Consider the following 1,153,433-nt stretch of genomic DNA (forward strand, 5'->3'; position numbering starts at 1 on the left):
TATAGGGGAGTCAACGGTTATGAGGAATAGGCAGGAAGTGGAGTTCAGGCCAAGATCAGATCAGTCATGATCTTACTGAATAGCAGAGAAGGCTCAAGGAGCTTTATGACCCACTCCTGCTCCTATTTCTCATGTTCTAATGGTGCAAAACCAACTAGGCTTCCAGGAGCTTGGTGAACCATTGGACAACAGTGTATCTCCTCAGCCAATAAAATTAAGGAATTGAGAAATAAATAAAGAGGAGAGAGAGAGATGGAGGGTGAATTAGAGTGGGTGAATTCAATGTTAAATCAGGCAGAAAAGGAGCAGGAAGAGAGGGGAAGCAGGAATATTTTGCAAGAGAGGCCAAACAAAGGAAAAGTAAGGAAAAGTATAAACATTTAAAATGTGACTTAAAAAATCTCCAACAACAATTCACAATTTAAAGGAATGAAACTTTATACTTATAATTGCTCTTTTCCTGAAAAAAGACTGGTTGATCAGCAGTCATTAGCAATTATCACATCATTAAAAGGGTGCTTATCCTGTTAATTACTAGACTTAACTTTCTGTGCCAAGTTTAATTGATATTAATGTATGGGGAGGCTAAAAGTGGGTGCATCTTCACAAAATCAGTGGTGGAGCATGGGCAAATTGTCCAGCAACTAGTGGCAAGTCCTTATTCACAACATATCTCTTCCCCTTCACAAGTTGCTAGCCAATTTTGCGCATTAATAACAGCATGCATCATTCAGATGTTGTTATTTTGTCAGCAAAGTTCAATTTAAAATTCAGCAAGAATTTCTACAGTACATTCGCTGTAAGGTTGGTAATAGTGCTCTTTGGTTCTAAATGCTAAAACCAGCCTCCAAACAATAAAGTCTTGTGGGCAACAAACCACTGTGAAAACAGTAGATAATGTAGAAGAAGTTGAATACTCACATTCAGCTATACTGTGTCATACAAAGTTACCAAACATTTCCTAGGTTAGTCACAGATTTAGGAGTCCCAAACTAAACTTAATGAATTGGGATCAGTGTGGATTGTAATATCTCCACATTTTAATGCACCACCTTCAGTACAAAAGCATACAAAATTGGAATGGTTCAAGAATTTTCTTCATCAAAATTTACAAAGCATATAATTAGTTGCAGCTTAATTTTCATCAATTATATTTAGCTTTATATACATCTCAATTCCTAATAGCACAATAAAAATAAATTGAATTCTGTTTCAGCATAGAATGTAAAATCATATATATATATATATAAAATAGTGAAAGTGTCATTAAGACTATATGGAATGTAATGTAGTGAGATTTGATTTCGATCATGAAGTAGGTTGCTGAGAATGTGCTCCAGTGCTTTGGTCCTATGGGTATAGTTCTATATTTGTGTTTATTGAAAGAAACACATACTTTTACCAAATTACTAAAAACAGGTTAATGAGTGAGAAATATATGCCAAAGGGTGTGACATCATTTTCTGTTCTTGTGGCAATCATTTATCTAGTTAGAATATTTACAGAAATAATGTGTGAATCTCAGGGGGACAGTGAGGAGAGAAAAGAACAAAAACTGACAACTACTATTTGAACAGAAAACGATGGAAAAACTTAGCAGATCTAACAGAATCTGTGGAGAGAAAACCAGAGAGTTAATGCTTCGAGTCAGTATGACTGTTCTTCAGAGCTGTATACGGACTCGAAACGTTAACTCTGTCTTTCTCTCCACAGATGCTGTTAAACCTGCTGAGTTTTTCCAGCATGTTCTGTTTTTGTTTCAGGTTTCCAGCATCTGCAGCATTTTGCTTTTAACTACCAATTGAATACAGCTAGGCACAACTGGTGATATATGCTATATATCATGTGCATTATGTAATAACACCATAGTATGCACAAGTTACTTTGTTTCCAATATATTCTGAAGACAATAGAGGTAAAGTTCAATTTCGGTAGGGGTACAAATTAGGCAATAATGGATTATGTATCCCACCCAATTTTCCTCTATATTCTTCTAACTTAGACACTGGTGTCAGAATGGAATGTTGCAGGCATGTTTCACCCCCAGTAATAAGACAACTGATAGTCAATATATTTATTATTCCTTGTCTATCTTTTCTGAAGGCACTGCCTCACATAAAAGTACAGCTCCATGGCCAAGGGTCACTTTCTGGTTGCTCATCCAATTGGTCATTGTCTTGCACATAAACAATCAGTAATATCAAGCTATTTGAACTCGAAAAGCATCACAACCAAGCCCAGTCCTGTTCTCATCCAACATCTGTACATAACCTTTCCAGATAGAAATCAAATTGATGATTTCCTCCCTAGCATTGAAGCATTGAATGGTTTTGAATAGTAATTGCCCCTTTATCTAGATAACCCACTTCCACTGATGCCACACCAGACATATATGATCTGTGTACATCATATAAAATAATGTATAGATTAAGATCAGTTACATGGAAGTCATTACAGCCTTTGTGCTTATGCGTGGTTTATGGCTGTACTCCTGGGGTAAATAATACATATGCATTCAGCAATAAATTAATTTGGGCTTAGTATGTACATATGTACATGCTAGCCTCAAATTGATTAATAGTTGAATGTATATGTATATAACTTAACTGCTGGGATAAGTTATAACAAGTATCAAGATGCGATGTAGCAGGTAGTAAATTATTAACATTTCTTATGTACATTAGCTAACAAAAACATTAGCATCTGTATAGGCTGAAAGATCAGTCTCAAAGAAGTCCTCCAGCTTCCACTGCAGTGTTTCAAATGTTGGCCGCTCAAAATCTTTGTCCTTCCAGCAATCTAACATGATTTCATACAATGCTGGAGGGCATTCTGAAGGGCATGGCATTCTGTATCCTTTCCCCAATTCTTGGATAACTTGGTAATTTGTCATCCCTAAAGAAAAGAAAGCCAATGTTTACTATTTTGTGCAAAAATAGTATTAAAAAATACGAAAAATTCTAACAAGTTACATTTTAATTCTTTCACATTCATGTTACAAAAAAGCACTCTTCAAAAGCACTCTTAATAATTCAGTCTGATGGATCACTAACTTATCAATTGGACCAGCTCACAAAGTTACCTGCCACTTGAATTGTGTATCAGCAACATTTTGCATTTTTGATAAAATTCATCATTTGCTCGAACTATAATGATAAGCATCCACGTGAACTGTTTTGATTTTCTTTTGTCCTGCTTTTCCACAGCTTAAGTAGAAAATTGAAACATTGGTAAATAAGTGATTCTAAATGTGCCCAGATGTAATAAACTAACCTGGATAAGGCATCTTTCCGAAAGTGATTATTTCATACAGCAGGATTCCAAAGGACCAAACATCAGATTTGATACTGAACTTATTTGAATGGATGGCTTCTGGTGCAGTCCATTTTACAGGAAATCTTGTTCCCTCCCTAGCTTCATAAACATTTTCATCATCTGTCTAACAGTGTTAAAAGAGTTACAATTAAAGGTAGTTTAAATGACATAGTCAAAATTACTTTAGAAAAATAATAGGCATACATTAAAATTGAAAGCACTTTTAAAACAAGCAGAGCCATAAATATGAACACAAGTCTAATTACACTACAATGCACAAACACCTTGCAAGTGGTACCTTTCTAAGTTTTATTTTTAAACAGGTCTCCTTTATTCCTATACTTTGCATTAGGCAGATACCACACCTCCAGAAAACCAGCAATTGCTTTTTGTATTTATGAAGTGATTTGCAATATACTCACATTCCATGATTTCACAGGTGGCTATTTAAAACTAAGTTACATCAGTCACAGGAGTTTGAGAACAGCAGGAAGTAGCTCAACTGGTCGGTTCATTAAAACAACATATTGATATCATTGCAGTCACAGGTTTAAGACCAACAGCCAATAACACCCAATCTCAGAGATACTAGCTCTTAAAGAACAAGTTCGCAGATCATTCCTTCCATCTGCTTTCTTCAACTTCACTTAGTGTAGGGACATGTAGCTTCTTGATGAAGTGGGACATGAAAGCTCAAGAAAATAAAGACTAAATTGTTCCAATCCCTTAAAGCATTGCTTTTAGTCCAGAGAGACATTGCAAAACCCACAATGAAGGATGCTTTCAATCTGCTTCAAGTCTTTATTTATCTGTATCACAGCCATTATGGTAAAGGAATAGGTATTTAGCCATAGTCTACAAAGGATGAAAGGCATCTCTCTCCATTAGAGAGAGACAATTGGTTATATAGCTTGAGGGGCACCACTCCGCAAGCATGGGGCAAGACAAAGAGGCAGGCCTCCCTGAACTACCACAGCTGGTACAGGGTTCGAACCCACACTGCTGGCATCATTCTGCACCATACTTGAGCCAACTGAGCTAACCGACCCCATTGTGGTAAAGTGAAGTGCCAAAATAAAGTTAGAAAACAAGGAAATTGCCAGGAAATTAAGAGAACAAAACATCTCACCTTAATCACAACTCTTTTGGCACCTAGGCTGAGAAACATCCCAATATTTTTATTTAAGGAGTACTTAGTTGACATAAATGCACAACAGGTTATGTCCCTTTAATTCTTTAAGAAAACAATTGTGCCAATGGAAAACAATTATTAGTCTTACTATAAAAACTCGAGCAAGTCCAAAATCAGCTATTTTACAGATGTTGTTCTCTCCAACCAGTACATTCCTGGCAGCTAAATCCCGATGGATATAATTCTGAACTTCCAGATATGCCATGCCTGATGCCACCTGTGCAGACATTTCCAGCAGGTCATTTATGGTCAAAGTCATCCCCTGGCTTTCTGTTGAAAATAATACATTTTGGAAAAATTAAATTTTAGAAGTTATTCTTATCATCCTCAAACTTATAATCTGATCGAATATAACTAAAGGAAATTCAGTTTAGGCCTCATTACCTGGAGCAGTAATGATAGTATTAAACTTAAATGTAAGATTTATTTAAAATGAAAATGAACCCACAGCTTCAGAATTCAGATTATTTATTTTGCTAAACTCAAAAAGAATGAAGAAATTTGCATTTAGTGTCCAGAATCTTTTGCACGTAATAACTCCGTTTTATGGCATAGAAGTCCTAGTGACTTATCCTGTGCCATAATTGTGTTGCTCTGTTGAATACCTAGCTGAAACAGTTGAAGGTTCATTGTAAAGTCAGTCATTATTGCCAACTTGCTGAATTTAAACCATTTTGATCACCACTGCCACTTGGATTGTTGCAGAATGGTGCCGATAAGCTCAGGACATTTGGCATAAACACAGGACGAAGAATAAGCATGAGCTATTTGGTTTTGAAATGCAAAATACTTCCCATAATTTGAATTAACCAACTCACATGGCAAGTCCATATTAGTTTTTCTGCCCACATACGCACATTTTTAAAATTGATATATCAAAAAAATACAATCTTGCGCAATAACACAGCATTTGTAATCATGCCCAACAATGGTGTTAACAAAAATTTAATAAATTATTCTAGAAACCTATACATATATGTTTACAACATGGGTGACATTGAATGTGTAATGCCATAAAACTAAAATCTACAGAATCAATTGTACAGAATCAGAATCAGTTTGCTGTTATCCTAGATACCCAAGGCCGAGGTGCACCATGCAAATGTTTAAAAGACCAGCTGGAAAGACAACTCTCTCTTTGGCTGACACTAACCAATAGGTGTGGGAGCAAGAGACTGTCGAAACAGACAACTGGCACATGACAACCAGGAAATCAACCTACAAGTTTGAATCAAAAAAACACAAGACTGCTGAAGAAAGGCACAGACAATGGAAGAAGTCTGCTTATATCAGAGCCCCTCCAAACCAAGAGATCCTTAATCCCATCAGGTCAGGAGCCGGCAACATAAAAATTGGCCTCTTCAGTCACCAACGATGGCATCAACTGCCACAGAGATCCCATGATCTTCGCCTGCAAAGAATCCGCCTCATCATCACCCCAGGTAATCAGTAAATAAATAGTGAAGCGATTTTTATTCATTCGAAATCACCAGAAGTAAAGAGCATTTATCTAAACATGACACTTGGAAGTAGGATTACCATTTTGGATATCATGGCAGGCTAAACATTTAGTTAAGATTGTATTTAATATTTGATATAATGATCAAATTTAAGCATGACTGTTTTAACATGTAAAAGTTCTCAACATTTATAGAGCAAAGACCTCAGCTGTACATGTGACAGATCAACAGACTTTTGAATAAGAGATTTGCCATGGATTGCTTTGGGAGGTGAACGGCTTCCACTCAACTGCTACCATATAAATATACCAAGCTGGAATAATATTGAATAATGAATCAGGGAGTTCATATGTTAAATGGTTTTGTCTGATGTGACAAAGGTAAACTTCCTCCTTGACCTTCTCAACCTGTCTACAGCCTTTGATGGGGTTGACCACGCCATATATCCTCCTCCAACACCTTTCCACTGTCATCTAATTGGGTGGGACAGCTCTCACATGGTTCCATTCTTATCTATCTAATCAGAGCCACAGCATCACTTGCAGTTTCTTCTCTTCCTGCTCCTGCGCCATTATTTCTGGTGTCCACCAAGGATCTATCCTTGACCCCCTCTTTTTCCATCTACAATCTGCCCTTTGGCAATATCTATTTACAGAAGGTAATTGTAATAAACATTTCATAAATTCATGTAGAAATCTATACAATTAGTACACAATTACAGCATTAGTTTCACATGTACGCTGATGACACGCAGTTCTACCTTGCCACAACCTCTCTCAGTTCTTCCACTGTTGCTAAGTTATCAGGCTGCTTATCCAACATCCAGCCCTGGGTTAGCAGAAACTTCCTGCAATTATTTTTTGGGAAGACTGAAGCAGTTGTTTCCATTCTCCACTACAAACTCGCCACCCAATCTACCCACTCCATCCCTCTCCTTGACAACAGTCTGAGATTAAACCAGTCTGTTCACAACCTTGGTATCATTTTTGACCAAGGTGAGTTTTCTACCACATATTCACACCATCACTAAGACCATTTATTTCCTCCTATATAAGATCGCCTGAATTTGCCTCATCTTTGCTCATCTGCTGCTGAAACACTGATTCATGCTTTTGTTACCTCTAGAGTTGATTATTTCAACACACTCCTGCCTGGTCCTCACATTCCACTCTTCGTAAACTTGAGGTCATCCAAAACTTTTCTGTCCTTGTCATAACACGCACCAAGTCTGTTTACCTATCACCACTGTGCTCACTGACCTACAGTGGTCCCCAGTCAAGAAAAATATTGATTTTAAAATTCTCATTCTTGCTTTCCAATTCCTCCACGGCTATGTCCATCACTATTTCTGTAATGTCCCCCAGCCTCATAACCCTTTGAGACATTGGCATTCCTCTAATTCTTGCCTCTTGAGCATTCTCAATTTTAATTACTTTACCATTGAGAGCCACAACTGCAGTTGCATAGGCCCCAAGCTCTGGAATTTTCTCTCCACACATCTTGATCTCTCTACCTCAGTTTCCTCCTTTAAGACGCTCCACAAAACCTAGCTCTTTGACAGAGTTTGTGGTAATCTGACTTAATTTCACCTTCTGTGGCTAGGGGTCAAATTTTGTGGGACATTTTATTACATTAAAGGCTCTACAATAATATATGTTGCTGTACTTTATTAAATTCCACAAGTAATTGTCATTATTCAGCTGTAGTCAGGAGTTCATTTTTGTAAAAGTTTCTTCTGAACAAAACAAAAATGATATATTTAAATTCAGATTTGGTCAGGATTTCACAGGAAAGTAATAGTCAAGTAAACAACAAGGCAGCAAACAATGCTGGACAGTTTTTATTTTATTCATTCACAGGATGTGGGCTTCGTTGGCTCAGCCAACATTTATTGCCTGTTAAAAACAAAAAACTGTGGATGCTGGAAATCAAAAACAAAAACAGAATTACCTGGAAAAACTCAGCAGGTCTGGCAGCATCAGCAGAGAAGAGAAGAGTTGACGTTTCGAGTCCTCATGACCCTTCAACAGAACTGAGTGAATCTTAAGAAAGGGGTGAAATATAAGCTGGTTTAAGGTTGGGGGGGGTGGGGGGAGAGATAGAGAGAGAAGTTGGGGGCGTGGTGTGGGTGGTGTGGTTGTAGGGACAAGCAAGCAGTGATAGGAGCAGATGTCACAGACAAAAGAACAAAAGAACACAGAGGCGTTGAAGGTGGTGATATTATTTAAATGAATGTGCTAATTAAGAATGGATGGTAGGGCACTCAAGGTACAGCTGTAGTGGGGGTAAGGTGGAAAGGCTAGCAGGGCATAAAAGATTTAAAAATAATGGAAATAGGTGGGAAAAGAAAAATCTATATAAATTATTGGAAAAAACAAAAGGAAGGGGGAAGAAACAGAAAGGGGGTGGGGATGGAGGAGGGAGTTCAGGATCTAAAGTTGTTGAATCAATATTCAGTCCGGAAGGCTGTAAAGTGCCTAGTAGGAAGATGAGGTGCTGTTCCTCCAGTTTGCGTTGGGCTTCACTGGAACGATGCAGCAAGCCAAGGACAGACATGTGGGCAAGAGAGCAGGGTGGAGTGTTAAAATGGCAAGCGACAGGGAGGTTTGGGTCATTCTTGCGGACAGACCGCAGGTGTTCTACAAAGCAGTCGCCCAGTTTACGTTTGGTCTCTCTAATGTAGAGGAGACCGCATTGGGAGCAATGAATGCAGTAGAATAAGTTGGGGGAAATGCAAGTGCATTTATTGCCTGTTCCTCGATGTCCTAGAGAAGGTGGTGCTGAGCTGCCTTCTTAAACTGCTACAATTCATGTGGTGTGGGTACACCCACAGTGCTGTGGGTACACCCACAGTGCTGTTAATGAGGGAGGTCCAGGATTTTGACCCTGTGACAGTGAAGGAATGGTGATTTAGTTTCAAGTTAGGATGGTGGGCGACTTGGAGGAGAACTTCCAGGTGGTGGTGTTCCCATCTATCTGCTGTCCTTGTCTTTCTAGAAAAGTAGTGGTCGTGGGTTTGGAAGGTGCTGTCTAAGGAGCTTTGGTGAATTCCTGCAGTGCATCTTGTAGACGGTACACACGGCTGCTACTGTGCATCAGTGGTGAAGGGAGTGAATGTGGTATTAATCAAGCGGGCTGCTTTGTCCTGGGCGGTGTCAGGTTTTTTGAGCATTGTGGGAGTTGCACTCATCCAGAGAAATGTGAAGTATTCCATCACACTCTTGGCTTGTGCCTTGTAGATGGTGGACAGGCTTTGGGGAGTCAGGAGATGAGTTACTCATCACAGGATTCTGAGCCTCTGACCTGCTCTTGTAGACACAGTATTTATATGGCTAGTCCAGTTCAGTTTCTGGTCAATGGTAAACCCCAGGATGGTGATAGTGGGGGATTCAGTGATGGTAATGCCATTGAATATCAAGGGGCGATAGTTAGATTCTCTCGTGTTGGAGATGGTCATTGCCTGGCACTTGTGTGGAGCGAATGTTACTTGCCATTTGTCAGCCCAAGCCTGGGTATTGTCCAGGTCTTGCTGCATTTGGACAGGAACTGCTGCAGTTTCCGAGGAGTCATGAATGGTACTGAACATTGTGCAATCATCAGTGAACATCCCCACTTCTGACCTTATGATGGAAGGAAGGTCATCGATGAAGCAGCTGAAGATGGCTGGACCAAGGACACAACCCTGAAGAATTCCTGCAGTGATGTCCTGAAGCTGGGATGACTGACCTCCAACAACCACAACCATCTTCCTTTTTGCTAGTTATGACTCCAACCAGTGGAGGGCTTTCCCCTGATTCCCATTGACTCCAGTTTTGCTAGGGCTCCTTGTTGCCAGACTCGGTCAAATGCTGCCTTGATGCCAAGGGCAGTCACTCTCACCTCACCTTGGGAGTTCAGATCTTTTGCCCATGTTTGAACAAAGGTTGTAACGAGGTCAGGAGCTGAGTGGCCCTGGCGGAACCCAAACCGGGCATCAGTGAGTAGGTTATTGCTAAGCAAGTGCTGCTTGATAGCACTGTTGATAACCCCTTCTATCACTTTACTGATGATCGAGAGTAGACTGATGGGGCGGTAATTGGCCTTGCTCAATTCACAGAGCTTTAACAGCACAGAAGGAGGCTGTTTGGCCCTTTGTGTCTGCACCGGCTTTCCAAATGAGCATTCTGACCTAGTGCCATTGACCTGCCTTTTCCCTGTAACCATGCACATTATTTGAATAGAAACAATCATCTATTGCTCTCTTGAATGCCCCAATTGAACTTGCCTCCACCAAACTTCAGGTAGTGCATTCCAGACTCGAGCCACTAATTTTTTTCTCACGTCACATCTGCTTCTTTTGCAAATCACTTTAAATCTGTGCCCTCTCATTATTGATCCTTTTATGATCGGGAACAGCTCCTCCCTATCTACTCTGTCCAGCCCCCTCATGATTTTGAACATCTCTATCAAATCTCCTCTTAGCCTTCTGCTCTTCAAGGAGAACAGTCTCAAACTCTCCAATCTATCTTCACGTCCCTGGAACCGTTTTTGTAAACCTCTTCTGCACTCTCTCCAATGTGTTGACATCTTTCCTATAATGTGGCGTCCAGAACTGTACACAATACTCCAACTGAGATCTAACAAGTGTCTTATGTAGGCTCAGCATAACCTCCTTGCTCTTATACTCTATGCCCTTATTAATAAAGCCAAGGATACTATATGCTTATTAACAGCTCTCTCCACCTGTCCTGCCATCTTCAATGATCAATGCACATATACACCCAAGTCTTTCTGCTCCTGCACCCCCTTCAAAATTTCACCCCTTATTTTATATTGCCTGTCCATGTTCTTCCTATCAAAATGCATCACCTCACATTTCTCCTCATAGAACTTCATCTGCCATCTATCTGTCCACTCCACCAATGTGTCTATGTCTTTTTGAAGTTCTGCACTGTCCTCCTCACAGTTTAGAACACTCCCAAGCTTCATATCATTCGCAAACTTTGAAATTGTCCCCTGCACACCAAGATCTAAATCATTAATATATATATATATCAGGAAAAGTAAGAGTCCCAATACCAAACCCTGGGGAACTCTACTATAAACATTCCTCCAGCCTGAAAAGTATCCATTGGCCATTACTCTCTGCTTCCTATTTTTCAGCCAATTTCCATGTTGCCACTGTTCCTTTTACTCCATGAGCAATAACTTTTCTCACAAGTCTGTTGTGTGGCACTGTATCAAATGCCTTTTGAAAATCCATGTATCCCACATCAACAGCAGTACCCTCATCGATCTTTTCTGTTACCTCTTCAAAAAGCTCCAACAAGTTAGTTCAATGCCATTTCGCCTTTAGAAATCCATGCTGGCTCTTCCTTATTAACCCATATTTTTCCACGTGACTACTAATTCTATCCCGGATAATTACTTCTAGAATTGAAGTTAACCACTGAAGTTAAACTGGCTGGTCTGTAATTGCTGGGCTTACCCTTACAATTTTTCCTGAACAGTGGGAAAATGTTTGCAATTCTCCAGCCCTCTGGCACCTCCCCTGAGTCTAGGGAAGACTGAAAAATTATGGCCAGTGCCCCTGCAATTTCTATTCTTACTTCCTTCAACATCCTTGGATGCATCTCGTTTGATCCCAGTGCCTTTCAACTTTAAGTACCAACACTCTATTCAACAACTTTCTCCTTATTGATTTTGAACTCTTCTTAGTGACAGAGTTTCCTCATCTGTCACCACGGCCTGGGTAGCATCTACCTCCTTGGTAAAGACGGATCCAAAGTATTTAATACCGCAGCCATGGCCTGATTTGTCCTGCTTTTTGTGTACAGGACATGCCTGGGCAATTTTCCACATAGCTGGCTAGTTGCCAGTGTTGTAGCTGTACTGGAACAGTTTGGCTAGGGGCGCGGCAAGTTCTGGAGCACAAGTCTTCAGTTTTCAGATTTAAGGATAAAGGATATGCGACCTGTACTTCCACCTCTGTAGCATCAGTCAACTTTGCCTCTGCCTCAGCTCATCTGCTACTGAAACTCTCATCCATGCCTTTGTAACCTTTAAGACTTGACTATTCCAACACACTGCTGGCCTGCCTCCCACATTCTGCCCTCTGTAAAGTTAAGGTAATCCAAAACTCGGGTACCCCTGTCCTTACGTGCACTAAGTCCTGTTCATGTGTCACCCTTGTTTAATGCCTTGATTTTAAAATTCTCATCCTTCTTTTCAACTCTCCCTAAGGGCTCACACCTCCCTTTCTCTGTAATTTCCTTCAGCCCGACAACCCACCAAGATATCTGCAGTCATTTAATTAATTCTGGCCTCTTGAAGATCCCTGATTTTAATTGCTCCATCTTTGGTGCCCATATCTTCAGCTGCCAAGGAATTAATGGCACAGTCCTTATCCTCTTGATAAATTATTGCTGTACACTTGCATTTTATGTAAGTCTCATGCTATGAGCTAAAGCCCAGCCGATTGTTGAAAGTTACTATACTTACTGTGTAAGTAGTCGAGCAAGCTCCCATTTTTCATCAATTCAGTAATAATGTAAATTGGTTCTTCTATAGTGCAGACAGCATACAGCTGAATAAGCTTCGAATGTCTCAGCCTCTTCATTATTTGTGCCTCCCTAAGGAAGTCTTCTTTGGCCATCGTACCTAAAAATGGACATAGGAAACATATGCAATTATGCGCCCTTATCCATTGATATCCATGATTAAAGCTAACAGGGTAGCTATAAATCATATGTAAGGGGTCAATAGAATTATCTTGGTGTGGCCCAAAATTTTCTAGTATTCAGTGTCAGTTTGGTTCAGTGGTAGCATGCTCATCTTTGAGTCAAAAGGTTCTGGGTTCAAGTCACACTCCAGATCTTGAGTCCATAACCTAGACTGATACAACATGCAGTCGTGAGGGAGTACTCATGCTGCTTAAGTATACAATAGTATAACTCAGGAATGTAACTTTACAACCCCTCATGACCTGAACTGGATATCATGCCTTTTGCATGTGCTTTCACTTATGTCCCTCTCTAATACATTAAAGGCAAATTGAGAAATGATTGAATCATAGAATGGTTACGGCACAGAGGAAGCCACTGAGCCCATACAGTTCATTCTGGGTCTCTGAGAAAGCAATTTAGCTAAGATCCACTCCTCCACCCTTTCCTCATAGCTCTACAACATTTTTCACTTCAAGTGCGTATCCAATTGCCTTTTGAAAGCCATGATTGCCTCTGCCACACTCTCAGGAAGTGCGTTCCAGATCATAACCACAGCTTAAAAATTCTTTCCTCAGGGCACCTTTAGCCAATCAATTTAAATCTGGTCCTCAACCCTGCTGTCAACTGGAACAGTTTCTCTCTATCTATCCCATCTAGACCCTCATAATTTTGAACACTTCTATCAAATTTCCTCTCAAACTTTCTCAGGAGAACAACTCCAACTTCTCCAACTTATCCAGGGCTGAATTCTCTCATCCATTCTCAAATGTTTTCTGCACACCCTCATGGTAAAAGGTCAGATACAAATTGGTTAGTGGCTCCATTCACAAACTGCAAGGAAACTTACAGAGAAACCTCAAGGGAAATTCTACTTACTTAGCCCAATCACTTTTCTTTCATCAAGGACAGCGGAACAAACAATCAATCACCTTGTCCCTGTCCTTTTTCTCAGATGAACAATTAATTGTCTTGTCTCCACCCCTTTGGTCAGCTGATTTACTTGTTGTTTCATTGGGCAGGATTTTCCAGCCCTGCCACAGTGGGCATTGTCATGGATGGGGCAGAAAAACTTGGAGAGCGTTTTTCTCATCCATGATGTTGCCACCACTGGTGGGCCAGGAAAATCCCATCCATTATCTCTCTTTCTGAATATTTCTAACTGTGAAAACTGACTGCTAGGGAAGAATTTTGCCGTTAGCGAGCATGGGCGGGGCCCACTTGCCGACACGTAAAATGACGCGGGATGACATCAGGCAGAACTCCCAACGTCACTCCGCGTCATTTCTATTTTCAGGTCGGCGGGGGTGCAGCCGAGTCAGCTGTGTGCCCGCCGACCTGTCAGCGGCCTATTGAGGCCATTGAGAAACTAATTAAAATCATTAATGGTCCTGCCCGTCCAACCTTAAGGTTGGCGGGCGGGCCGGGAGCCCTGGCGGGCTTCAGGAAAAGCATGAAGCCTCATCCATGGGCATGATGAGGCTTCATGAGGGTATTTAAATTTTTGATAACGGTTTCAAAAAAAGCTATGGACATGTCCCAACTCATGTGACAGTGACACGAGGGGACATGTCAAGGAAATTTTCTATCATTAGCATTACAATTTTTAATTTAGAGCCGACCTCAATGAGGCAGCATTTAGCCTCAGGGAGATCAGTACGCTCTTTTGCGGGCATGCGCAAAAGAGCGCACTCCCTGTTGAGGGAATCCCCCCCCCCCGCCCACACAGGGAGCGCGTAGCGCTTCCTGACGGATCTCATGCTGGACGGGCCTTAATTGGTCCACCCACATAAAATGGTGGCGTGTCCCCAATTGGTCGGCGGGCACACAGCTAACTCGGCTGCACCCCCGCCGACCTGAAAATAGAAATGACGCAGGGTGAAGTGGGGAGTTCCGCCCGATGTCATCCCACATCATTTTGCATGTTGGCGAGTGGGCCCCGCCCCTGCTCGCCGATGGCAAAATTCTTCCCTAGAAGTCAGTTTTCACAGTTAGAAATACTCAAAAAGAAAGATAATGGGTGGGATTTTCCAGTCCCACCAGTGGCGGCAACATCACGGACGGGAAAAACGCTCTCCAAGTTTTCCTGCCCCATCCATGACAATGCCCACTGTGGGAGGGCTGGAAAATCCTGCCCAATGAAACAAGTAAATCAGCTGACCAAAGGGGTGGAGACAAGACAATTAATTGTTCATCTGAGAAAAAGGACAGGGACAAGGTGATTGATTGTTTGTTCCCATGCCTGCTCCGACACATCCCCCCCGCCGGGGGGAAAATTTTTCCCCTAGAATTTTTAGCAGGCCATTCCAGGCCAAGGCCTACACGGCTTGGAATATCTCATTTGAAACACCATAGATTCTATTTTTAGTTAGTTCTGAAGCCAAAAATGTTTGGTTGTTCCGACATACTCCACAAAGAGATTCACCAGCAAATCTGTCAACTGAACTGACAACACCTTCCCACAAGTGTACATCCTCTCCAGAAACATTATGCTGCGCTCAGATCAGCTGAATTGTCCTGAGCGCATGGCTGTGAGTTGGTCATTTAGGGTAAGGCAAGGAATTGCTTAATATCTCAGACTTTGCTGCTCAGTGTTGTTTCAGATAATTAAGCTAAGAGATCGTCACTGCATTAGTTTGAAACAGACTAAAGGCGGGATCGTCCCAGATTTGCACTAAGCGGGCAGGAAAAGAACATTTTACTCGCTGGCCACGATGGCAGCTTTTCACATCATACCATCTCACTCACTCCTCATTAATCAGGCATTCCCTGGAAACATGCCATTTCACTGGTGGGCAACTTTCAATTTCCCCCGCTTACTTCTGCCTGCCCCCTGGACTCCTCCCTCCCCCACGGACTCTTCCCTCCATCCAAAGTCTTTCCCCCTCCGAACTCCCTTACACCTTCCTCCGCCCTTACACCTACCTCTCCAGTTGTCATATTCTCCCATTACACTCTCCTCCACCCTACTCCCGCCCCCTCCCAACCTCACCCTAACAACGCCTTTTTGCCCTCCTCCCAATCTCACCCCTCCTGACATCTTCGTCCCCCACTCCCAACCTCAACCCCCAATCCTTTTGTTCCCCCCACCTCCAAACCTCACCCCTGCTGACACACCTTTCTCTCCCAGTCAAACCTGGACCTTCCTCTCCCACCCCCCACCTCCCAGTACACCTTCCTCTCCTAGTCAAACCTACACCTCCCTCTCTACCCCCTCGATGACCATCTGTTGCAGACCATGGCCAAGACACTGATGTCCTGAAGCAGACCCTCAAAGGTGACCTTCCACCTTCCGTGAGCTGCTTCGCGGCAGAGCCATGTCCATGAAAATCCACCTAGATGTGATGGACATTCCTCCAGGGTCCTGTTGCTGTCGGTGCTCCAGCACCTCCTGTTCCTCGGATATCTATGATGTGAACTAGGCCCTTACTAAGTCCCAACTTCTGCATGTCACAGTTGTCAAGATATGTTCTGCACTGGAGTGTTTTCCCGCCAACATGGGCGGTAAATTTGACGTGGGGGATGATTCCAGCGAGCTGGGCTTATAATGATATGCAGATGTATTACAATAAAGTTCCCAATATGCGACATCATTGCTAGGTGCAGCAGGCAATTGCAAACTGGTTTCACAACATCATGAAACCAATTTTTGGCCTTCTTGCCATAGAGTCTGCTCATGCCCACTACAATGCCCGATGCTAGCAGGCACGGAAAATTCCCAAGTAACAATAATCCCTAAACTGACCCATCTGACTTTAGCAAGTATTGTCAATGCTTGCAGCCTGTAGTCTCTAATTTTGAAACCGGTGAGAGTTCATTTTGTTCCAAACACAACACATTCACAATTCAATTACAAAATCCTTCCAATGAGAAGAACCCTTATTATCGGAAGGTGACCCCATCCTTTTATGAGATGACTAAAATCGTAGAATTCACGTTCATTTGCATAAAAGCAGTGAGCTAACAGGAGAAGCGGGGCACTTATCATTGTTCAGGTAGGGGGAATCCAGCAGCTTGTTCTCAGAGTCAAGCTCGCAGAAGTCAATTAATATGAGGGCTAATCCAATTGAGGTAAGGGGAAGAGAGCAGTGTCAGAGAAGAAAGGTAGCCTTTGGGAAATCATTAGTGAGGCACAGAAAGAACAATGATGCTCAACTTGCTGCCAAAAAAAATCCTCGCTGATATAAGTATTTCTTTTTCAGTGTCCCAGTGCAACCTTCAGCAATCCTTTTAAAGGATTTAAAGTGTTTTAAAAGGATAAAATAGTGGCTGTATTCTGTGGGAGTAAACAGGTCCTGCACAACAGGGATGTCATGCATTCCCAAACAAAAATGGTACTGGGGTCTTAACTATGTCAGGAGAATTGGATTTGTTTGGGCTAATGAGGCTTGCACCCATTTCTGGTGGGAACACTGGACGGCCATATTGAGGCCTGCTGGGAGATGATGGTGGACAAGCTTCAGGCGGGAATATGGCAAAAAGTGTTATTCTTCACTGCTGCTCCACTCCTGCTGTGTAGCAAGACCAAAGTTGAAGTCTATCGGTGAAATCTGCCAGTCCCACGGGATTTACCACTGCCGCTGAAGTCAATGGACTTTTGGCTGGCTTGCCGCATTTTCCAGTCCCGCCTGGAGTGATGCTGGAAAATCCCGGCCAATGTTTCTGGACACAAAACCAAGGAGTGGGTTTGCTTTTCCTAACTGATATAACCATTTTAAGTGACCCAACCTCCACATCTACACATCAAGGACCTTCTGCTTCACTACTCAGTTTAAAATCTTACCATGTATTTCCTTTCTCCATTCATGTTTCCAAAATGCATTTTTTTTTCATTTTTCTGAACTGAACAACATAGCTCATTCCATCTGCTCATCTATCCAAGTTTTCAGAATCATCACAATTTTTCATCTATCGTCCAAACGTAACATCACTCATGACACATTTTCCATCTCACAAACATTCATTTCACCACGTTATTTAAAAGCAGTAATAATAGTTTCCTACTTTAATTGTTTATCTTAAGTATTGCATCTCCAAAGATCGAACAAGCGAACATACCAGTTTTTAGTGTTTTTATTGCAACTTGAGTTCTGTCATTCCAAACTCCTTGCCATACTTCTCCAAATGTTCCAGCACCTAATTTCTTTATCAGTTTCAGAGAATTACGAGGAATTTCCCATTGATCCACAGTGTTGTAGGATAATCCAACAGTTACTGGTGTTTCCAGCTGATGATTTAAATCAGAAAGCCAAACATTTTATAAGTTTCAGTGTTGTGTAAAGAGCCAAAAAATAGAATCCATTAGATCGTGGATAAAATTAAATGAAGATTCATATCATGAAATCCATCAGAAACATTAGCCTTTACTTTGTTACAAAGAAACCTCAGAGCAAAGCAACATTTTATAAGGGTTTAGGCTGTGTATTGGATTTCTCAAACATAGTAAATTTCATTTCTAATACTCTGGGAAAAGCAACATGTTAATCAGATAAAATACTTTGCTGATGGGTTCAAGCATGCATACCTGTGCTCTGTTACTACTGAAATTAGTGTGACCCACAACAAGGTAATAGAACTCACATCTACTGCCTAAACACCACATTAAAAGGAGAAACAGGAAGGACTTGCATTTATATAGCACTATCCATAAACTCACAATGCCCCAAAGTGCTTGGCAAGCATTGAAATACTTTCAATATGTAGTCACTGCTTAATGTTGAGAAATGTAATTGTCCATTTATACACAGCATGCTCTCATAAACAGCAGTGTGGTACATGACCAAGTAATCTAGTTTGCTTTTTTTAAATGACCCTGGTTGAGGGATAAATACTGGCCAGGGTGCCAGGAGAACCTCTTGTTCTTTTTTGAATGGCGTCGTGGGATTTTATGCATCCACCTGAAAGGTAACATGCACCCTGTTGAACATCTCATCCAAAAGAGAGCACCACTAATAGTGCAGCATCCCCTCCCTCAGTACTGAATTTAAGTGTCAGCCTGGATTATATGATCAAGTCTCTGGAGTAGATTCTTGAACCCAAAATGCTCTGAAGCAGAGGTGAGCCAAGGCTGACATCATAGCCCAAAACTAACAGGATGTTACCAGAATTAAAAGGATACTTTAGATTGAACAGGTTGGGGCTCTTTTCCATGGAATAGTTAATACTAAGAGCAGACCTGACGTAGATCTTTAAAATTATGAAAGGGTTCGACAGGCTGGATGCAGAGAAATTGTTTTCACTTGTGGGTCAGCCCAATACAAAGGGATGTAAATATCAGATAGCCAGTAACAGATTAAATGAAGAATTTAGGAAAAAAATTCTTTCCACAAAGTGGAGATTGTAGAATTTACTTTCACAAGGAAGCATAGGAAGCTAGGAACAGGAGTTGGCCCCTTGAATTGGGTCCAACATTCTAAGAGATTTTGGCTGATTTTGACTTAACTCCATATTCACATACAGTCGCTTGGTAGTACAGAACTTGAATATTGCTGAAAAGAGAGACATGTTGCTGAAACTTTTTGTCTTGTACTTATCAGGAAAAATGCAAGAATGCCAAATTTCAAACAATCACAACAATTTATACTACAGGAGAAAATTGGATGGCAAGTGGACTCTGATTGGTTGAGTAATTGCCATAGAAAAGGCAACAGAGAACTCCCCAACCAAAAGAAATAGTTTATTCTAATCTTTCCTAGCTTTTCTCCCTAATATTGTGAAAACTTCAATCCAGTCACCCCTAAAGCTTTTAATTTCTAGGGATTACAACCTTAGATTGGGCAATCTTCCCACACAGATATCATTCTAGGTTATCAATTCCTAGATATCATTCTAGATAGCAATCTATGTTGCAGCTCTTCCGAGGCTAAGCTCCTTCCTAAAGCGTGGTGCTCAGAACTGCTCCCAATAATTCAGGTGTGGTCCAACCAGGTCTTTGTATAGCTGAAGCATGATTTCTGCCCTCTATAATCTAGTCTTCCAGAGGTAAAGGCCAGCATTCCACTAGCCTTTCTGATTATTTTCTGAATCTGTTCATAGGCCTGAATCCTTGGCTTGGCAAGCAGGGGCAGGGCCCACTCACCCAGGTGTAAAATGATGCGCAGTGATGTCAGGGGGAGTCCCGATGTCACCAGGTGGTCATTTAGGTTTTCAGTTCAGCAGGCTTTGCATTCTTCATGGAACCTCATCTACGGGCGGGATGAGGTTTTATGAAGCGTTTATAAATTGAATAAAATTTTTAATAAAAATTCATTGACATGTCCCAGCTCATGTGACACTGTCCTTTTTAGGCCTGACCATTTACTTACATTGAAATTCTTTTGGCACAGTTTTGACTATTCACTTAATCTAGTAACATCTTTTTGTAATTTTATGCTTTCCTCTTCACTGCTTAAAATGCTACCTACTTTTATGCCATTGGCAAATTTGGATGTGTGGTTTTCAATCCATTATCTAAGTAGTTAATGAATACAGTGAATAATTGAAGACCCAACACAGACCCTTGTGGGGCACCACAAGTCACATCCTGCCAATGAGTACCTGCCCATCATTCCTACTTAGAGTCTCCTTCTGCTCAGCCAATCTCCCAGCCAGGTCAATAATTTGCCTTTAATTCCATGAACTTCAACTTTTGCTAATTGTCTTTTATGAAGGACATCATGAAGGCCTTCTAAAAGTCCATATAAATAGCATCCATAGACATTCCCCTCTCTACTACTTCAATCGCTATCTTTAATTTTAAACTCTCATAATTTCCCAAAAACAGATGCAATGCTAACAGGTTTATAATGCCCTGGTTCCCTTCACCATTCTTAATTAATCAAAAAGGCTAGTGGAATGCTGGCCTTTACCTCTGGAGGACAAGGTTATAGGGGCTGAAATCATGCTTCAGCTATACAAAAGCCCTGGGTAGACCACACCTGGAGTACTGTGGCGTGCACAATTTTCCAATCTAAGAGAATGACTCCCGAATTGAGAGAATTTTACAAGATTATAATTAGGTCGTTTGCAATGTTCTCACCAACTTCCTTGAAAGTCCTGGCTTTTGTCGCTCTTTAGCACCATTACTTTCCTTGTTATTGTTATTTTGCTTATGTCAATTTTGAGGAGTCCCCACCCCTCATTCAATATTAGTTTCTGAAGATGACACTTCCAACACTCCATCAGTATTGAACTGTGCTCAAACCTCTGGTGCAGAACTTGACTCAATGAACTCTTGGCTCAGAGGCAAGAGTACTAACCACTGAGCCACAGCAGGTGGCATCAGAGCATTTAAGTAAAAACTTGATGTACAGGAGGGGGAACAGAATAGAATGATTTGGGGGCAAAACAGAAGTAGTAATTAGAATGGGAGAAGATTCACATGGAGTACAAAAACTGGTATTGACTAGCTAAGCCAATTGGCCTATTGATTCTACTTAATTCTGCATTATTCATTGACTGCAGTGTAAAAAGGAGCTTTCAAAGTAAGTAATTATTTACATTTCCTTGAAGCATTTTAGTACTGTCGCTGACATACAAGTCAAAAATAATCAACTTGAAACTGCTTAGCTCACAGCTAAAATAGTGTGCCTGGTTTTGGGCATCCTATATGAAGCATGTCATAGTCATGAAGAGGGTGTGGAAAAGATTTCAGATAATACCAGAGAAGGCTGGGGACAGGGTGCGGTCATAAGGACAGGCAACAGAAACTGGGCTTCTTTTCATTAACACAGAGAAGATTAAGAGGAAATATGATAAATGCGTTCAGAATAATGAGGTGGTTTCATAAGGTAAATAGAGAATAATTATAGCCACTAGTAGTGAGTCAATAACTATGAGTGTAACAATGACAGCTTACATGTATACAACACTTTAAATGTCTTAAACTATCCAAAGGTACTTCACCAGAATGATTATTAAACAAAATTTGACATCGAGCCACATAAAGAAATGTTAGAGCAGGTGACCAAAAACTTCATCACAGAGGTGGGATTTAAGGAGCATCTTAAAGGAGGAAAGAGAGGAAGGCAGCTGAAGGTATGGCCACCAATGGCGCGGTGATTAAAATCGGGGATGCACAAGAGGTTGGAATTGGGGGAAGGTGGGTTTTTGGAAAGCTGTAGTACTGGAGGAGATTACAAAGATCAGGAGGACAAGTCCACGAGGGGACTGAAAACAAGCATGAGAATTGTAAAATTAAAGCATTGCCAGCTAGGAGCCAATGTATAGATCAGTGAGCTGGGCGATGGGTGAATAAGACTTAGTGTGAATTAGGATACAGACAGCAGAGTGAATGAGCTCAAGTTTATGGATGGTCAACGGTGGCAGGTCAGCCAGGAAAGCATTGGACTAGTCAAGTTTGTACGTAACAAGGGCATTAAATGAAGGTTTCAGCAGCATATCAGCTGAGGTAGGGACAAAGATGGATGATGTTCCGGAAATTGAAGAGAGGATCAGACATTGGGAACTCAGCCCTGGGTTATTACATTACATCACCTTCTGACATGGAGCGGTAAGTCTCGTGCACAAACCATCTTGACTTATCATATAGTGGTTGACAAGATCTTCCAAATTTTGGAATGTTGCTCTTCTTGTGATAAAAAATCCACCTTCATCCAGCAGCCTGATTTTATAATGTTTCACAGAGTCTTCATCACGAACTGCAAATGTGTATTAAATACAGAAATAAACAACATAGCACACAAAAGGCATCTTATTCAAAGCTATAACAATATTAACAGGTGGTGATTGCTTGGGGGACAGCAAAGTGAAAGAAATGGCATTAAACCTAAGCCAATTGTCTTTGTCACTTTAATTTGAACTAAGCCTGAACCAAAGAAGTGCCTCCCCATAATGGATTGTTTGGGATCAGCTGAAAAAAAAAACAACCAACACAGAAGTTTAAAAATTACAAAAGAAAAGAGCAGTTTGATGGAGTGGGGCTGTAAGCCTCATGCATGCTTATAGGAGGAGAACCACACTACCCTCACTAAAGGTATCACCACTTTGGACTCTGTTTTTGCTTTAAATTACAGTAGAGTACAACTGGTTCAACAGTTTGCTTAAGCCTCATAAATGAAGCAGACCTAATTCAAGGTGATTTTCTACTTCCTTTCTTGGACACTGAGTGGGTGTTTGTGTTTTCCACCTGATGACAACTTTGTGCCTCATTTAATGGCTGAGGTGGCAACCATATTCAGTGATTATTAGCAAATGAGCAGCACTGGGGGTGGGAATTCAGCCAACAGTAATACTATTTAAGGGAAATCTGCACTGCTTAAAGGGGGAGGTGTACTTTGTCTTTGCAACATGATTCTGTGCTGAAATGAAGGCACAATGACTAGAGCAAAGATCCAAAATTACACACTGAGATGGGGGAGGGTGACACAATGCCACATCTGAGGGCTCCTCTCAAGGTGCTCCAAGGGTGGTTGCGCAACCTTCAGCCCCTCTACCAATGACTCTACCTCCTTTGGTGGGTGGGGCTGCACCATTCACAGAGTCCCTCATCATGCCAATGCCTTCTTGGCATTTGACATCCAAAGGACAGACACCAGGCTCACCCAAGTCATGGGGATCTTGTTCAGCAGCCTGTCTCCACCAGGGGGTGGTGATACAGGGAGTGCACATAGACATAGCAATCATTAACATTTTAAAAAGAGCATTTAGAATCATCAATGTTGTACGGGTGGACATTAGCTGTTATGTTGGTCCATTATGTGTGCGCTCATTTTATAGGCTCATTTATTTTCTGCCCTTCATTCTGATGTCAGATATCTCTTCATTGAATCAAAGGAAATTCAAGCTCCTTTACTGCAGGTAGTGGTTGTGCAGGTGGATAATGGCCATCTTCTGGATTGCGCAATGGGCTGGAGATGCTGGCGGATTCTCCACCTCCCTTATCACATGAGGAGTCTTGGGGGTGGGGGTGGGGGTGGAGAGATAGGTTGTGCCCGATTAGTCTAAACCATGCAGATTAGAAGCCTGGAGGTGACAGCATTCATCTGCAAACCAGAGTGTCATGATTTCTCCTCCCTCATTATCTCTATAGTCCTGGCTTCTGTGCAAGCGCCTGACATTGAGGGTCTTCCTCTTTAGCCTCCTCCTCCACATCAGATGATGAGTTTTCACCCTTCATGTCTGCTGGTTGCAATCCATCCCTTTCTGAAGCGCAAAATTATACATAGCCCAGCAGACAACAATGATCCTTCAGCCCATTGTTGGGTCATAATATAACTGTGAGAGCTTGCCCCCCTTGACTGTGAGAGCTTCCCTTTCCGACTGTGAGAGCTACCCCTCTGACTATGATGTGTGCCGCCCTCCTATAACTTTTAGCGCTCCTTCTAACCTCCTATGAAAGGTTGCAGCAAAATGGCTGATCGTCCACTTTGAACGAGAAACCTCACTTGCAAACCACCAGTTTTCACTGGTTGAGGATCTGACGGTCCGCTCACCACTTGGTCCGAAAAGCTCCATGAAATCTCTCATGCAAATTTCTCTTCAATGCCTTCTTACCGATCGTGATAATGTTCCCTCTGCAAGCATGCGTTGTCATTGCCTCCATGCCAACCATTCAATTCAAGCAATCCTTTTCACAGTCAGATTTCTGACTCACTCACTGCTGTGCTATTCTCAGGTCCCCCAAATACCGCTTTGGCGGCTTGAATTAAATTCTGGCTCAAGTTCTCACAATAGACTAATACACGGATTCAATTTTGTGCAGATAAGCGTTTATGAGTAGAATTTTCAGCATAAAGATGTTTCCTTTGCAAATTGGCACCCTTACACTGCTGCTGGTTAGGCTCACTGGCAGGGTTTGGTTTGACTGCACATTTATTCATCCATTCCAGCTGAGGCTGGCATATTAGCCAAAAGTTGAGGACAGAATTGCTCTAATTATCACCACTACTCCTCCCTTTTCAGGCTGATCAACTTGAGTTGTTAAGTAGATTTTAGCATACACAGCAATCGAATGCTCTCTTCTCCTTCAAAAGATTTTTTTTTATTCATTCAGAGGACGTGGGCTTCGCTGGCTGGGTCAGCATTTATTGCCCATCCTTAGTTGCCCTTGAGAAGGTGGCAGTGGTGAGCTGTCTTCTTGAACCCCTGCGGTCTATGTGGTGTAGGTACACCCACAGTGCTGCAAGGGAGGGAGTTCCAGGATTTGGACCCAGCGACAGTGAAGGAACAGCAATATATTTCCAAGTCAGGATGGTGAGTGACTTGGAGGGGAACTTCCAGATGGTGGTATTCCCATCTATCTGTTGCCCTCATCCTCTAGCTGGTAGTGGTCGTGGGTTTGGAAGGTGCTGTTGAAGGAGACTTGGCAAATTCCTGCAGTGCATCTTGTAGATGGTACACACTGTTGCTACTGTATGTCAGTGGTTGAGGGAGTGAATGTTTGTGGAAGTGGTACCAATCAAGTGGGCTGCTTTGTCCTGGATGGTGTCAAGCTTCTTGAGTGTTGTGGGAGCCATACTCATCCAGGGAAGTGGGGAGCATTCCATCACACTCCTGACCTGTACCTTGTAGATTGTGGATAGTCTTTGGGGAGTCAGGAGGTAAGTTACTCATCGCAGGATTCCTAGCCTCTGACCTGCTCTTGTAGCTACAGTATTTATATGGTTAGTCCAGTTCAGTTTCTCATCAATGGTAACCCCCAGGGTGTTGATAGTGGGGGATTCAGTGATGGTAATGCCATTGAACATCAAGGGCCGATGGTTAGGTTCTCTTATTGGAGATGGTCATTGCCTGACACTTGTGTGGCGTGAATGTTACTTGTCACTCATCAGCCCAAGCTTGGATATTGTCCAGGTCTTGCTGCATTTGGACATGAACTGCTTACTGTGCACATATTTCTTTTACAAATATGTACATGGTAGAGCCCAAAGATTGCTATTGGATTGGAGCAGCCGCAAGCAGCAAAGAAGAGAGCTGCTGTTACGAACACTTTACCTATTTTTTAAATTAAATTCATCAAGGGAAGGGGTATTAGGGTCAGGAATTGAACACTTTCCACTTCAGGCATCCATTAATGGCAGGCAGAGTACAGTCATGCAGAATAAATCTCACTTATTCTACCATAATAATGGCATGGATTTTGCAGTAGATATACAGTTGAGGCTATCAGCAGTGGCCATTACAAAAGAGTAAATTGAAGAGCAGTTTATGGCATTCGCATATGCCCAGTTGAATACGAAAATCAGCAAGTTGCTGTCCAAGTTGCCCCCCTTCTCCAGAAACTTTGCTACAAAGGGAACACCAAAGGATTAAGCATTGAAAAACATGGAGGGGTGTGAAATTGCTGTACTTAAGAGATACCACAAAGCAAGCCAGAAAAGTCAGGACATGTCTATTCCAATACAAATTAAATTGTAAATAAGTTATTGCTCTAAGCTGTTACTAAATTAGGCTGTTCCCAGCAGGATATGCTTCACCCCTGTAGACACAGGCAAATCTACTCTAATCAATGTGCTCATTGTGTAACAGCCTCATAACCCCAATAATACAACTGAACATCAATTTCACTATTCAGATGCTTTAAGAAATATTGAAGATTTCATGGCACTATTTCAAAAGTAGAGTTCTCCTTACATCAAAAAAAATTAGTTGGTCAATCATCATCACCATTGTGATGGTTTTCACAAGCATTGCACTTAAAAAAGGGATTCACTGTAGGAAGTTCTTTGAGGTGTTTTGGTGTGAAAGGGCAACATGAAAGTAAGTTTTATTTTAAATAGACTGATATGATCATATCATGCACTTAACTTAAGATTTCAAAAATCCTCAACCTCTGCAAAAATGTTCAGCTGCAGCAAATTAGGGGGCTATTCTCCCAGAATGCCAATTAATATTTTCTCCTCAATCACATCACTAAAAGATTATCTCATTTTTTATTTTATACTATTGCTGTTTGTGTGAACTTGCTGTTTGCAAATTTGCTGCAACATTTCCCAATGTTACAACAGCGGCTAGATTCCAAAAGTATTCCAATGGCAATGGCAATAAATAAATACAAGTTATTTATGTGCATTATAACTCAAAACATCAGAGTTGAGGTTCATTTCTGTTATGTTTTGTGTCAAGCATCCCTACGAAAGGATAGAGCTTCTGTGCAACGTTCACCAGATTTCAATCATGAAGCCATTATACTTGATAAACTATCTTCTTTGTTTTATTGGAAACAGTAGGCAATGCTCCTGGAGGGATGTAAAGGGGTTCAGTTAATTTAAGGTTCGCATAGTAATGCTTATAGAGGATTCACAGTGACTCAAACCGTGGTCTACCAATTATTGTTCTTATGTTGTGAGATGTAAAAAAAAATCAAATAATTCACAAGTACAGGAAAACAAAAGGTTTCATAATGATAATCAATTATTGTTTAAATGACGAAAACTACTGTGGCCTACACAATGGAAATGCATCCCACCATTCTTTAATGATCCAAGCTGTTATTGTGAGGGCTGTAACTTCATCATCATGTTGTTGTCCATTTCCTGAATTTTCTTTCTCTCTCAGAACTTTCACAGCAAGATCATTATACATTACCAGTTTAGAAAGTCATGCTTGTACATTTGAAAAGAATCACAAAATCACCAACAATGAATTAAAATATGTGGATAATTCATATACAGTGCTTTTGGAAATTGTTTGCAATGCATAGAGAAAGAAATATTTATGATGTTGCTTTTCATGTTACATATTAGTGACCTGAACTTGAACAATAAGAGTACAATTTTGAAGTTCGTGGATTAGAGAAAACAGAGCATAGTCAACATACATAGCAGACTTCAGGAGGACTTCAGGAGCAGTGAAATGGACAGACACAGAGCAGGTGCAATTTAATGCAGATAAGTGTGATGCATTTAGGGAGAAACAGCCTGGAGAACCGGTGTTATATATATGGAACTTTATTTGGGGGTGGAGGGAGGATGCATGGCAATAAATGAATGGAAGTTATTTAATTGAATTGTAACTGATATTGTCAAACAGAGTTGTGGTTCCTTTCCATTCTGCTTTTGTGTCAAACATCCCTGTGAAAGGATAAACCTCTGTGCAACTTTCACCAGATTTCAATCATGAGATCATTAGCACTTGATAAGCTATCTGCCAACATCAATTTGACAATGTCAATGCTGGAGGTGCATATTCACAAATCTTTAAAAGTAACAGGACCTCAAGAATCCAGTGGAATGGCTTGGAAAAGAGGCTAGAGCCAGGAATCCATGAGATTCCAAACCTCATTTGGAATTCTAGTTCAGATGTGTAAGGGATGGAGAAGCAGCCACCCTTTAAAAGGTAACTTAGGCATAAGGGGTAGCAGCAGCTCCCTTCACTGGCAATTCCCACTTTCTTAGTCCACAGGGACTAAACAATGGAGGATGTTGAGCCTAGGGAGATGAGGCACATAGGCCTCGAAAAAGGCACAATGGCCTGCACCAGGTATTTGAGCCTGGAAATGGCCTGGACCCTTACAGTATTAGGCCATTTCTTAATTGATCCCATTCTCACTCTTTTCGTGTGGCATCCTTGTTGACTGAGGGTCATGTTTCTATGCCACAATTTTACAATGGGACAAGGAGGAGAAGCAGGCCCCAAGAACTACCTCAGCCAGAACAAGGACAGAGCCCAAGCTGTTGGCATTATTATGCACCACGTTCTAACTAACTGAGCTAAACCTTCCCCTTTTGATACCATGACACAGAAGAAATAAGGGATACAATGCATGGCATATTCAGGATGAGCCCAATCATAGCTGGGCATTGGAGTTTCTGGCAGTCGGGGCAGGAGCATTGGCTGTCCACTGTAAATGAGGAGCTTTCCCAATCACCCTGAAAACCCCAGATTAAAAAAAGGCAAATGATGTAAAACAACATCTGAAGAGTGAATAGGATGAGTCAGCACTGCAGGGCACTAGAGAGTTCAATTCAGGTGTACCTGCTAGGATTACTGCCAGTGCATTTTTGGGACCAAGGTGCCCTTACCTTATTGCAGTATCACTGACTCTGGATCCATGGATCTTTCATTAGTGACCAGCACCAGCTGGCATAAAAGCACAGTTGACCAGCAGAAATCTATTTGGTTGTGGGCCTTCCAATCAACTGTCAGATTATAATCTTCCTCCTTGGCTTTGCAAACATATTAACTATTTCAGCACATCAATCAGTATGCTTAGAGTAGCTAAACAGCTACTGACAGAGTTAAGTGATCCCAACTGTTCAGATCAAAGTTTTGCAGTCCTGCTACATCTAGTCATGGAAGGGTGATTGATGGGTGGACAAGGAGGCTCGCGAATATCCTCACCAACAGTGATGGTGAAAGCCCAGTATATCAGTGTACAAGACAACGCTGAAGCATTTGGAACCATCTTCAGCCAGAAGTGCAGGGTGGAATATCCATATCAGCCTCTTCCTGAAGTCACCATCACAGATGCCAGTCTTCAGCCAATTGGATTCACTCCACATGATGACAAAAAACAGCTGAGCAGGACAAATCCAATCGAGCCAATTACCGCCCCATCAGTATACTCTCAAGCTTCATCAAAATGATGGAAGGGGTTGGCAACAGTGCCATCAAGCTGCATTTACTCAATAATAACCTACTCATTGATGCCCAGTTTGTGTTCTGCCAGTGTCACTCAGCTCCTTACCTCATTATAGCCTTAATCCAAACATGGACAGAAGAGCTGAACTCAAGAGATGAGGTGAGAGTGACTGCCCTGGACATCAAGACAGCATTTGATCAAGTGTAGTATCAAGGAGCTGTAGCAAAACTGAAGTCAATGGGAATCAGGGGGAAAATGTTTCACTAGTTGGAGTCATACCTAGCACAAAGGAAGAGGTTGTGGTTGTTGGAAGTCAATCATCTCAGACCCAGGACATCACCCAGGAGTTCCTCAATGTAGTGTCCTAAACCCAATCACCTTCAGCTGCTTCATCAATAACCTAGTCTCCACCATATGATGAGAATTATGGATATTTGCTGACAATTGCACAGTATTTAGTTCCATTTACAACTTCTCAGTCCATGCCAATACACAGCAAGATCTGGACAACAATCAGGCTGATAAGTGAGAAGTAACATTCACAACACACAAGTGCCAGGCAATAATTATCTCCAACAAGACAGTGTCAAGCTATCTCCCCTTGACATTCAACAGCAGCAACACCACTGAATCCCCCACCACTAATACCCGAGGAGAGAATCAAAGCTGGAGCAGGCCGGAAAAAAACTGGGAGCACTGGTGAGAAGATAAATTGAGGCCCAAGCTCAGGGCTTATCACTTACCTGAGGAGAGAACTGGGAGCAGGAGCAGACTTGGGTGAGCCAGAGTTTGAAAATTTGAAAAAAAAAACAATTGTGGCATCACAGGAAGGTTGTGAGGTGATTGGCTGGTAAGTATTACTGCTATGTTTCTCTTTCTCCAAAATTAGGGAGTTAGTCTCAGCAGATGGAAAATTTAAAAAAACTTCTAAAAAAAATAAGGGTTAAGTAAAGCATTCAGTTTCCCTGTATTTAAGTGGCATCAACAGAAGAAAAGTGAGTAGCTGATGAGTCTCTCTCTTTGTAATAAGGTTTATTAGCAGTAGGGAGGTTTATTACCTAACAGATAGAGGAGTGGCAGAGCAGCTCTGACCTCGCATGTGCACACCCTATATTATGATGGAATTCCAGGATGCTTCCCATATCTTGGATGACCATGTGTTACAGGAAGTGTCATTAGTTGCAGCAGCTTGAACTCCAGGTTTCAGCAACAGTTGGCGGCACTGTGCTGCATCAATGAGATTGAGAGCTTCGTGGATAGCACATTTATAGATGAGATCATCTTGCAACTTAAGGGTATGCTGGGAGAGAGGGCAATTAAGGAAGTCAAGGAGAAACAGACAGGTAGTGCAGGAGTCTACTGAGTACATCTCACTCTCCAATCAGTTCAGAGTGCTGATAAAAGTGATGGTTCATCTGGGGAATGCAGCCAGAGTCGAGTCCATGGCACCTCTGTTGGCTCAGCTGTACATGGTGGCACTAAGAAGACAAAGAGCAATAGCGATACAAGGTTCAACTATTAGGGGAACAGACAAGCACTTCTGCAGCCGCAGACATGAATCCAGGATGGTATGTTGCCTGCCTGAACTGTAGCTCCTCCATGAAGGAACTCTCACTAGGGTGACTTTTTGGACTCTGGCAATCACATGAACTGATATCCATCCTTACCTGGTCTGGCCTACATGTGACAGATCCACAACACATTGACTCTTAACTGCTCTCTGAAATGATCTAGCAGCCATTCAATTCGAGGGCAATTAGGAATTGGGAACAAATACTGGCTGTGCCAGTGACGTGCACATCCCATGAAAGAATGACACAAGTACAGGGATCTAGCATCTATGCAAAACTATGCAAAATCATGAGGTTCCAAGACTGGATAAATTTCTGGAAATTTTATCAGCTCCTTTGGCATCACAACTTCCTCACAGTAGATTAAATAGATGTTATACAATTTGAGTAAATATTTTGTGCGACCTGCAAAATGCAGGTTTGATAAGCGAATATTATTTCCTCATTCTATTCTAATTTCTTAATCTATACTGCCACTCAAAAGGTCCTGCCGGAACATATTTATATCCTTGCTCTTTATCCCACTGTAAGACTAACTTTCATCTTTATCAGTCCACTAGTCAGTCAGTAGAACAACAGCAGTGAATAAGATCAGAAGCAAAATTAAAGCATGTGTTATTACCATACACATCATGTTCTTGTATTGTTATCAAGAAGTTAATGGTTTCTCAGTGAACCAACAACAGATCTGTCTAAATAATAAGTGGACAGGCATTTTGTAAAGAGCCAAAATACAGCAGAATGGCCACCAGTAGCACAACAAGGAATCTGATACAGATAAGTTCACAAATGGAAATTTAAAATGAAATGAAGCAAAGGCTGAACAACATGTGACTAAGGGCTTGATTTTCAATGCAGAGTCCAGACCCCATGTCACAATCAAATGTAAATGCCCTAACTGGGTAGGAGGTAAGCTCGGTGCCCAGTTAGTGGCACTGAGTGTTTCCAGGAGGTCAGAGCTGCCTGCAGAACATGAGTGGCAAAGGCAGAAGTCAGCCATGATGGGGCCTGCCACTACCTTGCAAAGAGAGCAGGCAGCACCTTGGCGGGCCAGCAGCCTCATGCACACAAAAGTGGACAAACAGCCAAATGGAAAGTAAAGCAGTCGATCCAGTGTAAGATTGTCCTGCTGCCAAAAGTTTTCAGCATTAAAAAAAACTTTATTTCTTCCCCCATTGAGCCCAACAGCTGTACATTAATGTTCACCATGCAATTTGGGTTTGGCGATTTGACAAATTGAAAATTGCCTTCTGGCCCTCCCCTCCTCAATTAGTTAACAGGTTGTTAATCGGAGGTGAGCAGGTGTCCGGCTCCCCCCAGCTCCCAAACCCCCTGATTCCACAACCCCCCTCATTTTGAAAACAGCAGTGTGTCCCGGAGGTGGGGGTGCACTGACACGCCATCCAGGAGTGCTATGTTCAACAAGTGCTCGCTTCCGTTCTCGTTCCCAGGACAATTGAAAATCCTGGCCTAAATGTGAACAAATGATCTTACCCATACACTTCAGAAGACAATGAGGCAGATAAATCAACAAGATTCTGGCAAAGCCACCAAGTCTCAGATCAGTACTGAAATTAATAGCATTAAGGATCAAGGGCAAAAGATTTTATAAAGCTACTAAATATCGCAAGGATATACCTGACAGCGAAAAGTCACCGAAAGTGCTTTCACTTTTTCGGATTATAAAGGAGCCATTTCCATTCCCAGCCAATAACAACTGTTTCTCTGCATCTAATCGTTTGATCCTTCCAAAGAACCATCTGCAACAAAGGAGAAAAACAATTTTAATATGAGCTGTAGCTTTTGGAGAAAGGATAAGGAAGTCCAACCTTTCTCTGAAACAATGGGGAGACTTAAAAATGACGTAATTGAAGTTTTCAGATTAGGAAAGGGATTAGTGACATGAAGCCAGGCAAAATGCTCATGGTAAATGGTTCAAGCACAAGATGCCATTAAAAATAGAAAAAGTTACAAACAAGAAGGGCAGGAAGAATTGTTTTACCCGCGTGATAAGCTTAATGAGTTTTAGAATAAGCCAAAGTGACAACAAATTGAGTTACTGGAGAAATAAGCAACTGACGAATGAGCCAGCCAGTGCAATGTATCTATAAGAGGCAAGGCTTTGAAACAAATGGATATACTTGGCTGTTACGACAATAAAAATGGGAAACATCAGTTATATGTTCATATGCAAAATCCCAACAGAGCTGAAGTAGCTGTAATTGCAAGACTTCATTGGTGGAAGCAAGTGCTGCTGTTTTCTCCACGTTACAGGAAGGGTCCAATATTCTCATAGACAGAAGGAGGCCATTTGGCCCATCGTGTCTGCGCCAGTCAACAAAGATTCATTCGTGCCACAGGCATACATGCATTTTACAGGTCCCTTGGAAACTTAAAAAAGGATTTCCGAACCGTCTTGTAAGAATCACTGCTCAAAGTGATCACGTGGACATAACACTTCCTGTTTGCCAAAACCTAGTTAAGTGTAACTCGTATGTTTTCCAACTGATGGATTGATCAGTGCAAGGCAGTTGCAGTAATTAACTTGGACTGGAAAGGAAGTGATGATGCATTATTCATCTTTTCAATGTTTTCTCTGTTACAGCACTGACTATTTGTGTAGCTTTTAAACACTGATGCAGCTGAAGCTGCTCATACAACATATGGAATGTGGAATTCAATGACCAGCAACATCTGCATTCCTGCTTTAACAGATTACCTAAACGTTAAACTCAAGCTTCATGGGAATAGTTGCTTACAGTGCTGCTTGGTTGCCACTTTCCAAATTGACCACTACAACTGGATTCCACCAAATAACAGAAAGATCTTGATTTTTGTACCCAGGAGCAGCTTGTAAATATGGGGCCTTCAGTAAAATTCACCACAATGCAGAAGTAATGTATCAAAATATTATGGTACTTAAAGTCAACAGCTTGTATTATATAGCACCTTTAATGTAATAAAACATCCCAAGGCACTTTACAGAAGTGTTATAAAACAAGCCTCTTTCAGCACCTTTAAAACACTGCTTAAAACCCATCTTTCTGACGAAGCTTTTGGCCACATATCCTAATATCTCTTTATGTGGCTCAGTGTCAAATTTTGTAGATGAGGCTACTGTGAAGTATCCAGGGACATTTTATTAAGACAAAAGGTGCTACAGAAATGCAAATTGTTCTATCCCTTTATTCCTCATGCATTTATCAAATTTCCCCTTAAACACATCTACGCTCATTCCCTCAACTATTCCTTGTAGCAGTGAATTCCACATTCTATGTTTTTCTCATATAAGAGGTAAGTACTGTATATAACATTAACCAGAGCCAGAATGGTGTCTTGAACTAGCTTTGATTGCCAAAAACTGTCGGAGAGGAATTTCCCAGATTTTGTTTTCTCTTAATTTAGCCTGGATTGTTAACCTGCTAGTTTTTACCTCCCCCAAGAGATTACATGGCTTTTAGTTTCAGTGGAGAGTGCATTGTGACACACAAGGCATTGCAGTTGTGTTGGTCAGATTAGATGGGCGAGCGAGTGTTTTACTGTCCGTCAGTGTCAAATATTCATATATTTTGTGGCATGATTGCACTTCAGGATTTTCACACAAGCTCTATTTCCATTAATCCTGTGCATCGCCCACCATACGCACTTTTGCGAGACAAATCTCATTGGTTTACACCTACAAAGTTTGAAATAAAAGTTGACAAGTATTTGTACCACTGTGACTTAATATCAGAACAGACTAAAAATGCATATAGCATGATACAGCACAGAAGGAGGCCATTCCATTCATCATGCATGTCCTGATTCTTTGAAAGAACTATCCAATTAGGCGCACTCCCCTGACCATTCTCTACAATCCTGTATATGTTTTCCCTTCAAGTATTTATCCCAAATCTGTTTTCAAAGTTACTCTTAAATCCGCTTCTAACTATGCTTCCAAGCACTGTATTCCAGATCGCAACAACTTACAACAACTTTCCTTCCGTCACCTCTATTTCTTTGTCAATCACCTTACACTTATCTCTGGTTACCAACTGCTCTTATAATAGAATTAGCAATATGCATTGGAAAAAAATGAAATGATACACAGCCAGATTGCAGTAAAAATGTGACATTTTTGAAAGACTGGTCAATATCACAGAGTGCAGCTACACTCCCACCCATATTCAGGGCTGGCACAAACCTTTTGTACTATGGTAATGGTAATGGAAGACATGTTTCAAAATAATTTATGAAAACAACTGACACCTGTGCAAGCAGTAAAATATTGAAGATATTAACTTACCTAATAAGCAAGAAGTGTGAATCAGTAAAATTTTTCCTTGAATTTCAATTGACTATTTGTTAGAATTAAATGGGTTTGTTGTAGTGAAGGGGGTTACACAGATTAGGAGGGAACAGAAGATGCATTGAATGAATGTTTCAGAAAATGCTACAGGGTATAAATTTAAATGCACAAAACTGTGATCACTGGGAAGGAACTGTGGGTATTGTGAACAATCCAGCCAAAATCTGAGTGCATGTTCAGATAGTGAACTCTGGTTAAATCTATCAAGATGAGAGAAACATGAAAAATGGTTCGTGTGCTGTAAATGGTTTTGATATCATCAATAGTATACTTTTGCAAATGAGGCCCCCATGACAAGATATGCTCAACACCACATCTGATACCGAAAATGATGTGGCCTATGATAATTCAAAGAAAGCCGCAACTGATTACTTCACTTCCAAGCAAAATGCAACATGTGAATCAATCACATTTCAAATAGTTGCACAGGACCAAAATTAATTGGCAGATACCTCTTGCACATGCCAACATTGGTGAACAGCAAATACCGTTTCACTGATGCAGATTATGCGAGCAAAACATAGACTTTAGAAGGGCATTCATCTAAAATTTTGCCCAACCAGCCCCTGGAGAGCTGATCTTAGATGAGCTTTTAGAACTGGCCTGAGCAGTTAGCTAACTGAATTCCATGTTGCAGACGTGTATCCTAAGCAACAATTCCCTGCTGGCAAGATAAATGTCAAGTGCAAAGCACACCATGATAAGGCAAAACCATTGTTAAGCTCTGTCAGCTCCAATCATAGTTTTTTTTTTATTGCAGTCGAGAGACCCGTCATACTGGTGAATGTTGAGCAATGAGAAAAGAATGTCACAGGTGCACGCAATTATGTCAGCCATCCAAGCATGAACCTTTAAAAAAATCCATGGAATGAGGTGCCTCAATATTCATTCACAAAAAGGTAGCCAGCCAAAACAGTACAAATGCACATAGCATGGAAATAGAATCTACTGGACATGCTTCTCCAGCTCTCTAACCATTTTTAAAGGCCTCTACAAAACACATTCACAGTTTTGTCATGATTCCTAATCTTCCACTTTCCAGTTTAGCAGCCATTTTCTTTATGTTCCAATAAATGTAAAGATAAAAAGAAATCTCTTCCAGTGCTTAGCCATTTTCTTGTGCTCACCCTGAATCCAGCAAGTAAACAATGTTCACTGATGTGTTTTCTGTGAAAGGCAAATCTCATTGTCTGCCAGGCCTACAAACAGCTGGGACTACAATTCATTTGTCTCCCTTCAACAGTATCATAGATACAGCAGGAAAGAAGGCTTGGCCTAAATAGCCAAGTGGTAATGGTACTGGGCTTGTAACCCTAAGATCAAGAGTTCAAATCTCACACTGGTGAAACAATGTAACTTCATCTGAAAAACAGATGGAAATGTGTTTGTACTCAAAAGAGTTACAGCAGGAAAGAAGGATTCTTTTTGCAGTGAAATCTCTGAATCATTAAGCAGCATAAGTAAATTGATGGCATGAAAATCAAGGGATAAAAACAAAAAAACTGCGGATGCTGGAAATCCAAAACAAAACAGAATTAGCTGGAAAAACTCAACAGGTCTGGCAGCATCGGCGGAGAAGAAAAGAGTTGACGTTTTGCGTCCTCATGACCCTTCGACAGAACTTGAGTTCGAGTCCAAGAAAGAGTTGAAATATAAGCTGGTTTAAGGTGTGTGTGTGGGGGGCGGAGAGAGAGAGAGAGGTGGAGGGGGGGTGTGGTTGTAGGGACAAACAAGCAGTGATAGAAGCAGATCATCAAAAGATGTCAACAACAATAGCATATGGCGGCGCATGGCACTGAGTGTGGATTTCAGAATGTGACAGGAACAGCAGTCCAAGAAACGTTTTATGTCCCGGAGATACCTGTAATCCTGGGTGGGTGCCAGACCTGCTGAGTTTTTCCAGGTAATTCTGTTTTTGTTTTGGATTTCCAGCATCCGCAGTTTTTTTGTTTTTATCTCTGTGTTTAATTGACTGCCACTGCTCTTCAAGAAATGCCTACCTCCTTGAAGAAGTACTGTTCTTTTCTTGCTCACCTTCATTGCTTTCCATTTCCCTCCTGGTGTTTGACAAGGTGTTTACTAAAACCCGCTTTCACAGCCATATCTCCTTTCTCAGTGACTGTCTCCGTCTCTGACTTACCCCACGTGGATTTCAACTGAAATTCCACCCCTCATGTTTCGAACCCACCCAGGATTACAGGTATCCCCGGGACATAAAACGTTTCTCGGACTGCTGTTCCCGTCACATTCTGAAATCCACACTCAGTGCCATGCGCCGCCATATGCTATTGTTGTTGACATCTTTTGATGATCTGCTTCTATCACTGCTTGTTTGTCCCTACAACCACACCCCCCCTCCACTTCTCTTTCTCTCTCTGCCCCCCCACACACCTTAAACCAGCTTATATTTCAACTCTTTCTTGGACTCGAACTCAAGTTCTGTCGAAGGGTCATGAGGACTCGAAACGTCAACTCTTTTCTTCTCCGCCGATGCTGCCAGACCTGCTGAGTTTTTCCAGGTAATTCTGTTTTTGTTTTGCATGAAAATCAAACTGCATAGACAACTCTCTTATTACAGTCATCTTGCTTTAATGCACAGCAGTGCAGATAGCAGAAGCAAAGCTATAGTGATAAGAGTTAGGAAATAGGGATATAATTACTGAAGCAGTCCATGTCCAAACGCAGCAAGACCTGGACAATATCCAGGCTTGGGCTGACGAGTGGCAAGTAACATTTGCGCCACACAAGTGTCAGGCAATGACCATCTCCAACAAGAGAGAATCCAACCAGCGCCCCTTGATGTTCAATGTCATTACCATCACTGAATCCCCCACTATCAACATCCTGGGGGTTACCATTGACCAGAAAATGAACTGGACTAGCCATAGTGGCTACAAGAACAGGTCAGAGGTGAGGAATTGTGCAACGAGTAACTTGCCTCCTGACTCCCCAAAGCCTGTCCACCATCTACAAAACACAAGTCAGGAGTTTGATGGAATACTTCCCACTCGCCTGGATGAGTGCAGCTCCGACAATACTGAAGAAGCTGGACACCATCCAGGACAAAGCAGCCCACTTGATTGGCTGCACAACCACAAACATTCACTCCCTCCACCACCGACACACAGTAACAGCAGTGTGTACCATCTACAAGATGCACTGCAGGAATTCACCAAGGCTCTTTAGACAGCACCTTCCAAACCCACGACCACTGCCACCTAGAAGAACAAGGGCAGCAGATAGATGGGAACACCACCAACTGGAAGTTCCCCTCCAAGTCACTCAACATTCTGACTTAGAAATATATTGCCATTCCTTCACTGTTGATGGGTCAAAATCTTGGAACTCCCTTCCTAACAGTACTCGGGGTGTACCTACACCACATGGACTGCAGTGGTTCAAGAAGTCAGCTCACCACCACCAGTTTCTCAACGGCAACTAGGGATGGGCAATAGATGCTGATCCAGCCAGAGAAGCCCACATCCCGTGAATGAATAAAAAAAAATTGAAGACATATTATCCAAAACCATGGATCTTCCCTCTAATGATCACCCTCAAGCACAAGAATCTTACACAACATACAAAGGAGAATTGTGCACACCAAGCAATTTAATGGAAGGGGTAGATACCCTGGCCTGAATTTTCACTCTAGGGACAGGTGGATAATGTTGGGACATTTCCCACCTCTCAAACTAAACCCCAACAGGAAAAGAGGCCAGAGCTGGGACTTTCATTCTGGTGGGGGGCAGGGTGTATTATGGGGGGAGGGGGTGGAACAAGCGGGCTTGCTGCCCTGGAATGGATGCAAAGGCTGCCAGGTGCTGAGGGGGACTGGGCAGAAGGCCTGCCTCAGTGCCCCAGCACTTTGCTTTATTGCTTTTTAAAATAACTTGAGCAAAAAACATTCCTCCAGCCCTCACCTTTCCCACCCCTTCAATCCCCCACACACTGCCCATGCCCCATCCATGCATGCCAGTCAATATCACATCATGCCCTTCTAGCCACTCCCATGGCCCTCTACACTTTCTGTGTCACCCTATTCCCATTTCCCCAACGGGCCCTCATACCCCCAAGCCATCCTAAGCCCCCTACCCACATCCCAAATGCCCCTTATATCTGCTATGTCAACCTATGCCCCCCTCATCCTCATGGCCCTTTATAGCCCCTATGCCCTTTAGTGTCAACTCATGCACCCTACCCCTTATCCCCTCCATGCCCACTTAACTTGTAGCAACTATGGGCAAGCCTCAGGAGCCATGCTGCCATAAAATAAAATTATGTGTCTACTTATGATGTTACTTCTTAAAAAAAACATTCAATGCATTGAAATTCCTTCAACGAACCTCTTATGAAAACAAGCATTTATGTTCTACTAACACTTGGAGCTGTGAATCAAACTGCTCACTTAGTAGGCACCCCACTGTGATAGTGTTAGGCTGTAAAATCAGTCTCAGCACAAATCCTATAATGAAAGCCCTCGACTTATGTCAGAGTGAAATAGCAAGCACTGATTTTTTTTTAATATACCACATATATTCAAAAGAGTGCCTCACCTTTTCAAAAGAGTAGAAGGTTCAGACCTGCTCCTACCAGGGCCAGGATTTGACAACAGCTCTCCAAAGTTTCCTATCCCACCCACAACAATGCCTGCGGGTGTTGGGGCCGGAAAACCCCACCCCAGGTCTAATTTGCACAGTTCAGGTTTCAGCTACTTATCTCACCAAAATCACACAGGTGGAGACAGCTGCTGATTTATATGGGCAGCTGCCTATATGAACCATAGATGTACAGTTTAGAACCTGCCTGCATTCTCCCCCTGCGAAAATGACAGAGGTCGAGTTCATGGGTGGGACTTCTGGATTCAGGCTTCCGCCAGTATTTTCGCGCAGACAGAATGTTTCTCACTTTAGATTACATCATCAGAGGTAAGTAGCTCATGTATTTTCTGAAAGCTAGGCCTGATAACTGTACGGCTGACTAAAGCTCAAAAAGAGACCCATTGTACAATGTTTGCAATATACAGTGAAACAAAAGGCTAAGTTTGGCTACTTTAATGTATCATCAGACAAGTTAGTGAACGAAGCACAGCAACGTGAAAACAAGTGACAATATTGTTGCACTTGCACTCAAGTAAAAAGTGTTCCTCACAAGGTATGGGAAAATGCACGCAATTCATGAGAAATGTGAATTTGATGAGGCGCAACTAAAACATTAAAGTGAACAAGGGGTGTGAAATGAAATTTATAATTACTAAATCCTCAGACAATGGGCTGGGGACAGGGGGAGTAGGTTTTCAATCCAGGAACCTGATGGCTGGATCAGTTCCGGGTCTCAAACCCATTCTGTGTCTGCGTCACTGACACAATTCTGTTTTCATATTCAAAGACACTAACTAGGTTGGAAGCAAGGCTGGCACATGATTATTGGAGCCAGGTGCTGTCTGAAGCAAAAACTGGCTCTGGAATGCAATATTCAAAGGCAGATGGCAGCCATGGATTGGAGAAGGCAGGGGAGCAGAGGGCCAGCAACATCACGATGTATATAATGGCCAAACGGTTAATCACAAGGTACTTGACCCACTCTGCTCAAGTGATGGCAACATTGTGCCATTGCTTGAGCACTTCAATTTGACTGACTCATTTTTTGAACACCTTAATTCAGCAACATCAATCATGGCACTCCACAGTGCTCCTGACAGGTGTGCACTACCATGTCCCAGACCATTTGCTCTTCCTGTTCTCTGCTTTGAAAATTTCCTTCAGACCCTCTCAAGACCCCTAACAGGCTCTTCAATGAGCTTAACACCCAGTTAATTTGAGATGAGCAGGTTGCTGGTTGACCACCCCTCTCCCACCAACAGCCACCCTTACTTTGAAAATTGCAAAGCCTTCCTGAGATGTCGGAAGATTGACACACCAGCTGGGAGCACTATTTCCAACACATGGCTACACCCGACTTCGCTTGCAATGGCATTTGAAAATCTGGTCATTGATGTTTAGTTACTCAATCTTAAGGGAAATGGGAACAGAAATAGGCCATTCTATTCCTACAGCCTGTTCTAATAAGATCATGGCCGATCTATATCCTAACTCCATGCAATGACCATTTGCTCCATATGCTTAGTTCGCAAAAATAGAATGAGCATAGATTTAAAGTTTTTCAAATGGGCTCGCATCTATTGCTTTTTGTAGAAGAGAGTTCTCCACTTCTACACACTTTATGGGAAGATGTGTTTCCTAACATCTTTCCTGAGTGGCCTGGCTCTGATTTTACAGTCATGCCCCCAACATCTGAAAAAGTTTCTCTCTATCTACCCTATTATATTCCTAAAAAATCCTATAAAATCAATCAAATCAGCCTTTAACCTTCAGGGAATACAAGCCTAGTTAATATGTTCTCTGCTCATTATCCAACCCTTTGAGCCCTGGCAACACCCTGGTGAACCTGCACAACACTCCTTCCAAGACCAGAATATCCTTTCTAAGGTAGTGTGCCCAGGACTGTGAACAATATTCCCAATGTGGTCTAACTGGGGCTTTGTAAAGCTGTAGGAAAACTTCCTCCCCTTTATATTCTAGTCTTTTTATAAAGGTTAATGTTTCATTGGCAGATCTGACAGCATTTGTGGAGAGAGAGCCAATTAACTTTTCAAGCTGAATATGGCTCTTCTTCCCCAGAAGGAAATAACAGTAAAAACTGGTAAACAAGAATACTGGTCCAAACTGGTCTTGTAATCCTTAAAATGAATCACTAGTAAAAACTGGGAAATAAAGGTACTGGTCTGCACTATTTTTCCTTCTGAGTCAGAACTGATGGAAGATGGAAATGTGATGGGTTTAATGCTGTTGAAAGGGGGGAGGGGGAGGGGGAGTAGGAAAAAGGGAAGGCCTGGGATAGGTTAGAGGGTGGGAGAGATTAAATAACAAAGATATCAAGGAACAAAAGGCAAAGGGAGTGGTAAAAGTTGTAGTAAAGAAACAAAGCATTGGTTCAGAGTGAGTGTTAATGGCAGAGTGATGAACAGCTCTGCAGGCAAAAACATGAAAAAAAGACACAGGCTGACATTTGAAGTAAAAAGGAATCAAAATGGAGAACAGAGTTCATGATCTGAAGTTGTTGAACTCAATATTGAGCCCGGAAGGCCATAAAGTGCCTAACTGGAAGATGAGGTGCTGTTCCTCAAGCTTATGATGAGCTTCACTGGAATAACGCAGCAGGTCAAGGACAGGAATGTGAGCGTGAAAGCAAGGTGATGAATTAAATTGGCAAGCAGCTGGAAGGTCATGCTTGCAGACTGAATGGAGGTGTTCCGCAAAGTGGTCACCCAATCTGCGCTTAGTCTTCCCAATGTAGAAAGACCACATTATGGGAAGCAAATACAGTACTGAATTAGCAGGAGAACAAGTAAACCGCTGCTTCACCTGGGTAGCCCAGCGGAACTCTTCCGCTCAATCAACAACGCAAAACCAGATTATCTGGTCGTTATAGCATTGTTGCTTGTGGGACTGTACTGTCTGCAAATTGGCTGCCGTGTTTCCTTGGCTACACTTCAAAGTGCTTAATCTACCATAAAGCGCTTTGAGACGTGTGGAGGTCCTGAAAAGCACTGTATAAATGCAAATTGTTCTTTCTTTTCTGTACTGTATAGGCCTAGGTGCTGTGTTTATCATTGAGCTGCTGTTTTTTTCTGATGAACAGAATAAGCACACCCATACATACAGACATATATTTAATGAACCCAAAATTGAAAACGAAGCTTAATATGTTAAAAATATCTGACTAAACTACATTTACAACTATATTTTGCCTTTGAACTTGCAGAGAAATGATTATAGATTTCAAAGCCTTACTGCATCACTGATTAAAAGCAAACAAACATTTATTTGCAAATAACTTCCTGTTCTGCAATGTTTCTTTTGGAGGAACAGAAATTACACACATTCTGCCTAATGTCACATACGAGGAGTCTTTTTAAATTCTATATTCTCAGGGGTAGGTTGCCCAGGAACGAATTGCAAATAATTGATGGCCAAAAGAGATGACAAGGCAGAGAGCTAGCTCATGGATTTTAGTATTGACTCCAGAATTTTACATGTGCAGGTAAATTTGATTTTGGCCAATAGCCAGTCACTTCAGGCAAACAGAGAGAGAAAAAAAAACAAGCACTGGTCATTTCATTTGACTGTTTTTTTTTTACTGGGTTATACCAGGTCTCAAAATGCAGAGCTCGGAAAGCTGCTATCATTCAAAATAAAAATGCCAGATTTACTAGGATGACAACTGGGCAACCCACCCCCAAAAATTTCAGGGATGCCAATGGGGAGGCAGTGGCATAATGGTATTGTCACTAGACTAGTATTCCAGAGACCCAGTGGAAGGCTCTGGGGACCCAGGTTTGAATGGTGAAATTTGAATTAAATGAAAATTTGGAATTAAAAAGTCTGATGATGACCGCGAAACCATTGCCAATTGTTGCAAAAACCCATCTGGTTCACTAATGTCCTTTAGGGAAGGAAACCTGCCGAGTCACCAATGCCCACATCCAATGAATAAAAAAAATACTCCCACATGACAAGCATAACAGCAGCCAATGACACTGGCATGCACCTCGCACAACATGAAAGCAGCTAAAGCACTCCAGAGCATAAAACATCCACGCAGCCTAAAACTGAATAAAAATAAAATACTTTTTAAAATTGAGAATGCTGCAAACTTGAAATAAGGAAAGAAAAATGTACAAAATCTACATTAGGATCATCAGTTTCCAAAAAGAAAAAGAGAGCAGATATGTTGTAGTTCTGGATGAAGAACCAGGCCTTAATTTTACCCTTCTGTTGGTCCAGTGCTACGCCACACTCTAACTTGGATGTTCCTCTCACTGTTAAGTCTGCTGCTGACTGTCACTTTCCCCACCCACCCAGCACATGCAAATACTGGTGGGGACACAAATTCCAGGCTTCAATGGGAAGAAAAATCAGATAGTGTGTATAATAGTTAGCCAATCACCATTATCTCATTGGGGTCTGCATTTTTAAGGAAATACTTAGAGAAAGCTAGCTTCAAGAGGATGCTGTTGGTTACTGCTCCAAAGACTAAACAGGTTAAATTGCTTGATTTTATCTTTCTACCCATCACTTGCTTGTCTCTCAAAGCCAAACACACAAGCATAATTTCTATTTCCTACTTTGCACATGCTACACCCTTCAGATCTGAAAATAACAATGAGGAAATCAAAGACTATATTCTGGGTACTGAAGTAGATACTGCTGCATTCCATATGATTCATTATCCAACTATCATTCATTGGAGACATGCTGTAGCCATGCAGTTGCATCTTAAAACAATTATTACAGTATTCACACACATCAAAGAACCAAGAATATATAGAGATACAGAGTAAATGAGGTGAAAAAAAAATAGTGAAAAGTGATGGCAAGAGTCAAGCTTACATAATAAAACACTGCTAGAGAACAGTGTAATTCATAGTGGACCAACAGTTGCTTAACCACAGATATTCTAATTAACTGATAAGTGGTGGTACTGTTCACATTTGACAAATTCTATGATAAGGGTTCAATTACCGGAACAAACAACTTAAAAAGGTAAAGACTAAGAGGAAGAAGTCAGGTAAAACCTTTTCACAAGTTGGATAATAACTTAACAACAGAAGTCATATTCAAATCATTCCATGCAGCCCAACACAAAGTGTAAGCTTTTTTCAGAGACACAAACAAGAAAATCAAAAGAAGAGACCCAGGCTGATATATGTATTCAGCAATAAAGCTGCAGTGACCATTTGCCACTAAAATTATAATTTGTTTTATACATGTTGAGAGTTCTGAAGACTATGGTCATCTTCAACTGCAGCAAGGGGAAGAAATTGATTATAAAATATTGGCTGCTCACTATACACCCCATCCAAATGTTCCTTTCTATTTGACTTCCACAAATGTAAGGCAGAGATTCACTGCACTGTACCCAAAAAGAACACTGAATTTCCAAAGAGATTACCATCTTACTGCCTCTGATAAAATTTTGGAAATGGAGCCCACAGCTGGCCTCATAGACAGATAGGAGTGCTTCACATCTACCAGCACAGCCAACTTAGTAACATCTCATCTCTCAAATTTTTATATCACGCTTTCCCCCATAGAGAGTTATATATTTTAGGTCTGCCTTCAATATTCCCTCAGGTACAGTGGCACTGTTCGCTTCTGTAAATGATCCATACAATTTACATTTAGGAGGGTACTCACACTGCCCAATATTTAATTCTACAGTAATGTAAGGCAGAGACGTAACAATATTTTGATTAGTGGATATTGAGTTGTTTGCATGTGCCCTCTCCAACCTTTCCAAAGGCACACTTGAAACATTTTTGTGAAACAAGGCCAGCTACGGAAAAGTTCAATGTTGATGCATTTAAGAGGAAGTAGATAAACACATGCAGGAGAAAAGAATAGAAGGATCTGCTGATAGGTAAAAACAAAAAAACTGCAGTTGCTGGAAATCCAAAACAAAAACAGAAATACCTGGAAAAACTCAGCAGGTCTGGCAGCATCGGCGGAGAAGAACAAAGTTGACGTTTCGAGTTCTCATGACCCTTCAACAGAACTAAGTAGAAATAGGAAAGGGGTGAAATATAAGCTGGTTTAAGGTTCACCCCTTTCCTATTTCTACTTAGTTCTGTTGAAGGGTCATGAGGACTCGAAACGTCAACTTTGTTCTTCTCCGCCGATGCTACCAGACCTGCTGAGTTTTTCCAGGTATTTCTGTTTTTGATCTGCTGATAGGGTCGGAAGTAGAAAGGTGTGATGGGGCTTGTTTGGAGCAATAATGCAGGCATAGACCAGGTGAGCCGAATGACCTGTTGCTCTCCTATGTAATCCTCTGTAATCCTACATAATCCTACGTAAGCTGCTTTATTTTACACAGACAGTAAGTGAATTTGCAGGATAACAGATATAATCAAATCTCATTTTGATAGAGATTCCGGAGAAGAGAAAAAATAATTAGATATACCAGAAATCCATATTAATTGGCCCACCTAACTATTTTTTGTGCCAGCATTCTGTTTGTGGCCAGTTCTGGGTTCAGGGTGAATGAGGGCAGCTTTCTCCCTAGACTCGGCTGGTTGACTGCACCTATGCTCCCTCATCATCATCCTCCCTATACAATGATTCACCTCATTGTGTTGCAGATTTATAGAAAGTATCTCCTCCATTGACCAAATTGGATAGCTGCCACCCTGGTTCAATAGACCAAGAATAAGAAAATTGGTCTGCATTTTCTCCATTTGAGGTAACAATGAACCATAACAGTCCACAATTTATAGTTTTAATAAACAACACCAGTGCATGAAACCTTAAAAACAACCATGCTAATATGTGCTTTGAAACAGAACACTAATGCATACCTCATTTTCAGATTCTTTCCAAAAAGGAAAAAGTGACAGCAATCTCAAAAGATTACAGAAAAACATTTAAAATGTTTACTTGCAAGGCATGTCAATTTCTCTACGCATGTGCACCCCATTTGAACCATTCACTGGATCAGTCGTGCCTGTACATGCACCCAGCTTCCAGGGTAGCACCTGGAGAGGACCCCAGAAGGGGGTTTGCTTGTTGAAGCTTGTTGGTTCCTGAGCCTAGAACCTGAAACAAATGTGCCTCTGAGACTTTGCTTGGTCAACAGCAAGAACTACCTACAAGTGGCCTGATCAATAGCAGCTGTCTCTCACCAAGCTCTAGGCTGTAAGCTCAGGAACAATGTGCTTCGACAGGCACCATTTCAGGCAGCAGGCTTCAGGCAAGACCACATTGGACTCTAGAATCAGGAGCACGTTGCATTTTGTCACCAAGCACGTTGTTGCTGTGTCTAAGCCTGGAGACACCTTTCTTTTCCTGGAGCCGGAAATGGGTCTGAAAAAGCACATTGTTCCCAAACCTGTTACTTGCTAAGCCTGCAGGCAGGCAGCTGCTACTGAAGCTGCACAATCTCTATCAGTAGCATGGTTTGTTTATGCAGTAACACACTCATAAATTTAAATGTTGTGTTCTGTGCTTCACAGCTAGGCCACTTGTAAGTAGCTAGAAGCAAAATACTGCAGATGCTAGAAATCTGAAATAAAAACAGAAAATGCTGGAAAAACTCAGCAGGTCTGATAGCATCTGTGGAGAAAGAAAGGGAGTTAACATTTTGAGTCCGTATGACTCTTCTTCAGAGCTAACAGAAGTAGAAATGTGATAGAATTTATACTTTTTAAGGGGGGTGGAGCAGACCAAACGCAGACTGGGTAAACGCTTTGTGGAACACCTTCAGTCTGTTCGCAAGCATAACCAAGATCTCCCTGTCGCTTGCCATTTCAACACACCATCCTGCTCTCAGGCCCACATGTCTGTCCTTGGCCTGCTGCAATGTTCCAGTGAAGCTCAACGCAGTCATAAAAAAGAATGAAACCAGACAGACACCTGGTATCAACCTAGGCACTGGAAACAACAATGACAATCACAGCCCTGTCAGCCTTTCAAATCCCACCTTACTAACATCTGGGGGCTCATGCTGAAATTGGGGGAGCTGTCTCTTAGACCAGTCAAGCAACAGCCTGACATAGTCATCCTCATGGAATCATACCTTGTAGATAATGTCCCACACCACCATCACTATCACCATACCTGGGTATGTCCTGTCCCACCGACAGGACAGGCCCAGCAGAGGTAGCGGCACAGTGGTATACAGTCGGGAGGGAGTTGCCCTGAGAGTCCTCAACATCGACTCCGGACCCCATGAAGTCTCATGGCATCAGGTCAAACACATGCCAGGAAATCTCCTGCTGATTACTACGTACCGCCCTCCCTCAGCTGATGAATCAGTGCTCCTCTATGTTGAACACCACTTGGAGGAAACACTGAGGGTGGCAAGAGCGCAGAATGTACTCTGGGTCAGGGACTTCAATGTCCATCACCATAACAGCTGCTCAGTAGCCCCACTACTGACCGAGCTGGCCAAGTCCTAAAGGACATAACTGCTAGACTGGGTCTGCAGCAGGTGGTGAGGGAACCAACAAGAGGGAAAAACATGCTTGACCTCATCCTCACCAGCTTGCCTGCCGCAGATGCATCTGTCCATATCAGTAGGAGTGACCACCACACAGTCGTTATAGAGATGAAGTCCTGCCTTCACATTGAGCATACCCTCCATCGCGTTGTGTGGCACAACCCCCTTGCAAAATGGGATAGATTTCAAATAGATCTAGCAACTCAAGACTTTGCATCCATGAGGCGCTGTGGGCCATCATCAGCAACAGAATTGTACTCAAACACAATCTGTAACCTCATGCCCTGGCATATTGCCCACTCTACCATTACCATCAAGCCAGGGGATCAATCCTGGTTTAATGAAGAGTGCAGGAGGACATGTCAGGAGCAACACCAGGCATACCTGAAAATGATGTGCCAACCTGGTGAAGCTACAACACAGGACTGGCATGCTAAGCAGCAAGTGATAGACAGAGCTAAGCGATCCCACAACCAATGGATCAGATCTAAGTTCCGCAGTCCTGCCACATCCAGTCGTGAGTGGTGATGGAAAGCTAAACAACTCACTGCAGGAGGAGACTATATCCCCATCCTCAAAGATGGAGGAGCCCAGCACATCAATGCAAAAGATAAGGCTGAAGCATTTGCTACAATCTTCAGCCAGAAATGCCGAGCGGAGGATCCTTCTCGACCTCCTTCCGGTGGTCCCCTGCAGCGCAGATGCCAATCTTCAGCCAATTTGTTTCACTCCATGTGATATCAAGAAATGACTGAAGGCACTGGATACAGAAAATGCTATGGGCCCTGACAACATTCCAGCAATAGTGCTGAAGACTTGTGCTCTAGAATTTGCCCCTAGCAAAGATGTTCTAGTACAGCTACAACTCAGGCATCTACCTGGCTATGTAGAAAACTGCCCGTTTATGTCCTATACACAAAAAGTAAAACAAATCCAACTCCAATCCAATTACCGCCCCATCGGTTTACTGATCATCAATAAAGTAATGGAAGGGGTCATCAACAGTGCTATCAAGTGGCACTTACTTATCAATAAGCTGTTCACTGACACCCAGTTTGGGTTCCACGAGGGACACTCAGCTCCTGACCTCATTACAGCCTTGGTTCAAAAATGGACAAAAGAGCTGAATGCCCGAGGTCAGGTGAGAGTGACTGCTTGACATCAAGGATGCATTTGACCGAGTGTGACATCAGTGAACCCTAGCAAAACTGGAGTCAATAGGAATCGGGGGAAACTCTCCCCTGGTTGGAGTCATACCTAGCACAAAGGAAGATGGTTTTGGTTTTTGGAGGTCAGTCATCTCAGCTCCAGGACATCACTGCAGGAGTTACTCGGGGTAGAGTCCTAGGCCCAACCATCTTCAGCTGTGTCATTAATGACCTTCCTTCCATCATAAGGTCAGAAGTAGGAATGTTCACTGATGATTGTGTGATGTTCAACACCATTCATGACTCCTCAGATACTGAAGCAGTCCATGTCTAAATGCAGCAAACCTGGACAATATCTAGGCTTGGGCTGACAAGTGGCAAGTAACATTTACGCCACACAAGTGTCAGGCAATGACCATCTCCAACAAGAGAGAATCCAACCATCGCCCCCTGATGTTCAATAGCATTACCATCACTGAATCCCCCACTAACAACATCCTGGGCATTACCATTGACCAGAAGCTGAACGGGACTAGCCATATAAATACTGTGGCTACAAGAGGCTAGGAATCTTGCGATGAGTAACTTACCTTCTGACTCCCCAAAATCTGTCCACCATCTATAAGGCACAAGTCAGGAATGTGATGAAATACACCCCACTTGCCTGAATGAGTCCAGCTCCAACAACACTCAAGAAGCTTGATACTGTTGCCAGAGGTCACCAGTAATGGTAATTGGCTTAGTACACAGAGGAGAAGAGTCAATTCTCTCTTAACTCTAAATGCGCTTTATTCACGTCGTTAGATCATCTACATACAGCTTATACGTCTGGTTAGATATAGACATGCAGTTTACAGCAGGTTATACAGTTTTATTCCCAAAACTAGGATCTAAACACACACCCACTAGGTTTCTCTGACACTCGCTGAGTGATCACAGAATATAAAAGCTCACACCCGAAAAGGAGAGCTGACGCTGGCCAGGCGTTCCGTTGTCTCTCTCTTGCTTCTCTACGTTGCTGACGTTGGTTCTTGCACTTCTGCAATGGTTGGTATCCGGAGTCTCGCTGCCCCACGCCCGAAATCCTCTCAGTATTATACTGAATCATATCTCTTCAAGCGGTGTAGTCTCTCTTCCCGTTAGTTTAGGCCTGCTTGCCTGATCTGTGGCATCTTCTCCATTGGTTCTGTCCCAAGACTTGCAGGATCACCTTGTTTCTCTGTTTCTAAATAAGGACCCATCCCATTTCATTTGTTTTCAAGACACTCAGCTACTTTGAAACTGGTTCTAGCCAGTTCAGACCCAGTGACTGGAGTCAGGTTCCAAAAGTTACTCAGGCCAGCAACTGGACTTAGGGTACTTCAGGTCAATAGTTGCTTTTGCCTGTGTCAACAGTTCAGCTGCAGCCCCTGGTCAACATCTCCCCCATTTTGATCTAAAGGTACTTATCTAAGGATCATTATTCTCCCTTTCTGTGTCCAACTCCTGAGGTTGTCATTGTCCCCCAATGGGCATGCTACATTTGCAATATCATATGGTTATATAAAAATATAAAAAAGTGTATATAAAATATACTTCACACAGTATCCTTATACTGATAATCGTTTCTTCTGTTTCATTATAGCACTAGCATTCAATCGGTGCAAAATTACAGTTTTCCACCTTCTAAGCTGATGTATGTTGAATATGACAAGTATTAAAGCAAATATGATCACAACTACAGCAGCATGTGATAAAATCTTGACCCATGGGTGTACTTGAACATTAGATCCCCAATTCCAAAACTTATCCCAGAACTTGGGATCCTGTAGCAGTTCATCTGCTTATCAGCATGAGTTCTAATTATTTTAGTATGTTTAGTCCATTGATGAATTATCTTATTGGCTTTCTCCGCTTTTTTTGTCCAATCCGCAGTCAGGTGCGGAATAGGTGGTAGTTCAGTAGGAACATTTTTCTGCAGATCTTGGTCTATATCGTTATGTTGGACTGTGAAGTTTTCATTTATTACCATCCTCATTATTAGCTTCGGCAGAACTTGTCCACCGATAACCAGGTCTAAGGTCACATTGTTAATGGCCACATTGTGTCCTTCCAGAGGGCACTGCTTCCATCCTTTGTTATAGTTCATAGCCGTTGTGGCTATGTAATACGTTTGTCCCACAAGGGCGCATTGTAAAAAGGACTGGCTGTTAACAGGCAGAATGGACAATGAACAATTTTCATAAGTACTAAACCCGCAATTAGTGAGTTTCTGTCTCGTTATCTCTTCTGGACAGGCCCAGTGATTCCCTCCTTAGTGACACTTTGACAAATCTACTCCTTTCTCAGCACCGTCCATTATGATAGCATGAGATGGTGTGTTGCTCATAGATATCCAAGTACCCTCATGATACTTGCCCACATTATGAACTCTTTTTAAAGGGTACGTCAACTTGCTTCTATGCCGGCGAATATGAAACGCTGCCCCAACGTAATATTTCCCTTTATCCTCATGACAGGTATCTAACACCCTATGAGTTAAGGTTAAACTCCTGACGTAGGGGTGTTTCTTCTCCGACCCATTTCTCTAACTGCTCATCCAACACCCAGTCTGGAATTAGTGTGCATTGAGCTGTATCAAATTAGTACCAATCATAGTCAATATCCAGCTAGTATATAGGGTACACATCTCAGCCTTATGGGCCTTCTCTGAAGTATTAGCCATACGGTCAATGATCAAATTCATTGTATCCTGTAAAAGGCTTCAGCAATTTTACTGTGTCTAGGGTCACTCGTGATGCATCCTGACCTATTTGGCTGATTCATATCTGATCCCGATAACCCTCTCCAGTAATAGTCTGATATTTCTGCTGGAGGGATTCTATCTGATTTTCCAATTCTGCTATTTCCAACGTGTTGACTGTTGCCATTCCTGATGCATAACCTGTCCCAGCTAGTTCTAACAGCCCTCTTTTTTTCCTTTTCTTTACTGGCCTAAACTATCTCCTAAGGAGGTGGATAAATAAATGTTTTGTGGTGTATGAACACCATTCTGGAGCAGTTAGTTCAGTCAAGTTGAAGACCACCTGCACATGTTGATATCTTGGTACCAAAGTGACAGATTCTCCCGTTTCTTCCAGCACCAGACCTTACACTGTCCATTTTGTACTGAGATTCGCTACATTTAGGTTCTGGTGTGGTTTCGATCACTGGCGGGGGTGGTGTGGTAAGCCTCCTCAGGGTCCTGAAAATTATGAAGGGTCCTGGCCCCCGACAGAAACTCCTGTCTGCAGCCCTTAACGCTCTTTTTGCTCGATCCCTTTCCTGTGTTGTGTCTTCCTTTCTACAATTGATCATGATCCAGCCAATCTTTCTAAAACGCCTGCTATATCCTCCGCAGTCAATATACCTCCGATATGATTCGCTACCCCAGTCAATATTCACATAGGTGTGGTCTCAGTGGACCATAATTTTACTTCGACTGTCATTCCCCGATGGTCGCTCAATAAATGGACCCACAAATTGACTAATAATTTTTCTCTCTGGGATTACCGACAATGTCACCTCTAGAACTTTTATTGCATGAAAACTGTTCTCCCGCTCCCTCCAGTTTACCCAAAGTTTTTCCCACACACGTTAACCCATCCATTCCCATATAAGACAAATTTAAGTCCTCTCTTTTCCCTTTGTTGGTTCGGACTGTCTTATTCTGCAGAGCAAAGTTGTTCCTGGACTTGTGATATCCCTCCTCAGTAGACACTGCTTCAGGTACGTTCATTCGTTGCGATGGCTCCAAGGCAGGTTCAACCGCAGTTCTGATGATGGTTAATCCGATAGCAGCAAAATACATTACTCCTTTCATTTTAGGCTGGATCTGTAATGAACAAGTGTAATTTCTGTTCTTATTTACAGTTTCTTTTCAGTACTATTTTAAGTCCAGTCTCTCCATATACTGAGCCCGACTGTCCATATCCAGTTCCCAATTTGTTTCAGATTCTAACCGTCCATTTCTCCTAACCCACTTATTCACCCTCTGTTTTATTTTTCTTTTGTTTTTTCCCTGGATTCGCCTCTGCATGTGAACGGACAGTATCAAATTTGTTTTCAATCACTTCCTCTTTGATCTGTAGCTGGTCCTGTTCTTGATCTCCCTGACCTTCAGGATTCGGAACATCGTTAGCATCGAGCAGCACATGCCAATGGTGATTATCTTGTTTTTCTCCCACTAACTTTAGCTGATTAATATGATACCAGCCACTCTTGTCTGGTGTCGTTAATATCTTGTATACAGATGGGCTAGCTTTATCTTCTATCTCATAGGGGCCAGCAAACTTTGGACCCAAGAATGAGGTGGGCTGGTGTATTCTAATCATTACTCTTTGTCCAGGGCTCAACTCTATCGGGCTAGCTTTTGTGTCAAAATAAGCCTTGCTTTGCTGTTTCTTCCTTCCCTGTCGGTGAGCGGCCACATAATTTGCTTCTTTTACTGTTTCTACTAGCTGTTGTACCCATTTTTCTGATATAATGTGGTCTACCTCAGGTTCAGACAAATCCAAACCTACCAACCCCTCCATTCCCCTGATGTCCCTTCCTGTCATGAGTCTATAAGGAGTGTAGCCTGTTGATGAAGCCACGGTATTCCTGATTATCATCAGCACATAGGGCAGAACAACCTGCCAGGTTGTCTTGTGCTGCTGCACCATTTTGGCTATCATGTTTTTCAATGACCAATTCATTCTTTCCACAATTCCACTAGACTGTGGTTTATAGGGTATGTGGAATCTCTGTCTGACCCCAAAAAAGGGTCATAACATCTTGCATTACTTGGGCTGTAAAACGTGTTCCCTGATCCGATTCTATGCTTCAGGGTAAACCCCAACGGGTAAACACTTTCTCTAATAGAATTTTCGCAGTAATTTTGGCTCTGCTTGTTCTGGTTGGAAAAGCTTCCACCCATTTAGTGAAGGTATCCACTATTACTAGAATATACTTGTATTGTCCTGGAGTGGGAGGAAGGGGTCCTACACAGTCTATCTGTAAATTAGTCCAAGGCCCTTCTACTGGTCTAGTATGTCGGAGGGCCCCTTTTTTATAATTTCTATCGGGGTTGTGTTGTGCACAGATCAAACACATGGACTGCAGCAGTTCAAGAAGGCAGATCACCACCACCTTCTCAAGGGCAACTAGGGATGGACAATAAATGCTGGCCCAGCCAGAGAAGTTCACTTCCCATGAATTAATTTTTTAAAAATCTCTTCTCAGCCCCCACTATACCTGCTCGACCCCTCTTAAACAGTATAATTGCCATCATATTTCTACTTCTCTTTAGCTCTGAGGAAGTTATACAGACTCAAAACATTAATGATGTTTCTCTCTCCACAGACGCTGTCAGACCTGCTGAGTTTCTCCAGCATTTGTTTTTATTTCACTTGTGAAGAGCTCCTGGTTCATGCTGTCTATCAAGCAAGGCCTTGGATCTACACTTATGAGTTCTCTTCTTTGTAGCGGGGTGGGGGTGGTGGTGGGAGGATGGGAAAGAAGATGAGGCAGGGATATAAACAATCTTTCTGAGATTGATGTGGCCCCAATGTGATGCATCTGCTGATGGAGGTTTAGGACCACCTCAACCTTGAATGGTGGACCCAGCAATCCAATAACCAAGCAATGGGCAGAAAATCAGAGGTGAAAATTAATAGTTGAGAAGTTATCTGCTGGGAAGATGAAATTGGTTCTGTCAAACCAGGTGACCTAGTCTGGTGTAATGAGAACAGAAGAGCACATGAGGAGTGGCACCAAGCATATCTGCAAATAAGATGCCAACCTGATGAAGCTACAGCACATGGCTACACGCATGCTGAATCATAAAATGTCTTGAAATAGGGTGTTGTAAAGAAAAAATATCAGTTTTTTCCAATATTACTGTGGGATACTGAGAAGCAGGATTGTGAGGGCTGTGTTTACGTTTGCGTGTGTGTGTGTGTGTGTGTGTATGTATAACTAATTTAACTAAACTAAAGACAATCAGCCTGCAAGGTTTAAATCATCAAAGTGTTAGGTGTGAAAGCAGGCATTTTGAAGCAGAAATGAACACGCTAAAATGGAATGCAAATAAATACAACATGAAAAGGAATTTGTGTTAAGAGATAAATGAGGAGTTGAACGTTTAGCTGTGGTATCTCAAAGAGAAATAAATGGAAGTTTTACAATTGGCAAAGATCATAAATGAATAAAGCAAATTTATTAAGTTTATTTTTCCCAAAAGTAGTGGCCATAAAGACAACATGAAAGATCTTGTATTTTCTGGTAAAGGTAACTTCCAAAGAAAGATTTAAAAAAATGGGTTTCAAGATGAAAGAGAAAAAAACATATTGAAGGAAGGATTGAAAGCTATATGGTAGTGCCATGTGATATCTTGAAGAATGTGCTGTGCGAGGACAGACCTGTGAAGTAAGCTGCCTCTAGCCACCAGAGAGGTATGTGTTTGTTTTCCAGAAAATAAGGTTTTGTTACAAGCCTTGGATTTCCATTGTCAAGTGAGAGGAAGAGAGATGCCTGTGAAATACCTCCCCTATAGCAACAGTGGGTGCCTTGTGGTAATATTACTGGACTTTTTTTATAAGTTAAGAATTTATATGATTGTTGTCTAGAAAAGGGTGTTTATTTGTGAGTCGAGTTAAGTACAAATCTTTTAGGAAATGTTGTAAGACTAAATTTGACTGTGTAATTCTAATCTTGTGTGTTTAAGCTTTCCTTTGTTAATAAATGTTTTAATTTAATATTTAAAATCTCCAAAAGTGATAGTGGAATCTTTACTTTTGACTTCAGTACAAATACCTCCTCATAACAAATACAAATTACAAATATTTGTGATAGCTTGACTAAGTTTCCCTTTGGGATTTGACCAGCCTGGCAATTACCACCTGCCTTATCCTAACACATAAAAGTATAAAGTCAAAGCCCCTTAAATTTACTAGTTTAAATTATTCACACCATCAATATCAGGCCTGCAACTACCTGAGAGTCATATAACTCAAAATGCTCTAAACAAATATATTTCAAATGCAGAAGGGCAAAAATCTATTTGAGGGTTGGCTTTTTCATTCATAGTTGAAATGAAGATACTATGAAAAATTCGCACACCAATTCTTACTTCTTGTTAAAACTTAGCAATAAAATTAGACTAACTGATAAAACTACTAATTTTGAAAATGTATAATACATTATAAACTGAGAGCTTTGCTTATGAAATTGAACAAGAGATCACACAATTTAATCAAAGTACATTTTCTTCATGCTCTGCCAATGGCCAGGGTAGGCATTTAATCAGGTGGGATGGTGGCAGCTGGGGATCCCTCCACCTTCCTGCCTCCACCCTGATTAAGTCCGTGGCAGGAAGGCCTGTGAACTGCCTTCCTGCCCCACCACCAACTGAGGCCAGAGGCTCTCGGTGGCTGGGACTGCTGGTCCCCGGGATCCTGCTCACATGAAAGCCTGCCAGTGGCCTGTTAATTGCCTGGTTGACTCATAATATGGCTGGCCTTCCCAGAAGACCATAGTACAGGTCTCTCACCAGCTCATCCACAGGCTGCTGAGACCCCATCGCCTCCATAGAATTCACCACAACATAATAGTGGCTCAAATTATATGGTAATGTCTTAGGTCCGTGGTAGAGAACTACTGTAGATCCCAAGGTGAGCTCTGCACAACACAACTTTTTAAAAGAGGTTAATTATATGTTAAACAGAGAAAAAAAATGTCTATATCATATCATTGCATGTGTATTGCACTATTCTAAGTCACATTAGGAAGAGAAATGAGGACCATGGATGGCAATCTGCTCAAACATATCAGTTACAATCAGGACTGTTCAAATGTGTTAAGGCTATTTCAAATAGCAAATTAATAGATTAAAAATGATTGATACATCTGAATGATCCATGGCAATAGCATTGATTCCTCTCTTCTATCGTACACATTAAATAACTATACATTGATTTACTATTAATATATCTTAAAATAATGGTCTGGATCTCACTGAAGTGAGGCACCTTGTGGCACACATCTTCAACTAAATTTATTTTCTGCGTCGTTCAGATTGAAAAAACATTGGTAGCATAGCTTGTTGGAAGTGTAACCAATAATGCTGCCTCAAAGGCAATGGGCCATCTGGGACCTTGGTGAACAGCGAGACCAACAGTCAATCTCCCTGAAAAATTTGAAAGAGCAAGAAGGAAACAGGGACAATGGAGAAGGACAGTGAATTAGAATCAAGCCAAGTACTGAAAGAGAAGTAAGAGAGAGACAAATGATTGGACTGTGAGAGAGAGAGAGAGAGAGAATGAGAATAGAAGGACACCAAGGAAAAGCAAAAAACAGATTCAATAAATTTTAAGTCAGCTCCCATATATGCAAGAGTTCAGATCACTTTTTTAAAAGGTATTCTTTCATGGGATGTGACATCACTGGCTAGGCAAAATTGTATTGCCCATTTCTCATTGCCCTTGAGAAGGTGGTGGTGAGCCATCTTCTTGAACTGCTGCCGTCCAAGTGGTGTAGGAACACCCACAGTGCTGTTAGGAAGGGAGTCCCAGGATTTAGATCGAGCAACAGTAAAGGAACAGCGGTATATTTCCAAGTCAGGATGGTGAGTGACTTAGAGAGTAACTTACAGGTAGTGGTGTTCTGATGCATCTGCTGCACTTGTCGTTCTAGGTAGGAGAGGTCGTGGAGTTCTGAAGGTGCTGTCAAGGGAGCCCTAAGGAGGTGTTGCTGCTCATCTTGTACATGGTGCACACTGCTGCCACTGTGCTTCAATGGAGCAGAAAGTGAATGTTTAAAGTGGTGGAAGGGGTGCCAATCAAGCTGCTGCATTGTCCAGGATGGTAACAAGCTTCTTGAATGTTGCTGGAGCTGCACTTAAGCAGGCAAGTGGAGAGCATTCCATCACACTTGCCTTGTAGATAGGGGAGAGGCTTTGGGGAGTCAGGAGGTGAGTTACTCGCCACAAAACTCCCAGCCCCCGACCTCCTCTTGCAGCCATTGTATTTATATGGCTAGTCCAGTTCAGTTTCTGGTCAATGGTAACCCCCAGATGTTTACAGTGAGGGATTCAGCAGTGGCAGTCAATGTCAAAAGGGAAATGGATAGATCTGCTCTGTTGGAGATGGTCATTTTCTGGCACTTATGTGGTGCAAACGTTATTTGCCAGTTACCAGCCCAAGCCTGATTGTTGTCCAAGTCAACTGCATATAGACATAGACTGCTTAAGTATCTCAGGGGTCATAAATGGTGCTTAATGTTGTGCAATCATCAGCGAACATCCCCATTTCTGACCTTACGATGGAAGGAAGATAATTGATGAAGCAGCTGAAGATGGTTGGGCTGAGGACACTACCCTGAGGAACTCCTGCAGTGATGTCCCAGGACTGAGGTGACTCACCTTCAACAACCACAACCATCTTCCTTTGTGCTAGGTAGAACTCCAAGCAGCGGAGAGTTTTCCCCCTGATTCCCATTGACTCAAGTTTTGCTAGGGTTCCTTGATGCCACACTTGGTGAAATGCTGCCTTGATATCAAAGGCGGCCACTCTCACCTCACCTCGGGAGCTCAGCTCTGTTATCCATGTTTGAACCAAGGCTGTAATGAGGTCAGGAGCTGAGTGGCCCTGGCGGCACCCAACCTGAAAGCCAGTGAGCAAGTTATTGCAAAGTGCTGCTTGATAGCACTGTCACTTCCAATCACTTTGCTGATGATCGAGAGTAGACTGGTGGTGCCATAATAGATTTTGTCCTGCTTTTTGTGGACCGGACATTCCTGGCCAATTTTCCACATTGTCAGGTAAATGTCAGTGCTGTAACTGTACTCTTGGCTAGAGGCATGGCTAGTTCTGGAGAACAAGTCTTCAGTACTATTGTCAGAACGTTGCCAGAGCCCATAGCCTTTGCAGTATCCAGTGCCTTCAGCCATTTCTTGATATCACGTGGATTGAATCGATTGGCTTATTAAGGAGGACTTTGCAGGGTCAACAGGGCTGGTGTGCAGTTGTGATTTCTGGCACCTCAAGTTGATGATAGGTGGTCTGTGTGGTTTCATTCTTTATTGACTTTTCTGTGGTGAATTGATACAAATGAGTGGTATGCTAGATCATTGCAGAGGGCAGTTAAGGGTCAAACAATTGCTGTTGCAGGTTTCCTTCCCTGAAGGCCATTAGTGAACCAGATGGGTTTTTCAAAAATCATTTCATGTCACCATTATTGACACTAGCTGTTAATTCCAGATTTATTAATTGAAGTTAAATGCCACCAGCTGCCATGGTGGGTTTTGAACCAGTTTGCCGAGAGTATTAGCCTGGGCCTCTGGATTGCTAGCCCATTACTACTACGGCACAGCCTACCCCTCACAGAGCAACTGATGCCAGTGAATTAAAAATAAAATCTTCAGCAGAGCTGGACTTGGGACAGGTGCCATTATTGAAGAGTGTCATGTGCAGATAAAACAAGGAAAATAACCACAAGTGATACATATTCAGGGATAATTCTAAATTAAAGTAGATACCCCAAAAGCAGATGATTTTATTGTATTCAGGTTATGGGCAGAGTTAATTGAATTAAAACCTTCTTCCATTGAACATATGATCTTAAGAATACACTAATTTAAAACTACACTTTCACAGCAATGACTGTAAATTTGTAGGCAGACTGAGGTAGAGTACTTGAGCTTGCTACCCAGCTTAAAACTGGCAAATCAATGAAAATGAAAAGCATGATGCTTTTATAAAGGGTAGCCAAGCTGCAACAAAGTTAAAAATCTATTCCAATCCTTTTAGATCTTAACAGGAAAATAAAATTACAATTTTATAGAGAAGGTGAAGAGAAACTTTTTCAACCAGAACTCCCTGGATGAAAAACGAGATAGAAATTAAGAAAAAGAAGAAAATGTGTGCTTACGACAGGTGCCAGGTAGAAAATACAATTGAGAACCAAGAGAAATACAGGAGGTTCAGAGGGTAGGTGATAAAGCATATTAGAGAAGCAAAGAGGGATTATGAGAAAAGGCTGACAGCCAACATAAAGGGGAATCCCAAAGTCTTCTACAAGCATATAAATAGTAAAAGGGTGGTGAAAGGAGGAGTGGGGCTGATAAGAGAGCTAAAAGAGAATTTACACATGGAAGAAGGGGCCAAGGCTGAGGTATTAAATGAATACTTTGCATCCGTCTTTACCAAGGAGGTAGATGCTACACAGGCCATGGTGACAGACAAGGAAACCCTTCGCTATAAGGGTTCAAAATTGATAAGGCGGAAATGTTTAATAGACCGTCGATACTTAAAGTTGACAATGCGAAGAGATGCATCCAAGGATACTGAAGGAAGTGGGAGTAGAAATTGCAGGGGCACTGGCCATAATTTTTCAGTCTTCTTTAGACTCAGGGGAGGAGCCAGAGGACTGGAGAATTGCAAGCATTACTCCTTTGTTCAAAAAACGTTATAAGGATAAGTCCAGCAATTACTGACCAGTCAGTTTAACTTCAGTGGTGGGCAAGATTCTAGAAACAATTGTTTGGGATAGAATTAGTAGCCACATGGGAAAATATGGGTTGATAAGGAAGAGCCAGCATGGATTTCTAAAGGGGAAATCATGTTTAACTAATTTGCTAGTGCTGTTTGAAGAGATAACAGAAAAGGTGGATGAGGGTAATGCCACTGATGTGGCATACATGGACTTTCAAGAGGCATTTGACACAGTGCCACACAACAGACTTGTGATAAAATTTATTGCTCATGGAATAAAAGGGACAGTAGCAACATGGATACAAAATTAGCTAAAAAATAGGAAGCAGAGAGTAATGGTCAATTAATATTTTTCAGGCTGAAGCAAGGTTGTAGTGGAGTTCCCCAGGGGTCAGTATTGGGACTATTGTTTTTCCTGATATATGTTAACGATTTAGATCTTGGGTGTGCAGGGGACAATTTCAAGGTTTGCAGATGATACAAAGCTTGGGAATGTTGTCAACTGCAAGGAGGACAGTGTAGAACTTTAAAAGGACATAGAAAAGTTGGTGGAGGGGGCAGATAGATGGCAGATGAAGTTCAATGCAGAAAAGTGTGAGGTGATGCATTTTGGTAGGAAGAATATAGGCAGATAATATAAAATAAGGGGTTAAATTTTGAAGGGGGTGCAGGAGCAGAAAGACCTGGGTGTATATGTGCATAGACCATTGAGGTGGCAGGACTGGTGGAGAGAGCAGTTAATAAAGCATACAGTATCCTGGGCTTTATTAATAGGAGCACAGAGTACAAGAGCAGGGAGTTTATGCTGAGTTAATATAAGACACCTGTTAGACCTCAGCTGGAGTATTGTGTACAGTTCTGGGTGCCACATTATAGGAAGGATATGAACACATTGGAGAGAGTGCAGAAGAAGTTTAAAAGAATGGTTCTATAGGATTGAGAAACTTTAGTTACAAAGATAGACTGGAGAGGATGGGACTGTTCTCCTTGGAGAGAAGAAGGCTAAGAGGAGATTTGATAGAGATGTTCAAAATCATAAGGGGTCTGGATGGAGTAGATAGGGAGAAGCTGTTCTCGTTCATAAAAGGATCAAGAATGAGCAGGCACAGATTTAAAGTGATTTGCAAAAGAAGCAAATGTGATGCGAGTTAAAAAACTTTCACACAATAAGTGGTTTGGGTCTGGAATGCATTGCCTGGAAATGTGGTGGAGGCAGGTTCAATCGAGGCATACAAGAGGGGGTTAGATGATTACTTGAATAGAAACAACGTGCAGGGGTATGATGAAAAGGCAAAGCAATGGCACTGGTTCAGAATGCTTATTTGGAGAGCAGCTGCAGACATGGGCCGAATGGCCTCCTTCTGTGCCATCAAAATTCTATGATTCTGAGTTGTCACATTGGGAATGTTCATCTAAAAAAGCGGTCATAGCTGATTCTAAGAAAAAAATTATTAAATGGAGTTTAACAGATTCTTGAAGATAAGGAACTCACAAGTTTATATATAAAAAGTGGAGCTATAGGACTAAATACAATTAACCTTTCTAAGAGATGGCATAGGCACAATAGGCTGAACAGCCTCTATGTGCTGTAGGTTTCTATCCTACAATTACAAAATTATCCAAAAAAATTAACAAGCACCACGGTTGATACAATTGCTGTATATTAAAAACTAGGGGTTGGATTTTTATCTCGGTGGCGGTGATTGGGAATTGGGCCAATTTAGGGCATTGCAATCCTGCCTCCTGCCCAGCAGTGCTAGCCTATGCTACCTTCACTTCCCCATACCTATTCACCCAGTATCCATTTTGTACAGGACGCACAAGACCTATAATAAAATTACAGTCTTTGGGATGCTCATAAAACTGTTAAGATAAGCACAGTCATTCAACAATCACTTCAAAAAATTCATTATCCTATTAAGACATCATAAAATTATAAAAGTAACCAGGCAGCTATATAGCCTTGACAGCTATATAAATAACCTTTGCTCAGCTGAATCCATTAGTGGATTTGGAGTTCAGCCAAACATTCATAATAAGATTATATTGTGTAATTGTATCAACAAAAACTCCAGAACTGAATACATTAAAGCTTTTTAAGTCATGAAACAAGTGGCTGAGCTGTCAAAGAGCTCAACCATCTGTTCAAGCTGTGAAGTAAACAGATGCCTGAGCTGAAATTCAATGGAAAAATTAAGTCACAGGGGCTAACTGACACCAGTAAAAGCTGAATTTAAGTTGTCCAATTGTAGAAGAACATTTTATCCAGTAGATAATGCACTCTAGTGCATCTGAAGACTTTTACAATGCTGTTCACTTTAATGGCCACTAACAACTTTTTAAGAATAAAACCCTATCATCAATCAGTGTATTAAAAACATTTTTAACTTCTGACCAGTCAAAAGGTTTCCAATTCATGAACAGGATTCCCCCATGATTCACATCACCACTAAGCTGGTATGAACCATGTCACTTTCAAAAGCCAGACTCAATGAAAATTGCTGGGGTTCTGAAATGACCACCTCTACAGTGGAACACCCTTATCCCATGCCCTTCAAAACTGCTGGCAATAGAAATGGGGACCGGAACCCCAGAAATGGGTCTCACCCGCCATTTTTAATGCTCACCTGACACAGGTTGGCCCTGCATCAGGATGGGAAAATCTAGCCCTCGGCTGTAAAATCTTCAGAGAACTTAAAACGTCAGTGGTCTTGTAATTATTCTTCTGAATATTCCTTCCTAGAGTGGACACAAAAGGCAATACTGCCATCACCACTGGTCACACCACCAACTTTGCACAAATTGAGAATAGGGAAATTAAAGGTAAAATGCATTGAAGTTAATAAATAGAAACCATTACATACAACCCTGTTTTCCAAACATAACTACATGGAATACTGATTTGTCCAATTTTCTTTACATTACAAAATTTGTGTCTATTATTTTTGAAAGTATTGTAACTCATTGCATTCTGGTCTCAGTTACAGTTCACAAACTGAAGTTTCAAGATGGTTCATCAAACTCACCATGCATTACACACTTTCTCATTTTGTGCTGGTTAATTGACAATAAAATGTAGCAAAATCAAGTTTTAAAATGAGTAAAAGGCTAAAGGCCTTTGCTTTATGAAAGATCTGAATCCCACATGCTCTCCAGAAACCCAAATACATCTTACAAACTACTTGACCTTGATCAAAAGGTTTTGAAGTGACTTCTCTACTTGCCCCAAACTTACTCACGTTTTAACTTGAATCTTTGAATCTAACAACAGCATCAAAAGGCAGGTTGGAAATGCACTCAAGAAAAATAGGGGAATTAACTGAAAGCTTTGTCAAAAATATGGCTTTTCAAAGTTTTTAAAAAGAGGAAGTGACTGGTTTAGAGAGGAATAGTACAACCAAGCCAGCTGACACTAATGGAGGGGTGAAGGCAGAGGGGATGGACAAGAAACGGGAGTCAGATGAATGGAGTGTTCAGCTGGAGATACAAGGCTGAAAGAGATCACAAAAATAAAAAGGGGCACGGGGTAGGGAAGCATTTTAAAAAAAGATGGACAGAAAATAGAAAATTAAAAACACAAATTGTGACATTATTTTTCCATTGTCTCACTTGTATAAATACATTTCAGAGGACTGGCAGCTATAGCCCATGTGGAACAACTTAGGTGAACGCACTATAATATTGTGTTATCTGGAGTGGAACTGTAGGCTACAGACAAATAACAGCAGGAATTTGAATTATTTGATATCTTCTGCACATTCATTGGAGATCAAAATTGCTTTAAAAAGGAGGAATTTAATCATCTATGATTATCAAAATTAAAACTGATTGGGCTCTTTGAAAGCTTCAAATATCGGTTAATTAACTGCATCAAATCCTTTTCTTAAAAAAGTTCAGCCAAACAAAGGGATAATACAAGTGTAGTACCGCAGCATTTGCACTGTTCATGCTAATCGCAATATAAATTGAACAATGAGATAAGTGCTGAAATGTAATAATTGATTGTGAAAGGCTGATTAAAGTGGAAATATTTAATGGGGCACAGATAAAAATGATTGTTCCCTTTTAGAGAATGTTAATGGAACTTGTACGACTGCATATAACATTGGACCAATTTATTCATTTTCTGCAGAAATGGTCATTTCCACAAATGATTGACAAAAATAAATCAAGTGTTAGCATGCTTAGTTTCTGTAAGCCATTGAAAATATTTTAATTGCAATTGCTCTAAGTGAAAATACATAAACCCTGAAGATCCAGGTCCTATTGTAAATCTGCTGTTAATGCTTATTCGGATTCATGCTCTACCAGCTGGCTAGCAAAATTTAATATTGCTGGTTGAATTAAACACACAGAGTTCTGCTGGTGAGGGAGGGGGTTTGCTGAAGAAGATTTGTGAAGGTGGAGATGCTGCACATTAAAAATTGAACTGCTTTTAAAGCCATAGCCTGCAGCAATTTCAGGCCATAGATGAAAAAGCAAACAGGAAGAGAGAGCCTGAAATCACAGGATCACAGAACTGTTATAGCGAAAAGAAAACTATTTGGCCCATCGGTCTGCAATTCACTTTGTGCCATTCTCCCGCCTTCTCCCTGTAACCCTGACATTCTTCCTCATCAGGTAACAGTCTAATTCCCTTTTGAATACTTCGATTGAACCTACCTCTGCCATACACTCATGGCAGTGCATTCCAGGACTTAATCAATGACTGCATGAAAACATTTTTTCTCATATTGTTTTTGCTTCTTTTGCCAATTACTTTAAATCTGTGCACTCTCATTCTCTATTCTTTGATGAATGGGAACAGTTTCTCCCGATCTACTCTGCCCAGACCCCTCATGATTTTGAATGCCTCTATCAAATCTGCTCTCGGCCTTCATTTCTCCAAGGAAAACAATCCTAACTTCTCCAGTCTATTTCTGCAGTCTCTCCAATGCCTTCAAATCTTTCCTAAAGTGCGGCGCCAGAACTGGACACAATATTGAACTAGTGTCTTATACAAGTTCAACATAACCTCTTCACTCTTCTGTGTCCTTATTTATAAAACCTAGGATACTGTATGCTTTATTAACTGCTCTCTCCACCTGTCCTGCCACCTTCAATGACTTATGCAAATTTACACTACACAGGTAACTCTGCTCCTGTACCTTGGTTGAGAGTTATACCTTTATTTTATATTGTCTATCCATGTCTTCCCAAAATGAATCATTTCACATTTCTCCACACTGAATTTCATCTGCTGCCTGCCCGCCTATTCCACCAATTTGTCTACATCCTTTTGAAGTTCTACAACATCTTCCTCACAGTTCTCAATACTTCTAAATTTCCTAACAACTGTAAATTTTGAAATTGTGCTCTGTAGACCAAGGTCTAGATCATTAATACATACCAGGAAAAGCAGGAGCCCCAATACAGACCCCTGGGGAACTATGCTATAAACCTTCCTCCCAGCTGAAAAACATTCATTAATCAGTACTCAGTTTCATGTCACTCAGGTAATTTCGTATCCACGTTGCTACTTTTACTCCATGAGCTATAACTTCACTCACAAGTATGTTGAGCAGCACTGTATCAAATGCTTTTTGGAAGTTCAGGTACACCACATCGACAGCATTACCCTCATCAACCCCCTCTGCTACCTCTTCGAAAAACTCCAGAAAGTTAGTTAAACATGATTTCTTAAGAAATCCATGCTGGTTTTCCTTAATTAACCCACAATCGTCCACGTGACTATTAACTTTACCCTGAATTATTGGTTCGAAAAGTTTCCACACCACTGAGGCTAAACTGACTGACCTTGATTTTACACCTTTTTTTGAACAAGGGTGTAATGTTTGCAGTTCTCCAGTATTCTGGCATCATCTCTGAGTCAAAGGAAGACTGAAAAATTATGGCTCATGCCTCTGCAATTTCCACTCTCACTTCCCTCAGTATCCTTGGATGCTCATGCGGTCCTGGTGGCCTTGCCAACTTATAAGTACAGATAACCTATCCAGTACTAAGATAAAAGCAAAATTCTATGGATTCTGGAAATCTGAAACCAAAACTGGAAATGCTGGAAAAACTCAGCAGGTCTGACAGCATCTGTGGAGAGAGAAACAGAGCTAACATTTCGAGTCCATATGACCGTTCTGCTCTGAACAAGAGTCAAACGGGCTCGAAACATTACCTCCACACATAAATCCCTTTTTTGGTCCATAATCAGCACTAATCCTCCTTTTACCATCTTTTTACTATTTATATGGCTATAGAAGTCTTTGGGATTCCCTTTTATGTTGGCTGCCTGTCTCTTTTCATACTCCCTCTTTGCTTCTCTTATTTGCTTTCTCACCTCCCTTTTCAATCTTCTACATTCAGTCTGGTTCTCAATTGTAGATTCTACCTGATTTCTGTCATAAACACACTGTTTTTTCTTTACCTTAATTTATATCTTTTTTGTCATCCAGGGAGCTCTGGATTCATTTGCCCTTCCTTTCCCTTTCAAGGAAAGATATCTTGACTACGCTTGGACTATCTCTTCTTTGAAGGTAGCCCATTGTTCACTTACTGTTTTTTTCTGCCTATGCCTCCTATTTATTCGGCACAGATCCATTCTTACCTTATTGATGTTGGCTTTCCCTCAGTTAATTATTCTTATTCTGGGTTGTTCTTTGTCCTTTTCCATGGTCCACCTAAACTTTGAAAGAGTGATCACTGTCCCCTAAATGTTCTCTTACTGACAGACACTTGGCCCACCTCATTCCCAAGAACCAGGGCTAGCAATGCCTCCTTTCTCATTGGACTGGAAACATACTGTTGCAGAAAATTTTCATGAAAACCCTCTCGGAACTCTGATCCCTCTCTGCTATGTATTACTATCCCCGTCTATATTCAGATAATTAAAGTCCCCCATTATAACTATTCTTTAATTTTTGCATCTGTCTGTAATTTCCTTGTAAATTTGTTCCCCTACATCCTTTCCACTAGTTGGTGGTCTATAGACTACACTGAGCAATGTAATTGCATATTTTTTGTTCCTTAGCTCAAGCCAAATTGATTCTGTCCATAACCCCTCTGGTACATCTTCTTTCACCAGCACTGCAATACTCTCCTTAATCAATACCAACACGCCTCCCTCTTTTCTTCTTTTCCTATCTTTCCTGAGCACCTTGTATCCAGGAATATTTAACATCTAGTCCTGCCCTTCTTTGACCCAGGTCTCTGTTAAAGCCACAGGATCATATTTCAATGTGGCAATCTGCGCCTGCACTCGCCAATCTTATTTACCATATTCTGTGCATTCACATACATGCATAGTAACCCTGACTTAGACTTTTATCACTTTCTTCCTCACTCTGACCCCACCTAATAACTTACTACTCCTTATTCTAGTGCTATTTATCTCTCCCAGTATTCTGTGTACCTTGGTATTTGATATTATCGCTTCGTCCCCACACTCCTGCCAAGTTAGTTTAAACCCTCCCCAATAGCACAAGCAAAACATCCCACAAGGAACTCAATTCCTGCTCTATTTAAGTGCAGCCCATCCAGAAATCTCTCAGAGATAGACCTAAATATATTTCAGATTGAACAAAGTGATTGGAGTTGTGAATAGTGGATGTGAGTGGCATGAGACCTGCCAATACAGCAGCCAGGGCCATGGAAAAGGACGTGGCACAGATAGTGAGCAACAACCCCCTAACCTCCAGGACCCTCCTCTCATGCAGGACAAATTTTAAAGACCTCAAGGTCAGAAAAGGCAAGCGTGATGGCTAAACCTGCTGTAACTGGATGTTTATATATTCAGCAAGCAGGTTTAAATTTGCCATAAAAGTTATTTCACCAATCCAAGGATGCCATCGTGAGCAATAATAAATACTCTGTTGTAACAACTGCATATTGAGCACTTCAGTTAAATGGATACGTCATCCTGTAATACATACATGCCCACTGAAACCATAGCTTAAAAAGAGGCATAATTTCTCAAGTCCCAAATTCCACATTAACATCCAGTAGATTTGCCAGATGCACACCTACCAAAATATCAGAATTTCAGCCCCATTGATGTTTACTGTAATCACTCCTAGATGTTCCATAAGTGTTAAGTTTCTCTATTAACTCTCTGCTGCCTTTATGCTACTATATAACTCTTGTTCTAAATTGGTCTCTTCTTCTGTTCCTCATCCAACAACATTTTTCTTTTCTTCCCTTTTATCTCTTACCCTCTTATTGTCATCGGTCAGAATTGTTCTAGAAATCTGCAAAGTCCAATATCAGATGGTGAAATCAGGTGGGGTGGGGTGCATATCATGTGCCACTTTGTTTAAAAAATTGAGAGGCATGGGTTTTACATCAGATCGCCAATGGGGCGGTCTCTGATTCCCCCGCCACGCCATGACATCAAGCCGTCACTAAACCAGGTGCCATATTTAAAGGCCGCCACTGCGCAGAGCTAGCACTCTTCAAGGGATAGGAAGCTGCTGGGAACTGATGGCTGCCAAAAGGGAGGAAACATGCTGCCCCCAAATTTAGTAACGCCTCCCTCGAGTGCCTACTGGACACAGTGGAGGCTGCCGTAATGTCCTCTACCCCACTCTGGGCAAAGAACCTTATCTAAGGTGAGAAATCCAGCATGGGAGGCAGTGGCAACAGTGGTCAGCACCAACACCTTACAAAAGAGGACAGCCATCCACAAGAGAATGAATGATCTCTACTGTTCCACTAGGGTAGGTCACTATTCTCATCACTCTCAATTCATACGCCCACAAACCCATCACACATCCACAGGGATCTCACTCACTGCCAGCACAAGGGACATCACCATTCACATTCACACACATCATTCAGCCCTCCGAATCATGGCCTCATCCCTTCCATGGCACCATTCAGCACCCACATGCCAGGCATCCTTCTTATCTGGCCTGGCAGGCATCCTGTTTACACTCTCTCCATCTTTTGCTCATGCAGAACAAGCTGGCACACAACAAAAGGGATTGATTGCAGACTGGTAGAGGAATGCCCAACATCAAGGTCCTCAGAGACTTTCAAAATAGAGTCATCCAGCTGGCCGGCGATGACATGGAACATTCCTGTGCTGACGGTGAAGTCAGCGATGCTCAACTAAGTGAAGATACAGCAGTGCAACATCTATTGAACAATCATGCTGTGAGTCAGTTCCCCTGTTCCGCAGCCCCTGCCGTGTATTAGTTATCTCTCCTTGCTTTTGCAGGCACATCTGCCAAGCAGCCGAGGGGGTCCACAACCCAGGTCCTTGATTCAAGCCCCAAAGTCATCTTGGAAGAAGAATCTGGTGATATCCTAATTGAAGACCTGTCAGAGCGCGCACCCACACCCCCCCCCCCAGTTCAGAGATACACACCTCGGTGGGACCTAGTTCTAGAGTAGCCTTGGGGTCACAATCTAGTGAGCATGTCGCACTGTCTGATCCACAGCAGGCAGAGGCAGGGACTTCCCAGTTTGCCGGCACTCAGAGGACTGATGGAGGCCAGAAATCTGCTGAGTCAGAGTTAGATGAGGAGCCTCTGTACTTGGTGATACCTCAGTTGCTGATGCTGCAAAGGCAAGCACAGGAACATCAGGAAGGGACGTCTGCTGCACTCCTCAGATTGCAAGGCACAATGAAAGAGTCTGTCTGCCTTCAGTGTGAGGTGATAGCACCGGCATGCCAACGCAGTGAGGTCAACATTGGTAAGATAATGGCCGCCATGGAGATCTTGGCCCAGAAAATCGGTCCTGCCTCGTAATTCAAATACCCAGGGTAATGCTCTGGGGACACGAGTTCGAAACCCACCACGGAAGATGGTGAAATTTGAATTCAATACTCTTTTTATAATTAAAAGTCTAATGAAACCATTATTGATTGTCATAAAAACCTATCTGGTTCAATAGTGTCCTTTAAAGAAGGAAATCTGGCCTACATGTGACTCCAGCCCACAGTAGCGTGGTTGCCTCTTAAATGCCCTCCAAAGTGGCCTAGCAAGCCACTCGAGGGCAATTAGGGATGGACAATAAATGCTGGCCCAGCCAGCGATGCCCACATCCCATGAACGATTAAAAAAAACCTTCTCACGGTCATCAGCCATGTCCTTTGTGGGCAGCCCCTGAGGAGCCAACCCTGCATCCTGTACGGTCCCTGGGAGGTGTCAAGGATCTGAGACCAGCTGAGGATGTAAAAATCGTGAATGCTTCCGAGGTATCTTGCACACCTGCATGATTCGTTTATTATGGTTGCAGACCAGCTAACCATTGAACTTTTGAGGTTCACATACTGGACTGCTTGTTGCCAAAGAGATTTAAGAGCTATGTGAATCCATTTTAAGGGACCCTGCACCTGTGGGAATCCGGAAATCTCAGCAAATCCCAGCACTCTTGCTTCCTGGCTTGCCTAATCTCTGTCGAAGTTGGCAAGAAATTTTTCCCTTTGCAAAAACAGTGTCCATGATCTCCTGAATACATCTGTGGGTACAGCTTGCGAGATCCCACAAACATCCCCAATGGAGTTCTGGCAGGAGCAAGTGCCACAGAAATTGAGCACAGCAGTAGCTTTAATTGCCACCTGGAGTGGATGCCCTCCAAAACCCCATGGTGCCAAATTCTGCAGAAGGTGGCATGTGTGCATGACCGATTCTATCCATGCTAATATATTACCCCCAACACCTGGGCTCTTATCTTATTAAGTAGCCTTATGTGCAGTACCTTATCAAACGCCTTTTGGAAATCCAATTCCTCAAATCTTATCATTCTTGAACGCTTGAAACTACCAAGTGTTACTTTTTTCAGTCACGGCTGCATGTCTGGAAGCTGAATGAGGCAAGAAGTGCAGGTATGTTCCTTCTGTGCTGCAGCCATTCTACGATATTAGTTGTATCTAGCATTTATTCAGTTTGGTAGTTCTTCAGTATATGAGATTTTAAGTTATTTGGATAAAATGTTAGTTAGTACTGCCACCAAGATGATTCCCATTTTGTCCCAATTGACAGGTATACTTCTGATCAATATATTATTGTAATGATTTATATCCTCATTTCTTACTATGATTCAAGACTGTCTGCAACATTGGTATTTGAGAAATGAGGATACATTTTTCAATGAGATCTTGAGTGCCAGGATTCAAAATTCTTAAAGCTACTGGCATTTTTCTAATTTTATTTAGAGTTAAATTACATTTGTAAAAGCAAGGTCAGAAGATAATCCAAGATTCTGCAGCATGGTTATCTCTCATTATCTTGAGCACAAACTCACTGAATAAAATCTTCAAATCATCTTTAATAAAACACTTTCCTACAAAAAAGCTTCAACATTAGGAAAATAATTCTCCATATAATTTAGAGATTGATTCAACCTTGCAGTTGACAGAAACGCCATGTCATTGAGCACGGTACAAAATCAATCCAGGCTAGGTGCTGACATGCACTTCATTAAAATAAATACACAAGATATGTTTCTGCTCTTCAGTTCATCATCTTCACAAATGATGTAATAACATTCGCTGAAATGTGCAATTTACACAAGATGAGGTTTCATTAAGTACACTGCCAATCAACCATAGTGAATGATGCTGCCAAGGCAGATTTAGGTAAGAAGACTATTTTCCTGACAGGTTAGCTATAAAGTATTTGAAGATATCAAAACCCTGCTTGCCATAATTTAATGAAAATAATAGAGAATTATTTATAGATTTTAATATGACTTGCCACGTAGAAATTTAATGTGAATTGAACTGCAACAGTAAGATTGAAGTGCATTTTATTAATTTCCATTGGGATGTAAATCAGCTGATCCCAAAATGTTGTTGTAGTATCATAAAAAACTTTGAAATCTAAGTCTCATTGCTATTCCGTTAATTTTCTGGCACAGATTAGGTGGGAGACAGTGGGGCAAGACAGGGTAACCACCCCAAACTCATGCCTCCACCTCCCAAAAGTGGCAGGCAGGTGTCGCATTTTCCCATCACATGGGTTAGGCAGTCACCAGTATGCACGGTTATGGCCAAGTGAGGAGGAGATAACTGACTCTCCTCCATTCAGCCTCATTGATTGTTCGCAACAAAGGTTTTTATATTTCTTTCCCCCTTTTTCAAATCCAAATGTACTTTTTACTATGCAATGAACAATAAGGATCCAATCAACAAGTTTTTCTTGAGGTAAAGAAAGAACAAGATTATTATCCACTAAACCTGAGAGGAAAAAAAATAAAAGATGCAACGTCACACACACTCAGGTATCAGAAGTAAAGAAGTAAAGAGTCCAAATAAAAGTTAAAATAATATATGGTTAGAAGTCCTTTGCTTGTCTTTAAGGAAAAGATTATTAAACATTGCAGCTGATTGAAGTTATCTAGTTCTTGGAGCAGGCAGATGTAGAAGATGTTGCAATTCTTACAAGACCTCAATTCGTTGGTCAATCTTAGGTACACTGATTTCTTGAGCTGGTGGCTGTGTTTATTCCCAGGGAGAGAGAGAGAGAGAGAGAGGGGGAGATGTATCTCTTCAGCTTGTTTCTCTGAAGATGTCTTTTTCCCCAGAATTTCTCTGATGATGTTTGCTTTGGTTTGGTCAAACCCAATTCTTCAAGCCCTGCTGTCGGTGTACATTCCAAAGGAATCTGATTACCATTTCTGCTGTGGTCACTGTTGTAGAACAAGTAATCACATGTTGATGTTTATCTCAGAAACTTTTGACATATTTCAAGATATTAGAAACCAATAGGAGATTGGGTTCTTTTATCCTCCAAAGGGGGTTTAAGTGTCTGTTGGTTATATATTATGACTGGCTAGCAGTTCTCTATTACCTCAATGGGCCTTTTTGAAGTGGGCCTTGACATCCCCAGATGTGAAATTCCATGAGCAACAGGTCAGGGCACGTCTGCAGTAAAATCCATATAATAACTTTTCAGAAGTGGTCCACTTGCCATTCCAGAAATCAGATGACATGTGGCAGCCATCTTTCATCAGCGTTTTTTTCTTTTGTATTTATTGTTCATTGCATAGTAAAAAGTACATTTGGATTTAGTATGTTTTCAGTTAGCTGGTGAAGTAATAGGTAGATATCACTCAGTTACAATTTTCTGTCATCATAACAGCACCCATTGTGGTGTCTAACTGGACCACATAATTAAGCTGCTCTCCTGTTAATCCCACAAACTATAGCTGGTTGGCATTGGGGGATCACGTCCTAATGAATTCCAACTGCTGTGTTTTAGGTTCCAAACTGATTGGCTTTGGCACATGTTATTCATTCTTTCCAATTCAGTTTGTCTACTTCAAAGCGGTTTCATTTATTCTTAAACAAGACCTTGCTTTTGCCAATAAAAAAGGACTTTTATTTATATAAGACCATTCATGGCCTCAGAACATCTCAAAGTACTTTGCAGTCAATTAAGTACTTTTGAAGTATAGTCACTGTTCTAAGGTAGGAAACATGACATACAATTTGCACATAGCAAGCTCCCACAAATATCAATGATAATGACCAGATAATCAATTCTTGTTATATTGATTTTGGGATAAGTATTAGCAAAGACTCCCCTGATCATCTTCAAAATAGTGCCATTATCTTTTACACCACCTTTAATATCCCATCTGAAAGGCAGCACATCCAACAGGACAATATTGCACTGGAGTGTCCGCTAGGGCTGTGTCAAACTGTCTGTTGGGCTGGAACCTAAAATATTCTGATTCAGTGGCAAGGATGCTACCAATTAAGCCATATATGGCTGACACTTATGCCATTTTAAATACATCTCCTATCTAACATTGAGATACATGGCAAACTTATATTGACAGATCGCTTCGGAGTTCACAGTAGTGCAAGATCTGCAGGCTTTAGTAAGGGTTGGTCTCACCTCTCCATGTATCTTTGACCTCCTCAATCTAATTATATTTTGGTCACTGCTGCTGAAATTCTTCAAGCTACCAGAAAGTGTAGAAGTTACTCAATTACAAATTTGATTTAATCTTTAGTATTTCATGTTATTCAATAAACATTCTGTAAAGGCCAGAAATCAACAGTGCTTGCTCAAATTAAAACCAAAAGATTTTCAATTCATTTAAGATTTTTTGTGGAGTCAGAAAGAACATTCATGCTCCGCTTCTTAAAAAATATCAGGAAATTACCTCCTTTAGCGTATCCTGTAGAAGTAACTTTAAGAATAGCTGGTTAGGCTGCTCAATATCTGGGCAGTACAATGGGCTCGGTTTTTCCACCCATTTGGGAACAAGCTAGGAGGTGGGAGTTCCTGTAAAATGGAGGATAGCATGGGGGACATTGCCTTCCTGCTGCCATGCCATCTTGTCAGCAGCTGGGAGGCTGGCGGACAGCCCTCTCATCCAGAGACAAATTGAGCCACAAAAGTGGCCAATTTAGGGACTTTCCCCACCATCACTAGCATTTACCAAGCAGCAGAAGCGGCCTTCTTACCCTTGGGGAGGCCACCATGATTTCAACAGACTCGGGTGGGAGGGTGTTTCTCATTTTTGGGCACTCTGTGGCCCATGAGTGCCCTAGCAGCAATGGCCAACCCTGTGGTAACTGTGCCACCACCCCACACCAGTCTCCATCTGTCTGACTGGCCCCAGCATCCCCAGGCCCCACTTACCTGGTTCTGAGGACACATGTCCATCATTGTACCCTCCTACTCCAGGTGCAGCCCCAGCAGTGACCACCCCTCCCAGTCACAATGCCGAGGCTGCTGAGCTGCAAACCCTATCTAATTGGTCAGTAGCTCTTGGGGGCGGGAGGCAATTAATTGGCTGCCAATGACAAGATGCCACCCCCAGTCCCACTGATAGCGAAAGCAGGTTCGCACCCCCCACCACTGCACAACACCACGCACCCCGCCATCCACTTCACCACACCACGCATCCCCCCCATCCACTTCACCACACCACGCACCCCGCCATCCACTTCACCACACCACGCATCCCCCCCATCCACTTCACCACACCACGCATCCCCCCCATCCACTTCACCACACCACGCACCCCCCCCATCCACTTCACCACACCACGCACCCCACTCCCCACTTCACCACACCACGCATCCCACCCCACTTCACCACACCACGCATCCCACCCCACTTCACCACACCACGCACCCCACTCCCCACTTCACCACACCACGCATCCCACCCCACGTCACCACACCACGCATCCCACCCCACTTCACCACACCACACATCCCACCCCACTTCACCACACCACGCACCCCACTCCCCACTTCACCACACCACGCACCCCACTCCCCACTTCACCACACCACGCACCCCACTCCCCACTTCACCACCCCACTTCACCCCACTCCCCACTTCACCACACCACGCACCCCACTCCCCACTTCACCACACCACGCACCCCACTCCCCACTTCACCACACCACGCACCCCACTCCCCACTTCACCACACCACGCACCCCACTCCCCACTTCACCACACCACGCACCCCACCCCACTTCACCACACCACGCACCCCACTCCCCACTTCACCACACCATGCATCCCACCCCACTTCACCACACCACGCATCCCACCCCACTTCACCACACCACGCACTCCACTCCCCACTTCACCACACCACGCATCCCACCCCACTTCACCACACCACGCATCCCACCCCACTTCACCACACCACGCATCCCCCCCCACTTCACCACACCACGCATCCCCCCCCACTTCACCACACCATGCATCCCCCCCCCACTTCACCACACCACGCACCCCACTCCCCACTTCACCACACCACGCACCCCACTCCCCACTTCACCACACCACGCACCCCACTCCCCACTTCACCACACCACGCACCCCACCCCACTTCACCACACCACGCACCCCACCCCACTTCACCACACCACGCATCCCACCCCACTTCACCACACCACGCATCCCACCCCACTTCACCACACCACGCATCCCACCCCACTTCACCACACCACGCATCCCACCCCACTTCACCACACCACGCATCTCACCCCACCACCACACCACGCATCCCACCCCACTTCACCACAGCACGCATCCCACCCCACTTCACCACACCACGCATCCCACCCCACTTCACCACACCACGCATCCCACCCCACTTCACCACACCACGCACCCCCCCACTTCACCACACCACTTCACCACACCACGCACCCCACCACTTCACCACACCACGCACCCCACCACTTCACCACACCACGCACCCCACCACTTCACCACACCACGCACCCCACCACTTCACCACACCACGCACCCCACCACTTCACCACACCACGCACCCCCCCACTTCACCACACCACGCACCCCCCCACTTCACCACACCACGCACCCCCCCACTTCACCACACCACGCACCCCCCCACTTCACCACACCACGCACCCCCCCACTTCACCACACCACGCACCCCCCCACTTCACCTCACCACGCACCCCCCCACTTCACCACACCACGCACCCCCCCACTTCATCACACCACGCACCCCCCACTTCACCACACCACGCACCCCCCCACTTCACCACACCACGCAACCCCCCCACTTCACCACACCACGCAACCCCCCCACTTCACCACACCACGCAACCCGCCCACTTCACCACACCACGCACCCCCCCACTTCACCACACCACACACCCCCCCACTTCACCACACCACACCACGCACCCCACCCCCCACTTCACCACACCACCCACCCCAACCCCCACTTCACCACACCGCACACCCCACCCCCCACTTCACCACACCGCGGACCCCCCCACCACACTTCACAACACCACACCACCACCCCCATCCCCCAAACACTCCACCACACTATGTACCCCATCCCCCCGTCTTCACCACACCACGCACTCCCCATTTCACCACACCACACACCCCCCCACTTCACCACACCACACCACACACCCCCCCACTTCACCACACCACGCACCTCACCCCCCACTTCACCACACCACCCACCCCAACCCCCACTTCACCACACCACCCACCCCAACCCCCACTTCACCACACTGCGCACCCCACCCCACACTTCACCACACCGCGCACCCCACCCCACACTTCACCACACCGCGCATCCCGCAACCCCCAAACACTTCACCACACCATGTACCCCATCCCCCCGTCTTCACCACACCCCACCACCCACGATTTTGGGCCCAGCAGCAGGACCTCCTCCCACCACTACTAAATTCATCCTGAAAGATTCATGCTCTACCAATCGGTACCTCAAAATTGCATTGGGATCCTGTTAACTGTCATTCTGTCTGAAACAAATTACATTTGAGCCACCCTGGGAAAGGCCCCAATGAAAAATGGGGACTGAGCAAAAAAGAAAGTTCACTGTGACCTGTATCCATCAGGCAAAGACCCTCAAAAATGGGCAATTTCCTCAACTAATAACCACACATGCCCATTTACTGGCAGCACTCCCAATAATTTTCAGTAACCTTTGGCTAGTTTTGTTTCTTTTCACTGTTTTCATCCCCTGCTGAGATCAGCTAACAGATTGTATCCATCAATATACTGACTTGTAACCAGTTCCATCTATAAAATGGTAAATACACACAGTGGGGGATATAGTTACATTTTAGTAAATTCTGATACATGTCTTAGAATTTAAGATCAGACAGTGTTGCCAGTTACTGGCCTCATGAACTGTGGAAACTTTTATATTACAGAGATTACTTCTTGCAGGTTCAGGAGAGTAATTTTTGCACATTGTATTTCTGCACTTTCAACTGAATTGGAAAATTGGTTTGGGAATTGGATTCTACTTTTCGGACAAAACTCTACCACATAAAAAGTGAGAGACTGGCTCTCTTTCTTACCATTAATTACTAAAATCCATTTCCTTATCCCAATGGCAGAACTGTAGTTTCACGCTCTTCTTCCATGAATAATTTCTTGGTGAGAATCTGGGACGATTCCACCCTAAGTGCAGTAGTGGGCAGTAAAACGATGTTTACCCGCCTGTCTCAATGGGTGGCTTCTCACGCCACATCGTCCCAAACCCACCGCATTAATTATGCATTCCCATCACCTTGCTACTTTATCACACCAGGTGCCATAGTTAAAGCCCAGCCGCACGCAGACCTCTCAGTGCTTCCAGCCCACGACTGCTGCAAAGAAGACATTGCCCCGAAAGACAAAAAGACTACAGCTCCCAGGTTCAATGACGCACCCCTTGAGCATCTTTTGGACGCAGTGAAGGCTCACCGTGATGTCCTCTACCCCCACTCTAGCCATAGGATGGGCAGCATCACAAATCCGGCATTGGAGGTGGTGGCAGCTGTGGTCAGCGCCAATGCCCTGCAAAAAAGGACTGCCACCCAGTGCCACTACAGGATGAATGGCCTCATCCATTCTGCCAGGATAAGTCACTCTTCTCATCACTCTCAACCCCATCACGCACCCACAGGGATCTCACACCTCAAGAGACAACACCACTAACTCTCACACACAACCTCACATGTCCATCAGACTCATATCCTCTGGAGCTCACATCCTCATCGCATCCATGGCTCTGCTCACCACACAAACATTCCATGCAGTGCCATGTGTCCCACTCACACCCTATCCACCTATTTTCATGCAGGAGAAGCAGGACGAGGTACGAGACTGGGGATGGGCTGGCCCACATTAGACCTCTCACTCATTTTGAAGAGCGTGCCATCACCCTGACTGTGAGGGCATGGACCATGCCTGCGGTGACCGTGAGGTTGGCGGTGAACACCTTCATGAGGATCCTGCACCACATCATCCCTCTCTCAACATAACTATGAGTGCTCTCTCTCCTGTTTTTGACTCTGCTGCCATGCACTAATTATCTCTACTTTGATTCACAGGGAGCTCTGCCAAGCAACCAATGCCCTCAGCCAGACAGTCCCTCAGCTCCATCCAGGTCTTCACCTCCAGCTAAGAGGACACCTCCATTGAAGAGCTGGAAATAAGCAGCCTGGAAGACACATTATAGTGCTTACCCTCATCCTCCACCAACACAGAGACACACACCTTGGTGGGACCTAGATCTAGAGCAGGCTTGAGTTCACAATCTGGTGGTCACTGCACAGACACATGTCTACAGTTAACAGGAGGCAGGTTCATGTGAGTTCCCTAGCACTTGGAGGACTGCTGGGGATCAGGCATCTCTGAGGTCTGAGTCAGATGACAAACCTCTAGGTTTGGCCTTCCAACTCAACCTGGAGAGTTAGCAGAAGACATTTTAACATTATGCAAAGCTATTGGAAGCCCTCAACAGAGTGGCTAGCGAGTCGGAGTGCATCCGCCTGCTCTCTGATGAAGTGGTGCCCACATGTGTGCATATGGAGGTCTCCATGGGCCAGATGGCAGACGCCATTGAGACCCTAGCCCAGCAGAATGCGGAGATGTGCACAGACCTGCACTCCATCACGGGAGCCATGGGTGAGTTCCTGCAATGGCAACACAAGAGGGAAATGGGGCACCTCAATGTCCCTCCAGGTGCTCCTTCCACTCAAGGAGTCAGGCCAAAGCCCCCAGGCACCTGAAGGGAGGAGGCACAGCAGCTGGAGGCACAGCAGCTGGACACCCCTAGGTCATCATGCAGGAATTTCAGAGGCTGTCCACTCTTTCCAATTCCCCTCAACCTTTTCCTCTGTCACTGCAGAGGGAGCAGCTTGCCAACAAGTGATTCTGAAGGGAGAAGTACGTGTGTGGCAGGGCCTTTCGGAGACTCGTGCAAGCACTCTCCAACGTACACAGATCCTTCACGTATAATATCCTGAGCATTTTCAATGCTGCCTGCTGGGCTTCTCTTTTAGTTGCCCATCTGCGCTGACCTGCATCTCCACCCACCCAAAGATCACACTCACATGCAGCACCTGATCTCACCCACCACGACTCTCATTTCACTTTCGATTTGGACAGCATGGTGCTAATTCGGTTTTACTTTCACTCCCTGCATCTTTTCCTCTCCCCCAGTCACCCATTTCCTTTCCCCCATTACAGTTGACCCCCTGGCATCACCTTCCACCTCCCCTTGGTGACCTACAAGCCACAACCCTTTTCCTTCGGGATATCCTGGTGAATGTGAACGTTCCCTCCCTTCCTGAAAACCCCACCCCCATCTACATTCACCTCCCTGACCTCCTCCTTCCCACATCCAGGATACATGTCTGCCTTCAAATCCCCACCAACCACCATCACCATCCCTTCTATTGCTACAATCAACCCCTCACCCTCCCACCTTACCGCCTCCCTCTACCCTCAGTCATTCTCACCATTCCCCCAAACCACGTCCACCCTCAGTTTGCTCTCCAGGTGGTAGTCATGGACCCATCAAGCCTTCTCCTTGAACATTCACTTGGACATTCCCCCTCCTTCTGGATCCCTTCCCGGCCAGAACCCTTTCTACTCTGGAACCCTTCTCCCCTCCGGAACCCTTCTCCCCCAAGTCTTCCCACACCCCCCGGACACCTCCCCCTTCCACCCGCTTAGTCCCTCCCCCTTCCTGACTCCCTCAGATAACCTTACCTCTTCTGCCATCCTTAGTCCTTCCCTGCCCCAACTCCTTATTCCAGCCTTCCTTCTTCCTCCAGCCTTACTCCTTCCCCCTTCCTGACTCCCTCAGACACCCTCACTTATTCCTCCAGCTTTACTCCTTCCCCCTTCCCAATTCCTTCTTCCACCTTTACTCCCTCCCCTCTCTCCACTCCATCCTCCCCCCTGAGTTCCCTCCCCTCCCACACTCCATTCTCCCCCCTGGGTTCTCTCCCCTCTTTGCATTCCTTCCTCCCCACCAATCTCCCTCCCCTCTCCATACTCCTCCTTCCCCCTGGACTCCTTCCCCTCTTCACACTCCTTCTCTTATACCTTCCACCGCCCGCCTTACAACTACCTGCCTAGTTGCCATCTTCTCCCCTGTTACTCCCTCCACTCCTGTACTCCCTCCCCCTCCCAACCTCACCCCATGACATTTCTTCCTCTCCCAGTCAATCCTAGACCTTCCTCTCCCACCCCCTCGACCATCATCCATCGTGAGCATCAACGGTGACTTTCCAACTTCCATGAGCTGCTTTGCAGCAGAGCCATGTCCATGAGAATCCACCCAGCATGCAATGGACATTCCTCCAGGATCCTGTTGCTGTCAGGCTCCAGCATCTTCTGCTACCCCGATGCCTGTGATGTGAGCAAGGCCCTGGTAGTAAGTGCCGATTTCTGCACGTCACACCTGTCAAGGCGTGTTCTGCACCGGCGCGTTTTCCCACTGACGTGGTCAGATGATCCAGCGAGGGGTTGAGTCCGCCGGGCTGGCCTTATAATGATATGGTGATGTATTATAATGAGATTCCTGAAATCCGATGGCAGGGAACACAGCCCACCTTCGATGGGCTGAGTGGACGATCGCAAACTGGTTACACAACGTCATGAAACTGATTTTTGGCCTTCTCGCCATATTGTCTGCTCGCACTGCCGAACACACCCGATGCCAGCGGGCACAAGAAATCCCGACCTTAATCTCTTCTGGAGCATGCTGCAGTAGGAAGCAGTGCTCGATATTTGAAGAGTAACACAGAAAACTGAAACAAAAATGGAAATATACTTGATCACAAATTGACCAAAAGTACTGTTGTAGTGGTTCTTAATGGGGGGGCCTAGATTTTAAAATATATAGTACCAAGACAAATTGCTTAAAAGCAACTGTCAGCAGGAACTATCCTGCACATATGGCTTGTGAATAACTTTAGCATGAAAAGAATTCATAGTATCACAAATTGGTTCTTTGCTGTTTTGAGTGAACCAAAATGTTCCCTGAAATCTAATGCAAAAATGCTATACAATAATGCTCTAAGCTATTGCCACTTGTACAGAAGAAGCTCCTTAATAGGAACACCAAGTGTTAAGCAACATGTTCTCTTTAGTTAAACATTCCTTTCAGCAAACATTGCCTGAGCTATTGTTTGCTTTTTAAGCCTGATAATCTAACAGTCTGCACTGTGTTCTCCATGAAAGACAAGCTGTGGTCTTTTATTAATTTAACATTACAGAACATGGATGGGTAGTTCAGTATAAGAAAATTAGGAGAAGAGCTGTTTTATATTTTCAATAAATATGTTATTAAGCACGGAAGGAATACAAGATAATTACTTTGTCTTTGATATGTCGGTGTCACCTGACATGCAAAAGATGAAAGATTCTGGGTTGTACATCAGCAAACGAGGACAACTGCATTTATAGCATATTTTATAATGGCGTACCCCTCAAATAATTATAACTTTCTTCTATGTTTGGTCATGCAAGGATTGTGAACTGAAACAAGTTTTCACTTTGGGTAACCATTGACTGTGCCTACACTTCCATGGGACACCCAGCTGCCAAATAAAGTTACCTTTGCGCTGCTCTCAGTGAGCTTTCACCTCAGAATGCACCAATATGATTTTATTCACTCTTTGCAGCAGCTTTCCTTTATGGGAAAGGTATTCACTAACATTTGACCAATGCAACAATTCAACTATCACAGAAAGAATGTAATGGTTAAAACCTTTTACTCAGCAAGTAATTCAAATTAGAATGGTTTTGAATTAAGAGGAGTAGGCTACTTTTTGGAAGGTATAACATGGCTCTGTCAAGACTGAAATTACTTATTTTTAATTATTGCATTCCTAACTGTGGTAACATATGTATTGTACAGTATGTGGTAAATGTACAGGAATGTGTTAACACAAAGTATCTGTCTTGCATAAGTAAATTTAACCTTATGATTGAAGTTAAGTCACATAGAATTCAACCCATTACCAAGCACAATGAGAACTATAACTGATACATTCTGTACATTCTGGTACAATATTGGTCATGCCCAATTGAATTGCTCAAGCATGATAACAATTAAGTTCTATCAAAGTATAACAGTGCTTTGCAAAGCCTCATTACTATCATGTTAAGAACATCCCTTCATTCCCCTTTTCTAGGACTATAAATCATCAAACAATTATAATAAACAAAATGAAACTGTTTGAAGCAAAGGTTAGCCATGACATTTGAAAAGCCTGGTGGGTAGTTTTACAGATGTTGACATTTTAGTCGAGTTTATAAAATTGGGTTGTAGTGATATTGTTGAATCCTGTGTTGAAACTAAATGCCAAATAAATGAACATGAAGTGATAATTAAGATGTCAAAATTGTGGCAAGACATGTCCTATTTATCAGATATATCTTTCAATTCGTGACCAAGTTGGGCTATGGTAAAGCTGCAAAAGACCCCATTCCAAATGCTAAATACACCAGAATCATCCTATATGCAATAACATCCTGCATGCTCACCACATACCGTGTGCTAAGTTACCAGTACAAGTAAATGCAGAAAAAGTAATTGTCCTAAGTCTGAATTTAACACCTCACATGGGCAAAAATACACATTGTTAGGCAATGAAACTAATTAAAACAAACCAGATGATTTTTGTGTCTTGCATTTTGCATTTACAGACAAAAGAAGTGTTCCTATGGAACAATTGGTCTAAACTATATGCTAAGAACCAACTATTTGCCAGGCTTTAGCAGCATGCAGTGTTGAACAACAGAAGGTGATCCGGTGGAGTATTTATTTCTATTGAAAAATGAAGATGAAGGGCCATGCCCATAGTGCTGAACTTCAAGGTTGAAAGGAAGGAGATAAATCAGGGAACAATATTTAGGTGACACCGGTTTGGGTGTTAAAATCCTGAAGATTATCAGAGGAGGAAGCGAGAGAGAATATGGAACATTGCTCAGGAATGTCGCGTCCATGAAAGAAACAGAACAAATCTAATCGAAAAAATTACCCACCTCCATCAGTCTACTCTCAATCATCAGCGAAGTGATGGAAGATGTCATTGACAATACTATCAAACAGCATTTACTCAACCATAGTATGTTCACCAATGCTCAGTTTGAATTCCGCAAGGCCCACTCAGCACCAGACCTCAGGACAGCCTTGGCCCAAACATGGACCAAAAAAAAAATACTGAATTCAAGAGGTGATATGAGAATGGCTGCTCTTGACTTCAAGACACCATCTGACCTAGTGTGACTAGAAAAATTGAAGTCAATGGGAATCAGGGAGAAAATTCTCCTATGATTGGAGTCATACCTGGCACAAAAAAAGTTGGTTATGGTTGTTAGAGCCCAATCATCTTGGTCCCAGGACATCACTGCAGGAATTCATCAGGATAGTTTCTGAGGCCCAAAAATCTTTAGTTGCTACATCAATAACCTTCCCTCCAACATATGATCAGAATTGGGGTGGTTGCTAAATATTTCACAGTGTTCAATACCATTCACCACTCCTCAGATACTGAAGGAGTCCATGACTCATACAGCAAGACCTACACAACATTCAGGCTTGAGTTGATAAGTAGAAAGTAACATATGTGCCACAGGAGTGCCAGGCAATGATCATCTCTGACAAGAGAGAATCTAAACACCTCCCCTTGACATTCAACAGCATTATAATCACTGAATTTACCCTTGATCAACATGCTAGAGGTCACCAATGACTAGAAACTTAACTAGACCATGCATATAAATACTGCGGCTACAAGAATAGGTCAAAGGCAGCTAGAAATTATGTGGCGAGAACTCACCTCCTGGGTCCCCAAAGCCTGTCCGCTATCTACAAGGCACAAGTCAGAAGTGTGATGGAATACTCTCCACTTGCCTAGGTAAGCGCAGCTCCAACAATGTTCAAAAAGCACGACATAATCCAGGAAAAAATATCCTGTTTGATCAATGCCTATCCACCATCTTAAATGTTCACTCATTCCGCCACTGCCACACCATGGCAGCAGTTGTACCATTTACAAGATGCACTGCAGCAACTCGCCAAGGCTTATTCAACAGCAATTTCAAACCCGCGACCTTTACCATCTACCACAGGTACATGGGAATGCCACGACCTGTAAGTTCACCTCAAAGCCGTATACCATCCTGACTTGAAACTATATTGCTGTTCCTTCACTGTTGCAAGGTCAAAATGCTAAAACACCCCCCTGTGAGTGTGGACAGTGTGGGTGTACCTACAACTTATCGACAGCAGTGGTTTAAAATGGTGGCTCATTCCCTACCTTCTCATGGGCAATTATGGGTGGACAATAAATGCTGGCCTCACTAGCAACACTTGCATCCCAGAAGCAAAAAAAAACCTTTCCTCGCACAACAGCCATCTCATCACAGAAATCAATTGTTTGTTGTCAAATAGTTATTTATACTACCTTTCCTACCTGGGACTTCCAGCACAATTTATTAGTTTAAAGTCCATGTAACCACCATATATATCCTTTCTGCTGGAACTCGGCCCAATTATGCAGTTCCTTCCTGTCCCAGTACTGTTGCCCACATCCCATGAAATGGAACTGATTGTTCTCACAGCACTCCTTCATGTTCGCCTCCCTAATTTGCATATCCCTATTCCAATTTGCACATGGCTTGGGTATCTAAATATTGCAACCCTTGAGGTCCTGTTCTTTAGTTTACCTTCTGGCATTCTCCAAACAGGACCTCTTATCTACTCTTCCTTATGTTGCTAACTCTAATATGGGTCACAACAACTGGATCCTCCCCCTCCAATATACTTTCAAATCAGTTTGAGATGTCCCTCACCCTGGCAACATACTATGTGGGAATCATGCTTAGTAAGGATGCTATCTTTCCTCCCAATTATTGTATCCCCTATAACTACCACATTACACTTCCCCTCCTCCCACTCCTCATTTCCCCTATCAGCAACCTCCTGTTCCAGGATGTTAAGATTAGCAGTCTGGCTGCCCTTCTCAAAGTCTTTATCCTTGTTCTAAAAGGTGGAAAATACATTGTACCTATTGGATAGGATCAGTTTCTGTGGGTTTTCATCCTCTTTTCACCTGGGTTCCCCTTACTCTGTATGCTATTGGTCAATCCAACCCCATTCTGAACCTGCACTTCTCTACAAGGTGTGACTAAGTTCAGGAATAAACTCTCCAGATACTCCCCCTTCTCCATTATGTATCAGAGTATCTCAAACTCAGCTTAGTAATACTGAGCTGGAAACATCTAATGCAAACGTGTTCCCTTGGGACAGCCTTGCTATCCACAAACTCTCACATGGTCCAGACACAGAACCTGCTTCACCATATCTTAGTTTAGCTTACTTATATATACTTTTTAAGTTTGTTCCCAGTTTTTTTCTACACCATAACCTGCACCAAGTGCTAAACCGCTGGATAAAATTTTAAGTACTTATTGCCTCAAGCTTAGTCAAATCACTATAAGTATTGGAGGCAAAAAGCAGCACTGCCTTTCCCCTCCGCATCAAATTCCCACTCACACTAAATTACCAACTTTATATTTTCTTTATGATGCATTTTGTTTATGAACACTTTGGGCAACCACTTGTACTTCCTCTCAAATACATCAAAGCTATTCTCCTCAACCTTACCAACTATTCTGTTTCATTTCTAGTTTTGAGATATTTTGCTATTACATCTTTGACAAAGATTCCAGTATCTTTCCTACTACCAAGTTTACAACCATCGCGAATTGTTCTGGAGTCTCAAGGAACTCAATATTAATCTTCCTGAGGCTTTTGTGAGCAAGGTGCTTGGAGACAGAAGATCATTGATGGAACCTTCAGGAACACATTCAACCAGAGTTGGCAACTGGACTTCAAACATTCAATGTGCAGCAAGTTCCTCAGTCTATTACTATCGCACTTTCTCTACTGCTTCTATATCCTTCATGTAATACAGAGAACAGAAATCTGCATAATACTTTAAATGTGGTCTAACCAAGGATCTAAGCAAGGTTAACATTAACTTCTCTGATTTTGAATTCCATTCCTTTAGAAATTATCCCAGTGTTTTCTTTACATTTTTATGGCTTTGTTAACCGGCGTTGCTATATTAAATGATTTGTGTATCTCTACCCCAAGATTTCTTTGCACCTATTTAGACTATTTTGCAAGAAGTAGGTGGCCTGCTTATTCCTCCTACTAAGATGCACCATTATAGCACAGCTACACTGAAATTCATTTTCCATTTACACATCGATTCAGCAAGTGTGTTAATGTTTTATGAACGTACAAACAAGGAGCAGGAGTAGATCATGCAGCCCCTCGAGCCTGCTCTGCCATTTAATAAGATCATGCCTGATCTGATAGTAACCTGAAATCTGCATCCCACCTACCGCCGATAACGTATCACCCCCTTGCTTACCAAGAATCTATCCACTTCTGCCTTAAAAATATTCAAAGACTCTGCTTCCACCACCTTTTCAGGAAGTTCCAAAGACTCATGGCCCTCTGAGTGAAAAAATTTCACCGCATCTCTGTTTTAAATGGGCGATCCCTTATTTTTAAACAATGGGCCCCTAGTTCTAGATTCTCCCACAAGAGGAAACATCCTCTCCACATCCACCCTGTCAAGACCCCTCAGGATCTTAAAGGTTTCAATCAAGTCACCTCTTACTCTTCTAAACAAGCCTAACCTGCCCAACCTTTCCTCATAAGACAATGCACCCATTCCAGGGATTAGTCTAGTGAACCTTCTCTGAAATGCTTTCAACTCATTTACATCCTTCCTTAAATAAGATGACCAACACTGTTTACAGTACTCCAAATGTGGTCTCACTAGTGCCCTGAACAAATGAAGCATAGCCTCCCTACTTTTGTATTCAATTGTATTTTGACATATGCCACTGCAGTATCAACTAAACCCCTCAATTTGATAACATTCACAAATTTTGATATTGTACATCTGATTCTTGAGCCCAAATCAGCTTATGTAAATGGGGACTACATTGGTCCCAGATCAAATTTTTGTGGACTACCGTTTCCCACTACCCGCCAGTCTGAGTAAATACCTTTCAGTCCTACTCTCCATTTTTAAGCTATTTGCCACTCATTCTGTCACTCATTTTGATCCTGACTCAACACATTTTGACCTTAATTATAAGTTTACTATGTAGTATCTTGTGCATCACATTCACTCCACTAACTTTGTTTATTCTTTCTGTTGCTTCTTCAAAAAATTCAATAAGTTGGTCAAGCGTGACCTTCCCTTTCATATCCTTACCGACTACTCCGCAGTATTTCTGGTTTTGAGATATTTTGCTATTAAATTTTGACAAAGATTCCAGTATCTTGCCTACCACTGGGTTCTATTTGCAGTCAAAAGATGCCCCACTATATTTAAAGATCCTACTTTTGCAGCAGTTCCCATCCCTATAACCACCTGGCTCAGTGATGATAATCTGAGCTTCTGAGTCAGAAGTTCAGTTGAAGCTTCAGTCCAGGAACTTGAACATATAATCCACAATACTGAAAGATTACTGCGTTGTTGGAAGTGCATCTTTCAGATAAGATATTAAACTGAGCATGGATATAAAAATACATATAGATGCAAAACATCCCATAGCAATGTTAGAGCAGGAGCCAAGAGGTTATTCCAGTGTCTTGGCCAATGTGTTGCTACCTTCATGTGACAAATTGCTGCTATTGCTGATGAACATCTTTTCCGACTATTCTGTCCAAGTTACACTGACACAGGTTAACTAGTCATTAAGATCATTATTATTTGTGGAAGTTACAATGCACACAAAGTGGGGGTGTGCTTGTCTATAGAACAAGTGACTGCACATCAAAACATTTCACTGTGTTTGGAACACAACAGGTTATTTGAAAGTATTTTTTGAGCTTTGTTTATACAAGAGTACTGGTTACAGCAATTTCATCACATATTAATTATTATTTTTTTAAGTGTAAACAGCAATATTTGCACTACTGGCTTCTTAAAATTAAAGATATGAACCTAAACACAAGGGACAAGCAGCCTGATTGACTGAAGCCCCCACAACCATCCTCTATAGGCTAACAATTTTCTCATTTTTTGAGTGCAAACTTTTACAGCAAATAACTCTCTATTCATTTCAAAATTTATCGAAATCACTAAGACTTGGGGAAAAAAATCACAATAATGCAATTGGTTACAGGTGGGAAGGGGAAAGAGGGGGAAAAGGAATGGCTTGGTATACAAGAGAAGAATCGCTCCCTTACTTATTCCAACTGCCATGAGATAAAGGCTAATATCCCATTGGTCCCCTTGATCATTTCTTATATCTGTGCACTGTTATTTGTGTACCTGGATACCCAAATCCTTTTGCTCCACCAAAGCTCCAAGTTTCTTATCATTAAGAAAATATTCCAATTAATCATTTTAGATCCAAAGTGGATGGCCTCACACTTCTCCACATTGAATTCCATCTGCCACAGTTTTGTCCACTCCTTTAAACTGTCTATAATCCCTTTGTAACTTGCTGTTTCCATCCATTGTGTCTGCTGATTTACTGTTGTCCGTAAACTTGGGTATATAACTATCCAGTCCTTCATCCAAAGCATACTGGTGAAGATCCAAGGCTGCAGTACTGAACCCTGAGACCACATCATTTCTGTCCATCAGAGAATGTTCCTTTTATCCCTATCCTTTGCCTCCTACCTCCCAATTAATTAGCAACCTGTGTTATAAGGGGTCTGATGAAAGGTCATTGATCTGAAACATTAACTTGATTTCTCTCTCTACAGATGTTGCCTGAGCTGCTGCATATTTTCAATTTTATTGCAAGGTACTTTCAGTTTCATGCTCTTTCATTTTTATTAATACTAGGGTGGAGCCTTACCAAATGCCTTCTGAAAGTCAATATAGACAACCTCCACAGACACTTCCCTTTCCATCATGTTAGTGACATCCTCAAAAAAATTAACTAGATTGGTCATCTATGACCTATCCTTCATAAATGCTGGAGATCTACTGATCTTGAACCTATTTGTCTAGGATCTCCATCAGGTCATGTCAAAGTTATTAAGCTCAGTTACCTTATATCTTATAATGGGTGATTTGCTAATAGTGCCATGTCTGGTGAATACTTCTAGAAGTTAACTATTTTTAGTTCAGTATTAGTTTGTATCCTTGATTCTTCTTTTATAAGCTTCTTGCTATTATAATATAATATTGGGAGGACTTCCTAGTGCTGCCCTTCGTACAGCTATATTCCATTTGAATTCGCTCTTTATTCTTCTGACGATTTATTTGAATTTTTTTTTTTAAAGAGGTTCAGTTCCATGTATTGCTTACTACATTTCTTACAATCTTCTGACCTTAGCCTCTTGTGCATCTCCTCCTTCCCAATCACCCTTGCTTGGTAGCAGAGACATATAGGTCATACTTCCGGAACACACCTTACCTACTTTACCTTTTCATTTTCTATTTCATTTTCCCTCCCTGTCTTTAAGATACTCTTTAAAATCTTATCAAGAAGACGTTCAGCCAATTCTTCTTATTCTTCTACTCTTGCTTGGCCTGCTTTCTCCTCCTAACTGAAGCAGCTGGTCATCTTTTATTACATTTAAACAGTTCTTATAATGTAAATTGTTGTTGGCTGTCATGTGGTTTCTCTCATCATTTTCCTCACATGTTTTCTTTTTTCCTTACTTATTATACTTTGTGGCTTGTAACTTGCTGCAAAGTATCAAGCTTTGAATTCTCACTTGCAATAACACAAGAGCCAGAAAATCTTGAGGTGCAATTCTGAATATAAAGTTTTGCTCACTGGGAACACGGTTCAGACATGTAGGAGCAGAGGTCAGCATGACTGATTTGCATCACGCCTATTTTTCTGGCCAATTTCAGGCATAAAATAACCAATAAGGGAGGAACAGCAATTGAATCAAGAAAAGTTACGTGGTAACAAGCAAAAAGAGATTCAGATCTGACCAATATAAAGTTTCACTCACTGGGAACATGGTTCAGACATGTAGGAGCAGAGGTCAGCATGACTGATTTGCATCACGCCTATTTTTCTGGCCAATTTCAGGCTTAAAATAACCACTAAAGAAGGAACAGCAATTGAATCAAAAAAAGTTACATGGTAACAAGCAAAAAAAGATACAGATCCAGCCAAAAGCTAGTGCCTTATTTCCTTTGTGATTTGATTTGATTATGGTAAAACTCTTTTTCAACATAGATATAACTTTACATAGCAACAATTCCAGAGAGATAGACACACAATTAGCATGTTATTACCAGCTGGTGAATATAGGATCTACAATTGGCAACATGTTTATAATATTTAATTGGCTTGTACTATGTTAAGCTTCTATTCAGACAATAATATTCTGCACTGTACTCTAGTATTAACCAATCTGGAAGTGTATTTCTAAAAGCAACACAGCACTGACTTACTAAGGGCGGCAGAGGATTTTATGGATCCTGCAAGAGTAGGAAACGTGGTCTGCAGGATGCTTGAATTAGGCAGGGACCAAAATTTTGATTTCCCAATGGCAGTTTGAGATGCAGAGATTAAATCAGTGACATGTTTGTGACATGTCAGGCCTTACACTGTCCTATGGTGGGTTCCCACTTGTAATACATTTGCATTCCATGAACATTCATTAGCAGAAAGCTTTTTAAAATTATGTCCTACCTTCAAGATAAAGTCAGTGGCACACAAGACTCTCATGGCACCGGGTTCAAGTTCGCTTAAATGTAGCGGCAATAATCGGCTTTGTGCAGTTGTGCCTGAGGTCAGCGTTTCCCTTGTTGAACTCTGCGGCACAAGGGAGGGGAGCAGGACAACCTGCATGGAGGCTCAGGACCAGCAAAGGAGTCAGTAGTGAGGGGATGGTGTGGAGTGAGGTTGGGGACATGGAGGAGTGGAAGAGGGAAGTGTCTGCTGCCCTGAGTGTGGTGAAACAGTCAGTCGAGGTAAGAAAATGAGGGGCTGATGGGGCAGTTTCAGTACAATCCACATGTAAATCCATCTCAGGCTGTTGGCTGGCAGAGTCCTTACAGGACTTTGAGTTACCTACAACATTTCAATTATCCCCATTGAGATTGCTCTCAGACAACATCCTTTAAAATGCACAGAAGGGAAAGCCAGCTGAGCTTGCAAGTTTAGCCATGTCCCACAGAGGACAACACTGGACATTACCATGAACAAAGAATGAATGCAAAAACACAATCATTTTTTTTTACAATAACTTCTAAATCCGTGCCGACCATGAAGTGTGTCAGTACATTTAGCTCTCTGACTAAGCTAGTCTGAACAAATACCCATGACACACACTTGAAAAAAGTGAAACCAATGTAACTTTTTTTATTCTTTCACAAGAAGTGGACATCACTGACTAGATCAGCATTTATTACCAATCCCTAAATGCCCTTCAACAGGTAGTGGTGAACAACCTTCTTGAACTACTGAAGTCCATGTGGCTGATGTGCTGGGCTCCCCCATCATTGAGGATGGGCATATTTAAGGACCCTGCTGTTCATTGTTTAATTGTCCACCACCATTCACCACAGGATGTGGCAGGACTGCAAAGCTTAGATCTGATCCATTGGTTGTGTGATCGCTTAATCTATATATCATATGCTGCTTATACAGTTTGGCATGCAAGTAGTCTGATATTATGGCTTCACCAGGTTGACACCTCATTTTTAGGTATGCCTGGTGCTGCCCCTGGCATGGCCTCCTACACTCTTCAACGAATTGGGTTGAGCCACTGGCTTGATGGTAATGATAACATGGGGGAGGAATAGAGGAAGCTTGATACAGAGATAATTATTACCTACATAGGCTGCTGTTTTTAAAGACATGAAAATAGAAAAAATTCCTGAGTTGTGTACAAAGGCATCAAATACAAAAGAAAGAAGGTAATGCTGATTTTATACAGAACTTGGTTTGGCCACTGTTGGGATGGTAATAGTTGGAATGCCAAGAAGACATGAGAATATTGCAAATTGTTAAAAACCATGTTTATCTTCAAAATGGACACTGTTGGACTTTTACAATGGCTGCCACAGATCACCTGACTTTTAGAACTGCGAGTTGGTCGAGCTTCGGGAAACTTTTAGAAGTGGATTAAAATGACCACAGCTTTGTGGAATGTTGCACCTACCATTGTCAACTCACCCCAAAAAAGCTGGGTCAATAAAGCCTCAGATGACCTATCTCCAGAACTGCCAGGTAACAAAGGAGAGCGACTAAAACAGATTATGCACAAGAAGTGCTTAGGACTTCTATCTGCTTCCAATGTATGTCAATGGTTTTGACCAAGAGATGTGGAAGCAACTTTGTTAAAATGAACAGATGAACAGATTGCTCCCATCGTATATCAATGGCTGGTCAACAACTGACTGAAACTCTTTCATTACTGAAAGCCTTTTTATGAAAAGTCCTGCTTGCTTACAGACAGCATTACAGAATGCAGATGAATACAGAAATAACATCAATGCAGAAAGCTGGCTATAGCATCGTGCCTTTTTACCAAGCCACAGGGCATAAAGTTTAAGGCCTCCTGGAAACCCATTTCTGAAAAAATCTAAATTTGCCTGGAAAATCAAACAAGTCCTTTGGCTATAAGTATTTTCAAGGCTGCCTCTGTAAAATTGCTGTGCATCTCTTATTTCAAAGTAGACTTCCCAAAACCCTGTCTTTAACTACCTGGAATCACCTGGATTAACTCCTAAGTGAAAGAACCCCTCTCACTGGATTCTGATATTCACATGAACTGTTAACTATTCTGTCAGGTTTTAATACTCATAGAAGTGAAATTTCTTTCTCTTACATATACACATCATCAAAACAAGAAAGAATAAAGTAATAGTGACAAAGCTTTTCCAGGATAGCATGAATAAATAATACTCCTGGTTTAAAAATCCAAGGAAGTCTGCAGCTAGCGACTTTGTAAAAAGAACTGATTATACATAAACAGGGTCTGGTAAACATATCTCAGCCTGATCATAATTAAACCACCTCTGCTTACAGACAGAAGGTTAGAAGAATTAGGGGGTTCAGTCTGTCTCTGTTCCCTGTCTGTAACAAGTACTTAAATGCGACAGAAGAGTTGCAGTATAGATTCACTGAGATGTTAACAAGAATGAAGGATTGCTGTTGTGAAAAGAGATTGGAGAGGTTAAGGCTATTTTTCACTAAAGCCAAGAAGGTTACTCATGGCTTAAAGGGTGGCATGATAATCAGGAGGGATAATTTAGAATTATCATCAAAATAATGTGGGATTTAAAAATATTTAGAGTTGGCAATTAGAAGGTCGAATTATCTGCCCCAAGCTGTTATCGAAGCAACACCTGTGACTTTTTGAAAAGGATAGCTGCTTGAAAAATATTAAAGGATGAAGCAAGCCAACCGAGGAGTAGAATATGGTGCATACAGAGAAAGACACTGATGCTGAATGCTTTGTTTATGCACTGTAGCAACCTATGATTCCCTGTTTTCAATGAAATTGGGATATTTTGAGGGTGAATTATTAAGTTTATCAAGTGATGTGTTATGGGTAATCATGAACTCTTGAAACATGTTTACAGAGGCAAGGTGGAATTTCACTCATTTTCTTCCAAATAATTTCCATAACTTCTTTTTGGACTCCCCCAACAGTTAGCATTACTGCTGACTGACCAATGGTGCATACAGTTCCGACATGGTCTTTTGGTACAGTGGGTAGCTTCCCTGCCTTTGAGCCAGAAGCTGTGGATTCAAGTCCTAGCCCAGGGTTTGATGGCCAAGGAAGGTGCATTCATAATGTAGCCAAACAGGTTGAGTATCAACCTGCAAATCCTTCCAATATACACCAATGGCAGGTGGTAAGAGGAGGAGGGATTCCTAGTTTGTGATACAATGGAAAGAAAATTAGAGCCTGTACCATTACTATAAAGCTCTAGACTACAACATGCATGTAAAAGTGCATGTTGCCACAGCAACTTGGACTCCGAGTGACCTGTAATACACTACCTCCACATAAGGTTACACTGCATACCCTGTAGGGTGAAAGCCAATGAATCTATACTTACCTTTGCCTTTATTATGGCATGACACATTTATCACATTCAATTTTTAAAAATGAAGTTGAAGCGCTATTCTGGTCAGCAGTGACTGACAATTTTGGCAAGGCATTCTAATCTGCCTCATAGTGTCATGGAAATAGTCATAATTGCTTCATGAGTCTTTTGTGTAAGTAGTGCTTGAAGGCAAATGAGCTCCTGTAAACTTAAGACTTAATCCTCATTAAGGTATATTGTATGTGAAGGGGAAATTGAGATGACAAGACTGGGTACATTAAAGCAGCCACATTCGTAATAACCAAATCCCTCTCTCTTTTACCCCTCTGAAAATCTACTTATAAAAAATTATAAGTCTAAGTGGAGGGGAGAATAGGGAAAGATTTAAGACATCCTTTTCAATGTTTTAGGTCATTTTACATCAGAGATGGCCATCTCCTTATAAAATTTAGCAAATAAAAACAGGCATGTCCCAGGCTGCAATCAACTTAAGAACTTCATGCAATAATTATGACACCAGAACACAAGAAATAGAAGTAGTACTACACTGCATGGTCTATCGAACTTGCTCCGCCATTCAATAATATGGCCGACCTGGGGTTCCTGCCTGCTCCCCATATCCCTTGATTTCCTGAGAGACCAACAATCTGTCTATCCCAGGCTTAAATATATTCAAGGATGGAGCATCCCATAACCCTCTGTGGTTGAGAATTCCAAAGATTCACAACCTTTTGAGTGAAGTGTTAACTAAATACTAGATAGCTATTGGTTTAAATTAATATCAAATTTGTCATTTTACAGTATTGATACTCTTTGACTTAGCTCTCAAGTGACTGCCAGAAGTGTTTTGCAACATGACTGGATATACTGAAACATTCACCCACATGCCAGGTTAATTGTTTAAAATATATCCTCCCACTTGTTTTCAGTTATTACCCAAGCTTGTTATTCTCTTTTGTGCACCTACATAACTATTCTCCCTACTTTCACGGTCAGCCTCACATACCTTTCATAACTTCCATGGAGCTTTAAAAATCACAGCCAGAACTTCAACAATTTGTCTCTTGAAATAAGTTTTTTCCTGATTCTTAATCAACTAACACATGAAATATTTCATGAAAATTATTTCTTAAGCAGAGCTGCTAATCTCCTGGAATCTAATGCCTGCCTTAAAATAGCAAAGGAGTCCCCATTTTGATGTTTGATGAACCAAATTTCCAGGTATTGCTTATTGAGTTCCAATCAACTGCAACTACAGCACATAATCCACTAACTTGTTTATGTACAGTACAATACAATTTAACAATAAATCATGCAAATGCATTTGTCAGAGAGATCAAGTGTGACAGTACAAAATATGTACCCAGATAACAGCATTTCATACACAATACGCCTTTTGCATAAAGGTGAACTAACTCATTTCACAAGTAAGCCAATCAACTAATTTATTTTTCAAACCCACAACCAGTTGAAATGTAAATCTAAAAAGAATGATGCAAAATAAACTGCATTGGATAAAGCTATCCAAAGGCGCTCCAATACCAATCTCATGTGGGCTTTCATGGAGATGAAGCCCATGGGGATGAATTTCAACAGGTTATTTATTCCACCACAGGAACCAAAACACCCCATAGTTATAGTTGAGGCTGAGCATCAACTCATAGACACTTCCTCCTACCTCTCCCTGGACCATGACCCCACCACTGAACATCAAGCCATTGTTTCCAGGACTGTCACTGACCTCATCTCCTCTGGGGATCTTCCTCCTACAGCTTCCAACCTGATAGTCGCCCAACCTCGGACGGCCCGCTTCTACCTCCTACCCAAAATCCACAAAGAGAACTGTCCTGGTAGACCGATCACGTCAGCTTGCTCCTGCCCCCACAGAACTCATTTCTCATTATCTTGACTCCCTTCTCTCTCCCCTTGTCCAGTCCCTCCCCACCTACATCCGTGATTCCTCTGACAGCTTACGTCACATCAATAATTTCCAGTTCCCTGGCCCCAACCGCCTCCTCTTCACCATGGACGTCCAATCCCTCTACACCTCCATCCCCCACCAGGATGGACTGAGGGCCCTTAGCTTCTTCCTCGAACAGAGGCCCAAACAATCCCCATCCACCACTACTCTCCTCCGTCTGGCTGAACTTGTTCTCACACTGAACAATTTCTCCTTCAACTCCTCTCACTTCCTCCAAATAAAAGGTGTGGCTATGGGTACCCGCATGGGCCCAGCTATGCCTGTCTCTTTATGGGGTATGTGGAACATTTCTTGTTCCAGTCCTACTCCGGCCCCCTCCCACAACTCTTTCTCCGGTACATCGATGATTACTTCGGTGCTGCTTCGTGCTCTCGTCAGGACTTGGAAAAATTTATTAATTTTGCTTCCAATCTCCACCCCTCCATCATTTTCATGTGGTCCATCTCTGACACTTCCCTTCCCTTCCTTGACCTCTCTGTCTCAATCTCTGGTGATAGACTGTCCACCAATATCCATTACAAGCCTACCGACTCCCACAGCTACCTTGACTACAGCTCCTCACACCCCACTTCCTGTAAGGACTCCATCCCATTCTCTCAATTCCTTCGCCTCCGTCGCATCTGTTCCAATGATGCTACCTTCAAAAACAGTTCCTCTGAAATGTCCTCCTTCTTCCTTAACCGAGGTTTTCCACCCACGGTCGTTGACAGGGCCCTCAACCGTGTCCGGCCCATCTCCCGCGCATCCGCCCTCACGCCTTCTCCTCCCTCCCAGAAACATGACAGAGTCCCCCTTGTCCTCACTTATCACCCCACCAGCCTCCGCATTCAAAGGATCATCCTCCGCCATTTCCGCCAACTCCAGCATGATGCCACTACCAATCACACCTTCCCTTCACCCCCACTGTTGGCATTCCGTAGGGATTGTTCCCTCCGGGACACCCTGGTCCACTCCTCCATCACTCCCTACTCTCCAACCCCCACCTATGGCACCACCCCATGCCCACGCAAAAGATGTAACACCTGCCCCTTCACTTCCTCTCTCCTCACCGTCCAAGGGCCCAAACATTCCATTCAAGTGAAGCAACATTTCACTTGCATTTCCCCCAACTTAGTCTACTGCAATCGTTGCTCCCAATGCGGTCTCCTCTATATTGGAGAGACCAAACGTAAACTGGGTGACCACTTTGCAGAACACCTGCGGTCTGTCCACAAGAATGACCCAAACCTCCCTGTCGTTTGCCATTTCAACACTCCACCCTGCTCTCTTGCCCACGTGTCTGTCCTTGGCTTGCTGCATTGTTCCAGTGAAGCCCAACGCAAACTGGAGGAACAACACCTCATCTTCCAACTAGGCACTTTACAGCCTTCCGGACTGAATATTGAATTCAACAACTTTAGGTCTTAACCTCCCTCCTCCATCCCCACCCCCTTTCTGTTTCTTCCCCCTTCCTTTTGTTTTTTTCCAATAAATTATATAGATTTTTCTTTTTCCCAACTATTTCCATTATTTTTAAATATTTTTAAATCTTTTATGCTCCCCCCACCCCTACTAGAGCTATATCTTGAGTGCCCTATCATCCATTCTTAATTAGCACATTCGTTTAGATAATATCACCAACTTCGACACCTATGTGTTCTTTTGTTCTGCTGTCTGTGACATCTTTTGATGATCTGCTTCTATCACCGCTTTTGCCTCCAAACACACCACCCCCCTCCACTTCTCCCACCCCCCACCACCTTAAACCAGCTTATATTTCACCCCTTCCTGGGATTCACCTAGTTCTGTCGAAGCGTCATGAGGACTCGAAACGTCAACTCTTTCCTTTTCCGCCGATGCTGCCAGACCTGCTGAGTTTTTCCAGGTAATTCTGTTTTTGTTTTGGATTTCCAGCATCCGCAGTTTTTTGTTTTTGTTTTTATCCCATAGTTATTGATCAGAATTCAGAGGTTTGGGCGATGTCCTGCTCCCTATCCAGCTATTGCCCAGAACTGTTCTCATATCCTGACCGCTGACTTGGCAGAGATCAGCTAATTCGAAACAGATCCAATATTCAGTCAGGGGGGACCTCGTGGTCGGTGGAGCTCAGTACCCTGTGCTGACGTATTCTTCTATTAACAATAACAGACTTACAATGTTGTCTACTTACGGTTCTGCCTCTATGCTGTGATCGGGCGCAACGTAGTTGCTGGGAATGTAACCTTGCCTGCCGTCTCCTCGCACCAGTGACCGAGCCAACCACCAGTTGTCTGAGGACTGGTCGGTCACCTCCAACATCTCCCCCGCTTCGAAGCTCAGGTCCTCGGGAGTGCGAGCCGAGTAATCGTATAAAGCCACATAGACCTTGTGCTGCAGTAGCGCTTTTGGTGGTAGATGCTGGGGCAGGGTGGGCATGTTGTTTTCGACCACCCTGTCCGACTCTTTGGGTTTGGGCGTGTGGAAGACACAAGGACAGAAACGCCTGAAACAAACACAGTGAGTCCGTATGAAATTCCCCATGGCTTTCCCTCCTCACGCTGCTGGGGGGTCCTCTCTATTCTGTCTCCCAGGAGGAAGACATTCGGAGAATGAATCAATGAGCAAGATCTCTTTAAGTCTTTAAATGGAATAGGAATAGACCTGAGACAGGCGTCTACGAGTTCCCTTCGCTTACTTCTCGGCGCAATCCTTTCTGCACTTGAAACTTGAACCAGGAAGTGTTCCTCTCAATAACAGGTGCCAAGAATCCGCACTGAAACTTTTGTTTCGGTGTCGACACACCTAACCCAAATCAGACAGTTTCGAGAACTGCGGCCCCTACACCCAGAGACTTCCTTTATTTCCTGCTCTGGGTTTTCCCGAAAGCGCAGATTATCGGAAAATGTATTTAAATCAATGAACCTTTTTAAATCAGTATTGATCTATTTTTAGGATGTTTTTTGCCATATCTTTTGTGTTGCATTTTAGTTGGTTACGGAAGATTCAGGTGATACGCTTAAATGAGACAGTTTTTGTTTATGAACATTATACGCTCTGCAACCTAGCATCCATGCATTGTTTATATCTCAAAAATAAAACAATGAGAAGAGTATGACCAATTAAAATGATGCTATTTAATAAACAAACATCAGTTTAAAGCAACGACGAATACCGCAGTGCCCCCTTTGGGTGATGCTACAAGTCTTTATTATTGTTAGCCCGATTTGTCTTTGATTTTTCCTTTGGGCAGATTAAATTTTTTACGATCATAAAGTATGATTACAGTCTGAAAAATATCTTTGTTTTGAAATGCTGAAAGGATTCATGCAAGTTCCTAAGAGAGTTTTACTTCATTCTAGAAAAGCTGTTAGGCTGTTTGTTATGCAGCAAAACATATAGTTAGACTCAAGTATTTAATTCTGACAGTGCTGAAGCTCTGGAATTTCCTGCCTAAACTTTTCCATCTCACCTTTTAAAATGTTCCCTGAAACTAAACTCTTTGACTTAGCTTTTGGTCACCAGTAGTAACGTCTCGTTATATGTCTCCGTGTCACATATTGTTTGACAATGCTCCCAGGAAGCATCTTGGGATGTTTATCTATGTTAAAAGTTATGCATATAAATTCAAACTGCTGCTGTTTTTGTGAAATATATATATCTTTGTTCCTGTGTGTTATAGGTTGTTGGGTAGCTGTTAACGAAATCTTAGTTTTTGTCATTAATATGTATATACAATTATGTACATAGATACAGCAAAGGGTTCAAGCTAACGCTGTTTCTATATTCTGTTCAACACTAGTCTGACCCCTTGGTGCAGGTCAAGTGTTCTCTTACATCACTGTGGGTGGTAGAGCACTCAGTCCCACATTAACCCAGTACCTGCCAGACTCTTATATGGCTCGTTCCCCCACAAGCCATTATCCAATGTATTTCAAGGTGTTCTAGTTTACCCCATATATTTGCACCATTATTACTCCCCTATTTTCTCCCTTCAAGTCTTTGAGTTCATGGGATCAGGCAGTCTGGAGGCCTTAATATACATATCTCATTTGTTAGGTATGACTCAAACCAGCAGGGAGAGTTCCCCTGATTCCCATTGACTCCAGTTTGCTAGGGTTCCTTAATGCTACACTTGGTCAAATGTTGCCTCGTTGTCAAGGGCAGTCACTCTCACCTCACCTCGAGAGTTCAGCTCTTTCTTCCATGTTTGAACCAAGGCGGTAATGAGGTCAGGAGCTGAGTAATTCTGGTGAAACCCAAACTGAGCATCAGTGAGCAGGTTATTGCTGAGTAAGTTCCACTGGATAGCACTGCTGATGACCCCTTCCATTACTTCACTGATGATCAGGTGTAGACTGATGGGGTAGTAATTGGCCAGATTGGATTTGTCCTGCTTTTTGTGTACAGGACACACCTGGGCAATGTTCCACATAGCCAGGTAGATGCCAGTGCTGTAGCTGTACTGAAACAGTTTGGCTAGGGGCACGGCAAGTTCTAGAGCACAAGTCTTCAGTACTGTTGCTGGAATATCGTCAGGGCCCATAGCCTTTGCAGTATCCAGTGCCTTCAGCCATTTCTTGATATGACGTGGAGTGAATTGAATTGGTTGAAGACTGGTACCTGTGATGCTCAGGACTTCAGAGGAGGCCAAGATGGATCATCCACTCAGGACTTCTGGCTGAAGATGGCTGCAAATGCTTCAGCCTTATTTTTACTACTACTATTGTTGAAGGAGTGATAGGCTCTGTGGTTGCAGCTGAACTCTGTCGATTTGAAGGTTGTTCTGGCATCAGGGTATCTTCTTATCCTCTTTTGCCATGCCAAGGTATTGAACCTCTCTTTGTCAATTTGGCAATTGAGGTGATAGGTGGTTGTTGTTTCTTGTGGGGTGAATGAACATTCTGCTCATCTCCCTGTCATTCTGTCCTCCTCTTCTTTTGTTGTGTGAGTTGCCATGATGTCCCACGATGTCCTCTGCACTGGAAGATGGCCATTCCTGAGGATGTGATTTATTTTTGTACAGTCACCTTTGCCTTTGGCTGTGTGGTGTGCTGTTGGCCATGGACAGCTTCTGCTTGGTTCCAGCATCATCTGTGGCACTGTTATGCTTGCAGTATTTTCTCTGTGGTCACAATGTTGAACTCATCAACAGTCATCTGAACTGGAAGCTGAGGCTCTTCTGGTTGTTGGTTGCTGTCTTGTCAATTCTCTGCTGGAGGCAATGTGCTAATCATCTGAGTGGTTGGCTGGTATGACTGATGAGGGCTTTCTGGCACAAGTAACGGAACTGGACAAACCTGTCCTGCAAAGAGAGAAGACAGTGCGGAGCTGATGCCTCTGCCAGGATACTCTTTCTTGTTTGAGCTCTCGGGAACTTGCAGTTCTGTATAATTTACAACAGTGGTTGACTTGACATCTGCCATTTTGAGGAGATTCAGAGCTACATAGGCATCTCTGCTCAAAAGAGAAAAAAGACTGGTTACTGTGACCTACATGAGCTCGAAGATTTGTTTGCCACCATTTCCTTAGTGGTTCAAGAGTCTTGCCTATGGCCAGAGGTCACATTCCTCCAGGCCCATAGAGTGGTGTGTCATTGTTCAAAGTCAGGCGTCTCCCAGCCAAGGTTCTTTGTCTGATAGCACTGTAACACTGGCTCCCCATGTCCAATTTAAATTTTGTGAGATGGTCCTTAACCGAAATGCACACATTCCAATATGAAAATCCTGGATCTTTGACCCAAGAAGCATGGTTGTGTGTCCTCTTGCTGTGCAGTTTTAACCCCATGAATGGTCTGGCCTACATGTGACTCCAGATCCGCAGCAATGTTGTTGACTCTTAAATGCCCTCTGAACAAGGGCAATTAGGGATGCGCAATAAATGCTGGCCTAGCCAGCAATGCCTACATTCCATGAACGAATAATAAAAAAAACAATCTTTGGGTCTTCTGTGGATTTAGATGTTTGGTCTTGCACAGTTTGCCAAGATGTGCTATTCTGTTACATTGAAAGCATTGGGCTGAAATTGCAAGACATTGATCTCACCCGGGGGGCATTTTGCACCACATCACTGGCATGGTCGCTCGATTGGTCGGTTAGAGCATTGCTTTCCTTGCCCTGGGGTGGACCTGTTTCTGTGCTATTTAACTTCTGGGGTTTTCTTTGTGCCATGGTTTACTTCCTCCTCTTAAAATGGACCACTGCTGCACACAGTTCAGACTGCCTTACAATCTGGATAGCTTTCTTGAGGGTTAGCTCTTCCTTCGTTTGCAGCATGTCTGAGAGTGTATTATCCACTATTCCTCCAAATATTCTATCCCTGAGAAGTTCAGATTTTAGTTCTCCGTATTCGCAGCCTTCAGCCATTCTATACAGGTCATTATTGAATGAGTCGACAAGTTCTCCTGACTCCTGGACACACTTATTAAGTTTAGCCCTTTCGAAGACTTTGCTACTTCTTAGGTCAAAATAAACATTGAATGATTTTAGCACTTCTGCTAAATTTAACAGATGATTTGTTGATTCCTTGCCTAGCTATAATGTCATCCGCTGTCAGGCCTACTGAGTAAAACAGTGTGTTAACTTGTTCAGCATCTGTCTTTTTATCCAGGCCTGAAGCAAACGTGTATCTAAGGAATTTTTTTTCTCCAAAGTATCCTATTATGTGATTGATCCAGGCCTTGGATAAGTCCAAATTGATTGGGAAGAGTGGATTTCTGATCTATGCTTAAAAAGCTTTGAAGCTTTAAGAACCTGTTGGAATTCAAGATGGTGCCACTGTTTCTTTGAAGACAAAGGATTTAACCATGCTTGCTGGTTTTGGCAGGCTCCCAGTAGCGCTCATGCTCGGCCTTGACAAAAATTTGGTAACAATGATTACTTAGATCAACTAGCTGCAGGTTTCCAGTGCTATGCTTTAGAGTCCCAAAAGTGTTGAATCCTCATCTTTGCTGGTCTTTAAAGCTGATTCATTAGTCACGATTCTTCCAAATTAATTGTTTTTTTTCCTTTTCGGAGCAAAGTTGGAAGTCACATGTCCAGACGCTGACTCGGGAATCTGGTTTTTGTAATGGAGTTTTTAAACGGCAATTTCTGAGCACTGAACCAAATAAAGTTTCTCAGAACTCGCTGTAACTTGGAATTCTAAAATTTTAGCTTAGTCCTCCTAGGCCGGCTGACTCTGCACTCTAGGAATTGAAGCTGGGCTAACAAGAGATCCTGTGGAATCTTCTGCTGCAGTGAGGAATTTTAAATTTCTGCCTTCAGCTTCCAAGCCTTACTTTGGAGCTTTTTCCTGGCGATTTTTCTCTGTGCATCTGCTTCTCAAACTTTCCTTCAGGTCAGAATGCTTCGTCAAATTTTTCGTTAGTCTTTTTGTTTTAGTCTGCATTTTTTGCGAGGTTTTGGGTCCATTCACTGTTACCCTGTCGTCGGGTGTTGGATACCGTTCGGTAGTTCTTAACAAAGTCTTCGTAATCTTAGGTTAGGTTAACTGTATGTATTTATTAAGTACAAGAACTAAGTACAAATATACAGTAAAGGGATCAAGCTAGGAGCTGCCTCTATGCTTGCTTGTCTACACAGCTCTGTCTGACACAAGACTGACCTCTAGGTGCAGGTCATGTGTTCTCTCGCAGCACTCTGTGCAAGGTACTGCACTCAGCCCTAAGTTAACCCTACATGTGCTTATACGATGTAGCACCCCAATCTTAATCCAGAGAATATGGGAAAAAAATTTTCCAGGTCTTTGGAGGTGTGTTGGGGTGTTGGGGGTGAGCTGTGCAGGAAAGTCCCAGAAGTTGATGTCAGGTCAGATCTCAATGTGATCACTCTACTTCTGCATTGACCGTGGTCTGCAGTAGGATTTTGCCTACCCAACCTCTCCGCCATCCACCCACCACCCCAAGCAAGGCTCCCTGATGCAGGTGCTGAGTCCACTGCAGTGAGATAAACATAATTCCAATGCCACCAAAGTTGCAGTTGCCATTCAAAAGGAAAATCCTGTGCTCACAGCCTAGGCATGTAGTGACAAATTTCCTGGCTGCACTGTATCTCAGCTTCAGTATTACTCTGCAGTAATGACAAATGAGTGCAACTTTGGAAATTAGTGCATACCTTGGAGTTTGATGAGTCAGGGAGTTCTTGAAAAATCTAGTCTAGTCTGTAATTATCAGTAACTGGCATGTATTGTGTAAGTCGACTATGTTTCTTTTCACCAGCCTTATGCAGGGTAAGCACGTTGAGAGAGCTGAGTAGTTCATTAGTCAACTAGTTGAGTCTGGTTTCTCTCGATGCAATGCAGTTTATTGTAAAGCCAGGATTCTTTGGTGCAGCTAAGGCAAACTAGTACAGCTTTGGAACAAAATGTATACCTGTATTTTGACACAGCCGATGGTAAAGGCCGAGTTGTTCAAATCCCGGAGGGGAGACTTGAAACAACTGTTATAACCCATTTTTGCAATTTGTATGTTTCAAGATGCAGGCTTTGAATTCAGTAATAATAAAACCACTGAGTCTTGAGAGGTTTTTTAATAAAACTAAATTAAACATTTATTAATACAAGAAAGATTGTAATCACATACATATGTCTACAGAATTACTGCTATAATAACTACAAAAATCCCCTAATTAATCTGACTGTCAGTTAGGCAACAGTAAATCTCAGTAATCCCCCGTTAAGGCAACAGTAAATCCCATAGATTTAAACAGGCCCCTGGCAAAGCACACCCTGGACAGTTGCATTCAAAATGAGTTTCTTTTAGCTCTGGGTCCTTGCAGACAGACTTGAGGCTTGCAGGCTGGAGGCTTAAGATCTTACAATCTCTTCCCTTTTTACCAGCATTCTCTTCCTTTATACATACTTTCCTCTTCGAATGCAAATTCTCATTGTCACTAGGTTTTTTTTTACTTTAAATCTTCTAACAGTAAAACCCTTTCATAATACCCACTTTACTAGTAAGCTTTGAAAAAAATAAACACATTGTTTCTGAGCCTCACCTGGTTAGGTGTAATATTTCACCTGCTCTTTTAAATGGTCTATTTAAAAATGCAATCTGCCCCTTTTACACATCACCTTCTATATCCCTATGTTTATCTAATTACCATTTCAAACCTACTTCTCTTCTATATATCAAAGCCTCTAGACCAGCTGGCTTTAATCCAATTAAGACACACAGACATCAACATAGACTCAGACACCACTAAACTCTATTTTAAAATAATTTCCAATAATAATGTCTATAATGTTATATCTTCTTTGACACCTGGTGAGTGGGGAACTTCAATTAGAAGGGGAAGGAGGTGTCCTTTTCCTTTTGCTTTTTCTACCTTTCTCACCTTGTATGAGTTGGTTCTCACTCTACTACAAGGAAAGGAGCTTGCTGTTTGGTGAGTATCTGGCAAGGGGTTAAGGTCTGTTCCAGTCTAAGGTATAAAATCATATACGAACCGGTTGTAAAGTTAATAAAATATGTTAAAAAAAAGAAAATAAGTGAACAATATAATTAAATATTTAAAACACTTTAAGGATGGTAGGGCAGGTGATGTATCAAGGCTGCAGCATGTGGGAGTTCCTGGATGCCAGTGTGATCCAGGGCAAACACATTTGTTTGTGGCTCAAGGAGCTTGAGCTTACAGTCATTGAGCTGGATGCTGAGCTGCAGACACTGCACCACATCAGGGAGTGGGAAAGATACGTGGATGCTTTGTAACAGGAGACAATCACACAATTTAGCATATGGTCTTCTGATTTGGTCAGTAGTTAGGGACAGGAAGGTGTGACTGCGAGTGACCCAGGTAAGGGGACCCAAAGGGCAGCAGTGCAGGAATGTCAGCCTCTGCAATTGTGTTCTAGTGAGCCACAAAATGAGGGAAATAGGGTTTTAAACTAAACAGTGGGGGCAGGGGATCAAATTTGGGAACATATGGTAAATCAAAGAGTAGAGAAAAGACAAGGGGGAAAGGTGTTAATGTAGGAAATGATACACAGACTGTGACAGGAAGGGACAGAGTACAGGGAATACAAACCTAAGAGTAAATCAGGCTAGAGTTACAAAATTTAAAAAAAAGACATAACTAAAGGCTCTGTATCTGAATGCATGTAGCATTCAAAATAAAACAGATTAACTGAGACCACAAATAGAAATAAATAAATACAGTCTGATAGCCATTACAGAGACATGGCTGCAGGATGACCTAGGTTGGCGACCTGATTATTGGTGGGTATATGACATTTAGGAAAGACAAGAAGCTAGGAAAAGGTGGAGGGATGGCTCAGTTAATTAATGATGTTATTAGCACATTAGAAAGGGATGACCTAAGTTCAGGAAATCAGGATGTAGAAACAGTTTGGTAGAGATGAGAAATGATAAAGGCAAGAAATCATTTGTGGGAGTGGTGTACATCTCCTCTAACAGTAACCATACAGTAGGACGGGTTATAAAGGAAGGAAAAATGGGAGCTTGTTAGAAAGGTAATCATGGGGATTTTAATCTGCATATGGACTGTGGAAAATCAGATGGGCAAAGGTGGTCTAGATAAGAAGTTCATAGAATTTTTTCGGGATAGTTTCTTAGAACAGCACATTCTGGCACTAACCAGAGAGCAGGCTATACTAGACCTGGTATTGTACAACGAGATAGGATTAACTAATGACCTCATGGTGAAGGCACCACTAGGTAGCAGTGATTATGATATGATTAAATTTTACATTCAGTTTGAAGGGGAGAAGAGTGGGTCCAAGAATATTGTTAGAGTTGCGGGCTGACAAGTCCCCGGGTCCTGATGAACTTCATCCTAGGGCCGTAAAAGAAGTGGCTAGTGAGATAGTTGATGCTTGATGGTTGTTTCTCTCTCTCACAGATGCTGTCAGACTTGATAAGTTTTTCCAGCATTTCCTGTTTTTATTTCAGACTTCCATCATCTGCAGTATTTTGCTTTTATCTTAGGTAGTTGATGCATTGGTTTTAATTTTCCAAAATCCCTAGATTCAAAGAAGGTTCCATTGGATTGGAAAATAGACAATGTGACTCCTTTATTCCAAAAGGGAGGGCCACAAAAAGCAGGAAACAACAGGGCAGTTAGCTTGACATTATTTAGGGAAAATGTTAGAAGCTATTATTAAAGACATTATGCAGGGTGCTTGGAAAAATTCAGGGTAATCAGGCAGAGTCAAAATGGGTTTGTGAAAGGGAAATCATGTTTTACCAATTTATTGGAGTTCTTTGAAGAAGTAACATGTACTGTGGATGTACTGCATTTAGATTTCCAGAAGGCATTTGATAAGGTGCCACATCAAAGATTATGGCGAAAAATTAAAGCTCATGATATAGGGGTAACAAATTGGTATGGATAGTAGATTGTCTAACAGGAAATAGAGGTTAGCCATAAATGGGTCCTTTCTGGTTGTGATGAGTGTGTGTCATAGTGATCAGTGCTCGGGCCTCAACTTTTTACAATTTATATAAATGACTTGGCGGGAGGAAACCAAGCTATGGTTGCTAAATTTGCTGTTGACACAATGATAGATAGGATAGGAAGATGTGAAAAGGATGCAAGGAGCCGATAGAGGGACATAGACAAAGATAGGTTAAATGAGTGAGCAAAGACCTGGCAAATGGAATATAGTGTGTGAAATTGTCCATTTTGGTAGGAAAATTAAAAAGAAGCATATTATCTAAATGGTGAGAGATTACAAAGCTTTGAGATGCAGAAGGATCTAGATGCCCTAGTGCATGTATCACTAAAGGCTAGCATGCAGGTACAGCAGGTAATTTGGAAAGCTAATAGAATGTTATCATTTATTGCAAGGGAATTGAATACAAAAGTAGGGAGGTTATGCTTCAGTTATATAGGGCATTGGTGAGACCATATCTGGAGTACTGTGCATTGTATTGGTCTCTTTATTAAGGAAGGGTATAAATGCGTTGGAAGCAGTTTAGAGAAGGTTATCTAAATTAATACCCGGAATGGTCTTATGAGGAAAGCCTGGACAGGCTAGGCTTGTATCCACTGGAATTAAGAGTAAGATGCATTTTGATTGAAACATATAAGATCCTGAGCGGTCTTGACAGGGTGGATGTGGAGAGAATGTTTCTTCTTGTGGGACAAACTAGTACTAGGGTTCACTGTCTAAAAATAAAGGGTCACCCATTTAAGACCGAGATGAGGATAATTTTTTTCTGAGGGCTGAGAGTCTTTGGAACTTTCTTCCTCAAAAGGCAATGGAAGCAAAATCTTTGAATATTTTTAAGGAAGAGGGAGATAGGTTATTGGGGGTAGGTAGCAATGTGGAGTTGAGGTGACAGTCAGATATGCCATGATCTCATTAAATGGCAGAGCCAGCTCAAAGGGCCGAGTGGTCTACTCCTGCTCCTAATTCATATGTTCATATTTAGTAAGAAGGTTCTGCATCTTTTACAGATAAAAGTTTAGCTTTACCAGCCAGTATATAATGATATGCTAATTTGAACTCAGGCCATTACAGCAAAAAAAAATTTAAATGAGCTGGATACAATATTCTCATGCATGACTCTGCATGTACTATTCTTGTCTTTTAAAAGGTGGATGGGTAAATCAAATGTAAATCAACCATCTTTTATTTTAATTGTTAATGAATGAACAGAGTAATAGTTCTCATAAATCTCTACAAACTTGGAGTTAATTTCATCATCACTTCCTGCAGCAAAAATATAAATAAAACGTGCCATGCTATCCCTGTTAGTAGACTGAATGTTTGCTTTTCCAATCAGTCCTTTCTCTGGTTCAAATAAATTCTATGTAGGAAGCATTGGCCACTATTTGTTTGACTCAGCAGATCTTCTAGCTGCTGAGAAGCCATTTCCCCTGGCTGGAGGCCCAGAATAAGGTTGGGCAAGTCGGAGCATGCAACAATTAGGACTGGGATGAAGAAAGATTTCTTCACCCAAAGGGTTGTGTATCTTGGGAATTCACTGACTCAGATAGCTGTGAATGCTCAGTAGCATCATGAGTGTTTTCAAGACTGAGATTGATAGATCTATGGGCTCTACAGGAATCTAGGAGTACAGAGATAAGGTGGGAAGGTGGACTTGAAATAGAAATTCAGCCATGATCTTATTGAATGGTGGAGTAGACACGAGTGCCTACTCCTGCTCTTATTTTTGGTGTTGTTATGAACTGTGGGCCATGTGATGTTTTCTAGTGGAACTGGAACCCATGGGCTTGATCAATGACCCTTTCCCAGGGTCAGGAATTAAGCAGCTAATCTGGCAATTACCCCAATCACTGACGACCTCAACCAGGCAACATTATGCTAAGTTCAGTCACCTCTCATATTCTCTCATGTGGAAGTGCCAGAATGTTATCACAATTCCCCATATTGTCTCAGACCTTTAAGAATTACACTTTGATGGATGGCTTATTAACTTAGAAACATTGGGATGAAGAAGGTATCTCAATATTTTTCCTCAAACTTTTCTTCCTCTCTCAAAATAGAGGATGCTGGACCCTAAATCTGATTTAATATTAAAAACATATTACAGCTTGAGCCAGAAATTCCTTTGACTAAATATCATCATTTTAACATGAATTACATTAAACTCCTACCATAGTCTGAGACATGACATCTCACAAGGTGAATAGCCGAATGAGTAAAATACAGATTGGGAAGATATTCCTGGATATGTCATGGCCTCATGTGTGGAAAGGTGAAAATTAGGGGGTGAAACAAGGCAATTAAAAATGCCTGACTCCTTTATCTAATGAATTTTGTTGACACCTTCAGATTTTAAAAAAACATTTCATGCAGAAAACTGACAGAAAAAGGTAAACAGATCAAATACTGCTTATTGTTCCCTTTGAAGATTTAGGAAGGTTGCCACGTGTAATTGGGGCAGTCGTGAAGTTCCTTGTGCAGCTGTCAGAAATTTTTTAAGTGTATTGCTGCGATGAAATTTAATCAGCAAAAGTGTTCTTTAATCAATCAGATCCATCAAGAACTTGGCACCCTCTGAAAAGATTCAGTGAATTTAACAATTTTAGTTAATTCAGTGACTGCACACAGCTCTGGTTTTGATTACGGATTCATCATCTCCTTCTCTGTTCTCAAGCCTTCTTCAATTTCAGCAAAGTCATGGAGACAATGATCTTCGATGCCTGGATTAGGGGGCACTGCCCTGATCTCTCCAGACATGATGCTTCATGATACTAATGGCATGCTGAATAACAATCTTGGTGGTTACATTGGCTCTGTTGTATTTGCATTCCATCTCCGTTCATGGCTGCTGTAAGCGTGCCATGAATCATCAGTGAAAAGGAACATGTCCCTTTTCGTCTTCCTTGATTTTTCAAGTAAGCCCAGCACGAATGATCTTAAACAAAATTTAAACCTTGGGAGAACTGCCTTGAAAATAAGATTTAACCTGCATACTATGATGAGCATCTTTTCTTCAGATCTCAGTCCAATCCAGTGTCTCCCATCGCACCCACTGTTGGACAAATGCTAATTTAGATCCAGCTCCTATCCCCATTACTGATGACACCCTTAATTCCACCCCAATCCTGAATTTCAAGTTTATTTACACCACATGTGTCAGCACATCAGCTAAACCAAATGCAACTAATGATTATTAGTATTTGATAGAATCATCAAAATTAGCAGCACAAGAGGAAACTTTTGGCTCATCATACAGACTCGAAACATTAACTCTGTCTTTTTCTCCACAGATGTTGTTAACTCTGTCTTTCTCTCCACAGTTGCTGTAACACCTGAGTTTCTCCAACAGAAAATCTATTTTTGTCTCATATCATTAAGATGTTCTTTTCCAAATAATTAGCAATTCCCTTTAAATCCGTTTATTATTCCCCTGTGCAATAACCAAGGGTAAGTTTTGCATTCACCAGTTGACTATTCTTCCGGCCATCCTGCAGCAGCATTGAAGACAAGTGAAGAACCCCCTTGGAAATGTGGGATAAGTACTTAAAGTTTTTGGAAGTCGTTAAGCCAATATGAAATTCTTTAGCCCGGAACCCTGGATTTCCCAGGCATGGAACCTGTTTTCTGGCCTGTTAGGGTCACTGAGGTGAGTGTGTGCACTGTGGGAAGAACTCCTTCAGTGAAATTGCCAAGCTGGGAAAGCTTTGAGTTAGACTGAAGAGTTCCAGCCATCACCATTGAGAGACTGCTGTTCAAAACATTTCCTCATTGAGTGCTTTGACTATTTGACAGGCGATTGCTAACTTCTTGGAAAGCATTTCACCTGTATAGCACTTCACTCACTTCAGCTGTACTTGCCTGCTGCCAGCCTTCAACATGCACGGAAGCAGCTTATGCAGCTCCACCTCCCACCTCTGCAGAAGCCACACCACCGCCAACAGTTCCAGCAGCAGAAGAAACAACAGCAGCAAGCAGCAGAAGCCGCATTCTCCTTAGCAACATGTCCCTAAACTGGGCTGAGACTCTCAACATCTGCCTGCAGGCAGAGGATCAGCTCTGTCAACATGTTCAAGAGCCAGTGCCTCAGGAGAATCAGCCTCTCATGACAGGACGCTGCTGACATCTGCAGCCTCCAGGAGCAGGACTTCCTTCCCAATGGAGCATGTGGGCACATGTTGCCAATGGCAGACAAGGTGTCTGTCACAGGAGGGCCACTGTGAACACTCTAGAGGCCTTTGCCTCTCACCAAGGTTGTGTGCTCTATTTTCCTGCAAGGCGAGAAAGCAGAGAGCTCTAAGCCTTGGTAATGACTTGTACGGAGAGGAAGGATGGGCACTATTTGTAGAGGATGACATGAGGCATGAGTGCAAAAGGGCAATAGGCTCAGGGCAAATGTGAGCATTGGTTGTTCAGATGGGGATGTGAGATCTCTGGCGAGAGAGGAATAAATGAAGATGCAAGGTGTGCTGCCTTGAAGACTGCTTTGCAGGAGGATGCTGGGCAAGTCAAAACATTGCCTTGGCATCTAAAAGTGGTACGCTAATCACCTTGCCCATCCTCCTGAGGTCTGATATCCCCTTGGTGCACCATCTCGAGGTTGGAGGGACTACACTCTTCCTTGGCCAATTTCTTCCAAACCTACTTTGTTGGAGAGGTTGTCCTCTTCCTCCCATCCTTGGGAGAGCTTACCTTATTGCAGTCTTTTGCAGCAGGACCTCCAGGTAACGGTGAGAGACCTGGGGCACAGGGGATGTGGGGGGTTGGGAGGGGTGGGGTGGCCGGGGAAGAAGCCTTACCAGTATTCCTCTCTATTCCTGTGGCTGCTGCAGCTACAGGAAACCAAGTGCAGCTTTCTTATGCATGTGTGATCCCTTTAATTAGAAACCCTTCTTTTGACAGAATGGTTACATCACTGTACCCAGCCAACCTGATTGGTCAGGGAGCCTGGAGGTGAAATGAATATTGCTTTGCTCTCACAAAGAGCAACTAACATTCAGATAAAGGTTGCTGCAGGGACTTCGGTGGTTAGAGTCCACAGCGAGTTCAAATCCTACCTTGATGGTTTGAGAGCTGGATGTCAGTTTAAAAGAAATCGGGAAATCAAAACCTGGGATCAGTGAAAGTAATCATGAAGTTGTCACATTGTCAAAAATCCAATTAATTCATTGATGTCCTTTAGGAAAGGAAACCATGTGTGCTTACTCAGTCTGGCCTATATGTGACTCCCTTCCAGACCAACATGGTTGATTCTGAACAGTCATTCAAAGTGGCCTAGCAAAGCCACTCAGCGGGGTCAAACTGCTGCAGCAGTGATTCCAAAAGAATGCCACCAGTTTTTCAAGGCAATAAATGCCAGCCTTGCCAATGAGGCCCGCGCCACCAGAATTAATGTAAAAAAATGTTTGATATGTAAATGTGTCATTCCTGCATCCTTCCATCTATGAAAGATGATGGACATGCAGCACACAAAACCACTCAGGTGGGGTATCTCCATATGACACACCTTTTCTGATGGCTGAAGAAGCCAATCCTTGAGAGACAGATTCTGCCACACACTAAGTGACTAAGGCTAGAATTTTTCCCTCATTGGGCAGGCCCCTACCTGGATCGCAAGCAGCAGCGCTGAGCGCTGCCTGTGTGGGTGGGGGGAGGAGGCGGGCCTAGTGCACAGTTCATGCATGCACAAGAAAGAGCGCTTCAATCTCCGTAAGGCACGGAACTGCCTCAGAGAGATTGAAGCGCTTTATAAATAAATTATTAAAGACAATAAAAATTTAACTGTGTTACATGAGATGGGACATGTTTTTAACTTCAAAATAAAGTTTTTATGTAAATTGTATTAGCTTTAGGAAACCTCATCCATCTCGTGGATGAGGTTTCCTAAAAAATGTAAAGTCTGTTTGGCCTTTTTACCTGCCCGCCAATGCTTAGGTTGGACGGGCAGCATAAATTTCCATTAATTACCTTGTTAATGGCCTTAATAGGCCTTTCAATTATTGGCAGGCATGCAGCCGACTCCAGCATGCACCAGCGGAATGAAATATCGCACATGCGCAAAGATGTCAGGATGCACACCCAATGTCATTGCGTGTCATATTACGTTTGGGTGTGTCGGGCGCGTGCCCGCACGCTAAAGGTAAAATTCAGGCCTAAGTGTCATTGTTTCTGCTGTTAGCATCTGTTGCCAAGCTGGTGTAGCCACTGGTCATCTTGGTGGTCCATGCCAGCTCTTTCATCAGCTAGTGACTCCCAGCTGAAATGATCGATGTTTAGGACCTTCATGTCATGCTTCTAACCACCCTCAAAGCAGAGCTTTGGGCATCCTACTAATTGGGTCCAGCTACCTCACTGTATAGACAGTTCTTGTGTATAAGATTATCTTCCATCCAGCAAATGTGCCTGATCCAGTGAAGCTGCCTCTGTTTGATGAATGCTAACAAACCTAGGAGTTCTACCTTTAAGAGAACTGCCACGATCATGATTTTGCCCTCCATAATGCACTGCAAACCATGGAAATTGTTGAACAACTTTTCTTGATAGTGTTCTCCACACCCACACCTACTGGAGGTTTCACAGTTCCAGATACAATGGCCCTCCACACATCAACATCTGTTACACAAGCAATGATGCAAATACCAGCAGTTTGCACTGCCACTGGAACGATTACTACCCACTGAAGGTTTACCAGGAAACATCAATGCTACTATTGATGAAGCTTGAAATCTATGAAGCAGCATTTTGTCTAAGGCAGAACCCGCAACAAGGCTTGGTTTGATCTAAATGTATGCGTTAAGACCATTTTTATGAATGGTGCTACCATAGCCACAATTGTGGTTAGCCAGTAATTCTATTGGGTATTTTGTTAGAATTTGAATGAATGAAGAATGTGATGAGCTATTGTCATATCCCGTAGAATGACACCATAACATGATAGACAGGAGGGCATATAATCAGGGGAGTAATACGATTCTAAAACAATGTGACACAAGCTAGCCAACCCGTTTGCTCACAAAACAAAAGTGTCTATATTTCATAAGTAATTCATTGTTTTGAAGCACCTTGAGACCTTCTGGGGTTGTAAAAAACACCATATACATGTAAATCTTACAGGTCTTTAAAGGAGAATTCAAATGTCTGTACAAATTACGTAGTTATCTCTCTGTCCTTGTTGTGAATGAAGTACTACCTTACCTCCTATTGCTTAAGAAATAAACAGACATTACTGAACAAAAGTGTCAAAAGGGAGCAGAAATCCAAATATGTCAGGTCCACATGAACTGGAAAATACACAACAGAAATAAGCATATTTCTCAATATTACTATGCATTATTCCAAAATTTTGAAGAAGAGAGGAATTAAAAAAAAGGCACAGGGATTTATTAACTATAGAAATTAAATATATGGAGAGTAGCTATCATCCCACCTTTCCTTCTTTAAAACACTGGATAAAGTTAATGGTGTATTTACACTGTTGATAACATCAACTGAATAATTTCCAAGTGTGAGGAAATAAGTACAGAGTTATGTTGGCATCCTTTTTGGCCAAGTATTGTTCCCAGTGTGTTTTAGTACACAATTGATTCAATTATCCATTGGTAGGTCTCATAATACCACTGTCAAGCTCTATTAGGACTCACTCTTCACTGCCAAAACTATTCACAACTGTGGAATTTTCATTCAGGGCAAAGATAACTCCAGACTCTCCTTTCTGTTACTAGCATCTTAGTTAAAAGCCTCTCTGTCCAATCCATCCTTATCTCTAACAGCAAGCGAGAAAAGTTTATTTCCTTGTCATCAAGATCTAATATGCTAGTCCTGACCTGTGAAGGCTAAACTGTTGCTCAACTTTCCTTCTACTAAGGTTCACAACAGCCTGATTTCAGTAAACATGAAACACTTGATGTTGGAGTATGTTGTGCACACTTTATTCATACACAACACAGGAGAGTGATCTAATGATATGGACAGAGATGGAAAGAGAGAATCTTTTTGGTTTCTCTACCTTTGGCCAGGATTTCCTGTTTGGCGTACAGGCCCTGCCCCCGCACGCCAACGTGTAAAATTACGCGCGGTGATGTCGGGCGTGTGTCCCGATCTCACAGCGCATCATTCAGATCTTCCGTTCGGCAGGCACGCACCGGAGTCGGCTATGCACCCGTTGAACTGTCAAAAGCCGATTAAGGCCATTAATCAACCAATTAAACAAGTTGGCGGGGCTACCCGTACAACTTTAAGGCTGGCGGGCAGGTGAAGAGCCCAGGTGGCCTTCGCGTTTTGCATGAAACTTCATCCACGGGCGGGATGAGGTTTCATGAAGGTTTTATTAATTAAATAAAAAAATTTATGAAAATTCATAAACATGTCCCAGCTCATGTGACACTGTCACATGAGGGGACATGTCTGAATAATTTTATTTTTTCCAACTTTGCAACTGCACTTAATCTCCTTGAGGCACAGAGCTGGCTCAGGGAGATTTCTGCACTCGTTCGCACATGCGTGCAAAAGAGGCAAGACTCCAACTCTCCCTCCTCCCCACCACCTGCACAGGTAGCAGTCCAGGCATGCATCACACTGGACAGGCCTTAATTGGCTCGCCCACGTAAAATAGCCACATGCAGCTGATCACAGGTGATGATTGGCTATGCACCTGCTCCCGATCGGCCCGCCTAACGGGGAGAAAATTCTCCCCTTTGAGTTCTTCAAGTAACTGTTGAAAACTATGCTCCTTTATATACCCCTACATCAAACGACACATAAAATCCTGACTTACCTGTTTCCAAACTATCTGAAAACAATCTATTGATATAAACAGTCATAGTTGTTTACTTCAAAGTAAAGAAGTAATTTATAAATGCGGATCTTTCTATATTTAATTTGTATAGTTAATGAATCCCTGTGCCTTTTTTTATTCCACTTGCCACCAAAGTTATATTTTAATCATCAATGGTTAAGTTCATTCCCATAATTTATTTCCTTGCACAGGTGTTTCTCATAGGTAATACTCTGATATAAAAGCAGAAGATAAGGCTTCTCATAGAACCCCACTGCTATCTTAAGATAAAAGCAAAATAGTGCTGATGCTGGAAATCTGAAACAAAAACAAAAACAAAAATAGCTGGAAAAATTCAGCAGGTCTGACAGCATCTGCAGAGAGGAACACAATTGATGTTTCGAGTCTGTATGACTCTTCATCAGAACTAAGGAAATAGAGGTGAAATATAAGCTGGTAGAGGGGGATGGGACAGATAGAGCTGGATAGAGGGCCAGTGATAGGTGGAGGCAAAGAAGAGATTGCCAAAGATGTCATAGACAAAAGGACAAAGGGTGTTGATGGTGGTGATATTATCTAAGGAATGTGCTAGTGGGGACATTAAGGGTAGCAAGCAGGACAAGCAAATGGCAGATGGCCCTAGTGGGGGTGGGGTGGGGGGAAGGGATTGAAATGGGCTAAAAGGTGGAGATAAAAGAATAGATCAAAATAAATTTAAAAATAGGTGGGAAAAGAAAAATATTTTTTTTTAAATTATAAATTATTGGAAAAAGGGGGATTGGAAAGGGGGTGGGGATGGAGAAGGGAGTTCATGATCTGAAGTTGTTGAACTCAAAATTAAGTCTGGAAGGCTGTAAAGTGCCTAGTCGGAAGGTGAGGGCTGTTCCTCCAGTTTGCGTTGGGCTTCACTAGAACATTGCAACAGGCTAAGGATAGACATGTGGGCATGGGAGCAGGGTGGTGTGTTGAAATAGCAAGCGACAGAGAGGTCTGGGTCATGCTTGCAGGCAGACCGAAGGTGTTCCGCAAAGCGGTCACGTAGTCTGCGTTTGGTCTCTCCAATGTAGAGGAGACTGCACTGGGAGCGGTGAATGCAGTAGACTAAATTGAGGGAAGTGCAAGCGAAGCGCTGCTTCACTTGAAAGTAGTGTTTGGGCCCTAGGACGGTGAGGAGGGGGGAAGTAAAGGGGCAGGTGTTGCACCTTCTGTGGTTGCATGGGAAGATGCCGTGGGAGGGGGTTGAGATGTTGGGGGTGATGAAGGAGTGGACCAGGGAACAATCCCTGTGGAAAGCCACGGGGCAGGGGGGTGGGGGGTGGGGGCAGGTGGGGGGGGGCGGGGGGTTGCAAGGAAGATGTAGTTAGTGGTGGCATCATGCTGGAGTTGGCGGAAATGGCGGAGGATGATCCTTTGAACACTGAGGCTGGTGGAGTGATAAGTGAGGACAAGAGGGACCCTATTATGGTTCTGGGAGGGAGAGGAAGGTGTGAAGGGCAGTTGCATGGGAGATGGGCCGTACATGATTGAGGGCCCAGTCAACCACCTTGGGTGGAAAACCTCAGTTAAGGGCGAAGGAAGACATGTCAGAGGAACTGTATTGGAAAGTGGCATCATCAGAACAGATGCAACGGAGGCGAAGGAACTGAGAGAATGGGATGGAGTCCTTGCAAGAAGCTGGTTGTGAGGAGTTGTAGTCAAGGTAGCTGTGGGAGTCGGTAGGCTTGTAATAGATATTGGTGGACAGTCTATCACCACAAATTGAGATAGAGAGGTCAACGAAGGGAAGGGAAATGTCAGTGATGGACCTTGTGAAAATGATGCAGGGGTGGAAATTGGGAGCAAAATTTATAAATTTTTCCAGATCCAGACGAGAGCATGAATCGACTCCGAAGCATTCATCGATGTACCGGAGAAAGAGTTGTAGGAGGGGGCCTGAGTAGGACTGGAACAAGAAATGTTCCACATACCCTATAAAGAGACAGGCATAACTGGGGCCCATGTGGGTACCCATAGCCACACCTTTTATTTGGAGGAAGTGGGACGAGTTTAAGGAGAAATTGTTCAGTGAGAGAACAAGTTCAGCCAGATGGAGGAGAGTAGTGGTGGATGAGGATTGCTCGAGCCTCTGTTCGAGAAAGAAGCAGAGAGCCCTCAGACCATCCTGGTGGGGGATGAAGGTGTAGAGGAATTGGACGTCCATGGTGAAGAGGAGGCGGTTGGGGCCAGGGAACTGGAAATTGTTGATATGATGTAGGCCGTGAGAGAAATAGCAGATGTAGGTGGGAAGAGACTGGATAAGGGGAGAGAAAATGGTGTCAAAATAGCTAGAATTGAGTTCTGTGGGGCAGGAACAGGCTGACACGATCGGTCTGCCGGGACAGTCCTGTTTGTGGATTTTGGGTAGGAGGGTGGGTCGTCAGAGGTTGGAAGACTATGAGGTTGGAAGCTGTGAAGGGAAGATCTCCAGAGGAAATGAGGTCAGTAACAGTCCTGGAAACAATGGCTTGATGTTCATTGGTAGGGTCATGATCCAGGGGCAGGTAGGAGGAAGTGTCTGCGTGTTGACGCTCAGCCTCTGTGAGGTAGAGGTCAGTGCGCCAGACAACAACAGCATCACCCTTGTCAGCAGGTTTGATGACAAAGTCAGGGTTGGTCCTGAGAGAATGGAGTGTGGCAAGTTCAGAAAAAGGCAGGTTAGAGTGCGTGAGAAAAGCAGAGAAAGCTGCTATCTTGTCTTTTTTGGAAAGCCTGTTGCTCCAGGATATAAGCAAGTTCAGTTTTTAACCGTTAACTCCCCAAGATGTCCAGCATGTCCAAGAGAATTGGGCCATTATCTAAAGAGGAAAAAACTGCAGGCTGCAGGAAAAAGTGAGGGAGTGACACAAGGTGAATTGCTCATGCAGACAGCCAGCACCTTCTGTGCTGTCACCATTCTATGATTCTATTTAACTCAGGATATCCAACATAACCTTGACTCCTAAGTCAAATCCTCTCCCATTCTAGTTTTGAACCCTCTTGTCGCTCATTTCTTTCCCCTGCTCTCTTTAAGGACGTCTCATCCACAAGAGTCTTACTCCTTGATGCCCTTCTCACTAAACACCTGATTTCCCAAATTCCATTTCTAGGCCCCATCTAGCTGACATTGTAAATAATTCCATTTTGGGCACGAGTCCTTCTCTTTAAAAACCATATCATCTCCTTCCAAAACTGATCCTCAATCCCTCTGTCCTTGCTAACTATAGACTCCACTGCAACCTTTCTTTCTTCTCTAGCCTCCTTTGAAAATGTGGTCACCTCTCAGCTTCATGTTAATCTCTTCAGCAATACTCTGTATAAAACCCTCCAATTTGACTTCTGTCAATCAACAGTACCAAAAGAAGACCGAACTAAAGTTATGAGAAATAATCTGTGACTCCAATCACGACACATCATCCTTCTCATCCTGCTTGAAACATTTGCTGTCTTCAGTATAATTGGGCACACTATCCTTCTCCAGCAAATCTCCATTGTGAAACTGTCATCACTTGGCTCAATGTTACCAAAGAGAACTACGGTACAAGGAAGGAGGATTTTCTAAATCTCCCCTGCTGCAGTCTCCAAAGCTTCTTCCATGTGGCTGCAAGACTCTGCCCTATGTCTGTAATAACCTTTTTTATAATGGGGCACCATGAATTGCACACAGCACTTTAACTCTGGCCTAACCAATGTTTTGTGTGAATTAAATCATGTAATCTTTACTCTTGGACTTTGGCCCTACTAGTAAAACTGTAAATTAATAGGCCTTTACTATTAGCTTTATCAATATGTTTTGCATTTGTTGCAAATCCAGATATGTCTTTTCATCTGCAGGCTTCAATGTACTTCCAGTAAGTGTACAATTCCATTCTTTTCTTGCTTCCAAAATATTGTAGCTTAGTTATTCATGTTAAATTGTATTTGCCACCTGACTACCTATTACCCTAACCTGGCTTGTCTTCCAAAGGTCTTTTATTGTTCTCTTCACTATTGGCAAACCTACATTTGTGACATCAGTGATTTTCCAGACTGTGTTCCCTTAACCCAAGTCCAAGTTGACTTTAGATACTGAGAACTGAAGTAGACACAGCACTGACCTCTGGGGGTACATTGCTTTCGGCCCTTTTCTAGTCAAAGCAACATTTATGCTAACTATTTGTTTTCACTTAAACAACCTAATAGCTTCCCACAACTGACATCAAACCAACTGAAGAAGAGTAATCAAGTTTCTTTTGCTGTCCACTTGAACAAGAGTGTTACATCAACTTAGTTCCCATTAATATTTTTACTCTGCCCTGTCCTGAGATCTCCCTTTCTATTTCATACCGTTTTATCTTGTAAGACAAACTGAGAATTGTGTCACTTCCCTTTCTATTTTTAACCTATCCATATAGATTCTGACTTAACAAAGTCCCTAAAATTATTACTTATTTTATTCATTCATGGGAATGCGGGCTTCACTGGCTGGGCCAGCATTTATTGCCCATCCCTAGTTGCCCTTGAGAAGGCGGTGATGAGCTGCCTTCTTGAACCACTGAAGTGCATGTGGTGTAGGTACACCCACCGTATTGTTAGGAAAGGACTTCCAGGATTTTGATCCAGCGACAGTGAAGGAATTACTAAATATTTCCAAATCAGGATGGTGAGTGACTTGGAGGGGAACTTCTAGGTGGTGGTGTTCCTATCTATCTGCTGCCCTTGTCCTTCTAGATGGTGGTGGTCTTGGGTTTCGAAGGTGTTGTCAAAGGAGCCATGGTGAATTCCTGCAGTGCATCTTGTAGATGGTGTACACTGTGCTACTATGCATTAGTGGCAGAGGGAGTGAATGCACCTCAATCATTGAGGATGGGGATATTTGTCCACCACCATTCATGACTGGATGTGGCAGGACTGCAGAGCTTAGACTTGATCAGTTGGTTGTGGGATCACTTAGCCCTGTCTATCACTTGCTGCCTATGCTGTTTGGCACGCAAGTAGTCCTGTGTTATAGCTTCACCAGGCTGACACCTCATTTTTAGGTATTCCTGTTGCTGCTCCTGGCATGCCCTCCTGCACACTTCATTGAACCAGTGTTGATCCCCTGGCTTGATGTTAATGGTAGAGTGAGGGGTATGCCAGGCCATGAGGTTACACCTTGTGTTCGAGTACAATTGTACTGCTGCTGATGGCCCACGACGCCTCATGGGTGCCCAGTCTTGAGTTGCTAGATCTGTTCTAAATCTATCCCATTTAGCATGGTTGTAGTGCCACACACACAATGGAAGGTATCCTCAATGTGAAGCCGGGACTACATCTCCACAACAGCTGTGCGGTGGTCACCCCTACCCTTACTATCATGGACAGATGCATCTGCGGCAGATAAGTTGGTGAGGATGAGGTGAAGTATGTTTTTCCCTCTTGTTAGTTCCCTCATAACCTGCCACAGACCCAGTCTAGCAGTTATGTCCTTTAGGACTCGACCAGTGTGGTCACCAGGTTGGTACCACCAGTACCAAGCCACTCTTGGTGGTGGACATTGAAGTCCTCCATCCAGAGTACGTTCTGCACCCTTGCCACCCTCAGTGCTTCAGCCAAATGGCATTCAACATGGAGGAGCTCTGATTCATCAGCTGAGGGAGGGTAGTACATGATAATCAGCAGGAGGTTTCCTTGCCTATGTTTGACCTGATGCCATGAGACTTCGATATTGAGGACTTCCAGGGCAACTCCCTCCTGATTGTGCCGCCACCTCTACCAGCTCTGTCCTGCCAGTGGGACAGGACATACCCGGGGTGATGGTGGAATCTGGGACATTATCTGTATGATTCCGTGAGGATGCCTATGTCAGGCTCTCCCAATTTTGGCACAAGTACCCAGATGTTAGTAAGGAGGACTTTGCAGGGTCGAGGGCATTTCAGAGGGCATTTAAGAGTCAACCACTTTGCTTTGGAGTCTCTGGATCATTAGTCCAGCGACGATACCACTGCACCATTGCCTCCCCTAAATACCCTTTGACTTTAATTTTTGATAAAATTCTTTGCTAGCATTACCACACTATCTCTCATTTTTGCCTCCATTCCTGCTGAAAATGCCACAATCAGGAATATTTGGTCCCCAGTCCTGTTCAAACTTTAGGCATGTCTCCATTCTAGCTACAGTATCATATCCCTCCATTGTTATTAATGCTGCTCAATCTCCAATTTTGTTTTAATGCTTTGTATATTCTCATATCTATCAATCAATCCTGACAATAAAAGGCATCACCACAGTACCTTTGTCCTATAGATAATAGACAGCCCAGCTTCCAGTGATCATTGTAACAGGTGAAAAACCTAGTCTTCTGGGCTGCAATTAGTTACAAAAAATTAAGCTCACTGGTCAGAAATATTTAAAGTGTGAACAGGAGGAATTCCTGAACTGTTAAGGAAGTACAACAGCGTATTTCGTGACGAATTGGGAAAGAAAAAAGGCTTACAAACATAAAATAAATGTTGATTCGGAGGTGACATCCCAGTTCTTTAAGGCCAGACCTGTGCCTTATGCCCTAGAGGTGAAGTTAGTTACAGAATTGTGTCACTTAGAGAAGCTAGGCAACTTCCAGCCAGTTGAATTTTTGGAATGGGCAGCGCCCATAGTCCCTGTGATGAAACCAGATCAAACTATTTGCATTTGTGGGGACAACAAATTGAAAAAGGCAACTAAAGCAGATAAATATTCTATCCCGAGGATAGAAGACTTGTACGCAAAGCTAGCTGGAGGAAAATCCTATAACAACTGAAGGCAGTACTGTTATCCAAAACAATGGTAGGCCATGTATACTAAAACATTGGCACAGCTTTTTAATAGTTGCACACGATGTCAGTGATCTAACTTCATACACATCCATCGATTTAGAATGCGCATTAATGATCAATAAAAGCATGGTAACTAAAAATGGGCCTACACAGTCTATATGTACTCTAACCTGGGGTCAACCAGGCCACTCCCACGGCTGCAATGGAGCTGAAAAGGACAACGTTTGTTGTTGCTGACACTGGAGACAGTGCTTAACCATTTTTTCTATATCACTATTGATGCCTGGCCACCAGATATAGCTTCTTGCAAGCATCTTCCTCTTTGATATGCTTGGATACGCACTGTGAAACTCTGTCAAGAGTGATTCTCTCCCTTGCAAAGGGACGACGATTCTTTATCCCCACAAGAAGATTCCATCTTGACAGCTTATCTCAGTTTCATAGGCATGGAATGGTCTTATCTCTACAGAGACTAGTGAATTCAACCATCCTTGCAATACCTGGTCTCAGACTTTTGACAAATTTGGATCCCTGTTTGTCCAATTCAATATTTGCTTGGCACAGACCAGCGAAGAGTCCAAGAAATTCAACACAAGTACAACTTCTTGTGGCACTGGAGCATGTATAATGCTATCTGGTAATGGAAGACGACTAAGTGCATCTGTACTTGCAATATGCACACCCAGATGATGCATAAAGGTTTACTCATACACCGATAAAATTAAAGCCCAATGTTGAATGCTGGCTGAGGCTATCAGTGGAATTGCTTTATCTTCATTAAATTAACCCAGTAATGGCTGATGATCCAACACTATAGTGAAATGTCGACAATGCAAATATTGATGGAATTTCTTTACACCAGATATTATGGATAAACCTTCTTTATCAAGTTGTGAGTAACCCTTCTCGGCTGCAGAGCGGACTCTGGAGACATAGCCGATTGGCCTTTTGGGACCATCCTCCATCCTGCGTGACAACACCACTCCCATCGCATAGGGAGATGCATCACAGGTTAATATTAATTCTTTCAATAGGTTATAATGTTTTAGTAGACATGATGAGTGTAATAGCTTCTTGACTTTTGCGAAGGCTTCTTCTTATGCATTCCATGACCAACAATCGGTCTTTTTCAATAGTAAGTTTAAAGGGGCTAAGACTGTTGACAAGTTTGGCAAGAAGTGACTATATGTCCAAAAAAGACTTGAGTTCAATGACACTGATAGGAGAGGGAGCCTCCTTGATTACCCTGAGTTTCTCCTCCCCTGGATGCAATCCCCTGGGCATTGACTCGATGACACAAATAAATGACTTCAGTCTCTTGGAAAGTGCACTTCTCTTTCTTCAATTGTACATCAGCTTCCAAAAACCTACCTAAAACCTTTTCTAAGTTGGCCAAAAGTTCGGCTTCCATTGATCCTGTGATCAGAACATCATCCAGGTACACTACAACTCCAATAAGTCCTTGTAATAGGCTTCTCATGGTCCTTTGGAAGATTGCACATGCAGATGATACACCAAAGGATAGGCGTGCATATTGGTCCTCGTGTGTGTTAATTCCTACAAACCCTCTAGACATGCTGTCCAGCTCTAGCTGTTGGTATGCATGACTCATGTCCAGTTTGGTGATGGATTTTCCTCCAGCTAGCTTAGCACACAAATATTCTATCCTCGGGATAGGATATTTATCTAGTTTAGCAGCCTTGTTCACATTCACCTGTAGTGTCCGCAAAAGCAAATTATTTGATCTGGTTTCACCACAGGGACTATGGGCGCTGCCCATTCCAAAAATTCGACTGGCTGGAAGATGCCTAGATTCTCTAAGTGACACAATTCTGTATCTAACTTCACCTCTAGGGCATAAGGCACAGGTCTGGCCTTAAAGAACTGGGGTCTCACCTCTGAATCAACATTTATTTTATTTTTGTAAGCCTTTTCTCTTTCCCAGTTCATCACGAAATATGCTGTTGTACTTCCTTAACAGCTCAGGAATTCCTCCTGTTCACACTTGAAATATTTCTGACCAGTGAGCTTAATTTTTTGTAACTAATCGCAGCCCAGAAGACTAGGTTTTTCACCTGTTATAATGATCACTGGAAGCTGGGCTGTCCGTTATCTGTAGGACAAAGGTACTGTGGTGATGCCTTTTACCTGTATGGACTCTCTAGTGTATGTCTTCAGCTGACCTGTGGTCTCCTCCAGATTCAGTGACTGGGTATCTTCACTTAGGTATTTAAATGTGTGTTCTCCCACCACTGTTGTCAATGCTCCCGTGTCTACCTCCATGACTAGAGGCTTCCCATTCACTTGAAGGATTATGGTTATTGGTTCAGTTTTTACTGCTTTGATGCTGTATAGGGAATAGATATCTGTATCTGCAGCTTCTGGTTCAGTTATATTGTGCATTTCAATATTTGGTCTGCCGTCTGATTGGCTGTCTTGATTTTGCCCTGCATTGCTTTATTACATGCCCTTTTTTGTGATAGTAATGGCATTCTGCCTCTTTAAATCTGCAGATTTCTGGTACATGGTTACCCCCACATCGGCAACAGGTTAATTTCTGAATTGCTGGTGAAATGCTTCCAGTATGTCTTTTCCTTTATCAGGCAGCAGAGACTGTCTCCCGTTTCATGGTTGTCTCTCTGGTTTTTGCACCATGCCCGGTGATAAGTTTCTGCCCCAACTGAAGAACGGTACCATTTTGCACACTCTGCAAAGCCTGCGAGTCCCTCTCAGCACTTTCCATGGCTAGCGCTATTTCCATGGCGCGTTTCAGATTAATGTTAACTTCTGAAAGCAAAGGCTCTAAATGGTGTCACCATGTATGCTACAAACCAAACAATCTCGCAACATATCATTGAGTGTATCTCCGAAGTCGCAGTGCTCGGTCAACTGTTTCAGCTTTGTGATATAAATTGCAATTTACTCACCATGGCCTTGCACTGGAGGGGAACTTAAATCTCTGCATAATTACCAATGGCTTCGGCTGAAAATGTGTCTTCACAAGGTCTGACAGCTCGTTAAAAGATTTAGAATTGAGTGCATTCGGGGCCGTCAGACTACGGATGAGGTTATATATCTTGCTCCCGCAGACACTAAAAGAATTGCCTTCAGATTCTCCTCCACTGTTATTTCATTCGTCACGAAATAAAAACCTAGGAGCTCTATGTACAGGCTCTAGTCGTCTATGGACGAGTCATAAGAGGCGATTCTACTGAAGAGTGACATGACTGGTGGGTATACTTTTCTTTCTTTCCTTAAGAATTGATGTATTCACATTCACAAGGTGCGGTGCAGCATCTGAGCTATTTATCCTTGTCGCTAATTGTAATAAACTTGATGTACCAGACATGTTTCTTACTTAAAACAGATAACTTTATTTACAGAGCTCTTGTAGAAGCTACATACTTGAACCAAGACCACAACTAGAAAGCTCCGGCCCCTCAGATTACCCACACTTCGGGCTGATTCATTAGAACAATCGCTTGACCCCTGAAAGCAGTAGGAAAGGTTTTACCCACAACCACTACACATAGGATTCAGGTTCTCCCTGTTCTCTCTTGGACTCTGTTGAGTAGCTTGTGAATCTTCAGAAATTTTTGGTTCTCTATTCAGGTTTTCCTCCTGATCATATGGATAGTTAGTCCATTCAATTGTTGGTGGTCTTCTTGTAGATATGAGTGCACTTCCATTCCTTCTCACTATCCCATTCTCTGTTTCAACCAGATAAGATCACAGACTTTATGTCTTTTCTAGTACTTTTCTAGTACTTGGCCTTCTCTACATTCTGGCTCTAATCCAGACTTGTTTGCCTGGTTGGAGTTCTAATAACTCCTGCACTTAATGGTGCTCATTGTAATTCTTTGCCTGATTTGCATGATACTCATCCTCCTCCTCCTCCTTACTCTTTCAATGTCAGAGGTTTTCAGATATGGTATGAGTGTATGTGGAAGAACAGGGAGTTGTGTGCGTAATCTTCTTCACATCAATTGTTCTGACAGAGCTAACCCATTCTGTAGTGGTGTGGAATGGAAGCTCAAAAGTGCTAAGTTCAGATCATCATTCTTTATCAACATTAACTGTTCTTACTCCTTGCTCGGCCTCACTATTTGTTTGTGGGTACTTGAGTGTAGTTCGGTGGGCAAATCCATAGTCTTCTGTAAAGGTCTTGAACCCTTCATTCGCAAACTGTGGACCATTGTCTGAAATAACAAGATCTGGAATGCCAAGTGTGGCAAAAATTTCTTTTAGTAAATTGATGACTGCATCTGTAATTGTTCTTTGAAGTTATTTAATCTCAATCCATCTGGCGTAATAGTAAACAACTATGAGGAATGTCTTCCCCTTGAGTTCGAATAGATCCATTCCAAGATGTTCCCAGTGTCTGGATGGAAACAATGACACTATCAAATGTTCCTTCTGCTCTTAATGATGGATTGCATATGTGATGCAGCCCGAAATCATATCCTCTTGTGAAATTCCTGGTCACCAAGCTGAATTTCACACCCTAACATGACATTTTGTAATGTCTTGGTGTCCCTGTGTATTCTTTGAAGGATTTCGAGTCTGAGAACTCTTCGTATGACCAACCTCTGGTCATGGATTATTAAGTTGTCAACAATCCTGAGATATCAGATAAAGTACTCATGTAAGATTATATTGTTAGGATTACATTCTGGCCATCCATTTATGCAGTATTATCTGATGTTACTGCATTCTTCATCTATTTTCTGTGCTTGGAGTATTTTGTTCAGCTTCCATGTGGTTGCTGGTAGGAATTTTGTAGTCAATGAGCTGTATGAATCTACCTCCTCAACAAGATTTATGCCCCGCTGTTCAAGTTTTCCAACATAAATTTGGGATAACGTATCTGCTGTTGTTGCTGTTTCCCTTGTATATGTTTGTCTGGTTCCTTCACCTGCTGTTCCAGGGAAATCTCCTGTCCGGTTTCCTCTAGGTTTTCCAATTCATCTCCTTTAAAGAGAAGTTGTAAATCTGTGCAAGTTTTCTGGCTCAATAGTGGACATTCTTGATTGTAAATCAATGTTTCTGTGATTTTTCTTCCTTCGTGCTGAGGTTTGGCAGTCAACTGTCCCTTGACTTTCTGTTGAATGCCTCCTGGACTATGGAATCTTAAGGTTGATGGCTGGAGTCTTTCTGGTTTTAATCACTTTTCTGTATCTGATGCAATTGAAACTCTTGCTCTAGTGTCAAGCTTGAAGTTGGTTTTGTGTTGCTAACCATAATATTTGCTCTCCAATAGTTTCCATTTGATCCTGTGACTTCTCCCAAGAATGGTATTTCTGGTTCTTTTTCTTCTTCAATTTCTTGAATATCTTCAATTTCCTGAAGGTTATATGATCTTGGCTGTTTTTCCTTTAATTGTTTGGTTAAAAGCTGTTTGCTGTGGCAAAGTGATTTAAAATGGCCTCTCTTTGTGCACGAATGGCACTCTGCATTTTGGCAGGGCTTTCTTCACACCAATGCAGCCTTTTCCTGCCACAATGAAAACACTGAATAATGGGGCAGCTGCTGGACCTTCTCTTTCCCTTGTTTAGGGTTAGGTGTGCTGCAATTTTTTTCATGACATAAACTGGACTGTATCAGTTTGTTTTCTCCACAAGATTTCAGTTTCGCTTTGAATAAAACTTTTGTTTTGTTTTCTGTCTTCTGCCTGTCCCTCTATCTCTACCACCTGCAATAGGATCAAGTCTTGCTGCGACTGCAAAAAAGCAGAGAGTGTCTCTGCTAAGTCTCCCATGACAATGTGATCCCTAATTAATTTTTCTTTCAGGACTCTGTATTCACAATTTTCTACTAATCAATATAACTCAAGAATAAAAGAATCTAGGCTCTCTCCCTACAATACCCAAGCTGGATTTTAAAATAGCTGGTACTCTCATAAATTTAAATTTAAACCGGTAATTATTAAGTGTTCCAAAGAAATTAAGTTTTGTTTTTATGTTTTCCAGTTCCATTTCAACTTAACTACAATGGGAATGTCATGTGACTGTATTTTAGCTGTGAAACCAAAGCCCTTACTGAAGTAGCAATGAGTCTGTCTATGAATTGTGGTTAGGACAATCCACAAATGTCATATAAAACACCAACCATTGAAAGTGAATGACAAGTAGCATAAATGACTGATGCATTACATTTATATTACAGTAATATAGTAAAGTTATAATATGTTCTTATATCTATATTTCATAAAGCTCAATGCAGTCCAGTGTGTCGTAAGTACTAAAAGACCTTAGGGTTGAGGAGACATTGATAAACTACTCAAATTACACTCTTGTGGTATATGATACTACCTCAACCATTTGCTATCTCACAACCTTGGAACACTCAAAACTTTGTGTTATGATATGTATAGTGAATAATTGTTTCTTAATTAAGGAGATAATAGGAGGAAGAGAATGGAGATTTGGAGATGGAAAACTGTGGGGGTGGGTGGCAAAGACAGGGGAATTTTCATCAGAACAATAGTAAGATAGGGGAGCAGAAGGTGGTGGCAGGTTTAGCTAAACCTGTAATGTCTATTATGCCAGAAATCATGATTTGACTGAATAGTGGAGCAGGCTCAAGGGACTGGCATTCAGGGAGTTGACATTCAGCACTCTTCACCAACAGTTTATAAAAATATTTTGGGAGATATTCTGCTCAGCTTGGTGGGTGGGGGTGAGGAGGAGCAGTTGGGTCCAGGAAATACAAATTTCTCTCAGACACCACCACCAACAACCCTAAACTCTGCCCCTTAGAAACGGAATGTTGGTGCATGTCTTCAATCCTGTCATTATTTAATATTTTGCCCAGTTAAAGGGGTTGCTGAAGATGCCAACCTTCCACCCTCTAAGCACACAATGTTATTCTGGTGGGGGTTGGGGTGTAGGGGGCGGGGTGGTCTTGGGGGATCCATTCCACCAAGAAAATAAACTCTGCTCAACAGGATGTGAGGTAGGCTAAGTTGTTGTAAAGGCATTTCCTCAAGATAAGACACCAAATTCAGTTAATCAGTATTCAAGTAAAGCATGCCTTGAGCATTTGGGGTGTGAAATTTTCACTTCAAAAAAACCTTGTATTGTGTGTAGGTGAGTATTCCAGCATGTGAAACAGTAGTAATGCATGTCAGCCATTGACAGCTGACAGTGTGGAGAATTCAGCGATAGCAACTTGCATTTATCCAGCTCCTTTAAAAGAGAAAAAACTTGCTAATGAGTAATTTACTTACAATAATTGGTCTGATTCTACCTTAGTAATTGATGGTTAAGCAGACAAGTACTGGGGCCAAGTGCCAATTCTGTTTGTGAGCTGGGTGCAGAAACAGTGGTTGTCAGATTTTTCTCATTCATTCACGGGATGTGGGCGTCACTGGCTCAGCCAGCATTTATTGTCTCCCCTTAATTTCCCTTGAGAAGGTGGTGATGAGCTGTCTTCTTAAACCACTGCAGCCCATGTGGTGTAAGTACACCCACAGTGCTATTAAGGAGGGAGTTCCAGGATTTTGACCCAGCGACAGTGAAGGAACGGCGATATATTTCCAATTCTGGATGGTGAATAGCTTGGAGCGGAGCTTCCAGTTGGTGGTGTTCCCATCTATCTGCTGTCCTTGTCCTTCTAGGTGGTAGGGCTTGTGGGTTTGGAAGATGCTGTTTAAGGAGCTCTGGTGAGTTCATGCAGTGCATCTTGTAGATGGTACAAACTGCTGCTACTGTGCGTCGGTGGTGGAGGGAGTGAGTGTTTGCGGAAGGGGTGCCAATCAAGCAGGGTGGTTGTCATGGATGGTTTCAAGCTTCTTGAGTGTTGCTGGAGCTGTACTCATTCAGGCAAGTGGGGAGAATTCCATCACTCTCCTGACTTGTGCTTTGTAGATGGTGCACAGGTTTTGGGAAGTCAGGAGGTGAGTTACTCGCCACAGGATTCCTAGCCTCTGACCTGTTCTTGTAGCTACAGTATTTATATAGCTAGTACAGTTCAATTTCTGGTCAATGGTAACCCCCAGACTGCATTTGGACATGGACTGCTTCAGTACCTGAAGAGTCATGAATGGTGCTGAACATTGTATGTGAACATTGAATGGCGCAGCGAACATCCCCACTTCTGACCTTATGATGGAAGGAAGGTCATTGATGAAGCAGCTGAAGATGGTTGGGCCAAGGGCACTATCCTGAGGAACTCCTGCAGCGATGCCCTGGAACTGAGATGATTTAGCTCCAAAAACCACAATCATCTTCCTTTGTGCTAGGTATGACTCGAACCAGCAGAGAACTTTTCTCCTGATTCCCATTGACTCCAGGTTTGCTGGGGCTCTTTGATGCCACACTCAGTCAAATACCGAAGATAATAAAGTTCAAGGTGTTAGAAAATTGTTTTAGAGGCACATGCTTTCCAGTAAGAAACAATTAACTGAAATTATTTCCTGTCATAACGAGATGTATTGTCCCTGCCTCCAGTCAATCACTCATTATCATGTGATGCAATTACGGGGGCTTTGACCAATAAGTTTATTGCATGGGTAATCGCGTGGGTGGGGCTTCTAACAGAGAGATCGCGTCTAGCATGCAAGCACCTCTACATGTCTCCTAAATAAAGTTTAGCCTTTTCTTCACCAGTCTGCTGCTGCATCAAGTTATTACATTTGGTGATAAGGATAAAACCAGCTTCTGCTGCATTGTTCACTCTGGTTTGTGTGAGTAAAACGAAATTGAACAATACTTACCAGTCATGCTGCTGTTTGGAAGAATCAATTCATACGATGCTAACACTGAAGATTGGAGTCAGCATGTCGAGTGACTTGGGTTCTATTTCGTAGCGAATGAGATTACTACTGAAGAAAAATGTAAAGCTATCCTGTTGAGTGATTGTGGAAGCAAAATGAATAACCTGATTTGAAACTTTATTGCCCCGAACGTGCCCAGCTCTAAGTCGTGCAGTGAGTTAGTGGAACTCGTGAAATCACACTTTCAGCCCAAACCATCTGTGATCATGCAGCACTTCAAGTTTAATACGAGAGTTTGTGCCCTGGGAGAGTCCATTACTACCTTTGTGGTGAATCTGAAACAGTTAACCAAAAGCTGGAGATGCTTTGAATGATATGCTGTGGGACAGACCTGTATATGGAATCAAGGACAACGCCATATAGCGCCGCTTGCTAGCCGAATCTGACAACGAGCCCTGGAACTTTCTGTTGCTATGGAAAGTGTCGCGAAAGGCTCACATGCTTTGCAGCATGTAGATAATAGAACAAAGAACAAAGAAAAGTACAGCACAGGAACAGGCCCTTCGGCCTGCCAAGCTTGCGCCGATTATATTGCCTGTCAAACTAAAACATTTTGCACTTCCGGGGTCCGTATCCCTCTATTCCCATCCTATTCATGTATTTGTCAAGCTGCCTCTTAAACATCACTATTGTACCTGCTTCCACCACCTCCTCTGGCAACAAATTCCAGACACTCACTACCCTCTGCGTAAAAAAACTTGCCCAGTACATCTCCTCTATAGTTTTCTCCACTCACCTTAAGTCTATATCCTCTAGTAATTGACTCTTCCACCCAGGGAAAAAACTTCTGACTATCTACTCGGTCCATGCCACTCATAATTTTGTAAACTTCTATCAAGCCGCCCCTCAACCTTCGTCGCTCTAGTGAGAACAATCTGAGTTTCTCCAACCTCCAGACCAGGCAGCATCCTGGTAAACCTCCTCTGCACCCTCTCCAACACCTCCATATCCTTCTGGTAATGTGGCGACCAGAATTGCATGCAATATTCCAAGTGTGGCCTAACCAAGGTTCTATACAGCTGCAGCATGACTTCCTAGCTTTTATACTCAATACCCCTGCCGATGAAGGCAAGCACGCCATATGCCTTCCTGACTACCTTATCCACCTGCGTTGCCACTTTCAGTGACCTGTGAACTGTACACCCAGATCCCTCTGCCCATCTGTGCACTTAAGGGTTCTGCCATTTACTGTATAATTCCTACCTGTATTAGACCTTCCAAAATGCATTACCTCGCATTTGTCTGGATTAAACTCCATCTGCCATTTCTCCGCCCAAGTCTCCAACTGATCTATATCCCGTTGTATCCCGACAATCCTCTTCACTATCTGCAACTCCTCCAACCTTAGTGTCGCCTGCAAACTTACTAATTAGCCCAGTTACATTTTCCTCCAAATCATTTATGTATACTACAAACTGCAAAGGTCCCAACACTGATCCCTGCGGAACTCCACTAGTCACAGCTCTCCATTCAGAAAAGCACCCTTCCACTGCTACCCACTGTCTTCTATGACCAAGCCAATTCTGTATCCATCTTGCCAGCTCACCTCTGATCCCATACGACTTTAAATCATGACATTTTACAATTGTGTCCATGTTGGGGACACGAAAAGCAGAATGGCAGATTTTAAACATGATTCTATGCCCACTATATGAAGACTTAGGAAGCCTAATGGTAACATGTGAACTAATGAGATACGCATTTGCTACAGATGTGGAGGAAATCATGGAGCAGACATTTGTAGATTCAAAAAGGCAGAATGCAATTTATTGCCACAGGAAAGGATACCCTGTTAGGCAATGCAGAACAAAGGATAGGCAAACAGCAAAACAACAAAGGAATCTGATTGAGCTAACTGATACAGCAAAGGCTTAGGTAGCAAATGCTACTGCTGATGTATACTCTGTGAATCATGTGACTGCTGTTAAATCTGAGCCCATTACAGGGACAGTGCAAGTGAATGGCAAGCAACTGCAGATGGAGGTGGACACTGGTGCTTCAACTGCTGTTATTGAGGAGCATACATTCAAGTACCTCAGTGAAAGGAATCAGCTATTGACATTGGAGTGGACATCCGCCAAGCTGAGAATTTGCACTGGAGAATCCATTCAGGTCAAAGTCATTGCTGCTGTTCCAGTCTGCTATGAACAGCACACAGCCCAACTGCCTATGATAATCGTAAAAGGGGGAAGGGCCCAGTCTTTTGGGTCAAGATTGGCTGCAGAAAATAAAACTTAACCATTCAGAAATATTCCATCTGGAGTCCAATGGAATCCCAGAACTCTTGAAAAAATATGACACTGTTTTTCAAACGAGTTGGGAAAACTGAAAGTGCATGTTGATCCTCAGGCAACACCACATTTCTTCAAGGCCAGACCAGTGCCTTACTCACTAAAAGAAAAAGTGGAAGCAGAGTTGTGTAGGTTGGGGAACCTGGGAATAATTCAGCCTGTCCAGTTTTCTGAGTGGGCCGCACCCATAGTTCCAGTTGTCAAGCCGAACCTGACTATACGTTTAAGCGGTGATTACATACTGAAAGTCTACAAAGCAGTAAAGTCAAATACCCCATTCCTAGAATCGATGACTTGTACGGCAAGTTAGCAGGAGGCAAGTCATATACAAAACTAGACATGAGTCAAGCCTATCAACAATTCGAATTGGATAGCACATTAAGAGAATGCGTGACAATTAATACCCATGAAGACCTCTTCCAGTACACCCAATTACCTTTTGGAGCTTCATCCACATGCACTATTTTTCAGTGAACCATGGAGAGTCTCCTGCAGGGAATTCCTTGTGTGGCTGTATACTTAGATGACATCCTCATCACTGGACTGACCAAAGCTGAACATTTAGCCAACCTTGAAGAAATGCTGAGAAGATTTATGGAAGGAGGTGTGTGTTTGAAGTGAGAAAAATGCAGATTTCAAGCATCGGAGGTAACATACCAAGCTCACAAAAAGGACGCTATGGGGTTGCATCCTGTTGAAGACAATTAATTAAAAATGCACCATCACCCTCTAATGTGACAGAGCTTAAATCTTTCTTAGGAATGATTAATTACTATAGCCATTTTTTACCTAATCTATCCACTGTACTGGCATCACTACATTTGTTGCTGAGGAAGAACCACCGCTGGTCTTGGGTTCACAGCAAGAAGAAGGCTTTGTAACAGCGAAGAAACTGCTTCATTCATCATGCTTGTTGGTACATTATGACCCAGCTAAAGAGCTGGTGTTGACATATGATGCTTCTCCTTAAGGTATAGGAGCCATTCTATCACATCAAATGGAGGACGGATCAGAAAGACTCATTGGCTATGTTTCAAGAATACTTTCCCAAGCTGAAAAGGGCTACTCTCATTTGGAAAAATAAGGATTATTGGTTGCATTTGGTGTCAAGAAGTTGCACCAATACTTACATGGGCGACATTTTACAATTATGTCTGACCATAAGCCGCTGACAGGTTTGTTCAGTGAAGACAAAACTATTCCGCCTGTAGGTTCAGCTGGGCTTTGACAAATCAGCTTACAAATACACATTCATATACCACCCTGGCTCACATATAGCCAATGCAGATGCACTTAGTCGTCTTCCATTACCAGGTATTCTTGTCAATACACCCATTCCACAAGAGTTAGTTGTTATTGTTAAATTTATTGGATTCATCACTTGTATGTGACAAACAGATCAAGAATTGGACAAACAGGGACCCAATATTATCAAAAGTCAAAGACTTTGTTTTACAAAGACAGTCAAGAATGCTTGTGCTTGATGACTTACGACCATTTTATTCCAGAAACACTGAACTGAGTTGTCAAGATTGAGCTTTGCTATCAGGTTCAAGAGTCAAGGTCCTATCACAGATTAGAGAGTCACTCTTGGCAGAGCTCCACAATGCACACCCCGGCATATCGAAGATGAAGTTGCTGGCACATAGCTACCTCTGGTGGCCAGGGATAGACAGTGACATTGTGAACATGGTTAAACACAAACAGAATTACCTGGAAAAACTCAGCAGGTCTGGCAGCATCGGCGGAGAAGAAAAGAGTTGACGTTTCGAGTCTTCATGACCCTTCGACAGAACTTGCGTTCGAGTCCAAGAAAGAGTTGAAATATAAGCTGGTTTAAGGTGTGTGTGGGGGGCGGAGAGATAGAGAGACAAAGAGGAGGAGGGGGGGGTGGGGGTGTGTGGTTGTAGGGACAAACAAGCAGTGATAGAAGCAGATCATCAAAAGATGTCAACGACAATAGTACAATAGAACACATAGGTGTTAAAATTAAAGTTGGTGACATTATCTAAACGAATGTGCTAATTAAGAATGGATGGTAGGGCACTCAAGGTATAGCTCTAGTGGGTTTTTTTTATATACATATAATGGAAATAGGTGGGAAAAGGAAAATCTTTATAATTTATTGGAAAAAAAGGGGAAGGGGGAAACAGAAAGGGGGTGGGGATGGGGGAGGGGGCTTACGACCTAAAGTTGTTGAATTCAATATTCAGTCCAGAAGGCTGTAAAGTCCCTAGTCGGAAGATGAGGTGTTGTTCCTCCAGTTTGCGTTGGGCTTCACTGGAACAATGCAGCAAGCCAAGGACAGACATGTGGGCAAGAGAGCAGGGTGGAGTGTTGAAATGGCAAGCGACAGGGAGGTTTGGGTCATTCTTGCGGACAGACCGCAGGTGTTCTGCAAAGCGGTCGCCCAGTTTACGTTTGGTCTCTCCAATGTAGAGGAGACCACATTGGGAGCAACGGATGCAGTAGACTAAGTTGGGGGAAATGCAAGTGAAATGCTGCTTCACTTGAAAGGAGTGTTTGGGTCCTTGGACGGTGAGGAGAGAGGAAGTGAAGGGGCAGGTATTGCATTTTTTGCGTGGGCATGGGGTGGTGCCATAGGAGGGGGTTGAGGAGTAGGGGGTGATGGAGGAGTGGACCAGGGTGTCCCGGAGGGAGCGATCCCTACGGAATGCCGATAAGGGGGGTGAAGGGAAGATGTGTTTGGTGGTGGCATCATGCTGGAGTTGGCGGAAATGGCGGAGGATGATCCTTTGAATGCGGAGGCTGGTGGGGTGATAAGTGAGGACAAGGGGGACCCTATCATGTTTCTGGGAGGGAGGAGAAGGCGTGAGGGTGGATGCGCGGGAGATGGGCCGGACACGGTTGAAGGCCCTGTCAACGACCATGGGTGGAAAACCTCGGTTAAGGAAGAAGGAGGACATGTCAGAGGAACTGTTTTTGAATGTAGCATCATCGGAACAGATGCGACGGAGGCGAAGGAATTGAGAGAATGGGATGGAGTCCTTACAGGAAGCAGGGTGTGAGGAGCTGTAGTCGAGATAGCTGTGGGAGTCGGTGGGTTTGTAATGGATATTGGTGGACAGTCTATCACCAGAGATTGAGACAGAGAGGTCAAGGAAGGGAAGGGAAGTGTCAGAGATGGACCACGTGAAAATGATGGAGGGGTGGAGATTGGAAGCAAAATTAATAAATTTTTCCAAGTCCTGACGAGAGCATGAAGTGGCACCGAAGTAATCATCGATGTACCGGAGAAAGAGTTGTGGAAGGGGGCCGGAGTAGGACTGCAACAAGGAATGTTCCACATACCCCATAAAGAGACAGGCATAGCTGGAGCCCATGCGGGTACCCATAGCCACACCTTTTATTTGAAGGAAGTGAGAGGAGTTGAAGGAGAAATTGTTCAGTGTGAGAACAAGTTCAGCCAGACGGAGGAGAGTAGTGGTGGATGGGGATTGTTCGGGCCTCTGTTCGAGGAAAAAGCTAAGGGCCCTCAGACCATCCTGGTGGGGGATGGAGGTGTAGAGGGATTGGACGTCCATGGTGAAGAGTAAGCGGTTGGGGCCAGGGAACTGGAAATTGTTGATGTGACGTAAGGTGTCAGAGGAATCACGGATGTAGGTGGGAAGGGACTGGACAAGGGGAGAGAGAAGGGAGTCAAGATAACGAGAAATGAGTTCTGTGGGGCAGGAGCAAGCTGAGACGATCGGTCTACCGGGGCAGTTCTGTTTGTGGATTTTGGGTAGGAGATAGAAGCGGGCCGTCCGAGGTTGGGCGACTATCAGGTTGGAAGCTGTGGGAGGGAGATCCCCAGAGGAGATGAGGTCAGTGACAGTCCTGGAAACACTGTCCCCATTGCCAGCAACACCAGAAGCTACCTGGTTCAGCTGCTCGTCACCCATGGGAATGGCCTGGTTGACCTTAGGTTAGACTGCATATTGACTATGTGGGACCGTTTCTAGGCACCATGTTCCTATTAATCATCGATGCACATTCAAAATAGTTTGATGTCCACAAGGTAAAAATGCCAACTTTAGCTGCAACTATTGAAAAACTGCATCATTCCTTTAGTGCACATGGTTTACCTGAAATTATTGTTTCTGATAAAGGAGCAGCTTTCACTAGTGTGGAATTTCAGAGATTCACGGACCTGAATGGTACGGGCACATAAAGACCGCTCCCTGAAACAACTTCATCTAATGGTCTTTCTGAAAGAGCTGCCCAGACCTTTAAAGCTGGTATGATGAGTCTCACCTTCTCAGATTTCTCCTAAATTACCTTACACCATATACAACTATGGACTCGACACCGTCAGAGTTACTGATGAGCACTGTTTCCATACAAATTTACACTTGGCATCTCCAAATCTAGAGGGGAAGGTGACACAGAGCCAGAATAATCAAAAATTGAACCACAATCTACACAGTATGGCTCATACGTTCCATATAAGCAACACTGTGTACGTGCGTGATTTTGGAAGTGGACCCTGTTGGAATCCAGGAGAGCAAAATGCTCCCCCCATTGGAGGTGGAAGTTCAGGAGCAGGCGCATGGAGGTGCACCTCTGATCGGCGCCCCCAATTGGGGGCACGCCGCCATTTTATGTGGGCAGGCCAATTAAGGCCTGCCCAGTGTGACGTCCGCAAGGAAGCGCATGCATGCGAAAGAGCCCACTGAGGCTAAGTGCTGCCTCAGGGAGATCGGCGCCAAAGTTAAAAATGTTAACAATAGAAAAAAAAATTCCCCTGACATGTCCCTTCATGTGACACTGTCACATGAGTTGGGACATGTCTATCACTTTCATTAACTCTTTTATTAAAAATGTAAAAACCTACATAAAACCTCATCCCACCCGTCGATGAGGTTTCATGCTTTTTCCAATGCTCACCAGGACTCCTGGCCATCCTGCTAATCTTAAGGTTGCACAGGCAGGTCCATTAAGTACTTTAATTACTTTGTCAGTAGCCTCAATTGGCCATTGACAGGTCAGCGGGCGCACAGCTGTTTCTGCTGAGCCCCCGCCCACCTGAAAATTGAAATGAGGCGGGGTGATGTCAGGAGTTCCACCCGATATCATCCTATATCATTTTATGCTCACCGACCGGGAAATCCTGGCCAGAGACTGGTCCGTTATCTCTTCCAGTGCAAGTCGAAGATAGAATTGTACATAAACACATAGATCATATTAAGGCTAGAGAAATGTCCCAATGAATACAAGATCATTCTGTGATTGATGTTTCGCCACCAGCTTCTGAGGTGTGTGATTGTCCTAGAGCTGATATTCCAGACATAGCTAACGAGTTGCCAAATAAAAAAACACCCAGTTCCAACAATGTATCTCCTAGGGCTAGCTCCAGGTCCTGTTAATCCTGTACAGGAACCTCCTTCAGTAGAGCTACACCACTCTAACTGTCTCTGCCGAACACCTTGAAAACTTGATTTGTAATAATCAAAGACTGTACAAATGTTAGCTGGTTTTTCTGACTTTTTTTGTTGTAAATGTAAGAAACTTAAAGGGAGAGGAAGTGTAGTAACTAGATGTATTGTCCTTCTCTCCTGTCAATCACTCAATGTGTGACATGATGACAGGGGCTTCGACCAATAAGCTTATTGCGCAAGTAATCCTGTGGGTGGGGTTTCCGACAGAGATATTCACGTCTAGTGTGCAAGAAACTCTATATGTCTCCTAAATAAAGTTTAACCATTCCTTCACCTAATCTGCTGCTCCATCAAGTTATTACTTTCCCTATTTTGATTTGCCTTTTATTGTAGGGAAATAAATAATTTTTAAATGCCCGTCAGTTCAATTATACATGCAGTGTAGGTTGCAGGCCTGGTAGGCAAACGTTGACGACTTTGGCATTTCAAACTCCTACAACAGGTGCTAGGTAGTATAATAGGTTTGACCATGGGACAAGATTGCAATTAAAGTTTTGAATGAAACCTGTTTCCCAAAAAACAAGCTTTTATGCCTAATATTGTAAATGTAAATAAATCAACTGAAATAGAGTTCCCTCAACAGTGATTAACATGTCAAATTACCAGCCTACCTGCCCATTTCAAATGGCACCTCATCAATTAAGTAGAGTCAAATAAACAGAAGACATTAAAAATATAGTCCAGAATCTTCGAGGTGGCGTGCAGGAGCGGGCCCCGCTAGCAAACATGTAAAATGGTACATGATGATGTCGGGCATAAGTCCCAACATTACCACGCGTCGTTCCGATTTTCAGTTCGGTGGGCGCACACTGGAGTCAGCTGCGTGCCCACCGACCTGTCAAAGGCCTATTAAGGCCATTTAAAAACTAATTAAAATACTTAACGGAACTGCCCGTCCAACCTTAAGGTTGGCAGGCAGGCGAAGAGCCCAGACGGATTTCGCATTTATCATGAAACGTCACCCACGGGCGGGATGAGGTTCAATGAAGTGCTTATAAGTTGAATAAAAATTTTTATTAAAGTTCATTGACATGTCCCAGCTCATGTGACACTGTCACATGAGGGGACATGTCTTAAAATCTTTTTTTTTTCTTTCCTAAAATTTTCAAGAATCAAACTGATCTCCCTGAGGCAGCTCTGTGCCTCAGGGAGATTTTTGCACTGCAAGCCCCAACTCAGCCTGCTACCCCCCACCTGCACAGGGAGCGCTCAGTGCTTCTGGATGCGTGACACGCTGGGCGGGCCTTAATTGGCCCACCCTGGTAAAATGGCGGTGCGCAGCCAATCACAGGTGGCGATTGGCTGCGGGCCAGCCCACTCCCGCTCAACACATCCCTCCCCCACTGACGGGGAGAAATTCTCCCCATAGTATTTCAACTTCATTATCATTATTATAATCTACGGCATATTAATATTAAGCATCAGACCATAAAGTTCCTGTCATATAAAACTTAGAAGAGAGCCAGTCATTCTGAGTTAATTTCAAGAAGGCTTCCTCAGCAACAGAAAATATCCTTAACTGACCCTATGGAAGTCATGACACACAAACGTATGTGGGAATTGCCGGGGAAGTTTAAACCTCTGATGGGCAATTCCTCTGCTCCCTGGGACCCTCCGCGAATGTATCCAACTCTAAGCTAGAGTTGGAGACTTCAGACAGTTCTGCGGTACTTACCTAAATAGTTAACCAGGAAATGTTAGACAGATTCAATCCTAGTCTAACCGCTGACTCCCCAATCACCACCCCTAACTACTCAATTATCCCCTAAACCCCTGAATGATCCTGGACTACACTCAAGACTCTGACTACCACCCCAAATACAGCCCGAGTACACCCCGTGACTCGTGAAAAATCCTGAATGACCTGACGACCCCCTGACATAACCTAATGGCCTCCCCAACTTACTACTATGATAACTCCTTGCTCCCCTAGTTAATCTAACTCCCAGTTACATCTCTGTTAAGGCAACAGTAAAACACATAGATTTTAAAAGACCAAGGCAAAGTAACACAATACCCTGAATGGTCAAATCCAAAGTGAGCCCTCCCCACCCCGGTTCATGTAGACAGCAACTTGAGGCCCAGAGGCTGGAGGCCTTTCACACCCATTAGATCCCAGAATGCCTTCCTCCTACAAATAACTTCATCTCTTTCACATAGGCCCCTCCCCATTTAATGTAAATCCCATTGTCCCAACATATCTTTTCAATTCTACTTTTCTAATAATAAAAATCTTTCATAGTACCAATTTTACCAGTAAGCTTTGGGAAAATTTCATGCACTCTGGCCTCTTCTGCCTAAGTGCAACATCTCACCACCTCCTTTGAAATTCAAATTACTCTGGTCCATCTAAAAATGCAAACTTTCCTTTATACCTCACATTCTAAAACCTCAGCCATGCCCACCCATTCAACACTTCAAACCCACCTTCTATTATTGATGCATCAAAGCCTCCAGACCAGCTGTCTCCAATTCAATCGAGTCCCACACACTCACAAACACACAGATACATACACTGCTCCTATCTTACAATAAATTTCAACAACACCATGAAAATCACTACACTAGATCCTTAACTTGCACTTTCGTAAATTCACTTTTAACTAAGTTTATCACCAAATTAGCTTCTTGTAATCAACAAAACAATTCTTCCAGATGCTGTAAATGCTACTCCCATGTCTGTCTGGAAACTATCAAGTCATCAATATAAACAGCACAATTGCTCAAACCTGCAATTACTTTGTTTGTCAGTCTTTGGGCAGAGTTTACGTTCATCAGTCGGACGGCCGATTGCCGCTGAAAAAATGGGCCGCACCACCATTTTCCGCAGGCAGGCCAGTTAAGGCCCGCCCCGCAGTAAGCGACTCTGGTGAAGAATGGGAAAATAGCTGCGGGGGCGGGCAGCCTCAGACTGCCGGTTCCAATGGGGAACTGGCAGCCTGCATAAAGAGTGGCCAGGCAGCTTGCTTGAGGCAGTGCACCATGACCACTCATGGAGAGAGAGAGGGAGGTCCAAGTGGAGAGCAGCATGAGCAGGAGGAGGGGGGCAGGCTGCAGGAGAGGCCTCCGATTTTCCAATGCATGCCTTGATGTCCTCCTGCAAGAGGCGGGCATCCATTGGCACCTTCTGTATCCGGAGGATGGGAGGAGGAGGACCCCCATGTCACCAGCCAGGCATGAGAGGAGGTGGGTGACACTGTAAGCACCCATGATGATGTGAGGCGCACTGACACACAGTGCAGGAAACGATTCAATGATCTGCTGCACTCTGGAAGGGTGAGCACCATGTCGGTATTTGACCCAGAAGGCAGACTTAGTTTTTGACCCCTCACCCCACCATGTCTTGCTGTCGTTACTGCAAAGGGCATCTGTTGCACACTGGGTGAGCAAATGGGTACTGACCATGCCTACAACAGCCTTAGTGGTTGAGGAGAAGAAGGGTTCTCCCCGCAGCATATGTTGGTCTTTGTGGCATTGGAGTAGTCTGAGGGCAACCTGTAGGGGAGGTTGCTAGACACATACTCAGAACTCCAACACATGTCATATTGATGTTAATGAGATAGTTCAAGGGATGCCTCAAGGTGTTTTGGGCAAGTGCCATCTGCTGGCATCGGCGCCGCACCTAGTTGCGCCTCCTTGCCATAGGCACTAAGATCCATGTGATATTCAAAGTGATGGATGCCAAATGTGTTCAAGATGGCCGTTGGGGGAGAGGTTTGGGACCAGCCATACTATCTTCTGGGGACTGATCACCAGTAATGTGGACAGGAGCCGCTGGAGGACTCAGATGGGCCACTGTGGTTGGGGTGCGCATGCATGTGCAGACTACATGAGTGAGCAGCCCCAATAAATCCTCTTCTCTGTTTTGCAGGCAAAAACTCACCACAATGCCCGGGAGTGCCAGAGGACTGGAGGTGGACAAGCCCTCCTCCAGCACCTCACGCCTTTTGAAGAGCAGGCCATGGAGCTGGGCAGGAGGCAGGTGGCCAGGGCAGCCGGAGGCGGAGAGGCTGGGGTCCAGCGGCCAGGTATGAGGTCCACAGTTCTGTCGAAGGGTCATGAGGACTCGAAACGTCAACTCTTTTCTTCTCCGCCGATGCTGCCAGACCTGCTGAGTTTTTCCAGATAATTCTGTTTTTGATGAGGTCCACAGTCCCATCCATTCTGTCTGCCCACCATCCAAACCACTGATGGCTGCTGCAATCGTTAATGCTGAAACAATGCTCATTCACGGACTGAGACACTCTGACGTGTGGGTCATACAGAAGGGACCATCGTCCCCTTGAAGAATTGGGTCTCCACCACCTTCCAAAGTCACCTTATCCCATTTGTGACCACTATCACCATGGCCTAACATGCCATTGGATTGCTGCTGCACAGCCAAAGACTTATTTCATCTGAGGGGGTTTGGGACCTCCTGCACCCTTTCAGCCAGTACGCCTATATTACTCTGTCCAAAGGGTCCTCAAAACCTCACCTGTCAACCTCATAGTACTCAACTTAAATAAATGCCACCACGTTACTCATCCCTGTGCCAAGAGGAAACATTCCCATCTGCCCACCTGGTCTATTCCCCTCCTAACGGTATGAAGGTCAATAATGTGACCTGTCAATCTCCTGTGATCCACGGAAAATGTCGCAAGTGTTTGTGATGTTTCCTCAGCCCCGCAACTATCCAGGCCAGCATGCATCCAGGTCAGATACCTCTGCACTCTCCCCACTCCTATGGTTCATAACATGCCATGTGGCATTCCTGAGGCCATCTGCGTGTGCGTTTAATGTTTGGGGCTTGTCTTGACTCTTTTCCACCTCACCAATGTTCTTCTCCTTAGGGTCTTGAAGGGTGAGCGACTAATGAGGCTGGGGGTGAAAGGGATGAAAGGTTGAAGTGATGCACTGTCCTTGTTGTTAATTTCAGCATCACCGCCAGAGCGACCTGCACATCCTCAACGCAGCACTCCCCTCCACACCTGAGGGGCAACATGTGCAACTTGCAGCACATCATTTCAGCCAGCCAGGCACCAGCGCAGACACACACACCTCGGTGGGGACTTTACCGTTGGCTAATGTCCCGGGTCACATTGGAGAGGGCACATCATGATCGCTGGAGGAGATGGTAGGGGCAGAGAGTGCTGATGGCTCCAGCAGCCGGAGGGCTGCAGGGAACGAGGCACATGCTGAGTCCGGCACTGATGATGTGCCTCTGGAGTTGTCCCCAATGCAGCAGCTGCAGGACAGGCAGCAGGAAGTGCGTTTGCATCTGGCAGGGTTGCATGAGGGAACGTTTTACTTGCTGTCTGCGACGGAGGAGTCCAGGCAGAGTGCAGGTGAAAATTTGGCCTTCAGGGCAGAGCTTCAGGCTTCCTCCAATGAGAGATTGGCAACTCTCATAGAGAGGGGCTTCAATCGACTGGAATATTTCATGTTTGGGATACGCTCTGACCAGCAAGCCCTCACAGCAATACAGGCCACGGATGGTCATGCTCATTGTGGGAGATGTTGCGGACACCAAACGCCGGCACTCAGTGCCAATGCATCTGCGGTGAGCAGGGAGGTAGATTTGGATCTCACATCGGTGCCTGTCGTCACTGCGAGCTCCTCTCAGGGCGCTCCAGATGAGGGCAGCAGCTCCTCCGCCCCTCTGCCAGTCAACGTTTCTTCCGTTGAGGCTGCGACAACTGGGGAGGTGCCAGTTCTGGAACTGGCCACTCCCTCCCAGGTGGGGCCATCACAGGCTCCACGGGCCAGAGGACGCCCGCCAAGGTCATCTAGGCCAATATGACAGGAGAGTCAGCAGGCTGTCTCACAAGCCACTCCGAGCAATGGGGCAGCAGCTAGATGTAGCACCCGAAAACATAAGCATAAGGCACCTTAGGCACTCCACAGGTATGTCACTGGTAATTTAATGCTGACTTTAGAATATGGACCCATATTTTTGTGATCGTTAACAAGTGGTGTATGTTTTTGTTTTGGACAAAATAAAGTCCACCTTTGTAACCATGGCTGAGGGCCTTTTAATTGTGGTGCAGTTTTCTTTTTCACATATTTATCATGAGTGTTAGAGTGGACATTGATGTTTCTGTACTAAGCCTTTAATGCAGCTGAACAGGTGGAAGATGTAGCACCTAACTGCCACATGTGGAAGTGCCAGGCAATGCTGTTCTTGCAGATCCATGTGTGTGAAGTTAGCTGAAGGTTCTTTGGATTAAATTGTCGCGGGTGTCCCTGCCTCCTTAGTGTAAATGCGGATCATCATTCTGCCTCTCATCAAAACACATCTTGAGAAGACCGATGGCTCTCTCCACCACAGCCCTTGTGGTGCCCTGGCTCCTATTGTATCGATGCTCAGCTTCTGTTCTTGGACGGCGTACTGGCGTCATGAGCCACCTTCGCAGGGGATAGTCCTTGTCACCCAGCAGCCAAACATCTAGCCGAGCCGGAGCATGAAAGACCCCTGGCACCAGGGAGTGTCTGAGGATGTAGGCGTCGTGGGAGCTGCCTGGGTACCTTGCACCGACTTGTAGAATCAGCTTCGTGTGATCACACACTATCTGCATGTTCATGGAGTGGAAGCCCTTCTGGTTGATGAAGGCACCGAGCTCACCTGCTGGTGCCCGATGGCCACGTGTACAGTCTATTGCACCCGGGACGCGGGGGAAGCCAGAAATGGCCGCGAAGCCTCTGGCTCACTATGCCTGACTTGCCTGCTCACAGCGGAAGTGGATGAAAGTGGATACCCATCTGAACAGAGCATCTGTAACCTGCTTGACACAAGTGTGGACAGCTGATTGGGAGACACCGCAAAGATCATACACCGAGCCCTGAAAGGAAACAGAGGCATAGAAGTTGAGGGCAACAGTGAGCTTCAGAGCCGTTGGCATGGGGTGTCCACTCACACAGTTAGGGGAGATCTCAGGGCCAATCATCTGACAGATATGGTTGACTGTCTCCCTTGAGAGTCAGAGCCTCCTTCGTCACCGCCCCTCAGTCATATTGAGGTAACTGCCTTCACCGCCTGTATACCCTAGCAGCAGGATAGTGGTGTCTTCTGTGGCCCCTTGCACCTTGGACAACCTCTTGGCCCTGCGCACTTTGTGCCTGCACCTGGTCTCCCAAAGGTGGCTCCTCTGGAGGCTGATTGTTCAATCCTGGCCTCCTCCTTATTCTATCCCTCCCTTCCTCCTCAGGGGAGCTGCCTCCAGTGGAGGGGTCAGTACCCGTATCCTCAGGCTAAATGGAGACCTCCAGAAAGCTGCAGGCCAGAGAAAGATTACTGTTTGCAGACTGGCTTCAAAGTACACAAGAAGATCTTGGAAATCGATAAGAACTACTGACAATCGCACAGGCAACTCTTAAACACTTTCATCAATTATAACTTCATATAAAACATGAACAACCCCTCTGAGTCCACATATCCCGACATTGCACAAGTTTTCTTAATCTCCTACCCGCCTTCCCGTTGGGCCCGTGCACTGATCCGAAGTTTGCACAGGCCCCTCAAAATCATGGACAATTGGCAAGTTAAGGGCCTTAACAACCCTTCAATTAATGGTAGGCGAACTGCATGCGCCCGCCCACCGAAATATCACAATGGCGCATGCTGACGTCGGCACACTCGCAGGACGTCTACACGCAACATTTTACATGCTGGCGTGCAGGCTACACCATCCGCACGTCAGCCGGAAAATTCTGGCCTTTGAAATGTTGCGGTGCATTTTTCATGCCAAATGACATTAATTTAAACTGATATAGTCCATCTGATGTCACAAAAGCCGATATCTCCTTTGCTCTCTCCGATAATGACAGTTGCCTAGCAAGTCAATCTTTGTGATAAATTGTGATTGTCCCATTTTCTCAACGCAATCTTCCAACCGTGGTATAGGATATGAATCCACTTTTGTCACTGCATTCATCTTTCAATAGTCCACACGCAGTGTTTGTGTTCCATCCAGTTTTGATACCAGCAAAATAGTCGAACTCCAGTTACTGCAATTAGACTCATTGATATAATTTTGAAGCATGAATTTAATTTCTTTTTGCATTTGTGGTAACTTTGGCAGATTTAATCTATAAGGATGTTGCCTTATCGAAGATGAAACTCCTACTCATACGTCATGTATAACTAAATTTGTCCTCCCCGGCTTATTCCCACAAATAGCTTTGTGTGATTGCAACAATTTCCCCAAATCACTGGCATTTTCCTGGAAGGTAACTCAATATTACATTTAAATTTTCAAGTACCTAATCATTATCCAACTTGATTAGAGGAAAATCAATTTCAGAATCCTGCATTTCTACCTCTTTCTCATTATCTACCACCACTAATGCTTCCTTTTCATCCTCTTCCCTGTCAAAGTACTTTTTAAGCATATTTGCATGATACACCATCTGCTTCTTTCTTCTATCTGGAGTATTTATTAAATAATTTACTTCACTCAGTTTCTTTTCAATCTTGTAAGGCCCACTAAACATTGCCTTTAATGAGTCACCCGGCACTAGTAACAGAAATAGCGCTTTCTCCCCAGCAACAAAACTATGAGCTGTAGCTTTCTTGCCTGCCCTCACTTTCATCACTTGCTGTGATAAATTTAAATCTTCCCTAGCCAACTCATATGTTCTGTCCAATCTCTTTCTGAAGGTTGATACATAATTCAGGAGAGTGGTTTTTGAATTTTGACCCTCCAATTTCTCATGAATCGATTTCAGTGGTCCCCTTAACTCATGACCATAAACTAGTTCAAAAGGACTAAAACCAGTCGATGCATTAAGCGTATCACTAATGGCAAATAACAAGAATGGAATTCCCTTATCGCAATCCTGTGGATAATTGTTACTCTACACTCTCATCATAGTTTTTAGACTTCGATGCTATCTTTCCAAAGCCCCTTGTTACTCAGCATTGTAAGCTGTTGACATAAATTGTTTTATCCCCAAACTGTTCATTACTTATCTAAACAGCTGTGACATGAAATTTGAACCCTGATCTGATTGTATAGTAAACTATATCTTGTAAAAAAATTTAGTTAACTCTTCCTCAATATTTATCAAAGGTATTACTTCAGGAAACCATTATTGTCATTTAGTACTGATTTCCACTTTTATTCTTAGGGAGGGCTACTACACAATCAATCATGTCCCGAGTAAAAGGTTCTTCAAATGCTGGAATTGGAATTAAAGGTGCTCGCTTAATCACTTTTGTAGTTTCCTTATCACCTGACATGTGTGATATGTTCTAGAGAATTTGAATACATCTCTGTGCAATCCAGGCCAATAAAAATGTTTCCGTACTTTTGCTTGTGTCTTTCTAATTCCTAAATGTACCCCTGGTGGAATTTCATGAACTATCCTCAGAATCTCATTTCTATAACCAAGTGGTATTACAATTTGATGTACCTCCCTCCAGCTTTCATCTGCTGAAGAATGATAAGGTGGCCATTTTCTCATTAAAACATTACCCTTAAGGTAATAACATTCTGGAATGCATTCTGCCTCTGTTTCTGAGTAAGCTGTCTGATATAACTGTTTTATTTGCAAATTCTTCTTCTATAACTTCACTAACTGCCTTGAGTTAAACACTTCAGCTGCATTGTACAGTTCTTTCCTCCTGAACAATGTTATCAAACACTGTGCCAGCTAATTGGACTTCAACATCTTTTCCCTGCCTTTGAACTTCCTGTTCTTCTTGTTTCAACCTATGAGCCTGTGATCTTGTTATCACACAATCTGGAAACAATCCAGGATGCTCTCTCTGCCACATTTCTGTTGAAAACACTTCTACAGGCTGCTTAACTACCATTGACATCACCCACATCTGTGATAAAAGCAAAATAACGTGGGTGCTGGAAATCTGAAACAAAAACAGAAAATGCTGGAAAAACTCAGCAGATCTAACAGCATCTGTGGAGAGAAAAACAAAGTTAACGTTTTGAGTTCATGTAGCTCTTCTTCAGAGCTCATTTCAAAGCTTTACCTATCATTGATTCAGTGTCACTTCTACCCTCAGCAGCTTCCTTTTTATTCTGAAAAAAAAATCCTGCAAATTTCCACCTACTCCTCTTCCCTGACTACCCACCTCCTTTCACCTTCCCACTGTCTAGCCTTATCTGATTTAAAAGGGTGACAACAAAAAAGGTTTAGCTCTATCAACTGACTCATAATCATCAGCTATCTTTGCTGCTTGTCTTACCATTCCAGCCCTCTGTTCCTCCACATGAGTTCTCACTACCGAAAAAAAAATCTTTAAATTCTTCCAAAATAATTACCTCTCTAAGAGCTGCAAATGTCATCTCTACCTTAAATGCCTATATCCACTGGATATCTACTCTTTCAAACTCAATATAAGTTTGCCCAAGCTGTTTTCTCATATTCCTAAATTTCTGCCTGTATGCCTCAGGAACCAACTCACATGCATTCAAAATAGCTTTTTTTTTTAACCACATCATAGTTTACCGACATTGCTGCTGACAATGAAGCATAAACCTCATGTGCTCTACCCACCAACTTGGATTGTAACAGCAATGTCCAGTTTTCCTGTGGCCATTTCATCTGTTTAGTTATCCTCTCAAATGAAATAAAGAATGCTTCAACATCTCTTTTGTCAAACTTTGGAAAAGCTTGTATAAATTTAAACATCTCACCACTAGGCTCTGATCCGTTTTTAACTGCCAGCAGTTTAAGCTGGAATTCTCTCTTTCTCTTTTTCCCTTTCCTGCCTTTCTAACCTCGCCATTTCTCACTCCATTTGAAATGCCCTTTCCATTTCCTTTTCTTTTTCTGCTTCCTCTAGTTCCAATTTTTTTCATTTGCAGCTGAATTTGAGCCCATTCCAATGAACCACCTTTTGGAGAACTCGGTCTCTCAGGTATTCCTTCCAATTTCAAATGCTGTGCTATACCTTCAATTATGTCTGATTTCCTTGCCCTGGCAGGTAACCTTAATTGTAACTTATCTGTGAATTCCATTAACTTCCTTTTATTTGCCTTTTATAAACCAACCAAAGTTATAACTTCAACTCCCAGACAAGTCTTAGCAACTACCAAAGCCATATTGCAGTCTCACTACTTAAAAAAAAGCCTCACACCAACTTCTGAATTCAAAGTGCTTCTCGAACTCATAACCTTAAGATTCACCAACTCCTAACCAATCCAGGAATTTCAAATATACCCTGCAAAGAGCCCCCAATTTTGATATGGCACAGCAGATGGTAACTGCTGAGCTGTTCAAATCCCAGAGGGAACTTGAAACAACTGCCACAGCTATTTTAAAATTTGTAATTATTTTGAAATGAATGCCTTGAATCCAGTAGTAATAAGACCACCAAATCTTATAGGTTTCTTACAAAACAAAATTAAACCTTTATTATTAAAAATTATTTTAAGCACATAGATAGGTTTACACTTTACTAATATGATAACTCCTAGCTCTCCTAGTTAAACTAACTCGCAGTTACACTTCCATTAAGGCAACAGTAAAACACATAGATTTTAAAAGGCCCTGGCAAAGTAACACAATACCCTGAACAGTCAAACCTCAGTTCATGTAGACAGCAACTTGAGGCCCAGAGGCTGGAGGCCTTTCACACCATTAGATCCTAGAATGCCTTCCTCCTAAACATAACCTCATCTTCTCCACACAGGCCACTCCCCTCTTAATGTCCCAACATGTCTTTCCCACTCTGCTTTTCTAATAATAAAAATCTTTCATAGTACCAACTTTACCAGTAAGGTTTGGGAAAAATAAACACACTGCCTGGTATCTTCTGGCTATATACAACACTTCACCACATCCTTTCAAATTCAAATTACTCCAGTCCATCTAAAAATGTAAACCTTCCCTTTACACCTCACATTCTAAAACCTCAGCTATGCCCACCCATTCAACATTTCAAACCCAGTTTCTCCTCTCTATATATCAAAGCCTCCAGACCAGCTGTCTCCAATTCAATCAAGTCACACACACACACACAAACCACTCCTACCTGACAATAAATTCCAACAACACCATGGGAAAAATTTTCCCCGCCCATCGGGGGTTTGTCCAGGGGTGGGCAAGGGCAGGTGTGAACCCAATCCATGCCCCCAATCGGGGCCGCGCCGCTATTTTATATGGGTAAGCCAATTAAGGTCCGCCCATCATGACGCTTGCCTGGAAGCGCTGAGTGCTCCCTGTGTGGGTGGGGGTGGGGGGGGAGCTTGGGGTTGGCGGGGGGGAGTTTTCCCTGAGTACGGGCCTGTGCTCTTTTGTGCGTGTGTGCGAAAAAGGGCAGAAATCTCCCTGAGGCACCTCTGTGCCTCAGGGAGATCAGTTTGACATTTAAAATCTGAAATAAAGCATTTAAAAACTTTTAAAACATATCCCCTCATGAGCTGGGATATGTCAAAGAATTATTTTAAAAATTTTTGTTGAATTTTAAAACCCTTCATGAAACCTCACCCTGCCCGACATCACTGTGCATCATTTTAAGCGTCGCCAAACGGGCCCCGCCCCTGCTCGCTGACTGAAGAATTCAGCCCCATGAAAAGCACTATACTCTCCTGACACCTACCCACACTACAAGTCAACCATTTTCACTGAAACTCCGTCTCTCTCACAAGGGCTTCCAATATACATCTTCGAAGATCTTGCATTGAAATTCTCTCCAAAAGTTGCTCCAACTTGGATGGCTTCTACAAAGGCCCACCTCGCAGGGTTTCAATTTCACCTTCCGAGATCCCCTACCCCCCTGGATTCCCGAGTACACTCCATTATCAGTTTGTAAGCCCAATTTCAGCTCTTTGGCCATGCCAAGCAAAAAACCACTGCTCCAAAGGGGTACCTTTTGCCCTAGCTTGGAGTCACCAACCTTCGGCTACCCTCTAAGATCTTCAGGGCTTCCCTTGAGACCTCTTCAATTACCAGGGCCTCACCGATGACTACTTCACTTAAAGTCTGCACCTGGCAGCCCTTTTTCTAATTTGGACTCTGTTTCCCTGCTCCTGCAGTAATCGTTGGGGACTTCATTACCCTAATATCAATTGGGAAGGGCAATGAAGGCACAAAGTGCGAACGGCACAGGAGGTGCAAAATTCTTGAACTGCATTCAAGAGAACGTTTTTAGCCAGCATGCAACAAGCCCAACAATGGAGGGCACAATTCTAGATTTAGTCTTAGGAAATGAAGCTGGGCAGGTGGATGAAGAAGCAGTGGGTGACCATTTTGGAGATAGTGACCATAATATAATTAGAATTAGCATCATTACGGAAAAGGACAAAGACAGAACAGGAGTTAAAACTCTAAATTGGCAGAAGACAAATTTTGCAAAGCTGAGAGGTGAGCTGACGAGAATGGATCAGGTATAGCCTTTAGGAGGAAAAACTTTGTCAAATTAGTGGGAGGTATTCAAAGATGAGATTCTATGGGCACAGTGTAGACATGTCCCCACAAAGAAAAAGGATGATACTGCCAAATCTAGAGACCCCTGGTTATCCAGAAGTATACAGGTTAAGATAAAGCAGAAAAAGAAAGCTTATGCCAGTCACAAAATACTTAATACTGTAGAAAGCCTAGAGGAGCATAGAAAGTACAGGGGCAAAGTTAAATGGAAATTAGGAAAGCAAAGAGAGGATACGAAAAAATATTGGCAGGTAAAATCAAAGAAAATCCTAAGATGCTTTACCAGTACATTAAGAGCAAGAGAATAACTAAGGAAAAGATAGGGCCTATCAGAGATGTATATGGTAACTTGTAGGTTGATGCAGAAGATATAAGCAAGGTTCTCAATGAGTACATTGCCTCTATCTTCACTAAGGAGGGGGATGATGCATTCATTTTAGTTGAAGAGGAGGAGTGTGAAATATTAGTACAATAGGCATAGTGAGAGAGGAAGTACTGGAGGGACTGGAATCCTTGAAGGTGGATAAATCATCAGGGCCAGATGGATTGTATCCTAGGCTGTTGAAGGAAGCGAGGGAGGAAATAGCAGATGCTCTGAGGATCATTTTCCAATCCTCACTAGATACAGGTGAGATCCCGGAGGATTGGAGGTCTGCAAAAGTTGTGCCATTATTTAAAAAGGGTGTGAGGGATAGGCTAGAAAATTATAGACCAGTCTATCTGATTTTGGTGGTGGGCAAATTGTTGGAAACAATTCTGAGAAGCAGGATAAACTCACTTAGAAATGCATGGATTGATCAGGGATAGTCAGCGTGGTTTTGTTAGGGGAAGATCGTGTCTTACTAACTTAATAGAATTTTTTCAGGAGATAACAAAGAGGATTGATGAGGGTAGTGCAGTGAATGTTGTCTTAATGGATTTTAGTAAGACCATAAGACCATAGGACATAGCAGCAGAAATTAGGCTATTCAGCCCATCAAGTCTGCTCCGCCATTCAATCATGGCTGATGAGTTTCTCAACCCCATTCTCCCGCCTTCTCCCCATAACCTTTGATCCCCTTACCAATCAAGAACCTATCTATCTCGGTCTTAAATACACTCAATGACCTGGCATCCACAGCCTTCTGTGGCAGTGAATTCCAAAGATTCACCAATCTCTTGTTAAAGAGGTTTATCCTCATCTCTGTTCTAAAAGATCTTCCCTTTACTCTGAGGCTGTGCCCTCGGGTCCTAGTCTCTCCTACTAATGGAAACATCTTTCCCACGTCCACTCTATCCAAGCCTTTCAGTATTCTATAAGTTTCAATCAGATCCCCCCTCATCCTTCTAAACTCCATCGAGTATAGACCCAGAGTCCTCAAATGTTCCTCATGTGTTAGTAAGGCAGTTGACAAAGTCCCACACAGCAGACTGGTCAGGAAAGCAAAAACACATGGGATCCAGGGGAAGGGGGCAGATTGGATCCAAAATTGGCTCAGTGACAGGAAACAAAGGGTAATGGTCGATGGATGTTTTTGCAAGTGGAAAACAGTTTCCGGTGGTGTTCTACAGGGCTCAGTGTTGGCGCCCTTGCTGTTTGTATATATTAATGATTTAGACTTAAATGCTGGAGATGTATGTGGAAATTTGCAGATGACACAAAAATTTGCCTTGTAGTTGATGGTGAAGGGGCTAGCTGTCGACTCCAGAATGATATCAATGGTTTGGCTGAGTGGGAGGAGAAGTGACAAATAGAATTCAATCCGGAAATGTGTAAGGTAATGCATTTGGGGAGGACAAACAAAGCAACAGAATACTCAATAAATGGGAAGTTATTGAGAGGGGTTGAGGAAGTGATTGATCTTGGAGTGCATGTCCACAGGTCCCTGCACCTGGCAGGACTGGTGGATAAAGTGGTCAAGAAAGCATATGGAATGCTTTCCTTTATTGGGTGAGGTATTGGATACAAAGCAGGGATGTAATGATGCAACTATATAAAATGCTGGTTAGGCCACAGCTGGAATTTTGTGTACAGGTCTGGTCACCGCATTACAGGAAGGACATAATTGCTCTGAAGAGAGTGCAGAAGAGATTTACAAGAATCTTGCCGATGATTGAAAAGTGCAGCTATGAGGAGAGATTGGATAGGCTAGGGCTGTTTTCCTTAGAACAGAGGAGGCTAAAGGGTGACCTAATTGAGGTGTACAAAATTATGATGAATCTAAATAGAGTAGACAGGAAATACTTGTTTCCCCTAGCTGAATGGTCAATTACCAGAGGGCATAGATTTAAATGATTGGTAGAATTATTAGAGGACACATGAGGCAGAGCCTTTTTCACCCAGAGGATAATGGCATCTGGAATTCACTGCCTAAATTGGTGGATGAGGCTGAAACGCTCAACTCATTTAAAAGGTACCTGGATCTGCATCTGAAGTGCTGTAACCTGCAAGGCCATGGACCAGGTGCTGGGATTAAAATGAGCGGTTATAGTTCCTTTTCTCCTTTTTTTTCTGGGTCAGACACGATGGGCTGAATAGCCTCATTCTGCACTGTAACTTTTCAGTGGCTCTACGGTTTCTTCTAACTGAAATTAACTGGAACCTATTCCTGTCCTCTGTCTGTCCCTAACCTGGGACTTCCTTTTGGGGCCTCCCTTGTCCCTCTCGCTGGACACTGACTTACTCTGACACACCGCACCTGGTCACACGACCTGGGTTTTCGTGCCCTTCTTTTTTTCTCAATACGCAGGTAGGCAGGGCCTGTCATCAGCCTGAAGAACGTAAAGATGTCTAACTGCGCGTATGCAGCCCGCTCCAGGCCTGCATTTGCACAGGAGGTTTGAAGACTGTTAGGACTTGAAGTTCCTGACCCCCATTCCTTACAAGCAGGTATGTATGAGTTTCATGACACCATTCGCTCATCCATTCACTAACACTCAAAGAATGGACCTTTAAGCTTACCATACAGAAGCTAGTGCCGTAAAAATGTGTGTCATGTCTTTCCCCAATTTGGCTCCACTCTGACGGAGTTCCCTGAGGGACACTGCACTGCACATTTCTGTGAAAGCCAGAATTGGAAGTCCCCAGAGAAATGCACAGCAGTCTTGAGTCAGGGTAATCTACGAATACTGCAGCAATCCAATTGTCATTGCCGCTGCTCGGAAGATTCGAGCCTTTGAGTTTCATGCTATGATGTCCTCATAAAACAGCATATCTTCTGACTTGCCTTGAGATCCACCAGCATTAACTATAATTCTTAATGCTTTCAAAGCGGCAAGGCATTTCTGCAATCAGATGCATATGCCAGGGCTGACAATACATTTTGATTTGGAAATATTAATTTGGGACCAGTGCTCAGTATTGTACCTGTTTAATTAATAATGTTGGGATTAGTCTCCATTTCAAATTTTTCTCAATAAATTCAACCACCAATGCAGCATTGTATTATAGCCCCATCTGATGGTGTACATGCTGTGTAGCTATTTGGGTTTGAAACTTTCGAGTTCAATTTTGTCTCCAGTAACTACAGCTACACCATTCAAACATTTTTCAGTTCCACCCATTGGTTACAATTGAAAAGAGGGATTATAGTTTCAAAGTATGAAAAATTGTATCTTCTTTACCCTGAGCCAGAGCAAATTAAGGGCAAATTCATAGAAGTTTTCAAAATTATGAAAAGATTTGTGAAGATAAACCATGCAGGATTGTTTCTGTTGGTTGGCCAATTAGTACCAAGAAGGCATAGAAAATTACAAGAAGTTTGAAGGAGAAAGTAGGAGAAAAGAATATTAACACAAATGGTTAATAAAATGTGCAAAGCATTACCACAAGACACAGACATAGTAACATCATTTAACATCATATAAGTATTTGGAAAGGGATTAAAATATGCTTTAAAAATTACAGAAAGGGAAATTGAATGAGAGTAGACCAATCCATTTTAAGTCTAAGTCTGGCATAATTGGTCAAATGGACTCTTGTGCTGTAACATTTTGGCTGTATACCTCTTCCTCATATCCCTCCCACGACCTGTGATGCCTTACCTTCACATTCCTCAGATTTCCTTTTCTGAATTTTTTCCCCCAGTTTTCCATATTCATTTACCTCTGATTCTCCACCCTACGCATGTGAGGTTCTTCTTCCTCATGTCTTCGCAAATCTTCTGTTTCCCATCACTCCTTTCTTTCTTTGATTCCTCTCTCCTCATATTTCTATGTCTCATTTTTCTCTCTTCTCATGTCCCAATCTCCCATGTGATTTCGCCTTCAATTTATTTGAATCAGTGTAACTATCATTCAATTTCATTTTTCTAGCTGACGAAAAGTATTTGGAGTCAGGTGTATGACACCGTGATTAGGATATTTATTTTTGTTATTGAAGTAGCGGGCGCTGGTTGGCTCGGTTGGCTAGATGGCTAGCATATGGCTCAGATTAATACCAACAGCATAGGATTCGATCCTTGTTCCAACTTAGGTAGACTTGGGGCCTGCCTCCTTGGCCTGCACATAGGAAAAAAATCACAGCACTTTGCAGTGTTTAGGAAAATAATTGCCAAGGTTCTGATCTTTGGGTAGAGAACTGAAGACAGAATCTATTTGGCTAGAGCTAAGGAACAAAACGGAACAATTACATTGCTTGGTGTAGTCCATAGGCTGCCAAATAGTGGGAAAGGCATAGAGGAACAAATTTGCAAGGAAATTACTGGGAGGTGCAAAAAATTATAAAGTACCTATAATGGGGGACTTGAGTTATCCAGATATAGACTGGGATAGTGTAAAGGGCAGAGAGGGATAAGAGTTCCTAGAGTGTGTTCCGGAAAATTTTCTTCAGCAGAATGTTTCCAGTCCAACAAGGAAGGAAGCTACTTCTAGACCTAGTTCTTGGAAATGAGATGGGCCGAGGAGATCAAGTGTCAGTGAGAGAACATTTAGGGGACAATGATCATTGTATCATAAGGTTTAGGCTGACTATGGAAAAGGACAAAGATCAGTGCAGAGTGAGAAAAATTAACTGGGGGAAAACGAATTTCAATGGGATAAGAATGGATCTGGGCCAAATAAATTGGAGTCAAGAGTTGGCAGGAAAAATGGTAGCTGATCAATATGCTACTTTCGAAGAAGAGATAATTTGGACACAGTCAGGTGTTGCGGTAAACAGATGAGACCACTCGAATCTGAGAGTTTTCTAGTAAACAAAAGTTTATTCAAGCATATGCTGGGAGATCTGCCTTCCCAAGGACCCTCTCACAATACAAAGTCTGTGACACAATTTATATATTTTAGTTATCACATTTTACGATGCTGCCTAGCACAATCTCCAGTTATGTACCTAATGAGCATATGTTTCATTATCTCACTGGGAGGCTGGAAAATGCTTTGGTCCTAATGCCCCCCAGTCTATGCTCCTATCACTCTAATATTTGTTTACCCATCCTGCAAAGGTCATTAAGTTGTGTTCCCAAAGTACCATACTCATGTGCCTATGTGTTGGCTATATTTCCCATCATGCTTAGAAAGAGCTCTTACAACTACACTTAAAGCTATTAATGCTAATAACTACATTTGTCTACCTTTAAAGCTGTTAATGCACATCTTGATATCAGTTTTAATATTAATTTATTTAATTCCCAATATCACAAGTTACATTCCCTCAAAAGGGAAAGGTAGGGCAAACAAATCCAGAAGTCCCTGGATGACAAAGGTGATAGAAATTAAGATAAAGAAGAAAAGGTGTACTTATGACAGATGTCAGGTAGAAAATACAATTGAAAACTAAGCCAATTATAGAAGGTTCAGAGGAGAGATGAAGAAGCATATAAGAGAAGCAAAGAGGGAGTATGATAAGACACTGGCAGCTAACATAAAATAAAATCCCAAAGTCTTCTATAGGCATATGAATATTAAAAGAGTGGTAAAAGGTAGGGCCAATTAGGGACCAAAAAGTGGATGCAGAGGGCATGACTGAGGTGTCACATGGAGGCAGAGGGCATGACTGAGGTGTTGAATGAATACTTTGCATATGTCTTTACCAAGGAAAAAGACACTACCCAGGCCATGATAAAAGAGAAAGTAATTCAGACACTAGATGTGTTTGAAATTGAAAGGGAGGAGGTATTCAATCGGTTATCTCTACTTAAAGTTGATAAGGTGCCAGGACCAGAAGAGATGCACCCAAAGCTGCTGAGGAAAGTGAGAGTGGGACTATATCATCGTTCTGTGGTATCTATCAGCACTGTGGGCATTCCTACACCACATGGACTGCAGCAGTTCAAGAAGGCAGCCCCCCACCACCTTCTCAAGGGCAATTAGGGATGGGCAATAAATGCAGGCCTAGCCAACGACGCCCACATCCCATAAATGAATAAAAACAAAAGAGACAGACGGGTGGCAGATGAAGTTCCATGTGCAGAAATGTGAAGTGATTCATTTTGAAAGGAAGAACATGGAGAGACAATATAAAATAAATGGTACACCTCTAAAGGTGTAGGAGCAGAAGGACCTGGGTGTATATGTATTTAAGTCATTGAAGGTGGCAAGACAGATTTAGAGGATGGTTAATAAAGGGTACAGTATTCTGAAATTTACTTATAAGGGCATAGAGTTCAAGAATAAAGAGGTTATGTTGAATTTGTATAAGTCACTAGTTCAGCCTCAGCTAGAGTATTGCATCTGGTACTGGGTGCCACACTTTAGGAAAGATATGAAGGCATTAGAGATGGTGCAGAAAAGATCCATGAGAATGAGTGTCGGATGAGGAATTTCAGTTATGGAGATAGATTGAAGAAGTTAGGACTGTTTTCCTTAGAGAAAAGAAGGCCAAGAGGAGATTTGTTAGAGATATTCAAAAAAATGAGGGGTCTGGACAGTGCAGATAGGAAGAAATTGTTCCCACTCATGAAAGGCTCAAGAATGAGAGGGCACAGATTTAAAGTAATTGGTAAAAGAAGCAAAAGTCTGGAATGCACTGCCTAAGAGTGTGGTGGAGGCAGGTTCATTTGAAGTACTTAAAAGGGAGTTAGACTGATATCTGGAAAGCAAGGATGTGCAGGGTTACAAGGAGAAGGCAGAGGAATGGCACTGGGTGAGTTGCTCATTTGGGGATCAAATGGTCTCCCTCTGCACTGAAACAATTTTGTGATTTTGTGAAGAATTGAGGTAGCAGGACTGCTAGAACTGTTCAGGTAAATGCAGCAAGGAAAACATTGATGATCATTGAGAAGTCATGCGTGACACCAGGGTATGTCCAGGGGAGAATAAGTGGAATGGGAAAAAGAGACCTTATAGTCTTAGAAATGGATAAATTGGTAGCACTTACTCCCACCCCTGGAGTCCGATAATTGTAGGTTCAAGTTTGCACACCAGAGACTTGAGCACATAATCTATACTGACACTTCAGTGCTGCATTGTTGGTGGTGCCATCTTTTGATATTTCCTTCATGTGGACATTAAAAATTCGATGACACTGTTTGAGGAAGAGCAGTGAAGTAATCTTCAATGTCCTGGCCAATATTTATTCCACAACCAGCTTCACAAAACAGATCATTATCACTTGTTGTTTGTCGGACTTTGGTATACATAAATTGGCTGCCATTTTTGCTAAATTACAACATTGGCTGCACTTCAGAAGTATTTCATTGGCTTTAAAGCACTCTTGAGTGCCCTGAAGTCACTAAAGATGCTATATAAATAGGGTGGCCATATTTCCCTACGCTGTATATGGGATATTTGGTAAAATTACACATATTCCAGTGAGTTCAATGGCAATCAATCAGAATTATGCTTTTTAAAATTGTGATGGAAGTATAATAATTTTCATAATATTTTTCTGGTTTATTGTAAAGTAGGTTTGTGGGAGTAAGTATATTTGGGTTTGTCTGGGTGATTTAATTACATTTGGACTCAAGTAGACCGCAAGCTTTAAATTGTCAGAAGAAGCTAGGTGCTGAATGTGCTAATGAGTAAACATGGATGTTGGCTTAGCATGTAAGATGTGAAGGGAATTTGTATTTTTAGATAAAGGAAGAGATTTGGATTTCAAAAAAATTTTAGTCTGATCACAATTAGCCAGATAGGCAAGGCAAAGGAGTGTATTTATTTGTGAGGGGCAAGGGTGAAGATGAGGGGGGCAAAGGGGAGGGAAGACTGTAGAATGGCTGTGAGAGAGAAGGGCAAACCTAAGTGAGCCTTTCTGGGGTCACCCTCTAACTTGTTGTTGCTGCAAGAGTGAACAGGCGTCAGTTTAGAGAGAAAGGAGGAAGATTTTCTTGGGATAAAAGCCACTGAAAGGCAGTGGTGAGCAGCCTTCGTGAAGCATGCGGTGGTGTAGGTACATGTATGATGACATCAATGTTATGACATACAAATGTAGAGTTTACTGAGGTTTCATATTGATATGGGTATCAAACAACATTGCCCAAAAGGCAAGATAAGAGTGTTGAGGAAGAAATTTCTGCAAATACTTGTCACAGCAGAACCCAGAACAGACCTTGGAATCAATATGCACAGAGAAAGCTACAGAACTAGTTTCACATGTTTAATTAGAACATACAGGAACATTTAAACCTGATTGGCTATGGAGATTTGTATCTCTGATGTGATAGGATTCATGGAGTTTTCATGTTTTGTATTTGTCTGTGTTGCTGACAAGAGTACCACATACCAACTTCTCAGGAGAGAAGTGACTGATGCTCATAATAAAAGAGTCAGGATTGCTATGAGTTTTGTTTGGACATTATTTATATTAGTAGCTTTAGTTATATTTTTAGCTCAGTTAAGTAGACATAATAGAATTTTATTATCCTGTATTTAAGAATAAAGATTTCTCATAAAATAATTAAGCGTCCACAAGGCAATTTCTCATACTGAATTTGTTCTATGACTTTGCTGCCAGGGTAAAGAAGCAGGATTTAATAGAATGACAGTTAAATTCAACTTGAAGGTAATTATCTTCTGAAATCTGATCGATGGAGAAATAACTGTATTGAAAACATGCATTCCTATAGCATCTGACCAGATCTAAAAGCACTTTGTGTGTAATGGGGCAGAAATACAGAGGCTCCTTTTGTGATGAAGTGGTGTAGTTCTGACTTAATAGCCAGAACATGGGACGTAAGCCAGATATGCCAGAGTTACACACATTCTCAAAATAAACACTGGGGGCTGAATTTTACCCTCGTCAGGGGGATATTGAAGGGCAGGCACGCACAGGCATGCTTCCGATCCAATCGGAGGCGCGGTGCCATTTTACATGGGCAGGCTAATTAAGGCCCGCCCAGCATGACGTCCGCACAGAAGCACTATGTGCTCCCTGTGCGGACGGGGGGAATGAAAGGCATGAATGGGGCGTGGCGAGTGTGTGGGGCAGCAAGGGAGTGTGAGGAGTGAGGACTTGAAGGCTTTTTTTTCTTTTATTCTTTATTTTATTTAATTCAGCATAGTGCAGGAAAACAGAGGGAGTCCCATCGAGCAGCCCCTATGTGCTTTTGGCAACCTCCCCACTTGTTCCTGGAAGAGCAGGCCTGACTTCCAATCCAGCCCATCATCCCCGTGGCCATTTTTTAATTCTCCTAGCTCTGCGCACCCAACCCGGGAGTGATAATCTGGACCTAATGTAGTCATATTTTAAAACTCTTGGGGCAGGACTTTCTTATCCCAGCCAGGCTAGGAAAGGAAGCAGGCAGATGTCAGGTAGGCACTAAAAATAGCGCATGTCTGCAAGCATGACCCAGACCTTCCTGTCGCTTGCCATTTCAACACTCCACCCTGCTCTCATGCCCACATGTCTGTCCTTGGCCTGCTGCATTGTTCCAGTGAATCTCAATGCAAACTGGAGGAACAGCACCTCATCTTCCGACTAGGCACTTTACAGCCTTCCGGACTTAATATTGAGTTCAACAACTTCAGATCATGAACACTCTCCTCCAACTCCACCCCCTTTCCAACACCCCCCCCCCAAACTTTTCCAATAATTTATAATTTTTATATTTTTTATATATTTTTTTCTTTTCCCACCTATTTCCATTATTTTAAATGTATTTCCATCCATTGCTTTATCTCTACCTTTTAGCCTATTTCCCCACTTGAAGGTGCTCTTCCAAATATGGAATTTAACTTACACAGGAGCCCTGATGATTTCTTCCCATATGTGATGGAAATTTTCCTTTTGATATTTTTCTAATAAGTATCTTTTATTTATTGAGTAGCATACACATGAACACAGATACATCATGCAAAACAGCAATATGTTCATATACCAGATAACTCCAGCACAAAGGCATATGGTCATTAGATAAACAAGCTTCTCATTAAATGGCACTTTGATAATTTATCAATTCATCCTGTCCTGCATGCCTGTATATTTATCTTTTAAATAAATTTTATTTCTTGATCAAAAATCCTTTGTTATCATTCAAACGGTCATGCAGTGAAATCACTTGGATCAACCATTCACAATTCTACCTATTCCAGTGGATTGGTTCGGTGAACCAGAAATCCTGAAAAGGATGATTGCATTTTATTGGAGGAATATAAACCATTAAACTGTTCTGAAGGCAACTGTAAATATATTTTATCTACTTTCTGTAGCTTTAACACAGCACTCCCTGAAGCTTGATCAATCTTTTTTTCCTTGTAGTCATCATATGTGTGGAGAACTGGTTTATCATTTTTATACAATGCAACGTGAATACTTCTGCCTTTGATGTAGATGTGATATGAAAAATAGTAGATGCCTGGTATTTGACATGTAAAAACTCCAGTTTCTGCATCATAGACATTGGCTTGATTGTACAGTGTTCTGTCAAAAACTATTGGTATTCCTGTTGTTGAATATGGAGTGGAGAGAATGGCTTTAAAACCTTGATCAGTATTTGACACTGACTGTATGACAGTTTCCTGCAGTGGCCCTGGGGCACCCGATGGACCCGGTGGACCTGTTGGACCTGGTGGACCAGGGATGCCTGGAAGTCCCTGTATTTCTGCATCACTAGATGTTTCCATGTCTCCCGTCAACAGGGTTCCAGATAGCAAAAAGTTGGAACGGCCTGGTGGACCTTGTTTTCCTGGATCTCCTCTGATGCCTTTTTGTCCTGGAGGACCTTGTGACCCATTTGGACCTTGTTTGCCAATTTCTCCGGTAGGTCCAGGTGGTCCATAATTGCCTTGAATCCCCAATGGTCCTTGAAAACCAGAAGCACCGTGTATACCAAATTCACCAGGCCTACCTCTGGGCCCTTTATCACCCTGTGGACCGGGTGGTCCCTGTTTTCCTTGTGACCCTGGGATACCGTCTTCTCCTGGAATTCCTGATTTTCCGGGAGCACCTGTTGGTCCTTCATCACCTTGTAATCCAGGAATTCCATGCAGCCCTAATGCACCAGGTTCTCCTGGAGATCCTGGATTGCCATCTTCACCTGGAACACCTTGCAAACCTGGTAATCCTGTTGGACCTGTAAATCCTATGGGTCCTGCCATACCAAATTCTCCATCTATTCCTGGATCTCCTTTCGCACCAGCATAGCCATGCATGCCTCTGGGGCCAGCATCACCTTTAAGGCCTGGCAAACCTGAATTTCCAGTAGCTGGTAGACCAAGTTTACCTGGCACTCCCTTTGGACCTGGAGAACCCTTGATCCCAGGAAGCCCTGCAAGACCTTGTTTACCATCTACTCCTGGCATTGAAATTGATATACCAGGTGGACCCCGTAATCCTCTTTCACCAGGTAGACCTGCAGCTCCAGGTCTACCAGATTCTCCATTTTCACCTTTCTCTCCTGATATGCCATGGATACCAGGAATTCCTGGTAGACCTGCAATTACTTCTCCAAGAGGTCCTGGCTCACCGCTTGGCCCTGGATAACCCCTTTCTCCTCTGAATCCAGGAAGGCCAATTTCATCATCACCTTTTGCCCCATACAGACCCGGACTTCCTGGTTCTCCAAGTTTTCCACATTCACCTTTTAACCCTGGAGAACCTGGTGATCCTTGGGAACCAGCCTCGCCATCAACAGATTTTGTACTGACTCCAGGAGCACCTACTGGTCCTGGGCGCCCTTGTAGTCCTTGCTGTCCTTGAGGCCCTATGTCACCAGTTGGTCCAGAAAATCCTCTTTCACCCTTTTCTCCTGGTTTTCCTGTTATTCCTGGCTGTCCCACATAGTTTACTCCTGGTATTCCTGGCTGTCCAGGTGATCCACACATGCCTGGAGGCCCTGTATTCATAGAACCTTTTGCTCCTGATGGGCCTCTTGGTCCAGGTAACCCCCGTGGACCTCTGATACCTATGAAAAGAAATAGGCACGGTTTACATTGTGACACCAATAATATGTATTCCACATCATGTAATATTATTCTCCTGAACTTTACTAATTAATCTCTTATTGTCTTAAATCTAATAAAGAATTCAGGAAAAATGTAGTTGCCCAGAGAATGATTAGAATGTGGAACCTGCTACAATGGGAAGGATTTGAGTGTTTTTTTTTAAATCATTCATAAAATGTGGGCATCAATGGCAAGGATATGTTTCCAGTGTATTGTAGCATAGTGGATATGTTACTGGCCCAGTAGTCCAGAAGCCAGAACTTATACTCCAGGGTTCAAGTTTCACCATGGCAGCTGGGGAATTAAAGATCAGTTACTTATATAAATCTAGAATTAAAAAAAAACTAGTTTTGGTAATAATGACTATGTGACTACTAGATTGTTGTAAAAACATGTCTGCCTCACTAATATCCTTTAGGGAAGGAAACCTGCAGTTCTTACCTGATCTGGCCTATATGTGACTCCAGACTCCAACAATGTGGTTAACCCTTAACTGCCCTCTGAAAGCTTCTTAGTTGTATCAAAATCCAGGAACTGCAGTAGTTTAATGAAGTGTCTCACCACCATCTTCTTAAGGGAAACTTGGGGGGTTGGGGGTGGGAGGGAGTAACAAATGCTGATCTTGCCAGTGATGCCCACATCGCGTGAATAAATAAATTAAAAAATACAGAGATACATATAAACTAAAGCTGGGTAAACATATGACAGGGAATTTTTTTTTATATTCATTCACAGGATGAGGGTTTCTCTGGGCCAGCATTTATTTCCCATACCTAGTTATATTGAGCAGGCGGTGGTGAATTGCCTTCTTGAACCGCTACAGTTCATTTGCTGTAGTTACACCTACAGTGCTGTTAGGAAGGGAATTCCAGGATTTTGACCATAGAAAGTTATGCTGATTTCATTAGATGAAGTGAAGAGGGAGGAGGATCATGGAGAGTATAAACAGCAGACATGGACCAGTTTGTCTAAATGGCTTATTTCTATGCTTTAAATTCTACATCATTCCAAGTCTGTCCATCTGTTCAGCCTGTATTTTTTATACATTTGTCAGATGGCATCATTATGAATGCTTGGCTGAGCTCCAATGCTATCTAATGGACTTAGTCATCATTACACAGCTGCAAAAGGAACTGATGGCTTTGTTTGATTAACAGTTTTATGAACATGTAATGAGTTTATTTTTCTTTTAAGTGTTTTTTTGAAAGCCTGTTTGTTTATTTGGACAAGCTTGGATGTTAATGGATGAAAGTTTTTTTTCCGATCGGACTTTCACTGACTGTGTTTGACAGTTTTATGAGCTTGTAAGGAGGTGATATTTCTCAAAGGAAATTTTGAAAGGCTGTAATTTCAAGCACATTTCAAAAACCTGCCAGTGTTGTCATATGGCTGATTGATTCTGCACCTGGTGGCTACTGGAAGAGTGCTTCAAAGGCTCAGAAGTTGTCAAGACAATAAATCAATGTGAAACCAAACCACAGGGTCCCTTTTTACATTCATATCTGATTCTCCATATTGTAGAATACAGAAGAGAACTTTATCCACTGGAAAAAAGTACTCTGATACATCTGAACTCTTACACAATGATGGTCAAATTGTCTCATACCTTTTAAGGACAGAGCTCTATGATCAATCACTGCATTGATAACATATTTAACTTTTCAAACAGCATCAGAATCCAACAGTTGAAGCTGGCAACAGCTTTTAAACTTACTTGTTAAATTGCTCCTCACTCTACAGCAGGCTTCTCCCAAGGCTCACACAAACTGACATACCTGGTGCGGTTCCTACAGCCTTCAGGAACCCACTTAGCTCCACAGAATTAGCAACCTAAAGGAAAACTGAATTTGGAGCGAGAATTTGAAATAGCAACCCAACATTACTTTAAGTGCATGTCGAGTCGCAAGCCAATGAAAATGATGGGTGGTAAGAATAGGAGGGTAATTGTGAAATTACAGCCTCACACCCCTCCCATTTGGGCTTCCCAATGTGGGTTTGCTCAGAATTGGGAGATGAAAATTCAGCCCATTGTCCAGTCAAGTATCCCTATGGCCTATCTAAACCCAAGTCCCTTACCCACTCCCATGTGCATTTGTACCCCAGCCACCTGTGCCCCAAACCCCATTCCTGGACAGTGTCAATGCACTGGACTGGCAGATACCAACACTTCACTATCAGTTGGTGCCTTACGATACAGCCTGGCATTCCAGGCACATCAGGTGTGGACCATGATGATCATTAAATTATGAGTTGAAAAAAAAGCAAAATCCTCCAAATCAAAAATAAAAACAGTCACTGGTGGGAATAGTATTTTCTGTTTTTATAAATTGTGCATTATCTGGCAATGTCTGCCCATTTTTCCAGCCTCTGGTTACTTTGTCAGCCCCCTTGAATATTGCATCTAGTTCTGGCTACTGAGACACAAAGGGCACATCCAAACCCTTGCAGATGACACAAAAAAGCAAGGTTGATCTCCAATGATAGGGAACTGAAGGAAATGGGACTTTCCTGCTTTGATCAGAAGTAACCGAAAGGTGATCTGATTCTGTTATGTATGACAGAAATGGTATGGAAAAGTTAGACCCAGAACACTACATCAAAGTGGACTTATATAGTGGGAAAGAGGAACAAGTTCAAAGTAGTCAAGGACAAAGTTAGGACTAATGTTTGGAAATTCTTGTTCACACAAATACTAATTAACATAACAATGTTCTTCTGGGTAGCAGTTGAGGCAAAAGCTTGGGAACATTGAAGTGGCCATTACCAAGGAGAAGGTGCTAGGAAAACTGAAAGGTCTGAAGGTGGATAAATCACCTGGACCAGATGGATTACACCCCAGAGTTCTGAAGGAGATAGCTGAAGAGATAGTGGAGGCATTAGTGGTGATCTTTCAAGAATGACTCGAGTCAGGGAGGGTCCCAGAGGACTGGAAAATCGCTAATGTAACCCTGCTGTTTAAGAAGGGAATAAGGCAAAAGACAGAAAATTACAGGCCAATTAGCCTGACCTCGGTCATTGGTAAAATTTTAGAGCCCATTATTAAGGGTGAGATTTCAGAATACTTGGAAGTGCATGGTAAAATAGGGCAAAGTCAGCATGGTTTCATCAAGGGGAAATCATGCCTGACAAATCTGTTAGAATTCTTTGAGGAAGTAACGAGTAGGTTAGACGAAGGACAGCCAATGGATGTTATCTATTTGGACTTCCAGAAGGCCTTTGACAAGGCGCCGCACAGGAAGCTGCTCAGTAAGATAAGGGCCCATGGTGTTAGAGGCAAGGTACTAGCATGGATAGAAGATTGGCTGTCTGGCAGGAGGCAGAGAGTGGGATAAGGGGGTCTTTCTCAGGATGGCAGCCGGTGACTAGTGGAGTTCCGCAGGGGACAGTATTGGGACCACAACTTTTCACTTTATACATTAATGATCTAGATGAAGGAACTGAGGGCATTCTGGCTAAGTTTGCAGATGACACAAAGATAGGTGGAGGGACAGGTAGTATTGAGGAGGCAAGGAGGCTGCATAAGGACTTGGACAGGTTAGGAGAATGGGCAAAGAAGTGGCAGATGGAATCCAACGTGGGCAATTGTGAGGTCATGCACTTTGGTAGGAAGAATAAAGGCATAGAGTATTTTCTAAATGGGGAGAGAATTCAGAAATCTGGAGTGCAAAGGGACTTGGGGGTCCTAGTCCAGGATTCTCTTAAGGTTAACTTGCAGGTTAAGTTGGTAGTTAGGAAGGCAAATGCAATATTGGCATTTATTTCAAGAGGACTCGAATATAAAAGCAGGGATGTGCTGCTGAGGCTTTATAAGGTCAGACCACATTTAGAATATTGTGAGCAACTTTGGGCCCTATATCTCAGGAAGGATGTTCTGGCCCTGGAGAGGGTCCAGAGGAGGTTCACGAGAACGAACATATGAGGAACGTTTGAGGACTCTGGGTCTTTACTCGATGGAGGAGGGATCAGTTTGAAACTTACAGAATACTGAAAGGCCTGGATAGAGTGGACATGGGAAGGTTACGGGGAGAAGGTGGGGAGAATGGGGTTGAGAAACTTATCAGCCATGATTGAATGGTGGAGCAGACTCGATGGGCCAAATGGCCTAATTTCTGCTCCTATGTCTTATCATCTTAAACAGTTGGACCTAATAGCTGAACTTAGAATTAGCCCTCTTTTGAATGGGCCTTTTTTTATTTACTCATTCATGGGGTGTGGATGTCACTGGCTAGGCCAGCATTTACAGCCCATTCCTAATTGCCCTTGAAAAGATGGTGGTGAGCCACTTTCCTGAATTTCTGGAGTCCATGTTGTGCAGGATCTGTTAGGAAGGGAGTTCAGGATTTTGATCCAGTGACTGTGCAGGAACGGCAATACAGTTCCAAGGCAGGCTAGTGTGTGGCTTGGAGGGGAAATTGCAGATGGTGGTGTTCCCATTCATCTGCTGCTTTTGTCCTTCTAGATGGTAGAGATCACAGGTTTGTAAGGTGCTGTTGAAAGAGTCTAGGTAAGTTGCTGCAGTGCATCTTCTATATAGTACACACTACTGCCACTAGTGGAGGGAATGGATGTTGAAGGTGCTGAATGGGGTCCCAATCAAGAGGGCTGCTTTGTCCTGGATGGTTTCGAGCTTCTTGAGTATTGTGGGAGCTGCACTCATCCAGGCAAGTGGAAAGTATTCCATCACACTCCTGATTTGTGCCATGTAGATGGTGGACAGGCTTTGGGAGTCAGGAGGTGAGTTACTCACTGCAGGATTCCAAGCCTCTGACCTGCTCTTGTAACCACAGTATTTATATGAATAGTCCAGTTCAGTTTCTGATCAATGGTAACCCCAAGGATATTGATGGTGGGAGATTCATTGATGGTTATGGTATTGACTGTCGAGGAAAGATGGTTGGATTTTCTCTTGTTGAAGCTGGTCATTGCCTGACACTTGTGTGGCGCAGAAGTTACTTGCCACTTATGAGCCCAAGCCTGAATATTGTCCAGGTCTTGCTGCATAAGGGCATGGACTGCTTTTGTATCTGAGGAGATGCGAATGATGCTGAACATTGATGAATCATCAGCGAACATCCCCACTTCTGACCTTATGATGATAGGAAGGTCATTGGTGAAGCAGTTGAAGATGGTTGGGCCTAGGAAACTACCCTGAGGAACTCTTACAATGATATCTTGGGACTGAGATAATTGATCTCCAACAACCAGAACGATCTTCCTCCAACCATAGAACCATAGAACAGTTATGGCAAAGAAAGAGGCCATTTGGCCCATCAAGTCTGCGCCTGCTAAAAAGAAACTAGCCATCCATTCTAATCCCATATTCAAGCATCCGGTCCATAGCCTTGCAGGTTACAGCACTTCAAGTGCAGATCCTGATACCTTTTAAATGAGTTGAGGGTTGCTGACTCCACCACCAAAGCAGGAAGCAAATTCCAGACACCCACCATCTTCTGGGTGAAGAGGTTTTTTTTTCATGTCCCCTCTAATCCTTCTTCCAAGTACCTTAAGTCAGTCCCCTTTTAATTAACCTCTCTGCTAGGGGAAACAGGTCTTTCCTGTCTACTCTATCTAGGAGCCTCATAACCTTGTACATCTCAATTAAGTCACCCGTAAGCCTCCACTGTTCCAATCTTCCTTCACAGCTGAAATTTTCAAGCCCTGGCAACATTCTTGTAAATCTCTTTTGCATTCTCTCCAGAGCAATGATGTCCATCCTGTAATGTGGTGACCAGGATTTTACACAAAATTTCAGCTGCGGCCAAACTAGCATTTTATACAGTTCCATCACTACATCCCTATATTCTATACCTCTACAATAAAGGAAAGTATTCAATATGCTTTCTTGACCACCTTATCCATCTGTCCTGCCACTGCAAGGACCTGTAAGCATGCACTCCAAGGTCTCTCACTTCTGCTACCCCTCTCAATATCTTGCTGTTTATTGGGGAATCATGTTGTTTGTTTGCCCTCTCCAAATGCATTACCTCACATTTCTCTGGATTGAATTCCATTTGCCACTTTTTGGCCCACCCAACAAAACCATTGATATCATTCTGGAGTCAACAGCACTACCACTTCACAATTAACTACATGGCCAATTTTTGTGTCACCTGTAAATTCCTCAGTCATACCTCCCACAGTTAAGTCCAAATTATTAATATGTTCAACAAACAGCAAGGGCCCCAACACTGAGCCCTACTGGACGCCACTGGAACCGCTTTCCATTCGCAAAAACATCCATCGACTATTACCCTTTGTTCCCTGTCACTGAACCAATTTTGAATCCAACTCACCACATTCCCCTGTATCACATGGGCTTTTACTTTTCTGACCAGTCTGCCATATGGAGCCATATCAAACGCCTTACTAAAATCCATGTAGAAAACATCCACATCCACTACTCATCAATTCTTGTTACTTCCTCAAAAAAATTGATTAAATTAGTAAGACATGACCTTCCCCTAACAAAACCATGCTGACTATCCCCGATTAATCCGTTCCTTTCTAAGTGACAGTTTATTCTGTCTCTCGGAATAGATTCTAATAATTTGCCCACCACCAAAGTCAGACTGACTGGTCTTTAATTTTCTGGCCTGTCCCTCGCACCCTTTTTAAACAATGGCACAACGTTCACAGGCCTCCACTCCTCTGGGACCTCACCTCCATCTAGTGAGGATTAGAAAAAATCCTCAGAGCATCCATTATTTCCTCCCTGGATTCCATTAACAGACTGGGATACCATCCATCCAGCCCTGGTGATTTATCCACCTTCAAGGGTGTCAGTCCCTACAGTACTTCCTCGCTCATTACTCTTAAGGTATCTATTATTTCACAATCCTCCTCTTTAACTAAAATATCTGCATCATCCATCTGCTCAGTGAAGACAGAGACAAAGTACTCACTAAGAACCCTGCCCATATCTTCTGCATCAATGCATGAATTACCTTATACATCCCTCATAGGCCCTACCGTTTCATTAGTTTCCTCTTGCTCTTAATGTACTAATAAAACATCTTTGGGTTTTCCTTGATTTTACCTGCCAATATTTTTGCATATCTTCTCTTTGCTTTCCTAATACCCAGGAGGAAACGCCTCTAACAATCAGAGTCTTCTTGCCAACCAATCACCACTTTCTTCTCATGCAGTATAAAGTTGTTGTTTCTCCTGATACTGGTATTCTTGTGATTGTCCTGATGAATGCAAGATGAAAATCTTTGACAAGATGTCTTTTATTTGTATTATGGTCACTATCTCCAAAATGGTCACCCACTGCTACTTTGTCCACTTGCCCAGCTTCAATTCCTAATACTAAATCTAGAATTGCACCCTGTCTCGTTGGGCTTGTTGCATGCTGGCTAAAAAAAGTTCAAGAGAGTCGGGGGGCAGAGGAAAGTATGGTGGCTATTACCAAGGAGAAGGTGCCAGGAAAACTGAAAGGTCTGAAGGTGGATAAATCACCTGGACCAGATGGATTACACCCCAGAGTTCTGAAGGAGATAGCTAAAGAGATAGTGGAGGAGTTAGTGGTGATCTTTCAGGGATCACTGGAGTCAGGGAGGGTCCCAGAGGACTGGAAAATCGCTAATGTAACCCCCCTGTTTAGGAAGGGAGTGAGGCAAAAGACAGGAAATTACAGGCCGATTAGCCTGACATCGATCGTTGGTAAAATTTTAGAATCAATTATTAAAGATGAGATTTCAGAATACTTGGAAGTGCATGGTAGAATAGGGCAAAGTTAGCATGGTTTCATCAAGGGGAGGTCATACCTGACAAATCTGTTAGAATTCTTTGAGGAGGTAACGAGTAGGTTAGACGAAGGACAGCCAATGGATGTTATCTATGTGGACTTCCAGAAGGCCTTTGACAAGGTGCAGCACAGGAGGCTGCTCAGTAAGATAAGGGCCCATGGTGTTAGAGGCAAGGTACTAGCATGGATGGAAGATTGCCTGTCTGGCAGGAGGCAGAGAGTGGGATAAGGGGGTCTTTCTCAGGATGGCAGCCGGTGACTAGTGAAGTTCCGCAGGGGTCAGTGTTGGGACCACAACTTTTCACTTTATACATTAATGATCTAGATGAGGGCATTCTGGCTAAGTTTGCAGATGATACAAAGATAGATGGAGGGACAGGTAGTATTGAGGAGGCAAGGAGGCTGCATAAGGACTTGGACAGGTTAGGAGAATGGGCAAAGAAGTGGCAGATGGAATCCAACGTGGGCAATTGTGAGGTCATGCACTTTGGTAGGAAGAATAAAGGCATAGAGTATTTTCTAAATGGGGAGAGAATTCAGAAATCTGGAGTGCAAAGGGACTTGGGGGTCCTAGTCCAGGATTCTCTTAAGGTTAACTTGCAGGTTAAGTTGGTAGTTAGGAAGGCAAATGCAATATTGGCATTTATTTCAAGAGGACTCGAATATAAAAGCAGGGATGTGCTGCTGAGGCTTTATAAGGTCAGACCACATTTAGAATATTGTGAGCAATTTTGGGCCCTGTATCTCAGGAATGGTGTGCTGGCCCTGGAGAGGGTCCAGAGGAGGTTCACGAGAACGATCCCAGGAATGAAAGGCTTAACATATGAGGAATGTTTGAGGACTCTGGGTCTATACCAGGTGGAGTTTAGAAAGATGAGGGGAGATCTGATTAAAACTTACAGAATACTGAAAGGCCTGGATAGATTGGACATGGCGAAGATGTTTCCATTAGTAGGAGAGACTAGGACCCGAGGGCACAGCCTCAGAGTAAAAGGAAGACCTTTTAGAACAGAGATGAGGAGAAACTTCTTTAGCCAGAGACTGTTGAATCTATGGAATTCATTGTCACAGAAGGCTGTGGAGGCCAGGTCATTGAGTGTATTTAAGACTGAGATAGATAGGTTCTTGACTGGTAAGGGGATCAAAGGTTACAGGGAGAAGGCGGGGTAATGGTGTTGAGAAACTTATCAGTCATGATTGAATGGCGGAGTAGACTCGATGGGCCGAATAGCCTAATTTCTGCTCCTATGTCTTATGGTCTTAACATGATGGAGGTTATCCTCTGTGTGAAGACAAGATTTAGTCTCCACTAGGAGTGAGTAGTGGTCACTCTTAGCAACACTGTCATGGACAGATACATTTGCAACAGGTAGATTAGTGAGGATAAAAACAAAAAACTGCAGATGCTGGAAATCCAAAACAAAAACAGAATTACCTGGAAAAGCTCAGCAGGTCTGGTAGCATCGGCGGAGAAGAAAAGAGTTGACATTCGTTAGTTCTGTTGAAGGGTCATGAGGACTCGAAACATCAACTCTTTTCTTCTCCGCCGATGCTGCCAGACCTGCTGAGTTTTTCCAGGTAATTCTGTTTTTGTTTTAGATTAGTGAGAATGAGATCAAGTAGTTTTTTCCCTTTTGTTGGTTCCCTCAGCCCCTGCCGCAGACCCAGTCTGGCAGCTATGTCCTTTAGGACTCGGCCAGCTCGTTCAGTAGTGGTGCTACCGAGACACTCCTAGTGATGGACATTGAAATCCCCCACCCAGAGAACATTCTGCGCCCTTGCCACCCTCAGTCTTTCTTCCAACTGGTGTTCAACATGGAGGAGCACTGAATCATCAGCTGGGATGGGGAGGTAGATGGTAATAAGCAGATGTTTTCCTTGCTCATGTTTGACTTGATGCTATGAGACTTCATAGGGTCCAGAGTCAATATTGAGAACTCCCAGGGCAACTCCCTCCCATCTGTATACATCACTGGGCTGCCACCTCTGGTGGATCTGCTCTGCCAATGGGACAGGACAGGATTGTGATGGTGGAGTGTGGGACATTGTCTGTAAAGTATGATTTGGTAAGTATGTCAGGCTGTTGCTTGTCTAGCCTGTAGGACTGCTGTCCAAATATTGGCACAAGCCCCCAGATGGTTGCAGGGTCGACAGGGCTGGGTGTGCTGTTGTTGTTTCTGGTGCTGGGGTGGATGACGGGTGGTCTGCCCAGTTTGATTCCTTTTAGGCTTCATAGCAGTTTGATGCAACTGACTAGTTTGCCTAGGCCATTTCAGAGAGCATTTAAAAGTCAACCACATTGCTATTGGTCTGGAGTCACATGTAGTCCAGGCTAGGTAGGGATAGCAGATTTCCTTCCTTTAAAGATATTAGTGAACCAGATGGATTTTTATAACAATCGACAATGGTTTTGTTGACACTATTACTGAAACTAGTTTTCAACTCCAAATTTTATTAATTGAATTTAAATTCAATCAGCTGCCGTCGTGGGATTTGAAGGATAACGAATCCAATGACATTCCCACTATAGCACCGCTTCCCCCTTGTGATCTTAGAAAATAATTTTCATGTATAATGGAAACTCCAACACTCCACCCCACTCCCATCCCCACCTCTACCTCCAACCCCTCCCCCAACCGATCCCAACCCCACCCCCATCCCACCCCCACCGCCAATCCCACCCCACCCCCATCGCAACCCCACTCCCCAATCCCAACACCCCCCCCACCCCATCCCCACCCCTTGTCTCCAACCCTAACCCCATCCCATCCCACCACCGCCCCATTCAGGGTTTTTGAATGGTGTGGGCCGACGCAATAAAGAGAGACATTTTAAAATCAAACAGTAAGCAATTATTCCATGAAAAAAAAAACATAAAAATATAATTAGACAGAGAAAAGAACAAACAGAAAGGAACTTCAGAGGGGCAAGTTTTTCTTTAAGTAAATACGGAATCATTGGAACAATAAGCAGTACCAGCTGTTTCCCAGCAGATGATGCTGTCGTACTTTATTAAAAATCAATGTCACATTTGTTTCACAACAAAAACAGAAATACCTGGAAAAACTCAGCAGGTCCAGCAGCATCGGTGGAGAAGAGCAAAGTTGACATTTCGAGTTCTCTTGACCCTTCAACAGAACTAAGTAGAAATAGAAAAGGGGTGAAGTATAAGCTGGTTTAAGGGGGGGCGGGTGATGGAAAGAAGAGGTGGGGGGTGTGGTTTGTTGGGACAAGAAAGCAGTGATAGGAGGAGATAACCAAAAGATGTCACAGACAAAAGAACAAAGAGGTGTTGAAGGTGGTGATATTGTCTAAAAGAATGTGCTAATTAAGAGTGGAGAGCAGGACAAGCAAGGTAGCTCTAGTGGGGGTGGGGTGAAATAAACAATGGGTGGAATACATTTAAAAATAATGCAAATAGGTGGGAAAAGAAAAACCTATATAAATTATTGGAAAAAACAAAAGCGAGGGGGAAGAAACGGAAAGGGGGTGGGGATGGAGGAGGGAGTTTAAGATCTAAAGTTGTTGAACTCAATATTCAGTCTGGAAGGCTGCAAAGTGCCTAGTCAGAAGATGAGGTGCTGTTCCTCCAGTTTGCGTTGAGCTTCAGTGGAACAATGAAGCAAGCCAAGGACAGAACAGGGCAAGGCAGGGCAAGAGAGCAGGGTGGAGTGTTAAAATGGCAAGTGACAGGGAGGTCTGGGTAATGCTTGCGGACAGACCGAAAGTGTTCTGAAAAGCGGTCACCCAGTCTGCGTTTGGTCTCTCCAATGTAGAGGAAACCGCATTGGGAGCAACGAATGCGGTAGACTAATTTGGGGGACATGCACGTGTGCAACTCGGTTCCTCTACCTAAAGAGAGTGAAACTTGTATTCATTTTTGCTGATTCCTACAAATCATTGTCCACTCTGCTTTGAATTGGCAGTGTAGTTTTGTTTCTAATTATACACGACCCAAGTGTGTGCACCTCTTTTAATCAGTTTGTCTGTGCTATATGGAAAATGATCCCAGTCCTTCCTATGCTGGGCATACAAAACCAGCAAGGTAAGGCAAATACAGGGATTTTTTTTATTCATTCACAGGGTGTGGGCTTCGCTGGCTAGACCTTAATTTATTGCCCATTGCTAGTTGCCCTTGAGAAGGGGGTGGTGAGCTGCCTTCTTGAACTGCTGCAGTCCATGTGGTGTGGACACACACACAGTGCTGTTAGGAAGGGAATTCCAGGGTTTTGACCCAGCGACAGTGAAGGAACGACGATATATTTCCAAGTCAGGATGGTGACTGTGCTTCAGTGGTGGAGGGAAGGAATGTTTGTGGATGTGGTACCAATCAAACAGACTGCTTTGTCCTGGATGGTGTCAAGCTTCTTGAATGTTGTGGGAGCTGCATTGATCCAGGCAAGTGGGGAGTATTCCATCACACTCCTGACTTGTGCCTTATACATGGTGGACAGGCTTTGGGGAGTCAGGAGGTGAGTTACTTGCCGCATGATTCCTAGCCTCTGACCTACTCTTGTAGTCACAATATTTATATGGCTAGTCCAGTTCTATTTCTGATCAATGGTAACCCTAGGATGTTGATAGTGGGGGACTCAGTGATGGTGATGACATTGAACATCAAGGAGCAATGTTTAGATTCTCTCTTGTTGGAGATGGTCATTGCTTGACACTTGTGTGGTGTGAATGTTACTTGCCACTTGTCAGCCCAAGCCTGGATATTGTCCAGGTCTTGCTGCATTTGGACATGGACTGCTTTAGTATCTGAGGAGTCGCGAATGGTGCTGAACATCAGTGAACATCCCCACTTCTGATCTTATGATGGAAGGAAGGTCATTGATGAACCAGCTGAAGATGGTTGGGCCGAGGACACTACACTGAGGAACTCCTGCAATGATATCCTGGAACTGAGATGACTGACCTCCAACCATCTTCCTCTGTGCTAGTTATGACTCCAAACAGTGGAGAGTTTTCCCCCTGATTCTCACTGACTCCAGTTTTGCTAGGGCTCCTTGATGCCAAGCTTGCGCAAATGCAGCCTTGATGTCAAGGGCAGTCACTCTCATCTGACCTTGGGAGTTCAGCTCTTTTGTCCACGTTTGAACCAAGGCTGTAATGAGGTCAGGAGCTGAGTCATCCTGGCAGAACCCAAACTGAGTGTCAGTGAGCAGGATATTCCTAATCAAGTGCCGCTTGATAGCACTGTTGATGACCCTTTCCATTACTTTACTGATGATCAAGAGTAGATTGATTGGCTGGGTTGGATTTGTCCTGCTTTTTGTATACAGGATATACCCGGGCAACTTTCCACATTGCTGGGGAGGTGCCAGGGTTTTAGCTGTACTGGAACAGTTTAGTTAGGGGTGTGGCAAGTTCTGAAGCACATGTCTTCAGTACTATTGCCAGAACATTGTCAGGACTCTTAGCCTTTGCACTATCCAGTGCCTTCAGCCATTTCTTGATATCACATGGAGCGAATTGAGTTGACTAAAGACTGGTGTCTGTGATGCTGGGGACCTCCGGAGGAGGCCGAGATGGAGCACCAACTCGGCATTTCTGGCTGAAGATTGTAGCAAATACTTCAGCCTTATTTTTTACACTAATGTGCTGGAATCCCCTATCATTGAGGATAGGGATATTTATAGGGCCACCTCTTCCAGTGAGTTGTTTAATTGTCCACCATCATTCATGAATGGATGTGGCAGGACTGCAGAGCTTAAATCTGATCCATTGGCTGTGGGATCGCTTAGTCTGTCTATCGCTTGCTGCTTATGCTATTTGGCACACAAGTAGTCCTGTGTTATAGCTTTACCAGGATGGCACCTATAATGCCCTCCTTCACTCTTCCTTAAACCAGGGTTGATGCCTTGGCCTGATGGTAATGGTAGTGTGGGAGATATGCCAGGCGATGAGGTTACAGATTGTGTTCGAGCACAATTCTGCTGCGCCTCATGGATGCCCAGTCTTTTGTTGTCAGATCTGTTCAAAATCTATCCCATTTAGCACGGTGGTAGTGCCACACAACACAATGGAGGGTATCATCAATGTGAAGATGGGATTTCATCTCCACAAGGACTGAGCGGTGGTCACTCCAGCCAATACTGTCATGGACAGATGCATCTGCAACAGGCAGATTGGTGAAGACAAGGTCAATAGGTTTTTCCCTCTTGTTGGTTCCTTCACCACCTGCTGCAGACCCAGCCTAGCAACTATGTCCTTTAAGATGTGGCCATCTTGGTCAGTGGTGGTACTACTGAGCCACTCTTGGTGATGGACATTGAAGTCTCAGAGTACATTCTGCGCCCTTGCCACCCTTAATGCTTCCTCCAAGTGGTGTTCAACATGGAGGAGCACTGATTCATCAGCTGAGGGAGGGTGGTACGTGGTAATAAGCAGGAGGTTTCCTTGCCCATGTTTGACCTAATGCCATGAAATTTGATGGCAAATTTCATCGGAGACGATGCTGAGGACTCCCAGGGCAACTTCCTCCCGACTGTATACCACTGTACTGCCACCCCTGCTGTGTCTATCCTACCCATGGTGTCCTGCAGTCGGTTCTTGTTGAAAATAACAAGAGTGACATCACAAGACAGTGCGTGAGAGCGGCGGAGAGATCAGAACCAGCACAAGTGCGGGGAAGCTTCAAAAAGTGACATCAGCACAAAGGTGACAGCTGATTAGTGAATAGTGGGTAAGTGTTTTTCTCCAGTTTTTCTTCAGTTTAAAATAGATTAAACTAAGGAAAGGTAAGAGCTCTAGTTTTTATTTAAAGCACATAAATAATTTAACTTTTTTTACTGTATTTAACTTAAAGTAAGGTTTTTTTTTCAAATAGAGGCTTGGCAGTGCAGCTCAGTCCCATGTTAAATATCGCCTGCAAGAGTCCTTGACACACCTTGCATTCTGACCGACCACATGTGCAGGAAGTGCCATCAGCGGGGTTGCAGGGCATTCTAAAGGGGGAGGGCAAACTGACAGATTGTGGTACATATTGGTACCAACGACATAGGTGGAAAGAGAGATGAGGTCCTGCAAGCAGAATTTAGGGAGCGAAGAAGCTGATTAAAAAACAGGACCTCAAAGGTAGTAATCTCTGGATTACTTCCGGTGCCATGTGCCAGTGAGTATAGAAATAGGAGGTTAGTCCAGATGAATGCGTGGCTGGAGAGATGGTGCAGGAGAGAGGGCTTTAGATTTCTGGGACATTGGGACCGTTTCTGGGGGTGGTGGGACCTGTACAAGGCGGACAGGTTGCACCTGAACCAGAATGGGACTAATATCCTTGCGAGGAGGTTTGCTAGTGCTGTTGGGGCGGGTTTAAACTAATTTGGCAGGGGGATGGGACCCTGAGAGGAGGTTCAGCAGGGGGAGATGCACAGCTAAAATTATAAGGGAGAGCAAGTGAGTCTGGAAGGCATAGAAATTATAGGCCAGTTAAGGCACAAGGGAGCTTGGCAAGGTTGGGTAGTATTTATTTCAATGCAAGGAGTCTGACGAATAAGGCAGATGAGTTGAGGGCACAAATTAACACATGGAAGTATGATGTCATTGCTGTCACAGAGACATGGTTGAGAGAGGGGCGAAATTGGCAACTCAATATTCCAGGATAGAGGGTCTTCAGGTGAGACAGGGAAGGAGGTAAAAGAGGAGGGGGGGTATCGCAGTGTTGATCAAGGACTCAATTACAGCAGTAAGGAGGGGTGACAACTTAGAAGGCTCCTCAAATGAAGCCATGTGGGTAGAACTGAAAAACAAAAAAGGAACAATCACATTGGTGAGAGTGTACTATAGGCCCCCAAACAGTCAGAAAGAAATAGAAGAGCAGATACGTAGACAAATTTCAGAGAAGTGTAAAAATAATAGGGTAGTAATAGTGGAGGATTTCAACTTCCCCAACATTAACTAGGTTAGTCATAGTGTGATAGGATTAGAGGGAGAGGAATTCTTAAAATGCATCCAGGAGAGCTTTTTAAGCCAGTACATAGAAGGTCCAACGAGATACGGGGCAGTCCTGGGCTTAATTTTAGAGCATGAAGCCAGGCAAGTGGTTGAGGTATCAGTGGAGGAACCTTATGCAGAAAGTGATCATAACTCCAGCAGATTCAAGGTTGTTATGGAAAAGGACAAGGATGGGCCAGAAATCAAACGTCTAAACTGGGGGAAGGCCGATTTTAATAAGATCAGGTATGATTTGGACAGAGTGGACTGGGAGCAGCTACTTTGAGGTAAATCTGCGTCAGAGCAGTGGGATTCATTCAAGAAGGTGATAGGGAGAGTATAGGGCCAATATATTCCACTAAAAACAAAGGGTGGGACCAACAAATCCAGGGGACCCTGGATGTCAAGGGATATACAGGATTGGATGAAGAAAAAAAGGGAGGCTTATAGCAGATACCGAGGGCTCAAAATAGTGGAGGGCCTAGAGAGTATAGAATGTGTAGGAGGGAACTTAAAAAAGAAATTAGGAGAGCAAAAGTGGAGCATGAAAAACATTGGCAGGTAAAAATAAAGGAACATCCAAAGTTATTTTGCAGGTACATTAAGAGTAAGAGGATAACTAGGGAAAAAGTAGGGCCCATTAAGGACCATAATGATAATTTGTGGAGCCAGAAAACATAGGTAGGGCTCCAAATGAATACTTTGTGTTAGTGTTCACAAGTGAGAGGAACAAGGTGGGTATGGTAATCAGACAGAAGGACTGTGATATAATTAAAGAAATTAGGATAAAAAGGGAGGAGGTGTGAAATGGTTTGGCAGACTTAAAAATAGATAAAACTCCAGGCCTGGAAGAAATGTATCCCATGCTGTTGAGTGAGGCAAGGGAGGAAATAGCAGGGGGGCTGGCAATAATTTTCAATATCTCTCTGGCCACAGGAGAGGTGCCAGAGGACTGGAGGACAGCCAATGTGGTACCGTCATTCAAGAAGGGAGGAAGGGATAAACGAGGGAACTACAGGCCAGTCAATCTAACCTCAGTGGCGGGGAAACTATTGGAAGCAATTCTGAGGAACAGAATTAATCTACACTTGGAGAGGCAGGGATTAATCAAGGACAGTCAGCATGGTTTTGTTAAGGGGAGGTCATGTCTGACCAATTTGACTGAATTTTCGAAGAGGTGATCAGGCATGTAGATGAAGGCAATGCATTTGACATGGTCTACTTGGATTTCAGCAAGGCTTTTGATAAGGTCCCACATGGGAGACTGATAAAGAAGGTAAGAGCCCATGGGACTCAAGACAATTTGGTAAGTTGTATCCAAAATTGATGAGTGGCAGGAAGCAGAGGGTGATGGTCGAGGAGTGTTTTTGTGACTGGATGCCTGTGGCCAGTGGGGTTCCACAGGGGTCAGTGTTGGGTCCCTTGCTGTTTGTGGTATATATAAACGATTTAGACTTGAATGTAGAAGGGTTGATCAGTAAGTTCATGGGTGACACGAAAATTGGTGGGGTGGTAAATAGTGAGGAAGATAGCCTTCTATAGGATGGGCTGATCAGTGGTAAATGGAATTTAATCCGGTTAAGTGTGAGGTGATGCTCTTGGGCAAGACAAACAAGGCACAGGAATACACAATGAATGGTAGGACCCTGGGAAGTACTGAGGACCACGGGCACCTTGATGTGCATGTCCACCATTCCCTTAAGGTAGCAAGACAGGTAGATAAGGTGGTTAAGAAAGCATATGGGATACTTGCCTTTATTAGCCGAGGCATGGAATATAAGAGCAGGGAGGTTATGCTGGGACTGTATAAAATGCTGGTTAGGCCACAGCTAGAGTATTGGGTGCAGTTCTGGAATCCGCATTATAGGAAGGATGTGACTGCACTAGAGAAAGTGCAGAGGAGATTTACCAGGATGTTGCCTGGGCTGGAGAGTTTTATTATGAGGAGAGATTGGATAGACTGGGGTTATTTTCCCTGGAGCATGGGAGATTGAGTGGGGGGACATGATTGAGGTGTATAAAACTACAAGGGGCATAAATAGGTTAGACAGGAAGGAACTTTTCCCCTTGATGGAGGGATCAATAACCGGGGCATAGATTTAAGGTAAGGGGCAGGAGGTTTAGAGAGGATGTGAGGAAGAATTTTTTTCACTCAGAGGGTGGTGGGACTCTGGAACCCACTGCCTGAAAGGGTGGTAGAAGCAGAAACCCTCATAACATTTAAGAAGTATTTGGATGTGCACTTGCGATGCCATGGCATACAAGACTATGGGCCTGGTGCTGGAAAATGGGATTAGGATAGTTAAGTACTTGTTTGACCAGTGCAGACTTGATGGGTCAAAGGGCCTTTTTCTGTGCTGTGTACCTCTATGGCTCTATGACTCTATGTGCTGTCTTGGAAACAAATGGCCTTTGTACTTTGTATGGATGATTACCTTGTGTTTTGTCATTGCCAAGGGGCATGAGGTACTTGTTTCTGTCAATTCCCACCAGTCTATTCCATATTTTATAGAACATGGTCAGTCTATTTTCTCTTTCATTTGCTGTCGCGATTCCCAATCCAAATCTTTAATCAAGGATGTGACACTGGTGTATTTCCCATGCTGATTCATACAGAATCGTGCAGCATGTCTTTGGGGTGCTTCGATCTCATTAAAAGGATCCCATATACATCTTGCACACTCCAGGACTGGATGAGCAAATGTTTGGTAAGCTATAATTCTGATATTTTTATTGCAATGCCAAAGATTCCTCACGGCACCTAATGGAAACCATCCAATTTTCCGTTATTCACTCTGCTTTGGTAATCCAGTGTAGCTATGCACAGGAACAAGAAAATGTTCCTGATGTACATTAATCAAATTATAGTTGTCCATAGTTTTCTGAAGCACAACTCCTCGTCCTTAATAAAATGTATTCTACTGCATCCTAGTTAAACCTTCTGTGTGGCTCAGAGGACCATTCTTCTCCTTGTGGTCCCACAAGGAAAGTCAAAAAAAGTTTAAACACTTACCTCTTTGGGCCTCTTCCTGCCCTAGTTTCTCTTCCTGACTATGAGGCTGACCTGGCGGGAACAGCTTCACCACACAGGCCTCTGATGAAAATAGCAGTCAATCCCTGCTTACATAATCAGAGGCTGATTAACTTAGTTAAAGAAGGAGGCTGACTGTTTCTAGTGGCTGTCCCACTCATTTGCTCAGAAAAGAGGTTAAAATTGGAGGCTGCGGGAAGGGAGCGGGACCTTGGCTGGTAAGTCCCATGGATGATTTTAACCATCCACATGCCTGGCTTCTTCCGGGCAGCTTGGATTAAAATTACCCTTTTACTGTTACAATAAAACAATATTTAGATTTAAGGTTAAATGTATTCTGTATCTGTTTTGGTGCACAATGGACAATGCAAGTTTCAGTGTCAACTACAAAATGTTTGCCAGATTTAGGTAGTAAACTGTGGTTGGCACAGCAGAGGGAGATTGTCTACAAGAACTGAACAAGCTATTTTGCACCCTATGTGTTTCAGGACTTGGTACAATAGAATGACAAAACACACTCCCCACATATTACCAATGAAACTTGAGAAGATGGCCTATGGAAGATTTTGGGCAATTTCTGAAGCATTTCCAGTTTGCTTCAATCGATCTCTTGTCAGCAGTTATAGAGCAGCCTTAATAGAGGTCTTCACATAATAACCGTAAAGGGAGAGAAATATTTATTGGAAGGCAGAAAATTACTTAAAAGAAAGAGATTCAAAAATTCTATGCTTCCACTTCTTCATTTTTTTCTGGTCAATTTTTCTAGGAAATTATCTCCTATCCCTGAAGGCATTGACTCTTTGGGTAAGATTTTTAAATGTTTTCTTGTACCTTACCCAAGTGAGCTTTCAGCACATGGCAGTTTTGACATAGAGCTGGTTATTCGACCACAGTGAGCATCACAGCTGAACTTCATCCCGTTCTTCCTGATATTCTTAGACATGCACAAATGATCTAAGATCTCTGATTGCTGATCGGAATCTCATTCTAAACCAGAGGCGTCAAAGCCAATCGTCGGGCTACTATTCCTATCCTAGCTAAGTTAAGCATACTTAGCACAGGGCAGGAATTAAACATGAGATCTTCCTTATCTGCAAGGGCTTACAATTTCATTTTTAAAAGTTTGCAGACACCCCTATCTATTATGATATGGCAAGGTTAAAATACCAGGAGCATGTTCACTACTTACTTTGTATGTGCTCTATTAGCAACTTGCGCACAGTTCCCTGGGAAAAATTCAATGTTTAATGTCAATAAATCTACCACAGAATCAGTATAAAATCTGGAAAAATAAGATCTATTTAAAATCTTCAAATGAATTAAAAGCACATAATTTGCAGTCAAAGAATCTGTAGAGTTTTTAGAAAAGGTTTACAAAAGCTTTTATTTCTCACTTTAAATTTTATCACAAAACAGTGTGTTTAGTTTACTCTCATCTGTTATTTGAGAATAAAGGTGAGTTTGCAAACTCTTTCCTGATTACTCTTTTGGTAGCTTACATTATATAATTCCATGTAAAAATATGTTCCACCTCATGTGACACAGTCGATCCATTTATTTATTTATTTGAAAACCGCTTCAATCTCCCTGAGGCAGCTCTGTGCCTCGGGGGATTGAAGTGCTCTTTCACACGCATGCACTGGCCCCAACTCTCTCTCCTCCCCCCACCCACACAACACTACAGCTCACATCTTATGCTGGGTGGGCCGTAATTGGCCCGCCTATGTAAAATGGTGAGGCGGAGCCAATTGCGGTGACCACCCCTGCCCACTCCCGCCAAGCCCGCCCACCAACTGAAAATTCTGGCCAGAATGTTTTTATTGTCTTAAAAGCAGACACATAATGGGACAGTGTAAGGAAAGAGTCAAACAGACTTTTAAACAAAATTAAAAAACCAGTGAGATCTATATTGTAGAAGAGCCTGAAAGCAACAGATTCTGATATTTATTTATTTATCATATAACTTGAAGGTTGGAAAAACCAATCTATGCAACAGTGAAAGTGAATGGTAGATCTGTTCAAATGGAAGTGGACGCAGGAGATTCCACAAAGCAATTGGGGAACATACCTTAAAATATCTGAGTAATGGGGAACATCAATTAAATTTAAAAGAAGCAACTGCACAGTTAAACACATATGTGGGTGAAGACATCCAAGTCAAAGGCATAAGTAGAGTAATTGTCTATTATGGGAGCCAATCGGTAAAGCTACCAGTGTTGGTATTGAGACGCAGAGGACCAAGTCTCCTAGGGCACAACTGGCTAAGGGAAATTGACCTTGAGGAACCACTGAGATTCCATAAGGAAGCAGGAAGCATTTCTGCTTTGGGAAAGGAATGTGTAAAGACTCAACAAACTGAAGAAATGCAAGCTGTCTTGAGCCAAAACATGGAAGAACAGCAGAAGGAACTCAAAGTGACCATGCTTAACGACAGAGATCCAGATCAGATGAGCAACATCCAAAATGAAAAATAAAACCTGCTGGGAGACCTTCACATGCTTAATTTTCCAGGAGACAGCAAACAAATACAAAAAAAGAGATGGAAGAGCTGAAGAATCAACCATGTGAAGCCAAAGGGACTTCGGAGGCAAAAGCTGCAGAATTTTCTAAGAAGCAGACTGATGATGAAATTCTGAGAGACTCAATCATTGAGTTCACTCAAGTTGAGCTTGCATCTGCGATTAGTCTGGCCAATATTAAAACCGAAAAGGTCAAGATTAAAATCAGTGCTAGAAAGAGGAAGGCATATAGAAAGAAGACACAGAAACACAAATAAGGCTTTAATCCTGGCAATGTACGAGTATACTTTCTTATATAGGCATTTAGTTGTTTGTCTTTACAAGGAAGGATGTGGAAGACCCAGTTCCTCAAGAACTTGTTTATTGCTTGACAGATTAGAGACTGGACAAGTAGGGACCCAGTCCTATAACAAGTACAAGAACAAGTACTTCATGGTTGGTCACAAGAGCCTGTGTCTGATGAAATGAGCCTATACTTTAACAGAATGCATGAAATAAGCAGCCAGGATGGCATCTTATTGTGGATAGCACAAGTGATAGTAACTCCAAAAGGAAGAGAGCCATTGCTAATTGGATTATACAGTGCACATCCAGGAATATCCCAAATGAAGCTCACAGCTACCTTGGTGGCCCAGGATGGATGGAGAAAAAGGGAGCTTAGTGAAGAACTGTGTGCAATGTCAGCAACTGCGAAAGTTACCTTCAGCAGCTCCATTACACCCTTGGGAGAGGCCAGGAAGACCATGACTATGACTATGTTGGGTCTTTCATGGGAACAATATTTCTGCTCATTGTTGTTGTTCAATCAAATTGGATGGACACATATGAGGTGGAATCACCAACTGCCGTTGCTACAATTGAGAAGTTATGTCAAAGTTTGGTCATTAACAGACTACCAGAAGTAGTTGTTTCTGATAACGGCATGGCATTTACAAATGTGGAGTTTCAGCATTTTTTCAGCCTCAATGGTATCACTCGTAAAAATTTTACCGTACCACCCATCCTCAAATGGACTGGCCAAAAAGGAAGTTCAAACATTCAAGGCTGGCATGAACAAATTGACCAGAGATTCCTTAACTGCCAAGCTAGCAGGCTTTCTTTTCCATTATAGGACCACCTCTCACACAGATGTCACACATGCAGAATTATTGATGAAACACCGAGCTTAATAATGCCAAATTTAGGTGGGAAGGCGGAAAGGAGTCAGGGAAGTTAGAAAACTAGACACGACTGGCATAGTCATGAGAGGAAATTTACTGTGGGAGAGAAGGTATACATGAAGAACTTTGGAGAAGGACCAAAGGGATTACCGGGTTAAATAAGCGCAGTGACTAGATCTCTATCTCTATCACGTGAAAGTGGAAGGCCGAGTCATTTGGAGACTTGTGGATCATCTCAGAAAGAGTGAAACTATGAACCAAAAAATTATCCCACCAGTGTTCATGATTGGGTCAGTGTTTCATGTTGAGAGAACTCAACCCAGTTCAGACATATCTGTTGTTCCTTCAGGAGTGGAGGATACTGATTTGCAGGAGCCCACCAAAGCACCTGACGTTCAAGTAACTCCAGACAAGGAGATTCCTTACAAAGCATCTGAAGTTGTAGAGCTGAGACACTCTATACGCATAAGGAAACCCCCAGAAAGATTGAATTCAAAAATTGCTTATCAGTGTAAATATTTAGCTATTTTGAGAAAATTGTAATTGTAAATATAAAATGTATTTCTGAGTAATGGGGGAGGGATATGGTAATCTGATGTGTAATATACCTTCAAGAAGAATGTAATTATGGAAAATCACATGATCTTAGTATCCAATAGCAGGGTAGCACAGGCTACCTCTATAGTTAGTAGTCTGCAGTCAGTAGTTAGTAGTTGGAGTACTGTAGAGATAGAGTTTGAAGTGTAAGCACATGTTTAGCTGCTGCTGAATACCTTTGTAAATAAACACATAGGGCAGAACTTTGCTCTCGGATGGGTGGCGGGCCCCACCGGCTCGGCAGCGGGCGGACAGCCGACCACCCCCCCCACCCCACCAAAACGGGGCCCGCCAACATTTTGAGTGGGTGGGCCAAATAAGGCCCACCCAGCGGCCTGCCTGACAGGAAGCACTATGCACTTCCTGTGCGGGGATATGGGGTGGAGGGATTCCCGATCTGTCAAAGTGCGCCCTTTTGCGTATGCGCGGGAAAGAGCACACTGCTCCCTGAGGCAAAGGTCTGTCTCAGGGAGATTAGTGAAAAGTCAAAAAATAGAAAAAATTTAAAAATTATTATCTGTCCCCCTTATGTGACAATGTCACACGTGATGGGACATGTTAATAAAAATGACATAAACTTTATTAGACTTTTTAAAAACGGACATGAAACCTCATCCCACTAGTGGATGAGGTTTCATGTATTATCAGAAGCCCGCTGGGGCTCCTGGCCTGCCCGCCAGCCTTAAGGTTGGACAGGCAGGTCTTTAATTATCTTAATTAGCCTATCATTCTGCGTCATTTTCCCCTCTGTGAGAGGGCTCCACCCCCAAATCAATGATGGGAAAATTCAGGCCAGAGTTTTTACCTATGAAGTGTCTACTACTCCATTCTATCATTAGTTCCAAATCTGCCACCGCTTACAACAAGTGTGCGAACAGGATCCAACAAACTGGCATCTAGGGTCCAACAGAGATTCAACAACCTCAGGGATCCAGCTGAGGGATACACACCCATTGTCAAAGCCAGAGTGGAGAGCTGGGAGTCATGGGACATGGACATCTAGCTTGTGGAACCAGTAGTATTGCCTTGAGGAACCGTAAAGACTCAGTCTGCCATTTTATCATCTAACTAGCAGCATCTGAGGCAAGGAGCTCTGGCCCAGGCTGGACACCTGGCCCATCTACACTGCTGCTACTGGAAAGCCTGTACCACCACCTACAAGACTGATTCATCCCTGCACACTTATCTCATTGTGTGAAGTCAACACCACTGGAAAAATGAATTATCTAGCATCGGTTTTCAGCTCCCTGATCTCCGTGAATGAATGCCTCATTGACTCTGGGCTCCGAAACCCATGTGAGACAGCATTTCTTTTATCTGTAGTCTCTGCACGTGCTCCTGCATTCTTTCAACCTGAGGGATTTGTGTTTGTGTGGGACCAGGGTGCCACATAGGCACAGCATATTCAACCAAGGGATGGATGTAGTCTGTGTAGATCAACAGCAGGGAGTTGTTGGACAGGGAGTCTGAAAGGGATGAGGGATCTGAGAATAAACATTTTTTTTAGTATACTGTCCACTTGGCCATCCCATTTTAAGTCAGCTTGAATGTGTATACCCAAGACTTTTAAGGCTTTTGCTTCTGCAAGGGTGTAATTGCCTAACTTTATGTCAAGGGACATGTGCTGATGTCTACCAAAGTCTACTCGAATGGCATTACATTTGGTAGCATTTAGTTGCATACTGTTTTCCTCACACCATTCATTGAGAGCATTGAGAATTGCCTGAACCTCGCTGACCACAACCCACAGCTTAGACCCTGCAACTCTCATATCAAGGACGTATTTTCAGTATTTGAGGCCAGAAGACGATTGGTCCTAGCCACGTGCCTTGAGGCAATATATATGGTGAAAAGCTGAGACCCCAGATTCAACTGCTGAGGCACATTGTTTGTCACATCCCATCAGTTGGAGAATATTGGCATTATGCTTGCTCGCTGTCTCCAAATAACCAACCAATTAACAACCCATGTAGAAGGTTACCACCAATTCTGTACACTTTTAATTTCACAACTAATCTGCAAAAATATACTTGCAATTCACAGTATTTTCCCTAATATTTGTTGAATAGAGAAATGATCATTAATAACGTGAAATTTACAGCCACTTAATTACATTGGAATACCAAAAATTTAAATTTCTACCACTGGAACTGTAATATTTTTAGGCTGCATTTATATTGCAGTTGTCGGTGCAACACAAGCCAATTACAGAATCAATTCTACTCTGGCGGAATCTAATTAACACCGCCTGACTGAATGCCAACTGAGACATAATAAGACTGGAAAGGGAGTAGCCGTACTTTCAAAGTCTTTAAAAAGTTGAAAACAACAATATGATTATTAAGTGTTCAAGGGAGTCCCTAAGTAGTATTTCAAACAGGGTTAACACCCATAGTAGAGTCATGTTCTATGTGGTGTCAAAACCAAGCAAACCTTCCCCGCAGGGGCATTGCACACTGCTGCCCTCTAGAAACAGATTAGTGCCTGGTTTTGGAGAGTCACGCTGTTAATTTTATGTTACAGTACTGCAAAGCATTGTTCATTTCATGGGTAGAATTGATAGCTGGATGGAATTGAATAGACAGGAAAAGTGATAGCAAAGTAAAGACAAATCAGACCAAAACTGTCTTATCTTCTCGATAGAGAAGGGTTGGGACAGATGGAGAAGATAAACATAATACCAAATAAAAACATAAGGAAGCAAAGGGATAATGCGCAGTATATTGTTTGTTTATAGAGACAAACAAAAGTCAGTTTTTCCAGATCGGTGCAGTACAAGGCAATGCTGAATCACCTAGGAGCAGCATATACTACAAAATTGGAGGGGAGGCAGGGTTGTGGGGGGTGGGATTGTTTGAAACACATGTTTTGAAAGGAACCTAAGTGATATTCCTCCAGATTAATCCAGTGTGTCTGAATACTAGCCTAGGAAAATACCGATTTATTTTAAAAGGCAATTGGTCAAATATCATGGGTAACAGAAAGGAAATTATTCCTTAAGAACTGAAAAGCTTAATATAAAAGCAGACGATATCTATTTTACCTCTAAAATGTGGTTCTTAAATAATTTAATTCCATGATTCTTTCCCTATCCTCACCTTTGGACTTTGCTGCAATCTGTCTTTTATCTTTTATTGTTTGTGTCACTCTCTTTCTCAAATCTGTATTTTGCACTTCCTTTATTAGAATTTTACAGCCTCAGCCCTTTGTGGAATTGTAATGTTCCGACATCATAAATTTTAGAATTAGATTATTATGCAGTGCAGCCAACTAAAGCCTACTATCAGGGAAGCCAAGCTTTTTCAGAATAATGATATGCCTTTAGCAACACAGCTACTTATGTCAGGAGCTAGTCGAACTTGAGGTTAACATCGTAGAAAATTATTACTTGGCTATCAGTTTGTAATTAATTAAACAGAAAATGTCTCTAAATAATTTCTTCCCACTGCTATCCCATGTATGATTTAACTTTGGGGATGCAATTCTGCAAATATGTTCCATGTTCCCAGAATAGATATACCAAAGGAACAAAATATTTCTATTCTGTTTTTCAGCATTATTTCCAGATAATTTTGCAGCACTTTCAAATTTGGAAAATCATGTGGAACTCACATGAGTTGCATAATATTAGGGATGGACAACAAATGTTGGCCTTGCCTGCAATGCTAACATACCAGAAAAAATATTTAAAGAAGAAAAAATGTTGTTTTGCAAATATAACATACCACAGTAATTTGTTCCGGAGATGATGTTCACAGAAAGCAGCAGTAGAAATGAACTGATTTCTCTTCGCGCCATGTTTACAGGATCACCTCCTTAATGGATTAATAAACATTGTCACAAAGCAATTTAAAAAAAAAAATTTCTGTAAAAATAGGTACTGATCAAATGCACCAAAAATTACATAAGTTTAAGGCTGTAAGAAAGTAAAATGATCCCTAGTATGGTGTTACCTGTGTCAGAATATAAAAAAAATCTATTTCCCACTTCAGGTAGAGGACCATGCAGATCACATGCAGGAGAAATATTGTGTCTGATTGAGTGGCATGTTGCTGTATTTATACACAGCTTATTCAACAAGTAATTTAAAAAGTAAATCACAAAGAATCTTCTTTACCATTTAATTATTAATTTGCTGAATGTGTTGCTTTTATGGACAAGTCAGTGCAGGTGAGTACACTTCTTGGCAGCAATTTCCAGGTTACGCAAACTCCAACCTTGAAGAGTCTGTTTTTCACTACAATCATGTCTGACTGCACCCTGTTGCAAGCAATGTAATGTACTGTGTTGCTCAAGATAAGATTGAGGTTATTCTAATTCATAATGTTGACTTGAGCATTCCAGCATGTGTGTCTGATCAGCTGCCCCCAAATCTTGGCATTTTGGTTTTCAAAACCTGGGTACTCAGTCCTATTTGAGCTCCCATTCCTTATTAATCATTTGCCTCCTTGAATTTTGCAGGTTTGGAAGTTGGGAAAGAGATATTTTTAATTATCCTATCTCATTTGCAAAGTAATATTAACTATCTGTATCTGTCAGTATCTGTGTTGTTAAGTATGAAAAATTAGTGAGGACATAGATTTCAATTTAATACCTGAGAATGGAATGGCATCAGTGTCAATTCTTGTTCACTGTTTCTGTTTTATTGTTTATGTAACTTTCGCCTGTTATCTGTCTCCTCTCTTCTGTATACCCCCCAGCATTTTTACATGTTACAAACAGGAAAGAGACTGTATCTGTTTCCTTTCGTCACTTGTCTCTAAGTAGAAGGTGTTTTGAATCATTTTTAAAGTATGCGGTGGCATGGTTTCCCAATCCCTCAGTTTGTATGATTCAATTTACAAATATTCTGCAGCAAACACTCATTATGATTAACTCGGAAGGTTAGTTTATTTCACATTCAAAACCTGGGTTGAGTGTCCGCAACGTTCCACTCCAAACACAAACACTAACATTCACCACCCACCCATCCCACCGAACACACACATACATGCACACAGTCAAGGGGGGATAAAAAAAAAGTAGCCTTACTGTACAAGAACCACAGAAATAAATATCAGTTCACGTGATTTCCAGAGTCTGAGAAGTTAAAGACCAGAGGGTGTTTCCTTTGCGGCGGGGTTCATTTCCAATGAGTCTCTGGCTGGGGGTAACAATATGTAAATCCTTGCAATGAATGATGCTGCAGCATAATAGGCTTTCTGTGCTTAGCCAGCTTAGCAAGTGTTGATCAGAGATTTTCAAACTCAAGAACGCTTTGTGGAATTGAGAGCTGGTAACTGACTGCTTACCAACCAAGTTGCTGGATTCCTATCCAGTTGATGTTAAAACAGCAGTCTATGGATTTCCCAGTTCTCAAAGGCATATACCAATTTCAAAATGGTCACTCGAGTCACGTGACCTTCTTTCTCCACAATGACTTCAAAAGGGATGTTAATCTGGAACTGGCTTTGAATTCAGAACTGATAATGTCCCAGTCATTACTTGTTGAAAAAGTTACTAACATACGAATATACATATGAATTAGGAGCAGGAGTAGGATATTCGGCCCCTCAAGCCTGCTCCACCATTCAATAAGATCGAGGCTGATCTGACTGTAACCTCCCATCTACCCCTGATAACCCTTCACCCCCTTACCATCAATAATGAGGGTCTGGTGTTGGGAAGGCAAATATAACCCTTCTATTCAAGAAGAGAGGCAAAAAACTAGAAACTATAGGCTATTTAACCTGACATCAGCTGAGTGAAAGGTGTTAGAATTGATCATCAAAGAGGTTATAGCTGGTTAGAGAAGGGTCAGCATGGTTTTGTGAAAGGGAAATTATGTTTAACCAGTTTATTAGGGTTCTTTGAAGGAGTGACATGTGCTGTGGATAAAGGGGAACCTGTAGATGTACTGTACTTGGATTTCCAGCAGACATTTGATAAGGTGCCACATCAAAGGTTAATGCGGAAAATGAAGCTTATGGTTGGGGGGGGGTGACATATTAGCATGGATAGAAGGTTGGCTGGCTGGTAAAATAGAGAATATGCATAAATGGTCTTTTTCTGATCGGCAGGATGTGACGAGTGGAGTCCCACAAGGGACTATGCTGGGGCCTCGATTTTTTTTACAATTTACATCAATGACTTAAATGAGGGGAACGAAGGCATGGTAGCTAAATTTGCAGATGACACAAAGATAAGTTATTAGCTGAGGCATAGAATACAAGAGCAGGGAGGTTATGCTGAAACTGTATAAAAGGTTGTTTAGACCACAACTGGAGTACTGTGTGCAGTTCTGGTCACCACATTATAGGAAGGATTGATTACACTGGAGAGGGTGCAGAGGAGATTTACCTGGATGCTGCTTGGGCTGGAGGGTCTGTGCTATGTGGAAAGATTGAATATGCTGGGATTGTTTTCCTTGGAGCAATGAAGGTTGAGAGGGGATCTTATAGAGGTGTATAAGATTATGAGGGGCATAGATAGGGTAGATAGGAAGGCGCTTTTTCCATTAGTAGAGGGGTCAATAATCAGGGGGCATAGATTTAAGGTAAGATGTAGAAGGCCAAGAGGGGAGTTGAGGAGAAATTTGTTCACCCAGAACTCACTGCCTGAAAGGGTAGTTGAGTCAGAAACTCTTGTAACATTTAAAAAGTATTTTGAAATTCGCTTGCATTGCAATAGACCCCAGGGCTATGGGCCAAGCGCTGGAAAATGGGATTAGTGTAGTCAGATCTTCGTTGACCAGTGCAGATATGATGGGCCGAATGGCATCCTTCTGTGCTGTAAACGTCTATGAGTCTTTGGGGTAGGTAAGTGGGTTATGATGAAGACATAAGGAGTTTGCACTCGGGCATACGTAGGTTGAGTGAGTGGGCAAAAATCTGGCAGATGGGGTACAATGTGGGAAAATGTGAAGTTATTCACTTTGGCAGGAAGAATACAAAAGCAGGGTATTATTTAAATGGAGAACGACTGCAGAATTCTGAGAGGGATCTAGGTGTTTGAGTGCATGAGTTGCAAAAGGTTAGTATGCAAGTACAGCATGTAATCAAGAAGGTTAATGGAATGCTATCCTTTATTACGAGAGGAATTGAACATGAAAGTAAGGATGTTATGCTTTGGGAAGGATGTAAATGCGTTGGAGGTGGTTCAGGGGAGGTTTACTAGATTGATACCTGGAATGAGCGGGTTGTCTTATGAGGGTAGATTGGACAGGCTGGGCTTGTTTCTACTGAAGTTTAGACAAGTGAGGGGTGACTTGATTGAAGCATATAAGATCCTAATAGTCTTGACAAGGTGCACATGGAAAGGATGTTTCCTCTTTTGTCCGGAACTAGGGGCACTGTTTTAAAATTAGGGGTTGCCCTTTTAGGACAGAGATGGGGAGTATTTTTTCTGTCAGAGGGTTGTGCAACTTTGGAACTCTCTGCCTCAGAAGACAGTGGAGGCGGGGTCATTGAATATTTTTAAGGCAGAGCTAAATAGATTATTTTTAGGCAAGGGAAAGAAAGGTTATCAGGGGTCATGGGAATGTGGAATTCAAAATATAAGCAGATCAGCCATAATCTTATTGAATGGTGGAGCAGGCTCGAGGAGCCTAATGGCTTACCTCTGCTCCTACTTTACATGTTTGTATGTTCATAAGGCAATGCCTAGGCAGACCCATTGACTCCACTAGCAAGGTGAGTTTGTCAGATGCAAATGACATCCTTCTGGTTCCCCTTTGAAATGGATCTAGACAGTCCCAAGTGTGACATGAATAACAAGCCATGAATTAACAATTGTTTATTAAAGTCAAATTCATGATTGGCAAAAATTAAGCATTGAGTATACAACTAATCGGTAGACTATATGAACCAACAAAATGAATAACATGTCGTAAAGTACTTCAGTGGTTTCACAGCATTTCAGCATTAACTAGATCACTGATTAGCAACCTACAGCTGAGATCAGTGTCTCAGTGATGTATAATAGTGAGATTAATTTAGGATTAAACTCCTTTCATAGTTGATAAATTAACCACATTAGCCTATTGGGTAGGTACAAGTCTATGGGTTTAATTTTCATTTGTGGGTCTCAATCCAGCTGTCAGGCAGAAATGCAGATCATGAAACCATAGATGCCAGCGTTGGGGCTGATGGTCATTTTTTGAGGAGGCAGCAAATTAAGTGGCTGTCTCCAGGTGGCCCATCCAGTTAAGGATGGAATGCAGGGTCTGAAGGCTGAAGCACTGACACACATTGGCAGCCCCACCATCAGAGATGGGAGCTTGTCATGTAGATAGGTGAAAAGGAGGGCATCTCAAAATGGAGTTGTCCTCTCAACTGCTTTTGAAAACTTTAAAACCAAAAAGTGCTATGTTGGCTGTGGGGTAGGAATACTTAAAATGATGCTAGAGCACTGGCCCTCGGCCTGCCCCTGGGAGGTCACTTCCATGTATTTGCTGGGCTTTAGCAGCTGTTGGGGGCTTGCTGATAGACTGTAAAATTCTAGTTAGGCTTAGATCATTGGCCTTAATAGGCTAGCCTGGGCCTCTGGATTACTGGTCCAGTAACATTACCATTATGCCCCAGTTGAACCAATTTCCATTACATTTTGGGAATAGAGTTCCAGATTTTTACTTGTTATTGTGTGAAATGGGCATCCTGATTACCCTCCGAAAAAACCTATTTCTAATTATATGATTGTGCCCCTTTGTTCTGAATTCCCTCACCAGAGGCAATTGCTTCTACGTATCTATTTTATTGAAACTGGTTATCATTTTAAATATGGCAGTTAGATCATTCTTCAACCTTCTAAACTCGAGGGAATACAAGTCAGGTTTATACAAACTGCCTGCATTATTTAACCCTTTACACCGTGGTATCATTCAGGTGAATCTGCACTCTACCCTTTCCAAATTCAACATCTTTTTCCTGAGATTCAGTACCCAAAGCTGACGTACCACCTATTAAGCTATATCTGGCCTCTAGCCTTGATGGTGTATGTTCCTCACAAATCTGTGAAAATGTTCTGTTCTCACAGGCCTTCACCACTCACAGTTCCATCTAGTTACTGATTCTTAAGCTAAGTTTCAGGGTATTGTTCCTACAATGTGAGGCCTGGAAACACCATTTGAAATACTTGGAAGAGGCTGAGAACTCAAACGGGATTCTAATGGCTGGGACAATGCTGGAAATTGAATTAGATGGGGGAATGCCTTGAGTTGTAGGCAGGGCCCGGGAGACGTGGTTGCTGATGGTGCTAATCACCCACGCCCGTGCTTGAGGGGGTCCCAGACTCATTGGCTGAGTAGCCTGTTATTCTGGATGGTCAGTGTCCAAAGCAACTAATCAGGCCTGTAGACCATCCCAATTGACAGGCTCCTTAGCCAATGATTGCTGTTGTTCTGAACAGCAGCTATCATTGGTCCAGTAGAATGTGCCAGATTCCCCAATCCTTCCTTTACTTGCCTCCCTCCTTGTGGACTCCAGTTTGGCTGTTGTCAGACTTGTGTGCTCCCTTCTTCCCTGGCTGGAGCCTGGAGGCTGCTGGAGCACAAGCCTCTACATTTACTTTACCTCCCCTCCGAAGGCCCTTCCCTTCCCAAAGTCTTCTTCGAGTCCTGAAGTCCACCCCAGTCCAGTCCCTCAACATTGTCAACAATGGTGTTTGTGGCCCAGGGCCCTTCCCCTCCCGACCTCGAGAAGAGGTCAGGAAGGGAGGGGCTCTGGGCCATAGACTCCCCCTTCGGGGGACTAGACTGGAGGAGGACTTCAAGATTTAGACAGGAAGTTTGGAGGGCAAGGGCCCTGGGTCTTTCCATCCCGAGTTGGCCACCATCTCCACAGGGCTCAATCCTAGCTGATGGGGTGGGGTCACCGCAGAGTCATGGAAGGAAAATCACACCTGCTATTGAATGAGTGTGTGTGTGAGTGTGAGATTGGGTGAGTGTGAACCCTGAGCCTGGGAGTGAACTGGACACACACACACACACACACACACACACACACACGGACACATACACAACTTGGCCCAGATACCCTCCCCCTTCCCTTGTGATCAGCACTTGGGGTCTAGTCTGTCTTTCATTAGCACTGCTTCTTAAGTGAATAGGCAAAAAAGGTTTTATTATTTAGCTCAAGTCTGTATGACTCTTCTTGAGACCTCTGAAGAAGAGTCATACAAACTTGAAATGTTGACCAGGATTTTCCGGCCCCTTCCTGGGCAAGGCGGTGCCCCAGCCAGTGTCCATTGACTTGCGGCGGGACCGGAAGATCCCAGTGGCAGTCAGGTGTGGAAAATCCCGCTCGTTAATTCTGTTTCACTCTCCACAGATGTTGCTAGGCCTGCTGAGTTTTTTCCAGCATTTTCTGTTTAGATTTCAGAATTCCAGCATCTGAAGTATTTTGCTTTTATTATTCAGCTCTGATGCTTGGCACTTTTTAATGGTTGTTTTTATTAACTATTGTTTTTTAAATGATCAATTTATTGCTTTGACATTGATTTTTGTTTTGCTCAGCAAGTTCTGCATGTTTTCTTCATAAAAGGCCAAAAGACATAGGAGCAAAAGTAGGCCATTCAGCCCATTGAGTCTGCTCAACCATTCAATGAGATCATGGATGATCCTCAACTCCACTTTCCTGCCTTTGATTCCCCTACTGATTAAAAATCTGTCTATTTCAGCCTTAAATATACTTGCGCCCCAGCCTCTACAGCCCTCAGTGTAAAGAATTCCATAGGTTAACTACCCTCTGAGAGAAGAAATTCCTCCTCATCTCTATTTTAAATGGGCGATCCCTTACCCTGAGATTATACCCTCTGGTCCTAGATTCTCCCACAAGGGAAAACAACCTCTCAGCATCTACCTTGGCAAGCCCCCTAAGAATCATATATGTTTTAATAAGGTCGCCTCTCTTTCCTCTTTACCCCAATGAGGACAGGCCGAACCTACTCAACCTCTCCTCATAAGAAAATCCCTCCATACCCGGGATCAACCTAATGAACATTCTCTGGATGGCCTCCAAAGCCAGTACATCTTTCCTTTGATAAGGGGACCAAAACTGTTCACAGTATTTTAGGTATGGTCTAACTAGTGTCTTGCATAGTTTTAGAAGACTTCCCTATTTTTATACTCCATTCCTTTTGAAATAAAGGTCAACATTCTATTTGCCTTCCCTATAACCTGTTGAACTTGTATACTAGCTTTCTGGGACTCATGCATGAGGACCCCCAAATCCCTCTGTGCTGCAGCCCTTCTCAGGATGGCAGCCTAGTGGACTAGTGGAGTTCCGCAGGGGTCAGTGTTGGGACCACAACTTTTCACTTTATACATTAATGATCTAGATGAAGGAACTGAGGGCATCCTGGCTAAGTTTGCAGATGATACAAAGATAGGTGGAGGGACAGGTAGTATTGAGGAGGCGGGGAGGCTGCAGAAGGATTTGGACAGGTTAGGAGAATGGGCAAAGAAGTGGCAGATGGAATACAACGTGGGCAATTGTGAGGTCATGCACTTTGGTAGGAAGAATAGAGGCATAGAGTATTTTCTAAATGGGGAGAGAATTCAGAAATCTGGAGTGCAAAGGGTCTTGGGAGTCCTAGTCCAGGATTCTCTTAAGGTTAACTTGCAGGTTGGATCTGTAGTTAGGAAGGCAAATGCAATGTTGGCATTTATTTCGAGAGGACTCGAATATAAAAGCAGGGATGTGCTGCTGAGGCTTTATAAGGCTCTGGTCAGACCACTTTTAGAATATTGTGAGCAATTTTGGGCTCTGTATCTCAGGAAGGATGTTCTGGCCCTGGAGAGGGCCCAGAGGAGGTTCACGAGAACGATCCCAGGAGAAAGGCTTAACATATGAGGAACGTTTGAGGACTCTGGGTCTATACTCCATGGAGTTTAGAAGGATGAGGGGGTATATGATTGGAACTTACAGAAGGCCTGGATAGAGTGGACGTGGGGAAGATGTTTCCATTAGTAGGAGAGACAAGGACCCAAGGGCACAGCCTCAGAGTAAAGGAAAGACCTTTTAGAATAGAGATGAGGAGAAACTTCTTTAGCCAGAGAGTAGTGAATCTATGGAATTCATTGCCACAGAAGGCTGTGGAGGCCAGGTCATTGAGTGTATTTAAGACTGAGATAGATAGGTTCTTGATTGGTAAGGGGATCAAAGGTTATGGGGAGAAGGCGGGAGAATGGGGTTGAGAAACTTATCAGCCATGATTGAATGGAAGAGAAGACTCGATGGACCGAATGGCCTAATTTCTGCTCCTATGTCTTATGGTCTTATGGTCTATGGTCTTTCTGCAGTCTTTCTCTGTTTAAATAATATTCAGCTTTTCTATGCTTCCTGCCAAAGTGCATAACTTCACATTTTCCTGCATTATATTCCATCTGCCAAGTTTTTAGCAACTAACTGTTTATATCCCTCTGTGGACTCTTTGTGTCATCTTCACCACTTATCTCCCCATCTATTTTTGTGTCATCTGCAAACTTGGTGATAGCACATTCACTTCCCTCATCCAAGTCATTAATGTATATTGTAATAATTGTCGCCCCAGCACTGATCCCTGTGGCACTCCACTAGTTACAGGTTGCCATCTTGAAAATGTCCTTCTCTTATCCCAACTACTGCCTTCTGTTAGTTAGCCAATTCTCTATCCATGCTAATATACTACCCCCAACACCCTGGGCTCTTATCTTATTAAATAGCGTTATGTGCAGTACCTTATTGAACACCCTTTGGAAGTCCAAATATATTACATCTGCTGGTTCCTGTTTAGCTGTCCTGCTTGTTACCTCCTCATAGAATTCTAATAAATTTGTCAGGCATGACTTCTCCTTCATGAAGCCATGCCAACTCTGCTTGATTATATTATGCATTTCTAAATGCTCTGCCAATACATTCTTTATAATAGACTCTAACACGTTCCCAATGACGGATGATAATTTAACTGGCCTTTAGTAACCTGTTTTTTGTCTCCATCCCTTTTTGAATAAGGATGTCGCATTGGCAGTTTTCCAATCCCCTGGGAGTTTTCCAGAATCTAAGGATTCTTGGAAGATTACTACCAGTACATCCACTATCTCTGCAGCTACTTCCTTTAATATCCTAGGATGCAATGCATCAGGTCCAGGGGACTTATCAGCCTTTAGCCCCATTAATTTCCCTAGTACTTTTTCTCTGGTGATAGTTTTGTATTTATTGCTGCCCCCTTTTTTGACTCTTGATTATTTAGTATTTTTGGAACTCTATTAGTGTCTTCTACTGTGAAGACAGATACAAAATATTTATTCAACTCCTCTGCCATTTCCTGGTTCCCCTTTATTATTTCCCCAACCTCATTCTCTAAAGGGCCTATGTTCACTTTGGCTTCTCTCTTTCTTTCTACATATTTAAAGAAGCTCTTGCTGTCCTTTTTTATATTACTTGCTAGTTTACCCTCAAAGTTTATTTTCTCCTTCTTTATTTTTTTTTGGCCATCTTTTGTTGGTTTTTAAAACTTTCCCAATCTTCCGTCTTACCACTAATCTTTGCCACATGGTGTGATTTTTTCTTTCAATCTGATATACTCTTTAACTTCCTTGTTTAACCATGGTTGGTTTATCGCTTCCTAGAATCTTTCTTTCTCACTGGGATATACCTTTGTTGTGAGTCATGAACTATTTTCTTAAACTTCTGCCATTGTTCATCAACCGTCTTTTCTGCTAAACTCCTTTCCCAGTCCACTCCAGCCAACTCTGCCCTCACTTCTTTGTAATTGTCCTTATTTAATTTTGGCACAATTGTTTCTGATCCAAGTTTCTCATTCTCAAACTGAATGCTAAATTCTACCATGTTATGGTCACTGTTTTCTGGGGCATCTTTTACTCTGAGGTCTTTTATTGAACTGCCTCATTACACATTACCAGATCCAAAGTAGCCTGATCCCTGGGCTAGATCCAGAACATATTGTTCTAGGAACTGTCCCAAATATACTCTATGAATTTTTGCTCATGGCTAGCTCTCCCAATTTGATTTTCCCAATCTACATGAAGATTAAAGTCACCCATGATTAATGTACTGCCATTTTTACATGCCCTCATAATCTCCTGACCTATTCTCTGTCCTACATCATAGCTACTGTTAGGGGGTCTATAGACTACTCCCACCAGTGTCTTCTTCCCCTTGTTATTTCTTACCTTCAATTATATGGATTCTACATCTTCTAATCCAAGATCATTTCTTGCTATCATACTTATGCCATCTTGTACTAACAAGGCTACCCCACCACCCTTTCCTTCCCACCTTTTGAAAAGTCACATATCTTAACTTTTTTTTTGAAAATCATATTTAATGTGCTAAACCAGATCACAGGCAGCTGAATGTTATGATCCCAGCTGAGGTTACCCCTGGAAAAGCCAGGTCCCAAAGTGGAACCCAGTTTGTTGGATCCTATCTTTTATTTGTTTGTTTAAACATGTGGAGAGTAGCTACTGAACAGAGTCACAGGAGTCAGTTGATGAACTTTTAACAAAAGAATAAAACTTTTATTCAACAAGGAAAGATGAACTATATTACAATACTCCTTCACCCACAACTATACCTTTACAGGCATATACAGATTTGTAAGGATAACACAAGTTACAAAAGCTATCTTATACTCTAATGTCTACAGTAAGTGCACAGTCCATGTAAACCTATGGCACTCTGTGGTCAGACACACCGCACTCTGAAACCTGGTGACAGATGCCACCTCAACCAGATGCTATGGATCTCTCCTCAACTCCCCCCATCCCCAGATGCTTGTAACACCATGAGCCAACTGGTCTCACTGCACTCCAACTTTCACATGAGGGTTTCCAATCTCCACTCTCCAAGACCTCGCCTTCAACAGTGTCACTACTTCACATGTCCATAGCAGAGGTACAGACCTTCAGTTGTCTCTTTGGACCTTCTTGCCTCTTGCAACCTGTTCTCACTTTAAATCTGCTTTCTGCAGTTTTAGTCTCTGTAAATCTGAAGCTTGGAGCCTTTCTCTCTGCCCCTTACTCTTAACTTCATTAACAGGACTTTTTCTAGGTTCCTGCCCTTCCTTCAATTAGAAGATCTGCTTTGGACTTTCCCCTCTCCAACTCCCCTGATTTTTGGGGTTTTCCTGTGCTTGGGACTGGCTATTTGTCCTCTTCTAGGTTGCTTCTGCTTCACAGCTGTCTTTAAAACAACTGGACTCCAACAGCTTCCAAAACAAACTGCTGTTTCTAGCTTTTCGGTGTCTGTGTTTGTGGGAGGAACCTGCTTCTCTGGCCCCCTGTTGCTAGGCAACAACTCAATTCTTCTACTCTTGTTTGCTTAACCTAGCTGCAACAGTTTAAAAACCCTCATCAGAAATGCAGGCATCTTTTTGAAATGAAACTAAAACTCAATTTGACCTTTTCTCAACACACATACAGAAACACAAATCAAATTTAAACTTTAAAACTAAAACTCGTTCTTAACACCTACAAATACCAAATATAACTTATCTAAACTATCTCTATTTCCGAACATGAAACATTGACTGTTTTCTCTCTCCTCAGACACTGCCTGGCCTGCTGAGTATTTCCAGTATTTTGTGTTTAGATTTCAGATTTCCAGCATCTGCAATATTTTGCTTTTATCATTTAGCTCTGTTTCTTGACACTTTTTAATGATTGTTTTTTTTAATTATTTTTTTAAATTATCAATTTATTGCTTTGACATTGACTTTTTTTTGCTCAGCAAGTTGTGCGTGTTTTTTTCACGTATTAACTCTTTTTTGAAATTCATATTTAATTATGTGCCAAACCAGATCTCAGGCAGCTGTTGCTGGGTTTCTTGCTGAAGGGAAATAAGAAGCTCGTAAGAGTCTGATTGATTTTTGCAGGACTGGCAAAAGGGGTTATTTTTGCTCCAGTGGAAACATGAAGTGTTTGAAATGCTCAGCATATCTGGAGTCCTCTGTGAAGAGCGAAACAGAGGTCAGTGACCTTTCGTGAGAATTAGTGTAGATTGTCGACCTGAAACATTGGGTGGGATCGTACCAGATTTGCACTAAGTGCTGTAGAGGGCGGGTAAGATGACAATTTACCTGTTGGCTATGGTGGCGGGTTTTTACGTCGCATCATCCTAAACCCCTTATATATGCACTCGCAGGAAACATGCTGTTTCAATGGCAGGCGGGCTCTCACTCGCCCGCTTGCCGTCACCTCACTGCTTCATCACACCGGGCGCCATATTTAAAGTCCAGCTGCAAGAACACATCTCAGTGATTCCAGACCATGACTGCTGCACAGAAGACATGATGGCTCCAAAGGCAAAAAGACTGCAGCCCCGCACCCCCCTCCCCCCAACACACCCACCCACCCGCTTCAGCAGCTCATCTCTGGAATGCCTTTTGGACCGAGTGGAGACCTGCGAGGATGTCCTATATCCCCGCTCTGGCCACAGGATGGGTAGTGGCGCCACCAACCAGGCTTGGGATGCAGTGGCAGCAGTGGTCAGCACCAACACCTTTCAAAAGAGGACAGCCACCCAGTGCCGCAAGGGGACGAATGATCTCTTTCATTCCGCCAGGATAAGTCTTTCATCACTCTCAACTCACACACTGACAAGCCCATCACACGTCCACAGGGCCCTCACTCACTGCCAGTTCAAGGGTCATCACCATTCACTCTCTCACACATACCTTCATTGTCTTCATTCCATCCATGGAACCACTCACCACCCACACATGCCTGGCATACTTATCATCTGGCCTGGTAGACATTTTTATTACACTCTGTCCATCTCTACTCATGCGGGACAAGCTGGATCTCAATAAGAGGGAGAGGTCGCAGACCGGTGGAGAAATGCCTGAGATCATTCACCGACTTTGAAAACAGAGCCATCCAGCTGGCTGGCGATGATCTGGCCCGATCCTGTGCTGATGCTGAGGTCGGCGCTGCTCTACAAAGTGAGGGTCCAGGAGTGCAATATACATCAAACAACCATGCCGTGAGTAATGTGTCCTGTTTCACAGGCCACTATCATGCACTAATTATCTCAAGTTGTTTCAGCAGGCACATCTGGGAAACAGCTAAGACAGTCCATGACCAAGTGCCTCCAGTCAAGCTCCGCAGACACCTCGGAAAAGGAACCTGAAGGCACCCTCCTTGAAGTCCCGTCACAGCACTCACCCACAACCACCGCCAGTGCAGAGACACACACCCCGGTGGGACCTAGCTTTAGAATAGGCTTGGGATCCCAATCTGGTGAGTACATCACACTTTCTGATTCACAGCATGCAGCAACAGGGATTTCCCAGGTGTCCAGCACTCAGAGGACTGCTGGGGGCCAGAAATTTCCTCAGTTCGAGTCAGATGACGAGCCTCTGGACTTGGTCATGTCACATGTATTGGAGCTGCAAAGGCAAGCTCGGGAACATCAGGAAGGAATGTCCGCTGCACTCCTCAGATTGCAAGGTACGTTGGAGGAGTCTGTCCACCTTCAGTCTGAGGTGATAGGACCAGCGTGCCAATGCACCAAGGTCAACACTGGTAGAATGGCAGCCACCATGGAAACCTTGGTCCAGGACTTCACTCATGCACTGCTGCACGGGCTGAACTCCATCGCTGAGGCCATAGTTGGCCTCCAACAGTGTGTATGGGAGAGAGGTGCTGGGCAGCCCAAACGCACTCCAGCTACCCCTTCTCCTCAAGGAGTCAATTTGGGGCCTTCGGGCACCCATAGGGAGGAGGATCAGCAAGTGCACACTCCGGGGCCATCCACACAGCTGACTCAGTGAGTGTCCGACTATCCGAATCCCCTTTTCCTGTGACCTCAACAGCTCCAGCTCCACAGGCCGAGGAGGGCGCCACTGCCACACATCAGGACCCTAAAAGCAGGCCAGGGCCCTCCAAGTCTCAGCCTGCCAAGGTCATCATAGACAGGGCACTGCAGTCAGCAGGCTGCCTCCACCTCTGCTGTGGATATCCGTGGAGCACCAAGATGTAGCTGCAGGGTTAGGAAAGTTAAGGAGAATTAATTGCACAGCCTGTGCATGTCTGTTAATCACTTGTACATACTGTTAACTATTATCAACAAACTCCCAAGAAGGTCTCCCTGCCTATGGCTCCTTGTTCTGATAAGAAGTGTTCTTGTCACTCAGATGTGAAACCTTTTTGCACAAGATAAAAGCAGGTGTTTCAGTCCAGAGCCCTTTCTCTGTGTAGCCTCCGGACTAAAGTGGTAGTCCAGCCTTACACTCTCTGGATATATTACTGATGCCTGCATCACGGCAGTACTTGCCATTGCTGCCAGAATGTAGTGGGCAGGTGCCTCAGAGTTCTCTCATTCTGAGTGCTCTCAGCACCTTTAAGGTGGGGCTGGCCCCCATCTCTTCAGTGATGCTGTGCTCCTGAAGGGCTCAGATGTTGAAGGTGGACAAATGATCAGATGCTTCTAAAGTTTCATGGCTGCATCTCTATGATATGACCCTGATCACAGAGTGCAGGTGAGCTGCCCTTGGCCCAGACAGGAGTCAGACATTCTCAGAGGCTATGTGAAGATCTATGGAGTGTCCTCACTGCATGTCGCCATCATCCTCCAGCAATTCAGTGACTATTAGAGCCTCCACTGCATCTCCAGGCAGGAGCATTCTCACAGAGCGTATTCACACCGCAATAAACCAGACTGGAGTCAAATGTTCACAGATGCAATGAGAGGATCTATGGGATCATGTCACTGCATGTCATCATCATCCTCCACAAATATAGCAGCTATGAGGGACTCCTGAGCGCGCCTGCCTTATCTAGCTAGTGCAAGGGCCTCATCCCCATCATTGTCACCTCTGGGACCTCCTCACCCTCTTCACCATCGACGACCCCCTCATCAGAGGAGACCTCCAGCTCCCCCACAGCCAGCTTCTCATCTTCCTGGAATGCCAGGTTGTAAAGGGTGCAGCAGAAGACGATGATGTGTGACACCCCCTGCGTACTGTATTGCAGGGCTCCATCAGACCGGTCCCCAGCCGCTGGAACCTCATCTGCAACATCCTGATGCTCTGCTCCACCAAGTTGCGAGCTGCAGCATGAGCCTCATTATACTGTTGCTCTGCTGCAGTCTGAAGCTGCCGCACAGGTATCATCAGCCATGTCCTCTGTGTGTAGCCCTTGTCCCCGAGGAGCCATTCCTGCAGTTTCTGAGGACCCTGGAAGACTTCAGGGGTCTGTGACTGACTAAGGATGTAGGCATTGTGCACAATCCCTGGAAACTGTGCGCAGAAGTGCAGGATGCGTTTCAGGTGGTCGCACACCAGCTGCACATTCAGTGAATGGAATCCCTTGCCGATAATGTAGTTCACTGTGCATTGCGATGGAGATCTGAATGCCACATGAGTGCAGTCATCGCACCCTGAACCTTTGGGAAATCCGAGATCCAGGTGAATCCAATTGCTCTTGCATACTGTTCCTGGTCCCAGGCGAAATGCACTAAATTGTGCGCCCTTGCAAGGAAGGCATCTATGTTCTCATGGTTGCATTTGTGGGTGAAGGCTTGTGAGATCCCACAGAGGTCACCTATGGAACCCTGAAAGGAGCCACTGGCATAGAAATTGAGCGCTGCAGTCACTTTCAGGGCTGCCAGCAGTGGATGCCCTCCATGTCCCCAAATCCTGCAGTAGCTGGCAGATGTGAGCGACCAGGTCCCTAGACATGCGCAGTCTTCGGCAACAGTCATCTGCAGGAATGATAGGCGGAGTCTATAGACCCTGGGTCTAGCTGGGTGCCGACCAGCAATAGCTCACTCTTCGATGGTGTGTCAAGGAGCCCCAGCTGCCACTTCTTCCTGAGGTTGCTGCTCCTGTCTCTGTGCAGCCAGGAGCCTCAATTGTTCTCTCCTCCATTGTCTTTGCTCTCTGTAGGCCATCAGGCATACAGCTAGTTCACCAGATGTACTCCTCCTGAAGGATGGAAGAGAGAGACAAGTGGTCAGCATGGGTGTATAAGAACCTGTCCTGGTTCAGTGTGAAGGCCCTTTAACTATTCCCGGAGAGTGCTGGTCACCACTTGGGTGGCTAGAGATTAATGCACTGCAAGGCTGTCCGAAACCCTAACCACTTCCACTCCACTTGACCTGACTGATTGGCAGCAGCTTTGCCCATTGCACTGCAATGCTGTGCTCTCAGCTCTGGTGCAGGCATTCTCCTAACTCGCATTGCAAGGCTGCACTGTTAGCTTGAACCGTGGGGGAGACTGGTCCAAACCAGGATGCTGACATTGCCAAGGCTGTGAATGCCTCCAGTAGTGACTACTCCATGACCAGCTTTAGTGAGGAGATTGTACAACGTGTGCAGTCATCCAACTGTTGCGCCATCCACTAAAATGCTCTGGCAGTCTGTGCCGGGTTGGGGGAGGGGCGGAGGAGTGACAGTGAAAAGCTTTGGAGCACTTGTTGGCACTTTGATGCCTCTGCATTGCATGAGTGGGCAGATAAGCTAGACTCCCGACCCCAATCATATCAATGTAACTGAGCTTGAACTCTCTCAGCTGCAGAGGAATGGTCACTTTATATAAGGCTTCCCTAATGCGTGGCCGCTTCCCTCGCCCACCCTAACCCCTGCCCCAAATGTTTGTGCGTCATATTACACGGCAGGCCCTTGTCCACCTCACATCCCCCACAGTTCAGCTCAAAAGCTGAGCTGTCCTTGCCCCACGCACCCCCTCCCAAGTCACCTCAATGGCAGGGCTTAACACCAACCCCCAGTGCCCCTCAAGCTTGAAGTCCAACAGGCAGCCCTGGCAAGTGCTGCACAACGTTACTGTGTACTCACCTCTGAGATCCCCTCAAAGTGCAAGATGACAAATGCATGTTACTTATGTGCTGTTGTGAAACACGTTGGCATGATTTCCCACTGATGGACAATCCAGTGGGCCAGGGGTGGTTGGGGGGGGGTTTGATTTTGTCGGGCTGATCTGATAATGATATGCTGATGTATTAAAATTAGGTTCCCGACATCCGATGGTGGAGAATGCGGCCCGCCATCAATGGGCTGAGTGGATGATCACAAACTGATTACATGTCGTAAAACTGATCGCACCATATTGTCTGCTCACACCACCAATCACGCCCAAAACTGATGGGCACAGAAAATTCCGCCCATTGACTGTTTTCTCTCTCCTCAGAAGCTGCCTGGCCTGCTGAGTATTTCCAGCACTTTCTGTTTATATTTCAGATTTCCAGCATCTGCAGTAATTTGCTCTTATTATATGCTCCCTGTAGGGAATTTGTAAATGAGGTTAGTTTCAATTTAAAGTGAGAAAATATTTATCACTCAATGCAAAGTATAACTTTTCTGTTAACAAGGCCCACTTGTGTGGATAGAAATAGCTCATTACTGCAGGTCAATTGGTTTGTGCTAACTTACTGGAAGGTTTTACCATTTTTAAACTTGCATTTGAAACCAGGAGTGAAGCACCAATAGAATGTACATGGGACTGTTATTTGGGGTGCGAGTAAAGTTCAAGTCTTTTGGATGCTGCTGTCCGGATATTACATAGGGCCAGGTTCAAAGAAGTGGAGCTGGTTGCATAATATGAATGACCAAGTTATGTGCAATTGTCTGACAAAGTCATGGTTGTAAAGTGTATCACACCAAAACCTTAGCTTTCAATGGGCTTTATAAATAGATGCATAGAGTTCAAAGCCAGTACATTTTTTTAAAGCTGTATGAAACAATTTGACCCCACTGTTACTGTGGTTCCAAATTCTGCACAACCAAAGGGTGTGAGGGGGAGGGTTAAAGGGGGAGAGGTTGGAGATAAGGGGCCCGGAAACAGGAAAAGCATCAGGGCCCGTGATTTCTCTCCCCTGGCCCTGGATATAGAGGGTCAAGATGTTTGGGTTGTGAGACCACTGGGGCTGCCAGAATGTGGAAGAAGAGGATTAGTAGCTGCATTGGCAGCAAGTTGGGTCGTAAGTGCGCTTGGGGGGAAACAGGATGCAACAACAGCAACAATAGGGGCCAAAATTCCTCAATCACACAAATGAGGTGCCGTTGGATTTCAGGCTACCAGTCTGGTCCAGCTTGACCCTGTCCAAAATATACCCCAGGGACAGGGTTATCTAAATTTAATACCACTTGCAGTGATTCCCAGATATATGTTCTACAGGCAGTCAGGAAAACCAGTGTGAAACACCTTCATCGAGGTGTAGAAAGGTTATACCTATCAAGAAAGACTCAAAAGGCCCAGACTGTTTTCTCTAGAAAAGACAAGATTGAGAGGTGATCTAATAGAGGTGTCTAAGATTATTAAATAATTTGATAGGGCAGAGATGAAAAAAATGTTAGGATGTTGCACTCAAGACAAAAGAGCGAGTAGCATGAATGCATTTAAGGGTAAGCCAAATAAACAAAATTATGAGGGAAGTATATAGAGTGGACGGGATAAAATTGTTTCCCTTGGTGGTGAATTCTAGAACCAGGGGACATAGATTCAGGATAAGTGGCAGAGGGTGTAGGGGGGACATGAGGAAGAACTTTTTTATGCAGAGGGTAGTGGGTGTCTGGAATTTGCTGCCCAAGTTGGTGTTAGAGGTAGAAACTCTAAATTCTTTTAAAAAGTATCTGGATCTGCACCTTAAGTGCTGTAAACTGCAGGGATCTGGGCCGGGTGCAGGAAGGTGGGATTAGAAAGGGCACCTGGGTGTACTCAGGGCTGGCATGGACAAGATGGGCCAAATGGCTTCCTTCTGTGCTGTAACGTTTCTATGGTTCTATGATTAATTATGCTTTGCACAATTGCCCCTTGCTGCAGTCACTAAGAGTCCTGAGAGTAATGGTCATCTCTCCTTCATGTTGATTTGGTTCCACATGATAGCGCCACTATGCTAGGAATATCCATGCCCAGAATTTTTTTGGATTGCAAGGTTACGCAGTATAAAGCAGATTGCCACTCTGAAGGAGACAGGGTCTGGATCATGATGAAGAACTGCTGTTGACCTCTCAAGGCAGGGAAGCATCCCTTTAAAATCCACTTGTCTTCTCAATGATCAGTCTGGTAGAGGTAAGCATCTCATTGTAGCGCCTCTTGTCCTTGCAACTCTTGTGAGTCATTATCCATGGGAGTATGTGTAGGGTCACCTCCCCCAATTGTGCCACGCTGTTCCTCCAGATAACTAGGCCCTTCCCTTTTTTATCCAGGTCCCCTCCCCTCCCCCACTTCCTAGAAGTCAAGGCCCTACCCCCAGGTAGCGAGGCTTCTCCCTCAAGTGTCATCACTCCTCCAGATGCTGAGGACCACCCCCCCCCCCCCCGCCAAAGTGTCCAGGACCATCTTCCCAGGTGCCCAGATAGCAACCAGGTGCCCAGGCCCCACCCCAGATTTTGAAGCCCATCTGCCAGGTGTCAAGGCATCTCATCCTGGTGCCTAGATTCTGACCACAGGTGCCCACTCCCTCTCCCAGGTGTCCAGGACCCATTGCCACTTGTCCAGGCCACTCCCTGGGGTGTTGAGGCCCAGCTGCAAAGTACCCAGACCACTTCCCTGGAAGTTGCAGCTACGCCCCTAGGTGTTGAGGTCCCTCCTCTAAAGTTTAATTCCCTCTCCATGTGGCGGGGGTCACACCCCCAGATGTCCAAATCCCTTGTCCAGGCCCCACCCCCAGGTGTCCAGGCCACCCAGAGACTCCCAAGCCCTGCCCCCAGATGTCCAGGCCCCTCCCCAGGTATCCAGGCTCTTTACCTCCACAAACAGCTGAGGCCTGGTCTCCAGGTGGCAGGCCCATCCCTCAGGTGCCTAGTCCATTCCCCTCAACCCCTGGTGCACAGGGCCTTCCCCAGGTTGTCCAGGCACCATTCTGATATACCCAGGCCCTTCCCACAGTTGCACAAGGCCTCACCCCAAGAATTCCAGGTCCTTCCTTGAGTAGTCCAACCCACTCCCTGGTGCGCAGGCCCAGGCCCCAGATGCCCTGGTCTCTCCCCAACATGACCTGGCCCCACCCCTTATGTGCCCAGGCACCTCCCCCAGTGGCCTTAAACCCTTCCCCAGATGCCCAGGCCCCTCCCCATTTGCTGATACCCCTCCCACAGGTGTCCAGGCCACACCCCCAGGTTTCCAGGCCCCTCCACCAGATGTCAATGCCTCTCTCCCTGGTACCCAAGCCCCTCCCCAGTTGTCTAAGTTCTTTCCCCACTGACCCATACCCTTTGTCCACACGTCAATGCCCTAACCCCAAGTGCACAAGACCCTTTCCCACTTGCTCATACCACCCCTCCTTGCACCATTCCCCCAGATATCCAGGCTCCTCCCCCAGGTGTCTGGGCCCCACCCCTGGGCATAGCTACCCCGCCCTAAGGAGTCCAGGCCCCACCCCCAGGTGTCTGGGCCCTGCCCCCTGCGGTTCAGACCCCGCCCCTACCATTCAGGCCCCGCCCCTACTGTTCAGGCCCCGCCCCTACAGTTCACGCCCCGCCTCCTGATGCCCAGGCCCCGCCTCCAGGTACTCGGGGCGCCTCCCCCAGGTGTCCAGGCTCCTCCCCGTGTTGACGCGGTGCTGCGGCAGACGGCAGAGTGGAGGGAACCGGTGATCACTGTCTTCATTCCACCGCCATGGCTGAACATTTTTCGCTGGCGGACTGCGATGTGATCGGCTTCGATCTAGACCATACCTTGTGCCGGTACAATGTGAGCGACACCTTCGCGGTGAGTTTAAAGCGGGGCCCGGGGTCGGCTCCCCCTCCCCTCTTTACCTCCGGCTGAATGAGCGGGCAGCCCGGGAACCGGCAGCAGAAAGGCCGCCTGGAGCCTGGCTGCAGCAGTGAGCGGGCCCGGAGAATCAGGGCCAGGCCCAGCTCCGCCAGGACAGGACCTGTGGCTGCTCACTCTCTTTCCATTTGACCAAATGTTTGTCTTCAGTTTCCTCCTGTGATGCTGCCTTGTGACCTCCCCCTCCCCCCGACTGATTATCAAATGATAAACATCCCTCAGCCGCCAAAATAATGTGGCGTTTCAGTCCCGAAAACAAACCTCTAATAGTACATCCCATTCACTCTCACAAAGGCCATTCGGCCCAGCTGCTCTGTGCCATCACTTATACTTTCATTCCCTAGCAGCTGAATCACTTATTTAGTTATCAGTGAAATTGGTATGTCCCAAATCTACACCGCCCCCCCCCCCATTCTCTGCACACACAGTAAGTCACTAAACAAATAAATTTCCATAACAAAAACAGAATTACCTGGAAAAACTCAGCAGGTCTGGCAGCATCGGCGGAGAAGAAAAGAGTTGACGTTTCGAGTCCCCATGACCCTTCGACAGAACTTGACAGAAATAAATTTCCATGTTCCTTTTCCTCCACTTTCTAATTTCTGACAATCTTTTGAGCTAATGTGGATGTAAAGATGGGCTAGGTGATGGGAGCGTGCATTTCTTTAATTCATTTCACGTCCTCAGGACACCCCATGCTTCGTTTGCAATGAATGAATAATTTTTCCAAGTGTACTCTAAACAACAGGCAAGTTACGCACCGCAAGGTCACACAAACGGCAAATGAGACCAATGATCGGTACTGCTGATCAGGGATAAATGCTTCAGAGCAGTGCTCTGTGCAAAAGTCACAAAATTAAACAAGTTGAGACATTTTTTTCCCGCTTACTTTTATTTTTGCAACAGATCTCTTGAGAAATTAGGTATTCTCATGTCAGTGAAACAAGGTCTTGGTAAATATTTGATCAGCAGGGCCATCCTTGAATATGTTAGATAAAAGCAAAATACTGTGAATGCTGGAAATCTGAAAGAAAAACAGAAAATGCTGGAAAAAAACTCAGCAGGCCAAGCAGAGAGAGAAACAGAGTTACCTTGAATATGTCAAGTCTACTTTTTAATTACATGAGATTTGGGGGTTATATTCTAGTTTTCTAACCAGTTATAATTGGGTCTATTGGTTTATGGGTTTTTTGGGCATTACTCAATTGCATCAGTTTTTCTATGAGAACTGAACTGAGGAAGGGGGCAAAAACAAAAATACCTGGAAAAACTCAGCAGGTCCGGCAGCATCCGTGGAAGGGAGCACAGCTAACACATGACTCATGAGTTTTTCCAGGTATTTTTGTTTTTGTTTTTGATTTCCAGCATCTGCAGTTTTTTGCTTTTATCTGAGGAAGGGGGCAGGTGTTTACTGATTAGAAATGTGATTGAAGGTTGTAAGTAGCACAAATAGCTTGTTGCAGGAATTGCTTTGTTAAAATCTGTTCAGAACTTGGTATTTTTGGTGATCTTGGGCACTTTGTGCAAAATTGCAAATTGCCAGGTTTTATGTAAAACTTTGAGAGGTATATTGTGCCTCAACAAATCACTTGCCCTGGTTGGACAGACATTTTTGGGCTAAAGATTATTGCCGGTAGCTGTTTTATAGGGGAGAAGGCTGTTATAGAAAAGGAAGTGGCACCTGCAGAGAAACTGCTGGGCTTGAATAGTGAACATGGTGGGGAAAGGTAAATAATCTGAATTCTTTGAATCATTATATAATATGATCTTCTCCATTTTTTGTGGTTGAAATGAACATTGTCAAAAATGCAGTACAAATGACATTATGCAGTCAATGAGCTAAAACTGTTGGAATTATAGGGTTCATACCTTAAGCCGATATTGCATATGTCTATATGCAATTAGTGTGCGGAACTCTGAACGATACTATAACATTTATGGATTTTTGTTTGTGGAGGGCTGGGGAAGCAAGCATACTTGACTTTTCTAAAGTGCTATTGTCAAAGATGACAACCAGAATTTCACCTTCTCTAACATATGTGGTGTTGAATTCCTATTTTCATTACATTGCATCAGTGAAGGTTGTATCCAGGCAACACAGCAAGCAACATTTATGGAAAAGAATATGAAACCATTTCTTATACTTGCACTAATCATGGATTGGTGCACATGAGCATTTATTTGAACTGCGCCCCATGAGCTATGTTGAAAGTATAAGTGACATGCAACCATGTTTTAAGATCATTATTACAATGTTATACTCTTGTAGGAAATGTGCATGTATGTGTTTAAAATAAGATTTAAAAATGCAAACATAAGTCTCTTTTACTTCTGATTAAAGGTACAATCATTAAGGGGGTAATAATTTTTAGACTTCCTTTTACATTATTGAGAATTTACCTTGTATAGGACTTTGAGGTAGGAATCAATGCAGCATTTTCTCAGCGCAATTCACCAGACAACAGCAACTCGTATATGTACAGCGCCGTTAATGTAGTAAAACTTCCCGTGATGCTTCACAGGAGCATTGTGAAACAGAGTATGATGCCGAGCCACATAAGGGGATATTAGGTCAGATGACTGAAAGCTTGGCCAAGGAAGTAGGATTTAAGGAGTGTCTTAAAGGAAGAAAATGAGGTACAGAGGTGGAGAGGTGTAGTGGGGGTATTTCAGAGCTTGGGATCCAGGCAGCCGAAAGCAGGGCCACCCATGGTGGTGCGATTAAAATCGGCGATGGTTAAGAGGCCAGAATTAGAGGAGTGCAAGTATCTCAGGGGGTTCTGGGGAGATTAGAGATGGGGAGGGATTTGAAAGTAAAGATGAAAATTTTAAAATCAAGATGAAACTTCACTGTGGGCTGATGTAGATCAGTGAGCACAGGGGTGATAGATGAATGCAAGCTAGGACATGGGCAGCAGCATTTTTGTTGACCTCCGGTTTACGGAGGATAGAATGTGAGTGAACACCCAGGAGTGCATTGGAGTATTCAAATCTAGAGGCAACAGGAGCATGAATGAGAGTTTCAACAGCAAATTAGTTGAGGCAGGGCTGAAGTATGGTGTTGTTAGAGGTGGAAATGGGTGGTGTTAGTGATGGCAAGATAGGAAGTTCATCTCTGGGTCAAATATTCAGGTTGTGAACACAATAGCAAACTAAATAATTATTTATTTAGTAATGCCTTTTTTGAAGCTGAATATTTATTTCTTGTGAGAAGCCCCTTTTGGTCGAAGTGGAGCTCCTATTCCAAGTTAGAATTATCTCTTTCAGGGTCACACAGCTATGCAACTCATGGAACTATTAAAATTTAATTTAATTTTTTTCAGACGTTTAGCCAAATTTCTGTTTAAGATTTCTTGTATGTTGGCAAAAGCAACTTAAAGGGGCATGCAAATATGTTACACATATCTGTATAAACCACTTCGATACACAATGTGCAGTTCAGAAATCTAAATGTTTGTCAGTCATTCAATGATGATTATTCAAGTTGACTCCATTGTTGAATACGTTTAAGACTGGGATAGACAAATTTTTGGTGTCTCAGAGAATTAAGGGATATGGGGAGCAGGTGGGCAAATGGAGTTGAAGCCCAAGATCAGCCATGATTGTATTGAATGGCGGAGCAGGCTTGATGGGCTGTGAGACCTACTCCTGCTCCTATTTCTTAAGTGGTATGATCTTCATATAGAAGGTTTAATGTGAACATTTATATTGTCTAGACTCTTCAAAAATAGTTACATAGGGAAAAATATTGTGGTTGACTTATATTGATTTATATGTTGGTTGCTAATGTCATTGTGGTAACAAGTCAGGCTGTTCATGGTACTTGCTGCCCTGACTTTCCTGAGTGAAATGTACCTTTAATTAGAAGTAAAGAAGTTGTAGGTTTGCATTTTAAAATTTTACACTGAACACAAACATTATGCACATTGAAAAAAGAATATTGCTGATGCAGTTGGTAGATTTTGTTCAACTTTGTAATTTTTATTCTCTTTTGTCTGTGTTTATCAAGGATGAGGGATGTCAGTGCTTCATCAGTGTTGGCCTGAGTGCGAGAGTTGGATATTCCTTGCTTTAGACTATGGCATCTCTCTGTTCTGCTATAGCAATACCCTAATGTTAAGCTGAGAAGCTAACCCACTAATGTAGCAGTCTAAATATTCAATGTTACACCCCACCCTTCCTTAAGTTCTTTGAGTGAGATGGTCATTGAGTCCCAGTTTAGCACTGAAGCCCCATGCACTGCTAAAAGTTCATTTCAGACTCTTTTGCAGCAGACAGAGAGGGAAGAATTTCATCTGAGTAGCTCTGGCTGAATTTGGCTAAATATAGTTTTCAGGAATGGAAGCACTGTGAGCCAACTTACTATACTCCTGGTTGCATATTTTCAGAGATTTCATGGACCTGTTTATATGGATGCCAGGAGCTCAACAGGTTGTTGGAGAATGAAGTGATTGTGACAGTGCTGTGGCAATATGCATTTATGCTTCGGCATGATTATCTGCATAAAATATGGTTTCTAATTAGTGATTCCATAAACACTGAGCTCCTGACCTCTTCAATATTGTGGTGAAGTAAAGCAGATTTTAGAACAATGGCATTTCTTTGGCAGTAAAAAGTCAGAAAACCTGTTTGGCAATCTAAGAATGTTACTGTAATTTGGTTAAATATTCCTAATAGATCTGCAGCTTCATAATAATGAGGAAGAATTTTTTTTGTCAGAACAATTGTCAGTTGTTACCAAGATAGAGGACTGGGACACGTGAAGCACCAAATGCGAGAATATTTTATTAGCATTGTATATGTTACACCCAAAATTCTATTTGGATAAATAAGAACTAAAGATTACTTCATATAGACATATCAAAATAAATATGTTCTAACCCTGTGCTTTTCATACTTATTCCTAGTAATCTGAGATATTGAAATTAATTGAAGCTTGCTTATTGAGTTGCTAAAAATGGAAAACGTGTTTTTATAGAGATTTAAGTTAGTACTTCCTCTGCTGAATAACCTTTTGCACTATGCACTTGGCTACATGCTCTCATTTATTGTAACTAATATTGTATTTCTCTTTGAATTTTTCAGCTGATATATGATAGCTTTGCTCAGTTCTTAGTTGAACAAAAAGGCTATGATCGGGAACTTATGACTGTGGCTCCTGACAGTTGGGATTTTTGGTGAGTCCTTTCCTTTTATATATTTCTTGTTGCAAAAAATGGAAGCCCTTCTTTTAAACTTTTCAACATTTTTAATAATGTAGCTTATAAGCAGGGCCCAGTTAGACTTTTCTCCCCTCTCCCTTCAACTTGATAATCTTTTGTGCTGTAAATTGCTGGAAGTGCAAGCTGATAGCACGGCGAGATCAGTGGGGCAAGTGGGACCTTGACAAACAATGACACCAGCAGACTACCTCCTTAACCAATTTAGGGAAAGAAACAGAAGCATAAAGAAGGAAACATGGTGACTTAGAGTTAAATTTGAGACAAAAAAATAAGTAATAACAAGAGGGAAAGAAAGGTTGAGGAAAAAAGACAAAGGAAATGTGAGAAAAGTATATTAAAACATATACAATTTTAAAAATCTAAGAACAGTTTACTACCTGAAAGAATGAGACTGTATAGTTTTGTTTGTTCTCTTTCTGGGCTGTTATGACATGGCAGATGATGTGTGCCAGGCAGCTCAAATCCATGAGTGAAACTTGGTTGTGCAAACACAATGGTTTTGCAACTTGTATTTAGTAAGAGACGTGTGCACTGAATTCAGAAGTATTAAGTCCACCAAGACTTTTAGAGATTTTAAAAAATGTAATTAAAATATTTATTAACAAAATAAAAGAGGTCAAGTACATACATAAGACTACAATTACTACTATAATAACTCCTAAAATTCCAAATTAACATGAACCCCACTTACTCTCCCTTTAAGGCAACGGTCCACAATAGATTTTAGATTTAAACCACTCAGCAGCTTAACGCAATACCTTGGACAGCGAAATTCCAACTTCAGCTTCGTTATATAGCAAATTTATGCACAAATGTTGGAGATTTCATTAGGACTATTTCACACACTCCTGCTAGATCTTACATGGCTTTCTGACACATAACCTTTCATTCTCCTTTATATATGTTTCTCTCTTTTTAATATGTAAATTCTATTGACCCATATGTCTTTGAAAACATATCTCCCTTGTAATATAAAAACTTTCATGTTGCTATGATTTACAGTAACCTTTCGGAAAAATTAGCCTTGCTAGCCTGCCTAGATGTAAACAGATTGAGATCCCTTTGAAATCCAAATCTCCCTTCATTCACCTAAAAATGCGCATTCTCTTCACCCGTTACATGCTAAGCCAGCATCTATGTTTACATGTTAGCATGTCAAGCACCTAGCTGCTTTTGATGATTTAAACTTGCAGTCTATTTGACTCCAAATGTAATTAAATCGCACACAGACAAACCCAACTATACTTACCCCATAAATCTACCTTACAATTAACCAGAAAAATATTATGAAAATTATTATACATTAACGCAGAGCTCAACTTGTTCAGCTCTGTCATGAGAGTAACATAAATCACATTAATAAAAGGTTCTTTGTGCCAACCCTGTCATGCGAGAAGTGAGAGTAGAAATTTCAGGGGCACTGGGCATGATTTTTCAGTCTTTCATAGACTCGGGAGGCGCCAGAGGATTGGAGAATTTCAAACACTATACACCCTTGTTCAAAAAAGGTTGTAAACATAAGCCCAGCAGTTACAGACCAGTCAGTTTAACTTCATTAGTGGGAAGCTTCCAGAAACAATTATTTGGGATCGAATTAGCAGTCACATGGAAAAATATGGCCTGATTAGGAAGAGCCAGCATGGATTTCTAAAGGGGAAATTGTGTTTAACTAACTTGCTGGAGTTTTCTTTGAAGATGTAACAGAGAGGGTTGTTGAGGGTAATGCTGTTGATGTGGTGTACATGGACTTTAAAAAGGCATTCGATACAGTGCCACAAAACAGACATGTGAGAAAAGTTATAGCTCATGGAATAAAAAGTACAGTAGCAACGTGAATGCAAAATTGCCTGATTGATAGGAAACATAGAGTAATGGTCGGTGGATTTTTTCGGGGTTGTAGTGGAGTTCACCAGGGGTGGGTATTGGGACCCTTGCTTTTCCTGATATATATTAATGATCTGGATCTTGGTGTGCAGGGGGTAATTTCAAAGTTTGCAGATGATACAAAACTTGGAAGCATTGTAAACTATGAGGAGGACCGTGTAGAATTTCAAAAGGACGTAGACAATTTGTTGGAGTGGGCAGAAAGGTGGCAGATGAAGTTCAATGCGGAGAAGTATGAGATGATGCATTTTTTGTAGGAAGAACATGGAGAGACAATATAAAATAAAGGGTACAATTCTTAAGAGGGTGCAGGAGCAGAGAGACCTGGGTGTCTATGTGCATAGATTATTGAAGGATAGGTGGAGAGAGCAGTTAATAAACATATCGTATCCTGGGCTTTATTAATAGGGGCATAGAATGCAAGAGCAAGGAGGTTATGCTGAAGACGCTAGCTAGACCTCAGCTGGAGTATTGTGTACAGTTCTGGGCATTGCACAACAGAAAGGAAGTGAATGCATTGGAGAAAGTGTAGAGGTTTACAAGAATGGTTGCAGGGATGAGAAACTTCAGTTACGAAGACAGATTGGAGAGGTTGGGACTATTCTCCTTGGAGAGGAGATGGCTAAGACGAGATTTGATAAGGGTGTTTAAAATCATGAGGGGGCTGGATAGAGTAGCTAGGGAGAAATCTTTCCCACTCATAAAAGGATCTCGAGAACGAGAGGGCACAGATTAAAGTGATTTGCAAAAGCAGCACATGTGATGTGAGAAAAAGTTCTTTCACACGACGGATAGTTCAAGTCTGGAATGCACTGCCAGGCAATGTGGTGGAGGCAGGTTCAATTGAGGAATTCAAGAGGGCATTGAATGATTGTTTCTATTCAAATAATGTGCCAGGGTGTGGGGAAAAGGCAGGAGAATGGCACTGAGTCATAATGCTCATTTGGAGAGCCGATGCAGACATGATGAGCTGAATGGCCTCCTTCTGCGCCGCAACAGTTCTGTGATTCTGTCTTTCATGTAATTCATATTTACCATGCAAATGCAGCAACTTCTTAAAATTCATGGGTAGGTTGACAGAGAGCTGAAATTTTGCAAGAATAACAAGAGATTTAAAATTTTTTTTCATGGAATGTAAGCATCACTGGCAAGGCACATTTGTTACTCACCCCTAATTGCTCTTGGGAATGTGGTGGTGAGCTGCCTTCTTGAAGCACTGCAGTCCATCTGGTGTAAGTAACTCCTACAGTGCTGTTAGGGAGGGAGTTCCAGGTTTTTGACTTAGCGACGTGCATGAATGGCAATATAGTTCCAAGTCAGGATTGTGTAAAACTTGGAGGGGAACTTGCAGCTGGTGGTGTTCCCATGCATCTTCCGCCCTTATCCTTCTGGGTGGTTGAGGTCATGGGTTTGGAAGGTGCTGTTGAAGAAGTCTTGGTAAGTTGCAGCAGTGCATCTTGCAGATGGCACGCACTGCTGCGGTGGAGGAGGGCATCAGTGATTAAGATGGTGGATGAATGCCGATCAAGAGAGCTGCTTTGCCTTGGATTATGTCAAGCTTCTTGAGTGTTGGAGCCATACTCTAGACAAGTGGAGAAATTCTCTCTCATTCCTGACATGTGTTTTGTAGATAATGGACCTGCTTCGGAGAGTCAGGAGGTGAGTTTTTTTAATTCTTTCACGAGGTGTGAACATTGCTGGCTAGACCAGAATTTATTGCCCATCTCTAATTGTTCTTGAGAAGATGTTGGTGAGGCACCTTCTAGAACCGCTGCAATCTTTGTGGTGTAGGTACACCCATAGTGCTGTTAAGAAGAAGGGAGTTTCAAGATTTTGACCCAGTGACAGTGAAGGAATGGTGATACAGTTCCGAGTGAGGAAGTTGTGTGTGTCTTGGAGGGAAAGTTGCAGTGTGGTGGTCTTCCCATGCAGTTTCTTGCCAGAGATTTCACAGTCTCTGGCCTCTTCTTGTAGCTACAGTATTTATTTGGTGAGACCAATTAAGTTTCTGGTCCATGGTAACTCCCAACATGTTTATGGTGGAGGATTAAGCAAAGGTAATCCAAGGGAAGATGATTAGATTTTCTCTTGTTGGTGATGATCATTGTCTGACAATTGTGTGGCATGAATGTTACTTGCCACTTATCAACCCAATCCCGAATGCTGTCCAGATCTTTCTGCATATGGACACAGATTATTCACTATCTGAGGAGTTGTAATGGTGCTGAATATTGTGCATTCATCAGCATACATTCCAGTTCTGACCGTATGATGAAGGGAAGGTCATTGATGAAGCATCTGAAGATGGTTGGGCCTAGGAAATTGCCGTTAGGAACAACTGCATTGATGACCTGGGGCTGAGATGATTGACCTCCAACAACCACTGCCAACTTCCTCTGTACCAGGTGTGACTTTTAACCAGTAGAGAGCTTTCTCCCTGATTCCCACTGGTGTCAGTTTTGCTTAGGGCTCCTTGATGCCACATTTGGTCAAATGCTGCCTTGACGTCAAGGGCAGTTACTCTCACTTCACCTTGAGTTCAGCAATTCCGTCCATGTTTGGACCAAGGCTGTAATGAGGTCAGAAGCCAGTTGCAATGGCAGAACCCAAACTGAGCATCAGTGAGCAGCTTATTGCTGAGCAAATGCTGCTTGATAGCACTGTCGATGATTTTTTCCATCACTTTGTCGATGATTGAGAATAAACTGATGGGGCGGTGTTTGGTTGGATTGGATTCGTCCTGCTTTTTGTGGACAGGACGTACTTTGGCAGTTGAGATGGGAAGCTTTAGGGAGCGAATTCCGTAACTTGCCCTAGGCAGCTGAAGGGATGGTCGCTAGTTGCCTCCCAAATCTCAGCCCATCTTTCCCAGAAATCTGTTGGAATCCCTCCACTCAGGTTTCCATCTTTGCCACAGCACCAAAACAGTCTTTATCAAAGTTAAAAAAATTACGATATATGTGACTGCAACTGTTGTAAACAATCCCACCTCATCCTTCTCTGTCTGCAGCTTTTGATATGATTTGAAGCAGTATAAAGTGAATGAATGTGCAAGAGGTCAGAAATGGAAGAGCACAGATAATTTGCAGGAGGAGATTGCAGAGATAAAGAGAGTGAAGCCATGGAGAAATTTGAAAACAAGCTTGAGAATTTTAAAGTTGAGGCATTGCCGGATTGGGAGCCAATGTAGGCCAACAAGTACAGGGGGAGGGGTAGGGGATAGGGCGGTGGTGTGGGGGTGTGTGGAATAGGTCTTAGTCTGACTTAGGATATGGGCAGCAGAGTTTTTGCTGAAATCAAGATATGAGGCTAGAAGATGGAAGGCCATCAGAAATGAGTTGGAATAGTCAAGTAGTCTAGAGGTAACAAATAACATGGACAAGGATGTCACCAGATGAACTGAGATGGTGCTGAATGATATTACGGAGATGGAAATAGGCGCTCTTGGTGACGGAGGGGATATGTGGGTGGATGCTCATCTTGGGTTAAAAAATTGACACCAAGGTTTCAAATGATCTGGATTTGCCTCCACCGTTACTGGGGGAGGGATTGAGACTGGCTAGGGATCAGAATTTCTGCAGGGATTGAAGACAGTGGGCTTTGGTCTTGCTAATATTTGGTTGGAAGAAAGAGCTGGATGTCCTCTACATACAAATGGAACCTGTACTAGATAGATAAGAATACAATCAGCAAGTGCAGTTCTGTCCAGTTGGATGATCAAGCTGTTGGAGAATAGTGTGGTCAACTATATTAAAGGAGAGAAGGATAGGGAGGGATTGTTTACCACAGTTGCTGTCACATGTAATGTAACTTGCGCTTTTGGTAAAGGCTGTTTTAGTTCTGTGGCAGAGGTGGAAACCTGATTGGAGGGAGTCAAACAGATTTCTGGGAAAGAGTGGCAGAGCTTTGGGAGGCAGCACATTTAAGGACATTGAAGAGGTAAGAGAGGTTGGAGATTTGGTAGCACTTTGTAAGGACAGAGGGAGGGAAAGGTTGGAATTTCTTGGCTTTTAGCAACATTGTATTGATGTCTTGAATGCTTGAGTATAGTCCACGTAGGCTAGCTAATTTTGTTGGATTGCTTAGGGCAGAGTGTAATTGATAATGATTAGCTACTGCACTTATATTTGTTTCTAAAGTTTTTAGCGAGGTAGAGTGAAGAGTAATACATTATTAACCTGAGAGAACTAGGAATAAATAATGCATTTCTGTCTATGAAAAATCAATAAAACAGTGAAAGCGTGCAATTAAGCAGCTAACTATGGTGAAATAATAAATGAGCAGGTAGGGAAGGATTAAACCTCTCCAAAATAGGAGACGTTCAGTTATCTAAGAAATTTAGAAAAGGAGTATACCTGGAACTAAAAACCTACAGAGAAAAGAGGAACCAAAGATAATGATAAAAAGACAAGTGTAAAAATCTACTGCTTTACAATTTTTGAATTTTCCATTAAGGGTCCCTTTCTTGTTTAGCTGTGGAGAGGTAGAGATTGAAGGCTGAAATCTAGCTCAGCACTGATAGGGAATCTTGTTGTCTTATTCACTGGATGGAGTGGGAATAAGTTGATAAAATAGTTTTGTGATAAGTTGCTCCTACTTGCTAGGAGACTTCATGGCTTCATCACAATTTTTGCCCGATGTTTGGGATTCCTGTGTGCTCAATAAGGGCTTATCACAATATTAGCCTGACCATTGTAATCCGTTGGTCATATTTACAGTGCTTTATACAAGTGCTACATCTGTATAATCTTGAGCCCCCTTCAGCAGTATCAGTAGAATTTGAATTATTCAATTATGGTAAATTAGTGGTTAACCCAATCAATGCTACACAATGGGATATCCCTGCATGGCAACCTGTAACTAGTGGAGTGCCACAGGGATCAGTGCTGAGGCTACAGTTATTTACAATATATATGGTTGAATTAGATGAGGGAAGTGACTGTACTATCGTCAGCTTTGCTGATGACACAAAAATAGGTGGGAAGGCAAGTGGTGAGGATGACACCAAAAGTCTACAGAGGGATATAGACAGGGTAAGTGAGCGGGAAAAAACTTGGCAGATGAAATATCATGTGGAAAAATGTGATGTTATGCACTTTGTCAGGAAGAATAGAGGAGTTGAATATTATTTAAATGGAGAATGACTGTAGAAAGCTGCAGCACAGAGGATTTGGGAGCCCTTGTGCATGAATTGCAAAAACCTAGAATACTGTGGAGAGTTTTGGTCCCCTTATCTAAGGAAAGATATACTGGCATTGGAGATAGTCCACTAGGTTGATCCCCGGTATGGATGGATTTTTTTATGAGGAGAGGCTGAGTAGGTTGGGCCTGTACTCATTGGAGTATAGAAGAATGAGAGACGACCTTATTGAAACATAGAGGGCAGAATTTTGCAGGCTTGGCGATGGCAGGCGGGAAACCTACCGCCGACCGTGATCGGCGCCACACCACGATTTCATGCTGGCGGGCCAATTAAGGCTCACCCAACGTGAAATGCGAGTGGCAGCGCTGAGTGCTTCCTGTGCGGGAGATGGGGGGAGTGTGAGCCAGCCAAGTGCGAACTTCGAGCATGCATGTGAGTGAGCACTGCATAATCTCCCTGAGGCACGGAGCTGCCTCAGGGAGATGAAGAGAAGAAAAATAATTGAAAGACAAAAGTGTTATAAACCATTCCCCTCATGTGACTCTGTCACATTAGTAGGGACATGTTATTAATGAAAAATTAAAGGTTTTATTTTATTTTTATTTGCTTTTGGAAACCTCATCCTGCCCATGGATAAGGTTTCCAAAAAAATGCAAAGGCCGCCTGACCTTTTTGCCTGCCCACCAACTGTTAGGCTGTACAGGCAGTGAAAACTTTACATTAATTGATAACTTAATGGTCTTAACGGGCCTTTTAATTGTCGGTGGGCGCACTGCCAGCTCCGGCGTGTGCCCGCCGACCGAATTATCCCGCAACTGCGCATTGACTTTGGCACGTTTGGCTGACGTCAACGCGCATCATTTCATGCTTGAGCAGGTCGGGTGCATGCCCGCCCAACGAGTGAAAATTTCTGCCCATAAAGTTCTTAGGGGGCTTGACAGGGTGGATGCTGAGAGGTTGTTTCCCCTTGTGGGAGAGTCAAGGACCAGAGGGCATAATCTCAGAGTAAGAGGTCATCCATTTAAGACAGAGATGAGAAGGAATTTCTTCCCTCAGAGGGTAGTCAATCTGTGGAATTCTTTACCGAAGAGGGCTGAAGAGGCTGAGTCGTTTAAGTATATCCAAGGCTGAGATAGATTTTTAATCAGTAAGGGAATCAAGAGTTATGGGGAAAAGGTAGGAAAATGGAGTGGAGGATTATCAGATCAACCATGATCTCATTGAGTGGTGGAGCAGCCTCAGTGGGCCAAATGGCCTGCTTCTGCTCCTACGTCTTATGGTCAATTTTTATAAATAGAACATTCTGTGACTCACTGAACAATGTTTCAGGAGATCTGCTAGTAAAAAGTCATTCCAGTTGTTATGAAGATGTGTGATATAGATTCTTAATTTATTATGACATGGCTGGACATATACAGAGCTATTTGAAAAGAACACTTTTGCTAAACAAAAGACACTGGCCTACAGCAACTACCATGCTGCATTTACTAAGGATACAAACTGCTTTATGGAGACGCAGAGCTCCAAGACAGTGACTAAGATAAGCCCAGACTGAAATCAAAGAGAGGTCCTGTGACCCAGCTCATGGGTGAAATATACTGGATTTGAACTGACAGTGAGTCTGCCTGAGGGATAGAAGGGATAACAGTCTTACTTCCCTCATCAAAGCTGAGTTGTTTGTGATTTGAAAACTCATCAGAAGACCTCATTGCTGCAAACTTAGAATTCTTAAAGGAGGATTCCAAATCAACACCACACTCTCCAAGAGAAAAGAGAATCAACTAGCCCCGACTGCTCCAATGAGGAAACCCAAGTATCAGCAGCTACTGTGGAAAATGACCCTTCAGCTTTCCAGAAGCATTTGGGCAACTCGTGAATATTTTTTTCTGACTTTAATTTTTACTTGGGCGAGTTTTAAGACCTGATATTCTGCAGCATAAGTGTTAAAAATTTCTGTGTTACAATTCAAAAGAAAATATCTTAAAAATCGAGTAATTTCATAAGAAATCGAAGCAAGAGTCCACCATTTGGTTCATGGAGTGCCTATAACAGAGTGACCTTGTTAATCATTCAATCTTTCTAGATGAAAAAAAAGCCGCTACTGTAACTTCTGGTTTGAAGACCAAGTAAACTCTGACAACAGTTACACTTTGTGGCCTCAAAGGGACACTACTCAGTCTTATTAGTGGAATAACATAACCTTCATTATTACATAGCCCTTCTTCAGCAACAATTCATCTAACTTAGCATTGGCAATGACACAGGGGACCCTATAGTAAAAATGGTTTAGGTTACACGTTTTGCAATTCACTACATATGCAAAGCCATCTTAAAATCCTTTGTGCTTCTGAGCTCCAGCATGAAACTGAAGGTTATATTCCAATTTGCACCATTCCCTGCAGAAAGAAATGGATAAACTCGAGCTGAGTTCAGATAGGCAATTGAACATTGTAGCCATAGACCAGCAAACTTAAATACAATTCCTTAACAGCAAAATAATATCACATATTATTTGGAGTAATACTGATTTTCCAACTAAGTGTGAGCAGCACCACAGGACATCAGTGGTTTTGAAATAAGTATTGAAAATGCCAGAAATGTCCAGATATGACTTTTCATCAGAATTCATGGAACACGCTTAAAACACTTTTTTTTTGATTCTTGACATTTCCAATTATTTCCCATTTTAAACTATCTTGTTTGAACAGCATATAATTGTAAAGAAAATAATTAAAAAGAATTAGGAAAGTTGTTGACATTTGGCAGCTTGTGAGACAAAGTGTATTTTTCTCTTATTTGTGGTTCAAACCCGGATGTTTATAAGGAAGAAAACCAAAGCTCCACCATGGAATTTTCTGTAGCTAAACATAAGCCAACATCAAAAAAGAAACAGATGGAACATTTAAACTCTTGAGGAGGAGTGAAAGCGAAGAACAATTGTAAACATGTGTTATAAAACCATCAACTTGCAAAAGAGAGAACAGTAATGGCTAATCCTTCATGGGTTTGATAAATGACTAAAGAATTCGGGAAATATTCCCAAAACTACAAAAAAGGAGAGAATACCAAGTTGCAGCTGAATTGAATCAGGCAACAGGAGCAGGAGAAGGCCATTTGGCCCTCGAGCTTGCTGTGCCCTTAAGTAAGATCTTGGCTGATCTGATCATGGCCCCCACCTCCACATTCTAAGAAATTGCCAAGTCAAATCTGGAATGATGCCTTAACCTGACCCTGAAATAAAGCAGAGCGTAATTTCCGCCTTCCGGGATGTTCTCTTTTTCATTCTTAAGTCCTGACTCTGATTTGAACGAATCAAAATACTCCGCAGTAGTGTTATTATTGTACAAATGTAGCTTCATTGGGGGAGGCTGAAGTCCCACCATCAAGGCCAAAAATGGAGCTGGGCCTGTTTTGCCGGGTGGTGGGACTCTGGAGTGGCACTTTGCCACCGCTGGCTGGGACCACTGTTCAATTGAGTACAACAGTGCACCCCCTAGAGCTGCTGGCCCAATCAAAGGGCCTGCAGCTCAGCAGTCATGGTAGTGTCACTGCTAATGGTGGCTGCTGCTGAGGCTGAAGCTCCAGGACGATGGCATCCATCTGCCTTGGGAGACGATAGACGATAGGTATATGTTACTTTTGTATTGAACATCGTTTCTTGTGGCTGTAGAGGCTGATTCGTGAATGACAGTCCCTTCCACAGCTGGCACAGATGAATAGTGTTGGCCTGAGATCGAGTGATGATTTTTTTCCTTCCGGCTGGTTCCCTTTTCCACCTTCTCCAGGACAAGAGTGTCTCAATGGAGAGGCGCTCTCAAAGAGCAGGTAGGTCTTCATGGGAGGTTGTGGACAGGCAGGCAGGGATGAGAGAGGTGGAGTCATGATGTTTCAATGTCATCAGTGCTGGGGTGTGGCTGTTACCAGTGGTAGGGGTTTGGGGAGGGATGGGGCCCCTCCGTGGGCCACGGAGTGCCCATTAAGGAGGGCTCCACAACCTGCGAGTCCATGGGAAAGCCACCAGGCAGTCAACGCATGCCATGGCAGGTTCTCCAGATGCAGACAAAGTAGGCAGGAAGTGGACCTTAATTGGACTGTTTAGTGGCTCATTTAATCCCCAGCACTGCTAAGCTTCTTGTTTGCTGGCATTTTGCCATGGCGAAGGGGAGACATTTGACTCTCGACGCTTTCTACAGCCATACTGCCAGCCCTTCTGCTTCCCTGTCGGACCTCAGTGGGCCAGGACAACTCAGTCCATTGTCTCAAAACTTAAATGAATGCAGTTCATAGTATGATTGTTGGTCAAAAAAAGATTGAGAGGGTGCACAATCTAACAATTCAAAATATTGGGCACTCCTAATGATAGAAGAATAAATAGACCTAAATCAATAAATTTTATGACTGAACTTCTGAATTTCAGTATTGTTTGTCAGTCTTTAACCTGTCTTTTTTTTGGCAGTTTCAAAGGCTTGCTTTTGGACCTGGAAGATGGAAATTTACTGAAACTGGGTGAGGATGGGACAGTTCTGAGGTGAGTATTTAGTTTTTTTTTTCATTTGTGCTACACTATAAGCCTCCAAATAGTGAAAGTGGTATAGAAGGGTAAATCTGTAGGGAAATCACAGATATGTGCAAAAACTAAAGAGGGATGATATTGGGGACTTTAATTACCCAAACATTGATAGGGATGATGTTAGAGTAAAGGGAAAGGAGGGGGAGGAATTTCTGATGTGTTCAGGAGCACCTCCTTCATCATTATATTCCTGCATCTGTTGCTGGGAATTCAGGTGTGCCAAATGTGTGGAGGTCACATTTAGTTACTAATTATCATTGTATCTTAAGGTTTAGGTTACTAATGCAGAAGAGCAAGGAACAGTCTAATATAGAATTTCTAATTTGGAAGAGGGCTAACTTCACTGAGTTGAGAAGGGACCTAGCCCGGGTAAAATGGAACCACAGACTCACAGGAAAAAATATAATCCGAAATCTCGTAGCAAAAGATGCGCTGGGGAAAAGTGATCATAATACAATTGAATTCCATATTAAGTTTGAAAGCCACATACTCCAGTCCTAAACAATAATCTTAAACCTAAACAAAGCTAATTATATAGGCATAGGAGAAAACTATTACTAAGGAAGTTGTAACAATGCACTTAGGCAATCATAATATGATCAGACAAATCCGGTGTGGTTTTACGAAAGAGAAATCATGTCCGACAAATTTATTAGAACTTTCTGAGGATGTAGCTAGTCATGTTGAGAAAGGTGAACCAGTAGATACATTATAAGTGGATTTCCAAAAGGCATTCAGTAAGGTCTCACACAAAAGGTTAATATGCAAGATAAAGGCTCCTGGAGTTGGGGGCAATATATTAGCATGGATGGAGGACCGCTAATGGATAGGAAGCAAAGAGTAGGGATAAAAGGAGTACTTTCAAGTTAGTAGGCTTTGGCTATTGGAGAACCACAAGGGTCAGCCTCTGCTGTTTACAATCAATATTAATGACTTAGATGAAGAGATTGAGCATAAAATATGCAAGGCTAATGTAAACTGTGTGGAGTACACATAGAGGCTGCAAAGATATATAGACAGGTTAAGTGAGTGGGCAGCAAGGTGACAAATGGGTTATAATGCAGGGAAGTATGAGGTTAAATATGAGTTTGGTAATAGGATTAGAAAAATAGAATCTTTTTTTAAAGGTGTGAAACTTGTAAATGTTGATGTTTAGAGGATTTGTGTGTACGTGTATATGGAACACAACGTTAGCAAGCAAGTAGGAAGGCAAATGGCATTGCAAGGTGTTTGGAGTACAAAAATAAGTAAGCCTTGCCACAGTTGCACAGGGCTTTGGTGAGACCACACCTGGATTATGTAGTTTTGGCCTCCATATCTAAGGAAAGATATACTTGCCTTAGGGGTGGAATAGCAGAGGTTCACTGGATTGGTACCTGGGATGAGAATATTGCCCTGTGATGAGAGGCTGAATAAATTGGACCAATAGTCTTTACAGTTTAGAAGAATGAGAGATGATCTCCTTGAAACATGAGTTTTTTCACTGACTATACAATCTAAAACATGGATGCACAGTCTCAGGTTAAGGGGCTGATCACTTAGGAATGAGATGAGAAATTCCTTCACTCAAAGAGTTATGAGTCTTGTGAATTCTCTACCCTCTCCGCCCCACCCTCCAACATGCTCCATCATTGAATGTATATAAGGCTGAGATAGATAGATTTTGGACTCTTGGGAATCATGGGATATGGGTGGGAATTTTCTTCTAGCTGAAGTCTGTGAGTGTTTTATACAATTCTAGCCCCTGCTTTTACATTCTAGGGCTCAGCCTGCTTATCCAGTCACCTTCAGGAATCTGTGGACATGCACTCCAAGCTCTCTATTTGTCTACACTTGTAACAAATGGTGGAATAGGCTTGAGAGGCCATATGGTCTACACCTGCCTCTATTTATTATGTTCTTATGTGTTGCAGCTCCACCCATCTAGAATGTTGTCAAGACTCAGAGCCTTAGTTGTGTCCTCTTCTTGTTGCTTGTTATTTGGAGTGAAACTAATTTGCTGGACTTTGCATTTTTGGGGGAAGCTTGGCTGGAGAGATTTCTAAATGTTTCGAGTTAGGTTCAGGTCTGAAAAAGCCCAATTTTAGATCCTCAAGAGGAGACCATCTTACATTACAAAATCAAAAATAAAAATACCTGGAAAAACTCAGCAGGTCTGACAGCATCTGTGGAGAGAAACGGAGTTAATGTTTCGAGTCCGTATGACTCTTCAACAGAACTAAGGAAAAATAGAAGAGAGGTGAAATATAAACTGGTTTAACGGGGGGTGGGACAAGTAGAGCTGGCTGGAGGGCCAGTGATAGGTGGAGATTGCCAAAAGATGTCATAGACAAAAGGACAAAGAGATGTTGACGGTGGTGATATTAGCTAAGAAATGTGCTAATAGGTGACATTAAGGGTAGAAAGCAGGACGAGCAAGGTACAGATAGCCCTAGTAGGGGTGGGGTGGGGGGGAAGGGATTGAAATAGGCTAAAAGGTAGAGATAAAACAATGGATGGAAATACATTTAAAAATAATGGAAATAGGTGGGAAAAGAAAAATCTATATAAATTATTGGAAAAAGGTGGGATCGGAAAGTGGGTGGGGATGGAGGAGAGAGTTCATGATCTAAAGTTGTTGAACTCAATATTCAGTCCGGAAGTGCCTAGACAGAACAGCACCTCATCTTCCGACTAGGCACTTTACAGCCTTCCGGGCTGAATATTGAGTTCAACAACTTTAGATCATGAACTCTCTCCTCCATCCCCACCACCTTTCTAATCCCACTTTTTTCCAATAATTTATATAGATTTTTCTTTTCCCACCTATTTCCATTATTTTTAAATATCTTCCCATCCATTGTTTTATCTCTACCTTTTACCCTATTTCAATCCCTTCCCCCCACCCCAGCCCCACTAGGGCAACTGTACATTGCTTGTCCTGCTTTCTACCCTTAATGTCACCTATTAGCACATTTCTTAGCTAATATCACCACCGTCAACACCTCTTTGTCCTTTTGTCTATGACATCTTTTGGCAATCTCCACCTATCACTAGCCCCCTATCCAGCTCTACTTGTCCCACCCCCCCGATAAACCAACTTATATTTCACCTCTCTTCTATTTTTCCTTAGTTCTGTTGAAGAGTCATACGGACTCGAAACGTTAACTGTGTTCCTCTCCGCAGTTGCTGTCAGACCTGCTGAGTTTTTCCAGATATTTTTATTTTTGTTTTTGTTTTGGATTTCCAGCATCCACAGTTTTTTGCTTTCATCTTATATTACATCAGTTTGACTTGCAAGTCATAATATGAATGTAGGCTAATTGTATGAGTTTAATTGAAAATTATTTTGGTACCAAACAAAATGTATAATGGTGGTTTTCTAAGTTAATTTTTTTGTGATGAAATGTCAGGTTAGAGCTGAACTATGTTTTTGACTTCAGCCAGACAAATTTTTTAGTTGTGCTAAATTTAAAGTTGTAAAATTTTGAAATATTTGTTCTATTTAACATCATTAATGTATTGAACTTAGCATACTGCATATCATTCATTTACTTTGTCGTACAGTAATTTTCTAGAATATTTTCGAAGTTACAGGTGGTCGCAGAGCTTCTAGTAAACTAAGTGTAAATTAACAAATCACCAACGTTTGATATTTCAATTAGAGCTAGTCATGGCACTAGAATTTTGACAGTAGAAGAAATATTGGAAATCTATGGAAAGAAGAGAAAATGGAAGCACTTCAAAACGATCAATGGAACATTTGCACGCTCAGGTATGGAGTAAAAGATGGATAAAAACATTAATATGAGTTACTTAATTACAATTTAGTAATGTTTATATATGTGTAAGTCCTTCAAATGCTGAAATGCTATTTTTCAAATAACTTAGTTATTGATTGGAAGAAAATGCATTTACTGTAACAAGTACAATTCTGGAATAATATTCAATTATGAATTTATTCATTGGATTGTAAAACTTAATTAGAAATAGCACTGCACCATAGTTTTTGAAGATTCTGATCTAATAAAGCAAATTCTAAATCTACCAATTGTATTTTGTAATAGAAGTGTAATATTATATCTTCTAAAGAAATTTTAATTGTCTTTTTTCTTCTCCTTTTCCAGGCAAATATCATTTCTATGACAATTATTTTGACCTGCCAGGAGCTTTGCTGTGTGCTCGTGTAGTGGATCTGTTAGATCAGGTGAGACAATGATAATTTTTGACATAGAGTCAGAGAATTTACAGTAGAGGAGAGACCATTTATCCCATTGCATTTATTCTGGTTGCTAACTCTAAATCGAATTATTTACTCAAATTTCAATGCCCAGTGGCATCCCTGCCTAAGATTTTCTTTAGTAAAGAGGGCAGATGGTGGCCTAGTGGTAATGTCACTGAATCGGTAATCCAGAGACTCAGGCTAATACTCTGGGAACATGGGTTCAAATCCCAACTTGGCAGCTGGTGAAATTTGAATCAAATTAATAAATCTGGAATATAAAGCTAGTTTCAGCAATGGTGACCATGACAACTATCATTGATTGCTGTAACAATTCATATGATTCACTAAGGGAATCTGCCATCTCACCTGGTCTGGCCTATATGTAGCATCAGACCCACAGCAATGTGATTGCCTCTTAACTGTCCACCTAAATGGCCTAGCAAGCCACTCAGTTCAACAAATGCTGGCCTTGGCAGTGACACCCATATATCATGAGAGAATAAAGAAAAAAAAATGACAGAGTGCTTTATTTGCTGTAATAGTTTGTTCTGTTTTGTTAGAGCAAAAGTGCAGTCAGCTCCAGGAGTTAATTCTCAAAGTGAAACATAGTTTCTGAAAGTTTTTTTTTCCCTCTAAACGTTTGAGCAAGTTTAAATTTTGGAGCATAAGCAAAAGTAAAAAGCTGCAAGTTGAAAATCTGAAACAAAAAACGATGGAAAAATTGAGTAGGCCTGGTCCATAAATGCTGTCCGACTGTTTCCAGCATTTTATGTTATGAGATGATGATAATTGAAGTCTGCATAATGTGATTGTATAAGCTTTCAGAAACTATACACAACAATTTTAATTTTTCTAAGGCCTTGCTTTTAATATTCATCTTAATAATCCTGGTCAGTTTTGTGAACTTTCATATTAGATATTACTTCAATCTACTAGAATTTGATTTCGTTGAGTTGAAATCTAGAATGCTGGAACAAACATTGTTAAGTGTTTTTTTTAACAAATAAGGATATTCATACAAAATAATTCATATGGTGTAGCCCCATATTTGCAGTTGCTATAAATGGATTTCTATGACTTGTTCAATTCAAGAAGGGATACTTTTCTTGCAAATGAACACTGAAGAAAACAAAAACAAGGAAGTGGTTGAATACATTTTAACCACATTGTGGTGATGAGGATTCCACTGTACCCTGGTATTAGTTATAGCATAGAAAAGCTTCAGAGGATATTGTTGGTGCTGTTGAATTGAACTAATCCATATGGGTGAGTGGAGATTTGTCCAATCACCCACTTCATTTTCCCACCTAGTCCCCCCATATTATTTGATTTGCTTAGAGTTGAAAAATCTTGTCAATCTCAGCCTTGAATATATGCAAACGATTGAGTACTCACAGCCATCCTGGGTAGAGAGTTCCAAAGAATCTCAGCCTTCTAAGTGAAGAAATTTCTGCTCATCTCATTTCAACATTACCATCCCCTTATCCTGAGACTATACCCCACCATTAGTTCTTGACTCTCCAATCAGGGTAAGCATTCCCTGATTGCCTGCTCTGCCCCTCTCAAAATTTTACCATGTTTTAATGAGATCACCTCCCATTCTTCTAAACTCCAGAGAGTATGGGTTCATTCTATGCAATCTCTCCTGATGTGACAACTCATCCCAGGAATCAATCCAGAGATCTTCTGTTGCACCCTCCTTATGGTGAGTGTATCCTTCCTTAGGTATGGAAGACAAAACTGACTGTGGAACTCCAGGAATTGTCTCACCGGAGCCCTGTGCAGTTGCATCAAGTCTTTCTTTGTCTTCTAATCCAGCTCCCTTGCAATTAAGGTCAATATACCATTTGTGTTCCTAATTGCTAGCTATACCTGTATCTTAACTTTGTGTTTCTTGTACAAGGGCACCTAAATTTCTCTGAACACCAATATTTTTTTTTTCTCTTTAAAAAAAATTCTGTTTTTCGATTCTTCCTACCGAATTGAATAATTGCGCATTTTCCCACATTATACTCCATCTGCCACCATCGTCCCCATTCTCTTAACCTTCTAAAATCCCTTTGCGGCCTCCTAGTGTCATCCTCATAGCTTATTTCTCCATGTAGCTTTGCATTGCCAAAAAACTCGGATAAATAACTCTCAGTTCCTTCAGCTAAGCAATTGATGTAGATTATAAAAAGCTGAGGACCTAACACAGATCCACTAATATAGCTTGCAACTTGAAAATGAACCATTTATTCCTACTCTTTATTTTCTGTCCCTTAACTGATTTTCTATCTGTACTAATGTGTTACCCACAACCCATGAACCCTTATCTTACACAGCAATGCTTGGTATGGCACCTTATCAAATGCCTTTTGAAAATCCAAATTTACTACATCCACTGGTTCCCCTTTATTTATCCTGTCTGTTACATCCTCAAAAAACTCTTAATACTTTTGTCAAAAACGATTTCCCTTTTGTAAAGCCACATTGACTCTCCCTACCCATATTATGATTTCTGGAGTGCCCTGTTACCACTTTTTTAATAATGGATTCCACCATTTTCCTGATGACTGATGTCAGGGTAATTGGCCCATATTTCCATTTTGCCTCTCCCTCCTCCCTTGAAGAGTGCCGTTACGTTTCTATGTATGAATCCACTGGGATCTTTCCAAAATCCGGGGAACTTTGGAAAATAGCACCAACGTATTCACTATCTCAGCTACCTCTTTTAGAATCCTACGATGTAGGCTGTCAGGTCCAGTGGATTTGTGCGCTTTCAGTACTATTAATTTCTTGGGTGGTATTTCTTTATTAATGTTGCGGAGAAAGCAAACAACTTTTTTATCCTCTCGCCGTCTGTCCGTAAGCAGAGGTGTTTTTGAACTATTTTTAAAGTAGGTTGTGGCATATTTTCACAAAACTTCAGTTTGTACGGTCCAATTTTATAGGTAACATGCAGCAAAGTCACTTTATGATAAGCTCAGAAGGTTAGTTTATTTCACATTCAAACCCAGAGTTTGAGGTGTGTTGTGGGGATGGGGGGGTTGGTGGGGGTGATGTTCTCAACCTCACCCAAACACATATACAGTAAGGGTGATAGAAAAGGAGTTTTTTAACGATGGATAACAACAGTAAAAGAACCACAGAAATGAATATTAGTTGACATGATTTCCAAAGTCCAGGAATCAAAGTCCAGAGGATGTTTCTTTTGTGGTGGAGTTCAGTTCAGATGAGTTCCTGGTGGGAGACAGTAGCATGAAAATCCTTGAAACAAATGATAATGCCACCCGATGGGATTTCTGTGTTTACACTGCTTGGCAGGCAATGATCAGAGACTTTTAAAATCAAACAGCCTTCGGGGAGTTGAGACAGGGTGACCAGCTGCTTGGTCAGCTGGCAGTCCTGCTGAAGATCTTTTCCGTTGGTGTTAATTAAACAGGCTGCTTGTTTCTCTTTTCTCAAATGAATATAGAGATTTCAAAATGGTCATGAGCCATATTACCTCCTTTCTCCACAATGATTTCAAAAGGGATGTTTATCTGGTGCCTGGCTCAGGCCTTTGTTTTTTGGCTTATAATGCCCCAGTTGTTAGCTTCTGAAAGAGTCACCATCCATGTTGAGGATCTTGTTTTGGGGAGCCATTTTCTGGACAGACCTTGTGACTCTGCTAGAGGGATTAGTTTATCAAGATGCAAATGATGTCCATTGTCCTCTCAATGGCCCCCTTTTGAAATGGACCTGGACAGTCCAGATGTGAGATAGAGCTGTTAACAACTCTGCAGTAATAACAAGTTTTGATCTCTGCAAGTCCCCTGATTTTGTGATTATAATGTCCTTGCAATGGGATGCGAGATTCCCCATGAGAAGGGAACTCTTTTTTTCCTGTAACTGCTGTTGGAAGCTTCCAGTCATGTGACCCATGTGACCTTTTGGCTCAACAAAAGTCCATTTTAAAAATAGCAGAAACGAAAGAATAAAGCTTTGATTTTCTATCCTATTGACATTACACAAATATTAATTACTTTAAGTTCCTTGTATTCATTAGACCTTTGCTTCTCTACTATTTCTGGTATGTTTTCTATGAATTGAGTTATGAAGACAGACACAACATATTTGTTTAACATCTCCGCATTTCTTTATTTCTCATTATAACTACTGCTCTACCTCTAAGGGACCCATGTTTACTTTTCTCTGCTCTCTTGCTTTTTGCATACTTAATTTTTTGAGTCTAAGAAGATTGAACACGTTAATGTTTGGAACGATTGAGTAACCAGGGATATGATGTTGATAGGGATCTAGTGGTTTATTTGGGAATGGTGGAAAGAGACTGAGAGCTTTAAATTGTCTCCTCTCACCCCCAGAAGTTGTAAAGCATAGGGCTAATATACCTGTTTTCATTATTTAAAGTGATAAGTGGTCTTATGCTGCTATTGCTGACTGACTGTGATTACCATTATTCACATAGGAAGCCAGGGCCAGCTAGCTTGAGAGTGACTCTGGACCAGAGGACTGGCTGGTTACATATTTATTGTTCTTACGTCACATAAACACTCAATGTGGACAAATCTTGGCTGTGAAAGCTGCATTCTGTTTATTCGTATATCCTGTGCAAAATTACTTCATTTGTTGGTTTTCATCCATGCTTTATCTGACCAATGTCCCTTATTACCCCATTCCATAAAGATCTCTGTATCTAGTGCATGAGTTAACTCAATATTGAGTAGCCAAAGTGCATCCCAGATTGTAGGGTTTATTTGTGAGAGCAACTAGTCCTGTTGATCACCAGTGAAATATCTGGTGTAGGCCTGTGAAATTGATAACCATATTCCCACCTATGATCCTGGAACCACTTGAAAGCTCTTAAAGTGCTTACTGAAATTTTGCTATGTAAATAGTATTGCAGTAAACACTTTAAAGAACTTGAACCCACTCCCCAGGTCACAACTAGGAATGCAGATGTTGGACTTTTCTCAAGACGAGTTGGTGCAAACAAAGGTAAGAGATAGTTGGAGAAAGCTGCCTTGTCGCTGCAGCTGGAAAATAAGGAAAGACAACAGAAGTGACCATTGGCCAAAACTACTGTTTTTTGCATCCATCAAGCTAGAGCAACAGTTTTGTAGTGCCATCTATCTGAGAGTTGGAGTTATGGTGAAGCAGTCAGGCTTACATTGAATAGGTAAGTCTAAGCATTGTAGGGGTGATGTAATTGGAAATTGTTACAGGAAGTGTGCACAACACACAAGACTTATTTTAATCTAATAGTAGATGCTTAAAAATCAAGTGCGTTATTCACTAAATTGTTGAATGTTGTAACATTTAAAATGTCGAACAATATTTCAGAACAACAGTTTGCACCTTTGTGTCTTCCAGAGCATTTTCCCACATGACAGATATAACTCTCAGAATTATATTGATTCTAGCTGCACTTTTAACTTTTCTGACTTCTTAAAAAGCGGTTGAACTGATGTGTTTTGGGGTGTTTAAACCATTGTTTTTTCACAGAATAGAAATGTGAAAAAATATGAATTCTGGAAGGATGTGATTGCTTCCATAGAATACAATTACAAAGCATCTGCCTTCAAAGGTAAGTCATGATTTCACAATTCTAGAATGCATAGTTTTATAGGAATTAGGATTTTGGATTGCCAACTCTTATAAAGGATTGTACATCTGGAACTTCAACTACTGCAGAGATTCCATCCAAAACTTGTAGGCCACTTGAAGCTTAACTGTTGCATCTATTTTGGATTTCCTTCTGACTATTTGACTTTTATTTTGGGTCCAGTGTTGAAAATGGTACACTTCAAATGTTCTTTGACCATTTATTTCATGATTGTATTAAAGCACATGCTGTTATGATTATGGATATATCCACTTTGCAAGTCACCACAAAACAATTTGCACTGTTCCTCTTTCTGGATGTTATTAAAAACATGGTGGTTGTTAGAAGGAAGAAATATAAACTTTATTTTTCCAATCTATTGCTACTGTGCAAGTGTAGCTACTTGAGTGGAATTTCCTATCAATTTATGCCAGCAAAACAACGTAATTGTGGCACAATACCCACTTCTAGTTGAAAGTTGTGGAAATTCAGGTGCAATTGATTTGCTCCTTCTCTTCCTCTACATCTAAATTTTCTCCAACTTTTACATCCGTCTAACAACCCCTCTGCCTGAATGCATCTTAGCTCATGAATGTGGCTCTGCTCCCAGGCTAAATTGCTGTACACATGGTTCAAAATAGGTGTAAAATTTAGCCCTGAATCTTGGGCCAAGCAATAAGCAAAGTCATTTTTTACTGGTGTTAGATTGATAATTTTAAAGCGATTTTTGTTTTATATTCTCTCTCAGACCAGCACTGTATTTTCTGTTTCTTTGACTGCACATTTATGGCATTAGTAATGTCACAATGCAATTGAAAAGCTTGCATGTTTTTTAACGTGCTGTGTCTAATGTACATGAAGCATAGTTAGCAGCCTTGAATCTTCATACTTTAGGAAGAATATATGATGCGAGTTCAGTGCTTGTCTTGGGCTCTGCGTGTTTGCATTAAATTTCTTGTAGTTTACACCCATTTTTATGTGAAATTGGCAGGAAATTTCAGTGCAAATAAACATCAACAGAATGGCTGTAACTTCCCCATTACACCCCCTGAGAAAGTTCCACCCACCATAGTCCGCATTTACTATTTAAGCATACTGGATTAGTTTTAAGCTTAATTTACTTTGTTTGCTATCTTATTTTTTTCAATGTAAGTGAACTCAATATGATAGTACGTCCTTAGTTTGATCAGCCGCAACAAGGTGGCCTGATTCTACCCCTAATTTTAACTGTTCAGACTAGGATGAACTCTTTAATTGGCTTTCTCTTGGTTATCAGGTTAAAGCTGATGAAAATATTTTTAGTTGTGCTCTGCCACATTTTGTATTAGGTAAAAACAAAAATAATAAATCAGACCTTTGGTCTCATCTCTTAATCATTTTCCTGGCCATATTTTAATGGCAATGGCTAGCTTAACAACAAAGGAAATTCTATGGGAGGGAAGTCATTTATTCTCTTTTTTTATGTTTAACATAAACATTAGATTTTTAAAATTCTTAATTGTTTACTCTCATAGATACCTACTACAGTGCATCTCTTCCTTCTTGTTCTTGTTAGGCAACTTAGTGATTTTCATAAACCTGGTCAGCTCCTTTGAAACCAATGGAAATGTATTCTGTTGGAAATGCCACTGAGTAAATATTTCCTGTTGTGCTCAGCACAAAATACAGTTTCTCTAAGTGGTCCCACTTCTTCTGGTGGTATAAATGTAGTATTGGTTGGGGTCAAACAGAATACTCCTATTACTGTAATTTGCTCACTGGAATTAATGCAAGTCCCATCACTTTCTCCTCTTCTGGAAATGTGGCCATGCAAGTTTATCTGTAAATTATGACTGAAGGTTTATTAAAAGTAATATTTAAACAGGCAAAGAGGTAAATATTGCAGCTGCTACTTGATTATAACATTTTCATTGCATGCCTCTGCAAATACACAAGTAAAGATATATCAACATTTCACTTTTGCCAATACTAATGTGAACTGAAATCAGCATCTGTGATAGAAATTTGTACATGGTTTAGTTTGTCCTCACGGTCCCTTCAAGTATTTGAGCCAGTTTATTGGATCTAAAACAATTGAAAATTGTTGCATACTGAGTGAGAAATAACTCATGCCCCTTTGAAGTTGAAGATGGTACACAGGAAATTGAGAAGATGACTTTCACAATTAGGCAAGGTTCTCAAACCTAAGTGCTGACTTACTGAATCTTCGTCAGATTCTGAACACAATTCATTTACACATGGTGGAAATCACCTATGCTTCAAATTGAGTATTTTCAGGAGAAAGCAAGTAACTTGTCTTAAGTAGTTTCTACCAGCTTTGCAATCACATCACGCCTGTGCAAAAAGCATGTTTTGTGTCTGAACTGAAGTTTTACATATTTTTGTATGTTATTAATCTCCTTTCCCTTATAACTCAACTGTACCTCTGTTCCTACTGTTTACCCTTACATGAATGGACTTCAATGATGCTCTTTTATCATATACCACTTTGCTATCAAACTTATTTGCATAAAACCTAATCATAATGATATGAATTCAGTTCCTACTGCTACTAATGTAGTATCGAATTAGTAACTACTGAAGCCATGTTAAGAGCATAACATAATAAATAAAAGCAGGAGTAGATCTTGAGCTTGCTTCGCCATTCAATACGATCATGACTGATCTTCAGCCTCAACTGCATTTTTCCTCCAACTTCTCATATCCCTTGATTCTCTGAGAGACCAAAACATTGTCTGGCTTAGCCTTAAATATATTTAATGATGAGGCATCCACAACCCTCTGAGGTAGAAAATTCCAAAGATTCACAATCCTTCAAATGAAGAAACTTCTCCTCTTCTCAATCCTAAATGATTGACCCCTTATCCTGAAACTGTGCCCTTGTGTTATAAATTTTCCAGAGAAATGTTGCCATACTGTATTGTTAGAATAAAAGCTTAACTCTTTGTAGGTTAAATAGGAGCATAGATTTGACTTGGGAGCTGCCCCATGATAAATGTGAGATGTTGTTGACTCAGTGGCTGACTGTGGCCCGCTGTGTTGGTTGTCACCTGAAGGGATTTGATTTTTTTTTATTCATTCATGGGATGTGGTGTTGCTGGCTAGGCCAGCATTTATTTATTGCTCATCCCTAATTGCTCCTAAGAAGATGGTGGTGAGCTGCTTTCATGTACTGCTTCAATCCATATGCCGTTGGTACACCCACAGTGCTGTTAGGAAGGGAGTTCCAGGATTTTGACCCAGTGACAATGAGGGAACTGCAATATATTTTCAAGTCTGGATGACGTGTGGCTTGGAAGGGAACTTCCAGATGGTGATGTTCCCACACCTCTGCTGCCCTTGTCCTTCTAGATGGTAGTGGTCATGGGTTTGGAAGGTGCTGTCTAAGGAGCCTCGGTGAGTTCCTGCAGTGCATTTTGTAGATGGTACACACTGCTGCCACTGTGCATCGGTGGTGGCGGGAGTGAATGTTTGTGCATAGGGTGCCAATCAAGCGGTTTGCTTTGTCTAGTAAGCAAGATTAACAAGTATCAGTAGCTAATAAGAAAAAACATTATAAGCACATGCTAATAATGAATTTTGTGATTGTAACACTGCCAATGTTTTTGTCAGTGTTGTCAGAAACTAAATACTTAGTTGAATACAGTAAGTTTAGTCTGTAATTGCAATATGCATGTTTTAATTGACCCAAACATAATCATGAAGTACAGTTGTTGTGCCTCAAACACCTCAAAGCACAAAAATGTACAAGGAACCACACAAGGGCGATAGTTATTATATACACAAATGTGGCACCTATTTTGTACACAATGATAAATTTGTTTTTGGTTTGTTGATGGAAGAATTTTGGCCAAAGTACAGCAAGAACTTCCTGTATTTCTTTGAACAGTGTCATGGGATTTTTAATATCCAGTGAGCCTGATTAATTGGAAGATAACCTTACTTAAAAATCGTACTGATAAGATGGTACTTAGACAATGCAGAATTCCTTCAAGATATTGTTTTTTTTGTTTCTTTATACTTAAAATCAATTGGGTTTTCCTTAATATTGTGAATAATCAGAATGATAGTAAAACTGATAATTCTATATTCAAATTATTTTCTTAACTACATCCAACTTATTAGGTTATGCAGAAATGATATGTTGAGCAGATACCTGAAAATGTTTTCACAGTGTTACATGGAGGGCTAAAAAGTATTTTATTGCTTAGTGATGTGTAAAGCCTCAGAATTATTTCCTCAACTCAAGGTAATTTGATCATGATGTTGGCCTGTTGGTGCCAAATGTTTGGGGCAAAGTCTTCAGCCTCTTCACAGGAGTGGATTGATTAGGCATGCATTAGGTTATTGCATACAGTACTCTGGGTGAGGATAGGTTGGGGATGGCGGTGTGGGGTTAGGGAACCAGTGCATGTTAGCAAAAACTTGGATGATAGTCAATTGGGACAAAATGCAAGCAATAGTCTCCTGGATAAGTTGCCGTCTTTAGGCAGCGGAGGTTGGAATGTTCTTTGAGCCTGAAGGCTGACAAGGAGGACATGAGGAAAATTGAATCTAAAGATAATGAAACTGGGTTAAAGCATAGGTAGTGATGTGTAAGTTGAACCAGTTGGTAGTGATGATAGGTGGATTAATTGGGCCCAGAGCTTAGCCCTGGGCTCAGCAGAATACTGGGGTTGTCCACGGTCTGGTTTGCAACTGAGGAGCTTTTGGTTGAAGCCAAAAGCAATGATTTTGGTTTCCCAAATATTCAATTGAAGGAAATTCTGATTCATTCATGGCTTAATGTCTGAGGGTACAAATGTGGCCCGTTCCAATTTACAATATTCTATATTTCTCAATCCTTCAATCTGCTTGGTTTAAGGATATATCCTGTTGCTTGCCCTGTTCACTTGGGTCCTGGATGCCCTGATTCCCTTGCTGCCATATTATCAGTTCTTTCAGAAATTTAATAGGCAAAAATGTTTTTAGCTGAAGGATGGAAGGCATGACTAACTGATGGCAGATACTGTTAAATACCCTGCTGCAAAATTTGACCCATATCTTTAAAATATAATTTGAGTCATGGCTGTAAATGCTGGAACAGAACCATGGTTATAACCATTATTGTCATGTTTTTCCGATTGCACAATAGTTTTTCCAGGTGGACCTGGTGGACCAGGAAGGCCTGGAGGACCTGGTGGTCCTTGCTGCCCAGGTGAACCAGGTGAACCAACAGTTCCTGTTGCTAGTAAACTTTCTACAATTAATTTTGATAGAGTAAAAACTTGTTCACCTCTACAACAAGAAGCATTTATTAAACTGCAGAAATGCCAAGTTCATAGTACTAATATGCAGAAAGTAATTTATTGTTCAGTATTTGTCAAAGGTTATGTACATTTGAAAATTTCAGTATGGTAGCCAGAGAATTTTGTTTCAAGTAATTTTATTGACCTGGATAATGGCAGCAGAACATTTGCTCTTAAACACACAATTCTCTGCAAAAATGCATGTTAATTTGACCGTTTATATTTGCTATTTTGTTTCTAAATATGACCTCTAACCCAGGCTCTATGTTTTCCACTCACATTACAACCACAATAAATTCAGTCCCATCATCCATTTCAAATTGCACTTTCTTTAGTTGATATTCATCATGATGGAACAATTAGATACCCTGAGAAGGAGGAACTTTTCTCTTCAGATGAATATAAACCATTGAACTCTTTTGAAGGTAACTGAATGTAAACTTTGTCTTTTTTACGTAGGCTTAATATAGCACTTCCTGAGGCCTGATCAATATAACCCTTTTTATAGTCATCATATGTGTACATTACGGCTTCATCATTTTTATATAATCCAACCCAAACATTTGCTCCCTTGACTTGAATATGATAAGAAAATTGATAGATGCCAGATATTTTGCATGTAAAAATCCCAGTGGATGGATCATAATTATTATTTGAATTGATTAATATTTTGTCAAACACTACTGGTTGGCCTGTTGATGAATATGAATGAGAAAGAATGGCTGTAAATGCTGGAACAGAACCATGGTTATAACCATTATTGTCATGTTTTTCCGATTGCACAATAGTTTTTCCAGGTGGACCTGGTGGACCAGGAAGGCCTGGAGGACCTGGTGGTCCTTGCTGCCCAGGTGAACCAGGTAGGTCACCTGATATTTTTCCATAATAATCACCTGGGCTTCCTGGAGGACCAGGAGGGCCAGGTTCTCCTTTTTGTCCAGGGTATCCAGGAGAGCCTTGATTTCCAGGTAGCCCTCTTGGACCTTGTTGTCCAAGAGGCCCTCTTGGTCCTTCTTTTCCAGGGTACCCAGGTGTTCCTGGAGCACCTGGACTACCTGATTTACCAGGCGATCCAGGTAGTCCTGGGTCACCTTTTCGACCAGGAAGTCCTTGTTGACCCTCTGGGCCTGAGGCACCTGGTTGACCTGGAGATCCTGATTTTCCTGGAGCTCCACCTGGACCTGGCTGGCCCTTTGGGCCTTGAAACCCTTGTGGACCTGGTGGTCCAGGATTACCTTTTTCTCCTGGTGTACCATTTTGTCCTGGATGCCCTTTTGGACCCGCTTGGCCTGGTGGGCCATATGGTCCACGTGGCCCTTGTGCTCCAGGTTGACCTGCCTCTCCTTTTTTCCCAGTTTCTCCAGGATAACCATTCGCGCCTGCAGGACCACGCTCTCCTTTAGGACCTGAATTTCCAGGCTTTCCAATACCTGGCATTCCTGGTGCTCCTGGTGAACCTTGTTGACCCTGTGAACCCTTTGGTCCAGGAGACCCTGGTGACCCTGGTTCTCCTTTGGCCCCAGCATTTCCAGTTCTTGATTGCCCAGGTGATCCTGGTGCCCCTTTTTGACCTTGTGCTCCTGGCTTTCCTTGTGAACCTGGGGCACCCTTTTCACCATTTGAACCTGGTTTACCAGGTGGTCCAGGGGGCCCAGGTCTTCCTAACCCTTTTGATCCAGATGGACCTGGTGGCCCTGTTGGTCCTGGAGCACCTTTTTCACCTGGACGTCCTGGGGATCCAGATCCTCCTTCTCCCTTTGGCCCTGGTTGACCTGGACTCCCTGACTTTCCTTTTGCTCCAGGCGGCCCTGCTGGTCCTGGATGACCTGGTCGTCCTTGGGAACCTGGTTTACCAGGAATTGACAATCCAGGTGGGCCGGGAGGTCCTTTTGGTCCTGCATTGCCTTTTTCTCCTGGTTTCCCAGAAGCTCCTCTATCACCTTTTTCTCCAGGAGATCCCTTTTCGCCTGGTTTTCCTGATGCTCCTGGAGTACCTGATTTTCCTGTAGATGACTGTCCTCGTGGTCCTTGTGGCCCAGGGTTACCAGGGGCCCCTCGCAGTCCGATTCCTGGCGGACCTTTTGGTCCTGGAGGACCCGGGGGTCCACGTGGCCCACGCTTTATTCCTTTTGTTAAAAAGAAAGTATAGTTTAGATGTTGTTATTAGAACACAGTTTTTTTTCATTTGACTACTTTTTTCACTGATCAAGGTGGCAGCCATATTTTTTGAAGCATTTTTCCGCAAATTGCCAGTACTATGCTTTCATGCGTCAACTCAGATATAAAATAAAACTCTTCTGCTCTGCCCTAACAGTGTGCCTTAACCACAAACCCAGTGCAGCCCTGGCTTGGTACTGGAACTTGTTTGAGTGGTCTAAGTGCACATTGCACAGTCATTTTTTGCACAGTCATCCAGTGAGCATCAAGCAGCACTTTGCACGAATGTACTTAAACATAAGAGAATAGTTCTGCTTGCTAGTCTACAACTGCCACTGAAATTTCTAAATGTTTTTTGGGATCTAACTTTGTAATATTTGAAACAAACAGAGTATGTTGGATCTGCTGAACTCTTTTCACACATTAGTTCTATTGTATCAAAGTTAGATATGAATCCAGTGAAGTTATGCACTTTGATATCACAGCCAGCCAAACTATGTATAGATTGTTAATGTTAGGTCACTTTGAAGCAGAACGGCTCTATTGTCATGTAAAATGCTATAATGTTAGGCTGCAAATTGAAAGATTTTTTTCAGGTTTATTGGCAATTTTTCCAATGTTAAAGTTGCTATATAAATGCAAGTTGTTGTTGAGTGGACATTGCTAAATTAATTTCTCTGCTGATGAACAGTGAGCAGAATTCTCTTGATTGGCCCCTGATCTTCCAATCTTGGCCTGCATGGTAGCTGACATTGTGAATTATACCTCCTCGTCGGGACCTGTCTTCCACCTCCACTTCAAAACTACCGCCCTTTCTTGTTTTATTTTGAAAAAAAAACCTCTCAACCGCTCTGTTTTTGAACACTGTTGCTCCGTCTCCAACCTGCTTTTCCTCTTCAAAGAGGTTATTATATCTCAAGTCCATGTTCACCTTTCCCCCAGTTCTATGTTTGAATCTTTCCAATCAACTTTCTGTCCTTTCCACGGCACTGACATGGCTGCAGCAAAAGTCATAAATGCTTTTGACAGTGGTTGATTATCTCTCCTCATCCTCTCTGCAGTCTTTGGCACTGATCCACAGGACCTTCCTCCAAGGCCTATATCCTATTTCCCAGCTCACTTAGGCTTTTCCTTCTTGCTCCACTTTAACTGTTTAATCATAACCACAGTATCTTCAGCAATAACTTCTCTTCCCCTCCCTTACTATCACCATAGGAGTCTCCCAAAGACCTGTCTTAGGTTCCTCTCCCTTTCTTATCCATGATCTGCCCCCTTGGGAATTTTACTTTATATGAGTAATTTGGCTGGAGCAATTATGATTTATTCCCCTGCCCATGCCTCCGCCAGCAAACCTTTAGTGGAATTTATTATTGCCTATAATGGAATAGTTGAAACAGAAACAGAAAATGCTGGAAAAACTCAGCAAGTCTGATAGCATCTGTGGAGATGCTGTGTTTCTCTCTCCACAGATGCTGTCAGACCTGCTGAGTTTTTCCAGCATTTTCTATTTTTGTTTCAGATTTCCAGCATCCACAGTATTTTGTTTTTGTGGAATAGCTGAACTTGGAAAAATGCATATTTTGATGGAATAGCTTGACTGTGAGATACTCCACATTTTTCTGCTTAACACCAGATAGCTATCTATTATACATTAAAAATAGTAAATAGGCTGCAGCAATCGAACTAAAACTACATTGAAAAGTTCCATATCCAGCTTTGTCAATGATAAAATTTACTTTAACGGTGTCAGTGTTTATTTACAATGCTTGCAGGTAAAACGGTCATTGGGTTTTTTTTTGTTTTAAATATCAAATACTGTTGGCGGCTAAAACGATAGCTGCTGCAATATGCTGACAAGTTGTGGGGTGAGGAAAACTGTCTGAGTCCGAATGCAGTTATAGGCTATGACCACGGAGCTCTGCGTTGGTGCAGGCTACATCTCTTTACCACTGTTGTACAGTCATTAACCATGTTGCTAAAAGTGAAGCTTAGTAGAAACTTGCTTTTTTATTTTGTCAATGGGACTACGTTTTTTATTTAACTTCCTTGCTCGAAGCTCATTTACTAATTAATTTTCCTCATGGAGGCCCACTCTTTAATTTTGCTGCTGTGCAAGGAACATTAATTCATTAACCTCATGGGAAAAGCTGTCACCCCATTGGGGGGGGGGTCTGGCAAGAGCGGGAGCAGGTGCAAGCGGGCGGTCTCCTGATCAGTGACCCCTGTTGGGGGCGCGCCGCCATTTTATGTGGGCAGGCCAATTAAGGCCCACCCAGCGTGACATCCGCCAGGAAGCACTATGCACTCCTTGTGCAGGCCGGGGTGGTGGGTGGGGGGGGGGGGGGGGGGGGGGGGGGGGGGGGGTGGGGGGTGGGGGGTGGGGGGGGGGGTGTGTTCCTTCAGATCTCCCTGAGTCTATGTGCTACCTCAGGGAGATCAACTCCATTTTGAAACTTTTAATAATGGAGTTTAAAAACTTTCCCTGCCATGTCCCCTCATGTGACACTGTCACATGAGTTGGGATATGTCTGCAACTTTTATTGCAATTTTTCATTAAAATTTAAAAACCCTAAGGAAACCTCATCCTGCCAGTGGATGAGGTTTCATGTTTTTTCACAAGCCTGCCTGGGCTCCTGGCCTGCCCGCCAACCTTAAGGTTGGACGGCAAGTCCATTAATAAGCTGAATTGGTTTCTTAATGGCCTTAATAGGCCGTTGACAGGTTGGCGGGTGCTCAGCCGACTCGAAAATGTAAATGACGCGGGGTGATGTCGAGAGTTCCACCTGACGTCACCCCACATCATTTTACGCTTCGGCATGCAGGTCCCGCCCCCCGCAAGCCGATGGAAATATTCTGCCCCATGTCTTTATTTCATTCATTTTCTCCAGTTTTAGAAGTTTATTTAATTTTTCCTATTTTGTGAAGTTACCTAATTTAATTTAGTGCACTTTCTTCCCAAATGTTTAAAGCTTCTTTAAAATAATTAATTTTTCATCTTTAATTCATTCTTTTATCTGCGTTTAGTTTTTATTTGTCTTCAACCTTTTCCTAATGTCATTGGGTAGAAATAAATGCACACAATTCTAGACAAAATTGAGGGCAGCTTACTCTTCTGCAAAGGAAAAACATTGATGTTTAAGAAAATAGCATTTACATGTGTAGAATTCTGGAAGTAAAGTGAAGAACTGTGATTTTTAATGTTACTTGTGAGGTGGTTAATTTTTATTGCATTTTATCCAAGATGGATTTATTTGGAGCAAATTTAGGATGTCTTCTGCAATTGCATTAGTGATTCAACACAATTCATATAAGTACAGAATTCTAAATTACTTTTGAGTTATGGGGTGTATAATAACTTCATAAAAAAGCGTATCACTTCCAACAGATATGACCTGAATAACATGCTGATCACTTGTAGGAACAGTTAAATCTGTCATATAACCAAATTCATCCATGCATGCACCAGAGTAATTATCATGCTTACTATAGCAGGAAGATTTAAAAAGCAGTATTTAAAAAAAAAAGTACATTTTTTTTCTTGGCCTCAAATATTATTAGTAAAGTTGGTTAAGTACACTGCATCATAATGGAGTATACTACAGTGAATTAATTGAGCTTCTGTTTTGTTTAGCTAATATTTTTGCCATGTATTTTCATTAAATGTTCAGCATTGATATCGATTTAGTACAAGATGAATTTTATCCTCAGCACATCATACCTTAAGAGCTTTTAGTATTTGTACAGGGCACAGAAAATTTTAATGTCAGTTTTTCTTGTGTCACATTTCAAGTTAGTCGGTAAAATTTGACCAAAAGCAACCCAAATTAAAGCTGCTTCTTTTTCTACAATTACTTTACAGTTTGAAGCTAATAGGGAAAATATGCTCCAGAGAACAAATAAATGTGTCCTGAAAAAACCTCTGTGTTTGCCTAATTGTCAGCTGTGTATCTATGCATAAAATGTTTATTGTTTGCCTAAGGCTGCAATAATATCATTCCATTTAGTACCTTCTGAACTGTATGAATCATCTCCATCTGAATCGACCCCATCTGAATCACTCCCTGTTTTAAAAAAAAAGAACAAAATATTCAATTAATCTTAAAATATTTATTCATTTTTTACTTTTTTGACATTAAAAATTAAATACCAGTACCTTTTGCAGCAGGCCTCATGATCTGCATCTTAAATTTCTATATAGAACATAATTACAATATGGAAGACTCAAGTCACCCATTCTAATCAGTTGTACTATAGTTATGTGCATTAGATGCATGGAGAGCTTTAAGAAACGGCATAATAAGTGCTAAATATCTGAAAATAGATACAATTTGAATATCAAAGCAAAATTAACAGAATATAACACGACTAAATTCATGTTTTGAGCTTCTGTTTGAATTTACTTTTTTGTTTAACATTTACTTTTGGTGGCACATTCAATGGAACTTTTCACATACACCAAAAGAAACAGCAAATTGCCTTTATATAGAAGCTTTATCATGCAAAACATCTGAAGGTATTAATGAAGACTAGGCAGTTTAGCTTGATTCTTATGTGCACAATACTACTGGACCCGAATTGCCAGAATGGATCATTCTTATAGGCTTTCATTTAAATGCAATTGGTTACACTTATATTTTATCTGTACACTAATGAAACTGATGCCACTGGGGAATGAATATTTTCTTTCTTTCTTTGTCTTTTCGTATCCAGTGCCTCCTTTTAAGATTTGCAGGTTAACTATGGGATAGGTTGAGACAGAATGAATTTCTATTATAAAGTTATAAAGTTTTGATTCCCAGTTCTGAAGAAAAGTCATATTTGACTTAAAACATCAACTCTGTTTCTGTCTTAGCAGGTCTGGCACTTGTGGAGTATTTCCAACATTCTCTGTTTTTATTACAGAGCAAAATTCCGTGCCCCAACAGTATGCCTAACCCCCCCGCCTTCATAGAGCAGATATACACAGACCACTACTGTAAATATTTCCATGTCCCACACCTTATTGCATCTGAGCGAATATGCCATTTTTGTGCTGTTGGTATATAATTATTTGGAAAAGAATTGAGACTAGCTTAACTCTTTTCACACAAGATCTTTTGAAATTAGATGAAAATGAAACTTTCATTTCATCTCCCTGGGCTGGATTTGAATCAGTAGTTACAACCTTGTTACCAATTTGGCAATTACTTTTAATCCAGATTTTTATTGAATTCAAATTCCATCATCTGCCATGACGGGATTTGAACCCAGGGTTTCCCTGGGTCCCTGGATTACTTGTCCAGCAACAATGCCACTACACCATAGCCTCCCCCAATTGTCAGGATAACATTAAAAACTATTTTACATTACAGTGATATCATAATTCCATCTTCAGAGTTTAAAGAAAACCCAGTTGTCATAATTGGAACCTGGAGGAAAACCATAGACAGCACTTTTAAGCATTTATCACCCTCATGCATATGAAACAAGGGATTTTTTTTGCATTAATGTGCAACTGGACAAGTCAACACTACTTAGATTTGAATGTTTGTTTTCACTGGTAAGGAGCTGTGTACATTCAGTGTTTTTTTTTCCCCAAATTCTTTCTTTACGTGTACATTAGTAGATCGCTTGTGGCAATGCTCCCAAGGATTCAGAAGAGTGATGGGGATTGTGTAACACCAAGTGTGACAGGAAATACATGTGACACAAGAAGTGCATACTATCTGGAAGACTTCATCTGTCTAGAATTGTTATTCATTCAGTTTTATAAATCAAATTTGTCATATAAATAGTGTAAAAACTCAGTATGTTCATTCAGAAAATGTTTGTAGATGTTGGGGGTATCGTCACTGGACTGGTAATCCAAGGACCCAGGGTAATGCTCCAGGGGGACCCAGGTTTGAATCCCACAACAGCAGATGGAATTAAAAGGCTAATGATGACCATGAAACCATTGTCAATTGTTGTAAAAACCCACCTAGTTCACTAATATCCTGACCTGCTCTGGCTTACATGTGACTCCAGATCCGCAATAATGTGGTTGATTTTTAAATGTCCTCTCAAATGGCCTAGCAAGCCATTCAGTTGTACCAAACCGCGAAAAAGTCATTAAAAAGAAATGAAACCGGATGGACCACCTGGCATCGACCTAGGCACCGGAAATGACAACGGTAAACACAGCAAAATCCTCCTTACTAACATCTGGGGCTTGTGCCAAAATTGGGAGAGTTGTCGCACAGACTAGTCAAGCAACAGCCTGACAGTCATACTCATACGTCAGTGACAGTGAAGGAATGGTGATATATTTCCAAGTCAGGATGGTGAGTGACTTGGAGGGGAACTTCCGGGTGGTGTTGTTCCCATGTATCTGCTGCCCTTGTCCTTCTAGATGGTACAAGTCGTGGGTTTGGAAGGTGCTGTCGAAGGAGCCTTGGTGAATTCATGCAGTGCATCTTGTAGATGGTACACTGCTGCGACTGTGCTTCGGTGGTGGAGGGAGTGAATGTTTGTGGATGTGGTGCCAATCAAGTGGGCTGCTTTGTCCTGGACAGTGTCAAGCTTCTTGAGTGTTGTGGGTGCTGCACTCATCCAGGCAAGTGGGGAGTATACCATCACGACCCTGACTTGTTCCTTGTAGACAGGCAAGTGGACAGGCTTTGGGGAGTCAGGAGGTGAGTTACTCGTCACAGGATTCCTAGCTTCTGACCTGCTCTTGTAGCCACAGTATTTATATGGCTAGTCCAGTTCAGTTTCTGGTCAATGGTAAGCCCCAGGATGATGATAGTGGGGGATTCAGTAATGGTAATGCCATTGAATATCAGGGGGTGATGGGTGGATTCTCTCTTGTTGGATATGGTCATTGCCTGACACTTGTGTGGCACGAATGTTACTTGCCACTTGTCAGACCAAGCCTGGATATTGTCTTGCTGCATTTGGACATAGACTGCTTCAGTAACTGAGGAGTTGCGAATGGTGCCGCACATTGTGTAATCATCAGCAAACATTCCCACTTCTGACCTTATGTTGGAGGGAAGGTCATTGATGAAGCAGCTGAAGATGATTGGGCCGGGGACACTACCCTGAGAAACCCCTGCAGTGATGTCCTGGAGCTGAGATGACTGACCTCCAACAACCATAACCACCTTCCTTTGCTCCCTTCCTTGCTTAGCAATAAACTGCTCACTGGCGGTATGTTTGGGTTCTGCCAGAGCCACTCAGCTACTGACCTCATTATAGCATTAGTCCAGGTGTGGACAGAAGAATTGAACTCCTGAGGTGAGGTGAAGCAGAAAGGTTCATTAAAACCCCTTCCACAAATATTCACTCCCTCCACCACCGATGCATATTGGCAGCAGTGCGTACCACCTACTAGATACACTGCAGAAACTCACCAAGGCTTTTTAGCACCTTCCAAACCCACAGCTACTACCATCTAGAAGGACCAGGGCAGCAGATACATGGGAATGCCACCACCTGGAAATTCCCTTCCAAGCCACTCACCTTGTGACTTGGAAATAGATTGCCGTTCCTTCACTGTCGCTGGGTCAAAATCCTGGAACTCTCTCCCTAATAGCATTGTGGGTGTACACCACATGGACTGCGGAGGTCCAAGAAGGCAGCTCACCACCACCTTCTCAAGGACAATTAAGATGGGCAATCAATGCTGGGCTAGCCGGCGAAGCCCACGTCGTGTAAATGAATAAAAAAAACTATCTTGAAATTTTTCTGCGTAAATAACGGTGCTTGTGCACTGCAATAGAACACCTGATGCGGCCAAACGTTTCAATGAATAACTTCACCTGTTTTCATAGATCATGAACTGGTATTAATATTAGAGGTGTAATGTGTGAATTTTTGAATTATTTATATAATATATAACTTTTTTGCAGGTAAGTACTGCAATCAAATACATTGTGTCCAGATTGGTGCTGTGTGGATGATTCTGTTGAGTTTTTACCTATCTAGGGATGCTACGAACTGTATCGGTTAACTTATCTTGCCATTTAATAGAGGAAAGATTGGAAAGCAAATCAATGTGTGCTGTGTGTGAGAACTTTCTTATTGGCCATTCATGCAGCAACATAAATGAAAGGTAAAATGAAGTTTACCCATACATGCAGGTATTGCAGACATTGTCAGTATTACACCGGAAACTTGAAAATTGGTTAGTGACAACAACAAATGGTAGCAGAATTATGTGTTGCTAATACCGCTGTACAACAAGGGTGCAACCACATTGTGAGCTCCCTCAACCACTGTATACCATGTCTATCCTCAACTCATTTAAAGGATACCTGAATCTGCACCTGAACTGCTGTAACCTGCAAGGCTATGGACCAGGTGCTGGTATATGGGATTAGAATTGGTTGCTAGTCTTTTTTGGGTGGTGCAGACACTTTGGGCTGAATGGCCTCCTTCTATGCTGTAACTTTTCTATGATAGTCTTGACAAACTTGACAGTCTGAGACTGTGGCTCCATCCAAGTCACCCATTCACCTGTTTCAACTACCCAGAACATCTCTGCTTTCAAGACCTTGGTATCTTGTCCTCCCTGCCCATACTTGCTTCAGGGAGAGTACTGTATATTGGGAGTTCAGTGGGTCCAAACTTCTTCAATCCATAATTGTTCTCATCTAGGAGTGGCTGGAAAGTTTGGATATTTGCTGTCAAGCAATATGAGTGAAGCGATGACAGCTTTTATTATCTGATGTTGAGTGTTTGTAGTGTGTGCATACGTATGATAAAGTGTGTGTGTGTGTGTTACTGTATTGATATAGTGTGTATGGATATGTACATATTTGGTACCATATACAACCATATATTTTGTGTATATCAGTGGTATGTGGATAGTACAGTGTGTGCACATGTCTGTGCATGTTAAACAATGGGGACATAGAAAGGGAGGAAAAGAGTGATAAATAGTGATTTGGACACCAGCAAGGAAGCTAGACGAGAGATTTAACAGAAGAAGGAAAGAATTGAAATGGAGGGCAGACAGACAAACTGTAACATGGAGAGGAACAACTTATTGAAATTTTTGTCTAAGCATCTCACCTGAAAAAAAATTGTCTACTGTATATTATGAATATACACATGCCTAAGGAGTTTAGACGATAAAATACAAGTAAAGCCAGTAACACTATTCTACAACATATGCGTTGCTTATTTCCCAGCTTTGTCTTTTACAGACCAATGTGAGTGACAGTGATCTTAAATGAAGTTTAAACTTACCACTATAGCCTTTCCAACGTTGATGTGCAGCATTGTAACCCATTCCATAGATCAGGTTCAGGGTGAGCAATAACAGAAGCACAGTGATTTGTTTTGAAACCATGGTTGTAGATCAGATCTGTAAGAGTAAATAAAAATGGTTGCAATCATTAATGGAAAGATATAGAATAACAACTGCTTTTGGTAGAAATTAAGAATCTAGCACTTGAGTGGAATGATTCAAATCATCATGAGATTGAAATATATGTATGTAATTTAAGATGTTTTTACTCTGCATTATGTATGACTTTGGAGATAGTTATAAGGTCTTGTGTAAGGAATTTAATGTTACTTCAGTTATATCTTGCTTAATACGTAGATGCTGAAAGGACACTACTTTACTAATACTGTCTCTGCATCCCATGGCTGAGTAATGTCGCAGTATGTAGTACAGGCTAATGCATTTGTTGTAGTGTTCTATAAAAGCAAACTGGTGTGTTTGGTCACTACGAGCAAAAACAGTCGGCCTCTGACCTCCTTGACCTTTACCCAATTAAAGATTACTGTAAAGTTGAAGTTGAAACGTACCAGCATAATTTGATTTCGGAGCCTTGCTTTAGTCCAGTATCCCTCACTGGTTATTCTCTGAAATGATGCAGAGAGCGATGGAGCGTCTTCAAAACAGAGATAAAAGCAAAAAACTGCGGATGCTGGAAATCCAAAACAAAAACAGAAACAAATCCCTGGAAAAACTCAGCAGGTCTGGCAGCATCAGCGGAGAAGAGCACAGTTGACGTTTTGAGTCCTCATGACCCTTCAACAGAACACAACATACTTCAAAACAGTATGTGTTGTCAGATTTATATATGCAAGATTTTAGCTCTGCGCAATTAAAATTTATAACTCCTCCCTTTCAAAACACAAGTGCTAATTATGCATTTTATATATACGCATATTTTTTGCGTCAAAAAGTTAGGTCAGGCCAGTGGGTTGTTTGTGGTTAAAGCTTCCTTGCCATCTTTGGGATTGGTATCTATCTCATGTGCACGGTTCGAATCCAAATGTGGAACAGATCATTTATGTCTAAATGTTTGAGAAGCTAAAACATAATTTTTTTCATTCATTTAAGCCATTCATGTCTGACAAGTTTGGAGTAACCTTTTTGCTTGTTCTCAATATAAGTAGAAGTTTAATGTTTTCAATCGGTTTTGTGGAGGTGTCATTTTACCATTTGTCAACTTTGCAGGGTATTTGCACTCAGCTAGTTGAGCAAAGATATTGCTAAGGTGGAAAGTAACCAGCAAGTATGCAGACTGTAGTTAACTTGGATTATTTTGTAAGCTAGCAAAGCACTTTTAACAAAAGTTTCTTGAGTTTCTGCCAGTCCATGGATTTAGTTTTCTCTAATGGTAAGTTTGAATGCTCAACAAAGCATGGTTGCAGAACAAAGTGCATTGTAGAGTGGAAAGTTGTGAATTTGGTGCAAATGTGAACTAAGGTGCAGAGGGGGGAAGGACGAGTTGCCTTTTCTGTCCAATACCTTTAATAGTTCGTGTTACAGGTAAATATTTAATTTAAACTACCTGTAACTTAAACTAGATCAGGTAATTAGTTAGAAATCAAGAAATAAGAGGAGCAAAGGCAATGCAATAATTGTTAGAGACTTTAATCTTCATGTATGTAGCCTGCATTTGTTATTCAGGTCAGACAGAAGGTTTACTAAGGGCAAGACCCAACCAACCATATAGAAGTCAAACCATAATCATTTATTTAGATGTAATTGAACTACGTGATACACTGAAAAGACTTGATATACTTCAACTATAAGTCACACCATCAAAATTTAACAAACACTTTATCCACTATACAAATATACAGATAGTAGACCTACAGTCACTTGTGAGTGGTCAAGCCCACATTGATTGTAGTCTTCTCAGCGACTGACCTGATCATTCTTCCCTTTGGCTACAGCAAAGTCACTCGGGTTCTTAAGAATTGTATGCAGCTAATAGATGTGATGAGGGAGAGGCTTCCACCAGCGATTGTTCAATCCACCAGTGCTGTCGGCAGTTCACAGAATCTGGTCCCCAAGCCTGTCATATAGGCTTTTGTTTGCAACCCTTGGCAATTGGTTGAATCTCCTTGGATCTGGTGGATGTTTTTACATAAAAACAGAAAATGTTGGAAATACTCAGGTGCGGCAGCATCTCTGCAGAGAAAACCATAGTTAATGTTTCAAACCTGTGAAGGTTAATCAGATCACAACCATACTGCAAAGCTGTGTTACGCTTTTCATTTAACCTTGCTCAATCAATTTCTGGAAATAGAGTAGAAGTTACTCTCCTGAATCAATCCATGATTTAACAGTTTGATAGGAAACGAGGACATTGGACTAAATGGCCATTTATACACAGTTTGTTAACAGGCCTTATGAACAGCTTTATGCATAGGTAACTGGCAGTGGAACTTATGCAAATAATAAGACTTCTGCAAGTTAGCTCTGAAGGCTGGAGGTGAAAAATTTCTTGGGAGAATGGAATTGGCCATGGGGAACAGCTTGAGATGAGATAGGGAAAGAATGATGTTAGGGCCTGATTGATCAAAGGCAGAAGGTATGTGCGAAGGCTCAAGAGGCTAATGGCAGGTTCATGGCATTAAAGGTGGGTTTTTCAACCCAAGGTTTAGACAAAGAATTCAACTTTTTATAGGACATTTCATAATAAAGTGAACCGTTACAGGGTGAAAAGCCCTTATCAATTACCAATACAGGCCCACCCTGAGAAAGAGTATAAAGTTTGGGAGACCTCAGTGCAGTAGGCGGTGGAGCGAAATTCCGAAGAATAGATCTATACTAACATTCTTGGGTAGGGAGAAATTGTGAAGATGTAAGGCACCAAGATGAGAAAAGACTGGTCACTTTTAGACCCACCCCTTTTCCAGGAGTAACGTGCAGATTACTGCATGGCCTAGGTGTCCACCTCACATGGCCGCTTATTTCTGTACTTTAAATCTTCGTTTTCCACACCTGCCATACCTTTTTGCCACTCCTGTTATTGGGCAGCACCCTTCCAACTTTCTCTCTCTGCCCTTAAACCATTTGATTTACTTTCCAGATACTGTTTTTAGTGCACCACCTTTCTCTCATATTTCTCACATGGTGATGACGTAGTGGTATTGTTGCTGGGTTAGTAATCCAGAGATCAGAGGTAATACTCTGGAGACGCGAGTTCGAATCCCGCCACGGCAGATGATGGAATTTGAATTCAATAAAAATCTGGAATTAAGCGTCTAATGATGACCATTGTCAATTGTTGTAAAAACGCACCTGGTTCACGAATGTCCTTTAGGGAAGGAAATATGCTGTCCTTACCCGGTCTGGCCTACATGTGACTCCAGACCCACAGCAATGTGGTTGACTCTTAAGTGCCCTCTGATCATGGGCAATGGCTGGCCTGGCCAGTGATGCCCACATCCCATGAATGAATAAAACAAAAATTTTCTACATTCTCCTTCAAGAACCAATCCACTGCAGCTTCTCTATCACTTGCTTTAGCCTTCAACTCCTTGATCGCTTTTCTTAAACAAATCTTTTCACACTCATCATTTTTAAATTGCTTCTGATAGGCCATTAACCAGGTTGCCTTCAAAATGGGCTCCTGCGTTTTTAATTTAGTCCTATTTTCTGCAAAAAATCTGCAGCAAGTAATTCACTTCCTGACTCCCCTAGACATTCAATTGATACCATTGCTGAATCCTCCACTATCAACATCCTGGGGGTTACCATTGACCAGAAACTGAACTGGACTAGCCATATAAACACCGTGCTGCAAGAGTAGGTCAGAAGCTCGGAATCCTGTGGCAAGTAACTCACCTCCTGACGCCCCGAAGTCTGTCCAAAGCACAAGTTGGGAATGTGATAGAATACTCTCCATTTGCCTGGATGAGTGCAACTCTAACAACACTCAAGAAGCTTGACACCATCAAACAGCCCACTTGTCACCCCATCCACCACCTTAAACATTCATTCCCTCCACCACTGACCCACAGCGGTAGCAGTGTGTGTACTATATACAAGATCCACTGCACCAACTCACCAAGGGTCCTTCAACAGCACCTTCCAAACCCAAGACCTCTATCACTTAGAAAGACAAGGGCAGCAAGTGCATGGGAACACCAACACCTGCAAGTTCCCCTCCAAGCCACACACCATCCTGATTTAAAATTATATTGCCGTTCCCTCACTGTGATTGGGTCAAAATCCTTTAACACCTTTCCTAACATGGCATACCTACACCACGGGGAATGCTATGGTTCAAGAAGACCGCTCACCATCATCTTCTCAGGGACAATTAAGTATGGGCAACAAATGCTGACCTAGTCAGCGACACCCACATCCTGAAAAAAAAATTCCTGAACCTGACTGGGGCAATTTGCCTGCATTGTACTTCATAATAAGTTCATCTATTGTATGTTTTTCCTATTTTTTTTTTCTACCAGGCTGAGCCATTTCACTTGTCTTGTGTCCCATCTAGGTCTCCAATCTGTAGCAGCTACTTGTTACTCAGTTCCAGACACTAGGCTTACTAAGAGTATGGCTAAACCAGTCATACAAAAGTCAAACTGCAATTGTTTATTTGGATCCATCTGTGGCTAACTATGGAAGTATTAGTTTGAAAGAAGGGGTGTAAAATATTGTTAAGAAGAGTGGTAAGCCTGAGGATTGAGAGAATTTTAGACAGCAGCCAAGGATGGCCAAAAAATTGATATACAGAAAAAGCAGAATATGAGAGTAAAGTGGCCAGAAATATAATAACAGCTTGTAAGGGCTTCTACAAATATATCAAAAGGAAGAAGGTAGCAAAAGTAAACATGAGCTGCTTAGGCAGAGATACAGAAGTTAGAATAAGGTGTAAGGAAATGGCAGGGTTGTTAAACAAAAAATTGTGTTTGTATTCACTGTAGAAGACACAAAAAAACATAAGTAATCAAGGAGCAAGGGGAGGAGGAAGTAGGAAATAAATACAATAACTATCACTAGAGAAAAAGCACTAGGGAAACTAATGGGGCTTATAGCTGAAAAGTCCCCTGGACCTGATGGGATGCACCCTCGGATATTAAAGGAAGTAGCTACGCAGTTAGTGGATGCACTAGTAGTAATCTTTCGAGAATCCTTAGGTTCTGGAAAAGTCCCAGAAGATTGGAAAACTGCCCTTATTCAAAAAGGAAGGGAGACAAAAAGCAGATAACTATAGGCCAGTTAGCTTAACTTTTATCATTGGGAAAATGTTAGAGTCTATTAAAAAGGATGTATTGGCAAAGCATTTAGAAATGCTTGATATAATCAAGCAGAGTCAGCATGGCTTCATGAAGGGGAAATCATGCCTGACAAATATATTAGAATTCTTTGAGGAGGTAACAAACAGGATAGATAACGGGGAACCAGTAGATGTAATATATTTGGATTTCCAAAAGGTGTCCAATAAGGTACCGTATATAAGGCTACTTAATAAGGTAAGAGCCCATGGTGTTGGGGGTAGTATATTAGCATGGATAAAGGATTCGCTAACTAATTGAAGACAGAGAGTTGGGGTAAGGAAGACATTTTCAGGATGGCAACCTGTAACTAGTGGAGTGCCACAGGGATCATAATTATTTACAATATATATTAATGACTTGGATGAGGGAAGTGAATGCACTGTCGCCAAGTTTGTGGATGACACAAAAATAGGAAGGCAAGTGGTGAGGATGACAAAGAGCCTACAGAGGGATATAGACAGGTTAAGCGAGTGGGCGAAAACTTGGCAGATGGAATATAATGCAGGAAAATGTGAGGTTATGCACTTTGGCAGGAAGCATAGAGGAGCTGAATATTGTTTAAATGGAGAAACACTGCAGAAAGCTGCAGCACAGAGGAATTTGGGAATCCTTGTGCATGAATCCCCAAAAACTAACATACAAGTTCAGCAGGTAATAGGGAAGGCAAATGGAATGTTGACCTTTATTTCAAAGGGAATGGAGTATAAAAATAGGGAAGTCTTGCTAAAATTATACAAAGCACTAGTTAGACCACACCTAGAATCCTGTGAACAATTTGTTCCCCTTATCTGAGGAAGGATATACTGGCATTGGAGGCAGTCCAGAGAATGTTCACTAGGTTGATCTCATTGAATGTTAGAGCAGATTCTATGGGCCGAATGGCCCACTTCTGCTCCTACGTCTTGTGGTCTTATATCAGAAACAGTGAGAAACAATGGTATAATGAGTGTGAAGAACTTGAAGTAATTAGTACTAGTAACAAAAAGCACTGGAGAGATTACTGGGACTGAAACTAACAAATCCCCTGGATTTGACTGTGTACATTGCAGAGTTCTAAAAAAGATGGCTACAGAGATAGTGGATGCACTGGTCATGATCTTACAAAATTCTCCAGATTCTGGATTGCTCCCAGTGAATTGGAATGTAGCACTGTGATTCAAGAAATGCAGGAGAAGGAAAATGGAGAATTACAGATCAGTTGATGTCTGTCATTGGAAAATCCATTATTAAGGAAATGGTTACAGGGCAATTAGAAAATCATAATATGATTAGACCTAGGCATGGTTTTTTGAAAGGAAAATCATGTTTATCAACCCATTAGAATTTTTTTGAGGGTGTAAGCTATCAGGGTAGATAAAAGGGAGTCAGTGAATGTAGTAAATTTGGATTTTCTAAAGTTATTGATAAGTTGCCACACAAAAGGTTGTTGCACAAGATAAGGGCTTGTGGCGTTAGGTGTAATATAATATATTAACATGGATAGAGAATTGGTCAAAGGACAGAGAAGAGGATAGGAATAAACAGGTTTTTTTGGGTTGGCAAGCTGTTAATAGTGGGCTGCCACAAAATCAATGCAGGAACCTTCACTATTTGCAATCAATATTAAAGTCTTAGATGAGGAGACTGAGTGTAATGTATCGAAGTTTAATGGTGATATAAAACTAGGTGGAAAAATAAGCTGAGGAGGGTGCAAAGACTGCAAAGGGATTTAGACAGGTTACGTCATTGGGCAAAAAGGTGGCAGATGGCGTATAATGTGGGAAATTGAGAGATTGATCGTTTCTGGTGAGGAGGAGAAGAACTGAATACTTTTTATGTCATGAGAAACTATTAGATGTTGTTTTTCACATGGATTTGGTGTCATCGTACAAGAAACATGGTTAACCAACAGACGCAGCTAGCAATTGGGATGGCAGATGGCATATTGGCATTTATTAGAAGGGTAAAGATGCCTCGCTTCATTTATGCAGAGCTTTCATGAGACCATCACTGACGTATTGTACAATGTTTGGCTTCTGTACCTCAGGAAGGATATATTTGTCTTTGAGAGTTTGTAACTAAGGTTCAGTAGATGATCCCTGGGATGAGAGGGATAACTTATGAGGAAAGATAGAGGAGAATGGTCCTTAATTCTCCGGAGCTTAGAATAATGGGAGATGGTCTAATTGAAGCATATAAAATTCTGAGATAAAATTCTTGACAGGGCAGATGCTGTGAGGTTGTGTCCAAAGCTGGCAAGTCAAGAACAAAGGAAGCATTGTTTCAGTCTCAGGATAAGGGGATCAGAATGAGTAATATCCTCATTCCGAGAGTTGGGAATCTTTTGAATTTTTTATCCCAGAGATTTGTGAATGTTCAGATGATGAGTATATTTCAGACTGGGATTGATAGATAGCTTTTTAGAGTTGAATGAAATAGAGGGACATGGGAATTGGGAAGGAAAGTTGAGTTGAGGCCATGATTTTATTAAATGGAGGGCTTGTATGACCTACTTTGCCTCCTGTTTCTTGTTTCCTTACGTTATGACAGTGAAATACTGTGCAGCATGCTGTATTTAATACCTGCTATTTGGGGTAAGGTTATACACTTATTTGCTTTTTTGAAACTTTAAATTGCTATTTCTGAATTATCAGTATTCAGAACTTGGGGTGCCTGTAGTTCCTCGTTGCTTTCTCCATGGTTACGCCTCAGCCAATTGGATTCAGCTTGCCAACCAATCAGCGCCCTTTCCTGCTGTAGTATAAATTGTTGTGATTCTTCGAAATTTGGCGCACTTACATTTGTCCTGATAAGTGCAAGACAAAAAGTTTTGGCAACATGTCTTTCTTTACAGCAATTTTCAAAATCTGTTTGTACATATGCCAGCATACCTCCTGTGGCATAGCATGGAGTGAGTTGGAAGATATACTAACTTGGAACACTTGAATTGTGACCAGGAAATGTGTGCTATATACAAGGCTTCTAACATATGACAGGATGTGTATAACGATTATATATAATCTGCTTCATTCAGAATGATTGTTGTTGGATTGTGTTGATCTACCAGAATAATGAGATGTTATGATTCTGTTGTGCCATCTTCCGTTTCCCTTGTTTTTCATTTCTCAGCTTTTGTTTCTTGTAATGCTGCTATTTGTGTCGTGTAATGATCCTTTATAATGCAGGAAGACATTTTGTGTTATAATTCTTAAGTTTTCTAAATTGCTTAATTGCACTGGACCTTGTTTCCGTTTTATGGCAAAAAGAGAGTTGATTATAATGTTTATGTTGAAGGTCGTCAGAGTAACACACAAAGGAAAAGTTGCTGTATTTTTCACTAGTTTTGTTCACTATATTATTTACCAGTTCTGATCTAGAAACATAGCTGGGGACAGATTATGCTGCTATTAAAATGCAGGTAGGCAGTGCTTGAGAGAATATATTGCCAACTCTGCACTGTTCCCAAATTGGGCAAAATTGAGCACATTCTAAAGTTGATTAGCTGTAATATTTTGGGTTCGAGAGCCACAGGTACCTAAGATAGGCAGTTGAATAATCATAAGTAATTTTAAGTTAATTTATTAAGAAGCAATAGTTTAGATGTGATGCATAAGCTAAATAGACAGGAAAAGTATTAATATTGGCTGTCTCCTGCTAGCAAGGATGACTGTCTTCCATGAGTCTGAAGATGGCTGATGAGGGTATTTCGGGATCTGCAGACTTTATGGCACAAAGGGCATTTGTTGTCATGTGGGATGTCTGGTCGTGCATTATCAGTTCAGGTCATGGCATTTTTTTTTTCTGCTGCTTTCACTTTTCCACTTCATTTTGTTGGGTTTCAAAATGTTGGGATCCTTCCCATAGACTCTGCCACCATTTGGTTCGGTCCAAGGTGATGTTCTCCCAGGAGTTGATGTCAATGTTACATTTCTTCATGTTGGCTTTCAGTACACCCTAAAGTGCTTATTTTGACCTCCTCTGGTGCGTCTGCCCTGACTGAGCTGGGAGAAGAAGACCTGCTTTGGGAGCCTGGTATCTGATATGTGGATGATCATAGCTTCAATGTTTGTGGTGACTGCCTGTGAGAGGACACTGGTGTTGATGCGTCTGTCCTCCCACTTAATATGCAACATCTTCCACAGGCAGCTTCGATGGTATGATTCCAGTGCTTTGAGATGCCTCCTATATGTTGTCTGTGTTTCAGCTATGTACAGTAAGGACGGGATCATGACTGCATAGTAAACCATGAGCTTGGTTTCAGGTTTGATGTTGTGATCTTCGAACATTCGCTTGCTCAGGTGGCCAAAGGCTGCACCAGCAGATTTCAGGCGATGTCAGGATTTTTTCGTCAATGTCAGGTTTCTGTGAAAGATAACTTCCGAGGTGTGTGTACCACATTTTCCAGGTACATATCATGAACGCCAACCAATGGGGCTGGATGTGTACATTTGGAACTTGCTGATGGAAAACTTTGATCGTCTGACAGTTGAATGTAAGTTGCATCTTCTTTTATGCATCAGTAAAAATATAGATGAGGTGGCTATATTTTCTTCTGGAAAAGGATATCAGAATACCAACGCAGAGGTCATAGTTGGATTTGCCATCAAGCATGAACTTGTGAACCAGCTTCATGAGTTTCCACTTGGAAGAAATAGGCAGTTCATGACTGTCACAAACTGGCGAGGAGCTAAGTCACCACTGTGGTCAGTGCATATGCCCCAAACCTGGATGCCAACAATGAAACCAAGGAAAAGTATACAACCTGGGACAGTTGAGTGGTTCACTGATCCCAGAGGACGAATGGACGGTTGGCACAGTGTTCTGATATCAGTGGCTTGTGATGGTAACATTCTGCTCTCTAGCCAAAGTGGTTTGGGAACTCTTGCCCTGGTCTTCTTCCATATTCTCTGGTCCATCCTCCATCTGAAAAAGGCAACTGCCTGACGAAGGTGGCTCCCTGTCTCTGAGCACTCGTTAATATAGTTTATTTCTAGGGGCTGGTAATTTATTCTTTATCAATCACCTGTTTGAACCCAATACCTAGGATCGACTTTGCCATCTAGGATGTTCCAGAACACTGGAGAATTTGGCTAAGGAGAGTGGCATGTGTGGTATTATTTGGGGTGGTTGAATCAGAGCTTGTGATTTAAAATCTTCTGAGCAAGCTTTGACCTTTAGTTGGTTGTAAATTATATTCTAAATGTGTATTTATTACCATTCATCTTTTTGAGCTACAATTATTAATACTCTGTTTCAGCCGTTTCATAATTTTATTCAGTGTGATATAAATTCCCATCCTTCCATCAAATTCTGAATCATGAATTTTCCTCAAAATAAAGAAAAAAGAAATTGAACAATGCTCATTTTTTTTTAGTTACGGGTGGGGGCTGGAGAGAGAAGATAAAATCTTATTGGATCATTATGCCAGGTTATTTCAATGCTACTTAAATGATCGCCTTCAGTTTAACAGAATTCAGATTCAGCATTGTCTATTTTTAACTTTTTAATTATAATTTACAGCATATAGTAATCAACAAGTAGTGTACAATTGCATTGTGCACCCCTTTCGTGCTAATGTGTTAATTGTCCATGAAAGCATCATCATGTGAAGGTCAATCCAAAAGCAAAAACCAAGTTCACAGTCACCAGAACAGTAGCAAAACCACCATCATGAACCTGGAATATCAATTAGAGAGCTGAATGAGTCGAGGCAATTCAGGAAAATCTCAGGTAGACAGAACTAGTAGTTATTGTCATCTTCCTTTGACATCAGAGAAGAAGTCAGCCCATTACATGTAGTGCAGGGATTGTGTGGTTGGCTTAGGAAGCTAGCGGTGATTAGTTCAAACCACATCATGGCATGTATGAAACTGAATGAAATAAATCTGGCAATTTATGGGCTAGTTCCAGGAAAATGACCATTATAACTGTAGTCTAGTTCATTAATCCCCTGGCCAATCAGGGCTACATATGGCTGTAATTCTACAAATGTGTTTGCCTTTTAATGACCCGTTAATGATAGCTGAGATTCAAGGAGAATTCCATCACTGCCTTCTCAATATCCACTAGGGATGGACAATAAAAATAAGCTTTGTCAGTGTTGCCACACAAAAAGGATGTTCAACTGTGAGTATTATAGCCAGGAACTTGGGAGCATGGAAGATAATTTTGGCAGAGTGCAAAAAGCAAAACAGATAAAGGGGAGAAAGATAAAGCAATCTAACTTGATAGTTTTTCTCTTAATGCAGTATGAGATTGTGCAGAAATATGCATATGAGAAGATGCCAGGTTTTACCTCCAGCCTAGGTTGAATTCTGGATCTCAACCAAAGCTGTCACTGGGGCACAGCAATTATTTTCTGAACCAATGGGTTAGGAATGATCAAACTATCTGTATTGGTGGCAGCTCGTGGATTGCTATTGTTGATTCCAGCTGTGATTCTGTCTATACCGACTGCTTTAACAGCATCTTGCAGTTATATAGAATATTTAAGATCGTAAGATGTCTCAAGGTGCTTTGCAGGAGCATTATCAAACAAAAAATGCCACGTAATGAGATATTATAGGTAACTAAAGGCTTGTCCAAAGTGATAGGGTTTAAATAATATCTTAAAAGTTGAGTGAGAAACTGAGGGGTTTAGGGAGGGGATCTCAAAACGTAAGGCCTGGCCAACTGAAGGCTTAGCCACCAATGGTGGAACAATAAAAAGCGATTGCAATTAGTTAGGTTCAAAAATAACTGATCTCTTGGGCCAGGTACTGAATATCTATGAAGCCATATCCAAGCAAGAATCAGGACCTTTAAAGAGGAAGAGAGAAACAATGTAACCCAATCATATTCACCAACAAGGTGTAAGTCGGAAGGAAAAGTACTGGTTTATCCTTTGGTAGCGGCTGAGAAGTCGCTGCTCTCTCTTTCTCCTGGAGAAATATTGAAAGAATGTGGTCACACAGCTTTTTCCTGAAGAGCATAAATGAAACCCTTTCCAAATAATTAGTTTCCAAAATTTAGTAGGATATTTTTGTATATTGTTATTGACCGTCTAGGAAGATTCTAAAGAGGGTGAAGGGAAATGCCACTGGAAAATGGCTTGAGACCATTTGAGTGTTGTAATGTTGAGATGTGGCTGAAGTTACCCCTCTGGCTACTTATTTGACCTGGACACCTGGGGCAGGAGTTTTTAAATGCAGTGAGGCCGACCTCCTAAACTCTTTGCTCTGGCCCCAGGATCCCTACAAAACCATTGGCCAGTGTGTGTTTGAGGGCAGGCCGGACAAGAAATTTTCCTGGAAAATGTGATTAGAGGAAGGAAATGTTTACTGCTGCCTGATTTGCATGGCTGTAATAAAGGAGCTTCCCTGGTGCAGGACATTTTTTTGCTCCCTTCAGGCATGCCCCAGAAATCCCAGGGCTATACTAAAAGTGGAAACCCAAAAAACTGAGGGAAGTGGATGGCCTCCAGGGACAAAGGTCAAAAAAATCAGCACTTGTTTAGAATAGATGGAGAAAAGAATGACAAAACTGATCAAATTGACTTTTGTGTAACAATTTTTTTCCAGAGCAAAAAAAATGATCTGTGAGAAAACTAAAAGGCATTTGAAGATGGACCTGAGCAAAGTATATGATATAATAAGTGGTACAGGTCGAGTATCCTTTATCTGAAACCCTTGGGGCCAGTTGCATTTCGGATTTCAGATAATTTTGGTTTTCGGATACCGCATATAAACTTACATTACAATAGCCGAAACTTCAGCTAGCTATAGTATAAAGTTAATAAAATGGCTAGAAAAGTAAGATGTATCACTGAATAATAAATACAGAGTAACCTGTAATAAATTTCTTTTTGACATATTCATCACAAAAAACACAAGGTAAACAGTGCAGACAACAACTAGACTTTCCATCCTAAAGGCCGATAAGGTTCAAAAAAAGTGCGGTTTTAGGATTTGTTCGGTTTTTAGATTTACGGATAAGGAAAACTCGACCTGTACAGATTAGGCAAACCTATTTTATTACTTTAAAGTATGCTAAATTAATGCTAAAGGATGAAAATAGGAATGGTTGAAAAGCAAATCTAGAATCAATATCAGGGAAAGTATCTTTTCTCAAAGATTAGTTTGGAAGACATATTGGAATACTCTTCTAAATAAGGTAAAAGTATTTGAGTGGTTTTGAGTAGATGCAAGATATGTGAATTCTAGTTTATATATTAGAGGAGTGAGCTGAGTGGCTTTTTCTTAAAAAAATGGTTTTCCTCACCTTCAACCACAATCAAACTCACTACATTTTTTGTATAATGGATAGGAGATTTTCTGATAAAACAAACTAAAATTTGAACTAGGCAGGTGATATGTTTTCTGAGATCTTTAGAATCATGTAGTAGAGAAACTAGGGCTAGGACTGATGCCACCTAGTAATTGGTACTTGAATAATCAAAATCTCTTAGTGTTTAGGCATATATGGAGGTGGTGGTGGGGAATAAATGGATAGCTATGGTGGTGCTGATATCACAAATTGAATCCTTATATTGTTGCTGTGCATATCTTCACACTTCTTCTTTGGAGAAGGGTGTGTGAAATGTTGGAATGATTTTGCAGGCTGACTAACAACCTGCATTGAGCCACATGAATGCTTTTTCCATAGCCAACGAGTCCTGGAGTGAGACTTGAACCCGGGATCCAAGGCAGGAGCGCTACCGGCTGAGCCACTCAAGTTATGTACAGAAAGTAATGTCTTAAGGAAGATAACGGCTGTAGGGAAACTCCTGCCACTGGAATGAAGTAAACCTTGTCACATATAAGTTATTAATTTAAGCATCTGCTAAAAGTGCAAAAACAGTGTCATGTATTAAAATACAAAGCATGTAAAACTAACAAAATAGAAAAATGCAACTCTGAAATAAAAATAGAAAATTATTTAAATTCACAGCAGGTCAGTCAGATTTATGAAAAGAAAGGTTAGGACAGATTGATTGCACTTACAAAATGTTCAAACTTTTCTCTTTACGGATACTAACTGAGCAGCTGTGAATTTCCAATACCTTCTTTCTCTATGCCATTCTAAGAAGTTTGTCAAAATGTTATCAAATCCCCAAAGCAAATGTTGATTAAATTAGCTTGGTAAGGCAACATAAGTAGAAGGTAGGGATATAACCTAAAGAACAACCTGATTTCTCCAGAATGATGCAGTGGAGCCAACCAATAGACCTGATAATATAATCCATTTTTCAGCATAAAAGCAACCTATAAGATAAGAAAGTAAGGGTTATCCATGGAAAACCAGTTGAAACTATAAATATGCAAAGATCACTGATAAAAAGGATCATGTTCTGTATCATTCTCAGAAATTAGTAATATGCAAGCATATTTCTTTCATCTATAGTTGTAATCTATTAATATACCGCACAAATAATTGAGACCCTTTGCTCATGGGGGCCAAACCCTAACCTTTAGGCATCCTACTTTGTCTGGCCTACACTTGGCTCCATTCCCAAATTTGTGGTCAACCCCTTAAGGATCTGGACAACAAGGAACCAGCAATAAATGCTGCCTTGCAAGTGCAACCCTCACCCATGGAACAAACTGGGACCTGGTTGACTGTGGTGGGGAGGGTGAGAGCAGGTATTAGGGAGGGAAGGAAATCAAGCCTTGCTTCCACTGGAAAGGTTTTCAGATTTTGGCATTTAAATAATCTTTGCCAGCTCATTCAACATTCACTTAACATTGAATTCTAATATTTTGTGATGATGGATCAATTGAATTTATAGGACTGCATCAGGCATGTGGCAATTGATGTATCGAAAAGAACAAGGATTGGTTGATATTAAGGTGAGGAAAGTATATTACATAGCAGCCTTATTTTCTTGCAAAACATTTTCATGTTGAATGGCCCGAAATTTCTGGGTGAGATAATTATGTGGAAATCTTGTTCACAGAACGCAAGATTCCTCAAACCTTACATTTGAACAAGATTTTTCTGCTCTCCCTTGAATAAGGTAGATCTGGTAACAAAGCTCATTGTGCCAGAAAAATCATTTTTAATTTTTTAATGAACATGGATGTTTTAAAAGACCTTTGGTGCTCAAAAAGGTTGATCTACTGTGAAGGACCATAGGAATAAAATTATTGCCGGAAGGTTCATGATCAAAGTAACCAGAATTAATTTGTAACTAATGTATGGACTAATTGTACCCATAGGAATTTACAAAATCAAATCTGCATAATTGATAACCCCATTTAATCTTGCTTTGTGAGCAATGTTTATGAAATGCTGTGTATTGGAATTTTTCCATTATTCATTTGAATAATGCATGTAATGTGTATATATATATATATATACACTATATATATATATATATATATGTACTATGGAAGGCAGATATAGTTCAATAGGTTGTTTATTGTAATGCATTTTTCAGTTTTTCATCATGGATTTTTCTAAAAAGAAAATTCTTCTTGATTCATATAGATTTCACATCGAAATTTCAAGATGGAAACTGGCCATTTAGCCCAATCAGTTCATGTTAGTATTTATCGTCCACCTAGGCAGTAATCCAATCCTATGCTCCCACTTTGTTTCCATATCCTGTTGTTCCCCTTTTCCTTCAAACATCGATCAAATGTAACCTTATATGTTGCCATGGTCTCTACTTTAATCATTCTGCAATTACTAGAATCGTTGATTGTGGAGGCTATGCTTTGATTTTCTGAGTTGGTGGAAAAATAGGTGTTTGCAAAACACAATACCAGCGTGTGGGGTTTATTGGTAGTTGTGAGATATGGCAACACTGTTGGCCCCTGGACAATCTTTCCCACACCAACAGGAAAGCATTTCTGCTGCTGCGGACATTACTGTCATGTTTTTGCAGTATGATATTCCACTCATTTTTACTGTGCCTTTAAAGTACCCCACTCATGTTTGTCAGGTTATCCACATGTAAAAACTTGAATTTGGTTGTGAGCTTTTGAAATCTAGGCTTGCCTTACAAGTCCTCACATTGCAGAAAGATTTAGTGAATTTCACATGTTGGTGTAGGCTCTTCTTATACTGTGGATAGAACAATTCCTAAGCTCCATCATTTTTGCCTAAGATTATTTTTTGAATTCCACTTTTCTCAAAAACTGGGAAACTTTTTAGGTACAACCTAATTTTTTTATTGATAGGGGCATCATTTGTTTGAAGTTCAAGGAAAGGTGGGCTGTGGTTTCCATGGGGATAAAGGTTTACTTAAAGTCAATCATTGAACAATATTTAACAAACTAGAAACTAGAGTGTTGCTCCTTGATGGGATAGGATTCATCAGGGATCTGTAACAATTAACTCATTCTGTAACCACTTGTTTGCAAAAGAAACCAGGAAGTAATGTTTTGCATGATTCCCCCAAGCATATTAGCTTGACTTCACAACTTAGCGACAAAGTATCTCAGGCTGGTCTGGAGGTGTCGGGTCTTTAATCTCAACAACTGTGTTTGTATTTGAACTTTGTTATACTTGATGGTATGTGAAAGTTGAACAAATGACGAAGAATGGTATATAATGTAGAATAGGTATAGTTTTCTTTTTTATTTTACACTGCTCCCTCCTGGCCTACGCCATATTCTGTTTCTGGTTAACTTGACATGGAACTCTGTTTTACTCTTTTACCATTTTAAGTTTTCTGGCTTTCACTATAATTGTTTTACTGGACATTCAAAATACTTGGTTTCTTTAAATTTCATTGTTTGTTTTGGGCAAAGATGGCTTAAAATGAGGCTGTTGCACACAAATGTGTACAGGAATTTCATAGCCTACACAGAACAGAGGTTTTCTTAAAAGGTGGTGACACAGGTGATTTTACCCTGTGGGACACTGAAGAATTTTATGCCCATATGTGATAATGCATAGCACTTTGTGCACTCGCATAAATAAGAAATTCAGAACCTGGAAGATGACAGGGCAAAACATTTGTCAGAAGAGAATGTGGAACTGCTGATCACATGCCCATTTCAAAGAATAATTATTTTACATTAGGTTATATAACAGGTTATCTACATAAGGAAAAAAGGACTGCATTGATGAATTCTGAAAACATTTTATCAAACTAAAGTGAGTTTCAAATTCGTCCAGTGGATCATTATGGTACAAATCTTCAGTGGAGGGTTCTAAATGAAGTAACACAGCAGGCACAATGGTATTCAAGACTGTTGCAACATTTGTACCAGTATGCACTCAAAAAGGATGTTGCAGATCTAAATGACATCATCCTGAGCTATGTGGAGACGAGTTGGTCATTTCAGATTAGTATCACGAACAGATTGATGAGAGGTAATTTGTTCTGTGTGATCAGATCTTGCTCAAGATTTTGTAAGCTTATAGTTATGTCAAGCAACCATTGGTCAAAATGTATTGCAGCAGTTCAATATTGTGTTGTTATAATATCCAACATGTTCATGCTATTATAAAATCAAATATAAACATGCTCAATATTATTAAGTTATATACACTTATGCAGACAAGAGTAAGAGGATATAAACAAAGTTATATATGGCATAATCATTTATTTACACATAACTTTTCTAATTCATCAGTAATATGATTTGAAATTTTAATAAATGTTTTCATTTCAAGTGTAATCATTAAGAAAAATCAATCTTTGCTTTTAATGTTTATTTTGCTTTTGAAGAAAAGGCAAGTTGTAAACAGAACAATGGAATCGTCGTATTCATGTTTATTGCTCTTGAAGAAATAGTGGCATTAACTAAAATATGGAAATCATAGAACATAATCTAATCCCTAAAGTTCTGAAACTTCAAGTATTAAATTAAAAATAATGGATACTGCAAACGGTTTTTGTTGGAAGACAATGAGGACAACTTAAGACTACACTTGAGGCTGTAGTTACACTGTAACTAGCATTTGCGCAAAACAGTTTTGCTTCATACCAACTCTAAAGTTGTAATGTGAATCCAGAATCTAAGGTTTGTCCTAATTTTTGGGAGTGAAGTTAATGTGAGACTTCCAGATTTGCACTACGACTTCAAAACTGCTTTTCACTGATGCTGCAATTGTAATGTAAATGCAGCCCAAAAATGGCATTTCATGCAGCTAGGAACATACTTTTCACATTAACATATATTGTTTGCAAAGATGCTAACAAAGCAAATATCCTGAGGCCATACAGTCAAGCGGAATAACATCATAAAATGATCAGTGTTGTCGTAGAATGTTCCTAAATCAAAAATTTGAAGTGACCAATTGGCACGACTGCATATAATTTCTGGTATAATTTGTCAAAAGTTCAGTTTTTTTTATCTGTAGGACCTGTATACACACAATGAGATTAAAAGATCTTGCTTTTAGCAAATGTGCTAAGTAATGTTTACTTTCCTGAAAGGCATATTATTCCTTTAAAAATACTGCAGTGATTTGTTACACTGACATTTGTTGGATATTTATGCCATTTTTCATGAATTTCCTTGCAATCTTAACTGACTTGGTCAGATTTAAATTCACAGCTCTGCTTTTTTAAATTGACATACATCATGATGGTGTTATTAACAATCCAGAAAATGATGAATATACATACTCAGAAGAATATACGCCATTAGACTTCTCTGCAGGCAGTTGTACATAAACTTCGTCATTTTCATCCAAATGTAAGATAGCGGTTCCCGAGGCATGATCAACATATTGTGGCGTATATTCATCATATGTGTACATTACAGGTTCATCGTTTTTATATAATGCAACCCAAACATTTGCTTCCTTGACATGTACATGATAAAAAAATTGGTAGATGCCTGATATTTCACATGTGAAGATTCCTTTTGATGAATCATAGTTGTTATTTGAATTGGTCAGTATTTTGTCAAACACTATTGGTTTCCCTTTTGAAGGATATGGCTGAGAAAGAATGGCTGTGAATGCTGGAACAGGACTCACCACATCACCTGAACTGATGTAACCATTAAAACCTGCATATTTTCCTTTTGGCATAATAATTTCTCCTGGTGGGCCTGCTGGACCAGGGGCTCCTGGAATTCCTGGTAGACCAGGTGCTCCTTTTGGTCCAGATGGGCCACTTGGCCCCTTGATGATTTTTCCATCAAATTTACCCGGAGAACCTGGTGGACCTGGAACTCCGGGATCTCCTTTTACTCCCGGGTGTCCTGGAGAGCCTGGAGACCCAGTTGAACCGACTGAACCAGGTATTCCAGGAAGCCCTTTCTTTCCAGGTTCGCCTGGATACCCTTGTGGTCCTTGAGGACCTTGAGGACCTGGACTACCTACTTTTCCACGTGGCCCAATTGGCCCTTTATCACCTTTTTTGCCACTTGGGCCTGGTTCTCCTTTTTTACCCTCTCCACCTGGCTTTCCTGGAGGCCCTGACTTCCCTTGCTCACCTTTTTGTCCAGGCTCACCTTTTGGGCCTGAAGGCCCTTTTGGACCTATTAGTCCTGGATGACCTTTTTCTCCAGGTGCACCAACATTACCTGGTGGACCTTTTGGGCCTTTTATTCCTGGTGGCCCAGGTGATCCTACAGGGCCACGAGGTCCAGGTTCTCCGGATGATCCTTTCTCTCCTTTATCACCAGGCTTTCCACTCAAACCAGGGGAACCTGGGTGTCCTTTGAGTCCTGGCAGACCTGGCTTTCCGATGCCTGGCAATCCAGGTGAACCTGGCAAACCTTGCAGACCAGGGTGACCTTTCATCCCAGGAGCTCCTCGTGGTCCCTGTATTCCAGGCTTCCCGATTCCTTCTTTTCCAGATGGTCCTGGTGGACCATTTTGGCCTGGTTTACCTGGATGTCCTGGTGACCCTGGTGATCCCTTTTCACCTTTGTGCCCTGGTTCACCTTTGTCACCAGGGGCCCCTTTGTGTCCTTTACCTTCTGACCCAGGTGGTCCTGGTGGACCATGTGGTCCTGGAGCACCTTTATCACCAGGACGCCCTGGGCTTCCAACTCCTTTGTCCCCTTTTGGCCCAGGCAGACCTGGGTATCCTGGATCCCCTTTTCTTCCAGGAAATCCGAGTGTTCCTGGAGGACCTGGTGATCCTTTGGCCCCTGGTTTACCAATGACAGATAACCCAGCTGACCCAGGTGGTCCACTGGGTCCTGGAGGGCCTCTTGGTCCTTGCATCCCCTGAACTCCCTTATCCCCTTTTCGTCCAGGAACTCCTGGCACACCTGGCTTTCCTGGTCCTCCTGGACTGCCTGGTTTTCCAATAGCTGATAATCCTTGTGGTCCTGGTGGTCCAGGCTTACCAGGATGTCCTGGCAGCCCAAAACCTGGCTTTCCTGGGTATCCTGGTGGACCATGTGGTCCTGGTAATCCAGGTGGACCTGGTGGTCCTGGCTCTCCATATTGTTCTTCTGTTAAAAAGAAATAAAGGTCATTCTGATTATCGTGTTAGGAGGCATTTAGTTTGCACTATTTGTTGTATGCTAATGTGAATTAAGTTCCATCGTTTTATTTTTATGTTTGCCCATATTTGCCATATAAAGTACTTTGGGAGCAGAAACCAATTTACTAGAAAATATGTTTCTTCATTTTTTACTATGGATGTACAATTTACAGTAAAATATGACTGCAAGAGTCGAAAAGTGAATAATGAGATGTTAAACTGAACTTTTTAGATGAATATTGCATTATCATTTGTTGAAGTGGCAGTAAAAAATATCTGCTGAAATAGATTAAGCTTTCATATGAGTAGGAAATGTGTGGCTTTATCAAGATGTTCTTAAGTAGATTTTGAATGCAATATAAGTTTAATAGCAGTACAGCAAAGAATTGAGTGTTATAGTACTGACTATTAAAATCATCTATGATTGACTTATTTAAATACACATGATCTTTGTATTACTAAGATCAATACTTCCATACAAAGCTTAGACATGACAATATCTCAGACCATAAAAGAAAACCAGCTACATTTATCTTTGTCTTTGATCTATCAAAATAATGTAAAGTTTTATATTATATATTTACTATAATCTCTTATTTACAGCATATTTGTGATCAGGGTGGCTGTTTGGGATCTAGCATATTATTTGTCGTAAACTCCAGATTCAATTTCGGGTTTGATCAGTATTAAAGTGCAGGGAGGATCTAGTGAGCTAGTAATGTTAGAAGCCAGGTTGTAGCACCTGGCTGTATTAAAACAAATCTAATTTTGGGAAGGAAAGAATTGAAAGCCTCTGCTAGTATCCCTAGTAGACTTTTAAGACTCGGGAGTGGTTTTCTCATCTGCACACTATTGGGGTGCATCTAAGGCTTTTGCCTCTACACAGAGGCAGGAAAATTGGTCAATTGCTGCCGGGGGTTGTGCAGATAAAGGAATTGTGGGTGGTGTGGGAAAGCTGGGCTGCCTTGGTCTCCAGAAGGGAAAGCTACTTGCCTTAATGTCACACTTTGTAAGGGAACACATATGAAGAAAAAAAGTTAAATCTTCTTAATATCTTTCTAGAACAGTCCAGGCCTTGGTGTAGGCATGGACCCCAAGTGGGGCACGCATATGCAACCCAGCATCCTTGTATTGTTGAACCAGCCGGCCTTTCAGTGGTTGGGAATCGTGAACCTTCTGGCTTTAATAGTCCCCAGCCTAGTCAATCCTAGGCTACTTGTCTTGTTTGAAACCTGCACTCACCCAATTTGAGGCTGTAATCCAGTGTAGTTATGTTCTGACCACATGTGTGTTTTTTCTGGCTGGAGTACAGCAAAAGTGACATGGGTTTTTAGTCCCATTATTATTTCAGAACAGAATTGAGTTTTGGGAGGAAGGGGTGGTGCTGATTACTGCACAATGGCTTAGCACACAGTTCGAAAATTAACAGAATTTCCATGAAAGGGCCAAAGTGAAATGAAACTAGTTATTCTCAATCAGGAGCTGACTAGATATGTAGATAAAATTCCCAACTCTCATTGTCTTGATCACAGACAATGTCACTCTGACCACTTTATTGATACTTATTTCCTCTAGCCTCTTCCAACTTCACTTCCTTCTTTGTCTTCCCATGAAAAGATCATACCACCCAGGTCACTATACCTCAGCTTCTTCTAATTGTTTTACTGTAATATTGTTATAAACATTTACAACCCATGTAAAATGTTGTAAAACACAAGAAAAATGTTCGACAAATGTGATTTCTTTGTCTTTTTGCTTATTTTTCATTCATAATTTTTTCTTTTGCTGCTTTATAGTTTTAATTAGACTGCTTTTTTTAACATTTAGTTCAATTCTAATCATTAATTGTAATTTTATTTCCCTGCCTGCATTCTTGACCTGGGAACAATGTAAAAATGTGGTTCCTGGTTAGCTGAAAATTATGCTTAAAACACAACTGAACTGTGAAATGGTTGAATATTGATTCTGTCACAGAGGTGTCCAGCTAAATCTTGACAAGTTTCCAGAATGAACTGCATGCTCAGACCTGTATTCCAAGTTAATACATGAAGAATAGGCAATGGTGAGCAATGAAAAAAGATAATCATGTACATAGTTCGTTTAATCTTGATAGTGTTTAAAACTATGCTGTTCTGTAAATAATAATTTTGTATGGCTCACCTGAAGAGGAGGAGGAGGAAGAGGAAGAAGAAGAAGAAGAATCAGGGTCATTGTTCTCTACGATGTCTTCCAAATCATGGCCATTAGATTCATCACCTATTTTGGTAAGGATGAAAAAGTTTTATCTTCACTTAAAAGTTTGTTAATCACATTGCAAGTATTGTTTTCAATTTACTTTTTCTGCCTGCATCATAATTTTCACAAAAGGAAGTTATGAGCACAGTAATCTCAACCAGGGGGTAAACTAAAAAAAAATAGATATTTTACAAACAGATAACAGAGTTTGCTTCTGCGCTGGTCAGTGATTAGTCAAGTCAAATATGGACAAACTCTGAATAAAAGCCATACTGACTCGAAACGTTAACTCTGTTTTTCTCTCCACAGATGCTGTTAGCCCTGCTGAGTTTTTCCAGCATTTTCTGTTTTTGTTTTGGTTAAATACAAGGCACTTCACACTGAAAGTAAAAAGGAAAAACATGTTTTCCATGGACAAGATGGAATTTACTGAGAGAAATTTTGAAAAGTTGTTGCTCATTACGCCTGAATTTTGAGCTGACAGTAAATGAAACAATAGGATGTTGGGATATAATACCAAATCTATTGAATTTGATTCCCAGCATTCTTGTAAATTTGTGCTTTGACCGTACCTCATGTGGAATATGGTGTCACATTCTAGTTGCCAAAATGGATGTCTATAATGGCCCATGCAGGCCCTGGGTGTAATACAGAGGAGGACAGTCTTCAGTGTTACAGGGAATGGTGGTGGAAGACAAAGTGATAAGTTAGAACAGTCTTAGGAAGTGACATCTGAGAAGAGACCCCATAGAAGTATTTGATATTTAATGAAGTAGGGATAATGAATACAGCAGCCTACTGCTTGTGGTACTGGATTAACAATTCACTGAGAATGAATTAAAATCCCACAATGGCACGTTGCGAAATTGAGTTCAATGAATCTGGTTATTGTAAACAATTCCACAAAGCTCAGCAATAATAAGGTAATTGAACTGACCTACTAATCCTCCCAATAACATTTGATGGGAATTGAGTGAGCAGTCCTTCGCCTAGTCAAACAACAACCTGATAGTTGTGCCCACAAAAGCACATTTTATCAGCCAACTTCTTAATCTTCTCCATCATCATCAACCTTGGGTTTATTCTGCTCTAGCAGCACATTGGTATACAGTTGGGAATCATCAAGATTGACTATGGATTCCATGTAGTTTCAGGCTTCAGGTCAAACAAGTTGGAGAAAACTGCCTGCTAATCTACAGGCTCATCTCAGCTGATGTCAGTGGTGGTACTCTTTATGTATCACTTGGAGGAAGATGTGAAGGAAGCAAGAGTGCAGACTGTCCACAGCAATGAGTAAATGCTAGCATCACTGCACTTGGGGCTGAGTCCCCAAGGTCCTAGTTGCCAAATTGTAGCTGTTAGCATGTAGCTATTTCTTTGTTGTGGCTTCGTCAAGTTGGCACTTCATTTTCAGGCACATCTGTAATGCTGCTGATATGTCCTTCTGCATTTGCCATTGAACCAGGATCAGTGGTGATGCAGGAGTGAGAGATATACCAGGCTAGGTTTCCATGTTGTGATGAAATACAATTTTATGACTACTCATTATCCTCATGGGTGCCCAGTTTTCAGTGACTAGATCTGCTATTAATCTACTCCACATAGCTCTCTGGTGGTTTTTTAAATTCATTTATGGGATGTGGGCAGCACTGCCTAGACCAGCATTTATTGTCCATCCCTAATTGCGCTTGGGAAGGTGGTGGTGGTGAGTTGTCTTATTGAACTGTTGCAGTCCATGTGGTGTAGATATACACACACTGGTGTTAGGGAGGGAGTTCCAGGATTTTGACCTAGCAACAGTGAAGGAACAGTGATATATTTCCAAATCAGGATGGTGTGTGGCTTGGAGGAGAACTGCCAGGTGACAGTGTTCCCATGTGTCTGCTGCCCTCATCCTTCTTGATGGCAGTGGTCGTGGGTTTGGAAGGGCTGTCTAAGGAACCTTGGTGAGTTCCTGCAGTACAACATGATGAAAGGTATCTTTTGTGGAAAGCCAGGATCTTGTCTCCACAAGACTGTGCAGTGATCACCCCCATTCATTATATCACCACTGACACATTTGTAACGGGTTGGTTGGAGAGGACGAGATTAAATTGGTTACTCCCTTGGGTTGTTTCTTTCACCACCTGCCACAAGCCTAATCTGACAGTTGTGTCCTTCAATGATGTTACATCTGAGCCGCTCTTGGAGATGGACATTGATGTCCCACAGTATGTTCTGTTCCCTTGCTACCCTCAATGCTTCCTCCAAATGGTATTCTACAGGAACATGTACTATTTCATCAACTGATGGGGTGCCATAGTTAGTAATTAACAGGAGGTTTCCGTCAGAATGGAGACTTAATGTTAACTCTGTTTTTCTTTTCACAGCTGCTGCCAGACCTGTTGAGTATTTCCAGCACTTTGTGTTTTTTAATAGGAAATTTTCTTGCTCATGTTTGATCTGTAGTAATGAAACTTCACGGATCTGGTGTCAATGATGAATATTTCCAGGGCCACATTCATCCAGCTATGTATCACCGAGCCCCCACCTCAAGTGGGTTTACCCTGCTTGTGGGACAGAATATTTATGGGGATAGTTATGAAGGAATCTGGGACATTGGCTGATAGGTATGATTATATCAGGCTGCACCTTGACTAGTCTTTGGGATAGCCCTCCCAACTTTGGCTCCAGTCCCCAGATGTTAGTGATGAGGGCTTTGCAGGGTCCACTTGATTGAGTGTGCTTTTATTCTGTCCTAATTTGATGTCTACCCACCTGAGTGGTCCTTCCGATTTTATTCTTATTCTTTGTAGTGATACAACTATGTGGCTTACTAGGCCACTTTAGACATCAGTTAAGAGTTTACTGGTCGAAGATGCCAGGTTTCTTTTCTAAAAGACGTGTGAGCCAGTGGGTTTTTATGATAATCCAACAGCTTCATGATCATGATTCAGTTCCTAGGCTTCCAGCTGGTTTATTAATTTTTAAAATGCCATTTTATTCTGGCTGAATTTATACCCTGGCCAAATGTTGACAGGCTAAAACATAATATGCAGCAAGAAATTTGCAGCAGAGAAGTAGACTATTTGTCCTGCTGAGCCTATGAAGCTTTGAAAGAGCTACTAAACCCCTGTCCTTTTCCACTAATTTCAAACAATCTAAATAGTTATTTACTTTTAATATGGGTTCCACTCCCACCATTGTTTCTCAGTTTCATCAAAATATAGTAATTTAACAGTTTGGGTTTTGAAGTAAAGTAACAATGTTGCTTAGTTTTTGAAAAGTTTAGAATTCCTTTATATAATACATATGAAAACTATTAATACCTAAAATTGATAAATAACAGAAATGGTATGTAGAAGAATGAATTGTATTTTGGTTTGCATATTTGTTTCGTGCATCAAAAGGATGAGTTTGCCTTATGCATAAAAATATATGGCTTACTTGTAGAATTGGCATCGCTATTCTGTTCATTTTCTTCAGATGATCTCCTTGAATACTGTCCCTTGATCTGATGACCTGTTTTGAAAATACAATAAAATTAAATTTAATGAATCCACTTTTTAGTTTGAGCATTTGTTAATATACATGACAAAAACAACAATTTTTAGTCCAAACTATAACTTCCATCAGCAACTATCATGAGTTTTACAGAAGGAAATGTTAACTATAAATTGTAACTGTCATCCATCTACTCTAATTAATAATCCTCAGCTAGGTATTGAATTATTTTATATAGCCTGTTGGGCAACTCTCCCAGAATGGCCAGCAACTCATAGACCAGGATCTTTAGGTTGGTGAGTGGGGGTTGGCACCCGCTCGCCGACACGTAAAATGATGCAGGATGATGGGCGGAACTCCCGACGTCACCCCATGTCATTTCAATTTTTAGGTTGGCAGGGGCGCAGCCGATTCAGCTGTACGCCCACCGACCAGTCAGCGGCCTATTGAGGCCATTGACAAAGTTATTAACTTCATTAATGGACCTGTCCGTCCAACCTTAGCGTTGGTGGGCAGGCCTGGAGCCTTGGCAGGCTTCAGAAAAAGCATGAAACCTCATCCACGGACGGGATGAGGTTTCATGAAGGTTTTAAAAAAATTAATAAATGTATGATTTAAAGTGATGGACATGTCCCAACTCATGTGATAGTGTCACATGAGGGGACATGTCAGGGAAATTTTGTTTTTGCACCTCCGTTTTTAAATTTGGCGCCAATCTCCCTGAGGCAGCACTTAGCCTCAGGGAGATGAGTGCACTCTTTCGTGCGCATGCACGTAAGAACGCCTTCCTGGCTGAGGGAAACTCCCTCCCCACCCGCATAGGGAGCACATAGTGCTTCCTGCCCGCCCACGTAAAATGGCTGCCGTCCCCAATTGGGGGCGCCGATCGGAGGCGCGCCTGCCCACGTCCACTCCTGCACTTACCCCAAGATGGGTGGGAAGTTCTTCCCATAGACTTTGCCGAATCGATTTGAGTGAGATTGCTTTAGTCTTGATCTATTATATTAACCAGGCCGTTATTCATCTGTCCATCCGATTTTATCGCTAAATCCTTTATTTATTCATCAATTACTTATAACTGAGTATTCTCATTAATGTATGGCCATTAAAAGTCAGCATGAGGGCTAACTTCAACCATATGCCGCAATGAGTAAGGATGATGGCTTCCCTTCTCTGAAAGAATTCCATGGCACATTTGGTTTTTCACAACAATCTGGATTAATTGAATTCAGTTTTACAATTTGCTATGAGAGGGTTTGAATTCTCAACGTGTGAGTAAGCAGTATAGCCCTTAACTCCATATTCATTCTATACAAGATTTATCACTGTTGCTAAACTTGCAATATGCACAAACTGGTGAAAAAAAACCCTATTATACAACAAGAAATGATTTGTTGCTTACTGCCAGAATTGGAGTGGCCATTCTGTCCATTTTCTTCAGATGATCTCCTTGGATATTGTCCTTTCACCTGGTGACCTATTTTGGAAATAAAAAAAAAAGAACTTGATGAATCTTCTCTTTTGTTTGAATGTTTGTTACATTACATAAAGTAAGATTCATAAACTGAAGCATAACTTGATATTCCACCAGCAACTATTTATCTCTGTCATGAGTTTTGCAGAAGGAAATTTTAAGTATAAATCTTAACTGTCATCCATCTACTTTAATTAATGACATTAACTGAGCATTGAATTATTTTACATATACAAGCCTGTAGGGCAACTCTCCCATTATGGCCACCAACTCAAAGACTTTGCCAGGTCGATTGAAGTGAGATTGCCTTAGTCTATCCTGGTAAGATAACAGGGCTGATGTTCATCAGCCTGTCTGATTTTATTGTTGAATTACATGGCATTTAATTACTTATAACTGAGTTGCCTGTTTTTCCAGCTCAGAGAATGATGAAAGTCAGCCACATAGCATAAGTCCTGTGTTCAGCACTATGCCGCACTAAGGATGATAGTCTCCCTTCCCAAAAGAATTCTGTGGTCCAGCTGAGTTTTCACAACAGTCTCACTGATACTCAGTGGCCCTGGCGGAATCCAAACTCAGGTCCTGACCTCATTACAACATTGGTTCAAAATTGGACAAAAGAGCTGAACTCCAGAGGTGAGGTGAGAGTGACTGCCCTTGACAGCAAGGCAGCATTTGACCGAGTGTGACATCAAGGAGCCTTAGTAAAACTAGAGTCAATGTGAATCGGGGGAAAACTCTCGCTGGTTGGAGCCATACCTAGCACAAAGGAAGATGGCTGTGGTTGTTGGTGGCCAGTCATCTCAGTTCCAGGATATCACTGCAGGAGTTCCTCAGGGTAGTGTCCTAGGACCAATCATTTTCAGCTGCTCCTTCATAAGGTCAGAAGTGGGGATGTTTCCTGATGATTGCACAATGTTCAGAACCATTCGTAACTCCTCAGACACTGAAGCAGTCCATGTCCAAATGCAGCAAGACCCGGATAATATTCAGGCTTGGGCAGACAAGTGGCAAGTAACATTCGCACCACACAAGTGCCAGGCAATGAACATCTCCAACAAGAAAGAATCTAAGCATCGCCCCTTGACATTCAGTGGAGTTACCATCACTGAATCCCCCACTATCAACATCCTGGGGGTTATCATTGACCAGAAACTGAATTGGACTAGCCATACAAATACAAGAGCAGGTCAGAGGCTAGGAATCCTGCGGCGAATAACTTCCCTCCTGACTCCCCAAAGCCTACCTGCCAACTACAAGGCACAAATCAGGAGTGTGATGGGTGCCTGGATGAGTGTAGCTCCAACAACACTCCAGAAGCTTGACACCATCCAGGACAAAGCAGCCTGCTTGATTGGCACACCCTCCACCACAGACACACAGTGGCAGTAGTGTGTACCATCTACAAGATGCACTGTGGGAACTCACCAAGGCTCCTTAGGCAGCACCTTCCAAAGCATGACCCTGACCATCTAGGAGGACTAGGGCAGTGGACACATTGGAACACCACTACCTGGAAGGTTCCCTCCAAGCCACTCACCATCGTGACTTGTAAATATATCACTGTTTCTTCACTGTCACTGGGTTAAAACCCTGGAACTCCCTCCCTAACAGCACTGTGGGTGTACCTACCTCACATGGACTGCAGCGCTTCAAGATGACAGCTCACTACCACCATCTTAAGGGCAACTAGGAATGGGCAATAAATGCTGGCCTACCCAGTGACGCCCATATCCCATAAAGGAATAAAACAAATCTGGATTAATTGAATTCAATTTCACAGTTTGCTTTGAGAGGGTTTGAACTGCCAACATGTGGGTTAACAGTCCTTAACTCCACATTTATTCGATACAAGTTTATCACTGTTGCGATGTAAAAGCTTCTTTGCACCATTGCTAAACTTGCAATATGCATAAACTGGTAAAGAACAACCCTATTATAGAGCAAGAAATGACTTGTTGCTTACTGCCAGAATTAGAGTGACCGTTCTGTCCATTTTCTTCAGATGATCTCCTTGGATATTGTCCTTTCACCTGTTGACCTATTTTGGAAATTAAAAAAAAGAACTTGATGAATCCTCTCTTTTGTTTGAATGTTTGTTACATTACATAAAGTAAGATTCATAAACTAAAGCATAACTTGATATTCCACCAGCAACTATTTATCTCTGTCATGAGTTTTACAGAAGGAAATTTTAAGTATAAATCTTAACTGTCATCCATCTACTTTAATTAATGACATTAGCTGAGCATTGAATTATTTTACAATTACAAGCCTGTAGGGCAACTCTCCCATTATGGCCACCAACTCAAAGACTTTGCCAGGTCGATTGAAGTGAGATTGCTTTAGTCTATCCTGGTATGATAACAGGGCTGATGTTCATCAGCCTGTCCGATTTTATTGTTGAATTACATGGCATTTAATTACTTATAACTGAGTTGCCTGTTTTTCCAGCTCAGAGAATGATGAAAGTCAGCCACATAGCATAAGTCCTGTGTTCAGCACCAGAAACTGAATTGGACTAGCCATACAAATACTGTGACTACAAGAGCAGGTCAGAGGCTAGGACTCCTGCTGCGAATAACTTCCCTCCTGACTCCCCAAAGCCTACCTGCCAACTACAAGGCACAAGTCAGGAGTGTGATGGGTGCCTGGATGAGTGTAGCTCCAACAACACTCCAGAAGTTTGACACCATCCGGGACAAAGCAGCCTGCTTGATTGGCACACCATCCACAAACATTCACACCCTCCACTACAGACACACAGTGGCAGTAGTGTGTATCCTCTACAAGATGCACTGTGGGAACTCACCATGGCTCCTTAGGCAGCACCTTCCAAAGCATGACCTTGACCATCTAGGAGGACTAGAGCAGTGGGCACATGGGAACACCACTACCTGGAAGGTTCCCTCCAAGCCACTCACCATCGTGACTTGTAAATATATCACCGTTTCTTCACTGTCACTGGGTTAAAACCCTGGAACTCCCTCCCTAACAGCACTGTGGGTGTACCTACATCACATGGACTGCAGCGCTTCAAGAAGACAGCTCACTACCACCATCTTAAGGGCAACTAGGAATGGGCAATAAATGCTGGCCTACCCAGTGACGCCCATATCCCATAAAGGAATAAAACAAATCTGGATTAATTGAATTCAGTTTCACAGTTTGCTTTGAGAGGGTTTGAACTGCCAACATGTGGGTTAACAGTGTACAGTCCTTAACTCCACATTTATTCGATACAAGTTTATCACTGTTGCGATGTAAAAACTTCATTGCACCATTGCTAAACTTGCAATAAGCACAAACTGGTAAAGAACAACCCTATTATAGAGCAAGAAATGATTTGTTGCTTACTGCCAGAATTAGAGTGACCGTTCTGTCCATTTTCTTCAGATGATCTCCTTGGATATTGTCCTTTCACCTGTTGACCTATTTTGGAAATTAAAAAAAATTGAACTTGATGAATCCTCTTTTTTGTTCAAATATTTGTTACTATACACTATGTAAAGTAAGATTCATAAACTAAAACATGACCGATGTTCCGCCAGCAACTATTTATCTCATGGAAATTACTTATATCTGAGTTGCCTGCTTTTCCACTTCAAGGAGTATTCAAAACCAGCCACATAGCATGAGGACTGGGTTCACCTGTATATTTTTTATTATTCATTCATGGATGAGTGCTTCACTTGGCTAGGGGCGCAGCAAGCTTTGGAGCACAAAGTCTTAAGTATTATTGCTGGAATATTGTCAGGGCCCATAGCCTTTGCAGTATACAATGCCTTCAGCCATTTCTTGATATCACTTGGAGTGAATCGAATTGGCTGAAGACTGGCATCTGTGATACTGGGGTCTTCTGGAGGAGGCCGAGATGGATCATCCACTCGGTACTTCTGGCTGAAGGTTGTTGCAGCTGCTTCAGCTTTTTCTTTTGCACTGATGTGCTAGACTTCCCCATCATTGAGAATGGGGATATTTTTGTGGAGCCTCCTCCAGTGAGTTGTTTAATTGTCCACTACCATTCACAACTGGATGTAGCAGGACTGCAGAGCTTAAATCTGATCCATTAGTTGTGGAATCGCTTAGTTCTGTCTTTTGATTGCTGGTTATGCTGTTTGGCACACAAATAGTCCTGTGTTGTAGCTTCACCCAGTTGATATCTCATTTGTAGGTATGCCCATTCTTCCTCCTGGCATGCCCTCCTGCATTCTTCATTGAACCAGGGTTGATCCCCTGGCTTGGTAGTAATGGTAGAATGAGGGATATGCTGGGCCATTAGGTTACAGATTGTGGTTGAGTACAATTCTGCTGATGGCCCACTGCGTCTCATGGCTGCCCAGTCTTGAGTTGCTAGATCGGTTCAAAATCTATCCCTTTTAGCACAGTAGTGGTGCCACACAACACGATGGAGGGTATCCTTAGTGTGAAGACGGGACTTTGTCTCCACAAGGACTGTGCAGTGGTCACTTCTATCAGCACTTTAATGGACAGATGTATCTGCGGCAAGCAGGTTGGTGATGATGAGGTCAGGTATGTTTTCCCTTTGTTGGTTCCCTTGCAGACCCAGTGTAGCAGCTATGTATTTTAGGACTCTGCCAGCTCGGTCTGAGGTCTGATCCCGACTGTGTACTACTGTGCCGCCACCTCTGCCAGGGCTGCCCTGCAGGTGGGGCATGATATACCAAAGGATGACGATGGTAGTGCTGGGACATAGTCATAATAACCGAATCATACCTTAAAGGTAATGTCAGGCTGTTGCTTGACTAGTCTGTGAGACAGCTCTCCCAATTTTGGCACGAGGCCCCTGATGTTACTAAGGAGGACTTTACAGGGCTGAGTTTGCTGTTGTCGTTTCCGGTGCCTACGCGATGCCGAGTGTTCTGTATGGTTTCATTCGTTTTAGACTTTTTAGTGGTTTGGTACAACTGAGTGGCTTGCTACTGAGAGGGTAGTTAAGAGCCAACCATATTGCTGATGGACAGGAGTCACATCTAGGTCAGATCAGGTAAGGATGGCAGATTTCCTTCTCTAAGGGACATTAGTGAACCTGTTTTTACGACAACTGACAATGGTTTCATGTTCACCATTAGACTTTAATTCCAGACTTTTATTGAATTCAGATTGCGCCTTCTGGCAGTTTACTCTGCGTGGGGGACTTCAATGTCCATCACCAAGAGTGGCTAGGTAGCATCACCTCAGACCGGGTTGGCAGAATCCTAAAGGATATAGTTGACAGACTTGCTCAGCGGCAGGTGGTGAGGGAACCAACAAGAGGGAAAGACAATCTGATGTGAACCCGAGATCCCAGCGCATTATACTAGGTCTCTGGATCACTGGTCTAGTGACAATATCATTACACCACCACCTCCCTGTATGCTGCAGTAAGGGTGAAAGTCTCCCGAAAGAATTCTGTGGCCCAATTGAATTTGTACGACAAGCTGGATTAATTGAATTCACTTTTGCAGTTTGAGAGGGTTTGAACTCTCAACATGTGTGCACTGTTCTTGACCTCCACATTTATTTTGCACAAGTTTACCACTTGCAAAGTGAAAGCTTCTTCACACTGTTGCTAAACTTGTCACCTGAATGCACCGACGAAGAACAGAAATAAAATGACTTGTTGCCTACTACCTGAATTGGAGTGACCATTCTGTTCATTTTCTTCAGAAGACCTTTGTGAATATTTTCCTTTTGTTTCAGGACCTATTTTTGGAAAGACAAAATAAGTATAATATCGAATCTTTTCACTTTAAAAAAAAATGCACAATTACATAAATGAAAGTATGTTAGAATCAACATAAGATATTATCTTTGGAATATATAATGGAAAGTTTTAAACATGGTAATCCCAGCAGCACCTTTAATTGTTATGTGTATTAGATATAGACAACAGCAGCTTTGCATTTTTGTGAGTAATATCCTTAAACTATTAACATTTTTACTTATGCACAGATTGAATTTGTGGATTTATGCATTCTGTTGATCAAAATTATGGGTGGCATAGTGGTATTATCACTGGAGTAGTATTCCTGAGACTCAGGGTGATGCTATGGGGAACTGGATTCGAATCCCACCACAGCAAATGGTAAAATTTGAATGTAATTAAAAAAAAGTCTGGAATTAAGAGTCTGATGACTGTGAAATCATTGCTGATTTTTATGAAAACCCATCTGGTTCACTAATGTCCTTTAGGGAAGGAAATCTGCTGTCCTTACCTGGTCTGGCCTACACATGGCTCCAGACCCACAATGTGGTTGACTCTTAAATGCTCTCTGAACAAGGGCAATTAGGGATGGGCAATAAATGCTGGCCTAGCCAGTGACACCCGCATCTCAGGAACGAATATAAAAAATTCACAAGCACAGAATTTTTACAGTGCAGAAGGAGGCCATTCGGTGCATCATGTCTGAATGAGCAATCTACTTAATACCATTCTCCTGCTTTCTCCCCATAACCCTGCATAATGTTCCTTTTCAAATAACATTCTAATTCTCTTTTAAATGCCTCGATTGCACCTGCCTCCACCACCCTCTCAAGCAGTGCATTCCAGACCTTGACCACTCACTGCATGGAATTTTTTTTTCTCATATTGCTTTTGCTTCTTTTGCCAATTATCTTAAATCTGTGCTCCCTTGTTCTCAATCATTTCATGAGTGGGACCAGTTTCTCCCTATCTACTCTGTCCAAACCCGTTATGATTTTGTATACCTCGATCAAATCCCTTCTCAGCCTTCTTTCCTTCAAGGAAAATAGTCCCAACTTCTCCAATCTTTCTTCGAACCTGAAGTTTCTCATCCCTGGAATCATTCTAATGAATCTTTTCTACACACCTTTCCTGAAGTGCAGAACTGGATGTAGTACAGCTGGGGCCAAGCTCATTGAGGGGATGTGGTGGTATAGTAGTATTGTCACTGGACTAGTAATCCAGAACCCCAGGGTAAGGCTCTGGGGACCCAGGTTCAAATCCCATCATGGCAGATGGTGAAATTTGAGTTCAATAAAAAATTTAGAATTAAAGGTCTTGTGATGACTAAACCATTGTCAGCCAATTATAAAACCCCATCTAGTTCAGTAATGTCCTTCAGAGAAGGTGAAATCTGCAATCCTTACTTGCTTTGGCCTACATGTGACTCCAGACCCATAGCAATGTGGTTGACTTTTAAATGCTCTCTGAAAGTCATTCATTCAGTTCTCAAGGGCAGTTAGAGATGGATATCAATGCTGACCTAGTTGGTAACTCCCACAACCCATGAACAAATAAAAAAAATTATATAAGTTCAACATAACCTTCCTGCTCTATTAATAAAGCTTAGGATGCTGTATGCTTTTTTAAACTACTCCCTCAATCTTTACTGCCACCTTCAATGATTTATACACATATTCACCAAGGTCCCTCTGCTCTTGCACCCCATTTAGGATTATACCCTTTATTCTATATTTTCTCTCCATGCCTTTCCTACCAAATGAATCACACATTGAACTTCATCTACCAACTGTCAGCCCATTTCACAAATTTGTATGTGCCTTTTTGAAGTTCTGTGATTATCCTCACAAATCATAATGCTTCCAGTCAGGAAAAGTAAGTGTCCCAACACTGACACCTGGGGAACTCCACTACAATCTTCCTCCAGCCCGAAAAGCATCTATTCACCAAGACTTGCTGTTTCCTCAGCCAATTTTTTTTCACGAAGGTTGTATGAGGAAAAGAAAGTAGATTAACTTTTATTTTTGTTATTTTAACATTTCATAAGTTAATTTGGTCTCTTCTGAGATCTCATCTAACCATGCACCATTCCCAATGTTGAAGTTGAGAAAGCAATCTCCTTTTAGGATTTTGTTTTGTTCCTTTCTGACTGTGACCAAACTCTGTAAGATGTGCAACAGTGATTTTGACTGGGCTGCTTTCCATTTTCCCTATATTCCATTTTGGTTTTATTGGGATGAGATTATTATGCAGAAAATTACACTGTTCAACTGCATTCCCACAGCTATATTGCTCAAAGGTCTGAGCCCAAATCTCTGAAATTAATAGCTTTAAATGTAAAATGTATGTAATTGACTGTTCACAAGCAGCCATGTATTCAATGCGGCTAAGAAAATACTGTTACAAATGTGCACTGATTCTTTGTTATGCCTGTCATATTATTGATTATTTGGGTGGATCAATATAACAACCTGAAAAATTGGTCATTTTTGCCCTCAGTAGTGTAGAGCCTTTTAAGTTTAATTTTCTGCTTCTATAAGTTTGGGCATGTGCTGTGTTCAATTTCTGATCATTTAAAAATAACAATCAGGAAATAGTGTGCCATGCATCTCTGAAATTTTTGATACATGCTACAGGTGTGCAAGATTCCCCAACAGAAGTACCAAGTTGGAATATTACCCCCTGTGCATCTATATTGAAACGTAAAAGAAGGTCAGATACAGAAAATATTTGAAGCAGCGAGGATTTTAGAACAATACTTGCACTGTTTTAAATACTGAGCAGGTATTGGAAGAAATTGATAAATTGCTATAGATGTGAAGCTTTACTTAGTTTTTTAGAAAATTAAATTAAAAATGAAAATAGAATGGAATGGCATACCTAACTTTGGACCTATCTTTTATTAAGAACATTTATTTTGGATAAATGTACCACATTTGGTATGGTGTATCCTTTTAGGGATCAGCAAGGTTTGTTGTCTGCTGAATTAGTAAACCCCAGCTAACAAAGCAGGATGGGTGCTACAGTTTATCTAATAGACAAAGTGATGAGAGCATTATGCAGGGTTCCCATTGCTAGACACTGACATCTGCTGGAAATTGTGCATGTTTGCCTGTCTTATGAGATCTGTGATGAGGCTGGTAGTGCAACCTTTGAAATGAACATTATACTAAAGTTCTCTCAGGAACAAGAGCGCACATTTCCCCAATTCCTTGGACACCATTTATCCACTCAACCAACATGACTAAAACAAATTATCTGGCCATTTTTCTCACTGCGTAGGACTTTGGTGAGTGCGGTTTGGCTGTCATTTTTCTCCACATTACTTGAAAAGTACTTCACTGGCTGTGAAGCACTTTGGGATGTTCTGGCTCTCTAAAAGGTACTGAATACATACAAGTTATTTCTTGGATGAACAAGGCAGGCATTGAAGGATGATGCCTGAAATTCAACTTATCGATCAAGGAGGGAAAGGAAGGAAAATGCACAGGTCATTGTCACAGATGATGCCAGCCAGGACTTTGGTTTGATTGCTGTAAAGGTGAAGAAGATAGACTGGAGGAGTTGAAACAAGGAATTTTAGGACATAAGGGCATGAAGATGGGAGGCACGAAAGGATATTAGAGAGGAAAGTGAGGTTGATGACGAGGTATTACTCTGAGAAGAGGGGTAAACAATGCAATATCAAGCAGATACATATTTATAGGAAATAAACTATTGAGTGGAGGTGACCTCATAAACTGAGCAGCTGAAGTTCAAATGATGCACGTCAGATATACCACAGCAATTCATTTCTGATTAGCTTTCACTTCAGTTGATGGATTTTCTGTTTACAAAGTTGGTTTGAATTTAAAGAATTCCTTTAGTTCGTAGAATTAGTTTTCTGCTTAGTTTCACCACATACATGAAATGGATTGAAAACAGTTTAGGCAAAGTAAGTCATGCTTAAAATTTCATGTCCAAGATCTTAAAATAATTAGAATATGTTTCAGGAACCAGCACTTTATATAAAATTGAACAACGCTATCTCAAAAGTGCAGTGAAATAGCAATTTGGTAAGTCAGGGGAGTTGTAAGCCATTAGCCTACACACCACTTAGACCTAGAAGTAAGTAACATTTTCTTGTGCTTACTTACATTGTAATGAATACAAGATATAAAATATTGCTTAAAATGTTTTAAGCAATCTGTTGTACCATGATTATTGTTTGTGTTGCTCATGATGGTTAATTTACTGGATTTTGCTATCCAAGTTCATTTGTTTTTAGATGTTGCTCCAAGGATGAGTTAGATGTCTATTAAGTTATGGTACACCTGTTTAAAATACTTGTTTGGCCTCAACTGGAGTATTGAGGAACTTCAGTTAGTTAGATAGATGGAAGAAACTGGGGCTGTTCTTGAAGAAGAGGAAGTTAATAGGAGATTTGATAGTGGTATTCCAAATCATGTAGAGTCTGGACAGAGTAGATAAAGGTAAAATTATTTTCATTGGTTAAAGGATTGTGAACCAGATGACACTGGTTTAAAGTGAATGACAAAAGAATCAATACTAACATGAGGAAAAACTCCTCTACATAGCAAACTGTTGGGATCTGGGATGCACGTCCTGAGAGTATGGTGGAATCAGATTCAATTGTAGCTTTAAAAAGTGTTTTGGATTATTATCTAAAGAGGAAAAAATTGCAGGCTACATGGTTAAGGCAGAGTAGTGGCACCAAGTGCATTGCTGTTCCAGAGAGCTGGCACAGACACAACAAGCCAGATGGCTTCCTTCTGTGCTATAACCATCCTATGATTCTCTCCACAGCTTCCGGTCCATTTCCCTGTCAGGTTGCAGACCCAGAGATACTGCAACTGCAGCCCAATATCTGTTGTAGCTTTTTGTGTGAATAGATCACGAAACCCTCTGCCTTCTCTCTGAAGATGTAGCAGCACTCCCTGCCAAAGCCAGTAACTCCCTACCACACCTCCAAAAAGGTACCTCCTGAAACTTTGCATAGCAATTGTTAGCCTAAGTTACATTACTTTCAGGTTTGGTGCCTGGACTTTTAAATCAAACTTGTGGTGATGCCTCTTTCAGCTGCATGACTGTTTTTTGGTGACAAACCAATTTGTTGATTGGATCTGCATGGTCCAAGTTTCTACTGGGTGAATTGATGCCACAGTCTGGTCAGTTGGGAGCTTCTGACACATGTATGGTATCCCCACATGAATGCCCATCCCAGCATAGGTGCTGTGCACTCAACTGGGAGAGCCCCCACCTTCCATAGCGCTGGCTCCGTTCACACTCCGGAGCTGAATTTCTTAACTTCTGTCTCCTATCTCCAAACTAATTACCTTCACACATCACAAGGCTACCTCCAATTCCATGTGTTCTCATAGTTATTAATCTCTTTTACAGAACCTTATATGCTTTTTGGAAGTTGATAAAGGCAACAGTAGCACTCCGCTATCCACCATGCTGTTGGTCCTCAAAAAAATTTCAGTATGACTGTCAGACTTTGACCTACCCCTCACTGATACTTGTCAAGTGCTCAGTTGCTCTGCCTCTGATGATTCCACTAACTTCCCTAAATGGATGTTAAATTGCCAGGTTTGTAGTTACCTGGATTGTCTCTCCAACTCTCTTAAATAATAGGATTGGAAAATTGCAAATGTCATTCTTGGGCACAATTCATGAATCTAGAATCCGCTCCTGACATATCTGGAGTTATCAGAATTCTTCTACTGTAAATAATCCAATCAGTTGCTAACCTGAAGAAATAATCAGGAAAAGCAATGCTAGCCAGTTCTTTTATTCTTTCATGGGCTGTAGGCGCCGCTGATAAGGCCAGCATTTGTTGCCCATCCCTAAATGCCCATGAACTGAGTAGCTTGGTAGGCCATTTCAGGGGGACTTGAGCAACTTTTGCCTGTACCAGCCTAAAGTATATATAGACTCCATTGATTCAGATATTATTCAGCGAATCCAGGCAAGGCCCTGGGTCTGGACCTGAAGTTTAGTACCATATATGCCAGACCCAAGTGTCAGGATGCCTAATTCTATCTGGTATTCTAGAGTGGCTGACAAAATTCAGGCAGAGGAAGGAAATTCCTGATTTGGAAATTCATTCTCCATAGCCTTCATTTTCCTTTGGAGCCATGTTTGGAGCAGCTGAAGGTTTCACCCCAAACAAACCCTTCTGGAAACTGTTAAGAAAGGCCAGGATCCATTACACACAGGACCTGACTGATTTTTAACCCCTTTCACTGGGCCCCGATCAGACTTCTAACAAGAGTATGGCAATAGATTGTGGATTTCTCAGGCTAGGCCTTCTAATTTCATATCTAAAATTGATAATTTGAGCTTTTGCCAGCGAGGACAAAGGCTTTTATTTCTCATTATTAAATCTGTTGTGCATAAAAAGATTAAACCTTACGTACTAGCAGAATTAGATCCGCCATTTTGCCCATTCTTATCAATCCTCCATGAATATTTCCCCTTTACTTGATGACCTATTTTGGGAAAGAATAGTAAACATAAATGCAGCTACTAAGTTTTGTATTTTGTGCAATAAAATTAAGCTGTTGATATAAACGTTGTAAGAAATATTGCTATCTTCACTGAACTTTAACTTGAAGCTCTGAATTTAGAATAAAAAGCAGCAATAAAGTATTGGTATTTGCATAGCTCATTTAATTGCCCTTAATGTGAACATTGAATAAGCCTTGTGAATATTGAAAAGAGCTTACTTGCAGAATTAGAGTCATCATTGTTTTCTTTGCTTGGTGTTTCATGCCCTTTTGCTTCATTGCCTGTTTTGGGGAAGGAAAACAATTATGAACATTTGAATATTTTAACTTTTTTGGCCAAATTACGATATTTGAGGAAAGCTTTGCAAGAAGTTCTCTCAACCTCTTATCTTCATCACAGATTTTTAGAAAAGAAAGTTCCGAGCACAGTTGTAAAACAGTAACAGAAGTCCATTTAATGAGCAACATTGCTGCAGATGTTAGGTTTAGTAGGGCAAGAAGCGATCATCCTAATTCACATAGTGTCTTGATTTGTGCATAGTTTGAGATAAATTAGAGTGACACTGTAATTGAGGTGATTGTAAAAATGTTATTGGGGAAAGGAATCAGATAAATATAAATCTTTTGCCCTGGAGTTTCCTCCTTGGGTATAACATAGAAGTTAGACCCGTGTACTCCGAATTGTGTTAGAATATACCCAAACTTTAAATGAACATAAATCAATCTAAATAATAAGGGCCCAAAGAAACATTAAATCCATACCAATATACTTCTTCTTTGTAAGTTTAAGAATCTGTAATCAAGGAAGTATCTCAGTTTTTAATGTAACTTATGCCATAAAAATCCATTAATAGAAATATAGAGTGAGATTTTTTTTTAATTCATTCATGGGATGTGGGCATCAATGGTTAGACCAGCATATATTGCCCATCCCTAATTGCTTTTGCTCAGAGGGCATTTAAGAGTCAGCCACATTGCTGTGGGCCTGGAGTTACATGTAGGCCAACAGATTTCCCTCCCTAAGGGACATTAATGAACCAGATGGGTTTTTACAACAATTGTTTCATGGCCATCATTAGACTTTTAATTCCAGATTTTTATTGAATTCAAATTCCACCATTTGCTGTGGCAGGATTCGAACCCAACCCCCTAGGGCATTACCCTGGGTCTCTGGAATACTAGTCCAGCGACAATACCACTACACCATCGCCTCATTTCAGAGGTGTTTTTTTTTAACGCTCAAAAATTGCAGTGAATTGACGAGTAGAATCCTTTCATTTCCAGTTGGACCTAAAAATGTGGTTGCAGTGTCGAGATACTTTCCAACAAGTGTAATTTGAGGATCCTTGGATTTGACAGTTGTTAGTTTAGTAGGCAGCGATTCACTCAAATGGCGAGTTTGATCCAAAGGCTATAAAATATTGAGGAGATTGGGCACACTATAATTATGTGTAACTCATTTGAGCCCAAATCATTTAAGCTCCATAGTTTTTTGTGCCAACATTATAGATATAAGTGGGTGCAAATCTCAATGGAACCTATCCATTGACAGTTTAAATTTTTTTTTATCCTTTTCATAATGTCTCCTATCAATAATAGTTAACAAGATTATATAATGCTCTTCATATAGAAATGGGTCTCAGTGCAAGTCTCATTGGAGTAGGTCTCAAAAGATGGGTACCTATAGGGGCGGAGATGGTGTTGTGGTATTGTTGCTGGACCAGAGATCCAGGGTGATACTCTGGGGACCTGAGTCGAATCCTGCCATGGCAGATGGTGAAATTTAAGTTCAATAAATATCTGGAATTATCTAATGATAACCATGAAACCATTGTTGTAAAAACCCATCTGGTTCACTAATGTCCTTTGGGGAAGGAAATCTTACCTGGTCTGGCCTACATGTGACTCCAGGCCCACAGCAACGTGGTTGACTCCTAAATGCCCCCTGAAAAAGGGCAATTAGGGATGGGCAATAAATGATGGCCTAGCCAGTGATGCCCATGTCCCATGAATGAATTAAAAAAATGAGAATGGATGAATTTGTTGGGGGAAGGAGGACAAAGGCATAGACAAAGAATTGGTTTGTTTGAAGGGAAGGATATAGTGAAATAAAACTGTTTCAGAAAATTATTGTAGTGGACAGAGCATTATAGCTGAAGGTAGACCTTCAATGGTGGAAACAATCTGAGGAAAATAAAATGTCCCATCTCAGAAAAGCAATTCTGCTAAAGATGTTAAATGAAACAGATGTGTCAGAGCCTTGGTTTGTGTAAAACTAATTTAACCTTTCCCGTTTAGGGAAGTGAGAACCATCTTTTCATCTTGACACCTGCAGCAAAAAGCCTTCGGAGATGCCTTGTTAATATGGAGCTGTAACAAATTTTGGCTCATTAGAAGAACAGAAAGTAGACTAACATAGGGCTGAAGAAGGCTGTGTGAGTTTATGGAGTGCTTTGAAGGTTAAGATGAGCAAGGGCCATTCACTGGGGCACAGAAGCAAGTGAAAATTTCACAAGGATTGGTGCACGGGGCTTCTCATATAATCTCAAGTTGAACTTCCCAATAAGTGAAGGCGGCATAGAGAAATCACTCCTGGAGCTGGTGAAAGTGTTGATATGAGTTTTTACATTCAGCAATGTTTTGGAGATAGAAGAAGGTGGTTTTGGCTGTGGACCTAAAGTGAGGCTTAAGATTCAACTGAGGGTTGGACAGAAGCTGAAATTGCACACCATCAAGTTAAATCAAAATGGGAGCAAAGAAGGAGTCAGAGCTAGAAGCATACAGGTGCAACTGCCAATATTTGAAAAAGGTGGCTTCAGTCATGAAGAAACTTTGACGGAACAGAAATATTTGCCTTCCAGCCAGTCATATAGTTCAGCATTAGCCAATCGTGGTGGTACAGGAATTGAGTTGGGTCTCAACAAGATGGACTTTCTATTAGAATAAAAGCAAAGACTTGCTATTAGAATACTGCTCTAGTGCTCTTTAACCACAAGGTACACAATAGGTCTGATGATAGTTGATTTGCTTTCCAGTTCCTCCACCATCCCGTATTAGTTTTTTTAACATTGGAACATCCTGTGGGGAACCCACTGTAATGAGCTCAGATTCTGCTGCAGCAGTGTGATGTGGTAAACTCCCAGTGATTTCCAAAAAAGGAAATGGTGAATGACAGTGGTTTCATGTGTTGGTGCCACAGGCATTATTTATATTGGCTTCAAGATAGGCAGCAGTTATCACTTCCCAATTTGTGTCCTGTTCAGAGTAGCTTTGACTATGAAAAGCATTCCATTTTTAGATGGTTTAAATACACACATAGTTTCTTCCCACAAAGTACCTTAAAATCAACATAAAAAGATGCAAATAATTCAAATGCACTCTAAAATGTATATTTTTAAATCAAATATTTCAGAACATACAAAACACACTAGAAACCTGTGATTTATGAAGATAAAACACTCCTTTCCTGACAGTTTAGGAAGGAAAAGTGTTCTGATGGTGGTCAGTTGGAAACTTACGCCATCAAATATTAACCACCAGTGTACATACTGTAGATGTTGTATAAATCAGGATCTTGTTGACTGCTATTTACAAAATAAACCCATTAACTTAACTTATTGCAAAAATATTTTAATTCTTAATATTTTTCTAAACTACAGACATTTGTGGCAGTGGAGTTATAAAAAAAATCTGCTTTATTAATCTAATTTGTTGGAATTAGTTCCAGTTACTCTATTTCTTTAATGTAGTCTACGTTTATTGTGACAAATCAACCCTCCCACACTTGGTAAAGGTAAATGACATCGTCTTTATGATTCTTTTTCATTGACAAATTTCTTCCTCCTCCTACAGGTTTTCCAGCATATGTTTGCGAGACTACTAGCACCTTCTAGTTTCTTGCCGACGTGACTATTAGTGTGTGAATCTTGAGAGTAAATGACAACAATAGTAGCTAATGTTTATAAAGGATCTTTAATGTAGTAAGTGTACCAAAGTGCTTCAGTGTGTGTCAGCTGAGTTGGACTAAGATGAGGAACTAGGAAGGCTGACCGAATGTTGAAATGTCAGGTTTTAGGAAGGTGGTCATAGATATAGCATGATGGAGGAGTCTGAGGATATATTTCCAGAATATATAGTAAAGTTGACTACAGGCTGTTCTACCAATGGTGGATCAGAGGGGAGGAAAACACGTAGGAGGATGAAGTTTGCAGAGTGGAGAATTGTATACAGAACCTAACCTGGAAGGGGACGACAGAGATTTGGCAAAGAGAGGCCATAAAAAAGCATATATCTGACGCTCAGAATATTGGAATCGGAGCATGGGAGCAACAGGTGAACAGGACTTAATACAAGATGGATGTGAGTGGTAAAACTCTATATGAGTTGGATGGGTCTTTGGAGGCGAGTGAGAATGCCATTGGAAAAGATCAGCCCTAAGGGTGACAAAGGAATAGCTGTGTGTTTCAGTAGTGGTGGTAATGAGCTCACATAAGAGATGATTTTAGTGACAAGTAGGATCCACATTGTTAGGTTCAGTCAGACGGAGCAGCAGGAAAGGGAATGGAATCAAGGGTCAAAGTGTTACGTTTCTAGCAGGAACCAAACAGAATGGCTTCAGTCTTTCTGTTGTTAAGCCTCATCAAGATCTGGCTTGTCGATGATTTAATATCAAGTAATCAAACCGTTGACAACACGACAGTCCCGGGAAGTAAAGCTGAGTATTATTTTCTATGGAGGGAAGTTTTATTTTATTTTTTTCTCTCATTCCCTGAAGATAGATCCATTGAACCATAAAGGTTTGCCGCATACAAAGAAGCCATTCAGTCTATTGTGCCTGCACCAGCCTCTATTCTACAGCAATTCAAAACCAATCCCACTGCTCCAGTCGACCCCTGGCCCCCCATCTTTGTCTGCTTCAAATATTTACCCAATTTTCCCATGAAAGATACAATGTCTCTGCCTCGTCTACATTTTTCAAAGAAGACTTGGATTAAACAAAGCTGTGCTTCTCTCAACATTTATCAATTTTATCTTGAATTATGGATTCCAAGAGTTTTCCCGCACTGAGGCTAGCCTAACTGGTGTTGTAGCAGGAATGCCCTAACAATTGTCTTGAATATGCCCTCAAAATGGATTCAGCAATCAAACTGGGAATTAGGAAATTAAAAATTAAGCAGTGGAGGTGCATACACTCCCAATATTTCTTGCCTTCAACAGAAAATGAGCCATTAAGGGGCACCATCATTTTCTGTCTTCCCTGGACCTGCGCAGGACTCCTATTTTTCGAAGACCTGAAAAGCTAGGGTTTAATTGACTGATCTGGCACGTTCAAGCACCAGTACTTTATTGGTTTGGGGTTCATCAAGTGTACCAATAGAATTATATGATTGACACCCAGAAGGGTTGAACTCTTCCAAAATAGTTAAAAGAGCAAAGATGTTACAATAGCTACTCTTGCACCCCATGGCACAATTTGTATATCTAAGGGGCTTGAAGAAAAATTGACTAGAAACCTGCAACTCCTTTCTGACTTGCAATAAGGTCAGGGCCATGTAACTTTACTTTGAGTTCTGCTATCATTTGCAATAGCTGAGGAATGCTACTTTGGTTCTTCAATATAGACTTCAATGACTAGCATAAGCAGGCCATTTTTATTAATGTTTGTATGCCTATTTTTGAAATGTAGAGCTAACGCTGACCATTAGCTCTTCATTGATTTCTAATTAAATCTACTTTCTTGTTAGACTGATTAAACGGGAAAATAATTTTGTGATGTGTGGGAATAAGAGCCATTTTGTTTTGCTAAGTTTCATCGAGGGCATTATTTTCAGATCTTAGTTTCAAATAGATATGATTAAATATTAGGGGGGGAGTTTTCTCCCCGTCAGGCGGGCCGGTCAGGAGCAGGCACAGAGCCGATCACTGCCCGGAATCAGCTCCGTGCCGTCATTTTACGTGAGCAGGCCAATTAAGGCCCGCCCAGCATGACGTGCGCCCGGTAGGGCTCAGCGCTTCCTGTGCAGGCGGGGGGAGGAAGGAGAGTTGGGGCCTGCTCTCTTTTGCGCACGAAAGAGCACAGAAATCTCCCTGAGGCACAGAGCTGCCTCAGGGAGATTAAGTTGAATTTGAAACTTAAAAATAAAAAAAGTTAGAAATCATTTACACATGTCTCCTCATGTGTCAGCGTCACATGAGCTGGGACATGTTTGTCAAATGTTCAATAAATACTTATTAATTTAATAAACCCTTCATGAAACCTCATCCCGCCCTTGGATGAGGTTTCATGAAAAATGTGAAGGCTGCCTGGGCTCTTCGCCTGCCCGCCGCCCTTAAGGTTGGATGGGCAGCCCTGTCGAATTGGTTAATTAGTTTACTTATGGCCTTAACAGGCCTTTGACAGTTCAGTGGGCAGGCAGCCGACTCTGGTGCGTGCCCGCCAAACGACAGATTGGAATGACGTGCGGTGACGTTGGGGCGCACGCCGAACAGAAAATCCTGCCCTTAGAATTACTGTCGTAAGTAATGCACAATGAACGTAGCTCTCCAAAAACTTGTTGCTATCTGAAATACAAGCAGTTATGACAATGAGATGTCGTCAAATATAACTTTAATTTGCATAGTTCACTTAAACTTATGTCTGTGTTAGGGGGCAACATTGCCCTGTGTTAAAGTACTGCGTATGGCTTACTTGCGGATTTTGAGTTGCTGTTGTGCTCACTGTCTTCATTGCTCACCGAATGGGGCAAGTTTACTTCATTACCTATTTTAGGAAAAAGAAAATGAATTAGTGTTTAAGTCTGTTCAATTTATTACTTGTTGAAGTATGATAACAGTTTATTGTGACTAGCTTTAGAAGAAACACCAAAAATCCTTTCTGAGTTTCAGTTTAGCATTGGGAGTATAATGAGAAAACAGCTTATCTACTCTAATAGAATTATTTGGTTAGACTAAGGTGTGACAACAGCTGGGTACTTCAGTAGATTTTTGTTGATATTTAAATTCATACTACAGAAAGAAGCATTTAGCAATATGAATGCCGGCTTGTAGCCTGTGCAGCAAACATAATGTTAAAATTCCAGAACATGATGCAAAATGTTGCAATAAATTTCAACTATACTTTGCATCTCCTGTTCCAAGTAACACACTAAACAAAAACAAGCAATGGCTATATTCCTCCTATGTTGCACACTATTAGAAGGAGTACTGAGGGCAGTAAGGGCATAAAATATATTCCGACTGAGGGATTTCGGTGTCCATCACCAAGAGTGACTTTTTAGCACCGCTGCTAACTGAGCTGACTGAATCCTGAGGATTTCGAGGTCAGACTGGGCCTTTAGCAGATGCTGCGCTCAGAATACAGCCAGTGACATCCCAGATGATGTGCAAGAGAAATTATGGTTCACATATTTTCTAGTTTTTGTCCACCTCCCCTCTTTGATTATTATCTGAGAAAAACCATATTGTAAAATTTGCCAGAATATATCTGAGTAAGTTATATTGGTTGCACCACAAGTGTTACCTCTCATTGACCACTGCTCCTTAATACGTGCTCTGTTCACACAACAAGTTTGGATGAAAAATTAATTATTTCTTTCCCCCACATGCAAACTTGCTGAAATGAACCAGATAAGCAAAAACCTAGCCCACAATCCTTTGGACAATTAATTCGACTTGTTACAGTAAATCTAACAGATTTTGCTATTATATAATTTATGAAAACTTTAAAGCCTCTTATTTTGGGAAAAAATGTCTTCTAATGTTTAAGTAGATACAACTTGGATGAAGGAACCAAATGTATGGTAGCTAAATTTGCTAATGACACCAAGACAAGTAGGAAAGTAAGTTGTCAAGAGGAGGTAGAGAGTCTACAAAGGGATGTAGAGAAGTTAAGTGAGTGGGCAAAAATTTGGCATAATGTGGGAAAATGTGAACTTGTCCATTTTAGTAGGAAGAGCGGAAAAACGGGTATAATATTTAAATGGAGAGAGATTGCAGAACTCAGTGGTACAGAAGGATCTGAGTGTCCTGGTACATTCATCACAAAAAGTTGGCACGCAGGTACAGCAAGTGAATAGGAAGGCAAATGGAATGTTGGTTTTTATTGCAAGGGGAGTGAAATAAAAAAATTTGTAAGTTTTACTGCAGCAGTACAGGGCCTTGGTGAGACCACATCTAGAGTACTGTGTACAGTTTTGGTCTCCTTATTTGAAAAGGGCTATTGTTGTGTTAGAGAAGGTTCACTCTACTCATTCCTGAGATGAAGGGCTTATCTTATGAAGAAAGGGTGAAAGGTTGGGGCTATACCCATTAGATTTTGGAAGAATGAGAGGCGATCTTGAAACACATAAGACTCGAAACGTCAACTCTTTTCTTCTCCGCTGATGCTGCCAGACCTGCTGAGTTTTTCCAGGTAATTCTGTTTTTGTTTTTGTTTTGGATTTCCAGCATCCGCAGTTTTTTTGTTTTTACCTAAGTACTGAGGGGACTTGACAGATACCTGATGGATACTGGGAGGATGTTTCCTCTTGTAGGGAGGACTAGAACTAGGGGACATAGTTTAAGAACAAGGCAGAGATTGAGAGAAACTCTTTAGTCTGTTGTTAGGCTGTGGAATTCTGTTCCACAGTAAGCAGTGGAGGCTGGGTCACTGAATTTATTCAAGGCTGAGTTACATTTTTGACAGACAAGGCAGTCAGAGTAATGGGGACAGACAAGAAGGTAGAGTTGAGTTGAGACGACAGTCAGATCAGCCATCATCTTATCAAATGACAGAGCAGGTTTGGAGGGCTGAATGGCCTATTCCTGCTCCTAAGTCCTATGTATGTAGAGTTTGAAATTCTGGGGGTGTGTGGGATTCTCTTGTTTGCCCACTATAATATCAGCAGATTGACATACACCTCAGAGAAACAGCGTGAATGCCACTTCTCAGGGTTGGAGCTGAAATCGAGAGAATCCTGTAAAAGCTAATGGCAACAAACTACCAAATATCAATGAACGGCCTGCACTCTGTCTCAATTATCATGATCTTGTAACTATATAACATTTTGCTGTGGTTTCTTGCTGGCACCAAATCCAGGCCTAAAATTTTATGTAGAACATAATCGAAAAGTTACACATGATTTTAAGTAATTCATGTGCCAATTTAGCCAAACTGTGCTGCAATTTCCTGTGCATTTAATTAGACAAAACCAAAGCATAAAACAGCATGATTACATTAGCTCAGGGATTGCGAGCGGTGTGAGTAGGATCTTTTTCCCCTTACTCCTCAGACTGTATCACTATTGTGACACAAATTGCTGGGAATGTGAATTGATAACAGCTCGATGAGGTCACCAAGCCTCATAAGGAGATATTTTGTCAGATGACCAAAATCTTGGTCAAAGTGGTAGGTTTTAAAGAACATCTTAAAGGGAGAAAGGGGGGAAGGGATGTAGGGATGGTATTCCAGAACTCAGGGCCTAGGCAATTGAAGGCACAGTCACCAACGTGGAGAGGTTAAAATTTGGGATGGCCAAGAGGCCAGAATTAGATGAACACAAGTATCTCGAAGGTCTGTGAAGCTGGAGGATATTACAAATATATGGAGGAGCAAGGCCTTGAAGAGATTTCAAAACATTTTAAAATCAAGACTTTGTTTGAAAAGGAGCCAGCGTGGTTGAGTGAGCATGAGTGATAAATGACGAGACATGCTCTGAAGTCACACATATTTTCCCAGCAAATTGTGGGTTTATGTAACAGGCACAATGTTTTAGTTAATTTTGTTACAGATTAGTTATATAACCTATCTTCCTCCTGTTGCTGAGATAAAAATTCCTTGAATTCAGTATTCCATGTCACATAAATGTAATCCCTTTCTATGGAAAGAATAGTGTAATAGTATCATCTGTAAGAATGATTTTAGTTTGGAATTTAACCTCGCTGAAAATAGTTATGAAGGTAAATCCAAATGTGTTGTTGGTCATTGGAGACTGCCATCAACCCCTAGGTCATCTAGTGAGGGCACATGGGTGCTCATGTAGCCCACACATAGCAGTATTATAGAATTGAATACATACTCATTTTCTTTTTACTTTAGAAAGACATCTTTGCTCTGGTGAGTTTGTCAACTCTAATTGAGATAATGGATGGTTAATGTATTTTGCTTCCAGTGATCAAGTATCCTTTCTTGCCGCACTGCAAAGGTTATGGATGCATATTGCACCAGCAAATTTGGGTTCCTTTAGCAACTCAGACACTCACCAAAATTCAAACACCCCACCCTTGAAGTTTCAAATGAAAGGACAGCTATTTTTTGGCAGGGGTTAATGAGTGCTATTTTTATTCTACTTAAACATAAAGGAGAAAATAGAAAAGTCTACGTTTGACCAGTAGAACAGATTGTGGTCCTTTTTTTTAAGCAGGGCCCATGATGCTAAATTTGAATAGAACAAAATTTGACCTTTGACAAATTGGACTAAGCTGAACCTATTTAAAGTGACTATGGATTTTCACCTTTCATGTATGCTAGAAGTTGCATGCTTACTTTAAATATGGAAAACATCAGACTAAAACTTGAAGTTATAGTTAAAAATGTAATTTTACAGAGCTAGACATTGTTAATTATAATCATTTGACTTGCACCAGTGAACTATTTGTAAGTTCAATACTGTGAGTTGATTGAGAAAAAAAATCTGTACGGTATCTGGTGATAAATATAAATATTGCTGTTGCAAGTTACTGCTTTTTGTTCTAACTTGTATGATTTATCCTTTTGATGCTTCTTGACAGTTATTTCTCTGAGTGGAGAGAGAGTCTTGGTGGGATTACTTTCTGTTCTAAATACCACAACATTTTTCTTGAAGAAAATATTTTTCTTTCAAGAAAAATCCGGACAGAAAATTTTCAAATTTCTGTACAGTTATCCAAAGCATTTTGTGGAATTCTGCTTACTTTCACTTGCAGCAAGTTGTGCATTCCTACCCATCCCCCAATAGCTAATATGTACAAGTTATCAAACAGCCACAATGAGTCCACGTAACAACATTATCATGTTGCTATTTTCTGAAAAACACATTTTTATATAGCTGTGTTGATTAAGGATAAGATTCAATATTACATATTTTGTTTTTGAGTATTGAACACTGGATTTTAACTTGTACCTCTGCTTCAAAATGCTATCTTGCAGACAAGCAATGCCATATTTAGCACACTGGTCTTTCACCTCTGGGATCCAATTCCGGTCCAGCCAATATTAATGTAATGGAGATTTCTTCTGTTTGGCTTTCAGAGACCTATGTGAAATGAGTCTGGGCACTTTTCTGCCATTATGTTAGCAATCTTGTTCCAATAGTTTATGTGGACAATGCAAAATGCCACACAGCTTCAGTAAGCAGTGCTCTTCTAAGGTGAATTGTTGGGTGAAGTACAAAGAACCTTGCTCTGCATCTAAGCATGCTGCTTCCAATTGAGGTGCTGACAATGAATGGCTGAAATGGGAAAACTCCGTTTCAAAACATTAATATTTTTCATTTTGAGGAGTGCAAAATTCACCAGAGATAATGGATTTGTAAGGTATATTGCATTCTATGCCATTATAGCTGTGAATGTTTCAGGCAAGTAACAAAAGAAAGTATAGAAGTATTGCTGAATAAAGAAATGTGCTTTCGAAGCTTTTCATTTTGCACTCATCAGGACAGATGCAAGAATGCCAAATTTTAAAGGGAGCAACAATTTATACTGTATGAGAAAAAGATGCTGGTTAGCAAGTTGACTCTGGTCAAGGCGTTGTCATGGAGGATCCCCAGCACCAGGAAACTAATGTTCCCCATGCTTTTGTTTAAAAGGTGCAGAATCTTGCAATGCTCCTTTTACTTGCGATAATGTATATATATGGTTTGAAGATGTGCAAATTTTGTATGTGTCTTAGCAAAATTAGTGTCTTACTAAAGGGCTTTTTAAAAATACTATTGATTATCATTTAAAATTCATCCATGTGAGTTAATTATATTTTGGTTGTAAAGATCAATTTTGTAACAATGATGACCTGGATTTTGCGGGTCCGCAGTGAAGTAAGAGTGAACACTGCTGACCTTGAAGAAAGCTGCACTGAGAGATGTATTGATCTCTTTGGCAAGAACTTTACCTCTCTCAATGTGTAATTGATTGAAGCGTTCTTCAATAGGGATTTCCAACATCAAGTTGAAATGATGTCACCATACTAGCCAAGCAGCCAACCACATCAAAGAGCTTTCACAGCCAACCAGGAAACAAAAAGTTTGAGTAATCAAATCGCTTTTTTAAAAATTTACAGAAAGTGAAATGAAGATTGCTGGCTCAGGGTGGCGTGGGGTGGAGTTAATAGCTCAACCTGTGATGGAGCAGTGAAGAACATACCACAGCTTCAAGGTTTCTGTGTTAATCTGTGCTTGCACTAAATCCTGAAGTTGCTGTCAGATTCAGTGCGGTAATGTATCTCCCAAATCTGGATCAAGAAATCTTGGATATTTCTATATTTAGTACATTACATATGCAAATCATCTAAACAAGTTAGCAATTCTATAGCATTTTTAGAGTTTGAATTACTAACACACAGAGTATTTGAACAAAGTAATCTAATGGCTATTGTTGTCAAGTATTTTTTCTGTTGGAAATTATACAAAAACAATAGGTTAACATTAAAATAGCATCTTTCACATCTTCAGAATGCCCTAAAGCATTTTACAGTCAATGAGTGTAGTCACTGTTGGTTTGTAGGTAAATGTAGCAACTAATTTTCCAAGAGCAATATGATGAATGACCAATCTGTTTTGATAGTGCTGACTGAGGAATAAATGTTGACCAGGATATCAGAAAAATACCACTACCCTTCTTTTGTATCTATCCAAATAGGCAGCTAGAGCCTAATTTTAATTTGTTATCCAAAAGGAAACCCTGCTGACATTGTAGTATTTGCTCAGTACTACACCAGTTGGTTGTGTGCTCAAGTGTTCGAGTCAGGTTTGAATTGATAACCTTCTGACTATGAGGTGAATGATACCATTGAGCTAAGTTGACAAAATGTCTTTGGGCTGATTTTTGGCATCTGGAAACATTTTGCATGACTTTCATGTAAATGCATGTGTAGAATTACTATCCTAGTGCAGCATGTTAATAATTTGAGGCAATGTGCCATGAGGCATTTTAGCCTTGGGTCATGATCCATGATTTTCCACACAGTGAGGACCTAGTTTCAGCTGAACCTGTCTAGGGATCTCTTAAAATACTTCTCATGGAATGAATGTTGGAGAGCTTGATAACCAATGGTGCTTATGCTTTGCATATAGACTAGTTTAAAACAACATTTTCATTCTATTTTTCTTCCCACAAGCTGGATGAGTGTTGTATGCTCTTTGACTGAAAATTAGACCATACAACTTCATAAAGTTTAACCACACTTCAGTTGGACCCATGGTCATCTTGGACTAAAATTAGTTGTCAGCTTTGTCTGTTGGTTGCATTATGTTATGTATTACACATTGCAGCTATCTTCATTAAATATTCAGTGCAAAATATGAACTTACCTCCATAGCTTTTTATATTATAGGCTGGATAGACATATCTGATAAAGTCTGTTCCATAAACCAGGTTCAAAGGCAGCAATAGCAGAAGTGCACAAATTTCTTTTGAAACCATGTTGCACCTGTAAGATAAAAAAATAGCAACTACTAGCAGCAATAGTGGAAATCAGGATTCAAGGCTGTGGATTTTAAAAGGTATTTGGTAAAACTGTTAAATGGGTGCAGCAACGGAGTAGATTTTCCTTCAGCTTTTCATTGGTAAAAATGACTGTGAAAATAAAATAGTTTTCAATTTTAAGGTTGCAATCAAACTTTCACTTACATCTTTGACAAGAGGAAAACATTCCAGATGATCCGCTTTAAATCTTTGGATGGAAAACTTGCACAAAATGTTTTTTGTCCCAAAATGTGGTGCCCTTTTAAATGATATTCATGATTATAGCTGAAAGGTGTTACGTGAGATATTTAGTTTTAAAACAGCTTATCAGTTTCTCAGATTGCTTCTTGCTAAACAGCATGGTACCAAGCTTGTAAAAGAAAAATGTGCAATCCATAGTTATGACAAATTTGATCATTTCTAAATTAAATTAAAGGCAGAATGTCACTGCTGGCAGAAACAGAGAGTTTGCCCTCTGGCATTTTCCTTCATTCTTTTATATGTTAATACAATTTTAAATTAAACATACCAGTGTATGTTGTCTTCAGGACCTTGCTTCAGTAAAGATTTCCCAACAGATTGTCCTCTGAACTGTTAGAGAGTATGGCAGTGATATACTTTCAACTGATGAAAACTGCTGTATTTATATGGAAGAGATTCTATAGATATCTGTAAGCTCAATGGCTCCTCCTTTTGAAAAGGAAGCATTAATTATGCAGTCTGTACTTTTTCTTTAAAAAAACATCAAAATGTTATATCAGGTTAGGGAGTTTCTTGTGGTCAGAGTTGCCTTGCCTCCTTTGGGAGCGGCCTTTGGTTTTTGCAAATTTCCAATCCAAATGCAGAAATGTAAATTCTGATAAGCTTTTTAAATGCTAAACTTAATATTTAGGATTCATTTAAATTCAAAAGCTGGTGAAGATAAAAAATGATGAAATCTTTGTGTTAACTGAATTGATCCGTTTTGAATGATAATGCTTTAGCTCTTCTCAGTTATTCAATTAGAAGCTCTAGTTAACTAATACATTTCTGTGTTTCTTTATCTTTCTTTTCTGAACATAATTATGATCCAGACAGTGTCAGTTATTGCATTATACCAGTTATGTGCCAAATTGTGATTCTTTTATTGACTGTAATTGGAAGGGGTACTAAAATTCTCAACATCTTTAGGCTGGTAGAAATTATTCTCAATGTAGAGAGGCAATGGTTAATATACATTGCTAAAGGGGCAACTATATGTGAAAGCAGTTACAGATGGAGGTAATGCCATAATGTTGTAGACACACTTCTGTGACGTTTCCATGCTATTTTCCAGAATCTTGGAATTAGGCTCATGGAGAAAGGGGGGGAAAGCATTCATTCAATACTCTGACCATATTAATTTTCATGAGTAATAAGATTCACAGCCTAAATTAAAAATTGCTTCCAAATTGTAAATGATGGCTAAGTATTTTTTAATAGTAGAGATGGATTTATATATTTCTAAACTGGTCATTCTTTAGTTGTTTGACATGTCTGGATTCACATAGATTCCCAAACCTGTGATCTAATGTGCATTATTAAAGGGATTCCTTCTATCAGACAAATGATATAAGGGTGTATTATTAATTCATACAACTGAAGCAGAGCTTCATGTGCTGGAAAATGCATCTTTGGAATCTGGGACTGGAGATCAGTATACTTTGCAGAATTCTGAAGTTAATATACACAGGTTTTTGCTGACCTGTGTGTCCACAAGTAGTTGTATACCCTCCTGATGCATGAAGCTCAGCATCTGGAGTGTGAATTTGTAAAATCGCCCCTATGCCAAACATTCCTAATTATAAAAAGCTTTTTGCATTGGTCCTAAAAGCTGGATTATAAAGTGGATCCCACAGTGTGTATCTGGTTAAAGTGCACAGTGTATTGAGTTACTATATACAACCTGTTGCAGTATGTTTTTTTCTCTCTAACAAATTAAAGACAAGTATATTAAAATGTTGAAAATCAAATGATAGATAAACCGGTTCTTTTGCACATAAAATACAGTGTTTATGAAGATTATACAGTGTATCCTGTTTGGAACTTAATTTCTGAAGTCTGATGTTCTAGTTTGTGATCTGAAGTTGTAAATTAATGCAAAAACAAATGCAGTTTAATTTGATGTTCTTAAGTGCTCACCTGAATTACCATTTGAACCACTTTCTTGTGAGTATTGTTCTATACTTTTAAAGTAACTATATATAAAGTATAGAGATTAATATTTGTTTCTATTAATACTGTTTAGCTATTTTTATGGTCAATTTAATGATATCAGATATCTATAATCTTATATTTTTCCAACTCCCTGCAATTATAATGATACAGACTTCTTGATTGCACTGTCCAGAATTAAAAATGATTTTTATTTGAACTGTTGTAGCATAAGATAGATAACACTTGGCGGAGCCCCGATTTTAAAATAAAACTGAAAATTAAGCGTGGTAATTGTTTCTGACGAGCTAGACACCATTAACTGTACTGACAAAATGGCTAATGGACTGTTACTGCCTGTCATACAGAATTTATCATTTCGAAGCTGTGCTGCCAGTAAGTAATACCTAATTAAAATTTTCAATCAACAATAATTCACCTCAGATTTATTGACTGTAATTGAACATGCCACTGAATGTCTTCCATACCTACTTATGCACCAGTAGGATTACAAATTTTATGTTGACATGAAGTGATGTGGGCTTTGCATCAAAGCAAACAGTGTAACGCTGATTACCTGAACCAGATTTGAGCAAACAGTGAGATCAGGTCAGGTGGGTAGTATGTACAACTCCACCACAGGTGTAAGTTTAAAACATCCACTGCAGTCTAAAGGGCCTTGATCTCAATCCTACCAGTATTAGTACAGAATCAACTTTCACGACACCATATAAATACAGGTTTTGTTGTCCCATGACTTTAAATGCTGAAAATATTAGAAGACCATATGGAAAAAATGCAATGAATTTTGAGATGTTTAATCCTATCAGCTAAGTACTGGGATACCTGTATTATACTAGCTGGAAATTCACTTGCAGATAAGTTTTGTGATTTGTGTTACTAGATACCCAACATGGTGTGAAAAATATGCAACTATATATAAAATCTGAAAAGTTGACAACAGTTTAATTTGTGACCATTTTTCCACAGAAAGGAATTGAAAAATGACATTTAAATGTTGGATTTTTACAGCCATGTATATTCATACAAATTTTTAAAAAAAACACTGAGATGGCAGGTGTTAAATGCTGAAGAGATGGTTTTGATATTTCCCTGAAGACTGTAAATAATAAGCAGTTCATTCATCTGCCCTGAAAATTGGTAAATAACTAGCTTTGGCGGTGAACAGAGCATAATAACAAAGAAAAGTATCTTGGGCAGACAGATCCAAAACAGGTTGCAAAGTTAATCAGGTGTTGAAGAAGAATACTGTGCAGGCAAGATTTGCTGAAGTTAAAAATAGGATTTTTAAGAGCGGTAAAGCAGTTTTTTTTAAGTCAAGTAAGATGAGCCACAATGGCGAAGTGTTGTATATACATTATTTTGTTCTGTTGCACAAAAACAAGTTGTGCTGATTCAGATAAATGAACTTGTTCGCAATTGCTGTGAAATAAAGCAGCTTAACAAGTTGTATCTGGTCTTGTCGTATGTTTTCTCAGTCCACCTTCAAAGAAATTAAAGCACACAGGTAATAAACATAAGTGGCCAGTTTAGATCACAGGGGGATGATATTGTTACTTCCCTGGGTTAGGCTATCATATAGTTAGATACTGGGCAGTGTGGGCACACTCCTAAATCTAAGATGCCTAGACCAGTGAAAGTACCAGTGCCACTTTAACCAGGAAAATAGCTAAGACAAAACACTAAACATGTAATAACTGGCATTCAACTATAAATACATTTTCACTATTATGAACAATTTACAAAGACCAGTGATTTGCCCATCATTTTGAAGCGGTACACACAAGTTCAGACAATTGCCCTAGTTTTAATGTTCGTTTAAAAGGACAATTGTCCTACAGCATTAATATCAAAGAAGTATTTTCTATTTTGTACAAATGCCAATCCTGTGTAAATCTGGAACAAAGAAAAGTCAAACATCCCCCATTGCTGTGTTTTACTCTGTCAAGAACTTATGCAGGAAACATACAATAACTAATGTAAACTGTGACAAAAACAAAACTCAGCAGGTCTGACAGCATCTGTGGAGAAGACAGGGTTAACATTTCGAGTCTAGTGACTCTTTCCCATTTTGTACATTACTTGTCCTTTCCACAATTTTAGAGAGGAGAAGTTTAAATTGCTAAGTGTGCTTTGATTTTGAGTTCAATATCACCTCTTTCTCTCTTACCCTTGAATCTATTTCCTTGAATACTGTAAAAATATTCATCTACTCTTTCCACCAGACTTCTTCATATGTCTGCTTCAGATTCATATCCACAATAAGTTCTCTTCAGAAAGTATTTAAATTTTAAGTTTCTTTCTAGTAACTAATGTTGGGCAAACAGGTGATCCCAAGTGAGGGCCAGGAGTTCAAATCTTTTTCCAGATCTGTCAATGGATTGCAATTACAGTCACATCCCTTCTTAATCCCATGTTTGATATTCTCAGTAAAGAAGATTGATTTTGTTGGCAAATTAAAATGTGCAAAAAAGTATATTAAAGGGTGGATAACAAAATGACAGATGAACCAGTTTTATATGGCACAAAATATAGTATTTACAAAGATTATATGGTTATGTGCCATTTGGAATTTCATTTTGACGACTCATGATCCACTATTGTGAATGTTAATACAAAAGGAAATTCACTTTTCTTTCACCATTTCACAAATATGTGTTTTACAGTTTTAATAATTATAGCACTGGGGATACAATGAAACCTTAATAGCTGCACTCACATTAACTGCACTCTTAATTATCTGTTGTAATTGGCAATAGGATTCAGTTTTAGTTTTGTGTAAACGAACTGTTTTAATTGATGTATTGCACACTGTGAGGACCAAGTCCTGCAGAATATCGTGTTTTCATATGGATGTCCCATGCTTGTTAATGAATAATGCCCATACAGCTCTGGTATTTAGTTTTGGGTCAGGTCAACAGTGGGACTTGAGGTTCTCGGTCTTACACAGCAGTAATGGGAGGAGGTCGAGTGGTTATAGGGGGAGTTTGGGCTTTTATTTTAATCAAGAATATTTCACAGAATCATAGGGCAATAATTTCCCCCCCACTGGGGGGATGTGTGGGAGCAGATGGGCGGGTTCCCGATCAGCGCCCCCAGTTGGCGGCGCACCGCCATTTTACGTGGACGAGCTAATTAAAGCCCGCCCAGCGTGACGTCTGCTCGGAAGCGTTGTGCGCTCCCTGTGCGGGGTGGGGGTGGGTTCCTTGAGCTGGGTGTGCACTTTTTCACGCATGCGCATATTATAAAATATTCTGAAATTTTTAAATCCCTCATGAAGCCTCACCCCGCCTGACGCAGGGTGACGCGGGATGCACGCCTGATGTCACCCCGCATCATTTTACACATTGGCGAGCGGGCCCCACACCCTGATCGGAAGATGCAGCCCATAGAATCTTAATGGCACAGAAGAAGGCCATTCGCCCCACCATGTCTGCATTGGCTCTCAAATGGGCATTATGACCTAGTGCCATTGCCTTGCCTTTCTCCCTTAACCTTGCACATTGTTTCTATTCAAATAATCATCTAATGTCCTCTTGAATGCCTCGATTGAACCTGCCTCCACCACCCTTCCAGGCAGTGCTTTCTAGACCTGAGCCACTCGTTGTGTGTTTCTTGTTCTTGATACTTTTACAAGTGGGAACAGCTTCTCCCTAACTACTCTATCCAGCCCTCTCATGATTTTGAACATCTCTATCAAATTTCCTCTCAGCCCCCTCCCAGCCTCTCCAATCTATGCTCATAGCTGAAGTTTCTCATCCCTAGAACCATTCTTGTAAACCCCTTCTGCACTCTCTCCAATGTGTTCACATCCTTCCTATAATATGGTACTCAGAACTGTACACAATATTCCAGCTTAGGCGTAAGGAGTGTCTAAAATAAATTCAGCTTAACCTCCCTGCTCTTGTACTCTATGCCCCTAATAATAAAGTCCAGAATACTTTATGCTTTATTAAATGCTCTCTCCTGCCCTGCCACCTTCATTTACACTTCAAGCACATATACACCCAAGTCTTTCTGCTCCTGCACCTCCTTCAAAATTTCACTCCTTATTTTATATTGTCTGCCCATGATCTTCCTACCAAAATGCATCACTTCACACTTCTCCGCATTGAACTTCATCTGCCACCTATCTGCCCACTCCACCAACTTGCCTATGTTCCCTTGAAGTTCCACACCGTCCTCCTCGAAGTTCACAATACTCCCAAGCTTCAAATCATCTGCAAACTTTGACATTGTCCCCTGCACACCAAGATCTAGATCATTAATATATATCAGGAAAAGCAAGGGTCCCAATACCTACCCCAGGGGAACTCCACTACAAACCTTCATACAGCCCGAAAAATATCCATTGACCGTAACTCTCTGCTTCCTATTTTTTCAGCCAGTTTTGCATCTACTTTGCTACTGTCCCTTTTATTCCATGAGCAATAACCTTTCCCCCAAGTCTGTTGTGTGGCACTGTGTCAAATGCCTTTTGTAAGCCCATGTACACCACATCAACAACATTACCCCCATCGACCTTTTCTGTTGTCTCGTCAAAAAGATCCAGCAAGTTAGTTAAACATGATTTCCCTTTTAGAAATCCATGCTGGCTCTTCCTTATCAATCCATATTTTTCCATGTGACTACTAATTCTATCCCAAATAATTGTTTCTAGAAGTTTCATAAGCTTTTACATTCATTTGCATTTTCTGCTTGTTTTCAGGAAGTTATTTAGGTTCAAAGGAGACATTTTCCAACTTTGCACGATAGTGGAGAGATTTGACCATTTGCCATGCATATTAAATTCCCGAATTTCCAATATGTATTGGCAGCTGTAAAGCTTAAGCACCAAGTTAGAAAAGTCATGGCACAGACCTTTGCATATCAGAAATTTGGATGTGAATTGCACCTAATCATTTGAGTGCCAAAATTACCATTATAGATCACATTAAGTTCTGTGCCGGATCACTCATTCCTAAACTTTATGGGGGAGAAATTCAACTTGCAGCAAAAGTGAATGTCACATGAGCAGACAGTTGTCAGCTATAGCTCAGTATCATGAAACTATAATAAGTTTCATAATATTATTATGGTTTATGGTAAATAAGGTTTATGGGTGTGAATGTACTTGGTTCTGTCTGTATGCTTTAATTAAATTAGAGTCAGATAGGCTGCAAGCTTGAAATGATCAAAAGAAGTTTGGGATAAATGACATTTGAAATGCTAATGAATAAACATGAGTGAGGTCGTAGCATGTTTGGTGTGAAGGAAATTTGCATTTATAGATAAGTGAAGTTGTTTGAGTTTGAAAGGGGTGGTAGGATGTTTACAATTAACAAGATAAAAAGGGCAAAGTTATTATGTTTATTTTTCCCAAAAGGTACTGACCGTATTGGCAACATGAAAGATTTGTACATTATGGGAAAAGTTAATTTCCCAAGACATATAGAACAATGGAATTTACAGATTAAAGAGAGAAAGATATGTAAAGAATGGAGGAAGTTGATGTTGTGTGGCCATATAAGAACTAAAAGTAGTGTTTAAAACAGCCTCGGGGAAGCCTCCAGCCATGTTTACAAAAGTCTGCTGTGTCCAGTAACTAAAGTTGGAGAAAAGCCTTTGGAATTCCACTGTCGAGTGGGTGGCGTGGTAAATTTGCTGACTTGTTATTCAAATTAAAAATCTATTTTGGAATGTTGCCTTAAGTGAGGTGTGTAATTGGGAGTCAGGTTAATTAGGAATTTTGGGATTTGTTATAGTATTAAGTAACTGTAATCCTATGTATGTGCTTGAAATCTTTTCTTTTGTTAATAAATGTTTTAATTTAATTTTTAAAATCCCTAAAGGGTGTTAGTGGACTTGTTACTTCTGAACTCAGTGCCCAAATCTTCTTGTAATAAATACAGATTGCAAAACCATTGCCATAGCGTGGCCAAGTGGATTGGGTCCACCTGGCACACATCAACTGCCGCATCGTAATAAAATTGGGGACACCTTGTGGGATTTTTGAAATTCCTTGATTGATTTGGAGTTGGAGAAGCTTAAGGCTATGAGCATGAGAAGAACATTGAACTCAGGAATTGGTGTTGAGGAGGATTTTAAACTGGTGAGACTGCAAAAATGGCTTTATCCATAGCTAAGACTTTTCTGGGAGTAGAAGACATAACTGATTGGTTTACAAGAAGTATCCACGGGTAAATTAGCACAATTGACGGATCAGTTGCAGCTGAGTTTAACTGTAGGGGCAAAGAAAGCAGACATAATTGAAGTGATAGCACAGCATTTGAATTTGGAAGGGATACCAGAAACTAGTGAGTCACAGCTGGAGGTAGTGATACTTCAGGTACAAATGCAGAAGCTTGAATGTGAACAAGCAATGGAAATGAAAAACTGGAATTAGAGGCAGAGGAAAAGAAAGAGTAAAGAGAAAGGGCATTTCAAAGGGAGCAAGCAGAAAGGCAGCAGAGAGAAAGAAAACAGGAAAGGGAATTGGAACTTGAGAAATTAGTAAGGGAAAAAAGAGTGAAGGAGAGGGAGAGAGAAAATCAACTTAAAAAGCTGAAAGTTAAAAAAGAGTTCTCAGAGGCTGAGGGAGGTTCTCAGGATGAAATGATCACTTCCAATCTAAAGCCTAGGGCCACTCGCCGATGCGTAAAATGACACGGGATGATGTCAGCGGAACCCCCAACATCATCCCGCCCCATTTAAAGTTTCAGGAAGGCGGAGGCGCAGCAAAATCAGATGCGGGCCCGCCGACCTGTCAAAAGCCAATTGAGGCCATTGACAAGATAATTTAAACAATTAAAGGACCTGCCCGTCCAACCTTAAGGTTGGCAGGTCGGCCAGGAGCCCTGGCAGCAAATAGATAAAACATGAAACCTCATTCAGCGGCGGGATGAGGTTTCATGCAGGGTTTTAAAAAGTTTAATAAAGTTATAGTGTAAGTTATGAACATGTCCCATCTCATGTGACATTGTCACATGAGGGGGACATGTTAGGGAATTTATTTTTCCCAATTTTTAATCTTTTTCAAAGTGGAAGCAATCCCCCTGAGGCTGCACTTTGCCTCAGGGAGATGTGCGCTCTTTTGTGCGCATGCGCGAAAGAGCGCACTCTCGCTTTTGGGGAATCCCCCCGCCCACACAGGAAGCACATAGCTAGGCAGGCCTTAATTAGCCCACCCATGTAAAATGGCAGTGCGGCCCACTTCTCTAGCAGGGATTAGCACCCTGCCCGCTGGAGATTGGGTCGGGCCCGCCCACCCGACAGACAGAAAATTCTGTCCCTAGTGGGGAGATGTTTAAATTTGTCTAAGCTCTTCCGAAGTTTGAGGAAAGGGATGTAGAGGTGTTCTTTATTTCATTTGAGAAGATAGCTAAGCAGATGAAATGGCCACAAATCTGGACATTCCTTTTACAGTCTATGTTGGAAGGTAGAGCTCATGAGGTTTTAGCTTCACTGTCAGAAGAAGTATTGGTGGATTATGATGCAGTAAAAAAGGCTATTTTGAGTGCCTATGTATTGATTCCTGCGACGTACAGGTAGAAATTTAGGAATATAAGGAAACAGCCTGGTCAGATTTATATTGAGTTTGAGGGAGTAAAATTTTGACTGGTGGATGCGGGCATTAAAGATAGAGACAACATATGCAGCTCTTAGAGAAGTACTTTTAAAAGAATTTAAAGATTCAATTCCTTTGGTAGTGAGAACTCATTTGGAGATACAGAGGGTTAAAACGCAACATAAGCAGCAGAGATAGCTGATGATTATGGGGAGAACTTTCCTCCTCACCGGGGGGGGTTGTGCGGTGGCGGGCAAGGGCGGGTGCGAACCCAGTTAGCACCCCCGATAGGTACTGTGCTTCCATTTTACGTGGGCTGGCCAATTAAAGCCTGCCCAGGCATGACGCATGCCCAGAAGCGCTGAGCGCTCCCTGTGCGAGGGGGGTAATTCCCCGATACGGGCCTGCACTCTTTTGCACATGCACGTGAAAGAGCACAGAAAGGCACAAAGGTTAGTTTAAGTTTTGAACATGTAAATAAATAAATTGAAAAACTTTAAAACATGTCCCCTCATGTGGCAGCATCACATCCTGGCAATAGTGCTGAGACTTGTGCTCCTCAACCAGCATGGCTCCAGCCAAGCTGTTCCAATATAGCGACAACAATGGCATCTACCTGGCAAAATAAGCAGGACAAATTCTACCCGGCCAATTATGGCCCCATCAGCCTGTTCTCGATCATCAGCAAAGTGATGGAAATTGTCGTCAACAGTGCTATAAAGTGGCAATTACTGAGCATTAGCCTGCTCACTGATTCTCAGTTTGGGTTCCGCCAGGGTCTCTCAGCATCTCACCTCATGACAGCCTTGGTCCAAACGTGGACAAAAGAGCGGAACTCGAAATGAGGCGAAAGTGACTGCCCTTGACATAAAGGCATTATTTGACAGGATGTAGCATGAAGGAAAACTAGCAAAACTGAAGTTAATGGGAATCGGGGGGGAAAACTATCCACCAGTTGGAGTCCTAACACAAAGGAAGATTATTGTGGTTGTTGGGGGTCAACCATCTTAGTCCCAAGTAGAGTCCTATGCCCAACCATCTTCAGCTGATTCGTCAATGACCTTCCCTCCATCATAATGTCAGAAGTGGGTATGTTCACAGATGATTGCACAATGTTCAGCGCAATTCGTGACTACTCAGATACTGAAGTGGTCCTTGTCCATATGCAGAAAGACCTGGACAATATTCAGGCTTGGCTGATAAGTGATAAGTTACATTCATGCCACACAAGTGCCAGGCAATCACCATCTCCAACAAGAGAGAATCTATCCATCTCCCCATGACATACAATGGCATTACCATTACTAATTCGCCCGCTATCAACATCCTGGGAGTTTTCCATTGACCTGAAACTGAACTGGACCAGCCATGAAAATACTGTGGCTACAAGAGCAGGTTAGAGATTGGGAATTCTGCAGAGAGTAGCTCACCTCCTGACTCCCTAAAGCCTGTCCACCATCTTCAAGACACAAGTCAGGGGCGTGATGGAATGAGCCTGGATGAGTGCAGTTCCAACAACACTCAAGAAGCTCGACACCATCCAGGACAAAACAGCCTGCTTGTTTGGCTCTCCGTCCACCACAATAAACATTCACTCCCTCCATTACCAATGCACAATGGTAGAAGTGATTGCCATCTACAAGAAGAATTGCAGCAACTCATCAAAACTCCTTTGACACCACCTTCCAAACCTGCGACCTCTACCACCTAGAAGGACAAGGGCATCAGGTGCATGGGAACACCACTACCCTCCAAGCCACTCACCATCCTGACTTGGAAATATATTGCCATTCTTTCACTGTTTACTGGGTCAGAATCCTGGAATTCCCTTCCGAAGAGCACTGTGGGTGTTCCTACACCACATGGAATGCAGAAGTTCAAGAAGGCAGCACACAACCACTTCTCGAGGGTAATAAATGCTGGCCTAGCCAACGATTCCCATGTCCCGTGAATTAATATTAAAAAATACAGAAATACTTGATCAACTGAACTTGTGACAGCAAATAGCTAACTTGTCGGATGTTTAATTTGTTTGGATGGATTCATAATGTTCTATGTCATGCTTGCTTTTTTTTTCGTAGAAGTTTTATAGCAATATTTTGCTGAATCAGTGTCTGGTTAGTTGATGATTTTTCATGGCTTTCTTTTCTTCTCTGCCATTCTGCATCCAATGTTACGATCCCCATCCTGACTGATAACTTTAAAAAAGAGATGAATTTGCCATTGACCAATGGAAAGCATTGCACGGCAAGACTTAATGTTTTAAGACTTTTACTGCAACAGACGATCTAAAATCAACATTAAATAAACATTACTTATTAGCCAATTAATACACCAAACAACAGAAAAGGTATTTTCCCCATTAACTAATTAACAACAACTGAAAACCCCACCACCGTTATACTTTGTGCCACATTCTCAGCAAAAATGTAGCCTCCTGGTAAAGTTCCAAATTCCAGCGATTCGACCAGCTCTTTTCTCACTGCCTCATTTCCAATGTCCTTTCCTCCTGAGTATAATTGAATTGACTTCCAGCAGTAAGGCACCCACTAGCATCTCCTGTGTCTTTCCACCTCTTCAAACAGGGAATTCATTCTCACTGGCATTCTGTTTAGTGATTCATACAAAGCAGTCTCATTCCCTGCTTGGCACAACAGCAGCTTCTCGGCTTCTCCACCCAGCAGCATTTATCTCTCTCTCTCTCTCTCTCTCTCACCCTCTGTCTCTCTGTCTCTCCCCCTCTGTGTCAAGGTGTGAGAGCTAACATTTGAGTTTCTATGAGTTTCAGCCTGGGCCTCTGCCCCCACGGCAACAAAATCATATGGGCCTGACTCTGTGCAGATTTCAGCCCCCATTCCACGATATTCTGCCTCACTTTTAATTAAAAGACAGTTTAAAACACAACTATCTTTTGAACACCATATGCTGGGTTATAATTCCAGGGGCACTAACTTCCTTTGAGCCTTTTTCCATGTACCTCTTGTGTAACCATAGATGTAAGGGGTAAACGTTGATATAGAGCACCCCTTAACATACATTGCGACAGGAGTGTACAATAGGAATCTGGGCAGATTTGCGCATGGCCTCATTTTTGACATGCAAGGCTAACTTGGTCTATTACATTGAAATGTTGGCAGGATATTCAACCACCAGGCTAAGAGCACACTTATGTTTTGCTGAGCGTATACAACTGTAAATTGGTCAAAAACTCATTGGGAGTTTGGGTGTTTCTCCACTCAAGTTACTGCTCCTTGCAAGTTTTCACCTATATTTTGCTATTGTGTTGGTGATATCTTGCATTTCGATTGGGTCTGTTAATTAGCTTCCAATGACATTTTAATATCCTTTAAGCAATTTAATGAGATATTTCTGGTTGTTTAACACAAATAGGGCCTAACATTGCTAGAGCCTGATTGGTTCAGTGAGCTGCACTTTAAGAGTCCAGCCTGAAGACTGCAAAAATAATTGGCACCTCGTTGGAGAATTTTTTTCTTTTTTCCATTTCTTCTCATGCTTAGTTAGGTGTTAATATAGACCTGTTGCAGCTATTTGGCCATGAAGATTTTTTTCAAACTTAATGAAAAGTAACAATGGATTCTCCTCAAAAATCCCACTGCACTTTGGCTGGATTACTGTCAAAACAAGTACAAGAACTCCTGCCCTTGGAAAACTCTACCCACTTTCATTTGCTTCCTCATCACACATTCTGCTTTCAAGATCATTTCTGCAAATTCTCCTCTTTGCCTGTGTTTGCGGCTTCCCCCACCCCCACCAATATTCCCGTTTTTTTTTGGTTGTGCATGACTTATTGCTTGCACTGTGTGACTTCTGCATGCGTCCTAAAGGAAACATTAATAGCACACAGCCTGTTGCAGTGCATGATACATTCCAAATTGCCCCTTTGCTGTGCACCAACTGCAGCTCAGAGGAAACATTGCATCCCTCTCACCTCCAACCTTTTCCCTTGCCCCTCATTTTCATTTTACTGCTAGTTTAAAAATTGAATGCTATATAAATGCAAGTTTTACTCTTAAGAGCAGCTTTCACATATTGCTTTCAGTAGAAGGAGTGACACAGTAAAGTAGTTCTATATATGTATTATTGGCTGGTAAATTAAGATGTAGGGAAGAGTACAAGTGTTTGTGGGCATTGTATGAGCCCTGACCTAGCGGTATTCCATCAATGTCCTCATCTCTGACACCACCTATGGCCTCCTTATGGTGTAAGTGATTCCTTCAGATTTGGATTAAAGCATGTATGTTATGGGAACCATCTTCAGTTTGGGTTCTTTGGCTATGAGCTAATCTTCTGTAACCAGAATGCAATGAGAAAATTTCTAATTGTCATGTTCATGTTCAGCGATCCAAAAGAGTCATTGTGAATATAATGATATTCTAATGCTCATTAGATAAGAGGATTCTTCTGAGTTAAATGTAGGCAACGATAACACTGACAGAGCCCCCAGATTTAGTTTGGGAAGCGTTGATTTTAACTTTTGGACTTCGGATAGGTAGTGCGCTGTTCAGCTGCCCATTCTAGCCATGAAGGGCCTTTGTGATCTTGAGGCGTTGGCCTTATTTAAATTTGGTAGGTGAGTTGCAGAGTACAAATCCAGCACCTGGATGGATGCAGCTCGCTGGATTGAAGCCTGAAGATTGGCCCAGAGCTGCTGCTAGCAAAGTGAGTTACAAGGAGAGCCCCGGACAGCAGCAACCTCAGAGGACACTGATTTTGAGATAAACTTATGAAATAATGTTCCGATTAAAATAAATTTGATTCATGGTTGACTCCCAGGAATACAAAAGTTGTTTAAGATGTTAATTAGCTCTATGAGGTTGGGTAGCAGATGGCGTAAAAAACACAAGAACTTGCACTTGTAAAACAGTTTTCATGGCCCTAGGACATCTAAAATCATTTTTCAACCTATTAAGTATTATCAAGTATTTACAGCACAGAAATAAATTGCTTGGCTCAATAGGTCCATGCTAATGTTTATGCTCTGCCCACCGCTCATCTAACCCCATCAACATATTCTTCGATTCCTTTCTCCCTCATGCTTATCTGGCTTCCTCTCAAATGCAACTATGCTATTTGCCTCAACCACTCTCTGTGATAGCCAGTTCCACTTTCCAGCCAATCTCTGGATAAATAAGTTTCTCCTGAATTCCCTATTGGACTTTACTAGTGACTATCTTATATTTATGGTTCCTATTTCTGGTCTCGTCTGGAAGTAAAAACATTTCTCTATGTCAATCCCTTTCATAATCTTGAAGACTTCTCTTTTCTCAAGAAAAGGATTGTAGGTTGTTCAATCTTTCAAAATCAGTATTTTTGAAGGGTAGTCGTGTTTGTGATCTGGCAGCCAACTACCCTTCTGTTATATAAATAATGCCATGTGATCTTTTGTGTTCACCTAAGGGAGCAGACAGGGTCTCGGTTTAACATCTCATCCAAAAGATGCAAAGATCCAACAGTGCAACATTCCCTCAATGCTGCATTGGGGTGTTACCTAGATTTTTGTTTCAAGTTTCTTGAAACCACAACCACTGATTTAGAATAAAGGGGGAAATACTCTTGCTGCTGTTAAGTCTTGTCAGATTCACCATTGTCTTTGGTCTCTGCCCAAACTGTGTTCCCTCTCTGGCCTGTGTCTGAGGTCGAACTGGCCTGTTTGAACTTCAGTGCCCTACTTGATCCTGAGTTGATCTTCTGACCACATATCTTCTCTATCACAACTACTACTTACTTCAATTTTCATAATATTACCCATCTCTGTCCCACCTCAGCTAATATGCTGCTGAAACTCTCATCCATGACTCGGTTACTCTAGGCTCGATGATTTCAGTGCTGTTCTGACCAGCCTACCACCTTTCATCTGCCTTAAACTTGAACTCATACAAAACTCTGCTTTCCATCTCCTAATCCCTTTCAATTTTTGTTTAGTCTTCATCCTTGGGCTCCCTGAGCAACATTGGCTTCCGGACTGACAATGCATCAATTTTAAAATTCTTGTCTTATATTTTCAAATTCCTCCAGGTCTTGCCTCTCACGACCTCACTAGCTTCCAACCCTGCAACCCCTCTCAGAGAGCTTTGCTCCTCAAATTCTGGCATTTTACAGATCCCTGTGTGTCATTGCTCCATCATTGGCGCTGTGCTTTCATCTATCTAGGCTCTAAGGTCTGGAGTTCCCTCCCATAACCTCTCCACCTCTCTACTTCTCACTCCTCCGTTAATTTCCTTTTAAGATCTACTATTTTGATCAAGCTCCTAATACCTGCCTTATGCAACTCTGTGTCAAATTGTGCCTGATAACTTTGTTGTGAAGCACCTTGAGAAGTTTTTACTATGTTGAGGGAGCTTTCTAAATGCAAGTTGTTGCTTTAATATGAGCACAGTAGGAGGCCTAGCTAAATTGGAAATGTCAATTTCCATGGCTTCCATTCCTAGGTTGGGAGGTGGAGGGAGTTCTTTAGTTATGGTGGTAGTTTTGATTGGAATCTCATTTATCAACACACAAAGCTGCAGGATGGCAGAGATTAAGTTTTTGATTTCTACTTTAGGTGAAAAATGTTGGTGGGTTTGTGCCTGGAGCAATGACAAGGACAGAGAAATCTTGCTTATTAAATTAGGGCCAGTCAGTTTGGGAATAAAGATATGTAAATTGATATGGGTCTGTATCAAGAACACAAGCTAATATTTTTGATGTTATAAATTAAATATCAAATAATATTTGTTGTAAAGCAATATTTTAGTTCATGCATTTCATGTAATCTGGGCTGCCATTGTAGGGTCACAGGATCCAGTGCACACAATGAGGTGTATTATAGACATGCCCCCTTCCCCTCTCCTCCACTTTTAATTAGGTTATGTGAGCATTGAACTAGATATTTGGCAATAAAGGTATCTTCCTGATCATAAAGGAATTATGAATTTGACCAGGAATGCTAAACCTGTAAGAATATTCAATGTAGACTTGAAATTTGTAACAATCACCATTTATTTAACTGCACCATAACAAAAATGCACTTGTGATACTGCATTATTTGAGAGATCCATTCCGTCACAATTTCATACAGAAATATTTTGTGATTTGCTACAATATAACTTATGTGTCTGCATTTTGGAGATGTATATTTTTGGAGAATACATACATTATCAATGTCACTTAGATTGACCTAGCATTAATAATGTGCTTTTTACAAATTGAATAGCAAAATAAGTAATGTTAATTACTATTGAAATACAGAAGACAATGGGAATAGGCTGATCTTGACACAAAGGGAAGTGATTGACCATTGAAGTAGTTGAATCTCAATAATGTCATTGAAACTGATAGGATTTCCAGACTGAATTTTACTCAATCAGATTGAGAAGGTTAGTTGCTTGTGATGAATACCTATGAAACAGTCAATGTCAAGTACCAAAATACATTTTTGTACAAATACTTTCTGCACACCGAGGGACAACCAAATTTTAAATTGATAATACAACAGATGGATTCTTTTAAGAAAAGAAAAAATCAGGGTAACGTGAAATATTTTATCAGAAGACCAATTTCATCTCTGTCACATACATGTCATAAAACTGATGGATTTTGTTTCAAGCAAATGACCTTTAGTGGATGACAACAACACAGCAGTTTGCTGGTCAGATCTATTTCTTAATGGCTACCCTTCTATTAGACAGTTGTCCATTACTATTTTTTAAATTTGTTCCATTAACTAAATTGTGTTGCTTGTCGCTCAGAATAGAATATGGATCATCAACTCAACTCCATATTTCAAACTGATGCATATCATGAATGGACAATTAGAAACCCTGAGAATGTTGAGTGCATGAGGTCAGAAGAGTATAAGCCATTAGACTCATCTTCAGGTAACTGTACATAGATTTGGTCATTTTCATGTAGATATAATGTAACACTTCCTGAGACCTGATCAATATAACCTTCTGTATAGTCATCATATGAGTACATCATGGGCTCATCATTTTTGTATAATCCAACCCAAACATTTGCTCCCTTAACTTGTATTTGATAACTAAATTGATAGATGCCAGATATTTCACATGTAAAAATACCAGTCGATGGATCATAGTTGTTATTTGAATTGGTCAGTATTTTGTCAAATGCTATTGGTTGCTCAGCTGGGTAATATGAACTAGAAAGAATGGCTGTAAAAGCTGGGTATGGACTGAGTAGCCCAGCTGAAGGCTCTCCTGACTTGATGTAGCCATTATAATCATATTTGCCTGGGGACATAATCACTTCTGCTGGTGGGCCTGGAGGTCCAGGAAGGCCTGGTTGGCCTGGGGGTCCCGGGGGACCTTTTAGTCCAGGTGCACCAGGTGAGCCGCTTGCCATTTTCCCAAAATAATTTCCAGGAGGACCTGGTGGACCAGGAAGTCCTGGATCACCTTTTTCTCCTTGAAACCCTTGAGCACCTTGAGAGCCAGGTGAACCTCTTGGACCAGATGGTCCTACACTTCCTCTTGAACCTGCTTCACCAGGATATCCAGGTGGTCCTTGAGGACCTGGGGGGCCAGGGCTTCCTGATTTACCTGCTGAACCAGGAGCTCCCATACTGCCTTTGGGACCACTTGATCCTCTTTGTCCTTCTTGGCCTGGTGCACCTGGTAGTCCTGGAGATCCTGATTTTCCTGGGGCGCCACCAATTCCTGGTTGACCCTTGGGTCCTGGATATCCAGTAGCACCAGCAGGTCCTGGTTGACCTTTCTGTCCTGGTGCACCATTAGCACCTGGCGAACCTCTTGGGCCTTGTGCTCCAGGTGGACCTGCTGGCCCTCCAGATCCAGGAGCTCCAGGTGCCCCAGTTGCTCCTGCCGTTCCTTTTTCTCCTGAGTAACCAGTCGGGCCCATAGGACCAGGATCTCCTTTCAGTCCTGGTAAACCTGATTTGCCAAAACCAGGTATTCCAGGTGCACCTGATAAACCTTGTGGACCAGGAGCCCCCTTACCTCCAGGAGCCCCTGGGGATCCTGGTTCACCTGGTGCTCCAGGCTTTCCACTTCCTGGATGACCAGGATTTCCTGGTGGTCCTTTTTGGCCTGGAGCACCTGAATATCCTGGTTGACCTGCTGGGCCCATTGCCCCTTTCTCACCTGGTGCACCAGGACGACCAGGGGCTCCAACACTTCCTAATCCTGCTGGCCCAGGTGATCCTGGTGGCCCTTGTGGTCCTGTTGCCCCTCTGCTTCCAGGACGCCCTGGAATTCCCTCTCCCCTTTCCCCCTTTGCTCCAGGAAGGCCCAAGTGCCCTGGTATTCCTTTTTCTCCAGGTTGACCTGGTGATCCTGCAGGACCTGGTGGCCCTTGTGCACCTGGTTTACCAATAGCAGCCAATCCCGCTGGCCCAGGGTATCCTGGGGCTCCTTGATCACCTTTAGGTCCTGGCAATCCTTGAGCTCCTCTATCACCTTTTTCTCCTGGGGCTCCTCTTTCGCCCGGCCTTCCTGATGCTCCTGGTATTCCTGGTTTTCCCATTGCTGACATTCCTGATGGTCCTGGCATTCCAGGCTTGCCAGGGGCTCCTGGCATTCCAATGCCTGTTTTCCCGGGAGCTCCTGGTGGGCCTCGTGGTCCAGGTGGACCTGGTGATCCACGCTCTCCTCCTACATCTATTGTTCAAAAATTAAGTATAGTTTAGATTATGAAATTTCAACTTGTGTTGCTCTTAAAAAAAACCTGATAGTATCGACTGATCTTTTTGTGTGTTCAATACTGAGTACTATGGTGTTATAAAATATTTTAACTGCAAAGTAATTTTAATTTAGGAATTATAATGAAAATTAGGCAGTTTCTATAAATGGCGGTCAATCTGCAACTCTAGTCTAATGCCTGAGTGGTAAGTTTGAAAATCTAACTACGGTTAGGTGAAACTGTTATTGATAACTTTGAATTTAGCCTACACATTTGTCTCACTACTTAACAGTTTCCTGAAGGCCACCTTCTTCATAGGCACAAAGTTGCATGTTGCTCACCTCTGCTTTCATCATTGTCTTCATATCCATCACCTTCAGAGTTCTGGGAGTCATAGCTTTTTACATTGTAATCTGTTTTTTAGAAGTACAATAAAAGAAAATGGTGAATAAATACAGCATTTGAAAAACTGTGTGACTTCTATAAACAAAGAAGGAACTTACATTTGTATCAATTCCTTCACATCCCAGGTTATCCCAAAGTCATTCATAGCCAATGAATTACCATTGATGTCTAGTTACTGTTGTGTTGTAGGGAAATATGGCATCATATTAGCGCAATACTGACCAGTGAACCTGTTCTTGTTTGAGAATTACTGTTGGCTAAAACATAAGGAAAACTACCTACTTATCTTCACAAAGTGCTAGAGATACCTGCCTAATACAGTTTAAAGTCTCATGAAAGTGGCAGCTCTGGTAGTGTAATACTCACTCAGTGCAATGCTGTATTGTCGGCTTAGATTTGTACTCAAGTCCTGTATGGGATTGAACCCTCAACCTTCCGGGCCATATATGTTCTCAAAATACTAAGTGGAAAACTTGGCTCTGCTTTAGTTGGTGGACTAAGTGTTAGGTAAATTATATTTGGTTGAGACCAGAAGAGGTATCATTAAAATAATACCAAAAAAAATTAAGTAATTGTACAGTGTGAATAAGATCATGAGAACTAGGAGCAGGAGTAGGCCATTCGGCTCACCGATTCTGCTCTGCCATTCAATAAGATCATGGCTGACCTGATTGTGGCCTTAACTCCACTTTCCCGCCTGTCCCCCATAACTCTTAACTGCCTTGTCAATCAAAAATCTGTCTAATGCAGCATTGAATATGTTCAAAAACATCATAAAGGGCCCACGTTCAATTTACGGCCTGTGCTGAGTTAGCTAATAATATGCTGGACAGTGGTAGGTGCACTGTAAGCTGTAATTGAACCCATACTCCTCCTAATCATGATTGCTTCACATAGGAAAAATGGAAAAAAAAAGCGAAGTAACAGAGGCAGATCGTAACATGAATGTTGCAATTTTTTGCACTCTGCACAGAACTTTCTGTTCCTGGAACACTAATTGGAAATTCAGGTCTGAAGGTAGGTGTAATAATTAGTGGCCGGTGGTGACCTCTGTATCTGAATTCTCGATTTGTGCATCTCGTATGCAGAAGTTGTACTCTGGAAGTGCTGTTGTAAAATTTTACTTTGACATTTTTATCAGATGGTAATTTTTGAACAATCCACTAACTTATGACCACCCCTTAGGTTGATAATATGATGTGGATGCCATGCAGCATTACATCATTGACCATGAAGGCATGACAGAAAGAACTTTGATTTACTTTGGATCTTCTATCCTCTGGATGTCCTAAAGTGTTTCACAGCCAATTCATTAGTTTTGAAGTGCGGTTGCTGCTGTAATGTAGGGAAATACGACAACTAATTTGCGCAAAGTAAGGTCTCACACACATAAATGACCGATTAAACTGTACTTTGACAATGGTGTTTTGGTTGAGGAATAAACATCAGCCAGGATAGCAATGAGGGTTCCACTGCTATCATTCACATAGTGCCATGGGGTTTTTACTGCCCACCTGAGAGGGCGGATCTTATCTGAAACCTGTACTTCCAACAGTTCAGCATGCCCTCAGTACTTAAGTGTCAACTGAGACAATGGTCTGGATTTTGTGGTCAGCAGTGAAGCAGAGACACTCGCTGTTGACCTCAAAGAAAGCTGTGATCTCTGGTAAAGACTTTAATTCCTGGATGGCAGTTTAAATCTGATGTCAGGTAAAAGGGCTTTCCAGACAAGCAGCAACAATGATGTCAGCAAACATGGTAAATAGCCAGTCTATTTGAAGTATTCTTACAGACAGCAAACCAAGAAGTTAAAAATACTGAGCCCGTTTACATTAAATTTAAAATTTCAGGTAGCAAACTTATGAATTAATTAAGCCAGAAGCTAAAATAAATATGCATTTAAGCAAAAATCTACTTTTAAAATATTGGGATTTTCTTTTAATATCAGAATGAAGGAATTTAACTTTTTCAGGCTATTGAGGGTGTTTAACAGTAACTATGCTGTTAAAAACCAGTTCCATCTCATTCACGAGATGGCAACTTTTTTAAGGGTTTTTAAATGAAAAATAGGAGCATATGAGCAGATGTTCTTGCCATTTCAAAGGTTCCCCATTGATTGCAGTCTAGAGGAACCTCAACAGCACGCATTCTATAAAAACATTGACAGGAGCTTGTGATCTCCATGTTATTCTGCACATGTATGAAACTCCTAAAGTTGCGTTCTGTTTCACTGGAGTCATGACAGGGAAAGCTGTCTGTTTCACAATCTTTACTGATGCAAAATCCAAGCCAATTTACTTGAGTATGTTTGAAGCCTTGACTGACTCAGACAAGACTGCTACCCCTGAGCCAGATCTGACACCTGGAGGCCTATAGTGTACTCGTTAGGTTCAGTATTCACCCCAGTATTACTGAGCAGCAGGGAGTCTGTGTGCAAGCATCATTAAAACAATAACAGAATTACCTGGAAAAACTCAGCAGGTCTGGCAGCATCGGCGGAGAAGAAAAGAGTTGACGTTTCGAGTCCTCATGACCCTTCGACAGAACTTGAGTTCGAGTCCAAGAAAGAGTTGAAATATAAGCTGGTTTAAGGTGTGTGTGTGGGGGGCGGAGAGAGAGAGAGAGAGAGGTGGAGGGGGTTGGTGTTGTTGTAGGGACAAACAAGCAGTGATAGAAGCAGATCATCAAAAGATGTCAATGACAATAGTACAATAGAACACATAGGTGTTAAAGTTAAGTTGGTGATATTATCTAAACGGCCCCAGCTATGCCTGTCTCTTTATGGGGTATGTGGAACATTCCTTGTTGCAGTCCTACTCCGGCCCCCTTCCACAACTCTTTCTCCAGTACATTGATGATTACTTCGGTGCCGCTTCATGCTCTCGTCGGGACTTGGAAAAATTTATTAATTTTGCTTCCAATCTCCACCCCTCCATCATTTTCACGTGGTCCATCTCTGACACTTCCCTTCCCTTCCTTGACCTCTCTGTCTCAATCTCTGGTGATAGACTGTCCACCAATATCCATTACAAACCCACCGACTCCCACAGCTATCTCGACTACAGCTCCTCACACCCCGCTTCCTGTAAGGACTCCATCCCATTCTCTCAGTTCCTTCGCCTCCGTCGCATCTGTTCCGATGATGCTACCTTCAAAAACAGTTCCTCTGACATGTCCTCCTTCTTCCTTAACCGAGGTTTTCCACCCACGGTCGTTGACAGGGCCCTCAACCGTGTCCGGCCCATCTCCCGCGCATCCGCCCTCACGCCTTCTCCTCCCTCCCAGAAACATGATAGGGTCCCCCTTGTCCTCACTTATCACCCCACCAGCCTCCGCATTCAAAGGATCATCCTCCGCCATTTCCACCAACTCCAGCATGATGCCACCACCAAACACATCTTCCCTTCACCCCCCTTATCGGCATTCCGTAGGGATCGCTCCCTCCGGGACACCCTGGTCCACTCCTCCATCACCCCCTACTCCTCAACCCCCTCCTATGGCACCATCCCATGCCCACGCAAAAGATGCAACACCTGCCCCTTCACTTCCTCTCTCCTCACCGTCCAAGGACCCAAACACTCCTTTCAAGTGAAGCAGCATTTCACTTGCATTTCCCCCAACTTAGTCTACTGCATTCGTTGCTCCCAATGTGGTCTCCTCTACATTGGAGAGACCAAACGTAAACTGGGCGACCGCTTTGCAGAACACCTGCGGTGTATCCGCAAGAATGACCCAAACCTCCCTGTCGCTTGCCATTTTAACACTCCACCCTGCTCTCTTGCCCACATGTCTGTCCTTGGCTTGCTGCATTGTTCCAGTGAAGCCCAACGCAAACTGGAGGAACAACACCTCATCTTCCGACTAGGCACTTTACAGCCTTCCGGACTGAATATTGAATTCAACAACTTTAGGTCATGAGCTCCCTCCCCCATCCCCACCCCCTTTCTGTTTCCCCCTTCCTTTTTTTTCCAATAAATTATAAAGATTTTCCTTTTCCCACCTATTTCCATTATTAAAAAAAATCCCCACTAGAGCTATACCTTGAGTGCCCTACCATCCATTCTTAATTAGCACGTTCGTTTAGATAATATCACCAACTTAACTTTAACACCTATGTGTTCTATTGTACTATTGTCATTGACATCTTTTGATGATCTGCTTCTATCACTGCTTGTTTGTCCCTACAACCACACCCCCCCCTCCACCTCTCTCTCTCTCTATCTCTCCGCCCCCCACACACACACCTTAAACCAGCTTATATTTCAACTCTTTCTTGGACTCGAACTCAAGTTCTGTCGAAGGGTCATGAGGACTCGAAACGTCAACTCTTTTCTTCTCCGCCGATGCTGCCAGACCTGCTGAGTTTTTCCAGGTAGTTCTGTTTTTGTTTTGGATTTCCAGCATCCGCAGTTTTTTTGTTTTTATCATTAAAACAATGTTGGGACTGAGCTGTCATTCTCAACAAATGCAGAACTGTAGTTCAATTACTTAATACAGTTGCCTCGTTTGGCTTTTGTTTGATGCTTAGTGCTCTCTTTTATTTGTAGAAAGTAGTGCCAGCATTCTATGTGGCAACTGTGCAATAGCTGCTGATGCACAAAATTCTGATCCCTAACTAATACTGAGTACCTTATGTGCTTTTTGATAGAAATGCAAAAAAAAACATAAATCTGCAGGTCTCACATTGTTGGACAAGTTCAACTCCTTTTTGCTCAGGTGGATTGAGTATTTACAGTCCCTTTACAGTTTTCAGTCATGTTGGCTTATATTCAGTAAAAACTTCCTATTTAAGTGCAGAGGATTTAACCCAAAATGTATTACAAATGAAAGAACTTGGCAGGCTGAAATTTACTACAAGTGTGGCAATTGGTTATCAAGTTCGGCAGATGTGTTCTCAACATACATGTTTAAAAGTCATTTCAAAGTTTTGGCTGCCTCTTAAATATAATTAATGTCAGAGTTTAAATATCCTCACTTCTGGTTGAGATTTTAGTCAATCTCCTTATTTTCTATTAAATAATCTTGGCTTAACCAAATACATGCTTTCATCTTTAGCTTGGAAAGACCATTCGCTGTTAAAAAAAAGGTAGCTGTTATGCCTTTCTGTTTCATATGATAACCTTCAAGTTGATTTCTTGTTTTTATATTAACTAAAATATTGTGCAAACTCTGGTTAAAGGATATTTGATCATTCAAAAATGAAAGGGACGATTTTGAACTTTCATCCCAAAATAGGTGCAAAGTCATCTGTGGTATCCGCCTGATGAGCTCAACACAAGGCTCCAACCATTTTCAGGTTTGGTTTTCATAAGGATACAGTTGGCAAGCTGCCTGGCACTTAGTTAATGTTTGCACAAGTCTCGCTGAACTGGGCATGAGAAATCTAATGGTTTATGGATTGTTGAGTCAGATTTTGCAGTAAATTTTCTTGGTGGAGGAAAGCATAATGCTTTTAGTGAATGAGACTGAAGGAATAAAAACAGTTCTTCAAGGGGTCAATGTTGGCATCGTTGCTGTCATGTTGATACCTATAAATGATTGGGATTTGCCTACAATGGACAACACTATTGTCGTAATCAACACAGAACTAGTGGATGTAATTTAATGCCCCCTGGCATTGAGTTTGGAGGCAGGGATAACATAATCAAGTAGGAGGGTATAAGGTGGGGGCTCCACCACCTTCCTGCCTCCGCCCAATTAATTTCCGGGGGGGAAGGCTCATTTCTTTCAATGAATTCTTCCAAATTCACCCAGCATTACTTGTAACTTTTTCGAGTACAAACACGTTTCCATCTGTTTCAGATGAAGTTACATTGTTTCATAGTTTGCCATTGTGAGATTTGAACTCTTGATAATCTTTTAAATGGAACAGGTTATCTCACAGAATACAGTGTAACTCTTTTGAGTACAAACCCATTTCCATCTGTTTCAGATGAAGTTACATTGGTTTCATAGTTTGCCATTGTGAGATTTGAACTCTTGATCTTGGGGTTATAAACCCAGTACCATAACCACTTGGCTATTTAGGCCAAGCTTCCATTGTGAGATTTGAACTCTTGATCTTAGGGTTACAAACCCAGTACCATAACCAGTTGGCCATTTAGGCCTTTAATTAGTTGTAACTCTTTCGAGTACAAACCCGTTTCCATCTGTTTCAGATGAAGTTACATTGTTTCATAGTTTGCCATTGTGAGATTTGAACTCTTGATCTTAGGGTTATAAACCCCATTGTTTCATAGTTTGCCATTGTGAGATTTGAACTCTTGATACTCTTTTGAGTAAACCTGTTTCCATCTGTTTCAGATGAAGTTACATTGTTTCATAGTTTGCCATTGTGAGATTTGAACTCTTGATACTCTTTTTGAGTAAACCTGTTTCCATCTGTTTCAGATGAAGTTGCATTGTTTCATAGTTTGCCATTGTGAGATTTGAACTCTTGATACTCTTTTGAGTAAACCTGTTTCCATCTGTTTCAGATGAAGTTACATTGTTTCATAGTTTGCCATTGTGAGATTTGAACTCTTGATCTTGGGGTTACAAACCCAGTACCATAACCACTTGGCTATTTAAGCCAAGCCATAGTTTTGCCATTGTGAGATTTGAACTCTTGATACTCTTTTTGAGTAAACCTGTTTCCATCTGTTTCAGATGAAGTTACATTGTTTCATAGTTTGCCATTGTGAGATTTGAACTCTTGATCTTGGGGTTACAAACCCAGTAACATAACCACTTGGCTATTTAGGCCAAGCCAACAAATCCGTAGTTTGGCACGTTTATGTGCTTAGCCGCCGGCTGAACCAGACATTGTGAGATTTGAACTCTTGATCTTGGGGTTACAAACCCAGTACCATAACCACTTGGCTATTTAGGCCAAGCCTGAAAGATAATGGTACATTGTTTCATAGTTCGCCATTGTGAGATTTGAATTCTTGATCTTGGGATTACAAACCCAGTACCATAACCACTTGGCTATTTAGGCCAAGCATTAGTTTACCATTGTGAGATTTGAACTCTTGATCTTAGGGTTACAAACCCAGTACCATAACCACTTGGCTATTTAGGGAAGGCTCATTTGCAGCCTTCCAGACTGTATGCTAATTGAGGCCCTTAAGTGAACAATTAATGTGCACTTAAGGGCCTCATACGACTTCTGCTGGTATTCAGCAGCATGCAGGAGAGTTGCCAAGCAAGGAGACTGAAAACCCTGCTGGATTTGCTTGCAGGCTTCCAAAGGGGACCCCTTGTTCAAAGGCGCTGAGACTCAGCATTGAGAAGTTCGAGACCTCTGAGAGCCACCCTCCTGCCCTTTCTTCCTACCCCCTCCCACCCTCTAGCCAGTGGCCCACTCCCGTAACCCCTTTCCCGCCCTCACTTACCCGTGGCCTAGGCCCTTTGTTAATCCTGGGCCTCTGGTGGGTGCATTACTGGCAGCAACCACTGCATCCGGTGACACAGATGGACAGTGGAGAGCTGTCGGCCTTTGATTGGTCTAAATCCCAGGGAAGGCCCAGCGTTGGCCAGTTAAGTGCCTGATGAGCACTTAATTCCGACGGGGCTCCCTGAACAGAGGGGATGCAGGCCTGCAGCTGGTTCTTTGGCCAGCGGGTGAGACCCCTGTCATCTACATTAAATTCTGCCCAGTGTGTGTAATTACAATGAAGAGGACAATAAATTACTTAAGTAAAGCATAGGTGAGTGAGTTGGATAGATAAATGCAAGAACAAAGAAGTGTGGAGTGATACATTTTGAGAAGAACAAGGAAATATGTAAAATGGTGAAACTTTAAATGGAACCTAAGAGCAGAAAAACCTAGAGGTACAGACACAAATCTGACAAGTTGAAAAAGCTGGTTTAAATAAAGTATATGGGATTGTGTATTTTATAAACAAGGTGCTGAATATGAAAGCGTAATAATAATATTAAAACAATTAATTGGTTAGCCTGCAGTTGGAATATTGTATCCAGTCTTGGGCATCTTACTAAAGGAAGTATTCAAGAACATGGAGAATGTGTAGTAAAGACTGCTAAAATTATATTGGGGAAGATAACGAGACTTATGGAAACGGGGGCTCTTTTTATTAGAACAGTTAAAGGTTAAATGGAGATGTGAAAGAATTGTTCAAAATTATGGGCAGGATTTTCTGCCTGTCTGGTGGGCAGGCCCAATCCAGTCGCCGGCTGCTAGCCATTTTACGTGGACGGGCCAATTAACTCCCGCCCAGCGTGACGTCCGCTGGGAAGCACTATGCGCTTGTTGTGCGGGCAGGGGGGAATCCCTAAAAGTGAGAGTGTGTTCTTTTGCGAATGCACACGAAAGAGCACACATCTCCCTGAGGTTAAGTGTAGCCTCAGGGAGGTCGCTTCGACTTTTAAAACTATTAAAAATTGAGAAAATAAAAATCCCTTACATGTCCCCTCATGTGACAATGTCACATGAGTTGGGACATGTTCATAATTTACAGAATAACTTTATTACAATTTTATTACATGAAACCTCATCCCACTGCTAGATGAGGTTTCATATTTTCTCTATTTGCCGCCGGGGCTCCTGGCCTGCCCTTTAGGTTGGATGGGCAGGTCCTTTAATTGGTTAAATGATCCTGTCAATGGCCTCAATTGGCCATTGACACGTCAGCGGGAACACAGCCAATTTTGCTGCGCCCCCACCTTCCTGAAAATTTAAATGGGGCGGGATGACGTCGGGAGTTCCGCCTGACATCACCGTGCGTCATTTTACTCGCCAGTGAGTGGGCGACCCCCCCTGCGTTCGCTGACAGCAAAATTCTGCCCTATGAGTTTTGTCGAGATAAATCAGGAAAAATATTTCCACTAGCTGGTGAAGTGTCACTTGAGTTAAAAGAATAAAAGGAAAGATTCATTGATTGTTTTCATGCAGAAGGTTCCTTCGACATGAGTGTCCTGTCAAAAACATTCGTGGAAGCAAAATCTATAATTGCCTTTAAAAGAGAGATCTATAAATATGTGAAAAAACAATAAAAAGGAAATTGGGATTAGAGTGAATAGTTATTTCAGGGGCAGAACAGGTCTAATGGACTGACTGGCCTTCTATGCTGTAATACTTTATGATTCTACTATATAGATAAACAGTAGCGTACAGACTAAGCTGCAAAGTACACTTGTCAGACTGACCACACACACAAACACACGCTATCTATTTGTGGTCACCTAGACAAAGGGTGCACATTGAATCCTGGAAGTGGCACAGAAGAGCCATAGGGCTGGTTCCTAATGTTAAGGTCTGAACAAATGATGGATAATATTTGTATTTTCAAGGATGATTGAAAAATAATCCTAGGGAGATGCTTACCGTAGTAAATGGTATTGTAAAGGTAAATCAAAACAAAAGCTTCAAACTGAATCATTAGAGTAGGACATGAGGTTACAGCTTCAAGCAACAAGTTCTTCTTCAGTCAAAGGGTGTTCTACATATAGTATCATTTCTGGGTAAAGTACTGGAGACAAAAATCATGGAATCTTTTAGGAAACATTTGAACACTATTGTAGGACATTGTGGGACTTTCAATATATGAATGAGCGAAGATGGAGCTTTTCATCTGGATTGATTGTGCAGTCTGTTCTTAGTGATGTTGCCTCATTGGTGAATAAGTTCTAAGTGAGAACGCCATTAATGATTCATATCAACAACTTCAGATGTTTACAAATTAATGGAAACATGAATTTAAATCTTACCTGGTGGCTGCTTAATATTCTACGCTGCATGCCTACATAGCTTATGAAAACAAAAGGCTTGAAATATCCCTGATCTACAATGATCCAGTGACTACTTTTCATCTAATTGTGATATAGAGGTGCATAAATTGTATTTTAAGTGTTGAAAACTGTAGAGAGAACATATTTTTCACATTTTAAGCGAAGTGGCACAGGACCTGCACTGTTATCTTATAATTGGCATTCACTTCAGTGTGCAAGATCAGAGCATAATGAAGAAAAACATATCTAAAAAATGGTTTTTGGTGGGGTAATATACTTTAAAGGTCATTTGATTTCCTAAGTCAGTGATCTCCTAAGCACATATATAACAGTGCTTGAAAATATTGATTTTTAAAAATAGGCTTTATAATATTAGCATGTATTTCAGCTATTTATATCTATAATAATACTAAACAGGAGCTATAGAAGATTACAGTACTGCAAACGGTAATTCGACCCATAACGTTTATGCCACCTCTTTGCCAGAAGAACATTGCATTTAGCAGAGCCACCTAAATATATGCAACTTTTAGCTCCAGTTGTTAACAATCCTATTCATATTAGACAATTCTAATCTGGACTAATTTGTGTGAGTCATTTGTTTTAGTTACTCATGGTTAATTTCATTTGATTTAAGTCTCAACATTTAATTTTACATTCTTATTACATTAATGCAGAATATATAGTGTTATCCCAGTTGCATTCTACATTACTTTAGTTTATCTCTGACATTATTGTCTTGAAAATCAGTTTCTTGAATATCAGAAGGTAAACTAAAATGCACTGGTTAAAGCATTTTTTAAAATAGTGGCAAAGACAATGGCAAACAAACACATTAGATAGAAGAAAGAATGAAATTGTGTTTAAATAGCAACTTTAATGACCTAGGGGCAACCATAAATGCTTCAAATCCAATGAAGTAAGGAAACATAGCGTTCACTTTTCACATAGCAAATTATCATAAGCAGCAATGAGAAAGATGGCCAGATAACTGGGTATGAGTTGAGAGATAAGTATGAGCTAAAATACTAGTAGACCCCATTGCTCTTCTTCAAATAGTGCTAAGGAATTTTCCATTAACTTCAGAAGGCAAGTAAGCTAATGCCTCATCTACATGGCTGCAATTTCGTCCATTCACCACTTCTTTAGCACTGCACTAAAATTTGTGTCTAGATTATGCTCAAACCCTGGAGTGAGGCCTGAACCCACATCTTCTGACTTAGAGGTTAGATTGCTGTCACTGAACCAAGGCTGTTTGTTTGGTAATATTTGGCAATGCAAATTTGAAGCCATATGTCTTATATTGCTGCAACATACTAAACTTGGCTGCAATTCCTAATGTTCATATTTAATACAGCTTTTTGCTGCTCTTGAAGTTGATTAAAAATTTCAGTTTCCTGGTTAATGCAGATGAATATTTTGGAAAGTGAACACATTGTGCTTTCTCCACAAAAGGAAACCATTAAAAGTCCATAATTCTTTGCCCTCATTTCAATGTTTTGAAGTTTTAGTATATCAGTGCATAAATAAGGACAGTCAACTTATTCTAAAAAATTGGAGAGAGATTCCACAAAGGTTATAAGTGACCATGTCCAGCAGCATACTTTCCCTTGAAGCATTGTAAAGCAGTCCTTTAATAAATGCATGCCTTTACTTGTGCTTCCCATGTGATAGCTCCGCCTTCTGCATGTTGCCAAGTCAACAATGGATGCTCATTCAGGGAATGCTATTGGAAGACAGGATTATGCCAGCCTCTTTTGCAGCAAGAAATTTGTCTAGTTTTGTTTTACAGATTATTGAAGGGCTCTTTTGTTGTTTGCAATTAAAAAAGGGCAACCAGTGTGCAGCATTGATAAGCGTAATAATGGCAAACCAAGTTTTTAATTGAGCTCTACTACATTTGGATAAATGAATGTGCATAATTCATGCTCTTGGGACATCTGTAAGATGGGCAAAATTAATTTTTGCACATGTTATGAAGGTTTTCCTACTCCATTAAAATTCTGCCTACTATAAAAGTTGAGCCCTTATGTTTCATTAACCACTTATTTTTGTACAGCTTTCAGTATTTTCTTTAGCCACCTGGATAAGGAATAGAACAGGCTCTTTGTAGATTTTTAAATAGAAGATACAAATTTAATTTGAAAATTCTCCAAATTAGTTAGATACTTGAGTTTCAAAAATATTAAGATTCAAAATTATATATTTATATAATTTACCCATGCACTTCAGTGTCTTTGCATGCACGCATTTATATTGCAACACTCACCGTGCACTACACATTGAAATATGGTAGGAATGTTTGTCTAGTATATTCTTAAAGAATATAAAGTACGCATAGACATTTAAGTACATATCACATTAAATTTTAAATACTTTATAATCTAGATATAGGCATAGTGCAGGTCTGCTTTCATGTGCTAGCATTTAGAACTGCAGAGCCAAAGCACAGGTTCCTAGTTGTTGTTCTGCTTTTAAAAAAAATTATTGTTCGCATTGGAACTGTATTAATATGACATAAAATACCCCTGAGAAAAACTGCAGAGAAAATCAGCATCAGCAGCCCCCTCTCCTGAAACCAACCAGTTTCCAATAGCTAAATTTGCCTCCTTCATTTGGCAAAAGAATAACGTTGTAGTTTAAAGGACAAAACATAAAACCAGTTGTGGGAAATAAATATTTTCAAAAGAAACTGTTCAAATTTTGTTTGTTCGTCTTAAGTTTCATATAATTGACTATAAGGTACTGCAAAGATTTTAGATGAAATCTTTAAATTTACCTCCTTGGCTTTTTACATTTTTCCGTATGTAGGCATATCTATTAAATCCTGTTCCATAGACCAGAGTCACAGATAGTAATAGCAGAAGTGCACAGGCTTGTTTCGAATTCATGTTTGCTGTTCAAATCTGTAAAGCATCAATAACAACTATTAGAAACATTGGCAGAAAGATATTCTTTTTAAGTCAGTAGAATTGTTAGTAAACACTATGAAATTAAGATGAATGCAAGGTTTAATTTCTTACACTGCGTCGTAAAATTCTAAACAATGATTTCAATCGTCCCTGACAAGTTTCTGTATTTAATTATCAATTAATTTTGATACAAGGTTTTTGCTCAATACTGTGACAAATTGATTTATAAAGTTTGCAAACTACAGGTAAAGTGGATGAGCAAATTTGACATAAAAGAGTTAAGAAAATAGACTAGACCAAATACACTACGAGTGAAATAAACCCTTGTCGCTTGTGAATCTTGGTTGCATATTGACAAGATTGATTATAAATAGAAGCTCAAACCTACCAGCATAATTTGCCTCCACAGTCAATGTAGTATCCCAAATGGATTATCCTCTGGAATTGTGGAGTGTCAACTGGAGCAATGCTTCCAAAATGATGCATGCTGCTCTATTTATATAGTAGACAGTTCTTGACATATCGCTAAATTTGACAACTCCTCCCTTTTAAAAGTGCAAGTGCTAATTATGGAATTTTTTTTAACATGGAAAAGTTAAATCAGGTTAGTGGATTTCTTGTGGTTTGAGCTGCTATGCCTTCTTTGGCATTGGTCTTCACCTCATGCAGACAGTTGCAAAACCAAATGTAGAACAGAGCTTCCAAAGCAAATCCTGATTGTTTTTTAAAAAACATCGGTGCTTATTATTCAATGCTACCGTAAACTAAAGTTGCAAAAATATATTTACACAAATCACAGATCATGTGCTAAAGGTATTAAGGTTTTCAAATTGCATTTTTTTCTTTTGATTTATAAATGTGGGATATAAAGATTCCTTGTTTCTTGGTAATGTAAACATTTATTATGATATTCAGATAAACTGCAGTACACTGGGTAATTACTTTCAATATAAATAATTGTGTGGTGATGCATCTTGGTAAGAAGAATATGGAAGCCACATACACCTTGGAAGATAGGAGTCGAAATGGGGTAGAGGACCGAAGGGATCAAGGGGTGCAGATTCTGCAAAATCACTTCAAGCAGTCACATCGCACAGTTTAATAAGGCCATAAATAATGCAAAGATCTGGGGTTCATTTCTGCAGGGTTAAAATTAGAAAGCAAAGAAATTACATCAAACTTGTATATCAGACAAAATTGAAGTACTGTACACAGTTCTGGCTCCACTTATTAAAAAGATATGAAGACACTGGGGAAGGTGCCAAAAAGATTTACATGGATATTATCAGAACTGAGAAGTTATACCTATCAGGAAAGATTGAACAAGCTAGGGCTCCTTTCTCTCGATAGAGGTTTTTAATATTATGAAAGGATTTAATAGGATAGATGTAGAAATGTTTCTACTTATGGGAGAGACAAGGATGAAGGGCAATAGATACAAGACAGCCACTAAGAAAATCCAACAGGACATTAAGGAGAATTGTCTTTGCCCAGAGAGTGGTTAGAATGCGGGACTCATGACCACAAAGTATATTTGAGACGAATAACACAGATGCATTTAAGGGGAAGCTAGATAATAACATGAAGGAGAAAGGAATAGAAGGAAATGTGGATGGGGTTAGATGGAGAGGGTCGATGGGGTTAGAGAAGGATGGCTGGCGAGATACTTGTGAAACATAAACACATTTTTTGTGCTTTAAATTCTACCTATGTCTGTAACTGTGCTCCCAATGCCCCTGGAGGAACAAAGCAACCACCTGCTGCTTTCTGAAAATCACTTTCTCCACAAATTTTGACCAATGATGAACAATAAAAAACTTCACCTAACCACAATATATTTTTTCTCCACTCCTCTTCTCTCAAGGTGTTTATGACTAAATGGGTTGATGCTTCATCAGTGCTGAATGCCTCTAGTATATTGTCCAAGTGTCTTTGAAAATGAAAAGTTGACATTCTTCAGTGTGCTAGTTCAACAAAATATTAAAGTGCAAATAACACCAGAAGAATCTTGTCCCCTGGGTTTCAGCAAGCTGTTTGACTATATGATGCATTCATTGCACATGACTACGGTATAGCCTAATCCCAACCTTATCCAACATCTACAATTGTGCACTCCAACAAGTACCAGACAATATAGATGGCAGTCGAGCGGGGGAAGTCGAATGTATTTGCCCCTCCCTACCTCAGGTCAACAGAACCAACTGTAGCACTGTATCACCTTATCACCGATTTAACTGAGCTTGACCAAGACAACAAATGCAGTCTAATAGGGACCTTCTTGGTCCTATGGATCAGCAACTCTATGAATAAACTCACTGAATAATTGACTGCTAATGTAGCTTTAAATCAAGTTAAAGACCTATTAAGCAAAAGTTAAAACCTTTTTCTTGATTAGCAACACCAAACTTGATTCCTAAACTTTTGGTTAACCTTTCTTGTATAAATATGAAGTTGCTGTAACTGATAAATGTATGAAAAATAACTCTAAAGATGTTTTAACTTTAAAATTGCGCATGTCTTTGGCACTTATGTTTGGATTAGATTTGCAAGAATGTCATCCATTGAAATAATGCTGTTATTGTTTTTATCTACATCTTTGTGCTACACGTATTTTTCCCCAATGTGAAAATAAACTTGAAAGAATGATGAACAAGATTTAAAAGTACAATTCTGGATGGGCTGAATATGTATTACATGGTGGAAGCATGAAGTTTGTAGTAACATTGAAAGCAAACAAACTTTTTTTATATAGTTACCAAAACCCCACAAATGTATTGATCAGAAAGTTAATTCCTGGTCTCTCCTACTTGTGATTTACAGTATATATTTTATATTGAAATTATATATGGCTGTAATATCATTGTATGTTACCAGACAATACACTTTGTAAGATTTATGAAATGTTGCTATTGTGTTCATTCCATTTCCTTTATTTCCCACACAACAGTGACTACAGTTAAAATGTACAGTGGCAGTGAAAATCACTATATAAGTGCAAGTCCTTCCTCCTCCTCCTGCTTTTTATAGATTGCCTAACATTGTATCTTTTGAATACACTATCCTTCTGTCTCAGTACAGGTAGAAGGGTATTATTTTTATTGGAAATAATTAAAGTACTAGCACCACATCTTAGAGAGGAATATGAGAATAAAATGACAAATTGATTGGATTTTAAGTATTGATTTATGTGATAAAGGCATGTTTTTTAAAAAAAATTAGTGAATCATTTATTAAAACTCAAATTTAACTTGAATTGGTACTAAAATGTTACCTTGGGGTAATTTGAAGGTAGTAGATATATGAAAACATGGATAAAAAGAAATGGTAGCTGTGCTTGTCATCAAACAAACACACAAACTGTAATGTTTGCAAAAAATATGCGATGTATCCCATTCTGAATTTAATTTCCTAACTCATTCACAGTTTGCAGATGTAATTTAATTCAGATCTCTCAACTTATTATGGTGTGTAACTTTGTTATTGTTTAATTGAATGTGTAATTGTTGTATAACTCTTGTTCATGTTTGAATAAAGGAATGTATTTTTTTCTATTAACATTTTTTGTTTGTTTTTATGGTCAATTGATTTCATGATATCTATATCCAGAATGTTTCAACACCCTACAATTATAGCGTTTCAGACTTTATGACTGAACATTCCAAAAATGACAAATGCTAAATTTAACTCCTGTAATGTAAGAAAGATAACACTTGGTGGTGCCCTTGTTTTAAAATAAACTGAAAATTACAGAAATTCACATTACCACATATTAAATTTACTTGCAAAATGTATCTTTGGTTCTAAGAGCATTGCTGCTCAGTAGGTAATGTTCAATCAGTTCAGACATTTAACTAAAATCAAAGCAGTATTGATTCGAACCAGACAAGAATGCAGAATATTGTAATTCTCTCCTATCCAGTTCTGTCACAAAGTGTCTCCCATCAGCTTCATCATTTTAGTCAAGAAAATGCATATCTCACACGAAAAAAAGGATTGATTGGAACATAAGAACAGGAGTAAGGCCACTTAGCCCCTTGAACCTGTTTCACCATTTGATCAAATCATAGTTGATCTGTAGTTCCATTTACCTACCTATGTAGTTCCATATGCCTTCATGCCCTTGCCTAACAAAAATATATCGATCTCAGTCTTCAAAATTTCAAATTCAAATTTTGGTGGTTTATACTGTTGTTTAAAGTTGCAGAAGTCTACAGGGAGTGGTGTGGTATGTGGCAAAGGCCATGGTTCTGGCTTCAACGGTCCTGTTCAGACCATTGCTCCTAGACATGGGTGCAGTCATAAAATCATGGAATGGATACAGCATAAAGGATGCCATTCATCCCTCTGTGTCCATGCTAGCTCCCTACAGGGGCACCTCATCTAATCCCACTTCTCTGCCCTCTTCCTGGCATACTACATATTTTTCTCTTCAGATAATTATCCAATCCGCTTACAAAAGCCACAATTGAATCTGCCTGCACCATGCTCTTAGGTAGTGGGTCCCAGATTATAACCACTCATTGCATAAAAAAACGTTCTGCCTCATGTTACTTTTGGTTCCTTTGCCATTCTGGATCACAATCTTCCACCAATGGGAATAATTTCTCTCTATCTGCTCTGTCCAGGCCCCCCATGATTTTGAGCACTTCATCAAATCTCCTCTCAACCTTCCCTTTTCCAAGGAGAACAGTCCCAGTCTCTCCATGTAACCTGTCCATGTAACTGAAGTCCCTCATCCCTGGAACCATTCTCGTAAATCTTTTCTACACCCTGTCTAATGCCTTCACATCATTCTGAATTGTGGTGCCCAGAACTGGACACAATACTCCAATTGAGGCCGAACCAGTGTTTTATAAATATTCATCAGAACTTGCTCGCTTTTGAGCTCTATATTTCTGCTTATAAAACCCAGGATTCCCTGTGTCTTTTTAACCACTTTCTCAACTTGCCTACTACCGACAATGATTTGTACACACACGTCCCCAGGGCCCTCTGCTCCTATACCCCCAATAGAATTCTATCCCTTATTTATAAATGTATTAATTCACACTTATCTGCATTAAATTTCTATCTCCCTTAGCCTACAACATGACAGGCAGAATGAGCAGCAGCAGGGAACAGGGAAGGACAAACTGTGTGAAGAAGGAGGATGAGGAGGTGGAGAAGGGCTATCAGCAGGAGGCTATATTTGCCCAGGGTCCTAGGGAGCAATTCTCCTATCTCAACCTCAGCAAGTGTATTAGATGCCTTTGCTTCAGCAAGGAGGTGTTTACTAAAATTTGCTACCTGTTCCTGCCTGAACTACAGCCTCAGAGCAGGGTGAGGACAGCATTACCAGTGGCTGTGATGGTGACCATAGCCTTGAACTTTTATGAGTCAGGCTGGAGCAAATGAAAATTGTAGCATCTCCTAGTCCATCGTTGCATAAGGGAGATGATGTAAGTTTTGGGGGTTTTGAGGTATAAAACTCTTTTACTTAAAATATCTAAGTTCCAAATTCTTAGGGCAGCTTTTTCCAGTTGGCGAGCGGGGGCGGGGCCCACTTGCCGATGAGTAAAATGACACGGGGTGACTTTGGGCGTGGGCCCCGATGTCTCCCCGTGTCATTTAGATTTTCAGTTTGGCGGATGCACAACCAAGTTGGCTGCAGGCCCACTGACCTGTCAATGGCCTATTGAGGCCATTAACAGGTAATTGAAATGATTAATGGACGTGCCTGTCCAACCTTAAGGTTGGTGGGCAGGCGAAGAGCCCAGGCGGCTTTCCGTAAAATGATGAAACCTCATCACGGGTTTCATGAGGGATTTAAAATTTTCAGAATATTTTTAAATAAAAGTAATGGACATGCCCCAACTCTTGTGACAGTGTCACATGAGGGAACATGTCAGGAAAATTTTTTATAACCTTTAAAAAATTTTTATAACTTCAACCAATCTCCTTGAGGCGGCACTTTGCCTCAGGGAGATCTGTGTGCTCTTTCACGTGCATTCATGAAAGAGCACACTCTTGGCTCAGGGAATGCCCCCACCCCGCCCGCACAGGGAGAGCTCAGCGCTTCGGAGCAGACTACATACCGGGTGGCCCTTAATTGGCTCGCCTACATAAATGGCGGCGTGCCCTCGACCGGGGGGGAAAATGCTGCCCTTACTTTATTTATCAATGGGGCCCTCAGCTGTGCTTGACCTAACAAAATACGAAAAAATAATATTTCTGAATCAAGTGGAATTTATTGAGCAAGATGTTACAGATACTTAACAAAAGCTGTGAAGACAACATTGAAAGTTTTTATCCCTCGAGATCCTAGGGTTCCTTAAGTGCTGCCAGCACAGACAAAACCTGCCTTTTGTCTCTGAAGTGATGTTGTGTTGAACTGCATATCAGAAGAATCATACTTTAGAAGCGATAGTAAAAACTGTGCCAACAAAGACTCCGATTTTCGAACTTTCATCCCTAATTCAGACAGTTCCTTTTCCTTATTTCGAAATAGTCCAAATTAACCTCTTTCATTGGCTTAGGGTGAGGATCATCTGGTGTCACCCCACCTCTGTAACTAGAGCCATGTAGACTGAAGACAAATGTGCATCTCTTATTCAAAAACAAAAATACCTGGAAAAACTCAGCAGGTCTGGCAGCATCTGCGGATAGGAGCACAGTTGAAGTTTCGAGTCCGAATGACCCTTCAACAGAACTAAATGTGCATCTCTTATTCCCTGGGCCCCTGGAGGTACATTCTATTGTGAACAAATGACACCTCCTTGGAGATACAGAGCAGTTGTACAAACAATGTTACATCCTCTTATCAATAACACAACTTATTGTAAACAATTCATATCAACATGCTTACCCATTCTCATGGATACTAAGACAATTAAGAGTAATATTCCTACCATGATATCAGGACCATAATTTCTTCCTTTTAAAATAGAGGTGTTCTGTCCTACAGATATGGTTAATCAATTAAGGCAGATAATAATCTAAAACTTAATACACATGGCTCTTGTTTAAAGGCAAGGTGTCATGCTAAGTTCAAGCTGCTGAGCTCAAACCTTTAGTTTATTTCTTTAAAGGTGACAAAGAAGCCCTCAATAGCACATTGTGTATTTAAAACAAATACAATTCCTTGAACCCAAACTTCTCAGCACCTTTAAAGTTAATTGGTTCATCAAGAATTGTTTCCTACAAATAACTGCCTTCTATTCCTAACCTGCCTTAATTGTTTAAAAGGTGGTCACAATAAAATCCATAAATGTAATTTCAAATCAACATAAAACCAAAAGTTAGTAGTATTATCAAAACCTTGCAGTGACTTGCACTCTGAATGCAAAGAGAGGTGACTACATTTCATTCATTTCAGAGAGCAGCAAGCAGAGTGAGCAATGGCTTTGCCAGATTTACAAACTTCCCTATGGTGCAGGAAGCCATTAATGTCATCAAGCAGATGATTAAGATCCTTAAGTAATACTTCTGCTGCTTGGAGAGCTCTGAAGGAGTCATGCAGTATTCACCAGAGGATATTTTATGATTCGTTATGGTTTACTGATTCCTGCATAACCTCACCATCATGAAGGTACAGGCCTTGTCACCAGGTATATGCTGAGGAGGATGAGGAAGAGGAGGCAACCAGCACATCCCCTTTTAGGCCCAGCTGTCCGTCATTGGCTCATATGACTGTGTTACCCATGAATACAACCTTAAATCTCCATTTGCCTATAGCCTGACATCTTACCATCCTTCTGTTACTGGCCAACCATGGTACAATCTTGGCAACAATACTGAAATAATTGCCCTTGACAAAAGCATTTTTAAGCCAACTTTTATCAAACAAACTATCCAATATCCTGTACAAAAGCCAACTGACCTACTAATCCCCATTGAGAATTCACTGAGTGACTGTCTTCTATGTACCTTTGACTGTCCCAATGCTCCTACCGTTACCCCAGTGACTGCAGTATGGCTAGTGGAGCAGACTGCAGCTGGCCTTGCAGGTCGATCTCGAGCAATTCTGGCCCTCAGACTTCAGATCGTGCCACCTCAGCACAGACGGTAGCAGCCTTGGCTGGCCGGCTGGCCGACGGGCAATATTAGGGCACTGGTGGACTGGCAGTGGTGAGAGGACAAATGCTATCATCATGCCACTACCCTGGGCAATCGTAGCAACATTTTAGAGGACAGATTATTGGGACTGCTATGAAATCCAGCAAACCCCTTTGTGCACTGGTATCTGTGGCTGATGACAGCAATCTGAACATTCATGCAGCACTTGGAAGCTGAGACATGGATCATCAGACACTGCATCATGGCTGGGTCCAAAAGTGTGCTAATGTATTTGACCACCACTTCCATATTGGAAAGGATGGGCTTCAAGCTCTGCGCTAAGCCCTATGTCAAGTTGGTGCTGGATTCCTCCATGCTTTCTGACAGTTGCTGCAAACTCGCTGGCAGGCCTCTCAATGCAACTAGCATTTCAGTGTATCTACTTGTCAGCCTTTTTACTAGGCTTCCCTATCCAAGTTATCAGTGATAGAACATGTTTGCAACCATGTCCACTGGCAAACTGGCACCTGGTACTCTTTCCCCTGCCCTTGTTGCAGGCCACGCGTGTCCGTTGTCTCACCTAAGTGTATGAGGGTGAAATGGGCACAGCTGAATAATGCTGAGTTATGATAAAAGGTCGCTGGCCTGAAACATTTACCCTATTTCCTTCTCTTGACCTACTAAGTATTTCCAGTAGTTTATGTTTTTATTTTATGAATGTTGCATTTGAGTCATGATTGGCAGTTGAGCGATGGGGGTATAGTACTTTGGGCAGAATGTGAATCTTAGAGCCGGTTGGTAAGACATGGCATTTAATGATGAATTTACTGACCTTTGTCCATCATGTAAGTAGAATGAATTTTTTGCAGCACTCCATCCAAGTCCTTGGGGCTAGACTCCAGGCATTGATCGCCATAGACACCTAGTCCTATTGCCTTTGCAAAGTTTGTTTGGGGGGATACCTGGCCCTCTTTAGATGAGGAGAGATGTCACCTCTCCCCAAGTTCTGCACCAAGACCTTCAGTGCAGTGTTGGAAGATGTTGGAGTCTAATCTCTGCCATCAATCCATGTTCTTCTAGCTTCTCTTCTCTTTTGCCACCACTTCCAGCACTTGCTCCAACCAGAATGGATCTCTTTAAGTTTTGTAGGCTGACTTTAAGAATTGTAGTCAAACTCAATTGCTTGCTAGCCCCAGTTTATGTGCTGCCTGTATTGGTGAATTGTATATTACAATTCCCATGTCTGTTTTCAGGCCTTATTGAATTTTGCAGCCTTTTGACTCCTTTGGAGATTCATTAAGAGAATGTTGAATGGTTCTGCAGTACCTTTTCCTGACATGTTTTCCAGTTTTTGTGTTTGTGTGTGTGTGAGAGAGAGAGATTTGATTAAGCTGGGCAAAAGATTGATAAGAGCCGTGTTGTCTGGGGGGGGTTGGAAACATGAGAAGGATAGAGGTGCTGAGTTTGAGGTACAAGTAAATAGGTTAGATTTAACATTTGCATTTTTAGTTAAGTTCAGAGTGTATTTGAATATCGAAAAGGAGTCTGAGATGCAAAGAAAAATGTTTGCACCTTGCAGGAGTTCCATAGACAAATAATAGTGGGGATATTATATTTTATTGACCCGAAAGCAAAGACAAGATAGAGACATGAAAGATTTTACATTTGGAAGGGCTTGAGTTCAAAGAGATGTGAAAACAAATGAAACCTGAAATAAAATCAGGAAAGAAAGGTATTTTAGAGTTGCTGTTGATCTGGAGTTATGGAGATAGGTAGAGATAGCTGGAGCTCTTTGAGCTGTTGAGCTATAGCTGGCGCTCTGGGCTAGGAGAAGATGCAGTTTGAATTCACACGTCCAATCAAGGCAGAGGAGTCTTGGGCTGCAGCAAGCAGTTTTAATATGAAGATTCTGTGGATTCTGCCACAGAGTGGAAGAAGGTAGAGGTCATGTGGTATGCCATCAATGAAGCCACAGCAGTTTGCCTTGTGTAATATTACTGGATTTGATAATAGACATCTATAAGGGAGTGTTGCCTGGGGTTTACTTGTGGGCTTGACCAAGTAGAGAGTTTTTGGGGGAATATTTTGTAAGACTGACCTTAATTGTGTAACTGTAATCTTGTGTGCTTAAGTTTTATTTTTGTTAATAAAACTTATACTTTTAATTTTTAAAATCCCAAAAGTGCTACTGTACCTCTTACTGTTGAGATTGGCATGTCTTCTTCTTGGGTTCAGAATACAGAAATAAATATTATGGCCCGTAAAGTAAGTTCCCCTCTGGGATTTGGCTTGCACAGCAATTAATACCAGCTATAGTCATAACAGTGACTGGTAGCTTATCACTGTATGCATTTATTCAATGATTGGCTATTATTGTAACAACTAAAGGTAAATAATCATCAGCAGCATGCATTTATGATTAATAACATTGAATTGTGCAGGTGTATAACATTCACATTAGCTATTTTGACAGAGTTAACCTGTTTCTTGGACATAAACCTAACCTGTTACCTATTTTCTTAGAGATGCTGGAGCCCTTACAAAATATAATGTTAAATCAGTGAAGGAAAGAAAAATGAGAATGAACTTGCATTTACACAGTGTGCACGATGTATTTTTGTGACCATAAAGAAGTCTTTTCCTGCAAAAATGTTATCTTAAAGATAGAACTTGCATTTATCTAAGCCTGGTACTTCTTCTGGGAAGGAGTTTTTCCATTGGGAGATCGACAGAACCTCTAGAGGAACAGAATAAGCAGATTTATGCTGTTTTCTTGAAGGTTTCCGTGATTTTATGGTAAGAGATCAGGGGAACCCTGTAAAAATTCAAGACAACTAACCTCACATCACATCCCAAAGTACTTCGCACCCTGTTGAGTCATTGTTGTTATGTGGATAATCATGGTTGCTAACTTGTGCATGGCAAACTCCCGCAAGTAAATCTGTTTTTGCTGGTGTTGATTAAGAGACAAATGTTGGCCAGGAAACAAGGAGAGTTTCCTGTTTTTTTCCTATAAGCTCCACGGTGAACAGGCAGATGGCATCTTCGTTTAACATCCCATCCAAAAGACAACACTTGCTTGGCACTGCATTGCTCAACTCCTGTAGTGGGGCTCAAACCTACAATCTTCTGACTCAAAAGAGACAATGCGACCCACTCATCAATTTGATGTTTTACAGTGCAAATAACTGCTGTTTGAGATCAGTGGAAATAAATGTAGCTTGTTTAAAATGTTAGTTATTTGGCATAAAAACTATTCCAGCTAAAGTGCCCTGGCAACTTAAACATACAAAATGTTTTTTTAAAGTCTGTGAATTATGTTTTTAACTTTTTACAGATGCCACCTATTTTTAAACTAAGTTGTTTGAGTTGGTGGTTAGAACATAGGGAAGTTAGGAACATGAACATCGCAAATGCACACCCCTTTAGTTAATCTTGGCCCCATCTCCCTACCTTCTGTCCTTTCTTTCTTCCTCTCTTTCTCCAAAACCTATTCAGATGCCTATTGAACTCAATTAAGGAGTTTGCTTCAATCACTTTTTCCTCATAATATTCTCCAAAAATGCCTGTTATCCTTGTTTGAAATAGTTGAGCTTGAATTCGCTATTCTCTCAACATTTAAAAAAAACATTGAGTTATTTTTAAGTCACAAAATCACAGAATTGTTACAGTGCACAAGGAGGCCATTCAGCCCACAATGTCTGCACCAGCTCTCTGAATGAGCAGTTCACATAGTCCCATTTTCCTGCCTTCTCCCTGTACCCTGCACATTCATTCTTTTTAGATAACTCTTTAATTTCCTTTAGAATGCTTCAATTGAACCTGCTTTCTCCACACTCTCAGGCAGTGCATTCCATACCTTAACCAGTCTCTGTGTGGAAGAGCTATTCCTCATGTCACTTTTGCTAATTTTGTCAATTACTTAAAATCTGTACCCTCTCATTCTTAATCCTTTCATGAATGGGAACAGTTCTTTCTACTCTGCCCAGACTCCTCATGACTTTGAATATCTATCAAATGTCCTCTCAGCCTTATTTTCTCCAAGGAAAACAGCCCTGACTTCTCCAGTCTATGTTCATAACTGTCCCTCATCCCTGGAACCATTCTCATGAATCTTTTCTACACTCTCTCCAATGTCTTCATATCCTTCCTAGCCCAGAACTGGACAGGGCTTCAGATGAGACCGAATTATCTTTGCCACTAGGTCTTATACAAGTTCAATATAACCTCCTTGCTCCGGTACTCTATGCCTCTATTAATAAAGCCTAGGATACTGTATGTTTTATTAACCACACTCTCAATCTATCTTGTCACCTTCGCTGATCTATGCACATATGCACCCAGGTTCCCCTGCTCCTGCACCCCTTTATATTATATTTTCTGTCCATGTTCTTCCTATCAAAATGAATCACTTCATGTTTCGCCGCATTGGACTTCATCTGCTATCTATCTGCCCATTCCACCAACTTGGCCTATGTCCTTTTGAAGTTCTCCACTATCCTTCTCACTGTTCACAATGCTACCAAGTTTTGTCTCATCTGTAAACTTTGACATTGTGCCCTGTACACCAAGATCTAGGTAAGTAATATATATCAGGAAAAGCAAGGGTCCTGACACTGACCCCTGGGAATTCCGCTACAAACCTTCCTCCAACCTGAAAAATATCCGTTAACCACTGCTGTCTCTTTCCTGTCATTCAGCCAATTCTGTATCCATGTTGCTACTATCTCATTTATTCTGTGAACCATAATTTTGCCCACAAGTCTGTTGTGTGGCACTGTATCAAATGCCTTTTGAGAGTCCATGTATAGCACATCAATTGCATTGCCCCCATCAAACCTCTCTGTTGCCTCTTCAGAAAGCACCAGCAAGTTAGTTTAACACAATTTTCTCTTTAAAAATCCATGCTGGCTTTCCTTAATTAACCCACATTTGTTCATATGACTCTTAATTTTTTTCCAGAATTATTGTTTCTAGAAGTTTCCACACTACCGAAATTGAACTGATTGGCCTGTAGTTGCTGGGCTTATCTTTACACCCTGTTTTAAAAAAGCTCCCTTGCACCACCCCTGAGTCTAAGGAAGACTGAAAGATTATGGCCAGTGTTTTAGTATGAAAGTTGTTTCACTTCAGCCTCCATTCTTTGCTTTGAAAATGCCTTTAAAACATCTGAAACATTCTTTATAATTACAAAGACTGGGGGAGTTGATTTTTCTCTGATAGCTGCAGTATATTACAAGCAAACCAGGCCTCAGTGGGGAAAAGTCCATCAGCTATAATTGACTTAGCCCAGTTGCCTCTTGACACAAATCTGGGCAATGTAGTGGAGGCAGAGACCCAATGCAATGTTCCCCCAGGCAAAATGAAAAAAAAAGTCTACCCAAGTCATCCTGCTTGTCAAAGCACACTAAAATATTTAAGGACGTGTCCTTTGTTTGGTGACCAATACTGTACACAATATTCCAGAGAGGCTGTAACCAGTGCTTTAACTGATAAAAACATCATTTCTTTTAATTTGTATTCTGGCCTTTTTGTCAATGCAAATCAGTACCTATTTTACCATTTTACCACTTCTGGCACGTCATTTGCATTCCTGTAGAAGTTGAAAATTCACCAGATGAAACTATCTCCATTTCTTATTTTTAAACCAATATTCCTTTGATCACTGATTCTGTGATTTACCATGGCCATTAATTTCTGATATAAAATGTTGCCCCAGTGCCCAATTCTATTTTGAAAATTGACATATATAGGATCCACTGCATTCTTCTTCCTCAACTGGTAATTGGAACCTGCCTCTCATGGATTGGTCTCTTCAGCCATGTAAAAGTGCACCAAAGGAACCAATCCATCCCTGTTGGTTTGCTGCATGTCCATTACCTTATGTAGATGGAAGCAGATATGTAGCTGATGATATGACCTGGTAATCACAATCATCAAAATAGCCAGCATGTTACTTTCAGCTATGTTTCTAGATCCCTTTTCAGTAACACAATTATCTTTGCCATTGCTAGAAATGTTACAAATATTTGTTCATGTATATCTCAATTTTTGTCCACATTCGTGCAGTCTCTGGCTCTGACTACACAGTTTTTCATTCATAGGAATAACTTCTTGCTTATCTCATTACATTATGTCTGAGTTGCCTTGAAGAGGCACTAAAATCAACTTGCATTCACCTCATTTTATTGGAAGGTTGGAAGGATATTTACACTAAAGATAGATCAATCAAAGTTACAGACCTTCAGTTCTTATGAGTTCTAATCACAATGTCATAATCTCTCTTTTCTCTTTCTGACTAATCTGGCTCTATACTTCCAGCCTTTTATCTGCTAATTTTATACTTCCAGTAATTTTAATATGTGGTTGCCTTGATAACAATGATCAAGGTACTATGTTCCACCATCACCTGCCTCCCTAACAGAACATCTTTAGCATTGGCTTCTTTTCCTACCTCTGCACAGTCAGTTTTGTAATCACCCAAGTTTTCATCCTTTTCCCCTCCTGATTCTCATACTTACTATTCTTTGGCAATGTAATTCACACACAAGGGAACAGCCCACAGCTACAGCCCACAGCTGTACACTGATGACACCCAGCAGAACTTCACAACCGCCTTTTGACAGCAGAACTTCACAATCACCTTTTGACTTCTCAGTTGTCTAATATCCAGTTTTGGATGTGCTGTTAGTTCCTGCAGCATTAAGGTAAACTTTGGGGAAACTGGAACAGCTTTCCATAGTCACCTCTGTAAATTCTGTACCTTTGCCAGTGACTCCACCTCCCTACCCAGCCACTGATTGAGGCTGAACCAGTTTGCTATTTTTGTGTTCTGTTCAAGCCCGAGCTGAGCTTGCATCAATGCCTCCCCTTTTACAAAGATGACTTACTTCAATCTCTAATATCTACTGTCTTCACTCATACATTCACCCATATATCTTTGTCACCTGCAGATTTGATTATTCCAGTGCTCTTGTGGTTTCTTCCCAACACCATCAACCATACACTTCAGGTTTCTAATTTTTTGTTGCTTATGTCTTATACTGCAGCAGGTCACACTCAATCATTACGCCTACCTTCACTGACCTACATTGGTTCCCAGTCTCAAAAGCCTCAAATTTTAAATCCTTATTCTTGTGTTGCAATCTCTTCATAGTCTTACCCCATTATAGTCTCCTCTAGCCAATTTCCTGCCTGCTGCCCCCCAACCCCACCCATCCCCATCCCCATCCCCAAAACCAAGTTCACCTTCCTCTGCCCCTGGCATCTTTGCACCTCCAGTCGTGTCCTCCCCTCATTAGTGATTGTAGCTCGGTCTCTATCCTCTGAATTCCCACTCTAAACTCCTGAGCCTCTGTCTCTCTCCTTTAGGTGCCCCCATAAAACCCATCTTTTTGGCCAAATCTTTTGGCCACATCCTAATATGTGTTCTTTGGGTTAGTGTCTGCTTTTCTTCATATATGCGCATGAAGCACCTCGGAAAATTTTGTATGCTACAAATGCAATATATATGAAAAATGTGTGTTAATTTTAACCTTTCAATAGATGAGAGTTATCACTATCTAACCAATTAATCAAGATTGACTGCAAGCACAATGGTGGGATGTTGAGTTTAATCAGAGTTTAAGAAGCAATATCACACACTAGTTACATAGCAAAAAGCATGACTGGGACAAGTAGTGAGTATCGGTCCAGATTGGGCAGGATGGCTGACACTCCTGAACAGCTATCTCATTCTTCTTCCACCTCTCTTTTTGGTGCCCCAAGCCTTTTTGACTTCTTCAACCACTCAGACCAGAGTTTTCCTTGAGAGTTCATTTCCACTGTCTACTGCATCGAAGTCTCCCAAAGACTCTTACTTTATACCCTTTTTTAGGGCTAGGCAACTGGATAAATTATTCAAAAGGCTTTCATGAACTATAATGATACACTTTATTTCAAAATACCCTATAAAACATTGAGTTCTTTGTCCAAACCGTTGATTGAATAGCCCACCTTTAATATCATTTAGCTGCCATTATCTTCTTAAGCCTTCACACATACATTCTGGCCTTGATCAATCACCCTTATCTCATCTTTTCCTTCTTGCATCTCAGGCTGTTGATGATGATAACTGATGCCAGTTTCATCCCCCCCAGTAACATTATATCTCTGGCCTCAAATTAACTCTCAAAAATTCATTATTTGTATTTATCCCACTATTGGTCAGTTACGTCTAAGGCAATTTATGTGAACAGTTAAGGAGCTGTTCATTATGGTCATTTAGTTCAGCTGTTCTTATTTCTTACCAAGCTGTTAAACCATGGTGCTGAATTTTCCCCTCCGTTGGGGGATGGGTTGTGCGGGGGTGGGCAGAAGCAGGCGTGAACCCGATCAGCGCCCCCGATCGGGTACGCGCCGCCATTTTACGTGGGCAGGCCAATTAAGGCCCCACCAGCGTGACGCACACCCGGAAATGCTGAGCGCTCCCTGTGTGGGCGGGGGGATTCCCTGAGTCGAGCACAGAAGTGCCACAGGGAGATTAGTTTAAGTCTTGAAAAATGTAATAAAGGTCAAAAAAAGGACATGTCCCCGCATGTGAAACTGTCACATGAGCTGGAACATGTCCATTAATTTTTTCAAAACATTTTATTTAATGAATGAACCCTTCATGAAGCCTCATCCCGCCTGTGGATGAGATTTCATGAAAAATGCGAAGGCTACCTAGGCTTTTCGCCTGCCCGCCAACCTTAAGGTTGGGCGGGCAGCATTCTTAACAGCTTCAATTACTTTGTTAATGGCCTTAATAGGCCTTTGACAGTTTGGCGGGTGCGCAGCTAACATGGCTCCGCGCCTGCCGAACTAACAATCTAAATGACGCACGTTGACATTGGGATGCCCACGTGTCATTTTACGCGCCAGCGAGCGGGCTCTTCTCCCGCTCGCCGACGGGAAAATTCTTCCCATGGTGTTGTTCACTAAAGTAACTTTTATTCTACTTCCACATGCAAATGAATTCATGTACTTCAGCAAGCATCTTAATTAAGCAAGGTTAAATGAAAAGCCTAGTGCAGCTTTGTACTAGGGTTAGTTGTTTTAAGTACTTGCCCAGTTGCTCTCCCACTAGAACTGGTCTGTCCATGGGCTCCTTTAAGGGCTAGTTACCGTTGTCATCATCTAAGATTAATCATTCCACAAGCTTTGTTTTTAGTGAAATGAAACTTTGGGCAGTTTCCAGTAAAACAATATCCTATTTCTCTGAAGAAGGGTCATACAGACACGAAACATTAACCCTGTTTCTATCTCCACTGAAGCTGTCGGACCTGCTGAGTTTTTCCAACATTTTCTGTTTTTATTTCAGATTCCCAGCATCCACAATATTTTGCTTTTATCCTATTTCTTCACCTATTTCAAGCATAATGTGTGTACATACACATAGATATAACACATAGTTATATTTGAACCTTAATTTCTAATTTTTAGATTGTATTGTTGCAATAGACGTTAGTAAATATTACTATGCATGATATATACATTCCCTAAGCGTGATCAGATTTAATTAAGTTAGTCCAATCAGAAAAACCTATCACTTGTGTGTTTGGCTCATCCATTCAAATATATTATGTATGTGGTGTTCTGTTTATATATTGACTAGTAATTTTAGTTTTTATGATTTGTTTAAAGAGATAAATGGAAAATGTGCCTTATGACATGTACATAATCATAGAGGAGAGCTATATGTAATTCTTTCTTTGTTATAGTTGGGTTCAGTGTGACTCTTGTGCTATTCTGCAGTGATGACCCAGAGGTGGCTGTGGTCGAAATGCAGTCAGCTAGTTGAAGAGCCTGGACATCTTTGGGGATTATAAATCTAAAATCCACAGTTGGACTTGAATCTCTCTGCACTGTTGAGGCTGGTTCTTTCTAAATTTGGGAAGGATAATGATTTTGGATTCCAATATAACAGCATAATGTTATAATATAGCAACAAAGCATTGACTTTTAATTGAGAAAGCGTACTTTTTCCTAATTTTCTCTTCCTCACCTGAGTGAGTTAAAATCATGCTGGGGTCATCAACAAACATTTGCCAAATTGGCCAATCTACATGAGCCTGCGACATTGAATGTTGGCAGTCTCTTTGTCAGGGGGGCATTATTGCTGAACACAGTTCAGTTCACAATTGATGTCTATTACCCAAATCCAGTATAGTTTCACTTTGTGAACCTAGTTCTATCAAATATCGGCCCTGAATTTTCACTGTGGTTTCACTGGACTTCCATAGAGTGACAACAGGAAATAGGCAGAACCTCTGTAGATTTTCAGGATCATAAGCTTAATTATAACTAAATATGTTGTGTTTAACACAGATAACAGTCTTCATTCAGAGGCTCATGCTGTGCCAGTTTTATTGCAAAAGGAAGTTGGGTTATTTATGTCAAATAAGCAAACCTGTTTTATTCCAGTTTCAAAAATTTATTTGACAAAATGTATTAAAAGTTTATGCAGTAGTAATACAGTATGATTTTATATCCAGTTCCTTACAGTTCATTTTAAAATTGTCCATTATGACAGTATTTGTAACCTCAAATGTGATTGGTGCAAGCTTTCTGTTCCCACTTTTCTCTCCCTGTCTGAGGATGGTGACTCATTTGAGACACATTTCCATGGATGCCGGCAGTTCTCTGAAACATCAATTAATTGGTGATTGATTCATCTGTGTGCTTCCAGAGTGTTTAATTTGGACATGTTACTGTGTTGATGCTACTCTTGTGACCAGTAGCTAAGCCTACTGTTGTGACCAGGTGATATGTGTATTCACTAGAATACAGCTTCAGATTACGAAGCCTGCTTCATTTAAATCCCACCAAAGACTATCACTATCTGACCTCCCTCCCCCCCACCCCACCCAATCACAATGCTCCCGGCCCTACCACTCTACCCTTTTGTAGTTTACAAATTCTGAGATCAGTAGTGGTGTTTTCACTGCCAAAGTGGCTGATAACTAATTGCACAGATCGTGGATCAAAGCTTGGACATACAAACAAATAGAACGTTTCTAAACATTGAAAAATTGTTAATCATTAGAAAAAAATATTTACATTTTCTTTTGAATAAATACTTTTAAAATACTTTTACTCTGAATAGCAGTTGTTGGTTATAAACTGCGTAAGTAAAATTCATGAATACTAAAATGGTGTACACCAATGATGAAATGGAGAAAAGAGTGGTGCTAGCCTAAAACCTAGAAACAAAGAAAAACAGAATTACTGTAATTTTGAGCACAGGTTTGAAAATGGGGAAGATTGCAGTCTCTTTTTAGGTAGGAAACAATAGAGAAGGTTAAAGATTGATTCCATATTACCAAAATATATTTTCTTGCTTTGACATATTTTCCACGAAGATGCTGATACAGAAAAGAACATAATGATGTCACACAGACTGAACTGCTTTTTGCTAATGTACAATGGCTAATGCAAATTTTTGCTCCATGAAATTAAAAAGCTACAAAAATACATACATTTATTTCTGCTACAGTATGTGTCATCGCACCAGTGTATTGCTGTGTATGCTATGTTTTGGTAAACATAGATGATTCAGGGACATATGCTTAGTATAGGAAGATAAACATTAGTTGCATAGATATACATGTGTATTAAAATGATACCTTGGTGACTTATGAACTTGACCTTTGTTTCAGGTAATCATGCGTTTTAGTCCCGATTGGTTCCTTAATGGGGTTGCATTGTTTATCAATTCAGATACATCCTCAGAAAACCTGATCTGATTCATTACTCAGAGTTGCTTTTCTTCAATTGGTATAAATCATGAGGGGCTAATTAAAAACCCTGAGAAGGATGACTGTTTCTCATCAGATGAATATAAACCATTAGCTTCCTCTGAAGGTAGCAGGACGTATACTTGATCATTTTCATGTAGGTGTACTATAGCACTTCCTGAGGCCTGATCAACATACCCTTTTGTATAATCATCATATGTTTGCAATATGGGCTTCCCATTTTTATATAATGAAACCCAAACATTTGCCCCCTTGATTTGCACATGGTAACTAAATTGGTAAAGGCCTGATACCTCACATGTAAAAATGCCAGATGATGGATCATAGTTATTATTTGAATTGGTCAATAGTACGTCAAATATTATTGGTTGCCTCACTGGTGGATATGGCCTAGAAAGAGTGGCTGTAAAAGCTGGAATAGGGCTCAACAATCCTGGTGGTGGCTGTACAGATTTTTCTGGTTGTACAAAAATTTCGCCAGGTAAACCTGGTGGACCGGGAAGACCTGGCGGACCTGGAGCACCTTCTGCTCCTGTTCGTCCAGGTGCCCCTGGTGGCCCCTTAGTTATTTCCCTGCTGATGAGACCTGGAGGACCTGGCATTCCTGATTTTCCTGGAGCACCATTTACTCCAGGAGGCCCTTGAGAACCTGGCAACCCAGGTAAACCTTTATGACCAGGTATTCCAGCTGGCCCTCGCAATCCTACTGCACCTGGAAAACCTAATGGACCTTGAGGACCAGGAGAACCAGGTCTTCCAGGTTTCCCAGCTGCACCAGTAAGACCAATATCACCTTTTTGGCCGGCTGGTCCAATTGCTCCTGGTGGGCCCCGTGAACCTGGTTTCCCTGGAAGTCCTGATATTCCTGGAGCACCAGTTGGCCCTCGCTCACCCTTTGATCCAGGGTACCCTTGTGCACCCATGTGTCCTGGTACACCTTTTACTCCTGGTGCACCAGGAATCCCTTGTAAACCCCTTGGGCCTTGTGATCCTGGCACACCAGCTGCTCCCACCAATCCAGGATCTCCTGACTTGCCGATTGGTCCTATCTCTCCTTTCTTTCCAGGATATCCAGGGTAGCCTACAGGACCAGGTTCTCCTTTGGACCCTGGTATACCTGGTTTTCCAATACCTGGCAATCCTGGTGCCCCTGGCAAACCTTGTACGCCAGGGTGACCTTTAAGACCAGGAGGCCCTGGCAATCCAGGTGCACCAGCAGCTCCAGCCTTTCCAATTCCAGTTGCTCCAGGTGGTCCTGGTGGTCCTTTATGGCCTGGTGCACCTGTAAAACCAGATGGGCCTGGTGGCCCCATTTCACCTTTTTTACCTCGTTCACCAGGAAGACCAGGGACACCTGATTTACTTAATCCTACTGGCCCAGGGATTCCTTGTGGCCCTGGTGGCCCAGGTGGCCCCTTTTTACCAGAAATCCCTGGAATTCCAATTCCTTTATCACCCTTTTGCCCAGGGAGGCCTGGATAACCTGGGTGTCCTTTTGCCCCAGGTAATCCTGGTACGCCTGGAGGACCTGCTGACCCTTGTGGACCTGGACTACCAACAACAGACAATCCTGTTGGTCCAGGATTTCCTGGAGGTCCTGGGCTACCTCTTTGCCCTTGCATCCCTTGAATTCCTTTATCACCTTTTGGTCCAGGATATCCTATTCTGCCTGATGGTCCTGGTGCTCCTGGATTGCCTGGCGACCCCTTTAAAGTCAGTCCTTGTGGCCCTGGTTGTCCTGGATTACCAGGAGGTCCGACCAACCCAACTCCTGGCTTTCCTGGATATCCTGTTTGGCCTGGGGGCCCGCTGGGCCCTGGGGGTCCAGGTGGTCCGGGTGGTCCTGGATCTCCTCTTACTGTGAAAGTAGAAAATAAATTCCTTACATTGCCGTAGTATGTTAAATATAGTGTAATTTTTTTGAAAACAGATAGATTATTATTCTCACCTTAATACGCTGAACAATGATCATTTTTAAGCCAAGTCCTATTTCATATATATATATATATATATATATATACACACAAGTGGCCATGGTAAGTAAATTAAAAGCACTTATCATACACTAGCTCAAGAAGCGAAACATGCACCAGAAATGGGGTCAGGAGTTTCTGCTATGTTGCGCTGGGTTTCTCAATGTTGTTTGCCCAAAATCGAGGAAACAACAACAACTGGTACTTATATAGCGCCTGTAGCATAATAAAGTGTCACAAGTGCTTCACATAGGAATTCTAAAACAAAAGATGACACTGAACCATATAAGGAAGTATTAGGGCAGGTGATCAAAAACTTGATTAAAGATGTTAGTTTTGAGGAGTATCTTAAAGGGGGAAAGCGAGATAGAGAGGTAGAGAGATTTAGGGATGGAATTCCAGAGCTTGGAATCCAGACAGCTGAAGGCATGGTGATCAGCGCTGGTGTGATTAAAAGTTGGGATGCTCGAGAGGCCAAAATTAGAGGAGTGCAGACATCTTGGAGGGCTGTGGGGCTGAGAGAGATTATAGAGATAGGGAGCGACCATGGAGGGGTTTGAAAACATGGATGAGAATTTTAAAATTGAGTCATTGTTTAATTGAACGTCAGTATTGGTGAGCGAGCACAGGGGTGATGCTGATGGCGAATGACATTTGGTGTGAGTTAGAACTTTGACAGTTTTGGATGACCTCAAGTTTATGAAGGGTAGAATGTGGGAGACCAGCCAGGGGTGTGTGGGAATAGTCAAGTCTTAGGGTAACAAAGGCATGGATGAGGGTTTCAGCAGAAGGGAGCTAAGGCAGGGGTGGAGATGGGTGGTGTTTCAGAGTGGAATTAGATATGTGACTGGAAGCTTAGCTCAGGGTCAAACATGACAAATATCAGACAGCTACCAGGAAAAGGAATGGAATTGGTGGTGAGGCAGTGGAGTTTGTGAAGCCATGGCTTCAGCCTTCCCAATATTTAATTGACAGAATTTTCTGTTAACCCAGTAGTGGATGTTGGATAAGCAGTCTAATAACTTGACACCAGTGGAGGAGTTAAGCGAGATGGAGGTGAGATAGAGATGAGTGTTGTCAGTGTACATGTGGAAACTGACATTGTGTTCTTGGATGATATCGCCAAGGACAGCATGGTAGAGAAATTGAAGGGGTCCGAGTTTAGATCTTTGGGGAACACCAGAGGTAAATGTGCGGGAATGGGAAGAAAAGCCATTGATAGCGATTTTCTGGCTACTAATAGATAGATAGGAATGGAATAAGGCACAACCAACTCAAAGGTTCGAGGAAATTCAGTTGCAAACTACATTCAGCGCAAATTGAGTGTCCGCAATCGTTTGTGCTTGATTTTAAAATATTGCTCTAGAAGCTGGCCCTGCTATCAAATCAAATTGATCATCATTGCGAGTTTCTGCTCGTTGTGGCTGCTTGTGGACTTTTAAGGGGGCTCTTAAATTTTTTAAAAATGTGCAAGGACCCAATAGGCACATTTTGAAAGCTTTTTAATTTAAAAAAAGTCATAAGAAACAGACCACTGTAGACTGTAATAATGTATTAGCCAATTGTGCTGCATGTTTTTTAAAAGTAATTTTCAATTGATAAATGTCAGATTAATCACAGGTGGTGTTACACATTTCAAATGCTGTGACAAAGCCATTTTCAGCCATATTAATAATGCTATCGCATTATGCCAATCAGTTTGAGCACAAAAGTTATTTCTTAAAACTAATGTAGTTCTGAGCGCAGTTTGAACCCTTATTGCCGATTGTGCCGAAAGTGGAAACAATTGGCTGAGTCCACTTAATGTGCTTAATCAGTTTAGGCTTTGATTGAAGATTATCATGAAAATGTTCCTTTTAAAAATGTCCTAATTATCATTTATTTAGATAAATGGCTAAAGGATATATTGTAGCCTGAAGTTGAGAAATTTGCACTTGAATCCTGAAAACTGTATTTGTGCAAGAGCAAAATTTTTTTTTGTATTTACATTTTTAGTATATTGATATTTGTTATATACTTTGGTAATTTGTAAATTGTGATAGTTCTTGCACTTATCAATTATAATTTTATAATGCTTGTTGTCATTTACATTTAACAAATATGCTGATGTTAGTAGCTTCTATTGGACATGCAGGGTATATGAACCACAATATTATTAGTCATGTGGAAAATCAAAAATATTGGCCATAAATACTGGTGAAAAAATATCCTGTTGAGTTTTTCCAGGTATTTTTATTTTTTATTTTTGTTTCAGTGTTGAGAGTCTTGATTGCTCTCAAACCAGGGTTCAAACCATTTAGTTAAAGGACCCAGATAATTATATTGCATTTAATCTACCTTTGCGAAAGTGTGGAATTTGAGCTAGAATAGAAGTTACTGTTTAGGTTTAACATGGTTATATTCTATGGGCAGGTTTTTCCGGTCGGCGAGGCTACATCGGGCTACGTCGGGCGTGCGTCCTGACGTCACACCATGTCATTTAGACTTTCAGTTCAGCGGGCAAACACCGAATTGTCAATGGCCTTTTAAGGCCATTAAAAAACTAATTAACTTGATTGATGGACTTGCCCATCCAACCTTAAAGTTGGTGGGCAGGCCAGGAGCACAGGCGAGCCTCGGAAAAAGCATGAAACCCTATCCACGGGCGGGTGAGGTTTCATGAGGACTTTTAAATGTTTATCAAATGTTTAAATAAAAGTTAAGGATATGTCCCAACTCGTGTGACAGTGTCACAAGAGGGGACATGTCAGGAAAACTTTTTTAATACCTTTCTGTCAACTTCTGAATCGGAGCCGATCTCCCTGAGGCAGCACTTTGCCTCAGGGAAATCTGTGCGCTCAAAAGAGCGCACTCTGGCTGAGGGAATCCCACCCCCCTGCCTGCACAGGGAGTGCATAGCAATTCCTGGTGGACATCAAGCTGGGCGGTTCCTAATTGGCCTGCCCACGTAAAATGGTGGCGACCCCCCACCCACCCGACCAGGGGCACTGATCAGAAGGCCAGCCATTGATGTTCGCTCCCGCACTTCCCTCCTGACAGGGGGAAAGTATTTCCCTATTAAAAAAGAAAAATGTTGAATTTAGGAATTAGTTGCATGCGAGGATCAGAGAAAAACATTATTAGTCTAATTTTATATTCCATTTTATATTCTCTACTAAAGTTCTGAAATTTGATCGGAAGTGAGACAATGTGGGAAGATTACCCTGCTGATTCACTTTGCACTGATACACATAGGCAGATTATTCTGCCTGTTGGGCAAGCTGGTCGGGAATAGGTGTGGATGGGCGTGGAGCCCATCGCCATCAGCAATCAGTTCTGCACTGCTATTTTATGTGGGTAGGCCAATTAAGGCCCGCGCTACCAATTAAGGCTCAGCACTACTTGTACAGGCATGGGGAAGAGGGGGAGTCGGAGCCTGTGCTCTTTCGCGCATGTGTGCGAAAAAGTGCAGCAATCTTCCTGAGGCATGGAGCTGCCTCAGGGAGATTAAGTACAGATTGAGATTTTTAAATAAAGAAACATAAAAATTATTTACACATGGCCCCTCATGTCACAGTGTCACAAGAGCTGGGACATGTTTATGAATTGCCCAAAAATTATTTATTCATTTAATAAAACCTTCAGGAAACCTCACCCCGCCCGTGGATGAGGTTTCCTGAAAAACGCAAAGGCCACTTGGGCTCTTTGCCTGCCCGCCAACCTTAAGGTTGGCCGGGCAATGTTGATAAGTGCTTTAATTGGTTTTTTAATGGCCTTAACAGCCTTTTGACAGTTTGGCTGGCACGCAGCCACCCACAGCGCTTGCCCATCGAATGAAAGATCTAAATGACGCGCTGTGACGTTGGGACGCAGGCCCGATGTCACCATGCGTCATTTTACGCATCAGTGTGTTGGGCCCGCCCCCACATGCCGATGTCAAAATTCTGGCCCATGTGCTTCTAGGGTCAGCACCATTGCATAATGGAAGCAAGTTTCCAGTGTGAAAAATGCCTGTGATTTGGAGTTTGGAGCCTGCAGTTTTGTGACTTGGAAGGCAGCACCATTGTTGGGAACTATGTCTATTAGCACTTCAAGAACACACAGAACACCCTGTTTCTTCAGTTAGTTCTTCGGAATTTTGATGGATGAACTGAGATACTGGAGGACTCTATTTGGCTAGCTTGTTGTAGGTCCCAAAGGCAAGCTGCCCAACAAGAGTAGCAGGAGCTGCTATGTGAGTGTCATAACAACATACCACATACCTGCAGGCAATGTGGGAACAGGTTTGGTGACTATTATAGGGTCAGCCAAAGGAAAGAAACGTATTTCCATTCCGTTAATTCAGTGTACTAAGCATCCATGACAATTGCAATCACCTCCTTCTGATACTATTTATAATTTGTTTTGCGAATGTCCATTAAATACAGGGTGAACTTAGTACCAGCAGTTTTCTCTTGGAAGTTTTCTTTCACTTGCATCCTTGAGTGCATTCCTCCCATCTAAGGTAACACCACAACTTTACCTTTATTTGTTCTTGAGGTAATAAACAGTACCAGCAAGGCTGCACTAAAGATAATACATTCTGTGGCCAGTGTGCAGTAGTATTGGGTACTGCAGTGATGGGCACCAATCAAGTGAACAGGCCTGCTGTGAATGGCTTTGAGTTTCTTCAGTATTCCATCACACTCCTGACTTGCATCTTGCAGATGGTGGAGAGACTTTGCGGGGCCAGGAAGCGAGCTACTCTGTCCAGCAGCTGTAGTCATGATGTTAATATGACTGATCCAGTGAGGCTTCTGATTAGTGGTGACCCCAAGACTTTGATTGTGTTTTGGCATCCTTCCATCTGTGAGAGATGATGGACATGCAGCAAACAATTCATTTAGGAGGGGTGTCTTCATTTGGTGCAACTATGCTGATGGCTGTGAAGGCCAGTTCTTGAGAAGCAGATTCTGCCACAAGCACCGCACATGAAGCTGTCAAGTGGTGTTGTGGGTTGCTGTTTTCGGCATTGACACCTGTTGCCAAGCCATTGTAATTACTGGTTGCCATGGTAGTGCATGCCAGCCCACAGGAGGTGTCACCATTTCCCTCTTTTGCCAGTTACTGACTTCCAGGTGCAATAGTCAATGTTTAGGGCCTTCATGTCATGCTTGTGATTATCCTTGAAGTATTGCTTTGGACATCCCATTGGTCATCTGCCTGTGGCTTCCTTACCATACACAAGTCCCTTGCGTATGCAACGATTTTATATCCTGCAGATTTTCCCAGTCCACCAAAGCGCCTCTGTTTGAGAGCTCTGCTTTTGAGAGACCTGCTGCATTTGTGATTTTGTTCTGCCAGGTTATACCCATAATGCAGCTTCTTTTCCTGGCAACTGTAAGTAACCCTGTTTCACTGCCATATAGCAAAGTGCTGAGAACACAGGCCTTATAATCCATCAGCTCAGTCTTAAGGGTCATCTTGATGTTATCCCATGCATGATTCACAAGTCAACCAAAGGTGGTAGCTGCTTTCTCTTTACATGTGTCGAGCTCTGCATCAAGGGGCTTATTGTCTGTCATCATGGACCCAACATAGCAGAATCTGCTAATTGCTTTCCAGTAGGGATTTATTTATTGTGATCAGGGGCGGAGATGCAACACCTTGTCCCATGACCACGGCTTTCTTGACGCTTATAGTCAGAGAGAACAAGTCCCAGGCATCCAGACAGTCCATACGTTTTTGAAAGATAGTGATATTTATGCTGTTTGAAGTCAGGGGGCATTACTGAGCTTTTTGTGGGAGATAATCAATGTTAGGCACTTAATGTGACATGAAAACAGAAAATGCTGGAATAACAGATTCTGCCAGACCTACTGAATAGTTCCAGCGTTTTTACTTTTTTTCAGATTCCCAGCATCCATTGTATTTTGCTTTTTACTTATATGACATGAATGTTACCTGCTACTGTTGGTCCAAGTTTGGATGTTGTCCAGGTCCTGCTTTTTGCTGGCATGGGCTTCTTCATTATTGGAAGAGATATGATGGAACTGAATACAGTGGAATTGTCAGTGAACAGCTGCACACCTGACCATGGCAGACGTAAGATCATTGGTAAGGTAGTTGAAGATGGTTGGACTAAGGATGCTGTCCTGAAGAACTCCTGCTGCATGTCCCAGAGTTGTGATGGTTAACCTCGGATAACACGACCGTATTTCTTTCTGTCGTATGAGATTCCAGCCACGGGAGAATTTTCTCACTAACCCCCATTTGCATCAGTTTTCTTCGGGCATTTTGGTGCCATACCTGGCCAGTTGTGGACAGCTGCTTTCATGTCTCTTCTCTTGTGTCCATATCTGGATCAAGGCTTTGATGAGATTTGGTGCCAAGCAGTGCTGGCAGAACCTGAGCTGAGTGTCAGTAAGCAAATTAATGGTGAGTCAGCTAGCCATAAGTACACAGCCTTGCAGGATGTTTATTTAACACTGCAGTACACCATGGAGTGTATGGATTCACCAATGCCAGCAGTTCGAAGGACAGTCTGTGATTCTCTCACAAATATTTAAATTTACCTCCCTCCTCCTCTGAATCCAGAGGTGATAAAAGCATTTAGAATGGCTTCAGTAATATTGGCGATGAAATAGGGTGCAGGGGAAGATGATATTGCAGAGGTGGAAGGAAGTGGCCTTGATGATGGAATATGGTGTGGAGTTTGAAACTCAGCTCTGGGTCAAACAGGATGCCAAGATTATTAAACTGTCTGGTTCTGCCTGAGAGTCTGGCCAGCGGGGGCTATGGAATCTGTAGTAACAGAGAGGAGTTTTATAGCAGCGACTGATTATATGATGTCTTCAGTAGTCCCAGTGTTCAGTTAGTGGAGCTTTTGACTTTTCCACAATTTGATGTCCGACTAGTGGTCTTAACAGCATAATGATAATGATGTGGTTCAGACAAGTGGTGGGCAGGTAGGTATATTTGTTCGCATATACGTAGAAACTGATGACATCCATTCCCATGGATAATGTCGCCGAGATGCATGTAAATGGGTGAGAAGGGAATCAGGGTGACATCCCTGGGAGAACCCAGGGGTGCGTATGATGGCAGAAGACAAGCTTCTGAAAGTGAGCTTGTTGCAACTGGAACAGCTGGAAATGAAACAGTACGAGGACAATCACATGGCATTGGAAACAGAGGCAATGGAGTAGGATGGCATATTTGATATTTCAAAGATTATGGAGAGGCTGGGGAAGACGAGGAAGAATAATGCACCACAGTCACGATGAATGCCATGTGATTTTGGCTAGGGCAGATTTCATTTTCAGCTGGCACCCTGGTAAACCCCGAAAGAGCCATGAATCGCAGTTCCTTTGTACAGTCAAGAGCCACCTTGATATTTGTCTTTGTGGTAGTACCTTGGAATGCCTTAAAATAAAGACATTGACAGCAAAATTGACTTTCATCACACTTTAACAAACAAGTTGAACATTTAGAGAGACAATGCTTTCTGATCCACGTAGAAAATGAAGCATGTAAGACCACACGGATCCAATGCACTCAGGGAGATGTTGGTGTAGTGGTAATATCACTGGACTAATAATCCCAAGGCCCAGGCTAATGCTCTTGGGGCATGGGTACAAATCCCACCACAGCATCTGGTGGACTTTAAATTGAATTGATAAATCTGGAATATAAAGCTAGTCTGAGTAATGGTGACCATGACAAATTATCATTTATTGCCATAATATTTACGTGGTTCACTAATGTTCTTTCGAAAATGAAATCTGATATCCTTACCAGGTTTAGCCCACAGCAATGTGGTTGACTCTTAACTGCCTTCTGAAATGGCTCGGCAAGCCACACAGTTTAAGGGCAGTAGGGATGGGCAACAAAAACTGGCCTTGCCAGCAACATCCACATCCCATGAAGGAATTTTAAAAATCCATTACCATAATCCTTTGGTCTTCAGGGATCCTGCTACTTGGAAAAATTGCACACCCCTCTGGTGCTGCTGGTTGTCTACAGATGAGGTGAAATTGGCCCTTGAATAAACAGGGCATCTGCCACACATCTTATGCGTCTGTGTACTGTGGTTTGCCTATGGCAGTTGACATTGCCAGTGACCCCCTTGAAGAATTTGGAGATGACATGCTTGGAGATGAGTTTGGCTGCAGGTCACTTTTGCAGCATTTGACATAAGTTAGGCTCAGCCCTCTTTCTGAATTGTAGCTTGTGTAAGCATTGCTCTTGAGAGTTTTAGAAGTGGATGCCCTTCAGTCTGTAAATGTGCATGTGAGGGTTGGTGCAGACCATCTCTAGTCCTGTCCAGCCTTCCTTGGACCCCCTTTGCTGGTCGTTCTCTTCTTCCTTCAAACAATGTAGATATAGAGGGATTCCCAAACATTGTGGTACTGTTGCAGTTGTTCAAAAAAAAGATTTTCCACATTTGCCACAGACACGTAAATGACAGTCACGAAACTGTTTAAGTAATTGACAAATTTACTTAAGTTGTGGAAGGAATTTTCTCACAGCATTCTTTACGTTTGCTTTTATGCATATTTTAAGTCTTTAGCAACCCTGGATGTTCATTTTACATGAGTGGGTAGACAGTTTGGTTACAGAAGTGAACGTTCATCCAAACATCATCATTGAGAATGGTAATGAAAAACCTCTACCCATCCTTGGTGCAAATTGAAAAGTGCAAAAACATCTTAAGGCCATGCATAATACCTTGTTATTTCAGTCCAATTTCCAAATCATAAATTCACAAGATATTTTGTGGATGTCTAAATGATTATGTAAGTACAGCATTGATGCTAAAATACAGTAAGTGTGCCCATCAAATTTCTGACTAGAATTACATGTGATAAGACTATATGGATAGAGATCTGGTGTTACAGAGATCCATTTGTTTTTCTAATCCATTATCTTTGAATTATACTTTGAAGTTGGTGATAGAAAAAACTTGGAATGAGCCTTTATTTCTTTCAGTTTTTATGTCAAATAGGGCTAACAATTAATTAACTCGCAATACAACCTCCCTGATATTCAGTGTTATTACATGGGAGATAACTCAACAATATTTCTTCAATTACACATGATTGATTAAAAGGAAAGGTTTATATTAAATCCCCATTTGAATATTGCAGTTTTTACCTGTGATACCCTTCGCATTGTCCTCAAGACTCTGATAATGAAGACCTTTCAATTCATAACCTGTTTTAGTAAAACAAATTCTAAGTTACATCAAAAATAGCAGAACAAAATTAAATTGCATTTTTATAAATATAGGATTAAATTATAATTTTTGCTATCACTTTGGAATTTTTCCAAATAGATTGCATATATTTATGCATATTAATGTTGTATTTGCTTTATACATAGACATATTCAAATTAATATAAAACACTTTAAAAGAAAGTACACTAGAACAGCAGCACTGAGTTAAAACAATGGGCAGAATATTTCCGTCAGCGACTGGAGGCAGGGCCTGCTCACTGACGCGAATATGACGCAGGATGATGTCGGGAGGAACCCCTGATGTCATCCTGCCCCATTTAAATATTCAGGAAGGCGGGCGGACAGCGCGATCAGCTGTCCACCCACTGACCTGTAAATGGCCATTTGAGGCCATTGACGGGTAGTTAAACCAATTAAAGGCCCTGCCTGTCCAACCTTAAGGCTGGCGGGCAGGCCAGGAGCCCAGCGGGCTTCTGTAAAAACATAAAACCTCATCCACCTGTGGGATGAGGTTTCATGTCCGTTTTAAAAAAGTTTAATAAAGTTTTTGTGATATTTATTAACATTTCCCATCTTGTGTGACATTGTCACATGAGGTGGACATGTTAATACTTTTTTTATTTTTCTATTTTAAAATTTCAAACACTGTCAGCGCTCTCCCTGAGGTAGCACTTAGTTTCAGGGAAATGTGTGCTCTTTTGCGCCCATGCGCGAGAAAGAGCGCATTCTGACAGTTGGGGAATCCCTTCACCCCCACATGGGAAGTGCATAGCACTTCCCGTCGGGCAGCCCGCAGGGCGGGCCTTAATTGGTCCGCCCACTTAAAATGACGGCAGGGGCCATTTCGGCTGCTTGCCCGGCGCCGAGCCGGTGGGGCCCGCCTGCCCATCAAGGGCAAAATTCTGCCCCATGAGTTTTATTTGTTTTACATAAAACTGATTGTATTATATTAAGCTTTTAGAAACATGATACGTTTTCCTTTTAGTCTGATTTATAAACAAAATGCTCTCTTCCATCCATGGGTCTTAACATTCTCCAGTTAACACCGCAGACAAGCTAGAGTCTCAGATATACTTGCCTGTGCTATTCTTAAATAGGTTTCCAGAAAATGTGCATGGGTAGTTAATAGAAGTTCAGCATCTCAAAGATTGTGGTGGGGAAAGGGGTACATCCCAGGCTGTGACATATAAGCAGTCTTCTGTTATTGGGTTATCTTTTTCTGTTTTTTTGGCTAATAATCAAGACTTTGAGATATGCAGTGAATAAGCAGAATATAATATTTTTAATGTCAGCATCATAGAAAGAGGACTAGAAAAATGGACATGTCTGTATATTTCTAGACAGCTAAGTGTATGATGTGTGTAATGGCTTTTCCCTTCCTTGTCATTGAGACCAAGTGTATCGTTCTGCTGTTGCCCTGACTGAGATCAACATATTCAGCAAAGACTTGCAATCGTCCTGGTTCAGCTACTCCCTCGGTAAACTCTCTGAACCATTGAGCAACTATTTTGTGGGATTTCAATTATATCATTGTGGACTGAAGGAAAAATAACAACAAAGAATATGATTGCATAAGCTTCTGAATGACCTCAGTTTGTAAAATGATGGTAGGTTATTTTCCTAGCTTGAATAAAATATAACAAGTCTTTGGTTCAGAGAAAGGCTTCACGATCTGTAAGAAAGACCTGAAATGACTGAATGCCAGCAAGACACCATAATGTTGTTTGTGTGAGACTCATGCCATTTTATTCTTGGGCCTCATTAATATTTGGCTGCCCTGCCAATTACCTGCAGAATCGGGCAATTAAGCCACGTTGGTGATTTTCCTGACTGCACTTAAAGCAAGATTGATTTCCCCGTTTTTGACTTCTTTAAGGGCCTTGCCAACACAAGACACTCCTGCATTTGGACAGACTTGAAGAAGGTCAATCCCTCTGAGAATGTACTCCCACTCCTCCAGGCACCAGACAGGTACTAGCACTGAGTGAGGTAGTGAGCTAGAAAGTTCTGCATGTGACGAAACATCCAGCACCAGCAGTCAGCAGCAGCAGCTACAGATGGCAGAGACAGCCCAGTATCGAACTGTCAGAGGGTGAGGTCCTCTCCAGCTCTGCTGAGGGGACAAAGATGAGGACTTTGATGGCACATCATGAAAAGAAAACTGCTGATGTCAGAAAAATAGCTGTAAAAGTATTGGAAGCAGTACCATGGGGTAAAATTTTTCGCTTGGCGGGCGGGTGTGCGCCTGACCCTACCAAGTGTAAAATGATGCGTGGTGACATCGGGCGAGCGTTCTGATGTCATTGTGCAATATTTCAGTCGGCGGGCGCATGCTGGAGCCAGCAGCACACCCGCCGACAATTAAGAGGCTTGTTAATGCCATTAAAAATTTAATTGAAATAAACTTTTCGCTGCCTGTCCAACCTTAGGGTTGGTGGGCAGGCAAAAATGCTAAGCAGCCTTTGCACTTTTTTGGAAACCTCATCCACGGGCGGGATGTGGTTTCCAAGAGCAAATAAAAGTAAAATAAAAACTTCCATTTTTCATTAATAACATGCCCCATCTCATGTGACAGAGTCACATGAGGGACATGTTTCACTACGTTTTTATTTTTTAAATTGTTTTTCATATATCTTCTCCCTGAGGCAGAGAGCTGCCTCAGGGAGATTATGCATGCAAGGGTTGTGCTCGCCCAGTTCGCCCTCCTACCTCTGCCTGCACAGGCTGTGCTGAGCGCTGCCGCTTGCGTTTCACGCTGGGCGGGCCTTAATTGGCCCGCCAACATGAAATTGCCTTCCGGGCCTGATCATGGGTAGTGGTCGGCTTCCTGACTGCCCCTGCCAAGTGCAAAATTCAGCCCATGGAATTGTAGCACCATGGCTGAGTGTGCAGGAGTCCACATCCAGCCTCTGTTGTATTGTTTTAATGTCTCAGGTATATTGTAATAGTGTGAATTCGCTGAAGACACATGAATAGGAGCGTTGGGCTTTTAAACTGACTGCTCAGATTGGAGTGACGTCACAAGAAATGGCGGGTGAAGCCGACAAGGAAGAGTTGGCAGTTAAGGGAGAAAGAGAGAATATGGATGACTGCATCCATCCATAGTCCCGTCTACCTAGGCCAGTGTCATCACCTCCAGTGGATGCTGCAGCGGTCTTACGCAGCAGGTGTCCATACAATCACACATTTCAGTTTTGGTGGAAGCTCAGATAGCTGCCATGTAATCTCCAGGCTCCATAATGGAGAGGTGAATGGATCAAATGATTAGGTCTTTGAAAGGGTCCGTCACCTTCTGCATTCAGCTCTCCCATGGAAGTTATGAACTTTATCCGCATGGGGGTGGCAGGGTTGTGATGGGTGCAGTACCGGCTGACCTCTTTTGGGTTGTCAACACATTTGCCCTCAATTTCAACCAATTTTCGCCAGCAGCTTACTTGTAGCAGTTCGCAGTCGGGTTCTCTGTGGCTGGAGCACCCAGCAGTCATGACCACAGGGATCCTAAAGGTCCCACATGAAGTGTAGCAACCTTTCGTCACCTCTGGTCAGGTCAGTACAGGGGCACCTTGTAGAATTAGGAAACCTCCTTTAGATAAAGTATTGTGGGTTGGTCACATGGCTGAGAAGTGATTAGAATATACTTATTATGTTCAACATTAAATTATTCAGTTTTCCCAGGGACCACATCACAAAGAATCATTGTCTGTGAAGTACTCTGAGACATCCTGAGGTTGTGAAATGGACTATATAATTTATATAAAATTTGTAAGATGAATGAACGAACATCACATTTGTGCACACCCTGACAGCTGATTTATTTGGGCATGGACAGAGCTCAAAGCCATTTTAACTAATTTGGGGCATCTATAAGATAAAAAAAAAAGTATTACTCAGACTAAAAGTAAACCAGTAACTTCAGCCTGCACTATACTACAGAGCACACTTGTCTAACTTTATTCATCGTGTAATTAGTGCAAACCACAGCAATCTCAAATAATTGTTTCCAAATGAGATGAAAACTTACCCTGGCTTTTTGCATTATAGGGTGATTGGTTGTATCCTTTATATCCTATTCCATACACCAGACTAATAGACATTAATGCCAGAAATACACCAATTTCCTTTAAAATCATGTTTGCAGATAGAATCTGAAAAAGTTTCAATAGAAGTTTGTTTATGTTCTTTAACAGAAGGAATGATGTAGATGACTTCAACAAATATGCAATAGAATATTAAAATTCAATGTTAAATTGCATGCCTGAGAAAGCAAGAAATTGAAAATGGTTCCCTCTGTCAGACAGCCTGTGAGATAGTGATCTTGAAAATCACTGACAAGTCTTGAGTGGGCCACATTTAAGACATATCACAGGACAGTGCCTTGGATCATGTCTCTTAGTGCCCATGTTTCAGATCAAGATCATACACACATACAGACAACTGCATAAGGAGAGCAATACAAATCTAATAAGCCAATTCAGACAAAACTAATGGAAATCTGGCACCAAACTTTCTTGCCTGTTTGCATGTTGACATGATTAAAAATTAAAGTACAACATACCAGCATATTTTGCCTCCAGAGCCGTATTTCAGTTTTTCATCCCCAATAGGTTATCCCCTGAAATCGTGGGACATCTGATGCAGAAGTGCTTTCAAAAGGATAAATGCTGGTATTTATATATATGAGAGACTCCTACATAGACAGATGTAAATTTTAAAACTCCTCCCTTTAAATGGAAGTAATAGCTATGCCGATTTCTTTTAACTTTTAAAAATGCATCAGGTTGTGGTTTTGTTGTGGTTAGTTGTCTCCTTGCAGATTGGTGTTCAACATGACACACAGACAGTTTATAAAACCAAATGTGCGATAAATCTTCTAAAATAAATTCCCATCATATTTAGGAAAGTTTGTAAGAACATTTTCATTTTGTTCAAATTCAGAACTCTGAAGAACTGTGAAGGAACAATGAAATATTTTGGTTCAGTGACAATTTTGACAACATTCTTAAGTTTTTGATTAATCTTTTTCCTATTCACGTAAGTTTTTTTACTTAGCAACTTCAATATAGCATTTACACTCTGGCTGACTGAATACTTTAAACTAACTAACCTTCATTCACATTTTTGGGGCAAATTTATTTGGTACTTTTTTGTTTAATTATTTTAGAACACCTAAAATTCTGTACATTAGGCATTTAAATAAGTAATAATAATAAAGGCATGATGTATAGAAAGGTTGGACAGCATTCCTTAAAGGTAAAGAGAATACATTCCCATACTGTTATCTGACATAATTAACTAATCAAAAATGCCCAAATTTTAGCCTTGCATTCAAGGTAAAGCATTTGCCTAGGTACAGAATTAAGTCAAGTACAGAATAAATAATACATTTAATTTAATCATATTAGGGCTGGCAAAGTTGTATTATCTCTAATGGAAGGACGTCCATGTTAGTCAGCCATACAGTGAGGTGGCATATTGTGCAGGGCTTCATCTCGCGAGAGATCTGGCAGATAAACAGGATGACTGGTAGTATAGGCTGTCAGGTAATGCAAAATCTATTAAAATAAATCAAATACTGTCAAGTGGTTTCCACAATTGTCAAAGCCATTATAGTGTTCATAAACACTCCCAAGTTATCTGTCATGTTATATATATAAAAAATGTGGAGAATAATGATGGAGGGAAGTCTGTTACAGCCACCAGTGATATCAGAATTTAATATTTTTGATTGCAAAACCTTGGTAACCCCAAATGAATTACTATTGATGGTAAATTGAAAAGTCAAAGATACAGTGTCCCATTTTCAGTTTCATAGCTTTCATGTTGGAATCATAACCTTGGATGTTTTGTATTCCTTTGCTGCAGCAAACCCTCATCTTTGTGGTTACTGCCTCTTCCTGTTTAGCATTGCATTCTGGTCCTGGAAGGTTAAATTCTGGTCAAGGGGTCTAATGCAGCAACATTACAGGACTGAAGTGTAAAGGTTTTGTGCAGAAAAAAAAAATTAAGCCCAAAAATATGTCACATTGGCATTGAGAATTATTGCATCATTATAAAGCAAGTGTAATACATCAGTGAGATTTCACGACCAATGCATCACCCTCTCTGTGTAACTGTTGCCCTCATAATGCATACCATTTTGCATCTTGTGCATTGTGCTTTAAATCTACAATTAGAGAGTTTTGTTCCCAAAATATATTTTTTTTGATTTAGGAGCCTAGGACATTACTAAGGTTGAGAAAAGTCAAGAAGAAAGCAAAATAAGCCAGTAAGTATTAAGTTTAATGCTAAGCTTGCAAGTTAAAAGCCTGAAGATTGCAGGAGGTAGGAAAAGCTGAAATAAGAAGAGCCTTAGTCCTGAGAAAGAATGAGATAGAACTAGAGTGCATCTTGATTTCAGTGGAGTGATGATGTAAAATAAGGATGTAGAGAGGAAGAAGAACAGTTAGAATGAAAATATCTTCTCTTTAATGATGCAAAAGTTCAAAGTAAATGACTTTTGGTTGCTTTTAGCCAGTTTTATGTGCATGAGTAGATAGCAAATTACTGATAATTTGGTCCTGAATTAGCAGTATCACTCTGAGACACCACAAATATGTCTACTGTGGCAAATGAAACTGCCACATTGATGCAATGGGTGGTGCAGTTTTGAAGTTAGGGTAATGGAAGTTATTTCACTGTGGAGGGAACTTTCCTTTGCATCATACTTTATTCGCTTGTGTTGAACCCTGACTGTAAGATGACTGTTCCTTTTACTTTCCAACCTTAATCCTGAAAAAATGTATCACTCAGATAGAAGGTGCCATATTAGTTTTCATGGGGCAGAATCTTCTGTTCGGCGAGCGGGGGCCAGGGCGTAAAATGATGTGGGGTGATGTCGGGCGTGTGTCCCGACATCACTCCGGGTCTTTAGATTTTCACTTTGGGTAGGCGCACAGCCGAATCGGCTGCATGCCCACAGAACTGTCAAAGGCCTATTAAGGCCATTAATAAAGTAAATAACATGATTAATGGACCTGCCCATCCAACCTTAAGGCCGGGCGCCCAGGCGGGCTTCTGAAAAAACATGAAACCTCATCCATGGGCAGGATGAGGTTTGATGAGGGTATTAAAATTTTTATAAAATGTTTAAATGAAAAGAATTGACTTGTCCCAGCTCATGTGACAGTGGAACATGAGTGGACATGTCAGTAATTTTTTTCCTGTTCTTTATTGAAACTTTCAAACCTGAGCCGATCTCCCTGAGGCAGCACTTTGCCTCAGGGAAATCTGTGCGCTCTTTCGTGCGCATGCGTCAAAGAGCGCACTTCCAGCTCAGGGAATCCCCCCCCCACCCCTCACCTGCATAGGGAGCGCATAGCGCTTCCTGGCGGACGTCACACTGGTCGGGCCTTAATTGGCCCGCCCACTTAGAATGGTGATGCGGCGCCAAGCAGGGGCACCAACTGGTACCTGCCTGCTTGCGCATATTCTCATAAAATATGAAATTTGGTTTTAATGCTAATTGTCCTGACATTGGCCAGTGTTGCGCAGAGGGCAGAATTTTGCCCCCACTGAGTGGGCTTGATGGGGTGAGCGGGATTGGTTGGGAAGCCGACCACCGCCCGTGACTTCACGCTGGCAGGCCAATTATTGCCCACTCAACGTGAAATGCGTTCTGCAATGATCAGTGCTGCCTGTGTGATGGGGGAGGAGGGCGAGCGCGCAGGTTTGCGCATGCATTGCGTGGGTGCACGCAATGAAAGCATAGAGCTGCCACAGGGAGCTAAAGATTAAAAAAATTAAAAATAAAGAATGTTAAAATGTTTAAAAAAAGTCTCCCTGTGACTCTGTCACATGAATAGGGGCATGTTATGAACAGAACTTTTCTTTAATTTTTAATTACTGTTGGAAACCTCATCCTGCCCGTCGATGAGGTTTCCTAAAAAATCCAAAAACCACTCGGCCTTTTCGCCTGCCCACCAATTGCAAGGTTGGACGGGCAGTGAAAAATTTAATTCAATTAGATCTTTAATGGCCTTAATAGGCCTGTTAATTGTCGGCGGGCACGCTACTGAATCCCACGCACGCACACCGGCCAAAATATTGTGCAATGATGTCGGAATGCTCGCCCGACGTCATCAAGTGTCATTTTACGTTCGTTTGCGTCTGGCCAGGGAGTGGAACAAAGAAAGATGGTTGACCGAGAGTTTGAAATAGAGGAGTGCAAGACCGGGAACTTAGGAGAGATAACAAGTTGTTGAGTGTTGAGTGAGTTGTTGAGTGGCATAAGTAGAGTCTAGAATTGAGGAGAGTGCAAGGGCTGGACCAGCAGTAAGTTTGTTCCCAATGCTGAACTGTTAAGACAGTGCTTTGTATAACTTGATTATATAGCACCATTAACGTAGTAAAGCACCTCAAGTACTATGTATAGTTTTAGTCTCCTCACTTAAGAAAGGATATACTTGCATTGTAGGCAGTTTAGAGAAGGTTCACTCCGCTGATTCCTGGGATGAAGATATTGTCCTGTGGGAAAAGGTTGAGCAGGTTGGGTCTATACTCATTGGAGTTAGAGGAATGAGAGGTGATCAAATTGAAACATTTAAGATCCTGATGGGCTTGACAAGGTCAATGCTGAGAAGATGTTTTCCCTCATGGGGGAATCTAGAACTAGGGGCACAATTTAAAAATAAGGAGTCTCCTATTTAAGACGGAGATGAGGAAGAACTTCTTTTCTTAAAGAATCATTCATCTTTGGAACTCTTTATTGAGAGAGTTTTGGAGGCTGGTCCATTGAATATATTCAAGACTGAGTTAGACAGTTTTTTGATATTCTGGGAGTGAAGAGATATGGGGGACAGGCAGGAAAGTGGAATTAAGATCACAATCAGATCAGCCATTATCTTGTTGGAGAAGCTTGAGGGGCCAAATAGCCAATTCCAGCTCCTATTTCTTATGAATGTTATGTTCTAAAATAGTCCAAGGCATTTCCTTAAAACAATTATAAAACAAAATATGATATTAAGTCATTTAAGTAAATAGGACAGGCTTGGTCAAAGAGGCACATGTTAAGAAAGAACTTATAGGATGGGAGACAAGCAGAAAGGTTTACAGAGGGAATTCCAAAACTAATGGCTGTTGCAGCTGAAGACAAGGCCGCCATTGATAGAGCAAAAAAATTGGAAATCTCTGAGGGCTGTAAGGCTGGAAAACTATGGAGTTAGTGAGGGGCGATACCATAGAGGAATTTGGTGAACAAAGTTGAGAATTTTAGAGCCTTCCTTCAAACTCAAGCAATTTCTAACCCTACACTTAGATATATTGCACAGATTCTATTACATATTACAAACTATTACTTAGCTAATCAAAATTCCACAGAAAAGTTAAAAAGTGACTAAAATATTTTCCTTTTGTTTGAAGAAGTCTTGAAGAAGCACTTGCTTCTTCTTCTTTGACTTTGGATATTACTCTGCATGGATGATGTGTTGGTGTGTTACAGTTCACTCAGAGAGTTTGAGTTATTGTGGCACCATGCACTTCTACATGCTTGTTGTAGTTTGGAGTTATGGATAGTGATGGTAGAGGTTCCAACATTCTTCCCATCAGATGGCTGACCAGGAATCTCCCCTGCTCTTATCACCTGCCATTGACATGTGTTGGAAGGATTTGCAGGTTGGTAGTCAACCTGCTTGGCTGCATTATGAATGGACTTTCCTTGGCCATTAAGTCCTATGCTGGACACAAACCAGAGCTTCTGACTCAAAGGCAAGGACACCATCCGTTACGTCACAAGACCTCTCAATCTGGTTGGATGACTGTGTATTGAATACTCACTTTAAGGCTATATTAAAAAAGTAATCAAAAGTGGAAAATAAAAGTGAGGAAGTGATGCCTCAATTGCTCAGAGTTTTGTTCAGACCCCTACTGGGGTAATGGTTTTAATTTTGGGCACTGAACCTCAGGTTGGTTAGATATATTAGCCTCAAAAGGGGTACACCATAGATTCAACAGAATAATATTGGGGCGTAAAGAATTATTTTGTAAGTGAAGATTGCTTAAATCCCTTGAGTTTTAAAGATTGTGGGGTGACCTAACGAAGGTGTTGTTGTGTATTGCACTAAGATTAACACATACTCAACTGTAGGCAGCCATTATTGAACTAACTTCATTTACACCTCCCCAACAGCGAGGGCAATATAAGAAAATGCTCACATCTTGTAATATATTACACTTACTCCCCACTTCAAATAAAAGTTTTACACTAAAATGTAAAATGGTACAAAATGTGGCATATAAATCGACCAACCGTATAAAACCACTGAGTGCTAGGGATCAGGCAGGCGATATCGGCTTTGTTGTGAAGATGCATGGGAGTTTGAGACATGCCCACACAAATGCCACATAGCGAATGACAAAGATGGTGACCAGATATGCTGGTCATTCACTTTTATACTCGGTGTATAAGTTGGCATCCATTTTTGGAGGGATTTTTCATGGCTTCACAGGTCGACTTATAGGCTGACATTCACGGTCCATAAGTTCTCAGAATAGGGTACAACAAATTCAACATCAACAATACCTGAAAATTTAACAACTTGTCTTGCCCACTTGTTTTCATTGTAATCACAACCAAGACAAATATGACTGATACTGCTACAGTAATTTGCATGTAATAAAAATTATTATTCCTTAACACCAATGTGCATTTAACAAAACGCTACCTCTTGGAACATTCTGCCCCATCTGCTTAAAGGGCTGTTGTTTGAAAATCAGTCTGTTCAGTCACATGAAGATTCATGGCAGAAATTCATGACCGAGTGGACATCACCCTCAAATCAGACAACTGGCGACGTTCAACAAAAACACCATTTGACAAGAAATAAAGAGAAGAGCAACATTTTTTTCTTCTCACTTCCGAGATACTTTCACTTAACCTATCTGTCCTTTCAGGAAGGAAACCTGGTGTCCTTACCTGGTCTGGCCTACATGTGACTCCAGACCCACAGCAATGTAGTTGACTTAAAAATGCCTCTGAACAAGGGCAATAAATGCTGGCCTAGCTAGCAATGCACAGTAGCAGCAATGTGTACCATCTACAAGATGCAGTGCAGGAATTCAGTAAGACTCCTTTGACAGCACCTTTCAAACCCACAACAACTACCATCCTGAAGGACAAGGGCAACAGATAGATGGGAATACCACCACTTGGAAGTTCCCCTCTAAGTCAGTCACCATTCTGACTTGGAAATATTTTGCCGTTCCTTCACTGTCACTGGGTCAAAATCCTGGAAGTCTCTTCCTAACAGCACTGTGGGTGTACCTACACCACATAGATTGCAGCAGTTCAAGAAGGCAGCTCACCACCACTTTCTCAAGGGCAACTAGGGATGGGCAATAAATGCTGGCCCAGCCAGTGAAGCCCATGTCCCATTAATTAATACATTTTTAAAAATGTGGTGGCATTTGAGTGTGTTTGACTCCATTCTAACTCAGAAATATTTCATACTCTTCTGACGTAAACCATAGACCATTACCTGACACCAACTCCTCTGGCAATCCATAAATTGTGGACTAACTTCTCAAAACTTCAATAGTTTTGACACTTGCAGTATTGGGCATAGACTCAACATTTATCCACTTGCTTCAGCTATCAGCTACAATAAGGTCATCTTTTTCCTTGCACTTCAGGTGCAACCTCTTATGTGTATGAATGGTAAACCGTTCCTTGCTCTTGTCAGTTAGTTATAATTACAAATATGTATTGCACAAATCTATCTTACTGAACACCTTCCCGTTGGCTAAATTGGAAAACAAATCTTCACTAGTAAGTATCATCCTTGATCGTCTTATTTACTGTTTGCTTGTTGTCTTATGAACTAATCTGAATGGGCACGTCTGCTTTTTGAGCTACCACAATGGGTGTGGCCCATTCACTATCTTCATCTTTTTAATTGCTCCTGTTATTTCTAAACTATTCACCTCTTTACTTGCTGCTTTCAACTGTGCATAAGGCATTGGCTTAACCTTGCAAAACATCGGCTGTACGTTGTCCTTTATCTTGACTTCGGCCATGTGATGCGTAACTTTATCATTTGGCCCTCCTTCTTCAAAGACCACTTTGTGCTCTCTTAGCCCTTTCTTGATGTCAGATTTACTGACGATTACTGTAAATAACCTGGCCCAATTTAACTTTACTTTCTTAAGTCACTTCTTTCCCATCAGAGAGACTTTGTTCCCTCCTACTACTACCAATGGCAAGTAATAGAAAGTGTCATCATATTCCACCCTAATACTAAATTGACCTAATACTGTGATTGTAATAACTAGCAGTTTCACACTAGTTTTGTGTAAGGAAATGTGATTTATAGGTTTCCTCTTTCTGAGACACTAAATAAGGCTGCAGCTGTAAAAACAATGAAAGTAAGACGTTTTTCGTTCAAGTGTGAAATTTTTATTTTATTTTTATTTGCTTTAGGAAACCACATCCTGCCCATGGATGAGGTTTCCTAAAAAGTGCAAAGGCTGCTTGGCGTTTTTTGCCTGCCCACCAACCGTAAGGTTGGATGGGTAGCGTAAATTTGAAATTAATTACCTTTTTAATAGGCCTAGTGCTTGTTTTATATTTGTTATGACCTTATTGATTTGTGCCATGTCTTATAATGATTTGCGTATTTGTATTCCCTGCTCCCTTTTCTCCTTTAGCCCGTTTAGATTCTTATTGTCTAATATGTGACCTCCTTATTTTTCTTCCCAAAATATAATTCCTTGTAATTATCTATTTTTGATCTAAAATTTAGAATTTCAATTGAAAAAGAATCTCTGCTTTCTGTTTTCTAGCCAGCGAGCTATCCATCCTGCTACTTACCTCCAACTCCTCCAAAGAAGAGTCATATTGGACTGGAAATGTTAACTCTGTTTTTCTCTCCATACCTGCTGAGTTTTTCCAGCACTTTCTGTTTTTAATTCATTATTATATCTTTGGTTTCTTGATTTCTTTTGCTCCTTTAGCAAGGATTCCATTATTTTTCCAGCTACCAATAATAAGCTGACTGATTGAGATTCCTTGCTCATATTGTTCCTCTTTTCTCAAATTTATCTAGAGTGTAGGATATTTGCCAGTTTTCTGCACCCTTTTCTAATGTATTATTAAAGATGTGTAGTAATTGTCTCTGCTACCTCATCACTAGATTCTTTTAGAATGCTTGGATGCACCTGTCCGAACCAGGAGTTTTATCTTCTTTGAGTGTGATTAGTTTCTTTAATATTTCTGTTTTTATTTTAGATGTTGTTCTATCATTTCTAATCTCCTCTTCTAATGTCATGTCATAAGATCTTAAGAAATAGGAGCAGGAGTAGGCCATTTGGCTCATCAAGTCTGCTCGGCCATTCAATAAGATCATGGCTGATGTGATTGTGGCTTTACCACAATCATGCTTGTCCACCTAACTATTGACTCCCTTGTTGATCAAAATGCTAACTCAGCCTTAAATATATTCAATGATCCAGCCTCCGCTGCTCATTGAGGAAGAGATTTCCAAAGACTAACAACCCTCTGAGAGAGGAAATTGCTCCTCATCCCTATGTTAAATTGAAGACCCCTTATTTTTAATCTGTTCTCCCACAAGAGAAAATATCCTCTCAGCTTCTACCCTGTCAGGCCCCCACAAAATCTCATATGTATCAATAAGATCAACTCTCATTCTTCTAAATTCCAGTGAGCATAGGCCTAATTTGCTCAACCTATCCTCATAAGACCACTCCTTTATCCCCGGAATCAACCTAGCAAGCTTTCTTTGAACTGCTTCCAATGCAAGTATATCCCTCCAAAAGTAAGGAGACCAAATCTGTACATAGCACTCTAGGCATGGTCTCACCATTGCCATGTACGGTTATAGCAAGACTTCCCAACTTTTTTACTCATTCTCCATGCAAATCAGCCAACATTCCATTTGCCTTCCTAATTACTTGCTGTAAGTGCAGGCTAAATTTTTGTGATTCATGTACAAGGACACCCAGATCCCTCTGTACCACAACATTCTGCACTACCTTTCTATTTAAATAACAGCCTGGTTTTATATTCTTTCTGTCAAAGTAGACGACCTCATATTTTCCCACAATATACTCCATCTGCCAATTTTTTGCCATGCACTTAACCTATCTATATCCCTTTGTAGACTCTTTGTATCCCCCTCACAACTTGCTTATCTATCCATCTTTGTATCATCAGAAAATTTGACTATTTAGTCCCTTCATCCAGGTTATTAATATAGATGGTAAATGGTTGACGCCCCAACACTCATCTCTGTGTTACAGTTGGTACAATTTGCCAATCTGAAAATGACTATTTATCCCAACTCTGCTTCCTGTTTGTTAGCCAATCCTCTATTCATTTATTACCCCCAAAGCCATGGGCTAGATTTTACCAGCAGGGGCGTGGCCTGCTCGCTGACACGTAAGATGACACGGGATGATGTTGGGCAGAACTCCCGACGTCACCGGGCCCCATTTAAATTTTCAGGAAGGCGGGAGCGCAGAAAAATCAGCTGCGCACTCGCTGACCTGTCAATGGCCAATTGAGGCCATTGAAAGAGCAATTAAAGTAATTAGTGGACCTGCCCGTCCAACCTTAAGGTTGGACGGGCAGGCCAGGAGCCCCGGCGCGAACTAGAAAAAGCATGAAATTATGAACATATCTCAATTGATGTGACATTGTCACATGAGGGGACATGTTAGGGAAATTTTATTTTTCTATTTTGAGCTTTTTCACATTTAAAACCGACGAGTGCGCTCTTTTGTGTGCATGCGCGAAAGAGCGCATTCTTGACTTTAGGAATCCCCCCCCCACCGCCCGCACAGGGAGTGCATAGCGCTTCCCTGCGGACATCACGCTGGGCGGGCCTTAATTGGCCCGCCCATGTAAAATGGAGCCGTGCCTCCAATCGGGGCGTCGACTGGAAAAGCGCCCGTCCATCAACATCCCCCCTGACGGGGGGAAAACTCAGCCCCACGAGCTCTTACCTTGTGCAGTCACCTTTTCTGACACATCATATGAAATGGCTTTTGGAAATCCAAATAAGCTACAGCTACTGGAACCCTCTATTCACCCTGTTTGGTACAGCATCAAAGAACTTAAATAAATTTGTAAAACTGTTTCCCTTTTGTAAAGCCTTGTTGACTCAGCTGCTTGTATTATGATTTTCTAAATATCCTGCCTTAATAATGGATTCTAGCATTTTCCCAATGACAGATGCTAGGCTAACAGGCCTGTAGTTTCCTGCTTTCTGTCTCCCTCCTTTCATGAAAAGAAGTGTTAGATTTGTGGTTTTCCAATCTGCTATGACCTTTCCAGAATCTAGGGAATTTTGCAAGCTTATAACCAATACTTCCGCCATCATTGTAACCACTTCTTTTAACATCCTAGGATGCAGGCCATCAAATCCAAGGGACTTGTCAGCCTTTGGCCCCATTATTTTTCCTTGTAGTTTTTCTCTAATGATTGTGATTGTTTTAAGTCCCTCCCTCCTTTCAGCATCTTGACTTTCTACTATTCTAGAACGCAGTGGCAGGACATTTAGAAAATCATAACACAAGCAGGCAGAGTCAACAAGGTTCTACGAAAGGGAAATAGTTTCACAAATGTATTAAAGCTCTTTAAGGGTGTAACAAACAGGGTGGATAAAGGGGTTCCAATAGCTGTTTCTTATTTGGATTTCCAAAAGCCATTTGATATGATGTGTCAGAAAAGGTGACTGCAAAAGTCCACTTTGGCCAGATCCTGTCGAATATTAAAATTGTCCTTTCCCCAATTCAGAATCTTTATTTCTAGTCCATCTTTGTCATTTTCCATGGCTACTTTAAATCTTACTGAATTGTGGTCACTATCACCAAAATGGCCCCCCCCCCACTGACTCTTCTACCACTTGCCCGGCTTCATTCCCTAAACCTAGGCCCAGCACCATCCCTCTCTTTTAAGGCTTTTTACGTGCTGGCTTAAAAAGCTCTTCTGGATACATTGTAAGAATTCCGCCACCTCTAAGCCTTTCACACTTTGTCTATCCCAGTTAATATTGGGGAAGTTGAAATCCCCTACTATTATTACCCTATTATTTTTACACTTCTCTGAGATTTGTCTACATATCTGCCCTTCTATCTTTCCCTGACTGTTTGGGGGTCTGTAGTACACTCCCAGCAACGTGAGTGCCCCCTTTTTGTTTCTAAGTTCTACCCAAATGGCCTCATTTGAAAAACCTTCTAAGATATCATCCCTCCTTATTGCAGTAATTGACTCTTGATCAATATTGCGACACCACCTCGTCTTTTACACCCCCTCACCCTGTCTCGCCTGAAGATTCTATACCCCGGAATATTGAGCTGCCATTCCTGCCCCTCCCTCAACCATGTCTCCGTGATAGCAATGATATCATATCCCCATGTGTTAATCAACACCCTCAACTCATCTGCTTTACTCGCAAGACTCCTTGCATTAAAATAAATGCCATCCACCCTTGCCATGCTCCCTTCCAAACTGACTTGGTTTTTCTTCTACACTTGTCTGTTCATCACCCCCCTACTATACCTCCACTTCTTACCCCTTCCCATGCCAAAATAGTTTAAAGCCCCACCAACAGCACTAGCAAACACCCCCACAAGGATGTTGGTCCCATTCTGTTTCAGGTGCAACCCGTCGGACTTGCACAGGTTCCACCTTCCCCACAAACAGACCCAGTGAATCTAAAGCCCTACCTCCTGCACCATCTCTTCAGCCACGCATTAATCGTCTCTATCCGCCTATTCCTATACTCACTAGCATGTGGCACCAGGAGTAACCCAGAGATTACAACCTTTGAGGCCCTGCTTTTCAACCGGCTACCTAGCTCCCTAAATTCTTGTTGCTGGACCTCATCCCTCTTTCTACCTATGTTGTTGCTACTGATGTGATCCACAATCTCTGACTGTTTGTCCTCCCCCTTCAAAATGCCCTGCAGCCCAGTGGTGATAGGTGTGGATGTTTGTGAGACGTCTGAGATGAGATAGTAAATTATCTATTGCCCTGATTATTAAGAAACACGCAAACAATCCTGACTTATTACCATATGAGCACTCTTAGCTGTAACAAAGATCTCAGCAGCTGTAGCAAAGATCTGCAAGAAGAATGCTAAACCTGCACAAACGTACTACATAAATGCAGTTCAGTTCCAAATCCTTTTGGTGGAAAATTGTCAAAAATAAATCCTGAAAAGGATCAGATGGCAAGCTTTGATGGGATACCAAAAACATTGACAATGTGTTTATTTCAACAATAAATTGTACTTAAATAGTCCCTACAGATATTGAATATAGTACCGAGCCAAGAAGGGAGCAATCATGATGACTAAAAGCTCAGTCAAAAAGGTGGTTTATGAGAATTAAAATAAAACTGCAGGGGAAAAATTATCCCCCCATTGGGGGGAAGTGCAGGAGCAGGCACGGGCAGGCGCGCCTCCGATCAATGCTCCCAAGCATGGGCAGGCCGCCATTTTACATGGGCAGGCCAATTAAGGCCCACCCAATGTGACGTCCACCAGGAAGCGCTATGCCCTCCCTTTGCCGGTGGGAGGGGATTCCCTCAGCCGGAAGTGCGTTTTTTCGTGCATGCGTGTGAAAGAGCGCACCCATCTCCCTGAGGCTAAGTGCCGGAATTAAATCTCGGAATTAAAACTTTTAAGACAAATGTTTAAAAAATTTCCCTGAAATTTCCCCTCATGTGACACTTTCTCATGAGTTGGGACATGTCCATCACTTTTACTCAAACCTTTATTAAATATTTAAAAACCCTTGTGAAACCTCATCCCGCCCATGGATGAGGTTTCATGCTTTTTCTTAAGCCCGCCAGGGCTCCCGGCCTGCCCGCAAACCCTAAGGTTGGACGGGCAGCTCTGTCAATTACCTAAATTGGTTTATTAATGGCCTCAATAGGCCATTGACAGGTCGACAGGCGCACAGCTGATTCGGCTGCGCCCCCGCCGACCTGAAAATGAAAATGACGCGGGGTGATGTTGGGAGTTCCGCTCAACATCATCCCACGTCATTTTATGCGTCAGCGAGCGGTCCCCGCCCCCGCTTGCCAGCTGGAAGATCCACCCCCAGGGGACAGTGAAGAAGCAAGGGTGTTTAGAGAGGGTGGGTGAAAACTGCCATTAACGAGGGATGGATGGAAGTCAGTACTCCAGTCTGCAGGAGTGAATTCTGGACTGGAAGAAATTGTAAAGATAGGTTGGGGTGTGGTCAAGAAGTCAGGGCAGCCAGAAAACTTGGATGAATGGGACTTAATCTGCAACAAGTTACTTAAGGTGATGCTTATGATTTCAACTCCAGACAAAAAATTCAATTTAAAGACCTCTGTGAATCATTCAAGAATTTCATTTTCAATTGCTTGATATATTCAATTTAGTTTCATTTTTTTCTATGAGCTCAGTATTAAAGTGGCCAGATTAAGATGTTTGGGTAGATATCATTCAAATGTTCTGAGGATTTTTTTAAAAAAGTGAATTTGAATTTAATGTGGGGAGAAATCAATGCGCATTAATGGAGGAGGCAGGATGAAAAGATGGGAGTTTATTAGCAAAAAAGGAAGAGTATAGTCTTAGGGTGTGATTATCAAATACCCACTCAAAGTATTCAAGCACTATGATGGTGTTTTAATATGAATAATTATATACGTACGAGCATAAAAAAATGGAGAAGGAATAGGCCATTCAGCCCCTCAAGCCTGCACCACCATTTAATAAGATCATGGCTGATCTGATAACAGTCTGAAATCTGCATTCTGCCAATGCAGATAACCCCCTTGCTTACCAAGAATCTATCCACCTCTGCCTTAAAAATATTCAAAGGCTCTGCTTCCACCACCTTTTCAGGAAGAAAACTCCAAAGACTCACAACCCTCTGAGTGAAAAAAATTCACTTCATCTCTGTTTCAAATGGGCGACCCCTTATTTTTAAACAGTGACCCCTAGTTCTAGATCTTGCACAAGAGGAAACATCCTCTCTACATCCACCCTGTCAAAACCCCTCAGGATTGAAACATATGTTTCAATCAAGTCACCTCTTAATGTTCTAAACTCCAGCGGATACAAGCCTATCTTGTCCAACCTTTCCTCATAAGACAACCCACCCATTCCAGCTATTAATCTGGTAAACCTTCTCTGAACTGCTTCCAACGCACTTGCATCCTTCCTTAAATAAGGTGATCAATACTGTACACAGTACTGCAGATGTGGCCTCACTAGTTCTCTGTACAACTGAAGCATAACCTCCCTACTTTTGTATTCAATTCCCCTTGAAATAAATTTATATTAGCTTTCCTAATTACTTGCTGTACTTGCATACTAGCCTTTTGCAATTCATGCACTACAACACCCAGATCCCTCTACACCTCAGAGCTCTGCAATCTCTCACCATTTAGATAATATGCTACTCTTTTATTTTTCCTGCCAAAATTGACAATTTCACATTTTCCACATTATACTCCATTTGCCAGATCTTTGCCCACTCATTTAACCTATCTATATCTGTTTGTAGCCTCCTTATGTCCATATGCTGGTTGCAACTCAAGGATGTATATTTAATAGACAAAAATATTTAAAATATTTATTACAAATTAATAAAGCTAAATGCAAGTTAATGTGTTCAATTTTATCTACCTTATCTTCAAAATGAAAACTTACTAAGCACTGAAGAGAGTTCAAACTGTAAATGGTGTGATTAGGATGATAGAATTGAATATGTACGAATTGAAGAAAAGTTGGAAACATCAGTCCAAGCCAGTGCACAAATGCACTCGTAAGAAGCATTATTGACTTAATTAAACTGAAGACCTGAGCCATTGTTTCCACACCAGGCAACCTGCGCCTTTTCTGGGTGTTACTGCCAAATAGTTCAGAATTAGTGACAGTTTAGTGTTGGAACTGGATTGAAGTGGCTGGTGCTTATTTCATTTTCATGCCATCAATCTGGCCAGTAATTTCCCTGCACCTCAAAAATTGCTTCAATATCATGCAGGCTGACAGAGGCAAAACACAGATACACTGCTGACTAAAATTAAAATGTAAGAGAAAAACTTGAGCCTGTAAAAGAAGTGTCCTCTATAACTGCTCATGATTGTCTTCCAAACAAACTGGATTTTTCCAACTATAGTAACCTTGCAAACACTCCATTTCAACAGGGATGGCTTCCATCGCTCAATGTACAACTTGTTTGTATCTGGTTTCCTGGCAGTAGTCATGGCACTTTCATAGTGCACCAGTGCTCAATGTCGCCCCTCTTCCACCCAGGTCATTGGGTGACAGGCTTGCTGTTGGGGCATATCTAGTTTATTTTCAAAGATGCAATGGTATCTTCCACAGCCACTCTCTTGTGGAAAAACATTCCATGGGGAGAATTTTTCCTAAGGCAGGCGGGAACGACTGCACGCTGCCATTTTATGCGGGTGGGCGAATTAAGGCTCGCCCAGTGTAACGCATGGTCAGTAATGCTCAGCACTACCTGTGTGGGTGGGGGGAGGAGGGAGAGCATGCACGCGAAAGTGCGCAGCAATCTCCCTGAGGCACAGAGCTGCCTCGGGAGATTGAATGGTTGTAAAAACATTTTAATAAGTAAAGTGAAAATTTATTTAAACATGACCCTTCGTGTGACAGTGTCACATGAGCTGGGACCTGGCACTGCTGGGACTACAGAGCTGCTGGCCAATCAGATTGACTGGCAACTCTCTAAGGCGGGACTTCCTCCATAGATTGGAATGGAAGCCTAGCCCTGAGCCAGATAAAGCCCTGCCGAGCGTAAAAGTGGCTGCAAGGCAGCCAGCTTTTGTGTGGGCCGGCTCCCGACCACCTTTTTAGTTGGTTAAGTGGACGGGGGAGGGAGTAGTCGGCAAAGAACATGGCGCCCTGTAAAATCCAGCCATGGTATCTGAAGTCTCTTATAACTCTGGTCTTCACTTCATTCTTGGCCTCCTGGTGATTCTACATTGTACAATATATGACATTAATAAAAAGATTTTACACTGGGGAGCCCAAAATTGCATTGTTACAATACCCTGTAGCCTGACCGATGCTTGGTACAAACTTATCATTCTTCTTGCACCTATTTATAAACTCCAAAATGCTTTTAACCAATTTATGGATTTACCTGCTTGCTCACACTTTCAAGAATTATATATTTGCACCATTAGGTCTTGCTGTTAATCTGTATCTTTCAGTATCTTTCCATTGAACGCATGCTCCCATTCCTGATTAATTCCTAAAATGTATTACCTCTTGCCTATCTACGTAAAAATGTAACTTTCACCCATCACATTATTTTGCTAATCTGACTGTTTTGATTAAACTATGTTATTGTCTTCCTAACTTTTTGTACTTATGGGGTGTCATTGAATTACATTATTGTTTTCCCCTTTACCAAATCCAAGTCATCTATCCACACCAAGAGCAAAAAACCTAGCCCTGAACCATAATGACACACCACCTCCAGGCCTTTTCTAGTTCAAACAACCTCCCACACAGGCTGTTAGATTTCATCTCATGTTGAGGCCCGCCATCCCACTGATACTTTTGCATTCTCCCTTTTCCTCTTGTCCACCATCTCCCAGAACAACCCCCTTTGCAGACTTGAAGAGATAAAGACACAAAGAAAGCAGTGAGTGGATAAAAAGTTGAGTAATAAAAATCTGCAAGAGATAGCAAAGCTAGTATTAAGGGTTTTTATACATTTTTAGGAGAATGTGTGATAAGTGGAATGTTGGCCCTTTAAATAAAGGTACTTGTAAGTGATACTGTATTTCAGAGTAAGAAAGTGGCGGGCTTATTAAATGAATATCTTCATGGTAGAGAAAGAGGAAAAATTACCAGCAGTACAAGAGAACCTAAAAGTAAGTTATGGGGGGGTAACTTATTGGACTCAATAGAAATAAAAAAATGCAAGGGTAATGGGGCTTAAGATGGACAAATTTCCAGGATCTGATGGTTTCCAACCTAGGGTGTTAAAAAAAATGTGGGAAAATTGCAGCTGTGTTATTTATAGTTTTGCACCTTTGTGCGTAATGACATCATAGGACTTTGATTCTGAACAAATCCTTGTCACCTCGGCTGGTTGTCATGTACCTTCTGTGGGGTCCTGGATGAGAACTTGTTGTCCCAGCTGTAAACTTGGCAATTCTGCACCTGCATTTTTATCATGCACATTGGTCACCTTCTCTTGCAATTTTTAAAGCTATGTAGTTTCTGAGAGAGTAGAATAGGTAAGAGTAGGTAAATTGGTATGCACTGTTCTACCAAACATGAGCCCTGCCAGTGATGGAATAGTTGCACTTAAAGGTGGCACTCTCGGAGGTAACATTGCAATGTGTAGATCTTGCTTGTTCTGTCTACATTTGAGAATTAGAGATTTCACCATGCAAATCATTTATTCTGCTAGGCCGTTAACCTAAGGTAATGAGGAGAATAAGTAGTGTGATTGATATTCCACTTCTCAAACATATCCTGAAATGGCTTACCAACAAATTGTGGGCTGTTATTTGTAATGGTGTCTCTAGGCACACCAAATAAAATGAAGATAGCACAAGTGAGTATGACAGCAGTGCTTGACGTATTGTGCAATTGTCGAATAATGGGATATTTGGTAAAGTAGTCGACAATGACAGTGAAATCAGTGCCATGGACATGAAAGAGGTTGGATGCGATTTTAGACCAAGGATGGGCAGGAACTTCATGTGGAATGAGTGGTTTTTTGTGCTGACTTGGCATATGCTCTTGACATGGCTTGCCTTTCTTGATGGCGATTCCAATGTCATTGTTCATACCCGGCCAATAAACTGAGACTCTTGTCCGATCTATGCCCATGTATTAGTGATGAAATCATTGAAGAATATCAGGTTGCAAAGATTCCGATATCATCACCTGCCTGCCTCTAAAAATGACTCCCCGGGGTTGTCTAACTCATACTGGTATAAGGCCAAAATGATCTCCCGTGTTTGTGGAGATGCTAAATTAAATCAGGCCATCCTTCAATGATAGTTTTTCTATAGTTTCTATAGTGTAGAATCTTTTGCAATTTCAATTGATAGACTTGCATTCTCCTACAGACGTAATGTTACAGCTTCCTTGAAACTGCCAATTTTGTCAAAACATTCTGGACATTTCAGCATTAGGTCATGAACTGAGGTGATAGGAATAGTTTCTGAGGTTGATTTGCTGTATGAGGTCTGACTGATTCCATGGATTGTCACTTGTGCACGGTCACAGCATGCTGGCAGACTGACAGCAATCACTGGGCCTTTAGTCCCCAAGATGTAGAACATCTGTGGCACCCAGAAGGAGTGATTGTACTTGCACTTCAGGACCACGGATCCTGCATGTGGAATATGTGAACCACTGTATGCTGAAAATTATGCAGTGGTCGGTTTCAGCCAAGGCCTTCCCGATCTGTGGATGCATGCCTTTTAGAATTTGCAAGGGTAGTATGTTGGCACTTTCCATGTCAATTTTGGCCAATAGCGACAATTTGAATCTTGGCAAACATTTTGGATGGTGTGACGGTGTCTGTGTTTTCCAGGAGATTGATGGGGTGAAACGTTTTCACCGCGATTCAACTCGTCGTGCACATCATCGTCATTTTCTGGTTTGTAAATCACCTTGTGTTTCTGATGGAATACCGGTTGGTCATTCTTCTTGCTTGAAGGTGCCCATCGTGTATTTTCTGTTTAGATCAGTGCACATCTCTCTGTAGCTTCATCAGCCTTTGCTCTAGTGCACTGCCACTCTCAATGGACCTTCCTGCTGCATGCCTTACAGAATTGAAAGAAAGCTGAACATTTATTTGGTGCATGCAGAAAGGCATGCCTTCTACTTGTCTTGCTAGGTTTAGGTGTTCTAATGAGTGCACCAACAATTGTGGTAGTACGTAGGACCTGTAAGCTTCGACGAACTACGAGGATCACTTCATACTTACACACATCCTTGAGTAGCTGTTCGATGCTATATGTTTTAGTATGGTCTAGCAGATCTTACTGGAACACTTCCTTGGGAATGGATGCGATCACCAGCTCAACAATTCTCTCTGCTAGCTCAGTGTTTGAAAATTCATAGTATATACCCTTTTATCTGCATCTGCTAATGAAGTGGTCCATGGAATTTTAACCTGATTCTGAACTGGTCTTCTGATATAGTCCGTGTCTTTTGGTGATGCTTTAGCTGTTCTGCTGTTAAGCCTGATGTGCTCAGCCTGTGTAGATCTTCATTCCCAATTGCTAGGCAGTTTTATATAGCTTGCTTGTCTGGTTCAAACACATATGAATCAAGAAACCGTAATTCTGTACACTGTTTGAAAATGTTGAATTCGGTTAGTAGGTCAGCTGCATCTCAATTCAAACTGGGGAATTTTGTGGTCATTCTGTCAATATCCCTTAGACCTTGTTTCTTGTTACAAAAGTATAATAATTTTCAGAATATTTTTCTGGTTTGTTGTAAAGTAGGTTTATGGGTGTGAGTGTAAATGGTTCTGTCTGTATGATTTAATTACATTTGGAGTCAGGTAGGCTGCAAGCTTGAAATTATCAAAAGAAGTTAGGTGTAAAAATGTACTTAATATTCTGATGAGTAAACATAGATGCTGTCTTAGCATGTAGGGTGTGAAGGGAATTTGCATTTTTAGATAAGTGAAGGGATTGTTTGGATTTCAAAAGGATGTTAGTCTGTTTACAACTAGCCAGATAAGCAAGGCTAAGGAGTGTATTTATTTTTCCCAAAAGTTACTGACAATATTGGCAACATGAAAGTTGTTATATTATGGGAAAGGTACAGTTCCACAGACATATGGAAATATGGAATTTACATATTAAGGAGAAAGAAATATATATGAAGGAGAATTAAAGGATATTTGGATCTGTAAGATCTAACAGGGGTGTGTAAAAAAAGTCTGGAAGAAGCCTCCAGTCATTTGTGCATAAGTCTGTTGTGTCCAGTAACTAAAGTTGGAGAAAGCCATTTAGAATTCCACTGTGAAGTGGGTACTGTGTTAACTTGCTGGTTTTTTTTAAGTTTAAAATCTATTTTGGACTGTTGCCTTAAAGGGGGTGTGTAACTAGGAGTCAGGTTAATTAGGAATTTTAGGATTTGTTATAGTATTAAATAATTGTAATGTTATGTGCTTGAAATATTTTGTTTTGTTAATAAATATTTTAGTTTAATTTTTAACTTTTCTAAAGGTCTTAGTGGGCTCATTACTCCTGAATTCAGTGCATACATCTCGTAATAAATACAAATCGCAAAACCATTGTGATAGCATGGCCAAGTTTACCTTGTAGATTTGGTCCACCTGGCAACCATCATCTGCCACATCATGACATTCTCCTATAGTACCTGGGATGAGTGTCACTGTTGTTGTTTTCGCGTGTTTTTCAGAAGCTCCACCTGTTATAATCACAACCTTCTCTGGCCCAATATTTATGCCTTTTTTTTGGTTAACTCTACCTTGCTCGTTATCTATCTCGCCCAAATCCTGGTCACTTGCATTTCTTGACTGAGCTAATCCAGTGCTGGTCCTTTTGACCCACTGTCCCACTCACTGAACTGACAGGCTATGCACTGCAATCTCAGCACAAGGAATTCGTCCGTTTTCCAGCTCTTTTCTTGAGCAGTGTCTCACTGTGTCTTCCAAACATTTCTGTGTGGTCAGCATGCTGCCTTAGCAGCATCCTTTGACGCTAAGCCTTCGCTACGGCCTGACCAAACACTTGAGGGTCACTTCATGTCATGTAGCATGATCTACAGCTGTTCACCATGTCACACCTGTATTTAATCTTGCTGCCAGGCTGTTGGACCACCGCTGAGCACCATGCTGTTTTGTTATAATGATATAGGCACCAATTGCTCATAAGGGATTGTATAAACTTGTTGTGGGTCCGTTAATTTAAATAGGAACATGAGAACAATTAAACACAGACAGAAACATTGGAGACATCAGTAGGAGAGCTGTGTGTGTGCTCACTCAAAGGCAAAAGTGAAATTAAGACTGGATCGCAAGACACATTTCCCTTCTACTGATATCATGCTGCTATCTCTTAAAGGGATATTACAACAGCCCATGTCCACGCACTAATATCCTCCCAAAACCACTCCTCACCATCCCCATCTTCTTTAAAACTCTATTTAAAACATCCTCTTTGGCCAAACCAACTGTGTTTTCTTTTTCTAGGCTCTCTGTTGTTTGTATTCTGTAAACTTGATCAAATACAATAGGTTCTTTAGAAATCTATTCTCACCGGCCTGATTAGGTCTCATTTACCTTAATGCAGGGTGCAGACTTATATTATCAACTCTTGAGGCCCTTAAGTTCAACAGTATTTATTCTTATTAGTCAAATTTTGGGACTGGCATTCATTTAAATAGTTGGGCCGCATAACTTACAACTGTATCATGCCCACCCTAGGTATAGCAGAGTGGTACAGAAGCTCTGGTGAATAGTAATACTTCTTTAAAAAGGTTGGATAAAACAGAACCATTCTGGCTTTTGCTAAGGAAGTGATCTCCCTATTTTAGCTTCCTTGAAAACCAATAGGTAGGTCATGCTTGCTGCTCACATGTGAGTTCCCCAGGCTTATTAGGTGTTAGTCGTGGCTGAGAGGTTGCACTCTGCCCTCTGAGTCAGAAGGTTGCAAATTTAAGACCCAGCCAGAGGATATTATATTTGTTCTTATCTTTCTTATATGCTCTCTTTTTAACCTATGGTGAGAATCAACCTAGTGAACTGTTAAGGTGGTGCTATGCCATTTTAACTCTCTAGCTTTACTTGTTCAAACGTGGTGTCAACGATGTGAAGCTAAGGAAAGGGGTCACATAAGAATGGCAAAAGACCACAGCTGGTAACCTGAGGTGGCTGTACCTGGCAAGGTAAGGGAAACAGGAAGCCCAGACCTTTTCAACCTCTTCTGGCCTTGGTGATCCTCGGCCCTTGGTTTCCATGGCGATGCCAACACTTGTCATTGACCATGCTACTGCTTGTCAAAATGTGGTCAGGGCTTGAGTGACAGTACCAGCCTTTGAAACTCAATAAGACCTTTGCCTACCTGTGACAATGGCTTTACACACTGCCTGAAGCACATCTGTTAAAACAGTACTTGCAGTATGGTTCAAGACAGCAACACACTGTTTTAAACCTCCACATGTCCTGTTCTCATTCAGCACAGTAGGGTTAAAACTGGGGCTATATATAGTCTGTGCAATAATATGCTTCCATCTAATTGGGATTCCCACTGTTTGGACTGTGCTGTTTGAAGTAGCTTTATTATTTTACAAGCAATTCAAGTTCAAGAATTCTGATGTTAATGAGATTGTGGTATTTTCTCATGCTAACGTTTTACATTACATTCTGATACATTTCATTCAAGTATCTGCAAAGTACTGTTTGTTCTGAAGCTTTCCTCCCAATTGCCTCTGCTGCTAATTGTGAAAGAACTGTAAAACTCCCATCTGAATAGTCAGAAAACTTCTTTCTTAAATGAAAAGTTTTTTTTAGAAACTTTCATGATTTAAAAGTGTAATGTTTACATCTCAGTCTTCTTTCCAATGGGCAGAATTTTCTCCCCATTGAGGTGGGTGGGGGTGGTTGGGAGGGAGTGGGCGCAGGCGGGCACTCAGCCGATTGCTGTCCACGATCGGCTGCACGCCGCCATTTTACGTGGGCCAGTTAAGGCCTGCCCTGTGTGATGCACACCCGGAAGCTCTGAGCGCTCCCTGTGCGGGCAGGAGGAGTAGCCAGAGTTGGGGCCTGTGCTGTTTCGTGCATGTGGGAAAGAGTGCAGAAATCTCCCTGAGGCATAGAGCTGCCTCAGGGAGATCAGTTTGAGTTTCAAAAATTTTAATGAAGAAAAAAAAAATTAGGACATGTCCCCTCATGTGAAAATGTCACATATAGCCTAATTTGCTTCACCTGCCCGTTAATTTGGGAATTATGTCACCAAACGTTCCTAAAATTATCTTGATATCAGAAAGGATTTAATAACTTAGATAAATCAGTGGGTTTTTTTGTAAAGCTTTGAAGTTTTCCTCAAATAAAATTTAAAAAAGTAACATTGAGGCATAATGTAACACAATATGATGCAGCGGAATAGGAATAAAGTAATTATAATCGGACAGGGTTTCCAAAACAAACTTAAAATCAGAATTTTGAAGGCTTTTGAATCACCAGAAATAGGTCAATTAACTTCAGAATGAAAATCACGAAAGTCAAACATACATGCAGAATGATTAAATGACTGAAGCATTATTTAAATCCAAGCAAGTCTCTGTCATAATTTAATCAGTTGAACAAATAAGAGGGCACATTTCAAAAAGTCATGGGTTTTCACTCCATTAAAATCATAAGATGGGCACCCAAAATTTCCAGAAACATCCCTGTATGGGAGATTAGATTGGTTCCAGATTGTATGAAAAATGACACAGGTAGTCTGTTACGTTCTCCATAGAGACGGGTAACTGTAAAAAATTATTTGAATATCCAGTGACCAACTTAAAGCAAACAAGATAATTTCAACTTTTAAGACTTTTACTGTAATAAACTAAAATCAACAGTACCTAGTAGGCAACTAATACTCTAAACTATAGAGAAGACAACCTTTATTAATGTTTTAAAACACTTTAAAACCCAATGCTGCATTTATACTTTACAGCACGCTCCCCAAAGAATTGCAATCCAGGAAACAATCCAAAGTTGCTCCCAGCTTCCAATGTGTTCGCGTGTGAAACATAACGCTTGGGTCTCTGTAAGTCTTGATCTGGGCCCCCTTTCCCCATGATAACCATGGCCTATTGCTGGGCAGAGTCTAATACAACTTCACACCGTCCCCCTTTTCAAGGGCATTCTGTTTTACCTTAAAAGAGAGCTTAAAACGTAACCATCTTATAAGACCTTGCATTTATAACGAGACCTTCTCAAGAAGGCCCAGCAGTTGTCACGTGAAATACTTTTAGAAACAATGAACAGGAAAAGATTAATTAATTGACCCATTCCCAAATTAAGGGACACCTTCTGGGGGAGCATAAAAGAGGTAATGAAGTGGGACTAAATTGGCAGCGGTTCTTCTTATGAATTTACCTCTAATTTAGCTCCATATAAGCATAATAAAGAGCTTGCATTCTATTAGACATTAATACATGAATGGGTGATGTGTTCTCGCCATTGTTTGTTCAAAATATTGTGGTGCTCCATGTCTTTGCGTATGGTGAGTACTCAACAAGTCAACAAAACAATATTTAAAATATTATTTATGAACAAAATGAGAACATTATGTGGGAATTTTGAAGATTGAATTAAACTAAACAAGTTCCTATAGAAATTTTTAGAGTGTGACAACATTTTTTTGAATCAATGTTCTGTTTTATTAATGCATTATTTTAATTAAGTAACTCTTGTAATGTAAGACACATGACAGTAGGTGGCGTCCTAGACGTTTTTAAAAGCGAGGACCTAAAAAGTTTACATTTCTGTTGCATGCATTGCAGTAAACTCACTTGGGATTTTGCAGATAATTTTAGTTTTATAGCTTATTTTGATTATCATTAGATTTAGGATTTGCATTTATTGGACTATTCTCCTTCATAGATGATGAACTCTCAACAACCAACAGAAAATTTAATCATAGGAGCAGCTGAGCATAAACAGAATTTGTGTTCAACAATTCCATGTTGCTAAATAAACTTAAGTTGGCAATTTTCTGCTGTTGAAGTAATGATGTTGTAAATTCTCTTGTTGAGATTATTTTGGTAATATTCATGGAATAATATTTTGCTTCTATGAAATGTAATGCTTAGGAGTTAAAGGTAAACGTCTTTTGAAGTACTTAAATATTTTTCACAACAAAAACAGAAACAGAAATACCTGGAAAAAATACTCAGCAGGTCTGGCAGCATCGGCGGAGAAGAGCACAGTTGACGTTTTGAGTCCTCATGACCCTTCAACAGAACTAACTAAAAATAGGAAAGGGGTGAAATATAAGCTGGTTTGGGGGTGGGGGGGGGGAGGGGTGGGGGGGAGGGGGTGGCGGTGTTATTAGGACAAGCAGCCAGTAATAGGTGGAGATAACCAAAAGAAGTCACAGTCAAAAGGACAAAGAGGTGTTGAAGGTGGTGATATTATCTAAAAGAATGTGCAAATTAAGAGTGGAAAGCAGGACAGACAAGGTACAGATAGCTCGAGTGAGGGTAGTAAAAGTACGAAAAGATAGAGATAAACAATGGGTGGAAATACATTTTAAAATAATGGAAATAGATGGGAAAAGAAAAATCTATCTAAATTATTGGAAAAAACAAAAAGGAGGGGGAAGAAACGGAAAGTGGGTGGGGATGGAGGAAAGAGTTCAAGATCTAAAATTGTTGAACTCACTATTCAGTCGGGAAGGCTGTAAAGTGCCTAGTCGGAGGATGAGGTGTTGTTCCTCCAGTTTACGTTGAGCTTCACTGAAGCAATGCAGCATGAGAGCAGGGTGGAGTGTTGAAATGGCAAGCGATTAGGGAGGTGTGGGTAATGCTTGCGGACAGACCAAAGGTGTTCTGCAAAGTGGTCACCCAGTCTGCGTTTGGGCTCTCTAATGTAGAGGAAACTGCATTGGGAGCAACGAATGCAGTAGACTAGTTTGAGGGAAGTGCAAGTGAAATGCTGCTTCACTTGAAAGGAGTGTTAGGGCCCTTGGATGGTGAGGAGAGAGGAAGTGAAGGGGCAGGTGTTGCATCTTCTGCGGTCGCATGGGAAGGTGCCATGGGAGGGGGTTGAGGAGTAGGGGATGATGGAGGAGTGGACCAGGGTGTCAGGGAGGGAATGATCCCTACGGAATGCCGCCATGGTGGGTGAAGGGAAGATGTGTTTGGTGGTGGCATCATGCTGGAGTTGGCGGAAATGGCGGAGGATGATCCTTTGAATGCGGAGGCTGGTGGGGTGATAAGTGAGGACAAGAGGGACCCTATCATGTTTCTGGGAGGGAGGAGAAGGCTTGAGGGCGGATGTGCGGGAGATGGGCCGGACATGGTTGAGGGCCCTGTCAACAGCCGTTTGTGGATAACCCCGGTTAAGGAAGAAGGAGGACATGTCAGAGGAACTGTTTTTGAAGGTGGCATCATCAGAACAGATGCAATGGAGACGAAGGAACTGAGAGAATGGGATGGAGTCCTTACAGGAAGCGGGGTGTGAGGAGCTGTAGTTGAGGTAACTGTGGGAGTCGGTAGGCTTGTAATGGATATTGGTGGACAAACTATCACCAGAATTTGATACAGTGAGGTCAAGGAAGGGAAGGGAAGTGTCAGAGATGGACTATGTGAAAATGATGGAGGGGTGGAGATTGAAAGCAATGTTAATAAATTTTTCCAAGTCCCAATGAGAGCATGAAGCAGCACTGAAGTAATCATCGATATACCGGAGAAAGAGTTTTGGGAGGGGGCCGGAGTAGGACTGGAACAAGGAATGCTCCACATACCCCATAAAGAGACAGGCATAGCTGGGGCCCATGTGGGTACCCATAGCCACACCTTTTATTTGGAGGAAGTGAGAGGAGTTAAAGGAGAAATTGTTCAGTGTGAGAACAAGTTCAGCCAGACGGAGGAGAGTAGTGGTGGATGGGGATTGTTTGGGCCTCTGTTCGAGGAAGAAGCTGAGAGCCCTCAGACCATCCTGGTGGGGGATGGAGGTGTAGAGGGATTGGCCGTCCATGGTGAAGAGGAGGTGGTTGGGGCCAGGGAAATGGAAATTGTTGATGCGGCATAAGGTGTCAGAGGAATCACGGATGTAGGTGGGAAGAGACTGGACAAGGGGGGAGAGAATGGAGTCAAGGTAGCGAGAAATGAGTTCCATGGGGCAGGAACAGGCTGACACGATCGGTCTGCCAGGACAGTCCTGTTTGTGGATTTTGGGTAGGAGGTAGAAGCGGGCCGTCCGAGGTTGGGTGACTATCAGGTTGGAAGCTGTGGGAGGAAGATTTCCGGAGGAGATGAGGTCAGTGACAGTCCTGGAAACAGTGGCTTGATGTTCAGTGGTGGTGTCATGGTCCAGGGAGAGGTAAGAGGAAGTGTCTACGAGTTGATGCTCGGCCTCCGCGAGGTAGAGGTCAGTGCGCCAGACAACAACAGCACCACCCTTGTCAGTGGGCTCATTTGACATGATTATCTAATCAGCATGAAATAAACCTGCAAGTTTGATTAAGGCTTCTGCCTTTTTCGTGGTAAAACTTGTTTTCAAATATTTAAATCAGACAATTTAATATTGATAATTTGTTAACAAGAGCTGCTCTTTCCCCACGTGGTTCATTCTTCCTTGTGTGGTCCTCACCATTTAAAGTGGGCCAGTCAATATTATTGTGATTTACTGGCTATGTGCGATAGGTGGTAAAACTCAAAAGTTATGTAGCATCATATTTTAAAAAAAAGGCATTGACTATTTGGCAACTGCATCTCCTAGTTCTTAAAATTTACAGTCAGAAACTTATCAATAATGAGGTGTGAACAGCTGATTGAACCTGTTTAAAACCTGGCTTTGACTGTAATCAGCAGAGCCTTTGAACTTGGTAAACACAGGATAAGTACCAAAATAAAAACAGAAAATGCTGGAAAAACTCAGCAGGTCCAGCAGCATCTATGGAGAGAGGAACACAATTAACGTTTTGTGTCTGATATGATCCTTCTTCGTGTAAGTTTTAGGAACTTTTGAGGTGTAAAACGCTTTTACTTAAAATACCTAGGTTCTGAATTCTTAGTTTATAACAATGGGGTCCTCAGCTGTGCCTGGACTGACAAGGTACGAGTAACTAATATTTATGAATAAAGTAGAATTTATTAAACAAGATGTTACATATACTTAACAAAAAACAATGAAGAGAACATGAAAGGTTCTTATCCCTCAAAGTCCTTGGATTCCTGAGTGCTACCAGCACAGATGCTGCCTTTCTTCTTCTGTCTCAGAAGTAACGTTACATTGAACTGTGTCTCAGAAGGGTCATACCACAAAGGCCAGGATAAAACTGTGCCAACGAAGACTCTAATTTTCCAACTTTTATCCATGATTCTCACTGTCTCTCGCCTTAGTTGGAAATAGTTCTAATTAATCCCTTTCATCGGCTTAGGGTGAGGGTCACCTGGTGTCACCCCACCTCAGTAAACAGAGTCATGTAGACTGAAGACAAATGTCCATCCCTTATTCCCTGGGCCCCCGGAGGTACATTCCGTTGTGAACAAGTGACACATCTTTATAAATACAGAGCAGTTACATCCTTTTATCAATAATATAACTCACCGTAAAACTTCACATTAACATATTTTAATTCATTCCCACTTATATTAAGACAATTAAGAGTAATAATCCCTACCACAATGTCAGGAAAAGAAATACCTTTCTTTTAAAATACATGTGCTTTGCCCTATAGATACAGTTAATCAATTAAGGCATTTAGTAAACCAAAACCTATTAAAGCACATGGCTCTTGTTCAAAGATAAGGTGCCATACTAAGTTCAAACTGATTTTATTCATCTAAAGCTGGTAAAGACGTCCTCAATTACACAGTGTAATTTAAAAAAATACAATTCCTCGAGCCCAGTTTTTTTGGTACCTTTAAAGTAATTAAGTCATCAAGACCAGTCCCTCATAAACAGCTGCCATCTTGTTCTCAGGCTGCATTAACTGTAAATTGTCCCTCTAGCAGAAATTCAAACTGAACTGTTTAAAAGGTGGTCAAGATAAAAGCCATAAACGTTACTTCAAATCAACATAAAACCTTAAAAATTAGTGATATTACCAAAGTCTTACATTCAGAACTGGGTAAGTACAATTGAACGTCCCAGAATAGTTGACATGCTTAATATGTTACAAACTGCTCCTTTGTAATTGACTCGAATGGTAATGAATGCAGCTACCCATACTGAAGTGATGGTTTAACTGATGGGGATGGAACTTCTAAAACATGTGTACAATAAAAAGGATAACTTTTGAAATTTAAATTAACCTTTGTATGTATTGTTATGGGAAGGAGAGGGACAGTTCAAACTGCACTGATTTCCTCTTGCCACTTTTTTTATTAATTCATGGGATGTGGGCTTTGCTGGCTGGGCCAGCATTTATTGCCCATGCCTAGTTGCCCTTGAAGAGGTGAAGGTGAGCTGCCTTCTTGAACCACTGCAGTCTATGTGGTGTAAATACCCACAGTGCTGTTAGGAAGGAGTTCCAGGATTTTGACCCAGCGACAGTGAAGGGTCGGTCGTATATTTCCAAGTCAGGGTGGTGAGTGGTTTGAAGGGGAGCGTCCAGGTGGTGGTCTCATGTGTCTTCTGCCCTTGTCCTTCTAGATGGTAGTGGTTGTGGGTTTGGAAGGTGCTGTCTAAGGAGCCTTGGTGAGTTCCTGCAGTGCATCTGTAGATGGTACACACTGCTGCTACTGTGCGTCTGTGGTGGAGGGAGTGAATGTTTGTGGATTTGGTGCTAATCAAGTTGGTTGCTTTGTCCTGGATGGTGTCAAGCTTCTTGAGTGTTGTGGGAGCTGCACTCATCCAGACAAGTGGAGAGCATTCCATCACACTCCTGACTTGTGCCATGTAGATGGGGAATCAGGAGGTGAGTTACTTGTCGCACGATTGCTAGCCTCTGACCTCCTTTTGTAGCCACTGTTTATATGGCTACTCCAGTTCAATTTCTTGTCAATGGTAACCCCCACGATGTTGATAGTGGGTGATTCAGTGATGGTAATGCCATTGAATGTCAAGAGGTGATGGCTAGATTTTCTCCTGTTTGAGATGGTCATTACCTGGCACTTGTGTGGCGCAAATGTTATTTGCCACTTGTCAGCCCAAACCTGGATATTGTCCAGGTCTTGCTGCGTTTGGACATGAACTGCTTCAGTATCTGAGGAGTTATGAATAGTGCTGATCATTGTGCAATCATCAGTGAACATCCTCACTTCTGACCTTATGATGGAAGGAAGGTCATTGATGAAACAGCTGAAGATGGTTGGGCTGAGGACACTACCCTCTGAAATGAGTGATGTTGCTGCACAAGGGTTTTTTCTGCATTTAGACCACTTGGCAGATGTTAATCAGAGACATTTAGAATCAAGCAAAGTCATGAACAGGCTAGACAGAGTAGATAGGGAGAAGATGTTCCCGCTCGTAAAAAGTTCAAGATTGAGAGGGCACAGATTTAAAGTGATTTGCAAAAGAAGCAAGTGTCACTTTTTCACACAATGAGTGGTTCTGGTCTGGAATACACTGCCTGGAAGTGTGATGGAGGCAGGTTCAATCGAGGCATTCAAGAGGGCATTAGATGATTATTTAAATAGAAACAATGTGCACGGGCATGGGGAAAAGACAGGGCAATGGCACGAGGTCATAATGCTCATTTGGAGAGTTGGTGCAGACACGATGAACCAAATGGCCTCCTGTACCGTTAAAATTTTGTGATGCTGTGCTTACTCAGCCTGGCTGCTGGAATTCTGTCCAGTTGATGTTAAAACAGCAGCCTGGCTGTAAAGACCAGAGATGTAAAATTAATCTGTCCAAAAGGCCGAATGCTTTGGTCATGTAACCTTCCTTCTCCACAATGACTTGAAAAGGGATGAAATAACCTAGATAAGAAAGCTCGAGGGAAAAAAAACATTTAACAATCGGCATAGATGTTTCCAACATGGAATGGTAGCAATTATAGATATAAAAACAAAAAAACTGCAGATGCTGGAAATCCAAAACAAAAACAGAATTACCTGGAAAAACTCAGCAGGTCTGGCAGCATCGGCGAAGAAGAAGAGAGTTGACGTTTCGAGTCCTCATGACCCTTCAACAGAACTAGGTGAATCCAAGGAAGGGGTGAAATATAAGCTGGTTTAAGGTGTGTTGGTGGGGGGGGTTTGGGTGGGGGGAGAGAAGTGGAGGGGGGTGGTGTGGTTGTAGGGACAAACAAGCAGTGATAGAAGCAGATCATCAAAAGATGTCACAGACAATATGTTTGTTTTTATCTCTTGTAAGATGCCTGAGAGCTGAGGTAGCTATTTGCTGTGAGAAATCAAGAGCACATCGTGTAAAGAAATGTAGGTCATTCTGTGTTAAAGTATATTGCAGTATTCTGACTTGAATATCTTGAATGCTTCTTGAGCAGGCACTGATTGAGATTGTTTCCACTGAAAAAGTTGATTCTGAGTCCTGAGGCTGTCAGTCTTGGGTGAGCTGCAGTTTCCTCCAGTTAAAGACTGTGGAAGACTGAAACTATTGTCTTTAGCTTCTGCCACAAATTCCATACCCTCGCCACCAATACCACCTTCCACTATGCCTACCGTCTCATGTTGAAATAGACTGAATGCAACCTCGTCATCCAACTTGACGAAAACTGAGCTTCCAAAATCATATCCTCTTGAACGTAAAAGCTGCCCATTTCCACCTATGAAGCATCATGCTCCTGCCCTGACTATTGTAGCCCAGTTGCTATTGAAACCTTCCAATGTCTTTTTGACTTACAGATCCAACTATTCCAATGTTCTCCTGGCTGGCTTACCATCTTCTACCCTCCATTAAATTCAACTCATTCAAATCTCTGTTCCCCATATGCTGTGCCGCATTTAGTCACGTATCACTCCTGTGAATGCTGACTTATGTTATTTTCCGGTCCTCCTATACATCCAATTTAAAACTCTTATCCACATTTTCAAATCCCTTCATCCTGTCTTCCTTCATTCACCATTGATGGTGGTGCCTTCAACCACATAGGCCCTCTAATCTGGAATTCCTTCCCTAAATCTCTACACCTATCTCTCCTCCTTTAGGACCCTCAGTATAACCCATCTATTTGAGCTAGGTTTTTGTCCTTCCTCCAATTTATCACCTTCTTTGCCTTGGTTACCGGTTTTGAGAAGCATCTTCAGATGTTTTATTAGATTAAAAACAACTTTAGAAATATAACTTATCATTGTTGTGAGACACATATAGAAACTGTGACTTTATAGAAACAAGATTTTCAAACAGTGAAATATTAATTAATTCATTATTCTGCAAAAGGATTAAAATTTACATGCACTTGTGGTCTAAAGTCTGAAGGAAGTTGCATGTTGAGTGAATTGATTTGTGTGAAGAAGGAGCAAAGTGTGAGTGAAGATAGTAGAGTCCTGTGAAACCGCTGAGTTTATGAAGAAAAGAGCCTGAGGATTAACTAGATCGCTGTACAGATATTTGAGTGATTTAAAGGAAAGTAAGCAGCCATGAATGTAGCTTCAGTATGAGACCATGAGCAGAATTTGAAGTCCTATTGGTTGGGTGTAAAATAGCGCGTGACAACGTCAGGCGAGTGTCCCGACGTCATCGCGCACTCGCGTGATATTTCGGTTGGTGGGCGCACGCGAGAGGTGGCAGCACGCCCGCTGACAATTAAGAGACCTATTAACGCCCTTAATCAGTTAAGTTCCACCTATTTTTCGCTGCCCGTCCAACCTTACAGTTGGCGGGTGGTTGAATCGGCCAGGCAGGTTTTGCATCTTTTAGGAAATCTCATCCATGGGCGGGATGAGGTTTCCAATGATAATTTTTTTAAAAATTAAAAATGTTAAGCATAATTTTTAATATCTCTATGTTCATGTGACTGAGTCATATGTGGGGACATGTTTCTATCATTTTCAAAATCTTTATTTTGGAATCCACAATTCTACAGCTCCCTGAGGCAGCTCTGTGTCCTCAGGGAGCTGTCAGCGCACGCTCCCCTGTGCATGTGCAGACTTCAGCACTTGCCCACCCTGACCCCAGATGCTCTGAGCTGCTCAGCGCACCTTTCACGCTGGCTGGCGCTTAATTGGCCAGCCAGCGTGAAATTGCAGCCGGGGACCAATCGCAGTGGTGGACTGTTTCCCGGCGCGCCTGGGCCCACCTGCCATGCCTGCCCGACAACCGGAAAATCCTCCCCATATGTTGCTGGAGTAGGGTTTTTTTTGTGCGTTGCAACTGGATATAGAATCTGAAGTCCAAAACCATGTGGTGGATTTTACCGGCTGCCTGGGGACTGAATGGGAGGTGATGGGGCAGGGGCTCTTAAAATGGTTCGGGAAGGTGGTGGATAAAGTCCCATTGTCCTGCCGTTGCCATGCTATCTTGTCAGCAGAGGAGGAGGTGGTGGATGGCCCTCTCACCCAGAGTGCATTGTACCACTTGAGTGGCCAAATGAGGGCTTCTTGCGCTGCCACTGGCATTTAGCCAATGGCGAGAATTGGGGGCCTCCCTTGCTGTGTGGGGAGTCTGCCAGCTAAATTATGATGGCCTCCCAGCATATGATGGGGGAGATGAGGGGAAGGAAGAGGGCACCTCCCTTTATGGACATCCTTTGGTTCACAGAGAGGACAATGGCTGCCCACACAGCAATGGCGCTGCTGCTTTCAGCAGTCCTGCCCCCGGTGCTAGCCTGGCTGACCCCAGTGCCTCCAGACTTCATTTACATGTCTATGACAGTGCATGTCTATCACTGCGTCCTGCTCCTCTAATTGTAGCCCTAGCAATGGCCATCATACCTGGCGGTGCTGCTGAGCTGCCAGCCCTGAGATAGGCCGAGGGTGCTTTGGGACAAGTGGTTGTCCTTAATAGGGATGACCATCCCAGTAGTGCTGCAAATATGTGGCCTGGGGTCCTGCTGACCACTGAAGCAGGATCACCTCCCATTTTTGGCCCGTTGGCAGGTCTCCCGCTGCCAGTGCTAAATTCAGCCCATTGTGGTTTCCTGAAATATTTCAGTCAATATCCTGAGTTTATTAATTTTATTTATTCGTTCATGGAATGTCGACATTTATTGCCCATCCCTAATTACATACGAACATACGAATTAGGAGCAGGAGTAGGCCACTCGGCCCCTTGAGCCTACTCCGCCATTCAATAAGATCATGGCTGATCTGATTGTAACCTCAACCCCACATTCCTGCCTACTCGTGATAGCTTTTCACACCCCTTGCCCTTGAGAAGGCGGTGTTGACCAGCCTTCTTGAACCACTGCAGTCCATGTGGGTGCAGGTACACCCACAGTGGTGTTAGGGAGGAAGTTCCAAGATTTTGACCCAGCACCAATGAAAGAATGGTGATGTATTTCCAAGTCAGGATGGTGAGTGACTTGGAGGGGAACTTGGTGGTGTTCCCATGGGGAGGATTTTTCCCTCGTCAGGTGGGTCTTCAGGGGTGGGCGGGGGTGGTCAGGAAGCTGACTGCCGCCCGCTTTCGGAGCCAGACCATGATTTCAAGCGGGCAGGCTAATTAAGGCCCGCCCAGCGTGAAACACGTGTGGCAGCACTCAGTGCTGCCTGCATGGGTCGGGGTGGGGGAGGAGGTCAAGAGCGCAAGAGCGCGCTTGAAAACCTCCCTGAGGCACAGAGCTGCCTCAGGGAGGTGAAGAGCTTAAAACAGTAAAAATAAAGATTTTAAAAATGTTATAAAACATGTCCCTCATGTGACTCTGTCACATGAACAGGGACATGTTATTATGAAATGTTAGCATTTTTATTTTATTTTTATTTGCTGTTGGAAACCTCATCCCGCCCATGATGAGGTTTCGTAAAAAATGCAAAGGCTGCTGGGCCTTTTCGCCTGTCCGTCAACTGTAATCTTGGATGAAAAATTTATTTCAATTATAACTTTAATGACCTTATAAGGCCTTTTAATTGCCAGTGGGCCCGCTGCCCACCAATCGAATAATCGCACGAGTGCACAGAGACACCTGGACGCTCAACCGACATCATCGCGGGTCATTTTATGCTCGGTTGGGTAGGGTGTGGACCCGCTCGACCGATGAGCGTTAAATTCTGGCCCATGTGTCTGCTGCCCTTGTGTTTCTAGGTGGCAGAGGTCGCGGGTTTCGAAGGTGCTGCCTAAGGAACCTTGGTGGGTTTCTGCAGTGCATCTTCTGGATAGTACACGCTGCTGCTGCTGCGTTGGTGCTGGAGGGAGTGAATGCTTGAGGTGATGGATGGGGTGTCAATCAAGCAGACTGCTTTGTCCTGGATGGATGATTATTTCACGTAAAAACATGCTAACTTATGCCTTGATGTGAAGATATGTAGATGTGTGATCATTGGTTTAAAAAAAGTGAATATTTATATCTAGTTTACTGCAAGAACAGAATCATGATGTTGAGTTCGATAGAGGAGTAATAAAGAGAAATTTTTAAAAAATCAATGGAAATTCTGTAATTGCGCTAAAAGCCAAAGTTGAGGTGTAATATTATGAGTTTGTGCTGCATGTTATGAGCACATGGCAGAAACTTGGGCACATGCTGGCATTCATCAAGATTGTGAGGTGCAATGTGACTGGATACCTGTTCCTCACACATGGGGCAAGATTTTAGGTCCCCAGGCGGGCACCTGATTGGACGAAAAATCGCGCGTGATGATGTCGCGCGAACATCTGATGGCATCGCGCACTCACGCAATATTTTGGTTGGCGGGCACGTGCGCGAGTTGGTCGCGTGCTCACTGACAGTTAAGAAGCCTATTAGGGCCTTTAATCAAATAATTGAAAACTATTTTTTGCTGCCAGTCAACCTTACAGTTGGTGTGCGGACAAATCGGCCAGGCGGCCTTTGGATTTTTTATGAAACCTTATCCATAGGCGGAATGAGGTTTCCAGCAGTAACTAAAAAAAAAACATTTTTACACATCATTTTTAATATGTCCTTGTTCATGTGACTGAGTCACATGTGGGGACATGTTTCAATTATTTTCAAAATCTTTATTTTGGAATCCACAATTCTTCAACTCCCTGAGGCAGCTCCCTGCTTTCAGGGAGCTTTTAGCACATGCTCCCCTGCGCATGCGCTTGCCCTCCTCCCATTCCGGCCCCGGCAGTGCTGAACTCCTCAGCGCGCCTTTCATGCTGGCTGGCCGTTAATTAGCAAGCCAGCGTGAAATCGCGTTTGGCGGCCTATCGCGGATGGTGGACCTTTTCCCGGCTGCTCCCGGGTCTGCCCACCACGCCTGCCCAACGACCGGAAAATCCTGCCCATGGAGCTCCTATCGGATCTAAGTTCATAAATTTACTATTGTAGTAGAAATAATAATATTTGTAGTTTTCTTAACTTTTAAATCTATTTTTAGTTACTTCCTTCTGGTTTCATGGCTTCCCTGTGTGTACTCCAAACTAGAATGTAGACATTTCAGACCTATAATTTTTGCATTTATGTTGTGCTGCCAGATGTGCAACAAGGTGAGACATAATTTGTTTAGGCTCTTGACTCTGTTTCATATTCCAAAGATGGAGGCGTTTTAATATTTGAGTCAGCTCGTTGACATCTGTGGAAACACATAACAGTTGCTCACCCTATTTTGTCAGGGGAAAGTTGGAGCAGCTACCAGGCAGCCCAGAGCTTACAGAGATTGATGACCATAGCTTTTCACCATTTTGGGGTCTTTATCCCATAATGAAAGCCACACATGGGGATGAATTTTTCAGTTGGTGGGCGGGCTGTTTAGGAATGGGCGCGGGCAGGCACGAAGCCAATCGCTGCCTCTGATCGGTTGCGCGCTGCCATTTTATATGGCAGGCCAATTAAGGCCCACCCAGTGTAATGCGCGCGAAAGAGCGCAGCAATCTCCCTGAGGCAGCTCAGTGCCTCAGGGAGATCAAGTTAATAATAAAACTTTTTCAAAAGTAAAATTAAAAAATATTTAAACATGCCCCCTCATGTGACAGTGTCACATGAGCTGGGACATGTTTGTGCTTTCAGCAAAATTGATTTAATGATTTTATAAAACCTTCAGGAAACCTCATCCCGCCCGTGGATGGGGTTTCTTGAAAAACACAAAGGCTACTTGGGCTCTTTGCCTGCCCGCCAATCTTAAAGGTGGGCAGCGTTGTTAATGAGCTTAATTACTTCTAAAGACCTACATAGGCTGTTGACAGTTCAGCGGCTGCGCAGCTGACTCTGGCACGTGCTAACCGATCGAAAGATCAAAATGACGCGCGGTGACGATGGGATGCACACCCAATGTCAACTCGCCTCATTTTACATGTCGGCGTGATGGCAATATTCTAGCCATGGTTTCTTCAGACATGGGATCCGCTGGGTCTAAGAGGGTGAACTGGGAACCATACCTTATTGGTTGTAATGTGCTTTGGGATGTCCTGAGTTTGCAAAATGTAAGCTCTTTTTCTTTCTCTCATCCAAGGATGCTTCCAGAACTCCTTAAACATGCATATAAATTGCTATTGCAAGGGGCTGATTCTTCTCTGGATCAGAAGTTGAAATGAAGGGAACATGGAATGGAAAGTCAGTTTTGCCCTTCTTGCTCATAGTCAGTGCAATCCCCGTTTGCATCCTCTGCTCAGAATGCATGGACCAACATCTTACCAGTTTGTGGCTCAGTGCTAGCAGCTATTTTTCATAATGCAGGTTGAATAGAAGTAAGTGACATTTAGAATAGCATCATGAACAATTTTATTAGTTTTTTATATATAAAATACAAACTTTAAAATACCGAATGGTTTCATGGCTATAAATGCGTTTCATTACAGCTTATCTTCTAATAAGGTGTTTTCTGGCAGGAAGACCTTGGGTTTATACATTGACTTTGTTGTTCACTATTCGATTTTGAAACATTGATTCCCATTGCTCAGGACAATGCATTAGCTTCAATATTAACTAAAGTGCCATCCTATGACTTAATCATGGCATAATTGTGTTGTAGGTTTAGAATTCATCGCTTCTGTAAGAAAATGGTCGTCATTTAGGTTGGTTTTGAATAGGTCTAGGTAGAAAGTAGAAATCAACCAGCTTTTTACAGTTCCTATTTATTTTGCCACATTTGAATACACAACACAATATAAGAAAACCTATTTGTCACAGTATATTTCAGGAAATTAGCACTAGTTAGTGTAAGCCTCATTGAGCGTGAGACTATTTGCTGGCTGTATGTTATATTTCTTTGGCAAGCACTACCCAAAGGGGCAAGGATGTTTCCCATTGAAATGGACTAATTACATTATTCATTTAGTGAAGTAGTAGCAATAAGCTAATGTTTGGTATAGGATTTTAAACTCTTGAAGCGATAAATTTTAGCCACATCATAAGAATTTTCTGCTCTTTTTCTTGAGGTTCAGGTGGGGATGACTGGCATTAAATTAGCTTAAAACTATAATATGTAAATGGCCAATGAATATTGCTTACATGATGTACTTTCTATGAACTACTGTTACACAGTGCAAACCTAATGCCAAAAAGCCAGAGACAGCAAAGTGATGATTTGATAAGGACTTTGGAAACATTTTTTAACTGGAGCGCACACTGGGCCGGTGGTGGGCGGGGCTAGAGCTATGTCTGTTTGATGACCTCAGTACGCGCTCCACACTACTTTTGTCATCAGGCCTTAGTGAAATATTTTGTGAGAGCTGCCAGCACTCAGCAGGAGTGTCATAGGTAGCTCGCCACTAGGGTGAGGTCAGGAGGAATGGGAGGGTTGGAGACTCATCGGTGTGATTGACATACATCAAAAAGTTTGACTAATTAAAAACCCAGAGAAGGATGAATGCATATAATCAGAGGAATATAAACCATTAGACTCTTCTGAAGGTAGCTGAACATAAACCTGGTCATTTTTATGTAGCTGTATTATAGCACTTCCTGAGGCTTGATCAACATAACCTTCTGTATAATCATCATATGTGTACATTACTGGTTCATTATTTTTGAACAGTCCAATCCAAACATTTCCTCCTTTGACTTGTATATGGTAAGAAAATTGATAGATGCCTGGTATTTCACATCTAAATATCCCAGTTGATGGATCATAATTATTGTTTTGATTGGCTACTATTTTGTTAAAAGCTATTGGCTGCCTTACGGGTGGAAATGATTCTAAAAGAATGGCTGTGAAAGCTGGATGAAATCCCATTGCCGCATAACCGTTATAGCCTCCATATTTTCCTGGTTGAACACTTTCTCCTGGGGGCCCTGGTGGACCAGGGGGTCCAGGGGGACCTGGGGGGCCTTGTTCTCCTGGTAGACCTGGTCGTCCATGAGTATCTTTTTCATAAAGACCAGAAAAACGACCTGGTGGTCCAGGAGGGCCTGGAAGTCCTGGATCTCCTTTTTCTCCAGGGAATCCTGGAGGACCTGGAGATCCAGGTGGACCACTTCGACCTCGTGGTCCAGCAGGCCCAGCTAATCCAACTTCACCTCGAAATCCTGGTGGCCCTGGAGGACCAGGAAGACCATTAGCACCTGTTTGACCAGTTGTCCCAACAGGTCCGATAGAACCTTTTTGACCAGGTGGTCCCCTTGGTCCTTCTGGACCTGGTACACCGGGTTCTCCTGAAACTCCTGATTTCCCTGGGGCACCCCCTGGGCCTATTTCACCCTTTGGTCCTGGATTCCCTTGTGCACCTATTGCACCTGGTACCCCTTTTGCTCCTGGTGCTCCTGGTGCTCCGGATGCACCTCGTAGTCCGGATGGCCCAGGTGGACCAGATGGCCCTATCAGTCCTGGGCTTCCTGGGCTGCCAGGTTCACCTTTCTCCCCTTTATCTCCAGGATATCCTGCGGCACCTGGGACACCAGGGTCCCCTTTAAGTCCTAGTAAACCTGGCCTTCCAAAACCAGGAAGGCCAGGTTCACCTGGTACACCTTGTGAACCAGGAGGGCCCTTGAGTCCAGGAGGCCCTGGCAATCCTGGTGTGCCATTTGCTCCAGGCTTTCCGATTCCTGATGGCCCAGGTAATCCTGGGGGGCCTCTCTGACCTGGTACACCAGAATATCCAGGTGGACCTGCTGTGCCTCTTTCACCTTTTTCTCCTGGCGGACCAGAAAGGCCAGGGGCTCCTGGTTTTCCGTATCCTGGTTCACCACGGATTCCCTGCTGCCCTTTCAGACCAGGAGGACCTCTTTCACCTGGACGTCCTGGAATTCCATCCCCTTTTTCTCCTTTTACGCCAATGTGACCAGGATACCCTTGTTCTCCTTTTTCCCCACGTGGTCCTGTTGCTCCTGTAGAACCAGCTGGCCCTGGTGGACCCGGTTTACCAGGAACCGACATTCCGGTTGGCCCAGGATATCCTCTAGGTCCTGGCTGGCCTTTCTGTCCTTGCATTCCATGAGGTCCCATGCTACCTTTAGGTCCAGGATATCCTCTTTCACCTGACTTTCCTGGTGCTCCTGGAATACCGGGTTTTCCAATTCCTGGCAACCCTTGTGGTCCTGGTCGTCCTGGAGGACCAGTTGGTCCTTGTAATCCAACTCCTGATTTCCCTGGGTACCCTGGTGGGCCCGGTGGACCACGTGGCCCTGGAGGACCTACTGGTCCACGATGCCATCTAACTGTTAATGTGAAGAAGAGATTTGGTTTAGATTATAGTAAGAGGACATTATTTATGTTGTTAAGTGTTTCAAAGTGTCCTTATTGTCAGGGCATAACTGATTTCAGTAACATCTTTCTATATTTTTCAAGGGTACACATTTTGAGGAATAAATAAATGTCGTTTTGAAAAATGTTCTAAGTTTACAATAATTAAAAACCCGGTCATATGAGTTACTAACTGGTAAACAATCCGCTATTAAGAACACAACAATCAGATATTAATGCATTGGAGGCAGTTCAAAGGAGGTTTACTAGATTGATACCTGGGATAAGTCGGTTGTTTTATGAGGAAAGGTGGACAGACTGGGCTTGTTCCCACTGGAGTTTAGAAGAATGAGAGGTGATTTGATTGAAATATACAAGACCCTGAACGGCCTTGACAAGGTGAATGTCGAAAGGATGTTTCCTCTTGTGGGTGAGCCCAGAACTAGGGGGCACTGTTTTAAAATTAGGGGTCACCCTTTTAGGACAAAGATGAGGAGAATTTTTTTCTCTCAGAGGGTTGTGCGACTTTGGAACTGTCTGCTTCAGAAGGGGTGGAGGCGGGGTCATTGAATATTTTTAGATTCTTCTTAGCAAGGGAATCAAAGGTTATCGGGGTTAGATGGGAATGTGGAAATCGAAACACAAGATCAGCCATGATCTTATTGAATGGCGGAGCAGGTTCGAATGGCCAAATGGTCTACCCCTGTTCCTATTTCTTATGTTCTTAACACCTTATTAAGGAATAATGGGAGTAGTGTGGGATTGTATTTTAAAAGTTCAGTTAAAGCTGCTTGATAGAATAGAATTAATTTCATGTTTTAAGATTCATATGGGATGAATTTTGCAGATATGTAATTAAACAGAATTAATTGCATATTGGTGTGCTGGTTTGTACAAGCTACTGGAGTAAACCAGTATTGTGTATTTGTTTTATTTTGCCAATAATGAGAGCATCCGTGCTTTTTTTTGTGGTTGCCAAGCTTGAAGCAGCCCACAAATTAATTAATACACCAAGAGAAAAACCAGTATTTTAATTCTCTTGTATTCTCCAGAAGACTGTTTTTCCTAACTATGCACATTGTTTGTAATTTTATATTGCAAATATTTTGCTTTCAGTGATCTAGTAAATTGTTGCATCGAGTTACATTGAGCACAGCACAGAAATAGACCATTCGGCCCAATTGGTCTAAACCAGTGTTTATATTCCACACGAGCCTCCTCCCTATCTTCTTCATCTAACTCCATCAGCATTATCCACCTATTTCTTGTTCTCTCATCTGTTTTCCTAGCTTCCACTTGAACATGCTGTGCCATTTGCCTCAACCACTCCTTATGTTATTTAGCATGTTTCACATTCTTAACATCCTTTGGGTAAAGGGATATTTCTAAAATTTCCCAATTGGATTTACTAATAACTATCTTATAATTATGACCTCTAGTTTTGGACACCTCCACTCATCCCCCTCCTCCACAAGTGGAAACTTATTTTTTTTAATCTGCCCTATCAAACCATTTAATTATTTTAAATGAGGTCTTGTGCCTCAGTAGGTGGTACCCCTGCCTCTGGGTTCAAGTCCTACTACAGAACTTGCTGGCCATGGAAGGAGCACTCATGATGTGGTTTAAGAGGCTGATAATCAGCCTCCTAATCCTTCTGACGTTTCCCACTATTCCTGAAAGGGAATTAAGTGTGTGTGAAGACACAAAAAAAGCAAACAATTATCTTAAAGAGCCATATAGGTAATCTCTCAACCTTTTCTGAAGAAAAGATCCCGGGCAGAATTTTGCCGTCGGCGAGCAGGGTCTGGGGGGCCCGCTTGCCAATGTGTAAAATGATGCGGGATGATGTCGCGCGGAACCCCCGACGTTATCCCGCACCATTTAAATTTTCAGGAAGGTGGGGGCGCAGCAAAATCAGCTGCGGTCCACCAACCTGTCAATGGCCAATTGAGGCCATTGACTGGGCCAATTAAGTAATTAAAGGACCTGCCCATCTAACTGGCCAGGAGCCCCGGCGGCAAATAGAAAAAACATGAAACCACATCCAGCGACGGGATGAGGTTTCATGCAGGGTTTTAAAAAGTTTAATAAATTTATAGTGTAAATTATGAACATGTCCCATCTCATGTGACATTGTCACATGAGGAGGACATGTTAGGGAGTTTTTTTTTCCTATTTTTTGTCTTTTTCAAAGTGGAAGCGATCTCCCTGAGGCTGCACTTAGCCTCAGGGAGATGAGCGCTCTTTCATGCGCAAGCGCGAAAGACCGCACTCTCGCTTTTGGGGAATTCCCCCCCCCCCCCCCCGCCCGCACAGGAAGCGCATAGCCCTTCCCGCTGGACATCACGCTGGGTGGGCCTTAACTGGCCCGCCCACGTAAAATGGCAGTGCAGCCTGCTTCTCCGGCGGGGATCGGCTACCCACCTGCTGGAGATTGAGTTGGGCCTGCCTGCCCGACAGGCAGAAAATTCTGCCCCCCAAGTCTGTTTTCCTGATAATTATATTCTCTTGGTTTGGTATCATCATTGTGAATATTTTTCCCACCTTCTCCAATCTCTCTATATCCTTTTTTGTAATGTGGATTCCAAAACTGCACTATACTCAAACGTGGTCCAACCAAGGTTTGAATACAGGTTTAGCATAACTTCTCTGCTTTTCAGTTATATCCCTCTGGAAATTAACCAAAGTGTTTGGTATTTTTTTAATCTCCTTATTAACTGCATCACTTGTTTTAGCGATTTGTGAATCTGTAGCCCTAGATCCTTGCCCCTGTATCCTATTCAGACTTAATCCAGGCAGGACCAAAACACCACCATTTAATAGGATATTTTTGATTGGGAATTGCAAACCACATGGTGGGGTCCCAGTTAGAAAGCACTGTTTTATCAATACTCTCATTACTTTTGGGCTGGCTCTCTTGCGATTTAAATGATTCATAAACTAATACAAGGTTTTCAGGAAGTAGAGGTATCCTTATGGTATCAGGATATTGCAGGAGAGGTTGGTGGTTCTGAATAATTAAACTGATTTGCCTACTTTCTTCCTTTTGTATCTTTTTATGATTTCATATTTCTTAGTTATTTGTCATTGATTATTACCTAGCTGCTTTCCTGTATTTTTGATTTGCACATTCCTTACCTCTTGGGCTTTGATTTGCTGCATTGAGCCTTTCAGTAAAGAGTTTCAGAAAAATGAGGTGTTGCAATATAGGCCGGTATTTCCCAGTCGGCGAGCTGAGGTCAGGGCCTGCTCCTCCGACACATAAGATGATGCGGAATGACGTCAGGCGGAACTCCCGATGTCACCCTGCCTCATTTCAATTTTCAGGTTGGCAGACACTCATCTGAATCAACTGTGTACCTGCTGAGCTGTCAATGGCCAATTGAGGCCATTGACAAAGTAGTTAAAGCAAGCATGACCCAGACCTCCCTGTCACTTGCCATTTCAACACTCCACCCTGCTCTCATACCCACATGTCTGTCCTTGGCTTGCTGCATTGTTCCAGTGAAGCTCAATGCAAACTGGAGGAACAGCACCTCATATTCCGACTAGGCACTTTACAGCCTTTCGGACTAAATATTGAGTTCAACAATTTTAGATCATGAACTCTCTCCTCCATCCACACCCCCTTTCCAAAACCCCCCCCCCTTTTTTTCCAATAATTTATATAGATTTTTTTTTCCCACCTATTTCCATTATTTTTTAAGTATTTCCATCCATTGTTTTATCTCTACCTTTTAACCTATTTTGATTCCTTCAGCCCACCCCTACTAGGGCTATCTGTACCTTGCTTGTTTTGCTTTCTACCCTTAATTAGTACATTCCTTAGATGATATCACCACCTTCAACACCTCTTTGTCCTTTTGTCTATGATATCTTTTGGCTATCTCCACCTACCCCTGGCCCTCTATCCAGCTCTACTTGTCCCACCCTCCCCTTAAATCAGCTTATATTTCACCTCTCTTCTATTTTTACTTAGTTTTGTTGAAGAGTCATACAGACTCGAAACGTTAATTGTGTTCCTCTCCGCAGATGCTGGCAGACCTGCTGAGTTTTTCCAGGTATTTATTTTTATTTTTGTTTTGGATTTCTAGCATCCGCAGTTTTTTGCTTTTATCTTGGTTAAATAATTAATGGACCTGCCCGTCCAATCTTAAGGTTGGCAGGCAGGCAGGGAGCCCTGGTGGGCATTGGAAAAAGCATGAAACCTCATCCATGGGCAGGATGAGGTTTCATGTATGTTTTTAAATTTTTAATAAAATTGCCAATGAAAGTGTGGACATGTCCAAACTCATGTGACAGTGTCACATGGAGTGACATATCAGGGAAATTTATTTCTTCTGTTTTTAAAATTTTTTCAGGCATGAGCCGATCTCCCTGAGGCAGCACTTAGCCTCAGCGAAATGAGTGTGCTCTTTCACCCACATGCGCGAAAGATCACACTCTCGGCTCAGGGAATCCCCCACCCCGCCAACCTGGAAAGGGAGGGTATAGTGCTTCCTTGCGGACATCACACTGGGCAGGCCTTAATCGGCCCGCCCACGTAAAATGGCAGCACGCCCCCAATTGGGGGCGCTGATCGGAGATGCACCTCCATGCACCCGCTCCTAAATTTCCCCCCCAAAGGGGGGATAATTTTCCCCAATGGCTTTGTTTGCTTCTAAAGGATATAGTTCATTGTTTCCTTTTTGACGTCAAAGGTACAGAGAACGATTGTAGGTAAAGTGCTTTAGATTTCAGATTATAGCAAATGTGTAGCAGTGGTTGGCTTTGGGGGGCAACATGGGTTGACAATATTGAGATGATGGTTATGGAGAATGGCAGCAGGAGCTATGGGGTGCAAGGATATGGTAATACAAAGAGGATATTATGGGATTACTGGAATGAGGTATCAGAACCTGACAGCTGTGGGAGATGATTTTCAGAGTATGCAGAACCAGATGGGGCGTGGAGAGTTCTAGAATGTGAAAGCAATGGAGTGGGATCTTGCTGGTTGTTGTAAGGATCAAAATATGAAGTTAAGGTTGCATGGACTAGGCTTGTATTTTCTTAAACATTGAAAATTAAGGGGTGATCTAATTGGGGTGTTTATGACGATTAAAGGCTAGGATATATGGAGAGAAACTATTTCTTTTGGTGGGGAGGGGGGCGGCGGTGGGGTCTAGAAGAAGGGGTCATAATCTTAAAATTAAGTTTGTGGTTGATGTCAGGAAGCACTACTTCACACAAAGGAGAGTGGAGGTCTGGAATTCTTCTCCCAACTCCCCAACTACCATCCCTCTCCCACAGAAGTAAAGCCGATGAGGCTATGCCACCAGAAAATATACGAGCTAAGATTGATAGATTTTTGCGAGGTAAGGATATTAAGGGATGCAGAACCAAGGTGGCTAAATGGAGCTGAGTTATAGATTGGTCAAGATCGAAGTGAATGGTGTGGCAGGCTAACAGGGCTTAATGGCCTACTCCTGTTCCTTTAGGAGTGCCAGGAAGGGTAGCAGATTGCTGTTGATAAAAAGGCGATTTGTTTGTTTATGGTGAGGAAGTTATTTTTACACATTTAAACAAATCTTGACCTGATAATTGCTAGACTTTCCCTTCTTCTCTCCTTGTTTCTCTGACATGACTGGACTTCACGGGCAGAATTTTCCCCCTATCAGGGAGGGAAGTTCAGAAGTGGGCATGGGCAGGCATGCCTCAGACCAGCGCCCCCGTTTGGAGGCGCGCCACCATTTCACATGGGCAGGCCAATTAAGGCCCACCCAGCGTGACGTCTGCAAGGCAGTGCTGTGTGCTCCCTGTGTGGGTGGCGGGGGAGGATTCCCTCAGCCAAGAGTGCGCTTTTTTGTGCATGTACATGAAAGAGCGCACTCATCTCCCTGAGGCTAAAGGCTGCCTCAGGCAGATTGGCTACAGATTAAAAAATATTGAAAACAGAGATTTAAAAAATTGACACTGTCACATGAGTTGGGACATGTCCATCACTGTCAGTTTCACTTTTATTAAAAATTTATAAACATACATGAAACCTCATCCCGTCCGTGGATGAGATTTATGCTTTTTCTGAAGCCCGCCAGGGCTCCCGGCCTGCCAACCAAACTTAAGGTTGGACGGGCAGGTCCACTAATTACTTTAATTATTTCAATAGGCCATTGACAGGTCGGTGGGCGCACAGCTGATTCAGCTGAGCCCCCGCCGACCTGAAAATTGAAATGAGGCGGGATGACGTCGGGAGTTCCGCCTGACGTCATCCTGCGTCATTTTGTGTGTCAGCGAGCGGGCCCCGCACCCCCCACTTACCGATCAGGAAATCCTGGTCCATTATTCCTTGCAATCAAAAACTGATATGATTTTATCATTTGTGTGTTGGAGCTCAGAGTTTGTTAGTGGGAGGAGATGTGGGCCTAGTTACAGTGGAGATGGATCAGATTGGTGGTAGTGTCACAGTAGGCCCGGTTGTGCTGGAAAGGGACTTCTTAAAATGTATTGTTGAACAGCCATGAAACCTGTATTATTTAAAATAACACTTGTTTGAATTCCTACATACACCCTCTTGTACGAAAGCCATGTTCCCAACTATTTTTGGTTTCAAATTCCTCAAGCGTATTCTGCCCTTTTAAAATCAACACTGGGCCAACAGTTGTTGGGGGGTGGGGGGAATGGGCTGTTATAGTAGTCAGAATTCAGCTTGCTAAAGGAGAGAGGAGGAAGTGGTAGTAGTGCGGGTTTGAAGTTGTGGAAGGATTCAGTTGTAGCAGGGAAAGGTGATAGTAGTAAACAAATTGGCAAAGTGACAGTAAGGGGACTTAAAAGGGGGAAAAGATTGCATGTGACATTTGCATTTACTAGCAAACCAGGCCTGGATCGAGCTTACTGCTTAAAAATGTGTGCAACGAGAAACTGAAAGAGGAACAGAAAGCAATTAAAGAAGAATATCAAGAAAAATAGCAAATTTCACTTTAAGAAAGTATCGACACATTATTTAGTTTTCAGAATGTTTGTATATGGTTATTGTGAAGGCCTTATGTTTGAGAAAATTTATTTTTCTTTATTGAGGGGAGGTAGGATTTTGAGCTCTAAGGTGGTTTATGACAGCATAGACATAAGTAGGCACTCACTTTAAAACTCAAACTTGGAGGACTCATTAAGAGGCAAGTAAACGAATAGATAAGTTTAATTATGAGAGGCATAATGGAAATATAGGTATGACAGAAGTTCTACAGGAAGCATGTGCTACTTGAAAAGAAGTATGTGCATAAGCTAGATTTTTTGGTCGCCTACAGTAATTGTTCTGATATTGAAAGTTAATGTTTGGCAACTTAATTCTGTTTGTAAAACTATCTACTTCTCACCTCTCGGGGGAGAGACAACAGACACTTGATTTTCTTCTGAACTTTCCGAACTTCGGTCTCTGTTTCGATAACCTGTTTTGGGAAAGTCAACAAAACACTGTAGAACTTATGAATCTTTCATTTGTTACTTTGGGTTCATGTACAAGCACAAAAATAAAACCTGAGAATGGTAGTTGCTACAATGTTTTTGGGTGGTATGGGGAGTGGCGGGCTTGGGATTTGCTGTAATAACTTAAGCAGAAGGTTATGTTCAGTCACATTATAAAAAAGAAATAAAGCAAGGTATGAATATAATGGCTTAGGCTTCTCAGTTGTACACAAATAATAAATGTTATTTTAAAAGTTCATACTTTGTAAATGATTAGAAGTAAAGTAGAATTTTTGTTAATGGTTATTTCTGATTTTTCTTAAAGGATAAAATGGGGAATAGAATAAAGGCAATACTGAATTTGAAAAAAAATACAAATAACTTGCTTTATGAAAGTTTGATGTTTGCCATCTAGGATTCTTAACTCTATGGGGAGATAGTGGCATAGCGGTAAAGTCGCTAGACTAGTATTTCAGAGAAAAACAGAATTACCTGGAAAAACTCAGCAGGTCTGGCAGCATCGGCGGAGAAGAAAAGAGTTGACGTTTCGAGTCCTCATGACCCTTCGACAGAACTTGAGTTCGAGTCCAGGAAAGAGCTGAAATATAAGCTGGTTTAAGGTGTGTGTGTGGGGGGCGGAGAGATAGAGAGACAGAGAGGTGGAGGGGGTTGGTGTGGTTGTAGCGACAAACAAGCAGTGATAGAAGCAGATCATCAAAAGATGTCAACAACAATACTACAATAGAACACATAGGTGTTAAAGTTAAAGTTGGTGATATTATCTAAACGAATGTGCTAATTAAGAATGGATGGTAGGGCACTCAAGGTATAGCTCTAGTGGGTTTTTTTTTTTATTTATTTTTTTTTTATTTTTTTATTTTATATAATGGAAATAGGTGGGAAAAGGAAAATCTTTATAATTTATTGGGTGAAAGCAATGAAGGTGAACAAGGCAACAGAGAAATCCGGAAATCTTGTGAAAGCAATGAAGGTGAACATTTCAGAGATCCAGGCTAACGCTGGAGGGAAACAGGGACAAATGCTGTCGGGACAAATCCCACCATGGCAGCTGATAGAATTAAATTCAATTAATAAACCTGGAATTGAAAGCTAGTCACAGTAATGGTGACTCTGCAACTATGATTGATTGTCTTAAAACCCATCTGATTCACTAATGTCCTTTAGGGAAGGAAATCTGTCGTCCTTACCCAGTCTGCTCTATGTTTGACTCCAGACTCATGACAATATGGTTGACTCTTAACTGTCCTCTGAAATGGCCTAGCAAGCCAAGTCAGTTCAAGAGCAGTTAGGAGTGGGCAAGAAATGCCGGCCTTGTCAGCGGCACTCACATCCCATGAAAGGATATATGTGAAGAAAACTAGTCTTTTTTCTCTTCCTCAAAGTTTCTCCTGAGAAGTTGCTTTCCATAATTTCTCTGGTAGAAGATTTTGCTGTAACCGCATTCTCAATTAAAGAAAAACTGTAATGCATTGAAGGTTTGATTACATTCCTTCCTTTGTTTATTAAAAACATTGTGTTATTTTTTAGTCGAGCTGTACACGAATAAAAAGTAGGCAAAATTCAAGAAACCCACCCATGTTTTTGAAGGCTATCCTTAAAACAGGAAACTTTGAAAACAAACCTTTGGGCACAATTTTTAAGATGGGAAGTAGCCAAAATGGACTAGGATTTAGGAACTGATTTTTAGCTTATCTGTACTTAGAATTTGAACCTGATTGTTTTTTGTTTTTTGAAGAAATATGTACTTATTTACAAAAGGCAGGGAGCCGTAACTGTATACAAGAAACTGTCTTTTGTTTCAATAAAACAAGGCTATGTTTGAACATTCAATTTTCAAATATTTTGGCATTTGTCCTAAAGAAATATTTGTTAGTGGTCCAGAATCCTTTTAGTGATAATTATGCAATGGCCTAAACATGTTTTAAGGCATCTTTGTTTTTTTAAAAATTTTTGCCTTAATAAATGCCATACTTTGGGTAGAATTTAGCGAAGAAAGGCAAACATCTCAACCATTGACCATACAACTGTCATTTAATATTGCACTGGACTGTCTGCTTAGACTGTGGGCTCTAACCCACACCCTTCTGACTCAGACAAGATTGCTACCTACTAAGCCATACTAGCACCATATTATAATGGTTTAAATAATAATGATGAGCAGAAGAATGACTTACTACTGGTTTCCTGAAAATTATTTCATTTCTGTTGATGTTTTCTTTGCACCATTATATTAGTTAACAGATATAAGGGAAAAAATGTTTTTAGTAGTGGTTAAGTAGCTACGTCTTTCAGGCACAAAATTTTTACTGTTTTCTACATCTGAATTGAAATATTATGTGGTGTTTTTACCTACTATGTGAAACCAATAGAACATTCTTAGCTACAATTAGGCAGCCATACTCAAGTTAAACGCAAAAGGACTATAAAGTATAATGTTACATTTTAGAACAACAAAAAATGTTTGCCATCTAAATCAAAAATTGTAGGGTTTAAATATTTTGCTAAATCCTTGAGAAAATGTATTTTTCTTTATTGAAGTACATTAATTTAATTGGTAGAGACATTTGAAAAAAGAACAATTGGGAGACCTAGGTGAAAGACTAAACATCTAGGCAGGCTGTGAGGTTGAGGAAAAGGTAAGTCAAGAAGTATTGATTCGGTGATGCCAACAACAATTAGAACAGTTACTCAGAACAGTGAACAACTTTTAATTAGGAAGGTCCTTAAAAATGAGTATCTTAACTTGCAGCACAATTATTTTTTGTTTCTTTATTGCAGATATACTATGGCAGCATTTTCCCCCCATCGGTGAGAGGGGGGGTGGTTGTGCAGGGGCGGGCTTGAACCCAGTCGGCGCCTCCGATTGGGGACACACTGCCATCTTATGTGGGCGGGTCAATTAAGGTCTGCCCATTATTACAGGCACCCGGAAACGCTGAGCGCTCCCTGTGCGGGCGGGGGGATGGGGGGATTCCCTGAGTGGTTCCCTGTGCCCTTTTGTGCAGAGATCCAGGGAGATCAGTTTAAGGTTTAAAATTTAAATAAAGGAAACAAAAGCTTTAAAAACATGTCCCCTCATATGGCAGTGTCACACAAGCTGCAACATGTCAGTGAATTTTTAAAATAATTTTTACTGAATTTATCAACATTTCATGAAACCTCATCCCGCCCGTGGATGAGGTTTCATGAAAAATGTGAAGGCCGCCTGGGCTCTTTGCCTGCTTGGCAACCTTAAGGTTGCTCGGGCAGCTCATTTCCTTGTTATAATTAGGTTTTAAATGGCCCTAATAGTCCTTTGACAGTTCGGTGAACTGAAAATCTAAATGATGTGTGGGTGACGTTGGGACACCGTCCCGCTCGCCGACAGGGAAATGCTACCCTGTGTCTGTTTATTTTGTACAAAATCACAGTCAAGAGAGTTTTCCATTTTTTGTGATTTGCTTGTCCATGTTCCCCTTGTGCTGATTCTTCAGTAACAATTTTCATACCTGCTTGCTACTTATTGGTTGGTAGATTCCCTGTCTGTTTAGCTCTGATATGCTGCTGTTTATGAACATAATATTTGAGTCCATGCAGAATAGAGTGGCATTAACTGAGTAAAACATGCGTTGTTAACAGTATTGAGGTGTGACGTGCTGGATTCAAGACATTTATTCATGTAGATCACAATTATAAATTATAATATTTGAAAAATCCAGCTCTGCAGTCTATGAAGTTTATCTTCTCCTTTAGCAGTTCGTTACAAGTATTGGTATTTAGTGAAAATGAGTGAACAATGTCCAAACTACACTTCTCTTCAGGCCTTCACAACAACAAAACATTCTGAAAACTAAATAATGTGTTGACATTTATGTGAAATTTACTATTTTTCTTGATATTCTTCTTTAATTGCTTTCTGTTCCTCTTTCAGTTTCTTGTTGCACACATTTTTAAGTGGTAAGCTGGATCCAGGCCTGTTTTACTAGCTGGCAGTAAATGCACAAATGTCTCATGCAATCTTTTCCCCCTTTTAAGTACCCTATCTCTTCCTGTACCTTCCTCTTGATGGCATGGGAGGCATTGAGAATTTGCTGTACAACAATGCATATGAAACTACTTACTTCTATAGGACAAGGCTACACTGCTGTGCTGAACTGCAGTGCTACTCTGTGCAGTAAACATTACATAGTACTAATCAGTTGCATAAATAGAGGATACATGAAGAGTGACCATCCATTGCACTTTATACCCCCCATGTAGTCTGCCCCAGTAACTCAAAGGTAACAACAATGTGTTATGACAAACAACACAGTCCATGACCTCTTATCGAGTATTCTGTTTATTACGTGTGTTCAGAAATTAATTTAGGAACAATTTTAGGTGTAGAAATTTAATTCTAAGTGAGAGTTAACTGACATATATTTTTCAATGTTGATACCAGTGAAATTTTTTTTGTCTTCACGCGTTTGTTTTGAGTTGTACACTGTACAAAATCTCACCTGCCTGGAATTTCCTGAAAACTGGCAAAACAGTGCAATAAGTAAGAATGATTTTTTGTTACAAAAGAACAAGAAAATTTGGGGGAAGGGTCTCCCTTAATATTTTGCACTAATTCTGCAAAACTTTCACCAAAACCATCTGTTATGCATTAACATAACTCTGCCCCCAATGATCAAGTGTACCTCACATGAATTTCCTCAATTTATGCTTGTCTGGAAAGACTATGGCCTGAATTTTTCCCACGTTGGGTGGGCTTGGCTGGGGTGGTTGGGGAGCCGACCGCTGCCCGCAATCGGCTCTGCACCGCGATTTCACACAGGAGGGCCAATCAAGGTATGCCCTGCGTGGATCGCGAGTGGTAGTGCTGAGCACTACTTGTGCGGGCGGGAGGAGGAGGGAGAGTCGGGTCTAGTGCGTGGTTCGCGCACGTGCATGAAAGAGTGCTTCAATCTCCCTGAGGCCGCTCCGTGCCTCAGAGAGATTGAATCGCTTTTAAAAAAAAGACTTTAAAAATTTATTGAAACGTGCCCCCTCATGTGACTCTGTCACATGAGATGGGACATGTTTTTATTTTCAAAATAAAGGTTTTATTTAATTAGCATTAGCTTTAGGAAACCTCATCCCGCTCGTGGATGAGGTTTCCTAAAATATGTAAAGGCCGCTTGGCCTTTTTGTCTGCCCGCCAACTGTTAAGTTGGATAGGCAGTGTAAATTTCAAGTTAATTAGGTCCTTAATGGCCTTAATAGGCCTTTCAATAATCAGCGCATGCGTAGCCGACTCTGGCGTGCCCCTGCCGAACGAAATATGGTGTGAGAGCGCGATGATGGGACGCACACCCAACGTCATCGCGCATCATATTACATTCCGGCGTGTCGGGTACGTATCCGCACACCGAAGGTAAAATTCAAGCATAAATGTTTGGTGCACTGGGACACAAAGTCGCATTTCTGATGTCCTATGCATTTTAAAAATATTTCTCTTCACTGAGGCCAACAATGTTTTTCTGTAATAAAAACAAAAAACTGCGGATGCTGGAAATCCAAAACAAAAACAGAATTACCTGGAAAAACTCAGCAGGTCTGGCAGCATCGGCGGAGAAGAAAAGAGTTGACATTTCGAGTCCTCATGACCCTTCAACAGAACTGAGTGAATCTTAGGAAAGGGGTGAAATATAAGCTGGTTTAAGTGGGGGGGGTGGGGGGGTTGGAGAAGTGGAGGGGGGTGTGGTTCTAGGGACAAGCAGGCAGTGATAGGAGCAGATAATCAAAAGATCTCACAGACAAAAAGAACAAAAGAACACAGAGGCGTTGATGGTGGTGATATTATCTAAACGAATGTGCTAATTAAGAATGGATGGTAGGGCACTCAAGGTACAGCTGTAGTGGGGGTGGGGTGGAAAGGCTAGCAGGGCATAAAAGATTTAAAAATAATGGAAATAGATGGGAAAAGAAAAATCTATATAAATTATTGGAAGAAACAAAAGGAAGGGGGAAGAAACAGAAAGGGGGTGGGGATGGAGGAGGGAGTTCAAGATCTAAAGTTGTTGAATTCAATATTCAGACCGGAAGGCTGTAAAGTGCCTAGTCGGAAGATGAGGTGCTGTTCCTCCAGTTTGCATTGGGCTTCACTGGAACAATGCAGCAAGCCAAGGACAGACATGTGGGCAAGAGAGCAGGGTGGAGTGTTAAAATGGCAAACGACAGGGAGGTTTGGGTCATTCTTGTGGACAGACCGCAGGTGTTCTGCAAAGCGATCACCCAGTTTAATGTTTTTCTGTATCTTGAGCTGCATCTTTATGGCATTAGAATGATTTTCATTCAAAATTGAATAACTTACATGATCAGATTTTCTTAAAATGCTGTGCTAAATTTGTATAAATGATGGCTTGGAGGCTTCAAAGTTTAATTTTTATGCATAAAGGGAGGCTTATAGAAGGAATATGGCACAAGTTCTAGATTATCCTCAATTCTGGTTGTTCACTTTGGTTTTTAAATTTGATGATTCTCCAGAAATTTTGGGATAACAGGAAGATCAGGAAAAACTCCCTGCCATCATGTATATCATAATCTCATTGGAGAAATTATATGATATAGTGGCAGTGTGGACATAATATGCTTGACAATTAGATCATTGGAGATATGATGTACATGGTTGTAGACTTATCTGTTTTCTTCTAAATGGGTAATAAGTGTCACAATGTAATAGAAATACTCATTAAAGTCTGGCCTCTCGTGCATCCTTTTCATCACTTTATCAGTGGTGGCCATGCTTTTAGCTGCCTAGACCTTTAGCTCTGGAACTTTTTCCTTGAACCTCTCTTGCCTCTCTTCCTTTCCATCTCTTTTAAGACACTCATTAATGGATAAAAAGAATTTATTTAAATAAACGTTGAATTGTCAACAATATGCAATTCATACCAGAACATAATATTGATACATCTAATTTTCAATTTTTAAACTTGTTTTCAATCTTTATAGGTCACATAATGAAACAATTCTGCACAAACGTATGGTTGCAAAATACCTTTTTAAGTGTCTAAAGAGAGTTATTAGATTCCTGTTATAATCATTCGTGTCCCTTGAATAAATTTGGCTGTAACTTATTCTCTTGCAAATATATTTAAGGTTGTTTTCACACTATTCTGATCGATCTCTTAATTTTTAAACTACCTTCTTTGCCATGCTTATTTTATTAAAAAACAGCTGCTTAGTCAACAAAGCCACTCTTCCATGGATCATTTTTAACAACAGCTACTTGCACCTTTAACCCTTTAACGGACTAAAAGCAAGGTGCTTCACAGGAGAGTTGGTAAACAAAATTTGACATCCAGCCACACTAGAAGATATTAGGAAAGAAAACCGAAAGCACAGGTGAAAGTGAGAGGTTGTAAAGAGTGTCTTAAAAGAGGAAGAATTCCGGAGCTCAAGAAAGGCAGCTAAAGGCATGGCCACCACTGATGGAGTGATAAAAATTGGGGAAATACAAGAGGCCAGACTTCAACTAGTACAGAGGTCTTAGAGGGTCATAGGGCGGGTTACAGAGATAGCATGGGGTGATTTGAATCAAGGATGAGTATTTTAAAATCGAGATATTGTGGATTGCGGGGGGGGTGCAGTTAGCTCAGTTGGATATTACCTGGAGAAGAAGAAGATTGAGGGCGAATGTAGGTCAGCGATCACACAGTTTAACTTTCTCAGATGTAAGCTTTCTTCCTAATTGCTCTCAATTCCAAAATATCCAAAAACTCTAGAATAACTATTTAACCTCCCATTTCCACTATTTGATACTAGCCAGCTGCTCCCTACAGTCAACCACATATCCTTTTCCCTGCTCCCCATTTCTGACACTGGCAGTACTGTAATTATTAAGCAGGCTTTTAAAAACTATTTTCACTGGAATTTAAGTTCACAGTACTGTGAAAATAATGTTTTGTTTGCATATAATTTAATTTAAATTTTATTGTAATTTATGTCTTATGACCTAGCAGTCATTTCTTAAGAATAAAGAGCATTAGGTGTTTGTTTGTTCTTGTCCTGTATTATGGTATCTTCAAACACCCGCATAAAACCATGCATTTACTGAGAGTGACTAGTTTCTGAGGAAATAGTCACAAGTTCAGTTGCAAATAATCCATGTTCTCTAGGTTTAAATAAACCACGATGACGACAGTGCCTATGGAATAATTAATGTTCTGTGACTTGCATGAGGAGTGCACATTTGTTTACAAAGCAATGTATCCTCAATACAAAAAAAACTGTTTTTCCCACTGGAATCTTGACCCATAGTCATAATGTCCCATCGTTTTCGGTATTGCAGTTGTGGCAGCCAAATCTTTTACTAAAATCTATTGCCTACACTCACAGAGATGATTTCAATTAGATAGCACTAGTTATGGATTTCATGGAGCAATGCACCAGCATGTTGTGCCAGCTAATAGTTGGCGGCAAGTTCATACAGGAGTGTCCTAGTCTCAGCGTGGTTGTCTGGGGAAATTTGTGAAGGATTCTCCTTTGGGAGGGACAGAAAATTGAAGAGTACATCAACCCGTGCCCTCCTTTGCATTCCATACTGTCTGGAAAAGTGAAACAATAGAAGTAGGAATGGATTGTCCACATTAAAAGAGTGATGCATGATGTGGGAACCTTACGTGGAGAATATTGAAAAACAAAGTAGTGATGGGAGGAATATGAATATTAAAATTCGTTGTCTGAAATTTAGTTCAGACTAAAATTAAACTGGCAACAAATATCTGAAGGACAACAAATATCTGCCCCATCTTTTCTGTTGAATTGGATTATCATGTTTATTGATACTCACAGAGATCACAACATGAACACTTACCAGCTGGATTATGTGCATTACTATATCTATAATATCCAAGTCCATTGACCAAGGTAACAGACAATATCAACAGGAGTGCACCACCCTCTCTTAGAGCCATGTTTGTAATTCAGATCTGTAAAGTATTGATAGAATATTTTCCTGAGCAAAGATAGAAATGAAAATATGCACTAATATAATAACTTGAAATCTACAGTGCAGAATGTAGACTATCAACAACAAAATATTACTTTCTAAAAACTAAGAAACATAATATTAATCTTAATGTCTGAAAGATTAAGATCATCTAGTTTTCAAACTTCATTTAATTCTTCACACAACAGCACTACAAACACTACAATAGTTTGTCCATAAATTAAATATACAGTTTGCATGTAAGAAGCGTGTCAGTGCCTTAACCTGTCATTAATTTATGGGATATAAAGTGCTTTACAAGCAAAATGACAACTAACATTTGACCTCATGCTAATTTTAATTCAAATTGAAATTCAGACGTACCAACATATCTTACCTCCAAAATCTTGATTCAGTGTAGTTTCCCAATAATTTATCCTCTGAATAGTGGGGTGTCTGATGAAGAAGTGTTTTCAGAAACAATTCATGTTGCTATTTATATATGAGAAAGCTTACTCACACAGTAAATTCTATGGCTCCTCCTTTCAAATGCAAGTACCAATTATGCTGTTTCATTTTTCACATTGACAAGTTGTATCAGGTTAGTGGTTTCTTCTGGTTTGTGTTGCCTTGCCTTCTTTGGCATTGCTCTCCTCACGCAGATAGTTTCAAATGCAAATGTTGAACAGAGTTCTGAACTGGGTTTTTTTTAAAAGGCATGGTTTGTTTTTAATTTGTTTGAATTTAGAAAATTGACATGAACAACAGTGAGCAGTACTGAAAATCTGTTTTATTGGTCTTGTTTTTGTGTAATTGTAGTTCCAACATCTATAATTTCTATATGTAGATCAGCTGATCATATTTGGATGGTAGATTTCTCAGGTACTGGCTCCAAAATTTTCAACAGCGACTGACATTAAGAAAGTTGTTTAAAAAAGGGCTAAATTAAGAAACTTAAAGAATGGAATGTCCAATGTGTTATTTGTTTATATCTGCTTAAATGTGTTACACAATGTAGAGCAGTGATGTACAGAGTGTGTAAAAAGGATAACAGTTAGAGATATATATTACAGGAAATAAAGAGTGCCAAGATTCATAAATATATTCCTTCAGTGACATTTAAAATAACGTATGATTGGTATCAGTAATTCTTGTACAAGTAATGAAATAACACATGATTTTGGTTATAGTTAGAATAACTTAAATTTGCTCAGGTAGTAAGAAATAGTTTGAGTTTTGATCTTCTAGTTTTAAACATAATTAAAGCACCGTGACAAGATTGCTTTCTTCTGATTATTCTGACATAAATATATAAAAAGCAAGAGAGAGTCCAAAGTGAACATAGGCCTATTAGTGAATGAGGCTGGGGAAATAATAATGGACAACCAGGAAATGGCAGAGGATTTGAAGAAATATTTTACATCGGTCTTTCACGATAGAAGACACTAATAACGTTCCAAAAATATGAAATAATCAAGGAGCAAAAGGTGGGAAGAAATAAATACAATAACAATCACTAGAGAAAAAATACTAGGGAAACTAACGGGGCTAAAGGCCGATTACTCCCTTGGTCCAGATGTGTTGCGTCCTAGGATAATAAAGGAAATAGCTACAGAGATAGTGGATGTACTGGTAGTAATCTTCCAAGAATCCTTAGATTCTGGAAAAGTCCCAGAGGATTGGAAAACTACTAATGTAACACCCTTATTCAAAAAAGGAGGGAGACAAAAGACAGGCAACGATAGGCCAGTTAGCTTAACACCTGTCATTGTAAAGTCTCTTATAAAGGATTTAACAGCAGAGCATTTAGAAGTACATAATATAATCAAGCAGAGTCAGCATGGCTTCATGAATGGGAAATCATGCCTGACAAATTTTAGAATTCTTTGAGGAGGTAATAAGCAGGATAGATAAAGGGGAATCAGTAGATGTAATATATTTGGATTTCCAAAAGGCGTTCGATAAGGTACTGCACATAAGGCTACTTAATAGGTTAAGAGCCCATGGTGTTGGGGGTAGTAAGATAGCATGGATAGAGGATTGGCTAACTAATAGAAGACAGAGAGTTGGGATAAGGAGAGCATTTTCAGGATGGCAACCTGAAACTAGTGGAGTGCTGGGGCCACAATTATTTACAATATATATTAATGACTTGGATGTGGGAAGTGAATGTACTATCACCAAGTTTGCAGATACCACAAAAATAGGTGGGAAGGCAAGTGGTGAGAATGACACAAAGAGTCTACAGAGGGATGTAGATAGGTTAATTGAGTGGGCAAAAACTTGGCAGATGGAATTTAATGTGGGAAAAAGTGAGCTTATGCACTTTGGCAGGAAGAATAGAGGAGCTGAATATTATTTAAATGGAGAAAGACTGCAGAAAGCTGCAGTACAGAGGGATTTGGTGGTCCTTGTGCATGAATCACAAAAAGCTAGCATATAAATGCAGCAGGTAATAGGGAAGGCAAATGGAATGTTGCCTTTATTTTAAAGGGAATGGAGTATAAAAATAGGGAAGTCTTGCTAAAACTATATAAGGCACTAGTTAGACCACACGTAGAATACTATGAACAGTTTTGGTCTCCTTATCTAAGGAAAGATACTGTCTTGGGGATTGGAGGCAGACCAGAGAAGGTTCACTAGGTTCATCCTGGGTATGGAGGGAATTTCTTATGAGGCGATGTTGAGTAGGTTGGGCCTGTACTCACTGGAGTTGAGAAGAATGAAAGGCGACCTTACTGAAACATATAGGGCAGAATTTTCCAGTTGCTTGTGGGGGCAGGCCCAACATGCCGACCCATAAAGTGACTCGCGATGACATTGGGCATGCGCCCTGACATCACCGCACACCATCGCAATATTTCGGAAGCCGGGTGCACTATGAATTCTGAGACATGCCCACCATTAATTAATGGGCCAGTTAAGGCCCTTGAAGCAGCAATTGAAGACGATTTTTTTGCAGCATGTGCAATTTTTAGTGCGTTGCAAGGGCGCAATGGGCAGGCAAGTAGGCCACAATTTTAAAAACCTCATCCACGGGTGGGATAAGAGGGATAAATGGGCTTGCTAATGCGATTTGTTAGAAATTTAGCTATTGCTTACTGCTACTCGCTTGTATGAACAGAACAACTTCATTTCACTTCAGAGCTGCTTTTACAGAAAGAACAGGCTTTGGTTCAGGACCCTGGAGGAATCATAACACTTGGGGCCCTCCAGGTATCTGACAGCCTTCCGTTACCTTGGGAATAGGGATTGTAGTTTCCGCTGGAGGCACCTCCTCTGAGGAGGAAGAGAGGGCCAGAAGGGGGAGGAGGCCAGGAGTCCATATTCAGCCTCCAGGGGAGCCACCTGTGGGAGGACAGGTGCAGGTACAAGAGGCGCAGGGCCAACAGGAAGTCCAAAGCAGAAGGGGTCGCAGAAGATGCCATTATCCTGCAGGAAGGGTTACAGGCAGTGATGCAGCTACCTCAATATGTCTGAGGTGCAGTGCCAAAGAAGGCTACATCCCTCAAGGGAGACAGTGACCTCCATCTGTCAGATGATCGACTCTGAGATCAGCTCCAACTGTATGGGTGGACACCCCATGCCAGTGGCGTTGAAGGTCACGGTTGCTCTCAACTTTTATGCCTCCGGCTCTTTCCAGGGGTTGGTGGGTGATCTTTGTGGAGTATTCCAGTCAGTATCCACTGTTGTGCAAGCTGGTGACAGGCGTTCTTTTCAGGCATGCATTGACTTTCATTCACTACCGATCGGATGAGGCCAGCCAGGCAGAGCGAGCCAGAGGCTTCGCAGCAATTGCTGGATTCCCCTGCATCCAGGGTGTAATCGACTGCACACATGTGGCCATCAAGGCGCCAGCTGGTAAACCGGGAGCCTTTGTAAACAGGAAGGGATTCCACTCCATGAATGTGCAGATAGTGTGTGATCACAGGATGCTGATTCTACAAGTCTGTGCAAGGTACCCAGGCAATTCCCATGACGCATACATCCTCAGACACTCCCAGGTGCCGAGGCGCTTCAATGCTCCAGCCCAGCTGGATGGATGGCTACTGGGTGACAAGGGCTATCTCCTCAAAAGGTGGCTTATGCCGCCTCTCCGCCATCCAATAACAGAGGCCGAGCAGCGGTACAACAGGAGCCTCCACAAGGCCGGTGGTAGAGAGATCCATCAGTCTTCTCAAGATGCGCTTCCGATGCCTGGACCATTCAGAGGTACACTGCAATACACCCCAGATTGTGGTTGCATGCTGTGCTTTCCACAATCTGACACTGGAAAGGGTGTGCGCAGTGGAGGAAGAAAATGTAGACACAGATGCTTTGGCAGCAGATGACGACTCCAGTAGTGAGTCCGAGGATGATCACTCTCAGGAGAACGCTGAGGGGATAGACGCTGACCTGGGTAACCCCCAGGGAGGCAGGGACACCCGGAGGCTTTGATCCAATGCTCCTTCAGTTAGCCTACCACATATGAACCAACAAAAAATGCCAGGGCTGCAAGCTCCAAACTCGATACCTGAGAGCAACATTTGCCTGGTCAGGAACATTAACTATGTGCTTCTTCAATAAAGTTCAATGACAAACAAGTCACTCATAACATCATGGGTTCCCCTTCACCTGCAGAACTAATGAAGCACCCAGAGGCTTGTTGAGAACCAAAACATTTAATGATTGGCAACATGGCACATAGAAGTCAAAGTACATTAAAAGGTGTTGAGCATCACACCAACTTAAAAGTAATTTAAGCGTGGGGCAAAAGAAAACCACTAGTGATAGGCCTGTGTTGTGCCTAAGGTGATTAATGCTTACGCTTGCGGGTGCTACGCCTAGGTGCTCCCTCTCGCTGGCACCAGCTTTGGAGACAGCCAGCTCACTCTGCTGTCCTGTTGGCCTTGATGACCTTGGCAGGCGTCCTCAGGTCCCTGGGCCTGTGCTGGCCCCGACTGGGAGGGAGTGGCCAGTGGCATGACTGGCATCTCCCCAGTCACTGCAGCCTCATCAGATGCCATGGTCATTGGCAGAGGGCGAAGGAGCTGCTGACGTCATCCGGAGCGCCCTGAGAGGAGCCCGCAGAGACAACAGGCAGCTCGTGCGCCAATGTGAGGTTACTTTGGACCTCCCTGCTCACCATTGATGGATGGGCCTCTAGCTGGGATACTGGGTGCCCAATCCATCTCCCACAGTGACACTGACCCTGAGATAATTACTGCTGTGGGGGCTTGCAGACCCGAGTGCATCCCCAGGAAGTGCATCTCCTCGAGAAGCCTCTCCATGAGAGTCACCACCCTCTCCATGGAGGAGGCATTGCACTCGGCCATGAGGGTCATTGCATTGCTCAGGCTCTGCATGGTCTCCTCCATCACAGAGACCATGGCATGCATTCCCTCATGTATCTCTGCCAGATCCTCCCGCACACCCTGCTGGACTTCCAGCATCTGCTTCCTCAGGGACGACCCAGAGATACATCATCAGCCATCGACTGAGCATGTTCCTGGTCCCCTGCATTCCCCCGACTGGGCACTCTCTGCCTCCGCCTGCACCTCAAGCAAATGTGAAGTGCCCTCACTCCTGTGCACCGAGATACTAGCCGACGATCTAATGCTCAGCGAGGTGCTGGTATCTGCGCTGGTGCCTGCCTGACTGAGAGGGTTTGACAGTGCGTTAATGTCTTCTGTGCCCTCAGAGGTCAGCGGCAGTCCCTCTGCCTCTTGAGTCTGGGCGTGCTTTCATGAGGCTGAAAGGAAGAACAAGGACATTTGAATAGTTAAGGTCGTTACACTGTTAATGTGCAGGCCTGGCACCTGGATCATGATGCGTTCCTCCTTCCATTATCAATGGGGATCCCATGTTGGAGGCTGAAATCAATATACCGTCAATAGTGGAATGTTTGCACTGACAGACATTGTGACCTCAGTGCACGGCACCCTTACCTCCCAGTGTCACCCCAACCTCACCGCGACCGCTTGACCTGGGCGCATGGCGCCTCTTCAGCTCCAGTGCCTCCTGCTCGTATCTGGTGATGATGAGAAGGTGGGGCTGCCCTCCGCCGGTCCGCAGCCCTTCAGCGTTATTGTGGGCTGCCTTCTCCTGAAAGGAGAGAGGAGCATTGATTAGTCCACCCTGTACCTGCATTGCCACTGCAGCCTGGCCAACCTCACCTGAGGAAAACCTCGCAGGGTTCATCCGATTCGTGACTATGGAGCCACAGTACTCTCACTCCAAGCAGCCAGGGCTGACCCCCTTGCCCAGATGCTGCCTCCATCACATTTGCCACTCACACTGTAAGAACTTCCAAACCCACCTGGAAGAACAAGTGCAGCAGATAGATGGGAACATCACCACCTGGAAGTTCCTCTCCAAGTCACTCAGCATCCTGACTTGGAATTGCTTTGCCTTTCCTGCACTGTCGCTGGGTCCAAATCCTGGAACTCAGCCCCTAACAGCACTGTGTGTGTACCTGCGCCACATGCAGCGGTTCCAGAAGGCAGCTCACCACCACCTTCTCACAGGCAACTAGGGAGGGGGCAATAAATGCTGGCCCAGCCAACGAAGCCTACATCCCGTGAATGAATGAATAAAAAACAAAATTCTTAAGTGGGGGAGCCTGGTTGGCGGGGGGGTGGGGGCAACCTAACTGTTGTGCTAAGCGACCCATGCCAACCCAGTACTCACCCTTCCTGATTGCAAGAGGTCATTAAACCGTTTGCAGCACTGCACCCAGGAGTGCCTCACCACATCGTGGGAGCTGACCCGTTCTGCCACCTCCTCACAGGCACGTTTTTTTATGTGGAGGGGCCTTCTCCTCCTGTGCCTTGGTACCAGGATCTCGCGGCGTGCTGCCACCTCCTCGAGGAGGACAACGAGGCACTCGTTGGAGAACCTCGGGGCCAACTGCCCCGCCAACCTGCCCTCCCACCTGGCCTGCTGTCTGGGGACGTTCTCCATCGTGCACCTGACCGAAATCAATGACAGCCTTAGGACGGCTGCCTGCGCCATTTTTGAATAGGCTGCCGGGTCGCCATTGGACCCAGCGGCCATTGGCCTCCTCCCACTGCCTGCCCCTTCCCGCTGTTCTCGGGAGCTGCAATTTACACTGGGTGGGCCTTAATTGGCCTGCCTGCGTAAAATGGCGGCACGGAGCCAAATGCGGGCGGCATTCGGTTCTGCACCCGCCCCCTCCCACTCCCGCCAAGTGCGCCTGCCATACGAAAAACCCTGCCAATATAAGATTCTTAGGGGGCTTGACAGGGTAGATACTGAGAGGTTGTTTCCCCTTGTGGGAAAGTCTAGGACCAGAGGGCATAATCTCAGAGTAAGAGGTCGCCCATTTAAGACAGAGATGAACAGGAATTTCTGCTCTCAGAGGGTAGTGAATCTGTGGAATTCTTTTTCGCAGTGGGCTGTAGAGGCTGGGTTGTTAAGTATATTTAAAAGCTGAGATAGACAGATTTTTAATCACTGAGGCGGGGAAAAGGCAGGAAACTGGAATTGAGGATTATCAGATTAGCCGTGATCTCATTGAATGGCGGAGCAGAGTTGATGGGTCAAATGGCCTGCTCGTATGCCTTAATGTCTTGTGGTCTTATTTGTTTATTATGACATTTTAATGATCATTTGTTGTGGTCACTGAAATTTTAAATTCGAGTAATACAATTAGGAGATTAAAACAATTTCTTCTGCAGTGGATTATTGATTAAAATACCATGTTGGGCAATTTAAACCTAGGAAGTAAATCACAGGAGATGGATTATATAATGATGCCAAGGTTCTGGTTCAACCTGAGACAATAGTCAGAAGGCGGGTGGAGCGGAGTGGGGGTGGGGTGGGCGGGGGGTGGGGGAGCAGGGTTGGGGGACAGATTAAATCCTCGAGCATGTTCTGCCATTCATTTTGATTATGGCTAAGCAACAGGAAACAGAGAGTAGTAATTAAAATGAATGTTTTCTTGACTGGAGGAAGGTTTGTAGTGAAGTTCTCCGGGGTTGGTGTTTGGACCTTTGCTCTTCCTGATATATATTAATGACCTAGACCTCGGTGTAGAGGGCAGTTTCAAAATTTGCAGATGATACAAAACTTGGAAGCATTGTGAACAGCGAGGAGGATAGCGTAGAACTTCAAAAGGACATAGGTTGATAGAATGGACAGACAAGTGACAGATGAAATTTATTGCAGAGAAGTGTGAAGCAATTCATTTTGGTCGGAAGAATGCGGAGAGGCAACATGAAAAGGGTACAATTCTAAACGGGTTGCAGGTGCAGAGGAACCTGGGATGTATATGTCCATAAATCATTGAAAATCAGGACAGGTTGAGAAAGCGGTTAATAAAGCATTCAGCTTCCCTAGGCTTTTTTAATAGGGGCATAGAGTAGAAAAGCAAGGAAATTATGTTAAACTTGTATAGAACACTGATTTGGCCTCAGCTGGAGTATTGCACCCAGTTCTGGGCACTACATTTTAGGAAAGGTGTGAAGGCGTTAGAGAGAATGCAGAAAAGATTCATGAGAATGCTCCCAGGGATGCGAAACTTCAGTTACGTAGCTAGATTGGAGAAGCTAAGACTGTTTTCCTTGGAGAAGGGAAGGTTGAGAGGAGATTTTAAAGAAATATTCAGAAACATGAGGGGTTTGGACAAAGTAGATGTTGCAAAACTGTTCCCATTGGTTGAAAGATTGAGAACCAGAGGACACAAATTAAAGGTAATTGGCAAAAGAAGCAATGGCGACACGAGGAGAAACTTTTTCACGCAGCAAGTGGTTGGGATCTGGAATGCACTGTCTGAGATTGTGGTGGAGGCAGGTTCAATCGAGGCATTTGAGGGAATTGGATTTTAATCTGGAAAAGAAGAAAGTGCAGGGCCACGAGGAGAAGACGAGGGAGTCGCAGCAGGAAAATTGCTCCTCCTGCCGCAGGCATGAGGGACAAAATGGCTTCTTCCTGAGCCGAAACATTCTGTCATGTACCTGAATTTCATTTCCCATCCTTGCTCCATGTCCCTTGATACTCTACGAAGAAAAATGTATCTGATCTCAGTCTTGAAAATTTCGATTGACCTAACTTCCACAGCATTTTGAGGGCAAAGATACCACATTTCCAACATCCTTTATGGGAAAAAGTACTTTTTGATTTCCTCCTCAATTACTTAATTTTAAATTGGAAATTATACATCCTTGTTCTGGGTGCACCCACCAGAGGAGCTAAGTTACTCTGTATCTACTCCAGTGAATCCTTCTGTCATTTTAATTACCATCACCACCCACCGCCCCCCCCGCCACCCCAGTCCTCTGAATCCGAGGGAATACAAGCCAAGTTTAAGTAACCTGCAGTTAGTATGACCTTTTAGGTCTTGGCATTATTCTGATGAACCTGCGCAGTCCCCTTTCCAAGGCCAGTATATACTTTCTGAGGTGAAGAAATGAAAGCTGAACGGAGCACTTGTGATGGAGCCTGACTAAGGCTCTGTACAATTGAAACATCACTTCCTTCCTTTTGCATTCTAGACCCCTTGGAAAAAAGATCAACATTCAGTTAACCTTTTTGTACCCATGCACCAGATTTCAGTGATTTGTCTTCATGCAACCCAAAATTCTGTGGACTCCTCCACAGTCCTCAATATTACAACTTGTCACAAAAAAAATATTCTAATTTGTTTTTCTTGGATCAAAAATAGATGATCTTTTCCCCATATTGAACTCCTTCTGCTTCCATTTCTGTGATCTCCCTGGCAATGGTGTGAGGCTAAACCAGGCTGTTCACCGCCTCGGTGTTATATATAACCCCGAGATGATCTTCCAACCACATATCTGCACCATCACTAAGACTGCCTATTTCCATCTTTGGTACATCACCAGACTCTGTCCTTGCCTCAGCTGATCTGCTGTTGAAACCCTCATTCATGCCTTTGTTACCTCTAGACTTGACAACCCCCAACGGACTCCTGGCTAGCCTCCTATATTCTACCCACCGTAAACTTGAGGTCAGCCAAAAGCCTGCTGACTATATCTTTACTCACACCAAATCCCATTAATCTATCACCAGTGTGCTAGGAGACCTACATTAGTTCCAGGTTAAGCAATGCTGATTTTCAAATTCTCATCCTTGTTTTCAAATCTCTTCATGGCTTCACCCCCTCCTTATCTCTGTTATCTCCTCCAGCCTTGAGATATCAGCACTCCTCCAATTCTGCCTTTCAAGCATCTCTAATTTTGATCATTCCACCATTAGTGGCCAACCCTTTAACTACCAAAGCCCTAAGTTCTGGGATTCTCTCCCTATACCTCTCCACCTCACTTTCCACCTTTAAGCTGCTCCTTAAAACCTCTTAGAACAAACTTTTGGTCATCTGCCCTAATATCTTTTTATGTAGCTCATTGTCAAACTTTGCTTTTCTACGCTGCTTTGAAGTGCCTTGGGGTGTTTTATTTCATTAAAGACACTGTATAAATACAAGTTGTTGCTGCCGTTTTTCCCACTCATTTCATTTGTCTGTGTCCCTTTGCAACTTTTTGTTTCCACCTTCACCACTTACTTTATTTCCTAACTCCTCGAACCTGAATATGCAACAATCAATTTCTTCCTCCAAGTCAGTATTATATATGGTGAAAAGCTGAGGCCCCTATACAAATCCCTTTGGAATGCCAGTTGCCTCATCCTGCTAGTTAGAGAGCTTGGAACCTCTTGACCCCAGTTCCATTTTTATAGATATGACTTATCTTGCCACAATACATGCTGATACTGTTTGATTAGCTTATATTTGTCCAGTTGCTCACTTATTCTGTGAAGGTAGGTTCTGATACTTCAGTTACTTATTCACATGCTCTTTTGGTAGTTCTTAATACTTTCTTTGGATCCCTTTGTTGCGTTTTGTAGTTGTTCCAGTCTGTTTGACTTCCACATTTCTTTGAATTGTATAAATCATTTTATATAGCTTGATGCTATCCCTCTCCTCACCTTTTAACCATTGTTGTTTAACTAGATAACAGCAACTATATGTGGTGGAATTTTATACCCTCCCCCTGCACCCTTCAATGGGCTGGCGGGGGCGGGGGGGTGCATAAAATCAGATACCATGGCAGTGGTGCCATGCAAGGCGCCTGCTTGCATCCACTGGTATTTTACCAGAGGTGGGGGTGGTGTCAGACGGCCTACTGACCTTTGAGCCAGTTGAGGCTATTAAGTGGCCAATCAGGCACAGTTAGCACAGATACAATGGATAAATCAGGATAGGTGGTGGTGAAGTGCCCTCAGCATACACCTCTTCAGAAGTAATTAAAGGGCAGCATGTACGTCAGGAGGAGGCCAGTGGCCAGGAATAGATTCATGGGGGACTTCAGAGGTAATGGTGCAGGGACAGGAAGGGAAGATATTACTGATGATCGTCTGGGTAAGAGTGTAACCAAGTGAGGGCCATCCCCCTGAGCTGAACAACAGAGAAAAGGTGTTCGAGAAGGATGGTGTGCTGAACATATTGAAGGCTCCAGATAAACATGACAGAAATGCACAGCAGTCACCTTACCTTTTATTACGACCATTTCAGGCTATGGCAGGATGGAAAACTGACTGTTAAGATTCCTCCATGGAAAAGATGGGCATGGATTTGAGATATGACAACTTGTTTAAGGACTTTGGAGATGAGATGGAAGTTTGCACGTAAGTGGGTGTAGTTGAGTATGGGTCTTTGGTGATGCTGGCAGTCTTGAATTTGAATGATGAGGGAGAACTGTACCTGATGAGAGAAATCTACAACGTGAGGTTGCAAGAAGGGAATTGGGGTGGGCAGCAGTTTAATGAGAAGGGGATGAAGAGAACACCTAGTTTACCTCGTGAACAAAATACATACACAGATAGGAGAGAAACTAAATAAAGATACAAATTCAGGCCTAGAGCTGAAGGGAACTTGGAGAGAAGTTTGGCTTGGTTGGCCAGAGATTGCAGGGGAAAGCAGCAGAGGTAGCTAAATGGATACTTGTGGTCAATGTGTTCCTTACACTTGTTAGACGTGAGGGGGGTGGGGGAGTTGGGGGACAGGGATTTAAGAAGATAATAGACAGTCGAGACAAGAAGCTGGATGTTATATTTGCTCACCAGGATGATTCTGGGATATTGTGCCGTTGAAGCAGACAGGTCTGAAATTGCTTGATGTGGACTAACAGATCTAATTTTGTTTCCTCACACTATGCTATGGAGAACAAAATGAAGGGTAGTCAGAACTACACTGTAGAGGAGTTTTATGGGCTCCTATGACCCATACAATGAGGGGTGGGGGGAACCCATCAGATGTAGGTATCCTGCTGGATGGCAAACTGGATTTTTGAGTTGGAACTCTGCTCTCCCCTCATCAGGATTGTCAGGAGTGGGGTTTGAACTCTACACCTAACAACTCAGGTGTGAACGCTAGCAGTAAGCAAAAAGCTCACTCTGCCAGACCTGATGATAAATGGCTAAATCAGATGTGTGCAGGATATGCTCAAATCTGTACATCTTAGATTTGAGGAAGAAAAGATTTGGGCCCCACCAGAGGAAGCAACCATCATGGAAGAGAGTAAATGTTTTACTGAGGGTAAACCTATCGACAGTGCAGTTGGGTTAGTGGTTGAGCAGATCGACAGCTGCAGAATTGGTGGCGAACGATAGACCAAAGGCTTGGTAGTTGGGAGTTTGAAAATATAATTATAAATGACTTGGAGGCAGTTGCACATGGGAATGGGATGATGAAAAGGGGTCAGCAGATGTGGATGGTGAGGTATGTAGAAAATCTGTGATCAAGAACATGGAATTAGAGAAGCTGCTGCAGTGCAGAAGCTGAGGAAGATGTCTTGGAAAAAACTGGGATAGGTTTCCATGGTTGGGCTTGGGGGTGGCAGGGAGGGGAAACATTAGAGAATGAAGAATTTAAAGGCGAGAACAAGATGGATGGGGGAGCTGAGGATGGATTCCAGAGGAATATGGAGAGAGGCTAAGGTATGATTTGATGATACAGGACATGTTGCCACCGTGCTGGTTTCAATAGGACCGATGGTGGAAAGTACAGTCAGACAGGGAAGCATAAGCAAAACAATGACCGATAACAGAGCTTTAGGCAGCTGGAAATTGAGTGGGAGCAGAGACCTGTCTCGACTTAGAAAATAGACTCAGACAAGTATAATGATATTCTAGTTCTTTGATTAATTTTACAAAGCATTTTATTGAGTAAGTTGTACTGGAAACCTCCTTAGGAAAATGAGTGTTTTTTTACAAGAGATTCAGAATATCATCTATTCTGGGAAGGCCACACTATCACCCATCTCTAGTCACTGTGAGTAGGTGGTTCATGTTTTTGAACCACTGCCAATCTTGTGGTAGTGTTGCCACAATGGTGTTATGTAGAGATTTCCAGAACATTGTCACTACCAGTTAAGAATCATGGCAGGAATATTGAGCTGTAGCATAAGAAGTAATTAATTCATTCAAAAACAATACCAAAGACACAATGACTAAGCCACTGCTCCTCCAATAACAAAAAGGACCCTCATTGAACATGATGTATTATAGTAATATTATATTCTACAGTGGGTCTCCTGCTGAGTTTCACATGGATATTCAAGACAAAATCACATTTTTCAGATGAAGCAGGATTACTGGGTTTGAGATATTGTAACCAGTGTGGGAAAACAGAGAGGGGGAGGAGGAGGAGGCAAATAACATGGGAAGTGAGGTAATGGGAGAAGAATGGAGGCAGGGAGGAGGAAATGGGCGGTCAGGAGAGAACTGGTGGTAGTTGCTGAAAGGGGTGGGGGGACAAGTAGAGGACAATGGGGAGGGAGGGGGAAGGCAGAAAAATTCAAATCTGCTGATGTAAGGAGATCGCGGCATGTAATGGCAGCCTTTGGGGATGGGAAATATAATGTTATGGAAGGGGGCTAGTGCCATGATTTTTTTTTGCAATGACCTTGAAGGTAATATGCTTAAAATTATTAGTCTCCAGTGCTGGGAACAGTGTAAAAACTCTAGGTATGCAAGAAATCATTTTGTGCTTGGCAAGAATCCACAAATATTAGCGACGACTGGCCAATTAATTTGTTAACAGAAATAAGTTGCATTTATAAAGCCCTTTTAACATAGTAAGTTGTCCCAAGGCACTTTACAAGAGCATTTTAAATTTAACACCAAACTTCACTAGCGCCATTGTGAGAAATATTAATCCGAAGCAGGGGGCTGATTCCATCTCTTTGAATAATATCATAGATGTTTAATGTCCAGCTGAATTTGGTTTACCATCTCATTCAAAGCTTAATACCTCTAACACTGTATTAATTCCTCAGTACTGCAGTGTCACCTTTGATTCTGTGCTCAAGGCCTGCAGTGGAGCTTGGAGCTATAATCCAGTGATTCAGGCGGGAGAACGTCAATTAAACTGCACTGAGATGTAGCTGTTTTCATACAGTCTTATACAGTTTATATAAAGTCTTTCCAAGTTATAAGTAGGATTTCTAGTCTCACTTATTATTCAAACCAATTTATGCGCACTCTTGTTCTTATTGAAAAAAAACAGATCGGATTCCTCATAAAAGAAAAGTTCAAAAAATTGATGCCACCCTTGTTGAGGCAGTATGTCACAAAGCAGAAAGTCCAATAATATGCGCCCATATATGTTTAAGCCACAGATAATTTCACTCTTCAAGTGACTTGTAAAAGGGATAAAACACTTTGATGCTACTTAAATAACTGAAAGTAATGAAGTATGTAAAAACAAATAAATGCAGAATTGGACTGATCACTTGAAAGATCAAAACAACAACATTCCTAATTGATATGCAGTGCTGGCTATGGCTGGCTTGATAGCACTTTCGCACTTCACAAAAGGTTGTGGGTTCAAGTGCCGCTGCAGAGACTTCAGCACAAAAATCTAGGCTGCCACCCCAGTATAGTTCTGAGGGAATGCCGCACTGTTGGAGCTGCCTTCTTTCGAATGAGACCTAGATCCCACCAGCTCTGTCATGTGGACGCAATAAATCCTGTGACATTATTTTGAAGAAGAGCAAAGCAGTTATCCCCAATGTCTTGGCCAATAATTAATTCCTCAACCAACGTCACTAAAAGGAAAGCATCTGTCTGAAGCTTTCTGCTATTGAAAAATCAATGCAGGGAAGCAATTGATGAACATGCCTGATATGCTACTTTCCCAAAAATATATGATAGTCTAGATGTGCAAGGGACACTTCTCAATTTCATAATTCTCGATCATTCACTCTTATGAGAGCTATATTAGCAGACGCTCTGCATGAAATGGGTTGTCATATGGTCACAAAACATCAATGTGATTAAAAGCTATTTTCTTCCTTCCCTCTAGCTTTGGTTGAATTCTTTAATTTTAGAAGCAATTTGGTTAAATAAAAGACTAATGAGTGATGAAAAGGATCAAAATCAATATTAGTGTACATAACAAAAGACTAAAAATAAGATAGCTAACTTTTGATAGTCCAACTTTTTTTTTCCTGTCTGATTGAGCTGTGTGTCACTTCTGACAGAATCCAGGCCTTTAACCTCAAAAAGCATCTCGGTATAAGTTACCTTAGACTGCTATCTAACTAAAATTTGGGATAATATGCAAACAACTTGTAAAATCCCTGGCAGTAAAATTACCTGTAATAGGGTTTACAGTTTGCATTTTTCAAAGCCGTGGGCGGGGGGAATTGCCACAGTTGTTTAGGGATTATAGGAAGGAGATTAGTGAAGATTTGACAGTCATTATGGGATAGTCTCTGGAAAGTGGGAAGTTACCAATTAATTGTAATGGTTTCAGTATGTCAACAAATTGGATTGGATATTCCTTACGTTACTCCCCAGGAGGGCAGGATTCAGAAGTAAAAGTCAAAGCTCAAACCATTAGTGCAGTAACCACTCCTGGGTTCAATTTGTACTGGCATTTCCATGAACCTACCTGCAAAACAAGCAGTATTCATGCTTTCATGAAGCAAAATAACATTAACCTAACAGCTAAGGTGCTCCAACGTGGCCCAAAGACACACGTTCTCGAACTATCATCAACTTTCATGCTGTTTTTGTAATTTCTATTTATATGAGAGGGTTGAATGGATAAAGAAGGTTAGATTATCAGCCAAGGTAGTTAGCAATGCGTAATAAGAGCCTGCATATTTCTTCAAAAGCAACATACTGTTGGATGTTGGAAATCTGAAATGAAACCAAAAATGCCATAAATACTCAACAGGCTTTTAAAAAAATTTATTTGTTAACGGGATGTGGGCAGGTCAGGTAGTATCTGAAGAAGCATCTTTAGTATCTTTATCAGGTAGTATCTGTGGAGAAAAAACAGAGTTAATGGGTGGAATATTGCAGGAGGGCATACAACTTCCCCCACCCACCCTGGAAGCCAATGCACTCTACAATAGCCCGCCCACAGCCATAAAGTGCTGCAATTGGGCTAAACAGGGCCATAGTGGCACTTCTGTCCCTCACTGGGGAGGAAGTCCCGTCCTCGGGAGCTGCTGGCAAATCCGATTGGCCAGCAGCTCCATCAGTCCCAGCAGAGCCAAGAGCGCATTGGTGGGTGCTATAGGGACTGCAACAAGGAAGCAGAAGGCAGCCCAATGGACCCCCGGAAACGGGTAAGTCCGGGGTCTTGGGAAGGGGTGGTTTGGGTAGGTGAGGGAGGGGGGCACAGGGGTGGGGGTTTAAGACAGCAGAGGGCAGGAAGAAAGAGGAGGTTCTATCTTAGAGGGGGCTGTCCTCCCACTCTGCAAAGGGCAGCCCCCAAGATAGTATTCCCATCCTCCTTCCTGCCCTTTGAATATTTTTTTAAAAATCAGGTTGCCCACTTGTGACCGACTGCCCATGCTGACCTTTTTATGATGTGGGCAGCGTATTATCGGGGTCAATTGGCTTGATAACCAACTTAATTGACCCATGATTATCTGTTTAAATATGGTGATGGTGCCCGCCCACCCCCTGCCATGTTATGGAGGTGGGTGGGAAGGAGGTGGGGTGGACAACTGCCCTATTTTATGTACCCCCCCCCCCCCTGCCGAAAACACACCTGGCAAGGGCACATAAAATGCAGCCCAGTGTTTCAGGTTGATGGCTTTTTATCAATTCTGCTTGATCTGCTAAGTATTTCCAGCATTTCCTGTTTTTATTGCATATTTCTTTTTTCCAAATAAGCTACAAGAGAACCCTATAGAAACGTATCCATGAAGTGGCCATTACACAGATGTATTGGAACTTGACTCTTGCATGTAGATCCTGCCCTCCCAGGCAGTAACAAGGAAACACATTACATTGCCTAATTTTCCAGCATGTTCCTTAGTTTTAAAGAAATTTTAATCTTATATGAAATTTCCAATCTATCTTTTGCTTCTTTTTCTGACAGGCTATGAATTGGAACTGCTTTGCTGCATATTATATTATGTTTTAGTCCTCTTTCTATTAGATCGAACAAGATTTATCAGCAGTAGGATGGAGGAGGAGCACTTGACTGCTTGGGATGCAAGTCTCTCAAAAGCCCAATATCCTCAACCAAGTTTCCTCCATATGGTTATAATATTGTGTTTGTGTGTGGTAGCTACATTTCTTTCAAATTAGAGAAGAAAAATAAACTGTTATTCTGCTACTGTGATTGAAAGGTGGTCAGTTGCATGTTGCCAGGGGTGGAGGTCAGAACCCCCTTAAATCATTAAAATTTTGGGAGGCAACAATTTAATCCTGGGCATTCACCTCTTCACAAAGGCTAGGATATTGAGATCGGCGAGTGGGGGGGTGGGGCCCGCTCGCTGACGTGTTAAATGACGCAGGATGATGTCGGGCGGAACTCCGGACGTCACCCCACATCATTTCAGTTCTCAGGTCGGCAGGGGGTGCAGCCAAATCAGCCGTGCACCCGCCAACCTGTCAACGGTCAATTGAGGCCATTTAAAAAGTAATTCAAGTAGTTAATGGACCTGCCCGTCTAACCACGTGCTTGTGTGAAAGAGCACACTCTGGGCTTAGGGAATCCGCCCCCCCCCCCCACCCACACAGGGAGCGCACAGTGCTTCCTGTTGGACGTCACGCTGGGCGGGCCTTATTTGGCTCGCCCACCTAAAATGGCAGCTTGCCCCTGATTGGGGGTGCCGATCGGAAGCGCACCTGCCTGCCCCCATGGGGAGAAAATTCTTTGCAAAGAGTAGACAGATCAGTGTTTTTCCAAAGTTTGAATCATTGCCATCATAACTGACATGATACAATATGTTGCTTACTTTACGTAAATACATTTGCTTCATGACCAATAACAGAAACACAACTATGACAGTTCCAAAGGGTCAGGAATTTTAATGAATTCTGCACATTTAATAAGTAGACAGTAAGATAGTGGGAAGTCTATTCAGACCCTATTATGTTTTGATTCAGTTTTCCAAGAGTAGGTGTTTATTACTATGGAAATAATATGAAGGAGTTAGGCGGTTTAATTTTAAATACTGATTCATGGCTCACAACTTCCACTGATACTTTTTGGAAATGCTACATCTACATATTTTATCTGAAAGTTTCTGCATTTATTACATACAGCTGGAAATTTAAATTAATGCATAGTATCCAAATGCTGCCTTTTTTAAAAGAAAACTTCGTGAATAACTGCAATTGAAATATGAGATTTATTCTTGATTTTTCCTGTCAGTTAGATGGTTAAATAAAATAGAGATATTTTCAGCACTTCATACCCAACTAAGAAAGTAAAGGTGCAAATTTTTATGTGAAGGAATCAGCTGCATAATTATGTTAGAGCATGCTAATTTTGTTCTCATAAATTGAATGATTACACCTGACTTCAGACTAATTTTTTCAATTGCAAAACAATTAGATTTGCTCTTTATCATTGTTCAAAGCAGTTACACTACTAGCACCATCTTCTGTGTACTGATCATTAATTTTAAAGATTTTACTTAAACAAAGCATAAATGGTATTGTTGAAAACTTACGAACTAGGAGCAGGAGTAGGCCACTAGGCCCTTCAAGCCTGTTCTGCCATTCAATAATATCGCAGCTGACCTGATTGTAACCTCCTGCCTACCCCCGATAACCTTTCACCCCTTTGTTAATTAAAAATCTATCTAGCTTTGCCTTAAAAATATTCAAAGACTCTGCTTCCGATGCCATTTGAGCAAGAGAGTTCCAAAGACTCACAATTCTTTGAGAGAAAAATTTTCTGCTCATCTCTGTGTTAAATGAGTGATCCCTTATTTTTAAACCATGACCCCTAGTTCTAGATTCTTCTGCAAGAGGAAACATCCTCTCCACATCCACTCTGTCAAGACCCTTCAGGATCTTGAAGGTCACCTTTTACTCATCTAAATTCCAGTGGATACAGGCATAACCTGTGCAACCTTTCCTCAAAAGACAACACGCCCATTCCTGGTATTAACCTACTAAACCTTCTTTGAACTGCTTCTAACAACTGGCCAAGTCTGTTTACAATTTGATTCCCTGAGCAACTGGTAGCTTTTAGTCTTGATCTACAGGCTTGTTAAATCAATGTTATGTTTTTTGCATTAAGATGCATGTCTCTATTAGTACTACTTCTTTGAACCTTATGGTGCATCATTGACTAACCAAAATTTAACTTTGCTGATCAGACAGTCGCAGGAGGGCAGGAAAATTTCTTCTTGGTTATTTATAGCAAAATATTAAATATCTTCATAAAAATCCTTCGTGTGTTAGGATCCCCTTGTAAGTATATTAACTCGATGCTTAGTTAGTTTGCAACTCCGATGTTCTTCTCCTGCTTTCCATTCCAATTTTAGCTTTTTTTTAAGTGCTGAACATATGTTTAATATGTATCGGTGGTCAGAAGAGAAAAGTAAGCATTCATAAACCACAAAAGATATTTGGCCCTTGCAGCTTTACTGTGGTTTAACTCAAAGGTCTTTTGTTGCTCTGAAAGGCTGGTGACCATAGCAGTGAATAATTTTAGTTTACTGTCAAGAAACTCCAGAACAAATATGATTCAAATTTGTGCCATACTCTAAGAACAGGGATTTTTGTACTTTATGTTGTGGCTACATAGGTTTTATCGATTCAGGTGTAATTGAAGCCCTTTTTGAAACATCTGTGACACAAACAATATACAGTAATAAGAATTTTGTCTGTTAATTCGTATTATTTATTGTAATATTTTACAGATTTACTGACACTGATTGAGGTCATAAATAAACCCCCTTCATTTCCCAATATTATGACAGTGACTACAATTGCATTGCTTTCAAGAAAAATGGCAATATCACTCAAGAGTCTGGTCCCAATTTGACCCCTAAGCAACTTACCTTCTAATTTTTTTTTGGATTGTGCAGTGGCGTATTTAAGTGTGTGTCCGAGTTCATGTGCGGCCTGTACAGGAATTTTTGTTTAGCTGCAGAGCTTACAAGGAACATTGCTTCTAAGCACACTAAAAATTGAGGATTGCATTGCAGACTCCAAAACCTCCAAGTCACTTGACTTTGCAATGTTTGCAATATAGCTACAATGTGGTGTAAAGTTGGTATTAAAGATGTGCTTCAGAGCAAATTGGATTTTGGTTTAATCTTTTTGAATGCTGTGACAAAATGGATGCCACTACCTGCTCTTTTTTAAGAGCCATAGTGGAATGCATGGGTAGAGCTTTCTTTCCTGGCTGTCAGTATAGACTGCAACTAGGTGCAGCCTGCAATGTGAGTTCTGTCTTGCCTGTCAACTTTGCAATCTTATGAGGCTAATATTGTTTTTCAGCTGCAGCCAGATACAGGTTGAAGTGACAGAAAGCAAGGTGCTTTGTGACCTAGCCATGCTACAAGGAGGTTGGGGCTACTCTTTTAATCAGTTCTTATAGTTTTACAACTATAAAAATATTAGTCATTATTGTGCCCTTCTTATTGCGGAGCTCACAAGTGATAAAATGGCTCTTGGGTATTGACATATTTCGCTATGAAAGGGTAATGAAATATTATTAAGTTTAGCAATGATCTCCCTGTTAAGATCTGGAATACAATTAATTTTTTTTTTAAATTATATCCTGTGGTTACAGTCAAAAAGAAGTGAGGGCAAATAAGTGACATAGACATGTCTCAGTCAGTAGTCTGGATCAGGCATATGTAGACAGCATTGTTTGTTCATTTGTAAATTATGGAAGCCACACCCTCATGGAGACCAAATTGTATAGGCTCAGAAAAGTCTGTCTGTAAGCCTCAAACAGCTCAGGGTTTGAAATGTTTCAGAATGCAATAAAATAGTAATGACATATGATCTATAAATTACAGAATGCCTTCTTTGCAATCAGTAAATTATATAGGACCCAATTTTCCATTCTTGAGAACAAAACACAATATTAGGTTTGCAACCCCATTATGCTTATCATAATTGGAATATAATAGGTGGGCACAGCTGAGGAAATGGGAGCATTTTGAATCAAGTCAAAGGGAACTTATAATTGGCAAATTTTACATACCTGTTGCAGCTTTTTTATATATCACAAAATGTCCCAAAAGTGTTTGAAATACTAGAGGACAACTCTGCATTATTTATCATAATTGTCCTAATGATAAAATGGGTGCTGATCTCATAGAGGCATTATGGCACAGGAGGAGGCTATTCAGCTCATGGTGTTTCTGCTCTCTGCAAACAGCAATCCAATCAGTCTCATTCTTCCACTCTGTTCCCTAACGCTGAAAGTTTGTTTCCCTCAAGACCCCATCCAATTTTCTTTTGAAACCATTATCCCTCTTTCCACCACCCTCGCAGTTAGTGAGTTCCAGGTCATTACCAATCGCTGCGTAAAAAAGCCCCCCTCCCCCATAAATCTGAGTCAGCTAATCCTTGTTATGTCAGCTAATGGCAACGGCTTTTCTTTGGTCTCCTTTTCTAAACCTGTTGTGCACCTCTATCAGTTCTCCCCTCAACCTCCTTCACTGAAAGGAGATCAACCCCAGCTTCTCCAGCCTAAAATGAAAGCAAAATATTGCAGATGCTGGACACCTGAAATAAAAACAAAGCACGGGAAAGGCTCAGCAGGTCTGGCAGCATCTGTGGAGAGAGAAACAGAGCTAACCTTTCGAGTTCAATGTGACTCTTTGGAACTGGAGAGAGATAAAAATATGATGGGTTTTATGCGGTTGATAAAGGGGAGAGGGTGAGGTAGAACAAAAGGACAGGTCAGCGATAGATTAGAGGGTAGGAGAGATTAAATGACAAACATGCCATGGGACAAAGGAAAGGGTGTGGTAATGGTTTAGTAAAGAAACAAAGATTGGTCCAGAATGAGTGTTAATGGCAGAATAAAATGCAGCTTTGTGTTTTTCTTGTTCCTTTCCTCTTTCTCTCATTTCATGGCATTAAATTAATGTATCATGGGAGTCAGCTTTGAATGTATGAGTGGAATGGATTCCATCTACTGATTGGTGCCCATATTCTGAGACTATGAATGGATATAAATGTGGGTGTGAATTTAAGCCAGCAAACTCAGGAGAATTGAATGCAGAGGCTTAGCCGACAGCAGATGGTAGAAGTCTTACTAAGTACAGTATAGAAGCAAAGGAGCTTAAAATTTAAAGCTTAGTTGGATATGCAGCAATGATATCAGGACAAATAGCTTAAGAAAATGTTTGGTGGAGGAAAGTTTAGTGAAAGATAAGGGCAAAGGGTACTGACAAGTTTGGTTCTATCATTGGCACAAAATTGCTGGAAATTTGAAATAGGAACAGAAAATGCTGGAAAAACTCAACACTTTCACTAGAAGTAAAGACAGACATGTGATGTAACCTTCACAGAAATACGGGGTGGAATTTTCGCTTCCGGAGATGGGCAGGTTTCATTGCACATTTCCTGCTGGGCAGCGTGGCAGGTAATCCCACTTGGAAGTTCATTAATTTTTTAAAAATTCATTCATGGGATGTGGGCGTCGCTGGCTGGGCCAGCATTTATTGCCCATCCCTACTTGCCCTTTAGAGGGTGGTGGTGAGCTGCCCACTGCAGCCCATGTGGTCTAGGTACACTCACAGTGCTGTTAGGAAGGGAGTTCCAGGATTTTGACCCAGTGACAGTGAAGGAACGGCGATATATTTCCAAGTCAGGATGGTGAGTGACTTGGAGGGGAACTTCCAGGTAGTGGTGTTCCCATGTGTCTGCTGCCCTTGTCCTTTAGATGGTGGTGGTCGTAGGTTTGGAAAGTGCTGCCTAAGAAGCCTTGGTGAGTTTCTGCAGTGCATCTTGTAGATGGTACATACTGCTACTACTGTTTGTTGGTGGTGAAGGGAGTGAAAGTTTGTGGATGGGGTGCCAAACAAGTGAGCTGCTTTGTCCTGGATAGTGCTGAGCTTCTTGAGTGTTGTGGGCATTGCAGTCATCCAGGCAAGTGGAGATTATTCCATCACATTACTGAGTTGTGCCTTGTAGATGGTGGACAGGCTTTGGCAAGTCAGGAGGTGAGTTACTCACCACTTGATTCCCAGCCTCTGACTCGCTCTTGTAGCCACAGTATTTATATGGCTAATCCAGTTCAGTTTCTGGTCAATGGTAACCCCCAGGATGTTGATAGTGGGGGATTCAGCGACGGTAATGCCATTGCCTTTCAAGAGACGATGGTTAGATTCTCTCTTGTTGGAGATGGTCATTGCCTGACATTTGTGTGGTACGAACGTTATTTGCCACTTGACTGCCCAAGCCTGGATATTGTCCAGGTTTTGCTGCATTTGGACATGGACTGCTTCAGTATTTGAGGAGTCATGAATGGTGCTGAACATTGTACAATCATCAGCGAACATCCCACCCCTGACCTTATGATGGAAGGAAAGTCATTGATAATGCAGCTGAAGATGGTTGGGCTTAGGACACTACCCTGAGGAACTCCTGCAGTGATGTCCTGGAGCTGAGATGACTGACCTCCTTTGTGCGAGTTTCGACTCCAACCATCGGAGAGTTTTTCCCCGATTCCCATTGGCTGCAGTTCTGCTCAGGCTCCTTGACGCCACACTTGGTCAAATGTGGCCATGGTGTCAAGGGTAGTCACTTTCACCTCAGCTTTGGAGTTCAACTGTTTTGACCATGTTTGAACAAAGGCTGTAATGAGCTCAGGAGCTGTGTGGCCCTGGCTGAATCCAAACTGAGCGTCAGTAAGCAGGTTATTGTAATGTAAGTGCTGCTTGATAGCACAGTTAATGACCCTTTCCATCACTTTACTGATGATGGAGAGTAGACTGATGGGGCGATAATTGGCCAGGTTGGATTTGTCCTGCTTTTTATGTACAGGACATACCTAGACAATTTTCCACATAGCCAGGTAGATGCCAGGGTTGTAGCTGTACTTGGTTAGCTTGGCTAGGGGTATGGCAAGTTCTGAAGCACAAGTCTTCAGTACTGTTGCCAGAATATTGTCAGAGCCCATAGCCTTTGCAGTTCCTTCAGCCATTTCTTGATATCACATGGAGTAAATTGAATTGGCTGACGACTGGTACCTGTGATGCTAGAGACCTTGGGAGGAGGCGGAGATGGATCATCCAATCAACACTTCTGGCTGAAGATTGTTGCAAATGCTTCAGCCTTATCTTTTGCAATGATATGCTGGGCTCCTCCAAAATTAAGGATGGGGATATTTGTGGAGCTTCCTTCTCCAATGAGTTGTTTAGTTATCCACCACCATTCATGACAAGTTGTGGCAGTACTGCAAAGCTTAGATCTGATCCATTGGTTCTGGAATTGCTTAGCTCGGTCCATCACTTGCTGCTTATGCTGTTTGGCATGCAAGTAGTCCTGTGTTGTAGCTTCACCAGGTTGACACCTCATTTTTAAGTATGCATGGTGCTGTTCCTGGCAAGTCCTCCTGTACTGTTCATTAAACCAGGGTTGATCCCCTGGCTTAGTGGTAATGGTAGAGTGGGGGATATGCTGGGCTATGAGTTTACAGATTTTGTTTGAGTACATTTCTGCTGCTGCTCTTGGCCCACAGTGCATCATGGATGCCTAGTCTTGAGTTGCTAGATGTGTTCACAATTAATTCCATTTAGCATGGTGGTAGTGCCACACAACATGATAGAGGGTATCCTCAGTGTGAAGAAGGGACTCCATCTCCACAAGGACTGTGCGGTGGTCACTCCTACCGATACTGTCACGGACAGATGCATCTGCAACAGGCAGGTTGGTGAGGATGAAGCCAAGTATGTTTTTTCCCTCTTTTTGGTTCCCTCACCACCTGCTGCAGACCCACTTTGGCAGCTATGTCCTTTAGGACGTGGCCAGCTCGGTCTGTGGTGCTGCCGATCCACTCTTGATGACGGATATTGATGGTTGCACCCAGAGTACATTCTGCACCCTTAACCACCCTCAGTGCTTTATTGAAGTGGTGTTCAAACTGGAGGTGTATTGATTTGTCAGCTGAGGGGGGCGGGGGTGGGGTGCTGGTACGTGGTAATCAGCAGGAGGTTTCCTTGACCACATTTGACCTGATGCTATGAGACTTCATGGGGTCCGGGTGCGATGTTGAGGACTCCCCGGCAACTCCCTCCTGACTGTATCCCACTGTGCTGCCACTTCTGCTGGGTCTGTCCTGCCGGTGGGACAGGACATACCCAGGGATGGTGGTGATGGATGCCTGGGACATGATCTGTAAGGTTTGATTTTGTGAGTATGACTATGTAAGGCTGTTGCTTGACTAGTGTGTGAGACAGTTCTCCCAATTTTGGCACAATATTAGCAGGGGAGACATCAGCACAGATTATATCGCAGACACTTTCACATCACCTATCATGCTGCACAAACTCCATCCTCAGCCTTTAATGGCGAGGGTTCAGCACACACAGCAGGCATGCATGCTTCTCAACCTCTCCTCCATCTCTTTTCATCATATTCCATCTATTTGTCTTCATGGAGGCCAAGCTAGTCCACAACCGGAGGGTGATGTCACAGATGGGAGGAAGGCTGGCAGATTTGCAGGGGCAGTCCCATTTTGAGGAGGTTGCCGCTGAGTTGGGAGGGGAAGACAAAGATCGCTCCTGTGGGGAAGATGAGATCGGCCTCTTCCAACAAGTCAGCATGGATAAGTTGCTTACATCCTGATAACACAGTGAGTCACATGCAATGATGTATTTTGTCTACCTATGAACTAATCTAACCTCTTTCTTTTACAAGCACCAACAGGCTCAGACAGAACTCCAGACCAACCATAAGCCCCAGCCCCCAGGCCACCTCAGAGGAGGATGCTGAGGACACTTCAGATGAAGAATCATCACTACATTCACCTGCACCCTCCGCCAGCACAGAGACACACACCCCAGTGGGTCATGGATCTAGCTTAGGCTCAGGGTCACATTCTGGGGAACACCTCACGGACACATCGCAGCAGTCAGTGGCAGTGAGAGCCCAGTTCTCTGGCATTTGGAGAACTGCTGGAGATCAGGCACCCACTGAGTCTGAGTCAGATGATGAACCTCTGCAAACAACTGTCTCTAACATGCTGGAGATGCACCGACAGGCGGTGGAAAAATCAGGTGCGAGAGACAGTCAACAGACTAGAGCGAAGGATGGAGGAATCCATCCACATGCTGTCATGGTTCTGACATGCAAATGCCTTATGGTCCCCATGGGAAGGGTATGGCCACTTTAGAGACCTTGGTACAACAAATCCTGCCAGATTGCGTTCAGACCTGCACATCACTATAGGCATTGGAGGGATCCATCAGTAGCTAGGCGAGAGGGGACAGGGTACCTCATCCTCACTTCAGGTGCCACTTCTCCTCAGGGCATCAGGCAGAGGCCCTAAGGCACTCATAGGGAGCTGGAGACTCCCGGGGCATCCACCCAGGTGACCCTGAGAGTGTTCAGCCGATCCCAACCACTTCTGATGTGACACCATCACCTCCAGCTGTACAGGCGGAGGAGCGTGCACCTGGCCCCCCAGCAGGAGGCCCAAAACAGACCGGTACCCTCCAGGCCTCAGCGTCTAGAGGATACCCACCAAAGTCATCAAAGATATCAGGGTGTAGAAGTCAGCAGGCTGCCTCCACCCCTGCTGCGGATGTTGGGGATTCACCAAGATATAGCAGTAGAGTAAGAAAACTTAAGAAAGTTTGACATCACTTCTGGGTCACGGTTGTTCAATCACTGTGTGTATCATGCACCTTTGTAAATATATTTGCTGTTCATGACAAATGGTCTCATCATTCGAAAGCGTCATGCTAAGCATCTATGTGCCCTCTTATTGCGCGGGTGAGGCACTCAGTGATCGCCTCCCTTTGTGAGCCTCACATTCTTGTTATGTGTCGCTGAGTCATGATAGTTACTCAACCCTTGTGTTATGTCAGGGAAATGTGTCAAACTCTTTACTGGAAGTGTTTGCAAGACAACATGGAGTTAGGTGTGTTCACTAGTCTTGGAGGATTAACTGTAATTGTTTCTCAGAATGAGATGGCTGTCTTCATTGGTGGTGCCAAAGCACAAGACCAACATGATGGTCTCTCCAACAATATGCGCATCTCAGTGTCCACCAAGTTTCTCATTAAGGTGGTGATGACTGCATCAAGTCCTTTGTCACAGTGTTTGCACTGTTGTGTCGACTTTCACTTCCCATGGCACACGGATAGATGGTTCTCCGTTATGAGGCCTGGTGACTCATGAGGGTTGAAGGGGCAAGTCCAAATGCTGAATTTGCTCTCGACGTTACTGGTTGTAAAGGCCTTTCGGTGCACTTGCATGGCATTAAGGGACAGAAGGAATATGGTTGTGTCTCATTTCCTGCACCTTATTCTTCCTGGAATCTTGTGGTTATCATTGTGTGTTGGGCACACCTTTCATGTTGTGCTTCTTCAATGGCATTGTCCCTCTGGCAAGGGAACCTCCTTTGAAGCACCAAGCTGTGAAGAGCGCAACAGACGATTATTATGCAGGACACCCTCTGTGGAGAGTACTGCAGAGCCCCTTCTGAGTGGTCCAAATATAAGTGCATTTTCAGGATGCCAGTGGTCTGCTCGATGATGGATCATGTCGACTAAATGCCATATCTCTCCTCAGAGATACTCTGAGGATTACAAATGGGGGCCATGAGCCATCGTTTGAGCAGGTACCCCTTATCCATTAGCAGCCAGCCCTGTAATCACTGAGGCCCTTTGAATATGTGAGGCACTGGGAGAGACTCAGGATGTATGAGTCATGGAAACTCCCAGGGTAACTGGCACAAACATGCATCATGTGCTTCTGATGACCACACACCAATTGAATGTTCAGGGAGTGGAACTCTTTCCTGTTAATTGGCATCAGGGGCTGCTGCCATGGAGCTCTCAAAGCCTCGTGTGAAATTGATTGCATCCTGTACTCTAGGGAAGCCTGAGATAGCTGCAAACCCTAGAAAGCTAGCAGCCTGGCTCACTTCATCAAGTGTGAACTTCACATAATGATGAGCCTCACTGTAGAGGGCATCTGTCACCTCCTTGATACATTGATATGTTGAGGACTGTGAAATGCCACATAGATCCTCTGTGCATCCCTAGAACAATTCACTGGCAAAGGAATTGGCCGTGCCTTTCAGTGGCACTGGCAGGGGATGTCCTCCCAGTCCATGGGGTGTTAGTAGATCCTCCCGCAGAATGTAATATGATCCACCACATCTCTTGACAAGCGCAGATTTGCGTGGCATTGTCTTTTGCTTATCTTCAGATAGGAAAGTCTTCTTCTGTTGACCCTTGGTGCGAGTCTTTGCAATTGGACAGACCTAACCTCCTCCTCCCTTGGGTCTTGCTGGGGCTTCCCCTGGACCATGGACCAGACCTCCTCTCGAAGTTGCACTAGGCAGCTCTGGGCTCCTCTCCTCCCCAATAGGGTCACTGCCATCAAGAAGGCAGCATTGAGGGCAGGCTCCATTATTAAGTTGTCCTGTGGACTGATAGATGCAAAAGATTAATGAATACTGGGCAAATAGAGGAGACCTCCCATTTGCAAACAGAAAGCCACTGTCATGTCCTGGAGCTGTGTTTGGCTATTAGTTTTTTGCCGATACAGACTTGTAGCTGAGGGGCAAACTCGCAGATCTAGATGACCAAGATGCCAACCCTGATACTTGGCATCTCTATCCCACAGAGGTTGGAAGAGGTTTGGAGGCATTCATGAAATGTGCCACCTTACCAAAGGCACTCCTGCAATCTCTGATTTGGTCTGCTGATCAAGTTCAACTTGCACTTCAGCAATCACTGGATGCACATTGGCCTGTGATCCACGCCAATTGGAGAAAGCACTTTAGAGGCTTTCATTAACGATCTGGCAGATATGCAGCAGCTGAGCTTTCTTAACGTTTGCCTGCATTCTCCATTCTCATGTACCTCTCTGTTGAAGCTCAAATGGAGTGACTGTATTGTGAAGTTCGTGACTCCCGCAGTCTCTCGTTAAAGCACTAAAAGGCAGTGGCTCCAATTGCACCTTCCCAAGAAAGTCTTCCTCTTTTCTCTCAGCTCCGACTCTATTTCAAGGTTGTGACTCTAAGTAGTTTGAGGGTGCCCCCTGAAAGAGTCCTTAGTCCAGCCGTGGGCTTCTCTTTCACTGCCTCAGACCCCTCCCACACAGAATGTTTTCTAGTTTTGATATTAAACTGTGCAACACCTTTGGGCTTTCAGGATGATGGTGCTGCATTTTTATTTTGAGACCAGCTTTGACCTTCCCCCTGTCAGTGTTCGGGTACCTCCAGCCTTCCTGGAACCTCACGATGTGCAGGTCGAGCTCTCTCCAGTTATTCTCCAGCCTCCCTCAGTAACCCTGGACCCCATTGTAACTACCATCAATTTAGTAATTTCTAAAAATTGCCATTTGTGAGGATTTCAGCAGCACACCCTGTGAGGTGCAAGGTAACTTCTGAATTTCTGCCTTGTTCTGTCATATTCACAATGTAATGATGGTAAATACCGACAGCTTTGACATCATTGAGTGGACGTAAAAGAATCTGTTGTACTACTTCAAAGTTGAGCAGGGGAGCTATCACTGGTGTCCTGGCCAACATTTATCCCATCAACTAACATCGCCAAAAAAAACAGATTACCTTGTCATTGTCACGTTGCTGATAGCACTGTGGCAAATTGGCTGCCATGATTCCTACGTTATAACAGCGGCTGCACTTCAAAAGTGCTTCATTGGCTGTAGAGCATTTTGGATGTCCAATGGTCGTGAAAAGCGCAATATAAATGCAAGTCTTTTTATTACAACTGTAAAATCTGGGCTATTGTTATTATAATAACCACCATGTCACTAAACTGCCTGATGAAAGCCAGTGTGATATTTTTACAACGATACATTACCCTTACCTTGCACAAAATTTCTACAGCATCACCCCATTTGCCAACTCCTATTGCCTCCTTTTCCCTTCAATTTATCAACTTCAAAATTTTCATCCTCAATTTATTTTATATCATTACATCGTCCTATCCTTGCAGCCTTCTCCAGTCCTATTTACTAGCATGCATCTTCCACTTTTCCTGCATCTGGTGTTTAGTTATAGCATCTTACCTTTCAAATGGCCGTGACAGAAAATTTGACCAGGTCAGGTTGAAATTTTCCTGTTGTGTATATCAAGGTTGCCATCATCTGTTACATAAACAGAACTGATTGTCTCACATACCATAGTTGAAAACAAAAATCTCCTGATCAGCTGATGTACCTTTGGCAGAAGCTTGGCACAAACACTATTTACCCAGATTCTGCTGATCTTTCACTAAAGACACAGTGGCTGCACAGAATAGAGGAATAATACCTGCTGGACTTCCTGATCGTAGTTCCTATCCAACCATTCTTATTGAGCAATACTGAATAAGAGCATTGAGAAAGACCTTGTTACTTCTGGTGTGACTTTCCCCAAATCTCGCTGCTTAATGTACCACCTGAATGCTTTCAGAATCTATGTGCCCTAAAGACCAGGTTGCCCTGAGCTGCCTCAACTGTAGAAATCATCTTTGGTTTTAATTCATTTATGGGATGTTGGCATTGCTGGCTAGGCCAGCATTTATTGCCCATCCCTGATTGCCCTTGAGAAGGTTGTGTTGAGTTGCCTTCTTGAACCGCTGCAGTCCCTGTGTTGTAGGCACATCTACAGTGCTGTTAGGGATGGAATTCCAGGGTTTTGACCCAGCAACAGTGAAGGAACGGTGATATATTTACTAGTTTGGATGGTGAGTGGCTTGTAGGGGAACTTTCAGGTGGTGGTGTTCCCATGCACACACTGCTGCCATTTGTCATCGGCGGTGGAGGGAGTGTTTGTGGATGGGGTGCCAACCAAGCGACTGCTTTGTCCTAGATGGTGTCAAGCTTCTTGAGTGTTGTTGGAACCGCACTCATCCATACTTGAATAGCCTGTGAACGCATTGACAAAGACCACAGATAAAGAATGGGCACAGGTGCAAGGGACCAGAAAGCTGCCAGTAAGCATGGGACCGTACAATATGAGGAGGGGCAAGGAAGGGACAAGAGGTACATTTGGTTTTGTTTGATTCTGTGTTATATGAATAAAGAGATACACATTTGTCAAAATCTCCAATGTTCTCTTTGGTATAATTAAAAACTTAAATATTCTTTCTCTTTTGGTTGGCATTGACCATTCAAACCATCTGGAGTTTTCATTTCTATTCTAAACTGGGAGAAAAAACACAAAATCTTACTTATATTCCAAAAAAAAATAGAAAACCATCACCACAGCTGCCTAATTATACTTACGCCCATTTCACATTCACATATAAACATCCCTAGGGATATGTTTTCCAGACATACCGAGTTATTCTGTGGGATTATCTGCACTTAACTCAATACAATGCAAAAAATATAAACAACCACTTAAAGCTGTTTTTGGAATAATGTGAAAATTAATCGCTGTTCTTTTAGGGGTAGTAGGGTCTGTAAACTTTTGGCTGAGGAGCTGTACAGTGACACTTGAATCATTTTACACCAGAAACCATATTAGGAGCATGAAACATTTCTTTTTGCCTGAGGCTGATACCTTTACATGCAAGTAATTGGAACTCCGTCTCCAAACTACTAATTTTCTCTAAAAAAATGGTTAATTATTCAAAGAAATCTGTGGTTTCCTGAGGTTGTTGTGTTGCACAGACATTTCTTTTCCTCTAACTAAATGTTTTATGTCTAGTGTGTGTTTGTTACAGTGATGACAGAATATCCATCACATTTGGAATCCTTTTGCCAAAATTATAATTGACGAAAAGGAAACTTATTTCTGTGCCTCAAATGCTGTAAGGAAATAGCAAAGCTGTCTCTCCATAAGTAGCAAGAAGTGAAAGGAAAAGGTGTCAGTAAACAAAGAACAAAGGATAACTGCTAAAAAAGGTATTGCAATAATGCTTCAGCTTCCCAAATGGTTCTTCATGAGCTGGCGATATAGTGTCAGAAAAATTCTAACACAATAGATAATTAACAAACTAATTAAAATCATAATTGCACTCTTCTTTTGGGTGTAGCCTGGAGTTTTGATGCATTCCTGCATCTTGCAATGCCTTTCTTCTTGAAAGGATTAGTGAAATGACAGATCACAAATAAAAGAATGCATCAGTGTCACTCAGTGCTGCAAGCCCTAGAGTGCACAAATATATTCTATCAGACAGATATGTGCATACCTGTCTGGTGGAACTGCTTGTTTGGAAGTCCCTCCACCAACAGTGCATCGTGGCTGCAGAATGTCCTAACTACAGATTACACTGCAGCAACTTGCTAAGACTTTCTTGTCAACACCTCTGAAACCTGTGATCTCCACCATTTAGAATGGATGGATGGGGACACCATTAGCTCCAAGTTCCTGTGCAAGTTTCACTCCATCCCGACTTGAATACATACTACCATCCCTTCATGGTAAGTGGGTCAAAATACTGGAACCTGCTGTCTAAGCATTGTGGAAGCATCTTCATCATACGGTCTGCAAAAGTTCAAGAAGGAGGCACACCACTACCTTCTCAAGAGCAACTAAAGATGGGTGATAAATGCTGGCCTTGCCAGCATAGCCCATATCCCCAGAATGAATAATAAAAACAACTCACATGAGTTTTAAAATTGGAATGGGTCTAGGGTTTGCAAAGTACTCATACCGTAATAAATTGTCTCTTAATAAGAAATAGGAGCAGTGGGCCATATGACCCATAATTGAGCCTTCTCTGCCATTAAAATATCATGGATACCTCACTCTCCTATCCCCAAATCCCTTAATCCTTTAGTGTATAAAAACCTATCAATCCCTGCCTTGGCTTTACTCAATAACTGAGCATCCACAGCATTCAAGCGTACAGAATTCCAAAGGTTCCCAGCCATCTAAATGAAGAGTTTTCTACTCATCTCTGTCCTAAATAGCCAACCTAATATCCTGAGACTATGACCCCTGGTTCTAGACTCTAGCCAGGGGTAACAGCCTTCAGGTGATACACAGCCCATTTTTATATTTGGTGGGGGACCAGCTGTTAGGAGGAGTAAAAAATCTTATTTTTTTTATGGTAGATTAGGAAAGCACCATTCATCAGAAATATAACAGAGAGTAGGAGTATAGGAACTGAAGAGACTTAGCAAGAGTTAGAGGCAAATAAAATGATGTAGAGTCAAAAGGGAAAGCTGCTGCAAGTATTTTTTTATTCATTTACAGGATGTGGGGGTCGTTGGCTAGGTCAGCATTTATTGCCCATCCCTAATTGCCCTTGAGAAGGTGGTGGTGAGCTGCCTTCTTGAACCTCTGCAGTCCACATGGTGTAGGTACACGCACAGTGCTATTAGGAAGGGAGTTCCAGGATTTTGAGCCAGTGACAGTGAAGGAATAGCGATATATTTCCAAGTCAGCATGGTAAGTCACTTAGAGTGGAACTTGCAGGTAGTGGTGTTCCCATGTAACTGCTGTCCAGGTCCTTCTAGATGGTGGCGGTCGTGGATTTGGAAGGTGCTGCCTAAGGAGCCTTGGTGATTTCTGCAGTGTATCTTGTAGCTGGTACACACGGTGTTATACAGAAAGAGCGGAAGTTAAACAGGGAAAGAGATAAAGAATGAATTTGCATTGATATAGTTCTTAATATTTAATATGCTGTCTGTGTCTAGTGGCCGTAAATTAGTACTGCCTGGCATTTTGTTTTTGAAGTTGATATTAACATCTGTCTGACAATACTCCACTGTATCAGTAATGTTTCTTCCCCAATAAGTCTACCATTTTATTACAGAGTTCAATCCTATATACACTGCTGACAAGTAGATGTTATTGATTAATCACTTCAGCCTATTTCAATTGTGCTAAAGTCTTGTTTTCTCATTTAATAACTTAAAGCAATATAGGATTATAAATATTAACTTTTTTTTACTTCCGTATGTACAATTAGGGCAGGATTTTTGCTATCAAGGCAAATTTTTCCTTCCCTAAAGGGCATTTACAACAATTGGTGATAGTTTCATGGTCACCATTACAGAGACTAGCTTTCAATTTAAACCTCACCAGTTGCCATGGTTGGATTTGAACCCATGTGCGCCAGAGGATTAGCCTGGCCCTCTATATTATTGATCTAGTGATAGTACCATTATGCCATCATCTCCCAATGGCCCTAGTAATATCTCTGAAAGTATATATACTACTTGAGCTAGAATTTCTTTGGTGGTCTGATTGTATAGTTTTAAAAGCTGGAAAAGCTTCTAAAAAAATATTAGCATTTCAATGTGTGAAATATGCCTTAATGACAATTATTGGCCCATATTTTTTCTGAAGTGCCTTAAAACGTTTTCCTTCCCCCTTCACCTCAATATTTTCATCCTGTAAATTGTGGGAAGTATCAGTATGTCACAACATGGTGAGCGCAACAGGGCATTTGGAAATTTGGTAAAGGATGGAACCAACAATCTTATCTCTTTAACTAATGAGATTTAAGGATTGAGACAGGACCAGGAATGGCAGAAAAGGAGGGATGTTTTTCCCTTTTGGGGAATCGTGGGGAGGTGGTGGAAAGATCTCCAGACTGATTATCAGCCTATTGAACCATGTCATGAACTATGACCAACAGGTCTTGGTGTGGGACTTGAAACCAGAGCTTCCGGCCAAGAGGTAGGGACACTACCACTAAGACCTAAAAGGAAGATGAATTAGAGGCAATCAGGGACAGAAGTTGAGGGAAGAAAAAATTGGGTTAAGAGATCAAATTCAGAGATCCAAAGTGAAATTAATTAAAAACTGTAAAATTTTATATTTTCAAAAGCCCTAAAGTTTGCCACATGCGGGAATAAGCCTCAGCAGGTTAAATAGTTCCTTTTCTAGGAGAGAGAGGTTAATTGGCATTGCATTAACAATGATCATGTTGTTAAAAGGATACTTAAGCTGATAAGCAGGAGCCCCAGGTGAATTTATTCCAAATTTAATGTAAAAATTCAGCAATTCTAAGAAAAATCAATGGGATGTTGAAAATGAGCTGCCATTTTTGTGAGGCTAATGGTAAAGCTGGGCAGGGAATCCAGCAATTTGTAACAATTCACAATTCACGCGGTATTTCTGCTTTGCCACAGTTGCTGACCAATTTACATGTTATTAAAAATGAGCGCTATTAAACTCATCACTATATTTTCAGCGAATTCTGAACTGTTACCTTTTCACACCTGTAGCCTTGAATAAATGTGATAATTCAAGATTATAAAAACTGTTGGAGTAGCTCTAAACAGCAGTTTTTTAAATTTCGCAGAACTCTGATTGACAATAAATTGAAACTGCTACAGCAGGGCTTGGTGACAATGTGTAGATCAATTTAGCTGTTGGGATGCATTAAAAGTCCAATATTGAGCCTCGGTGGTGAGGTAATCCTGCCAATGCATTAGTTAATCATTAGAGCAATTGTCATAGGATACTGTGTACAGTTCTATTTTTGCCACAGTACAAAAAGGATACTGCAGCTACTGAAAGGATATCATAAAGGGCAACCAGAATAATTGAGAGGATGGAGGGATTGGATTATGAGGAGGGATTAAGTAAATTGGGTGTGCGCTCAGTGGAAAATAAAAATGTGAGACATGATACAGTTGCTGTTTTTGGGATTCAAAAAGGACTAGATGATGTAGACCATGACAAGCTGCTTCACCTTGTCTAGAACAGTAGATTCGGAGGGAATGTTCTAAACTTTCAAAACTAACCTGTTAAAACCATAGAATCATAGAATGGTTACAGCAGAGAAGATCACCCTTCAGCCCATTCTGTCTATACCAGCTCTCTGCTAGAATAATTCATTTAGTGCCAGTCTCCTGCCTTTTCCTTGTAACCCTGCAAATTTTTCCTCTTCAGATATTGATCCAATTTGTTTTGAAAGCCACAAGTACGTGCTGTAACTGCAACAAAATGAAAATGGAAGCACTGCTATTCTGGGAATTTCCCTAATTTACAAAGATCACTAAAACATAAAGGTGCTATTCGAATAAAAGCAAAATACTGCGGGTGCTGGAAATCTGAAATAAAAACAGAAAATGCTGGAAAACTCAGCAGGTCTGACAGCATCTGTGGAGGAAGAGAGAGTTAACGTTTCGTATGACCCTCCTTCAGAGTTGAAGAGAAGTAGAAATGTGGTGAAATTTATATTGTTTAATTGGGGTGGAGCAGGTGAAGCTGGATAGAAGGCCAGTGATAGGTGGGGGCTTAGCAGAAATTGACAAAGGTGTCATAGGCGAAAAGACAAAGGGAGCGTTAATGGTGGTGGTAAGGACTAAAGGAGTTGCTGATAATGGCATAAGGAAAACAGAATGTGATAACAGCAGAACAAGGGTAAGCACTCTGAAAGAACAACATGGAACAAGTAACAGATGACCCTTTAGGGGGTGGGGTAGGGGAAGGGGGCAGTGGTTTGGGAAAAAGAACAGAAACAGGGACAAAAGAGGGGATATAACAATGAATATATGCTATTAGAACACAGTCTATACAGGGATTATCTGTACTTCTATCAAACCTCCTCTCAACCTTGGAACAGCCCCAGTTTCTGCAATCTATCAGTTTAACTGAAGTTACTCATTCATAGAACCATTCTCATGGACCAGTGAGCAGGTTGTAAGTAGGCTTCCTCAGGAGATGATAGAAGCAGATAATGATTCATTCAAATGTAAATAAGTTAGATTTCCTTCAGAGAGTAATATTTTGGAATACAAATATGAATAATTTGAGACTTGGCATAGGTAAGTTCAGCAAGCTTGGCAGAAACAAGTGCTTTGCCCCATGGTTCTCACAGCTTCTTCCTGCAAGAGGGGGAGGGAGGGGTGGGGGGCTCTTCTTCGCCTCATGACTGATTGCCACAATTCTATCACAGTTGTCTCATCTGACCAAAATGTTAGACGACAAGCTAGATGAATTTTGGTCTTCTTGGTCTAGCAATTTTAAGAGCGTTAATTTTCATAAAAAGCATTTGCCAAACTCTGTCATCCATCTGCAAAGGTGAATGGCACAAATTGTCTCAAAACACATCATGTTGTGAGTTGTGCAAAATGTCACCATGGCAGAAACAATGCACTGCTCTTCCGACTTCCCTCACTTAAGCAAAAAAAAAAAATTGATTTTATTTTAAACACAGCCCCTTTAGCAACTAAAAACCCAAATGTATGTTTTGGCTGTGGTTGAAGGTGGGTAAACGGGCGGTAAGCTACAACTGTAATCTGCAGTCAAGTAGGACCTACAGCAAAAATGCATGCACTCACAATAATGTGCAAATGAATAAAATAAGGATTTTTCTAAGAAAAGGTTTTGCTGAGTAATGAGATTGCACTGCACTATATCCAAGATTAATCATCAGTGAGGGCAGTGGGAAAATTAGACTTGTATATTATGCTGCCATAATATGGGATTCACAATAAAAACAACAAAGGTTAGATTTTCCTGCATGGGCTCTCACTCAGTATCACATAGCTGCTGAGGTACCTGAGATGCACTGTGCCTTCATTTTCCAAGAACAGCCATCAGAATAAACTCTGTGCTTGATATTGTTTTGAGTCATAGAGTCATGGAGGTCTACAGCATAGGAAAAGGCCCTTCGGCTCATCGCGTCTGCGCCAGTCAAACAAGAATCTAACTATTCTAATCCCATGTCCTAGCACTAAGCCCATAGCCTTGTATGCTGTGGCATCGCAAGTGCACATCCAAATACTGGTTTCTATTTGCTATATCTGATAAAAATACAAGTAGTTTTGCTTATGATAGTATGCTGGTCACGCACATTAACCACTATAGGTTGGCTTTTGTATAGTTCTGTTCTTCATATTTTGTCTTGTAGTCTGTCATCTTTACTTAGCTATGGTTAAGGAATGAGAAAAGGAAAACAAAATAGTGTTGAATTGTATTGTAGTTGACAAGTGCTCAGAAAGAGATCATAGGCCAGAATTTCCCGGTCGATGAGCGGGGGGCAGGGCCCGCTCGCCGATGTGTAAAATGACGCGGGATGACGTCGGGGGTAACTCTTGACGTCATCTCGCCCCATTTAAATTTTCAGGTAGGCGGGGGTGCAGCAGAATCAACTGTGCATCTGCCAACCTGTCAATGGCCAACTGAGGCCATTGACAGAGTCATTAAAATAATGAATGGACCTGCCTGTCCAACCTTAAGGTTGGCAGGCAGGCCAAGAGCCCTGGCGGATGTTAGAAAAAGCATGAAACCTCATCCACAGGCGGGATGAGGTTTCATGTAGGTTTTAAAAAATGTAATTAAACCGTATTTAAAAGCGATGGACATGTCCCAACTCATGTGACAGTGCTATTGTCTCTTTAATGTCAAGGAAATCTTTTTTTTCTATTTTTCAAATTTTTCACTATAGAGCTGATACCCCTGAGGCAGCACTTAGCCTCAGGGAGATGAGTGCACTCTTTTGTGCGCATACGCAAAAGAGCGCACTCTTGGCTCAAGCACAGCACAGCGCTTTCGTGCGGACGTCACGCACATAAAATGGCAGCGCGCCTCCGATTGGGGGTGCCAATTGGAGGCGCGTCTCCACGCGCCCACTCTTAAACATCTCCCCCCCACCCAAGCCCAACGGGGGGAAAATTCTGCCCATATTGAATTAAAGCCCTCACATTTACATATTGCCTTTTGTGTCTCATAAAATGCCCTAAAGTGGTTCACATCTTTTACTTTTGATGTGTTTCGTTTACAAATGCAACAGTCAATTTATGGACAACAGGGTCCCACAAAGAGCAATGAGATAAATGACTGGCTAATCTGTTAGGATCTTGGTTGAGGCATAAATGTTGGCTATGATGCCAGGAGTCCTCCTTTCTTTTTAAGTAGTGCTATGAGATATTTTAAGTCCACAAAAACAGGCAAATAGACCCTCCACTGAAAGCTGCATCCCCAGCAATGCAGCAATCCCTCAGTACTGAACAGAGGTGCAGCCTCCATTATGAGAATAGAAATTTGACTCAATTGTGAAAGTTCCAGCAACTGAACCAAGCTGATACTTGATAAATTCTCTTTCAACCACCTCAAAAAAGAGTCAAACAATGATGCATTTAGATGATATACATTAACAGCACAAGTGGAAAAGGTGTTGAGGGAAGATCAGACCGTCGCATGGTTCCAGATTGTTTCCCACTTAATAGGAAATGGTAGCCTCTTCAGATTGCAATTTCATTTATTTTTATAAATGTTTGTAAACAAACTTTGCTTGAAATAGAACTTTTGACCAAGTGAAAATTGTTGATAAGTGCTTTCAGATTTCAAACACAAACCGCAGCATGGTGCATTGATGCCCGAATCTAAATAGAATTTGGATGGTTAGTAATTACATGTTTGAGACTGAGCGTGGTATTTGACTCTAGGGCAATATCCAGCTGTTTAATATTATTCAGTGATGTAGGAAAAACAGATCTAAAAATATCTACTGTTCTGCTAAATATTTATGCACAAATGAAAAAAAGCCAGAGTTGCTGAGGTGATAGCTGGCTTTTTATTGCAAAAAACAATTGTAAAGGATGCACCAAAAATAAAAAATAAATACAATAATAACAATTTCTATAATTTTGTCAAATTTTAATGGGATTTTCAAAAAAATAATTCTTGCAAGTCACGTCTTTTATTTCAGCTTTTATACATTTAAAAAGGAAGATAGAACAAATCCAGCGAACTATTGACCTATTAGCTTAAACATCCATGGTAGGAAGGTTAATGTAATTTTTACTCAAAAATATAATTAAAAAAAGCTGAAAACTTAACCAATTATTTGATTTCAGATTTCAAAAGAGAGGGTCATGCTTGACCAACCTTATCAAAATTATAGAAGTAACAGAAAGGGTAGATCATAATAATGCAATAGGCATCATAATGCCATAGCCTAAAAGCATTTGATAAGATACTGCACCAGACTCATGGCTAAGGTCAGAACATTTAGAGTGAGGATACAAATTGCAGAGTGGATAGCAATCTGGCTATAAAGTAGAACAGAGGTAGGATTAAGGGTAGCTATTCCAACTGGCAAAAAAATTAGACCACACTTAGAACGCTGAATAGTTCTGTTTTCCAAATTATTAAAGGATATAAATGCACCGGAGAAAGCACAAATAAATTTACTAGAATGATAGAAGAACTGAGCGATTATAACCTGCAGGAGAGATTGTAAGGCTTTTTCTCTAGAATAGAGAAGACTGAGGGAAAACCTGGTAGAGGTATTCAAGATCATGATCGGGTTTGATACGGTAGACTTGGAGAAGATGTTTCCACTTGAGTCCAAAAATAGGAGCCATAAATATGAGATAGTCGCTAATAAATCCAATAAGGAATTCAGGAGAAGTTTCTTTATCCACTGAGTGATTACGGTATGAGGATCTGTATACTATTTCCTGTGTTAGCAAGTTGAGTTGAGGCAATTAGTATAGGTGCATTTAAGGTAAAGCTAGATAAACAAATGAGGAAGGATGAGAAGGATATATTAAATGAAGTACTGTGGGTGAAGAGGCATGGACCTGAATGGCTTGTTTCTGTACTGCAAATACTATGTACTGCTATTTAAGTTATTAATGATAAAATTACTGCAGAATGCCTGATTGCCGCTATGATGAACAGAAATAATAGCAACCTGTGCATACAATTATGTCAACATATTTCATGTACGTATTGTTTATTGACTCTGATTTTCTGAAAAGTCCTGCCATTGACCAACGTGTGAACCTTATTCCTGAACTGGATCTCATTGTTTGTGTCAGCACCATCTTTCCCTTTAACATCATCCTGTGTTAACGCTTAGTTTGCAGCTCAGTCTCCTAAAAACACTTGATTTTAGAAACTGTTAAGCCAGCACTTGCTTTTTATGGCAGATGGGGAGGTTAAACTGAAGCCCTATCTGCTTGTCTAGGTGGAAATAAAAGATCCCTTGGCACTATTTTGAAAAGCAGGGGAGTTCTCCCCAGTCTCCCTGAGCCAGTGCTCCCCCCAAAAATCAGATTATCTGGCCATTGCTGTTTGTGGGAGCTTATTCATTTTCTGCAAAGATCATAAGAAATAAGAGCAGAAATAGGCCATTCAGCCCTTCATGTTTGCTCCACCATTCAATAAGATCATGGCTGATCTGAGTGTGGTCTTAACTCCACTTTGCTTTTGGCCCTCAATAATCCTGGATTTACTCGTAGATTAAAAAAACTTTAACTTAATCTTGAATATATTCAGTGACCCAGCCTCCAATGCTCTCTGGGGAAGAGAATTCCAAACACCAACAACCCTCTGCTGAAAGAAATTCCTCCTCAATTCTTGTCTTGAATGGGGAATCTCTTATTTGAAACTTTGCCCCTAGTTCTAGATTCCCTCACAAGAGAAATATCCACTCAGCATCTATCCTGTCAAGTCCCCTTAGAATCTTATATGTTTCAATAAGATTACTTCTCACTCTTGTAAACTCTAATGAATATACGCCCAACCTGCTCAACCTTTCCTCAAAAGACAACCCCAGGAATCAGCCTAGTGAACCTTCTCTGGACTGCTTCAAATGCAAATATATCCCTCCTTAAATAAGGAGACCAAAACTTTACACAGTACTCTAGATGTGGCCTCACCAACCTTCTTTTCAGCTGATTTTTGCTGCTTGGACCGGGAGCCTGATGGCCTTTCTTGACAGCATTAGTTTGCAGGTTCTCAGGTTAACAACAGGACTACGTGAAGATTGCTGTCTCAATCCCATTGCATTCTTATTGACATGCAGAACCTCAAAAATAAACCCATGCACTCAACTGAAATTCTGTAGCCCCTACTGGAACACACGCCACACCCTACAAACTGACCACAGCCCCACCTCTCAATGACACATCTCCTGGCTGACTGTAACATCACCAACCTGGTAATTGACCCAAGTGAAGTCCCAGGTTTAAACCTTAACACGGAAAATCTGGACAACCCTCAACCACTTGAGGATGAACCTGGGAAGATGCAGCCACTTGCTCCACAAGTGGACTATGAAGAACAACTCAATTTGGGACTATGGTCATCCAAGTCAGACCATCACCCACATACTGAACTTCTGCCCTGAGAGATCCAATCCTGATGGCGCCATAACCATTCACACAGTGTCAGTTGAAGCAGTTGAATAAATTGTGAAACTTGACATTGAACTGTAACTGCTTCCCAACCATATAAATAAAACAAACAATGTCCTATGCAATTGTAGCAACACTTCCCTACTTTAATACTCCATCCCTCTTGCAAAAGACCAACATTCGATTTGCCTTCTTAATCACTTGCTGTGTCTGCATACTAACTTTTGGTGATTCATGTGCAAGGATACTCTGATCCCTCTGTACCACAAAATTCTCTGGTCTCTCTCCATTTAAATAATATTCTGCTTTTCTATTCTTCCTGCCAAAGTGGACAATTTGAAATTTTCCCATATTATACTCCATCTGCCAGATTTTTGCCCACTCACTTAACCCGTCTATATCCCTTTGCAGACTCTTTGTATCATCCCCACAACTTAATTTCCAACCCATCTCTGTATCGTCAGTAAATTTATCTACTATACAGTTGGCCCCTCCATCCTATATCCTGCCTCCAGCACTCATTGGGTGGGATGACGGTCTGTAACGCACACTTGCTGCTGATTCACAGCAATTAATGTATATTCAGGCATGCACTGACGGCAGGCAAGGAAGTTAGAATGTCTCCACTGGGCAGAAAGCACATAGTAAATGTAGAGCATCCTAATCAGCCGCCATTATAGATGATGAAATGAGATGAAGCTTTGCAAACATTAAAGGCATTAACATAGATCGTACATAGCTGAGGCCCCAGCACTGATCCCTGTGGCATCCACCTGTTAACAGTTTGCCAACCTTAAAATTACTCATTTACGTCAACTTTGTTTCTTGTTACTTAGTAAATCCTTTGTCCGTGCTAATATATTATCCCCTTTGAGATGTCTTAATTTTGTGAATGGTTGTAGAAAGAAAAACTTACAGTTATATATCATTCTGTAGGCCTGTAAGTAGATCACTATTCATTTTTGTTGATATAACAAGCACTAAACCATATTTATCTCAAGCAAACTAGGTAATTATAATGTTTTTTCAAAAATTTTGATTTCACTTGATTTATATTACAAACATTTCAATACACTGTTTTGTGAAAATCACAATTTAAGTACTTAATGACCATCGATTAGCTCAAAAAGCAAACTTACAGGAGGTGTAGCGCCTGATGTATGTTTTATGGTAATCTCATTGATTTTTATTTAGTTGTCTCCTATTACCTGTTTTAACCAAGTACATTACCAAGAGAGACAGGCACAAGTTCTTTGGCCATGAAATTTGAGATATGATTTTCTCAACTTTTTCTGGGCATGTTGGATGCCGTAACAAAAGGATGCAGAGAGAATGCTTTCAAAAAGCTGAGTGTCTCAAATTTGTCCCGTGGATCACTTCGCTTTCCTATTGAGTATAGAATGCAAGAGAATAGGTAACACCTATTTGTTATGTAAATAGGATGTGCTCCATAATGCCCAAGTGATCTGTTCCATGGGTTTATGTTGGAAGACTGCCTGCTGGCCAGGGGCAATTGAACTATTTAAGCAACTATTAGTATAAATAGATTTTTTTTCTAATATTCCCTTTAGTAGCGACCAACAGATCAGATTTCTTTTAATCTAAACCATGCTACAGCAGCATCATATGTAAACTCAGTGAAGTAGTGTTGTGTTATGAGGGTGTTTTGAGTTGAGCTTGTGGTAGGTGGTGTGACCACATTGCTTGCCCAATGTCGCCAATCGAAGGCTTGACTAGTTATAGTGATTGGGCCTCATCATATTAATGATTGGAAAATATGGCGGCCCCACTGTGGGGTGTGCACTGAAGGAACAGAAGTGGTCAAGGTGATTTTAATCGGGTCAGGAGGATGATTCATGGTTTTCCTGGTCTCACAAAAAACATTTAAAAAACAAACGTTTAATGTTTGCAAAGTTTCATCTCATTTCATCACCTGTAATGGCGGCTGATTAGGATGCTCTGCATTTACCATGTGCTTTCTGCCCAGTAGAGGCATTCCGACTTCCTGGCCTACTGTCAGTGCACGCCTGAATATATGTTATTTGCGGTGAATTAGCGGCAAGAGTAGGTTACAAACTGTCATCCCATTCAATGAGTGCTGGGGGCAGGATATCCGGTCTCTGAGGCTACAGGCCATGACCTAGAACAAGGTGACGGCCAGCACTTTAAAGAGCCCCTGGCACAGGACAGAGTCAGATGACCGATCAGATGATCAATCGAGTGCATCTACTATACATAGGGCAGAATTTTATGTTCAATGTGTGGGGAAGGGCATGACTCGCCGGAATGTAAATGACAGGCATATGTCCTGGCGTCATCGTGGTGTCTCACAATATTTCGTTCGGCGGGCACGCACCAGAGTCGGCTGCATGCCTGCCGATAACTTAAAGTCCTATTAAGGCCATTAAGGAACTAATTAATTTCATATTTACGCTGTCCATCCAACCTAACAGTTGGTGGGCATGCGAAAAGGCCAAGCGGCCTTTACGTTTTTTAGGAAACCTCATGCACAAGTGGGATGAGGTTTCCCAAAGCTATAACAACTTGAATAAAAGCTTTCTTTGAAAAATGAAAACATGTCCCATCTTATGTGACATAATCACATGTGGGGACATGATTCATTAAATTTTAACTGTATGTATTTATTTATTTATTTAACAATCACTTCAATCTCCCTGAGGCATTGAAGCGCTCTTTCACATGCATGCGAGAAAGAGCGCTGGACCTGACTCTCCTCCTCCCCTTGCCCGCAAATGCAGCGCTTAGCGCTACTGCTCGCATTCCATGCTGGGCGGGCCTTAGTTGGCCCACCCGCATGAAATCGTGGTGCGGAGCAGATCGCAGGCAGCAGTCCATTGAAAAATCCTGGCCATAGTAAAAATTTGTGCATTTTCCAATCTGGCCAGGTAAGCCAATTTAAATTTTAGCTTATCTCTGCCAAACATGTCAATCATTATAGGTGGCAGGAATGTTAAAAATTAGCATTTCTCCCACCTTTTGGCATTGAGGGTTTTACATTTATTACATATTTCCATGCATAGTTTTTGCACCATCGGAACAAGGTAAGAGGCGTTGTAGAAGGGACAAAGCTGCCCCCAGATTCAGTGAGGCTGCACTTGGTGCCCTCCAGCGTGCAGGATATGATTGACCTGCCCAGCTCATGCAGGGGGTTGGGAAAAGGAGGTCCAAGAGTTCACCAAACCCCTTCTGTAGCAGTAGCAAGATGTACTGTAGAAACCTTTGCCATTTTAAAGCATCCCTGGTGTTAAGGCCATTAGCAGGAGCATCACCCTGGACCCTCAACTCATCATCACCCTTGTCCTTAGAGGATTGGCTCACACCTGGTGTATCATTATCCTCCAGGGCATCTCCACTTTGGATGGTGATGTTATGGAGTGCACAGCAAGTCACGACCATCAGGGACATGTGAGGGGGAGTAATGTAATACACTTCCAGGTATCTCCAGGCATAGGAATTGCATCTTTAGGAGACCAGTGGTCTGCTCCACCATGGCCTTAGTGCAGGCATGGCTCTCATCTTACTGCCTCACTGCATCAGATCTGGGCATCTCACAGGCGTCATTAGCCAATTTTTTCAGTGGATAGCCCTTATCATCAAGTAGTCATCCCTCCAAGGAGTCTGGGTCAGTGAAAAGGTCTGGAATCTGTACGTTCCTAAGGCTGTATGAGACATGCCTGCTGTCCGGCTACCTGGCACACACCAGCATGACCTGCTGATTATGGTTGCACACTAGCTGGACATTGATCGAGTGGAAGCCATCTCTGTTTATGAAGATGCATCACTATCCAGAAGGACACTCAATGAATATGTGCTTACAATCAATGGCTCCCTGCACCCAGGAGAAACCTGCAATTGTTGCAAACCCTTTGGCTTTATCCATTTGACTTTGGACATCCTGCGTGAAGAAGATGTAATTACCAGTCCTTTGGAACATTGTATCTGTGAGCACCTTGATGCAGTGGTGTGCAGCAGGCTGTGTTATCCCACTGAGGTCTCCACAGGTGCCTGGAATGAGCCTGTTGCGAAGAAGTAAAGTGCCACTGACACCTTCATTGCGAGAGGCACTGGATGACCCCCAAGGCAGTTGGAGGAGAGCTCCCCTGTGAGCATCTCACATAGTGATGTCACAATTGCCCTTGAAAGCCTGAATCATCTTCTGCACTGAGCCTCATTCAGTGACAGGTAGCTGAATCACTGCCCTTATACCCTTGGGGCAACACAAGTTCACCTACGGCTCCACTGAGGGTTTCTGGGTTCCTCCTGACCAGGGGCTGTGGCGCTGCTCTGTACCCTTCCTGAGGAATAACAGCATCTTGAGCCTCCCTGTGTTCCCATCTTCTTCTCACCCTTCTTCTCCCCCTCCTAATCCTTCTCTCCTCCTCACTGGTGTTTGTGTCTCCAACTGAGACAACAATCCCCTGCTGTCTCAGACACTTCCCACCTCTTATCCCTGTGCAATGGACAAGAAAATATTCCATCAAAAGAGCCCTCTGAATCAGAGGAGAGTTCTCTGAAAAATATCGATAAGGCACATCTGCCCACTCAAATGAGCACCCCCTGCAGTCAGTAGAGTTGAGCCTCAAAGCTGAGACTCTGGTCTGAGCTGCAGCTTTAAAACCCGCACAAACAAGCTGGCCCTTAAAAGAACGGATTCCCCACCTGTCTCAAATCTCACTGTGAAGGTATATCATTGCCTTCTGATTGTATTATTGCAGTGAGATGGGTAGTTAATTAGCTGAATTGCCTTTAAAATTAACATTTAAATAATGTGGGCGGGTTCCCAACTTTTTGACCTGCATGCATGTCACATTATCAGAAACCGGCACGATGACGTTGTACACAGCACCTGACGCCATCACATCCCATAATATGCTTCGCAAAGTGGGAAATGCTCCTGAACCCAGAGCCTTTAATTCAGCCCAATGTCACAATTGGCTCCAGAATAAATTTCTAAGCAGGAGGACTTATGATAATTATGACAAAATAAATTAAGATAAGAATGTGCATTTATATAGCACATCATTGCAACTTTCAGAAATGTCTAAAGTGCTTCACATCCAACTCATTATTTATTCTGAATCCCTTGCTCAAAATAAAAAGAGAAATGAACTCGAATTGAAGAGCTTGAATTCATATACAGTAGCACTGAAGTGCTTCATCAATGTTATGGATTACTCTGAAATACAGTATATAAGTGAAATAAGGTATATTCACTTTGAAAGATGTTATTTTAGTACAACAATTAAATAATGATCTATATTCATGTGAGTAACATCCTATTACTAACTGTGAAATATACTCAGGTTATAAAGCTTCAAATGTAAAATACTGCAGCAGTATATTCATTTTCATCTTTTTAACATGATGTGCACAAACAGTACATAAGATGGCATCGTTTTCAACTTTAGAATAAGGCAGAAATTTAACAGAACCTAGTTAGTCAGAAAGCTCCCTGGAGTAATGCACCATTTTATTGTGATTATTTACCATTGCGTTTTTTGTACGTTGAGCTAATGCCTGGATGCATTATTAATTTGGATCTATGGCCGGAAGCCAATGGTGGGATTATCCGCATCTGGCCGCCACTGGGATCGTCCGGTCCCGCTGCAAGTCAGTGGACCACTGGCTGGGGTGCCGCCTCGCCCGTGGCGGGTCCAGGTCTGTATTATTTCTGAAATGTGTTATTTGTTAGCATTACTTTTTAAACAGTGAAAGTGATTCCCCAGTATTATTATATTATTATTAACTATAGTGCCATCAAACTGAGCAACATACATAGAAAAATAAAGCATTTATATAGCATATTATACAACCTTTAGAACATCTCAATGAAGTACTTTCTGAAGTGTGCAGTCACTCTTCAATGTGAAATGTGGCAGGAACTCTGTGCACAGCAAGGTCCAACAAACCTGAAATAACCAGAAAACATGTTTTAGTGCTGTTGGTTAAAGGATTCTTTTGGCTGGACATACAGGAAAACTCCCCTATTTTGATTAGTACCATATGGAATCTTCTCTGGGAAGTATTTTCCGTCGGGGGGGGGGGAAGCGCAAGAGGGGGCGAGTGCAGGTGCGCCTCCAATCAGCGCCCCTGATTGGGGGCGTGCTGCCATTTTATGTGGGCGGGCCAATTAAGGCCCGCCCAGCGTGACATCCTCCAGGAAACGCTATGCACTCCTTTTGCAGATGGGGGGAGATTCCCTCAGCCAAGAGTGCGCGCGAAGGGCACACTCGTCTCCCTGAGGCTAAGTGCTGCCTCAGGGATATCGGCGCCAAATTTAAAAATGGTCAAGGAGCAGAAACAAACTTTTCCTGACATGTCCCCTCATGTGACACTGTCACATGAGTTGGGACATGTCCATCACTTTAACTCTAATCTTTATTAAATTTTTTAAAAACCCTCATGAGACCTCATCCTGTCCATGGATGAAGTTTCATGCTTTTTTCTGAAGCCTGCCAGGGCTCCCGGCCTGCCCACCAACCTTAAGGTTGGACGGGCAGGTTCATTAATGAGCTTAATTACTTTTTAAATGGTCTCAATGGGCTGTTGACAGATTGGCGGGCGCACAGCTGATTCGGCTGCACCCCCACCAATCTGAAAATTGAAATGATGCGGGGTGATGTCAGGAGTTCCGCTAGACGTCTTCCTGTGTCATTTTGCGCGTCGGCGAAGGGGCACTGCCCCCTGCTCGCTGATCTAAAGATCCTGCCTGTTCTCTCAGAAGGAAGGTGTGAACTGAGGTTAATTTTTCATCTAATAGATGCAGCTCAATACTGCACTGAAGTGTTAGTCAAGTTTATGTGCTCAAATCTCTGGAATGAGGTTAGAACCCAAAACCTTCTGACTCAAGAGGTGAGAGTGCTACCAACTGAACCACGACTGTCACAAAAATGGTTCTTGCATTTTTGGGCAAAATTCTTGTACATTTTCAAATTGCATTTTCTCAACTTTGTCAGTTTTAGCTGTAATAATCAGTGTAGCAAAGATTTTTTGTGGTTTTTTTTGTTTCACACTCTTTCCCATGGAGAATAGTGTGGAGTATTGGAAGGATTTTCAGGCTGATTAACTGCCTTTCTTGGTCGTCAAGTACTGGAATGGGACTTGAAACTGGAGCTTTCTGGCTCAGAGCGAGGAGAACCACCAACTGAGCCACAAGACCTCCAGCGAGAAGGTTACTTTACATTAACTACCTCAGCTTCATAAGGTGCATGCGTAGCAGGTATTGATCACAATCTAATCACAGTATAATCAGAAGTTTTGTTTCTAACACGTTAACAATGTTTCAAGGCATCACATCTGAAGCTGTGCTTTCAGAGGAAAGAGACATGTCATAATGTAAGTGACTAAGATCAAAAAGCTTAGGAAGGAAAAAACATTAATTGCACCTTGACCTAGTTTTGTAAGGTGTTAAGAAAATTATATTGCATATATTTGATTAGTGTCACATGTATCTTTTATCAGTAAGGGATGTAATGTTTTTAACTTCATCTCTGTATATTGCTGCAGTAAATTTATTGTACAGTATTGCAGCATGGCGTACTGCTGTCTCATTTAAACTGCGGCAGCACTGTGGTAAATACTAGAAGCTGCTCTCCACATCCCAGACTGCCTGTGATGATTACCACAGGAGATCTGCTAGTTTATATAAATTTAACTTCAGCCAAAAGTTTTAATGCTATATTTAACTTACCCTCAGGCAGTTCTCTGGCAAGTGACAAGTCTATCATATAATGTTCCATTCTGTGTTATATTTGTGGGCTAACCTGAAATTTGTTTTTCCCTTCCGTTTTTTGTCTATCAACAGATGTCAGACGAAAAACGTTTAAATTAGATTGTGCTTTACATGTAATTTGATGGCACTACTGTGAACAGACTGAAATGTTATCTTGTCAAGTCAACAGTTGTATTACTATTTTCGTATTTTATATCCATATAAAATCAAATTGACTAACTGGCTGTTTCTGAGAATTTTAACTTGGGAAATTGCATGCAGTATAACAAGTTACACATTTTTTATTATTTTGTTTATTATTTGGGAGCCCATAGTTGAGAAGCGTGATTTTCAAAGCACTTAGGCCATGTTAGTTACAAACTCAGTATGAATGTAGGCTAAACCTGCTTCTTGACTTGTGTAGTTACAATATGTATGACATATAATGGCAATTTATGAAAGAGGTTACTCTAATTCTCATAGATTATTATGCTATAAAAACCTGATGTCAATCATAAATCATTGTGAATAAACCTGTTCTGTTAATGAGCTCCAAGTTATAGTTAGTCTGTCCTTTTGATAGTTTCTCATTATTTGATACAATAAAATACATTTACTTTTATTCAGGGATCTTGTGTGTCAATGAACAAACTTTCTGCAGACATATATTTTATTCTGTTGAGAAAACCTCAAACATTTCAAAATTAAAACGGTTGAAATTACACATGTTGCTGAATCTACAGTTCAAAGAAAACGTTTAATTTCACAGGAAGATGAGGATATTGTACACGTGACATATGTATAGTTTTAATTAAAACATGCTGAAACCTACTTATTACAGTCTGGTTAAGATTGCATGTTTTACAGTCTGTGTCTGAGAAGGAGTTTTGCAATTGAAATATGAAATCAGGGAATACAAAATAAGCTGTGCTAGCAGCACTTCCTGGGTATAGAAAAAAAAGAGTCTAGACTATTTCTTCCTTCGACTCAACTGCTTTTTTTTCTCTGTTGGCACCACCTAATGGCCAGTGTAAATGGAATATCAAAATATATTCTTTTATGTGGCATGAATTTATGATAGCAAAACTTCTATAAAAATAACTTGTGTACATGTGGCTCAGAGAGTTTTTCATTTGCTGGCAGTACTGTTTGGATCTTATTAGCAATATTTTTAATATTTGAATGATGGTTTGTAATATGGCTGTGCTCAACCGGTAGACATGTAAGTCAATGTTATTTTGTGTACTTTGGTCTTGCCTGATTTTGGATGGGTGTCTAGAACATCACTAGAGTAAAGAGCTTAAAGCTCTTTTTTGAAACGTCCCATGACACATTTTACTTAGTCCAACCTGTATTCAGGTTGAAGAGCAGATAGCTTTTATCTTAAAGCCTTTGTGTCTACATTGAACACCTATCTTTGTCAAAGACAGAAGCATTTAGCTACTTTTTTTATAAACAGAGTATTTTATCAGGATATTTACAATGTACACAATTTTAAAAAAGGGAACTTCTGGGCTTGATGGATCTTGAAGATAACGTCACCTTATGACCCTTTATTGCTAAGTTTCTGTTAACTTGCATTTGGTTCCCATCAAAACTATTCTTGTACCCATAATAATATAACATCCATGATAATATAACAACGTCATGCCTTGTTAGTTAGTAGGGTAGGGTGGGGGAGTAGTGGATGAGTGTTGATGGGGGTTGACGCCAGAATATGGAATTAATTTAAGAAACAAATAGGTGATATAATTAGAAAGATGATAGGGTTGGTAATTTGGAAAGATGAGATAAAATACATAGTTGACTGTCATCATCAGAGTGCATTTTGTGAGCTTAAGGGCAGAATTTTGCCCTTGGTGTGCGGGATCGGTGGGGGTGGGAGGGGGTGGTCGGGAAGCTGACCGCCACCTGCGATCGGCTGCGCTCTGCAATTTTACGCGGGCCGGCCAACTAAGGCCCACCCAGCGTGATATGCGAGTGGCAGCACTGAGTGCTGCTTGTGCGAGTGGGGGGAGGTGTGCGAGCAGGCTTAGCATGCAGTTCGCTCATATGCGCAAAAGAGCGCCGAACAATTTCCCTTAGGCATGGAGCTGCCTCAGGGAGATGAAGAAAATATTGAGAAAATTATTGAACAGCACAAAAAATTAATGAAACATGTCCTCTCATGTGCCTCATGAGCAGGGACATGTTTTTAATTAAAAATTAAAGTTTTAATTTTATTTGTATTTAATTTTGGAAACGTCATCCCACCTGTGAATGAGAGTTCCAAAAAAAATGCAAAGGCCGCTTGGCCTTTTCACCTGCCTGTCAACCGTCAGGTTGAATGGGCAGTGAAAAATCCAGCACAATTGCTAACTTAGTGGCTTTAAAGTCCTTTTAATTGTCAGCAGGCATGCTGTCAGCTCCAGTGCGCGTCCACCGACCAAACTATCGCACGTCTGCCCGTTGAAGTTGGCATGCTCGGCTGACATCATCGCATGTCATTTCATGCTCAGTCGGGTCAGGCATATGCCCACCTGTCGAGCTAAAAATCCTGCCCTATGAATTCTTCATTAAATGATAGTTACTGATTGGAATGAAACTGAGCCAGCTGAGGGTATGATGCATAGACATCAAACTGATCTTCTTTGGAAATTTGAAGATGTCAGAAGAATGACATTTCGTAACATCCATACATGCTTTTTTGTTTATTGTTTTAATTTGTTCACAGTATGGCCAACACTTAATGACTGGTGAGGTGATATATCCATCATCACAATGACTAAATAAGGTCCTTGCTCTACAATTCCTCAATCCAAAGCTGACATTGACTTCTGAGATCTCAGATAAATATCCCTAATATGACTTGTCCCTCATCTTTCTCACTGTTTAAATGAAGATTTTCTAACTGCAGTTAGGGGCATCACAGATGATTTCAATTGCATTGAGTTAATGAAGGTCCCTCCTCCTGAATACCATTCAAATAACCCTTACGAAAAAGATGAGCCATGCTTTCTGGTCCTGAAAACCATCCACTAGGTTTTCCAGGAACAATCAGCTCGGGTTTCTGCCCTGAAGGCTCGCAGTAATAATAATAACAGCCACAACAAAAATTTGCATTGATATGGTGCCTTTAGCAACAGCAACTTGAATGTGTATAGCACCTTGACCTTAACAAAAAGTCCCAAGGCACTTCACAGGAATGTTATAAAGCAACATTTGACACTGAGTGCAAGTGACCAAATGCTTGGCCAAAGTTGTAGGTTTTAAGGAACAAGCTAAAGAAGGAGAGTGAAGTTTAGAGAGGGAATTCCAGAGTTAGGACCTTGGCAGCTGAAGACACAGCCACCTATGGTGGATCAATTAAAATTGGGGATGCACAAGAGACCACATTTAAAGGAACATAGATATCTGGAGAGTTCTGGGAGAGATTATAGAGATTAAGAGAGGTGAGACCATGAAAGGATTTGAAAGCAAGGATGAGAGTTTTAAAATTGAGACGTTGTAGGTGATTGCAGATATAGGAAGGTTGAGGCCCTGAAGTTATATAAACATGAGGATGAGAATTTTAAATCAAAGCCTTTTAGAAGCCAAGCCCCAGTGTAAGCTTGTGAGCACAGAGTTGATGAGTGAGCAGGGTATGGGATGGAACACAGGCAACAGCGTTTTGAATGAGCTTGTAGAAAATGATCATTCAGCCAGTAGAGCATAAAAACATAAGAAATAGGAACAGGAGTAGGCCATTCGGCTCCTCGGGCCTGCTCCGGCTTTCAGTACGATCATGGCTGATCTTCTTGTGTTTCACTCTCCACATTCCCAGCTAAACCTGATAACCTTTGATTCCCTTGCTTAACAAGAATGTATCTACCTCTGCCTTAAAAATATTCAATGACCCCGCCTCCACCACCTCCTGAGGCAGAGAATTCCAAAGTCGCACCACCCTCTGAGAGAAAAAAATTCTCATCTCCGTCCTAAAAGAGGAACCCCTAATTTTAAAACAGTGCCCCCTGGTTCTGAATTCACCCACAAGTGGAAACATCCTTTTGAAGTCCACCTTGTCAATGCCATTCAGGATCTTGTATACTTCAATCAAATCACTCTTCTAAACTTCAGTGGAAACAAGCCCAGTCTGTCCAACCTTTCCTCATAAGACAACCCACTCATTCCAGGTATCAATCGAGTAAACCTCCTTTGAACCGCCTCCAATGCATTTACATCCTTCCCTAAATAAGGAGACCAAAACTGCACACAGTATTCAAGGTGTGGTCTCACCAATTCCCTGTATAACTGAAACATAACATCCTTACTTTTATTTTCAATCTCTGTCATAATAAAGGATAACATTCCATTAACCTTCTTAATTACTTGCTGTACCTGCATAATAACTTTTTGTGATTCATGCACTAAAACACCTAGATCCCGCTGCATCTCAGAATTATACAGCCGTTTAAGTAATGCTCTGTTTTTTTGTTCTTCCTGCCAAAGTGGACAACTTCATATTTTCCATCATTAAACTCCATTTTCCAGATCTTTGCCCACTGACTCAACCTATCTATTTCCATCTGTAACCCCCCCTCATGTCCTCTTCACAACATACTGTCCTACCTATCTTTATGTCATCTGCAAATTTAGCTACCATGTCTTCACTACTCTCATCCAAGTCATTGATGTAAATCGTAAAAAATTGAGGCCCCAGTACAGACCCCTGTGGGACACCACTCGTCACATCCTGCCATTCAGAAAAAGACCCATTTATGCATACTCTCTGCTTTCTGCCAGCCAGCCAGCCAGTCTTCTATCCATGCTAATATGTTACCCACTACACCATGTACTTTTGTTTTCCGTAATAATCTTTGATGTGGCACCTTTTCAAATGTCTTCCAGAAATCCAAGTCCATTATGTCTACAGGCTCCCCTTTATCCGCTGTGTATTTTACTCCTTCAAAAAACTCCAATAAATTGGTGAAACATGGTTTTCCTTTCTCAAAACCATACTGACTCTTCCAAATTGCTTTGAGCTCTTCTAAGTCAGTCAGTCAGCCAGTCAGCATTGGAATAGTATTAGGAAATAGAGATAGTTTAACTAAGTTCTATTTGTATTTTCTGAGTGTTAGGAATGAGTTTTAGCTTTAAAGTTTAAATATGATTTTGGAAGCTGAGTTCAGTTGATTTTTAAAGTAGCTGCTAGGAGAGATTGGAGCAAAGGGGATCGATAGCCAGTCCAAAGCTAAAGAAAAGATCCCAAAATCCAGGGGAGTGGAACAGGGGAAAGTCCCAAGCAGATCCTCTAGCCAAAAGAAGGACAGGAACCTGGAAAAGGTTTTGTTAAGTGAAGTTAAGAGTACGGGGCAGAAAAAGGCTTCAAGTTTAAAGCTTCAAGCTGCAGAAAGCAGATTTAAAGCAAGAACAGCTTTCAAGAGGCAAGAAGGTTCAAAGAGACGGCTGAAGGTCTGCAGCTCTTTGTTATAGGTGTGTGAAGCAGTGGTAATGTTGATGGCTGAATTGGTGAGAGAGAGTGCATGGGAGACAGCTTGAATGCATGTGGTGACCCAGGGAAAAGAGGAACCTCAGAAGCAGAGTTCGAATTCCCAGAGGGGAACCCTTGCGAAGGCATCTGAGAGAAAGTATCGGTTTGGGAGACGATTCCAAAGCAAGTTCTTGGAGAGTGGAGATTGGAAACCCTCATGTGAAAGATGGAGTTCAGTGAGATCGGCTGGCTCATGGTGGGACAAGCGTCTGGGAGGGGGTGGGTTGAGGAGAGATCCATAGCATCTGGTTGAGGTGGCATCTGTCACTTGGTTTCAGAGTGTGGTGCATCTGACCACAGGTTGCCATAGATTTACATGGACTGGGAACATTGAAGTATAAGATAGCTTTTGTAACTTGTGTTATCCTTACAAATCTGTATGTATCTGTAAAGGTATAGTTGTAGGTGAAGGAGTATTGTAATATAGTTAATCCTTTCTCGTTTAATAAATGTTTTATGCTTTTGCTAGAAGTTCATTAACCGACTCTGGTAACTCTTGTTCAGTAGCCCCTTTCCATGTATCTAAGCAAACAAATAAAAGTTAGGATCTATCAAGCTGGGTTCCACCCTGGGATCAGACTTGTCCAGTGGTAACATTGGCCAGGATTTTCCCCCCATTGGGGTGGGGGTGGGGAAATTGAAGAGCGGTTGGATGGGCAGGTCCATTAATCACGTTAATTACTTTTTTAATGGCCTTAATAGGCCTTTGACAGGTCTGTGGGCACGCAGCCGAATTGGCTGCGTGCCCGCCGAACTGAAAATCTAAATGACGCAGGGTGACGTTGGGACGTACACCCGACGTCACCCTGCATCATATCACACGTCGGCGAGCATGCCCCCCCCACTCCACTCACCGAACAGAAGATTCTGCCCCATGATTCAGTTAACCAGTTATTTAGGGTCATCCTTAAGGTCATCCATTGTTAGATTGTAGTACCTTACAATTTACCAATGGGGTTGAGGTGATGTAAAGGCCTCTTCCTGTTTTTCAGAACTGTTTTGTGTTAGCTGATATGCCATGAGATGTTGTTGCCCTTGAGCACGTAATTATAACCAGGCATATTTATAAACTTTCAAACCTTTGTCCAGTAGGCGAACTCTGCTTTTAATTGTTCATCCCTACTTCGTAGGAAAGTCATTCTTGTTAATCTTATGATAAAAGCAAAAAACTGCAGATGCTGGAAATCCAAAACAAAAATAAAAATACCTGGAAAAACTCAGCAGGTCTGGCAGCATCTGTAGAGAGAAACACAGTTAACGTTTCAAGTCCGTATGACTCTTTAACAGAACTAAGTAAAAATAGAAGAGAGGTGAAATATAAGCTGGTTTAAGGGGGTGGGTGGGACAAGTAGAGCTGGATAGAGGGCCAGTGATAGGTGGAGATAGCCAAAAGATGTCATAGACAAAAGGACAATGAGGTGTTGAAGGTGGTGATATTATCTAAGGAATGTGCTAATTAAGGGTGGAAAGCAGGACAAGCAAGGTACAGATAGCCCTTGTGGGGGTGGGGTGGGGTGAAGGAATCGAAAAAGGCTAAAAGGTAGAGATAAAACAATGGATGGAACTACATTTAAAAATAATGGAAATAGGTGGGAAAAGAAAAATTTATATAAATTATTGGGGAAAAAGGGGGCGATCGGAAAGGGGGTGGGGATGGAGGAGAGAATTCATGATCTAAAATTGTTGAACTCAATATTCAGTCCGGAAGGCTGTAAAGTGCCTAGTTGGAAGATGAGGTGCTGTTCCTCCAGTTTGCGTTGAGCTTCACTGGTTAATTTTATGACTCCTTATTTAAAGCTGGATTCTCTTACAACTTTGTATTCATAGCTGCATTCCTTCATAAACCCACTGGATTTTCCATGTGTCTCCCTCCCCTGCCTTCAAACCTGCTAGCAGGGGGGCGTGAAATCCAGCCCATGGAATTGGAAGGTCATTTCAATGTCAAATTGGATACCAAGGCTGGAAATGTTCCTGTTCAATCTGAGGCAGTGGCTAGGAGGGAGATGGAATAAGTGAAAGAGTTTGTGATATGGACCAAAGAGGATTGCCTCAATCTTCCCAATGTTTAACTAGAGGAGTTTTTGGCCTGTCCATTACCAGGCATTAGACAAGTAGCATGCCAGCACATAGGCACAAGAGATAGTGGAAATAGGGTACATGTGGAACCTCACCTCATTTTTCTGAATGATGTCATCAAGGAACCACATTGTAAATGAGAAGTAGGAGGTGCCAAGGATCAACTCTTGGGGGATTCCAGTGGTAATCGTGCTAGGGCAGTCTGCTGAGCCAGGCAATGGGTGAGTGACATTGGGTGTGGTCCATCTGTATCAAAGATTCTGTCAAGGAAGATGAGGAGAGAAAATAAGCCACTCCAGTCACAGAGGGTGCAATTTGTGACTATGATTAAGGCTGCTCCGGTGAGCTTGATTTTGGTGCTCTTCACAGTCAGATAGTTTGCTCTCATTGTCTGAGATCACAGATGGAGAGAGCTGCTTACACCCATCATACCTTGTTTGAGCAGGACCCAGCAACAGAAAGGGGTGATTATTAGAAAAACATTTAGGCAATGTGTGTCACTCATTAAGGTAGCATTCTGAAACTCAGCAAGCACATTCAAATTGTGGATTATTTCCATCATAAAATCCCATACTGTTTTTACTTGAATTAAATAGTTCTGACAAAGTAAATTTTTTAAAAATGGATCCTGGAGTAACTAATTATAAAAACAATCTTTATCAATCCTGGCTCATATTTATTGGTCATCGTCTTTAAGGTTGAGGCAATGCTACTTTTTTATTAACTAAACATGCAGCAGTATGATTGTGTGTGAATATCACTGTATGAATAGATATACCATTTCCCAAGTATTATAGTTGCCATCAGAAATCTCCTTATGGATTTCACGTTTCATCAGAATACCTTGTACACAGCTATTCATATCTCACAAGGCTGCAAAATTACTAATCTACAGTTTGCAGCTTTAATTAAAGGACTGTATGACAAGTTCCTCCATAATCTGAGCAGAGTATGTTCTGTGAACTTCCCTTTAATTTCTGTACTCTCAAAATCACTGCAGACAAGATGAGGTTTCTTCCATACATTCTGTCAAGCAAAACCATAACCTCACTGAAGAAAATCTTATTTTTTAATGTGGTTAAAATTGCACCCAGAGAAAATTTTGTTTTGCATAGGATAAAACATGTAGAACATTGAGGATAAATGATAAAAACAAAAAAACTGCGGATGCTGGAAATCCAAAACAAAAACAGAATTACCTGGAAAAACTCAGCAGGTCTGGCAGCATCGGCGGAGAAGAAAAGAGTTGACGTTTCGAGTCCTCATGACCCTTCGACAGAACTTGAGTTCGAGTCCAAGAAAGAGTTGAAATATATATTGTAACTCTTGGACTCGAACTCAAGTTCTGTCGAAGGGTCATGAGGACTCGAAACGTCAACTCTTTTCTTCTCCGCCGATGCTGCCAGACCTGCTGAGTTTTTCCAGGTAATTCTGTTTTTATTGAGGATAAATGAACCATTTCCCACTAACCTAAAAGTCTCCTTCTTAGCCAGTGAACGAGAAGAGTTTTTTTTAAAAGGTCATGCAGTAATATTGGGCTACGAAGTTGAATACCCATACCTTTTGGTAAAGCCACTGAACTATTTCTCACCTGCTGAGGATGAAAGATTATTCAACGTGTGATGCAAGCAAAAAAGGAAAAATTGTATTTCTGTTAAAGACTTGTAATATACTGTACCTCTGTTAGTTTGAGAAACTCTAACCTAAATTTCACCTACAGTTAGTCAGGCTGCTATTTGTTTTTCCATCTTAGCTTTTATCCAGTACTGGTTTCAGTGGTCCAGTTGGTTTGGAAGCATTCCAGAATAGCATCCAAACCAGCTGCTGTGAATTATGGGTATAGCTTAATTATGTTACCCTTTTAAATTTTAATTGGCTGTATTTTGTCTTTGGGGTAAGCAAAAGTATGCACTTGTGTAAAAATTAGGTAGTGATGAAGAATGCGTTGAAGACATCATTATCAGGGAAGTTTATATTCATTACTACGAATTGTGCAAAGAAAAGCTGGACCTATGGTTCTATTCTTCTACACATTGTCAGCTCAGTTGTCTGCCCAAGTACCACCAATGACATTGTGTAACTGGCAAGTATAAGTTCCAGAGGAATAAACTCCCCTTAATTCAAAAGTCACTTCATTCAGTTTATTTGGTCATTTTGTTTTTTCGTAGTAATTTTCCAATTTACCATGTTATCTGTGTTCCTTAATTGAAATTTGTTTTGCAGAAAAAGTGACATTTAATTTTCAGGAGTGGATTACAGCCACAGTTTAATCAGTTGTGATTTTCCTTGTGACCTTTTCCGCATCTGCTCTGCACCTTCACAGACAAAAGGAGCATTTTACTGCAAGAGATTGAAGATATGAGATTGCCTGCAGGTTTGGAATCTAGAGCCAGATTATTCTCTGGTTTTGTCTCTAAGCCCTGCTTGTAACATAGATTTAACTCCCAGCTTTACCTACAACATTAAAATTCTAAATTTAGTGCAGGTGTAACCTGTTATAACAACAATCACCATTTTGTTTGTTAGGTAAGGGTGCCATGGGTTATGAGCAAAGATGGGTTTGAACTGTGTATGCAATGTTGCTGTGAGAGGTACAAGAAACAGTCAAGACTGAAACACTGCTGGTGGTGATGCTATTTTTAACAATAAGTAATGATGTTAGCATAGGAAAAAAAGGTAATTGGAACCAAAGGCCTGTACAGTTTACACTAAGGGGGGAATCCTCCTAGAATTGCACTAAGTGCGGTAGCAGGCCAGAAAAATGACGTTTTATCCACCGGCTGCAATGGCGAGTTTTTGCACCGAATTGTCCACTTCCCGCCTCATTAATTATGCAGCCATAGGAAACATGCCGTCTCACTGGCGGGTGGCCTCTGAATCACCCGTCATGCCGTTACCTCACTGTTTCCTCACACCGGGCACCATACCTAAACTGCAGCCGTGCACATAGTTCTCACTGTTTGCAGCCCAGGACTGCTCCAGTGAAGACATGACTCTGAAAGCCTGGAAAAATTCATTGACCCGTCACTGGAATGTCTTTTGGAGGCCCACCCTGATGTCCTTCACTCCCACTATGGCCATAGGAGGCCCACTCCAGCTTGGGAGATGGTGGCAGTGTTGGTCGGTGCCAGTGCTGTGCAGAAGATGTTGACCATCCAGTGCAGGAAGAGGATGAATGATCTTAACCATGCTGCCAGGGTAAGGCAACCATTTCATCACTCTAAACTCACACACTCACAAGGCCATCACACATTCACTGGCAACTCACTAACTGCCAGCTCAAGGGACATCACCACGCACTCTCTTACACACACCATCACATTTCCATCTGGCCTCATCTCCTCCGGAGATTGCCTCCTCAACGCTCACCATCTTGAGGCCACTTGCACAGATTAACAAATGCCCCCACACAAACCTTGAGATCCCATCCTTCCCCAGTACAGCCCTCGCCCTGCAGCCTCTTCCCTTGTCTGAGGCCACTCCTGCTTCTTCCCCAAGCAAGCCCTAGCCCTGCAGCTGTTGAAGAGCCGCTTCCACCTCACGGCTGGTCTGGTAGATAGAGACTGCCTGAGAGCACGCCTAAACGTGATGTGGTGCTACCTGTGAAGTCTGGCGCTGATGACCATGAGTGCTACTCGAAGCAAGGTAGGCAAACAGACTTCGAAATCCCGAGGGAAGTGCTGCTCGCCAGGTGCACGTCACTTATGTACAGTTGGGAAACATGCTGGCTTGTGCCCAGATGATCCAGCATAGGGCTTATAATGAGATGCTAAAGTATTGAAATTAGGTTCCCAATGTGCATTGGCGGGAAACCCAGCCTGCTGTTGACCTGTGGAGCAGATGATTGCAAATGAGTTTCACGGCGGCGTAAAACCGATTTTTGGCTGCCTTGCCATATTGTTCACCCACCCCCGGCCCTGCCATAACACTCGACGCCAACGGGGCTGGAAAATTCTGGCCTAAGCGTTTTACAATTCACCAGCTTCAGTTCTTTGAGGCATCCTTACATCTCAATCACATATAGCTGCAATTCCTGGAAAAGATGGTAACTTGGGAATGCCCCATCTCATCACATTTAAAGTACAGCAATGGAGCTGTACCTAATGTAGGAGTCATCCTAGCTTTGTTCCCCATCCTGACCCCGCGGGAAACCCCATAATTCCTGAGTCATGGTAAATTGGCTGGAAAATCCCGTGTAATTAGTTTCTGCCCCCTTTTGGTCTCAGCTTTCTGCCTGGAGAATGGGCATTTCAAAGGGGAAAATTATCTATAATTTTGCAAAGAAGATAAAATTTCTTGTTCTTTACTGTATGTTGCACAGCAAAGTCGCTGCCTCATAATTTTGCTCAATTTTCATTAAACACGGTAGTCTATAGGGAAGATTTTCTCTTCCCAGGCACACTGGTTTGTCTACGCCTGGTGAATTTCAGGAATTTGGGCTGGTTCAAACGTGACAATAAAATAACCTGCATGTTTTCCATTCCATTAATTCAAAATTTACTGCATTCAAGTAATCCATTGAACTGGGCACAAACTGAGGGAAATCTCACCAAGTATCGTCTCTTTTGCTCTTTCCAAAAATATTTGATGGATTTCAGAATAATACTTTGTTGACAGCGTGGTCCCCAGATTTTCAGTTTCCACTGCCTGCTGACCTTTATAGGGTCTGTTCATGGACAAAATGACCTCCTTCAGTGGTATAATTTTTATTGCTCTTAGTTGAAGACCGTACATAAAGGGGAGAATTTTCTTTTGGTTGGGCGGACCGGTTGGGAGCAGGTGCAGGCGGGCATGGAACCGATTGCTGCCCACAATCGGCTGCGCACCACCATTTTGCATGGGCAGGCCAATTAAGGCCCATCCAGTGTGACGCACGCCTGGAAGCACTCAGCACCACCTGTGCAGGCGGGTGGAGGAAGGAGAGTCGGAGCCTGCGCATAAGAGCGCAGAAATCTCCCTGAGGCATGAGCTGCCTCAGGGAGATTAAGTTCAATTGTAAAGATGGCAACAAATAAATAAAATTACAGTTTCACATCAGCTGGGACATGTTTAAGAATTTTCATGAAAAAATTTATTAATAAACACGTCATGAAACCTCATTCTGCCCATGGATGAGGTTTCATGATAAATGCGAAGGCCGCCTGAGCTCATCGCCTGCCCGCCAACCTTAAGATTGGACGGGTAGCCCTGACAATCACTTTAATTGGTTTATTAATGGCCTTAACAGGCCTTTGACAGTTCAGCGGGCGTGCAGCCAACTCTGGTGTGCGTCCGCCAAGCTAAAGATCGAAATGACACGTGGTGATGTCGGGACGCACGCCTAACGTCAACGCATGTCATTTTACGCATTGGTGAGCAGGGCCTACCCCCACACGCCAAACAGAACATTCTGCCCAAAGAATCAGTAATGCGAACATTTTGGAGAGTTTTACAATGTCTGTTGTATTTAATTTAAAAACATCTTTCATACCTTTTAGATTCTTTCTTTCACTATATTTTGCATTATTTCCAGGCCAAGAAAGTGTGCAGGAAGCTTACAGCAGATCTCTAAAGCTATGGCACTCTTTTTCTAGCTAACACGGAGTGTGTGTGTGGGTTGACCTAGTCTCAGATTTGCCCTCTCTCCATTGGGAAATGCCTGACCTTTTGTAATGTTCAGATTGTCTAGCTGAAATAATGTGTGATGTTTAAAAGGCTAGTGCATTACCAAATTGTCTACGTTTAAATCGAATTTGGAATTTTCTTTGCTGTTCATTTTATTGTCTATTTGACTGGAAGAAATTAAGCACATTCCTAGTAATCAACAGTACTGCTTTAAGTTCCTGGGCAATCCTGTTACTTGACTTTTATCTTTATATAATGAAGTTTAATTCACTGAATAGTTTGTGAAGGCAATAATCTTAAGAAGGTTGATAGTTCATAGAATGCACTGTGCAATACTGAAGGAATTTCAAGGAAAAAAAATGTGTTGCAATTCACCATGGCTATCCAGCTGTAGATGTAAAGACTGCAAAAATTATACAGCATAGACTTGACTGTACAGCCATTGATTTATTGACAACATAAAAGTGTTTTACAGTGTTTTTTTGTGAAGATATTCATCTCCTTGTACCATTGCTATAATTGAATGTCTTTCAGCAGTTTTCTTTCTTCGTTGACTTTGACCTTTTAATTTTGCCAGTATAAATCTTTATTTTCATCTTTGGACAACTGAATATTTAGCTTTTCATATTTCTTGGTAACAAGCAACCACTCAAAATTAAGTGGTTACATTTGTGGGGGTGACTAAAAATAACGAACTATTTTAGGTGCGAAAATTAAAGGGACCTACAATAATCATGGAAAGTTCAAAAAACCAAAACCATATTGTCTCCACCTGTTTAATTGTAACTGGCAATTAAGTATTTTTCGTGGCAAATTTTAATTTAATGTTTCCCACCCCAAACCCTTTTCCCTAAGACAAATGCTTCTACAGAACCGATTAAATATAATTTTGCAAATCCTAAACATGAATTTTAATGAGGAGCGGGGTGCCTCGTTTTTGCTTGTTTCCACTTATTTTCCTTTGCACAAATTGGCTGCTGTATTTCCAACAGTGACTACACCTCAGAGGTATTTCACGGGCTACAAAGCACTTAAGGACATCCTGAGTTTGTGAAAGGCACTACAGAAGTGGAAGCGGGTCTTTTTTATTATTTTTCCATTAAGATTTTATTGCAGCCATCCATCTATTTCCTAACCCTCCAATGTGTTTTAACATTTTGATCACCATAAACAAGGCTACATTGGACTCTGAACCACGTAGATATTAATCCTCTGATGTGTGAAATTATTTTCTCAGGCACTGAGGTATGCACAAAACAATGGAGGAAAACCAAAAATTAAGAAAATATTGAAATAAATGTATAATGCTTTCTATTGCTGTAGGCTTACACTTGCTGGTAAATGTGTTCAGAGAGTCTTTGGTGATATGAATTTAGAAGATGATATTCTTACTTAAAGAAATCAAAGGTTCAGCAAGTTTATTCAGTGAGCACAGTGAAATTGAGAGATTTCTGATCCCTAACTTTTGAAGTTCAATCCCTGTCCATGCTGTCTTTGATAATCTTACACAGGGTAGCGATGGAGCTGGTACATCTAGCCTCAGCATCAAAATCCAATCATGCCCATTGGACAGACAATGCACAGACAATGGCTGTGTTGTCTTCAGCAAATAAATGAATCAGTGGTTAAAATGAATTTTGTCAATAAGAGGTATCACCCACTACCCCATCTCTCTTGATTATGCAGAACTTTTGACCCCACTTCAGTGCTGCCACCTCATTGAATTCTGGCTTTTATTTGCTAAGATGTGGTTTTAAATTTCTTATTTTGTACTGTTGCGACAGTTGATGAAACATTTCCAGAAATAGTTGATCATTTCCTCATATACAGGCCAAGAGAACCAGCATCTCATTAATGTATGCTGGTGATTATTCATTGACCAAGTTTTAATCGTTTTGCTCGGCTTAATTAAAGTCTGCCTCCCTGTAACCATGTCCTGAATGTAATTGCTACTGTTGGGAAAAGTCTTGATGACCCTTGTGCAGTGTTGTTAATATCACAATGTTGCATACAAAGATGGATCAATCATTCACATTTGTTTCTTATAAAAATATTGATCTTTATAAATTTGTGTATGATGTTGGCATGAAATTACAGTGCATTTGATGTTAAGCCATATCATTATTAGATTAATTACTTAAATTTAGGAAGGTTTAACATTTTAATTTAGGTTGAAGAATTACTTTAAACTCATCATTTTGTTATTTGTGATCCTCCCCCTGTCTCTGAAACGCAGATTTGTCTTGGAACTGCTCATTCTGATGTCACATTACTATGTGAGTTTTAGCCTTAGTACAGTTGGGAACACTCTCGCTTAATTCTGAGTCGGAAGGTTGTGGGTTCAAGTCCTACTCCAGAGACTTGAGTGCAAAATCTAGGTGGAAAAAAGTATGAAAACCAACCTGTTTTCTGTGTCCCGGTTTGAGGCTGCTGCAGATAGGGAAAGGATTGTGCACAGGCTCCTGCCAGTGCTTTACTGCAGTAAGCATACTAAGGCACAAAATAACAGACATAAAGCCATCTGATGCCAGGCAGTGGCCATGTCAAGCCAAAACCCGCACAGTCCGTCATAAAAACAGATGAATGGTCACCCTGACTGTGGCACCCAGGTATTTGCAGGCATAGGTATTGTTTGTAATTGGGATCAGTTGGCATATAGATTTGGGAAGAGTAGCAACTCCAAGGCTAGGCTTTTGACGAGGGCTTGAGGCATTAATATAAAAACGGTAATGAATGGATTCAAATTGAATCATTTTATAGGTAAATTGAGTGGCTTTATTATGAAGGTGAATTTTCAATTATCATTTCATTATGTTAGAAATCTAACAGGCTAAGGGGAAAATAAACTGGTAGCATGAATTTTCACTAAGGAATGATTAGATTTGAATTGAAAATTATTTGTTTGCACTTGTATTCTCATGGAATCTAGAACAGGCAGGCTAAAGCAACATGAACATTAACAGATTTAAATGTGCCATTGTGTAAACACAGGAATTTTTCCTTTCACTGGCACACTTGCACTTAAAACAAGGAGGTGACATTTGGAAAGCCAGTGAGTGTATAGACAGGAGAGCCATTATAAGTGTCAACCACCATGGAAAAGCCCTTTTTGTATTTTTATTTCCTTTTCCTGCTGGCCCTAAGCTTTACATTATTTATTTTCTTGGCCCACACTCCTTTATTGACCAGAGAGTAAGCCAGCAGCAAACCAACCAATATATTTGGAGGATGGGGGTGAGCTGTGTTTATATACCTGATGCAGCCTTAAAGATGTTCCATGCACTCCTGGTGGCATCCGCACACTCTGAAGAGATGCGTAACTTAAGTTGCCTTGACAGATGTTATCCCATCAGCAGGTCTTGATGTTGTCGCTGTGATGTGTTAATTCCCGATTAGCCAGGTGGTTGCTCCGAGGCACATATTCATAGCAGAGCGTGCCTTACTTGATATAGGCATCCCAGGAGGATCTTGAGTCAGTATTGCTTGATTCCTGTGTACAGTGTCAGGGGAGAATGACTAATAATAAAGAAATCCAGTATCTATGGCAGCAGCCTTATGCTGATTAACAATAACCATTTGGTTTAGATGTCATCAGGGAGTGGTAGAGCTGACTGTTTATTACATAGCAAGAAAGGACAATTTTCCGCTGAACCTCTTAGTAGACATGCACTAGCTACACCCACATACAACTATGTTTTTTATTCTGCAACAAAATATTGTACAACAGCATGTTGGAGTCAAAAGATCAAGTCCATAATCAAACCAATATTGGTTTTTAAATCTTATTTATCAACAGCTGGTTATATTGAAAATAAGAAATTGTCAATATGTTTCAATTGATCTGCAAAAGTACAGAGATCACATCAATAGTAAGTAATGATCTCCAATGAGGATTTCTTTTTATGCATTGAATAGTGGAGATTCATTCAGCAATGTTTATATTTTGAGGGGATCTCAGGGTGGCACTAAGCATCTGGACAGATTTAATTTTGCAAGACAAAACTGAGCATTTGTAAAGCTTAAAATTGATTGTGTAAAGCAGTGGTTTTGCAAGACCAACATAAAACATTCCAACCCCACCCATTCCCACTAGGCCACCAGTGATCAAATGTATAACCACAGTACCAAAGAGGAACAGCAGCAAGGGAAGATTTAAAGTTAGATTTGCATCTTACCCCATCACTTCTGCTGCATTGAAGCAGTTTAATAGAGGTGGAGTGAGAAGCAATTCTGACTTATCTTTTACTTTTCCAGTCTCTTAATCCTTCCTGTTAACATGAGCAAGATTAGGATTTCATGGGAAAATAAATGCTGCAAATCCATACCACACCTATCTGTGAATAGTGTTTTAGAACCTAAATACCCTTCTTCATATTAGTGTTGCTCGCCCACCCATCATGATATAATTCATGCAAAAGATTGGATAATTGTTAGAAGGGGAAGAATTTTCAAGGTATGGGGGAAAGAGTAATGGATAAAGGTGTTATTCACCATAAGTGAGTCCAAAGCTAGTCTTTTATCTCAAACAGGTACTCATTTATAGCCAATGCCCATCACCTGTTTTAACAGTGCAGTTTGCTTAACAATGTAATTGCTATACAATATAATTGCCAGTCAACAAAAGATTATTATTGGACCTTGACAATGTAATTATTGATACATTGACAAAAGGGAAAAATCTTTCACAAAGCACTTATAAGCACTATGGATCAAATGGCCTCCTTCTGTGCTATATCATTCTATAATTTTAGCAGATTCTTCATTTGGTGGTTTATCCCTATGTGCTAAGCTTGTTGAGCAAAAGTTGATGTTTTGGATGGTCTGAGCCTGTCCTTCCACCTCTCAAATATTTCACTTAGTCATCGTAAAAACAATAACCAATTCATGGCTGGGATTTTCTGACCTCACTGTGGTGGGACCTGCCATGGGGGATGCAGTGGGCCAGCCAAATGTCCATTGACTTTCAGTGGGACCAGAAGATCTCAGCAGCGGGTGGGACTGGAAAATACCGACCTACATTTTTCTAGTGGCTTTAATGCAATAAAACATCTCAAATTGCTTCACAACTGGGATCAGACATAACAGGTTGAGGAGGCGGCAGAAGCTGTTGGAGGGAGGAGGCAGAATTCAAGGCACTCTGGAAGCAATCTGGTGCCGTATGATTAGGCAGGAGTGAACGGGATGAAGGCCCCATTCCCTTCTCAACTCCCCCCAAGAACGGCCATCCTACCCAGAGGCCAACTGAGGCACTTAAGTGGCTACTCAAGGGCCTCAGCCACCACCTCTGATGTTCAACCAGCAGTGGGCAGGGGGCATGACATTGGGAAAATTGTCAGATAAACCCTGACAGGTATACCTGTTGCCTGGCCAGGGGGTAGAGGGTCCCTCCTGCTTGAGCAGCTCATGCCCAATGGGGAGGTCCATGACAAGACCCACCCGTGCATGAAGACCCCACTTGTCCTTCAAGCTAAATTCCCTCTAACCCCTGATCCTTGCCGGGGCCACCCTGACTGGTCCTTGCAATCCCCCATTACCTACTTTCCCTCCTGGTTCCAGAAATGACCTTGATCTACTGTAGTAACGGCAATGACCAGGCCAGCACCTCTCGGAGGCAGGTAATTCCCCCTGAAGAGGCTAAGGGTCTTGATGCCAACTGGGTAGGTGCATGATTGGCATTAAATCAGGTCGGGGGAGCTCAGAATGTTCCCAATGGAATTGCCAGCAATTCTCTAGCTGCTGGATGGGCCCACCGCTGCGACCATTAAATTCCACCCAGAGTTTTAAGAATGCATTGTAAGTCAGGCAGATTGTGTTAGTGATGAGGCAAAACTGCTGAAGGCTCTTGAACTGATTGTAGAGTGGAAGAGGTCAGGAGCTGAAAAATGCAGAGGGCATGGGCAAGAACATGGGCCTAACTGAGTTTACATATTAAGACTATGGAAGAATTGAAGTTGGAGGAGGAGAATTTTTAAATCAATACGCTGATGTATCTGCAAAGATGGGAGAGATACATGAGCAGAATTTTACTGCAGGACAGAATGTGGGTGGCAGGTTCCTGGGTAAATTAGAGGTTCAGTGGCATGAAGCATGGGAGCCCACTGAATAGGGCATTAGAACAATTGAGACGAGTGGCAGTAAAGGTGCGGATGATTGTTTTGGTCACAACAGGGGTGAGGTAGGGTCTTAGAGGTGATGTGTTTGAGGCCATTGCCATGGACCAGCTGTAAAATTTGAAACCCTGCTCATTGTCAAGCAGAAGCCCAGGTTCTCAGCGTCATGTTGAGCTTGTACAAAATCGAAGAAACGGGGTTGGGGTCAGGGATAATGGGGCAAAGTTCCTAGCAACAATAACAATAAGTGAAATAATAAAGTAACACTTTTTTTTAAAAAAATGCTCTGTTAATGAAGTAATATGAAATAATTGAGTGTCAAATACTCTATGTGGTATTAGTCAGAGAGTGGAAATTAGTTTTGTGATCTTTATTGGTGTGATCCCTTATTCACTTTCTTTTATATTTTCATGAAATTTGCTATCTAGTTTTGGGCAGAAAATGTACATTTTACATTAAATGTACATTTAAGCTGATTTAAGTTATATAATCATACTGAAGACAAACATAACTACTCACACAAATTAATGTCTCTGTTTCAGGCAATGCTGAGGGTGGGGGGGATAGATGGAATCATTGCCATGTTTTGGGATCTTAAACTTCTATTTCTCCCAGTAAAAGATTTTGGGAATGACCTATGTTGAAAAATTGTGTATTTTAAAACAGAATGTGTTTGCAGTTTTTAAATACTGCCACAGGCATTAAAGATGTGTATTAAAGCCAGATGAGCCAGCTTCTGGGATGTTGCAGGTCACACCAAGAATTAATGATCTCATCTAGGGGAGAATTCTCCCCCCCGTTAGGGGGTTTGTGCGGGAGCGGGCTCAAACCCAATTGGCACGCCCCCCCCCCCACCCCCCCGAATTGGGGCCGCGCTGCCATTTTACATGGGCGGGCCAATTAAGGCCTGCCCAGCGTGATGCGTGCCCGGAAGTGCTGTGCATTCCCTGTGTGGGCTTGGGGGGTTCCCTGAGTCAGGGCCTGAGCTCTTTCTCACATGTGCGCGAAAGAATGCAGAAATCTCCCTGAGGCATAGAGGTGCCTCAGGGAGATTAGTTTAAGTTTTAAAAAGCTGAATAAAGGAAAGAAAAAATTTTAATACGTGTCCCCTCATGTGACAGTGCCACATGAGCTGGGACATGACAATTTTTTTTTAAAAATTCTATTCAACTTATAAACACTTCATGAAATCTCAAGCCGCCCGTGGATGATGTTCAATGAAAAGTGCGAAGCCTGCCAGGGCTCTTTGCCTGCCCACCAACCTTAAGGTCGGACGGGCAGCTCAGTTTATTGGTTTAATTAGCTTTTAAATAGCCTTAATAGGCCTTTGACAGTTCGGCGGGCGCGCAACCGAGTCGGCTGCATGCGCACTGAACTGAAAATCTAAATGGTGCACAGTGACGTCGGGACACCCGCCCAATATCACCGCGCATCATTTTACACATTGGTGAGTGGGCCTCGCCCCCACTCGCCGACCCGAAAATTCTGCCCATAGTGTTTTTTTTAAATCTACGCCACAAGGGGGTGGGGGTGCTAGGAGGTTGCTGGTTTTCTTACTGGTGAATCAGTGACTGGGAGAGGAGTCAGAAGAACAGCCCTCCCACTGACTGGGCAACAGAGAAACAGGTCAAAGAGAGACATGGGAAATCAAATCAACCATTCAGCTGGGTTTCAGGAGGGTGCCTGGCTTAGTGAGGGAAACATATTCATATTAAGCTGAAAGCTATACAGTACAGAAAGGCTGCCTGTCGAGCTGAACAACGGGGATCATGTGACCAATTTTAATAATTTTATTTTGTTCATGAGGAGGGTTTGTTAGTTGGTTGAGTCAATATCTGTTACTTTGTACATTTACTTGTCTGTAAAATAAAATAACAACATCAGTTTTAGCCATGTCTCAATGTTTCCTATAAAAGATTGGAAAAAAGCACTCAGAAAAAGCTACATAAGTCACAGGCCACAAAATTGGATAAAGCCCGAAAACACATGCAGGGATCATAATACAGAATTAACCTCATTGCTTCAGAAGCAGACAATGTGGAATTTCATGCTGCTTGCTCATTTCCATGATTTCTGAATCCAGTCAGCACAAAGCACGCTGCTGAGTCGCTGAATGCTTGAGATGGGGGCATAAAACCCTGAGAGGTGAGCACAGGTTAAAGCCAACCTCCCTCATGGAAATATCAATTGGAACAGGTCTAGATTCAAATGGGAATTGGAGCTGGTCCCAGTAGAACTCTTGCCAGCTGACCCGTTCCTAGTTGGCCAGTTGAGCTGCTCCCAGTTGAATTATTTCCACCTGAGTGTTCAAGCTGGTTCTAGTTGTGTCCAGATAGCCTGGTTAAATTTACTGGCCCTGGTTGGTCAACACTTTTAAAGGAACACTTTGGCTGTGGGACTGGGTAGTGGATGAGATGTTGTTGACCATGAAAGCAGGGGGTGGGGGTGGGGTTTGAGAGAGGTGACGGTTTTTTTAATTGAGACCAGGGGCAGGGCTTACAACTTATCTTGTTGAGACCCTCTTCTGCCGACTCACTCAATTGCAGTACCACTTGAATCATTCAAACTCACCCTGCAGACTCCCAGGATCAGTCTCCGCAGGCTGTCCTAGAAAATACAGGACACAGGGGTGCCCCTTATGGGACAAACAGCCAATGGACAATCCCTTAAAATATGGGACAGCTAGTCACCCTGCAGCTAAGTATTCAAAACTTGGAAAAGGGAAAACTAGAAAATTAAATCACTCCATTCATATAAGTACCAATAATAAATGAAAAAAACTACCAATAATGTGTCTCTGTGTGCTGTAGTGAAATATAACTTATGACTGGACTGCAATACAAGTTTCAAACTTTATTGTGATGCATAAAAAACACACAATGCAAAAACCAAATGAACAGTGCAGGGACAAAAAAACAACATATAAAGTGCAGAAATGTTAAAATGCAGCAGTTAATCAAAATATTGAACTTAAGCATTTATATTTGCATGTTGAATGCTTTACTGGATTTTTGTCCATTATTTAAGTCCTCAATCTTTTTGGATATAACTTTTTCTTGAAAACCTCCTCTCCTGTGTCTGGAGGTGGTGGGTGAAATAAGCTGTAAAGTAAGAGAGAAAGTTTAAGCTTGAAATTAGTTGCGGACTTCCAAAACAGTTGACAAAAGGTCTCCAAGTCAACCTTCTGTTGCAAGGAATTGCATTCTCTACGTTGCCTGCGATAAAATAGCCTGCCAGTTCATCGGAATCACAGATGCCAACAGCTGAAGCCTTGATGAATGATGAATTCGTTCATTGGCTGTGTGCCTTATTCCACATTTCGTCTGCTATCTCAATACTACCTGGCAGTTTTAGCTGTAGGTAAAGTCAGGGACATATTCAGTATCCTACATGTAAATTAGATTAACTACAGATTCTACATGAGGTTATTCAACAGTTCAGTCTCATTGACTGAAAAATCATTCGTGATGGAGGCAAGTTTAACACTGCACCTACCATCATAATGACCCGTCACTTTTTGCTGAAACCAACATTGATTATCAAATGTTTTGAAAATTAATTTTAACCTTGTCATCAACTGAAATAGTCTACAGCTGTTCATTGGCCTCTTTGTGCTCCATGTAGGGGCTTTGTTAACTCTGCCTGGGTGGTGCAGGCATCTCCAACGCTCTTTCCTTGTGTGGTGCTGGTGTATCACCCCGCCTAGCAAAACGATGGAAAATAATTTGCATCATTCAAACATCAGTGTTGGGAGGTCATTGCACAAATCCAGTTCACTCTATCATCTGTTTCTGACTAGACAGAACTGCATTAGTCACAAAAAGAGGTGTACTGTGTAACTTTAAAATAACAGTTGTGTCTCACCTATTTTCGACAGTTCCACAATTTCCTCCTGTAGTTTATTGCCTCCAGGCACTTTTTCTTGGACTGGGAGGCTATCAAATCTTCCTTGCAGACATTCTCTCTTTCATTGTTGCTCTCAGGGCTCTGTTGCAGGTAGGCTTCTCCTTGAATCTGCCAGAGAGAAGATATTTTTGAAATAATTTCACTTTGATTTGAGATCTCATAAACCATTTGCAATAGGAATCAATGAGAAGATATTTATCCTGGCTACAACTTCAAGTGCCCTTTTTGTCCAGTATGGGTGTATTGTCACTACTGCTGTTGTCCTGGACAGTGCTGTTCACAATCTTGGGCACCCTGAACCTTTGGTCACTGTGTACCTTCTGTCTGATATCTTCAAGGCTGTCTATGGATCAAGAATAATTTATTAGCATTACAGGGCATATTTTAGATTTACCTGTCCAGTTGTTTGGGCATTCTATTAGGCAAAAGGTTTCAATGATTCACAAATCTTCTCGCCCCTTTTGATGAAAAAAAAGTTGCCTTGCATCTTCAAAATCTACCTGTGAGAATCATAGGAAGCTTGTGGCACAGAAAAAAGGCCACTTGGCCCATTGTGTCTGTGCCGACTGAAAAATGAGCCAAGCAGCCTAAAACCCACTTTCCAGCATTCAGCCTGCAGCCCTGCAGGTTACGGCACTTGAGGTGCATTTCTAGGCATCTTTTAAATGAGTTGAGAGTTTCTGCCTGTACTACAATTTCAGGAAATGAGTTCCAGACCCTCGCAACCCTCTGGGTGAAAAATGTTTTTCTCATCCCCCTCTAATCATTCTACCAATCATTCCCCCTAGTCACTGACCTCTCTGCTAAAGTATTGAGTGAAATTCCAATTTATTGGAGAATTAACAATTGGCTGCATGAGGATGAGCTTAAAACTGAAAATTCACTTCCTACCCCACCTCTGTTAGATGGAATCCATCATACCATACAGGGATTTATGTTGCTGATGTGATGCTGTACAATTTGACAGATGTCCTGTTGATCAGGTAATTAATTAAGGCAAACTCTGACAGGCATTGAAGAATTAAGTGAGAAAAGAGATCTACCTGTAAAAAAGAGCAAAGGCATTATTTGAATGTTCAAAGAACTGATATTAAAACAGCTCCACAGTCTCAGATCTGTCTCCAGTGAAAGTGTCAAATCCTCGCCCACCCCACCCCCTGCAGAGAAAATTCAAATAAACCAATTTTGCCCCCTTCACCCAGAATGCAACACCGCAGGGGCTGGGGGACACACTGCTGATTGACAAACACTGTGGTTAATCAGGAAATGGTTTGTGAGAAAGCTGGCCAATCCGGGTATCATGGGCAGGGCCTCCTCCAACATCATGATGTCTCCCTCTCTGTGGGTCACATTGCTGCCTGCACTAGCTCCAGGCAGCTTCAGTGCACTATCACAGTCTCTTTCCTGCTCCCTGGGAATGGCCGCCTCCCTTCCACTTCCAATAATGGTCACTCCCGAATATTGCTTTCTTCCCACTCTCTGTTATGGCTGTTCCCGGCCATCCCGGTACTCGCTTTGCCCCCCCCCCCTAGCATTCAATGCCACTCTCCTGCTGCTTCTTGTCCTCTTGGTTGTTGAATCTCTTGATGGGACTGCTGGACTTCCTTCCGATTGTATCTCCTGTACCTCATGCTCATTCTCACTAAGGGCTCGGAAGGTGCGATCGGAAGGAGGCTGAGCGGACCCAACAAAACATTTGGCAACCGGGACCATGGATTTAAAAGCCTAATGATAACCAGGAAATCATTGTCGATTGTCATAAGAACCCATCTGGTTCACTAATGCCATTTATGGAAGGAAATCTGCCGTGCTAACCTGGTCTGATCTACATGTAACTCCAGATCTGCAGCAATGTGGTTGACTCTTAAATGGCCTCTGAAATGGCCTAGCAAGCCACTCAGTTGTATTCAACTGTTACAAAGTCAGCATTGTGGGTGTACCTACATCACAGGGACTGCAGCGGTTCAAGAAGGCAGTTCACCACCACCTTCTCAAGGGCAAATAGGGATGGGCAATAAATGCTGGCCTAGCCAGTGATGCCCACATCCCTTAAATGAATAATAAAAAAAAAGTATTGTATGTTTATTTGTAATATTGCTCATTTCTTATGTTCCTAGCTTGTATTTATTTGTTTCTTATGTTCATTTGTAATTGTATTTTTTTTGAGATTGGTTTCACTTACATCTGCTACTTTTTCAACTCATGTTCTTAACTGATGCCCATGTAGCTTTTACCATTATCCATTCTTGACAGGGTTTATCAGAGAATGTGAGGATATTTCCTAATCACTTTGGAGAGAACTTTCTCCCTTTCAGGGAGGGATTGGACAGGAGTGGGCGCGGGTGGGCGTATAGCCGATCGCTGCCCTTGATCGGCTGTGCACCACCATTTACATGGCGTGATGAACACCTGGAAGCACATGCGCGTGACGCACACCCAGAAGCGCATTTGTGCAAAAGAGTGCAGAAATCTCCCTGAGGCATAGAGGTGCCTCAGGGAGATTACTTTGATTTTGGAAAATTTTAATGAAAAGAAAAAAAATCTTTTAAGACTTTAAAAACCTTCAAGAACCCTCATCCTGTCTGTGGATGAGGTTTTATGATAAATGCGAAGGCCGCCTGGGCTCTTCGCCTGCCCACAACCTTAAGGTTGGACGGGCAGCTCATTTAATTATTTTAATTAGTTTTTAAATAGCCTTAATAGGCCTTTGACAATTCGGTGGGTGCACAGCCAACTCTGCTGCGTGCCAGCTGAATTGAAGATCTGAATGACGCTCAGTGATGGCAGGACGCACGCCCGATGTCACTGCGCGCCATTTTGCGTGTCGGCGAGCGGGCCCCACCCCTGCTCACTGACCCGAAGTTTCTGCCCTTTGAGTATAAGGAATGCTACCACTGAGCTATAATTGACACTATATCATAGCAACTAAGGTACTTATTGTCATGAAGCTATTAAAGTATATAATATTCTGGAAAATATTTTTCTTTTAAAATGGAGATTTAGTTTGCAGGTATGTCTTAATTGGATTAAAACCAGCTAGTCTGTTTGCTTTGGTGCACTAGTTTGAGATATAAACAGAGAGATAGCGTGCATTTGCATTTGCATTTTTTGAATAGAGCATTCAAAAAGTGTGGTAAAAATTGACAACTTTCTCGGAACTATTAAGCAATATGTTTATATTACTAATAAAGTTGGTAATATGAAAGGGGTTTCATTGTTAAAAGGTGAAGTTCAAAGAGGTTGTTGATACAATGAGAATTAACATTCAATGGGGCTGGTAGGTATAACTTTTTTTTATTCATTCATTCACGGGATTTGGGCTTCACATTTATTGCCCATCTCTAGTTGCCCTTGAGAAGGTGGTGGTGAGCTGCCTTCTTGAACTGCTGCAGTCCATGTGGTGTAGGTACACCCACAGTGCTGTTAGGAAGGGAGTTCCAGGATTTTGACCCAGCAACAGTGAAGGAACGGTGATATATTTCCAAGTCAGGATGCTGAGTGACTTGTAGGGGAACTTACAGGTAGTGGTGTTCCCATCTATCTGCTGCCCTTGTCCTTCTAGGTGGCATTGGTCATGGGTTTGGAAGGTGCTGTCTAAGGAGCCTTGGTGAATTCCTGCAGTGCATCTTGTAAATGGTACACACTGCTGCTGCTGTGCATCATTGGTGGAGGGAGTGAATGTTTGTCGATGTGTTGCTTTGCCCTGGTTGGTGTCCAGCTTCTTCAGTGTTGTAGGAGCTGCACTCATCCAGGCAAGTGGAGAGTATTCCATCACTTTCCTGACTTGTGCTTTGTAGTTGGTGGACAGGCTTTGGGGAGTCAGGAGATGAGTTACTCATCGCACGATTTCTAGCCTCTGACCTGCTGTTGTAGCCACAGTATATGGCTAGTCCAGTTCAGTTTCTGGTCAACGGTAACCCCCAGGATGTTGACATTGGGGGATTCAGTGATGGTAATACCATTGAACATCAAGGGGCGATAGTTGGATTCTCTCTTGTTGGGGATGGTCATTGCCTGACACTTGTGTGGTGAGAATGTTACTTCCCACTTGTCAGCCCAAGCCTGGATACTGTCCAGGTCTTGCTGCATTTGGACATGGACTGCTTCAGTACCTGAGGAGTTGAGAATGGTGCTGAACATTGTACAATCATCAGCGAACATCCCCACTTCTGATCTTATGATGGAAGGAAAGTCATTGATGAAGCAGCTGAAGATGGTAGTAGCTTTCAATAGTTTTCAGGTGAGCAGGCAGAGGCAATGTAAAATCAAAAGGCAGCTGCAAGCGTCCAACTGGCTCCACAGTGAAAAGAACCTCATTTTGAATCCATAAGGTGAAAATGCTTTGCCTGGTGTTTGGTTAAGTCTGTGTGTTGCTGTTGCCTTAATGGAGATTAGTTTGGGAGTTTGTTAAAAGTTATGATAGTAGTAATTTGCAGCCATGTGTACATATATTTTTAACCTGTGTAAATTAATAAAATGTTTCAATTAGTTAATGTAAAGCCTCAAGAACTAATGGTCTGATTCCTGAGTAAGATTCGCATCTCAAGCATAACACTTAAAATTATTGATATTGACAGTTTTAAAGTTTCCCTCTGGGATTTTTAAATAACTCCACTTTACCAACTGCCACCGATGTAACACTTACGGCAATGGTTACTCTCGAAATGGCTTTTTTCAGGCTTCTCATTGAGAAAAATTTTTTTTCCCCCTATCCTGGGAAGTTTTCAGTATAAAACAGTGTGCGCTTTGCCATTATGTAACCCTTCATGTGTGACTGTACTAAAAAAAATTAAAAATCTTGAACTGGTTAAATGCACAGCATTAATAAACTTGTATCTGTGTAACACATTCATATATGTAAGGTGAGGTAATAAATATCATTGTGCTCTTTATAATATAATGCAAATTGATATGAAAATTTGTACTGACACACCAATGCCTTTTTGTCTTATTGATGCAGTCTTTTAAGTCAATCCAGTTGGCTTCAATTGATAACAGTTTCCAGTTCAAAGAAACATCGAAGCAGCTATATGGCAACTGGCTCCACTTAATTCCAGCTGGTTGCAATTTGCCTGTCAACTTGTTCTAGCAGTAGCCAACTGGTCCCAATAAGATTCAAACAGTTACATTTGAAGTCAACTGGACAAGTTGGAATCACAACAGGATTTCTACTGTACGTGCCAGTTATTCTAGTTGTATACAGTTAAACCAGTAAACAAGTCAACCAGCTCCTCCAGTATTATTCCAATTACCTAGTTAAATCCAACTAGATAATTAGGGATCCAGTTATAATCTCCAGTTATTTCAGTTAAAACTTTTAAAAAAGGAGGTGCATTTTTTTTTATATATCCGTTCATGGGACATGGGTGTCGCTGGCTAGGCCAGCATTTATTGACCATCCCTGCAGCTTTCACAGCTCTCCGCATACTGCCAGCTATTCAATTGTGACAGCAACATTAGCCAACCACACTGCACCACACTCAGTGCTGCACTTCCCTCTCTTACAGGACAAGATGTTGCACAACTGTAGGCTGCAGAACTTAACCAGCAGGGGACAGGCATAGTTGCGTATTCATGCTACATTGGAGGAGGCAGCTTTGACTGAGGCCATGGCCAGTGGTGGAGTTGAAATAGGCCTGTCAGAAAAACTAAGGTCACTGTCAAGAAACTTGGAGAATCGGCACCAACCTTACACAGATCTTTGCACAGAGCTTCAAGTCCACTCTTTCTAGCATTAAATCGATAGCCAATTCCATGAGAACAATTACGGACGCGAGCACGATGCAGCAATTGTTTACCAATTTCTCAGCTGCCGTTGCAACACAAGCCCGTATGCCACACAACGTCTGAGTCTTGCAGTGGAAGCTCAAACTGAACATTGTGCAAGTCCAGTTTGTGGTCATGCAAGCTCACTGCTGCCGTTAAGGCCCCCACCATCCCCCCGCCACACACACCCACACACACACACACATACACACACACACACACACACCCCCCCCCACCCCGCCAGGGAAGTGGCGGTGGCTCCATGGAGAATGAACTTGCTGTCCTCTTCTGGTATAGCAGCATTTGTCTTCCCACCACTGCCATTCCAGCAATGCCCTTGTTGTTGCCTGCCCCTCAGCCAGCCCAGACTGCTATCACCCATGCCAAACTGGTGCAGTCCAAAGCCAGGTCTTTTGGGGCCAGAGCAAGGTTGTTCTGAAAGACCATCTGCAGTCTCCCTTACTGAAAGTCGGCAGCCTTCCTTAGACATGCTGCAGTCACTGGCATAGCACTGCGTAGTAAAAGCACATGGGAAAAGGGCAACAAGGGAATGCACAAGGGTGATTTGTTGGCTTCTGTTGAAATATTGGATGGTTTGTTTGATAAAGTTAGTTTGGGATGTTTGCTTCATGGTGGATTTTATTTCAGCATTATGGCCAAGAGGATGCTGTGATGGTCAGTAACAGAAGGATGGTAAGGTGTGGGGCTGATGTGGAATGGGGCATTGAGGTTGCATTCATTGGTACCACAATTAAATGATTTGCCCTAGAGTGACTAGGTCCTCTAGAGCGGTCCAGGCAGCGGAAATGAAGCTTAAGCACCCCACTGATTTACCCGATATCATTTTATGTGACAGCATGGTTCTCATACATATGCATAGTTTGCTCACAGGAGTCGTGAGCCAGGTGGTCAGCGAATAACCCCTGTTGCCCAATAGCCATGCTCTGGTCTCTCATGGTGCCTTAGATGCTGGTGGTGCAGTGGACTGGCATAGAACAAAGACATCATAACTGCTTCCAGGATTGGGGGCATCGGCCCGTATGATGCACTGAGTATGGTTGCAGACCAGCTGGATGCTTATGGAGTGCAACCATTTGTGTTTGTGATAGGTCTCAAATTTAGACATGGTACCTGCAAAGCAGTGTTTGTAGCACATTGCACCCTGCAGAGCCCACTATCCTGGTTAAGCCACATCCACCTGCCTCCTGCTTCTCTCTGAAAAGACAGAATGCAGTGTATTCCTTCTCTTTGCACATGGTATCAGTCACCTCCATCATACAACAATGGATGGCAAACTGCATGATGTTTGAACTGTGTCCTGCTCCAGCCTAGAAGGAGCCAGATGCCAAGAAGTTCATGGGCCTTTAAAGCTACTGGCAATGCATTCCTGAGTCTAGAAGTCTGCCTGCAAGAGATGGCCGATTCCTGTGAGCACCCCCTTGGTGAAACTGAGATGTTTGTGTGAGAGTTGGGTTCGTGGGCCACTGGTACCAATACTGAGGAAAGTGAGATCTGTACCATTGGGGCGGTCTACACTTAAACCGTGCTGGGACTGGTGTTCTAGCAAGCCACATAACTAGGGGAGTAGAGAGGGTTTTAAAGTAAACAATGGGGGCAAGGGATAAACTTTGGAAAGATATGGTAAATCAAAGAGTAGAGACAAGATAAGAGGGAAATGATAAACGGACCTGATCTATCTTATGATACCGCACAGATACATAGTCTGGCTACAGAGATATGTGTGCTTTTGTGTGTGTAATTAAATGTATATTCACTTTTAAGAGCTACCAATTTCTTCTCTCTCCTTGGCAACTGTCCAAGGATGACCCACACCGTTTCCAATCTTGGTGTCACATTTGACACTGAGATGAGCTTCCAATCACAGATCCACTTCATTACAAAGATTTCCTCCTACCATCTTAGTAACGTCACCCAACTCTGCCCCCTGCCTCAGGGCTCATCTGCTGCTGAAACCCTCATCCATGGCTCTTACCTCAAAACTTGGCTATTCCAATTCTCTCCTGCTCTGTAGTTTACCCTACATAAAACTGAGCTCATCCAAAGCTCTTCTGCATATATCCTAACTTGCTCCAAGTCCCATCTATCTGTCACCACTGCTGATTTATGTTGTCTCCCAGTCTGGCAACACCTCGATTTAAAAATTCTCAACATTGTTTTCAAAAGCCTCTTAATATCATGTTCCTCCCTATCTCTGTAACTTCCTTTAGTTCTACAAGCCTTCCCCATCTCTCCTCCGATTCTAGCCTCTTCTGTATTCCCAATTTTTATTGTTTCATTGATACCCATGCTGTCAGCTACCAAAGCCCCAAACTCTGGAATTCCCTCTCTAAATCTCTCTGCCTCATCTCTCTCTCTCTACTCCTTTATGATCTCCTTAAAGACAAGCTTTTGGTCATCTGCCATAATTTCTCCAAATCTGGCTCAGTGTCAGTCTTGTTTGATTATGCTCCTGTGAAGTGCCAGGGGATGTTTTACTATGACAAAGGTCATTTAGTGAATGTTCGTTTCACCCATACTAAGTATATGTTTTCTTAGTTAAAGAGGCTAAAATTTAACGTAGTACTCAGGTATGGCCTCACCAAAGTCCTACATAATTGTAGCAACTGTTATACTTAACCCTTGAAATAAAAGTTAAATATGCAATTCACCTTCCTAATTGCTACTTTCCCCATATGTTCACTTTCTGAGATTTTTTTTTGTTCATCTTTTTTAACATTTATTAATGGTAACATTCAAATTATTGCAGAAGAGTGCAAATGTAGAAATAAATATATATACATCCAAAAAACGTGCTTTGGATTCAATTACATAAATTCAAAGAACAAGACTTTTACACTTTGAAAGGCACAATCAAAGCTCCTGAGATATCTAAGCTTCAAGCATCTTGTGCCGCTCAATTGAGCTCAATATACAGTGCAACACATGTATTCATGTACAAGAACACCCTGATCCCACTGAATACCAACATTTAATAATCTCTCACCTGTTAATAAATATTCCACCTTTCCATTCTTCCTATCAAAGTGGATAATTTCACATTTCCCCACTTTATACCCCATCCGCCACCTTCTTGCCTACTCAGCCTTTCTCTATCCTTTTGCAGCCTTTTTATGTCTTTCTCACAGTTTACTGTCCCAGCTAGCTTTATGTTGTCAGCAACTTGGATACATTCCACTCAATTCCCTCACCTAAGTCATAGATATAGATTGTAAATAGCTGAGGCCCAAGCACTATTCCTTACAATACTCTCTCTACTGGTTAAAGGCTCCTAACTCAAAAATGATCATTTTATTCTTAATCTCTATCTTCTGTCCATTAACCAATCCTCAATCCCATGAGCCTAATCTCATGTAATAATCTCTTGTGTGGCACATTATTGACTGCCTTTTGAAAATCCAAATGTACTACGTACACTGGTTTCCCCTTATCTAACCTACTTGTTACAATCTCAAAAACTCTAATAGATTTGCCAAACACAGTTTACCTTTCATAAAACCGGAAATTCCCATGCAAAGTCAACGCACCTTTGGCTGGTTCATCAAATTTTCCGTCCCGCCCGTGACGATTCCCGCCATGGGCGGGACCAGAAAAACCCAGCCTATGATTTTCCAACTGCCCTTTTACCGTGATCTTAGTAATAGATTCTAGTATTTTCCCCACTACTTTGGATAGAAAGGGATTTCTTTCTCAAGGCAAGTGAAACCCATTTTACCCAATTTCAGTAGAAAAGTGACTAAACAATTGATAAGTGACTAAACAATTGATAGTTCTCAAACTAACTCAAAAAAGGCTAGCTCATTGTCAGAGGATTTGTATTTATGAATAATTTCCAGTGATGTTCAGTCCCAGGAAATTATTCATAAATACAAATCCTCTGACAATGAGCTAGCCTTTCTTGAATTAGTTTGAGAACTATCAACTGTTTAGTCACTTTTCTGCTGAAATTGAGTAAAATGGGTTTCACTTTTTTTATATTTCTTGACATGAAACAGCAGGTTCGTTTTCCATAGAGTAGTGGGTTACATTTCTCTTTGTATTTCTGGCTTTAATTGAAACATTGAGTTGAAAAATGCTTGAACTGCAACCATAAATAATGGTTTTTGTTTGTTTTTAGTGAAATTCTGTTAACCTTCTTCTTGTCAAATGATTTTCCAATATGTTTTTCCCGGTCCCCAGAATATTTGGTAAGCTCAATCTAGGCTCACATTGCTTCCAAGAATTTTTTTTTTTTTAAAAGCATGCAGTAAACCATCACTTGCATGTATGCATGTCAGATAAGGACAGGTTAGTGCATTTATGTGATGTACCCACAGTTTAATAAGGAAAGGATAGGATTTTGCAGTGATGCACCTACAGTTGAATAACTAGCCAGCATACCTTGTTAAGGCTCACATGTGAATAATGGCTAATTTGGCATGGTTTTATAGCTCTGGAAAATATCAGCACTTACAAGAGAGGAGGTGAAGAATATAAAGTAATTTTGATTAAAACAATTAGAATGGAGAAATAACTGCTACCCTTTGTAAATCAACCATCATCCCTGTGCTCACTGTCCTACATTTCAACCTCATTAAAGTGCCTCGATTTTAAATTTTAAAATTCTCATCCTTGTTTTCAAATCTCTCCTTAGCCTTAATCTCCTTCAGCACCACAAACTTTGGACATATTTGCGCTTGTCTAATTCTGGCCTTCTATGGATCCACAATTTTAGTTGCTCCACCAATAACGGCTATTCCTCCAGTGGCCAACCCATTACCTCTAGGGCAGAATATTGAACTCGGTGGGTGGGCGTGATAGGGTCGGGCGAGCATCCTGACATCATCGTGTAGTCCTGTGATATTTCGTTTGGAGGACGCGCACCGGATTCGGCAGCACGCCCGCTGACAATTAAAAGGCCTATTAAGGCCATTAAAGAGGTAATTAAATTCAAATTTATGCTGCCCGTCCAACCTTACGGTTGGTGGGCAAGCAAAAACACCAAGCGGCCTTTGCACTTATGAAACCTCATCCACAGGCAGGATGAGGCTTCCTAAAACAAATAAAAATCAAATTAAAATTTCACACGAGTTAAAAACATGTCCCTGTTCATGTGACAAGAGTGACATGAAGGGACATGTTTTATGACATTTTTATTTTGTTCATTAAGTTTTTTTTAAAGAGCGCTTCACCCCCCTGAGGCAGCTCCATGCTGAGCGCTGCTGCTCGTGTTCCACACTAATGCCTGCCCACGTAAAATCGCGATGCAGTGCCAATTGCAGTCAGTGTTCAGCTTCCTGGCCGCCCCCACCAAGCCCCCCACCAAGGTCAAAATCCTGCTCCTAGAATTCTCTCCGAAATGTGTCTTGGCATGTGGCTTGGTATCATATTTTCATTTATAATGTTCCTCTGAAGTGCCTTGAGATGTTTTATCACATTAAAGACGCTATATAAATACAAGGTTTATATGCTATTGGAGATCATTAAGCTGCTTTTGTCAGTAATTTCATTACAACGTAGTATATAGATCCCATTTTGAGGACCACTTCTGCATTATATCAATGAGATAGTATATTGGTGCACTAATAGAACGTCTTAAGTTTTGGAACATGAACAGAAAATGCTGGAAATGCTCAGCAGATCAGGCAGCATTTGTGGAGACAGAAACAGAGTTAGTGTCTCAAGTCGATGATATTTCATGAGAACCCGCAACGTTTTTAAAGGCTTTTGAGTCACATCTGATTAAGCATGGCACATTCCACTGAGGATCTGTGGCATGTGTGAGCAGGGCAAGTAATAGTGTGCCTCTTCACCCAGTCTGATTGAATGCTCATAAGACAAGCAGATTCTAAAACAGTAAGCATAAATTATATTTAAAGCATGTACAGAAAGCAAAATAAAGAGATGAAAAGAAATTTGGGATTAAGAGAGAGTGTGTGATAAATATATATTAAACCTCCAACACTATTTAAATTCTGAAGAAATGAAACTCCATGCTTATAAAATTAAATTTACAGGGCCGGAGAGATTGTTTGGTGGTAAGTAAGACTTAACACACTGTTAAAAATTATTCACATCTGAATCCATAAGCCCTAACTTCTTCTGCTGTATTTTGGGGTAACTAGTAAGTACAGTAACTTCATGCCCTTACACAAAATTCAAGATTGAGTCTATCGGTAAGGTTCAGTTATGACGCAACCCATGAAACAACAGGGTTACTCGGGCCTCAGCTTCCCCATTTAACATTCATTTGAAGATATTGGATACTATTATCTATAATATCGCTGAGACCTGATAATTTCACCATTATTCTCAGCATAAAATTTAAACCATTGCTTACGCATGTCATAACATTTTGTTCATCATATTTTTTTTCCTGAAATATGTATCCTCTGGTTGGTTAATCCATCTATCCTACTTAGTTAGGGGAAAAGATCTTTTAGTTTGCTGTTAGTTGTAAATTATACATTTAATCAAAGTCATGAATATGGCAAAAACTTTCTAACTTGTCATCATTTTCCCATTTTTTCCCTTGAAGCATCTGTGGACAGTGGCAAATTTAAATTATAATGATGATGTAATGTATTGGGGAAAGAACAGAAGCATACCACATTTTCCTTTACTACAATTGAAATTAATATAGTTGGTGCAGTTCTTTAATTTTTGTTTTAAGATTGGACTTTGGTTGCAGAAAGAAAAACACACTTAGGCACCATTTTAATTTGTAGTTTTTAAGATGTTGAAAATATACACAGCTGGCTTTACTATTGTATAAGGTGTATCGTACTAGAGGGATAGCTTTGATGGAGCAAATGATGTGCTATAATGTTTATCCATTTTAAAATCCATCTGATTTCATTCCATTGAAATTGAGAGGGTTCACTAATGGGCAGGAGCGATCGACTCATTACTGCCCATGTAGTTAAGACAAAAATATACCTGCAACTCTTATTTATGACTTTTCTTATGATTTTATGACATGAATATATCGAATTCATGAACTTCCCTTTCATATTAACAAAATAATATGGTGTGTCTTTAAAATAGAAGTTCTAGATGTCACAGCCCCAGACTGATATGTGTATTCTTCATAGTCAGGCAACTGTACTGTGATGATTGTTTTATTTAAAACCCAAGTTCTAACCATGAAAGTCCAAGGGAGGAGATGATTTCTTTCCTGAAGGGAGGCCACATTTGGGCTTTGGCCAGATCATGGCACAACTCAAAAATAAACATCAGATGTTGGTCCTGTCTCTTTTGGTTGCACTAGAACAATCCCAGTACATAAGTAATTAAAAGAAAAACTTCATTTAGAGTTGCTGTTTGTTTTCTATTTGGTACAGATTCCTTGATTTGGTTAATTAACTGTTCATCGGTTATTGGTCAATATTTTTTTCATTGCATTGTGAAATTTTTGCAGTACTTCATATTTATTTCAGATTATTTCATGCCTGTGTATGTTGTATTCTCTTCTAAGGGAAATTTGACTTGTGTCTTATTTTGGCTTTAAATAGTGAAAGTTGTTGGATCGAAAAGAAATGGTTTAATTGATCCAAAATGCTCAGTTCCTTTCTTGTTGTCTACCCCCCCCCACACACCATCAAAAGAAAAGAACAAAATCCCTGCTGTGAAAGTGATTATTGATACTTAACTATGCCCAACTATGATATTTTGACCAGTGAAGTGAATTTACATCCACGAAAGGGCAATTATCTGAATGGATCAAAGTTCAAAATATGTAAATTGTAATTACTGCTGTAAGAAGTAGACTCTGAGCCAGCATCAGTCCAGTTAAATCTGAATGGTTGTGACAATACAGTTACAAAGCATGAACAGAGAATTTATTTCCCTAATTATTTTTTCAGCCTCACACTAGTATTTACAGCTCATAGAAATCCAACACTGGCCTCCGAAAGGGCCTCAATAGCCTTTTGAATGGCGGAAGGGTTTGGCTGGCAAAACTCTCCAAATGGCACCAACTGTTTTGCTGACATTTTATCTGTCATTTGGAAGCAAAAGTAAGTCAGTGGGAAATGAATGATATAGTCAAAAGAGTTAGTCTGAGGCATGCAGATGTAAGATAAAGCTAGCTAGTATCTTAACAAACGACATTTTAGTCTTGCAGCAGCCATGTGGAGAGAGGCATCAGTAGAAGCCATTATTCAAACTAGTTTAGTGCCAACCAATAAAATCTGGCTCAATTTCTCGAATGCAGTGGAGAAAAAATTGTTTTTTTTTCCAGTGCCACATGTTTGTGGTGATTTCTTTTCTTGTCCTTTTTGCAATCTATAGTATATGTTCTGCCTGTCCCACTAATTGCAAATAAGTTTCTACTTGCTGTCTCAGCCCTATTTCTTAATAACCATGACTAGCTAATTTTAAATGGGTTTTCGTTTTCACTTTCCATCACTTATTTGCCCACAGAGTGGAAACACAGAATCTTCCATTTCACCAACAATCTTGAAATAAAAACCCAATAACATAGGGATGGATTTTAACTTGTAGCAGGTTTCTGGTGGGGAAACCACACCGGCAAGTTCATTTCCCGCCTGGCAGCCAGCTTATTGCAGAATGAGTACACGATGATTTTAACTGCTGACGGCCAACATCCCACGCATTTTGGTTAAGAAGCGGATTAAGGGCTGCAGAAAGTCAGCGAGCCAAGGATCACCCTCCATCACTCAGCCTAAATGTAGGTGTGAAGGTTCCAAGGGGAATCTCACGATAGGGAAGGGGAGGGAGTGCAGTGAAGGGGGAAGCCAAAAATTTCCTTGTGGGACCCCAAAGGGCAGTCCTGCTTAACTTAACTTGATTGACCTTTAAACTTCCAATCACCTTCTACCAGGGCTTGAACTGGCAGAACAATCACCATACTTTCCTGATGTCCCGGCAGGTGTTACAGTTAGAATCAAGATCAAAGACATCATCAGATCCCAATCTGAATATTTAAAGAAAGGCCCCATTGGCTTTAGGCAGGCAACTTACCCACTTGTCCAGAAGTGCATCAAAAATCAGAAATGGTGAGCTCTGGGCAGGATATTGGCAGTAAATGAGCTGGTGGATTTAAACTGCTTACCCATCTCTTTTATGCTGGCAGGCAGTGCTAAAACCCACCATACACTTTCCATGAGTGTAACCAAATTGTTCATGTTCACAGATGACCTCCCACTGTAGCCACCTCAGATAATCTCCAGTTCAGTTAAGTAATCGATTTTGGTGGAATCATCAGTGGTCAAGACTAATTTTTTTGATGCATGGCCTTACGACCATAACTTGGTGTGGACAAGTTAGCTGTGGAACATAAGATCCTCTATGTACTTGGAGACTTAATTGGGCCTCAGTGAAAAAGGTTAAGATGTTATGCAATAAATGCAGAAACAGCTTATGTGTATCATTTTCCATCCTTTTTGAGTTGTTGTTTGTGATTCTGGTATGGTTGATGCCCTAGGAAATGACAGGCTAGGCAAATCTATCTGGGATTTAACATAGTTTCCATTTTCTTTATTTGAATATTTTTTGTCTTGTTATTTTGAGTGAATTGAGCTGTACTTTTAAAGTGGGTGACTTTTTAAACCCAAATCAAATTATGATCAGTCCTTCACCACAATCCGCTGGGAATGTGCCAGACAAGAACACTAATTGTATTAAAATACCACAGCATTTTTGGTGTCTCTACTTTTATCCTGTAACTAGCCTCCAAAAAAGCGGAGCATCATCTGATTATATCATGCATTGTATGATTTTCTGACAACATTCGTTTGAATTTGTATGTTTTTAAAATATTTGAACATGCTTATCTTTCATAAAACATAAATATGTGAGCAATAATTAATGGAGTGAAAATTGGGCAGGTTTTATTACGGATAGCCAATCCACTCTGCCAGCTTACTGCCATGCGGGCAAGGTGGAAATTTAACACCTGCCATTTTTATCACAAAGGTAACAATGATGGTTGCTAATTGCTCTTTTATCATTGACAATGAAAGGGGAGAGAGAATAAATGGCAGCGAAGGGGTGGAAGTGGAAGAGATACATTACCTGGCAGGGAGGGAGGAGGGAGAGTGCCAGCTTGAGCTGGGGAGGGGGTGTGAAGAGTTAGAAGTGTTAGAGGAGTTCCAGTATGAACAGGGAAATTTGGCAATGATAACTGCCTAAAAAGGTGTTGAGTTGGATAAAGTATGGTGTCTCTCAGAACTGGGCCTGGAGGGGAAGAGCTCCTCAGTGGATTAGCTGCAGGAATATGACTATTGGGGTAACTTTGCTAAGCCATGTTATGGTTGCTCTGTTGAAAATCCAAATGTCATCTAGTTTTTCTGGATTAAAAAATCTAATAATGATGAAGTAACAAAGTACTTAAGATGTGCCACGGATGTGGTACTTTCAAATTCAGATTTCCCTTTCTTCTGCTTTCGTGTTTTTAACTTCCAATACTAGCGAAGGAATGTTATGTATAGGTTGGAATTTTCCGGACCCGTTGGCGTCGGGCCTCATGGTGGCCAGGGAGGGATAATATGACGAGAAGGCCAAAAATCGGTTTCACACCGGTGTGAAAGCACAGCGGGATCATCCAATGTTGTCCACCATGGCAGAACACCAATCCCACTCAAGGCTGGCGTGAACCCGATTTGCATCCAGATAATGGGGTGCAAAGGAAGTCCCAACCGGAATTTTCCCTCATGCTAGATTTACCGCTACGCCAGTGGCATAACACGTCGGCCCAGAACATGTTTGGACAAGTGTGACTTGCAGAAGTTATTACTTACCGGTAGGGCCTTGCTCAGATAGCGGACATTTGAGGAGCAGAAGATACTGCTGCTGCTCAACAGCTACCGGACCCTGGAGGAACACATGCATCACATGCTGGATGGATTTCCATGGTCATGGCTCCGTTGCAAAGCACACACGGAAATTGGGAGGTCTTGGGTCTGCTTCGGAACATCAGGGTCTTGGCCATGGGCTGCTACAGATGATCGGCGAGGCGGGAGTGGGGAGAGGAAAATCCAACTGTGATTGGGAGAGGAGGGTGAGGAGGGTGAGGATGGGATGGAGGTGTCAAGGGTGGGGGCGGGAGGGAGTGGGGGGGCAGGAAGGAGGGTGTGTAACAGGGGAGAATGTGGCAAGTCGGGAGGTAAGTGTAAGGGAGGGAGGTTGGAGGACGGAAGGTGCCGGGGAGGAGGGAATTTTTTTTTATTCGTTCATGGGCTTCACTAGCCAGGCCAGCATTTATTGCCCATCCCTAATTGCCCTTATTCAGGGGGCATTTAAGTGTCAACCACATTGCAGTGGGTCTGGAGTCACATGTAGGCCAGACCAGGCAAAGGATGGCAGATTTCCTTTCCTAAAGGACATTAGTGAATCAGTTGGGTTTTTACAACAACTGGCAATGGTTTCATGATTATCATCAGACTTCTTAATTCCAGATTTTTATTAAATTCAAATTTCACCATCTGCCATAGCTGGATTTGAACCCGCGTCCCCAGAGCATTACCCTGGGTTTCTGGATTACTAGTTAGTAACAATACCACTATGCCACTGCCTCCCAGAGTGGGGAAGGTGTCTGAGGGGAAGAGGGAGTTTGGAGGGGGAAGGTGTCCAGGGGGAGGAGGGAGTTCGGAAGGGGGAGAGGTGTCCGGGTGGAGGAGGAAGTAAGGATGGAGGAGGAAGTAAGAGGTTGGGGATGTCCAGGTGAATGTGTAAGGTAGGGTCTGTGGAGTCAATGACTGCCTGCTAGGGAGCGAAATGAGGGTGGGTATGGCGGGAGAGAATGGTGAGCATGAGAGAGGGCAGAGGGAGTTAGAAGAGTGGGAGGGGAGGTGCAGGAACATGTTGGGTAGCGTAGAAGGAAAGGCGAGGGTGGTTGGTGGGGACTCGGAGGCAGACATGGACCCTGGGGTTGGGAACGAGGAGGTCTGGGAGGTCAGTGTGGATTGGGATGGGTTTCTCATGCACGTTCACTTGGACATCCTGGAAAGACAAGGGTTCGGGTTGGTAGGTGATGGTGCAGAGGTGGAAGGTGATGCCAGGGAGGTCAACAGTGATGGGGGTAAGGACATGGGTGACTGGGGAGGGGAAAGAGCGGGGGAGCTGATCATAAACTTAGCTACTACCATTGTTGTTGAAATTGAAAGTGAGCGGAGCTTCATGTCGGATGGGCACAGATGCTGCATGGGAATGTGATCATTGGGTGGGCGGAGATGCAGGTCAGCTCAGATGGACAACTGAAAGAGAACCCCAGCAGGCGGCACTGAAAATGTTTGGGACAGTGAGATGAGCGTGCAGGATGAAGGCTCCATGTGCTAGGAGAGTGCTTGCACAAGGCTCCTAAAGGCCCTGCCACACACACACACACTTCTCCCTCCAGAATCACTCATGGTCTGGCTGCATGCAGCTGAACTGCTAATCAGGGTAGGGGGTGGGGGTTTTGTGGGAGTGGAAGGTTTGTGGGGGTGGAATGCAGTGGAAGGACTCATGAAGCCTGTCAATAAAGCTGAAAGACAACATTACACATTATTTAGTGAAAGTGGATATATTTTCAGATTATAAACCACTTGTGATCAGAATTTCTTAACTTTTCTAGGTCTACCACTTCTTCTAGGTGCTGCCCTGACATCCACAGCAGGGGTGGAGACAACCTGTGCAATGGTTGGCTGTGTTTCCTTTGATGGCTTTGGCTTGTGTCCTCTAGAAAGCTGAGGTCTTGGAGGCCCAGGCTTGCTTTGGCTGTCCTCCTGTGGGCCTGCTGCTCCCTTTGTGGTGACAGAGGATGAGGTTGAGGGGGATCACAGGCAAAGGGGTCTCGGAGGGAGCAGACAGCCTCTGAGATTCCTGAGTGGATGACCCAGGGGTGTCCAGCTACCGCTCCTCCTCCCTTCGGGTGCCTGAGGGCCCCAGATTGATTCCGTGAGGGGAGGGAGTAAATAGAGGGATGCCAAGGTGCCCTGTTTCCCTTTTGCATTGCCATTGCAGGAACTCACCCATGGCTACCATGATGGAGTGCAGGTCTGCACTCACCTCCTCGTTCTGCTGGACTAGGGTCTCCATGGCGTCCGCCATCCTTCCCATCCCATGGAGACCTCCATGCATGCACATGTGGGCACCACTTCATCAGAGAGCAGGCAGGTGCACTCCTCCGGCTCGCGTGCCACTCTACTGAGGGCTGCCAACACCTCTGTGTGATGTTCCCCCGCCTTCTGCTGACTCTCCACGATGTGTTGGAAGGCCAAACCCAGAGGCTTGTCATCTAACTCAGACCTTATAGATGTCTCTTCCCCAGCAGTCTTTCGATTGCCGGGAAGCTTGGCTAAACCTGCCTCCTGCTGCAGATACGTGTCCATCCGATGACTATCAGATTGTGAACCCAAGCCTGCTCTAGATCTAGGTCCCACCAAGGTGTGTGTCTCTGTGCTGGTGCAGGGTGTGCGTGAGCGCTGTGATGGATCTTCCAGGCTGCTTATTTCCAGCTCTTCAATGGAGAAAGTGTCCTCTTGGCTGGAGGTGAGAACTCGGATGGAGCTGAGGGACTGGCTGACTGAGGGTGTTGGACGCTTGGCAGAGCTCCCTGTGAACCAAAATAGAGATAATTAGTGCATGGCAGCAGAGTCAAAAGCAGGAGAGAGAGCAGTCACGGTTACATTGAGCGAAGAATGATGGTGTGTGGGATCTTCACATGAGTGTCCGTCACCGACTTCATCGTCACCACAGGCATAGTCCAAGTCCTCACCAGTTAGTGCGATGGCACGCTCCTAAACTGGGTGAGGGGTCTAACGTGGGCCTCTCCCTCCCCGGTCTGGGACCTCTCCCTGTTGTTGTGATCCAGCTTCCTCTGCACAAAAACAGGTGGACAGGGTGAGCAGGATGCATGGCACTGTGTGAAATGTTGTGTGGCGAGCAGAGCCAAGGATGGGATGAGGATGTGAGCTCCAGAGGATATGTCTGATGGAGATAAGAGGGTGTGTGTGAGAGTTAGTGGTATTGTCCCTTGAGATGTGAGATTCCTGTGGATGTGTGGTGGGTTTGTGAGTATGTGAGTTGAGAGCAATGAGGTGGTTGTCTTACCTTGGCGGAATGGATGAGATCATTCATCCTCTTCCTGCACTGGATAGCTGACCTGCTCTGTACTCCGGTGACGCCAACAGCTGCTGCCATTGCCTCCCAGCCCGGATTGGTGACTCTGGTGGGCCTCCTGTGGCCAGAGCAGGGGGGGTAAGGCACAACATCATGGAGCCCTTCCACTGCATCCAGCAGGCGCCTCAGAGAGGCATCACTAAATTTGGGGGCTTCCGCCTTCTTTGCTTTCAGGGCCATCTATCACCTGGAACAGTCCTGGTCTGTAGACATGCGCTCTGGTGCACTTTAAATATGGAACCCGGAGTGAGGAAGTGCTGAGGTCACGGCTTGATGGACAAACCTGAGCCCGCCCACCAGCAATCCAGAGTGTTTCCCATGAATGCATTATTAATGAGGTGGGATGCTCCGGGAACGGGACAATACTGTGTGAAAACCCACCATTGCAGCCAGCGGGAAAAATAATTTTTGCCACCCACTACCACACTTTGTGCAAATCTGGGCTAATTCCCCCCATAGCTACAGCCTAAGTTACAAATCTCTGTAAAGTAGAAAGCTTGAGTTCATAGCCTTTTGGGGTATGTAGCTGATTATATTTGAAACTGTGAACAGCTTTTGCTAGTTTTCTTAATTGACATGTATGTTTCTGGCTCTCATCAGAATGAATGATTAAGTTTATTCAGTTTAACATTTTGCTAATCTTGGAGTTTCATAACCTAACAATAAACTTCCATTCCTTATTGTCAATCAAATGCTTGTTTGAACACTTCCAACTGGTTATGGATTCCATTGCACCATGTAGGGCATGAATAATATTGTGGAGGTGGCCTTTCTGATGGTCTGAGAGTCATGAGTTTCATCTGAGTCAAAATAAGAATATATTTATAGGAAACAACAGGAGACTATTTGTAAAACACCTAAGAAAATAATATTGAAAAACAAGGTGAGTGACCTTCTGTAACTGGCAGAAAAGAAGACCAGGTAGTTCTTCATATTCATTTAGAGAGCACAAGAAATAGCAATGCCACTAATAATGCTCACTTAAGGATTCTTAGTTCTGGAAACATTTTTATTTTACAAGATTTGAGATGTGAAGGAAAGTCAGTCCACAGTTTGCAGACAGCAGCAAAGGAATGGCATTTACTGGTCACTTTGCTGGCAGCTGCCCACAAAGATTTTCTGGGCTTTAAATGAAGACTTACTGATATCCAACATCTGGTACAATGTGGCTGTACCTACAGTGGATCTGTGGCTGTGTGAGCAGGACAAGAAACACCTGGGCTCTTCAGCAATCAGATTGAAAAGTTTTTCACTCTGTATTATTGAGGAAGTATAAAGCAAGAATTAAAAATTACATTTAAATCATGTACAGAAAGTGGAGTAAAGTTTGGGATTAAAAGAGAAATAAGAGACAGACAGAAAACAATTTTTAAAATGTTTTTTAAAATCTCCAACATTAATTCACTTTTGAAGGATTGAGACTCCACACTTGTAAACTTAAAATTTCAGGGCCTGGGAGGTTATTATCAATGCTACATTGTTAAGGAATCACTTACTCCTGAATGCACCACCCCTCACCTTTTTTGGCATCTTTAGTAAGGAACCAGTGGGCAAGTACAGTAGTTCACGTACATATATGTTTCTCAATGTCATGTTTATTGGCGAAGACCACTACAGTACACACTGTGGAGACAGGGCATTTGACAACAGCTTATGGATTTCTATTTAAATGCTCAAATGCAGATGCCAGGAATTGTCAGTTTTTCTTTCTAATCATAGTGAATGCTGATAGTCTTACCATTATTCTCCACGTAAAATCTCAGCTGATATCTTGCAATGGATCTGAAAAATTTCATTCAAACCCTTTTTGAAGTCATGTCAATGTTCAATGCTGGTATTGCAGATTTTAGATGGTGCTGCCATGTGATTTTTAGAACATCTTTCTCTCAGGTATATTTTCCTTTGTATGGTGTACAGAAGAATGGGTCATTTTTGGCTTTGTGACCCCCTTGTATGCCAAGAGTCCATATCAGAAATTACAAATTCAATATTTTGACCATTTGAATTAGTGGTTGGAAAATCATACACTATGTGATTTCCCATAGACAGTACTGGCAGGTGAGTTTATCCACTTGTGTGTAAAGGTGGAAAAGTATCTTTTATAAGTATGATGATGTGTCTCGTAAAAAATAAAGTGTGTAATAAAAGCAGAAAATGCTGGAAGTACTTAGCAGGTCAGGCAATACCTGAGATGAACCAAACAGAGATAATGGGCAGGATTTTTAGCTTGGTGGATGGCAGGTTGGCAGGCAGGTGAAAAGGCCAAGCGGCCTTTGCACTCTTTTGTAAACCTCATCCACAGGCGGGATGAGGTTTCCAAAAGCAAATAAAAATTGAATAAGAATTTTAATTTTTTAATAAATAACATGTCCCTGCTCATGTGACAGTTACATGAAGGAACACGTTTCTTAACATTTGTCAAATCTTTAAATTTTTTTCAAACCAGTTCATCTCCCTGAGGCAGCTTTCTGCATTAGGGAGATTATGTAATGCATGCGCACGCGCGAAGGCCGCGCTCACCCGGCTTGCCCTCCTCCCCGCCGCTCGCACAGGCAGCGCTCAGCTTAATTGGCCCGCCAGCGTGACATTGCCTTCCGAGCCTGATTGCGGGCAGCGGTGGGCGGTCAACTCCCTGACCACCCCCGCTGAGCCCGCATGCCAAGGGCTAAATTCTGCCCAATGTTTTAGATTGATGATCTATTGTCAGTTATTCATTTCAGATTTCCTACATTCCGCAGTGAAGTTGAGCCACGCAGTGTTAACTTAAAGCTAAAATTCAAAGGTTAGTGCATTAACCTGAGGAGCCAGTCTTCTCTAATTAAGTATAGTCATTAAGAATTAGTATGCAAATGCGATAGTGGCCCTTGGGCACGACTTGGCATTCAGATAATGGCATACAAAAATCACACTGGTGCACGGAGGAGTATTCTTCTGTGGTCAGGTTAAGGCACATTGTTGGATGGAACTTAGTTCTGCATATGATTCTGCACATGCCCTAGACCCCCTGCATTTCCCCTGCCCACGCCCCCAACTGTATGAGATGTGCTTGTCTGGATGTGTTCAGGGCCCTGACTGGTAGTTGTATTGTTGTAACCTCACCCATACACACTCCCCTCCCCCTGACCCCTTTACCATCAATTGACCTGCCGACCTACACTTGAAAACAGGGCCTGGGTGAGGTATCATGATGAGCAATACTGGGGATATTGCCAGTAATGGAGAAGGGTAAAGGATAATCAAAGATATAGTTTTATGCTGGGATTTGCACTTAAATATTCTGATTGTTTCGATAATTTTTAATAACAGAAATTAGATTTTTTTTAGTATAGCCTTTATGAATAAGTTATCCCTGCGCCAGAGCTTTGTGCACTGAGAGCAGCTGTCAGGAGTGCAAGCATGAAGATCAGCGTGGTTAAATTCCTGTTATAGGCTCACATTACATGAACCCCTAGTTACATACCCAGCAGTGCAATGCCCAGTGGACAACACATGGGGCAGGGCTGCTCAGCAGGGGTGGGCAGGGGCGGTCAGGAAGCCCATGACCGGCTCCGCACCGCAATTTCACGTGGGTGGGCCAATTAAGGCCCGCCAGCATGGAACGCGAGTGGCAGCGCTGAGCGCTGCCTGTGTGGGCGGGGGGAGGAGGGCGAGCGGGGCTTAGTGCGAAAGAGTGTTTCAATCTGCATGAGGCACAGGGCTTGAAGCGCTGTGTAAAAAAAAATTATGAAGGAAATAAAATTGTCATAAAACATGTCCCCTCGTGTAACTGTCACATGAGCTGGGACATGGTTTTAATTCAAAAATAACATTTTTATTTGATGTTCATTTGCTTTAGGAAACCTCATCCCGCCCGCGGATGAGGTTTCCTAAAAATTGTAAAGGCCACTTTGTCTTTTTGCCTGCCTGCCAACTGTTAGGTTGGACGGGCAGTATAAATTTGAATTTCAGTAGCTTCTTAAAGGCTTTAATAGGCCTTTTAATTGTCAGCGGGTACGCAGCTGACTTGGGGGCCCTCCGGCCGAATGAAATATGGCGGGACTGCTTGATGACATTGGGACGTTCGCTCGACATCATCGCGCGTCATTTTATGCTCAGGCAGGTGCTCGCATGCTGAGCGTAATATTCTGCCCATGAATCCATTCCTTCTCCACAACTATCTCCAAACCCAGACATTGGTTTGTGGTCTCTCCACGCTGGCTCCATACTACCTATAAGTCTGTTTAATGCTACCACAAGGCCTCAGACATCAACTTGGACTTTTTGATATTGCCTCCTCCCTGTCCTCTGTCTATGACCAGCATTTGACTCATTGATCTCTGTCATGCCTGTGTAACCTTGTGTGCATTCATCTGCTGCTCTGGATCCTAGCCCATTACTTTTTTTTTATTCTCTTGACCTGTGTCTTCTGTCTCCTCCCTTTCTGTTACTCTTTCCAGTCAGCCATGCCATCTTCAATGTTGACCCTCACTCCATCCAACACTACCAATTCTCCCACAGCTGTCTCAGGTTTGAATACACTCTAGTAGGCCCAAAGCTAACATCAGTGCCCTTCTCGTTTGAATGATTCATCAAGGCACCCATTGCTACTTCTTTACAAGTAAACTCCAAATGCACAGTCTTGCTCCCTCACTGACCTTCACACCCAACGAGATGTAGGGGCTAACCTCATCAACCTTCATTCCATCTTGTTCACCACACACTGCTATCCTCTTGGGTTCTGCCAATTAATCAATTAGCAATCCTGCTTTCAATCAGGTTGTCCATATACTTGCAACAATGTCATGCACAGAAATGTCTTTACTGTGAATGATTGCGCTGACATCCTCACCTTAGCTGAATTTAACCCACAATTGGTGACACCTTGCCAAAATTTGCTTCCCTGAGTATACTTTCCATTATCTCCCTACCCAAATGTTGTGGGTCTCTTGTACCACTGATCATCAGTTCAAAGATTGGGCGCTTCCCCTGATCCTCTGTTTTCTTATCCTGCAAATATCATATCCTTTTGCCTCTCCTACTGCCCTAGCTCCACCCTGACTTTCTTCACAAGATATCCTTTATCCTTTCCACCTCAGCCTCTTCTGAACAGCTCATCATCATTGATTTCAACCTTCATCTCAGTTCTACTTGCTCTCTCTTCTCTGAAAATGATCTGCTTCTATTTTCCCAACATCCTTCCCTACAAATAAGCTCTCTTACCCCATATTCACAGCTATCCAGCTGACCTTGCCAATTCCCATGCTCTCGAACACGGACAAAGCCATCTCCAAACATTCCCTTTTATCCCTCACCAACCATATCCCCCTATTTCCTCTCAATCTTTTTTATGCATACATCCCTGAAAAAAAACTCTCCCTCAAGTCATTTACAAGTGCTTTTCATAGTAATTCACCAAAACACATCTGTTCCTTCACACTTTTGCAGCTGTTGTTCTCTGCAAAACCTTTCCTCCATTTCATCCTCAGTGTTGCCCCTGTTTTGGGCCTCCATCTTTGCTTGCTTATGTCTTAAGTGCATGCAGCACAAAGCTGATTTAGCTATCCACCTACAGGTCTGGATGGACTACATCAAAGTCTTTGAGTCTCACTCTCCTCTAACAATATTGTTTTTAATCTAGTGTCATTCTGGAGAGTAAAGATAAGGATCCCAGCTGCTTTCCTGCACTGAACTTAATAATATTTTTAAAAATATTAGTATCTAAAGGAAAATTAAAAATGTAATCCCAAATCCATCACATGCACATGGGGAATGAAATGCTTCATTGAAAGTAGAATTGCAATATTTCAACAATATTCACCAAAATCTTTTTTTAAATTAAATACAATAAAGCAGCAACAGTACAAGAAATTTAAAAAAACATAACAGGCACTGTGCCCTTGGTAACAGAGTTTAGTAAAGTAGTGAATGGTAATATGTGCTGACGGGATAACCAATGAGAAAGGAGAAAAAACACACACACGCTTTAAATGATTGAGGAAGATAAAAGTTACAGATGTTACCAACCTAAAAATGCTATTTTAAAGATAGAGGCCAGAAAAAGACAGTAGAATTACTTGGTGGTTTTATTTCAGAGAAAGCCATAAACTGAAATCTTAATTTGGTTGTTCTTGATCTTATTTGAATATGTTTCATGCCATTACATTGCAAAATATATTGAGCTAAAAGTTTTCAATGATCATTTTCAATATTCAACTTAGCTGATATATTTAAAATCCTAGGTATGCTTTATTATCAATTTTACATCAGTTATATTTAATTCGCTGTTTCTTATATAAAATGCAAATACTTTATGGGGACTAAATTGGCAATAAGACTTAATTAAAAATTCAGGTAGATGATGTAGTCCCAAGCATTGTATTGTGCAGTAGTGAGAGGTAGATCTGAACTTCCCGCTGCAATGCTGTCATCCACACTATTGTGAAGTGGTGCAGAGCACTGTCTGGTAGCAGACTACCAGAATACAGGAATACAGGTTTAATCCCAGCATTTCACTAAGAAAAGACCACGGCCGAGAAGTGAGTTCCATGCCAGAGATGTGCAAGGCTAAGATGTGCAGCCAAAGGCATTGACACAAGATATGCTCAAGATAGGCTTTCTGGTTTTACATATACATAAACCTGGCGGCAGCAGAGGAGAGGGGAGTGTGAAATATCAACTGCTGTATTTATTGAGACTTGGTTCCATATTGGCAGTGTCTGAATAGGGATGCAATATTGTAGACTAAGGGGGTAGGTGAATTTATCAATCCAGATTGCTTGTGATGTGTCACTGCTGTATTGAAATTCCTTGTTATAGTGTTGGGTCTGGGGGGGTGGCGGGGTCAATGAATTGCAAAGTTTAGATAATGATTTTCCTTAACTGCCGATATATATGTGAGAGTGCATGGATGATGGAGATTGTCATTGTTTGTAATTCTTCATGGCTAAGAGGAATGTAATCGCAAAGTCTCCTGTAGTTCAATGCCTGCTCCAGTTCTCCAATGGTGTTTTGACAGGCCCAGGAATAGATTTTCAAACTCACTTATAGTCAGTTTTTCAATATACTTAATAGTGCAGTTTAAGATGTGTTCATCTATAAAAATTGTTCATCTGCGCCTCTATCACTATTTCTCTATCTCTGCTCTTTACATCTGGCTATCTCATTCTATATCACACCTCGTGCTTTCTCTTTTACGCCAGTGAATTCCAACTGTGGCTTTCTCACCAAGTCATTTCTGCTGTGGGGTTAATAACTATAAGGTGGCCAGTTGTGGGACCTGCATGCCAAAAATGAAAAGAAAACTTGTAATTGTATTAGAGCCTCCCTGATAGTGCTCCTGGATTTTGGCATCCAATGTTTTCATTTTTGAACTTTATGTGAGACATTCACCATAGTGAGTATTATATCCTCCTCTCATTTTCAAAAGCATTTTGCTTTCAGGAGAATGTGTTCTGATAAAAGTGGAGGAAATTCAGGGAAAGTATGACTTGTCTATGACAAACAAAAACGAGCACCCTGTCATTGCCATAGGACGTGTTTGTACTTCACTGCTATTGTAAAATTGTTTATAATTATGATATTTTACAGTGTGATTTAAGAGATATAACAATTTTTGTAGATGTCTGTATTTTTTTATGTTTAGAAGTCCAGACAAGACATGACTTCAGTGAAAATACTTCTGATCCTTGGCATCAGTTAAGATGATGATTTGAATGGTGCAGCATTAAAGGCTTAAACAAATTGGAGTCTAGTCATGAGGATTTCACACTAATGTTTAGGCGTTAGATGATGTCAATCTCATTGCTACACTGAAGAGGTTTTTATGTTCCAGTTTCATACGAATTGACACATTCCCTTTTACTTTTCTCTCAAATATAATCGCTCAGATATATATGTAGTGAATCATCCCATTTTGTTTCTGAACACAGCTCACTTGCCCTTCCTATGGAAATAGAGACATTGCTGAGATCTTTGAAATATATAATATCCTGAGAGGTCTTGAGAGAGTGGATGTGGAGGGGATGTTTCCTCTTGTGGAAGAATCTAGAACTAGGGGGTCATTGTCTAAAAATAAGGGGTCGCCCATTTAAAACAAAGATGAGTTGAAATTTTTTCACTCACAGGGTCGTGAGTCTTTGGAACTGTCTTCCTGAAAAGGTGGAGGAAGCAGAGTCTTTGGATATTTTTAAGGCAGAGGTGGATAGACTCTTGGTAAACAAGGGGGTGATAGGTTATTGGGGGTAGGTGGGATGTAGATGTCAGGTTACTATCAGGTCAGCCATAATCTTATTAAACGGTGGAGCAGGCTCGAGGGGCTGAATGGCCTACTCCTGTTCCTTGTTCATTTGTTTGTATGTATGTATAGTTAGTGGGGTTTTTTTGAAAAAGGACAAATTTCTGGTTCCTTTTCTTTCCTTCTGGTGCAATTAGTAGCATTCTCTCATCTAACAGCAGCAACTTATATTGTGCCTTTGATGTAATTAAATGTCCCAAGGTACTTCACGGGAGCATTTTAAAAAAACAAAATATGACACTGAACCACATAAGGGGACATTAGGTCAAATGACCAAAAGATAGGTTTTAGGGAGTGTCTGAAAAAGTGAGTTGGAGAAGCGAAGAAGTGTAGAGAAGGAGTTCCAGAGCTTAGGGCCTAGGTAACTGAAGACAGGGATGCTCAAGAGGCCAGAATTAGATGAGGCAGCTATGTCAGAGGTTTATGAGGCTGGAGGAAATAACAGAGAAAGGAAGGGGCGAGGCCCTAGAGGGATTTAAAAACAAGAATAAAAATGTTAAACGTAAGGTCAGCGAGCCCAGAGTTTAGTAGCTAAATGGAACTTGCTGCAATTAAGACATGGGCAGCGGACTTTTGGATGACTTTAGGTTTACAGGGGATAGAATGTGAGACCAGCCAGAAGTACATTGGAATATTCAAGTTTATAGGTAATGAAGGATTCAGCAGCAGATTAGCTGAGATAGGCAACATCAGGCAGTGACATAGAGCCGGAAATAGACAGGCACAAATATGTGTTCAGAAGCCCCGGGTCAAATATAACACCAAAGTTGTGAACAGACTGGTTTAGTCTCAAACTGTTGCAAGGGAGAAGGTTGGATTTGGTAACTAGGGAATGTAGTTTGGAGGAGTAACTGCAAACAATGGCTTCATTTTTCCCAATATTTAATTGGAGGAAACTTCTGTTCATCCAGTACTGAATGTTGGATAATTAGTCTGATAATTTAGCAACAGCGTAGGAGTCAAGAGAGGTCATGGTGAGTTAAAGCTGGGTGCTGTCTGTGTACATGTGGAAACTAATGCTATGCTTTTGCATGATGTTGTCAAGGGGCAGCATGTAAATGAGAAACACGAGGGAGCCAAGGAGAGTTTACATAAAATGTAAAGGAGTGAGAGCAAAAAGAGAATCCATTTCAAGTGATACTGTGGCTCTGTTTAGTAGGTAAGAATGGAAGCAGTTGAGAGCAGTCCCACCCAGCTGGACAACAATGGAGAGGCATTGGTGGAGGTTGGTGTGGTCAACTGTGTGAAAGACTGCAGATTGGACGGAGAGAGATAATTTACCTTTGACACAATCACATAAGATGTAATGTGTGACTTTGATAAAAGCAGTTTCAGTACTGGGGGAGGAACAGAAACCTGTTTGGAGGGATTCAAATAAGTTCCGTGAATGATGAGCACAGATCTGGGAGGCAACAACACATTCCAAGAGAGGAAAGGGAGGTTGGAGATGAGGCAGTAGTTTGCAAGGAAGGTGGGGTCAAGGGCTGTGTATTTGAGGAGGTGAGAATGACAGAAAGAAAGAGAAAGAAGAGGACAATGGCTGAAGAGAGAGAACCTTTAACAATATCAGCTGACCCATTGGGACCAGGAGATGGTGTCAGGTAGTGATAAAGGCCATAAGCTCCTCACACTTATTGTGGGAGGGTGGAGGAGACAGGGCAGAGGGGTTTAGGAAGACTGTTTTCACTAGAGAAAAGAGGCCAGGGATTCTTTTTGCATGCCAGGATGTTCCTGGAATATGAGTATTTTTAGCAGATGAGAGCAGGACTCGATAGTGCTTTATGTGGTGCAGCCACATCTGGCAGTGGGTGGCTAAACAAGTTGTCTGCCATATCCTTTCAAGTCTGCATCACTTGGACTTAATAGAGCAGAGATGAGGGCTGCACCAGGAAGAATAGCCAGGGTAAGTAGAGAGTATTGAATGGCTTTATTGGAGATTTGGGCATCAGAGGTGGAGGTAAGCATACGATTTAGTAAATCAGTAGCTGGAGAAATGTTGCAAAGATCAGAGGGTTAAAGGCTAGATTCTTGGGATTTTGAAAGGTTTAAAGAGTGTCTGAAAGGAAAAAAGTGTGGTAGAAAGGCAGAGAGGCCTAGGAGGGAATTCCAGTGCTTAGGGTGCAGGCAGATGAAGGCACAGCCACCAGTGGTGGCTCAGCTAAAATCAGGGATGCTTAAGAGGGCAGAATTAGATGAGCAGAGATATCTCGGAGGGTTGTGAGACTGGAGGTGATTATAGAGATAGAGACAGGTGAGACCATGGAGGACTTGAAAACAATAATGAGAATTTTAAAATCAAAGCATTGTTTTAACTGAGAGGCAGCACAGGGGTGATGGGTAAATGGGATTCGATGTGAGTTGGAACATGGACAGCAAAGTTTTTGGGGATCTCAAGTTAAAAATGTTTGGAATGTGGGAGGCCAGCCAGAGATGCTTTAGAATAGTCTAGTCTAATGGTAACAAAGGCATCGTTAAGGTTTTCAACAGCTGATGAACTGAAGCAGGGATGGAGCCTGGTGATGTTATGGAGGTGGAAATATGTGGTCTCAGTGGTGGCTCAAAGGTGTGACCAGAATCTCATCTCAGGGCCAAATATGACCATGAGGCTTTGAGCAGTCTGCCAGGGAGAGGAATGATGTTGGTAGCAAGGGAATGGAATTTATGGCATGGACCCAAGATATTTGGCTACAGTCGTCCCAATATTTAATTGGTGAAATTTTCTCCACATTGAGGACTGGATGTCAGGCAAGCAGCCTGATAATTTAGGGACAATAGAGGAGTCAAGCGAAGTGGTAAGGTGCAGCTGTGTGTTGTCAGCAGGTTTGTGAAAACTGACCTTGTGCTTTTGGAAGATGTCACCGAGGGATAATTTGTTGGTGAGAAATAGGAGCAGCCCAAGGATCAATCCCTGGGGGTCACCAGGGGTAACGGCAGGAGCAGGAAGAGAAGTCATTGAAGGATATTTTCTGGGTAAAATTATATAACAATGGAACTAGACAAGTATAGTCTCACACAAATGGACAATATTGGAAGAGGCTGGCATGATCAAATTTGACAAAGTCTGCAGACAGGTTGAGAAGGACAACGAGGGATAGTTTGTGACTTTCATAAAGCCATTTCGGTACTGAGGCAAGGGCAGAAACCTGAATGAAGGGATTCAAGCATGGAGGTTTGGGAAAGATGGGAATAGATTTGGGCGGTGACAATGCACACAAGGACTTTGGAGAGGAAAGGGAGGTTGGAGGTGGAAGCAGTAATTTGCAAGGAAGAGTGTTTAAGAATTGTTTTTTCAGGGGAGGATGATGATGACAGATTTGAAGGAGGATAGGACCTGAGGTTCAAACTGTTAACCATATCTGTTAAAGTGGGAGTCAGGAAGAGAATTTGTTTGGTCACTTTAGGGGGTGTACTGCCGAGAGAGCAAGAGGTGGGTCTCATAGACTAAATGAACTCAAGAGAGTATATGAGGTGAGATAGGACAGAAAATAGAATTGAGATCTAGGGTGATGGGGGAGGACATTTAACCCAGTGGGCTAGGGGAAGGGAAATAAGTGACAGAGGCAGCTGGTTAGATGGTCTCAATCAAGTGACAAAAAGTCCATAAACTCCTCACACTTGTTTTCGGAGGTGAGGGTGGAGGAGTCAGAGGAAAGGGGTTTTGCAGTAGAGAAAAGAAATCAGTGGTTATCTTTGCATTCCAGGATTATCCTCAGATTTTGAAGACAAGAGCAGGACCTGACAGTTCTTTAGTAGTCCAGCCAGATTTGGCTGTGAAAGGCTAAGGCAGTTGTCTCCCATATCCATTCAAACCTGTGTCCTTGGACTTAAGGGAGTAGAGCTGAGGGACATACCAGAGGAACAACCAGAGTTGAAGCATTAAAGCTCCAATCTAAGACTTCAGTGCAGTTCTGAGGAAGTTCTTCATGTATTGATGGTGAGACCAAGGCCCCATATGCCTGTCAGGCAGATGTTAAAGGCCCCAGAACCCTTTTTGGAGAAGAACAGACAGTTTTTCCCCCCGGTGTCATTCTCAACAAACACCGTCAAAAACATTCAATTCCTTGTTGTTCACAAGATCTTGCTGTATGCTTACATAAAAAAGTGATTTCTTCAAAGACAAGTTGTCTGAGATGTTTCTCAAAATGATGAGATGCTTTATAAATGCAAGTATGCCTGCTCACTTTGCTATTTACTGACTCAGCAAAAGGACTTCCCTGTTGCTCACATCAGTGTCCTAAAGATATGGGAATTAGAAGTTACTTTTCATACCCCGTGTTATTAACCTCATTTTCTTATGCACCCCAAATACTTAAAAATGTTACACTCTATACAGTGTGCATGCCCTGAAGCGTTTAGGCTGCACATTGCTTTATTATTCTTCACATCAATAGTATCAATAGATGCTAACTCCAAATTAGTTGTTGTGACAATTATAAGAAAATACTAAGAAAAGGCAAAGGTGATACTATTTAAAGAAATTGATAAGCAAACAGGATGAATTATTTGATTGCATAAACCAAGTTAGTTGTAAAAGATTAAATATTCCTGCAGCACATAATGGGCTGGATTTAACGGTCATGGTGATGGGCCCGTCCACTGGCTGGAGAGCAGTGGAATGACCCTCTGTGGTCATTCCCGGATGCCCCAATGCGATTAAAAGCCAATTAGGCACTTACCTGGTCAGTATTGGCGTTCCCAGGTCCTGAAGGGTGGATGTCCCGCTTCCAAGAGTTGCTGACCAATCAGAGGCTGGTAGCTGTTCATTACCAACAGCTGTTCATTACCAGCAGTGCTACTAGGAGTGGTGGCAACTGCCAGTACTGCAAAGAGATATCATGCCTTTCTAATGCAATCTCACTACTTGATTCCAGGGTAAGTACAAATTTATTTTTACAATGTTGGGCCAGCCAATTAAAACATCATTATTGTTCTCATTGCATTGTACTATAATTTAATGCCTTAATTAATTGTGACAACAGGGCCTATTGTACAAAATTACTGCCACAGAACAGAGCTTCACGCGTTAGTAACATGTAGTAAAAATTCCTGTGATTTTTCTATTGGTTTACTAAACATAAAGAACATTGGGAAGTATGCACCTGAATCCTCAATATGTACTCTTGATGGCAAGAATCTGTATCAGGAGTGCATTTGAGTAAAATTCACCCAGTACCCTGTGGACAAGCAAGTTGTTTAGGAGATTTCCAATATTTCTAGCTGAGTTGTTTTGGAAGCAGTCTACTGTTTTGTATATTTGCCAAGGGCGGTAGTAGGTACAGTTTCACAGTTAAAGTCAATGCAGTAAGAAGCTACCACAAGATAATTGCAGCGTTATTCTGTTGTCAAAATTAGCCTATAATTACATTTAATGCAACAGCTACAATAGGCCAAAGTTTTCCAAGTAAACACTAAATATAAGTGAAAACTATTCCAACCTGATGTCAAAGACATCCCCTTAATAATTAAGAATTTAAAAAGTGCCTATTGCAGAATAGGGAAATTAACTAAATAGCACTTAGCATCAGAAGTATGATTTTTCCTCATTCAACCTCCATAGGCAAATAGGAATTCACTATGCCCTTGACCTTAAAGGGGAATATCACATAAGGAAGATGTTTCCATTTCTCCGCCATAAAATAAATAAGTGATCCATTCTCCTTTTATCATCTCTGTCATTAACAGCAATACCTCCTAATTTTTTCTACATTAGAAAAAGCTCATCGATGTTTTGCTTTGTTCTATTCTGAAATTTAAAGTCTATTTCAATTACATCTGTGTAGGGAAATTGCTTATTCAATTTACTATTTTGTTACATGCATTACATTCATCATTAGAAAATGTTCCCGATTCCAATGAGTGATTATATCTGGCTCATGTTTCAGACCACTTCTGTTATTAGACATGCATATGCTTGCCATAAACCCATGTCTACAATGCTAAGTTATGTCGAGTGTACGCATATCCTGTGCTGATGAATTATCTGCTGGTTTTACTGAATCAGGTCCCAATTGTGCTAAGAAATTAAATAAAAAGTGATTCAGTATTCATACAGGTATCCTTCACAGATCTCTAAATATGTGGAACATAAGACTTAGGAGCAAGTGGAGTAGGCCATTCGGCATTTCTAGCCTTCTCGGCCATTCAGTGAGATCATAGCTGATTTGGTTGTGGTGTCACCTCCTCTTTGCCGTCTGCCCTCCATATTCCTTGACTTCCTTGTCTATCAAAACTCTGTCTAACTCAGCCCAGCCTCCACTGCTTTATGGGGAAGAGAATTCCAAATACTAACAGCCCTTTGAGAGAAAATATTTCTCCTTGGGCAAGATTTTCACTCTTCGGGGGGGAAGTTGAAGTGTGGGCGCGCGGAGGTGCACCTCTGATTGGTGCCCTCAATCGGGGGCGTTCCACCATTTTACATGGGTGAGCCAATTAAGGCCCGCCCAGCGTGACGTCCGCCAGGAAGTGCTATGTACTCCCTGTGCAGGGTTGGGGGGGGGATTCCCTAAACCCAAGAATGCGCTCTTTTGTGCGCATGCGCACAAAAGAGCACTGTCATCTCCTTCAGGCTAAGTGCAGCCTCAGGGAGATCGGCTCTACTGTACAAATTATTAAAAATAGAAAAAAAATCCACTGACATTTCCCCTCATGTGACACTGTCACATGAGTTGGGACACATCCATAACTTTTTTAAAAACTTTAATTAAATTTTAAAAACCTACATGAAACCTTAAGGTTGGATAGGCAGGTTCATTAATTACTTTAATGACTCTGTCAATGGCCTCAATTGACCATTGACAGGTTGGCGGGTGCACAACTGATTTTGCTGAGCCTCAGCCTACCTGAAAATTTAAATGGGACATGTCGGGAATTCCGCCCTACGTCACCGTCCGTCATTTTATGCGTCGGCGAACGGGCCCCGCTTGCCGAAGGGAAAATCCTGCCCCTCATCTCCATCTTAAACGGTAGACCTCTTATTCTTAAATCTCCTGGTTCTAGCCTCTCCCACAAGTGGAAACATCCTCCCACTATCTAAGCTTTCAAATCCCCTCAGGATCTTATATGTTTCAAAACGATGACCTCTCATTCTTCTAAACTCAAAAGTGTATAGGCCCAACCTGATTTCAACTCTAGGGAAACCAACTACATACTAGAAAAATAACTCTGATATCATGTAGTGCTACCCACTCAAATTTACTGATTAATAATGAGACTGCTTTGAGTGGATTAAGACTGGATGAAACAATGAAAGATCTGTGGCTATGAAGCCAACAAGCAGATCTCCAACAAACCCTAAAAATTGATACCAAGGTGGAATGAATCAAGAGGGGAATGTAACAAGGGACAAGTCAATATTAACCTAATGGAAAGAAAGATGGACAAGAGGGAAAAAAGAAACATTCCTTAAAGTGAACTGGCAAGAATCAATGGCTGGCAGTATAATACTCAGTTTTTACAAGGACCTTTACAAGTCTAACCTTTCTCGGGCATTGGTGGGCACACAGCACTCCAGTTGATAAGGTGTGCTTACAGGAGTTCACAATGTGACATTAAAACCCGTATAGTTCCAGGTGTGACTTATCAGTGTTTTGCCAGTCTGTAATTTCTGGTAGAATTCGTAATTACATGTGGATGTTTAACACTACAGCGACATTACCAATCAATCAAAAAAAGCAGCAGAATAATAATACTTTCTGTTCAGCATCAGTCACAGTTATGAAGCTTGGACAGTAGCAAGCTGCATACCACTGGTTTCAGTAATATAGTGGCATGAAAACTCACCTTTTCAGATGTGGGTTTTTGTTATGATATCATTGTCCAAAACATTGCACATTGGTGTAGCACCAAAGTAATCCTTTGATCTATATTTGTATCGTAAGCAACAAAGGATACCATGTTATGACTACTAGACACAGGATTTTCTGATATTGAGCTAATAGCCTCTCATCATCTGCCCTGTTAAGCCCCTTCAAAATCTTACATGTTTCAATAAGATCACCTCTCATTCCTCTAAACTCCAATGAGTATCGGCTCAATCTGCTCAACCTTTCCTCTATTGGACAAGTTCCTCATTCCAGGAATCAGCGCAGTGAACTTTTTCTAAACTGCTTTCAATGCAAGTATGTCCCTCCTTAACTAAATCGACTAAAACCGTACACAGCACTCTAGTTGCGGTCTCACCAATGTCCTTTGATGAAATTGGCTTCAGAATTTAGAGGTGAACACCTCTTGGCTCTTATTGAGATGTGCCTCTTTGGAGAATTTTAGGCTCAGTGAAGTTTAGACGAAGTGTAAAAATGCCAGTCTCTCAGGCAGTGTGTCTGCTGATGTTCCTGATCCTGTCACCAACAGATTCATTATTTCACAAGGTGAACTGAAGATCATGAAGGAATAATGGTGGTATCTAGAACCAGAGGGCACACTTTCAAATTAAGATATCTTCCATTTAAGATAGAGATGAGGAGGATTTCTTTTTTCTCTCAGAGGTTCTTTTTTGCTTGGAATTCTCTTCCACAGAGAGCACTGGAGACTGGGTCATTGATTATATAAGGGCTGAGTTAGACAGATTTTTGAATGATAAAGGAGTCAAGGATTATGGGGGCCAGCAGGAAAGTGGAGTTAAGGCCACAATCAGATGCGCCCTGATCTTATCGATTAGTGCAAGAGGCTCAAGGGGTCAAATAACCTACTCCAGCTCCTATTTCTTATGTTCTTATTAAAGCTCATGGAGACAAAGAAAGGTCCCCAAATTGCTTTGGCAGGTTAGGGTGCATCACTCACAAAGAAGCCTCGCTTAAAATCATTTAAATAATTCTTAAGGAAGTTCACATACCAATCCTGGGCTGGATCATCCAGCAAGACCCACTTCCACCAGTTAGTTGGCTTGAATGTCAATTGTATCACTGCCAAACACTGTAAAGGATGAGTGTTTCCAGACATTTCAGAAGCAATGATGAGAGTCCTCTGGAAGTGCTGTGGGTGTCTGTCCCTTTCGTTTTCTTTTCTTTCACACTGCCTGATTTATGGTTCACCATTTCAAATCTGCCATAATGAGAATGCCCATGTAATATCTTCAAGCTTTAGAACTTAAACGTAACAACTTAAATGGTGTCATGTTTAATTCGAACTGGTCAAGAAGTTTCAAAAATTAAGGAAAGGGATTAATAAAGGCAATTCAAAAATTGTTACTTTGAGCAAGTGTTATAAAAAATTAAGAAATAGAAGAACATTGAGAATACTAGCAGGTTTTCCATAATTGGCAATAGACATATGGAAAAGTGACCTGGGTCAGCCAATTATGCAAATACTATAAATAACTTTAAGAGACAGCGAGATATGTCTCTACCGTTACTAAAACAAGTAACCCTCTTGCTGAATAAAGGACTGGTCACACTTGCATTGGAGTACTTTGTGCAATACTGGTCATAATAGAAAGCTTCCAAAGCCCTTAAAATGTTTCAGTGTAGTACAAGAACCAATATGAAATTGGACTAGATTCATCTGTTACATTTGCACTTGTCCATAACTGCAGTGCAGTTTACTTTAAATTAGACAGTCAAACAGCGCAGCATCCTTTAAAGAGCATCTCGGACATGCATGTACAAGACAAGAAATTGTATCTCTTTAATCAATCAGATTGAAGAATTGTTCATCAGTAGCGCTGTCAGGGCCAGAAAGTGTCAGTTCAAATATTCAATCAATGTCTAAGCTGTCTGGGAATGTGCTGAAAGCAAACTCAATTGTGGCTTTCAAAAGAGAATTGGATAACTATCTGAAAAGAGAAATAATTTGCAGGACTACAGGTAAAGGCAGGGGAATTGGGTTAGCCAAGCTGTTCTTGCAGAGAGCTTGCACAGACATAATGCGCCAAATGGCCTCCTTCAGACTTGTAACCATTCTATGAGTTTAGAAGAATGAGAGGTGACATTATTGAAATATATAAGATTCTTAGGGGGCTTGACAGGGTAGATGCTGAGGTCGTTTTCCCCTTGTTGGAGAACCTGGGACCAGAGGGCGTAATCTCAGAGTAAGGGGTCGCCCATTTAAGACAGAGATGAGGAGGAATTTCTTCTCTCGGAGGGTTGTCAACCAGTGGAATTCTTTACCGCAGAGGGCTATAGAGGCTGGGCTGTTAAGTATGTTCAAGGCTGAGATAGATTTTTAATCAGTAATGGAATCAAGGGTTATGATGAAAAAGCAGGAAAGTGGAGTTGAGGATTATCAGATCAGCCATGATCTCACTGAATGGCAGAGCAGACTCAATGAGCTGAATGGCCTACTTCTGCGCCTACGTCTTATGGACATTTTTTATTTCCAAAGGATACTTCAAACACTCATTCCAAGAGTAAAAGGCTAATGGTTTTTCAAAAGTATTCACTACTTGTCATTAACTGATTTTGGCGCAGCACCACCTGTAAATTATAAACTTTGCATTGTGTTTAATGACACGTTAGTTACAGTATATGTGCAACAAGATTTGTGTAGGAATCGTCAGTACCATTTATGATGAAAATCCAAGCTGGATTTTTCAGCTTTCAACATTGGCATAATATTTGTGTTTTGTCCTTTAGATTCAGGTATGACACAGACTTTGTATTTGTTAATTAAATGATTAAATGTCTTTGCTTTTAGGTGGAGTGCTGAGCATGATTAGACTGGGCATGTTCCCATTCAAAGTCTGCTATCTGCAATAGGAATGCTTGCATTAGTAAGTTGTTTGAAATGATTGCAATTACAGTACCTTTTAGATTTTATCTTTTGCGAATTAGAAATGATTACCCAGTTAGTTCGGACTTGAGGGAACATTTCACAAATATTTATTCCTCATTAGGATTAACCTATTCTAAAGTTATCTTGCACTGTTGTCGAGGTTAAAGAACTCTGCATTAAATCTATTTACTGCTTCAATCTGGAATGTTGTTGTAACCGCATCTTATAGTCATCCATTTATAATACCATGCAGACACTGAGGCATGTGCCTTAAGTATTCATTATTGAGTCTCGGTTACAGTTCTTTTTTTTGCAATCTAGTTAATTAACATGTCTGATTTTTTTTTTTGTCATGCTTACTGTCAACCATACTGCAATCCATTATTTTACTCCACCCTTTTGTAAAAATGGATACAAACTCTCCTTTTTTGGGATGGGCTGGTGACAGATACCTCTCCAAAATGTGTTTCTGTTACTTTGGAGTATCTAAGACAACAGATTGGGGGGGTTTTTTGCCTTTAAAACAAGTTATTCTCATTCCCATGCACTGTTTTTCTCCTGTTTTCCTCCATTATCTGTAGTACTTTCCATCTCCATTTTGAAGACTGAGACAGTCTGCTGAGCAGCGGTCTGGATTTCTCTTTCCTCTCGCCCACCTCAGGTGAGATAGTGGGAAATTAATGGTACGCGGGGAGTGACTCACTGCCAAATTTGGGGCAGAAATTGGTGTTGTAGGAGTCATTAAAAACTGGGTGAAATCAAATGATGATTGGGGAGTTTCATGTGGTTTAGGAAGAATAGGCATAGTAAGGCAGGAGGTTGATTGGCACTACCTGTACAAGTTGGACCAGTTATAATGGAGTTGGGTGCTGGACTAAACATTACATTTCTTTGGCTTGAACTGAAGGACAGTAAATTCGAGCACAGTCAGTAATAGGAATGTGATACCGGTCACCAAATAATCAAAGACAGGCTGTTGCAGTTTTGTGAGAGATGCTAAGACAGTTGAATGCCAACTTTTCAATAGTAATTTCAATCTTATACACTGATTGGAGTACACAATGGGGGCAATCTTCATGAGTGGGATATACTAAAATTGCAAGGAAGTCGTTTTTAAAACAGTATATTAAGAAATCCACAAGTGGTATTACAATATTGGGTTTTATTCTAACATGTGAGAAGGGAACAATAAGTCGTGTAGAAGTAAAGGAACATTTGGCAGCTAGTAACCATTACCTTCTGATATTCAGGGTAGACATGAGGCTAGAAACAAATGGAAGGCAATTAAGAAACTAAATTTAAAAACGTTTAAAACTATGACAAAATTCATAGTTGTAGTAAAAATGGGCAGAAATAATGCAAAGAAAGATGTGGAAATAAAGTAAAAGATGTAAAAGAAATTTATCCCTGAAATAGGTTAGAAATAGAATATAAGAGCAAGACCAGCTCGGCTTACTAAAGAGGCTGTGAAAGTGAAGAGGGAGAAATAGAAAACATACAAAATATTTTAATATTCAGGAGAGAAATAGGATGGAGAGTTCTGTAAAGATAGGCTGAGGAATACCAAGAAACTAATAAAAGTTACAAAGCGGAATCATGAGGAAAACACAGTTGGAAGCATAAAGCAGAGCAGTAAATCAGTATGTCAGGAGTGAACAGGAATGGATAGCATGGATAACCACAAAAAAATGACAATGAGCAAGTGGTGCCCAAAAATAGAGAAATTGCTGAAGTACTTAACCACTACTTGTGTGTTCAAAATTGAAAGGAGAGGAAGAAATGCCAGAATTTGGGAATATATTTTAAAGGCAAATGTAGACTGGGAAAAAGGTTCAAATCACTTGAAAGCTCATATTTATATCAGTCAGGTGGTTGAAAGCCAAGTAGTTACTTTCATCCCAGAGTTCTAAAGAAATTGGCTTAAATATTTGCTCAGTTGACCAGGTCATGGCATCATCCTGCTCACCCTCTTCCCTTCACCCAATTGCTGAACCAAGATACAATTGGGTTCTGTTGTTCATGAGTTGACTATTGGCACTAATTCTACTTCTATATTTTAGTGCCCAACAAAATACTATTTAAATGAATTTCCTTTGACAAACCATGTAGCTTCTTGATACATGTGAGATGAATTCTACATCAATCACATTACTGGGAACATTTAGGAAGATGTGGTAAATCAAAAAGTAGAGACAAGGCAAAAGAGAGGGGTACTAATATAGAAATGGTAAACAGAACATGACAGGAAAAGATAGAGAATACAAATCTAAGAGTAAATCAGCAGATAAGGCTGGATGTTACAAAAATAATAAAAGGACAAATTAAAGGCTCTGTATCTAAACATGCGTAGTATTCAAAACAAAATGGATCAGCTGATAGCACAAATAGAAATAGATAAGTACAATCCAATAGCCATTACTGAGACATGGCTGTAGGATGACATAGATTGGGACCTGAATGCCGAAGGGCACATGACATTTAGGAAGAACAAGAAGTTAGGAAAAGGTGGAGGGGTGGCTCTGTTAATTAATGAAGGTATTAGCACATTATAGAGGAATGATCTAAGTTCAAGAAACAAGGATGTAGAAGCGATTTGGGCTGAGATGAGAAATGATAAAGGTGAGAAGTCACTTGTGGGAGTGGTGTACAGGCGTCCTTATTGTAACTACATGGTAGGACAGAGTATAAAGAAAGATAATAGCTAAAAAGCAAAATACTGCGGATGCTGGAAATCTGAAACAAAAACAAAAATTGCTGGAAAAACTCAGCAGGTCTGACAGCATCTTTGGAGAGAAAGACAGAGTCAACGCTTCGAGTCCGTATGACTCCTCCCCAGAAAGAGATAATGGGAGTTTGTCAGAAAGTTGTAGTTATAGTTAATCTACATATAGGCTGGAAAAAATAGATGGACAAAGGTAGCATAGATGAGGAGCTCATTGAATGTTTTCAGGATAGTTACTTAGAACAGCATGTCCTGGAGCCAACCAGAGAGCAGGCTATACAGACCTGGTATTGTGCAATGAGATAGGATGATTTGATAATCTCATAATGAAGGCACCCATAATATGATTGAATTTTACATTCAGTTTGAGGGAGAGAAGAATGGGCCCAAGACTAGTATTTTAAACTTAAATAAGGGCAAATATGAGGGCATGAACACAAAGTGAACTGGCAAATGTTAAGGGATAGAGATGTAATGGTAGACTTTTAAAGAATACATTGAATAGATACATTCCAATGAGAAAAAAAACTTCCAAGTGGAGGACTCACCATCTGTGGTTAACTAAAAATGTTAAAGACAGTACCAAACTTAAAGAAATGACATTTAATTGTGCAAGGATAGGTGGCAGGTCAGAAGATTGGAAAGAATATAAAGAACAGAAAAGAATGACAAAAAGATTAACAAGAAAGGAAAAATTAGAGTACAAGAGGAAGCTAGCTAGAAATATAAAGAGTAAAGAGTTTCTATAGATATAGATGGAGTAAGAGTTTCCATAGATATTTAAATAAGAAAATAATTTTAAAAAGTGAGTGTTGATCTGATATAAAGTGCATCTGTTGAATTAATAATGGAAAAGGAGATGGCAGATGAATCGAACAGGAATTTTGCATCAGTCTTCACCATAGAGGACACAAGTAACATCCCAGAAATAGCTGTAAATCAGGAACTGGATGGGAGGGAGGAATTCAGGAAAATTACAATCACCACATATGTGGCATTGAGTAAATTGGTGGAACTTTGGGTTGACAAGCCCCCGGGTCCTGATGAGCTTCACCCTATGGTCTTAAAAGAAGTGGCTAGTGAGATAGTTGATGCTTTGGTTTTACTTTACCAAAATTCCCCACATTTGGGGCAGGTTCCATCAGATTGGAAACCAGCAAATGTAACTCCTTTATTCAAAAAGGGAGAGAGACAGAAAGCAGGAAACTACAGACCAATTAGCTTAACATCTGCCATAGAGAAAATGTTAGAAGCTATTGTTAAGGATGTTATAGCAGGACACTTAGAAGAGTTCAAGGTAATCAGGCAGAGTCATCATGGTTTTGTGAAAGAGAAATTATGTTTAACAAATTTATTGGAGTTCTTTGAAGGAGTCATATGTGCTGTGGATAAAAGGGAACCAGTGGATCTACTGTACATGGATTTCCAGAAGGCATTTAGTAAGGTACCACATCAAAGGTTATTGTGAAAAATGAAAGCTCATGGTGTAGGGGGTAACATCTTGGCATAGGCAGAAGATTGGCTAGCTAATATGGAACAGAGAGTGGGAATAAATGGGCCTTTTTCCGGTTGGTAGAATTTAACGAGTGGTGTGCCTTAGAGATCAGTGTCAATCTTCAACTTTTTACGATTTATATAAATGGCTTGGATGAAGGGACTGAAGGTATGGTTGCTCAATTTGCTAATGTCACAAAGATAGGTAGGAAAGTAAGTTGTGAAGAAGACATACGGAGGCTACAAAGTGACAGATTTTCTGGCAAATGGAGTATAATGTGGGTGAATATGAAATTGTCCATTTTGGCAGGAAGAATAACAAAGAACCATATTATCTAGATGGTAAAAGGCTGCAGAGCTCTGAGATTCAGAGGGATCTGGGTGTCTTAGTGCATGAAAGGCTAGCGTGCAGATACAGCAAGTAATTAGGAAAGCTAATAGAATGTTTTAGTTTATTGTGAAAGGAATTGAATATAAAAGTAGGGAGGTTACGTTTCAGTTATACAGGGTACTGGTGAGGCCACATCGGGAGCATTGTGTACAGTATTGGTCATCTTGTTTAAGGTAGACTATTAATGCATTAGAAACAGTTCAGAGAAGGTTTACTAGACTAATACCAGGAATGGGCAGGGTCGTCTTATGAGGAAAGGTTATGCCTGTATCTGCTGGAGTTTCGAAGAGTAAGAGGCGACTTGATTGAAACCTTTAAAATCCTGAGAGTGCTTGATAGAGTGGATGTGGAGAGGGTATTTCTTCTTGTGGGAGAATCTAGAACTAGGGGTCATGGTTTAAAAATAAAGGGTCATTCATTTAAGACAGAGATGAGGAGAATTTTTTTCTTGGAGGATCGTGAGTCTTGGGAACTCTCTTCCTCAAAAGGCGATGGAAGCAGAGTCTTTGAATATTTTTAAGGCAGAGCTAGTTAGATTTTTTATAAACAAGTGGCTATCGGGGTAGGCGGGAATATGGAATGGCGCTTACAATCAGATCAACCATGATCTAATTGAATGGCGAAGCAGGCTTAAGGGGCCCAGCAGCCTACTCCTGCTCCTAAATTGTATGTTCGTATAACTGCATTTAGAGTGATTCCAGTTTAGAATGCTATCCACCTGAAACATTGATCTCAGTGATGTTAACCATTACATATTCTTGTTTATCTTAAACAATACTTACATACAACTCTCCTATATTTTTTCTAAAAAAATTCCTTGCTATGGAACTAGATTTAAAAGAAAATAAGTTAAATATTTTTAAAGCAATGTTTACTTCCTGAAAAGGGCTTTGACAAAATTATTCTATTTTATTTCCAGACATATGAATCATTGAAGCTAATTGAAGTAAGGCACATCATTGTGCCACAGTGAGTGTGAAGTTGATGCATATAAAGTAAAAACAGAAAATGCTGGAAACACTAAAGGTCATGGACCTGAAACAGTAATTGGGTTTGTTCCCTTCACTTATGCTGCCTGACCTGCTGAGTATTTATAGCATTTCTGTTTCCATTTCAGATATCCAGCTTCCCCAGTGTTTTGCTTTGGTGTTGTGTGAAGATGATGCATGGTTGTTCTGACTTTTCTCCATACCCAAATAGCTTGCAAAAGAATTTTTTGTGTTCAGACATTTCCCCACTAAAAACACATTGGGCAGGATCTTTAGGTAGGCGCGTGGGCCCCGCCCCCCACTTGCCGACATGTAAACTGACGTGGGATGACGTTGGGCGGAACTCCCAACCTCACCCCTCGTCATTTCCATTTTCAAGTCAGCAGGAACGCAACCGAGTTAGCTGTGCGCCCGCCGACCTGTCAACGGCCTATTGAGGCCATTAATAAAACAATTTAGGTTATTGACAGGGCTGCCCGTCCAACCTTAGGGTTGGCGGACAGGCCGGGAGCCCTGGCGGGCTTAAGAAAAAGCATAAAACCTCATCCATGGGCGGGGTAAGGTTTCATAAGGGTTTTCAAATATTTAATAAAGGTTTGAGTTAAAGTGATGGACATGTCCCAACTCATGTGACAGTGTCACATGAGGGGCCATGTCAGGGAAAATTTTTAAACATTTACCTTAAAAGTTTTAATTCTGAGCCGATCTCCCTGAGGCAGCACTTTTCCTCAGGGAAATGGGTACACTCTTGCGCACGCACGTGCGAAAGAGCACACTCTGGCTTAGGGAATTCCCCCCCCACCGCCCACACAGGGAGCACATAGCACTTCCTGGCGGACGTCATGCTGTGAGGGCCTTAATTGGCCCACCCACTTAAAATGGCGGCGAGCCCCTGATTGGGAGCGCCGATCGGAGGCAAGCCAGCCCGCATCTGCTCCTGCACTTCCCCCCAACGGGGGAAAACTTTTCTCATTGTACCGTAGTTGGGCCAGGATTTTGCCCTGCTCGCCAGGGGTGAGTGTGAGCAGTCAGGAAGCTGAATGCCACCCGTGATCAGGCAGCAACCGTGATTTCACGCTGGCGGGCCAGTTAAGGCCCATCCAGTGTGAAACATATACTACAGCGCTCAAAGCTGCTTGTGTGTGGATGGGGGCGGGAGGAGGGCAAGTGTGAAAGTTGGCGCGGGTGCACACAGGAAAAGCTCCTTGAGGCGCAGAGCTACCTCAGGGAGATGGTCATTTTTCAAAATTAAACATAAAGAATTTAAAATGTTAAAAAAAACACGTTCCATCACGTGACTATGTCACAAGCGGGTGGAGTTTCCCTAAAGCAAATGAACATTAAATAAAAACTTTATTTTTGGATTAAAAACATGTCCCAGCTCATGTGACAGAGTCACAAGAAGGAACATGCTTTATTAAATTTTTACTGTCTTTATTAATTTATTTAAAAAGCTCTTCAATCCCCCTGAGGCAGCTCTGTGCCTCAGGGAGATTGAAGCGCTCTTTCTTGCGCATGCGTGAACTGCACTCCAGGCCCGGCTCTCCCTCTTTGCCCCGCCCGCACGGGCAGCGCTCAGCACTGCCGCTCATGATCCACGCAGAGCGGACCTTAATTGGCCACCCACGTAAAATCATGGTGCGGGGCCGATCGCAGGCAGTGGTCAGCTTCCTGCCCACCCCTGCTGAGCACCCCCCGCCAAGGACAAAATCCTATCCTATGTAGACTTGAGCTCATTCAAACTCCTGGATCCTCACTTGCGCCAAGACCCAAACACCCATCACTCCTGTGCTTGCTGACTTAGATTTGTTTCCTGTCTGACTGTGTCTCGGTTTTAAAATTCTCATCCTTGTTTTCAAATCCCTCTATGGCCTCGCCACTTCCTGTCACTACAACATCCTCTGGTCTTACAACCTGCTGAGATTTCTGCATCCTCCAATGCTGGCCTCTTCTGTTTCACCAATTTTAATTGCTGTATCATTGACGGCTCTGGCTTTGGCTGCCTAGGTCCTAAGCTCTGGAATTGCCTCCCTAAACCTCTCCTCCTTAACATTCCATAAAACCCATCTCTGAACAAACCTTTACTCAACTACCCTGATGTCTCTTTATGTGATTTGGTGTCACTTTTGATTGGGACATTTTATTCCATTAAAGGGGTTACATAGATGTAAGTGTTGTTGCTTCCATTGCTATTTTCCCTCAGCACATACGCTTTTCAATCTCAATATTTTATCTGTTGTCTCAGGTATTTCCCTACCAAGTTTTTTTTCTCTCTGTCTTCTTTTGATTCATAGCAGTGCCTGATTGTACAGGGGCTGCACAATGCTAACTTGAGGCCCCATCTGCTCTTTCAGGTGGACATAAAAGATCCCATGGCACTATTTTGAAGAGGAGCAGGGCAGTTATCCCCAGCATCCTGCCTAATATTTATCCTTCAGTCAACATGACAAAAATAATATCTGCTCATTATCACATTGCTGTTTGTGAGAGCTTGCTGTGCACAAACGCTTTGGGATGTTCAGTGGTCATGAAATGCGTTATATAATTGTAAGTCTTTTTTTCTTATAGGTGCTGAGTATTGACAGACTAACATTTATAGCAGGATCACTGGAAGATGATTAGGAGCATAAAGTTTAGTTGATTTTTCTCCTCACCCTACGCCTCCTCTCACTCTGTCTGAGATTAGCACAGACTGGGTAATTAAGCCACGGATCTTTCTGGTCAGATTGGTTGTGTTTCACACTAGGCAACGTGAACCCTGCCATAATGGTGGCTTTAACTTATATCATTTGATTACACTCCTGTACTTTCTGGCTTATCGGCCTTATTTTCAAAGTCAGGCAATTGACCTTTATAAATTGGGATTCAAAAGCAGCAAAAGTTTAGTATACAGAATGCTTGGAAGTAGGGCTGCTGAGAAGAGCATAAGATTTTTTTTAGAATAGGAAAAGACCATTGGATCCAATACTAACCTGGCTTTTAAAAATATTCCTCAAGTCTTTCCATCCAAAATGCATCTAGTTGCCCTGAACCCATTAATTTTGTGCACTTAAATTACCTTATATGGTGTTATGTACTTAAAAACTTCACATTCCTAATTTCCCAAATATTCTTGTAACCCCAGTCATTTAAAAAGTTAAAGCATTCAAAGCTTGTAAATTGGAAGTAATAATTCCAGGTCCACTCAATAGGATATTGCAACTGAATTACCTGGAAAAACTCAGCAGGTCTGGCAGCATCGGCGGAGAAGAAAAGAGTTGACGTTTCGAGTCCTCATGACCCTTCGACAGAACTCGAGTTCTGTCGAAGGGTCATGAGGACTCGAAACGTCAACTCTTTTCTTCTCCGCCGATGCTGCCAGACCTGCTGAGTTTTTCCAGGTAATTCTGTTTTTGTTTTGGATTTCCAGCATCCGCAGTTTTTTTGTTTTTATCTCTAGGATATTGCAACTGTCTAATGCACAATGGCGCTGGATAATAAACGTTTATTTTGAGCAATTCTGAAAGCTTGAAGATTCTTTTCAACAGATATTAAAACCATTTATAAATATAGATTTTCTTCTAAAATTAAAAAAATATCTGGGGGTTAAGATAGCTGCAAATCATTTTAGCAAAGAGCAAATAAACTTATTTGTATTCTGTTAGAATGTTTTATTTTATGCTGTAGTTGGTGATCATTTTCTTGGAAGCACATTTATTTTCAGTAGTTTGGTAGTCCAGCAATTGAGCATTTCTGAAAAAGAGACATATTTTGTCGAAGCTTTTCATCTTGCACTCATCAGGACAATTCGCAAGAAAATACCAATATCAGGGAAAACCACATAATCATACTGTAGAAAAGAATGCTGATTGGTTGGCAAGTGGACTTTGGTCGAGGCATTGCCATTGTTATGGCACAGCAGATGTAAATGCTAAGCTGCTCAAATCCCAGAGGGAAACTTGAAACAACTGTTTTGTGATTTGTATTTTTATTTCGAGATGCATGCCTTGAATTCAGTAGTAATAAGTTCACCATGTCTCAGAGGTTTTTTTACAAAAATAATGAAACATTTATTAATAAAAGAAATAATTTTAAGCACATACTTAGATCTACAAATTACCACTAGCTCCCCTAATTAACCTGACTCCCAGTTACATCCCTGTTAAGGCAACAGTAAAAACAAAATAGATTTTAACAGACCTAGGCAAAGCACACAATACCCTGGACAGGGTTTTAATCATAGCTTTGGTTCCTACAGGCAGCAGCTTAGTACATAGAGGCTGGAGGCTTTTCATACTTGTTAGATCTTAGAATTCCTTCTTTCCTTCCACATAACTTCATCTTCTGTATACATGTTTCTCCCTTTTTAATGTAAATCCCATTGCTTCAACATGTCTTTGGACTTTACCTTTCTAATAATAAAAACCTTTCATAGTACCAATTTCATCAGCTTTAGGAAAAATAAACACACTATTTGGCTTCTTCTGGCTAAGTGTAACATTTCACCCTCTCTTTGAAATTCACAACTATTCTAGTTTATCTCAAAATGCAACTTTTTCTTTTATACCTCATATTCTAAAACGTCAGTCATGTTTACTTATTTGGCATTTCAAATCTAGCTCCTCTTCTGATACACCAAAGCCTTCTGACCAGCTGTCTTTTATTCAGTTAAGACACACACATACACTCTATCCAGACCCTACTATTCCTATTTTACAATAAATCCCAACAACATAATGAAAATTATTATTTTTTCATGACACCATGGAAAATGCACCAGTTGGTGGTGGCTGACAGTTAGCTGGATTCTGATTGGTCAAGACATTGCCCTGGTGAATGAACCAGCGAATGGCTCACTTATTTTATTTAGCTGGAACAGGTGCAATGTGTGCACATGTTCTTTCTGTCTGCAAAGAACGGGGCCCCATGTATTAATGTATCTAGCTTCCACTACATGTAGATGCATCACACTGCAAGCCCAACTGACAATCTTAAATTGGTTGTCGGTGTAATTCTTAGCACACTGAGGATTATTTAACAAATGCTGTCCAATCGTGGAATCACATCTAATGTTGGACACTGTGTTTTGAGTTTTGGAAGTTCAGGCTGATTGGGTACAATCCATACCTTGCCCGTCGTGAACCATAGGGGGGAGACGTGCTGTTTGATACGATCTGCCTGTCTTTTGGACGAATGGCCTACATACCTAGTCACTGAAATTCATACACTATGTTACTTATTTGTGTGATAAGCAGAACATCTTTTTGGCTTGACGTCTGCATTGTGTGCGTGGCAAAAACCACTTGTGTTGCTACTGCAAAGTAGCAGCGTGATCAGCTAGCTTACCTGTTGCACAAATTTTTGAGATATCTTGCCCTTCCAGGGTAATCTGAGGTAGACTGGGCACTTTCTAGGGTCAAAACTGATGGCCTTGGGCCTGTTCATGAGTTTGTATGATGACTAATATAGTACAGTATTAATCTTTGAAAACACATTTCCTGAACTCTCTTAAAGTTTAGATGGAAGTGATGGGTGTTAATGATAAAAAGTGCAACTTATCTAGTTTAATTATTTTAAATCATTTCTATGGGCAAACACAATTTTATATCAGGAATCTTCAAAATTTGTAAAATAAGCACAGTAATTCAGGACAAAATAAGTAAGATGCTTCTGTGAGAGTTTCAATTTTTTACAATAAAAGTTATTGTAAATACAATTTGACTTTTTTTTATGCAGTTTACAACCGAAAGTAAATTTGCTGGATTCACTGTGGGGTATCCAATGGCTGCATGAGGCTCACCATTTTCTGCACTACATTTTTTCTTGTCCGTGTGTGCTTTACATCACAACAATAGAACACAATGTCATTTGTACACTTTGACTATGTGAGTCATTCAATACAGGTCCATAATTTGTCAAGTAAATGCAATGTTTGTTCTGCTTGCCAGTGGTTGCAGTAGTAGCAGAGAATAGAGTATTTAGAATGTGGATGATAACTATGGTTTCCAGAGCAACCACGGTGTAAAAATAAACTACCTGGCATGGATGGAACAGCATCTTTGCCCTTCATCTCGGGTTTACTGATGCAAACCGTCTATTCAGTGTTGACTTTCAGCCCTCCTTTTTGATAGTCACTGCTACCTGTAATTGTGTAGATAAGTACAGCTTTTAATTTCTTTCATAAAAACACCTTATGGGCAACATAGGATGGTTCGATGATAAAATCAGATTTTTGTGTTTGGACAGATTGGAAGTGGCCTAAGGTGTGCGGGATAATTAAAGTGCATTGTTTCTTCTATATATGGATGGATATAGATGTCTTCATGTGTTCAATAAACATGGTCTAATGTTATGAAATTTGTATAACTGCACCATTCTGCTTGTGAAAGAAGATGTTTCGTCTTGTGTTTGGGGTTTGGATGGGGTTCTTTAAGGTTTGACTATCTCCCTAAGAAAGCTTCTTAAAGCTGTAGTTCGTAAAAACCATTCTTGTTTATTTACAGTGCAGTGTACGTCTTAGTGATTCTACACAAGGTTGGACTTTTCCTTCCCTCCAGATCTGTCACTTAATCATGTGATATAGCGACATTGCATCATAGTTACATCAGCATCAGGTGCTTCTGATGTTAACCCTTTACTCTACAGAAGATACCTTGATGGTAGGGTTGGAAATCAGAAAGGTTGACCACTGCTTGTGGGGGAAAAATGCTGGAGAATGCCTGTATGCAGATGCCTGTTGGTTCAGTGATAAGTGTCCTTAAATAAAACATGATTAATAGACACCAAAGTCAAGCATGTGATCTCAATGCTAATATTTGCACAGTGTGCTTTATGTATGTGTACTTTAACTTTTTTATTGGTAAAATGAAAAACAGAGCATGAAAATATTTTTTAATCATTGTGAATACTTTACTTCCTTAGTTACTAGATAATATCTGTTAAGTAAATATACAGATGTGAAGTAATTTACTTGTACTGTGTTGTGTGAATGTATGTAATGTGTTTACCACTAAAATTAGTGCATGTGGCTAAACCAGTCATGTCATAGCCATATCTTTGGCTAATCAGCAATTTCTATTGGGCAACACTGCTCTAGGTGAAGAAAGGAAAATATTGGCCCTGTTTCCTACTCTACATTGTTATCCAGCAACTGATGCTGGAAGTGCAATGTGTGCTGTGCCAGATGAGACTAGGGCTGGGCTTAGTTGTGATGCTCACTGTCAGATAGCCTCAAGATACTCAACATCACAGTTTACGCATTTTTTTGTTATTCTTTCATAGGATGTAAGAGTCACTGGCAAGGCCAGCATTTGTTGCCCGTCCCTAATTGTCCTTGAGAAGCTGGTGATGAATAGTCACTTTTTGAATAGTCACTCCTGCAGTGCAATGGAAGGCAACTGTTGTAAGAATCAAATTCTAGGAAAAAATAGGAGGAGGGAAGCTTGAGCAGAAAGAAATAAGAAAGTGCTTGATATCTCAAGGAATCATTTCTTGTAAGCCAAAGCAAAATAAAACTTATTAAAAGGTAGTAATCTGCTATGAAACAACTAAAATATTAAGCCAGGAATGGTTGACCAAAAGCAGTGACACAGCCTCTAAAGGCTAATAATCAGGGCTGTTGTTAATCTTTGACATACAAACAGCAGTAAGAAAGAACGTGCATTTATATAGCACCTTTCAGGACCTCGAAATGTCCCAAAGCGCTTTAAAGCCAATTAAATATTTCTGTGATGTATTCACTTCTGTAATGTAGGAAATCTGCCAGCCAGTTTGTTCACAGCAGGATTTCAAAAATGACCAAATTATCTGAGGGATAAATGCTGGCTAAGGTACTGAGGGAAGTCCTTGTTCTTCTTTGAATAGTGCCTGATAGAGCATATGGAGACTCAGTTTTCGGTTTCATCTAAAAGCCGACAGTTCCGAAATGCAATCCTCCCTCAGTACTGAAATATCTACTTCCGTGATGTGTCCTAGTTTCTTGAGCAGACCTTGTACCCACAAGCTTCAGATTAAAGGAGAAAATACTACCATTTAGCCAAATAGTGACAGGGGCTCATAACTTATTATGCTCAGTATAACCAACATCGAAACGTCAACTCTTTTCTTCTCCGCCGATACTGCCAGACCTGCTGAGTTTTTCCAGGTAATTCTGTTTTTGTTTTGGATTTCCAGCATCCAGTTTTTTGTTTTTATCTCTGTGTTTAATTGACTGCCACCCCTCTTCAAGAAATGCCTACCTTGAAGAGGTTCTGTTCCTCTCTGCGACAAGATTTCCGTATTTCTCTTTTGCCTTGTTCACCTTCATTGCTTTCCATTTCTCTCCTGGTGTTTGACAAGGTGTTTACTAAAACCCGCTTTCACAACCATATCTCCTTTCTCAGTGACTGTCTCCGTCTCCAACTTATCCCACTTGGATTTCAACTGAAATTCCATCCCTCTTGTTTCAAACCCACCCAGGATTACAGGTATCTCCGAGACATAAAACATTTCTCGGACTGCTGTTCCCGTCACATTCTGAGATCCAGTCATGCGCCGCCATATGAACACACTTGACCTCTCCCTCCAGCAGCACCGCCGCACCCTTTTTCAAAGCTGCGCGTGCCCCAGTTTCATTTTATTCTTCGTCTCATCCGAGGCCTCAACAAGAAACTTTTTCTCTCAAGTGCTAAGGAACACAAGCTCCAACAACTCATCGACACCAACACCCATCTAGGACCCTCCACTCCTGCCTGTCCCGTTGTCCCCACCCCATCTTCCAATCCCAGCCCCGGCCGTGTATTCACTATACCCCCTGACCTTCCCCTCTCCGACGCTGAACGTTCAGTGCTCAGCAAAGGACTTAGTTTCATACCCTTACGCCCTCGTCTCAATGAATATCGGGCTCGGCACGATGCTGAACTCTTCTTCCACCGTCTTCGTCTCTGTGCTCACTTCTTTGGGCAGGAGTCCACTCCCCATTCAATGGATCCTTTTACCCACCTCCAATATTCTCCCTCCATCTGGACCCCTCCCTCTGGATTCTTACCTTCTCTTGATCATTTCATTGAGAACGGTCGGCGTGACATTAGTCGTCTCAATTTCTCTGCTCCTCTCACCCATTCTAATCTGTCCCTCTCTGAACTTACTGCACTCCGTTCTCTCAGGTCCAACCCCAACATTGTCATAAAACCTGCTGACAAGGGTGGTGCTGTTGTTGTCTGGCGTACTGACCTCTACCTTGCAGAGGCTGAGCGTCAACTTGCAGACACTTCCTCCTACCTCTCCCTGGACCATGACCCCACCACTGAACATCAAGCCATTGTTTCCAGGACTGTGACTGACCTCATCTCCTCTGGAGATCTTCCTCCCACAGCTTCCAACCTGATAGTCGCCCAAACTCGGACGGCCCGCTTCTACCTCCTACCCAAAATCCACAAACAGAACTGTCCCAGTAGACCGATCGTGTCAGCCTGTTCCTGCCCCACGGAACTCATTTCTCGTTATCTTGACTCCCTTCTCTCTCCCCTTGTCCAGTCCCTTCCCACCTACATCCGTGATTCCTCTGACACCTTACGTCACATCAACAATTTCCCCAACTGCCTCCTCTTCACCATGGACGTCCAATCCCTCTACACCTCCATCCCCCACCAGGATGGTCTGAGGGCCTTAGCTTCTTCCTCGAACAGAGGCCCGAATAATCCCCATCCACCACTACTCTCCTCCGTCTGGCTGAACTTGTTCTCACACTGAACAATTTCTCCTTTAACTCCTCTCACTTCCTCCAAATAAAAGGTATGGCTATGGGTACCCGCATGGGCCCCAGCTATGCCTGTCTCTTTATGGGGTATGTGGAACATTCCTTGTTCCAGTCCTATTCTGGCCCCCTCCCACAACTCTTTCTCCGGTACATCGATGATTACTTCGGTGCTGCTTCATGTTCTCGTCGGGACTTGGAAAGATTTATTAATTTTGCTTCCAATCTCCACCCCTCCATCATTTTCACATGGTCCATCTCTGACACTTCCCTTCCCTTCCTTGAACTCTCTGTCTCAATTTCTGGCAATAGACTGTCCACCAATATCCATTACAAGCCTACCGACTCCCACAGCTACCTTGACTACAGCTCCTCACACCCCAATTCCTGTAAGGACTCCATCCCATTCTCTCAGTTCCTTCATCTGCGTCGCATCTGTTCTGATGATGCTACCTTCAAAAACAGTTCCTCTGACATGTCCTCCTTCTTCCTTAACCGAGCTTTTCCACCCACGGTCGTTGACAGGGCCCTCAACCGTGTCTGGCCCATCTCCTGCGCATCCACCCTCACGCCTTCTCCTCCTTCCCAGAAACATGATAGGGTCCCCCTTGTCCTCACTTATCACCCCACCAGCCTCCGCATTCAAAGGATCATCCTCCGCCATTTCCGCCAACTCCAGCATGATGCCACCACCAAACACATCTTCCCATCACCCCCTACTCCTCAACCCCTACCTATGGCACCTCCCCATGCCCACGCAAAAGATGCAACACCTGCCCCTTCACTTCCTCTCTCCTCACCGTCCAAGGGCCCAAACACTCCTTTCAAGTGAAGCAGCATTTCACTTGCATTTCCCCCAACTTAGTCTACTGTATTCGTTGCTCTCAATGTGGTCTCCTCTACATTGGAGAGACCAAATGTAAACTGGGCAACTGCTTTGCAGAACACCTGCAGTCTGTCCGCAAGAAAGACCCAAACCTCCCCGTCGCTTGCCATTTCAACACTCCACCCTGCTCTCTTGCCCACATATCTGTCCTTTGCTTGCTGCATTGTTCCAGTGAAGCCCAACCCAAACTGGAGGAACAGCACCTCATCTTCCGACTAGGCACTTTACAGCCTTCCGGACTGAATATTGAATTCAACAACTTTAGATCTTGAACTCCCTCCTCCATCCCCACCCCCTTTCCATTTCTTCCCCCTTCTTTTGTTTTTTTCCAATAATTTATATAGATTTTTCTTTTCCCACCTATTTCCATTATTTTTAAATCTTGTATGCCGGGCTAGTCTTTCCACCCCACCCCCACTAGAGCTGTATCTTGAGTGCCCTGTCATCCATTCTTAATTAGCACATTCGTTTCGATAATATCACCACCTTCAACACTTCTTTGTTCCATTGTTTGTAACATCTTTGATTATCTGCTCCCTAGCTTGTCCCTACAACCACACAACACCCCCCCCCCGCCCCAAACCCTAAACCAGCATATATTTCACCCCTCTTCTAACATTCAGTCAGTTCTGTCGAAGGGTCATGACTCAAAACGTCAACTCTTTTCTTCTCCGCCGATGCTGCCAGACCTGCTGAGTTTTTCCAGATAATTCTGTTTTTGTTTTTGTTTTGGATTTCCAGCATCCGCTGTTTTTTGTTTTTATCCTCTTACTTGTATTACTCCGGGGAACAAGGATAAATAGTGAATGGTTAAATATGCATGGATACACATCTGGAAGGTACCACATTTATTTTCTCAGGTAGCATGAATCTACTATGAACAATGAATGCATTGCATTTTGTTTTCTTAAAAAGGAACAGTTTTTTTTAAAACAACCTTTTCAGATTAGAGCACAAATTATTGTCCCTAAGTTTCTATTAATTTTCTTTCCCTTCAAATACCAATGATAGATATGGAATTTGTATCCTGTCTTACTGAGCATCAGATCAGGTCGGACAGTAAATTTTGGATTATGCATACTTCTTACAAATGTGCCTTATCCTATTCAATGGTACATTTCCAGGAAATCCAGGAATATTTTTTGCATTAATAATGCGTTTTTATTATACACAAACAATTCAATGCTTCAGAATTGATACATTTTTATTCTGAATAAAAACAAAACAAAGAAAACCCCAAAATTGCAAACCCAAAAATCTACTTCAGCAATTTCCTTACCATAGCCAATAACGTCCACTCCATGCACTCACACACATCACTCATCCCCACCTCCACTCTTTCACCTCAGTTCACAAGTGAATTTTACTACCTCTGGAATCAGTTAACAGAGACCCAATCTATTCTAAATCTCACTATTCAACTTGGTTCCCTTTCCCCTCTAACCCAATTCAAACTGTCATTCTCCTTCCCCCTCTGCTTAATCTACTCAAGATCATGCTTGAACTCTACTTCTATCTCCCCCTTAGATAATGTTATTATTGTCCTTCCTTCCTTACCCACCAGAAAGTGTTGACCCTGGCTTCTACCATCTTCTCGTCCAAAACAACAGCTCAACTGCTTTCCCATGCTACCAAAATGTCAGCCTTGACTTTTCATTTATTTTCCTGTAAAGTATTCCTGGGCCAGGATCTTTAGGTCAGTGAGTGGTGGAGGGGGGTGGTGGGGGGGGGGGGGGGGGGGCGTGGTGGGGCCTGCTCGCCGACACGTAAAATGACGCGCAATGATGCCAGGCAGAACTCCCGACGATACCCCGCGTCATTTTCATTTTCAGGTTGGCGGGGGCACAGCCGAGTCAGCTGTGCCCCGCCGACCTGTCAACAGCCTATTGAGGCCATTGAAAAAGTAATTGAGATACTTAATGGACCTGCCCGTCCAACCTTAAGGTTAGTGGGCAGACCGGATGCCCTGCCGAGCTTCAGAAAAAGCATGAAACCTCATCCAAGGGCGGGATCAGGTTTCAGAGACTGTGAGGTTCTTGAGCAAATTGATATTGGGATTGACAAGGTATTGGACAAATATAAGTGGACAAATCTCCAGGTTCAGATGATTTGTGTCCCAGGCTGCTGAGGGAGGGAAGGGAGGAGATCGCAGGGGCTCTGACCCAAATTTTTAATTCCTCTCTGGCCACGGGGGAGGTGCCAGAGGACTGGAGAACAGCTAATGTGGTTCTGCTATTTAAGAAGGGTTATAGAGATAAGTCAGGGAACTACAGACCAGTGAGTCTCGCGTCAATGGTAGGGAAACTATTGGAGAAAATTCTGAAGGACAGAATCTATCTCCATTTGGAGAGGCATGGTTTGATCAGGGATAGTCAGCATGGCTTTGTCAGGGGGAGGTCATGCCTAACAAATTTGATTGAATTTTTTGAGGAGGTGACCAGGTGTGTAGATGAGGGTAGTGCAGTTGATGTAGTTTATATGGATTTCAGCAAAGCCTTTGACAAGGTCCCACATGGGAGACTTATGAAGAATGCAAATGAGATACAGGGTAATTTGATAAGGTGGATTCAAAATTGTCTTAGTTGTAGGAGACAGGTGATGACAGAAGGATGCTTTAGTGACTGGAAGCCAGTGTCCAGTGGCGTACCACAGGGATCTGTGCTGGGTCCCCTATTATTTGTCATTTATCTTAACAACATTGATGACTATGTGGGGGGTTGGATTAGTAAGTTTGGCCGGGTGGTTAACAGTGAGGTTGAACGTCTTGGGCTGCAGGAAGATATAGATGGGATGGTCAAATGGGCAGATAAGTGGCAGATGGAATTTAACCCTGAAAAGTGAGGGGTGATATACTTTGGAAGGAGTAATTTGACAAGGAAGTATTCAAAGAACGGCATGATACTAGGAAGTTCTGAGGAACAAAGGGACCTTGGCATGTGTGTCCATAGATCTCTGAAGGTGGATGGCCATTTTAGTGGGGTGGTGAAAAAGACATGTGGGACACTTGCCTTTATCAATCGAGGCATAGATTACAAAAGTAGGGAGGTCATATTGGAGTTGTATAGAACCTTGGTGAGGCCACAGCTGGAGTTCTGTGTGCAGTTCTGGTCGCCACATTATAGGAAGGATGTGATTGCACTGGAGGGTTGCAGAGGAGATTCACCAGGATGTTGTTTGGGATGAAACATTTAAGTTATGAAGAGAGGTTGGATAGACTTGGGTTATTTTCATTGGAGCAGAGAAGACTAAGGGGCAACCTGATCAAGGTGTACAGATTATGAGGGGCATGGACAGGGTGGATAGGGAGCAGCTGTACCCCTTAGTTGAAGGGTCAGTCACAAGGGGACACAAGTTCAAGATGAGGGGCAGGAGGTTTAGGGGGATGTGAGGAAAAACTTTTTACCCAGAGGGTGGTGATGGTCTGGAATGCGCTGCTTGAGAGGGTGGTGGAAGCGGGTTACCTCACATCCTTTTAAAAGTACCAGGTGTTTCTCACGTGTCGGTGCAAACTCAATGGGCTGAAGGGCCTCTTATGCACTGTGTGATTCTCTGATTCTGATCTGTATATGCAGAAGAAAATCAGCACAGACTAGTCCCTTGTTCTCCTACAAGAGTCCTACTGCAACTGCACGTGATTGTGATTTTTAAAAATTCTTTCACAGGGTGAAAGCTAAGTGCTGCCTCAAGGAGATCAGCGCCAAACTTAAAAATGGTGAAGGGGCAAAAATAAAATTTCCCTGACATGTTCCTCTCATGTGACACTGTCTCTCTCCCTGAGTTCCATACCTTCATCCTCATTCTCTTGGGTGAAGATGGATGTGAAGTTTTCATTCAACACTCTACCAATGACTTCTGGCTCCACCCATAGATTGCCCCCTTGGTCCCTAATGGGCCCTGCTTTTTCCCTGGTTATCCTCTTCCCATTGATATACTTACAGAATATCTTGGGATTTTCCCTACTTTTACCAGCCAGAGCTTTCTCATATCCCCTCTTTGCTCTCCTAATTGCTTTCTTTAGCTCCACCCTGCACTTTCTGTACTCCACTAATGCCTCCACTGATTTGCTCCCCTTGTACCTGCTAAAGGCCTCTCTTTTCCTTCTCGTTGATTCCTGAATATCTCTGGTCATCCATGGTTCTCTGGGCTTATTAATCCTTGCTATCACCCTAGAGGGAACATGTTGAGCCTTTACCCTCCTCATTTCCTTTTTGGTCCTCAATGTTGACCATATCCTGATAGATGTGTGGAGCAGATTTCCATATGGCTAATTTGCAGCGTCATCTTAACATTGTCAATGGGAATGCGACATTTCATCTGTTTATAATTGAAAAATTGAGATCTTATTGACAATTTTTGAGTCCATAATTTTAAAAGAAGTGGAGTAATTTATTTGTTTTATTTTACATTACATCAATACCGAAATGAATAACTGCAGTAAAAACATATTTCTGAAGGCATCAGCTTACCAGAATTGTTCATACTGATAATCAATGAGCAATGATTTCAGATGGCAATAAATTTAAAGAGTCCTAATTGCAGCTTCCTCATTCACAAAGTAATAATTTGTTCTATATATTTGTATATACGTTTTTTACTTTGGGAAGCATTTTGCAGAAAGGACACAACTTGAACTTGAAGCAATGAACCCTATGCAGTGGTTTTGTATGGGTGTGCACTGGACCATTTCAGTCCCCAGTGCCACCAATATTATCATCATTTTGGTGACCATGTGCGGAAGACTTTTGGCTCAGACTTAATTACATTCCTCAGTCTGCAATTATTGAGACCCTTGCACAGACACCCGCAGCACTGAATAAATACAGTTCACATTTAACATAACTTTGGTTGTCTCATGTCGTGACTAACATTTTATGCAGCGTACACAAAGTCTAAAATCAGCATGTTGTCGAAATAAATGGCCATGTTCTTCCTCTTCGATGTACTTACTCGTACTTACTGCTTGTGAAAAAGTTGAAGTTTCGCTGATGTTTGGGGTAAAAACAATTAGAAGGAATAAGAAGGATAAATCTTAAATGAGAGTGTTCAGGGATGATCCAAGATAAACAGAAAGGGAATAGGCTAGGAAGATTAGGAAGACTGTACTTGTTCAGGCCTCACATTCTGATGAAGAGGAACAGAAAGGACCATTACTGAGCTAAATGTGAAAGGTCAGTGGTAGGATAGATTTCTGCTTCAAAGTAATCACCTTAATTTAAAAAAAAATGGATTCCTCCTGCGAACATGTTGGATTTTTATAGTAAGTTAGGCCTCTAAAAGCTAATGCTCATTGAGGTCAAGATATTGTATTTATTTCTCTGCTTTAATAACAATAAATGAAAAGGAACACCACAAACTCAATTCCCATTATAATATTTTCTCTGTGAGACAGTCATTTTTGTGCTTCAAGGAATTATTTGTTCTAAGTGATGTTTCGTAACAGCGTGAAATGTAAGGAAGGAAGGTCAAGTATTATAATGAAAAATATTCAGGCCATGGGCCACACAGTGAAAATGGAGCATGTAACACAATAGTTAGAAATATTGGTTATAACTCATCTTACAACAAAGATATTCACATCTACAAATGGGTTTAAGTAATTCTATAACTTGCCTGATGATTTGCAGGTCATCAATTAATTAAAATTATTATCTGTACATCAAGATCATAACTGACTGAAGGATTTGATGACCTCAGTTGGGTGAATATCTTGTTAAGGGTCAGACAGACTGTAGCTTTGAAACAATTTCACTCATGTTACTCTTTACAGTACACGCTGTATTAAATCTATTTATATTAAAATTGATGAATGACTGCAACATGTGATCGATGTGGTGCGAGTCACATGAAGTACAGTGGGGTTGGACTGAAGTGGCTGTGACATCCCTACAGTGCTGGCATTGAACTCCATTGCCCAGAACTTAACTGGCAGCTGCCTCTATATCTACATAGCAAACTGTAGTGGTGTTCTTACCGTGCTGCAGTCCACCAATGACTTCCTCACATGCTGGAAGAGCAAACATTAAAGACAGTCCTACATTTGAACTGTCGATCAGAGCAGCTTCCCAAAGTCAAATGGAACAGAGTCCCCCTCAACTGCATTACAGTAAAATCTATACAACACAGCTGAAGAACCAAGACTTGTAAATATTTCAGTGTCCTGTTGATTGCAGAACTTCAGTTGCCCAGTATAACCATGCGAGTGATTAAATACATGGAACCCCTCTGTGAGGCACATTTCCCCTTTCTGTTCCCCTCTAACATAGGAACATAGGACTTAGGAGCAGGAGTAGCCCAATCAGCCCTTTGAGTCTGCTCCACTATTCAATAAGATCATAGCATACCTGGTTGTTGCCTCAGCTCCACTTTGCTGTCTGCACCCTATAACCATTCACTCCTTTATCTAACAAAAATCTATCTAATGCAGTTTTGAATAAATTTAAAGACCAGCCTCCATTACCTTCTGGGGAAGAGAATTCCACATGCTAATAAATCCTCTTGAGATAAAAAATTCTCCTCATGTCTGTCTTAAAAAGGAGACTTCTTGTTCTTAAATGATGTCCCCGAGTTCTAATTTCCCACACAAGAGGAAATATCGTCCCGGTATCCAGTCCCCTCAAGATGTTATATGTTTCAATAAGATCACCTCTCGTTCTTCTAAACTCCAATGGGTATAGGCCTGGCCTGTTCAACCTTTCTTCATAAGATAAGCCATTCATCCAGCAATGAGTTGAGTGAACCTTCTCTGAACTTCTAAAGCTATTATACTCTTTTTCAAATAAGGAGATTAAAACTGTACATAGCATACCAGATGTGGTGTCACCAGCTGCCCTGCACAGCGACAATACAACTTCCCCACTTTTATATTCCATTCCTCTTGCAAAAAATGCAAACATTCCGTTTGCCTTCCTAGTCACTTGCTGTAGCTGCATGCTAACTTTATGTGCTTCATGTACCAGGATACGCAGATCCCTCTGTACCACCGAGTTCTGCTATCTCTCTCCATTTAAATAGTGGACCGCTTTTCTATTTTTCCTGCCAAAATGGACAAGTCCACATTTACCCATGTTATACTCCATCTGCCAAACTTTTGGCCACTCACATAACCTATCTATGTCCCCTTGCAAACTCTACCTCCTCTTGGTAACTTACTTTTTTATCTATCTTGGTGTCATCGGCAAATTTAGCTTCCATACGCTTATTCACTTCATCCAAGTCATTGATATAGATTGTAAATAGTTGAGGACCCAGCACTGATACCTGTGACACTCTAGAAATTGCAGCCTGCCAATCTGAAAAAGTTCCATTTATCCCTACTCTTTGCTTCCTATTTGTTAACCAATCCTTTATCCAAGTTAATATGTTACCCCCTAAACGATTTGCTCTTATCATGTATAGTAACCTTTGATGTGACACCTTACCAAATACCTTTTGGAAATCCAAGTACAGCACATATACCGTTCCCCTTTACTCACTTTGAATGTTACTTTGTCTAAAACTCTAATAGATTAGTTAAACATGATTTCCCTTTCACAAAGCCATGTTGGCTCTGCCTGATCACACTGGGAAGAATTATCCCATTGCTTGCCAACGTGTAAAATGATGCACAGTGATGTCAGGTGGGAGTCCCAATGTCACTGCATGTCATTTAGATTGTCAGTTTGGTGGGCGTGCAGCCACATCGGCTACGTACCCGCCGAACTGTCAAAGACCTATTAAGGCCATTAAGGAAGTAATTAAAGTTGTTAAGAATGCTGCCCGACCAACCTTAAGGTTGGTGGGCAGACAAGGAGCCCAGGCAGCCTTCGCATTTTTCATGAAACCTCATCCAAGAGCGGGATGAAGTTTCAAGAAGGTCAAGAAGGGTTTATTAATTAAATAAACATTTTTGAAAAAATTAATAGACGTGTCCCAGCTCATGTGACAGTTTCATACGAGGGGACATGTCCTTAAAGTTTTTTTTCATCTTTATTAAATTTTCCAGAACTTAAACTAATTTCCCTGAGGCCCCAACTCAGGGAATCTCCCCCTGCCCGCACAGGGAACACATAGTATTTCCAGGTGTGCGTCATGCTGGACGGGCCTTAATTGGCCTGCCCACGTAAAATGGCGGCGTGTACCCGATTGGGGCACCGATCAAGTTCACGCTCGCTCCCACCTGCCCCCCGCCTCCCCGCCCAACCCACCCGACTGGGGGGGATTATTCAGCCTATTGTGATTTTCTAAGTATCCTGCTATAACCTCCTTAATAATGGATTCTAGCATTTACCAATATTAGGCTAATTGGCCTATGGTTTCCTGCTTTCTGTCTCTCTCCTTTCTTGAATAAAGGTGTTAAATTAAGCAAGTTTCTAGAGCTTGCCGCTTCATTGTAGTGATGTTTGTTGTTGTCAACCTTGGTTTAGGAAAGTCCTTACAACTCTTAAATCAGATGGTCCACAGATTATTTGGCTAGTTATCCTTTTGTTGTTTGTGGGACCTTGCTGTAGACTATTTTTTTTCCTTTATTCATTCATGGGATGTAGGCATCACTGGCTAGGCCAGCATTTATTGCCCTGTTCAGAGGGTATTTAAGAGCCAACCACATTGCTGTGGGTCTGGAGTCACATGTAAGCCAGACCAGGCAGATTTCCTAACCTAAAGGGCATTAGTGAACCAGATGGGTTTTTACAACAAATCGGCAATGGCTTTGTGCTCATCATTAGACTTTTAATTGCAGATTTTTATCGAATTTACCATCTGCCGTGGTGGGAATTGAACCCGGGTCCCCAGAGAATACTAGTCCCTGGAATACTAGTTCAGTGACAATACCTCCCCCTTCATGACTGTTGTCCTACATTGAAACAGTGACTCTACTTAAAAGACATTTCATTGGCTGTGAAGCACTTTGGGAAGTGCCTTGGCTGCTTCTATCTGTCTTTCTGTCACCTGTCTTCTATCTATTTATTTTTCAATAGTGCAGCGTACTTGTTAGTCATGTGCCCTATTTTAAATTTTTTACGGGCTGGATTTAACAGCCCCCTGCCGGGCATGTTTTCAGTGGGGGCGGGTGGGGCTTGTAAAATATATCGGGTCGCTATCCCACCACCTTCGTCCACATCCCCGAACCAGTCCCCACAGTATTGGGGGTGGGTAAGGCACCCACTAGCCTGCCTGCCCTTCATCTTATTAAGGGCCTTAAGTGGCCAATTTTTTCTCACTTAAAGCCCTCAATCCACCTCCATGGGCATAATACACTGTGCAGCAGCAGGTGGACGAGAGCAGGAAGGCCATTTCTTTTAACAACTTTGGTGAAAAGGCAGGAAGGAAGGAGGGAACATCATTTGGGGGGTGTTATGTGCACAAAGGGGTTTGTGCCTCCCCATCTGGCCTACTTGCAGTCTCAGCAGTGTTCACTACTGAGTTCTGGTGGCACTGGGACTGCGACCTGATTGCCTGGCAGCTCTCAAAGGCAGGAAATCTTCCCGCAGAGGGGCAGAAGTCTGACGCTCAGCTTAGTTAAGCCACCTGGAGCGCTCTGCGTAGCGGCCTTTTTTAAAGTTGGTCGGTTTGGAACCGACTTTTCTGTGGGCTGAGGGGCATGATTAGTAGCACCCCACCACCGCCCCCCACCCTGGCAACTCTCCCCCATAAAATCCAGCCCTGTGTAAGTATTAGCTTTTTGGACAGTAATGTTGGTAAACATTTTATAATCATTGTTTAAGGAAGTTTGTTTGTAAAGCACCTCGTTTCCTTTGTAAAAGTGATTGAAGGTGAAGGTATGTAGGCCATAAACCATTCAACAGAACTTGGCATACCTAGTTGTCACCTAGGATAATTGCTTCAACTTTCTACAAGGCAGCATTTCATTGCAAAAGCAAAATACTGTGGCTGTTGGAAATCTGAAAAAGAAGAGAAAATGATAGAAATACTCAGCAGGTCCAGCTGCATCTGTTGAGAGAGAAAAACAGAGATAGTATTTCAGGTCAATGACCTCTAACTTGTTCAACACTGTAATACCAAATACTGTGCTATCCACATATACATGTAACAAATGTAGGCTAGCATGGCCAGCACCATTATCTCCTTCCCCCATGACATACACATCCATTGTCACTATATTCATATAATTCCAAAAGTCCTGGAGGCTACTGATGACTGCCTCCTGTCCTTGCTGAAATCCCTGATGAGAAGGTCCCCCTTTAAGGAGAGATTGAGTAGAATGCATCTATATTCTCTGGAGTGCAGAAAAATGAGAAGTGATCTCACCTATAAAATTCTTTAAGTGCTTTCCGGTAGATGTTGATTTGCTGGTTACCCTGGCTGGAGAACTATCTGGTCTCAGGATAAGGGGATAGCAAGTTTGGACTGATATGAGTAGAAATTTTGTCAATCAGAGTGTGGTGAATGTTTAGTCAATGAGAATTGATAGATTTTTGGGCACAAAGGGAACTGAGGGATATGGGGATCAGGCGGGAGAGTGAAGTTCATAGAAAACAAGAGCAGGAGTAGGTCAATCAGCCCTTCAAGCCTGCTCCACCATTCAATATGATCATGGCTGATCCTTTATCTCAACACCGTATTCCTGCTCTCTCTCCATATCCCTTGATGCCTTTAGTGTCTAGAAATCTATCTATTTCCTTCTTAAGTATATTCAGTGACCTAGCCTCCACAGCCTTCTGTGGTAGAGAATTCCACAGGTTCACCAACCTCTGAGTGAAGAAATTTCTCCTCGTCTCAGTCCTGAATGGCCTATCCCGTATCCTCCGACTGTGGCCCCTTGTTCTAAGCCCCCCCAGCCAGGGGAAACATCCTCCTTGCTTCCAGTCTGTCCAGCCCTGTCAGAATTTTATATGTTTCAATGAGACCTCCTCTCATTTTTCTGAACTCCAGAATACAGGCCTAGTTGATCCAATTTCTCCTCATACGACATAAGACAATCCTGTCCTCTTGGGAATCAGTCTGGTGAACCTTCGCTGCAGTCCTTCTATGGCTATATATCCTTTCTGAGATTAGGAGACAAAAACTGTACACGATACTCCAGGTGTGGTCTCAACAAGGCCCTGTACAGCTGCAGTAAGACATCCTTGCTCCTGTACTCAAGTTCCTCTCACAATGAAGGCCAACATGCCATTTGTCTTCCCAACTGGTTGCTGCACCTACATGCTAGCTTTCAGTGACTGGTGGGCAAGCACCTTTTGTACATCAGCATTTCCCAATCTATCACGAACTTAAATAATACTCTGCCATTCTGTTTTCCTACCGAAGTGGATAACTTCACACTTATTCACATTATACTGCATTTGCCATGTACTTGTCCACTCACTCAACTTGTGTAAATCATCTTGAAGCCTCTTCGCATCCTCTTCACTACTCACATTCCCACCTAGTTCTGTCCTGTCAGCAAACTTGGAAATATTACATTTGGCTCCCTCATCTAAGTCATTGACATATATTGTGAATAGCTGGGGCCCAAGCACTGATCCCTGCAGTATTTTGCTAGTCACCATTAACCATTCCGATAAAAATCCATTTATTCCCACTCTCTGACTCCTGTCTGTCAACCAATTCTCAATCCATGCCAATATATTACCCCCAATCCCATATGCTTTTGGGACACTAATCCTTTTTGAGGGACTTTATCAAACGCTTTTTGAAAATCCAAATCACATCCACTGATTATCCCTTACCTATCCTACTAGTTAAGTCCTCAAAAAACTCCAGCAAGTTTATCAAACATGATTGCTCTTTCATAAATCCATACTGACTTTGTCTAATCCCATTGATACTTTCTAAGTGTCCTGTTATCAAATGCTTTAAAACAGACTCTAGCATTTTCCCTACTACTGATGTTAGGCTAACTGGTCTGTAATTCCCTGTTTTCTCCTCCCTCCTTGAGCTTCACCCAGACTGATTCTACATCTAGATTTTCTGAATCAATATCCTTTCTGACTATTGCACTGATTCCACCTTTAACTAACAACAGCACCCCGTCCTTTTTCTTTTTGCCTGTCCTTCCTAAATATTGAAAACACTTGGATATTCATTTCCATGTCTTGATCACCCTGCAGCCATGTCTCCGGAATCATATCGTACCTTTTCACATCTATTTGCGCTGTTAATTCACCTACTTTATTGCGACTGCTCCGTACATTCAGATACAGTGCTTTTAGACTTATCTTTTTAACATTTTTACAATCTTTTTTGTGCCAAGACCCTATTTGCTGCTAGCCCTTGTTTCCTCTGCCTTCCATTTTTCCTTTCTACTTTTCTGTCCTTCATTTCTATCTTTGTTTCCCTGTCTTGTGTCTCCCTGCCCAGGTTCCCATCCGCCTGCCAATCTAGTTTAAACCCTCCCCCACAATACTGGCAAATACCCCTGTGAGGATATTGGTCCCAGTCCTGCTGGGGTGCAATCCATCCAGCTTGTACAGGTCGCATCTTCCCCAGGATCAGTCCCAGTGCTTCAGGAATCTAAATCTCTCCCTCCTGCACAATCTTTCCAGCCACGCATTCATCAGGTCTATTCTCCTATTCCTGATTTCACTAGCATGTGGCACTGAGAGTAATCCTGAGATTACTACCCTGGATGTCCTTTTTAATTTATTTCCTAGCTCCCTATATTCTATTGGTTGTTCACCCTCCCCATCCAGAATGTCCTGCAGCTGCTCAGTGACATCCTTAACCATGGCACCAGGTAGGCAGCACACCGCCCTGGTGTCATGTCTGCAGCTGCAGAAATGCCTATCTGTTACCTTTACAAAAGAATCCTATCACCATTTCTCTCCCACTCTTTTCCCTTCTCCCCCCACCCCCCCACCCCTGCCCATGTAGCTGAGCCACTTGTGGTGCCATGGACTTGGTTCTTGCTGCATTACCCTGAGAAACCATCTGCCCCAGCCGTATCCAAAATGGAAGACCTATTAGAGAGGGAGATGGAACCAGGGCACTCCAGCACTACCTCCCTACTGCTTTCGCCCTGTTTGGCGGTCACTCATTCCCTCATTCCCTTTATGCCTGTGCACTCTTCACCTGCAGTGTGACCACCTCACTATGCATACTATCCACAAGGATCTCAGCCTTGTGGATGCTCCACAGTGTCTCCAGCTGCAGCTCCAGCTCCCAAACACTGATTTCGAGTAGCTGAACTGGTGACACTTCCTACACACATGGTTGCCCTGGACACTGGAAGTGTCCCTGACTTCCCACATTGCAGGGGAGGAGCATTCTACTTGGCTAAGCTGCCCCACCATGACTTACCCTTAAATTACTCCCTTAAATTTTACTTCCTCTAGTTTAAAGAATATTAAATATATACTAGGGACCTTACTTTACTTCTTATACTTTACACAACTAAATCTAAATTAATCTTATTATGAAGACACCCTTGCAGTTACCGATATATTGTACCACAATTAAAAGATAAATAAGCAAAACAAGTGAAAAAGGTAAAATACACACCAACCAATTACTTACCTAGTTCCCTATGATGTCACACTTTATTTTCTCCAAATCTGGTTGGTCCACTGAGATTCACACCAGGAGCAGCAGCAGCAGCTAACTCTTTTATCTGGCTCCACTCTCACTCTCACTCTCACTCTTTCTCGTACGCTTTTATCTTCCTGGCTCCACTCTTGTTCTTTCACGTGCTCTTTTATCCTCCCAGCTCTGCTCTCACTCTCACTCTTTTTCATGCTCTTTTATCCTCCCAACTCCACTCTCACTCTTTCTCGCGCTCTTTTATCCTCCCAGTTCAGCCATATTCTTATTAAATGGCTGAACCGACTCAATAGGCTGTATGGTCTACAACTGCTCCTATGTCTTATCTTGGAGATACGATAATGTGGGAAAGCTTTTAATTGTACATTGAGTTGTGATTATATGACTTGGTGCAGAATGGATGGGATGCAATGAGAACTGGCAGCATCGGCGGAGAAGAAAAGAGTTGACGTTTCGAGTCCTCATGACCCTTCGACAGAACTTGAGTTCGAGTCCAGGAAAGAGCTGAAATATAAGCTGGTTTAAGGTGTGTGTGTGGGGGGCGGAGAGATAGAGAGACAGAGAGGTGGAGGGGGTTGGTGTGGTTGTCGCGACAAACAAGCAGTGATAGAAGCAGATCATCAAAAGATGTCAACAACAATAGTACAATAGAACACATAGGTGTTAAAGTTAAAGTTGGTGATATTATCTAAACGAATGTGCTAATTAAGAATGGATGGTAGGGCACTCAAGGTATAGCTCTAGTGGGTTTTTTTTTTTATTTTATATAATGGAAATAGGTGGGAAAAGGAAAATCTTTATAATTTATTGGGAAAAAAAAAAAGAAGGGGGAAACAGAAAGGGGGTGGGGATGGGGGAGGGGACTCACGACCTAAAGTTGTTGAATTCAATATTCAGTCCGGAAGGCTGTAAAGTCCCTAGTCGGAAGATGAGGTGTTGTTCCTCCAGTTTGCGTTGGGCTTCACTGGAACAATGCAGCAAGCCAAGGACAGACATGTGGGCAAGAGAGCAGGGTGGAGTGTTAAAATGGCAAGCGACAGGGAGGTTTGGGTCATTCTTGCGGACAGACCGCAGGTGTTCTGCAAAGCGGTCGCCCAGTTTACGTTTGGTCTCTCCAATGTAGAGGAGACCACATTGGGAGCAACGAATGCAGTAGACTAAGTTGGGGGAAATGCAAGTGAAATGCTGCTTCACTTGAAAGGAGTGTTTGGGTCCTTGGACGGTGAGGAGAGAGGAAGTGAAGGGGCAGGTGTTGCATCTTTTGCGTGGGCAAGGGGTTGTGCCATAGGAGGGGGTTGAGGAGTAGGGGGTGATGGAGGAGTGGACCAGGGTGTCCCGGAGGGAGCGATCCCTACGGAATGCCGATAAGGGGGGTGAAGGGAAGATGTGTTTGGTAGTGGCATCATGCTGGAGTTGGCGGAAATGGCGGAGGATGATCCTTTGAATGCGGAGGCTGGTGGGGTGATAAGTGAGGACAAGGGGGACCCTATCATGTTTCTGGGAGGGAGGAGAAGGAGTGAGGGCGGATGCGCGGGAGATGGGCCGGACACGGTTGAGGGCCCTGTCAACGACCGTGGGTGGAAAACCTCGGTTAAGGAAGAAGGAGGACATGTCAGAGGAACTGTTTTTGAATGTAGCATCATCGGAACAGATGCGACGGAGGCGAAGGAACTGAGAGAATGGGATGGAGTCCTTACAGGAAGTGGGGTGTGAGGAGCTGTAGTCGAGATAGCTGTGGGTGTCGGTGGGTTTGTAATGGATATTGGTGGACAGTCTATCACCAGAGATTGAGACAGAGAGGTCAAGGAAGGGAAGGGAAGTGTCAGAGATGGACCACGTGAAAATGATGGAGGGGTGGAGATTGGAAGCAAAATTAATAAATTTTTCCAAGTCCTGACGAGAGCATGAAGCAGCACCGAAATAATCATCGATGTACCGGAGAAAGAGTTGTGGAAGGGGGCCGGAGTAGGACTGCAACAAGGAATGTTCCACATACCCCATAAAGAGACAGGCATAGCTGGGGCCCATGCGGGTACCCATAGCCACACCTTTTATTTGGAGGAAGTGAGAGGAGTTGAAGGAGAAATTGTTCAGCGTGAGAACAAGTTCAGCCAGACGGAGGAGAGTAGTGGTGGATGGGGATTGTTCGGGCCTCTGTTCGAGGAAGAAGCTAAGGGCCCTCAGACCATCCTGGTGGGGGATGGAGGTGTAGAGGGATTGGACGTCCATGGTGAAGAGGAAGCGGTAGGGGCCAGGGAACTGGAAATTGTTGATGTGACGTAAGGTGTCAGAGGAATCACGGATGTAGGTGGGAAGGGACTGGACAAGGGGAGAGAGAAGGGAGTCAAGATAACGAGAAATGAGTTCTGTGGGGCAGGAGCAAGCTGAGACGATCGGTCTACCGGGGCAGTTCTGTTTGTGGATTTTGGGTAGGAGATAGAAGCGGGCCGTCCGAGGTTGGGCAACTATCAGGTTGGAAGCTGTGGGAGGGAGATCCCCAGAGGAGATGAGGTCAGTGACAGTCCTGGAAACAATGGCTTGATGTTCAGTGGTGGGGTCATGGTCCAGGGAGAGGTAGGAGGAAGTGTCTGCGAGTTGACGCTCAGCCTCCGCGTGGTAGAGGTCAGTGTGCCAGACAACAACAGCACCACCCTTGTCAGCGGGTTTGATGACAATGTCAGGGTTGGACCTGAGAGAATGGAGTGCAGTAAGTTCAGAGAGAGACAGGTTAGAATGGGTGAGAGGAGCAGAGAAATTGAGACGACTAATGTCGCGCCGACAGTTCTCAATGAAAAGATCGAGAGAAGGTAAGAATCCAGAGGGAGGGGTCCAGGTGGAGGGATAAAATGAAACTGGGGGCACGCGCAGCTTTGAAAAAGGGTACGGCGGTGCTGCTGGAGGGAGAGGTCGAGTGTGTTCATATGGCGGCGCATGGCACTGAGAGTGGATTTCAGAATGTGACGGGAACAGCAGTCCGAGAAACGTTTTATGTCCCGGAGATACCTGTAATCCTGGGTGGGTTCGAAACATGAGGGGTGGAATTTCAGTTGAAATCCATGTGGGGTAAGTCGGAGACGGAGACAGTCACTGAGAAAGGAGATATGGCTGTGAAAGCGGGTTTTAGTAAACACCTTGTCAAACACTAGGAGAGAAATGGAAAGCAATGAAGGTGAACAAGGCAACAGAGAAATCCGGAAATCTTGTCGCAGAGAGGAACAGAACTTCTTCAAGGAGGTAGGCATTTCTTGAAGAGCAGTGGCAGTCAATTAAACACAGAGATAAAAACAAAAAAACTGCGGATGCTGGAAATCCAAAACAAAAACAGAATTACCTGGAAAAACTCAGCAGGTCTGGCAGCATCGGCGGAGAAGAAAAGAGTTGACGTTTCGAGTCCTCATGACCCTTCGACAGAACTTGAGTTCGAGTCCAGGAAAGAGCTGAAATATAAGCTGGTTTAAGGTGTGTGTGTGGGGGGCGGAGAGATAGAGAGACAGAGAGGTGGAGGGGGTTGGTGTGGTTGTAGCGACAAACAAGCAGTGATAGAAGCAGATCATCAAAAGATGTCAACAACAATAGTACAATAGAACACACAGGTGTTAAAGTTAAAGTTGGTGATATTATCTAAACGAATGTGCTAATTAAGAATGGATGGTAGGGCACTCAAGGTATAGCTCTAGTGGGTTTTTTTTTATTTTATATAATGGAAATAGGTGGGAAAAGGAAAATCTTTATAATTTATTGGGAAAAAAAAAAAGAAGGGGGAAACAGAAAGGGGGTGGGGATGGGGGAGGGGACTCACGACCTAAAGTTGTTGAATTCAATATTCAGTCCGGAAGGCTGTAAAGTCCCTAGTCGGAAGATGAGGTGTTGTTCCTCCAGTTTGCGTTGGGCTTCACTGGAACAATGCAGCAAGCCAAGGACAGACATGTGGGCAAGAGAGCAGGGTGGAGTGTTAAAATGGCAAGCGACAGGGAGGTTTGGGTCATTCTTGCGGACAGACCGCAGGTGTTCTGCAAAGCGGTCGCCCAGTTTACGTTTGGTCTCTCCAATGTAGAGGAGACCACATTGGGAGCAACGAATGCAGTAGACTAAGTTGGGGGAAATGCAAGTGAAATGCTGCTTCACTTGAAAGGAGTGTTTGGGTCCTTGGACGGTGAGGAGAGAGGAAGTGAAGGGGCAGGTGTTGCATCTTTTGCGTGGGCAAGGGGTTGTGCCATAGGAGGGGGTTGAGGAGTAGGGGGTGATGGAGGAGTGGACCAGGGTGTCCCGGAGGGAGCGATCCCTACGGAATGCCGATAAGGGGGGTGAAGGGAAGATGTGTTTGGTAGTGGCATCATGCTGGAGTTGGCGGAAATGGCGGAGGATGATCCTTTGAATGCGGAGGCTGGTGGGGTGATAAGTGAGGACAAGGGGGACCCTATCATGTTTCTGGGAGGGAGGAGAAGGAGTGAGGGCGGATGCGCGGGAGATGGGCCGGACACGGTTGAGGGCCCTGTCAACGACCGTGGGTGGAAAACCTCGGTTAAGGAAGAAGGAGGACATGTCAGAGGAATTGTTTTTGAATGTAGCATCATCGGAACAGATGCGACGGAGGCGAAGGAACTGAGAGAATGGGATGGAGTCCTTACAGGAAGTGGGGTGTGAGGAGCTGTAGTCGAGATAGCTGTGGGTGTCGGTGGGTTTGTAATGGATATTGGTGGACAGTCTATCACCAGAGATTGAGACAGAGAGGTCAAGGAAGGGAAGGGAAGTGTCAGAGATGGACCACGTGAAAATGATGGAGGGGTGGGCCCCGGTAGACCGATCGTCTCAGCTTGCTCCTGCCCCACAGAACTCATTTCTCGTTATCTTGACTCCCTTCTCTCTCCCCTTGTCCAGTCCCTTCCCACCTACATCCGTGATTCCTCTGACACCTTACGTCACATCAACAATTTCCAGTTCCCTGGCCCCTACCGCTTCCTCTTCACCATGGACGTCCAATCCCTCTACACCTCCATCCCCCACCAGGATGGTCTGAGGGCCCTTAGCTTCTTCCTCGAACAGAGGCCCGAACAATCCCCATCCACCACTACTCTCCTCCGTCTGGCTGAACTTGTTCTCACGCTGAACAATTTCTCCTTCAACTCCTCTCACTTCCTCCAAATAAAAGGTGTGGCTATGGGTACCCGCATGGGCCCCAGCTATGCCTGTCTCTTTATGGGGTATGTGGAACATTCCTTGTTGCAGTCCTACTCCGGCCCCCTTCCACAACTCTTTCTCCGGTACATCGATGATTATTTCGGTGCTGCTTCATGCTCTCGTCAGGACTTGGAAAAATTTATTAATTTTGCTTCCAATCTCCACCCCTCCATCATTTTCACGTGGTCCATCTCTGACACTTCCCTTCCCTTCCTTGACCTCTCTGTCTCAATCTCTGGTGATAGACTGTCCACCAATATCCATTACAAACCCACCGACACCCACAGCTATCTCGACTACAGCTCCTCACACCCCACTTCCTGTAAGGACTCCATCCCATTCTCTCAGTTCCTTCGCCTCCGTCGCATCTGTTCCGATGATGCTACATTCAAAAACAGTTCCTCTGACATGTCCTCCTTCTTCCTTAACCGAGGTTTTCCACCCACGGTCGTTGACAGGGCCCTCAACCGTGTCCGGCCCATCTCCCGCGCATCCGCCCCCACTCCTTCTCCTCCCTCCCAGAAACATGATAGGGTCCCCCTTGTCCTCACTTATCACCCCACCAGCCTCCGCATTCAAAGGATCATCCTCCGCCATTTCCGCCAACTCCAGCATGATGCCACTACCAAACACATCTTCCCTTCACCCCCCTTATCGGCATTCCGTAGGGATCGCTCCCTCCGGGACACCCTGGTCCACTCCTCCATCACCCCCTACTCCTCAACCCCCTCCTATGGCACAACCCCCTGCCCACGCAAAAGATGCAACACCTGCCCCTTCACTTCCTCTCTCCTCACCGTCCAAGGACCCAAACACTCCTTTCAAGTGAAGCAGCATTTCACTTGCATTTCCCCCAACTTAGTCTACTGCATTCGTTGCTCCCAATGTGGTCTCCTCTACATTGGAGAGACCAAACGTAAACTGGGCGACCGCTTTGCAGAACACCTGCGGTCTGTCCGCAAGAATGACCCAAACCTCCCTGTCGCTTGCCATTTTAACACTCCACCCTGCTCTCTTGCCCACATGTCTGTCCTTGGCTTGCTGCATTGTTCCAGTGAAGCCCAACGCAAACTGGAGGAACAACACCTCATCTTCCGACTAGGGACTTTACAGCCTTCCGGACTGAATATTGAATTCAACAACTTTAGGTCGTGAGTCCCCTCCCCCATCCCCACCCCCTTTCTGTTTCCCCCTTCTTTTTTTTTCCCAATAAATTATAAAGATTTTCCTTTTCCCACCTATTTCCATTATATAAAATAAAAAAAAACCCACTAGAGCTATACCTTGAGTGCCCTACCATCCATTCTTAATTAGCACATTCGTTTAGATAATATCACCAACTTTAACTTTAACACCTATGTGTTCTATTGTACTATTGTTGTTGACATCTTTTGATGATCTGCTTCTATCACTGCTTGTTTGTCGCGACAACCACACCAACCCCCTCCACCTCTCTGTCTCTCTATCTCTCCGCCCCCCACACACACACCTTAAACCAGCTTATATTTCAGCTCTTTCCTGGACTCGAACTCAAGTTCTGTCGAAGGGTCATGAGGACTCGAAACGTCAACTCTTTTCTTCTCCGCCGATGCTGCCAGACCTGCTGAGTTTTTCCAGGTAATTCTGTTTTTGTTTTGGATTTCCAGCATCCGCAGTTTTTTTGTTTTTATGCAATGAGAACTGTTCGATGTATGAAGGATACACATGGGCGATCATTTTCATGGAACAAGTTAATGTGCTACATTTTGTGATATGCCATTTATCTGGTCAACGGCACTGTTGCTCCGTTCCTTAAAGTGTGTTGTCTTCCCTCATACTAGTTTCCAAGTAATTTAAACACCATCAGTCTGACTTATTCTCCTATTGCTGGACATGGTGCACAACTGTCCTGTGGAGTGAGTGGCTTCTTGTACATAAATTCCATTTGATGCCTTGGTGAACAGGACATCGCCATGAGGGGCGTTGGCCAATCATGGGGATTCCAGTGGGGTAGAGGTAAACTTGATTAGCCTGAGGGAAACACTCCTGCTAGCCCTAACCAACAATCAGTGATACAAAGACCCTTCTCATTCCTCTTACCTGCTGGGTTTTCTGAAGCCCATAAACCCTTGTCTCCATATGTTAAAAATAAAAATGGAGTTGAAGTGGAGATGCACAGTTTCCTTTAAAGATTTCACTAACCAACCCACCTCCATTGAGAACCAGAAGTGGATGGGATCAAATTCGATTTAATCTTTTTTTATATCTTCCTCCCACCCCACCACCCTGCCACCCCAGGAGGTTGAAACTCTTCCCATGGTCTTCAGAATGGCTGAGAAAGAAACTATTTTCAGCCTTTCTAAAGGCTTTAGAAAATGCTGTCCTCATCTGGCCAGTTACCTTTAAGTAGCCCCATCACTTTAATTCTGAACAATAGTCCTTTAAGGGCTCCTGATTCTCTGGGCTTCCCTGCACAAGGCTTGAACTCTATAGGCAACATGTTGAAATGATTTAAGTCAACCGCTCCCTGCCAGGACCAGTGAGTTTTTCAAGCCACCCCACCATTGCAGCGACAGATAGAGCACCACAATTACATTTCCCCCACCCCCAGGGGAATCAGTCCTTTTATCCTTCAAACCTATCTCTCCTAACGTTGTAAAATAATTTTTAAAAGCTGTCTGATTTCTCATTTCAAGAACACAACAGTTCCCCAGTATCACTCAACTCAATTGACTGTGAAATCAAACAAATCCAAAGTTCAAATCTGCCATCTGAATTTTAATTCAGCCCCATATTAATTTCAACAATACATTGTAATTATACCTTGCAGCCTGATTGGGACCTCTAATCTATTTCACGTGGTGTAATGTTCATGCCATTATAAAATAGAGCATCTTCTGACTTGGGATGAGTGGCAACTCAGGGTTCTAGAACAGTGATGTCCTGCCTATTTTTACAAATGAATAACCATTCAATGTCGTGACAGAGTTCAATTTCAAGTAGATGTCAGCCTTTCATAATTGTATAGCTGATTCACACTAAAATGACAGTACTACACTATTCATACTAAACGACCTGCAGGGTTGTGATACTGTGTGTTATTTTTCAGGACAAAATAGTACAGTTTTTAAAAACTCGACAGGAGTTGAACGATTTTAATTTCTTGAAGTATTTTATCATTAATTATTGTAGTGGTATAAGGATTTTTTTTACAATGAGAAGCATATTTCTTTGCATGTATTCATAAGCAAAACATTTCTTGTCACTTAATGGCACAATGGTATTAGTTTTCTTTTCCTAACCTAAATTTGGACATTTGTGATTCTGCTTTCCATTCTCATCAATAAACATTATTGGCCAAATTATTTTCCTTTCACTTGTTGTTTAAGCCATTTGGTTCATACCTTGTTCCTCTACACATTGCCACCTTGGAGTGTAAGTTGCATCTTCTTCCCAATGATCAATTTTGCTTTTCAGTTTGCGGCTTCTGTTTATATATTTTGTTGCTTGGCTTGTGATGAAAGTCCTTCCTGATGCTGAGCAGAACCAGTGAACTCAGCAGGATACAGCTCATTCCATCATTCAGGGCATTTTCTAAACTTCTAGAAAAATAGTCCACATCTTGTTCCCATTAGATTGTACTTCTAACCTCATTGTGTGAAGTGCTGAATAATACATTCCATATTTCACTTGTGACTGCTCACACTTGCCATAGCTGCAGAACTTAGACAGCTGCAAAGAAGTAAACAATTATTCTTTTGAAGGTATAACTCAAAAAGCACCTGTTACATTCTTGGGATGCCCCAAAGCATTTTGCAGCTAATTGACACTGTTGTTAAGTTGGTAAATGTAGCACCAATTCACATACAGTGAGATCCCGTGATGAATAATATAATTTGTTCACGTTGATTAGAGGGTAAATATTGCTGGACTATCCTTGCACCTCTTAGAATAGTACCACAGTTCAACTGTTCATCAAATATGTTTTCACTCACACAGGTCAGTGTGGCCTTCCATTTTATGTAAAATGGAACATGTAAGATTCTTGCAATGTCAAAAATAGATACTTGCTTAAACAAAATACATGAAGTGGAACTTATGCATATTTGGTTCATGCGTAAATACATGAAATAAGGCTGATTTAACTTTTCCTTCAGGTGGCCTGGATTATGGAATGGCTATTGTGCTGTGTGATATGCTTTGACACCTGGCAAAATTTCACATTGTGTATAATGAGAAACCACGAGCCCAACCGCAGAAAACATGGATTAACAGTGTTGACTTTGGGCTAGGTGCACCGTTTGCAAACAGAGTGATAATAACAAAATTAAACAAAACGTCTCCAAATTTTCATTAAATATAACATACATTCAAAGTATTTAGACTATGGATTCAAAAGCCAAAGATAATTCACACATTTGAAAATCACTGGGTGATATCAGTGTGATGAGAATTACAGGCCCTGTATTTCATGATGGGCTCCTGTCATGTGTCTGGGTCCTGCCAGACTCCACCAGTTTTAACATAGATTTGTGTGAACTATATCTTCCGTTCACCTCAAGCAATGTTAGAGGAACGCATGGCAGGAAGAAGCGTCTCTCAGGCTGGAAGTTCCCTCATTTCCCAGTCTGAATGATGGCCAGGCTTTTCCATTCATCGGGTGGGCTTGGCGGGAGCGGGCGGGTGCGGTCACGGAGGCAGCCGCCACCCGCGATCGGCTCCGCACCATGATTTCACGTGGGCGGGCCAATTAAGGCCTGCCCCGTGTGGATCGTGAGCAGTAGTGCTGAGCACTACATGTGTGTGCAGGAGGGAGGACGGAGAGCAGAGCCTAGCGCTCAGTTTGTGCATGTGCGCAAAAGAGAGCTTCAATCCCCCTGAGGCCTGAAGCTGCCTCGGAGATTGAAGCACTTTTTAAAAACAATAATAAAGACAATAAAAATGCAATGAAGCGTGTCCCCTAATGTGACTGTGTCACAAGAGATGGGGCATGTTTTTAATTTCAAAGGAAAGTTTTTATTTAATTTGTAATCGAGTTAAGAAACCTCATCCTGCTCGTGGATGAGGTTTCCTAAAAAACATAAAGGCCACTTGGCCTTTTTGCCTGCCTGCCAACTATAAGACTGGATGGGCAGCGTAAAATTCAGTTTAATTACCCGGTTAATGGCCTTAATAGGCCTTTCAATTATCGGTGGCCATACAGCCCTCCGGTGCACAGTTGCCTAACTAAATATCGCGTGACTTCGCAAGCACGCCCAACGTCATCGCGTGCCATTTTACATTCCGGCGTTTTGGGCGCGTGCCCACACACTGAATGTAAAATCCTGCCCACGCTAAGCATCTAGTAGAACCCAGCTTGGGGTCCAGTTCTAAATCCCTAACACCTAATATACACTTCTACCATGTACATAGCATCAACAAAGGAGGCGCCAGCTGGCGGAACCATCATTTAGTTTCTCAGTTGCATGGGAATTATATTGCATAATAATAATAATGTCCTTGCATGCTTTAGTGGGCTCCATCCTCGGCTGAAATTCATCTTTGAAATGGAGCAGTCAAATGGACTCCCTTTCCTTGATGTACTAGTTGAGAAATCTGCCAGGGAGTTCTCTACCACAGTCTATACAAGCCTACCTTTACTAGTCAATATACACGTTAGGATTCTTACCGTTCCACACGCTAAAAGATTGGCCTTACCGGCAACCTTGTAAATAGGGCCCGAACCATTTGCTCATCATGCAAGCTTGATGTTGAAATAGGGAGTATCAAAGGAATCCTGCAGGATAATGGCTACCCTGATCAGATCATTTTGCACTGCATATTGTTCAAACTCAAAAACGGGCCCAAGGCTGTCACTTTTGGCCCTGTAAAGTGCCCAGTCTACCTCAGATTGCCCTGGAAGAGCAAGGTATCTCAAAACTTTGAGCAACTGGTGAAGTTAGCTGTTTCACACTACTACTATGCAGTAGCAACACGAGTGGTATTCACCACTAACATGATGCTGCGTTCAAGCCAGAAAGACATTCTGCTTATCACACAAATGAGTAAAGTGCTATATGAATTTCAGTGCCAGTGTGATACTAGGTAGTAAGGCCGTACATCCCAAAGACTGGCAGTTTGTACCAAACAGCATGTCCCTTCCGCTGTTCTCAATGGGCAAGGTACAGACTGTACCCAACCAGCCCATGCTTGCAAAACTCAAAACACAGTGCCCAACATTAGATGTGATTCTGCGATTGGACAACATTTGCGAAATAATCCTCAGTGTGCTAAGAATTAGACTGACAACCATTTTAAGATTGCCAGTCGGGCTTGCAATGTGGCGCACTTGCGTGCACTGGAAGCATATTAATACACAGAGCCCTGTTCTTTGCAGACAGAAAGAACAAGTACACACATTGTGCCTATTTCAGCTAAACAGAATAAGTGACAACTATTCACTGGTTCTTTCCCCAGGGCAATGTCTTGACTAATCAGAGTCAAGCTGCCTAGTTTAAATTTCAAGCAATGCTTGGCAGTTAACTGTAAGTCACCATCTACTGGTGCATTCTCAACCAATCAGCACTCTCTTCTCATACAGTATAAATTTGTTGTTTCCCCTGACATTGGCATTTTCTTGCGAATTGTCCTGATGAGTACTGCCAGGAACGATGCAACTTATGAAACCAAAAAGGAAATAAAAAAACACAATTCACTCTTAATTCTTCCGTTTAACTTTTAGGTATGGAATAATAGGAGTGTGGATAGTGTCATATATCCTAAGAACAAAGCATTTTTCATGAACCTTGTCTGAACATGGTGGTAATTCAGTGCATAAACACACCACATCGTGGAGTAATAGGACACAATGTTATGCCCATATTTCCTCAGAGGGAATTCCTGAACTCTGGTATGACTTTGAGAGGAGATACTGATTCCAACCTTGACACTGTCTCATAGAGGGGCCATATCTAAAGGGAGGTTACCTCCAGCCAAAGCACCACTGACAAGGCTTAGGAGACATAAGAGTGGGCATTTCCTGATTGACCCAGTGTAGGGCTACCTTGAAACAGCACTGCGCTTTTAAACCTTAGGCGTAAAATCAAAATATTTGCTGGCTATCTGGCGGTTCAGCATGTTGGGAAGTGAGAGGAATTAAATTAAAAAGACAGCATTCAGGATCAGTATAAAGAAAAATAAACGGTTCCATGGCTGGCTGTGACCTGTTTTCTGGGAAGCAGGCTTGGCTGCAAACAGCCTGTCCTCCTGATGGCACACCTAATCGCAAGTGCTGTGGAGTCTTGCTCCTCTTGGCTGTGCAAGAATGTTTCCTAAACTACTTCCCGTGATGACTGCTGAAGAATCATAAGCAGAGCAGGCCTGATACAACGAGGCCCAGTTTCTAGACCTATTTGTGCGTAATATTTTGATTACTGTCTATAGTAAGTAAAACTTATGGCACATTCAGTCAGATTTTTGTGCTGGGATTTTGTGGGTCGGCAATGGCCCCGTCAACTGACTAGAAAGTTAGGAGCAACCACTGCTGCGACTGCATGCAGGCAGGACCAGCTACATGGAGCAGACCCCAGGGGTTTGGTGAGGGTAGGGGTGGGCGTTTCGCAGGGGGAGATCGTTGTCATGGAGGGGGTCTTCGTGGGCCCCAGGGTGCCCAATCAGAAGGACCCCCGCACTGCAAGCAAGAACCAGGGAGACCTGGAAGTCTCCCCACATGGTGGAGGACCCACCCGCCACTGGTAAAATACCAGCACCTGTGGGAGGAGGCCCTTAAGTGGCCCTTAATTAGAAAGAAAAGACGAAAGACTTGCATTTATACAGCCCTTCTCATGACCACTCAAAGCACTTTATAGCCAATGAAGTACTTTTGAAGCATAGTCACTGTTGTAATATGGAAAACGCGGAAGTCAATTTTGTGTACTGCAAACCTCCACAAACAGCAATGTGATAATGACCAGGATAACCTGTTTCTTTATGATGTTGATTGAGGGATAAATATTGGCCAAAACACTGGGGATAACTCCCCTACTTTTCTTCAAAGTTGTGCTTTTGGACTTTTTCCATCCACCAGAGCAGGCAGATGGGGCTTTGGTTCCATGTCACACCTGAAAGATAACATCTCTGGTAGTGCAGCACTCCCTCAGTACTGCACTTGAGATTCATTGTGAACTTTAGTGCTCAAGCCCTGGAGTGGGACTTGAACCCGGAACATTGTGACTCATGGTGAGAGTGCTACCAACTGAACCACAGCCAATACACAATTAATTGGTCACTTAAGGGCCTGAATGGCCTCAGGATGGATGACCCATCTGCCACTGGTAAAATGCCAGTGGTGGCGGGAAGGTGATGGGCATGCCATTACCCCAACCCCCTACCTGCTTTTTCACTCTGAGGCCCCATAAAGCCCTGGCCTTGGTTTTAAACTCAGTTGTCATGTGTGGTATGTGACATGTCTTAGGTGTGAGGAAGCGGACAATGTTAGGAGTGGCAGCAGTCAAGTTGCAAATTTTTGAGATGCTCACTTCTTCTAAACCAATAGCTTTATAGCTTACTTTTATTCATTTTTATTTTTGCATCAACTCACCATGTGTATTGGTGTATTTCATTGGCAGTCATTGAAGTATTTACTACTGTTGGTTGCTTGGAAATTGTTGTGCATTTTTGAAGAAGTTTTTTTCCTTCAATAAAATTATGCTGTAAAGATATTCATCTTTAAGGGAGAATTGATTGTTGATATAATATTGGGTATTGAGATCTTAGAAAAAATATGATTTAGTTAGGAAACGTTAATAGGGCTTCCTTGTATATTGAATATTTTCTGACAATTTTTTCCACTCATCTCCATGCATATTTTGAACAGACATGATATTTACTCTTTGCACACAGAAATAGGTGGCTAAAACAAATAATACATTTTAGCCTGCACACCCATCGAGTGTTAGCTTGATTCGGATGGCAGCACAATTGTTTCCGAGTCAGAAGCACCATGATGGCCCTAAGCACATAACCAAGGCTAATGTTTCAGTGCAGTGCTGAGAGAATTGCATTGTCAGGATCAGAGGTTAAATTTAGCAGCTCAGATGGACAAAAAGCATCCTGTGACACTATTTGGAGAAGCCAGCATTCTTCAGTCAACTAAATCCATCATCAACAGGTTATCTCATCATTCATTCATCTGTTTGTGGATCCTTATTTTGTCTAAGTTTGACTGCAGTGTTTTCCTATGTATGAACAATGATGAGGACTCAAATATCTTTAATTGGCTGTGAAATGGTTTAGAACATTCTAAGGGTATAAGACAATAAATAAATATGCTTGTTCTTTCTTTGTGACTGGTGCCTTTTGATCACCTACCAGCTGTTTTCCATATAAACTCTCAAAGCAACATTTAGTAAAACCCTTTGGCATCACCCACTTTTCATAGGATAAAATATGCATTTTTATTTTGTGCAGATTATAACTGTGTTAATGAAGCAAAAAGCCAGTTAAGGATTTTCCAAAATAGCAGTAAACCACAGAATTTAGAGGGCATACCATACCCAGAATAATTCACTCCTTGCTTATTCGTCTTAATGTTTACATAGTTGCCAGGGACAAGCAGTGCCTCAGGCTTGGGATTTAGAACTTAAATATACTCTTTTAGTGTGGTAACTGTTTTGCAAGTAAAAGATTGACATAGCAGATTTTTAAAGAATAATCCTGTGCTGTTTTTGTTATGTTTAAAACATTACAAAATATTGTTTATGTTTGTCTATCATGTTTACTATTATAAGATAATTTGTAACAGTTGTGATGGAAGCAACTTGAATGAATGTAGAATGCAATCAGATCTCAAATTGAAAAACGTAGCGCAAAGTAATGGAATATACCTTTTGGAAAGTTGTTTGTCGTCATTGTTGTCTATGGTCGGATTTTTCCGTGCCTGCTAACATTGGGCGTGTTCGGTGGCATGAGCAGACAATATGGCGAGAAGGCCAAAAATCGGTTTCACAGAGTTATGAAAACAGTTTGCGATCATCCGCTCAGCTCGTCGATGGTAGGCCGTATTCCCTGCCATCGGACTTCGGGGACCTCATTGTAATACGTCAGCGTATCATTATAAGGCCAGCCTGCAAGACCCTTCCTCCCTGCTGGATCGTCGGGCCACGTCAGCAGGAAAACACATCGATGTGTTTAACAGCAGCATATATAAGGCATTCACTTTGCAGGCTGCACTTCGCTCAGGACTTCCAGGTTTGTTTGCCTACCTTGCTTCCGTCAGCACTTGCAGTCATCAGCACCAGGCTTCACAGACAGCATCACAACACTTTTAGGGGAGTTCATGGGCAGGTCTCTACCCGGCAGATCAGCCATACTTGGGTGGCTTTTCAATGGCTGCAGGGCAAGGGGGATAAATGGCTTCAGGCATGGGAAGAGGCTGCAGGACGAGAGCTGTACTGCAGAAGGAGGGTATCCCAGCAGGGGGCACATGTTGATCTGTGCAAGTGGCCTCAAGAGTGTGAGGGCTGAGATGGCAGTCTCCAGAGGAGATGAGGCCAGATGGACATGGGAGGGTATGTGTGTGAGAATGGGTGGCAATGTCCCTTGAGCTGGCAGTGAGTGAGTTGCCAGTGAATGTGTGATGGGCCTGAGTGTGTAAGTTTAGAGTGATAAGATGGTTGCCATACCCTGGCTGCATGGATGAATCATTCATCCTCCATCTGCATTGGTTAGCCAAACTCTGATCCCCACTGCCATTGTCTGCCAAGCCAGAATGTTGCTGCCCCCCCCCCCCCCCCCCCCCCCCCCTCCCACCACAGCCAGAGTGAGGGTAGAGAACATCACTGCGGGCCTCCACAGCATCCAAAAGGTGCTCAAGGGCTGCAGTCTTCTTGCCTTTTGGGGCCATGTCTTCTTTGCTGCAGTCCTGGACTGGAAGCACTGAGCACGGCTGTACTTTAAATGTGGTTCCTGGCAAGATAAAGCAGTGAATTGACAGTGTGGCAGGCAAATTGGAGCCTGCCTGCCATCGAAACGGTGTGTAGCCCGGGAATGCATAATTAATGTGGCAGCTGGCAGGTAAAGCATCAATTTTTCTTGCCAGCTACAACACTTAGTGTGGAATCATCCCAGATTTGCACTATGTGCCATGCCAAGTGTTGTAGGTGACCCTGGTCTTCCAAACTTTCTGAGCATAGCAACAGTGGATGACCTTGTTGTTGGAGTCCTGGTTAAGCCAGACTTTAATGTTGTCCAACTTTGCTTTGCCATCGGCCTCTTGCTCTTCTTCCATTAATCCTTCCAGTGGTGATTAGGCACTCAACTCTTCTGCACAGATAACATGCCCAAATGCCCAAAGAACTCCATTGATATTTGATAATATTTAAGAGTTTTCTTGTTCTTACGGCCTCATTCAGCACTTCTTTGTTATTTCCTTTCCCCACCCAGCTTACCCTTAGGATCTTTCTTAGGCACCACATTTCAAAGCTGTTGATTTTCTTTTATTCCTCTTTCCCAATGCTCCAAGCTTCACACCTATAATTCATTACTGACCAGACAAAACATTTTAGTACATGAGTTCTCATGTTATTAGAACGCACTTGATCTAGTTTCCAAGTGTGTGCTTCTGCATAATGTATTGAAAGGAAGTGTTGGGGTGATATTTATCACTGAATTCTACACTGTTTACATGGCCAAGATTTTATGGCCCCTCCTACTCGGCGGAATATTATGGTCTCACAGAACTGATTGGAGATTTAAATGGTTTGCCGCACCGACCGGGAGAGACATGCTGCGGCGGGGTCCTAAAATCCTCACCCATGTGTTTGTTGATTTGCAAATTGAATTTTAACATGAAATTATTATAGACTGAAACAAAAATAATTGGAAATATAGCTGGAAAAACTCAGCAGATCTGACAGCATCTGTGGAGAGGAATACAGTTAACGTTTCGAGTCCATATGACTTCATCAGAACTGAAGAAATATAGAAATGAGGTGAAATATAAGCTGGTTGAGGGGGGTGGGACAGGTAGAGCTGGATAGAGGGCCAGTGATAGGTGGAGGCAAAGAAGAGATTGCCAAAGATGTCATAGATAAAAGGACAAAGGGGTGTTGACGGTGGTGATAATAGCTAAAGAATGTGCTAATGGTGACATATCACCACCGTCAACACCCCTTTGTCCTTTTGCCTATGACATCTTTGGCAGTCTCTTCTTGGCCTCCACCTATCACTGGCCCCCTATCCAGCTCCACCTGTCCCGCTTATAATTCACCTCATTTTTATTTTTCTTTAGTTCTGATGAAGAGTCATATGGATTTGAAACATTTGCTCTGTCTTCCTCTCCACAGATGCTGTCAGACCTGCTGAGCTATTTTTTGGTTTTGTTTCAGATTTCCAGCATCCGCAGTATTTTGTTTTTATTGTAGACTGGGTCTCCAGTTGTTTTCTTTGGGTACTCAGGGAGACCTGTTGAAAAGGAGTTACGTGCTTTCCTGGGTGCTATCAGAAATTGAATTGTAAAGTTGAATTGGCACTGCCACCACTACTAGTTAAAACATATTAACTTAATCCTTTAGTGTTTCAGCAACTCCAGAAAAAGGCTCTTTATTTCAGTTATTTTTAAAGTTTTCAGCTGCTACACCATGATGTTAACACAGCACTAATGTTCCTGTAAAAAAGTATGCAAGCACCATGAGTAGTTTTAATACTGTGATATTAACCCTAAAGACCATAACTGAAAACTACAGAAACATTTTGTGATTTTCTTTTCCTACATTCTTCCTTCCTCTTATCTCTACCATTTTAATGTTACTTTTACATTTTTTTAAAAATTAATGTAAATTATAGGACCGGGTTTGCAATCAGGGATCAGGAATCACACATGGGGGCTAGTTCCAGGTCCTGTTGCCCACTGCAATCTTCAATGCTCCAGCCAATTAAAGGCCAGGGAGCGGACTCTTTGTCCAATCAGGGTCGACGGGAGAGTTCCTGATGCTGGAAAACCAATGGGAGACCCTCCAGTACTCAGAGATTGGCAACTGAGGATAGACAGAACAATACCACAGGTAATGATAGAGAGATGGCAGAAATATTAAATAAACATTTTGCTTTGGTATTTACCATGGAGATAGAACAGGTAGACATGACATTAAATGCTGAGATGAGCAATGATATGGGTGGATTTAAAATTAAAACAGGTGTAAATGTTGAATCCACTAAACAAACTCAGAGAGAATTAAGTTCCTAGTCTGGATGGGTCACATCCAACTGATCAAAAAGATTTAGGGAAGAGATAACAGAGGGATTGCTACACTTATTTAATAATTCATTTGAAAAAGATGTAGTGCCAGAGGGCTGGCAGGTAGCTAATGTAGTTCCTATATTTAAGAAGAGAAACAGAGCATGCCTAGGGGATTATAGACCAGTAGGTTTAACATCGGTTGTAAGAAAAATAATGGAATCCTAAATAATGGAATAGAAGAACATTTAGAAATGAGAAATATAATAATGAATAGTCAGAAGGGAAAATCTTGCTGGACCAATCTTATTAAAATTTTGAGGAGGTAACAGAGAACAGACAATGTAATGTAGTAGCTATAATTCATCTGGATTTTCAAAAGGCCTTCAATAAGATGCCCCACAATACGAATATAGAATTAGAAGATTAGAAGCAGGAATAAACCATTCAGCCCCTCAAGCCTGCTCCACCATTCAGTAAGATCATGGCTGATCTGATTGTGGCCAGTATCCTGCCTACCCCCGATACCCTTTGATTCCCTTGTTCGCCAAGAATATCTACTTCTACCTTAAAAATATTCAATGAACCTGTCCCTACCAAACAGACAAATGGATAAGGTCAGAAAATGTAGTCAGAGGACAAGTGGTAGAATGGATTGCTAGTTAGCTTCAAGCCATAATTAGGGAGTGGGAATAAAAGGTAGTTATTCAAATCGGCAGAAGGTGAGAAGTGGTCCACAAGGATCAGTGCTGGAACCACTACTGTTCACTATTTACATTAATGATTTGGATTTTGAAATCAAAAACACAATTTCTAAATTTGCAGAAGACACCAAATTGAGGGGATAATCAACATTGAGAGCACTGCAGCAAATTACAGGAGGACATAAATAAATTTACAAAATGGACAATAATTGGTAAATGAAGTTCAGCAGAGACAAATGTAAGGTAGTACATTTTGGTAGGAAGAATAGGAAGGTCCCTTAACTTGGAAGGTGCAAGCCCAAGTGGGTTAGAGGAATAAAAGGAATCTCAGAGTATAAATACACCAACCATTAAAAATTGTGCCACAGGTTAGCAAGGCCATAAAATAAACCAAGCATTAGGTTTTATTTCTAGAGGGATAGAATTGAAAAGTGGGGAAGTTTTCCTAAAACCTGTATTCAACTTGGTTAGACCATGCTTAGAGTACTGCGTGCAATTCTGGTTAACATTTTATTTAAAAAAGATATAGAGGCACTGAAGAGGTTCCAGAGAAGATTTGCAAGGATGGTACCTTATCAGGAAAGGATCTTCAGCCTGGATCTCTTTGTTCTTGAAAAAGGTGGCACAGGGGTGACACAATAGAGGCCTTTAAGATTATAAAAAGTTTTGATAGAGTGGATGCAGAGAAAATGTTTCCTTTTATGAGGAAGAGCATAACTAGAACCATCAATATATGATCGTCACCAAGAAAACCAGTAGGAAATTTAGAAGAAATTTCTCCACTGAATGAGTGGTTGGAACGTTTGAACAGGGAGTGGTTGAAGCGAATACCATAGATGCATTTGAGGGGAAGCTAGACCAGCATCTGAGGGGGAAGGGAAGAGAGCGTTATGATAGTAGATTTGGATTAGGAAAGATGGGAGGAGGCTCGAGTGGAGTATAAACATCGGCATGGGCTGATTAGGCTTTCTGCCCTGTTTCTGTGCTGTACATGCTGTATAATCTACAGTTAAGTATTGTATAAACCACATAATGTTCAACACTACTAGCAGTACAGTGACAGACTGATTACATTCATATGTATTCAATCTGATTGGTTAAGAAGACAACACAGTTGCTTGTCCTGTTCAGACAAGCACTTGGACCCCTGTAGAAGGTACTGCGTTTTTTGGATGGTTGGTTGACAGTAACTTGCCTTGCAAAAGCCTATAGAAAGTCTCTAGGTAAATGGAAGAATAACAAATGGCTGGCCCTGGTCATTCACTGCTGAATTGGACTGCAGCAGTTCAAGAAGGTGGCTCACCAAAACCATCTCAAGGGCAAGTAGAGATGGGCAATAAATGTTGGCCCCGCCGTTACCCATATCCCATGAAAGAATATAAAAAAATCCAGCCATTGTGCAAAGAATTGGTAGATATCATTAACTAAAAACGAAAGAAGAGGTTAAAAACGCAGTTCAATGATATAACAGTAATTCAGCAATAACTGATTGGCTGATCTCTTTATAGTCAAGATTGGTATCTGAGATTGACGTAAATTGGTGACATTTATTTAGATGATTGAGACTGTTTAGTTATCTGACAAGTTAACGGCATTAGATGGTCAGTCTTTTGGATAGATTGATGCAACAATGTTTCCAGAACTTGTACAGACTCCCAATAGCTGGTATAGTAAAACTGCCTGTCTCACCTTCCTCTGGGGCAATGATGTTAGCCTTCTGGGTATTGGGGTGATGAACCATTGTCTGTAGAAGTATTATACATTTTCCTTTGATTCTCTTCTCCTGGTTAAATCCACCTCCCATGATTTCAGGAAAATTTGAACATCTAAGTAACATATATGTTACTTATGTAACATGCAATGTTCAGTAATATCTCTCTCTTTCAGAGATGCTCTTGTGACCTTTTGTGATATTCAAGGTTTTAATTTATATTAGCCTTTTTCGTTTCCCATTGTTCAATCTGACTGCTGACTCTGTTTAAAGTAATTCTCAGGGCATTTTGTCTAAACTGCAATTATGGGTCTCTCAACCTAATCCTGCAGTCTCTCCAATTTGACATATATTGTTCTGTAAATTGGACCCTGAAGTTTCGATGGTCACAGTCACGGTGTTTGTGAGTGAAACCTTATCTGACCCTGGCTCCTCTGTCCCTGAGGGTTCTTCTGAAGATACCCATGAAGTTGGCATGCACTCCCATGTACACTGCAGTTACATAGTCCTTAATATCCCATAGCCCTTTCATGATGTTTATACTCCGCTCTGAAAAGCCCTTTGATCATCCGTTAAGTACCACCTGAAGGCTACAAAATGTAGCAAAGAAATAACTAGTGCCCCGTTCAACTTACTTCCTTAAATAAAAGCAAAATACTGCAGATGCTGGAAATCTGAAACAAAAACAAAAATAGCTGAAAAAACTCAGCAGGTCATGGCTGCCTGGCTAGATTTCCCCCCACCCTATCCCATCCCATCCCACCCCATTTTTCATACACCTGACCAGCTCCTTCCACTTTTTTTACTATATGAGGCGTTTCTTAAAATGAGAAGGAGGAGCCAACCTCAAAATTTTGTGAAGCCAGTCCAGCCTACCAGCCTAGCAGAATTGGGGCTCATTCGCCATGACAGCAAACCAAGGGCAGACTGTTAACCTCACTTCAACCCAAGATAAATTACTCCATGTTCTTCAGTGTGCTGTTCTGTATTTAGAAATGTAATGTTTATTTTGTTGCTTTTACTCTTTTAGTTCCAGCACAAGTAGCCTCATTAACAACAGCAAACAACAGGCTCCTGTACTAAGAGCTCTTTAATTCGTCAAACAGTGATGTTCGGGATTTATGTTTGCAACAGGTACAGAGAAGAGCAATAGCTTCCCTATTTTATAAAGTAATAATCAAAAATAAACCCAGGTGGTTCTTGAGGTTAAGTCATTTGAACATACTTTTGTCCCGAATGCAGATTCATAACATACAGCACAAAGACATGGCATATATTGTTTTAAGAAGTTAATAGGGTATGATTATATTTCAAGTGAAGTGTATCAAGTGTAGCAGATAGTTTTAATCTTACTTTACGAACAAATACAAACATATGAACATAGGAACATATGAATTAAGAGCAGGAGCAAGGCCATTCAGTCCTTTGAGCCGCTCCACCATTTGATAAGATCATGGCTGATCTGATTGTAGTCTCAACTGCACTTTCCTGCCTACCCCCTTTTACCCTTTGGCTCCCTTGTTAGTTAAGAGTCTACCTCTGTCTTAAAAATATTCAAAGACCCTGCCTCCACTGCTCTCTGGGGTAAAGAATTCCATTTGCACATGACCTTCTGAGAGAAAAGATTTCCCCTCAAATCCATCTTAAGTGGGAGACCCCTCATTTTTAAATGGTGATCCCTAGTTCTCGTCTCGCCCACAAGGGGAAACCTCCTTTCAGCATCCACTCTGTCAAGTCCCTTCAGGATCTTATATGTTTCAATAAGCTCAGCTCTCATTCCTCTAAATTCCAATAGCTATAGGCTCAACCTGTCGCACCTTTTCTCATATGATAACCCCTTATCCCGGGAATGAGTTGAGTGAACCTTCTCTGAACTGCTAATGCAATTTTGTCCCTTCTTAAATAAGACCAAAACTGTACACAATACTCTAGATGTGGTCTCAGCAAAGCCTTGTGCAACTGTAGCAAAGCTTTCCTACTTTTATATTCCATTCTTCTTGCAATATACAACATTCCATTTGCCTTCCTAATCACTTGCTGTAGTTGCATGCTAACTTTTTGTGATTCCTGTACCAGGACACCCATGTCCCTCTGCACTGCAGAGTTCTGCAATCTCTCTTGATTTAAAGAATTAACTGCTTTTCTATTCTTCCTGCCAAAGTGGACAAGTTCCCATTTTCACACCATCTGCCAAATTTTTGCCCATTCACTTAACCTATGTCCCTTTGCAGATTCCTTAAGTCCTCTTCACAGCTTACTTTCCTATCTTTGTGTCATCGGCAACTTTAGCAACCATACATTTGGTCTGTTCATCCAAGTTATTGATAAAGAATGTAAATAATTGAGGCCCCAGCACTGATTCCTGTGGTTCTCCACTCATTACATCTTGCCAAGCTGAAAATGACCCATTTATGCATACTCTCTATTTTCCTGTTAGCTAGCCAATCCTCGATCCATGCTCATATGTGTTACCCCTTACACCACGTGTTTTTATTTTGTGTAGTAACCTTTGATATGGCACCTTGTCACATGCTTTCTGGAATCACATCCACAGATTCTCTTTTATCTACATTGCGCTTGTTACTTTCTCAAAGAACTCTAATAAATTCGTCAAACATGATTTCCCTTTCACAAATCCATGTTGACTCTGCCTGATTGCATTGACATTTTTCTAAGTCCTCTGCTCATACCTCCTTTATAAAACGTTCCAGCATTTTCCCTGTGATAGATGTTAGGCCAACTGGCCTGTAGCTTTCTACTTTCTGTCTCCCTCCTTTCTTGAAGAGGGGAGTTACTTCTGCTATTTTCAAACTCGATGGGATCTTTCCAGAATCTAGGGAATTTTGGAAAATTAAAACTAATACATCTATTATCTCAGCTTTCTGTGAATTGTACTGCCCTGTCCAATTTCATCTCTGTTGTGTAAAATCCTATGCAAGTTATTAATCAGTGCAGACATATTACTTCAAAGAAAATAAAACCACCATTTAAGCACCAAAGCCAATGTAATTGTGGGAAATTTATCTGGCAAATTCAAAAATAGCAATCTCGACATGAGTAATACATGAAGGTCAGCGGGAGTGCTTTTGGAGGCCATTTCTTAATCATTCCCTCTCCTGCATAGTTCAAACATTTACTTTATTTTCAGCCCCCTTTGAGTCTCTTGGACCTTACAGCATTCCTTCATCAAGGGACAAAAATGTTATCAGGATATTGACAATGAGCCAGTCGCTACCCAAGTTACCTTGGATGAGAGAATTTCCTGAAGGAAATTGAGTAGATTCTGCTCGTTTAATTTTCCTGTGTGTGGTAATCTAGTGTATCAGAGTAATAGTGAGGCAGGAGTTACATACTTTTGAACAATATGATCTCCACTTTACCTATAAATATAGAAAAAAACACTTTTTTAGAAGAAACTAGAGAGGCATAGTGCACCGATTTTAATACTCATGAGCAAAGCTGACACAACTCTTAAGAGAACTCAAGGTGACCCAACTTTTTAAAAAGTTGTAAAGCAGATGATCAGCTTAACGTAGTTACACAATAAAAAGGAAGAGAGTTGTACTAAGTCGCTCTAATTTGCCATCAGACAGCATTACTCTGAGTAATGATTTGTGCCCTTTGTTTTACACAGCACAAGAGCACCATCTGCAGTGTTGCCACTGACGCCCTCTGAAAAGCAAGTTCCTTGTGACTGGGAATTACAGTACTGCAGTAAATTCTTACTTAGTCATGGTGATAGTGCCATCTTATGGTAACTACTGAACTGTCAGTGTCTATTTGCAGTATTATTTCCGTGGGCTGGATTTTTAAAGTTTGATGAAAGTGGGATTGGAGGCAGGTGGGCAGAAAAATTACCATGGGAGAGTGGAGTGCCTGTTTGTCAGCATCTTCCAGCCTCTAGGTTACTTTCAAAGAGGCTGGTTCAAAGGTGCAATGGCAAACCGCCTGCAAGTGACAGCCGATTAAGGCCTTGTAAGGCCCCCCCTTCAACACTAACCTGCAATTTCTAGTCAGCAGGCATCCTATCCCAACCACCCTGTGGTGTCCAAAGGATGGTCAGTTAAAGGAAGTAACTTCCCAGAGGCAGAAAGGGAGCCAGCAGTCCATAACATTTATTTTAACAATCACCCCCACACACACACACACATTCAGCTGACTTACAAATGACCATAGCTGTGGTAGTGTGGGGTTGGGGTGAAGGAGTTTCCCCTTTACAATGGTACTCCGGCAGCTGTGGCTATTTTTAATGTCAACAATTTTAAAAGCACTGAGAGGGCACCACCATATTGAGGCACCCTCTCTCTCTCCCTTACCTGCATTGGCAAGCTGCTGTTCTCTCAGTGCCAGAGGGTCTCCTATTGGCCCTCCAGCATTGGGAGCCCACCTGCTGTCCTTAATTGCACAGTGATCCCACCCTCTGGCTATTAATTGTCCAATCCTACAATAATCTTGTCAGATGACTATTCCCGACACGGTGCAGGTCGAGACTTGGCTTTGATCCTGACGTCGGTGTTTCTATCCCAAATGGAAAATCCAGCCCCATGTGTTTGTACTATAGTCATCATAGAGACAGAAGAGATGAATTGCCTCGGAGGGTTCTCAGAACCATATCTATTCCTTGTATTCGCCACAAGAGTGAATTCTTGCAATTTTCCATGTCTTTTATACCGCTCATTTTAAGTCTGAGTTATTTCTGTAATTTGCAATTTTACAATGAAACGTTCACCACCCTGTCTGAAAACTATTTTCATTATTGTTTAAATAGTAAATCATGTCATGAGTCAATCAACCCCAGCAGGAATGGGCCTCGCCACCAGAGCACAGTGTAACTCGTAAATGTTCAGAACAGTTCAGCTAGTTCACCAAAATATCTTCCTTCTTTTTGAAATGAATCAACGTTTCAAATTTGCCTTCCACTTTGCCAAGGCAGGATGAAAGTCAGCTACAGTACCAAAAATTGAAATGCCTTCAATAGTTATAAACACATTTTGAATATGTAAAGAAGTATTATGCCTCAGTGAAATATGTGTCATAAATGCACAGGAGAGTTCTGCTCCAGTAAAACAGAGCTGTTCTATATACACAGGAGTGTAATAGTTCAGTAAAACAGAGCGTGATTATTAATACATAAGCAATATACTGCAGTAAAACAGAACTGTTTTGTCTACATAGGGGTCTTATACTTCTGGGGACAGTGCATTAAAAATACAACAACAAATAAGGGATTATAAATGCAATAGGAAAGCAGCATGTAATAAATACAAGATCACTCTACCTCAGTAAAAGAGAGTGCCATAGAATTTGATGGCACCGTGCCCAGTTATGAGGCACAAAATAGGCAGCTATAAGCAGCCAATATGGTGAGTGTGGTATGCAACCATATTATGCACTATAATTGTGCCACCCATCATATTGATGAAGGAAGAAAGAAAGAAGTCCAAGACCCGAAATTAAAACAGGTGTTAGGCCCTTTGTCCTTGCCCATAGGATACATAGCGCCTGTTTGAGCTGGCGGTTGAGAGCGTGGGATCGAGTGACAGTGTTTTTTTTGTGCACCAAACTCTTGTTCTTTGAGGACTTCATCCTCCTGCCCACTGCCATGGCTTGGTGGCAGTTCTTGAGTATCAGAACGCATCAATGCAGAAGGGCAGGTTTGGGGTGAGGGGATGCAGGGAAAGCAAGAGGTATATGCTTACACCGTCTGCAGTTTGTAACTAAGAAGTGATTGTGGGATGAGGTGGGAACTGGGATTGGATGAGGTGGATAAGCAGAAATATCTTAAAACATTTCAACCCTGCCACTAGTTATAGCCTCAGTTGTGGCTGCAGGGCTTACAATGAAATGCTGAAGTTTTGAAATTATTTTTGCAGTGTGTGGCAGTGGGAAACGCGACTGGCCATTGACAGGTGGAGCGGACCACTGCAAACTAGTTTCATGACGGCGTAAGACCAATTTTTGGCTTCTTGCCATATTGTCCGGCTCATACCAGCCACGGCACCCGCCACCAACAGGACCGGATGATTCTTTTCTCCCTCATATGTTTATCTAGCTTCATCTTAAATGTATCTGTGCCATTTGCCTCAACTACTCCATTTGGTAGAAAGTTCCACATTCTACTACATTCTGGGTAGAGAGATTTCTTCTGAAATCTTTACTGGATTTATTTATGGCCATTTACACAGCATTAATGGTCTATAGTTTTGAGTTCACCCACAAGTGGGAAAACCTTCTCCTCACCGACCATTTCTATCCCCTTCATAATTTTAAAGACCTCTTTTAGGCTTCAGCCTTCTCTTTTTTAAATAGCTGGAAACTCAGAAACATCACTTGTTCCTCAGTAATCTAGCCTGATCACTTTGCGATAAGTGAATGACCAAGAGGATTTTACAAGAGCAGGAAAACTCTGGAAACTTGTGGGAAAGGGAGTAATGTTCTTCTTCATTTCAATTTTGTGTGAAGAAATTATTTTTGAGCCTGTCTGTTCTCCAGTTAGTAGACTGTATTTGGTCAAATAAAACAAAATATTTATTTGCATGGTTGTGACTTTTTGAATGCAGTCACTAGCTGCACACCAGTGAAAATTAATGTCTATTAAACTTTTGGCATTCATTCTTCAAGAGCTGCAGTAATATATACTTGGTTGTGTTTTTTGTACAGAAGGCTCAGCTGGGCTGAGTTGTCAGGAAGTGTGGCTGAGGCCAAGACACTGAAACCACTTAACTAAATGTTGGAATGGGAAGAGATATTTTGGGTGGATCAAGGTTCCGTCCCCAACCCGCGCTTACCACCCCCTCCACCCTGCCTGCCCGCCCCCGAAACTATGTCTGAGCCAAGACCTAGCATATCCTGGCCTCAGCCTGATTTCTGGCTCTTCTGTCACATTCCTGGTGGATTGGAAAGACTTGCAGGAATCAGGGGCCGTTTTTTCCTATAAACTGTGCACTGTTTATCTGACTCTTGGTGGTTACCCTATATATGTATTTCTGGGATCAAAATATGTGAACAGTTTAATCATCTTTATATTTGTCACTGCATTCTGATGATGTAGACAGCAAAATGTACAGGAAATATTTGGCAAGAAAAGTGTGATCATGGCAAAACTTCTATCCTTCTGTCTTGGCAGCTTTATCCTTCTATTCCCTGTAGGGTCTGTCTATTTTTATTTAATTGATTCAAATGAGCCCATATTTGAACAGATATGGTAGACTAACACTGCAATGCAGTACCAGCTAAGTACTGTATTGTCAGTGATGTCATTCAGATGAGACTTTAAACTCAGGCTCTGTTTGAATGTTCAACTGAATGTAAAGGATCCCATGGCACAATTTGAAAAGCAGCAGGAAATTATCTTTGTGACCATGTCAACATTCTTCCTTCAACCAAAATCAAATTAATTAGTTTGTTTTCTTTTTATGCAACCTTGCTGTGTCCTGCACTTATCTACAAAACAACAGTAGCTGTGCTTAAAAAGTATATATGTCAGCTATGAAGCACTTTGTGCAGAGGGTTTGAAAGTCACTATACCAATCCCAGTTTGCTGGCTATGACTATTTGAATCTCCCCACTCAGATCCCTGCCAGCATTAAAATTGCCTTAACTAAGGATACAAGCAGCATTCTCTGTGACTGTGACAATGGTACACTACCCTCCTAATCTTTTTAACTGTTTTGTAACCTTTGAGGCAGTCAATTGCCTCTATTGTCCAGCCTGGGGTGGGTCTGCCCTCGCTGGGCTCTGATGCATATCTGATCATAGCCAGACTATCTTCGGGAATGGCTTCTCATCCAGCCACTGCATCATTACCTCCAGTGTCCCTAAGGGTCCATCCTTGAACCCCTCAACTTTCTCACCTGCATCCTGCCCCTTGGCAACGTTATCCACAGACTTAGGACCTGCAAGCTGATGCTACTCAACTCAACTTTCCTCCACCTCAGTGGATTTCTCTGCTACCTATGTGCTGTGAGACCACTTGTCCAGCAAACAGTTTTAGATGAGCCACAATTTCTTCCAGTTAAATGTTGAGAAGAACTTGTCTTTGCCCCTCTCATCTAACTCCGTACCCTAGCCATAGATTTCATCCCACTCTCTGCCCACTGTCTCAGCCCGAACCAAACTCTTCGCACCTCAGCATTCTTTTCTATTCTGAGTTTCTGATCCCATATCCTCTCTACCACAAAGACCACCTACTTCCACCTTCATAATGTTGTGCTCTACCTCTAATTCAGCTCATCTTCTCCTCCAATCCTTCCTCCATGAGCATCAATTTGTCCAAAACTCTGCTGTACCCCACTCTCCATCACTGTCTTCACAGTTCTACTTGAGCACCTAGTGCCATGAATGTCTCAATTTTAAAATTTGTACCTAAATCCAGGCATGTTCTGGCCTTCCCCTGACTCTCTAATCTTCTCCAGATTTAAAACCCTTCATCAGAAACCTCTGTTCCTCTAGTCTCTTATGTTTCCCCTCCCTTTACCCTGTCATTGGTGACGTGCGTTCAGCTGCTAAGGTTGCATGCTCCGGAATTCACTTCTTAGATCCTTTATCCTCTCCATCTCCCTCTCCTTCTTCAGGCCACCTATAAAACCCAACTCTTTGACCAAACTTTTCACCCTAATATCTCCTTTCATTTGCTGTCCATTTTTTTTATATAATGCTCCAGTGATGTGACATTTGGATGTTTTCCTGCATTAAGGACACGATATAATTGCACGTGATTATGTGTGTGTTTGTGTATTTCTCTTTTCTTTAATGACCAACTGGACAGGCAGAAAACTTAACATCATATTGACAGATAAAACATTTCCAACATTTTGAGTATTCCCTCGGTGCTGCCCTGAAGTCTCAACATCCTGACTCAGAGACAAAATGTGCTACCAAGTGAGGCGAGCTGACACTTCATGACAGAAAACAAATGGGTTTTAAAGCAGCAGAAGTGTCGAAAAAGCTAAGCACATGCTGATCAACCAGATGTGGTTCCTAAATCAAAGTTAAGCCTAGCAAAGCAGGAATGCCAGTACAAACACCATTACCAGGAAAATGTCTCCTCTCAACTACTTTTCTGTTGTTTTCTCAGGTCTTAATTTCCTTTATACTCCATTTAATCACACATGTGGCAATCATTTGGTGGTGAGGGAGAGAAAAGAAGCTAGTTGTTCCTTATTTTATATTTAAAACTTGAAAATCATTCTTACAGGGGATTTTAGCAAGCTATTTATAAGATTTGCTTTCTGCATTTGTACACTAGATATCATCTGATATTTGTCAGTCCCTTGTAAAAAATTTTATATTTTTGTTTTTTCTACAGTGTTTTTTTTGTTTTGGGCATATGATGAGGGAATATATATACATATATATATATATATATATAAAATATAATGAGCTTCCAATGTCAAACTATGCTTTTAACTTTTTTAATGTATGCTTTTAACTCTTTTAGAATTGTTAGAACGGTTTTTGACTTTGTGCCTCTTAACACCTGTTTGAAGCCCCCTCTGCAATAATAGATTGCCCAGCCTGCATGTGACCTAACAGGCGGTAATGAAAGGGACATTTCATCCAAAATCAACAAGGTGGATGTTAAAGTATACTTATCTGAATGTGTATTTGGGGAACAAGAATGCTTCACCCGAGCTATATGAAACCACATGGGCTGCTATGGTCATGTGAATACCCACCCCAATTGCCACCTTGAGCACCACTTGAAGCCAGCACTGCTGCCACCCTCACAAACTTTGGCATCTACACACTCTGATGCTGACTGCCTCTCTCCTTTTCCAGTTACCCTGCTCCCTGACTTTTAAGGACTTGCCTGGAGGCTCCTGTTGGCGTTGCAAAAACCTGACCTTTGAACCCTCTTTGTCGGCAAGCTACCTGGGTATATTCATTAGGTGCTCGCAGCTCACTGGTTCGATGATGCTGAGCACCAATATCGTGTGTGCCTACCCATTCAGGTGCAGGGATTGTTTCTCAGCCGCCTTGTATGGCCACTTTTGGGGACAAATACATTTCTAGGTCATAATTTGTCAAAATTCCCACATCATACAAGCTCTGCACAACATAGGCTATGACTGAGTTATTGAAATAATTGGATTTAAAGGGGTTCAGAAACTAAAATAACTATAAGTAGTTTAAAGCCAACTGTGCTTCTACATTACAGATGTCCCATTCTGACCAAACTCCTTCATCCTCCACTGTCTTCTTGCAAACAATAGCCCTTTGCTTGCTCAATATATTTAAATACTCTCAGAAAAACACAATCAGCATGCACATACACACACCTTTCTAATTGGGATGCAACCTGCCTAAGTACCCATCTCTTAGACAGGATGATCCTGTTCCCTTACCTCTTCTTAGCAAAAACTCACTCTGTTAGCATTTCATTTATTTAGTTACTTGCAACTGTAAATAGCAGGATGATAAAATACATGCAGTCCCATTGAATGAAATGGAGAAGGACCTTTGGGTTGATTAGTTGTTTTGTCTCCTGGCACTTCTCATTCAGTATTAAAACTGGCTTTATTCTTCCTAATGTAATTCAGAACTTCATTGTGCGGGAGGAATCTGCAGATTGTGGTCACGCTATCAGTTGTTAAGAATCTGTGTCTTCAGAGTTGAGTAGCTGAGCAATCAGATGTAAAGTTCAGCCCGGCAGACAGATGAGATTCGCACCTGTTAGAAATGCTGGGACATTCAGTTTTGTTTCAATTCCTGACTGCGATCACCCAGTCTTTCAGTTTGCTGTTAGACACCACTGGTTTAGACACCAACGCTGCATAAATCATAACCTGTATGAAACCAGCTTTGCTGTACCTGTTAGCAAAAGCATTTTTGCGGGCTAATGGTATTGGCAGCAGTTATATTGTAGCCGACTTGAAGAAAAATATTCAATACAAGACCACCGTGTAAGTTGTCTCATTTGGGATGCCACAGTTCAGTTTGGGCTAACGCCAGCAAATACTTGTGCACTTCTGGAATTGGAATGATCCAAACGAAAAGTCTCAATGTAGCGCCATCCCCAAAAGTGTGATATAAGAACAGTAAACATGTTGCTGGCTAACAATTTCATAATTGGGAGAAAACAGAAAATTCAGGCCCAGCTACAGTGAGTTGAATTTGAAATTTCTGTGTTCTTGACATTAATTAAATCAGATTTTAAAAAGTCAAATCTATGTTTTGTTTCTTCAGGCTGCGAGTCTAATCTGCAACGCACTATGTGCTTTGCTTAAAAGATTACAGCTTGAAAGTCTTCCTTTAGTTGTAGTGATATCAATGTAACTATGGGAGGATCTTTAGGGCGGGGGGGCGGGGCCTGCTTGCTGACATGTAAAATGACGCGGAATGTTGTCTCCCAACGTCACCCCACCTCATTTCCATTTTCAAGTTGGCGGGCGCGCAGCTGGATCAGCTGTGCGCCCGCCGACCTGTCAACGGCCAATTGAGGCCATTTAAAAAGTACTTAACATCATTAATGGACCTGCCCGTCCAACCTTAGGGTTGGCAGGAAGGCTGGGAGCCCTGGCGGGCTTCAGAAAAAGCATGAAACCTCATCCACGGGCAGGATGAGGCTTCATGAGGGTTTTAAATATTTAATAAAGGTTTCACTAAAAGTGATGGAGATGTCCCAACTCATTTGACAGTGCCACATGAGGGGGCATGTCAGGGAAGTTTTGTTTTTGTCTCTTTAATGTTTTTAAATTCAGAGCCAATCTCCCTGAGACAGCACTTAGCCTCAGGGAGATCTGTGCTCTCTTTCGGGCACATGTGCAAAAGAGTACATTCTTGGCTGAGGGAATCCACCTCAAGCGCATAGCGCCTCCTGGCCGACGTCACGCTGGGCGGGCCTTAATTGGCCCACCCATGTAAAATGGCGGCGCACCCCCAATTCGGGACGCAGTTCAGAGGCCTGCCCGCACCCGCTCCTGCATTTCCCCCCAATTTTTCCCAATGAGATTTCCCAGTGGCTCTGGAAGATGAATGCATCTTCAGTTCTTTATTGACAAGTTTAAACTTGGCTAATGCAACAGGTCAGGTGCTACAAATGGTCTCAATCCACAACAGCTAAGAAGAGGAAAATAAGCCATTGGGCATTATGTTGTGGCAAATTCAGTTGTTCTAGGCATGACTAGTTTTGCTTCAGCAAGGAGGAGATCCAAAAATGTGCCCTCTACACCTGCCTGCACAGTAATCCAGAACCTAAACAGGCCGCGCACAACTCATAGGGCAGAATTTTCTTTTTGTTGGTTGGGCAGGCCCGACCCAATCTCCGGCGGGCGGGGAGCCGATCCCCGCCGGAGAAGCAGGCCCCGCTGCCATTTTACGTGGGCGGGCCAATTAAGGCTTGTCCAGTGTGACATCCGGCGGGAAGCGCTATGCACTTCCTGTGCAGGCGGGAGGGATTCCCCAAAAGTGAAAGTGCGCTCTTCCGCACATGCTCACGAAAGAGCGCTCATCTCCCTGACACTAAGTGCTGCCTCAGGGAGATCGCTTACACTTTGAAAAATATTAAAAATAGGAACAAAAAAAATTCCCTAACATGTCCCTCTCATGTGACAATGTCACATGAGTTGGGACATGTTCATAATTTACATAACTTTGTTAAAATTTTTAAAACCCTGCATGAAACCTCATCCCACCAGTGGATGAGGTTTCATGCTTTTTCTATTTGCTGCCGGGACTCCTGGCCTGCCCACCAAACTTAAGGTTGGACAGGCAGGTCCTTTAATTGTTTAAATGAGCCTGTCAATGGCCTCAATTGGCCATGGACAGGTCAGCGGGCCCACAGCTGATTTTGCTGCGGGCCCGCCTTCCTGAAAATTTAAATGGGGTGGGATGACATTAGGGATTCTGCCCAACGTCATCCCGCGTCATTTTACGAGTCAGCGAGTGGGCCCCGCCCCCTGCTCACCGACGGCAAAATTCTGCCCATAGACTCACAGAAAAAGGCCATTCGGCCCATTGTGTCTGTGACAATCAAAAATCTGACCACACTAATCCCGTTTTTCAGTGCTTGGCCCATAGCCCTGGAGACTATGGCAAGTGAATATCTAAATACTTCTTAAATGTTACGAGGGTTTCTGACTCAGCCACCCTTTCAAGCAGTGAGTTCCAGATTCCCACCACCCTCTGGGTGAAAACATTTCTCTTCAACTTTCCCCTTAGCCTTCTACCTCTTACCTTAAATCTATGCCCCCTGGTTATTCACCTCTCTACTAATGAAAAAAGTGCTTTCCTATCCACCCTATCTATGCCCCTCACATTCTTATACACCTCTATCAGGTCCACTCTCAACCCTCGCTGCTCCAAGGAAAACAACCCCAACCTGTCCAATCTTTCCTCAAGGCTCAGAACCTTCAGCCCAGGCAGCATCTTGGTAAATCTCCTCTGCACCCTCTCCAGTGCAATCACATCCTTCCTATAATGTGGTGACCAGAACTGCACACAGTACTTCAGTTGTGGCCTAACCAGTGTTTTATACAGTTCCAGCATAATCTCGCTGCTCTTGTATTCTATGCCTTGGCTAATAAAGGCAAGTATTGCATATGCCTTCTTAATCACCTCATCAACCTGCCCTACTATCTTCAGGGATCTGTGGATATGCACACCAAGGTCCCCCTGACCTTCAGTACTTTCCAGTGTCCTATCATTCATAGTGTAGTCCCTTGCCTTGTTAGCTCTTCCCAAGTGCATTACCTCACACTTTTCCAGGTTGAACTTCCATTTGCCGCTGCTCTGCCCACCTGACCAGTCCATTGATATCCTCTTGCAGTTTGCGCCTATCCTCCTCACTATTTACCACCCTACCAATTCTCGTGTCATCCGTGAACACCTTGATCACAACCCCTACATTTAAGTCCAAAACATTTATGTACACCACAAACAGCAAGGGCCCCAGCTTCGTGCCCTGTGAAACCCCAGACTTCCAGACACAGAAACATCCCTGTACCATCATCCTCTGCTTCCTGCCTCTCAGCAAATTTTGGATCCAACCTGCCACTTTGCCTTGGATCCCATGGGCTTTTACTTTCTTGACCAGTCTGTCACAATGGACCTTATCAAAAGCGTTGCTAAAGTCCATGTGGACCACATCAAATGCATTACCCTCATCAACACTCCTGGTTACCTCCTCAAAAAATTCAATCAAATTTGTCAAACATGACCTCCCCTTAACAAATCTATGCTAACTATCCCTGATTAATCTGTGTATCTCCAAGTGCAGATGTATTCTGTCCCCTAAAATTCTTTCAAGTACCTTCCCCACCACTGAGGTCAGACTGACTGGCCTGTAATTGCCTGGCCTATCCCTTCCTCCCTTTTTTAATAATGGGACAATGTTAGCAGTCCTGCAGTCCTCTGGCACCTTACCTGTGACCAGAGAGGATTTGAAACTTACTGCCAGGGCTGCTGATATTTCTTCCCTTGCCTCCCTCAACAGCTTGGGATACATCTCATCCAGGCCTGCGGATTTATCTGATGTCTATACCTGTGTCGTCCTTTTCCATTGTGAAGACCGACGCAAAGTTTCATTCAGGACTGTACACACATCTTCTGGGTCCACAAAAAGATTACCTCTATGTTCCTTAATTGGCCCTACTCTTTCCCTCGTTACTGTCTTGCTCTTTATATATTTAAAAAACTCCTTTGGGTTTTCCTTTATTCTACCCCACTCATGCTTTCTCATGCACTCTCTTAGCTTTCCTAATTTCCTTTTCAAGTTCCCCCTTGCACTTTTTATACTCCTTTCGGGATTCTGCCGTATTGACCCCTCGGTATCTGCCATAAACTTCTCTTTTTTTCTTAATCCTAACCCTTATGCCCCTTGACATCCAGGACTTGGTCCCTCCCTTTGTCTTTACGGGAACATATTTGCCCTGTACTCTCGCTATTTCCTCCTCTGCTCTGGCACAGTTTTATCTGCAAGCAGCTGCTCCGAGTCCACTTGAGCCAAATCAGATCTCATCTTAGTAAAATTAGCCTTTCCCCAGTTTAGAACTTTTATTCCCCACCCAACCTTATCCTTTTCCATAACCACCTAAATCTAACTGAGTTATGGTCACAATCTTCAAAATGCTTCCCTACTGATACGCCTTCCACCTGCCCGGGCGCATTTCCGAATATTAGGTCCAGAACTGCCCGCTCCCCCGTTGGGCTTTCTATGTACTGGCTAAAAAACTGCTGCTGGATGCACCTTAAGAATTTTGCACCTTCCCTACCTTGCACACTAAAACTATCCCAGTTAATATTAGGGTAGTTAAAATCCCCTACTATTACTGCCTTATTACCTTACACTTCTCTGAAATTTGATTACATATTTGATCCTCTATCTCTCCCTGACTGTTTGGGGGCCTTTAGTACACACCCAGCAGCGTGTTTGCCCCTTTTGTGATTTTTACTTCTATCCATAGAACCATACAACCAACATTCCCTTTAAGATGTGCACATGTGCGACCTCGCAGTGATCTGGAATGTACTATGCAATGCAACAAACAAACCATCCACAAACAAAGGAAAATAGAGGGAACATTGTTTCTAAACTCTTTAATGTTTATCTTGGTTGAGTTGCAGATCCTATATTATTCTCTGTGAAGCTGCAGTTTTGGCAAGTTATGCATCCAGGCAGATGTAGTTGATATTTGAGATTTATTTATAGCAGAGCTGCAGATTCAGAAGTAGCGCGGACTATGAAGCTGAGGAGGCCATCACTATGTGTACTAAGATGTGCTACTTGACAATTCCAGTTAAAGATGGAAAGAGGGCAGTCATAATTAATAAAGTTTACTTTTCTAATTGGGGTAAATCTCAGTGGCAGAATCGCAGATGGAGTGGTTGGTGAGAGACAGTTTTTCAATTGACAGCACATGGGGGTTTGGTTGAAACAGGTACAACATCTGTACAATGGCTCCCTCAAGAGGTCACAATCATTTTTACAGTGAGGCCTCATTAAAGTATTTTGAGCGAGTGAGCTCGCACTTAGCTAGGACCCATAGGTGGCTAACTACTGTAGAAGGTTGGGTGGGGGTCGGGATTGTGGGTGAAAAATCAGTGGTTCCTTCTTGGAGCCAGGTCAGAGAGCTGAGGAGTTAACATATCAAATATGAATCCTCAGCACTGTGATGAAAAGGCCACACCCAGTCCACACTCTTTAGTTCATTCACAGATGTTGACTGACTTGAACTTTCCCAGTACTTCCTATTATCATTTCAGATTTCTAGATTCTGCAATACCTGCAAATTTCTGCAGGATTCTGCAAATTCTCTTTGTTTTCATTGGTTTGGCCCTTCGGAAGGACACCTCTCACCATTGTATTGAAAAATCACGAGATTTTCTTCAGTGTCTGAGGGGTTTAGACTTTTTTGGCAAAGAATGAGAAGAATAGGACATAGCCAGCGAGGAAGGGAAATAGGATGCTGTACGGGCTGCAAAAGAACAGATTTCAGGGAAATTGTTTCTGCCTTGGGCTGTAGGACAGGATTAAAAAAAAAACCTTAAGTAAGATTATTCACTAAAGTGGGGGCAGTGTTGCTTGTTCTTTATTTTGTATCATTACATGAACACCAATTATACTGACAGGGCAAAGCAATTTGATCATACCTATGGCTCACTGGAACCACCCCAATAGGGACAGGTAGGGTTTTCATGTGGCACTCCATTCAGCATTCAGATTGTAATATGTATGTTTGAGTAGCAGGCAACCCTAGATTTGGAAGTGGTCAATTTCTGTTGCCAAATCATACATCAGTCTATAAAGCTCCTAAAGGTATTTTGTTGAGCTGCCCAATGATCTTTGAAATAAAAAGCCAAAATAGACACAAGTTGAGACTTTTGTTGGTTAAATGTCCTGATGTTGAAAACTGTATTTTTTGGCTAAATACTTATACATTAAACACAGAAAATAGGGTCACGTAGCACTTTCAATTTACACCAAAATGAACTGCAATTAACTGGGCAAATATTCAGCAGGACTGCAGGAAAACGGGTTTGAGCAAGGATGTGCAATCTGTAATCACAGGGCCACAGATGGTGTCCAGGTCTTAGGGATATCGCCCTCAGAGCCCAGACAATCGTGTTCTTTATTTGTAGGCTGACAGTTTGAGCAGTTTATGTTTTTTTAGTGCTATCCCTCAGAACAACATGACCTGTTAGTATCAATAACTTGAGATATCTGCTAATTAATGCTAACATGTATTTAAACATTGCATGTTGTGCCCAAGGAATCATGTAGTTCATGAAGACAAGAGCTTAGGTGTCCCATGCTAATTCAGTAAACAAGATAATACAAAAATTTGTGATGTTTACATTTTTTCCAAATGATTATTTTGTTTAAGCATGTGTGTGAATGGCTCCCTACTGAGTTGTGGCAGTGGGGGATGCATATGCTTGTTCTCCCATCATTATTTGAATTTTTCAGAAGAGGCCCTTGCACTGTGGTCACTGTCTTCAGAAGATAATAGAGAAAAAAAATCCATAAAGCTTTCTTGTAATCTTTCAGCTACTCTGGATATTGCCCTTAAGTAAGTTATTGAGAGCAGAAGATGTTGTAATATAATTTACACACGTTTATGACACTGCGACAAAAATTTTTAAGTCTTTTTTTTGTTCTGCCTTATTCAACTGCAAGAAAAATACCACAATAGTGATTAAAACCTGAGGGATTGGGCAAATGGAACATTCAGTTGTTCAAAGCATTTTTCTTGTCACGTTCTATTTACCGACACATATAATTGCACATTTTCCTAGATACATCCACTTATACAACATTGTGCAGTTACTTGTTTCCATCACTGGCAGCTTTGTAGTTTACGCTTATTACCACTGTGGGGAGCTGCAATTGCATGCCATTTCGTGAAAAGTACAATGTAAGGGACCAGTTAGTAGGTTCAATACAGTATTTGTCACATATATGCAACACAACTAGAGGGACAGGAGGAATTTAATTTAAGAAACACTTGAAACCATAGCTGCTAGTGGGAGCGTCCTAGCACTAGTCTCCACAGATTAGATATTGATGATAATTAACATGTTTTCACTACTTCTTATCTTAAAAGGGCCTCAATCGAATGGTAATATAGTTGTTACACTTGAGGTTTCTAAAATTATCATTTTGCTGTTGGACTGATGAGGGGTAACTACAATAATATGCCAAATTTAAAGTGTTTTAATATATTTTTTAAAAATGGGTCTTCTGCATCTACCCTGTCAAATTACTTTAAACACCTCAACAAAAACAGAATTACCTGGAAAAACTCAGCAGGTCTGGCAACATCGGCAGAGAAGAAAAGAGTTGACATTTCGAGTCCTCGTGACCTTTCAACAGAACTGCAATTTTAAAATATTGGTGGACACCAGAAATTGAGACAGAGAGGTCAAGGAAGGGAAGGGAAGTGTCAGAGATGGACCATGTGAAAATGATGGAGGGGTGGAGATTGGAAGCAAAATTAATAAATTTTTCCAAGTCCCGATGAGAGCGTGAAGCAGCACCGTAGTAATCATCGATGTACCGGAGAAAGAGTTGTGGGAGGGGGCCGGAGTAGAAATGGAACAAGGAATGTTCCACATACCCCATAAAGAGACAGGCATAGCTGGGGCCCATGCAGGTACCCATAGCCACACCTTTTATTTGGAGGAAGTGAGAGGAGTTAAAGGAGAAATTGTCCAGTGTGAGAACAAGTTCAGCCAGACGGAGGAGAGTAGTGGTGGATGGGGATTGTTCGGGCCTCTGTTCGAAGAAGAAGCTAAGGACACTCAGACCATCCTGGTGGGGGATGTAGGTGTAGAGGGATTGGACATCCACAGTGAAGAGGAAACGGTTGGGGCCAGGGAACTGGAAATTGTTGATGTGATGTAAGGTGTCAGAGGAATCACAGATGTAGGTGGGAAGGCACTGGGCAAGGGGAGAGAGAAGGGAGTCAAGATAACGAGAAATGAGTTCCGTGGGGCAGGAACAGGCTGACACGATCGGTCTACCAGGACAGTTCTGTTTGTGGATTTTGCATAGGAGGTAGAAGCGGGCCGTCCGAGGTTGGGCGACTATCAGGTTGGAAGCTGTGGGAGGAAGATCTCCAGAGGAGATGAGGTCAGTGACAGTCCTGGAAACAATGGCTTGATGTTCAGTGGTGGGGTCATGGTCCAGGGAGAGGTAGGAGGAAGGGTCTGCGAGTTGATGCTCAGCCTCCGCGAAGTAGAGGTCAGTGCGCCAGACAACAGCACCACCTTTGTCAGTGGGTTTGATGACAATGTTGGGGTTGGACCTGAGAGAACGGAGTGCAGTAAGTTCAGAGAGAGACAGATTAGAATGGGTGAGAGGAGCAGAGCAATTGAGACGACTAATGTCACGCTGACAGTTCTCAATGAAAAGATCAAGAGAAGGTAAGAATCCAGAGGGAGGGGTCCAGGTGGAGGAAGAATATTGGAGGTGGGTAAAAGGATCAGTATACCTGCTCCCCCTCGCCTCATGAAGGAAGGAAGGATGGACAATAAATGCCAGTCTTGACAGCCACACCTATATCTCAGGAATGAATGAGAAATAGTGTGCGTTTGGTCAATGAGAGGATTGCCTTTTTAAAATACCAGACTTCCTGTTTCCTCATGTCTTATTTTATCAGGCCATTTTCCCATTCTCTTTGCCATTTGGTGCAAGTTTCATGTAATTATAAACCACGCGGAGAGTTAGAATAATGCTGGCAAAATATGTATTTATGATTCTACATTAGGATATTTGAATTCAAAACAATTTTTAACTTCCTATTTGTCTGAATTGTGATTTAAATTAAGAGATTTCACTGATGAGCTGTGTTCCACCACATAAAATAAAGGATGAAATATTGTAAGAAGAAAGTCCATATTTTGAACATAATTTGTAAGGTAGATCTTACAAAATTAACAAACGTTCCCTGCATGTAATAAAAATAAATGTGAAGTTCTTTTTTCAATGATTTAATTATTTTCTTCATAAACCATCTGTCATATTTATTTCTTCTCGGCAGAATAAGGCAGAATGATCTAATATAATGCTGCAACTAATGCTTCAAATGGACTGATTTCATGTTGCTGGAAGTGCAGATAATGTGTGCTAATCCAAGTTTAAGCTTATAATTGCAACCATATGGGACCCTTGCAATGTTTTGCAATCTTGAGCTGTAAGGAAAATAACGTCAATGAGAAAAAAGTCCAAGATCCTCCAAGTGACATCTCTGTATTTAATGTACAGACCTTGTGGGACTGACCAGTGCAAAGCAGAATGTCCCAGATTCACTGCCGAGTTAGTTGATCTTTATTCTGAGCCGTGGTCACCTTGTAATGATTGGGCTCAGTATCCATGGGCTCTGGAGGAAAGCAAAATTGCCTCCTGCTGTAAAACGTGTGTGAGTTTGTGTGTGTAAAAATGGACACTTTGGTGAGGGCAGATTCCAGTGGTAATGCAGCACGTGGCAACACCTTCAGAAGTGAAGGGAAGAATAATAGTTAATTTTTAATGTTGTTCTTGTCCTGCTGTTCTTCTGCAACCCTCAGAGCATTATTGGCTTGGGTCCAGAAAAAGAGGTTATCTATCTACTCAATTACTCAAAGCGGTGTTTGGTCTGAGGAGATTAGTGAGCAAGGAGCCGAAGAAAAAAAATTTGTGATTTCAGAAAGGAAAAAATGCTAAAGGAAAATGGATATATTGCAACACTCCAGTTTTATTGTCAGACTGGTTTAAACATTTTATGAACATCATTATCAGAACCATATTAAATGATTAGAAAACAGTTGGTTTGAATACTAGCCAGCTGAGCTCACTTATACAGATGTTCCAGAAGAAATGAAAAAGCCACTGTCTGTGACACATCAGGAGTCTAAATCAAACCAGTGTAGCCAATTATCTCCAGAATTTCAAACAGCATTCCCAGTCAAAGAGGAGAACAGCCACCTTCAGTTTTTATCATTACGTGTTGCACAGCCTTCCCCAGGAATCCTTATGATACTGCATCGATGATTCATAAACATCAATAACAACTGATTGGACCAAGCAGTCTGTTTTCATGTTGCCATTTCTACATAATTCAAATTAACAAGTTATTCAGTTTTGTCGATGTGCTAAATGCTACAACATTGTAACTCATAAGTTACTATTTTGTGCAGTGCCTTAGTTTTATGATTAATTTTCAAAATTTGTCCAATGTAATGAAAGGACTAGATATTAAGATTTCCATGCATGGATTAAATTGCTATTAGTATGTTGTAATAGAGGAACTTACATAAATTGATCTAGAGTTTACAGCGCAGAAACAGATTGTTTGGCCCAATTGTTTGGTTCATGTTGGTCCCTAAGCTCCACACAAGCCTTCTCCCATTGCTTTTCATCAATATAACGTTCTCGTCTAGAAGCAAAATTATCTGTGAAAGTCCTGCAAGAGGTGCTAGATGGGCTGAATAGCCCTTTTTAGCTTTGAACAAATAAGAGAAAATGAGCATGAAAGCCACCTGAGATTATTCTGCACTCTAAATATTACATTTTAGTCACTGGGATGGGAGAATTAGAGATCCAGACAAGGCAGTGTAGACAATGTACTGCCTAACTGGAACCAGTAAGTGAACAGAGCACAAATATCTAGTTTGCAGATGTCAGTGTCACAACTGTAACCACTGCCAATTACTTTCCACATAGTTGCTACTAAATTCACAAAATATAAGCAGCTTCAGAACCTAATAATTTAACTTTGTTTTCCACTTGGTGTTTTTTTTTCATAAAATCAAGTCCTTATGAGAGTTTATCTTTGTTCTGAAGCCACATCTTCCTGATGAACACGTCTGCCCATAGACACTCAGCTGCGCATGTTGCTGGAGGATGAATGAGTATTGCCTGAATCTTACCTTTACAAAGAGACATATTGCTGCAAAAAATTAATCATCCAATATTAAATCTGTAGGCTTTGGGCAGAATGTGTATTTTTATTAAATTGTAAAGTTAAATAGCAAGTCAAAGACAAAATAAGATAAATATAAACTGTGAATGTACTGTTTGCTGATTCATCTGTTTTGAAATTCATTGCAATATATAATTTAAAACATTATCTGACTTTTGTCTGTTTTCTTTTTATTAATACAGAAGACTCTGGAATATATTTTCCATCAGTGAAAAAGGATCCAGGAAAATACTTATTGCGTTGCTCTGAATCAGTGAAAGATTGGCTGAGGAAACTGAAGAATGCTGGGAAGGTTCTGCTGTTAATTACCAGCTCACACAGTGACTACTGCCGACTACTTTGTGAGCACATCCTAGGGTGAGTACAACAGCACAATAAAGTGTAAAACCAAAAATAACTAGAAATGGATTGTATGCAAATGGTAAGTTAATATAATATTCGATTTTCTTTGTAGCTCAAAACTTGAAAGTGCTCTTGATTTTATATTAGAAAAAATCCCCATCGATATTTTTTTTTAAATCAAATCTTTACTTCCATGGACACCTGGATTGGGTCTCCTGCTCGCTGTTAAGCAATTTCAGGATGTCGTAAGAGGTGGTGTCCTCAATCAGCTCCAATAAATTCACAGTAGGTATTAACTTTAAAGCAGCCTGAGATCTGGTCAGGAGCTGTAAAACACTGAGAACACAAATCTCAGCTATAATATAAAGAATATTAAGCTGACCTGGAATTTATTTTGTCCTTGACCAAGATATCCATCTTCCTGATTATCCATCAGTATTTGTGTCAAATTCATCTTGTTGCGCCACTTACCAACATACAGCAGCCTCGCAGCCCAAGAAGAGTTCTGTTTGTTAGTTATATTTTATTTGATTTCTTCACATGCACATCTGTGATATTCCATATCATACAAGTATAACTAAAATTTGGGGACACTTGACTGCTCAGTTTTCTTTATTCACCAGGACTTTCCAACCTCATTTTAGCTGATAGTGCAACTTTCACTGTGGTCCCTTGACTTCCCAAACCCTTTATGTTTAAAGAAAACTTTAAAATCATGATAAATAGCATAGTGATCTCAGTAACCACAAATGATGTAATGTACTGCCACAAAGGACAATTCTGAACTTTGTAGGCTATGCCTTTGCCTAGCTGATGTTGATGACAGTGTTCCTGTTTAAAAAGATTTCAGTTACCTTCATTTATCTCAAAAGGCATTCATTGGAGTGATTAATGAAAACAGTGAACAAAGTATACAGTCAAAAATATTTCTACATTAATATTGTTTTCTATGATTGTCACCCATTTTTGTCCTGATGCTAAATGTCACATTTTTAGACAAGCACTTTTTTAGTATCACATCAGTGTATATGATGCTTTTCAGCAGTAGCAAGCCTTCCATCTGGATCTCGTCCTTGAATCTGTCTCTCAAATCTTGAGAACCAGATGACATAGGGTGTTAAAATATTACTCTTTCATTGCTGGATCCAAGATTGAATCCAACACATTGTATGAAAGACTCCTTAGTAAGAATCGTATATGAAATGTGTCTGGGTTGCTTCAACAAGTTTTTAGTAAGTAGCAGCATACAGCACAAATTTAGCCATTCATTGTCATTCAAAGAAGCCACAAGAGCTGTTTGTGTTGGAAACAACAGTGTCATTCCAGTGCAAAAGAGGTGCTATGAGAGTAGAGTTAAGGTGCAATGTTGCAAACTACAAGCGCCTAACTTTCCATCAGACTGTGGAATATTTGATTTCTTCAGCGTCTGTTACTAAAACTTATTCAATATTTGAGTGGCATTTTAACTGTTGCAGTCTTCAAATGTGCCCAAACCGTCACAGTCGTCTTTCGTGGATCTTCAGTATAAGTAATGTTTCTTTCCTAAGCCATAGCTTTATTATATCATTCTTGCATTCTGGATAATTCTATATTTCCCTGCACCATTTAATTGTTAGTGTATTTTGCTTGTTAACTTTTTTCACGTTCCAGCACTCAGATCTGTAAAATAGCATAGGGATATCCATTAGATAAAAACAAAAACACTGCGGATGCTGGAAATCCAAAACAAAAACAAAAACAGAATTACCTGGAAAAACTCAGCAGGTCTGGCAGCATCGGCGGAGAAGAAAAGAGTTGTTTTGTTTTTGTTTTTGTCTCGAAACGTCAACTCTTTTCTTCTCCGCCGATGCTGCCAGACCTGCTGAGTTTTTCCAGGTAATTCTGTTTTTGTTTTTGTTAGGGATATCCATTGCTTCATGAACTTTTATTTTATTTTTTACCAAAATGTCTTTAATCTTCCACATTCATCTTAACCTTTCAAAAGTAATAGAAGCAAATCCAAACTTTTTTTAACGTCTTCTTCACAACTCTCATTCTTTAACACAAACCCACCAAGTTGTGTAAACTTTTCCGCTGTTCAACTTCATGTCCTTCACCTGTAACATGAACATCTTCCAGATGCTTCCCAAATGATATGGCTTTGAGTTTTTAATGTAACAAACACACATACGTATGAACATAGAATTAGGAGCAGAAGTCGGACACTTGGCCTTTTGAGTCTTCTCCACCATTCAATAAGACCATGGCTGATCTGATTGTAACCTCAACTCGACTTCCACCTACCCCCTTGTTTATCAAGAATCTTTCTACTTCTGCCTTAAAAATATTCAAAGACCACAATTGCTATGGAGCCCCTGGCAATTTCACTGCGGACCTGTGGAGATATGCAGGGTGTTATACCGGGTGGAGTGGAGCAAAAACTCTTCCTATATGCTGATGACCTGCTTCTTTACATCTCTGACCCGGCCTCATCTCTGCCACATATTTTCTCTATTCTTGAGTGTTTTGGCCATATTTCAGTTTTAAAATTAATTTGCAAAAGAGTGAAATTTTTCCTATTAACTCTATTGCAAAGAGTTATTTTCTTTCTTCCCTCCCCTTCAAGGTCTCAATAAACAGACCAATTAATTTCTTCCTTTATTTGGAATAGGAAAACACCCAGGGCAGAATTTTCAGGTTGGCGGGCAGGCGTAAATTGGCAGGTCAGGGAGCGGCTGGGGAACGGACCGCTGATTATGATCAGCCCCCGAACGTGATTTCATGCTGGCCGGCCAAGTAACAGCCAGCCAGCGTGAAGTGTGCGCTGAAATGCTTAGCGCTTCTGGTGGGGGCGAGAGGAGGGCGGGCGTTGAATGAAGCTCCCTGAAGTCAGAGAGCTGTCATAGGGAGCGGAAGACTTCAAACATATTAAATGAAGATTTGAAAATCAGAACAAAAATGTCCAAGCATCACAGTCACCTGAACGTATACATGATAAAAATTCTGTCCATAGATTTTTTTATTTAATAAAGGAAACTTCATCCCGCCCTTTGATGAGGTTTCATGAAAAATGCAAAGGCCTCCTGACCGATTCGCCCATCCGCCAACCATGAGGTTGGATGGACCATGAAAATTCAGGGACAGTTACAACATTAATGGGCTTAATTGCCCTCTTAACTGTTGGCAGGTGCACTTCCGACTTTTGAGTGCGCCCACCAACCGAAATATCACGTGAGTGTGGGATGACATCAGGAAGCTCGCCCGACGTCATCACACGCTATTTTACGCCGAGTGGCTCGGGCGTGCACCCGCATGCTGACCTGGAAATTCTGCCCACAGCACTGGTAAAGTTTTTCTACAAAGCCCCAAGCATTTAGGTGATTTGGCAGTGCCAAATTTTCAGTTTTATTACTGGTCTGCTAATATCCATAATATTTCTTTTTGGCTTCATTCGGACTCTGCTAGTTTAGCGTGGGCACAATTGGAGGCAGCCTCCTGTCAATCCACATCTCTGCTTGCTCTGTTGTGCTCTGCAATTCCTTTCTCAACCAGTCACTTTTCTTCAAACCCTATAGTTAGACAGTCACTTAAGATTTGGACCCAGTTCAGAACACATTTTGGGCTACATTCTCTTTCTTTATGCAGCCCTATTAACGCAAACCATTTATTTCCGCCTTCATTAGGGGATTCTGTCTTTCAAGTCTGGCAAGGGAGAGCTGTCAAAACCCTTGCTAACTTCTCCATTGATAATATTTTTGCTTCTTTTGACTCTCTCAGAAATATGATCTGCCCCACAAAAGCTTCTTTCGCTATTTACAATCAGAGATTTTGTGTGCAAAAAATCACCCAATTTCCTTCATTGGCCGCTAAATCACTGATAGATATTGGCCAGGATTTCCCGGTCGGGGGGCGGGGTCTGCTCACCGACGTGTAAAATGACACTGGAAGACGTCAGGCAGAGCTCCTGACATCACCCCGCCTCATTTCAATTTTAAGGTGGGCGGGGGCTCAGCAGAATCAGCTGTGCACCCGCCGACCTGTAAATGGCCAATTGAATCAGGATTGAGGCTATTGACAAAGTAATTTAAGTACTTAATGGACCTTCCAGTCCAACCTTAAGGTTGCCGGGCAGGCCAGGAGCCCTGGCGGGCATTGGAAAAAAACATGAAATCTCATCCACCGGCGGGATGAGGTTTCATGTAGGTTTTAAATTTTTAATAGAAGTGTCAATCAAAGTGATGGACATGTCCCAACTATTATGACAGTGTCACATGAGGGGACATGTCAGGGGAATTTTGTTTTGGACAAAATCTTCTAGCTCACTCTCACATATTTTCAGCAGCAACATTGAATCCTCTCCTATTACAGCACTCTTTGGAGTTGAACCAAATGGCATCCCTCTTACAAAAATTCAGGCTGATGCACTTGCCTTTTCAACATTATTGACTAGACATATTATTCTATTAAATGGAGAAAGACTGCAGAAAGCTGCAGCACAGAGGGATTTGGGGGTCCTCATGCATGAGTCACAAAAAACTAGCATACAAGTTCAGCAGATAATAGGGAAGGCAAATGGAATGTTGGCCTTTATTTCAAAGGGAATGGAGTATAAAAATCGGGAAGTCTTGCTAAAACTATACAAGGCACTAGTTATACCACATCTAGAATACTGTGAACAGTTTTGGTCCACTTATCTAAGGAAAGATATACTGGCATTGGGGGCAGTCTAGGGAAGGTTCTTAGGTTGATTCCAGGTATGGAGGGATTTTCTTATGAGGAGAGGTTGAATAGTTTGGGCCTGTACTCATTGGAGTTTAGAAGAATGAGAGGCAACCTTATTGAAACATATAAGATTCTTAGGGGGCTTGACAGGGTAAACGCTGAGAGGTTGTTTCCCATTGTGGGAGAGTCTAGGACCAGAGAGTGTAATTTCAGAGTAAGGGGCCACCCGTTAAAGACAGAGATGAGGAGGAATTTCTTCTCTCAGAGGGTAATGAATCTGTGGAATTCTTTGTCGTAGAAGGCTGTAGAGGCTGAGTCATTTAGTATATTCAAAAACTGAGATAGACAGATAATTAATCAGTAAGAGAATCAAAGGTTATGGGGAAAAGGCAGGAAAGTGGAGTTGAGGATGATCAGATCAGGCATGATCTCATTGAATGGCAGAGCGGACTCGATGGGCCAATGTCCAACTTCTGCTCCCACGTCTTATCGTCTTATGGTTTATGACTCTTGAAAGAGCGTTGAAGCCAACAAGAGTAGAGAAAAAAACTGTGCTGTTGCCTAGCAACAGGGGTCCAGAAAAGGAGGCCCCACACACACACACACAGAGAAACCGATAGCAATTTAAGTCAGTTGGTCATTATGCTGTAAGTTGAAGGGAACAATTTAAGTCTCTCTCTCTAGCTGACACACCAGCAGACTGCAGGGTAGTATTCTTGACCCAAACACCTTCAGTTGCTTCATCAATTACCTTCCTTCCATCATAAGGGCAGAAGTGGAGATGTTCATTGATGATTGCACAATGTTCAGCACCATTCGTGACTCATCAGAGACTGAAGCAGTCCATGCCCAAATGCAGCAAAACCTGGACAATATCCAGGCTTGGGCTGACAAGTGGCAAGCAACATTCACACCACACAAAGTGCCAGGCAATGACGATCTCCAACAAGAGAGAATGTAACCATTACCCCTTAACATTCATGGCACTACCATTGCTGAATCCCCCACTATCAACATCCTGAAATTATCATTGACCAGAAACTGAACTGGACTAGCCATACAAATACTGTGGCTACAAGAGCAGGTCAGAGGCTAGGAATCCTGCGACGAGTAACTCACCTCCTCATTCCCCAAAGCCTGTACACCATCTACAAGGCACAAGTCAGGAGTGTGTTATGACGTGGCAGGTGAGGTGTGCCAGGTGGACCAAATCCACAAGGGAAACCTGGCCACGCTATCACAACGGTTTTGCAGTTTGTATTTATTATAAATTGGGCGCTGAATTCAGAAGTAATGAGTCCACTAACACCTTTGGAGATTTTAAAAACTAAATTTAAACATTTATTAACAAAAGAAAAGATTTCAAGCACATACGTGGGGCTGAATTTTCCCCCCCCCAATTAAGGCCCGCCTAGCGTGATGTCCACACAGAAGCGCTATGTGCTTCCTGTGCGGGCGGGGGGAGTCCCAAAATCAAGAGTGCGCTCTTTCGCGCATGTGCACGAAAGAGCACACTCATCTCCCTGAGGCTAAGTGCGGCCTCAGGGAGATCGGCTGTAAATGTCAAAAACCTTAAAATAGAAAAATAAAATTTCCCTAACATGTTCCCTCATGTGACAGTGTCACGTGAGTTGGGACATGTCCATAATTTTCAAAAAAATGTATTAAAATTTTTAAAAACCAACATGAAACCTCATCCCGCCCGTGGATGAGGTTACATGCATTTTCTAGTTCGCGCTGGGGCTCCTGGCCTGCCCGCCAACCTCAGGCCCTTTAATTTCATAATTGACTCTGTCAATGGCCTCAATTGGCCATTCCTGAAAATTTAAATGGTGCGCGGTGATGTTGGGAGTTCCCCCCCGTCGTCACCGTGCATCATTTTACACGTCAGCGAGTGGGCCCCACCCCCTCGCCGACGCGTAAAATCCTGCCCATAAGACTACAGTTACTTAATACTATAATAAATCCCAAAATCCCTAATTAAGCTGACTCCTAATTATGCACCCCATTTAAGGCAACATTCCCAAAATAGATTTTAAGTTTAAATATGCAAGCCAGCAAGTTTACCACTGCACCCACTTGACAGTGGAATTCCAAAGGCTTCTTAACACAACTTAAGTTACTGGGAATTGCAGACTGCCGCTAAGGCTTCTCCAAGTATGTCACATAGTGTACCTTTCAGGATTGTACACAGCCACAACCCTACATAGTCTTCCATCCCTCTTTATATCTGTCTTCTCTCTCTCTCTAATCTGTAAATTCCATTGTTCTTTATGTCTTTGGATATTTACTTTTCCCATAATAGAAAAAACTTTCATGTTGCCAATATGGTCAGTACTTTTGGGGAAAATAATCATACTGCTTGGCCTTGCTTATCTTGTTAGTTGTAAATGTCCTATCGTCCCTTTGAAACCTAAACAACCCCTACACTTATCTGAAAATGCAAATTTCCTTCATACCCTACATGCTGCCCTCATCCAGGTTTACTCATTAGCATTTCAACTGCCTTTTACCCCAAACCTCTTTCGATAATTTCAAGCTTGCCATCTATCTGACTCTAATTCAATTAAATCACACAGACAGAACCGTCTACACTCACACCCATAAACCTACTTTACATTAAACCGCAACAATATAATGAAAAAGTATGTTAGTTTCATGACAAATATGATGGAATGTTCTCCACTTGCCTGGATGAGTGCAGCTCCAACAACACTCAAGAAGCTTAACACCATCCAGGACAAAGCAGCCTGCTTGATTGGCACCCCTGCCACAAACATTCACTCCCTCCGCCACCAACGAACATTAGCAGCAGTGTGTACCATCTACAAGATTCACTGCAGGAACTCACCAAGGCTCCTTAAACCCACAACCGCTACCATCTAGCAGGACAAGGGCAGCAGACACATGGGAACACCACCACCTGGAAGTTCCCCTGCAAGTCACTCACTATCCTGACTTGGAAATATATCACCATTCCTTCACTGTCACTGGGTCAAAATCCTGGAACTCCCTCCCTAACAGCACTGTGGGTGCACCTACATCACATGGATTGCAGTGGTTCAAGAAGGCAGATCACCAACAGCCTTCTCAAGGGCAACTAGGGATGGGAAATAAATGCTGGCCTAGCCAGCAACACCCATATCCCATGAATGAATAAAAATTGACAATTTCACACTTTCCATTTTACTCCATTTGCCAGATTTTTGCCCACTCACTTAACCTATCCCTCTGCTTTTGTAGCCTCCTTGTGCTTTCTTCACATCTTCCTATCACACCTATCTTTGTGTCATCAGCAAATTTAGCAACCACACCTTTGGTCCCTTCATCCAAGTCATTTATATAAATTGTAAAAAGTTGAGGCCCCAGCACTGATCCCTGTGACATACGACTCGTTATATCCTACCAACCAGAAAAAGACCCATTTTTGCCTACCCTCTATTTTCTGTTAGCTAGCCAATCTTCTGTCCATGTGAATAAATTACCCCCACACCATGAGCTTTTATTTTTCACAATAATCTTTGATGTGACACCTTATCAAGCGCCTTCTGGAAATCTATATACAGTACATCCACCGATTCCCCTTTATCCACAACATTGGTTACTTCTTCTAAGAACTCCAATAAATTGATTAAACAAAACACTTCTTTCACAAAACCATGTTAATTCTACCTGATTACCTTGAATTTTTCCAAGTACCCTGGTATACTGTCTGTAGTAATAGCTCCTAACATTTTCCTGTGACAGATGTTAAGCTAACTGGCCTGTAGTTTACTGCTTTCTGTCCGAGCACTTCTTTTCTCTACCTCAAATTTTCTTCTTATACCCCTTTCCCCTCCACCTTCACCTCGTTAGTGCAAAGAGCTCATGGACTTATTTGTCTCTAAAATCAAGGCCATCCGATCAGCTGTCTCTGCCATGTCCCTCACCTCTGCTAGCCCACCTAACCAACCTTCCTTTAATGCTTCTCCCTGCCCTAGCTTTGAACTTGCATCTTTCTCCAGTTTCTCTCCTATCTCCCTATGTGCCCTCTCCAAGTTCTTCCTGTCAGTGAGGCCCACCTGATCCCTCGGCCCTAGTCCCACTAAACCATTGATCACCCTACTTCTCCTGGTCCGCAAGTTAGCCAATATCGTTAGCAGCTCTCTGTGTTTCTTCAGGTGGTGTAGCTCTTTCAGCTAAATATGCTGTCATCACCCCTCTCCTCAAAAAAACCAAATGTCCTTGATTCCCCGTCCTTGCAAACTACTGTCGCATCTCCAACTGCCCTTTCCTCTCTAAAGTCCTTGAATGTGTTCCCACCTGCCAAATCAGCTTCTATCTTTCTCAGAACTCCATGTTTGAATCCCTCCAATCAGGTTTCTGCCCAGGCCACAGTACCGGAACAGCTCTTATCCAAGTCACAAATGACATCCAATGTGACTGTGACAAAGGTAAACTTTTCCTCTTTGTCCTTCTCGACCTGTATGCAGTTTTTGAGATGGTTGACCACAGCATCTTCCTCCAATGTCTCTCCATTGTTGTCCAGCTGAATGGGACTTCTCTTGTCTGGTTACATTCTTATATTTAAATGGAGCCAGAACATCATTTGCAATGGCTTCTCTTCCTACTCCCACACCGTTATCTCTATTTCCCCCATGGATCTCTCCTTGGGCCCTCCTATTTCTCATCTATATGCTTCCCCTTCAGTGACATCATCCAAAAACACAGTGTTAGTTTTCACGTGCACAGTTGTGACACCCAGCTCTCTCTCACCACCACCTCTTTACTCCTCTACCTTTGCTAAGTTAAGAGACTACTATCCAACATCCAGTACCAATGAGCAGAAATTTCCTTTGATTAAATATTGGCAAAGCTGAAGCCATTGTTTTTGGTTCCTCCTCCAAACTTTGTTCCTTACTTACTGACTCCATCCCTCTGCCCAGCAACGGCCTGAGATTAAGCCAGTCTGTTCGCAACCTTGGTGTCACATTTGATCCTGATATGAGCTTCCGACCTCATATTTGAGCCATCACTAAGACCATCTGTTTCCGCCTCCATAACACCCATGATTTCACCCCTGTCTCAGCTCATCTGCTGTTGAAACCCTCATCCATGCCTTTGCTCCCTCTAAACTCAACTATTCCAGTCCATTCCTGACTGGTCTCCCACATTCTACCCTCCATAAACTTGAGATCATCCAAAACTCTGCTGCCTGTGTCTTCACTCACAGCAAGTTCAGTTCCCCCATCACCCCTGTGCTCACTGATCTACATTGACTTCCGTTCAAACAATGTCTTGATTTTAAAATTCTCATCCTTGTTTTGAAATCCCTCGATGGCATCGTCCCCTTCCCATCTTTGTAATCTCCTCCAGCCCCGCAACACTCTGAGATATCTGCTTTCCTCTAATTCTGGACACTTGAGCATCCCCAATTTTAATTGCTGTACAATTCATGGCCATGCTTTCAGTTTTCTGGACCGCAAGCCCTGAAATACCCTCCCTACACATCCCCGCCTCTCTACCTCACTTTCCTTCTTTAAGACAGCCATTGAAACCTATTTCTACGACCAAGCTTTGGTCAACGACCAAGGTTTGGTCATCTGACCTAATACCTCCTTATGTGGGGTAGTGTCATATTTAGTTTTTATAATGCTTGGAATGTTTTATTATGTGAAAGGCACTAGATAAGTATATGTTGTTATCAAATGTTGTAAATCAAATTTTCCAATCTACATGTACACCTTATTAGTTCATGCAGTCTTTCTGAGATATTGATAGCAGATCACTTCCATCAACAAATCAGATATGTAAAACAAAATTGCCACATAAAGACAGTGCTAAAGAAAATCATCTTTTAGTGCAGAATTCATTGCTGTTTCCAGTACTGTGCTGTAAATTCTGTGCAATTCCACAGCCAGAATTTTTACCTCATCAGCCAGGCAGGCACCCTACCCAAATGAGCGTAAAATAACCTGCGATGACACCGGGCAAAGTCCTGACGTCATCGCGCAATTGCATGATATTTCAGTTGGTGGGCACACGTGGGAGTCGGCAGTGTGCCTGCCAACAATTAACAGGCCTATTAAGGCCATTAAAGTACCAATTAAATGTAATTTTCTGTGCCTCAGGGAGCTTTTCCTGCATGCACCTGTGCCTCAAGTGCCACAAGTTCCTCCCCACCCCCCACCCCATCTCCCCCAACACAGGCAGTGCTGAGCGCTGCAGCATGTGTTTCACTCTGGGTGGACCTTAATTGATTCGCCCTGCGTGAAATCACGGTCGGGTCCCAATCGGTGGGCAGCAGTCAGCTTCCCCACCACTCCCGTTCGCCCCCGCCACGCCTGCCCGACAAAGATAAAATTCTGCCCTTTGTAACTCTCCTGCCTCTCCTAAAAACCAGAAAATTCCACATCAACAGACCAATGTGTGTCCACTAAAACTAGTTCATTAACTTTATTTACAGGTTAATTAATGCACATAAACCAAACAATACAGCAAACTGCTGAATTGGTTCATTGCTTACCGGATATTAGTATGAATTGGTCAAGCCTGTCTCTCAGCAACTCTTTCACTTATGAACTTGTACATGTGTGATGAGAATCACAGCACATAAATTTCCAGCTAGAACTAAATCCAATTAGACTAAGAGAGAATTGCCAAATACTTCTCCAGTCTAATGTTCTCCAATGTCACAACTGAAAATCAGCCAGGGTCAAAGACACAGGAGTCAGAATGTATGCAAAAAATGCTGATGAGCAGATGCTCATACATGATCTAAGTTCCAAATACTTATTAATGCACTGACCATGTAAAATTTGGCTTTATATTTTAAAAAAGCTTAAAGGCAGTTGTAAAAATGCGTTTAAGACGATGTGGGGGCAGGGCAGCCATATGGGATTACTGCTCATGAAGTGTATAAAGACCAACATGAACTAGTTAGGCCAAACAAATTTCTGTGATGCAGCTTTGCCACTCCAACCCCTGATATTCAGGATGAGTATTCAAGGTGGAGGGCCCCTCCTAGGCTGTGAATGAAATCAAAGCATCTGCCAGTCTGTCAGAGTGACAGGGGAAAGATTAAGTGGGAGGCCTATCTGGAAGGGAGTTAGCTACTTAGGAGCACAAGGGAGTGCACAGGCAAGCTGAGATCCCAGCCTTCTGCAATTATTGCCAAATAAATTGAGCCAAGTGCTGTGTTCAGAAATAGTAATTAAAAGGAAAAAACTAGCCATGGACCAAAGAGTTCATGGAGAGTAAAACCAAGGGCCGAATCTTCCCAGGAGGAGCAAGCACTTTTGAATTGCCACCCCACTCCTCTATTTTTTTTACACAGCACCGGAGCTCCACATTTCTTGCCCAGACTTCTGAACCAGGCCTCTTCAGAAATCTGGAACATACCTGATCTGAGAGTCCTTCTTCGTTGGGCAGGATCATCAGGGGGGTTGCCAAGTCATTACCCCTTTTTACCACACTAGCTCCCATATTTGGTAAGTCCAGAGAAATCCTGTCCCTTTAAGGAGGGAAAGCAGCCAGAGAGTTTCTTGTGATAAAGTTCTTTGAAGGAGTCACATGTGCTGTGGATAAAAGGGAACCAGTGGATGCACTGTACTTAGATTTCCAGAAGGCATTTGATAAAGTACCATATCAAAGGTTACTGCAGAAAATAAAAGCACATGGTGTAGGGGGTAACATATTGGCATGAATAGAAGATTGGCTAGTTAGCAGGAAGTAAAGATCTGGCATAAATGGGTCTTTTTCTGGTTGGCAAGATGTGACAATTGGTGTGTCACAGGGATCAGTGCTAGGGCCTCAACCTTTTACAATTTATATAAATGATTTGGATAAAGGGACTGAAGGAATGGTTGTTAAATTTGCTGATGACACAAAGGTAGGTAGGAAAGTAAATTGTGAAGAGGAGGCTACAAAGTGACATAGATGGATTAAGTGAATGGACAAAGATCTGGCAAATGGAGTACAAAATGGGCACATGTGAAATCATTCATTTTGGCCGGAAGAATAAAAAGAAACTTATCTAAATGGTGAGAGATTGCAGAGCTCTGAGATTCAGAGGGATCTGGGTGTCCTAGTGCATGAATCACAAAATGTTAGTATGCAGGTTCAGCAGGTAATTGGGAAAGCTAATAGAATATTATCATTTATTGTGAGGGTGATTGATTACAAAAATAGGGAGGTTATGCCTCAGTTGTACAGAGCATTGGTGGGACCACATCTGGAGTATTGTGTACAGTACTGGTCTCCTTATTTAAGGAAAGATGTAAATGCATTAGAAACAGTTCAGAGAAGGTTTACTAGACTACTACCAGGAATGGGCGGGTTGTCTTATGAGAAAAGACTGGACAGGTTAGGCTTGTATCCACTGGAATTTAGAAGAGTATGAGTTGACTTAATTTAAGATTCTAAGAGGTCTTGATAGGATGGATGTGGAGAGGATGTTTCCTTTCGTGGGAGAACTAGGAGTCATTGTTTAAAAATAAGGGGTTGCTCATTTAAAACAGAGATTAGGAGGATTTTTTTCTATCAGAGGGTTGTAAATCTTTGGAACCCTCTTCCTCAAAAGGCGGTGAAAGCAGATTCTTTGGATATTTTTAAGGCAGAGCTAGATAGATTCTTGATTAACAATAGAGTGAAAAGTTAGAACAAAAACAAAAATACCTGGAAAAACTCAGCAGGTCTGACAGCAACTGCGGAGAGGGATACAGTTGACGTTTTGAGTCTGTATGACCCTTCATCAAAACTAAGACATATAGAAATGAAATGAAATATAAGCTGGTAGAGGGGTTGGGTGGGGCAGGTAGAGCTCGATAGGGGGTCAGTGATTGGTGGAGGCCAAGAAGAGACTGCCAAAGATGTCATAGACAAAAGGACAAAGGGGTGTTGACGGTGGTGATATTATCTAAAGGATGTGCTGATGGGGACATTAAGGGTAGAAAGCAGGACGAGCAAGTGGGAGATGGCCCTAGTGGGGGTGGGGTGGGGGGAAGGGATCGAAATGAGCTAAAAGGTGGAGATGAAACAATAGATCAAAATAAGTTTAAAAATAGGAGGGAAAAGAAAAATATATTTGTTTAAAAAATTATAAATTATTGGAAAAGGGGGGATCGGAAAGGGGGTGGGGATGGAGGAGAGATTTCATGATCTGAAATTGTTGAATTCAGTATTAAGTCCGGAAGGCTGTAAAGTGCCTAGTCGGAAGATGAGGTGCTGTTCCTCCAGTTTGCGTTGAGCTTTACTGGAACATTCCATGAAAGGTTATCTGGGGTAGGCGGGAATATGGGCTTGAGGTTACGTTCGGATCAACCATGATCTCATTGAATGGCAGAGCAGGCTCCATGTGCCGAGTGGCCTACTTCAGTGCAACTTTAGTCTTTGTGCTGTCTGTTTCTGTAAAAAACAAGTAAATTTGCAAAACATTGCTTTGTGATAATTTTGCCTGTTTAAGTAAACAAACAATGTTATGGTAGTTTCCACCCTCGAGCTATATGCCTCTTAAATCTATCAGTCATACACATGATGAATTTTGTCAGTTCTGGTCCACTCTGAAGCAGGGCACCTCTCCAGGGGAGGAAGTCACATTGTGTTATGATGAATAATGCATGGGGCAGAAATGACTGCAGAGCAATGTTGACAATGGAAACAGCAGATGTACCTGCAGCGTGATCTGGCAGCTAAAATTTAACGTATGGAGCCCCTTGTCAAGAATTTATGATTCATCGTCCATTTCAGAAGAAATCAAAATTATGGTAGGGTGTAACTTTAGCAGAAAAACAGCTGCGTGCTAACATACAAAAGTGATGGACAGGAAGTAACTGACCACTCTATCCAGCCTGTTCCACACAATTGTGATGCCCCCACTTACCATGTAATCTCATTGGAGAGGTGAAAAACAGATTAAAAACCGGGCCAGTTAGGAGGGAAAAAATACAGGAACATTCCTTCTCTGACTCCCTTAGCTGTTCAACACTAGTCCATCAGATTGCATGAGCCCTGATTAACATAGAAGCATACCTACTTCTTGGAAGAGATGATCTCTGCCCCAGCAGAAACAGGCCCAGCACTCACTTCCAGGAATATAGCAATTCACTGTCCACTGCACAAGCTGGCAACACATTCCACAGGGAAAAAAGCACCTAATGTAGTCCTTACATAACTTGTAGGTGTGATCCCAGTTCTTCCTAAACTATTCGATTGAAATGATTGATCTCCATAATCCAGAACCTTAATTATTTTATAAACCTTCTTCAAATCTACACTAAGATTGCACTTCTCTAAAGTGTACAGACACTTCATTTTGGCATTTTCTACTCATGGATGAGAAGAACTCATATGGCATGTTAGTAGAGATTGGAAAGAAGCTAAAATTCAAGCTAGAATGGACAAAAAGATTGGGAAGGTTTGGCATGGTGACTTTTCTTTTACGTCTTCTTGGGATGTAGGCATTGCTGGCAAAGCGAGCATTGTTGCCCTTCAGAAGATAGTGATGAGCTGCTGCTTTGGACCATTGCAGTGTATCTGGTGTGGATATACCCACAGTGCTGTTAGGAAGGGACTTCCATGCCTGAATTTTTAGCTCAGTGGGTGGCGTGATCAGCAGGCCCAGGATCAGCCAGGAAATGGATCACCAACTGTGATTAGCCCCTGACTGCGATTTCACGCTGGCTGGCCAATTAACAGCCAGGCAGCACGAAGCACATGCTGAAAAGCTCAACACTGCCGGGGTGGGGGTGGGAGGAGGGTGGGCAATGACATCAATACGAGCACGGGTGAGCGCTGAGAGAAAGCTCCCTGAAGGCAGAGAGCTGCCTCAGGGAATTGCAGATCTGAAAATGTTCCAATAAAGTTTTAAAAACAGAAGAAAAATGTCCAAGCATCACAATCAGACGTCTGAAAATACCTTGGATGAGGTTTCATGAAAAATCTAAAGGCCGCCTGGCCAATTTACCCATTCGCCAACCATAAGTTTGGTCCGGCGACGAAAAATAGCAGACAATTGCGCCGTTAATTGTTGGTGGGCGTGCTTCTGACTTTTACGTGCACCCGCCGAGTGAAATATCACACAAGTGCGTGATGACATTGGGAGGCCTGCCCGATGTCATCTCACGCAATTTCACGTACAATCGGGTCGGGCACATGCCCACCAATCAACATAAAATTCAGCCCCCAGGATTTTGACCCAGCGACAGTGAAGGAACAGTGATATAGTTCCAAGTCAGGATGGTGTTTGATTTGAGGGAGAACTCGCAGGTGGTGGTATTCCTATGCATCTGTTGCCTTTATCATTCTAAGTGGCGGAGGTCATGGATTTGGACGGTGCTGCCAAAGGAGGCTTGACAAGTTGCTGCAGTACATCTTGTAGATGGTACACACTGCTGCCATTGTGTGTCAGTGGTGGAGGGAGTGCATGTTTAATGTGATGAATGGGGTGCCAGGCTGCTTTGTCCTGGATGGTGTTGGCTTCTTGAGTGTTTTTGGAGGTGCACCCATAAGGGAAAGTGGAGAGTATTCCATTTTGAATTTCCTGACTTGTGCCTTGTAGATAGTCGACAGGCTTTGGGGAGACAAAAGGAAGCGGGTTTCAAAAGAGACAGTTGAGGGGATGATCTATAATTTGATGACAAAGAAATCCATGAGCCTGTTGAGCACTCCCTGTTGAAGGTCATGAAAGGTGCAGAGAAAGGGATTTAATGAGATTCTTGTTAATGGGAAAAATAGAAGCCAAAGATCATCTTTGCTCAGCAGGATGATCTTCGATTAGTATGTGTTCTGAACAAACCAGTAGAGCATGTACTCCTGTCAGATCTGTCGATGGATGGGTAGGCCATTTTTGTGCTAGATATGCTTAGGTGTATGCCCCATGGATTGAAGGTAGCCAAGATATGCCATGCAAATGGGAATGACTGGAATGAAAAACAACGAATATCTTACTGAGGACCAAGGAAGAAAAGGTGGAAGTGAGAATGATAAAGCAAATCAACAGCTGCAGAGGATATGTGGAAAATTGGAGGCCAGGGCAGTTCAAAGTTTGATGATGCAATTGGAAGCCAAAAGCCCGGAACACACAGTGAATTGGTCATCGAGCTGCCTAAAGGACGTTCTTGAAGTTGTACAAGTATGCTGGGAGCTGTATCCTACTAATCTGCGTGTCTTCAGTTGATGTTGTTGAGAACCTGATGAACTGAAGGTTTAGGTTTCTCGCATAAACATAGGCATCCGACAAAAAAAATTGTTACAAGCATTTTGAACAGAAAAGATGCTGTTATTTGGCACATTTTTAATCATTTATTATGGTACGAACCTTATTTCTATTGGTAAGTTCGCGGTTTGGTGGAAAAAGCAAGATGGTGACTGTTGTTCAGAAGTTATTTTGACAGTTTTAATTGTTCACCTTTTGATTGCTAGCTGTTCCTATTTATGATTCATGTTTTATTATGAATTTCAAAATTTTTGATTTTCATTCATGCTCATGCCATGATGAAGTGACTTGTGCATGAGTGATACCAGACTCTAATTTCACCAGCTGATCTGTTTAACAAGGACTTTTTAAAGGCAAGAAAAGACACTGACTAGTGATAGCTGCCAAAAGTCAGCTGATGTCTGATATTGCCAGTGACCAGCTTCTGGAAGGTTCCGATGTGGACTTACAGTTCAAACTCTGTACTTTGAAATGAGACAGTATGAACTACTTAAAAATGCAAGGCCACCTTTCAGGGTGAAGATGAAAAAAGCAAACAAGACACCGTCAGGGGAGTGTGAGGACAGAGATATTTCCTATAATTCAAAGATCCATGGAAACTCATCACTGTATAAGGAGGAGACATTCAAATGCAAAGTGCTGGATATTGAAACAATGGCTGCCACAGACAGACTGATCCAAAACCTCTTGGAAATACACAATGGGTGAAGTATAACAGGCCAGGCTGCAGCCACTGCAGAGAGATTGCAACAAAGTTTTCAGCAGAGGAAAGCGGCTGAAAGCTGGGCTCTCTCCCTCTCTCTCTTTTGGAACAAGTGCATTAGCCGGTTCGGAAGACAACTTTACTAGAAATCTACCAGTGAACCGTGATCTCGTAATAATTGAAACATCTTCTACATCTGACCGTGTGCACAAGAACCAACTAATCCAAATCATCTGCAATGTTTAACAATCTACACGTTGGGTACTTAACTGTGTATTCTTTTAACTTCTTTTTATTGGACACGAACTTCGTGTGTGTGTGTGTGTGTGTGTGTGTGTGTGTTCTTTCTTTAGCTCAACAAAACTTTGTCTGATTGGCTCCTTATTGTTCATAGCTTAAAAAGTTAAATACATTCTGGCAACTTAAACCTTTGTTGTGACCGAGGAGGTTGAATACAGAGGAGCCAGCTCATCTCCTTCTCACCCGGCCATACCACTTAGTACTTAGTGATTGCTATGTTCTCTATTTGTTCAGTTGTGATTTCTTACTATTTCATGAATAAAAAGCTTAAGCCATTCAATTGTGCATATGACAAAATTTTGCATACAGGAAAACGAGATGCCCTAAAAAGTAATGGACAAAGTGAGCACACTGCATTGATATGGATAATAAAGGATGGACATACTGAAAATGTAATAGACATAGCCAAGCAGGGCAGCTCCATGATGAGGCCTTGCATGCCCTAACAATGATATCAGGCTTGCATGTCTGCTGCTTTGATTCCCTGAAACCTGGTGCTGTCTCAGAATATAATTCCTGATAGTTCTCTGAAATATATCCTCTTTAAGTAAGGGAAAGTTTTTTTAAAATTGAGTTTTTTAATAATATATGGGAACTGGATCTACTCAAAATGATCCTTATCTTGCTAATACTAAAAGGACTGTCTTTAGACAGAGCTGAGTTCAGATAATTGAAGTGCTGAAAGCATCTATTTTGATTCAGTGAGACCTCTTGGCTCTATATACTCATGCACGTATGCTGCATTTTTCTCCCATCACAGACTATCAGCTTAGGTCTCTTCAAACTATTGAAGGTCAGTAATTGTAGTAATTAGTATGTTCTTAGTCAGATTTTAAGTCACCTGCTATAAATTCCTTGAAGATCAAGTTAATTTCACATCTTACCGCAGATCATGTGTTTTGACAATACAGAAAGCTACTAAAGTTCAGCCAGCATGAAGAAAGTAAGAATCTCCAAGTGGAACATTCAGAAATGATTTTACAGCTTATGTTTGCATTGTGGATTTTAAAATGTGGTACACAGTCTTTAGCTATGTTCATTGAACTTTGTTCTGTTTAAAATTTCTGGTATGCTAACACCCAGCACCACTCTGGCACTCTCTATTTCAAGCAGACTTGTAAACAGAATGCAGCCCACCAAATTTGTTGGACATTCAAGTGACTGACATTTTTAAAAATGTGTCACAGCTGCTCATCCAATCACGGACAGATTCCTCCCTGCACTTGCTGCTGACAGGCTCACTAGTGAGCTTATAAACAGCAAATGCAGAGAAAGCAGCCTGTGATTGGTTGAACAGCAAAGCGTGGGAAAGTAAATATTGAAGGTAACTTCAAGTGAGAGCGACAAGCCCCGTGCAAGACAGTAGTGTTCAGGCAGAACAGCAGGGGTAGCGAACAGGTCTCAGACAAGACATTAGAGCCGAGGCGAGGCAGCCCAAGCAGCGAGGTCCAGGTGAGGCAGCCCCAGCAGCGAGGCGGCCCGATCAGTGAGGTCTAGCTGAGGCAGTCCGAGCAAAGAGGCAGCCCAAGCAGCGAGGCAGCCCGAGCAGCAGGTCCAGGTGAGATAGCCCCAGCAGCAAGGCGGCCTGATCAGTGAGGTCCAGCTGAGGCAACCCGAGCAAAGAAGCAGCCCAAGCACTGAGGCAACCCGAGCAGCAGGCCCAGGTGAGACTGCCTGAGCAGCAGGACCCAGACGAGGCAGCCCGAGCAACAAGGTCCAGGCGAAACAGCCCGAGCAACGAGGCCCAGGTGAGGCAGCCAAGCAGCGGGGCCCAGGAGAGGCAGCCTGAGGATGTGAAACACAGTATAGTGTTTATATTCCCTCCTGGCAGCTTTACGTGGAAAAACAGCACATAAACATTCCATTTGGCCCACCTCATTTCTGTTGAAGTTCCGCACAAGCCTCCTCCCACCCATCTTGATCACACTATCAGGGTAACCTTCAGCTTCTTTCTTCCTCGTGTATTAATCAAGTTCCTTGAATGTGTCTATGCTAGAATCATAGAATGGTTACAACACAGAAGGAGGCCATTTAGCACATTGTCTCTGTGTCAGTTCTCTGCAACAGTAACTCAGCTAGTCCCACTCCTCCACCTTTCCCCTGTGGCCAAATGAGATCTTTTCTCTTCAGCTAATTATCCAGTTCCATTTTGAAAACCGCAATTGAATCTGCCTCCACCATTCGCTCAGGCAGTGCATTCCAGATCCAAAACACTTGTTGTAAAAAGAAGTTTTTCCTCATGTTGCTTCTGGCTCTTTTATTAATCACCTTAACGTTCTCGACATTTTGTCGAGGGGAACAGTTTCTCTCCATTTACGCTATCCAGGCCCCTCGTGATTTTGTACATGTCTAACAAGTCTCCTCTCAATCTTCTCTTCTCCAACAGGCTCAGCTTCGCCAAACAATCCATATAACTGAAGTCTTTCATCCTTGCAACCATTCTCGTAAATCTTTCTCCACCCTTTCTAAAACCTTCACATCTTTCCTTTTGAGGCTGAATCAGTGTTCTATGAAAGTTCATAACTTACTTGCTTTTGTACTCTGTGCCCCTATTTATAATTCAGTATGTTATTAACTGTTTTCTCAACCTGCCCTGCTACCTTCAATGATTCATGTACATATACACCCAAGTCCCTCTGCTCCTGCATTTCCTTTAGAATTATATCCTTTATCTTATGTTACCACTCCTAATTCTTCTGACCTAAATGTATCACTTCACGCTTCTCTACACTAAATTTCATCTGCCACGTGTCTGCCCATTCCACCAGCCAGTCTATATCCTCTTGAAGTCTACCACTATCCTCCTCACAGTTCACAACACTTCCAAGTCGTGCATCATCTTCAAATTTTGAAATTGTGCCCTGTACACCCAGGCCTAGGTTATTAATATAAATCAAGAAAAGCAGTAGTCCCTCTATATAGAACCCCCAGTTAGAAGTAAGCAAAGCTTTCGGTAATTCATGTTTTAATAGGTTTGAATTACATAATTAAACTGTTGCATAATAAAATGCTAAAGACTACTGATTCAAAATAAATAAATTCACATGGTTCAAAATAAAATGCCTACTGGCACTGATGTATTTCACTTAAAAACATAGTTTTACTGACTTTTAGGGTCTCAAATGATTAGTACATAGGACATAAAACAATAGTAGGAGGTATGGAAATTATATAGCCAACACATTTTCTTAGAGCTCCTGCAACTCAACAACCAACAAACCAAACTTGATGTAAAATAAGGCTCACAGTGGAAATATAAAACTGTTGCCCCCTGTTACCAGGTTTGGCCAAGCAAATTTAATTTTTCCTATTTATAAATGGCTTTGGACACCAAGAGCCAATTTTAATTGCCAGGTGGGAACCCGGTCTAGCTTGCAGCCAGCCTGTTCAATGGCCTGGCCTCATTGCCATTCTGCAGAACGGACTCCGCCCAAGTCCGGTGGGAATGACAAGGAGGCCAGCTGGTAGGTCTGGGATGTCAAGTGTCAAGAAGCTGCTGCAGGGGCCACAAGGTACTCGTCACCACCATAGGGTTAGTGGGTAAGTGGGTGATGGACAGGTGTTGTTGCAGCACAGGAGAAAACCGACTCAGTGGCCGGGATTTTGCCACCACAAAACAAGTCAGGACCCAATGGAGGTTGATAAGAGACTTCTGCTTCCGAGGCTGCCAGGAAAAAGAGAGGGTGCCTCCATGTTGAGGTGTCCTCGAAGACGAGGCAACAAGTTGTTTTGTTGAACAAAAACAGTATTACCTGGAAAAACCCAGCAGGTCTGGCAGCATCGGCGGAGAAGAAAAGAGTTGACGTTTCGAGTCCTCATGTACCTTCGACAGAACTTGAGTTCGAGTCCAAGAAAGAGTTGAAATATAAGCTGGTTTAAGGTGTGGGGGGGGCGGGGGGGAGAGAGAGAGAGAGAGAAAGAAGTGGAGGGGGTTGGTGTGGTTGTAGGGACAAACAAGCAGTGATAGAAGCAGATCATCAAAAGATGTCAACAACAATAGAACAAAAGAACACATAGGTGTTAAAGTTGGTGATATTATCTAAACGAATGTGCTAATTAAGAATGGATGGTAGGGCACTCAAGGTATAGCTCTAGTAGGGGTGGGGAGAGCATACAAGATTTTAAAATATTTAAAAATAATGGAAATAGGTGGGAAAAGAAAAATCTATATAATTTATTGGAAAAAAAAGGAAGGGGGAAACAGAAAGGGGGTGGGAATGGGGGAGGGAGCTCAAGACCTAAAGTTGTTGAATTCAATATTCAGTCCAGAAGGCTGTAAAGTGCCTAGTCGGAAGATGAGGTGTTGTTCCTCCAGTTTGCGTTGGGCTTCACTGGAACAATGCAGCAAGCCAAGGACAGACATGTGGGCAAGAGAGCAGGGTGGAGTGTTAAAATGGCAAGCGACAGGGAGGTTTGGGTCATTCTTGCGGACAGACCGCAGGTGTTTTGCAAAGCGGTCGCCCAGTTTATGTTTGGTCTCTCCAATGTAGAGGAGACCACATTGGGAGCAACGAATGCAGTAGACTAAGTTGGGGGAAATGCAAGTGAAATGCTGCTTCACTTGAAAGGAGTGTTTGGGCCCTTGGACGGTGAGGAGAGAGGAAGTGAAGGGGCAGGTGTTGCATCTTTTGCATGGGCATGGGGTGGTGCCATAGAAGGGGGTTGGAGAGTAGGGGGTGATGGAGGAGTGGACCAGGGTGTCCCGGAGGGAGCGATCCCTACGGAATGCCGATAGGGGGGGTGAAGGGAAGATGTGTTTGGTGGTGGCATCATGCTGGAGTTGGTGGAAATGGCGGAGGATGATCCTTTGAATGCGGAGGCTGGTGGGGTGATAAATGAGGACAAGGGAGACCCTATCATGTTTCTGTGAGGGAGGAGAAGGCGTGAGGGCGGATGCGCGGGAGATGGGCCGGACACGGTTGAGGGCCCTGTCAACGACCGTGAGTGGAAAACCTCAGTTAAGGAAGAAGGAGGACATGTCAGAGGAACTGTTTTTGAAGGTAACATCATCGGAACAGATGCGACGGAGGTGAAGGAACTGAGAGAATGGGATGGAGTCCTTACAGGAAGTGGGGTGTGAGGAGCTGTAGTCGAGGTAGCTGTGGGAGTTGGTGGGTTTGTAATGGATATTGGTGGACAGTCTATCACCAGAGATTGAGACAGAGAGGTCAAGGAAGGGAAGGGAAGTGTCAGAGATGGACCGCGTGAAAATGATGGAGGGGTGGAGATTGGAAGCAAAATTAATAAATTTTTCTAAGTCCCGACGAGAGCAGGAAGCAGCACCGAAGTAATCATCGATGTACCGGAGAAAGAGTTGTGGAAGGGGGCCGGAGTAGGACTGCAACAAGGAATGTTCCACATACCCCATAAAGAGACAGGCATAGCTGGGGCCCATGCGGGTACCCATAGCCACACCTTTTATTTGGAGGAAGTGAGAGGAGTTGAAGGAGAAATTGTTCAGCGTGAGAACAAGTTCAGCCAGACGGAGGAGAGTAGTGGTGGATGGGGATTGTTCGGGCCTCTGTTCGAGGAATGTCAGATCCAGGCAGGCAGGTCTTGGTGATTGAAGGCAGTGTTGGAGCTGTAGTGGCAGTCATTGCCACTAGGTTTTCCTCTGAGGCATGGAGCCTCTGAAAACCAAGGCCCCATCTTCCCCAGGAAGCCATTGAGAGGTCGCCCCCATGCAGCCGCTGGCCCTTCTCTTATGGGCTGATAAAGTCCCGGCACATTTCATCTGCAAGGGAGAGTTCCCTCCTGTGCTTTTTAGATGATATTGCCATCACCTAGCCAAGATGTAGCGTGGAGCTAAGGAATAGAAGAGGGCTGAGGATTCTTGGAGGTCTCTAAACATAATAGTGCAGGAGCTGGAAGATTAGCCCTACTGGAAATGTTCTAGTTACAATTGGATAATTGTGAGTGGAACCATATAAGTGAAGTCCAACTGAGCTACAGACAAAGGGGATGGTCTGAGGAGGAGGATGTGGTTGACTTTGTCAAAGGCTGAAAGATATTCAACCTCTCAGACATTACTCTTGAGACTCTGCCTTCACTTAAAGGACAAAAATGCACATATCCAGCAGAGGCCACAGACAATCTGGAAAGGAAAACCTGGTCAATTATTCTCTCCCTGACTGCAGTCAATTGTTGCAAGTCCTAGCTTATGGGTCAACTGCTCAATCAGGAAGGTCACAGGCTCAATTTCTGGTCTTTACTACTTCTTAACCACAGTGGAAGCAGGCGTGCTCGGTAAGGAAAGGAAAAGGCAGTCAAGGAACCTTCTTCTGGTAACTATCAGATCACACATATTCACATATTCAATTTTATTCATGGAATTGAGTTGTGGGCCCATAAAATATTGGCCTTGGCCAATTGTAGCATTCTCACTACTGAGTTAGGTTATGGATTTAAATCTCAGTCCAGAGACTTAAGCATACCATCTAGGCTAACATTAAAGTGCTGATGAAGTAGTACGCTGTTAGTGGTGCCTTCTTCCAGATGAGATGTTTAACTGAAGTCCCCTCTTTCCTCTCAGGTGCACCTAAGAGATCTCAAGACACTATTTGAATAAGAGCAAGGGAATTCTTCTTAGTGTCTTGGTCAATATTTATCCTTCAACCAACATCATTAAAACAGATTATCTGGTCATTAGCACATTTCTCTTAGTGGGCGGAACCTTACTGTGTGCAAACTGGCAGCTATATTTCCTACATTACAACAGTGACTACATTTCAAAGTAATTAATTGGTTGTGTAAAGTGCTTTGAATCATCATGAGGTTGTGCAAAGCCCGGTTTTTGCTCATGTTTTCTAAATACATTATGGATATTTGAGGACAATAATTATCAAGTGAAATCCAATTCCATAAAATAAGTATTATAATAGCTAATGAGCACAGCAGACTTAATACAACATTAAAATTGTTTTGAAATGGAATTTGGCATCAAAATTGTTAATTAGCTGTCCTGATGACTTAGATGATTAAAGCTGTGAGCAGCTGAAACATACTGAGCACAATCCTATTCTAGCAAGAAGCTTTCACCTTCTGTTCTTAGTTACATAGGAACAGAAGTAGGCCATTCAGATCCCAAGCCTATTGCGCATTCAATTAGATCAGAAATTACATGAAGCTTTATTCCATGCCTTTGTTCCATAACTCTAATACCCTTGCCTAACAAAAATCTATCAATCTCAGCTTTAAAATTTTCATTTGATGTAGCCTCAACAGTTAATGCAGTAAGTACTGGTTAACGAAAAGACATTTGTCGCAAAACCTAATATTAAAAATGTAAGCATTGTGCTACCAAGTAAAACATAATCAAGTAAAGAAAGAAATGTATTCAGTAGTGCTACATCACACTGTTATTGTGTGGCAAGGAGTCAGAGGGTTGCAATGGTGTTTATTTGTCAGTCTATGATGGATAAACAATTGCCAGTACTGACCTACAATGACTGTCTCATCATCAACAATCTAAAGTGTTATCAAATTTACTTGCAGTGACAGAATAAATTGCAACAGGAGTGAAGACGTAAACGAGACTTAGTTTGCCTTCATAACTTTGTATCTCAGACCTTTTCCTCTAGAAGTTTACCTGGTTTGTGCTGGAGAACTGTTGGATAAGTTCTATCAAATACTGCTTCTGTATGCTTAATCTTTTATTTGATATTTTAAGTAACTGTATGACAAAAATGAGATATTTTGCTAGTTTTGATTTAGCAACAATTTTCTTTGAAATCCAGTCATGGTAGACAAGCAATTAAAATAAATCCTGCTGTTTGAATCTCTGTACAGAGCTTATCTTGATGCAGTGGTGCAAATTTTATAAGTTACACACTGCAAAAGCAATGTTATGTACTTGGCTCAATTTTTGCTTGACTGATAGTTTCTTTTTGAATTTCAAAATCAAAATTCAGAGAGACCCAGTCGCTCTTCCTGGGATATTAAATTAAAGACTTGTGTGTGAATTTGATGTATTTAGAAAATCCATGAGAGCAGGTAGTTTGAAGTTACAGAGAAGCGGCCAGTCAGTACTGGTTAGTTTATATTAGTTAAAGAAACACCATGCATAATGTTGAAGTTATTTACAAAAGATAAGCTTAGTTCTTACAGATGCAATCTTTTTATCATTTTACTGACTCAAGTGTTTGGTCAAAGGATGCCTTCTGTAAATATATAACTGCAATGTGCAACTATTTCTTAAGTATCTGTACATCTTTTGTAAAATAAGACTGCAAAGTGATTTGCCTTAATGTTGACTTTAATAACTTAGATTTAACTATAGTCCCCATTTCCATTTCAGTGTGAAATGTTGCCTAGGGTGTGCTCATATTCCTGAGTAAGAGTTGATCGTGAGGAAGGGAATTGGCGCTTGTGGTGGGAACTGGCTGTCAGAACATATTGTTGATGGGATCATTTGAACCCTTTGTTAATTTTACATATTCCTCTTTCTACTGCCTCATCCCCCAGCTCTTTAGTTATTCTCCAAGTCTCAAAAGTGTTTTCTATGTTTTTCATCATCCTGTCATTTCATGTGAATATCACTTCTGCCATTTTAATCAAATGTTGTTTTCCACTTAGCCATTTTACAGATTGTGCTATTTATTTTCTTGCGGAGTTGGGGGAGGCAGGTGGGTTAATGTGAGGGGAGATATGGTAAGGTTGTGGTCATGGTTGTGGCTGTGGTTGTGGGAGGTCAATCATCTCAGTTCCAGGATATCACTGCAGGAATTCCTCAGGGTAGTGTCCTAGGCCCAACCATCTTCAGCTACTTCATCAGCAAATTTCCTTCTATCATAAGGTCACAAGTGGGGATTTAAATACTGTGGCTGCAAGAGCAGGTCAGAGGCTAAGAATCCTGCAGCAACTAACTCACCTCCTGACTCCCCAAAGCCTGTCCACTATCCACAAGGCACATGAGTGTGATGGAATATTCTTCACTTGCTTGGATGAGTGCAGCTCCAACAATACCCAAGAAGCTTGACGCAATCTGGGACAAAAAGGCCTGCTTGGTTGGCACCCCATCCGCAAACATTCACTCCCTCCACCACCGACGAACAGTAGCAACAATGTGTACCATCTACAAGATGCACAGCAGGTATTCACCAAGTCTCCTTAGACAGCTCCTTCCAAACCCACAACCACTACCACTTAGAACAACAAGGGCAGCAGACACATGGGAAGACCACCACCTGGAAATTCCCCTACTAGCCACTCACCTCCCTGACTTGGAAATATATTGCTGTTCCTTCACTGTCACTGGGTTAAAATCCTGGAACTCCCTTTCTAACAGCACTGTGAGTGTACCTACACCACATGGACAGCAGCAGTTCAAGAAGGCAGCTCACCACCACCTTCTCAAGGGCAATTAGGGATGGGCAATAAATACTGGCTGAGCCAGCAATGCCCACATCCCTTGAATGACAAAAAAAGAGAAAGCATAAGGTAATGGTGCAGGGAAGTGATATGGGTAATGATAACCAGAGTGTGACAGGAAGGAACAGAGCATGTAATCTTAAGAGTGCACCAGCAGGTAAGGCAGAGTTTGCAAGAATGGGAAAAAGTTGGAAGTAATGGCTCTATATCTGAATGTGCACAGCATTTGTAACAAAATGGATGAATTGATAGCACAAATAGAAATAAAAATGTGTGAGCATTTCTGAAATGGGGTTGCAAGGTGACCAAGCTGGCATCTAAATATTCAAGGTTATTTGACATTTCAGAGGACAGGAAGCTAGGACGAGGTAGCAGGGTATCTCTTGTTCATTAAGGATTAACATTAGTACTGTAGTGAGAGATGACCTTAGTTCAGAAGATCAAGAAGAAGAATTAGTTTGGATAGCGATAAGAAATAGCAAAGTTAAGAAGTCGCTTGTGTGAGTAGTTTATTGGTCCCCCAACAGTAGTTACACTGTAGCTAAGAGTATAAGGAAGGAATAACCGAGGCATATAAGAAAGGTACTGCAATAATAATGGGTGATTTGAATCTTAATATATGTTGGACAAATCAAATTGCCAAAGGTAGCTTATGAGATGAGTTCATCAAATGTATTTGGGACACATTCTTCTCGCAGTATGCTGTAATGCCAACTGGGGAGCAGGCTACGTTAGACCTGGTAATGTGCAATGAGAGAGGATTAATTAATGATCTCAGAGTGAAGGAGCCTCCAGGCAGCAATGATCATACTATGGTAGATTTTCACATTTATTTGAGACTGAGAAATGTGGGTCTAAGACTAGTGCTATGATCTTTGCCAGACTCCAAGCCATGGGATGATCCAGTTAGGGACCAATAATAATAATAAATAAAAACAGAAAAAGAAAGAAGAATCCTATGGACTTGAAACGTCAACTCTGGGCAGAATTCTCCATTGGACATGTGGGGGGCAGGCCCCGCACGTCCGAGCGTAAAATGACGCACGGTGACAGCGTCCCGACGGCACCGCGCCCCATCTAAATATTTTGCGATGAAGTCTGACGTGCGCCCACCATTAATTAATGGGCCACTTAAGGCCCTTTATTGTTCAATCAACGGCAATTTTTCGGCGCCCATGCGATCTTCGGTTCGGCGCACAGGTGCAACAGGCAGGCAGGTAGGAGATATTTGTATTAATCTCATCAACGAGCAGGATAAGCGGGCTCTGTGGGGTCGTGAATCAGCCCAGCGAAGTATTTATTGTTGAAAGTTTTTCAAACTTGCCTGTGTGATCTGCAGTACTTCAGAACACATCGCAGCTGCTTTTTCTGGACTCTTAACATTCAGGTCAGCACTCTGCAGTGAGGAATCTTTTCCAGGCCTGCAGATTTCAGGAAGCCTTCCCTTAGCCTGGGCGTGGGAGGCGATCAGTCCACTGGAGGCAGCTTCTCTGAGAAGGAAAGGAGGCCTAGAAGGGGAGGTGGCCAAGAGTTGTACATTCAGCCACCAGGGAATTACCTTTGAGAGGACAGGCGCAGGCACAGGGGGTGCAGGGCCAAGAGGAAGTCCAAGGTGGAAGGTGCCGCAGAAGACGCTGCTATCCTGCTGCCAGAGTATACAGGTAGGCAAAGCAGTTACCTTAATATGTCTGAGCTGCAGTGCCAAAGGATGCTCCGTCTCTGAAGGGAGACAGTCAACTATATCTGTCAGATGATTGAGTCTGAGATCTCCTCTAACTGTGTGGGTGGACACCCCATGCCAGTGGCTCTGAAGGTCACAGCTGCCCTCAACTTCTATGCCCCTGGCTCCTTCCAGTGCTTGGTGGGTGATCTTTGCAGTGTCTCCCAATCAGCTGTCCACACTTGTGTCAAGCAGGCCACAGACGCTCTGTTCAGCTGTGTATTGACCTTCATCAACTTCCATTGGGACCAGGCAAGCCAGACACAGTGAGCCAGAGGCTTCGCAGCCATTGCTGGCTTCCACCGTGTCCAGGGTGCAATAGACTGAACACATATGGCCATCAAGGCGCCAGCAGGTGAGCCCGGTGCTTTTGTAAACAGGAAGGTCTTCCACACCATGAATGTGCAGATAGTGTGTGACCACAGGATGTAGATTCTGCAAGACTGTGCAAGGTACCCAGGCAGCTCCCACAACGCCTATATCCTCAGACACTCCCAGGTGCCGGGGCTCTTCAGTGCTCCAGCCCGGCTGGATGGATGGCTGCTGGGTGACAAGGGCTATCCCCTCAGAAGGTGGCTCATGACGCCTCTCCGCCATCCAAGAACAGAAGCTGAGCAGCGGTACAATAGGAGCCACGCCTCCACAAGGGCTGTGGTAGAGGGAACCATCGGTCTTCTCAAGATGTGCTTCCGATGCCTGGACCGTTCGGAGGTACACTGCAATAGAGAAAAAGAGGAAAAAAACATTGATTAGGGCAAATTGCACATGGACTCTGCTCGTGCACGGCCCACCCCAACTAGAGTGGGACATATCAGGCCTCCAGTGCCTCTTTACCCCGCTGCTGCTGATCACTGAGACAAAAATACTAGACCTGCTCCCCAATACCCCCACGCCCCCTTGGACACATGCTGCCATGCTGCCTACCACCACATGGTATTTCTTCCCATAGCAGGGAGGCACAAGCACGTGCAGCGTAGAGGGCAGCAGATGGTTTGTTGCCACGTCACCTTGAAGCTCCCCTTCCACCATCTCATCACCCTGAATAGGACATGTCCTGGAGTTCAAACACTGCGCCTAGGTACAGCTCCTCCCGGTTGCCCCCAAACCAATCATGTGGGACTCATCTCCTCATGACCCACTCAGGCTGACCTCAGCATGGGCACTATCTGCTTTCCCACCCAGCAAAGGAAAAATGCCCTCAATGACTCAATGCAGTTGCAACACTGAGACTTGGGGGTGTGCGGGGGTGGCGCAGAGGGTAAGCCTACCTGCTGGGTTAAATGCCCAATGCCAGCATGGATGCTCACCCTGCCAGAGCGCAACAAATCATTGAAGCGCTTGCGGCACTGGATCCAGGTGCATCGCACCGCGTCACGGGAGCTCACCACCTCCGCCACCTCCTCCCAGGCATGTTTCACCATGTGAGGGGGGGGCCGCCTTCTCCCATCTTGGGGGAACCAACACCTCCCATCATGCTGCCACCCTGCAGCCTGGCCTACTCACCCGAACCCCTTTGCTGCGACCTAGCACTGGCGATTGTGAGCAGCCTACAAAAGGCTGCCAGACCTTCTTTTAAACAGACTGCCGGGTCGCCATTGCACCCAGTGGTCTGTGCACGCCCGTTGCCACCCGCACACTCCCGCTATTTATGGGAGTCGGGAAATACGCTGGGCGGAGCTTAATTGGCCTGCCCGTGTAAAATGGCAGCACGGACCTGATCGCAGGCAGTGTTTGTGTCTGCGCCCAACTCCTCCCCCCCCACCAGACGGAAAATTCTGCTCTCTCTTTCTTTCCACAGATGCTGTCAGAGCTGCTGAGTTTTTTCAGCATTTTCTGTTTTTATTTCAGATTTCCAGCATCCGCAGTATTTTGCTTTTATCTTAGGGACCGATAATGTTTTGTTTAAAGTAGATAAAGTTTGAGAGTCAAGGCACTTTCTGAGAGACAAAAGCGACAAGATTCCACAGGTTTTGAACAAACAGAAATAAACTTTACTACACAAGCTCAGAAAGATAAAACAATTTACAATATCTATCTTAGACTGCAACATTCAGGATAAGTATGAGGTATATGTGAGATAACAAGTGGACTGTGGTCATTCACACCACACTACACAATAGATGACAGATGCGACTAAACCAGATTCAATGGATTTCCCAACAACCCACCCAGACATATGTGACATTGTGAGCCAACCAATCTCACTGAAACTTTTTCTTTCTCTCCAGGATTTCTAATCTCCACACTGTAAGATCTCACCTTGGAATTCTCTCCAAAAGTTGCTCCCACTTGAATGGTTTCAACAATGACCCACCTCGCAGGGTTTCAATCTCACCTTCCGAAATTCTTTTCCGCTGGATTTCCGAGTACACTCAAGCTTCACTTTCCATGCACAATCTCAGATCTTCATGCCAAGCAGAACATGACTGCTCCAAAAGGGTACCTTTGCCTCAGTGGCCCGCAGCACGGAGTCACCAACCTTCAGCTGCCTCCTTGGATCTTCAGGGCTTCTCTCGAGCCCACTTTGCTTAAAGTCTGCTCCCTGCAGCGCTTCCTTTAACTCAGAGCCTATTTTTTTGCTCCTTTCTTTTATCTTAATAGGATCTATTTTGGTTCCCTATCTTTGTCTCTTACCTGAGATTTCCTTTTTGGGACCTCTCCCTGTCCCCCTCCCTGATTTGGGATCTCTCCCTGTTCTTTTCCGGGGCCTGCTCCCTGGGACACTGCCTGGATAACGGTGTTCCATATCAGGTTGACTGACCTTCATTTGCATGCCATTCTGTTTCTTTTCTTGTGCGCAGGACGCAGGGCTGGTCCTTGGCTCAAAGAAAGGAAAATACCTGGACTGCTCATAAGTGGCCAGTTCCCGACCAACACATGCATGGGAGACCCGAAGCTTGTTGAGCACGAGAGTTCCCACCTCTGAACTAAAGGTAAGTTTGAGTTTCATCACACAGGTGTCTTAAATTTAAATAAAGGCAATTACAAGGGTATGATGTCAGAGTGGCTAAAGTGAACTGGAAAAATAGGTTAAAAGATAGAACAGTAGAGAGTCAGTGGGAGACATTCAAGGAGATATTTAATAACTTTTAGAAAAGATATATTCTATTGAGAAATTAGGAATCCCTGAGAAGGATGCATCATCCATAGCTAACTAAGGAAGTTAAAGATAGCATCAGATTGAAAGAAAAAGCGTAAAAAACTGCAAAAATTAGTGGTAGGTCAGAAGATTGGACAGATTTTACAAACCAGCAAAGAATGACCAGAACAAATGAGGAGGCAGAAATTAGAGTATGAGAGAAAGCAAGCTAGAAATATAAAAACGGATCGTAAGAGTTTCTACATATATTGAAAAAGGAAAAGAGTAACTAAAGTGAGCATGTGTCCCTTACAGGGTGAGACTAGGGAATTAATAATGGGAAAAAAGGAAACGGCAGAAGTGTTGAACAGGTATTTTGTGTCTGTCTTCACTGTAGAAGACACAAAAAACATCCCAAGAATACATAAAATCAAAAGATAAAAGGAAGGGAGAAACTTAAAACAGTCACAGTCATTCGAAAAAGGTGCTGGGAAAACTATTATTAAAGGCTGACAAGTCATCTGGACCTGATGGCTCGCGTCTTAGGGTATTAAAAGAAATGGCTGCAGAGGTTGTGGATACATTGGTTATGATCTTCTAAAATTCCCTAGATTTTGGAAAGGTCCCAGCAGCTTGAAAAATTGCTAATGTAACACTCCTATTCAAGAAAGGAGAAAGCAGGAAACTATAGGCTAGTTAGCCTAACGCCTGCCATAGGAAAATTCCATTATTAAGGAGGTAACAGCAGGACATTTACAAAATCATAATGCAATGAGGCAAAGTCAACATGGTTTTGTGAAAGGGAAATTGGGTTTGACTAATTTATTAGAGTTCTTTGATTGAGTAACTAGTAACGTAGATAAAGGGGAACCTGTAGAAATGGTGGACTTGGATTTCCAAAAGGCATTCAATAAGGTGTCACATCAAGGTTACATCACAAAATAAGAGCTCATGGCATAGGAGGTAACATATTAACATGAGTAGAGGATTGGCTCGTTAACAGAATAGGGATAAATGGATCATTTTCTGGTTGCCAAGCTGTTCCAAGTGGAGTGCCACAGGGTTCAGTGCTGGGGCCTTAAGCGTTTACAATCTATATCAGTGACTTGGATGAAGGAATCAAATGTATGGTAGCTAAATTTGCTGATGATACAAGGAGATGTAAGAAAGTGAGTTATCATGGGGACATAAAGAGTCTGTATACAGATTTAGATAGGTTTAGTGAGTGGGAAAATACTTGGCAGATGGCATATAATATGAGAAAATGTGAACTTGACCACTTTGACAGTAAGAATAGAAAAACAGCATATTGTTTGAATGGAGAGAGACTGCAGAACTCTGCAGTACAGAGGAATCTGGGTGCCTTGGTACATGAATCACAAAAAGTTTGTGTGCAGGTAAAGCTAGTAAATAAGAAAGCAAATGGAATGTTGGTGTTGACTGCAAGGGAAATTGAGTATAAAAATAGGGAAGTATGGCCACAGGGCCTTAGTTAAGCCATATCTGAGTACTGTGTACAGCTTAGGTCTCTACTTAAGAAAGTATATAATTGCATTAGGAGCAGTTCAGAGAAAGTTCACCTGACTCATTCCTGGGATGAAAGGATTAACTTATGAGGAAAGGTTGAGCAGGTGAGGGCTATACCTATTGGAGTTTAGAAGAATGTGAGGTGATATAATTAGAACCATAGAAAAGTTACAGTGCAGAAAGAGGCCATTCAGCCTATTGTGTCTGCGCTGGCCAAAAAGAGTAAAAGGAAACTAGCCACTCATTTTAATCCAACTTTCCAGCTCATGGTCCATAGTCTTGCAGGTTACAGCACTTCTGGTGCAGATCCAGGTACCTTTTAAATGAGTTGAGTGTTTCAGCCTCAACCACCAATTCAGGCAGTGAATTTGAGATACCAACCAACCACTGGGTGAAAAAGTTTTTCCTCATGTCCCCTCTAATCCTTCTACCAATCACCTTAGATCTATCCCTCCTGAGATGGGAAACAAGTCTTTCCTGTCTACCCTATCTAGGCCCCTCATTATTTTGTACACCTCAGTTAGGTTACCCCTTAGCCTCCTCTGTTCTAAGGAAAACAACCTTAGCCTATCCAATCTCTCCTCATAGCTGCAGTTTTCAAGCCCTGGCAACATTCTTGTAAATCTCCACTGCACTCTCTCCAGAGCAATTATGTCCTTCTGTAATGTGATGCTGTACACAAAATTCCAGCTGTGACCTATCCAGCATTTTATACAGTTCCATCAGCTTTGTTTGCACCCCCCCTCCCCCCACCAAATGCACTACCTCACATTTTCTGGATTGAAATTCCACTTACCACTTCTCTGCCCACCCAGCAAACCATCGATATCATCATGGAGTGAACAACTATCCTCTTCACTACTAACTACATGGCTAATTTTTGTGTCATCTGCAAATTTCCCAATCATGCCTCCCACATTTCAGTCTAAATCATTAATATATGCAATAAACAGCAAGGGCCCCAACACTGAGCCTTGTGGAATGCCACTAGAAACCGTTTTCCATTCGCAAAAACATCCATCAACCATTACCCTTTGTTTTCTGCCACTGAGCCAATTTTGGGTCCAACCTGCCACCTCCACCTGGATCCTGTGATATTGTACTTTCCTGAACAGTCTGCCATGTGGGACCTTGTCAAATGCATAACGAAATCCATGTAGACAACATCACTGCACTACCCTCATCAATCCACCTTGTTACTTCCTCAAAAAATTCTGTTAAGACACGATCTTCTCCTAACAAAACCATGCTGACTATCTCTGATCAATCCATGCTTTTCTAAGTGACAGTTTATCCTGTTTCTCATAATTGTTTCCAATAATTTGCTCACCACCAAAGTCAGACTGACCGGCCTATAATTTTCTGGCCTATCCCTCGCGCCCTTTTTAAATAATGGTACAATGTTCGCAGACCTCCACTCCTCTGGGACCTCGCCTGTATCTAGTGAGGATTGGAAAATGATCCTCAGATCATCTGTTATTTCCTCCCTGGCTTCATTTCACAGCCTGGGATACAATCTATCTGGTCCTGGTGATTTATCCACCTTCAAGGATGCCAGCCCCTCCAGTACATCCTCACTCACCTTGCTTATTCTATCTAATATTTCACAGTCCTCCTCTTTAACCAGAATGTCTGCATCATCCCTCTCCATAGCGAAGACAAAGACAAAGTACTCATTGAGAACCCTGCCCACATCTTCTGCATCAACCCACTAGTTACCATGTACGCATTTGATGGGATCTACCTTTTCCTTAGTTGGTCTCTTGCTTTTAATGTACTGGTAAAACAGCTTAGGATTTTCTTTGATTTTATCTGCCGATATTTTTCTGTATCTTCTCATTGCTTTTCTAATTTCTATTTTTACTTCACCTCTGTATTTTCTATACTCCTCTAGGCTGTCTGTAGTATTAAATCTTTTGTGACTGTCATAAGCTCCCTTTTTCTGTTTTATCTTGGCCTATATGCTTCTGCATAACCAGAGGGCTCTAGCTTTGTCAGTACCACCCTTTTTCTTTGTGGGGACATGTCTACACTGTGCCCATAGAATCTCACCTTTGAATGCCTCCCACAGTTTTTCCTTCTGATAGCTGCATCCAGTCCACTCTCATCAGCTCACCTCTCAACTTTGCAAAATTTGGCAGTGTTAAAAGGTATATTTGTAAATGCAAGGAGTACATTAAATAAAGTTGATGAGCTGAGAGCACAGATAGACACATGGTGGCATGATATCATCGTTATAATGGAAACTTGGCTTAAGGAGCGGCAAAAATGGCAGCTGAACATCACTGGATATAGTGTTTTCAGGGAGTATAGGGAGGGGGATAAAAAAATGCGGGGTGTAGCATTAATGGTTAAAGAATCAACTACAGCTGTGAGAAGGGATAATATACTAAATAAATCATTAAATGAGGCCATATGGGTTGTGCTCAGAAAAAAAAGGGGCAGCCACACTGCTAGGAGTGTACTATAGACCCTCAAATAATGAAAGGGAGTTAGAAGAACAAGTATGTAGACAGATTTCTGAGTGCAAAAACAAAAGGGCAGTAACTGTTGGGGACTTCAACTACCCTAATGTTAATTGGGACACAAACAATGGGAAGAGCACAGAGGGTGTAAAATTCTTGAACTGCATTCAAGAGAACTTTTCTAGCCAGTAATAGGAGGGGCTTGAAACCAGATTTAGTCTTACGAAATGAATCGGCCAGGTGGCCCTTGCAAGTTTAAGGAAACCTCATCAACGAGAAGAATGAGGTTTCCGATATTAATTTTTTAAAAATAATAATGTTTGGACAGGATTTTCATCTAACATGTTCCAGTGACTGATTCTGATGTGTGGGCTTTTTTCCCGGTTTTTAAAATCTTTATTTTTTGCATTTAAATTCTTCAGCTCCCTGAGGCAGCTCTCTGCCTTCAGGGAGCTTTCATTCCGCGCTCATCTGCGCCCGCGCTGACTTCAGTGCTCGCCCTCCTCCCGCAGCGCTGAGCCTTTCGTGTGCAGAAATTCATCTTGCTCCTTCATGATGATTCACCTTCAGACCCAAAAAGAATTGCTGGAATAGAACTGTGATTCTTGGAATCTTCACAGCAAACAAGAATATTGGGTAAAAATTAAATTCCTTGACTACTAAGAAAGTGAGTCAATCTGGCTTCAGGTTTCAGCTGATTCACTGAAGTATGCAGCTTCAACAAAAAATCCAGGAAATACTCAGGTCACAGAGCAGTTGTGAAGAGTGAAACTGAGTTATGGGATGCAAAGGCTGGCATGCTGGAAGTGAAATTATTCACGACTGATCTTATCAGTCCTTGATAAACTGCCCAGTCAGAGCAGCAACATTTCATCCCAGTATTGTTTTACCTAGATAAATGTTTTCTACCACACACATAAGCATGTATTTTGGTAAACTTTTTTTCCTGTTGAAGCTAGTTTACCATTTAAAGAGCTTTTAATCCTTGCATGTTAACTTATGAAGTATTGAATTTCTTTTTACAGCTGTTTTCTATCAAAAACTATTTGTTAAAAAACTAGTCATACATTATATAATAGAAAGGGAGAAGTACAGTCAAGTAGAGAAATAAGTCAGGGAATGGGCTGGTTTCTGTAGCTTTGAATTCAATTTTATTTTTATTTCAACTATTTTACAGTACAAAGTGTAGAGCAAAACACCAGACTGGAAGTACATATACCTGACATGTATGAGAGAGACGGAGATAATGTCACTGAACTAGTAGCCCAGAGGCCCAGGCTAATGCCCAGGGGGCATAGGTTCAACCCCCACCACGGCAGCTGGTGGAATTTAAATTCAGGCTGGGATTTTCCGGCCCCTTCATGGCAGGTTCCCCAGCAGCAGATACAGCCATTCAAATCTTCGTTGACTCCTCCAGCGGGACCGGAAAATCCTGGCGGCGGGTGGGGCTGGAAAATCCTGCCCTCAGTTAATAAAATCTGAAATTGAAAGCTAGTATCCGTAATGGTGACCATGAAACTATGATCAATTGTCATAAAAACCCATCTGGTTCACTAGTGTCCTTTAGAATAGGAAATCTGCCACCATTACCTGGTGTGGCCTACATGTGACTCCAGACCCACAGCAGCGTGCTTGGCTCTTAACTGCCCTTTGCGATGGCCTGGCAAGCCACTCAGTTCAAGAGCAATTAGGGATGGGCGACAAATACTGACCTTCCCAGCAACAACAATATCCCAAGAAGGAATAAAGAAAGAAAAGACACAGTGGGGCAATCTTTGGATTTTCGAAGACTGGACAGGAAGGGGAAAGGAGCATGGATTCTGAAGAATTGGGAGAATAGTACTTGGATTTTTGTACCACCGGGGAGGGGCTCATGGGGTTGGAGAAGCTCAATGTACTAAAACTTCTAGTGAGGACTTGAGCCAGTAAAGAAAAATCAAACCAGTCCAGTCACTGGGAAGGTTGATAAAGTAGTACCAGACTGATGGAAACCAAAATGGGTACTTTCTATTTCACCAACATTGAGCAGGAGGAAATTAAAATTCAACCATGTCATGATATTGGAGAGACTACATTGGGGTCAATGGTGGAGACTGAGAAGTGTAGCTGGGTGTCATTTCTCCTTCTCCAAACCTCCTTGGATATGGGAGGTGGTGCCGCAGATTGGAGAATTGCAAATATTATATCTCTGTTTAAAAGATAGTGTACATGATTAAATCTGGCAACTAAAGGCTAGTCAACCTCATGTTGGTGGAGGGGATCCTTTCAAAGAAAATTATTCAGGACAAAAATTAGTTGGCATTTAGAAAGTATGGGATAACAAATGAAAGAAAAGACAGATTTCTGAAAGGCAAAATGTGTTTGATGACTCAGATTGAACTCCTTGATGAAATAATGGAGAGGGTTGATGAGGTGGTGCATTTGATCTGTAAATAGACTTTCAAAAGGCATTTGACAAAGTACCATAGAATAGATTTGTGAGCAAAATTAAACCCCGTGGGATTAAATGTACAGCGGCAGCGTAAAAACAAAATTGGCTAAGAGACAGAAAGCGGACAGTAATGGTGAATAGCTGCTTTTCAGATTAGAGGAAAATATACACTTGTATTCCCAGGATTATTCACACCACTGCTGTTCTTGATATATATTAATGACCTTGACTTGGGTATACAGAGCATAATTCGAAAGTTTATTGATGATTCAAAATCTAAAATGTAGTAAACAATGAGACAGATTGTAACAGACTTCAAGAAGACATGGTTAGGTAAAATGGACAGGCACACGATAGATGAATTTTAACATAGACTTGTGAAGTGATAAATTTTGTGAGGCAGAAGGAGGAGAGGTAATATAAGCTAAATGGTACAATTTTAGAAGAGGTTTCAGAACAAAGAGGCCCATCTGACACTCTCACAGCATCCAAACTCCTCCCCCCTCTGAACTCCTTTCCTCCATCCGAACGCCTTTCCTTACACCTTCCTTTCCCCCTTATATGAAGTTCCCCACTTACAGCATTCTGACCTGTTACACCCTCCTCCCCTGCTTATACTCCCTCCCAACCTCAACCTCACCTGACACCTTCGCCTCCATTTCCCAGCCTCACCCCACCCCCATGATACACCTTCCTTTCCCACTCACAGCTGGACCTTCCTCTCTCCCCCTCACCTATCATCCATAGTAGCCCCTGTCCAAGACCATGATGCTCTGAAGCAGACCTGAAGCATCGGTGGTGACCTCCCGCCTTCTGAGAGCTGCTTTGCGGCAGAACCATGATGATGAGAATGCACCCAGCTGTGATACACGTGTTCCTCCAGTGTCAGGTAGCTGTAGGTTTCCAGCATCTTCTGCCCTTCGGATATCCATGATCTGAGCAAGGCCCTAACGGTAAGTCCCAACATCTGCACATCACGCTTGTCTAGAAGTGTTCTGGGCCAACGTGTTTTCCCATCAGCATAACGGTAAATCTGGTGTGGGGGGACAATTCCAGTTAGCGGGATACAAAACGGGTTCATGGCAGCTTCCAGTGGGATTGGCGTTCCGCCGTGGCAGACACCATCGGATGATCCCACTGTGCTTTCATGCCAGCATAAAATCGATCTTTGGCCTTTTCACCATATTGTGCCCCCTCACCTACCATGACGCCCGACACCAACGGCGCTGGAAAATTCTGCCCTTAGTCTACACTGTCCCATCAAACATTCCCAGAGAATGTATAGCACAGGGTTAGATACAGAGTAAAACTCTCTCTACATTGTCCCATCAAACACTCCGAGGGAATGTACAGCACAGGGTTAGATACAGAGTAAAACTCTCTATACACTGTCCCAGCAAACATTCCCAGAGAATGTACAGCACAGGGTTAGATACAGAGTAAACTCTCTCTACACTGTCCCAGCAAACGCTCCCAGAGAATGTACAGCACAGGGTTAGATACAGAGTAAATCTCTCCTTACACTGTCCAATCAAACATTCCCAGGGCATGTACAGCATGAGGTTAGACACAGAGTAAAGCTCCTCTACACTGCCGCATGAAGCATTCCCAGGGCAGGTACAATGCCAGTTAGATACAGAATAAAATACCCAGTTTGCAAACAGTCTGGGTCACCCTCAGACAGTTGCCAGCGAGAGGGATGGAGTCAGTAGTTAGAGAATGGATAAAAGCAAAAAAACTGCAGATGCTGGAAATCCAAAACAAAAATACCTGGAAAACTCAGCAGGTCTGGCAGTATCTGCAGAGAGGGACACAGTTAACATTTCAAGTCCGAATGACCCTTCAACAGAACTAAGTAAAAATAGAAAAGAGGTGAAATATAAGCTGGTTTAAGGGGAGGGTGGGACAAGTTGAGCTGGATAGAGGACCAGTGATAGGTGGAGATAACCAAAAGATGTCACAGACAAAAGGACAAAGAGGTGTTGAAGATGGTGATATTATCTAAAGAATGTGCTAATTAAGGGTAGAAAGCAGGACAAGCAAGGTACAGATAGCCCTAGTGGGGGTGGAGTGGGGTGAAGGAATCAAAAAAGACTAAAAGATAGAGATAAAACAATGAATGGAAATACATTTAAAAATAATGGAAATAGGTGGAAAAAGAAAAATCTATATAAATTATTAGAAAAAAGTGGGGGGGGAATCGGAAAGGGGGTGGAGATGGAGGAGAGGGTTCATGATCTAAAATTGTTGAACTTAATGTTCAGTCCGGAAGACTGTAAAGTGCCTAGTCAGAAGATGAGGTGCTGTTCCTTCAGTTACGTTGAGCTTCACTGGAACAATGCAGCAGGCCAAGGATGGTCATGTGGGCATGAGAACAGGGTGGAGTGTTGAAATGGCCAGCGAACAAGAAAATTATGTTGTACATTTATATAACACTGGCTCGGCCTCAGCTGGAGTATTATGTTCAATTCTGGGCACCACACTTTAGGAAGAATGCAGAAGAGATTTACTAGAACAGGATCAAGGATGAAAGACTTCTGTTTTGTGGAGAGACAAGAGAAACCGAGGTTGATCTCCTTAAAGCAGAGAAATTAAAAAAGGAGATTTCAAAGAGGTGTTTAAAATCACGAATCGTTTTTATAGAGTAAATGAAGAGAAACTGTTTCCAGTGGCAGATGGGTATTAGTAATTATGGAGGACAGCTTTAAACCTGTTTGGCAAAAGGACCAAGGGCAAAACAAGGAAACATTTATTTTACACAGTGCGTTGTTATGTTTGGGAATGCACTGCCTGAAAATGTAGCGGAAGCTGATTCAGTAGTAACATTTGAAAGGAAATTGGTTAAATATTGGAAGGGGAAAAACATTACTGAGACAGTGGATTTAATTGGATACCTCTACCAACGAGCCAGTACAAGCATGTTGGGCCAAAAAGACTTCTGTGCTGAATCATTCCATGATTCTATGAAAATAAATGGTCTAGTGGCAGAAAACAAAGGAGTCCCTCCACCACATACTTGCCCCCAGGTAGTAGGCCATTTGATTCTAGACAGTTTTTGCATATAAGTAACGGCAGGGAAATGGAACCCAGGAATCTCTTTGTTCCACTGAATCACTGACCTCAGGGACTGCCAAGAAAGATGTGATGTTGCAGCATGTGGCAGAAGTGAAAGAACTCACAAAATCCTCCTCACCAAGAAAACCAAATGTTGGGGGTTGACCTTTGGAACTGTTCTGCCACTTAAATTTGAACTCCTCTATTGTGCTGCGACAACAGATGTTGCATTGTACTGTACACTGCATCTTCCTCCCATTAGTAGTAGGGTCTTGCTGCTAAGGATTTCACCGGGAGCACACTCTGCATATCTAATAACCCAGGCACAGGAAAATAATGGGATTCATTGCCTAATTCCACAAAAGAGCTGACATGGGGATGATGAACCAAATGGCCTCCTTCTGGGGTACTATATAATTCATCGCGTTGAATGCTGACCTTCTGGTTGCAGAAAATATTAGCAAGTTGTAGAGTGTCATTAATAAATGGGAATCTATTGAGGACGAAGCAGTGAGGCACATCATTGGCACAAGAGGAGAAACTGTTTCAGGGAATGGTGTTTTTTTTTATTCATTCACGGGATGTGGGTTTCCCTGGCTAGACCAGCATTTATTGCCCATCCCTAGTTGCTGTTGAGAAGGTGGTGGTGAGCTGCCTTCTTGAAATGCTGCAGTCCATGTGGTGTAGGTACACCCACAGTGCTCTTAGCAAGGGAGTTCCAGGATTTTGACCCAGCGACTATAAAGGAACGGCAATATATTTCCAAGTCAGGATGGTGAGTGGCTTGGAGGGGAACTTCTAGGTGGTGGTGTTCCCATCTATTTGCTGCCCTTGTTCTTCTAAATGGTCGTGGTCGTGGGTTTGGAAGGAACTGCTTTAGGAGCCTTGGTGATTTTCTGCAGTGCATCTTGTAGATGATACACACTGCTGCTACTGTGTGTCGCTGGTGGATTGCATTGTGAGAAATAAAAATAAAACCACGGCAGTACCTTGGAGGTGAAGCAATAGTGAAGAATGGAACAATTAATAGTGATTAAAATAGTAGAGAGACAAACATAACAGGGAGATACAATGAACTGTGGTTGCAATCACACAAGATGGCACTGGTAATTCCCACTGGAGCACTCCCAGTGCTGTGGCCGGATTGGAAATTAAATTGGAGCGATTTCAACAGAGAGTGGTTGGAAAAAGTTTGCAGAGTTAGTTGGTAATGTAATATAAACACTCTTTTTGATCCATCACAACCACCCACATAAAACATTACACTCTTCAACAACTGTATTTCAATACATCTGCTGTTGAACAACTTGTCTTTATCATGTTCTTCCACCAGTATCCATTCTAATTACCTCAATGTGTTGTTGCTAGTCAAAGTATGTGATCAGAGGAAACCAAGGCAAAAGTGATAGGATACGGCGGAATCTTACAGCCTCATCGCAGCGGGGTTGGGGCCGGAAAATGCGCCAAGCTGTTCAAACGTCCATTGCCTTTGGCGGCACCAGAAAATCCTGCCAGTAGGAGGGGCCATAAAATTCTGGCTATTGTGTTTTTTGAAGGAATGTGTACATTTAATATAGATTTTGGTCTCTCCCTCATGAAAGCTGTGCACCTAGGTAATAATATCATTGGTGAACAGTGTTTGTTTTGTAAGTGTTCTCAGGATGTGGGTCATGCTGGCTAAACCATCTTCATTGTTTCTGGTCACTTCAAGAAGGTAGTAATGAATCTCCTTGAATCATGACAGTCCTTTTGCTGATGGTGCTCCCACAATGATGCAGTAGAAAGTTCAGGATTTGTATCCAGCAGTGTGTTAAGGAAGAACGATGATCCTGACTTTTTCCCCTTCATAATGAAAAATACCTTAATCTCTGTTTTGGCTCCATGAACCGACATATCTGAACCGACAGCTTGTTTCTTAGAAAATTTTTAAAAATCTATCAATGGAATTAAAACAGGCATCTTCTACAGTGGCACCTGAACAATAAAGACAAAAATGTACCAATATATATTTGTTTCAGATAAGTATCAAATGCGGAGGAGAAACGGAGGCTTTAACAATTCTTGTGCTAATCAGTTCTTCAGTTTGGGTGATGGTGGAGCAGTACTAGTTAGCGAGTTGTGAAAATATTGAAAATTGTTAGAAATGATTAAAATAATTATAATTAGACCCCATCCAGTAATGGTCTACCTTCCTACATAGCAACATCAGTGAGATTTAATACCTACGCATGAATCTGAAGGTCTCTGTTTCCAGCTTTCCCTGCTTTTCTAGTATGTGCTATCTCTTTTACTTTTTCCTCAAAGGCTTCCTTTAAACTGCAAATACTAATCTCAATCTAACAAGACATTTTTGGGGTCTTGCTCCACAATTTTTTCTTGGGTTCAATGCCACAGACCTATTTCTGTTCAAAAGCACTTATTTCCTGCATTTCAGAGAATGATCTTCTTTGAGCATAAGAACATAAGAAATAGGAGAAGCAGTGGACCAGACAGCCCCTCAAGCTGCTCCTTTATTCAATACGACCATGGCTGACCCTCAGCCTTAACTCCACTTTCCCACCTACTCCCCATATCCCTTGATTCCCTGAGAGACCAAATATCTATCTATCTCGGCCTTAAATATATTCAATGATGGAGCATCCACAACCCTCTGGGGTAGAGAATTCCAAAGATTCACAAACCTTTGAGTGAATAAATTTCTTTTTATCACTGTGCTAAATGATTTGCCCCTTATCCTGAAACTGCGCCCCCCTGTCCTAGATTCCCCAACCAGGCGAAACATTCTCTCAGTGTCTACCCTGTCATATAAGCCGCATCTGAATCCTGTATCTTTTAATGAAATCACGTCTTATTTTTCTAAACTCCAGAGAGTATAAGGCCTAATTTACTCAACCTCTCATTATTGGACAACCCTATAATCACAGGGACCAATCTATAGTGAACTTTCACTGTACCACCTCCAATGTAAGCATATCTTCCTTAAACAAGGAAACCAAAACTGCACACAGTACTCCAGGTATTGTTTTATCAAAATCCTACACAGCTGTCGAAGGACTTCCTTATTTTGTACTGATCCCCCTGCAGTAAATGCCAACTTGCCATTTGCCTTCCTAATTGCTTGATGTACCAGCATGCTAGCTTTCTTTTCCTTATATGAGTATACCCAAGTCCCATTTACAAGTTTCATGCCCTTTTATAAAATATTTTGCTTTTCTTCTGACCAAAGTGAATAACTTCACACTTTCCCACATTATACTCCATGTGCCACTGTGTTGCCCACTCACTTAACCTGTCCAAATCTCTTTGCAGCCCTCTCTGTGTCCTCTTCACAGCTTACATTCCATGGTAGCTTTGTGTCATCAGCAAACTTAGATACATTACTCTTGGTCTCTTCATCTAAGTCATAGATTGTAATATACCTATACTCCTATACTCTCCTGGAGTTTAGAAAAACAAGACGTGATTTCATTGAAACATACAAAATTCAGAAGTGGCTTGTATGACAGGGTAGACACTGAGTGATTGTTTCCCCTGGTTGGGAAATCTAGGACACGAGGGCACAGTTTCAGGATAAGGGGTCAATCATTTAGCAAGGAAATAAGAAGAAATTTATTCACTCAAAGCATTGTGAATCTTTGGAATTCTCTATTCCAGAGGGTTGTTGATGCTCCATCTTTGAATATATTTAAGGCTGAGATTGACAGATATTTGGTCTGTCAAGGAATCAAGGGATATGGGGAGTGGTTGGGAAAGTGGAGTTCAGGCTGAGGATCAGCCAAGATCATATTGAATAAAGGAGCAGCTTGAGGGGTGGTCTACTGCTTCTCCTATTTCTTATGTTCTTATTCTCAAGGAAGACCATTCTCTGATATGCAGGAAATGAGTGCTTTCGAACAGATCATAATATAGTTTATAAATAGCCTGAATGTCCCAGCAATGATCCTTGCTGCACTCCACTAGTCACAACCTTCCAATCTGATAAAGGGCCATTTATCCCTATTCTTTGCTTCCTGTGCCAAAGCGTTTTACAAATTCATCTTCTGAGACCACCTTTGCCAATTTGATTGGTCCAGTCTATGTGAAATTTAAAGCCCCCACGATTATTACATAGTCATTTGTTACAAGCTCCAATTATTTATTGCTTAATGCTCTGTCCAAGGATATAACTACAGTTAGGGAGCCTGTAAACTACTCCCACCAGTGTTTTCTGACTTTTGCTATTCATAATTTCTATCCATTCTGATTCTACTTCATGATCCTTTCTCACTACAATTCTTGGCGAACTGGTAGAATAATCACTACACTAAACTTATTACTATGTTTTGTCTCACCACTTGTATGCCTTGTGACCTTCCAGAGAGCAATAGAATCAAAAATTCCACCAGATCGTGGGTTTTTCTATAACTGCAAAACAGATTTTTTTTAAAGTGGAAATGGATAAGCGAAGAGTAGTAATGACACACAAGTAAATCAAGTAGTAACGAGAAATAGCAAATAACATTTCCTTTTGATACGTCAAATGCCAATGTAAAGTGGATCTGGCCTAAAGTTCCTGATTTAAGCTTCTATTTTGATTCACTGCTGATTTACCATGGGGTGTCTCCCATGGCATCAGACAGATTCTTTAGTTAGAACAGGACTGGCTGAGCTATACTCCCAAAATTTACTGGGAATAGAAATCTATCTCATAAACTCAAACAAAGCTGTTAACTCAACATATATTCAGAAAAATCACGCAGGATGTTTAAACTTGAATTAAGCACGTATTGCCAACATAACTTTTATTCTGCCATCATTATGCATCAAGACAAGGTGGATCATTTTCTGTAGGTTAATTTAGTTTCAACCCTGCATGCACTTTGTGAAAGGGAAATAATCTAATAACATCATCCATTATTGTGAATTTGTATCACAATTGTTTCATTTATGAGTGCCACTGAGTTTGATTAATTTTATTTTATTGTCATCTGAAGCTGATTTCAGGCTCCAAATCAAACTTATGCAGATACTGTGAACATTGACTTGATGGCACACATATGTTCGTGAGTATGGCCGGGATTTTTCGTCCCACTCACTGTGAAACCGGAAACTCCTACCTGAAGTCAATGGGCCTTTTGCTGGTCCGTTAAATTTTTCGTCCCAGGTGCAACAATTCCTGCTGCAAGGCAGGACTGGAAAATCCTGCCCTATATGTCCATATCGTAGAAAAAACAAACAAACAATGAAAGCACAATGGAAATATTTTTTCTAAACGTACAAGTGATGGACACAAATTACTGTTACTTACTCAACAGTGTTTACTGCAGCCCTCGGGGTAAAATTATATTTGTGCCTCAAAAAATGACACTAGGGGGAGAATTTACTCCCTGTCGGGCGGGTCAGTCGGGAGCGGGCATGGAGCTGATCACCGCCCGCGAATTTATGTAGGCAGGCCAATTAAAGCCCACCCAGCATGATGCACGCACAGAGCTGCCTCAGGGAGATTAAGTGCAATTACAAAATTTGAAAATAAGATGGATTAAAATTATTCAGACATGCCCCCTCGTGTGACAGTGTCACATGAGCTGGGACATATTTATGAATAATCAGAAATTTTTTTATTAATTTAATAAAACCCTTGTGAAACCTTATCACGCCCATGGATGAGGTTTCATAAAAAACGTGAAGGCCGCTTGGGCTCTTCGCCTGCCCACCAACCTTAAGATTGGACAGGCAACGTGGAGAATTAATTTAATTAGTTAATTAATGGCCTTAACAGGCCTTTGACAATCTGGCAAGCGCGCAGCCGCCTCCGGTATGTGCCTGCCGAGCAGAAGGTCAGAGTGACACGCGGTGACGTCAGGACACACGCCTGAAGTCACCATGTGTCATTTTAGGTGTCGTCATGTGGGGCCCGCTCCCACACACCACCATCAAAATTCTCCCCTAGGGGATGCAGAGAACAATCCCTGTGCCTAAATGGCTAGGCCTAAGTGGCACCGAATATTGGGTTCAAGCCTTATTATCATTGAACCAGCAAGCTGCGGATACTTAATGGTCATTCCCAGGCAGCTTGCTGGAGCGAGTTCAGTTGGGAGGCGCCCAGAAGTTTTAAAATGTGGAGTTGGCACATTTAATTTAGGAACAGTGTGGATTATAGGAACATTAATTTTCCAATATGCCCACCAACATATTGTCCAGAATGGAGTTTGGATTGCTATCAGCACAAACCTGATTCCAATTAAGTAAAGAATTACAACTAAATCTGTTTGAAATGTTTGCTAATGATTAATTTTTTGTTCCCTTTTTCAGGGAAGACTTTGAAGAAATATTTGATATCATAATCACAAATGCTTTGAAGCCAGGTTTCTTTACACAAGTACCACAGCAAAGACCTTTTCGAACTCTTGGTAAGTTCTAAAATCTCTGAAATTAATGAAATATCTTAAATAAAATCCGTGCCAAGGAAATGACTTCATTGGGTTGCTGCTAATTCAAACCGAGTGTGGAGGGCATGGCGATTGAGGACAGCTGATCTCATTTGTCAATTTTATCAGTTTTCACAGCCTCTTTCAATGCAGAATCCTTGATGTAAATAAAACTATTTTCGGGTTTTATCTAAGTTTTATTAGCCAAACTGAGCTGAGTATGTCAGGCTTATGTAAGCTGAACCCTGTGACCGGAGTGGTTGCAGCACAGCTGATGAACATAAGCTGCTTTCCAGTGTGTCTGTGAAATAGAATGCCACGAATACCAGTAAAGCTGAACAACGTGCTCCTAGATCAACAGCTGCAGTCTAGCCAACTTAGAGACCAACAATTCCACTAAATTACAAGGCAGCATTTTTTTTTGCTTCTTTTTCTGAGAAATGAATGACTGCCCATTCATTGGTACAAAAAGTTAAATCTACTCCTCTGTTCATCAATATGTTATTGGTCATTGTGTGTCTTGGAAGTAATAAGTTGCATTACACATGGAGGCTTGTATGTAAAACATTATTTGTTCAACCAGAATTTTCTTTTAGATAATATGTTTTGATATTTGATTTAATTTCATCCATCAACCCCCTCTATCCAAAAGATTTATCATCCAGCACACCATTGCCTGGCAGAAGGTGGACAACCTGTTTTTGGTCTGATCAAGTGATAGCATATGAAATACAAAGAAGCCTTACTGTGTCTCTTACTTTTGCTACGGGATTTACCCATTACTGAAGACATCCATCTGCAGTGACATAGGTTCTTATCGGTCATTTTGCGGCTGCTCTCAGGTTTGACAGAAATTGCTGGTTCATTCAAGCCTCAGCACTGTCACAAGGTCAGGTCAAGAGAGCAAGCAGTTAACAATCCAAATCTCAAAAGCAGTGTTTGCTAGTGCAACAGGCCTGAGCTTGTTGTTTAGGATGTTTCTCAGAAAGATTGAATTTCCAGTGATAATGCAGATTCCTTCTTCCATCATACTTCCCCACTTTAGGACAGTTTGACATTAAAGTCTCATATCTCTTCCCCCAGTGCTCCTTGGGGGAGCCTTCTGCCTAATTTATTGAAACAACTTTACTTGTTTCTTAGCTCCCAGTGCAAACCAAGCTCATTACCAGCTTTGCTTTTTTTTTCATTTTAATCCTGTGGAAAGACATTAGGTTTTGTATAGCTCTCCATGGGCAGAACATTTGGGTCAGGTATAAGGTGTACATGTACAGGCCCAATCCAACTAGGCCACAGCATCTTATGTTATTGGCAAGGAAACCTCTTTGTTCTGGGGATCCTGCCATTTAGTGAGCTGTTCTCAATTCAAAATATGCAGTGAAATGCGAGCTTTGTCTTTGATTAATCCCAAAATTCTTCAATAGCCTGGCAATTTCTTTGGCTTGTGTTGACATTTCTAAGCATCACTGTTAGGATTCAAAAATAAAAACAAAAAAACTGCGGATGCTGGAAATCCAAAACAAAAACAGAGTTACCTGGAAAAACTCAGCAGGTCTGGCAGCATCAGCGGAGAAGAAAAGAGTTGACGTTTCGAGTCCTCATGACCCTTCGACAGAACTTGAGTTCGAGTCCAAGAAAGAGTTGAAATATAAGCTGGTTTAAGGTGTGTGTGTGGGGGGGCGGAGAGATAGAGAGAGAGAGAGGTGGGGGGGGGTGTGGTTGTAGGGACAAACAAGCAGTGATAGAAGCAGATCATCAAAAGATGTCAACAACAATAGTACAATAGAACACATAGGTGTTAAAGTTGGTGATATTATCTAAACGAATGTGCTAATTAAGAATGGATGGTAGGGCACTCAAGGTATAGCTCTAGTGGGGTTTTTTTTATATAATGGAAATAGGTGGGAAAAGGAAAATCTTTATAATTTATTGGAAAAAAAAGGAAGGGGAAACTTTCTGTTTCCCCCTTCCTTTTTTTTCCAATAAATTATAAAGATTTTCCTTTTCCCACCTATTTCCATTATATAAAAAAAAACCCCCACTAGAGCTATACCTTGAGTGCCCTACCATCCATTCTTAATTAGCACATTCGTTTAGATAATATCACCAACTTTAACACCTATGTGTTCTATTGTACTATTGTCGTTGACATCTTTTGATGATCTGCTTCTATCACTGCTTGTTTGTCCCTACAACCACACCCCCCCCCCACCTCTCTCTCTCTCTCTATCTCTCCGCCCCCCACACGCACACCTTAAACCAGCTTATATTTCAACTCTTTCTTGGACTCGAACTCAAGTTCTGTCGAAGGGTCATGAGGACTCGAAACGTCAACTCTTTTCTTCTCCGCCGATGCTGCCAGAACTGTTAGGATTCAGTTCACTTTAAATTTTCGATGTTTTAAATTGCCTTCACTCTACAAATTTTATTCAAAGACCTAATCAACTATTGTCATGGGAGCAGTTTTTGGGTTTTTGTACTGGATATTCTGTTACTTTCAATGTCACCAGTAATTCTCACAAGAAGACCTCATATTCCTTATGACCTGGAGTACATCTTTTATGAGCAACCAGCTATTTAGATGATGGCATGAAGCAGAGATCATAATACAGAATCCTACTCTGTACACTGGCTGTTAAAATCATACATGCTGGCATGGGAACATTCTTTCTACCAATTATTAGCTTGTTTTACATAAAATACAAGAATGAACAATATAGTTTTCACGAGAACCATCAATTCTACAATCCTCTGTTATGAAAAATGTAACAGATGAAACTTACTGTCGTCCTAAAAATAGGCTTGTTTTCCTCCTTCAGCTTTTTAAGTTAAATTGGTTCAAATGTTGAAATCATGGACAGCTTCTTGCTGGTGCTGCAGAAATATAATCACTCAGTGGCTAAAACAAAGAGAGGGAGCACACTTGTAAGTCGATGAGATGGATGGTTCAGCCTACAGAGCCATCAGTCAAATTTATTACCTTGAGTTGAATGCCTAACCTTGTATAAGTACAACACTCCCAGCATCTGTATTAGTTGAATGTCTCCTCATGATAAATGGGAAGGAAAAACACCCAGGCTGGAATTTTCTGGCCCTGCCATGCGGGGACCCTCTGAGTGGGATGCGGCGGGCCAGCTAAAAGTCTATTGGCTTTCAGTCGGACCGGAAGATTCTGGCAGCAGGTGTGGCTGGAAAATCCCAGCCCTAAACCCTCAGATTTTGCAGAGTGATTTCCCTACAGTTACTCCAAATTTATAGATTATACCCAAAGATCCTTCCTTAAAATAGATAATTAACGTTTCAGATCACTATGGTCACTAGCCTGGCTTCTTACTGAAAACATGTTGAATTTAGTAATTACAGCAATTTTTACAAAATTCTTTCATGGGATGTGAGAATCTCTAGCAAGGTCAGCATTTATTGTCCATCCTTAATTGCCCTTGAGAAAGTAGTGATGAACTGCCTTCTTAAACCGCTGCAGTCCATGTGGCGTAGGTACATCACAGTGCGGTTAGGGAGAGAGTTCCAGGGTTTTCACCCAGCGACAGTAAAGGAACGGTGATATATTTCCAAGTCAGGGAGTGTCCTCTACCCACAAAGCTTTTGCAGCGAGTTGCCTCCACATAGGCAAAACTGAGATCTTTTGGCTCCTGCCAAAACTTCCTTAATCCTAACTCCATACCTTTTCTCTCCTCAAATTTCATGTGCTATCCTTTAACAAGATTGCATACTTTCATTTCTGCTACCACTACCCCTATCACACTGCCATTTTCTTTTAGCTTTGATTAACTCAGACTTAAATTCTCCGATGTGGTCCTCACCATTGTGCCAGCCCCACCCAAATGTTTCATTGTTTACACTGTCAAAACTTTTAGTAATTTTGAAAAACATTATCCCCTTTAATTTTTGCTGAGTCATTGAGAATGCCTGTAAATAAAAGGCTGTGTTTGCTGCTGCTGCACAGGAACAGTTGCACGTGCCCACACAGCCCTCGCTCCATCTGCTGGCGCATGCGCAGTTTCTCTGTGATGTCATTATTGTGCACCCGTTGTCCATTCCTCTCCTGACCCCTTGCCAGGGAGAGAAACAACCAGAATGGTGGGGAGGGGCAACGAGTGGAGCAGAGAGGAGAGGTGGATAATGGGCGCACAATAATGATATCAGCATTGGCAAAACAGTGCATGCACCAGCAGACGGAGTGGGTGCAGAGTGATCATTTGCCTTTTGACGGCCTTTTCTACCTGGACTCCCATTTTAAAGATCTGGACTCCTAGATCTGTCTATTCCTTTGCTCTGTTTAGGAAGAGTGCAGGAGGGCATGCCAGGAAAAGCATCAGGCATATCCGAAAATGAGGTGTCAACCTGGTGAAGCTTTAATACATGACAACTTGCGTGCCAAACACATAAGCAGCAAGAGAGAGAGACAGAGCAATTCTACAACCAACAGATCAGATCTAAGCTCTGCAGGCCTGTCACATCCAGTCGTGAATGGTGGTGGACAAGGAAACAATTCACTGGAGGAGGAGGCTCCATGAAAATCCCCATCCTCAGTGATGGGAGAGCCCAGCACATCGGTGCAAAAGATATGGCTGAAGCATTTGCCACAATCTTCAGCCAGAAATGCTGAGTGGATGATCCATCTCGGCCTCCTCAGGAGGACCCCAGCATCACAGATGCCAATCTTCAACTGATTCAATTCACTCCACATGACATTAAGAAATGGCTGAAGGCACTGGATACTGCAAAGGCTATGAGCCCTGACAATATTCCTGCAATAGTATTGAAGACCCCAGAACTTGCCGTGCCCCTAGCCAAGCTGTTCCAGTACAGCTACAACACTGGCATCTATCCCGCAATGTGGAAAATTGCCCAGGCATGTCCTAGACATAAAAAGCAGGACAAATTCAACCAGGCCAATCACCACCCCATTAGTCTACTTTCCATCATCAATAAAGTAATGGAAGGGGTCATCAACAGTGCTATTGAGCAGCACTTACCTAGCAATAACCTGCTCACTGACGCCCAGTTTGGGCTCCACCAGGGTCACTCAGCTCCTGACCTCATTACAGCCTTGGTTCAAACATGGACAAAAGAGCTGAACTCTAGAGCTAAGATAAGAGTGATTGGTCTTGACATCAAGGCAGCATTTGACCGAGTGTGGCATCAAGGAGCCCTAGCAAAACTCTAGTCAGTGGGAATCAGTGGAAACTGGTTAGAGTCATACCTAGCGCAAAGGAAGATGGTTGTGGTTGTTGGAGATCTGTCATCTCAGCTCCAGGACATCGCTGCAGGAGTTTCTCAAAGTAGTGTCCTAGGTCCAACTAACTTCAGCTGCTTCATCAACGACCTTCCTTCTATCATAAGGTCAGAAGTGGGGATGTTCGCTGATGATAGCACAATGTTCAGCACTATTCGCGACTCCTCACATACTGACACAGTCCATGTCCAAATGCAGCAAGACCTGAACAATATCCAAGTTTGGTCTGACAAGTGGCAAGTAACATTCATGCCCACAAGTGCCAGGCAATGACCATCTCCAACAAGAGAGAATCTAACCATCGCCTCTTGACATTCAATGGCACTATCATCACTAAATTGTCCACTATCAATGTCCTGGGAGTTACCATTGACCAGAAACTGAACTGGACTAGCCATATAAATACTGTGGCTACAAGAGCAGGTCGGAGGCTAGGAATCCTGTGGCAAGTAACTCACCTCCTGACTCCCCAAAGCCTGTCTGCCATCTACAAGGCACAAGTCAGGACAGTGATCGAATACTCTCCACTTGTCTGGTTGAGTGCAGCTCCAATAACACTCAAGAAGCTTGACACCATTCAGGACAAAGCAACCGGCTTGATTGGCACCCCATCCACAAACATTCACTCCTTCCACCACCAACGCACAGTGACAGCAGTGTGTACCATCTATAGGATGCACCACAAAAACTCACCAAGGCTCCTTAGACAGCACCTTCCAAACCCATGACCGCTACTATCTAGAAGGACAAGGGCAACAGACACATGGGAACACCACCAACTGGAAGTTCCCCTCCAAGCCTCACACCATCCTGACTTGAAAATATATCACCGTTCCTTCACTGTCGCTGGGTCAAAATCCTGAAACTCCCTCCCTAACAGCACTGTGGTATACCTACACCACATGGACTGCAGCGGTTGAAGAAGGCAGCTCACCACCAATACCTTCTAAAGGGCAATTAGGTTTGGGTAATAAAAGCTGGCCTAGCCAGTGATTCCCACATCCCATAAGTGAATTTTTAAAAACTTACCATTTAGGGAAGGCTTCTTTTCAATGTTCATTTTCCTGAATTTTTTTTTTCTCTACGTTGAATTGCATCTGCTCCCAGCCTGGCCACTCTTAACCTGTGTATTTTTTTGCATTTTTTTACTCAATTTTCCACGCTCCTAAGTTGGAGTCCATCAGATTTCAGTGCCATTCAACTATCCCCTTCTGCCTACGTATAAATTATCTGTCTGCAAATGAAATACAAAAGAAGCCCCAACAAAAATTCCTGGAGCTCATAACTCCATGTTTCATCATCATTCCAAAACCTATCCACTCACGATAACTCTCTGCTTTTAGTTCCCAGATCGTATTTGTATAGCTACAGTTTTTATTTACCCTTTAAGTAATTAAGAAAGAAACTCTAGTATTTGTTTTAAATTTACTTACACAAGGTGAAATTTTACCTTTTTGACCCATTGGAGTGGGAGTGCAGCCGTTTGCAGGAAACCAGAAAGTCTGGGTTTCCCTGCGTGCTGTGGAGTGCAGCATTTGTTGTCCGCCATTAACAGATTCCCACTTGGAATGGCATGCTTAGCTTCCGGTCGAGTGGAGAACATCCTGAAGAAGGCAGTTTAATCCCCAGAGAACTGAGCCCTGATCCAAAAGTGTGATCCAATCCCAGATCTGGCAGGTGGTTGGGAGGGGTTTGGTGCGATCCAATGGGGTGGGGGAGTGGGTGAGGGGGGCTCCAATGTCGGGATGATTGTTGTCTGATAGTGGGAGAGCTTGGGGACTGAGAGAAAGAACTCCTGCCTTGCGGGCCCTGTGGGCAATGTTCTTTAGACACTTACCTTCTTCCCGAGGCTATCCTCATCTCTCTGCAGCTCTGGGGTTTCCTGAGGCCCTAAATATCCAGCCAGCCACAGTTAAACCTGCAAAGCAGTTAAAATTTGTAGCTTCTGATCTCATTAACATATTTAAAGTACCAACGTGCCTCCTGGGAGGCTTTCCTTCTCAGTAAAACCCAGAACCCTGCGAGTTGAAGCTGGCTTCCCAACATACTGGAAGTTTTTACCTACTTCACCTCCTCCATCCTCACCCAATCTCACATTCTCAACCAAGTTTAAATTCCCCCTCATTAACCTCAATTGATACCATTTGATCCTATTAACCAGTCTTGCTCAGAAATAATATCCTGAATTTTCCTGACCTGTACTATTTAATATTTAACAAACCATATAAGTAGCCCCTTTAGCTACCTGTGGAATTCACTACCTCAGAGTACACTGGATGCCGGGACGCTGAATAAATTTAAGGAGGAGATAAACAGATTTTTAATTAGTAATGGGCTGAAAGGTTATGGGGAGAGGGCAGGAAATTGGAGTTGAGGCCAAAATGAGATCAGCCATGATCGTAGTGAATGGCAGGGCGGGCTCGAGGGGCTGAATTGCCTGCTCCTGCTCCTAGTTCTTATGTTCTTCTCTCAAAACTGTGGAATTTGTGCGTCTCTGATCTCTCTTTTACACCTTGGGTCATTCCTGCTGCCCATCTTTGTGCCCTCTCCAACAAATGCCTGTATTTTTTATGGTGTGAAGCTGCTAATGGAGAAAATGAAATTACAGAGAATAACTTATTAACTTATAAAAAGAAAAAAGTGGATATATTTATCATTTTTTATAGTTTTCATTCTTTAATGCTTATGTGACTAGAAAGTTGGGGGCGGTGGGAGGTATTCCCCAACACCATGCTGTTAATCACCTTGAAAGGGTGTTCCAAAGCTGGCTAGCTGGTTGAATACCAGCGGTGGCAGGACAAGGCCATTACTTAAGGTTCCAATTGGCCCATGAACAGGCAGGCTGCCCGATACCCACTGCCACCACCCGTTGCAGGTAAAATTGCAGCAAGGGCAGGGACAGGTATGTAGGTGGCAGGTTTGGCACCCATAGCATTTTACACCCCCCATCTGCAAACCCACAGCCAGGGAGCCATAAAATCCTGTATTCCAATGCACTCCTGGCTGGTCTCCCACATTCCATCCTCTGTAAGCTTGAGGTCATTCAAAACTCAGCTGCTGCCCATGTCTTCACTCGCAGAAAGTCCCATTCCCCTATCACACTTGTGCTCACTGATCTACACTGGCTCCCTGTCAAGCAATGTCTTGATTTTAACATTCTCATCCTGGTTTTCAAATCCCTCCATGGCCTTGCCCATCCCTATCTCTATAATCTGCTCCAGACCTACAACCCTCTGAGATTTCTGCACTCCTCTAATTCTTGTGCATCCTCAATTTTAATTGCTGTACAGTTGTTGATCATGCCTTCAGTTGCCTGGACCCAACCCTCAGGGTTACCTTCCTTATACCTCTCTGCCTCTCTACCTCGCTCTACTATGTTAAGACTCTCCTTAAAACCTACCTCTTTACCGAGCTTTTGGTTATCTGACATAATATCTCCTTAAGTGGCTCGGGTCATACTTTGTTTTATAATGGTCCTGTGAAGCACCTTATGGACATTTCATTACTTTAAAGGCGTTATATAAATATAAGCTGGTGTTGCCCTCATTGTATGTCAAATATTGGGCCGTAACTTCCGTAACTGCAGAACCCCCACAGGCCCCAGCGAAGTGTAGCTCCAGCATATTCAAGGAGGCCACACTTCCTTTTTTACAGCACTTGCTGCCGTAAAGCAGCTAAGTTTAAAGGGCCAGGGAAATTCACAGGCCAGGGGGAAGCTAAGTGTCTGAGGTAATTGGATAGGATTTGGGGGCTGGGGGTGTCCCAAGGTCGGGGGGAAAGAATCCAGAGGTCGGGTGGGAGGGTGTCTGGAGGTCGGGGGGGTGGGGGTCGGGAGTGTGGAGATGGGGGAGGTCGGGAGGTCTGTGGTCTGGGCGGTGGTTCCAAGGTTGGGGAAGGGTCAGAGTCTGAGGTCGGGGTGGAGTGGGGAGGTGGGGTTGTCGGAGGTTGGGGTGGGATCGGGGGTAGTCCCATGGGGTCGGCCTGGGCCTTTACAACAGTTACTCAGAAGTTAGAAGAGGTTTTAATTCTTCTAACTTTTTCTGGGTAACTATTGGTATAACCCCGGCGGAACCATCCAAAGTTTGCGATATAAACCGCATTTTCAGATGATTCCCCATGCAGCGCGGTTGTCCCAGAAAGATTCCCCAGAACATCTTTAGGGTACCCCCAAATCCGACGCTGGGCAGCGTGCAAGTTATGGGCCATTAAGTCATAAGGTGAACTAAGATGCTTATTTCAAAGTACACCAAGAAACCAGAGGATATAAATTTAAATTACAAAATTCAAAAAGCAATTAAATGAAATGAGTTAATTGATGAATTGGAGCATGAAGATTCAGTTGACCGACAAGCTCCTGGACCAGTCTCTTGTTCTGTTCTTATAAGTGAATGTTTCTCTCTTTACTTTAATGTTGCTTTTGCAAGCATCTCACATAAAAGTTATTTATTGTAAAATGTTACTCAACAAAGGAACCCCAAATGCTTTTGCTGAAAACGGATCAGTGTTACTCAGTGAGTTTCTCTGAACAGCATGTGAAATTTTCCAACAAAAAGCTAATTTTTATTCAAAATTAACTGATCCATGAAAGGCTATAGCCTTGATATATCAAGGGAAATTGCTGTAAAAGTGAAACATCTTCAAAACAGTACACAGCTTTCTTATTTTAGAAGCTAAAGTAACTTTTCAATAACCTTTGAGACCCTTCAATGGGACAATCCTGGGCTTTATAGAGCACAGTTGTTGCTCTCCCAATATTTTCAGTGTGCTGCTGTCAAAAAGATAAAGTGAATGACACAAACCAGAAGTGGAATAAGCACAGACACCTCTGTACAGTCATCTCACTTTGATTTCACTTCGTGTGTTGTTTGGCTTGCTTTTGAAAGTTTTTCAATTCTGGCGCTGCATTGAACTATTCTGTTCCTATAGCTTGAGAGGAGCTGATTAACTTATCAGTTGTTCTTCGTTGAGTGCCAGCTAGCAGTTGGAAGCTGATAAAGGAAAGAAAAAGAAAGAAGGACCTGCATTTATATAACATCTTTCACGACCTCAAGTATCCCAATGCACTTTATAACCAATCGTGTACTTTTGAAGTGCAGTCACTGCTGTCACATAGCAATCAGGACTCCACTTCCAATGCCTCCCATTTTCCACTGACCAGCCTCCCATTTTCTACCCTCTATCAGCTTGAGATCATCATCATCTAAAACTCTGCTGCCCATTCCTAACTCACACTGAGTCCTGTTCACCAATCGCTCCAGTGTTTGGTGACTTACACTAGCTTCTTGTTTAAGAAACACTTCAATTTTAAAATTCTCAGCCTTGTTTTCAAATGCCACTGTGGCCTCACCACTCCCTAGCTTTCTAATCTCCTTGAGCCCCATATCACACCAAGATATTTGTGCTCCTTCAATTCTGGCCGCTTAAGCATGCCCTATTTTAGTGGCTCCATCAATGGTGGCTGTGCTTCAGCTGCTAATGTTGTAAGCTCTGGAAATTATCGCCGCCCCCCAAAACCTATCTGCCTCTCTATATCTCTTTCCTCCTTTGTTAAAGTGTTTCTTAAAATCTAGCTCTTTGACCACGCATTTGGTCATCTGTCCTAATATCCCTTTATGTGGCTCAGTGTCAAATTTTGTTTGATAACACTCCTGTGAAATGTCTTAGGATGTTTTACTCTGTTAAAGATGCTATTTAAAAGGAAGTTATTGTACCACAGAGGCTTGTCATCCACCACTCTACAGACAGTCAGGTATTATACCCATGGACCCCTGCATCCCTCTCCTGATGAAACTTAAAGTGCTGTACTGCACCAATAAATCTATCACAGTACTTTCACTTGTTCTTAGCCTTTTAGAAGAAAATGGCCTGGTATTTTCTAAAATCTGTGGTGAACAATGGCATGCCAGAAAGTTAATTTTCAACAAAAGGGACCAATGAAAATTGGGCTTTAGTGACTTCTGCTTGTTTTTTTTTCTGACATCTGCATTGCCTTAATTTGTTTGTGCTTATTCAGTAAAACTATTGTCAAAACCCTCCTCTGGTAGCTTCAACCCCTGGTAAAAGACAAGAGAACATGAGTTTTCTGCATTAATCCCTGTTCTGAAAGAGCATTTAAGAAGAAATTGGTTAAGTACACAAGAGAAAAATAGAAGAATATTTTATTCTATTTTCTCATGAGATGCCCTTGAGAAGATGGTAGTCAACAATCTTGAATCGTTTCAGTCTATCTGGTGTACACGTGCTATGCTGTTCCAGGTTTTTAATCCATTGATAGTAAAGCATTGTGCAAGTGGTGGTGTTCCCCATGTGTCTGCTGCCCTTGTCCTTATAGGTGGTAGAGGTCATAGATTTGGAAGGTGCTGTCAAAGGAGCCTTGGTGAGTTGTTGCAGCACATCTTGTAGATGGCTCACACTACGGCCACTGAGTGTCAGTGGTGAAGGGAGTGAATGTTTAACGTGGTGGATGGGGTGCCAATCAAGTGGGCTGCTTTGCCCTGGATGGTGTTGAGCTTCTTGAGAGTTGTTGGATCTGTACTCATCCAGGCAAGTGGAGAATATCCCATCACACTTGTGCCTTGTTGGTGATGGACAGGCTTTGGGGAGCCAGGAGGTGATTGCTCACTGGGAATTCCCAGCTTCTGACTTGCTGTCCTTTCCACAACATTTTTATGGCCAGTCAACTTAAGTTTCTGGGTGGTGGTAGCCCCCATGTTGATGGTGGGGGATTCAGCATTGATAATGGCATTGAATGTCATGGGGAGATGGTTAGATTGGAAGTAGTCATTGCCTGGCACATATGTGGTGTAGATGTTACTTCCCATTTATCAGCCCAAGCCTGAATGTTGTCCAGGTCTTGCTGATGCTGGCATGGACTGCTTCAGTATCTGAGAAGTCGCAGGACTCCCCAAAGCCTGTCCACCATCTATGTTGCACTAAACATTGTGAAATCCTCAGTGAACATTCCTACACCTGACCTTACGATGGAAGAGATATCATTGCTATAGTAGCTGAAGATCATTGGGTCAAGGACACTGCCCTGAGGAAATCCTACAGTGATATCCTGGGGCTGAGATGATTGGTCACCGGCAGGTACAACCATCTTCCTTTGCGTTAGATATGACTCCAATCAGTGGAGAATTTTCCCCTGATTCCCATTAACTTCAGTTTTGCTAGACTAATAGTTTGAAAGGGTTAGATGAAGGGAGATGACTCAAGAGGAGCATAGATACTGACACAGAAAGCTGGCCTGCTGCCGGTTCCTGTGCTGGAAATATTATGTAATACTAAAATATTAAGCACAGTAAGATCCAAAGTCATAGTTCTGATGTTCTGCGGTGATTTGTTTGTGATGATATTTTCCCCTATTCTGTATTTATGGGTCATTGAATATATGTTTACAACATTGGGATGTTACATCATAAATAGAAAAGCTTATACATTTACATTTTCCTAAAAATGAATGCCTCTGCATGAAAGATTGTTTGATGGCTTCAAATTTTTATTTTTCATAGAGGAAGAAAGAACTTGGGGTAAGTTCCACACTTGCCTCAGGTCCTGCTTAGGTCTACCTGTTTAACACATTGGCCGGAATTTTACGGCCCCATTACGGCGGGGATAGAGCTGTAAATGCGGCGAGCCATTCTTAACTCCGTTGACTTCAGCGGGACCATAAAACCCTGCTGTCGTAAAGTTCCGGCCATGGTTTTACATTCTGGCATATCTAATGAGATTCTCATGAAATTTTGGCGTAAAGTGCCAATGGCAAAATTGGTTAACTTTGTCAGTTACGCCATGCCCAGAAATCCTAGGCCCAGTACCGCCTCAATGCTTTGGTCTTTTACCCACCCATACACCCTTCAGTCCTTTAGATGGTAGAGCCTACAGCCAACTGAAGCTCCATCCCTTCCCTAAATACTACTTCCAAATCTTCCGCTTTTGATCACCCCTTTTAACCTCTCTTCCTGGCTCACTGTCTGTTCTTTGTACACTAACAGTGAAGGGTCTTGGGATGCAAGGTGTTGCATAAGTCTGAGTTGTTGTAAAACAATTAAATCCCCCACCCCCACCCTGTGAAAAAGGGTAAGAATTCTTGTTAATTTCACCCCTTAGCTTTGCTAGAATGTCGAATTAGAGGCAATTTAACAGAAAGTCCAAAGGTAACTCCTTTTAATTGCGAATTATGTGTATACCTTTAAGTTTCAGTTTTCATTCATCTTCACTTCTGCCCCTAGCGCCTCTTTAAATCATCTGTGCCACTGTTTGACTGCATTATAGCAATAATTATTTTTGTCAGCTTTACCTGAAGCTGTGGCTTCCCAGGCAGAGGAAATTACTGGAATTCCTTACATCAGCTGCAATGCATAAATCCCTGTGGATGGCTTGGAATAGTTGACTTCAGCAAAAACTAGAGGCTTTAGTTTTATAAAGAATGAGTTAGGCTTTTATTTTCCTAAAACTAAGACTTTTGAATTTCCATGAATTGGCAAACATTTTAAATTACATTTAATGACATTGTAGAAGATAACCAGTGTATTACCATGTTTTCACAAGTGGTGACCCAACCACATAAAATAACAATCAGGTCAGTGGTTGTGAAAATGTGGTAACACTATGGCAACTGTCTGTATACTGTTTATACCATGAAAGTACTGGGAAATGTCAGCACATTTGTGATCTTAACCATTGTGTTACTTTTTTAAAAATAAACAAAACCTAAGGGCGGAATCGTCCCATATTTGCACAAGTGCGGGAGTGGGCAGGAAAAAGGACGTTGTTGCGCTGTATCGTCCCATTGCCAGCACATCCCGCCTCATTTATAATGCATTCCCAGGAAACATGCCGGATCACTGACAGAGCGGCTCTGACTTGCCCGCCAGGCAGTCACCTCAGGTCTTCAGTAACCCGGGCGCCATATTTAACGGGCACCCCAGCGCAGAGCTAGCACTCTCTATAGGATCTGAAGCTCCTGATAAATCATGGTTGCTAAAGGGAGGAAACATGCTGCCCCCAAATTTAGTGACGCCTCCCTCAGGCTGGACATAGCAGAGGGTTATCGTGAAGTCCTCTACCCCACCCCCCACTCTGGGTGATGACAAGTAAGCATGGCTGCAAATCCAGCATGAGAGACAGAGCAGCTATGGTCAGTGCAAATGCCCTGCAAAAGAGGACAGCCACCCAGTGCTGAAAGAGGATGAATGATCTCCTCCGTTCCGCCAGGGTAAGTCACTCTTCTGATCACTATCAACTCACACACTCACAAACCCATCACACGTCCACAGGGATCTCACTCACTGCCGGTTCAAGGGACATCATCATTCACTCTCTCACACTCACCTTCATCTGCCCTGTGTCCTCATCCCATCCATGGCATCACTCACCACCCACACATGCCAGGCATCCTTATCATCTGAAAGAAAAACAGAAAGTGCTGGAAAAACTCAGCAGGTCTGACAGCATCTGTGGAAAGAAAAACAGAGTTGACGTTTCGAGTCCTTGTGACCCTTCTTCAGAGCTACAGAGAAGTAGAAATGTGATGAAATTTATACTGTTTAAGGGGAATGGAGCAGATGGAGCTGGATGGAAGGCCAGCAATAGGTGAGGGCAAAGGAGAAACTGACAAAGATGTCATGAACTAAAGGACAAAGGGGGTGTTAATGGTAGCAGTTAGTGCTAAAAAGGTGCTGATAGTGCACTAAAGGTAAGAAAGCAGAATGTGATAATAGCAGAACAAGGGTAAGCACTCTGAAGCAAACAACATGGGACAAATAACAGATGGTCCTTGTGAGGGTGGGGTGGGGGGAGAGGGCGGTGGTGAGGGAAAAAAGGGATCAGTGTGGGATAAGAAGGAGGATAAAAAGGGGGATAAAACAATGAATAAATGAAAATAAAAATGAATAAAAATAAAAATAAGTGGATAAAAAACAAAAATGAATTTTGAAAAAAGGGGTGTAGATAGAGGAGAGAGTTCATGGTCTGAAGTTGTTGAACTCAGTGTTAAGTACAGTGTTGTTCTTTCAAATTTCCAGCATCCGCAGTCTGGCCTGGTATGTGTCCTGTTTGCACTCTCTCCATCTGCATTCATGCAGGACAGGTGGCACTCAACAGAAGGGAGAGGTCGCAGACCTTTTTCACAGAGCCTCTGGACTCGGTCATGTCTCAGTTGCTGGAGCTGCAAAGACAAGCTCAGGAACGTCAGGAAGGGATGTCTGCTGCACTCCTCAGATTGCAAGGCACAATGGAGGACTCCGTCTGTCTTCAGTCTGAGGTAATAGTGCTGCCATGCCAACACACTGAGGTCAACACTGGTAGGATGGCAGCTGCCATGGAGACCTTGGTACAGGACATCGGTCCTGCACTGCTGTGCTGTCTCCACTCCATCGCTGACACCATAGTTGGCCACCAAAGTGTCAACGTCAGAGGGGTGCGGGGCAGCTCGATCTCACTCCAGCCTCTGCTTCTCCTCAAGGGGTCAGCCAGGGGCCATCAGGCACCCATAGGGAGGAGGATCAGCAGACGCACACTCCGGAGCCATCTCCACTCCGGAGTGTCCAGCCCATCCGAATCCCCTCATCCTGTGATCCCTGCAGCCCCTGCTCGACAGGCCGATGAGGGTGCCCATGCCACAGAGCAGGAGTCTGAAAGCAGGCCAGGCCCTCCACGTCTTGGCCCTCCAGAGGACAAGGTCAACACAGCCCGGGTGTTACAGTCAGCAGGCAGGCTCCACCTCTGTTGTGGATGTCCAGGGAGCACCAAGACATAGGGTTAGAAAGGTTAAGAAGATGTAACTCTTTCGAGTACAAACCTGTTTCCATCTGTTTCAGATGAAGTTACATTGTTTCATAGTTTGCCATTGTGAGATTTGAACTCTTGATAATCTTTTAAATGAAAACCAAATCAACAAAATTGGGATAAATCAGGCACAGCCCCTAATTCAGGTCAGCTGTAAAACCAAGAACAAAGTTTAAAGGAAACTTACAAACTTTAAATCAAAATGTGATTAAAGGGGTCAACAAAACACCCCAGTTCCCGCGGTGCCCACCGAGCACGGAAGGCCTCGAGAGTGCCAGCAGACACCGCGTGCTCTCTCTCCAGGGACATCCGGCAGCGAACGTAGCCGCGGAAGAGGGACAAACAATCGGGCGGGACTCCCCCGTCGATCGCCCGCTGCCTGGACCTGTTAATGGCCGTCTTGGCCAGGCCCAGGAGCAGGTTCACGAGGAGGTCCTCCTCCTTCCTGACCCCCTTCCGCACCGGGTGCCCATAGATCAGGAGCGTGGGGCTGAAGTGCAAACAAAACATCAATAAAAGGTTTTTCAAATAACTAAAAAGGGAGTGCAGCCTACAACACCCTATGTATACATGGTCCACGGACTCCACAAGACCGCAAAAAGGGCACGTGTCCTGAGAGTCCGTGAACCTATGCATCCTCTTATTATAGGGGACTGCTGCATGCAACACCCTCCAACCCAGGTCCCCGATAGAAAGGGTGAGGACACCTCCGTAGAGGGCCTCCCATCGGGGGCCTCCACCGCCGGACGGCAACAAGGCACGCCAGGGCGTGTCCGGGCGGCGGACAAAGGCGAGAAAATGGAAGGTGTGCAGCAGCAGTCCTTACAAAAAGCCCCTCTTTGCCATGACAAAAGGCACGGAGGGCATGTCCCCGAGGCTGCTCATATTGCGGGGCACCAGCACCCGAGGGAGGGTTCGGGCTTGGGGCCAATGTGGAATTCTGTCCGAACAGGGGAACGTTCAGACAGAAGACCACCGCGCACCTGGGCCACCTCAAGACCCAAAATAAGGTCGGGTCCGAGCACGACCGTTCTCAGGTCTTGGATGGCATCGGCTGCGACCTGGACACTCACAGACGCGCGTCACGCCAACTCCTGTGGGAGCATCCAGCCCAGTCCTCCGCCACCCAGCACATCCCCGATTCTGGTCACCCCTGCGGCCACAGCCCTCCTCTCCGCCAACCACTGAAAAGGACGGAGGGTCGGATTCCTGAGCAGCGGCTCTCTGACGATAGCCGCTACTCCTGACGGGGGAGAGCTGCGTCGCGAGGCGACCATGTTCCAGACTTTGATCAGGTCCTGGTAAAAGACGGGCAACGCCTGCAGGAGCCACCAAGGCCCATCTGTTCTATAAACAGGAGCTGCACGTCATAATTCAGGCCGTGCACCTGACGGAAGAAATACATCGTCAGGGCACACCATCTAGGAGGAGGCTCGACGTAGAGGTATCGCAGGGTCTGAAGGCGGAAAGTCGCCACCGGTGTGCGTAGGCACACTAGCGCCTGACCGCCCTCCCTAAGCGGGAGACTCAGAACCTCGGCAGCGACCCAGTGCAATCTTTTGTCCCAGAAGAAGTCGACTAACAATCTCTGGATTCTTGTGACAAAGTCCAGGGGAGGGGTCAAAGTGACCAGTTGATACCACAACATGGCGGCGATCAGCTGGTTTATGACCAGAACTTGACCCCGGTAAGATAGCACTCGGAGCAGTCCTGTCCAGCGCCGCAGGCGAGCGGAAAGATGTAACTCTTTCGAGTACAAACCCGTTTCCATCTGTTTCAGATGAAGTTACATTGTTTCATAGTTTGCCATTGTGAGATTTGAACTCTTGATAATCTTTTAAATTAAAACAATTAAACCAAATCAACAAAATTGGGATAAATCAGGCACAGCCCCTAATTCAGGTCAGCTGTAAAACCAAGAACAAAGTTTAAAGGAAACTTACAAACTTTAAATCAAAATGGGATTAAAGGGGTCAACAAAACACCCCAGTTCCCGCGGTGCCCACCGGGCACGGAAGGCCTCGAGAGTGCCAGCAGACACCACGTGCTCCCTCTCCAGGGACATCCGGCCGCGAACGTAGCCGCGGTAGGTGGACAAACAATTGGGCGGGACTCCCCCGTCGATCGCCCGCTGCCTGGACCTGTTAATGGCCAACTTGGCCAGGCCCAGGAGCAGGTTCACGAGGAGGTCCTCCTCCTTCCCGACCCCCTTCCGCACCGGGTGCCCATAGATCAGGAGCGTGGGGCTGAAGTGCAAACAAAACATCAATAAAAGGTTTTTCAAATAACTAAAAAGGGAGTGCAGCCTACCACACCCTATATGTGCATGGTCCACGGACTCCACAAGACCGCAAAAAGGGCACGTGTCCTGAGAGTCCGTGAACCTATGCATCCTCTTATTATAGGGGACTGCTGCATGCAACACCCTCCAACCCAGGTCCCCGATAGAAAGGGGGAGGATACCTCCGTAGAGGGCCTCCCATCGGGGTCCTCCGCCGCTGGACGGCAACAAGGCACGCCAGGGCGTGTCCGGGCGGCAGACAAGGACGAGAAAATGGAAGGTGTGCAGCAGCAGTCCGTACAAAAAGCTCCTCTTTGCCGTGCCAAAAGGCACAGAGGGCATGTCCCCGAGGCGGCTCATATTGAGGCGCACCAGCACCCGACGGAGGGTTCGGGGCTTGGGGCCAATGTGGAATTCAGTCCGAACAGGGGAACGCTCAGACGGAAGACCACCGCGCACCTGGGCCACCTCAAGACCTAAAATTACATCGGGTCCGAGCACGACCATTCTCAGGTCTTGGATGGCATCGGCTGCGACCTGGACACTCACAGACGCGCGACGCGCCAACTCCTGCGGGAGTATCCAGCCCAGTCCTCCGCCACCCAGCACGTCCCTGATCCTAGTCACCCCTGCGGCCACAGCACTCCTCTCCGCCAACCACTGAAAGGAACGGAGGGGCAGATTCCTGAGCAGCGGCTCTCTGACAATAGGCGCTACTCCTGACGGGTGAGAGCTGCGTCGCGAGGCGACCATGTTCCAGACTTTGATCAGGTCCTGGTAAAAGACGGGCAACGCCTGCAAGGTGCCACCGAGGCCCATTTTAAGACAAGCTCAGGAACATCAGGAAGGGATGTCTGCTGCACTCCTCAGATTGCAAGGCACAATGGAGGACTCCGTTTGTCTTCAGTCTGAGGTAATAGTGCCGCCATGCCAACACACTGAGGTCAACACTGGTAGGATGGCAGCTGCCATGGAGACCTTGGTACAGGACATCGGTTCTGCACTGCTGTGCCGTCTCCACTCCATCGCTGACACCATAGTTGGCCTCCAACAGTGTCAACGTCAGAGGGGTGCGGGGCAGCTCGATCTCACTCCAGCCTCTGCTTCTCCTCAAGGGGTCAGCCAGGGGCCATCAGGCACCCATAGGGAGGAGGATCAGCAGATGCACACTCCGGAGCCATCTCCACTCCAGAGTGTCCAGCCCATCCGAATCCCCTCTTCCTGTGATCCCTGCAGCCCCAGCTCGACAGGCCGATGAGGGTGCCCATGCCACAGAGCAGGAGTCTGAAAGCAGGCCAGGCCCTCCATGTCTTGGCCCTCCAGAGGACAAGGTCAACACAGCCCGGGTGTTACAGTCAGCAGGCAGGCTCCACCTCTGTTGTGGATGTCCAGGGAGCACCAAGACATAGGGTTAGAAAGGTTAAGAAGATGTAACTCTTTTGAGTACAAACCCATTTCCATCTGTTTCAGATGAAGTTATATTGTTTCATAGTTTGCCATTGTGAGATTTGAACTCTTGATAATCTTTTAAATGAAAACCAAATCAACAAAATTGGGATAAATATGGTACAGCCCCTAATTCAGGTCAGCTGTAAAACCAAGGACAAAAATTTAAAGGAACCTAAAATCTTTAAATCAAAATGTGATTAAAGGGGTCAACAAAACACCCCAGTCCCCGCGGTGCCCACCGAGCACGGAAGGCCTCGAGAGTGTCAGCAGACACCGCGTGCTCCTTCTCCAGGGACATCCGGCAGTGAACGTAGCCACGGAAGAGGGACAAACAATCGGGCGGGACTCCCCCGTCGATCGCCCGCTGCCTGGACTAGAAATGATGTAACTCTTTTGAGTACAAACCTGTTTCCATCTGTTTCAGATGAAGTTACATTGTTTCATAGTTTGCCATTGTGAGATTTGAACTCTTGATCTTGGGGTTACAAACCCAGTACCATAACCACTTGGCTATTTAGGCCAAGCTGTTAAGAAGATGTAGTTGCACAGCCTGGGCACGGGTGTTAATCACTTGTACATAATGTTCACGATTGTCAATAAACTCCCAAGAATGCCTCCTTATCTATGGCTCCTTGTTCTGATGAGCAGTTTTGTGTCACTCAAATGTAAAACCTTGGTTTCTGCACAAGATAAAGGCAGATGTCTCAGTCCAGGGCCTCTTTCCTGGGCAATTTGTGACCATCAGACCAAAGTGATGGTCCAGCTTCACACTCACTGGACACATAACTGATGTCTGCATCTTGTCAGTGCTTGTCATTGCTGCCAGAATGTCGCGGGCAGGTGTCAGAGCTCCATCATTCTCTCTGTGTGCTCTCAGCACCTTTGAGGCGGGGCTGACCCTCATTTCTCCAACATCTGTGACCGGTGACGCTGTGCTCTTGAAGGCATCATGCGCTGAAGGCTGACAAAGGATCAGGTGCATTTAAAGCTTCATGGCTGCATCTCCATGATACGACCCTGGTCACAGAACACAAGTGAGCTGCCCTCAGCTAGACAGGAGTCAGACATTCACAGAGGCTATGTGAAGATCTATGGAGTGTAGTCACTGCCTGGTGTCATCATCCTCCTGGAATCTATCGGCAATTAGAGCCTCAGCTATGTCTCCATGACATGAGCCTGAGCACTGAGGGCATGTTCACTGCTATGAGTCACACAGGAGTCAAACATTCACAGACGCAATGTGAGGATGTCAGGACTGTTCTCCCTGTATCTCGTCATTATCCTCTCAGAATCTTGCGGCTATGAGGCCTCCCAAGCATGCCTGCCTCATCGCCAGCATCCTCGCCTTCAAGGACCTTATCACCATCATCCCCTGCGACGTCCTGCTCATGAGAGGAGATGTGAAGCTCTTCCATCTCCCCGTCAGCCAGGCCCTCCCCCCATTGCAGCACTAAATTGTATAGCATGCAGCAAGCAACGATGGTGCACCTCACCCTCTGGGACTGTATTGCAGTGCTCCACCAGATCTGTCGAGGCACCAGAACCTCATTTTCAAAATGCCTATCATTTGTTTCACTAAAGCCCGGGTTGCGACATGAGCCTTGTTATACCGTCATTCTGCTACAATCTGAGGCATCATCAGCCACGTCCTCTGTGGTAACCCTCATCAATGAAATGCCACCTCTCTGGATCCTGGAAGATATCAGGGATCTGAGACCTGCTAAGGATGTAGGAGTTGTGGATGCTCCTTGGGGATCATGCACAAACCTGTAGGATGCATTATGGTCGCAAACCAGCTGAATATTCAGCAAGTGGAAGACCTAGTGGTTGACATAGTTGACTGCTTGCTGCATGGAGATCTAAGCATCATGTGAGTGCAGTCGATGGAACCCTGCACCTGTGGAAAACCTGAGATCTGCACAAATCCCAGCACTCTTGCTATCTAGCTTTCCTGATCCCGGGCGAAATACACAAAGTCCTGTGACTTCTCGAAGATGGCATCTGTGACCCCCTGGGTAACACTTGTGCTTGGAGGTTTGCGTGATCCTGCATAGGTCATCTGTGGAGCCCTGGAAGCAGCACTGTCATAAAAATTGAGTACTGCAGTTGCTTTCACGGCCTTCTTGCCATATTGTTTACCACCCTAACCCTAACCCCACATCTGCCATGACAACTGAAGCCAACAGGGCCGGGAAATTCCAGCCTAAGTGTGCTATTCACTTCTACAGGGACAAAGTAGTTCCTGGCACAATTTTGTAATTTGGTAATTCACTCTTGGTATATAGTAGCACCTAAAGCCATACCTAAATGGCATCAATGGCAGTTCACAACACGCATGTATTCTACATTAAAATAATAATTTGGATTACAAATAGTTTATTTTTAAATATATAAAACTCCCATTTCAACCTTAAGACAGAAATGTGCGGAATGAAACAGCTATTTTACATATTTACACCAACTGTTCTCATATATCTGCAGTAACAGGATTGGCTGCTGTGAGGAGCTTGTTGGCTTTGCTTGCCTCCAGTTTTTACAATTTAACTTAAAACAGTAGTTTTAGATGTCCAAAATGATCACAGTACAGCAAAATATCAGTGGGAAATCTTTTGTATCTGCTCTATTTGGCTTGAAACTGGAAGGTCATAACCTGTTGGTGAATTTGATGATCAGCCTTGACACTTATTTGTGAATGCATCCACATTTGATTTTTTGAAAAATGTTAAGAAGCGATTGCAGATAGATATTGACTTCAAGTTGAAATGTGGGTTCAGAAACTCTAAAATCCTGGTTGTTCTTGACTTTGAGCAAAGGTCCATTGTCAAATTCCAGCACAGTAGCCAAGATGGCAGCAATTCTTACCTATCTCACAAACCCTGCCTTCTGTTAGATTGTTAGCAATCACCTTCATTAGCTGCATTCTCAATTAACTGTTATTTGCCCTATGGGCATTAACAAATTAGACCAAGCCAAACTAAAAGTGTATAAAAAGGCTCACATTTAGATATTCAAATTTATCTGAAATAGTTATTATAAGTCATTGGGCTTGCAACGTGATTCTCTGCTAACCTTTTGTTGTGAATTTTGTGTTAATTCAAAGGACAAATGGAATAATTCCCAGTTTTGTCACCCACTGATAGCATGGAGCATTCCTCACATCAGGCAAGGGCAGAGTAAAACTCATTTCTTGCAACAGCATTGTACTTGTGTGAATGTTTCCACCTCCCACATCAGCTGTCCTGTGACTTTTATGAGTGAGTGGGCTAATTTAATATCAGTTTAATGCAAAAATGTGAGGCTGTGTCCACTGGGAACTAAATTGAGAGTACCCACATTCATTTCACATTGAATCCCTGCAGACAATGAAATAAGTTGTATTTGTACTATTGTCTGAACTGGATTTAAATCAAAATCCCTGTATGAAAGGATATTGTAACAAACTATGTATCATCCAAGTTTGATGATTTATTTAAATTTAACACTGTAATCATACCTTCAAATTCAGTTTTATAAGTAAAATATTTGTATAAGAATGTTTTTATTTCTACACTTCCCAGATAGCTCTTAATGTTGTGTCAACCTGCAAATGGAAAAGGTCTTGCAATGACTCACTCCACAATTGCTTTCCATCCCAACGGAGAGGTTCCTGCCCTTCTTGCGAGCTCCAATTCCTGTAAATTCCAAGGTCATTTAAAGTTAATTAATGTTACTACGAGAAGTTTAAAAATTTTGGAGCCGCTAGGAAGCTTTCCATTACTGCTCTGAAGAACAAAATGACAAAATGTTTCTAATTTTGTGATTTTGGCATTTTAAAGCTACGCAGTAGGTGCAACATTTAATTGAGCCTGGACACTTGATGGAAAGTGAGAATTAAATGTATTGCTCAGCACTCTTGTTAAGCGATGTTCCAACCCTGCACTCCTTTACTTCATACTTATGCTTTTCAAAGTCAACCTCAGAATCATGTCTCTTTCTGCATAAATATATTAGCATCTTCCATAATATCTGGACATTGGTCCTCCCAAAAATAAAAAAAATCCCAGTTATTCCCATATTTATACCCATGTCTGTTCAATGGACTTAAGCTCAGTTGAGTTCCTAAAATGCAATTCATGGAGGATTGCACAAAAAGGAACTAAAATAATATGGGATTTCTTCCTAAGTTAACAGTCATCAATCAAGAAACTGTTGGCACTGAGACAGGCATTTATGTGTTAACAAGATATAGCAATTATAGCCAGAAGGTAATATTGATTGTTTTAAAACTATATTTAGCTTAGCTTTTTGATGCACATTCACTTAAGCATTTAGGAAGAGCTTGAAGGAAATACAGGAAAAATATGAAAATAAACATGTAATATGCAGCACAAGTCTGATTGCGATTAAGCAGCAATGTTTACTCTGAACTAAGCAAAGCATTTCAAATGCTACAGAAAGAGCACTGCTCCGTAGACTGCACATTATTTTTTTAAAAAGGAAAGAGCAGTTAATGTAAACATAACTGTTGGAGAATTTCCTATTATTACTTTCAGTGGAATGTAATGGAGGAGCTCATGTAAAAATGGTTAGATATGCTTGACGTGAAGCTCAGAGTAAAGACTGAACATTTAACAAGCTTTACTCTTTTGTTACTACAACAAATTAATCCATATTCATAGGCAGGAAATATCCTGTAATTTATAAATATGAGCTGACCTTTAAGTTAGTTTGGTTAAAGCATACTGACCACAGATAGAAATGGAATGCACCATCTGGTGACACTTCCTGAGAATAATAACCGTCAAAGGCATTTGATGCTTTTGAATTCATATGAAGATAATGAACAGAAATGCTTGAAGTGTGTTGAAACTGCAACATTTTAGAAAAAGTGCTATTCATCAGATCATATAACCAAACAAAAGTAGAAGTAATCTGATCTTTAAACAATCTCCCACTGAAATGGCAGTCAAATAGATGAACTGAACCTCTGGTGAAACATCGACTGCAGCAAAAACACAGTAGCCGGAAGCAAAATATTGTAAAATCTTACTTTCTTCATTTCAGTGCTCACTTTAATCTAGAGCAAGGCTGGCCATATCCCTAAACATTAGTGGATTTTGCATTTTGGAAAATATGTGTTGCGACAGTTGATTGGGTCTGGCTCTGAATAATTGGCTGAATTGATTTTTATTTTAGTTCACTAGCAGTAATCGCACTTTGTTAAATCTACCTTGGAATGCTTGGACTAAGTTAACAGCAGCTAAAGTACCTTTACACTTATACTGCATTCCTCCACATGGCAATAAAATTGCCAAGAGTAAATGTCCTGAGGTTAGTAAATTTGTGAACTATTTTACTAATCTCTTCTTAGGCTCTTTCTTGACTGACTGTAAAAGACTTAATTGCAGCTGGGACAGGCAATCTAATAATTATTCAAATTTATGAACATCAGATGAAGAAGTACACTCAGGATATAAGTCTCAAGAACTCCACAGCAGTCTCTAATTGTTCGCTGACTACCAAAAGCCATGGCTCAAAATAAGTGAAACATTCTATAAACAAGGAAAACAGACAACACATCTGTAATCAGGGCACTTAATTGTTCAACTAGCTAGAGAGCCAACATTCCATGACATAGAGAAATACTGCACCATCATTCCTTTAGGCTATATATCTCTCCTACCTTCACCCAGCCCCTATCTTTCTTTCCTCCCAAGCCCCAACCCCCACCCCTTCACCACCTTTTTATTTGCTTAAAGCCAGTTACATTCCTAACTTCTTGCAGCTTTGTTGAAAAGTCGTTGACCTAAAGCATTTAGGGCAGGATATTTCAGTCGGTGTGCGGGGGTGAGGCCGATACGCTGGCAGGTAAAATGACACATGATGATGTTGGGCGTGCGTCCCAACGTCATTGCGCAGTTCCGCGATATTTTGTTTGGCGGGCGCGCACCAGAGGCGGCTGCACGCCCGCCGATTTATAAACGGCCTATTGAGGCCATTAAGAAAGTGATTGATGTAATTGTTAATGCTGCCCGTCCAACCTTAAGGTTGGCGGACAGGCGAAAAGGCCAAGCGGCCTTTGCGTTTTTTAGGAAACCTCATCCATGAGTGGGATGAGGTTTCCTAAAGCTTTTATTAATTTTTTTTTTCACTGAATATAGAAACATGCCTCATCTCATGTGACACAGTCACATCAGCCTCAGGGAGATTGCAGCACTCTTTCACATGCATGCCCATGTAAAATAGCGGTGTGGAGCTGATCGTGGGTGGCAACCGGCTCCACGACCGCTCCCGCCGAGCCTGCCCACCGCCTGAAAAATTCAGACCTAACTCTATTTCTCTCTCCTCAGATTTTGCCTGCCCAGCTGAGTATTTCCAGCATTTTCTCTTATTTCAGATTTCCAGCATCTGCAGTATTTTGCTTTTATTTCTATAACACAGTTTGTTAATCCAGTGAAAAATATCTGTGTATCCAATTTGTCTACTGTTTGCAAGGTAATTATTTTTAGCAAATATGAAAACAGAAAATGCTGGAAAAACTCAGCAGGTCTGGCAGCATCTTTGGAGAGAGAAAACAGAGGCCGGAGTTTTATGCTCCCCCTTTTTTAGGCACGTTGGGGGAGTGTGAAATTGAAGGGATGGGATTCCCTCCAGGTTCCCGCCCGTCCCGACAACACAGCAATTTTACGCTGGGGCAGGCAAGGCCTTGAACAGGAAGCCCGACCTTGCCCCAGTAGAAGCCCTTAAGTGGCCAATTGGTGGCCACTTAGGGGCCATTTTCCACCCAGCTTCAATTTTTAGGCTGGCAGGAGGATTAAATCTCAATGGGGGAAGCCTGAAAAAGAGCAGAGTTAGATCCTGGGCGGGAAGTCGGGGAGGCACCAACTTACCTGGGCCTCCAATGTCCAGACTTAGTCCCAGGTGTTTGATGCAATTCCTCTTCAGTCCACTGCAGCGCTGTCGCTGCTGGGACCGGAGAGCTGTCAGCCAATCAGACTCTGCAGATGGTGGGAAGTGAGACCTCACATTTGAAAAATTCAGGCCAGACTTAATGGGTAACATTTTTCCCTGTCAGCGGGGGGGGATGTGCGGGAGTGGGCACGAGGGGGCGGGTTCCCAATTGGCGCCCCTGGTCGGGGGTGCGCCATCATTTTACATGGGCGGGCCAATTAAGGCTCGCCCAGTGTGACATCCACCAGGAAATGCTGTGCGCTCCCTGTGCAGGCAGGGGTGGTGATTCCCTGAGCTGGGAGTGCTCTCTTTCGCGCATGCGTGCTTAAGAGTGCACATATTTCCCTGAGGAAAAGTATTGTCTCAGGGAGATTGGCTCCGGTTTGAAAATTTCAATAAAGAACAGGAAAAAAATTACTGACCTGTCCACTCATGTGCCACTGTCACATGAGCTGGGACATATCAATTTCTTTTATATAAACATTTTATAAAAATTCTAATACCCTCATGAAACCTCATCCCGCCCGTGGATGAGGTTTCATGTTTTTTCCGAAGCCCACCTGGGCTCCCGGCTTGCCCGCCAGCCTTAAGGTTGGATGGGCAGGTCCGTTAATCATGTTAATTACTTTATTCGGCCTTAATAGGCCTTTGACAGTTTGGCGGACGTGCAGCGGAATCAGCTGTACGCTCACCGAACTGAAAATCTAAATGACGCAGGGTGATGTTGGGACATCCCCCACGTCATTTTACACATCGGTGAGCAGACCCCGCCCCCCCCCCCCCATTCACAGAACCAAAGATTCTGCTCAATGCTTTGAATCCAATATGGCTCTTCTTCAGACCAATAATTATTTTTAACAGAAACAAAAATTAACCTAATTGTTTTACACAGTTGCACAATATTTTTGTCACATGTTTCTGATAATATGTCAACACATTTGCCAGCTTTATGAGTCACAACTAAAGGAGTTCATTGTTTAATTTAGCAAGGTGAGAATGATAAAATATTGTAGATGTATGAGGAAGGCTTGATTAAAAACATATTATCAGTGTCAAGAAAAATAATAAGATTGTAAGGGATAAAGTCCTGCTTTTCCCTAAGAGTAGTTATCCCTGCACTGTATGAGTTCATCAGTAAGCTGAAGGTTTCCTAAACTGTGAGGTTGCGGGATGAGATTTTGGCATCACGAGTTCGAAGGCAGCAATGGTTTTTGTGAAGCTCGGACTGATTTACGACAGCTGCGAGGGCTCTTTAAGTCCTCACGTTTTTATTGTTGGTGGGTGTGGCCTAACTGCTGTCTGAGGCCCAACTGCTGCTGTAAAAAAAAAGGCATGTGAATAGGCAGGTGTTCATTTCTTTCGTAGAAACTCTGCCTTTTCGTCAATGCCCCCAACGATGGGGATGGGGGGGGTGGTGAGATAATGGAGAGGGAGGTGGGAAGGGCACACATAACTCCTTCCCCCTCTCTCCCCCTTCCTGTTCAACAACTGAAGCTTTCCACCACCACCCCCCCTTCCCAGCTCAACAACTCTTGTACCCCAAAATTTTATCCGCGGTGGTTGCATGATGTCTAGGGCCTGAATTTTTCAGGTGATGGGAAGGCTCGGCGGGAGCTGATGGGGGCGATCGCGGAAATGATCGCCGCCCGCGATTGGCTCCGCGCCACCATTTTATGCTGGCAAGCTAATTAAGGCCCGTCCAGTGTAAAAGGGTCAGTGCTACCTGTGCAGGTGGGGGGAGGAGGGAGAGTCGGGGCCAGCGCACTTTCGCGCATGCAGTGTAAGATCAAAAGGCAGCTGCAAACCTCCAACTGGTCCAGCTAGCTTCACAGTGAAAAGAACCTTAGTCTGAAATCGTAAGGTAAAAATGCTGGTGTTTGATTAAGTCTATGTTTTACTGTTGCCTTAATGGAGATTAGTTTAGGAATTTGTTAAAAGTTATGATAGTAGTAATTTGTAGCTATGTATATATATTTTAACCTGTGTAATTAATAAAATGTTTCATTTAGTTTAATGTAAAACTTCGAGAACTAGTGGTCTGATTCCTCAGTTTAGAGTCGCATCTTAAACATAACACTTAAAATTATGGGTTATGACAGTTGTTTAAAATTTCCCTCTGGGGTTTTTAAATAACTCTGTTTTACTAACTGCATTGGTCATAACAATTGGTAAATAATTAAATAAATGGTTTAAACATTTATTTAAATACGTCCCCTCATGTGACTGTGTCATGCGAGATGGGACATGTTTATATATTTAGGAAAAAAATGTTATTTATTCAATAAAAGCTTTAGAAAACTTCATCCTGCTTGTGGGCTGACTCCACTCTTCCCTGTGGTACACAGCTGTGATCAAGAACTGAACTGAACTGGGGTAATTGTAGTCCTTGATCATTGTTCTGCCACATGGCATTGTATGTTGATGGTCCAGAACAGTGTGCTACTGTGCCTCCAGAACAATGGTGGGAACTTTAGCAGGTAACTATCTCGATGAATAAATCCTGTCCAAATAATACACTGGAATGCTTCCTGGAATTTACATTCTTTCATTATCTGTTTGTAAACGAACTGGTTTTGTTAAAAATCTTTGACGTAGATGGTGGCTGTTTGAAGTCCTTCGGTCTTTTTTGGAAACTTATCAAACTCCCATTACATAGCAGAATTTGCAATATTGCACTAATGTGAATAAGTGGAGTTGAGATACATATCAGCCATAATCTAATTGAACGGTGGAGCAGATTCTTACCAGAAGCCCTCGAATATGATCACACTTTGTCTGTACCTGCTGTATTGCTAGTTCTCATGCTGTCTCACCTCTTCTGCTTCTTTCTCACTCTTTTTCTTCAAAAACAAATTGCTAAACTGTAGACTGGCACCAGAAAAATAATAGTAATACAAAGCTGTCATGTTAAAGAAGACAGTGCTTTTCAACCCTTTTGGCCTGACCTATGACTCCAATCCCACATTATGTGGTTGACTCTTAATGACCCCAGGACAATAATTGCTACCTTGTGAGTAATGTCCACATTCGAAATAATGACTTGAGAGATTTTAATTGATTCAGTGTGGGATAGTTGCTGTTTCCAACTTTGTAACTTTGCAGAATAAAAGAATGATTTAATTGATTATTTTTCTGAGTATCTTTATTCCTATTTGTCACATTCGTAATCTGCTTCAGCAGATCATGGATATTTGAGCAAATCAGAAAAGCATGATGATGTGCTTTGTGCTGTGGACACATTAAAGCCTGACTTAAGAGGAAAAAAGAAAGACTTGCATTTCAGCGCCTTTGAGAAACTCAGGACATCCCAATGCACTTTACCTTCAATGAAGTACTTCTGAAGTGTAGACACCATTGTAATGTAAGAAATGCAGCAGCCAATTTACACAAAGCAAGTTCCCACAAGAAGCAAGGAGCTGTAATGATCAATAATCTGTTTTGGGGATGTTGATTGAAGGATAAATATTGACCTTCTTCACAGTGGTACCCTGGGATCTTTTATGTCCACCTGAGAGCAGATGGAGCTTCAGTTTTAACATTTTATCTGAAAGATTGCACTCCTTTAACTCACATATTTAAGATGTAAACAGTACAATAATTTAAGAAATAGACACATGGTAACATTCTACTGACGGTTTTACCATACAGGTATTCTTGTGTGTCATCAAGAGAAGTTGATTTATTGAAAATAAACCTGGTATACGGGAGCTACTTAATTGTTTACACATTTCTTCAATATTATCATAGTTGTGCTTCAGTAGCATTGGTTTGAGTTTGAAAATTTGCCTGTACTGTAATTATCTGTGGAGTTCTGTTTCCTACTTTTTTCAAAGGTGTCATAATTTATTTAATGGCTTCACAGCTCAATTGAAGAAACTACATAATGTCAACAACGTTGCTTTTGTTTCTGTGTTTTCTTAGACTATCATTTAATTTCTACAGCTGCTTCAGCATGCTCCCAAAGAGATTATGTGCTTAGCAAAAACAGAATTACCTGGAAAAGTACTTGAGTCATATATTCATTACTTCCATGAAATACATATGCTGCAATGAACCTGTCTGATTATTTATCGTGCCACCTTAATGATGATCAGAATGTAAAAATATCGTCAGTTCCATTCTGCATGCTCCTCTTGACGGGAATGCTGTTAGGGTTTAAAGCTCCAAATTCTTCTCAAAGTTTGCATTGCATTGCTTGCCAAACATTGGGCAACATTTTCCCCGCGTCGGGGGAGAAGTGCGGGAGCGGGCACAGGCGGGCTTCCAATCGGCGCCCCCAATTGGGGGCACACCGCCATTTTATGTTGGTGGGCCAATTAAGGCCCGCACAGTGTGGCATACGCCAGTAAGCGCTATGTGCTCCCTGTGCGGGTGGGGGGGATTCCCTCAGCCATGAAAGAGTGCAAAGATCTCCCTGACGCAAAGCGCTGCCTCAAGGAGATCCGCTCCGATTTAAAACTTTCAATAGAGGTGATTTAAAAATTCCCCTGCCATGTCCCCTCATGTGACACTGTCACATAAGTTGGGACATGTCCATCACTTTTATTTAAACATTTAATTAAAATTTAATTAAACTCATGAAACTTCCGAAGCCCGCCTGGGCTCTCGTCCTCCCCGCCAACCTTAAGGTTGGACAGGCAGGTTCATCAATCATGTTAATTAGATTTTTAATGGCCTCAATAGGCCATTGACAGTTCGGCTCGGCTGCGCAACCACCAGACTGAAAATCTAAATGACGCGCGGTGACATCGGGATGCACACCCGACGTATCCCCGTGTCATTTTACGTGTCGGCGAGCTGGCCCCGCCCCTGCTCACCGACCAGAAAAACCTGCCCATTATTTCAGAAACATTGTCATTTTAAATTTCTTGGTTTATTTTGTACTATGAATTATGACCCTAAAACACCCATAGATGCAGTGATATAAATCCTGCCGTAAGATTCTGGCTTAGTGATTGACAGAAGTAATACTGCAGAAGAATGCCAGTGAAGTTTGTATACACTATGCTAGATTCTCTAAAAATTAAAATATTTATAAGTGACATCAATATATTTCTTGGTAACCAACATGCTTAAATGATACATGTCGAATCCATCCTCTTTGCTTCGGTGTGTCATACCTTAAGAACAAGAGGAAATGTAACATTTATTCCACCAAAGAGTAATTATTCAGTTCAAATATATTAGTAACCCATAGAGCCGTTTGGAATGAATAAAATAACAAAATGTTTTGCTTTGTAAAATCTATTAACCTTGAGAACTTTTTGCCATCAATGTTTCCTCTGTAAAGCATTATTTAAATGTTACTGAAACACGCATCAAGTCAAATTTGTAACAAAAATCAGTAACCTGGATTGATATGATTCTATCAAACTCTAGAACACTATGCTTAAAAGAACAGAGTGCTTAAATGAATATGCAATCAGCCTCATTTCTTTTAATTAGAAATAACATGCATAACTTATTATCATAATGTTGGTAGCTCTGCAGAAGCATGTATAAATTTTGTAAAGGGAACTGGTTGTGTGATTTACAGAATATTAGATATCGCAGTGAAGGTGCTGTGTGGATAACTTTCCAAATTCACACGCCTCACAGGGAGCCTTGCACACCAAGAGACCAATTCAAAGCTTCTGGCATTTGCTTCCAACCATTATTTAAAATAAGTAGAAAACTGCACAGCACACTGCAGAATTCCTGGTCTATGCTCTCAGCAGGCAAGGCTCCCAGTGGGACCACAAAGTCAGAAATGCATCATAAAAGTAATAATCAACTGTACCACCAGTTTAAAAAAAAAGTGCATGAAATATTACTGCTGTTTGGAAAATCTATAATGCTTTCTGCTGTATATGAAATATGAAGAGCTCTAGTTTTTGCTGCATAATACTTACATTTGAGAAAGAGAATTTACCCTTCACCCCCAAAACATCCTACTTCACCTGTGGAGCAGAAAACGTATTCAGCACTGATAGTAAAAGCAAGTCATTCACTGCCTGCCTATTGAGGACATAATTGTAGCACGTTTAGACAGTGACAATGATTGCTTAAAATTTGTCCTTTTGGGAGGGTTTCTTGTTCAGTATTTGCAAAAATATCGTTACTAATGTGTCATTTACAACTTTATCACAAGTAATGAGAAGTAGAAATCTCCACCCCACATCACATTAAAAAGAACCACTTTATCAATGTTTCTGCATTTGCTTTACATCTTTACTGTCAATTTCTATCAACTCCTCCTTTGCACAGGACTTTGAAGCAATGGATTCATTAATAATCACAACAGGAGGTAGAATATTTGTGAATAAGTTACCTGGGAAAGCCATTGCAGTAAATAGTATTATAGCATTCAAGAGATGGGTCATGAATGTCAGGTGTCTACTTTTTGTGGATTTGGAGGCTAGGAGCTCAGCATTCATTGACAAAAATTGGCACAGATTAGACCTTAGTACCCTGCCCCCCACTCCCCCCCCAATGCCTCCCACAGCCCCCAGCCCTCCTAAATCTAGTGGCGGATAGTTTCTCATCTCCTCTTAGCACTGAAGGCTGGGATTGTCAACCCTATATAATGGCAGCAGTTGCTGCAATTCCTGTAGGTAATGCCGGGAGCAGTGCTGGGAGGTGACAGAAACAGAGGGGAATTATCCAGGTGACAGTTAACTTTCCCAAGTTTAGTACAGCAATATTGAGGAGACTCCAGCAGCCCATGATAAACAGAACAGGGACAAGTGTTTATAATGTTAGTTTGGCCCTTGTAGGATTCAAGGGCTTCTTTTGTAAATAGTTTGGGTGAAGCAACACAAGAAGCAATACCCATATCTGATGGTATATCCAACACATTCTGGAAACAGAGGTTACATTGGAATTTTGCTGTGAAGGGTGGAAATTAGAGCGGTGAAAGTGAATAATTACAAGGTGTGGATTTACAAGAACGATAGCAGAGCTGAGGGATTATACCAATCAGAAAAGATTGAACAGGCTGGAGCTCTTTTCTCTTGAAAATAGAAGGCTGAGACTTGAACAGTTAGAGGTGTTCAAAGAGTCATAAATAAAAGATAGTCACTCGTAAATCCAATAAGGAAATCAGGGTAAATCCTTTACCCAAAGATTAGTTAGAACGTGGAACTCACCACCACGGGAAATAGATGAGACAAAGGCGCTTGTGGAACTGAGTTGGAGATGAATGCTGGAAAGGGATTGAGGGGCTAAAGGGACTACTGTTCCGATGTTCCTATGTAACTGTGTGTGTTTTCACCTGTCAGGATCCTCTTGAGTTGTCAGCTTTGCAGGGTGTGTGTCAACTTTTATGAAGCTGTTGGTCAACTATTTATTTCTCTAGGCTGGCAAATGACAGGCAAATATCTTTCTGAAGGGAGAAGATATTGAAGGATATGATAACAAATCAGACAAGTTAATGCTGAGATCAGTTGTAAAGGGACAGTCTTGACAGGGCTAATGAACACTTCCCATTCTGAATAATATTTTTAACCTGCCATTACATTACAAATGTTACTTATAGCTGACACCTGAATTATAATGCAGACTTTACCTTACATTGAACTTAGCGACAAAGGAGCTTTGTGCTATATAGGTTGTTAATTTTTAATTTTATGGGAGCACAATTGGTAGCAGAGTTTTTAGCCTATTCTTAAATGGACCCAAAGGTAACTTCATTGGGCTTAAAATTCTTTTGGTTCTGTTGACCAAGAGAAACATTTGGCTTCCTTGCTGCTGAGCCAGCTCCAAATTGTAGCTAATTTACTTATCCAGAGGTGTGCAGGTTATGAGAGTGAGGAGGTATTATGACGCAGCCGATGGTAAAGGCTGAGTTGTTCAAATCTCAGAGGGAAACTTGAAACAACTGTCATAGCCCATTTATGCAATTTGAATGTTTCGAGATGCAGGCTTTGAAGTCAGTGCAGTAAGACCAACAAGTTTTTTATAAAACTAAATTAAACATTTATTAATACAGGAAAGATTGTAAACACATACATACGTCTAGAAAATTACTACTATAACAACTACAAATTAAGGAATAATTAATTAATCTGACTCTCAGTTACACCCCTGTAAAGCAACAGCAAATATCATAGATTTAAACAGACACCTGGCAAAGTACACCGTGGATAGTCACATTCAAAATTAGTTTCTTTCGGCTCTGGGTCCTTGCAGACAGCAGCTTGAGGCGTAGATGCTGGAGGCTTCTCACACTTGTTGGATCTTAAAATGCCTCTATGTTACACACAATCTCCTTTGTCCTTTATCTTTACCTTTGAATGTAAATTTTCCATTGTATCACTAGACTTTTAACTTTACCTCTTCTAACAATAACATCCTTTCATCCCACCAATTTTATTAGTAAGCTGAAAAAATAGATATATTGCTTGGCAGCTAGGTGCAAGATTTCACATGCAGTCTTGAATGGTTTCTTTTTAACAAATGCAGTTTACAGTTTACCTTCTACCCTCCTTACATTTACCTAATTAACATCTCAAAACTACTATACACCCAGACTGGCTGGTTTTAATCCAATTAAGACACACACAGACACACACATGGGGCAGAATTTTCTGGTTGTCAGGCAGGCGGTGTGGGAGTGGGCGTGAGTGGGCGCGGACCCGATCACTGCCCGTGACCGGGTCTGCACCGCCATTTTACACAGGCGGGCCAGTTAAGGCCGGCCCACTGTGAATCCCGGTTCCCGAGGACAGTGGGATTAGGCGGGCGGCGGCAGGACTGTAATGACCATCGGGTCCAATGGTGACCTGGCGGCCTGTTTTAAAAAGCTGCTGCAGCCTTTCAAAGGCTGCAAATCATGGCCAGTGGAGGGGCTCCCCAGAGCGCTGCTGGTGAGCAGGCCAGGCAGGAGGGTGGGGCAGGGGGGCGCTGTGCCCCTTGTTTTTCTGACGATTGCCTTGCTGCCCTTCTCGAGGAGGTGGCAGCACGGCAGGAGGTGCTCGTACTCCAGAATGGGAAGAGGAGGCCTCCCCACATGACCAAACGTGCCTGTTGGAGGTGGCAGAGATCGTGAGCTCCCATGATGTGGTGCGACGCACCTGGATCCGGTGTCGCAAGTGCTTCAATAACCTGTTGCACTCTGGAAGAATGAGTACCACGTTGGCATTAGTCACTTAACCCAGCAGGTAGGCTTTCCCCCCGGCCCCCCTGGACAACTCTGAGTGTAGTGACTGCATTGAATCATTGACAACATGTGTCCTTCACTGGGAGGGCCAGCAGACGTTGTCCATACCAAGGTCACCCTGAGAGGGTGGTGATGAGATGGGTTCTGCGCCTGCAGCATGTGGTACACCGAGACCCACTTGACTGTTTTGGGGGCAACTGAAGGAGCTGCACCTAGGCACAGAGCTGGAACTCCAGGACATGTCAGAGTCAGGGTGCTGACATGCTGAGACGAGAGCTTCAAGGTGAGGTGGCACCGATTGATCTGCTGCCCTCTGCACTCCACGTGCTTGCGCCTTCTTGCTATGGAAGGTTAGACTGTGTGGTGCCAAATGTGATGTAGGCAGCATTTGGCCAAGGGGGAGGGGTGGGGTGGGACAGGCCTGACATCTTTGTGTGAGTGTTCGGCAGCAGTAAGGTGAGGAGACACTGGAGCCCTACAATGTCCCACTCTGGTTGGGGTGGGCCATCCACAAAGAGAGTCCAGGTACAAGTAGCACTAATCAATGTTCTTCTCTCCTTAGGAGAAGAATGCTCATAATGCCACTGAGCGGATGAGGACTGGTGGAGGGCCGGCCCAGGTGGCGATTCTCAGCTGCTTTGAGCAGGAGGCCCTAGATCTGGAGAGGCACCATGCTCCCAGGTCCACCGGTATCAGTGAGGCTGGGGTGCCATGGCCAGGTATGTTTGCCCTGCAGTGGGGTCACCATTATTCTCCCAGCAGCCATGGCAGTGCTGAATGTTCAGTGATTGAAGTTTGCAACATGGCTTCACCATTGCTTATGGAAGGTTGAGCATATAATGATCCGAGGGACAGGGATGCACATTGACATTGTCATCACGTTAACTGATATTCCTTTCAGCCGGAGCAGGGCCAGGAGGAGGGGCAGCAGGGGCCCCCTCTCACACCTGAGAGCCCTGAAGTTTCAAACTCACCAGCATCACACCTTCTCTGCCAGGCAGGCACCAGCGCAGATACTAGCACCTCAGTGGGAATTAGAACATCAGCTAGTATCCCGGGCACAGCGCTGAGGGCACTTCACAATCACTGGAGGAGCTGGCAGAGACGGAGATTGCCCATAGCACCAGCAGGGGACCAGGCACATGCTCAGTCGGTGCTTAATGATGTGCCTCTGGAGTCATCCATGACGCAGAAGGTGCAGGAAATGTGGCCGGGTGTGTGGGAGCATCTGAAGGAGATACATGAGGCTCTGCTTGGCTTGGTGTCCATGGTGGAGGAGTCTACATGGACCATCGCTGATGCAAAGAGCCTCATGGCCGAGTGAATTGCGTCCTCCATGGAGAGAGTTGCGACTCTCATGGAGAGGCTCCTCCAGGAGAACAATCAGGGCTTCCGGGGATGTGTGCAGACCAGCAAGCCCACACATTGGCATTGATCTCAGCTGGTCAGTGCCAGTGTGGGAGACGGTCTAGGCACCAAGCTTCCCAGCTCGGTGCCCATCCATCCACGGTGAGCAGGGAGGTCTGAAGCGACCTCATGTTGATGCAGCAGCTGCCTGTTGTCTTTGTGAGCTCCTCTCAGGGTGCTCCAGATGAGAGCAGCAGCTCCTCCGCCCCTCTGCCAGTGACCGTTGCATCCGATTAGGCTGTGACGACTGGGGAGATGCCAGCTGTGGAACTGGCAGCATAGGCCCCACGGTCCAGGAGACAGCCGCCAAGATCATGGAGGCCAACAGGACAGCAGAGTCAGCAGGCTGTCTCAGTTGCCACCCCGGGGATGGGGCAGCACCAAGACGTAGCATAAGGCACCTTGGGCACACCACGAGTTTATCACTGGTGTTTTTGTGTTGGTCCGCAATGAGGTCTTTATGAGTTGGTGTGTTGTTGAACACCTTTGTCATTTTGTTTTCTTAAGTTCCTTTTGTAATGCCATCAAATTCAGACATGTAACATGGCTGAGGGTGCCTCTTTTCTTCTGCAGGTGGATGGTTACCAATAATGTTATGAGTGATTTGTGGGACATTCAGCTTTATTAACAAGGCTCTTAGTTAATGTTCCTAACCAGGCAGGTTTTGCACTCAGGTATCGAGTATAAAGCCTGCAACCCAGGCTTGTGCTGGAGATCCATATGTGATGTGCTAGCTACATGTTCGTTGGACTAAAGCCTCCCGTGTGTCCCTGCCTCCCTCGACTATGCCTGGGACAGTGTCTACCCCCACAGCATTTCCCTGTGTGTGCTCACCCTCGGACTCACTGCTGGACTCATCGTGTGCAGCCACAGCCACTGCATCAAAGCCTTCATCGTCCACAGCATCTCCCCTTTCCAGCACAAGATTGTGGAGAGCGCAGCATGCAATCACTAACAGCGCCACACAATCTGGGGGGTACTGGAGTGTGTCCCCTGAGCAGTCCAGGCATCGAAGTGCATTTTCAGAAGACCGATGGCTCTCTCCGCCACAGCCCTTGTGGAGGTGTGGCTCCTATTATACCAATGCTCAGCTTCTGTTCTTGGATGGCGGAGAGGCATCATGAGCCATCTTCTGAGGGGACAGCCCTTGTCACCCAGCAGCCATCCATTAAGCTGGGCCAAAGCAATGAAGAGCCCCGGCACCTGGGAGTGTCTGAGGATGTAAGCATCATGGGAGCTGCCTGGGTACCTTGCACAGACTTGTAGAATCTGCATCCTGTGATCACACACTATCTGCACGTTCATGGAGTGGAAGCCCTTCCTGTTGGCGAAGGCACTGGGCTCACCTGCTGGTGCTTTGAAGGCCACATGTGTACAGTCTATTGCACCCTGGATGCGGGGGAAGCCAGCAATGGCTGCGAAGCCTCTGGCTCGCTGTGTCTGACTTGCCCAGTCCCAACAGTAGTGGATGAAGGTCAATGCACGCCTGAACAGAACATCTATAACCTTCTTGACACAAGTGTGGACAGCTGATTGGGAGAAGCAGCAAGGATCACCCACCGCCTCCTGGAAGAAGCCAGAGGCATAGAAGTTGAGGGCATTTGTGACCTTCAGAGCCACTGGCATGGGGTGTCCACCCACACAGATCGCGGAGATCTCAGGCCCAATCATCTGACAGATATAGTTGACTGTCTCCCTTGAGAGACGGAGCCTCCTTCGGCACTGCACCTCAGACCTATTGAGGTAGCTGCTTTGCCGCCTGTATACCCTGGCAGTAGGATAGTGGCATCTTCTGTGGCCCGTTCTGCCTTGGTCTACCTCTTGGCCCTACCCCCCCCCTTGTGCCTGCGCCTGTCCTCCCAAAGGTGGCTCCCCTGGAGGCTGAGTATGGACTCCTGGCCTCCTCCCCCTTCTAGCCCTCCCTTCCTTCTCAGAGGATGTGCCTCCAGTGGAGAGTTCAGCTCCCATTCCTAGGCTAAGGGAAGACTTCCTGAAACCTGCAGGCCCAAAAAAGATTCCTCACTGCAGAGTGCTGACCTGAAGGCTGTGAGTCCAGTCCAAGCAGCTGGTATGCATTTTGAAGTATTGCAGACCACAAAAGCAAGTATCAATAACTTTCAAAAACCAATATTTAACAGAGCACACTCGCAACTCCACTGAGCCCTCTTATCCTGCCCTTGGATGAGGTTTATACGAATGTGTCCTACCCGCCTGCCCGTTGCGCCTGTGCACCAACCCAACAATCGCACAGGCGCTGAAAAATCGCCATCGATTGGCGCCTCAAGGACCTTAAGTGGCCATTAATTAATGGTGGGTGCGCATTGGAAATCATCGTGCGCCCACCCAACGAAATATCGCGATGGTGCACGGTGATGCCAGGATGCTCACCCGACGTCACCACGCATCATTTTACGTGTTGGCATGCAGGTCTCGCCCCCGCATGCCAATGGGAAAATCCTGCCCATAAACACAGACCCCAATAGTACTCTATTCTAAAAGATAATTTCCAATAACATTATTATATCCCCTTGACAGGAGGAGAGGAGCGAGTGGGGTGAAGGGTAGGAGCTAGTATCTGGAAAATATCCACGGTAGAGGCAAAGACCTGGTGCAGGAACAGAGTTGCAGTCGTGCTTAAAGGAGTACAGTATTGGCAGCAGGCAACCTGTGGAATAAGAATAACAGTTAGATGAAAGAGATGAGCAACAGAACTTCAAGGACTTGGCCTGAATATCCTCCAATGAGTTGCAGAGCAACCGGGAATGATCTCTTCAGAGCCAGCAGGCTGGAAGTTGATAGAATGTGGTACCCATTTTGTTTCACCTTCTTGAACTCCACTCATTTGCTGTGCAAAATGTAGCCTAACAACCTCCCCAGAACAGTTGAGATAAACTACCTGTTCCCTATCTCCTTACATGCATGGCATTCCTTAATTCATTTGGAATGTGCATAATTTTGGTATATCTGACTCTATACCAGAACAACACCATTTTTACACCAGCAAAAGTAGGATTTCAGACTCATAAACCTCCCAGGAGATTCACTTAATCATCCTCTAGAGGTAGTTATATTTACTGACACAAAGTGTCAAAGTGAAATGGTGTTGGACTTTAAAGGCACTATATAAATGCAAGTTGTTGCTGATTCTGACAGTAGATTTTACAAATGCTAATTGTTTCATGCTGCTATTGCTTCTAATCTTGGCCTATATAACAGAAGTGACTAAACTTCACAAGTTTTTAATTGGATCTGAAGCACTTTGGAATGTTAGAAGGGCTTGATAAGGTGTATCAATGGAAGTTTGTGGTTACTTTCTACTCAACCTAAATTTCATAGGTCAGCATTTTCTTGTTGGCGAGCAGGGGATGGGGCCTGCTCACCAGCACATAAATTGACGTGCCGCGTGTCATTTAGATTTTCAGTTCAGTGGCCGGCTGTGCACCCACCAAACTGCCAACGGCCACTTAAGGCCTTTAAAAAAAGTAATTAAGGTAATTAATGGACCCGCCCGTCCAATCTTGAGGTTGGTGGGCAGGCGAAGAGCCAGGTGGCCTTTAGAAAATACATAAAACCTCATCCACGGGCGGGATGAGGTTTCATGAGTGATTTAAAATGTATATAAAATTTTTAACTAAAAGTAATTGACATGTCCCTGCTCATGTGACAGTGCCACATGAGGGGATATGTCAGGAATATTTTTTTCTCCCTTTAATAAAGTTTTCAAACTTGAGCCGAGCTCCCTGAGGCAGCACCCTGCCTCAGCAAAATCTGTGCATGCGCTCGAAAGAGCGCATTCCCGGCTCAGGGAAGCCCCACTCCCCTCCCTCCCGCCCGCACAGGGAGCGCACAGCGCTTGCGGGAAGACGTCACACTGGGTGGGCCTTAATTGGCCCACCCACGTAAAATGGCAGCACGCCCCCAATTGGGAGCGCCGATCGGAAATCCACGCGCCCGCACCCGAACATCCCCCCCACCCCACCCCGACGGGGGAAAATGCTGGCCATGGGTTACTAAAATTCCAGAATATTATATGCAATGTATGTAGTTTGAAATTTTAAATGCGTAAAATGGTTGAAAAAGTTTCCACCAAAATGTAGCTTGTAATTGCAACTTGTTCATTTGCAGGAATGAATGCAGTAGATGCAGATATAAAATGTTTTGTGATTTTCAACACCTAATCATTTAACATAAATATTTATATTCAGTCAAGTTGCAATTGTATGAGCAAAACACTTCAAAAATTATGCCAATATCTGTGGACTGAGATCAGTTAAAATGTGTTACCTATGACATTGACTTTCCATTATCATGATCAAAATGTTGGTTCACTTTGTGATATTTGGCTGGCTGGAGACAGACAAAAATTGCAGTAATACAGGGATGAATTCAGATGGGGGAGGAAGAAGTAAGACTGGAATAGCTCTTAAATATGTACAAGTCAGAGATTGGATGCAAAAATTAATTTGCCTTAAAGACAGAATTTATACCCAGCTTATCAAGGAGTTTTTGGTTCAATGTCATATTTACCTTGGTGATATAGCCTCCACATTGTAATTTAAAGCTGGTTTTGTGTGCATTAAGCTGTTTGAAACACATGGTATACAGGTTTGGGAATAATGGCAAAAGTGGATTCCAGTCCGGTGAAGTGGAGTGTGTTTTGTCAGGTATTGATGTAATAAATGGCACACAGGTCTTTTAAGTCTCTTTCTGGAAATAAATCAGAAAAATAATTTGAACTAAAGTGTCATATGTTTTTAATGAAAAGATGTAATATCCTGCCACAATTTCCTTTGAAGCTACATCTTGCAGTGTACAGGATTAAATACATTAACTTAGAATACCATAAGGAATTTCATACATCATGGTGCAGCATTCTTTCAGTCCATGGGCGGAATCTTATGCAGGCAGGATTTTATGGTCCAGCCAAAGTCAATGGACTTTTGAATAGCTCACTGCATTTTACAACCCCACCCCCACCGCAATGGGACCGTAAAATTCCGCCCTATATGTTTACACATTACAATTTGTCAATTGTATTTCTAAGAATTACTTGTGTGGGTGACCAGTCGAATGTCCGCCTGTTATCTTCACCATATGGAATAAATGATGAGAATTTTCAGGGGGATTTTTTTGTTGGGTTTACATTGTACAAAATTGAACAGAGAAACTATTTTTTCACCAACTTGGTTTGTACCTTCTGCCTGCCGCCATACACTTTTGGATTTTTTACATTATAAGAGGAGTTCTGAAATAAGAAATATGTTTTCAGACTAATTCCCATTGCTGTTGCCATGAGCTATTTGTATCCCTACTCAACATTCAGGTAAACCATTGGATTATTTTACCATCTGATTTGTGTTTACAGTTCCTGTATTTCATTTCCATTTGCTTTACTTATGCCCTCCAAACCTGTTTTCATAATATATAACAATGGCAAATTTCTGATTGAATTCCACCACACCACCCTACACACACACACACACACACACACACACACACACACACACACACACACACACACACACACACACACACACACACCCCCACCCATCAGCAAAGTAGCCTCATCTGTCAGATGTGTATATTGGTAAAAGCAAAAAACTGCAGATGCTGGAAATCCTAAACAAAAACAAAAATATCTGGAAAAACTCAGCAGGTCTGGCAGCATCGGCGGAGAGGAGCACAGTTAACGTTTCGAGTCCGAATGACCCTTCAACAGAACTAAATAAAAATATTTTATTTAGTTCTGTTGAAGGGTCATTCGGACTCGAAACGTTAACTGTGCTGCTCTCCGCAGATGCTGCCAGACCTGCTGAGTTTTTCCAGGTATTTTTGTTTTTGTTGTGTATATTGGTAAATTGCATTTGAATCCCCTGTCATTTTCTATCCCTTAATTCTGGTAGACAGAAAACCAAGGCTGGTGCTGCAGAATTCTGGGGTGAGGTTCTGTGCTGGGAATGCACAAGCAGATAATTGCCCAGCATCTACTATGAATTGCAGTCAAATTAGGAAAAACATTGCAAGAAGACAAATCAAAGCCTATTTAGACTGCTGAGAATAAGAAAAAAACAATTGACTGCAGACAAAACATTAGTTAAATAACCTTATACATTCTGCAAACAAGATCTTTTCAGTATTTCATGAATTTGATCTTAATGTTTTTTTAAAATTTCTGTACACCAGCGGGATATGTGGGTGTCCTTTAGAGGCTCTTGTTGTAAGGTTTTATTGTTGGAGTAAGCCTCAAAATATTTCTAAGCCCTTGAAGGAAATTTATTGAAAAGTGAAAACTGTCCCTTTTCACTCATCTGTAATTTTGTCTCTTATCTTCTGTCAGTTTGGCTGCTTTATGTAGTTTGTTAGAGCTTAAATGGGAGGGAATTGAAGATTGGTTTCCATTGTAGAAAAGAAGACCAGGGATCCTTTAAAGAAAAAAAAGCATGCATTTATGTAGTGTCTTTCTTGACCTCAAGACATGCATAAATTAACTGCCACATTTCCTAAATCAAAGCAGTGTTCACTACAAAACTCTTTTCATTAGCTGTGAAGTGCATTGTGATGTCCGGAGGTCCTAAGTAAATGATCTTTCTCTCTCTTGAAGTGCTTTAGAGGTAGTGAGGTTCTTCTGAAGTGTAGTCACAGTTTTAATGTAGGAAATGTTGCAGCTGATTTGTGCAGAACAAGGCCCTACAAACAACAATGAGGTAAAGACCAAATCATCTGTTTCAGTGATTTTGATGGAGAGATAAATATTGGCCGAAACATCAGGGAAACTTCCCTGCTCTTCTTCAAAATACAGCCTGTGTGATCATTTATGTGGAAGTTGGAGCCTCAGTTTAACGCCTCATTCAAAAGACAGCATTTTGAACAATGCAGCACTCCTTCACTAATGCACTGGAGTGTCAGCTTAGATTTAGTGCCTAGTATCTGGGGTAAGACTTGAACCCACAGCCTGCTGACTCAAAGGTGAGAATGCTACCAACTGACCCTTGGCTGACTCCTAATACTGAGTCTTTTCATCGGTTGACTTAGAATCCAGAGCCACAGGATCGATGTTCAAGGTTAATGACGTTCAAGTAAGACAAGCAATTAGAAGAATTTTAATCCCCAAGAATAGCAAATATGTTTAATTTGTTTAGAGACCATAATTACACATAAGCAAAAGAAATATCAGATAATCAGCAATAGAATTCTTGATTCATGCAATACTTTAAATAATATTTCCAAAAATGTTATAATACTTTCAGAATCTTGAAGCTGGCCATTTGATGGGCACCAGCAGCACCTATACGACCACAAGTAGAGTTTTGACACCTCAGATTAAAACATCACTTATCAATAACATTTTTTAAAACTAACCCAGATTATTTATCAACAGGTAGATGATTGAATATTATTCCTACCACCCACATACATGGGAGGGATGTGAGTCAAAGCCCTTTAGCTGTCTAATGAATTATTTATTTTGCCAAGTGTTAAATAAAGCATGTCACAATTTTGGTCCCTTAATAGTTGCAGTAATCACAGAAAAGGAGTTCTAGTCATGCCACAATAGAAAACTAGCATACTTTTATCATTTTAGAAACTTGAGGTACTAGACAATCTTGATCAGGCTTCACTCTAATTGCAGACACTTCCATTAACTATAATGGGCTACCTCCCTTGAAACTAAAAGCCACAGAGGGGGAAGAATTTTGCTGTCGGTGAGCTGGGGTGGGGCCCGCTTGCTGACACGTAAAATGATGCGCAGTGACATTGGGCGTGCATCCCGAAGGCACCGTGCGTCATTTAGATTTTCAGTTTGGCGGGCTGCACGCCCACCGCGTTGTCAAAGGTCTATTAAGACCATTTAAAACCTAATTAATTCAATTCAATGAGCTGCCCGTCCAACATTAAGCTGCCCGGGCAGCCTTCATATTTTTCATGAAACCTCATCCACAGGTGGGAAGAGGTTTCATGAAGTGTTTTAAAATCTAATAAAAATTTATACTTTTATTATTTGACTGTCCCAGCTTGTGATAGTGTCACATGACGGGACATGTTTTAAAAGTGTTAAAAAACCTTTATTTAAAACTTTTGCATTGAAACAAATCTCCCTGAAGCACCTCTGTGCCTTGGGGAGATCTCTGCGCGCAAGAGTGCAGGGAACCTCTCAGGGAATAAACCACCCCCCCCACCCCCCACCTGCACAGGGAGCGCTCAGCACTTCCAGGTAAGCGTCACGGTGGGCGGGCCTTAATTGGCTCCGTGCCTCAGAGAGATCGAAACACTTTTTAAAAAAATGTAAAGGCTGCTTGGCATTTTCACCTGCCTGCCTGCCAACCGTTAGGTTGGACAGGCAGTGTAAATTTGAAGTTAATTAGTTGGTTAATGGCTTTAATAGGCCTTTCAATTATTGGCAGGTGCGCAGCCGTCTCCAGTGCGTGCCCGCCGAATGAAATATCGTGAGACAGCGCGATGACGGGACACATGTCCATAGTCATCACGCGTCATATTACGTTCCAGTGTGTTGGACGGCGCCTGCACGCTGAAAGTAAAATCCTGCCCTACATTTCTGTTAGGTTCTGCACCAGGAGTGTCCTAATTGTCCTTGAGAAGGCTATCCATTGATCTTCTGCAGTGCACATATACCCACACTGCTTTTAGGGAGCGAGTTCCATGATTCTGATCCAGTTAAACTGAAGGAACAGTGATATAGTTCCAAGTGTGACTTGGAAGGGAGCTTACCGGTGGTGGTGTTCAAATGCATCTGCTGCCCTTGTCCTGGATAGTAGAGGACATAAGTTTGGAAGATGCTGTCAAAGGAACCTTGATGAGTTACTGCAGTGTATCTTGTAGATACACATAACTGCCACTGTGTACCAATGGTGGAGGAAGTGAATGTTTAAGTTGGTGAAAGGGACATCGATCCAGCAGGTTGTTTTGACCTGGATGGTGTTGAGCTTCTTGAGTGTTGTTGGAGTTGCTTTCATCCAGGTAAGTATTCCATTAAACTCCTGAATATTAAGTTAAATAGAGTTTTAGTAGACAAGGGAGTCAAGGTTTATAGGGAGCAACAAGAAAGTGAAGTTGGGACCACAACCAAATCAGCCATGATCTTATTGAAAGGTGGAGCAGGGTCCAAGGGCCGAATGGCCTACTCCTCCTAAATGCGATGTTTCCATGTTCCTATTGTGGCTATCCATCATAGCCATATGATTTACCGATAGTGGACAAGCTTTAGGGAGTCAGGAGATGAGTTACTTGCTGGAGAATTCCCAGCATCTCACCTGCTCTTGTAGCCACAGTATTTAAATGTCTGGTCAATGGTAACCCGTCCACAAGATGTTGAGGATGGGAGATTCAGCGATGTTAATGCGATTGAATGGCAAGAGGAAATGGTTGGTTTCTCTCTTGTTGGAGATAGTCAATGCTTGGCACTTATATGGCACAAATAATATTACCACATATCACCCTAAGCCTGAATGTTATCAGGTCTTGCTGCATATGAACATAGACTACATCAGTATCTGCTGAGTTATGAATGGAACTGAACATTGGCAATCATCAGTGTACATTCCCTCTTCTGTGCTTATGATGGAGGGAAGGTCATTGATGAAGCAGCTGAATATGGTTGGGCCTAGGACACAATCCTGAGGAACTCCTGCAACAATGTCCTGGGACTGAGATGATTCAATGTCCTTGGACTGAGATGACACCCACAACCATCTTCCTTTGTGGCCAACCAGTTTTCGCCCTGAATCCTATTGACTTTAATTTTGCCAGGGCTTCATGATGACTTGATGTCAAGGTTGTGAACTTTCACCTCATCTCTGGAATTTAACTCTTTTGACCCTGTTTGGATTAAGGCTGTAATGAGGTCTGAGTCGTCCTGATGGAATACAAACTGGGCATTAGTGAGCAGATTATTGGTGAGTAAGTGCCACTTGATAGCACTGTTGACAACTGCTTCCATTGCTTTGCTGATAATTGAGAGAGGGGTTTATGAGGCAATGTTTGACTGGTTTTGATTTGTCCTGTATTTGTTGCCAGGACATATCTGGGAAATTGTCCACATCGTCAGGTAGATGTTCATGCTATACTGGAACAGCTTGGTTAGGGGTACAAAAGCAAAATACCGCAGATATTGGTAACCTGAAATAAAAGCAGAAAATACTGGAATTACTCAGCAGGTAAGGCAGCATCTGTGGAGAGAAACAGAGTTAATTTGTCAGGCTGATGACCCTCTGACTAGTGATGCTGCTAGTTCTGGAACACAGGTCTTCAGCACTAGAGCCAAGATGTTGTCAGAGCCCATAGCCTTTGCTATGTCCAGTGCATTCATCCATCTATTGATATCAAGTGGAGGGAATCAAATTGGCAAAAAGCTGGTATCTGTGATGCTGAGAACCTGAGGAGGAGGCTGAGATGAATCATCCACTTTGCATTTCTGACTGGAGATGGTTGTAGATGCTTCAGCTTTGTCTTTTGTAGTAGATATAACGTATTTGGATTTCCAAAAGATACATCTTACTACACAAGTTAAGGGTTCATAGTGTTGGGATGATATATTAGCATGGATAAGGGATTGACTAAGTAATAGGGAACAGAGAGTCACGATAAATGGCTCATTTTTGGATAGCAAACTGTAACTTTGGGAGCGTCACAGGGAGCAGTGCTGGGGCCTCAACTATTTATGATATTACAAACTGGGCCTGTATTCTCTTTGAAACCTTCAAAATACTTAAAGGAATAGACAGGGTAGAAGCAGGTGAGATGCTTCCCCTGGTTGGGGAGTCTAGAACCAGGGGACACAATTTCAAAATAAGGGAGAAGCCACTTAGGACTGAGATGAGGAGAAATTCCTTTACTCAGAGGGTTGTGAATCTTTGGAATTCTCTACCCCAAAGAGCCATGGAAGCTCAGCCATTGAGTTTAAGGTAGAGATTGATAGATTTCTGATTAACAATAACGTAAAGGGTTATGGGGATAGTGTAGGTAAAAGGCATTGAAATGTTCAATCAGCCATGATCATATTGAATGGCAGAGCAAGCTCGATGGGTTGAATGGCCTTCTCCGGTTCCTATATTCCTATGATCCATATTAGTGACTTGGATTAAGGGAGAGACTATTAAGGTATTGTAGCCAATTTTGCTGATGATACAAAGATAGACCATAAGTTGTAGGAGCAGAAGTAGGCCATTCAGCCCACCAAGTCTACTCCATCATTCAGTGAGATCGTGGCCCATCTGATAACCCTCAGCTCCACTTTCCTGCCTTTTCCCCATAACACTTGATTCTCTTACTGATTAAAAATCTGTCTAGCTGAGCCTTAAATGTATTTAACGACCCAGCCTCTACAGCCCTCTGCAATAAAGAATTCCACAGATTCACTACCCTCTGTGGAAATAAATTCTTGCTCATCATTGTCTTAAAAGACCCCTTACTCTGAGATTATGCCCTCTGATCATAGACTCTCCCACAAGGGGAAACAACCTCTCAGCATTTACCCTGTCAAGCCTTCTAAGGATCTTATATGTTTCAATAGGCTGCCTCTCATTCTTCTAAACTCCAATGAGTACAGGCCCAATCGACTCAACCTCTCCTCATAAGAAAATCCCTCCATACCCGGAATCAACCTAGTGAATCTTCTCATTGGACTGCCTCCAAAGCCAATATATCTTTCCTTAGATAAGGGGACCAAAATTGTTCACAGTATTCTAGGTGTGATCTAATTAGTGCCTTGTATAGTTTTAGTAAGACTTCCCTATTTTTATGCTCCATTCCCTTTGAAATAAATTCCATTTGCCTTCCCTATTACCTGCTGAACTTGTATGCTAGCTTTTTGTGATTCATGCACAAGGACCCCCAAATCCCTCTATATTTCAGCTTTCTGCAGTCTTTGACTATTTAAATAATATTCAGCTTCTCTATTCTTCCTGCCAAAGTGCATAACTTCTCATTTTCCCATATTATATTCCATCTGCCAAGTTTTTGCCCACTCACTTAACCTGTCAATATCCCTATCTAGACTCCTTGTGCCACCCTCACCACTTGCCTTCCCATCTATTTTTGTGTCATCCGCAAACTTGGCAATAGTACATTCACTTCCCTCATCCAAGTCATTAATATATATTGTAAATATTTGTGGTTCCAACACTGATCCCTCCAACAGTTACAGGTTGCCATCCTGAAAATGCCCCCCTTATCCCAACTCTCTGTCTTCAATTAGTTAGCCAATCCTCTGTCTATGCTAATATATTACCCCCAACACCATGTTGAGTAACCTTATGTACGGTGCCTTATCGAAAGCCTTTTTGAAATCCAAATGTATTACATCTACTGGCTCCCTTTTTTCTATCCTGCTTGTCACCTCCTCAGAGAATTCTAATAAATTTGTTAGGCGTGATTCCCCTTCATGAAGCCATGCTGACTCTGCTTGATTATTTTGTCTACTTCTAAATGCTCTGCTATTACATCCTTTATAATAGACTCTAACTTTTCCCAGTGACAGATGTTAAGCCTATAGTTACATGTTTTTTTGTCTCCCTCCCTTTTTGAATAAGGGTGTTACAATGGCAGTTTTCCAATCCTCTCGGACTTTTCCAGAATCTAAGGATTCTTGGAAGATTACTACCAGGGAATCCACTATCTCTATAGCTACTTCCTACAAAATCCTAGGATGCAACCCATCAAGTCCAGGGGACTTATCGGCTTTTAGCCCCATTAGTTTCCTTAGTACTTTTAAAACAAGTAATTAGGAACGTAAGTTGTGAGGAGGATAGGAAGAGTCTGCAAGGTGATGTAGATAGGTTGATAGGGTGGGAAAATTTGGTGGGATGGCAAAATGTGAGGTTGTCCACTTTAGCAGGAAGAAAAGAAAAGCAGACTATTATTTAAATTGAGAGAGACTGCAGAATGCTGTTGGACAGAGCTATGTGGGTGTCGTTATACATGAATCACAAAAAGTAGGCATGCAAGTACAGCAAGTAATTAGGAAGGCAAATGGAATGATGGCCTTTATTGTAAGAGGGATGGAGTATAAAAGTGGGGATGTCTTGTTACAACAAAACAGGGCATTGGTGAGACTGCACTGATATAATATAATCACCCCAACAGTTTTTGTCTCCTTAGTTAGAGGGGGATATACTTTCATTGGAAGCAGCTCAGAGCAGGTTTACTTAGCTGATTCCTGGGATGAAGGGGTTGGCTTATGAAGAAACGTTGAGCAGGTTGAGTCTATACTCATTGGAGTTTAGAAGAATGAAACATTATCTTATTGAAATATATAAGATTCTGTGGATGCATGACAGAATAAATGCTAAAAAGATGTTTTTCCTTGTGGGGGAATCTAGAACTATGGAGAAAGGTTTCAAAATAAGAGGCCTCCCATTTAAGACTGAGATGAGAATTTCTTCTCTCAGAGGGTCATTAGTCTTTGGAAGTTTCTTCACCAGAGAGCAGTGGAGGCTGGGTCACTGAATATATTCAAGGTTGAGTTAGACAGGTTTTTTATCTACAAGAGAGTCAATGGTTATGGGGGGGCTTGCAGGAAAGTGGAGTCAAGGCCACAATCAGATAAACCATGATCTTATTAAAAGACAGAGCAGGCCTACTCTTCCTATTTCTTATTATCATATCTTACTAGCCCCCTTCTCTAGTTCCCTAGCATCCGCCCTCACTCCTTCTCCTCCCTCCCAGAAACATGATAGGGTCCCCCTTGTCCTCACTTATCACCCCACCAGCCTCCGCATTCAAAGGGTCATCCTCCGCCATTTCCGCCAACTCCAGCATGATGCCACCACCAAACACATCTTCCCTTCACTCCCCCTGGTGGCATTCCGTAGGGATCGTTCCCTCCGGGACACCCTGGTCGACTCCTCCATCACCCCCTAATCCTCAGCCCCTACCTATGGCACCTCCCCATGCCCACGCAAAAGATGCAACACCTGCCCCTTCACTTCCTCATTCCTCACCGTCCAAGGGCCCAAACACTCCTTTCAAGTGAAATAGCATTTCACTTGCATTTCCACCAACTTAGTCTACTGCATTTGTTGCTCCCTATGCGGTCTCCTCTACATTGGAGAGACCAAACGTAAACTGGGCGACCACTTTGCAGAACACCTGCGGTCTGTCCGCAAGAAAGACCCAAACCTCCCTGTCACTTGCCATTTTAACACTCCACCCTGCTCTCTTGCCCACATATCTGTCCTTGGCTTGCTGCATTGTTCCAGTGAAGCCCAACGCAAACTGGAGGAACAGCACCTCATCTTCCGACTAGGCACTTTACAGCCTTCTGGACCGAATATTGAATTCAACAACTTTAGATCTTGAACTCCTTCCTCCATCCCCACCCCCTTTCCGTTTCTTTCCCCTTCCTTTTGTTTTTTCCAATAGTTTATCTCGATTTTTCTTTTCCCACCTATTTCTGTTATTTTTAAATCTTGTATGCCCTGCTAGTCTTTCCACCCCACCCCCACTGGAGCTGTACCTTGAGTGCCCTGCCATCCATTCTTAAATAGCACATTCATTTAGATAATATCACCACCTTCAACACCTCTTTGTTCCTTTGTCTGTGACATCTTTTGATTATCTGCTCCTATCACCGCTTGCTTGTCCCTACAACCACACCACCCACCTTAAACCAGCTTATATTTCACCATTCTCCTAATATTCACTCAGTTCTGTTGGAGGGTCATGAGGACTCGAAACGTCAACTCTTTTCTTCTCCACCGATGCAGCCAGACCTGCTGAGTTTTTCCAGGTAATTCTGTTTTTGTTTTGGATTTCCAGCATCCACAGTTTTTTGTTTTTATCCTTCTCTAGTTAATTGTTTTATTGTCTACCACCATTTAAAATAGTTGTGACAGGATAGCAGAGCAGAGATCTGACCCATTGTTTGTCAGATGACATTGCTCTGCCTTGCATGCTGCTTCTACCCTTGAAAATGCTTGCTGCCATATATTGGAACTTCACTATGTTGGCACTTCATTGCCATACTCTCCTCCATTTCTCATTAAACCAGGGTGGGCCTCTTGGCTTAATGATAATGGTACAGTGAGGGATATGCTGGGCCATGAGGTTACAGATTGTGGTGAAATCCTGCTGCTTCTAATGACTTAGAACACCTCATGGATACCCAGTTTTAAGCTGCCACAGCTGTTCTGAATCTATCCCTTTTAGCACCATGGTAGTGTCGCACAACCTGATAGAGAATGTCCTTGTAAAACAATGCTTCACAAGGCGTGTACAGTGTGACTCCTATTAATACCATCATGGACAGTGGCACCTGCATCAGGCAGATTAGTGTGGACAAGGTCAATTATGTCTTCCCCTCACGTTGGTTTCCCTCACCAGCTGCCGCAAGCCCAGTCTGACAGACATGCCCTTTAGGACCCAGCCAGCATGGTCAGTAATGATTCTGCCGAATCACTCTTGGTGATGGACATTGAAATCCCTCACCCAGAGTACATTCTGTGCGCTTGATATCCTTAGTGCTTCTTCCAAGTGTTCAACATGGAGAAGTACTGATTCTTCAGTTGAGGGAGGGTGGTAGCTAGTAATCAGTAGGAGGTTTCCTTGAGACATGAAACCTTGTGAGGCCCAGAGACAATGTTAAGAACACCTGACTGTGCCACCATCTCTAAAGGGTTTTGTCAGCCAGTGGGATAGGACATACACAGAGATGGTGATAGAGGAGTGTAGAACATTGGTTGTAAGGCATAATTTTTTGGCAGGCTGGCCTGTGGAACGTCTCTTCCAAATTTGGAAATCCTGACACAAGTCACATAAGTTAGTGAAGAAGATTTTGCAGGGTCGACTGGTCCATTCAGTTTTCTTCTTATTAAACTTTTCCCTAACAGTTTGATACAGGACCATTTCAAAGAGCAGCCAAGAATTAACTATCTTGGCTCTGGGCCTGGAATCATGCAGACTAGAACAAGTCAGGAATGGCAGATTTCTTCCCCTGGAGGACATTAGTGAACCAGATGGCTTGATTTGACAATCCAGTAATTTCATGGTCACCATTACCAGGACTAACTTTGTAATTCCAGATTTATTTAATTAATTGAATTTAAATTCCCCAAGCTACCATGGTGGAATTTGAACTCATGTCACTGGAGCATTTTCGAAGCACTAATCCTGTAACATTATCACTCTGTTACCATTCCCTTGAATGGCAACCACACGTTTGTGTGCCCTTGTTGGTTTGCATTAACTTGGAAACCTAACACTGTTGGAAGAATCAGGAATAATGCAATAAAAACAGAAAATGCTGGAAAAACTTAGTAGCACTGGCAGCATCGGTCAAGCTGTTTCTCTCTCCATAGATGCTTCCAGACCTGTTGAGTTTTTCCAGCACTTCCTGTTTTAATTTCAGATTTCCAGTATCAGCAGTATTTTGGTTTTATCTTACAGGACAAAATAATGTGCACTGGGCTGTCAATGACATGTAGCAGCTGTCCTGAGCTGAGTCTTGACAGATTCTCTTTTCTTGGAAGTTATTGTAATTATGAAGTTAGCATTGAGATCTTTAGTGTATGTATAAGGTATTACAAGTTTTGTAATTCTAGAAGTCAGATTTTTAATCATTTAGTGTGCTTCAGGTATCCCTTTGTCAATACATTTCTATCTTGGTCCCTCCACTGTAAATCATGTTACCATTGTACAGAAGAAAATGCTATGACACATGATACAATGGAAAGATGGTAGAAAGTCAGTTTCACTTTTACTTTTGCTGAAGCATGCAATGTTCTCTTCAAACTTCGACCAACAATCTCTTCAATCTTTGGAAACAGTTACAGATTCTGAGGCGTAATTTATTTCATTTTACAAAGAAGGAATCAACTTGGTTCCTTCAATCGCACAGTGAAATGATCTCAGAAACTCATAAGTGAAATAACCAGATTGGAAATTCCATGACCCATAACTTTCATATTCATTGAACATTTGTAAGTACTAAACAATGAACAGAACAAATGGGATTAGCGTATGTAAGTGAAAGTATTCAAGCCATAAATTGGAATTTAGGTGAATATATAATCATCTGTAATATTCAAAAGTTTTGATACATAATGTCATGGCATGGCTTCATAAGTTGACTCACATTTAGAATGGATAATCTTTGTTACTGTAGATATGGACTGTTCCAGGGTTATGGACCAAGTACTGGAAAATGGGATTAGGCTGGGGGTCTCATTTCTCTGTCGGCACAGGCATAATGGCCAGAGTGGCCTCCTTTTGTGCCATTAATTTTTTTGCATTTTCGAACTTATCTAAATATCTGTAAAGGAGGAATGTGCAGGGAGGTGGGAGAGGGCAGGGGAGTGGCAGTATGTGAATTGCTTCTTAGGAGAGCCAGCATGAACACTATGGGCTGAATAGCCTTCTGTGCCATAACGATCTTATGATCCTATGATTCTATCCTAGATTCTTTCTCATGCCAGAAGCAAAAGAGAACAGAACCAGCCTCTACCTTGCAGAAACACACCTCCTGTCATTCACAGAATACCATTGATGCCTGCCAGGAAAAGGATCTAATCCTAACCCTCCTGGCCTCCTGCCTCAAGGCAGGTTTTACAAAATTAGGGTTCTAATATTTCAAATGAAAATAATAAACCTTAACAGATTTAAATATCTTAAATAATCTTTTGTAATTTAAAATTCATAGGCAGCATGCGCTCTAAAATTCCAGAATTATAGGTACCCTTTTTAGTTTTAATTTAATATCAATTATGTATAAAATAGAATGCTCTTTTAGGGAGGATGCTTTAGCTATGCTCTGAGATTTAAGTGTGAGTCTCTCTAACTTTGTGTTCAAATTCATTGCTGCCAAGTTGAGATATTTTAAGTCTTGAAAATGAAACACAAACACAGAGTATCTATTTCAAAGCTTTAACTCTTTTGTTTCTCAGCTTCTGCTCAGATGTAAAATTATTTGCCATCTACATGGAGAGGTAGCAATCTAGTTTATTAACTCTCAGAAATCTACCTTCTGCTAACGTGGATCGTACCTGCTCATTATGGCAGATGCTGTTCAAAGAATCTGAGGTGTTTTGTGAGATGGCCTCCATTGTACATAACCAAAAGGTTAAGTATTAAGCTCCACTGTAAGTCCAGTTCAAGAATTTAGAATGTTAGGGGTGTTGTTGCAATATTTATTAAGATAGATGAATAAAAATCTAAGCTAATTTCTGTGTATTTTATTACCAAAATCAATTTTGAGTATTATGTTGCTTTTGGAGATAGAAATTATGGCTAGAACTTTCTATATCTGGGAGATAAACCCAGGAGGCATCCCAGAAAATGCACTGGGGGACCCCCATAAATCCCCACACAAGGACAGCACGGGATCGCCTGGGAAGTTCAAACTTCTAATGAGCAATTACCCCGTACCGGGAACCATCCGATACTCCGATTTAAATCAGAGACTTTGGATGGTTCCATCTCTCTTAGTACAGTAATTACCCAGGAAAGGTTAGAATTAAAACCACTTCTAATTCCTGAGTAATTATAATACTGACCCACCCGACGCCCCACTGGACCCCTCTGACTACCTCCCTGATTCCCAAAGCTTCAAACTTAGGAATCTCATTCTCATGTCTATGCTTGTTTGTTGTTTTGCCCCTCGCTGTCTCTCCAGCCCTGATAAGGCACCTAAATTATGAGAGGAAGCTGGGACTATTTACACCAGAGAAGAGAAAGCTTAAATGTGATTTTATGGAGGTGTTCAAGATTGTAAAGAGGATAGACACGAGAGCTGTCAATACGTTTAACATTGGCACAGATTGTATAACAAGACGGAGTAGTGTTATTCTTGGGAGAGGGGAGATGAAAGATTAGATTTAAGTACTTAATTTAGAATGGATGACTCTGGGAGGGATTGAGGCCTGATAATACCAACAAATTCAAGAGAGAGTTAGATATATACATGGGGTGAGGCACTTTGTCAGCCTGTACGTTCCTTTCCTCCCGTGAAGAGATTTGTTGGTATTAGGATCAATGCAAATTTATGTCTGCTCTTCACTTTTAACAGACCTTATCAATCATGGTGCAAAAACAAAATAAGGGAACCAACACCCATCTCTGGAAGATACCATTTCTTATGTTGTACGTGCACATTGGCCTTTTGCAGGCAACCATTCACTGTGAAGGTGGAGGTGGCAGCTGAGGAGCAGCACACAGATGCTGATCTCTCCAAGCTAAAGAGTTCCTCTGTTGTAATAACAAATGATCTCCCAAATCCATGCTCATCTTTCCTGGAGCTCCATATTTGTATCCCTTCAATCAGGTTGCCGCCCCTGCCACATACCAAAACAGCTCTAATCAAAGTCACAAATGACATCCTTTATGGCTGTGTAAAAGGTAAACTATTTCTCCTAATCTTTCTCAACCTAACTGCAGCCTTTGGTGCCATCTTCCTCCAATGTCTCTCTGCAGCTGTGCAGCTGGATGGGACTGCACATGCTTGATTCCATTCTTATCTATTGAGTCATAGCCATAGCATCACTTGCAATGGTTTTTCTTCTCGCTTGTGTATCACTGCCTCTGGTGTCCCTCAAAGATCTATCCTTGGCTCCCTCCTATTTCTCATCTAAATGCTGTCTCTCTGCTATGTCATCCAAAAACACCATTAATTTTCACATGTACACTGACAAGTGGCAAGTAACTTTTGTGCCACACAAGTGCCAGGCAATGACCATCTGCAACAAAAGAGAATCTAACCGTTGCCCCATGACATTCAATAGGCATTACCATCACTGAATCCCCCGCTATCAACAGCTTGGTGTTTTCCATTGAGCAGAAACTGAACTTGACTAGCCATATAAACACTGTGGCTACAAGAGTAGGTCAGAGGCTAGGAATCCTGCGACAAGTAACTTACCTTCTGGCTCCTCAAAGGCTGTCCACCATCTACAAGGCACAAGTCAGGAGTGTGATGGAATACTCCCCACTTACCTGGATAAGTGCAGCTCCAACAACACTCAAGAAGCTTGACACCATCCAGTTCAAAGCAGCCCAAGTGATTGGCACCCCATCCACAAACATTCATTCCCTCCACCACTGACACATAGTAGCAGCAGTGTGAACCATCTACAAGATGCCCTGCAGGAATTCACCAAGCCTCCTTAGATGGAACTTTCCAAACCCACTACCATTTAGAAGGACAAGGGCAGCAGAGTTATGCCTTGATTTTAAAATTATTATCCTTGTTTTCAAAGCCTCCCCTTGCATATCTCTGTAAACTCCCCCAGCCCACAATCCTGTGAGATATCTGTACTCATTTAATTCTGGCCTCGTGAACATCCCCGATTTTAATTGCTGCACCGTTGGTGGCCATGCCTTCAGTTGCCTGGGCCCTAATCCCTGGAATTCCCACCCTACATCTCTCTACCTCGCTACCTCACTTTTGTCCTTTAAGATACTACTTAAAAACTACTCTTGCCCAAGCATTTGGTCATCTGACCTAATTTCTCCTTATCTGGCTCAGTGTCAGATTTTATTTTATAATGTTGCTGTGAAAAGCCTTGGGATGTTTTATTATGTTAAAGGTGCTATGTGAATTTAAGTTATTTTTGATATCGGGATATTTCCCAGTGGGGTTAGCAGCACGGATAGCTCTGGTTTCTTTATAAGAATCCACCCAGTGTCAGAGATTTTGCTGTAAATGAGTTGCAATTCCTAGATAACCTGGAAGCACTTCAAGCAAATAAATCTGTAGGCATGTTATCTATGTCACACTGTAGAGGAAGATTAAGAAGTACATTTGTGAGACACTGGGTGGAATTTTCTGGGCCTGCCTAGCACTGGGATCGTCCGGTCTCACCGAAGGTCAGTGGACTGGGCCACCACATCTCCTGCGGCGGCTCCCTCCACATTGGGGCCTGAAAATCCCGGCTACTGGCAATTATCATAAGGATGTCGTTAGGTCTGGAAGGTGGCAATAAATTTAAAACAATCTATTGTGGTATCTATATTCAAAAAGGGTGATAAAACAGACCTGGGCAACTAAAGGTTTGTTAGTCTTTCATTTCAGTCCCATGTAAAATAACCGAATCGATTATTGGGATAAACCTGAGGATGATCACAACATCAGTCCAGTAAACAGCCATCAACACAGCTTAAAATAAAGAAGGTGCTTCCTGATTAACCTCCTTTTTTCTTTGAAGAAGTGGAAAACCAGGTTGATTGTATTGGGATCACTGCTGTTTCTAATTTACATCAATGAGTTGCATTCAAAAACTGATACAACTTAGCCAAATTGCAGCAGACACTAAACTTGAAATGGTAATGAAATCAGAAATTACAAAATGAACTGAACAAGATATGTGAATGGGCTAAATAGTGACAGATGAAATTTAATACATAGATGTAACATCACAATAGGAAGGAATAATAGGTATTATTAATTTTACCCTTAATCTACCATCCATTCGTCCCCACTTGTTCCCCAAGGACAGATGGTGAAAGACTGGACATTCCTTCACCTGCAAACAGTTTCTCTCCTTCCCTCTCTTTCTGTTTCCCTTAGTGTTAAAAAAAAATCTAAATAGAATGAGAACAGAATTTTCCCTTCTCTCTAGATATCACTTTCTCTGTCTCTCCCCCACTGTACACCCAGCAAATCCCATTATAAATTAGAAGGTGTAAGCTATTGGCATTATCCATTTTGATAAAGGCAAAATACTGCAGATGCTGGAAATCTGAAACGAAAACAAAAAATGCTGAAAAAAACTCAGCAGGTCTGACAACATCTGAAGAGAGAGACAGAGATAACGTTTCGAGGCCGTATGACCTCCCTTTAGATCTGAAGAAAAGTCATACAGACTTGAAACATTATTTCTGTCTCTCTCTCTCCATAGATACTGCCAGACCTGTTGAGTTTTTCCAGCATTTTTTATTATCCATTTTGAACTGGCTTCAAAATTCAAGCAAAAGAAAAGAAATTGAACATAAAATCTGTTGACAGATTAAACACATATGCATCTCAGTATAATAGTAATAGATAGGGAAAATGTTCGCGTTGAAAGAGAGAGATTTTTTAGAGTCTGTTCAAGACTGTTTTCTCAGTCAGCATCTTGTAACTTAAGCATGATGGAGACATTGCTTGTACCTGGTTCTGGGTATTGAAGCAGAATAAGTATCAACCAAAAAGCAAAAGAACGTTTGGAAAGAATGATCACCATATAATTAGATCCAGCTCAAAAATAGAGAAGAAAAAGTTGACTTGGAAAAATATTATTCCTTTGCTGCGACATTTTTGATTCTAAAGCTACGTTTGGTTTATATTTGCATATTAATGGTATAGAAAATCAAACCGGAGTAAATTAAACACTCTCATTGGGCCTTCAGCACAGTTAATGATATGTGCTGTTAATGATAGACCACAGTCTAGCCCTCATTCTGCAATCCTCACTGTCTTTGAGCATAGCTCTGAGCCAGAAGTACAGGAGCAATGACTATCCCATTAATCGATGTACTGAAATTGTGCAAACAAATTATATCTAGCCGTGAATGCGTGTGTTAGATTTAATCTTTAATTTTACTCACTTAGCATTTGTGAACTCTTCTAGTATTTTGAATGACATCATAAAGATTAGTTGTGATAGTGTTTTGGCAAATCGCATTGTCAATATCGTAGCACATGTATTCTTTATGTCAGAAATTGTGATGTTAAACAGCTGTTGTCATCTGCTTGTTTTTGGCCTCTCCCCCTCTGCCAATATTTATGATGTTCTTGACCTTCAGCTGAACCTCACAGTGTCAGCATAAAGAATGTAGACATTCAGTTCACTAGCAAATGTCACTTTTCCCAACCAATTTTAGTACTGATTGCCTTACATACTCTAATGCTTTGCATACTCTAATGCAACATACTTTACAGGCCGAATTTGTATGTAGAAATCTAGCAGAGAAAGTAAAATTCCACTTAAATTCAGTTGTGCCATTTTTTTCATTCCAGTACATTGATCCAATGCAAAACAAAGAAAATTATAGTGCTTCTGTAGAAGACCTCATTTAAGCCCCTCTAGAACACTATCTTGTATCAAAGAACATACTTTTCTGACCTTTTGACTGCAGTAACTTATTGCAGCTCATGATTTGAAAATATATATTGTTTACTGTTATGTTTATATCTTAGGCTTCAATATTTTAAAAATTGTTAATTGTCTGCAGTAAAAATATGGTATGTAAGTTATAGTAGCTAAGTAGTGTGTATTTAATGCAGAACTCATATATATTGATGGAATTGCATTTATACCTGTATCCAAATTGGCCATGGTTTGGCTTATTCCAGACGCAGTGCTGAGATCTGGAACATCTATACTATTGTTAACCTTAAACCTCAAAATCTTTTGACACAGTTGTGCAAATGGACTGCCATATAGTGACCTCATGTCACAACAGTAATATGTGTTTGTTGCCTGAAAACCTGTCCACTACGTCAAACACCATCTCATGTTTTCTGCCAGAACAGCATATGGCTTTTGTAACAATACGAAACCCACAGGCAAAGACAAGGCATGATAGTCATTGTTAAAATGAACTGTGCCAAGACTCACCAAAGACAGATTTATATTACACAATAAAAAATTGTACTTATATAGTGCCTTTAACAAAATAAAATGTCCTGAGGTATTTCACAGCAGCATCATAAAGCTTGGTCAAAGAGGTAGTCTTAAGGAATAATACAAACAGAAAATGCTGGAAATACTCAGCAAGTCTGGCAGAGTTAATGTTTCAAGTCGAATATGACTCTTTTTGGAACTGAAGGAAGGTGAAATATGATGGGTTTTATAGTGTTGAAAGCGGGGAGGGAGAATCTCTTATTAATGACATCTTAGCAATGCACTTAGAAATTCAGAAGGTCAGACAAAGTCAACGTGATTTAATGAAAAGGAAATTATGTTTGCCAAACTTATTCAAGTTTTTTGATGATCTAATAAGTTGGGTGGATAAGGGAGAACAAGTAGCTGTACAGTATTTCACTGAATCTCAGAGTTACAGAATTTTAATGGCATAGAAGGAGGCCATTCAGCCCATCATGTCTGCATCGGCTCTCCAAAATGTGCATTATACCTTAGTGCCATTGCCCTGCCTTTCCCTGTACCCCTGCACATTATTTCTATTCAAATAATCATCTAAGGCCCTCTTGAATGCCTCAATTGAACCTGCCTCCACCATACTTATAGGCAGTGCATTCCAGACCTGAACCACTCGTTGAGTGAATAAGTTTTTTCTCACATCACATTTGCTTCTTTTGCAAATCACCTTAAATCTGTGGCATCTCGTTCTTGATTCTTTTACATGCAGGAACAGCTTCTTCCTACCTCCTCTGTCCAGTCCCCTCATGATTCTGAATATCTCTATCAAATCTTCTCAGCCGCCTTCTCTCCAGCTGAGGTCTAACAAATGCCTTATATAAATTCAGCATAACCTCCTTGTTTTTGTACTCTATGCCCCTATTAATAAAGCCCAGGATACTGCATGCTTTATTGACTGCTCTCTCCAGCTGCCCTGTCACCTTCAATGATCTATGCACATATACACCCAAGTCGTTTTACTCCTGCACCCTCTTCAAAATATCATCCCTTATTTTATATTGTCTGTCCATGTTCTTCCTACCAAAACGCAGCACCTCACATTTCTCCACATTGAACTTAATCTGCCATCTATCTGCCTACTCCAACAACTTGTCTATGTCCTTTTGAAGTTCTATACTGTCCTCCTTACAGTTTACAACACTCCCAAGCTTCATATCATCTACAAACTTTGAAACTGACCCTGCACATCAAGATCTAGATCATTAACATATATCAGGAAAAGCAAGTGTCCCAATGCCGACCCCTGGGGAACTCCACTACAAACCTTCCTCCAGCCTGAAAAATATCCACTGGCCATTACTCTCTGCTTCCTATTTTTCAGCCAATTTTGCAAACACGTTGCTACTGTTTCTTTTATTCCATGAGCAATAACTTTTCACACAAGTCAGTTGTGTGGCACTGTATCAAATGCCTTTTGAAAGTCCATGTACACCACATCAACAGAATTACCCTCAATAACTGTCTCTCTTACCTCTTCAAAAAAACTCCAGCAAGTTAGTTAAACAGATTTCCCCTTTAGAAATCCATGCTGGCTCTTCCTCATCAACCCATATTTTTCCATGTGACTACTAATTCTATCCCAAATAATTGTTTCTAGAATCTTGCCCAACACTGAAGTTAAACTGACTGGTCTGTAATTGATGGGCTTATCCTTACAACCTTTTTTGAACAAGGGCATAATATTTATAAGGGCACTGGTCATAATTTTTCAGTATTCCCTAGACTCAGGGAAGGTGCCAGAGGACTGGCAGAGGACTCTCACTTCCGTCAATATCCTTGGATGCATCTTGTCTGGTCCCGGTGCCTCGTCAACTTTAAGTACCGACAGTCTATTCAACTTTCTCCTTATCAATTTTGAATCCTTCTAGTGACAGAGTTTCCTCGTGTGACATTGTGACCCGTCGCATATACCTCCTTGGTAAAGAGGGATGCAGAGTATTCATTAATACCTCAGCCATGGTCCCTTCATCCATGTATAAATTCCCTTTTAGGTCCCTTTTCGGCCCAACTCCTCCTTTTACCATCTTTTTACTATTTATATGCCTTTAGAAGACGTTGGGATTCCCCTTTAAGTTGGCTGCCAATCTTTTCTCATAATCCCTCTTAGTTTCTCTACTATGCTTTCTGACCTCCCCTCTGAACCTTCTTTATTCCTCTTGGTTCTCAATTGTATTTGCTACCTGACACCTGTCATACGCACATTTTTTCTTCTTTATCTTAATTTCTATCTCCTTTTTCATCCAGGGAGCTCTGGATTTGTTTACCCTACCTTTCCCTTTCAATGGAATATACCTTTACTGTGCCCAAACCAATTCTTTATTGAAGGTAGCTACAGTTCAGCTACAGTTTTTCCCGCCAATCTTTCATTCCAGTCTATGTAGCCCAGCTCTGTTCTTGCCCTATCGAAGTCGGCTCTTATCCAGTTAATTATTTTTACTCTGGATTGCCTATCTTCCTTTTCTACCATCATCCCAAAACGTGCAATACAATGATCGCTGTCTCCTAAATGTTCTTCCACTAGATCTACTTGGCCCACCTAATTTCCAAGAACCAGGTCCAACGGTGTGTCTTTTCTTGTAGAATTGGACACATACTGCTGTAGAAAATTTTCTTCAACACAGCCTAGGATATTTTTCCCCTCTCCATCCTATACACTACCACTGTCCCAGCCTACATTCGGGTAATTAAAGTCACCCATTATAACTACTCTATAATGCTTGCATCTCTCTGCAATTTCCCTGCAGATTTGTTCTTCTACGTCCTTCTCACTAGTTGGCTGCCTATAGACTACACAAGCAATGTAACTGCACTCTTTTTGTTCCTTTGCTCCAGCCAAATTGATTCTGTCCTTGAACCCTCTGGGACATCCTCTTTCTCCAGCACTGCAGTGCTCTCCTTAACCAGTACTGCCACCCCTTCTCCTTACTCTCCTTCCTATCTTTTCTGAACACCTTGTACCTGGGAATATTTAACACCCAGTTCTGCCCTTCCTTGAGCCAGGTCTCTGTTATCGCCACAACATCATAGTTCCACATGGCAATCTGCGCCTGTAACTCCCCAATCTTATTTACTATACTCCGTGCATTCACATACATGCATTGTAACCCTGATTTAGATTTTGTTACTTTCTCCCTTACCCCGACTTTACCTATTAACTCACTATTCTCCATACTAGTGATATCTGTCCCTCCAGTATTTTGTGCACCCTGGTATTCCTCCCTAATATTTTTTCTTGGTTCCTACACCCCTACCAAGTTAGTTTCAAGCCCTCCCAACAGCACTAGCAACACGCCCCACAAAGAACCCAGTCCTAGCTCTGTTCATTTGCAATCCTTCTGGCTTGTACAGGTGCCATCTTCCCCAGAGCCTGTGCCAGGCACCTAAAGGCTCCCTCCTACACCGTTTTCCAGTCACGCATTTATATGCCTTATCCTTCTATTTCTGTACTCACTGACATGTGACACTGAGAGTAATCTGGAGATTATTAGAGGTCTTGCTTGCTAATTTTCTACCTAGCTCCCTAATTTCTGATTGCAGGACCACATTCCCCTTCCTACCTAAGTCATTGGTACCAATGTGGAACACGACCTCTGGCTGTTCACCCTCCCCAGAAGAATGTCCTGCAGCTGCTCTGTGACATCCTTGACTCTGGCACCAGGGAGACAACATACCATCCTGGAGCCACAGAATCCTCCTCTCGCACTCTCCTCTAGGTGCTGCCAACTGTCTGTCCTGGTGTCCTCTCGCACTCTCCTGGATTTGCAAAATGCATTCAGTAAGGTGCCACACAGAAGGCTAATGCACAAGATAAGGGCTCATAGAGCTGGGGTTAATAACATGGATAGAAGATTGATTAAAGGGCAGGAATCAGTGTGTAGTGATAAACTAGGAATTTTCAACTCGGCAAACTGTGACTAGTGGAGTGCCACAAGGATTGGTGCTAGGACCTCAGCTATTTGCAATCTGTGTTAATGACTTGGATGAAGAGACCAGGAGTTACGTAGCTTAAGTTTGATGGTACAAAGTGAGTGGTGACAGTAAGCTGTGAGGAGCACACAGGAATAAGGAAGTGTTGCTACACTTGTACAGAGCTTTGGTGAGATCACACCTGGAGTACTGTGTGCAGTTTTGACCTCCATACTTAAGAAGGATATACTTGCATTGGAGGCAATACAGCAAAGGTTCACTAGATTGGTTAAAAACAAAAAACTGCAGATGCTGGAAATCCAAAACAAAAACAGAAATACCTGGAAAAACTCAGCAGGTCTGGCAGCATCGGCGGAGAAGAGCAAAGTTGACGTTTCGAGTCCTCATGACCCTTCAACAGAACTAAATAGAAATATGAAAGGGGTGAAATTCCACCCCCCCCCGCCCAAAACCAGCTTATATTTCACCCCTTTCCTAATTCTACTTAGCTCTGTTGAAGGGTCATGAGGACTCGAAACGTCAACTTTGCTCTTCTCCGCCGATGCTGCCAGACCTGCTGAGTTTTTCCAGGTATTTCTGTTTTTGTCACTAGATTGGTTCCTGGGATGAGATGGTTGCACTATGATGAGAGGCTGAGTAAATTGAGCCAATGCTCTCTGGATAGGGCAGACTGCAAAAACAAAAAGGAACCTGGATCATCTAAATGGTACTAATGTTTTTCTGACATTGATATTTATATCTCAAATATATGAGGAAAATGTAAACTCTTTTTGATGAACTCTTTTAATTTATTCACAGTTAATGATGAAGAAAGGGAGCCACTTCCCTCGTTAGAGCAACCTGGCTGGTACTCACAAGGTAACTGGAGCCACCTTAATGAACTACTGAAAAAGATAACAGGAAAATCTGAGCCAAAGGTATGCTGAGTGTTTATAGTATATAAAGTAGATAATAACAGTAAAATATTCACTGAAGTCTTTTTTACTCCCAGATATTTTTTACTCTTTTCTATATATTCCTCACAGGAGAAAAAAGCTCAGGTATAAGAAAGAAAGCAAGTTGACTCTTCATCAACGTAGATTTGCACTAAAAATATTTAAGAACTGTGGAAAAACCTGGATGTTGTTCTAATATGATTTACAATCCTGCTAATTATCAATGTCTGTCTCCAAATGGATACATTCATTTTATTTTAACATCTATCTTACTTGGTTTAACTTAGTAGTAGTTTTGTTATAAAATATTTAGTGTTTTGGCTTCAAGCAATTTTAAAAGAGAGATATTTTATTGCTTGCTGCTCTGTTTAAAATATTGAAACATACTAAATGAAGGCAACTTTTACTCTTTTGAGCAACCAAATAAATTAAATTAAAGAAAACGAGGGACAAAGTGAGAAGCAGTTCCTTAAAAGGGTTGAAGGCAACTTTTATGAGAGCAAGGACTAAAAGCACAAGTTATTGCTAAATCACCTGAGGATTCCAAGACTGGTTTAGATCCCAGGTCCAATCTAAGTCTAATCTGACACTAGGATGCTTCAAAAGGTTGTTGGGTTACTCCAATCACATCCAAACGATCATTTGTTAGTTGGGTAGTTGACAAGCTAACTCAAGGGGGGAGGGTTGGAAGAGAAGCACTTATACTTGCGGCTCATGATTATGAGTGATTTATTGCAAACAAAAATCTTAAATTTAAGCCCACTTACATAGGTAAGAGGGGAGAACTGACTAAGCTTAATTGGGTAAATGGGCAAAATTGTATGGAGGTAGATGAACAGTGGGAAGCGTTTAAAGGAACAATTCAAAATGTTCAACAAAAATACATTCCACTGAAGAACAAAAACTCAGCAAGAAGGACTCATCCTTGGCTCACTCAGTAAGTTAAGGATAGTATTAGATTAAAAGAAGAAGCTTACCATGTTACAAAAACAGTAGTAAGTCTGAGGATTAGGAGTGTTTTAGAAACCAGCAAAGTGCCACCAAAAAGTTGATAAAAAGGGAAAAAAATAGAATGAGAGTAAACTAGCCAGGAGTATAAAAATAGTTTGGGTAAGAGCTTTTGTATGTATAAAAAGGAAGAGAGTAGCTAAAATAAATGTTGGTCCTTTAAAAGCAGAGGCAAGAGAAATTATCATGAGGAATGAGGAAATGGCAGAGGCATTGAACAAATATTTTGTGTCTGTCTTCACTGTAGAAGACACAAGTTCCATACCAGAAATAGACAATAGCCTAGGGGCTAAAAAGATTGAGGAAATTTAGGAAAACTAATATCAGCAGGAATAATATATTGGATAAACTTAAGGGACTAAAATATGACAAATCCAGTGGACCTGATGGTCTACACCCTAGGGTTCTAAAAGGGATAGCTGCAGAGATAATGGATGTGCTAGCTATGATTCTCCAAAGTTCCTTAGATTTGGGAATGGTCCCACTAGATTGGAAGTTGGCAAATGTTACACTGCTTTTCAAGAAAGGAGGGAGAGAGAAAAGCCTGAACTAAGGGCCAGTTGACCTAACATCAGTTGTTGGGAAAATGCTGGAATCTACTATTAAGGAAATCTCAACAATGCACTTAGAAAAGCATAGTGTGATTGGAACTAGTCAACATGTTTTTACTAAAGGGAAATTCTGTGAGACAAATTTGTTGGAGTTTTTTGGGGATGCAACTAGTAGGGGTAAATAGAGATGGAACCAGTAGATGTAGTAGTATACCTGGATATTGAAGTGGCATTCAATAGGGTTTATAGGTAAGATAAGGACTCATTGAGTTGGGGATAATATATTAGCATGGAAGAAGGATTGGTTAATAGATAGAAAATGGAGAGTGGGCATAAACGGGGCTTTTTCAAGTTGGCAGGCGTGAATAGTGGGGCGCCACAAGGATCAGTGCTGGGGCCTCAGCTATTTACAATCTATATTAGTGACTTAGATGAAGAGACAGGAAGTAATGTATCTAAGTTTGCTGATGATGTCAAGCTAGGTAGAAAATTAAGCTGCAGGGAGGACACAAAGGGGCTGCAAAAAGATATAGACAGGTTAGGTGAGTGGACAACAAGTTGGCAGATGGAGTATAACATTGGGAAGTGTGAAGTTATTCACTTTGGTTGTAAGAATAAAAAAACTGAAGTTTTTTTAAAATGTGAGAAACTTGTAAGTGTTCATGTTCAATGATACTTGGGTGTGCTAGTACAAGGAATGCAGAAAGTTAGCATGCAGGTGCAGCAAGCAATTAGGAAGGCAAATGGCATGTTGGCCTTTATTGCAAGGGGTTTGGAGTACAAAAATAAAGAAGCCTTCCTACAGTTCTGCAGGGTATTGCTGAGACTACATCTGGAGTACTGTGAGCAGCTTCGGTCTCCACATTTAAGACGTGCTTGCATTGGAGGTGGTACAGTGACGGTTCACTAAATAGGTACCTGGGATGAAGCAGTTGTTCTATGATGAAAGGCTGAGTTAATTGGGCTTATATTCTCTGGAGTTTAGAAGAATGAGAGGTGATCTCATTGAAACCTACAAAATCGTGAAGGGACTTGATAGGATGGACGCTGAGAGATTGTTTCTATTGGTTGGGGAAACTAAAACATGGGGGCACAGTCTCAGGATAAGGGGCCAATCATCTCTGACTGAGATGCGCCGAAATTATTTCATTCAAAGGATTGTAAATTTTTGGAATTTTCTACCTCAGAGGGTTATGGATGCTCCATCATTGAGTACATTTAAGGTCAGATTTTTGGTCTTGCAAGAAATTAAGGGATATGGGGAGCGGGCAGGAAAATAGAAATGAAGCCCAAGATTAGCCATGGTTGTATTGAATGGCCAAGCAGGCTCGAAGGGCTGTATAGTCTACTCCTGCTCCTATTTCTTATGTTCTTATTCTTAGCTTTGCTATCACTAAAGAAAATGACTATTATCAGTACTTAGACTGAATATTTACCCAAGTTTCAGAAGATAATGAGTACAGTTATCATAAATAAAGCAAAATTTGTTTACATCAAATTTAAATTTACCATTTTATTGGATAAGGTTTTTGGTGCGATGCCTGGTCAGATTTAAGTTTTGACTTCCTTTCAGTAAATAATTATTATAAAAGGGTGTAGTTGCTCCCTACACTTCAATTTGTAGCCAAAAAAATTGTATTGCAGCCAGAAGCCTCTATTGCCACAGTATGAATCACACTACACAGTATAGTGCGTCAGTGGGTACTTTGACATTGCAGCATGTACTTAAAACTGATAGATATATATTTGTTCTTCAGTTATAATTGCCCAAACCTAGCTGCCCTGAAAAAATCAGTCCTTTCCTTAAACCACAGCAGTTTGTCATGATGGTATTCTTTCAGTGAATCTGGGTAGAGAATTTCACGATCAGGTACATCTTGAAGGGTAAGTTAAACATGATGATGTTCCCACAGCTTTGCTACTATCGGTAGAAGTCATATGGGAGGGAGGTGCTGTCAAAGTAACCTTGGTGAGTTGTTGCAGTGAATCCTGCAGTATGTAAACCATAGTGCACAAGTAAAGGAGGGCTAGATATTGATTCCAATGCAGAAACACCAGTCAAGTGAAAGGTTTTACTGTTATGGCTCTGGCCATCTATGCGAGTGATAGTAATTCCGCCATACTTCAACGTAAGCCTTGTAAAGACAGGGAGGCTAGAGTCAGGAGAACAGCCACTCATCTCAGTTCTTGGTAGCTATGGCTGGCCCAGTTCAGCTTCTGGTAAATAATGATCCCCAAGCTGTTGATTTTGGGAAACTGAGCAATGGTGCTGCCATTGAAGGGAAAATTCTAACTCCCACTACCTGGTACTGGAGTTAAATTCAAGATTGGCCCTGCTTGCTTCCCATCTATCAGCATATTGCCTCTATAGATTTCATTGGCATCCTACCTGATTGAGACCAGGAGCCTTAAAAATCCATATATATCAGGATCCAAAGACATTTATAGGACTAGTAATAGCAGATGGGCAAAAAGAAGAAGCTGGATAAGGTAAATGTTTCACTTATATTAATGGCCTCGGCAAGGGCAGAAATCATCTCTGAGCTCTACAAGAACAATGTGGGTTACTGCAAGCCAGGCCTCTCCCCATTTTGCAATCGCAAACATATCTACTCATTAAATCTACCCTTTCCCTGACTGACAAGCCTGAATGAATGCTCATTTGGGACATGTAGCTTACCTAATGTATGGCACTTGTTCACCCAAGCCTGCCATGTCATCCAGGTTTCTGCTATATGCTGGCACGAGCTGCTTCATTACTGGATGGGTAATGAATGCAGCTTGGCACTGGAATTATTAGCAAACAGCCCTTCTTATGACCTTATGATGTGGAGAAGTTCATTGATGAGCAGCTTAGGACATTTCCCTGCAGTGATGTCTGGGCTATAATGACTGGCCTCTAATAACCATGATCAACTTTCTTAGGGCTAGGTATGACTCTAGCCATTGGCAAGCCTTCAAGTGACTCACCAATTGAGTCAGTTTTACCAAGGTTCCTTCAAGCCACATGTGGTAATTATAGATTTAGCTGATGTGTAATATACCTTTAAGAAGAATGTTATTATGGAAGATCACATGATCTTAGTATCCAACAGCAGAGTAGCACGGGCTGCCTCTGTATTTAATAGTCAGTGGGCAGTAGTTTGTAGTAGGAGTTGGTTATATAGAGATAGAGTTTGAAGTAAAAGCATATGTGTAGTGTTGCTGAGTACCTTTGTTAATAAACAGAAAGTTTCCACCCAAGACGTGACTGCTGACCTACTCTCTCAATAGTATCAACTCGGCCACCACCTCACAACAAACTGGCGAAGAGGATTAAACAAGTTAAACAGAAGGAATCAAAAGAAACAAAATCGGCACTGTACAGCAGTTGTTAAGCAGAAGTTCAGTTCAAATCATTGAAATAATCCCCTCACAGCCTGCCACGATTTGGAGGAATTGATCCTTTTGATCCAGCAATGGATGATTGGTCCCACTACATTGAGCATCTTTCATTTCATTTCCAAACAAATGAGATCACGGGGAAGAGAAGAGGCAGGCAATTCTTTTAAGTACGTGTGGGAATGAAAAATATGGCTTGATTCGAAGTTTGATGGTACCCAGTGTCACAGTTTTGAAAAGTTTTGATGAATTGGTAGACAGGGTGAAGGGCGATTACCAACCAAAGCCCTCAGTAATGAAGCAAAAGTTCACATTTAATTCAAGGATTCGAGCTCTGGGAGAGATAGTAGCAAGCTTGAAGCAATTAACAGAGCATTGTGAGTTTGGTAAATGATATGCTTAGAGATCGTTTAGTGTGTGGTGTGAATGAGGACATGATTCAGAAGTGATTGTTATCCAAAACAAGTTTGTATTTTAAAGCGCTAGAGATTACAATGGAAAGTGCAGTAAGAGATTCGAAAGCCATACAGGGTGCGCAAAACAGTACCGTCTTCCATATCAGGTGGGAAGCCCCAGCCAAAAAGGGCACAAAAATGCAAGATTCTGCTAATAGGCAGGTGCAAAGAACCACTTTTTAAAATTTTTCTTGGACTATGGCATTAAAATTGGACTGTGGCTTTAAAAAATGACCATCGCTGCAGTTGAAAGGTATGTTCACTAGAACAGGATGAGGAATATCTACAATGTTGCTATTCAGGAACATAGAGAGCCATAAGAGAACAAGATGGGTCTGGACTAGGGGGAACTGCCTAACGATAGCATTTAATTGGCTCCTGACCAGGTGACCAGGATTTTGTGTGGTAATAGTGCAGGCGGAACATCTCCTAACCTGCAAAGAAGGAAGACCTGAAACCTGTCTCTCCTGTGTTTGTAAGATTCCAGCAATTCTGCTGGCTATCCTTCATATCTCTGTAACCTGCTTTCTCTGAAAAGCCCTGTCTTGAGGAAAAGGGGAAAAATCACCAGGAGAGACATTGAAAAGCAAGTTTTTCAACCAGTGAACCACAGACTGAAAGACCACCTCATGTCATCAACAACAAAATGCAAGGAATTTGGAAGACATCAATCAAAATCAACCCATCTAATCCCAATCTCTGGATTGGTGCTATTGAACTGTTTTATCTTGCCCTTAAAATCCAGGTTTTGTGTGTCTTGTGTGTGTGTGTGTGTGTCGTGTGTGTGTGTATAGGGGTTTAAAAAGGGGTAGAGTTTAAGTTATTGAGTTAGAAGTTAGCAATTCATATTTCTTTCTTTTGCCATTAGTTAAAGACAATTTGTTCAAAAAATAGTTATTTACTTATTGGGCAGAATTTTACGGCAGCGGGATTTTACGTTCCCGCTAAAGTCAATGGGGATTATAATGTCTCACCACATTTTATAGCCCCCGTCCCCGCCGAAACGGGGCCATAAAATTCTGCCCACGAAGTTTACAAACCTAAACAAAAATACCTGGAAAAACTCAGGTCTGGCAGCATCTGCGGAGAGGAACACAGCTAACATTTCGAGTCCAAATGACCCTTCAACAGAACTAAGTAAAAATAGAAGAGAGGTGAAATATAAGCTCATTTGGGGGGGGGGGGGGGGGGGGGGGGGGGGGGGGGGGACAAGTAGAGCTGGATAGTGGGCCAGTGTTAGGTGGTGATAACCAAAAGATGTCACAGACAAAAGGACAAAGAGGTGTTGAAGGTGGTGAACAAGGTACAGATAGCTCTAGTGGAGGTGGGGTGGGGTGAAGGAATCAAAAAGGACTAAAAGGTAGAGATAAAACAATGGATGGAAATACATTTAAAAATAATGGAAGTAGGTGGGAAAAGAAAAATCTATATAAATTATTTTTGCTTTTAAGTTTACAAACCTGATGCTCGTACTCTGTTAACCTAAATTAATCTATTAGGTGGAATTGGGGCAATCTGATGGTTTGGTCAAACTTTTCACATTTGTCATTGGCTTGGGGAACACTGGGGCTTGGTATTACAGTGCACTATCCCCAATGAGTCGTGACTCAGGAAACAGCCCCCGCTAGTAGAAAAGTGAGAAAAAATGACTTTGCAGCTAAAACAAGAAGTAATATCAATAGAGATGGAAACAAACAATGTTTTAATGATTGGCACTTTAAAAAAATGTTTTTATTGTCATAAAAATGGACACATAATGAGACAGTGTAAGGAAAGAGTCAAACAAACTTTTAAACAAAAGAAAAAAACCAATGGGATCTACAATGTAGAAGAGCCTGAAGCAACAGATTCAGATGTTTGCTCGTTGTATCATTTGAAGGTTGGAAGAACAGAACCAATCTATGTAACAGTGAAAGTGAATGGGAGACCTCTTCGAATGGAAGTGGACACAGGAGCTTGGGGAATTGGGGAACATACCTTAAATATCTGAACAATGGCAAACATCAATTAAATTTGGAAGAAACAGCTGCCCAATTAAAAACATACATGGTGAAGACGTCCCAGTCAAAGGCATAAGTAGAGTAACTGTTCATTATGGGAGCCAATCGGTTAAGCTACCAGTGTTAGTATTGAGAGGCAAGGATCAAGCCTCCTAGGGCGAAACTGGCTAAGAGAAATCAACCTTGAGGGACCACTGAGATTTCAAAAGGAAGCAGGAAGCATTTCTGCTTTGGAAAAGGAGTATATAGAGGCTCAACAACCTAAAGAACTGCAGGCTATCTTAAGCCAAAACATGGAAGAACAGCAGAAGGAACTCGAAGTGACCCTGCTTGATGACAGATTTCGAGACAAGTTCAGCAAACTTTGAAAGGAAAAAGAAAACCTGCTGAAAGACCTTCACACACTACGGGATTCCCTTAGGTCAGTTTGTACCACTGGAAAATTGCGAAGAGAAGCGGAAAGAATTCACCTCTCTGACCAAACTGAAGGATGAGTTGGCAGAGAAGACGCAACAATACTTAATTTTCCAGGAGACAGCAAACAACTACAACAAAGAGATGGAAGAGCTGAAGAATCAGCTACATACATAAAGCCAAAGAAGATTTGAATTCAAAAATCATAGAATTTTCTAAGAAGCAGACAGGTGATGAAGACTCAACCACTGAGTTCAAGTCAAGCTTGCATCTGAGATTAGTCTGGCCAATATTGAAATCAAAAAGAAGAGATTAAAGTCAGTGCCAGAAAGAAGAAAGCAGATAGAACGAAGACACAGAAACGCAAATAAGGCTTTAATCCTGGTAGCATACAAGTGCACTTTTGTTCATAGGCCTGGTAATCAAATTGCAAACACCAATGCACTTAGTCATTTGCCTTTACAAGAAAATTTGAGAGTGTCCCAGTTGAACAAGAACTTGTTTTGTTAAATTTCTTAGATTCTACACTGGTATATGCTCGACGGATCAGAGACTGGACAAGTCAGGGCCCAGACTTATCTCAAGTACGAGAACAAGTGCTTCATGGTTGGTCAGTATCCAATAAAATGAAACAGAAGGCATGAAATAACCAGCCAGGAAGGCATCTTATTGTGGGGAGCAAGAGTGATAGTTCCTCCCAAAGGGAAGGTAACCATTGTTAATTGAACTACACAGCACATATCCCGAAATATCCCGAATGAAGACCATAGCTTGCAGCTACCTATGGTGACCTGGGATGGATGGCGAAATAGAGAGTTTAGTGAGCAACGCAGCAACTGCAAAAGTTAACTTCAACAGCTCCATTACACCCTCGGGAGTGGCCAGGAAAACCATGGGTACTTGACTATGCAGGACCTTTCATGGGAACAATGTTTCTGCTCATTGTAGATGCCCAATCAAAATGGATGGACGTATGAAATGAAATCACCAATCACCAACATCAACTGCTACAATTGAGAAGCCACGTTAAAGTTTTGCCATCAATAGACCACCAGAAGAAGTCATTTCTGATAAGGGCACAGCATTCATGAGCGCTGAGTTACAACGGTTTATCAGCCTCAACGGTATCACTCATATGAAAACTTCACCATACTACCCTTCCTCAAATGGACTGGCCGAAAAGGCGGTTCAAACATTCAAGGCTGCCATGAAGAAGTTGACTGGAGACTCATTAACAACCAAACTAGCACGCTTTCTTTTCCATTATAGAACTACCCTCACACGACCACAGGGGTCACACCTGCTGAGTTATTGTTGAATCGCCGCTTCAGGATGAGATTGAGCTTAATAATGCCAAATTTAGATAGAAAGGAGTCCGGGAAGGCAGAAAACTAGACATGACTGGCAGAGTCATGAGAGGAAACTTACTGTGGGAGAGAAGGTATACGTGAAGAACTTTGGAGAAGGACCGAAGTGGTTACCGGGTGAAATAAGTGCAGTGACTGGAACTCTATCTTACCGTGTGGCGGTGGAGAGCCGAGTCATGCAGAGACATGTGGATCATATAAGGAAAAGAGAAACAGATTGTCAAGAATTGATTCCATCAGTGTTCACGACCAGTTCAGTGTTTCCTGTTGAGAATACTCAACCTAGGACTGACATGTCTGATGTTCCTGCAAGAGTTGAAGATACAGAACTACAGGTCCCCACTAAAGAACCTGATGTTCAGGCAACCCCGGAAAAGGAGGTTCCTGACAAAGCATCTGAAGTTGTAGAGCCAAGACATATAAGGAAGACAGCAGAAAGACTGAAATTGTAAATTCCTTCCCAGTGTAAATATATTGTTTGAGAAATTTACAAGCCCCAAATACTTGTAAATATAAAATGTATATTTGAGTAAAGTGGGGGGGGGGGTAGGGGGGGTGGGTGGGGTGGCGGGGGATGTGGTAATTGTGGATTTATCTGATGTGTAATACACCTTTAAGAAGAATGTTATTATGGAAGATCACATGATCTTAGTATCCAATAGCAGAGTAGCGCAGGCTACCTCTGTAGTTAGTAGTCTGTAGTAGGAGCTGGTTGTGTAGAGATAGAGTTTGAAGTAAAAGAGCATGTGTAGTGCTGCTGAGTACTTTTGTTAATAAACAGAAATTTTCCACCCAAGAAGTATCTGCTGATCTACTCTATCTAATAGTACTAACTCGGCCATCGCATCACAACACCACACTTAGTCAGATACTCTCTTGATATCAAGCTGTGCTCAACTCTCTCCTGACATTCACCTTAAGAGTTCATGTCTAGATTGAGAATATGATGATGTCCGAAGCCAAATGGTTCTGGCTGAACCCGAGCTGAGCATTGGTGAGCAGGTTATTCATGAGTAAGCATTACTTCGTGATGCTATTTATTTCTTTCATCACTTTACTGACAATTGGGAAGAGGTTGATAATTGTAGTAATTGGTAAGGGGAATGCTGGATTTTACTCAATTGACGAAAGGTCACAACCTGAAAACTCGATGTTTCTCTTTCCACAGATGCTGCCAGACCTGCTGAGTTTTTCCAACATTTTCTGTTTCTCTGTTAGATTTCCAATATCTGCGGTATTTTCCTCTTGTAGAAATTGGCTGTGTTAGATTTGTCCTGTGTTTTTCTAATGGAGCAGCTTGGCTAAGGGGGTGGTTAGCAGCAATGCACAGATCATCATCACTACATCTAGGATGCTGCCAAGGCCTCCTTCCTCTTTGAATAGTCATTTTTCCAATTAATCTGGACTAGATCCCTTCCTATCCCTTTGAAATCTAGTCTGTGACTGGACCTTATTTGCTTTGTCTGTTTTCAATGTAAGCCTATTAAGGTTTTTGCAAATATTTCCTAAATATCCGTCCACCTGGAGCTACCCAAAGCTACATCCAGTGCTGCATACTTCATTTTCCGTCCCCATAATTATAACTCCAAATGCCAAAAATCTCATCCTTTCTTTACAGTTACATGAAGTAGTTTATAATGTACTTTCAAAATGTTAACAGAACTCTCATTATTTTTTAACTCAACCCAGACAGACTCTATCTGTGCGCCACTATTATTTAATAACTTTCCTTATATTCCTGGCAGCTTGACCAGTGACTTGAAAGTGACTACAGGACCCACATACACTGTATCCCACACCCTGCCTTGAGTTTGCTTTACAACTTGTTTAGAGTGGAACCTCTATCAGTCCCAAGCAATTCCAATGATGTTAAAAAGGATGGGATCAGGAGAAGGAATTCCCTTGGCTCTGATCTCTCTAATACCCAGCAACTTGGACATTGGAATGAGTTCAGCATCTGTAGCGTTTGTGCAGCCCACCTGAGCTCCCAGGCCTTCATCTTATACTGGGCCCCTATAAAAATCATGCCATCCTTTATTTTCAGTCCCCTTATAAGGGGCAGATTCTAAAGTTCCCTCCTGATTGATGGAAGCAGCATGTGTGCAGTTTTCTGGTGCTACTTTTCTCAACCTCCCCTTCCTTCAGCAAATGCCCAAGATGCATCCATGGGGATAGTGGTACCACCATTCGCCACATCCATACAAGTGAAGTGAGCTTCCTTGATCTGCACTCTGATGAATGTGACGCCTACTATACCAGACAATATCAACATATCCAGGTCAGGGTTTCCAATCCATGTGTCTTTAGTTGATAAGGACACTCCTCCTCTCTTTCCACTTTCTATCTCCTTAAAATTTATCCTTTCATTCTTTTAATTCCCTGACTGTCTTTCTGATGCTTTGTCAATTCACATACAAACACTGCAACCCTGGCACATTTGTACTATTCACTGACATGTTCTATTCTATTTTTCTTATTCTTTCCACCACTATCCATATCTTTAATCTCAGTCCAACTGCCCTAATGTCAATTCTCATATCCTCCTTCACTCCAAGCTTACCACTTTAAATTGGTTTGTCCTTCCACTATACTTATTTTGAGCCCTTCTTTCATATGCTTTTTCAAATCTGTCCCTTATTCCTGCACCACTACCTTATTTACCCTGTCTGCAAGGATACTTCTGCCAGACAGTTTAATGAATCCCATCCCACTGACAATGATTTTACCTGCTTTTTCTCAATGTTTTAAAGCTGAATCGCTTTTTTCCATAATCCCTGTCAAACCATGCATTGTGCTTAATTTCCTTCTTCCAAATTGGCCTAGTACATGCTAGTGTAAATAATGTTGTCAAATTGTCTTGGAGGTTCTACTCTTCAGTCTAATACCTAACTTCTCAAACTCTCACCAAATGCCCTGCAGCAGCACTGCAACATTGCACAGCATACAACATTAGCAGTTTGCTGTAGAAACCTCTCAAGTGATGTGTAATTTTTGCCATCTTTATCTACTTGATAGTAGTTTTCTTTGAGAAACAGCTTTCCTTAATGGATTTGTTCTCATATCTTTATTGCACTTAGTTTAGTTGCCAAGGGAATGTACGGAGAAACAGCTGCTTTCTGTTTAAGAAGGCTGGAATACCCAAAACAGAAATGAAAATAGTTCCGTGAAACTCATTCAAGATGGGTATTACCTCACCAGTGCTGAGTAACACAGATGATGACATTAATACTTTTAAAATTGATATCACTGAATATAAATGGAAGAGAGTTAAACTTCCTCTAAATTAAATTCAGCCAACTTCGTCCCTTCACATATTATTTTTATTTATATATAAAATATTCTATATCACATACCACAACTTTAGCTGAAACTTGCAGATGATATATGAAGCGTTCAACATTTGAAGTATTGTTTTGACAGATTCAACCTATTTAAATAGAAGTACCTCAACCTACATGTCATAAATCAGCTAGATACCTGTTCAAAAATGATTTTTATATGTTCCAAAGATAATTTTTTCTGTATTTTTCCCCAGGCTTTAAATCACTTTGTCTTGAGAGACAGTGTGAAAACAATAGTGTTTTTTTAAAATCATGGTCTACATTTATCCCTCGACCAATATCACTAAAACAGTTTATCTTGTAATTATTGTTCTTCTGTTTGTGGGGTCTTGCTTCATACATATTGGTTGTCGCGTTTCCTACAATACAACAGTGATTCCTCTTGAAAAAGCACTGTAATCAATGTGAAACACTTTGGGATGTCCTGAGGCCATGAAAGGTGCAATAGAAATGCAAATCTTTTCTTTCAATTATGAGCTACCTTTGCTGTTGGCAATCGGAATGAGATGTCACAGTAACACAGAACATTGTTGGAAAACAGTCAAGTCTAAGCTGGAGGCAAAATTAGAAATAACTTATAACATCTCCAGCAAGGATAATGGTGCTTGAACAAACTGAAGGTATCTCACAATTCAACTTTTACAGGTGTAATACATTTATATCATGAGCTGCTTTGATATTTTAAAAATGATTCTATTGCATAACTTCAGCTTGGATTAAGATGAAAAAAAAAGAGTTCCTCAGATTTAAAAGTATCCTTATCATAATTTGTTAATTTGGTTATGTGAAGCTCTTGATCCATATAAATTCTCCCAACCCATATCCACAGCCACCCCTTAACCTTGAAATCTTACATGACCTCTTTACTCCCATAGTCTTGATCCTTGTAACACTCACCATCAATTTCCCCCTACTTGTTTCTAACCCCATTTCCTTCTGCAACTGCCTCCAGAAAGAACTCTACCAAGTCACTCACAACTCAACTTTTAGCGTCCCAACTCTCTAGCCTCTAGCCTTCCATTCTCCACAGCTGCCAATCTGCGAGCCACCCTCCACATTGGATACCCTTGTCTTCAGTAAAACTTGTACTGTACCCCATCCTGGTTCTTACTCCTGTTATGTATCCTATCTTTGCTCCCACAAGTCCATGGGGTGTTAATATGAGTGTGTTTGTGCACAACTGGTTCAGGTATCCATCAGCAGAGTAAGGTGGACCTTACATCAAATGTTATCAGGCCTTGCTCTTCTCTGCCAAAAGACACATTACTCTAGGATCATACATTCTCCAATTTTATCTTGTCTACAAAACCCACCTCACATTCCCTGAATTACATTGCCATGAATTGGCTGACCACCCAACTTCTCTTCATGTGCCCCATGCTGTCTGACTTTGTAAATAGTCTCCTCTCCTTAGATAAGGTTCCTCTTCCTTTCAAACAGCTGTCATCACACCCTATTCAAAAAAACATCTTTGATCCCCTCTGTCTTTGCCTGATCTGCAACCACTTTCCACGTCCAAGGTTCTTGAATATGTTGTCAGCTCACAACTCCATGTCCATCTTTCCCACAGCCCCATGTTTGAATCTCTCCAATCAGACTTCCACCACTGCCACAGCATGAAATGGACCTGATCAGTCACAAATGACTATGTTGCTTTATTCTCTTCCTTCACCCTCTTTGACCTCTCTGCAGCCCTTGAAATGATTAATGACACCATTCTCCTGCAAAGTGCTTCCTCTGTTGTTCAGCACAGTTGGACAGTTCTCAGTTTGTTCACATAGCAACAGCATCTTCACCAATAGCTCTTCTACTCGCCCTACACCTAGTAATGGAAGCCCCAAGGATCTATCCTTGGGCTGTTCCTCTTTCTCATCAACAAACTGGCCCTTAACAACATGATCCAAGGATACAGGATCAACTTTGATATGTATGCAGATACTACCTCTCCACAGTCTCTCTTGGCTATCCAACTGCTTCTGTATTATCAGACTTGTCATGCATCTAGTCTTGAATAAGTTGCAATTTTTGTCCAATTAAACCACAAACTCCTTCCCTTGCTGCTTATCCTAGCCCTTCTCAGGTCACTATAAGAATATAAGAAGTAGGAGAAGGAGGAGACCGTGGGGCCTGTCGAGCCTACTCCACCGCTCAGTATGATCAAAGCTTCAACCTCATTTTTCTGTCTGCTCCCCACTTCATTTGATTACTGGAGAGACCAAAAATCTGTCTATCTCAGCTTTAAATATGTTTAATGGCGGCACATCCACAACCGTCTGGAGTAGAGAATTCCAAAGGTTCACAACTCTTTGAGTGAATAAATTTATCTTCATCTCAGTCTTAAACAATCGGCCCCTTATCCTAAAACTGTACTCCCTTGATCTAAATTCCCCAGCCAGGAGAAACAATGCCTCAGTATCTACCCTATCAAGCTCCTCCAGGATCTTGAATGTTTCAATGTGATCACCTTTCATTCTTCTAAACTCCAGAGAATAGAAAAGAGTCATATTGGACTCAAAACATTAACTCTGTTCCTTTCGCCACAGATGCTACCAGATCTGCTGAGTTATTGCAACACTTTGTTTTTATTCCAGTAAATAGGGATCAAATTTATTCAGCCTCTCATCATTGGACAATTCTCTCAACCTAGGGACCAATCTAGTGAACCTTTATTGTACTGCCTCCAAAGCAAGTGTTTCCTTTCTTAAATATAGAGGTCATAAATACCCACAATACTCTAGTTGTGATCTCACCAATGCCCTGTACAATTGTAGCAAGACTTCCCTATTTTTGTACTCCAATACCCTTGCAATAAAGATCAACGTGTCATCTGCCTTCCTAATTGTTTGTTGTACTTGCATGCTAACTTTTTCGTTCTTTGTGTGAATGTACACAAATCTCGCTGAACATCAACATTTACAAGATTCACACCTTTTTAAAAAATATTCTGCCTTTCTATTCTTACTACAAAGTGAATAACTTCACATTTCCTCACATTACACTCCATCTGTCAGCTTGTTACCCACTCACTTAACCTGTCAATGTATCTTTGCAGCCCCTTTCTGTCTTCCTCACAGCTTTGTATTGTCAGCTAACTTAGATACATTTCTCTCTGTCTCTTCAGCTAAGTCAATAAGTTAATATAGATTGTCAATAGCTGAAGCTCCGGCACTGATCCTTCCAGCACTTCACTAGTCACAGCCTAACTTGAAAATGTCCCATTTATCCCTACTCATTGCTTTCTGTCCATTAGCCAATCCTCTATCCATACTAATATTTCACCCCAACTACGTGAGCCCTCACTTAGTACAGACTGTGGCACCTGGAATCTACTGGTCCTTATGGCTCAGACAGTTACTAGATAAATTCACAGAAGTTTTGGAATCATATCTGTTTCTTATTTAAATATGTGCTGGCCTGAGGAAACATTCTTTTTATGCCTCTGTATCAGGAACACTTGCTGGAAAGGTTGTATTATAATACATTTATGTCAATGACTTTCCATAATCTACTGGGGACATTCTGAAACAAAAATTAGCTCAGGTATTAAAGACCATCATGGCTGATGCAAGTGTTTCCTTTGCATCGACCCAGCCTTCTGTGGGCTAGACCTATCTATTTGAGACCTACAATGTAACTTTCAATCATGGATGTCAAATCTGTGGATTGATAGTCCATATAAACTAAGAATCGATGTAATGGGGAAGGTTTTGGCTTTTAGCTAAAGGATGAAAGTGGCCCAATTGTAAGCAAAGTTAGGAAGACATGGGGCTAATCATCTTGTAACTGAGCTCAGCATTTGCAACATGGGTGGGAGATGTGCAGGAGTTAGTTAAAATTTCAAACATCTGAAACCTGCCTCTATTTCTTGCTCTAAAGGGACAAGGTGGCTTAACTGCTTGAGAGATGTGTCCAGCATTTAAATATGTTAATGAGGCTATGTGCCTCAAATTTTAACAGCCTTTCAGATATCAAGACTTGGGAGATCAGGTGGCTGAAGGAAGCAGAGAAACCCCAATCCATCAGGTAATTGCTGTTACAACACTGCTTGTTGGCTGGGAAGAGCAGGGAGGTTTCCACACACCCCTCCCCACCACCCTGCCACCCACCTCCTGGCCACTCAAGTAAACCTGCTTCCAAACCCACACTCCAATCTCCTAAAGTGTCCAACCGTCTCCTTGAAGCCACAATCTTAGTTAGGATGCTGACTCATTTGAGAAAATACAATAATGAAGAAAGTCCCAAAAGAATTTGGGTTGTTTTGATTTAAATAGAGCAGATTAAGGAGGGATTTGATTGATGTTTTTAAAATTGTGATGGGATAGATTAGATGGAAACAAGAGTTTGCTTCTAGTGGTAGAGAAGTCTCAAAGGGGATATAGATTTAAGATTAAATGTAAGAGATTTAAGACATAAGTAAGAGAAACTGCTTTTCACAGGGAGTGTGAGGTTGTGGAATATACTACTGCAGTTAATGATTGAGGCAGAGACCTAGACATGAAATTTTCTCAGAGCTGTTCCTGCTTCGACAATGTAACTTTGCCATCGGAGTGCAGAAACCAATTTACACCTGGAGGAGTGGAAGCAGCCCCAAGGAAATTCTGGGTGCATGTCAATGTTTAAAAGTAGGTTAGCTGTTGTGTTGAAGGAAAGGGAAATAAAGGGATATGGGAGCAGGATGCGTTTATAGGAGTGGAGCTACTGGTCATGTGCAGGATATATAGCAACATGGACTGCCAAAATGTGTAATTCAAACAATAATGCAGCAGTGAGGCACCGAATGTTTCAGTTTGTGCTCAGGAATACCCCATTTTTTATATCAGGGAAGAGGAGAAAAATGCAAGGTTTGTCAGAATTACAATGTTGAAGAAAATTACTGAGGAACAAACAGAAAAGAAGTCTAAGGAATCACAACACTGAGAGAAGAATGTGGATATTCTGTGCACAGACTGATGCATGTGCACCATTCTCTGAAAGCAGTTACAAGAAATAAAATAAAGAATTTGCTTATTTGGCACTTTTCACAAACTCAGGATATCCCAAAACGCTTTGCAGCTAATTAAGTACTTTTGTAGTGTAGTTAGTATTGTAATGTCATAAACATAACAGCCAATATTTGCCCATAAACAATGGTGAGATATCTGACCAGATGGCCTGTTTTTGTTTGTGTTGGCTGAGGGATAAATTACCCTGGTAGAACTCCCCTGTGTTTCCATGAATAGGGCAGTGATATGTTTTCTGTCCATCTGAAAAGACTGATGGGATTTCAGTTGAATGCCCCGTCTAAAAGATGACATTTATGACAATGCAAAACTCCTTCAGTATTGCAGTGAAATGTCGGCTTAGATTATGTGTTCAACTCTCTAGCATGGAGCCAGAACCCATGACCCTCTTGACTCTAAAGTGACAGTGTTACCACTGTGCCAGAAAAAAAGTAGACACTAGAAAACATGCTTCACGTGTTGCCAAGTCTGCAATTAATATAGTGCTCTGTTGCTTAGTCTTAGTCAAACACTGAAATGTATGTGAACTGAAAGTATGAATTCCAAATTTATTTGATCAAAGAAAAGTAAATGTATAAACTCATAGGTTGTGGTAACATTGCTCTCAATGATAAGTGCTTTATTTTCCTTATTAACCAGAACAAAAACATTTCCTTGATATGTGTTTTTAGTCATCCATCCTAATATCTCCTCCTTTGACTTATTGGAAGTTTTGGTTTGATTATGCTCCTGTGAAGCACCTTGGGATGTTTTCTTCACAACTTAATCATTAAGGGATTTGAGGGTTATGGGGAAAAGGCAGGAAAGTGGAGTTGTGGATTATCAGATCAGCCATGATCTCATTGAAAGGCCTACTTCTGTTTCTACGCATTACAGTCTTATGGTCTTATATAAATGACTTGGATGAAGAGACCAAAGGGATGATTGCTAAATTTGCTGATGACACAAAGATAGGTATGAAAGTAAACTGTGAAGAGGACATAAGGAGGCTACAAAACAACATAGGTAGGTTAAGTGAGTCGGCAAAAACCTGGCAAATGCAGTATAATGTGGACAAATGTGAAATTGCCCATTTTGGCAGGAAGAATAAAAAAGAAGCATATTATCTAAATGGTGAGAGATTGCAGAGCTCTGAGATTCAGAAGGATCTGGATGTCCTGGAGCATGAATCACAAAAAACTGGTATGCAGGTACAGTAACTAATTGGGAAAGCTAATAGAATGTTATCATTTATTGTGAGGGGAATTGAATACAAAAGTAGGGTGGTTATGCTCCAGTGTACAGGGCACTGGTCAGACCACATCTGGAGTGCTGTGTACAGTATTGGTCTCCTTATTTAAAGAAAGATGTAAATGCGTTAGAAGCAGGTCAGAGAAGGTTTACTAGACTTCCACCAGGAATGGGTGGGCTGTCTAATGAGGAAAGGCTGGACAGGTTAAGCTTGCATACACTGGAGTTTAGAAGAGTAAGAGGCGACTTGATCGAAAACTTTAAGATCCTGAGGGGTCTTGACAGAGTGGATGTGGAGAGGATGTTTCCTCTTATGTGAGAATCTAGAACTAGGGGCAACTGTTTAAAAATAAGTGGTTCCTCATTTAGAGATGAGGAGAAATTGTTTCTCTGAGAATCGTACGTCTTTGGAACTCCCTTCCTCAAAAGGCAGTGGAAGCAGGGTCATTGAATATTTTTAAGGCAGAGCTACTTAGGTTCTTGATTAACAAGGGGGTGAAAGGTTATCAGGGGTAGGTGAGAAGTTACACTCAGATCAGCCATGATCTTATTGAATGCTGGAGCAGGATTGAAGGGCCAAGTGGCCTACTCCTGCCCTAGTTCATATGTTTGTATGTAAAGGTGCTATATAAATGCAAATTGTTGTTTTAGATACTGAAATAACATTGGCCTAGAACTTCCAATCTCCTGAGGGTTATACTCCAGAGGCACCCCAGAAAATGCACTAGGGGACCATCCCAAACCACCTGAGGACTGCATGGCGATTACGCAGGAAGTCTGAACTTCCACTGGGCAATTGCTCAGCAATGGCAACCATCGAAACTCCGATTTAAATTGGAGACTTCAGATGGTTCCGACTCTCTTAACAGAATGGTTACCCGTGAAAAGTTAGAGGAATATAATCACTTGTAACTCTCGAGTAACTATACTACTGAACTTCCCCACCCCCCAACACTCCCACTGGACCCCCAGGCTAACCCCCCTGACTGCCCTCCCCACCCCTGACCACCCTCCACCACGCTGATTATGCTTCCCACCACCCCCCACCCCCTGACTACCATCCCAACTCATCGACTACAGCCCCACCCCTGACTACCTCCCAGCCCCTGACTACCTACTGGTTCCCCTTCCAACCCCTTTGACTGCCTTCTCTCACCCAACACCCTGTGAGAAATGTGTAACTCCAGACTGAGGTAAATAAAAAGAAGCAGAGTAGCAATCCAATTGTGATTGCCATTCCACAAAAGTTCTGGCCCATTGTTTTCAATGACAAGAGATGCATTGTGTTGTTACTATTTATAAGAAAAACGTCTTGTTTAATACTGCTGCTTGGAAAGTGCTGTATCAAACCCCTGACAGCATGTGCTAATGGATTTCTCTGTTGTAACCTGGATTCCAGGACTGCATTGCCATCTTGATGTGCAAATCCAGTTCCGTGGTACACCTTAGATATTCTGTTAAATTTTATAAATGGTTCCAATTTGATACCAGCAAGTATTTGTGTCATTTTAAGAACACTCAAAAATAACATATGAATTGCCAGGTAATGGGTAAACTTATTCCTGTACACTGTAAGCATCAAATTAAGAAAATCTTTTAGTATATGGCAATGCCTTCATCGCCTTGGGCCTGAGTTATATCATCAATGCAAGATCTTGGAATCTAAAAATTAACTTTTGTTCTGAGTATGATTTAAAATTTTGTGATAGGGAAGGCTCAAGCCTTCCTGTCAGCTGTAGCAACAATAATAATTGGCAATTTGGATTTTTCTGTGGCTCATTGAGGTTCCAGAAGGTGTACATGCCACAATGGAGATATTCTGCTGTAACAGTAGCTAGGGCGCTATTCTCCTTCCAAGCTTCCTTTACCATGTTGGGCCAAATATTTCTTGTGGCAAGCTAATGGGCGGTGTTTACCATTAGTTAGTCTTGCCCTTGCCAATTTAAGATAAACGACTTGCTGCCAGTGGGAGGTGAAAATAATACAATACCCTCTACAGGGCAAACACATGTGTCTCCTTAACCAATCAGATTGAGAGTTTGTGAAATTGACAACAGAAAGTTTGATCAAGGAAGTGTAAAGTAGAGTGGTGACATCAATGTCAAAACAAGTATAGAAAGAGAAATAGATAGGGAAATAAAATTGGATTGATAGAGGAAAAAAGGGGACAGAAAAAAATGCCAGTAATTAAACTAGACAGGCCTTAACTTTCTGTGGCAAGTTTATTTCATTCCCGCTCAAGGAATTTGAATGGGCAACCAGACAACAAGTTACTATTTCCACAAACTAGCAGCAGCATCTCGAACAGCAACAATTGGAATTCTGCATTAAACCACATAGGTACCCTCATTTCCAATTGTTGTGGCAGTTGCACATAAATAACAGTGAATGCTCTGAGCCTTGCCATTATTTTGACAGCATTTTAAGCCATTATATTTTTTGTGTGCCTTGGTGTGAATGTACTTTGGCCCAGATCTGTTGGTCTCCAGATGGTCAGATTACGACCCAAGATGTGCGTCAGGATGCCATGGAAGTCTTGATACACTGACCTCTGTGGGAATTGCCCGGGAAGTTTGAGCTTATGACGGACAATTCTCTCACTCCCCAGTACGCTCTACAAAAGTCCCTGCTTCTGAGTTAGAGTCAGAGGACTTCGGACAGTTCCGATTTACTTACCTGAATAGTTACCCAGAGATGTTAGACAGAAAAATCCTAATCTAACTCTTGGGTAACGATTTAACTAACCCCTCAATCACTCATACTGACACCCCCTAATCCGACCTGACCCAATTACTCTTCCCGACTGCACTAAACTCCAACCACCTGACTAGCCCCCAACTTGACTCCCCTCCTGACCCAGCCTGACAACCCCCTGACCCACCCCACCTACCTGCCACCCTATTCATTTACCCCACCCATCCTACCCACTTAACTCATCCACCTACCCAACCTACCACCCTATCCATTCACTCATTCACTGACATTCATCCATTCACTAACATTCGCACTGGACATTTAAACTTACCTTACAGCTTGCGCTGTAAAAAGTGGACATGTCTTCTGTGCTGATTCTCTTTTCTGTTCTCTGCATGGATTTCTGTGCTGAGCGAGTTCTTGGGGCTGCAGCATTGGAAGTTGAATGCTTTTAAACATAACCAAGTAAGTATGCAGGTTTCAGACTGATCGGCATCGGTTGCAGAGGTGAGGAAGCTGCTTGGAAGATCTTGGCCTTTATCTTAGTTTAGTTGAGTCCCTTATCTTTTCAAAATGCATACTATAATTGGACCTACACTCAACCATTATCTGTATAAGATAATCACAAGCTTGCATTTGTGATAACTAAAAGAAGTGCTGTTTATCTTTTTCCACTTCCAGCAGCACAACAACCCCTTCAATTCAGAGCTACTGAACAGCTTTTCTAATTATCATATTTTGTTGTCACACCTATTAAATTCCACTCAGTAACAGGAAAATAAGAAAACAAAGTGTTAACTCCATGAGTCTTCTATATTCATGTATTTGGTGGATATTCAAATTTTTGACGATTGATTAGCGGCATATTAATGGTATATGGGAAGATAACTTCTTCATAAAGTTTATGGAGCAACAACATAAAAATATTTCGAGAATAAAAATGACCAGGGCCTTATAGGTCCCCTTCATGACGAGCCACAGAAAACTGCTCAAATTTCTATTCAGAAGAGTGATTTTGTGTATCTTGATTAGTAAACTGAAAATAAGTGTCTTTCTGTTTTCTCCTCCTTTATATTTGCATTTTACAAATGTCTTTGACCTCTGCTTTTGCTCTGGTCTTAGTCTGGAGAGAACTCAGCATGATGTCTGCTATTTAACCCACAGGTTGTTTACTTTGGTGACAGTATGCGCTCAGATATATTCCCTGCTCACAGCTACAATAATTGTGAAACAGTCCTGGTGCTTGAAGAGCTAGAAGTTGAAGCCAGCCAATCAGTTACAACAGACAGAAAGGACTCTGAACCATTAGAGAAGAAAGGAAAATATGAAGTAAGTGTTCATAACAACTGCTTATGATAATCAGTTCGGGCAAATAAAGGAAAAGGAGTTGTAGTTTGCCTTTGAAAAAAATAAAATGTACAATGTTTATTCTATTGTCAATTGCAGCAGATGTGAATGGTTATCCAGCTAGCTTTGTGGCAGCAAACTCTTAAACAAGTTTGGCACAAACAATGTAAATTATTTGGCCATGTGTATAAGATAATATCAAAGCAAAATAATCCATGGGTGGTGATGGGGGTAGGTGGTATGAGCTGGGAGGTAGGATGAGTGTAGGGATGTGTTAATTGTTCAGTAAGTTTACTTTTAAATACCATATTGAGCTCTTCCCAATACAACCTCTGCTGTTAATCACTTTCAACCCAGCTCCTATGCCTGTTGGAAATTTTGGGGCAAGTTCAAGGGGAATAGCGCAAATCTAGAATGACGGGGTCCAGGCAGCATACCTCTGCCCATTGGAAGTTTGAATTTTGCGTGTAAGGACTGCATGCCTCGACTTCCTCTGGGTCCAGTCATGCAACAGCGGCGAGCGTCTCAACACTCACTGCTAATCCCATCAGAAAATTTGGGCCATTAATTTTATCCTAAGCTTTTCTGCTTACCCTCCAAACAGCACAGTACTTCATTGGCTATAAAGCCCTTGGAAATGTTCCGTGATCATGAAGAGCTCCATGCAAATGAAGTCTTTCCTTTTATTTGTCGACTTAAGCAAGGTTATCTTTTAATCAGGAAAAACTCAGCAGGTCTGGCAGCATCGGCGGAGAAGAAAAGAGTTGACGTTTCGAGTCCTCATGACCCTTCGACAGAGCTTGAGTTCGAGTCCAAGAAAGAGTTGAAATATAAGCTGGTTTAAGGTGTGTAGGGGGGGGCGGAGAGAGAGAGAAGTGGAGGGGGTTGGTGTGGTTGTAGGGACAAGCAGTGATAGAAGCAGATCATCAAAAGATGTCACCAACATGTCTTGTTGGTGACATCTTTTGATGATCTGCTTCTATCACTGCTTGTTTGTCCCTACAACCACACCAACCCCCTCCACTTCTCTCTCTCTCTCCGCCCCCCCCCTACGCACCTTAAACCAGCTTATATTTCAACTCTTTCTTGGACTCGAACTCAAGTTCTGTCGAAGGGTCATGAGGACTCGAAACGTCAACTCTTTTCTTCTCCGCCGATGCTGCCAGATCTGCTGAGTTTTTCCAGGTAATTCTGTTTTTGTTTTGGATTTCCAGCATCCGCAGTTTTTTTGTTTTTATCTTTTAATCATATATGTGGGAATGTTATCTTTCAGTAAAGTAAATTCTCTCTACACCACTGAAACTTTGCTTTAGTAGTTAATGTCTTCATCCCTCAAGTGCAAATCTGACATGGTGGACAGGTTTTTTTGTTTATTTGGTGGGATATGGGCATCACTGGCAAGGCCAGCATATTTTGCCCATCCCTAATTGCCCTTGAACTGAGCATCTTGCTAGGCCATTTCAGAGGGTAGTTAAGTGTCAACTTTGGATCATTATTGTGGATCTGGAGTCACATGTAGTCTAAGGATGGCAGATTTCCTTCTTAAAGGACACTAGTGAACCAGACAGTTTTTCACAACTCTCGATGGTTTCATGGTCATCATTACTGAGACTAGCTTTCAATTCTAGATTTTATTGATTGAATTTAAATTCCACCAGTTGCCATGGTGGGACCACCATGTCCCCAGAGCATTAACCTGGACCTCTGGATTACTAGTCCATTGATGTATCATTACGTCATCATCTCTCCACGAAGGATGAAAGTCTGTCTCTGATAGAACTCAAGTTGCATTAAGTTCAACCTGTGTACCTTGTTTCTAGTGGACAGCTCCATTCATAACGCAGTAACAAAAATATCAATAAAACCCAAATCCTCATTTTGCACAATCCACCTTTGAACGACTTTTTGTGTATTCATGTGCACTACTGAGAAAGTATTGCATTATTGGAGATGCCATCTTGGCTTATTTATTAGGTTTCATCTGTCGAACTATGTTGTTTACGTGGCCATTAGCAATCACATGGTGACAATGCAAAGAAGAGAAATGGGTTCGGGCCACTTCTTGTCCATCAATCAACTAGAGTAGCTAGCCATTCATCTCATTGATGTTTGCATGGTCTTGCTGTCTGTTGTATTTGCCTACATAAAATCAACCATCACACTTCAAAAAGGAAGCAAAAGTAAGCATAGTAAAAATAACTTTGAGATGATCCAGGTGCATAAAAAGATGGTATTTAAGTGCAAGTTTTCCTTTCTTCTTAATTTTTATTTACTCAACAAACAGCAAATTTAAAATCACTAACCTCACAAAGGATTATAATTTTTCTTGATCATATTAATTCTTGCATTTCCTGCTCCAGCAGTTGTTAAGTATGATTCATCGAATATCATTTATAATGAGACAAGTGCTTTTAACATCCACAAAGGTAGCCGTTAACTGAGTTATTGGGTTACTTCTTAATAACTTAATAAATACAGGAAATAAGAAAGCATATTACAAAGAAAAGCCATTTAGCCATCAGCCCATTACTTTCTCGGACTTTGTATAATTTGTTGTTTCATGGACTTTATCCTCATCCATAGTAACATTAAAACAACATTCCATATCCTCCTAATCCTCTGTATTATGGATTTATGGGAAATTTAGAAATATTAAGCAGATGCCTACATATTCTAACGTTTTGAAGACTGTAGGGCATCTTCAAGTACCTTGTCTAAATTCAGTTCCTTATGTTTCTTCAAAAAGCACTTCAGCTTTTTTTATAAATTTCCAGAGTTTGAAAAAGACTGGAATTTTTTAGCAGCTTTCATTTCGGCAAAGTGACATAAATTTTTAAAAATTCTTTCAAGCATTTCCTGACCTCTACTCCACTTATCCACAAAAGAATGTTTCCCACCTGTTTATGAGACAGGTCTCAGCTAATTGTGCTATTTTTCTCAAATCTGTATATAGCTTAGAGATATATCAATCCAATGGGAAGATAGTACAGTAGCTTCTTTGGCAACTTCATGGGGCCTAATTTGAATATCAAGGTATGGACAATCGAATTCAGGATAGCATTATGTTGGTCATAGATATTATGTTTCTCTTACAATGGACAAAAGCAGATTGAATTGTACATTCAGAAGCAATCAGAATTTACGGAGCTAAATAGAAAATTAGCAAGCAGGACCTCAAATGTAGTAATCTCCGAATTACTTCCAGTGTCACGTGTCGATGAGTACAGAAATAGGAAGATAAGGCAGATGAATGTGTGGCTGGAAAAATGGTGCAGGGGGGAGGGCTTTAGATTCCTGGGACACTGGGACTGGCTCTGGGGAGATGCCGCCTGTACAAGCCGGACGGGTTGCAGATGAACAGAGCTGGGACTGTGTTCTTTGTAGGGCGTTTTGCTAGTGCTGTTGGGAGGGCTTTAAACTAACTCGGCAGGGGTATGGGAAACAAGAGAAAATATTACAGAAGAATGCCAGTGTGCAAAAAGTACTGGGAGGGACAGATAGCACTGGTATAGAGAATAGTAAGTTAATAGGTAAAGTCGGGGAAAAGAAGGAACTAACAAAATCTAAATCAGGGTTATTGGGTATATATGTGAATGCACGGAGTATAGTAAATAAGACTGGGGAGTTATAGGCACAGATTGCCATGTGGAAGTATGATGTTATGGCGATAACAGAGACCTGGCTCAAGGAAGGGCAGACCTGGGTATTAAATATACCAATATATAAGGTATTCAGAAAAGATAGGAAAGGAGTGGGGGGATGGCGTTATTTGTTAAGGAGAGCATTGCAGTGCTGGAGAAAGAATATGTCCCAGGGGGTTCAAGGCCAGAACCAATTTTATGAGAGCTAAGGAACAAAAAAGGGTGCAATTACATTGTTCAGTGTAGCCTATAGACCGCCAAATAGTGAGAAGGATGCAGAACAACAAAACTGCAGGGAAATTACAGGGAGATGCAAGCATTATAGAGAAGTAAGAATTTTGCCCTCGGATGGCGTGCGGGCCCCACTGTCTTAGCAGCAGGCGGACGACTGACCCCCGCCAACGGGGCCCACCACCATTTTAAGTGGGCAGGTCAATTAAGGCCCATCCAGCGGCATCCCCGACAGGAAGCGCAATGTGCTTCCTGTTCTGGGGGGGAGGGATTCCCCATCGATCAAAGTGCACTGTTTCACGCATGCGTGCAAAAGAGCGCACTTCTCCCTGAGGCAAACTCTTGCCTCAGGGAGAATACTGACAATGGAAAAAAACTTTAAAAATAGAAACATTAAAAAATTATTAACATATAAACTTTATTAATTTTTTACAAAACGGACATGAAACTTCATCCCAGTGGATGAAGTTTCATGAATAATCTGGTGCCTGCTGGAGCTCCTGGCCTGCCCGCCAGCCTTAAGGTTGGCCGGGCAGGTCTTTAATTACTTTAATTAGCCTGTCAATGGCCTCAATTGGCCATTGACAGGTCGGCAGGCGGACAGCTGATTTCGCTGTCCGCCCTCCTTCCTAAAAATTTTAATGGACTCGGATAACATCGGGGATTCCTTCCGATGTCATCCCTCATCGTTTTCCCCTCGGCGACCAGGCCCGGCCCCCAAATCGCCGAGGGGAAAGTCCTGGCCAATGGGTGACTTTAATTACCCGAAAGTAGACTGGGACAGTGATAGTGTAAAGAGCAGCGAGGGGCTAAACTTCCTAGATTGTGTTCAGAAAAAATTTCTACAGTAGTATGTGTCCAATCCAACAAGAAAAGACACACTGTTGGACTTGGTTCTTGGAAATGAGGTGGGCCAAGTAGATCAAGTGTCAGTGGGGGAACATTTAGGAGACAGTGATCATTGTATTGTATGTTTTGAGATGATGATAGAAAAGGACGATAGACAATTCAGTGCAAGAATAATTAACTGGTCAAGAGCTAACTTCGATCGGGCAAGAACGGAGCTGGGCCAGATGGACTGGAACGAAATTGGCGGGAAAAACTGCAGCTGAACAATGGGCTACCTTCAAAAAAGAATTGATTCGGGCATAGTCAAGGTATATCCCATCAAAAGGGAAAGGTAGGACAAAAAAGTCCAGAGTTCCCTGGATGAGAAAGGAGATTGAAATTCAGATAAAGAAGAATAAGTGCGCTTATGACAGGTGTCAGGTAGAAAATACAATTGAGAACCAAGAGGAATACAGAAGGTTCAGAGGGGAGGTCAGAAAGCTTAGTAGAGAAACTAAGAGGGATTATGAGAAAAGACTGGCAGCCAATTTAGAGGGGAATCCCAAAGTCTTCTATAGGTATATAAATAGTAAAAGGATGGTAAAAGGAGTAGGGTCAATTAGGGACCTAAAAGGGAATTTACACATGGACGAAGGGGCCAAGGCTGAGGTATTAAATTAATACATTTGTTTCAGATTTCCAGCATCCGCAGTATTTTGCCTTTATCTTTGTAGTAAATGAATTCTTTGCATCTGCGTTTACCAAGGAGGTAGATGCTACCCAGGCTATGGTGAAAGATGAGGAAACTCTGTCACTAGAAGGGTTCAAAATTAATAAGGAGGAAATGTTGAATGGATTGTCGGTACTTAAAGTTGACAAGGCACCTGGACCAGATGAGATGCATCCAAGAATATTGAAGGAAGTGAGAGTAGAAATTGCAAGGACACTGGCCATAATTTTTCAGTCTTCCCTAGACTCGGGGCTGGGGCCAGAGGACTGGAGAATTGCAAACATTATGCCCTTGTTCAAAAGGATAAGCCCAGCAATTACAGACCAGTCAGTTTAACTTCAGTGGTGGGCAAGATTCTAAAAACAATTATTCGGGATGGAAAAAGTAGTCACATGGAAAAATATGGGTTGATAAGGAAGAGCCAGCATGGATTTCTCAAGGGGAGATTGTGTTTAACTAACATGCAGGAGTTTTTTGAAGAGGAAACAGAAAAGCTCAATGAGGGTAATTCTGTTGATGTGGTGTACATGGACTTTCAAAACTCATTTAACGCAGTGCCACAGAACAGACTTGTGAGAAAAGTTATTGTTCATGGAATAAAAGGGACAGTAGCAACGTGAATGCAAAATTGGCTGAAAAATAGGAAGCAGAGAGTAATGGTCAGTAGATATTTTCAGGAGTAAGGTTTGTATTGGAGTTCCCCAGGGGTCCATATTGGGACCCTTGCTTTTCCTGATATGTATTCATGATCTAGATCGTGGTGTGCAATTTCAAAGTTTGCGGATGATATGAAGCTTGGGAGTGTTGTGAACTGTGAGGAGGACAGTGTGGAACTTCAAGAGACATAGTCAAGTTGGTGGAGTGGGCAGATAGGTGGCAGATGAAATTCAATGCGGAGAAGTGTGAGGTGATGCATTCTGGAAGGAAGAACATGGACAGGCAATATAAAATAAGGGGTGAAATTTTGAAGGGGTGCAAGAGCAGAAAGACTTGGGTGTATATGTGTATAGATCATTGAAGGGAGCAGGACAGGTAGAGAGAGCAGTTAATAAAGCATATAGTATCCTGGGCTTTATTAATAGGGGCATAGAGTTCAAGAGCAGGGAGGTTATGCTGAATTTATATAAGACACTTGTTAGACCTCAGCCAGAATATTGTGTACAGGTTTGGGCGCCACATTATAGCGAGGATGTGAACACATTGGATAAGGTGCAGAAGAAGTTTACAAGAATGGTTCCAGGGATGGCGTTATGAAGATAGATTTGAAATGTTGGGGCTTTTCTCCTTGAAGAGAAGAAGGCTATGAGGAGATTTGAAAGAGATGTTCAAAATCATGAGGCAGCTGGGCAGAGTAGGTAGGGAGAAGCTGTTCCTGCTCGTAAAAGGATCAAGAATGAGAGGGCACAGATTTGAAGTGATTTGCAAAATAAGCAAATGTGATGTGAGAAAAAAGTTATTCATGCAATGAGTGGCTCGGGTCTAGAATGCACTGCCTGGAAGTGTGGTAGAGGCAGGTTCAGTCGAGGCATTCAAGAGGGCTCTAGATGATTAGTTGAACAGAAACAATGTGCAGGGGTAAGGACGAAAGGCAGGGCAATGGCACTAGGTCATAATGCTCATAAAATTGCGGACAGGTCAGGACGGGGGTGAGGTTGGTCCTCCTGGGAAATTTTATGAACCCCCATACCTGCAAACCCACCAGCCAGTATTGCAACAATAAAATAGGATAGCAGACGGCTGAGGGATGTAGAGAATATTATCTTGTTGATCTGAAAGGAGTGAGGTGTGGACCAGGGGTTTATTGACCAGTTAATTAAACATTGGCGGTAAAAGAAAATACTTGAGAACAATTTATAGGGTCAGCCTAGTTGACAGGTTGTGGAAAAGCCCATCTTCTCCTCAGAAGTTCAATAAGATGTCATGCAGACCAGTGAATTAGATGTGGTCAATGTTGCCCCTGCCAGACTGGATGTAATCAGTATTGTCCACACAAGGGTTCAGCTGTACAGTATTTAAGAAATCTGGCCAGGCAGTCAGTCCACTCTCCTTAAGTACACCACAAGACCTGCTAGCATTTAAATCATGTCTCTAGAATTTTCTGAAGAGCATTCTAACCTTAGTGTTCTAATCAGAATTAATGTAACACCAGGGCTAATGCATTTGTTTCCAGCGCAACTACAATACTGGCATCTACCCAACAATGTGGGAAAATTGCCCAGGCATGCCTTGTCCATAAATAACAGGACAAATCAAACTGGCCAGTTACTAGCCCATCAGACTATGCTCAATCATAAGCAAAGTAATGGAAGTTGTTGATGACAAAGCTATCAAGCAGCATTTACTCAGCAATAACATGCTTATTGATGCTCAGTTTGGGTTCAGTCAGGGACACTCTGCTCCTAACCTCATTACAGCTTTAGTCCAAACATGGCCAAAAGAGCTGAAGAGATGAGGCCAGCATGACTGCCCTTGTCTAGGTAGCATTTGACCAAATGTTCTATCAAAGAGCCTGAGCAAAATTAAAGCCATTGAGAATCGGGAGGAAACCTGTCCACTGGCTGGAGTCATATGTAGCCCAAGGCTTTCATTGTTGGTGGCCAATCTTTTCAGTCCCAGAACATTGCTGTAGGAATTGCTCATGATAGTGTCTTCGGTCCTACCATCTTCAGCTGCTTCATCAATGACCTTCCTTCCAACATAAGGGCAGCAATGGGATGTTGTCTGCAGATTGCACCGTGTTCAATATAATTCACTATTCCTCAGATACTGAAGTAGTCCTTGTCTGCATGCAGCATGACCTGGATGACAGTCAGACTTGGGCTGATAAGTGGCAAGTAATATTCATGTCACTCAAGTGCCAGGCAAATGCCATCTCCAGCAAGAGAGAATCTAACCTTCATCCCTTAATGTTCAATGACATTGCTGAATCCCCCCATCATCAGCATCCAGGGCATGACCATTGACCAGCAATTTACATGAATCAGACACCTAAGTACTGTGGCTACAGCAGCAGGACAGAGGCTGGGGATTCTACAATGGGTAGCTTGCCTCCTGCCTCCCCAAAGCCTGTCCACAAGGCACAAGTCAGCAGTGTGATAAAATACTCTTCACTTGCCTAGATGAGTGCAGCCCCAACTAAAGAAGCTTGACACCATTCAGGACAGAGCAGCCTGCTTGATAGGCACCTGACCTATCACCTTAAGCATTCACTCCCTCCACAATGTGTACCATCTGCAAGATGCCAAGGCTTCTTTGACAGCACCTTCTAAACCTGCGACCTCTATCAACCACCTAGAAGGACAATGGCAACAGATGCATTGGAACAGCGCTACCTGCAAGTTCCCATCCAAGCCATTCACCATCCTGACTTGGAACTATATTGATGTTCCTTGACTGTCACTGGGTCAAAATCCTGGAACTCCCTTCCTAACAGCCCTGCAGCACATGGCCTGCAGCAGTTCAAGAAGATGGCTCACCACCACCTTCTCAAGGGTACTTAGAGATGGGCAATAAATGCTGGCCCAGTGATGCTCACATTCCATAAATGAATAAAAAAAGTTGTTTTTAACAGGTCAGCATCAATGCTAAAATAATGTCAATTGGACAATTTAGCTCAAGGATTTCTATTGCTACATTTAAACGTTCTGTCCATCTCCCAAATGGAGAAGAGGTAAAAAGATATCAGGATGATCAAATGTGCTTTAGATGTTTAATTTTGATGTTTTGGGTAACATCCCAGTAGCACAGTTGTTGAACTGAATGTTAAGCAATGGCTGGGCTAGCATAACATGTTTTTTCTTGAATCTGCTGACAGACTCAGGGTTAAAATAAACATGCAAATGAACACATTTTCAGCACCTGAATTCAGTAATGTTAGTACATCACTGGTTGCCATTAAATCATTTCTGCTTATATACGTCTTAGGATGTGTTGCAAACATCATTGTCATCTATTAGAATAAGCAATTGAAAGATCAGTTCCTTAAACTTTTCAGAGTTAATAAAAATATGTTATTTGAGAAACCTAAATGGTTTATTCAAATAGTTTCTTTTATGGGCTTAACTTCATTTATTCCTGCTAAAAATGGTAACAATTGAAGTCTCATTATTTTCAGTGGCATTCTTAAAATACCTTGATATATTTCTTGCTGAGTAGTGCCACAGAGAAAACCACACATACGCTGAGCCAGCAAATTGAGACCTGTCAATGAAATCCAGTAAAATATTACACTGAACTCCCATTCCCTACTAAAACACACAAGTTTAACACCCAGCACTTTTATATTTTCTTATATATTGGCATAAAATACCATATAAACCTTCTGGTTGATTTTATGTTAATTTTATGTTCAAAATAAAAAATGCTCAGAAACTTTGCAAATCACTTCACTGCAAACCATGTATAGGTAGAAGAATAGTGCCTACAAAATGTATAGTTTTTGTGACACCATCTTTGCCTAGTTGATCCATTTTTAATGATTTGGGATTTTCAACTATCTGTTTGTAGGAAGCTTTGCCACATACCTGATGACAAGTATGATTTGTAGCTAGATAGATCCAAATCAGTATCTCATCTTCAGAAAAAAATCTAATTGCATTAACGCACGCTGTCATACTTTTCACTCTTTTTTCACAGTGTTCTCTTCTTAGTGTCTCTTAGAGGAGTTGACTCCCTACTGGAAAACAGGTCCTGGTTCAAAGTTCATCAGCATGCACAGAAATTGCACCGTAATCTTCTGACAAAAAGATAATATTACAAATGCGCCCCAGAAGTAGTCCAAATCAAAAACAATCAATCTATCTATTATTCAAAGTTTTACATCTAGCATTCACTTCCTATTGCCACACTTTCTGTGTCACAATTCTGTAGTGGCTAGCAGTCACAACCGGGTGTAACACCTGGGATTGCTTTCAAACTATAAACATTGTTTAAGATTTCCATACTTGTTATTAATTAACCTTCAGTGCTCTTGAGCATTAGGTGATGTTACTACTCTTCCAAGCTCCTCTTTCTCTAGATGGCTATGAGGTGGGTTTCAGGCATATTTTTCATATTTCTTTCAGAGATATTAATCTTTACTAATCTTTGTTATTTTAGAAGTGTAAATTACTTGAGCTTCAGTCTCATGGTTACAGCATAGAAAGCCTTTGTTACAAAATGGATGCCATCTCAGGATCAGTGGTTTCTCAGTCCTGTTAGCAGTGTGCGCATCTTAATTTTATGTCAGTAGACTCACACTGACCTATATCTGGTTAAATGAAAGCGCTAAAAGTGTAACAATCAAGTTCTCTTGCAAAATTATCCAGGTAGTCATATTTTTGACATGTCCACTTCCTCAATCTCCCCAAAGATGGATAAGACTTGATGCAAATTAGTGTTATTTTACACTGTGAACATACAGAGCAGCAATTAGAATCTGATGCACTTAGTCAGTACAACTTGTCTTCATATCATAATGGAAAAATATAGTACACTCTGTACATCCCAAAATCAGTGAGTTATCTTGCTTGACTTAAATAAAATAACATCTAATTTTCTTTCCTTCTTGGAACCTTTCTCTGGTCTTACTGCATCACAGCTTTCTAATAAATCTTCAGACAGGCTCCTGCCAAGCTCCAAAAGCCAGTGACTCCTCAACACAATGGCTGTAATGTGTATATCATTTTGTCAAGACAAGCTAATTATTTATTTATTATTTATAGTCTGTTGGAAACAACTTCAAAGCTAGTACTTAAACGCATTAACTGCATTTTGTCTTGGACCCCATATCTTTTAAACTTGCAAACATGTGCTATACTTGAAACACAGCATTTCAAGTAACTCTTTTCCAAATTCTATCTGTGAGAAAAAAGGTGTCGAAAGATCCCAACACATGACAATCATTCCTTATGATCTCATGACTCCTTCATCTTTTCATATGTTTGTCTTCCTTTTTTCCAGAGCAAGAGGCAGAAGATGTGGCCAGTGGTGTCAGAACAGTGGGGCTCCTATTTTGTGGATGGCGTCACAGGACTGGAGGGTGAAGGTGAAACTCAGGTGCACACATGGTGCACCAGCAACATTAACACTTACAGCACCATCGCTATTCCCAGCCTGCAGGCTATAGCAGGTAAGAAAGACAAGAGTAACAACGGGTCATTGTATGATCATTGTATGATTGGAGCTAAGAAATACAAAGGACAGAAAACGCTAGTGCGAGTAGTTTATAGGCACTCTACAGTAGTTACTGTGTCAGACAGCAAATTAGGGAAGCATGTAACGTAATGGCAATGCAATAACCATAGGGGATTTTAAGCTTTGTTTAGGCTGGTCAAATCAAATTAGCAAAAGTAGTTTGGAGGATGAGTTCATAGAAAGCATTCAAAACAGTTTTGTAGAACACAATTTGAGGAGCCAAGCAGGGAATAGGCTATCTTAAATCTAATGTTGTGCAATAAGACAGAATGAATTATTAATCACTTATTAAAAGATTCTCTGGGAAAGAGTGACCATAACACAATACAATTTTAAGTTGGGTTTGAGGGTGTTGTAAGTCCAAAACTAGTGTCTTAAATTTAAATGAAGCCAATTATGCAGGGATATGTTGGGGCTAGTTGGGGTGGAGGTGGTGAGTTGACCAAGATAGCTTGGGAAATTAAATTTAAAGACATGTTGGTATATAAGCAATGGTGAATATTTAAAGAATTAATAATTGTCAACAAACATACATTTTTTTTAGGAATAAAAATACCGCAGGAAATTTGCCCAACTATTGCTAAGAAGGATAGTATTAGATTAAAAGAAAATGTTTACAATGTTGTCAAAATGAACAGCATACCTGAGGATTGAGTTTTAGAAATCAGCTCATACACACACACTCACACTCTCTTGTGGACCCTCTCCTCCCACACATACAGTCACACCCTCCCCTCTCACACACACAGTCACATTCTTCCCTCTTACACACACTGGTGGGCCCCGCTCTCTCTCTGGGCCCCCAGGCCCTTCGCTCTTGCCCCAGGCGCCCCACTCTCACTCCAGGCCCCCAGACACCCCCACTCTTAGCTCAGTCCTCCGACCCTGCTCTCCCTTCAGGTCACTCTCTTTCTGCCACCCCTGCTTTCGCTCCAAGCCCTGGAACTTAGCTTGAAAACTTACCTTTCCAATGTTTGCTGCTTATCCAATCACAGGCTGGCTTCTCCTTTTGTTTGCTGCTGAAAGTGAGCCAATCAACGGCAAATGCAGGAAGAAACCAGCTTGTGATTGGACAAGCAGCATGACGGCATTTTTCAAATGCAAGTCAGTTGAATGTCCAAAAGATTTGGTGAGCCCACTCCAGAGGGCTTGGAGGTTAGACAAGCCTGTCCTTGAGGTGGCATAACTAAGGTTCACTCAATTGATAACTAGGTTGAGAGGTTTGTCCTGTATGAAAAGATTGAGTAAAACAGGCCTATATTCTTGAGTTTAGAAACATTTAAAATTCTTAGAGGGCTTGAGAACGTAGATACTGAGAGGATTTTTTGCCTGATAAGAGGTTCTAGAACTAGAGGTTGTAGTTCCAGGTTTAGGGGAAGACCATTTCAGGCTAGAATGAGAAGAAATTTCTTCACTCAGAAGGTGATGAATCTTGGGAATTTACTGTCACAGAGGACTGTGGCTGCTTATCCATTAGGATATTGAAGGCTGAGATTGATAGATTTTTGAACACTAAGGGAATAAAAGGTTATGGAGATAAGGTGGGAAAGTGATGAGGGGGGAATATCAACCATGATTTTATTGTATGGCAGAGTAGGTTCAAGGAGCCATAGAACCTAGACCAAGACCTGAGGGCCTTGGGTTCCGGAGCGAGAGCGGAGCCCACTGGTGTATGTGAGAAGGGAGAGTGTGAGTGTGATTGTGTGCATTATGGGAGGCGATGGCATAATGGTATTGTCTCTGGACTAGTGATCAAGAGACCCAGGGGAATGTTCTGGGGACCCGGGTTCGAATCCACTTTGAATTCAATAAAAATCTCGAATTAAAAATATAATCATGACCATGTTGATTGTTGTAAAAGCCCACCTGGTTCACTAAATCTGCCATCCCTACCTGGTCTGGCCTACATATGATTCCAAACCCATAGCAATGTGGTTGATTCTTAAATGCTCTCTGAAATGGCCTAACGTGCCACTGAGTTCTATCAAACCGCTACAAAGTCTCAAAACAGCAGTGAAACTGGAAGGACCACCCAGAATTGACCTAAGCACCGGAAATGACAACGGCAAACTCAGCCCTGTCGACCTGACTAACATCCGGGGACTAATGCCAAAATTGGCAAAGCTGTCACACAGACCAGTCAAATGACAGCCTAACATGGTCATCATCACAGAATCATATCTTACAGATAATGTCCCAGACATCATCACCATCACCATCCCTGGGTATGTCCTGTCCCACCAGCAGGACAGACCCAGCAGAAAAGACTGAGGGGCGACCTGGTCGAGGTCTACAAGATTATGAGGGGCGTGGACAGGGTGGATGGGGAGCAGCTGTTCCCCTTAGTTGAAGGGTCAGTCACAAGGGGACATAAATTCAAGGTGAGGGGCAGGAAGTTTAGGTGGGATGTGAGGAAAAACATTTTTACCCAGAGGGTGGTGACGCTCTGGAATGCACTGCCTGGGAGGGAAGCAGAGGCAAGTTGCCTCACATCCTTTAAAAAGTACCTGGATGAGCACTCGGCACGTCATAACATTCAAGGCTATGGGCCAAGTGCTGATAAACGGGATTAGGTAGGTCGGTCAGGTGTTTCTCACGTGTCAGTGCAGACTCGATGGGCTGAAGGGCCTCTTATGCACTCTGTGGTTCTGTGATTCTGTGAAATGGTGGCACAATGGTACACAGGAGTTGCCCTGGGGGTCCTCAATATCGACTGCGGACCCCATAAAGTCTCATGGCATCAGGCAAGGAAACCTCCTGCTGATTACCATGTACCACCCTCCCTCAGTTGATGAATCGGTGCTGCTCCCTGTTGAACACTACTTGGAGGAAACACTGAGGGTGGCAAGAGCGCAGAATGTACTCTGGGTGGGGATCTTCAATGTCCGTCACCAAGAGTGACCCGGTAGCACCACTACTGAGCGAGCTGGCCGAGTCCTAAATGACATAGCTGCTAGACTGGGTCTGCAGCAGGTGGCAAGGGAACCAATAAGAGGGAAAAACGCACTTGACCTCATCTTCACCAACCCGCCTGCCACAGATGCATCTGTCCTTGACACTATCGGTAGGAGTGACCACCGCACAGTCGTTGTGGAGACAAAGTCCCGTCTTCTCACTGGGGATATCCTCTATCGTGTTGTGTGGCTCTACCACCATTCTAAATGGGATAGATCTTGAACAGATCTAGCAATTCAAGACTGGACATCCATGAGGCGCTGTGGGCCATCATCAGCAGCAGAAATGGACTTGACCATAGTCTCTAACCTCATAGCCCGGCATATCCTGCACTCTACAATTGCCACCAGGCCAGAGGATCAAGCCTGGTTCAATGAAGAGTGCAGGAGTACATGCCAGTAGCAGCACCAGGCATATCTAAAAATGAGATGTCAACCTGGTGAATTTACAACACAGAACTACTTGCATGTCAAATAGCAAAAACAACAAGTGGTAGACAAAACTAAGCAATCCCACAAACAATGGATCAAATCTAAGCTCTAAAGTCCTGCCACATCCAGTCGTGAATGCTAGTGGACAATCAAACAACTCATTGGAGGAGGAGGCTCCACAAATATCCTCATCCTCAATCATGGGGGAGCCCAGCACATCAGTGCAAAAAGATAAGACTGAAGCATTCACAACATTCTTCAGACAGAAGTGCCGAATGGATGCTCCATCCGGAGGTCCCAAGCTTCACAGATTCCAATCTTCAGTCAATTCAATTCATTCCACGTGATATCAAGAAACAGCTGAAGACACTGGATAGAGCAAAGGCTATGGGCCCTGACAATATTTCGGCAATTGTACTGGAGACTTCTGCTCCAGAACTTGCCGCGCCCCTAGCCAAGCTGTTCCAATACAACTATAAGACTGGCATCTACCTATGGCTATGTGGAAAATTGCCCAGTTATGTCCTGTACACAAAAAGCAGGACAAATCCAACGTGGTGAATTCCGGCCCCATCTGTCTACTGTCGATCATCAGTAAAGTAACGGAAGGGGTCGTCAGTGCTATCAAGCAGCACTTGCTTAGCAATAAGCTGCTCACTGACACCCTGTTAGAGTTCCTCCAGGGCCACTCAGCTCCTGACCTCATTACAGCCTCGGTTGAAACATGGACAAAAGAGTTGAACTCTTGAGGTGAGGTGAGAGTGACTGCCCTTGACATCAAGGCCATATTTGACCAAGTGTAGCATCAAAGAGCCCCATCAAAACCGGAGCCAACGGGAATCAGGGGGAAAAGTCTCCGCTGGTTGGAGTCATAGCTAGCACAAAGGTCAGTCATCTCAGCTCCAGGACATCATTGCAGGAGTTCCTCAGGGTAGTGTCCTCGGCCCAACCATCTTCAGCTGCTTCATTAATGACTTCCCGTCCATCATAAGGTCAGGTGGGGATGTTCACTGATGATTGCACAAGGTTCAGCACCATTTGTGACTTCTCAGATGATGAAGCAATCCATGTACAAATGCAGCAAGACCTGGACAATATCCCAGCTTGTGTTGACAAGTGGCAAGTAACATTCGCGCCATACAAGAGCCAGGCAATGACCATCTGCAACAAGAGAGAATCTAGTTATCACCCATTGATGTTCAATGGCGTTACCGTCACTGAATCCTCCACTATCAACATCCTGGACTAGCCACATAAGTACTGTAGCTCCAAAGCAGGTCAGAGGCTAGGAATCCAACTAAGAGTAACTCACCTCCTGACTCCACAAAGCCTGTCCACCATCTACAAGCCACAAGGCAGGAGTGTGATGGAATACTCCCCACTTGTCTGGGTGAGTGCAGCTCCCACAACGCTCAAGAAGCTTGATGCAGTCCAGGACAAAGCAGCCCGCTTGATTGGCACCCCATCCATAAACACTGACTCCCTCCACCACTGATGCACAGTAGCAGCAGTGTGTACCATCTATAAGATGCATTGCAGGAAATCCAAGGCTCCTCCAAACCCACGATCACTACCATCCAGAAGGACAAGGACCGCAGATAGATGGGAACACCATCACTTGGAAGTTCCCCTCCAAGTCACTCATCATCCTGACTTGGAAATGTATCGCCGTTCCTTCACTGTCACTGGGTCAAAATCCTGGAACTCCCTTCCTAACCGCACTGTGGGTGTACTTATACCACAGGGATTGCAGTGGTTCAAGAAGGCAGCTCACCACCACCTTCTCAAGGGCAATTAGGGATGGGCAATAAAAACTGGCCCAGCCAGCGATGCCCACATCCCCAGAATGAATTAAAAAAGCCTATTCTCCTATTTTATATGTTCTAGGTCATATCATCATATGACTTATTTTCACCTTTAGTTAATAAATATTTTATCTTTTATGGTGCACTTTTTTCTTTCATATGTACTACAGTTCCTAAATTACACCAGTTCTATGGCTGCTTATTATAGTCATGTGTTTCAGCTGTTGTGTGTGAGATTTATATACTGTTCTTAAATGCTCAGCATTAAGACCATAAGACTTAGGAGCAGAAGTAGGCCATTGGCCCATCGAATCTGCTCTGCCATTCAGTGATATCATAGCTGATCTGATAATCCTCAACTCCACTTTCCTGCTTTTTCCCCATAACCCTTAATTTCCTTACTGGTTAAAAATCTGTCTATCTCAGCCTTGAATATACTTAACGACCCAACCTCTACAGCCCTCTGCGGTAAAAAATTCCACAAATTCACTACCCTCCGAGAGAAGAAATTCCTCCTCATCTCTGTCTTAAAATGGGCAACCCCTTACTCTGAGATTATGCTCTCTGGTCCTAGACTCTCCCAGAAGGGGAAACAATCTCTAAGCATCTACCCTGTCAAAGCCCCTAAAAATCTTATATGTTTCAATAAGGTTGCCTCCCATTCTTCTAAACTCCAATGAGTACAGGCCCAACCTACTCAACCTCTCCTCATAAGAAAATCCCTCCATACCGGAAGTGAACCTGCTCTGGACTGCCTTCAATGCCAGTACATTTTTCCTTAGATAAGGGGACCTTTTCACAGTATTCTAGGTGTAGTCTAACTAGTGCCTTGTACAGTTTTAGCAAGACTTCCCTATTTTTATATTTCATTCCCTTTGAAATAGAGGCCAACATTCCATTTGCTTTCCCTATTACCTGTTGAACTTGTATGTTAGCTTACTGGGATTCATGAACAAGGACTCCCAAATCCCTTTGTGCTGCAGCCTTCTGCAGTCTTCCTCCATTTAAATAATATTCAGCTTCTCTTTCCTTCCTTCCAAAGTGCAAAATCCCTCATTTTCCCACATTATATTCCATTGTGATTTATGGAGTATCATTTTAGAAAAAAAATGAAAAGCATTTTATACAACTTTGAAAACAAAATAGTAGATCAGCAATGTAACATTTGAAGATTACAACTTAATACAGTTGATTCTGCTGATGAGTAAAAAAATTGCTAGCTTGTAAGTGAAGTGACATTAAATACTATATCACTAAATCATGTTTTTACTAACCAGGTGATTTAGCTTTCAAATATTTCATAAATACAATAAGGTATTTGAGCTCTGAGCTTCAGATAAATCAGAGCACCCAATGTGTGATCTTTGTTAACAGCATCAGTCTGCAGGAAATGTATTGGATTTGTACGGACATCTACACACCTTTTACAATTGGGATTTTTTTATAATTTACCCTTTTTTGCCAAGTGTATTTATGGCTGGTGTAGGTTTCATAAATAGATCGATCTTCTTATGTATCAAAACATGGGCAAAATTTTACAGGTGGCAGGGTTTCCCATCCCATCACTCAAAGAGTTGATGGGGAATGCCTCCCCGCTGGGGCCGACTGCAGATGTCCCATGGACGTTTTATGCTCCGTTAAAGAGCCGCCACCCAACCTGAGCCAACCAGAAGCAGTGGCCACTGCTGGGACTACAAGTAGTCCCCAGATTCCAAGACAGGATGGAGATAAGTGTGGAACTCGTGTAGTGGGGATGGGACAGGAGGCCCAGAGAGGAGGTGGGGTGAGGGCAGACCTTGAGAGGAGCATCCGATATAGAAAGAGTACAATGAGGGAGGCACGCTTCCCCCCACCCTCCCCCCCACCCCCCCTGCCCCCAACATCTCGCCCAAGCAGGGCAACATGACAGGCTTCGACCCCTGTCTCTGACCTTGAGGCCAGGTGGGAAGCAGCCCTTAAGTGCAAATTAATTGGCCACTTAAGGGCCTGACCTCAACTGGGCCTCCCTGCCCCCTGTAAAATTGAGTATAGATTGAAGGGGCAGGAGGGTGACAGGAAAAGGCCATCCTGGGACTTTTTAGCCCCCTCACCTGCAAACCCAAGCGCAGTGGACGATAAAATGCTGCCCATGTCTTTAATGGCTTCTAAGTAGGGATTAATATAGTTAAGATTGAAGAACTGACTCTGAATTATAAGTTGCGTCCAGGACAATAATTACGATAAAAGCAAAAGAGATAAAAACAGCAGATGCTGGAAATCCAAAACAAAAACAGAATTACCTAGAAAAACTCAGCAGGTCTGGCAGCATCAGCGGAGAAGAACAACTTGACGTTTTGAGTCCTCATGACCCTTCAACAGAACTGAGTAAAATTAGGAGAGGGGTGAAATATAGGCTGGTTTAAGGTGGGGGTGGGGGGAAAGAAGTGGGGGGTGGTGGTTGTAGGGACAAGAAAGTAGTGATAGGAGCAGCTAATCAAAAGATGTCACAGACAAAAGAACAAAGAGGTGTTGAAGGTGGTGATATTATCTAAAAGAATGTGCTAATTAAGAATGGATGGCAGGACACACAAGATACAGCTCTAGTGGGGGTGGGGTGAAATAAGACTAACGGCATAAAAGGTATCGATTTAAAAATAATGGAAATAAGTGGGAAAAGAAAAATCTATATAAATTATTGGAAAAAACAAAAGGGAGGGGGAAGAAACGGAAAGGGGGTGGGGATGGAGGAGGGAGTTCAAGATCTAAAGTTGTTGAACTCAGTATTCAGTCCGGAAGGCTGTAAAGTGCCTAGTCGGAAGATGAGGTGCTGTTCCTCCAGTTTGCGCTGAGCTTCACAATAATTGTGATGTCCACTGCAAACAGAGGGCACAGATTTACGCCGTGGCCACAATCTTATATTACCTCAGGAGACAGGAAATTTTCCAATGTGTAGTCTCTGCATATTGTTTAAAACTACTACCCAAACCATTCTTACATAAAACAATAGATAGAAACAGGATATCATAGCAACACAGAATGATAGGAACACAGGAGAAGGCCATTCAACCCAGCGAGTCTGTGTCGGCTCCCTGCAAGAACAAATTAGTTAGTCCCATGTCCCCGTCCTTTCCCTGTCATGTCACATTCTTTCATATGGATTCACTGATTTATTGGAAATGAGCATTTTTACCTTAAAACAAAATGGAGAAGGGACACTGCCGTGAAACAAAATGGAGTTGAGAGGTCAAGTGACCTTCTTCCTTTTCTGTCAAAATTCATGGAACTACACAAGGTCTAGAAGATAGCTAGCATGTCTGGAAAGGACGTTAAAATGCCACCGGCCTTTTGGGACATTTCATTGAGATGGACAAGGGAGAGAAGGCATTAAAATGCAGCAAACCATTCCAGTGGATTAATGGCTGCCATTATCCAAAGAATTACAGAAACTCATTCACAATGGACTTGCAGAATTCTTGGCTTCAACGTGGAATGACAAAGAATGGGTGTGAAAAAAGCCCATTTTACCACATGAATATGTAAATAGATGAAACTCGAATATCATTATCAATGGCCAAGATGTCAGAGACCTTTTGTGAGAATAATGGAAAATATATACTAAGACCACATGACAGAAACTAGGGCCAGAATTTTCTCATCGGCATGCGGGGGCACCACACACTGATGTGTAAAATGACGCACGGTGACTTTGGGCAAGAATTCCGATGTCACCACGCGCCATTGTGATATTTTGGTGGGTGGGCGCGTGATGATCTCCAATGTGCACCCGCCATTAATTAACGGGCCACCTAAGGCCATTGAGCCAGTAATTGACGCCGATTTTTCAGGGCCTGTGTGATTTTCAGGTCAACAGACGGGCACAAGGGGCAGGTGAGTAGGCCATATTTTTATAAAACCCATCCACGGGCAGGATAAGAGGGGTAAGTGTGGTCGCGAGTATTATTTCTCAGATATTTAATGCTTAAAGTTACTGCTACTTGCCTGTGTGTGCAGGAATACTTCAAAACACTTCACAGCTGCTTGGACAGGAGTAACAGCCTCCAGATCAGCACTCTTGAGCAAACGTCATTTCTGGGAGCTTTGCTGCTTCAGGAAGCCTTCCCGCTTCAGGAAGCCTTCCCTTAGTCTGAGAATGGGGGTTGTGCTCTCTACTGGAGGCACCTCCTCTGAGGAGGAAGGGAGGGCCAGAAGGGAAAGGAGGCCAGGAGTCCACATTCAGTCTCTAGAGGAGGCACCTTTGGGAGGAGAGGTGCAGGCACAAGGGGCGCAGGGCCAACAGGAAATCCATGGCGGAAGGGGCTGCAGAAGATGCCACTATCCTGCGGCCAGGGTTTACAGGCGGAGAAGCAGCTGCCTCAACACATCTAATGTGCAGTGCTGAAGGAGGCTCCGCCTCTCAAGGAAGACAGTCACCTCCATCTGTCAGATGACAGGCCCTGAGATCTGCGCCAGCTGTGTGGGTGGGCACCCCATGCCAATGGTGTTAAAGGACACGGCTGTCCTCAACTTCTATGCCTCCGGTGATCTTTGTGGAATCTCCCAATCAGCTGTCCACACTTGTATCAAGCAGCTGACAGATGCTCTGTTCAGGTGTACATTGACTTTCATCCACGACTGCTGGGACGATGCCAGCCAGACAGAGTGAACCAGAGGCTTTGCAGCGATTGCTGGCTTCCCCCACGTACAGGGTGCAATAGACTGTGCACATGTGGCCATCAAGGTGCCAGCAGGTGAGCCCGGTGCCTTCGTCAACAGGAAGGGCTTCCACTCCATGAACGTGCAGATAGTGCGTGATCACAGGATGCAGATTCTACAAGTCTGTGCAAGGTACCCTGGCAGCTCCCATGACGCTTACATCCTCAGACACTCCTAGGTTCCGGGTCTCTTCAGTGCTCCAGAAAGGCTGGATGGATGGCTGCTGGGTGACAAGGGCTATCCCCTCAAAAGGTGGCTCATGACACCTCTCCGCCATCTAAGAACAGAGGCTGAGCAGTGGTACGATAGGAGCCACAGCTCCACAAGGGCTGTGGTAGAGGGAACCATTGGTCTTCTCAAGATGCGCTTCCGATGCCTGGACCATTCAGGGGGTGCACACCAATGCCCCTCAGATTATTTCTCGGTGATAGTGGTTGCAGCTGCACTCTCCACAATTTGGCACTGGAAAGAGGGGATGCAGTGGAGGAAGAAGATGTAGAAGTTGTTCTGGCTGCACACAATGAGTCCAGTAATGAGTCCGAGGGTGAGCATACTCAGGAAAATGCTGAGGGATAGACGCTGACCCGGACATATTCCAGAGAGGCAGGGACACTGGGAGGCTTTAATCCAACGGACCTTCAGCTAGCACACTACAGATGGACCTCCAACACAAGCCAGGGTGGCAGGCTCCATACTCAACACCTGAGAGCAATAACTGCATGGGTAGGAACATTAACTATGTGCCTTGTCAATGAAGCTCAGTGACAAAAAAGTCATTCATAACATCATATATCCCCATATCTGCAGAATAAGGAATCACCCTGAGCCATGCTCACATATCAAAATTTAATGAATTAACAAGTGAAGCGGAAAATAAAATGAATGCAAAGGTGTTATGCGTCACACCAACTTGTCATCAACTAATAGCGGGGCAACATAAAAACACGAGTGAGAAACCCGTAGTGTGCCTAAGGCACTTTAAGTTTACGTTTCCGGATACTACTTCTAGGTGCTTCCCCCTTGCTGGCACTGGCATCTGAGACAACCTGCTCTGCTGTCCCATTGGCCTCGATGATCTTGGTGGGCGTCCTCTGCCCTGTGGAGCCTTTGATGGCCCCACGTGGGAGGGAGCGGCCAGCTCCACAGCTGACATCTCCCCAGTCACCGCAGCCTCATCGGATCCCACAGTCACTGGCAGAGGGGCGGAGGAGCTGCTGCCCTCATCTGGAGCGCCCTAAGAGGAGCCCGCAGAGACGACAGGCAGCTGCTGTGCCGACATGAGGTCACTTCAGACCTTCCTGCTCACCATTGATGGATGGACACCGAGCTGGGAAACTTGGTGCCCAATCCATCTCCCACACTGGCACTGACCAGCTGAGGTCAACGCCGCTGTGAGGGCTTGCAGGTCCGAGCGCAACCACAGGAGGCCTTGATTGTTCTCCTGGAGGAGCCTCTCCACGAGAGTCACAACTCTCTCCATAGAGGAAGCATAGCGCTCAGCCATGAGGCTCATTGCATTGATGATGCTCTGCGTGGACTCTTCCAGCACGGGCACCATGCCACGCATAGCCTCATGTATCTCCGCCAGATCCTCCCGCATACCCTGCTGCATTTCCAGCATCTGCTGCCTCACGGATAACTTCAGAGGCTCATCATCAGCCACCGATGAGCATGTGCCTGGTCCCCTGCAGTCCTCTGACTGCCGGTGCCATGGGCACTCTCTGTCTCCGCCCGCACCTCAAGCGAGTGTCAATTGCCCTCACTGCTGTGCCCCGGGACACTAGCCAATGACCTAGTTCCCACTGAGGTGCTAGTATCTGCACTGGTGCCTGCCTGGCAGAGATGGTTTGACACTGGTGAGTCGATTTCCTCTGGGCTCTCAGGTGTCAGAGGTGGCCCCTCTGCTGCCCCCTCCCGGCCCTGCTCCAGTGATGCTGAAAGGAAGAACAAGGACATTTGATTAGTTAAAGTGGAGACAATGTCACAGAATCACAGAATCTCACAGTGCAGAAGAGGCCCTTCGGCCCATCGAGTCTGCACCGACAAGTGAGAAACACCTGACCTACTTACCTAATCCCATTTACCAGCACTTGGCCCATAGCCTTGAATGTTATGACATGCCAAGTGTTCATCCAGGTACATTTTAAAGGATATGTGGCAACCTGCCTCCACCACCCTCCCAGGCAGCGCATTCCAGACCATCACCATCCTCTGGGTAAAAAAGTTTTTCCTCACATCTCCCCTAAACTTCCTGCCCCTCACCTTGAACTTATGTCCCCTTGTGACTGACCCTCAACTAAGGGGAACAGCTGCTCGCTATCCACCTTGTCCATGCTCCTCATAATCTTGTACATCTTGCTGCCTCCATCACATTTGGCACCACACGGTCTAACCTTGCAAAGCAAGGAGGAACAAGCACGTGGAACCCCAAGGGCAGCAGATGGATTGGTGCCCCGCCACCTGGAAGCTCCCCTCCCAGCATGTCAGCAGCCTGACTTTGACATGTTTCGCAGTTCCAGCACTGTGTCCAGGTGCAGATCCTTGAAGTTGCCCCCAAAACTCTACTCTGGGTGTCAGTGTCACACATGCTGCAGGTGCAGAACCCATCTCAGCACTACCCTCTCAGGGTGAACTAGGCATGGGCAATATCTGCTGGCTCACCCAGCAAGGGAAACATGCCGTGAAGGATTCAATGATGTAACTGCACTCTGAGTTGAGGAAGGGCTTGGGGGGAAAGACCACCTACTGTGTTAAGTGACCTCTGCCATATAGTATTCACCCTTCCCGAGCACAAGAGGTAGTTGAATCGCTTACAGCACTGGACCCACGTGCGCCACACCACGTTGTGGGAGCTGACTATGTCTGCCACCTCCTCCCAGGCACATTTGGTCAGGTGGGAGGCCTCCTCCTCCTGTCCCTCAGAACGAGGACCTCACGCCGTGCTGCCACCTCCTCCAGGAGGGCAGCTAGGCACTCATCAGAAAACCTAGGGGCACACTGCCCCACTGCCCTACACTCCTGCCTGGTCTGCTCTCCAGCAGCGCTCTGGGGAGCCCTTCTGTTGCTCATGATGAACAGCCTTTTTTGAACAGGTCGCCGGGTCACCATTGCACCTCGTGGTTATTGCACTCCTGCAGCTGCTCGCTCACTCCCACTATCCCTGGGAGCCACACTTCACGCTGGGTGGGCCTTAATTGGCCCGCCCATGTAAAATGGCAGCACGGAGCCGATCGTGGGCGGCGATCGGCTCCACGCCCACCCATGCCCGCTCCCAAACAGCCTGCCTGACGGGGAGAAAATTCTCCCCCAGGTTGCTGGTCAAGGACATTTAATCAAAATATTTATAATCTCAGAACATTTAATAACCTGAGGACATTTAATAAGGCAGTTGGGAGCAGCAGGCAGAAAGAAAGAAGGAGGGTTCCACACCATCTAAGGACTGTGCCCAAAATCCTTTAGAAGGGTGAGAATTTAGGCTGGCCTTTTCCCACCTATTTGAGGGACCAAACCATGTCTTTGCACAGGTGTTAGGCAGCACCTCGACTGGAGTGAAGCCAGAAAACCCTGCTACTGCAAGCAGTAAACCAGTGTAAATCTATTTTCGTATACCTCCAACCTCTTTCTTAAGTGGACCAAATAGAAAATCACAGGCCTGCAACATTCCAAGACCTCACCTTGAAAAAAGCAAATGTGACAGTGAACTTTTGGACTTTTAAGATTTAAGTGCATGCTACTACTTTTGTAATCACAATGTGTGTGTGCATGTGTGTGTGTGTGTGTGTGTGTGTGTGTGTGTAAGAGAGAGAAAGGGTGGGTGCTGTGCTGTTACGAACCCTTTTCCAGGGTTCAGTGACCAACTTTATCTTTTTTTAAAGAAAATGAGAAAACCTATCATTTGTCTGTTCTCGAGAATCGGGGGGTTAAAATGCTTTTCTTTCAAAACAGATCTTTCTTTGGTCAGTCGACAGGTGGAACAACATCTACCATCTCTCCCTCGTCCATAACATTAGTCGTCCAAATGTTTTCTCTGCAGGTGTTTCTCCAATTACCTTTTAAAAGCCAAATTGAATCAGCCTCCACCACACCCTCAAGCAGTGCATTCCAGATCCTAACCAGTTGCTATGCAAAAAATATATGCATTTTTCTCATGTCGACTTTGGTTCTTTTGTCAATCACCTTAAATCTGTGTCCTTTGGTGCTTGACCCTTCTGCCAATGAGAAGAATTTCTCTTTATCTACTCTGGACCCCTCTTGATCCTTGAACTCCTTTATTAAATTTTCTCTTAATCTTCTCTTCTCAAAGGAGAACAACCCCAGCCCCTCCAATCTATCCATGAACTGAAGTCTCCCATCCTTGAAACCATTCTCGTAAATCTGTTCTGCACATTCTCTAAATATTCACATCCTTCCTGAAGTATGGTGCTCAGTATCAGCACAGTAACTAATTTACATAACACATATATTTTTGAGCTCCCATGACACCTATGGCAAGTTAAGAGTACGTGAGGGTAGAAACTGGATCTCATCGTGCCAAAAACAGAATTACCTGGAAAAACTCAGCAGGTCTGGCAGCATCGGCGGAGAAGAAAAGAGTTGACGTTTCGAGTCCTCATGACCCTTCGACAGGTCATGAGGACTCGAAACGTCAACTCTTTTCTTCTCCGCCGATGCTGCCAGACCTGCTGAGTTTTTCCAGGTAATTCTGTTTTTATTTTGGATTTCCAGCATCCGCAGTTTTTTTGTTTTTTTCTCATCGTGCCTGTTTGACAGTAATGAAGTTGGCACAACCAGATCCAATTTCAAGGGCTATCAACCTGCACCCCAGAACACGTGAAAAACACGTCATGCAAAATTTAGGTTGTGCCATTTTTAGGCTTTAAGCGCCTGTTCTATACGAATGGGTGGCCTTTCACTTTGCCTGCCTGGGATGCAATGCAAACACCTAAATCAAGCTTTTGTGCTAGTTGTAGGACCTCAGGTTAGAAGTTTTCTCCTGCAGTTTTCAGGCAGCTAGCTAGCTGATATCCAGCGGGAGATGTGATCCACTTAAGGGGGCTGAGCATCATTAACATAGGTCTGATGTTTGATGGGCAGAGAACATCCCTGGCTCTGAACTGCCATATTATCAGGCAGCCAGCAAGCTGCGTGGTCCAGAATAAGGTCACTCCTGGGGCCTGTGTTCTTGGTTGGCAGGAGACCCAGTGCGGCAGTGGCTGACGTTGTTTTCGTGGAGTCCAGAGGAGTACTTGTCTCCTCCCAGCCCCACGACAGTAAAATAAAACTTACCTGCTGGGCTCCTTTCTAACCAGACTGGCAGGTGAACTGTGCTCCGTCAATGTTGGGTCCTAAAATTTGGGATCCTGTGTATATCATTAGGTTCTGATGTGCACAGTAAAAGAACTTGATGTGATCGCTCGCCCTTCATCCAGGCCTGACCTGGAGCCATTAATGTGCCACTTTCCTGCAACCTGAAAAGCAATTGAGGCCACCCATGCTGGCATGAAACAGCATTTGGAAACAGCACTTCAAAAGCCTTTCACCTGCAGGTACTCAGATCATTGGTATGTGTTTGACATTTACTTGGCTGGGTCTCTGCACAGGTTTTTCCATTGGAATTCACTGTTTGTCTGTTTTCTTCTGCTTCAAAACCTTTAAGCAGCTCAGGGAGGGGCTGCCCAGTAGTGGGAGTCAGGTGGGCAGGTTAGACTCAAATGAGGCCTAAACCTGAAAAAGTCTCAGGCCTCCTGCTCCTGAAGCAGTGTCTATTAAAGCTGTTAAAAGGAAATAGGTATAAAACTTGAAAAAGAAAATTTTCAGAAGCTAGTGGAAACGACAGAAGAACCCAACTAAGTGGATAAATCTTTTAGAAAGCTGGCTTAGGCCAAATAGTGTGATTATGTGCTGTAAATTTCCATGATCCTGTGAGTGCCTAAACAACAATCAACATGACATGGCAGATTTCATTCCTAGTCTGTGTTGGATTACTTAACCCTAGCCACGGTAGCAGTTCTGTTTCTACAGTTCACTTCAGCAGCTCCCCCATTAAGAAGCAGGGGAAGATTAACAGAGCTAAAATTCACGTATTTACTAAGCGGAGTGAGTTTAAAATAATGGACACATCCCCAAGCCATTATCCGTTGTGTGAAACAAATGAATATTCATGTTTATTTTCCTTGATCAAGAACCTCTATATGCTCATTCTGAGAAACATATTCCATTAAACCCACAGAAGTAGGAATGCCCCTCCCCCAACTACCAATGGGTCATTTTGGTCCCTAAACCGTTAAACTTGAGATGTTCTCACTAACAAAGTCCTGCCTTTCAACTGGGCAGGCTGATCCTCATCACTGGAAATGTGTGCATAGCCTTGCGATGAATTGTTGATGACAGCCAGGCATCAAAATGAGAAAATCTACCCTATTTATGACTGAGCCACTTGCTTACAGAGTTAGATGCAACCAAATATATATCAGCACTAAAAAGAACTGTAGACTTGACAGTCCTATCTTCAATGGATTTGAGGGGATAAAATACCAAATACAAAACTCTTTCAATCAATTATGGGAGAAGGAACAATGGCAACATTTGCCCTCTTGAGTCTTGGTTGGCTGGGTCACGTGAATCAAATGAATGACGACTGCATAGCCAAAGAATGCTCCATGGCGAGCTTGCTATCGGCACGAGACCAAAAGGTCACCCATATCTGCGATAAAAGGATACCTGCCAGTTGACTGGTATTAGAATTGATGCATGGGGAGTCCTCAATGCTGATCAGAGTGCTTGGAGACGAGCAGTTAGGAAGGGTGTGAGAAAAGCAGAAGGCAAAGGCAACGACCTGGTGGTGGAAAAGAGAGCCCGCTGGAAGGATAAAACATCAGTCGACCTCCAGTCAACGCTATTCATATGTGGCAGCTGTGGAAGGGACTGCCACTCACGAATCAACCTCTAGAGTGACAACAGACAATGTTCAATACACCCTGGACCCAGTCATCGTCTCCCGAGATGGATGGATGCCTAACTAACTAGAACTAACTAATCGTTTTAAGGCTATCCTTGGAATTCTGATGTGAAGATAACCACAAAGGTCTGGGCTACCAGATTTTGTTTCAAAGTCATCTGAATTTGTGCAGGGCCTACTATGGGCTGAACTTCCATCCGCCTTAAAACAGGCTGTGACATCATAAAAGTGGAGCCAAGGGAAGGGAATTTCCTTGGCCCCAACCTCCCTCCCACTAAGCAACCTGGACACTGGATTGAAGTCAGAACAATGGACCTTTCAGTCAGCCTGGGCCTTAACCAATTGCCTGCAGTGAAAAACGTCTTCACTGGTAATGTTGGCTTCTCTGTAAACAATTTGCCAACTGTCCTGTCAGACACCCAAATTAACAGTCATAGTGGGGTTAGTACCTGCCACTTGGATATAAATAGACTTGACCCTGCCTTAATCCCTGATAATCTGGCAGGTTTAGAAGCAGTGATCACCAGTGGCACACTCTCACCGATGGATGGCAAAGCAGGGCAGAGAATCTTTAGTCCCACAAAATCTGGAATGCATATCTCGGTCAGAAATTATCAACACAAAATAATCATGAAAATTCCTTCATTTCAAATATCAATCCATCAATAAACTTCCTATAGACCAGTCTCCAAACACAAAAATGTGTTAGTTGTTGCAAGATGTCACCCTGAGGAAAATTAATTTTCTTTCAAAGAGAGTTAACTGATTATGTTAATTGTGATGAACTAAAGGGAAACCTTTGAAATGTAACCTACAAATTTGGATCGGGGCTTGACAGGGTGGATGCTGGGAGGATGTTGCCCCTTGTAGGGGAGTCTAGAACTAGGGGGCATAGATTAAAAATTAGGGGTCTCCTATTTAAGAATGAGATAAGGATTTTTTTTTCTTTGAGGACCTGTTGTCTGTGAAATTTGCTCACCCAGACAGCAGTGGAGGCTGGGTCACTGAATATATTCAAGGCTGAGTTAGATTTTTGATCAACAAGGGAGTCAAGGGTTATAGGGGTGGGGATGGTGACAGTGGGATGAAGAGAAGGAAAGTGGAGTTGAGGCTACAATCAGATCAGACATGATCTTATCAAATGGCAGAGCAGGCTTGAATGGCCTGCTCCTGCTCCTAATTCTTATTGTTTTGTGTTCTTGTGTGGAAGAAAATAATTCATGAATTAAACTGTCCAAAGCCACAGCTGAAAAAAGATGTGTTTTTACTATTATATAGATGGTTACGGATAAACACATGCAAAAAGAAAAGTGAGCTGTTCCCTCAATACAAACAACTTTCACTTCACTCAACGAGCGTGAGAATTCCCGATTGAAGAGCTCCAGGAATATTGGTCTTATAGTTGCAGATTGAGCAATACCTGGCCAACTTGGGATACATTTCTTGGACATAAAAGATAACTAGGGTATTTGATCATCATTGGCTACACATTCCAAACTTATCATTGTAATTCCTAGTCCCAGTTTTGTGTAAAAGATTTCAGATTTTTTCATCATGTTAACTATTGTACGTTGACAGGAGAGGCCTCACCATCCGCTGATTAAGTTTCATGAAATGTTAGATTCCATTGCTGCAGGCCAGCACGATTTGTTTAAGTACAACTGTGGTCTCAGCATGTTGCTATGAATTCTTTGCACCTTTCAGATTTTGGAAATGTTTCCGTAAAATGAAAAGTCCACATGATTTTCTTGTTCTGTCATGTCTGTTCAGATGTCTTAACCCCACTGCTTAAGCATCTCTTGCATCTGTTAGGCCTAAAGGCATGTCATAATGATTTCTATCTTTCTGTCAAGATTGCTAAAGATAAAGTACCGCAGCTCTGCTTGTCATAAGTAAGGGATACAAGAACCTGTTGACTGATCTTTCAAACTGCTTAAAGAGAAATTGGCCTAAAAACTTGGCCTGCCCATTTGTGGACACGTAATGGCACAGGTTCCATTCCCTGTGCCTGAATGGTGAAGCCCCTGATCTTGTGCCTCAGGCCTCAATGGAGTTTAATGTAGGAAAATGTGAAGTTGTTCACTTTAGCAGGAAGAATAAAAAAAGAGTATTACTTAAATGGAGAACGGCTGCATAATTCTGAGATACAGAGGGATCTAGGTGTTCTAGTACATGAGTCACAAAAAGTTAGTATGCAGGTACAGCAAGTAATTAAGAAGGCTAATGGAATGCTATCTTTATTACGAGAGAGATTGAACATAAAAGTAAGGATGTTATGCTTCAGTTATACAGGGCATGGTGAGACCGTACCTCAAATAGTGTGTGCAGTTTTGGTCTCCTTATTTAAGGAAGGATATAAATGCATTGGAGGCAGTTCAAAGGAAGTTTGTTAGATTGATACCTGGAATGAGTGGGTTATCTTATGAGGAAAGGTGGACAGACTGGGTTTGTTTCCACTGGAGTTTAGAAGAGTGAGGGGCGATTTGATTGAAGTATACAAAATCCTGAACGGCCTCAACAAGGTGGACGTGCAAAGGTTGTTTCCTCTTGTGAGTGAATCCAGAACTAGGGGTCACTGTTTTAAAATTAGGGGCCACCCTTTTAGGACAGAGGTGAAGAGAATTTTTTTCTTTCAGAGGGTTGTGCGACTTTGGAACTCTCTGCCTCAAAAGGTGGTGGAGGCAGGGTCATTGAATATTTTTAAGGCAGAGATAGATAGATAGATTCTTGATAGACAAGGGAATCAAAGGTTATCAGAGTTAGCTGGGAATGTAGGAATCAAAACACAAGAAGATCAGCCATGATCTTACTGAATGGCGGAACAAGCTCAAGGAGCCAAATGGTCTACTCCTGTTCCTATTTCTTACGTTCTAAGCCTGATCCCTGGGTGGAACCCATCTTAATAGATCCTAATTTTTATTTTTTGGTTTTTATTTTTTAGGCTGTTTTTCGGATTGGAGAAAGGCAGGCAGTGGTGTTTATTTTTAATTTATTCATTCATGGAATGTGGCTTCACTGGCTGGGCCAGCATTTATTGCCCATCCCTAGTTGCCCTTGAGAAGGTGGTGGTGAGCTGCCTTCTTGAACTGCTGCAGTCCCTGTGGTGTAGGTGCACCAACAGTGCTGTTAGTGAGGGAGTTCCAGGATTTTGACCCAGCGACAGTGAAGGAATGGTGATATATTTCCAAGTCAGGATGTTGAGTAACTTGGAGGGGAACTCCCAGGTGGTGGTGTTCCCATCTGTCTGCTGCCCTTGTCCATCTAAGTGGTAGTGTCGTGGGTTTGGAAGGCGCTGTCTAAGGAGCCTTGGTGAATTCCTGCAGTGATCTTGTAGATGATACACACTGCTGCTACTGTGCGTCACTGGTGGAAGGAGTGAGCATCTGTGAATGTGGTGCCAATCAAGCGGATTGCTTTGTCCTGGCCAGTGTCCAGCTTCTTCAGTGTTATAGGAGCTGCACTGATCCAGGCAAGTGGCGAGTATTCCATCACATTCCTGACTCTGTCTTCTAGATGATGGACAGGCTTTGGGGAGTCAGGAGGTGAGTTACTCATCGCAAGGTTCCTAGCATCTGACCAGCTCTTGTAGCCACAGTATTTATATGGCTAGTCCAGTTTCTGGTCAATGGTAACACCCAATTGATAATGGGGGGTTCAATGATGGTAATGCCATTGAACATCAAGGAGCAATGGTTGGATTCTCTCTTGTTGGAGATGGTCATTGCCTGACACTTGTGTGGCGTGAATGTTACTTGCCACTTGTCAGCCCAAGCCCTGGATATTGTCCAGGTCATGCTGCATTTGGGCATGGACTTCCTCAGTATCACGAATGGTGCTGAACATTGTCCAATCATCAGTGAACATCCCAACTTCTGACCTTATGATGGAAGGAAGGTCATTGATGAAGCAGCTGAAGATAGTTGGGCCTAGGACACTACCCTGAGGAACTCCTGCAGTGATGTTCTGGAGCTGAGATGACTGACCTCCAACAACCACAACCATCTTCCTTTGTGCTGGGTATGAATCCAACCAGTTTTCTCCCTGATTCCCTTTGACTCCAGTTTGCTAGGGTTCTTTCATGCCACACTCAGTCAAATGCTGCCTTGATGTCAAGCGCAGTCACTCTCACCTCACCTCAGGAGTTCAGCTCTTTTGTCCATGTTTGAACCAAGGCTGTAATGAGGTCAGGAGCTGAGTGGCCCTGGAGGAACCCAAACTGGGCATCAGTCAGCAGGTTATTGCTAAGCAAGTGCCATCTGATAGCACTGTTGATGACCTGTTCCATTACTTAACTGATGATGTAGAGTAGACTGATGGGGCAGTAATTGGCCAGGTTGGATTTGTCCTACTTTTAAGCATAGGATTTTCATCAATCTAATCCATTCTTTAATAATATTTATACTTAAAACTGAATATCAGATTTAGATGCCAGTTTCCCCATAAGAAACTGCAAAACAGCCCTAACAGCACTGTGGTTGTACATACACCACATGGTCTGCAACGGTTCAAGAAGGCAGCTCACCACCATCTTCTCAAGGTCAACCAGGGATGGGCACTAAATGCTGGCCCAGCCAGCGAAGCCCACATCCTGTGAATGAACAAGAAAAATCTTCTCCCTCCAGAATCACTCCTGGGCCGGCTGCATGTAGCTGAACTGCTCGTGGTGCAGGGGTGGGGGTGAGTGGAGGGAGGACTGTCAATGAAGCTGAAAAACACCATTACACTTGCATGCCCCTCAAAGTGATTGGGGGGCCTAATGTAGGCCACTCTACCCCTTGTCTGGGGCCTCTCCCTGCTGTTGTCAGCCAGCTTCTCCTGCATTTGTGAGCAGGACACATGGCACTGTGTGGAATGTTTGTGTGGTGAGTGGAGCCATGGATGGGATGAGGATGCGAGCTTCAGAGGATGTGAGCCTGATGGAGACGTGAGGGTGCATGTGAGAGTTAGTGGTGTTTCCCCTTGAAGTGTGAGATCCCTGTGGATGTGTGATGGGTTTGTGAGTGTGAGAGCTGAGAGTGATGAGAAGAGTGACTTACCCTGGCGGAACAGATGAGACCATTCATCCTCTTTCGGCACTGGGTGGCTGTCCTCTTAGGCAGGGCATTGGCACTGACCACTGTCTCCATGCTGGATTGGTGACCTTGCTTGCTGGCCTTCGCCCAGAGTGGAGGGTGCATGTCTTCACGCTGGGCCTCCGCTGAATCCAAAAGACATACCAGGGATGTGTCACTGAATCGGGGAGCTGCAGTTGTCTTTCTTTTCTGGGCCATGTCTTCTGTGCAGCAGTCCTGGGCTGGAAGCATTGAGAGGAGTGCGTGCGACTGCACTTTAAGTATGGCGCCCAACGTGAGGAAGCAGAGAGGTGACGGCGTAGTGGGTGAATTGGAGGATGCCCAGCAGCAAAATGGGGTGTTTTCCAGGAATGCATGATAAGCGAGGCAGGATTGGGATGTTACGGCATGAAAAGCCACCATTCCGGCTGGCAGGTAAAATGTTCTTTTTCCCGCCCACTACCGCATTTAGTGCAAATCTGGAACAATTCTGTCCTTGGGGTTTCAGATACTTAAATCATTAAACGTCATGAACATCCACAGAATATAGTCAAAAAAGCAAATGGAATGTTGGCCTTTATATCCAAAGGACTAGAGTACAAGTGGGTAGAAGTCATGCTTCAGGTATACAAAGCCCTGGTCATACTATACTTGGAGTATTGTGAGCAGTTCTAGCACCATAACTTAGGGAGGATCGATTGACCTTGGGGAGAGTCCAGCACAGATTTATGATAACTGGACAGCAAAGGTTAAATTATGAGACATGATCACAGAAACTAAGGTTTTATTCCCTGGAATTTAGAAGGCTAAGGGGTTTTTTGATGGAACTTTTCAACATATTAAGGGGAGTAAATAGGGTAGATAGCGAGAAACTGTTTCTCCTAGTTAGACAGCTTAGGCCTAGGATCGTAGTCTAAAGATTAAGACCAGACCTTTCAGGAGTGAAATTTGGAAACACTTACACACGAATAGTGATAGAAGTTTGGATCTCTCTTCCACAAATGGCAATCGATGCTAAATCAATTGTAAATTTTAAATCTGAGATTGATAGATTTTTGTTATTCAAATGTATTAAGGGACATGAAGCAAAGATAAGTATATGGAGTTAGGTCACAGATCAGACATTGAATGGCAGAGCTGTCTCAAGGAACTAAATGACCCACACCTGTTCCTAGCTTCTATGGTGAAAGAGAATTTGTCCATACTTTGGAAGTTGTAGTGATGAACACCAATTGTTATTTTCCATTTGAGTGACAGGAGAAGGGAGAGAAAATTGTTTGATTTGGCCAAACAAGCATAATGTATTGATCAATCTTTGTGGCTATAATTGGCAATATTGTGTCCAGATTCCTAAAATTGTCACAGTGTTAATTTTATTTCTGCTGTCCTGGAGGGGAGAGAGGAAATTGAATCCAAATTCTGTGACCTAGAACTCTCCTATTAACTCAGTGGTTAGTTGCACCTACATTAACCAGTACAGACCAAGACGGGCCCAGCTTTGATCCCTCATCTGCACTAAGTTAGCAGTCACAGCAATTGACCTCCACATCCCTAGATTGCATTTCTACTGGTCCATTCATTTTCAAGCCTCACATTCTTGTGCATTTTACCTTTTCTACTGCAGTAGGTAATGATTTTTGACAGAATCAGTAGACTGGAAGTTACTTTTAATGGTAGTAGCGGAGAGGCACTTACATGTATGTTGGACATTCCTCTAACCATTTTTAATATAAGTGCAGTGCATCAGCCTATTCATTTTAATTTTACCTGCAAAGTTGCATGCCTCTACTTTTGTTTTCACTTTTAAGCCACCTAACTCTTCCAAGAGGAACTAGTTTTGATTTAAATGGGAAGAAATGCTGAAAAATGCACAAAGTACCAAACATCAAAACATTGTGGCGGCAAGGAGTAGGGCAACATACAAAAATCAATTTCACACCATCGATCCTCACATCCTCTTTCAGTCATTTCTATATTTGCTAGTGCAACAAGTTGCACTTTTATGTGCCAACAATACCTGCAGCTTAAGTTACGACCTGTCCACATCCCACTACATTCTGAGCTTTAGTTTGTTTTCGAGTTTGACATGTACGCACATGCATGCAACTCCCGCACGCATTATGGGTTTGGATTCAGTCAGAGAAGCCATGTTCCTGATAAAAGTAAAACCTGATTGAATGCTCCTTTCTTCTCAGGGCTTGTACTCAGTCTGTCTCAGCTTTGAAACCAGTCTTTAAGAAGGTGTTTAAAATTATCTGCAAATTTGATATAAATCTTTGACAAAGTTGAAATCAAGAACTGTATGCAGACATTTTTGTGAAACATTATTGCATGGATCAGAGTGCTTACTTTTTTAGTGTAATTGATTAGTATTGTGCTGCTTAATAATTTACCTAATTTCCAATGGCTCAGGACTTTTATAGTTACAGATTTGAAGGCTATTGCTATTCAGACTTGAATGACCTCGCAGCATTCAGATTAGTTATACTTTGTGCAATTTAGTTTAAGTAGTAAATTTAACACAAATAGTATAACTTGTTCAGTTTTATCATTGGAGCATGTTTTGTGTCATTCTTTTTTGCAATCCATCCATTTGAGTACAAATGTCGTTTATTAAATGAGACGGGCGAAGAATATTCTGAAAGTATGAGGTTTCCAACAATGAGCTCATAATCTCTGGAGCTTGAGTTTGTTACAATAATGGGTAACTAAATCCAGACTTAAGTGGTATTTTAAGCGTTCAGTACTGTCTATGATGCAGTATGGCATTTACAAGGTGAAATCAATTTTGACAAATTATGACATGAATAAAAGAGAGAAACCCAGTAATTTCTTCAATTTTTAACATAATAAATCTTTGATTACCTTGCTGCTTTTAGTGCCTACAGCCGAGAATAAACAATTACTCATATTAAAAAGTGATAAAAACTAATGAATGTTGTTAGAGGAGACTTTATGTGCATATGTTAGTACAGTCAAAAATAACCTGTTTCCCATATGTTATTCACTAATCAAAAACTTGCAATGAAATGTTAGCAATGTCTTGCATATTTAATGGTAACAGAATCTGACACATTTTATATTATCTTAATTTGGTGCTTTTTGATAGATTGTTGGAATAAAAGAAGTGATGCAGTAGGTGATAGTTTGCAATCCCAGACACTCGGGGTCATAAGTGCTCCTTTAGTGTTGTATATGATTCTCTGGATTTGAGATATAAGCATACACAGCTTCCAGGATGAGGCAGCGGGAAGTTGGAGGAGTTGCCTCCTAAAAAGCCTTGGTGTGAAATTCTTCGGTTATTTGCATGTACAACAGCCAAATAACTACTTTGAAACAATAATAACTTGTATTTAGATTGACTTTAACATAATGTAAGATAAGACATTCACAGAAGTGTTGTAAAGCAAAATCTGACACCGAATCACAAAAGGCAATCTTTTGAGGCACATGGACAAAAGTTTGGTCAAAGAGATAGGTTTTAAGGAACAGTGTCTCTCCTGCCAACGCAAGATGGTGGTCCCTGCATGCACGGAAGTCTAGTGACGTCACTCTGCAGCACCCCGCCTGCCAGTATGACTCTCCACATGTGCAGACTTCTGTGCATGTGGACATAAGGCCCGCGCAGGGCTGCATGGGTGTGGTGACTGCAGAAAGAGTTTGCATGCGTGAATTTCAAAACTTCCCAATCCCTGGGAAGTGTCAATCGGCACAGGACGTCCATGGGGATGTTGGGCAGTATTTACAGGAGTTCCAACTGCTCCTCTTGCAACTCATTGGAATAAAGCAACATTTCCACACTATTATTCTCTCTTCAGTCTTCGCTCTTTAAAGATCGGAATTTTGAAAAACTTAGACCGGTATGGAAAAGAAAATGATCTTTGCAGCTTGCTGGTGACCTGAATCTTTGAATTTGGAAATGTGACGGTGTTAATATTACAGCTTGAGCCCGGCAAGTCAACAACGAATAAATTTTAATTAACTGCTCTCTGCGAGACTCAGCTATCCAGCTGTGATGATTTGAGCAGCGCTACCTTTGGTCCTGGCTGCTGCATACACCATCCCTCTCAATGATGTAACTGAGTAAAATAGTCGAACTGCGCATGCATGGCATTGGCAGCAAGCGTAACCTTTAAGGAACGCCTTAAGGGAGGAAAGAGAGGTGGAGAAGTTTAGGGAGGGAATAATTAGGACTAAAAACCTATCTTGAATAGGCCTGAGAGGTGAAAGCATGAAGTTACATAGACATTGTGATTCATAGGGTGGTGCACAGGTAAACTGAAAGTCTGAGACTTTGGCAGAATTGCACAGAAAGAGCCAATAAGTTGCTGAGAAAGCTTCTGTCCTGGCTTGAAGGCCAAAATGCATAATTTCACATAATTATCGCAAGTAATTTTACAGGGATCAAGATAATTCTGACAAAATTAATCTTCTGTTTGGATTAGGTTGGCAAGTTCATTAAGGCACATGCTGTGAAATTTAGCAGCTGAGAGTTTCATGCCTGGCTTTGTTTCATCGAGTGTTTGCTCAATCTTTGGAGAGTTTGAAGAAGTGTACAAGCAAAGGACAGAACTACCTGGTCCAAGTCACTTCCCTCATTTCACTGCAATTTATATGTGCCTTACCCTGCTGCCCCTTCTCCCATCCCACCTCTCTGCCAACTATTCTGCCCCTCTCCTCTCAATGCTATGCATTGTCCCTGCTCCCTTTCATCCTTTTGCACATCCTTGTTTTTTCCCCTCCCAAAGCTGGAAAGTGAGTGCATGTACACGCGTGTGTGAGGGGCGGGGATGGGACACTTCATGCGGGTGCAGGGCAAGAGTGAAGAAGTGTGGAGAGTTTGCAACTGTACACTTTTCTGCATATTTTAGTTTTGTTTCCCTATAATACAACTTACAAATATTTAAAACAATTCCTGCAATCCAATGAAGACAAAGTCTTTAATCTGCAGTTCTCTTAAGGATTTATCTTAAACCAAAGTCTTTATTAAAGGCTGTTTTGCAGTTGTACATATTTATTAGTTAGCAGCTTTTTTGGCAAACTGCATCAGCTTTTCTAGGTTACTTTGCATATATGAAAATTTGACTGCTGGTGCAGAGTTGCATCTCTCTCACTATCTGTGCTCTGCACATCAGAGTTAACCCAATTATTAAGGTGATAATCACAGTCAAAATCACGATTACACAACTGTGTAAGATAAAATGGTGTTATTCATTTCAGCATTGCAATGGAACACAATCAGCTGGATTCAATTTAAGATAATGAGGTCAGAGTTGGAGTCATTTAAATATGAACAGTGGGTGCAGCACCTTTCGGTTCCAAAGAGGACAGGGTGGAGCACAAAAAACTAGTGTGACAGAAGACATGCAACTTCACTGAAAGCTTCTCTAGTTGATTTCTCCTGGACCCCTTTCATATTAAGAAGTTGTTTCTGCTCTGGACTATACTGGTGATGTTGTAAGACCTAATTTCTGCCTCTGATTTGCTGCCCTCAGTCTGCTGCCCTTCCCCCAACATTGCTGTGACTGAGAGACTTCCGCCTCCTGCTGAGCCTGTGACGGGCCACCAGTTCGACTCGTTTTTCAGCTTCACTCTATTCCTGGCCAGAACATCAGAAGAGCAATAATGCAGAAGCAAAACGCTGAAGCTCAAAATCTGAAATAAAATGAAAAACGCTGGAAACACTCAGGTCATGCAGCATCTTTGGAAAGAGAAAGCGAGTTAACATTTCAGGTCAATGACCTTTCACAAGTTCTCATCAATGGCATCAACCTAAAGTGTTAACTCCATTTCTTTCCACAGATGCTGCCAGACCTACTGAGTATTTCCAGCATTTTGTATTTTCTATATCAGAAGAGCAATCCTGTGCTGATGCTAGATGTCCTCCAACTTCGACATTATCTTTCTTCATCTGTCCGCATTCTGGATCTTCATTTCCATGCGCGGTGGCCAACAGGGGGAAAAAAGGGACACTTCACCAGAGGACAGAGTGGGCGTTTGCTTCAAGGGAAAACGTGCATAGCATCAATTGGATCGAGGAGGCCCAAATCAGTTGCTCAGCTAAAAGACTTTGCCCTTCAGAACATGTAAAACTCTTTGCTTACATTATACCTCCTCGACCCTGTTGACTCTCCATGCACTGCTTCCTCAAAGATCCTCGCTGCCCCCAGACACTCCTTGCTGTTTCCCTACACGCAAACATGTGCGCGCGCACACACAAATCTCTGCACAACTCCCCTCTCCGGACAGATATACTGTACTCGGAATTCCCTCTCCCCATACTCCCATTCCCTACACTCACTCACAATCCTCTCTCTCCAACCCCATTTCTCCCCACTCACTCACAATTCCTGACCCTCCCCCCAACACGCGTCAGGCCTACCTGAACCCCCTTCCGCTCCCCCTCAGGCCTGCCTGGGAAACCCACCACCTCAGGCCTGCCCAGATGTGCCCCTCCCCCCCTCACTTCAGGCCTGCCAGAACAGCCCCCACTCCACCCCCACCTCCCTCAGGCCAGCTTTGGCTTGCCTGGACCACCATCTCCCTCAGTCCTATCTTGATCCCCCCCATTTGAGCCTGCTGGAGCCACCAACTCTCATGAGTCTGCTGAAAACCCCAGCTCCCTCAGGCCATTGCTGGCTCTGGACTGCACAAACGCTATAATACATTGTGGAGGCACAGAATCCAAAGACCTTCGAGCAGTGGCAAGAGGAGACTCTGAACAGCCTCCTCACTGCCTGGACGAAATCTGGGTTAAGTAGCATCCTGAGAAGCCCATGCACAGGACAGGAAGCCAAATTCTGGGACAATCCCAGAAAATCCAAAATGGACGGTAATCCTAGAAGAATACCTCCATCAGTGTATCCACCAACAATTTGCCCCCTAGCAGCTCCTGGTCTTCACTCATTTCACCTGTGTCTAAACTCAGAAAGCAGCTTCATGCTGATTCTTCATGTTGATTACACCCTTCCTAAGTCAACATTATTACATTACAAAACGTCTGTGTATTGTACTGCCTTTTATTTTCTATTTGATGTTTACTGTCATGCTTTTATTGCCCTAATTTTTATTTAACTAGACCCATGTAACTTCAGCTTTCCCTGTGTCCATTCAAACACACATTTTGGCCGCTGCTCCAAACCTGAGCCCATCAATTTATTTCCACTATTGCTCTCTCGTTTCAATTTCTTTTCTCTTTACCCCTATTAAGCTTTCTTCTATCATAATGCCACTTTCCACACAGGTGCACTGTCCTTGCAATTCCCTATCCTAACCCTTCAGGACTCTGCGACCTTTCTGCTCTCTTGCCGTTGTCCCAGGTCTGACTCCCAGTTAGATAAGCCTACCAATTTCTCCATCCCATTATCTCTTCCCATCTGGTGGGAGCTAGTCTTGCCAATCTTCTTCCCGTCCAATTCACCCCTCCCACTGCTGACTTTTTGGACCTTGCCAGCAGATCAGCTCTCACTATCCTCTACAAATATCCTTCCAGAATATCCATTCGCTTGTGAACAAAGCCCTCATGAACAAAGCCCTTGCCATCCATGAACTTATTGTGGATGATTGTATCAATATCATGGCCTTAACAGAAACCTGGCTGAGGAGTGATGACAGCTCTTACCTTAGTGAAGCCTCCCCGCCTGGCTACATCTTCCACCACTCATCCTGTCAAGACTGTCACACAATCTATCTGGCACTAATCACCAAATTTCACCTTAGCCTGACCCCCTACCCCTCTGGCACTTCCTTCTCCTTTGAGCAGCTCATCTTATTCTACCTCTCTCACCCCTCGTTCAAAACTATTGTTCTGTACCACCCTCCCAAGTATGATAAAAATTTTCTTACCGAGATTCCTTCTCTGCTTTCCTCCTTCAGCCTCTGCCCTCAGGGACTTCTTATCCTTGATGATTTCAAGCCACATCCCAACTCATCTTGTTTTCTCTCCTCTAAGTTCACTGTCCTCTTATCCTCCTGAAATCTCTCCCTCCATGTAGACTCCCTAACTCATATTCACAGCTGCCTCTTCGGCCTTGCCATCTCACATGGCCTCCCATGGAGGCCATTTCTGATCACTTCATTGTATCACTAACCACCACATCCACCTCTCACACTCCAATCCTACCTCCTTTTGTATCCATCCCTGGAGAAATCTATCCTCCAATTCACTTTACAACTGCATCCTCAAAATCCCGACCACCGAGCCTTTGGCTCATTGTTCAGCAGAACGTTTCTCCAGCTACTGATTTACTCATCCATGCCCTCACCCCTACCTTTGATATCTTAGACTCCAATAAAGCCTTACTGTCTCTCATCCTGCCTCACTCTCATCTCCATTCCCTTAAGTCCTAGGGACGTAGACTTGAAAGAATATGTTGAACAACTGGTTTAGCCATTCACTGCCAGATCTGACTGGACCACTTAAAAATGTTATCAGGTCCTGCCAAAGCTGCTCACTATTCCAGGATTTTCTTGGAATGCGAAAATAACGACACCTACCCACCCCCTATACCACCCCCCCCCCCCCCCCCCACAAAAACACACACACCTCCCCACCCCCCCCCCATCTCCCCCAGCTTCTCTTCTTTACTGCAAACCATCTTCTCAAACCCCTCTCCCCTGTCAACGTGCAAGGAGCTTATGGACCATTTGTCACTAAGCTCGATCAGCTGCCTCTGCTGCTTCCCTCCCTTTTACCAACCTGCCTGGCTAAACCTCCTTTAATGCCTCTCCCCGCCCTAGCCTTGTACTTGCATCCTCCTTTAGTTTCTCTCCTATCTCCCCTCTTCTTGTTCATGAGACCCACCCCCTGTTCCTTCAATCCTATTCCTACTAAATTGCTGATCACCCAACTTTCCCTCTTGACCCTCGTGTTAACCAATTCTTTCTCTTTAAATCTGCCGTCATCACCCCTCTTCTCAAAAATCAACGCTTGACCCCACCATCTTTGCAAACTATTGTTCATCTCCAAACTCACATTCCTCTTCAAAGTCTGTGACTGTGTTGTCGCCTCTAAAATCCGTTCCCATCTTTCCCAGAACTATGTTAGAACCCCTCCAATGAGGATACCACCCCTGCCACAGTGCCTAAACAGTTGTTATCAAAGCCAAAAATTACATAGGAAATAGGAGCAAGAGTAGACCATTTGGCACCTCGAGCCTGTTCTTCTGTTCACATGTGTCATGATTGACCTTTTACCTCAATGCCATTTTCCCACACTACCCCCATATCCCTTGATGTCTTTAATATCTAAAAGTCTGTTGATCTTTATTTTGAATATACTCAATGACACCCTGTGTGACTGTGAAAGGTAAGTTTTCCCTTCTTGTCTTTCTTGACCTGTCTGCAGCCTTTGACACATTTGACTACACCATCCTCCTCCAGCGCCTCTCCACTGCTATACACCTGAGTGGGACTGCTCTCACGTGGTTCCATTTTTATTTATTTAATTGTAGCCAGACAATCACCTGCCAGTGGATTTACTCCCACAACTTTATCTCTGGTGTCCCCAAAGATCTATCCTTGGCCCCTCCTATTTCTCATCTACATCCTGCACCTCGGTGACATCATCCAAAAGTGCAGCATTAGTTCTTGCATATGCTTTGACGACACCCAGCTCTACTTCACCAACTCCTGACTCTTCCACTCTTGTTAAATTGTCAGGCTTCTTTTCTGACATCCAGTTCTCCAATTAAATGCTGGAAGATTGAAGCCATTGTTTTTGATTCTTTTTCGAAACTCCATCCCCTGCTATTGACTCCATCCCTCTCCCTGGCAACAGGCTGAGATTAAGTCAGTCTGTCTGCAACCTTGGTGTCACATTTGATCCTGAGATGAGCTTCTGACCTCATAATCATGTCATCACTAAGACTGTCTATTTTCCCCTCTGTGACATTGCCCAGTTTTGCTCCTGGCTCAACTCATCTGCTGCTGAAACCCCAATTCATGTTTTTCTTACTTCTAGACTTGACTATTCCAGTGCACTCCTGGCTGCCCTCCCACATTCTATCGTCCATAAACTTGAGGTCATCCAAAACCTGGCTGCCCATGTCTCAACGTGCAGTAAAACACTATTCCACTATCACTCCTGTACTCAATGACCTATATTGGCTCCCAGTTAAGCAATGTCTTGGTTTTAAAATTCTCATCCTTGTTTTCAAATCTCTGCATGACCATGCCCCTCCCTACTTCTGTAATTTCCTCCAGCCCCACAACCCTCCAAAATATCTGTGTGCTCTAATTGTAGCCTCTTTTGCATTCCAATTATAATTGTTCCACTGCTGGTAGCCATGCCTTCAGCTACCTAGGTCCCAAGCTCTGGAATACCCCTGTATACCTCTGCACCTCTATACCTCACTTTCCTCCTTTAGGACACTGCTTAAAACCTACCTCTTTGACCAAAATTTTGGTCATCTGACCTGATTTTCCTTATGTGGCCAGATGTTATACTTTGTTTTATAATGCTCCTGTGTAGCACCTCGGGACGTTTCATTATGTATAAGGTGCGATGTAAATAAAAGATGCTGTTGTTGTTGTTTTAACCCAGAATTAGAAGCAAGCAATTGCTGTATAGATTTCTGCCTAGAGGCCCACATATGGCCCTTAAAGGACTCATACGCACGATTCCTTTCAGATATTCAGTGCACTTCCATCCTGCCAGCTGAGTACTCGCATCAAAATTACTTAATGGTTCCAGCAAAGCTTTAGAAGGGCTGTTTTGTCTGACTCACCTCATAGATTTGTTTGAGGACATCTCATGTGACACATTGTTCTTAGGTTTTTTTAATAAAGTGTAGTGTTAGAGACTTGTTCACAGACTAAAGTCTTTGAGTAGTGAGGACCAAGCACAAGCATGGATTAAATCTTGGCTAAAGGGAAGGAAGCAGAAGGTAGTCAAATAGAGGGAGATATTGTGTAGGGTGTGCCAGGGAACCTTTGGACCCCCTGATTACATAAATAACCTAGAATGCAGGTGACACCAAATTACTCAAGTTTGTGGGCTTGGATGAGGTACCCAAGATCTTATAAAGCGAGCATGATAGGTTTTAAACTTGGGCTGAATGATGACACATGCAAGGTTTTATGTATTTAGAAATTAAAACAGGAGGCACATGCATCTCATTGGTATGGAAAGCAAAAAAATATGCTTGGTATTTTGCCAAATCATATGAGCTCAAATCCCCAGGAACTATGCCATGGTGAGATCACATCTTAAGCCTGTGTACAATTTTGGTGTAAAAATAAAATACTGCCGATGCTGGAAATTTGAAATAAAAACTGGAAAATGCTGAAATGTTTCAGGTCGAGGACTCCATTGTCAGAACTGGGAAATCTTACATCCAAGTGCTGAGTCAAGGAAGGGGGACTGGGGAGGGAAGAACAAAAGGGAAGGTGTGCATTAAGGTTGAAACCAGGAGAGATTAAATGACAAAATGGGTAATGGTGCAAGACAAAAGGGGATGGTAATGGAACGAGCAAAGAAACAAGAGATAGGTCCGTTGATCAGTGAATGGCAACTACAGAATCATTGCCAGCACCTGTTCTCCGAAAAAAAATAAGCAGTGTTTATAACCTGAAATTGTTGAGCTCAATATTGAGCCAAGATGACTGTAAAGTGGCTTTGTACCTTGCCAGATAGGGATGGATTTCTCTCTCTGGAGTAAACAGTGGCAGGGCAGAACTTCTTTGGGCCCTTCTGATCTCCCCCGTAGCCCCAAATTATTTTTCTGGGTCAGAGGTCACTGAGTACGGAGCATGGCTAAATAGTGGAATACTTGTCACTAATGCAGAGCCCATCACTACCAATAAGATGCTGCAGTATGCTGGTATTACGGAAGATCAGGGAGGGGGAAATGAAAGTTGGAGCAGGGAGGTAGCATTCGGCCTCTCTCTCTCATTTTGCCCAGTGTTTCACCACAGACAGGAACGTTGAGGAAAGTTCAAAAGACTTCATCCAAACCTGGGTTGTATTCTGATGCTTCCAAGTTGCTACCTGATGATTTTAATTTTTTTATTTGAAAGGTGTTGAGAAGCGCAGGATAGTTCCAATTTTATTGTGCATCTTAATACCATTTCCCAATTTTTGATTTTAAGCAGTCAACATGTTGGCTATTTCCTGTCAAACTGTGTAATTTTAGCGCATGCAGATGAGGCATCCTGTTTGGTTTTACACTTTGGTTCAGTTTGATCAGATTATCATTGTCATCAATGAGCAGTCACTCTACTTTTAAGCTTCTTTCCAGTTTTTTTTACCTCTTTATATACCGGATGAAACTAACTCATTCTTTAGTTGCTTTTCAGTATAGTGTAAAATATTTTGTTGACATTGAAATTGAACTACCTTGAAAACTATGTATTAAACTCTTTAAGAATACTTTATTGGAATATATGGCCCATTTGGCATTTCATAACTTTACATATCTCAGTTAAGTTCAAATCCAAGGCACTTCTGCCTAATGGGCTGGTTTTTGGGCTACAATTGCCAGGTACTGTTATGCTTTTTTAGTCACCAAACAGACTTCAGGCCTGGCTATAGAATGTAATTTAAAATTGTGTTCTGGACAGGAGGGGGATTAATTTAACCAGCCCTGATTTCTCCTCTCACCATCCATCCATAAACAGAAAGGTGTTTGGATTCTGATTTATAAGCGATGGCATATTTTTCCCAACCCCTGAGTTTTAGTGTGATCCAATTTTTATTAACAACTCCACAGCAAACTCAAGGTAAAATCGGAGGGCTAGTTCATTTTACACACACTCAAAATGCAGGGAAAGGGTTCGCAATGCACTCGTCCAGCCTTTTTGCATTTATGCAATAAAAAATGGATAAGGGAAAAAAAAGAGGTACAGGGCAAAGACCATAGGGAAGATAAGAATCATTGTTTCATGTGAGTCCAGAATCAAAGTCCAAAGATGTATTCTTTCACGGAGTCAGCAGGCTGAAGACTGCTGGATAATCCATTTTTCCAGTAGAGATGACTTCCACGATGAAATGGGCATGCAGAGGCAAATTAGTCTTCCAGGCGATGGTTCAGAATTTCCAGCAGAAACAGTGTAGATGGGGCCAGGCATTCACCTGGACTGAGCCATTATGCTGAGCTGCTGCTTGGTTGATAGAAAATGGCAGTCTGTTTTGCAGCTCCACAAGGCAGGGTAACTGGTTTTCCCAGCTTGGGGGGATTCATGTGATATGACTTCCACTTCTCTACTTTGGCTTGGACAAAGGATACATATTCCTTAGTCTGGATTCTTCAGATGGGTAATGTTTCGACCTTTAACAATTTCAAGAGGTTTCAGGGTACTTTTCCCTTGCAGACAGGTTGTCTCTGTTGGCCAGTACTGGCCTTAGAAATGTACAATTTGTACAATTCTCTTGGATTTGATCGCAGCAGTCACAGAGGTCATTAGCGTCTCTTCAGAGATAACAAGGTGACAACTGTGCTGAATGCTAGGAAGTTCCTTTTGTTTGCCAGTCATGGCTTCAGTCATTCTAAAGACTTTGTCCAGATTTTTTTAAAGATGTTATAAATTAGCCTCATGAAAATATAGAGTGACGTCTTAGCCCTCTGACAATTGTTAATGCAAGGGGAAAGATCAAGCATTAAAATGAGAGAGGATAGTAATCATACTATTTGTTTATTTCTTGTCATTTGGCACTTTTTAATTTCATTAGCGTCAGTCATGACTCAGTTGGTAGCGTTGTCACCTCTAAGTCACAAGGTTTCGGGTTCAAGTCAGCTGTCTGCAAGGGCATTGTCCCACTCCCGTGCCCATTTTCCAGAACCTTGCAAATCTTTTCCCGTCAGGCTTATCCAATTCCTTTTGGAAAGCCGTGATTGAATCTGCCTCTACCACAGTCTAAAGCATTCCGGATCGTAACTGCTTGCTGCATAAATAAGTTTTCCCTCATGTCACTTTCTGCCAATTGCTTTAAACCTGTGTCCTCTAGATCTCAACCCTCCTGCTGTGATGAATGACGGAGTAATTATTCAACAAGTCTGTCTTTTTCTTTCTTTGACTTGCAATAACACCTGCACCTGTTTTCAAAGGCCACACATCACCCTTGGTTTCCCTTTTTTTTCTAATATAGTTGTAAAACTGTTTGTGTCAATCTTTATATCCCTTGTAAGTTTCTTTTCACATTCCTTTTTGTAGCTGTTGCTATCTTCTTTTTCTTTTCTTTGCTGTTCTTTGTAACTTTGCCACCTGGATCTACACTTTTTTTTTGTTTCTTTGGTATGCTGTTATCTTTAGTTTTATGTCATCTCTTACCTATTTTGTAGACTATAGGCAGAATTTTACAAGTCGGCAAGTGGGAGCGGGGTCTGCTCGCCGATGCATAAAATGACGCACAGTGATGTCGGGGGAACTCCCAACGTCACCGCGCCCCATTTAAATTTTCAGGAAGGCGGGAGTGCAACAAAATTAGCTGCGCACCCGCTGACCTGTCAATGGCCAATTGAGTCCATTGACAGGGTCAATTAAGTAACTAAAGGACCTGCCCGTCCAACCTTAAGGTTAGCGGGCAGGCCAGGAGCCCCGGCAGGAACTAGAAAAACCATGAAACCTCATCCACGGGCGGGATGAGGTTTCATGTAGGCTTTAAAAAATTTAAATAAAGGTTTTGTGAAAATTATGGACATGTTCCAACTCTGTCACATGAAGGGCCATGTAATGGAAATTTTATTTTTCTACTTTTGTCTTTTTCACGTTTAGAGCCGATGTCCCTGATGCAGCACTTAGCCTCAGGGAGATGAGTGCGCTCTTTCGAGTGCATGCGCAAAAGAGCACACTCTCGATTTTGGGATTCCACCCCCTTGCCCACACAGGGAGCACATAGCGCTTCCATGCAGACGTCATGCTGGGCGGGCCTTAATTCGCCCGCCCATGCAAAATGGCGGCGGCCTCCGATCAGAAGCGCACCTGTACGCGCCCACCCATCAACCTCCCCCTCAACGGGGGAAAATTCAGCCCTATGTCTCTTTTATTTAGTAAGCAGAGCTTTTTCCTCTATACTGGCTCTATATTAAGCTAAATTATGTTTTTGAATGTCTCCCACTTTTCATCTGTAATTTTACCCAACAACTGTCTTGAGCAGTTATTTGCTGTAGTCAGTCTCATCCTGTTAAAGTTGGCCTTTCCAAAATATACAATTTTCATAACTATTAAGTTTCTCCTTTTGAAACCTAACATTGAATTTGATCATATTACACTCACTGTTAGATAAATGTTCTCTTACTTTTAAATTGCAAACTAAGTCTGGCTCATTACTCATTACTAAATCTAGCATGCTCTGACCTCTTTTGGTCCAGAAAACTAACATGAATGAATTATCCTCTGCTCTGGTCTTCCCAATATTTATGAAAACTGAAATCTTCCATTAAAATGAGTTTACTTTTGCTACAAGCCTCTCTAATCTCTGAATTAATGGATTCTGCAACTTCATTGTTGCTTTCAGGAGGCCTATGGACAATTGCCAAGACAACTTTACATCTTGTTTTATTCCTCAATTCTAGCCGCACAGCCTCTGCTAACCTATATCCTCTCTTACTAAGATAAAAGCAAAAAACTGGTTGCTGGAAATCCAAAACAAAAACAAAAATACCTGGAAAAACTCAGTAAGCCTGGCAGCATCTGCGGAGAGGAACACAGTTAAAGTTTCGAGTCCGAATGACCTTTCAACAGAACTAAATAAAAATAGAAGAGAGGTGAATATAAACTTGGAGGGGGGGTGGGGGGCGGTGGTGCTGGTGAGACAAGTAGAGCTGGATAGAGGGCCAGTGATAGGTGGAGATAACCAAAAGATGTCACAGACAAAAGGACAAAGAGGTGTTGAAGGTGGTGATATTATCTAAGGAATGTGCTAATTAAGGAAAGAAAGCAGGGCAAGCAAGGTACAGATAGCCCTAGTGGGGGTGGGGTGGGGGTGAAGGAATCGAAAAAGGCTAAAAGGTAGAGATAAAACAATGGATGGAAATACATTTAAAAATAATGGAAATAGATGGGAAAAGAAAAATCTATATAAGTTATTGGAAAAAGAGGGGGGAATCGGAAAGTGGTGGGGATGGAGGAGAGAGTTCATGATCTAAAATTGTTGAACTCAATATTCAGTCCGGAAGGCTATAAAGTGCCTCGTCGGAAGATGAGGTGCTGTTCCTTCAGTTTGCGTTGAGCTTCACTGGAACAATGCAGCAGGCCAAGGACAGACATGTGGGCATGAGAACAGGGTGGAGTGTTAAAATGGCAAGTGACAGGGAGGTCTGGGTAATGCTTGCAGACAGACCGCAGGTGTCACCCAGTCTGCATTTGGTCTCTCCAATGTAGAGGAGACCACATTGGGAGCAACGAATGCAGTAGACTAAATTGAGGGAAGTGCAAGTGAAATGCTGCTTCACTTGAAAGGATTGTTTGGGCCCTTGGATGGTGAGGAGAGGGGAAGTAAAGGGGCAGGTGTTGCACCTTCTGCGGTTGCATGGGAAGGTGCCGTGGGAGGGGGTTGAGGTGTAGGGGGTATCTTTAATCAATAAGACTGCAGGAACAGTACATGAAACATTTCATCTTTCAATTAAATAATGGCTAGAATATTGCTGTCGGCGTGCGGGAACGGGGCCCAACACGCCAACATGCAAAATGACACACGATGATGTCAGGTGTGCGCCCCAACGTCATTGCGCGTCATTTAGATATGTCGTTCGGCGGGCGCACACAGGAGGTGGCTGCACGTCCGCCGAACTGTCAAAGGCCTATTAAGGCCCTTAGGAAAGTAATGTGGCTAATTAACAGCAATGCCCGTCCAACCTTAAGTTTGGTGGGCAGGCGAAGAGCTTAAATGGTCTTCGCGTTTTTCAGGAAACCTCATCTACGGGTGGGGTGAGGTTTCCTGAAGGTTTAATAAAATCAATAAATAAATTTTGCTAAATTGACAAACATGTTCCAGCTCATGTGACGCTGTCTCATGAGGGGACATACCTAAATAACTTTTCTCTTTCTTTATTAAAACATTTCAATATGTACTTAATCTCCCTGAGGCAGTTCTGAGCCTCAGGGAAATTGCTGCGCTCTTTCGCAGGCCCCGACTCTCCTTCCTCTCTCCACACACACACACACACCCCCCACCCCCGGATAGGTGGCACTGAGTGCTACAGAACCTGGCTTACGTTGGGCGGGCCTTAATTGGCCCGCCCACGTAAAATGGCAGCGTGCAGCCAATCGTGGGCAGCAATCGGCTCTGCGCTCACTCCTGCCCAGCCTGCCTGACATAAGTAAGTTTCTGGCCAATGTTCAGATTTGAAACCTGTCATGAGAAATGGTGTTAGAAGCTTTGAACTTATTCGTTTGTGAGAGCTATTTTTTCCACTATTATTTACAGTACTGGTGCTTACTTTGATATGAAAGGTTAAGAAATGGCACACTTTGGGAGTAGGTTGTTTTCAGTCAGAAATGTCAGTAAAGAGCAAACCGTGAGTTGTTCAATCATGAGTCGGCTTCATATTTGACTCTCTGCTTCATATGTCCATCGCAGGTTGCAAAGGTTGACCTTTTGGTGCCTCTAATTTCTGATAGATTGCAATGAGTAACTAAAAAAATTCTTTCAATTATTTCACTTTTTGATAATTGTTAAAGTCTTGGATTTGGGTATACTGGGTGTAATTTCAAAATGTGCAAATGACACAAACTACAGAAATGTAGTTAACAATGAGAAAGATAGTAACAGATTTCAGGAGGACATGGACAAGTAAAATGGACAGATGAAATTTAATGCAGAGTAATGTGAATGATGCATTTTGAAGGAAGAATGAGGAGAGGGAATATAAACTAAATAGTACAATTTTACAGGGGATGCAGGAACAAAAAGACTTGGGGATTTACTTATACAAATCATTGAAGGTGGCAGGACAAGGTTGTAAGGCTATTACCAAGTATACGGGGTGCTTGGCTTTACACTTAGAATACCAATGCAAGGAAGTTATGCTAAACCTTTAGGTCCAGCTGGAGTATTGTGTCCATTTCTGGGCATCATGCTTGAGGAAGGTTATTGGAGCCTTGGAGAGGGTGCGGAGGAGATTTACTAGGATGGTACCAGGGATGAGGATCTTTAGCTGTGTGGAGAAATTGGAGAAGCGGAGATTGCTTTTCTTAGAACAGTAAAGGGTAAGGGGAGATTAGGTAGAGGTTTTCAAAATTTTGACAGAGTTGATAGGCAGAAATTATTTCCACTGCCAGAAGGATTGGTGACCAGACAAGTTTAAGGTAATTGGCAAAAGAACCAGAGGGGAAGAACATACGAACGTATGAGTTAGGAGCAGAAGTAGGCCATTTGGCCCCTCGAGACTGCTCCGCCATTCAATAAGATCATGACTGATTGAGGAGATTTAAATTCTTATAAAAGCTAAGGGTGATTAAGATAAATGGTTGACCACACCATCCACCCCCAATGCCTCTCCACTGTCGTCTAACTGGTTGAGACTGCATCACCTGGTTCTATTTTTATCTATCTAATCGTAGCCAGAGTATAATTGCAATGGCTTCTCTTCCCATCCCTGCACCATTACCTCTGGTGTCCCCAAGGCCCCATCCTTGGCCACCTCCTATTTCTCATCCACATGCTGCCCTTGGTGACATTATCCAGAAACACAGCATTAGTTTTTGTATGTATGCTGTGTCACGACGGCAGGAAACTGTGGGTGGAATAGTCCCAAATTTCTTTTAGCCACCGACCGCGATGGCAGGTTTTCACGCTGTTTTGTCCCAAACCCGCCGCATTACTTATCCATTCCCAGGAAACAGGCCGTTTCCAGAGCGGGCGGGCTCTCATTTGCCCACCATGCCATCGCCTCATGGCTTCATCATGCCGGGCACCAAATTTAAAGCACAGTCGCGTGCACACATCTCAGTGCTTCCAGCCCACGACTGCTGCAGGGAAGATGTCCACGAAAGGCAAAAAGACTGTGCCCCCAGGTTTAGCGACATGTCACTGAAGCGCCTTTTGGATGCCGTGAAGGCCCACCGCAATGTCCTCTATCCAACCTCTGGCAGCAGGATGGGCAGCTCAGTCGTTCAACTGTTCTGCAGTCCACTAAAATGCCCAGTCTGCACTCGAGGGGTGAAAAGCACTGGAGCACTTGCTGGCACTTCGATGCCTCTGCATTGCTTGAGTGGGCAGATAAGCTAGAAGCCTGACTCCAGTCATATCAATGGCTGCGCCTGAACTATCTCAGCTGCAGAGGAATGGTCACTTTATATAAGGTGCGGCCGCTTCCCTGGCCCACCCTACCCCCAACCCAAAGGCTGCCCTTGCCCTTTCTCCCCCCCCCCCACCCCGCCAACACGCCTCAAGCTTGAAGTCCAGCAAGCGACCCTGGTGAGCGCTGCTCAAAGTTATTGTATACTCATTTCCGAATTCCCCTCAAAGTGCAGCCCACCAAGTGCACACCTTTTATATGCTGTTGTGAAACATGTCAGCGTGCTTTCCCACCGATGTGGGCGGACGATCCAGCAGGAAGGGGACGATTCCGGCGGGCAGGCCTGATAATGATGTGCACATTGTTAGGAAATAGAGATAGTTTAAGTAAGTTATATTTGTATTTGTGGGTGTTAGAAATGAATTTTAGCTTTAAAGTTTAAGCTTGATTTGTATTTCCGTACCTGTGTGTTACGAAAGGGCAAATGTAGTTTTAGTTTCACTTTAAAAGGCTGCTTGCATTTCTAATGAGAAGTTTATGATCCCTATAAAGTAAAAGTAAACACACAAGAGTAGAAAGAATAGTGCTGTTGCATAGCAACAGGGAGGACAGATAGGCAGGTCCTTCCCACAGACTTACACACAGAACTAAAGAAACAGCAGTTTTAAGTCCAGTTGAGGCCAGGACCCCAGAGACACTGGACACTGGGAGGGAGAACTGCAGATTTCCCAAAAGGACAAAAAGATTCCAAGTGGAGAAAAACCCCAAAAATCCAGGAGAGGGGAAGAGAGGAAAGTCCAAAGGAGACCTTGTAGTTAAAGGAAGGACAGGAACCTGTGGAAAGGCCCTGTTAAGTGAAGTTTAGAGTGAGGGGCTGGGATAAAGGCTCCAAGCTTCAAATTTAAAATGAGAACAGCTAGCAAGAAGCAAAAAGGTTCAAAGAAACAACTGAAGGTCTGTATTTGCTTTGGGCATATGAAGCAATGGTGTACTGTTAAGGCTGAGTTTGTGAGAGTGCATGGAAGCCGGCTTGAATGCATGTGGTGACCCAGTGAAGAGGAATGTTAAAAGGATAATTCAAAACCCTGGAGGTGAACCCTTGTGGAAGGTGTCTGAGAGAAAATGTCAGTTTGGGAGAAGATCCCAAGGTGAGATTTTGGAGAGTGGAGATTGGAATACCTCATGTGAAGGACAGAATTCAGTGAGACTGGTTGGATCACGGTGTGACAAGCGTTTGGGGGGAGTTGAGGAGAGATCCATTGCATCTGGTTGAGGTGACATCTGTCATTTGGATTCAGAGTGTGGTGCGTCTGACCACAGGGTGCCATAGGTTTACGTGGACTGGGTACTTACTGTGAACATTAGTGTATAAGGTAGCTTTTGTAACTAGTGTTATCCTTGCAAATCTGTATATATCTGTCAAGGTATAGTTGCGGGCGAAGGAGTATTGTAATATAGTTCATCTTGTTGAATAAATGTTTTATTCTTTTGTTAAAAAATCATCAGTTGACTCCTGTGACTCTGTTCAGTAGCTACTCTCCACATGTCTAAACAACTAAATAAAAGTTAGGATCTATCAAGCTGGGTTCCATTCTGGGATCAGGCTTGTCCAGGGGTAACCTCAGCTGGGATCGTAACAAGATGTAATACAATGAGGTTCCCAATGTCCAATGGTGGAAAATGCAGCCCGCCATTGGTGAGCTGAGCGGACCATCGTGAGCTGGTTTCATGCCGTCATAAAACCGATCCTGTCATATTGTCCACTCACACCATTGAACACGCCTGATGCCGGCAGGTACGGAAAATTCCAGCCTGCGACTGAGTGAGGTCTACCTACAACTTCACCAGCTAACCGCAGGCATATTGAACTGTTCAAAGAACAGTTTTTAAAAAAATACAAGAAAAGACACTGATCAAAAAATGGCTGTCATGAGTCAAGTGATGTCTAATACTGTAAGTTGACCATTTCTCTGAAAAATTTCTATATTATTGCACTGCAGACCTGTTGCATGGAATTTCATACCTGGGGCTTGTCAAGATCCGTTTCAACCAGGGACTTTCTTGAAAGGAAGGCATTAAAATGTAAAGTGCTGGACTTTAATCAACTTTCATCCTAACAAGACAATGGGAACTGGAGAGTGGAGATTGGAAACCCTCATGTGAATGCCTGATGACCCTGGCGAGCGCTACACATAGTTGCTGTGTACTCGCCTCCAAGTTCCCCATAAATTGCAGCCCGCCAAGTGCACGCCTTTCATGTGCTGTTATGAAACATATCGGCAAGCAGATGATCCAGTAGGTTAGGGTGGGGGTGGGGGGGGGGGGGGGGCGGGGTGGGCAGGGGAGAAGGGGGGGAGGGGGGCAGGGGTGCTAACCTTATAATTATATGCTGATGTATTACAATGAAGTTCCCAACGTCCAATGCCGGAAAACGCGGCCAGCCGTTGGCGGGCTGAGCAGACGATCGCAAACTGGTTTCACGCCATGGTGAAACTGCGCAATATTGTCCACTCATGCCACCAAACATGCCTAGAGCCAGTGGGCATGGAAAATCCTGGCTCTTGGGTTTCTTTTCCACTGAAAGTGTAATTTTTTTGTTATGCACAAAATTTTATATGATGCAATGACATATGTTCAGCAATATACCTAATTATTTGTTTGGAACAGGACAATGGGATTTCCTGTTGTTAAATAGCAGTTGGCCTTTTAAGTAGTAGAATTATTTCTTAATATTATTCCCTTGCTGTTGGATCTGATATTAGGAAAAGATAAAGCAGGTGGGGAGGTGGAAAGATTTACAACTCAGCACGAGTTTTGCCAGAAAATCTGTTGAAGAGCAGAGGAAAATCTGCTGGGAATTGTGGACACTCGTCTGCTGGGGATTGTGGACACTCGTCTGCTGGGGATTGTGGACACTCGTCTGCTGGGGATTGGGGACACTCGTCTGCTGGGAATTGTGGACACTCGTCTGCTGGGGATTGTGGACACTCGTCTGCTGGGGATTGTGAACACGCGTCGGCTGGTTTGATTGAAATTTATGCCAGACCTTTAAATGCGCAGCCAAAACTCCCACCCAAGATCAGTGGGAGACTGTTTCAATATGCAAATCAGGGAATTGTAATTTGCCTGAGGAATTGGGTAGTGCATGATAATGTGAGTTTTTTTCAGGAACCGCAGAGTTCTACAGCAAAGTCAAGTATTCCTTTAAAGATTTTCGTAGCACCAGGCAGAGCCTTGACACTCCCCCCTGGCCTCACACATAGTCTGCCACCCCATTTTCACTTCCTCCCCCAGATCCATTCCCAAATCAAGCCTTACCTCCCATTGTTACCAGAGCTTGCAGATAAAATTTAAATAAGTCTTGCATATGAATAAGGTTCTGGCCTTTTGGATGTGACCTTGGGTGGGCATTATAGAGGCACCATCGATATTGCCATCATTTTCTCACCCAGTACCTCTTAATTCAGATTTTTTTTTGCTTAAACTACAGTAAAATTGTGTTCATAATAGCCAAGTTAGCCATCTAAGAGCTTCAGTGATATTTTTTGCAGCAAAATATTACAATTTTGTATTTGTGAAATAGTAATGTACAATATTTTTCACTTCAACTAGGATGTGTATCTCCTCCTAGCGCTATAAGAAACTGGCAGTTCTCCATGGGTAGGATGATGACTAATGCCGAATATATTTGGATTTGGTCGCAAGCGTTTCCCCCTGCCAATTCCTTTTTGTGTGGTTAGAACTTTTTAGGAACAGCTGCACTTAAATCTAAATTTCCTAATTGTTTTCAAATGACAGATTACATATTGTGACTATAACAATTTACTTTATTAAAATATCCAGTCGAGTCCAGTAATTTATCATTGAAAACAAAACTTTTATCTACATAGACAATTTAGATTTGTGCTTTGTAGCTTTACTAGACGTTTACTATCAAAATATTCACAATAAAATCAGAGCATTTTATTTTAACAATCTTGGCACCCACAACCAGCAAACAAATACTTTGTTTTCTTTATCATATAAGGCACTAGGACTAGTTTCCTGTAATTCATCACCGTCTGACTTTGCATCGTTATCTAACAGAAGTGGGTTAATGGATGTCCCTGTTGCTAGTGCTAAAGGGAAATTATTACACTGGTTTGATGGTTACACAAAGAAGATGACTTTATTTAATGATGCAAATAATTAAAAGATATGCTGTGTTATTTGCAGTTTCTAATAAGATTTGAAAGGTGACCTTGTCCATTTATGGTTTCTGTGGGAATTTTGCCTAATTTACTTAAGTACTTGTAAAGTGAGTTGATTTCATGAAATCTCTGCAAGTTCATCTGGGTCATTGAATCTAATTTATCCAATTGATATATTGATAAAGTAGCAGCAACATCATGGTACTATTAATTTAAAAGATTATCAAGAGTAAATTTAAAAGATTATCATGGTACTATTATAGCTAGATTTGGATTCAGAAAATTAGCAGGAAACTGATGTATTGATTTGAGTTTCAATTTACATTTCCAGTGTGATAAGAGACTGTTCTCACATAACATTTTTATCCATGCAAATTGATTCTACTAAAAATAACTTGTCAAGTTAGCCTTAAGAATGTATCATTTTTTTTCTTTGCAGACTTGTCACTTGACCACAAATTCCCCAGGTTTTGTCCAGATAAACCAAGGTTCACAGGTTACTATCCAAGGCCTCCGGCAGCCCTTGTTCCAAGACCCAGTGAACCAATAACACAAGAATAAGCATGCAAGAGCTGTTACCTCAGCCTGTGAAGAAAAGCAAGATCCTCTGCAAAGCAACACATGTTTTGTCTCTAGTGTGGCTACTGTGCGTTACCTCTGTAAGAGAAGTTTCTGTACTGTTTAAGTGCATTTAGAATCAGCTATACTGATGGTTTTATTTTTTAAAAAGCTGTTATATCTTTACTTTTTTTAAATTCCTCTTTTAGTGCTATTGGTTGTAAGGGTAGCATTAATCAGTCTAAATATAGTTCAGGCCTGTTGATTGTGACACTGTTGGAAGTAACGTCATTCCATTTATTACAGGGGCACTGTATTAATGAAGAATGTTTGATAAACCTTTATTTTTTTGTTTCACAAAGGAGAAAAGTCAGAACTGTGCATCATTTAGTTACAATAAAGTCACACCCAAGTAATGCAATGATGTGTTTTGATGTGATTTATTTGATCATGTGTTTGTTAAAATTTTTAAAAATATTTACCATGTATTTTTTCATGAAGTGAACAAGCAAGAGTTCTACAGTCCACTTGTATTTATATACATTGGAACCTAGTTGATGTCCTAGAAGTGATGCCCTATGAGCCATATTACCCTTAACCCAATTAAGCTGCATCAACCATGTATTGCCATTTGGTTGGTGACTGGGTTGTCTATTTAGAAACATGCTACACTGTTGTATAGTTAGTGATATACAACACCAGTACAAAATAAAAATCTCACATTAAACACAAGTATAAAGTTGGGGACAGGAATATTATTTTGCTGATTCTATCCTGTCGATCACAAAACTCTTTAGAAGCAGCAAAAATCAATTGAGCTTTAATTGTTGAATTTCTCCGACATGACTGCTGAGGCAAATATGTAATCAGTTATGTCATGGCATCTTCAAGCTTACAGACATGGGAAAGGGACAGTAGTACTAAAAGGGAACAAAGTCAATACAAAACAATTGTATTGTGCAACGTAAAAAAAGTTTGCAAATGTTGATTTTCGACATTAATAGAAGTATTTTTCAATATTTAGTGAATAGATCTGACAAACAGTTGATTAAATTGAAATTATAGTATTTGTAGAAAAATGTTGACCTCTATGGTTGTTGGATGCACATATTGTACTCTGCTTCAGTTCTCAGTAACTGCATCATTCTGGACATGTTCAACAACATATTATAGATCCTACTCGGATCCAGATGTACTTTGTTAAAGTGATGTGGGCTGTAAGTCAATCAATAATATGTAAACATCAGCTTCATCTTTGGTTTTGTACATTAAAATAAAAAGCTACAAAAAATACTCTTGTGTTCCACAACTCAATACTTCAGGAGCAATGTTTACAGCTCTAATGTGCAGTTTTACAGTTTCAAAGCTCAGGTCTATTTTCTTTCAATTCAGACCTTCAAAAAACAAGAAACAGTCGATCAGCAAAGTCAAGCAGAAAACGGGAACTCAGCCACAGGCTTGAGAGACCACTTCTGATCAGAACACTCTGATCATCCTGGGTTGGAGGTGGAGAGGGTACACTAAACATTTTTGCACTTGCTTCCTTTGACATGCCCCCAGAAACTACAGAGGTCCAGAGATAAGAAAAGGTTGACAGATATCTTCAGGATCCTTCCAATGAAGCATCAAATTGTGGTAATTATCAGAAAATGAGGTGGGACCCCATGAACTCTGCATCTTACCTCATTTATAAAGAAGTGCTCAGCCTCCAACTGGGCCTAGTAATTAGTCATGGAAAATACCCTGGAAACTTTAGGGCAGCAGAATGCAGACAGGCCTTGGTCACTGGACCACTGTTCTGTTTGCTGTTTCTCTGCACTCTGGATGAAGGAAAGGGTCCCTGAAAGGAAACAGCTTCTAAATGAATCCTTGTTTAATGTTTCAGCTTCTTTTGTAATTTTATTGTTCAATCATAAATTTGCCATCTAGGATTTCTCTAGAATTTACACAGGAGAAGCAAATGCATGTACGACATTTTGCCAATCCGTGTAAGTGACAGACTTCCAACTGGCCTTGCAAAAGCTGCAGGAAGCGGGGACCCCCTTTGAGTAGATTTGTTCCACACATTCCCACCTTCACAAACAAGACTGCATACTTAAAGGAAATCCAGAACAACCAATGGACGTAGCCAGGATTTCAGAGTGCACAGTGGGAGCACACAATTCCCAACACCCCCATCACCTCTCCCCCAAACCTTACTTTCAACCCCATGCAATTGAAGCCCATGCATGTGACCATCAAAAAGTTCAGGCTTGTCACAGATTAGTAATATCAGGATGGTCAATGCAGTATACAAGCCATGTACAACTAAATAACACACAATCCACAACACCATATATGTCCAGGATCATACCACAATCCAACAAGCTATACAATTCAATAAAAGACAATTTTTAAAAAATCATTCTCAGGATGTGGGCATCCATGGAAAAACACTAACTGCCTATCCGGAGGATGTGGTAGGAAATTAGGAATAGGAGTAGGCCATTCAGCTCGTTGAACGTGCTCCACCATTCAATTAGATCATGGTTGATCATTTACCTCAACACCACTTTCCCAGACTATTTCTATATCCCTTGATGTCTTCAGAAATCTATCAATTTCTATTTTGAACATGCTCAATGATTGAGTTTCCACAGTCCTCGGGTAGAGAATTCCAAAGATTCACCATCCTCTGATTGAAGAGATTCTACCTCATCTCAGTCTTAAATGGCCTACCCCTTATCCTGAGATTACGTCCCCTGATTCACCAGCCAGGGGAAATATCAACATCCACCCTGTTACGCCCTCCAAGAATTTGTAAGTTCCAATGAGGTCACCCCTCACTCTTCAAAACTCTAGAGAATACAGACCCAGTCTCATCAATCTCTCCTTATAAAACAATCCTGCCATCCCAGGGATTAATCTGATGAGCCTCCGTTGCACTCTCTCTATGGCAAGTATATCCCTCCTTAAATAAGGGGGCCAAAACTGCACAATACTCCAGGCAAGGTCTCGCCAAATCTCTGTACAACTGCAGCAAGACACCTTTACCCCTGTACTCAAATTCCCTTGCGGTGAAGACGAACATATTATTTGCCTTCCTAATTGCTTGCTGCATCTGCATGCTAACTTTTAGGGACTCATGAACAAGGACACCCAGGTCCCTATGAACACCTGAATTTCCCAACCATTTAAGAAATATGCTGCCTTTCTGGTTTTTTCTGCCAAAGTGAATAACTCCACATTTAATCACATGGTGAGCCTTTTTGAACCATTGCAGCTGTATAGTGAAGGTGCTCCCACAGTGCTGTCAGGGAGTTCCAGGATTTTCACCCAGTGATGATTAAGGAACTGTACTGTATGTCTAGGTTTGAATGGTGTGTGATCTATTTGGAGGGGAACCTGGAGGTAATGATGTTCCCATGTGCCTTGTGCTGTTGTCCTAGGTGGTGGAGGCCACAAGTTTGGGAAGTACTGTCAGATAGCACTTGTAAATTGCTGCAGTGCTTTCTATAGATAGTTGACACACGATAGCCACAATGGTGGAGGGATTGGATGTTAAAGGCAGTGAATGAACGTCTGATCAAGCGAACTGCTTTGTCCTATATTATGTGGAGCTTCTTCAGTGTTTCTGAAGCTGCATACATCTAGGCAACTGCACTGTACACTATCAAACCAATGATTTATGCCATATCGGTGATGGAGAGGTGTGAGTTAAGAATGTCATTTTCTACAGAATATCCACCCTCAGACCTGCTCTGTTAGCTATGGCATTTATTTCAGTGGTCCAGTTGAGTTTCTGGTCAATGGCATACCCCAAGATCTTGATAGTAGAGGATTCAGTAATGGTGTTGCCATTGAATGTTGTCATAAAAATATAATAATTCTGATAATATTATTGTGATTTATTGTAAAGGTAGGTTAAAATTGGGGTTTGGATTAGTTTCTCCTGGCAGAATTTTACGTTCAGCATGCAGACGTGTGCCCGACATGCCCGAGCTCAATACGATGCACGATGATGACGGACGTGCGTCCTGATGTCATTGTGCACCCGTGCGATATTTCGTTCGGCAGGCGCCGCCTGAGTCAGCTGCATGCCCACCGATAATTGAAAGGCCATTAACAAGCTAATTAAAATCAAATTAACGCAGCCCATACAACTTTACAGTTGGCGGGCAGGCGAAAAGGCCAAGTAGCCTTTACATTTTTCACGAAAACCCATCCACGAGTGGGATGAGGTTTCCTAAAGCAAATAAACATTAACTAAAAACTTTATTTCTGAATTAGAGACACGTCCCAGCTCGTGACAGAATCATGTGAGGGGACATGTTTTTAAAAATTTTTACTGTCTTTTTTAAAATGCGCTTCAATCTCCCTGAGGCAGTCCCGTGTCTCAGGGAGTTTGAAGCAGTCTTTCGCAAGCATGTGCGAACTGCATGCTAGGCCCGCTCTCCCTCCTCCCCCCGCCTGCACATGTAGCGCTGAGCCCTGCTGCTCACAATCCACACATGGCGGGCCTTAATTGGCCTGCATGAAATCAAGGAGCAAAGCCGATCGCAGGCAGTGGTCGGCTACCCAACCCCTCCCGCCAAGCATGCCCGATGGGGGAAAAATTCTGGCCTCTGTGTGTATGTGTGTGTGTGTGTGTGTGTGTGTGTGTGTGTGTGGGATGTAATTGAATTGGAGACAGCTGGTCTGAAGGCTTTGAGTTATCGACAAGAAGCTAGATTTGAAATGCTAAATAGGTAAACATGGCTGAAGTTTTAGAATGTGACGTATAAGGAAAATTTGCATTTTTTGATAAATTAGAATAATTTGAATTTCAAAGAGATAGTAAAATGCTACACCTGGCCAGAAAAAGCCAAGCCAAACTATGTTATTTTCTCCAAAGGTTACTGATAAAATTAGTGTTATGAAATGATTTGTATTATGAGAGGGGTAAAGTTCCGAAGACATAGCAGAACAATGTTATTTACATTGAAAAGGGAGAAATATGTATAAAGGAGATGAAGCTAGGAATTCTAAGATCTAAAACAATTGTGAAAAGCCCTCCAGCACCTGTGCATCAAGTTGCTGTCTACAGGAACCGAAGCTAAGAAAATTTACTTTGAATTCCCTTATCCAAAGTATTGTGATGCTTTGCCTGGGCCTGTTTAAATCTATTTGTTTTTACTGTTGCCTTAATGGAGGTGTAACTGGGAGCCAGATTAATTAGGGGTTTTAGGAATTATAGTAGTAATTTGTAGACCTATGTATGTGCTTGAAATTTTTTTTGTTAATAAATGTTTAATTTTGTTTTCTAAAAAACCTTTGAAGTTGTGGTAGTCTTATTACTTCTGAATTCAAGGCACACATCTTGAAATAAAGTACAAATTACAAAACAGTTGTGACCACGTGATCAAGTTTCCCTCGTGGAATTGACCTGCCAGGCAAACATCATCTGCCACGTCATAGCAATGTCAAGGGGTGATGTTTGGATTTTTTCTTAATGGAGATGCACATTGCCTAGCAATTCGGTGGTGCGAGTGTTGCTTGCCACTTGTCAGCCCAAGCCTGAATGTTGTTCAGGTCTTTCCATAGTACAAGCTGTTTCATTATCCTAGGAATTGCAAATGGAGCTGAATGTGTAATTATCACTACTTCTGATCTTAAGGATGGAAAGAAGGTCATTGGATTTAAAAATAGTTGGGCCTAGAAGTTGCTTTGAGGAAAATGCCCATATTAATCAAAATAGACAAAATTCAGTACCACAAAACATTACTTTATTAAGAGTCTAATATACAATGCCAAAGAATTGTAGGGTATGGAAATTAATCCAAGTTTTCCCAGTTGGTGAGGGAAGACAAAGCAGAGGAAAAATTAATCTCGAAGAAGATTAGGAAGAGGAAAATTACCAAGAGAAACACTATCTTAGTCTTATGCTTTTGCTAATAGATAACCAAGAGACAGTGTTTGTGATCATCTAGCAGCAGATTACCTTACTGCCATCCAAAAATGAGGTAAAGAGGAGGAGAAATCAATTCAAGTAAAAAGCAAAAACGTTACTGAAATGAATAGGAAAGTTGGTGCTTTTTTAACAACGTATATTTATATAATACCTTAACATAATAAGACGTCATAGGAGTGTTATAAAACACCATTTTACACTGAATTATATTAGGTGACATGAGGGAGGTGGCCAAAAGCTTGGCCAAAGTCTTAGGTTTTAAGGAGCATCTTAATGGAGGAAAGAGAGGTAGATGAGTTTAAGGAGACACTGCAAGAGCTCAGGGCCAAGGCAGCTGAAGGCACAGCCACCACTGATGGAGCAATTAAGATCGGGGATGCTCAGGAGGCCAGAATTAGATAAGCGCAGATATCTCAGGGGTTTATGGGGCTGGAGGAGATTACAGAGAGGGAGGAGATTCACTCTTGTGTTTACCCCACAGGAGTAACTATACAACTTCCATGAAATTTGCCTTGGGTTATAAATGATACATGCCAGATGTTAGTGAATTGCAAGCCCATTTTACACTTTGCTTGATTTTCTTTTCCATCTTCTATCACCCAACCTTAACTATCATCCAATATGAATTCTTGTTTCCAGAGGAGCCTCACTTGCATGTTAGAGGTTCTGGCATGTTCTGCATGCAGTTTACCAACCATCGCATTTGTCAGAACACTAGTTTTAGGTATCCTGGCAAATAGATGGCAAGGAGCCAAATAAATTGTTACCCTTACACTTTAACTCTACATTAAGGAACATCTGGGATTTATTGCCCTGCTTATGTCTCGATATTGCACAAAACATTAGTTGGGCATTAGTTATAATACTGTGCCCTGTCTTCCTCTCCTCATATGGTCAGAATAATAAGGGTTCAGAAAGATGAATGAGGAGGGCCACAAAATTCAGTCATAGCGTAAAACCCCAAGCTAGGGCAGAATCTTCGGCTTGGTGAACAGAGGTGGGGCCCGCTCACGGAGGGGTAAAATGATGCGCTGTGACATCGGGCGTGTGTCCTGATATCACCGCATGTCATTCAGATTTTCAGTTTGGTGGACATGCATCCGAGTCAGCTGCGCATCCGCCAAACTATCAAAGGCCTATTAAGGCCAGTTAACTATCAATTGAAACAATAAACTGAGCTGCCCGTCCAACTTTAAGTTTGGCAGACAGACGAAGAGCCCAGGCAGCCCTCACATTTATCATGGAACCTCATCCATGGGCAGGATGGGGTTTCATGAAGGTTTTTAAACTCTTATAAAAATTTTTTAATAAAATTAATAAATATGTCCCATCTCAAGTGACAGTTTCACATGAGGGGACATGTCTTAATTTTTTTTCCTTTATTAAATATTTTTGAACTTAAACAAATCTCCCTGAGGCAGCTCTGTGCCTCAAGGAGATTTCTGCACTCTTTCACATGCATGTGCCAGACAGTTCAGGCCCTGACTCAGGCAACACCCCCCAGCCCACACAGGCAGTGCTCAGCTCCCTCATGGGATGGGAATTGTGGGTATCACTGGCTAGGTCAGCACTTATTGCCCATCCCTAACTGGCTCTTGTTCAGAGGGCATTTTAAGAGTCAACCACATTGTTGAGGGTCTGGAGTTATACGTAGGCCAGGCCAGGTAAGGCTGGCAGATTTCTTTCCCTAAAGGGCATTAGATGGGTTTTTACAACAATCGACATGGTCATCATCAGACTTTTAATTCCGGATTTTTTTATTGAATTTAAATTTCACTACCTGCCATGGTGGGATTCAAGCCCAGGTTTGAACTCTGGAATACTAGGCCAGTGACAATACCACTATGCCACCGCCTCCCCTTGCATGGGAAGGTGCCGCGGGAAGAGGATGAGGTGTTGGTGGTGCTGGAGGAGTGGACCAGGGTGTCCCAGAGGGAATGGTCCCTACGGAATGTTGACCGGGGTGGTGAGGGCAAGATGTGTTTGGTGGTGGCATCATGTTGGAGTTGGTGGAAATGGCGGAGGATGAGCCTTTGAATGCGGAGGTCAGTGGGGTGATAAGTGAGGACAAGGGGGACCCTATCATGGTTCCGGGAGTGAGGGGAAGTTGTGAGTGTAGTGGCATGGGAGATGGGTCAGACACAGTTGAGGGCCCTGTCAACCACAGTGGTTGGGAAACCTCGGTTAAGGAAGCAGAAAGACATGTCAGAAGGGCCGTTTTGGAAAGTGGCATCATCGGAACAGATGCGACGGAGGCAAAGGAACTGAGAGAATGGGGTAGAGTCCTTACAGGAAGCAGGATGTGAGGAGCTGTAGTCGAGGTAGCTGTGGGAGTCGGTAGGCTTGTAATGAATATTGGTGAGCAGTTTATCACCAGAAGTGGAGATAGAGAGGTCAAGGAAGGGGAGGGAAGTGTTGGAGATGGACTCCCACAGCTACCTCAACTACAGCTCCTCACATCCTGATGGAGTCAGGCCCTTAACCGTGTCTGGCCCACTTTCCGTGCCTCTGCCCTCATACATTCCTCTCCCTCCCAGAACCATGATAGGATCCCCCTTGTCCTCACTTTTCACGCCACCACCCTCTGCATTCAAAGGATCATCCTCCGCCATTTCTACCCACTCCAACATAATACCAGCAGAAAACACATCTTCCCCTCACCCCACCCCACGTCAGCATTCTGTAGAGAACGTTCCCTCTGGGACATTGTGGTCCACTCCTCCGACACCCACAATGCCTCATCCTCCTCCCACGGCACCTTCCCATGCAATCGCAGAAGGTGCAATACCTGTCCCTTTACCTCCTCCCTCCTCACCGTCCAAGGGCCCAAATGCTCCTTTCAGGTGAGACAGCACTTCACTTGCACCTCCTTCAATTTAGTCTACTGCATTCACTGCTCCCAATGAGGTCTCCTCCACATTGGAGAGACTAAATGCACACAGGGTGACCGCTTTGTGGAACACCTTCGGTCTGTCCGCAAGCATGACCCAGACATCCCTGTCGCTTGCCATTTCAACACACCACCCTGCTCTCTTGCCCACATGTCTGTCCTTGGCTTGCTGCATTGTTCCAGTGAAGCCCAACGCAAACTGGAGGAACAGCACCTCATCTTCCGATTAGGGACTTTACAGCTTTCTGGACTTAACATTGAGTTCAACAACTTCAGAACACGGGGCAGAATTTTCGGGTCGACAAGTGGGGGGTGGGCCCTGCCTGCCGACGCATAAAATGATGCGCGGTGGCATCAGGCGTGCATCCCGACAGCACCGTGCGTCATTTAAATTGTCAGTTCATTGAGCCCGCAGCCAAACTGTCAAAGGCCTATTAAGGCTTGTTAAAAAGTATTTAACGTAATTAACTGAGCTGCCCGTCCAACCTTAAGGTTGGTGGGCAGGCGAAGAGCCTGGGTGGGATGAGGTTTCATGAAGGGTTTATTATTTAGATAAAAATTTTTGAAATAAATAATGATGTGCCCTAGCGCGTGTGACAGTTTCACATGAGGAGACATGTCCTTAAATTTTTTCCCCACCTTTATTCAAACTTCCATACGTTAAACAAATCTCCCTGAGGCACCTCCACGCCTCAGGGAGATCTCTGAGCTCTTTTGCGTGCATGTGCGAAAAAGCACAGGGAAAAGCTTAGGGAATCCATCCCTGCCCACACAGAGAGTGCTCAGTGCTTCCGGGCACGCATAACACTGGGCGGGCATTAATTGGCCCGCCCATGTAAAATGGCAGCGCAGACTCGATCAGAGGTGCCAATCGGGGCATAACCCCACCAACTGGGGGGATATTTCTGCCCATGAGCTTTCTCCTCTATCCTCAGCCCACCTTTTTTATCCTTTTTTTCAAACTTCATTTTTAATTTGTATCCACATATTTTTATTTTTATTCATTTTCATTTATTTATTCATTGTTTTATCCCCCTTTTTTATCCCCCCTTCATCCCATTTTTGATCCCTTTTCTCCCCCCCCGCCACTGTCCCCTCCCCCATCCCGCCCCCACAAAGGCCATCTGTCACTTGTTCATGTTGTTCTATTCAGAGTGCTTACCCTTGTCCTGCTATTATCACATTCTGCTTTCTTACCTTAATGCCACTATCAGAACCACCTTTAGCCCTTACCACTACCATTAACACTCCCTTTGTCCTTTTGTTCATGACATCTTTGTCAATCTCTCCTTTGCCCCCACCTATCTCTGGCCTTCTATCCAGCTTCACCTGCCCCACCCCTCTTAAACAGTATAAATTTCATCAAATTTCTACTTCTCTGTAACTCTGAAGAAGGGTCATATGAACTCAAAACATTAACTCTGTTTCTCTCTCCACAGATACTGTCAGACCTGCTGAGTTTTTCCAGCATTTTCTGTTTTTGTTTCAGATTTCCAGCTTCCGCAGTATTTTGCTTTTATCTTGAATGTTGGGCAGTTCTTCTTTTCCCAGCGATGAGTAGACCTGTGGAGCATGTTGGTTGCTTTCACAGTGAACACTGAATCACTGTACTCCTTGAAGCGGATGCTGTTCCAGCTTCAAGTATCCATTACGCTAATCACTGTATATTTTGTCCATCTATTAAAGAGAGAATCAAGTGCTACCACATGAAAGAATTAAGTAGCTTGTGTGCAGAAGCAGGGTTCTGAGTTGTAATTCCTGGGCCTTGCTATCATTTATCCAGATATTAGCCAGGTTAGGGAATGCCCTGGATCACAGTGAATGGAAGGTCTGCTTATTGGAGTGTCTGGTAGTATAGAAGTCAAGAAAGAGTATAGTATAAAAACTAAAATATGACCATAAGGTTGAATCGTATGAAGATCAGCATTAGGGTAGAATTTTCCAGTCCCATTGGCGTCGGGCGTCATGGCGGGTGGTGGAGGGACAATATGGCGAACCAGCCAAAAATCGGTTTCACCCTGTTGTGAAGCCAGTTTTCGATTACCTGCTCCACCCGTCAATGGCGGGCAACGGTTCCTGCCGTCGCACGTCTGGAACCTAATTTCAATACTTTAGCATCTCATTATAAGCCCTGCTCACTAGAATCATCCCCCGCCCCCCGCCCCCCCCGCCCCATACTGGATCATCCAGGCACACACAAGTGACGTGCACCAGGTGAGCTGCACTTTGCTTGGGACTTTGAGGTTTGTTTGCCTACCTTGCTTCAGGCAGCACTCACAGTGATCAGTGCCAGGTTTCGCAAGCAGCACCACATCGCTTTTAGGGGGGCTCACAGGCAGGTCTCTACCCACTAGACCAGCCATTAGGTGGGGCTGGCTTTTGAACGGCTGCAGGGCTAGGGCTTGCTTGGGGAAAGAGGATATCCCAGGGTGTATGTGAGGGCATATGTTAATCTGTGAAGTGATCTCAAGATCATGAGGGCTGAGGAGATAGTCTCCAGAGGAAATAAGGCCAGATGGAGATGTGAGGGTGTGTGTGATAGAGTGAGTGGTGATGTCCTTGAGCTGGCAGTGAGTGAGATGCCAGTGAACGTATGATGGCCTTGTGAGTGTGTGAGTTTAGAGTGATGAGATGGTTGCCTTACCCTGGCAGCATGGATGAGATCATCCATCTGTTTTCTGCACTAGATGGCCAACCCCTTGTGTGCAGCATTGGCACTGGCCACCTCTGCCAATGCCTCCCAAGCCGGTGTGGTGAGACTGGTGGGTCACCTGTGGCCAGAGTGGGGGTAGGGCACAGGACGCCGGGCCTCCACAGCATCCAGAAGGCATCCCAGTTATGTGTCACTGAATCGGGGGGCTGCACTCTTTTTAGCTTTTGGGGCCATCTCTTCACCAGGGCAGTCCTTGGCTGCAAGCATTGAGAAGCGTGCATGTGGCTGCAGCTTAAACATGGCGTTCTGCATGAGGAAGTGGTGAGGCAAAGACAAAGGTAAATTGGAGGCTGCCAGCCAGTGAGATGCTGTGTTTCCCGTGGCTGAATAATTAATAAGGCTGGAGTGGGATAACACGATGCAAAAACCCGCCATTGCTGCCGGTGTGTAAAACGATTTTTTCCCACCCGCTACAGCACTTTATCTAAATCTGGGGCGATTCTGCCCTAGGTGTGCTAAAATAGAAAAAAAAATCTATTCCCTTCTCAAAACATGACTTTGAACTGCTAATATAACCTTATACACTGCACAGAAAATGTGAAACTGTGAAATTGGAGCAGGTCTGTGGAAAGCTTCACTAGAAACCAGATGATTTTCCTCTATTAATCACCAATAGATGTTACATAATATACTCGCCGACATTTCAGAAAGCTTTTTATTCCCTAACTGTAAGTCTTTTACTCAATGGTTCCAATCAAGAGATTCCTGCAATTAGCCTACTCTTAAGGTATAAAACAAAAACAAGGCATTACAAAACAAAAAAGGTTTCAGAGAAGACCCATTACTCATTGAAGTCAATCACTAAATTATTTTACTGCCAACCAGCCATTCCAGAATGCCCTACAGTCATAATCTGAAAAGTGACCATAAATGAATGATGGGGTGATTGCCTCTACCTCATCAAAGACGACTGTCTTTTTAAGTTTAGCCTCTGGCTGCACAAACTGCTTTGCACCAGATAATAAGAGGTACACTGTCTGGTTTCCATCAGAAATCTGTTACTATTTAATATATTTGCATAATCAGGTAATTGTCTGCCCAAATACTAATAAAGCACTTGTTGTTTGATGCTGCTATTCTTCAGGCTAGGGAATGTCACAATCAAAAGTAGTAGAATTGGCTGTTAGTGATGAATCATTAGCTTTGAAAGCATGCTCAAAGCTGCTTGGGAAGTGGTGGGAAGAATCTAATTTCAAAATGCTCAAGAACAATCCGTCAAACCTTAGTTAAAAAATGAGTCGTTTTTGAGTTTCAGAGGATATTCACAAACTCTCTCCATGGTTAGAAAGCTTCAATTAAATTATTTATAAGTTTCAGTTCTCTATGATTCTATGCACCCCATCACAACTGTGAATAAATAAAAAAAGACTTTATAAATTTTACTTCAATGTACTTTAAGTTTTGCCAAGCTTAGTTTTCTCTATAACACTTTAAAAAACAGCCCATATTTTGCTATAGCAAGGCATTTTAATGGTGTCTGCTATTCGTTAAACTTAGCCTTGCATGTTCAGGTTGTTAATTTTTTTTTTTGCTTGACAAGTTTCTGAAAGTGTGAGCTGGCAATGTACAATGGAGAAACCAAGCATCTGGGACCTGAGCAAATAGGGGAAGAAACTTTTTAATCCTCATAACCAATCAGTCAGAAGAATTGTGAAATTACTGTGCAGAGACTGAAAGAAAGTGTAAATTAGAATAAGTGAATTCAATTTCAAATCCGGCACAGAATGATAAATAAAAATGGTGAGGAGAACTTAAAAGTAGACAAAGAAAAAGTGAGAAAAAATGTTTGATCTTAACTTTTCAAAATGTCTAACAATTAAAACCTGAAGGGATAGAGCTCCATAATTATAATAGTTAATTTTCTGTGCCAGCGAGATTGTTTGGCAGTAATTAACACTTACTACATTGTTAAAAGGGTACTCAGACTTGAACTAACTTGACAACTTTTTTGGTGAATTTAATTTGTATTTACCATGCAACTTCACAACATTCAATGCACATCAATGTATGTGGGACCTGGTAGCAGAATGAATGTTACTGTATGGACTGAATTTTCTCCCTGTTGGTGGGGGGAGGGAGTTGAAGAGCGGGCGTGCAGAGGCGCGCCTCTGATTGGTGCCCCTGATCGGAGGTGCGCCGCCATTTAATGTGGGCGGACCAATTAAGGCCCGCCCAGCATAACGTGAGATTGTTGTAAAAATTCATCAGGTTCATTAATGCACTTTAGCGAAGAAAATTTGCTGTCCTTACTCTGACCGGGTTGAGACTTCAGACCCACAGCAATGTCGTTGACTCTTAACTCCCTCTGACATGGCACAGCAAGCCACTCAGTTGTATAGAGATGGACAATAAATACTGGCATTCCTAATGACATCCAATCCTTGGTTTAATAAAAGAATGGTGAGGCAGTCAGCAAGATACTGTTTTTGTGAAGCTGATAGTGGAGTGCCATAACTCAGGCAGCAACTTTTTGAATTCCACTTTGAACAATGTATCTGCCCCTTCTCTGAAGTAACTGAAACATTTGTACATAAATAATGGAAAACACCATTAGCCCCACCATTATTTTCTGCAGTAAAATCTGGGAAAGGATTACAAATCCACAGTCTTCAACCAGTTATTTGATGACCACTTAAAATAATTTTAAAATAACATATACAAGTGGGCTTTTTTTATGCTGAGTTACTTTAGTTTTATGTTACATTCACATGTGAATCATATAGTGTGAAGCAATCTGAATCTGCCAAAAAAAAACTATTGAAAAGAGCAACTCCTTCAATTGTTGGAGTCAATTTTGAAAATATGCAATCAGAATGTTTCAGTTTTCTTTGATTTCAAGAGTTCTTCTAAATCACTTTTTAAAAATTACAATTACAAAGATGTGTAGATGTTGTGTCAACCTGGGAAGGGGGCATGGGTTCTAACATAATGCAAGGAAATACAAAAGTTAAAAGTGTGATGTAAACATTTGGAGTCAATTCATGACATGCATTCCCCTTTGACAGGCTTGTGGGAAAGCTGATCTAAGCGTGAAACTGCCACCGACTTGTTGCAACTTCCTCTCTGTTATAGCACAGCTGATGATAAATGATGAGTTGTTCAAATCCCAAAGGGAAACTTGTAACAGCTGCCACAACCTATTTTGCAATTTGTATAAATTTTGAGATGAGTGCCTTGAATTCAGTAGTAATAAGACCTCCAAGTCTTACAGGTTTTTACAAAATTAGACTAAACATTTATTAACAAGAAAAATGATTTTTAAGCACATACATAGATCTACAAATTACTTATATAACTTCTAAACCCACTAATCAATCTAACTCCCAGTTATATTTTTATTAAGGCAACAGTCAGACACATTGAGCAGAATTTTGCCCTTGATGGGCGGGCGGGCCCGACCGACTTGGCGGCGGGTGGGCAGCCGATCTCTGCCGCCGAAACGGGCCCCGCTGCCATTTTCAATGGCCAATTATGGCCCGCCCAGCATGTCACCCGATAGGAAGCGCTATACGCTTCCTGTGTGGGTAGGGGGGTATTCCCCAACTGCCAGAGTGCACTCTTTCGTGCATGTGCACGAAAGAGCGCACATCTCCCTGAGGCAAAGTGCTGCCTCAGGAAGATCGCTGAAACTTTGTGAAACTCTAAAAATAGACAAATAAAAAAATTATTAACATGTCCCCCTCATGTGAAAATGTCACATGAAATGGGACTTATTAGTGAAGAACACAAACACTTTATTAGAAGTTTTTAAACCCGATATCAAACTTCATCCCGCCACTGGATGACGTTTGTAAAAAATCTCCTACCCACCTGCCCATTGGGCCGTGCGCCGAGTCGAAGTTCGCACGGACCCCTCAAAATCCTGGTTGATTGGAGAGTTAATGGCCTTAACAAGACCTTTAATTAATGGCGGGCACGCGTCCTGCTGCATAGCACGCCCGCCGACCGAAATATCACAATGCCGCACGCTGACGTCGGGACACTCGCATGACATCAGCCCACGACATTTTAAGCACTGGCTTGTGGACTCCGCCATACGCACGCCAGGCAGAAGATTCTGCCCATTGATTTTAAATGACCCAGGCAAGGTGACACAATGCGCTGAACCAGTCTAATTCAAAATGAGTTTTCTTAACTTCAGTTCTTTTGAAGACAGCAGCTTGAGGCATAGCTGCTGAAGGTTTTTCACACTTGTTAGATCTTAAAATGCCTATCCTTACACTCTGCCTTTGCTCCTTTATACATATTTTCCCCTCTTAATACTAATTCCCTTTGTTTCACTATGGGCAGAATATTGCGCTCGGCATGCGGGCATAAAATGATGCGTGATGACATCAGGCGTACCTCCCGACACCATTGCGCAGTCTTGCGATATTTCGTTCGGCGGGCTTGCGCCAGAGTCAGCTGCACGCCCGCCAATAATTAAAAGGCCTATTAAGGCCATTAACAACCTAATTAAATTCAAATTTACACTGCTTGTCCAACCTTACAGTTGGCAGGCAGGCGAAAAGGCCAAGCGGCCTTACATTTTTTAGGAAACCTCATCCACGAGCAGGATGAGGTTTCCTAAAGCAAATAAACATTAAATAAAAACTTTATTTTGAATTAAAAAATGTCCCAGCTCATGTGACAGAGTCACCTGAGGGGACATGTTTCATAAATTTCTATTCACTTCATTTTTTCTTACACATCGCTTCAATCTCCCTGAGGCACGGAGCTGCCTCAGGGAGATTGAAGTGCCCTTTCTTGCGCATGTATGAACTGTGCGCTAGGCCTGACTCTCCTTCCTCCCCCCGCCCACACAGGCAGCACTCAGTGCTGCTGCTCGCAATCCATGCAGGGCGGGCCTTAATTGGCTGAACACGTGAAACGTCGACTTCCCGACTGCCCCTGCCGGCCCACCCCTGACGAACCTACACGCCAAGAGCAAAATCCTGCCCTATGTCTTTGGACTTTACCTTTCTGATAATAAAAATCTCTCACAGCACTAAGTTTTACCAGTAATCTTTGGTAAAAATAAACACACTGTTTCCAAACTTCACCAGGCTGGGTGATACATTTCACTCCTCTTTTGAAAACAATCTAGTCTGATTTATTTAAAAATGCAAATGTTCTTTTACATCTTACATTCTAAACTTCCCCCATTTTTACCATGTTTACGTCAAAGCCTTCAGACCAGCTACCTTTAAGCCAATTAAGTCTCCTTCTCTCTCTCACACGCACACACACACACACACATAGACACAGAAACCACTATTTTACAATAAATTCCAATAACATTATGACAATTATTATATATTCCTGAGCCCTCAGACTCTATTGGAGTCCAGTAATTCACCCTTCATTGACTTACCACTGTTGATTGTTGGGGATATATAGCCCTGGTGCAGATATTCAAATACCTTTTTTTAATCTTTCGCAGAATGTGGGTGTCGCTTTCTAGGCCAGCACTTATTGCCCATCCCGAATTGCCCTCGAGAAGGTGGTGGTGAGCCGCCTTCTTGAACCGCTGCAGTCCCTGTGTTGTAGGTACGCCACAGTGCTGTTAGGGAGGGATTCCAGGATTTTGACTCAGTGACAATGAAGGAATGATGATATAGTTCCAAGTCAGGATGGTGTGTGACTAGAAAAGGAACTTGCAGGTGGTGATATTTTTATGCATCTTCTACTTATGTCCTGCTAGATGGGAGAGGCTTGGGATTTGGAAGGTGCCATTGAAGGACCCTTGGTGAGTTACTACAGAGCATCTTGTATATGATACATACTGCTGCCCTGGTGCATTGGTGGCGAAGTGAGTGAATGTTTAAGGTGGTAAATGGTGTGGTAATCAAGCAGGCTGCTTTGTGCTGGGTGGTGTCAAGCTTCTTACGAACATATGAAATAAGAGCAGAAGGAGACCATTCATTCCCTTGAGCATGCTTCGCTATTCAATAAGATCATGGCTGATCTGCTTGTGTTTTGAGTTCCACATTCCCATCTATTCCAATAACCTTTGATTCCCTTGCCTAACAAGAATCTATCTACCTTTGCCTTAAAATATTCAGTGATCCCGCCTCCACTACCTTCTGAGGCAGAGAGTTCCAAAGTTATACAAACCCCTGAGAGAAAAAAATTCTCCTCATCTCCGTCCTGTAAGGGCGAACCCTAATTTAAAAACCATGCCCCCTGGTTCTAGACTCACCCACAAGAGGAAACATCCTTTCCACAGTAACCTTGTCAAGACCATTCAGGATCTTATATACTTCAATCAAGCCACCCCTCACTCTTCTAAACTCAAGTAGAAACAAGCCCAGCCAACTTTTCCTCCTAAGACAACCTGCTCATTCCAGACTAGATGTCAATCTAATAAACCTCCTCTGAACCACCTCCAATGCATTTACATCCTTCCTTAAATAAGGAGACCAAAACTGCATACAATATTTGAAACGTGGTCTCGCCAATGCCCTGTATAACTGAAGCATAACATCCTTACTTTTATGTTCAATTCCTCTCATAAAAAAGTATAGCATTCCATCAGCCTTCTTGATTACGTGTTATACCTGCATACTAACTTTTTGTGATTCATGCACTTGAGTGTTGTTGGAGCTATACTCTCCCAGGCACTCGATCACACTCCTAACTTATGCCTATGGTAGACACTCTTTGCGGAGTCATGCTGTGAATTACTCGGCATAGGATTCCCTACCTCTGACCTTTTTTTAAAATTAATTCATGGGATGTGGGTTTCGCTGGCTGGGCCAGTATTTATTGCCCATCGCTAGTTGCCCTTGAGAAAGTGGTGGTGAACTACCTTCTTGAACCGCTGCAGTCCGCGTGGTGTAGGTACACCCACAGTGCTGTTAGGGAGGGAGTTCCAAGATTTTGACCCAGTGACAGAGAAGGAACTGCAATATGTTTCCAATTCAGGATGATGATTGACTTGGAGGGGAACTTCCAGATGGTGATGTTTCCATCCATCAACTGCCCTTATCCTTTTAGGTGGTAGTGGTCGTGGGTTTGGAAGGTGCTCTCTAAGGAGCCTTGGTGAATTCCTACAGTGCATCTTGGAGATGGTACACATTGCAGCTACTGTGTGTCCGTGGTGGAGGGAGTGAATGTTTGTGGATATGGTGCCAATCAAGCGGCTTGCTTTGCCCTGGACAGTTTCCAGCTTCTTGAGTGTTGTGGGAGCTGCGCTCATCCAGGCAAGTTGGGAGTATTTCATCAGACTCTGACTTGTGCCTTGTAGATGGTGGACAGGCTTTGGAGAGTCAGGAGGTGAGCTACTCGTCGCAGGATTCCTAGCCTCTGACATGCTCTTGTAGCCACAGTATTTATATGGCCAGTCCAGTTCAGTTTCTGGTCAATGGTAACCCCCAGGATGTTGATAACGTGGGATCCAGTGATGGTAATGCTATTGAACATCAAGGGGTGGTGGTTGGATTCTCTCTTGTTGGAGATGGTCACTGCCTGACACTTGGGTGGTGCAAATGTTTCTTGCCACTTGTCAGCCCAAGCCTGGATATTGTCCAGGCCTTGCTGCATTTGTACATGGACTGCTTCAGTATCTGAGGAGTCGTGAATGGTGTTGAACATTGTGCAATCATCAGTGAACATCCCCACTTCTGACCTTATGATGGAAGGAAGTAGCTGAAGACTGTTGGGCCCAGCATACTACCCTGAGGAACTCCTGCAGTGATGTCCTGAAGCTGGGATGACTGACTTCCAAAAACCACAACCATCTTCCTTTGTGCTAGGTATGGCTCCAGCCAGTGGAGAGTTTTCCCCCAATTCCTATTTTCCAGTTTTGCTAGGGTTCACTGATGCCACACTTGGTCAAATGCAGCATTGATGTCAAGGGCAGTCACTCTCACCTCACCTTGGCAGTTCAGCTCTTTTGTCCATGTTTGAACCAAGACTATAATGGGGTCAGGAGCTAAGTGTCTCTGGTGGAACACAAACTGGGTGTCAGTGAGCAAGTTATTGCTAAGTAAGTGCAGTTTGATAACACTATTGATGATCCCTTCCATTACTTTACTGATGATCGAGAGTAGACTGATGAGACGGTAATTGCTGAGTTCGATTTGTTTTACTTTTTCTGTACAGGACATAAACGGGCAATTTTCCACGTAGCCGGGTAGATGCCTGAGTTGTAGCTGTACTGGAACAGCTTAGCTAGGGATGCAACAAGTTCTGGAGCACGAATCTTCAGTACTATTGTCGGAATGTTGTCAGGGCCCTTAGCATTTTCTGTATCCAGTGTATTCAGCCGTTTCTTGATATCACGTGGAATGAATCAAATTGGCTGAAGACTGGCATCTGTGATGCTGGGGACCTCCGGAGGAGGCCGAGATGGATCATCCACTTGGCACTTCTGGCTGAAGATTGTTACGAATGCTTCAGCCTTATCATTTGCACGGCCGTGCTGGGCTCCTCCATCATTTAGAATGGGGATATTTGTGGATCCACCTCTTCCAGTGAGTTGTTTCTTGTCCACCCACCATTCACAACTGGATGTGGCAGGACTGCAGAGCTTAGATCTGATCCGTTGGTTGTGGGATTGCTTAGCTCTGTCTATCACTTGCTGCTTATGCTGTTTGGCACGCAAGTAGTCCTGTTTTATAGCTTCACCAGGTTGACACCTCATTTTTAGGTATGCCTGGTGCTGCTCCTGGCATGCCCTCCTGCACTCTTCATTGAACCAGGTTTGATCCTCTGACCTAATGATAATGGTGAAGTGGAGGATATGCCAGGCTATGAGGTTACAGATTGTGTTCGAGTACAATTCTGCTGCTGATGATGGCCCACAGCACCTCATGGATGCCCAGTCTTGAATTGCTAGATCTATTCAAAATCTATCACATTAGCATGGTGGTAGCACCACATAACATGATGGAGGGTATCCTCAATGACTTTGTCTCCACAACAACTGTGCGGTGGTCACTCCTACTGACACTGTCATGGTCAGGTGCATCTGAGGCAGGCAGGTTGGTGAGGGTGAGGTCAAGTATGTTTCTCTCTCTTGTTGGTTCCCTCACCACCAGCCACAGACCCAGTCTAGCAGCTATGTCATTTAGAACTCGGCCAGCTTGGTCAGTAGTAGTGCTACCAAGCCACCCTTGGTGGTGGACATTGATGTCCCCCACCCAGAGTACATTGTGCATCCTTGCCACTCTCAGTGCTTCCTCCAAGTGATATTCAACATGAAGGAGCATTGATTCATCAGCTGAGGGAGGCGGTATGTGGTGATCAGCAGGAGGTTTCCTTGCTCATGTTTGACCTGATGCCATGAGACTTCACTGCTCTTGTAGCCGCAGTATATACATGGCTGGTCCAGTTCAGTTTCAGTAACTATACATTGTCTGTAAGCAGTTAAAGAGAAATTATATAGAAGGATGAGCAGCCTACCTCGAAGTGAGTTTGAGGCATTATTGGCCCATTTTGGACAGGAACTGGGCCACCATGGACCATGTTCTCCAATCGAGGGCACCATAACAGTAACAGTGAAGCACTGCCACAGTACCAGCCTGCATTATATGTTAAAGAGCTGAAATGGAGATTGAACCACAAGCTTCTGACTCAGGGGAATAGCCACCAGTTGAGCCAAGTTGATACTGTGGTTTTCACATCAAGCTCAAATTCCTCCTCTAACCAAGGCCTTGGATGCATAACCCACAGGAGCTGAGATTGTCAGGTGATCCAACTGGCACCTAAACTTTTGTTTTGTACTTCCACTGGTTTATGGGAGTTCATTTATTTTATTGTATTTATATTGTATATTTCCTTAATAAATCCTGGGACAAAGAAAAAACATTTTGTCTGGGTGTGGAGGAGTGTTTCCATGTGCAAATAGCTACACTTTTCCTTTTGGAAGAAATCAGATTTTCCTTTGCATTCCCAAACCCATGCCATTTTCCTCTGGCCTTTTGCCAGGTCATGAATGCCTAGTGTGCAAAATGTTCATCAGCTGAGGTTGTTTTCCCCATTTCAAATGGGGGACAAAAGTCTTATTTCTTCCCAGGCACCATCCGTGTCTGACGGTGCAGGGTTTTGGACGCCCATTAAAAGCATGTCAGGTTTGACAGTTTGCTAAGAAACTGGAAGGCCTGCTGAGGAGTCTGGAATAAACTGAAAGGGAAAATTATTTCGCATCTTCAGATGTTACTATTGGGTACTGTATTGTAATGTAGATGTGCTTTTTGTGCAGTGGTTCATCATAGGAATCTGTCTTTAAAAGGCAAGTTGACCCTTGCATTGACCAGCCTTGTGTATTTGTTCGCATGCATTACAATGATTTTCAATGAAGAAAGCACAATAATGTAATGAAAAATGTCACAAGATCTCCTGACAGTCTTTTCTATTGTGATTTAATTGGCTCTGGCTGATAAAAAAAACTGTTTTTGACACTTGAAAAAAATCTAACCACCAGATGTCATACATTAATTGACAGACACTTTGCTTTGAAATCGAAATGAGCATCTGCAGTTCTTTCCTTCCCAGAGAGCAGTACATTGTTTTGACAGCTGTGCCATTATCAATGCTTGACTGAGTTTCAAGTGCTAATGGTTTCCTCGCAATAGGTATTCCATTTATCTGAGAATGAATGACAATTTTAAGAAGTTTTAATAACAGTTTGGCTGTTTCATGCATTTTCTGGTTTGTCTAATAGGATAATGAGTATTACAAAATATTTTTCACATGGCGGAATGCATTTTTCTCAGAATTAATTATATGGAAGCTTTTGTTAGATGGCTTATTTTTTCTTCTCAAAGAATATAACATAGTTTCCATTGCCATTGCATGCAATCTGAGGACTTCAAATGTATATGCTGGATGAATGGCTATGGAGGATACATGGGGGCAGGGAGATGGCATGGGGTGACAAGTGTGATCCGAGGGGACACGGAGGGTACATGAGGACATAGAGGTAGCATGGGTGATCTGAGTGATGGGCGAAATTTTGAAGGAGGTGGGGGAGCAGAAAGACCTGCGTGTATATGTGCATAGATCATAGAAGGTGGCAGGACAGGTGGAGAGAGCAGTTAATAAAGCATATAGTAACCTGGGCCTTATTAATAGGGGCATAGAGTATAAGAGTAAGCAGGTTATGCCAATTTATATATAAGACATCGTTAGATCTCAGCTAGAGTATTATGTACAGTTTTGGCCTCCACATTATAGATAGGATGTGAATACATTGGATAGAGTGCAAAAGAAGTTTATAAGAATGGTTCCAGGTATGAAGTTATGAAGATAGACTCTAAAGGTTGGGGCTTTCCTCCTTGGAGAGAAGAAGGCTAAGAGGAGATTTGATAGAGATGTTCAAAATCATGAGGCAGCTGGACAGAGTAGGTAGAGAGAAGTTGTTCCCACTCATAAAAGGATCAAGAACGAGAAGGCACAAATTTAAAGAAGCAAATGTGATGTGAGTAAAAAACTTTTTCATACAACGAATGGTTTGGGTCTGGAATGCACTGCCTGAAAGTATGGTGGAGGCAGGTTCAATCGAGGCATTCAAGAGGGTATTAGATGATTATACGAATAGAAACAATGTGCAGGGGCTCGGGGAAAAGGCAAAGCAATGGCATTAGGTCATAATGCTAATTTGGAGAACCGGTGCAGAAACAATGGGCCAAATGGCCTCCTTCTGTGCTGTTAAAATTCCGTGATTATATGACTCTGAGGAGGCATGAGCTGGCATAGGGGATGGGCAGTGAGGGAGGTGAGGTGAGGGGTAAAGGGGACCTATAAACATTGTTGGAAGCTAGGAAGCTGTATTGGAGAACTGAGGCGAGGCTTCTAACCGGCCTGTTGCCGCACCCACATACCTCACGCACTCCAGTGTGACCCACAAACTGCACTGCAAACCTGACTCTGGTGTGAAAAGACAAAAATGTGAAGTCACACATGGGTTAGGTGTACAGTTTGCAAGTGAGGGTGCGCAGATCAGGTTTTCCCAAGCCCAGAGGAAGATTTGGCCCAAAAGCTCAAAACAGAATACTGACTGTGAGAGGACTAAGACCTCACATTGTATATTTTTATAAGATATATATAGATATCCTCCTGACTATTTCTAAGATTTTAAAAACTAGACAAAGACCTTTATAAATGGCTGAATCTATGTCTGTCATGACCCCTGAACAAAGAAGCTACCTGGCAGTATTGGGGAAACTTGGACATTGTTATCTCTGGGGAGTCACTAACAGCCCCCTGTTGGCAGCATAGGCCAAATTCAAAGAGAGCTATACAAAGGCCATCTGCATTTCATAACCCAGGCTGACTAACAGGAATCTGCTCAGCTGCTAAGACAAAGGGCCCCACAACCTTTCAATTGGAGGTATTTAACAATCTCAAGAACCCAGACAAGGGTCAAAGACAGTGTGGAGAGGTGGGAGTCATATGACATGAGTCTCTGGCTTGTGGAACTAGTAATATTGTCTTGCTGAACTAAAAAGCTCAGTTTGGTGTATATCATCTAACTGTCAGCCTTGCAGAAAAGGAGGTCTGCCTAGATTGAACACCTGGCCCTATCCACACTGCTGGAAATGCTGTACTATCTCTGCGTGCCCATCTCATCATGTGAAGTCAACACCACCAGAAAAGTGAATTATCCACCATCAGTTTTCAACCTGCCGACCTCCGTGAAGGAATACCTCATTGGACTTTGATTCAAGACCCTGGAACCCATCTGCAACAATATTTATTTTCTCTTTTGTCTCTGTACTCCAAATCTTTCTTTTCTCTCTCTTTACTATCTGAACCCTCTTTTGCATTTTGAGGGTGTGCAATACTAAGCCTTTGATTTCATTCTATCTCAAGTTTACTATGGGATTATTAATAGAAAATTAGATTGCACCAAAACCGAGAGATTGGGAAATAAGCCACTGCTTATAAAGAGGGAAACAAATCAAAACACCTTTCTGTTTATGGTCGATTGGTGAGAGGAGAAGTTAGTGCAGTTTAAATTAACCCCTCCCCTGTCCGTAACACTGACCAAGAATTTAACTCCTGCATTTTGTACAGTGTATCTCAACAGTGCATACAGTGACCACTTACTTACCTCTGGTTTGAAGTAAAGACAGATACACAATAGTAAAGGAACATAATATGCACTTTTCACTCGGTTAAACTAAAAGTTTTCTTTTTTGTACTATTTGAATCTCAAAGATCATTAGTTGGGAAATTACATCCTTTTTTGCAAACTATTTCATCTGTATTTAGCAGCAATTAAGGCCATTCAATACAAATGCATTTAAAATGCAATTTATTTCAAATAAATGTAATTGTGGATGATAAAGGCAATATGACAGAAATTACCCTCTGTTCTTAAATAATGAAAACTGCAATTAGTTTGATCTGAGCTCATCTGGAATGAGTAAGAATGTATTTGATGGGAAAAAGTTCAAACATGATTTAAAGAAAGTCAGAAATTGTTATGATGTAAGAGTTTTTAATTAGTTTGTGATATAGCATTTCTTCAGATTGATTTTGTAGCTGATGATTATTCACGTTTGTGTCTATTTTAACTGATACTTGAATCTGGTCCAATTTAATAATGAACAGCCTAGACTGAATACCATTGGTTTTGTAGCTACTGTTATTCTAATCGTGGCTCTAGTCTGGGAAATCATTAAGATTAGTCACTTCTACATGAATATTCTCTCTTCTCTTGGGCATTCCCTCTGGATAGAGGATGATTTGCTTCCTTTCTGGTTTGATGGGTCCTTAGATGGCTGATGAGTCTAATGCGCAATCTGTGGGCTTTGCCACATGTGGGGCATGTGGTTCTTGAAGGGTTGGTGATGATGAGTTGTTTGGAGGTTTGTACGCTCGCTCCAATGCATTAACTTAGCTTCTGCACATTCCCAATGAAGTCACTCGTCATGTTCGATGCCTTCCAGATGAGCCTCCTCCATTTCAGCTGATCACCAGCCAGGGGCTCCCATGAGTCAACGGGGATGTTTAACCTCTTCAGGGATGCTGTTACACCACTAAAGCGTTTCCATCATCCCCCTGCAAGTCTCCTGCTGTGACCGATTTCTGAGTAGAGCAGTTGCTTTGGGAGTCTGGTGTCAGGCATACGAATGACATGTTCTGCTCAGCAGAGCTGGTTTTGAGTGATCAGTGCCTCAATAGTAGGCAAGTTGGCTTGGGCAAGTATGCTGCTGTTGGACTGCCTTTCTTGCTACCAGAATTGGAGGATCTTGGAAAGGCACTACTGGTGCATGAATAAACATTCCAGTAACTACTGTATAACCTGAGGTTCAGATGTCAAAATAAGATTACAATTCCGCTTGCTTGGATCATTTGATAAAAAAGTTGGCTTTCATTTTGACTAGTCATGTTTTTAAGGTTCATCCAAGTCACCATTGAAAACCAAGCAGATTAGGAGTTAAAGCGGAGGTGGCCCTATTTGCCATTCCCTTCCTGCTGGCAGCAGGTTCAACCCTGCTGCTTTACCAAGAGCTGAGTACAGATCTGTCAGACAAAAACTCGTAAATACATGCAAAGCAGTGGTACTTTAGCAGCACAGAGGTCAGGATGCACACTTCTTACTGAGTAAAAGCTGCCAAGGAAGAGGCATGGGCCTTTTAAATTAAGCTTTAAACTTTTCTTATTGGGCCTTAGAAGAGCAAGGACAGAGGCTATGTCCTGTGGGCGGGTGCGTGCCCAACCCGATCGGGTGTAAAGCAGCATGCGATTACACTGGGCGAGTGTCCCGATGTCATTACGCACTCGCACGATATTTCGGTCGGTGAGCGCGCACAAGAGTTGACAATTAAGAGGCCTGTTAAGGACATTAAAGTAGCAATTAAGACAGATTTTTTTGCTGCCCATCCAACCCTACGGTTAGTGGGTGGGCAAATTGGCCTGCCTGCTGCGCCCGCCCGACATCCAAAAATCCTGCCGCAGGAGTGCAGAGTGCTTTCCCACAAGGGATATCTTACTTTCCTACCCTGGATTCCCAAAGCCCACAAGCAAGACTTTGCTGCCCAGAAAGAAAAAACAGTAAAAACTGGGAAATAAGAATACTGGCCTGAACTGGTCTTGTATACCTTAAAATGAAATGCCAGTAAAACTGGGAAATAAGAGTACTGGACTGAACTGTTTCTTCTCTTCTGAATGGTGGTAAAGAATGCAGAAGAGGGGAGTGCTGCTGAAGTAACCTTGATGGGTTGCTGCAGGGCATCCTACAGTTGTACTTACTGTAGCTGCACTGGAGTGATAGTGTGGATATTGATAATAAGAATGCTAACCACGCAGACTGCTCTGTCCTGAATGGTATCAAACTTCAAAAGATTTTTTCTTTGGTGGCTGCACCCAGGTGATGAAGATGACAATCTAATCCCTTTCTGTTAATAATATAAACATAACAAGAAGATTTCTTGTTGTTTGCTAGTTCCAGTGCAAGGCGTTCACTAGAAACAACAACCAGAGTAAATTTTCTCCCATTATGGCCAAATGTTGGGCAAATAGAGGTGATGACTGTAACTCCCCACCTCCCTTCTTGAACTTCAGGAAAATATTTTTCTGCTAAGGTTGCTCTTATGATAATTAGTTTTGTTTGGCATAATGTGTGACTGAACAGATGTTTTACAGGAGAGAACTGCTGCTGCCAATCGATCAAATGTAAACAGTATGGATAAAAAGCAAAATATTGCAGAGGCCACAGACTTGGAACAAAAACAGAAAATGAAAAAAAACACAGCTGGTCAGTTAGCACCTGCTAAGGGAGAAGAAAAAGTTAATATTTTAGTTGGGAAACTTTTTTTCAGAGTTCAGTAGACTTGCCTGTGTGGTCCCTGTGTTTTCTATTTTGATTTTTATATGATGGAGTGTGAAGGCCTTTTCCTCAAGGCAGGGAAAGGATTTGTGTATTTATGATAGTGTATTTGTATGATGTGAATTTAAGGCGTTGCAGAAAAGCCTGAGTTTGATTGAGCGTTTTTAATGAATCTGGATAGAATGGCCTGGCCTTTATTCATTAAATGTCATAAAACATTATCTGACCATAACATCTGTTAGATGACCTATGGGCTTGAATTTCTGCAGAGTGACAATTCAGATTCGGATTGCCACTCCATTCCTACTTTTTTGCCTGAATACCATTTTGACCCTGTCTTGCCCAACCTTCTGACTCAGGCCGGGTGAGACCTGTTCAGGGAAGCAGCTGGGGGAAGGAGGTGGGTTGGGCATCTGGAGGGGTGGTGAGGGGGATGGGGGTGAGTGGGTGGGAGGGCTTAGCCAGACGTGGGTGGGGAGGTGTTCAGGCACTAGGTTGGGAGTGAGGTTGGAAATCTGGTGGGGGAGGTGGGTCAGACAGTTGGGGGATGGGGGCCACCAGTCCAGGGTTGGGGGTGGCAGACAGAAGAGGGGTCCAAACGTTGAGGTAGGGCAGAGAGTCAGGATGGGGGTGTCCTGGTGAGGGCAGTGTCCTGTGGTGGGGTGGGGAGGCGTGGTGGGGAGTCCTGTGGAGCAGGGTGTGTGGGGGTGGAGGTGTCCAATGGAGGGGGTGGTAGTCCTTTGAGGGGGGAATCCCTTGGGGGTTTGGGAGTGTGGGATGAGACCCATAGTGAGGTAATTGTGGGTCTGTACAAACTAGAAGTGGTTTTAATTCTTCTAACTTTTTCTGGGTAACTGTTGGTGTAAGACAGCCGGAGCTATCTGAAGGTTATGATTTAAATCACATTTTCGGATAGTTCCCAGTGCAGGGCAGCTTCCCATTGGAAGTTTGCACTTCCCAGGCAATTGCCGTGCAAACCTTACCTGAGAACTTCCGGGGGTGGTTTCCTAGTGCATCTTTGAGGTATTCCCAAGTTACACTGTCCGGGAGCTCAGAAGTTATGGTCCTATGTGCAGAAAACACTTCTTGTTCCATTTATAAGGGCAAGAAAGAAACTTTGGAATAGACTCACATCTCTCATCAAATATTATTTTGGTTCATTTTTCTGCAAACATATGTGATATATTTTCTGCTCATCAATGTTGCAGAATGGATCTAATTTTACATTTTATGGTCATTCAGTGTCAAGATGAAGAGAAAGCCAGCATGAATTTGTAAAGAGCAGTTGAACGTGATTCAATTTTTTTGAAGAGGTGACTAAAGGTCAGGGTAATGTCTATAATGTTATTTATATGGACTTCCAGAAGGCATTGGATAAAGTTCTTCATAAGAGACTGTTAGCTAAAAGAAAATTCCATTAATAGCTGCAAATCAGGAGGTGGAGGGGAGGGAGGAACTTGGTGAATTTGCAATCATTAAGGAAGCAGTATTGAGCAAACTGATGGAGCTGCAAGCTGACAAGTCTCCGGATCCAGATGGACTTCATCCTCGGCCTTAAAAGAGGTGGCTAATGAGATAGTGGATGTGTTGGTGTTAACTTTCCAAAATTCACTAGATTCTGGAAAGGTTCCATCAGACTGGAAAGTAGTATTTACAATCCCTCTATTCAAGGAAGGAGGGAAGCAGAAAACAGGAAACTATAGGCCAGTTAGCTTGATGTCTGTCATGAGGAAGGTGTTAGAGTTGATCATTAAAGAGGTTATAGCTGGGCACCTAGAAAAACTCAAGGTAATCAGAAAAAGCCAGCATGGTTTTATGAAACAGAAATCATGTTTAACCAATTTATTAGAGTTTTTTGAAGGAGTAGCATATGTGGTGGAAAAAGGGGAGCCTGTAGATGTACTGTACTTGGATTTCCAAAATGCATTTGATAAGGTGCCATATGAAAGATTATTGCAGAAAATAAAAACTCATTGTGTAGAGGGTAACATATTAGCCAGGAGAGAAGATTGACTGGCTGGCAAAAAATGGAGAGTATGCATAAATGGATCTTTGTCTGATTGGCAGGATGTGATGAGTGGAGACCCACAGGGGCCTGTGTTGGGGCCTCAACTTTTTACAATTTACATCAAATGACTTAGATGAGGGGAGAGAAAGCATGGTAGCTAAATTTGCAGATGACACAGAGATAGGTAGGAAAGTATGTTGTGAAGAGGGAAAGAATTTTCCCCCCATTGGTTGGGGGGGTGTTCAGGATCGGGTGCGTGTGAGGGCGCCTCTGATCGGCGCCTCCAATTGGGGGCATGCTGCCATTTAACATGGGCAGGCCAATTAAGGCCTACCCAGTGTGACGTCCGCCAGGAAGCACTATCCATTCCCTGTACAGGTGGTGGGGGGATTCCCTAAGCTGGGAGTGCGCTCTTTCGTGCATGCGTACGGAAGAGTGCTCTCATCTCCCTGAGGCTACGTGCTGCCTCAGGGAGATCGGCGCCAAATTCAAAAATGGTCAATGCACAAAAATAAAATTTCCCTGACATGTCCCCTTATGTGACATTGTCACATGAGTTGGGATATGTCCATCACTTTTATTCAAACTTTTATTATATTTTTAAAACCTACACGAAACCTCATCCCGCCCATCGATGAGGTTTCATGCTTTTCCTGAAGCCCGCCAGGGCTCCCGGCCTGCCTGTCAACCTTAATGTTGGATTAGGTCTATTAACTAATTGAATTAGTTTTTAAATGGCTTCAGTTGGCTGTTGACAGGTCGGCAGGCGCACACCTCATTTGCCTGCACCCCCGCCGACCTGAAAATTGAAATGATGTGGTGTGATGTCATGCACCCCCGCCTCCCCACTCGCTGACCTCAATATCCTGCCCGAGGAGTTTGCAAATAGATATTGATAATTTGAACGAGTGGGCAAAAATCTAGCAGATGGAGTATAATGTGGGAAAATGTGTAGTTGTCCCCTTTGGCAGGAAGAATAAAAATGGATAATTTAAACAAAGGATGACTGCAGAAATCCTAGGTGCAGCGGGATCTAGGTGTATGCGGGTATGGCATGTAATCAAGAAGGCCAATGGAATGCTTTCCTCTATTATGAGAGGAATTGAACGTAAAACTAAGGATGTTATGCTTCAGTTATACAGCGCATTGGTGAGACCACATCTCGAATACTGTATACAGGTTTGGTCTCCTTATTTAAGGAAGGATGTAATTGCGTTGAAGCAGTTCAAAGGAGGTTTGCTAGATTGAAAGCTGGAATGAGTGGGTTGTCTAGTGAAGAAAGGTTGGACAGGATGGGCTTTGTTTCCACTGGGGTTTAGAAGAGTGAGGGGTGACTTGATTGAAGTATAAAAGATTCTGATTGGCCTTGAACAAGCTGGATGTGGAAAAGATGTTTCCTCTTGTGGGTGAGTACAGAACTAGGAGGCATTGTTTTAAAATTAGGGGTCATTCTTATAGGGTAGAGCTGAGCAGCAATTTTTGAATGGCTTGCTAGGTCACTTAAGAGTCAACTACATTGCTGTGAGTCTGGAGTCATATGTAGGCCAGGTAAAGGCATTAGTGAACCAGAGGGGATATTAATGACAATGGCTTCATAGTAATCATTAAATTTTTTTATTGAATTCAAATTGCATTGTCTGCTATGGTGGGACTCCGGGTCTCCAGAGCACTACCTTGGCTCTATAGATAACCAGTCCAGTGGCAACACTACTACACCACTACCACAGCCTTCCCCTGCTCCTACTTCATATGTTCATAAAGTTAAAGCTCATGGGATTGAAGGCAAATTAGTGGCCTGGTTATGAAATTGGCTGATTGGCAGGAGACAGGGAGTAGGGATAATGGTTAGGTTCCCTGATTCTTAATTTTCCTAAATTTCTGCTGAATGCATTATTCATATGCACTCAAAATAGCCATTTTTACTGCATCATAATCCACCTGTACTTCTGACAATGGAGCATAAACCTCATGAGCTCTACCTACCAAACTATAGTGTAAAAACAATGTCCAGATTTCTTATGACCATTTCATCTGCTTAGCTATCTTCTCAAATATAATAAAGAACACCTCTACATCCCTTGCCTCCAACTTCGGAAGAGCTTGCAAAAATTTAAACATCTCCTCTTTAGGTTTTAGATTGGAAGTGATCATTTCATCCTGAGAACCTCCCTCAGCCTCTGAGATCTCTTTTTTAACTTTCAGCTTTTTAAGCTGATATTCTCTCTCCCTCTCCTTCACTCTTTCCTCCCTTGCTAATTTCTTCAGTGCCAATTCTCTTTCCTGTTTTCTTTCTCCCTCCTGCCTTTCTGCTTGCTCCCCTTGAATTGCCCTCTCTCTTTCCTTTTCCTCTGCCTCTAATTCAAGATTTTCATTTTCGTTGCTTGTTCATGTTCAAGCTTCTTCATTTGTAACTGAAGTCTCACTACATCCAGCTGTGACTCACTAGTTTCAGGTATCCCTTCCAATTTCAAATGCTGTGCTATCATTTCAGCTATGACTGCTTTCTTTGCTTCTACAGTTAATCTCAACTACAACTTATCCACCAATTGTTAACTTACCTTAGATACCTTTTTAATCAGAGTTATGTCTTTTACTGCCAGAAAACTCTTAGCTATGGATAAAGCCATATTTGCAGTCTCGCCACTTTAAAGTCCCTCAACACCAACTCCTGAGTTCAATGTTCTTCTCATACTCGTAGTCTTAAGATTCACCCACTCCAAACCAATCAAGGAATTTCAAAAAATCCCATAACGAGCCCCCAATTTTGTTATGACATGGCAGGTGATGTGTACCAGGCAGACCAAATCCACAAGGAAACTTGATTATACTATCACAATGGTTTTGCAATTTGTATTTATTACAAGAAGATTTGGGCACTGAATTCTGAAGTAATGAGTCTATTAACACCTTTAGAGATTTTAAAAATTAAATTAAAACATTACCAAAAGAAAAGATTTCAAGTAGATACACGAGATTACAGTTACTTAATACTATAACAAATCCCAAAATTCCCAATTAACCTGAGTCCCAACTACACACCCCCTTTAAGGCAGCAGTCCAAAATAGATTTTAAATTTAAATAGCAAGCCAGCAAGTTTACCACATGCCCACTCGACAGTGGAATTCCAAAGGCTTTCATCCATCTTTGGTTACTGGACACAAGAGACTTCTGCTAAAGTGGCTGGAGGCTCCACCAAGGCTGTTTTACATGGTCCTCTTAGATCTTACATGGTCCCCCATCATAGCCTCCCATTCCTCTTTATACATGTTTCTCTCTCTTTAATCTGTAAATTCAAGTGTCCTATATGTCTTTGGAAATTTGCTTTTCCCATTATATAAAATCTTTCATGTTGCCAATATGGTCAGTACCTTTGGGAAAAATAAACACATTGCTTGCCCTTGCTTATCTTGTTCGTTGTAAACATCATATCTTCCCTTTGAAACCAAAACAACGCCTTCAATTATCTAAAAATGCTAATTTCCTTCACACTCTAAATGCTAAGCCCTCAACCATGTTTAATCATTAGCAATTCAAATGCCTATTACTCTGAAATTCTTTTGATAATTTCAAGCTTGCAGTCTACTGAGTCTAATTCAATTAAATCATCTAGGCAGACCCATCTACACTCACACCCATAAACCTGCTTTACAATAAACCATAATATTATAATGAAAATAATGTTAATTTCATGTCAAGGAAAATATGAGGCCATCCACTTTGGACCTAGACAGTGCTATGACTGGCTCCGGGCAAGGTTCCCCCAAATTGTTATGCACCTGGGTGAAGAGGGATGAACTGGCTCTCCTTTTTTATTCAACCCCCTCGGTTGGTTGCAACAAGGTTAATTTCTAAAATTCCCTCATGAATACCTTTTCCCAGTCCGAATGTATTTATGTTTTAAAAGGAGCTAATTTAACTAGGCTTTCTTGAGTCAAGTAAAGAGTGAGTTTATTAGTTACTAAAACATGAGAAAAATTAATAAAAATGCAACATATATACACACAGATAAGAAATGAGAAGTGAGTCCAGAAATAAAGATTAAAAATAGATAAACAAATCAATCTTTGGCTTGTCCATGAGGAGCAGATAGTGAAATGTTGTGGCAGATAAGTTGGGTGATACTGTTAGAGATGAGTTTGGCAGTTGTTCAGTGGGTTTGGAGATTCTTTGTCCTGCAAGTTCACTGAAAGGAGCTGTTCTGTTTCCTTTTCAACTGTGGCTTTGCTGACTTGTGGCATGCCTCCAGCAATCAGAGGGAGAGGACTTTTTGACCTGCAAGCGCAGGGATACCTAATTGATGTTCTTCAGCTGTGACCTTCACAGCACACCCTTGCACATCAGGCCATGGAACTAGCACACCAAGACCAGAGTTGCAATTGACTTTTAACCCCTTTTCTTATGTATTCCTGGAAGGGAAAAAAAACAAGAACGTCTTTTGCTGTAAAACTGCTTTGTTTTAACTCACATTATGTCTACAGCCTGAAATATAACTCACAGGAGATGGTTCTCAGAGAACAGCCTCTGGGAAGTGGGTAGCCATATCCATGATGGTAAGGATATAATGGTAGCCACCTTTCATTTTGGGCAGGGGCCCACACAGTCCACTAACACCTTGCTAAATGGTTCCCCAAAAGCCAGCACGGGAATCATAGGTGCAGGTTTTATTGTAGGTTGGGGTTTTCCTACAACCTGGCAGGTGTGGTAGGTTCTGCAAAACCTTACTACGTCCCTGTGGCGGTGTGGCCAGTACAAATGCTGGCTAATGAGGGCTAGGGTTTTGCGTATACTGACATACTCAGCCATCGGAATTTTGTGAGCTAGTTGCAATATTTCCCTAAGGTACCTCGGAGGCACTACTACCTGGTGGATCACTATCCACTCCTCATTTGCAGGTCTGTGAGGGGACCTCCATTTCCTCATCAGCACTTCATTTTTAATATACTAACATTCAGGAACTATTTCTGCCACAGCTTCAGTGTGGGCAGTCTGAGCTCATGTTTTTAACAGTGGGTCAGTTTGCTGGTCCACTAGCAAGGAAGATCGATTTATCACCTCCTTTGGATCCTCTAGACTCCAGAAAAAGGTTTCAGATAACCAGACCCTAGAGTCTTCTGTCTGCAGTGCCACTTCAGCCTCCATTGACGGAGCTTGTCTGGCCATAGACTGCGTTACCACAGTCAGGGAAAATGGCAGGCACTTTCTTCTGCAGCTGTTCTATATCCCTGAGTCAGTGGGCTTCTCTGATACCACTGGGGATGCTATTAACTTTGATCCCATCAGGCCATTGCCTAGGAACAGGCCAACAGGCAATCTGGGGTCGCCTCCCATGGTCACTGGTCCTGACACAAGGTCGCATTCCAGATGCACCCACTGTCAGGGGATGGATATGTACTCTCCTTCAATCCCTTTTACAACAGCTTGGTACTTACTGCACTCTCTGGTGGGAAGGTCATGTCTTTTCCCAGCAGTGGAGTTGGCTGGCCCCTGTGTCTCTCAGTTTCACTACAGGCTTACTCGCCTCACCCTGGAGATATGTAGCTAGCCTTCCTTCGAATACAAAATCCTTGTAACTCTTAGGGATTTTGTTTAACCTCATCCGCATTCTCAGGAGTGCCTCTACAGGGATTCACAGCCACAGTCAGAGCCATAGCCTGATCTGCTACGCACTCTGACTGATTCACATTCTCTGCACGTGGGGTATGTGCCCCGATAAATCCCACTGGTTTTTCCTGTAACCTCCAGCAGTTGGCCCAGAGGTGCCCTACTTTTCAGCAGTTAAAACACACAGGCTTCTTGGTCTCACTTTTCATCTCAGCACCACCTTTTATGCCCTGAGGAGGGTCCCCAGCATTTCTCTCTCTCTCATGGGTGCTCAGTTTCCTGTCACTCTTTCCATCTCTACCCATCCCAATTGGTTGGGGGTGACTAGGGGAGGGTCTCTTCTGGAACGAGGGTTTGTGGATCAGCACACAATCATCAGCCAGTGTGGCTGCCTGCCTGGCCCCTGTTACCCTCTGTTCCTCTAGGTGTGTTCTTATTGGGAAGGGTATGGAGTTTTTAAACTCCTCAAGGGGGATTATTTCATGGACATTTGTGTAAGTGGCTTCTATTCTAAGTGCCCACACCCACTGGTCAAAAGCAAATTGTTTAAGCCTTTCAAATTCCAGGTCAGACCGTTTCCTGAGGATAGGGAAGTTCTGATGGGACATCTCTGGCACTAACTGGTATGCATTTAAAATAGTCCTTTTTGCTGCCTCATAGTCAGTGGCACTTTCCTCAGACAAGAGGGAGTAAGCTTGTGAGCTTTCTCTGAAAATTTACTCGGCAGTAATAAGGACATATGTGGGACTGACCACTTTAACTGCTGTGCTAACCCTCAAAAGAGATAAAGAAAGCTTCCACCACTGTTTCATCACGTTTAGGAATTAAATAAGCAAACTGGGTTGCCTCAGCCCTTAAGTCTGAATTCGTGGTCTCTTCAAGAGACACAGTAGGACACCTGCCCCCCAGCTCAAGCTGTTTTAGCTTAAACTCCCTTTCCTTCTCTCTGTCCTGAAATTCTTTCCCTTCTCTACCTGCTCTTCCGTCTCTCCCTCTCTGTCCTGAAATTCTCTCTCTTTTCTCCATGCCCTTCCCTGCCTTTCCTCTTTCTCTCCTTTCCTTCTCTTTTCTCTTTCCTGAAATACTAATTTCTGCTGCTCCAATTTTAATCTCTCTACTGCTACTCCATCCATTTAATCGTCCTCAATTTCCACCTGTAGGCTGTTGGCCTCCCCTTTTAAAATTTTGGGTTTGCTGGCGTTCGGGCAAAATTCTAATCCTATGTGCCTCAATAAATCTTTTAACTGTTCAAGGGACAGAGCTTTTAAATCCTCAAAATTTACTTCCCCTAATTCTCCTGGGAAAGCACTGGCAGCAAATATGGACATTTTTACACTTTAGTAATACAGACTCAAGAAAGCCTTTCTGAAGTTTTTAAATTTGGTTTCTAAGTAACAATTTACTTTCCCCACTCTAATTCTTCCATTTTGTCTGTGGGAACAATTCCAGCACCGAACCCCTAATTTGTTAGGACTGGCCCCTAGGTGAGGCTCCCCCAATTTGTTATGATCCCGGACAAAGTATCTCAAATTGTTATGCTCCTGGGTGAGGAGGGATGAAGTGACTCCGCTACTTTATTCAATGCCCTCAGTTGCAACAAGGTTAATTTGAGAAGGGTCCATTCCCTTGTGGATACCTTTTCCCAGTCCAAATGTATTTATGTTTTAAAAGGAGACAATTTAACAAAGCTTTCTTGAGTCAAAGAAAGAGTGAGTTTATTAGTTATTAAAACGCAAGAAGAAAAATTGCAACACACATATACATACATTAGAAATGGGAAGTGAGTCCAGAAATAAACGTCAAAAAAAGATATACAAATCAGTCTTTGGCTTGTCTATGAGGGGTTGACAGTGAAATGTTGTGGCTGGTAAGTTGGGCAATTCCGGTAGAGCTGACTTTGGCAGTTGAACAGTGTGTTTGGAGATTCATGGTTTTGCAGGTTAGCTGAAAGGAATTGTCCTGTTTCTTTTTTGACTGTGGCTTTGCTGACTTGTGACTTGCCTCCAGCAATCAGAGGCAGAGGACTTTTTTACCTGCAAGCGCAGGGATGCCTTGTTGATGTTCCTCAGTTGTGGCCTTCACAGCACACCAGGCCTGGGAAACCAAAACTAGCACAGAGATCAGGCTTGAAGTTGGCTTTTTAACCCTTTTTCTTGTGTATTCCTGGAAGGGGAAAAAACAAATACGTCTTTCACCCAGAAACTGCTTTCTTTCAACTTAATCATGTGCACAGTCTGGGATATAACTCAACAGGAGATGGTTTTTGCTGAGATGGTAGTCAGCCTCCATTAAATCTGCAACCACAGGAGATTACAGTTCAGTTTTTGGCATTGCATCTTTTCCTTTGAGTGTCTCTGTCTGAAGTAGGCCTTGACACCTTTTTAGGTACAACATTCCATTCTCTGGACTAATTGATCAAGTGTAATTCACATAGGAATTTTCCAGCAAGTGGTTACTTTACAGTCTCAACTGGCTTTTGCTTGTACGTTCTTTTTTTAAAAAACACTTGTCTTACTTAAAAGTTCAATGTGTACATACAAACATGTGAACATACAAATTAGGGCAGAAATAGGCCATTCAGCCCCTTGAGCCTACTCCACCATTCAATAAGATCATGGCTGATCTGAATGTAACCTCTGCCCAACATTTCTGCCCACCCCTGATAACCTTTCACCCCCTTGGTAATCAAGAATCTATCTATCTCTGCTTTAAAAATATTCAAGACTCTGCTTCCATCACCTTTTCAAGAAGAGTTCCAAAGGCTCTGAATCCTCTGAGACAAAAAATTTCTCATCTCTGTCTTAAATGGGCAACCCCTTATTTTCAAACAATGACACCTAGTTCTAGAATCTCCCACAAGAGGAAACAACCTCTCCACACCCACCCTGTCAAGACCCCTTAGGATCTTAAATGTTTCAATTAAGTCACCTCTTACTCTTCTAAACTTCAGTGGATACAAGTCTAACCTGTCCAACCTTTTCTCATAAGACAACCTGCCCATTCCTGGCATTAGTCTAATAAACCTTCTCTGAACTGTTTCCAGTGCATTTACATCTTTCATTAAATAAGGAGACCAATGCTGTACACAGTACTCCAGGTGTGGTATCACCAATGTCCTGTACAATTGACGCATAACCTCCCTCCTTTTGTAATCAATTCTCCTCACAATAAATTATAGCATTCTATTAGATTTTCTCTTTACCTGCTGTACCTGTTAGCAAAGTTAGAAACAATGGAGGTCCAAAGAGACTTGGGGGTCCAGGTCCAGAAATCATCAAAATGTCACGAACAGGTGTAGAAAATAATCCCAAAAACAAATAGAATGCTGCTGTTTGTATTTAGAGGACAAGAATACAAAGGGGCAGAAGTTATACTACAGTTATACAAAACCCAGGTGAGACCTCGCCTGGAGTCCTGGGAGCAGTGCTGGGGACCACACATTAGGAAGGAAATTTTGGACGTACAGAGCGTGCAGCATTGATTTATCAGAATGATACCCAGACTCCAAGGGTTAAATTATGAGGAAAGCTTACACAAACTGAGATTGTTTTCCCTAGAATTCAGAAGGTTAAGGGCTGATTTGATGGAAGCGTTCAAGATATTAAGGGGGACAGATAGGTTAGACAGAAACTATTTCCACTAGTTGGGCATCGAGGGCTGGGGTGGGAAGGGGGTGAGGCCAGGGCGGGGTGGGAGGGTTTGGGAATGGGTAGGGTGGGGGGGTGGGAGCAGTGTCAGAATTAGACCCAGATCTTTCAGGAGTGAATTTAGGAAACATTTCTAACACAAAGGGTGGTGGTAGGTTGAAATTCTCTTCTGCAAATGGTAATTGATGTTGATTGTTAAAATTGATAGCATTTTGTTAACCAAGGGATATGGAACAAAGGTAGGTATATGGAGTTGAGTTGTGATGAGTTATGATCTCATTGAGTAGCGAAACAGACTCAAGGGGCTAAATAGCCTATTCCTGTTACTGAACCTGGGATACCACAGCACTGATGCATAAGTAAGTTCCCTTTAGACTATCCTAGCAATTTTCCTTAGTCCTCAGAAGAACTGCCTCTGCCTACGCCAAGACAAAATGAAGGAAAGCACAAGAATAAAGAGATGGACCAGGGTAGGTGTTGGTGGCACAAATGTTTTACAGATGCAAAATGGGGGCTTTATCCAATGTAGGGGGCAGTGTGTACATGCAGATCCTGCACCAGAAATGTGCCACACACCATATTGGTAAAGGCTGCAGTATAGGCAACCACGGCCAGCACCTGAAATAGGAATTGGACCCATATTCATATTGCATATTCAAATAACAGGAGGCCTGTTGATTGAAGATCCCTTCCTTATGTTGGGCTGCACTGAACACAGCTAGTGTCAGCCCTTTGAATGTTTATATGCAGCCTCATAAGGAGTTTGTAAAGAGAATGCTGGAGACCACTGCCAAAAAAGGTATGCTTTTAAAAGAAATACTTAACTGAATTTGGGACTGAATGGAGCATGATTGTTCTCCTTGGTTCCACCACAGTTCCAAAGAACATTGTTGATTCTGGTTCAGGCCACTACTGTCCACCTCTCTCTGTCCCTTTCTTCTGATCAATTCCCTGTCTTTCTGGCAGCTCCTCCCTCCTTCCCAGAAGCTGAGGATCGCTCCAACTTTATTCTCATAGATCCTGTGAACTAACTCTGGATGCCCGAGCAGCACTGGTCGCCGGCACAATCTGTTGTGGCTTAACTTTGGATGAGTCTCAAGCCTTCAGTGATCCCAATGCATCACATTTTTCAGCCCTGAGAAGGAAAGAAATTGAATTTCTATCCAAGAAAGTACTGCCAGAATATTGTCATAAAGTCAGCGCAGGTCTGCATCTGCAGCCTGGAATCTATAAATGGAACTTAAGTTGTTTTCTCCTTACTTATAATGGAGTTGCATTTTCTTACAAATAATGTTCCAAAATATCAAACTACATTTATGTTTTTCCCTCAAAGATTACCCACTTGAGAGAAGGGTTTAAATGTGGGGTCTTTGTGGTTAACGTAGCTCCAGTAATCCATCTGGTAATGGAAAATTGAAATTAAATCAAATCTCTGTGATAGACTATGGGCAGGATTTTCCGCCCGTCAGGAGCGGGTGGGTTCCCAATTGGCGCCCCCATTTGGGGGCATGCTGCCATTTTACGTGGATGGGCCAATTAAGGCCCGCCCAGCATTATGTCCGCCAGGAGGAAGCACTATGCGCTCCCTGTGCGAGCGGTCGGGGGGGAATTCCCTGAGCCGGGTGTGTGCTCATTCGCGCATACATGCATAAGAGCGCACAGATCTCCCTGAGGCAAAGTGCTGCCTCAGGGAGATCGGCTCAGGTTTGAAAGTTTCAATAAAGGGGAAAAAAATTGCTGAACCGTCCACTCATGTGCCACTGTCACATGAGCTGGGACATGTCAATTTCTTTTATTTAAACATTTTATAAAAATTTTAATACCCTCATGAAACCTCATCATGATAATTACATTTTTAATGGGCTTAATAGGCCTTTGACAGTTCGGTGGGCACGCAGCTGATTCGGCTGCATGGCCGCTGAACTGAAAATCTAAATAATGTGGGGTGACATCGGGACGCATGCCCAACACCACCCCTTGTATTTTACATTTTGGCAAGCAGGCCACGCCCCCCACTCAGAAGGTGCAGCCCTATGTAATCCAATACCTAAACATGGGGTAACTTGGTAGAAAACACAGATAAGCATGCGAGCTTTAGTATGATTCTATCTATCCACTGCTCAAATCAAATGTTTTCAAATCTCTCCTGAACTTCATCGTTTTCTTTCTCCGTAATATCCTCCACCTGTACAACCCTCTGAGATCTCTGCAGTCTTCCAATTCTGGCCTCTTGCATATCCTCTATTTTAATCACTCCCCGATTACAACCATGCTTTCAGAAGGTGGTATAGTGGTATTGTCACTAGACTAGCAATCCAGAGACTCAGGGTAAGGCTCTGGGGACCTGGGTTTAAATCCCACTATGGCAGATGGTGTAATATGAATTCAATAAAAATCTGGAGTTAAAAGACTGATGATTACGACCACAAAACTATTGTTGATTGTGGTTCATTAACGTACTTTAGGGAAAGAAATCTGCTGTCTTTACCTTGTCCGGCCTACATCTGACTCCAGACCCACAGCAATGTGGTTGATTCTCAACTGCCCTCTGACCAAGGACAGTGAGGGATGGGTAATAAATGCTGGCCTAGCCAACAATGCCCACATCCCATGAATGAATAAAAAAGTTGCCTAGACCTTAAGCTTTGGAAATCTCTCCCTAAACCTCTCAACATCTCTCTCTCTTTAAGGTGTTAAAGCTTATCTCTTTGACCAAGCTTTTAACCATTTGTCCTAATATTGCTGTGTGTAGCTCCATGTCAAATTTTGTTTGATAACACTCCTATGAAGAGCCTTGAAATGATCTATGTTAAAGGCATTATATAAATGCAAGTTGATGTTGCTACTCCAAATCCCATATTTACCCTTGATGTATGTTCATACATGGTTGTGGAACTGCCCATACATAGATGATTGAGCAGACAGCCTAGCTCATTATATATAATATAAAAACAGAAAGTGCTGGTACAGAGTTAATGTCTTGAGTCTAATATGACTCTTCTTCAGAATGAGCCTAGCTCATTGATTGAATCTAAGGCTAAGCAACTTTGTAATTCAGTATCCTAATGAGCAAAGTGGTCCTGGCTGGAGTGGACAAGCTATTGGAAGCTCACTAGTGATGTGTGTTCGTAGCCATACAATTCTAACTGGCTAAGCTCCAGAAATACTATTATATCGACTTGTGAGTCCCTGAGCCTTGGATTTTGGTCAACCTATGCCTAAGCTCTCTGGATTTATTAAAGAAAAATCAATTAATTGATCAGGTGCGATGTTAACCTGTGGGAAACTTTCATGGACTTTATAATGAGGAAAAGAACTCAACCATTATTGATTATTTATTAACTTGTTTTTGGGAAATCTTAACAATGGTAATAGATTTCTTAGAATGTCAGACACCAAGCCAACCCCAAAATAAAGGCTTCATACTCAACTTTGGTGCCACATGACACAAAAAATACCATACACATTTCATCATGTGCGGGTGTTGTGCTTCGCACCTGATCTTTAAGGAGATGAAATGGCTCATTAAAATGTCTGTGCTGATGTGCCACTGTTTTCATTTTTGGAAGGTTTTTTTTTGTGTTCAATGTGCCACAATTTTGATTTTTCAGAAGTCCTTTTTTGTGTCAATGTCTACATCAAATATCTTTTTCCCTTTCTAAAGGCATTCAAATACTTTGCAAATAAAAAAACCCAAAGAAAGCATCTTAATTTCACTTTGTTCTTGATGTAGGTGTGTCTGGCATCCCATCAACGGAGTGACAAATATAATTTTCATTAGTACAGGTATAATGAGTATTGGGTGAGTTCAAGTGCATGCTCCTACTTGTTTACAAAACTGCCTATGGTATAAAATTGAATATTTAACCTATTGGTGAGTAGCAGAAGAATGTTGACCACTGTCACAATCGCAAATTGCATTGGCTTTAAAATTCCAGAGTCCACATATGTCTGCCAGCACCCTCAAGCACTGACCCCAGTGATTTAGGTGAGTCAAGAGAGAGCATCTAATTAGTATGGGGCTGTTGAGCACCAATAACATTGCAATAATATATTGGCTACAACAGCTGAGAAATTCCGCGTACGCTACCAAATTTAGGAGTTGTCAGGACCCTGTCCTGGAAATCTTTAATATCAGCCTTCTTCTGCAGAGGGCCATACCAATCCCAAAACAATCTAATAATAACAGCATGCAGTTTTTGTCTCTCAACACTTTTCTGATTGTTTGGTGGGTTAATTTGGTGGACAGAGCCTGGGGTATAAGGAGGCACTTGGCAGGAGGGGAGGGAGAAACAGGGTATGTTGATGGGCTGCAGCGTGTGAAGCATGCGCAGCTGCCAACTGCCAACACTTGGTGGCAGTGGTGTGAGGGGAGGGTAGTGGAGAAAAAAAAACAGCAGAAAGTAAGGGGAGACCATTCAGAAAGTTGTCCTGGCTGGAGGGATGGGGATGGAGGTGAGGGAGGGATGAAATGGTTGGGGGGGAGGCAAGTTGATGCCAGCAGCAGGTGGCAAAGGGGTGCTTGGTGACCAAAAAAATGATGGGAGATAAAGGGGTGGGGATAGCATAGGAAAGGGATTGGGGGAATGACATGGAAAGGGTGGGGTGGCATGGAATGGCATAGGAGAGATGGCGTGGGAAGGATGGAATGGCATTGGACAAGCATGGCATGGGAGGGAAGCAATTGTATGGGAGGAATGTCAAAAGAGGAGTGACAAAGAACCATAGAAACGTTACAGCACAGAAGGAAGCCATTTGGACCATTTTGTCCATGCCAGCTCGAGGACACCCAGGTGCCCTTTCTAATCCCACCTTCCTGCACCCGGCCCATGGCCCTGCAGCTTACAGCACTTAAGATGCAGATCCAGGTATTTTTTAAAAGAGTTTAGAGTTTCTGCCTCTACCACCAACTTGGGCAGTGAATTCCGGACACCCACTGCCCTCTGCGTAAAAAAGTTCTTCCTCATGTCCCCCCTACACCTTCTGCCACTTAGCTTGAATCTATGCCCCTGGTTCTAGAATTCTCTACCAAGGGAAATAATTTTATCCTGTCCACTCTATCTATTCACCTCATAATTTTGTACACCTCAATCAAATCACCTCTCAGCCTTCTTTGTTCTAAGGAAAATAACCCCAACCTATCCAATCTCTCCTCGTAGCTACACTTTTCTAATCCTGGCAACATTCTTGTAAACCTCCTCTGCACTCTCTCCAGAGCTATTATGTCCTTCTGTAATGTGGTGACCAGAACTGCGCATTAGTTGCAGTTGTGCAACTGCAGTTGTGGCTTCACCAGTGTTTTATACAATTCCAACATTACATCCTTACTTTTATATTCTATACCTCTGCCAATGATGGAGAGCATTCCATATGCCTTCTTTACAAACTTGTCTACTTGAACTGCTGCCTTCAGGGACCTGTGTACTTGTATGCCAAGATCTCTCACTTCATCTACCCGTCTTAGCATATTCCCATCTATTGTGTAATCCTTGTAACTGTTTGACCTCCCTAAATGTATGACCTCACACTACTCTCTGTTAAAATCCATCTGCCACTTTACCGCCCACTCCACCAACCCATCTATATCATTTTGGAGATTGTGGCTATCCTCTACACTATCCACTACTAGGCTAATCTTTGTGTCATTTGCAAATGTCCCAATCGTGCCCCCCATGTTCACGTCCAAATCATTAAAATATAATACAAACAGCAAGGGTCCCAACACCGAGTCCTATCGAACACCACTTGAGACAATTTTCCATTTGCAAGGGCATCCATCGACCATTACCCTTTGTTTCCTGTTACAAAACCAACCTTTTATCCAGATTGCCATATTACCCTGAATCCCATGGGTTTTTACTTTCCTGACTAATCTGCCATGTGGGACCTTGTCAAATGCCTTGCTAAAATCCATGTACACAACATCCATGCACTACCTTCATCAACCCTTCTTGTCACTTCCTCAAAGAATTCAATCAAATTTGTGAGGCAAGACCTTCCTTTAACAAATCCATGCTGACCATCCCTGACTAGTCCATGCCTTTCCACATGACAGTTAATCCTATCTCTCAGGTTTGATTCTACTAATTTGCTCACCAACGATGTAAAACTAACTGGCCTATAATTGTCTGGCATTTTCTTTGATCCCTTTTTAAACAATGGAATTACATTTGCATTTCTCCAGTCCTCTGGTACCTCCCCTGTATCTAGTGAAGATTGGAAAATCATCCTCAGAGCATCTGCTATCTCCTCCCTGACTTCCTTCAGCAGCCTCAGAAAAAATCCATCTGGCCGTGGTGACTTATCAACTTTCAAGGATTTCAACACTTCAAGTACTTCCTCTATCTTTATGACCATCGCGTTCAATATCTCGCAGTGTTCCTCCTGGACTACTATATCTACATCCTCCCTTTCCTTGTAAACACAAAGACAAAATATTCATTCAAAACCCTTCGCACAGCTTCTGCATCTACACACAAGTTTCCATCCTCATCTCTGATAGATCCCACTTTTTCCTTAGCTAACCTTTTAGCATTAATGTATTGGTAAAACATCTTTGGGTTATCTTTAACTTTACTTGCTAAACTTTTTTCATGCCCTCTCTTTGATTTCCTTATTTCCTTTTTTACTTTGTCCCTGCACTTCCTATATTCGTCTAGGCTTAGTTATTTGTGCCTATCGTACGCTTTCTTTTTCTGTTTGATCTTCCCCTGTATTCCTTGAGACAACCAGGGGGGTCTAGATTTGGCAGTAGCACTCTTATTTTTGTAGGGGCCATGTCTACTTTATACAATTAGGATTTCGCTTTTTAGTACTTCCCACTGGTTTTCCATTGTTTTATCCTCCAGCTGTGCTGTCCAGTCCACCTCATCCAAGTCCCTTCTCATTTCTGCAAAATTAGCCTTCCCCCAGTTCAAGACTTTTACTCCTGCCTTATCTCTGTCCTTTTCCATTGTAATGCTAAATCTAACTGAATTGTGATCACTGTCCCTGATATGGTCACCAACTGTCACTTCACCCACTTGCCCTTCTTCATTCGCCAAGACTAGGTCTAGAATTGCATCTCCTCTTGTTGGGTTTGTCACTAATTGGTTGAAAAATTTCTCCTGGACACACTGCATGAATTTTTCTCCCTCAGTGCCCCATATATTGTTTGAATCCCAGTTAATATTAGGATAGTTGAAGTTTCCTACTATTATTACCCTCTTGTTCTTACAAGCAGAAATGTGCCTACATATTTGTTCTTCTATCTCCCTTTCACTATTTGGAGGTCTGTAGTATACTCCCAGTAGTGTGACTGCCCCTTTTTTACTTCTAAGCTCAATCCATAAAACCTTGTTTGTTGACCCATTTAGTATATCATCCCTTCTCACAACTGGAATTGATTCTTTAACCATTAGTGCTACCCACGCACCCCCCCACCTTCCTTTTTTATCTCCTACTCTATCGTGTCTGAAGACTCTATAACCAGGGGTATTAAGCTGCCAGTTTTGTACCTCCTTTAGCCAGGTCTCCGTTATAGCAATGACATCCTGCTGCCATGTGTCTACCTGTGCCCTTAACCCATCTATCTTGTTTGTAATACTCCTTGCATTGAAGTATAAACAGTTTTAAAAACAAAAAACTGCAGATGCTGGAAATCCAAAACAAAAACAGAATTACCTGGAAAAACTTAGTAGGTCTGGCAGCATTGGCAGAGAAGAAAAGAGTTGACGTTTTGAGTCCTCATGACCCTTCAACAGAACAGTTGTTTAAACAGTTTAACCCTGTCAATTTCCCTTGCTGGACACTTTGTAAACTTTGCTTCTCCTGTAACTCCATGTCTATCACAATGTCCCTAGCTAATATTCTACCTCCATTTTTCTGATCTAATCTGATCTATCTGATCCTAGTCCTGAGATCCCATCCCCCTGCTAAATACTCCCCAACAGAACTAGCAAAAGCCCCTGCAAGGACACTGGTCCCAGCTTTGCCTGGGTGCAGCCCATCCGGTTTGTACAGGTCCCACCTTCCCCAGAACCAGTCCCAGTGCCTCAAGAATCTGAATCCCTCCCGGCTACACCATCCCTCCAGCCACATGTTCATTTGGTCCATCCTTTTATTCCTGCTCTCACTAGCATGTGGAACTGGGAGTAATTCTGAGATCCTGCATTTTAATTTATCTCCTAACTTCCTGTACTGAGTTTGCAGGTCCTCATTTCTTAGTTTACCTCTTAGTTTACCTATGTCGTTGGTACCAATGTGTACCACGACCATTGGCTGCTTACCTTCCCTCCCCAGAATGTCCTGCAGATGGAATAGCATGGAATGGAGGCGGCATAAGTGTGAGAGAGGCATGGAAGGGTGGCATGGGAGGGAGCAGCATAGGAAGGGGTTGGGGTGCAGCATTGGATAGGGACGGCATGAGACAGAGGGACATAGGACAGATGCAATGTCATGGGAGTGAGATGGCATGGGTAGAAGTGGGGAGCATGGAAGGCTGGGGTGGCATGATGGGGGAACAGCTTGAGGGTGATAGCATAGGATGGCATGGAAACGGTTACATGGGAAGGGTGGAATGAATGAGAAGGATGACAGGGGAAGGATGGAATGACACATTATGGGTATGGTATGGGGTGGGAGGGGATGGCATGCGAGCAGTAGCTTGGGAAGGATGGAATGCCATGAGATGGGTAAAGGCATGGGAGGGAGGGGGTGACATTGGAGGGGTGCATAGAAAGTTGTCTTTAATTTATTTGTTCACAGGATGTTGGCCTTGCTGGCTAGGCCAGCATTTATTGGCCATTCCTAATTGCCCTTGAGAAAGTGATAGTGAGCTGCCTTCTTTACATCTGCAGTCCATTGGGTGTAGGTACACACAAAGTCCTGTTGGGGAGGGACTTTGACTTTGAAGGAATTTTGACATTTTGACCCAACGACAGTGAATAACCAGTGATATAGTTCCAAGTCAGGATGGTGTGTGGCTTGTAGGGGAACTTGCAGGTGGTGTTGTTCCCGTTCATCTGCTGCCCTTGTCCTTCTAGGTGATAGAAGTTGTGCATTTGGAAGGTGCTGTCAAAGGAGCCTTGGTGAATTCCTGCAGTGTACCTTGTAGATGGTACACACTGTTGTCACTGTGCGCCGGGGCTGGAGGGAGTGAATGTTTAAGGTGGTGGATGCGGTCCCTTTCAAGCAGGCTGCCTTGTCCTAGATGTTGTTGAGCTTCTTGAATGTTGTTGGAGCTGCAGTGGTCCAGGCAAGTGGAGAGTATTCCATCACACTCCTGACTTGTGCCTTGTAGATGGTGCAACGGGTTTGGGGAGTCAGGAGGTGATTACTCACTGTTGAATTCCCAGCTTCTGACCTGCTTTTGTAGCCACAGTATTTATATGGCTAGTCCAGTTCAGTTTCTGGTCATTGGTAACTCCTGGTTGTTGATGGTGGGGGATTCAGCGATGGCAATGCCATTGAATACCAGGGGGACATGGTTAGATCCTCTCTTCTTCGAGATGGTCATTCCAGGGCACGTGTGGTACAAATATCACTTGCCTCTTATCAGCACAATCCTGAATGTTGTCCAGGTTTTGTTGCATATGAACATGGACTGCTTCAGTACCTGAGGATTCGCGAATGGTGCTGAACATTGTGCAATCATCAGCGAACATCCCCCGCTTCTGACCTTATGGAAGGAAGGTCATTGATGAATCAGTTGAAGATGGTTGGGCCAACGACTCTGAGGAACTCCTGCAGTGATGTCCTGGGACTGAGATGACTGACCTCCAATAACCACAACTATCTTCCTTTCTGCTAGATATGACTCCAACCAGCAGAGAGTTTTCCCCCTGATTCCCATTGTCTCCAGTTTTGCTAGGGCTCCTTGATGCCACGATCAGTCAAATGCTGCTTTGATGTCAAGGGTAGTCACTCTCACCTTACCTCTTGAGTTCAGCTCTTTTTACGATGTTTGTACCAAGGCTGTAATGAAGTCAGGTACTGAGTAACCCTTGCAGAACCCAAACTGAGTATCAGTGATAAAAACAAAAAACTACGGATGCTGGAAATCCAAAACAAAAACAGAATTACCTGGAAAAACTCAGCAGGTCTGGCAGCATCAGAACAGTTCTGTTGAAGGATCATGAGGACTCAAAACATCAACTCTTTTCTTCTCCGCCAATGCTGCCAGACCTGCTGAGTTTTTCCAGGTAATTCTGTTTTTGTTCTGAGTATCAGTGAGCAGGTTATCGCTGTGTAAGTGCCACTTGATAGCACTGTCAACAACCCTTTTCATCACTTTACTAATGATCAAGAGAAGACTGATGGGGTGGTAATTGGTCAGATGGATTTGTCCTACTTTTTGTGGACAAGACATACCTGGTAATTTTCCACATTGGCAGGCAGACCAGTGTTGTACCTCTACTGGAGCAGCTTGGCTAGGAGCACAGCAAGTTCTGGAGCAAAAGTCTTCAGTACTATTGCCGGAATATTGTCAGGGCCCATTGCCATTCGGTATCCAGTCCCTTCAGCCATTTTTTGATATCATATGGATTGAATCAAATTAGCTCAAGACTGGCATCTGTGATGCTAGGAACCTCAGGAGGAGGCTGAGATGGATTATCCACTCGGCACTTCTGGCTGAAGGTTGTTGCAAATGCTTCAGCCTTATCTTTTGCACTGATATGCTGGGTTCCACCATCATTGAGGATGGGGATATTTATGGAGTCTTCTCCCCCAGTGAGTTTTTAAATTGTCATTTTTAGGTATGCCAGGTGCTGCTCCTGGCATACCCTCCTGCACCTTCATTGAACCAACGTTGATCCCCTGGCTTGATGGTAATGGTAGAGTGGGAGATGTGCAGGGCCATAAGGTTACAACTTGTGTTCGAGTACAATTCTGCTGCTGCTGATGGCCCTCATGGAAGTCCAGTTTTGGGTTCCCAGATCCGTTTGAAATCTATCCTATTTAGCATAGTAGTAATGCCACACGTCACAATGGAAGGTATCCTAAATGCGAAAATGGGACTTTGTCTCCTAACAATGCTGTCTTGGACAGATGCATCTACGATTGGTAGGTTGGTAAGGATGAGGTCAAGTATGTTTTTCCCTCTTGTTAGTTCCCTCACCACCTGCTGAAGACCCAGTCTAGCAGCTATGTCTTTTAGGCCTTGGCCAGCTCAGTCTGTACTATTGCTACTGAGCCACTCTTGATGATGGAGATTGAGATCCTCCACTCAGAGTACATTCTGTTCCCTTACTACCCTCACTGCTTCTCCCAATTAAAGGTTAACATAGGGAAGTACTGATTCATCAGCTGAGGGGTGGGGAGGGGGTGTGGTGGGGCAGTAGAAGGTAATCATCAGGAGGTTTCCTTGTCCATTTTTAACTGGATGACATGAGACTTCCTTGGTTCCAGAGTCAATGTTGAGGACTCCCAAGGCAGCTCCCTCCCAACTGTATACTACTGCCGCCACCTCTGCTGGGCCTGTCTTGCTGGTGGGAGAGGACATACCCAGGGACCGTGAGGGTTTGGGACATTGCCTTTAAGGTATGATTTGGTAAGTATGACTATATCAAGCTGTTGCTTGACCAGTCTGTGTGACAGCTCTCCCAATTTTGGCACAAGCCCCTAGATGTTATGAAGGAGGATTTTGTGGGGTCAACAAGGCTAGGTTTGCCGTTGTTGTTTGTTGATGTAGAGTCGTCCATCCAGTTTCAGTCCTTTTTATAGGTTTTGTAGCTATTTGATACAACTGATTAGCTTGCAAGGCCATTGCAAAGGGCAGTCAAGCACAGCGCTGTGGGTCTGGAGTCACATGTAGACCAGACGAAGTAAGGATGGCAGATTAAAAGTAAAATACTACAGCTGCTAGAAATCTGAAATAAGAACAGAAAATGCTAGAAAAACTCAGCAGGACTGGCAGCACCTGTGGAGAGAGAAACAGAGTTAGTGTTTTGACTCTTCTTCAGAGTTGGATAGCAGATTTTCTTCCCTAAAGGGCATTAGTGTAATAAATGGGCTTTATGACATTTGATTCATAGTCATCACTAATGATACTAGCTTTTAATTCTAGATTCATGAATTGAATTTAAATTTGCCCAGCTGCTGTAGTGGGATTTGAATCCATGCTCCCAGAGCATTAGCCTGGGCCTCTGGATTAATTATGCAGTGAAATTACCACTACGGCACCACCTCTGCCAAAATGTCATGCATTTGTGTGATATGACAGGAGTGGGAGGGAGGAGGTGGTATCAGAGAGTTGGCATGGGAAGGATGGAGTGTCATGCAATGGGAATAGTGTGGGAGGCGTCATGAGCTGATGGAATTGGTAAAGTGTACTAATTTTATTGTAAATGTTTTGCAGGTCTCTGCTAGTTAATTTACTATGAGTCTTTGGGGATCTGAATCCCCCATGCGATTCCCACCTGGGCCCAGTTCACCTCTTGTCTCTCAGTGTGCCAAGTTACCATGGCTTTATGTGAGGGTGGATACACAGGAATTCTCTGTAGAGGAATCCGTTCTCCCTCAATGTAGTTATTGTAAAGGTCTTGCAACACAGCTTGTTATTTATATAGTGCCTTTAACGTCATAAAACATCCCAATATGTTTCACGGTAGCGTTTTAAGCAAAACTTGACACTGAGCCACATAAAGTGATATTAGACCATAAGCCCATAAGACGTAGGAGCAGAAGTAGGCCATTCGGCCCATCGAGTCTGCTCTGCCATTCTGTGAGGTCATGGCTGATCTGATAATGCTCAGCTCCACTTTTCTGCCTTTTCTCCATAACCCTTGATTCCCTTACTGATTAGAAATCTGTCTATTTCAGCCTTGAATATATTTAACGACCCAGCCTCTACAGCTCTCTGCAGTAAAGAATTCCACAGATTCACTACCCTCTTAGAAAAGAAATTCCTCCTCATCTCTGTTTTAAATGGGTGACCCCTTATTCTGAGATTATGCCCTCTGGCCCTCGACTCTCCCACAAGGAGAAACAACCACTCAGCATCTACCCTATAAAGTCCTCTAAGAATCTCATATGTTTCAATAAGGTTGCCCCTCATTCTTCTGAACTCCAATGAATACAGACCCAACCTATTCAACCTCTCCTCATAAGAAAATCCCTTCATATCCGGGATCGGCCTAGTAACTTTCCCTGGACTGCCTCCAATGCCAGTATATCTTTCCTTAGATAATTGTTCACAGTGTTCTGGGTGTGGTCTAACTAGTGCCTTTTATAGTTTTAGCAAGACTTCCTTATTTTTATACTCCATTCCATTTGAGGACAGATTCCCTTTATTAGGGCAGATGGTCAAAAGCCTGTTTAAAGAGGTCAGTTTCAAGGAATGTTTTAAAGGAGAAAAGTGAGGTAGAGAAGCAGAGAGATTTAGGGAGAGATTCCCATGCTTGAGGTGGAGTCAGATGAAGGCACTGCCACCAATAGCGGAGAAGTTAAAAATAGAGATGCTCAAGAGGCCAGAAGTTCTGCACCTTACAAGGTCCCATGGATACTTGCAGTCCAAATTGGCAATTGTTGTAGGTCAGGAATTATTACAGAAACAGGGTATGCCATTAGCCTATCAAGCCATTCAATGAGATCGTGACTCATCTGTATTTTATCTCCATTCACCTGTCTTTGCTCAGATGTCCTTTTGTACCTTTATCGAGCAATCCATTGGTATCTGATCTAAAGTTATTAATTAAACTAGCATCATTACATGAGACAATTCTACACTTCTACAGCCACCTTCATAAAGAAGCGTTTCCTAACTTCACTCCTGATTGACCTGACTCTGATTTTAAGACCATGTCCTCTTGTCTCAGTCTCCCACCAGCTGAAAATATTTCCACTATCTGCCCTTCAATTCCTTTCAATATCCTAAAAACCTCAACAAAGTTATCCCTTAAAATTCTATATTCCAGTGAATAAAGCCTAGTCTATGTAATCCCTCCTCATAATCTAACCCTTGGAACCCTGGTAAAATTTTAGTGAATTTGCACTGCACTCGTAGGCCAATATATCCTTTCCAAGGTGTGATGTCTAGCATTGTGGACAGTATTCCAGATGTGGTCCAACCAGGGCTTCGTACAACTGTAGGTAGACAATTCCTCTCCTTTATATTCTCGCCCTTCAATTGTAAAAGCTTCCATTAGCTTTGTTTGATTTTATTCGTACCTGACTATTTCATTCCAGTAATCTGTGTTCATGGAGTCCTAAGTCTCTACTGTTGCAAACATTTCAACACATAAAAAATACACGGATCTAGCGGGACACTTTTCACTTCCTTGCAATTTGAATTAATACCATTATCCCTATCTTTGACTCCTACCACTTAGCCAGCTACATAACCAGGTCAATAATTTGCCTTCAATTCCATGGGCTTTAATTTTGACTAACAGTTTCTTATTTAGAACCTTATCAAATACCAACTGAAAGTGCATACAAACTATATGCACAGGCATTCTTCTGCTTACTACCTTAGTATTTTCACAAAGAAGTTAAATTAGGTTCATTAAGCATGAGCCATACTTTATAAATCCATGTTGGTATTCTCTAATCAGCTCAAGTTTCACTTAAATGCTCAATCACTATGTTCTTAATTTGTGATTCCAAAAACTGTCTGCAACAGCTGTTAGACTAACAGATCTAAAATCTCCTGTTTTTTCTCTTTCTCACCTGTCTTAAATAATGGGGTTACAGTTGCTCCTTGCCTGGTGTCTTGGCCTACTCTCACATTCATACTGCAATTCTATGGAAGTGGATCAGAAAGAACATGGAATTTCATCTCCAGCTAGTCTAAGTGTCTCCTACCTGCATCCTATTTCAACTTCAGTTCCATTCCTTTATCATCTCGCCTTGATAATCTTCATCAGCTCCCTTTCCTCCACCATATCGATTTTGAAATCATTGTCCTCATCCACATGATCTCCCTATCTGTGGAACCTGATCAGCTCTACATTCCTGCATGCACACTCTTCTCTTCAAATTCTGGCTTCCTTTGCACATTGCCTTCTTTTTGGTCCAGCTTTTGAAGCCCAATTCTATATAAACTCAATCTTATCCAGACTGTCCCAGACCTTTCCTTTTCTTTCGACTTTTCTCGTGTTACATGGGGTCGCCACAATGTTGGTTCATATCACACATCATTTTTGGATTTGGCATGTGGTTTTACAGCCGGATGCCTTTCCTGTTGCTAACCACCCCTATTTATTCAGGCAAGGGCACTAACACATGCTGGCTTACCTGCACCAGTGCCTGAGTTCCAGATTACTCCCCACCATGTCACATGTTTTAATTATTCCTGCTCTTGCAGATATCAGCTGCATTCTCAGCCTCCAATGCAAGGAATTCAAAATCAGCTTTCTTGTTTACATTTCCCTCCATGGCTACATATCTTCCATCTTTGCAGTCTCCGCCAGCCCTAGGTCCTAGCACACAGATACCACTTTTCTAACCTTGCCTTGTACTTTGGAACCCTCAGCCGAAATCTATTAATCCTTTTTTCTCTCCTTGCCTTCAAAAAAGTCTTAAAAACTGATTTTTCTCTTACTTTCATCTTAATTGGGTTTGACAAGCTGTAACTAGTGGAGTGCCACAGGGACCACTACTGGGGCCTCAACTATTTACAATTTATATAAGTGACTGGATGAAGGGACTGAGTGGAGGTCTTGTGTTGCAGTGGGTAGCATCCCTGCCTTTGAGCCAGAAGCACCGATGGGGGAAGTGTGTTCATAATGTGGCCAAGCAGATTGATTATCAACCTGCAACACCTTCTAATTCACCTATGGCAGACAGTAAGAATGGGAGAGGCCCCTGGTCAGCCAGAAGCTACAGAAGGCAAAGGCAAACCATTACAGTACCTTGCCGAGCATAACCATGGACCAACACATGGAAGCCCATGGCCACCAACACCTTAATAGGGCATAGTTCTTGAAGAGCGAGAAAGAAGGGACTGAATGTATAGCTGCTAAATTTGCTGGTGACACAAAGATAGATAGGACAGTAAATTCTGAGGAGGACATAAGGAGTCTTCAAAGGGATTTAGATAGTTAAGCAAATGGGCAAAAAAATTGGCAGGTGGGGTATAATATGGAAAAATGTGAACTGTACAGATTTGGTTGTCCTGGTACCTGAATCACAAAATGTTAATATCCAGGTACAGCATGTAACTTGGAAGGCAAATAGAATGTAGTTATTAATTGCAAGGGGAATCAAATTTATAGTAAGGAAGTATTGTTACAGTTGTACACGGTGTTGGTGAGATCACATCTGGAATACTGTGTACAGTTTTGGTCTCGTTCTTTAAAAACAACATAATTGTATTAGAGGCAGCTCATAGAAGGTTCACTCGACTGATTCCTGGGACGAAAAGGTTATCTTATGAGGAAAGGTTGGATAGGTTGGGATTGTATCTATTGGGAGTTTAGAAGAATTATCTTACTGAAACATATAAGATCCTGAGGGGACTTGACAGGGTGGATGCTGAGAAGATGTTTCCATTTATGAGAGCGATTAGACCTAGGGTACACAATTTAAAAATAAGGGGCCTCCCATTTAAGATGGAGATGAGGAGAATGTTTTTCTCTCACATGGATGTTACTCTGTGGAATTCTGTTCCCCAGAGAGAAATAGAGGCAGTGTCATTGAATATTTTTAAAGCTGTGATAGATAGATTTTTCATTGAAAAGGGAGTCAAAGGATCTGGGGGTGGGGGGCAGATGGGAAAGCAGAGTTGAGGTCACAACCAGGTCAGCCATGACCTTATCAAATGGTGGAGCAGGCTCAAGGGGCCGAATGGCTGACTCCTGCTCTTGATTCGTATGTTCACATGTCTGTATGTTATTGTCCATTTTATTCCTTCAAAGCACTTTGGGACAGTGAAAAGCCCTACATAAACATAAGTTGCTATGAGATTTATTATCTGCAAACCTGATGTATTTTTTCAAATTAAAAGGAACTGTAGGAACATACTTATCCCAACACTAAAATGAGGTAACAAATAAAAAGGAAAAATGCTGCAAATGCTTTAAATCTCAAGCAAAAATATAGAAAATGCTGAAAATGGATCTGTAAAGAAAAATTATTGTTTTGGGTAAATCCCTTCTTCAGAGCTGAAAACAGAAGGCTAAGCAAACATTTTGATACAGTTGGGTAAAAACAGAGGTGGAAGAGAAAAAAACATGCATTCCAATTACAAAGAAGAAGTTAGTGAGTCGGGTGACCTCCAATCTACTGAAAATGATGATTCCACACTCCCAATGGGAAACTTGTGCCAACAGCATCCCTCTTAAAATAAATCTTGTTGCGACCAACCAAGGGGGTTGAACAAAGAAGGGGAGCCAGCTTATTCTTCCTTACCTGGGAGCATAACAAAATTGGGGTTCTGTTCAGGAAATTAGCAATTTGGGGTATCTCGTCCAGGGCAGAAAATTGGGGGAGCTTGCCTGGGGACCATGTCCATGTAATATGGACAATTACATATTGTCCATATGTAACTAGGTACTCGTTTGAGTTTCAGAGCTGTCCAGAGCTTCATATTGTCAAGCCACATTATATGCTACAGCCATCTTAAACAGTTTTTGGTGTTCACTTTTAAAAATATAGCTTTAATGTTTGTAATATCTTCATGCCTGTACTGGCATGACAATGAATTTCAGTGGCACTGTGATGACAGCATGTAGGCTGCAATTTAAGATAATCATTTGAGCTCATAACGTAGCTCATTTATGCTTGCTAGAAGCAACATATGTTCATAGGCAGGGACCTGTTCAATGCAAACAAAAGGAATATGTTCAAGCCTTGTGTCTTTTGGAATTACTCAGGAGCTTGGGGAGCTTTCCCCCTGGCATCACCTCAGCCAATCAGAGTCGACTTGCCAACTAATCATCACCCACTTCTCATGTGGTTTAAATTAGTGATCGTTTGAAATTTGCCATTCTTACATTTGTCCTGATGAGTGAAAGATGAAAAGCTTTGGCAACATGTCTCTCTTTTCAGCAATATTAAAATTAATAAGTAGAAAAATCACAGGCTGGGCTGTGACTTCTCACAATGCACTTCCTACTGAGAGCATAGGATGAGTTCTTCAAAGGAAAACAGGAAATTATGTAAATTGTCAGATGAACCAAAAGATCATCACAATGAGGCAATAAAAAGACGTAAAAAGGGTGTTTCTTGGATCTATGCCCGGGACCACCTGTGTACAATTGATTTTGTAAATAGGGCAAGTTGGAAGCACATGCTTGTAAAGGAACTTCACTATTTTTTTTTCGAGGCAGGTTTCTTTATATGAACAAAAACCACCTGATCTTTGGCACTCAAGAAAGAAAACATTCCCTTAAAAGAACAAAATAATTAGCAATGGTGAGAGGCCCATACAAGAGGAAATGGGGGGAAACTGGAAATAGCTACAAAGCCTAAAGATGCAGAAATGCTGATTTTAAAAAAATTCTTTCATGTGATATGACTATTTGTTGCCATTCCCTAACTGCCTTTGAGAAGGTGGTGGTGAGCTGCCTTCTTGACCCGCTGCAGTTCATCTAGTACAGATACATCCACAGCGCTGTTAGAAAGGGAGTTCCAGGATTTTGATCCAGCCACAGTGAAGGAATGGTGATATCATCCCAAGTCAGGGTGCTGCATGGCTAGAAGGGGAACTTGCCAGTGATGGTGCTCCCATATGTCTGCGGTCACTGCCTTCTCAGTTGTGGGTATGGAAGGTTCTGTTGAAGGAGCCTTGGTGCATTGCATCTTTTTTATGTTATATACTGCAGCCACCATACAGTGATAATGGAGGGAGTAAATGTTTAAGATGGTGGATGGGGTGCCAATCAAGCAGCCAACTTTGTCCTGGCTGGGTGTTTTTATTCTTTCATGGGATGGAGTGTTTTGCTGGATAGGACAGCATTTATTACTCATCCCTAATTGGCCTTTGAGAACTGAGTGGCTTGCTAGGCCATTTTGGAGGGCATTTAAGAGTCACTCACATTGCTGTGGGTCTGGAGTCACATATAGGCCAGACCAGGTAAGGGCAGCAGATTCCCTTCCCTAAAGGACATTAGTTAGTCAGATAGGTTTTTACAACAATCAGCAATGGTTTTCTGCTCATCGGTAGACTTTTAATTTCAGATTTTTTTTTCAATTGAAATCAAATTTCACCACCTACCATGGTGGGATTTGAACCCAGGTCCCCAGAGAATTACCCTGGATCTCTGGATTACTAGTCCAGTGACAATACCACTATATCACTGCCTCCCCCAAAGCCTCTTGAGTGTTGTTGGAGCTGCATTCATCCAGACAAGTGGAGAGCATTCCATCACAGTCCTGACTTGTGTCTTGCAGATAGTGGAAAGGCTTTGGAGATTTACGAAGTGAGTTTCTCACCACGGAACTCACAGCTTTTGACCCGGTCTTGTAGCCACAGTATTAATATTGGTGGTTGAGTTAAATTTCCCGTCAATGGTAACCCCCCAGGATGTTGATGGTAGTGCATTCAGGGGTGGTAATATTGTTGAAAGTCAAGGGTTGATGGTTAGATTCTCTCTTGTTGAAGATGATCATTGGCTGGCACTTTATGGCATGAATGTTATTTACCACGTATAAGCCCAAGCCTAAATTTTGTCTACGTCTTGTTGCATATGAGCACAGGTTGCTTCCACCTCTGCGGAATCGCAAATATCACTGAACATTGTGATATCATCAGCGAACTTCCCCAATTCTGACTTTATAATCCAGGAAAGGTCATTGGTGAACTAGTATATGTAGTATACCTGGATTTCCAAAAGGCATTCAATAAGGTGTCACACAAAAGACTAATAGGTAAAATAAGGGCCCACGATGTTTGTGGTAATTTATTAGCATAGATGGAGGATTGGTTAATGGATAGGAAGCGGAGAGTGGGCATGAACCTAGCATTTTCAAGTTGGCAGGCAATGAGTAGTGGAGTGCCGCAAGGATCACAATGCCATAATAGCTTCATCCATTTACAATATATATCATGATTTGGTTGAAGAAATAGAAAGTAATGTATCTAAGTTTGCTGATGATATCAAGCTAGGTGGAAAGGTAAGCTGTAGGGAGAACACAGAGAGTTCAATTTCTCGTCAATGGTAACCCCCCACCCCCCCAAGGATGTTGATGGTAGTGCATTCAGGGGTGGTAATGTTGTTGAAAGTCAAGGATTGATGGTTAGATTCTCTCTTGTTGAAGATGATCATTGCCTGGCACTTTATGGCATGAGATTTAGACAGGTTAAGTGAGTGGGCAACAAGATAGCAGATGGAGTATAATGTAGGGAATTGTGAAGTTATTCACTTTGGTCATAAGAATAGAAGAATATTTTTTAGAAGATGAGAAACTTGTAAGTGTTAATGTTCAAAGAGACCTGGGCATGTTCATACAAGGAACACAGGAAGTTAGCATGCAAATATAGTAAGCAATTGGGAAACAAAATACCATGTTAGCCTTTACTGCAAGGGGATTGGAGCACAGTAATAAAGAAGTCCTGCTACAATTGTACAGGGTTTTAGTGAGACCACATCTGGAAAACTGTGTGCAGTTCTGATCTCCACATTTAAGAAAGGATTTACTTGCATTTCAGGCAGTACAGCAATGGTTCACTAAGTTGGTACCTGGGATGAGGGGGTTTCCAATGATGAGGGGCTGAATAAATTTGGTCTTCATTCTCTGGAGTTTAGAAGAATGAGAGCAATCTCATTGAAACATACAAGATTCTGAAAGGGCCTGATAGGGCAGATGTTGAGAGATTTTTTCCTACATGAGGTTACAGTTTCAGAATAAGAATAAATAATCATTTAGGTCTGGGATGAGGAAAAATTACTCCACTCAAAGGTTTGTGAATCTTTGGAATTCTCTACCCCAGAGGGTTGTGGATGCTCCATCCTTGAATACATTTAAGACTGGGATCGACTGATTTTTGGTCTCTCAGGGAATCAAGGGATATGGGGAGCCGGCAGGAAAGTGGAGTTGAAATCCAAGATCAGCCGTAATTGTATTGAATTATATTGATCACCACATGGACTGCAGAGGTCCAAGAAGGCAGCTCACTGTCACCTTCTCAAGGGCAACTAGGGATGGGCAATAAATGCTGGCCCAGCCAGCAAAGCCCACATCCCATGAATGAATAAAAAAAAATGGCACAGCAGGCTCGACAGGCCATGTGGTCCACTCCTGCTCCTATTTCTTGTGTTTGGTTATACAGAACTTGAGTATTTCTAAAAAACTGAGACATAAAATGTGTCTTTTTCCAGCAATACTCAATCTCTTGTATTCTTGTGAAGATGACTGGGCATAGGGCACTACCCTGAGGGCCTCCTGGGGGCTGTGATGATTAGCTTAAAACAATCATCTTCCTTTGTGCTAGATATGACTCCAACCAGTGGTGTTTTCCCACAGTTCACATTGACTCCAGTTTTCCTAAGGCTCTTTGATGCCACACTCATCAAATGCTGCCTTGGTGTCAAGGGCACCTCTTGAATTCAGCACTTTGGTCCATGTTCAGATCAAGGCTGTAATGATAACTGAAAATGCTGGCAATATGTAGCTGTATTTGTCCCCATAAGAGAAAAATAAGCGACTGAAACCAATGGCACAAATCTCTGCCAGAACAGTGCTGTGTGAAGGGTCCACTACATCTAGATCATTAACCAGCACTGCCTCCCCCCTACTGCATGTCCTCTACCACTCCATCAGAATCACTAAGAGATGGAATGAATTCTGTCAGCAATCTTAACAAGAAAAACAACAAATATATAAATATACACAGTTCTGATGAAAGGTCACTGATCTGGAATGTTAACTCTTTTTCCCTCTCCACAGATGCTGCCTGACTTGCTTGATGTTTTTAGTTTCACATTTCCAGCACCCACAGTATCTTTATTTTGTAACAAACTACTTCCACGATAGTGCAATAACTACAGCCAATGTTCCCTTTTAAAAATATTTTTGAAACCCAGTCCCTTTCCCTTGTTTTTCTCTCTCCCAAATCTTAATGTCGTGATTTTGCAATTTTAAATTTTGGTAATTTGATAAGGTCCTCTTCCCGTCCATATGTATTCACTTTAGCCTTTTTCCTGCCGTCTTTTTGCCCATTGCCAGCTTTTTTAAAACTCAAACTCACTCTCATTAGTATTGATCGTCATCTTCCCGCCTGCCCATTGTCGGCTCCTCGCTCTCCTTTATCCCCTCAAGTGCCTCGTTGTTCCTCAAGTCTGACCCCAATTTGTTCGCACCTTGTCCCCCAAGTCGTACTTTACCAACCCACACAGGGCTTCTCCCGGGTTCATTCTGACAACCCGAATGAGGGAAAGGTGGGGAAATTAAGCTCAAAGGGCGCACGACTCAATGTTCAGTTTCGTAATGTATAAATTGCATACGCGTTAACTCTCAATCTGTTTGTTTAACTCGATACTTTTCCTTGTGTTGTAGAGCGTTTCCTGACTCGTTGTGGTCAAATTGCAGAGTTTTGTCCTTCATTGTGATCGTCGCAGCCTCACTGGGTTTGTGAGGGGTTGATGCTGCTGCGCCCACCTCATTTACTCACTCCCTTTCCTCTCTGACTCTCTGCTCCCTCACTTTCATAGAGTCATGAGGTCTACAGCACAGAAAAGGCCCTTCCTCTCTCTCTTCTCCCTCACAATCCTAACTTTTCCCCTCATTCCCTTCCAGCCACTAATCTGTTACTGGTGACGTTGCCGTTCCCCTCCTCCTCCCACCCTTTCACTGAAAGCTCTGGTGGGCTCCCGCTTTCACCATCAGCTGAAAATGCACCGTCGTTGGGAATAGCAGCGATCAGTGCCTTCTCTCCCCCTCCCCCGCTTACCTCCTCATCCCACCTCCTTGGAGCCAAAGCAAACCCGGATATCACCTCGCATCCATCGGGATCCACGGCGGAAAATAAAAGGTAACAGGAATTTCTGAGAAAGAGGAAAAGAGAAACAGCCAGTTGAGAATTTCGTGCATGTCCTCCTTGTGTGTTTGTGTGTGTGTGTTTTTTCTCTCTCTAAAGTTGCATTTTCCAATTGGAGACTGAAGGGATAGACCCGAGGATGTGGGAATGGGAATGGACTGTCCCGGGACCGCTCAGGGGCTGGATTCCCGCTCCCGCTCCGAGACCCCCGGGGAGAGTGCGCGGTGTTACTGTAAACCTTCCAAGTCCGCGCTCCTGGGCTGGCACACAAGGGGTTAAATGGAGTTTAAAGCGAATCAGTTTGTTATGGGTAACCGGGGATCGGAGCGGTATTCCGAGCAGACACGGCTGTTTTGTTGCCCTCACCCCCCCACGTTCCCTGGCTCGTCTTCGCCCCAGATACTTTATGCCTTTTAAGACCAACTCCGGCGGGGTGGGCTGCCTCGTCAAGGAGACTGCCGGGGACTCCCAGGCTCTGGTTTTAACCCGTGCTCTGGCAGTTCTCCATCCCCTCGACTGCAGAAGGATTTCTGCGCCGTATCCATTCATGTGGTGGGAGCCACCGACAGCCGGAATGGTCATTGAGAAAGCAGCAGCCCGAGAGCGTGCGGCTGGGAAAGGGGCATGTTTGTCTCCCCTGCTTCCGACTCAGTGCCAGGAACAGGACGCACGAAGGAACGGGAATCTGGTGAACTTTCATGGAAACTTGAAGCCGCAAACAAACCAAACCTCATTTGTTTCCCTTTTGGATGGTGTTACCATAAACTGACAAAAGTGCTCAGTGGGCTTTGATGAAGTGTTTTTCTTAACTCTTTAATCGCCGATTTATTTTCACTCCTCAAAGAAGTGGCATTATTACTTTATTCAACTGTAGAAACAGTGGAATGAAAACGTGTGGCAATGTCAGCCCCTTATTAAGGCAACTTTCGTTAACCGCGTAAAATGTATAAAATGTGCACAGTTATACAAATTTGCATTACAGAAGTTAGCCCATTGGGTTTATGCTGGTACCAACTCTACTTAGTGTGTAATGATGTGAGTTGTGTAGCACAAAGAAAGGCATGTTACAATTATCTGGCAAACCATTGTGAATCAAGACAATGTATGTACTACTGCATTTTAATATTCAAAGCAGCGATCTTCAAATTGTTCTGCATGGGAGACCCATTGCAATTACTAACACACTCCCAGATTCCTTTTCTTAAGTCCTTGAACACGTCGCCTCACAAATCTGTGCCCAACTTTCGTGGAACTCCATGTTTGAATCCCTTCAGTCAGGTTTCTGACTTGTCACAGTACCGAAATGGCTCTTTTTCTTTTTCCACTTTGTCTATCTTTTGTAAAAGTTGAGTATCCTAGAATGTTTAATTGCCAGCCTTGTTCACTCTGCAACCATGTCTCAGTAATGGCTGTTAGATCAAACCCAGTTATTTCTATCAGTGTTAATAATTCATCTTTTTAAAAAATCTGATGATGGGATGTGTGTCGCTGGCAAAGCTAGCAGTTGTTGTCAATCCTTAATTGCCCTTAAGAAGGGTGTGGAGACCCATCTTCCTGAATTATAAGGCCATAAGACATAGGAGCAGAAGTAGGCCATTCGGCCCATCGAATCTGCTCTGCCATTCAATGAGATCATGGCTGAGCTGATAATCCTCAACTCCACTTTCCTGCCTTTTCCCCATAACCCTCGATTCCATTACTGATTAAAATGTCTATCTCAGCCTTAAATATACTCAACGACTCAGCCTCTACTGCCCTCTGCGGTAAAGAATTCCACAGATTCACTCCCCTCTGAGAGAAGAAGTTCCTCTCATCTTTGTTTTAAATGGGCACCCCCTTCCTCTGAGATTATGCCCTCTGGTCCTCGACTCTCCCACAAGGGGAAACAACCTCTCACCATCTACTCTGTCAAACCCCCTAAGGTACTTAAACGTTTCAATAAGGTCTCACTCTTCTAAACTCCAATGAGTACAGGCCTAACTTACTCGACTTCTCCTCATAAGAAAATCCCTCCATACCTGGGATCAACCTACACCCATTCAATAAATGGGTGTTCCTTCACTCAAGAAAACTGAGATTCTAATTGTTTAGCAATGACTTGAACTCGCTTTAGTGGCATTAGTGGACAAATACTTCATGTGCTTGTATGATATTCCTGGCTGCCTTATAGCTTGAAGTGTTAATCCATTTCAAATCAGTGGATTGATTTGCTTGAATAGCAAAGAGCAGCACCTCACAAACATTCATCTTCTAACATCACCAATGCAGCCTTACCTACATGAACTGCTACAACACGTGTGGTGGAGGTACATTCGCAGTATTGTTAGGAATGGAGTTCCGGGATTTTGAAACAGCGATAGTGAAGGAATGATGATATAGTTCCAAGTCAGGATTGAAGGGGACTTTACCCTGAGGAATTTGTGCAGCAATATCTCGGGGCGAGGATGATTGGCCTCCAACATTCACAGCTTCCTTTGTGCTAGATATGATTTCAGCCAGTGGAGAGTTTTCCACGTGATTAGCATTGAATTTGCTTTTGCTCAGGCTCCTTGATGTCAAGGGCAGGCCATTCTCACCTATGATAATCAGAGTCATTTCAGTGCTATGACAGGAGTGGAAACCAGACTGGACAGTTGAAACATGGAGTTGTGCAAAAGATGGGCACAGATTTGGCAACATTACAGAAGATTCCAGAAATGATGATGAATAGAAATTTGATGACCCCAGGAGCACCTCTCCTACCTAAATTGATGGCTTGTACAGTTTCAAGTAATGAGATGCTAGCGTTCACGGGAGAACGAATCACTAATGTAGTGAAACTACAATGTTGTAGTATTAACAATATGTCAAACTTAAGAAAAAGCTACATAATGGCAAATTAGTGTTTGATTCCTTTTTAGATGAAGTCTTTTTCTCTTTATTCTTTAATGGGAAGTGGATGTTGCTGACAAGATCATCATTTGTTGCCCATTCCTAATTGACCTTGAACTGAGTGGGCAGAATTTTACGACAGTGGGATTTTACGTTCCCGCTGTTGTCACTGGGATTTATAATGGCCCGCCGCATTTTACAGCCCTGTTCCCACCGAAATGGGGCTGTAGAATTCTGCCCAGTGGCTTGCTAGGCAATTTTAGAGGGCAGTTAAGAGTCAACCACGTTGCTGTGGGCCCAGACTCACACGTCAGCCAGACTAGATAAGGATAGCCTTCTCTAAATGGTATTAGGTTGGGTTTTTACAACAATCAAGGATAGCTATCATGGTCACCATTACTGAGGTTAGCCTTCAATTCCAAATTAATTGAATTTAAATTCCACCAGCTGTGATGGTGGGATTTTGCCCCAAGCATTACGCTGGGCTTTGGGATTTCCAGTCCTGGGATATTACCACTACACCACCGTCTCCCCACTGACACCAGAAGTCTTAGAAAGTATCATTTTACAATCATGCATTGCTTGTAAAACAGTAATAGGTTTTCCCAACTTTTGGAAGTTGTTCTCATCTCCTAAAAGATTGGTGGGAACTGTGTTTTAAATTAAACAGAAAGCATATAAAATAGAAATTCAGAGTCTAGCTTGTATAGAACAGAAAATAAACTAGATTCCTGAGATTTGATTTTTATTTAGTGTTATGGGGCTGTGAGCTGAAAATATTTTAATGAAAAATGGCTGTCCAGGTAAACTGTCATTTCCAAAGATCTGCTGGCAGTCTGTAAATTTATTGATCCCCCTTTGATCTTTAATTTCAGTCAAGTTTTCAGCACTCAATATAAACAAAAATAATCAAACATTTTGTAGAGTTAAGTTGCAGGAAAGCCAAAAGAATGTTAAAATGAATCATAGTTCTTTGTAATTGTTTCATTTGGAATAAAATATGATGAGGCTAACCACTTTTAGAGATGCAGTTACTGTGGCGACATGATCAGCTGCTGCTCCAATACTGTGTGCCCAACATGCTTGTGTGCCAGGGAATGCTGAGGCTTTTAGCAACACATTAGATGCTGCTGAATCTAACATCTGAGAATAATAAATTCTCCGTTTAGCTCAGTGGTTCCTGCAACAATTTATACTGGAGTTAATTGGAGTGCAGTACTTGTTATCAGTGAAACTATAGTTCATTTTTTTTTAAAAAACAAGGAAATATGGTTAACTAAATAAAAGTGCAAAATTAATTTTAAAGAGTGAAATCTTTCAAGGAAATTTAAGCAGGAGCCCTCTTGGGAATATAACCCAAGAAGGAGAATAACACTTTCAGGAGAGAGAGAGAGGGAGAAAACTCACAGAAGGAGAAGAAAGAAAAACAACTTTTAAAAGTACATAGTCATGTTACCACATGGACTGCAGCAGTTCAAGAAGGCAGCTCACCACCAACTTCTCAAGGGCAACTAGGGATGGGCAATAAATGTTGGCTCAGCCAGCGAAGCCCACATCCTGTGAATGAGCAAAAACAAACTGAAAATAATGTATTCTGATTGATGATATGATCATTGCACTTCTAGTTTATTTTATTCAGCTTCTGGCATTACAACCATCCCTATTCTCATTATCAACATGAATAAAATTTCTCATGAACCACCTGTGTTACAACATTAATTATTCCATCTCTCTCGCTGTTGTGTTGTGCATGTTGACTTTTATTTTGCAACCTATGTAGACATTTTTAAGAACTGGATATCCTATGCTGTTTTTGGTAAATTGGAGGATATGCTTCTTCATAAAACAAGCTCTCCAGGACCTGACAGAAACTATCTCTTCTGTTCCCAGCAGGGTCGGAGATTCCTGCAATAAAACTGTCTTTCTCACTTTTAGCCCGATGAGAATATTTCATCCTCAAAAGGCCGTCCCTTAAGCCCTCTATCCTCACCAACTGTCAAGCTCCTCCCAAACTTACAGTTCTTTTCTAAGGTCCTTGAACATGTCATTGCATTGCAAGCTCATGCCTATCTCTTCCAAACCTCTCTGCTTGAATCGTCTTAATCAGGTTTCCTTCCCCACCCCCTAAGCAAAGTTACAAACAGCATTTTCTGTAACTGTAACCATGATACATTATCCCTTTTGACCTTCCTTGGCTTTTTGCCTTTGAAATGGTCAACCACACCATCATTCTTCACCACCTCTTGTTTGTTGCTCAGTGAAACTGCTGTCACTTGATTCTATTCTTAAATATTTGATCAGTGCCAGGGCATTCTCAAGTTATTGCGTCTCCTCCCGATTCCACACCATCACATACAGAATCTACCAGGCAGCCATTTTTGACTCCTTGCTTTTTCTTATCAACATGCTGTGAATTGGCAGCATCATCCCAAAACATGGACTGTTTTCCACATGTATGCTGTTGACACCCAGTCTATCTCTCTGCCAGCTTTCACACCTTTCACTGTGCCTGTGTTAGCAGAGTGTTTATCTAACATTTTGACAGGATAAGTACTAATTTCCTCCAAATCAACATTGGGAAGATTGAATATTGCTTTGTAGTGCATCAAAGTTTGTGTGGGATGAGAAAGTTAGATTGGAGACATTTCTATTTTGGAATAGAGATTTAACACATGAGATATGATACAACATGAAGAAAATAAAAAAAACAGAAACAGAAATACCTGGAAAAACTCAGCAGGTCTGGCAGCATCGGCGGAGAAGAGTACAGTTGACGTTTCGAGCCCTCATGACTCTTCAACAGAACTAAGTGAAAATAGAAGAGGGGTGAAATATGAGCTGGTTTGGAGGTGGGGGTGGGGGGGGGAATAATTGGGGGGAGTGGTTGTTGGGATAAGCAAACAGTGGTAGGAGGAGATAACCAAAAGATGTCACAGACAAAAGAACAAAGAGGTGTTGAAGGTGGTGATATTATCTAAAAGAATGTGCTAATTAAGAGTGGATAGCAAGACAAGCAAGGTACAGATAGCTCTAGTGGGGGTGGGGTGAAATAAGACTAAAAGGGCATAAAAGGTATAAAAATAATGGAAATAGGTGGGAAAAGAAAAATCTATATAAATTATTGGAAAATACAAAAAGGAAGGGGAAGAAATGGAAAGGGGGTGGGGATGGAGGAAGGAGTTCAAGATCTAAAATTGTTGAACTCAATATTCAGTCCGGAAGACTGTAAAGTGTCTAGTTCCTCCTGTTTGCGTTGAGCTTCACTGGAACAATGCAGCAAGCCAAAGACAGATGTGTGGGCAAGAGAGCAGGGTGGAGTGTTAAAATGGCAAGCGACAGGGAGGTCTGGGTGATGCTTGCGGACAGACTGAAGGTGTTCTGCAAAGCGGACACCCAGTCTGCGTTTGGTCTCTCCAATGTAGAGGAAACTGCATTGGGAGGAACGAATGCAGTAGACTAAGTTGAAGGAAGTGCAAGTGAAACACTGCTTCACTTGAAAGGAGTGTTTGGGCACTTGGACATGAGGAGAAAGGAAGTGAAGGGGCAGGTGTTGCATATCTTGCGTTTGCGTGGGAAGGTTCCGTAGGAGGGGGTTGAGGAGTAGAGGGTGATGGAGGAGTGGACCAGGGTGTCACAGAGGGAACGATCCCTATGGAATCCCTAAGGTGGGAGAGGTAAAGGGAAGATGTGTTTGGTGGTGGCATCATGCTGGAGTTGGTGGAAATGGCGGAGGATGATCCTTTGAATGTGGAAGCTGGTGGGGTGATAAGTGAGGACAAGGGGGACCCTATCATGTTTCTGGGAGGGAGGAGAAGGTGTGAGGGTGGATGTGCGGCAGGTGAGCTGGACACGGTTGAGGGCCCTGTCAACTACAGTGGGTGGAAAACCTCGGTTAAGGAAAAAGGAGGACATGTCAGAGGAACTGTTTTTGAAAGTAGCATCATCAGAACTGGAAATTGTTGATGTGATGTAAGGTGTAAGAGGAATCATGGATGTAGGTGGGAAGGGACTGGACAAACGGAGAGAGAAGGGAGTTAAGATAGCGAGAAATGAGTTCCATGGGGCAGGAACAGGCTGACATGATCGGTCTACCAGGACAGTTATGTTTGTGGATTTTGGGTAGGAGGTAGAAGGGCCGTCCGAGGTTGGGCGACTATCAGGTTGGAAGCTGTGGAAAGAAGATCTCCAGAGGAGATGAGGTCAGTGACAGTCCTGGAAACAATGTCTTGATGTTCAGTGGTGGGGTCATGGTCCAGAGAGAGGTAGGAGGAATGTCTGCGAGTTGACGCTCAGCCTCCGCGAGGTAGAGGTCAGTGCGCCAGACAACAACAGCACCACCCTTGTCAGCTGGTTTGATGACAATGTTAGGGTTGGGCCTGAGAGAACTAAGGTGCTGCTTCACGATCTCATCGGGACCTGGAAAAATTTATTAATTTTGCTTCCAGTTTCAACCCCTCCATCATTTTCACATGGTCCATCTCTGACACTTCCCTTCCCTTCATTGACATCTCTGTCTCAATTTCTGGTGATAGACTGTCCACCAATATCCATTACAAGCCTACCGACTCCCACAGCTCCCTCGACTACATCTCCTCACACCCCTCTTCCTGTAAGGACTCCATCCCATTCCCTCAGTTCCTTTGCCTCCGTCGCATCTGTTCTGATGATGCTACTTTCAAAAACAGTTCCTCTGACATGTCCTCCTTCTTCCTTAACCGAGGTTTTCCACCCACGGTAGTTGACAGGGCTCTCAACCGTGTCCACGCCTTCTCCTCCCTCCCAGAAACATGATAGGGTCCCCCTTGTCCTCAGTTATCACCCCATCAGCTTCCGCATTCAAAGGATCATCCTCCGCCATTTCCGCCAACTCTAGCATGATGCCACCACCAAACACATCTTCCCTTTACCCCCCCCCCCCCCCACCGGCAGCATTCCGTAGGGATAGTTCCCTCCGTGACACCCTGGTCCACTCCTCCATCACCCCATACTCCTCAACCCCCTATTACGGCACCTCCATGTGTGAACGCAAAATATGCAACACCTGCCCCTTCACTTCCTCTCTCCTCACCATCCAAGGGCCCAAACACTCCTTTCAAGTGAAGCAGCATTTCACTTGCACTTCCTTCAACTTAGTCTACTGCATTCGTTGCTACCAATGCGGTTTCCTCTACAGTGGAGAGACCAAATGCAGACTGGGTGACCGCTTTGCAGAACACCTTTAGTCTGTCTGCAAGCATCACCCAGACCTTCCTGTTGCTTGCCATTTTAACACTCCACCCTGTTCTCTTGCCCACATGTCTGTCCTTGGCTTGCTGCATTGTTCCAGTGAAGCTCAACGCAAACTGGAGGAACAGCACCTCATCTTACGACTCGACACTTTACAGCCTTCCGGACTGAATATTGAGTTCAACAATTTTAGATCTTGAACTCCTTCCTCCACCCCTACCCCCTTTCTGTTTCTTCCCCCTCCTTTTTGTTTTTTCCAATAATTTATATAGATTTTTCTTTTCCCACCTATTTCCATTATTTTTATACCTTTTATGCCCTTTTAGTCTTATTTCTTATTTCATCCCACCCCCACTACAGCTATCTGTACCTTGCTTGTCTTGCTATCCACTCTTAATTAGCACATTCTTTTAGATAATATCACCACCTTCAACACCTCTTTGTTCTTTTGTCTGTGACATCTTTTGGTTATCTCCTCCTATCACTGCTTGCTTATCCCAACAACCTTCTCCCCCACCCCCCAAACCAGCTTATATTTCACCCCTCTCCTATTTTTACTTAGTTCTGTTGAAGAGTCATGAGGACTCAAAACGTCAACTGTATTCTTCTCCGCCGATGCTGCCAGACCTGCTGAGTTTTTCCAGGTATTTCTGTTTCTGTTTCTGTTTTGGATTTCCAGCATCCGCAGTTTTTTGTTTTTATCTTTATTAAGAAAATAAGCTGTATGATATTCTCTGGTGTGCTGGAAAAGTATTATTGTAAGTTTTGAGGTAATATCTTAAGACCTAAAGGCAACTATCTTATTTTGACTGGGACACACCCTCTTTTGTGCTCAGACTTTCACCTCTAGAAGCATGGTGTTTTGTTCACATTCTCAGTATTTGCTACAGTTGACTCTGACTACCTGTCTACAATAATTTATATGGACAGAACACTGCACCCGTGGCTCCATCATTATAGTAATTGTAGCTTTTAGGATATGTAACCTAGAAAGTAAACTGAAGAGCTCCAATGTCAATGTCAGTGTGTGTTATGAGTTGCAATACTGATTTTTTTCATGGAGTAAAGTTTAAAGTTCTTTAAAACTAAAATACTTCGTAATAATTTTAATTTGTGAGTGTCTGTACATTACTGCCCTGTGGCACAGAGCCAGCACTGACTTCCACTGTCCACCATGTGATGAAACTATAAATGTTTTTGCTGTAGATAATGATTATTCACTTTGCCCTGTGGAATTTTTTTTATTCAACATGTTGAGGCACGAATAGGAACTATGCTTCAGGAAGGTGTGATTAAAAAGAAATGAACAAATACCACAGATCTTGCCCAAAGGTTTTGTTATGAATCATTTTCTGGCGGAGAAGGATGAATTACATTTCCAATCTGCCGCCTCATTTACTAATTGCTTCATACCCTTAACCACCCCTCCCCCCCTACTATTCTACAACAACCCAAACAATCCATTTTAAAAGAATCCAGAGAAGAGTTGGGGGCTCAGTTGGCTAGATGTCTGGCCATATGTTTCAGAATAATGCCAACAACATGGGGTTCAACTACTGTTCTGGCTGATGCAGACCTTGGGACCTACTTACTCACCTTCCCCCTAAAAAAGGCAATGGCAAGTCACTACTGACAGAAACTGCAAAGAGAAACAGTTCAGGATGAACCATCAGCAAACAATAAGATAAGGACCTGCCTTTGGGCGGAGGATGAATGAGGAGATAGCAGGAGCACTTTTACATGTACTTATTTTTTCAGAAAAATGTGTAGTGCCAGAGGACTGGTGGATAGCTAACGTTTTCCCCCAAATTTAAGAAGGGAGCTAGAACCACAGACTGCTTAACATTGGTATGAGGAAAAATAATGGAATCCCTATTAAAGGAAAAATTATATCTAGAAACCAAAATTAATATAATGAATAGTCAACATAGATGTCAAAAGGGGAAGAAATTCTTGCTTGACTGATCTTGTTGAATTCTTTGAAGAGGTAACAGAGAAAGTCTTTTGACAGCACCTTCCAAACCTGTGACCTCCACCATCTAGAAGGACAAGGGCGGCAGATAGATGGGAGCGCCACCACTTGCAAGTTCCCCTCCGAGCCACTCACCATCCTGACTTGGAACTACATCACCACTCCTGTCAAAATCCTGGAACTCCCTCCCTAACAGCACTGTAGGTTTACCTACACAACATGGACTGCAGCGGTTCAAGAAAGTAGCTCACCACCACCTGCTCAAGGGAAATTAGGGATATAAATGAAAGTGAAAGTCACTGTAGTCCCATAGACTGCTCTCTCTCATTAAAGAGAGACAACTGGTAGTAAGTTTAACCTGAGGGTCACCACACCTCAGGTGAGGGGCAAGATTGAGAAGGCAGGGCCTCCATGGATGATCTCAGCCAGTACAGGAATTGAACCCACACTCTTGACATGTCGCTGCATCAAAAACCAGCCATCTGGCCAACTGAGCTAACAGAAATGTTGGCCTAGCCAGTGACACCCACATATGTGAAAGAATAAAAAAATACAAACATAATGTAGATTTCCAAAAGACTCAAGGTACCATCATGAAAAACAGTGGTCCTGACACTAATCCATGGAGAGCCCCACGATAGTTTCCTCCAGTCCAACAAAAAATCATGTCTCTCAGCCAACATTTTACTCATGATGCCACCATCCCTTTTGTTCCATGGGCTTCAACTGCTAACAAACCTGTTATGTGGAACTTTATCAAACACACTTTGGAAGTCTGTGTACACCATATCAACTGTATTGCCCTCATCTGTTACTTCATTGAAAAACTCAAACAAATTGGTTAAACATGATTTACCCTTAACAAATCTATGTTGGGTTTCTTTAATAATCCAATTCTTTTGGAGCGACTGTTAATTTTGTCTCGGATTATCGTTTCTAAAAGTCTTCCCTCCATGAAGGTTAAGCTGAATGGCCTGTAGTTGTTAGGCTGTTAGTGACAGACAAGAAAGTTGGAGTGGAGGAAGCTGGGGTATGGGGGGTGGGTTTCGGGGAGAGGCAGGGGAAGATGAAAGGAAGGCAGGAAATCAAAGACAAAAAGGACATATGGTACATAGAATTACATACAGTATACAGTATAGAAACAGGTCATTTGTCCCAACCAGTTCATACTGGCATTCATGCACCACTCAATTCTCTTCCCATTCTCATCCATCTAACTAGCAGCATGATCCTCTATTCCCCCCTCCCTCATACGTTTATCTAGTTTCCCCTGAAGTGTGGCTATACTATTCACCTCAGCTACTCCCTGTGGTTGCGAACTCCATGTTCCCTTCACTCTCTGGGTAAAAAAGTTTCTTTTTCCCTATTGGATTTCCCGATGACTATTTTACATAAATATGTTTTTTCCCACAAGTGGAAAAACTCCATCGACTCTATCAAAATCTTTCTTAACATTAAAGAATTCTATCTGGTTACCTCACAGCCTTCTCTTTACCTAATCTTTCCTGATAGACATAACCTGATATTTCTGGTATCATTCCTATGAATCTTTTTAGCACTCTCTCTAGTGCCTCTATATCTTTTTTATAATATAGTGACTATAATTGTATAAAGTGGTCAGACTGCTTTTCAATTCTACCCTTCCAAAAATAAAACTTATTGTTTGGTTGCTTTTTATGCTCTTATTAATCTATGCAGCTACTTTTATTGTAATTTGTTGATCGCTAGCTCCAGATCTCTTTTCTCCTCTACCTCTTATTCTGCAAGCAGAATGTTACCTCTTTATTTTTCGTATCAAAATATAATACCTCTCATTGATCTGTGCTGAAATTAATTTGCCAATTATGAACCCAATTTGCAAGTTTATTAATGTCTTCTTGTAATCTGGTGCAGTCCTCCTTCTCAAGGGTAATTAGGGATGGGATGTGTGGGTGAAAGAATGAAAGAGAAAGATGTGTGGGTTTAGCATGGGTGTACTAAGAACCTGTCTTGGTTAAGTCTGAAGGTCCCTTAATGCATTCCGGAGAGTGCTGGCCACCGCTTGGATGGCTGGAGATTAGTGCACTGCATGGCTGCCTGAAACCCCACCCACCTCCACCTCACTCCAGATGACTGATTGACAGCAGCTTTGCCCATTGCACTTCATGCTGTGCTCTCAGCTCAGGCACAGGCATTCTCCTAACCTGTGCTGCAAGGCTGCACTGTTAGCTTGAACCACGGGGTAGACTGGTCCAAACTGGGGTGATGACATTGCAAGGGGCTGTGAGTGCCTCCATCAGTGACTGCTCCATGGTCAGCGTTAGCAAGGAGATTGTCCAAATGCCCAGTTGTCCAACTGTTCTGCAGTCCACTAAAATGCTCATTACTTTGCAGCCTGTGCCCGAGGGGTGAAAAACTCTGGAGCACTTGGTGGCACTTTGATGCCTCCGCGTTGCTTGAGTGGGCACATAAACTAGAGGCCTGACTACAATCATGTCAATGTGGCTGTGCCTGAACTGTCTCAGCTGTAGAGAAATGGCCACTTTATGCAAGATTTCCTTAATGCATGGCTGCTTCCCTCACCCACTGCATCCCCCCCCGCCCCACCCCCCACCACAACCTCACAAGCCGCACGTGCTTGTGTGCTACCTCCAACCGCAGAGCAGCCCTTGTCCCCGATGTCCGATGGTGGGAAATGCAGCTCATCACCAGTGAGCGGAGCAGACAATCACAAACTGGTGCATGTTACCATGAAACCAATTTTTGGCTACCTTGTCACTCATGACACCAAACATGCCCAATGCCCGTGGGCACAGAAAATCCCGGCCAATGTGTTATTGATCCACACTCTGTAGTTTGCACAAAATTTATACCATGATAGAAACACATGCATTTCCAGCAGGGAGTAATCAGAATCATGAATGAATCTGACCAATTTTCTTCTTTCCATCCAAGAGGTGTTCAGTGCAATTGTAAAAGCCCTACTGCTGCTTCAGCCAAGATCGGATTACAACATAGAATGGATGTGAAACCTAGCCTTTGTGGTTCAGTCATTTGCAGGATAAACTCAGAGAGCCACTGAGGAAGTGTTCACTTTCTTTGGAATAAATGCTTTGCCTGCCTCATTTAATTTTCCTGCCTTTTGTGTTTATATGCACTGAATACATTCTGTTCTCATATGAGTGTTTTTGAACTGTGAATCAGCAGTTGGAGAAACATTTATGGGACCTTTTCCCAGTGCGATTTTATTATGTCTGGTGAAGGCATAGTCACTCTTTCTCAATGACATCCTTGCCACAGATAAACATTTTAATTAGTAACAGATGCAGTAATGCAGCCACATACCCTTGGAAAAAGTGGCCCAAATAAATAAATAAAGAAGGAAATAAGGAGAGAAACTGATATGACCATTGATTTCATTCCTACTCTCAAAATATCTTAACAATTTAGTTGTTTCCGTGTTTCGCACGGTACTATCTCTGGTATATACAGAAAAACACAAAGAAGAAATTCAAATGTCATAACATTAAAACAGATCTGCAGGAATAGTAGCTGCAGTGAAGATACTATTTTGTTACAGTTGAAGTACCCCATAGATGTAAACATGAGGTGATATCGTGTGGACAGATATTAACATAAAGGAAGTGTTACCATGTTATGCATAGGGCCATGAAGGTAGGTGTTGGGCCCACAATTTGCAATGGGCTTAGCGCCTGTTTCAGGCATGTGTCTGGGATGAATATGAAATGCTGGAACCAAAATGGTGATGATACATACCCATTGCAGAATAAGCTCACTGCACATCATGTTGGACCTTTAACTGTCTGTTTTTTAAAATCAGGAAATAAGCATTGTGCAATCTAATTACTAGACAATTGTGTCAAAATAGTGGAATAATTTTTTAAAAGATTCTTATGTTACATCAATCTCCTCAATTACATTTTATCATTTATGATTCGTTTGGGTCTCAAGTGCTTTCTATGTTAGATCTGACCAGAGCCTTACAAGATGGATGGAACTTGCATTGATTTTCTCTAATGATCTGTTTCATTAAATATCATAATCGGGCTGGCCTCGGATTCTAAAAGGTTATATTATCTTCAAATTGTCCCTCCTGTTAACTCCTGCATATATCTGCCCATTAACCATTCCATTCAGAGTTTTCTACAATGGTCCTTTCATCTCAGCTTTTGTCCTCCACATGGTCTTTCTTAGTCGGCAACAATTCCATCACAACATAAGTGTGCCAGTTCTCAACCTTGCACACACACACATCCTCTCTTAATCCATTCCAGTGAATGTGTTGAGGTGTCTTTTATTTCAAATAGGTCACTGTGTTTTTAACAATAATGCCAATTTGAAAATCCAGGCTAGCATTTCCTTCAGTTGCCTTATTTGGATGAATACCCTTTAGTGGCATAGGAAGGATTTCTCTGGAATTCTATCAAAGTGTCTCACTGCTAACTGATGTTAATATGTTTGAAGTTGTCTCAGCTACTTTTAAAACATATAACCTGCAGGGGTATGGGGAAATATTGGGAGGAATTTAATAGTTCTTTCAAAGAATCAGCACCGGGTCAATGAGCTAAATGGTCTCCTCCTCTGCTGCATGTGTTATGAACATTACAGATTTCACTTTCTGAGGTGGAATATCAATCTCCAGTTCCATTGCTGTAACTCATGTTTGGAAAACTTTGTCAAGATATCTTTGCATTGATGGCAGCAGTCTAGAAATCTCTGCTGCCTTGCTGTGTCAAGAACTACCACTTGCATTTATGTAGTATTTTTACAGTAAAAATAGAAGTAATGAAAATTGATACCAAGTCAGAAGAGAGAGATTTGGAAAGATGACTAAAGGCTTTTTGAAGGTGGAGTGAGAAGTTAGAGGTTTAATTAAGGCTGTTGAGTCCTCTCCCACTGATGATGGGGAGAAGATGGCTGGGATTTTCCATGTCCACTGGCGTCGGGTGTGTTCGGTGGCATAAGCGGACAATATGGCGAGAAGGTAGCTGGAGTGAGATTGAGCTGCCCCACACCCTCTCGTGTAAACAGTGTTGGAGGCCAACTATGGCAACAGCGATGGAGTTGAGCCCGTGCTGCAGTGCAGGAGAGACGTCCTGGACCAAGGTCACCGTGGCAGTCACCATTCTACCAGTGTTGACCTTGGTGTGTTGGGATGCCAGCAATATCACCTCAGTCTGAAGGTTGATGGACCCTCAATCGTGCCTTGCAATCTGAGGAGTACAGCGGACATTTTCCTAAGCCTGCCTTTGCAGTTCTAGCAACTGTGACATGTCTGAGTCCAAAGGCTCATCATCTGACTTGGGCTCAACAAATTTCTGGCCTCCAACAGTCCTCCGAGTGCCGGACACCTAGGAAGTCCCTGCCGCTGCCTGCTGTGGATCAGAAAGTGCGATGTGCTCACCAGATTGTGGTCCCGAGGCTACTGTAAAGCTAGGTCCCACTGAGGTGTGTGTCTCTGCGCTGGTGGCGCGTGTGGGTGAGCACTGTGATGGGACTTCAAGGAGGGTGTCTCCAGATTCCTCTTCAGAGGTTTTTTCGGGCTTGATTGGAGGCTCTGGGTCGTGGACTTTGTCGGCTGTTTTACAAATGTGCCTGTGAAAGCAAGGGGAGATAATTAAATTAGTGCATCGTAGTGGACTGTGAAACAGGACACATCACTCACAGCCTGGTAGTCTGATGGATTTTACACTGCTGGATCCTCGTTTGGTAGAGCATCACTGACCTCGCTGTCAGCACAGGAATGGTCCAGATCCTCGCCGGCCAGCTGGATGCCTCTGTTTTCAAAGTTCGTGATCGCCTTCATTTCAGGCATTCCTCCATTGGTCTGTGACCTCTACCTCTTGTGTGCCAGCTTGTCTTGCATGAATAGAAATGGAGTGTGAGCAGGACACCTGCCAGGCCAGATGATAAATATGGCTGACATATGTGGGTGGAGGACACATATCAGAGGACAATGACGGTGAGTGTGAGAGAATGAATGGTGATGTCCCTTGAGCCGGCAGTGAGTGAGGGCCCTGTGGATGTGTGATGGGTTTGTGAGTGTGTGAGTTCAGAGTAATGAGAAGAGTGACTTACCGTGGTGGAACGGAGGAGATCATTCATCCTCTACTGGCATTGGGTGGCTGTCCTCTTTTGAAGGGTGTTAGCGCTGACCACAGCTGCAATCACCTACCAAGTCGGATTAGTGCTGTTGCTGCCCATCCTGCGGTCAGAGCAGGGGTAAAAGACATCCTGGCGAGCCTCCACTGTGTCCAAAAGGCGTTTGAGGGACCTGTCATTGTACCTGAGGGCTGCAGCCTTCTTGCCTTTCGGGGCCATGTCTCCTTTGCAGCAGTTGTGGGCTGGAATCACTGAAATGTGTGCATGCAGGTGGACTTTAAACATGGCACCCGATGTGCTGAAGCGGCGAGGTGATGACGTGGTGGGCGAATGAGAACCCACTCACCATGGAAACTACATGTTTCCTGGGAATGCATAATTAATGCGACGGGTTTGGGACGATATGGTGTGCAAAGCTGCCATTGCGGCTGGTGGGTAAAACATCATTTTACCTGCCCGCTACTGCATTTAGTGCAAATCTGGGACAATTCCGCCCAATGCTTAGGATAGAATTGAGTAAAGTAGAGGATTTCCAGAATAGGGGGAGGCATCTTCCTAATTCAGTGATCTTTCCTGAAGTGGACTTCATCATTTAGTGTCTTGTTCTTGCTTTATCTGTAATTTAAGCAGTTTTGTCTGCCACTGACTGCAAAATTTCTGCTTTGTTAGATGTATTCCTAAGCCTCGGCTACTCTGTTCTCAGGTTCCAATGCTTTCTTATTTCTTATTTCTTGAGTTTCTAACCCTTTTTGAATGAGTTTGCTGTTCTGAAGAGCTATTGATTGATCTCATTCATCATTGGTTTGAGTATTGGTCAACGGTTAACTTATCCTCTTTAATGGACAGTACAGTAATCCTGACTTCAACTTCTCATGTCTCATCTTTTCTATCTGTTGCTGCCATAATGGTTTGATTTCATAGCCTGTCCTTTCTGTATTGCCCCACACCATTACCCTGGGTCTCTGGACTATTAGTCTAGTGACAATGCCACTACTCCACCATCTCCCCAGATCACCTATGTCTGTGAGTTTTCAGGGATATCTTAGAAACCCTTCCCTTCTCAAAACCCATCTCCATGGCAACATTAATCACATGGGGCTTGTATGTAGGTGGAAATGCTGATTAGCTGTCCTTGTGAGTCCAACTGTCTTTTATCTTGGTAGTAAATAGACAGTTTAAAGCACAACTGTTTACAATCTGACATTCTCAACACTTTTCTGGGACCCAGGAGACTCTCAGTATATTCACTGTTAGCACCCAGGCTGTTGCCATTGTCTACAAGTGTAAATACCTTGCATCTTCTTCCCAGTAAAACAATGTGGGCCTTCCTTTCATCTTTAACAGCCTCTTCACCCAGGCAGTCTTCAGAACAGGTCACATGACCCCTTCATTTTACACTATATTAAAGACACAATCCCAAAACATAACAATCTTATAAACCTCAAAATTGTGCCAAGTTAAATTGAATAGCCCATGTAAATAGGCACAGAGGTCTCGATGCACGACTAACCCATGCTTGTTCAAGGTAATGCAGACACCAGGCCATCTTTATGCTTCGTGGTGTTCATTCGCTGTATGCATCAACAGGGGGTCCAAAATTACTGGCTGGTACCACTTACCCTACTTAAAGCAGATGTACATTGTGGCTGCAGCAAGTGCTGGCAGTTGTGCAGGGCATTAATCTGACCTGAGAAACAGTGAAGAATGGCTCAGCGTGGGAGAGAGTGAGCTCCCAAGTTTTCACATGCTGCATTGATGGAGAAGGTGGAACATGGGAAAGATGTGCTCTCTTTACAAATTCTTTAGGATTTGGCTCTTCTGTGATCCTACCTGGATTACATGTCCTCTCTTGGCATTTGGTGATCTCGACCTGTTTTCCATACCTGATAATATGATGCACATCCTCATATTTTGTCTTCACCCTTTTTCCTCCTTGGGGTGTTAGTATGCTGGCTTTCCCTGGCTTCTATTGTGTTTGCTTTAGAGGAACTTGTATCTTTGCAAAATTTTGGCAGAGTTGATATATTGTTGGTAGCTTGTTTATTATATTACCTTGTTGAAAATTATTTCCTAGCTAATCTTTTATTTGTTGATTTCCCTAATCCTTGCTAACCTACATTGCCTCCCAGTAATTATTATTTTTGTCCTTAGATCAGCGAATTACTGATGAGGAGGACCGTTCAGACCATCTTAATTCATCTTTCTGAAGTCCCCTCAATACAGCAATTAATTTGCTTTTAACTGATTCCCGGGTATGCTCCTCCTCTACACTATCTGATCTGGTTCATGTGTTCACCAGTCCGAACAATAACCCCCTGGTATATGTCCTAAATTTCAACTTGCTAATTTAAAGCATGTTACCCCTTCTCGAACTCTCGCAATTTAATTTCTAATATTTACTTGGATTTAAGTTTTCCATACCATTACATTTTGTACTCCTCTCAAATGACTTCTTTCAGGGCTGAAGAGCTGATTTTCACCAATCCTTCCTTATTACTGAGACCTGAGACTTGGGCATCACCTGTGTGGCTCTTCCCTGCCTCTAGTACTTGGATAAAAACAGAATTACCTGGAAAAACTCAGCAGGTCTGGCAGCATCGGCGGAGAAGAAAAGAGTTGACGTTTCGAGTCCTCATGACCCTTCGACAGAACTTGAGTTTGAGTCCAAGAAAGAGTTGATATTTCAACTCTTTCTTGGACTCAAACTCAAGTTCTGTCGAAGGGTCATGAGCACTCGAAACGTCAACTCTTTTCTTCTCCGCCGATGCTGCCAGACCTGCTGAGTTTTTCCAGGTAATTCTGTTTTTGTTTTGGATTTCCAGCATCCGCAGTTTTTTTGTTTTTATCTCTAGTACTTGGATGTTTGGCGACCAGAAATGGATGCAGTTCCCAAGACTTGGTTTCATTGTGACTTCCTTTGACTTGTATTCAGTTGTTTTGGTTGACTATATATTTCAAAATTCTAACAGTTTTGTTGATTGCTGCTTTGCATTTGTTAGCCATTTTGCGTGTTGCGTCCACTAAATCTGAATCTTTCAACTTCATCCTTAGCTATCTCTCTCTGGGTTCATCACTTCCCCCTAACTTCCCTATTTCTGTGATTTCCTTCACCCTAGAACTCTTCCATCAGGCCTCTTATAGATCTCTCCTCTCTTCTCTCCCATTATTGGCTGTCATATTTTTAGCTGCTGAGGCCCTATTCCTTTCTAAAGCCCTCCACTTCCTTCTCCTTCAAGCCATTTCTTAAAACCTAATTCTTTGACCAGCTTTTGTTTATCACTCCTAATATCACTTTCTTTGGCTTAGCTTCCATATTTCTGTGAAGCACTTGGGATGGTTTTCTATGTTAAAGGCACAGTACGGACATAGATTTGTATTATTCTTACATCTACTTAATGTTCAGTTTTGTAAAGTATACTTTTTGTTTTGTTTCCAAAAATACAAATTCCCAAAGTACAACAGTAAATGTGAAAAATTATGATTTATAATTTTCACATGATTGGAAATGTTCCCTCTGTTGTTAAGGCAGTTTTCCATATGAGGGTAGATTTAGTAAAGTTACAACCGTAATTTGAATCTTTGGTGCCAGAACCATGTACTGGGGATTCAGATGTAGAGGTTGGTGGGCCCATGCAGGATTCTCCATCCCTTAAGATTAATGTATGGAAATTCTGCACAGTTCGTTGAACTCCCCACCTGAATTCCTGACATGCATTCCTAGCTGACATGGGGCTTCATGCTGAGACTGCCGAATCACGAAATTACCTAATTTTATACATATATACTGCAAAACATCCAGCTACTACTGGATTGGAAAACAGTCTGGTTACTTTTGATGTAAATTGCATACAGAAGTTAGCACAGATCAACCTGTAAATAAACAGATGGCAAAGATATTCATCAAATGTGACAGAAAACTACAGTTAAGAAGGTTCATGGGAATAATTACATTTATTTTGAAATGTGTACGTCCATGATGACCAGCATTTGGCATTGGAATGATGGAAACCTAATTTAAGGGCAAATGAAAAGGGCCAGATTGTGCAAGTGCCAAGTGGATGATCCATTTCGGCCTCTGAAGGTCCCCAGCATCACAGATGCCAGCCTTCAGCCAATTTGATTCACTCCACGTGATATCAAGATATGGCTGAAGGCTCTGGATACTGAAAAGGCTATGTGCCCTGACAATATTCCAGCAATAGTACTGCATACTTGTGCTCCAGAACATGCCCCGCCCCCAGACAAGCTGTTCCAGTATAGCTACAACGCTGGCATTTACCTGGCTATGTGGGAAAATGCCCAGGTGTGTCCTGTAAAAAAAAAGCAGGACAAATCCAACCTGGTAAATTACCACCCCATTAGTCTACTCTTGATTATCAGTAAAGTGATGGAAGGGGTCATCAATAGTGCTATCAAGCAGCTCTTGCTTAGCAATAACTTGCTCATTGATACTCAGTTTGGGTTCTGCCAGGGCCACTCAGCCCCTGACCTCATTACAGCCTTGGTTCAAACAAGGACAAAAGAGCTGAACTCCCAAGGTGAGGTGGGAGTGACTACACCTGACATCAAGGCAGCATTTGACGGGGTTTGGCATCAGGGAGCCCTAACAAAACTGGAGTCAATGGGAATCAGGGTATACTGTCTGCTGGAGTCATACCTAACATAAAGGATTATTTTTGTGGTTGTTGGAGGTGCATCATTTCAGTTCCAGGACATCGCTGCAGGAATTCCTCAGGGTAGTGTCCTAGGCACAGCCATCTTCAGCTGCTTCATCAATGACCTTCCTTCCATCATAAGGTCAGAAGTTGGGATGTTTGCTGATGATTACATAATGTTCAGCACCATTCGTGACTCCTCTGATACTGAAGCAGTCTGTGTCCAAATGCAGCAAGATCTGGACAATATCCAAACTTGGTTTGATAAGTGGCAAGTAACATTCGCGCCACACAAGTGCCAGGCAATGATCAGCTCCAACAAGAGAGAATCTTATCATCACCCCTTGACATTCAATGGCATCAGCGTCACTGAATCCCCTCATCAACATCCTGGGTTTACTATTGACCAGAAACTGAACTGGACTAGCCATATAAATACTGTGGCCACAAGAGCAGGTCAGAGGCTAGGAATAGTGTGACGAGTAACTCACCTCCTGACTCCCCAGAGCCTGTCCAGCATCTACAATGCCAGGTCAGGAGTGTGATGGAATACTCCCCACTGGCCTGGATGAATGCAGGTCCAACAACACTCAGGAATCTTTGTACCATCCAGGATAAAGCAGTCCGTTTGAGTAGCCCCCCATCCACAAACGTTCACTCTCTCCACCACCAATGTACAATGGCAGCAGTGTGAACCTTCTCATGGTGGTGTTCCCATGTGTCTGCTGCCCTTGTCCTTCTAAATGGTAGTGGTCGTGTGTTTGGATAGTGCTGTCGAAGGAGCCTAGGTGAGTTTCTGCAGTGCACCTTGTAGATTGTACACACTGCTGACACTGTTCGTCGGTGGTAGAGAGAGTGAATGTTTGTGGATGGGGTGCCAATCAAACAGACTGCTTTGTCCTGGATGGTACAAAGATTCCTGAGTGCTGTTGGAGCTGCACTCATCCAGGCAAGTAGGGGGTATTCCATCACACTCCTGAACTTGTGCCTTGTAGATGGTGGACAGGCTTTGGGCAGTCAGGAGGTGAGTTACTTGCCGCAGGATTCATAGAAACGTAGAAACTAAGAGCAGCAGTAGGCCATTTGGCCCTTGGAGCCTGCTTCGCCATTCAGTATGCCCATGGCTGATCCTCTATCTCGACGCCATATTCCCGCTTTCTCTCCATACCCCTTGATGCCCCTAATATCCAAAAATGTATCAATTTCTTTCTTGAATATACTCAGTGACCCAGCCTCCACAGCCTTCTGTGGTAGAGAATTCCACAGGTTGACCACCCTCTGAGTGAAGAAATTTTTCCTCATCTCAGCCCTAAATGGCCTATCCCATATCCTGAGACTGAGGCCCTGGTTCTAGATTCCCCAACCAGGGAAAACATCATCCCTACACCTACTCTGTCTAGCCCTGTTAGAATTTTATACGTTTCAACCAGATCCCACCTCATTCTTCTAAATTCTAGTGAATACAGGCCCAGTCTAACCAATCTCTCCTCGTATGGCAGTCCTGCCACCCCTGGTATCAGCCTCTATAGTGAACCTCCACTGCGCTCCCTCTATGGAGGTATACCCTTTTTTAGGTAGGGAGACCAAAACTGCATGCAATAGTCCAGGTGTGGTCTCACCAATGCTTTGTATAACTGCAGTAAGACATCCCTACTTTGGAACTCAAATCCTCTTGCAATGAAGGCCAACATTTGCCTTCTTAATTGCTTGCTGCACCAGACTGTTTACTTTCATTGACTGGTGTACAAGGACCCCCAGATCCCTTTGTACATCCACATTTCCCCATATATCACCACTTAAATAATACACTGCCTTTCAGTTTTTCATATCAAAGCGTATAACTTCACATTTATCCATATTATACTGCATCCGCCATGTGTTTGCCCACGCACATAACTTGTCTAAATCACCCTGAAGCCTCCTTGCATTCTCCTCACAACTCACAACCCTGCCCAGTTTTGTGTCATCAACAAACTTGGAAATATTGCATTTGATTTCCTCATCCGAGTCATTTATATATACCTTGAATAACTGGGGCCTAAGCACTGATCCCTGTGGTACACCACGAGTCACTGCCTGCCATCCAGAAAAAGACCCATTTATTCCCACTCTCTGTTTCCAGCCTGTCAGCCAATTCTCAATCCATGCCAGTGTATCGCTGGAGGAACAGCACCTCATCTTCCGACTAGGCACTTTACAGCCGTCCGGACTGAATATTGAATTCAACAACTTTAGATCTTGAACTCCCTCCTCCATCCCCACCCCCTTTCTGTTTCTTCCCCCTTCCTTTTGTTTTTTCCAATAATTTATATAGATTTTTCTTTTCCCTCCTAGTTCCATTATTTTTAAATCTTTTATGCTCCGCTAGTCTTTCCACCCCACCCCCACTAGAGCTGTACCTTGAGTGCCCTACAATCCATTCTTAATTAGCACATTCATTTAGATAATATCACTACCTTCAACACCTCTGTGTTCTTTTATTCTTTTGTCTGTGACATCTTTTGATTATCTGCTCCTATCACTGCTTGCTTGTCCCTACAACCACACCACCCCCCCCCCCACCACTTCTCTCCTCCCACACCCCCCAACCCCCCTTAAACTAGCTTATATTTCGTCCCTTTCCTAAGATTCACTCAGTTCTGTTGAAGGGTCATGAGGACTCGAAATGTCAACTCTTTTCTTCTCCGCCAATGCTGCCAGACCTGCTGAGTTTTTCCAAGTAATTCTGTTTTTGTTTTGGATTTCCAGCATCCGCAGTTTTTTGTTTTTATCCCATTGTATTACTCCCGATCCTATGTGCTTTCATTTTGCCCACTAGCCTCTTATGTGGGACTTTTATCAAAGCCTTCTTGAAATCCAAATACACCACATCCACTGGTTCTCCTTTATCTATTCTACTAGTTACATCCTCAAAAAACTCCAGTAGATTAGTTAAGCATGATCTCCCTTTCATAAACCCATGCTGATTTTGTCTAATTCTGTTAATTCTTCCCAAGTGTTCTGCTAACACATCTGTTATAAAAGACTCTCACATTTTCCCCACTACTGATGTTACGTTTACTGGTCTGTAATCCTGTATTTTTTCTCTTCCAACTTTTTTAAGTAGTGGGGTTACATTTGCCTTCTGTGATCTGTAGGAACTGCTCTAGAGTCTATAGAATTTTGGAAGATGACCACCATTCCCAGCCTCTGATCTGCTCTTTAGCCACAGTATTTATAAGGCTACTCCAATTCAGTTTCTGGTGATGCTTGGATTAAATGTTAGGAAAGATGAGTGCAAATCTGTACTTTCTGGAATGCATTCCTTCATTCTGCCCTAGAGGCCTGGATTTTCATCCTCAAGACATGCAATGGGAGTGGGGAAATTTCCTGGCTCAGGCCACCCACCTCAGGAAAAAGCGCCCGTAAGGACAGAATTTTCATTGTTGGGGAGTGCAGATGCAGGCTGTTGTCGGCTCAGCCGAGCCTGGGAAAAGTACAGAGGCAGCCACAGGCTGCTGGGTGCAGAGGCGAGGTTGTTTAAAAGGCACACCTAAGTGCTGTGGGACTTCATCCCAGTTAAAATAGAAAGGCCTTCCACTCCCCTTGCCCTACCCATGCCATCTCATGTCCCCTGCCCACCCCAATGGCCCTCATGCCCCCCATGCCAAGCTGTGGCACACCCATGCCCATTTGCCCACTATACACTGTATGGAGCCAGAGTGGAGGGGCATAGCTTGGCATGGGGAGCATGAGAGGTCATGGTAATGTGTGGAGGGGCATAACTTGGCTTAAGAGACATGAGGACCCATGGGTGGTGGGTGGGGATTCAGAGCTTGATATAGGGGCATGAGGGGTCATGGGGGTGGCGTTGATGGATATAGGTTGACATAAGGGGCATGAGGGGCCACAGGGGTGTTTGGGATCATAGCATAACATGGGCATGAGGAGGGCCTTTTGAACTTACCTTTTAAAAGTGCCCATCATGCAGAATATGGTTCACATCCCCTCTTGAGGGGCCGTGAACCACAAATCCATGAAAATTGCGTAGTCCTAGGACATGCCTAGCCCTGCAATGGAGCAGGCCAGGTCGGGAATGCAGGGTGCGAGCTTTTGATCCAAATCAGCCCTCACCCTTTCAAGGTCCTGTTGAAATTTGGAAACCCCTAGAATGAGGACAGGAATCCTGGAATCGGGTCCTGGCTACCATTTTTAAAGGGCTCCCAAGTAATCCCAACTCAGTGAGAATCCAGGCCAGAATCTCTGGAACTGTTGGGGAAGTGACAGCATGCGTCCTACACCAATGCTTGGTGAGACGAATAGTCTCATTCTGAATCTTCTCTGCCGTTCATGGATATCATCACCAAAACCCATCAATGTATTCATTGGAAAACAGTGCAGCTTATGGTAAACATGTCATTTGATTTGATTCATGAACCATTATGAACTGAGTTTTGCTCTGCTCTCCACAAGCATAGGTTTAGAGAGTCAAGACTCTAAAGCATCATGTAATAATGTGCTTGGTTCTGCTGCATTGTACAGACACACTCTGACCAGATCCAGTGCAAATATTAGTGCTGATCTTCAATATAAAATTACTTCTCAATGCTGGGAGTGTTAGTTTCTAGAAGGCAAAGGATGTAAATAATTTATTCCACCACAATAGCATTCTCTTTTTAAAACATAGGATCTGCTTTTTCACATTATGCATTATTTTATTAAAAATTAGAAGATCTCAAAATTTACTTCTGACCATTAACTATAAAGTTGTTAATTGGTGTCTGCATTAATGACCTTCTGAATTAACACTGTTAAATACACATAGCCAGCCGTAAAAAAAAATATTACCGTAAATTCATTGATGGTGATGTGATTGAAGAATTTCAGTTTGGCTGTGATCTCTGCAATAGTTTAATTTTAGAGAGCCTCCAATTCATTTGTGTGAGATTTTTAAAAATGTACCGTACCAGACCAAACTAAAGAATAATAATGAGCAGCACTAGCTGAGACAGATGGACTTTGTCGGATTATAATGTGTACAAGTTGGAGTCAAAGTCCATGAGCTATGTTCAATTGTGGTTATCCATCCTGCTCAGGGCTCTCACTGATCTTCACATCTCTGGTGCTACGGCACAGTTAGACTTAAAGGAGGCTGACTGTAAGTAGATGGCTAGTATGACTATAATAAGCAGTAAATTTCAGTGCAAATCAACAACTAATCGGTTTTTGTATCAAATCTTCAATAAAACTGCTTTTAATGTTTGACTTAATTGTGCGAGGTTTCTGTGCAGTGGCAGAGCTATGGTTTTTTCCTCTCCCAATGCCCACCGTTTTCTTCCTTGCTCTTGTGAAGCCACTGATGCATACTAGATAACCTGCCATAGATGCCAGCTCATCCCTGGTATTTTGCTCATAACTGAATCATGGCAATGAACGTTGGCAGGGCTATTATAACATGGGTGACATTGCAACTGTGCCTAATCCTGCCCTTTGCCAATGTCCATCTACAGGGACTTGTAGCATCAATTTTGTTTTGTGACAAGTACTTTTCTTTTTCAGAGCTATTGAAGATGATTTGGTCGGAAGTCGGTTTTGGGGATCTGATGCCACAATGAAGACATACACACATGGAGTACCAGTCGTATTTTTCATAAATTTGTTTTGCTCCCTGTTAGCATTCACTGTAAATGAAAAATCTGGTGGTACCATCCACTTTATGAATGGGAATTATGATGGTCATCCCATGCTGTACTTCTCTAAAGGAGATGTGGAGGATCTGCGGCTCAAGGCAAGAGGCACTCACCGGCACATTGCAAATAGAATTCGGGACGCAGGACAGATCATGTTATCAAGTCCAAAGGAATATCTGCCTCCTTGGGATCCTAAACATTTTAGTGCCCGTTGGAATGAAATCTATGGCAACAACCTGGGAGTATTGGCTATGTTCTGTGTACTGTTTCCTGAAAGAACCGATGCTGTGGAGTTTGCCATGGACTACATGGAGAGGATGGCATCTCAGCCTAGTTGGTAGATTTTTGTCTTGTTTTTCTAAAGCACGTGTTTCTGTCTTTAGGGAGTTGTTTCATTGTTACCTGTAATTGCGCAAACAAAAATGTAAAACTCAGCTTTAGTAGCATTTAATCAGCTGTTATGGTGCATTCTCAGAATTTTATTCCCTGCACAGTGCAAATATGTATAAAAAAAGTCAGCATTGTCAGAAGTTGACATCATCATGTTTTATTTTTTATTTAATATTTAAAGTTGTCTTTAATTCAGGATTACCACAGGTCATTCATCAGCTGGGTAGGTGGCAGATGGATTAGGCCTCTGATATTTTTGACTTGTGTAGTATTGTCAAATCTCCTGGATTGTTGTGGAGCCTCCAGGAATTAAAGATAATTATATTTATTTTATTTAATAGCTGAGCACTTAGAAATCAGTGGCAGTATCAGACAGAGTCAGCATGGCTTTACGAAAGGGAAATCATGCTTGACAAACCTACTGGAATTTTTCGAGGATGTAACTAGTAGAATTGATGAGGGGGAGCCAGTGGATGTGGTTTGTTTGGACTTTCAGAAGGCTTTCAACAAAGTCCCACATAACAGATTAATGTATAAAATTAAAGCGCATGGGATTGGGGGTAGTGTATTGAGATGGATAGAAAACTGAAACAAAAATAAAAATACCTGGAAAAACTCAGCAGGATAGAAAACTAGTTGGCAGACAGGAAACAAAGAGTAGGAATAAACAGGTCTTTGTTCTGAATGGCAGGCAGTGACTAGCGGGGTACCGCAGGGATCGGTGCTGGGACCCTATTCACAATATATATTAATGATTTAGATGAGGGAACGAAATGTAATATCTCCAAATTTGCAGATGAGACAAAGCTGGGTGGGAGGTTGAGCTGTGAGGATGCAGAGATGCTTCAGTGTGATTTGGACAAGCTGAGTGAGTGGGCAAATGCATGGCAGATGCAGTATAATGTGAATAAATGTGAGGTTATCCACTTTGGTAGCAAAAACAGGAAGGCAGATTATTATCTGAATGGCTATAAATTGGGAGAGGGTGTCCCCGTACACCAGTCGCTGAAGGGAAGCATGCAGGTACAGCAGGTGGTAAAGAAGGAAAATGGTATGTTGGCCTTCATAGAGAGAGGATTCGAGTACAGGAGCAGGGATATCTTGCTGCAATTATACAGGGCCTTGGTGAGACCACACTTGGAATATTGTGTGCAGTTTTGTTCTCCTTATCTGAGGAAGGATGTTCTTGCTATAGAGAGAGCGCAGTGAAGGTTTACCAGACTGATTCCTGGGATTGTGGGACTGACATATGAGGAAAGATTGAGTCGGTTAGGATTATATTCGCTGGAGTTCAGAAGAATGAGGGGGGAATCTCATAGAAACCTATAAAATTCTAACAGGACTAGACAGGGTAGATAGAGGAAGGACGTGTCCAATGGTGGGAGAGTCCAGAACCAGGGGTCACTATCTGAGGATACAGGGCAGACCATTTAGGACTGAGATAAGGAGAAATTTCTTCACCCAGAGGGTGGTGAGTCTGTGGAATTCGCTACCTTAGAAAGTAGTTGAGACCAAAACATTGTATGTTTTCAAGAAGGAGCTAGAAATAGCTCTTGTGGTGAAAGGGATCAAAGGATATGAGGAGAAAGTAGTAGCAGGTTATTGAGTTGGATGATCAGCCATGATCATAATGAATGGCGGAGCAGGCTCGAAGGGCCGAATGGCCTACTCCTGCTCCTATTTTCTGTGTTTTCTATAGATCTCCAGGTCACTGCAGCAGGCAACCAGGGAGAAAAAAATTGTTTTTAAAAAAATTTGCTTTGAACTTCATGTGTATTAGTTATAAAAATACTTGAGTTGAGAAAGTTGGTTGACTGATGAGTGAAGAACCAACCAATCAGATAACAAAGTGTTAGTTCTCTTTGCAATTGATGTGGGATGTCAGTGTGCCATGAGGAGCGGGACATTTTGGGTGATTAAGGGGTGGCTGGAGGTGGGAGATCATGTGATGAAACCTCCAGAAATATGTCCAACCACAGTTGGATATCAAGATAACTTACCTTCTCTTCAAATGGTGCCAACTTTGTTATCTGCCTGAACAGCTGACAGGACAATATTTCAATATCACATTCGAAAAATAGCATCTTTAACAATGTGGTACTCCTTGAATATTGTACTGATGAATCAAGCTAGATTATGGACTCAAGCCCTTGAAATGGGGCTTGAATTCATGGCCTCCTGTTTCAGAAGTAAGATTGCTACCTCTGACTCGGGCTGCTAGCTTTATTATTGATGGCAGTCATGAATTCAGCATCAGTGCAGAAAAATAACTTAGTTTTCTGGATTTGCCCAGACCCACTTGAAGAGAGAAAGGGGAGTTTGGGACATCCCAGTTGCTAGCTGCTGTGTTTTTTTTAGACATTGCTAACTTCTGTCAATCCTCCAAGTTATACTATGGATTAAAAGTAAAGTCAATAGAGAGTTTCTACCTCTAACACTCAGAAGCATATTGGTAAGTAAGATTTTGTTCAAATTTGAGTTTTAAATATTTGCAATGTTTTTATGGGACCCAGAATTGTGTTTTCATTCAGATTTTATTGGCTACTATAAATGTGCGATTGATGGGCTGGAATATAAGATATAGCATTGGAGTGCTGCTTTGGGCTCAATAGAGTGCTTCAGTTGGAGTTTGGTGAGAGAAGGGCTTTTAAGGTTTAATTTCTATCTAAAGTCAAATCTTTCTTTAATTTAGCAACTAACTAAAAGTTGCTCAATGGGTTGGGAGAAGGTGAGTTTTAGTCCCGCTTTAAAACAGGGGTTAAAAAGGCTCTGCTTGCAGCTGCAGCTAGAAAATTAGTTCACTGTTTTAAACAAATTTTCAGAAGCTAGATTCAGATAGCATAAAATCAATGTATAGTGATGCTTTTATCTGTACTGGAGTGCTGCTTTGGGCTGCATTAGAGTGCTTCAGTTGGAGTTTGGTGAGAGAGGGAGTTTGGTGAAGAGGGAAAGAGGCAATCCTTTCATTTTCTACCTTTCCTCAGTAAGAAGAGCTGTGGCCTTGGTAAGTAGGGCCTGGTTAATATATCTTCTGTCCTTAATATTCTCCAAACCAGAGAAAGTATAAGTAAAGGGAATAATTTAAGGGTAAGCTGTGGGAGGGCTGCTTGGCCAACTGCAATCATCCTCCTGTGCAATGTGGGAAGTCAGGGACACTTCCAGTGTGCAGGGCGATCATGTGTACAGGAAGTGTCTCCAGCTGCAGCTACTTGAAATCTGTGTTTTGGAGCTGCTCTTGGAGTCACTGTGGAGCATCTGCAAGGATGAGATCTTTGTGGACTCTTTACCTGCAGTGTGACCACCTCACGTACGTGAGGTGGTCACACTGCAGGTCAAGAGCACACAAGCAGAAAGGGAATGGGTGACCGTCCGACAGAATAAAAGCACTAGGCAGGTAGTGCAGGAGCCCCCTGAGTCCATCTCCCTCTCGAGCAGATTTTTTGTTTTGGGTACTGTTGGGGGAGATGGTTTCTCAGGGGAATGCAGCAAGACCCAAGTCCTTGGCACCACGGGTGGCTCAGCTTCACAAGGGTGGAGGCGTGGGGTGGAGGAAGTGTAGGAGAGCAATAGTGATAGGAGATTCTTTCATAAGGGGAACGGATAGATGTTTCTGTGGCCGCAGATGTTACACCAGGATGGTAGGTTGCCTCCATGGTGCCAGGGTCAGGGATGTCACTGAGCAGTTGCAGGACATTCTGAAGGGGGAGGGTGAACAGCCAGAGGTTGTGGTCCATATTGGTACCAACTACATAAGTTAAAAGAGGGATGAGGTCCTGAAAGCAGAATATAGGGAGTGGGGAGCTAAGAAATAAATTAAAAAACAAAAACTCAAAGATGGTAATCTCAGGATTTCTCCCAGTGCCAAGTGCTTGTGAAATCAGGAATAGGAGAATAGACCAGATGAATGCATGTCTGGAGAGATGGTGTAGGAGGGAGGGATTTAGATTCCTGAGGCATTGGGACTGATCCTGGGGAAGATGGGACCTGTAAAAGCTGGACGGGTTGCATCCCAGCCGGATTGGGACCAATGTCCTCGCTGGGGTATTGGCTAGTACTGTGGGGGAGGGTTTAAACTAGTTTGGCAGGGGGGTAGGAACCTGAGCAGGGAGACACAAGAGAGGGAAACAAAGATAGGAATGAATGACAGAAAAGTAAAAAGCAAAAGTGAAATGCAGAGGAAACAAGGGATAGCAGCAAATAGGGCCATAGTACAAAAAAATGTGTAAAAAGTTTAAAAAAATACAAGTCTAAATGCACTGTATCTGAATGCACAGAGCATTCTCAATAAGGTAGATGAATTAACAGTGCAAGCAGATGTAAATGGATACGATATAATTGAGATTACGGAGACATGGCTGGACGGTGACCAAGACTGGGAACTGAATACCCAAGGATATTCGATATTTAGTACAGACAGGCAAAAAGGAAAAGGAGGTGGCATGGCGTTGTTAGTTAAGGGTGAAATCAGTGTGATAGTGAGAGAGGATATTGGCTCAGAAAACCTAGATGTAGAGTCAGTCTGGTTGGAGTTAAGAAGCAACAGGGGGCAGAAAACATTGGTGGGAGTTGTCTATAGGGTTCCAAACAATAATGATAAGTTAGGGGACAGAATTAAACAGGAAATTAGAAGTGTTTGTAACAAGGATGATCATGGCTGACTTTAATTTACATATAGACTGGGCAAGTCAAATTGGCAATAATAGTGTGATGGATGAATTCCTGCAGCGTGTGCAAGATATTTTTTCAAGCCGAGGAACCGACTAGGGAACAGGCTATCCTGGATTTGGTTTTGTGCAATGAGAAAGGGTTAATTAATAATGTTGTTGTGCGGGGTCCTTTAAGGAATAGTGACCATAACTTGACAGAATTCTTCATTAGGATGGAAAGCGAAGTAGTCCGATATGAAACTAGGGTTATAAGTCTTAACAAAGAAAACTATGAAGTTATGAGGCATGAGCTGGCAAAGATAGATTGTGGAACATGAAAGACAGAAAAGTAGAAAGCAAAAGTAGAAGGCAGAGGAAACAAGGGCTAGCAGCAAATAGGGCCATAGTACAAAAAAAGATATGTAAAAATGTTAATTGTGGATAGACAATGGCTAATATTTAAGGAATGAATGTATGCATTGCAACAGTTATACATTCCTTTCTGGCACAAAAACACAACAGGAAAATCAGCCCAGCCATGACTAACAAAAGAAATCAAGGATAGTATTAGATCCAAAGAGGAGTCATATAAAGTTGCACATAAAAGTAGCAAGCCTGAGGATTGGGAATTGTTCAGAATTCAGCAAAGGAGGACCAAGAGATTGATCTAGAGGGGAAAAATAGAGTATGAGAGTAAACTTATAAGGAACATAAAAGCAGATTGTAAAAGCTTCTATAAGTATGTAAGAAGAAAAAGATTAGTGAAGACAAATGTAGGTCTCTTACAGTCTGAAACTGGAGAATTTATAATAGAGAGCAAGGAAATGATGAAGCAGTTAAACAACTACTTAGTTCTGTCTTCATGGAGGAAGACACAAATAACTTCCCAGAAATGCTGTGGAACCAAGGGTCTAGCGAGATAGAGAAATTGAAGCAAATTAGTCTTACTAAAACACTAATGCTGGAGAAATTAATGGAACTGAAATCCAATAAATCGTCTGGGCCTGATAATCTGCATCCCGGAGGTGGCCATGGAAATAGTGGATGCGTTGGGTGTCATCTTCCAAAATTCCATAGATTCTGGAACAGTCCTAGCAGATTTGAGGGTAGCAATTGTAACCCCGCTATTTAAAAAAGGAGGGAGGGAGAAAACAGCGATTACAGTCCGGTTAGCCTAATGCTAGAGTATTATAAAGGATATGATAACAGGACACTTGGAAAATATCAATGGGATTAGACAAAGTCAACATGGATTCGAGAAAGGGAAATCATGTTTGACAAACCTATTGGAGTTTTTTGCGGACGTAACTAGCAGAATTGATAAGGGAGAGCCACTGTATGTGGTGTATTTGGATTTTCAGAAAGCTTTGATAAAGTCCCACATAAGAGGTTAGTGTGTAAAATTAAAGCACATGGGACTGAGGGTAATACATTGACATGGATTGAGAATTGGTTAGCAGACAGGAAACAGAGAGTAGGAATAAATGGCTCTTTTTCGGAGCGGCAGACGGTGACTAGTGGGGTATCACAGGGATCAGTGCTTGGGCCCCAGCTATTCACAATATATATCAATGATTTGGATTTGGGAACCAAATGTAATATTTCCAAGTTTGCTGACAACACAGAACTTGGTGGGAATGTAAGCGATGAGGAGGGTGTTAAGAGGCTTCAAGGCGATTTAGACAGGTTGAGTGAGTGGGCAAGTACAGATGGAGATGGAGTATAACGTGGATAAGTGTGAAATTATCCACTTTGGCAGGAAAAAACAGAATGGCAAAGTATTATTTAAATGATGATTGATTGGGAAATGTTGATGTACAAAGGGACCTGAGTGTCCTTGTACTCCAGTCACTGAAAGCAAGCATGCAGGTGCAGCAAGCAGTTAAGAAGGCCTTCATTGCAAGAGAACTTGAGTACAGGAGCAATGGTGTCTTCCTGCAGCTGTACAGGGCCTTGGTGAGACCACATCTGGAGTATTGTGTGCAGTTTTGGTCTCCTCACCTAAGAAAGAATATACTTGCCAAAAAGGGAGTGCAGCAAAGGTTCACCAGGCTGATTCCTGGGATGGCAGGATTGTTGCATGAGGAGAGATTGGGCCAACTAGGCCTGTATTCACTGGAGTTTAGAAGAATGGGAGGAGATCTTATTAAAACATAAAATTCTGACAGTGATGCACCAACTGGATACAGGAACAATATTTCCTCTGGCTCGGGGGCAGCTTTAGAACAAGGGGTCACAGTCTCAGGGTACGGGGTAGACCATTTAGAACTCAGATGAGTAGAAACTTCTGCACTCAAAGGGTGGTGAACCTGTGGAATTCTCTACCACAGAAGGCTGTGGAGGCCAAGTTGCTGAATATATTCAAGATGGAAATAGATAGATTTCTGGACTCTAAAGGCATCAAGGGGTATGGGGAGAGCACAGGAGTACCCTCCTACTTTCTATGTGTCTATGTTAAATACGAATAAAAGTAAATCTGAAATACGACCTCAAGTTAAATCATGGCACAAAGGGGGATGGAATAAGATTATTGAAATGTAAATTTTAGGAAGTTCTCATGTAATGGGCTTCAGATCTGGTAATAGAGACAAAACCATGGAGTCATTCAAGAAACAGTTGGATACTATGATGGAAGAGTTCTCAACTTGTTTTAGTATGAGATATGATGGACCAAATAATTCGTCCCATCTTTAATCTATTTTGAGTGTACCTACTGCCTCAGTGTGGTCGTGTCATTTTGGACCAGTTGGCCTGTACTTTGGTCAGTGTTAAATCAATGTAAAATTAGGAATTGGGATGACACCCAACACATTTCATTCAGATTCTGTATTGTTGGTAGAATACCAACTTTCATCTAATCAAGTCTGACTTTGAGGTGAAACAGTTTATATAAATGAAAGAGTACATTCTGATTCTTTGCTGTGGGCGGTCCTCATTTGTTTAATGACGCAGCTTTAGTGTACCTGAGTTGTGAAGGACAGATGTAGGAAATGTTGTAGTTGATGGACATCAGGGCTTATTCACTAGTAATATAAAGGATTATAAATGACAAAAAGTATCTGTAAATCTGATCAGTTTTTTCATTATAGAAGCAAGTGCAACATGAGTACTCTTGTTGAGCAGCCAAAGCTGATATACTGGGACATCATTGTTCCCTGTGCAACCTGCGTAGACAGTTTAGCATTGCATCCTTATATTTGAGAACATGATTGGAGGCTGGCGTTTGAATGTCAGATTTGGAGGTGCGGGTTTGCCTTGCGTGTTGCCATGCTGTTTTTCTCCTAGTTTTGTTGAAAAGAGATAAAAGAGCTAATCCGATTTAGCTCGTGAGCCTTATCCTTCTAGGTAAGGAGAACAGGGCAATTACTAGAGAAGTTGTTATATCCTGAGATAGCTAGTGAGTCCTTCCTTCCTTTCAAGAACATTTCTCTTTCATTTCGACAAGTGATGAAGGATTGCCAAGTTTAGTCTTAATAACAATACAGTTGAATGAAACTCTGACCTAAATGCTCATAACATTGGAGCTAAATGTAATAAATATTTATCAACTGAGCTTACCACAAAGATGCATCCATGTGACTCATTTCTTGTTTCACTTCCTATTCTGCGCATAGGTGTATCTTTAGATTCCCTCAATAACCCAATTAATGAAGGCAGTGACTGAGTGACTGAGCTCTAAATAAACTTGAAATGTGCTAGATTTGATCAGGATTTGGCAGGATGAGTACTATAGCTGGCCTCAGGGCTCTTTTTTGATAGGGTGGCTGTGGACTGCCCAAAGTACCTGGTCCTAATTGCTATCCAGGAATCCTGTTTGAAATATGCTTGAGTGGATATTGAGTAAGTTTGAGCAGGACTGTAATGTTCATAACAACAAGTTATATAGTGTCTTTAATGTAATAAAGTACAACAAGACGCTTCATAGGAGCGTTAAAAAACAAAATTAGACACTGAGCCACATAAGGCAATATTAGGGCAAATGGCCAAAAGCATGATCACAGAGGTAAATTTTAAGAACCGTCTTAAAGGAAAAACAGAGTAGAGAGAATGAGTGGTTTAGGGAGGGAATTTCAGAGCTTAGCAATTGAAGTCATGGCTACCATGGAACAATTAAAATCAGGGATGCTCAAGTGGCCAGATTTAGGTCAGCAAAGATATATCAGAGAGTTGTGGGGCTGGAGGAGATTCGAGATAGGGAGGGGCAAGGCTGTGGAGGGATTTGAAAAAGGGCCTGCAAACTTTAGAATCAAGGCATTGTTTGGCTGGGAGTCAATGTAGATCAGCAAGCATGGGTGTAATATGTGATTGGGAGTTAATGTGAGTAAGGACAGGGGCACCAGAGTTTTGGATGACCTTAACATAATGGAGGGAAGTATGTGGGAGGCCAGCCAGAAGTGGGTTGGATTAGTTAAATTGAGAGATAACGAAGGTGCAATCGAGGATTACAGAAGCAGATGAGCTGAAGTGGAGGTGAAGTCGGGTGATATTATGGAGATGGAAAGAGGTGGTCTTAGTGATCGGAATCTCATCTCAGGGTCAACTATGACAACAACGCTGTGAACAGTCTGCTTTAGCAGACAGTTGCCTAGTGAGAGGAATGGAATCAGTAGTTAGGGAGCAGAGTTTGGAGCAGGGACTGAAGAAAATATTTGCTGATGATTGCACAATATTAAGCACCATTCACTACTGTTCAGATACTGAAGCAGTCTGTGCCCATATGCAGCAAGAATTGGACAATCTTCAGGCTTGAGCTGATAAGTGGCAAGTAACTCATGCCATACAAGTGCCAGGCAATGACCATTTCCAAGAAGAGAGAATTTAACTATCTCCCGTTGACATTCAATGACATTACCACCACTGAATCCTCCGCTATCAATATCCTGGGGGGTTACAGTTGACCCGAAACTCAACTGGACCAGCCATATAAATGCTGTGGCTACAAGATCAGGATAGAGGCTGGCAATTCTATGGAGTGTAACTCACCTCTTTACCCCAAAGCCTGTCCACCATTTAAAAGGCACAAGTTGAGAGTGTGATGGAATACTCTCCAGTTGCCTGGATGAGTGCAGCTCCAACAACATTCAAGAAGCTCAGCGCCACCTACAACAAAGTAGCCTGCTTGATTGGCACTCCATCTACCACCTTCAAGATTCACTCCCTTCACCACTGTTGTACAGTGGCAGTAGTGTGCACCAGCTACAAGATTCACTGCAGCAACACATCAAGGCTCCTTCAGGAGCCCCTTCCAAACCTGCGACCTCTACCACCTAGAAGGACAAGGGCGGCAAATGCATGGGAACACTACCACCTGCAAATCCCCCTCCAAGTCATACACCATCCTGACTTGGAACTATATCACTCTTCCTTCACTGTCGTTGGTTCAAAATCCTGGAATTCCCTTTCTAACAGCACTGTGGGTGTTCCCATACAACATGGACTGCAGCAGTTCCAGAAGGCAGCTCACCACCACATTCTCAAGGGCAATTAGGCCTAGCCAGCAATGCCCACGTCCCATGGGTGAATATGAAAAAATGGTTGCAGTCTTCCTAACATTTAGTTGGAAGAAATTTCTGCTTATCCAGTACTGGATGTCAGATAAGCAGTCAGATAATTTAGTAGTACTGGAGGAGTTGTGAGAGTTAGTAGTGAGGTAGTGCTGGGTTTTGTCAGTGAAAGTTTGAAAACTAACATTGTGCTTTTGATGACGTTGCTGCGGGGTAGCATGTAGATGAGAAATAGAAGGTAGCCAAGAATGGATTCTTGGGGGATACCAGAGGTAGCTGTACATGGGCAACAAGAGAAGACATTGCGAGTGATACTCCAGTTACGATTAGATAGATAAGAATAGAACAAGGAAAGTACTGTTCCACTCAGTTGGATGACAATGGAGAAACATTGGAGGATGGTGTGATCAACCATGTCAAAGACTGCAGGCAGGTCAAGAAGGACAAGGAGAGTTAAATTTTCCTTAACCTCAGTCACAACGGATGTCACTTGTGACTTGTATTGCATTACTAAATGGTTGACAGCTTTCATTGTTCTGATTCACATGTAAAAAGGATGTCTAAGACCTGTGCAACAGTGACCCACTGAGGTGAAAGGGCTGGGTTGGGGGGGAAGAATTGGAAGTTGAGCAATGTTTAGTAAATGATCTGTTTACATTTTTCAAAATGTGTAGTGTCACTATGAAAAAATGGTTGGCAGTACCGTTCTTCACTGTTTCCAAGCTCAGAGCGCAACAATGATATAAATTACCTGAAAGGCATCATTGAATGATTTACTCATGACGTCTTTTGACAGAAGCAATGCATAACTCTTCTATGTGTCTCTGGCCCCCATCCAAAACAAATTCAATTTTTCCAAGAAGCCTTTCAAAACTGATTTGAACATTTTTTTAACAATGCAGAGGAAGAGCTAACTAGAACAGGGAAAACTGAATTGTGGGTTAAGGCAAGCTTTGTTTGCCAGACACTGTGTGATAGCAGAATAAATTGATCCAGCTGTAGGACAAAGTAGATATTAAGGCTTTTTCAAGTAATTCAGAATCTGTTACTTTGCCACTCTAAAAGCAGATTAAATTCCTTTCAGATTGTCTGAAACGTTCCTTGCTGTTTATCTTTAGTAAAATCAATGAAACTCTGTCTAGGTTAATACTGTAACATTACACTGGTGCACATCAGCAAAGATTGTTAAAGGTGAAGGCCCATGATTGCACAATCCCCAACATGAGTCCCACATGGCATGTTTCCTTCCCCGATGCCAGAGTAAAGGACATCACTAAACATGTACAGACCGTTTTGAGGCAAGGGATGGGGAGCAACCATAAATCGGGATTTATGTGGGAATCAATGGCATAGGAAGGAAAAGGGGTGAGAACCTGCAGCTTGAATTTCAGGATTTAGGGAGGAAGTTAAAACTAGGCTTATTCCCAGTACCAAGCATGAGTGAGTGTAAAAATAAAAACAGAATTACCTGGAAAAACTCAGCAGGTCTGGCAGCATCGGCGGAGAAGAAAAGAGTTGACGTTTCGAGTCCTCGTGACCCTTCAGTTCGAAGGGTCATGAGGACTCGAAACATCAACTCTTTTCTTCTCCGCTGATGCTGCCAGACCTGCTGAGTTTTTCCAGGTAATTCTGTTTTTGTTTTGGATTTCCAGCATCCGCAGTTTTTTTGTTTTTATCTGAGTGTAAAAATAGTTGGATAAAATAGTGCAGGATGGAAGGGTTCAGATTCCAATGGCATTTGGACCAGATCTGGGGCAGGAGGAAGCTATTTAGGGTTCACGGGTTGCACCTCAACAGAACTGGGATCATTGTCCATGTTCAACAACTATCTAGTTTGGTGGGTGAGAGTTAAAACTAATTTGGAAGTGGGATGGCTGCAGGATGAAACATTAGACAGGAGCCACAATGTGGACAGAGAATTTAGAGAGGAAAATAGTTCAGTAATAGGAGGGAACTCACAGGGAGGAAATGTAAAGCAGTTTTAGTCAGTTTATAGTGTATGTATGTAAATGGGTGGAGTCTGGTAAATAAGGTAAGTAAGCTGCAGGCGCAAGCCACCACATTGGACTCTGATATGGTGACAATAACAGAGAGCTGGGTCAAAGGCAGGAATGACTGGGAATTTAACATTCTTGGCCATTGGTATTCAGGAGAGATGAGTGTGTAAAAAGGTGGTTTGGCACCATTGCTCAAAGAAACTATTATAACAGTGGAGATGAATGATGTAGTTGAGGGGCCAAAGGCAATCCCTATTTGGTGAGAATTAAGGAACAATAGAGGAACTATTGAGCTGCTGGATGTGTACTACAGGTAACCAAATAGTAGGAAGGAGACAGTGAAGCAAACTTACAGGCAAGTTACATCAAGATGCTAGAACTATTTGGTTGGGATAATGGGGAACTTCATTTATTCTAATTTAGAGCTGGATAGTAACAGTGTAAACAATTTCTAATCCTAGCTCCTTGACTGACTCACCAACTGTTGGATAATCCCTTCCTTATCCTTTTTGACAATTAATACAAGAGACAGTAATATGTTTGATAATTTACTTCATTTATTTCTTACAATCATTAATCTAAAACACTCTAACCAACTATGCAGAATAACGAGCATTTGCCTATTGTCCAAAATTTACTGTGTGCAGATTAAATGAGAAATGATGAAGATGAGTTCACCAACCTTCCAAGGGTTCCTTTCCTTCTCTCTTTTTCTTCATTCTCTAACTAAGCAAAACATGGTGTTTAGGTTTATTGTTCTCTTCAAATACAACCCTTACCTCATATTTAACAACTACCCATTTGTTTCAAATAACTTACCAAACAGGGGTGAGAAGCCTCAGTCATACACTTTTAACAACAGTGTTACTTCTTATTTATTGCTCCCCTCTCCCCAAAACCATCCTTTGATGTAAACAATCCTTTGATGTATGGAGTCATGACACCCCCTACTGTGATAAAAGCTGGTGTTCCAGAAGCTTCTCTTATCAGCAGTTTTGAAATGGGCCTTTTGAAAATGTGATTTAAGGAAATCTGTTCCATATTATAGTTTTGTCTCTATTAAAACAAAAGTAATGAAAAACATATTGACATTCTTGAAGTGGGGAAAGAATAGGGAGTGGGATTAATTATACAGTTCTATCAAGGGCTGGCACAGACACAATGGACTGAATGGCCTCAACTGAATCATTTTATAATTCTACAATGGTATTAACAGATTACCTCTATTTAGATTTTTAAATAATCTTTTAAAACAGTCAGCTCAGCTTGGGTCTGCTGCAGATGCTTGCATAGCTTAATTGACAGCTCTAGTAAGTGTCCTTAACTTTACAAAATTGACACGCATTGCATTTATTTATATAAAGGCATAATCCATCAGATGTAACAATGCATACTCCTTGGCATATGAACTGGATATTGTCTTTCACACATGCCCTTATGCATGATTATTAAATCTTTCAGTAAGTGGACTGTTCAAAGGTCAGTGAGATTAGATGGGAGTCATTGAGATGTTCTATTCCTCAGCCAGCAAGTGAACATACAGAGCAGCAGTTTTGATCAGATGCACTTAACTCAATCTGTGTAAAACTTAGCAACATAACAACTGTTACAGCACAGAAGGTGACCATTTGGCCCATCATTTCTGCGCTGACTGAGGAAGAGTTATCCTGTTTAATACCACCTTACCGCTCTTGGTCTGTAGTCCTGTAGGTTAAGGCACCTCAAGTGCATATCCAAGTGTTTTTTTTAATACAATGAGCAGTCCTGCCTCTATCACCCTTTCTGACAGGGAATTTCAAACACATACCATCCTATGGGTAAAAAAAATTACTCTTCAACACCCTTCTACCAATTACTTCAACCCTGATTACTGACCTGCCTGCTAACTGAAATAGATCCTCCTATCCACTCTATGTAGGCCCCTCGTAATTTTATACATCTCAATTACATTTCCCCACGGTCTCCTCTGTTCTAAGGAAAACAACCCCACCCTATGTTATAATTTCTCATAGCTAAAATTCTCCATTCCTGGCAACATCGTCGTAAATCTCCTATGCACTCTTAATGCAATCAAATCCTTTTCATATTAGAATGACCAGAACTGAAGGCAGTACTCTAGCTGTGGCCTAATTAGTGTTCTATACAGTTCTAACATATCTCCCTACTCTTATATTCTGTGCCTCAGCCAATAGAGAGTATCCCATGTGCTTTTTTATTCACCTTATCAACCTCTCCTGCTACCATCAGGGATTTGTAGACATACACTCCGAGGTTCCTCCTGTAAATTGCTCTTATATAATATTACAAAATGATGATTATGTTACACGGCCCCATATTAGTGGGTTGTGTTGCTTGACTTGAGCAAAATAACTTTCAATTACTCCAACTGTCAGGGTGTGTTTCTGTCCCTATTTTATCATCCTCTGTTCACCATTGGGGAGAGGATAACCTCAGCCAAGAACCAAGATCAGGCACTTTCCAAAGCAAGGGGTATGAGATAGTTATTGATTATAGAGATAGGCAGGCAAATTGCCAAATATTTTCCATCTTTCATGCAGCAACTTCAATAGCTAATTAGCTTATTAGCATTTTAACAACCTTTCATAGTGTTTTAGTAAAGTTGAGTGAACCCCCACAGCTAAGCACAAAAATCCTTCCTCTGGGGAAATAGGCAAAAATCTCAATGTGCTAGTGCCCTTCATTCATTCATTAAAGAGTGCAGAGGAGCAGACATGATGGGTTGATATCAGCTTGGAGGGTTCCAATTGAGCATTTCTGCTCCATAATGTTTGAGGACTCTAGGTCTATACTCAGTGGAGTTTAGAAGGATGAGGGGGGATCTGATTGAAACTTACAGAATACTGAAAGGCCTGGGTAGAGTGGATGTGGGGAAGATGTTTCCATTAGTAGGAGAGACTGGGACCACAGGGCACAGCCTCAGAGTAAAGGGAAGACCTTTTAGAACAGAGATGAGGAGAAACTTCTTTAGCCAGAGAGTGGTGAATCTATGAAATTCATTGCCACAGAAGGCTGTGGAGGCCAGGTCATTGAGTGTATTTAAGACTGAGATAGATAGGTTCTTGATTGGTAAGGGGATCGAAGGTTACGGGGAGAAGGCGGGAGAATGGGGCTGAGAAACTTATCAGCCATGATTGAATGGCGCAGCAGACTTGATGGGCCGAATGGCCTAATTTCTGCTCCTATGTCTTATGGTCTTATGGTCTTATAATATGTTTACAAACTGATCACAGGTGCAGTGTTTCCCTTTTGGTCTCCCTTTAATTATTTGTAGCTTTTGCAAATACTTAGCACAAGTTAAAAGTAAAAGAAGAGACTTCTGATGACACCAGTGCTAATCTCATCCATGTATATCTGTCCACTTGTTTATTAAAGAAACTTGTTGGCATTTGGGAGTCCATCAACCAACCCAGCCCTAAGTATCTATCAGTACCTCATCACAAAAGAAAATTGACTAGAGAAGCAGTGACAGAATAAAGAACGTGTGCTTGTAGATCGCTTTTTACATGTTCAGAACTTCCCAAAATGCTTTACAGCCAAGTAATTACTTTTAAATTCACTTTTTATGTGGGAAGATGCCTGTTTCCTAATTACTAGAAATAGCTGAGGTTATGAACTTTGATTCAGTAGAAAGCAAAACTGTGGTGAGAAAAGCACTGTATCAGTGACAACAATTGACCTTGCCAGACCAAACGTACTACAGAACTGGCAACCACGACTTAAGACAATAAGTTGCAGCTGACACTCAGTTTTGAATGAAAATCCCCTGTACTTGAAAAGTGATCCTCTAATCACTAGCCAAATAAATGTTTAAAGTTGGCTGCCCATAGACCTATAGAGGATTAAGGAATTCCACTCAAATGAGTGTCCCACAAGCTGTGCTGTGTTCAAAGTAACAGTAAGGTGAGCAAACAGAGCACAAGCTATGACTCTTGGAGGCCTAACTCATCCTCATCAGACCAAAGTTACAATAGCGTGTAGGCTGGTCAAAGTTGTTGTCAGGAGCCACAAGAAACTTGGATGCCTGAAGGTTTGCGCTCAATGTAGGTAGAAGAATAAGGTTGGCAGTCATACCTGAGATAATGAGTAGCTGGCACTCAGGAATTTGTATCCCCAGTAGATTATGTTAGAGAATTTATTGAAAATGTAAGCCTGAGAGAACTAAAAGGCATACATGAATTCTAGGAAAAAAAACGTTCTTTAGAGGATTTTTTGGTGCACTGGATGAAATAGAGTAGTATTAGTTATGCAGTGATGATAAAATTTCATGGTTTGACGTGTTAGCTGTAGCTCGTGTGAAAGAGTCTCTCTTTAGGTCTCTCACACCGAGCTAAGGCTAACACGTAAACCGAGAAATTTTAACATCACTGCATGACTAATACTACCTGATTCCAAACTAATTTATTTTCAGTGAGAAATGAAATTCTGCAAAATATGTAATTTTGATTGTTCTTTCTACATCATTTAGAATTACAGTAGAGAATATTCTCTTACCCAAGCTGTATGACATCAATCAATATATATGCTCACCCATGTCAGAATTATGGAAGAGTATATGTTAGAAAGGTATCTCACCTTTCGAATACATCCTCTTGTATTTTTCTAACATGTCCTCTTCCACCATTCTGGCATGGATGAGCAGAAATATTGATTGATATAGAGTTTATTCTCGACCAGGCAGTACACCTAAAATTAAAATTCCATTATTATAAGCATCTTTAAAATTGCAGTGCCTCTATAACATTGTCTCAGGTGACATATAAAAAACTGAATAGGAACAATTTTGTTTGGGTTCTCTAATAGTGAAGGAACTATGGCCAAAATTGTTGGTGTTGGGCACCATGGGGGCCAATGGGGAGGCAAATGGCGAGACAGCCAAAAATCGGTTTAAACTGTTGTGAAACCAGTTTGCGATTGTCCGCTTTGCCTAGCAATGCCAGGCGGTGTTTCCTGCTGCCGCATGTTGGGAACCTAATTTCAATATTTCAGCATCTCATTATAAGCCCTGCTCGCCGGAATCATCCCCCACGCTGGATTATCTGGGCCGTCGACATGTTTGACAATTTTACATAAGCAACATGCACCTGGCGAGCTGCACTTCGCTCAGGACTTTGAAGTTTGTTTTCCTACCTTGCTTCAGGCAGCACTCGCAGTCATCAGTGCCAGGCTTCACAGGGAATGCCACATCATTTTTAAGGGGGCTCACGGGTAGGTCTCTAGCTACCAGACCAGCCATAAGGCGGGGGTGGCCTTTCAAGGGCTGCAGGGCTAGGGCTTGCCTGGGAAGGGGATGACGTAGCCTCAGGGAAGGGAAAAGGCTGCAGAGCGAGGGTTATACTGGGGAAGGGGGGTATCCCATGGTGTGTGTGGGGCCACATGTTGATCTGTATCCTCAAGATGGTGAGGACTGAGGAGGCAGTCTCCAGACAAGATGAGGCCAGATGGCGATGTGAGGGTGTGTGAGAGAGAATGAGTGGTGATGTCCCCTGAGCTGGCAGTGAGTGAGATGCCAGAGAATGTGTGATGGCCTTGTGAGTGTGTGAGTTTAGAGTGATAAGATGGTTGCCTTACCCTGGCAGCATGGATCAGATCATTCATCCGTTTTCTGCACTGGATGGCTGACCTTGTGTGTGCAGCATTTGCACTAACTACCTCTGCCACTGCCTCCCAAGCTATAGTGGGTGGACTGATGGGCCTCCTGCGGCTAGAGCGGGCAGAGAGGGCATCACGGCCGGCGTCCCAGGGATGTGTCACTGATTCGGGCATGCATTCTTCTTGGTTTCTGGGGCCATGCCTTCAATGGAGCTGCCCTATGTGTGGAAGTGGTGAGGTAATGGCGTGGCAGGCAAATCGGAGGCTGTCCTCAAGCGAGACGGCGTGTTGTCTGTGTCTGCATAGTTAATGAGGGGGGAAGGGACGATACTGCATCAAAACCCGCCATTGCTGCCGGCGGGTCAAATGACCTTTTTCCTGCTGGCTACTGCATTTTGTGCAGGTCTGGGAAGGTTTTCCCCATCGCAGTGGCAACCTTTCCTGGCATATCATCTCATTCCTGGCACGACCCTCCTCATTAATAATGTTTTCCTGGGAAACACGTCAGGTCACTGGGGGGAGTGGCCTCTGATTCTCCCACCCCGCCATCACCTTAGGCCTTCAGTATCTGGGCACCACATCTGAAGGGCACCACTGCATAGAGGTATCATCTAAGGCATCGGAAGTTGCTGCAAAGTCATGGCTGTCAAAGGGAGGAAAACATGCTGCCCCCAAATTCAACGATGCCTCCTTTGGGTGCCCACTGGGTGCTGTGGAGGCCCGCCGTGAAGTCCTCTACCCCCGTTCTGGGTAAAACCAGCAAGCAAGGTCATGAATCCAGCTTGGGAGGCAGTGGCAGCGGTGGTCAGGGCCAACGCCCTGCAAACGAGGACGGCCACCCGGCGTCTCCATTCCCCCAGGGCATTTTACTCTTCTCATCACACACACAAACCCATTGCGGATTGTGTCCTCATCCGTCCCATGGCACCACTCACCACCCACACGTGCCAGGCTTCCTTATCACCATCCGGCATCCGGCTTACACTCTTTCCATCTGTATTCATGCAGGACAAGCTGGCACACAACAAAAGAGAGAGGTCACAGACTGCAAGGAATGCAAGTCATCAAGGTCCTCATAGACTTTGAAAACAGAGCCATCCAGCTGGCCGGCGACGATCTGGACTGGTCCTGTGCTGGCAGTGAGGTCGGCGGTGCTCAACCAAGTGAGGATCCAGCAGTGCAACATCCATCAGATAACCATACTATGAGTACCCCTGTTCCGCAGTCCCTGCCATGCACTAATTATCTCTCCTTGCTTTCGCAAGCACACCTGGGGATGCAGCCAAGGGGGTCCACAACACTTGACTCAAGCCCCGAAGATACCTTGGAAGAAGAATCAAATGACACCCTAATAGAAGACCCATCACAGCACTCACTCACACCCTCCACGAGAGCAGAGACACACACCTTGGTGGGACCTAGCTCTAGAGTAGCCTTGGGGTCATAATCTGGTGAGCACATTGCACTGTCTGATCCACAGCGGCGGCGGCAGGGACTTCCCAGGTTTCTGGCACTTGGAGAACTCCTGGAGGCCAGAAATCTGCGGAGTTCGAGTCAGATGACGAGCCTCTGGACTTGGTCATACCTCAGTTGACAGAGCTGCAAAGGCAAGCTCGGGAACATTAGGAAGGGCTGTCCACTGCACCCCTCAGGTTGAAAGGCACAATGGAAGTTTCCGTCCACCTTCAGGCTGAGGTGATAGTGCTGGCATGCCAATGCATCAAGGTCAACACTGGCAGGATGGCAGCTGCCATGGAGACCTTTGTCCAGGACGTCATTCCTGCACTGTTGCACGGGCTGAACTCCATCACTGATGCCATAGTTGGCCTCCAACAGTGTAAACGTGAGAGGCATGTGGGGCAGCTCGATCTCACTCCAGCTTCCTCTTCGCCTCAAGGAGTCAGCCAGGGGTCTTCAGGCAGCCATAGGGAGGAGGATCAGCAGGTGCACACCCTGGCGCCATCCACCCAAGTGACCCCAGGCATGTCCGGCCCATCTGAATCCTCTCTTCTTTTGACCCCAGCTCCACAGGCTAAAGAAGGTGCCACTGCCACACAGCAGGACTCCGAAAGCAGTGTTCATGTCACTCAGATGTGAAACCTTGGTTTCTGCACAAGATAAAGACAGATAGCTCATCCAGGGTCTCTCCTCTGTGCAGTGTGTAACCTTTAGACCAAAGTGATGGTCCGGCTTCACGCTCACTGGACACATTACTGATGCCTGCACCTTGACAGTGCTTGTCATTGCTGCCAGAATGTCGTGAGCAGGCATCAGAGTTCCATCATTCTCTCAGTGTGCTCTCAGCACCTTTGAGGTGGGGCTGGCCCCCCTCTCTTCAGCATCTGTGACCGTTGACATTGTGCTCCTGAAGGGAACAGCTGCTGAAGGCTGACAAAGGATCAGGTGCATTTAAAGGTTCACATTTGTGCCTCCATGATATGACCCTGATCACAGAGCACAAGCGAGGTGACCTCAGCCAGACAGGAGTCAGACATTCACAGAGGCTATGTGAAGATCTATGGAGTGTTGTCACTGCATGTCGCCATCATCCTCCTGGAATCTAGCAACCATTAGGGCCTCCACTGCCTCTCCATGACATGTGCCTGAGCACTGAGGGTACGAGCACTGAGAGTACGTGTGCTGCCATCAGCCACACATGAGTCAAACGCTCACAGATACAAGGTGAGGATGTCAGGACTGTCCTTGCTGCATCTTGTCATCATTCTTCATGAACCTTGCAGCAATGAGGGCCTCCTTAGCACACCTGCCTTGTCTGGCCAGTACAAAGGCCTCATCGCTGGCATCCTCGCCTTCGAGGACCTCATCACCATCATCCCCTTCAATGTCCTCCTCACCGCTGGAGACATGCAGCACCTTCATCTCCTCCTCAGCCAGGTCCTCTGCCTGTTGCAGCACCAGGTTGTGGAGTGATGATGATGTGCAGCACCCTCTGGGGCCTGTATTGCAGCACTTCACTGGACCTGTCGAGGCACTGGAACCTCATTTTCAAAATGCCTATAGTTTGCTCTAACAAAGTCTGGATCATGGCATGAGCCTCATTGTACCGTTGCTCTGCTGCAGCCTGAGTCTGCTGCACAGGCAAAATGATCTCCTGGGTGAAATACACATGTTCTGTCCCTTCACGAAGATGGCATCCGTGACCTCCTGGATATACTGCTGCGTAAAGGCTTTTGAGATCCTGCACAGGTCATCTGTGGAGCCCTAGAAGGAGCCACAGGTGCAAAAATTGAGCGCTGCGGTCACTTTCAGGGCTGCTGACAGCGGATGCCCTCCTTATCCCCAGCGCCAAATCCTGCAGCAGGTGGCATATGTGACCGATCAGTTCCCTAGACATGTGCAATCTGCGGTGACACTGGTCCTCAGTCATCTGTAGGAATGACAGGCAGTGTCTGTAAACCCTGGATCTGGTGAGGTGCCTAGGTGCAACAGTTCACTATGGATCTTTGGCTGCATGCACAGCAGGCCCTGCTGCCCCTTCATCTTGCTGAGGCAGACGTCTCCACCATGCTTTTCTTCTTCTTCTTTGGTCTCTGTAAGCCATGAAGCATAGTGCTAAATCACCAGGCTCCATGATCCTGATGTTCTCCTTCTGCAGGATCAAAGAGAGAGAGACTTGTGTTCTGGCCACCACTTGGATGGCCAGTGTGTAGTGCGCTCATTGGCTGTCTGAAACCCCACCCACCTCCACCCCACTCCACTTGACCGATTGGCGGCAACTTTGGCTATTGTACTGCATGCTGTGCGTTCAGCTCAGACACAGGCACTCTCCTAACCCGCATTGTAAGGCTGCACTGTTAGCTTGAGCCATAATGTATTTTGGTCTACACCTTAATAAAGACATTGCAAGGGGCTGTGAGCATCTCCAGCATTAACTGTTCCATGGCCAGCATCCGCAACAGGTTTCTACAATGTGTCCAGTCAGCCAATTGCTCCGCTGCCCCCTAAAACGCACATTAATTTGCAGTCTTCACCCGAGGGGTGAAAAGTTCTGGAGCATTTGGTGGCACTTTCATGCTTTTGCATTGCTGGGGTGAGCAGAAAAGCTTCAGAGAGCTGACTCTAAACATGTCAATGGAGCTACAGCTGAACGGTCTCAGTTGTGGAAGAATGTTTGCTTTTAACAAGCTTTCTCAATTGCATGGCTACTTCCTCAACAGCACCCCCACGCCCCCCCCCCCCCAGCATGTGCTTGTGCATTTCCTTCAATCCATGCTGCCTTGCCCCTCCCCACCACCACTGCCACCACCGCCATCACCCCACCTCCGGTCTCCCCCACACTGGAGCCCTTGCCCAGGCATCGCATAGAAAGCCAGCTGGGTAAAAGAGACTTGCCTGTGCCGCCTGCAAATGCACAGCACCTCTTCCTTGATACACAAGGTTGTGTGCACTTACCTTCGTGTTCCCCTCGAAGTTCAGCTCGCCAGGTACATGCCTTTTAAAGGCAGTTGTGAAGCGCGTCGTTCTGAAGCCACGCCGAAGCGGGTGGTAAATTTGATGAGGAGGAATGATTCCAGTGAGCAGGGCAAATATATGGTGTTCCTGACGTGTGGCAGTGGGAAACGTGGCCCACCATTGACGCGTGGAGTGGGCGATCGCAAACTGGTTTCACGATGGTGTGAAACTGATTTTTGGCCTTCTCGCCATATTGATTCCACCCCCCGTCCCCGCCCACCTGCCATGCCAGCCAACGCCAACGGAAAATTCTGGCCTATGACTAGTGTGCGTTGTACCACAGGCTGTGCTATCACAGCTGAATTGCTGTCAGCCAGTGCACACCATGAATCAGATTTCACAATCAATTTACACTGAAACTAAAGAGCACATTACTCAATGCCAGTTCTGCAAAATAGGCTGCAAATGCACCGAGTCTGTTTTGCATTCCTGGGCCTGGAATTTTACGGCGGCAAGATTTTACGGTCCCACCAATGTCAATGGAGTTTTGAATGGCTAAAATTCCGGCCCTGGGGTAGACCAATTTCGCTTGCAATTGATGTGAATAGAGCTAGCCTACTGAATGCTACAAGAATTAGAAATATGCATCATTATTGGCCACAGTAATATCACAAGCTGAAATTTCTCAAATCAGGCCTCCATGTTTATCCCAGCTGTTGATACAGCTGCACTTCAATATTTTGAAGTACGTCTGGCACAAGACAGCAGGGAAAACAGCAGTGAAGGTTCACCAATCACTGGCTTTTCAAAAGTGTTGAATCTTAAAACTCCCCTTGCAACTCTGCCCCATCGTTCACGCATTTAGCAGGATTCTAACAAAGGGTTATAATCTCCTGCCTTTCCAGCTGTTATAATCACACACAAGCAGAAGGTCAATTTTCTGTGTAGGTAGAATTAGACGTGGTGGGCGCGTGCCCGACCCAATCGGGCGTAAAATAGCACAGTAACGTAGGACGAGCGTCCTGACGCCGTCGCGCACACGTGTGATATTTCGGTCGGCAGGCGGTGCAAGAGCCGGCAGCGCACCCGCCAACCATTAAGAGGCTTATTAAAGCCATTAATGTATTAATTATAAAAATAAAAAAAAAACAAAAAATTGCGGATGCTGGAAATCCAAAACAAAAACAGAATTACCTGGAAAAACTCAGCAGGTCTGGCAGCATCGGCGGAGAAGAAAAGAATTGACGTTTCGAGTCCTCATGACCCTTCCACAGAACTGAGTGAATGTAAGGAGAGGGGTGAAATATAAGCTGGTTTAAGGTGGTGGTGGTGGTGGGGGGGTGGGTGGGGGCGGGTGGCGGGGGGGAGAAATTGTGGGGAGTGGTGTGGTTGTAGGGACAAGCAAGCAGTGATAGGAGCAGATAATAAAAAGATGTCATAGACAAAAGAACAAAAGAACACAGGTCTTGAAGTTGGTGATATTATCTAAACGAATGTGCTAATTAAGAATGGATGGTAGGGCACTCAAGGTACAGATCTAGTGGGGGTGGGGTGGAAAGACTAGCGGGGCATAAAAGATTTAAAAATAATAGAAATAGGTGGGAAAAGAGAAATCTATATAAATTATTGGAAAAAACAAAAGGAAGGAGGAAGAAACAGAAAGGGGGTGGGGATGGAGGAGGGAGTTCAAGATCTAAAGTTGTTGAATTCAATATTCAGTCTGGAAGGCTGTAAAGTGCCTAGTCAGAAGATGAGGTGCTGATCCTCCAGTTTGCGTTGGGCTTCACTGGAACAATGCAGCAAGCCAAGGACAGATATGTGGGCAAGAGAGCAGGGTGGAGTGTTAAAGTGGCAAGCGACAGGGAGGTTTGGGTCATTCTTGCGGACAGACCGCAGGTGTTCTATAAAGCGGTCGCCCAGTTTATGTTTGGTCTCTCCAATGTAGAGGAGGCTGCATTGGGAGCAATGAATGCAGTAGACTAAGTTGGGGGAAATGCAAGTGAAATGCTGCTTCACTTGAAAGGAGTGTTTGGGCCCTTGGACGGTGAGGAGAGAGGAAGTGAAGGGGCAGGTGTTGCCCTTTTGCGTGGGCGTGGGGAGGTGCCATAGGTGGGGGTTGAGGAGTAGGGGGTGATGGAGGAGTGGACCAGGGTGTCCCGGAGGGAACGATCCCTACAGAATGCCGTCAGGTGGGGTGAAGGGAAGATGTGTTTGGTGGTGGCATCATGCTGGAGTTGGCAGAAATGGCGGAGGATGATCCTTTGAATGAGGAGGCTGGTGGGGTGATAAGTGAGGACAAGGGGGACCCTATCATGTTTCTGGGAGGGAGGAGAAGGTGTGAGGGCGGATGCGCGGGAGATGGGCCGGACACGGTTGAGGGCCCTGTCAACGACCGTGGGCGGAAAACCTCGGTTAAGGAAGAAGGAGGACATGTCAGAGGAACTGTTTTTGAAGGTAGCATCATCGGAACAGATGCGATGGAGGCAAAGGAACTGATATTAATTAACCTGGATTTTTCACTGCCCGTCCAACGGTAGGGCTGGCAAGTGGGCGAATCTGCCTGGCAGCCTTTGGATTTTCGAGGAAACCTGATTCAAGGCTGGGATAAAATTTCCGATATTTAAAAAAATTAAAATGTTTGGGTAGGATTTTTATCATCAATACATTTAGATGAATGGTTCTTATGGGTGGAAATTTTTTTTCGCAATTTCATAACGTTTATTTTTTGTTTTAAAATTCTTCAGCTCCCTGAGGCAGCTTTCTGCCTTCAGGGGTTTTCATTGCACACTCCCCCGCTCTTGTGCAGACTTCAGTGCTTGCCCTCCTCTTGGCCCCACCCCGGCACAGTACATTTCACGCTGGCTGGCTGTTAATTGGCCAGCCAGTGTGAAATCGCGGTCGGGGGCAGATCGTGGGCAGCAGTTTACCAGCCACTGCCGGGCCCACCCACCATGCCTGCCTGACAACCCAAAAATCCTGCCCTGTGTCTCTGCGCAAAGCAAAAACACATGGGCCTGAATGTTCATGCAGATGGAGAGACTCTCCACTAGGAGAATCCTCCATCAGGAAGTCCTGCCCCTGAACCCAGCCTCCGCCATTTTCGCAGTAGGGAATGGGGCAGGTTCTAAATTGCACGTCCATGGTTCACAGAGGCAGCTGCCCATATAAATCAGCAGCTGTCTCCACTCGTGTGATTTTGGTGAGGTAGGTGTCTGAAACTAGAAGTGTATAGGTTAAACCCTGTAGGAGCAGGTCTGAACCTTGCGGATTTGTTTGGATAGCCAGGGTACCATTCTTGGAGAGGTAAGGTACCCCTTTGTATATGGTCCCAGGACACTTTTGGGACAGGTCAGGTACCCTTTGGAATTGTTTAAATTGTTAAATTGTTGTAGCATTCAGTCGGCTGGTTCTATTCATTTCAAGTGTAATTGGTCTACCCCAGGGGTAGAATTTTACGCCTAGCGGGCGGATGCGTGCCTGACATGACCAGGCGTAAAATCGCACGAGATGACGTCAAGTGAGCGTCCTAAAGTCATCCTGCACATGAACAATCTTCCGGTCGACGGGTGCACATGGGTGTTGGAGCCAGACCTGCCATGAATTAAAAGGCTGCTTAAGGTCATTAAAAACCCAATTGATCCAGTTTTTACACTGCCCACATGATTTTGTGCTCGTCGCATGGACAAAACGGCAGGCAGGTAGCCCACTTCTTTGCGAAACCTCATCCAAAGGCACGGTAAAAAGAATCAGCAGCATTGCCATTGTGAGTAGTGAGGAGTTTTGGAGATAGTTTACTGCTGGTTGCTTATTGGAACTTTACAGTTTCATCTCAGTTCCGAGCTTCATTCTTAGCATTTCCAGGCTTAATTTCATGTCTCATTGGTGTCTCCAAGGCCCCTGGAGGATTTTGTCCCTGTGAACTCTTCCAGGTATCAGACAGCCTTCTGTAACCCTGGTAATGGGGATTGTGCTCTCTGCTGGTAGCACCTCCTCTTAGGAGAAAGAGAATGGCAAAGGCAGAGGAGGCCCAGTGTCCCAACGCAGCTTCCAGGGAGTGACTTATGGGAAGAGAGGTGCGGTTACAAGGGGCGCAGGGCCAGCAGGTAGTCCAAGGTGGAAGGGGCCGCAGAAGACGCCACTATCCTGCTACCAGGGTTTACAGGCGGCGATGCAGCTACCTCAATAGATTCAAGGTGCAATGCCTCTCCAGAGACCTCCATTTGTCAGGTGATTGGGCCTGAGATCAGCTCTGACTGTGTGGGTGGACATCCCATGCTAGTGGCTCCGAAGGGCACAGTGGCCCTCAATTTCTATGCCTCCGGCTCTTTCCAGGGATCAGCGGGGGATATTTGTGGAGTCTCCCAATCAGCTGTCCACAGTTGCGTCAAACGGGTGACAGAAGTCTGTTCAGATGGCTAATGACATTTATTCATTTCCATGAGGAAGATGCCAGACAGGCCGAGTGAGCCAGAGGGTTTGCAGTGTTTGCTGGGTCCCCCCACATCTAGGGTGCACTCAACTGCACACATGTGGCCATCAAGGCGCCAACGGGTCAGCCGATGCCTTCATCAACAGGAAGGGCTTCCACTCCATGATAGTTTGTGGCCACAAGACGTAGATTCTGCAAGTCTGTGGAAGGTACCCTGCAGCTCCCATGGCGCTTATATCCTCAAACACTCCCAGGTACCGAGCTTTTCACTGCTCCAGCCCAATTGGATGATGGCTGGCTACTGGGTGACAAGAGCTTTCTGTTGAAAAGGCTTATCACACCTCTTCTCCCACCCAAGAACAGAGGCAGAACTGCATTATAATAGGAGTCATGCCTCCACAAGGGCGATAATAGAGAGGACCATTGGTCTTCTGAAAATGCATTTCCGATGCTTGGACCGTTCAGCGGGAGCACTACAATACCCCCGAGCAGGTGTCCATGATAGTGGTTGTATGCTGTGCTGTTCACAATCTGGCTCTAGCAAGGGGGGACCCACTGGAGGAAGAGGATTTTGAGACAGCTGCACAGGCCACAGATGATGAATCCAGTAGTGAGTCAGAAGAGGAGCATGGTGTGGAGAACCTCCCTGCTTGCAATTGATGGAGGGGCACCTAGCTGGGATACTGGGCGCCTCATCCATCTCCCACACGGACACTGACCACCTGAGGTCATTGCCTGCGTGAGGGCTTGCAGGTCCGAACATAACCCCACGAACCCCTGATTCTGTTCCTGGAGCTGCCTCTCCATGAGAGTCGCCACTCTCTTAATGGAGGAGGCAGTGTGCTCAGCCATGAGTGTTAACGCAGTGCTTATGCTTTGCATGGCTCCTCCTCAACAGAGACCATGGCACACATACCATCATGGATCTCTGTCAGGTTCTCCTGCACATCCCACTGAACATCCAGCATCAGTCACCTAATGGACGACTTCAGAGACTCATCATCTGCCTTCGACTCAGCATCGTCCTGGTCTCCAGCTGTCCTCTGACTGCCGGCGCCCTGTGCATTCTCTGCCTCCACCTGCACCTCAAGTGAGTGTGAAGTGCCCTCACTGCTGTGCGCTGATATTCTAGCCAGGATGCTGGTATGCATGCTGGTGCCTGGTTTAGAAAGCAGGTGTGACACAAGTGCAGCTGAAGGTTGGTAGTCCTCTGGCGTCAGGGATTGCTCTTCGGGGTCCTGCGAATGAGTGCCTGCTGGCCAGACTAAGGAAGAACAACAACATGTCATCAGTTTAAGTCATCACACTGTCTCTGTGCATGCCAGGCACCCTGGTGAGACAATGGAGATCTGCATCATGGTGCTATCGTCTTTCAATGATCAATGAGGTATCCAGTTTTGAGGCTCCCATCAATTAAGAGACTACACAAGAAAGTTTGCACAATCTGAAACTCTCACCTCTGTGCACTGCACTCTTACCTTCGTCTGACACCCCAGCCTCTCCACAACCGGCTGAATGAGGTGCCTCTCCAGCTCCAAGACATCCTGCACAAATCTGGTCAATATTAGGAGGTTTGACAGGCCTCCACCTGTCTGTAACCTCTTAACACCACACTGATCCATGCCAGCACAGTACACACCCTTCCTGGATGCAGCAGGTCGCTGAACCTTTTCTGACACTGCACGCATGTACGCCACACAACACGTGGCTGCTGTCCTCGGCTACCATCTCTGCCCAAGCTTTTTTGTTTGGTGCTGTGGCCGCCTCCTTCATCTCTGGGAACAAGGGTTTCCCTCCTGATAGCCACCTCCTCCAAGAGCACCGCGAGGCACTCACTTGAAAAATGAGAGAGCCCAGTGCCCACCTGACCTGCCCTTCTGCCTGGTGTCTCCAGCCACTGTTGAGGCCATAGCTTTGGGCTCCAGAATGCAGAATATGATTCTTCCCTGGCAGCCTTCAAGGAGCTGCCTCTACCATTGTTAAACTGCCTTCCAGGCCGCCATTGGACCTGCTGCCCAACAGCCCCCCCACCCCAGCCCAGCCCTTCCGGACCATTGGGAAGGTGCGTTTCACACTGGGTGAGCCTTAATTGGCCAGCCAACGTGAAATCGCGGTCGTGGGCCAATGGCAGTTGGGGAACTGTTTCCTGACCACTTGCAGGCCTGCCGATCACGTGTACCTGCCAAGGGTAAAATTCCAAGAATTCCAGGCCAAGGGATGCAAAACAGACTCAGTGCATTTGCAGCCTATTTTGCAGAACTGGCATTGAGTAATGTGACTTCCGTGCTCTTTAGTTTCAGTGTAAATTGATTGTGAAATCTAATTTATGGTGCACATTGGCTGATAGCAATACAGCTATAATAGCACAGCCTGTGATCCAATGCACTCGTCATAGTTTTTTCACTAATAGTGAAACCAAATAAAATTGTTCCTATTCAGCTTTTAATATGTCACCCAAGACAGCGTTATAGAGGCACTGTACATTTAATCCTACTTGTAATAATGGAATTTTAATTTTAAGTGTGCTGTCTGGTCGAGAATATTCTCTTACCCAAACACTATAACGATCAATAGTTCTGCTTATCCATGCCAGAATGGTGGAAAAGGGTATGTTAGAAAAGTACAAAATGATGTATTAGAAAGGGAAGATACCTTTCGAACACATACTCATCCATAATTCTGACATGGATGAGCGTATATATTGATTGATGTCATTGGGTTTAGATAAGAGCAGGTTCTCTACTGTATATCCAAATGATGTAGAAAAAACAGTCAAAATTACATATTTTAGAGTATTTCATTTCTACAGTTCTCACTGAAAATAAATTCATTTGGAAAAAAGTTTTAAAAAAAATTTCCATCCATTTCCTTCAATATTTCCTCCTGATTCATCCCCTTAAATAATGACCCAGGCTACAACAGGCTCTTTTAGGCAGTGGATGAGCCAAACCTGCAAGATATGGAGCACTTGAAGTTGTGAGATACCCTTGTGGTGCTCTCTTGAATATTTACAATTACCCTGAATTGTCACATTGTCGGCAAGACATTCCAAAGCATATTTTTGACTAAGCTGTTAACACTAGCTAACATTACCAGTTAGCAGACAGGCAGCTTTGAAGTGCTTTGCATTGGTATGCTTCAATGTACTAATGACACTTTTCCTCTCCAAAGGCTGGTGAAAGATGCTCCGTGGGATGAGGTTCCATTGGCTCACTCACTGGTGAGTTTTGCAACTGCATATGACTTCTTGTATGACCAACTGAACAGAACTCAACAGGAAAAATATCTGGAGGTCATCGCTGATGCCTCTCGCTATATGTATGAAAAGTCTTACAGCCGTGGATGGGGATTTCAATATCTGCACAACCATCAACCAACCAACTGTGTAGCCTTGTTGACAGGAAGCCTCATTCTCATGAATCAAGGTATGCAATACTATAAAAGTTCTAATGCAGTCAGTTGAAATAAAAGCCAGGAAAGATGTAAAAAGATGCAAAAGAGCTTTGAAGCCTAATCCCATTTCCCAGCTCTTGGCACAGGGCCAGGGAGAGAAGTCATGAGTCCTGGTGCTTCACCCATTTTGGAACCCCTCATTCCAACACTCTCACTCCACCTTTAACCCATCCCCTCACATCCACAGGTGTCCAATTGGGAACCAAAGTCACAGTGGGGTCAAACTGTTTATATAGGTTTAACAAAACTTCTTGGCTTTTGTACTCTATGCCTCTATTTATAAAGCCCATTGAAAGCTCAGGTTTCGTATGATATACTTTACAACCATAGCGTGGTCAGATAAATTTAACACAACTCGGGTCATTCGTATTATGCAACCAGCTTTGCTTCTTTAATCCTGGCCCAATGCAATATCCAGACAGTAGCATCCAAAGGACTTGAACCTTACAAGCGCTGCAAACAATAATCCCATCTACAAATGAGAATATCTTGAACCAACTGTGACATATTCTATTGGCACATGTCTCCTGGGGGAGAATTTTCCCCTGTCCACGGGGCTGTGTGGGGGTGGGCGCGGACCCGATCAGCATCCCTAACTGGGTCTGCACTGCCATTTTACGTGGGTGGGCCAATTAAGGCCCGCCAAGAATGACATGTTCCCGGAAGCGTGAGCGCTGCCTGTGCAGGCAGGGGGATTCCCTGAGTCGGGGCCTGTGCTCTTTCGCACAAGCACGTGAAAGAGTGCAGAAATCTTCGTGAGGCACAGAGGTGCCTCAGGGAGATCACTTTAAGTTTTAAAAATTTTAATGAAGAAAATAAAAAGTTTTAAGACATGTCCCCTCATGTCACAGTGTCACATGAGTTTGGACATGTCAATGAATATTAATGAAAAAATGTATTTAATTTATAAACCCTTCATGAAACCTCATTCCACCTGTGGATGAGGTTCCATGAAAAATGCGAAGGCTGCCTGGGCTCTTTGCCTGTCCGCCAACCTTAAGGTTGTACTGGCAGCTCAATTTATTAGTTTAATTGATATTTAAATGGCCTTAATAGGCCTTTGACAGTTCGGCGGGCGTGCAGCCGACTCAGCTGCGTGGCTGCCGAAACGAAAATCTAAATGATGTGCTCTTTCAGGTAATGAGGCCTACATTCTGGGTGAAAATATTTCTCCTCAACTCCCCATTATTTAAGATCTATGCTCGCTGAGTATTGATGTCTCTGTTAAGGGAAATTGGTTCTTCCTATCCATTCTATCTAGGCCGCTCATAATTTTATGCACCTCAATTAAATCACTGCTCAGCCTGCCCTGTTCCAAAGAAAACAACCTCAGCCTATTCAGTCTTCCCTCATAGCTCAAATTCTCAATTTCTGGCATTCCTGTGTATTCTCTTGCCTTGTTTGCACACCTCCCCCTCCCCCCACACCCCACCACACTCTCTCCAAATGCATTTTCTCACAATCCTGGATTGGATTCCTTTTGCCAGTTTTCTGCCTACCTGGCCAGTCCATTAAAATCTTCCTGCAGTCTAATTTTTTTTTCTCACCATTACCATCAGCATCATCTGCAAACTTCTTAATCACGCTCTCTACATTTAAGATTAAATCATTGATATGTACCATAAAAGTTCAAAATACTCAGTGAGTCAGGCAGCATCTGTGGAGAGAGAAATTAAGTTAACTTCTTAGGATGATGACCTTTTTTGCCAGTTCTGACGAAAGTGATTTGGTTCTTTAACTGCCACTCATGAGACTCATCTTACATCTCAGTTGTTTAAATAAAAGAGGTTAAGTGCACTGGCACAGAGTACAGCTGGTTCTGAGCATAATTACTGCGGGTTTCTTGGGTAAGTGAGTTTGGTGAGGAGGGGAGGGAGGTGCTCTTTACTGGCTCTTTTCTTTTTCTCTATCTTTCTTAGCCTCCAGGAGACCAGGAGCTGCACAAGAGGGCTGTTTGAAATAAAAAATCCAAGAGTGGCCTCACAGGAGAAATATAAAGTAATTGGTTTGTGAGAAACTGCCTTAAATAGCTGAAAATTAGAAAAAATGCATTATTTTTCAAAGAAATAGCTATTTAGATTTAAGGAAGAAACACAACCAACAGGGAAGTAAAGTTAAGTCAAAGTCAGGAAAAATACAGAAGTATGAGTAAACCAAAGTAAAATAAGGTAAATATAAGGGAAGTAAATAGAAGCCATGGCTGAACAGCTCGGACGTGTGGAATGCATATCCTGTAATATGTAAGAAGCTGTGGATTGTACCACTGCTTTAGGCTACCATATGTGCCGGAAGTGTCATCAGCTGCAGAGACTTGAGCTCTGGGTTTCGGAGCTCGTGTGGTGGCAGGAATCACTGTGGTGTATCAGGCTGAGAGCTATGTAGATAGCAGAATCAGAGAGGTGGTCACACAGCACCTAAAGTGCCTGGAAGCAGAAAGGGAATGGGTGACTGCCAGGCCATCCAAGAGAACTAGGCAAGCATGCAGGAGTCCTCTGCGGTCCCGCTTGTTAATTAATTTTCTGTTTTGGATACTGGTGAGGACGTTGGTTCCTCAGATAAGTACAGTAAGAGCCACATTTGTTTTTATTCATTTATAAGATGTAGGCATTGCTGGCTAGGCCAGCATTTATTGCTGATCCCTAATTGCTCTTGAGGACCTGGTGGTGAGCTGCCTTCTTGAACTGCTGCTGTGGTGTAGGTACATCCACAATGCTGTTAAGGAGGGAGTTCCAGTAGCTTGATCCAGTGACAATGAAGGAACGGTGATATATTTGACGTCAGAATGGCAAGTGGCTTGGAGGAGAACTTCAAAGTGGTAGTGTCCCATCTATCTGCTGCCCTTGTCCTTCTAGATGGTAGTGTTCGTGGGTTTGGAAGGTGATGTCTAAGGAGCTTTGGTCAGTTTCTGCAGTGCATCTTGTGCCACTGTGTGTGTCGGTGGTGAAGGGAGTGAATATTTGTGGATGGGGTGCCGATCAAGCAGGGTGCTTTGTCCTGGATGGTGTCAAGCTTCTTGAGTGTTGTGGGAGCTGCATTCATCCAGGCAAGCGGGGAATATTCCATCACACTCCTGACTTGTGCCTTGTAGATGGTGGACAGGCTTTGGAGAGTCAGGAAGTGAGTTATTCGCTGCAGGATTACTAGTCTCTGACCTGCCCTTGTAGCTGCAGTATTTATATGGCTGGTCCAATTCAGTTTCTAGTCAATGGGTAGCCCCCAGGAAGTTGATAGTGGGGGATTCAGCGATGATAATGCCATTGAATGGTGGTTGGATTCTCTCTTATTGAAGATGGTCATTGCCTGGCACTTGTGTGGCATGAATGTTACCAGCCCAAGCCTGGATTTTGTTCAGGGTCTTGCTGCATTTGGACATGGACTGCTTCAGTATCTGAGAAATTGTGAATGGTGCTCAAGTGGAAATTGTGAATGTGCAATCATCAGCAAACATCTGACCTTATGATGGAAGGAAGGTCATTGATGAAGCAGCTGAAGATTGTTGGACCTAGGTCACTACCCTGAGGAACTCCTGCAGTGATGTCCTGGAACTGAGATGATTGACCTTCAACAACTATAGCCATCTTCTTTTGTGCTAGGTATGACTCCAACCAGTGGAGAGTTTTCCCCCTGATTCCCATTGTCTCCAGGTTTGCTAGAGCTCCTTGATGCCACACTTGGTCAAATGCTGCCTTGATGCCAAGGGCAGTCATTCTCACCTCACCCGTGGATATCAGCTCTTTTGTCTATGTTTGAATCATGGCTGTATCGATGTCAGAAGCTGAGTGACCCTGGCAGAAGCCAATCTGAGTGTCAGTAAGCAGGTTATTGCTAAGCAAGTGCCGCTTGATAGCACTGTTAATGACCCCTTCCATCACTTTGCTGATGATCGAGAGAAGACTGATGGGGCTGTAATTGGCTGGGTTGGATTTGTACTGTTTTTTGTGTACAGGAAATACCTGGGCAATTAACCACATTGCCAGGTAGATGCTAGTGTTGTAGTTGTACTGGCACAGCTTGGCTAGGGGCACGGCAAGTTCTGGAGCACAACCTTTCAGTACTGTCACAAAATTATTATATTTTTCATAATATTATTGTGGGGTATTGTGAAGTAGGCTTATGTTTGTGTGTGTGGGGATGGTTCTGTCTGTGTGACTGATTTAATTGAATTTGAGTTGGATAGACTGCAAGATTGAAATTATCAAAAGAGTTAGGTGAAAAGGGTATTTGAAATGCTAATGAGAGAGCTAGCGTAAAGTCAGTAGATAGAATGTGAATGAAATTTGCATTTTAAGATAAGTGGAAAGGTGTTTGGTTTTCAATGAAACATGATAAAGTTTTACAAATGACAGGATAAAAAGGGCAAGGTTATTACATTCACTTTTCCCAAAAGAAAAAGGCCATATTGGCAACATGAAAGATTTTTATAATATGAGAAAAATAAATTCCAAAGACATATGGAAACAATGGGATTTACAGTTTAAAGAGGAAGGAATATATTTAACGGGTGGAAAGTTGTATCAGGGGTGGCCATGTAAGACCTAAAAGATACGCGGTGTGAAACAGACTCGGGGAAACAGCCTCTATCCACTTTACAGAAGTCTGCTGTTCCAGTAACCAAAGTTGTGTTAAAAAGCCTTTGGAATTCCACTGTCGAGTGGGTGTTTGTGGTAACCTTGCTGGATTGCCTCTCTACATTTAAAATCTAATTTTGACTTTTGCCTTAAAGGGAGTGGGTAGTTAGGAGTCAGGTTAATTAGGAATTTGGGGATTTGTTACAATATTAAGTAACAATGTGACTGTAATCTTGGGCAGAAATTTTAGCTCAGTGGGTGGCGACATGCTGAACCTGCTCAAGTGTGAAATGAAGCGAGTTGACATCGCTGGGCATGCCAACCTCAATGTGCAGCTGCACAATCATCCACTCAGCACTCCTGGCAGAAGATTGTTGCAAATGCTTCAGCCTTATCTTTTGCACTGATGTGCTCGGCTCCCCCATCATTGAGGATGGGGATATTTGTGGAGCCTCCTCCTCTAGTGAGTTGTTTAATTGTCCACCACCATTCACAACTGGATGTGACAGGACTGCAGAGCTCAGATCTGATCCGTTGGTTATGGAATCGCTTAGATCTGTCTATCACTTGCTGCTTATGCTGTTTGGCATGCAAATAGCCCTGTGTTGTAGCTTCACCAGGTTGACACTTCATTTTTAAGTATGCCTGGTGTTTCCCCTGGCATGCCCTCCTGCACTCTTCATTTATGGCACCACATGCTGCTCTGCTGCACAGGAGAGGGTGAATAAGAGGGGAAAAGCAGTAATGATAGTGGATTCGTTAGTTAGGGGAACAGACAGGTGTTTCTGTGGCCATAGATGTGACTCCAGGATGGTATGTTGCCTCCCTGGTACCAGGGTCAAGGATGTCACAGAGAAGCTGCAGGACATTCTTCTGGGGCAGGGTGATCAGCCAGAGGTCATGGTCCCTGTTGGTATCAATGACTTAGGTAGGAAAAGGGAAGAGATCCTGAATGCAGACCTTAGGGAGCTTGGAAGGAGATTGAAAAGCAGGACCTCTGAAGCAGCAATCTCAGGATTACTCCCAGTCCCACATGCAAGTAAATATAGAAATAGGAGAATTCAGCAATTAAACATGTGGCTGGAAAGCTGCTGTAGGAGGGATGGCATCCAATTTCTGAGGCACTGGGACCAGTTCTGGGGAAGTTTGGACCTGTAAATGCTGGACAATCTCTACCTGAACAGGACTGGGACAATATCCTCGCAGAGAGATTTGCTAGTGCTGTTGCTGGGGGTGGGGGTTGGCGTTGAAACTAGTTTGGAAGGGGGATGGGAACCTGAGGGAAAATTCACAGCAGGGAATGCTGGAAGACAGAAGCACAAGTGTACAGCATAGGAATTTGGCAATGTTAAAAGGTATATAGTAAATGCAAGGAGTATAGCACACAAAGTAGATGAGCAGAGAGCACAGCTGGCAGTATGACATCATCGCTATAAAAGAAACTTGGCTTATAGACAGGCAAAAAATGGCAGCTTAATATCCCTAGATGTAGAGTTTTCAGGCAGGATAGGGAGCGGGATAAAAACGGTGGGAGTGTAGCATTATTGGCTGTGAGTAGGGATGATATATTAAATGAAGCATCAAATGAGGCCATATGGGTTAAGCTCAGAAATAAAAAAGGGGCAGCCACACTGCTAGGAGTGTACTATAGACCCTCAAATAGTGGAAGGGAGTTAGAAGAGCAAATATGTGGCCAAATTTTTGAGTGCAAAAGAAATAGGGTAGTAATAGTTGGAGACTTCAACTACTCTAATACCATCTGGGATACAAACATTGTGAAGGGCACAGAGGGCACAAAATTCTTGAACTGCATTCAAGAGAACTCTTTTAACCAGCATCTAACAAACCCAACAAGAGGGGGCGCAATTCTAGATGAAACTGTGCAAGTGGATGAAGTCGCAGTGGGGGACGATTTTGGAGATAGTGACCATAATACAGTTAGATTTAGCATTATGGAAAAGGACAAAGATAAAACTGAAGTAAAAGTTCTACACTGGGGGGAGAAAAATTTTACAAAGCTGAGTTGTGAACTGCCGAAAGTGGACTGGATACAACTACTAGAAGGGAAAACATCTCAAATCAGTGAGAGGCATTCAAAAGCAAGATTCTGCAGGCACAATGTAGACATGTCCCCACAAAGAAAAAGAGCAAGAGAATAACTTAAGGAAAACGTAGGGTCTACCAGAAATGTACATGGTAACATATGCATTGATGCAAGAGATGTGGGCAGGGTTCTTAATGAGTACTTTGCCTCTGTCTTCACTAAGGAGAGGGATGATGCAGACATTCTAGTTAAAGAGGAGGAGTGTGAAATAATAGATACAATAAGAATGTGGGAGGAAGTACTGTAGGGACTGACATCCTTGAAGGCAGATAAGTCACCAGGCTGGATGGATTGTATCCCAGGCTGTTAAAAGAAGCTAGGGAGGAAATAGCAGATGTTCCGAGAATCATTTTCCAATTCTCACTAGATACAGGCGAGGTCCCAGAGGATTGGAGGCCTGTGAACATTGCACCATTATTTAAAAAGGATATGAGTGATAGCCCAAAAAATTATAGGCCGGTCAGTCTGACTTCGGTGGTGGGCAAATTATTGGAATCAATTCTGAGATACAGGATAAACTGTCGCTTAGAAAGGCACAGGTTGATCAGGGATAGTCAGCATGGTTTTTTTAGGGGTAGATCGTGTCTTACTAACTTAATTGAATTTCTTGAGGAAGTAACAAGGAGGATTGATGAGGGTAGTGCAATGGATATTGTCTACATGGATTTTAGTAAGGCATTTGACAAGGTCCCACATGGCAGGCTGGTCAGAAAAGTGAGATCCCATGGGATACAGGGGAAGGTGGCAGGTTTGATCCAGAATTGGCTCAGTGACAGGAAGCAAAGGGTAATGGTCGATGGATGTTTCTGTGAATGGAAAGCAGTTTCTAGTGGTGTTCCACAGTGCTCAATGTTGGGTCCTTGCTGTTTATTGTATATATTAATGATTTGGATTTAAATGTGGGAAGCATGATCGGGAAATTTGCAAATGATACAAAAATTGCAGATGACTGCACAATTGGGTGTACCTACAGCACATGGACTGCAGCGGTTCAAAAAGGCAGCTCACCACCACTTTTTCAAGAGCAGTTAGGGCTGGGCAATAAATGCTGGCCCAGCCAGCGATGCCTGCACTCCATGAATAAATAAGAAAAAAACGGCTGTGCATTTGATAGTGAAGAGGATAGCTGTTGTCCCCAGAATTATATCAATGGTTTGGTTGAGTGGGTGGAAAAGTGGTAAATGGAATTCAATCCAGAAAATTTGGGGATGGAAAACATAGAAAGGGAATAGTCAATAAACGGGAGGATATTGAGAGGGGTTAGGAATGCTTTCTTTCATCGGACGAGGCATTGATTACAAAAGCAGGAATGTAATACTGGAACTGTATTAAATGCTGGTTAGGCCACAGCTGGGGCAGAGTTTTCATGCCGTTGGGGGGGATGTTGATGGGCGGGCACATGCAGGCGCACTTCCGATCGGAGGCATGGCACCATTTTATGTGGGCAGGCCAATTAAGGCCCACCCAGCGTGATGTCCGCAGGTACATTGCTGGCTTGCAATGTTCAATGAACCAGCACATTCAAATCCTTCTTTGCTGCACTTAGCTTAATTATTCATCCTTTGTGTAATCATATTTTCAATCAACTTATATTATCTCAGTATTAAATAGGACTTGCCATTCAAGTATCCAATTCCAATGCGACTGCTAGTTTCTTTGAACAGTACAGGTTAGATATAGCAAATCAATGCAACATATTGCCTGCCCAAGCATATAGCAGAGATTCATGTGTGATGATCTGTGGACCCCACAGGATTTCCTGTCCCATTGAGGACCTCCTTGGTCACATTACAGGAAGGACATAATTGCTCTGGAGAGAGTGCAGAGGAGATTTAGAAGAATATTGCCAGGGCTAGAAAATTGCAGCTATGAGGAAAGATTGGGTAGGCTAAGGTTGTTTTCCTTAGAACAGAGGAGGCTGATAGGTGACCTAATTAAGGTGTACAAAATTATGAGGGGCCTATATAGGGTAGACAGAAAAGACCTGTTTCCCCTAGCTGGGGGCAGGGGCTCAATTACCAGGGGGCATAAATTTAAGGTGATTGGTAGAAGTATTAGAGGGGACTTGAGGAAAAACTTTTTCATCCAGGTGAGCATCTGGTTGAGGCTGAAATGTTCAACTCATTTAAAAGGTACCTGGATCTGTAGCTGAAGTGCAAGGCTACGGACCAGGTGCTGGAAAGTGGGATTAAAATGATCAGATAGTTTATTTTTTTCTCTTTTTTTTTGGCCAGTGCAGACATGATGGGCTGAATTACCTCTTTCTGTGCCTTAACTTTTCTATGGTTCTATGGAAAGGTCATTAGCCTGAAATGCTAAATCTACTTCTCTCGCCACAGATGTTGCTAGACCTGCTGAGTATTTCCACCATTTTCTGCTGTTTATTTTAATTCTCCACCATCCACAGTATTTTGCTTCTTGTCCCTGTAGTTGATTCAGGAGTGGGGATTATCATTCAACAAACATTGAAAGCTAAAAGTGCTTTTGTTTACCTTCCTTTTAAATACTTCAATCGATTCCACATTTCTTGAAATGGATGACATTTTATTGCCTAAGATAGTGGTAAAGTTTTGGGTCAATTACATCTGAGAAATGGATATAAAGTGGGTGTAGTTGATTAGAAATATCACCAAAGATTTCATACACTGGATTCTTTCCAGTTTAGCTTTCAACTTAATTTTCTGATTGGGTTTTCAAGTGCTGTTTAGTTTCTCAGTTCCAAAATTCAACTGAGGTCCTAAGGATGTCAGTCGGGCAATATCCTGATGTTTGCAGTGGAATAGCACTGAGTCATAAGCCATATATATTAATCATCCAAGGCAGCAAGAAGCTGCGTTGCTTGAATGCATTTAAAGAGGCCTTTAAGACCAACTGTATGCTAAAGCTTCCCCCCCCCCCCCCTCCACCGTTTTAAAGTTTTTCCCCCTTCTCTGTCAGGCATTTAGTTATTTTGGGGGTTTTCCATTTTGGCACAAATTCCCTCAGAATTGCTCCCACTTTGCTACAACAACTTTGATGGAAATACGTCAGAAACCATGATTCCTTACATTAGTCATGGAACATGCCATACTCTTGAGAAACTGATGGTTTGAAGCTGGACTCAAATCCAAGGAAATTCATCGTCCTGGTGTTTAGACATTTTTTTTTTTGCAACACGGATAGCCCTGTCTACCATTCTAGCCTTGTGCCATGCCTAAAGGATGCGCAGACAGAAAACCCAGGTGGGCAGTATGTCCTCGCAATACAAAAACAAAAACAGAAACACCTGGAAAAACTCAGCTGTATTCGTTGCTCCCAATGCGGTTTCCTCTACATTGGAGAGACCAAACGCAGACTGGGTGACCGCTTTGCAGAAATCCTTCGGTCTGTCTGCAAGCATTACCCAGACCTCCCTGTCGCTTGCCATTTCAACACTCCAACGTGCTCTCATGCCCACATGTCGGTCCTTGGCTTACTGCATTGTTCCAGTGAAGCTCAAGGCAAATTGGAGGAACAGCACCTCATCTTCTGACTAGGCACTTTACAGCCTTCCGGACTGAATATTGAGTTCAACAATTTTAGATCATGAACTCTCTCTTCCATCCCCACCCCCTTTCCGTTTCTTCCCCTTCCTTTTTGTTTTTTCCAATAATTTATATAGATTTTTCTTTTCCCACCTATTTCCATTATTTTTAAATGTATTTCCACCCATTGTTTTATCTCTACCTTTTAGCCTTTTTAGTATTCCTTCACCCCACTCCACCCCCACTGGAGCTATCATACCTTGTTTGTCCTGCTTTCTACCCTTAATTAGCACATTCCTTTAGATAATATCACCACCTTCAACATCTCTTTGTCCTTTTGTCTGTGACATCTTTTGGTTATCTCCACCTATCACTGGCTCTTTACCTAGCTCTTCTTGTCCCAACAAACCCCCCCCCCCCACCACCCCACCTTAAACCAGCTTATATTTCACCCCTTTCCTATTTTTACTTAGTTCTGTTGAAGGGTCATGGGGACTTGAAAGGTCAACTGTGCTCTTCTCCACCGATGCTGTCAGACCTGCTGAGTTTTTCCAGGTATTTCTGTTTTTGTTTTTGTTTTGGATTTCCAGCATCCACAGTTCTTTGCTTTTATGTCCTCGCAATGGGTGCTCCAGCTCTGCTGCCATGTCCCTGGTCCTCAATCTTAGTCCAAATACTTAAATGTTTAGAGCAAATAAAGGAGGAGCATTGGAGGGAATGGCCAGGCAATGTGACCCTCCAACCTGATCTTATAGGCAGGGGCACACCAGTTGAATTAATCAGAGGATCTTTGTCCTGTAGCTACTCTGTTTCACCAGGGTTATGGCAGCAGATTTGGAGCGTCTACTGCAAGGACATGCTGCCCGCCCAGGTTTTCTGTCTGTGCATCCTTTAGGCATGGCACAAGGCTAGAATGGTAAACATGGCCATCCACTTTGCACCTACCTGACACATCATAGCATCCAATCACTAGCCCTGAGACAGTAGTCTGACTCTGTCAGACTTGGTTTTGTGTTTGCGTGCGAGGTGGTGTATTTTTCTGTTTGTGCTGGGTGTGGGAGCCGAGTGCATTGAGACAAAATGGGCAAGGAGACGCTGAGCAGTACTACTTCATTGCCCTATTTTCTGCCAGTTCATTTAAGTGATGGAACTTTTGATGATCTATGCTGCCTATATGGCATTTTTTCAAAGCTTTCTTTATGCCTGTTCCATTTCCATTACCTGCAGTGACAGAGGTGAAACAGAACATGGTGCCTTGCAATGTTTAATGAATTAACACATTCAAATCCTCCTTTGCTGCAGTTAGTTTACTAATAACAACCTTTGTGTAATCATATTTTCAATCAACTTATATTTTCTAAATATTAAATAGTACTTGCTATTCAGCTATCCAATTCCAATGTGACTGATAGTTTCTTTGAACAGTACAGGTTAGATATAGCAAAACAATCCAGCATGTTGCTTACCCAAACGTACAGCAGAGATTCATGTGTGATGATTTCAGAATGCACAGAATAGGTACGTTCCAATGAGTAAGAAAAAGCCCAAGGGATGGACACACCATCCATGAAAGGTTAAAGACAGTATCAGTCGTAAAGAAAAAACATGTAATTGCGCGAAGATAGGTGGCAGGTCAGTAGATCGGACAGAATATAAGGAACTGCAAAGAATGATTAAAAGATTAATAAGGAGGAAAAGTTCGAGTGAGAATTAGAATAAGAAAGCTAGCCAGAAATATAAAAACAGATAGTAAGAGTTTTTATAAATATTTAGGAAAGAAATGAGTTAACAAAGGTAGTGTTGGTCCTACAGAAAGTATGTCTGGAGAATTGATAATGGAATACAAGGAGATGGCAGATGAATTGAACAGATATTTTGCATCAGTTTTTCCACTATCAAGGATACAAGTAACATCCCAGAAGCAGCTATAAACCAGGAAATGGAAGTGTGGGAGGAAGTCAGGAAAATTAGTCACCAGAGGAATGGCACTGAGTAAATTGTTGGAGCTGCAGACTGACAAGAGCCTGGGTCCTGATGGACTTCATCCCAAGGTCTTAAAAGAAGTGTCTGGTGAGATAGTTGATGCATTGGTTTTAATTTTCTAAAACTCCCTAGAATTGGGGAAGGTCACATTAGATTGGAAGATAGCAAATGTAGCTCCATTATTCAAAAAGGGAGGGAGACAGAAAGTGGGAAACTACAGGCCAGTTAGCTCAACATCTGTTGTAGGGAAAATGTTAGAAGCTGTTTATTAAAGAAGTGATAGCAGGGCACTTGGATAAGCTCAAGGTGATCAGGCAGAGTCAACATGGTTTTGTGAAATGGAAATCGTGTTTAACCAACTTATTGGAGTTCTTTGAGAAAGTGACATGTGCTGTGGATAAAGGGGAACCAGTGGATGTATCGTACTTGCATTTCCAGAAGGCATCTGATGAAGTGCCACATCAAAAGTTATTGCAAAAAACAAAAGCTCATGGTACAGGGAGTAACATATTGACATGGATAGAAGATTGGCTGACTAACAGGAAGCAGAGAGTAGACATAAATGGGTCTTTTTCAGGTTGGCAAGATGCAACGAGTGGTGTGTCATAGCGATCAGTGCTGGGACCCTAGTTGTTTACAGTTTGTATAAAAGGCATGGATGAAGGGATGGATGGGACGGTTGCCAAATTCGCTGATGACACAAAGATAGGTAGGAAAGTAAGTTGTGAAGCGGACATAAGGAGGCTACAAAAAGATATAGATAGGTTAAGTGAGTGAGTAGAGATCTGGCAAATGGAGTATAATGTGGGAAAATGTGAAATTGTCCATTTTGGCAGGAAGAATAAAAGAGAAGCATATTATCTAAATGGTGAGAGATAACAGAGCTCTGAGGTGCAGAAGGATTTGGGTGTTGTAGTGCATGAATCACAAAAGGCTAGTCTGCAGGTACAGTAAGTAATTACAAAAGCTTATAGAATGTTATTGATTGTGAGGGGAATTGAATACAAAAGTAGGGAGGTTATGCTTCAGTTGTATAGGGCACTAGTGAGACCACATCTGGAATACTGTGTATATTATTGGTCACCTTGTTCAAGGAAGGATGTAAATGCGTTGGAAGCAGTTCAGAGAGGGTTTACCCGACTAATACCTGGAATGGGTGAGTTGTCTTATGAGGAAAGGTTGGACAGACTAGGCTTGTATCCACTGGAGTTTAGAAGAGTAAGAGGTGACTTGATTGAAACCTTTACGATCCTGAGGGATCTTGACAGGGAGGATGTGGAGAGTATGTTTCCTCTTGTGGGAGATTCTAAAACTAGGGGTCACTCATTTAAAACAGAGATGAGGCAATTTTTTTTCACCCAGGGCGTCGTGAGTCTTTGGAACTCTTCCTGAAAAGTTGGTGGAAGCAGAGTCTTTGAATATTTTTAAGGCAGAGATGGATAGATCCTTGATAAGCAAGGGGGTGATAGGTTATGGAGGGTAGGCAGGATGCAGATTTCAGGTTACTATCAGATCAGCCATGATCTTATTAAATGGCGGAGCAGGTTCGAGAGGCTGAATGGCCTACTCCTGCTCCTTGTTTATATGTTCGTATTTTGTGTGATCATTGGACCCCACAGGATTTCCTGTCCCATTGAGGGCCTCCTTGACCTCTGTGCCTGAATTCCTGATGCCTGCTTCTGGTCGGCAAAGCTTCTCTTATGTCACTTCAGAACATCCTCTTTTCTCTCTCAATCTCGTGTCAGCCACAGACATAGACATTTTGCTTACAGCATGTCTATGGAGGTTGTTAGTAATATGATTGTAAATCACAGCAGCTTTTCCTTAAGATGATAGCTGTCCTACTTGGAAATATTGTAATTTCCAAGTAATATTTTACACTTTCTTAATACCTGCAACCAATGTGAAAATCTGATTAGTGTTAAAACCTGTCGCTCGTGGTGACATCAGTAAGAGTCATAAAGTGAGACTTCCATTGAACTGCGAGTTCTCATGTGATTGATTGGGGTGATTTTGCAATCTGATGCTCACTCAGAGTGCATCTTAGGAAATTGTGGTTAGGTAGGCTGTAATTTTTTCCATTCCTAATGATGTATTTCACTTCCCTGAGCATGCAAAATATAAAACTTTAATTCCTTTTAAAATCTCTGGCAAGGTTTCACCATAACAATAATTGTTTATGTGAAACAGAGATATAATAAACTTGAGTGTAAAATGAAAATGTTTCAAATGAGTTTCCGGTAAATTTTTCCAGCATTGACTTATTACATAATAACTTAAACAGAGCAACTTGAGAAATAGGAGAGGAGGAATAGGCCATACGCCCATGGAGCCTGCTCAGCCATTCAGTAAGATCACGGTTGAACTTTTACCTCAACTCCACTTTCCCATCCTATTCTCATAAGATGATTCCCTTAGCCCCCAAAAATATTTCAGTATCCATCTTAAATAGAGTAATTCACTGAGCATCCACACCCCTTCTGGGGTAGAGAATCCCAAAGGTTCATAATCCTCTGAGTGAAAGCATTTGTCCCACTCTCAGTGAGGGAGGTAATGGCACAGTGACATTATCACTGGGCTGGTACTCTAGAGGTAATTTTTGGGCACCTGGGTTCAAATCCCACTATGGCACCTGGTGGAATTTGAATTAATATTTAAAAAATCTAATGATGACTATGAAACCATTATCAATTGTTGCAAAAACCCATTGGATTCACTAAAGGAAATCTGCTGTCCTTACCTGATCTGACTCCAGACCCACAGTAAGTGGTTGACTCTGAAATGGCCCAGCAAGCTACTCAGTTCTCAAGGGATGGGCAATAAATCCTGGCCTAGCCAGTAACACCCACTGCCCCCATGAAGAAATAAAAAAGCTCCTTTTCCTGAGACTGTGACTCAGATTCTCCAAGCCATATTTATTGTAATGATAAATCCATATGTGTTTGTTCAAAAAAACTCCAGAAACTTATAGAAAATGCTTTTACTGATGTTAAAATCAATAAATTGCATAATATGTATCCATACTTGATGTCAACTGCTCAAGGTTTCTGATCAGAAATCATAAATATTCATGTGATCTTAATGGCCAGACTTCATTTAAATGCCACTGGCTAAATACTGTCTTGCTCCAGGCTTGAAGTGTTGCAAAATCACACAGCCCAGATGCTAACCAAGTCTGAGGGGCTAGGGTTGTCGCATGGGGTTCACAGACTCATGCTGGAGGAGGCTTAAGCTTTCATTGTGGGGCCATAATATCACCCAAATCTGCCCCTGACTCATCCCTTCTGCTACTGAAACCCTCATTCCTATCTTTATTCTGGTATTAACTATCTCAGTGCACTCTTGGCCAGCCCCCCTACTTTGCACTGGTGTTAACTTAAGCTCATCCATTATTCTGTAGCCTGTACCCAAATTTACATCAAGTCCCATTCATCCATCATCTTCATACTCACTGATCTACACTAGCTTTCTATCTGCCAAGTCCCTGCCAAATGCCACCTCCCTCCCCCTAATAATCTTTGGTCACCATCAGGTGAATCACCATAAATGGGACAGCTGCAACAGGCAATCATATGGATGAGAAACAACAAAGCTTGTGGTTCCAATGGTATTCCAGCTGAGGTCTTCAAAGCTTATGGACTTTTGCTCACATCAAGACTCCATGCACTCAGCCTATGGATTTGGGAGGAAAAAGAAACTCCCCCTTACTTCAGGAATGTGACAATTGTGAGGAACTTCGTGAAGGAAGGTAAATCACACTGTGGAAACTATCGAGGTACTTCCCTCTTGTCTAAAACAGGGAAAATCCTGACATGCATTCTCCTGAATTGCCTACTTCCTGTGGCTGAGGAAATCCTCTCAGAGCTGTAGTATGGCTTTAGATCTTCCAGAGAAACATCTGACATAGTCTTTGTTGCCAGACAAATCCAAGAACAATGTCGAGATCAACACTAGGAACCCTTCATTGCATTCATCAACCTGACCATGCATTGGAGTAAATTGCATGGCTCTGTGGGTTGTGCTCCAAAGATCTGGGATGCCCAAGAAACTTCATCACATTCCTGCAATTGCTTCATTATGCTTTGACTGCAACTATGTTGAGTGGGAGATCTGAAAAAGATGCCTTCAAAATCTGGACCAGGGTCATGGAAGGTTGTGTGATAGCCCCCATACTATTTACAATCTACCTGACAGTGGCTATTCACCTCATCAAAGATCTGGCATCAATATTAAATACCACCTGGATGGAAACTAAATACATGTTTGCAGATGACTGCAGTGTCATTGGCCATTGGATTTGCAAGCCACTCTCAATCTCTTCATTTCGGCATACAAGAAACTCGGCTTGTCCTTGAATGTTCTTATTTATTCTTTCATAAGATGTGGGTGTCACTGGCAAGGCCAGCATTTGTTGCCCATCCCTAACTGTCCTTGGCTCTCCAGGCCATGTCAGAGAACAGTTAATAGTCAACTACATTGCTGTCGGTCTGGATTCACAGGTAAGGACAGCAGATTCCCTTCCCTAAAGGACATTCATGAACCAGATGGGTTTTTACAACAATCAATAGTCACCATTACTGAGAGTGCCTATCAATTCTCTTAAAATTAAACTTAAATTCTACCAGCTACCATGGCAGGATTTGAGCCCATGTCTCCAGAGCATTAGCTTGGGCTTCTAGATTATTAGCCCAGTGAGATTGCCACCATCTCCCACTGCTAAAGCAAAACTCATATACCAACCCAACCCTGGTCAACCAAATAATCCATTTCTCACACCAGATCAGCTGCACCAGCCTTCTACAAACTAAGGCAGCAAGCATTTGACAACAAAGACCTCAGCAAGTCAACCAAAGTCCTATTATACAGAGCAGTTGTCATCACCACACTTCTGTACTGCTGTGAGACCTGGACTGTGAATCAGCGACACATAAAAGCACTAGAGAAATTTCATCAGCAATGCCTTCATTGCATCTTCCAGATTCAATGGAAGGACCATCGAACAACCACTAATGCCCTTCTTGAAGTGAGCTGAACAAGCATTTAGAAAAAAAACTCCTGCAAAATCAACTTCAATGGATAGGATACTGTGTCTGGATGGCCAAAAAACACCTCCCTGCCAGGTCCTGTTTCCTCAACTCTCAAATGGCCAACATTTCAGAGGAGGACAAATAAAACACTTCAAAGACACTCTGAAGCTCTCCTTGAAGCACGGTAGCATTGATCTTAATAACTGGGAGGAGATTGCTGCCAATTGTTCAGAATGGCAACAACTTGTCCATCAAGCTGCATCATGCTTTGAGTTACAATGTCTTAATGATGAGGCAGTGCGGCGGCAGAGAAGGAAAAAAAGGAAGCAATCCCGGCACTCCGGAACCCCCTGCCTCGTAGGATGTCTTGTCTGATGTGCCCAAAGATATGTGGGTCAAGAATCGACCTGTTCAGTCACATGAAGACCCATGGCAGAAACTTGCTACCCTGAGTAGACATTGTTGTAAAGGTTATTTGGTGTTTCATGGGGAGGCTTGGAGGCTTGTATGGTTAAGCATAAACTGTTTATTGGTAACTTAAGTATGTACATATCCAAGGTGCTGCCATGCACGGGTGCTTTCTCCATGTCAGCTCCTTCCAGGCTCTACTCTACACACAGTCTACTATCATGTGACTTTCTGCATCACTATGTGGAGGGTACTGTTCTCCAGTCCCACATGAACACTTACTCTGCCAAACACCTTATCCTACACCTCACCCCAAGACATTACCCAAATATATTTACAATACAATCTTTACTTGCTACATCTCTCTCCCCCTCAAGTCTCTGACTTTATAAATTCAGATGATCTGGAAGCCTGACAATTCTTCGAGATCTTGTTCTGTCAAATTTGGAGGAATGGTAGTTTCAGTTGTTTTGGGTTGACTTTGTTGGTTTAGTGTAGAAATCGTAGTACTCTGTCTTTCCAGTACTTGGTTGTCTCCATTTGATTCACTTCTTGTGTTCCTGTTGTCCCATTCCTTCCGAAGGGAAATGTGCACTCTATTCATTTCTAGGATGGACTCGGATTTTCTTTTTCCATGGGATCTGCCATGTTCTTATTGGATGTTGATGTTTCAAAAATGGAACTTTCAATTCCACTTGTTTCACAATTTCAGCCATGCCATTTTTCAACTCAGTGGTTCTCATTACATTTCAGGAATCCAGTGCTTTTTCTTCTAGTTCTCTGAGCTTCAGCCTCATATTTACATTTTCCGACCTTATTTCTGTCTTTCCCTTCTTTGTCTGCAGCAGAGCTTTGTCCTTCATTTTAGTTTCACTATCGGCCAGATCTGCCTCTGGTGAAGTCTTAACTACTCAGGGCTTCAGCAGCTGCTCGTAGCTTAGAAAGCTTTATGGCTTTTCCTTTTAATGGTTCTTCTATTCCATTCAGCTGGTTCTTTAGCTCTTCAGTTTCTTTCTTGTATCTCTAGGTTTCATTCTGGAATGTAGAACATTGCTGAGTCTTCTCTGCCAACTGGTTCTTCAGTTCGTTCAGAGTGACATTAAATTCATTTGCTTCTCTTCATAATTTTCCAGAGGAACAAACTTTGACCTAAGGGATCCTTGTAGAATGTGAAAAGGTTTTCTTTTTCTTTGCCAAGCTCAGTTGCCTCACCTTGAGTTTTCTTGTCATCAGAATCTCATTGAGTTGCTTCTGCTATTTTTCTTTTCTGCTGTTCAAGACAGTCTTCATTTCTTCATGCTGCTGAAGGGTTATGTACTCCTTTTGCAGCATTTGATCTTGAAGGACAAACAGCTGTACTTTCAACTGTTTAGTTTCTTGTTGACCTCTTGCCAACTCATTCTGTGCTTCCGTGCTTTTTTGCTTTGTTGTTACTGATAGCTCCAAAGCTGCTGAAGTAGTATTCAACTATTTTTTTCACTTCTCATGCTTTTCCAGGGCTACATATTGGTTCTGCAAAGAGTCTTTCGGGACAGTGATTTCTTTGAGTACCTGTTCTGCTTGCTGTTGTGCTTGGCTGTACTTCTGGTTGAGTTCCTTCAATTCAGCTCCGATACGAACATTTTCCTGAAAGCTTCATTGCGTCGACATGGTCTGCTACCATCTTGTAGTTTGCTTGAGTATTGTGTCCCTTAGCCTGGGATGTCTTGTCTCCCTGACTCTGGGGTCTTCTGTCTCCCTCGCCCTGGGGTCTTCTGTCTCCCTTGCTCTGGAGTTTCCTGTCTCCCTGGCTCTGGGGTGTTTTGTCTCTCATGGCACATTATTAGGAGTATGCTAGGCCTTCTTTTAAGGTCTGTGCTCTCCACAACTTGGAAATTAAAATATTTATCAAAGGCTTTTAATATCTTAAAAATTTGTTGAATATTCATCTATACCTTGGTTTAGTATTACTTCATCCACAAATACACCAAACAAGTATAAAAATGTATTAATGTATACTTTTTCTGATTTTGTAGTTAATCCTGATGTATTCCTGTAATCTGAGAATTTTCTTCTCTAAGACTTATAATTTTGAGTCTGGTATGGCCCTTGTCTTAGCCTATACTGGTGTGGAAGTTTTAATTTTCCATCCATTGCAAATTGATTTTCCTTGTAGTTACTGCTTTGAATGTTGTTGTCCTTTTAAGAATGTATGTGCAGGAAGCATTTTTTCTCTCTTCAACATGGCATTGCAGCTGCATATTTTTTTTCTTTGTGATCTTTCCCACACTTCGTTGACTTTGGTGGGTACCCGCTGCAATCGCAGGCTGCTTTTTTCTACACTTTAAAAAATTATGCTGCACAGGAATTCTTGAAATCCAGCTATTGGATTTTTGAGCCTGGGAATCGACTACAATGTGTTTTTTTTTTCAAATTCTGCCTGCAGTTATTTTTAAAATTCTGCCTGGCCACCTCACGTTATGCTACTGGCTGGGACCCTTGCTGCAGCTCTCACTCAGCTACACTGAGTGTGTTGACCCTGATGACTGCCTATTTTAAAAGGTATGTTCAGCTTTATTACTATATTTTTTTTTTTCCTCGCCCTTCTTGTGATTTGGCTAGGCCTGTTGACTCTGCTTTTTTTAAATTCATTCAAGGGATGTGGGCTTCGCTGGCAGGGCTAGCATTTATTGCCCATCCCTAGTTGCCCTTGAGAAGATGGTGGTGAGCTGCTTTCTTGAACCACTGCAGTCCATGTGGTATAAGTACATCCACAGTGCAGTTAGGAAGGGAGTTCCAGGATTTTGACCCAGCGACAATCAAGGGACGGCAATATATTTCCAAGTCAGGATGGTGAGTGACTTGGAGGGGAACTTCCGGGTGGCGGTGTTCCCATCTCTCTGCTGCGCTTGTCCTTCTAGATAGTAGTGGTCGTGGATTTGGAAGATACTGTTGAAGAAGCGTTGGTGAATTACTGCGGTGCACCTTGTAGATGCTACACACTGCTGCTACTGTACGTTGGTGGAGGAGGGAGTAAATGTTTGTGGATGTGGTGCCAATCAAGTGGGGTGCTTTGTCCTAGATGGTGTCAGTCTTGTTGAGTGTTGTGGGAGCTGTACTCATCCAGGCAAGTAGGGGGTATTTCATCGCACCCCTGACTTGTGCCTTGTCAATGGTGGACAGGCTTTGGGGAGTCAGGAGATGAATTACTCATTGTAGGATTCCTCACCTCTTACCTGCTCTTGTAGTCACAGTATTTATATGGCTATTCCAGTTCAGTTTCTGGTCAATGGTAACCCCCAGGATGTTGATAGTGGGGATTCAGTGATGGCAATGCCATTGAACATCAAGGGGCGATGGTTGGATTCTCTCTTGTTGGAGATGGTCTTTGCCTGACACTCGTGTGGTGCAAATGTTACCTGCCACTTGTCAGCCCAAGCCTGGAGATTGTCCAAGTCTTGGACTGCTTCATCATCTGAGGAGTCGTAAATGGTACTGAACATTGTGCAATCATCAGTGAAAATCCCCACTTCTGACCTTATGATGGAAGGTCATTGATGAAGCAGCTGAAGAGGTTGGGCTGAGGACAGTACCCTGAGAAACTCATGCAGTGATGTCCTGGAGCTGAGATGACGGATCTCCAACAACTACAACCATATTCCTTTGTGTTATGTATGACTCCAACCAGTGGAGAGTTTTCCCCCAATTCCCATTGACTCCAGTTTTTGATTGAGTTCCTTGATTCCACACAAGGTCAAATGTGGCCTTGATATCAAGAGCACTCACTCTCACCTCACCTCAGGAGTTCAGCTCTTTTGTCCATGTTGGAACCAAGGCTGTAATGAGCTCAGGAGCTGAGTGGTCCTGGCGGAACCCAAACTAGGCATCAGTGAGCAGTGAGGTTATTGCTAAGCAAGTGCCGCTTGATAGCACTGTTGATGACCCCTTCATTACTTTACTGATGATCGAGAATAGACTGATGTGGTAGTAATTGGCCGGTTTGGATTTGTCCTGTTTTTTGTGTAGAGGACATACCTGGGCAATTTTCCACATAGCCGGGTGAATGCCAGTGTTGTAGCTGTACTGGAACAGCTTGGCTAGAGGCACAGCAAGTCCTGGAGCACAAGTCTTCAGTACTATTGCCGGAATGTTGTCAGGGCCCATAGCCTTTGCAGTATCCAGTGCCTTCAGCCATTTCTTGATATCACATGGAATGAATGGAATTGGCTGAAGTCTGGTATCTGTGACGCTGGGGACCTCCGCAGGAGGCTGAGATGGATCATCCCCTCGGTACTTCTGGCTGAAGATTGTAGCAAATGCTTCAGTCTTATTTTTTGCATTGATGTGCTGGTCTCCTCCATCATTGAGGATGGGGATATTTGTGGAATCTTCTCTTCCAGTGAGTTGTTTAATTGTCCACCACCATTCATGACTGGATGTGGCAGGGCTGCAGAGCTTAGGTCTGATCCGTTGGTTGTGGGATTGCTTAGCCCTGTCTATCACTTGCTACTTCTGCTGTTTGGCATGCAAGTAGTCCTGTGTTATAGCTTCACTAAGTTGACACTTCATTTTTAGGTATGCCTGGTGCTGCTCCTGGCATTCCCTCCCGCACTCTTCATTGAACCAGGGTTGATCCCCTGGCTTGATGGTAATGGTAGAGTGAGGGATATGACGAATCATTAGGTTGCAGCTTGCGTTTGAGTACAATTCTGCTGCTGCTGATGGCCCACAGTGCCTCATAGATGTCCAGTGTCCAGTCTTGAGTTGCTAGGTCTGTTGGAAATTTATCCCATTTAGCACAGTGGTAATGCCACTCAGTGGAGGGTATCCTCATTGTGAAGTCATGACTTCATCTCCACAGGGACTGTGCAATGGTCACTCCTACCAATACTGTCATGGACAGTTGCATCTGCGGCAGGCAGGCTGGTGAGAATGAGGTCAAGTATTTTTTTCCCTCTTGTTGGTTCCCTCACCCACTGCTGCAGACCCGGTCTAGCAGCTATGTCATTTAGGACTCAGCCAGCTCGGTCAGTAGCAATGCTACCAAGTCACTTTTGATGATGGACATTGAAGTCCCCCACCCAGAGTACATCCTGTGCCCTTGCCACCCTCAGTGCTTCCTCCAATTGATGTTCAATATGGAGGAGCACTGATTCATCAGCTCAGAGAAACCGGTACATCATAATCAGCAGGAGGTTTCCTTGCCCATGTTTGACCTGATGCCATGAGACTTGATGGGACCCAGAGTATACCACTGTGCCACCACCTCTGCTGGGTCTGTCCTGCCGGTGGGACAGGACATACTCAGGGATGGTGATGATGGTGTCTGGGACATTATCTGTACGTTATGATTCCCTGAGGATGGATATGTCAGGCTGTAGCTTGACCAGTTTGTGAGACAGCTCTCCCAATTTTGGCACAAGCCCCAGATGTTGGTAAGGAGGACTTTGCAGGGTTGACGGGGCTGAGATTGCTGTTGTGGTTTCCGATGGCTAGGTTGATGCTGAGTGGTCCATCCGGCTTCATTCCTTTTTTGAGGCTTTGTAGCAATTTGATACAACTGAGTGGCCTGCTAGGCCATTTCAGAGTCAACCACTTTGTTGTGGGCCTGGAGTCATGTGTAGGCCAGACCAGGTAAGGACAACAGATTTCCTTCCCTAAAGGACAATTAGTGAACCAGATGGATTTTTACGACAATCGACAATGGTTTCATGGTCATCATTAGACTTTTAATTCCAGTTTTTTTATTGAATTCAAATCCAACATTTTCCACAGCGGGATTTGAACCCAGGACTGCAGAGCATTACCCTGGGCCTCTGGATTACTCAGGTCTGGTTTTTCATCAGCACAGTGGATTCTATTGCTGCCTTTCAGCCGTTTTCTTTTCTTTTTTGAATTTTGCTCAGCCTTTTTTGATCTAGCTAGGTCTCTTGGTCTTTGCGTTCAATCTGGTCTGGCAATGCACCTCCACGTGCCCTAGTGGAGTCCTTCAACTTCCAGCCTGCAATAGAGCTTTTTATTTAGATGCTTTCCAACTGTAACTTCAAATTTTTTTTTGGCGACCTCTGACTCTGTCTTCAATTTAGGTGCACTTATCTCAAGCCAGGCTTCAGTTTCTTCTGCATGCTTTGAGAATCTGGATTCCTTTTCCAGCTTCTCTTGGATTTTGTAGTCCATCTTGACTGCCACATGTTGTAAAGGTTGTTTGGTATTTCACAGCAAGGTCTGGAGGCTTGTATGTTTAGACATAAACCGTTTATTGATACTCTTTAACTATATACATATCCATGCATGGGTGCTATCTCCATGCCGTTTATCTTCCAGACTCTACTCCACAGTCAGTCTACAATCCTGTGACTCTCTATATCACTATGTGGGTGGAACTGTTCTCCAGTCCCGCATTAACCCTTACTCTGTCAAACAACATTATCCTACAGGCATCATCCTCGAATTGAGGGACAGCTGATGATGATCTGCAATTGATTATTTCAATGCACTCCTGACCAGCCCTCCCACCTTACAATGTTATAAACCTGAGCTCATCCATTAGTCTGTAGCCTGTACCCAGACTCACAGAAAGTCTCATTCATCCATCATCTTTGTTCGATGACCTACACCGGCTCCTCATCTGCCAAATCCCTCCATGATCTCATCACTCCCTGGGCTCAATGTTAATTCTGTGTAAGGTAATGGGTTTTGAGTGAGTTTAAAATCTCACCCCCATCTCTGTCGCCTCCTGCAACTCCACAACCCTCCAAGATCTTTGCACTTGTCCAATTCTGGCTTCTTGCACCTCACAGTTTTTATTGCTCCATCACTGGTGGTCACACCTTTAGTTGCCTAGGCCCTAAGCTTTGGAATTCCCATTTTAAACCTGTCCATCTCTCTACCTTCTCTGCTCCCTTAAGTCTTTCCTTGAAACCTACTTCTTTGACCAAGCTTTTGGTCACCAGTTCTAATATATCTTCATGTGGACTGGTGCCATATTTTGTCTGATAGTGTTCCCACCTAACGCTCTGGGATGTTTTTACCACTATAGCATTAGTTAAAGGCACTGCATTAGCGCAAGTTGTTGTTGGGGGCTGAAGGAGCAGAACCCAGAAGGAAAGTTAGAACTTTTTTTTCTCTTAAAACAACTTCTCAGGGCTTTTTTGATTCCAACCCTCATCCTCATTAGATTGCTCTGGCAGGATATTGTCTGTGGGTTCCAGCTCAGGCTGGCAAGTTAAAATTCTAGTCAGACTCCTGTGACTTCCTCAGGATCCTACATGCAGATGTACAAAAGGACCCTTGCCAGCTTTGTGTGGGTGTCCTTGCTCATTCAAAATCCCGAGCCATCAGCTTCCAACAGCTGCAGGGTGGGTAAGCAATCTGGGCAATGGAGCTCCCCACACCTGGCGCTTTCAAATTTACAAAAAAAAAAATTACAGATAGAATCACCAGTACTTTTAATTGTTAAAACAAAGTATGTGACTACAGATTAGAATTCTGATCACCTTTCACATCAAAGCATTGTGGAATTGCTTGATGTTAAAATATTTGTTACCTGTATTTTTTTAAAATGTGAGTGTTTCCGTGATTGGACATAGAAGGGTTGGAAGAGAATTTGCTACTATTTCTCAGTTCCCACCTTCTTTAACACTAGTTTTCCTGTTTCCAAAGAGAATAAGAGAATCACAACTTTCTGTGATGGAAATAGAATTCTCCCCAGCTCCCCACCACAAAATTGCAAAGGCACCAGCAACCTTCGCAATTCCTCGTAGAGGTTTATTTGCTGTGGTATTTGGATAAATGGGAGAGGAATTTAGAATGGGATTCAGTTGTACTGAGTTTCCACCCAACTTTATATCAGCAAAATAAATCCACTTGGGCAGGGCTGGGTGCAAGAAGTGCTTACTCCATCTTCTAGTTGATGTAAGGAAAATAACTGGATACAATCAAGAGTTAACACACCCTGACAATCCTTCCATGATCTATGTCATAAGATCTGCCTGAGAAGAAGCAGTGGAAGATCTATGTCTCCTGCTGCAGCCAGACTTGGAACCCTCCTCTGTTTTTTGGACTGCACTTACAGTCTCTGTGGCAATAACCATTCGGGGTGTTGCAGTAGATTTGACTGACTTCAAGGCAATTTCTTGTGCAGACCAAATTCATCAAGTGACTTTTTCACTGTTTATCAAGGCTAATTTTGCAGAAGAGCAACATCACCAGGAAGATGAGTCAGAAGATTGGTCCTTGAATCGCTATTGCAATTGGCAATCTTAAGAAAAGTTTCCATCACTGAAGGAAGCACTCAAACTCGCTATTGATTGCATCTTCCCAGACTCTTGTCCATGTTACAGCTTCATTCAGCCTTCCACTGTCTGAACAGTCACACATCACAGGACAAGTGGCAAGTAACATTCACGCCACACAAGTGTCAGGCAATGATTATCTCCAATAAAAGACAATCCAACCATCGCCCCTTGATGTTCGATGGCATTACCATCACTGAAGACCCCACTATCAACATCCTGGGGGTTAACATGGACCAGAAACTGAACTGGACTAGCCATATAAATACTGTGGCTACAAGAGCAGGTCAGATGCTAGGAATCGTGCGACGAGTAACTCACCTCCTGACCCCCAAAGCCTGTCCACCATCTACAAGGCACAAGTCAGGAGTGTGATGGAATACTCCCTACTTGCCTGGATGAGTACAGCTCCCACAACACTCAAGAAGCTTGACACCATCCAGGACAAAGCAGCCCACTTGATTGGCACCACATCCACAACATTCACTCCCTTCACCACCGACGCACAGTAGCAGCAGTGTGTACCATCTACAAGATGCACTGCAGGAATTCACTAAGGCTCCTTCGACAGCACCTTCCAAACCCATGACCACTACCAACTAGAAGGACAAGGGCAGCAGATAGATGGGAATACCACCACCTGGAAGTTCCCCTCCAAGTCACTCATCCTGACTTGGAAATATATCACTGTTCCTTCATTGTCACTGGGTTAATCAATTCACCCTTACTTTCAGAAAAGAATTATTTGCTGGACAGGCTTATCTATCACAGTGACTACTCCTATGTAATCCAATACTCCCCCTGGGCTATTTGATGACAGGGCCATGGGTTATGGCCAAAGATTAACTGTGGCTCTGAGCCTCTTGGGACAGATGGACCCCAGTGTTTATGGGGAAAGAGTGGTTCTTACTGGGGACCAGGGCTTATTTTACAATTTTTTCACTAGGCTTCAAGAACCATTAAGAGGTAAACTGGTGGGGTCCGCTATGACCTCATATCAGACATGGCAACCCGCTGAATTTAAAATTGACTAGCGGCCTCCATCAGGGAACAGAGAGGAGGGAAGGCAAGATTATAGGACTCGGGGCGCAGGGGGGTGGGGGTGAGGGATCAAGGGGGAGATCACAACCAAGGGTGTACAGTGTGGAGGTGGGGCAAAATCTCAGGGGGGAGATTGTGAGTTAGAGATTGGGGTTTGAGGGGTGTCAATTGATCATGGACAGATAAGCAGATAAGTTTGTTGGTCTAGGCAGGCTGCTCCTCCAGCCCCTTGCTGTCATTGCATTTACCTTATAGATCCAGCCACTCACATCTTCTTTTACCTGATGGGTTTCCTGAGCACCAAGAAACACAACCAAAATGAGTTTAAAAAATTAAAAACCCCTGAAAATGGAGGCATGCAGCCAATTTTTACTGAGAACCCACCTCCTGAGATTGGATTGTTTGGTTGTTCAATTACCCACTTCCTTTAAATCTGGAAGTGGGCGGTTTGGGATCAGGTTTGAGATTTTTACATATTATACTTTTCATCTGCAGCAAACCCATCAGATCTTGAGGTTTAAAGTTAAAACCCTGGATATGCTGGATTGGCCTGCAGCCGGCTGTCTGTTTTGCAGCTGCCAAGACAGCATTTCTCTACTGCCTTCCTGTGACATCTAAGGGGCAGCCAAAGGCCTTGTGCTACTACTATGTGGGTCAGCAGCATCTTGTGCATGAACTTCTCCAAGCCGTTGGCACTGGGCCTGGGTTTGGGCTGGCCACTGATCAACGTGGGGGCTGATTATATGGTTTGTTGAATTCCTATCAATTCACTGGAACTTTATTAGTATCCATAGATACACTCATATTTTAGAGAAAGAAATGTCATTATTCAAAGTGCAAAAGCCAAAATACCTATCAGATAGTGCCATCTAGTGCTGGCTTATTATAGTCTCAGCCAAGGAGTTTTAATTTCCTTTGAATGCTACTTTTAGTGGATTTATATGTTTCATTATGTTAGTTTAACACAAGCATTCATTTATTTTAAAATGCGTGTCCAAATGTTGGGTGAGGAAAACTTTGGCACCGCCTGTGGTGAACTTCTCTGGTATAATAGGCTGCAAACACTTCATAGTTGAAACTCAAGAATGAGGAACACTAGGAGCAAGAGGGCTGCCCCACCACCTTGGGGAACCAGGGGTTAAATTTTACATACCACGGCTGGGCATATTTTCACCGGGGTGGGGTTGGGCATCACCTAAAATACGAGTTGCGCCCAGCTCACACCTCCCTCCGGCATCCCCCCCCCCCCCCCCACCCAACACCACCACCACCACCACCACCACCACCACCACCACCACTCCCCCAGCTGCCCTCCATAATACACTGGGGGGATGACCACTTAAATCAGCAGTACACCCGCCAAATGTAAAGGAATAATTAAAGGTCAATTGAGCTTGTTACTAAACTAGCCGACCGGGATATTACATTGCCTACACTCTAACAGATTGGTGTGGGCAGGTGGGCGGGCAGGAGTGGGCAGTATGGTTTTTGAGGCCAATTGAAAAAGGGCAGGAAGGAAGGAGGGGGGTCACATCTTTCAGGGGTGCCCTGTGCACACTGGGGACACCACTCCCAAGGTGTCATGCTCTCCTTCGTTCCGCGCCACATGTCCTCCAAAACATGACCCTCCCACCCCCTCCCCGGGTCTCAGGTCTCTCTCTGCCCTAAAAGCCCGGGACTAAGCTCTCACCAGCAGCCATTGCTCTTCTTCTTGCCCCTGCTTGCAGACCCCCTGTCCTAAAATCCAGCCTCAGGCCTCAATGTAAGCCAGAAGGATAAGATAAAACAGGAAATTTTTAAAAATGCAAGCAGGTAGAGGATGCAGAACAAACAGGGGCCAGAATTTTACACTTGGCTTGTGCGCAAAGTCGGCAGGAAGGGGATATAGAATCCATTCCCGGGCAAGATCGTGTTCTCAACGCGATTTGCCATAGGGTGACCAATTAAGACCCGCCCAGCATGAAACCCGTCTTCCGGTTGGCCTGACAGTGCGGGTGGGGTTAGGAACAAGTCAGGCATTGGGTCCAATGATATTCCCCAGGACTTTTGTAACTTCGATTGAACTTCTAGTGGAAAAACAGATAGGTCCTACAACATGGAAACAAATTTGGCGTTAATACTGCGGCTTTTCAGGTATGAACTGATCCTGACTAAAACTTTCACTGACTCATGTATTTGTATATCGTAATTCTGAAACATGCCTTGAAAATGTACAGGTTATGCCCAGCATCTGCCACTGATCCAACTAAACTTTGTGGCGGCAGTGAGGAAGTTGTGGGTGGGGGAAGAACTGGGGAGGGGGAGTTCCCTTCATCTACTTACATCAGTGAAGAAAGAAAAAAAACAAAGAATAAGCATTTCTCCAGCACCTTTCGTGACCTCAGGGCGTCCCGCTATAATGTGGAAAATGTGCCAGCCAGCCAATTTGCAAGTTCCCATAGACAGCAATGTTGGATCTTTTACATCCATTTGAGAGGGTAGACGTGGTATTAGATTAACACCTCACCTGAACACTGGCACCACAGACAGTGCAGCACTCTCTCAGGACTGTGCTGGGACTGTAAGCCCCCATGTGCTCCACTCTCTGGAATGGGACTTGAACCTACTGAACTCCAGAGAGCAGAATGCTCCAACGTGGTAGACAGCCATGCCATCAAGGGTGCATCTGGTCTACCTGCCATTGCAGCAGGTCTGGATTGCCCGGCTGAAGCGGCGCAGCTAGGGCTAGTGGCTGTGGTGGGGGGCAAAGTGAGGGAGGGGGTCCTGGGGGCTGCAAACAAAATGTGGTTGTTCCCTTTTGTAGTGGAATCCTTTTTTAAAAAAAACTTATTAATTATGCAAGGATCTGTGACACCTCCGAAGACAAACCTGCACTGTCTGTATGACGGGTGATAATGAAGGCTGGGTCATGGGGAGTCTGATGTTCAGAGAGCCCCTACCCTCAGCTAAACCTCCCCCTTGCCCCCTGCCCCATATAATTACAGTGGCATTGTGCCAAATAGCCATGGATTTTCAAGGCCAATATCTTTTGTAAATGTCAGTGTTCCCCATGGTTTGTACTGACATCTATTTTGTCACAGATTTGTAGGTGAATCAGCTTCGAAAGCCAGGACAATCAAAAGGAAATCTGGCAAAACTCAGAAATATGACAGCAGCAAAACCACAAATAGTGCTTGTGCTCCGGAGCCTTTCATCCCGCCCTTGGGTGACAATTTGATAAAAATGTAATGCCCGCCTGCCCTTTTTTCCCATGCAACAAGCGCAAAATCAATGGGACGACTTAAAATCTGTGTTAATAGACCTTTTAATGGCCTCAATTGGCCCTTTAATTGTTGGCTAAATGGCTTTGATTCCTGCACGCACCCACCAAGCTCAATACTGCATGCGTGCACGGTGACGTCGGGATGCACACTGAAAGTCATCTCATGCAATTTTATGTGTGTTTGGGTCAGGCGCATGCCCAGTGGAGCGCCATGAAATTCTGGCCAGGGAGTTGTGCTTGTTTTGATTCAATCTGCTATCTAATGTTGCTTTGAAACTGTTAGTATGTGACTTTTCAAAAGGGAACTGTGAAGTTCCATTCACATACATATATTAGTCATTGTTTTGTGATGTCAGGCACCTCTTAGTAAAAATATAAAGTTGCAGTTTTGGAAAAAAAATATTCTTTGAATTGGTGTGGTTCTTCAGGGAACAGGTTTTCCACTACCCTTTATATGTGTCTCCTGATTTAGGGATACGTTTATTACTTGGTTTGATTCTTGCTGTTTTGCTGAAAAGAATATGCAAAATCTAGGACAAAATCATAGTCTAAAATTTGGAGCCAGGCTTTTCAGGAGGGAAATTAGGAAACACTTCCAAACACAAAGGGTGGTAGAGGTTTGGAGCTCTCTTCTGCAAACAACAATTGATGATAGATCAATTGTAAAATAGAAAACTGAGATTTTTGTTATCCAAAGGTATTAAGGGATTTCGGGGCAAAGGCAAGTATAATGGAAGCTAGGTCTCAGATCAGCCATGATCTCACTGAACGACTGAACAGGCTCGAGGGGCTAAATGGTTTACACCTGTTCCAATGGGGCCACTCATCGCTTTGTCCAATGGGTGAAGAGTGCACAGTGCCTGCTGTATAAATTGGTACCTGAAAATTGCATTGCTGTCTTATCTGTGTCACTTACCTTAGTGGGGTTCTACCTGAAAGAGGTAGATGCCTGGGCAACCCATGCAAACCCCTCCCCCTCCAACAGAACTGTGAAGTTGAGAGTAGCAACAATTCACAATTTTTTTTTTACCATGAATTTGAGGCAACTCCTTTCCCATTCCACCAGGCGGAAAGCCTGATAATCGGGTCCAGGGAGTTGAAGGAAGGGACAGAGGCACAATCAGTAAGCTCCAGCAAAAAGCAGAGTTCAGGAAAATAGTTAAGCTGATCAAAGTGACCCACTAATGCTTATTATCTTTTATAATTGCATGGAGACAAGTTAAACCAATTGAGTGAAGTGAATCTAATCAAAATTGCAACTTGACAATTCTTAACCTGGCCTCATCTAACCAGGTGTTTATGCAGTGCACTTTTCAAAAGATTGAAAATGTGGAAACACGTGAAATTATATAAATATCTTGTTGCGATCACAAGGGGGTGCTATTGTTACACTTGGATTACACTATCATAAAGTTGGGTATTGGGAAGTTTGAAATTACTTGGCATGTGCCACATGGGGAGCAGGATTGACTGATACCTGAAACAAATAATCTGTTACAGAGGTTGGCTGGCTTTATTGAGGGGGCATGGGGAGAGTTGGAGGAGGAAGAAAATAAGCTCAACAGTTTCATTAAATTTTTGGCACATGGTATTTTCATTTCATGTATCTTCTCAGTGTTTGGCAAATAATTTTTAGCAAAAAATATTTTGGCAAACAATTATCAATCAATCATTCTGTAACAATCTATTATAAAATGCATTCATTCCAAAAATAACAAAGTTTTATTATCAAGATTAGATTCTTGGGTAGCCATTGTTTAATTTACAGCTACCAGAGTTTCTATATAATATAATTTCAAAAAGTTAATTAATTAAATGAAAACATTTGAGATGTTTCAACATAGAGGGCTCTGTACAAAGGAAAGCAAAGTTTTACATTGAGTTACATCAAATATTTTGAGCATTACACAGTCTAGTTCCACCTCCATAATTCTCCCTGCCTCGGTTCATCTGCTACTGAAACCCATATCCATGTCCTTGTTAACTCTAGACTTGACTATTCTAGTATATTCATGGCCCTCTTCTACATTCCATCCCATGTAAGCTCGAGATCATTCAAAACTCTGCTGCCGGTGTCCTAACTCGCACTTAGACCTGTGCACCCATCACCCCTGTGTTCATTGACCTACATTGACTTCCGATTAAACAATCCCTCTATTTTAAAATTCTCATCCTTGTTTTCAAATCCCTCTGTGGATGTGCCCCTCCCTATCTCTATAGCTCCTATACCTCCAGGTCCACAAACCTCCAAGATATCTGCACTTCTCCAATTTGGCCCACTTGCGCATCAAAGACATTTAAGTTCTGGAACCTCTCACTAAACCTCGTCACCTCTCTACCTCTCTTTTCCCCTTTAATATGCTATTTAAAACTACCTCTTTGACCAAGCTTTTGATTATCTGTCTTAATATCGCCTTATGTGACTGGGTGCCACATTTTGTTTGATTATACTCCTGTTGGAGCAGTTTAGAATGTTTTACTGAGTTAAAGGCATTTTATATATATATATATATATATATATATATATTTACGTATAAGTGCAAAGTGATCATGTTGTTGAGTGTCCAGCACAGAATTAGGTCAGTTAGACCAACTGACCTATGTTCAATGGTGCCAGCAATGATCCCTGTGGAACACCTCTTCTCGCTTTTAGGTATTCTGAGTAGCTAACTTTAACCCCTACTTTCTGCTTTCTGTTTTGTAGCCAGCTTGCTATTCATTCTGCTTTTTGTCCCCTGACTCTACATGGTCTGCTTTTAGTCTTTAATCCACTGCATGGTACCTTATCAAAGACCTTTTCAAAATATATAAACAAATATATTACATCTATAACTTCATTCCCCTTGTCTACTCTTTACTGAATTATTTGAAGAAGTAACAGAAAGTTGGTCAAGCATGGCATTGCATAAGACTATAAGATGTAGGAGCAGAAGTAGGCCATTCGGCCCATTTGACCCTGCTCTGCCATTCAGTGAGACCATGGCCCATCTGATAATCCTCAACTTCACTTTCCTGCCTTTTCCCCATAACCCTTGATTCTCTTACTCATTAAAAATCTGTCTATCTCAGCCTTAAATATACTTAACAACCCAGCCTCTACAGCCCTCTGCGGTAAAGAATTCCACAGATTCACTACCCTCTGAGAGAAGAAATTCCTCCTCATCTCTGTCCCCTTACTCTGAGATTTTGATCTGGTCCTAGACTCTCCTACAAGGGGAAACAACCTCGAAGCACCTACCCTGCCAAGCCCTCTAAGAATCTTATGGGAGAATTTTCTCCCCATCTATTTGGGAGTGTGGGCGGACCAATTAAGGCCTGCCCAGCATGACGCACACCCGGAAGTGCTCAGCAGTACCTGTGCAGGCAGGGGGAGGAAGGAGAGTTGGGGCTGCCTCAGTGAGATTAAACTCAGTCATATGGATGTGAAAAATAAAAAAAATAAAATTATTCAGACATGTCCCCTCATGTGTTATTGTCACATGAGCTGTGACATGTTCATGAATTTTTATAAAACATTTTATTGAATGAATAAATCCTTCATGAAATCTCATCCCGCCCGTGGATGAGGTTCCATGAAAAATACGAAGGCCGCCTGGGCTCTTTGTCTACCTGCCAACATTAAGATAGGCAGCCCTGACAAGTACTTAAATTAGTTGATAAAAGGCCTTAACAGGCCTTTGACAGTTAAGAAGGCTGCAGCCGACTCCGGTGCACACCCACCAAACTGATAATTGGAATGACGCTTGGTGACGTCGGGATGCACGCCTGATGTCACTACATGTCATTTTATGCATCGGCGTGCGGGATCCACCCCTGCACACTGAACAGAACATTCTGCCCTATTTGTTTCAATTAGGTCACCTTTCTTAAACTTCTAAACTCCAGTGAACACAGACCCAATCTACTCAAACTCTGCTCATAAGAAGATCCCTCCATACCCGGGATCATCCTAGTGAACCTTCACTGGACTGCCCCAATGTCAGTATATCTTTTCTTAGATAAGGGGACCAAAATTGTTCACAGTATTCTAGGTGCGGCCTAACTAGTGACATGTATAGTTTTAGCAAGACTTCTCTATTTTTATGCTCCGTTCCCTTTGAAATAAAGGCCAACATTCCACTTGCCTTCCCTATTACCTGCTGAACTTGTATGTTAGCTTTTTGTGATTCATGCACGAGGACTCCCAAATCCCTCTGTGCTGCATTTTTCTGCAGTCTTTGTCCATTTAAATAATATTCAGCTCCTCTATTCTACCTGCCAAAGTGCATAACCTCACATCTTCCCACATTATGTTCCATCTGCCCTTTGCACACTCACTTAACCTGTCTATATCCCTCAATAGACTCTTTGTGTCATCCTCACCATTTGCCTTCCCACCTATTTTTGTGTCACCCACAATCTTGGCAATAGTAGCTTCCCTAATCAAAGTCATTAATATATATTGTAAATAATTGTGGCCCCAGCATTGACCCCTGTGGCACTCTACTAGTTACAGGTTGCCATCCTGAAAATGCCCTCCTTATCCCAACTCTCCGTCTTCTATTAGTTAGACAATCCTCGATCCATGCTAATATACTACCCCCAATACCATTGGCTCTTATCTTATTAAGTAGCCTTATGTGTGGTACCTTATTGAACGCCTTTTGGAAATTCAAATATATTACATCCACTGGTTCCCCTTTATCTATCCTGCTTATTACCTCCAAAGAATTCTAATAAATTTGTCAGGCATGATTTCCCCTTCATGAAGCCATGCTGGCTCTGCTTGATTATATTATGCATTTCTAAATGCTCTGCTACTACATCCTATGTAATAGACTCTAACATTTTCCCAATGATAGATGTTATGCTAACTGGCCTATCGTTAACTGTTTTTGTCTCCCTTTTTGAATAAGGGTGTTACATTGGCAGTTTTCCAATCTTCTGGGACTTTTCAAGAATCTACAGATTCTTGGAAGATTACTACCAATGCATCCACTATCTGTGTAGCTACTTTCGTTAATATCCTAGGAAGCAACCCATTAGGTCCAGGGGACTTATTGGCCTTTAGCTCCATTAATTTCCCTAGTACTATTTCTCTTGTGATTGTTATTGTGTTTATTTCCTCTCCCTCCTTTTGCCCTTTGATTATTTGGTAATTTTGGAAAACTATTAGTGTCTTCTACCGTTAAGACTAATGCAAAGTATTTATTCAACTCTGCCATTTTCTGGTTCCCCTTTATTATTTCCCAAGCCTCATTCTCTAAGGGGCCTATGTTTGCTTTGGCCCCTTCTTCCTTTTTATATATTTAAAGAAGCTCTTACTGTCTGTTTTTATATTACTTGCCAGTTTACCTCCAAAGTGTATTTTCGCCCTCTTTATTATTTGTTTGGTCATCTTTTATTGGTTTTTAAAACTTTCCCAATCTCCTGGCTTACCATTAATCTTTGCCACATTGTATGTTTATTTGTTTTTTTTGAAATTATTCTTAACTTCCTTGGTTAGCCATGGTTGGTTTATCCACTTCCTAGAATCCTTCTTCCTCACAGGGATATATCTTTGTTGTGAGTCATGAATTATTTTCTTAAATGTCTGCCATTGTTCATCAACTGCCCTTTCTGCTAAACTGCTTTCCTGGTCCACTCCAGCAAACTCTGCCCTCATTCCTTTGTAATCACCCTTATTTATGTTTAGCACAGTTGTTTCTGACCCAAGTTTCTCACTCTCAAACTGAATGCAAAATTCAACCATGTAATGGTCACTGTTTCCTAGGGGTTCTTATACTCTGAGATCATTTATTAAACTTGCCTCATTACACATTACCAGATCCAAAATCTGATCCCTGGTTGGATGCACAACATATTGTTTTAGGACAAAAACAGAATTACCTGGAAAAACTCAGCAGGTCTGGCAGCATCGGCGGAGAAGAAAAGAGTTGACGTTTCGAGTCCTCATGACCCTTCGACAGAACTTGAGTTTGAGTCCAGGAAAGAGCTGAAATATAAGCTGGTTTAAGGTGTGTGTGGGGGGGGCGGAGAGATAGAGAGACAGAGAGGTGGAGGGGGTTGGTGTGGTTGTAGCGACAAACAAGCAGTGATAGAAGCAGATCATCAAAAGATGTCAACAACAATAGTACAATAGAACACATAGGTGTTCTATGTGTTCTATTGTACTATTGTTGTTGACATCTTTTGATGATCTGCTTCTATCACTGCTTGTTTGTCGCTACAACCACACCAACCCCCTCCACCTCTCTGTCTCTCTATCTCTCCGCCCCCCACACACACACCTTAAACCAGCTTATATTTCAGCTCTTTCCTGGACTCGAACTCAAGTTCTGTCGAAGGGTCATGAGGACTCGAAACGTCAACTCTTTTCTTCTCCGCCGATGCTGCCAGACCTGCTGAGTTTTTCCAGGCAATTCTGTTTTTGTTTTGGATTTCCAGCATCCGCAGTTTTTTTGTTTTTATTTTTGTTTTTATATTGTTTTAGGAAACTGTCTCGAATACACTCTATGATTTCTTGCTTGTGGCTACCTCTGCCAATTTAATTTTCCTAATCTACTTGAAGATTAAAGTAACCCATAATTATTGTGTTGCCTTTTTTACATGGCCTCATTTTCTCCTGTTTGATTCTCTGTCCTACACTATCAGGGGGTATATAGACTACTCCCACCAGTGTCTTCTTCCCCTTGTTATTTCTCATCTCCACCCATATGGATTCCACATTTTCCGATCCAAGCTCATTTCTTGTTATCGGACTTATTCCATTTCATACTAACAAAGCTACCCCACCACCCTTTCTTTCCTGCCTGCCCTTTTGAAAAGTCACATAGCCCTGAATATTTAGTTCCCAGCTTTGATTTCCTTGGAATCACGTCTCTGTAATGGCCATAAGATCATTCCCATTAACCTCTATTTGTGCTGTTAATTCATTTATTTTGTTCCAATTACTTTGTACATTTAAGTAAAGAGCCAATAATTTTGCCTGTTTACCATTTCTTCCCCCTTTGACCCTATTTTCTGCTTTTTTTAAAGTTTATACATTCTGTCTCTTGTCACACTCTGGGTATCATTACCTAAATAGATGCCCTGCAATGCTGCCATATCCTTTTGCTTTGTAAGCGTATGTATCCCCTCTCCAGAAGCCTCCCCCCCATTTATTTAGTTTAAAGCCCTCTCTACAGTCCTAGTTTTTCGATTTGCCAGGACATTGGTCCCAGCACAGTTCACGTTGGATCAGCTCCCTTCTACCCCAGCACTGGTGCCAGTGCCTCATGAACTTAATTCCATTTCTCCCACTAAAATCTTTGAGCCACGCATTTAACTCCTTGACTTTATTTACCCTATGTCAGTTTGCCAGTGGCTCAGGTAGTAATCCTGAGATTATTACCTTGGAGCTTCTGCTTTTTAATTTTGTTCCTAACTGTTCAAATTCTTTCAGCAGAACCTCCTTTCTAGTCCTTTCAATGCCATTTGTACCAACATGGACAACGATAACTGGATCCCTCCCCTCCCACTCCAGGTTCCTCTCCAGCCCTGAGGCGATGTCCTTAATCCTGGCACCAGGCAAGGCAACACAGTCTTCAGGACACACGCTCACAGCTGCAGTGAACAGTATCTATCTTCCTAATTATACTACCCCCTACCACTGCTATGTTCCTATTTCCTTCCCTACTTGAATGGCTCCCTGTACTTCAGTGCTGTGGTCAGTTCGCTCATCCTCCCTCCAGCCCTCACTCTTGCCTACACAGCTTGCAAGAACCTCATAACTATTGGACAGTTGCAGGGGCTGAGTTTCCTCAAATGCTACCCCCTGGGTCCCCATACCTGCTTCACCTGCAGCCACACCCTCCTGTTCCAGATCACAGACCAAATTCGAATTATCTAACCTGTTGGGTGTGACCGCCTCCTGGAGCAAAGTGCCCACCCTGATGTAGTGCAATGCCCACAGCTCGGACTCCAGCTCTTCAACTAGGATCCCAAGTTCCTCGAGCTGCAAACACTTACTACAGATGTGTTCACCCTGGATCACCTTGGTGTCCAGCAGCTCCCATATGCTGCAGCAACAACACAACACCCTTCCTGCCATCGCTATCGTATTTTATTGAATTTATTAATTAATTACTCTAGTATCCCTGCACTTTACACTTAGAACCATAGAAAAGTTACAGCGCAGAAGGAGGCCATTTGGCTCATCTTGTCCATGCCAGCTGTAGAATCCTCCGCTTTTTACACTTTAATGTCATTTTTTTTACACTAGTATCTATCCTATGCTTAACAAGCTATTTTTAAGAAAAAAGAGAAAAAAGATAGAGACCTAAACACAAACTAAAGACCTTACTTTTACTTTAAAGCCTAGAAATATTCACCAATCCTACTTACCAATGAGCTGCTCTCTGTGCCTTTTTCTCTCTCGCGCTTTTTAATGGCCTCTCGCCTTTCTCTCTCCGCACTCTTTAATAGCCTCTCGTCTCTCTCTCTCTCCACGCTCTTTAATGGCCTCTTGTCTCTCTCTCTACTATTTAATGGCCTCTCATCTCTCTCCCTTTCTCTCTCTGCACTTTTTAATAGCCTCTCGTCTCTCTCTCCGCACTCATTAATGGTCTCTTGTCTCTCTCTCCGTGCTCTTTAATCCCCTTTTAATCCCTTTTAATTCCCTTTCGAAATCCATTCCGATAATTATGTTTTTGTTTCTGATGTTTTTCTGTTTCTTCTTCCAGTAAAGCTTCCACTATCTTTTCTACCACTGGTTTTAAGCTATATCATCCATAGTTCCCAGGCCTTGTTCCACTTTTCTTTTTAGACATAGTAACAACACTAGCCGTCTGTCAGCCCTCTGGACAATCTCCTTTTCTAAAAATGTTATTAAACAAACATCTGGCATTTGTTCAAAGGTACCATTTTGGGAAGGGTTGCTATTGTTGAATTTGTAAATTTATGTTATCAATTTTACTCAGATGCTGTCTTTCTCATTGTGATCCTCAGGTTATCTCCAAGAAGCTTACTTATGGACAAAACAAGTCCTTGCTATTCTGGAGAAGTCGATGGTCCTATTGAAGGATGTTAAGGATGGCTCCTTGTATGAAGGCGTGGCTTATGGCAGCTACACCACCAGATCACTATTCCAGTACATGTTTCTGGTACAAAAGCACTTCAATATCAGCCACTTTGATCACCCCTGGATCAAGCAGCATTTTGCTTTCTACTATAGGACTGTTCTCCCAGGTAGGATTTGGCATGATAGTTATTAGTGATCCCTAATGAAAACAGAAAATGCTGGAAAAACTCAGCAGGCCTGACAGCAAGTGTGGAGAGAGAAACAGAGTTAATGTTTCGAGTCTATGTGATCCTTCTTCAGAGTTATCCCCAACTGTTCTTTAAACACAAGGAACTTTATTCTAGATTGTATAGAACCTTAAGTTGGACCCAGGTGGCAAGGTGATACATAAAAAGGAGAGAACTCTATCCAAAAAAGTGAGCCGTGAATGTGTTGGGGGATTCATTTGGTGTTCATAATTCCCCTAATGGTAAACTCACAATCTCAGCTATGCTACTGAGAGGATACCTCACAGAACATGAGATGAAACAGCTCCCAGCAGCTGGATTTACAGTTGCATTAGGAAACAAAATGGTGATATGGTTGTAGAAAGGGGTGACTGTTCATGGTGTTCAGACAGAATTTTTTTTCTTTTAATCAGATCACTGCTTCTTTCGAATGTGTTCTCCATCCAACAGAAGAAGTCACTTGAGTCAGTGACATTTGCTGAAAGGAAGTTGTGGGGTTAAAAGTCGGGCAAAATACTGCAGTAAAACAAAATCCACTGTGTTATCGAAATGTGTACAAGCTTCTGCAAATCTTAATTAGATTCCTGCGAGAATTTTCTCCCCGGTGGGGTGGGGTGGGGGTGGGTTGGGGGGGTGCTGGGCGGGAGCAGGTGCGGGCAGGCGCTCAGCTGATCCCTGCCCGTGATCGGCTGCACGCCGCCATTTTATGTGTACGGGCCAATTAAGGCCTGCCCAGTGTGACGCCCACCCGGAAGCGCTCACCCCCTCTGTGTGGGCGGGAAGAGAGGGAGAGTCGGGGCCTGTGCTCTTTCACGCATGTGCGCGAAAAAGCGCAGAAATGCCTCAGGGAGATTAATTTCATTATGAGAAATGGAAAAACAGAATTTAAAAAATTACTCAGACATGTCCCCTCATGTGACAGTGTCACATGAGCTGGTACATGGTTATGTATTTCAATTAAAATTTTTATTTAATTTATAAAGCCTGCCCGTGGATGAGGTTTCATGAGAAATGCGAAGGCCGCCTGGGCTCTTCGCCTGCCTGCCAACCTTAAGGTTAGACGGGGAGCCCTGTTAATAGTTTCAATTCTTTTTTAACAGGCCTTTGACAGTTCGGCGGACGTGCACCGGAATCAACTGTGCGCCCGCCAAACTGTAGATTGGGATGACGCGTGGTGATGTTGGGACTCACGCCCGATGTCAGCGCACGTCATTTTATGTGTTGGTGAGTGGGGCCCGACCCCTGCATGCCGACCAGAAGATTCAGGCCCCGGTACCAACCTAACAACAACAGCAACAACTTGTCCCAATGCACTTCACAGGTTCATTACAAAACAGAATATGACCCCAAGCCATATGAGGTATTAGGTCAGTTGACTAAAAGCTTGGTCACCCAGAAAGATTTTTTTCAGGCAATTTAAAAATTTACCTTCATAATTCAATCTTGCTTCCAACTGTGCACAAGGACACATACTTAGCACCTGGACTTTGAGCTTTAGGGTTTTTGCTTGGCAAGGTTTTCTTTGCTTTATTTGAATTCTTAAATTAGTGGGAATAATTATTATTACAAATATTTATTACAAAATTTCAATTTGAAAAATGTGCCTTTTGATATAATCCTGTTTAGCCTGGCAAGTTCAAATTCAAAAATTCCCTATGCCATTGGGTAGCAAGTTTCCATGGAATCAACCAAAGGGTAAATTCCTTATTCCTACACAACAATTGGGGAAATTGTGGCCAAAGGGAGTGCAAGATAAATATGAGGCTATAATATAGTAGTCCTAATTTTTCAACCCATACCTGAGCTTGGCTCTCCCTAAGAGCATTGGGTGAAATTTACTCCTTTGCGTGTGGGGGTGAATTTTTTAAGAGAAGTCTTGCATTTGTATAGCAGCTTATCACATCTTTATGAAATATCCAAAAGCACTCATATTCAATTATTTGTTTTGATGTGCAGTCAATGTGTTATATATGTGAACATAACAGCCGTTTAACAAACAGTAATATCCCATAAACAGGATTGAGATAAGTGACCTGTTAATCTATTGTTGGTGGCATTGGCTGAGGAAGGATTGCTGGCCAGGATATTATCATCTCTTCTTGGAACATTGGCCTGAAATCTTTAACATTGACTTGAAACATTGATACAGAGCCTGATCGAAAGACCTCTGACATTGCAGCACTACATCAGTATTTGAACGTTCAGTTTACACATACAGTAGACTCTCATTTTCTTCATGTATGCTCTGCCTGAAGTCAGTTCCTTAGTTCATTGCCTGCTGATGCTTCATCCTGAGCTGTTTTCTTGGCAGCTACATAAAGTAGATATCAGGACTGAATTTACAGGCCCAGATTTTTGTTCCTGGGTCAGTTGTGCAGAGTTGGTTGATTTCCTGGCTCGGCAAACCCAACCTTTAAAAATAGTCACCTGCAAGTAGGATTTTCAGTCGGCGGGGTGGAGGGGTTGCAACAGGAGTCAGGTGGGTAACCCTGGAACAAACCCACAGGTTGCAGTGTACAGAGGTGGGTGGGCACAAGGCCAGCCTCTGTGCTACAGCATCGTGTTTAAATAAGTAAAAAATAATAATAAAACAAAAACATTCCCCAGACCTCAGGTCTCACCCCCTCACCCCTACACATTCTCTATGCCCAATCCATGCCAACCTATGCCAACCCATGCTCCCCACATACCCTTTATGGCTGCCACAACCCTATGCCAAACTATGCCAACTTATTTACCCTCTACCCACCCCGTGGCCCCCGACACCCCTGTGACAACTTAATGCCCCTCTACCCACCCCATACCTCTGCCAACTCATGCCAACCCATGAAACCCTCACTCTTTGCCCTTAGCCCCTCCATGCCAATTCACATAGTAGCCTTGGACGGTTCCTTGACAGCTTTGACTGTTCCTGTTCAGCATTGACAGATTTGACAGTTCCTGGATGGTTTTGACAGACTTAACAGATTCGACGCTTCCTTGATAACTTTGACAGCTTTTCAGCTGGACAGCTCCCAACATTTGATTGACATCTGGACATCTCCTGGGCAGTTCAACATTTCCTGGAAAGCTGGACAGTTCCTGGACAGCTGGAATTATCCTGGATAGTTGGATAGTTCCTAGACAGCTAGGCAGTTCCAATGATTTTGTGTGTAAAAAATGCATAATCATGCTCACTTCTAACAATCTGTAATTCACCCAAAGGGTGCCTGCTTCTCTCAAAGGTGCCCCAGAACCCTATCGAAAGGTGTAATTTATCTCTCCAAAGGGGTACCCTGGCTATTGATAAGAATCCACCAAGTTCAGACCTCCTCTTACCTGTTCTAATCTGCACATTTCGGATTCCACACTCATGTTCTTCCAAAATGCACATAGATTGGGCAAATCAAATCAGTAACAGTACCGAAGAGTGATGAATTTCGGGATGTTTTTCTGGATCAATACTTTGAGGAACCAACTAGAGAACAGGCCATCCTTGACTGGGTATTGTGTAATGAGAAAGGAATAATTGGCAATCTAGTTTTGCGAGGTCCCTTGGGGATGAGCGACCATAATATGATGGAATTCTTCATCGAGATGGAGAGTGATGTAGTTGATTCTGAGACTTGGGTCCTGAATCTTAATAAAGGAAACTACGGTTATATAAGGCGCGAGTTGGCTATGATGGATTGGGAAACATTACTTAAAGAGATGACAATGGATAGGAAATAGCAAACATTCAATGAGCGCATGGGTGAATTGCAACAATTGTTCATTCCTGTCTGGCACAAAAGTAAAACAGGAAAGGTGGCCAAACCATGCTTACAAGGGAAATTAGAGACAGTATTAGATGCAAGGAAGAGGTTAACAAATTGGTCAGGAAAACCAACAGTCCTGAGAATTGGGAGCAGTTTAGAAATCAGCAAAGGAGGGCCAAGGGATTGATTAAGAAGGGGAAAATAGAGTACGAGAGTAAGCTTGCAGAAAACATAAAAACTGACTGTAAAAGTTTCTACAGGTATGTGAAGAGAAAAAGATTGATGAAGACAAATATAGGTCCCTTACAGTCAGAAACAGGGGTATTTATAATGGGGTACAAAGAAACGGCTGACCAACCAAATACATACTTTGGTTCTGTCTTCACAAAAGAGGACATTAACAACATACCAGAAATGTTGGGGAACACAGGGTTTAGTGAGAATGAGCAACTGAAAGAAATCAGTATTAGTAGGGAAATGGTGTTGGGGAAATTGATAGGATTGAAGGCCAATAAATTTCTGGGGCCTGATAATCTACATCCCAGAGTATTTAAGGAAGTGGCCCTAGAAATAGTGGATGCATTGGTGGTCATCTTCCGAGATTCTGTAGACTCTGGAACAGTTCCTACAGATTGGAGGGTAGCTAATGTAACCCCACTATTTAAAAAGGGAGGCAAGGAGAAAACAGAGAATTATAGACCAATCAGCCTGACGTCAGTAGTGGGGAAAATTCTAGAGTCCATTACAAAAGATTTAATAGCTGAGCACATGGAAAACGGTGGCAGACTCAGACAGAGTCAGCATGGATTTATGAAAGGGAAATCATGCTTGACAAATTACTGGAATTTTTCGAGGATGTAACTGGTAGAGTTGATGAGGGGGAACCAGTGGATGTGGTTTATTTGGACTTTCAGAAGGCTTTTGACAAAGTCCCACATAAGAGATTGGCGTGTAAAATTAAAGTGCATGGGATTGGGGTAGTGTATTGAGATGAATAGAAAACTAGTTGGCAGATGGGAAACAAAGAGTAGGAATAAACAGGTCTTTTTCCGAATGGCAGGCAGTGACTAGTGGGGTACTGCAGGGATCGGTATTGGGACCCCAGTTATTCACAATATATATTAATGATTTAGATGAGGGAATTAAATGTAATATCTTCAAATTTGCAGATGACACAAAGCTGGGTGGGAGGGTGAGCTGTGAGGAGGATGCAGAGATGCTTCAGTGTGATTTGGATAAACTGAGTGAGTGGGCAAATGCATGGCAGATGCAGTATAATGTGGATAAATGTGAGGTTATCCATTTTGGTAGCAAAAACAGGAAGGCAGATTATTATCTGAATGGCTATAAATTGAGAGAGGGGATTGTGCAACGAGACCTGGATGTCCTTGTACACCAGTCACTGAAGGTAAGCATGCAGGTGCAGCAGGCGGTAAAGAAGGCAAATGGTATGTTGGCCTTCATAGCCAGAGGATTCAAGTACAGGAACAGGGATGTCTTGCTGCAATTGTATAGGGCCTTGGTGAGATTACACCTGGAATATTGTGTGCAGTTTTGGTCTCCTTATTTGAGGAAGGATTTACTTGCGAAAGAGGGAGTACAGCAAAGGTTTATCCGACTGATTCCTGGGATGGCAGGACTGACATATGAGGAGAGATTGAGTCAATTAGGATTATATTTTCTGGAGTTCAAAAGAATGAGGGGGGATCTCATAGAAACCTATAAAATCCTAACAGGACTAGACAAGGTAGATGCAGGAAGGATGTTCCCGATGGTGGGGGAGTCCAGAACCAGGGGTCACAGTCTGAGGATATGGGGTAGACCACTTAAGACTGAGATGAGGAGAAATTTCTTCACCCAGAGAGTGGTGAGCCTGTGGAATTTGTTACCACAGAAAGTAGTTGAGACAAAAACATTGTATGCTTTCAAGAAGGAGTTGGATATAGCTGTTGGGGCAAAAGGGATCAAAGGGTATGGGGAGAAAGTGGGAGCAGGCTTTTGAGTTGGATGATCAGCCATGATCATAATGAATGGCGGAGCAGGCTCAAAGGCCTGAATAGCCTACTCCTGCTCCTAGTTTCTGTGGGCAGAATTTTCTGCCTGTCGGATGACCAGGCCCGACCCAAGCTCCGGCAGGCGGGGAGCCAAACCCCGCTGGAGAAGCGGGCCCCACCGCCATTTTAAGTGGGCGGGCCAATTAAGGCCACCCAGAATGACTTATGCCGGGAAGCGCTATGTGCTCCCTGTGTAGGTGGGGGGAGGGGAATTCCCCAAATGCGAGAGTGCGCTCTTTCTCGCATGCGCATGACAGAGCACATATCTCCCTGAGGCTAAGGGCTGCCTCAGGGAGATCGCTGACAGCTGTATAAACTATAAAAATAAAAAAATAATAAAATCCTTAACATGTCTCCCTCACGTGACAATGTCACTCGAGATGGGACATATTAATAAATTTCACTGAAACTTTAATGAACTTTTTTAAACCCTACATGAAACCTTATCCCACCGGTGGATGAGGTTTCATGTTTTTTTTCAGAAGCCCGCCATTGACAGGTCAGCGGGCGGACAGCTGATTTTGCTGCGCCCCCACCTTCCTGAAAATTTAAATGGGATGACGACGGCAAAATCCAGCCCCAATGTTTTGTTTCTATGTAAAATCCCATTTCAGTGGAAGCAGCTACCTCTGCGAATCTTGCATCCGCGAATCCCGGCCCAACTCCAGTCCCACCCCCGTGAATGGCAGGTTCGGGGGCGGGCCCTAGAAAATTTGGCCACTTCCGGGATTTTCACCATGGTGGAGAGACTCTCCGTCGTGGCAGAAATCCGGACCTCATTTTCCCAGTAGGAATCTCAATAGCTGGGTTTGGATATATTTCTCATGCTTTTCCATCAATAAAGGGTATAAAATTCTGGAGAGCCCCTGTCATGGTTATCAGACCTGCTCTGAGTTTGAGGGAATGTGATTTTATAAGATTTACCCTACGTTGTGACTGGTATCAATCTACCCTCATGACACTGGTTTACTTTTTGCATTTATAAGAAAAAGACTCAATGGGCAGAATTTTTAGGTTGGGAGCGATTGGCAGGCCTGGGGTCAGCAGGGGAATGGACCGCTGACCGCAATTTCATGCTGGCCGGCCAATTAACAGCCAGCCAGTGTTGAACATGCTGAGAAGCTCAGCGCTGCCAGGGTGGGGGCAGGCGCTGACGTTAAAGCAGGCATGGGCCAGCACTGACAGAAAGCTCATTGAAGGCAGAGAGTTGCCTCAGGGAGCTGAGGTCTGGAAAAATCAAAACTAAAGCTTTGAAAAGCAGGATAAAAATGTCCAAGCATCCCAATCAGGCAAAGTATACATGATGAAAATGCTGTCCACCGATTTTCATTTTTATTTTATTTCATCACAGGAACCTCATTCCGCCCTTGGATGAGGTTTCATGAAAAATGTAAAGGCCGCGTGGCCGATTCGCCCGTCTGCAAACCGTAAAATTAAAGACAATTGCGGCATTAATGACCTGAGTTGGCCTCTTAATTGTTGGCAGGTGTGCATCCAGCCTTTGCGCGTGCCCGCCAACTGAAATATCCCACAAATGCGGGATGACGTTATCTCGCGCGATTTCATGCCAGATTGGCTCGGGTGTGTGCCTGCCCGATCAGCGTAATATTCTGCCCAATGGCAATTCCATAACAATCTAAGCAACTTTTATATGTTTCTTTATATAGAAACATAGGGGAGGATTTTCCTCATATCAGGCGGGCTCGGCGGGGGCAGGTGGGAAGTTGACCGTCACCTGTGATCGGGGCCGGATCATGATTTCATGCTGGTGGGCCAATTAAGGCCTGCTTGTCATGAAATGTGAGCTGCAGCGCTTGGCACTGCCTGTGCAGGCGGGGGAAGGAGGCCAAGTGCGAACTTTGGGCGTGTACGCAAGTGCACGCTTGAAAATCTCCTTGAGGCACAGAGCTGCGTCAGGGAGATGAACATTTTTCAAAATAAAAAATAAAGATCTCTAAAATGTTATACAAAATGTCCCCTCATGTGACTCTGTCTTTATATGGAAACATGGAGTCCTTAATAGCACTCTGTCACATGAGCAGGGACATGGTATTAATTAAATTTTAAAAATTTTATTTTATTTTTATTTGCTGTCAGAAAACTCATCCCACCTGTGGCGAGATTTCCTAAAAAACGCAAATGTCACTTGGCCTTTTCGCCTGCCCGTCAACCGTAAGGTAGGATGGGCAGCAAAAAAAATTTTTTAATTGTCTTTTTAATGGCCTTAATAGGCCTTTTAATTGTTGGCGGGCGTGCTGCGGACTCCAGCGTGTGCCTACCAACTGAAATATTGCGCGATGACACCGGGACACTCGCCCGATGTCATCGCGCGTCATTTTACACTCGGTTGGGTCGGGCACATGCCCGCCTGCCGAGCTGAAAATTCTCCCCATGTTAACATAGTAATATAATCCTCATGTAAATAGCCCATTATGGTATTTTTTATTTGTTCATAGGATGTGGGCACCACTGGCCAGGCCAGCATTTATTGCCCATCCCTAATTGCCTTTGGTCAGAGGGCATATAAGAGTCAACCACATTGCTCTGGAGTCACATGTGGGTCAGGTAAGGACGGCAGATTTACTTCCCAAATGGAACCAGATGGGCTTTCATGATAATCGACGAAAGTTTCATGGTCATCATCAGTCATTTAATTCCAGATTTTTATTAAGTTCAAATTTCACCATCTGCCTTGATGGGATTCAAACCCAGGTCCCCAGAATGTTACCCTGTGCTTCTGGAATACTGATCCAGTGATAATATCACTTTGCCACCCCTTATATGTGAAGCTAAACAAATGTCAAAACATTTTGTGCCTGTGCATGAATAAGCAGGAGAAAAAGCTGGAAATTCCTGAAATATCAAAATTGACATAAAATTAATGTGAACATCTAGTGGCACGAATAGCTTGTGTGATATTGACATGCCTTATCAGTTATACCTCGTTTTATTGGTCCTACTTTCCGAATAACCTCTGGGAAAGCAGTATTCAATTTACTTTTGCTTTACTTTTACTTCGTTCTGTGGTTTCTCTTTGGCACTGAATTTTGATTTTGACATCTTCCAGGTTTCCAAAGGACCGTGGCCATTGCTGATTCAAACTACAACTGGTTCTATGGGCCGGAAAGTCAATTGGTGTTTCTGGATACCTACGTACTGCGCAATGGCAGTGGCAACTGGTTAGCAGAGCAGGTTAGAAAGAATCGAATACAGGAAGGGCCGGGCACACCAGCCAAAGGACAGAGGTGGTGTACACTCCATACTGAATTTCTATGGTAAGATGACAACAAATTGAGTGAATGAAATAACCTGGAGTAAAATTAAGTGGCGAGTGTTGATTTGAGCTCTCTCTAGGTATACAGCAGGTACCAGGAACTCCTCATTGGCAGCATGGTAATATTCACTATAAAATGAGTGTGCTGCTACCATCCTCTTTACCACATCACAGGCACAAATTGTGCCCTATGGAATGGTGCCTCCTGCAAAAGTGTGGGGTTTCAGCAACAGCTAACTGCTTCCCTCTGCCTCCAGAACCCACTTATATTGGGAATCAAGCCTATTTATCTGAGCACAGGTTGACTGTCATCCAAAGTTAGCATATTTCCTCATCCACCATATAATTTGCACTGCTTTATGTATGATGGAAGGAACAACATAGGTAACTACCAGAATGTCAACTACCTTGACGTTTGAGACACCAGATCCAGTGTTGTACATCAAGTTTGCTAATCACTTTATCCAGGTCTTCACGTGAGGGGCTGAGGTGAAGACATGTGGCCGTTGTTGAAGCCCACTTCCTCTCCGGGGACTTTTGTAACGGGTTGGTGTCGGCCAGTGCCCTCACTCCCAGGTATCATTTTTTCTTTTGGCTGCAATTCCACCTCTTACCTTGACCCTGAACCTTGCACACAGACATGAGAAAGTCTTCTGAGACATGAAACAAAGAGGATAATAAGTACATTATTTTTAGAAAGATTTCTACCAAGGAATGGTTGTGCAGCAGGTCAAACAAAGGAGAATTTTTATTTTATAAAATATCTTCAGACAAGTTAAAGCAATACTTGCCTTTAAGTTCCTTTGGTTTATATAAAGTGTAATTTTACAAATTACCCACCGCTAACATGGAACTTTGCCCATCAGGAATTCATGTCAGAAATTTGAGGCTTGTCTGGTTGCCAATTTTAACTGACAGATAGTTCTACAAGGCCTACTGATATTATAAACATTAATATTAATAGCATCTATTAATAGTAAATGCAACAGTCAAAATTTAACTCAGTTTGGAACTATTTAGGTTTATGCAGAATATTATTGTGCTGTACATATTAAAAAGAGATTACTTCAGAAATAAAGCTTTCATAGCAATATTAGAGTGATACAACCAATTTTTGTGTTTCACAATATCTTAAAAATGGCTTGCTTGAGATTGCAAGATATTCTGACTGTCTATATTTGAGGGCTAAGTCTGCATATTTCTGAAAGCTACCTAATTTTGCACATTTGCTACCTAATTATGCAAATTGTTAGATACCAGTGAAATTGGTTTTTCAACATCTGTGCAATGATTTTCAGTTTTTGGTTTTCCCAGTGTAGTGGATTCTAGCATGTTCCCAGGGCAGATTTTTAAAAATTCATTCACAGGACATAGGCTTCACCGGCTGGGCTAGCATTTATTGCCCTTGAATAAGAATAAGAAATCCCCCTTTTAAGACAGAGTTGAGGTGAATTCTTTTTCTCTCAGGAGGTTGTTAATCCATGGAATTCTCTTCCATAGAAAGCAGTGGAGGCTGGGTCATTGAATTTATTCATGGCTGAGTTAGATAGATTTTTGATAGACAAGGAAGTCAAGAGTATGAGGGGCAGACGGAAACGTGGAGTTGACCCACAACCAGATCAGCCATGATCTTATTGAATGGTGGAGCAAGCTTGAAGGGCGGAATGGCCTACTCCAGCTCGTAAGTCCCATGTTCTTATGTTTCCACAGCTGCAGTAGCTGAAGGCTTTATTTTAGTTAAATTTATTCAATCTTAAAGTGTTTCATTGCAACATCTCAATGTCCAAGTACAAAAACTAAATAAAATGCATCTGTACGTACAGATGTGACAGTATCTTGATCCTCCTTGTCATGTGACCACTGCAGTTAAAAATGATGACTTCAGGAGGAATAGTCTTGTTAATTATTTCAGAGTTTTTTTTAAAATTCCTATTCAACAGAAAAAAGATGGCCCTTTATTGTGGAGCAGACATTGAAACATTAAAAAAAAATCAGTGTTGACCACAGCTTCAGCTCCTGTCATATATCTGTTTCAAATTGTGATATTTGTACATTTCAGCTATTTCACTCCTTTGGTTACTACGATAGCTGCAGAGGTTCTATGTGAAATATGTTTGGGAAGTCTCAACCCTATTTTTATTGGACATGGGATCATGATGCAGAATGATCTCTATCATGTCACTGGTTGACAATCTCTTTCCAAATTCACAGGATAATGGGTGCACTACACGACATAGACTGGGATCAGTTTAAGGTGGTTTCTCACTGCCACCTTCTCAAGTATATTTAGGGATGGGTAACAAATGCTGCCCTTGCCAGCAATGCTCACATCACGCAAACAAATAAAAAGAAGTGGAAATGCCATATTGGTACAATCAGTGGTGGTATTCTTTGGTTGGGGCTGAGGCATGTTTTTGGCTGTAGTGGATGCAATTTTACTTTGAGTCTAGACTGTGTTACAGACGTGATGATGATGCTATTGGGTTGCAGAAGTGTGAATAGCATCCTCACCTGCCTGAGCACAAAATCTGTGTAAGGGAAACAGAAAAATGTTGTTAGGAAAAGATGATATAAATATTAATGAAGTAGATGATTAATGACCTGATGATTATTGATCTATTCTGATTAAATTGCCAAAAATGAGAAATTGAAAGCTATGCTTTGTTGTACCTAACTGAGATTTAAAGGCATTTTTAAAATTCAGTTATTTTTGAGCCCATATTCTTGTAATATGATCTCCCTATTTCCTGCTGTCAAAATAGCTTTAGCCTTTCTTTTATTTGTTATCAGGTACGATGGCTCCTTGACTCCAGTCCCGCCTCTGGATTATGGGTTCCCAAAATTACATTATTTTGAAGACTGGGGCGTTGTAACTTATGGAGGGGCTTTACCAGCGGAACTTAACCGACCCTTCCTGTCCTTCAAATCAGGTAAACTGGGAGGACGTGCAATCTATGACATAGTTCATCAGAAGAAATATTCACAATGGATTAATGGGTGGAAGAATTTCAATGCTGGCCATGAACATCCTGATCAGAACTCTTTCACATTCGCACCGAATGGTATGCCTTTCATCACAGAGGCTTTGTATGGCCCAAAATACACCTTTCTCAACAATGCTTTAATGTTCTCTCCAGCCACAGCAGACACTTGTTTCAGCCCTTGGGAAGGGCAGGTGACAGAAGCATGCAACTCAAAGTGGTTGAAATATAAGCATGGGATTTCAGGGGATTGCCATGGCCAGGTCATTGCAGCTTTGGAGCAGAATGGAGTGATCTTTATCAGAGGAGAGGCAGTGGGAGCTTACAGCCCTAGCTTGAAACTAAAGAGTTCCCAAAGGAACCTCCTCCTTCTGCAACCCCAGCTTTTACTCCTCGTGGATCAAATCCACTTGCAAGAAGACAGCCCACTTGAAAAAATGAGTGCATTTTTCCACAACACCGATGTGGCCTTTGAGGAAATCTCTGAAGATGGAGTGAATGGAGCATTTATTAGACAAAAGGATGGCCAGTATACAATGTTCTGGATGGATGATAAAGGCAATAGTGAAAAGGCTGGACTGGCATTCAAGACTTACCCCCGTGGATACCCATACAATGGAACACATTATGTGAATGTCACAACCACGCTGAGGTACCCAGTCACCAGAACAGCCTATATCTTCTTTGGACCTTCTGTGGAGATTCAAAGCTTTAGCATTCGAGGAGATTTGGATCGAGTAGACGTATATCTAGCAACAAATGAAAAAACATATACAGTTTACCTCTTAACTGGGGAAACTGCTGTGAAACCACTGTTTGCTATGGTACTAGCTGACCGCCAGAAAATCGTGTTTGACAGAGCTTCTGCAATCAGGGATGCTTCAGTGCAGGAGGTGGAAGATTACATGAATGTTGTTGAGGAAAATCTTCAACATGCAAAACCAGTGTTTCAGCAGCTAGAAAAGCAGATCTTGGCCCGAGTCCTGAACACTGATAACTTCCGAAAGACTGCCGAGCGTCTTCTAAAACTGTCGGACAAAAAGAAGACTGAGGAAGCTGTTGAAAAGTTATTTTCTGTCTCGTTTGGACAAAGCAAGGCCAAAAAACTGAGAAAAGGAAAAGGTGATGGTGATAAATTTTCCAACAACCTTCCAGATATTTTTGCACAAATTGAAATGAATGAGAAAAGGGAGCGGAAGAAGTTACTGCAGAAAATGCAAGAAGACACTTCTGATGAGAGAAATGACGATGTGAAGGAGACTTTTGACTTTGTGGACTTTTCCGATGTGAAACCAGAAAAAGGCACAAACAAAAATGTAAAAAATGGTTCTGTGAAACCAGGAGCCACTGTTCGAAGTACTGCACAATCCCTTTCGGCTTCCTACACAAGAGTTTTCTTAATTTTAAATATTGCAACCTTCTTTTTCCTCTTAGCTTTACAGCTAATACGGTTTCAGAAAGCTCCAAGCTTGTATGCCCAAAGATTCCTCTATGCAGTGCTTCTACTGGATAGCTTTGTACTGCTTTGCTTGTACTCCTCTTGTTCTCAAGCACAGTGCTAGACCAAGGAAGCCATCTTGTGAAAGACTAAATAGATATGCAGTAATATTAACTAAACTGAGTGCTTAAGGCAAGTACAAAGTTTGCAGATACATTTTAACAGATTTTTACGAGAAGATACTTAACAGGAAAGCCAAAGATTTGATGAATCATTATTAACAATGCAGATAAGTGGAAAAATCATTATCTCCACACTCCTATTATCTGCCACCCTGATTATGTACCAAAATTTTCCCAGGGCAAGGCCTCGTGTAACATTGCCTCATTGCACAGTTTCTTGTGTTATTTGTATTTCAAACCCTTTTCTTGTTGAATAAAACTACATAATGTTTATTTTGTTATTGTATTGTACTCACCTTCATTCCCATTCCAAGGGTATTGCAGTGTAACTCCAGAAATTTGTGAAGTTTTGATAATCTACCAATCTTCATTATCCCCCAGGTGACTTCCCTTCATTGGGTTGGATCAAGGCGTTCCACTGAACTAAAATGTAATAAATTATTAGAACAAGCCCATTGCTTTTAAATTTTTCAGTTTGGATTGTCACTATATCTTCCTCATGTATAATGTGTGTGTAAACGGTGTCAGGTGGACCTGTACCTTCTCATTATCTTTGGAAGTTCTGTATAGTTTTATCGTGATTCCTGTGATCACTGGTGAGATCTCACTGAACAGCAATGACTGTGCACACAATGTGTCTACTAACTACAGCTGGATTGTTCAGTTTGTCATTCTTTCCATGATCAATCATTAAAGCACAAATGTTATTATGCATTCCTTAAACTTTTTTAAAAAATAGCTGATTGAGATCTTTCTCTTTAAAGAATTCAAGTTATGGTTTATTGTTCTTAATGAGTGGGATATAGGTCAATTGAGAAAATTATTCCTGGATGTTGCTTCACTGTTCTTATTCCTCAAATACACTGCTTTGCATTTCTCTGCATTGTTACCTGTCTCCCATTTTGCAACTTCTTGCAATCTTCTGCGTTCCTCCTTAGTTTGCCATGCCCCTTAAATTGCATTTATCAGGAAACATCAAAATCCTTCTCGTGTGTCAATGTGTAAGCCATTTAAATTAATGTAAAGGAGGTGAATAGCAGAGATCCATGGAGCACATAGAAATACAAGCATCACCACATCCCACCCCATCCAAACAATACCCATGGATTCCTAGCCACATCTACAGGGGGAATTCCATTTCATCAATCCAATGTGCCTTCATTACCATAGCAAGCCTCTTGCGAAACCTGATTAACTATCTTCTGAAAGTTCATTTATACCACATCCAGGCTTGGACTGACAACTGGCAAGTAACATTTGTGCCACTTAAGTGCCAAGCAATGAATATCTTCAACAAGAGAGAATCTAACTATCACCCCTTGACATTCAATGGCATTACCATCGCTGAATCCCCCATTATCAGCATCCTGAGGATTACCATTGACCAGGAGCTGAACTGGACCAGCCATATAAATACTGTTGCTACAAGAGCAGGTCAGAGGCCAGGAATCCTGTAGTGAGTAACTCGCCTCCTGACTCCCCAAAGCCTGTCCACCACCTACAAGTCAGGAGTGTGATGGAATACTCTCCACTTGCCTGGATGAGTGCAGCTCCAACAACACTCGAGAAGCTGGACACCATCCAGGACAAAGCAGTCCACTTGATTGGCACCACATCCACAAACATTCAATCCCTCCACCACCGACGCACAGTGGGTGGAATCATCCGGTCCCATTGGTGGCGGGTGTCATGGCTGGCGTAAGAGGATAACATGGTGAGAAGGCCAAAAATCAGTTTCATGCTGTCGTGAAACCAGTTTGCAATCATCCACTCCACCCGTCAATGGTGGGCAGGGTTTCCTAATCTCCTAATCTCAATACTTTCACAAATCGTTATAAGCCCTGCCCGCCGGAATCATTCCCCCACGTCAAATTTACCACACGTGTCAGCGTGACTTCAGAACAACGCGCTTCACAACTGCCTTTAAAAGGCATGCGCCTGGTGAGCTGAACTTTGAGGGGAACTTGGAGGTACATGCATACAAACTTGCATTGCGCTCACAAGCATCATCTGAAGGACATCGAGAAAGGGGTGCCACATATTTGGGATGGGGGGGTGCTCAGGAAAACCACTTTTTCCTGGCTGGTTTTCAGTGCGGTGCTGGAGCAAGGACTCCAGTGCAGGCGAGGCCGGAGGGGTGGGTGGAGGGATGCAAAGCAGCACAGACTGAAGGAAGTACACAAGCACATGCTTGGGTAGGGGTGGTTGGGGAAGTTTGGGGGGAGGTGGTTGGTGGTGGGTGAGGGAAGCGGCCATGCACTTGGAAAAGCTTGTCAAAAGTGAGCATCCTTCCACAGATGAGATTGTTCAGCTGCAGCTCCATTGACCTGCTTGGAGTTGGGCCTCTGAAGCTTTTCTGCCCACTCAAGCAACGCAAAAGCATGAAAGTACCACCGAATACTCCAGAACTTTTCACCCCTCAGGCGCAGACTGAAAATTAATGTGCGTTTTAGGGGCAGCAGAACAATTGACCGACTGGGTAAGTTGTAGAATTTCCTTGCGAATGGCTCAGAGCCCCTTGCTATGTCTTTATTAAGGTTTGGACCAGTATCCATCATGGATCAAGTTAACAGTACAGTTGCAAGTGAATGCCTATGCCTGAGCTGAGAGCACAGCATGCAGTCCAGTGGCCGAAGCTGCCACCAATCGGTCAAATGGAGTAGGGTTTTGGACAGCCATGAAGCGCACTATACACTGGCCATCATGTGGTGGCCAGCACTCTCCCGCATGTGTGAAGGGGCCTTCAGGCTTAACCAAGAGGGGACCTTAGGGCACTTATGCTAACCTACACATCTCTCTCTTTAATCCTGCAGGAGGAGAACATCAGGATCATGGAGCCTGGTGATTTAGTGGTATGCCCATGGCTTACAGAGACCAGACATGTAGAAGAAGAGTGCAGCTGAGGGGCCTGGCTCAGCAAAGAGTAAAGCTCCCTCAAGATGAAGGTGCAGCAAGGCCTGCTGCACATGCAGCTGAGGATCCACAGAGAGCTGTCGCTTGTAAGGCACCTCATTAGACCCAGGGTCTATAGACGACACCTGGCATTCCTGCAGACGACTGAGAACCAGTGTCATTGAAGACTGCACATGTCTAGGGAACTAGTTGTCACATATGCCACCAGTTGTAAGATTTGGCGCCACGGGGGCATGGAGGGCATCCACTACCATTGGCCATAAAAGTGACTGCGGTGCTCAATTTGTACAGCAGTGGCTCCTTCCAGGGCTCCACAGGTGACCCATGTGGGATCTTGCAAGCGTCCACACACAAGGTGTACCCAGGAGCTCACTGACGCCATCCTCGTGAAGGCACAGAACTTTGCGCATTTCGACCGGGATCAGGAAAGCCAAGGAGCAACAATGCTGGGACTTGTGCAGATCTCAGGTTTCCCACAGGTGCAGGGTGCCACTAACTGACTCACCTGGCATTTAGATCTCCGTGGCAACAAGCAGTCAACTATGTAAACCACAAGGACTTCCACTGTCTGAGTGCTCAGCAGGTGTGTGACCACCAAAAACACCACCTACAGGCCCGAGCATGGTTCCCAGGGAACATCTGTGACTCTAACACCCTTAGCAGGCCTTAGACCCCTGACATCTTCCAGGGTCCACAGAGGCTGCAAGGTTGGCTTCTCAGGGACAAGGGCTACCTACACAGGCTGTGGCTGATGACGCCCGTGTGGTGGCCTAAGACTGCAGCCGAGCAACGGTTTATTGAGGCCCATGCCTTGAGAGGCCTGGTGGAGCACTGCAATGCAGTCCACTGAGGATGTCGTGCTTGCTGCGCACTACATAACCTGGCAATGCAACGCGGGGAGGACCTGGCTGAGGAGGAGATGGAAGAGCTGCACATTTCCAACGATGTGGAGGATGTTGAAGGGCATGATGGTTATGAGGTCTTCGAAGGCAAGGATGCTGATGATGAAGCTATCGCACCGGCCAGACTAGGCAGATCCACACAGGAGGCCCTCATAGCCGCAAGAGTTGTGGAGGATGATGACGAGATGCAGTGAGGACAGTCCTGACCCTCACATTGTATCTGTGAATGTTTGACTCCTGTGTGGCTGATGGCATCACACAAACCCTCAGTGCTCAGGTTTAAGTCATGGAGATGCAGTGGAGGCCCTAATAGTCACTAGATTCCAAGAGGATGATGGCAACATGCAGTGAGAACACTGTATAAATCTTCACATTGCCTCTCTGTATGTCTGGCTCCTGACTGGCAGAGGACAGCTCGCTTGTGCTCTGTGTTCAGGGGCATATCATAGAGATGCTGCCATGAAACTTTAAAAGCATCTGATTCTTTGTCAGCCTTCAGCACCTGACCCCTTCAGGGACACAGCATCACTGGTCACAGATGCTGAAGAGATGGGGGCCAGCCCCACCTTAAAGGCGCTGAGAGTACACAGAGAGAATGAGAACTCTGTGACGTCTGCCCACGACATTTTGGCAGCATTGACAAGCACCATCGAGGTGCAGGCATCAGTAATGTGTCCAGTGAGTATGAGGCCGGACCATCACTTTGGCCTGAAGGTTACACGCTGCATAGGGAAGAGGCCCTGGACTGAGACACCTGCCTTTATCTTGTGCAGAAACCAAGGTTTCACATCTGAGTGACATGAGCATTGCTTGTCATAACAAGGAGCCCTAGGCAAGGATACATTCTTGGGAGTTTATTTACAACAGTGAACATTATGTACAAGTGATTGCCCAGGCTGTGCAACTACATCTTAACTCCTCCAAGATGATGTGTCCTGGCAACGTATTTCTTCTGCCAGGTGCACGGCCTGAATTATGAGGCGTAGCTCCTGTTTATAGACCTGAGGGGCCTTCATGGCTCCTTGCAGGTGTTGCCTGTCTTTTACCAGGACCCGATCAAAGTCTGGAACATGGTCGCCTCGCGACGCAGCTCGTCCTCGTCAGGAGTAGCGGCTATCGTCAGATGTTATACTGGGTCTCGAGGTGGCTCAGGTGCACGGTGGTCTTCCGCCTGAACGTTCCCCTGTTCGGACCGAATTCCACATTGGCCCCAAGCCCCGAACCCTCCCTCAGGTGCTGGTGCCCCGCAATATGAGCCGCCTCAGGGAAATGCCCTCTGTGTCCTTTAGCACGGCACGGAGGAGTTTCCTGTATGGACTGCTGCATACCTTTCACTTCCTTGCCCTTGCCCACTGCCCGGACACGTCCTGACATGCCTTGTTGCCGTCCGTTGGGGGGCCCTCTACGGAGGTGTCCACCTGCTTTCAATCGGGGACCTGGGGTGGAGGGTGTTGCACGCAGCAGTCCCCTATAATCGGACTCCCAAGATACTTGCCCTTTTTGTGGTCTTGTGGAGTACGTGGACCACGTTTATATAGGGTGTTGTAGGCTGCACTCCTTCTTCAGTTATTTAAAAAACGTTTTATTACTATTTTGTTTGCAGTTCTGCCCCATGCTCTTGATCTATGGACACCCGATGAGGAGGGGGGCCGAGAAGGAAGACCTCCTCGTGAACCTGCTCCTGGGCTTGGCCAAGTTAGCCATTAACAGGTCCAAGCAGCGGGCAATCAAGGAAGTCGTCCCACCCAACTGTTTGGCCCTCTTCCGTGGCCACGTTTGCGGCCTGGTGTCCCTGGAGAGGGAGCACACGGTGTCTGCCAGCACCGCCGAGGCCTTCCATGCCCAATTGGCACTGCGGGGGTTGAGATGCTTTATTGACCCTCTTAATCACATTTTGATTTGACGTTTGTAAGTTTTCTTTAAACTTTGTCTTTGGTTTTACAGCTAACCTAACTTAGGGGCTGTGTTTACTTTATCCCTCATTTTGTTAATTTAGTTTAATTGTTTGACTCTGAAAGGGTTACATCTTCTTAACTTTCCTAACTCTGCTAACATGTCTTGGTGCTTCCCTGATATCCACAGCAGAGGTGGAGGCAGCCTGCTGACTGCTATGCTCCGTCTGTGATGACCTTGGAGGGCTGAGATTTGGAGGGCCCCGTCCTGCTTTGAGTGTCCTGCTGTGGGCCAGCTTCACCCTCCTCGGCCTGTGGAGCTGTAACTGCTTGGGTCACAGGAAGAGGGGATTTGCATTGGCTAGACATTCCCTGAGTCACCTGGGTGGATGGCCCTGGGGTGTTGAACTATGGGTGCCCGAGGACCCCAGCTGACTCCTTGAGGAGAAGGGGAAGCTCGAGTGAGATCGAACTCTCCTGCGCCCCTCTTGCGCTGACACTGTTAGAAGCCAACTATGGCATTAGCAATGGAGTTCAGTCCATGCCGCAGAGCAGGACAGGTCTCCTGGACCAAGGTCTCCATGGCGGCCTCCATCCTGACATTGTTGACCTTGATGCGTCAGCATGCTAGCGCTATCACCTCAGCCTGAAGGCAGATGGACTGCTCCATTGGCCTTTGCAATCTGAGGAGTGCACCAGACATCACTTCCTGATGTTCCCGTGATTGTCTTTGCAGCTCCACTAACAGATTAAGGACCCAGTCCAGAGGCTCATCATCTGACTTGGACGCAGAAGATTCCTTGACTCCAGCAGTTTTCCAAATGCCGGCAACCAAGGATGTCCCTGCCTCCACTTGCTGTGTAACAGATTGTGTAGTGTGCTCACCGGTTTGTGATCCCAAGGCTGCTCTACATCTAGGTCCCACCGAGGTGTGTGTTGCTGCACTGGGTGCGGGTAAGCGCCATGACGGGTCTTCAACGGTGCAGCCCTCAGGGTCCTCGTCTGAGGTGCTCTCAGCGCTGGGGTCAGGGTCAAGGTTGCCTGAGGGCGACATGTCAGATGTGCCTAGGAGAGATCCCTGGGATGGCAGGATTGTCGTCTGAGGAGAGATTGGGCCCACTAGGCCTGTATTCAGTGGTGTTTAGCATATTGAGAGAGGATCTCATGGAAATGTATAAAATTCTGACAGGAATGGACAGGCTGGATGCAGGGATGATATTTCTCCTGGCTGGGGGGAGGTCTAGAACACGGGGTCACAATCTCAGGATATGAGGTAGGCCATTTTGGACTGAGATGAGGAGAACCTACTTCACTCGGAGGCTGGTGAAGCTGTGGAATTCTCTACCACAGAAGGCTGTGGAGGCCAAGTCACTGAATATATTTAAGAAGGACACAGATAGATTTCTAGATTCTAAAGGCATCAAGGGGTATGGGAAGAGAACGAGAATATGGCATTGAGACAGAGGATCAGCCATGATTATATTGAACGGCAGAGCAGGCTCGAAAGGCTAAATGACCTTCTCCTGCTCTTATTTTCTGTGTTTCTGTTAAAGTGAGAATTATTAGAGCTTTGCAGCTGCATTGAACACAGAACAGCAGACTCAGAGTAGTATTGAGAGAAGAATAACGTGATGCAGGATCCCCACATGGCTGTTCGCCGCTGACCTCACTGTTGCCACAGGAATGGTCAATGTCCTCTCCAGCCAGCTCCAATGCACGACTCTTGAATGGAGTGAGGACTTTGATGTCTGGCACTCCATTCCCAGTCTGGGACCTCTCCCGTTGAATGTGCGCGATCTTGTCCTGCATAAAGACAGATGGACAGAGACATGGCGCATGCCCGGCCAAATGAGAAGGATGCCAGGGGTGCATTGAGTGGAGGCATGGATGGCATGAGGAGGCTATCTCCAGAGGAGATGAGGCCAGATGGTGATGTGAGGGTGTGTGCGAGAGAGTCGGTGGTGATGTCCCTTGAACTGGCACTGAGTGAATGTGTGATGGGCTTGTGAGTGGGTGAGTTGAGAATCATGAGATGGTTGACTTACCTTGGCGCAATGGATGAGATCATTTATCCTTTTATTGCACTGGATGGCCGACCTCTTGTGTGCAGCATTGGCACTGACCACCTCTGCCACTGCCTCCCAAGCTGGAGTGGTGAGACTGATGGGCCTCCTGCAGTCAGAGCAGGTGTAGAGGACTTCATGACGGGCCTCCACTGCGTCCAGAATGTGTCCCAGGGAGCGGTTACTGAAACTGTCCAGGCTATTAGGGTCATGTCATCACTGGTGCCCTCCTGGGCTGCAAGCAATGAGAAGTGTGCATACAACTGCATCTTAAATATGGCGCCTGGCGAGAGGAAGTGGCGAGGTAACAGCATGGCAGACCAATCGGAGGCCACCTGCCAGTGGTCCTGTATGTTTCTCATGACTGCGTAATTTATGAGGGGGGAAGGGGACGAAACGACACAAAAACCAGCCATTACGCCCACTACTGCACTTAGTGCAAATCTGGGATGATTCTGCCCAGTAGCAGCAGTGTGAACCATCTACAAGAGGCACTGCAGGAACTCAGCAAGGCTTGTTTGACAACACCTTCCAAACCCTCGACCACTACCATCTAGAAGGACAAGGGCAGCAGGTAAATGGGAACACCACCATCTAGAAGTTCCCCTCCAAGCCACTCACCATCCTAACTTGGAAATATATCGCCGTTCCTTCACTGTTGCTGGGTCAAAATCCTGGAACTCCCTCCCTAACAGGTGAGAATCTCACTGCCAGCGTGCACTTGTAAACTACCCTTAGAGGTTTACCCACAATTAAATTAAGATCATATGGGCAATTAGAGATGGGCAATAAATGCTGACCCAGCCAGCGAAGCCCACAACCCTTAAATGAATAAAAGTTTTCTGGTATGTCTATTTCATCCTTCTTGAAAAGTAACATTCCCATTGCACATATTTTTGAAAAGTATGCGAAGTGCCTCAGCTATCTCCTCCCCCAGGTCCTTTTCTGGATGTATTCCATCAGGACTTTGTCACTTTTCAATTTTACCTCATTAACTTTGGTAATATGGTAGCTCTTTCTATTTTATTAGGGGCTTTTCTGCATCCTCTTCAGGTGCCCCTGCAACCATACTTCCAACTTCCTCTCTTAAATTTGATATGAAATGTTAACGATAATCTCCAGCAGTCATTCATCCTCAAGCAAAAAATGACCTTTCTGCCTCAAAATGGCTCAACTGCATCAGCTATCCTTTTACTTCTTTGGTGCTTATAAAAGCCCTGGGAGGCTAAATTCAATTCGTCCTGATATCAGGCACAGGGATCACCATGTACGATTATACCACTCCCTTTTACTGTCGAAGCAGGTACCACACAAACTCAGTGCTGCTCATCAAAATGACCACAACGTGCAGGCTAGGACGACAAGTGCTGCTGACTGACTGCAAACTCAGCAGGGAGCAAAAAATTGTACGTAGCTAACGTGACGTACTGCTAACCTGCCTTTCTTAAAGGGGAGGTGCACTTGAGCAACAGCAGCTCCTGGGACAGCATCCGGAAGGCTTTGGTGGAAAGAAGAGGACTGGTAATGGAGCAACACAGCAGAGAGAGGGCTCCCAGGTTCTTGGCACTACAGGCCTTAGGCCAGGATTTTACTGCCCTGCCATGGTGTGTCTCCCCGCCTCCCCAGCCCGGTGAATGCAGTGAGCCATTTAAAGCTCCATTCAGTTCGCTGGGCGGTGAAAATCCTGGCCTTAGTAATATAGGTCAAAAGGAAGGGAGAGGCCATAGAGAAGCTATAGTTCCCCAGATGCAGGGCAAATAGGTTCTTGAACTCATTTGTGCCCTTCTTGATTAAGAATTTTTAACGGGGGAAGGATTTTCCCCTCGTCAGACAGCCGTGGTGGGCAGGCCCGGGAGTGGCTGTAAAACAGTTCACAGTCCGCATTCGGGCCACGACCGCGATTTCACACTGGCTGGTCAATTAATGGCCAGCTGATGTGAAACACGCACTGGAAGCCTCAGCGCTGCTGGGTGGGGGCGGGAGGAGCGTGAGCACAGAAGTTTGCACATGCGCGGGGCTGCGCTCACTGAAAGCTCCTGAAAGCACAGAGCTGGCTTAGGGAGCTGAAGAATTTTAAAAGCAAAATTAAAGATGTTAAGAATCCAGGAAAAATAACCTGACAGCAAACTCACGCACCCTTACATGGTGATTTTTAAAATCCTGCCCATTTTTATTTTTTAAAAATTAATTACAGAAACTTCATCTCGCCCATGGATGAGGTTTCGCAAAAAATACAAAAGCTGCCTGGCCTAGTCGCCCTCCTGCCAACCGAACGGTTGAGCGGGCAGTGAAAAATACAAATTAATTAATTTCTTAAGGGCCTTTTGAGGCCTCTTAATCATCGGTGGACACGCTGCCGCTTCTCACGCATGCCCGCCAAGTGAAATATCACAAGACTGCGTGATGACGTTGGGACACTCGGCTGACGTCATCGCACACTATTTCACTCCTGTACAAGTCGGGCGCACGCCTGCCCGCAGGACAAAGAATTCTTCCCCAGGAGTTTGGTGAATGGATGAGGATTAGGCACTCAAGGTGGGACTCACTGACTGATTATTTCAATGCATTGGAATAGTTTTCAATATGTTTTAATTAAAGTTAGATCTTACATTGGGTATTTTTCTTCTTTATTATTCATTTATATGTCATTCTTTTAAAGAACGAGCAATGCACCCAAAATTCATTTTCATATGGACAATAAAATTGAATTGAATTTTCACAGGGGCCAGGAGGCCCTTGAGGAACACCCTATGAAGAGATTGAGAGCAGGTAGCCATGGAGACCAATTCCAGGACTCTGGCTCGGAGGACCTGGCTGCAATGTTAGAAAAAGTTAATGACCTCACACACGTGGTCAAGGTCAGTCTTCTCCCCACCACATCACCAAATTCTCAGTCTGCTCGATGCATCACACTCCTATCACTCGTCCATTAGCGACCAACACTCATGCCCAACATTCAAACGTTCCACCTCATCCTCACATACTGACCAATGCTGCAACCTTCTAGCCACCTCTCTCAGTTTTCACATACCCCCCAACTATTTAGCTATGGCAGAAACATCATCCAACCACATTGTAACGCACTCACTGATATTTTTCCATCTCTCTTTCAAGTCAAAGTTGTACGTAACCAGAGGGAGCAGCAGAGAGCAGGCCAGTGGACAGGCATGCCTGCAGCTCCTAAGTTTTCTGGAGGACTCAAGAACATAAGAAATAAGAGCAAGAGTAAGCCATATGGCCCCTTGGGCCTGCTCCACCATTCAATGTGATCATGGCTGACCTGATCTAGGCCACAACTCCACTTTCCTGCCTGTCCCCTATAACCCTTGACTCGACTATAGTTCAAGAATCTGTCTATCTCATCCTTGAACACATTCAAAAGCTCAGTTTCCACAACTCTCTGGGGTAGAGAATTTCAAACACTAACAACCCTCTCCAGCAGTTCCGTTGCCATATCACGCCCTACTGAGTGTTGATTGACATAAGGCGGGACTTCTGCCCCTCAGAAGGAAGTCTCGCCTTGTCGACAGCTCTCCAGTCCCTCCAGGCACAGTGCTACAGGGCTGGAAGAGGCACTGAGTGGAGCTGCTTGGCACTAAATCCTAGGAACTGGAGGACAGGTAAGTGGCAGGTCTCCCAGGGCATGGAGGGTGGGGAAGGTTTGGAGGGGTCGCAAGGAGGTATCACTGGGGGCTCAGGGGGTAGGCTGGGGTCGGGGAGAGAGGTCTGATGGAGGCACCCACCACCCCACACCCCCTACCCTTCCTACACGAGATTGAACTTGCTTTATTTTTGCGTTCCACCCCCTGAGCTGTCATCCACCCGCCAGCCTAAAAATTGAGGCTGGGCTGGAAAAGGCCCTTAAGTGGTCATTAAATGGACATTTAAGAGCTTTAATTGGGGCTTCCTGACCGAGGCCCTGCCTACCCTCACATAAAATTGAAACCAAGTCGGGCGGGAACCCGGACAGTTTTCTGTTCATACAATCTCAAGCACCACCCCCCCACCGCTGCCTCAGAACTCGCCCGGTGGGGAGGAGCCTAAAATTCTGGCCTATTACTTAATTCTGTCTCATTATACATTACCAGATCTAAAATGGCCTGTTCCCTGCTTAGTTCCACAATGTACTGTGTCAAATACACATTATGAACTCGTCCTCAAGACTATCTCTGCCAATTTGATTTGTCTAATCTGTGAAAATTAAAAAGCAGCCATGATTATTGCAAAACTTTTCTTCAAAGCCCCAATTAATTTTTAGTTTATACTCTGTCCCCTAGAGTAACTACTGTTAAGGGGCTTATAAACTGCTCCCCTCAGTGACTTTGCCCAAACTGATTCTATAGGCTGACATTTTTGGGGCATGATATGCTCCCCCACCCACAATCCCAATTGAAAAGTCAATTGGGAGCCTGTCCACCGACAGCTCTCTAGGGTGAGGGTAAAAGTCTCCCCAAGCCAACTAATGGCCCACTGAGTAGCTGGTCGGCAGCCATTTTACACGTGGTGGACCACAATCCGATTAGCTGGCAAGACTACAGCCAGAATCCAAAGAAGAGCAGGTTATGGAAGCCAGAATGAAGGTAAGTCTGGAGCATCAGCGGGGCCAGACTGAGCAGCCCCAGCAAGGACGCGGTAAGGGTCAAAGGTTTATGACCTGCGGGTGGGGATATCTCCGCTGGAGTTTCCGCCCTCCTTGCCTGACATTATTTTTCCCAGTAAAATGTGCTGGGCTACCCACTTGTCCTGTGCCTCCTCCTGACGCAGGTAAAGTAGCAGTGGGGGCAAGATGAGGCACTTAAGTAACTATTAATTGGCAACTTTAGGGCTCAGTAGGCCAAGGCCACCAGTGCCTCCTGTAAAATGGGAGACAGGTCAGGGGTGGATAGAAAAGTGGCAGGGTGGCCATGCGTTGCATCTTATGAGCTCCCCCACCTTATTATTATCTTTGTGGTTTTGTTTTTTTAATTGTTTTTTTTAATTTAGCCCGTAGTTGCTCATACTGCCTCAGCAGATCCTTTTTCTTGTTGGTACATGTGGACCATGACAATTGGATCTTTCCCCTCCTACTCCAAGCACAGAATCTTCCGGTCCCCTGCAGTGGGTTTGCAGATAGGGAGGCTCGTAAAATTCCTGTAATGGTCTTCCCACTGCACTCCTGCCTGCCTCAAACTGTCTGCAATTTTATGATGGACAGTCATGGCCTAGGCTGGCCCATTGCCCTTGGCAATTGAAGCCCTTGCATGGGCAATTAATGACCACTTAAAGTCTGTTTCCTGCCCTGCCCAGCCTTAATTTTGAGACTGGCAGTAGTTCAGGGGTAAGGGGGGGAAGTCTGGGAAGTCACTCTGCTCTGGTGGGAAGGGGGTACCTCCCTCAACAGCCTCCTTCCACATCGAGCACTCCCCTGAAATGGCTGCTCCCTCCCTCCTGATATCTCCATCAAGACCCTCACCCCTTTCTCCCCACCTCCCTGGGCCTCACTTCCCTGCCCTGCCGTCAGAGCACCCGAATGACAAGGGCAGCAGATTCATGAGAACATGACCACATGGAAGCTCCCCCACCCCCGCCCATGTAACTCACCATCCTGGCTTGGAAGTATATTGCCATTCCTTCACTGTCACTGGGTCAAAATCCTGGAATTACCTCCCTAACAGCACTGTGGGTGTTCCTATAACACATGGACTGCAGCAGTTCAAGAAGACGACTCACCACTTTTTCAAAGGTGTTTAGGGTAGGACAATAAATGCTGGTCTAACCAGTGACAATCCAGACCCCATGAACCTGGTCCTGGAGTCTGGGCCTTAGAACCTGGGGACTGCTTGTAGTCCCAGTGCTGGTCAGTACGCCACTGGCACTACCAGGGCTACAGAGTTGCCAGCCAATCAGATTGGCCGGCAGCTCTCTGAGGTGTGACTACCTCCCAAGCGAGGGGCAGAAGTCCCATCTCCAGCTCATTAATGCTCCTTAGAGTAGCCAACCCTTGCTCCAGAATTTGAGCACAAAATTGAGCCTGGCATGCCATGGCAGCAATGAAGAGACAATGCAATCTCAGAGATACTGGACCAAAAATTGTTCTCACTGGCCTGTGTCAGAATGGTCAGTATCAGAGCTGGAGCCATGGGTGTTAAGAACATTTGGGCCTCTCCATACCCTATGCACAACACTACCCCCCTACTCCCCCCAGCCCCCCACCCCTCCACCAATCCATTAAAATACCTTGCCTGCTGACAGTAGTTTTAATTGTATGGAAGTTGCTGTGTACTGGTGAGTTTTACTTGGGGGCACTACCTTGGCTTAGGACCAATAGGCCTGTGTATTACTCTGCCCGGTCACAATTTCCCATATTTTCTACCTTATCTTTCTTTGTCTAGAGCCAAATCTAGTACTGCATCATCAATTGTTGGAAATATAGCATTCTAATTAAGGAATCAACATTCTAGGAAATGCTCCACATTTTCAACGCAGACTTCTTTCACATCTCAGTCTGCCTTAGGGAAGTTAGTGTAGTCCCTCATTATTAAAAACTCTTATTTTTCAAACATCTCTGCTGCTTACAAACCTCTTCCTCTATTTCATTCCCACTGTTCCCTAGCCTATAATTTACTCTCAGCATATGGCAACAGATCCTTTTTTTATTTCGTGACTCAGCCCAGCCAGACTGAGCAAAAGACTGAGCTCAGGAATGCCTTGAGAACCCCAAAATGGTGCCCCCAGTGCACATACACATTTGTGAGGAGATTTATGTCAGATTGGTGAGTGAGTCAGTGTGCCTCATGAACGTCTACCAGAAGTATGCAGAGCAGGCAGATCATGAAGTCAATCGTGCAAGGCTGATATGGTACCAGCAGCACCATGTAGGAGTTCAAAACTCCAGCTAACACCATCTCTTAACCTCGCACTGTGGAACACACATTCAGCAGCAGGAAGGAGTCTCCAACAGTGCTATGAAAAGGGATCAACCACTTCTCTGCAGTTGCCGGTCAATTTCTTCTGATTGTTACTATGATTCCACAAGTGTTTGGGAGCTGCCCTTACCACCAGCTGTATGGCATGCAGCTGAGGAACAGGAGGAGGAGGGGGAGGAGAAGCAAGAGGAAGGACGTTCCCTTTCTGGCTGGGATGTCAATGAAGAACTCATCCGTGAACACTAACAGTGACCGGAAACTAATTCCTCAACCACGTTAACAGCCCCACATTGGCCAAATCTTCCAATATGGGAAGAGGCTTCCGACTCAACTAAAATCACTGATGTGCATCGGGACCCTAAGGAAATCCCAAAGTATGCACATCCCTGGAACTTTGGTGGGAAGTTTAAACTATTTTTTGGTTCTTTCATGGGATGTGTGTGTCGCTGGCTAGGCCAGCATTCATTGCCCAGCCCTAATTGCTCTTGTTCAGAGATCATTTTAAGGGTCAAACACATTGCTGTGGGTCTGGAGTCACATGTAGGCCAGGCCAGGTAAAGGCAGTAGATTTCCTTCCTTAAAGGACATTAGTGAATCAGATGGGTTTTCTGATTACTGGCTTTATCCTGCCAGATTGCTCCATGATTCCAACGACAGAGCGATCAGATGGCCAGAACCATGGAGACTTGGGTTTTTTGTGCTATACTTAAGCTGGTTTTTACACGGATTTACTTAGAGTTTTTCACAGCAGGTGTAAAACCTCCTGGACAGTGTTCACCACCCCTTCCCGGAGAATGTTCACCCCCTCTCCTGGACAATGTTCATGCTCCTCTCTTGGACAATGTTCACTCCCCTGCCCTGGAAAATATTGATCCCCCTCCCCCCAGAAAATGCTCAATCCCATCCCTGGACAATGTTCACCCCCTCCCTGGGCAATGTTCACTCCCTCCCCCGGAGAATGTTCACCCCCTCCCCTGGACAAGGTTCACCCCTTCCCTGGACAATGTTCACCCCTTCCCTGGACAATGTTCACCCCCCCTCCCCCGGACAATGTTCACCCCTTCCCCGGACAACGTTCACCCCCTCCCCCTGACAATATTCTCCCCCTCCCCCAGACAATATTCACCCCCCTCCCTGGGCAATGTTCACCTCCTTCCCTGGACAATGTTCACCCCCTCCCCCGGACAGTGCTTACCCTCTTCCCCCACCCACTGGACAGTTCTCAACTCCTTCTACACTCCCTGACTGTGCTCACCCTCTCCCAACGCCCCACCCCCCGCACCCAAGACAGTGCTCACTCCCTCCCAAACCCCCTCTCCTGACTAACCTTCGGGAATCCCCGGCTCCTGTCCGTCCTGATGCTGGGAGAGTCTGCATTGTCAGGGAGTTGGGGGTCATGGTTCAGCATTTTTGTGGGGTGGGAAGGTGTCTGAACACTGTCTCGGGGGGGTGAGGGATGGAGAAGAACACTGTTGTGGGTTGAGGAGCGGGGCGAACATTGTTAAGGGTGAGGGGGATTAGCAATGTCAGTAATGTGAGTCAATGCAGTTTCAGAGGTTGATAGCTCCAGGCAATCTTAAGCCCATGAATTTTCCCTCAGCCTCAGCCTGTTCATTCAAAGATTACCAAACAAAGAATTACAAATAATTAGTTTGAGAAATGGTGGTCATGGCATCACTAATAATTGTAGACACTATTTCTGAAAATCACATTTCCTACTGTTAAACAGAAGTGGAAATAGCACAACTAACACAAGACCAACACCCATCTAGGACCCTCCACCCGTGCCTCTCCCTCCGTCCCCACCCCATCTTCCAATCCCAGCCCCGGCTGTGTATTCACTATACCCCCTGACCTTCCCCTCTCTGATGCTGAACGTTCAGTGCTCAGCAAAGGACTTAGTTTCATACCCTTATGCCCTCATCTCAATGAATTTTGGGCTCGGCACAATGCTGAACTCTTCTTTCACCACCTTCGTCACCGGGCTCACTTCTTTTAGCTGGAGTCCTCTCCCCATTCAACGGATCCTTTTACCCATCTCCAATGTTCTCCCTCCACCTGGACCCCTCCCTCTGGATTCTTACCTTCTCTTGATCTTTTCATTGAGAACTGTCGGCGTGACATTAGTCGTCTCAATTTCTCTGTTCCTCTCACCCATTCTAACCTGTCTCTCTCTGAACTTACTGCACTCCGTTCTCTCAGGTCCAATCCTAACATTGTCATCAAACCCGCTGACAAGGGTGGTGCTATTGTTGTCTGGCGCATTGACCTCAACTTGCGGAGGCTGAGCGTCAACTCGCAGATACTTCCTCCTACCTCTCCCTGGACCAAGACCCCACCACTGAACATCAAGCCATTGTTTCCAGGACTATCACTGACCTTATCTCCTCTGGAGATCTTTCTTCCACAGCTTCCAACCTGATAGTCACCCAACCTCGGACCGCCCGCTTCTAACTCCTACCCAAAATCCACAAACAGGACTGTCCCGGCAGACCGATCGTGTCAGCCTGTTCCTGCCCCATGGAACTTATTTCTCGTTATCTTGACTCCATTCTCTCTCCCCTTGTCCAGTCCCTTCCCACCTACATCCGTGATTCCTCTGACACCTTACGTCACATCAACAATTTCCAGTTCCCTGGCCCCAACCGCCTCCTCTTCACCATGGACGTCCAATCCCTCTACGCCTCCATCCCCCACCAGGATGGTCTGAGGGCCCTTAGCTTCTTCCTCAAACAGAGGACTGAACAATCCCCATCCACCACTACTCTCCTCCGTCTGGCTGAACTTGTTCTCACACTGAACAATTCCTCCTTTAACTCCTCTCACTTCCTCCAAATAAAAAGTGTGGCTATGGGTACCCGCATGGGTCCCAGCTATGCCCCTCTCTTTATGGGGTATGTGGAACATTCCTTGTTCCAGTCCTACTCCGTCCTCCTCCCACAACTCTTTCTCCGGTACATCGATAATTACTTTGGTGCTACTTCATGTTCTCGTCGGGACCTGGAAAAATTTATTAATTTTGCTTCCAATCTCCACGCCTCCATCATTTTCACATGGTCCATCTCTGACACTTCCCTTCCCTTCCTTGACCTCTCTGTATCAATTTCTGGTGATAGACTGTCCACCAATATCCATTACAAACCTACCGACTCCCACAGCTACCTCGACTACAGCTCCTCACACCCCACTTCCTGTAAGGACTCCATCCCATTCTCTCAGTTCCTTCGCCTCCGTCGCATCTGTTCTGATGATGCCACTTTCAAAAACAGTTCCTCTGACATGTCCTCCTTCTTCCTTAACCGAGGTTTTCCACCTACGGTCATTGACAAGGCCCTCAACCGTGTCCGGCACATCTCCCACGCATCCGCCCTCATGCCTTCTCCTCCCTCCCAGAAACATGATAGGGTCCCCCATGTCCTCACTCATCACCCCACCAGCCTCCACATTCAAAGGATCATCCTCTGTCATTTCCGCCAACTCCAGCATGATGCAACACCTGCCCCTTCACTTCCTCTCTCCTCACCATCCAAGGGCCCAAACACTCCTTTCAAGTGAAGCAGCATTTCACTTGCATTTCCCCCAACTTAGTCTACTGCATTCGTTGCTCCCAGTGCAGTCTCCTCCACATTAGAGAGACCAAACGCAGACTGGGCGACTCCATCCCATTCTCTCAGTTCCTTCGCCTCCGTCGCATCTGTTCTGATGATGCGACCTTCAAAAACAGTTCCTCTGACATGTCCTCTTTCTTCCTTAACCAAGGTTTTCCACCCACGGTCATTGACAGGGCCCTCAACCGTGTCTGGCCCATCTCCCACGCATCCGCCCTCATGCCTTCTCCTCCCTCCCAGAAACATGATAGGGTCCCCCATGTCCTCACTCATCACCCCACCAGCCTCCGCAGTCAAAGGATCATCCTCTGCCATTTCTGTCAACTCCAGCATGATGCCACCACCAAACACATCATCCGTTCACCCCTTCTGGTGGCATTCCGTAGGGATCATTCCCTCCGTGACACCCTGCTCCACTCCTCCATCACCCCCTACTCCTCAACCTCCACCTACGGCACCTCCCCATGCATATGCCAAATATGCAACATCTGCCCCTTCACTTCCTCTTTCCTCACCATCCAAGGGCCCAAACATTCCTTTCAAGTGAAGCAGCATTTCACTTGCATTTCCCCCAACTTAGTCTTCTGCATTCGTTGCTCCCAATGCGGTCTCCTCTACATTGGAGAGACCAAACGCAGACTGGGTGACCGCTTTGCAGAACACCTTCGGTCTGTCTGCAAGAATGACCCAGACCTCCCTGTCGCTTGCCATTTTAACATTCCACCCTGCTCTCTTGTCCACATGTCTGTCCCTGGCTTGCTGCATTGTTCCAGTGAAGCTCAACGTAAACTGAAGGAACAGCACTTCATCTTCTGACTAGGCACTTTACAGCCTTCCAGACTGAATATTGAATTCAACAACTTTAGATCTTGAACTCTCTCCTCCATCCCCACCCCCTTTCTGTTTCTTCCCCCTTCCTTTTCTTTTTTCCAATAATTTATATAGATTTTTCTTTTCCCACCTATTTTCATTATTTTTAAATCTATACCTTTTATGCCCTTTTAGTCTTATTTCACCCCACACCCACTAGAGCTATCTGTACCTTGCGTGTCCTGCCATCCATTATTAATTAGCTCATTCTTTTAGATAATATCACCACCTTCAACACCTCTTTGTTCTTTTGTCTGTGACATCTTTTGATTATCTGCTCCTATCACTGCTTGCTTGTCCCTACAACCACCCCCGCCCCCCACTTCTCTCCCCCCACCCCCCAACACCCCCCACCCCCACCTTAAACCAACTTATATTTCACCCCTCTCTTATTTTTACTTAGTTCTGTTGAAGGGTCATGAGGACTCGAAACATCAACCTTGTTCTTCTCCGCTGATGCTGCCAGACCTGCTGAGTTTTTCCAGGTATTTCTGTTTTTGTTTTACAATTAACACAAGCTTTGGGACATTTAAACTCTTTGCTGACTCGAATACGGCAGCCAGAGCCGTAAAAAGGGGACTGTGCGAGGTTTCCTGTGCTGACTGAGTGCAGGATCCCCCATTAGAAGATTGGTCAGAGAAAATTGGAGGAAGGTAAGTGGGTAGTTTTTTGTCTGAATCAAGGTCGGAAACATGGGTTCCGATCCTGATCGGGAGATTTGGGCTGTAAAGATTTGGGCCATTGTAAATGGTCACTTAGGCCAGAATCTTTGGGTTGGCGATTGGCTGTGTGCATACCCACGCCTGCTCCCGCCCAACCCCCACCTCCCTGGCTGACTGGGAGAAAATTCTCCCTTTAATATGATAGACACTTGCATAAATAGAAGCCAGTACAAAATAAATATTCTTAAATGAAGTTATAAATGACGTAATTCCAAATTGCACGCAAAATCAACTAATCAACCCTCTGCATTGCCTTATGTTTTCCATATGTCTTTATCCTAGTGCTCTTATGCAGTGCTACCCCAATGGCTGCAGCATGGCTGGGGGAAAGCAGCTGAGTTTCAACTGAGGACATTACAAATGGCCTTGGGGGCTGACCTGGAGCAGTTCTGGGCCTGAGAGGCCTGGCTGCAGACAGCAACACCTTGGCATGGGCTGCATTAACCTGGGCTGGCAGACTAACAGGCAACAACAAAGGCACTGCTGGACTGGCAGGGACGGGAGGATGAATGTTGTCATCCTGAGAGAGGACACTTTGTGCTCCATGGAGAAACGGTCACTCAGGCGGTGTCTCAGCAATCCTAGCTGTCTATTAGAGGACAGATAGCTGGACTCCTGAGATACCCTGCAAGCTGCTTTGCACACTGGAATCCGCAGGCATGATGAGAGCAATGTGAGCTTGCATGGAGAAAACTAACCTCAGACAAAAGCCTGAGCTTCCACAGCAGCATTCAAGTGTTGGGCAGATGCTGCTAGTGTTGCCATGGAAACAAAGACATCAGCCATCGGATGCAGCATCATGGTGAGGCTCATACGTGAATGAATGGAGTTTACAGACATATGTTTACAAAATGATGACTATAGTAAGTGCAGAAATCCCCTAATTAATTTGACACTCAGTTATACCTCCGTTAAGGCAACAGTAAAACACACAGATTTAAACAGAGATAAAAACAAAAAACTGCGGATGCTGGAAATCCAAAACAAAAACAGAATTACCTGAAAAATCTCAGCAGGTCTGGCAGCATCTGATGCTGCCAGACCTGCTGAGTTTTTCCAGGTAATTCTGTTTTTGTTTAAGATTTAAACAGACCCCTGGCAAAGCACTCTCTGGGCAGTCACATTCAAAATGAGTTTCTTTCAGCTCTGGATCCTTGCAGACAGCGATTTGAGGCTTACAGGCTGGAGGTTTTAGATTTTAGAATCTTTCCTCTTTTACCAAAAGCCTTCTCTTCCTTGCCCTGGACTCCAACATTTGCAAAAAGCCCTATCCCAACTTGGTGCTCGACTCCTCCATGTTCCTTGGCATTCAATACAGGCTTCCTGGCTGCCTTCCCAATTTATTAAGTATTTTATTATACATACCTATCAGTGTTTGTCTGCAGGCTGCCCCACTGGAATGCTCATTTGAGTCCTCTGCACTGTGCAACCTTGGTCTCCAGTGACCAGGCACTTGCAATATCCGTGCCCCCTGCCCTGGCTGCAGCCTGCTGTCTCAGCACATGCAGATTGCACCTCTAATCTATTCTCTAATGTATGTGCAGTATCTAAGCTGGTGACTGAAATCAGGTGATGGTGCTGTGTCTGCAGCATGACTGCCTTCTTGGTGTTCATCCACTGGTCAGATAGCAAATCATGGGTATCTGAAAGGAAAAAGGCATAAAGGTAAGGCTGTGGTGCAGGGAGGTGAGATGGGGGAGTGAGCTGGAAGAATGGAAAGTTAGAGGTACATGCTTACGCCATCTGTAACTTGTAAATCAGAAGAAAGTGTGGGATGAAAAGGAAGTGGGATGTGAGAAGGAGGATTAGGTATGAGGATACCATCATCTTTGATGATTTCAGCCCAGCCACAGGCTATGACCTAGACCACTGACGTCACCTTGAGGAGTAGAAAATGCAAGTGTGTCGGTACCCACTGGTTAGCACCTGCTGCCTTATGTTATGTGCCACCTTGACCTGCAAGAGAGAGGGGGAGAGGGAAGTGTCTGAGTGTGGTGCAATCTGTTTGGCGAATGTAGTTGTCATGGTTAAATAGCTGGCAGTGTGTGCAAGCTGTGAGTTGTGGGTGTGAGGTTTTCAGCTGTGCTAATTGTGTGAGGGTGAGGTGAAACATATGAACAGTAGGTATAAGCCCTGATTGATAGAGATTGTTGGTGATGGGGGTACAGTGATTCGAGCAGGGTCTGATACCAGTGGCACAGAGATGGCATTTGGAGATGTGTTCACTGACCTTGACCACTCATATGATGACTCAGATTCTTGTGGCTTGAACCCTGACATTGACCTCCATGACTACTTGCTTTCACTGCCTTTTGATCTTGTGGCTGGAGGGCTTCTTGGCCCCCTGTGGATACAGGATACCATCCCACAATTCCACCAAGGCCTCCAGTGCAGCCTTTGTAAGCCGCAGAGCCTGTTCTCTCCCATATTGTGCCATCCTTCACTATTTCTTAATTCAGGACTTAATTCTTAATTCTTAATTAATAAGACCACTGAGCCTCAAAAGGTTTTTATAAAACTAAATTAAACATTTATTAATTAAAAGCTTGTAAGCACAGACATATGTTTACAAAATGATGACTATAGTAAATGCAAAAATCCCCTAATTAATTTGACACTCAGTTACACCTCCGTTAAGGCAACAGTAAAACACAAAGATTTAAACAGACCCCTGGCAGAGCACTCTCTGGGCAGTCACATTCAAAATGAGTTTCTTTCAGCTCTGGATCCTTGCAGACAGCGACTTGAGACTTACAGGCTGGAGGCTTTAGATCTTAGAATCTTTCCTCTTTTACCAAAAGCCTTCTCTTCCTTTATACATATTTTCCATATTTGAATGCAAATTCTCATTGTATCACTAGGTTATTTGAACTTTATCTCTTCTGACAATAAAACCCTTTCACAACACCAATTTTGTTAGTAAGCTTTGGAAAAAGTAAACAATTGTTTGACTTCTTCTGGCTAGGTGTAATATTTCATCTATTCTTTTGAATGGTTTATTTAAAAATGCAAATTGCCGCCTTTACACTTCACCTTGTAAATTCCCTATGTTTACCTAATTAAAATTTCAAACCTATTTCTCTTCTATACATCAAATCCTCTAGCCAGCTGACTTTAATCCAATTGAGGCACACACACACACACACACACACACACACACAGATACACATACACACGAGCCAGAATCTTCAGCTCAGCGAACAGGGGTGGGTCGTGCTCACTGATGCATAAAATGATGCGCGGTGATGTTGGGCGTGCGTCCCAACATCACCGCACGTCATTCCAAGTTTCAGTTTGGCGGGCGCGCACCAGAGTCGGCTGCACACCCACCAAACTGTCAAAGACCTATTAAGGTCATTTAAAAACTAATTAAACCACTTAACATAGCTGTTCATCCAACCTTAAGGTTGGCGAGCAGGTGAGGAGCCCAGGAGGCCTTCACACTTTTCAAGAAACCTCATCCATGGGCAGGATGAATTTTCATGAATGATTTATAAGTGAAATAAAGATTTTGTTTAAAATTCATAGGCATGTCCCAGCTCATGTGACATTGTCACATGAGGGGACATGTCCTAAATTTTTATTTTTTCTTTATTAAAACGTTTGAAACTCAAACTAATCTCCCTGAGGCACCTCTGTGCCCTAGGGAGATTTCTGCTTTCTTTTGCGTGCATGCACGAAAGAGCGCAGGACTCTTGCTTACTCCCCCCACCCGCACAGGGAGTGCTCAGCATTTCCAGGTGCATGTCACACTGGGCGGGCCTTAATTGGCCTGCCCACGTAAAATGGTGGCGCACAGCCGATCGCGAGCTGCGCGCCTGCCCATGCCCACTCCCACCCAACCCCCCCCGATGGGGAGAAAATTCTCCCCATAGTCTCAGACACATTAGAATTATATTTTAAAATAATTTCCAATAACACTATAGCCATTATTATCTCTTCTTGATACTGAACCTCCACAGCCCTCTGGGGTAGAGAATTCCAATGATTCACTGTCCTCTGAGCGAAGAAAGTCCTCCTCATCTCAGTTCTAAATGGCCTATCTCTTCTTTTGACACTGTGTCCCCTGGTTCTAGACCCCCCTGCTAAGGGAAGCATCCTTCCTGCATCTGTCCTGTAGAGCCCTGTAAGAATTTTGTATTCTTCATTGATGTCACCTCTTATTCTTCTAAACTCTAGATAAAACAGGCCCAGGCTCCTCAATCTCTCCTCAGAGGACATCCTGCCATCCCAGGGATCAGTCCAGTGAACTTTTGTTGCACTCCCTCTATGACAAGAATATCCTTCCTTAGATAAGGAGACCAAAACTGTACACAATACTCCAGGTGCGGATGCACCAATTCTCTATACAATTGCAGCAAGACATCTTTAATCCTGTACTCAAATCATTTTGCAATAAAGGCCAACATATCATTTGCCTTCCTAATTGCTTGCCGCATCTGCATGTTAGCTTTCAGTGATTTACGAACAAGGAAAGTCAGGTCCCTTTGGACATCAACACTTCCCAATCTCTCACTATTCCGCATTTCTGTTTTTAGCACCAAACTTCACATTTTTCCACATTATATTCCACCTGCCATGTTCTTGCCCATTCATTTAGCCTGTCTAAATCCCCTTGAACTCCCTTTGCATCCTCCTCACAGCTCACATTCCCATCTAGTTTTGTGTCATCAGTAAACTTGGAAATATTATACCTGATCCCCACATCCAAATTATTGACATTGATTGTGAATAACTGATCCTTGTGACACTAGTCCCAGCCTGCCAACCTGAGAATGACCCTTTAATCCTATTCTCTGTTTTCTATCTGTTAACCAATTCTCAATACGTGCCAGTACCATATGCTCTAATTTTGCTTACTAACCTTCTATGTGGTACCTTATCAAAAGCATTCTAAAAGCCCAAATGCACTACATTCACATCCTCAAAAATCTCTAACAGGTTTATCAAACATATAGGGCAGTATTTCCTGCTCTGGAGATGAAGTACAGTGGCAGGCGAGAAAGTCGGTGCGGATCCTGCCAGCCAGCAGGGTGGTGCCACGCTAGATCATCTGCTTTTCACCTCATGAAAAATAAGCAGCATGTCATATCTTGAGGCAGGGCAGGCTGGGATTCATTTGCTCCGCCATTACCTTATCAGATCATAGCTCTGGGCATCGTATTTAAATGGCACCCCCGCACACATTCACTCTCTGAAGCCCAGGACTTGTTGTGGCAAGCACCAGACTGGCCCCCAGAAGAAACAAACCATGTGCACCGAAGTTCAGTGACAAGGGACTGGCAGCACTCTTTCAGGTCATCGAGGACCAACAGATGGTTCTTTACCCTGTGCTGGGAGCGAGAGGTCCACCAACCTCACCACCAAGGCTTGGGAGGAGGTCGTCAGGGTGGTCAGTGCCTGCGGTCCTCAGTAGAGGACTGCTCTCCAGTGCCAGGGTAAGTCAGCTCTCTCCCTGCTCTCAACTCACACTATCTCAAGGCCATCAGGCATTTACAAAGTTACAGTCCACAGGGATCTCACATACACTACCAACACAAGGGACATCACCACTGATGCACTCACACATACTTTCACATCTTCATCTCTTGTCTCATCCTGCACAAGTTGCGTCTTCAGCCCTTACACAGGTCCACTCAGCATATACAGAGGATAGGTATGCTTTTCATCTACTTTGGAATCTGTACTGCTCACAGTCTGTCCATCTGTCTTTATCTGGGACAAGATCACCTGCAACAATGGGGAGAGATCCCAGACTGGAGTGGGGATGCTGGAGCTCAGGCCACTCACCGCTTTGAAGAGCAGGTGACACAGCTGTCTGGTGAGGACCGGGACCATTCCAGCACCAAAGGCAAGATCAGCATTTCCCAACAAGCCAGTGAGGCCCTACCCACTAGTCTTCACCACCTGCCGGAACTGTGAGTGCTCATTAGTGTAGGTGAATATCCAGCCAGTCACTGATTTCCTCTTCTCTATTACAACCACCAGCAGGAAAATGAGGAGGGACACTGCCAGCCAGAGTATCAGCACCAGCCTCCAGACCAACTCAGATGAGGATCCTGAGGACCCACTGAATGTCGAGCCATCACTGTGTTCACCTGCACCCTGCACCAGCGCAGATGCAGACACCTTAGTGGGAACTACTTTTAGAGCAGGCTTGGGGTCACCATCTGGTCAGCACAGCAGGCAGATGCATTGACAGCCAAGGTCTAGCAGAATGTTCAGTTTCTGCCAGATAAGTGCTCGTACCTGCTCGCTATAACTATAGCCATGAGTAGGATCTATCAGTGGTTATGTGAATGGTGGGGTGTGGAAACTTCAATCTCCCTCCAGGAGTGTGAAATATTTGTTACAATAAGCATAGTGAGAGAGGAAGTGGAGGGACTGATATCCTTGAAAGTGGATAATCATCAGTCCCAGATGGATTGTATCCCAGGCTGTTGAAGGAAGCCAGGGAAGAAATAATAGATGCCCTGAGGATCATTTTCCAATCCTCACCAGATAATAATGAGGTCCCAGAGGTTTGGAGGTCTGCAAACATTGTACCATTATTTAAAAAGGGTGTGAGGGATAGGCCAGAGAATTATAGTCCAGTCAGTCTGACATCGGTAATGGGCAAATTATTGGAAACAATTATGAGAGACAGAATAAACTGTCACTTAGAAAGGCATTGATTGACCAGGGATAGCCAGCATGGATTTGTTAGGGGAAGATTGTGTCTTACTAACTTAATCAAATTTTTTGAGGAAGCAACAAGGAAGATTGATGAAGGTAGTGCAATGGATGTTGTCTACATGGATTTTAGTAAAATATTTGGCAATGTTCCACATGGCAGACTGGTCAGCAAAGTAAGACCTCATGAGATACAGGGGAAGGTGGCAGGATGGATCCAAAATTGACTCAGTGACAGGAAACAAAGGGGAATGATCGATGGATGTTTTTGTGAATGGAAAACCATTTCCAGTGTGTTCCATGTGGCTCAGTGTTCGGGCCCTTGCTGTTTATTGTATATATTAATGATTTAGACTTAAACTTGGGATGCATGATTGGGAAATTTGTAGATGATACAAAAATTGGCTGGGTAGTTGATAGTGAAGAGGATAACTATCGATTCCAGAATGATATCAATGGTTTGGCTGAGTGGGCAGAGAAGTGGCAAATGGAACTCAATCCAGAAAGTTGTGAGGTAATACATTTGGAGAGGGCAAACAAAGCGAGGGAATACTCAATAAATGGTAAGTTATTGAGAGGGATTGAGGAAGTGAGAGACCTTGGAGTGTATTAAAGGGGACTTGAGGAAAAACTTTTTCATCCAGGTAGGCATCTGGTTGAGGCTGAAATGCTCAACTCATTTAAGAGGTACCTGGATCTGCATCTGAAGTGCTGTAACATGCAAGGCTATAGGCCAGGTGCTGGAAAGTGGGTTTAAAATAAGTGGCTAGTTTATTTTGTTCTCTTTTTGGCCAGGCGCTGACACGATGGGCTGAATGGGGTCATTCTGCACTGTAACTTTTCTATGGGGGGGATTTTTCCCTCATCGGGTGGGGTCAGCAGGGGTGGGCAGGGGCACTCAGGAAGTTGACTGCTGCCCGCGATTGGAGCCGGACCGTGATTTCACACTGGTGGGCCAATTAAAGCCAGCCCAGTGTGAAAGGCTAAAACAAAAACAGAATTACCTGGAAAAACTCAGCAGGTCTGGCAGCATCGGCGGAGAAGAAAAGAGTTGACGTTTCGAGTCCTCATGACCCTTCGACAGAACTGAGTGAATCCAAGAAAGGGGTGAAATATAAGCTGGTTTAAGGTGTGTGTGTCGGGGGGTTTGGGTGGGGGGAGAGAAGTGGAGGGGGTTGGTGTGGTTGTAGGGACAAACAAGCAGTGATAGAAGCAGATCATCAAAAGATGTCACAGACAACAGAACAAAAGAACACATAGGTGTTAAAGTTGGTGATATTATCTAAACGAATGTGCTAATTAAGAATGGATGGTAGGGCACTCAAGGTATAGCTCTATTAGGGGTGGGGGGAGCATAAAAGATTTAAAAATATTTAAAAATGATGGAAATAGGTAGGAAAAGAAAAATCTATATAATTTATTGGAAAAAACAAAAGGAAGGGGGAAGAAACAGTGAAAGGCTGTCTGTGTGGGAGGGGGGGAGGAGGGCGAGTGCAAACTTCGCACATGTGCACGGGTGAGCACTTGAAAATCTCCCCGAGGCACAGAGCTGCCTCAGAGACATGAACAGTTTAAAACACTAAAAACGTAGATTTCTAAAATGTTATAAAACATGTCCCCTCATGTGACTCTGTCACATGAGCAGGGACATGTTATTAATTAAATTTTTTCATGTGCCTTCTTGACTACTTTATCTACCTGCCCTGCTACCACAGGGATCTGTGGATATGCACTCCGAGTTCCCTCTGATATTCAGTACTTTCCAGGTCCTACCATTCATAGTGTAATCCCTTCCCTTGTTAGCCCTCCCCAAATGCATTACCTCACACCTTTCCAGGTTAAATTCCATTTGCCACTGCTTTGCCCACTGACCAGTTCATTGATATCCTCCTGCAGTTTACAGCTATCCTCCTCACTATTTACTGCTCTACCAATTTTTGTGTCATCCCCGAACACCTTGATCATACCTCCTACATTTAAGTTCAAATCATTTAAGTACACCACAAACAGCAAGGGTACCAGAACCAAGCCCTGTGGCACTCCACTAGAAACAAATTTCCAGTCACAGAAACATACCCCTACCATCACACTCTGCTTCCTGCCTCTCAGCCAATTTTGGATCCAACATGCCACTTTGTTTTGGATCCCATGGGCCCTTATTTTCTTGACCAGTCTGCCATGAGGGACCTTATCAAAATCCTTGTTAATCCCTGACATGGATCTCCGATGGGCAATTGACATGGCCATGTAATTTTGACAGTGCCATCATTGTCCCAGGCTTCCTTATGTTTACCTGAAAATGCTGGAACGAAATTGTGGAGGCCTCAAATGGGATCAGAGTGAAGCTCCAATATATCTGGCGCGTGTGCTTTATAATCAACGAAGTTACGAAATAATGCCTAAATGCTGTCTTGAGATTGGAGGCCGAGCTGCAGACACTGTGATGTATCTGGGAGGAGGCAAGTTACCTGGACACTTTGTACCAGGAGGCGGTTACACCCCTTAGGGTAGGGTCTTCTGATTTCTTCAATGGTGAAAGCCAGGAGGGTGTGACTGCGAGTGAGGCTGATTAGAGGACCCAGAGGGCAGGAGTACAGGAGCCTCAGCCTTTGCCATTGTCTGACAGGCTTGAGGTTCTTTCAGCTTGCTTGGATGAAGGTGGAGGCTTCAGGGTTGATGAGCCGATGGGCAATAGTACTGTGGTACAGGAAGCCATTCAAGTCGGGGGGGGGGGAGGGCGAAGCAAAAACGTACATAGTGGTAGCAGGGACAATATTGTGAGGGGGAACTGACACTGTTCTCTGCAGCAAAGAGCGAGAGTCTAGGAGGCTGTGTTGCCTGCTTAGAGTCAGGGCTTGGGACATCTGCTGAGGATTGGAGAGGAACTTACAATGGGAGGTGGAGAATCCAGTTGTTGTGGTCCACACCAGGATCAATGACATAGGCAGGACAAAGAAAGAGGTTCTGCATAGTCAGTTTAAGGAGATAAGCACCAAATTAAGAAGCAGAATCTCAAAGGTTATAAGCTGCGGATTATCACCTAAGTCACGCACAAATTAGCAAAGAGTAAATAAGACTAGAGAAATGAATGCATGGCTCAAAGACTGGTGTGACAGAAGTGGGTTTCAGTTCATGGGACACTGGCACCAGGACAAGGAAAAGTGGGGGCTGTACATTGGGACAGCCTACATCTGAACCGGGCTGGGACCAGTGCTTTAGCAAGTTGCACAACTGGGGGAGTAGAGAGGATATTTAATGAAATAGTGGGATCAAATTTGGGAAGATGTGGTTAATCAAAGAGTGGAGACGAGGCAAGAGAGAAAAGTACTAATATGGGAAATGATTAATGGACTGTGTCAGGAATGGATAGAGAGTACAAATCTAAGAGTAAATCAGCAGATAAGGCTAGAGGTTACAAAAATAAAGGGATATAACCAAAGGCTCTGTATCTGAATGCACATCGCATTCAAAATAAAACAGATGAACTGATAGCTCAATAGAAATAAATAAGTACGATCTGATAGCCATCACGGAGACATGGCTACAGGATGACAGATTGGGACCTGAATATTGAAGGGCACATGACATTTAGAAAGGTCAAGATGGAGGAAAAGATGGAAGGCAAGCTTGTTAATCAACGATAGTATTAGCACAATAGAGAGGGATGACCTAAGTTCAGGAAACCAAGATGGAGAAGCGGTTTTGGAGTCATTTATGGGAGCGGTGTACTGGCTGTCTACTCACACAGTAGGATGGAGTACATAGGAAGAAATAATAGGAGCTAATCAGAGGTGCAGTGATAATCCTGGAGGACTTTAATCCACATATCGGGCTGAATTTTCTGGCCCTGCTCAATGCCAGCCTCATCCGGTCCTGTTGAAAGTCAATGGACTTTTGACTAGGCCGTCAAATCTCCCATGGTGGGTCCAGCCATGATGGGGCTGGGAAATCTCTGCCATAGACTGGAAAAATCAGATTGGAAAAGGTAGCGTAGATGAGGAGTTCACAGAATGATTTTGGGATAGTTTCTTATAACAGCACAGACTGGAACCAACCAGAGAGCAGGCCATACTAGACTTGGTATTGTGCAACAAGGTGGAATTAATTAATGACCTCATAGTGAAGCCCCCCCCCTAGGTGGCAGCGCTAATAATATGATTGAATTTCACATTCAATTTGAGGGAGAGAAAACTGGGTCCTGGTCTAGGATTTTAAATCTAAATAAGTGCAATTAGCAGAGCTAGCTAAAGTGAACAGACAAATGAGATTAAGGCATAGCTCAACAGAGATGCAACGGAGACAGTTAAAGGGATATTTCAGAATAAACAGAATAGATACATTCCAAAGAGAAATAAAAATTCCAGGAGAGGACCCACCATCTGTAGTTAACTAAAAAAGTTAAAGAAAGCATCAAACTTAAAGAAAAAATATGTGGGGCTGGATTTTTAGTTCGGCTGAAGCCCACGATTGGCAGGGCTGGGAACGGCTGGGGAATGGATCCCCGACCGTGATTGGCTCCCAACTGCGATTTCACACTGTCTGGCCAATTAACGGCCAGCTAGCTTGAAAGGTGCACTGAAAGGCTCAGTGCTGCCATGGTGGGTGTGGGAGGAGGGCGAGTGCTGAGCGGGAGAGCCCAGAATGAAAGCTCCTGGGAGACGAAGAATTTAAATACAAAAAAATAAAGATTTTAAACACTGGGGGAGAAATTTTCCTTGATCGGCGGCACGCTGCCATTTTATGTGGGCGGGCCAATTAAGACTCACCCAGCGTGATGTCCACCAGGGAGTGCTATCCCTGTGCGGGCGTGGGGTTATTCCCTCAGCCGAGAATGCGCTCTTTCACGTGAGCGCACTGATCTCCCTGAGGCTAAGTGCTGCCTCAGGGAGTTCGGCTCCAAATTTAAAAATGTTACAGAGACAAATACAACATTTCTCTGACATACCCCCTCATGTGACACTGTCAAATGAATTGGGACATGTCCATCACTTTTACTGAAACTTTTATTAAATATTTAAAAACCCTCATGAAACCTCATCCCGCCCGTGGATGAGGTTTCATGCTTTTTCTTAAGCCCACCCGGGCTCCTGGCCTGCCCGCCAACCCTAAGGTTGGATGGACAGGTCCAGTAATGAGCTTAATTGATTTTCAAATGGCCTCAATTGGCCGTTGACAGGTTGGCGAGCACACAGCTAATTCAGCTGCGCCCCCCGCCTACCTGAAAATGGAAATGATGTAGGGTGACATTGGGAGTTCCGCCCGACGTCCTCCCGCATCATTTTACATGTCGGCAAGTGGGCCCTGCCCCTGCTTGCCAACCGGAAGATTTCCCCCGAGGAAAAAATGCCCATGCATCAGAATCAGTCATTGGGACTTATGGATGATGAAAATTCTGTCCAAACACTTTTATTTTTAAAAATTAATATCAGAAACCTCATCCCACCCGTGGATGAGGTTTTCTGAAAAATGTAAAGGCCACCTGGCTGATTCGCCCACCCACCAAAAGTAACATTGGATGGCCAATGAAAAATCTCAGTTATTTACAGCTTTAATGGCCTTAATAGGTCTATTAATTGTCAACAGGCATGCTTCCGACTCTCGCATCGCCCACTGACCAAAATATCGTGCGAGTGCACTATGACATTGGAACACGCGCCCAATGTCATCACATGCTATTTCACGCTCAAGCAGGCCGAATGTGCTCCCGCACGCTGAGCAAAAAATTCTGCCCATAATTGCGCAAGGATGGGTGCAGGTCAGAAGATTGGACAGAATGTAAAAAAGCAATGAAGATTGACTAAGAGGTTAGTAAAGAGGTAAAAATTAGAGTATTAGAGAAAGCTAGCTAGATATATAAGAACAGATAGTAGGAGTTTCTATAGATATTTTAAAAGATGTTAACAAAGTGAGCATTGGTTCTATACAAAGTGAGTCTGGGGAATTAATAATGGAACTAAGGAGATAACAGATGAATTGAAGAGAAATTTTGCATTGGCTTTCACTATAGAGCATACAAGTAACATTCCTGAAATCGCTGTGAATCAGGAAGCGGAAGGGAGATAGGAACTCAAGAAAATTGCTGTCATCAGGGAAATGGTACTGAGCAAATCGTTGGAGTTGTGGGCTGACAAGCACCTGGGTCCTGATAGGCTTCATTAAGGGGTCTTGAAAGAAATGTCTGGATAGTTGATGCATTGGTTTTAATTTTCCAAAATTCCCTAGATTCAGGAAGGTTCATTTAGGTTGAAAAATAACAAATGTAACTCCTTTATTCAAAAAGGGAGGGAGACAGAAAGCAGGAAACTACAGGCCAGTTAGCATAAAATCTGTCTTAGGGAAAATATTAGAAGCTATTATTAAAGACATAGTTATAGCAGAGCACTTAGATGAATTCAAGGTAATCAGACAGAGTCAACATGGTTTTGTTGAAGGGAAATCATGTTTAACCAATTTATTGGAGTCCTTTGACGAAGTAACGTGTTGTGGATAAAGGGGAAGCAGTGGATATACTGTACTTAGATTTCCAAGAGGCATTTGATAAGGTGCCACATCAAAGGTTGTTGCAGAATATAAAAGCTCATGGAATAGGGTGTAACATATTGGCATGGATAGAAGATTAGCTAGCTACCAGGAAACAGAGTAGGCATAAATGGGTCATTTCCTGGTTGGCAAAATGTAATGAGTGGTGTGCCACAGAGATCAGTGCTGGGGCTTCAATTTTTTACAATTTGTATAAATGACTTGAATGAAGGGACAGAAGGTATGGTTGCCAAATTTGCTGATGATACAAAGGTAGGTAGGAAATTAAGTTGTGACATAAGGAGGCTACAAAGCAATATAGTTAGGTTAAGTGAGGGGGGCAAAGATCTGGCAAATGTACTATGATGTGGGAAAATGTGAAATTGTCCATTTTGGCAGGAAGAATAAAAAAGAAGCTTATTATCTAAATGGTGAGAGATTGCAGAGCTCTGAGATGCGGAGGGATCTAGGGGTCCTAGTGCATGAATTACAAAAGGCTAGTATGCAGCAAGTAATTAGGAAAACTAATGGAATGTTATCATTTATTGAGAGGGGAATTGAAACAAAGTAGGGACGTTATGCTTCAGTTATATGGGGCCACATCTGGAGTATTGTGTACGGTATTGGTCTCCTTGTCTCCTTTAAGGAAGGATGTAAACGTGTTGGAAGCAGTTCAGAGAAGGTTTACTAGACTAATATTTGGAATGGGAGGTTTGTCCAATGAGGAAAGGTTGAACAATTAGGCTTGTGTCCACTGGAGTTTAGAAGAGTAAGAGGCGACTTGATTGAAACATATAAGATCCTGAGAGGTCTTGACAGGGAGGATGTGGAGAGGATATTTTCTCCTGTGGGAGAATCTAGGACTAGGGGTCACTGTTTAAGTATAAGGGGTTGCCCATTTAAGACATAGATCAGGAGAAATGCTTTCTCTCAGAGGATCGTGAGTTTTTGGAACGCTGTTTCTCAGAAGCTTGTGGAAGCAGAGTCTTTGAACATTTTAAGGCAGATAGATAGATTTTTGATAAGCAAGGGGATGAAAGATTATCGGGGGTAGTTAGGAATAATACGCCAGTATTATGACCGATGCAGCTGGTATAGTGGAGTTATTTAAAAATCCCAGAGGGAAACTTAAACAGCTATCATAACCTATAATTTTAAGTGTTATGTTTGAGATGTGACTCTAAATTCAGGTATCAGACCTCCAGTTCTCAAGGCTTTCCATTAAGCTAAATGAAACATTTTATTAATTAACACAGGTTAAAATATATATATATATATACATGGCTTCAAATTACTACCATCATAACTTTTAACAAATTCCCAAACTAATCTCCATTAAGGCAACAGCAACCCATAGACTTAACCAAACACCAGGCAAAACATTTTCACCTTACCAATTCAGAATTAGGTCCTTTTCACTTTGGTTCCAATGGAGAGAGTTGGAGGCTTGCAGCTGCCTTTTGATCTCACATTGCCTCTGCTCTACACACACAAAATGGTTGTCTTGTTATACCTACCACTGCCCATTGAATGTAAATTCTCATTGCGTCACCAATCTATGAACTAAACCTCTCTAACAATAAAACCCCTTTCATAGTACCAATTTTATTAGTAATATATATATATATATATATATGCTTGATAGGTATCAATTTCACCCCATTCTTGAATACTCTGCTCAAAACAATGCAAATCCACCCTACCTCTCTGTTTACACCTCAAAACTAGAGCATACCAAAGCACCCAGACTAGCTGGCTTTAATCCAATTAAGGCACACCCACAGACTAAACCTCTATTTTAAAAGAAAAATATTTTCCAAAATATTATATACATTAATAGCTTCATGACAGCGGGAATGTGGAGTTAATGTTACAATCAGGTCATGCTGGACACCATCGGGGGAGAGTACTGGAGAGCATCACATGACCGGTCCAGACATCAGAAATGCATTTTAACATGCCAATGGTCTGCTCAATCAAGGAGTGTGTGGAAGAATGAGCTGCATTGTACCTCTCCTCTGAAGTACTCTATGGGTGCCAAATGCATGTCATTAGCCACACCTTTTGGGAGCAGCCTTGGACACTGATGAGCCAACCCTGAACCTGCTAAGGGCCCTTAAAGATCTGTGGCACCTGCGAGTGACTCAGGATATAAGAGTTGTGTGATCTCCCAGGACATCTTGCACGAACATGCACAATATCCCGCATGGACCCACACAATCTGCTTTTGATGGTCATAGATCAGCAGCACGATGAGAGAGTGATAAATCATTGCAGCTGCTGCCAGGTAGCTCTTAAAGATATATGTGTGCAGCTGATGGCACCCCGCACCTGTAGGAAGCTGGAGATTGCTGCAAATCCATCTGCTCTGGCAGCCTGGCTGGCTTCGTCCTGAGTGAACTCAACATGTTGTGTGCCTCACTGAATAGGACGTCAGTGACCTCTCAAATGCATTTATGAGTGGAGGATTGTGATATTCCACAGAGGTCCCCAGTGGAGCCCTGGAAAGAGCCACTCACAAACAAGTTGAGTGTGGTGGCCATCTTCGGAGCTACTGCCAATGGCTGGCCTCCCAGTCCGTATGTTGTCAGGTCTGCCTTAAGAATCTGCCAGATCTGAGCCACCAAATCCCTTGATAAGTGAAGGTGTTTTTGGCACTGTCTCTCACTCACCTGCAAGTATGAGAGGAAACTTCAGTACATCTTGGGTTGTGCCAAACGCCTCCGTGGAATTGGTCTCTTCTGCTTAGCTCTGGATCTTCATGGGGCCCCGCTAGCCCATGCTCCTCAGGGCAAGGCTCTTCCCTTAGCCCTGCCTGATTGTTAAAGGTCCTTCTTCTCCTCCTCATTGTGTACTCCACCTCATCTCTGTGAAAAAATTGAACAGAGACGTGATTGAATGTAGCCCTGTGATTCTCAGCCTCCATTGCCAAGCTAGGGAGTCATTGTGATGTGTTTGGGCTGCCCTCATTCCAGGCATTCCATCCCAGATCCTCCCTTGTAACTGTAGCAAAGCCTTAAGGATCACTGGAAGGTGATTCCATACCCATCGCCATCCCCCCAATCCCAATGCCCAGGCGGGAAAGCCCTTTCACAAAGAGGGATGGATCTAGATGATTATAGCCAAGCTCTATAAGCTTCAGTCAGGGAACTGTTAGGCTGCCTCCTTTGGATTAGACTAGAGCTCAGCCTTGCAATAATGTAATGACTGTAATCAGTGAGCCACGTAAAGATCAACCTCTCGGCTGCAGTGTGTAGTGGCCTTTGCAGAATCTTTGCAACATTTGGCCCCAAAGTGTAATGGATTATCATAACAACGCACACTGTGAATTAAGGTGCACAAATCCTTCATTTGGCATTTGAGTCTTCCTAACATGTCTCAGCTGAGCCTTGCTTTCCATACCCTGAAGCGGAAATTATTATTTCAATTGGCGCAAAAGTGCAGTAGTTGACTCTGGCAATTCTTTTTCCTAGTGTTATTCCATTGGCTGTCAAAAAGGTGCAACTCTGCTTCTATTATGAGATCAGTTTCTAACCATCCATCTCTCCCCACCCTGTCACCTTCCTCTATCACCCTGGAAAAGCACCATGAGCAAGTTTCCCTCCCTCCAATCACTCTCCTGTCTCCCCCGTCTAACCTTGGATCCCATCGTAATTCTTACAGATATCACTGTCCTCTCCCCAAACCCTCTTCTGTGGATGTCCCGATGCCCCATATCGACCTCTCCCCTACCCACCTTGAGACCCTGTGCACAATGATCTACCAAGGTCCCCACTGCCATGAGACAATATAGTGCCTCCCACTTACTTACCAGTTCCCCATTTACAGGCTTCAGCTGCCTCCCCTGACTGTGACTGTGCCATCTGCGGCTCACTACCAAGCCATCAACTTCCAATATCCAAATGTGTGAGGGACTGACTACTCCCTGCACACCATGCTGTGTAAGACTGACACAGGATGGACAGCCCCTTCCTGCTCCCTGGACTGGAACCAGGACCTGGTAGACATAGCCTTGTAGATTGGCACGCACAGCCACAGGACTGTCTCAGACTTAGTCTCCCCCTGCCTTTCACTGCCCCCACCCCCACCCCCACCCTCCCAGTCATGTTTCTCTGTTCACCTCTTCCCTCCTGGACTTCAGTGAAGCCTGCATCCCCCCACCCCACCCATTGCCCCAGTCAAGCATGTACCTTCCAGCCCCTTCCCTTGCCTCTGTCTAGTCTCATCCCCACCCCCAACCCCTCAATCAAGTATGTGTTTCCTAGCCTATTGACATGCCTTCCTGCTGGCCTTTCCTGAGTAGCCTTGGCACTGAGTTTGAGCAGCCGTGAGTGCAGTGCAGTGAAAGGTAGGCAACTGCTGTATGCACAAACCTCAATGTTACGTGTGAAGTACAGTTCACCAGGTTCACGTCAGTTATATCCAGTTGTGATTCACACCGGTCTAACTAGCTGCCATTGTGGTCATTAGATTTGGAGTGGGGGAGTGATTCAGGTGAGCTGGGTTTTTAATGAGCATTCATGAGATGCATGGGCATGCAAATGCAGTTCCCGACATGGCAGGGAACATAAAATTGCAATCCGTTATAATGCCAGCAGTAAACTGACTTTTTAAAAGTTCATTCATGGGATGTGGGCTTGGCTGGCTGGGCCCAGCATTTATTGCCCATCCTTAGTTGCCCTTGAGAAGGTGGTGGTGAGCTGCCTTCTTGAACCGCTGCAGTTCATGTGATGTAGGTACACACACAGTGTTGTTAGGAAGGGAGTTCCAGGATTTTGACCCAATGACAGTGAAGGAACAGTGATATATTTCCAAGCCAGGATGTTGAGTGACTTGGAGGGGAATCTCCAGGTGGGGGTGTTCCCATCTATCTGCTGCCCTTGTCCTTCTAGATGGTCGTGGTCATGTATTTGGAAGATACTGTCGAAGGAGCCTTAGTGAATTCCTGCAGTGCATCTTGTAGATGGTACACACTGCTGCCACTGTGCATTGGTGGTGAAGGGAGTGAATGTTTGTGGATGTGGTGCCAACCAGTGGGCTGCTTTGCCCTGGATTATGTCAAGCACCTTGAGTGTTGTGGGAACTGCACTTATCCAGGCAAGTGGGGAGTATTCCATCACATTTCTGACTTCTGTCTTGTAGATGGTGGACAGGCTTTGGGGAGAAGGAGGTGAGTTACCCATCGCACGATTCCTAGTCTCTGACATGCTCTTGTAGCCACAGTAATTATATGGCTAGTCCAGTTCAGTTTCTGGTCAAGTGTAACCCCCAGGATGTTGATAGTGGGGGTGATGGTGATGCAATTGAACATCGAGGGGCAATGGTTAGATTCTCTCTTGCTGGAGATGGTCATTGCCTTACACTTGTGTGGTGTGAATGTTCTAAATGTTCTAAATTTTCCAGTCATAATTCCCGCTGCTGGCAGGACTGGAAGAACATGCCCATAGTTATGTTAGCAGTTTGCTTTCTAGTAATGTCTTTACAAATATAACATGCCAATTTGCAGTTACCTAGTGTGTCCTGCTGCATTTTTAAAAAATCCTTTCATGGGATGTGGGCATCACTGGCAAGGTCAGCATTTGTTGCCCATCCCTAATTGCTCTTGAACTGAGTGGCTTGCGAGGCCACTTCAGAAGGCAGTTAAGAGTCAACCACATTGTTTTGTGATTGGAGTCACATGTAGGCTAGACCAGGTAAGGAAAAGCGAATTTCCTTCCCGATTTCACGCTCAGAAACTCATTAATCATGTATCGGTGAATTGATTTGTCTGCCTCGCTGTTACCTAATGGGATCACTAGCTACTCTGGGTACCATATTGAAATGCCATCCAAGCACACATGTTACTCTCAGCCGGTCAGCTGTGAGCAGAAAACTTCTTGAAATGGCTGCTCCCAGGTTCAACAATGACTCCTTTGAGGCCCTCATCCATGGAGTTCGTCAGCACTGGGATGTCCTCTACCTGAGGGATGGTTCCAGGAGGCCCACCAGACTCACATCGCCCACCTGGGAGGCAGTAGCAAAGGAGGTCAGTTTGTTGGGCACTGCCTGAGAAATTCCATCTAGTGCAGGAAGAAGGTGAATGATCTCATCAACTCTACCAGGGTAAGTCTACCTTCAGCACTCTCCAATCTCGCACTCACAATGGGATCATGCACTTAAAGGGGTACACTGCTCAGGGCTCTCACACCATATTAGCAGGGTGACATCAGGACTGAGTGTCTCACACACACTTTAACATCACCAGCATCTCATCTATCATGCTGCATGCTCTCCAACCCGCCCCTTATAGTGGAGGGCTCAGCACATACAGCAGGCATGCATGCTTCCCTACCTCTGCTCCATCCCTTCTCATCATACTTCATTCCATTTATAAAACCATTGAATAGGTATGGCACAGAAAGAGGCTATTTGGCCCATTTGGTCTGTGCTGGCCAATAAAGAGGGAAAAAGAAACTAGCCACTCATTTTAGTTCCACTTTCCAGCACCTGGTCTGTAGCCTTGCAGGTTACAGCACTTCAGATGCAGATCCAAGCACCTTTTAAATGAATTGAGCATTTCAGCCTCAACAAGCAATTCAGGCAGTGAATTCCAGATACCCACCACCCTTTGGGTGAAAATGTTTTTCAGCAAGTCCTTTCTAACCCTTCTATCAACCATCTTAAATCTATGCCCCCTGGTAATTGAGCCCTCAGCTAGGGGAAACAAGCCTTTCCTGTCTAACCTATCTAGGCCCCTCATAATTTTGTACACCTTAATTAGGTAACCCCTTAGCCTCCAACAGGACCCCTGCCCTACCATATGAAGGTCGGATATTCAGGAGGCATATAGATCACCTCGGGAAATGAGAAACAGATCCACAAGCAAAAGTGCGGCAAACGTTCCTGTTGGAGTCTACACCACAGGTAGAAGGAACTCCTCTTACTTTGGAAGTAGCTGCAGAACCTGTTGAGCCTGAGAAAGTTGAAGAGGCAAACTTACAGGTTCCTACTTGGAAGCCTAGTGGACAGATAACTCCTGAGAGGGAGCCTCAGATAAACCATCTGAAGTCATAGGACTATGACGGTCGACCCTTTTGAAAAAGCCTCCTGAGTGACTAAATTGGTAAATAGTTTTATTTCTGTAAATAGTTACTATATTGTAAAATGTCCTTTCAAGCAAATAGGGAGGGATGTGGTAATCTGAGGTGTAATACACCTTTAAGAGCCTGTGAGCAGATTGACCACGTGACTGTAAGACCTAATAGCTGTGTAGCATAGGCTGCCATGTAAATTTAGTCTAGAGAAGGTCTGGTTGGAGAAGCACACATCATGTTAATGCCCTGTTGTTTGTGTGAATAAATAGCATGTGCTTCATTTCACATTAGTCTCTGTGTCTGCAGTATATCGTAACCAACTCACCTACTGACAGATAAGTGTGCAACTGGTTTGCGAGAAAAGCGACCCATAGTCAAACAAAACAATGTCCTTGACGTTAGTAGGAGAGGGCACTTCCTTGATGACCCTGACTTTTTCCTCAAATGGATGCAACCCTTGAGCATCCACTCAATGAACCAGATATATAACTTCCTTTGCTTGGAAAGTGCAACTTTATTTTTTAAAGTAAATGACAGCCCCTAAAAATCTCTTCAGAAGCTCTTCCAGGTTGGCCACATGTCCTGCTTCTGTGGATCCAGTGATTAGGATGTCATCCAGGTACACTATAACTTGGGAAGTCCTTGTAGTAGGTTTTCCATAGTTCCATGGAAAATCGCACAAGCAGATGACACACAGAAGGGTAGGTATGTATATTGGTACAGGCCCTTGTGTGTGTTTATGGTGATATAATGTCTTCAAGTGTTGTCCAGCTCGAGCTGTTGATACGCATGACTCATGTCCAGTTTAGTGTAGAATCTTCCCCATGTGAGTTTAGCATATAAGTCTTCAATCCTTGGGATTGGGTACTTGTCTAATTTCGCAGCCTTGTTCACTGTTAAATTATAATCTCCACTGATGCGAATGGTTTGGTCTGGTTTCATCACAGGGACCACGGGTGCTGCACATTCTGAAAACTGGACTGGATGTCATGAAGCTATTAATGTATATAATATTTTGGAAAACATTTTTCCTTTAAAATAGAGGTTTAGTCTGCGGGAATGTCTTAACTGGATTAAAGCCAGCTAGTCTGGGTACTTTGATATGTACCAGTTTTGATATGTAAAGGAGATAGTGTGCATTTGCAGTTTTTGAATAGAGCATTCAAGAAATGGGGTGAAAACTTGTTGCCTATTTAGCAGATACCAAGCCATACATTGATATTACTAATAAAAATGGTACAATGAAAGGGGTTTCATTGTTAAAAGATGAAGGTCAAAGAGGCTAGTGAAACAATGAGAATTTGAAGTCAATCAGTGGTGGTAGGTAAAATTTCAGTAGTTTTCAGGTGTGCAGAGCAGAGGTAATATAAGATCAAAAGGCAGCTACAAGCCACCAACTGGTTCCACAGTGAAAAGAACCTTATTCTGAATTCATATGGTGAAAATGCTTTGCCTGGTGTTTGGTTAAGTCTATGTTTCTGTTGCCTTAATGGAGATTAGTTTGGGAATTTGTTAAACACGATGAGAGTAGTAATTTGTAGCCATGTGTATATATATTTTTAACTTGTCTAAAATAATAAAATGTTTCAATTAGCTTAATGCAAAGCCTCAAAGAACTGATGGTCAGATTCCTGAATTTAGAGTTGCATACCAAAGATAACATTTAAAATTATAGGTTATGACAGTTGTTTAAAGTTTCCCTCTGGGATTTTTAAATAACCCCACTTTACCAACTGCATTGGTCATATCAATTGGGGGCTGTGCCGGGATAAATTATATTTCTAATTCCTCAATTGGTTAGGAATTGGTGCATCTTAAGCTAATGAGTAAGAGAGGCTCTTTGAATTCAGGGGGAAAATTTTCCCCCCCTGTTGGGGGGAAGTTCAGGAGTGGGTGCGGGCAGCCGTGCCTCTGATCGGCGCCCCTGATTGGGGGCACGCCGCCATTTTATGTGGTCGGGCCAATTAACACCTGCCCAGCTAAGTGCTGCCTCAGGGAGATCACCTCCAAACTTAAAAATGGTAACAAATGATAACAACATTTCCCTGTCATGTCCCCTCTTGTGACACTGTCACATGAGTTGGGACATGTCCATCACTTTTACTGAAACCCTTATTAAATATTTAAAAACCCTCATGAAATCTCATCCCGCCCGTGCATGAGGTTTCATGCTTTTTCTTAAGCTCCCCGGGCTGCCCGCCAACCCTAAGGTTAGATGGGCAGCCCTGTCAATTACCTAAATTGGTTTATTAATGGCCTCAATAGGCCGTTGACAGGTCGGCGGGCGCATAGCTGACTTGGCTGCGCTCCCGCCGACCTGAAAATGGAACTGACGCGGCATGACGTTGGGAGTTCTGACCGATGTCATCCCCCGTCATTTTACACATCGGCGAGCGGGTCCCACCCCTGCTCACCGACCAGAAGACCCTCCTCCAGGAATTGATGAGGGCTTTTAGAAGTGATGAGACTACAAGATGGCTTTGGCAATTGCCAAGACTTGTCTGGGAGTAGATGAAATTATTCTGAGTGGGTTGGAGAAAATAACCAAAAGCAAGTTAACAGAGTTGGCAAATAAGTTACAAGTGGGGTTAACTGCGGAAGCTAGAAAATCTGATGTAGTTAAAAGTATAGCACAGCATCTCCAGTTGGAAGTGAAACCTGACACTAGTGAGTCACAGCTGGTGGTAGTGAGACTTCAGTTGCAAATGAAAAAGCATGAATTAGAAGCAAAGGACAGAGAAATGGCTTTTAAAAGGGAATTAAAAATTGCAAAGATGGAGAAGAAGGAAAGAGAAAGAGAAGGAGAAAGAGAATTCCAACTGAAAATGTTGCCAGTTAGAAAAAAGACATCAGTAGGTGGGGAAGACCTCTAGAGTAGAACCCAGTGGAGATATGTTTAAATTTGTACAAGCTATTCCAAAGTTTGAGGAAGTTGATATTAAAACATTCTTTATTTCATTTGAGAAGTTAGCTAAACAGATTAAATGGCCATAGGAAAACTGGACATTATTATTACAGTCTAAGTTACTAGGTAGGAGGCTTGAGGTATATGCTTCACTTTCAGAAGAAATGTCGCTGAATTATGACGTGGTGAAAAAAGCAATTTTGAGTGCCCATGAGTTGGTTCCTGAAGCATACAGGCAGAAATTTAGGAATATGAGAAAACAGCCTGGGCAAACTTACATTGAGTTTGAAAGGGTAAAGCAAAGTAATTTTGACCGGTGAATACGAGCGTTAAAAATAGATACAACATATGCATCTCTTAGGGAAGTCATTCTTTTGGAAGAATTTAAAGATTCTTTTGGAAGAATTCAATCCCTTTGGTACTGAGAACTCATGTGGAAGAACAGAGGGTTGATTCTGTAAGAGAAGCAGCAGAGATAGATGATGATCATGAGTTAGTTCATAGAGCTAAGCCTTTTTTCCTTCACCCTTTCAAATTGGAAAAGGATAAAAAGTGGGAAAGTGAAAGGAAGGCAGGTAGTCGGGGAACAGAAGGAGTAGCTGGGAGTTTCCAGGAAGCTTTTTCTCAGAACAAAAAGGAAGGTGCTGAAGGTAGAAGTAACATTCGAAAATTGAGGTGTTTTCATTGTAATAAAGTGGGGCACATGATGTCAGTATGTTGGAGGTTGCAGGAAAAATCTGTAGGAATTATTGGGGCACAGAAAAGCTCTGGAAGTAAAAGTACTGTGGGTTCTGAGATTCAGGCACAGGAGAACCCAATGGTCTGTGTACAGATGAAACGGAGAACTGGTGAAAAGTAAAGAAATGGGAATGTGTTCACAGTTTACTCAAGAGAATTCTGAGGAGCAGGTTGCAGAAATGTTTAAAGATTTTGTTTGTGAAGGGAAAGTCTTTCCATGTATACAGGGTGGAATAGGTAAAGATGTTAAAATATTAAGAGGCACAGGGGCCAGTCAATTCTTAATGTTGTGGGATAGTGATATTTGTTGTTCAGAGGGAGTGTTGCAGGAGAAGGTAATAATAAGTGGGGTTCATGGAAATGCTAAATCTATTCCATTGTGGAAGTTAAGTTTAAAGAGCAGATGGAAGATGGGTGAGGTTATAGTTGGCGTGGTGGAAAAATTGCCCATTGCAGGGTTTCAATTTATTCTGCGTAATTATATAGCTGGATTGCAAATGTGGATGATGCCTGTGGTAGTTGAGCAGCCGAAGTACTACAGAAAGAACATCTTGGATCGTTTCCTGATTGTGTTATAACAAGATCAAAGGCCCACTGGGAAGAACAAAATAAACAAGATAAGCAGGCAGTTCAAAGGCAAGAAGAAGGTGTCAAAAACCAATTAGCTGGCACTGTGTTTGATAACATTGTTCAAGAGGAAGGAATACAGGACAATTCAGTTGAAGTTGCTGCCAGGCCTGCTGAGTTTTTCCAGGTATTTCTGTTTCTGTTTTTGTTTTGGATTTCCAGCATCCGCAGTTTTTTTAATCTCTGTGTTTAATTGACGCCACTTCTCTTCAAGAAATGCCTACCTTGAAGAAGTTTTGTTCTACTCTCCGTCAGGATTTTTGAATCTCTCTTTTGCCTTGTTCACCTTCATTGCTTTCCATTTCTCTCCTGGTGTTTGACAAGGTGTTTACTAAAACCCGCTTTCACAGCCATATTTCCCTTCTCAGTGACTGTCTCCATCTCCGGCTTACCACACGTGGATTTCAACTGAAATTCCATCCCTCATGTTTCGAACCCACCCAGGATTACAGGTATCTCTGGGACATAAAACGTTTCTCAGACTGCTTTTCCCATCGTATTCTGAGATCCAAACTCAGTGCCATGCGCTGCCATGTCAACACACTCGACCTCTCCCTCCAGCAGCACCGCCGTACCCTTTTTCAAAACTGCGCGCGCCCCCAGTTTTATTTTATTCTTCGTCTCATTCGACGCCTCAACAAGAAACTTTTTCTCTTTCTCTCAAGTGCTAAGGAACGCAAGCTCCAACAACTCATCGACACCAACACCCATCTAGGACCCTCCACCCCTGCCTGTCCCTCCGTCCCCACCCCATCTTCCAATCCCAAACCCAGCCGTGTATTCACTATACCCCCTGACCTTCCCCTCTCCGATGCTGAATGTTCAGTGCTCAGCAAAGGACTTAGTTTCATACCCTTATGCCCTCATCTCAATGAATTTCGGGCTCGGCACAATGCTGAACTCTTCTTCTGCCGCCTTCATCTCCGTGCTCACTTCTTTGGGCAGGAGTCCTCTCCCCATCCAACAGATCCTTTTACCCATCTCTAATATTCTCCCTCCACCTGGACCCCTCCCTCTGGATTCTTACCTTCTCTTGATCTTTTCATTGAGAACTGTCGGCGTGACATTAGTCATCTCAATTTTTCTGCTCCTCTCATCCATTCTAACCTGTTTCTCTCTGAACTTACTGCACTCCGTTCTCTCAGGTCCAACCCTAACATTGTCATCAAACCCGCTGACAAGGGTGGTGCTGTTGTTGTCTGGTGCACTGACCTCTACCTCACGGAGGCTGAGTGTCAACGCGCAGACACTTCCTCCTACCTCTCCCTAGACCATGACCCCACCACTGAACATCAAGCCATTGTTTCCAGGACTGTGACTGACCTCATCTCCTCTGGAGATCTTCCTTCCACAGCTTCCAACCTGATAGTCGCCCAACTTCGGACAGCCCGCTTCTACCACCTACCCAAAATCCACAAACAGGACTGTCCCGGCAGACCGATCGTGTCAGCCTGTTCCTGCCCCATGGAACTCATTTCTCACTATCTTGACTCCCTTCTCTCTCCCCTTGTCCAGTCCCTTCCCACCTACATCCGTGATTCCTCTGACACCTTATGTCACATCAACAATTTCCAGTTCCCTGGCCCCAACCACCTCCTTTTCACCATGGACGTCCAATCCCTCTACACCTCCATCCCCCACCAGGATGATCTGAGGGCTCTCTGCTTCTTTCTCGAACAGAGGCCCGAACAATCCCCATCCAACACTACTCTCCTCCATTTGGCTGAACTTGTTCTCACACTGAACAATTTCTCCTTTAACTCCTCTCACTTCCTCCAAATAAAAAGTGTGGCTATGGGTACCCGCATGGGCCCCAGCTATGCCTGTCTCTTTAAGTGGTATGTGGAACATTCTTTGTTCCAGTCCCCCTCCCACAACTCTTTCTCCGGTACATCGATAATTACTTCGGTGCTGCTTCATGCTTTCTCCCTCATGCCTTCTCCTCCCTCCCAGAAACATGATAGGGTCCCTCTTGTCCTCACTTATCACCCCACCAGCCTTCGCATTCAAAGGATCATCCTCCACCATTTCCACCAACTCCAACATGATGCCACCACCAAACACATCTTCCCTCCACCCGCAACCCCCCCCCCACCCCCGCCACCCCGGCGGCATTATGTAGGGATCATTCTCCCCGTGACACCCTGGCCCACTCCATCACCCCCTACTCCTCAACCCCCTCCTACAGCACCTCCCCATGCAAACGCGGAATATACAACACCTGCCCCTTTACTTCCTCTCTCCTCACTGTCCAAGGGCCCAAACACTCCTTTCAAGTGAAGCAGCATTTCACTTGCACTTTCCTCAACTTAGTCTACTGCATTCGTTGCTCCCAATGTGGTTTCCTCTACATTTGAGAGACCAAACGCAGACTGGGTGACTGCTTTGCAGAACACCTTTGGTCTAACCGCAAGCATTACCCAGACCTCTCTGTCGCTTGCCGTTTAACACTCCACCCTGCTCTCTTGCCCACATGTCTGTCCTTGGCTTGCTGCATTGTTCCAGTGAAGCTCAACGCAATCTGGAGGAACAGCACCTCATCTTCCGACTAGGCATTTTATAGCCTTCCGGACTGAATATTGAGTTCAACAATTTTAGACCTTGAACTCCTTCGTCCATTCCCACCCACTTTCCGTTTCTTCCCCCTCCTTTTTGTTTTTTCCAATAATTTATATAAATTTTTCTTTTCCCACCTATATCCATTATTTTTAAATGTATTTCCACCCATCGCTTATCTATACCTTTTATGCCCTTTTAGTCTTATTTCACCCCACTCCCACTAGAGCTATCTGTACCTTGCTTGTCCTGCTCTCCACTCTTAATTAGCACATTCCTTTAGATAATATCACCCCCTTTAACACCTCTTTGTTCTTTTGTCTGTGACATATTTTGATTATCTCCTCCTATCACTGGCTGCTTGACTCAACAACCCCCACCTTCTCCACACCCCCCCACCCCCCTTAAACCAGCTTATGGTTCACCCCTTTCCTATTTTTACTTAGTTCTGTTGAAGGATCATGAGGACTCGAAACATCAACTGTGCTCTTCTCCGCCGATGCTGCCAGACCTGCCGAGTTTTTCCAGGTATTTCTGTTTCTGTTTTTGTTTTGGATTTCCAGCATCCGCAGTTTTTTGTTTTTAGTTCAGCTGAAATGTTTAACTCAAAAAGGTTTGTGGAGTTACAGAAAAATGGTTTACAATTAAAACAGTTATATCAGAAAGCTTATTCAGAAACTGAAGCAAAATGTATTCCAGTAAGCATTTGGCAGGTACCATTGTCGGACAGGACAAAGGAGATATCAGCTTTCGTAATGCCAGGTGGACTATATCAATTTAAAGTCATGCCATTTGGTATGAAGAATGCGCCTGCGACATTTCAAGGATTGACAAGCAAAGTAATTACGGGTCTAACCAATTGTGCGGTTTATATTGATGATCTAATTGTTTTCAGTCAGTCATGGGAGAAGCATTTACAGCATCTGGAAGAATAATTTACTCGAATACAAGAAGCTAATTTGATGATGAACTTGGCTAAAAGTGAATTTGCGAAAGTGCAAGTTATGTATCCAGGCCATACCATTGGACATGGTAAGGTGGCTCCGAGAGATGTGAAAGTCAAGGCTATCGTGGATTTCCCAGTGCCTACAACAAAGCGAGAAGTTTCGTGATTTCTGGGCATGAGTGGGTTTTACTGGAAATTTGTACCATATTTAAGCCAAGTGGTTGCCCCACTGACTGAACTATTAAAATAGAACAAGAAGTTTCAATGGACACTGGAGTATCAGAAGTCATTCGATAGTTTGAAAACTGTATTAACTACAACATCAGTTTTGGCAGTACCCAATTATGCAAGCAATTCAAGTTGACCATTGACGCAAGCAACATAGGCATTGGGGCTGTACTGTTACAAGAAGATGATACTGGAATTGAAAAACTGATCGGGTAATTTTCAAGGAAACTAATTGAACCACAGAGAAGATATTCAATGATCGAAAAAGAGACTTTGAGTTTGGTGTTAGCATTGCAGCATTTTGAAAGTTATGTTGCAAACAATTCATCAGAAACAATTGTTTACACAGACTATAATCCTTTGAAACTTTTGGACAAATTTCAACACAAAAATGCAAGGCTTTTCAGATGGAGTCAATTATTACAACTATTTAATCTATGGATTATGCATATTGCTGGAAGGGAATATCTGTTCGCAGATGCATTATCAAGAGTTTGAAGCTTAAAGGAAATTGGGAAATTTGAAAAAAACCTGGACACTGAACTATATATATATAGTTATGTTAATGCATGCACCTAGTAATGTAATAGTGCAATAAGTATCGGAGATAGTGTGAGATGGGTTATTAAAATGAAGCCGTCTTTCATAATTATGATGGTTCATTTTTTGATAAGGAGAGGGATGTCATGAAGCTATTAATTTATTGGAAAACACTTTTCTTTTAAAATAGAGGTTTAGCCTGCAGGTCTGTCTTAATTGAATTAAAGCCAACTAGTCTGGGTACTTTGATGTGTACTAGTTTTGATATGTAAGGGAGATAGCGTGTATTTGCAATGTTTGAATAGAGCATTCAAGAAATGGGGTGAAATTTTGATGCCTATCTAGCAGATACCAAGCCATACTTTTATATTACTAACAAAATTGGTACAATGAAAGGGGTTTCATTGTTAAAAGATGAAGTTCAAAGAAGCTGTTGAGACAATGAGAATTTGAATTCAATCAGTGGTGGGAGGTATAACTTCAGTAGTTTTCGGGTGTGCAGAGCAGAGGTACTGTAAGGTCAAAAGGCAGCTACAAGCCTCCAACTGGCTCCACAGTGAAAAGAACTTTATTCTGAATTCATATGGTGAAAATGCTTTGCCTGGTGTTTGGTTAAGTCTGTATTGCTGTTGCCTTAATGGAGATTAGTTTGGGAAGTTGTTAAAATTTATGATAGTAGTAATTTGTAGCCATGTGTATATATATTTTTAACCTGTGTTAATTAATAAAGTGTTTCAATTACCTGAATGCAAAACCTCAAGAACTGATGGTCTGATTCCTGAATTTATAGTCACATCTCAAACATAACATTTAAAATTATAGGTTATGACAGTTATTTAAAGTTTCTCTCTGGGATTTTTAAATAACTCCACTTTACCAGCTGCATCAGTCATAACACTGGCTTATTATTCCTAACTTCTCCAAACAACATGATTCCGCATCTACCTTTTCTGTAGAGCATAAGGCACAGGTCTTGCCTTAAAAAACAGGGTAATGCTTCAGGGTCCACATACCTTTTAGCTTGTAGACCTTTGATTTTCCCCAACTCATCTCGGAATACTCTGTCATAAGTATCGGAGATAGTGTGAGATGCAAGCTCCCCTCCAAGCCACTCAAAATCCTGACTTGGAAATATATCGCTGTTCCTTCGCTGTTGCTGGGTCAAAATCCTGGAACTCCCTCCCTAACATCACTGTGGGTGTACCTACAGCAAATGGACTGCAGCGATTCAAGAAGGCAGCTCACAACCACCTTCTCAAGGGCTACTAGGGATGGGCAATAAAAGCTGGCCCATCTAGCGAAGCCCATATCCGGCAAACGAATAAAAAAACTCTGAAGTTCCTCTTGTTCTGACCTGAAAAGTTTCTGACTAGTTTAGTTTGATTTCTTTCAACCAATCACAGCCCAGATGGCTAGGTCTTTCTCCAGTTACAATTATTGGCAGCTGAGCTGTCTGTTGTCTGTATGATACAGGCACAGAGGTGATGCCTTTCACCTGTATTTCTCCTCCTGTATATGTTTTTAACTAAGCAACGGCTTTCTCCAAACTCAGTAGCTGGGTACCTTCTCTGAGGCATTTAAAGATATGTTATCCCACCACTATGGTCGATGATCCTGTGTCAACCTCCATGAGCAGAGACTTTCCATTTACTTAACAGTGATTGGTTCAGTTTTCCTGGCCGTCAGATTGTGTAGGGAATAAATGACAGCCTCAGTAACTTCTGACTCATCTATATTGTGCACTTCATTTAACTTGACCTGATATCTGATTGGTGCCTTGATCTAGTCCTGCACTGTTTAACAACATGCCCTTTTTTGTCGCAGTAGCGGCATTCTGCCTTTTTAAATCTATAGACTTCGGGTACATGATTTCCCACACACCAGAACACTTTAAATCCTGGGTTACTGGTGAGCTGCTTCCAGTATTTCTTTCTATTTTTTTAGTAGTAGGGACTGTGCCCTATTTTGCAGTAGCCTCCCTGGCCTTCGCACCATGCCTGGCAGCAGGTTCCTGCCCTAACTGCAGAGCAGTGCCATGTTGCACATTCTGAAAAGCCTGCAAGTCCCTCTCAGCTCTCTCCATTGCTAACGCTATCTCCATGGTGCACTTCAGGTCTATCTCAACTTCTGCAAACAAATGGCGCTGAATGGTGTAATTGATTATGCAGTAAACTAAATGATCTCGCAACATGTTGTTTAAAGTATCACTGAAGTCACAGAGCTCCGTTAACTGTATGATGTACGTTGCAGTTGACTCACTGGGAGCCCTTACTCGAGAGTTAAACTTGAACTTTTGCATGATCACCAAGGGTTTAAGCTGAAAATGTTCTTTCATGAGGTCAACTAGCTTGGTAAAGTACCTGGAGTTTGGCGTGTTCAGGACCATCAAGCTACGGATTAGATTATATGTTCTGCTCCCGCAGTCACTTAGGAGAATTGCCTTCTGTTTTTCCTCCACTGTTATTTCGTTAGCCACAAAATAGCAACCTAATTGCTGAATGTATTGACTCCAGTCCTCGATGGATGAGTCGTATGGGTCAATTCTGCCAAACAGAGGTATTGCTGGTGAGTATACTTCTTTACTTTCCTTAAAAATCAAAATGCTCACAGTTGTGAGGTGAGGGGTTGCGTCGGCGCTATTTATCCTCGTCGCTAGTTGTAATACACTTGGAATACAGGGCTGGTTGGAAGAAATAGTAAACTTTATTTACAGTCTCTTGAAGAGGCTACATGCTTATTACAAGACCAAGGCTAAAAAGCTCCCCCCACACAACTCAAAACACTTAGGACTGATTTGTTTATATAGTCACATTATCCCCATAACTAGAATAAAGGGTTTAACTTACAACTACTTCACCGTAGAATATCGCTTTAGAATGCCTCCCACTGATTTAACATTGTTTTCCCTTCTAGTAGCTATATCCAGTCCACTTTCGCTAGTTCACCTCTCAGCTTTGTAAAATTTGATTTCCCACAACTTAGAAACTTTTAGACCATAAGACCATAAGACCATAAGACTTAGGAGCAGAAATTAGGCCATTTGGCCCATCAAGTCTGCTCTGCCATTCAATCATGGCTGATAAGTTTCTCAACCCCATTCTCCCACCTTCTCCCCGTAACCTTTGATCCCCTTACCAATCAAGAACCTATCTATCTCTTTTATTCCTGTTTTATCTTTGTCCTTTTCCATAATGACACTAAATCTAGCTGTATTATGGTCACTATCTCCAAAATGGTCCCCCATTTTGCTACTTCATCCACTTGTCAGCTTCATTTCCTAAGACAAAACCTAGAATTGCACCCCCTCTCATTGGGGTTGTTACGTGCTGGCTCAAAAAGTTCTCTTGAATGCAGTTCAAGAATTTTGTGTCCTTTGTGCCTTTCACATTGTTCGTAACCCAGTTGAAATTAGGGTAGTTGAAGTCTCCAACTATTACTACCCTATTGTTTTTGCACTCAGGAATTTGCCTACATATTTGCTCTTCTAATTCCCTTTCACAATTTGGGGGTCTATAGTGCACTCCTAGCAGTGTGGCTGCCCCTTTTTTATTTCTGATCTCAACCCATATAGCCTCATTTGATATATCATCCCTCCTCATGGCTGGAATTGATTGTTTAACCATTATTGCCACACCCCCATCTTTTTCACCCCACTATCTATCTTGCCTGAAAACCTTAGATCCAGGAATGTTGAGCTGCCATTTTTGCTCCTCTTTAAGCCAAGTTTCCATTACAGTGAAGATAGCATGCCGTCATGGGTTTATCCGTGCCCTCAGCTCACTTGCTATACTCCTTGCATCAACATACGTACCTATTAACACTGCCAAATTCCTGTGCTGTACACATTTTAACTTGTGCTGTCTTTCATAGTCACTCACTAATTTTCCATCTCTTGCTCTCTGCTCTGAAATTGCCCTCAGATTCTCATCCTTCTGCCAAACTAGTTTAAATCCCCTGCAACACCACTAGCAAATCTCTCTGCGAGGATATTTGTCCTAGTCCTGTTCCGTCGTGGACCATCCAGCATGCATAGATCCCATCTTCCCCAGAACCAATCCCAATGACTTGGAAATCTGATGCCCTCCCTCCTACACCAGCTTTCCAATTCTCCAATTTCGATGCTCACTAACACATGTGACTGGGAATAATACTTAGATTACTGCTTTAGAGGTCCTGCTTTTCAATCTACTTTCTAACTCCCTCAAACCTGCATTCAGGACCTTATCCCTTTTCCTGCCTTAGTCATTGGTACCAACATAGACCACGATCTCTGGCTGATCACCCTCCCATAGAAGAATGCCCTGCAGCATTTATCTTCATGCAGGCCAACTTGCCCACAACCGGAGGGCCGTATCCCAGACAGGGGGATGGATGGTTGAATTCCAGGAGCTGTCCCATTTTGAGCAGGATGCCGCTGAGTTGGCGGGTAAGGACTGAGATCGCTCCTTTGGGGAAGGCAAGATTGGTTTCTCCTGGAAAACCAGTATAGGTGCATCATGCATGAGTTCATCACATCCTGATAATCACAGTGAGTGACATGCAATGTTGTATTCTGCCTGCTTATGAACCCAATCTACCTTCTCTCTCTTACAGGCACCAGCAAGCACAGACAGAGCTCCAGAGCTACCCTTGCCACCTCAAAGGAGGGTGCATCAGATGAAGAACTGTCACTGCATTTACCTGCACCCTCCGCCAGCACAGAGACACACACCCCGGTGGGTCATGGATCTAGATTAGGCTCAGGGTCACATTCTGGGGCACACCTCACTGACACATCTCCATTGCAGTTGGAGGCAGTGAGAGCCCAGGTCTCTGGCATTTGGAGGACTGCTGGAGATCAGGCACCCACTGAGTCTGAGTCAGATGATGAACCTCTGCAAATGACAGTCTCTAACGTGCTGGAGATGCACAGACAGGCAGTGGAAAAATCAGGTAGGGTTGCGAGAGGCAGTCAACAGGCTAGAGAGAAGGAGGAGTCCATTCACGTGCTGTCTGATGTCATGTCCCCGGCATGCCAGCACCTCAAGGTCTCCATGGGAAGGATGGTGGCCCCTTTTGAGACCTTGCTTCAGCAGATCCACCAGATTTGTCCTCAGGCCTGCACTCCATCGCTATAGCCATTGGTGGGATCCATCAGTGGCAAGGTAAGAGGGGGCATGGCACCTTGACCTCCCTCCAGGAGCCCCTTCTCCTCAGGGAGTCTGACAGAGGCCCTCGGGAACTCTTAGGGAGAAGGACCAGCAGCTGGAGACCCTGGACTCATCCACCCAGGTGACTCTGGGAGTGTCCAGCAGATCCCAATTTCCTCTGCCTGTGACCCCATCACCTCCAGCTGTACAAGCCGAGACAAGGCACCTACCCCACAGTAAGACACCCAAAGCAGGCCAGGGCCCTCCAGGCCTCAACTGCCTAGAGCTCGCCCGCCAAAGTCAAAGACAATAGGGCATAGCAGGAAGCAGCTACCTCCACCTCTGTTGTGGATGTCAGGGATGCACCAAGACATAGAGATAGGTTAGAAAAATTAAGAAACTTTAACATCACTTCTGGTCATGGGTGTCCAATCACTGTATTTATCATGTACCTTTGTAAATACATTTGCTCTTCATGTGAATGGTCTTGTCATTTGAAAGCGTTGTGCATATGCATGTATGGACCCTCTTATTGTGAGGGTGAGCCATACTCCAACTCAATGTTCACCTCCCTTTGTGAGCTTCACACTCTTGTGATGTGCAGCTGAGTCATGACAGTTACTCAACCCATGTGTTATGTCAGGGAGATGTGTCAAACTCTTTACTGGAAGCATTACTCCTTACAAAGCAACATAGTGTGCTCACTAGTCTTGGAGGATTAGCTGTAATTGTTTCTCAGAATGAGGTGGCTGTCTTTGTTGGTGGTGCCAAAGCACAAGACCTGCAGACATGATGGTCTCTCCAACTATACATACATCTCAGTGTACGCCAGAAGTTTTTCATTAAGGTGGTGATGACTGTATCAAGTCCTTTGACAGTGTTTGCGCTGTTGTGCTGACTTTCACTTCCCAGAGCACACTGATACAGGGTTCACTATTGACTTCTCCAAAGATTGGGGCCTGGTGAATCATAAGGGTTGAAGGGTCAAATCCGAATGCTGAACCTGCTCTCAATGTTACTGGTTGTAAAAGCCTTTCACTGCACTAGCATGACCATAAGGGACAGAAGAATGTGGCCATGTCCTGTTGCCTACATCTTATTCCTCCTGGAATCTTGAGGCTATCAGTGTGGCATGGGCACATCTTCCATATCGTGCTTCTTCAATGGTATCCTCAGAGTACAGCCCTGCCTGAGACCTATAGCTCACATTGAAGGCTGTCCTCTCGGAGTACAGAAGCACCCACTGTGAGCAGACCAACCCTACACCCCCACCAGTGCGGCGTCTCACTGGAATTGCTGAGAAACCGGAGCAGCGCTGTTACAGGTGGGCTTTGAATGTCGCACTCACCTTGAAATGAAGTGAGACGGACAGCTGCACGCCACTTATATCCGGTTGTGATTTAGGCTGGTCTAATTTCCCGCTACCGTGAGACGTAATTGGGAGGGGGAACGTGATTCCAGCAAGTAGCGTTTTTAATGAGAATTCATGACATGGTAATGCATCCAAATGGCATTCCTGAAATGGGTCAGCGGGAAACCTGACCCGCCATCAGCCCACCATGAAAGTGGTGAGGGGAAAATTCTGAATTGATTTCCCGCCGGTGGGATTGCGACTTTTGGCCTCTTTCCAAATTTTCTGCTCTCGCTCACCATGAAACATGCCACTGGCAGGACTGGAAGATTGTGCCCTATGTAAAAGATCCACAGTTTCCTTGATACTTTTCCTGTAGCAGTAGCCAAGTATCATAAGCACCTGTTTGTAGCCAAGTCAAGGTAAACAGATTGAGAGAAAAAAATGCAAAATACTGCGAATGCCGGAAATCTGAAATATAGTATTAACAGGAGATGCTGGAGATACTCAGCAGGTCAGTCAGAAACTTCAGGGAGAGAAACAACATTAATATTTCAGTTTGATGATCTTTCATCAGAACCAGGAAGATTAAAAAAATTAATAGGCTTTCAGCATGCGGAAAGGAGGAGGGTGGGAAAAAGAACAAAAAGAGAAGGTCTGTAATAGGGCGGAAGAAAGGGTAGATTAAACGATAACAAAAACAGAATTACCTGGAAAAACTCAGCAGGTCTGGCAGCATTGGCAAAGAAGAAAAGAGTTGACGTTTCGAGTCCTCATGACCCTTCGACCGAACAAGATAAGAGTTAATGGTTCAAGACCAAAGTGCGAGACAAGTAAATAAACAAAAAATGTGCCTGGAGGATGTCTGAATGGCAGAATGATAAACAGCTGCCACCCAAAAGCAAAAAAAGAGAGGTTAACAAGAGAGTAAAAAAGAAAAACCCCAAAAGAAAAGGAAACAAGATAGGGGCAGAGGTTACTGTCTGAAATTGTTAAACTCACTGTGAGAACTGGATTTGGATTGATGTCTGCTACAAAGCAAGCTGCCTGATGTCTGTCCTTCCAGTGTGATGAAGGCAGATGTCCTTCGTGTAGTTGATGAGGAAGATCTGAGTCTTGGGATGACAGCAGTAAGCAAGTGTCACCGGATTTCAGCTGTGAATAATGGAGGTGTTTACAGTGGCAGCTACTCAGTTACTGTAAGTACTTTGGCCGGTTATTTGATCATTGGGATTTTTGTCCAGAGGAAAGCTCATATTGAACATTCAGTTCAGATTTAATTTAAATTTATTTATACACAGAAAGAACCAAGCAATTATATTCCAACCATGCTGGTACTTTCTATCATAGTTTCTTCCTTTCTCAAAGACCCTGGCCGGGATTTTCCAGCCCCGTTGCGGTTGGGACCCGCTGCGGGTGAGGTGGTGCCCCAGCCAGGAGTCCATTGACTTGCAGCGGGACCGGAAGATCACGGCAACGGGTGGGTTTAGAAAATCCCGCCGCTTGAATTTATTGGGGCTAGGGAGATACAGAACTGGTATGTGGGAGGGGTCTGGCTGAACAACAAGCTTGCCCATTGTAGTGATTGTAAGTAAAGCCTATCACACTGTTTTGGGGATCATGTGACTGTATAGACAAATCATCTCTAAGCACGAGTAATTTTAGGGGTGGAGCTTTCTAGCCGTGGACCTGGTTCAAGCATATAGCTTCATCAGAAGCTGTGCAAATAACATTTACTGTTTTTTAACAAGAAACCTGTCTGGCACACCAAGTTTATTACAACTGGCAATGAGGATAAATAGCTCCGACGCTGCACTTCGCCTCCTGAATTTGAATACATTGATTTTTTAAAGGAAAAAAGGAAGGTATACTCACCAGTCACGCCTCTCTTTGGCAGAATTGACCTGTGCGACTCGTCCATAGTAGCCTTGGACTCAGTGCACAGAATGCCTAGGCTTCTACTTAGTGGCAAATGAAATAACAGCAGAGCAGAAGCAGAAAGCAATTCTTCTAAGTGTCTGAGGAGGCAATATATAACCTCATTCATAATCTGAAGGCCCTTAGTGTGCCAAATTCCAGATCCTTTAACAAGCTAGTAGACCTCATGAAGACACATTTTCAGCCTAAACCATCGGTGATTATGCAAAGATTCAAGTTCAACTCTAGAGTAAGGACCCCAGGTGAATCAACTGCAACATATATCGCGAAGATAAAACAGTTGTCTGAGCACTGTGACTTCGGGATACTCTCAATGACATGGTGCGAGATTGTTTGGTTTGTGGCATACATGATGATGTGATTCAATGCCATTTACTTGCAGAAGTTAATATTAACTTGAAGTGCCATGGAGATGGCGCTAGCAATGGAGAGTGCTGAGAGGGACTCGCAGACTTTGCAGAGTGTGCAACATGGTGCCATTCTTCAGTTGGGTCGGGGACCTACTGCCAGGCCAGGGAGACAGCCATGATGCAGGAAACAGCCTCTACCATTTGAATGCTGGACACATCTCGCTAGCGATTCAGAAATTAATTTATTACAGATGTGGGGGTAACCATGCACCAGGAACCTGCCGATTTAAAGAGGCAAAATGTCACAAAAAGGGCATGTTTTAAGCAATGCAGGGTGAAATAAAGACAGCCAATCAGACAGCAGACCAAGATGATCGACGTGCACAAAATAACTTATCCAGAAGCTGCTGATACTGATATCTATTCCCTATAAAATGTCAAAGCAATGAAAACTAAATCAATCAATTTTACACTTCAAGTGAATGGGAAGCCTCTGGTCATGGAGGTCGACACAGGAGCATCGACCACAATGGTGGGAGAACACACATTTAAATACCTAAGTGAAGGTACCAGCCACTGAATCTGTAGAAAACCATGGCTCAGCTGAAGATGTACACTGGAGAGGCAGTACAGGTGAAAGCCATCGCCTCTGCACCTGTATCCCTCAAGCAACAGACAGCCCAGCTTCCAGTGATTGTTGTAACAGGTGAAGAACCTAGTCTTCTGGGCCGCGACTGGTTACAAAAAATTAAGCTCAGCTGGTCAGAAACTTTTCGTTTTGGAACAGGAGGAATTTCTGAGCTGTTAAAAAAGTATGACAGCGTATTTTGTGATGAATTGGGAAAGATAAAAGGCCTGCAAGCAAAAATATATGTAGATTTGGAGGCAACACCCTGATTCTTTTTAGCCAGACCTGTGCCTTTCACTCTAAAGGAGAAGGTGGATACAGAATTCTGCTGCTTAGAGAAGTTAGGAATAACCCAGCCAGTCCAATTTTCAGAATGGGCAGCACCCATAGTCCCTGTGATGAAAGCAAGTCAAACTATTTGTATTTGCGGAGACTGCAGCTTAATTGCGAGCAAGGCTGCTAAATTAGATAAATATCCTATCCCGAGGATTGAAGATTTTCACGCTAAGCCAGCCGGAGGAAAATGGACATGAGTCATGTATACCAACAGCTAGAGCTGGACAGCACGTCTAGAGGATATGTAACAATCAACACGCACAAGGACTTGTACCAATATAGATGCCTATTCTTTGGTGTATCATCTGCCTGTGTGATTTTCCAAAGAACCATGGAAAAGCTACTACAAGGACTTCCCTGAGTTGTAGTGTACCTGGATGACATCCTGGTCACAGAATCAATGGAAGCTGAACATTTGGCCAACCTAGAAAAGGTTATAAAGAGATTTTTGGAGGCTGGTGTACGATTGATAAAAGAGAAGTGTACTTTCCAAGTGACTGAAGTCACTTATTTGGGTCATCGGGTGGATGCCGAGGGGTTGCATCCAGTAGAGGAGAAAATCAAGGCAATCAAGGAGGCGCCCTCTCCTACTATTGTCACTGAGCGCAAGTCTTTTTTGGCAATGATAAATTATTACGATCGTTTCTTGCCTAATTTGTCTACAGTGTTAGCCCCTTTACACTTATTATTGAAGAAGAACCAGAGATGGCCATTGAAGGGGTAACAAGAAGAAGCCTTTGCAAAAGTCAAGACACTTTTACACTCATCATGTCTACTAGTACATTATAACTCATCAAAAGAATTAATATTAACCTGTTATGCATTCACCTATGGGGTGGGAGTGGTGTTGTCTCACAGGATGGAAGATGGTTCAGAAAGGCTGATGGAATATGTCCCCAGAACTCTCTCTGCAGCTGAGAAGGGTTACTCACAGCTTGAAAAATGCAGTTTATCCATAATACTTGGAGTAAGTTCCATCAATATTTACACGGTCGACATTTCACCATCATGTCTGATCATAAGCCACTACTGGGTTTATTTAATGAAGATAAAGCAATTCCACTGATAGCCTCAGCCAGAATTCAAAAATGGGCTTTGATTTTGTTGGCATATGAGTACACCTTTATGCACCATATGGTTGTGTATATAACAAATACAGACGCCCTCTGTCATCTTCCTTTGCCAGATAGCATTACACATGCTCCAGTGACTCAAGAAGTTGCATTTGTGTTGAATTTCTTGGACTCTTCACTGGTCTGTGTGAGGCAATTAAAGAATTGGACAAACCGGGATCCAATTTTATCAAGAGTCTGAGACCAGGTATTGCAAGGATGGTCGAATGTACAAGTCTCCAAAAAGTTAAAACCATTCTAAGCCTGTAAAACTGAATTAAGTTGTCAAGATGGAATCTTGCTGTGGGGAGTAAGAGTTGTCATCCCCTTCGCAAGGAAGAGAACCACTCTTGATAGAACTTCACAGTCCGTATTCAGGCATTTCGAAGATGCTTGCATGAAGCTATATCTGGTGGCCAGGCATAAAAAGTGATATAGAAAAAATGGTTAAACACTGTCTCAAGTGTCAGCAAAAACAGAAATTGCCCTTTTCAGCTCCACTGCATCTGTGGGAATGGCCTGGTTGACTCTGGGTTAGACTACGTTCAGAAAATTTAGGTCCATTTTTAGATACCATGCTTTTAGTGATCACTGGCACACATTCTAAGTGGATGGATGTGTATGAAGTTAGATCACCGACATCGTGTGCAACTATTGAAAAGCTGCACCAATATTTTAGTGTACGTGACCAAACAGAAGTCATTGCTTCAGATAATGGTATTGTTTTCACCAGTATGGAATTCCAGAGAGTCGTGAACTTAAATAGGATTTAACATATTGGGCAGGATTTTGAGTTAGACGTGCGGACACGGTCGGTGGGCCCAGGAGTGGCCAGGAAACCCCCAAACCACGATTTCACACTGTCTGGCCAATTAACGGGGTGGGGTGGGGGTGGGAGGAGGGTGAGCGCTGAAGTCTGCGCATGCATGGGGGTGTGATCACAGAAAGCTCCCAGAAGGCAGAGAGCTGCCTCAAAGAACTGAAGAATTCAAAAGCCATAAAGAAAGATTTTCAACTGCTGAATAAAATGTCCACACAATAGGATCAGTCACCTGAACATATGGCTAATGTAAATTCTGTCCAAACATCTTTATTTTTTTTTAAATTAATAATGGAAACCTCATCCCACCCTTAGATGTGGGTTCCTCAAAAAGGTAGAGAAGAACCATAGTCAGAAAGTGAATCATGATATTCACAGTAAAGATCGCAAATTTACTGTGGGAGAGACAGTTTTGCGTGAAATTTTGGAACTGGACCTAGTTGGATTCCTGGTATAATTGTCTGTGAAACAGGACCTTTGTCATTCCAAGTGGAAGTGGAAAACCAGTTTGTTGGGAAACATGCGAATCATCTAAGAAGTCAAGAGACACTCCAACAACCAGTTACTCCACCTGAAATTGAATTTAAACCTTTGAGCCCTGAGGTGCCAGATGGACATAGAATAGACATACCTGATGTCTCTGTTGAAGTAAATAATTCTGAACTGCCATTGTCTAAGGATGCCCTTGATGCTGCAGTTCCTGGTCAAGTCAACCCAGTGGTAGAATCTCAAGTCATAGAGCTGTGTCGCTGTACCTGAATCAGAAAACCACCTCAGAGGCTTAAAACATAATTGCATGAACTGTGTATATTTGTATATGTTATGGATTAAGATATTCTTCTAAATGAGATGTAAAACAAAATTAAAGGGGGAGGAATGTAATGATTGTAAGTAAAATCTATCATACTGTTTTGTGGATCATGTGACTGTAGATGAATCAGCCCTAAGCATGGGTAATCTTAGGGGTGGAGCTTTCTAGTAGTGGACCTGGTTCAATCATGTAGCTTCATCGGGAGCTCTGTAAATAAAGTTTACTGTTTCCAAGAAATCTGTCCGGAACACCAAGTTTATTACACCCATAAAGAAAGTAAAAAAATCTAAAACATAATTTGCTGGGCCTTTTCTGCCTCATGATACAGCTGGCAGATTTTGCATGGTGAGGGAACACATGGTCAGGCCTCCAGTTAAAGTAGCAGCTCAGACTCTAATGATATCACTGGAATCTGATTTGACATTTAAATAGGACACTGCCAGCTTGGGGCCTATGGCCAAGCACAATTTAAAATGAATGTCCTTCAGGCTGGGGATGGAAAAAGAGTGGATAAAAGTCCCACTACATTTTAATTACCTCCCCACCTGCTGGATCCCAGGGTGGGCAGCAGTTAAAGTTGGACTCCATTGGGCTGTATTTTCGATGCCCCCGCTGGGTGTGTTTTGGGCAGCTTCCCAGCCATCCCCATAAAATGGGGCGTGGGCGAGGACCTAAATCAGTAGCCCGCCTATCATATTCAAATAAGTATTCAAGGGTCAATTAGGCTCGTTATCAAGCAAATTAACCCTAATAATATGCTGCCCATGCCATACCACAGCTGGGCGGTAATGAGCAGCCTGATTTTTATCAGAAGTTCCTTAAAGGGCAGGAAGCAGGAAGGTGGCGGGGGTGGGGGGGGTGGTGGTGCCTGTATTATTTAGCCCACAGTAGCAGTTTCAAGCAAGAAAGTACCTTGAGCACCTGTTGCACGTATCCACACTACTTGGTGATTTCTAATAAACACTGTGGAAAATCTATATTACCCGCATCATTATTGTTGTTCATAAATCTCACTCCTAATAGTTACCCAATGTGATAACTTTTTCGCTAACTTTTACTCCTCATTTTAAGAAGTTTAAGGAGACAGTTTCAATTGATATTAACTTAGTTGTCCAAAACTGTAATTAGTAAGTGAATTAAATAGTATTTCAGATGGTAGTAGATCAGTTTCAGGAGCAGTGAATGTTGCTGATTGAAATTGGGCGGAGATCCATCAGACGTGAATTATTCCATCCACTTAATGCACCATGTGGATTTCCAGTGAACGATGGTCTAAGAAGGCTCTGGATGTTTCACACGAAAGTTTCAGTTGAATACTATAACAAATGAAGCTCCCATCACATCATTTAGAAGACTAAGCAATTCCCAAACATTCATAGAAAATGTTGGAAAGACTCAGCAGATCTAACAGCATCTGTGGAGAGAAAGACAGAGTTAGCGTTTCGAGTCCATATGACCCTTCATCAGAGCTAAAGAGAAGTAAAAATGTGATGAAATTTATACTGGTTAAGTGGGGTGGAGCACATGAAGCTGGATAGAAAGCCAGCAATAGGTGGAGGTGAAGGAGAGGTTGACAAATTTCATCACATTTTCACTACTCTTTAGCTCTGAAGAAGAATCATATGGACTCGAAATGTTAACTCTGTCTTTCTCTCCGCAGATGCTGTCAGACCCGCTGAGTCTTTCCAGCATTTTCTGTTTTTGTTTCAGATTTCCAGCATCCACAGTATTTTGCTTTTACCCAAACATTCATTTTCCTCTTATGTTATCTTGTTCTCCATTTTAATTGATGGAAAATTGTGCATCAAAGAGACAGAAATGTCGAATCCTGGCCATTGTGTTATATACTTATGGCAGGCCTCAATTCTTTTTTATTGTGACTGCAGCAATACTTGTCTTATTTCCACCTTTGTGAACTGTCACCTGTATGAAGAGTTGGTCATGTCAACCATCCTCCAGTCTGAAAATTAACCATTTACCATGACTCACTGTTTTCTATCCTTATAAGCCAATTTGTTAACCCAATTGGATACTGACCCTCTTGTTCCACGAGCCTCGTTTTTGTTAACTAGTCTTTTACGTTGTACATTGCCAAACGCTTACTTCGAAGGTATATAGACAAAATCCATTGGATCCTCTTCACCATCTGTTATTTAATTAATTCAGTTAGATTGGTCAAGCATGATATGCCTTTTACAGATTTGTGCTGGCTATCCTTAATTAATTCAAACCTCTCCAAGTGCCTGTTGACTTTTTTCCCTCATTTTAACCAGAAATAAATCACTGTTAAATGTATGCAGAATGTACTCTGGGTGGGGATCTCCAACGTTCACAAGACTGGCTTGGTAGCACCACTATTGACCAAGCTGGCCAAGCCTAAAGGACATACTGCTAGACTGAGACTGTGGCAGGTGGTGAGGGAACCAACAAGAGGGAAAAACATATTTGACCTCAACCTCACCAAGATTCCTGCTGCAAATCCATCTGTCCATGACAGTATTGGTAGGAGTGATCACCGCACAGTCCTTGTGGAGACAAAGCCCCGTTTTCACATTGAAGATATCCTCCATCGCATTGTGTAGCACTACCATCATGCTAAATGGGATAGATATCGAACAGATTTAACAGCTCAATACTGAGCATCCATGAGGTGCTTTGGGCCATCAGCAGCAGCAGGAATGTACTCAACCACAACCAGTAACCACATGGCTCAGCATATCCCCCACTATACAATTACCACCAGGCCAGGGCATCAGTTCAGTGAAAATTGCAATTTCCAGGGCCCAGGAGCAACACCAGGCATATTTAAAAATGATCATCAACTTGGTGAAGCTATAACTCAGGACTACTTGCATGCCAAACACCATAAGCAGCATGTGATTGACAGAGCTAAGCAATCTCACAACCAACAGATCAGATCTAAGGTCTACAGTCTTGTCACATCCAGCCATGAATGGTGACGGACAATTAAACAATTCACTGAAGGAAGCGGTTTCACAAATATCCCCATCTTCAATGATGGGGGAGCCCAGCACATCGGTGCAAAAGATAAGGCTGAAGCATTTGCAACAATCTTTAGCCAGAAGTGCTGAGTGGATGATCCATCTCGGCCTCCTCCGGAATTCCCCAGCATAACAGATACCAGTCTACAGCCAATTTGATTCACCTCACGTGATATCAAGAAATGGCTGAAGGCATTGGATACTGAGAAGGCTTTAGGCTCTGACAACATCCTGGCAATAGTACTGAAGATGTGTTCTCCAGAAATCGTCATGCCCCTAGCCAAGCTGTTCCAGTACAGCTACAACACTGGCATCTACCAGGCTCTGTGGAAAATTGCCCAGGTATGTCATGTACACAAAAATCCAACCCGGTCAATTACCACCCCACTAGTCTACCCTCGATCATCAATAAAGTGATGGAAGGGGTCATCAATAGTACTATCAAGTGGCATTTGCTTAGCAATAACCTGCTCACTGACACCCAGTTTGGGTTCCACCAGGGTCACTCAGTTTCTGACCTCATTACAGCCTTGACCCAAACATGGACAGAAGTGATGAACTCCAGAGGTGAGGTGGGAGTGGCTTCCCTTAGCATCAAGACAACATTCGACCAAGTATGTAATCAAGGAGCACTAGCAAAATGAATCAATGGGAATCAGGGGAAAACTTTCCATTGGTTGGAGTCATACCCAACACAAAGGAATATGGTTGTTGTTGTTGGAGGTCAATCATCTCAGTTCCAGGACATCACTGAAGGAGTTCCTCAGGGTAGCGACCTAGGCCCAACCATCTTCAGCTACTTTATCAATGACCTTCTTTCCATCATAAAGTCGGAAGTGGGGATGTTCACTAATGATTGTACAATGTTCAGCCCAATTCGCGATTCCTCAGAAAGTGAAACAGCCCATTTCCAAATGCAGCAAGACCTGGACAATATCTAGACTTGGGCTGACAAGTGGCAAATAAAATTCTCACCAGGCAATGGCCATCTCCAACATCACCACTTGACATTCAGTGGCATTACCATCACTGAATCTCCCACTATTAACACCCTGGGGGTTATCATGGAATAGAAACTGAACTGGAGTAGCCATATAAATACTGTGGCTACAAGAACAGGTCAGAAGCTAGGAATTCTGCAGCAATTAATTCACCTCCTGATTCCCCAAAGCCTGTCCACCATCTACAAGGCATAATTCAGGATTGTGACAGAAAACTCTCCATTTGCCTGGAACAGTGCAGCTCCAACAACACTCAAGAAGCTCTATGCCATCCAGAACAAAGCAGCCTGATTGACTTGGTACTCCATCCACAAACATTCACTCCCATCATCATGAACACACAGTAGCAGCAGTGTGTACCATCTGCTAGATGCACAGCAGGAACTCAGCAAGTCTCCTCAGAGAGCACCTTCCAAATCCAGAGCCATACCATCTAGAAGGACAAAGGCAGCAGATACATGGGGACACCACCATCTTGGAATTTCCCCTCCAAGCCACTCACCATCCTGACTTGGAAATATATTGCCGTTTGTTCGCTGTCACTCGTTCAAAAAAATGGAACTCCCTCCCACTGTGGGTATACCTACCACATGGACTGCAGCAGTTCAAGAAGGCAGCTCACCACTACCTTCTCAAGGGCAATTGGGGATGGGCAATAAATGCTGGCCTAGCCAGCGATGTCCACATCCCATGAATGAATAGAAAAAAGAAAAGAAAGATATTTCATTTTTCATAAAATTTATCTAAAAGATAGCCTTGGTCACTTAAAAACTTAAAAGCTGGTCAAGCTACAAACAGCTTAGAAGTATGAATAAAGGTCTGTGATGATTACCGCAGTGTGTTGGGAACACCAACAGCTGCTCAGCTCAGAGCTACAATATCTTCTGGTACTTACAGAGTTAGGTCTGGAGCCAATTATCAAAGGGCTTTTTGGCAGGCACATTACATTCTCCAGTACTTTTCTTTTTAATTAGATTTGGTTTCATTTCTCAACCCCTTTCCCATAAATGGTCATCACCAGTGAACGCTTGATATAAATTATTTATGGAGTGCTCTCAAAAAGTCTGAAAGGAAATTGCATCAACAGTCATTAGGTCCTAGTGTGCGCACTGTAAAGATGGAGAAATATAGGACAGTATTGAATTTAGTTTTGAAGCAGCATGCTACCCTAGGATACGGCTTCCTGGCCTTACTAACAGCTGGGGGAGAACAACTGTTCTCTGTTGTTGTGTTCAGCTGCCCCTGTAACTCATGGAACTTTGCCTACAGCATGGTTTTTCTTTTCGTCCCTGCCCTGGTGTTATTTTTACTGGGATACTTCATAAGCAACAGAACCTGGAAGCTATGTACTGGCTGTTGCATCATTCAAGCAAAGCAGTACTCTAAAAGAATCCTCTGTCGTGGCTTAAAAATTTTTGTCCAAATCACAACCGGTGCTTTAGTAGCTCCTATAACATGGATTTCTGTTGCTTTGCTGAATGGCACTTTTTATGAATGTGGTATGTCCGGCTATTACAATGAGCACTTCTTAAAGACAATCTGCAATAACAAATCCAATGACTGTCAATCCAATCTTTTTAAACTGCCTTGTGGTCGTACAGCATTGCCTCTGTCCACCCAGGAGGATATTCTCATTACCCTGCGTGCACACTCTCAGGTAAGGTATACTTTGGATGACATATGTTACGGTCACAATACTTTCTTCTGTGGATTGGTGCCAAATTATGCGAAAGCTATGCTTTTATTTTTTAGCCAAAGAGAATTATGCTTATGTTATATTTTCTATTACTATTTATATGACAGCAAATAGAATTCATGAGAAGCCTAAGTGATTAGGTACTCAAGGCTAATACTTAATGTAAGGGGTGTGCATGAGAAGGCAACATGTCTCAACCTGCCCTGGAGTTGGGGGTTTGGATGCCTTAACTTCTGACTTGGCTAGTATCCCACTATAGTGTAAGATACATCCTATCATTTTCTCCACAATGGTCTGGGATGAATATTGATTGCAGGCTGCTCATTCATTTTTTTTTGCTATTTGCTACCTTCCAATGTAAAATAAGGTGATAGTCAACACTTGGCCTTTGGGCTTCATTTTGTTCTTGGCACACTTCTTCATAGCTAAAAATTTATGCTTTGGTTCAAGCCAAATGATTAAGAGTTATCTTGAACCAGTGCATGGTTGTGTATTGATGCTTAATCACTTCTATTCAGGCAAAGACTTAGTACAGTTTCAGGAAATGCACTCGGTAACTATCTAAAACCACATTATAAATGGAATACATTAGCCGCATGCCCATTATGTTATCAGAGAAAAATGGATATCGGTTTCCCATCCTCAAGTAATACTCGGTAAATTATTAATAAAATCAGAAAATGCTGTAAATATTCAGCTGGTGAGACATTTTGTAATTTAAGCTTAAATTTTATTAATATTGATGGACAGTGTTAGCAATGCATAACATTAAGATGCTCAAGGTGACAAGCATATTGTGCAAACAGGCAGACAGACCAAATTATGGATTGCAATAGCCACCTGGAATTAGTATTTAATGCCAGAAGATCATGGAAGCCTTGGAGTGAAAAGACCAAATTAACAGGCCAGAATAAAAAGCCACTTTATTTGTTGTGCTCTTCTATTGCCACTAATTTTAAAAAGCCTGTGATTCTTCACTGTCACTGTGCAGTCACTTGTCCTCAATTTTGATGTTGTGGTTCTAGTTCTTCGAAATATAAAAGAGGATGGTTGTACTGGCTGTTTCTGATCTGCTGCCAGGTTCTCCCTGTCTGTTCCTTTCCTTGATTTTGAAAAAAATGGTTTTTACAAAAAAACTGGCAGAAGGTTGCACTTCTGAAGTATTAGGAAATTTTTGTTAGCAGAATTTGCAAGAGTTACCAGATGTGAGTTCATATGATGTATACTGATGTTGAATTACAATGGTTCCACCAGTACTAATTTTCAGCTAAAGAATGGTTCTCATTTCTTTTCAAATAACCGTTGTACATATACAAAATTTCAGTTTGAACCTGGATCATGCATTGAACTTCACAAGTGTACAGATTGCAAAGTATAAACAGGATTGACATTTAAAAACCCTATTTATCAAACAGCAACATTGAAAACAATTTCAGGATGATTACAGTCAGAATGCTTACCTTTGTCTCTTAGCATTTATCCATAGGAAGAAAATATTGGCTCTATATCTCTGCACTGGAAGGGTTCAATAGGGGCCCTGTGATCCTCCCTACCCATTTTCCTCTTTACATTCCACTCAGGAGCCCCTTACCCCATGCTTTATATTTTGTTAATAGGTTTAACTTCAAGCAACAGATTCAGTTGTTGAATTTGATAGAGTTGAACCCTATATGCTGAGACTATTCATGATTGAATGCATTGTGTACAATGAGAATATGAAGTGCATTTATACTTTCTTACACGTAGGTGATTGGATGGAGCCTGATAGCAACCATCACAGTTTTCACTCTGGCCTCTACCTGCATTATACGCTGTTGCTCTCCAGTCAGCTTCCTCCAATTGCAGTTTTGGAAAACGTACAAGGAAAAGGAGAATGAGCTATTTGAGCAGAAATCGGCCGTGCATGCCAAACAATTGGCGGAGAGAAACCTGAACAGCTTCTTTGAATCTGAAGGACCGAAGGAGATCAAAACCCCAAGCAGAGCATCATGGGAGGAGATTTCCCTGCTGTACTCCTTCAGTAGAAATGAAGAGTACTATAGCACGATACACAAATATGCAGAAAGGAAGGCCGACAATACCCATGCATCATCCTCCACTATCAACATGGATGTGCCTGCTGTACTGGACTTTGTTGATGGTGGCAAAAAATCTGTTGATACCCATATTTGAGAATACACTCAGGCAAGGGTAACTGCAATAATTCTACACCTTTCCCCATTGCCTGAAATAAGTAGTGTTATTATGCTTGCTTATCAAAATTATGTGGCAATATTTATATAAGATTTATTTTATTAGACATGTAATGGCACTTTTACAACATTTTTATTATACTTTATGTATTTTATATATTTGTATACAAACTCTTTTGTTGAGAGAGTGAGGAGCACTTTGTTTTAAGGAACAGTGTGGTAAGCTGATGGATGCTGGATCGGAGGGCTGCTAGGGAGGAGCAGGTTTCTTCTGCCTGTAGTTAGTAGTTACAATTGTCAGGGTAATGGATTCAGAGAATCTTAAAAGGATAATATCTTTATGAAAGAAAATGTATGGGAAGTATGTTCTAAGTGAGTAAATTTTTCATCTTGCACTAATCACCAGGTTCTTTGTAATCCAGAATTGAATGAACTTAAATAATTTTATACTTAAAAAGCTCGATACACAGAAGACCTTCATATTCAGTGTCTAACAGGACATTTTAGGGAAAATTCAGGTTTACCATATTCCTAGCAGGATGTTGTGTTCAATAAGAGTGAAGGCAGAGCTAAGGCTACTTGAAATCCTGACAATTCAGTTCCATTTGCACCTATATATCGTATATGATTGTTTGAATTTTATTGGCCTGGAAATTTGGAGCAGGTTTGTTTTGCCACTTTTGCCAGACCGCTAGATAAGTCCTAAATTAGAACACATTGGCAGGGACACAGATTTATTATTTATATATATCCTCCAAGTTTCCTTGGTATGTAATCCACAGACTAAAATGGTGTAAACCTCTGAACTAATTGATGCATAGGCAAATAGTGATTGTTAAGATAATACCTCTAAATTACACAATTGCATCAATTGACATATCAATGTAGACTTTTTCAATCTTCCATTCGAGGCCATTAGAACAGGTTGAGAAGGAGCCGATTGAAGTCAATGGAAACGAAAACCAAAGAGAGCGTACAATGGAAGCTGATTTGCTATTTCCCCACACAAAATGACCATTGTAATGGACTCAGTTTGAAGTCACAGAAAGACCAAAAATATCTTAGCCCAAATGTTCAAAAAGAGTAAACCTGAAAATAAAATGTGGCTTAAATCTGGTTAGCACTTTTCACTGCACAATTTTTTTTCTGGAATCTTTTATCTCCTTTAATTAAATTCAATTAAATTTTATGCTGAACTGACATTTTATAATGATACGAATTTACTGAGAGAAAACTGCATTACTAATGTTTATTGACATCATGTAAATGTATTATAATTTCAAGGATGAACAAACTTGTAAAAACTATACTATAACTAGGAACATTATTAATCACAAGGAAAATAAACTTATTTAAATAGATATCTATATATTTATAATACATAATAGATTTTAGTTTATCAGATAGAGTCTTTAAGCTGAAGTCATTGGCTGGGACTTTCCTCAGATCTCCTCCCACTCTGCCACTGTATTTTCACCACAAGCGTAAACAACATTCCACCCACCCCCCCACCCCCACCACTTCCAGTGAAATTGTGGCAGCAGAGTGGGAGCAGCTCTGAAGGAATTTCTGGATATAATGCCAATTTAAACTTAAAGTTTTAACATTAATTAATATATTCTTATTTTTCTTAACAGTTCATAAACTGGTATCCTATCAGATGACAAGATAAAAATTACAAAAGCACAAAAGCAAAGAATAAAATCAAAGTTTATCTGGAATATAATTATTTGCTTTGTTAATGTGTGATATCTATGAATAAAGAAGGTAAACTCAATGTAATTTTATTGAAAGAAGTAATATCAGTTGCCTGTGCGTTATAGAATATATGTTTCAGTATTTTCTGCATTTAATTGACCTTTAATTGTATATTCATTTATAAAGTTGCAAAAATTACATTGAAAGACCAAAATAATGTGTTTCCTTTAATTTGGCATAAGACATAAGCTATTTTAATTGATATTTACTGCTAATGTGCACACTGTTTACCATTTTAAGCTGAATAAAAAATGACTTAAAGAATGGTTTGAACCATGACTATTTATTATAAACGTCAGTGAAGTAATTTTTGGTTGACGGCCAAAATGGCCTCCAGTATATGGTACTGTGAAATGGAGAGACATAAGCTGGCATAGATAGGTCTCTTTTCCTCTGTTGATCATCGGTGGTATTTAATGGAGGTGACGGGGATCTTGCCCCCAGCTGGAGATCTGGCAGGAGCCCCACGTTGCTTCTTTTCGGGAAGCTGATGGAGGTCACAGGGGAAGGGGGCTTGGGACCTGGTAGCAAGGGGCTGGCTCTTAGTAGGCCCTCCTCATCCCAATGCCAGGTTCCCCCAATCAGGCACTAAGTGCCTATGATCAATGTCTGCCCCCTATCCCTCACCCCTCCCAGAAGCCCACAAGCAATTCCAACAAGGTTAATACTTCTCAGGCTTCTTGTATAGCAAGTCCCCTGCCCTCTGCTGGGTGAGTAATTGCTCACTTTAGGGCCTCAATTAGTGGTGGAGCAGGAAGGCCATCCACAGGCCTTTCCACCACAGATTTAATCAGAAATGCAAAGGCAGCGGAGCCCCCACCTGCTACCTTCCCACCCAATTAAATATCCCCACCACCAAACATGCCACAGGGAGGGGGGATTAAATTCTGCACCATGCCCCTAAAAGGGAACTAATTAACAGAAGTTGCTAAGGTACTGGGAAATGAAAAAAAAATGAAACCTTCTGTACATCAAAGAGGAGAATGCTGGGAGCATCTGGCAAGTTAGTCAGCAATTAACAAGTAAGATTTTGTGTCAGTTCAGCCCATCTCAAATGTTGACCGATCCTTCCCTTCACTAGTGCTGGCTGACTGACAACAGAAGTCTTTGATGCTTTTATTTCAGATTTTTAGCATTTGCAGTTCATTTTATTTTTTTGGAGCTTTCCTGGAAAGCCTTACTTATCAGTCACATGTATCTCAAGGAGCTCTTCGTTTAAAACGCTGCCCTCTTTGGAGCTAGTGCATAAAAAAAAAATTCATGGTTAATTGGCCAGAATAGTTTAATGTTATAATAAGGCAAATTTTCTGCCAGCATTCACTGAGTCATTGCAAGAGACAGCATGCTATTTGTTTGTAATAGTTGTGCTTTGCTGATCTTATGAACATAAAAAGCAGCATGCTGTAAGTAATTAAAATTAAAGTATGATTAATAATTCAATGACTTCTCTCACTGTAGCATGACACCATGGCCAAGAAATTCAATGGCATCACGGCAGAATTTTGGTAGAAAAATGGTACCTAAAAATCCAATATGACAAAGAGGACACAAAGGCTTATTATCTGTTAGAAGTGGCCAACTTGATGAAGGCGGAAAAAGAGATACTCAGTGCCAACGCCTGTGTCATGACTCACTGGGGATAGTGCGATGCAATATCAGCCCCACTGTTCCCCGGGCTGTGACAAATGTGAAAAGTTTGATCAAACTACCAGATTGCCCCAATTCTACCGAACTGTTTAATTTAGGTTCACTGGTTGAGCACTTGCATTTCAATGGACAGAATTTTCTGCCCATCGGGTGGGCAGAGCTGGAGTGGTTGCAGGCAGGTATGGACCCAATCAGTGCCCATGATTGGGGCCACACAACCATTTTGTGCGGGCAGGCCAATTAAGGCCCACTCAGTACATTTCCGACTCGCGTGAATAGCGAGAGTGTGTGGGCTGCGGTGAGCGTGCACAGACCACCAGGTCCAATGGCGACCCGGCAGTCTGTTTAAAGGGAGGCCTGGCAGCCTCCTGAAGGCTGCTCACAATGGCCACGTCCAGATCACACTGCAGGGGGTCGGCTGAGCAGGGAACGCTGGAGGGAAGGGCAGAGGAGCAGGACAGGCTGCAGGGTAGGCCAATAGGGGGGCCAATGTGCCCCTTGCTTTTCTGATGATTGCCTTGCTGCCCTTCATCAAGGATGTGGTAGCACGACGGGAGGTGTTGGTCCCCCAGAATGGGAGAAAGAGGCACCCCCACATGACCAAACATGCCTGGGAGGAGGTGGCGGAGGTGTTGAGCTCCTGTGATGTGATGTGGCACACCTGGATCCAATGCCGCAAGCGCTTCAACGATTTGATGCGCTCTGGAAGGTTGAGTACCATGCTGGCATTGGGCATTTAACCCAGCAGGTAGTCTTAGCCTTTGAGGCACCCCCTCCCCCCTCCCCCCGCCAAGTCTTATTGTCGTGACTGCACTGCATCATGTTGGACATTTCTGGTATGCTGGATGGGTAAGCAGATAGTGCCCATGCTTAGATCAGCTCGAATGGTTCATGAGGAGATGAGCTCTCCCCCCGCACCATGTGTTGCTTAGTCATACATGACTAGTCTGGGGGCAACCTGCAGGAGATGCAGCTAGGCGCATACTCAGAACTCCAACACATGTCCTATTCACGGTGATGAGATTGTGGAAGGGAAGCCTCAAGGTCTCATGGCCAAGAATCATCTGCTGCCCTCGACACTGCATGTAGTTGTACCTCCTTGCTATGGGAGCTAAGACCGTGAGTTTCCTAAAGTGATGTACGCAGAATGTGTCCAAGGTGGCTGTTGTGGGAGAGTTGGGAGCAGGCGTACTATCTTTGTGTGACTGATCAGCAGTAGCGGGGAGAGGAGGCACTGGAGGCCTGAAATGGGCTATTGTGGCTGGGGTGCGGCGTGGGCCTGCAGAGTCCATGTGCGAGTAGCAGCAATGAATGGTTTTCTCTGTTTATCAGGAGAAGAATGCTCATAATACGTGTGAGCATTCATGGACAGGAGGCGGCCAGTTTCACCTGATGATGTTAAGCCGCTTTGAACAGGAGGCCCTGGAACTTGAGAGGTGCCATGTGCCCAGGTCAACTGGCGTCGGTGAGGCTGGGGTGCAACGGCCAGGTATTTGAGGTCAACAGTGAGATCTGCTATGTCCTCCCACCATCCATAGCACTGATGATTGTTTGAATCGTTATTGTTGCAACATTGCTCAGTCACAGACTGATAGAGTCAGAGGTATGGATCATTGAAAAAGGTCCCTTTGCCCTTCGAGGATACACGTGTCAAACACCTTCCGAATATGCCTAATCCCATTTCCCAGCACTACCCCCATGGTCTTGTGTACTAGGGAATCGCAACTGCACATCCAAATACTTATTACATGTTAGGAGGTTTTCTGCATCCAACACTCATTCATATTCCCAACGCACCCTGTGTGCAAAAATTGCTCATCACATCAACTGTCAACCTCATGCCCCTTCCCTTAAACCTATGCCACCAGGTTACTCATCCCTCTGCCAAGGGGAGATGTTCCTCTCTGTCCACCCAACTATGCCCCTCATAATGTTAGAAACCTCAGTAATGTCACCCCTCAGTCTCCTCTGCCACAGGGGAAATAACTCCAGTCTATGCTATGTCTCCTTATAAGTCAAACTCTCCAGCCCAGCGAGTATCCTGGTCAACGACCTCTGCACTATCTCCATTCCAATCACATCTCTCCCGTGAAGCGTACTTCATAACTGCACACAGAACTATAGCTGTGGCCTAGGCCACATTTTCTGCACTTGGAACATTACCTCCCTGCTCCTATATTCTATCGCTTGGCTAATAAAGTTAAATATGGCATTTATCTTCTTAAATGCCTTATGTACCTGCCCCGCTACCTTAACAGGCCTGTTGACATGCACAGCAAGGTCCCTCTGATCCTCCTTATTTTCTATGGTCTTACCATTCCTCGTGTATTCCTGTGCCTTGTTTCTCCTGCCCAAGTGCATCACCTCACACTTACCCACATAACATTCCATTTGGCATTCCTTAGGCCATCTGACCAGCCCCTCTGCATCTGCCTGTAATGTAAGGATATCCTCCTGACTATTTGCCACCGCACCAATGCTCGTGTCCATAGGTTCTGGAAGGTTGAGTGCATAATGAGCCGGGGGAAAGGGATGAAGTGTGTCAGTGTGTGTACACTAACTGCTCCACTGTCCTTGTTGGTCATTTCAGCATCATCAGAGCATGGTCATCAGGAGGAGCTGCAGATGCCCCTCTCACATCTGAGGGCCCTCAGCTGTCACCTGCGTCACACCATTTCTGTGAGTCAGGCACCAGCGCAGGTACTAGCACATCAGTGGGCATTGCAACATCGGCTAGTATCCCGCTGCACAATGGAGAAGGCACTTCACAATCACTGGAGGAGCTGGCAGAGACAGAGAGTGCTGATGGTGCTAGCAGTCAGAGGACTGCAGGTGACCAGACACTAGCTCAGTCGATGCGTGATTGTGTGCCTCTGGAGTCGTCCATAACGCAGCAGCTGCAGGAAATGCGGCCGGGTGCACAGGAGCATCTGGGAGTGATACATGAGGCTATGCTTCACTTGGTGCCCTTGGTGAAGGAGTCCACTCGGAGAATCACTGATGCATTGAGCCTCATGGCAGAGCATCCTGCTTCCTCCATGGAGAGAGTGGCAACTCTCATGGAGAGGGGCTTCCAGGAAAACAATCAGCTTCTCCTGGGGATACGCTCGGACCTGCAAACCCTCACAGCGCCAGTGTCCACAGCTGGTCAGTGCCAATGTGGGAGATGGTGTGGACTTCAGGCTTCCCAGCTCGTTGCCCATCCATTGATGGTGAGCAGGAAGGTCCGGGGCGACCTCACGTTGGCGCAGCAGCTGCCTGTCATATCTGCAGGCTCCTCTCAGGACGCTCGGTTTGAGGGCACCAGCTGCTCTACCCTCTCCCAGTGACAGCTTCATTGGGTGAGGCTGCGATGACTGGGGAGATGCCAGCTGTGGACCTGGAAGATCCCTTACAGGCCAACACAGCTCCACAGGCCAGAGGATGACCGTCAAGGTCATCAAAGCCAACAGGACAGCAGCGTCAGCAGGCTGTCTCACAAGCCACTCCCAGCACTAAGACGTAGCACCCGTAAACGTAAGCATAAAGCACCTTAGACACACCACAGGTTTTTCACTGGTGCTTTTGTGTTGGCCTAGATTAGGGACTTTTTATTTGTTTATGCTTGAAAAGAGTTTTGTTTTGACTTTATGTGAACTTCTGATGGCGAAAATTAAAACCAGATGTGTTACCATGGCTGAGGGTGGCTCCTTTATTCTGCATTTGTATGTTTTACATACATGTGATAAGTGTTTCATTCGACATTGAAGTTTATGTCCAAAACCCTTAGTTGCAGCTGATGACCTGGCAGGTTTGGCACTTAAGTGCCAAGTAGAGGTGTCAGGCAAGGCTGATCCATTTGTGTGGAGCTAGCTGAAGGTTTGTTGGGTTAAAGTGTCCCGGGTGTCACTGCCTCCTTGGTGTAGCCCCAGGTCAGCGTTTAGCCCCTCAGCATTCCCCTGTGCTTTCTTATCCTCAGAATCAGTGCTGGACTCATCGTGTGCAGCCACATTCACTGCGTCAATGTCTTCATCATCCACTGCGTCCCCCCTTTCCAGTGCAAGACTGTGTAGAGCGCAGCATGCAACCACTGTCACTGAGACACAATCTGGGGGGTACTGGAGTGCGCCCCCTGAGCAGCCCAGGCATTGGAAGCACATCTTGAGAAGACCGATGGCTCTCTCCACCACAGTCCTTGCGGAGCCGTGGCCCCTATTGTACCACTGCTCAGCTTCTGATATTGGATGGCAGAGAGGCATCATGAGCCACCTTCTGAGGGGATAGCCCTTGTCACCCAGCAGCCATCCATCCAGCCGGGCTGGAGCGCTGAAGAGCCCCGGCACCTGGGAGTGTCTGAGGATGTAGGCGTCGTGGGAGCTGCCTGGGTACCTTGCACAGACTTGTAGAATCAGCATCCTGTGATCACACACTATCTGCACCTTCATGGAGTGGAAGCCCTTTCTGTTGACGAAGGCACTGGGCTCACCTGCTGGCACCTTGTTGGCCACATGTGTACAGTCTATTGCACCCTGGACATAGAGGAAGCCAGCAATTGCCATGAAGCCTCTGGTTCACTGTGTCTGGCTGGCCTGGTTCCAGTGGAAGTGGATGAAGGTCAATGCACACCTGAACAGAGAGTTTGTGATCTGCTTGACACAGGTATGGACAGCTGATTGGGAGACACCGCAAAGATCACCCACCAAGCCCTGGAAGGAGCCAGAGGCATAGAAGTTGAGAGCAGCTGTGACCTTCAGAGCCACTGGCATGAGGTGTCCTCCCACACAGTTAGGAGAGATCTCAGGGCCAATCATCTGACAGATATAGTTGACTATCTCCCTTGACAGTCAGAGCCTCCTTCGGCACTGCACCTCAGTCATATTGAGGTAGCTGCTTCACCGCCTATATACCCTGGCAGCAGGATAGTGGCATCATCTGCGGCCCCTTTCACCTTGGACTACCTCTTGGCCCTGCACCCTTTATGCATGCGCCTGTACTCCCAAAGGTAGCTCCCCTGGAGGCTGATTGTGTACTCCTGGCCTCCTCCTTATTCTATTCTGCCCTTCCTCCTCAGAGGAGCTGCCGCCAGTGGTCATGTCAGAACCTATAACCAGGCTAAATGAGGCCTCAGGAAAACTTTCTGCAATAAATACTCACAGGCCAGATTGACAACGCCACTGAGCCCTCTTATCCCGCCCGTGGATGAGTTTGATTAAAAAGTCTCTTATCCACTTGCCCATTGTACCCGTGCGCCGACCCAACGATCACACAGGCGGCTGAAAATCGCTGTAAATTGATTATTTTAGGGCCTTAACTAGCCCACTAATTAATGGTGGACGCACATCAAACTTCATTGCGCGCGCGCCCAGCAAAATATTGTAATGGCACGTGGTGACATCAGGATGCTTGCTTGATGTCATCGCACATCATTTTACGTGCTGACATGTGGGGCCCACCCCCTGCTCGTCAAGCAGAAATTCTGCCCAATGTCTCAAACAGTGCTTTTCTCCTTTGCCTCTTGACAGGGGTTTTCAGAGAGAGCAGGTGATAGAGGCATGGGGAAAAAAGCCAACTAGCTATTATTGTGGAATTACTGGAATTTTCCACACACAGGAGAAGGAGGTTTTAGGTCTTGTTCCTTTCAGGCTAGGAGCTATTCTGCTGCAATCACTCAAAACCTGGTCACCTGGTCAGAAGCCAATTAAAGTGCTGTTGTCAGGCAACTCCTTTGGTCCAGGACTCCTCTCTGGCACCATTCCGTCTTTCATGGCACACTCTTTTCCAGGACTGCGACATTGTATATAATCTCTCATCCTGTTCCAGTGGACATGTCTTTCAACTGCAGCCATTGTAATTTTACCACAGTCCAACAGAAAATAAAAAAGATATGTTCTTTACAACAGTTCAACAGAAATAAAGAGATATGCAGAGAAAGAGATACTCAGTGTCAATGTTTGAAAGATCACTAGGTTCCTTGCATAAGCAAGTGGAAGTCTTAATCTCTGTTTGAAGCTTCTTACATAAAATTGGGCTCTGCTGCAGTTGGTGCTGTGCTCAGCTAAACAGAGTGTACATACAGTCCAACCAGCAGTCCTTAGAGGGACCATTGGAAGTTACCATCACAAGGTAAGTTATTTGATTATGAAGCCAGAAGGTGCAGGAATGCAAAGCTAAAACCCCCATGGAGGAAGTAAACCAAAATAACCAAATTTACTGAATGACCCCCAATAAAGAATACCAACAAGATGTCACGTTTTGGAACTTTTATTTTCACATGAATCAGAACCAATGTCAACTACACATGAACTAACAGACAGATAATACTTCAATTAAAAGTATAAATTTGACTTTAAATAGTCGATACAACAAGAATAGGCCTTACACAATCACAAGCACCCACATCACTCCCCAAACAAATGTGGCACAAAGTACAATCTCACAATCTTTCCGAAATTGATTCAGCCTTTCAACTGCTTCACCAGCATGTGTATTCCATCTGACATCTACCGATACAATTAATTCCATCTGAAGTTTTTAGATACAGTTAGCACTGACATGGCACACGTCTATCTCTCTCACTCAGGTTATGCTAGTCTTGATGGCATAGCTTTTAAGAGTTCCTCTTCAATCAACCCACTTATAATACCCCATTCATGATCTGGGCCTCTAATACAAACCCTCAGCTCTTTCTCATGACTCAGCCATTTGCACCACTTTTTAGGATTCAGTCCTTTTTAGCTCACTTATACATCACTTCCTCACTTCCCCAAGATGTTCTGGAACTCTATTTTTTTCTTACAACCAAACAAAAGCCAACCTTTTCACAGAGCTTTGCTGGCTTCCCCTCAAACAAATTATGTGTTCCTCTTTCAGTCTCTGTCTGCTTTCTCTTTGTATCTGCATGTGAGTGCTGATCGCCTTCACCCTGCAGCTGTCCTGCTTGTAGCTCTCCTTTGCATCTGGCCACATGGCTTCAGTATTTCTTATTATTCAAAAAAATTACAATTGAACCATTTACAATAGATGCAAATTCTTAAAAATCCTTTTCAAACATTCTTACAAACAATTACAGATTCTGCAGATATTTAAATAAATTACAAATTTTCCTTATGGTACTTCTTCCAACCCAAAGTTTGTCATAAGTTCAAAAGCACTTCATTGGCTGTAAAGTGCTATAGGACACCTGGTAATCATAAAAGGTGCAATTAGGAGAGATGGTGGTGCAATGGGAATGTCACTGCGCTAGCAATCCAGAAGCTCAGGTAATGCTCTGATGCCATGAGTTCAAATCAAACTATAGCAGCTGGTGGAATTTAAAGTTAGCTCAAAAATCAGGAATTGAAAACTAGTCTCAGTGATAAAGACCATTGAAACTAATGTCAATTGTAATCTGGTTCACTCACGGGCAGAATTTTATGGCCCTGTTTCAGCGGGGACGGGGCCGTAAAATGCGGAGGGCCATTATAATTCCCATTGATTTCAGAAGGAACGTAAAATCCCACAACTGTAAAATTCTGCCCATGATTTTTAAGAAGGAAATCTGCCATCCTTAGCTGATCTGGCATACATGTTACTCCTTATCCACAGCAATCTAGTTGATTCTGGAATGGCCAAGAAAGCCACTCAGTGCAAGAGCAATCAGGGATCGGCAACAAATGCTGGCCTTGACAGCAACACGTGCATCTGATTAAAGAAATAAAAAATTCTGCAAATAATTCCTCCCTCCCTTCCTTTCCTTTCTTTCCTTTACTTACCTCATTTCCTTCCTTCCCTTCCTTTCCCTTCCCCTCCCTCCATCTTTCAGTTCCTTCTATCCCTCCCTTCCTTCCCTCCCTACCTCTCCCTCCACCCCTTCCTTCACTTCCTTCCCTCCATTCCATCCCATCCTCCTTCCCTCGCTCTCTCCCTCCCTTCCTTCATTCTTCCCTCCCTTCCTACCTCACACCCTCCTTAACTCAATTCCTCTATCGCTCGCTCCCTCACTTCTGCCCTCCCTTCCTTCTTCCCTCCCTCCCTTCCTTCCTTCCTCTGTCCCACCCTTCCTCCCTTCCCCCTTCTGTAGGTGACCACTTAAAGCTTGTGAACTATACATGACATGACAAAGTATTTGGATGGGGTTGAACACATATTTGAGAAAAACAAATGTCTGAAGGAATAAAACGGAACTTGCTGAATAAACATAGGGGAGAATCTTCGGCTCGGCAAGCGGGGGTGGGGCCCACCTGCCAAGGCATAAAATGACGCGGGGTGACATTGGGCATGTGTCTGGACGTCACCGTGCTTCATTTAGATTTTCAGTTCGATGGGTATGCAGCCAAGTCGGCTGTGCGCCCGCCGAACTGTCAAAGGCCTATTAAGGTCATTTAACTAATGATTAAAATAATTAAAAGAGCTGCCCGTCCAACCTTAAGGTTGGTGGGCAGGCGAAGAGCTCAGGCGGCTTGCATTTTTCATGGAACCTCATCCACGAGTGGGATGAGGCTTCATGTATGATTTTAAATTTTCTCAAAATTTTTTATTGAGATTAATGCACATGTCCCAGTTCATGTCACAGTTTCACATGAGGGGATACATCATAAAAAATTTTTCAACACTTTATTGAACTGTTAAAACTTAAAACTAATCTCCCTGAGGCACCACTATGCCTCAGGGAGATTTCTGCATTCTTTCAGGGAACCCCCACCCCCTGCCCGCACAGGGCATGCACAGTGCTTCGAGGTGCGCATCACGCTGGGTGAGCCTTAATTGGCAGGGGGAAAATTCTACCCATAATGCGCAGTGAAGTCAGATGGGAAATGGGGAAGCAAGCATACTGGACTCCAGAGGCCCATAAGGCAAAAGAATGAAGGACTGCTAAATTTATATTAACAATGTAATCGGGCCTAGTTGCTTGGAGACCCGAGAGGCCATGGGATGAGACAATGTCTACTTACCTTCCTGAGAGATGATAGCTAAGGGAACTAGTTGCCATGAGATGAGACCCTTGAAAATCAAGCAGATGTTTGGACTGGTGAAGGGTCAACCGACTGTGGTGGACTTGTGATGCCAGCCAGTGGTCAACAGACCAATCATCAAGAACTGGACTCTGGGGTCGACCTATCAAAGCCTGATCATGCAGGATGCATGTGGAGAACAGGATATAACAGAAGGTGCTCTGAAGGTGACAAGTTAGTTAACTGGGGAATGAAGTAGCCTGATACTACTTGGAGGTCAGGTGAGGAGAACTAATCACCCCTTCTGATCTGATTCTCGGACCTTCCAAGCAACCAGAAACCCGATCTGCATGGATACATGAGTATATAATTGTGTTAGAGTCATGAAGCATTAAATAAACTTGGACAAACTTGGTAGTTTTGAATTGTTGATACCCAGAGTAAACTTATGAACCAGGGGTAGGAACAGCCTACACTCCTTTCTGTCCTTACTTTATTCCTCCATTCCATCATTTTTCCCTTCCTTCCTTCTCCCTTCCTTCCATCCTTCTTTCTTAGTTCCATCCTTCCTTCCTTCTTCCTTCCTCCCTTCCTCCCTACCTTCCTCCTTCCTCCATTCCTGCCTGCCTTCCACCCTTCCTTCCTCACCTCCTCCCTTCCTTCCTCCCTTCCTTCCTCATTCCATTCCTCCCTGCTCCCGTCCTTCCTTCCCTTATTCCTTCCTTCCTCCTTCCCTTCTACCATTACTCCATTGCTCCATTCCTCCCAAATTTCTTTCCTCCCTTCCTTCCTTCTTCCGCCCTTCCTCCTTCACTTCCACCTTCCCTTTCTTCCTTCCTTCCCTTCTTCCTTCCATCCTTTCCTCCCTCCCTTCCTTCCCTCCTCCCTTCCTTGTTTCCTTCCTTCTGTACTCCCTTGCTTCCTTCATCGCTCCCTCCCTTCCTTCCACCTTCTCTCCCTCCCACCCTCTCTTCTCCCTTCCTTCCCCCTCCCTTCCTTCCTCCATTCTTTCCTTCCTGCATTTCTCCCTTCCTTCTTTCTTCTCTTCCTTCCAACTTTCTTCCTTTCCTTCCTTTTTGTGTTCCTCCCTTCTGTCCTTCCTCCCTCCTTTTTCCCGTCCTTCCTTGCTTCATATCTTCCTCCATCCTTCCTTCCGTCCTCCCTCCCTTCCTTCATTCCTCACTTCCTTTCCCCCTGCTTCCTCCAATTCTCCCTTCCTCCCTTCCCCCGTTCCTTCCCTCATCCTCCCTTCCTTTCTGCTTTCCTTCCTTCCCTCCTTTGTCCCTACATCACTTCCTCCCTCCGTTCTTTCCTTCCTTCCATCCTCTCTTCCTTCCTTCCTTTCTTCCTTCCTTCCTTACATCCTCCCTTCCTCCCTTCATTCCTCCCTTCCTTACTTCCTTGCTCACTCCATTCCTCCCACTTTTCCTTCCTCCCTTCCTTTCTTAGTCCCTTCCTCCCTACCACCCTTCCTTCCCCCTTCCTTCAACACTTTCTCCTTTCTGTCCTACCTTATTCCACCATTCCTTCCTTCCTCCCTCCCTTCCTCCCCTCCTCCCTTCCCTCCTTCCTTCCTCCCTTCCTCTGCTCCTTCCTCCCTTTCTGCCTTCCTTCCTCCCTTCCTACCATCCATCCTCCCTTCCTCCCTCCCTCCATCTTTACCTCCTTCCCTTCCTCTCTTCCTCCCTTCCTTCCTTCCTTCCTCCCTTCCCCTTTCCTTCCTTCCTTCCCTCCCTCCATTCGTTCCTTCCTTCCTCCCTTTCTTCTTCCATTCCTCCCTCCTTCCCTTCCACCCTTCCTTCTTCCCTCCCTTCCTCTGTTCCTTCCTCCCTTCCTCCCTGTCTTCTTCCCTTCTTACCTTCCTTCCTCCATTCATCACTCCCTCTCTCCTTCCATTCCTCCATTTCTCCCACCATCCCGTCCTTATATCCTTCCTTTCTTCCTCCCTTACTCTCTTCCTTCCTTCCTTCTTATCTTCCTTCCGCCCTCTGTTCCTTCCTTCCTTCCTCCCTTCCTTCCTTCCTTTCTTCAATCCTTCCTTCCTTACTTATTTACCTTCTTCCCTTCCCCTTCCTTCCTATTCCTTCCTCCCTTCTTTTCATTTCCCGCCTCCTTCATTTCTTTCCTTCCTTTCCTTCTCCATTCCTTTCCTTCTTTGCCTTCCTTCCACTCTTCCCTTCCTTCATTCCCTTCATTACCTTACATATCTTCCTTCCTTCCCTCCTTCTCTCCTTCCTTCCTCTCCTCCTTCCCTCTTTTCTTCCCTCCTTCCCTCCATCTCTCCCTCCCTCCTTTCTTCCTTCCCTCCCACCCTCCCTCCTTCCCTCCCTCCTTCCCTCAATCCTTCCTTCCTTCCCTCCCTATTTGCTTTCTTCCCTCCTCCCCTCCTTCATCTCTTCTCTCCTTCCCTCTTTCCTTCCTTCCCTCCTTCCCTCCATCCCACCATCCTTCCTTCCTTCTCTCCTTCCTACTTTACTTCCTTCCTTCCTACTTTCCTTCATTCCTTCTGTTTCTTCCCTTCCGCTTTCCTTCCCTTCTATTTTCCTCCTTCCTTCCTTCTCTTCTATCCCTCCTTTCATTCCTTCCCCCCATTCCCTTCCCACACTCCCCTTCCTTCCTCCCCTTACTTTCCTGCCTTCCCTTCCCCTTTGTATCATTTCTTTCTTCCTTCCCTTCCTTTCCTTTCCTTCCTTTCTTCCCTTCATTCCTTCCTTCTCTACCTTTCCTTCCCCTACCTATCATTTCTTCCTTCCTTTCTTCCCTTCACTCTTTCCTTTCCTTCCCTTTCTTCCTTCTCTTCCCATAAATCCTTCTTTCCCTCCCTTCCCTTCCCTTCCTTGCTTCCTTTCTCTTCCTTCCCTTCCTTACTGTAATTATTGTAAGTTAAGCTATTTCTTAATGTTATGTTGATCATGTGAATGTATATACAAATTAGCCCTAAGCGGCAGGGAATCTTAGGGGCTGAGCTTTGTAGCTTTGGTCTTGGAACAAGCATGTCGCCTTATCTAGAGTCTCTAAATAAAATTTACTGTTTCTTACAAGAAACTAGCCCTGCATTCCAAGTTTATTGCACCTGGCAACAAGGATAAATAGTGCCGGTGCAACACCTTGCCTCACGACTGTGAGTATTCTGACATTTTAAGCGTAGCTGAGAATAAGTATACTCACCAGCAATGCCTCACTTTGGTAGAATTGACCTGTATAACTCAGCTGTCGAGGGCTGGAGTCAATGCATTGAGTGATTAGGTTTCTACTTTTAGCTAACGAAACAGCAGCAGAGAAACAGAAAGCAATTCTCCTAAGTGTCTGCGGGAGCAAAATGTATAACCTGATCCGTAGCTCAATGGATCTGAATGCGCAAAATTCCAAAAATTTCACTAAACTAGTAGACTCGTGAAAGGACATTTTCAGCCTTAACTCTTGGTGATCATGCAAAGATTCAAGTTTAACTCTTCAGTAAGGGCCCCCAGTCGCAATATATATCGCAAAGTTGAAATAGTCAATGGAGCACTGTGACTTCAGTGATATTAAAATTACTTGTTGTGAGATCATTTGGTTTGCGGCACAAACGATGAGCCAGTTTGCTCGCAGAAGTTGAGATAGACCTGAAGTGCACCATGGAGTTAGCGCTAGCAATGGAGAGAGCTGAGAGGGACTCACAGGTTTTGCAGAGTATGCAACATGGTGCCCTTTTGCAGCTAGGATGGGGACCTGCCACCAGGCGTGGTGTAAAGATCAGAGAGGCTACCGCGAAGTGGGACACTGTCCCTACTGCTAGAAAAGCAAAAAGAAATGCTGGAGACAGCTCACCAGTAACCCAGAATTTAAAATGCTTCCATTGTGGGGAAAATCATGTACCCAAAGTCTGAAGTTTTAAATAGGCAGAATGCCATTACTGCTACAAAAAAGGGCATGTTGTTAAACAGTGCAGGACTAAATCAAGGCAGCCATTCAGACATCAGGTCAAGTTAAATGAAGTGCACAATATAGCTGAGTCGGAAGTTACCGAGGCTGACGTTTATTCCCTACACAACCTGAAGCTAGGAAAACTGAACCAATCACAGTTACCCTTCAAGTAAATGGAAAGCCTCTGCTCATGGAGGTTGACACAAGATCATCAAACACAGTGGTGGGAGAACACATCTTTAAATATCCCAGAGAAGATGCCCAACCATTGAGTTTGGAGAAAACCACTGCTCAGTTAAAAACAAATACAGGAGAAGTCATGCAGGTGAAAGACATAACATCTGTGCCTGTATCATACAGGCAACAGACACCTCAGCTGCCAGTAATTGTTGTAACAGGAGAAAGGCCGAGCATTCAGGGCTGTGATTGGTTGAAAGAAATTAAACTAAACTGGTCAGAAATTTTTCAGGCCAGGACAGGATCAATTCCAGAGTTGCTAAAATAATGACAGAGTATTCCGGGATGAGCTGGGGAAAATCAAAGGTCGACAAGCTAAAATATACTTGGACTCTGATCCAACAGCATTGTTTTTTAAATGGAAGACCTGTACCTTACGCTCTGAGAGAAAAGGTAGATGTGGAATTATGTTGTTTGGAGAAATTAGGAATAATCCAGCCAGTCCAGTTTTCAGAATGGGCAGCATACATGGTCCTTGTGATGAAACTGGAACAAACCATTTGCACCTGCAGAAATTATAAATTGATGGTAAACAAGGTTGCAAAATTAGACAGATACCCAATACCAAAGATTGAAGATCTGTATGTTGAACTCGCAGGAGAGAAATCGGAGAATGTGGATTGGGCAGACAAGTGGCAGATGAAGTTCAATGCAGAGAAGCATGATGTTTTGGCAGGAAAGATATGGTGAGACAGTATTAAATAAAGGGAGAGCCTCTAATGGAGGTGTAGGAACAGAGGGACCTTGCTGTATTCATACGTAGGTAATTGAAGATGGCAGGGCATGTTGAGAGGGCAGTTAATAAAGCATATAGTATCTTAGGCTTTATTAATAGGGGCATTAAGTACAAGAGTAAGGAGGTCATGTTGAACTTGTATAAAACACTAGTTAGACCTCATCTGGAGTACTGTGTCCAGTTCTGGGTGCCATACTTGAGGAAGAATGTGAAGGCATTGGAGGGAGTACAGATTGATTCCTGGGATGAAGAACTGAAGCTAGGAGGCTAGATTGGATAGGTTGGGACTGTTTGCCTTGGAGAAAAGAAGGCTGAGAGGAGACTTGATAGAGGTATTCAAGATCCTGAGGGGTATGGACAGGGTAAATAATGAGAAACTGTTCCCACTCAAGAGAACATCAAGAACTAGAGGGCACTGATTCAAAACAATTGGCAAAAGTAATAAATGTGATGCGGGGAAAAAAATTTTCACCCAGATGGTGGTTGGAGTCTGGAACAAACTTCCTGAAAGGGTGGTGGAGGTATTCAAAATTGGATTGCCATCTGCAAAGAGAGAATCTGCAAGGTTACGGGGATAAGGCAGGGAATTAGGATTAGGTGGAATGCTCTTTCAGAAAGCTAGTGCAGACTCAATGGCTGAATGGCCTCCTTCTGTACTGTAAAAATACTGTGATACTGTAAACTGGACTTGAGTCATGCGTATCAACAACTTCGAGCTGGACAACACATTAAGAAGCTATGTCACCATAAACACATATCATGTACATGCCTACCCTTCGGTGTGTCATCCACCTGTGTGATTTTCCAAAGAACCATGGAAAGCCTACTATAAGGACTTCCCCAAGTTATAGTGTACCTGGACAATGTTCTAATCACAGGATCCACGGGAGCAGAGCATGTGGCAAACCTGGAAGAGGTTTTAGGGGCTGGCATTCGCTTAAAAAAAGAAAATTGCACTTTCCAAACAAAGGAAGTTACGTATCTGGGTCATTGAGTGGATGCCCAAGGATTGCATCCATTACAGGAGAAAGTCAGGGGCATCAAGGAAACGCCCTCTCCTACTTACATCTCAGAGCTCAAATCTTTTTTTAGGCATGGTAAACTATTACAGTTGATTCTTGCCTAATCTATCTACAATGTTAGCCCCTTTATGCTTATTATTGAAGAAGAAACACAGATGCTCCTGAAAGGCACAGCAAGAGGAAGCCTTCACAAGGGTTAAGGAGCTTTTACACTTGTTGCGTCTGCTAGTGCACTATGACCTGTCTAAGCTATTGATACTCACCTATGATGCATCCCCCTATGGAGTGGGAGTCATGTTGTCACACAAGATGGAGGATGGATATGAAAGACCAATAGGATATGTATCCAAATTGAAAAAGAGGACCTATCTATCATGTTTCAAGTAAAAAAGTTCCATCAATACTTGATGGTTGACACTTCACCATAGTGTCAGATCACAAAACACTGTTAGGATTGTTTAGTGAAGATAAGGCCATCCCACTGATAGCCTCTGCTAGAATTCAAAGGTGGGCTTTAATTTTGACAGCATACGAGTATACTTTGATGTACCGTCCGGGTGTGCATATAACAAATGCACGTGTCCCTTTGCCAAGTAGTATTACACGTGTTCCAATACCTCAAGAGGTAGGACATGCATTGAATTTCCTGGACTCCTCACCAGTTTGCGCGAGACAGATAAAGAATTAGAAAAACCGGGATCCAATTTTAGCAAGAGTGTGAGCAAGTATTACAAGGATGGTCAAAGTCCCTGAAGATTTAAAACCATTCTTTGTATGCAATCCGAACTGAGTTGTCAAGATGGTATCTTATTAGGGGGAGCAAGAGTCATTATCCCTTTATTGGAAGCACTTCATAGTCTGCATCCTGGTATTTCAAAAATGAAGATGCTCGCATGAAGTGATGTCTGGTGGCCTGGTATAGACAGTGAAATGGTGAAACACTGTCTCCTTGCCCAGCAACAGCGGAAGTTGCCCATTTCAGTTTCACTGATTCCGTGGTAGTGGCCTGGTTGACCCTGGGTTAGACTACATATAGACTATGTAGGTCCATTTCTAGGTACCATGTCTCTGCTGATTATTGACGCACATTCCAAATGGATGGATGTGTTTGGAGTGAGATCACCTACATTGTCTGCAACCATTGAATAACTGTGCCAGAGTTTCAGTGTTCATGGTTTACCTGAAGTTGTTGTGTCAGACAATGGCACAGCTTTCATTCGCACTGAATTCCAAAGATTTGGAAACCTAAATGGGATTAAACATGTCAGAACAACACCGTATCATCCCTTTTCCAATGGGTTAGCAGAAAGAGCAGCAAAATATGGAATTAAACATGTCAGAATAGCACTGTATCATCCCTCTTCCAATGGGTTAGCAGAAAGAGCAGTAAAAACCTTTAAAACAGGCATGAAGAAACTATCAGAGGGAACGTTGGAAACACGAATTTCAAGATTCCTGTTCAGCTATCGCACAACCCCTCTTGCAACCTTGTTTAACACCTCCAGAGTTGTTAATGAAGTGTCTAGTATTCCCTAATTTAGAGGGGAAGATGGAGAGAAACCAGGGTAGTCAGAAAGTGTATCATGATGTTCACAGTAAAGGTTGAGAGTTTACTGTGGGAGAAGCAGTTTTTGTATGAAATTTTGCAACTGAACCGAGATGTGTTCCTGGTACAATCGTCTCTGAGACAGGACCTTTATCTTATCAAGTGGAAGTGGAAAACAGATTGTTAGGAAACAGGTGGATCATTTCAGAAGTCGAGAAACCCTCCAACAACCAATTAATCCACCTGAAATCGAAGTCGAAACTTCAACCCCTGAAGTGCCAGATCAACAAAGAATAGAATTGCCGGATGTTTCTGTTGAAGTGAATAGTTCTGAACTGCCAGTGTCTATGGATGTCCCTGATGCTGCAGCTCCTGTACAAATTGATCTAATGGAAGAACCTCCAGCTGCAGAGTTGTGTTGTTCTACCTGAATCTGAAAATCTCCTCAAAGACTAAATTTATAATGGCATGAACTGTATATAATTGGGTATAATATGGGTTAAGATGTTTTTGTAAATAAGAGGGTAAAACAAAAGTAAAGGGGGAGGAATGTAATGATTGTAAGTCAAACCATGAGGTTCATGTGACCGTAAAGACCAATCAGCCCTAAGCGTGGGGAATCTTAGGGGCGGTGGTTTTTAGCCTCGGTCTTAGAACAAGCATGTGACCTCATCAGGAGTCTATAAATAAAGTTTACTGTTTCTTAAAAGAAATTAGTCCTGCTTTCCAAGTTTATTACACTTCCCTTCCTTCACTTCCTTCCTTCCCTTCCTTCCCTTCCATCCCTTCCTTCCCTCCTTTCCTCCCCCCTCTTCCTTCCCTCCCTTCCTTCTCTTCTTTCCTTCCCTTCCTTCCTTCTATCCCTTCCTTCCTTCCTCTTTCTCTCTTTCTCTTCCTCTCTCACACCCTTATCTCTCTTTCTTTGTTCCCAACCTCATCCTTACTGAACTCTTTGAGCTGTGGACATTGACTCTCTTCAACGCCTCTCAGCCATTGTCCAGCCCAATGCAACTGCCCTCGCTTGGTTGCATTTTCAATTGTAGCAGGAGCGTGTCTCCCAATGTTTTCTCTTTTTTTAGGCTCCATCCGCAGACATGGGGGTAGCTTCCACATGTAATTTGATGACTCTCAACTTTACATCCCCTCTACCTCCCTTGCTTCTTTCCTTGTCTCTGTGTTATCAGACTGTTGGTTCAGTGTCCAATCTTGAAAGCATTATAGTCTCCTGCAGCTGAGCACTGGGAAGATCAAATCCATCATCTTTTTCCCTTTCCCAGAAGCATTATATCCTTGTCACTGACTCTGTCACCCTGTCTAGACATTCTTCCAGGCTGAACCAGACCACTCACTACCTTAGCATCATTTTTGACCTCAACCTGAGATTCATTCCCACATCCCCTCCATCACAGAAGTTGTCTATTTCCACCTCAGTGCCAATCACACCCCTGTGTCAACCCATCTGCTACTGAAACTCTCATATATTTTGTTATCACCTCCAGTTCTGACTATTCAAATGCTTTCTTCGGTTGGCCCCAACCGCTGTAAATCTGGGAGGTCTTGTGGCTCAGTAGGTAGCACCCCTGCCTCTGAGCTGGAAGGCCTCATTCCATCTCACTCCAGGGCTTGCTGGCTATGGAACGAGCCTTCATGATGTGGGTCAACAGGTTGTTATTCAGCCTGAAAACCCATCAATGTTCCACGTCATTCTCCAAGGGATTGTGTGATGACATGGAAAGAAACCAAAACCCTCTGTGAATTTCGGCCCCTCTAAAACTCAGGTCTGTAACCTGACCTGCACCCCCATCCATCATCCCTGCCCTCATTGAACTAAAGTGGCTCCCAGTTACTGAAACTTGAAGTTTAAAATTCTTATCCTAGTATTAAAATCCTTTATTTATTCCTGTCTGTCCCTCTTCCAGTCCGATATTCTACCCCAAACTCTATGGGCAGAAAATTGTGCTTGGCAGGCGTGTGCGCGCGCATGACCCAGCCAAGCATAAAATGAAGTGCAATGCCATCGGGCGGCCCTGTGATATTTCGTTTGGCGGGCACGCACCGTAATCAGCAGTGCACTGGCTGAAAATTAGGAGGCCTATTAAGGTCATTAAAAAGTTAATCAAATTCAAATTTACGCTGCTTGTCCAACCTTACGATTGTCAGGCAGCCGAAAAGGCAAAGTGGCCTTTACATTTTTTAGGAAACCTCATCCACAGGTGGGACGAGGTTTCCTAAAGCAAATAAAAATCACATAAAAATTTCACACTCGAATTAAAAACATGTCCCTGCTCATGTGACAGAATCACATGAGGAGACATGTTTCATACCATTTATGAGATCTTTAATTTTTTTATCCGAAATTAACTCATCTCCCTGAGGTAGCTCTCTGCCTCGGGGAGATTATGTAGTGAGCACTCGTGCGCATGCTCCACCCCCTGCCCGCACAGGCAGCGCTCAGTGTTGCTGCTTGCGTTTTGAGCCCGATTGCAGGCAATGGTTGTCTTCCCAACCGCCTCTGCCCAACCGCCCCTGCCTGCCCCTGCCGTGCCCACACTCCAAGGGCAAAATTCTGCCCTGTGTTTTAGTAATCTTGTAAATTTTCTCTCTTGTTACCCCAATATTAGCAATTCTGCCACACTTAGGAATTTTCTCCCTAAGTACATCCGGATCTCCACCTCCCTCTCCTCCCTTAAGACCACCTTAAAAAAATACCTCCTTTACCATGCTTTTTTCACTTTCTCCCAACATTCTTTAGTTTGGCATCATTGTTTTCAAAAAAGTATTATATCTTTGTGAAGTGGCTTGGGCGTTTTATGCACACTAAAATCATTGTATGAATACAAGTTGTTACTGCTGTATGCTATTAAAGTATCTTAATTAAACAAAAGTTTTAGAATAGGATGTTTCCCCTTATGGGAGAGACTAGAACTAAGGGACAAAGACAGAGATGTGATGGCACAGCCGATAGTAAATGCTGAGCTGCTCAAATCCCAAATGGAAAAGTGAAACAACTGCCACAACTGTTTCACAAGTTTTGAGATGCATGCCTTGAATTCAGTAGTGATAAGACCATCGAGTCTTATAGGTTTCTTACAAAACTAACTTAAAACTTTATTAATAGAAAAATTGATTTTAAGTACATACATTGGTCTACAAATTACTACTATGATAACTTCTAAGTCCTCTAATTAATCTAAACTCCCAGTTACACTTTTGTCAAAGCAACCGTAAGAAATGGATTTTAAAAGACCCAGGCTAAGTAACATACAATACCCTGAAAGAGTCAAATTCAAAGTGAGTTTTCTTAACTTCAGTTATTTGTAGACAGAAGCTTGATGCTGTTAGATGCTGAAGGTTTTTCACACTTGTTAGATCTTAGAATGCCTACTGTTACACACAACCTTAACTCCTTTATACATATTTTCCCCTTTGAATGCAAATTCCCATTGCTTCACTATGTCTTTGGACTTTTACCTCTCTATAATAAAATCTATCATGGTACCAATTTTACCAATAATCTTTGGGAAAAAGAAACATATTGTTTCTTGTGCATTCATGAGGCATTCCTACTAGTGCAATAGGTCTACCATCATATTTCTACTTCTCTGTAACTCTGCAGTAGGATATTATAGACTCAAAATGTCAGCTCTGTTTTTCTCCCCACAGATGCTGTCAGATCTGCTGAGTTTTTCCAGCATTTTCTGTTTTTCTCACACTGTTTCTTAACTTCTCCTGGCTAGGTGTAATATTTCACTCCCTCCTTTGAATTCAATCTAGTCTGGTTTATTTAAACATACAATTGTTCCTTTACACCTTACATTCTAAAACATGTTTACCTATTTAACATTTCAAAGCTAGTTTATCTTCTGTTACATCAAAGACTTCAGGCTAGTTGCCTTTAATTCATTTAAGTCCCCCCCCCCCACACACACACACACACACACAGAGTCTCATAGACACAGGCCCCACTACTACTCTACTTTACAATAAATTCCAATAACATTATAAAAATTATTATATCTTCCTGGCAGAGATAAGAGAAACGTTTTCTCTCAGAAGGTCGTTAGTCTGTGAAAATCTCTTCCCCAGAGAGCAGTGAAAGCAGGGTCATTGAATATATTTAGGACTGAGTTAGATAGATTCTTGACTGACAAGGGAGTTAAGGGCTATGGGGGGTAGACAGGAAAGAGTTGAGGACGCAATCAGACCAGCCATGATCTTATCAAATGGTGGAGCAAGCTTGAGGGACCAACTAGCCTACTCCTGCTCCTAATTCATATGTTCATATCTTTGAATTGTTATGATCACAGCTGAGGTTACCCCTGGACAAGCCTGATCTCAGAGTGGATAGACCCAGCTTGATAGACCCTAACTTTTACTTATTTGTTTAGACATGTGGAGAGTAGCTACTGAACAGAGTCACAGGAATCAGTTGATGATTTTTTAACAAAAGAATAAAACATTTATTCAACAAGAAAAGATTAACTTTTTTACAATACTCCTTTACCCACAACTATACCTTTATAGATACATACAAATTTGGAAGGATAACACAGGTTACAAAAGCTATCTTATACTCTAATGTCCACAGTAAGTGCACAGTCCATGTACCAATAAGCAACCTGTGGTCAGACACACCATAATCTGAAACCAAGTGACAGGTATCAGCTTAACCAGATGCTATGGATCTCTCCTCAACTCCCCCCAGATGCTTGTCACAACGTGAACCAACCGGTCGCACTGCTCTCCGTCTTTCACACGAGGGTTTCCAATCTCCAAGAACTCGCTTTGGAATCTTCTCCAAAACCAGTGCTTTCTCTCAGGTGCCTTCTGAAGGGGTTCACCTCCAGGGTTTCAAACTCTCCTTCTGATGTTCCTTTCCCCTGGGTCACCATATACATTCAAGCTATTTTCCACATACTCTCACCGACTCAACGTCAGTGATACCACTGCTTCACATAACTAAGAGTTACAGACTTTCACTTGTCTCTTTGGACCTTCTTGCAAGCTGTTCTCACTTTAAATCTTTCTGCTTTTTGCAGCTTTTGTCTCTAGATCTGAAGTTTAGAGCCTTTCTCTCTGCCCCTCACTCTTAATTTCATTAACAGATCTTTTCCAGGTTCCTGTCCTTCCTGAGACTAGAAGGTCTGCTTGGATTTTCCCCTGTTCCACTCCCCTGGATTTTGGGGTCTCTTCTTGAGCTTGGGATTGGCTATCTGTGTCTCTTGGCAGCTGTTTTCAAAACCAACTGAACTTAAACAGCTTCCAAATCAAACTACTGTTTCTCTTCTTCTGTGTGTATCTGTGGGTGGGACCTGGCTCTCTATACCCCTGTTGCTAGACAACAGCACTATTTTTTTGTACTCTTGTTTGCTTAACTTAGCTTACAGTCATAAAACACTCATTAGAAATGCAAGCACCTTTTAAAGTGAAACTAAAACTCAACCTGACCTTTCCTAACACATAGATACAAAAATACAAATCAAATTTAACCTCCAAAGCTAAAACTCATTCCCAACACCTACAAATACAAATATAACTTACTTAAACTATCTTTATTTCCTAACACCTCTGCTTTTGGAAGAAAGAAAGCTTTACAACAGTGAAAGTTTCTTTACAATGGCCTTACATCTGCCTCACACAAACTTAACATTATAAACTCTAGCAGTAGCTTATTACATACTACACAATTAAATTTTCCATCTCATCACAATTATCTGTTATATCGTTCAATTACAAAGATATAAGCAAAACAAAGTCCATAAATGTAACAAGGTTAGCAGAATTTGCACATCATAGTATTATCATAACTCAACCTTTATGTTTCTTTTTCATCTTATTCCCAGTCTTTAACTCAGCAAAGAATGTTTCATTTAAGTCTACAACCCAATTGTCCTTTTCATTAGCTATAGGTATGATTGCATCCTCAAGCTCATTTTCTGAACTCAAATGTGGTAAATTCTCATTTCAATTTAGCAAAGTCAAAATGACATTCTTGTGCATTAACATCTCAATTCTTCTCTGGTCAAAATCTCTCTTTGCCGTTTCAAGGATGTTATTGAGTTGCTTTTTATATTCACACAAAAACGTTTTGTACTCCTGCTTGGTTTGATCTTTAAACTTTTTATGATCTTTTTGTTTCTCCAGGTCCCATTTTGAACAGGTCTTTTCCACTTCTTTTTGAGCAGTCACAATTATATTCTCCGTGTGGAGTTTCATAGTTTGTTCCGACCCTTCAATTCTTTTGCATAATCCATGAACTATAACATTCCACTCCTTCACAGGGTTTGGATGGTCTTTTGCAAATTGTCTACTTGACTGGTTTCCAACTGTTGAATTTTGTATATTAGCACCGGCAATCACTTGTAAATCTGCCTCTCTGGTCATTGGTTTGGGAAAGTTATTTAACGTTTTCAGCCCTTTTTGTTAAAAATTCTTGATTTCCAATTCTGCAGGCACTTTAGTTGTTTTCATATTGCCCATTGCTGAAGTTAATACACAGGCAATTTTACTTGGATCAGTTCTTTGCTCAACTGGACTACAATTCAGCAAAGAGTTTTATTCACAGGAATAATTTTGAAACTGTGATACTCCATATCACCCATTTTCCCCTTCATCTTCTCCAGATTGCTTTGAAGTTCAAGAATCTCATAACTCTTTTCACAGTGAAGTTCTAACAGTTCAGTAGTTTTGGTTTTTAATTTTGCATTCAATCAATTATTCTGATTTACCAACAATTCTTTTTCCTGATCAAGGCATTTTCTATGATATTTCATAGCAACTTCTGATGCCTGAATTTCATCAAGTTTTAACTGAAGATTGACCTTTGTTAAATTTGCTTCTACATGTTTGTCTTTTAGACGTTTTGAGTCCTCAGTCAAGTGTTCTACTTTCTGTGGCTGATTTGCAATTGTCCTAATCAATTCTCTTCTTTCATTAGCAAACTCCTCTTTCATACATGAAAAATTGGTTTTCTACATTAATCAGATTTTCCTTCAATTTCTTGTTATCTGCAAAAGTATCTCATTTACGGCCACAGTAGTTTTTTGAAGTTTCTTAAGATCAACATATTCAACCGTCTGCTGTAATACAGTCATTGCCACATTTACTGTCTCCATTAGCCAAATCATTACCCAAAATAAAATCCATCCTTCAATTGGTGATCTAGGAATAATTCCCACTGTAACAACTCCATTTACAAAGCAACTTTGTAAGTTAACAACACAAAGAAACTGTTTCATAAATTCCATTACTACCTCTTATCAATACTTTTTCTTTCATAAAACTACCTGGAACACAAATTGCATCATCAAACACCAGCAATGATCGATCTGCTCCTGTATCTCTCAAAAATTTACTCTGTCTACTTATTTTGTTGAAGGAATAAGGGAACACTTCTCCCTTCAAAACAAAACATCCAGACCATCTAATACCCTGACTTCCTTCACCAGTAATCAAAGAAGAATTCTTTGGTCTACCCTGAATCATATCCCCCTTTCCTGTATGTTCTGAGGATACATGTTTCACCTGTTCCACTGCTACAGTTTTAACAACTATTGCCTTTTCTGATGCAACCTTTCCTAAGGATTCCTTTGGCATTCCTACACTGCAATAGGTCTACCATTTAATCTCCAACAATCTGTCCCAATATGTCCCACCTTGTTACAATGAAAACACTTCGGCTTTCGAACACCATTTCCACCCTCAGCACCTTCCTTTTTCATCTGAGGAGAAATTTCCTGAGAATTCCCAGCTGTCCCTTCTCTTCCCTGGTTACTCACCTTCCTTTCACCTTCCCATCTTCTATCTTTCTTGGATTTGTGGGGATGACGGAAAAAGGGTTTAGATTTATGGACCAGTTCATAATTATCTGCCATCTTGGCTGCCTATCTAACTGTTTTAACCTTTTTGTCTTTAACATGGCTTCTAACTACAAGGAGGAAGTGAATCTTTAAATTCTTCCAGTATGAATATATTTATACGTTCGTGAGGCAATTGTTTTCTGCTTTAACACAAAAGTAGTGACATTTTGAAGGGGGATATAACAACTGAAGGTTGCAACTAAAATAATTCATATAATCCTTCTAATCTACACTAGGGTTGGAATCCCCCCACCCTGCCATCAATGGGATTTGTAGTGGGCGGGTGGAAGATATGGCAGGGAGCAAAAGATCAGTTTCTCGCCTTCGGGAAACCAGGTTGGCATCATCCCCTCCCAATGCTCATGGCAGATTGATGGTGGGTCTGGTCTCCCACTGACGATCAGCAGGAACCCACTTTGCATCTCATGGATACTCATTAAAAGCACAACAGGCCGGAATTGTGTTCCTCCATCAAATCTTCCTTCCTGCCAGTGGGAATTTGCACCGTTCTGTAATCCAAGCAGACATTTGTGGCGTCAGCCCACTAAGGGAGAATTTAAAGCATTTGCCTTTCATTTGAAGCTGGCTGCACCACTGGAGCTGACTGCAGGCATGGAGTGTGCAGAAAACACAAAGTGGGGGGTGGTGGGTGAAAGTCACAAAGGTGGGGTCCCAGGTGAAAACAAGAGCGGGGTACAGGAGAGGAAGATGGGATCCAGATAAGAAGAAGGTGTGAGGTCTGGATGATAACAAGGGAGAGGGGTCTGGATAGAATGGGGGCGGGGGGGGTGCGGTATGAAGGTATGAAGGAGAAGGGGGGGAAGGAAGGAATGAAGGGGAAGTTGGGGAAGGAAGGCATGAGGGGGAAGGAGGAGGGAGGGAAGGTGGAGTGGGGCCAGAGTGCTTCAGAGTGAGGCTTCAGTCGAGTTGACGTTGGGATCCTCAGGGGAGAAGTGGGGGTGCGGGTGTTAGGAGGGGACGGTGACTTTGGGATGGGGAGGTGGGATGCGGTAGGATGGGAGGGTCAGGGTCTGGGTGTGGTGGGTATAGTTCTCATCCAGGAAGTCATTGAGGGGGGTAAAGATGGTGACACAGATCATGAGAGTGAGGGGGATCAGGGTAGGCAGCGGAATGGTGACTGGGGTGAATTCACCATTATAGGGTCCAGGGTGATGGAGGGAGGCTCAAGGGTTAATGAGGGGAGAATGAAGATGATATTGGGATGGGGCAGGGTGCAGGTCAATGTTGATTGGGGGAGGTTGGTAGGTGACTGGGGTAAAAGGTGGTGGAGATAGTTTTAAATGAAACATGTACCATCCTGAGACGGAGCCAGCTCCATAGCAGGGCAATGCCCTCTATGTCCAACTGCAAAACATCAAGTTGGGAGGAGGGTCTTCTTAGGTGGGTGGAATTCAAGGTCAGTACAACTGAACAATTAAAGGGAAACCCTAATAAACATGTAGAGAATGTATGAGAGCTTTCTCATTTGCTATTTCTCACTATGAAGGCCACACAGCACCAAGTCTGGCCCAGAAGGTTCTCAAGACAATGAGATCTCAACAAGGTATAGAGCTGCCGTTCACTCTGAGCCATTAGCCATTCACTCCAGGTAGAGTTAGGGAAGCAGGGCGGAAGAGAGGGAAGGGGATGCCTACAAGGAGCGTGCAGGTGAATGGCAGCCAAGTCGTGATTGCAAACCTTCATCCTCCCAGGGGAATGGACCTGCTTGACAAGGGCTCATGTGTTTGTCCTTCCATTGTGTCAAGGTCTCTCCATAGAACCTCGAGAGCAGTGGAAGCAAGTGGAATAGTGTGAGTGGGGTCCTCTCGCACATGGCAGTCACAACCCTTGTCAAAGAGCAATGTCTCTATGTGCAGCCAAGTATTATCGGGGCGTGGGTGGGGGAAGACCGGTCCTTGACAGAGGTGGAGTGAGCACGAATATTAAAACTACTGACAGCAAGAATGAATCCAGGAGACTTTCAAACTGTGCAACATAACATATATTTGGGAGTGCAATAACTATTGACAATCATTGAATACCCATGCCACCAGTGCTCATTCACTACTTTTTAATTTTCCTTACTCTACTGCTATGTCTAGGTTGTCCCCTGACATCCGCAGCAGAGGTGGAGACAGCCTGCTGACAACCATGCCTTGTTGTCTGTGATGACTTCAGCGAGAGTCCTCTGGGAGGCCAAGGCCTGGAGCGCTCCAGCTTGCTCTGGGTCTTCTGCTCAGGGGCAGGTGCATCCTCTTCGGCCTGAGCAGTTGGAGCTGATGGAGTCACCGGCAGGTTGGATTAAGAATGCCTAGACTTCCCTGGAGGTTCCTGGGTGGATGCCTCAGAGTGTCCCCCTGTAGTATTTGTAGCTTTAAAGAATGTAGTGACTGTAGCTTTAAGGCTTAGTGTGTTGTATAGCATCACATGACAATCTGAACAAATCAGCTCTAAGTGCAGGGAACTTTAGACTAGGAGTTCATCTTCTAGTTGTGGAGCTTGATGGAAGCATTTAACTGCTGTGGCAGCCTATAGATAAAGCTCGCTGTTTCTAATGAGAAACCTGTCTGGAAAATTAAGTCCATAACAAACTGGCGATGAGGATGAAATCAGGTCTGGCATTGTCTCTTGCCCGGTGATTGTGAGTCTCTTGTTTAAGCAGAAGGAAAGGAAAATATACTCACCAGATATGCCACATTTTGGCAGGAATGACCCCTTTGAACCATCCACAGAGAATTGGTGTCAATACGTAGAATGCCTCGGGTTATATTTCCAGGCAAATGAAATAACAGGGAAAGAAGAGGAGAGCAATTTTCTTAAGCACTTGTGGGAGTAAAACTTATAATTTAATCCAACGTTCGATGGCCCAGAACGCTTCCAATTCGAATGCCTTTAGTGAATTGGTAGACCTCATTAAGGACACTTTCAACCCAAACCCTCAGTCACCATGCAGAGGCTCAGGTTTAATTTGAGGGTTAGAGTCTTGGGGGAGACCATTGCTACATGCGTGATGAAATTGAAACAACTGACTGAACATTGTGATTTCAGGGAGACCCTAAACGATATGCTTAGGAAACGTTTGGTCTGTGGTGCACAACATGATGCCAATTAACGACGATTATTTTCAGAGTTTAAAAAATACATCAATACACACACAGTCAACATTTTACGATAGTGTCTGACCACAAGCCAATCTTGGACCTGTTCAGTGAAGAAAGTGCTATCCCTCCCTTGGTTGCTGCACGAATTCAAAGATGGGCTCTGATTTTTTAGCATATGAATACACTTCTGTGCTCAGACCAGGGATGCATATAAGCAATGCTGATGCCTTAAGTCACCTTTCTTTGCAGGAGAGCAACGAATATATCCAAATTGCCCAAGAGATTGTATTAAGGATGAATTTCCTGGATTCCTTGCGTTTGTTACGGACTTGATTTTCCAGACAGGTTTCTCATTAGAAACATCAAACTTTATTTATAGGCTGCAGCAACAGTTACATGCTTTCATCAAGCTCCACAACCAGAAGAAGAACTCACACTCTAAGGTGCCTTGATTTGTTCACACTGTCACGTGATACTATACAACACAATAAATCTTAAACCTACGGTCACTACATTCTTTAAAGCTACAATTACTCCACTGCCTGATGGACCTCCTCTGTTTGAGCGCCAAAGGGCCATTCCCTGACTCCTTGAGGAGAAGGGGCACCTGGAGGGAGGTCAAGGTGCCCTGTCCTTTTCATGTGTAGCCACTCTGAAAGCTCATCCATGTCTACATCAATGGAGTACAGGTCTGCAGAAACTGGGCATTCTGCTGGACCAGGTCTTTTATGCACTCACATGTAGGAGTCACCTCATTAGAGAGCACATGGATGGACTCCTCTGCCTCTCATGCCACTCTGTTGAGGGCCTCTGAAACCTCTACCTGATGTTCCCCTGTGCCTCACCGATACTCCAGCATCTTCTCCAAGAATGCTTCCAGAGGATCATTATCTGACTTAGATGTGACTGAAGCCTCTTCTCCAGTAGTCCTCTGAGTGCCAGAGACCTTGGCTGTCACTGTCACCTTCTGCTATGGACATGTGTCAGTGAGGTGACCACCAGAGTGTGAGCCCAAGCCTAAGCTAGATCTATGAGCCACTGAGGTGTGTGTCTCTGAATTGGTGGAGGGCTCAGGTGAACACTGTGATGGCTATACATGTGAGATGTCATTCTTATCTTCTTCAGAGGTCTCCTGCGGACTGGAGCTCACTCAGGTATGGGGCTGGCCTCCCCCTCTTCCCGCTAGCACCTAGAATGGAGAAAGGATAGAATGATTGATTGCCTAGGCTAGCTCAAACTTGGCACTGTTCAACCACCTTGATTTTCTGAGGTTGTCTGGGTTATGCATGCTTCTTAACTAGATGGTTGGGGGAGCATAAGAGCATAAGAAATAGGAGCAGGAATAGGCTATTAGGCCCCTCAAGCCTGCCCCATCATTCAATAAGATCATGGCTGATCTGCCCCAGGCTTCAACTCCCCTTTCATACCAACTCTTCATAGCCCTCAACTCCCTGACATTTCAAAAATCTATCTACCTCCTCCTTAATTACTTTCAGTGATCTAGCCTCCACAACTTTCCGGAGTAGAGAATTCCAAACATTCACTATCCTCTGAGAGAAGAAATTCCTTCGCATCTCAGTTTTAAATGAGTGCCCCTTATTCTGTAACTATGTCGCCTAATTTGAGATTTTTTCTCTCAGAGGATTGTGTGACTTTGGAACTCTTTGCCTCAGAAGGTGGTGGAGGCAGGGTCATTAAATATTTTTAAGGCAGAGCTAAATAGATTCTTGTTAGGCAAGATAATCAAAGGTTATTGGGGATAGATGGGAATGTGGAAATTGAAACACAAGAAGATCAGCTATGATCTTATTGAATGGCAGAGCAGGCTCAAGGAGCCGAATGGTCTACCCCTGTTCCTATTTCTTATGTTCTTATTCTTCCACTAGTGGAAACATCTTGTCAACATCTACTCTGTCAAGCCCCTTCAGAATCTTATACGTTTCAATAAGATCATGCCTCATTCCTCTAAACTCTAATGAATAAAGGCCTAACCTGTTTAGCCATTCTTGATAAGTCAACCCCTTCATTCCAGGAATCAACCTAGTGAATCTCTTTTTGAACTGCCTCCAAAGCCAGTATATTCTTTCTTAAATATGGGGACCAAAACTGTACACAGTACTCCAACACCCTGTATAGTGTAACAAGACTTCCCTATTTTTAAACTCCAACCCCCGAGCAATACAGGCCAAAATTCCATTTGCCTTCTTAATTACTTGCTGCACCTGCATGCTAACTTTTGTGTTTCATGCACAATAACACCCAGATCCCTCTGCGCTGCATTTTTTTGAGTCTCTCTCTATTTAAATAACACTCTGCCTATTGATTCTTTCTACCAAAGTGCATGAACTCACACTTTCCCACATTAAACTCCATCTGCCAAGTTTTTTGCCCACTCACTCAACTTGTCTATATCCCCTTGCAGATTCCTTATGTCCTCATCACAACATACCCCCTCTTGTTTTCTCTCTCTCTTTCTGTTGTGGGCCACCTTCTCCCGCATGAAGACATATAGATGGATTGTGAGCACATATGATGAAAGAGCAGGTCACAGACTTCTAATTCTGTGGCTGCTAACTGACCTTGTGACTCCCCAAAACCCGACATCCATGTGCATGGCACAGTTGAGGAGTGAGATGGAATAGTCTCCAGTTGCCTGGATGAGTGCAGCTCCAGAACACAGGACACTCAGGAAGCTGGACACCATCCAGGGACAAAGCAGGTTGCTTGACTGACACTCCATCCAGCACCGTCAGCATTCAGTCCCTCAGCCACTGTGCACAGTGGAAGCAGTGTTTACCGTGTACAAAGGTTTCTGGAGCAGCACCCTCCAACCCCACGAGCTCTTCCAGCTAGAAGGACAAGAGCAGCAGCACCTGCAGTTGCCCACTGTGCCTTCACTGTGGCTGGGTGAAAACTCTGCAGGCCCATTGCAAATAACACAGCACATGGACTGAAGGGGTCCAATAAGGCAGCAGCCCACCCCCTTGTCAAGGGCATTTAGGGATGGGCAAGAGAAATGCTGTCCTTGCCAGTGATGCCCAGGTTCAATGAGATACACACAAATGTGGTGAGGTGGGTTGGAAGGGTAGAAGTTTCACTTACCCTAGCAGCGCAGATTAAATCATTGACCCTTTTCCTGCGCTGCAGGGCAGTCCTCCTCTGCACCCCACAGGCACTGATCACTCTGGTTACCCCCTCCCTAGCCACAGTGGTCAGCTAGGATGGCTTCCTGCGGCCATCCCCAGAGAATAGGACGTCCCGTCTCTAATGTACTGCCTTCAGGAGATGCTCCAGGGATACGTAGCTGAGGTGGGGAGCTGCGGCTTGCTGCCTTCTCCTACTTGCCCTTTCCTTCTTCTTGTTAGCGAAGGGCTGCCTGGCACCCGGACATGTCAGCGCCCAACTTCCTGCTCCCACGAGGCTCGATGTGGAACACGCGTGTGCATAACTAATGAGGCAGGGAGTACGCATTACTTCCACTTTCATATCCGCAACGGAGCTTATGGCGGGAGGGGAAGATTGTGTCCTCAGAGTGCAATGGCCTTTGTCAGCAGACTTTAAATACTAACTGCAATTTAGATTGAAATTTGCCTCTGTCATTAAAGGATAATTGGTCAGACAATGCAGTGAAATATGCAAGGGAACAATGCTACATCTCAATGGGAGGGAAATTGGAGAGGACATTCCTGCCTCATAAACCGGCATTTACAGTGGCTGCGTAGGTCCACACAGCCCTACAAGCTGAAGAAAGCCAACAATAAATTTCATTGCATTTGCAAAGCTTTCAATTTTAGAATTCATTCCTTTATAAGTTTTTAAGGACAATTGGTGAAAATAGGTATGTGGGGCTGGATTTTGTTCACCCCTGTGACTGCCCATTCAACCCCCACCAGTCAGGCCAATTTTCAGTGGGGGCGGGCACATAAAATATGAAAGGTGAGTAGCCCACTGTCTTTCCTTCCACCCTTGACCCGGTTCTCATAACACAGAGAGTTGGTCAGGAGCCCATGAATCTGCCTGCTGTTAGGCCTATTGAGTCCCTTAAGTTAAAAGCAAAATGCTGCAGATGCTGGAAATCTGAAACAGAAAACAGAAAATGCTGGAAAAACTCAGTAGGTCGAGCAGCATCTGTGGAGAGAGAAACAAAGTTAATGTTTCGGGTCTGTGAGACCCTTCTTCAGAGCCTTAAGTGTTCAGTTAATGGCTACTTAATGGTTTCAATCTGCACCCACTGCCATATTACTCTGGGCAGTGGAAAGCAGGCAAGAGTAAGAAGGCAATTTTTTCACCAAAGCTAGTGAAAGGAAGTGGACATACATCTTTTGAGGGTTCCCTCTGTGTAGCAGGGCAACTGCCCCAGATTGTACCCTCCCTTTGTGCCTCCCCACATGGCCTCTGACATCACCACCCCCTCCCATCTCCATTGTGCCTGGTACCTCCCCATCTAAAACACATGGCCTTACCTTTTTTTAATTCACTCATGGGATGTGGGCATCACTGACTAGGCCAGTGTTTATTGCCCATCCATAATTGCCTTTGTTCAGAGGTCAGATAAGAGTTAACCACATTGCTGTGGGTCTGGAGTCACATGTAGGACAGACCAGGTAAGGACATTAGTGAATCAGATGGGTTTTTACAACAACTGTCAAACAGTCATCATCAGACTTTTAACTCCAAATTTTTTATTGAATTCAAATTTCACCATTTGCCGTGGCGGGATTCAAACCCAGGTCCCAAGCGTTAACCTGGGTCCCTGGAATACCAGTCCAGTGGCAATACCACTATGCCACCGCCACCTTACTCTGGAGTGTATAATGTCTTCTTTGTGGAATTGCTTGCAGTCCCAACAGCACCCGCTGAGTTCAGGTGCTGCTGGGACTGCAAGAGCTGCCAGCCAATCAGATTGGCCAGCAGCTCTGGAAGGCGGCACTTTCTTCTACTGAAGAGTGGACGTGGTGACATAGTGGTATTGTTACTAGGCTAGCATTCTAGAGACCCAGGGTAATGCTCTGGAGACCTAGGTTTGAATCCCACCATGGCAGATGGTGAAATTTGAATTCAGTAAAAATCTGGAATTTAAAGTCTGATAATGACCATGAAGCCATTGCTGATTGTTATAAAAACCCAACTGATTTACTAATGTCCTTTAGGGAAGGAAATCTGCCATCCTTACCTGGTCTAGCCTACATGTGACCCCATAGCAATCTTTTAAAGGTCCTCTGAACAAGGGCAATTAGGGCTGGGCAATAAATGCTCGCCTAGCCAGTGACATACACATCCCATGACTGAATAAAAAAAAAGCCCCATTCTCTGTTTGTTAAGGCTTCGGGGCAGCTTTTTTAAGAAGTTGGCTTATGACAGACTTTTCTAACGGGGTCTGGGGGGGGGTTGCGTGGGTGGGGGTTGGTGGGGGGTCGGGGGGGGCATGGGGGATGGGGAACGGTGCAGGTAATACACCTCTCTATAAAATTCAGCCCATGGTTTTTATAATCTCAAGTAGCACTCCATAAGTTATAGGGAGTATAGAAGAGTTGTTTATTCTTCACCTATATTGACAGTCCATTTTCTGTGCATTATAGGTTTCACTTTGCGCACATTATTAATATTTGTATTATCATTTATTGAGCATCATTAACTCAATTAATATTAACTCAATTAGCAAGTTTCCCTGCACAATCATCTGAAAGATGTCTAAAGCCTAGACAGAGTGAAGTTTGTTTCAAGATACGCAAAAATAGACATGATTTTTGAGAACCTTATATGGCACTGAACGATTAATCATTCATATGCTTATATTCAAGCAGTATTGATAGTTCAGGTTTTTACTTGCTGTGCATACATTTTCTCACAGGAGTTTCTTCATTAATATGACGCTGTGAAACTATAAATCAAAAGTCAAACCAGAAGACAATGGTCAGGAGACTTCTTCCACTGATAATGTGAATCTTCATGCTTTATCTCTATTGTCCACTTGAAATTGTGACAACTGGTGCTATGAAGAATAAATGAAAAAAACAAGCTCCAAAGTGCATGAAGGCTTTTTCTAGCCCAACACACTTTTTTGGCACAGCAATCGACGCATACGCTCGTTTTTAAGTGCCAACAGGATATTTTTGCTCTTTCTCCACTGTGCGAACAACTTTGTATCTTCTTATTAGCTTCATTCTTATTTCAGTTACCTTGTTATCTTTCACTGAGTCCTGAAGAAGTTGGATATCCACCTGCAGACGAACCTGGGAATACAGATGTGCAGTTACTGTCAGATATGTGTGTTTGTCACTCATCATGGGGTTTACTTTCCTCAGGGGTCTCCTGCTTTGCTGCTGGAACTTTGGCAGAAGCTCACTCTACTTTTGTAAATGGGGTTTCTGCTGAAATTACAGTGGCAAAGCAGGAGAAGCTCCTATGAAATTCACATGCATAAGACCTGAGAACATCATATACAATAGAAAAGTTATCCAGGTAATATTAATGCTCTGGAGTTTGCTGGAGAGGGGCAGCTTGCAGCACACGTGGTTAGATAGATACTTTATAGCACCCTTCACTTGAAAAATATTTTGTCCTGTAAATTGCAAGACATGTGAGCTGATGACAGAGCAGCAAGACCAGTGATGGATCTGGGACCTTGTTGAATAATCAACATGCTTTTGCCTTAACCAGTCAAATTAAAGGTTTAAAAAATAAACAGAGGAAACACTGAGTAGGAGAGTAAATTGCAGTTGGTAAATTAATGCGCAAATGCAGCAACTTCATGAAAGTCATGGGAAGGTTAAGAGAAAGATGCTGCTCTTTCTGTTCCGTTTTTGGTAACTTAAGGCTTTGGCTGAATAAGGACACTGGCCTCTCCCCTCTGAACGATAGGATAATATTCCAATTTTCTGCTGGAAGCTCAGACTGGGCACATCGGTTACGATTCTACAGCTATATAAAATGTGTATTAAAATGGCCCCCTTCCAGGGATTTGGGACCAGGCCTATACCTGGGAAAAGTGGCGGCTAGAAATCTTGCTCTTCCATTTTGTACTTTTGACCACACCAGCCCCCCCCGCCCACCCCCCCCGCCCCCGCCCTTGATAAAGGCCTTCAGAATTTGGGCCTTAAAAGTCCTTTCTTTCTATTTTTTGGCTTTTTACACATAAGCAAGGCAGGCAGTATGATCTTTGTTAATACTGCTCTGTAATAAGTTGCTCCAAGTGAGTAAAAATTTCCTCAGTTGACTCACTGTTTACAAAAATCCATTGCATTCACTGAGCACTTTCAAGTTAACATCTCTCTCCAAATTTTCTTCCTGAAGGCAATGGATGGGAATCTCCCCTCATTGCACAACTGTGGCAGTGGCCATGAGAAACAACATTCTACCCACTGGCCAAAATATTTTTCATGCTGTATTATCCGCTTCCTGCTCCATTAATTAGTCGAGCATGGGAAACCTGTCGAGTTGTGGGTGGGTGGCCTCTGATTCACCCGCCCTGCCATGAGCTTACCGCTTGCTCATTCCGGGTGCCATATTTAAACGGCACCAGCGCACAGCTTTGTCAATGTCTGCAGCCCAGGCCTGCCACAGATAAGAGAGATGGCCCCTAAAGAGAAGAAGATGACAGCCCCCCATGTTTAGTGACTCCTTAACGGAATACCTGCTGGACATCGTGGAGGCCCGCTGCAATGTCTTCTACCCCCATGAAGGCCCGGAGGAGATCCACCAACTTCACCACTCTGGTTTGGGAGGCGGTGGCAGCAGTGGTCAGTGTTAATGCTCAAAGAGGAGGTCAGCCATCCAGTGCAGAAAGAGGATGAATGGTCTCATCTGTTCCGCCAGGGTAAGGCAAACATCTCATCATTCTCAATTCATGCACTCACAAGCCCATCACACAGTCACAGGGATATCACACACTGCCAGCTCAAGGGACATCACCAGTCACTCTCAAACAGAACTTCACATCTCCATCTGGGCTCATATCCACTGACATTGCGTCCTCATCCTGTCCATGGCCCCACTCACCACCCACATATGTCAGATATCCTTATCATCTGCCCTGGCATGCATCCTGCTCATGCTCTCCATCTATCTATCACAGGGAGAGGTCTCAGACCGGGGGCTGGAATGTTGGAAGTCAAGGTCATCACAGCCTTTGAGAACAGAGCCATCGTGCTGGCCGGAGGGGATGTGGACCATGTCTGTGGCAACGGTGAGGTCAGCGACTAACACCCTAGTGAGGATCTTGCACCAGCTCATCCTTCAGATAACGACACTGTAAGTGCATTGTCCTGTTTTACAGCTGCCTGGCATGAACTAATTATCCCTACTTTCTTTCATAGGCACCCCTGTGAATCACCTGAGGCCCTCAACCAGCCAGGCCCTTAGCTCGAGCCCCGATGACACCTTGGATGAGGAACCAGAGGAGGGCACCATTGAAGATCCATCACAGCGCTCACCCACACCCTCCAGCAGCTCTGAGACACACACCTCGGTGGGACCTAGTTCTAGGGCAGCTTCAGGGTCACAACCTGGTGAACACAGCGCACAATCTGGCCCACAGCAGGCGGAGGCAAGGACAGCCAAGGTCGCTGGCATTCGGGAGGCCACGATTCTGCTGAGTCCACGTCAGATGACTTGATCCAAAATCAGTTGGTGGAACTGTCAAGGGAATTTCAGGAAGGGTTGTTAGCTGCATTCTTCAGATTGCAACAGACAACGGAGGAGTCCGTCCATGTTCAGCCTGAGGTGATAACGCCAGCATGCCAACGCAGCGTCAACACTCCGCCGAGGTCAACACTGCTAGGTTGGCGGCTGCCATGGTGACCTTTGGTCCAGGGCATCATTCTTGCACTACTGCTGGAGGTGCACTCCATCGCTGCAGCCATTGGTGGCATCCATCAATGGCTATGCGAGAGGGGGCAGTGTACCTAGGTCTCACTCCAGCTGCCCCTTCTCCTCATGGCAAGAGCCAGGAGCCCTTGGGTACCCATAAGGAGGAGGACCAGCAGCTTGACATCCTGGGGCCATTCATCCAGGTGACTCCAGAAGTGTCTGGCTGATCCCAATCCCCTCTTCTTGTGACCCCAACACCTCCAACTCCACAGGCCGAGCAGGTTGCACCTGCCCCACAGCTGGACACCCAAAGCAGGCTAGGGACCTCCAGGTCTCAGTCCAGAGGATGCTGCCAAGGTCATCACAAACAACAGGGCGTAGCAGTCAGCAGGCTGCCCCCACTTCTGCTGTGAATGTCAGGGATGCACCAAGATGTAGCGGTAGGATTAGGAACATCAAGAAAATTTAGGACCACACCGGTTGCAAGGGTGCTCACAACATGTATATAATGTTCATAACTGTAAATAGAATCATACCCATTTCACATCTCCTCTTGTGTATGTCTCCCTTTTATGATGAGCTTTGCAGTCAATCAGGTGTGATACCATGGTCTGCCCCCGCCTCTTACTACACATATCGCTATCGTGGGAATCTCATCTATGTAGTGTGTGCTTCCATATCACCACAGTACATGACCCTTTTTCAGACCATTCTCAACATCAGTGGTGCATTGACCTTAATGTTAAGTGTGCTTGTGGAATGAACCTTGGGTCATGTCATTTTATTCTTGGCTGTGTATGATTGAGGCAGAGGTGTTCTAATATCTTGTCTGCATTCTTGAAAGGTGAAGATGCAGTGTACAAGGAGAGATGTGTTCATACATGGAGAAGGGTCATATATCGTGCAGCTCCATGTGCTCTTTGTCATCTGGCAGGGTTTTCTTGCTATGAGCCCATGCTCAGAGCTCATGCGTGCTCCTGTCAGCCAACCGCGTTTCCGACTTTCCAAGTGTACACCTGCTAAGGTCACCAATAAGTGGGAGCACCTTGCCACCTCAAGGTACTGAAGCTCTGCCCCTCTCAGCCACATTATTGCCCTGGCACTTGAGCCTACAGCCTGGAGCATGTCTCAACCTATAATTGTCTGGATTGTGGCCAAAAGACTGTCATCACAATGTTTGGATACAGCGCTGTCTGTCCCATCACCTAAACACTCGCCGAGGTGAGTGCTGCCTATTGCAAATGGTAAAATTTGGTGGTCAATAGAAGTTCTGGAAGGCTCTGGAAGTGCACATCATAACTTTAGACAATGTTGAGGGGAGCAATGGGATAGAAACAAGGATATACTGAAGCTGAAGTCTGCTCTTTATTAACAATGACCCATTAGCTTGAGGGCTTCAGTGTCTGAAAGTTATGGAGTTCGCAAGGGCCAGGGTTGGCCATGAGGCACAATGTGTGTCTTAAAGAGCAGATATTTTAATGTCTGTCATGCAAGTGGCTGAACACCATCATCCTCAGGTGGTCCATATGTATAACAAATTGAGAATAAAAGCAGACCAGCAACCCTAACTGATAGCGCCAGATGTTAATGTGATAGAGGAGAAGGTGACACAGAGGATTGAATCATATCAGAATAGACACATATTTGCAGAACGTCCTCGGTTGCCTTGGCCCAAGTGTCATCGATCAATTTCACCATCGAGGTTACACAGAATGCGTTGTCCCATTGCTGGAGATGGATCTCCTTGAGGAGCTTTGATAGATTAAGAGCAATCAGCTACGAGCCCACTGAGGATAGTGGAACAGCTCCTGGCTCTTGTAGGCTGCCATTGTGACAGAGATGCAGGATAGACGCTTAAAGAGGCAGCACCTTCTGATGCTTGATGCCAGAACTCCCGCCTTCAGTTAGCACCTAATCTCATGCTCTTGAGGCTTCATCATCCTTCAAAGGATCAGGACAATGTAAGCCTAATGTGTAACTATTCACTTTCAGATTGAAGTTCATGGCTGAAACGAGAGGAATAGCAATGCTGGTGTTCATGTCGCCCCATGAAGGTGGACACCTGTCCAAGAGGGTACTCACTGCAACTCTTCACCCACCTTGTGGAATATGGTGTCTGTGAGGGCCTCAGGCACATGCCTGCCTTGTCTGGCCCATGGTATAGCCTGTTCCCCTGCAGCCTCGGCTTCCTCAAACTCAATGCCCTCATTGCTTTCAATGCCCTCCTCATCAGAGGAGATGTGCAGCTCCTCCATGTCGGCATCTGGGAATTTTCCCGCCCCTTTGCAGTGCCTGATTGTGCAGCACGCAGCAAGCCACAATCATCTGTGAGGCCCTCTGAGAATTGTGCTGGATTTCTCTGCCAGATCTGCCCAGGCATAGGCAATACATCTTTAGGATCCCTCTGGTGTGCTCTACAATGTTTAGGTAGCTGCATGACCTTCGTTGCACCTTCTCTCTGCAGGATCCTGAGCCTGCCACATAAGCGTCATCAACCATGTGCAGGTACCCTTTGTCACTGAGGAGCCAGCCCTGGATCCTGTGTGGTCCCTCGAAGATGTCTGGGAACTGCGACCTACTCAAGATGTAAGAGTTGTGGACGTTTCCTGGATATCTGGTGCAAACCCACATGATAAGTTTCTTATGGTAGGAGACCAGCTGTACGTTGAGTGAGTGGTAACCTTTTCCGGTTTATATATTGGAGTACCTGTAACCAGGGAGCTTTCATAGCCACATGAGTGCAGTCTATGGCACCTGTGGGAACCCAGAAATCTCAGCATAGCCCAATGTTCTGGTATCCTGGTATCTCTGTTGAAGTTAATGTAATTGTGGTAAAAAGGGCATCTGTCACCTCATGGATGCATTTGTGTGTGGATGCCTGAGAGATCCCACGGAGGTTCCTCATGGAACCCTGGGAGGAGCCACTTGCATAGAAGTTCAGAGCGCTCATTGCATTTAGAGCCACTGGCAATGGATGCCCTCCTAGTCCCCATGGCACCAATTCCTGGAGAATGTGGCATACTTGAGTCACCAGATACCTGGACGTGCGGAGTTGTCAGCAACACCGGTTCTCACTCATCTGCAGATAAGCCATGTGAGTTCTGTACATTCTCGGTCTTGCGAGGTGCCTATATGAGTCTCATCCCCTGCGTCCAAAGGGGGCCCTGCTGGCCCTTGGTCTTGAGGGTTTTGCTCCTCCCTTCGGTGAGTCAAGTGCCTCCATTGCAATCTTCCCCTTCTTCTCTCCTAACGAATGTGATTATGCAGGCAGCAATTAACCCAGACTCCATCTCCTTGAAGGCCTCCTCTCTGCAGTATCATGGGAAATAGCAAAATGTTAGCATTAGCCTCCAAAGGTTCTATTTCTGTCAATGGCTCGTCAGTGAATTTGTGTTCAAGGGCTTTGTTCCAGTGTTGACAACTATTTTCCCCTGAAATCCTGGCCAGCACAGGGTACATTTCAAGCTGCTCCTTCCACCCAACCCCCTGCGCACTTTACATGACCAATTGCTGTCGGATTGCTTCTGCCAGCTCCTTGGATACGCTACTTTCAGTCCAGGTGCTGGGATCCTCATGCAGTGCACTCTAATACCACACTCTTTGGAATACACGAGGGAAAATGTTTAGTCAGGAAATGAGATTATTTGAGGCGGGCCTGAGGCTTCTCTTCTGTGAACCTGCCAGCGCCACGATTCTAACACGCATCTGAAGCTTGTCCAGTCACGCAATTGCTCTGGAGTTTATAACTGCTCTGGGGAATTTCCAAGCTGTGAACAAGGGGTTAAAACAAGGAAATCGATTAGAGCCACTTTTATGGATTAGTTTCGCATGAATGCACATCATTGCTTCGCTTTCCTGATTCCCTGCATTATCATTGAAAGGCTCCCAACATGTCTCAGCCCTGAGCACAACATCCAGGGCATACCTGAGATTGGACTGACATGCCCTCCACCTCTCTGGACTGGGGCAAGGACAGTCTTTGCAAGCTCAACAGCGTAAACTGAAGAGCTTCTTCATGCAGCGCTCCTCCCATTCTGGCCCCATGTGGCTTATATCATTCTATAACATACTCTCTCCCAGTTTTGGCACTGAGGATGCTAACTCCTCACACTCTCCCCTCATCCATGTGTCTGAGTGCACCCTATCCCACTCTTACTCCACAGTGGAGCCCTTGCCCTGCAGCCCCTTCCAATGCCTGAGGCCAGTTTCCCCGCCTTCCCCAGTGCAGCCCATTAAAAACCACCCCTGCCTTACCGCTGGTCTGGTGGGTAGAGACTTGCCTGAGACACCCCCCTGAAAGTGATGTGGTGCTGCCTGCTAAGCCTGGCACTGATTACCATGAGTGTTGCATGATGCAAGGTAGGCGAACGATCCTCAAGTCATGAGCGAAGTCAGATCGTCAGGTGCACGTCACTTATATACCTTTGTGAAACACCTCGTTCTAGTTGCACGCCAATTTGCCGGGATAATCCAGCATTGGGGAGAATGAAAAACAAAAACAGAATTACCTGGAAAAACTCAGCAGGTCTGGCAGCATCAGCGGAGAAGAAAAGAGTTGACGTTTCGAGTCCTCATGAAACATGATAGGGTCCGCCTTGTCCTCACTTATCACCCCACCAGCCTCCGCGTTCAAAGGATCATCCTCCGCCATTTCTGCCAACTCTAGCATGATGCCACTACCAAACACATCTTCCCTTTACTCCCCCTGTCGGCATTCCTTAGGGATCGTTCCCTCCTGGTCCACTCCTCCAACACTACCTACTCCTCAACCCCACCTATGGCACCACCCCATGCCCACGCAAAAGATGTAACACCTGCCCCTTCACTTCCTCTCTCCTCACTGTCCAAGGGCCCAAACGCTCCTTTCAAGTGAAGCAACATTTCAATTGCATTTCCCCCAACTTAGTCTACTGCATTCGCTGCTCCCAATGCGGTCTCCTCTACATTGGAGAGACTAAACGTAAACTGAGCGACCGCTTTGCAGAACACCTGTGGTCTGTCCGCAAGAATGACCCAAACCTCCCTGTCGCTTGTCATTTCAACACTCCATCCTGCTCTCTTGCCCACATGTCTGTCCTTGGCTTGCTGCATCGTTCCAGTGAAGCCCAACGCAAACTGGAGGAACAACACCTCATATTCCGACTAGGCACTTTACAGCCTTCCGGACTGAATATTGAATTCAACAACTTTAGGTCTTGACCACCCTCGTCCATCCCCCACCCCCTTTCTGTTTCTTCCCCCTTCCTTTTATTTTTTTTCAAATAAATTACATACATTTTTCTTTTTCCCACCTATTTCCATTATTTTTAAATATTTTTAAATCTTTTATGCTCCCCCCACCCCCACTAGAGCTAGACCTTGAGTGCCCTACCATCCATTCTTAATTAGCACATTAGATTAGATATATATCACCAACTTTAACACCTATGTGTTCTTTTGTTCTGTTGTCTGTGACATCTTTTGATGATCTGCTTCTATCACTGCTTGCTTGTCCCTACAACCACACCACCCCCCTCCACTTCTCTGCCCCTAGCCAACCCACCCCCCTCCTCCCACACACACACCTTAAACCAGCTTATATTTCACCCCTTTCCTATTTCTACTTAGTTCTGTCGAAGGGTCATGAGGACTTGAAACGTCAACTCTTTTCTTCTCCGCCGATGCTGCCAGACCTGCTGATTTTTTCCAGGTAATTCTGTTTTTGTTTTGGATTTCCAGCATCCTGAGTTTTTTGTTTTTATCTATTGGGTAGGATGATTCCGGCAAGGAGTCCTTCCATTGAGATGCAAACATATGTGCCACGGTGGGAAACATGGCCCGCTATTGAAGGTTGCAGTGCACAATTGAACAGGTTTTACGAGGCCGTAAAACCAATTTTTGGCCTTCTCGCAATATTTTCCACTCCCACCGGCCATGACGCTTGCTGTGAACAGGAAGGGAAAATCTCAACAAAAGGTTGAGATTTTCCTGGTTCTGCACCCAGTAGCACTGGATCACCTGGGTGCACTGAATTTTGGAAACATTGAGTAGGTCATAGTGCACTCCTGTAAAGTATTTATCTCCATTCGGCTCAATGGAGAAAAATTGGGCATGTTTTATTACTGGAGTGCATCTCGACCCACCAATTTCCCAATACTTTCTGCTCCAAATTCTCTGGTACACCAGGGCATAAAATCTCCTCTCATCATCTATTTCAGGGCACTATTTCACAGTATCTTGTCCAACTAACTTTCCTCCGTATGTGAATTTAGACATTGAAAGTTAGCAAGTTACTTGAGCATGGAATGTATTATAGCTGTGGATCCTCTTCTCACTTCATATTCACACATAGGGATTTTCCAGCAGATTTTACTGAGTAACAACCAAAACTGGGAACCTTTGTTGATTTTCCCCTCCCTAATTGAGGAACACTAACATCAGATTGAGGTACAGAACCGTATTCAAGCTTTGAACCTCACATATAAGAACAATTCAACCATAAGAACTTTTGTCAATAAGACCATTTCACCTATTGTATCTGAGGTGATTCTTTGCTGGAGCAATCATTAATCGCTCCCACTGCACTAAACTATTTTCTCCTTCAAATATGGATCTAACTGTCTCTGTAAAGCTGGTCCGTACTCTCTGGGGAAAAGTATATCTGCTGCAACAACTCTTGGTGTGAAAGAAAATCTCCTATTTGCAATAACTGGCTTGATGTTTGTACCATTTTTAGTGCCCCTCTCAGAATGCCACAGATCATGTTGGAGTACAGCAAATAGGAGTGCTTGTCAGGTATTTCCACATAGCCCATCAATGGATTCTTCTCTAGGAATAGTGAGCAGTCATCTCCAGCTTGGTTCCAGAAGGTCACACGAGGGGTCACTCCAAGGTACATCTTGAAAGCAACCTGAGAACCACAAAACAGAGTAACTGTTGTTCAGCCTTGCACCACAGCTGGCACTCCAAAGAACTACAATCAGAAATGTCCTTTTAGCTGTGGGCACTTTCTGTTATTTTCATTTTTTTTTAGCCTTTTTTATTTCCTTGCCTTCCCCTTCTGTCCAATGTTCTCTCTAAACTTAGCAGCTAGCTGTGAGAGCAGCAGCTCCTTTAAGATGTATGCCGCCCTGTGGCATAACAATCTTAAAGGGACTGCACCATGCAAGAAACGCACACAGCAAAGGGAAATTATTGGAATATTGCTCCTGTCATATCCAAATGTGTCAATCTAAATGGATGACAGATCTTATCAATTTAGTTTTCAAAGGTAATGCACACAGCAATAAATAAGAATAGCCTTTTTCAAAATTGCTGTACATTCACCATATGTTAATCATTAGTGTAAATTCTGACAAATGCACTGGGGATGAAATTCTTTGGGGATGAAATTCTTCAAGGATGTGACCTCATCAAATGCACTATGATGATCCTTGCTGATAGCCTCTGTCATTGACCCCACTGAAGTATGTTGTCCTAGGAATGACTCATTTGAGCTAATAGTCTGTGTGCCCACAGCTTTGATATTCCCAATTAAGCCTTGAAAGCTAAATGCAAAATACTGTTAATGCTGAAAATCTGAAATAAAAACAGAAAATACTGGAAAAACTCATCAGGTCTGTCAGCATTTGTGTACAGAGAAACCGAGTTAACGTTTCGAGCCCGTATGAAACCTTTTTCAGAGCTCCTGTCTCTTTAACTAGTTTCTACTTGTATGTTAATTAAAGACCTCATCTGATCCTTTTTATGTTATCATTTGGGCCTTTCTTATGTTCCTTTTTTAATCACTTCTAATCTCCCACCTATGTTTTCTACAATGCTGATGATTATCTTTAGTATGCTTGAATGTCCTTTCCCAATGTTCCCAAACATTTAGCTCTGAAGAAGGATCATACGGGCTCGAATAGTTAACTCTGTCTCTCTCTCCACAGTTGCTGTCAGAACTGCTGAGTTTTTCCAGCATTTACTGCTTTTATTTAAGCCTTGAAAGCCCCTAGTTAGGGTATTCTTGAGATAATCTATGGAAACAGACTTGGCTGCTAGTGTAGAAGTAATGGTTACCCTTAGAACCTCTTCCTGATGTCTCTTTGCCACAAAAATCAGGGACGGCAAGAACAATTGAGAAATAATAAGCACAATGTAGTAAGGTTCAGTGTAAGGTTGGAGAAAAATAATGAAGATTCGAACGGAATAGACATAGGCTGGAAATGGAAAGTTCAGTGCAATTTTTATAAAAATAATCTGGTTCAAATTAACTGGGCAGAGAAGTTACCAAACAGGTCAGGCAAGTGGAAAATCTTCAAAATAAGTTGCATACAAAGTTGCTTACAAAGTAAATATATTCCAGCAGCCAAAAATGGGATGCATCACAATATAGTTTCTTATATGAGTTGAAGGTTGCAAGTGAACTAAAATTTAAAAGGAATGCATATGGTAAATTCGAGGTTAACCATAAAAGATAATCATCAGCGTTTTAGAAAATATGGGAGGGAGATTAAAGTGATTAGAAAAGGAACATGAAAAGGGTCCAAAAGATAACATAAAAGGAACAGATGAGGGCTTTAATTAATATACAAGTAGAAACTAGTTAAAGAGACAGGAGGACTATTCAGTGATAAACATGAGAATCTAATTGAAGAGAATGTAGATATTGTGGAGATTTAAATAAATGTTTGCATCAATTTTTACAAATGATGGTGCAAGTGAGAAGTGCATAGAAGATGCATATGTCAAAGATACTTGTAGAAAAGGAAATGGTTCTGAAAACAATCGCAGAGCTCAAGGTGGATAAATTACAGAGCCTTGAATTCATCCGCTCAAGGGTATTGAGAGAAGTCAGAGAAGAGATGGCACAGGGTCTAGCCACAACTTTTTCACTGCCAGTGGAGCACTTGGAGATGTCCTGAAAGGTTTTATCCAAATGTAATGCTGTTCTTTCTTTTCTTTCTGGAAAACATGCATTTGCATAATTGTCCTTGAGGGAAGGAAATCTGCCATCCTGACCTGATCTGGCCTACATGTGACTGCAGTTCCACAGTGATGTGATTGACTCTTAACTTCCCTCAGTTCAAAGGCAATTAGGGATGGGCAACAATTGCTGGCCCATGAAAGAATTTTTAAAATTACAGCAACTGAGGTCAAGATTGGATTGGGTTGTTATGGTGCCAGTGGTTGAATAGCTTCCTGACACTCGCTCTCAGCCTCCCACATGAGCCCCAGTTTATTGCTAGCTGATAAATTGAAACTGCGTTCTAGCATTAATCGGGACCTACAAAGGAAGAAATAAGATGCAACATCAGAGAAGAAAATATATTTAGCGCTGAGAATCTGAGTCACGGTCCCGAGCTTATGACCACCTGTGTCTTCCAGCACAGAGACCATGGAGTGACCTATGTTGTCTGGAACTAGTCAGCTGCTGCGCTACTATACTTGCATTTTTGGCACCTATCCATCCAATGCAGCCAGCAAACCTGGTGCAAATCCATCATTGTGTGGAAAGGGTTGTTATCCAGGCTGCTCGAGACTCCATTAGCTTCATGTACAAGGAGGCTGATCCAAATCTGTTCTTTTAAAAATATATATATTTCTATTCCTTGGGGGTCTGGGCAACTTCCCTGATGTGAGCTACCACCTGTGGAGGCTGGTATGCCTCATCTCACTTTGCATAGGATTTCTGATCCTATACTGCATCCTGACTGAGCCAAGGGAGCAGGAACTCCTGACTTGGCAAATCTCAGTCCCAGATATCACTGGACACTGTTTCCACCTTTGCAATGGCCATCTAGAGAATCATAGAAAAGACAGACCTGGTGCAACTCCCATCGGAATATCTAAGGAAACTGGAGGTCTGAAGGTGCAAAGCTGTAATACCATCTTAAGTAAGCCTTATTGATCTGATTTGCCAGTAAGCAGTAGAATGAATGATCTCTGCAATTCTGAAGTTCCACTTGGCATATTGCGCAATAGCCAATGTAAAAGAACTGCAGCTTTATTATTAATGCAAATGCATTTTATTGACAGAATTAATTCTTGAGCAATTGCACGATGAAATTGAATGCTTTCAACAGCCATTAATATTTGAACTGATCTATGGATTGCTTCAGGAATCGTAAGATCTGCAATGTTTGGAGGAGCTGCTAAATATCTCATTTCCTTCTAACTAACAGCTTCAATATTAATAGGGAGGAGGGAAGGGAGCGGCAGGGCAGAATGAATTTCCTTAGGTGCAATGGAATTTAACGGTTGGACCTGACTGCCCTTTTTGCCTCTGTTTCCCTGTCACAGCCAGCCAGATTGAGAGGCTGCTTAGCTTAGTGGGTACTTGGCAGTACTCCTGCTCCCCCTGGCCCACAGCAGTGCTAGGAAAGCATTTACTTCTTCCACTTAGCAGTCCTTGTCTCCCTTTAGCTGTTGGGTTTCCTGAGACTCAGGAAATCAAGCTGAGTATGATTAGATCTAAAATGGAGATAAAAATCTTCATTTACGTAGCCTCTTTAAAATAATTAAATAAGTACATTTCCTCCTGGGGGTAGTTTGGCAGTGTGCCCTTCATCCTGCCTCCGTTAACACCAGTGAGGCATACTTAAGGCCAATTGGATTTGGGTTTAGAATTTTTAACATCTTAACATTCAACTTGACCCAGCTTTGAGGGCTATAATTTTCCCCCAGTATGCTCAATATTTCTTACCTTAGCAATTACTTCTGCTGTTTCATGAAAATTACGACATTGTGTAATGTTTGATCGAGCCAGAAAATCTTCTACCAGCCTTGTGCCAATATTGTGTCCTCTTTAAACAAAGAAATAAAAAGAAATGTTATGAATAAATCCAATAGGCAAAGACGAAAACATTTCTTTATTCAGAAGGAAGTTAGAATCTGGAACTCACTACCACAGGGGATAGTTGAAGCAAATAGCTTAAATAATTTCCAAAGGTAACCAGATGAATACAAGAGAGAAAAGGGAATAGAAAGAGATACTGAAAGATTGGAATGAGACAATTGTGATTGGAGGAGACTAGTGTGAGGTATGAACACCAGCACAGACAAGTTGGGTACTGCTCTGTTTCTGTGCTGTGCATTCCACATAATCTTATGGAAATTAATAAAACTACAAGAAATATTAAGTAGAAGTTACAATGTGCCATGGTCTTAATTAGCAATAAAATTATTTCTAATGACTTCCCTGCCTATTGACATCCCAATTCCCTTCTAATACTATCTCCTTTTGCACTTGTCTCTGATAAAGTAATTTTCTTGGAAGTATTCTTGATCAATTGCAGTAACCTGAGCGGAAACCTCATTTACATGTCTATCCCAGGATTCAGGCAATTTTCAGCCAAGATTGTAGCATCCCCCAATTGGGAGATTTCCTGAGGAAATTTGTAATGGATTTTTTCAGCTGTCTCTGCTGCTTTGAACTTTTCTTCTTGCCCATCAAGCCAATCCTTCCCACGTTACCACCAATTCCAGTACTGAATCTCCATGTCATTTTCTTTTCTTTCCCACCTCCCCCAATGCTCTCTTCAAGCTCAAATTGTTTCAAACTCTCCAAAAGAATTTCTACCTCTCTCACAGAGCCGAAAGGGTCTAATTAAAGTCATAAATGTCACTCTCTATGACTGTGGTTCATTATTATTCTTTGTCCTCCACAATTATCCTGCATGCTCTGACATGGTCAATCTCATGATTTTCCTCCAACATCTCTCCTCTGCTATATATCTTAATAGAAGCACACTGCTCTTATCTATGTAATCATATGCAATTAGAGTAACTCTACTAATAGCTTCTGTCCCTGCTCCCACAATATTACTTCTGGAGTACTCCATGGGTTCAGCTTTCACATGTAAACTGATGACACCCCTCTCTCACTTCTCTCAACTTGCCCATTGTCTCTATGCAGACAGACTGCTTTCCACCATCCAGTCTGGGATAATCTACAATTTCCTTCAGCTAAGGATTGGGAAGACCATTTCTTGCTAACCCACCACCCATGTGTTTGAGGGCCTAAATTGTCCTTAGTTCTCCAGTGCTTCAAATTTAAAATTCTTTTCTATGTATTTAAATCCATTTGTTGGTCGCTCCATATCTGCAAAGTCCCCTTGTCCTGCAACAGCCACCTGCCTCTGAGTTGACTGTGTCTCAGGCTCTGATCTCTTGAACACCCTCCCTTTCTTCATCCCGTCATTGGTCACCATGCCTCCAGCCACCCAAGTTCCACCTAAGTTCTTTCTCTAAGCTCCCCTACTCTTTAAAATGGAACCTTGGCTAATATTCCTCTGTCTGTTACTTTAATAGAGATGGTAACCAGTTTAAAGTAATGGGTTAATGTTGCTATTAAAATGGGGGATTTCGGAATGCCACATCTGCACCAATACTGCCATGTGTAATTTCTAGCCTTATAATTATAATTACTAATTAATTTACTGATTCATTTTTCAAGTGTTAGTTAATATGCTAATTAAGTGGCCTGAACCCTACAACCATACATCTATTTTGAATGACCTTTCTATCTCAAGAAAATCTTGAATTCGTTATTCAGCATACAAGGTTTCAGCTGTCTGTTCAAACTCCACTCACAACTGCAACAATGAAATTCCCCTTACTGAACCTCAGTCTTCCTCTCCTTAGGCGGCCAGCCAACTTTCCACTTTCGCTTGTCCGCAATTGACTTGTTTTTGGTTTTATGTTTTGCCAGTTACATAATTTGATCTGCTAGTTACAGCTAGCTATGGAAAATAAGCTTAACTGTAAGCAGGTGGGTTCAATGCTGTTTAAGCCTGGGCTGTTATCGCTCATTGAAAGGGGAATTCAGCCTTTTAATGTTTCCTGGCAACTTCATCACAGCCATATTATATGAATGGCTTACAGGAAATTCCTTATTACTGGAAATGTGATAAAAACATAAGTTCAATTTTTGGTTCTTCCCCTCACTGATAATTTACTGTAAACAAAATAATAGCTGAAAGGAAAGTTTAAAACCTCCAAAACTGACAGAACAATTACTGTTGGTGAAATATCCACTGAACATCTGAAGGTTATACCTCACTCTAATTAAGGCATGGTTAAGGAAAAAAATCCTACACTTATATAAATGGTGGTCATAAAACTCCGCTCTGTCCCACCTAGATATTTTGGTTGCAAAATGGCATCTGTGCTGTATGTGCACACTTCTGGTTTGGCCCACATTAGACACCATTTTGGTGAGAGCGTTAGTGTGAGTGTTAGGAGTGTGAAGGGGAGGCAGATTGTGATGTCAGTGTAGCACTGATTTCAGTGTAGCAGTGTCATTTTCAACCTCAATGACCCAGCTAGTGCCAAAACAGACATATAGCTGAACATTGGTTAAGCAGCAGGAGGGACCTCCAATCCAATTAGTACCATTTAAAGGGATCACTAACTACTTTCCAGTTAGTTTCTGACTGATTTCTACTGATTTTGTCTGAGCTTGCAGACAAAAATTGCTGTGAGTTTTCTATTGCTATTTAAAGTTAGTGAAGTCTGCACTGAGTGGTGTTACAGGTGGTGAGGGCAATGGCTCTGACTTCAGGCTCCTGCTCAGACCACTGGCTCTTAGCCATGTAGTCACCATTCCTCTTAGGCTGCAGCATGAAAAGTAGATTGGGCAGAAGTAAGACAGAGCAGGACGGGTTGTCACAGAAGGAGGAGCATGAGAGTTAGAAGGGCTCTCAGCAGGATGTCACATCCACCAGGCTCTTCAGGGAGCAATTCTGTTATCTTCACCTCAGTGAGGAACTTACTTCAATTCCCCGTGGACAGTCAGTGCCGTGGGCTACACAAGTCTCAGCCTGCGGTGCTGCTGGCCTTGGGGAATTGGTGTAGCCTGCTTGGTGAACAAATTTCTCCCCCAGTGTTTGTGATTTCTCCATTTTGTGATGGATTTGCCAGCTCTTGCAGGCAGACCTGCAGTCCCAGAGCAGCGCAAGGATGGCGCTGCCAATGGCTGTGAAGATGACTGAAGCTCTGAATTTCTTCATGGCGGATTCATTCTAGGCTGGAGCAGGGGATAACTCCCAGTCTGTCTAACACTATTGTATAAGGGAAGTGACTAATGTCTTTTATGCCAAGTGAGGAGGTGGCCTAGTGGCATTGTCACTGGACTAGTACTCTAGATACCCAGATTAATTCTCTGGGGACCTAGGTTTGAAACCCACCATGGCAGATGGTGAAATTTGAGTTCAATAAAAATTCTGGAATTAAAAGCCTAATGATGACCATTGTTGTAAAAATCCATCTGGTTCACTAATGTCCTTCAGGGAAGGGCATCTGCTGTCCTTACCTGGTCTGGCCTACATGTGACTGCAGACCCTTGACTCTTAAATGGCCTAGATATTTTGGTTACAATGGCAATAAATGCTGGTCCAGCCAGTGACACCCACATCCCATGAATAAATTTAAAAAAGACCAGACCACGGGCGGGATGAAGTTTCCAATGGTTACTGAAAAATCAATAAAAAATTTTTAACTTTATTTTTACATGTCCCTCTTCAGGTGACTGAGTCACATGTGGGGACATGTTTATATCATTTGTAAAATGTTTATTTTTGTATTTAAAATTCTTCAGTTCCCTGAGGCAGCTCTGTGCCTTCCCGGTAGCGCTGAGGCTCCTAGCGCACGTTTCATGCTGGCTGGCCAATTTACGGCCAGCCAGCGCAGTCGATACCCGATCGCAGGCAGCGGTCTGTCTTGCAGCCATTCCTGGGCCTGCCTGCCACACTTGCTTGATGAGGAGGAAATCCTGCCTGGTAATGCCATTAAGTGTCAAGGGGAGATGGTTGGATTCTCTCCTGTTCGAGATGGTCATTGCCTGTTACTTGTGTGGTGCAAGTGCCACTTATCAACTCAAGTCTGAATGTTGTCCAGGTCTTGCTGCATATGGGAATGGACTGCTTTGGTATCTGAGGAGTCATGAATGGTGTTGAACATTGTGCAATCATTAGCGAGCATCCCCACTTCTGACCTTATGATGGGTGGATGGTCATTGATGAAGCAGCTGAAGATGCTTGGGTCTGGGATATTACCCTGAGGAACTCGTGCAGTGATGCCCTGGAATGAGATGATTGACCTCCAACAACCACGACCATCTTCCTTTCTGCTTGATATGACTCCAGCCAGTTGAGCGTTTTCCCCCTGATTCCCATTGATTTCACGTTGCTAGGGTTCCTTGATGTCACCCTCTGTCAAATGCTATCGAGAGCAGTCACTCTTACCTCACTTCTTGATTTCAGCTCTTTTGTCCACGTTTGGCTGTAATGAGGTCAGGAGCTAAGTTGCCCTGGCAGAACTCAAACTGGGCAACAGTGAGCAGGTTATTGCTGAGTAAGTGCTGTTTGATAGCACTGTTGGTGACACCTTTCATCATTTTACTGATGATCGAGAGTAAACTGATGCAGTGGTAATTGGCCGGGTTGGATTTGTCCTGCTTTTAGTGGGCAGGACATATCTGGGCAATTTTCCACATTGCCGGGTAGATGACAGTGTTGTAGGTGTACTGGAACAGCTTAGCTTGGGGCATGACAAGTTCTGGAGCACAAGTCTTCAGTACATCTGCTGACCATATGGCTCAGACACACATGTGGGCAGCACACGGATAATGAGAGCCATGCTGCTGCATAAAATGTCATTGAGCAGACTGTGCCTGGAGCAGCCTGGAGGAGCTCTGCAGTACTCTGCCAGAGCATGTGTCATGATGAGGGCATAGCCCTTTCCAACAGGTAAACTGTGAGCAGCAGTGGAGAAAGAGGAAGAGAATAAAAGGAAGAGGAGGGAGGAAAGGAGAAGGAAACCTAGACAGGTCCTTTCCATCCTGGCTATCCATCATTGACTCATCTGACTGCAGTACCAATGAGCACAACCCCAATTCTCCATTCAACAACAATACTTTAATATCAATAGATATTAAAAGCTTTAGAAAGAATAATCAGGGGGAGAAAATCAACAGCCATTTGAAGAGGTTTGAGTTAATGAAGGATAGCCAGCACAGAGTTATAAAAGGCAAGTCAAGCTTGATTAACCTAATCGAATTTTTTGGTGAAGGAACAGGCAAGGTTGATGAAGGGAATGCAGTGGATGTTGTTTTTTTATGAACATCAAGAAGACATTCAACAAAGTGGCACATAAAAAAATGGTTAACAAAATTGAGGCTCATGACATAGGAGAATCAGTGTCTGCTTAGATTTTTAAAAATAGCTTAAGTATGGAAAACAGCGAGTCGTGTTAAATGGTTTTTTTTCATATTGGAGAATGATCTAGACAGTGGTGTTCCCCAAGGGTCAGTGCTAGGACCACTGCTTTTTTTGCTGTATAAATTACCTGGATCCTGGAGCACAGAGTAAAATTTCAAACTTTGCTGATGATACCAAACAACGGCAATGATACAAAACATTGCATAGGTAGGCTAGCAAAATGGGCAGATGGGATTTAGTATAGCGAAATGTGAGATGATACATTTTGGCAGAAGGAATAGGGAGAGGCAATATAGATTTAATGGCACAGTTCTACAGAGTGTGCAGGAACAGAGGGACCTGGGGGTGAATGTCCAACGATCTTTAAAAGTGAGAGCATGTACCAAAGCATATGGGATATTGGGTTTCATAAATAGGAGCATTGAGCACAAGAGCAGAAAAGTTATCCTGAACCTTTGTAAAGCTCTGGTTAAGCCCCAACTAGATTGTTGTTTCCAGCCTTGGTCACTATACTTTATAAAGGATGTGAGAATCCTTGAGATGTTGCAGAGGAGATTTAACACATTGGTTCAAAGTATGGGGGATTTTAGTTACAATGTTAGGTTGGAAAAGCTAGGATCGTTCTCCTTGGAGCAAAGGAGATTAGGGGGAGGTTTGATAGAGATGTACAAGATTAGGAGAGGGTTGGATGAGGTAGACAAAGAAAAGCTGTTCAAAGAACAGAGTATGGGGGATGCTGGAAATCTGAAATAAAACCAGAAAATGCTGGAAATGCTGTTTCTCTCCACAGATGCTGTCATAACTAACTGAGTTAATATTTTAGGTTTGTCGTTCATCATAACCTGCTGAGTATTTCAAGCATCTTCTGTCTTTATAAGGAAAAACTGTTCCCATTTGCTGATGGTACAAAGAGTAGGCAACACAGATTTAAGGTTCTGGGCAAGGGATGCAGGGGGAATGTGAAAAAGATATTTATCACACAGCGAGTGGTGATGATCTGGAACTCACTGTCCACAAGGGTGGTGGAAACAGAAAAAAAAATCAGTGATTTCAAAAGAAAATTGGATGGGCACTTGCAGGAACAAAACGTGCAGGTCTTCGGGAATTGAGTGGGGGAATGTGGCTGACTTGATTGTTCTGTGGAGAGCTGGTATGGACTTGATAGGCTGAATGCCCTCCGCCTATGCCATAAGTGATTCTGATTCCATAATTCTACCGCTTACCTTGAGGCCTTGTGTCTGAGTTTGTGTGTTAACAATTTTCCTTTTCATAGTAACAAGCTGAGATCGCACAACTTCAGCCTGAGGGCGGAAATTTCCGTGCCCACTGGTGTCAGGCGTGCTCAACACCGTGAGCAGACAATATGGTCAGAAGGCCAAAAATCGCATGTTTGCGATCGTCTGCTCAGCCCGTTGATGGTGGGCCGCGTTCCCTGCCATCAGACGTCAGGAACTTCATTGTAAGATATCTGCATATCATTGTAAGGCCAGCCTGCCGGGCTCATGCCCCCACTGGGTCATCCATCCACATGGGAGTGATTGTATGCTGATGTAGAACACGTCTTGACAAGCCTTACGTGTAGAATTCAGGACTTATCGCCAGGGCTTTGCTCATATCGCGGACATCCGAGAAGCAGAAGATGCTGGAGCTCTACAACAATGGCGCACTGAAGTAAAATCCATTGCATGTTGGATGGGTTCTCATGGACATATCTCTGCTGCAAAGCCCACAGAAATTGGAAAGTCACTGTTGAGGGTCTGCTCACAATGGATGACGATCGAGGGGGTGGAGAGGAAGGTCCAGCTGTGTTTGGGTGAGGAGGATGTGCATGGGGGTGGGAAAGGAAGGTTTAGGATCGACTAGGAGGGGAAGAGGTGTCAGGATGGGGTGAAGTTGGGGGGGTGCATGAAGGTATCTGGGTGGGGTGAGGTTGGGAGGGGAGAATGAAGGAGTCAGGGGAGGTTGGTAGTGGGGAGGGAGTATGGGAGGTGGAGTGAGCAACAAGGGAGAAGATGTCAACTGGGGAGGTAGTCGTAAGGGTGGGTGGAAGGTGTAAGCGAAGGAGCTCGGAGGGGGGAAGGAGTGTGGAGAAGGGAGGGAGTCTGGGGAAGGAAGGAATGTGGAGAGGGGAGGGAGTAAGGCTGGAGGAAGAAATAAGGTTGGGGTAAAGAGTCAGGAGAGGGGAAGGACTTAGGGTGGCAGAAGAAGTAAGGATGTCTGAAAGAGTCAGGTAGGGGGAATGACTAAGTGGAGGTAGAGTCCGGGGTCGGGGGGAAGACAGGTTGAGGAGGGAGTCTGGGAGAGGGAAGGGGTTCCATGGGGAGAAGGGGTTCCAAGGAGGGAAGGAGTGCTGAGGGGGGATGTCCAGGTGAACGTGCAAGGGAGGGCTCTCGTGAGTCCATGACAGCCTTCTGGGGACTAAGGATGAGTATGGCATGAGGGACTGGTGAGAATGACCGAGGGCAGAGTGCGGCGGTAGGGTGAGAGGGTGAGGGTTCGATGGTAGCGGTAGAAAGGATGGCGAGGTGGTTGGTGGGAACATCGATGCAGACACGGACCCTGGGAGCGGGAAGGAGGAGGCTAGGGAAGTGAATGTGGATGGGATTTTTGGGAAGGAAGGGAAAGTGCACATTCACCAAGACATCCCAAAGGAAAAGGGTTGTGGCTGGTAGGTCATGGAGGGGAGATGGAATGTGATGCCAGAGGGGCCAACAGTGATGGGGGAAAGTAAATTGGTGACTGGGGGAGTGAAAAAGATTGGAGAGAGTATGACATGAAGCTATTAATGTATGTAATATTTTGGAAAATATTTTTCTTTTAAAATAGAGGTTTAGTCTGCGGGTATGTCTTAATTGGATTAAAGCCAGCTAGTCTGGGTGCTTTGATATTTCCTAGTTTTGATATATAAGAGAGATAGCGTGCATTTGTATTTTTTGAATACAGCATTCGAGAAGTGGGGTGAAAACTGATGCCTTTCTAGCAGCTACCAAGCAATATGTTTATATTACTAATAAAATTGGTATTATAAAAAGGGTTTCACTGTTAAAAGGCGAAGTTCAAAGAGGTTTTTGATACAATGAGAATTAACATTCAATGGGGCTGGTAGGTATAACTTCAGTAGTTTTCGGGTGTGCAGGCAGAGGCAATGTAAGATCAAAAAGCAGCTGCAACTCCAACTGGCTCCCCTGTGAAAGGAACCTCATTTTGAATTCGTAAGGTGAAAATGCTTTGCTTGGTATTTGGTTAAGCCTATAGGTTTCTGTTGCCTTAATGGAGCTTAGTTTAGGAATTTGTTAAAGTTATGATAATAGTAATTTGTAGACATGTGTACATATATTTTAACCTGTGTAAATTAATAAAATGTTTCATTTAGTAAAACCTTGAGAACTAATGGTCTGACTCCTGAGTTTAGGGTCGCATCTCAAACATAAGACTTAAAATTATTGGTTATGACAGTTGTTTAAAGTTTCCCTCTGGGATTTTTAAATAACTCCACTTTACCAACTGCATCGGTCATACCGGAGTATGAGAAACCAAATCAAGACCATGCTGTCTAAATCGAAAGTGAAATGACAGTTGTGGTGGGCGAGATCAGGTGCTGCATGGGAGTGTGATCAGTGGGTGGGTGGAGATCCAAGTCAGCTCAGATGGACAACTGAAATAGAACCCCAGCAGGCAGCATTGAAAATGCTCAGGACAGTAAGATAAGTGTGATATGTGAGGGATCTGTCTGTGTGGGAGAGTGTTTGCACGAGGCTCCGAAAAGCCCTGCCACACACACACACTTCTCCCTCTAGGATCACCCATGGGCCGGCTGCTCCCCCTGCAGTGACAGAGGAGGAGGTTGAGAGGCTCACAGGCAAAAGGGACTTGGAAGGAGAGGACAGGTTCTGAGATTCTTGAGTGGTTGACCCAGAGTGTCCACCTGCCGCCCTCCTCCCTTCGGGTGTCCGGGACCCCCGGCCTGACTCATTGAAGGGAAAGAGCATCAGGAGGGACATCAAGGTGTTGTGTTTCCTCTCATGTTGCCACTGCAGGGACTCATCCATGGCTCCTGTGACAGAGTGCAAGCCTGCTCACATCTCCACATTCTGCTGGACCAGGGTCTCCATGGTTTTCGCCATCCATTTGGGCTAGAGGAAGGTTTGTAGTGGAGTTCCCCAGCAGTCGGTCTTGGGACCCTTGCTTTTCCTGATATATATATTAATTATCTAGATCTTGGTTTGCAGGGGACAATTTCAAAGTTTGCAAATTATATGGAAGTGTTGTGAACTGTGAGGAGGATGGTGTGGAATTTCAAGAGGAGATAGACTAGTTGGCGGAGTGGGCATATAGGTGGCAGATGAAGTTCAATGCAGAGAAGTGTGAGGTGATTCATTTTGGTAGGAAGATCATGGACAGACAATATAAAATAAGGGGAGAAATTTTGAAGGGGGTGCAGGAACAGAAAGGCTTGGGTGTATATATGCTTAGATCATTGAAGGTGGCAGGACAAGTGGAGAGAGCTGTTAATAAAGCATATAGTATCTTGGGCTTTATTATTAGGGGCATAGAGTACAAGAGCAGGGAGATTATGCTGAATTTATATAAGACACTCATTAGACCTCAGCTGGAATATTGTGTACAGTTCTGAGCACCATATTATGAAAAGGATGTGAATACATTGGAGAGAGTGCAGAAGAGGTTTATAAGAATGGTTCCAGGCATGAGAAATTTCAGCTTTGAGGATAGGTTGGAGAAGTTGGGACCTGATTGGAGAGACGAAGTCTAAGAGCAGATTTGATGCAGATGTTCAATGTCAGGAGGGGGATAGACAGAGTAGATTGGGAGAAGCTGTTCCTGCTTGTAAAAAGATCAGGAATGAGAGGGCACAGATTTTAGTGATTTGCAAAAGAAGCAAATGTGATGAGAAAAAACATTTTCACACGAGTGGTTTGGGTCTGGAATGCACTGCTTGGAAGTATGGTGGAGGTAGGTTCAGTTGAGGAATTCAAGAGGGCATTAGATGATTATTTGAATAGAAACAATGTGCAAGGGTATGGGGAAAAGGCAGGGCAATGGCACTTGGTCATAATAGTCATTTGGAGAACCGATGCAGATACAATGGGCTGAATGGTCTCCTTCTGTGCTGTTAACGTTCTCTGATTCTGAAACCTCCATACACACACATATGGGCACCATTTCAACAGAAAGAAGGCAGAGACACCGCTCCAACTCATGTGCCACTCTGTTGAGGACTTCCAATAGTTTTGCGTGATGTTCCCATGTCTTCTGCTGACCCTCCAGGATGTGTTGAAAGGCCAAATCCAAAGGTTCGCCATCTGACTTGGACCTCACAGATGCCTTTCCCCAGCAGTTCTCCAAGTGCTGGGGAGCTCGGCCAAATCTGCCTCCTCCTGCTGCGGACATGTGTCCATGGGTGACCACCAGATTGTGAACCCGAGCCTGTTCTAGATCTAAGTCCCACCGAGGTGTGTGTCTCTGCACTGGTGGAGGGTGTGGGTAAGTGCTATGATGGCGCTTATCTTATAGGCTGCTTATTTCCAGCTCTTCAATGGAGGAGTTGTCCTCTTGGCTGGAGGTGAGGACCTGAATGGAGCTGAGGGACTGTCTGGCTGAGGATGTCGGCTGCTTGGCAGAGCTCCCTGTGAACCATAGTGGAGATAATCAATGCATGGCAGCAGAGTCAAAAGCAGGAAAGAGAACACTCACATTTGTACTGAGAGATGGATGATGTGATGCACAATCCTCACGAGGGTGTTTGCTGCCGACCTCAACGTCATCATAGGAACAATCTATGTCCTCACCAGTCAAAATGATGGCACACTCCTCAAAGTGAGTGAGGGGCCTAATGTGGGTCACTCCACCCTCGGTCTGGGACTTCTCCTTGCTGATGTGAGCCAGCTTTGCCTGCATGGAAATAGATGGAGTGTGAGCAGGACACAGGGCACTTGCTTATGTGATGAGCGGAGCCATGGATGGGATGAGGACACGAGGATAAGCCTGATGGAGTTGTGAGGGTGTATGTGAGAGTTAGTGGTGTTATCCCTTGAGGTGTGAGATCACTGTGGGTATGTGATGGGTTTGTGAGTGTGTGAGTTGAGAGTGAGGAAAATGTGACTTGCCCTGGCAGGACGGGTGAGACCATTCATCCTGTAGTGGCACTGGTGGTTGTCCTCTCTTGCAGGGCATTACTGATCACTGCTGCCACCACCTCCCATGCTGGATTGGTGATGCAACTGCCCATCCTGCAGCCAGAGTGAGGGTACAGGACATTGTAGCGGGCTCCCATGAAGTTCAAAAGGTGCTCGAGGAACATATCATTGAAGCAGAGGGCTGCAGTCTTTTTGCCTTTTGAGGCAAACCTGTTTTTTGTGCAGCAGTCCTAGGCTGGAAGCAATGAAAGGTCTGCGTGTAGCTGCATTTTAAATGTGGCACCCGGCGTGATGAAACTGTGCGAGATGATGGCGTGGCAGGCGAATGACAGCGTGCCCACCACAGAAATGGTGCGTTTCCCGGGAATGCATAATTAATGCGGCGGGTTTGGGATGACACAGCTTGAGAAGCTGCCGTTGCCGTTGGCCCACTACCATACTTAGTGCAAACCTGGGACAATTCCACCCTGAGGCTCCACTTCCAAACATTGAGTGGCTTCTGCTTGTGCTGCGAAGTAAGCTAGACATCGGCCATTCGTTTCTGCACTACGGTTCTCATGGAGTTAATTGGCCACCATTTTCATGTTGGGAAGCCCTGAACAAACTTAGCTCCTCCATGCTCCTTGATAGTGACCACATGCTTTCTGGCAGGCCTAGCAATGCACCAAGCATTCGTGTGTTCATGCCTATAAGCCTTTTTCTGTATGCTGACCCACCAAAATCCTCATCTGATTTCTCTGCTGCAGAAATCATATCTGACCTCACCGTCCAGGGAGCTGGCCAAACCCTTTCTCCCTGCCGAGTTGCAGCGAACATGGAGGTGGCCTACTAATTGGCTGCCTCCTGTAAAACTAAACTGGTGAGTGCGCCGTATCAGTGAGCAGCATCAGGAGCCAAAAGTGGTCCCACCTCCCGACTATTTTCTACCTTGGTAAGACTCAAGCCACACTGTTCCGTGAAAAATGAGTCTAAATATTGCTTGAGTATTAAACCTGGAGTATTAAATCTGTTTAATGCCTCCAAGCAAATCCAAATGATGACAATCAGCAATTCAACCCAGAATTGTGTGTGAAATCCAGACTTTCAAACAGGCATGTCTTATTAGCTCTGCACCTATTTAGTGATTGTTTTTACACATTGGCCAAAATAACTCACAGCTGTTGTTTGAGAGACAAATATTGGCCAGCACACCAGGGATAGCTCCCCTGCTTTTCTTTGAAATAGTGCCATGGGATCTTTTATGTCCACCTGCTGACGCCTGCAATGCCCCTAAATGCGGGATACTCGACTGCAAAGTTTGAAAGGCAGACTGGTCCTCTCAGCATGGAACATTGCACATTAGAAGTAGACGGGCACAAAGTGGGCAAAGTTCTACATCAGGAAATTGGCTTTTTTTGAAGATATTCTATGATATTTCAAAACATCAGTGTAAAACCTCTAACTTACAAGAAAAAAAAATCCTCTCAAATGTTTATTGTATGAAAATTTGAAAATTGCGATGTCTCAGCTAGTGTAATACATGAAGAATATAGTGCAGGGGGTGGGGAACCCCCGGCCTGGTGGAGCCAGGTCTGGCCTTTTGCACTTTTCCATCCGGCCCGTGGAGAGATTTCAAAATCTGGCTCAACCCACCCCACACCACCACCAACCCCCCCCCCCCCCCCCCCCCCCCCCCCCCACCACTCCCCCACCCCACGTGCTGCATTCTGGGCCAACCACCGCCATGTTCTGTTGCCTGAGGTTCAGCTGTCATCACCAGATGCCCTGACTGTGGGGAGAGAGCGAGGCCCAAGATCCAGGAGCAGGAGTGCAGAGCAGGGACAGGAAGCTGCTGATTGGGTGGTGAAGTGTCAGTAACTCAGGGTGGGGAAGAAAAGGAGCAGGGCATCCAGTTCAATCGGCGGCTCAACCTACTCCCCCTCCCAGCTCCATTGGTGTCACAGGACAGGGGCTTAGCCCCTGCAGACTGAGGAAGAGGCCCTGGTTCCAGGCCCAGGTGCAGCCTCACCCTAGGTGTTGGCCAGAGCCTTGCATTGTTGAGTCACTGTCCTGGGCTAGTCTGGGTGTGAGACAAAGTGTGAAAGGAGAGGGAGAGATAGAGAGAGAGAGACAGAGGGAGAGAATGGGAAAGTAAACAAAAAGTTGAGCTGAATTTCAGGAGTACTGGGATTGAGACACATAGGCTATTCTAGTCATTAAGGAAAAGCAAACTCAGTCATTGCATAAAAGTGGTGGGTGAGTTGAACGTTTCTGTATTCTCTGAAAAAAATGAATTAAATTAACTTTTACGTGTGTGTGGCCTGCGACTGATTTTGTCTATGTGTGAGTGGCTCTTGATAAGAAAAAGGTTTCCCATCCCTAATATAGAGGCAGGTATGTGATATAATTCAAAGTGCATGCTCCTCAGGTGTGTTAGGGGTTACTTACAGGATATTTCTTTTTATCTGGGCATTATATTGGCCTAATATCAGTTGGTTTCTCATCCTTCTTCCTCTGATAATGGATTACAGTGCTATAACTATTACTCACATTTTATCCAGCTCTTTATTGATATCCTCATCCCTTTTGCAGTCTTCACACAGCTGTGCTACTAGAGTTCCATATGTGAGAATTAAGAGTTCAGTGCCCTGCAGGGTAGTGACAACACTTTAGGAAAATAATTAAACAGGTAGAAACACCTTAAACATCATGTTTAGACCCAATTTAAATGATAGCGCTCTACAAATCAGGTCATTCTATGTATAATAAAAATAATGATTTTTTTTCCCCTATTGATCAAGGTGAGGAATGGAAAGATTTTGCACTTTGGGCACTCAATGTCAGCATTAAATATTCAGAGGCCATGTAAAGCACAGCCAGTTTTATGTCCTGAGAAGTCCCTCTATAATACATATTCACCTTTAAGACTATGGGCGTACATAAACCATATGGACTGCAGTGATTCAAGAAGTCAGCAATGCCAAAATCCCGTGAAAGAATAAAAAAAACAGAATTAAAATTTTACTAGCGGCTGTTTTTCAGAGACGAGTATCCCAAAATTGTGATGTAGCCATCAGTATAAGATGGGTCAATAAGAAACCTTTGGTGCAGGAAGACATGCCAGGGTCTGGGTAGATGACCTGATCTGCGTACATCACCAGGTACATCTGCCATGCTGAAAAGTCCTGCTGAGGTGCACTGACAGGAGGACAGAATATTGCCCCATCCTATGACCTTCTGGAAAGATGATACAACTGCCTCTGATGTTCTATATATAACATGCTGCACAAAGCATCCAGATTCCAGCCTAGTTTCCAGCCATTCCAGGAAAGATTTTGCCAAAGCCAAAGCAGGTATATCCCAGAACAACTGTGGATTTTTGAGCCAACATGCCTTTTGAGAAAGAAAGAGAATATTGAAAGATGACACAGCAGTCTGCTCTGCCCCATATCCTTCTATTACATTTATTTTGGGAAGCTGTTTGGTCAGACATCACTAACACGAAATGGAACAATGAATGCAAAATAGTTGATCGGTTATATTCTTCATTTCCATTTTTGGTAATGCTTATGCATCCACATGACCTCTCTAGTTTCTTGTCAGAGATGTGTAGGAAGTACTTGATTTGGAAATACTAAGTATTGTAGGGAACATATGATTCCATTAGAAGTATGAGGATTCATGGTGTATGCATTACTTTGCAAAATTTTATAAAGGTACCTAACCCATAGGATGATCCTAGATGAATTACCACTTGCATGAGATAGATTTATTAAACTGTTCATTGAGCTTTACTGGGGCTTTTGCAAGACTACTGTGATCTACTTCATAGATCTTCACTGTGGACAATGAAGCAATGCTCACACCACTCCCCTGAAGTCTATCTGCATGGTCCAAGTCATTTTGAGGACCAGGCCTAAGTTGTTCATTGCCAGTGAGCTATGAATGTTGTATCAGTACACAGAGGCAGTTTACTAGTTGGGAAAGGAATCCTAGCAACTCCTCCACAGAGCTGCGCTGGAAATTAGATCTTAAGGTGGAGGGAAAGCATTCACAAGATATGGGGTGGTGCAGTTAGGCCTGCAGTGGGCAAAAGGTGTTTGTGAGGTCAGGAGGAACATTAAATAAACTAAATTTAAAAGTGCTTAGCCTGAACAGTTTTCTGAGCAGCTTGCAAGGTTTTAAGGGATTTGGTTAGAGTGGTTAAGCCACTCTATGCCTGGTATCCAAGGGAGCTTGGTGCACATTATGGATGTTGGTACCTCAAATTGCCTTCAGAGTCCCTGTATTTCACAGAATCCTAATTAATAAGGGGCAGACACCTTGGGTTTCCTTGAAAGCCCCAGATAAAATGTCAGCAGCTATGTAAAGAGTAAGAATGGGCCACTCAGTTCTGCACTGCCATTTTTGTCTCACTATCACCCTATTTAAATCATGCCTGGGCCATGAGGAAACATCCCCAGTGTATTCCTACATATCAAATCTGGAAACTGGAAACAGTGAGAAAATTAATGTTGAGTGAGAGAGAAATAAGATTGTATTTTTTGAAGAATAGTCTACAAGGGTACATTTAATTTTTGTGTTAGCTTTTTAAAGACTCTTCGCAAAGTAAAACAAATGCTAGCCATTAACTTAAAAACAAAAATAAAAACAAAAAAACTGCGGATGCTGGAAATCCAAAACAAAAACAGAATTACCTGGAAAAACTCAGCTGGTCTGGCAGCATCGGCGGAGAAGAAAAGAGTTGATGTTTCGAGTCCTCATGACCCTTCGACAGAACTGTTGACTCGAAACGTCAACTCTTTTCTTCTCCACCGATGCTGCCAGACCAGCTGAATTTTTGCTAGCCATTAACTAATTGATCTAAGTGAGCCTATTGCAAATTTCACACATACCATGTGATGTGCTGAAGCTGTAGATGAGGTAGATGGCAAATGCCAATCCTAAAGGATAGGGAACATAAGAGTATAGATTCTTAATGACAACCTAGATAAAGAACAGTTGCAGTTATATCCACATTAAAACATTTTCTGTGACCTCCAGATATGTTAAATGCTGAAACTAAAGCACTTTGGCTGTGAAAAGGGTACAAAGGGAATACAGCTTCTCTTTTGGCTTCACTCACTTCCTTCAAATAAAAGGTGTTTCTAATGGAACCAGCATGAGTCCTAGTTATGCCTGCCTTTTCATGGCATGTGTGTAACATTCTTTGATCCAGTAGTCAGGTCTCCTCCCTCACATCTTTTTCCAGATTTGGGAGCATTTTTTGCATGCTACCACCACTTATACATGCCACATCTTCCTCTCCCCTCCCCCTTCAATGTTCCAAAGATGCTGTTTCATCTAAGAACTTGGCCTACTCCTCAATCCCCCCAAAACCCTCTTCCCTTCCCACTGCATCTTCCCATGCAGGTGAAGGAGATGAAACACCTACCCTTTTACCTCTTTCCTTCTCACTAACCAGGGCCTCAAACACTTGGTCCAGGGAAACAGTGATATGCTTGTACTTCTCTCAATTTAGTATGATGTATTCACTTCTCACAATGTGATCTTTGCATTGGGGAACACCTCTGTTTAGACAACACCCTGAGTTTCCGGTTATTTGTCATTTAATTTGACTCTGAGTTCCTTGTCCTTGGCCTCCTACGCTGTCCTAATTCAACAGAAGCTGAAGGACAATATCTAATCTTTCGATTAGGCTCTTTAGAGTTCTGAACTCAACATCGAGTTAAACAATTTCAGATCATAACCAATGGTTCCATTTTTCCAGAAACCAGCCGTTGGTAATAATTCTTATATTTCCTAATTACACCTCCTCTGGACCAATCATTTGTTTCTTCACTTGTCCCATTACCATGTCCTTTTGCTCTGCACCTCCAAACGTTTATGATTTAATCTCTCCTGTTTTCCACCCTCTCACAGACCTTCCCTTCTCTCTTACCTCCCCACTCTCCTCTGTACTTCCTTAAAACCTGTTACATCACTAACTTTTTCCATCTCTGAAGAAAGGCAATTGATTTGAAACATTAACTCTATTTCTCTCTCCACAGATGCTACCAGACCTGTTGAGTATTTCAAGCATTTTTTGGTATATATTTCAGACTTCGAGCATTCACAGTATTTTGCTTTTAATGAAGGACAATTGAGTTGATAATCGAAGTGGGCACATGTGTTGTGCCAAATGACTTTAGGAGTAATTCTGCAATCTGTTACCTCTAGGAAGGACATCTCAGGAAATAAATAATGGGTGAGCAGCCTAGATTTTCTATCTCTGCAGAAACACCCCTTATGTGTACTGGACATAGGTACATTAAAGTAAAATAGAAAATGGTGATTTTATTGAGGTATTGAAGCATCTGGATGAAAATAATCTGGCTCTCAGAGTGATGTTCAATGTTAACAGAGGTTTTAGAACCAGGGCACATGGGTTTCAGCTTAGATAATGAAAGATGAATATGTTTTAAGATATAACTTGATAATTTTCAACTTCACCAACTGGCCAGTAATCTGGTGAAGAGGATCATCTGATTATTACAGACCAACCTAATATCGTTCCACTGAAATCCATGGAATGAAAATTTGGTGGATTCTATCAAGGATGGGTGATCTTTTCTCTGAGGTTACTGTTCCTAGAATGAAGTTGAAAACTATTCCCAGCACAGGGGATAGTGAATTTGTGGACTAGCATACCTAAGGAGTAAGCATAAGAAGATGGCAGGGGCTGGATAGTCTTTTTTGGCAACAAAGCTTTTGAAAGTTTACAATATACTTGGTGTTCCGGACAGGTTTCTTGCTTGAAACAGATAACTTTATTAGAGAGCTCGCTTAGAAGCTACATGCTTGAACCAGGTCCACAACTAGAAAGCTCTGCCCCTAGGATTAGCCATGATTAGTGCTCATTCATCAGTACAATCACTTGACTCCTAAAGGCAGTAGGAAAGGTTATACTTACAACAATTACAAAGGTATAAAAAATGAAATGGGTAGGAAAGGTGACTTTGAGGCTGGTATGATGATGGAACTGGTCTTTTCTGGCCCAGAGGAGCCCGAAAGGCATACGAGAATATCGGCTGGTGGTGGGAAGAGGTTACTTAATTTCGTCTAGTGTTGTATCTTGGGTTAACAAGCTCTCCATGGTTTAGCTGATTGCTGAGGAATATCCCAGAGTTTTGCCTGAAATTGGCCACATTTTTTTTCTGTATTTCCTTTTTACCCCTTTAGAAGTTATCATCTTCAGCAGTTGAGTTGCATTACGGTAGGGAGAGCACTGGTGATCTTTTTGTCACTTCTTTTCCTATATATGTTTGTATATAATTGGACCCAGCATTATTTTATTCCAAAATTCCCAATTCATGGAGTTATAGCTACTGTCAATAACATCAACTGGATGACTGCATATTCCTACCCAATATCATTTTTTCCAAAACAAAACTCCATACAAACAGTGTTGGATCAAAGTCCACGCAGTGAGTTGCTGCTTTCTAGTTATCCAGTTAAAAATAATGCCTTTAGAATATTAGCAGAAATAGATGGGGGAATAATCTTGGATTTGTTGCTGATACAACCCTGTCATTCTTGCAATACCACTGTTAATTATGCCAGCATATATGTAAGCAAAATGGAACATATTTTACATATTCAGTCAGCGGCACTTTAGATCACCATTCACTGCCAAGTGTAAAATTAGTTTTCGCTGTGCCCCAAACAATTATTAACATCCTCGCTGATTGCATCCAATATAATGGACCCCATTCAGGATGATAAAACACTACTTGGAACAGAAAGTTTTACCATGTGACTAAATGGAATGACATTCTTGTAGCCATTACTGTCTTTAATCAGACTTCAGTGAAAAGCTGAACGTTAATCTGCATTTGCTTAGCAAGTGAAAGACAATTTGCAAAACAAGTTCTCACCTTTGCCTCAGGCCAAGCAACACACTTTGGATATGATAACACTTGTATCAATCAAGCACTAATGAATAGCCAGATCTTAACAGTTTGGTGTTCTCTGAAAAGGGGCTATGAACAAATAGATTGGTCCTTACTTGCAATTTAAAGAATAATTTTATATAATAAGGCCCCATGAGACAACAGTGGTTACTGAGCAACTGACAGAACCTTATCAAATGCATTACTTCCCCAGCCTCAGAATAAAATACATTTCCTCTCACTATCTCTTTTGTAAGTTCCAGTTTTTCGCGTCATGAACAGGTTTTAGAAAACTAAATGTAACACTAAGCATGCTACATAAACCGATACAAGGCATTTCACTTCAATGACTGATTTTAACATTGACTTTTTTTCTGTCCATTGTACTCAAGATATTTTCCAATTTTATTGCGTTACAATCATTTGTTAAAATTCTGTTGTATTTACATTATTTATAATTTTTTTCCAGGTATCTGTCTTCACCTTCTGTAAATAAATACCACGCTGTCTTCACTACTGTAAATAAATACCACAATATAGAAGCTGATTCTTATTATGATACTGAAGCTACTGCAGTCTTACAGGAATTAAGCACAGTTGTAATAATGGAAAAAAAAATACATGCGATGGTGCAGAAAGATCTTACTATTTTTTGTTTTTCTGATCTTCTACTTGATTGTTGAGACATGGTTCACTGAAATCCATCACATGGTATGCATTATCCGGCGGTTCAGTTTAAAGCATCTCTTGTAGTTCTCTCCTCCTGTGATCCTTAGGAAAAATGCTGCTTCTTCAGATTTCTTTTCTTATTAAAGGCACCAACAGCACCGCAGAAAACAAGTCAGACTGGTGCCACAAATGATGCCAACGAGAATCTTTGAAAACCAAAGAGATATCTCCCCCTGTAGGTTAAAAGAGCCTGTTTGTCTGTTCATTATTTTGAAAGAGTTGATATCAATAAGAATTAAAATATGTCAATGGAGAATTCCCAAAATGAAAGACCATTTGAAAATCATACAATCATTGATTAACAATATTTCCCATGTAAGATACAATAAATCTCACTGATCAACAGACAATACAACCCTTTATTTTACATTGTGTTAATAATGGTATATTTCTGAATTTTATCTGTGTGACAACCTTTGCAGTGTTTCTGAAAAGTGAAGTTGGTTGAACCAGTAACTATTGTTACCTGCATAGAGAGACCACTTGTCTATAACTAATAAAATTTGAAAGTGATTATCCACTCTATCAGATTTACTTCCAAAAATGAATTCTCCGATTGAAAACTTGGTCACCTTAATTTTGTGGTACATGAATGTGCACTTCAAAAACTACAAAGGATATTCACCTGTGAATGGTTTAATTAAATACTAAATTATTAATTAAAGAACTTGCATTTATAATGCCTTTAGAATATTCCCAAACTCTTAGCAAAGAATGGGTTATTTTTATAAAGTAGTCTCTAGGGCTAATTTAAAGTACCTTGTCTGGCACGAATGTGATGGTAACATTCTGAAAATAGTCCCAGATCACTATGGCTCCCTAGCCACTATCACTTTAGCTAGAGTCTTGAAAATGGTGGCAAGACCACAAACCTGTTTCAGGAGGGAGGCTGGTTTTAATTTTAGACACACGATGGATGTTTGCCAAGTGGAGAGTTCATGCCATTTGCTCGTCATCATGGCTGCGAGGCCCAAGATATCTTGAGATCATTTGTAATATGCAAATAAGTGCTTAGGAAACTGCCAGAGGCTACTCAAAAAATGGCCCAGAGCCTGCCTGTCACCCCATCACCAAACCAGCTCTCCTCAGGGTCTGACTGTCAGCCAGCTCCACAAAGGAGTCAGACAATTCTCCTGCCCCGACCCATCCAACCCACCCCTCAACTAGCCAGTTGTCTCAGAATGCCAGCTTGGCACTTGCATTCATTGGCAGCAGGCAAATGAACCTATGACCTCAAAATTTCTTAGGCCTCACAGCCACAATAATGAACAAATTTGGGACCATTCCACATGGTAACTGCCCATTCTGTGACTCAAGCCCCACTGTGTTGAAACATCTGGGTAACTGATATAGATTCAGAGAGCACTTTATGTTCAAAGAGTGAATAAACAACTCCAACCCAAAGGGATGTATTATAAATATTTTGATTAGTTTGTGTCTAATGTCAATTTGTCCAAACATCAGAAATAATTCTTATCATTCTCCTGTGAATTCCTCCAACATATTAATGCTCTTTATAAGACAGTGTACCCTAAACAATTAAATATTCCGCATGACATCTGCCCCACACCCCACCTGTACATGATAGATCTTGTTGATAACATCGCACTGACTGGCTACTTTTGATGAAGAATGTTGAATTAGGGTTAGCGAGCTACTTCAACAAATTGTTATCATTCTGATCTGCACATAAGCTAGACGTTTTAACCTTGTTCAGTGTTTTTTATCGGAAAATTATACTCAGGCTGCAAATCTTTCAATGCATTACAAACGTGAAAATTTTAAAATTTACCACAGGTTGACCTAATGCACCAAATCATTTCCTGTTAGGTCATCATGCCAAAGTACTTTTCCCTTTTCTCCTTTCTTAATGGAAATTGAAACAATGCCAACCAGTTTAAGGCTTAGCTATTTCCAGGCACTCACATGGGTTTAGGTATTCTAATTGTTCCCTCTGTGGAGATTTGTAAATGAGAATAAATAACGCTCAGACAGATTGCAGGAAAAACAATTCAATAATGTTACTGCACTATGAATATTATTTTATTATAGTTCACTTTAGTGATTACTAAATACAGAATAAATGCTATATGCATTTTTCAATGCTAGACTCCTTCCTTGAATATTGCAGGTCTGCAAAAAACATAGACTAACCTTGAAAAGCCATTATTCAGTGCACCACTGTGTATTAAATATTGAGACCAGTACAGCGAGCTTTTGCAGAGCCTATACAGTGAGTCCAGTTATTTTTATGGTTAATGGGCAGCTCTTGAAGAAATTGACTGCTTGAGGCATTTTCACTAAATGCTTTAGTTGCATTAGGTGGAATTTTCCCATCTTTCCCGCAGCAGGTTCCATCTTGGGTGGGAGCAGAGAACCTAGCAGGAGCCAAAAAGTCGGAATCCCGCTGGCATGACAACAGTTTGAAATTCTCCTGATGGCGGGTTAATGGCGGGTCGGGTATCCCACTGCCTAGCGGCATGAACGCCATTTGCATTCATTACCATCCGGTGAATGCTCATTAAATTAGCTTCTCACCGGAATCACGTGCAACCTTCCAATCTTGCATCACGGCAGCAGGAAATCACGTCGGTCTGCATCATGAAAAGGTCTGCATGAAAAAGAGTGGCATGCACAGGTCAGACCTCACTTCATTTGCAACTTCGAGGTGAGTGCAACATTCATAGCCCACCTGCCACAGCGCTGCACCGGACTCATTGCGATGCCAGTGGAACGTCACACTGCTCGGGTGTAGGGGTCGGCTGGTCTCGGTGGCTATTACTGTAGTCCAGAAGGACACAACTGTGCAGCGGTACTCAGACAGGGCTCAGCATTCAGACAGAGACCAGAATTTCAACCAGAGAGGGGAAGTGGGGGAGGAAGGATAATGGACGCAAAGGAGCAGGAAGGCATTGCAAAGGGTTGGGGGAGGGCAGACACACGGTGGGGGGGGGGGGCGGCAAAGGGGCAGGAAGGCAATGCAAGAGATTGGGAAGAGGGGAGGCACAGGGGTGGGGGGCAAAGGGTAAGGAAAGCATTGCAAAGAATTGGGGGGAGGGGGAATGATGGAAAGCAAAGATGCAGGAAGACTTTGCAAGGGGGTGGAGGAGGAGGGGGAACTATGACAGGCAGAGGAGAAACTGAGGGGTGGGAAGCTGGAGCTTTGGGAAAACATCATAAAGTGGGGGGGGGGCGGGTATGTGAACCTTTCATGGGGTGGGGGCTCTCCTCTGTAGATGACTGTGCACACAGCCTCTAGATGGGGTGGGTAGAGGTCCACATGGGGCATGGGCACATCAGTAGTGATGGGCTCAGAGGCGGGGGTGGGGGGGGGCGGGGGGTGGGGGTGGGTGGGGGTGGCGTGGGGGGGTGGGTTGAAATGCCAACCACAGAAGTATTACTTGGGGAGGCTGGAGGATAACAGGAGGGAGCTCTACCTTCACATCGTGAGGTTCCAGGTAAATTTCTGGGAAGCGGACAGTGAGTGAGGGAGAGTCAAATCTGGTCTCGAAGTAATAGCAGAGAACCACCATCTTGTGCTCTTGAACAAATGGCATGGTTATAAATCGAGAGTAGAAGCAAATCTGCATGGGAGGGGTCTGAGGCAGTTTGGGAGGAGTGCACTACTGGACTAAGGGGCCTCTTCTCGGGGTGCCCTCTAACTTGTTCGTGCCACAACATTAAAGTGGAGTCAGAGCAGAGAGAATGGTGGAAGACCTCTTGAGAAGATAACCATTGGAGCCCATGGTACAGCTATGCTGTAACATGGAAATGTAGGAGTCTCTGGCTTAACATCACAGTTGCTGCATTCCAACATTCACACATAGGAATTTGAAATTTGGGAATTCAGGCAACCATTAAGTAGGCACAGGTGCTGCATTATTGGCGTCCCATCAATGGAGAACTGTCATGTGCTTTTCAAAAGTGGCATTTGGAATGAGCAAAAGAGCATCCAGTCATGAATCATGAGCAGTTTATTGTGAATTAATATGCCAAATCTGAGATTGGAGCGCTGAGCTAGGTCAGGTTATATGTGTCATTCTAACATTCTCCAACCACTGAGGGATTCAGCTATTAAATCCCAGGGATGTCATCTTGGTCACCTTGATGTGCCTGTTAGCACCTCAGATACATGACTGCATCAGTGACAAGGCTAGTAGGGCAGAAGCCACTACAGACCATAATATTTGCTATTGGTTCAAGATTATAAGCTTCACTATGTTTACCCGTTATTCATTAATCTATTCAATCTATTATTTCACAAAGAAGGATAAAACTATTATGGATCCAGGGCACAATTATACCTTTCTGAGGCTTCTAAGATCATGGAGGAGGAGAAGAAGGGACAGACGACGCCCAGCACAGCTTCTGGCCTTGCCTTGAGGTCCAGGGTACAGGGGAGCCACACCAAGAGCATGAGGATCTGGAGGATGGATCCAAAGCACGGAAGCGACTCGCTACGCCTAGAGTATAATGCAGAAGACTCTCCTCTTTACAGATGAGTGAGAGACAATGCTGTGCACATCTGCACTTGTCCCGAGCTCTGGTAGATCACGTCTGGCATGTTCTTCGTGAAGAACTAACACCTCGTGGAGTCGGAGGCTATCCCCTGCCAGTGGCCTTGAAGGTGACGGCCGCGTTCAATTTATTTGCCTGAGGATCATACCAGGGATCCACAGGGGATCTGTGCAGTATCTCGCAGTCTGCCACACATTAGATGCATCAAGGAGGTCACTGATGCCCTCTACAGTAAGGCACAGCATTCGAGGTAGCGAGGCTGTGAGATTCAACATGTTTGCAGCTATCTCAGGCTTCGCAAGAGTACAGGGTGCAATTGACTTCACACATGTGGCTTTATGGGCTCCATGGCAGCAGCCCCTAATGTTTATCAACCATAAAGGTTTTCATTCCATCGATGTGTAACTGGTCTGTGATCATCGGAAGCACATAATGCACTTGTGCCAGGTACCCTACGAGTTGCCATGACTCATACATCTGCAGTCACTCCCAGGTGCCTCAGATATTCGAAGGGCCTGAGCACCTACAGGAATGGCTGCTTGGGGATAAGGGGTGCCCACTGAAATGCTGGCTCATGACACCCATGTGTTGGCCTCAGAGTTGTTCAGAGAAGAGGTAAAACGCAGCTCACAGCTCCACCCAGCCCCTAATTGAGCAGCCCATTGGCATCCTGAAGATGCGGTTCCGATGTTTGGACCGCTCAGATGGGGCACAGTGTACACTCCAGAGAGAGTATCTTGCATCATCGCTGTGTGTTGCACCCTTCACAACCTGGCACTGCAATGGGATGATCCTTTGCCAGAGGGTGAAATGGAGGCGGATGAGAGCTCCTCAGAGGATGAAGAGAAGGAGGGCCAGGAACTCGAAGAGAGTGATGAAGGTCAGCTTCCATCGAGGAAGCACGACATGGAAGATGTGCCTGTGTCATTTTAGTTGTTACCAGATTCCAGGAGGAATAAAGTGAAGGCCATGGGAGGTAGCCACATTTCTCCTGTCCCTAGATGCCATTCCATTGCATTGAAAGGGATGTCCAACCAGTCACATGGAGAGTAAGTTCAGACTTGCTCCTTCCAGCCTCATGATTGACCAGGCCATGATCTCTAAGAAGGTCAGCGGTGTACCTTGCATGCGCTCACTCTAGGATTTGAAAGTTGACACAACAGCGAGAACACTGTGGCAACTTACTTGATGCAGTCGTCGCCACATTAGTGAGAAGCTACAGCAGCCAGTGAGTGAGGACATGGCTAGAGATATCATCCACCTGTCCAGGTCTTGTCCTTTGGCGCTACTACTGAGGAGACACAACTGCTGCTAAGCCCTCACGGCTGCTGAGCTGTGCGCACACAATGGTGTGTCATGAGGAAAAAGGGTTACAAGGTTATTAAGCACACACTTCCAATAAAGATTGTAACACATTTCCATGACATCACACAAGGGTGCAGGAAGTATCTCCAGTGAGGTTGAATCTCACAAAGGGAGACTATCACGGAGTGGGTTGATGGCTAAACCTTGAAATAAGAGAAAAGCCTCAACCCTCAACCGTGTCCGGCCCATCTCCCACGCATCCGCCCTCACACCTTCCTCTCCCTCCCAGAACCATGATAGGGTCCCCCTTGTCTTCACTTATCACCCCACCAGCCTCCGCATTCAAAGGATCATCCTCCGCCATTTCCGCCAACCTCAGCATGATGCCACCACCAAACACATCTTCCCTTCACCAGCCACCCCCCCCCCCCCCCACCCCGCCGGCATTCCACAGGGATCGTTCCCTCCGGGACACCCTGGTCCACTCCTCCATCACCCCCTACACCTCAACCACCTCCCACGGAACCTTCCCATGCAACCGCAGAAGGTGCAACACCTGCCCCTTCACTTCCCTCTCCTCACCATCCAAGGGTCCAAACACTCCTTTCAAGTAAAGCAGCATTTCACTTGCACTTCCCTCAATTTAGTCTACTGCACTCACAGCTCCCAATGTGGTTTCCTCTACACTGGAGAGACCAAACGCAGACTGGGTGACCGCTTTGCAGAACACCTTCGGTCTGTCCATAAGTATGACCCAGACCTCCCTGTCGCTTGCCATTTCAACACTCCACCCTGCTCTCATGCCCAGATGTTCATCATTGGCCTGCTGCATTGTTCCAGTGAAGCTCAACGCAAACTGGAGGAACAGCACCTCATCTTCTGACTAGGCACTTTACAGCCTTCTGGACTGAATATTGAGTTCAACAATTTTAGATCATGAACTCTCTCCTCCATATCCACCCCCTTTCCGATCCCCCCTTTTTTCCAATAATTTATATAGATTTTTCTTTTCCCACCTATTTCCATTATTTTTAAATGCATTTCCATCCATTGTTTTATCTCTACCTTTTAGCCTATTTCGATCCCTTCCCCCCACCCCACCCCCACTAGGGCTACCTGTACCTTGCTCGTCCTGCTTTCTACCCTTAATGTCACCTATTATCACATTCCTTAGATAATATCACCTTCTTCAACACCTCTTTGTCCTTTTGTCTATGACATCTTTTGGTTATCTCCACCTATCACTGGTCCTCTATTCACCTCTACCTGTCCCACCCCCCCTTAAACCAGCTTATATTTCACCTCTTTTCTATTTTTCCTTAAATCTGTTGAAGAGTCATATGGATTCAAAACATTAACTATGTTCCTCTCCGCGGATGCTGTCAGACCTGCTGAGTTTTTCCAGGTATTTCTGTTTTTGTCTCGAAATAAGAGGATTTAAATGTACATATACACAACATCTTCAGTTGACCAAGCCAATCACATAAATATCAAATGTATTAACGAAAGGGCAATATTTGTATAACGGTTGCACACCCATGACCCAAAAGTCATTTCAACGTTTCTTAATTTTCCTAACTCTACCACTATGTCTGGGTGACACCCCAACATCTGCAGCAGAGGTAGAAGCAGTCTGCTGACTGCTACATCCTGATGCTTGTGATGATCTTGGTGGACATCATCTGGTGGCCCAAGGCCTGGAGTGTCCCGGCCTGATGGACAGATGCACCCTCATAAGCCTGAGCAGCTGGAGTGGGTAGGGGTTACAGGCAGAGGGGATTCTGAGTGGCAGGACACCTTTGGATTGTCCTAAGTGGATGTCCTTGGGGTGTCTGTCTGATGCTTACAGGGGATTCTGAGCAGCAGGACACCTTTGGATTGTCCTAAGTGGATGTCCTTGGGGTGTCTGTCTGATGCTTACCCTCCCTGTGGGTGCCTGAGGGCCCCTCCCTGACTCTTTGAGCAGAAGGGGCACCTGGAGGGAGGTCAAGGTGCCCATCCCCCTCTCACCTAGACATTAATGGTGCCTACCAGGGTGTGTGGCCATGGAGTCCAGGGCTGAGCACAAATCCAACAAACATGCTGAACCAAAGTCTCCATGGTGGTCGCCAAACTTCCCATGGTGATCTTGAGGATCTCGCATGTCGAAGCCGCAACATCAGACAGAACGTGAACGGACTCCTCCATCCTTCGCTCCAGTCTGCTGAGTGACTGTTGAATCTCTACCCAATGTTCCGCTGCCCATTGTTGCATCTCCAGCATTTTGTTGGTGGCTGCTCGAGGAGGCTCATCATCTGACTCTGACTCAGTGGGTGGCTGGTCTCCAGCAGTCCTCTATGTGTCAGACAACTGGGCTGTCCCTGCCTCTGACTTCTGTGAGGTGCTCTCCAGTAGGTGAGCCCGAGCGTAATCTAGAACTGTGCCCCACCGAGATATGTGTCTCTGCGCTGGTAGAGGGTGCTGGTGAGCACAGTGGCAGTTCTTCCTCAGCTTCCTCATCTGAGGTGGTCTGGGGCCTGGGGCTTATGTTGGCCATCCTTGTTTGCCTAGATCTGCTGGTGCCTATAAGAGAGAGAAGAGAGTTTTAATTCATGAGCAGATTATAAGATTGCATGTCATTCACTGTGAATCTCAGGATGCAATGAGCTTATGGAGCTGTGATCCATACGAGGTTGCTGGGTAAGCTGTTCCAGTACAGCTACAACATTGGCATCCACCCGGCTATTGGGAAATTCCCCAGGTATGTCCGGTACACAAAAAGCCAGGACAAATCCAACCTGGCCAATTACTGCCCCTTCGGTCAACTCTCGATCATCAGTAAAGTGATGGAAGTGATCATGACCAGTGCTATCAAGTTGCAATTGCCTAGCAATAAACTGCTCACTGAAGCCCAGTTTGGGATCTGCCAGCGCCACTCAACTCCTGACCTCATTACAGGCCTTGGTTCAAACATGGGCGAAAGATCTGAACTCTAGAGGTGAGGTGAGAATGACTGCCCTTGGCATCAAGGCAGCATTTGACCGAGTGAGGCATCAAGGAGCCTGAGCAAAACTGGAGTCAATGGGAATCAGGTGGAAAACTCTCCACTGGTTGGAGTCATGCCTAGCACAAAGGAAGATGGTTGTGGTTGTTGGAGGTCAGTCATCTCAGCTCCAGGACATCACTGCAGGAGTTCCTCAGAGTAGTGTCCTCGGCCCAAACATCTTCAGCTGCTTTATCAATGACCTTCCTTCCATCATAAGGTCAGATGTGGGGATGTTCACTGATGATTGCACAATGTTCAGCATCATTTGCGACTCCTCAGATACTGAAGCAGTCCATGTCCAAATGCAGCAAAACCTGGACAATATCCAGTCTGGGGCTGACAAGCAACATTCACACTATACAAGTGTCAGGCAATGACCATCTCCAACAAGGGAGAATCCAACCTTCGCCCCTTGACTTTCAATGGCATTAACTTCACTGACTCCCCTACTATCAACATCCATTGACCAGAAACTGAACTGGTCTAGCCATATAAATATTGTGGCTACAAGAGCAGGTCAGAGGTTAGGAATAGTGCGACGAATAACCCACCTCCTGACTCCCCAAATCTTGTCCACCATTGACAAGGCATAAGTCAGGAGTGTGATAACATACTCCCCACTTGCCTGGATAAGTGCAGCTCCCACAACACTCAAGAAGCTTGACACCATCCAGGACAAAGCAGCCCACTTGATTGGCACCACATCCGCAAACACCCACTCCCTCCACCACCGACAAACAGTAACAGCAGTGTGTACCACCTACAAGGTGCACTGCAGAAACTCACCAAGGTTCCTTCGACAGCACCTTCCAAAGCCACAACCACTACCATCTAGAAGGACAAGGGCAGCAGACAGATGGGATCACCGCCACCTAGAAGTTCCCATCCAAGTCACTCACCATCCTGACTTGGAAATATATCTCCGTTCCTTCAGTGCCACTCGGTCAAGATCCCGGAACTCCCTTCCTAACACCACCTGGATTGCAGTGGTTCACGAAAATAGCTCACCACCACCTTCTCAAGGGCAACTAGCAATGAGGAATAAATGCTGGCCCAGCCAGCGAAGCCCACATCCCATGAATGAATTCAAAAAAAGCCAATCTCCCCTTCCCCACAGGAGCAATTCCTGCCTTTCACAGGCAGCTCAGTGGCATCCTCCTCGAACTGCGTCCCTGCCCCGGTCTGGAATTTTTCCCGTCTGTTGTGGGCCAGCTTGCCCTGGATGAAGACGGAAGAAAGGAATGTGATGAGGAGGGGTAAAGCAGAGGTTGGGAAAGATGTATGCCTTCTGTGTGTGGTGACCCTGTCCCGGAAGGGTCTGACGATGGAGTGTGAGCAGCATGATAGATGGCATGGCGCTGATGTGAAAGCTTCTGTGAGACAATCAGTGGTGATATATATCCCCCACTAATAGTTGTGTGAGATCTCCTTGAAGAGAGTAGCCCTTGGAATACATGATGCCATGATGAGTGTTTGTTATTGGAGGGAGTTTTATTTTATTTATTCATGGGACCTGGACGTCGCTGGCTTGGCCAGCATTTATTGTCCATCCCTAATTGCCCTTGTTCAGAAGTATTTTTTTTATCTTATTTTTTATTTATTTATTTTTAATCTTTTTACTTTTACTTTTTAATGTAAAACATTTTAAAAAAATTTTTTAATTGAAAAAAAATGTTTTTAATTAAAATTTTTATTTTATTTGAAGGATGACTTACCCCAGCGAGGTGAATGAGATTATTCATCCTCTTCCTGTACTGGATGGCACAGCAGATGTGGTGGCCAGCGGTGCTGACATCCCCTGCGATGGCCTCCCAGGCTGGTGAGGTGGGGCTGGTTTGCACCTTGGAGCTGTCCCTTGGGTACAGCAATTCCCTATGTTCCTGCACTCCTCATATCAAGGCCTTGAGGGCGACAGGGCAGAAGCAGGATGCAGTCTTCTTCTTGTGACTCGCAGATTTCTTCCCTTGGTTTCCTGACAACTCTGTGTGTGTCCTGGAGACAGCTTGGCTGGAGAGAGTGAGATCTGTGTGCTCGGGAGGCACTTAAAATATGGTGATTCGGAGAGATAATCACGTGTGCGTAATTAATGACCTTTCAAGCCTTGAATTGGGTATGATTTCCTGCCACTCTGAGCAGCGGGATACACGCCCCAGAACTCGCCCACCACCGCACTTAATTTCAAAAGTGGAAAACTCCGCCTATTATCCTTTTGTGTTAATTCTGAAAAAATACCAGGGGAAAAATTATTTTTTAAATGCAAGCTTTTCGGTTTTTTCATGTCAAAATATCTGCTGGAAAATTAGCAGAAGAGCATATGATTCAAATGCTCTGGTTGAGTGATGGAGAAGGAACAGTGAAGAGTAAAGTTTCCTTTGTGATGAAAATCAGTGGAATCTGATCATTCTACAGTCAAACACAATATAGAAACATATGTTAGAAAAAAAGAGAATCCCAACCAAATACTGGTATCTCTTCAAATGGTGAAATGTAATGGGAATCAGCCACTGGAGAGGAGGAGGACCTATTGCTGCCTGACCTGGCTTGTACATCATAACCTCACCAGGCCATACTGCTGAGCCTTTTTAATCATCAATGCAGGTCAAAATATGCAAACCTTTTTTTTGTGCGATGCTGTGCCCAACATTCATTGGAAAGTTAATGCTGTAAGTTTACAAGTTGTCACGAGCATAAAACCAACATTATGGAATGGCCAGTCCACATGGAAACTGTTCATAGCCAATTTGTTATTGTCCATTTTGTGCTGGAGTTGAATTTCAATCTCTACAGCCATTACCAATGGATTAAAGCATTGTACAGGCAAGACGCCACAATGAATTTAATAGGTTGAAAGGGAGGGCAAAGGATGAGATGCTGTCACAGACCATGAGTGGTTGTTCCACAGGCTCTTTAAGACCCACATAGGAATTTCACGGTAGCACCATTTGGCTGCTGTACAACAATTGTTTGTGTGACAGCATACATACAAGCACACGAACAAGGAGCAGGAGTAGGCCATTTAGTCCCTTGCGCCTTCTCTGCCATTTAATAGGATCATGGCTGATCTGATAGTAACCTCAAATCAGCATCCTGCCTCCCCCGATAACTTATTACCCTCTTGCTTCCCAAGAATTTATCCACCTCTGCCTCAAAAATATTCAAAGACTCTGCTTCCACCACCTTTTCAGAAAGAGAGTTCCAAAGACTCATGGCTCTCTAAGTGAAAACATTTCCCCTCATCTGCATTTAAATGGGCGACCCCTTATTTTAAACAGTGACCCCTAGTTCTAGATTCTCCCTCAAGAGGAAACAGAATCTTCACATCCACCTTGTCAAGACCCCTCAGGATCTTATATGTTTCAAACAAGTCACCTCTTACTCTTCTAAACTCTTGCGGATACAGGTTAGTCCAACCTTTCCTCATAAGACAACCCACCCATTCCAGGTATTTGTCTGGTAAAACTTCTCTGAACTGCATCCAATGCATTTACATCCTTACTTAAATAAGGTGACCAATACTGTACACAGTACTCCAGATGCAGTCTCACTAGTGCTCTGTATAACTGAAGCATAACCTTTTGTAATCAATTCCCGTCCCAAGAAATGATAACATTCTATTAGCTTTCCTAATTACTTGCTGTATCTGCATACTAGCTTTTTGTGATTCCTGCACTAGGACACCCAGATCTCTCTGCACCTCGGAACATTGCAATCCCTCACCATTTAGATAAAATGCTTCTCTTTTATACTTCCTGCTAAATTTGACAATTTCACATTTTCCCCCATTATACTCCAGTTTTCAGTGGAATCTGATCATTCTACATTCTACATTTCGTGCATTGAGTTCACATAACTAAACTTTTGTTATATTCTTGTGTCACAGTGTCAAATGGGTGATATCAGATCAACAGCTTGTTGTACATCTCTCATGCTTTTCACCTCCACTGGCTTTGGTGGAAACAAAAATTGGGAAAAGCATGTATCAGACTGTCAATTTGATCCGCCTTTTTTACACTATTGCCAAATGTCAAAATCACCTCATGTGCAGCAGCCTATTCAAATGTAACAGTGAATAGCACCCTCTACTGTTTTTCAAATTAAGTTACAAGCAACATATGAACATACGAACAAGGAGCAGGAGTAGGTCACTCAGCCCCTCGAGCCTGCTCCGCCATTTAATAAGATCATGGCTAATCTGATAGTAACCTGAAATCTGCTTCCCACCTACCTCCAATAACCTATCACCCACTTGCTTATCAAGAATCTATTCACCTCTGCCTTAAAAATATTCAAAGGCTCTGCTTCCACCACCTTTTCAGAAAAAGAGTTCCAAAGACTCATGACCATCTAAGTGAAAAAATTTCATTTCATCTCTGTTTTAAATGGGCGACCCCTTTCTTTCAAACAGTGACCCCTAGTTCTAGATTCTTTCACAAGAGGAAACATCCTCTCCACGTCCACCCCACAGGATCTTATATGTTTCAATCAAGTCACCTCTTACTCTTCTAAACTCCAATGGATACAAGCCTAGTCTGCCCAACCTTTCCTCATAAGACAACTCACACATTCCAGGTATTAGTCTGGTAAATCTTCACTAAACTGCTTCCAACGCATTTACAACCTTCCTTAAATAAGGTGACCAGTGCTGTGCAAAGTACTTCAGATGTGATCTCACTAGTGCCCTGGACAACTGAAGCGTAGTACCCCTACTCTTGTATTCAATTCCCCTCGCAATAAACAATAATGTTCTATTAACTTCCTAACTACTTGCCGTACCTGCATACTAGCCTTTTGTGATTCATGCACTAGGACACCCAGATCCCTCTGTATCCTCAGATCTCCGCAATCTTTCACCATTTAGGTAATATGTTTCTCTTTTATTCTTCCTGCCAAAATGGACAATTTCACTTTTTCCCATATTATACTCCATTTGCCAGATCTTTGCCCATTCACTTAACCTATCTATATATGTTTGTAGCCTCCTTATGTCCTCCTCACAACTTACTTTCCTACCTATCTTTGTGTCATCAGCAAATTTGGCAACCTTCCCATCCATCCCTTCATCCATGCCTTTTATATAAATTGTAAACAGTTGAGGTCCCAACACTGATCCCTGTGGCACACCGCTTGTTACATCTTACCAACCTGAAAAAGGCCCAATTATGTTGACTCTCTGCTTCCTGTTAGCCAGCTACTCTTCTATCCATGCCGATATGTTACCCCCTATACCATGAGCTTTTATTTTCTGCAATAACCTTTGATATGGCACTTTATCAGATGCCTTCTGGAAATCTAAGTGCTGTACATTTACCGGTTCCCCTTTATCCACAACGCATGTTACTTCCTCAAGGAACTCTAATAAGCTGGTTAAACATGATTTCTCTTTCACAAAACCATGTTGCCTCTATGATGACTTTGAGTTATCCAAGTGTCCTGTTATAACTTCTTTAATAACGGCTTCTAACATTTTCCCTACGACAGACGTTAAGATAACTGGCCTGTAGTTTCCCACTTTCTGTCTTCCTCCCTTTTTGAATTATGGAGTTACATTTACTATCTCCCAGTCTAATCCCCAAATCTAAGGAGTTTTGAGAAATTAAAACCAATCCAGCAACTATCTCACCTGACACTTCTTTTAAGACCCTAGGATGAAGTCCATCTGCCCGCAGCTCCAATAATTTACTCAGTACCACTTCTCTGGTGTAAGTTATCCAAGTAAACACAATGACAGAATGGTTCCACAATAAGCACCCTCTGCATACAGCCAACAGTTTAAGATCAAGATGCAAAAGTCCAACTTGGGCCTATTTCTCGAGTAACAGCCAAAGGGTGCATGAATTTAGGAAAGTTCCAATTCTGTCAGGTTTCCATGCTGTGGTGAATAGGCTAGAAAATTCCAGTGGGCGGGAGAAAGAGGCTGTGCTGCAAACACCTTTCCATATCACAGGATAGGCTACAATGCAAGAAAGAATCTTGTGGGGTTAGAACCTGAGCTGGATAGCAAATTGCTTGCATTCTCCAAGGCAGAGACTCCATGTGGAAACCAGTTACTAGCAGAGTCATGGAGGAATCAGTGTTAGGGCCATTAGTCATAAATGTTAGATTTTCCTTTAAAGCACAAATGCATGATTTTTGATAACAGGAAAATTTAAATTTCTTAAAAATCATTGGCCTCAAATTTCAGTTGCACCTTTACACTGAGGCAGAGGACATTTTCCCACCTTGAGGTCACGGTGCTGATTCCACTGTAATTTTAAAGCAGCTAACATGCAGAGGTGTGTAAACTGCTTAAATCCAGCTTGTAACTCCTCAGGTATATGGGACAATGGAGGGCTGGGAACTAGACAAAAGGAGGCTTTGTCCAGTGAGCCATGAATGGCTAGAAAGGTGTGTTCAGGAAATTGCCTGAGAGAGAACAGAGCAGCGTGACTGAGGGTGGAGAGGGAAGACAAGGGGCGAGTGGGCTGAAAATAACTGGAAGAAAGGCAAAGATCTGTTGCAGCAGTAGGGTATAAAGCCTGCTGCTGCTTAAAAGGACAATGGCAGCTGGAGAGAATAATGAGGAGCAAACAGGGAACTGGACTTGCTTGTCTTCTTAATGGAGTTGTGGAGCAAGTGTGAAAGTGGATAACGGAGTCAATTCTACTAGAACTTAGTGAATATTTGAGAATGGATGTGACTGGCTTATATGACTTATGTGTCAATTAGTCTTCAGTCAGAATTACTCTATTTTTGCACCAAATCATTTTAGAATTCCAAGCTAATTGGCCTGGAAATTCCTGGGTACCCAAGATGGCAGCATAAGTGTGTCAGTGTGTAACTTATGCTTGCTGAAATCAAAGGAAGCTAAATTCATCAAAAAAAACTAGGCCTGGCCAGCTAATTTAAATAATGTTGGTGGAACAAGGGTGGAATTCATGCCAAAGAACTGGGAAAATTTAGGAAGGAGACAGGGCAAGGAAACAAATACTGCTGCACTTTAAAGGCTCTATTTAGTTAAAGCTGACCAGGCTTATAGAAGAGGGGTAAAAATTGTTGCAAAAAACAGAGGGAGAAAAGTGAACTTCTAACTGGGAGTCTCCTGTGACATAGCTGACAAGTGAGATTTTGGAAAATGCCCCTGGGTCAATACATCCAAATGTATGTCTGTCACCAGAATGTTTTAGCTTTCTTCTGGTGCTACCTGATAAATGTGGCTTCCCTAACAATTTTCTGGTCTCCTCTTCCTTCCAGCATATACATGACCAAAAGCACTTGCATTTCTGTAGTGTCTTACATGACCACAGGATGCATCAAAGCACTTTACACCCAATTAAGTACTTTTTAAGGTACTGTCATAATGTCTAGACATATCATGTAAGGTGAGAGATCCTCACTGGGGAGCACTTCCCACCACCTTCATGTCTGCTCCTTAATTCCATTTAACTACAAGGCTCTTCATGGTGGATGGAGAAGGCAGATGAGGGTTATCTGAGTAAAACAGTGCAAAAGCTATTATTGACCCCAAAAGCCAAATTAATTAAATGACCAAAAGTCTGCCAAGGAAATCTTAATTTCAGCAACTTCCATTTAAGCAACTACTTCCAACTTTTTCAGCAGGTCCAAGCAACTATGTCTAACTTATAGTGATTTGCAAGCAGAAAAATACATAGGAAGGAGGTCAGGAAATTTAGGATGGGAGTTTTCATCCATCCAAGCTTTGTGACTTACATTTGGTTGCTGTTGAGAGGGTGGACATTTTTACAGTCCTGTTGGAAACTTTAACAACGATGTTGGGGTGGTATCCTGGTGAGTTTAAGCCTTGTCCCAGATAAGCACAAATCTGATTTATGCCCTGACCCAATCTGGGAATTTGAAGGCCCGGAGCTCCTATGTGTTATAGTAGGGTTCAAGCCTGTGATGCAAGGTTGGACTTTCAAATTAGTAAGAAATTAAAACAAAGTAAAGGCAAATCTACAGTTTAGGGAAGTATTAGTTGAAACATGACCACAATGCTTAAAGTTTCAGTTGAAATAGCAGTTGAAAGATATCCCTCTCAATGTTTTGCAACCATCATGTTAATGCAGAACCAAATCAGAAAGAGGAAACTTAATTAGAATGAGTTTAAAATTGTGAAAGAACCTTACTGTAGCAATAGACATATCAAACTTAAGAAGTATGCAATTCTTAACCCACAAAGTCTACTTAACCAGAACTTCAAAATTATCTGGGGGATCTTATTGAGCAACCACAGCTAGTTTTGGACGGGGCTTTGTCCTAAATCCTCGGAGGTCTTTTATATATCCCTGGAGTGTTCTGTCATTCTCATTCCTGTTGTCCTCCATTGCCATTAACTGCATGTAATGTTTGCTGGACAACATTGTGGCTCAGTTGATGGCACTCTCTCTCTCCTCCAGCTGAGAATGTTGTGGGTAAAGATTGAGCAGTTTAGGCCTATACCCACTAGAGTTTAGAAGGATGAGAGGAGATCTAATTGAGGTATATAAGATGCTAAAAGGGATAGACAAAGCAGATGTGGAGTAGATGTTTCCCCTTCTGGGGCATTCTAGAATGAGAGGTCATAGTTTTAGGCTAAGGGGTGGTAGATTTAAATCAGAGATGAGGAGGAATTACTTTTCTCAAAGGGTTGTGAATCTGTGGAATTCACTACCTCAGGGTGCATTGGATGATGGGACGCTGAATAACTTTAAGGAGGAGATAGACAGATTTTTAATTAGTAATGAGTTGAAAGGTTATGCCGAGAGGGCGGGAAATTGGAGTTGAGGCCAAAATGAGATCAGCCATGATCATAATGAATGGTGGGGCAGGCTCGAGGGGCTGAATTGCCTACTCCTGCTTCTAGTTCTTATGTTCTTATGTTAGAATCCTACTCCAGGAAATGGGCACAAAAATCAAGGCAGCACTGAGGGCTGGAGGACTGCACTATCAAAGGTACTGTACGTCTTTTGGAGGCGATGTTAGATCGAGGCCCTGTCTGCCCTCTCAGGTGGATGTAAAATATCCCACAGCACTTTTTTGAACAAGAGCAGTGAGTTATCCCCAATGTATGGCTGTCATGAAGCTATTAATGTATATAATATTTTGGAAAATATTTTTCTTTTAAAATGGAGGTTTAGTCTGTGGTTGTGTCTTAATTGGATTAAAGCCAGCCAGTCTGGGTGCTTTGATATGTACTAGTTTTGATATGTAAAGGAGATAGCGTGCATTTGCAATTTTTGAATAGAACATTCAAGAAGTGGGGTGAAAACTTGATGCCTATCAAGCAGATACCAAGCCATATGTTTATTTTACTAATAAAATTGGTACAATGAAAAGGGTTTCATTGTTAAAAGATGAAGTTCAAAGAGGCTGGTGAGACAATGAGAATTTGAATTCAATCAGTGGTGGTAGGTATAACTTCAGCAGTTTTCAGGTGTGCAGGGCAGAGGTAATGAGAAATCAAAAGGCAGTTGCAAGCCTCCAACTGGCTCCACAGTGAAAATTTTGAATTGGTAAGGTGAAAATGCTTTGCCTGGTGTTTGGTTAAGTCTATGGGTTGCTGTTGTCTTAATGGAGATTAGTTTAGGAATTTGTTAAAAATTATGATGGTGGTAATTTATAGCCACGTGTATATATATTTTAACCTGTGTAAATTAATAAAATGCTTCAATTAGTTTAATGTAAAGCCTTGAGAACTGGTGGTCTGATACCTGAATTTAGAGTCACATCTCAAACATAACATTTAAAATTATAGGTTATGATAGTTATTTAAAGTTTCCCTCTGGGATTTTTAAATAACTCCACTTTACCAACCACATTGGTCATAACAATGGCCAATCACCTCAAACAACATCACAAAAACAAATTATCTGATCATTATCACATGGCTCTTTGTGGTGGCTTGCAGTGTGCAAATTGGCTACTGCATTTACTATGTTACAATGGTAACAATGGGTAGGACTTATGTTTCTTGGCGAGGTGAGAAAGGCAGAATAGAAACTGAGTGGTCTGCTTGCCCCCGCCCTGCTGTCTCTGCTTGTTCAATCAAACATCGGGTGCCAATGGTGGCCATGGGTGGGAAGAAGACCAATTATAGCTGCAAGGGGGAGCTCCATGCCCAATCAGCACTGTAGACCAGGGTGTCATGAGGCAGAGGGGTACTGCTGTCAACAAATCACCTTTTCCAGTCAGGGCTGGAATTGTAAAGACACCTTGCTCTCAGAATCAGTCTTTATTTTGTTTTGAAGGCTCAATAAAGATTTTAAAAAAGTCATTGAAAGCATAAAGATGTTGCTACCAGCAGAATTTGGTACTTCCAACCATGGCCCTGGTGGCAGGCCTTTTCTACTGCCCTCGTCCTGCCCCATTATAGCTGGCATAAAAGGCTCCAAAACCTTTTCTTGTCCAACGCTCAAAATGCAGCGGGCAAAGAAAAGTTGCAGATGATTGGATTGTTGTGCTTGTTAGTTAGTGATTTCAAAATGGTGGTGCCAATATCAGTGCCCGCTTCCCTTCCATAATTTGGGAGATTGGCATGATGACGTATGATCGACAAGACATCGTCACACCGATTTTTTTTTTGTCAGCACGGTGGGGAGATACTTAACGATGTCAATCAAGCAAAGTCAACAACTCACTTCACTTGTTGAAACAGGATCCCTGCTGAGTTCATGCTTTTATTGGGTCTGGGCTCTCAACAATGCATGCATGATAAAGGCAGGGCTTTAAGTGGTTATAATAAGTTGTTCTTTCTGTACTCTCTCGTTAGTGCCTCAGTGATTTTTTGGACGAGATTAAAAGGTTTGAAGTGTTTGATGCCTCTGTTATTGATACGTTAATGTTTTTTTCTAATTGACATTTTACAGAACTGTAGGTACAGCAGCTGTTTTTCAAAGAGCATTTCTGAATGGGTGTTTTTTTTCTCAGCAGTTCCATACTTGTTATTGGTATTATGTGGCTTATTGGTTGTGTGCAGAGTGCATTCTCGGTGAAGGGCATGGAATGGACATGAATTGGGATTGAGCTGGCATGGAGAGTATGAGGGGTCACGGGGACTGGCTGAGTGGTGCAATTTGGCATGGAGAGTATGAAGGGTCACAGGGTGTGGCTGGGGGCATGAGATAGCATTGAATTGGCATGGAGCATATGAGGGGTCATGAGGAGTGGATGGGGGTGAGGGGTGTGGGGGTGTCAGGGCTAGAGGGCCTAACTGCCTTTACTACAATTAGAACTAAGTCCCAGAGAATCAAGGTGGGCCTTCCAACCAGCCTGCCTCAGCAATTCACTCATTCCTGTAGCTGCTTAGGATCTGTTTCCAGGGTAAATGGGCCTGACTTCATCCCACACTCACCTCTCCAGAGGAAATTGTGTGATTCAGGGCCCTTTAAATTCTGCTGTTGAGTTGAGAAATTCTCTGACTTGATCTACCTGTCTCAGTAGCAAAAATATGGCCCTTACTGTGAGGAAATTAACTATCACATAGAACCACAGAAAAGCACTGAAGGAGCTCATTTGACCCATTGTGAATATGCCAGCTCTCTACAAGTGCAACTCAGCTAGTTCTACTCCCCAATCTTTGCCCCATAGCCCTGCAATTATTTTCTGTTCACATGATTACCCAATTATCTTCTGAAAACCTCAATTAAATCTGCCTCCAGGGCACTCTCAGATGGGGCATTAGATCAGGACCATTCACTGCATTAAAAAAAAACTTTTCTCATGTCGTCATTGCTTCTTTTGTCAATTAAAAGGGAACAGTTTCCCCCTATCTGCTCTGCCTAGATCCCTCATGATTTAAAAACATCTCTATCAAATCTCTTCTTAAACTTCTTTAAGCCCTAACTTCTCCAGTCAATCCACATAACTGGAGTTTCTCGTCGCTAGAACCATTTTGCAGGGAGGTGGTGGTATAGTGGTGTTGTCACTGGATTAGTATTTCTGAGATCCAGGGAATTGCTCTGGAGACCTGGCTTTGAATCCCACCATGGCAGATGGTGAAACTTGAATTCACTAAACCTTGGAATTAAAAAGTTTGATGTTGACCATGAAACCATTGCTGATTGTTGTAAAAAACCACCTGGTTCACTAATGCCCCTTAAGGAAGGAAATCTGCCATCCTTACCTGGTCTGGCCTACATGTGACTCCAGACTCACAGCAATGTGGGGTTGACTCTTAACTGCTCTCTGAACAAGCGCAATTAGAGACGGGCAATAAATGCTGGTCTAGCCAGTGACACTCACATCCCATGAACGAATAAAAAAAAGTACCCTCTCAAATGCCCTCATGTCCTTCCTGAAAGTGTGGTGCCCAGGATTGGACACAATACTCCAATTGAGGCTGAACCAGTATTTTATAAACATTCACAGTAACTTTCTTGCTTTTGTATTCTATGTCGCTATATATAACCCAGGTTCCTGTAAGTCTCAATAATCACTTTCTCAAACTGTCCTCCCACCTTCAATGATCTATGACAAAATGCTGCCAGCTTCCTCTGCTCCTGCACCCTCTTTAGAATTGTACCTTTTATTTAATTTCCTTCTCCTCATTCTTTCTACAAAAATGAATCACTTCATATTTCAATGCACTAAATTTCATCTGCCATGAATCCATCCATTCTGCTAGCCTGGCTATATCCTCTTGAAGTCCATCACTATCCTCTCACAGTTCACAATACTTCCAAGTTTGTATTATTTGCAAATTTTGAATTTGTGCCCTACACAACAAGGTCCAGCTCATTGATATAGACCAAAAGAAGCAGTGGTCCTATCACAGACCTGTGGGGAACCCCACTAATTACCTTCCTCCAGTCCTATATTCCAACAGTAATCACTTCAAAAGCATTGCACTGGCTGTAAAGCACTTTGGGGAATCTTGAGGTTAAGATTTCTCTTTCGCTAGTCTGTGTCAAAAAGATGGGAGCACACGAAGTTACAAACTGAGCAGAAGTGAGCAGGAGCAGCTGGTAGTGATATTTGAGGAGCAAGATGTTGCTGGTCAAGGATCCTATAAGAGGTGCCTCATTTATATAGTTAATCGAGTGGGTTTCAATATAAATGTATGCATTGAGAACCTTGGCTTTGAAGCATTCCAGTATACACATGTGTATACTTTAGTGAAATCAAATTTTCAGGACAAGTGCAACTTTATTTTAAACTGAAAACTATAAACTTGTTATACACTTAAGCATTGTAACGAACAGTCTATTTGGTTGTATAATTTAAATGTAATCAAGGAGCAATTGCTGACTTGCTATCCAGATCTGTGGTTATTGTTGCAAACCCAAGATGCAGTTTTCTAATTTCCTCACTGTGCTTCAAGGATACATTTTGATCGGACTACATTATGCATTTTCTTTCACCTTTGTGAGTTGTCCAACATGTAAAATGTAAAATTAATGTAATTCTTTTTCCTTTTAATTTGAGGTTACAATATATTAATATACTAATGACAGTAGTATCTAATGAAATACCTGGCTACTAAGTACAGTATTTGCTATGTATAAGTGTTAACTAATTTGCAAAAGGTACTTCTTTATATTCAAAATGATGTGTCAGTACTTAACATAATTATATTGACATCAATTAACTATAATTTGCAAAATGACAACGGAGGTAGAAAGTAGACAACAATTCTCTCAAGAGAATCAATGGTGAGGTGAGAATGCCTGCTCTTGACATCAATGCAGCATTTGAATGAGTGTGGTTTTATGACTTGGAGTCATACCTAGCACAAAGGAAGATGGTTGTGGTTGCTGGAAGTCAATCATCTCAGTTCCAGGACATCACTACAAGAGTTCCTCAGGGTAGTGTCCAAGGCCCAACCATCTTCAGCTGTTTCATCAATGGCCTTCCTTCCATCATAAGGTCAGAAGTGCGAATGTTCAGCGCCATTCGCGACTCCTCAGGTACAAAAGCAGTCCATATCCAAAGGCAGCAAGACCTGGACAATATCCAGGCTTGGGCTGACAAATGGCAAGTAACATTCATGCCACACAGGAGAGAATCTAATCATCGCCCCTTGACATTCAATGACATAACCGCTATCCCCCACTATTAACATCCTGGGGGTTACCATTGCCTAGGAACTGAACTGGGCCAAGCATATAACTTCTGTGGCTACAAGAGCAGGTGGAGGCCATGAATCCTGCAGTGAGTAACTAACCTCCTGACTCCCAAAGCCCATCCACCGTCTACAAGGCACAAGTCAGGAGTATAATGGAATACTCTCCACTTGCCTGGATAAGTACATCTCCAACAACATTCAAGAAGCTTGACACCATCCAGGACAAAGTATCCCGCTTCCTTGGCACCCCAAACACAAAAATTCACTCCTCCACCACCAATGCACAGTGGCAGCAGTGTGTACCAGCTGCAAGATGCATTACAGGAACTCACCAAGTCTCCTTAGACAGCACTTTCCAAACCCATGATCACTACCATCTAGAAGGACAAGGACAGCAGAAAGATGGGAATACCACCAACTGGGAGTTCCCTTCCAAGCCACTCACCATCCTGACTTGGAAATATATAGCCGTTCCTTCACTGTCACTGGGTCAAGATCCTGGAACACCCTCCCTAACAGCACTGTGGATGTACCTACACCACATGGACTGCAGTGGTTCAAGAAGGTAGCTCACCACCACTTTCTGAGGAGCAATTAGGGATGGACAATTAGTGCTGGCCTAGCCAGCGAAAGCCACATGCCATGAATGAATACAAAAAACATAAATGGAGAAGGATTTATACACATGAATAGATGAAGAATTTTAGTTTGCAATAGTACAGTATTCAAAATAAATGCACGCTTAATTTTTAGTATAATATTGCATTGACTCCATTTATGAACTGGTAATTGTGTTAAAATATATAGGTGTAGGACTGGTCAGCACAGTGTGTGTTTTTATGACACTGTTTGGACTACAAAGGCACCAATATAGTGGGAAGGAAGTACATGTTTCTGGCCAAATGTGCACTGATCACCTTATAGGTATATACAAAAATCCCAGCATTGGTTGCACTCAGGAAATCCAAGCCTCGGGGTTGCTTGCTAGATCCAACAGGATGGTAAGTAACTTATAGTCGTTTGGTAGTACAGTATTTGAATATCCCTAAAAAAAAGCATATTGAAGCTTTTTTTCTCATCAGGCCACTGCAAGAATACCAAATGTAAAGAGAACAACAATTTATACTTCATGTGAAAACAGTGCTGAAGGGCTGGCAAGTGGACTCTGATTGGTAGAAATGTTGCCATGGAGAATGCACCAGTTAACTGATGATTGACAGTTAACTGCCAAGCTTCCTTTCATTGCTATTGTTTTCCCCTCTCCACCATTACAGTCATTTTTGGCTCCAACCTGTGATCTACCGCAATCCCTCTCCCTTGAACTCAATCCCCAGGGGCCCAACTCCTCAACCTTGATTCCTGACACCTGTAATGTCATTTTTATGATGCACCTTAAAAACTACAGTTTTGTCCAAAGTTTTGACCATCTGTCTACATATCTCCTTATGTGGCCTGGTGTCAAACCTTGCTTGAAACACTTCTGTGTAGACACTTGGAACTTTTTAGTACATTAAAGATACTATATAAAGTCAAGTTGCTGTTGTTATCACTCTCTCTTCAGGTACCATGCCCTAAGAGGGTGTCAGCAACTGTGGACTTCCATTAGATTGGTCTATGATTATGCTTAACTGGCAAAGTACTGCAGTGGTTTACCATTGACTTCTCCAGTACGCTGACCAGGAAACATTCCCATTCTTACCAAGAAGTAGAAGGGTCATACAGTCTCAAAACATCAACTCTGTTTCTCTCTCCACAGTTGGTGTCAGACTTACTGAGTTTTTCCAGCATTTTCTGTTTTTATTTCCCATTCTTACCACCTGCTATCAGACATATTAGAAGGATTTACAAGCTGATAAGCAACCTGATTGGCCACGTTATGAATGCATCTTCTATAGCCATTATGCCCTGAATTGGGACTTGAATATAGAGCTTCTGTACCAGAGGAGCGGACACTACCCACTGCACCACAGGACCTCCCATGGTGTTATCACTAAGTGAATTAAGGTAATTCTGAGTGTGCATCAAGATCATTTAAATTGTCAAAGATGAATATGGGATGAATCCAATAGGTATTATTTGCTTATGTTATCAGGGGCTACAGTCAGAACCCAAATCATTTTTTGAAAGAGCACCACACCTGAGCACTCAGTTTTTAAGAGCTCTACGAGTAAGGTATGAGATTCAAACACAGTTTGCAGATTTGCTGATCTAAGGGAAGGGTGCGACAGTTTGAGCTAAGGAGAGTGAAGATGGGACAGGATTTTTGCTCACTGATGACTGCTGCAGAATATCTGTGAATGGCAGTGTAGCCTGTGCTCAACTGCGATTGAATAGTCAGCGTTGTCTACTGCCTAGGTTCACACAAGAATGGTCACTGAGATAGATAGTCAGTGCCTATGATAGTGTAACCCATTTGGACCATTTTCCATACCTTGGAAGTCTCCACTTAACAAAGATAGAGAACGACAAAACTCAGACAGATGGCAAAAATTCATGATCGCCTCCAAGGCGCCAGCCTTCGGCTGACTGAGGAAAAGAGTATTTGAGGACCAAGATCTCAAACTCAAGACAAGGGTCACGGTTTACCAGGCAGTGGTGATCCTATATGTTTCAGAGACTTGGGGCAGGATTTTTCAGTCGGCATGTGGGGGCGGGCCCGACACACTGAAGCATAAAATGACGCGCAATGATGTTGGGTGTGCGTCCCGACGTCATCGCACAGTCCCGCGATGTTTCGCTCGGTGGGCACACAGCCGACTCAGGCATACGCTCACCGATATGTTATCAACCTATTAAGGCTATTAACAAAGTAATTGATGAAATTGTTAATGCTGCCCTTCCAACCTTAACATTGGTGGGTAGGCGAAAAGGCCAAGCGGCCTTTGGTTTTTTAGGAAACTTCATCCACAAATGAGATGAGGTTTCCTAAAGCTTTTATTAAATAAATAGAAGTTTTTCCCTAAATAAAAAAACATGTCCCATCTCGTGTGACACAGTCACATGAGGGGACATATTTAAATAAATTCTTGACCGATTTATTTAATTATTTCACTATCCATTCAATCTCCCTGAGGCAGTTTCATGCCTCAGGGAGATTGAAGCATTTTTTCACATGCAGGTAATGCTAAGTGCTACCACTCACGTTGTATGCTGGGTGGGCCTTAATTGGCCCGCCGACATAAGATGGCGGCACAGAGCCAATCACGAGGGGCCATTGGCTCTGCAATGGCCCCCGCCCACCACCTGAAAAACTCAGGCCTTGGACAACCTACAGCATGCACTTTAAAAGCCTTGGAGAATTTCCATCGCTGATATCCTTGCAGGATCCTCCTAATCCAATGACAAGAAAAGTGGGTCAATGGTAGTGTCCTCTCCCAAGAAAATTTGCTCAGCATCAAGGCACTAATTATTTAAAACCAGCTCCACTGTGCAGGACATGTACTTCATATAAAACAAAAACAGAATTACCTGGAAAAACTCAGCAGGTCTGGCAGCATCGGCGGAGAAGAAAAGAGTTGACGTTTCGAGTCCTCATGACCCTTCAACAGTTGAAGGGTCATGAGGACTCGAAACATCAACTCTTTTCTTCTCCGCCGATGCTGCCAGACCTGCTGAGTTTTTCCAGGTAATTCTGTTTTTGTTTTGGATTTCCAGCATCCGCAGTTTTTTGTTTTTATGTACTTCATATGCCTGATACCTGACTTGAGCAACTGGTCTACTTCGAATGGAGTCACAGTAGAAGATTCCCAGGAGCACAGCAGAAACATTTTGGAGATGTCCTCAAAGCATCACTGAAGAGGTCAAATGTCGCTGCTCACTGATGGGAGACCCTGGCTTTTGACTGACTAAAATGGAGAAGGCTTATTTGGAAAGGCACTGAACACATTGAGTGACTTCGTTGGGAAGGTGCAGAGACAAAGTCGAGGCATTGGAGGGAATGCACAAACCTCCAAACAACCCATCTACCCAATCTTTCAAGCACCACCTGCCCGGCATATGGCAGTGCTCAGAGATCGCAGATTGGGTTATCAGCCATCTTAGAACCCACCGAACCAAAGTAAAAGCAAGTCATCCCCAATCCCAAGGAACTGCCTAAGACAAAAAGAAGTACCTGAGGATAAACCAGCTGTGAACGAGAAGTGAAAATGTGAAAG

General features: G+C 42.8%; 9 protein-coding genes across 18 annotated transcripts; 3 read left to right on the forward strand and 6 right to left on the reverse strand.

Annotated features, from left to right (window-relative positions):
• Positions 1–1,238: 1,238 nt before the first annotated feature.
• On the reverse strand, positions 1,239–100,276 carry frk (fyn-related Src family tyrosine kinase). Its single transcript, XM_041188031.1, has 8 exons — positions 99,737–100,276; positions 32,400–32,521; positions 22,143–22,306; positions 17,727–17,895; positions 12,448–12,606; positions 4,596–4,777; positions 3,274–3,439; positions 1,239–2,895 (listed from the first exon to the last, which is right to left on the reverse strand). Exons 1-8 carry the CDS (start codon positions 100,084–100,086, stop codon positions 2,681–2,683), a joined length of 1,527 nt encoding a protein of 508 aa, XP_041043965.1. The 5' UTR covers positions 100,087–100,276; the 3' UTR covers positions 1,239–2,680.
• Positions 100,277–164,400: 64,124 nt separating this feature from the next.
• On the reverse strand, positions 164,401–194,750 carry LOC121277670 (collagen alpha-2(VIII) chain-like). Of its 3 annotated transcripts, none has more exons than XM_041187280.1 (3): positions 194,709–194,750; positions 193,403–193,492; positions 164,401–166,648 (listed from the first exon to the last, which is right to left on the reverse strand). In XM_041187280.1, the coding sequence occupies exons 2-3, from the start codon at positions 193,473–193,475 to the stop codon at positions 164,829–164,831; spliced, it is 1,893 nt and encodes a 630-aa protein (XP_041043214.1). In that variant the 5' UTR covers positions 193,476–193,492; positions 194,709–194,750; the 3' UTR covers positions 164,401–164,828. The 3 variants fall into 3 exon arrangements, with proteins under 3 accessions (XP_041043214.1, XP_041043212.1, XP_041043215.1); XM_041187278.1 differs by lacking the exon at positions 194,709–194,750 and adding an exon at positions 193,631–193,738 and having other exon boundaries at positions 164,402–166,648; XM_041187281.1 differs by lacking the exons at positions 193,403–193,492; positions 194,709–194,750 and adding an exon at positions 173,725–173,859 and having other exon boundaries at positions 164,402–166,648.
• Positions 194,751–214,167: 19,417 nt separating this feature from the next.
• Positions 214,168–816,646, forward strand: nt5dc1 (5'-nucleotidase domain containing 1). 2 transcript variants are annotated; one of them, XM_041187282.1, is made up of 12 exons: positions 214,168–214,326; positions 219,475–219,566; positions 231,095–231,166; positions 234,853–234,962; positions 235,315–235,394; positions 240,900–240,981; positions 621,340–621,514; positions 669,333–669,430; positions 735,007–735,125; positions 757,749–757,913; positions 769,302–769,470; positions 815,235–816,646. In XM_041187282.1, the coding sequence occupies exons 1-12, from the start codon at positions 214,234–214,236 to the stop codon at positions 815,354–815,356; spliced, it is 1,377 nt and encodes a 458-aa protein (XP_041043216.1). In that variant the 5' UTR covers positions 214,168–214,233; the 3' UTR covers positions 815,357–816,646. The 2 variants fall into 2 exon arrangements, with proteins under 2 accessions (XP_041043216.1, XP_041043217.1); XM_041187283.1 differs by lacking the exon at positions 815,235–816,646 and adding an exon at positions 787,655–787,849.
• On the reverse strand, positions 246,404–311,377 carry LOC121278070 (filaggrin-2-like). The gene is made up of 13 exons (XM_041188125.1): positions 311,266–311,377; positions 304,416–304,487; positions 297,947–298,009; positions 291,143–291,214; positions 288,866–288,940; positions 287,475–287,549; positions 285,437–285,511; positions 283,978–284,052; positions 280,477–280,572; positions 276,467–278,284; positions 257,658–257,708; positions 252,452–252,505; positions 246,404–248,413 (listed from the first exon to the last, which is right to left on the reverse strand). Exons 1-13 carry the CDS (start codon positions 311,375–311,377, stop codon positions 246,633–246,635), a joined length of 4,419 nt encoding a protein of 1,472 aa, XP_041044059.1. The 3' UTR covers positions 246,404–246,632.
• On the reverse strand, positions 328,140–344,338 carry LOC121277668 (collagen alpha-1(X) chain-like). Its single transcript, XM_041187270.1, has 4 exons — positions 344,256–344,338; positions 343,735–343,861; positions 331,160–331,231; positions 328,140–330,796 (listed from the first exon to the last, which is right to left on the reverse strand). Exons 2-4 carry the CDS (start codon positions 343,844–343,846, stop codon positions 328,956–328,958), a joined length of 2,025 nt encoding a protein of 674 aa, XP_041043204.1. The 5' UTR covers positions 343,847–343,861; positions 344,256–344,338; the 3' UTR covers positions 328,140–328,955.
• On the reverse strand, positions 363,219–437,051 carry LOC121277669 (collagen alpha-1(X) chain-like). 6 transcript variants are annotated; one of them, XM_041187275.1, is made up of 5 exons: positions 436,954–437,051; positions 436,443–436,557; positions 427,513–427,584; positions 419,440–420,138; positions 417,248–419,406 (listed from the first exon to the last, which is right to left on the reverse strand). In XM_041187275.1, exons 2-5 carry the CDS (start codon positions 436,540–436,542, stop codon positions 418,313–418,315), a joined length of 1,965 nt encoding a protein of 654 aa, XP_041043209.1. In that variant the 5' UTR covers positions 436,543–436,557; positions 436,954–437,051; the 3' UTR covers positions 417,248–418,312. The 6 variants fall into 6 exon arrangements, with proteins under 6 accessions (XP_041043208.1, XP_041043210.1, XP_041043209.1 ...); XM_041187274.1 differs by lacking the exons at positions 417,248–419,406; positions 419,440–420,138; positions 427,513–427,584 and adding exons at positions 363,219–365,536; positions 374,766–374,825; XM_041187271.1 differs by having other exon boundaries at positions 417,248–420,138.
• Positions 816,647–876,527: 59,881 nt separating the features above from the next.
• Positions 876,528–987,551, forward strand: dse (dermatan sulfate epimerase). Of its 2 annotated transcripts, XM_041187942.1 has the most exons (6): positions 876,528–876,799; positions 903,170–903,637; positions 933,461–933,714; positions 972,879–973,118; positions 982,037–982,244; positions 985,034–987,551. In XM_041187942.1, exons 2-6 carry the CDS (start codon positions 903,222–903,224, stop codon positions 986,784–986,786), a joined length of 2,871 nt encoding a protein of 956 aa, XP_041043876.1. In that variant the 5' UTR covers positions 876,528–876,799; positions 903,170–903,221; the 3' UTR covers positions 986,787–987,551. The 2 variants fall into 2 exon arrangements, with proteins under 2 accessions (XP_041043876.1, XP_041043877.1); XM_041187943.1 differs by lacking the exons at positions 876,528–876,799; positions 903,170–903,637; positions 933,461–933,714 and adding an exon at positions 965,185–965,204.
• A 65,524-nt stretch (positions 987,552–1,053,075) lies between these two features.
• LOC121277690 (calcium homeostasis modulator protein 6-like) lies at positions 1,053,076–1,057,377 on the forward strand. Its single transcript, XM_041187322.1, has 2 exons — positions 1,053,076–1,053,658; positions 1,055,444–1,057,377. Exons 1-2 carry the CDS (start codon positions 1,053,119–1,053,121, stop codon positions 1,055,867–1,055,869), a joined length of 966 nt encoding a protein of 321 aa, XP_041043256.1. The 5' UTR covers positions 1,053,076–1,053,118; the 3' UTR covers positions 1,055,870–1,057,377.
• A 41,741-nt stretch (positions 1,057,378–1,099,118) lies between these two features.
• On the reverse strand, positions 1,099,119–1,126,430 carry LOC121278241 (trafficking protein particle complex subunit 3-like). The gene is made up of 6 exons (XM_041188466.1): positions 1,126,311–1,126,430; positions 1,122,629–1,122,676; positions 1,120,284–1,120,381; positions 1,106,085–1,106,184; positions 1,102,125–1,102,307; positions 1,099,119–1,099,185 (listed from the first exon to the last, which is right to left on the reverse strand). The coding sequence occupies exons 1-6, from the start codon at positions 1,126,350–1,126,352 to the stop codon at positions 1,099,159–1,099,161; spliced, it is 498 nt and encodes a 165-aa protein (XP_041044400.1). The 5' UTR covers positions 1,126,353–1,126,430; the 3' UTR covers positions 1,099,119–1,099,158.
• Between the last annotated feature and the right edge of the window lie 27,003 nt (positions 1,126,431–1,153,433).

The sequence above is a fragment of the Carcharodon carcharias genome, chromosome 5 (genome assembly GCF_017639515.1).
Source record: "Carcharodon carcharias isolate sCarCar2 chromosome 5, sCarCar2.pri, whole genome shotgun sequence".
NCBI lineage: Eukaryota > Metazoa > Chordata > Chondrichthyes > Lamniformes > Lamnidae > Carcharodon > Carcharodon carcharias.

Coding starts and splice junctions, on each gene's coding strand:
- nt5dc1 (XM_041187282.1), top strand. CDS start 214,234: ATGGCTGAACATTTTTCGCTGGCGGACTGCGATGTGATCGGCTTCGAT. Junction 219,567..231,094: donor CCTGACAGTTGGGATTTTTG/GTGAGTCCTTTC, acceptor TTTTTTTGGCAG/TTTCAAAGGCTTGCTTTTGG. Junction 757,914..769,301: donor AGAAGAAAGGAAAATATGAA/GTAAGTGTTCAT, acceptor CCTTTTTTCCAG/AGCAAGAGGCAGAAGATGTG.
- LOC121278070 (XM_041188125.1), bottom strand. CDS start 311,377: ATGGTTTCAAAAGAAATTTGTGCACTTCTGCTATTGCTGCCTTTGAAC. Junction 298,010..304,415: donor CAGCAACTCAAAATCCGCAA/GTAAGCCATACG, acceptor TCCCCAAAACAG/GCAATGAAGCAAAAGGGCAT. Junction 280,573..283,977: donor TAGCGATGCCAATTCTACAA/GTAAGCCATATA, acceptor TTACCAAAATAG/GTGATGAATCTAATGGCCAT.
- LOC121277668 (XM_041187270.1), bottom strand. CDS start 343,846: ATGAATTCGAAACAAGCCTGTGCACTTCTGCTATTACTATCTGTGACT. Junction 331,232..343,734: donor AAATGTAAAAAGCCAAGGAG/GTAAATTTAAAG, acceptor TCTAAAAAACAG/ATTACAATGTAAAAAGCTAT. Junction 330,797..331,159: donor AGACAATGATGAAAGCAGAG/GTGAGCAACATG, acceptor TTTGAACAATAG/ATGTAGGAGGAGAGCGTGGA.
- frk (XM_041188031.1), bottom strand. CDS start 100,086: ATGGGGAATTTCATACGGACTCACTGTGTTTGTTTCAGGCGTTTCTGT. Junction 12,607..17,726: donor AATAAAAACACTAAAAACTG/GTATGTTCGCTT, acceptor GTCCATTTTTAG/GTACGATGGCCAAAGAAGAC. Junction 4,778..12,447: donor CTTGCTCGACTACTTACACA/GTAAGTATAGTA, acceptor TATTTTCAACAG/AAAGCCAGGGGATGACTTTG.
- LOC121277690 (XM_041187322.1), top strand. CDS start 1,053,119: ATGGAGAAATATAGGACAGTATTGAATTTAGTTTTGAAGCAGCATGCT. Junction 1,053,659..1,055,443: donor CCCTGCGTGCACACTCTCAG/GTAAGGTATACT, acceptor TCTTACACGTAG/GTGATTGGATGGAGCCTGAT.
- LOC121278241 (XM_041188466.1), bottom strand. CDS start 1,126,352: ATGTCTCAACAATCAAGTAGAAGATCAGAAAAACAAAAAATA. Junction 1,122,677..1,126,310: donor GATCAGAAAAACAAAAAATA/GTAAGATCTTTC, acceptor CCTATCCTTTAG/GATTGGCATTTGCCATCTAC. Junction 1,102,308..1,106,084: donor CAGCAGAAGTAATTGCTAAG/GTAAGAAATATT, acceptor TGTGGTTCTCAG/GTTGCTTTCAAGATGTACCT.
- LOC121277670 (XM_041187280.1), bottom strand. CDS start 193,475: ATGGCGCGAAGAGAAATCAGTTCATTTCTACTGCTGCTTTCTGTGAAC. Junction 166,649..193,402: donor CTCCGGAACAAATTACTGTG/GTATGTTATATT, acceptor TTCTTTTCATAG/GTATCAGAGGTCCACGGGGG.
- dse (XM_041187942.1), top strand. CDS start 903,222: ATGAAGACATACACACATGGAGTACCAGTCGTATTTTTCATAAATTTG. Junction 903,638..933,460: donor ATGGCATCTCAGCCTAGTTG/GTAGATTTTTGT, acceptor TCCTCTCCAAAG/GCTGGTGAAAGATGCTCCGT. Junction 982,245..985,033: donor CTCCATACTGAATTTCTATG/GTAAGATGACAA, acceptor ATTTGTTATCAG/GTACGATGGCTCCTTGACTC.
- LOC121277669 (XM_041187271.1), bottom strand. CDS start 436,542: ATGGCTCTAAGAGAGGGTGGTGCACTCCTGTTGATATTGTCTGTTACC. Junction 427,585..436,442: donor TAATGCACATAATCCAGCTG/GTAAGTGTTCAT, acceptor TTCCCAAAACAG/GTTATCGAAACAGAGACCGA. Junction 420,139..427,512: donor TGTTGTCTCTCCCCCGAGAG/GTGAGAAGTAGA, acceptor TCACATTAACAG/TTAGATGGCATCGTGGACCA.